Source organism: Lissotriton helveticus, chromosome 2_1, assembly GCF_964261635.1.
Source record: "Lissotriton helveticus chromosome 2_1, aLisHel1.1, whole genome shotgun sequence".
NCBI lineage: Eukaryota > Metazoa > Chordata > Amphibia > Caudata > Salamandridae > Lissotriton > Lissotriton helveticus.
In genome coordinates, this window is record NC_136059.1 from 225007327 (window position 1) to 226160759 (window position 1153433).

Below are 1153433 nucleotides of genomic sequence, written 5' to 3' on the forward strand. Positions count from 1 at the left end.
TTACAATTAATTCTCATCTTTCTGGGAGAGGAAACGTAATTAAAGAACGCAGATGCACCAAGTGGTTCAACTGGCCTCTCTAAGGACAATCCAAAAGTCAAACGATCTGAGTGGAGATGGGTCAAGTTTTTTTTTGCTTTTTTACAAGCATCAAGTAAGAATGGCCTGGCAGAGCCTTTGTGGAACTTTATCAAATGACGGTATGCGCGAGTGTATCAATTCTGAGCTGGAGGAGTGGACCAGTTGTAACTCACACCTCTCCCTCATCTTACCCCGATATAATGTGTAACATGACCAGAGACTGACAGACTTTATTTCTGTTGTGAGTTCTGGCAGCTCTTAACCACAAGTGCAAACACACCAGAGACCCAAACTATTCTTTTTAAAGGCATTACTGTGAGCTGATTAGAATGAGAAAAACAAGCATTTACAATGCAATGGTTTCGCCTTTGGAAAAGTTAGAGCTATTGGCATTGCTCACACACAGAGCCCCACACACAAAAACACACACACACGGAGCCGGACACACAGAGCCAGACACACACACACACACACACACACAGAGCCAGACACACACACACAGAGCCAGACACACACACACACAGAGCCAGACACACACACACAGAGCCAGACACACACACACAGCGCTAGACACACACACACAGAGCCAGACACACACACACACAGCGCCAGACGCCCACACACAGTGCCAGACGCCCACACACAGCGCCAGACGCCCATACACAGCGCCAGACGCCCACACACAGCGCCAGACGCGCCCACACACAGAGCCAGACGCGCCCACACACAGAGCCAGACGCGCCCACACACAGAGCCAGACGCGCCCACACACAGAGCCAGACGCGCCCACACACAGCCAGACGCCCACACAGAGCCAGACGCCCACACAGAGCCAGACGCCCACACAGAGCCAGACGCCCACACAGAGCCAGACACCCACACACACAGAGCCAGACACCCACACACACAGAGCCAGACACCCACACACACAGAGCCCCAGGGCATAATTCCAAGAGCCGCACGTGGGGTCAGTTATGTCATAGCGTACTTAGTAACATAGTACGGTTCATCCATCACAGTAAGAGACAGTGTGTTATACAGTCTACATAGTAAGGATACACAGGTGGGGAGGACAAGTTAAAAACGGGAGGGGGCCAAACATGGCTGGTTAACAACACACAAATGAAGCGTACTGTCGTTAGGCCTGACTTACCCAGAGCAAAAGGTGGGCTTACTCCTGTCGTCTCCCCGGCGTAGGACACCTCAAGGTGGTTGTCGTAGGGAAAGGGAGAGAGAAAGACATGGAGATGCACCTACAAACAAAAGTAGTGGGGGAGGAGGAGTGGCCCACTTGGTAAGGGAGAGAGTCTGGAGACCCTAAAGGTCAACTCACCGGACCCTGTGAGGTCAGGGGAAGGAAAAGGCAAGGAGGTGCCAAGCCCAAAGGGGTCACCTGCGTGTGGCTCAATCACTCGCTACAGTATCCAAAGGGCGTGGTTCCTTACACCAAGTAAGGGTAGTCCAAAAAAATACCGACATCGAGACCGTCACACCGGAGCCGAATCAGGCCAATGCCCGTCAGGTGACAGGATACGTCCCAAACCGTGCTCCGCCGCGCAGGCAGTAGATGGTGGCATCATGGCAGAGTCCCCCTCGAGCAGTAATTAAGCACGCCAAGGGCACTTGGAAAGAGACAAGCCCACACGCTCTGCTAGTCCGTAGGCAGTGTAGGCTCCGCGCCGGTAACCCCTAGACTCCGGGAGCAGTCCAGGGTAATACTGCTGCCACCCAGTATCGTGAAAGCACTCACCTGTTCTAATTAGAACTAGCGCCGGCAACCTACCCACGCGCTATGTCCGGGTAGACGGGGCAATCCCTGGTACGTGGCACCGCAGTTTAAATGTGAGATGGAGATCGCGCCAAATCCCGCGGGACAACGTGCATCCTGAATACGTCATGGACGACGGGGAGTGAAGCGTACACAGGGAAAAAGGTTCAACATTCGGGCGGCCATACTGGAATGCTGGGATCAGTGCCTGGTGTGCCGGGGTGAATGCTATTAATAGCCGTAAAGTAGTGAGATATTATTAAGCCCCAAGGTCGGTGTGAGTATAAATCACAAAAGTTAATATACAGTAAGGGCTTGGAAAAGCTGGACGCTCAATGTCCATGCCAGGTAACGGGAAGTATAGTAAAATCCCGGGGGACAACGTGCGTCACGAAAACGTCATGGAATGGGGCCTTTAGCTGGTGATTCCAGCATCTAAAGTGCAAAGTCGCCCTCCACCAAAGCTATGTCACCCAGGCACTGGAGGAAGCAGATAGAGGTATGCGCAGCCATAAAGAAGGCCAAGACGACCATTGAGACCCGTGAGGTGCAGCTCAAGCCTACCTTAAACACGGACAGCGGGAGGAGGGTGGGCGGGCACACGGACAGCGGGGGGGGGGCGGACGGCTACACGGACAGCGGGAGGGGGGCGGGAACGGACAGCGGGAGGGGGGTCGGGAACGGGATAAAAACAAAAGGAAACAGAAAAAAGACATTAAGAGCGAAAACGTCAAAATACGTACACATACAAAGTGAAAACACATTTATAAAGGAAATGCTCCTTACCTGATCGCTTCGTGGGAACTCAAATCTTGCAGCCAACTCCAACAACAAACACTTGTAGAAAGAAGAAAACAGGCCGACTCGAAAAAAAAACATAACACACACCCACCGCCGCGATGACGATCAGAAGTGGGTGGAGAGCGAAAAAATCGCGGGAACGCCCCCGAATCTGGTCCGGCCTTGACGGACAGATCCGGCTCCCAATGGCTAGCCTCCATTTATGGAGCTAGCCAATGGGAGCCGGGGGACGTTCCTGTAGCCCATATTGTAAACATTAGATTTCGCCTGCGCCGAAAAGCTGCGCAGAGCGCAGCCTTCGGCAGGCGAAACCTAAAAAAAGACAAAATAATGAAATAATACTATCACAAAATGTGCTGAATTACGCCACATAATTTGCCATTTCTTACCGCATAATTTACTCGACCCTACCGCATAATTTCGCCCTCCCCTGCTGCATAATTGCAATGGCCCTGATTATAACTCCACATAATATTGTGAGTCCCTCTGGTGCCTCCAAGGATATCGTAATGCGAATAAAAACTTCAAAAATAAAGAGGTTAATGTTAAAGGACGACAGGGAAGGCAGAGGGGAATCAAACTATAGAGTGATTGGTTTTAGTTGGTTAAAAATGTTAATTATTCAAGCTCTCTGCCGCGGGCGCGTTAACCCACTGAACTGTCTTCCTGCGATTAAAAACTGTAACCTGCAGGGACACGCAGACTCCCCCCACCCGACCAGTGCATTAACCCCTGGCATGCCTCGCTATCCCCGCAGTAATGCCTCTCAATCAAACATCAGCTGCTTGGCACAAGCCGGGAGTGGCCGGATGGGGGAGGGGCAGGGTTGGGTCAGTGCGGGAAGGCTTCTTGACGGCGGATGCTGGGCGTGTGTGCAGTGAGGCTGCAACCGCTGCTGGGAGTGCACTACCACCCTCCTTTAAATCTGCCCCGTTCATCTTCCTCCTGCACACCCTATCCCCATCGAGCGTCTGCCCTGCTGTGCAGCGACCATCTCTTGCCAGTACGCCACCTCCTGCAAGCGCAAAGTACAACTAATATGTACTTCATCTACCACAGGCAAAAGCAAAGACGGCTCGGATGTAATAATGCCTCCTATTTTCTGCCAAGAAAATTAGTCCAGCTTTCTTAACCTTATACTAGCCCCTTTAGAGGGGGTCAGACAAGGATCTTTAAATGACACAAAAAAGGTGCATCAATGATGCTTTGCACAAGTATGAAACAAACTGTATTTCACCAACTGCAGGACAGGAGTTCAATTTCCTGCAGCCTTTTCACAAGTTGGGGAGGGTGTGGGCGGTGGAGGTACCAGCGCTCGTCACACCATCGCTGGTCTAGTGGCGAAACGCCTAGCTCCTAACTTTGGAACATAGGGACCTGGGTTCTAATCCTTGCTTCGGCACGTGACTGCAAATCGTGCGATTTTGAGCACATCAGACCGTTTCGATGTTCCTCCTCAGCAGGTACACGCTTCACACGTACCGACGGCATACAAGGCCTGCAGCCCCAAACTACACACGACGCAATCCCCAGCATGCCCCTCCTACTCAGGAAAAGAGGAGGGCGCAGGAGGAAAGGATGCCACCTCGTGAGAATAAAGGAATCCCAAGTCTGGGTATCGGTAGTCACAACGGTGTACCAGTTCTCACGGTCGCGGGGAGATGTGGCCTAAAGGCCAGAGGTGCCTATTTTGCAACGGGGGATGCGGGTTCGATCCCCGGCGTCGGCTCCACCTCCTGAGATTCTGGGCAGAACACTTCATGGACCTCAAAATAAAAATATAACCTCTTGCAAAGTATGCTGGTGCTTATGTGACACGTTCTGAAGCCTCTAGGCCACGTTCGTCCATATACAACAACTGCAAAGAAGTGTGTCCCCGGCTGGGGAAGGAACTGGCAATGAAGTCTGGATGATGACAACTCTCTGCTAAGAAGAGAGCCTACAGGATGCCGAAACTTTGTTGTTTTACAGTTTAGGGCAAAACCTAATACAAAAGAGGCCATAAAATGGATGGGGATACGTTTTCAAAAGCCCTCGTGCTGCAGTACTAAGACGATAAAAAAAATGTCAGGTCCTGGGCCGGCCAGCCAATCACAGCGCGGCCCGGGAAATGACATCACGGGGGTGTCCCGGGCCGGCAGCCAATGACTGCGTGGCCCGGGACAAAGGGGCGGGACTTAAAAAAAGTCCCAGAAATGCCCCCGAATCGCGTTTTCACCAGAAAGCGTGATTGACCGCCTCTGTCTCCCAATGGCTAGCCTCCATTTATGGAGCTAGCCAATGAGAGACAGAGGCGGAACCAAAGTCGATATTTAGGATCATGAGGTTTCGCCATGGGCGGGGCAACTGCTACGCAGTTGCAACGCCCAGGACGAAACCTAACAAAAACAACCCAATGCATTTTTTTCTCGGAGTTTTATATAGAGCAAACTTGACCCGATAGTATCAGGTATTAGAGAGCTTTACATGAGCACCAGTTGCGTTACATGAGGACACATGACCTGACTCTGTGTGCCATGTCAGTTAGAACAGAACCCTTCCATTTCTGACGCTTTGTATTAGTTTTAAGATCTTCTTAAAATTTCTTGTTGTTCAAATTGGTGTAATTTCTGATATTCAAATGTTTCCCTCGTATTCATTGCTTGATTTTTGCTCGTGAGAAAGTGTCACTCATAGTCGCTTAGTGTCACTCATAATTACACTGAAATTATGAAAATGCCACACATAAGCATCTGAAACCTTGGCAGCTATGGACTTAACTACATTTAAGAACATCTGAAACGCTACAAAACTGAATCAGAATATTCCAACATGGCCGCCACCAATCCTATTCGACTCGACCACAACCTCTCTCCTCCACTTTTATTTTTTGGTCATAAAGCCGGAGAGCCAACCACAAACTCGTTTTCCCTTCAAAATATTGATAGTTCTTGTTTTCCGACCATAAACACTAAGAGAGAGATATAAAGAAGTCGAGCGCAGGAACGGCACAAAAATGTTCTCAAACTAAACGTTCATCTTGAAGTTCCACTTGGTGTTATAAACAGTTCCCTAATAAATTTGAAATTTCCAAAACCATTACAACTGCCGGTCCTTATTTTTTAATGCAGTAGCATTGAACATAATACGGTTGCAAACAACTTCTGAAGGTTACACTTAAAAATATTTGAATAGTTCATTTTAAGGTATACCTAGCAATATGAGATTATTCAACTAGTAGAAAAACAATCTTTAAATTGCCGTTTTTCCTGTTTAAAATGTACTATTCTTTTTCTTTCCCAATACGCGGCTGAGCGTACTGTCAGTAATCGGATAGCGCCTCTTCAAAAATGGCGGACTTTTTGTAATTCAAATCCCAGCTTCCTGTTCCCAGTGAGACGGATGCCGGGCGTCACTGATTGTGACAGTTCTGGCTGTGCTGTCTGCATCCGAGTCCCCGGACCGTAGAGTGCTAGTGGCGCTGCCGCCATGGGGGAGGCGGAGAAATTCCATTATGTCTACAGCTGCGACCTGGACATCAACGTTCAGCTCAAAATGTGAGTCTGGCAGGAGGGGCTTGCAGGTGGAGAAGGAGTCTTATCTGGGAATGGGCACTGCCCCCTACCAGTTTACGAGTCTTTCGGTTTTGATCACAATTTACAGTCACATGGTATTCTTTTGAGCCATAGGGAAAGGTACTGCTAATTGCAGCTGAGGCTTCTGCCTCGGTAGACACCTTCACTCTATGTACAAACCCTGCTTCACCAGCGCTCAATAGCTGTTAATGTGGGCAGGTTTTGTAAGTGATACCCTATGCATCTTGGACCTGTAGTTTACCTGTATAAACATTGAACATGATACTACAGCGTTCAGTAGCTGTCTTAAATATCACGTGACCAGGGTAATAAATATGGTTACTAGTGTCTTCGTTTTTTACTCCAAAATCACCGATTGATATATCTGGACTACATGTGTGATTCTATTCTAGACTAGATCACAATGTATCATCAAATGTACCCAAAGACAAAAGAAAACCCACTCGGGAAAATGTATACGAAGACAGGGTGCTGAACTGGGGTGGCAAAGTGAGCTAAAGAACGATAATGGATTCAACCCAGATCTATGACGGGGTGAGTGTCTGAAAAGTTTCAGCGCTCCAGCCAACATTTCTTTGTGTCTGCTTTGTTCGTCCTAATTTGGCAGGGTATGCCCAGACATGGGTCCCTTGCTAACTTTGCCACTGGATTCAAGCTAGCCTGGCTGATTAGGGGTGTTATCCCTAAACCAGTCCCAGGATGCTTGTTTCCGATCCAGGGAAGACCTGGCTTGATAATTTGGGCGGGACTGTTCCCATGAGGAACAGGGACAAGACTGATATGCTTATGGCTGGTTCTGTACTGGGGTGGCAAAGTGAGCTAAAAAACGATGATGGATTTAACCCAGATCTGTGACTGGGGTGAGTGCCTGAAAAGTTTCAGCTCGCTGTCCATCATCTCTTTGTGTTTGCTAAAGTACTAATAATGAAGGTTTATTTTAAAATTAGGAATCAAATACATTGGTTAATCAATAAATCAGAAATATTCATGGTGCAAATAAAATGTAAAATACCATTTGCAGTGAAAGCGGATCTCCAATCCAAACAATGGCCAGCACTAAATTCGGTAAAGCACACGACAAATGAGAATCCAGGAGCCTTTATTATTAAGACTACACAGTAAGTCAGAAGAGAAAAAAAATAGAAAGTATTCTAAATCGATATAAAAGTCTAGCCATTGTCTGCCTTAGAGGGAGAGAAAGATCTCTGCTTCAACTGCAAAATGGTGAGCCTTTACGCATATCTAGATTACGGATACTGCAGTGTGACAAAGAAAGTCACATATCACGACCAGTAGGTAAATCGGAAACATATCACATGTTCATATTGACAGTTACCCACATTTTTGTGACTGCGCTCTACTATGTCTTACACGGGAAACAATATTGCATTCAAAATATAAACAGTATCTCCATTCAGCCGAGGTAGCTGGTTTCATACGTATAAAATTGTAAATCCGTGCAGTAGAGTATCCGGAACAGAAAAGATTACATTTTATATATGTTACAACGCAAGCAAGACTATAGAACTAGCTGAATTTCTTACTATTAAGTAAACAATTAATGTCACGTCTGAGCAATGCGGTCCACAGGCAAGGGGGTGGGATGAGTTTGTTTTAAGCACTGGTAAACACACACATTAAAATGTGCTTCACTGATGTCAAGCTAACAGAACGTCATTATATTAAGCACAGTAAAAACATTCCATTTGCGACTCTAGTAACAGTTAAATTGTAGAATTATTAGTTGTTAAATCTGCTCCAACACCAATTTATCACCACCTATGAAGCTACAGATTCCTAATTTAGCAAATTAAAAGCGTTGCTGCTATTACCAGTATTCAGAAGCGTATCTTCCCATTTTTCAGCTTTGTAGGTTAACCTAGTACCAACAGTTTACCAGCAGTGGGGTAAGTCTTCATAGCATTAATGACTCCTTGTATTGTATCATGCCTTACATTCATTTAGGAACACAATGCAATGTTAGCTTTGAAGTTCTGGTTTACCTCAGTTGAACCAGTTTTTGCTGAAATTCAAAAATACAGTAGTTTGTAGACGGAAACTTGAAGTGTAGCGTTCCACGGTTCGCAAAATTAAAAATCCCATGTGTATCTAAAACTGTACTAAGTGCTAGCCATATGTAGGCCAGTATTGTAGCACTCAGCTAGCACAAGCACACTTTTCAAAGAATCTTGATTAGGTATGCTTCTAGTTGGTATTTTGAAGGCTCAATGTGTGCAAAATACTTACTGTGCTTATGTTATTAAGTATACAATATAAAAAAGAAACAATTTCACTCCATTTCGTCTAGCAAAAGGGTGTAGGTTGGAGGAAAATGTTTGTCTGGGCCTGGCAGGCTAGATGTGGCAATATGCAAATCGTAGAAAGGTGTCTTTTGGTTCTTGGCAGTGGCAAATTCAACATGAATATATTGTTGAGAGCGGTTGGTCAGGTCACGTCATTGCCAGGTTGTATTGCACAGATGTGCTCTAGGTTGTGCAGTTGCACGCTCAACATGGAAATCACATAAAATCTAATTTTGTCTCGCACTGTGTTTCACATGCAAATAGATCAGACCTGCCAGTGGCAGGTTCCCCACGTAAATTGCAGAAAAGTGTTATGGCCATATATATGGCATATTTAAGGCTAACAAATATATTTTTTTCCGCCACCAATGCCCTGTGCTTGACAGAGGCAAGTTCCACATGCACTTTATAGAAAAGTTTGTGTGTCGTCAGTGGAAAGTTCAACATGTAAACAGGAGAAAGGTGGTTTGGGTACGGTTATTGGAGGAGCCATTCTTCTGTCAAACTGAGAGTATCTTCCAACATTTAACTCTAGCACACAATTTTCGTAGCGCTCATTTCGAAAGCATTTGTGATTCTGGAAGTTGAACATCTGGGTACTATATGCCTCAATCGACAATTTGTGTAGCATTCAGCTCCACCACCATTGTTGTCTGAACCTAGTGAGCAATCCATTGGATGTGAAATGTGATTTGATTTGTTTTGAAGCATATGTTGATCTACTGGGAGAATGTGAGTACACCGCAGAGACAGTTGTATCTACTTAAAGATTACCTTGGGACAATTGACCTTGGGGAATACAAAAATGTAACTGCTCCGAAGGAAGTGGCAGGGTTGAATGTGTACCAAAGAGTTACAAAATAACTGTATGATTAATAAATATACTGTGAACTCAATACATTTTATTCAAGGGACCGTGAGGAAGGAGAATCAATGAATCCATAATTGATGATGTTATAGGCCTTGTCTGTAACCTGTGACTTTGAATACATGACGTACAATCAAGTTCTACGAGAGAAGGTTTTTATGAAAAACAAAATCCAAGAATGTTGAGGAACGTTTTTGGACAGGAACCAAAACCACTTTAAAGGGAGCTATACATATAGCTAGAAGTGTAGACGTTTCCTGAAGATATGTGTTGAAGTCCAGAAGGAAACACATGGTAGACTTGATGTGATAAAGAAGGGGCAGGTTGAGGAAAAGAAGAAGAATGGCAGGAGCAATGGGAGGTTTCCTAGTAATTATTATGGGAGCAAGAAGGAGTGTTGTTATAGGTGTGAAAGGGCCAGCCATCTTGCCAATGCAAATAATTGTCCATTGCTAGACAAGGTGTGTGATTGATTAAAGGAAAACAGAAAAATCAGAAAATATAGAAAGGTGAATTGTGTGCTCGATGAGAATGAGGTAGAGTGGGACGGAGTGGTTTTATGTTTGTGTCGCTGATGCAAGAATACATGGTAAAGGTTAGCCTAAATGTGATATTTGCCAGATCGTAACAGTGGAACATCAGGGTGGGTTTTTATGCTTGGTGTTAGATCCGGGATCCCTGGTTGGCTGAGGTGGGTACCTTAGGCCAGCAATTCCACATCAGGAAAAGGAAGGACACCTTCTCAGATAGCCCCCGCTCACCCCCTTGGTAGCTTGGCACGACCACCCAGGCTTATCTTCAAGGCAAATGTGTAAAGTGTTTGCAACCATGCTCACAGCAACCCAATGATGACACCACAAATGGACTCCACACGAGTTTAAAAAAAACGAGTATAAATTAATATAAAAAGATATACAATAAGACCACACAATATAAATCCAACATATGCGTATTTGTAATATTCCTCCTGGCCGGTTGTTAGGCCAGCCAGCCTGCCCTTGAAAGTTCTGGCAATATTAACAAGCACTTCTAAACTTTCCACTGCAGTCCTAATACAATGCTATGCAGTTCGTAATGCTAGAATCAGGCACTTTGCACTGTAACAATAATGCAACTCGTAATGCTAGAATCAGGCACTTTGCTTTGTAAAATAATGCAATGCGTAACGCAACAATCAGTTAGTTAGTTATGCAGAAATAATGCAATGCGTAATACACTAATCAGGTAGTTCGATTTGCAGGAATAATGCAATGTGTTATACACTAATCAGGTAGTTTGTTATGCATAAATAATGCAATGCGTAATGCAACAATCAGGTATTTATTTATTTGTCTAAAGAGTTTTATATAGCGCTGGCTAGACCCGAAGGTATCAGAGCGCTTTACATTAGGTTCCACAATGTAACAGAAAATGATAACAATTACACATTATGTAAAAAAATAAACAATATATTGAGAGAGGAGAGAAGGAGAGACATAAATAGTGGAGGGGGAAGGGGAAGTGTGAAGAGGGAGGATGAGGGCAGAGACGACAGGAGAGATGAAAGGAAGTCTGTCTAAAGACCGACTGTGTAGGTGACGTCCGAAGAAGGAAGTCTGTCTAAAGACCGACTGTGTAGGTGACGTCCAAAGAGGGAATCCACGGCCCGTCTCCCCTTTAGCTAAACAAGATAGCTCCATCGGGCATCAGTCAAAATAGCTAGGTCTCAATTGACTAGGAAAAGTTCACAGATAAACAGGGTAGGGGCTAAGGGCAAGGGCAGGTGAGGGTGAGGGCAAAGGTCAGTAGAGGGCAAAGGTCAGTAGCTGGAAAGAGGAGAGGAGTAGAGCGGAGAGGGGGAAGGGGGAGAGGAGCGAGATTTGGTCAGTAGAGATGCAGGAGGGTTTGCCCAAAGACCGGCTGGGTAGGTGATGGTCAAGGAGGGAATCCATAGCCCATCTCCCCTTTAGCTCGTGAGGTGGCTCCACCAGGCATCAGTCAAAATGGCTAGGTCTCAGCTGTCAAGGGAAAGGGTAGGACCATGATGAAAAGAGGCAGTCTCTAGAGTTGAATTATATGGTATTGTCTGTATGTTTTATACTCATCTGTTTTTATTCCAAAATGTATATTTCATGTATGGCGATTTTCCACCCTTTTATGATTTTTTATGAAATCAGACAATCAGGTAGTTTGTTATGCAGAAATAATGCAATGTGTAATACGACAATCAGGTAGTTTGTTATGCAGAAATAATGCAATGCATAATACACTCCCACACTGATCACGGTGCCTCAGGCGGTTTCTACGCCACTCGTGATAACTCTTCGTCAGCCTCTGTCAACAGTTGCCCCCACATAGGTATGATGTGAACAAAAAGTGCAGCTCCACTCTCCGGCCCTGGTACTGCCACACCTTTGGCAAGTACGGGCCGCGATATGAGCAGAAGCTCGCACTGCAGGAATGGGAGAGGCCAAGAGCGTTTCCCTCCGAGCCCGCACCCCGTCCCAGGTGTTCACACGTTACCTGGGGGGGGGGGGGGGGCGCGACCTCGCTCTCCTTTTCCCGCAACTTGGGCCTTGATGCAATCTTTGTGAATTCCGGGCCGTGGGACTCGGGCCCTTCCTCGACGAGGTTGGCTCAAGGTCCCGCACTGATAACGGCTGGCTTGGGCCGGTGGCTCAGCTCCTCTGGGGCTGCCGGTCTGGGCCGCTGACACTACAAAGATCTCAGGCTGCCAAAGGGCACACACAGCATCTCTGAGACTCCCTTGAGCTTCAGGTGCACGATCACAGGGCACTCCTCACGAAGGTCTCAGGCTGCATGAAACACACGCACACAGCGTCGCTGAGACTCACTTGAACTCCGGTGTGCACAATTACAAGGCAATCCTCGCGAAGGTCTTAGGCTGCACAAACACACGCACACAGCGTCGCTGAGACTCACTGGGATTCTGGTGCACACGATAACAGGACAATCCTCACGAAGGTCTCATGCTGTGCACAGCACACGCACACAGCGTCGCTGATCCTAGCTTGGACTCCAGGTGCTCACAATCACAGGGCACTTCTTACAAGGGTCTCCGGCTGCACAAAGCACATGCACACAGCGCAGCTGAGACTCTCCTGGAAACGTTTGTGTTCCTGATTTTCCCAACAGGGAGCCAGCTCACCTCAGGCCCTTGGGGATCAGTTACTTCAGAACACAGCACACGGCAAAGTTCTTTCAAGCAGGACACTGCACACAGCAAAGTCCCTTAAGCCTCTCCTTGGTTAAAGCAGAAAACTGCAGGCCAGCCCCAGTACACACAGCAAGGGTCAGTCCTTTCCTTCAGTCTCTTCATCTGTTTCTTCCTTGGCAAAGGTTCTCTTGACCATGCAATAGTGTCAGTCTTGTTCACTCTTTATCAAGCCATCTCTCCAGAGTTCAGGGGATTCAGCTCTCATAGTCATAACCGTAACTCCCTAAATGTTTTTGAAGTCTTTGTGTTCAGGGAGCACGGAGCCCTGTTCAAACCAGATCTGGGTGCCTCCCTGCCAGTGACACCTTCTTCCTTTGATTAGTGGGGGTCTGGATTCTCATTCACACAGCAGGAGATGGGACCACTGTTTTATGGTAGCAACACAGGTCTCTTCACCTCTAGGGCTACTCCTCCCCCTACACTTCAGATGCAGGTCAGCATGTTGCTGTCTCACCTCCTCCCCTGGGTCAAGACATTCCCCAGATCCTATCACTTTCAAATCCAGACGGTCAATCCACAACCAGGCAGAGATACACAGAAATGTTAGAGCACACAAATCCAGCCACTTCTAAAGGCGTGGCTTCTAAACACACAATGCAAAATCCACCTTCATAAAAAGATGTGTTATTGCATTGTGAGTTTAGGCACACTAAACGTCACCTCTCCATATTAAGCCTTTAGGAAGATAGGGTGGAAAACATATTACACAGCCTCCTAATTTTATCCTATGTGCAAGATGGCCTTTCCACAGTGGAAAACAAAATGGAGATTATTTCACTGTCAGGACATGACACACACGTTATTACGTGTCCTACCTTTCACATGCACGGCACCCTGCCCAGGGGTTACCCTGGACCTACCATAGGGGTGGCTGAAGTGCATAGAAAGGGAAGGGTAAGGTCTGGCAAGTGGGTGCACTTGTCAGAACAACATGGCAGCTTAACTGCAGTGGCAGGCCCGAGTTTCCTTTTTAAAAGGCTACTTGTGTGGGTGGCACAATTAGGGCTGCAGGCCCACTAGTAACATTTGCATTACCAGTCCTGGCACACATCGTGCACTTTACTAGGGACTTTACTAGTAAGGCAAACATACCAATTATGGACAAACAATTACCATTACACTTTACACAGGGAGCACTTGCACTTTGACACTGACTAGCAGTGGCAAAGTGTCCAAAGCATCTAAGTTGGCAAAATAAAATCCATCACCGCACCAAAAATAGAGGAGGTAGAAACAAAAAGTCAGGGATCATCATACCAAGAAATGCCAGGTCTAACACTTGGTATACAATTATAGGTCGAACATTGATTGATTGGGATGCTGTGGCCAGGCAAGGAGTTCATGTAGATGAATGTCTGTCCTGGAAGTTATACAAGACACAATCTAAAACTTGAAGATTTGTTTTGTCAAATTTGTGTTTTAAGTGGAGATTAGCGAAGAGTAAAGTGCATATGGCTATGAAAAGGGAAGCTATTGTGTGACTTCCACATCGTAAGGAATTGAGTAGTATGAGTGAACAAGAGTCAACTGTAGGGGTGTACAAGAAGCTGGAATGTGATTTTGGGGATGTGTTTAAGACTTATATAGCAAAATTTAAGAATCTTAAACAACTAATTTTTCTAAAAGAGAATAAGCAAAAGGTCAGGGATGTACCACTCACATGTAGACCAAAGTTGAATGAAGCCTTGAAGGATTTCTACACCAGGGACATCATTGAACCTATTAAGAGTTCTGGTTCTTTATCCCCACTAGTAATTGCCTTAAGGTTGGGGGAGTTGAGACTCTGCATTAACTTAAGATTTCTCAATAAAGTTATTTTTATAAACATTTATCCTCTCTTGAATTTACAGAATTGCTATCTTTGTGTTAGGCGTAGTTTTTTTTCACCAATAGCTTTCATAAGTTTGTAGTGTCAAGTTGATTTGGAGGAAGACTCAACACACTTCATGGCATTTATTTTGGGACAAAAGAATGCCATTCAGAGTTGCAAGTGCTCTGGCTAATCTTTAGGCATTAGTGAGTGGCATGCCGAATGATGTGAATGGTGCAAAAATATCATGGTATTTGGGAAGGACGTGATGTAAATGTGAAGAATGTACTTTTAGTAGTGTAAACGGCGGGTTTAAGAATTAAACGTAGCAAATGCAGCTTCGGCTCGAGGGAAGTGGAGTACTTAGGGCACAACATCACTAAAGATTGTTTTCAGGTGAAGGCAGATCATGTGAAGGCAATGACTATGACTCCTTCATGCGAAGAACAATTATGGTCATTCTTGCTGCTTACTGAGGTATTGGAACCCATGCATCAGTTACTGAAATTTGTATAGGGACCAGAACGAAAGGAACGCTTTGACAGAACTGGGACATCATGAGAGCACAGTGTCTGAAGTAGTTTGTGTCTGGTAGAGAGTGTGGTTTGTCACTGGTTGCTTGTGGTTGTGATGTAGTAGTGGTTATTTTGCTCTAAGTTTACCTTTGTGAATCGGCCCCATGGTGAGTATTTGGCTCCTGATAAAAAAATGTTTCTCACATCAAGATTGGCAAGATTGTCATCCAAACTGCAAGTGTATCTTTATGGAATTTTAGAAGGTTTTGGAAGGTTAAACATTTACTAATGGGGATTAATGATTAAATGGTGGAGTAGACGAATATGATGTAGGTGTGCTTACTTTTGAGGAAATCCTTTAGGCATGTAGAGGGAAACACAACACAGTTTTCACTGAAGGTACATGGGATGAAGGGATGAGGAAGGAATGAAGTAAATGAAGAATGGTATAGTGTTGGGGGTGAGATAAAATCGGTTCCTTCAGATAATTTGAGGTGCAAAGGTACTGATTCATGTCCTCAAGGACATAGTGGTATGTTGTCTACTAAACGGAAGGCCACACAACATTATTGGTGCCCGGATTTGGATGTATTTGCTAATCAGCAGGTGAGAAATGTTTTAATTTGTTGAGGAAGCAACATGTCCCCTTAGTTTATTGCTAGTCTAGTCTTGTTGAATTAATGGGGGTTTGAGAAGTTGGCCTGATGTATGATGTCTCCAGTTCTGGGGGCACCTTATATCAGTCCAAACAATCCCTTATGGTAGTGGTTGTAAGTCAACCTTATAGACAAGCTATCCTAGGGGTAGCATGGACTAAGCAGCCTTAAAGGCTTAACTTCAGAGGGCGAGTGAAGCCAGCTGTTTTACCATATGCAATCCTGTAATACCAAATGAAAGGACACCACACAAGTTATATATTATCAAAATATATGTATTTATTCTTAGAATAATCCCCACTACTCTTTATGAGCAATGAAGCACAAGCGTTTAAATAAAAGCACAGTATAACATACACAAGTTGCACAATTATGGATGAGGCCGGTGGCCACTCAAACCATATATCAAAAAAGTGGTATAACAATCACTAATCTATCAGGGGTAAGGCCTAGGGCCTTGTGAATCGCTTGGACTACACTGGACTAACAGCAGTTAGGACGGGAGTAGCCCGCGGGATTCGGGTGCAGTGCAGAAAGCACAGGCATGCACCAATGCAAAGTCAATGGTGCGTAAAAGTTATCGAGTTACAGTTTTAAGAGTCTTCCGACTGGACTAGAAGGACAAAACTTTAGACTTAGACACTAGAGGTGTAAAACACTACAGGAGCACCGGCGTTCAAAAGTTACCTCACCCACAGGAAGCGGGTGCACAGGTGCAAAGGTGTGTCGGGTTTCGTCACAAAGATCTAGGGTGCCCGGAAATGAAGATGCTGCAGGCGTCCAGAAGAGAAGTGTCCGGTGCGATCCAAGGGTGGATCGGAGTTGCAGAGTACCTGAAAGCAGAGGGGACAGAGTCTGGGTCACTAGCCAGTGACCAGGAAGGAACCAGGCAATGTCGGGCGCAATCAGGTCGATGTCGTGTAGTTTCTCTCCGCTGCCACGTGGTCTCTGGGGCACCGAGGATGTCCTGGAGTGAATCACGAGCTGTCCCACGAAGGCTCTCGCTGTCGGCGGTGTCGGCTTCAAGATCGGAGTCAACAGGCCTTGGCAAATGCAACCCACGCAGGATTCGAAGATGGCTTAATACTCGGACCAGCAAGGTCTGAGCGGGTGCTCCTTTTTAGGGGAGCGAGGGCCGGTCTGGAGCAACCAGACCAGCTGTGTAAATTCTTAGGTTCGTCGGTTCTGGGGCCACTAGCCAACGGGCAAGCGACCGGACCAACGCGTCGAGCAGGAAAATGCAAAAGGGCCCCACGCAGCACTTGTCGAGTGTGGAGGGGTGAGCTTCGGTGCAAAAGCTGCTCTGGGCTGGAGCTTCTCAAACTCCAATGCACAGCTTCGAGGGGGCCTCGGATGCCGCATGGTCAGCGCTTCGTGGTTTCTCCAAGATGGCTGCTCCCACGCTCAGGTCGCCTCGACGGGTCTCAGCTCTGCAGGGACTGTGGATCGGGCTGTTAGAAGGCAGGCACGCTGGGTCTTGTCGATCTCTGTCGCTCGAGTTCCGGCGGGGACTGCAACAAAGCAAACGTCGAGGTGCTGGATGGTGCCTGTTTGCACAGGGTGGTCACTCCTTGACCACAAGGGAGATTCTTCAGTCTTCCACGAGGAGTGGGATGTCGAAGGGTCCAGAGTTTCGTTTCATAAGTTTCAGTCAGGATAATCTGATGTGCATTGGCACTTCTTCCACCTATATTCCAAATCTGGGGGCTGGACTACCTGCTAGGTCCCTCCTATGGGTGGGACCTGGGAAGGGGGTGGTTACACCCCTTTCCCTTTGTCCAGTTTCGCGCCAGGACTGGGGCAGGATGGCCCCAGAACCGGTTTGACTGGAACCTGCCCAGGACACCTTGTGCGCCCCAGGCAGTGTCTAGTTTCTTTCAACCCTCCCTGCTACAATCCACTATCTCCTGTCTGGGGTGGTGTGACACCTCCCTGTGACAGGAAACCCTTTGTCCAGGCGTCCTCTGCCGAGTTTCGGTCAGCAGCAGGAGGCCAGACATGTGTCTGTGGCAGCAGCGTCCATTTTGGGATGCTGGGGCTCTGATTAGGATTAACCGCGTTTTCAGTAAGTAACATGCCTTCACCCTCTAGAAGGGTGGGATGCTATCCCCATTACCAGGACTGGCAAGGGGATAGTATTCCAATGTGTATGACGCCAAACACGACATGTTTTGATAAAGCCAAACCAGAGTTGCAATAACCGTAAGGATTATAATGCACTTAAGAGTATATGGTATGGCAGTATCACTGGAACAGCATTAAGGAATTGGTCCCAACACTGCAGTCAGGCTCAGCTCATGCTAGAGCACCATCTCACATAAAACCAAGCACTCTGCCTCCAGGACTGGAAAGGCCTGCCATAGGAGTGACTGATCGGTATAGATGTGTCCAGATATAGGTTTAGACATAGGTATACTACATCTAAGCAAGGGGTGAGTACACCACCTTGCCCCAGCTGTGGGAACAGCCAGTTGTGTCGATTTAAGTACCAGCCAGGGGTGGCAAAAGATATGCTGCAGCCCCTGGTAGGCCTTGGATGCACCTATGCCCTTGGCACCTATAGTGCACTGGATAGGGGCTGACAAGGTGTCCAGTACCAAATGGGTTATGTACCTATAGTACATGTCTGTGAATTTAGAGAGAGAACAGCAGGCTGGGGGTCTGATTAGCAGGCCCACAGCCACATTAAGTCGAAAACCAGTGAAGCAAAAAGCAAAAATTGGGGTGACCATAGGATAGCAGACCCTACTCTCCTACACAACCCCCCCCCCAAACGCAGGGACATTAAACTTAACCTTGACCAGATAAGTCTTCATGTTCTAAGTGGAAGTATCTGGAGAGACCATCTGCATTACCATGGTCAGTCCCTGGGCGGTGCTCCACTGTAAAGTCTATCCCCTGTAGGGAAATGGACAACCTGAGTAGTTTGGGGTTTTCACCCTTCATCTGATTGAGCCACAAGAGGGGCTTATGGTCTGTCTGAATTAGGAAGTGAGTACCAAACAAGTATGGCCTCAGCTTCTTCAGGGCCCAAACCACAGCAAAGGCCTCCCTCTCAATGGCTGACCAACGTTTCTCTGGGGGTCAGCCTTCTGCTAATGAAAGCAATGGGCTGGTCTTGACCATCTACATTAACTTGTGAAAGCACAGCTCCCACCCCCATTAAGAAGCATCTGTCTGAACAATGAACTGTTTGGAGTAGTCAGGACTCTTAAGGATTGGTGCAGAGCACATGGCCTCAGGTCATCAAATGCCCTTTGACAACTAACTGTCCACTGAACCTTTTTGGGCATCTTCTTGGATGTCAGATCATTCAATGGTGTCACAATGGACCCATGGTTCTTTACAAATTTCCTGTAATACCCAGTCTGGCCCAAGAAGGCTCTGACTTGTGTTTGGGTAGTTGGAGGAGCCCAGTCCTGTATGGCCTGGATCTTGCTCTCAAATGGTTGAACTTGGCCCCCACCTACTAGGTGGCCCAAGTATACAACCTTGCTCTGCCCTATCTGGCACTTGGTAGCCTTGATAGTCAGGCCTGCCTTTTGCAGGGCCTTCAGAACCTTCTTCAGGTGGATCAGGTGATCCTCCCAGGTAGAGCTAAAGACAGCAATATCATCTAGATATGCTGCGCAAAAGTCATCCAACCCAGAAAGGACTTGATTCACCAACCTTTGGAAGGTGCCAGGTGCATTCTTCAAACCAAAGGGCATCACCACAAACTGATAATGTCCACTGGGGGTAGAGAATGCTGTTTTGGCCTTAGACTCCTCAGCTAACCTGATGTGCCAATAGCCAGCTGTCAAATCAAATGTTCTCAGATATGTGGCAGAAGCCAACTTATCAATGAGCTCATCTGCCCTTGGAATGGGATGAGCATCTGTCCTAGTGACAGCATTGAGACCTCTATAGTCCACACAAAATCTAATTTCTCTCTTTCCATCTTTGGTGTGAGGTTTTGGCACAAGGACTACTGGGCTGACCCAGGGGCTCTCTGATGGCTCAATCACTCCAAGGTCTAACATTTTCTGCACCTCAGCCTTTATACAATCCCTGACATGGTCAGGTTGCCTGTAGATTTTATTCTTCACAGGCAGACTGTCACCAGTATCCACCACATGGGTGCACCAGTTAGTTTGACTGGGTGTAAGTGAAAACATATGTCTATGGGCTTGCAAAACCTGTCTGCAGTCCATCTGTTGCTGGTCAGCGAGGCTGCCTGCCAAGGCTACTCCTTCAACTGAGCCATCATCAGGGTTCTGGGAAAGCAGGTCTGGGAGAGGGTCACTCTCTTCCTTCTGATCCCCATCTGTAGCCATGAGTAAACCCATGCTTTCCCTGTCAACAAATGCTTTCAACCTGTTTACATGGAGCACCCTGTGGGGGCTCCTAGGGGTTCCAAGATCCACCAAGTAGGTGACCTCTCCCTTCTTTTCCAGTATGGTGTAGGGTCCAGACCATTTGTCCTGGAGAGCTGCTGGGCCCACTGGCTCCAACACCCACACCTTCTGCCCTGGCTGGTACTCAGTCAGAACAGCCTTTTGGTCATGCCAAGCTTTCTGTAATTCTTGGCTGGCCTCCAGGTTTTTGGATGCTTTCTCCATGTATTCAACCATCCTGGAGCGGAGACCAAGTACATAGTCCACAACATCAAGTTTAGGCTTTTTGAGAGGTAACTCCCATCCTTCCTTCACAAGACACAATGGACCCCTCACAGGGTGGCCAAACAAAAGTTCTAAAGGGCTGTAGCCAACCCCCTTCTGTGGGACCTCTCTGTAAGCAAAGAGTAAGCAGGGTAAAAGGATATCCCATCTACGCCTGAGCTTTTCAGGTAATCCTTTTATCATTCCCTTTAGGGTCTTGTTGAATCTATCCACAAGCCCATTGCACTGAGGATGATAGGGTGTGGTGAACTTATAGTTCACTCCACACTCTTTCCACATTGCTTTTCAGTATCCAGACATAAAGTTAGTACCTCTGTCTGAAAGTACCTCCTTTGGAAAGCCCACTGTGGAGAAAACTCCACGTAAGGCCCTTGCCACAACAGGAGCTGTTGTGGTCCTCAAGGGAATTGCCTCTGGGTGTCTGGTGGCAGGATCCACTACCACCAGTATAAATCTGTGCCCAGATGCTGTTTGGGGATCCATTGGTCCAACAATGCCAATCCCAACTCTCTCAAAGGGCACCCCCACCACAGGTAGAGGTATAAGGGGGGCATTTGTGGTGCCACCTGATTTGCCACTGGCTTGGCAGGTGACACAGGAGCGACAAAACTCCTTGGTATCTTCTGACATGTGAGGCCAGTGAAAGTGAGGGACAAGCCTGTCCCAAGTCTTGTTCTGGCCTAAGTGTCCTGCAAGGGGAATATCATGGGCCAAGGTTAGAAGGAAGCCCCTAAATTGCAGAGGTATAACCAACCTCCTGGTTGCACCAGGCTTGGGGTCTCTAGCCTCTGAATAAAGGAGCCCATCATCCCAATACACTCTATGGGTACCTTGAGCATTCCCAGCAGCCTCAGCAGCAGCTTGCTGTCTGAGGGGTTCAAGTGAAGGGCAAGTCAACTGAGCCTGCCCCAGGCCTGCCCTTGAGGGCCCCCCTGTCCCCAGAAACTCAACCTGATCAGGTTCAAGCTCTTTAGAGACAGTCTCCTCTTGGATCACAGAATCACCCTCCTGTGAGGTCTGATCCTCAACCTGGGGCAAGTGGGAAGGCACTGCCTTGACCCTCTTGCTCCTTCTCTTGGGTTGTGGTTGGTCTATTGTTTCAAGATCCACCACAGGTTCAGGTAGGCACTTCTTGGCCTGGGACATGGTTACAGCAAGGACATGGGCTGAAATCCCTAGCATTTCTGCATGAGTCCTGTACTCCACTTCTGACCATAAGGATTCCTCAAGATCATTGCCCAACAAACAGTCAACTGGGAGGTCTGCACTAACAACAACTTTCTTGAGGCCAGTTACCGCTCCCCAGGAGAAGTTAAGAACAGCCACACTATGTGTAGTAGTGGCATTGCTAGCGTTGGTCACTAGGTAATTCTCACCTAGTATCATCTGTTCAGGGTCCACAAAGTTAGGTGTCACCATAGTGACACTGGCACAAGTGTCCCTGTAGGCCTGAGCCAGTTTCTCATTAATTAAAGGCGTCTGCCTGTACTTGCCCAAGTTATTAGGACTTATAGTAGAGGACATAGCCATGTCCCCCTCACAGATCAGAACTGCCTGAGTAGGGATTCTGACTAAGCCAGACTCCATCTCAGTACCCAGGGTTAACCCCACTATAGCCTTGGGTTGTGCACTACCACTGCTAACTGTACTAGGGGGTGCAGGTGTCCTAGGGACTGGAGTGGTAGGAACTGGATTTCTCTTGGTGCATTCACTTCCCCAATGAGAAGTGGACTTGCAAAAGTTGCACCAAGGTTTCTTTGGGCCATCATTCTTCTTTTTCTTGTTACCATTTTGGGAACCACCCTCCTTATTACTATTTTGGGGGCCTGTAGAAGACTTCTGGTCTTTTCTTTCTTATCTCCACCCTTCTGGTCTGCTTTCTTCTGATCACCTCTTTGGTTCTGGGGTTTCTGCTTAACCCTTGTTCTGACCCATTTGTCTGCCTTCTTTCCCAATTCTTGGGGAGAGGTCAGATCAGAGTCTACAAGGTGTTGATGCAACAGCTGTTTTGTACAGTTATTAAGGATCTGTTCTCTCATTATAAGATTGTACAATCCTGTATAGTCTGAAACTTTACTTCCCTGCAGCCAACCCTCCAGAGCCTTAGTGGCACAATCAACAAAATCAGTCCAGTCTTGAGTCTGTGCCTTTTGGGTGTCTCTGAACAACAACCTGTATTGCTCAGTGGTTAGGCCAAACCCTTCAATAAGAGCACTCTTCAAGACAGAGTAGTTTTTAGCATACTCAGGTCTAACTGTGAGGAGCTTATCTCTCCCTTTCTCAGAAAAGGAGAGCCACAAGATTGCTGCCCACTGATCTTGGGGGACCTGCTGTACCATGCAAGCCCTCTCAAGAGCAGTTATCCATTTGTGGATATCATCCCCATCTCTGTAGGGGGGCACAATCTTACTCAGGTTTCTATGTTCATAGGACCTGTCTTTATCCCTTGGGTTAATGCTGCCACCAGTGGGGATCTCCTCACTCAACTTCTGCTCTCTTGCAAAAGCGAGTCTAGCTTGGGCCAGGGCTAATTCCTCTCTTTCTATTGGGAGATTAACTGCTCTCATCCTGGCCTTATGCTCTCTTCTTTGAGGGGAAGTCATTCCTCTCTGTGATTCCCTTGAGGCACTAGAAATCCGTGAATCCCTTGAAAGGGTTCTCTCTCTCCTATTGCCTGGGAGAATCCTGCTATTGGGTCTGGGGAAGTGTCCTTCTCCATTCTCATGTAGGGCCAAGTTGGCGTGGCTAAGCCTTACCACTGGCACCTGGGTATCCCTCAAACCATGATATGACTCTTCATCTTCTGATTCAGGGTCTGCCTCCTCATTGTCTACTTCTGGGGAGGTGTTCTCATTATCTGGGGGATTCACTCCTCCTCCTGACACTGAGGGAACTATTCTATTTCTCTCAAGATCATCCTTTTCTAGGATGGCTATCATGATAGGAATGGTAGGGTTGTGACCCTTTCTCAGTTTTCTTGCAGTGCACAAGGCACTCAAGTCTCTGTGGCTGAATTGGTCATAGTTGGAGGTTACCTGTGGAGGGTCAACCGTCACAGGTAGAGAGCCTGTAGATTCACCTGTGCCAGACATGACTCTAGTGTGGTGTAAATGATGCACCTACCTACACTAAGTGTTTTCCTACTTTACCTTGCTAGTGAGTTGTAGTCAGGGTGGGCTAAGCCCTTCTACCTACAACTACTAAGTTCAGTAGAACTTAAATATGCTAAGCTTTTATTTATATGTACCTATGGTACTTAATGTGATCTTTCATTTTGATATAAGATTGCAAAGGTAAAACAACAGCAAAGCTCGAATCCGTACAGCTGCTCACCAATGTGAGAAGTTGGCCTGATGTATGATGTCTCCAGTTCTGCGGGCACCTTATATCAGTCCAAACAATCCCTTATGGTGGTGGTTGTAAGTCAACCTTATAGACAAGCTATCCTAGGGGTAGCATGGACTAAGCAGCCTTAAAGGCTTAACTTCAGAGGGCGAGTGAAGCCAGCTGTTTTACCATATGCAATCCTGTAATACCAAATGAAAGGACACCACACAAGTTATATATTATCAAAATATATGTATTTATTCTTAGAATAATCCCCACTACTCTTTATGAGCAATGAAGCACAAGCGTTTAAATAAAAGCACAGTATAACATACACAAGTTGCACAATTATGGATGAGGCCGGTGGCCACTCAAACCATATATCAAAAAAGTGGTATAACAATCACTAATCGATCAGGGGTTAGGCCTAGGGCCTTATGAATCGCTTGGACTACACTGGACTAACAGCAGATAGGACGGGAGTAGCCCGCGGGATTCGGGTGCAGTGCAGAAAGCACAGGCATGCACCAATGCAAAGTCAATGGTGCGTAAAGGTTATCGAGTTACAGTTTTAAGAGTCTTCCGACTGGACTAGAAGGACAAAACTTTAGACTTAGACACTAGAGGTGTAAAACACTACAGGAGCACCGGCGTTCAAAAGTTACCTCACCCACAGGAAGCGGGTGCACAGGTGCAAAGGTGTGTCGGGTTTCGTCACGAAGATCTAGGGTGCCCGGAGATGAAGATGCTGCAGGCGTCCAGAAGAGAAGTGTCCGGTGCGATCCAAGGGTGGATCGGAGTTGCAGAGTACCTGAAAGCAGAGGGGACAGAGTCTGAGTCACTAGCCAGGGACCAGGAAGGAACCAGGCAATGTCGGGCGTAATCAGGTCAATGTCGTGTAGCTTCTCTCCGCTGCCACGTGGTCTCTGGGGCACCGAGGATGTCCTGGAGTGAATCACGAGCTGTCCCACGAAGGCTCTCGCTGTCGGCGGTGTCGGCTTCAAGATCGGAGTCAACAGGTCTTGGCAAATGCAACCCACGCAGGATTCGAAGATGGCTTAATACTCGGACCAGCAAGGTCTGAGCGGGTGCTCCTTTTTCAGAGGAGCAAGGGCCGGTCTGGAGCAACCAGACCAGCTGTGTAAATTCTTAGGTTCGTCGGTTCTGGGGCTACTAGCCAACGGGCAAGCTACCGGACCAACGCGTCGAGCAGGAAAATGCAAAAGGGCCCCACGCAGCACTCGTCGAGTGTGGAGGGGTGAGTCGGTGCAAAAGCTGCTCGGGGCTGGAGCTTCTCAAACTCCAATGCACATCTTCGAGGGGGCCTCGGATGCCACACGGTCAGCGCTTCGTGATTTCTCCAAGATGGCCGCTCCCACGCTTCAGGTCGCCTCCACGGGTCTCAGCTCTGCAGGGACTGTGGATCGGGCCGTTAGAAGGCATACACGCTGGGTTTTGTCGATCTTTGTCGCTCGAGTTCCGGCGGGAACTGCAACAAAGCAAACGTCGAGGTGCTGGATGGTGCCTGTTTGCACAGGGTGGTCACTCCTTGACCGCAAGGGAGATTCTTCAGTCTTCCACGAGGAGTGGGATGTTGAAGGGTCCAGAGTTTCGTTTCATAAGTTTCAGTCAGGATAATCTGATGTTCATTGGCACTGCTCCCACCTATATTCCAAATCTGGGGGCTGGATTACCTGCTAGGTCCCTCCTATAGCGCTGGGACGCCCCTGGGTAGCCAACACGCTTTACAAATCATCAATACAATACTATGGGTGGGACCTGGGAAGGGGGTGGTTACACCCCTTTCCCTTTGTCCAGTTTTGCGCCAGAACTGGGGCAGGATGGCCCCAGAACCGGTTTGACTGGAACCTGCCCATTGACAACTTGTGTGCCCCAGGCAGTGTCTAGTTTCTTTCAACCCTCCCTGCTACAATCCACTATCTCCTGTCTGGGGTGGTGTGACACCTCCCTGTGACAGGAAACCCTTTGTCCAGGCGTCCTCTGCCGAGTTTCGGTCAACAGCAGGAGGCCAGACATGTGTCTGTGGCAGCAGCGTCCATTTTGTGATGCTGGGGCTCTGGTTAGGATTAACCGCGTTTTCAGTAAGTAACATGACTTCACCCTCTAGAAGGGTGGGATGCTATCCCCATTACCAGGACTGGCAAGGGGGTAGTATTCCAATGTGTATGACACCAAACACGACATGTTTTGATAAAGCCAAACCAGAGTTGCAATAACCGTAAGGATTATAATGCACTTAAGAGTATATGGTATGGCAGTATCAGTGGAACAGCATTAAGGAATTGGTCCCAACACTGCAGTCAGGCTCAGCTCATGCTAGAGCACCATCTCACATAAAACCAAGCACTCTGCCTCCAGGACTGTAAAGGCCTGCCATAGGAGTGACTGATAGGTATAGATGTGTCCAGATATAGGTTTAGACATAGATATACTACATCTAAGCAAGGGGTGAGTACACCACCTTGCCCCAGCTGTGGGAACAGCCAGTTGTGCCGATTTAAGTACCAGCCAGGGGTGGCAAAAGATATGCTGCAGCCCCTGGTAGGCCTTGGATGCACCTATGCCCTTGGCACCTATAGTGCACTGGATAGGGGCTGACAAGGTGTCCAGTACCAAATGGGTTATGTACCTATAGTACATGTCTGTGAATTTAGAGAGAGAACAGCAGGCTGGGGGTCTGATTAGCAGGCCCACAGCCACATTAAGTCGAAAACCAGTGAAGCAAAAAGCAAAAATTGGGGTGACCATAGGATAGCAGACCCTACTCTCCTACAGGTGGCTATCGGAGGAAACTAGCAGTTGCCATAATGGGTCCATTTTCAGTGCTTCAACATAAGGAATCCTATGCCATAGTTCCAATTGATTCGTTTTCCAAATAGCTGGATAAACAGATGGTAGGTCGTATTACTACTGAGATAATCATTGGATTTTTGAAAGATGTATTTTGCAGGTGGGAATTCCTGAGGAATTATTCTCAGACAATGGAGTGCAGTTGCAAGATTTTTCTTTAGAGTAGTCAGGTTAAACAGTACAGGGCTTGAAAAATCCACTTGCCACTTGTATTTGTGAGCCAGATTTAATTCGAACAAGCTATTTTTAAGTCCTACTCGCCCTTTCTGGCAAAACAAACTGACTTTTGACCTCTGCCTCTAAAGCAGAGCAAATGTGACAAGATAGCAAGATTTAAAGGCATCTTTATTGTTCTCAAAGTGTATGGGCAGTAAATATGCCTTTAAATCTTGTTAACTTGTCACATTTGCTGGGCTTTCAGAGGCAGAGGTCTAGTGCATTTCAGTTAGGTCCAGTAAATGTTTCAAGTTACTACACTTGCAGGTCTAGTGAAATTGTCATGATTTTTCGAACCCTACAATAAATAGAGGCTCTATATAACCAGAAGCAAACAGGCATGTTAGAAGTTTCAGTAAGGTGGGGGAAGAATCGGTCCAGTTGGTGTGAAAGCCAGAATTGTGCTGAAGGAAAGCTTGACAAGTCACTTCTTGTCCTATAGAATTACACCCAATGTGATGACAGGGGTGCCCCCTTTTGAATAAGGATGAGGAAGCCTGCTTCCAAATGATTTCCATTGTGGCTCATCCAGAGACAAGAAAAGCTGGAGATGAGGTAAGAGGATGCATTAATGAAAAGTATTGAGAGAATGAAAGTTTATATTGATAGGAGGCAAGGTGGTATCCAGGCGATATCATTAGTGACCAGGTCATATAGTTATTCTCAAGAAACCTAGTATTCCTGGAAAAGTGAATCCATGAGGTTAAATGCACTAAAGGTCATGGAAGGTTTGAGATCTGAGGTGCGAGTTGAGGGTGCATATCTATGAAGTATGAGAAGAGACTCTATGTGTCATGGTTACATAGATTGTTTAAGGTGGACCTTCCACGGCCTTTCCAGATGCATGGAAGTATCCAACTGTCCTATAATTGCTGAAAAAACCCTCTGCGGATCCTTCAATGCTCACCATCTAAAGCCATCTCCCTGCTACCATTCTGGGCCAAGGTCTTAGAAAAAATTAACAAACACTTCACTGAATTACCCAACGACCACCAACTCCTCAACCACAGCACAGAAACTGCCCTCATCGCCGCCACGTATAACATCTGCTTGACTGTTGACCGAGGAGACACAGCGACCCTCATGCTTCTGGATCACTCTGCAGCATTTGGCTGCAGTATAACACCCCATCCTCATCCAATGCCTAAATGACATTGGAATCCAAGGACATGGGCTACGATAGATCTGTTCTTTCCTTACTGGAAAGGACCCAGTCAGTCAGCCTGGCACCCTATGCTTCGGATGCCCTCTCCCTCATGGGCAAGACGCCCAGTACCTGGATCAAGGTCAGTGCCTGCATGACTGAAATCGCTGATTGGATGAAGACCAACTTTCTAAAGCTAAATACAGACAAGACCAAAATTGTTATCTTTGAGAAGAGCACATCATCATGGGACTCCACCTGATGGTCAACAGAGCTAGGACTGACAATGTAAGAATCTCAGGGTCAGCAACAGCAAACCCAACATGACTGCCCAAGTCAATCCAATCATGCCTCATGCTTCCATACCCTGAAGAAGCTAAGGAAGGTTTACAAATCCTCCTAATCAGCCCTTGGAAAACTGTCACGAATACCCTGGTCATAAACATGCTGGAGTACGGGAATATCCTCTATGCCTGCAGATCATTCAGAATCTGGCAGCCAGAATCACTCTCAATCTCCTATGTCACACTCACATCACACCCCACCTGAAGCAGCTCCACTGGTTCCCCATTCATGAATGAACTCTATTCAAACTTCCCGCCCACACTAGCAAGGCACTGCATAGCGCTGGCCATGCATACGTCAACAATTGCATCTCCTTACACAAACCTTCCAGACACCTTCAATTGTCTGGACTCTTACTTGCACAATTCCCGCACTTACAGAAAACTAGATCCATCAGTCAAGCCTTCATCTTCATTAGTAGTAAACCGTGGAATGGCCTGCTGCTACACATAAGAGCCTCCTACTTACTTCTTGAATTCCACAAGGAGCTGAATACCTGGCTTTTTGAGTATTTCCACCAGGCCCTAGGTGTGGCTAGACTCACTCTTGTTTAGTGTCGAGATACCCTCTTGGGTGCTAGTGCGCTTGATAAATCTGCATAGCATGACATAACAAGGGGACAGTTAGTGAAAACAGTCATTAATGTGTTTTGGGGTTTTGTCTTGCAAGAAGGCGTTGTGGCTATTCAAGATTCAGCAGTCTCTATTTCACCAAGGTCAGGAATCTCATATTTGTTGTCACAGAGGTTCTGGAAAGTTGAATGATTTTGTTACAGGATATTTATAGTTTATATTGTTGCTTGACTGTTTGCGTGTTTTTGTTTATTGAGCATGTGTGAAGGGGAAGATGTGTTGATCTGGAAGATGGAATGTAGGTCATAGGCGAGTGAGATAGGAATAGGTAAAATAGGAGTGTTTGTCCTTGCAGAAAGTAATGTTTGGTATTTTATGCTGCATCTATGGCATCATCTTGGAATGAATAATTTCCTCTTACTTGGTGTCCCATATTCCTTCATTTGACATCAAACTAACACCTGTTTGCCATCAGTTGTATATTTTGTAAGCTACTGCAATCTTGGTGCTTCCCACTTCTTTGATAAATACGCCCTAAATTGACTCATGTAAAAAAAAAGACCAGCATTTGGATATCTGTTTTGGAAAATTCATATTTAAGTAAATTGGATTTGTTCACAATTTCACAAATTGCGCAGGTTACTTTTACATCTTTACAACAGTTAGTGGATGTACCATGTGGTATGACAATTTGAATTTGTTTTATTTACAGTGGGAGTCTGGAAGGAAAGAGGGAGCAGAAGAGTTATAAAGCTGTTCTGCAGGACCCGATGCTGAAATTCTCTGGTCTTTACCAGGAAACTTGTTCGGACCTCTATGTTACATGCCAAGTATTTGCAGAAGGGAAGCCTCTTGCTCTTCCAGTGAGAACATCTTACAAGGCTTTCAGTACTCGCTGGAAGTAAGTAGAAATGGTCTGTGTGTGAACGAAAATGTTTAGCTCCAAAACACTAAGAAGGTATTGTGACACCTATTTAATTCCAAAGTATATATATATAAAGGATTTTATAAAGCGCCTGGTGACGCCATCGCGGCGTGTCCCCGCGCTGTGGAGTGAGATAACCGGAGAAAAGTGAGCGATCTAAAGGGTAAAGAGGTGAGTTTTTAAGAGTCTCCTAAATAAGGTCTCTGACTCTGCCAGTCTGATATGCAGAGGAAGAAGGTAATGTACAAATTCCACAATTTACACAGTAAACTGATTGTATTGCACTTTTCAAAAGCCAACCTCATATTTTCGACATGAAGTTGAAATACAAGTGTTATTTTTTATTTTTTTAAATAGGGGTATTTCGTTTGCGCGGATTCGTATCGGCTGAGCATAAGACCTTGTTAAACAGAGTTCTTTTGAAATACAAAAAAATTATCTCAGACTTGAGATACTGTGAATACAGCAATATGGTGGGCGCAGTTCGGCTGATACTAGCACACCATAAAAGTGGGATGTGCTGGGGACAGGTGGGAGCATGCGGTTGTACAGTAATACCCAGGACATTGTGCAATTTGTATTTTTTACATAATAAAGCTTTAAACGACATTACATATATTTTACAGTTTCAGGAACTGTCAGATGATGAGATGCCCCCAGTCACTCGCTGTTTTCTGTTCCATGCTTCCTTGTTAATGGTACACAGTCTGATCCTACAGTGGCTTTGTCAAGCTGTGAGCTGTCTAGGGCCTGCCTGACATTGCGATTCCAATACTTCCATCGTAGAGCACAGGCTGAGCTCAAATGTGATAATATATTTCGGGTATTCAATTTTGGACTGTCTATTTTGTTTGTGTCATTCTCACTGCACTGCGAGTGCGTGATTTTGCTTTAACACCCTGATCTCAGCACAGAATATTTTCTTACTGACTTTTCTGCACTTCGATTCATAAGGTCTGTATGAGAAATGGGGGTGTTGGTTGAGGGGGATGTGTACCCTTCTCAAGCAATATTCACAATCCTTGTCATACTGAGCCAAAAAGTCACTAAACGAACCTGTGCTTAACCCTCTGGTACCTTGGCACAAAAGCAGTCTTGTTTAACTTGGAGGTAATCTGTAAAGTATTTATGCAGTACCCAGATAGTACTTAGGTGAAAACACAACCAACAAAAATCCCACATCAAATTATAAACCTAGAGTAAAATGTAATAATTTGGTACCAAAATGACAAAAATGCAATCAGTGGAACTGGAGACATGCAATTTCAAAGATTTAAGGTAAGTATAGTACCTAAAAGCACAAAGTGGGGGCTGATGTGGCCTGAGGGGAACCAGGTTCGAGCCTCGGCGTTGGCTCAGCATCCTGTGATCCTGGGCAAATCACGTAATCTCCCCATGCCTACCAAAAAATTAATGTGTCCTTGTGTAACGTAATTGGTGCTCATGTAAAGCGCTCCAATTCCATCGGGTTGTGTTTGTGCTATATAAATCTGCATAAAAATAATAATAAATGCCACTGGCTGTCATCTAGTCGCGTGAGACCGGGTAAAAGTCACAAATTCTTTCCAACCCTGGTGAAACGTCAGCTAGATAAAGGAACCAGGTTAGTTTACCTGAAACAGTTACCTTCTAAAGTCTAGCATGAAGAGTTCCATTTACGATGGAGGAGTGTTATGTGCCAGGGTTAGGCCGATGTAGTGAAGCTGCTCATTTCTTACGTTGTTCTCTTTTTCCCAGTAACATTTCTGCTGTGACCTTTTGCGCATATTCGTGTGCATGACCGTTTTGGATTTGTTTCACTGAAACTACTTCTGTATACAATCCTGGCTTCGCATATCATTATCATGATGCCTCGAACACCAAGTACAAGGCCTTTGCGCACGAATGAACAAATGTTGTTCTATCTTTATCCACGGGCGACAGGACTATCTACATATCCATAACATTGCTATTATGTACGTACTGTAATTGAAAAGGTGCCGGCAAGGGAATTTATTCAAATCAAAATTTACAGAACTCAGATTGACAAACTAATTGTATCAATTTATCTGACCCAACCTTATTGGAATCTGTGCAAAATGTTTTCTTACTTTGTCTTGTTGTGACATAAAAGAACAATCAAGTGAAAGAAAAATCAGAATAACAACAGCAACACCGGAAATCTTTTATATAAAAAAGATTGTTTTATATATGTAAATATTTGTAGTTTCAAAGGGTACAAATCATTTCTTAGACTTAATCACAGATTCAAATGCAAAAGGAATAAACAAATTGTCCTACTTAACATCTGAATACAAAAGGCCAATCAAATAAATCTAATGGCAAATGACTTCTGTTTCCTTTACAGTGAGGGTCCCTTGCATAATCTAAAAACCGATGTAGAAATGGACTTACCAGTCGACGTTTCGGTCTTTTGTTTGTGACTATCAAGACCTTCTTCAGGACAACATATATTTAGACGTAACGGTGACCCCCTATAAAGACATAATGCAAACAATTACCATCATATCCCTTTGATTCAAACCTTCATTTTTATGAGAGAACCAGAACACATAAAACCCGTGTGCAAATACATGCTTGATTATGTTACATGTAATTAAAAACCATCATCACTTTATTCAAATTTTCACATCTGTCAGATGTCGCTTTTTGTCTAAGACACTTGTCACATATCACAATTTAAACATCAATCGAGAGCCAGCTTATATTGTCTCAATTCATTGGACTTATTTAGTGTGTTGATAACAAGAAGATATCTAATCTTATCACAACTTACTTCTGAGAGTTGATTTTAACAGAAGTTCCATAGAGTTTTTTACAACGGAAAATTGGCCATCACAGTCTTCTGCAATATAAAAATCAATACATAAGGATATGGAGCGTGATGTGACCTGCATTGGTCCTACTAATTTGGTCCTACTGATTTTACCATATATTTAAAGATTTACCTGTATTGATATTTCTTCTGGACTATATTTTGAGGAACTTTCGTTTGCAGCTTCTAGTTCTTTTTATGGTGCGAAGTCACTACTCACTTGCCATTTAATCTGCAAAGTAAAGAATGTTCCAACTTTTAGCCTGATTTCAATCATTGTATTTCGGCACTGTTAGTCGGGCCCCTTAACTCCCATAAGTAGCCTTGCTTGGTCTAGTATTATTTTCTAGACCAACTAGATGGCATATACACCCATCGCAACCTGCCTTAAGTTAACTAACACTATTTGGCCATACTTTACAGCCTCGATGAGTTCTCATGTATTTCTGATTAGTCTTTTTTTAGATGAATTTACTGTCACGGAAAACATGCTTTGAGTTAGACTGTACATAATATTATGCAGTTATCCTCACAGCCACGCGTTGCATTCGGAGTCATATTCAATCCAGTTTTAACACCGGCTGAATACTCGATTAGCAAAAGCCTGGGAATCATGCAAACTTTGCCATTCTTAGCTTTGCTTGCCTCCAAGGAGTATTCACGGAAAGTATTCCTTTCGATGCTCCACAGTCTTTCGAGTTCGAAATGCACTGACGCCAAAGCAACAATCAACGTGACCCGCATTTCGCGCGATTTATAAAGGCAGTTTTTTGGCAGCCATCTTGTAGTGATGGAGTTTACCTTACCAGATCACTGATATTTGTTTTTAAATCATTACGTGCGGTCAATTTCGACTGTCGATTTGAATTACATGAGACTTCCAGTTATCTAGTCGGTCCCATATTTTGAATCGCTTTTGAATCATAGTTATTATCTAGTGAGCGCTTACTCAACTACGTTTTGTTAACACGGCCATCTTTAGATGGCACAGTGTACTGTTTCGTAGAGTCCAACAATTTCGGGCCTTTGTTTTAAAATATTTTATACCATCAATTTACACTCCCAATTTCAAGTGCATGGGACTTACTGATCTACAATTAGACTCGACTCATGTTGCAAGTCGCTTACTCCATCACCATTGTTTTGTGAGTTCTTGAATAACCACATATTATACAGCGGCCATCTTTAAAAGGTGACGAATCCCGCTTCGTAAAGCTATAGTGTATCTGTCAGACATAAATCACTGATCCTCAATTTGTAAAAAAATAAATAAATAAATCTCTATGAGTTCATTGCAATTGTCACCTCATTTTGCTAACAGTGAACTTCATCACACAAGTGCGCTATAAGAAGACAATCAGATTTGAGGAATTCGAGCCTTCTATTTCACATATTAAATTATAATGTTTCACATAGTAAATCATAAATTTCATTAAGTTGTTTCTTCTCTAATCGCAACTGAATCATTTAGAGGCATTAAATACGTGCTCATAACTGAAAGTCATCATTTAGGAATATTAGTCATGATGGATATTGACATGTTGATTGTTAGACAAGGGGCTGTCGCTAGAACATGCACTCACAACCTAAGTTTCATGTCATAACTGTATTGTCATAATAATTGCATAACAACCTTTATAGGGAGAAAAATACTTCTGTTTATTATCCCAAGTAGTAGTGGGAATGCTTTTTTATAGATCTTCGCCAGCTGAACATGTATGTCAATGGTGTGATCAACCAGATAGCTGTCACTTCAACAATGTGCTCACAATCTATAAATAATATGCTTGTATACTTAACGTGGTACTGGCAGCTAAATAGAAAAGAAAGCATCTTTAACCTTAATCTTGATATTTTCATTCTGCTTCGACACCAATGTGTGAAATGCCTAAGCTAAGGGAAAGGTTATTCATGTCTACGTACATCACAAGCATACTTGTTATTATAAATAATCAGCTTCCCATAGGATTAGCAGAGGAGGTACTTCAGCTGACACCGAGGGTCCCTGCATGCTGAGACTTAACCACGCAGCGGTGTGACATCTCCGTGAGGTGTGCCCAGTTTGTTACCCGTCATTCTCTTCCACCATGTGATGGGGTTGGATCGTCCCTTGGGTGGATTCATGGCTGGTAAACATCCTTTACAACTCATGCAATACAGCACATGCAATACTCTGCATTTTTTACTCCAAATTTTTTACAACGTAGGGCTTTACATCGCAAACCATTACAACGCATTCCCCAAAGTAACGCCCCGGTGGAGTTAGAATAGTAAATTGTGTTGTAATAGGGAATGCGTTGTAATGAATTGCTTTGTAAAGCTCTGCGTTGTAAAAGATTATGCGGAGTAAACAATGTGGGCTAATGGCACGCGTTGTAAAAGCATGTGGGTTAAAGTGTCCTATTCCTTTGTGGCTTTACACTCAAACACACACTTGGTACACACAGAATAGGATTTGCATAGTAGGTGTACGCTTGATTAATACCTTGATTTATATGCCTGCATATACACACTGTTTCATTACCATGGTAGAACTATATCTGCTAATTACTCTTTTGGTGCTTGTAATTGCTTTAATCTGCTTCTGTCTATTGATTATCACAGCACATGTATTTTATACAAGAACAACGTTGGTTCAATAAATATATTGAAAACGTCCCAGTGTGTATTCTCTGTAAATGCCTCTGAGAACAAAAAAGCACAAGTGACTGAGCAAGAGGTTCTGATCTGTTACCATGATCCCTGAAGGGACAGGGTTGTCCTGTTCAGTGGCTGCCAGAAGCTATTCACTCCCTGGTATGTTTAGGGGGGCTTATAGTGGCCCTTTGAGCTAGCTGGTCTCTAGTCCACCATATCATGCAGGCATGCTCGGAATCAGTCTAGGCACCTCACCCTAAGTTTATGTTGTCCAACATATGCGCAGATCCTGCTGATTAGTAGGAAATACACAACAGTAGGCCATGAGGATGGTTGTCGCAATAGCGCAAAGAGATAGCTGCAAAGAGATTGCCGGGCTTCACAGTTGGTCGTTGCTGTAATAAGCAGGTCCAGTTGGGCATTGCAGACAGTAGCTGCTAAAGATTCATGTTGGCGGTCACCGCACGCTGTTGATGCGTAGCCCGAAGTGTGGATTTCGCTCGCTGTGTAGCGTGAAATGTCAGGTTCACTGGAGTTTCGCGTTGGCGGATGGCAAGGTCTTGGCACAAAGTAGCCTGTTTATGGACGAGAAGAGCACTAAAGTTAAGAATTTCTCCTTTTCTTTTAAGAGGATGTCAACTGATGCAACATTATGGGTCCAGGACCTGAGGGGCACCTCTTAAGGATCAGGAACTCACTCCAGCAGAGGCCAACAGGGCTCAGGCAGGTACAGTTGCAGGGACGCCTCTGGAACTTGTTGTGTCCCTGTAGATTGCTACAGGACGGCAATCAGCTTACTCTTGGAGTCACTTCCGCCTTCTTATGAAGGGTGCAGGTCCAGTCTGCCTTCTCAGGAAGCAAGGCAGGCCTCAAGCAGCAGGGTAGACCTCTGGCACCATGGCGGTCCTTATTCTGCAGGATGTTTATGTTTATGGACTTTGTAAAGCGCTCGTATACCAACGGTCTCATGGTGCTATGGGTAGAGGAGAACTATCTTTCGGGCTCTAACAGTAAGCTTGGGTGAATAACCATGTTTTAATTTTTTCCTAAAGCTGAAATATCCTGAGGTTAGTCTGATTTCAATTGTAAGGGAATTCCATGATGTGGGGCCTAATACCGAGAAGCGCGAGCCACCCATTCTCTTTCGTTTAAATCTTGGAATAGTCAACATGTTCATAGTCGCTGATCTAAGATACCATGTAGACAAGTATCTTGATGGATATGAACTTGGGTCTTGTTTCGTGGAGTGCGTTAAAAATCATACAACCGGTCTTAAACATGGACCACTGTATCACAGGGAGCCAGTGAAGCTGCTTCATTAACGGTTTAGTGTGACAGTGTTTCGGTTGCTGGAAGACTAGCCTAGCTGCTTGATTTTGAATGAGCTGTAACCTATGAGTTTGGCTGTCCGGGAGTCCTAAATATATGGAATTGGCATAATGCAACCGGGACATTATTAGTGCAAGCAGAATAGCTATGCTTGCCTTCCTGGAGAAAAATGTCTTGATTTTCTTAAAAGTCCTCAATTGATACATGCAAGTAGATGAGACAAGGCTAATCTGTTCCTGCATGGAAAGATTAGCATTTATCTTGATTCCCAGGCTTTTCACTGAGATTTTGGGTATGGGGGGGGATACCCAATGCAGCTGGCCAGTGTGCTGGTGACCACTGTTCTATTCTGTTGTTAGAAATAATTATCTCTTTTTTATCAGAGTTTAATTTGAGATAATTATGAGTCATCCACTCCTTGATGAAAAGCATAGTATGTTGGAATAAGCCCTTGGAGTAATTTGTATCATTAAGCGGGAAGATCAGCTGCATATCATCTGCATAATTATATACCTTCACTCCTCTTTCTTTTCTTGAAGAGCCTAAATCAGGGGACAGATGTATACATTAAACAGATGAGATGAGAGGGAAGACCCTTGAGGTACCCCACATGTGGTATTTACCCGGGAGGAATTAAAAGGTGCCAGTCTAACGGACTGGGAACACTCCTTTAAGAAAGAAAGCATCCAATCCAGGGCCGTGCCCCTCAGACCTGCCGCTGCCAATCTATCTGCTAGGATAGAGTGATCCACGGTATCAAAGGCAGCGGACAGGTCTAATAACACCAAGGCCTGAGTGCACCCCCCTGTCTGCACCTTCCTTCAGGTCATCCATAACCCTTAGGATAACTGATTCTGTAGAGTGCAATTGTCTGAAACCTGCCTGGTGGGAATCCAAAAAATTAGAGTCTTTGATGAAGGCACATAGGAGTTTAGCCACATGTGCCTCCAGCAGTTTGGCTAGGTATGGAAGGAGCGAGATAGGCCTGTAATTGCTCAGAGTGCTAGGATCTACCCCCCTTCTTTTATAAAGGCACTAACACTGCCTCTTTGAAGGCGGGTGGGACTACCCCTTGCTCCAGGGAGGTATTTAGAAGGGAGAGGAAGGTAGCTGGGATGTGAGCGAGCGAGCGAGGATCCTCTGGTTCAGGCGTGTACTGAAGAGTGAGTCTGAGGGTCTCCTTTTTATATCTGGCCCCCTCTCTGAAATGGAAGAAAGTTCTTGAGTCTTTCCCTCTACAGATGTCTGACTTCTCCGCCCATCTTCAAGTCTGGATGACTCATTCTGCCAGCACCAAGACGCTTCATTGTGTGGGTACCTTGGAGCAATACACAACGGCCATCACACCTAGTCATGTGACTCAGAAACAGGCTGCAGGCACCAAATTGTTAGGGCAAGAAAATGACAACTTTCTAAAAGTGGTATTTTCAGAATTGTGACTTAAAATCTAACATTACCATTCGAGGGGGGTTTACATTTCAGTTCCCTAGCCACCAAACATGACATTCCTACCTGCTCCCAAATATAGCTTCTTAAATGTAATAGGGTAACACAATGTTATCCTATGGGAGAGGTAGGCCTCACAATAGTGAGACCTGATGTAGGAGTTTTTCACTACCAGGACATGTAAAACCTTAAAAAAACATGTCCAGCTTTTTTAAGTACACCACACCCTCCCATATGGTCTGATTAAATGAAATGTGCCAGGCCCTGACCTTTCCTTTTCTTACTTATGAGTCACCCCTACGGTAGGCCCAAGGGGCCTTGTGGGCAGGGTGCAGTGTAGGTGAGAGGTAGGCCAGGCCATGCCCTGACGTGTGTGTTGCTTGTCCTGATAGTGAAATACTGCCAATTTAGTTGTTCACTATTTAAAGGCTATATGTCCCATGGGATAGAATGGGAGTTCATTTATAACATCTTATGAATATAGCTTCCCATTGGGACAAGATCCAACTCAGAATGTTAAGATGCATCTTTTAGTGAGGGTAATTTATACATTCTTGGTTTGAAAATACCACTTGTAGAAAGTAGGTATTTTCTTTTCTAATCATCCAGTGTGCATCTGCTGGGTTGTATATTAGCTGTCTGGCTTTGGAGTGGCAGGGGCTTGGGATGTGCATTCTGTTCAGACAGCCACTTGGGGGCAGGGGATAGGTGTGTCTTGCCTTTCCAGGGTGAGTCAGGCCTGGGCTGAGTGGACCTGGGCTGCATTCAGAGTAGGGGGAGGAGATTTCTTGTGCACCTGAATGGGCCTGGTGTGCTTAGACAATGCTGTCTCCACCTCCTGCCAGGAAACTGCACCAGAGAGGACAGAATTGGTTTTGGCTGGCCCAAGAGCTTCTCTGCCACAGAGAACAAAGGATTCGGTATTATTAAAAGAGGGGCCCAGACCCCAGACTTTGAGATCACTTCTGGGAATCAAGAGGAACTTTTGCAAAGGAGAAGACCTGAAGGAACTGAGGAGGAGTACTGCCCCTTTGCTGTTTGCTGTTTGGGGTTGGCATGTAGTGGCTGTTTCTGCCAAGGAAAGGACAAGGACTTTGCTGTGTGCTGTGTCCCCTTCTTGAGGAAGGGCTTGAATAGAATTTGCCTCCTGTTCTGAAGTCTCAGGGATACAAAGACTTCACCACCAGCTCCCCTGAACTTCCGTGCTGGGAGTTCTGACCTGCTAAGATGTGCCTCCTACAGTTTTGGACCTCTGGAAAACTGTTTGCTGCTGGGAGCTGGAAAAGTAACGCAACTTTGAGAAGCGCGATGCATCCGCATCTGTTTCCGAGGCATCACCAAAGAAATCGATGCATCGCCCACGTGGCTCGAGAAAGCGCTGCATGCCGAATCCTGTGCACTGACCCCTGACGCCCCAGATCTACGCACCGAATCCGGCAAGAACCAACACATCGTGGGAACGCGGCTGAGAGAACCACACAGTGTTGTTGCTGCCGCCGCATCCTAGCATCCCAGATCCTCAAGCACCGCATTTGGCCGTCACGCTGGCAATAACATCGGGGTCGCAGTAAAAAACAGACGCATCACCTCCCCGCACAGCAAGAAACCTTCGCATCACTTCCCCCTCAGTAAGGCACCAATGCATCACCGCCCCTGAAGTAAAGAACCTACGCATCACCTTCTCTGGGCGTAAGGATCCTACGCATCACCTTCCCTGCAGCGGTTTTTGTTTGGGTGCGCAACGCATCCAAGGTACTTTGTGTGAAAAGTGTTGCATCTGCAATTTGCTTTGAACAGAACTATTTTTACCTTTTTAAAAGTCATACTTGGATAACTGTATTGTGTATTTTTGCCGTTTTGGTTTTGTTTGGTTTAGATAAAGATTATTTATTTTTTTAAACTGGTTTGGTGTCCATTTGTTGTGTTTTCACTGTATTACTGTATGTGTTCACAAATGCTTTACACACTGCCTTCGAGATAAACCTATCTGCTTGTGCATTGCTACCAAGGGGGAGAGCAGGAGTCATTTTAGAAGTAAGTCCCCCTTACACTGACTAGGAAGAAGGGTCCCTACTTCGACAACGGTGCAATCAATTGCCAACTAGAGATGCCCATTTCTAACAACCTCTCTGTGGTGTTTGATACGATATCACATGAGATGCTGCTACACCAACAGGCCTCCATTGGGGTGGAGGGGAAGGCGCTAGCCTGGTTGTGCTCCTTTTTGAAGCATAGAGATCAGGCAGTATAGCTTAAACCATTTTTCTCTGAGACAAAGAACCTCAAGTGTGGAGTTCCCTAGGGTTCGGCCCTGAGCCACACACTTATTAATATACATATTATTCCCCCTGGCATACCTAATATAATTATTAGGTGTCCAGGTGGTCTTCGATGCAGATGACACCCAGCTTTTGCTGACTTATAACAACAATGCATCGGAGGCCAAGGCACCTTAGCACTACTATGCCTATCTTTGCATCTGTTTGTGCTTTAGAAATCCTTCCAGTCATTCATCTTTTTTCTTATGCTTCTATTCAATGTATTTAACCCCTTCCCCGCGGGGCTAATTCCCCCGCTGTGCTGGAGGAAGGGGGGCGCGTGCAGCGCCGCAGTGCTCATGATGAGCTTAGCGGCGCTGTGCTCATGACGAGCTAAGCTCGTCATGACCAAGCCCATTTTAATAGAACGCTCAGCGCAGCAGGGGAATTATCCCAGCGTGTGAGCGACGCGCGTGTCATGACAAGCTCAGCTCGTCATGAGCACAGCGGTACCGTGACTCATGACGAGCTGAGCTAGTCCTGAGCACGGATGAGGTTAAGACCCCCTTGGGTGTGTTTATGAGATCTGTGCTGTATGTCGTGTACAGAACAGATGATACCCAGATTGTTGTTTCTTTCCATCACCATCTACAAAAAAACAGCGGGTTTCCACTTGTATGCTAGCCATCTTGGAGTGGATGAACCACGTTTTCTGAACCTTAATGCAAGAAAAATCTGTTTTCATGTTACCTTAGTCACATTCAATTACTTCGTGATGCTCTGAGCTATACATAAACTCTTGCCCTATTTTCCTGTCCCTGCATGGAAAACCAATGTCCAGGCTCCTATTTCTTTTTATTCGACTCTGTCAATAACCTATGCCTGGAATCTTATCTTATGGAAAGGTTCAAGTGTGTAACAAATGTGGGGTCATGGGTCATTCTAAACTTCCCTTGAAGGATATTCCTTTTCTACCTTATTTTATGCTGCCTGTGTTCAGCTAATGTGTTTAAGTGTTTACAAAACCCATTTGCTTTAATGTATAATAGGTGTGTAGAGGTATTGAACATGTTATACATTTCTGGATTGAAGAGTAACTTTCTGTGCAGATGACCGTTGATGACTTGTGACCATATGTTCTGCACACATTTTTTGGTTCTGCAGAAAACAGGGTAACGATTTTACGTAGTACCTACTAAGTAATGGAAGCAGCATTGAGTAATTAGACATAATCATCTCAGCATGACATAACATAGAAGATTGTGTGCGCCAGGTACTAACATATGTACATTTGCTTCTTTTGATTGAGAAGATGGGTTATCTGTAAAGGTTTCACCACAGTTAAAAGGGTGCAGATAGTATGATCGTTAGCACCTTCAGACCTTGGTTATTTTAAGCGAATAGTGTCTTTTCTGACAAGTGTTGCATAGAGTGTATACTGTTCTTACTAGATAATTTTAATACCCTGTGATGTATTGCTCAAGAGAGTTTTTCTGACATATTCCCCTAACTATAAAGTTACTTTAACCTTTGTTTTTGTCATTGAATTTCGAAGCTTTTTAAAAAAAAAATGAAAACCGACCTATTTATCACACTTAATTACAATATTAGTTTAACCTTTGTTTTTTTTCAGTGGATTTCTTATTTTTTTAATGCAATGTAATATTTTATTACCATACGTAAAGCCAACTCCTGGAAGTGCCACTGTGGGTGGTTGACCACAGCACCTGCAGCCAAGCTCTGTAACAAACTCCCCACAGGCATCCAACTCCACGCTGAATACGGCCTTCACCCGTGCATAGCAGGGGGTTGGCCATAGTGCTTGGTCTGTGGTCAGGCCCTGTGGCCAACCCACCCAGAGGCAGCCAACCACACGCTGCACACAGCCTTTGGTCATGCGCAGCTGGGTTTTAGCCACAGGGCTTGACCTGCCCCCAGGCCCTGTGGCGAAATTCCCAGCAGGCTGCTAACCTCTTGCCGCGTGCAGGTTTTTGTGTGCACTGTGTAGCGTTGGCCTTCGGGCTCCGGGGCCCCATCCTCTGTGACACAACATATATATTAAGGGGAGAGGGGCATCCAGCCCCCTTCCAAACCCTTTATTGGCATTGGGAAACGCATCCCCGGAGCCAGTTTCAATAAAAAGGGGAGAGAGGCTGTCAGACCTGGCATCCTTGGCGTGGTTTTCCCCTAATTTTTTGCCTTCATACCTCCTGTTTTTGCTAACTTCATTTTTGTTGGCTTTAGGACTCTGCTCACTCTACCACTACTAACCAGTGCTATAGTGCTTGTGCTTTTCTACTAAAACATAGTTTTACCGTAGCGGAACAGACGCATCTCTGCTGCTTCGTGGATAGGACCGATCGCAAAGACCTGCATCGCATTGCAGCCCCACTGAAACCGCCGCATCACCCCGGCAGCACAATGCATGCCCTCGTATCCCACATCAACAGCAACCCTGACAACTACGTTAGACTAAGCATTGCAGCCGTGCAGCTCCTCTGAACTGACACATTGCCCTGACTGTGCGCTGCATCCTTGATGCCAGACTTTGCATCGCAAGCCCTGTCGACCGGATCCTCAACGATGACTCAGGCCCTCGCATTGCAGCCTCACTGCATCTCTGAACCGACACAATGCATATTCAACGCAGATCCTCACAACACTACGCAAACCATGATTTAGGGTACTTTCTTCAGCGGGCCTAACTGGGTCCCTGCAGCTGGCCTGCACTTGATCGTGGTCAGCCTCAACTTTTGACTTTGTCCTGGTCTGGTGCGACCAGATATCCACAGTTGACACTATGCTTTTTGGTGCTATTTTGACCTACGTATATAAAACGGAATATCTCCGGTACTACTAATTGGATTTTTGCCATTTTGTTCTTGTTTTATTTATTAATGATCGTTGTAGTTTTCTAAATTGGTGTGGACTTCTTGTGTTGTGTGTTTTAAACGTGCGACACTGATTGAAGTGTTGCAGAAATACTTTACACATTATCTCTAGGTTAAGCCTTACTGATGTTACTCCCCCTCCCCCCTGTAATACCTGCCGCCGAGTCTTTATGGGCCCCGGGGACCCCATCCACCAGGACCGTACCTTATTGTAAAGGGGAGGTTGGGGCACAAGACCTCCTTCACCGAGTCAGCTCAGGACCCAGGGATTCAATCCCTGGGGCTGCCTTTTTTTTTTTTTAAAGGGGATGGTGGCCATGCAGCCCCCCTCCATCAGCTTCTTTGTGCCCTGGGAACACCATCTATTTTTCCCATGTTGCTGGCAGCCAGTTAGATGACCCAAGGTAAAAAAAAAGCTGCCTTTGCCAATCAAAACACTTTATTTTTTAATTGCCGCTCCTGCGAGACTCAATAGATTCTCATTGTCCCAAATGTTCAGATATACAATTATTTTTCAACCTTAATTTCTCAAAAACTGGATTTACACCAAATCACAAATAGCATAATCTGCGGACCAAGATATAGCTTCCTCTCAAATTTGGTATAATTTCAATCTGCAGTTTTTGCTGTAGCCCTGCCTAAAAAAGCCCAAGGAAGATGTATTGGAATTTCTTTCTTGGCTCCCGGTTGACCGATCGCCCCGAAACTTTTCATGCACAAACCAGTTAAAAAGTAGCATGTTTTTGAAAAGTATTTTGGTGATTCGTTTGATGTTGCCAAAGTTATTAGCAAAACAAAAAAGGCATTTCCAATGGAAATGTTAACTTAGCTATAACTACCCAATTGCGCCCGCTACTGAGTAATACATGCATGCATTTGATCTCTATTATACTGTCATTATTCAGTTGCTCAATTGGTTCATGCGTACTCCAACATTTCCTGACAAATGCCAGCACATGTGCACCAGCATTGTAGGAATGCACTGTCTCCTTTGAGACATTAATACAGGAAGTGTTCTTAATACTTCCGTTTCAATCTTGACAAGATTAGCAAGTATTTAAACCTCAAGAACTCGGACCAACTATTTCTACACACTCTCCTCCTTCGTCCCTAATGTTCCATCTATGATGCATGTTTCAGTTTCTGCGTATCTCCTTCTCAGTAGCCTTGGCCTCAAGAATGGCTATCTCTAGTCTTCTAGATGGTTGGAGCTCAGCAGGAGTGAACCCAGTAATGCTAGGGAACATTGAGAAGGGGGCATAGATTATGATTGTAGCAGGGCAATGTTGGTGCTGTCAGGCCCAGCACTGTGTGACCCAGTACCTGGGAATCTGTAAACCTTCTGAGGGCCCTAAACTAATATGCTATCCTCTGAGGACCCTAATTTAATCTGCTACCCTCGGAGGGCCTTAACCTAATGTTAGTCTTCTGCTCAGAAGCTCCTTCCACACTGGACTGGTAAGAAAGAATTATGTCCAGCAACTGATTTGTATTTGGGCCTAGTTCACTTGTCCTTGCAAATATTTTCCGGTTTTTGCAACTTTAGTGCCCTCTCAGCAGTTTTATTCCCTATATATCCTAGCTCCTGACTGGTTCATCTTACTAATATACTGGGCCCTACTAAGTGGAGCCTAGTGGCTGGAATCTACTAACCCTTTTCTATGTGGCCCTGTGGCATTCTGTGGCTATTGGGCAGTATCCCACTAAGTACTTTGGTTTACCGCTGATGTCCTAGTGCCTTAATATCATACCACTTCAATTGAATAACCGGGTTACTCCCTTTAGTCACTTAATTGTCTCAAGATAGTGTGAAAGAACAGCCTGTCAAGATACTGTGAAAAGTGTTAGCATTAGGAGCACTGCTATGGTATGAAACAGAAGACTAACATCTGGTTCCCGTCAGTATTTTACCTTTTAAGAAGAAAGGGGCTATTATTAACAGTCAGGCAATTAGTTAATTTAAACATAGGAATTATACGTAAATCCAAAGTTCTAGCACAGGGGTGTGGAATTTAATAAAATATCTACTTGTCCATGGGGTAGGTTGCTTCATAAATCTACTTGTCCTGTAACAAAATACACTTGTCCCTTTTGTGCCATGTAATGCAGCAACAAATTATGGCAGCAATCTCATTATACAAAATCTCTGATATTGTGTCTCTGTTTAAGCCAGGGCTCATACCATGGTAGGGTTTGAATACTAGCAATTCCCTAATGATGCAACTTTTCTGCAGATCTACGTACTGGGGCTGAAGGTAGTTGTATGCAGTAGTTCCTGGGTTGGAATGACCTTTAGAGTCTGCAGGTGGTGCCTGGTATGTAGTGCATGTCAATGCCGTGCACAGTCCATTTACACTGCGAGTGGGTCTGCAGCTCGCAGATCAACCCGCAATGTAAAGGTGCCAGGATGGGCTTGCCAGTGTGGCAGGCACATCCTAATGTACATGATGGAACCACTGCGACTTCGGCGGTCGGTCCCAGGTTCCTTTGCGATGGCGAGTGGACTTTGTTAGCCCGTCCGCCCGCCATTGTAAAGGACCCCTTAGTATTAAGCAAATAAACAAACTGACAGAGTGTACTCCCAAAGAGGAAAACCAACTGACTAAGTATAGAGTAAATTATCAGACCTACTTAGAGTCTGCCCTCTAAGCAAACCCAGAAAGAACTACCTTGTCTACAATATACAGTAGGTTTTAAAACCGTGCGTGTGCGATTCCTTTTGGTCCACGGTATTGGTGTTTGCGGTCGTCTTCTTTAGAAAGATAGCACGTAATAGGCCATAGGCAGTCATGTTGCTCTGCCCATGGTCTATTGGTGTCTGTTACCCGCACGCCAACATCTGTTTTCAATTATCGTGCCCAGACACGGGCGCAATAATTGAAAACAGATCGCTCGATGTGGTGCACACGCACGCACCACTCGCGGGATTGTCATACCATGTTTTCAGTATTTGAAGGCCTCGCTGAGAATGCTCCTTGCCGCTGTCCTCTTCATTGGGTCAAGTGCCCTCCACTTAGTCCCTATGGAGGTTCTGAGACTCCTGGCTCTTTTCATACGTGGCACTGCAATTGAGACTGCAGTGCTTAGGGCGAAAAGTTTGGCATCTTGACACATTGCGTCATCTTGATGACTTAACACCACCATGCCTCCCTTTCTCTCCCTCCCCCAGTTTCTTCACCTACGAGCTGTGAATGCTTGTTGTTTTAATGGACTGATTACGAAAGGGAAATGGTAAGCCCTTGCAGCTTATTAAAAGCTTTCATATTTTTTAAAGCAAAGTTTTTGTATTTATTTTGCTATGTCATGATGATGGGAGAATGTTGAAAAAGGGTACAAACCCGCCCGGCTCCTGTCACCCCTAGCCCCCCCCCACTCCCCCAACGCCCTCCCCCTTTCACTCCATCACACTGGACATTGTTTTGCTTCTCTTGCGCCCTGAAGTAACATACAGCGCTTTACAAAATTCTGAAATAAATAAGAGACAGCAGATTGGGCATTACCGGATCTACTGCAAGGCATGGGTAATTCAGGACTCCTTGGGTGAGATAGCCGAGGCATTCCCAGCCTAGTAGGGGGCAACGTGGGCAATGCCAGGCCTATAGAAAGACTCAGGTAGGGGCAACGAAGGCCTTGCCCCAGGGCATTCCCGGGACACCACACAGCTACAAGCTGGCAGAAAATGAGCCTGGCCAACCACAGACTTGAAACAGAGACTGCTCGAGACAGACCAGACCACAGGCCAGGGAGGGCAGAGTATTCCAGCAGTGTGACAAGACACAAACACCCACTGCGGGATGCTTGTCTCCTACACACAGGCCTGTGGGACCATCCCTGCCCAGCGCTGTGTCTGGAAAATATGAGAAAAGCAGAAGTGGCCAGATGTCTCTTATGTGAGGAAACATCAGAAATGGAAGGAACATATGTCTGGTCATGTCACCAGAAAAGACAGACAACTGCATCCTTCCAAGTGAATGGCCTGGAAAGGTGTCTGTGAAGTGAAGGACATGTGTGTAAGGTGGGATGCTGCCTGCCTGGAACGCATGTTGGTGGCGTGTTCTTATAGGGTCACGCCAATAGGCGTGGTCCGTCCCCACCCATGTATCAGGCGTGCAAGATTGACAGACACCCAAAGCAGAGCAATAAACAGCTGCACACCAATGAAGCACGACAAACTTCCGTGCCCTCAGCTCTGCTTCCATGTTCACGCCTTCCGTGCAGCTGCTAGGCGCTATAATCACGCACACAGAAGTCACAAGACCACCACCTACTATGAAACACGCCTAAATACAGGGTCCATGGTCCACTTTAACTCTAGTGGGTGAGAATTCAGAACCGTACAGGGCCCCCATCCCCAAAGCACATCGAGGCCGCAGTGGAAAGGCGCTATAGGTGCTATGCATGTGACTTAAAAGCATGGGTTTTTGGAAGGCTGTAACTATTTTATAGCACCCCCACTGCTTTAGAAGTGGGTCACTTGGTAGTCAATACTGCGCTGGGGGCCATGCACGATCGGCCCGGGGCCAGGCCGTGGTGTTGTTTGGGGACTGCCAATTAGTACTGGCCCACTGGTACTGGTCCTGGGCTCTTTGTGCCATCCTGCGTTTCGGGGCCTCCTTTTCCAGGTGTCCTTCAACCCATCTCCCGGCCCTGTATCTTTGTATCTGTGCACCTCATCTCGTACCCGCCTCCTGCCCTGGGTGTCCTTGTACCCACCTCCTTGTACCCATCACCTTGTACCCGCCTCCCTGTACCCACCTCCTTGTACCCACCTCCTTGTACCCGATTCTCTGTGCCCACCTCCCTGTAGTCACCTGTTAGTACTCATCTCTTCTCACCCACCTTCTTTTCTGGGTGTCCTTGTACCCACCTCCCTGTTCCTGCCTCCCTGTTCCTGCCTCCCTGTAGCTGCCTCCCTGTACCTGCCTCCCTGTACCCCCCTCTTTGTACCCCCCTCTTTGTACCCCCCTCTTTGTACCCCCCTCTTTGTACCCCCCTCTTTGTACCCCCCTCTTTGTAACCCCCTCTTTGTACCCCCTCTTTGTACCCCCCTCTTTGTACCCTCCTCCCTGTACCCACCTCCTTGTACCCACCTTGTGCAAGGAGTGTTTAACCCTTGCAAGCCTGGTACAGAGTGTTTAACCTTTGCAGGCCTGGTGAAAAGAGTGTTTCACTCTTGGGCCTGGTGCAAAGACAGCTTAACCCTTGCAGGCCTTGTGCAAAGATCCTACTGGAGGAGATTTTTTTAGGGGGAATTTTATATAGCGCCAACTCGACCCCGAAGGTATTGGAGCGCTTTACATAATTTTAATGCCACTCAACCTCTTAACACAGAGCACCCTACAACATGCCCCCCTCCAAATTCAGAGCCGCTCCTGACCCTTATCCTGCCCTTATAACTCCCCCATCAACACCTTCTAATCACAGTGGTCTTCAAACTTTTTAATTCTGCGCATCCCCTCACTGCAGATAACAAGAATTTCCAATGTAAATGTAAATGTAGGTGTACTTATATAGCGCAAACCTGTCACCCAAAGAAAGGGCATCCTGGCGCTTGCTTAGGGAACCCGTCCTGGTATTCCCCTGTGAGAAACCCCGGCAGGGTGTCCACCGGGTGTCCACAAGGTGAAAGCCAGGCATCCCGCCGCGAGGGGCCGTAGTGGAGATTAAGCAAGCTATTGCCCAGAGTTGCAGAGTGTGACCCCGTGATTCGAGTAGGCACCGGAGCGAGAATTGTCGAGTCCATGGAATTTTGAGCCCGAGACCCGCCGAGGCGGGGAATCGAACCCTGGTCCACGGTCGATCTCAGCTTCCGGGTCTGCCGCCTCTAACCACTGAGCCACGCTTCTCCAATGCAATAGCTCTCGCATTATTAAAGTTTGAGCTATTGGTGTTGCATTATTTAGCAATGCCAATAGCTCAAACTTTAATAATGCGAGACCTTTTGCATTGCAAATGCTTGTTTATATAGCAGAGCAATACAATAGACTGTTCAGCTTATAAATTTCATACACAGAGCATTAGCAGGAAACCTTAGAAAGTAATAAAGTAAAGGAACCTCTCGGACATTGCTTCCTTGATAGAACATTGTAGACACCACTGTTAAGCCTTCTTTTTGATGATTTTACTGCAATGGAAAAGCACACAAGCATACACAGAGATTGGGAGAAAGGCTTTGCTCACATAAAATAAATCTGCACTATTATTCTGCAAATGGAACATAACTGCGGCCTAGTCGGCTAACTGAACCACAGTAAAATCGGGCATCATTTATAATTCGTAAAAACCCGTTCACACCAGTATGTGAACTTTATTTTCTTAGGATGTTCCCTATGAGTCTTTGACTTTAGTGTGTCTTTGAAACATTTGCAGTTCTAGTTTGGAAACCTAAATATGTTGTGCCACCAAAATCCTCGAACTCTCAGATTCTCTGTCTCCCTCTCCAATGTTGCTACCTTGCTTATCAAGATATCTGAGTGCTTTTAATTTTGTAATGAGGGCGCTAGTTTGATGTCAATATTGTTGATGGCATATGTTAGTTTTGCTATCACCTGCAGCCATACTTAGCTTGCTTCGAAACCTATTTCTATCCCTAGAAGAAAATCTTGGTCTGTAGGTTATCACCTTTCCCCATAGTGCTGATGCACAGAACTTATCTGCGCTAACTGGGTGTCAGTGCTTCATGCTCCCGTGCTGGCAAATGCCTGCCAACCCAGATTGCTGTTTTAATAAATAGCACTGTCTAATTTGAATCATTAATTCAATATGTGTAGTGCAGAGGAAGGCATGTCAGAAACAATGAGATCTCCATTGAGCTGGCTCTTAAAGATCTCTGATGCTCAAGAGTCACAACCCCTCTACCAATGATCCAGCAAGATTGCAATGGCTTCAAACTGGGCAAGTCAACACAGGGAACCCTACAAACCGAAGTCCTCTTCCTTACTCAGCTTGTTCAGTTATTAGGTAGGATAATTAATGCCCAGGTACTCCACAGGAGCAAACTGAGTTGTCTGAAAGAATCCTAGTTGAAAAGCCAGATTTGCAGTTTTCTTTGCAATTCGACAAAGGAGCTGGCTCCTCTGATCTCAGAGTGAGCATGTTCCCGTCTTGGAGCACTTTAGCGTACCCGATGCAGGGTGTTAGAACTTGGGGGTCTCTAGTTGGCAGAGGTAGGTACCACTGTCCAAATAGGGACCCTTGCTTCTAGTCAGGGTCAGGAGGTAACAATCTTAGATAAAACTTGGTAGCTTGGCAGGAGCAGTCAATGCTTATCAAAGGCATTGTGTAAAGTATTTGTACCAAAACTCACAGTAACACAGTGAAATACCACAAACTGACTCCACAACAGTTTAGAAAAGTAAAGGTATTTAATCTAAACTACACAAGACCAAAAAGACAAAATTCCAACATACACAGTTCAAGAATATGGTTGCAAAAGAGTTCTTAATGTTAGCGTTGGAATAATCCACAGTTGCGTGAAAAGTTCACAGTTGCGTCACGTTTAGCCACAGCACCTTTGTTAGCGATAAAAAGTTCCAAGCACAGAAGCTGTAGCGGTGGAAAACAAGCGATGCGTTGCTCCTGAGACCCTGGGGAGGCGTTAGCGACAGCCCCACTGCAGCAGCGGACGTGTTGCGACGAATCCGGTCTGTATGGGGAGGAAGGCTATGACTTGTATGGATTCCGGTGCGTAGGTTCCGTAGGAAGTTTTCTCCCGCAAAGGCACGATGCTATGATTCTCGGGGGCTGCGATGATCTCCGGGGCGACGATGCGCAGTCCAGCGGCGATCTTCCTCTCGCAGCCCCTCGATGCGATGGCTCTGCGACGATTCTCGCAGCAACGTGATGCGTGATCTCACCCAGCGGCGTCAGGCTCTGCGACGATGTTTGCAGCGGCGGAAATCTTCCCGCTAACGAAGGGTGCAGCTTCTTCAGGCAGCGGCGACAGGCGCTGCGATTATCTCGGTCTTCGTAGCGGCGGGAATTTCTCGCTCTGCCGGGTATGCAACAAAACTTGTAGAAAGTTCTTTAAAAGTGTGATTTCCAGCTCCTCAACACATGTACAACTTCCAGAGGCACCGCAACTGGCCCAAGCACTCTAGGAAGGACAGAACTCTCTCCGTAGAGTTCAGGGGGGAAGCTGGGGGCAAAGTCCTTTTGTTCCTGGGGCTTCTTAACAGGGAGCCAGCTCTACTCAGGCCCTTGGAGATTTCTTCAAGCAAGGGGACACAGCACAAAGCAAAGTCCTTCCCCTCTCCTTGGCAGCAAAGCAACTGCAGGTCAGTCCAGCATCACACAGCAGGACAGTCTTCCTTCTTCAGTCTTCCAGCTTTCTCCATGGCAGAGGTTCCTTCTTGATTCCAGGATGATCTAATTTTCTGTAGTCAGGGGTCCTGTATTTATACCCCTAAAAGTCTTTGTTCCCTTTGTGCAGGAGGGCTCTGAGCCAGGTCTGAACCAGTTCTGGGTGTTCCTTGAGCACTTTGTTTTCCTGGCTTCTCCTTTCCTTTCAGAGAGAGGGGCAGGGTCGTCAACCGCCCAGCAGGAGGTGGAGCCAGCATTGTGGAGGGAAAGCACAGCCCTGGAGCACTTTGTTGACATGATTCCTTCTCTCCTTTCACAGTGCAGGGCAGAGACATCAGACGCACCACAGAGGGTGGAGCCAGCGCTGTGGGGGCGGGCACAGTCCTATTCAGGTTCCAGGTGCAACTCCTCCCTCCCATCTAGATGCAGATCTCTCTATTCACCACTGGGCAGACTCATTCTGTCTGCTGGAATCCCCCAGCCCTGTCACTCACAAACCAGACAGTCAATTCACCAATCAGCCAAGGCACACAGAAAGGCCAGAGAAGAGAACAGCTACTTTCTAAAAGTGCTGTTCTCAAATACAGGATTTAAAAAACACCTTTCCTAAAAGATGTGTTATTAAATTCTGAGTTCAGGGATACCAGACTTTTATGTCCTACCTTGCTCCTATGGGAAGATATGCTGGTAGCCACTTTAGCCAGCATTCCCCATGATAGCCTATGGGCAAGGTAGCCTTACAATAGTGAAAAACGAAAATGGCTGTCATTCACTACCAGAGCATGTCACCTGCACTAGTACATGCTCTACCTTTCACACACACTGCACCCTGCCCAAGGGGGTACCGTGGGCCTTCCATAGAGGTAACCAATGTGTACAGAAAGGGATGGGTTAGGCCTGGTCAGTGGGGTCACTGACCAGGAGGACATGGCACTTCACAGACTGCACACAGGCACTGCGGTGGCAGGCCTGAGACACCATTTTAGGGCTACTCATGTGGGTGGCACAATCAGTGCTGCAGGCCCACTAATAGCATTTGAATCACCAGCCCTGGCACACTTAGTGCACTTTACTAGGGACTTCCTGGTAAAACAAATATGCCAATCATGGATAACCAATCACAATAACAATTTACACAGAGAGCACTTGCACTCTGACACTGATCAGCAGTGGCAGAGTGCCCAAAGCATCTAAACCAGGAAAAACGAAATCCAGCACAGCATCAAAAATACAGGAGGTAGAGGCAAAAAGATAGGGGGAAACCACGCCAAGGATGCCAGGTCTAACACAGGGCATGTAAGTGAGGGGTAGACCACCTGATCTGAGGTGTATGGACAGGATGTGGAAGTGGATGCGGTCGTTGAGGTTAGGTTTGCCTAGGTTGTGTAGTGCTTTGCATGTCAGGGTGAGGAGTTTGACTGGAGTGTGTTCCTCGATAGGGAGCCAGTGGAGGTCCTTCTGGTGCTTGGAGATGTGCGCTCGAGGAGTGTTCAGTATAATTCCAGCAGCTGCATTTTGTACAGCTTTGAGACTGTTGAGAAGCTTGTCAGCGATGACAGCGAAGAGTGCGTTGTCATAGTCTTGCTGATTATGAGGACGGGGGTCACCATTCTGCGGGTGTGAAGTGGTAGCCAGTTGAATATTTTCCTGTGGAGCTTGAGGATGTGGTAGCGCATTGCTGATAAAGTGTTTACTTGACTGGCTATGGAGATCTTACTATCGATAATGATGCCTGTGCTTGCCGGACAGTACCACTTTGGTTTTGTCACCATTGAACTTGAGGATGTTGCTTTTTACCCAGTCTGCTGTGTTAGAAATGCTTGTGACAACATTGGATTGCGTGATAGGCCTGTCTTCTGAGAAGGGGAGGACAGGTTGTGTGGCATCTGCATAGGAGACAATTCTGAAGTCATGAGATCGGACGATGGTGGCGAGAGGGGTCATGTTGATGTTGAATAGGATGGTGCTCAGGCGGGAGCCCTGTAGGATGCCACAGATCAGTTTGGTGGTATCTGATTGGAAGAGGGTCAGGCTGACCATTTGGGAGCATTTAGTTAGGAAGGAGTGGATCCATTTAAGGGAAGGCCTCTGATTCTAGCCTTGTGAAGGCTCTGGATGAGGATGGGGTGGGGGACAGTTTTGAAGCGTCTGCAGGATCTCTTAATCACTGATGAGAAAAATGTCATCCATGGGGGCGAGGAGGGCTTTCCCATTGCTGTCGTGGCTCTGAAGCCAAATTGAGACTGGTAAAGGCGGGGGATGGTTTTGAGGTAGAGGGTGAGGTGTGAGTGGATCGTTTTTTCTAGGACTTTGGCTGAGTAGGGCCGAAGGGAGATGGGCCTGTAGTTAGGCATGGTTTGAGGATCTGCTAAGGTATCTTAAGGCACTGTGGTATATTGGCATTTTTCCAAGGTTCCGGGGTGGTTGTTAAGAGCGAGAGGTTGTGTATTGAGGTGAGTTCAGTACAGTAGGGGTCCAGTCCTCTTACAAGCATTTCATGAAGACAGCGGTCCGAGAGTGCTCCAGATTTGCTGGACCACATTGTGTTGGTGATTACCATTGGTGGAAATATCTGTTCAGCTTGTCAGAGAGGGTCCTGGTCGGATGCTGGTTGCTGTGAAGGGAATTCCAAGAGTTGTGGGATCAGGGTGGGGGACAAAGTTGTTGTAGAAGGTTTTGATTTTCTCTGAGAAGTGGATGGATACGTCCTGAGAAGGGGTGATAGCTATGGGCTGGCGGTTGGATGTGTGAACTCATTGACTATGGCAGAGGTCTCTTTAGCAAAGTTTTGACTGTTCTGTATGCTATAGGAGAGGGCCCGATGTTTGGTTACTTTGATGAACTTTTGGTAGATCCTTAGGACTGATTTCTAGGACGTTCTCAGTGATGTCATGGTTGAGCCTCCAGTGCCGTTCCAAGCGTTTGCAGTGGCACTATCTGAGTCTGAGGTCTTTGGTGTACTAGCTGGCACAAGACATGGTATGGTGTTGGTTTGAATTGGGACCAGGTCATCACTGCAGGGTCTGGTGTTGGTTTGAATTGAGACCAGGTCATCACTGCAGGTGGTTATCCACACGTTGAAGTTAGATACACTGCAGGTTAAGATGGTGGGCTGAGGGCCTTGTGGGCAAGGACTGCCTTGTTCTTTGGGTGATGATTTTGTTTAATTGTTATCAGGCAATCCTGGTTTTGTCATGTTTTGTCTTGTTGAGTAGTTGGATGTTCAGTTGGATGGGGTAGTGGTCAGTCCAGGTGAGAGTGATGGGGTGTCTACCAAGATGTTGGGAAAGTTGCTGAAGAAGGGTTTGAGTTGGTGTCCTTCCATGTGGGTGGCTCCTTTGCATCGTTTGGTGAGGCCTAGAATTCTGATGCCTTTTTAGAGGTTGGTGGCATAACATTGGTGTTTGTTTGATCAAATAGGTGGAAGATGAGGTCGCCTAGCAGGATGAAGGCATTGGATGCTGACGGCTACAGTGTGATAAGGTCGATGAGGGCAGAGCTATAGTTGGATCTGGTTCCAGGGGGATGATTAAAGAGGGCGCTGCACATAGTGGAGGTGTTGAGAAGGTTGATTTTGAAGGACAGAAGTTCCACCCATCCGTGGTTGTTGGCTGAAGTGGTAGTGCAATTAAAACGTTTACGATGCATGATGGCTAAGAAGCTCAAGGTTTGTTGGCGCTGTCATGTTTGTTGATTTTGAAGCTGATGGAGGGTATGGTGATGGCAATTGCATGGTTGAGCTAGGTTTCTGTGAGAAAGAGCAGATTGGGGAGAGATCCTCTAATAGGTCACAGGCTCCGATGGCGTGCTTGCCCATGGAGTGGGTGTTGAGGAGGCATTGGAGGGAGCCGTGTATTTTGGGGTTTGTGGTTCTCGGGCGGGTATTTATTTATTTATTTATTTTTTCAGTTTATAGAGCGCGGCAGCTACCCAAAAAGGGTTTCCCGGCGCATGAGGAAGTGGAGCTTGCTGTGAGAGTTGAAGGGGCAATGCTGTTACTCATGCATAAGAAATGGCACGTGGGGCAGGAGAAGGCCGTTGCAGTCCGAGCAGGGGAGACACAGGTCTATGGTGACTAGGGTTGAAGGAGAGGAGCTTGTGGGCCGAGTAGCAGCGCATGGCGCCAGATAGACCAGGGTTTCTGGTGCTAAGCTGCAGTGGGGTGCATGCAGGTGCACATGGGCTTGCCTTCTCATGCCTTCAGCTTGTCACCGCCCCCAGCGCAGCTGCACAGGAAGGCACTAGCCACCATGCACTGCAGTGCATAGTGCAAGAGAGTCTCTGGGTAGTCTGCAGCCAGATGCCCAAACTCACTACACCTCTCCTAGAAGGCAGAGGTGAGGATGGCAACGCCCCAGCGTTAGTCACTCTTTGTCATTGAAAGCCATATGGAAGAGTCCTTGGTACCCTGCTGGATCGCTTCTGATCTCTTTATTTCTCCTGGTTGCAGAACAGTCCTATTTCCCTCAGTCCTCTCAGCTGATATCAGCTTGAGTGCCCCGAAGCCGCAGTTCAAGAATCCACAACAGGTCATCAACAGCTGCAGGTGGAGGGACGTGTGGCTCACGTTTGTAGACCCAGGCCCATTAACTGGTTAGTCTCCATAACAGCAAAATGCCTGTTGTAATCACTTACAGGTCACACGTACTCGCTCTTTTTCATTGTATTGGAACAGGATACATGCAAGATGATGACTTTGACCAACAAGGCCACAGAGTTCTTTTAAGAGCATCACTTTCGACTGGCAGCACTCGTGTGACTTCCAACACCAAATTAATTTTAAGCAGGATTGGAAACACGTATACATGAAAAAGGAGACTTATTGAAGTGAAACGACTTTAGCAAAAAACAACAGGCATAGCCTAATATCTGGTTGTTGTCACTGTCACCTAGAATAGAGTTCAAGCAAACCATAGATACAAATTTCCTTTTTTTTTAAAGCCTACCTTGGTTTGTTTTAGTATTTATTTTGTTAATATTTATATTTTGCAAATTATTAAAACATATATATATATATAAAGTCGTAGAGCACTATTATGAGGGCCATTCTTATTTTCTAACCAGAGATGACTTTCAGTGCAGTTGTGGCTCGTTGTGATTTCAAAGCATTTATTAAGGTCCATCCTATGTTAGCCATGAAGCTTACCTTACCTGTGCTTTGTTATGAGAGCAGCATCTGCCCCGTCTTCTATTGGCGCATAGTGTTAAATTAGCAGTAGGTTTTAGTGGCCTGTTAAAGGACCAGACTCTGAGGTGCTTGCTGTACTTGAGCAACTGTTTGGGAGTGTCCTCTGAAATCTTCTGAGTATAGAGCAGTGCTCTTTAATTATGCCCAGGGGAAAGGCACTTACCTCCCACTGCCCGAAGCACTGGTGCCCTAAGCCTCACCGAACCCACATCTGTTTCTGTTTGTCGTCCATCATGGCGGAGCTTGTGTCTTTACTTAAATCCTCATCACTCTCTCTTTCATTGTTGCAGCTGGAACGAGTGGCTGAGACTCCCCGTGAAGTACCCTGACCTGCCGCGGAGTGCGCAAGTCGCTCTGACCGTCTGGGATGTGTACGGACCTGGCAAAGCGGTTCCTGTCGGTGGGACAACAGTGTCACTCTTTGGAAAATATGGGTATGCAATGCTTTGTGGAGCAAGCGAGTACCTCCTGGGGAGGGGCTGGTGGGCTTATTTTATTTTTAAATATGTTTCATTGGTTTTATAGCCACATGCAAAAAACACGACACACTCGTTATGGATATAATTCTCCCGTGTAAGTAGTAATCGTAGGTTACATAAATGGAATTAACACACAATACTGGTTAGAAGTGATCCTGCTTCAGGGACAACAGACGAGTACAGTTACAATCATAGGGCAACATGAGGTCCCGCAACAAAGCTGAACCGTGTCGAATGAATGGCACCAAAGTAACTGGGAGCGGGGCGAGGCGGAGGTGCTGATGGGTAGGCGTCTCAGGGGAGGGTGGAGAGATGGATCTAGCCCTAAGGCTGTAAAGCAGGGAAGAGAGAAGGTCATTATATAGAATTGTAGTGTTCTGTCCGATTAGGGGCGAGAGAGTAAACAAAAGTTGGCCTGGGCAGTTCCGTTGGTCACAATGGTCCTCCTGTGTAAGTGTAACCGGGGAGGGGACGTCACAGAGGGGGTCACGAGGGGGTCTCGTCTCTCGTGTTCAGTCCTAGGAAACGTGACAGAAGATGGTCCTATGGTGGGGCTCCGAGGGTGGTGACTTAGGCCCCTGGGCTCTTCTCGAGGGGGCTGGGTGTTTTATGATGATGATGCTCGTCATGTACTACAGTAGTGTAAGGCATCCAAGGTGTGCACTGTCCACCCGTGTGAGGAAGGTCTGCTCCTCTCCATGGTCACAGTGGGTTCCAGCTTGTTTGGCATTGCATTCATTTCCGACGCTATAGCATATCGACTCAAGAAGCAGGGCCAAACTCAATCGTGGGGGGGGGGGGCAGTGTTAACACATGGATCAGTGGAGACAGAGACATCACAAGAGCCAAATCAAAATTACATGTGCGGGGCTCTTCCGCTTTTTCGAAGTAGTGCGTAAAACACAGAGTCTACATGTGACAAATGATGCATTTTTAAGCTTTAGTAAGGGTAAGTAACATTATTCTCGGCATAACAAGATTTAGGAGCTCTCAAATATTAGCACAGTGAATGACAAATGTTCTAGTTTAATACACATTAGGCCAGTAAACCTGGTGAAATGTGTACCGCCAGATTCTATTTTCCATCACAATCCTCGGGCAAATCGTACACTCCAAACACTCTGGGCGTCAACCTAACTAGTCTTAAAAACATCTTTTACAAGATATTTCACCATCCTTCCACAAAGGAAGGTTTTGAAAATTGGAAGCAAATAATTCAGTTATAGCACATTTATTTAGTTACTGCTCTGTTTGTGCTTCATTTACCTGCACACAATACTTTTATGTTATTTTCTGAATATGATGTTAGTATAGTAAACAGCGTTGCAGCTGTTTGGGGGAAGTTGTCACATATCCTAGCTCTATAGCACAAAGAATGTTGAATATATATTATTTGGTACTTTGTAAAAACTCCAACCATATATTTTTGAATTTGAAATGCTTGGGTAGTCATTTAGCAAGAAACACAACCCATGTTTGATCAGATTTGCTCTAATAACATACATTAAGGATAGAAAAAGCACACTAGCTTGATTATAGATGAGTCCCCCACATCAAAGATGGGTGTCAATCTGGGATTATCAAGGTTACGGGATGTTGACCCAGTTTTCCATTTGGCACTCATTGCACTGCACTCAGTACCCCTTGTCTAAGTGAAGGATCAGAAAATAAACAGAGATTTAAAAGTCTTATATATATATATTTTACATTCCAGTCCCTCTACCTAGCCACTGGGCAGCAAATAAGTAGCTGTTATGGAGGGAAGCAGGGGTAAAGGGTTCAACCATTGATGACACTACAGCTATTGCTGCCATTTTAGTGAATAAATGCCATGGCAGCTCATGGCTGACGTTCAAACCTGCAACATACCCCCAAACACAAACTGGAGCAGATTATTCTATAGCAATTACATTCGTGAAAATAATTTGCAACGGTACTCAAAGAATGAGAATGTATTTTCTGATAGCCATGTTTGCAGATTTCTGTTGAATTCTTGACTGCAGCAAATGACGTACAAAAAAAGACTTCTTGAGGTGGAAGCTTAATAGCAGTATGACGAAGTAATGCCTGAAAGAACTTTGGATGCATGAGTCTGTCGTCTAATAAGAATGATGGGGCTAAATTAGAACAATTGCATACCATTTTGGAATAATCATATTGTGATAAAAAGACTGGACTGCCGACAAACTAGTCTCTGCTTTGTTGTGGCAGGCAGGAAATTAGGCTCAATCACTAGGCCCTGCAAACCTAATCCCAACCTCATTTGAGTTAACTTATTGGCTCTTCTGAGCAGGAAGCAATTACTGCAGAAACAGAAAATACCTTCACAGAGTATTATCCATTTTGAGCACTGCCCCTCCTGGTGACATAGCCTTCTACCCTATAAACCATCGCAGAAGACAAGACAACCATGCTGCCCTCTGTCCTCAAAGAAGTCATCTCTCCCTTCCACATTACCGCCTGCCCTAGTATCTCCTGCTCTCAAAATACTTGGTCAGATGTTCCTCTTTCAAATCACTTTTCATTACCAACATGGGAATCTAAACAATGCTTCGCTGATGCACACAGACTAGAACTCTGGCCTCAAAACGTAACGAGAACTCGTAGTTCAGAGGTCAAAGGCCTAGCCTCTGCGCAATTGCTACTGCGGATTACACGTGTGTTGCAAACATGGTGTCGGAGGGTGGAGAAAAGCTGTACCAGACTAAGACTACCTATACTGCATGATTTGACAAAATTGGGATGGATACAGTGTCAGTAGATATTATGGATCTGGTACAATGTAGAGCCCTGAAGAAGTCCTGTGTGGATGAAACGCGTCGGCTACTGGTTTTTATCATTCATTTTACTGATGTAACTTTGTTGTGGAGAGGTTTGGTGCAGTGGAGAGGTTTGGTGCAGCGGCCAGGGCAGCTGACTTCGGAGCACAGGGCTCACGGTTCGATCCCCGGCAGCAGCTCAGCTCAGCACCATGTGACTCTGGGCAATAGCTCATTTAATTTTCACAACGACCCCCATCACCTTGAGACCCTTAAGGGTGAGTAGTTTGCGCTTCACAAATACAGATTTCCATTTACATTTAACTTTACATGAGAGGATATTTAAGAAAGAACAAATGAAGAAAGAACATTTCTACACCAGAAGTGTTTTCTTGTTTATACAGGGGCCGTGATCACTGTTGTGGTTAAATAGAAAAACCTTTCCTGAATTCTTGCATTATACATAATAGATTACAAATAGTGGTTGGGACTCACAATTCGTAATTTGTGATTTGAAAGTTTTCCATTTGGAGTAGAGAGAGGTTGCACTCCAAGGTTCTTTGCACCATTGTGAATATCTCACGTTTTCCCCACAATGTCATTGTTGGCAAGTGTGGTTCTCTTTTGCCTCATTCCCTCAGTTTCTTGTTGCTCAATTGAGTTAACTTATTGGCTCATCTGAGCAGGAATCAATTACTGCAGGGACAGAAAATACCTTCACAAAGTATTATCCATTTTAATCACTGCCCCTCCTGCTAACATAGCCTTCTGCCGTATTAACTATTGCAGAAGGCAAGACAATCATGCTGGCCTCTGTCCTAAAAGAAGTCATCTCTCTGAACGCAAGCAACAGTGTAGAACTACATGATATAAGTGAACCATTAAATCAGGCTCTCCAGCAGATCCATGCCCCCCCAAGGTATTTCGTTTAGCACGCCCTATGCTGGAAAAACACATTATCTCCATTCTTAACAACTCAATGGAGATTGGCCAACTACCATCAAGCCTCAAGGAGGCACGGGTGAGGCCCCTGTTAAAGAAACCTGGAGCTGATCCGGCCAATTTAAAGAACTATAGGCCGATTTCCCAATTGCCCTTTCTGTCCAAAATATTAGAGCAACATGTGCTGAAGGCCCTTTCCTCTTTCCTGGAGTCCCACCATCTTCTCCAGGAGCAGCAGGCGGGTTTTCGGGCACATCACAGCACCGAGTTGGTGATGCTCTCGGTGCTGGATGAACTAAGAGGAATGGCTGACAGGAAGAAACCGAGCGCCCTGATACTTCTAGATCTGTCAGCGGCGTTCAATACTGTCAGCCACTCCCTGCTATTGGACAGATTGGCTGCATTTGGGATAAGGGGTCAAGCCCACCAATGGCTCCAATCCTTCTTGACGGGTAGGACCCAGAGAATACAATTGGGGGAGGCTACATCCAGAGGGGGCTTTTTGGAGTGCGGAGTCCCGCAGGGCTCTGCACTATCCCCACTCCTTTTTAACTTGTACCTTCAGCCATTGATTGACTCGTTGGTTAAAATGGGTTGCCGTGTATTTAATTACGCGGACGATACCCAGCTATTGCTGAGTATTGATAATACAAGCGTTGCACAAACTAGCGCCCAGAACATACTCAGACATACGATTGGCTGGATGACGGCCAATCTGCTAAAAAATAAACCCTGAAAAAACTGAAGTACTAGTGATCTCTACTTTAGTTTCGCCGCGGAGCGACCTCTATTGGCCCCAGGAACTAGGCCCCTTACCGATACCAAGTGACAATGTAAAAAGTCTGGGAATCAAGATTGACAACGAATTGTCTATGATCAGTCAGATTTCATCAGTGGTAGGGACGTGTACTGGCTTGATTCGACAGCTGCGGAAGCTGGCCCCTTTGCTTTCCTTTTCTGCACTCTGTATGGTAGTCTCGGCCACTATTGTGTCGAGACTAGACTACGGGAATGCTTTGTACCTTGGCCTACCTAAATTTCTGATTAATCGATTACAGGTGGTCCTGAATGACGCGGCCCGTTTGATCTTCAAGCTACCTAGAAGATCTCATGCCTCTGCTCTACTACTCAAATTACATTGGCTTCCCATTGAGCAGAGAGTGGAGTTCAAGAGCTTGTGTACTGCCCATAAGGCCATCTATGGGCAAGCTCCGGCGTACATCAAAGAACGCTTGGAGTTATACATTCCCAAACGAGCTCTACGGTCCGCAGAATCCCAACTTTTGGTATGCCCCCGCTATAAGTTAAAAACTAAAGGCGGCAGATCCTTTTCGGTTCTGGTTCCACAGATTTGGAACAATCTCCCAGAGTCACTTCGGAAAGAAGCAAATCTTTTGAGGTTCAGGAAGCAGCTAAAAACTCTGTTATTTAAGAAAGCACTAGATCTAGTTGAATACATTTCAGTATTATAATTTTGTGGATCATCTTAGTGTCACGTATCTGTTGCTCTGTTTGTTTAAAGCGCCTAGAGACCTGGTGGTGAGTTGGCGCTATAAAAGACTAAGTTAACAATAACAATAACAATAACAACCACACAAATGGATAGAAATATATCAAAGTAATTTTATTTGATACGTGGGATAACTAAATACATAATATCAAAAATAGATCAAATGCACATACCACCAAACACTCATTCATATCTCAAGCAAACCATCTCCGGTATTGCCATTCTCGCACATCTGTCCAGAGAGGTCATTCACACCCAGCAAGCATAAATAGGAATCAGACTACCCAAAAAATACAATATGGTCATAAATGAGGCCTAAATACAAAATGATAAGGAAATGCCTCATAGGTATGATAACAGATACAATCGAATATATACATAAAGACAAAAAAATCATAGAATAAACATCAAAGATAGGTTTAACATAGCATTTTGAAACATAAAATGAATGAGGTGATCTAATGATTCATGATATTCCAACAATTGGAATCCAGCGCCTACGAGCTTTTCGGTGTTCGCCCAATGTTGGGCACCACCTTCCTCAGGGCATCCGAGTCAGAAACACAGAAAAACAGTGGGATCTATAAACACCAGAATTCAGATTCAGGAAAACGGGATTTGATATATTTCTATCCATATTTGTGGTTCACTCATATCACGTAGTTCTGCACTGTTGCTTGCGTTGTTATATCATTGACTATTTGCATTTTAAACTTTATAGGTAGAGAATTCTTTTTGTTGAAATTCTTATGGTATGTTATCTTATCCGCCTTTCCCTGCAGAAGGGCTGCGCAGAGCTATGGCCTCATGCATGTCTCATGGCCTCGGGGCAGGTGGGAGCTGCTCGCGCTGTTTCCCGGTGGTGCACACAGTGGAATATTTCTTGTGGTATCACGGCGCCGTACAAGGAATTCGTTGCCGCTTTTTGGCAGGCAGAAGGAGCATTTCAAGCCTGAGTTCCAAGCTTGCTGCCTGACGTCATGTGTCGGTCTGGGATAGTGGGTTGAGTCACCCGTAGGTGTGGGGTCCATTCATTCTTTCATCCATTATTCAGTCTTTCACTATTCATTTGGTCCTTCCATCTGTGTGCCCATCCATATCCAAACCTATTCAACCATTTCCAAACCTATCCATCATCTTTCCTTCCTTCCATCATTTCACTCATCATTCCCTCCTTTCACTCATTCATCCATCATCCATCCATCCTGTTAGAGATGGGATCTCTGGTTGGCTAAGGCTTGCGCCAAAGCCAGGCAGAGACCACTACTCTAGTCAGGGCAAGGGAGTTACACGCCAAAGATAACCCCTGCTCACCCCCTTGGTAGCTTGGCTCGAGCAGTCAGGCTTACCTGATGGCGATGTGTAAAGCATTTTCGCAACACACACAGCAACAACATACTAGGCACACCACAAAAGGAACTCCACTCAAGGTTATATATAAAAATAGCCTTTGTATTATTGTAAAGCACATTAGATGGTAATCACATAATATACACTATGCTAACTGGAACTGGGCAATATTTACAGGGGATTATATACACATGACAGGGCCACATGGACCACTGTTAGAATCATCACTTGGTAAAAATAGTAAAAGTAAGACATATCATTAACTTAGAACACAACCAGTAATTACTGGCACACTATACTCAGCATCATCCTGCAACATAAATCATATCATGTACAGTATCATCTCAGGCGAGAAATATATTCTGCGCCAACCTCATAAGCATAAACATAGTAGACCATAACCTCCTAAACATAACTCGCATTAGGAAATAAACATACTAACATAAACCGCAGTAGGGAATAAATCAAACCTAAACCACAGTAGAGAATAACTCAAACATGAACACAGTATGCAACACCTCATAATCATAAAAACACATTTAGAGGCATAACTTAGGGTGCGTAAATCATACTATATAAATTAAATTTCCTAGCACCCTACAAATAATATCAGGGCCTGGCGCCTTATAAATCAAACAGTCCCCCTGGCCATCTCAAAATGGGCTTAAATGCCCTATGGCCAAGAGTCAGGGTGAGCTGCCAATGCAGCAGAAGTCTTGAGCGCGCAATTGCGCAGACCTAATCGTTGCAGCTGGCACTAAGTGCTGCACAGCTGGGAAAGTACTGGGGCAGAGGAGTGCATTTCACTCCTAACAACAGCCATGCCCCCAAAGAATTGCGGCCTTAACGTAGCAGCTGCCCACTACGTGCTGGGCAGCTGTGAATTACTGTGAAGGCCTGGCACCTCTGTCCCTCTCCGGGACTTCCAAATCCTTTATGCTAAACGGTGCAGCTGCCCGCACTGGTGCGGTGCAGCTGGGATCAGACAACTAGGCTCTGGCACAACTGTGCCTCTTCGGGGCCTCACTGGGGCTCGTTTAAATAATATTACCCCCATAGCGTCACAGCTGCCCTCGGCGAGCGGGGCAGCTGAAATGACAAGGTGAAGGGGCCCTGGCACATCTGTGCCCTTGACGTTGGAGCCACACACAGGCTCTTAAAATAAACATGCCCCCAAGTGTGGGAGCGCCCCCTACCAGACGGGGCCGCTCGGACTCTTGCACTCACCGGTATTTACTTGTGTGTGTCCAGGTCTCCTCACCAGGATTGGCAGCACTCTTCCCCTGTGGTGGCACTTCTCTCACGGCGCAGGTCTTCCCTCCACTCCTGGGAGCCCTGCGCTGCCGTTGGCGGGCTTGGCTGCCTTTTCTCTTCACCCGGGCCCCCTCCTGGGACCCAGGACTCTTCCGCACTTCAGCCGTCACCGCGGGGCTCTCCCTCAAGCATGGGAGCCCCGTGTCATCACGTCAGGCCGGCATCTTCCTCTTCCGGATGCCGGCCCGCCCACAACCAAGAAGCCGCGCCAGGGATTTCTTTCGAATGGCAATGAGGGGTAGGCTCCCTCTAAATTAAAGATACAAAGCTGGGTGGGCATCCGCTATTCCGAAATAACTATAAAGCAGCCATGTGGGGTGGGCACCCACGAAGCAGCAGATGAATGTGGGGTGGGCACCCGCTCAATACCGGCAATTTTGGGGGAATCCCTACGCTGGGGATTCCCTCAAGGCGATCTGCATCTCGCCTCTGCAAATCTCCAGGGCCCCTCCAGGAGCTAGATTTCAGCGCTCTCAGGGTGCAAAAGGCAGTCAAAGTCCTGGAGGTCTTGGGCTATGAAGGAAAATGTACAGGGTCCACGCAAGTTGTTCCTTTCCTCCAAAGTCCAGCGCTCACAAGGCACTAGAAGCAGGCAAGGGTCCTGTAGTAACAAGAATATGTAAAAGGGTCCCAAAAAGTCCTTAAGGCATCAAGGTGGCAATGCAGGGCCCAGAGAGGCAAGCCCTCATGGCAGCCCCCCCTGGGCCCCAGCAGCAGCACGCTCCAGCAGGAACAGCACACCAAGACTCAACAATTTCATGGGGTCACAGCCCCTATATTTATACAACATTTCCCTTTGTCTAAAAGTGCAGGGCATGGGAGAACAACTGGTTCAGGGGAGCTTTGGAGCGGCTTTGCTTAGCTCCTCTCTCCTTTGTCAGGTGGGGGCTCAGGGATCCGATGCACCAAGGGGGTGGAGCCGACATTGTGAAGGGAAGGCACAGTCCTATTCAGGTCCCAGGTGCAACTCCTCCCTCCCATCTACATGCAGATCTCCCTATTCACCACTGGGCAGACTCATCCTGGCTCTTCGCTCCTGGAGCCACCCACATCATCCAGCACCCGTCACTCACAAGCCAAACATGCAATTCACATCATGCAGGCACCGGACACACAGCACACAGAAATGCCAACTTCTAAAAGTGGCATTTCTAAAATAACCACAATAAATCTGCACACACTATTGCACAGCATTTATTCACACGAGCTCGCACATACTCAATCAATCAATCAAAAAATTTGTATAGTGCACTACTCACCCGGAGGGTCTCAAGGCGCTGGGGGGGGGGTTGTGGGGGGCGGTCCGCTACTGCTCGAACAGCCAGGTCTTCAGTTGCTTCCTGAAGGAGAGGTGGTCTTGGGTGAGGCGGAAGTGGATGGGGAGGGAGTTCCAGGTCTTGGCTGCCAGGTAGGAGAAGGATCTTCCTCCCATGGTGGTTCTTCGGATGCGTGGGACGGCGGCGAGGGCGTGGTTGGTCGATCGTAGTTGGCGGGTGGGAGTGTAGAAGGTCAGACGGTTTTTGAGGTATCTGGGGCCTAGGTCGTGGAGGGCTTTGTGTGCGTGGGTGAGGAGGCGGAACGTGATTCTTTTGCTGACGGGGAGCCAGTGCAGGTCTCTCAGGTGTCTGGAGATGTGGCTGTGGCGGGGGATGTCCAGGATGAGTCGTGCGGAGGTGTTCTGGATGCGTTGGAGTCTTTTCTGCAGTTTGGCTGTGGTTCCGGTGTAGAGGGTGTTTCGGTAGTCTAGTCGGCTGGTGACAAGTGCCTGGGTGACCGTCTTCCTGGTTTCGGTGGGGATCCATCTGAAGATCTTTTGGAGCAAGCGTAGGATGTTGAAGCATGAAGACGAGATGGCGTTGACTTGTCTGGTCATCGACAGGGAGGAGTCCAGGATGAAGCCCAGGTTGCGTGCGTGGTCCGTTGGTTTGGGTGCGCTGTCTAGTGCTGGGGGCCACCAGGAGTCGTCCCAGGCAGATGGTGTAGATCCAAGGATGAGGACTTCCGTCTTGTCTGAGTTCAGTTTCAGGCGGCTGTTCTTCATCCACTCGGCTACTTCTTTTATCCCTTCGTGTAGGTTAGTTCTGGCGGTGGCGGGGTCGTTGGTGAGGGAGAGGATCAGCTGGGTGTCGTCGGCGTAGGAGATGATGTTGAGGCTGTGTTGGCGTGCGATGGCTGCGAGGGGGCTCATGTACACGCTGAAGAGGGTGGGGCTGAGTTATGAACCTTGTGGTACGCCGCAGATGACTTCGGTGGCCTCAGATCTGAACGGGGGAGGCGGACTCTCTGGGTTCTTCCGGCGAGGAACGAGATGATCCACTCCAGTGCCTTCTCTTGGATTCCGACGTTGCTGAGGCGTTGAACTAGGGTGCGGTGGCAGACTGTATCGAACGCTGCGGAGAGGTCCAGGAGGATGAGGGCCGCTGTTTCCCCGTTGTCGAGCAGGGTTCGGATGTCGTCAGTGGCTGCAATGAGGGCGGTCTCGGTGCTGTGATTGGCTCGGAAGCCGGACTGTGATTGGTCGAGGGATCCGTTCGTCTCGAGGAAGATGGCCAGCTGTCTGTTGTCGGTCTTCTCGATGACTTTGGCGGGAAATGGGAGCAGTGCGATGGGGCGGTATTTCTTGAGGTCGGTGGGGGTCTGCCGATGGTTTCTTCAGGAGGGCGCTGAGTTCGGCGTGCTTCCAGTTTTCCGGGAAGGTGGCGGTGTTGAAGGAGCAGTTGATGATGTCCCGGAGTTGGGGTGCGATGACGGAGTCTGCTTTGTTGAAGACGTGGTGAGGGCATGGGTCGGTTGGTGATCTGGAGTGGATGGAGTTCATCGTCCGGATGGTGTCTTCGGTGTTGACTGGGGTCCATTCGCGGAGGGTGGTGGTGGGGAGCGTTGGTTCTGTGGTTGGGTGTGTGGTCTGTTCGCCGAAGCTGTTGTGTATGTCTGCGATCTTGTTGTGGAAGAACGTGGCGAGTGAGTCGCAGAGGTCTTGTGAGGGAGTGATGTCGTTGTTTCCGGCGCAGTGGTTGGAGAGCTCTTTGTTGTGTGCGTTGTTGTCTAATCGTTCCTTGAAAGCTGTCTTCTTGGTGGTGTGGATCAGCTGGTGGTGTTAGCGAGTGGCGTGCTTGAGGGCGGTCATGTTGTCTGTGGTCGGGTTCTTTCGCCAGGCTTTCTCAATGGTGCGGCAGTTCTTCTTGGAGTTCTTGAGGTCTTTGTTGAACCACAGGGCTTTCTTGCTTCCTGGCCTGCTGGGATGGGTTTTCAGGAGTGCGAGGTCGTCGGCGCAGTTGGTGATCCATTGTGCTAGGTGTGGGCTGCTTGGTTGGGGTCCGATGATCTGGCGGGAGGGTTCTGGTTCAGTGATGCGGTAAGCTGGCCGGTGGTGATCTTGTTCCAGTTCCTGCGAGGAACCTGTTGCAGGAGGTGGTGAGTAGTGTTCTTTCTGAAGCTGAAGTGGACGCAGCTGTGGTCTGTCCAGTGAAGTCCGGTTGAGTGGCTGAAGGAGATGTGCTTGCTGGAAGTGAAGACTGGGTCAAGCGTGTGTCCGGCGTAGTGGGTGGGGGTGTTCACCAGTTGCTTGAGTCCGAGGTTAGCGAGGTTGTCCAGTAGGGTGTTGGTGTTGTTGTCGTTGTTGTTCTCCAGGTGGAAGTTGAGATCCCCAAGTAGGATGTAGTCGGCGGAGGGGAGGGCGTGTGGGCTGATGAAGTCTGCGATGTCTTTGCTGAATTGTGTGCGGGGTCCTGGGGGTCTGTAGATGAGGGTGCCTCTGAGTGTGGTCTTGGGGTCGGTGTGTATCTGAAAGTGAAGATGTTCGGCGGCTGTGAGGGTGTCTTCGGAGTTGGACGAGATGCGGATGGTGTTTTTGTGGACGATGGCGATGCCTCCTCCAGTCTGGTTGGTGCGGTCCCTCCGGATGATCTTGTAGCCGTCCGGGATGGCAATGGAGATGTCTGGCGATGAGGAGGCGTTCATCCAGGTCTCCGTGAGGAAGGCGACGTCCGGGGATGTGGTGTCGAGCAGGTTCCATAGTTCCACGGCGTGTCTGTGGACAGAGCGGGTGTTGAGCAGGATGCACTTCAGGTGGTTGCTGTAGGTGCTTGGCTTGGCGGGTGCGGATGGGTTGCGGGCCTGGATGCCGGTGATCTTGCAGGATTGGCAGGTGAAGGGTCTGTGGGTGCGTCCTGGGGTGGCTTGGTGGCATCCGGGGAGGCGTCCGGTGTTGAGTGCGCTGAGGGTGGCGGCGTCGTACGTCCGGCGGGTGGGATGGCATCTGCGGGGGCCAGGGGGTCTGGCGCTGGGCGCGGTCCAGGCGCGGACGGGCGCAGACGGGCGCAGACGGGCTTACCTTTGGCGCGCCTTCGGCGCACCATTGGCGCACCCGCTGCGCGTGAACACTGCGCGCACGCGCGGACTCTGCCATAAATGGAGAGTTGAGGGGGCGGAGCGAGGGAGGAGCAGCTGGGAGGCGGGAGCGGGGTGGCGAGTGGGGAGGGGAGCGATGCGAGGAGAGGCTGAAGGAGCGGGGGAGGGGCCGCGGGGGAGCAGCGGCAGGGAGCGGGGTGGGTCAGCGGGACCGAAATCCAAGCAAGGGCACGGAGAGAGCAGAAAACAAATAAGGGCACGGAGAGAGCTGAATACAGTCAGGGGCACGGAGAGAACAGAATACTATCACACAATACAGAGCAGAATACAATCAGGGGCAACAGTCAAGGGCACAGGCACGGAGAGAACAGAATACAATCAGGGGCAACAGTCAAGGGCACAGGCACGGAGAGAACAGAATACTATCACACAATACAGGCAGCAAACAAAGTTACTAGCAGTGGCGGCAGTGGCGGCGGCAACGGGGTCTGGCACACGCAGGTGGGCCACGCGGCGGGTGGAGCGGCCAGCACTGACCAGGTCAGGTCAGGTCACAGCTCCCCGCCTCGCGGACCCCACCTTAGTACTTCAGTGGGAGGGAGGAGCAGCTGGGAGGCGGGAGCGGGTGGCGAGTGGGGAGGGGAGCGATGCGAGGAGAGGCTGAAGGAGCGGGGAGGGGCCGCGGGGGAGCAGCGGCAGGGAGCGGGGAGCGGGGTGGGTCAGCGGGACCGAAATCCAAGCAAGGGCACGGAGAGCGCAGAAAACAAATAAGGGCACGGAGAGAGCTGAATACAGTCAGGGGCACGGAGAGAACAGAATACTATCACACAATACAGAGCAGAATACAATCAGGGGCAACAGTCAAGGGCACAGGCACGGAGAGAACAGAATACAATCAGGGGCAACAGTCAAGGGCACAGGCACGGAGAGAACAGAATACTATCACACAATACAGGCAACAAACAAAGTTACTAGCAGTGACGGCATACTAAACTCGACCCTGCACTCGCCTCATACCAGGAATTACCATGGACACACATATCTCCCATGCATTCCTATGGGAGGGCAGGCCAATCTCACCACACGCTCTCAGAGAGCACCTGCACTTTACACTGGGCCACAGTGCTAAAGTGCACAGAGGCCTAAAATCACTACCAGCATGTCAGAGCTGAAGGGAAAAAGTTTAGGGGTGAACCAGTCAAAAAGGGCCAAGTTCAACACATCCACCCTTCCAGCCAACCATTTACCTTTTCAACCATCCGGCCATCCTTTCACTTAGTCATCCATCCATCCATCCATCCATCCATCCATCCACCCAGTCGTCCATTTGTCCATCTATTCACCATTTCACTCACCCATCCTTTCTTCCAGCTCTTAACCCCTCTTTTCACTCATCTATACATTATTTCACTCATCCATCCTTACATCCTTCTTTTCACATATCCATACATCCATTTGCCCATTCATCCTGTCCATTATCCATCCATACTTTCACTCATCCACCCATCCATCCTCCCTTTCTCTCTCCATCCCCCTTTCACTTAGCCATCCTTTTACCCATCCATCCACCCAACAATACAACCACTCAGGAATTCATCCATCCACCCTTTCATTCATCCATCCACCCTTTCACTCATCCATTCATCCTTTTGCCCAACTACCCTCCTTTTCACTCACTCGTCTATTCCTACATTCTCCCTCTCTCATCCATCTGTCCAGCCTTTCACTTATCAATTCATCAATCCATCCATCATTTCATTCATCCATCCGCACATTCACACGCCCATCATCTACCCTGCCACTCATCTATCCATCCTTTCACTCATCTATCCGCCCTGTTATCCATCCATCGATTCACCCTTTTTCCCATCCATTCACCCTTTTTCCCATCCATTTACCCTTTCACTCATGCATCCACCATTCCACCCATACATCTATTTATTTTCCCTTTGTCTCATGCATCCTTCCACTCACTCATCCATCTATCCTTTGTCTCATTATCCTTCCATTCACTGTTAATTTATCCATTCATCCCTTCACTAACCCATTCAGCCATTTACCCATTCCTGCACTTACTTACTCACCCACCTTTTCACATTAATTATGAGCTGGGCCTTTGTCTGCAGAGTTGCAGACAGAAGAGGCCCAGCACCATTGCTGTCGTTCCTAAAGCAAGGGGTGGGATGGGGAAGGGTTCACTATGCCCCTGCACATAGGCAATTTGAAAACTTGGAAGTCATGAGTCATGCATGATGCCCAGTGCCGGAACCTGAGGTGACTGTGGCATGGTATTGTTTCCAGGGCTTTAAGTGAGTTGAAAAAACGTGGGGGTCTCTCCATAGGGCGTAAGACTAGATTTAAATATAGTGCACTGCATGCGTCTGCTCCACCGAGCTACAATGTCAGCATTTTGTGTTTTGCTGTGAGGTAGTATGCACCCTGTGGTGACGTCCAGCAATCGCATGTTATGGCACAACACACAGCGGCCATTTTGAAAGTGAATATTGACGTATTTGAGTCAAGTTGATAGTCCACACTTTAATCGGCTTGCTAGTGCATCTCCAACGCATGACGCATATTGTGGAATCGCACACAGCGTCCATCTTGGTCCTACCAGGAAACAGCCTCACAGTATTCTAGCAGTTAATGCGATTCGGCATACTCTAGCAATGTCAGAGATAAAGTACACAGAACCCGCAACAACTCTAAACAAAACCAGCTCTCTATTCAGTGGTGACACGCACACCACAGTTATGAAGCTGCTGGTTTACATTGATGGAGCACTTTTCCAAAGTGCATGTGTATCTATGGTGATACACACACCTGGCTTTATGCACACATTCCTCATCACAGTGAGTTTTGGTTTCATCAGTGATGTGCACACCTCTCTTCAACTAGTATCTACTTTCCTTTCATGAAGATTTGTGACTTATATCATATATTTTAGTTGTAGGCATTATTTATATATCCCTTTACTATTTTGCATTATAAGTCATGTCTGCTCCCCAAATATCTGTAGTGCCACCATCCAATTTCTTACAGCTATCAGGGCTTCCTCCGATACCATGGGAAGATTGGATCATCGTATTTGAAAATTATCTGGATGCCTTAGATGGCCAGGAGTTTAGCTTAAAAAAAGAAAAAAAAAACATTGTTGCTTTTCACTTTAGAAAAGGAGGGTCAGCACACTTTTAGATATCTACTACAAGCTTTACAAGCCAATAGCAAACTTGTACCCAATGAATATAAGGAAGCGGTATGCCGATTAGAAGCAAGGTATGCAAAAGAAGAGGACCTGGTCATGAATGGTTATAAGTGCTATACTGAACACCAAATAAAATGAGGAATAGATTGATGAATTTGTAGCCAGGTTAAGGGAGTTATCCATTAAGGGCAAGTTTGGAGTGGCTGATGATTTGATTAGAGCCCAATTAATTGTGCAGTGTAACAATAAGAAAATTCAAGAGAGATTGTGGGCAGCTAAAAACCCCTCTTTAAAAACTGCTATTGAATTGGGAAACGTGATAGAACAATCCAAGTGTTGCATGAAAGAGCTGGAGAAATTTAATCACGACCATGAGGTTGCTGAAATATCTGAAAATTACACTTGTAAGGGATGTGGCCATGGGGAGGATGACACTGGGGGAATAGCACTGGTTAAAAATAAAAGCAAAATTATCAGCAAGAAAAGTGTGAGCAATAGAGAAGGTACAAGGATTCCTCTTGTTTGGACCGGTGATTTTTTGATAGGTTTGAGAATTGCCAAAACTAGGAAGGTAGGACACGTTTTTAATAAGCACCCCCTCTTAAATTAAGACCTTTCCACAAAATAACCCTAAAGGCACTAAACACTGTGCTGTCAGCGCACCCCCTCTTCAGAAGCAATGAGTTAGAGGTGGACGCTGTCAATTTGGAAAACTGGATAAAGCAAGGCGCGGAGTTCTTGGCGCCTGAGTCCTTACATCCTCAATGGACAATAAATCGCTCTGCTCCCTGGTTCAATGAAAACCTGCGCAAATGTAAAAGTGCCTCTAAACAGTTAGAAAGGGCGTGGAGGAGAAACTTTAGTTGCGATAGCAAAATATTATACAAAAAAGAACTAAAACCGTATGACCATAAAATTCTGGAGGAAAAGAAACTGTTCTTTGCAGCAAAGATTGAGGAATCGGCCAATAAGTGTATGGAAATCTTTAAAAATGTAAAGCACTTTACGTCAACCACAGCAATCACCTCCAAAGGCGAAGCATCCGAAGACTGGACACACAAGTTAGCTTCTTATTTTCATAAAAAAATTGCTGATATTCAAACATCCTTAGACTCCTCCTCCAGTGCATGATCAATCCTCAACTCTCCGGTGTCAATCCATTATGTAATGCCTCCTTTCTTCAGATCCCCATATCACTTTGGAGCAATCTCTCTCGATTATGAAGAATTTAAAATCTGGCTCCCCGTCAGACCCCTGCCCTGCTAAAACCCTGGTGAAGGTGGCAGACATCATCAATACTGAGGTCAACATAGTGCTAAATCTGTCTTTAAGCAGCGGCCAGGTTCCATCCATTTGGAAACAGGCTAAAATCCCACAGGTGCTGAAGAACCCTATGGCGGATCCCCTATCAGCATCTAATTACAGACCTATCTCACTTCTGCCTTTTTCTGCTAAAACAATTGAAAAATATGTGAACTATGTCACTTCTGAATTCATTGAATCGATCAACCTCCTTCAGACAAGCCAATCTGGTTTCCGCGCTAACTTTAGTACAGAAACGGCCCTCCTTGAGATCTCGGAATCATCAAAGAGACTCTCGATTTAGGCGGGGGAGCAGCTCTAATATTGTTAGATCTGTCAGCTGCTTTTGACACTGTGCCCCATGATAGACTCCTACGGAGATTGAGAGACTGCGGAGTGGGGGGCACGGTGTTTAAATGGCTCTCCTCCTTTCTGGGGGACAGAAGGCAGGAAGTTTGGAATCTGCCTTTTTCCTCCTGTATGCCTCCTGTGAAGGTCGGGGTACCACAAGGATCTATTTTAAGTCCATTACTGTTTTATCTATATATGGCCCCCCTCACCCATTTGGTTGAAGAGGCAGGAGCCATAATTCTATCTTACGCTGATGACACTCAGTTATTGTTCACCTATAAAAAAGGAGAAGTTTTTGACGGTGAGAAAATCAATAACTGTTTGAGAAAGGTCTTTTCCTGGTTTATTTTTAACCAGCTTCAGTGTAATTACGCAAAGTCAGAAGGGATTCTCTTCAGACCTTTTGATCCAGATGTTTGGAGGCAGTGGTGGCCGTCTGATGTGTCCCCCCCCCGCAGACCTCCATGCGAGTAGCCAGAAATCTTGGGGTAAAAATGGATGATTCCCTGGACATGAAGAAGCACGTTCAATCAGTGGCAGGAACCTGCTACGGAACTTTGAAAACACTCCGTAAATTCTTACCTCTTCTGTCACTCTCCCATAGAAGGACGGTAATCCAAGCTCTTATTACCTCACGACTGAATTACGCCAATTTCCTCTATCTGGGTCTCCCGGAATGTCTACTAAGCAAACTCCAGGTGGTGTAGAATGCTGCAGCTAGAGCCATTCTTATGCTGGGCCCTCGAGCCCACATTTCCCCCCACCTCAAGAGCCTACATTGGTTTTCCATCCGCCGTAGAATTCAGTTTAAGGCCCTGACACTGGCTTTCAAAGATCTGCACTGCTCCGGTGCTCATTACATCAGGAGAAGAGTTAGTTTCTACTCGTCCGACAAAGTTCTAAGATTATCCCATCTACATATGATGTGTGCCTAAATTCGCATGCTCCCACAGAGGTGGTCGTTCTTTTCAAGTTCAGGTTGCTCACCTGTGGAACAAACTTCCTACCACAATGAGGGAATTATCTGACATCTGGCTTTTTAGGAAACAACTAAAAACGTGGCTCTTTCAGCAGTAACTTTCTCTCCCCTAATGAGCCGGCCTCTTTCTTTTCCATTAAATCGTTGTGTTCTGCTAGCGCCAGGACACTCTATTTTGAGTAGCTGTGCGCTTTATAAATACGTTATAACATAACATAACAAGGATGTGTACCAGATGTCGTACTAGTGTCCATTCTCCTGACTCAATTTCTTTTTTGCAGCAAATAAAGAATGTTTAAAGTGTGGGCACATTGGGCATTATGCCAGGGTGTGGAAAACCAAAACAAGTGGCAAAGTGGCCTTGGTTCAAGATGGTGTAGCATTGAGGGGTGATCTTGCTGCCAGAGTCCTTTGTGTTGATGGGGAGGAAGAACTAGCAGAAGATGAGGAGGAATAGCCCCAGGGCCACATCTCTTGTAGGTAGTAGGAATGTTTCTTTGATGGTGGACACGGGGTCCAAATATACTATTAGTCTGAGAAAAAATATTTGAGTGTGAGCGGGAAGGTGAGATTTCTACTGCCTAAAAATATATCACCCGCAGGTTATCAAGGGGGGTCCATAGACTTGGTGGGGTATTTTGAAGCAGACATCAAGTTTTCTAAAAGGGACACTTGGGGAAAGGTATATGTGGTAGAGTAGGGACACCCTATATTTGGTTTGGTTCACTAATATGACTTTCACATTATCAATCCAAGGGCGCCTTCACAAGTTAAAATGTTAGAGCAGGAGAGTATAGAGGACGTTTTAAAAGGGGCTGAGGTAGTATTTCAAGAAAGGTTGGAACAACGCAAAGGATATGTCCATAAAATCGTCCTAAGGAAAGACACCATACTGATGCAGCCCAAGTTAAGGAGGGTGCCTATTGAAGTAAAGAATCTCATAAGGAAATGTTGGATGGTGGTGTCATTGAACCTGTGGAGGCATCTTGTTGGGTGTCTCCAGTGGTCATCACGAAGAAGGCGCATGGCAAACTCAGGTTTTGTGTGGACTTGAGGTCATTAAACAAGTGCGTAGTTGCAGACACATTTCCCTTACCTAACACAGGAGAGTTAGTTTCCACCTTGAATGATGCTCGGTTCTTCTCAAAACTGGATCTCAAAAGTGCGTACCACCAAATAAGGCTACATGAGAAGTCCACACACCTAACCGCTTTTATTACCAGAGAAGGAACATTTCAATTTACACGGTTGCCTTTCGGGTTGTCGCCGGCAGCTGGTGTATTTAAACGCATGGGAACAGAAATCTTTAAAGGTATTGACAATGCAATATACTTCCAGGATGATATTCTCGTTTTTGGAAAGACTGTGGATGAACATAAGTCGGTTTTGCACGATTGCTGAAGTGGGTTTGACTCTGTACTAAGAAAAATGCTCGTTCCTGGTGGAACAGATTGAATATTTGGGGTACACAATTTCAGCATTGGGCATAAAACCTAAGAAAAGTTTGCTGAGTGCTATTGAACTTGCACCTGCTCCTGTTGATACAGATCAGTTGAGACTGATAGAGAACTATTCAAAGTTTGTACAGGGGTTCTCGGATAAAATAGTATGTTTGAGACAACTACTTAAAAAAGGAGTGAAGTTTGAGTGGAAGGATCAACAAAATGAGCGTTTTAACAACATAAAGAATGAAATTTGTCATGCAAATGTGTTGGCACCATTTGATATCAAACTCAAATCTATCATCATGATTGACTCCAGTGCTACAGGATTAGGGGCTGTTCTCTCTCAGAGACATTCGAGTGGAGGTAAGACAGTTACGTTTGCGTCCAGGACGCTTACGACTGCCGAACCAAACTATTTTGAACTAGAAAGGGGAGGCATTAGCTGCTGCTTGGGTTATGGAATATTTTCACACTTATCTCTGGGGTACGAGGTTCTTACTTAGTTAAGACTGACCACAAGCCCTTGGTGAAAATCTTGTCCCCCGGTGGTGCTGGAAAAGGTTCCGCGAGGTTGGCGGCAAAACTCCAAGAATATCAATATGAGGTTATGTACGTGCACGGTTGGAGAAACCTACAGGCAGACTGCCTGTCCAGATTGTCTGTAGAGGGAAAGCTGTTGATGGGCTTCCTATTTCATACTCCGATGATGATGCTGCTGTTGCTTATATGCAAGATGTGGTGACAATTGGAGAAGGAACACTTACGGCTGAAGAATGGCACCTAGAAGTGGAAACTAGCAATTTCCTCAACATGGTGATAAATTTGGTTAATATGGGTTCCGGGAGAGAGAGAATTGTGTTGTTGTGTCTGTACATCCTCTTATTAAGGTGTTGGATGAGTTATCAGTTTGTGGAGAAAATGTTCTGATGAGGCGTGATAGGTTCGTTCCACCTTTTGGTTTAAGGAGAAAATTGTTGTTGCTTGCACAAGAGGGTCATTTGGGACAAACCTTAACTCAATCTGCCTTAACACCTACTTTTTTTTTTTTTAAAACCTTTATTGTAGCATTCAAAATACAAGCACGGGCCTACAACCGCAGGGGCCGGCCGCTAAACAAATTAAGACCCCCTATATCCCAGTACGACACAGCTCATCAGCCGACAACCCTGAGGTCCGGCAGCGATTCAGGATAGAACTGGTATTAGAATGCACAACTGAGTCCCAGGATGAGACAAAGGTTCCATTTTATATTATTTAAGGAAGGATCAGGTGCCATACAATCAAACAGAAGAGTACGGTGGACAGGACAAGAAACAGGATATGCATGTAAGAACCGCTATAATGGATCATTGGCGCCAAAGCATATGGATCGGTGCGAGCGACAATACAATATACAGTCAATGTTGAGCGCCAGTCCTCAGGGCCCGCCCACCCGGGAATCAGGATATCATCAAAGTATAAGCACTAAGTACAGGTACGCGTTAAAAATCCGAATGATTCACAGACTATACTGATCCTTTAAGGAAAAGCTAGGGAAGGAAAGTAAAAGGCCATAGAAAAAAAAAAAAAAAGGCAAAATAAAAAACCCCTTCCAACCCCCCACCCTGCACCCCTGCAAATGGCTACAGCCTAACCCCACTAGCAGCGTGCCTGTCGCCCCTAATAACTAAAACCCTAAAAGTAGGGGGGAAAAAAAAAAGTGGAGGAGGGCTTATCAATTTGGGCTCCCAGCCCCTTTAGACCCCCCCGCCAGAAACAGATACCCCCTATCACCAAAAGATCAACGTATGACAACACTTATAGAAGAAATTAGGGGGCATCGTAATACATCGCCCAGCCTTTTAGATCAAACAGTTGCAATTCGAACACCCGTAGAAGCCACTCCAACCCGTCCCGACCTAGTTGATCTTAACCCTGGCCCTTACGAACCAGTACATGAATCCCCCCCTTAAAACCTACTTTTGATTGCCAGGCATGGATGAGCAAGTGACAACATGAGTTGAAAGGTGTACTATTTGCACAGAGGGTGAAAAAAGATTGAAAATGGGCTCCCAAACCGAGATGGGTCACATTAGGAACCCAGGTGAAGCATGGTATAGTGTTTGTTTAGATTTTATTGGTCCTATGGACGAACTGCCTGGTCGGGACAGGTTTGCCATTGTTGTGATTGATGTATTATTCCAAGTGGTTGTGCGTGAAGTTCGTGAGAGAGATCATACTGAGAGTACAATTACATATTTGAGTAAGTTGTTCCATGATGAAGGGGTTCGATCTTTCCTCATCACTGACAATGGAATGCAGTTGGTGTCACGTGACATGCAGGCTTTCTTGAACAGATGTGGTGTTGTGCATCATCGTACTTCTTTGTACAACCCCCAAATAAATGGCCTCTGTGAGTGGGCTAACAGGTTGATCCAAGGTATTATTCAGATGACGTGCGTAAATGGTGGTGTGGTTCAGAGAATGGTTGATGAGATGTGTGGGCATATCGTACCGCCAGACAAGTTCAGAGTGTAAAGTCTCCTTTTGAATTGATGTATGGGAGATCCCCAGGTTGTAGGTTAGTCCCTGCGTGGATAAAAGAGTGGGTTTCTGATGGCAGTGAGAGAATTACGATTCGCATGAGTGATTCTTATGTTGTGGAGTGTCGCATCCGAGTAGGAGATTTGACCAAAGTCAAGATAGGGAGAATTGGCAGAGGGCTTTTGAAGTTCAAAGGGCCGTTTAGAACTAAGGAATTCTATCATCATTTTGTAGATTTAGAGAAAGGCGATAAGTCGAACCTCCGTCGTGTGGCCCTTTATTAGAGGGGTGCAGTGTCTGATGAGAAGGTGCCATGTGAGAGTAGCGGTTATCTTTTGGCACAGGACGCAGGAGGTGCGGACATGCCTAATGGTATCAACGTTGGTGGGGGGCTGGAGACAGTAGTATGTTGCCTTCTCCTTCAACCACCCGAAGTGTATCTCCTTGTCAGAACAGAGAAAGTTTTAAGGTGTGTGAGAAGGCGTAGACCTCCCGTATATTTCAATGTTAATTTTTTTTTTTTTTTGGGGTTTGTTCCTTTGTTTTGGGAAAGGGGGAAGATGTGTTGTATATGTTAACAGTGTTTTCCATGTCTATCGTTACTCTTGTATAGAACTTTTGGTGGGTGGGTTCTGGGTTGTTTTCATAAATTAACGTTCTCTGGTGAGTCCGCGATTCCCTGGTCAGCTGTGAAAGTGTCAGTTTTGCTGTTGGCTCCACTTAATTAAAGGAAACATTTCTCACCTGTGTGGAGTGCGTTGCGACTTCATTTACAACAAAGTGTAATGAAGTGATATGCATGGCCACAGGATATATTATATCTTAATTTTTGATTTTGCAATTTCAGTGTGCCTCCCACTTATATTTGTGGGCGTGCTAATTTCAGGGCACATTTCCAGAAAATTAGCCAAAATACCAATAATCAATGATTCAGGAAATGCAAAAACCACAACTTTTAAATGATGTAAAACGCAAAAAAGTACCGCAACCGTGAGAAGATGAACATCCATGATGTTTGAAGAAACCATAGCTTGTGAAATAGACTTGAAAGATGCTTAAAATAAATGTAAAACTGGAAAATACCCCTATAAAACGAGAAACAGATATGCTTGTCTTAATATCTGTGAAACACCAGAAGAAACCGATAAAGGGAACCAGTCTTAAATAAATATCACAAGTGAGGAACTAGTCTTGTGGATTAAATCTTGGTAGTCTTGTGCATTAAAAGATGGTATTTTTGTTAATTTTCAGAATATTATCCAGATGAAGGGCACCGTCCTGAAATGCATTGGGATCTGTATAATGGAATCAGTTGAATTTAATGAAGTTTGATTCTTGTCTGTATGTTTGATTTCGCAAGACAGAGAACATGATCCAATAATAAATGGCTATTTGATGATTAAAAAAAACATATGACAAACTAGTAATTATTAGAGGAAATTCACCCAAAGGAGTGCCATGCCGGGACGTTGATCTCATTGAAGGTAACGCAAACTACATACTGTATTTCTTACACACTGAATCGTAGGGCGGTACCTGTGGTGCCGGGCTGGGGGCAAGCACGTGGTGACTGGGCCTGTTGTGGAGCGTGGACACGGACACAAAAGAATCACGCCACACACTTGGTATCTGTCTCGGAAGTCCCTCCCCGAGCGGGCGCTTCCCTTTTATTAACTCCGCAGGCCACACCTGGCCTGCGGATGACATGCATGTGTGTTTCAGGCACGGAGTCAGAAACACAAGAGCGCTGACCATTACATCCCTTTCCAACTTGGTCTTTGAACATAAAATGTTAAACATTATTTTGAGGATAAATGAATATAGTTCAGGGTACCTGTGTACAGTATTATGGTGTCAGCCTCTGCGACATCAGCATGCGATGTCTCTGAGCCGTTGGCTCGGGCAAGGGTTGGGTCGCAGGCTGGACCTCTAAAGATGACCTCTTTGACATGTGTCCTCAGGTAGCTCCTTGGCGGGAGACAGGTGGGGAAGCGCCGAGGTGTCGGTGTTCGGTTCCACTGGGCTGTCTCTGCATGCTGGTTCTCGGTCTGCGGCCACTCGAGCTGGGATTGTTGGGATGTCTGGTTGGCCACTAGCTGATGTATACGAGAGGTCAGTGGGGACTTCCTTGAACCAGGAAATGTTTCTGAAGACCTCTTCACCTCCGTTCCTAGCCGTTACCATGGTCCCGTTGCTGGCAACTACTGTCCATGTGCCAGGCTCATAGGTCGTCCTGAATTTTCCTCCTGGTCGGCGATCTCTAAGGATCACTGTTTTGCCTGGCTAGAGAGGCCGTGGTACTGCACGGCATCAGGCACTGGCTTGTATGTTCCGTCGTCCTCACCGGTCCTGCACCTCTTGCGCCTCCAGTGGTGAGGGTGTCCATCCTGGGCGGGTGAGGATGAGGTCTCTCCTTGGGCCTTGTAGCATTAGTGACCAGGGGCTTCGCTGCGTGGTGAAATGTTGACTGCTCCTATTTTCTCTTAGGAACTTCAGGAGCCGCTTATCCGGGTCAGCGTGCTCCAGTATATCGATGAGGAACATCTTGTTCAGAGTTCGCATAAATCTCTCAACGTCACCATTTGCCTGTGGCCATTGGAGTGTGACACGGCGGGGGGGTGTTCCTCACTGCTTCAGGAAGGCAGCAAACTCCGAGCCTTGAAAAGGTGGTCCATTGTCACTTCGGATTTCATGGCGGAAACCAAACATAGCGAATACTTTCTCCAGGACGGGGCTTGCATGGATGAAGGCGGTTGATGTTACTGGTTGCACGACTGGATACTTCGAGAAAGCATCGACGATCACTAGAGTATGCTTCCCTCCGGGGAAACTCTCGAAGTCAATGCTCACCTTGAACCACGGGGAAGTGCATGCCTCCTCAGTAATTATTGGGGTTGGTCTCTCCGGGGTACCAGTTAGTTGGCAGGACGAGCAGCGACTGACGAGGTCTTCGACCATTTGTTCCAGTTCTGGCAACCAGACTTTCCCCCTCATTCGTGCCTTCATTTTCGTCATCCCCTGATGGCCTCCATGAGCTAGTTGGGTGGCTTGGTGCTTCAGTGCTTGGGGTATGACCACCCTTGATCCCCTTAGCAGTACTCTGTCGCTTGTGGCGCTGAGTTCATTCCTTACGCACCATATCTTCGTCAAGCCTTCCTTGTCTTCTGGGGCCAAGGCGTTTGCGTGTCGCAAGTAGCCTGCCCACGGCCCTTCTTGGACCACTTGGAGGGTTCTGGTGTATACTGTATCGGCGGCAGCAGCTTCTTTGATGTCCTCGAGGGTCATAGCCTGAGGGCACGCTGCTACATACACCATGTGGACATACTGCTCACCATCTTCTCCGTCTTCCAGTGCCTCCTGCGGTATCGGGTGTCGGGACAAGAAGTCCGCGGGATTCTTTGCTCCGGGCCGGTACACCAACTCTATCTCGTAGGGCTGTAGCTGCACGGCCCATCGCTCGATCCGGGGGGGCAGATGAGGAGCAGTTCCTTTGAAGAGCGGAACAAGGGGTTGATGGTCATTGAATACCGTGAAGGGCTGACCGGTCAGGTATAGATGAAAGTAGCTACAGGCCCACTTTATGGCGAGCGCCTCCCGCGCGATCTAAGCATATCTTGTTTCTGTGGGGGTGAGTGATCTGCTGGCGAATTACAGTGTTGCCCATCTTCCGGGTTCCTGCTCTTGAGCTCCTAGTCCTACTGGGCTGGCATTGGCGAGCAATTCGGTACACTTGGCCGGGTAAATGTATGCAAGCGTGGCGATTTCCAGGAGTGCGTCTTTTATTCGTTGGAATGCTTCTTCTTCTCTCTCTTCCCATTGCCACTTGGCGTCAGTTCTGGTTAGGGCTCTGAGCGGTCAGTGCGGGTTGCCAGGCCTGGGATGAACCTCCCGCAGTATGTCGCCATGCCAGGAAGCTTCTTACTTCTGTGGATGTCATTGGGGCGGGAGCATTCTTGATGATGTGCGACTTCCTGGGATCGACTTTGATGCAGTCTTGATTTTACACGTACCTGAAGAACTCTAGGGACTGTTGGAAGAACTGGCACTTGTCTTTGTGAAGCGTTGCTCCATGCTCACTCAGATGCTTCAGTGTGTTTCGGAGGTGTTTGTGGTGTTCGGCTGCGGTTGCTGAGTAGATTGAGTATATTGTTGCTGACTTTTAACACCCTCGGCAGGCCTGAGATGCAACTCTCGTTTTGTGTTCTGGAATACCTCTGCCGCTGAGGATATTCCAAAGTTCAAATGTTTATACCTTCTTAGCTCCAGGTGGGTGCTGAATTTAGTGACGCAGCAGCTTTCTTCAGACAGAGGTAGCTGGTGGTATTTGGCGTTTAGGTCGATTTTGGAGAAAAACTTCGACCCATTGACGTCTGCAATGATGTCGTCCATCGTTGGAGTGATGTGAAGCTCCCTTTTGATGGCTTTGTTTTGCAGTCTCATGTCGATGCAGAGGTGTATTGCCCCTGGCTGCTTCGGTTTCTCTGCGATGACCATCTGGGACACCCAGTGCGTCGGTCCAGAAACTTTTTCGATCACACCTTGCTTTTCCAGTGTTTCCAGTTCTTTCTCCACCAGTGGTCTCAGATGGAATGGCACTCTTCTGTGGCATAGGGCAACTGGAGTGACTGTCTTGTCGATATGTAGCCTGACCGGCTCACACTTGATGCAGCCGAGATCAAATGAGACTAGACCCAGGTCTTCCACCGTGTGGCTACTCAGCAGTGTGTCTGCTTCCCTGTCGATACATTGATGGTCACAGTAACTTCTTGGTCATCGACTTTGATTGCAACCGATATTTTCCCTTTCAGTGGCAAGGAGGTATCAGACCCATATGCGTTTATCCTGGTCCGTGATGGGGTGACTGGTGGGCATGGTCGTAGACGTCGATATTGTTGGAGGCCCATTACGTTTACAGATGCTACTGTGTCGATGACCGCTTTTACTTCTGTGCCTGCAATCTGGACTGTGCAGGTGGGCTGTGGTCTTTGACGTCGTTTGAGCTCTTTCGCAAAGGATATGAGGGATACTTCCTCTTCGTCCTCCTCCGGTGTCGAGTCGACTGGTCCCTGGTACTTGTGGCTGGTTCGTGATGTCTCCTCCAGTGGCACAGCTGTTGCTAGGGAAAGTTGCCGTATCGCACGTGATGGCAGCTTTTGGCTTCTGGTGTCGCAGCCTCGATTCCATCTTCGACACACAGTGGCATAGTGGTTTGGGATCCCTCAGTTGGTGCAAATTTCTCCTTGCATTGGGCAGTCTTTCGCGGCATGTGGTTCATAGCCGCAGTAGCCGCACCGCAGTCCGGGAGTGTCAGGTTTTGCCTTTCGGGGTGCGTCAGTGCGAGGTCTCGTTTTGAGGGCATCCGCCCACTCTGTTTTGATCGTGTCCGTGCGCCCTTGGGGCTTATTGAGGGCTTGGTCCATCTCGTTGGCCCTGGCTGCCAATAGGTCGTGAGACCTCGCTAGTAAGGGGATGTCTTCTAGTGCGATTTTCGGTTGGCGTAGGATGAGTCCGCGTAGAGTCTTGTCCCTGCATCCTTGAATAAGCTGCACTCGGAATTCTTTCGGTTGATCGTCTTCAGTGCACGTGCTTGCGCAAACGTGCATAAAAAGCATCTATTGACTCCCCTTCCCTTTAGCGGGTTTGGCGAAGTTTGAAGCGCTCAAAATTTGGGTTGAGTTGGGGGTCGAAATGGGCGTCCAAGGTGGCGACTGCTGCGCCGTGGTCTGCAGCTGTCCATGTGTTTGGTAGGTGTTTGAAGAGTTTAAATATCTCATCTCCCGCGTAGTGCAGGAGTAGTGACCGTTTTACTGCTTTGTCAGTTTTCCTGGTGGCGACCAAGTAGTTGTTAAGGCGTTCAATCCAGATTTTCCATTTGGGGAATGTAGTGGCAGAGTCCTCCAAATCACTGAACGGCAGCAGTACTTCTGAGGCTGCATTTTGGAACGGGAAGTGGGCTGGAGTGGAGGCTGGGGTATCATCCCACATCGTGCTCTGAGGCACGTGTGGCACAGCGCCCTACGCTAGTGTAGTAGCGTGTAGGGGCAAAGAGGTTGTAGTGGCTGGATACTGACTCTGGGTATCGTCTGGTGTGCATGCTCCAATTCGAGGTAGGTGGCGCTAACTCATGAGGCAGCTGTGTCGTGCACTGGTCTTCATTCCTCCCCCACGGGGAGAGGCCGCACGTGGCGTGCCGCGTAACACTTGCAAACCGCGGTGACTGGGTATGGAGCCTGCAGCTAGTGTATGCATCAGGGTCAGCGGCAGGGCAATGCTGTGCGGGATCAGTGCTGACAGCAGATAGGCTGCAGCGGTGCGGGTCACACTTACTCGCGGGCCGATGTAGTGCACAAGCGCAGCTCCTGCGCTGTGCGGAGTCGCGGGTCACAGTGCGGCAGCAGCGTGCGTCTGCGTCAGGCAGAGCAGTGCGAAAGGTGAGGATTGCGACCCCCTCTTCGCCAGTGTGGTGCCGGGCTGGGGGCAAGCACGTGGTGACTGGGCCTGTTGTGAAGCGTGGACACGGACACACAAGAATCACGCCACACATTGGTATCCGTGTCAAAGTCCCATCACCGAGTGGGCGCTTCCCTTTTATTAACTCCTTAACTCCGCAGGCCACGCCCGGCCTGCGGATGACGTGCATGTGTGTTTCCGTCGCGGAGCCAGAAACACAAGAGCGCTGACCAATACATTACCCACTCGCATTCTACACCAGTTGAATTGGTTTACCACAGCAACTTTACATGTTTACCTAAAGAGTGTAACAAATCATTCATTTCATGCATGCTGATTTCAGAGCTTACGTTTTGTTTGAAATGGAGTTATTACAGTGTATAAGCGTGTTCTCTTTGAAGCAGATTTCGAATCGCTTTCTATTTATTTAAACATAATTGCAAGTAAAATTCACAGGCAGATAATGGACACCAGACAGAAGTGGAAGCGCGAAACTTTCAACTGGAGTACAGTTTAGTACACTTGGGCTCAGGTGAATTCGTTCAGTTTCCAGATAATATTTTAAAGATCAGATTCAAAGGTAGAATTGGTCCCGTTTCTCTTGTAAAATGTTTTGATTGATTACTTGGTGTTAGACTGGATGCGTTCTGTCCTGGACTATTTATCCTTATTTATCATTAAAATTTAGATCTGATCAGTCCAATCTGTCTCCACTAGCATTTTAATATTATTTTGTCTGCTGTGCTTGACTTTTTTTGTATACATAATTTCTCCCTTTGGAAAACTATGAATTGGTGGTTTCTCGTTACAGCCCTGTGGATGAAGCAAACACCGAACATCACCCAAAAACGTCTGTTCTAAATGTATAATTCTGTCTCGGTGCTTTAGAAAGCACCACTGCACACAATTCATCAAATGAATGGAGTCCTTCCTGGAGCTTTGCTTATCTGTGGGTCCTTGTAGCTGCAAAACTACTGTCGGGGCCTAGAGGGAGCTCCAACCACACATATGTGTCTCAGGAAGACCTACTTAATTGTACTTTTTGTTCAGTTCCTGCCTTGGTCCCAGTGGGGCATGAATGGCTTTATATCTGTTAGAGAACAGACGTTTCTGGCATTGTTTGTTTGCTTAAAGCTATTTCTTGATTTCACAGGAGAAATGTACCTGTCAGTATGTGATAGGGTCTGGTTAGAGAGACGCGTTTGTGACTGGAGCGGGCTGGGCCTTCCTCTGTGCTTTTGGCTCCGTGTGGAAGTCACAGCTCGTCCGTCTGTATGTGGCAAGCCGTTTGCGCACTAGTGCTAGCTGGTAATTTCAGAATATGCAACTGTCCCACTATGAGCTGGTGTTTGTTGCGACTCCGGGAGAATGCATACGTGGCCCGTGACAGACAACGCACATACCCCCATTACCTATTTTTAGCATATGGTACTGTGAAACCCACAGAGTTCTGTTACCTCGCCCCTCAATCTCGTGCCAATGGGTGAACTCTCCTAGCCGTGCCCCGACATCTGCAGACTCACTGGATCAGCCAAACAGACAGCACCGGGCGGCCATTGGCCTCTCTGCCCTGGGAGAGGAAAGTGCTGTCTCTTCACAACCAGGCATTCGCTATGAGCCCTCTTCAAATCTTAAAAATGTTTGTGGAGCTACAGGTCTAGTAACAAGGATTATATACTCGGCCGAACAGCAATGCACTGACCCCCGAACTGGTCACACCTGTCATCCTTAAATGTATGCACCAACATGTCACTAGCAAACAGCAAATGTGAAAATGCCCCTCTGTATCTTTGCTAGTTGATGGACAGAGGTGAAGAGATTCATCCTATGGCTGAATAGCACAGTAATTAACCAGGAAAAGTGGGTTCAAATCCCACATTACCTGCTGTACCAACTTGAGTGATTCTGTGCAAATAACTTTACTTCACTATGCATCATTTTAATTGACCATCTGATCTGAGACCACCTTCAGTTCAGGATGTGTGCCACATCAAAATCTCACTTTCATATAGTTTAATAGACAATAATGTTGCTCCACATGCAACAACTCCATTGGCCGTATATACAGTGCTTGCAACAAACTGACAGTGTTCTCAGGGCATTCGAAGTGTAGAAAAATTAATGTTTAAAAACCATTACTTTGAACCTATGTCTATGCAGTGATATACATCCTTTGTACTGAGGTGTAACTGAGGCCTAAAACAAATAACCTGCTTAGAATCTAAAATAATGTTTATCATCTTTTCACAGGATGTTTTCTTTATCATTTGTATACCGAATCCTTGATAACACGGCTCCTGCTTTGACACTGAGAGCCAACCCAGACGCCTGGCACAGCTGAGAGCCACTCTCAGACCCCTGACGCAGCTGAGAGCCACGCCAAGACCCCTGACACAGCTGAGAGCCTTACAACTTACCCCTGACACAGCTGAGAGCCATATCCAGACCCCTGATACCGCTGAGAGCCACGCCCAGACTTCTGGCGCAGCGGAGAGCCACGCCCAGACTCCTGGCGCAGTGGAGAGCCACTCCCAAACCCCTGACTCCGATGAGAGCCACTTCCAGACCCCTGGCGCAGCTGAGAGCCGCGCCCAGACCCCTGGCGCAGCTGAGACCCATGCCCAGACCCCTGGCGCAACTGAGACCCATGCGTAGACCCCTGGCTCAGCTGAGAGCCACGCCCAGACCCCTGGCTCAGCTGAGAACCACTCCCAGACCCCTGACACAGCTGAGAGCCACGCCCAGACCACTGGCGCAACTGAGATCCACGCCCAGACCCCTGGCTCAGCTGAGAGCCACACCCAGATCCCTGGCTCAGCTGAGAGCCGTGCCCAGACCCCTGACACAGCTGAGAGCCACGCCCAGACCCCTGGCGCAACTGAGACCCATGCGTAGACCCCTGGCTCAGCTGAGAGCCACGCCCAGACCCCTGGCTCAGCTGAGAGCCACGCCCAGACCCCTGACACAACTGAGAGCCAGACCCCTAACAGCTGAAAGCCAGATCCCTGGAGCATCTGAGAGCCACGCCCAGACCCCTGGCTCAGCTGAGAGCCAGACCCCTGGCGCAGGTCAGAGCTACGCTCAGACCCCTGGCTCAGCTGAGAGCCACATCCAGACTCCTGGCTCAGCTGAGAGCCACTCCCAGACCCCTGGCTCAGCTGAGAGCCACTCCCAGATCCCCTGATGCAGCTGAAAGCCAGGCCCCTGGCGCAGCTGAGAGCCACTCCCAGACCCCTAGCACAACGTTGAGCCACTCCCAGACCCCCGACACAGCTGGGAGCCACGCCAAGACCCCTGACACAGCTGAGAGCCACGCCCAGACCACTGATGCAGCTGAAAGCCAGACCCCTGGCGCAGCTGAGAGTCACGCCAAGTCCCCTAGCGCAGCTGAGAACCACGCTCAGACCCCTGTCGCTACTGAGAGCCACGCCCAGACCCCTGGAGCAACTGAGAGCCACGCCCAGATCCCTGACGTAGCTGAGAGCCACTCCCAGAACCCTGGCTCAGACGAGAGCCACTCCCAGACCCCTAACACAGCTTTAAGCCACTCCCAGACACCTGACACAGCTTTAAGCCACTCCCAGACACCTGACACAGCTTTAAGCCACTCCCAGACACCTGACACAGCTTTGAGCCACTCCTAGATCACTGACACAGCTTTGAGCCAGACCCCTGACACAGCTGCGAGCCGGACCCCTGGCGCAGCTGAGAGCCAGACCCCTGGCGCAGCTGAGAGCCAGACCCCTGGCGCAGCTGAGAGCCAGACCCCTGGCGCAGCTGAGAGCCAGACCCCCGGCGCAGCTGAGAGCCAGACCCCTGGCGCAGCTGAGAGCCAGACCCCTGGCGCAGCTGAGAGCCGGACCCCTGGCGCAGCTGAGAGCCACGCCCAGACCCCTGGCGCAGCTGAGAGCCACGCCCAGACTCCTGGAGCAGCTGAGCCACACCCAGACCCCTGACACAGCTGAGAGCCACACCCAGACCCCTGATATGGCTGAGAGCCACCCTCAGACACCTGATACAGCTGAGCGCCACACTAAGATCCCTAACACAGCTCCAAGTTTCCCAGACCCATGAAACAGCTGAGAGCCAAGCCCCGACACAGCTGAGAGCCATGCCCAGACCCCTGGCGCAGGTGAGAGCCACGCCCAGACTCCTGGCGCAGGTGAGAGCCAGACCCCTGGCGCATCTGAGAGCCACGCCCAGACCCCTTGCGCATCTGAGAGCCACGCCCAGACCCCTGGCGCATCTGAGAGCCATGCCCAGACCCCTGACACAGCTGAGAGCCATGCCCAGACCCCTGGCGCAGGTGAGAGCCATGCCAAGACCCCTGGCGCAGGTGAGAGCCATGCCCAGACCCCTGGCGCAGGTGAGAGCCATGCCCAGACCCCTGGCGCAGGTGAGAGCCATGCCCAGACCCCTGGCGCATCTGAGAGCCATGCCCAGACCCCTGGCGCAGCTGAGGGCTACGCCCAGACCCCTGACGTAGCTGAGAGCCACTCCCAGAACCCGGGCTCAGACGAGAGCCACTCCCAGACCCCTAACACAGCTTTAAGCCACTCCCAGACACCTGACACAGCTTTAAGCCACTCCCAGACACCTGGCACAGCTTTGAGCCACTCCTAGATCACTGACACAGCTTTGAGCCAGACCCCTGACACAGCTGAGAGCCGGACCCCTGGCGCAGCTGAGAGCCAGACCCCTGGCGCAGCTGAGAGCCACGCCCAGACCCCTGGAGCAGCTGAGCCACACCCAGACCCCTGACACAGCTGAGAGCCACACCCAGACCCCTGATATGGCTGAGAGCCACTCTCAGACACCTGATACAGCTGAGCGCCACACTCAGATCCCTAACACAGCTCCAAGTTTCCCAGACCCATGAAACAGCTGAGAGCCAAACCCCTGACACAGCTGAGAGCCATGCCCAGACCCCTGGCGCAGGTGAGAGCCACGCCCAGACTCCTGGCGCAGGTGAGAGCCAGACCCCTGGCGCATCTGGGAGCCACGCCCAGACCCCATGCGCATCGGAGAGCCATGCCCAGACCCCTGGCGCATCTGAGAGCCATGCCCAGACCCCTGACACAGCTGAGAGCCATGCCCAGACCCCTGGCGCAGGTGAGAGCCATGCCCAGACCCCTGGCGCAGGTGAGAGCCATGCCCAGACCCCTGGCGCATCTGAGAGCCATGCCCAGACCCCTGGCGCAGCTGAGGGCTACGCCCAGACCCCTGGCGCAGCTGAGAGCTACGCCCAGAACCCTGGCGCAGCTGAGAGCCACTCCCAGACCACTGGATCAGCTGAGAGGCACTCCCAGATCCCTAACACAGCTGAGAGGCAATTACCAGATCCCAGACGCAGCTGTGAGCCATACCCAGACCCCCGACACAGCTGAGTGCCATACCCGCACCCCCGACACAGCTGAGTGCCATACCCGCACCCCCGACACAGCTGAGTGCCATACCCGCACCCCCGACACAGCTGAGTGCCATACCCGGACCCTCGGCACAGCTGACAGCCATACCTGGACCCTCGGCACAGCTGAGAGCCAATCCCTGACCCCCGACACATCTGGGAGCCATAGCAGGTCCCCTGACACAACTGAGAGGCATACCCAGACCCCTGACACAGCTGAGAGGTATACCCAGAACCCTGACACAGCTGAGAGCCACACCCAGTCCCCTGACGCAGCTGGGAGCCACACTCAGACTCCTAGCACAGCTCTTAATATCGAGTTCTTGTCTTCCCCATCTCTTATAGAGTTAATTATTGCTTTTGTGTTGATCCTCTGTGGGTACCTGTGCATAACCAATGCACAGCCAGCTTAAAACATTTGGAATCTCAAAATAGTACATTAGACACCAATGTTGCCCCCATAGCTAAAGCAAGATTCTTCCATCTGAGGTCTCTGAACTGGATTTTTATATTTCTAAGCTTTTCTCAAAAGATGAACTCACTGTCTTCATTTAGTCTTTGCCGGATGGGGAATACAGTTTTCCTTGGAATGTCTGCTTTAACCTGATTACCATATTTAAAATGGAGCCTCAACGATTGTGCTTAGAGTGTGATCAACTCTGACCATGTTTACGAGCATCTATGTACACAACATTGGTTACCAGTCAGAAAAAGATCTTTATTCAAGGCAATGTGCATGTTATGCTGTGCCTATCTTGACAAGAGCCCCCAATACCTCCATCAGAGATTTGACAAATATGAGCAATCAAGACTGCTTCGCTCAAGGTTGTGCCTCTGAATATCGACCCTGAGAATATTGTGTACAAGAATATCGAGGACAGAAAATCGATGTACAAAATATAGAAAGGTAAGTACGTATAGGAAAGTATAGGTTTACTATTCGGAACTCCACATCTACATACCTTGAAGATGCATTTTGTGTAGGTACATATATGAGGATTTAGGTATAGAAAAATCTATTCTTACTTATCTGTCAATATTTTGGATTCAATATTTTGTCCTCAATATTATGTGCCATCGATATTCTGTTTTCGATATTCAAGTTGCACACCTTCGCTCAATATTGTCTATGCTATTAACTACTGTTGCAAAGTGACTTCTTTTTGTGTGGCCACCCCCAGTTTTTAATTTTTTGTGGACTCATCTGTTGTTAATCTTGAACCCGTAACTGCTACCCAGTACCCAGTGTTAGTGGTATGACCCCTGACCATTGGTTTAAAACTTGATTGGTGTTGGACCGGGCCCTTATGGCAGGTCCACCCCTGAAGTTTTGCTTGTTAAATGTGACCTGGGGATGGTGATTCCCACTCTGAGTGCGTGTAGATGAGAGAAGCCTGCCCTCCCATAGGAATGCATGGGGAATGTGTGGGTCCCTGATGGTTCCTGGTGCGTGAGGGGTACAGTCTCGAGTCTGGTATGTATGGACTCGTGTGATTGACTGCTACAAGATGATGTGTGCGGCGTGTGTGTGTCTAGAAGGGAAGTGCCACTTCTAGACATGGGTGTGTGTGTGCAGTGGGTGTGCTGACACGTGATTGGCTGAAACCGGCTGGGGAGCCTGGCTCCAGGAGTCTGTGTGGGTCTGCCCCGGTGGTGAATGGAGAGATTAGCATGCTGATGTGAGGGAGGAGCTGTGCCTGTTTCCTGTATGGGGCTGGGCTTTCCCCCCACAATGCTGGCTCCGCCCCCCTGGGGTGCGTCTGATGACCTGTCCTGCCTGATGAATGAAAGGGGTGGTTGGGGAAAACAAGATACTCCCAAAACCAGCTGCGACTGGTTTCTCCCCCACCCAGCACCTTTAGACAAAAGATTTGCATGTATAAAAAGAGGCTGTGACCTCTTCTAAAATGTTCTTGTTCCCACTTGAATCTGCCAGGGGCTGTTGCTGCTTGGGCCCAGGGTTGGCTTGCCTCCCTGGGCCCTGCCCTGCTCCTGGACTCTTATGGACTTTCCCTGCTAGGAGCTGCTGTGCTCCACCTAAGGTCCTGGACTCTGATGGACCTTGCTACTTCTTTACCCCTACCGCTTTGGGAGCGCCTTGCGTGCTGTAGCGCTGGGAGCGCTCTATTTTCACTGATAGCACTGTGAGCGCTGTCCTGACCGAGCCGGTGCCCACCCGGCATTTGCCCCGTGCTCAGGAAGATTCCTGAGTCTCAGCGAGTGCCTACCTCGCTTTTATTGCCTGCCGTGATTTCATTCCTCGAGGGAGCTGACCCCTCGCTATCCACCCCGAGTTCACCGCCGCCGCCCGGGACCCTCGTGACGTCATCCCCGGGCCGCGCTGGTATTGGTTGCCGGCCCGGGATTTCCCCTGTCACGTCATTCCCCGGGCCGCGCCGTGATTGGCTGCCGGCCCGAGGAGAGGAGAGAGGCCGGCCGATGGAGCTAGTCGAAGCAGGAGCGGCGGGAGCCTACTCCGCGCTCCTGCCTTGCCCCTGAGATGCTGCCGAACCCCCCACGGGGCTCCCGAGAGTGAGGGAGAGCCCCGGGAGACCAGAGGAAGCCTGCGCAGCAGCGGAGACCGGCGCGACCGACCGGTGAGTGCTGCAGTGCGCGGGGGAGAGGAGGGGCGTCGGGACACATTGCCGGTGCCCGCCCCTCCCCTCGAGCGAAGCCGGAGTTGTGTCTCTAGGCCCGTGGGGCCCCCAGTGATGCCGGGTCCCCCGAGGGGGACCCCGCCTGCCCACAGTTGCATCCCTGAGTCCCGAGAGGCTCCAGCAGGGCCCGTGGGGCCACAGTGATATCGAGTACCCCGAGAGGGACTCCACATTTGTCCATGAGCCCCGAGAGGCTCCACCATGGGGTCCTTGCCCCACCGAGCCGGCGAGGCTCGGCCCTAGCCCGCATCTGGTTTCCTGAGCCCCGAGAGGCTCCGTCATGGCCCGTGGGGCCACAGTGATACCGAGTCCCCCGAGAGGGACTTCCCCCTTTTTGTCCATAAGCCCCGAGAGGCTCCACCTCATGTTCATTGCCCCCGAGCCTGCGAGGCTCCATCATGTTGGCCCATCCTTGGCCCTCAGCTGCCCAGCACTTCGTGGGCAGCTGCCACGTGTAGGTTTAGTCATGGCTCCCTGCAGCCTGTCCTGACTCTGAGACATTGGGGAGCCCTAGCCCAGAAAGGGCCGCTGGCCTGTTGGAAGTTATTGCCTGATGTTCTAATGTGTTCTTGTGTGTTACTCTGTGTTGCATCTCTGATGGTGCTTCTGTTACGTTAAGTGCTGTGTCCTGCCTTCCCTCCTAAATATCCTAAGTCTCATGTATGTGGCTCTGGTTAGAGTGAGTTCTACTGCTAGTTCTATTAAGCCCCAGGTTGTCATGTGTTCTAATGCTAGCTCCTGGTTGTTATGTGTTCTAGTACTAGTTCTAGGAAGCTCCCAGATGTTATGTGTCCTAAATGCCAGTTCCATCATGTGCATAGTCCTGGCAGTGGTCCCCAGACCCTGTCCTGTATATATTCCCTTGTAAACCCTGCCCGTGCCCCTGGCACCTTGTAAATTGTGTATTTACCCTTAAGTATGTCTTTCAATACAAAGTCTATTTTTCATATATACCTTGTGTGGAGTTCCTTTTGTGGGGGGCCCGGAAGGTTGTTGCTGGGGGTGCGTGCGCAAATGCTTTACACATGACCTCCGAGATAGGCCTGACTGCTCGTGCCAAGCTACCAAGGGGGTGAGCAGGGGTTGTCTTGGCGGGTGACTTCCCTACCCTAACTGGAAGTGGTGATTTCTGTCTGGCCTTGGTGCAAGCCTCGGCCAGCCAGGGATCCCATTTCTAACAATTGGCACATTTTTATAAGGCATAGTGTATAGTGCAGAATTGTGCAATCCATTACAGTGGCAATGAAAACATGGTATCTGATAGAGACTACTAGCCGCAGATTCCTTAACGTAGAATTATCCCCAGGCGTGAGATTGGATCCGGAAAACTTTCTGCCACAGCATCCCTGCGCGCCGGGGGGACGGCATCACGTGAATCTGGCAAGGCGTTGTCCACGTACGTGACGTCAGCGAGGTCACAACCCCGGTGCATGTACGTCAGTTTTTTCCTTTTCCCCGTGCAACGCAGATCCGATTCGTGATCCGGGCCTGTTTAGGCCTTTCTTTTTTGCTATTGCGTGTGTTTGTGGGAACTGTGTGCGGATGCCTTCGGGCTTTAAGACGTGCTCGTCTTGTGGACACCTGATGTTGGCGACAGACCCTCACCTCATTTGCGTGTGGTGCTTGGGGGAACATGACGACTCCACTGATTGCGAGGCGTGCCAGCAGTTGAAGCCGAAGTCGCGGCGGGAGCGCCTGATGAAACTTCTCTCGGCTCGCATATCCAGAACGGCGTCCTCACCTCGATCAGCTTCTGCGGAAGGTTTTCGAAGCCGCTGTCGTCGTCCACATCCCTCCTACGCCTCAAGAGCGTTGCTCTCCTGTCGGTAAGTGTCGCAGTTTGTCCCCGAGGGCTGGTTTCCGGCCTTTTGGGGGCATAGGCTCTCCGTGGGTGATGCGGCCCACGTATCATCCCCCTATCTACCGTTTCCCGGTGAGGGGGCATAGAGCATAGAGAGCCCAGATGGAGACATATGCGGTGGCTTTGCAGGCCTCACTGGCTTCTCCTCCTCCTCCTTTCCCTCCTGGGACATCGGCGGATCCCTTGCGTTGTGCGGGGCTCACCGCGGGGTTGTCGGCGGCTCCGGCCCTGACGCCGATTGGCTCGGTTCCAGGCTTGGAGGATGTGGTGCCGTTGGGGTGCAGCCTTTCGGGGGTCTCTCCTTCGGATCACGGCGCCCCTGCTTCGCTGCAAACTCCTGCAGGAGTCCCTGTTGTGTCGCGGGAGGTCACCGGGGCTCGGGTCGCATCCCCGAGCCCCTCTCGGCCCTATGGACAGGCGGCGATCGTGTCTGAGGCCGAGGTGACGCAGCTTTGGCGCCGGCAGCTGTAGGCCCTGGTGGCGCCACAGGGGTCGGCGGACCCCCCTTGTCCCATCATGGGTCGAGGCTGGCGGGGGACCTCTCGTCCCTCCCCGGACCCCTCTCGTCCCTCCACGCAGGCGGCTGCCTCGTCGGAGGTAGAGTCGGCCTTGGTGGCGCCACAGGAGTCGGCAGGCCCCTCTCGTCCCCTCATGGGTCGAGGCTGGCAGGGAACTCCTTGTCACTCCCTGGGTCCCTCTCGTCCGTCCACGCAGGCAGCTGCGTCGTCGGAGGTCGAGCCGGCGGCGTTCCTTAGCCGCCTTGGCTCTGGCCCAGCCCCGGTGCAGTATGGCGAGGCAGAGGACTGTCTGGCGTCTCCTTAGCGCTGGAGGACGATGACGTCCTGCCTCAGGTTGCGGACTCTACGGCGCCGGACAGGTGTCGGGTCGTGAACTCGTCTTCGGACGCCTCCTCTTCCCCGGAGGTTGGGCGCCTGCTGGTGTTGTCCTCGCCGGAAACGGGCCACCGCGTCGTGGCTTTTTCCCCGACGTCGTCAAAGGACTGCTCCTCGCCGTTGCGGCGGCCGCGGTTTTCCCCGGAGGAGCTGCAGGTCCCCCACTCCTTGGCCTCCCTTCCTCCTTTCCGGACCTGGCCCTTCCCCACTCTGATTGGCTTAGGGGATGGCCGCCTTAGCTTGCAGCCGTCGCCTACGGAGGAGCTGCTTTCCCCACCGCAGGGCCCTACGGAGGCAGGTGCGGCCTTCACTCGCGCTGTTTCCATGGCTGTGGGGATTTTGCACTTGGGTGATCCGGCTGCCCATTTTACCTCGGATCATCTTCTGGAAGTTCTCCACCAGGGCTCTGGTGGGAGGGAGCTGCTGCTTCCCTTTGAGGGTTCGCTCCATTCTTCTCTGATGGGGGCGCCCCACCACGGGGGATCCGGTGCCCCAGCACCTTCTGCACCAGCACCTTCCACCACCGCATTTCCCGGTGTGTCTTTCCCTCCACCCCTCTGCCAGAAGCCCCCTTTTGCAGACTGCCTTTCCCTCCCTGCCGCCGCTGTGTCTCCGCCATCACGGGAGGCCCGCTGGCTGGTCTCTTGGGGGCGCAATATGTTCACTTCGACCAGTGCGGCTTTGTGGGCCCTTAACACTTTGTGTGTTGGCTAGGGCCACTTCTTGCTTGTGGGACTCGTCAGAGTCCCTTGGATCTGCCGCTCTTTAGGAGGGTGCTGGGGTTGATTTGCGGCACCATGTGTTTATTCTTCGCTCCGCTCTGGACATCTCGGAGATGCTTGGTCGTGCCATAGCTTCTTCGGTTGCCCTTCGCCGCCATGCTTGGCTTCGGGACAGGGTGTTCCCAGAAAATGTTCGGGAACGGCTGGTAGATCTTCCCTTCAATGCCACTCTTTTGTTCCACGCCCCGGCAGACTCAGCCATCCAGAGGTTCTTGGCGGGGCTTCAGCCTCCTCCTTCTTCTCCCCCTCAGTGACCTGTGAGTTGATCTGGTTTTTGGGAGCTGTTCTTTCGTTGGGGCGGGTCGCCCCTGTTGTGATCTGTGTGCTTCATGTGCATTCGAGTCCTCTTTGTGGGGACTGTGGTTCTGTTGGCTGCTGGCCGGACCTTCTTGACTGTGTGTTTTTGCTTTGGGGGTATCTACACCAGGTTGGCCCTGAGATTAGGTCTTCTGTTTTTCTCTATGGCTGCCTGACAAGCCTTCTGCGGCGGGTTTTCCTGCGGATCTTTCTGTTGTCCTATGCTGTGTATGGTCCTTCCTATGAGGGTTCCCATGTCTCAGGACTTAACATACTCTATGTGGGGTAGTGTTAGCTGTTATTTAGCTTGTCCTGTGCTTGGGAGCTGTGGTCACATTCGAGCCTCTGCTCTCCTTGGCATTTAAGTACGTTGCAGGTGCAATTCTCTTCTGGTTGGTTTGGAATGCCTTTGGTGGCGGCCCGGGGTATCCTTCTCTGGGGTCGATGCGCTGTTAGCCTGGTCTGACCTGCTGTCTACGGTCTGGCGTCATGGCTCTGGTTCCAAGTCTTTTTGTGTCATGTATGCGGACCCCTCCCTGAGGTGTGTCCGGGCCCTTCTTTGTCTTCCTGCTCTCTGTCCTGGGGCTGAGATGGATTTCTATCCTCCCTCTTTTAGGCGCACCCTGCCCGATCTTCCTGGGTGCCCCGGGCTACTCTTTCTGCTTCTACCTGCTTTCTTGGTGTCGGCGCTGTTCTGTCTATTGACTTCTGGCTGTGGTAGGCTCAGCTCCCCACTTCGCGGGGTGTGCTCCCGGTGGAGGCGGGGGGGGTTTCGGGGGGGGGGGGTCTTGCCTTCTTTCTGCCTTGTCTCCTTGGTGTCTCTAGGTTGATCTTCTTTCTCTTTCTTGCCTTAGCCTTGGATGGAGGTTGTGTTGCCTGGTATGGGCGTGGGGTGCTTCGGCCTCCACTTGCCTTGCCCCTGTTTCCTCTGCTGAGTGTTAAAAGGCTTCCTCTTCTTTTCTTCTTTTTCTCTTCCCGCATTCCCCTTGGGATCAGTGGTGTCCTGACTGTAGGGGTTCCCATTGCCTGGGGGGACAAGGCTCCTCGCCCTGTCTATCGGCCTCGTCCCCTGTGGGACCCTCTGTTGTGTCCAGGCTGGTGGGGTTCTCTCGCAGACCCTCCTTCCCCGTGGGTATGGCTTGGGTATCTACTCCACTTTAAGGAATCTGTGGCTAGTAGTCTCTATCAGATGTACGAGTTACTTACCTTCGGTAACGATGTATCTGGTAGAGACGATTCTAGCTGCAGATTCCTTCACGGCCTGCCCTTCTTCCCCGTTCTGCGAGGACCTTTTGCTTGGTCTTCTGCACTTGCCTTCCGGTGGGTGGCTATGTCTTCTGTGAGTACATTCTTTTGCTCTTTTTGATGGGATGATTCGTCCTGTTGCTGCTTCTTCTTCTTTTTCTTCTTCTTCTTCTTCTTCTTTTTCTTCTTCTTCTTCTTCTTCTTCTTCTTCCTTTCCTCCTCTTTTGGCACAGTAGAGGATGGGTGTATAGGTACTTCTGTGCCCTTCTACTCTGGTTGCTCCACAATTGGGGCTTACCTTCAATCTCTTCCCTCTCCTCCCTCTCCCCTTTATTACTATGGGTTCTGGGTCCTCTGCTATCCTCTAGGTTGAGGTCACCTGGCTGTGCCTCTGCCCGTTGTTCCTTTGGGGTTTGTCACGCTTTGTGATGGGGTTGACGTTCCTTATTTGTCTCGGACTGGTTCCCCTTAATTGTTCTTGGTTGGGGTTGTAGTCCTGCTACATGTTGTCATTACATTTTTACATATGTTCCTTGTCTCCAGGGAGGCTGTCTACGTACTGGCAGGGTGGCTGCTCAGGGCTGTGCTCTGTTCTTTCTTCTTTTTCCTTACCCATGGGTGCTGCAGTGTTGACGCTGCTCCCCATGGTGTCCTTCGTCACCATTCCTTTTTCCAGTTTTTGTGCTCTTTCGCACACTGTTCCCATACTCCCACAATTTTGTCTGCTGGCTCCGCGTTGTGGCGGCAGAAAAGTTCTCTGAAGAAAACTGACGTAGGCACGCCGGGGTGGGACTTATGTGACCTCTCTGACGTCACGTGGGCAGAGTCGCGTGATGCCGTCCCCCCTACGCGCAGGATTACTGTGGCAGAAAGTTTTCCGGATCCTGTCTCACGCCTGGGGATAATTCTACGTTAAGGAATCTGTGGCTAGAATTGTCACTACCAGATATATCGTTACCGAAGGTAAGTAACTCGTACTTCAGGCTTACCCTGTGTAGCCTCTGAGCAGCAGCTTGAACCCAGCAGCCCAGGCCTGTCAAAATTGCCCTTATGACATATATGAAAAGCTAATGTTAAAAATTAAATAATCACTCCTAAACACAATTTGTGACTCACAAGGTAGGGCACATAATATTTAAAACTGGAACATGTGTGACATTAGAAATGGAATGTTCCCCAGTGGCTAGGCCCAATGACATTGCCCCTGGTTAGGCTGGAACTGATACATAGGAAAAGTTAAAGTATATATTATGTACTCGAATCTAGAAACTTTGACCTGTATCTGCTACAGATTCAATTCAAATATGGTTTTTATATTTAATAAAAAAACAATGTAATGGTAAAGTCATGTTTTTATAAAAATATATTTCAAATGTACCTTTTAGAAAGTTACTTGTATCCAGCCTGAAGCTGCTGGAGGCTAATTTGCATAAGCCTATAATTGTCCTTAATTAGGCGTGAAAGAGGTGTGAAAACTGCTTCCAGAGCTGGGAAAATGGCATGGGAGCAGGGAGGTGTTTTCTTCCCCTCGCTGGAAGACCAGTTTGGGTGGGGCCAGGAGCAAACTTTTCTTCTAAGGGGCCTTTCCTGTCCCAAGTAAATGTTAGGTGACACCTGGAAAGGCCCTAGTTTTTGTCCCCTAGCCTGCCTGGCACGAAACCCAGTGGGAGAAAAGCTACCCCTAGAACCCATTTTAAGTGTCCACAGAGGAGGTAACTGTTCATTACCTCCGGGTGAGCAAACAGGCTTTCCACAAGGAGAGAAGGGTTCCCGATCTTGGGTATTGATAGTGAGGGGAAGCAGGATCTGCTGAACACTTGGATTGGGTTGCCCCTGAGAACCTTTGCCCAGTTGGTTAGAGAGTGCTCGGGATTCATCCCCCACCTATTACCTGCTGCCAGGCATACATTTGGCACCCCAGGGCACTGCCTCCTAACACTTTCTGAACCGGTAGAAGATCAGAAGAGAACCGACCTGCTGTCTGGGATCTGAGAGGACCCCTGAAGGACTGGACCTGCAGCTGTCTTGGACCCAGAATAAAGATTTATTGGCCTGTTAGTATACCTCCTGTGTGGCTACAGGGAAACAACATGATGCATCCGGCCTTTTTCCCTAAAGTGCCCTGCTGACCAGTGGCAACTGGACTTTGACTGGACTTGGTGTTGACTGACACTCTGAATCTCTTATGTACCACCCCTGAGGTCCTCGGGGCGTGAGAAGTGTACTCTGGTGTTTGTTTGTGCACAGGAGAAAGTTTTGAAGATATTTTCTCAAGAGCCTTAGGGGTACCTGCAGGAAGAAATATCCAACCCGCAGTTTGAAGGCTTCGAATTGTATTTCAGCTACGTCCCGCTAAAGGCTCCCTGCACGTTTGGTAAAAAATGACTACGTCACTTTCTGCATTGTGATTTAGAAAAATGTCAGCAACAAAGCTCCAAAGCTTCAGCATGACCAACCTTTGGTTTCAGTGTGGCACATACAATTTTAGAGTTCAGGGAGGATTTTTCTTATAATATAACATCTCAACTTGTTGCACCCTTTGTGCTTTAGCAGTCTGGATGTTCATAAGGCTAATAAAACATAGGAAAATGCAAGATATGCTGTTCTGCACGTTTGAGCATAATAAAGCACCAAAGCAATATACCCAACAGTGTGATGCAGAAAACAGTCCATTCCAGTCCATTCACAATCATTCACCAGAGAGCCAACAGAAAACATTAGTCACATCTCACCTCATGTACACAATATAACTTTAATATAGGTGACCCGACTGTACTGCACACCTATCACAGTTACCCATGTTCATAATACCAGCAGACAAATTAGACAGTCCACTTGAACCCTTAGCACAAAAACCATATATTGAATGTAATGCCCACAAGACACAACCTGCTTCCTCACAAACCCAATTGAAGATGCTAGGCTGACCACCACACGCATAAAATAGGAGAAAAGCAACATGTCGGCTAAGCAATGCTCCTCAACCGTACAACACACTATTCATACAAACCAATAGCCACAATAACAAAAGAAAATAAAGGAAGCCACACCCTTACATGCACAACATGGAAAATGAACTATATGGAAGGTAAAGAGATGTTCCCAGATGTACAGAATACTGTTCATAGCCAGCACTCACAGTGCCAAATGAACACGTCAATCATACCATCTGGCAACCTCCAACAGCAAAACAGCTCGTAAGTCATCTAGTTAAATAGGATGATGCCTAACACCACAACTGAACCAGTATGGCAGTAGAATACGGTTCACACTGCTGGTAATCAAAATACAGCAACTATTTAGTCACCCATATACCAACACACACCCCAAAGATTTAATTAAAGGTCAGTAAGTCTGCATGGTGGTTGGACCACTAAAACAAGAGTATCATCACTAAAGGCTGCTAAGAATTCATTTATGGTTACCCAGATCAGACACACAAATGCCTTGCTACTGCAGTTTCGGTCAGCATGATATCACGGTACCATGCACAGACACCCCAACAGCTTGACGAAGTACATAACCAAACATATGGCAGGAAATTATGGAACAAATCATAAGTATATAACCCAATATGTAATCTTATGCATTTTTTCTGTAGTAAACGACTGACAAGTATTTGGCCTCTTAGAGCTTTTCCTTGGAGATATGTGGCTGGAGTTGTGGGTTTAACCATGGAGGGTAATCCGCCAGGCTGTCTGTGGAGATACCATGCCCGGCTAATGCCTTACTGCACTGTGTGATCTGGCTATGCGGCCCTTTCCAAGAGGAAGATAGCTGAATAAACTTGGCTTTTATCCACGATAGAAACAGTTCAGAGTCAGACCATGGTCTGGTCACTTTCTGATCATGCTACTCATCTTAGATGTACCATAACAATCGTTTGACTAAATGAGCCCTCTTGCTTTCTGTAGTGAATCACTGTGGAATAATATTATTTTCACCTTTTCTGTAGCATGTTCCGGCAGGGGATGCATGACTTGAAAGTCTGGCCAAGCACCGAAGCAGATGGATCAGAGTACACAAAAACTCCCGGCCGGACCAGCAGCACGTTTTCAGAAGATCAAATGAGTCGACTTGCAAAGGTAAAGGGATGCTCTTTTAAGCCTCAAATAATGCTTTTAATGGAATAGGTTCTTCTGATGTCGGTTGTGTAGTCAGCTCAAAGTGTCTGCCTCATGGTATGACTGAGTGAATGTGATGGATGGATTATTAAACATGAGATCAGACGTACACTGTCTGGAGTTCTCCTTTCTCCCTCTCGCTTATCTGACTATCTTTATTATGTATGATGAGTTTAAATGTAGCCACACTGATGGCTCGTGTACAATGTCGGTCGGAGTTGTCTCCTACCGACACCAGCGCAGTCTCTGGACCAACCAGCCTCCAATCGGCAGCCCCGATACCACAATTACATTGCGACTGCACATGATATGGTCACATACTTCCATTTCTCTATGGGAGTTTGTACTGCGGCCGTAAACTGGCCGTAGCACGAGCTCCCATAGAGAATTGGGAGATTGTGTTAATCCCTGCACCGTGTGGCAGGCACCTTAAGGTTTCTGCCACACGGTGCAGAGTTTAACAGGGGGGCACTATAGGTGCCCCCTTGGCCCCCAACCAGAGGCCGCAAGGAGAAGGGGGCCCTGCTAGGGGCCTTGAAACACGCTTTCTGACAGGCATTCCATGTGAGAAAGCCTGGCATGGAAAGCCTGTCAGAAACCCAGCATCGTAATCCCAACGGCGGAAATGACATCCATTGGGATTACGGGCTGGTCTCTGACTGGCAGACAGGCTCCTAGAGCCCGTTGGAATCCAGCCAGAATGACTGTCCAGTTTCAATTCCAACCGCCTAAATTGTAATTAAGCGGTAGGAATTGAAACCGCGATCTTACCGGGCCTCATCGTAATAAGGCCCTGAATGTCAGAGTACTAGGCACCTGGCTAGAGTTCTACCCCCAGTCCGGGTGCTGTACTGGCCCAGCCTCCTTTCCCTAAAGGTGTACTTACATAACAGGCTCGCCTACACTCGGTAAGCTTTTCCCTCCACTTTCCTCCACCACAGACCTCGGAGTAAAGCAATCTTCAGTTGACCGCTCTAGACCGGTTTTGAAGACACTGACCCACAATCCCAGGTAATGAACAGCTCTCTGGCAAGCCCAGTTGGTTTGAGCTCTCACCCACTGTGGGAGTGGAGCACGAGTACTGCCCTCCGCCCCACCACCCTGACACCACCCTCCATCCCACTACCCTGACATGAGCCTCCATCCTACTACCCTGACACCCCCCTCCATCCCACCACCCTAACACCACCCTCCATCCCAACACCTGGACACCACCCTCCATCCCACCATCCTGACACCACCCTCCATCCCACTACCCGGCACCACCCTCTATCCCACTACCCCGTCACCACCCCAACACCTCCCTCCATCCCACCACCACCCTCCATCCCACCACTTCGACACCACCCGATATCCTACCAATTCGACACCACCCTCCATCATACCATTCCGACACCACCCTCCATCCCCCCACCCTGACAACATCCTCCACCCCAACACTGACACCATCCTCCGTCCCACCACCCCAACACCACCCTCCATCCCACTACCCCAACACCGCCCTCCATCCCACTACCCCAACAACGCCCTCCATCCCACCACCCAGACACCACCCTCCTTCCCACCACCCGGACACCACCCTCAATCCGACAACTCAGACACCACCCTCCATCCCACCACACTGACACCACTCTGCATCCCACTACACCGACACCACTCTGCATCCCACCACACCGACACCACCCTCCATCCCACCACACCGACACCACCCTCCATCCCCCCACCCTGACAACATCCTCCACCCCAACACTGACACCATCCTCCGTCCCACCACCCCAACACCACCCTCCATCCCACTAGCCCAACACCGCCCTCCATCCCACTACCCCAACAACGCCCTCCATCCCACTACCCCAACAACGCCCTCCATCCCACCACCCAGACACCACCCTCCTTCCCACCACCCGGACACCACCCTCAATCCGACAACCCAGACACCACCCTCCATCCCACCACACTGACACCACTCTGCATCCCACCACACCGACACCACACTGCATCCCACCACACCGACACCACCCTCCATCCCACCACTCCGACACCACCCTCCATCCCACCACTCCGACACCACCCTCTATCCTACCATTCTGATACCGCTCCCCCCACCCTGACACCACCTTCCATCCCACCATCCTGGCACCACCCTCCATCCCATTCCACCACTCCGACACAACCCTCCATCCTACCACTATGACATCACCCTCCATCCCACCACCCTGCATCCCACCACCCTGCATCCCACCACTCAGATACCACCCTCCATCTTAAAACCTTCTATCCCCCATGGGCGAGACCTGCAAGCACCGATTCCCACTCCTGCCCTGGCTTCCTGCAGTAGGATGGTTCCAGGCTGTCAGGGCTGGGGAGACGGTTAACGATATTGGAAATTTGTAAGTCTGGGATATTTGTGTTCTGCTCAGTAGACTAAGAAAGCATAACCTCACCTGGTATTTTAGGCCAGTACTAGAGGCGTCTGCATCTTAGTGTTCTGTCCAGTGTAGCAGTATTATTAATATTTGTATTATTAGTATTCGTATTAGTATTTTTCTGTGCAGACAGTGTGGGACGTACAGAAGTTATTGTAATTATTTGGGGCTTCATACGTGATATTGTGGCTCATAAATGCTCGATCTCTGGCATTGTATGCAGTAGAAGAGGCCTCAGCGGGGGTATTAAGTTCAGTAGAGGAGCTCGCATATGGGTGGTGTTATGATGGTTTCCAGGCCTTGGAGATACTGTGGTATCTAGGCAGTCCTTGTGGCAAACATTGCTATTGTCTCTGGAATCAAGAAGCCAGATATTGATATTACTTCGAGCTCACTAAATTGCTAAGTGCCTCCTTTGTAAGCTTTGTCTTTCAAGGGATCCTGAGGGCGAACAGTGAAAGCTTTTCAAGAGTGATAAGGGGTAGAACACTTAATAAGATTCAGTTGGCAATGTTCTTTCTTTCATTTAAGAAATAAGTCTTTATTCATGTTACCTAAAAGTACTCAGTGACATATTAAAGGTCAGATGCAGGTCACCCCTCGTGCTGCCTCAGCAGGTCTTTCTAACTCTGCCATACTATATTTTGCGCTCTGCTGTGTGTTTTTCTGTCATTTCAGTTATTTTTTCTGTTTATTCTCCTGCCTGTAATCTGTTATTGCTGCCTGTGATTCTGTTATTCTGCTGCCTGCAATTTGTTATTGTGCTACCTGTATGTCTGGGATTGTGCCGCCTGTAATTTACTTTCTATTATCTGTAAGTCGAAACTGGTTGAGTTCAGCATTATTTGTTCACTTGCGGTACGTTTTCCTTTCCTGTACCGCGCCATCTAGTAGCAGGTTCGCCTCGGCACTTGCTCGTTTCCCACCCGTTTGCCCCGCTGTCTTTCCTGGCACCCCCATCCACCTCCCAGGGACTACTTAATGGAGGTCGCAGCACAGCTGAACTGCTGGACGGCCAAATGCATGCCAAAGGCAAGTCATATGCACCCATCTGTGCCTGGACCACACCGAGGCCCAGGACCAGGGACCCTGGCCCTTCAGCCACCCAGCCACCCACAGATACCCCACAGCAAAACTCCTAACCCTGGACTCCAGACGCCGCAACAACAACTGCTACCTCGTATTTTACTCGGTCAATAGTATGACGTTTCACCTGTTGCCACTGTCTTGTTGCCTGCAACTCCGAACCCTGGACCCAGACGCCGCAACAACAACTGCTGCCTCGTATTTTCTCGGTCAACGGGAGGACCTTTCACCTGTTGGCACTGTTTCTTTGCCTGCACTCTTGGAAACCTTCACCACACCCACCTCGCCAACTAAAATTGCCCCGGAACTACTCAACTGCCTCCTGCTTAATGGTGTTCAATCTGCAAACGCACCACAAAATCTGGGACACCATCACCACCCTCACTCCGACATTATATTCATCACAGAGACCTTGCTCAACCGCTCCTCCACCCCCACCACAACTCCCAGTGGATACAAGATGATACTCCGTGACAGCACCAACAAACACAGAGGCGGCATTGCCATCCTCCATAAAAATGTCATCCTTTGCACCACCACCGAAAACGTCACCACACCGATCATGGAACACCTCAGCTTCCAACTCCACCCCGACTGCAGAACGACCATCAAATGTCCCCTCACCTACAGACCTCCAGGATCACGTCCAGGCTTCTGCAACGCCAGCCCTGAATTCAATCGTCCCACTCAATATTGATTCCAAGCACTGTATCTTCCTCAGTGACCTGAAATTCCACCTCGACGACTCCAAAGGCACAAATGCTGCCAACCTCCAGGAAAAAATTAGCAACATCGGCCTCACCCAACTGGTCACCAACCACACACACAGTGCAGGACACATCTTGGTCCCAATCTTCACGGCTAATGACAGAGTCAAGTATAGCCATGTCACCAAACTCACCTGGACTGACCACACCTCCGTCCATATTACCACTGCAGGATCACCATCACAATGCACCACAACCAAGCCTCCAAGGTCATCCCAACGCAGCTGGAACAAAGTGACAAAGATTCAATCGATGGGTGCCCTCAACACCACCCGTCCTGACCCCGCAACAAACCTTGAACAGGCTATCAATTACTTCTCAGCCTGGGTTACCAACTGTGACCACAGTGGCTCCTATCAAGCCTGCCAAGACCAGTAGATCCACCAAGCAGGGCAGCTGGTATACACCTGAACTCAGGACCATGAAACGCAACTACAAACAATTAGAAAGACCATGGCACACCAGCAAAGATTCCACAGACCGAGTCACCCTTTCAAAGCAGCCCTCAACAAATACCATAAATTCCTAAAATATTCTTGCCTTTATCTCCCTTCCATTCTCACTGACTGTAAGTGGGCCTGTGCTTTTTTTCCTCCTTTTTTGTATCACTTTCTCTCTCTACCTCACGTGCAATATTAATCAGGTTCCTCTTTCATTGCTCTCTGCCTTTCTCAATTCCTCTTTATTCCCTCTTGCCTCACTCTTCCACTCATCTTTTTCCGTCACTCTATAGCCTTTGCCTCCAACCACATTTCTACCTACCCCTGGCCCCCTTACTGTTTAGTGTGCTGTTCTCTCCCTCTCACACCCCCTATTTACTCCATCTGTCTTTCTCCCCCACACTCAGCATATTAACCCCTTGGCCGCGGCACGCTGGGGGAGAGAGGGGCCGCACTGCGCCACCATGCTCGTGACGGAACCACTCAGTCACGAGCTACGGGTGCGCTGTGCTTGTGAAGGAGTGGAATGCGCCGCACAGGTGCAAAATTGATGCTGCACAGGCGCGGCGGCCGGGCCGTGACGGAACCACTCCGTCACCAGCACAGCGCGTCCGTGGCTGGTGACGGAGTGGTTCCGTCACCAGCACGCAAGGAGTTAAGAAACAAATCATGAACAAGTTACTTACCTTGGAAACGCCATTCCTGTTGTATACTCTATCTAACCTCAATCAGATTCCTCAACTTAGAATATTTGCCAGGTGCCAGACGAGTGCTTTTTTGTGCCGTCAGATGCAGCTTCAAAACACCCAGGAAGTGACGGAGCAGGTTCGCAAATAGGTTTCACCTCTAAGCCATGTCATCTGATTCTTACTTCCCTTTCCTAGCCCTCAGACGCAGAGCTTGAACAAGCTGTTGGTACCAGTGTGCTGATACCTAACTTGATACGTTTTCAAGTGTTACAAAGGGATCACTTCACAGAACATGGTTGTAGGTGGGCAGTGAGGAATTTATTGTTGGATAGAGTATCGACTGGGAAGAGCATTACTGAAAGTAAGTAACTTATTCTTCTGATGGATACTTCTAGCTTCATACTTCTCACTTTCTAATAACGGGTCGATCTTATGAGCTCCGCATCATGCCAATCATTTGTCCCAACGCCCGGCATACATGGATTTCGTGGAAGGGCACCTGGCAGCAAGGACGATATCCAATACCTGATTCGCAGGTCAAATGCATTTAGTTGCCGCAATAAATCTCCTTGCATGTAGGTGTATATCGTGCATATTTGGGTTGAGGTCCCTGCACATTTGGTACAACAGTAGATCCTCCTGAAGTAGTGGGCTGATTAGAATACAGATGCTCATGCCCAGAAGTTCCTGGTATTGCACTCTCCAAACTAGATCCAAAGCCACTCGGATGACTTGCGCCCTGATCTTTTTCAGAACTATGATGCAAGGGTGGGAAGGCATACAAGAGTCCTGGATTCCATTCCATTCGGAATTCATCATCTAATGAGTGTTCTTGTGGAAACTCCAAGGGTCAAAATGTTTGAAATTGCATGTTCTCGACAGTGGCCCAAAGATCTAGCCAGTGTTCTTCTCACTGTGGGTAGATGCCCTGCGCAACCTCAGGATGCAGCAGCCACTTCTGGTCTGCCAAGGGCTGCATGCGCAGCTTCTCCACCATGACATTCATGGACCCTTTCAGGTGGTTCACGATTAGAGTAATGTCCTGGTTGTCGTGGTTCTTGATCCTCCCGATAAGTGTGATGCTCAAAAATGTCAACCTTTAGGCAGCACCAAGTCTGAATGCTATTACAGCACAGATTAGATTTTGGGGAAGGATCTTTGCTTATTGTTTTTCAATAGACTTGATTCAACTGTCCTGTTTAACAGTCTGGATATTTATTAGGTTGACTCCAAAGTACAGAGCATGTCTTGACATCAAAAGTACTTCATCATCCCCTCCCTGTCTCATCCCCTGAATGCCAGTTCTCAATTCCTCCTACTAGCCACGGCCCTTCTACAGCACAAATTATTGATGTGGTTAGGCGAGGGGAGGAATTAAGGGAAGGGAACAGCAGGGAAAGAGACCTGTGGAAAAGAAGAATGTTAAATGATATGAGTCTGTGATGAAGCTCCCTACTCCCCTTCATACTTAATCCTGCCACATCAATGTTCACCTGTGCAAATGCTGGAGTTGGTCTTTTCTCATTTCCTCCTCCAGCTGTACGCTAACTCTGGCGTGAGAGCTAAAATATAAATATACAATTAGTATCTTTCTACCCAAGAAAGCATACATAAACTGTTGAGTGTTTTGACAGGAATAACATAACATTCCATTAATATGAGACTAGTTCATGAACACGCACTCCTTCAACTTCAATAATATTTTTAATTAACCAGCAGGAGTTTCCTCACTACAGTGTGTTGGATTCAGTTTTTGTGCTTTCTTCATGCTTTCTTTCCTGAAGGCTTTTAGTTCAAAAGCAAGTCCAGCTATTCTTGCTTCAGAATAGCTTTGTTCGTTGCATCACAAATGTCTTGACTCTGTTATTGGTTCCTATCTTTCTTTAGATCAGTGGTCTCCAACATTTTCTTTAATAAGAGCTACTTATGTAAATGAAAATCATTTTGAGTTACTAACACTATTAGTATTGTAGTATTGGAATAGTGACACGACAGGCAATATTATATTGGTGGCCACCGTTTGCTAAATTAGCACCCTTGCTCACTGCAAGGCCTCAAGCAAGGTTGTCAGCAGTAGCGTCAAAAAGGATTTGTCAATTTTTAATGTTTTTACGCGAGTAATACATATCAGTCATAGCTGCAACACCCCTGGAACGAAGGTAACAAAATTAGTAAAAAGTCTTTCGAACACCAAATGATTTATCACTCAAATATCAGCTTTAAATATATTTTGAAAATTCAACTATTTTTTTCTTCAACATCAGCTTAAGAGTTTTAAAGATGCTCACAATTTTCTCTGAGATAAAAACTTTTCAATTTTGGTTCACATATGCTAATTCAACCATACAAAAGCTTCTAGTTTAGTAGCCTGAGATGCTCACAGAATAGCTACTCACAGGTACCTTGAGAGCTTCCAGTAGCTCACGAGCTACACTTTGGGAAAGCCTGCCTTAGGTAATAGGCCTTCCACTTCTCAAGAAGTGTCTGTTCAAAAGTTCCAATGGCTATTTAATGATCTTCAAACGTTGTTGAATAGACAACAGCACTGTCTTTCTTTGGCAAAGGCTCAAAGGGAAATGCGCAGATGCTCTTTTACCTCCGGACCAGTATGGTCTTTGAATTCACTGGTCATTGCACAACTTGAGCGCAACTCACACTCACCAGTAGGGCTTCGCATAACGTGTGAGTAAGCCAAGGCATGGCTGATTTTTATAGGAAGGGTCCACCCTAGATGGCTGTTGCGCTAAGGCAATTGGGACACAAATTCACGAGAATTGAGTTCAGTGAGCGTGCTGAGTGAAACGTGACTCGCCCTGGGCTTTGAATTCTCATCAATCTGGGCCAAGCCTCATTCACAGTGCTTTGGTGAACCAATTTTGTCCCAGATGATGACCCTCTCGACAGGTTTTCAGTACACCCCCACCCTCTCCTTGGGAGGAGTGTGATAAGGACCAAGCTAGGCAAGGACAACTACGGAATATTAGAAGGTGCTTTGGTGCAGTACATAATCCCAGAAGGCACTTTGTATCGCAGTTGTGCCAAGAATATGTTTGACACTAGTGCTCTATCAAACTCCAGGGGTGCAGAGCCTATTGGCACAGGACCCCACTCTGCTCTGCATGCTACAATTCCACACTTTGGTAGTGCTATCTGTGAAAACCTGCACCAGTCTTTCTTTGATGGTTGGGAGAAAAGTCTTCAGAACCGGACAAGTGACCCTCAACTCCAACTAACTGATGTGGAGCCGAGCTGCCATCAGAGGCCAGAGTCCTCTGATCTCCACTGCCTCCAAATAACCTCCCCAAACTGGCAGGGACGCGTTAGTCTCCACAGTCAGCGCTGGGTGGGGAAGTGGAAGAGGCCTACTGATGCACCATTTTCAATCGAGTGACCACCGCTGCAGATCATGAGCCATCTCCCCCGAGGTGTGAATGGTGTTCCTCAGATTTCCTTGATGTTGAGACCATTGAACTTTTAGGTATAGGCCCGTCTGTACCACCTGGCGTAGCCAATAAGAAGGCTGCAGGAGGTGAAGAAACCTCAGAACTGCTCTCAAAATGATCTAGGACGGAGGCTGAAACATCTGGATCATAGCCTGAATGTCCTGGGCTCATTGTTGCAGATGCGCCTACGAAAGAATCGGGTGCCACCAATGTCAAAAGGTTTACCGTTGTATGGAGGTTCTTTAAGACTGACTGTGGTGAGATAGGTGGAGACTGGCATACCTGACCTCCAAAGATGGACTGCATCCACCACCATCACTGCATTTCATGAACGCTGGGGTGTGATGGTGAGGCCAAAAGGGAGTACAACAAACTGATAATGCTCCTGTCCTACCTTGAAGCACAGGTAAAATGTGTGATACTGCAGTACTGGCATATGAAAATACGTATCTAGCAAGCCAAAGTACACCATCCAATTGTTTGGGTCCGGGGTGGATCAGGATCTGGGCCAGTGAGAGCATACTATATTTGTCCTCCGCAGAAAGCCCTTCAGAGTTTGACGGTCAAATGAAGATTGGAGACCAACATCATTTTTCTGCACAAGGAATTATCAACCACTTCCTCCTTCCGAGTTCTCTACCCTCTGGTTTCCCCTCCTTCTGAATAATGTACAGGTGTCCTGAAATTCTCTTCCACGTGTAGGTAATGTTTGATGTGGCAAAAGGGAAAGGTAGGGCATATCCATGCTGAACGCTTTGTAAGACCCATCTATTAGATACGATGGATAGACACCCTGGGAGGAAGTGTTGAATCCTGTCCGCCGTTGGTTGGCCGTGTGCCACTAAGGGAAAACTAAAACAGATTGTTTGCTGTCGCCTTAAGGGTCAAAGTTGAATAGGAGAACTGATGGCCACGCTGGCCTGCATGCTGCCTGCCAGACCCAAGCCCAGAGCCTTGAAACGACTGGTGTGACTGCTCTAAGGGTTGAGGAGATTGCCTTTGTCATTACGCCAACCGTCTAGAACAGCCTCTGAAGTTTTTGAATTGGTGTGGAAACTGGTAAACAGAAGTCAACAGTACCAGGGAGCATTCCAATCACAGGAAAATCATGCGGAGTTCATCTACGCATATCTGCGAAACACAGTTCTGGTGCTGCTCTCCATAAGCAATCAGTAGTATCTAAGCCAACATGGATCACATATTTGGCCACGTCTTGCCCATCATGAACTCTTTTAACCAGCGAGTCTGTAAGGTTTTCCAGGACCTCCTGCAACATCTCACTGGCCTTGTCCCACAAGGAATGTTGATAGCCATCGAGAAGGCTGTCGGCATTAAGTGACTGCAATGTTAGACTGGCAGAGGAAGCCATACGCTAGTCAAAAGAAATCCTCAATCCTCTTGCACTCCCTATCCAGAGGAGTTGTCAGTAATGACTTGGATTTCACATTACCGGTTGAAGGCTGAATCACAGGGCTGTCTGGAGTAGGAGGTTTAGTAAAGGAATTATTATCATCAGCAACATGTTTGTGAGACCTGGCCACCCGCCTATTCCCCGGCAGACAGGAACAGGGCTTTGGCCAAGCTTTTGTAATCTCGTAGCATGAGGTTGGTCCAAAGGTGTCGATACTGACGTCGACCGGCAAAGGCTCAATGCAAGTCTTTGAGCTGAAGTGGAAGCTTTTACTGTAGTCGGTACAAGGCAGGAGGTATGTCTCAAGAGATCAGACGGCTCTGATTATGGATCTGCTGGTAGTAAGTCAACTAGGTCCCCTGTGGTTCCTTAGGGCCCAAAGTCATGCCGCAGGGAGGAAGCAATACACCAGAAATCTGCTGGATGAGCTTTTTAAATGGCCTCAATCTACTACATTGTTGCAGTTGGTCTGGAAAATGTAGGACACATTGGAACCACCTGAGGGATCTGATCCTCTGCTGAAAAAACTTTTCTGGATTCGGTTTTGTACCTGCGGAATATTCTAATGTGAGGAATCTGCTATTATTCAGAAAAGACCTGTGGTCAGTGCATTCCCCCAAGACTCCAGTGCTTTTCAGGACCATTCTGTAGTAATAGGAACCCGATCCAACTCCTGGATCGACTCCTCCAACTTCAAAAACCTTGAGTCTCGTCTCTCAAACTGGTCCACATCCTAGCAGCATCACTTCCCCTTTCACAGACCTCTGTCGCTCACCCCACTGACGCTGCAGGCCGACAGAGCCCTATACATTCTTGAAGCATCTGCAAGGCTCTCCGATTCATAAACCTGTCTCTACAGGGAACGGCCATGAACAACTCAACACCAAAAACCAACGCTACACCTCCGTCCAGTGCCAGCACCATAGCTCAAAGTCAACTACAAACATAAAAGTCCTAAAATCGGATTGGTGTCACTATATCGCGGATTATTACAACGCATTCCGTTACATCGGAATTTTTACAACGCAGGATCTATTACATCGGATGCCATTACAACGCATGGCATTACATCGCAGATGCTATTACAACGCATGGCATTACATCGTAAGTATAGGTAAGTATACTTTTTAAAAAAAATGTAATTAATTTAATTTAATTAATTTAATTTATTTAATTTAATTAAAATACATGTTAAAATAGTAATTAATTTAGTTTAATAAATTTAAATCTATTTATTTAATTTAATTTTAATAAAAATTGTAATTAATTTTAATTAATTAATATAATGAAATTATTTTAATTTAAATATGTTTAAAATTGTAATGAAATTAAATTAATTAAAATAATTTTTTTAATTTAATTAATTTAATTAAAATGTAATTAATATAATATAATTAATTTAATTTAATAAATATATTTTAATTAATTTATAAATGGTAACTATAATTTATTTAGCCCTAATCACAGACCCAACCCTGAACCCTAAAAACACCCCTGTACCCCAAAACCCAAACCCTACCCTGAAACCTAAAAACACCCTTGTACCCCAAAACCCAAACCCTACCCTGAAACCTAAAAACACCCCTGTACCCCAAAACCCAAACCCTACCCTGAAACCTAAAAACACCCTTGTACCCCAAACCCAAACCCTACCCTGAAACCTAAAAACACCCCTGTACCCCAAAACCCAAACCCTACCCTGAACCCTAAAAACACCCCTGTACCCCAAAACCCAAACCCTACCCTGAAACCTAAAAACACCCCTGTATCCCAAAACCCAAACCCTACCCTGAAACCTAAAAACACCCCTGTACCTCAAAACCCAAACCCTACCCTGAAACCTAAAAACACACCTGTACCCCAAAACCCAAACCCTACCCTGAAACCTAAAAACACCCCTGTACCCCAAAACCCAAACCCTACCCTGAACCCTAAAAACACCCCTGTACCCCAAAACCCAAACCCTACCCTGAAACCTAAAAACACCCCTGTATCCCAAAACCCAAACCCTACCCTGAAACCTAAAAACACCCCTGTACCTCAAAACCCAAACCCTACCCTGAAACCTAAAAACACCCCTGTACCCCAAAACCCAAATCCTGCCCTAAAACCAAAAAATACCCAAACACCCCAAAACATATACCTCAGTACACCAAAACATATACTCCTATACTCATACTTATTAAAAAAATTACTTAAATTAATAAATGTAATTTATAATATTTAAAAACATGAATAAATATTTTTATTTATTTTTATTTATAATTAATAATAATTAAATCAACGCATGGCATTACATCGCAGATGCTATTACAACGCATGGCATTACATCGTAAGTATAGGTAAGTATACTTTTTAAAAAAAATGTAATTAATTTAATTTAATTAATTTAATTTATTTAATTTAATTAAAATACATGTTAAAATAGTAATTAATTTAGTTTAATAAATTTAAATCTATTTATTTAATTTAATTTTAATAAAAATTGTAATTAATTTTAATTAATTAATATAATGAAATTATTTTAATTTAAATATGTTTAAAATTGTAATGAAATTAAATTAATTAAAATAATTTTTTTAATTTAATTAATTTAATTAAAATGTAATTAATATAATATAATTAATTTAATTTAATAAATATATTTTAATTAATTTATAAATGGTAACTATAATTTATTTAGCCCTAATCACAGACCCAACCCTGAACCCTAAAAACACCCCTGTACCCCAAAACCCAAACCCTACCCTGAAACCTAAAAACACCCTTGTACCCCAAAACCCAAACCCTACCCTGAAACCTAAAAACACCCCTGTACCCCAAAACCCAAACCCTACCCTGAAACCTAAAAACACCCTTGTACCCCAAACCCTACCCTGAAACCTAAAAACACCCCTGTACCCCAAAACCCAAACCCTACCCTGAACCCTAAAAACACCCCTGTACCCCAAAACCCAAACCCTACCCTGAAACCTAAAAACACCCCTGTATCCCAAAACCCAAACCCTACCCTGAAACCTAAAAACACCCCTGTACCTCAAAACCCAAACCCTACCCTGAAACCTAAAAACACCCCTTTACCCCAAAACCCAAACCCTACCCTGAAACCTAAAAACACCCCTGTACCCCAAAACCCAAACCCTACCCTGAAACCTAAAAACACCCCTGTACCCCAAAACCCAAACCCTACCCTGAACCCTAAAAACACCCCTGTACCCCAAAACCCAAACCCTACCCTGAAACCTAAAAACACCCCTGTATCCCAAAACCCAAACCCTACCCTGAAACCTAAAAACACCCCTGTACCTCAAAACCCAAACCCTACCCTGAAACCTAAAAACACCCCTTTACCCCAAAACCCAAACCCTACCCTGAAACCTAAAAACACCCCTGTACCCCAAAACCCAAACCCTACCCTGAAACCTAAAAACACCCTTGTACCCCAAAACCCAAACCCTACCCTGTAACCTAAAAACACCCCTGTACCCCAAAACCCAAACCTAGCCCTGAAACCTAAAAACACCCCTGTACCCCAAAACCCAAATCCTGCCCTAAAACCAAAAAATACCCAAACACCCCAAAACATATACCTCAGTACACCAAAACATATACTCCTATACTCATACTTATTAAAAAAATTACTTAAATTAATAAATTTAATTTATAATATTTAAAAACATGAATAAATATTTTTATTTATTTTTATTTATAATTAATAATAATTAAATCAATTATATAATATTAAATAAAATAAAAAAAATGTATATACTTACCAATACTTACGATGTAATGGTATGCGTTGTAATAGCATATGCGATGTAATGCCATGCGTTGTAATGGCATCCGATGTAATGGATCCTGCGTTGTAATAGCTGCGTTGTAACAGCATTACGACGTAAAAGTTGCGTTGTAAGTGTGCATCACCCTAAAATCACATTTTCTCTAGTGGTGCTGGAGAGTCTCCAGCACCACTCTGTCTGTAACCATTTCAATTTGCGAGGCAGTGTCATGCAAGTTTTCAGTTTCTGACGGCATAATTTGATTTTTTGAGTCATCCATGCGCTAATTTATTGATTCAATAAGGAGCGAGTTATTTGTTCACTCTACTGCTTCTTATTTTAAGTGCGATAATAAAAGATGTGTTGTTGGTATTTCTCACGGTGTTGGGTTTCTTAAATCGACAGTCTCCAATAAATAGCTGGTTCTTTTCAGAAGGCCACATTATCTAGACGGCTTCAATTCCTGACACCAGCTCTGGCCCGGACTCCGATTGTTTTATACAAGCCTTCCGTCTAATGGCTTTATTTATAGCTCCTCGCGCATTGTGTGACTTGTCAGTTACTTGTCGGAATAAGCCATAAATATGTCCCGCCTTTGTCAATGGATATATGGCAGCAGTAAAGTATGGGTTCGAACTCTGTGTTTTTATTGTCAGGTTCACCTTGAGAATTGAGTAGAAGCATGTTATAAGCACTTGGACAGCACGGCTTAAAAGACACATGCATTAAACATTTAGATCTTCTTTTATCGAGGAGTTTATCCATTTGTGAGAAGTGAATTTCCTAAGAATGACAAGTATTTCAAATAACTTATCTAACGGAGGCTTCTGTTTCCGTAACAATACAAACATACAGACGCTTATTCATAATTATAATAGCTTATTTTTATATAGCACTTCATATAGCACCATGGCTGCTTCTAAGCACGGTAAAATAATTTATGTTGATAACACCCATTTTATGGCTTTCTATGATGTAAAGGTGTATTTGACAATAGAATGGTAATGGTAATGAATTTGTTTTGCTCTGCAGCCCAGGTGAATTGCTTAGTTCTCTGCCATACGCTTTGAAGTTCATGCCTCATTCAGCTTCCTACGTCCATTGGGTACAAATAAAGACAGTGATGACTTTTTTTTTTTTGCAGAGTTTTATATAGCGCGAACTAGACCCGAACCGAATCAGGTATCAGAGCGCTTTACATAGCGCCAGTTACATTACATGAGGACACACTTTCATTTTTTAGGCACGGGGAGATTAAGTGATTTGCCCAGAATCACAGGAGATTTTTTTTTTTTGGGCGTCGTTACCGAGACTCGAACCCAGATCCCCAGGTCTGAGGTCGAGCGCCTTAGTCGTTAGGCCAACCCCTCTCCCCTTCCAGCCATGACACAATGTTGGAGGAAAGAGGGGCCTTTAGAAAGACGTTAAGCTAGATCGATATGACTGAATAAATAAATGAATGAATGAATGAGTGAATGGTAAATGTTGTAACTACCCAAATATGGTGGACCGGCGCTGTAAAGGTAAAAAGGCAAGACCACAGATCCTTCCATTTAACAGTGACACAGACCCCGGACTCTATGTAAGATTTCACAAACATCCGAGGTAAACGACTGTGAGGTACAAGCGGACAGGACAGATCCTACGGGTGTTATGTTATGTGTTGTACAGCTATGTTAATTACCGATCACAGTGAATGTTTGTTTATATCTTTTCTAGCACCAGTGTGTTGTTTCAAGTCTTTTTGGTCCTCAACTGTATACTATATTGCTGTCCTGTCTTTTCTGGCTTTCATTCTACAGCGTCACCCCTTTATTGACCACAGTGGCTAATCGAGAATCTGGGGAAGGGTGACTTCATGTGGGATTAAAGGAGTACAGTAGGTGATAGTCTAAAAATAAGTAATCTATTCCTAAATAGAGTTCTCCAGCATTTGTGATTGCAAAGTCACAAGCTGTTTCCAACCCTCACTTTGTGCTGCGTTGTCCTCTGGCAACGTACATAGAAAATGACGTAATTGGCAAAGCCCTACCCTTGGGGTTTTATATATTGTTAGTAGAGTTTGTTTCATCTAGGCACATTCTTAACCCCACCCAAAAACTCTATTTTATCTAGACTCAACACAGTTGACACCACCTCCACCTTGAGGTATGTTGGGTGACATGAGTCTATGAAAGATGCTGGAGAACCACATTTATACGAAAGTCACATATTTACTTCCATTATTGCTTCTTTTTTAGATTCACATACTATTTTTTAAGAGAATACATCTTTGAGATTATGTCCCACGTGGGTATCTTCTTTCGCTTCCATGTCCAGCCAGTAATGCTGTTCTCAGACACCTTATCATTATTAACTTTTGTGTATCATTCTGATGAGAAAACCTGACTTATAGGAGTTTATCTTTGTATGTTTGATTTTTATATAGTGTTAACCTAACTTTAAAACAATAGACTGGTGACAATAAAAGTGAAAATGTCCTACAAAGAGAGAGATAATAAACTTTGCTTCCATTTGAGAGGGTTCCTTTCATTGACATTCATACGGGGTAAATAAACAGTTTAAGTAGTTGCTTGCAGATGACTTGTTTCTTGGAGAGAAGAAGAAGTGTTTGTCAGATCCCTATTTGGATGGAGTGCAAGATCATTATTGCATATTAAGAGACGACCAGCCTTCTGGTCTTTTTCTTCATGCATTTTTTGATTGAAGTCTTTTGGTATGATTGACGTGTCTGTGTCTGGTAGGTAGCATTGTGTGTTGGATGTGACAGACTCAAATATGATGCCATAGTTCTTGAAGGTGATTTTGGCTTGAAGGTTATTTCTCCAATATAGTTTCTGGTATCTAAAGATGATCCGTGCATTCTTTGTCAGGCCCTGGATTGGTCATTCTGCTGCATAGTAGACGTCATAGAAGCTGGCAAGCAGGGTGGTTTTTGCCATTTGGACATAAGTTCTGAAGTGATGCTCCGTGAAGTATCCTTTGACTTTGCAGACAAATTGGAACTGGTGCCAAACCTCCTGTGTATATGGTCTTGAAGCGGACATTGTCAAAGTCAAGGCAACTGGCGATGTTGTGGTGTTAAAGGACGAATTCTTCAGGTTCACTGCGGTGAGCTTTTCATGTACATCAGCTTGATTGCTCTCACTTCAGATCAGTGCGATCTCTGTTTTCAGCATTGTCCTCCTCTAGGTCTATATCATCCACGCCTGGCTGATAGAGAGGCTGTAGGTTTCTCATCTGCATACGTGATGTTTTTAACAACAAAGAGGATGCATAAAGTCGTATTTAGAAATTGAAGATGGCAGGTGCTAGAATGGACTCTTGTGGTTCCCTACTGGCCATTGAGACATGCTCTTCTCTTGATGGTTTCATTTGAACAAACATGTCCTATCCGTCAGAGAACTATTTGAGGACAGCATACTCCAAGCCCATATGTGAAGTGAAGATGTTAACTAGGAATTGGTGTTTGGAATTATTGAATTATTTACAGCAGTCCATGAGCAAGAGAACATAGGGTTTGTCACTATTGGTGATGAGGAGGATGCTGTCCATCACCTGGATATTGGCTTTCCAATTGCACCACTTTGATTCATTGTCCCAGTGTTAGCAAATAAATAATACCTCTTTTCTGTAATATATTTTAATTCTGGATACATTATCTCAAAAGGTGAAAATAGTATATGTGATGAAACTCCCTTAATATCTAGCATTGATGCTTTAGCTTGTTTAAATGGAAATGTCTTTTTAATAGGTTTTTCATTAGATCCTTAAGAAAGCATGTACTTTGCAGATGAAGAACGTCTGACAGTTTTTGGAGTGTCGTTAGTGATCGGAACAATGCAATTATTCCAGTAACATATTTAAAACTACTTATATTTGTAGTTGTGCTCCGGGTAGATACCTGTAAGAAAACAAATGATTAATTTAGGTGCATGAAAGTCCCATGCAAATAGAAGTCATCAACCTGTTGGGTCCAGTCAAAGGTTTCAGTAATTTAAACTTAAGCTCACCCCCGTAGCTGTGGCACAGAGCAAATAAACGTAAGAAAGTGAATAAAGCAATTGGAAGTATCTAAACAGTTCGAAAGTAAAAAAAATACAACACAATAAAAATCATAATAAAGGAAATAAAACAAAAACAACGAAAATCTAATAAGGGAAACAAGGGATACGAATTTTAGAAGAAAAATAGCTTCAAAAAGCACTGAGCGTCAATGTGGTCTGTAGTCGCGGTAGACCGGCACCTAGGCAAAAATTCAGGCAGACTGTGATGGAGCGTGGGTCGAATACAGCGACCAGGGTTGTCTCGGTCGGATCTTTTACCTTCAGATGAAGTCTCTGCAATGGAAGTGAAAATCCTCCACCGGGGAAAGCCAGATGGCTGTATTTGAGGAGGTGCTCTTGAAGTCGGATGGGCATTGGGCGTGGTCAGGCAGTAGTATTGGCTGGAATAGCTCAGAGCGGGAGAAATTAAAAATTCGTGCCCAGAGAGACCCTCGCCTGGGTCGGATACTTTTGGCACCCTCGTCAGGAGTTCTATATTCAGACTTGGTCTCTCTTTTGGGACTCCGAATTCTTCAGTGGGACAAGGTTGGAGGCTCTGTCCAACGATGAGGTCCATGAAGTTGGATACCTTCTAGCTGAGAGCCCGCAGACACAGATTTGCTGCTGTGTAGAAGGTCCAAGCAGGCCCTGGTCCAATCACAGGGGTTTCTAAGTTTCAACTTTGGTGAGTTGTTGGAAGTCCAGTTAGACACATCCAAGGGGCACAGGTCCTCAGGAACAGCATATGTGGGGCAAGACTCACTCCAGTAGAGGCCCCCAGTAGGGTCCAGTTCAGGCCCAGTTGCTACTGGTCAGCTGGGCACTTCTGGGTAAAAAAGACTCTGCCAGTTTATTGTGTCCCTCTAGCCAAAGAAGAGGTCAGCCAACTGACTGCTGAAGGCACTGCTTTGTCCTGGGTACAAGCGGAACCATATCCAGCACTTCAGTCACAAATAGCAGGTGCAATACGTCTTCTATAAATCCAGAAAGTGTTCTGATGAAGGTGCCTTGGGGTGTCACATTTATGGTTAGCGGGTAATGGTGTGAAAACCATTTCACAAAAGGGCGCTCTCCTTTAACATGAAACAAAACGTTTCTTCAGCTTATTTCAACATGTATTGATTGATTCTAATCAGACCGTTGTTGTTGATGACATTCACTTTATTCAAATGTTCAGTGTTCATCAAGTTCATAGGTTTTCAAAACAATTTTCATACATCCATTTTAATCATGGGTTGTCTGATACGTTTCATTATACCCAATGCATTTCGGGTTATCAAGCTAACCCTTCATCAGGGGTCTGTAAAGAAGAGACATACAGGACCTTAGTGTTCAGCACATGACATAAGCATTCATAAGCATTTATATTCAATAACTGTATCTTCTCTATGGTTCCTATGTAACGTACGTGTAGTCATTTAATGCTAAATAATAACCACAAATTAATTTGAAGTAACAACCAAAACGTGTGCAATACAAATTCAGGAATAAGATACTAAATGTATTCTACTGTTGGGCAACGCTCGTGTGGAGCAATATAAACAAATGAGGTCATTTCTACATTTACTAAATCATCACAAAAGGTCGTGAAATACTATCGCGTACGGATTCGATTGCTATACAGCGTGGCGGGATTTCACAAAACGGTTTAATGTTCGACGCGGCAAACATACTGCTGCACTCTGTCGGACAACAAACTGCCCGTCGTGATATCGGCAAATTAATCTCGGAGTAAACAAGTTCACTAAATGTTGGTAAAAGACCAACTGTTAGGACATGAGTAAACTTACTTCTAGAAACGCGTGGGTTGTGGAGTCAGTATCGGCTGGTTCTAACAGGAGCCTATCGCTGTGTTTGTTTTTAAAAAGGTGTAGCAAGTCACGTGACTCGATATCGTAAATAAAATATGCGTCGGAAAAGAATATTGTAAATGTGTCTCGACAACTCTATTAGAAAACCTCATTGGTGGCAAAAATACAACTTGCGCGATTATATTCATTTCATTTGAATTGCGCGGAATGCTATGTTATGCTTCAAGCTAAAAGACGCTCCGTGATTGGAAGAAGTTCCGATCACGTGATATCGCGTGTGGACAATTTGTGGAATAATAAAGTTAGAAATGATGATATTGTCACTGGTAAATTATTATATAGCGAGTGATGGCTCGTGTGTGAAATCGAGGAACATAAAATACAAGGCTTAGTAATGCATAATAAATGTAAACCAAAATGAAATGTATATACAAAATAGTCCAAACAAATGTATAAACAACTGTAGTCTAGATACATATAATTACTGATAGGTATTGCTCTCAATGTCTCTTAGAGTATTTCAAGGGTTCTGTAGTTAATTCTAGAATTAGTCCGTTGTGTTGAGAATAATTAAAACCTGGGCTGTGAATATTTCTCAGATAGCAAGGACATCATAGAAAGCACGAAAATTCAATGCGGTCATTCATCCCTATGGGTTGTTTAATTTTTTGATCCAGAAGAATTCAGATTTAAGACGTTGTTTAACAGGATCCATATCACAGCTGTGAGGGAGTATCTCCAGTATTGTAAATCCCAATTGCCCAATTTTATGATGAGCTGCAAGCCAATGCATGGCTATAGTGGATTTGTTATTCATTGTTCGTATGTTGCTTTTGTGCTCTGATATTCTTACTTTAATTTTGCGTTCTGTCTGCCCCACGTAAATTTTTCCACATGGACATTTGATTGCATAAATGACGTTTATAGAGTCACATGTCCCTGAGTATTGAAGATCAATTTTATGACCTTTTGTGGGATGCATAAAAATATTACCTGTCATTACGTTATTGCAATGGATGCAATTAAGACATTTAGGGCCCGATGTAGGTAGCCAAATACCGGTCGGTAACGGCCGAATTCGGCCGTTACCGACCGGTATTTGGCTTTTGAGATGTAGGTGCCAGAAAACAGCCCTTTCGGTAATTTTACCGATTCTGTAAATATACCGGTCGGTAAATTTACCGACCGGTATTTTCACAGATTCGCTAAAATCGAGATGTAGGTGGGACTCTTCTGAGTCCCACAAGCCCTACAAAATCGGTATTTTACCATCAAATACAATTTGATGGTAAAATACCGATTCAGGTGTGCATGCACATGTGTGCATGCACCCTGTGCCATATGACAGGCAGACCTGCCCTTAGGGCAGGTATGCCTGCCACATGGCCCCCAAACCTTTTTTGGGGGTGCTAGAGGGTGTCAAAGTGACACCCCCTGCACCCTTGTCAAAATCTGTATTTACCGATTCGGTAAATACCGACCGGTAATGCCCCATTCATTCCTATGGGCTTCAGAATCGGTAAATACAGATATTTACCGATTCGGGAAAAGGAACAAAACAGAGCAGAACCAGAGCTACAAAATGTGTATGATGATCATGTGACCTTTGCATTCCAAAGATCCAAAAACTTGAAAGAAATTTTATCTACCAAAAAAGAAGTAAAATTACCCTTCAAAGGAATGGCTAAATGTCTTAATTGCATCCATTGCGATAACGTAATGACAGGTAATATTTTTATGCATCCCACAAAAGGTCATAAAATTGATCTTCAATACTCAGGGACATGTGACTCTATAAACGTCATTTATGCAATCAAATGTCCATGTGGAAAAATTTACGTGGGACAGACAGAACGCAAAATTAAAGTAAGAATATCGGGGGAGGAGCTTGGCGGGCATCCGTGATGGCCGCGTGAGCACAGCGCTCTCCGGACCCCCGCCACTCCCGGCATGATATCCTGAACATATCCTGATTCTTCACGAGGATTTATGTAGAGGACGCTGGGCTGATCTTCCTGGGATTTTTGGAATTTGATTTGGACCCGGGGTGCCGAAGATACGGCGATTCGAACTTTCGGGGTCCGCCCTTGAGGTGCGCCCGGGACTGGGTGAGGCTCTCTGGCCGTCTCGGAGTTGAACAACAGCGGCAGGGGGATTGGACTTGTGGGTCCCCCTCTTAGGTTTCGGTTTCGATTCTGCCTTAGACTGAGACATCTGGCAGGGGAGTCTGGCCTGGGTTGGGTCCGGCGCACGGGACGGCTATCGGGCCTTTGGCTGGCTTATTCTCCTTTCAGGCTGGTCCTCTCCTAGTGGTGCCCTTGCAGCGGCCTTTTGGTCCCGACGCCCTACTTTCCTGTGGCCATTTCCATCGGGTCGAGTGAGTCTCCTGGTGACGCGGGTTCCGACATGGCGGGCAGAGGGGACCGGGAGACACGAAAGACCAAGACGCCCCTGCGTGGGGGCCCGGTCCAGTCTAACGTTATGGACCGTTACACCCATGCGAAGGGGTCCCCCGGGGCCGCCCTGCCTGGCCCAAGTGCGGTTGACCACATTGTGGACGCGTCAACGGAACCGTCCTTGCAGGACATCATGGGCGCCATTTCTGGCATGAAGGAAACGATAGGTCAGCAATATGAAGCTTTGGCCCACAAGTCGACACCGTGGCCATTGATGTGAACTTGATTCGGGCCGACCTATCTAAAACCAATGAGAAGGTGAAGTCATTGGATATCAAGTCATCCAGCCTCACGGCAGACGTCTCGGAGATGCAGACGGAGATTGGCAATCTCCGTAGGGTGAACGATTTCATGACCCGGCGCTTGGAGGACTTTGAGAACAGGGCACGTCGCTGTAATGTGCGTGTGGTTGGCGTTCCGGAGAATCCAGAACCGCACTCTGTTGATCTCCTGGTCGAGGACCTGATCCAGAACTACCTCTCTCCGTCTGGGCTGAGTAAATTCTTCGCAGTGGAGCGAGCCCATCGTGTTCCGGGAGGCCAGGGTAAGCCTGGCGCCCCGCCGAGGCCTATTGTTGCGAAACTCTTCCACTATAGGGATCGGGACGCTATCCTGCAGGCATCACGTGTGAAGGGCCCGGTGGCCTTTGAGAATGCCACGGTGAACTTTTATCCGGACTTTTCTCAACAGGTGCAGAAACAGCGTATGGGCTTCCGTGGAGTCAAGAAGCGTCTCCGGGACATGGGATTGCGCTACGCTATGCTTTTTCCGACCAGGCTGCGAGTTGAGTACAATGACCGAACCTTTTTCTTTGATCGGCCTGATTCAGTGAATGACTGGCTGGACTCTCTGCCGGACTGACCTCCTGCGGCTGAATCCGTCGCCCACCCGGGTGGTGCTGAGGGTGGTGTAGAGAGCTGAACTATTTGTCTTTGCCCGGGTCCTCGTGTGAAGTGACTTCTTCTGGGATTCTATGCCTAAGTGCCTCTACTGTCTGTGTGTTTTCCTTGTTATTTGTCTTGTTGGGGTGGCGGGTGGGCCAGAGCCTTTCCTCCTCCGGGGTCTTTTTGTAGAATGGGGGTTCTTGGGCGACAGGCACACTGCATGTTGGGGTGGCTTTTTAGCTTCTTGCAGGGGTGCAGGGTGGGGGGTGTTTCCTTGATTGTTGGGGGGTGGGTGGGTGGGAAGTTTGATGTTTGTGTGTTGTGTTCTCAAGGCGATTCTATCTTGTTAATGATGTTTTTGATGTCATGCTCATTGGAGGGGGGTTGCGGCGTTGCTGTGTGGGATGGGGGGTAGCGGGTTGAGGTTTATTTCGTGGAATGTTAATGGTCTGGGGGATCGTATTAAGCGGGGTGTGGTGTTGCGATGTATACGACGTTTGTCTCCAGATATTGTTTTTCTACAGGAGACTCATTTGGTGGGCAATACATGTCGTGCAATGAATAGGTGGGGCTATCGCCTCGCCGCACATTCGGGGTTTACCACGGGTTCCAGGGGGGTGGGTATCCTTGTTCGGGCTTCCCTCCCCCTAGCTATTGATGATGTGATCCTTGATGATCGGGGGCGTTATGCCGTCCTCGTGGGTCGCTATGAGGGTCGGACCCTTTCCTTGTTTGCCGTTTATGTGCCCCCCGGTCTACAGACCTCTACCTTTTCCGATTTGGGCCGTGTGTTGTTGAACCTCCCTGATAGTACTCTCTTCATAGCAGGTGACTTTAATTCTGTGTTCTCCGGTCTACGTGATCGTCACCCCCCTAGGGACACCCCTTTGGCCCAACAGTGGCTGGGTGGGTTTCTGGATACGTTCGGCTTGGTGGATTGCTGGAGACTTATGCATCCTACTCAGCTTCAATACACTTTCCACTCTGGGGCCCATGGGAGTCTGTCTAGACTGGATTATTTCCTGATGCCTGCGGCGCAGTCGCTAGCGGTTCGTGAGATTAGACACCTCCCCCGGGGCATCTCTGATCATTCTCCGCTCTGGCTTTGTTTTGAGGTGGGGGTGGAGGCGGCGGGCCGGGTGGCTCCTATCAACCCATGGTACCTCACCTCCCCCGAGACCCGTAATCTCTTGATTAAGTCTTTGGACAATTATTTTTTAGACAACGAGGGTTCCGTATCCTCTGCGATATCCCTGTGGGAGGCCTTTAAGACAGTGATTCGTGGGCAGGCCCTTTCCCTTATTGCTGAATCCAAAAAGGCGAGGAATCGGGAGGTGGTAGACCTTGAGAGGGAGATTGCGGAGATAGAGGCTGACCTAGAATCGGATGTTACATCTGCTAAACTCCACGCCCTGGGTCTGAAACAACTTGCTTATAAGTCTTTGGTCACAGATGCGGCTAAACTGATGTTTCGGGAGCAACAGGGTCGTTTGTATGATGTGGGGGACAAAGCGGGTAAATTACTGGCATGGTTGGATAAGAAGGAGAGGGAGAATCGTGTGGTGCCTGTGATTCAGACTTCGAATGGTGTGGGAGTGACGGACCCGGTTGGAATAGTTGAATGTTTTGCGGATTATTTTCGTGTGGTTTATACCCCTGTGTCTGACCGGGATGTTGATGACTCTCGCCTTTTGTTGCGTGATATAGCTCTGCCCAGTGTTTCCGATTTAGACCGAGTCTCTTTGGAGTCCCCTTTTACTACGGACGAGATAGCGACGGCCATTCGCTCACTCCGTTCGGGCAAAGCTTTGGGCCCGAATGGATTGCCAATTGAATTGTACAAGTTACGTCCTGACAGGGTGGCGCCCTATCTTCGTACCATGTTTTTGGAATCCCGCGAACGGGGTATTCTCCCATATGATCAGCGTCTGGCTACGATAGTTGGTATTCCCAAAGAAGGCAAACCTCGGGACCTTTGTTCGTCTTACAGGCCCATTTCCCTGTTGAATGTTGAACCCAAGGTCCTGGCTAAGCTCCTGGCTACCCGCCTCTTGACGGTCATTAGTGGCTTGGTTCATCCGGATCAGTCCGGATTTATCCCGCATCGCAATACGGCTCTTAACCTACGTCGTCTCCACGGAGCTGTTGCGAGGGCGGGGCTTCTGACGGAGCCGGCCATTTTGGCTTCGCTAGACGCCTCGATGGCCTTTGACACGGTAGAGTGGCCCTATCTTTGGGCAGCTCTTGAGAAATTTGGTTTTGGACCTGAGTTTATTGGTTGGGTGAAGTTGTTATACACCGAACCCTTGGCACAGGTAGTGGTAAACGGTCGGGTTTCTGTCCCCTTCTGTCTTGGTAGGGGGACCCGTCAGGGGTGCCCCCTGTCTCCGTTGCTTTTCGCGCTTGCTCTGGAACCGTTGGCTGCGTGGCTTCGATGGGAACCTTCGCTCAAAGGGATCCGTTGGTCACCGGATTTTGAAGACCGCGTCTCGCTTTACGCGGATGACATTCTTCTGTATCTTACTTCCCCGCGTAAATCTTTAAATGTCTTATTTGACGTTCTTACTTCGTTTGGTGCTAACTCGGGTCTGGTTATTAATTGGGCTAAGTCCTGTGTGTATGTTCTCTCGGGTGTTTTGCCCCCATTACCGGGCAGGTTTCCTATCCAGATTGTCCAATCTGGCTTCAAGTATTTGGGGATCTTTATTACGCTGGACTCCTCACTCCGGTTCGAGCGTAACCTCCTCCCCCCGCTTCTTTGACTGCGACTGGATGTGGCCCGTTGGCGTAAGCTACCCCTGTCTCCTCTGGGCAGGGCGGCCCTTTTTAAAATGATGTCTTTGACGCGATTCCTATACGCGCTTCAAAATTCTTATGACGACATTCCCGCTACCTATTTCCGTGAGATCGAGAGTCTTCAGAGGCAACTGATCTGGGACGGGCGTCCACGTATTGCCCTTGCGAAACTTACCATCCCTTGGTACGACGGGGGCATGGCGCTCCCCGATATCAAGAGATATTATTGGGCTGCCCAGCTGTCTGCCATTAATCACGCAATGTATTCCCCGGGTCGAGATTCGGCCTTTGAGATGGATAAACTCCAGCTGCCGGGAGGGGATTTTAATAGAGCGCTTTATTCCAGATCGGCCGGGCGCCATCTTGTGGGCCCGTCCAGGATCGCAGTCAATGTGTGGCGCGCCGCGAATGTGAGTTTGGGATGGGAGAATCGACTGACAATGGCGACTCCGCTTTATGCTTCTGAACGTTTGGGCTGTCTCTGGTCTACTAAGGGCTTTGACCGCTGGGCTATGATTGGGATATGTAAAGTGGGTGATGTCTGTCTGAAGGGTAGAGTGAAGTCTTTCCAGGCCCTTCAGGCAGAATATGACTTGAGTGATAGAGAGTTTTTTCGGTATTTGCCGGTCCGGCATGCCCTGGCCTCCGTTCTGACTCCTGATGGGACCCTGCCCGAGTCCTCCCCCCTTGAGAATCGTATACTGGATGGACAGCTGCCCGATAGCACTATCTCCCTTATTTACAAGAAACTGATTAATAATCGCGCTGACTTATTGGTCCGACTTAGGGAGGTTTGGGTCGGTGACGGATTGGACTTGGATGACGAGGATTGGCAGTCGGCACTCTCTTCTCCGAAAGAGGTCGCCATCCCCGCCCGTCTTCGTTTGGTTCAACTTAAGATCCTCCACCGGGTGTATGTAACTGGTCCGCGTCTGGTTGTGATGGGTTTTTCCCCAGATGGCTTATGCAAGCGTGGTTGTGGGATGAGTGCTACATTTCTGCATATTCTTTGGGAGTGCCCGGTGGTAGCAGCCTACTGGATTGATGTGCTTGCGGTGATGACTGTTGTAACTGGTGTTACCCTGCGGCCTGAGGCCCGACGATGCCTGTTGAATGTATGGGAACCCACCGACTATTCTGTGGCCCAGACCAGATGGGCGACCTTGGGATACATGGTCGCGAAGCGGGACATTGCGCAACTCTGGGGCGCATCCAGACCTCCCGAGGTCTCGGTGTGGGAGGATAACATGGACTGGTCCATGTTCCGAGAGAAGACCGTCTATGTGGCTAGGGGCAGACCCAGGGCGTGGACGAAGATTTGGGGTCAGTGGAATGCGTATCGTGGAGATATTTGTACCCCTCCCTTGGTTGACACTCCCGATGTTACCCTATCTCCCTAGACTGACGTTCCCGAAAATTGTTCATGTTATTTTAGGATTTTCCTGCCCTCCCCGCTGGCACCCCCCCTCCGGCCTTGCCGTGTCCCATTGATTTGCTTTTGTCTTCCTGATTAGTGGCTTTCCCCTCCGCCTTCTGGGCTGACCTGATTAATGTGCATTCGCCTTGTTTAGAGTTTGTTGTTCTTATGATTATTACAGAAAATTGTCATGTCCTGTCCTATGCTTTGAGCAATAATTGGTATATGCTTTGTGCCTGGCCACGGTAGTGATCGTTTGCTTCTATGTTGTGCGTTGCTGTTAGCGGCCAGCCCGTGTGGTTGTGGGCCCATCTCTGTAATTCTTATTTTATTGCTCAATAAAAGTCTTTAACCAAAAAAAAAAAAAAAAAAAAAAAAGTAAGAATATCAGAGCACAAAAGCAACATACGAACAATGAATAACAAATCCACTATAGCCATGCATTAGCTTGAAGCTCATCATAAAATTGCGCAATTGAGATTTACAATACTGGAGATACTTCCTCACAGCTGTGATATGGATCCTGTTAAACAACGTCTTAAATCTGATTTCTTCAGGATCAAAAAATTAAATTCCCTACAACCCATAGGGATGAATGACCGCATTGAATTTTCGTGCTTTCTATGGTGTCCTTGCTATCTGAGAAATATTCACAGCCCAGGTTTTAATTATTCTCAACCCAACGGACTAATTCTAGAATTAACTACAGAACCCTTGAAATACTCTAAAATACTTTAAGAGACATTGAGAGCAATACCTATCAGTAATTATATGTATCTAGACTATGGTTGTTTATACATTTGTTTGGACTATTTTGCATATACATTTCATTTTGGTTTACATTTATTATGCATTACTAAGCCTTGTATTTTATGTTCCTCGATTTCACACACGAGCCATCACTTGCTATATAATAATTTACCAGTGACAATATCACCATTTCTAACTTTATTATTCCACAAATTGTCCACACGCGATATCACGTGATCGGAACTTCTTCCAATCATGGAGCGTCTTTCAGCTTGAAGCATAACATAGCATTCCGCGCATTTCAAATGATATGAATATAATCGCGCAAGTTGTATTTATGCCACCAATGAGGTTTTCTAATACAGTTGTCGAGACACATTTACAATATTCTTTTCCGACGCATATTTTATTTACGATATCGAGTCACGTGACTTGCTACACCTTTTTAAAAACAAACACAGCGATAGGCTCCTGTTAGAACCAGCCGATACTGACTCCACAACCCACGCGTTTCTAGAAGTAAGTTTACTCATGTCCTAACAGTTGGTCTTTTACCAACATTTAGTAAACTTGTTTACTCCGAGATTAATTTTCCGATATCACGACGGGCAGTTTGTTGTCCGATATAGAGTGCAGCAGTATGTTTGCCGCGGCGAACATTAAACCGTTTTGTGAAATCCCGCCACGCTGTATAGCAATCTAATCCGTACGCGATAGTATTTCACGACCTTTTGTGATGATTCAGTAAATGTAGAAATGACCTCATTTGTTTATATTGCTCCACACGAGCGTTGCCCAACAGTAGAATACATTTAGTATCTTATTCCTGAATTTGTATTGCACACGTTTTGGTTGATACTTCAAATTAATTTGTGGTTATTATTTAGCATTAAATGACTACACATACGTTACTTAGGAACCTTAGAGAAGATACAGTTATTGAATATAAATGCTTATGAATGCTTATGTCATGTGCTGAACACTAAGGTCCTGTATGTCTCTTCTTTACAGACCCCTGAAGAAGGGTTAGCTCGATAACCCGAAATGCATTGGGTATAATGAAACGTATCAGACAACCCATGATTAAAATGGATGTATGGAAATTGTTTTGAAAACCTATGAACTTGATGAACACTGAACATTTGAATAAAGTGAATGTCATCAACAACAACGGTCTGATTAGAATCAATCAATACATGTTGAAATAAGCTGAAGAAACGTTTTGTTTCATGTTAAAGGAGCGCGCCCTTTTGTGAAATGATTTTCACACCATTACCCACTTCAAGAAGGCACTGAGTGACACAGTGCGACAAGGACAGCGCCACAACGAATTAAAGACAAATCACAATCAAAAAAGTGTGCACGGAGACTCTACTTAAACATTTATGGTTAGCACCAGCTCGTTGGGTGGGGTTGATAACTGGATCTTCCCTAACCAATGGAGTAAACGTTCCCAGGGGCAAACCCACATACTTTTGCAGCGGTTCCTGTTTGCTCCACTGTAAACAATCCCACAGTGCATCTGTTGGAAAGTGCCACTTTTGACATGATCACCCCCACTTTTTGCTCACTGGTACGGATGTTGTTGATTGGTAGCACACTGGGTCCCTGCCAACCAGGTGCCAGTGCTCTTGCCCTAAAACAAGACAAATGCTTACTTGTAACCTAGTTGGCAAGGACTTTAGCACCCTTGAAAGTCCCTGGTAAGTGTTATCCCTGGTACTCAGGGCATGGGTACTAAAGAGGGTCCTAAGAGCTGCAGCATGTATTATGCCACCAAAAGGGACCCACCAACAAGCTGCATGCAGACTACCATTGTACGATGTGTGAAATGGTGCAAGCCATTACGAAAACACGACATTACCCACTCCCTGTGAACATTGCCAAAGTACACTGCATGTCCTATATGTAAGTCACCCCTACAGCAAGTCACCGAGCCTCAAGGCAGTGTGCATTATAGCACATGTGAGTGCACAACTACATGAGTTGATGTGCCCCTGTAAAGCCTAGTTACATTACAGTCAAGTCAAGTCAAGTCAGCACTTGTATAGCGCACTACATACCCAGAGGGTCTCAAGGCGCTTGAGGAAAAGGGGGGTATTTACTTATCGAAAATCGAGACATTGCAAGTGCTCAGGAAGCCATCTTAAAGGTATGTACTGGGCTCTGGTTGTTATGAGTTAGCCAGCTACATAATGGCTTCACTGAAAATAATTGATGTTTGGTATCAAACATCCTGTTTGAATAAATCCATACTGATGCCAGTATCGTACTTATGAAGACATACACACAGAAGGCACCTTAGAGGTGTTCTCTGAATCCCTCTAGTCACTTAGTGTGTTGGCTGACTAAAATTGTCCAGCCTGCCACCACAGATAGTTTCTGACTCCAACAGGTCAGAGACCGCCCTCCCAGTGGCCAGGAACAGGGCCTGCCCGGCATAAGTGATCACACCTCCTCCTGAAGGATGTCTTAGCATCACAAAGCCAGAGGCTTCAAAGCCTCTACTGCATTGGAATTGATACCCCGACTTCCCCTCAGATCTGGGAACGCCACCCCTGCCCTGAGGCCCATTTGGCATCATTCCAGAGGAGAAATTCGATATTCAGGAGGCGTGTTTCACATACAGGCTAGTCACACCCCTAAAGTGGGCTACCTGAAGTGGACTGCCATAAATGGGTTTCACCATCTTGATTTTGGTGAAAGTAGAGAATTCTGGATCACGGTTTTGCTCACTTCCCGCATATAGGGCATATAGAGGGGTGTAGTCACCCCAATGGTAGGTAGGCCATTGGCTACTACCCAGATCACCCCTAAATTGAGTATTTAATTTAAGCCCCCCCCCCCGATGCCAGACAGATAGATTTGTCTACCTGGGAACAGACGAAGGACAAAGAAGAGCAGTCACTGCAAGAACTGAGCACCTACAGCGAATTTGGCACCAAACCCTGCCTGGCTGTTGGTACTTCAACAATTGCAAAACCCGACTCATCAAAAACCTGTGCATTCTCCCAAACACATGGAGGACTGTTAAGCACTTCACCAACCATCTGGCATCTCCTTTGGGATGGAATTGGCATTCCCCTGCCTCTGCAGGCCCCAACCTCACTTGTCCGGTACACTGTGTTGTTGGCCATTGGTCCCACTGAGGTAGCAGCCTGTCAGGAGGAAGTCGTAGTGGCTGTAGGAGGTCATCCCCCATCTCTCTACCAAGTCTCGACGGGAAGATAGACCCTCCGGGTGTCCCCCTGCACCAATGCCATGGGCACCGGAGCACTTGCAGCAGCCAATGCTTGTTAGTGTCTGCCTGGACACCACTGCCGTCAGAGCTGACCTGCACGACGAGGGACTTCAGGACCAATGAGGCTCACACTGAAAGTGGCCCTGCTGTCTTGTTTTCCTTCCCTCTACAGATCAAACTGAGAATCGTGAGAGCCTTCAACGCAAGTTGCCAGCTGGCCAAACACCTCTGTACTCAGCCCCACAGCCTGGGTTTGTGACAACTGACTGCGCCCCTCGTTCTAAACATACTCACAAGCCATGCCCTGCCTTTGGGTTCTGTCAGAATTATCTCCAAGTCCCCCCCTTGCAACCTTCCTTTTCAGGTGCCCATTGCTTTCTATGGGGTAGTGCTTGTGGCTACCAACCTATCCAGCACCTCTGCACCCAGACATGCCAGGACAGGTAAACTATAAGTGCTGGTAATTCTTTGGACCTTGGCTCCCTAGCACCTTAAGTTCCAAAGGGCACACCCGATATTCAACTACAAGTATGTGTTTGCAGGATATATCTTTCCTCCCAGAGGATAACATTATTGCGTTAGATGATGATACCTCAAAAAACGTTATTTGTTTATTTTACATTTTTCTTGTAAAATCCATAACTCCAAAAGTACTTAACTGATTGGCTGGACAGGACCCGTGTCTATGTTCCCCATCTGTATATGGCAGGGTACTAGAATTCAGAAGATCATTTTAGGAACTATATTCTCATCTGAATCTTCCCCTTTACTGGAGCCATATGGTCCCATTTATTCAACTCCTCAAACTAAGTAGGTCTAGGTAACTGCTTCCTGTCATTCATGGTTTGTCTCAGGAAATCAAGGTTTCTAATATTGAAAGTATCCTCTAAAGAAAATTGCAAGTCCTTGTCCGAAGCAGTATATTCATGCTATTCAGAAATCCAGGTACCGTAATAGAACCCAATGTCCTACATCAGTTCATATACAGGCGTTCCTTCAGCGGTAATTTCGGGCCCTCAGTAGAAGGTACAATAGAAACTTTAGGTTTTTTCAACGCAGCACCCGATATTTTTTCTCAAACGATCCAAATGTCACACAGATCAGAACAACAAACAGCCCCCATGCTACTTTGCCAATATTCACTCTATCACAGTGTGGTCTGTCAGCAACAAACCAATGACAGTGCATCTCTGTGGTGAGATCTCACCAATCTCAGTGTGGCTCTCTGGCTGACTAACCACTCACAGCGTGACTTTTCCATGAATGAGCAAGCCAATTGCAAATACTTCCTCAATGAATTTATACTAAATAAAACAAAATAAACCCTGTCTTCTCATCCTGTTGTAAGGCGTTTCAATCTCTGAGTGAATTCTCCCGATTCATGCCCTTATATAGGTACAATTCACATTGCCCTAAAATAGGCATAGAATAGAAATCAAGCCCTTATTTAGGCATAGCCCATGCTACCCAAATACAGGCATGGCTACTTCCACCCGTACCAAACGTCACAACGATTTCTTGGAAAATCGGCTTAAGCAGTCAGGGACTTCCCCTTGCTTGAATATTGATTTCTCCAAGAACTCAGTTAGTTTTACAATGAACAACTATTCCTAAGGGGTTTATTATGACGTTCTTATGCCCGACTTTACGTCAAACTATGGCATTCCTAAACACCTTCTAGGTATAAATATGCCTTCACTTGCTATAGAAAAACTACGGTGGTTCAGAGCAGCTCGACTATCTACTTGCCCGACGCAGCTTGCTACAGCAAGTGCCGAAGGAAGCCCTGACGCACTGATCAAGAGGCTGCCCTTCTCCTGCCGAGAATCCAGCTCCAGTGTTTCCAAGCTCCCCTTGCGGGGTGTTGGGAAATCGAGTCCCGAGACAGAGATACCAGACCTCCTTCATTCTACCTAAGGTATGGAGCTGATTAGAACCTAGAGTAACCTTTGGTAGATTCTTGGCAAAAACAACTAAACCTATGCTACACAATACTTACTTCTTCCCTCGTACTAGACTTAGGTTAGGTACATTGGGGTAGGCGTATTTTAGAAGCACAAGTTGGAGTGTTTTAGTCAATGTTATTTATGTATGTATTTTTATATGGCTTAGAAACCATACAATGCTCTTACAGTATTATTTTATAATACTATTCTCGCTATACGCATTATACTTTGCAGTCTGTATAACGATTGTAGCAGTTCACTTCTCTTGCATGAGAAAGAAGACTGTTCAATAAACCCTTTTTATTGAAAACTCCCGTCTCTCTATTTCTCTGCAACTCTGTAGAAACTAAGCATGCACGATTGACTGAGTGAAATACTTATCTATTGTTTCCACGACTCTGAGAGATATATTTCTTATCTTGGGAAACAAAGTTGTCATGTTTATGCGGTTGTCAGAAACTAATCCCTTCTTGTGTTTTCGAGAAAGTTTCTAGTGACCTCTGAGTTAGTTGGCACACACACAATTAAGTTTAGTATATTCGATAGAGACCTAGTAGACCTCAGTCCTACGTCAAATCTATAGGATATATTATTCCAATGCGCAGAGCCTATTGGTAATATAGGAACTACACTACAATCCTAAATAGGAAGAAATCAGTAAGACAGAATAAGACAAATCTCATGAATGATAAAAAACAAGAGCAGCACCTTTCCGCACATGTTTAAACCGCAATCCACTTTAGGTAGACTACCGTCCAGCAGCAGTCTACCCTGGCTAATGCTCCTACTTTTGTCCATTTAGGAATAAGGACACTAACCCAGATTAGACAATCTCCTAGAAGGGAGAAAACCCTATCTGTATGCATGTGACACCTCGCAAAACACACTACCTCATGCAGACAGGTAAACCACAATATCTCGAGATCTGAATTCTGCAGAATACGATAACCAAACCATACTATACAAAAAAAGCAAATTGCTCTTTAATATAAATCACACATAAGACTAATACATCAAAACAACAGTGATCAAACCACCAATTGACCCTATAATCAGCATCCCATAACCAACACTGCTGCCAGCGCGCTACTATTACTGCTGCTCTAATTTTAATCGTGATTTCTTTTAACTTTGCGCCGCTGTACTGCGCTGCATAATTTGCTCGCTTACTGGTGTTACTAATTTTTGCCTACCTTACTGACGCTCTTCTTTAGGCCGGGGTTCAGTTAGGCTCACTGGCACTATAATTGTTCTGCACCCGCATTCGGCGGGATATAGCCAGCATTAGCGGGTCCGACCGCCATCTTGGGTGGGTTGTGAGGCCAGGGGCACTTCGGGCGCCATCTTGCTTAGGGCAAGGGGCGCAGGAGGCGGACTTCCGCTCAGTGTAATATCATATAAAGATGGATGAGCAGGCGCGCAGCGGGCGCGACGTAGGCGCGCCGGAGGTGCGCCAGAGGTAAGCCCGTTTGCGCCCGTTCGCGCAACGGGCACTTTGTGCACATCCTGCATAGTCTATTCTCGGACTGACTTACTAGCTTTGCGAGCGCCCCAGGTGCCCCCTAGTCGACAGGCCAGTTGTCCGCCTACACCCAGAAAGCTCTCCTGTGGTCTGCTTAACGTCCGGTCGCTTTGTAGGCACCACACGGAGATTGCCTTTCTAATTGAGTCTATGGAGCTTGATGTGCTTTTCCTAACGGAAACCTGGACTCGGGCGGACTGTGAGGTCGAATTAGGCTTGGCCTGTCCTCCAGGATTTAAAATCAACCACACTCCTCGCCTACTGAATAGGGGCGGTGGAATTGGATTTATTTACAGGGAGACGCTAGCTCTATCTCAGCTTAAGATCAGAGAGGTGCCGGGTTTTGAGCTGATGGGGTTCTCCTTTAATGGACATGAGGGGATTTTATGCTCAGGTGTTTTGTGCTATGTCCCCACCCTCCCTGATTTCATCGATCTGCTATATGATCTTTCTAGCACTCACTCTCGGCTGATGGTCCTTGGGGACTTTAATCTGTGGCCGGGCGGACCGCAGGATAGTGCCTTTAACACCCTGTGCCAGGCATGCAACGACATTCAGTTGCAGCAGCTTGTCCTCTCGGCCACGCACCGACAGGGCCATGTCCTAGATTTAATATTTGCCGACACACAACTGGTAACGGTGCACGATATTCTCTGTCAGTATTGGACGGATCATGCTTTAGTTGCCTTCTCTCTATGTCTGGGCACCAACTTCTCGGTGGCCTCCGGTTCTAGTCATGCTAAAATGGGTAGACCTTGGTCCCGGTTGTTAAACTCTTCAGCTCTGCCTACTTTACTACCAGGAAACTTTATCCTGGGAGATAATGTGGAGGAGAGCTACACTTTGATGTGCCGGCGTATCTTGTATTCCTTGGATAAGGTGGCCCCCCTCCGGAGGTCTAGGGAAAGACTGAATCGGGCATGCCTTTGGTACACGAATGATCTGCGTCAGTTGAAGCTCTGCTGCAGACGTGCTGAGAGAGCCTGGAGGAAGGACTATTCGGATATAGCGAAGGCCTCCTTCAGGCAGTCTCTCCAGGAATATAAAGCACAGATTAAGTGTGCGAAAGCGGCCTACCTGGAATCCGCTCTGAACCAGGCCCCTAATAAATCTCAGGCGCTGTTTAAAATCGTTAACGACCTGACGCATCCTACCTGCGCGGCAAATAGGGTCCCCGCATTGCAGGCTCTATGTGAGTCTCTGGCAAATGCCTTTGAAGAGAAGATCCTCACGATCTTGGAGGGACTAAATTGCCCAGCGTTGTCCTTCTCTGGTCTGGGAGCTCCGGACGTCCTGTCCAGTCGACCCCAGCAAAGTCACATGTCCCCTCGCTCGGGAGCTCCGGACGCTGCATCCAGTCGACCCCAGCTGGGTGGTACTCTTCTCAGCCTGGGAGCTCCGGAAGCTGCGTCCAGTCGACCCCAGCTGGGTGGTACTCTTCTCAGCCTGGGAGCTCCGGACGCTGCGTCCAGTCGACCCCAGCTGGGTGGTTCTCTTCTCAGCCTGGGAGCTCCGGACGTCGCGTCCAGTCGACCCCAGCTGGGTGGTTCTCTTCTCAGCCTGGGAGCTCCGGACGTCGCGTCCAGTCGACCCCAGCTGGGTGGTTCTCTTCTCAGTCTGGGAGCTCCGGACGTCGCGTCCAGTCGACCCCAGCTGGGCAATTCCTCTTTTAGTCTGGGAGCTTTGGACGCTGGGCCCAGTCGACCCCAGCTGAGCTGTTGTTCTCGCAGCTTGGAAGCCTTGGTGGTCTACTCCAACCGACCCCAGCTTTGTTGCTTCCCTAGCCCGTCTTATGAGGAGTTTTGCAAATTGGCACTAACTGTGTCATCAGGTTCCCCCTTGGACCCACTGCCTCCTAAGTTCTGGAAGGTGTTCCAAGATGAACTTTTCCAGCCCTGGCATTCCATCTGCCTCCAGTCCTTTGACACTGCAACTGTTCCTGAGTGCTGGAAGCTGGCAGTGGTGTCACCTCTTTTAAAGAAACCCACATTGGACCCTGCCTGCCTGTCTAATTACAGACCCATTTCCTTGCTGCCGTTCCCTATCAAAATCATGGAGAAGCTAGTGACCCGCGCCCTGTCTGGTTTCCTGGAAGAGAACACCTGGTTTGATGAGGCACAGTTTGGCTTTCGTCCAGCACATGGGACTGAATCTGCGCTGGTGGCCGTGTTGGACAATCTTCGTTCGCGGGTCGACACGGGCCAGGCAGCCTTCTTAGTGCTGCTCGACATGTCGGCCGCGTTCGACACGGTCTGCCATTCTACCCTCATCAGGAGACTGGAAGAGTGCGGGGTCACCGGGCTGGCAAGGGACTGGTTGGTCTCGTATTTGAACAACCGACGGCAGGTGGTGGCGCTGCCTCCATTTAGATCGGAGGTGAAGAATGTGGGGCAGGGGGTACCACAGGGCTCGGCCATCAGCCCAATACTCTTCAACCTTTACCTTCGCCCTCTGGTCCATCTGATCAAATCTTTTGGTATCTCAGCATTTAATTATGCTGACGATACCCAATTGGTCTTTTCCCTGGAAGGTAACAACTCGGTCCCGTTGGAAACATTCCATCGCTGTATGTCAGCTACAGCCGACTGGCTCCGATCAAACTCCCTTCAGTTTAATAGTAAAAAAACGGAGGTGCTTTACTGTTCTTCTGATAAAATACCGCGTTCACTCCCTGACAATTTTTGGCCCTCGACCTTTTCTGAGGCAGTGTCAGCCGCTGAGTCTGCACGTAATTTGGGGGTTACTTTTGGGCCTAACTTGCAGCTGGATATGCATGTAAATAAGATCACGGCTACGTGCATGATGCTGCTGCGTATGCTCCGCAAAGTTTTGTTTGCCCCTTTTACCTGAACAGTCTAGACCAGAAGTAGTGCGTGGGACCATCTTAAGTCATTTAGACTATTGTAACGCCCTACTTCTGGAAGCCCCTAAAACGTTGCTTTGTAAATTGCAACGGGTGCAGAATATGGCGGCCAAGCTGGCTCTCTCTCGCCCTAATCTCAGCTCTTCCACCGCTGCTCTCCGGGACTTACATTGGTTGCCGGTCCATCTACGGGTTCAGTTCCAAAGCTGCCTGTCTGGTGTTCAAGGCTTTGCACGGACAGGGCCCGGTCCCACTGCAGAATATGTTTTCCTGGTATTCGTCCACGCGCTGCTTGCGCTCCTCTTCTGCGTGGCTGGTGGTGGTACCGAGATTCCAGAGAGTGAGGATGGGCGGACGCTCGTTTAGTGTCGCAGCGGCTAAACTCTGGAATTCTCTGCCACTTCCTTTACGAGGTCAAAAGGACCTTCTACCATTTAAAAAAGCGCTGAAGACCCATTTGTTCCCTAGGGCAGTGTAAGTTGTAGTCCTGTTGCTGATAGTGATCTCAAGCGCCAGGATGCCCTTGGGGTGACAGTGAAGCGCTATACAAATATACCAATAAATAAATAAATAAATAAATAAACACTGCACACACAGCATAACAACCTATCTCTCAGTGCACACTTAAAGATCAGAATCTCACCCAACACACTCAGCAAAAAACCCTATAGAATTATCCACACTGGAAAACCCACAAATTCTATAGACTAAGCAAAAAGAGAATTTAGAAGCAGAAAAAGAGATGCTCTTTAATGTGAAACCAAACTGTAGGAGCAAAACACTGTACCCCAGAATCAAGACACCCCAACATTTACCTCAATGTTTCCACACTTCACTAAATCAGGGACTGTTTTAAACCTCGATTTCATGAGTCACTATGGCCACTCCATTAACCCCTCCCATACTGGTCATGGAACCGCTCCGTCACCAGCCTCGGTCGCGCTGTGCTGGTGAGGGAGCGCCTGCGCTGGATGTTCCATTGATCGGGCGGGGCCGTGACGGAACCGCCCGTCACAAGCACAGCGCGCCCAAGCCTCGTGACGGAGCGGTTCCGTCACGAGCATGGGAGCGCCGTGCGGCCCTCCTACCCCCTAGCGCTGCGGCGGAATTGCCGCCGCAGCGAAGGGGTTAAGGCATCTCACAAAGCATCAAAATCTTGAGACATGTAAATTCATTAAATAACTCCAATTTAAAATTGATTGGGCCCACTCAATAACTGAGTTCTAGATCAATGAAAAGTAAAAGGGTTCTACTACAAACTTGAAAAGTAAGCAGTATAGAATCAGTGCCATGAAAGCTCTCAGAAGCAGAGTTATACAGAGTATGCAAAAAACGTTTTGCAGATTGATCATGGTGTGACTGAATGGACACTTTCTTTAGCAATTCAGAGCACCTAACAAATAAACATCATATTGCCTTAACACCTAACCACTAACCCACTACATGATTAATTTATTCAGCACCCTCTATGCTAATGTCAACCAGAGAAGGTCGAACAGAACAAGATATATGATCATTAGCACATTATATGAATAGATTTACCTTGGTGAATCTGCAGAGAAAATTGAAACATGTTGCAAGTTACTTCTGAACTGGGGAAGGTTCATCATGAACAGAACAACATCTGTGGGGAATAACTCAATAGTGCTGCTTGTCTGTGCCCTGCGGAGCTTATGTGTGCAAGGGGAGAACACCACAGAGTGATTAACAGAAATTACTACTATCCTGCAAAGAATGGTGTTTTGCACAACAATATGGCCTAGTTAACGTACATTAGAAAAAGACACTTGTACACATTATAAGGAATTCGTTTCAAATGCAATCACTTTATATTGGTATGTACATATAAAATCATTTATGTAAATGCATACTTCACAGTGTTCATGATGCACAAAAATCCAAACCCATAAAAATATTGAGCAATCCTTTGTGGATGCCTCACGCAGTGGTGAGGGTCAGTTTAGCCTCGCCCCTGTTTGGCTCCGGTCTGGCCTCCTAATGATGTGAAGGCCTTTCTCTGAAATCAGTAAAGAGGACAATGATCAGATGACCCTGATTTAAGATAAAATCAAGCTCATGGTGATTTTTATGCTTTTATCCCTAAGGTGCTTCTAATATTAAAACACACCTTTTTTCCTTTTGTGATCATTAGCTATGCTAATGGATCCTGCCCAGCTCTTGAAGCAAACTGAGAAGTATGCATTGCTTGAAGACATACTAGTTGTGTGAGGAATTATGTTTGTTTGTTGCTTTTGTACACTTTTTAAAATTCTAACACCTATTGACGCCACAAGATGGTGTCTTTCTTTGATAGCGCGGTCACATACAAACACATAATAGACTACATTCATTATATTTGTATAAAACTGTATCTTACTAAGTTAACCTACTCTCTTTAAATATAGGAACCAAACAAGGAACATTTGGAGGAAGTAAGTAAGAGTAAAATAAAGGCCTGATAACTCTCTTTGTTGACAGTGTGCATGATCTTTACGCAAAAGATCCAGCTGTGAGTTTGACCTCTATCCCTAGATATACTTGAAAAGAAATTGCAGAGCTCTTAGTTTGACAAAGATTAACTTGCCTAATGATTGCATTTTATAAATCTATCCCCATTAACTGTTTTAATGATTTCCAGTACTAACACAGCACTGTGCAAAAGTTGATAGCATGTTTATAGTGAGTGTTTTTTTGTCCTGTTATTATATAATAACCCTGCTGATGGGAATGTATGGCTTCTCATTGACATTGTTCCTGCTTAATTCCAGGTAGGCTTGTTTGGCTGTTATTGGTTTTGGTTTTGGTTTTATAAATCTTGTCGCATTCATTTAATGTTTCATATTTTAGGACCAAGCAGTAGGAAACATACCTTCAGATCTTAGTAATGTTGTCCATATATACCTTTTGTCAAACCCAGGTCATGCTGGGAGAGTCGAGTTAGAACTCCGGAGCATACATCTACCTATCAGATAAAAAATAATTTTTAAAACCCATGGGATTGTGTCCAGGTTCCCATCACCGAAATTGCCAATTGCTGAATCCATGTTTTCATTGTCAGCGTAGTAAATGGCACAGTGTGTGCAGCAGTGCAAAGGTTACATTTAACTTTAAGGTAACCTCTGAGCACACTAATAACATTTCAAACATTCACAAGTTAAGTGACAAGTGCCACTACTTCAGTCTTTCAGATAATATAAATGTCCAAATTCTCCAATCAAGGTTAAAGTTCTTCAGTATTTATTCGTTCTTCTGATAAACAGCGTTGAAAGTACATCAGCCAACACGTGTTTCGTCGTGCTATTATACAGCACATTGACTTCCTCAGGACTGTAACTAAATAAACAGTACCCATAATTATAACACGATCTACATATGGCATAATTTTGAAGGTGAGTATATAGTCCCAATCACCTACACCAAAGTAAAAGCACTGCACCGTGTGCAATTCTAAACAGAAGAAAGTAAGGAAAAGAGAAATGCCAGTCCAGAATAAGGTTCTCACCTACAGTGTAAAAATAGATCCCCTTTGTACCATGCCAGAGGAGTGTGTAACCTACTTAATTTGATACAATAAGTAATCACCTAATTATCCAAGATTTTCACTCAGCCAATCCAATCCGTAGGTTATCTCCAGCTTTCAATCTAAGAGAACAATTTTTACAAAAGATAAACTACGGACTCCTCTTTAATCCTCTATGGTCTCCTACACATTCCTTACTTATACATTTATCTGCAAAAAGTTCCTCACATCCGTTCTTACCAATCCCTCTCTTAATGTCCCCTCCCATCCAAGAGTACTTCACTGAAATTCAATTACCTTAAATATCCCCTATTGCTTTTAATCACTTAAACCGTTCCTACTCTCTCCATATAAATACACTTTTAGGATGAGATAAAAATAATATAAATTAAATAGTTCCAATTAGCCGGTTATATCTACACTTTTAACCAGCAATCTCGTATAACTCTAAAGCCCAATTACACTCACCTAAAGGCGTAAGGGTTATCCAATTTATCCACATGAATCTTGTCTCTTCAGTATTCTATATAATTCCAGTCACCGCCACTATGATCATAATGGTTATCGTTTTAATATCAACCATTTCAAAAAAGTTTTTTATATCACAAAACCCCATTATTAGTAGATCGCGCTTACCATCGGCAGTAGCTCTTAGTTTTCAAACTCCTCTATCCTAATGGTTTGTCCGTAATATTGTGCTGCCTAAAATAAATAGGCATCACACATTAGTTACTATCACTTAGATGCATACAAAACCCCTCCGAGTAATCGCTCTCCTCAGGTTCTGTCCAATCTCACACGAATTTCCACTCCTAATTCTGGTTTGCTTCTCCTGTATGAATAACATTGGGAAATCGTCTTAATCTAAATTCATGGAAACCCCAATATAAACCTCAAACTGCCAATTGTACTCACCATCCACTCGAATATCTATCGATACGGAGGTCAGTTTCCTCTTAATAGTAAAATAATTTCCTGTAACAACATAGAACGAATCTCTACTTATGTCTCTACATTTATCGTACTTTTCAACTCCATAATTAACCTGTAGTTTTATTAACTCACCAAGCACGTTTATGAAATTGCATCTTAGACCTCCACTTCCTCGATCCTATATCTCCAAATAATCAAAATTACAACACTCATTAGGACCACAAACTGTACTAATACCTATTGCCAAGAAAGTTAAAAGTACAGTCACTAAGTACACAGCTTGCTCCTCGGTAAATATCTTCACCGATTCCTCTGGCGTCCCGCACCCGCGCCATATTGAAATGTCCTTTTCTACCTTTTGGTAGCGGCCGCCATCTTGTAGCGGTGTATCATATATTTATCACGATACCCACTACTAATATCCTTATCATATTACCTCATTATATGTAAACAATATATACATCTGGTCCACTATAGCTGCAAATTCTAATACCCATATTCCTTTCGTACTATTTTGTACAAATCTTCGCACGGGGCGTATCTTCTCATTCAGTATTACGCCGAACATCTCCTCTATTTGGATTAACATCCTAGTCAGTATCTCTATTACAAGTTCTCCTACGAAAATTATTATTTAACTAACTCGAGATATTACTAATAAGAAAACGCAATATCCACATTAAAAACAGGACGTGAACAGTAGCCGCCATCTTGTAGTGGTGTATCTTAAGTCTGGCATGATACCCACTCCTCATATAACATTCGTGCTGCTTTGAACAAAGCTTCGTACAGGGCGTAACTATTTGTTCATTCATACGCCAAACATCTCCTCTATTCAGATTAACGTCCTAGTGGACTCTTGAGTCACTCGTGGTCACTAACAACACTATTACAAGTTCCCCTCTTATTATTGTACTGCCACAAAGTATTAGTATTGAAAAAATGAAAATTCCACATTGGGTGTTTTCTATTCTATTCAGGGCGTGAATAGAATAGAAAACACCCTCAAGCCCAAGTTCTGAGGATGTGGAATTTCATTTGAATATACATGACCGCCTGGACCTCGTCCCGAACGGTTGCTCCCCCACGCTGCCTGGCTCCTGCTTGCAATCCTTTTTCCAGTGCCCACAGCTGAAGCGTTTTCAAGCAGCCCTCGTGTGTGGTATCGTAGCTCTTGGCTCTGTGCCTTGATAATTGTAGTGGCGCTTATAATAGCAATCAGCCTTCGTGTTAATTGTCATAGCGCTTGTGCTCTGTGAATTGATAATTGTAGTGGCGCTTATAATAGCAATCAGCCTTCGTGTGCATTTTCATAGCGCTTGTGCTCTGTGCCTTGCTAACTGTCTCGCTTAAGTAGCAATCAGCCTTCGTGTGTATTTTCATAGCGCTAGTGCCTGGCTCATTTGGGCAGCGCTTGAACATAATTGCATTTGGTAGCGCTTTTTACATATTCCTAACAGTATTAAGTCCTTAGCGCTTTACCTGCTTTCAGTGCATTCCTTCATAGCTGGCATTGCACCGTGTTGGTTTCGATTCCTACCCCTCCCACCATTTTGTTGTTGTGCTTTCCCCTGCCCCGCCTCCCCGCTACCGCCTCCCAGCTGACCCGCCCACGCTCCGCCCCCCTCCACTCTCCATTTATGTCAGATGTCCCAACGCGCAGCGTCCACGCGCTACGGCCTCGCCGAAGGTGCGCCAAAGGTAAGCCCGTCTACGCCCGTCCGCGCCTGGACCGCGCCCAGCGCCAGACCCCCTGCCCCTCGCACTGCGCAGCCCCCCCGCATTACCTACGACGCCGCCACCCTCCTAGCCCTTAACCCCGGTCGCGCCCCCAACTGCGTCCATGCCGCTCCTGGACACACCCATGGACCTTTCTCCTGCTACTCCTGCAAATTCATCGGCACCGACAACATCTCCGCTACCACCACAACACAAACCCCTGACCCCAACCACCTACAATGCATCCTTCTCAACACCCGATCAGTCCACAGACAAGCCATTGACCTATGGAACCTACTAGACACCATCTCTCCGGACGTCGCCTTCCTTACAGAAACTTGGATGAACGCTTCCTCCGCCCCAGACATCACCATTGCCATCCCGGAAGATTATAAGATCATTCGCAAGGACCGCACCGGCCACACAGGAGGAGGAATCGCTATCGTCCATAAGAAGTCAATCCGCATCTCAACCAGCTCCGACGCCAATCTCACCAACTCTGAACACCTTCACTTCCAGATCCACATCGACCCCAAGACCACACTCAGAGGCACCCTCCTCTACAGACCACCAGGACCCCGCGCAAAATTCAGTGAAGACATCACGGACTTCATCACTCCTCACGCACTCCCCTCCAAAGACTACATCCTTCTGGGAGACCTCAATTTTCACCTTGAAAAGATCAACGACCGCAACACCACCACCCTCTTGGACAATCTCGCCAACCTCGGACTTAAACAACTGGTCACATCCCCCACCCACATCGCAGGTCACACGCTCGACCCCATCTTCACCTCCAGCAATCTTGTCTCCTTCAGCCACACTACGGAGCTCCTCTGGACTGACCACAGCTGCGTTCACTTCACCTACAACAAACCAAAACCCACCAACCACCTCCAACCAACTCTGCAAAGAAACTGGAACAAAATCACCACGGACCAGATCTCCGCATCGCTCCTTCTAAACACCCCAGCCCACTCTTCTAACGCAAACGAAGCCGCCACCAACCTCACCCTATGGTTATCCAACACCGCCGACACCTTAGCACCACTGAAGAAACGTCAAAACAAACCTGCCAGCAAGAAGGCCTCATGGTTCAACGATGATCTTAAGAAGTCCAAGAAACTCTGCCGCTCCCTCGAAAAGGCCTGGAAAAAAGACCCAACTACTAGCACCAAGGACGCCTTCAAAAACGCCACCCGCACTCACCACCAACTAATCCGTAAGGCCAAGAAAACAGCATTCAAGGATCGACTTGACAACAACGCCCACAACAGCAAGGAACTTTTCAACATCGTCAAGGAATTTTCAAATCCCTCGGCCAACTCCAACGACATCACCCCCTCTCAAGCCCTCTGCGACTCCCTAGCTTCATTCTTCCACAACAAGATTGCAGACATCCACAACAGCTTCAACAACCAACCCGGAAACCAACCCACCCTACCTTTTGCTGAACATTCTCCCCCCGTAAACACCCTTAACAACTGGAACCCAATCTCCACTGAGGACACAATCCGCCTGATGAACTCCATCCACTCAGGATCCCCCACAGACCCATGTCCTCACCACATCTTCAACAAAGCAGACTCCGTCATAGCACCGCACCTCCGAGACGTCATCAACAGCTCCCTCAACTCCGCCACCTTCCCGGAAGACTGGAAACACGCTGAACTCACCGCCCTTCTGAAGAAACCCACAGCGGACCCCACCGAACTCAAAAATTACCGCCCCATCTCGCTCCTTCCATTCCCGGCCAAAGTCATCGAGAAAGCTGTCAACAACCAACTCGCCGCCTTCCTCGAAGCCAACAAATCCCTCGACCCCTCACAATCTGGCTTCCGAGCAAAACACAGCACTGAGACCGCCCTCATCGCAGCAACAGACGACATTCGAACTCTGCTGGACAACGGAGACACAGTCGCCCTCATCCTCCTCGACCTCTCTGCAGCATTTGACACAGTCTGCCACAGCACCCTTTTACAACGCCTCAATAACATCGGAATCCAAGGAAAAGCACTTGAATGGATCACCTCTTTCCTCACCGGAAGAACTCAGAAAGTCCGCCTCCCACCATTCAAGTCCGAGGCCACTGAAGTCATCTGTGGCGTACCACAAGGATCCTCACTCAGCCCCACCCTCTTCAACGTATACATGAGCCCCCTCGCGACCATCGCCCGCCAACACAACCTCAACATCATCTCTTACGCGGATGACACTCAACTAATCCTTTCTCTCACCAATGACCCCAGCACCGCCAAAACTAACCTACACGAAGGAATGAAAGAAGTTGCCGATTGGATGAAACAAAGCCGTCTGAAACTGAACTCAGACAAAACAGAAGTCCTCATCTTAGGTACATCCCCCTCTGCATGGGACGACTCCTGGTGGCCGGAAGCCCTCGGAAAGGCACCCATCCCGACAGACCACGCACGGAACTTAGGCATCATACTGGACTCTTCACTCTCAATGAATAGACAAGTCAGCGCCGTATCCTCTTCCTGCTTCAACATTCTTCGCATGCTTAGAAAAACATTTCGCTGGATCCCCACCGAAACAAGGAAAACAGTCACCCATGCTCTGGTCACGAGCCGACTGGACTACGGAAACACCCTCTACGCAGGCACTACCGCTAAACTCCAGAAGAAACTCCAACGAATCCAAAACGCCTCAGCCAGGATCATATTAGACATCCCACGCAACGAACACATCTCAGGTCACCTTAAGGACCTCCACTGGCTACCCGTCAATAAGAGGATCACTTTCCGACTGCTAACTCACGCACACAAATCACTCTACGACATCGGACCAGAATGCCTCAACTCACGACTGTCCTTCTACACCCCCTCCCGCCAACTACGCTCTTCCAACCAAGCCCTCGCCACTGTACCTCGCATCAACAAGACCACCATGGGCGGCAGATCCTTCTCATGCCTGGCTGCTAAAACATGGAACTCACTCCCCGCTTACCTTCGCCTTACCCAGAACCACCTAGCATTCAGAAAGCAACTTAAAACGTGGATATTTGACAAGTAATCTTCCTCCCCTCTCTAAGCGCCTTGGGACCCTCTGGGTATGTAGTGCGCTATATAAATGCTCTGACTTGACTTGACTTGACATGATATGACAAGGAGATTTGAAGCCAGAGGGTTTGATAAGGGTGTAATAGATAAGGCTAGAAAGCGGGCATGTAGCCTTAAACGCTCAGAAACCCTTGCACCAAAAAAGCATATTGATAAAAAAAGAACAAAAGGTGCGTTTGGTTACTCACTTTAATATAGCATCAAATAAGTTGTATCCGATTATTAACAGACATTGGCATCTGCCTAAAGCAGATAGGGATCTGATGCAATTTATCAGTGAGAGACCCTCAATTACCTTTAAAAAGGGTAAAACTTTGGCTAATGACTTAAGCCCCAGCTATCCAGTCAAAACAAAGAGAATTTGGTTGCCAGGTAACACTAGAGGTTTTCACAAATGTGGACGTTGCAATTCTTGCAGAAGGACCCGTAAAAAAGTCCTGAGCTTCAGTTACAATGGTTCAGAAACCTATGAAATAGATAGTTTTATCAATTGTGAAACCGCATTTGTGGTCTATGTAATATCATGTACATGTGGACAAATCTATGTGGGCAGTACGATTAGGAGGTTAAGGGACAGGATGGTGGAACACTTTCGAGCCTGGAAAAATGGAGACACAAGGTAACCCATAGCTGCACACTATATACAAAATGAGAAGAAACATGAACATCAGTTTCAGGTTAGACAGGACCCCAGAGGGGGTAATAGACTTCTGAAACTCAGGCGCAGAGAGGTGGTCTGGATTATGAAACTTAAAGAGGTAGAGATGGGTCTGAATATTGACAATGAGTACCAATTTTTTCTTGGACAAGAATGAGAGCAACGATGTACCACTTATGAATGAGTAGATAATTATACAGGTATGGGGACTAAGAGTACATTATATGTTACCTGTTTAACTTAAAACTATTAACTGGGAGCGGATGTGTCTGAGACATTAGCCTTAGAACAAGAGGATGATGTTTAGAATTAGACTATACATGTCTGTAAACTTGGTAAATACTCATAGTATAACATGCAACCTTTGTATTGTAAAATTAATAATACTATAGAGTGTATAATGCATGGACAATGGATTTTAAAGTGTTTAGACTGTAGACATACTGGCATATACTTACACAACTCATTTCTGCACTTCCCCCTTTCATATATAAAGTTTATGAAAAACAAATTGCCCTTCAGCAGCGGGAGGGCACTCAACGGCGCTCTCTGTCAGTGTCAGCCTCGCTGCAGCTCGCCTCTCTGTGCCCCTTAAAATTATGAGTAAAGCCGACGCGTTTCGAGGCATTGCGCCTCTTCTTCTTAGGCAGACTTCAGAAACACTGTGGGCTCACCATTTTTTACTTTATTTTATATCATCGCATTCAATAGTGGGCGTGGCAACATTGAGCCCCATGGTATGCTGGGACTTATAGTCCAAATGGTGAGTACTAGTAACTGACCTTTAGTGGGTACAAAGTTTCAAAAGTCAAATTCAGTCCGTTTGTTCCTTAGTAGGACGGGATACAGAGATGCAGGCTTCTTTTGTGCATGGGAGCGTCGTGCCTCGTGGTTTGGAGAAAGTTCCACTCCACAGCCTTTTCTTCCGTGAGAGAAAATGGTGCTCAATCCCCACGGCACGGGCCGCCGTGAAATTAATGAAAAACAAATTGCCCTTCAGCAGCGGGAGGGCACTCAACGGCGCTCTCTGTCAGTGTCAGCCTCGCTGCAGCTCGCCTCTCTGTGCCCCTTAAAATTATGAGTAAAGCCGACGCGTTTCGAGGCATTGCGCCTCTTCTTCTTAGGCAGACTTCAGAAACACTGTGGGCTCACCATTTTTTACTTTATTTTATATCATCGCATTCAATAGTGGGCGTGGCAACATTGAGCCCCATGGTATGCTGGGACTTATAGTCCAAATGGTGAGTACTAGTAACTGACCTTTAGTGGGTACAAAGTTTCAAAAGTCAAATTCAGTCCGTTTGTTCCTTAGTAGGACGGGATACAGAGATGCAGGCTTCTTTTGTGCATGGGAGCGTCGTGCCTCGTGGTTTGGAGAAAGTTCCACTCCACAGCCTTTTCTTCCGTGAAAAGTTTAGTGCATATATCCCAACTAAAAGCTTTGGGCTTGAGGGTGTTTTCTATTCTATTCACGCCCTGTTTTCAATGTGGAATTTTCGTTTTTTCAATACTAATACTTTGTGGCAGTACAATAATAAGAGGGGAACTTGTAATAGTGTTGTTAGGGACCACGAGTGACTCAAGAGTCCACTAGGACGTTAATCTGAATAGAGGAGATGTTTGGCATATGAATGAACAAATAGTTACACCCTGTACCAAGCTTTGTTCAAAGCAGCACGGATGTTATATGAGGAGTGGGTATCATGCCAGACTTAAGATACACCACTACAAGATGGCGGCTACTGTTCACGTCCTGTTTTTAATGTGGAATCGCGTTTTCTTATTAGTAATATCTCGAGTTAGTTAAATAATAATTTTCGTAGGAGAACTTGTAATAGAGATACTGACTAGGATGTTAATCCGAATAGAGGAGATGTTCGGCGTAATACTGAATGAGAAGATACGCCCAGTGCGAAGCTTTGTACAAAATAGTACAAAAGGAATATGGGTATTAGAATTTGCAGCTATAGTGGACCAGATGTATATTTTGTTTACATATAATGAGGTAATATGATAAGGATATTAGTAGTGGGTATCGTGATAAATATATGATACACCGCTACAAGATGGCGGCCGCTACCAAAAGGTAGAAAAGGACATTTCAATATGGCGCGGGTGGGGGGGTGTGGCCAAGCAGCATGGCCGACAGGACGTGAGCTCCACCGGCTCCCGTCCTGAGGACCCTAATATCCTGGTTATTTATCCTACCTGGGCTGCTGTTTCTTGGTAACGATAGCCGGATGTCCTTCTCATACCGGGGGCCTCATCTCTGGACGTCGCCGGAGGTCTGAGGTGCGGTTCCTCGACGGTAGTGATGGCGTGTGAGCTGGGTCTCTGTCCTAGTGAGACCGTGGTCTGTGGCCTACCCCCGAGTGGAGTCGCGGAAGCGGACCGGCCTGCCGCACTCTTTGGGGTCGTGGTGCTGTATGGGGATGGCGGAGCCCGCTGACACCTGGGGCTCCGCCTTGCTAAAATCCGTGTGCGGCTGCTGTGCCCCTCAAGAGACCCCTGCTGCATAGCCTCGACTCGGTGGCGGCGAGGTGCTACGGAGCGGAGGCCCTTCCCCCCCCGGGAGTGGCCTGGATCTTGCTGCGAGTGCCCCCCGGTTGGGAGAACGTAATTGGTGAGAGACCTCCTTTGCCCCGGGGACTTGGAAGGCTGGCTGGAGTCTGCGGCGGCAGTAGTGGGAGCGGTGCTGCGGGGCCTGCGGGTCCGGCTCTGCGCCCCTCCCCCACGGAGCCGCCATTTTGTTCTCGTGGCAGTGCGGCCGCTGGCTTCCCCGGAGAGACCTGAGGCCTGAGCGGCCCGCTGCTCCTGTGTTCCTGCACCGCGGTGCCCCACCGCCCATAGAGAACTGCTGGAGTGTGACCTGGGAGCCGGGGCGGCGGTGCCCGTGAGCGCTGGGGTGAGAGGCGACACATCGGACCCCCGGTCCTCCGGGATAGGCCTGCTCCCCACGCGGGCCTGTGTGCTCCGGGCCCCCACGCTAGGCGGCTCCTGGGGGATTGAATTGTTGCACCGGACTGCCCCCCACGGGCGCTGCGCTGTTGGAGTGAGACCCGCGAGCCAGGGCGTCTGGAATAGCGAGAGCGGGGGCGAGCGGCTACCCGCCGGACTACCGGCCTGACGAGACGAGCTTGCTCCTTGTACCGGCCTGTTTGCCACGGGCCCCACCGCTTGCCTGGCGAGGAAGGGGGGGTGCTGCTCGTGCCTGCCGCCTTATATCCTGTGTGCTCCACTCCATTGTTGGGCGCCCCAGGGGAGATAGGACTGTCGTGTTGGTCTGCCCCCACTGCCGCTGTTGCTCTGGGGGGTGCAGTGGGCTCCCCGCCCTGGATATAGCTGTGTGGACTGGCTTGGGCTGCGGGGAGTGCACTCTTGGCCCCTGCTTGGCGCCCCCCCGTTTCTGACGCCTCTTGGGGAGAGCTGGAGGTGCGGTGGGGTGTGCCGGACATACGTCCTGAGGAGCTGCCTGGAGACCCGCGGCTGGGGGACGGTGGGTGTAGGAAGTCCTTGGAACTCCCCTGGAGGGATTATTGGGACTTTCTTGACGACCGGCAATGCGCAAGGACAGGCTGTCGAAGTCCACAAAGCCCAACACCATTACACAGTACACTACCCAGCGGCTGTACAAAGTGTTGCTCTCACTAAATCTAAAAGTTGAGAAACCCTGTGTCTCAATTGGTTTATACACATTGTGCTTTATCAATCAAGTCGATTGTGATTCAATTCCAAGTGTATATATGTATAGTACTACTACTACTACTGTTCACGTCCTGTTTTTAATGTGGAATCGCGTTTTCTTATTAGTAATATCTCGAGTTAGTTAAATAATAATTTTCGTAGGAGAACTTGTAATAGAGATACTGACTAGGATGTTAATCCGAATAGAGGAGATGTTCGGCGTAATACTGAATGAGAAGATACGCCCAGTGCGAAGCTTTGTACAAAATAGTACAAAAGGAATATGGGTATTAGAATTTGCAGCTATAGTGGACCAGATGTATATTTTGTTTACATATAATGAGGTAATATGATAAGGATATTAGTAGTGGGTATCGTGATAAATATATGATACACCGCTACAAGATGGCGGCCGCTACCAAAAGGTAGAAAAGGACATTTCAATATGGCGCGGGTGGGGGGGCGTGGCCAAGCAGCATGGCCGACAGGACGTGAGCTCCACCGGCTCCCGTCCTGAGGACCCTAATATCCTGGTTATTTATCCTACCTGGGCTGCTGTTTCTTGGTAACGATAGCCGGATGTCCTTCTCATACCGGGGGCCTCATCTCTGGACGTCGCCGGAGGTCTGAGGTGCGGTTCCTCGACGGTAGTGATGGCGTGTGAGCTGGGTCTCTGTCCTAGTGAGACCGTGGTCTGTGGCCTACCCCCGAGTGGAGTCGCGGAAGCGGACCGGCCTGCCGCACTCTTTGGGGTCGTGGTGCTGTATGGGGATGGCGGAGCCCGCTGACACCTGGGGCTCCGCCTTGCTAAAATCCGTGTGCGGCTGCTGTGCCCCTCAAGAGACCCCTGCTGCATAGCCTCGACTCGGTGGCGGCGAGGTGCTACGGAGCGGAGGCCCTTCCCCCCCCGGGAGTGGCCTGGATCTTGCTGCGAGTGCCCCCCGGTTGGGAGAACGTAATTGGTGAGAGACCTCCTTTGCCCCGGGGACTTGGAAGGCTGGCTGGAGTCTGCGGCGGCAGTAGTGGGAGCGGTGCTGCGGGGCCTGCGGGTCCGGCTCTGCGCCCCTCCCCCACGGAGCCGCCATTTTGTTCTCGTGGCAGTGCGGCCGCTGGCTTCCCCGGAGAGACCTGAGGCCTGAGCGGCCCGCTGCTCCTGTGTTCCCGCACCGCGGTGCCCCACCGCCCATAGAGAACTGCTGGAGTGTGACCTGGGAGCCGGGGCGGCGGTGCCCGTGAGCGCTGGGGTGAGAGGCGACACATCGGACCCCCGGTCCTCCGGGATAGGCCTGCTCCCCACGCGGGCCTGTGTGCTCCGGGCCCCCACGCTAGGCGGCTCCTGGGGGATTGAATTGTTGCACCGGACTGCCCCCCACGGGCGCTGCGCTGTTGGAGTGAGACCCGCGAGCCAGGGCGTCTGGAATAGCGAGAGCGGGGGCGAGCGGCTACCCGCCGGACTACCGGCCTGACGAGACGAGCTTGCTCCTTGTACCGGCCTGTTTGCCACGGGCCCCACCGCTTGCCTGGCGAGGAAGGGGGGGTGCTGCTCGTGCCTGCCGCCTTATATCCTGTGTGCTCCACTCCATTGTTGGGCGCCCCAGGGGAGATAGGACTGTCGTGTTGGTCTGCCCCCACTGCCGCTGTTGCTCTGGGGGGTGCAGTGGGCTCCCCGCCCTGGATATAGCTGTGTGGACTGGCTTGGGCTGCGGGGAGTGCACTCTTGGCCCCTGCTTGGCGCCCCCCCGTTTCTGACGCCTCTTGGGGAGAGCTGGAGGTGCGGTGGGGTGTGCCGGACATACGTCCTGAGGAGCTGCCTGGAGACCCGCGGCTGGGGGACGGTGGGTGTAGGAAGTCCTTGGAACTCCCCTGGAGGGATTATTGGGACTTTCTTGACGACCGGCAATGCGCAAGGACAGGCTGTCGAAGTCCACAAAGCCCAACACCATTACACAGTACACTACCCAGCGGCTGTACAAAGTGTTGCTCTCACTAAATCTAAAAGTTGAGAAACCCTGTGTCTCAATTGGTTTATACACATTGTGCTTTATCAATCAAGTCGATTGTGATTCAATTCCAAGTGTATATATGTATAGTACATTATACCACACGTGCTGATCGTTTGAGCAACCTTTGTCTTTTTCTTTTTCTTTGTTTTTTCCTCCCTCCACTCACAATCTCTGTTCTGGTATTTTCACAAAAGTTTTATTTGCCAGATCTGTGTATATATGGACGTTTGCTGTTGAATGACTGTGACATGATTGACTAGTATGAATGATTTTTGTTACATAGAATATTGGTGTAGTATTTGTATATAAAATGTAAAATTTTGTTAAAAATAATAACGTCAAATTGAACAAATTAATCGCTATTGATTGGCAATATTGCAGGTTGCAATGAGCTTTCTTCTCTGTTGAGTGAATTGCATTCCAAATTGTGGTATCAGTTCAGGCACGTTCTTTTGTTATAGGTGCTCAGCCTAACTGATTAGAGCCAACTCTTTATTGTTTATACAGATTGTAGCGGGAATCTTCTCGCGAAGGTTTTGTTTGTTGTTACCCACAAATACCTTGTGGCCGACAAGAATCCAGTCCTTGTCCTCTCTTGGGCTATAGATATACCTAGATACTACCGCCCAAATATAAACGCACACATTATTTCACTGTTTGATTGTAATCCCCTTTAATTTCTAGTTAGTTTATCAGTCCTCTATGGCTGAGAAAGATACTCTTGCTTTTTCAGAAGAACATATAAGAAATCTCTTGAGTGACCCCCCATTATTCTCTTCAGTCTCCCTCAGTGTCTCGGCCACTTCGCAAAATGAGACGGACAAGTTACTCAGGTTGAGAAAGAAACAAATAAGAACTGACCTACACGGTCATTTCCTTCTCCAACATTTACGAGAAGGCATGATCCCGGGTGGCCTTCAAATTAAAAATATCCCAGTTATCTTTACTGAAGACCCCCTATTCAAAAAAGGTTTTAGTCAGATAGAGACAAAGTGCAGTAGGGACCTTATGTCGAAACAGCTGTCAGAATCTCAAGACAAGAGCTAGAGCAGATAGCCCAATTGGAATCTGAGATAAGTAGCAACCCTGCGATAGTTGACGCCAAGGCCTTGATAGATAAAGTGGCAAAAGAAATACAGGAATTCAAAGACTATAGTGTAACGCAAAAAACAAATCAATTCGAGAAAGACAAAAAGAACTTTTCTCTGGAGAACGTATATCCGTTCTTACAAACTGATTTTTACACTAAACCAGACTCAAGGCGTTTTTTACCAGGGAACCGTGGCAGGTCACGAAATCAGTTCATCACTTTTTCGGACACTTCGTCATCAGGTGGCGAAAGCGATAACAGTGGCAACACTAATAACAGCAGACCAAATAGGAACCGCAAATGGAACCAGAACCAGCAGCAACAAAGCAATGCTCAGAATTCTTTTTTAGGGAGAGGCCAAACACGCCCGAGGGCGAAAGTGAGATGGGAAATGACAACCCGGCGACAACACTATCAAAATCAATAGTGTCACCCATTTTCAACCTCTCACCCAAAGTACTGACCACAGCAGAAGATAGTGTCCTCTCTAAGGGACTTTCATTTGTACCCTCTAAACGCACTGACTTCACCAGGATGAAAACTGAATTCATTGAGTTTTGCCGTAAACTAAGACTCTTAACTTTCTTTGCGGGAAACCCCACTACTGGAACCCGTGAAGTCACAGGGCTCCGGAATAAATCCACCTTTTGCCCCCCAGGACACAAGATTCCAAAAGAGATCTTGGTCTTTGAAAAAACTGTACTCTCTGCAATTTCTGCAATGGAAACGCAGAAAAAATATGTCAAATATAACACCACAAAAGAACAGACCAAAGCCCTTATGGATTTACGGAATGATCCCACGATTACCATAAAGCAAGCCGATAAAGGCGGTGCCATAGTGGTGTGGGATACTTCCAACTACAACAATGAAGTCCTAAGGCAATTAAATGATCAGGATTGCTACAGAAAGATTGGGAAAGATCCAACATCTGAACTGCAGAACCAACTTTTTTCTATCATCAGTGAAGGCCACGAACAAGGTTTTGTAGGCCCTAAAGAATTGGAATTTTTACAAAAAAAACACCCAAAGGTACCTTTATTTTATATCTTACCAAAGGTACATAAAGACCCCAATAAACCCCCGGGCAGACCAATTGTGGCTGGTTGTGATTCATTACTTGAACCGGTGGCCAAATACGTCGATGTTTTTCTGAAGCAGTTCATGAGCCATGTGAAATCATATCTGCAGGACACGACGGATTTTATTAATAAACTTGAAACCATCGAGTTCTGTAGAGGCAGTGACATCCTGGTCACCCTGGATGTCACTTCACTCTACACCCAGATTCCCCAGGACGAAGCGGTGGCAGTACTCACTCATTTCCTGGATTTAAGAACTAGACCAGTACAGGTTCCAACTAAATTTTTGATTGATCTGGCATCGTTTGCTCTAAAAAAGAATTATTTCTGTTTCGGGAAAGATTTTTACTTTCAGGTGAAAGGAGTAGCGATGGGGTGCCCCTTCGCCCCAGAATTGGCTGTCCTTTTTATGTCACTTTACGAGGACACTTTCATCTATGACAATAACCCCTTTAAAAATCACATTGGAGCGTGGCTACGCTTCATAGATGATGTTTTTATGGTGTGGAAAGGCGAGGAGGACGAATTGGAACGATTTTTCACGTGGTTGAACGCACGGACAATGGACATTAAGTTCAGTATAACATCATCAAAAGAAAAAATATCTTTTTTGGATGTGGAAGTCTTTCCAATTGAGGGTAAACTATCCACGTCTCTTTTTGTGAAGCCAACGGACCGGAACAAAGCCCTTCTATTCTCAAGCAATCACCCGAGGAGCTTGCGAGAGAATTTACCGCTAGGACAATTTCTTCGCATTCGAAGAAATTGTTCGACGAATGAAGACTATAGGCATCATGCTAAGAATCTAATAACAAAGCTATGTGACCGCGGCTACCCAAAAAAGCTGGTGTCAAATTGTATGAAAAGGGCACGTTGGACCCCAAGGGAAACCCTCTTGGAACGTTGTAATAAACCACAACTAAAACGTCAGGTATGTGTTACTACATACTGTCCCAATGCCAACCAACTAAAAAAAGTGATAAAACAAAATTGGCACCTTGTGAAAAATCTAGAAGGCGGCCTTAATGAACCCCCACTTTTTGCGTTCAAAAAAGACAAAAGCATAGCCAATTTTGTAGTGAGAGCAGCTATTCCAAAGGAGGAACCTCCTACCATCAGGCAAATGATGGGTCTAAATCCCATCACAGGGCATCACAAATGTGGCACCTGTTTGTGCTGCGAGTCCACAATAGAGGGCTCTCTGTTTCAAAATAGGGGTATATCGTTGAAACACGATACACACAGTAATTGTAAATCAAGATATGTAGTGTACGGAGTTATGTGCCCTTGCGGACTCCTGTACATTGGCAAGACCAATCAGGAAGCTCGCCAAAGAATTTCCCAACATAAATCCAGACTCAGAAATCGGGTTGAGACAGCACCACTGGTCAACCATTGGAACAGAATGTCCCATCAGATTAAGGATTTAAAATGGACGATTATTTCCAAGGTTGAGCGTGATCCCCGAGGAGGAGACTGGGATGCCAGGCTCTCCAAAAGGGAGGCGCTCCTCATTGTGAAATTTAACACGGCCGTCACTGGCCTGAATGAACTGTTAGAAATCTATAAACTTTAATTCATCCGGCCGTTGGCCGTTTCCACTCCCCTGCTGTGTTCAAACAGCAGCGGTAGCCTCTGTCCGTTCTCCTTTTGTGGCAAGTAGGGTGTCCCCTTCTAGGATTAACCGGGTTGAGAACTCTGGGTCCACACACAGTTCTAAACCGCAATGCGCATGCACGGGAGAGTAGCGTCTCCCGCGAGCTTGACGTTTTAAGCAGATAGTTTCTGCTCCCCTGCGCATGCGCGAAGAATCAGTGCTGCGTAGACGCCGAGACGGGCGACCTGTGAAAGATTGACACCCGGTAAGACTAATATACGGAGGTTCCAGTGCTTGGCCACCCCCGTTTACCAGCACTCCGTTACTAACATTGAGGCTCCTTTTGCAGGAGTCAATCTAACGGATGAAGCTCCTGTTACGTCACACTCGTAACTTTTTCCGACCAAGTGAAGGTGCTGCTGTTGCAGGTAATTATTCGGACTCACTAGACCACTATTCGAGGTCAACCCCGTTATCAGTCCTTGATACATCCTTCATTTCCTATAGGTGTAAATCCTCAACTTCATTCGATTGAAAAGCTGTGAAATACACCCAGCCACCAGTGGGTCCGATTGAATTCCCAGGCTGGGCGCGAGCTAGGTAAGACACAGTGCAAGGTGCCTTGTGTGCTTAGGTCATCTAGTGTTGCCAACGGAAGATAATGTCCAACTTTCTTACTTTCCAGTGTGTTTCCACCACCAGAAAGGTGCCCTGCCAAAGATAGAGCGCCACCCGCTGCGCATCGTTACTTTAGACTCTATACAACTCTACACCCTCCAAGTGGCCTTGTAGACCAGTGGGGTAAGCTGTTTGAGGGAATGGTTGTCCACTCTTGAGTGCCATATAGGCCCCCGATTGAATTTTTTCACTTAGAGATATCTCTTTTTTTCAGATACCTCATTGGCCCTGATGAGAGTCCCCCCTTCCAACTTCTGATTGGGACTCGAAACGCGTTGGCCCATGTACAAAGTGTTGCTCTCACTAAATCTAAAAGTTGAGAAACCCTGTGTCTCAATTGGTTTATACACATTGTGCTTTATCAATCAAGTCGATTGTGATTCAATTCCAAGTGTATATATGTATAGTACATTATACCACACGTGCTGATCGTTTGAGCAACCTTTGTCTTTTTCTTTTTCTTTGTTTTTTCCTCCCTCCACTCACAATCTCTGTTCTGGTATTTTCACCAAAGTTTTATTTGCCAGATCTGTGTATATATGTACGTTTGCTGTTGAATGACTGTGACATGATTGACTAGTATGAATGATTTTTGTTACATAGAATATTGGTGTAGTATTTGTATATAAAATGTAAAATTTTGTTAAAAATAATAACGTCAAATTGAACAAATAAATCGCTATTGATTGGCAATGTTGCAGGTTGAAATGAGCTTTCTTCTCTGTTGAGTGAATTGCATTCCAAATTGTGGTATCAGTTCAGGCACGTTCTTTTGTTATAGGCTGGAGTCTGCGGCGGCAGTAGTGGGAGCGGTGCTGCGGGGCCTGCGGGTCCGGCTCTGCGCCCCTCCCCCACGGAGCCGCCATTTTGTTCTCGTGGCAGTGCGGCCGCTGGCTTCCCCGGAGAGACCTGAGGCCTGAGCGGCCCGCTGCTCCTGTGTTCCCGCACCGCGGTGCCCCACCGCCCATAGAGAACTGCTGGAGTGTGACGTGGGAGCCGGGGCGGCGGTGCCCGTGAGCGCTGGGGTGAGAGGCGACACATCGGACCCCCGGTCCTCCGGGATAGGCCTGCTCCCCACGCGGGCCTGTGTGCTCCGGGCCCCCACGCTGGGCGGCTCCTGGGGGATTGAATTGTTGCACCGGACTGCCCCCCCCACGGGCGCTGCCTGTCAGGACTACCGGCCTGACGAGACGAGCTTGCTCCTTGTACCGGCCTGTTTGCCACGGGCCCCACCGCTTGCCTGGCGAGGAAGGGGGGGTGCTGCTCGTGCCTGCCGCCTTATATCCTGTGTGCTCCACTCCATTGTTGGGCGCCCCAGGGGAGATAGGACTGTCGTGTTGGTCTGCCCCCACTGCCGCTGTTGCTCTGGGGGGTGCAGTGGGCTCCCCGCCCTGGATATAGCTGTGTGGACTGGCTTGGGCTGCGGTGAGTGCACTCTTGGCCCCTGCTTGGCGCCCCCCCGTTTCTGACGCCTCTTGGGGAGAGCTGGAGGTGTGGTGGGGTTTGCCGGACATACGTCCTGAGGAGCTGCCTAGAGACCCGCGGCTGGGGGACGGTGGGTGTAGGAAGTCCTTGGAACTCCCCTGGAGGGATTATTGGGACTTTCTTGACGACCGGCAATGCGCAAGGACAGGCTGTCGAAGTCCACAAAGCCCAACACCAGTACACAGTACACTTCCCAGCGGCTGCCGTCGCAACGAATTACGCGGCAGACCGGTCAGGAGGAGAGTGCGGATGGGCCTGCGGGGCCTTACCGGGCCGAACTATTGAAAGCTATACTGGGCTCCCACAATGCGCTGGAGCGACAGATTGAGACTGTCTCAATTGATGTTAATCTCTTACGGACGGATCTTCGGAAGGTGACGGATAAGGTCTCGGATGCCGATGGCAACATTACCCAATTGCAGGGCGAGGTGGCCTCCCTCAAGAAAACGGTAACGCACCTCACGCCCGCGACGCATGCCTTGGAGCGAAGAGCTGAGGACGCGGAGGGAATAGCGCGTCGCAGTAACATTAGGGTCCTGGGGGTACCGGAACGGTTGGAGGCGGGTAACGCTGAGCGTTTCCTGGAGACCTGGATTCAAACCCACCTGTGTCCGCAGGCCCTGTCGAGCGTCTTCGTTATTGAGCGGGCGCACCGGGCCCTGGTTCCGCCTCTGCGCCCAGGGGAGCCCCCGAGTGCACTCATCGCTAAGATCCTGAACTATAAGGACCGGGATTGCATATTGCGGGCGGCGAGGGAGACGGCGAATCTCTCTATAGAAAACAGTCGCGTCTCCATATATCCTGATTACACCCAGCAAGTGCAGGAGCAGCGCAAGTCCTACCGGGGGGTGAAACAAAAGCTCAGAGAGATGAAGCTCCAATACATGCTATTGTATCTGGCCAAGCTCAAGGTGATCTCGCAGGGACGTGCGCACTTCTTTGAGTCCCCAGCGGAGGTGTGGGAGTGGCTGGAGATACGGGGCGATGACCTGCCACCGGGAGAACATGGGGGACCCGTCCTCAGAGACGACGTCGCGGAAGACGAAGGCGCCGGTCTGCGTCCGAAGGTCCCGAGGGGCCTAGAATCATGGTGGGTGAGGATGGCGCACTGCTTCTGAGAACTTCTGGGGAGGAGACAGGTCCGTAGTCCCCGGGCAGACCCGGCCCGACCCGGCCCTGGGGAAATTTTGGTTTCGGACACCTTACAGGATACGGTGCCGGGTAAAGACCCTATGGTCCTGGTGATCCCGGAGACTGCATGCCCGAGCCACGGGTGGAGACGGCTCCATCTTGAGGTACTGTTTGGTATGTGCTACGTTGTTCTCGGCCTGGGAGGGCCTTGGCTGTATTTCTGGTTGTTGGAGATGCCTGTGTTCCCATACTGTTTGCCCGTAGATGGCGAGACGGAGCGGAGGACTTGTATCCTGCTAAAGGAGGACTCTGGGGCGGGGAGTCTATATGGTTCATATTTCTAGTCAGCCTGGGACTGCTATGCTGGTTTGGGTCCTGCGGGGAGCTGGAAGGGGGAGGGTGGGTGGTATTGGTTTGGTTGTGTGTGTGTGAGTGTTGTGTGGAACGGATGGGGTGGCTGTGCACGTCAGGCACCGGCAGGGGGAGGGCAGGATAGCATGTTTTGTTCTAGCTGTCTTTTTGCTCGTGGGTGGGGGTGGTGGGGAATGTTCTGGGGGATTGGTGGAGTTGGGGGTTCTTGGGGGTTGAGTGGGGGAGTTGTTGTTGGCATCAAGAGTGCGATGGTTCAGGTTCGTGTGTGGCTGGTCCTGAGGGTTGAGATTGCTGACCCGGATGGAGCTTGGCCCAGGGGGTGGCGGATCGCAATCTGTGTGTTACAGAGCCCGGATGGGCGTCATTGTCTGTTATGGGTTTTAAATTCTTAACTTGGAACGTGCGCAGGTTGGGCACTTGCACCAAAAGGCACAGGGTCCTTTCATTCCTCCGACGACATGGGGTCTCTGTTGCGTGTCTCCAGGAGACCCACTTGAATGAGGAGGGGGCTCAGAAGCTGCCCAAAAAATGGAGGGGCCAGGTCTTCCATTCCTCCTTCTCCACGTATGCCAGGGGGGTCCTGATTTGGGTGGCACCCGGGGTTCCCTGTGCTGTTCAGTATGTAGAGGCAGACATAGAAGGCAGGTATCTGCTGCTGCGGGTTAAGCTGGATGGTAGGGATTTTATGCTCCTTAATACATACGCACCAAATGTAGATGACCCTGGCTTCTTTTCCAGTCTTCAGGACCTTATTGTCTCGGATCTGGATGCCACTTTCCTCTGGTTTGGGGATTTTAATTGCATATTGGATCCGGATTTGGATCGGTTTCCCCTTGCTCCGGCACGAAGCCGCGCATGACGGCGCGGCTCCGGGAAGTGATGCACAATCTGGGAGCTGTGGATGTGTGGCGCACAGGCCACCCTACTCAGAGGTTATACACCTGTTATTCCCCGACGCATGGCACCCATAGCAGACTGGATCGCATACTTGCGACCAATATTGCTGCGTCCCTCTCCTTGACGGTTACCCACCAGGCCCGTTTTTTGTCGGACCATTCCCCGGTGACGTGCGAAGTGGCCTGGGCTGATCAAGCTATGCGCCCCTGTTCTTGGCAGATGTCAACAGACCTCCTACAGACCAGGTAGGGAAAGACCATGTGACGACTGCCCTGACTGATTATATAGATCTGAACTGGACCGCCCGTAACTTGCCCTACTCAACCAAATGGGAGGTCCTGAAAGCGGTGGTGCGTGGTGTCTGTATGGGCCTCACGTATGGAGTCCGGAAGCACTTGCTTTGTGAGTTGCAAGACGCGGAGGATAGACTCCGGCGCTGTCAGTCTATCCCGGATCCAGTCGCCTCGGACCAAACGCCAGAGAGGGAGGCTCGGGTGTCCGTCCATTACATCCTTACCCGTCTGGACAAGTATACTTTGGGTCATTATCGGCAGCGCCTCCACCGTGAGGAGGACAAGTCCGGCAGATTGCTGGCCTGGATACTTCGGCGAGAATTTGCACCGGAGCGGATAGTTGCCTTGCGGGGCCCCGCTGGTGACATGGTACACTCGGAGTCTGCTATCCTCGAGGTCCTTCGTTCCCACCTACAGGAGGTGTACACCGCTGACCCCACGATTACGGAGGCCTCCTATCGGCCTTACCTCCAGGGATTGCCTCTCCAGGCCCTCTCAGGGGAGGCTGCGGAGGAGCTCGACGCGGCCATAACGATCCGGGAGATTAAAGTGGCGTTGGCCGCCCTCCCGCGTGCTAAGGCACCGGGCGGAGACGGCTTTCCGCCAGAATTTTATCAATCATTTGGGGATGCCCTGGGCCCCCTCTTATTGCAGGTCTACAATGAGGCCCTGGAGTGCGGCGTCCTTCCGCCTACCATGAATCAGGGAGAGGTCTGTATGCTTTTGAAACCGGGAGGCGACAGTTGCGACCCCGCGGCGTACCGGCCTATCACTCTGATCAATACGTACGTTAAGATCCTCACCAGGCTCTTGGCCACTCGGCTGGCCCCTAATCCAGCGGCCTATAGAAAATATATCATAAACAACGCTACCCAACTTCATAACCTATAAACAAAATTCTACACTAACTTATGGACCCATTTATAAACATGACATATTTGGGCCTACTGAATCAGGTGGTCAGATTAAATCTATATACACCTTATTTACAAACTATATACAATTTTATACATCTGCGGAAGGAATATTGTCATTATAACAATTCTTAACTATTTAAACGACCACCATTGGCGATGGGATCTAGCTAATAGTAACCTACACTTCTGAATAATCAAGACCAGCTTGTTTGTCAAAAGTAAGAATTTTATTTACTAAATTATGGTATTTCAAAATGTAATTTTATTAGCATTAAAGTAAGCATATTTGAAAGGCTTCATGAGAAAAATACAGTTTAAGTAAGAAATTCAAAGTTTAAGTAAAGATTTAATAGTTTAGCATTTCTAAAGTCTAAGTCCCTAGCTAAGCTAAATAAATGGAAAATAAAATAAAGTTCTTTGAGGATTCTTACGTGCTCCACGCAAAGTCCAACAGCACTTCACCCTCATCGGAAAGTCAGAAAGCAGCAGCCAGCCCATCCCTAAGGGCATGACTTTTTATACCTTTCTATGCTAGCTAATCTAAGCGAAGGAAAGTTTTCATAAATCCACGATGTCCCATTGGTTGAGAGTGACAAGTGACATGTCACCCACATTTCAAAACTTCCATTAGGTCACATTTCTTAAAGACCATTGTCTTTTCCAAACGTGACTTGGAGCTTCCTTGGTTTGCAACAATTGTAAATTAATGTTCTCGCAGCGTTCATTTCATTTCCACGTGTGCCAAGTTAGAGCTGACAAAATTGTCCTTTATCACCGGTTTCCGACCTTGACCACGTCCGACAGAATGATGACAGCATGTCAGAATTGCTTAGTGAATGCAGCTTTGACGAACACTTTTTCTGAATGGGCATCTCGTGACTTTTGCAGAAGTAAAATTCAGTTTTAGCAAACTCGAGCAAACTAGGCCCAAAAGCAGGCAACTTATGCTTTCTAGTAATAAACAAACACAAGAAAAGTATTAATGTAAGAAATAATGTTGATTCTGTATCCACCCTAGGTTTACTAATTAATTAACCCTCCCGATTAGTCTAATGTTACCTAGCAAATGCAAACATATAAAGCAGCGTTTATATCTACCAGTCTTCATGAATCCATGAAACTTAAGTGCACCTAGAATAGTAGAATTGACACCACATAGACAAGGAAAAGCAAAATAAGCACATGCTTCTTTTAGGTTTGCTGCAGTTAGTAATGACAAAAACGAAAACAACAAATTATTTTGTTATTTTGCACGAACAAAAAGATGCAACACTTATGCACGTTTATGAGCACACATGTTAGTCCCCCCATGTGTAAAGTTTAATCTAGGTTATATTAGCACAACAATTTAAAAATCATTAATTTTATTATTCATGTTATGGAAATGTGACTTCGCGAGTTTAAACAAAATTCTGTTTTCTATCTCGCTCCATCATCCCTCACATGGCACACTTGGTCCATCAGGACCAGTGTGGATTTATCCCTGGTCGTAATACCGCAATGAACTTGAGGCGTCTGAACAATATCCTCCATGAGGTACGTGGCAGTGAGGAGCCACACGTCCTGGTGTCGATCGATTTGGCTAAAGCCTTTGACACGGTCTGCTGGGGATAATTGTTGGAGGTGCTCCAGATGGTGGGGCTGGGGCCAGTGTTTTGCGCTTGGATCCGGATCCTCTATGGGGCTCCCCGGGCTAGAGTTCAGCTAGGGTCGGCCCGCTCCGAAGAGTGGTCTTTGGGGAGGGGCACTCGCCAGGGGTGCCCCCTGTCGCCGCTCCTTTTCGCCTTGGCGGTTGAGCCTTTGGCGGTCTCCATTCGGGCGGAGATGGAACAGTGGGGCATCAGGGTGGGGAACACCGTGAATGTGATATCCCTCTATGCGGATGACGCCCTATTCTATTTGACCTCCCCAAAAGAATCGCTCCCCGTCCTATTGCGGTTGCTAGACAGATTTGGAGCGGCCTCTGGGCTGTGCATCAATCCTGGGAAATCCTTAATTTTTCCACTAGCGGGCTGTGATGTGGACCCGGGAGGGAGCCTCCTGCGCCTGGGGCTGCGATGGGAGTTAGAGGCCTTCCGATATTTGCGCATTCAGGTGGCCTCGTCTGACGAGCAACTGCTGGTCCGTAACGCCGAGAGGGTGCTCTCCTCTCTGCGCCACTCCGTGTCCTTCTGGAATACGCTCCCCCTGTCTCTCATGGGGCGGGTGGCGATTTCCAAAATGGTGATGTTGCCCAGGATATTATATGTCCTGCAAAATACGCTATGCCCGCTCCCCCGCGAATATTTCGCACGCTCAACGCGCTGCTCACGTCCTTACTTTGGGCAGGCGGCCATAGTAGGGTCGCCTTGCATACTGTGGTTGGGGCTGGGAGGAGGGGGGCCTTGAGGCTCCGAGGTTTGACCTCTACTATTATGCGGCACAACTCCTGCCGGCCGCAAGGTGGTTCGCGAGCACAGACAACTGGGAGCTGCGGCTCCTTGCAGGAGGAGCGGACGAAACAGCCTTGCAGGTGGCGCTGATGCAGGGACGGGGGGCGGACGGGACCTTGCCCTATGTGGTGCGCCATACGGCGGGGATCTGGCAGCGGTTTACCGAGCGGATCTTGAAGCGCGCCGCCTTTCATAGGGAACTGCCAGTGTGGATTTTGGCCTCGGTAAGGTTGATGGAGGAGAATATGTCCTTCCGGGAGTGGCGGGAGGGTGGCTGTGAGACTCTGGCTGATCATTACCCAGACAACTCCTTCGTGTCCTTTGAGCGCGCTGAGGAAACCTTCGGCCTGGGCAGGGGACAATACCCGCATTACAGAGGACTGCAGGAGACGGTGAGGGCGACTTGGCCTCAGTTCCCGACCCATACCCTCAACATCCTTCTCGCCTGCGGCAGGGGACGGCGACTGATCACCTTACTGTACTCAGCCATGAGACGGGATTCAACGCCACCGGTCGCGCCATCCTGGGCGGCATGGGAGGCAGACCTAGGGATGGTCCTGGAGCCGGGGCAGCGCAAACGTATTGGGCTCCTGACCCGGAAAGTGTTGTGCAATGTACGGTTTAAATTGATCCACTTTAATTTTCTACATCGCACCTACATGACCCCTGTCTCCCTGGCCCGCATTTCAGCGGATCGGACAGACAACTGCCCTAGGTGTGGGACGGAGGGAGCTGGATTCTTACACTTAGCCTGGGAATGCCCGCAGGTCGGTAGCTTTTGGATGGCGGTGGTGGAACGCATTGGCCGAGTTACGGGCCTCCGGATTGCATTGGCCCCGCTTCACTGTCTCTTAGCCTTGGTTCCCAAGCCCAAAAAGAGGAATTTATCCTACAAGTTGCTACAGTTGCTCCTGGTGTTAGCACGGAGGCGCATAGCTATTACATGAATGGGGCAGAGTGCCCCCGAGTTCTCCCTCTGGCTTAGAGATTTTAGGGAATGGTCCCTGGCTGAGAAAACACACATGCAGAGCGCTTCAGGAAGACCTACTGGCTTGGAGGGTGATGAGTGCTGAGGGGCTGCCTGGTGATGACTCGGATGCAACTAGTGGCGAATTGTTCACCCCTGAGGAGTCTGAATCTGAGGAGTTTGCGGCAGGAGGAGAGGTGGAGGGGCCCGGTCTGGGGTAGTGTCCCGATGGGCGCGCACTTCTGTTCCGTATTAGGTTGTTATGTGAATTGTCTAGACTCCCATAGAATTGCTTAACATGGTGATGACTGTACCCTGCTGGGCCGAGAAGAGGTAACCTAGCTCTTACACGTACTCTGTTATCGATGCCACATAGGGGGGGGGGTTGGTTCTATTTTGTATGTTGATTGGGTTTTTGATGCAATCATTATCTGTGCAGATAGTTGGGTGACGGGATAGATGGACGATGTAGAAGGGGGAAGAAATAAGAAACAGCGGAGACATGCGTTACATGTGTACTCTATGCAATTGGTTAAGTCTATTTCTGTTTTGAGGCGCCTCTTGACTTTACGCCGCCCGGCCTCCGGGATGTGGGCCGTATGGCTGTGTATTATCCTGTATGGTACCCTTGGTTATCCTTATCTTATTACGCCTATGAGTAGACTGTCTGAATATGTCTTCCATGCTGTCCGCAATAAACATATTTTTCCCCCAAAAATATGGCACGGGTGCGGGACGCCAGAGGAATCGGTGAAGATATTTACCGAGGAGCAAGCTGTGTACTTAGTGACTGTACTTTTAACTTTCTTGGCAATAGGTATGAGTACAGTTCGTGGTCCTAATGAGTGTTGTAATTTTGATTATTTAGAGATATAAGATCGAGGAAGTGGAAGTCTAAGATACAATTTCATAAACGTGCTTGGTGAGTTAATAAAACTACAGGTTAATTATGGAGTTGAAAAGTACGATAAATGTAGAGACATAAATAGAGACTCGTTCTATGTTGTTACAGGAAATTATTTTACTATTAAGAGGAAACTGACCTCCGTATCGATAGATATTCGAGTGGATGGTGAGTACAATTGGCAGTTTGAGGTTTATATTGGGGTTTCCATGAATTTAGATAAAGACGATTTCCCAATGTTATTTATACAGGAGAAGCGAAACAGAATTAGGAGTGGAAATTAGTGTGAGATTTGACAGAACCTGAGGTGAGCGATCACTCGGAGGGGTTTTGTATGCATCTAAGTGATAGTAACTAATGTGTGATGCCTATTTATTTTAGGCAGCACAATATTACGGACAAACCATTAGGATAGAGGAGTTTGACAACAAAGAGCTACTGCCGATGGTAAGCGCGATCTACTAATAATGGGGTTTTGTGATATAAAAATCTTTTTTGAAATGGTTGATATTAAAACGATAACCATTTTGATCATAGTGGCGGTGACGGGAATTATATAGAATAGTGAAGAGACAAGATTCATTTGGATAAATTGGATAACCCTTACGCCTTTAGGTGAGTGTAATTGGGCTTTAGAGTTATACGAGATTGCCGGTTACAAGTGTAGATATAACCGGCTAATTGGAACTATTTAATTTATATTATTTTTATCTCAGCCTAAAAGTGTATTTATATGGAGAGAAACCAAGTAGGAACGGTTTAAGTGATTAAAAGCAATAGGGGATATTTAAGGTAATTGAATGTCAGTGAAGTACTCTTGGATGGAAAGGGACATTAAGAGAGGGGTTGGTAAGAATGGATGTGAGGAACTTTTTGCAGATAAATGTAAAAGTAAGGAATGTGTAGGAGACCATAGAGGATTAAAGAGGAGTCCGTAGTTTATTTTTTGTAAAAATTGTACTCTTAGATTGAAAGCTGGAGATAACCTACGGATTGGATTGGCTGAGTGGAAATCTTGGATAATTAGGTGATTACTTATTGTATCAAATTAAGTAGGTTACACACTCCTCTGGCATGGTACAAAGGGGATCTATGTTTACACTGTAGGTGAGAACCTTATTCTGGACTGGCATTTCTCTTTTCCTTACTTTCTTCTGTTTAGAATTGCACATGGTGCAGTGCTTTTACTTTGGTGTAGGTGATTGGCACTATATACTCACCTTCAAAACTATGCCATATGTAGATCGTGTTATAATTATGGGTACTGTTTATTTGGTTACAGCCCTGAGGAAGTCAATGTGCTGTATTGTAGCACGACGAAACACGTGTTGGCTGATGTACTTTCAACGCTGTTTATCAGAAGAACGAATAAATACTGAAGAACTTGATTGGAGAATTTGGACATTATATTATCTGAAAGACTGAAGTAGTGGCACTTGTCACTTAACTTGTGAATGTTTGAAATTGTATTAGTGTGCTCAGAGGTTACCTTTAAGTTTGTTTCTGCAATTGCGGGATTATTGGATGTTGGATACACATGCATCCTCTAGAAGCACCATTTGAGAATATCAGAGTAATTACACCCTGATACATGAGCTGGGCGCCCTCTAGTCTGTTTGTATCCACTGTTTAATTGAATTACATTTAACTTTCTCTGCCACTGGTGTGTTTTATTACACCGTATACCGTGGCCTTACTGGAAAGTTAAATATGCCAGTTGGGGATTATGCCAATTTTGCCAGGTTTTAGGAGTCAGTCCACATAGTTAAAAAACCTGCAGCATCAATCCGCAAAAAATGGGTGTGGCCATGCAAAAAATGGCATTTTCTAAGAGTATTCTTTAACTATGCCCAGAAATGGTTACTTCGAGCCGACCAAGCCACCCATCTGAATACTTTAATCCTATGACTTTAGTCTGTAAAGCTTGCTCACGGGTCTCCGTAGACCCCAATTTTGGAATTTTCACTACTTACATTTCAATGTCTTGGTATTGGTACTGCCATGTCGTCGTGGGTTCCTGTTCCAGCAGACTAAGTCCACTCCTCTGACCCAAAGAACAATGCTCCATTGCTACAACATTTCCACAGTTTCAGAGCCTGGCAGATGATGAAATACAAATGATAGCCTTACTCCTCAGCCTTTCACTGGTTGTGACTCTAGTGTCTCCATTGATGTGGCCATAGCTCCAGTGCCATCTCTCGTGCCAGTACCATCTATGTTACTGTTGCTGCTTTTAGCTTAAATTTGGTCTCCTATGCTTAAACTTCTAATTGATGGAGCCTATGCAAACAACCACCCCTTCTCGAGGTCTTGGACATGCTCAGTTTTGTGAATAGTAGGGGAGAACAGGGGGACTTTTATTCTAAAATGAGGAATATTTTGCAAAGAAAGTCACTAAGAACTTCCTACAACCATGATTTTGATTGTTACTGTGGTCACTGACTTTGGTACCGTCCAGTTCCATCACAAATCTGTCACAACCTATGTACCCGAAAACTAGGACCAAAAAGCCGGGATAAGAAAGATCTCTAACCACAAGACAAGCATTACATATTCAAAGTCAGTAGTCAGACCAATGGCCTCTTCTATTCTTCTTCCTCCTTCTTCGAGCAAAAAAAGCAGATCTGAACTTTGAAGCAGACTTCCTCCATCCCTGGTGGAATGTATGTGAAAAGTGAGAGTCTGTCTTCACGTTCGTTTGATCTACACAAGACCGTTAGATCATTTTTGTAGGCTGGTGGGGGATTAGCTATTGCTTTCTTCTTGTTCTCTCTTTTTCTTCAGATGCATTTTTAAACTCCCTGGATTTGTAAGTAAAAGTACATAAACCCCTGCATCTATGAGCTTTAGAGCTAGTTTACCAAATGAAAATAAACTTGAGTCCTTCTCCTTTTGATCTGTGCTGCCTTCTGTTCAATCTTTCTTGCCAAAAATGTCTTTTAATTTGTTAATAACCTGACTACATTGTCTGGCCAGTACATTGCCTCCACTGTCTCATCCGACCAACTATATTGTGGATCTCTACCTCTTTAACACCTGCATCGCCTAAGGTAAGCATCATGATTCATGAATGAAAATTAAATAAAAGTAATTAAAATTTCATTAATGAATTTTGCGTTCTAGGTTTTTAATGAAAGTTAAATTTATTTAAACTTGTTTAATTCATTAAAGTAGAATTGTAGACCAGCATGTATTAATTGAAGAATATGAGGGTATATCCTCATTAAGGTTACTTTAATAAATGCATTTAACTGTAAATTAGGTCAATAGAATGTTAGGTGTGGCCTTTTTGATTAAAAATGAAATACATCAAATGAGTTGGTGGTTATTTTAAAATGGGTAAAATAATTTATATTGACAAATATTGAACAATTAAGCATATATTATTAATTAAAATATGTATTTAAATACATTTAAAGATGATGTCGAGGTTAACTAATTAAAATAAATTAATAGAAACTTTTCAGAAAATGATCTTACAAATATTCTAAATTGTTCTCATACAGTAAAATATATTTAAAGAAGAAAACATTGTAGAATATGTAGAAAGGCTAGATTAATAAATTAAAATAAAGAAACATAAAGAGTATATACTATTGCATTAATTATACAAAAAACAAATACAGTTAGAGGGTAGAATATGCACATTAAACGAAAAAATAGCTAAAATTCAAAAAAGAGAATGGGGCTACAACTAAAATTAAGAAAGAAGAATGAAAAATTTCCTAGTTAGCGTAACGGAAAGGTTCAATTCTATTAAGGACCCAGAGGTGAGGATTATGCTAAATCTTTCTTTACTTTATTAACAGCAGCCATTTTAAAGTCATCAAACAAACAACAACAATTATTCCCATGGTACACTGGGAATGTGACAAAAAACAATAGAGTGTCCAAGTCCAGAGCGTCCCATGATCTCTGCTCCAATCACCGCTCTCCAAGGCTCTGATAGTCCTCCAGTGTCCAACCGTCCTCTTTCGTTGCTGTAGATCAGCCAGTCCAGAGGCATCACACGTCCTGCTTACCAGAATCTCCTGAAACATAAAACTGGGTGTAAGCAACAACCATGGCTAAGGTTTAGCCTGCAAAACAAACGGCAAAGTAAACAAAGACACAACAGCTGAGTATCATTATAACCGTTAAAACAATGTACTTACTTCAGTATGTGGGAGGGAAGGAACAAAAAAGAGTTTGTAGTTTTGGGTGGGATAATCCTCGCCTCTGGGTCCTTAATAGAATTGAAACTTTCTGTTACGCTAGCTAGGACATTTTTCATTCTATGGCAGGACCCGAGGCGAGGATTATGCTCGTTTAAAGCTTGCTCACTACCAAGTGAGCCATATCGATAATCGGCTTAAAATAAAACAGCTTAAAAGTGGAGTCTGAAGACCAATCTGCAGCATTCAGAATGTCTTCCAGGCGAGCTCCTAGGGTAAACGCCTTAGAGGCCATTGCTCCTCTGGCAGAGTGAGCGCCGAAGATCCGCAGATCAATACCCGCTTCCTGCATGTCCCACCTCACCCAACGGGCAATGGTGGGGTAAGAAACCGTCTTATGAGGTTTCCTGAGTGCAATGAGCAGTTGTCGCTCTCCCGGAGGACGAAGGTCCTCCGACATCTCCTCATACGCCTTGAGGCAGTTCACCATACACAGTTTCGGGGAATCCGGGAACGCCGGCTAAGAAATGGTCCTCGAACCACACTTCATCCGTCTGGATCGTAAAAGTGACCCCGTGGGGGAAAAGATCCGATTGGTAACATCAAGGGCCCTGACATCAGAAACCCTTCTGCATGAAATAAGGCAGAGAAGCATCGCCAACTTTGCTGACAGTTCCTTCTGCGAGAGGAACCTATCTGGCTGCCGTGACAGAACCAAATTTAAGACCCGATTAACATCCCACAGACGAGAGTACCGAGGTTCAGGAGGCAATGAAAGACGAATGCCCCGAAGAAGGCAACATACCAGGGGATGTTTACCCACCGGTGACCCATCCACCACGGTGTGACCTGCCGAGATGGCAGAGCGGAAAGTGTTGATAGTTCTGTAGGCCAAGCCCTCCGCAAGGGAGGCTAAAAAATTCAAAATGGAAGTTACATCCGCTGCCACTGGATTGAGACCCCGTCGCACACACCAACGACACCACTGTCTCCAGGTCGACCAATAGCGCTTGACCGTGCTGTCGGCCCAGGCTTTTGACATGAACTTCTCAGCCGCTCCCTAAAGGCCTGGGACCGCCCAGGGTCCCCTGTAATCCTCCACGCCATGAGACTGAGACATCCCTGCTCTATCAATGGGTGAGGTGCTCCGGCTGGATCGAGCAGAAGCGATGGAAAGAGGGGAGAGTGGGATTAGAAAATCCCAAGAAAGTTCCAGAAGAACCGGAAACCATACTTGAGACCTCCAAATCGGGGAGACGAGAACCACGTCCGCCTTCTGGCGTCGCACCTGGGCTGATACTCTCGTGATCATTGCAAACGGGGGAAATGCAAAGCCTTTCTCGTTCCGCCAATTCTAAAGAAACGCATCCGTGCTCTCCGCCAGAGGGTCTGGTCTCCAACTGAAGAACTTGGGCAGCTGATGATCCAGGTGAGAGGCAAAAAGGTCCACCGAAAACAGACCCCAAAGGGACTGTAGGTCTACGAAGACCCCTGGATGCAATCTCCAAAGACTCCCGCCGTCGAGATGTCTGGACTGAAAATCTGCTATCAGATTGTCCCGACATGGAAGGTACTCTGCCGTCACTGACACGTGATGGTCCAGGCAATATTTCCAAACATTTGCCGCCATGTCCGAGAGAGCCCGGGAACGCCTGCCCCCCAGATGGTTGATATAACGGACCGCTGAAATGTTGTCCATCTTGAGGAGAACACAAGAACAGACAGAGTCTTTGGTCCAGCATTGGATCGCAAATGATCCCGCTAAGAGTTCCAGACAATTGATGTGCAACTGCCGCTCCATAGGAGACCACACACCGCCGGTGGTGAACTCTCCACACCGCGCGCCCCAGCCTGACTTGCTGGCGTCGGACTCGATAACGATATCTGGCGCAGAGCCGAAAATTGCATGTCCATTCCAGGCTTCCATGTTGGAGAGCCACCATTGAATCTCCTCCCTGGCCTCCGCATCGAGAAAGACTTTTCTGGGAGTAAGAGAGGCCTCTGCGAAGATGCCGCGCTTTGAGACGCTGCAAGGCCCTGTAATGGAGAGGACCCGGGAAGATGGCCTGGATGGACGTTGACAGAAGACCCACAATGCGGTCTATCTGCCGGAGAGAGAGATGGCATCGAGTAAGAGCTCTCCTCAACTCGTGATGGAATTTTGTCATTTTCCTGGCCGGAAGACTGAGGGTAGTGGCGACAGAGTCGATTGCAAAACCCAGGAAGACCAGCTGCTGGGACGGAACGAGCATGGACTTTGACTCGTTGATCACGAAGCCCAGACTTTTCAGTAAGTCGACCGCCGTCTGAAGGGACAGCGACGCGGGGCACTGCGACATGAGTAAAATGTCATTGATATAGACAATTCAGAAAGGGGGTGGTGATGGACAGAGCATCTGAGTTAAACAGAACACTCATACCCAGTCAAAAGATCAGGGCTTGATCCATCACCGTTTTTTAGCTCACTGCACCATCCCAGTTCAGAACCTGGCTATATGCAAATTAGTCTGACCCTGGCCCAGTGCATCATGGGAACAGGGCAGACCAAACTACCAAGCCAATTCTTTACTGGAAAGGAAACAAGCTTCCGGGGACCGGTTTTTGGCATTACAGCCGTCTTCGGGCCGGCTTGCTTGAATCCTGATGGTGCAGTGAGCAAGGGACTCACATCTGAGCATACCCTGCCACTCATATAGTGGCCAAAACGATTCAGAAAGGGGGTGGTGATGGACAAAGCATCTGAGTTAAACAGAACACTCATACCCAGTCAAAAGATCAAGGCTTGATCCATCACCGTTTTTTAGCTCACTGCACCATCCCAGTTCAGAACCTGGCTATATGCAAATTAGTCTGACCCTGGCCCAGTGCATCATGGGAACAGGGCAGACCAAACTACCAAGCCAATTCTTTACTGGAAAGGAAACAAGCTTCCGGGACCGATTTCTGGCATTACAGCCGTCTTCGGCCCGGCTTGCTTGAATCCTGATGGTGCAGTGAGCAAGGGACTCACATCTGAGCATACCCTGCCACTCCTATAGTGGCCAAAACGATTCAGAAAGGGGGTGGTGATGGACAGAGCATCTGAGTTAAACAGAACACTCATACCCAGTCAAAAGATCAGGGCTGGATCCATCACCGTTTTTTAGCTCACTGCACCATCCCAGTACAGAACCTGGCTATATGTAAATTAGTCTGACCCTGGCCCAGTGCATCATGGGAACAGGGCAGACCAAACTACCAAGCCAATTCTTTACTGGAAAGGAAACAAGCTTCCGGGGACCGGTTTCTGGCATTACAGCCGTCTTCGGCCCGGCTTGCTTGAATCCTGATGGTGCAGTGAGCAAGGGACTCACATCTGAGCATACCCTGCCACTCCTATAGACAATCAGCCTCATCCCTGACGCACGCAGGCACTCGATCACCAGATGCAACACCTTGGTGAACCACCAAGGAGCGGAGGAGAGACCGAAAGGAAGGGTGGTGAACTCGTACACCTGACCCCACCAAAGAAACTGCAAATACCTGCGATGCGGTGTTAAAATCGGGACTGTCAAGTAAGCGTCTTTTAGATCCAAGCACTCCATCCAGTCGTTGGGTCTGAGAAGGTCGCACAGAAGATGGATCCCCTCCATCTTGAAGTGTCTGTAAACCAGCCACTCGTTGAACTCTCACAAATTGATCACGGGTCTCTTGCCCCGTCAGCTTTATCCACTACAAAGAGATTGCTGAGGGAGCCGTGAGAATGGCAGTTGGACTGTACAATTGCCCCTTTGAGCAAAAGCGACTGGACCTCCTGGTTGAACAAGTCGTCGTCCGCCGCTGAAAAAACCAGGGGACACGGCGGAGCCCGCTGAAATGGTTGCCCCCGGAACTCTATATGGAAGCCCTGGACAGTTTGGAGGACCCATGCGTCGCCCTTGACAGAAGTCCAGGCCCGGAAAAAATGCGCCAGCCGGCCCCCCACTTTTAGTTGGGAAGAACGGAGAACACTCACCGGAAGAACTGGAGATGCCGCCTCCTCTGCCACCGCGGTTCTTCCCTTGTCGTCCCCTTGTAGGGTAGAAATTTCCGAATCTGGCCTGATCCTGATAAGTCGCCTGGTTGGAGCCTCCTCTTTGCTGGTTAGGGCGGCCCCTGCCTCGACCGGCCCCTCTGAAAACCCGCGGACGAAAAACCTTCCGGATCGAAGTTTGTGCTCCGTCCAAAGAGGTGAACGTGTTGACGAAGCGCCCCAGCTCCTTCTTAAAGGGCTCTCCAAAGAGTCCTCCTTGGGCCGTGGCCCCCGCCTCGGAGTCTGCCAAATCACCCAGCTTGGGGTCAACCTTGATTAACAGCGAACGTCGACGCTACGTCGACAGGGCGCAATTGGCATTGCCAAGAAACACCACCACGCACTGGGCCCAGGAGGAGAGATTTTCCGGAGAGATCAGCGCCCCAGACGACTTGGCCTCCTCGGCCATATCAAGAATCTTGGTGATGGGCCCCAGAATATCCAAGCTCTTGTCTTGGCAAGCCCGCCAAGACCTGTCTATGCCTTTTTTAGGATCCTTTACGAATTTTTGCAGGAACGTCACCATTCTGGGATCAATTTCGAGGGTTGCCGCCACCTTGCCTTCCAAAGAGGGACGCAGACATTCCGCCCGAAGGCAATTGCGAACAGAAGCCTCCAATGACCGGCGGATGTGGCTGGCGACATACTGGGCGACCTTGTCACAGGGCGACCAGTCATAGGATCTAGGATGCAAAATATCAGCCGGGTATAACATATCGGCGCAGAGGTCCTGCTCGATTGTGTCTTGGTTAGGAGTAGCGGACGCCGGCTGAGAAGGCATGCAGGGGCATGAAGGCCCAGCTCCATCATCAGTCCCAGGGGCAGAAGTTCCAGGAGAGGCAGCTGCAGCAGATGGCTTGCTCGCCAAGAATGCTCATTTGAGGCGGGCAAAGGCGCCCGTATCCACCTGTGCGTCCTTTGCTCGCTTGTCGGGAGGTGGGTGAGGATCAGTGGTGGTAGCACCGAGAAAAGTGGCGGCAGAGCCGAGAGAAGCTGAACTGAGCTGAGCTGACTTTGCCAACTTCTCGCAAGCCAATTCAATCTTCCTCGAGAGGCGATCTTCCAATGGAGCCATAGCCTGCTCCCCCGCTTTGTGAACGGAGGAGTCCACAGTGTCGTAGAAGTCCTCGTCCCACTGCAACGCCTTGAGAGGGTCCTCCTCCCACTGTTCGTCCTGATCATCCAGGTAAGCGTTCTCATCATAGGCCTCCATCATAGAGGAAGAACACGCTATGGATAGCCAGACGTGAAGGATAACACGCTACTTGTGAATGCAGGCGTGAAGGAAAACCTGCTACTCTTGAGTGCTGACAGGTGGGGGAAACTCTGCACTTTAGGAGGCTGGGGGTCAGCCTAGATATGGGCAAGCGGAAGCCTGCGATCAGGAACCAAGCCCTGGCCCAACGCTCTGGTGCAATTTTTTAAATGGGCAACCTGTCCTTTAAAGTGGGCCCAAGCGGGGACTACCCGCAATACTGACTCTCCCCACGTGCGTTCACAGATGGCCTAGATACGGACCTCCGAGACCGGGCACACGTTCCAGCCACGATCCCCTTTCAAGGGATACCGGGGGCGTGCAAGTAACAACTGCCTAATGGCAGGAAACAGACCATAGCTGGTGTCGGGACAGGTAGAGGCTCAAAACCCTGCCGCGTGACCCGAGACTCCAACGCGGAATGCGTAGAATCCCAGGAACGCGCCACAGCGTTGAGGACGCCGCAGTAGACCTTTGTATTCTCTACCATTCCTATGTGACTCTTAGAGTATATCCATTGTATCTCTTCCTTGAGTGACTTTACTACTTGTACATTTGCAATTTTTCTTTCTGTTTGTATCTCTTTCTTGTGTGACTTTACAACTTGCACATTTGCAGTTTTTTTCTGTTTGTTTCTCCTCCTTGTGTGACTTTACATCTTGTACATTTGCAATTTTTTTCTGTTTGTATCCTGTATGTAACGCAAGTAATCCTAAGTCCTTATGTTCTGCAACTGGTTCTTATGTAAAGCGCTCTGACACCTTCGGGTAAAGTTTGCGCTATAGAAAATCGCATTAAATAAAATAAATAAAATAAATAGCGGTGACAGCACACATCGCCAGCCGCACCAACATACCGCTGCTAGGGAGGAACACTCCCGCGGCTGTAAAACGAGGCAGCCGAGTAGCGGCTGACTCGCCCCTAAAAAGAAACAAGCATTGAAAATGCAATAGGTCTCGCAATAGAAGAGTTTGACAGTTTTCGTTTTTCAAATGGATGAGTAGCGTTGCGTGGATGAGTGGCGTTGCGTGGATGAGTGGCGTTGCGTGGATGAGTGGCGTTGCGTGGATGAGTGGCGTTGCGTGTGTGAGTGGCGTTGCGTGTGTGAGTGGCGTTGCGTGTGTGAGTGGCGTTGCGTGTGTGAGTGGCGTTGCGTGTGTGAGTGGCGTTGCGTGTGTGAGATGTGTGTGCGACAGATGTGTGTGTTTGTGTGTGCGGTTCTGTGTGTAGTTGTTTGAGTGGTTGTATGTGTGAGTGGTTGTTGTGTGGGTGGTTGTATGTGTGGGTGGTTGTATGTGTGAGTGGTTGTATGTGTGAGTGGTTGTATGTGTGAGTGGTTGTATGTGTGAGTGGTTGTATGTGTGAGTGGTTGTATGTGTGAGTTGTTGTATGTGTGAGTGGTTGTATGCGTGTATGGTGGTGGGGTAGGAAATTAAACAGCAATCGAGTTTTGCATGCGGTGACTGTTGCCATGTTTTCGCCGTGCCCTTGTTTATCCCCTTACCACATTTGCCCTGGAGTTTCGTTGGCTGTGCAATTTAAGGATATCCCTGCCTGTCTTGGCCCCCGGTAGCAGGGAGGAGAGCGCGCCGGACCGGTCGCGTGGCACTGCTATGGACCCCGTGTTATTCTTCGAGAGCAGCGCTGCTGATTGCCTCAGCAGACGTCCGGGTAATTATCTGCAGGTGGCGTTGCCTAAAGCGCTGCCATTATTATAAAAATATAGACCCATGACAACATATGAAAAAGCCAACACACAGCACGGTACTAATAAAACATAGTTGAAACGCACTCACATGTGTGCGAGAGGCAGGCGATCATGTGGAGAAGCGTCCTCGGTTACAAACACCTCGTGTAACTAACAGCGGCAGCATTTTAAAACATTGTTTGCACTTTAAAACAAAGAGATTACGACAAACATATGTTCAGTTTAGAAGAAAGTGCCTGTATTTTAGCCCACCTTAACAGTACTACAACAGTGCGTTATAGAAGCCAAAGGAGGGTAGGGCTGGGGGAGAGTCAATGGCTGCAGCGCTACCCAGCATGAACCCAAACATCCCATGTACATTATAAACGCACCAAAGAAGACGCAGCCTTGGTTACAAACACCTCGTTTGACTAAGGCGAGAGGGGGAGGTGGGGGTGCAACTCTGTGTGGCTTGTGCTCTCCTGGCGCCTCTGGTCTGTTTACTGTTAACACATGGAATTCCAAAGCAATCATTAAGCCGGATGGCTCCGTCTATGTTGTGCACCACTGGCGCCTTTTGTCTGTTTCCAGCAGAGAGGAAGGAGCTGGAGAAGCAGGAAACTGAAAGTACGGCCGGCCCCCGGCCAGCCATGAATGAACCCCTCGGTTGCCTGCACAAAAATACGGGCATCAGAAGCAAAAAAAAGACGCTGCGAGGCAAAGAGAGAAAGGGACGCGGGCTCATGTTTGTTTGAGGAAATCAGAGTTTAAAAACGAAAGGCACTAATCTCTTGCTCTTTAAGTTCTAGACATGGTCGTTTTTTATGTTTAAATCAAAAGAACTTTTGGCATGCTTGAGATACTGTAAAGAAACATACGGGCATCAGAAGCAAAAAAAAAGACGCTGCGAGGCAAAGAGAGAAAGGGACGCGGGACAGATAGAGAAAAGAAGAAACGGGTAAAACAAGACGGAGGGCATTGCTGTGGGGAGGGGGGAGGAGAAATGCGACATGGCGGGCAGGGGAGGGGGCGGAGCGGGGAGAGCGGCATGAGGGTGTGAAAGCAGCAGGGGCCTGGAGTGCGGCTAAGGGAACTGAAGAAACGCGACACGGCAGGCAGGGGAGGGGGCGGAGCGGAGGTGTGGGAGGAGTGCGGCTGAGGGAAAATACATGCAAGCAGGCGGCTGGGGGCATGTGCACGCGCTTTTAAGCTCAATGCACATGCGCATTAAGCTTGAATTTCACGGGCACTGCAAGGAATCGCCACGATTCCTTGCAAGTTGGTTAAAGACTGTTTAAGCCCCAATAGTCTCGCAAGCTCGATGCGCATGCGCATCGACAGGCGAGACCACGAGCCTGGGCCCGAGGGCAGAGATGCGCCCCCCCCCCCTTCCCGGCCGCGCTGTTTGGCGCCGGCGGTGCCTGACTTCAAGATGGCGCCCTCGGGGACACACTTTCTATGACCGGCAGACGCAGGCTACGGGAACACGAACGCAGAGGATAGTGCCCTGGTGGACTCTGGAGGACTTTTTCGTTGGACTAGTCCCTCCCTACATACCCTGCATCCTACCCACCCTTCCTCTATGCTGTGAATGCTGCTGTTTTTTCTTGGACAGTTCTCGCTGGACTCTAGCCCTTCCTTCCCTCCAGACCTTTGCATCCCACCCACCCCTCCTCTATGCTGGTACTCGTGTAGTGTTTGCAGCGGTCCTCTGTACTCTCTACCACCCCTATATTACCCCTAGAGTGTTTCCAGTCACATCCCTACTGTCAAGATAGATGATAACTCTAATGACTAGTTTACTATTTGATTTTTAGATTGTATCCATGTGTATCCCCTCCCTGGGTCAGAATTATAGCTTTTACGACTAATCGCCTGTGGAACTGGTGGAATATAGCCAGGTGTACCCCTTCCCCCGTGTGAAGAGATAACCCTATCCACTAGAGCTAAAAGAAAGGTGTTCCTGAAATGTGTAACGTAACTGATTTTATGTAAAGTGCCTTGTAAAGGGGCAGCTGAAATTCCAGGAGCCTAGTCCCGACAGCTCGACGACTTCGGAGGGCTGGAAGTGATCCCCCGCTACACGGCGGAGGAGGGCACTGGACATCGAATGCTGTCTTATGTAAAGCGCTCTGATAACCTAACCTGTTCAAGATCCTGAAATGTGCAACGTAATTGATTCTATGTAAACTGCTGTGATAACATGTAACGGAACTGGTGCTATGTAAAGCGCTCTGATAACCTAATCGGTTCAAGTTCGCGCTATAGAAAACTCTAAAAATAAATAAATAAATAAATAAAAACGCAACAAAGCGCCACCAAAACCAACAGGCAACCACAAAGGGTAAAACAATATAACGCCCTCGCCGGTGCGCGCCGGAAACAGGCACGGAGCGCGAAAGTGCCAGAAAGGGGAAAACATAAGAAACCCCTCCAATCTAGCAATCTTGCCGCAGCAAAACACACCAAGGCAATACAATGAATTTGATCACAGTGAATTAGAGAATCAGCACAACTTGAAACCTCAGAGGTTATGAGAGAGAAGAAAAACGTGACTTATCTCTGGCTGCAGCAGTAAAGAAAGAGGACGGTTGGACACTGAAGGAGGACTATCAGAGCCTTGGAGAGCGGTGATTGGAGCAGAGATCATGGGACGCTCTGGACTTGGACACTGTTTTTTGTCACATTCCCAGTGTACCATGGTAATAGTTGTTGTTGTTTGTTTGATAACTTTAAAATGGCTGCTGTTAATAAAGTAAAGAAAGATTTAGCATAATCCTCGCCTCGGGTCCTGCCATAGAATTAAGATAGAAACATAGGCTAGGATGATGCGGGGAAGGGGTAGTGATAGAAACATGTAAAATGTATCTGTACTATGCAGCGGTAGGGCAATGCGAACGCATCCGAAATAGTAGCATTTAATAACATGCAACATAGGCAGATATTGTCAGCTCCTCTATTGGGCAACGGACTGTAGAGTGTAATTCAAAGTTGTCACTATTGTTTTTTTTGGTGGAAACAAATGTTATTGATTTTGATGGAAACTCAGGATATTGAAATGACATGAAAATATGCACATCATGATAAAATGGTACAGCGCGATCATTAGTCGCCTTCTTCTTTTACATCGTTTGAAAGTAACAGAAACTTCAAATACCACAACACTGGTATTAATTTATTCTTAGTAGTACCCAATATTCCATTGTGTAGACACTCTAGATCAAGCATCATTTTGATCAGGTCCTTTTATGACTCATACATTTAATCATCTTATGCAAATATTATTTCTTCAACTATTTGACCAACTGTTACCTTGTATGTCTTAAGGTGAATACATCTATGGGAGGCCCACCTTGTCCAAATTTTGATGTGTTTTTGTGGGGAGCCCCGGGCTATAAAAACCGGAAGTTCCAAGTCCACTGTGTAATCTAGGCTAGCTTTCCACTGCGATTTTCAGGGTGCATTTTCTGCCTTCCATTGTCTAGCAATGTCGCATTTCGCTAAAGTGAGGCCTAAGAACAAAAATGTGTTTTATATCTATTCCCACCTATGCCCTCTGTGCTGTACAGAAACAGAAATTCGGGGGATCGCGGGAGTTCCCAAGCCAGTACCTCTGCACGTCATCACCACCTGCCTGAAGCGTTCAAGTACTGGACATGTCCATGTCGTATGTATGAGGGTGCCTTTATGAGTGGCAGTGGAGGCAGTGCAGTGAAGTTATCAACCCTGCTTTCCATAGTCTGGATCTGGTATAATATACCTTTTGTAAGTATTTGAACTGGATAGAGCGCAGCCTGGTGGAAATTGATGCCTCTCGGGCGATTGCAACCCTTCTGCCTAGTCATCGTCTATTTGCCCCACCTCAGCATCCCATGTGGCTCTGAGGGTATCAAGGGTCGTGGAACTATTTGTGACTAGAGTTTGATATATATTTTGGATATTTTGTGTTCCCCCAGGTCTCCCATAAGGAGTTTGCCTTCTTGTGGGCTGAATTCTGGTATGTGTGTTAGGTTCTTTATGTAGGGATGGAGGGCATGCAGCAGCTGTTTTTATTTGAAGAATTGGGTGTGTGGCATAGTGAATTCCTCTCGGAGGTCACCAAAGGATTTAAGGGTAGACCCTTTAATGACGTCACCGAGGGTTGATATGGCTATATGATCCCAATCTTGGAACCCCTGAACATCTGCAACTTACGGAAGCAAACGGTTCCGCGATAGCGGAGTTTCTCACGTAAGGCGGTTCCACCATCCCATTACACGTAGGGTTTGTTGCCAAGTCATTATTACTACTTTTGTTGCCCGGGGTAGGTCTTTGGGGTTGGCCTTGTTATAGAGAAGTGAGTGTATGGTGATTTCACCCATAATCCTTTGTTCAATTAGATATGAAGCGTCCTCCCTAGATCCGTACTACTATTCGTTTAGAATCTGGAGGTGTGCTGCGGCATGGTAGGATTGTATGTCAGCTGCTGCAGCACCTCCAAAATATGTGGATTGCATGCTGGTGGGTAATGCCACCCTGGCCATGCTTCCTCCCCATAGAAAGCGCCCCATACTTGCATTAATTTGGCGGAACCACGAGACGGGGATCGGGTATGGGTGCGATTGGAGTTAGTATAGAAGCCGGGTTAGAGAAACCATCTTAACGATGGCCGACCTTCCGTAGAGAGACAAGGGAAGGGTTGGCCAGTGTTTCACCTCGGTTTTGACTTTATCGCTGGTTCTAGATTGCGCTTCCACACTTGAGCTTGGTTGTCTGTTATGTATAATCCCAGATAGGTGAAGCCATGTGTCACCAATGTGAGGCCCTCTGCCCATCGTCCCTCGCCCATCATCCCTTTAATTGGCCACAAATGTCATTTAGAGGTATTCATATACAGTCCCGATGTCTCGCCAAAGACGCTCATTACTTGAAGTATCCTAGGGCCTGTTCTTTGAGGGTGCGTTACGAAGAACAGAATATCGTCAGCATATAATGCAATGCGGTTGGAGATTTTGGGTCCATTCAAAGCCGCGGATAAGTGTGTCTTTTCTCACCCAGATGGCCAGTGGTTCAATAGCAAGGGGGAAAATGGGCATCCTTGCCGGGTGCCGTGGTCTATTGGAAATGGCGCTTACGTGGCTCCAGCCACTCAAATTGCTGCTGTGAGGGCCGTATACAGCAATTTCACCACCACAATGTTTTGAGGTCCCATATTGAGGTGTCTCAGTAGGATGAACATGTAAGACCAGCTGACAGAGTAGAATGCTTTATCCATGTCTGCTAAGAGGAGGGCTGCAGGTCGATCTAGTTTATTGCAAGTGGCAATCCCCTTGTGTACGCGGCGTATGTTATGCTGGGTCGCTCTATGTGGCATAAAGCCTCCTGATTTGGATGAATCAGGTCTTGGAGGTATGGTATTAGTCTATTCGCTAAAATCTTGGCGAGTAGTTTTGGTTCAATATTTAGGAGGGAGATTGGCCGATAGGATGATCATGATCCAGATGGTCGTCCTGGTTTCTGAAAGACTACTATTTCGGCATGCCACCAATCTTGAGGCAGGAGTCCGTTTTCAAGGGCTTCATTGAGAGTTGCTAGATATCTAGAGCCCAATATTGTTGCATATATTTTGAAATTTTCACTGAGGAATCCATTAGGACCAAGGGACTTGCCAGAGGCCATTTCAGCAATAGCCGTGGTTAACTCATCTTGTGTAATCGGCAGGTCTAATAGGTCCCTTGCATCTGCAGTTAATGCCCTAGGTGGTATGTCGTGAAAGAAGTCCTCAATCTGGGCTTCAGAAAGGACCTCCTGCTTCGTGTATAGGGTTCAATAAAACTCCGCAAAGGACTGTCAATTTGTGTGGGATCAGTGATCATCTCGCCCAATTGTGATGTAATGGTAAGTATTTGTACTGGTTTCAGGGTGCTTTGGCATAGTCAGTGTAGGAGTTTCCCCGACTTGTCCCCCCATTGGTATATCCTACTTTGTGTAGGCTGCCATATGCGTTTGGCCTCATCTAGCTGGATGCTTTAGTACCTTCTCTGTAGAGCTCCTAGGTGCCTTCGATAGCTATCACCGTTGCACTGCTGTGCCTGAATCTCGGTTTGTATGATCTGGGCTTCTAGTTGGAATAAGGTGTGCTGTTTCTCACGCTTGGCTGTGGTGTTGAAGCTAATATTGAAGCCTCTGATAGTTAGCTTCATTGCTTTCCATACGATGGTGGTGGATGCTGCTGTCTCCTCGTTTAGTAGGAAGTATTCTAACAGGACTTTATGTTGGTGTTCTTATAGCTCGGGTAATGGAGATGCCAGAGTGATAGCCGCCAATGCATTGGAGCCCTTCTGGGACTTATCTGTACCTGCAGCTGAACTGGGGAATTATCTGATAGGCCTCTAGGCAGGATTTCATCCCCGACTAATCAATGTATGTGTTCCCGGTGATGAATGTATGATACAGTCTGGAAAATGACCCATGGACAGCCGAGTAGTATGTATACCCCGTAGTGTCGGGGTGTAGTGTCCTCCATGTATCAAACCACCCTAAAGTGTACACCATAGGTCCAATATGCGATTCTCTCAGTGGGCGTTGTGTGGCCAATCAGAGCAGGCATGTCGGGTAATGATCCCCAGGTGTCAATGATGTGTTCTGTAAATGTGTGACTCCTTGGCGGGGGACATATACACTACCTAGAATAGTGGATTCTCCGTTGATTGTGCCCTGGATGAAGAGATACCTGCCCATAGTGTCCGCCCATGTGCACATATGTGTGAATGAGAGTCTACAGTGGATCAGAACAGCTGCGCCCCTAGAGCCCCTTGTGAAGCCAGAGTGAAATACATGCAAATAACCATAACAGGCGAGACATGGAACCCTACAGCCCACTAAATGTGTTTCTTGCAATAGTAAGATGTCTATCCGCAGGTGTTTCGCATGTCGAAGGACCACCCTACGTTTAATCTTGTTGAGAATGCCACAAACATTCCAGGTGACCATCTTGACGTCCCCCATTAGGTATAGTTTGGATATACTGTCGTGTTGAATGGCCTACATAGTTATGACATACATGACTCAAGCTACAAGTGGGTACTGTAAATATTCAAATATAACAATTCTATAAACTGTAACACAATTCCCCAACCCTAGCCCACCCCAATACCTCAAGAAACACTGAAGTATCTGTTGCGGAAGGTATACAGCATCCAGAGGATGAAGGCTGATACAGTCCAAAAAAGTCCCCAAAATCCCTCACTAGTGTCTATTGGATCTCAAACAGTCAGTTCAAAATTGTAGCCCTCAGTTTGTGCTGGCGAATGAGCATGTTGATCCAGGTTTATATATGCTGACACTCTGTTGCCTAAGATATCGATATGATACTTCATTTCAATCATTTGTCTTATGAACCTGTCTGTTAATCGCTCTGGGAGCGGCAGCGCCAGGATGACCGCGAACAGTGCCTTCGGTTGTCTTTTCCTTTGTTAATCTGATTCTGCCGTGGGTCACCGGAGGACGAATTCCGAGTCCTGTCTGCGGCAGTGTATGAAGTTTGATCGGTCTGCGCTCGTCCGTCCATTGGAATACCTCTTCTGGTGTATCAAAAACATGGTGTTACTCTTATAACTAATTCAGAGACGAGCTGAAAACAGCAGCATATATGGAATTTGGAGTTCTCAAAGGAGCGATTTTGCTGAAGTAAAGGCTTTCTGAATACAGGCCTGTCTCAGGATGACATCTTTATCATGATAATTGAGGATTCGAGCAATGATTGGTCGAAGGCGAGCGCCCGGGGAGGCCTAACCGCCAGGGCTCGTTGAGCCCACCCCAGGATGAAGCATGAGGACCACTTCCTGTCTGTAATCCAGGATCTGAGTCACTGATCCAGGAACACACACATGTCGGAGCCCTTGCAGCCCTCTCGGAATCCCACAAAGCGTAAGTTATTGCGGCGAACCCTCCTGCATCCTTCACACGGGTGGCTAGACCCCGCATAAGTGTTTCAAGTGAAGTTACACATTTTTGCAGCCCTTTGATGGTATCCTCGGCCCCAGAAATCCTAGCCTCAGCATGTGTCACCCACTCCGCCACATTACAAAGATCTTGTCGCAGCAACATAACATCTGCCCCTACTTTACCAATTTTTGTGTCCAGCAAGTCGCATGATTGCGTATTGCAGCAAGGATGGTGGTGGTATCGGGTGTTGTGTTAGGAGTGTCTCCTGCGACAGTGGAGCTGGCGCTGCAGTTTGTGAATTTGTCCATTGTACTTTGATTTGTTGCGGGACCAGTTGACTGACCTTTAGACATGTTGGCAGCTTGGTACATGCTAGCTGATGGTAGCATGGATTATCATTGTGTGATTTTATGGTCCGGATCCTTGCAACCGAAGGCATGCAGTCTGGGGCCAAGTGCAAGGGGGAGTGTCTCCCGCACCCACAAGCTGCACCTGGACCTGGCCCGGCCACCTCTGTAGATGGGGCAACACCCCCCGCTTCTAACAGGCACTACCCCCCGACTTATGCTCCATCTCGGGCCTCAAGTAGATCGTGGTGGACTATATGAAGGCTACTATGGGGATCGGCCAACACCGGAGGTATTATATAGGTCCCACAATGTATGCGGCCTGGAGGCACTGTGGTGCTTACATGTAATACATTTCTTCAATCCCCGCTGGCCGGGCCCACACGAACCACACTGGTCCCAGCTTGTGTAGTACTAGAGGTCCACAGCAGTACAGCGTCCCAAACCCATTTGGCGGGCATGTGGAGGTACCTCCTTGATGGCACCGATGCAGTCCGCCGCACCAGCCGCAGCCTCCTCACACCCTGGGTGGGAGTCACAGCCGACTCCGTGAAGATTCTCTGCCAGCAAGGAGCCGCCTATGCCTCAGTTCTCAATCCTCCACGAGGAAGATTACTCAGCATCGCGGCCCAGCTCCAACGGCTGCGCGACTCCTCGCCTCAGCTCCTGGCGGGCCCAGATCCTGGGGCAACAAGGATCACAGTCTCTTCTCCTGGACCCGGCACCGGAGCTGCCCATATGACATACGCGACTTCCTCCGCCTCCAATCCTGGATTCTGCGGTTCTATGGTGTCTAGGCACAGCTGCGGAGACCAATCTGCCACAGGGCTGTCTCACTCAGCGCCCCTGTCCCCCAGTACCATCACCGCCTAGTAGGCCTAAATCTTCAATCCGCAATGCCCCTAGGCTTGTTACCCGACCCTTGTCGACAGGGCCACGAGTTTCACGGTGCGATCTCCTCATGGATTGCAGGCCGCTCCGCCCCCAATCCTGAATGCGGGCGTTCTATGGCATCTGGGCACCGCCGCGATGATGGTGAAGCCGAATCGTTTCCCTGGACCCAGGCCACTTCAGCTATGTTGGGTTTCGGATTTGTATTCACAAATGTGAAGGTTAGCGTTTGGGGCTACGGGAGCTCAGCTAAGTCTCGTCCGCCATGACGGACCGAATGGCCATGCCTACCATCACTTTTTTTTAATTACCACATTTTATTAGTTTTAACAGTTAGCAGCAGCCACAAACAATCAGTTAACAACATCACATCTTGTGTCAGATCATGGAGCTTAGGGGCTGATTACGATGGCGGTGAACCCGCCACCAACAGGCTGACGGTGGCGGTTTCACCTCCATCGTAACGCCATTTCCGCCTGCCATATTATAATGGCGGGCGGTAACGTGGCGGTCAGAAACTCCGGCCGCCATGCATCAGACAGGCTCCTTGAGCCCACCGGTGCTGTGGATGCCCTCGTATTACCATAAATGGCGGCAGTGCCTTCTAGGCACCGCCGTTGGGATTATGATGGTCCATCCCCACCAGCCTTTCCACATCACCCTGGTAATGCCGGTCTAGATTCCCCCTGTGAGACAGGTCGTTGTAATATTTTATGAGCAATCATTTGTATCTTTCTCTGCCACATATAGTTGGAAATTATTCTTAGCAGCTTGTTGAGAATTGTACCAGGCAGTGCTAGCTGGTTAGTTTGAAATTGTTGGAATATTTTAGGCAGTACCCTCATTTTCAGTACAGCAATTCTGCCTAACTAAGAGAAATGCTTCATGTTCGATTTCTGGAAGCCTTTTCTAAAAACTTGTATTAGGTGTGTGTAATTAAGCGGTATTATCTGTGTGCTGGATTGACCCAAAAAATACCCACGTATGGAATTGAGTTTGAGCCCCACTGTATTGGTAGTAGACTTTGTAGGAAGTCTTGCTTGTTCCAGAGATGGTTTAAAAAGAAGGGCTTCAGATTTTGCTTTGTTTATTTTAAACCGAGAGACTGTTTGGTATGTCTCCCGTTGCTCCAGGAGGGTTTGGCTAGAATGCCATATATTTGGAAATGTTACCATGATATCGCCAAGTGAACGTTGTAAGATTACAGATTTGATCCCCATTTTGAGCCCTTTGATCTTCCTATTCCTCAGTGCCTTAACCAATGGCTTTATTGCCAGAGTAAATAAGAGGGGAAGTGTACACCCCTGCCGCGTCGCCTTTTCAGTTTTTATTTTGGAGGATGAAACGCCATTGATCCTTAAATGATTGGTAGGTCGCAACACCAATCTCTCACAGGGTTTCCCAGTGGTTGTGCCTTGCATGTCCAGTCGTCTCTGTCAAACACCTGCATCCAAGAGGAGCATCAGGACTTTATAGAGCCTCGTCTGAGTGTATTTTAGTTATATGCTGCAGGTTCTAAGAGTTATCTCCACACTGTTTATTAGGAGCACAACTGGATTGATATAGTATTATGTTGCGCATGGGTACTCACAAACTTTCTGTTGGGGGCCAAAATTACAGTGTGGTTTGTGGCCGAGGGCCACACCGGTAGGGGTGGAGTCAGTGGGGGGCGAGTCAGTGGGGGGGTGGGGTTAGAGTAAAAAAAATCAAACCCGTTTGAAACATTACACAGTGCGATAATGCTGTATTTCGAAAGCAGATGTAATACAAAAAGCACATTTTGATAATACTTTTTTATTAGCAGACAATAGCAATCTTAAGGTGTTGCATTGCTTCATATACATTTTGACCTCAATTCCATCAGTCTCTCTCTCTCTTTCTCTCCCCAGTCCAGCTCTCTCTCTGTCAGTCATTCTCTCTCTGTCAGTCTCTCTCTGTCAGTCTCTCTCTCTCTCTCTGTCTGTCAGCCAGCCAGTCAGTCTCTATCTCTCTCCATCAGTCAGTCTCTCTCTCATGTAAACACAAAATATCTGTGCTTAGCATAGTTTGCCACCCTACTGGTATTTTGCCGTTTGTCATTGTATCCTGATATATCAGATACAACCAGTGACATTATACCTGCAACAAGTCCAGACTATTGGCTTTGCCAATGGTTGTTAGTTGCATAAGATAAATAAGCAACAACTATGGCTTTGTTAGATATATATTATAATATTGAAAATGCTTCAGTTCTGAAACGATGAGACTATGAAGGAACTAAAACAAGTCTATTTGAATTACATCAAAGTCTTTGAGCAATGAAGCTGGTGTTGAGATGAGGTATTGTTGGTTCACCCTGAGTGCGAAAATGGAGACCCCAATAGTTGTTAGTAGCATAAGATAAATAATCAACAACTATGGCTTTGTTGTATATAATATATAACATTGAAAATGCTTCAGTTCTGAAATTTTGAAACTGTGAAAGAACTAAAACGGGCCTATTTGGAATTGCATCAAAGGCTTTGAGCTGCTGTTTAGTTGATATTTATCTAAGGGCGAAAATGGAGACCCCAGTAGTTGTTAGTTGCATAAGATAAATAAGCAAAAACTATGGCTTTGTTGTATATAATAATGAGATTGCTTCAGGTCTGAAATGATGAGAGTGCTGCTGCCGAGTTGATATTTTTTTCACCCTGAAGGCAAAAATGGAGCCCCATAAGTTACACGTCAAGTTCAAGTTCAATTTATTTATGATTCTGGAACTCAGATGAGATCCACATAAAAAGAAACACAAAGGATAAAACATACATTTTGAACAATAGAATAAGATATACAAATATACATAATTATGTAAAACGTCAAGTAAAATCACTGATGATAGTCATAACATCCTTTAGAAATTTTAGTATAGATCTAAAAAACATTTAAAAAAGTAAAAAATCCAGTGGCAAAACATTTCATTAGGAGGATTTTAAATGGCATCCATAAATGCGGTGGCGGACAAAATGGATAGTTGCAGGCAGATTGGCCTCATCCACTTACGTCGATACATTAAAAGAGCCGGACAAACAAAGAGCACATGTGTAACATCCTGGGTGGAATTATTGCACAAATTACACATAGGGGAGGAACCGTACCATTTGGACAATACATTGTTAAGTGGAAGAGAACCCTGCCTCAATAAAAGCCAAAAACGACGCACTCCATGAGGGAGGTTCCAAGTAATATAAGACTGTACTTTGTTTATCAGGCAAGAATCGATAACTGGATGAGTGCCTCTCTTTGAAATACGCGCTTCCCTGTCCGTATTAAAACTTAATTTCCAGGTGGCCTGCTTCAAAGTTGCCTTAAGCTGATATGAAGATAAAGTAAAAAGTGCCAATTCATCCAATTGAAGCAACTCCACCGCAGTTCTAACATTTTTTACAACTAATGATTGCTCATTTAGGGTTCCTAATAATTCTTTCTGAATAAAGGATCTTAATGTACCAGGATCACCCTTTACAAGGCTTGAGACCCAGCGCACTATCCCTGCGAGACCCTGTACCCAACTACTGCGCAGCCCAAATTCCAGCCTAAGAGCCGCAACAGTACAGGCACAGTTAACTGAGGCTAGATTCCGAATTTTTTTACCATCTGTTGTATTTAAAAAGCCCCATTTTCTTATATCGAGTAGTGCGATAACATACAACATGGACGCTGGGATTTTAGCACGGAAAACCTCTAGTAGAAGTGCGAAGTGTCTTCTGCCTGTGGATCTGTAAAGGGAGATTAAGCTTTTACCTTCTACCATTGCTTTCCTAATATTATTTCCTATATGAGCATTTTCACTTAAGTTTCCACACACTATTTTTCCTAGGAAGACATATGAATTTACCACTTCCAATTTTTGTCCACCAACAGACCAAACATAGTTCCCAAACTTCAACTTTTTCCTTCCCCGCATGCACATTATTTTACTTTTAGACACATTTATCTTTAAGTGATGAGCCTCTGTATATACATGTAATACCTGCAGACGACTATTTAATCCCCTCGGTGTTAAATCCAGTATTAATATGTCGTCGGCATATAGCAAACAAACTATCGATTTTGCCCCCAATAATGGGGCGATACCTTCACTTAAGGACAGGGCATAGGGTAGATCAGATATATATAAAGAAAATAATAGGGGGACCAACAAGCAACCTTGTTTTAGGCCGTTTGTTGTAGAAATAACTTGGGACAGACCTCTTTCCCCCCCATCAAGACTCTACACCAGGTGTCAGTATGGAGAGCTCGAACCAACTCCAGAAGGGTGGCCGGCATGCCGAGGTCCGATAGTTTCTATGAAAGCTGCGTACACTTTCTCTCCTCGGACTTTAACATATTTTTCAGTTATTACTTGCAATGCCGTTAGATTATCCATGGTTCCATGCCTTCGCCTAAATCCGGTCTGTTCAAATGGAAGAATTTCACCCGAGTCCACCCAGACATTGATTTGCATCAGGAGGCATTTGGCGAAGACTTTACCCACGGCATCCAAGAGTGCAATTTGTCGGTAATTGTGTGGGGCGTCACGGTCTCCCTTCTTGAAGAGGGGGACTAAAATACTCCCTTTCCAAAATGGGAGAACGGTTTTATTTGCAAAGCAGAATCTAAAGACCGGGAAAAGGATTTTACTCCACATTGCACTGTTTTGTTTCAAGACCGAGATTGGGAGTTCATCCGGGCCCATCGCCCCAGAGGAGCGCATACCCTTGATGGCCAGTTCAATATATTTTTCAGAAGGTGGTTCATATGGAGACGGGTCTTCAGTTATTCTGCTACAATCAATCACATTCCCGTTACTTGCATAAAGGTCCTGGATATAGCCAACCCATATAAGCTCCTCAATAGGAACTGGAAGTGGACTTGATCTAACTCCACAACCCTCCCCGATAGTTACACGTCTCAGCAGCCCTGCCTGCTAACTCGGGGAGAACAGCATAAAAAGTACATTTAAGCAGATGATTAACTCACATTACGTCACAGAATACAGCAACAGCGCCATCTACTGTTGCATGCACTTACATTAATATGCAAAACCACTCGTCATAAATTGAAAAGCAAAACGTACATAACTCTTCTGCCCAAGATTTTAAGCCCCTGGAAAAACCCAAACGATATCTTTAACTTTTGTGTGGTGCATAAACAAGGTCTAGCAACAGAAAACCACAAAGTATGGGGGCCCAGCAATAACAATTCTGGCATTGGCATACACTTGCTGCTTTCAAAGGCGAGGCTACGCGGCAATTGCTGCCAGGTTGCAGTGAATCTCGGGTTGGTTTCAACTGGGCCACACTGCTTCCAATGGCGTGAGTCCGAAGTAGGTCCTGCTGTGATGTCACGATGGGCAGATGAGGGGGATGCACAGTTGAGCATGGAGACACTAATTGTCTGCGCATGCCCTAATGCGGCCCCCAAGGAGACACCACAACAGCAGTGATGGCGCTGAGTCCGTGACTGCTGTTGGGGCCGCAAGGAAAGGTCTGGCGGGCCGCAAATGGCCCGCGGGTCGTACTTTGAGTACCACCGATCTAGCGGAACCGGAGCTCCTACCTTACTGCTAAAATGCTTGTGAACAATTTTGCATCCACATTTAGGAATGATATTGTAATATCCTGGAGAGGTTGGAATGTTGCCCGATATTGGGATCACCGCCATTGTAGTTTTTGATATAACAATTGATATAGTACTCCAGTAACTAAATACGTTATCTAGGTTTTCCAGAATGGGAGCTAGAATGCTACAGTTTTGCTTATAGAAGATGGCTTTGTAGCCATCTGGGCCCCTCGCTTTTCCAACCTTCTGCCTACGTATAGCCATGATTTTGTGCTCCTTACTGATGGGCTTGTTAAGGGATTTGTTCCAAGATTCTGGAATATTGTATAGTTTGAACTATTGAGAGATATAAGCAGATCCCACGGACTTGGGGCTGGATTGTCAGATGTTTCCATACATTTTTATTTAAGAATTGAAGTTTTGCAGCAGGCAGTGTCTGAACTTTATGGTAGCCAGTCGGCTAGAAACAATGAAGGAGTTGTGGTTCTGTTGCTCGCACAGGAGTGGGGATATGGGCGAGGGACAGTGAAAGAGATGTAGAGCAAGAAACACTAGGAAGGGGAAAGTAATAAAAGTAAACAAAGTGAGGTTGTCGTAACAAAAGGTATCGATTAGAATACCAAAGGTATTTTGGTTTATTGGCCACCCTCCACCACCCTTTTCTAGTTTAAGCCACTTATATGATGATAAGTAATGACATTGAAAGCTGACTTGATAATTTATTATTTGCTTACATGTAATCCTTTGCATGATCATCCATTTTGTTCTTGATTTCTGCAAGAAAAAAATAAATATATTTATATATATATTCACTCAAAAAACTATAAGTTTTAGTGGTGTTATAGTTAGCTGGACATTTTACTCATACAAAACCAATGAAATTGCTCCTATATAGTTAGTTGTACTAACTATATTTCGCGCACCCGCAATCCACTGCTGATGATGTCACATATTAGATCATTCATGACATGGTCAGTGACATCACTGATGACATCTCAAATGACATCACTGATGACATCACTGATGACATCATCCAGTGATTGTGGTTTGCTTCGTTATTTAAATATGCATTATATATATAGCAATTTACATTGAAGAATGAGTGGATATATATAAATAAATATTTGGATGGAGGATTTAGTAGCAGTGTAATTGACTGTTTACTTGACCAATTTATAATGTCTCACTAAATATAGTGGATAGTGACTAAACTGTGTGAATATCTGTATCACTTTGTCAGTTGTTGTGTAAACTGATTCTACAGTTGGTTACTAGCTATGTGAAAGTCTATATTAGTTATTGATTAGTTAACTGAGTATTTGTATGGGAGTGTGAAAGTGTGTGTGGTTCGGTGGGGGGTGTGTGACTGTCCAAAGATGTGTGAATAGTTGATTCAGTAGATATATGAAGTTAAAACTACATGTTCTAACAGTTTGGGTGAGGGAATCTCTTTACGGGTGTGGTGATGAGCAAATATATTTCTCAAAGGTACAGGTCCAACAAACTAGAAAAATAAAAGGCAGTATATGTGTCAGTTGTTGTATATAAATAAGTATACATAAGACACAATGATTGTGTGAGTGACTGTATGGATAACTGTATACTTGTAATAATGATTTTATAATTCACTAAGTATGACTTACTATCTAAATGAATAGAAGAAGTGGTGTTTGTATAAGTGTTTTGCTAAGTAAATATGTAAGTATGATCCATTGTTTGCATAAGGGAGTAGGATGACTTCATATGTGAATAGGATGCGTGCTGTTGTTTAATGTCGATATAGATGTATAAGTATGTTTGATAGTGTTCTATTGTTCATTGACAGCATGTATGAGTGAAGCCATAGGTAAGTTATTAGATGTGTGTATACATCTATGAATCACTGAGTGGATTTTTAGATACTTGTATTGCTGTGACAATGGATTTAAATATGATACTCTGTATTTTACAAACAGTGATGAAAAATTGTAATAGTGTATGAAAAGGTGTATGTGATTGTCACGTGGATGATGTCATCAGTGATGTCATCAGTGATGTCATTTGAGATGTCATCAGTGATGTCACTGACCATGTCATGAATGATCTAATATGTGACATCATCAGCAGTGGATTGCGGGTGCGCGAAATATAGTTAGTACAACTAACTATATAGGAGCAATTTCATTGGTTTTGTATGAGTAAAATGCCCAGCTAACTATAACACCACTAAAACTTATAGTTTTTTGAGTGAATTTCAAAGGTTTTTTAAAAACTAATTCCTAACTATATAACTCCTGAAACCTATGGTTTTTTCAGTGAATTTCAAAGGTTTTTTTAAATGCTAATTCCTAACTATATAAGGCCTGAAACCTATGGTTTTTTCAGTGAATTTCAAAGGTTTTTAAATGCTGATTCCTAACTATATAAGGCCTGAAACCTATGGTTTTTTCAGTGAATTTCAAAGGTTTTTTAAATGCTAATTCCTAACTATATAAGGCCTGAAACCTATGGTTTTTTCAGTGAATTTCAAAGGTTTTTTAAATGCTAATTCCTAACTATAAAAGGCCTGAAGCCTATGGTTTTTTCAATGTTTTAAAAAAAAAAAATTGATTGGTTAACTGCTTTATTAAGTGTATCTTAGTGAATACATATATTAGCGAGTAATGTTTAAATATTTAAATATATGCATGAGTGATGTAATATGTGACGTCATCAGCAGTGCATTGCAGACGTGCAAGTTATAGTGAGTCCAACTAACTATAACGTGGGAATTTCAATGGTTTTATGCGAGTAAACTTTCCAGCTAACTATAACTGGTGTGTTTTTTTCAGTGAATTTCAAAGGTTTTTTAAATGCTAATTCCTAACTATAACTGGAGTGTAACCTATGTTTTTTTCCGTGAATATATATAGATATATATATATAAAATTTCTATGGCAAAATGAAAGCCCTCATTTTGTTCCTTTTCAAATTAAATGTATTAAGTGTTACCACTTTATTCCAATCAAGATGACTTCAGGTGTCCCATACTTTTGTCATAAGTAAGACTGTTAGCGTTCTAGTTGTTCTTTAGAACACTCTGGGACATTCTGTCATTGGGCTATAGTTGGGCTACATCTGGCTGATATTTGGGCTACATTTGGGCTCTTTTGTCTCTGGTGGCCATCTTGGGAGACTGCATATCAGAAGTTTTTTTAATGAAATATCAGAGGATTTGAGAAGTCACTCAAAATGTGCCCTAATTTTTCTTTCTTCAGCACTAATCATAATTTCTATAGCAAAATGAACCCCCTCATGTTGTTCCTTTACAAATTAAATGTTTTAAGTGTTAACACTTTATTCCAATTAAGATGACTTCAGGTGTGCCATACTTTTGTCATAAGTAAGACTGTTAGCGCTCTAGTTGTTCTTTAGAACACTCTGGGACATTCTGTCATTGGGCTATAGTTGGGCTACATCTGGCTGATATTTGGGCTACATTTGTTTTTTTTTTGTCTCTGGTGGCCATCTTTGGGCTACATTGGGCTACATTTGGGCTCTAACATATATATAGCCCAATGTAGCCCAATATATATTTTTTCAAAGTTACTTTTCGTAAAAACCACTGGAGCACATATCTTGAGACATAGCAAAGGCACATCGGGCTACCAGTCCCTACAATTTTGCCAAGTTTGGTGGAAAACCATTCAGCCGTTCGGGCTAAAAGTGAGTCCAACCGCCCTATGGAAATTAACATGGGGAAAACACGTTTTGGGACCCCCCTTTTATCTCGGCCCCCTTTTGACGAATCCCCCCACACTTTCAGGGAAGGAGCAGAGCGCCGCGAGGCAAAGTTAAGGAAAATTTCAGGAAGATTCCGCAACCGGCGCCAAAGTTATTCCCAATAGAATGTTGCGATTTCCTTATGGAAAACAATCCTAACTATATATACGTACTGGCTATCGCCAGTAGGTAATAACATTTCTATGGCAAAATGAAACCCCTCATTTTGTTCCTTTTCAAATTAAATGTATTAAGTGTTACCGCTTTATTCCAATCAAGATGACTTCAGGTGTGCCATACTTTTGTCATAAGTAAGACTGTTAGCGTTCTAGTTGTTCTTTAGAACACTCTGGGACATTCTGTCATTGGGCTATAGTTGGGCTACATCTGGCTGATATTTGGGCTACATTTGGGCTCTTTTGTCTCTGGTGGCCATCTTGGGAGACTGCATATCAGAATTTTTTTAAAGAAATATAAGAGGATTTGAGAAGTCACTCAAAATGTGCCCTAATTTTTCTTTCTTCAGCACTAATCATAATTTCTATGGCAAAATGAACCCCCTCATTTTGTTCCTTTGCAAATTAAATGTTTTAAGTGTTAACACTTTATTCCAATAAGATGACTTCAGGTGTGCCATACTTATGTCATAAGTAAGACTGTTAGCGCTCTAGTTGTTCTTTAGAACACTCTGGGACATTCTGTCATTGGGCTATAGTTGGGCTACATCTGGCTGATATTTGGGCTACATTTGGTTTTTTTTTGTCTCTGGTGGCCATCTTTGGGCTACATTGGGCTACATTTGGGCTTTAACATATATATAGCCCAATGTAGTCCAATATATATTTTTTCAAAGTTAATTTTCGTAAAAACCACTGGAGCACATATCTTGAGACATAGCAAAGGCACATCGGGCTACCAGTCCCTACAATTTTGCCAAGTTTGGTGGAAAATCATTCAGCCGTTCGGGCTAAAAGTGAGTCCAACCGCCCTATGGAAATTAACATGGGGAAAACACGTTTTGGGACCCCCTTTTATCTCGGCCCCCGCTTGACGAATCCCCCCAAACTTTCAGGGAAGGAGCGGAGCGCCGCGAGGCAAAGTTAAGGAAAATTTCAGGAAGATTCCTCAACCAGCCCCAAAGATATTCCCAATAGAATGTTGCGATTTCCCTATGGAAAACAATCCTAACTATATATACCTACTGGCTATCGCCAGTAGGTAATATATATATATATATATATATATATATATATGCACCAATAATTCCAGCCACTTCCGTTTTTTCGCGGCGAAGCAGGAACTCAGACCGACCACAGCGTTTTTTAAGGCAAGGTACGTTTTTATTAGTTGTTCAACCAAGCCAGCAACGACGCGTTTCGGGCTTCAGGAGCCCTTGTTCACATTCAGCGTTCATTATGCATTTTTCACTTTTTGTAATGTGGTTAACAATGTACACACCCCTTCCCCGGTGATGGTGTGGGTCACATGATGCTGGACACAAGCAACAGACTATATGTAGTTCTAGTAGTTCCCAACATGATTACTGCATGGATGCCTCGAAAAAGATATATATCAACAAATTTTAGCACTATTATTCTCAAGTGCAGTCTTATTATTTAAAGCATTAATCAGTATACATACTGATAATCATATGAGTAAATAAATAAATAAAAGACATATTTTCGCTGGTTAAATCCATGATGTTATAATCACATCGAAATTCATCCACTGTAGAGCGGGATATTTATCATATTTTTTAGACTTCATTTTGTCCTGTTGATCAACTCATTGACCCCAAAATTGTATATATGTGCAAATACGCAACAGAAAGTGCTTTAGTGCCTTTTACTAGTGCAAAGAATTGTACATAAAGTGCAACAGAAATTGTGCAAAAATACAACCAACAGTGAATAAATATAAAATGCAATTTCATCTAAAGTTTCCCTTACAAACATGATAAATATATATATACATCCTTTAAAAGCAAAATCTCATTTCATACAATCTCAACAGTGTAAAGTTATTACTCCAGCCGGATAAAAAAACCACTATTAAAAACTATATAAAAGATTTGTAAAATTGCTTAAAATATATAATATCATCATTGTTTGTTAAAAGTATTTTTTTCCTTTAAGAGAGAGAGTTTCTGACATGGCATCTTTCATAAGTATTTCAATTTGCAAGTACAATAATCTTCAGTATTCATAGTTGAATTAACTGCTATGTTAATACTTGTTAGAGCAAGGCACTGGGTTCATAAATAAGTGTGCATGTCCTCTGCATTATTCAATCCCCGTGGCCACTTACTGTCTAGTTCAAAGATAAATTTTGTTTCCAAATGTCTTAATTGTTTGTCATGGTTGCACCTCTCTTGCTTGCTGGCACTGCCCCAATGACATAATAAGACAGACAGTTTAGATCCCTGTTATGACATTTGTTGAAGTGTCGTGCCACTGGGTAAGCCGTGTCATGATGAAGGATGGCTCTTAGATGTTGTAGTATCCTGACGTGTACCTGTAGCCTTGTGCTTCCCACATATCTAAGGCCACAGGTACAGGTCAGGACATACACGGCAAACTCTGTTTTGCAATTAAAGCTGCCCTTAATTGCCACTGGAGATGCTTCAAATGGGGTCATGTAAGATGTTTTACTGCACCCAAATTTACATGCTCGACAAGCTGTGCATCGTTTGAAGCCCCTGGTTGGCTGAAACCAATTTACGGACTTTCTCGTTTCTGGGGAATTTTTGTCTAAATCATTGCCCATCGATCTGCCCCTTCTGAAAGTTATAGTAGGAGAAGGTGACAGGCGTTCTTAAAGAACTATATCTGTTATTACAATTGGCCAGTGTTTCTGTATGATATTTCTAATTTTGCGTTCCTGTCTTGAGTATGTAGTGATCAATCTCGGGCTATCTATAGAATAATTTTCATCTTTTTTCCCAGTGCTGTCGGTTTTCTTCTCAAATAAACTGGATAGTGGACGATCCTGTGCTTTTACAATTGCATCATTTATAATTTGATCGCTATATCCTCTCTTGATGAGTCTAGTCCGCAAATCTTCCTGACAGGTTTTAAAGTTTTCATTATTGCTGCATATTCGTTTTAATCTTAAAATTTCCCCATAAGGTATGTTGGCCAACAAGTGTCTGGGGTGTGAGCTGTTCGCATGGAGCGTAATGTTCCCTGCTGTGGGTTTTCTGAACATAGTACTTTCAAGTCTAGAATTTTCCACATGCAGCCTTACATCAAGAAAGTCAATTTGAGTTGGGTGAATGTGTGACGTAAACCTCAAATTAAAGTCATTAATATTGATGTCTTCAATGAATTTGACTGCTGATGCTAGATCTCCCCGCCATATTAAAAAGACATCGTCAATAAATCTGTAATATGTGGAGATATTCGCATCCAGTTGTTGGCGGTGTGTGCGCCTAAGGACCTGCTCCTCCCACCAGCCTACGTGTAAACACGCATAGCTGTGGGAAAAGCAGGCCCCCATGACCACGCCTCTAAGTTGTTTATATAGAGTGTTGTTGAATAGGAAGAAATTATTGTTAAGGCACCAGCTAATCAGTTCAATTATGACTTTATTATGGCCATAGAACTCTATCGGTCGTGATGAAAGGAAGTATTTAACTGCCTCTAGTCCTTGCTTATGGTCAATACTTGTGTATAAGGATTCTATATCCAGTGTTATTAGATAAGAATCCTCTGTCCAACTTGTCAAGAAATGTCCTGTATCTCTTATATAACTCGGTAGTGACTTAACTAGATCTTGCAGGAAGTGATCTATATACTGCCCAATATTCTCGCAAGCGCTATTCTGGCAGAGATAATTGGTCTCCCCGGTACTGGTGTTACCCCTTTGTGAATCTTTGGGATCAGATACAAAATGGGCAACACCGGATGTCCCTTGAAGAGAAACTTGCTTTCATCATTGGATAGTAATCCTTCCCTTCTCCATTGCATCAATGATTTTTGTAAAGTTTCCCTTGCTCTTTCATATTCCTTAATGGAACTTTTTGATAACATGTACCATCACTTAACTGTTTCTGTGCCTCCATTATATAGTCCTTTTTCGGCCATAACACTAAATTACCGCCTTTATAAGACTTTTTTACGATCACCTCACAGTTATCTCCCAGTTTTTTGACTAACTTGTCTTATGCTAGTTTTCTAAAAAAATTTCCTCGCTGTTGTTTGTTTTTCCTGACATTTGTATTTAACTTTTTCAAATCATTCACAATCATGTCATGGTAGGTATCTATGGCGTCTTTCGGCATTAGGGGCAGAAAACATGATTCATTCTTAAATTGACTTATTCCTGCTCCGTTTTGAAAAAAATCTATTTTGCCAAGTCTTTCCTGTGTAGAAATGTCAACTGGGTCAACTGACCCCTCTGCTGACATTTCTCCATCTTCCCCAAGTAGTTCATGCATAGTAGTAACACCAGCAACATCAGAAGCTCTCAGGGCTTGTGGTGTTGTTACTCCCTCCAGTAACTAAATACGTTATCTAGGTTTTCCAGAATGGGAGCTAGAATGCTACAGTTTTGCTTATAGAAGATGGCTTTGTAGCCATCTGGACCCCTCGCTTTTCCAACCTTCTGCCTACGTATAGCACTGATTATTTGCTCCTTACTGATGGACTTGTTAAGGGATTTGTTCCAAGATTCAGGAATATTGTATAGTTTGAACTATTGACTTGGGGCTGGATTGTCAGATGTTTCCATACATTTTTATTTAAGAATTGAAGTTTTGCAGCAGTCAGTGTCTGAACTTTATGGTAGCCAGTCAGCTAGAAACAATGAAGGAGTTGTGGTTCTGTTGCTCGCACAGGAGTGGGGATATGGGCGAGGGACAGTGAAAGAGATGTAGAGCAAGAAACACTAGGAAGGGGAAAGTAATAAAAGTAAACAAAGTGAGGTTGTCGTAACAAAAGGTATCGATTAGAATAGCAAAGGTATTTTGGTTTATTGCCACCCTCCACCACCCTTTTCTAGTTTAAGCCACTTATATGAGGATAAGTAATGACATTGAAAGCTGACTTAATAATTTATTATCATCCATTTGTTCTTGATTTCTGCGAGAAAAAAATAAATATATATATTTATATATATATATATATAATATATATATATATACATATATATATATATATATATATATATATATATATATATATATTATATATATATTTTATTACCTACTGGCGGTCGCCAGTAGGTATATATAGTTAGGATTTTTTTCCTATGGGATTTTTGAAAATTCTATGTTGAATAACTTTGGCGTTTGAGGACGGAATTGGCTGAAATTTTCTGGAAAATGGAACATTTTGTTTCTGAGCAGCCCCTGAAAATTTGGGGGGGGTTTCGTCAAGCGGGGGCCGAGAAAAAAAGGGGGTCCCAAAACGTGTTTTTAACATTGAGTTTTCCATAGGGCGGTTGGACTCACTTTTAGCTCGAACGGCTGAATGGATTTCCACGAAACTTGGCAAAATTGTAGGGACTGGTAGCCCGATGTGCCTTTGCTATGTCTCAAGATATATGCTCCAGTGGTTTTTACGAAAATTAACTTTGAAAAATATATATTGGGCTACATTGGGCTATATATATGTTGGAGCCCAAATGTAGCCCAATGTAGCCCAATGAAGCCCAATGAAGCCCAATGTAGCCCAAAGATGGCCGCCAGAGACAAAAAAAAACAAATGTAGCCCAAATATCAGCCAGATGTAGCCCAACTATAGCCCAGTGACAGAATGTCCCAGAGTGTTTTAAAGAACAACTAGAACGCTAACAGTCTTACTTATGACAAAAGTATGGCACACCTGAAGTCATCTTGATTGGAATAAAGTGGTAACACTTAATACATTTAATTTGAAAAGGAACAAAATAAGGGGTTTCATTTTGCCATAGAAATGTTATATATATATATATATATATATATATATATATAAATATATATATATATATATATATATTCACTGAAAAAACCATAGGTTATAGACCATATATAGTTAGGAATTCGCATTTACAAAACCTTGAAAATTCACTGAAAAAACCATAGGTTATAAACCATATATAGTTAGGAATTAGCATTTAAAAAACCTTACTTTACTCACACAAAACCATTGAAATTCCATATATAGTTAGTTGTACTAACTATATATCGCGCACCCGCAATCCACTGCTGATCATGTCACATATTACATCATTCATGACATGGTCAGTAACATCACTGATGACATCACTGATGACATCTCAAATGACATCACTGATGACATCACTGATGACATCTCAAATGACATCACTGATGACATCACTGATGACAACATCCAGTGACTGTATGTTTCTGTAAAGTTAAAATATGTCTTACATATTGAAGAATGAGTGGATGTAGAAGTGTCTGAACAAAGGATTTAGTAGGTGCATGACTGACTGTATGAGTGAGTGATTAAATGTGTCTCACTGAGTGCATGGGTTAGTGACTAAACTGTCTTAATTTGTGCATCATTATGTCTGTTGTTCTGTAAACTGCTGCATGTGTTGATCAGTAGCTATATGATTAACTATATGGGTTATTGATTGGTTGCCCAAGTATTTGTATGGGAGACTGAGAGTGTGTATGGGTGGCTGGGAGGTGTATGACTCTCTGCATAGATGTATGGGTTCAAAAGTGCATGTGGAAACAGCTGTATGGGCGGTTGACTGTGTGCATGACTGTATTGGTGAGTGAATAGATATCTCAGTGCTACATGTCAAAGTAAGTACATATGTAAAATACAGTACATGTGAGAGTTGACATATATAAATAACTGTGCATAAGAGCCAGTGAATGTGTGAGTGGCTGTATGGATCATTGTGAACTTGTATCCAGGATTGTATAAGTGAGTAAATATGTTTTAGTATATGTTTGAATAAGTAAGGTGTGTTTAACTGTACAGTTAAGGAAATGGAGGTGTGATTGATTGTTTGCATGACTGACTAGGTGTGTGTGTAACTTCATGGATGAGTGACAATCTGTGAGTCTGTGTTTACACTGAGTGTATCTAAGGGTTCGAGGCATGTGGGCTGCTAAATTCATATCTTAGCATTAGATCGCCGCCTAGTGTTGGGTCCGGATGATCGCACATTGTTGTCCTGGAAGAGTCTTCGAAGTATCCTGAGATAGGTGGCTCCTCCCCTGGACTACAGTGCGCATGGGCATCGGCTCCATCCCCAGATTGTTTTTTTCCGCCATTGGGTTCGGATGCGGTCTCGACTTCTCTCTGTCGGAACCGAGTAAAACTAACTTTTTAAGGCCAAAAGGCCTTGTATTCCTAGCGTCGGTATTGTTTGCGCACGGTCTCGAGTTCTTCCGTCTCTTGGAGTCTGATTCAGCGGAGTTTTTTCACTCTTCGGACATCGAGGCCTTCTCATCGCGACACGACCGCAACTTTTCACCATGGAGCGGAGTCCGTTTAAGTTCTGTCCGCTCTGTGGGTCTAAGTACCCACATATAGACCTGCACCCGGTCTGTAACAAATGCCTTTCACCGGACCATGACGACGGCAAGTGCAAGGCCTGCGCACAATTCAGGTCTAAAAAGACTCTCAAGCTTCGGCGCGCGGTGCGCCTAGAGGCCCGACAAGCGGCCCCGGATCCAGAAAACATCTTCGGCGACCAAGAAGAAGATGAACAGGGTCATCATCTCCAAATTTCCCCACCCGAAACGGAGGTCGAGGCGGATCCGGTAGACGACGACGGAGTCGTGGGTCAAGGCCTTGAATACGACGACGAGGTAGGGGACGTCGAAGAGATTTATGGGGCCGCGGCAGATAGCTCAGGGGACGAGCTATGCCCCGAAGGTTTCGAAGATCACGATCGGGTCACGGGATCGCCAGTTGGCCTTACCCAAGACCCCGTGCCGCAAGCCACGGACCCGCCTTCAGGCCCGGCCACGGACATACTTGCTGGGCAGGCTGGATCGAAACCGAAACCTACGGTATCGACCACACCTAAAATGGCCGACCCGAAAACGAAACCGAAACTTATGGACTCGAACGTCCCTAAAATGGCGGCCGGGCCACAGAAAACTACTGCACCCGCTGCCGCATCGGCTCCATCGGCCTCCGGTCCACAGAAGTCGAAGAAATCGGTCGATTCCACAGGGTCAAAATCTGCGCCAGAGGAGGGCTCCTCTAAAAAGGGTGGTCGGCACGGATCGACCGCTGCGACACCGTCCAAGCACGCCAAGGCCAGCGGCACGGCTCCGGTTCCGACTGGGACTCCGTTAGTCGGTCGCGTAGTGGAGACGGAGGCGACACAAGCACACGGATCGAAGGCTGGCACGTCTGCGCATAGATCCAAGGACTCTGGGTCGGCGGCAGCTGCATCAGCGTCCAAGACTCAGAAAGGCCACCATGAAGTCGGATCCGAGGGGAAGGTCAAGACATCCTCGTCAGCGCCGAAATCCACTGTAAGTGATGCGTCCCTCATCGCCGCTTCGCTACAAAGAATCAGGGAAAAGGACGCTGCTACGTCGGCTCCGATGCCGTCGCCTCAGACGCCGAAGGACACTCCGGCAAAGCCTAAGAGTAAGCTTCTCTTCCTTCTGCCGCCGAAAGAGGCTCCAAAAGCCTTTTCTACGAAATCGACGCCAAAGCCGTCGGATTCTTCTACGGCAGGGGTACCTTCAAGTCGAGTACTCGAATCAGGGGACGATTCTGAGCACTTCATCGACGCAAACACGGGCAAATTAACCCTATACAAGAGGAGGATCACTTCAGAGCCTGTGGACTCCTATGTCATCCCACTAAAGAAGAAAAGGGTTCCTCAGGACGCTTCTAGCCTCATAGAACCTACCCAGCCTCCTCCAAGAAGGAGCCCTACTCCCTCACCAGAACACTCTGAGGGTGAGGGATATGATGAAGATGACCAATACACCTTCCCCATCAATGAACCAGATGCACATCCAGATTCATATGATGACATTGGTGACCAAGGCACCCAAAGTGTGGGGCAAGACCCACAGCCTTTCAGTGCTCGTGCATCCCCAACGGAGGATTCTGCAGGTTTTCATGCACTCATTGAAAGGGCAGCTGCTAATCATGATGTGGACATGCATGCTGACCCAGTGGAAGAGGACTTTCTCTTTGACACTTTTTCAGTCTCTGAAAGAACTGTGAAAACGCTGCCTATGCTCAAGGGAGTCCTCAAGCATGCAGCTGACATCTTTAAAGAACCTACCAGAGCGAGAGTGGTCAATCCACGTATCGAGAAAAAGTACAGACCAGCACCCGCGGACCCTGCATACATTCGGGGACAGTTGCCACTAGACTCTCTTGTGGTCGCAAATGCAAGAAAACGGGCCAACTCGCAGACGACGGGTGAAGCTCCTCCCCCAGACAAGGAGTCCAAGGTGCTAGAGGCAGGGGGCAAAAGAGTAGCTGCGCAAGCTGCCAACTTTTGGCGTATTGCTAATACACAAGCACTCTTAGCATGTTACGATAGGGCGCACTACGACACCCTAGAGCAAATTGTACAACACCTGCCTCCGCAGTTTCAAGAGGCCTCCAAACTGCTTATAGAGGAAGGGAAACTGATCTCCAACGCAGCCATCAAGTGTGCACTTGACGCCGCAGACACAGCAGCTAGGGCGATCAACACTAGCGTCTTGCTGAGACGACAAGCTTGGCTCCGCATATCAGGGTTTAAACCTGATATTCAGACAACCATACTTAATCAGCCAGTCAATCCTGATAGACTGTTTGGTCCAGATGTTGACACCACCCTCGAAAAGATAAAGAAAGACACAGAAACTGCTAAGTCCATGGGAGCCCTACAATCACAACAGTTTCGTGGCAATAATTTTCTTCGCTCAGGTGCACGTGGAGTCACCAGAGGACAAATGGGTCAACAATCGCAATTCTCCAGAGGTGGAGCACAATCCTCGTTCACAAAACAGAACAAGGGAGGTTACAGAAATAACAGCAACAGAGGTCGCGGCAGAGGAAACAACAACTCCCGCTCCTCTACCCCAAGCAAACAGTGACTCTCTGTCACTGACCCCGACCACTTAACACCTGTCGGGGGGAGACTGCAGCAGTTCCTGCCCGTCTGGAGAAACATCACCACAGACAGGTGGGTGCGACAACTAGTCCAGTATGGTTATTGCCTAGAGTTGAAATCCACTCCACCCAACATTCCACCGAGGCAAAGGCCTATGTCCGCAGAGCACTTGCACTTATTGCAGCAGGAAGTAGTGGCGATGCTGCACAAAGGCGCAATCGAGCTCGTGCCGGTGGGAGAGGAAGGCACAGGGGTATATTCCCTGTACTTCCTTATTCCAAAGAAGGACGGATCTCTCAGACCCATTCTAGATCTGCGTCCCCTCAACCTGTACATACTATCAGAACATTTCCATATGCTTACACTGCAACAGATTCTTCCCTTGTTAAACCAAGGGGACTTCTTAGCAACCTTAGATCTCAAGGATGCTTATTTCCACATTCCACTACACCCGTCCCACAGGAAATACCTCAGGTTCACTATCCAAGGCAAGCATTACCAGTTCAAGGTCCTACCCTTCGGAGTCACCACAGCCCCAAGAGTGTTTACCAAGTGTCTGGCGACAGTAGCAGCGCACCTCAGGAGGCGGAACATCCATGTCTACCCCTACCTGGACGACTGGCTCGTTCAAGCCAAGTCGGAACAACAGTGCGCCGCGGACATGTCGACCACCATTCACCTCCTTCACAATCTAGGTTTCTCGTTGAACTACCCAAAGTCGCATCTTCAGCCGGCACATGTCCGGCAGTTTCTAGGTGCGACAATCAATACCCTGACGGCCATGGCTCAACCAAACCAAGTCAGGATAGACAGCATGCAGTCTCTAATCCAGAAGTTCAGACCACAACACTCGCTTCCAGCGAGAGTGTTCATGCAATTGATAGGCATGATGGCCTCCTGCATCTTCATAGTCCCTCACGCACGGTTACATATGCGCCCGCTCCAGGAGTGCTTAGCAAATCAGTGGACACAGGCTCAGGGAAATTTAACAGACCTAGTGTTGGTTACCAGTCGGGCATTCGACTCTCTGCATTGGTGGACTCCACACAACCTTTGCAAGGGCCGACTGTTCCAGGAGCCAGTGCCACAGATTATCCTGACAACGGACGCATCTCTCCATGGATGGGGAGCTCATCTGCTCACTTACACAGTGCAGGGACTATGGACAACGCAGCAACAGAAGATGCACATCAACTATCTGGAATTGATGGCAATCTTCATGGCGATCAAGTCCTTCATCGTACATCTGTGCAACAAGGTAGTGTTAGTCCGGACGGACAACATGACCGCGATGTACTACATTCAAAAGCAGGGAGGCACCCACTCGCCACAGCTGTCTCATCTGGCTCAGAGCATGTGGAAGTGGGCCATTCAGAGGAACGTTTTCCTCATGGCAGAGCACCTCCCGGGAAAGGACAATCAGATGGCGGATCTGCTCAGCAGATACAGCCATCAAATGCACGAGTGGGAGTTACACCCATCTGTACTCCACCCGTACTTCCAGCAGTGGGGTCATCCGGTGATAGACCTGTTTGCCACAAAAGAAAACGCAAAATGCCAACACTTTGCCGCCAGGTTCCCTCACCCACAGTCGCAAGGGAATGCGATATGGATGAACTGGTCAAGCAAATTTGCGTACGCTTTTCCGCCAGCCCCTCTGATACCGCTGGTGGCAAGAAAGCTAAGGCAGCACGCGATGACTCTCATCCTGGTTGCTCCAACGTGGGCTCGCCAAGCATGGTACACCACGTTCCTCGAACTCTCGGTGGTGCCGCATCAAAGACTGCGCCTCACGCCCAGACTTTTGACGCAGAACCATGGAGAAATTCAGCATCCAGATCCGCAACAGCTCAACCTGGCGATCTGGCTCCTGAAGTCCTAGAGTTTGGATACCTTAACCTACCTCCGGAATGCATGAACATCATCAAGGAGGCAAGGAAGCCAACTACCAGAGCATGCTATGCTGCGAAATGGAAGCGTTTTGTCATTTACTGTACAGCCAATGACATCAACCCGCTAGATGCATCTATCCCTGACATCATTTGCTATCTGTTGCATCTTTACAAGTGCAATCTAGCGTACACTTCCATTCGGATACATCTATCCGCCATAGCGGCTTATCTTCAGAACAGGCAGCATCTCTCTGTCTTCAGAGTGCCTGCCATTAAAGCTTTCCTTGAAGGTCTGAAACGAGTCATTCCCCCAAGAACACCACCAGCTCCGGTGTGGAACCTCAATGTGGTCCTCACCAGACTGATGGGACCACCTTTTGAGCCACTGCACTCGTGTGAACTCCAGTTCCTAACGTGGAAAGTAGCTTTCCTAATAGCTATTACGTCACTGAGGCGTGTTAGTGAGCTACAAGCGCTCACAATCCAAGAGCCTTTCATTCAAATTCATCCAAATAGAGTAGTGCTACGCACTAACCCCAAATTCCTTCCGAAGGTGGTGTCACAGTTTCATCTCAACCAAACTATTGACTTACCGGCATTCTTTCAAAACCCACAAACAGTGGCGGAAAGAATGCTCCATACCTTAGACGTACGGAGGGCGTTGATGTACTACATAGACAGGACACAACCCTTTAGAAAAACAAAACAACTTTTTGTTGCCTTCGCACCACAACACAAAGGCAACCCTATTTCCAAAGCAGGAATAGCCAGGTGGATTGTTAAGTGCATCCAAATATGTTATCAAAAGGCCAAGCGCACTCTAACGATACCGCCAAGGGCGCACTCCACACGCAAATTGGGGGCGTCCATGGCTTTCCTAGGGAACATTCCTTTAGAGGACATTTGCAGAGCAGCCACGTGGGTTACACCACATACCTTTACAAAACACTACTGTGTTGATGTGCATTCCAAGCAGCAAGCTGCTGTAGGACAGGCTGTTCTCAAGACACTCTTTCAGGTTTCTGCAGCTGGCACGGGCAACCGCCGCTGATGGAGGGACTGCTATGTATTCTATGCTAAGATATGAATTTAGCAGCCCACATGCCTCGAACTGAATATGCTACTTACCAGTATGCATCTGTTCTTGGCATGTAGGGCTGCTAACATTCATATCGCCCACCCTCCTCCCCGGTGCCTGTTGCAGCTGCAGATATACTATTGTATTCAGACATTAGCATGGACATCCTTTACACTTTTCACTCCATCTTCTGCCACAATGGCGAAAAACAATCTGGGGATGGAGCCGATGCCCATGCGCACTGTAGTCCAGGGGAGGAGCCACCTATCTCAGGATACTTCGAAGACTCTTCCAGGACAACAATGTGCGATCATCCGGACCCAACACTAGGCGGCGATCTAATGCTAAGATATGAATGTTAGCAGCCCTACATGCCAAGAACAGATGCATACTGGTAAGTAGCATATTCATTATATTAGAGTCTGAAGAGGTTCATCGTATTATCACATGAATGATGTCATCAGTGATGTGATCAGTAATGTCAAATGAGATGTCATCAGTGATGTCATTTGAGATGTCATCAGTGATGTCATCAGTGATGTCATCAGTGATGTCACTGACCATGTCATGAATGATGTAATATGTGACATGATCAGCAGTGGATTGCGGGTGCGCGATATATAGTTAGTACAACTAACTATATATGGAATTTCAATGGTTTTGTGTGAGTAAAGTAAGGTTTTTTAAATGCTAATTCCTAACTATATATGGTTTATAACCTATGGTTTTTTCAGTGAATATATATATATATATATATATATATATATATATATATATATATATATATATATATATATATATATATATATATATATATTATATATATATATATTATATATATATGTCCACCAATTCGCAGGCTCCTTCTTGGGATAAGTCCCGTCGTCGGTTGGTGCAACGCCGGCCAGAGCCCAACGCTGGCAAAATTAACTTCTGTTTGCTTGCATATAAGAATTGCACACTCGGAGGCTAAGTCCAAATTAATCCAAATGTTTTTTTTTTTTTTTATTAACGCAACACTGCTACGCATTTCGACACCGTGGTGTCTTGATCACGCAATACTATGCAGTATAACACACCGTGCCTAAATACATTCTTTCATTTCCACAGTAAACATAGAAAAAGGATTAAACTAGTTTCACGGCAATCTCCTCCTCCTGTTGTAAATACATATTTGTCCGCCATTTTAAAGTGGTGTACATATATTTTAAAACACATTATTCTTCATGTGCTTTCTTACAAGACAATGGTTCATAATTTGTTATCATGAAATACATTATAATAATTCATTTTAAATGAAAAAAGAGGGGACTAAAAACACATAAACTTCATTGTGCTACCCGATCTCTAAATTCATAGCGGTATTTAACCGACTCATTGCTATATTAGTCCACTTACCTGGCTATTTATTTTAAACCGTATGTGTCTGCAGACATAAATTATATCGGCTTAGTATATGCAAGCAAACAGAAATATATATATATATATTGTTAAATGGTGTAAAACCGTTCAGTAGTTCCTGAGAAATTAAAAAAAAAGTCAAAAAATGAATTTCCCATAGGAAACTTTAGACACGGCTACAGCTGGAACTGCTGAACGGAATTACCCCCAATTTGGCAAAATGGTAGTGCTTGCTTCAGAAAGCGCCCTTTTTTTAAATGGTGTAAATCCGTTCAGTAGTTGCTGATAAAATTAAAGAATAAAAGTTTCGATATATAGAGGCGCGGTGGATCCGCGCACCCTCCCGACCACGAGCTTTAGTCTAATTGGCTGTCAACACTCCAAACAAGTAAGTGTTGGCAGCCATCTTGTGACTCGGTAGAACCGAATCACAAGAAAAGAGAAAAAGAAACACGAAAAACAAGAAAAGGGGGCAGGGTAGAAACACCCTGACCCCCTAGACCTGCATAGGTTGTCGTTCAAGGACCCCCAGGGCCCAAAAAAGCATTTAAAAAAAAAGAATTGGCCAAATTCGCGCTGGGTGCGCGAATCCGGCCGAGAAAATTAAAAAAACGAAGCGTGGACTCCCGCGCTTCATTGTATTGAAGCCCCGGGTGCGCCAGGTATCGGGGCCAGTGAAAAGAATGTGTGGGGAGCTCCAATCCCCCTCACACTGCCCCGGGGACCGCCACCTCCCCGGGGCTTCATTTTCAATGGGTGGGACCTCCAAGGCCCCCCCAAGCCCTGGGACTTTTATTGATTATTTTGCGACGGGCACATGCCCTCCCCCCTGCCCCGGGGACCGCCACCCCACACAGGCTTTAAAGAAAGAAAATACACCTGTGTGGGGGAGTGCGGGGGGGTGCTCGAGCCCCCCCACACGCCACGGGGACCGCCACCTCCCCGGGGCTGTGCAAACGTTGGGAGGGGGGCCTCCTGGAGCCCTTGATGGACCTGGGGACCGCCACCCCCCAGGGCCGGCTACTGTAGTGTCCCGGGGTGCCGATCCCTGGGACACTGCTGTTTGCTATGGCAGGGCGGGAACAAACTGTGGTTTGGGTTTTGAAAGCGAGAGCAGGAAACCTGCTCTCGCTTTCAAAAATCAAACCACATTGCTTTTCCACACGGGGAGCTGCTGACATGCATGTGGAAAAGCAATGCCGGCTCCCGCAGGACGCGGGAAGCCGGCAGGTACCGCGGGGGCATTGGGGCCCCCCCCCCAAGGTCCCCAACGAAGAAGCCAGGCCCAGTGGGGTTGGGGTCCAGGGGCCAGAAGTGGCCTAGGAGGGGGGCCACACGGCCCCCCTCCATCAAAACATAATAGTAAATAAATAATAGAGGCACAGCCCTGAGGGATGGGGTCCCTGGGGCTAATAATAGAGGCCTCAGGAGGGGGGCCACGCAGCCCCCTACCTAGATTTAAATAACAATAGTTTTAAAAATAATTATGGCCATGCCCCGGGAGATGGGGTCCTCGGGGCCGAAATTGGCCTCAGGAGGGGGGCCACGCCCATTTACATAAAAAAAAAAGGGCAAGGTTCTGGGGTTGGGGTCCCCAGGGCCCAAAAAAAGGAAAGAGGAGGGGGGCCACACAGCCCCCTTCTTAAAAATAAAAAAAATTGCTATGTTTCGGATAGGCTCCGCCCCCTCCAGGCAGCACTCAGCAAATGCGCCCCCTGGCACGTTGTAAGTTGGGGACTTAATTCCCCTTGAATACTGAGGGTCCCTGGGGGCCAACTAGCCCACCAGGTACCTCCAGTATGCGCCAGGTGAGGTTTTCAGAGGCCACGCCCCTTTTTGCACCTCTCTGCAACACAGCTCTGTGGCGCTTACTGGAGGTACCTGGTGGGCTAGTTGGACCCCAACGACCCTCAGGATTCAAGGAAACTTAATCCCCCAACTTAAAATGCGCCACGGGGCTCATTGCACAGTGGCGAAAGGAGGGGGCTGGGCCTGTGGTGCGTTTTAAGTTGGGGAATTAATTCCTCTTCAGTCCTGAGGGTCCCTGGGGGTCAACTAGCCCACCAGGTACCTCCAGTAAGCGCCAGTGCGCTGTGTTACAGTGAGGTGGCCAGGCCACGCCACTTTTTACATCTTTCTGCAATGCAACTCGGTGGCGATTACTGGAGGTAGCTGGTGGGCTAGTTGGACCCCAGGGACCCTAAGGATTCAAGGGGGCTTAATACCCCAACTTAAAACGTGCCACGGGGTGCGTTTGCACACTGGTAAAGGGAGGGGGCGGGCCTGAGGTGACGTGTGCAAACACGCCCTGTGGCGCTTTTTAAGTTGGGGAGGTTATGACCTTTGGTAACATCTCTCCAGAATGGTCCCCGACGTGGTGGCCTACCCAGATGGGTCCTCCCCCGGTCCCAGTCGCAAAGGTCAGGAATCTTGGAGTGATCTTTGATAAACACCTATCTTTTAAACATCATGTAAACAAGGTTGTCTCAGCTGCCTTCTTTATGTTGAAAAAGATAAAGAAACTGCTACCGTACCTACCAGCATCAGCTGGAAAAACACTAATCACCATCTTAGTGTTTTCCAAGATTGATTACGGAAATGCCCTCTTTTTCCAACACTCATAAATACATTCTGAACAAGCTCCAATCTGTTCAAAATATGGCAGCTAGAATCCTTCTCAACATTCCTAGGCGCCAGTCCATCTCGGCAGCTATACGCCATCTTCATTGGCTAAGAGTGGAGAGCAGGATCAAATTTAAAGCCTTATGCATTGCCTATAAGGCCATTCATCATACTGGCCCGAAGTATCTAAATGAGGCATTTCAGGTGTATACCCCTATAAGGAACTTAAGATCAGCAGCTAGTTGTCTACTATCTGTTCCCCGAACAAGAACTACCACCTGGGGTGACAGACGATTCCTGGTAGCAACTCCCAGATTGTGGAATTCACTCCCCTCACATATCAAAACCGCCCCAACTCTTATTTGCTTCCGTAAGGCCTTGAAGACTTGGCTCTTCAATCAATAAGTTTGTGTGCTGATCACTGTATCCTAAAGTATCTTACTGCGCCTAGACACCCTAGGGTATTAGCTGCGCATTAAAAATCCCATAAATAAATAAATTAAGTTGGGGAATTAATTCTGCTTCAATCCTGAGGGCCCCTGGGTGTGTTGAATTGATTGCAAATTACCCATAGAGCTCGTTTAAACACAAGAGTATGACTCAGAATGTAATTATGCCTACAGGTTGAATAAGGAACCGTTATATGTGTCTTGCACTCATCTAGATACCACATGAGGGTGATTATTCATATAATACAGTCGTTTCTACTTGAGGTATGTATACTCAGGTTTGTTTCTAAAAGATGATCTTGCCAAAACTGTAGAAACTGATTACTCTGTGGTTTGCATTATCTTTTTAAACCATAATTTATCTAGGTAATTTGGTAGTTCCTGCATTTTATGATTTGTGACAGCATGGCAGATTCTAGTCTTCAAAGTTTTAAACACTAACCTTGTTCGTTTGTATTGCAGCTCACAAAAGCCCATCGACAAGGTCACATGGAGAAAGTGGACTGGTTGGACAGACTGACCTTTAGAGAAATCGAAATGATCAACGAGGTGGGTCATTCTTCATCTTCTGATCCTGGTCAGGGGCTGGGGAACTTTGAAGTTTTTCAGTTCCAAGAAGGCTTCTGTTTTATTGGATATAGGAAGTGGAAGTCTTGGACCGTGGACACTGTGTCTCCGATGTCCTCTGAAGCTAAAATAGAGCCAATTAATACAAAAAATAATCACCCTACGGGCATATTTTTTTATTGAATTTCTCATTCAAGACATTTTCAGTGTTACAACAAAAGTGCTATTTAGAAAATGTCTTGCATACGCCAACAATGTATATTGTGCATTCACATTGCTCTCTCAATACCTTAAATGCTTCTGTTTTCATAATAAACAATGTATATGCTTTACCTCTGGCATATACTCTTCAACTGGTTTGCCTAGACCTTTTTACATTACTAGAACTCATAATTGTAAAAATTGCTTCAAACAAGGAGGAGCTTCTGAGTGTAGTACTTCAAAGGTCAGTGTGGAAGACATTTGTTGTACAATGTGCTTTACGGCCATTCAACTTGACTGAGTACTAAACTACAAAGGTCTACTGAACTAGGTACTAAACTGCAAAGAGTCTAGAGTGCTAGACTGGTGCAAATGATATGAGATTTATCACATGCAAAAAGAAAAATTGATGGGCAGAATGCAGAGCAATGTCATAAATTCACCCCAGTACATAGATCTGGGCCTAAATCCACCGTTCTTTGATCCTAGGTGGGATGGGTATGCCCAGACGTGGGTCCCGTGCTCACTTCACCACTGGATTCAAGCTAGCTGGGCTGATGAAGGGTGATGCCCCGAAATCGGTCCCAGGATGCTTGTTTCCGGTCAAGGGAAGACCTGGCTTGGCAGTTCGGGCTGGACTGTTCCCATAAATAACAGGGTCAAGACTGATTTGCATATGGCTTGCTCCAAACTGGGGTGGCATGTTGAGCAAAAGATTGATGGATTAAACCCAGATACTTGTGACTGGAGGTGAATGTTTAATTGTTCAGCATTCCTTCCATCAATTGTTCCCTTTGCATGAGATTTATCACAGCACATAGATTATGTTAAATGATTGGATTTTAACAATTTCAAGAATATTTTTTCAGTCCTTAAAATAAAAATGGTACAAATAGTAAAAATACGTACTGTGTTTAGTTCAAATACTGCTTCTAATGGATATTAGGGCCTGCCGACTTCTTGAATGGACCTTTTGCCAAGTGCCAGACTAGATCTGGAAAATGTCTCCCATTGGAAGTGATGTTGCAAGTACATGTGAGATGTTTCTCTGTCTATTTTTTTCCTTCTTTGATATGATTTCGTTAAAAAAATAAGACATTATTCCTCACCCGCAGTTCTCTTGCTTGAAACTTTTGAGAGGTAGTGTAAACTAATATCGGGGACATATACTAAGTTCCACGGGTTCCGCTGCACTGACCATTGCTTCCACTTAAATTTTAACAATTTTAGTGGATTCTACTTCGACTCTGATGACTTCTGCTTTGACTTTGAGGCCGTCTGAGCCCACATCCATCATTTCTAGCAGCGTTAAACTGTTTTAGAAGTAAACTTACAGCATATACCAGTGACGTTGCAGTCCAGACTGAAGATGTTAAGTCTACAATGTTAGATATCTGAAATGAGGCCATTCAATTTCAATTGCTTTGGGATAGCATCTAAATATTCATAAAACTCAAATAATTGAAAATTATGATATAGGTATGAGTGACCCTCACATGGCTAGGTATGCCTTTATAGGGGTCAGGTGGCTAAAGTGGGGTAGGTGGTTTAATTAAATTATGAAACAATAGTAAAAAAATTACACTGTTAAGATAGTCATTGTATTTGAATGTTAGTATTCTTTGCTTCTACATAAGCTATTCAGAGCAGCCTTAACTTCTGCTCGTTAACAGACCCAAACTCTTTCTTTGTATGGATTGGACTTGGAAACCTAAAGTTCTATTTGGGAGTTACAAGGGGGCTCGAATGAATATCAAATCTTTGTAAATCTTGCATGTAAGAAGGGGTTGGTATTTGCCTGATTTTGCTTATATTTTTGACTAGTCATGGGTAAGTCATCGTAACCATAAACAGAACCACCTCTGATGGTGAGGCACCACCCATTAGTGTCTTGGTAGTGATTTAGTTAGTGTTTGTTTTTAAATGTAGTGCCCCCAGGTTTTCAAACTGTTACATGAAAGATCTTACAGTCAGAACTGCAGATATATGGCGGGCCTGGTATAGGTCTGTAATATCATAAGATATTGCTGTTTTATACCTTTGCAGGATATTCCTTCGTCCCCAACATGTGCCAGAATCAAGTTTGCTGCACATGGGATGTCTGAAGGTCTTGTTAAAGTGGGTCAGATGTTTCACAATCGTGTATTGTTGTCCTTCTCTGACATCCAAGATTAATTTGAGATGCCCAGAACCGTTTTTCTCAAATATCTGAAGATGATGGACTTTTGACGAGTTTTGTGGGCCTAAATTTAACCTGGTAAAATCCCCTCAATGCACTCACTGATAGCAGGGCGCTCTGAACTTACGTTTACAGGGATATGCCAATTACTCCAACAGACATCTCCTGGTGATGTTGAGGGTATGGCCAATTCCCAGCAGTATCTCTAAACCACCTGCAATGGGCAACCATATAAACATTTTAAGCAGACTGTGAATAAAATATAACAATGGTCTGTGGAAGGCGAACTGGTCTTGGGAGTTTCTCAATCACTCTCATTCTTCTATTCACACCACGCTCTCGGGCAGTCTCTTAGACATTTCCACTCTTTTTCTCCCCGTATCTTTCTGAAACACTCAATGTGTGTATCTCACACCTCATCTCTTTCCTCTTCTGCACCCTCCCAAAAACGTACTTCCTTGCATCTCGTTCACTTCATGACCTCTACTCACAATGCACACACTCACCTGTAAGCACTCCATTTTCTGTAACTAGCTCTGTCAATTTTTCACAGCTGTATATCTCCTTTACAGGCTTTCACCTATAATCATAATTACAGCTGACACACCTGAGCACTGCTCATTGCTCTCTGCAGAGACGCTAAGGATTAAACGAGCATGTGTTCTGAACTCCTTTATGACCAACAGATAAGCACTTTGAGAAATTCCTACTACATTTGACCTGAACTCCACAGCTGTGAATCACGGCCCACTCACAACCTGAACTCAAGCAGCTACATAGAGGCACTCTCTTCACACTGCGCACTACACATTGGGTATTCTGTTACATAAAAAATGGCAAAAACACAACATGCTGGAAAACGTTAGACCTGACAACCATGGTGTGGTATTCCCTCAAACCTTTTGCCTTCACGCCTCCTAATTTTCTTAATCAGTTTTTGTTGGCTTTAGGACTCTGTGCACTTTACCACTGCTAACCAGTGCTAAAGTGATTGAGCTCTCACCTTCAAACATGGTAACATTGGCCTACACCTAATTGGCACATTTAATTTGCGTGTAAGTCCCTAGTAAATGGCACTACATGTACCTAGGGCCGAGAATTTAAATGCTACTAGTGGGCCTGCAGCACTCATTGTTCCATCCACTAAAATAGCCTTTTAAATCATGTCTCAGGCTTGCCAATACAGCCTGTAGTGCAGTTTTAAACTTTAATTTCCACCTAAAAACATAAACCTTTTGCCAGGCCTATACCTTTCTTTTTAATACTTATAAGGTCACCTCTAAGGTAGAGTCTACAGGCTGATAGAGCAGGGTGCATTGTATTTGAAAAGTAGGACGTGTGTGTACGTTTTGCATGTCCTGGCAGTGACAAACTCCTAAAGTCGTAAATTGTAAGTCCTTTCACTACTATTGACTAACACTGGGTTACCTCATTACATTTAATAAGTGCTAACTTTAGATTGGGAGCAGGAAGAGATATATATTGTTTACGCTTAAATGAATTATAATTTACAATCCTCTTTAATGGGGAAGTCGGATTTTATGTTCCCATACCGAAAATGCCAATTTAAAAAAGTTATACTTTTCTTGTCCCAACTATTTGTGCCTTCTGTTAGTGTCCTGAGTCACATGACTGTGAATGTCTCTGCTGTTGGAGTTTGTGTATTGTCTCCAGATAGTAACACAAACAAGGCTTAGGTGTGTATAGGATGGACCATCCTGGCAAGATGTCCGCGGAGGTGCTGCACGCAGCCCCACTTACCCCTCAAAAGGCTTTGCCTCCTGCACGCACAAAGGAATCTGACACCAGGCCAGTTTGGAACCTTGGCAGGGGAAAGGAAGCACTTTCCTGAATGAGATGTGGGGGTAGGGCTGTGAGTTCCTCCCTGGTATAAACATTGGACCTCCAGAGCCACTCATCAGAACATTCTTGGATATTTGAAAGTTACAGAAGGACTGCCCTGCTCCTTGAAGGACTGCCTTGCTATCTGAGAAGATAGACTGGACCTGCTAGCCTTCATCCCAGGTGAACCAGAACGACTCCAAGGGTTAGTTGGCGGACCTCCTGTGTGAACTACAGGGACACAGCAAAATTCTAAGGCCTCCCTGCATCTGCCCTGCTGACCTTTTGCAACTGGACCTACAGCTGGACCTGCCTGCCAGGCTATTCCTTCGTCCCCAACATGTGCCAGGATCAAGTTTGCTGCACATGGGATGTCTGAAGGTCTTGTTAAAGTGGGTCAGATGTTTCCCAATCGTGTATTGTGGCCATTCTCTGACATCCAAGCCTGTACTGGCATCAGTCCTGAGGTTCCTCCCAGTTCCTGGACCCTTGGCTCGAGTCTAAGTACTCCTCCCTGCGAAACTGAAGAGTTCATTGGAACCAATGCAGAGTGATGGCAAGACCGCTTATCACGGCACCTTGCCGCTCCTCATCTGCAGCTTCATGAGAACCGATCCAGTACAGCGCAGGACCACACATCGGGACACCACGCAGCACTTGATCGGCAGCTTCTCCGGAACCAATGGAGCTTGATGCAGCCCAGTGCAGCACCTCGAAGCTCCTCATCGGTGTCTTCATCGGCATCGATGCAGCGCGACGCAGACTCGCTCAGGACCTCACATCTCCACACCTGTGAAACTAAAGTACAACTCCCAGCAGTCCTTGTTTCAGGGTTTATGTACTATTTCTTCATATCAGAGGTCATGTGCACAAAGGACACCGCTATATACCTGCCTGACCTCAGGCAGGTATATAGCGGTGTCCTTTGTGCACCCAAGGGCACTTGACTCGTCAAAGGCACGCCAAGACTTAAATATTGCCGAGAAACGCTGCCTGAAGTCAGACCAGTGGGCCTGATGAGAGCACTTCTTAGAAGCCCGCTAGAGAGGTTTTCCTAAGGTGAGAGGCATTTGTAATCCAGTATCCTATATATAATCAGGTTGCTCTGAAGCAGAGGAACCCTTGTGTTAAGAGCTCTAGCTTAAAAGCGCCTCTCGTGGTTCATTGCTTAAATAGAGGCTGCTGCTCTGCTACCTTAATTAATTGCAGGGCCCTAGTAAACCATCGGCTCAGGAATTGATATCCGAGAAATGCTGACATTTTGTTGCTCTAACTGAAACGTGGCTACCCTAATCCTTCTCCGGCCTTGCAGTTACTTTAGTAATAAGTTATATTATTTGTTATAAAGAATACACTGTTTCAAGAGGTGGAATTGTTCTTGTTTTCAATTAAAATCTTCAGGTGTTATGCATTATTTCTTAGCATTCAGCTACTCCTCATTTACCGATCTGTCAAATTCTTAAAGAGAATTTTGACTGCGTCCTAGAAGTCATTACCCAGGTATCCTTAAATAAAGTATAGAGTGGTGTTCGAACACAATAGAAAAGTGCCAGGAAAATGCTGAGACCAAGTCAGGTCCTCCTGCCGAGTCAATCATATAATTGACAGAACCATCACAATCTCAGAAATATTTGCAGTGTGTTGGACAGGCCATTACTTACGGCGCGGAGGAACTGAGCTCTACATTATGCAAAGGATACTCTGCAGCGATGATCTTTTGGATCTCTCTTATGATGCTGTTGATCACAAGCTCCTTATTATTAGTCTTAACGAAGTAGGCATCAGTAGTACAGTCCTTGAGAGGTTCATCGCCTTTCTTCATTGTAGGACTCAAAGGGTAACAGGATCTAACTTTTTTCTGAGGATTCCCATTTTAACTTCGGGAGACCGGCTGGGTTCATCCTTTTTCCCCACTACTTTTTAACATATATGTTCACTGACAGCCTTAATTCAGTCTTATGGCTGCAATCCCTACTCATTCACTGATAATACTCAGGTCATGATTCGCCTAGGTCAACACTTAAAATCACCCTTACCTTAGCTTCGTGTCTTTTTGAACGACATCTATCTAGTGTTGAATGATATAGAAAAGCCTGTTTTTCTGAGTGTTCAACCCAGATCTTTTTGATTTTTTTGTCGACCTGATGTTAATGTTATTTTACTGGTACTATGACTTCTGTTCAGTGCCACCATGAGTGTGTATGTTTGTGCTCAAATGGGTACGGTAAAATTGATTTCATGCAACTATTTAACGCTCCAATGAGGCCATTGTAAGTTGCCGCAGAAATTGCACCAGTGGTGTGGAAATTAAATATTATAGTAGGACTGCAGTGTGTAAGTGTACCACTCCTACATCTAAAAACAATATTTAGCTGCCAGGAGCACCAGTGTGCTATGGCTGGGTTGCAGTTTAAATGTATTGGAGAAAAGAAAGAAAAAATGCCTATGCCATGGAGGGAAAAACTGTTTTACCTATTAATAAGTCAGTATTAAAGTGTGCCTTGTAAACTTGCAGGGCTGGGTGTACAATATATAAAAGTGGAAATGGAAATCGTGTGTCCTCACAGTGATTTACTATCCCAAAGCTGTTTTTAGTGTGTAGGTCAAACTAGATTATCCATAAACAGGCCTTTGCATAATTAAAACCACTATTTTAGACCTTAGCCTGGAAAATTGCTATCAGTATGATCGAAAGTTTTTCCCACTTGGTTTTCCCAGACTCATTTCTTGGTTAAAGTAGATTTTGATAACTTTTGTAGAAAATTAGCTTTATAAACATGTACTTTGTGCTGCCTGATACACAACTGGCTTGGATTAAGTTTAGTCCCCGCACCTCACCTTCTGAGGCCTAATATACATTCCTGTGTTGAGTTAAAAACCTTCCTTTCCATAGCACTGCAGCCTAGGTTCAGCTCGAGTAACTGGCTTACTAACAGGGATTATCCATCTCTAAGGGAGGGAGAAACGGGTGGCAAAATAAAGGACACGTGACCTCTTTTTACTTGTAACTTCCTAATGGGGCTGACCGGATCTGCTCCCATTCATTGTGAGAACCGTCTTGAGACTTTGGCTCCAGTCGTAGTATGGAGAAAATCAGTTCTTGGCCCTGACATAGAGAGAAGACCTCATCTAAATCGGTGACTGATTTAGGGAGAGCAGAGCACTTTCTGACGGAAAAAAGGGTTAGTGTTTTTGGAAGTAGGGCATAGGAGTTCGACATAGCATGAGAAAGTAGACGGACTTGGTGGGGGAAATCTCCAGTCCCTGAGTGGTACGCAGGATATGACTGGCACCCGACCACCACTTGCCATGAACATCCAAGGACCTGGAAGGATTACTTCTGAAAAAGGAGATTCTGTTGGAAGAAAGAGGACTGAAGGACCCTTAAAACTTTCTGGTATTTAGGGACATCTTCTGCAAGGGTCAGGTGGCTGGCCTTTTGTTTGCCTGTTCCTGTGACATAAAAAGGAGCAGGATTCCTGTCTCCTAAACGGTGCAACTGAACACAGAGGACTCAACCTTGCAGGAGCCACGACTAGAAAGAGACTTGGGGCCGTGAAGCCTGTGCTGAAGATCTGATGATTGCAGGAGTGACCCTAAAGAACTTTTCCAGCAGTTGGGGAAAACTGGGAGTTAGTAATTTTTCCACCTCCAGAGCATTTTGACTGAATGCTGCGGTTTGCCAACGTAGGTTGTATCCGAGGCAGGCAAGCAAACCAGGTTTGCTCTGCTCAGAGCTTTTTGCTGCAATGAAAACAGGTCATCTAGCCCTCACTGTAAAGCTATCAGATCTCATGGAGCCCTGCATGGCTACTGCTTTCAGTGTTGACCGGCTTCAGAATTTTGAGAACCAAGAACTTTCTGAAGGTAAAACGTTGGACCAGGATAAGGCAAAAGTATATCCCAGCAGCAAATCGATGAAGGTTGCTTAAACATTGAGCTTTGTCCAGCTCTTTGCTTTTGCGCCAAAACCAATGGCATTAGTGGCTGTTCGATGATGACTTTGAGGAACCCGCCGCACTGGCTTCAGCCTTGATCCTTGCCCTCTTGAGGAATCTGACATCTAAAAAGTAGACTGTGTCAGAAGGTAAAATCTTTGACTGGCACGACCAGCTTGGTGTCAATTTTTAGTCTTTTTGGTTAATCAAATTTATCAATAATATTGTATTATTTGTGTGACCTTTAAAATTGTTGGAACCACTTAAACGTACCAAGCTTCCTCTGGGGAATAGCCTGCAGCTTGTGCCATATCGACCAGGGGTTGAGCATATAGTCACTGAGACTTATGTTGAGACCCAACCACGGTGTGTGTTATTAAGTTGGTAAGTGTACCACTTTTCAAAATTAATAATCCACTTTCTTTTAGATGACTTCTATTTTTTTTAATTTGAAAGCAAATAAAACAGGTCTAATTGTTTTTGTGAAAAAGATTGTTGTCCTTCAGCCTAGGATCCTCAAAATCTCCAGAACAAAAGGAAAAAATGTGGGAATCACTATAGATACCAATTTATCATTGTGTCTTGACTTCAATACTTTGTGTTGTTCAGCAATCACGTTACATTTGCTTTTTTGGGCCCGGCTTACCGCCCCAAAAAATGCCTTCTGCAGTTGTTTCTGGCTGTGTCTTCAAAACATGACTACTGAGTATGCGAATTACAAGCCTCACTACAAAACGTTTGGTTAAAAAATAAAGCGTACAAAATGCATTGTATAAATAAATATGTTTTTGAAGCACAGGATAAGCTTCATGGGTTACCCTTAGAGCAAAGAATGTATTTCAAATGTGTTTGTCTTGCTCACAAAGCATTCCACTCTGCAGACACTCAGTGCTCATCTAATTTAATCCAACATTACAAGCATAGCTACAGCCTTATTTATCATTGTGTCTTCAGATATTTGGGGCCAAGTTCTAGAAATCTCATTTTAACCACAACTTAGACCATGCATCACCTTACTTTCTAATAGGCTCTTGAACCCACCTATCCTCTAGTGGTCAATTTTCCTGGTCAGTTTTGCGTCTTTAAGCGCCATGATATCTGTGTTTAAGCGCACTTCATATTCACAGTAAGTTAAAAAGAGTAATTTCGATTCTCCCGGTTGAATAGATAGAGGTTGCAGTGACCATGCAGATAAACTAGACTATTTGAATCTAACAGTCGGACTGCCTAATGTAGCGTCTTCCCCAGTCCTGAAGCATGCGTATAAAAAATACTCCCCACAGGAGCTGCAGTCAAACACTTCTTTATTCCTCAGCATACACTCATGCCCTGCCCAGTGTAGCATGTTGGTGTTATACGCATTAGGACGCTCGTGGTTCTGAGACAGACTCTGAACAGGAACTACGTATATGTGCAGAGGTGTTAGGGTGTGGTTAATGTTGAGTCTGAGATAATGTTCAGTATGTGAGTGCAAGCTGGGGAATAAAGAAGTGTTTAACTACAGCTCCCAGGTGGCGTAATGTATCTGTATGCTCCAAAGTCGCAACACCAATTTCATCATGCTTCACATTAACCACACCTTAACACCTCCCATCGCATTTCATGCTTACTCTTCAAAGTCCGCGAAGTCCCACAATACGCTACACCCACTAAATGCAGAGATACCTCTAATACAGAGATACCATGGTTGGACTTTATTTTCTTCCACTGTTTGTTTTGTTCATGGGCTTAAGTGGATCTTGGTCGTGAGGGGATTGTTTTTAATTGATGGATTTCATACAGTAACTAATCCATTTTGTCTCCTTTTAGAGTGAGAAACGAAGTTCCAATTTCATGTACTTGATGGTTGAATTTCCCTGCGTAACAAGTGATAGTAAAGAATATGCGATTGTATACTATGAGAAGGTGGGTAACTTGTGAATTTCAAGTTTGTGTAATGCGTTTATTTGATTCTCTGCCTGTAAACAGCTTTTCAGTTGATAAAATTATTGTTTTCATATGTGCCGTAATCAGAAATACAATTTTTTATCAAATTTGAAATACAACGAGGATTTTTGTATTGATAATTTGTAAATTTGTTGCTGCTGCTGAAAATCTTGAATGTGATAATTTGTGTGAAATGTTTTCTCAAGCAGGTCCTGCTCTCCAGTCAAACTAAATTTCCTCCGGTATAATACTCAATTTCAACAGCCAGTTTCCCCGGCTCCCATCCGTATTTTACAGTACGCGGGGTATGTGCTTAACCACATTGGTTCTTAGTGTCAGCAGGATCAGGACAAATTAATCATGACAAATTCTTTCTTGACCTTAGTTTTAAGGAGTGGGTGAGTGAGCCGCTTTCCCTCAAGGCTCCTCGCTGAGCCCACTTCTATTTAATGTTTATTTTTCACCCCTTTTTGATATCATCGCCCAAACAGGAATAAAGGCCACCTCTTACGCCGATGATATCCAACTTTTGTTTTCATTCAATAGTATCACCCCCACTACTTTTGATCCCCTAAAAAATTGCCTCCGCATAATAGCCCAGTGGATGGACAACAATTTTTTAAGGCTAAATGCAGGAAAAACTGAGGTACTTTTCTTCCATCAGCCGTCTCCTTTGGACCCCAACATCTGGTGGCCCCTTGATTTGAGTTTTCCCCTCTGCCTATAGACTCTGTGAAAAACCTAGGGGTTAGATGGGATTCCAACCTCACATTCCACTATCAAGTCCACACAGTCTCCGCTGCATGCTTCGCCAAGATCAGAATGGTAAAAAAGTTTATCCACTTCCTGCCAAGCAATACCAGGAAGACTGTAGTCCAGGCGCTGATTACTTCGCACATGGACTACGCAAACGGCTTGTATAATGGCCTGTCTGTGGGGCTCTGTCATCGCCTCCAGACAGTCCAGAATGCTGCAGTCCGATTGGTTGATGGCATCCCCCTGCGTGAGCACATTTCACCCCATCGTCGCAGACTTCATTGGCTGCCGATACATAAAAGGGCAGAATTTAAGGCCTTGGTACTAGCTCACCGTGCTTTGAGAGGCAAGGGCTCTGCTTACCTATCTACTTGTTTGACCCCCTATAACAACATTAGGACTCTCCGTTCCTCCTCAAAAAACCTCCTTACGGTTCCCAGATTTAGGAAAACTCGCTCTGGCGGGAAAACTTTCCAAGTACTGACCTCGGCCCTCTGGAACAAACTACCAAATGCTATTCGGTTGATTCAGGACGAACTGCCTCTCCGGGGAGCCCTAAAAACCCATTTGTTTTCTTGATCATTTCCCTACTCAATAACACCTTAGTCAGCATGTGATCACACAGGAGTGCCGGGACACCCCGTTGGGGTAACTGTGCGCGATATCAAAATACACTAAATAAATATTATAGTGTCCCTTTATCAAGGGGGACCCCTGAGACATTTGCCACCCCTTCCTACCTCTTTGTCTGGCAAATAGCTTTCTTTAGATTCTATACCTTAAGAATAGCCTTAGAGATCCAGTGCTGTGTAAACTTTTTTTTCTCCAGCGCCACCAAAGGGCGCCATGTGGCTTCAGCCACCCATGATTTGACGGTTCCAGTGATTAGTATTCACTGCTGGTTTTCTGCGCCTCATCTACACAGGTCTGGAGCTGCGTCAATATGGAAATGCATCTGCTTTCAGCAGTGACTGGGTCAAATGTCTCATAAGGTCTCAGGTTCTAAAGCCTGTTGTAGATGCTGTAAAAAGATGTCTTTGTTGGAACAGCATGATATCTGCATGTGATATCTTGGCTTTGGCTACAATCCAACAGCCAGTGACTCTTGCTCCTTGAGGCATCAAAAGGCCATCAGAGAACTAGGTGCCAAGTTATTTTTGGCCAAGTGGTGTAGGGTCACCGTAAAATTATTCTAGTCCCCTTCAGGTAAGCCTCGTGACAGGAATAGGAAGGAGAGGTTTTTTTCTTTCCTTGAGGTAATGATCCCTCTTATGGGACAGTTCAGAGACTAGACACTGTTCCCCAACAAGAATCTTCTCTTGTGGGAGGTGGTTCCTATAATAAAAGAAAAGTGAAGCTAGGGTTCCCGATTCCATCTGCCAACCGCACAAAGGTGAAAGCTTTTCAGGCTCTGAAGGACATATTTAGAATGGCCAGACTACCTTGTGGATGATTACCGAAGGATGGGCCTGTTCCTGTCAGTTTGATGATTCCTGAAGTTCAGACCCTTATTTCCCCTGACTACAAATCCAGAGGCTTCTGCTTTGGTGCCACTTTCGAAGAAGCAAATGCCTTCCAGCGTTTCACACCTCACGTGCTGTTTCCAGTACCAGTCTTGGATCCAGCCTCTAAGATGGCAGCATTAATCACTAGCTGAACACCTTCGAAGGGCCCACAGATTTGCACAGATGTAGCTAATATTGGATTGGAGTCCAGTGCTCAACGACCATGGCTGCTCAAAGGTTTATGAATTGGAGTCCGATAGCCTCCTCTACGCGTACAATTTTGATGCTAGCCTTTTCCTGAACTTAAAGAAGTGCTAGTGTTCTCAATATGTCTGCAGTAGTGAACACCACGTAAACCTCTGGGCTTCTTTCAGAGCAAGTTAGTTTGTTCACCTCGTTTGTACAGAAAGTTGCAGAGGCTTTGGAATTATCCTTTCTCACTACTGAGGCAAAATTCAGCATTTTTACTGACATTTTGAAGCCATCTTTTATGGTGTGTGAGCTACTGCTGCCTTTTACCAAAGAGCTTTTTGAGCCTGTTTTGGCTGTCTAGGGGAAACCTTACCTGGGCCCTGCACTCCACAGACAACTGCATAGTGACAAAGAATTACAACCTTGGATCATATGTTTCTGTCATCGCCTCTTTCGTTGGAGAGCATGGTGGTTCAATTCTTTTCACTAAAATTAACCTTAATTCCTTTCCTTTGGCCCCTCCAGACTTGAGAGTCTAAGAGGCTTGACTCTATGGACTGAAACGTCTCTGCCTCTGACAGTTTAGCTATTTGATTTGCAAATGCCGTACGCCTTCTTGGCCACTATATTCACGCCCTATGGAAGCTGTCAAAAATTACTGCTATTGATTTTCCTAAACACACAAAAAAAGCCATTTTCTGATTTGGTAAGATGGCTCCAAATAAATCGTAAAGAGTGGCTTGGATTCTACTTGCACTTGGCTCAGTCAATGCCATGATCGTTAGCCTGCTCCCCCACACCTGGGTGCATTCCACAGACTTCCCGGGACACGTCCAAGTGACTTAAGTGCACATGCCCTTCAATTATGAACAACTATTTGGTGAGAAAGAGAGCTGCAATTGTGTGATCTCTGAACCTGACATCTCTTCCAAAACAGTACCAGCAACAAAATAGAATTTTGGGGACTTCTCCAGGACACAGCATTTTTGCCAGTGGCAGCTTTCTCAAATGTTTCACACACCTCAGTAGAAATATCACTCTTTTTGGGACATGAGTGGATCTAGAAGACATTGTCATTAACAACCCCAGCACCTCCAGTCCCTCCCATCGTCCGCTGGATCTGCAGTCTAAGATCATGTTTTACTCCCTTCCATCTCACTGCCACCGGCTTCGGCAGGGAGAAGATCTACCTTTCCTCTGCTGACTGGGAGACCATCAAGGCAGACCTCTAGGTCAAACACATATCCGCACTGGCCAATGCTTACTCTCCTATCATCTGCTCTGGACTTTCTCATTCTACCAAGATGTGTTATTCATCACTTATCTTTATGTTGGTGGTTGACACTCTTGCCCTCCTGAACAAAGGGACCATCGAGGTGATACCTTTGGAGGAAAGGGGCATGGGATTTGAGTCCCTTTACTTCTTGGTCTATAAGATAGACATAGGCTTAAGACCCATTCTGGACCTCCACCCCTGATTTTTTTCACCCAGTACAAGTTCAATATGCTGTCAGCACTCAATTTGGGGAATAGGTTAGACCTTGATGACTGTCAACTATTGCTATTATGACACCATTATTGACCGTGGGGCTCGAGCCGTCTAACTGAGAGAGCTGCTAGCCCACCCAGTGGGAGGGGCACAGGACTTGCTCCTCTATGCCTGGCCAAAAAGTGCCAGAATACACTAAACTGGACTCCGGATCCAGCAGAGCTGATAGAGGCTTCTAGCTGCAGATTCATTACTTTAGAATTATCCCATGTGTCAAACTGGATGCTGAAGATTTTGAGCTGTACCCTTACCTGCCGGTAGGCATCATTCAGCTCTGCGTTGTCCATGCCGTAAATGACGTACTCTGTACCTTTATATATGGCACCACAGTGTGCTGACATTAGTTCTTTCCTTTCCGCGCCAGATAGCAAAGATCCATGAACAGCTACCCCTCAGTTACTTTTTGACTGTCTTTTTTTTTAACGTTTTGTCTACTATTTTTGAGAATAAATCCTTTATCCTGGTGTGACAGGGATGTCTCCCAAAAAAACGGCTAGTTTTAAACCATGTGGCGTGTCGCAGCGGACGTTCCCCTCCAAGCTCCAGGCACCACCCGGGTTTCGTACAAAAGGGGGTGGTGATGGATGGAGCATCTGAACCAATCAAACACTCAAACCCAGTCAAAAGATCTGGGTTTGATCCATCACCGTTCTTTAGCCCACTCTGCCACCCCAGTTCAGACATGGCTATATGCAAATCAGTCTGACCCTGTGCCTCATGGGAACAGTCCAGCCCGAACTGCCGAGCCATGCCTTCCCTGGACCGGAAACAAGCTTCCGAGGACCAGTTTCTGGCATTACAGCCGTCTTTAGCCCGGCTTGCATGAATCCAGTGGCAAAGTGAGCAAGGGACTCATGTCTGAGCATACCCTGCCACACTTATGGCAGCCAAAGCGGTACAAAAGGGGGTGGTGATGGATGGAGCATCTGAACCAATCAACCACTCACACCCAGTCAAAAGATCTGGGTTTGATCCATCACCGTTCTTTAGCCCAATCTGCCACCCCAGTTCAGACATGGCTATATGCAAATCAGTCTGACCCTGTGCCTCATGGGAGCAGTCCAGCCCGAACTGCCAAGCCATGCCTTCCCTAGACCGGAAACAAGCTTCCGAAGACCAGTTTCTGGCATTACAGCCGTCTTCAGCCCGGCTTGCTTGAATCCAGTGGCAAAGTGAGCAAGGGACTCACGTCTGAGCATACCCTGCCACACTTATGGCGGCCAAAGCGGTACATAAGGGGGTGGTGACGGATGGAGCATCTGAACCAATCAAACACTCACACCCAGTCAAAAGATCTGGGTTTGATCCATCACCGTTCTTTAGCCTACTCTGCCACCTCAGTTCAGACATGGCTATATGCAAATCAATCTGACCCTGTGCCTCATGGGAACAGTCCAGCCCGAACTGCCAAGCCATGCCTTCCCTGGACCGGAAACAAGCTTCCGAGGACCGGTTTCTGGCATTACAGCCGTCTTCAGCCCGGCTTGCTTGAATCCAGTGGCAAAGTGAGCAAGGGACTCACGTCTGAGCATACCCTGCCACACTTATGGCGGCCAAAGCGGTACAAAAGGGGGTGGTGATGGATGGAGCATCTGAACCCGGATTTGGGCTTAATCGAAGCGCCTGCATACTTGAACACTCATACCTTGAATCGGGATAAATTCACAGCGCGGACACTTTATTTTATAACCATTACCTCCACTGATCATCTATAAATTCAGCTCTAGTGGTGGGGTGAATGATATTACCTCAATGAGGCATTACCCATATTGACAACTGAATAGATAAAAAGCCCTGATGAAGTCGTGACAAAACACGTGTTGGCTACGCTTTGGAAACACAATATCTTGCTAAGAACAATATTGGAGCAATTACGTTTGACGACTACATCATTATAACTGTTATAAATTAAGTGTGCTAAGTGTGCCAGATGAATGTATATTGCCATATTGGGAATCTTCTGTAGGGGTCCTCACTTATGAATGTTGGGTGAACATTCATCCATCGTGTGCAGCGTATCTAATACTTTTGTGCGATAAATCCTTCGTGACAATCCCGAGTGAGCGCTACAGTACCCTCCTTTTCACCCCCTTCTCTGTCATTGAACAAGCATAATCAACCTGATACATGATAGTACATATCTCTTTGAAAGTGATTAAGTTAATGTGATCTGTTATCTCATCTACAAGATGATTTATAACATTTGTAATTGCATCTACCACTAAATCTCTTTGCTCTTAAAAACTGTACCAGGCCCTGAGCCCTATCTCTCCGTTGTTAGACATCTTTGGGAAAGATCACTCCTAATGAAATTCTGTGTGGGCTTCTTACGTCCACTTATTGTTTCCTTCTGGTCAGTGTGATCCTGATTCGATTCAGGTATGGCCTTGTGATTGCTGCTCCCTGCAAACGTTGAAGCCTCTGGTATTATTTTGTAAAAAAAAATTTTTGTACGCCAAAGGTACTTATTACCACTTTTGAAAAATAGGGGCATTCCGCAGTTTCTGGCCGCTTTCCGACATTTAAAGTTATTACCAGATCATGCTGTTGTGCTGGCTGTTACTTCTTTTTTAAAAGGTGCCTGCCTTACTTTGGAACAAAATCATGAACTTTTAAAGCTGTATATATTGGCATTAGATTATAAAACCTGCCAGATGTACCTTTATGTGTGTTATTTTTAACTGGTTAAGAATCCCTGCAATCAGCATCATTTTGGTGGCTTTTGTATTTTAATGTAGGTATGAGGTTTTTAGAAGTGTTTTTTTTTTTACTTTTTGTTATGATTAAGTTGTATAACCGAATTAAGACCATGCTCTGTGTGTGAAATGGAAGGTCTTATTTTATTATGGAAGCTCTATGCATTTTATTGAGACAATTTTGCAAACATGGCACTTTTCTCTGCACTTTATTTGTACCATCCTGCTACACAAGACAGCATCTAGTGTGTAATTTACTGTTTTCGCTACGTTAACAATTCTTGTAGTCGTGCGGAATTACCTGCTGCTGGTTTTGATCTCTTATGGCCACATTTGTGCCCGAAATAAGGCGAGAATTGAATTGAAATTGACCCTATTCTATTATGGGTGAGGTAAAGAACATTGCAAGTGGTGTGTGAGTTGTGGTTTGCTGATGTGGAAGTTACAGATACCCCACACAATCCCACTCGTCTCCATTTATGAAGTGTGTTTTCTTAAAGTAAAAGTTTTAAACAATTACAAGGTGCACCGGTGTTATAAATGCATGAAGTATTCATATTCAGTGCTTTGGTATTTTTTTCTGGTCACGAGTGCCTGCTTCAAAAATGTTCTTAGCAGGGTAATCAAAATGAGAGGTTTTGTTACGTGATAGATCTACTGTCGAAGAATTCATTACGACAGTTTGTAACTAACAAATAATATTAAGTAGCACTATGGTAACGTAGCATGATTTTAATACATTACTATTCTTTTTTTTAGATAAAATAAAGTTACTATAAAAGTAGTAGGTGTGTGCTGCACACTAGGTATTTTTATGTTCAACATTCCCTTAAAACAGACATACAAGTCTAATGGTGCCGTGTGGGCATATCTAATTAATCTAATTCCGGATTTCGTTTTTTGTCATAAAGTGCTGAGAGGAACTTCTTTCTTACACAATATATGACTGTATCATGTAGACCGGGTGCAGGTAAAGCAGCCACGTGAATGCTGTTGGTGCCACAATCAAAAGTGCTTTTTAGGTTTTGCCTACGCAATGCGTACGAAGTACGCATGCGCTAGCAAAATCCTTATGTTTCTCTGTTGGGTCGGGTATCCCGCCCCCTCCTCGCCCCCTCCTCCCATTGGCTAGCTCCATAAATGGAGGCTAGCCATTGGGAGCCGGATCTGTCCGTCAAAGGCCGGACTAGATTCGGGGGCGTTCCCGAGAAGTTTTCCCTTTCTGCTCACGTCATGTAGACGTGTTCACTCGGTGGGCGGGGCTTTTTTTTGGGCTCGTTGAGGTTTGCTTGGTCCATTTAGCGGCCGACTGCCGGCCGAGGAAGTCCAGGTGAGTTGTTCCTTTCCTGTCCCCCCTCCCGCTATCGGTTCCTCCCCCGCCCCCCCCCTCCCGTTCCTTTCCCGCTCCTCCCGCTGGCCGTTCCTTTCCCAACCCCCCCTCCCGCTGGCCGTTTATTTTCAAGGCAAACATAATTTTCCAGATCTGTTAAGGCAGTGTTTGTTTGACTTCGAGAGTGGAAGGTTGACCGCAACAACATGCGAGCGACATACATTGAGACGATAAAACACCGTGAATATGCAGCGTCCACTATATAAATGTGAATTATTCAATCAGAAGTCTCCGTCCAGGAGGAAGAGGCGGGGGCGAGGGGAGGACCCAGGCATGCGGACAATGCTGCACTCTGGGGGCTGCTCCCGCCCTCCAGGCCTATTATCAGATCTGCGGCGGAGCTGCTGCTTGACTGCCCTCCTCACACGTCCACACCCCGCCCCCCCGGCTGATGGACCACTTGGGACCCGCCCAATACTTAAACCCAGCTGGTGCATGCGGTCGGCTTGGAAGACTTTCCCAGACTCCAGAGTGGATTGTTCCGAGCTCCCTGCGCGTCGGACGAGGGCCCCCCGAGCTCAGAAGCAGGGCGTGCTGCTCCTCAACTGACCCCCAACCGAGGGCTGCCCTCCCATCTACAGCAGGCCTCATCAAGACCCACGGGCCCCCTAGACGTCTACTGCAGAGCCGGGACCCCTGCTCGACTCGAGGGCTGCTGCTTCTCAAGCCAGAGGCCACATCTGGCGTCACATCCGCCCTAGCCAGCTAGGGTCAACCCAACGGCCTTCCGCCAGTCCTAGCTGGGCTCACTATCCCAGCCAAGGCCCGTCCATCGAGGCTGACTGCACCCATCTAAAGGCCGCCACCTCTGCAGCCAGGGCTCGCAGCCCACCCACCAGGGGTCACTGCGGTCGGACTGACCTCTGGCAGGCAGCTGCGCACCGGTCTGCGGAGTCAGGTTTCCCCAGATATCGAGCCGCGAAGCGTGACGATGATGAGGAGGCAGAGGAAGTTCAACCTCCAGAGACTGTGAGCAAAGGTATGTTGCTGCCCCCCCCCCGACTCCCAAACAGATAAGCTAGGACCGGGGTCTCCCACCTGCAGCCCCTAGTTACACCAATGTATTTAACAGCTTTTGCTTAGTGTATGTGTATATGTGTATATATATATATATATATATATATATATATATATATATATATATATATATATATATATATATATATATATATATATATATATGTATATTACCTACTGGCGGTCGCCAGTAGGTATATATAGTTAGGATTTTTTCTCTATGGGGTTTTTGAAAATTCTATGTCTAATAACTTTGGCGTTTGTGGACGGAATTGGCTGAAATTTTCAGGAAAATGGCACATTTTGTTTCTGAGCAGCCCTTGAAAATTTGGGGGGGGGTTCGTCCAGTGGGGGCCGAGAAAAAAGGGGGGTCCCAAAACGTGTTTTTAACATTGAGTTTTCCATAGGGCGGTTGGCCTCACTTTTAGCCCGAACGGCTGAATGGATTTGCACGAAACTTGGCAAAATTGTAGGGACTGGTAGCCCGATGTGCCTTTTGTAGGTCTCAATATATGTGCTCCAGTGGATTTTGAGAAATTAACGTTTAAAAAAAGATATATATCTGTAAGCGCGGACCAGGCAGCGCTCTGGTTCGCGGACTTTTCGCGCAACGGAGCTTTGTGAAGCGAAGCTGATTGGTTCTCCGGCGTCTGTCAACATTCCAAACAGTCCGTAGCGGCCGCCATCTTGTCTCTCGGTAGGATCGAGAGACAAGAGGAGGTCAAAACAAAGGGGGAAATAACTATAAGGGGGCATAGTAGATCCTCGCTGACCCCCTAGGTTTGATGTGGAGGTTTTAAAAGGGCCCCGCGGGGCAAAAAAAAATAATAATAATAATAATCGAACGGCTGAATGGATTTGCACGAAACTTGGCAAAATTGTAGGGACTGGTAGCCCGATGTGCCTTTGCTAGGTCTCAATATATGTGCTTCAGTGGATTTTGAGAAATTAACGTTCAAAAAAAGATATATATCTGTAACAGCGCACCGCTTCGCGTACTTTTCGCGTTACGGAGCTTTGCGAAGCGAAGCTGATTGGCTCTCCGGTGTCTGTAAACATTCCAAACAGTACGTAGCGGCCGCCATCTTGTCTCTCGGTAGGATCGAGAGACAAGAGGAGGCCAAGGCGAAGGGGCAAATGACCATAAGGGGGCATAGTAGATCCTCGCTGACCCCCTAGGTTTGATGTGGAGGTTTTAAAAGGGCCCCGCGGGGCAAAAAAAAAAAATAATAATAATAATCGAACGGCTGATGACCATAAGGGGGCATAGTAGATCCTCGCTGACCCCCTAGGTTTGATGTGGAGGTTTTAAAAGGGCCCCGCGGGGCAAAAAAAAAAAATAATAATAATAATCGAACGGCTGAATGGATTTGCACGAAACTTGGTAAAATATTAGGGACTGGTAGCCCGATGTGCCTTTGCTATGTCTCAATATATGTGCTTCAGTGCATTTTGAGAAATTAACGTTCAAAAACAAGATATATATCTGTAACAGCGCTCCGCTTCGCGGAGATAAAATTATATCTGTATTACCTAGCTGTTGCTAACACCAGTTAGCGACGGCTAGTAGGAGATAGCGACCATCTTGGGTCCCACTTTGCATGTGAGTGATATTTATCACTAATGACATGCAAAGTGGGCATGCCAAGATGTTAGCGACTGGAAACAGTCGCTAACATCGCTATCTCCTATTATCAACTTTTGGAAATATTCGAGATAAGCGCGAATATCTCCAAAAAGTAACAGCTGCCCTGAGCAGTTCTTAGCCATGTTATCCAATGGGAGGTGGATAACATGGCTAAGAGCATTAGCTCGGTAATGCATGAATATCGCGGAGTTTTCAGCGATATTAATGCATTGCGCTCGTTTTTTATCGTATTTGCGATAAACCTTGATAATAGCAAGGTTTATCTGCGATAATTTCTGACGGTAAAAAAATCTTTGCAATGCATCGTTAGGGATAAATATCGCTTAACTTTGGTAATATGCCCCAACGTCTGTTAACGTTCGATTCGAAGGAAATCAGGAATTGTTGAAAAACATTGTGTGCGCCATCTTGTCTTTTTTCAAATGCCACACTTTTGTCGTGCACGGCAGCCATTTTAGATGCCTTGACCAGATCCACTCTGTGCACGCTGTCGATCCTTAGCATGGCTCCCCACCCTCGCAAGCATCTCCCCCAGGCAGTGGTCACCCCCGCTCTCTGTTTTATGCATGGGTAATAAACCTCCCCCCATCTGCGCTGTTCTTCCCTGAGAATCACACCCTGTGCCCGCCCGACACCTCCCTTTCGCCCTATTCACTACCGCACCCTCTGACACTCCTTTTCCTCTGTGTCCGATTGTCCAGGCCGGTCCTAGGCTATCAGCTAGCCCTGCAGATGTAGTTTATGGCCACAGCTGTAAAGAATCACCCGTCTTCAAAGGAGTTATAGTAGATCAAGGCCCACACTCGATGAGATCCGTCACAGCAGAAGCGTTGCTATTATCTGAAAACCATCCTGTATTGTGATTGGGGAGGGGACCGAGCGTGAAGCGGAAGATTCCAGGGATGACTCTTTGTACATCAAAGTTTTTACAATTATGTGTCACATTAAAAATATATAGCACTCCGACAAAGTAGTAAGATTATAAAACTTTAATAATTTATAAATATATACAAGAAAACAAAAATAGTAATAACATATAAACATTTTTAGAGAAAAACAACGAAGTAGCGGTCGGCTGTGCGAATAGTCCCAACGCAGCACAACGTCCAGATTTCCGGCGTGGGGCGTCGCGGGGGGTGGGTCATCAGTAGCAAACTGTTGTGCGAATAGTTCCAAGGCAGCAGAACGCGCCGAAATCTAGATGACACGAAAGTGATGTCTAGTAAGTTGCCACCCAGCAAATAACGGCGTGGGGCGTCGCGGGGGGTGGGTCATCAGTAGCAAACTGTTGTGCGAATAGTTCCAAGGCAGCAGAACGATGGCACCAAGGTGATGTCCAGTAAGTTGCCGCACTGGTTTTGGTATCCTACAATGCTGCTCCGAATAACGGCGTGGAGCGCCCCGGGGGAGGCGGCGTGAACGGGCCTCTCCAGGTGGAGTCTCATCTGTTTTAGTGGGGCGCCCCTTTACCGTTTCAGTTGCCATTCCGTCCGCTTTTGGTCCACTGTGTCAAAATCCGCCATTCAGCTGAGTTGCGCCCACTCTTGCGGTGCAGCGATAGGCGGCTGTCACAGGACTCTCAAAATGGCGGCAGGCTGTTTCCTTTTTGGGCCTGGTCCACTGAAATGGCCCTGGGACACCTTGGAAATCGGACGCTTGTCTGCTAGGTCTTGGACCCCATTCTCGAAAGCGTCCCCTCCGCCTTGAGAATTCATCAAAAGTTTTGGGGGCCCCGACTCCTGCAGGCTTCTGGTGGGGAGCGGCTGCCATGATTGCTCGCGGAATGACCACGACGGAGCTACGAGATGGTGGTGCTCTCATGGTGACGCCAGTTTAGTCTGAAACATCCAGAAACAAGGTGGGGCTTTCATCGTTTGGGGGAAAAAAAAAGTTTTCATCCAATGAAAAGTGTTGTTTTTAGGTCATATGATCAAGCCTTCCATCATTAGGAAACCAAAAGTAAAAGGAACCAATGAAAAGTTTTATAAACAAGTCACATGACCTGTTATGCGGCATAGGGTATAAAATGCGGAGAAAATACGTTGGCACGTGAGGCGGCGTCAGTAGCGGACCGATGTGCGAATAGGCCGAAGGCAATACAACGCGCCAAGATCCGGATGGCACCGAGGTGGTGTCATAGTTGAGAGTTCTGAGCAGCGGTTGTAACACTGTCTGAAGCTTATTTGCAGCTGCTGCAGCTTCACTACGCGCCAAGATCCGGATGGCACCGAGGTGGTGTGTAGGAAGTTGCCGCACTGGTGTGGCCATCCTACAATGCTGAAAGTCGGCGTGGGGCGCCCCGTTGGCCTGTGAGTTTGCGTCAGTAGCGGACCGATGTGCGAATAGGCCGAAGGCAGCACAACGCGCCAAGATCCGGATGGCACCGAGATGGTGTCTAGTAAGTTGTCGCACTTCTGTGGCCATCCTACAATGTTGAAAGTCGGCGTGGGGCGCCCCGTTGGCCTGTGAGATGGTGTCAGTAGCGGACTGATGTGTGAATGGGGCCAAAGGCAGCGCAACAATATTTTCTACTATATTTCCGGAGTAGAAGACACCACAAGGCGCTGAGATGCCAAGATCCGGATGGCACCGAGGTGGTGTGTAGCAAGTTGCCGCACTGGTGTGGCCATCCTACAATGCTGAAAGTCGGCGTGGGGCGCCCCGTTGGCCTGTGAGATGGCGTCAGTAGCGGACCGATGTGCGAATAGGCCGAAGGCAGCACAACAATATTTTCTGACTGACACCACAAGGCGCTGAGATGCCAAGATCCGGATGGCACCGAGGTGATGTCTAAGTTGCGGACTGATGTGCGAATGGGGCCAAAGGCAGCGTAACAATATTTTTTGTATGGAAGATACCACTAGGCGTTGAGATGCCAAGATTCGGATGGCACTGAGGTGATGTCTAGCAAGTTGGTGTGGTCATCCTACAATGCTGAAACTCGGCGTGGGTCGCCCCATTAGCCTGTGAGATGGCGTCAGTAGCGGACCGATGTGCGAATAGGCCGAAGGCAGCACAACGCGCCAAGATCCGGATGTCACCGTGGTGGTTTCATAGTTGAGAGGCACTTCATCTGCAGTGGGGCGCCGAGATCCGGATGGCACCGAGGTGATGTCTAGCAAGTTGCTGTACTTGTGTGGTCATCCTACAATGCTGAAACTCGGCGTGGGTCGCCCCATTAGCCTGTGAGATAGCTGTTCTTTGGATTTGGGCCTGGTCCACCAAAATGGCCCTGGGACACCTTAGAACTCGGACGCTCGATTTTTTTTCCCTTTCCTGTACATGCAAAAAAAGGTAAATGCCCGGTACGTTACACGCTTCATCTGCCACGATGAACTCTCCAGAGGAACCGAAAAAAAATATAGTTGTGGTAACTATACCATGCATCGTCATATGGAGAGGTGGCACCAATTAATTATAGTGCTGCATAAAAGAGAGATTTGGAGGAGAACCCCTGACCTGCTAGTACATTCATCAAAGAAGTGGCACTGAGAGCTTCAGAGGCAAGGGAAACGGTCCCAAATATTTAGAAGAACTTTGGAAAGATTAAAATGACATGTTTAGATTGTGGCAAATTAATTTCATGTGGACAGATGAGTGTTACTCTAATAAATACAGCATATGAACATCATCATAGTCGATGGTTGGTAGAGACATTTTGACTATATCCTGGACCTGCCCGTCCTCGCCCAAAATGGCGCCAGAATAAATGGGACTCGTAACTCCTTGTTGTGTACTGGTTGCAGAACCTTGAAATCACGAGATACGTATGCAGTTTTGAAGCACATGGAGGGCGGGGACGAGAATTGATTGAATATTTCGACATCCCTATTGATATTAAGTTCTGATGTGTTATTGATTACTGTACTGTTGAAAGTTCGAATTAACGTCACCCATGGTACTTGCCCGCAAATGTATATCTAGATAATTTTATTGTAACTGGCCCTGTCGTATTTTAATTATAAAATGTACGTCCACCGATTCCGTAACTGTTAGACACCTTAGTTCTTGCAACCTAATGGCCCGCCCGTTACGTTCCTCTACAGTGTAAATGTCTATTCATCATATACGATTACAGTTTGCTCCGTGGCCGGCCCACGTGGTTATAGGCTCGTATTTGTATAATGAAATTTTCACAATAAAGGTTTTTAAAAGAAAACATGGTAGTAGTATATACATTGGTAAAGTTTTTAATAATAGTCACTGTTTTAGAATCATTAAAAGGCAAGTGAAATAAAGCAGACCAATTACATGAAGGGTAAAAGGTATAATACGAAGGAACGCAGTAAAGATAAATGGTCAAGGGCTGTTGTGTTTTCTATTCCTGCAACATAAAGTGATCGATAAGAATCTCATATTCAGGCGTATCGGCGACTAAGACAGCAGGTCGACCCTCTTTTGCTCAACGGCTCCGTCATGGGACGAAGAAACGCTCTTTTTCTCGGAAAAAGAATATATTTTACTTGCAGGACAGTTGTAAAATTTCCGGGAAAGTACATTAGCCTGGAACATTATAACATATATTTAAGAAAAAATAATGTTCGGAAGTAATGAAAAGCGTAATTTTTAGGTCATATGACCAAGCCTTTCATCATTACAATAAGAAAAGTAAAATGAACCAATGAAAAGTTTTATTAACAAGTCACATGACTTGTTATGCTTACGTTACGCGCTGCGCGCCCCGGATGACTTCCGGATGCGCTAACGCGGCGCGTCATATGACGCATTACGCGACAACGCAGGTACAGAATATAGTCAAAATGTCTCCACCAACCAGCGGTCGGAACACAACCCCTTTCAGCAGGCTAAATAGTTCTGTTAAATGACAACAGAAGGGACAGGCAACAAGAACCATCAGTCAAAGAGGGGAGGGCTAGTTCTTCTCTACCGGGTTACATTGGGGCGCTACCGGAACTGATCGAATTGGTAGTCTACAGTGTTTCTGGATGTTTCAGGCTGAAGCTGGGGTTAGCATGAGAGCAGCACCATTTCGTAGCTCCGTCGTGGTCATTCCGCAACCAATCATGGCAGCCGTTCTTTATCGTTATTTTGGGCGGGGTGGGTGGCGGAGCCGAGCTGTTTTGCAGCCATCATTGTGTGGAGTTCAGTTCATCTCACTAGTTTTGTATTTGTCATGAGGGGTTGTTCCTAATGTTTCTATTTTAGCGAGGTCAAAAAGAGATCCCATTAGTGGCCTACTGATTTTGCTCGATTCCTTTTCTTTTTTTTTACACGATTTTTCGTTATCTGCAAAGACTAAACAGAGTATTGCGACTCTGTGTTTGTTTGTAAATAGAGAATGAACCAAAGAGAACTAATTCTAAAACAGTAAATACTTGGATAACAATGAATCAAATGGAGAGAGAAGCAGGCACGACGGATTACAATGGGGGCAAAGACCTGCGTTAACTACCTTTCACTATCTGCAAAGAGAGAGTACTCCTAATAGAAATGAGGGGGGGGGCACCATTCAAAGCAGATCAGTGTGCATAAACACGAAAATGTTTTCACTTACCACGTACTTGACATTCGACAGCTTATGATATTTGCTATTAAAAAACCATTGAAATTCACTGAAAAAACCATAGGTTATAGACCATATATAGTTAGGAATTAGCATTTACAAAACCTTGAAAATTCACTGAAAAAACCATAGGTTATAGACCATATATAGTTAGGAATTAGCATTTAAAAAACCTTATTTTACTCACACAAAACCATTGAAATTCCATATATAGTTAGTTGCACTAACTATATATCGCGCACCTGCAATCCACTGCTGATGATGTCACATATTACATCATTCATGACATGGTCAGTGACATCACTGATGACATCACTGATGACATCTCAAATGACATCACTGATGACATCACTAATGACATCTCATTTGACATCATTCTTGTGCTAATACGATAAACCTCTTCAGACTCTAATATAATCTTAGATACACTCAGTGTATACAGACACTCACACACTTCCACTCATCCATGGAGTTACTCACACACCCAGTCAGTCATGCAAAGAAACAATCTCATCTCCATTTCTTCAACTATACAGTTAAACACACCTTACTTATTGAAACATATACTAACACATATTTACTCTCTTATACAATCCCTGATACAAGTTCACAATGATCGATACAACCACTCACTCATTCGGTGGCTCTCATGCACAGTTATTTATATATGCCAACTCTCACATGTACTGTGTTTTACATATGTACTTACTATGACATGTAGCATTGAGATATCCATTTACTCATCAATACACTCATGCACACAGTCAACTGCCCATGTAGCTGTTTCCACATGCACTCTTGAACTCATACACCTAGTGAATAAACTGTTCACACATCTATGCATAGAGTCACACACCTTTCAGCCACCCCCACACAAACTCAATCTCCCATAGAAATACTTGGGCAAGCAATTAATAACACATATAGCCTCTCGTATAGCTAATGATCAACACATGCAGCAGTTTACAGAACAACAGACATAATGATGCACAAATTAAGACAGTTTAGTCACTAACCCATGCATTCAGTGAGACACATTTAATCACTCACTCATACAGTCAGTCACGCACCTACTAAATCCTTCATCCAGACACTTATACATCCACTCATTCTTCAATATGTAAGATATATTTTAACTTTACAGAAACATACAGTCACTGGATGTTGTCATCAGTGATGTCATCAGTGATGTCATTTGAGATGTCATCAGTGATGTCATCAGTGATGTCACTGACCATGTCATGAATGATGTAATATGTGACATCATCAGCAGTGGATTGCAGGTGCGCGATATATAGTTAGTGCAACTAACTATATATGGAATTTCAATGGTTTTGTGTGAGTAAAATAAGGTTTTTTAAATGCTAATTCCTAACTATATATGGTCTATAACCTATGGTTTTTTCAGTGAATATATATATGTATATGTGTGTGTGTGTATATATATATGTGTGTATATATATATATATACACACAAGTGCCAAGCATGTGTTCGAGACAAACTTATATTTTCAGAACGGCTTAAGCTGATGTTTAGAGAAAGGACTGAATTTCCAAAATTATATTACGGTTGATACTGGAGTGCTAAATCATGCAGCGTTGGGAATACTTCTTATTATTTCCTTGATGCTAGTGACATTGCTGCTATGACTTTTATAGATCACTCACATAGAGACATTGCACTTTTGAGAACTTTTTAACATCACTGCTGGCAGCCGTTCCGGAGGGGCTGGGCTGCTAATGTTGCATATGGTGGCCACTGAGGTAATGTCACCAGCTCAGTCTGCTTTTCGTTAAACATCAGTAGCTCTTTTTACAGAAAAGATTGGAGACACCGTTGGTCTGTTAGGTAGGTATCTTCCTTGGCTCCGGGCAGCAATCGTCAGTTTTAAGAGTTTTCAACGAGTCTAAAAAGGGGGTACGTTGGAGAGCTTTCCGACACCTCAGATTTCCTGGTATCAAACATCCTGATGTCTGTAAAACTGATATCTGTATGCCCAGTTTGTCAGTGTTCATAATAGTTGCTATTGTTATTGCTGGCAAAGTTCTGTAAAACTTGCCCCAATCCCGCTTCCGTGTTTTTCCCGCCCCCCCCCCCCCCCCCCCGCTTTCGTGTCTTTTCCGCCCCGCCCCCCTTCCCGCTTTCGTGTCTTTACCGCCCCCCCCCTCCCGCTTCCGTGTCTTTGATCTTTGGGTGTCCCAGTAGAAGACTCTTCCCTCTGCTATTTACGGGTGCATGGTTTTTTACTTGCTTGCAAATTCTGATGTGGGTGTTTGTGTGTGTCATTTGCGAGAGATAAAGCTAGTGGCATTGTAAATGACAATGCCATTTATTTATGTTAAAAAACATAAATAAAAATAATGTCAAGAGCAATGCCAATAGCTCTAACTTTAACAAAAGCAAAACCATTGCATTGTAAATGCTTGTTTGCTACTGTATCGCAGTTTTCTCATACTGCAACCCCTACCCTTACCCCAACCCCAACAAAGAGGTGCTTATGGGTGCTGACGGAGGCGGCTCTTGCTGCTCTAGGGGGCCCTGCTCTGCTTGTGTGTATCGTTGATTTATTGTAGGATAATGTGGTCTTTTGTGAGTAAGAATGCACACAAGACTAGGCAGAGCTGTTCTGGACCCCAAGATTTAGGTAGTGCGAGTATCACCGTAAAATATCTATTTATTAATCTACTGACATAATCTTGATTTGTTGCTTTTCAGTAGCAGGCGCGTGGCCTCTTGTGTGCCTGTTTGGTAATTTAATGCCTGCCAGTCAGGCCTGACGTGCCTGGTACAAGATGGCTCGCCTGTCTAGGCTCTGTCGCCTAATGGAACCCGTCGCCATTGTCACCGGCCCAGTGACAGATGCTCCGAGTGGAGATGACTTGTCTCGCGCGGGTTGATAAATGTGCTTCCAGTGCTTTGAAGGGCAGCTGCCAGAAATTGCAATTTTGTGAATGTATGAAAGCTGTCATGCAGTAAGTATAAGTCCTTAGAAGTTTTGTCTGCTTATGAACTTTATGTTCACTAAAAAATTGCACACTGCTTCTCCCGGTGAATAGTTTAGGCACTTTAAACAATTGCTGTGCTTTTCAGAGTTAGTTGTGTTGCCAAGGGGTGGTGACTCTTACCTTGCTTTTCGGTCTCCCTAGCGTGAAGTCTGCACTAATCCTCTTGTTTACCTTATGTGCAGCAAACGAAAGGCAAGGTGGCTTGCAGCTTGCAGAATGCTTCTAATAATGCTTCCAACAATTCTGGCAGTGTTACTCCTAATGGCAAATAGGTTTAATGCAGTTAAGTACCAAGAAGAATCACAAATGTGGAACTGCTAATGACCCAGAACTAGGCAGCTCCTTCCTAAATCTAAAAAACACAACCACGTCACCCGGGCACTGGTGCCCCTCCTCTATATATTCTGAAGCAGTAAAATATCCAGTTGTGTAGAGGCACTTACACAAAATGGTCATATACCCTGTTAGACCTGGCATCATTGGCGTGAGTCTCCCTTCCATTTTGACGGATTGCCTCCTCTGTTTTGATATGTTTTTACTGGTTATATGCTTTGGGCACTGTGCCACTACTATTCAGTGCCACAGTGCAAGTGATCCAACGACTGCAACGAGTCCAAAATTTGGCAGCTAGGATTTTGGTGGGACCCGCCGATGTTCGGTCAGAGCTACGATCAAAGGGTTACATTGGCTTCCAATTTATGCCCGGATTCAGTTCAAAGCTCTGTGTCTGGTGTTCAAGATCATTAAATTTGGGAGCCCGGGACTTCTATGTACTTTTCTGATCCCATATGTCCCTCACCGTAACCTGCGCTCGCTAGGACAACACCTGGTGACTGTACCAAGGATTAAATTCTGCCACATTGGTGGTCGTTCGTTTCGGTTCATGGCAGCTAAGCTATGGAACTCCATGCCGGCCCATATCCGTGGAATGGAGGACGTGTTAGTCTTCAGGAAAGCAATTAAAACCCTCTTTTTCCCTTTAACATAGTCTTCTGGATATTGTTTGGCTAGCTCTCAGGGGATCCTGTTCCAGTTAGATTTGTTAGCGCCGGGACGCCTCTTTGCTGGGGCAGCTGCGCGCTTTAAAAAACACTTAACATAACATAACATCCCTATGTTAAATTGATGTACTAATTGGTAATTCCATGATTGGGTTATTTGATTTACCTGTCAGCCCCTAGCACAGTACACCATGTGTGCCCAGGGCTTGTAAATAAAATACTGCTGTTGGACTTGCAGCACTGGTTGTGCCACCCACAGAAGCAGCTTGTAAAGTGTGTCTCAGGTCTGCCATTGCAAGGCCTGTGTGCAGTCTAGTACTGCCATGTCGACTTGGCAAGTGCACCCACTTGCCAGTCCCTAAACCTTCCCTTTGCTTCATAATAGACACCCCATGGTAGGCCCAAGGGCATGTGCATTGTAAGTATAAGGTAGGACACACTCTGATGTGTGTAGCATGTCCTAATAGTGAATTAAAGCCATTTTCGTTTTTCACTATTGCAAGGCTACTTGTTCTCCATAGGCTAGAATGGGCAGTTAGATTATTACAGTTTTATAATCCTAACTGACTCAGGGAACATGGTAGAAATTCAAATTTAGCATGCCTGAACTTAGAATAATAAAATACATCTTTTAGTAAAGTTGGTTTTAATATTCTGTGTTTGAAAATACCACTTTTAGAAAGTAGGTATTTTCTTGCCTAACTGTCCAGGCCTGCCTCTGCTAGGTTGTATATTCCTTGTCTGGGTTTGTGAGTGGCAGGGCTGAGGGATTCCTGGAGACAGGCTGGGGCAGCCCGGTGGTGAATAGAGAGATCTGCATCTAGATGGGAGGGAGGAGTTGCACCTGGGACCTGAATAGGGCTGGGCCTTCCCTCTACAATGCTGGCTCCACCTCCTGTGGCTGTCTGATGTCTCTGCCCTGCACTGTGAAAGGAGAGAAGAAATTCTGTCAACAAAGTGCTCCAGAGCTGTGCCTTCCCTCCCCTGTGCTGGCTCCACCTCCTGTGGGGCATCTGATGTCTCTGCCCTGCACAGTGAATGGAAGGAAGGAGTCATGTAAACAAAGTGCTCAGGAACTGGTTTGGACTAGGCAGAGGCCTCTCTGCCTTCAGAGAACAAAAGATTGTGGGGTATAAATATTGGGACCCAGTCCCAAGAACTTTAGATCACTTCTGGAGCAAGAAACCTTTTGCCAAGGAGAAGAACCAAGGAAGCTGGAGGAGTTTTACTGCCCCTCTGCCAGTGTGCTGTTTCCTGGGTTGGCCTGCAGTGGTTGCTTCATTGCCAAGGAAAGGAGAAGGAACTTTTTAAGGACTTTCATCATCTACAGAATATTCTCCAAGGGCTTTAACTGTGCTTGCCTCCTGCTGAAGTCTCGGGGACAAAAGACTTCATCTCCAGCTCCCCTCTGAATTTCCTTGCTGGGAATTGTATCTGCAGACATTTGCGTGTTGCTGGGAGCTGGAAGTGTGACGCATCGAGGGGAAGCGTGTCACCGCCGCAGCTGAAATCGTCGCATCGCCAGAGAAGCGAGCTTCACCACATCTCCCTGGAAGCGTGTGTTCATTGAAGCTGCCTGCTGTCGCATCACCGGAGAAGCGTGACACCATCGAGAGAGTAGCCATCGCATCACCGGAGAAGTGTGTTGCAGGGCCTGTTGCGGCTCCAAAGTACAGAGTCGTCGCAAGACTGCCAGGGCGCCTACGTATCATCATTGCAGCGTCATCGCATCGTCGCATCAAGGGCGCCATCTTCTCGCATCGCAACCGGATCATCACATCAAGGCGCCATCTTACGCACTGCAACGGGCCTACAGGCCGAGAAGCTACGCATCACCTCCGCACTGGTAAGAATCACGAAGCATTGCCTACTCTGCGCAAGCATTGAGGCACGATGCATCATTTCCCCCGGATCACGGAACTAACGCATCCCCCCTTTTGCGAGCGCTTTTGTTTACTTTGCGTTACGCACACAGGTACTTTGTTGAGAACTTTGTTGCATTTATCATCAACTTGAACTAAGTAACTTTTATCATCTTTAAAGCAAGCTTACGTGTAGTATTGTGGATTTTTGTCGTTTGTGGTCTTGTGTTAAGTCTATATAAAGAATACTTATTGTTATAAAACCTGTGTTGTGTCCATCTGTAGTGTTTTCACTGTATTACTGTGTATATTCACAAATGCTTAACACACTGCCTCTGAGATAAGCCTGTCTGCTCATACCAAGCTACCAAGGGGGTGAGCAGGGATTATTAAGGAGAATATTTAATTATCCCTTATCCTAACTTAGAAGTAAGGGTCCCTATTTGGACAAAGGTGAATACCATTGCCAACTAGAGACCTCCAGATCTAACACACCCCCTACGAGAAATCTGTGGTCCAAAAATGCTGCCTGTTGCTACTAAAATAATTCCAGGTATCAGAAGCATGGTTTAAAAGCTCTGATAGTTGTGGACCCGCTCCTGTGAAATTAGCTTGACTTTGCTTTACGAGTTAAACTTCTTTCAGTTCAGAAAACGCTTTCAAAACCTACCTCATTAAAAGGGCCTGCGGCAGTTTCTTGTCTGAACCGGACTCCACTCTCTGGCCCATGGATTGGGCAACTCCATTGTGTAGGACCCTTCCATGATATGATATCGCAGATTGTGCGCAGGAAAACTGGAACGAATAACCGGGTCGGCTGGAATTCCCAGATTGAACAGAAAGAAAGGACCAGATAGTGCCCTGGATGAAGTGTCTCAAAAGGTGCAGGTTGTAGTTGTGTACCAAAACCCTTACATTAATAAATCAATCATATTTCTGCTAAAGGACACATTTCAGTGATGAATAAGTGCATTACCACTGAAATTTATATTACTCATCACTGAAATTAAGATGAACTCTCGGACGGTTTTAGTGGCAGATATTTGAGTTAGTAGATAAAGATGATGACAGTCCTTATTGTGCCATCATTGTAGGTGAATAAGAAGTCAAGTAGTTGGCTGACGTGGGAGCTTTAGCACACTTTGAGAGAAATTGGTTTGGTAAATGTGTATTGAGACATATGGGAATAAGCAGTAGATTCATGGATTAAGCATTGGAAATGAAGGGCATATTAATCGAGGCTAAAAGTCATGTTGCGAAAGATGTTTTTTTTTAGTCTGGCCTCAACTAAGCGATTTCAAGAGCAAGCTTGAATCAAATCACCTAGAACAGGTGGTGGGAGGAGTAAGTATTCTGGATGCCACAGAGTTGAGGAGGGCAAATATATTGGTGTGTTTAGCAGTTTACTGAAAGGATTTTCACACAAGATCATATTAAAATAGAGAGCAGTACCAAGTGTTCAAAGAGTTAGAAATCTACCGGTAAAGCGGATGCGTCTGACCTGCATTTTCAATTATAAGCCAGACCTGTTGGCTTTGCCAAAACCTCCTGGCACACTGAATTTGTATTTCAGTAGCACTCTGTCTGAAGAGCAGAGGACTTACAAGGCATATTGATTTTTAACAGTAGCCTGACCGGTTGATGTGGTTGCTAGGCATGCCAAATGACCATTCCTCTAATGGAAATCGTTTGCTGCCCCTAGAAATGATCAATGTGTCCTGCAGAGAAAATAATAATAAAATACAGCTTTTTCTAAACACAGGTGGTTAACGGAGAATAGCGGAGACATTCTTCCACCTAGATTTTCTGAGTGACTTCAAATAGATCACAAGAGGAAATTCAAGTTGTTTGAGGTGTCACTGAAAAATCTGAGGTGAAAAAATCCTTGTTATTTACTGTTATCCATGTACATTTTTATGTTACACATGGCCCTCCCAAATCATCTGCCCCAGCGTTCAACATTTTCAGAGGTACAGGAGTTTTGGTTGCTGTGCACAACTTCCCTTCCCCAAGTAACACCTGGTGTCCTGCCACATACTTGCACCACCCTCTGAACATCACACATCTGCCTCCCCTCCAAAATAACTAGGGCTCCTGGGGGGCATTACATCCTGTTCCAACTTGCCAATTAACTAATGTGCAGAAAAGAATCACTGGTATGCTTTCACTAAGATGTGGTACAGTAACACCTGCTGCAGTGGGCAATAGTTTTGCTAGGCAGAAAGGGTTTCATTCTGCTCTTTCACCCATTTCATATACTGTTCAATTCACTTTTCCATAGTGGCAATAATCGAAGTACTTTTATTAATGTTAGACCTGGTATCTTTTGGCATATTTCCCCTGTCTTTTTGCTTGCTGGCCTCCTGTTGCTGGTTTAGTTCCTCTGCACACTTTCTCACTGCTGTTCACTGTTAAGGTGCTGGTGCTCCTACTGTAAATTGTGTTTATGGATTGGTTTTTCCATGTTTGGCTTATTTGATTTACTACTAAGTCTTTAGTATAGTGCACTGTGTGTGCCCAGGATCTGAAAATCAAATGCTGCTAGTGGGCCCACAGCACTGATTGTACCACACACACAAGCAGCCTTTCAAAGGTGTCTCAGACCTGCCACTGCAGTGTTTGTGTGCAGTTTTTACTGCCATGTCGACCTGGAAAGTGCCCCCTCTTGCCTGGCCCTAACCTGGGCAGGGTGCAGTGTTTGGGAAAGGTAGGACATTTCCTGATAGTGAAATACTGCCAATTTCGTTTTTCACTATTGCAAGGTTATCTGTGCAATAGGCTAACATGGAAGTTGTTTTTTATTATCTTAAAAGTATAACGTTCCATTGGGACAAGACAGAGAAATTAAGTGTGGCCTCTCTGAACTCAAAATTTAATAACACATCTTTTTAGGGGAATGGTTTTTAAATTTTGTGTTTGAAACTGCCACTTTTAGAAAGAAGGCATTTTCTTGTATAACCATTTTGTGTGAATCTACTGGTTTGTGTATTGACTGTCTGGTTTTGGAGCGACGGGGCTGGGGATGTGTATTCACTTAAGAAGGGCTGAATAGGCCTGGTCTGCATTTAGAGTGATGGGAAGAGTTTTCACTAGCATCTTAATAGGCAGTGTCTCCTATGCACAATGCTGCCTCCACATCCTGTAGTGAAGCTGGGCGTGAGAGGGTAGAACTGGTATGGACTGGGCTCAAAGTTCCTTGCCACCAAGAGAAAATGGGGCATATATATTGGGGCCCTGACCCCAGGACTTTAGAACTCTTTTAGGACAAGGAACCTGCCAAAAAGAAGAGCTTAAGAAGCTGTGAGGAGGAACTACCTCTTTTGCGGTGTGCTTTGCTGCGTTGGCCTGATTCTGTCTGGTTAGAGAGGACTGGAGTGAACTTTCTGCAACTTCTTTGTTTAAATTTCTCCAAGGGCTTGCGGTAGAGCTTGCCCCTTGTTCAAGAAGTCTCAGGAACAGCTAATACTTCAAGTTCATCTGCTACCAGCACTGGGAACTGTGTGTTTTGTGCTGCAATGGAAAAAAAAAAAACCCGATGCCGTCAACTACACCATTCCTGGCTCCGTGTCCTGATGGCACCGCAGAGCGCACCGCTGCACTTCGCATTGCAACCCTGGTCTCACCAACAACGCTGCCGCCGAGCCACTGCTTGAACCGAGACCTGTGGGCACAGCACTTTGCGCCGCCTCAGTTCACACCGCCGCCCTAGTATCCCCGATGACGCTAGTCCAAGCCGACATAGACGCTGCTGCTTGCACTGTGGATTGAGGGCACCGCCCATAAGTTACACAACACGCCGTCCTCATCCCGCACTGCAACCTTGGCCTGCTGGCGCCATCAACTCCAGTTTTTTTTCAAACAACATCGGTCCCATGTACATTCTAGTGCAGTATCAATAAATATAGACGAAATCAGTTCTATATTTCAGAATGACGTGTCCAGCCGGACAGAGGTCCTTCAAGTTTACTTAATAAACAGAATTCCAGAATAAAACAAGAATACCTTCCACAAAACCCTGTGTGGTGCACAAGCCTGTGCCCAACACTTAGGGGGTGTTGACAGTTAGTGATAAAAAGGAAAGGTTTTAAGGCAAACAAGCGTTCTTCTGTTTACATGTTCATTACACAGAAAATATCAGGTAGCACCATTACAACAATTTAGCAATCAAATATTCGTATATGGTGTTTAAGCAAGTCGACGGCGTTTCGGTCCCTCTAAAGGGTCATGGGGACCATCATCAGGACAAATAATTAATTGCCTTAATTGCTAAACCTCAAATTGCCTATAGGGAAGCAAAAGGGAAGAAAGGAGACAAAATATACAAACTTAAGAACAGAGCATACTTAATTATGAAACAGGTGACTCTTTGTGCAGGGTGTATGCCAAGGATATCAACGTGATGACGTGTCACGATTGTCAAGGGTGACATGGTGGCGGTGGCGGGGAACCGTGAACCCGTGGGTGTTTGTGCTAAGTCGAAACTAACGTCAATTCCATGGTATCGACGAGTGCGGAAGGGGTGGCAACGCGAGGACCCGTACATGCGTATGACCAGGGGTTTAAATAGTGCCTATCGCGATAGTGCCTGCATGATCTCAATATTCGAGCAGGTAGTGAGATGTAATTCCTACTGGTGGTGGTGCCAAACGGGGAAAGTGGTATGGCGCATGCCACTAAGGAGGCTGGAGAGTGCATATGGCTTACCAAGGCAGCGTTTATTTAATGTCTGATGAGTAATTACTCAAGACGGCCCGGAACGACAGCCCTAAAATAATAGAAGAATTTTTAAAAAACCATTTGAATAGCAATCCCGCAACAGTGCACGAGACGTGCCATGCAAGGCAGCTTACCTAAGTAATAAGTGGGTTGCCGTGTTACTGGGTCGTAACCGGGCGACGCCAGGGTAAGCCTGTTGGAAAGGGAGGAAATTAGTGAAACGTTGATCACATCGGTAATACGAGGCATGTAACCAAGCGTTGTTGTTTTTACTCACCGGAATAGACGGTCATGGAATCGTTCCCTGGCGTGCTCGTGCAATCGAACCAGGAAGTGAAAAGGGGGCGGGTGCCCTGTGATTGGTCAGTGCGCGCAAGGTTTCCGGCCATAAACATAAACGAGGAGTGCATATTGTGGTGGCCATCTTGAGTGATGTGTGTCTATGCTGATATCTCATGCAAAGTGACAAATATAAAAACATTAATTACAGCCTGACATTTTTTCTCGGACAGTTAATTACTGGGTGCTTTGCTAAGAGTCTCTACAGTAATGTTGTCCCAAAAAATCTGATTAATGCAGTCCATTCCTCCTGTAGGTTCAAGCCTGAATTCAGGCTGTCAGTCTTCAGAATCCACTTCAATTCTTCTCTGTTTAGTATACGGTTTAGGTCGCCTCCTCTTGGTGGTATGATGATTTGCGTAATGACAGTCCAACGGATCTCATTTTCAGTATGCCCTTTGCTTAGAAAATGTTCAACCAGGGGTGCATTCAGTGTTTTACATCTAATGCGGCTGCGATGTTGAGATATTCGCAGTTTAATCTTTTGCTTCGTCTGGCCAACATATATAAGGTTGCATGGACAGAAAATTGCATAGACGAGATTACAACTATTACAGTTTGTAAATGTATGCAGTTCATTCTTCACATTTTTGAATACAAATTCCTTACTGTCAATCGAAAACTCACACACCACACAGGAGCCGCACTTGGAGTGACCTCGTAAAGGTGGTAATGACCAGTGATCGTGAAGCGTGGTATTTCTCCCAATTACTGGTGGTAACGCTGCCCTGACCAATTGATCCCTGAGATTTTTGCTTTTCTTGAAAGCAAAGAGGGGAGTTTCCCAATTGAGTGGACCAGAATTCAGAATGTGCCAGTTCTTTTTAATACACTGCTTCACACGATTAGATATAGTGGAGAAGGTGGTTACACAAACTGTTTTATCGCAGGCTCCTTTAGGTTTGGGTTCAAGGAGGGTATCACGAGGACAATACCAGGCTCTCTTCATGGAGTTTTTTATCAGACGTCTAGGATAGCCTCTAAACCTAAGTTTCTCAGATAAGGTATTAGCCTCAATAAAGTAGTCCTCTTTCCTAAAGCAATTTCTTCTGAGCCTGAGGAATTGTGAGTAAGGGAGACTATCTCTAAGCGCCCTGGGGTGGCAGCTGTTATAACTGAGAAGGGTATTCCTTTCTGTAGGTTTGCGATACAAGGATGTGTATAAAGTGCCATCATGATGTTGGATGGTCAGATCTAGGAAGGGAATGCTATCCTTATTGTGGGATAAGGTGAACGTCAGGCCATTGCAGTTATTATTCAGCCAATGTATTAGCCCTGGGAAATCCTCACTGGAACCTCCCCAAATTAGAAAGATGTCGTCTATGTAGCGCTTCCACGTATGTATACCCTGATGGAATGGGTTACTGCTAGACAGAATGATATTCGTTTCCAGCCAGTCCATATATAGGATGGCCAGGGTGGGAGCAAAAATAGCACCCATGGAGCAACCACGAACCTGCTGGTAATACTGCGAGTCATGGAGATAGAAGTTCTGAGTTAGGCAAATCTCTAACAGTTGTATTATGAATAGGGTAGGTACTCTATGGGGACGTGTTCTTGTGTTTAGTATACTTTCCATTACAAGTAGCTAGTCTCTCTGGGGAATATTTGTGTATAGGGACTCTACGTCTAATGTGCATAGAGTCTCATGTGCAGGGTCAAAAGAGTAGTTCTCAATGAAATTAATCATATGCATGCTATCCCTGATGTAGCACATAGTCACTGGCACAAAGTCCCTTAAGAAAAAATTAACCTAGTGGCCCAAAGGTTCCAATACTGACCCGCAGCCAGATAGTATTGGTCTGCCCGGGGGATTATCAATCCTTTTATGTATTTTGGGCAAAGTATAAAGAACAGGAGTTCTTGGGTTCTCAATGTTTAGGAAATTGTATTCATGCTTGCTTATAATGTTGTTTTCCAAAGCTTCCGTTGTAATGGCTTTAACAAGCTTTTGAATATCCTTAGTGGGGTTACAGGGTAGTCTGCAGTAGTGGTCAGTGTTAGACACCTGACGTACGAGCTCATTTCTATAATTCTTAATATCCTGGAGAACTATCCCACCCCCTTTATCCGCTGATTTGATAATCAAACTGGTGTTGTTCTTAAAGGAGTTGATTGCTAGTTTTTCATCCAGTGAGATGTTGTAGGGTACAAAGAGATGGGATTTCTCTATACTGGAGATTTCCTTAAGAATTACTTTCTCAAAAGTAATAATTTCTTTCGGAATCATATTGGATGTCGGTGAGAAGGTTGAGGGTGGTCGAAACGGAGTCGTGACACTTTTGGGTTCCGAGGGATTGAGTTCAAAGTATGAACGTAATCTCAATTTCCGAAAGAAGCCGAATAGTTCAGATTGGAGAACTATTCGGCTTCTTTCGGAAGTTTGATTATCAAATCAGCGGATAAAGGGGGTGGGATAGTTCTCCAGGATATTGAGAATTATAGAAATTAGCTCGTACGTCAGGTGTCTAACACTGACCACTACTGCAGACTACCCTGTAACCCCACTAAGGATATTCAAAAGCTTGTTAAAGCCATTACAACGGAAGCTTTGGAAAACAACATTATAAGCAAGCATGAATACAATTTCCTAAACATTGAGAACCCAAGAACTCCTGTTCTTTATACTTTGCCCAAAATACATAAAAGGATTGATAATCCCCCGGGCAGACCAATACTATCTGGCTGCGGGTCAGTATTGGAACCTTTGGGCCACTATGTTAATTTTTTCTTAAGGGACTTTGTGCCAGTGACTATGTGCTACATCAGGGATAGCATGCATATGATTAATTTCATTGAGAACTACTCTTTTGACCCTGCACATGAGACTCTATGCACATTAGACGTAGAGTCCCTATACACGAATATTCCCCAGAGAGACTCGCTACTTGTAATGGAAAGTATACTAAACACAAGAACACGTCCCCATAGGGTACCTACCCTATTCATAATACAACTGTTAGAGATTTGCCTAACTCAGAACTTCTTTCTCCATGACTCGCAGTATTACCAGCAGGTTCGTGGTTGCTCCATGGGTGCTATTTTTGCTCCCACCCTGGCCATCCTATATATGGACTGGCTGGAAACGAATATCATTCTGTCTAGCAGTAACCCATTCCATCATGGCATACATACGTGGAAGCGCTACATAGACTACATCTTTCTAATTTGGGGAGGTTCCAGTGAGGACTTCCCAGGGCTAATACATTGGCTGAATAATAACTGCAATGGCCTGACGTTCACCTTATCCCACAATAGGGATAGCATTCCCTTCCTAGATCTGACCATCCAACATCATGATGGCACTTTATACACATCCTTGTATCGCAAACCTACAGAACGGAATACCCTTCTCAGTTATAACAGCTGCCACCCCAGGGCGCTTAGAGATAGTCTCCCTTACTCACAATTCCTCAGGCTCAGAAGAAATTGCTTTAGGAAAGAGGACTACTTTATTGAGGCTAATACCTTATCTGAGAAACTTAGGTTTAGAGGCTATCCTAGACGTCTGATAAAAAACTCCATGAAGAGAGCCTGGTATTGTCCTCGTGATACCCTCCTTGAACCCAAACCTAAAGGAGCCTGCGATAAAACAGTTTGTGTAACCACCTTCTCCACTATATCTAATCGTGTGAAGCAGTGTATTAAAAAGAACTGGCACATTCTGAATTCTGGTCCACTCAATTGGGAAACTCCCCTCTTTGCTTTCAAGAAAAGCAAAAATCTCAGGGATCAATTGGTCAGGGCAGCGTTACCACCAGTAATTGGGAGAAATACCACGCTTCACGATCACTGGTCATTACCACCTTTACGAGGTCACTCCAAGTGCGGCTCCTGTGTGGTGTGTGAGTTTTCGATTGACAGTAAGGAATTTGTATTCAAAAATGTGAAGAATGAACTGCATACATTTACAAACTGTAATAGTTGTAATCTCGTCTATGCAATTTTCTGTCCATGCAACCTTATATATGTTGGCCAGACGAAGCAAAAGATTAAACTGCGAATATCTCAACATCGCAGCCGCATTAGATGTAAAACACTGAATGCACCCCTGGTTGAACATTTTCTAAGCAAAGGGCATACTGAAAATGAGATCCGTTGGACTGTCATTACGCAAATCATCATACCACCAAGAGGAGGCGACCTAAACCGTATACTAAACAGAGAAGAATTGAAGTGGATTCCGAAGACTGACAGCCTGAATTCAGGCTTGAACCTACAGGAGGAATGGACTGCATTAATCAGATTTTTTGGGACAACATTACTGTAGAGACTCTTAGCAAAGCACCCAGTAATTAACTGTCCGAGAAAAAATGTCAGGCTGTAATTAATGTTTTTATATTTGTCACTTTGCATGAGATATCAGCATAGACACACATCACTCAAGATGGCCACCACAATATGCACCCCTCGTTTATGTTTATGGCCGGAAACCTTGCGCGCACTGACCAATCACAGGGCACCCGCCCCCTTTTCACTTCCTGGTTCGATTGCACGAGCACGCCAGGGAACGATTCCATGACCGTCTATTCCGGTGAGTAAAAACAACAACGCTTGGTTACATGCCTCGTATTACCGATGTGATCAACGTTTCACTAATTTCCTCCCTTTCCAACAGGCTTACCCTGGCGTCGCCCGGTTACGACCCAGTAACACGGCAACCCACTTATTACTTGGGTAAGCTGCCTTGCATGGCACGTCTCGTGCACTGTTGCGGGATTGCTATTCAAATGTTTTTTTTTTAATTCTTCTATTATTTTAGGGCTGTCGTTCCGGGCCGTCTTGAGTAATTACTCATCAGACATTAAATAAACGCTGCCTCGGTAAGCCATATGCACTCTCCAGCCGCCTTAGTGGCATGCGCCATACCACTTTCCCCGTTTGGCACCACCACCAGTAGGAATTACATCTCACTACCTGCTCGAATATTGAGATCATGCAGGCACTATCGCGATAGGCACTATTTAAACCCCTGGTCATACGCATGTACGGGTCCTCGCGTTGCCACCCCTTCCGCACTCGTCGATACCATGGAATTGACGTTAGTTTCGGCTTAGCACAAACACCCACGGGTTCACGGTTCCCCGCCACCGCCACCATGTCACCCTTGACAATCGTGACACGTCATCACGTTGATATCCTTGGCATACACCCTGCACAAAGAGTCACCTGTTTCATAATTAAGTATGCTCTGTTCTTAAGTTTGTATATTTTGTCTCCTTTCTTCCCTTTTGCTTCCCTATAGGCAATTTGAGGTTTAGCAATTAAGGCAATTAATTATTTGTCCTGATGATGGTCCCCATGACCCTTTAGGGGGACCGAAACGCCGTCGACTTGCTTAAACACCATATACGAATATTTGATTGCTAAATTGTTGTAATGGTGCTACCTGATATTTTCTGTGTAATGAACATGTAAACAGAAGAACGCTTGTTTGCCTTAAAACCTTTCCTTTTTATCACTAACTGTCAACACCCCCTAAGTGTTGGGCACAGGCTTGTGCACCACACAGGGTTTTGTGGAAGGTATTCTTGTTTTATTCTGGAATTCTGTTTATTAAGTAAACTTGAAGGACCTCTGTCCGGCTGGACACGTCATTCTGAAATATAGAACTGATTTCGTCTATATTTATTGATACTGCACTAGAATGTACATGGGACCGATGTTGTTTGAAAAGAATTGCTCCCCGAGGTCCCCTGCTGACTAAATTGGGGCCCCTTGTTGTTGACAATATATCAACTCCAGTTTGTCACCCGATGACAGCGCTTCAGCAATGACAATGCCGCTGCCTGCCCCATGGCCTGCTAGCAACGCATCTAGCACTGCACTACTACGCACCGCAGCCCTGGTCTCACTGACGCTGCTGGACGACCGTCACCAATCCGCTGCCTGCACCGTGACCTTAGGGCACCGCACACCGCACCCCTGCACTTCACACCGCAGTCCCAACGCCCGCCAACACCATAGCTCCTTACTTCAACTGCATGGAATTCGATCTGCAACGCCTGTGACTTCTAGGGCCCGACGACTCCTCCACCGACCTCAGGAACTGACGCCTGCCGACGCTGGCTGTGTGAGACTCATTGCGAGGCCACTGACGCCCTGCATTTCTAAACATATTATTTGCTGGTCTTCCTGATACCATAGCTGGCCTGCGACACCACAGTCAGCCAGAACTGTTTGGATTTGTTGTTCACGACACCGTAATAGCCCCGGGCAACCTATCGACTTCAAAGAACTGTATTTTACGTCTGTTTTTAACTTATTGATATTTCTAAGAACTGTATGGTGTATTTTTTTAATCGTTTTTGCACAGATAAAATATTGGATTTTTGTCTAAAACTGGTGTGGTGCCCTTTTGTAGTGTTTCCAGTGTATTACTGCTGGTTATGTGCAAATGCTTCACCCACTACCTCTGAGATAAGCCAGACTGCTAGTGCCAAGCTACCAAGGGGGTGAACAGGGGTTATTTTAGAGGTGTGTCGCCCTTATGCTGTCTAGGAAGAAGGGTCACTACTTGGACAGGATAACAACCTGCCAACTAGAGCCCCCCCTCCAATTACTAACACTAATTGAGTCAAACTTACCACTATAGAAAATAAAGTAAGGATGCAGCTTTATTTGGAGTTTAAATACTGCATTGTCTGTCCAAGAAAAGCAGGCATATGATTCCCCTTTTAATTTTCATTATTGCCGGATAGAACTGCCTTCATTGAACCCTACTCCATTATCCATTACACCATATCTGAATTCTAGATACATTAAAATATTTCAGTTATCTCTTCCCCACAATGTTTCTTTCTAGATATTCTCTTTGACTTGGTATCCTAATAAATTTGCAGTGACGGATTTCTCCATCCCTTCCTGCTTTGGGTTTTGCTTCTTTGATCTTGTGTGGATGTGCAGTACCCTCAATAAAGAGCCAAGCCTTTCAGTACAGCTCTCTTGCTCCTTCCATGCCTGTTCCCAGCTGTGGAACTACACAGCTTGCTAAATAATTCATAACTCAATATCAAATGCTACAGCTCAGGAGACATCCTGGCTGATGTTAGAGATTTTGCGGACTCAGACGGCTAGTTAAACCTGTCATCGGTAGCAGATCCTGCTGTACTGGGCGCGTGCGGGTTTACTGCTGTGGCTCTCCTAACACCAGATTTCCAAAGCACTCAGCCAGATTTGCTAATTAACGGTTTCAATTTGCGACCAGTATTATTGTGAACAGAGTGCTAGTTTGCGAACAGTCCTTTGTATCAATAGGTCTGCTTTCAAATTACAGATTCCTAGTGGGTCACAAATTGACCTACCTGATGAATATTAATGAGGTAGGTCGCAATTTGCAACCCATTAGGAATCACAGCAACCACAGGGATAGTGGCATTCTTGGATCCGCAGACCACCATCTCTGTGATTGCTTTTAAATAAAGCAGTTTTTTTAGTTTAAACACAACCCATTGTTCTTAAAGGAAAATGGGTTATATTTAAGAACAAAAAGTAGCCAGTTGTCCTGAAACAGTTTTTAGAGTAGGGAGGGGTGCTGGCGAGTAACGCCACCTCACTAAAGGTATAGGAGATACGTGTCAGGCTGTCTTTAAAAATACAGCAAATGCTTCCAGAAGAAAAGCATTTTCATGGCTCATTTATTATCAGTTCTTTATCTAAACTGTTGAAAGTTTCTTGGGGGGGGGGCTGCATCACCTCCCACAGTTCCAGCACCAATTGCTTGCAAGTCCTCAATACGTTGGTAGACCAACACACATTGCTTATGCTCTGACTTACTAACGCTCAGTTCAACGTTTCTCTGAGAATGGCCAGGAAAGCTTCTAGTCTCTCCAGGCTTGATGATTGCAAGATGTAAATATGGTTCCGTCTGTCTTGAGCCTCAAAGTAATGGTTGTACCAATAGTGAACTAACCATGGACTAATCCTATGGGAGGAACCAGGTTTTATATCAAGCGTCATGTATCCAATACTCAATAACAGGGAATAAAAATTAAACAGCAACGACCACATGAGTAGTGAAAAGAAGAAGCAGGCACTTACCCTCAAATTTGTATCTGCTTCAATTATGATTTACCAAAGATGGGGACAGCACCACCCTGATAAGTGTGCTGTGAAGTTAATCAAAAGTATCAAAAAATAACTATATGGTTCATGTGTCAAATGTACAACACACTCAAGCCTACGTAATGGCCTGTTTCATGAACGATTGTTAGCATGATAAATAACTATTGTTGTTAAACTCAACGAGGGCTCTTACCCGTTCTGCCGTTTCTATGTCCATAAAACCCTGTATGTATAAGTGAGCCGTGACCGTCTCCATTCAAATATATTAAGATAGAAGGTACATTAACATGAACGACGGACCACCATTTGGCAAGAATGTATCTTTTTGTGGCCGCCATATTGGAAAGGTAAGTATGATATCCAAAAATGGGAGAAGAAGGAACAAATCAAATCGGAAGAGCAGAAATCAAATCAAATAAAATGAATAGGTATAAATGGTCCACATGAGTTATAGTGACCGGATATGGCAGCCACAGTATGACTTGTGCTTTGACACGCAGTGGCTCGTCATGCCTGATATTATGAATCCCCGTTCTCAAATAGCTAAATAGGGATTCATTTTTTGTGAGACGATGATATTAGGTGGTCTGATACATTGGTTAAACTGGTTGGTGACAAATTAGTTTACTGTGATTTCAAATTAACAATTGTGAGGTACCTCAATGGGAGTTCCCTCTTCTCCCATCAATCATCCTAGATTTCAATTTGCAGGCTATATGAAGTTTTTTCATTTTTACATATATGTTTTCACACTTACCTTAGAGTAGAATTATTAGTTTGTGTCCATGCATCTTAGGTTAGTTGTGGAAGCTCCACTTGTCAAGAAGATCGTATGCGGTGCCCAGATGTCTTTTCGTCCTGATGATAGAGGCAGAGCTGTATTATACAGATCTAACAATTAATAATTGTAAACTAAATCCTTATTCTATCCTTTAACTTTCCGACATTGTATTGCAACTCTTCCTTTCACTGATAGTTTTGCATAGGCCACAGTCATATGTAAGCCAACTGGGACCTCCACTGCATTTCGGAGTAATGTCAGAAGTGGCAATGTTACCAGGCAAACTCCCATCACATCTGACAGTATTTAACTATTTGGGATGAGAGCATATTTACCTTTGGGCACATCCATTGCAGATGTATAAAAATCAGCCTCAGGGCCAAGGCATCTTTCACATGGCATATTGTTAAGCATTGCATCAATTAATGAAATTGTAGACCAGCAAAGGTTCCTGGAAACTTTATTGTATAGCTGGATACCACCATCCAACTGTCAGGGCAGCTCCTCTTCATTTGCTCCGTTAGAATCCACTCATATAACATTCTTACATGAACATTCTGTGATGCCCACAGTGTTTTTAGGCTTCCCAGGTGACCCATACGTTAAACATTCTCTTGATTATTGTAACACCATAACACCATCCCCTTTCTACAGAAAAGAATAGACAAAAAAACTGAAGCAGAAAAATACATGAAGTAAAACAGAAGAGTTGTGTGTTAACATAAGAAGTGTAGGCATGGGCGAAGTTTGTGGAGCTCTGCGTCCACCGCGCTACGTGGAATTCTGCAAGCGGCAGAGTGCATCAGGTTGTGCTGTTCGTGTTGCTTTTTAGTGCCAGGTGTTTGTCCCGCACTGGAAAATCTCGAATGGCACCATGCGCAGCACAAGAGAGCGCTGCCTTTTACTGCCGCTCGAGTAGATTTTCTACTCATGCAGCAGCTTCCACAACGCGAGCGGATGGTTTCCCAACGCGAGCGGTTTTGACCATCCCCGACTGCCCGCTTTGAGAAATCTGACTGGGAGGTGGTCTAGAGTTGGATTTTCCTCGATTGCGCTCACCAACTTAACATTGCGGTGCAGGGAAAAAACTCTGCTCCACGAGTTTTTAGGAACTCTGTGTGCTCCGCAGAGTGCGGAGTGTGTAAAACACTGTGAAAGGAGCGGAGTCCACCATCCAGATCTAAAAAACTGTTCAATTCATAACAAAATCTTTTCACTACACAGACCTTCTTTTTTCCCTGTGGTGAAAATTACTTCTGATGGAAGTGGTAGTAGTATAGAATTGAAAACTCAGTGATGGTTCTTGGAATCCTCAATTTTACAGGTTAGGACTTGATTCATACATCCTCCATATACAGGATCACCACGTTTTTCTTTACTTTGGAAATAGCGTGCGGACCTATGAATTTGGACCTACCTTTTGTCATCCTGTCTGATTACCAATGCAACATTACTTACTTTCCAATCAGTATCTTTGACAATATTTTTTCATCATACTGTTGTTTGTACGTTCTTTGATATAGTTCTCTCCTTAGAGAAACCACACTATCTTTAAATTCAACTCTCCTTTTCATCTGCATTCTGCAACCCAACCAGGCTGGACTCAATTTTGTGTTGGCAGGTCTTTCCCTCGAGTAGAGAAAGGGAGATTTCATGGTCACCTCATTTGGAGTAATACAATGCCCACCAGGTTTAATGATGTATGTTATTAGGAGGATCACTTTGGTCAAATGTCTTTTGTATGCAAGATTTACCAACCCTATTCATGCGTTCAGCCAAACCATCGGCCTCAGTGAATACAGGTTAGATCTCTGGTGAATCAGAGATAAACCTCTCAAATATTTTAGCATTTCTAGAGAAGTTGTACCCCACGCTTAGTCACTAAATATTTCGGTATCACCATTCTGAAGTGTAATGCACCAACAATCTCACATACAGTTCACTGGCAGGTAATAATTCAAATGGACTTACTAAGTCAAATCCTACCTTCACCCACACACTTTGCACTTCCACCGGCGACAATGTGGGCATGTATGATCCTCTTCTGATACACTGAGTACAATCTTTAACTACCCACTCAACTTTTTTATCAACAGATTGATCAGTTTCGATCTCAAACTTGCTGGAGACTCACATCCAACACCTCTCAAATGTTTCTCATCAGACAAACTTAGTTCTTCATGCACATTTCAGAATCCCATTTGAGCTGCAGAAAGACCATTGCACTCCAGCCACCCTTTGACCACACATTCCGTATCAGTTTAAAACACAGTATCACTTCATCATGCTGCCATTCATTGCTTCTAATTTAAGGCATTCGTTTTTGCAGAACACACTGGACAAGGATTGTACACCCATTCTCAATGGATATCCATGATAGGCAATCTGATGTTATGTTGCTGACACCTGGAAGATATTCAACTTGGAAGTTAAATTCACTCGACACACCCTTTTATCCTTGATGTAAGACTTTCTGCTCTCCTTACCGTGAAAATATGAACGATAGGGTGATGATCAGTTCGTACGATGAATAGCAGATCTCATAAAATTATTTTAAAATGTCGGATTGCACAAAAACATGACAAAGCGCCTCTATCACTGTATAGTATTTTTTAGCTTCACAAAGAGAGTATGGAGCATGTGCCACAACTCTTTCTTCACCAACCACCAACTGTGGATGGACCACACCTAAACCTTTTTGGCATCTATTGTTAATATTGTTTTTTGTGTTCAAAACTACCAAGGGTAGGCATATTCCTAATTCTTGCTTTAACACGTTCAGATGCTTCATTGCCCTTATTGGACCACTTGAAATTCACATCCTTTATAATCAACAATTAAAAATGAATTTATATAGGTTTGCAGAAGAGCCATAAGACGTGGCATATCCATAAACAAAAATCTGAAAGAGACACGTTAGTATTAGATTCCTTACCTTAGAATATCCCCAGGCGTCAGACTGGATCCGGAAATTTTTGCGTAGCAGTACCCTTGCGCGTCGGTAGGCGTCGTCTGCGGCTCCGCGTCCGTTGTCGGCGTCGTGGGCGCCGTGATGACGTCGTCGGAGTACTTAGACGTCGCCTCCGCTTGCTGACGTCAGTTCTTCTTTTTTCCGCGCCAGCAAGCGCAGATCTGGAAAAAGCAGTAACCCTAGTCAATTTTTGACTAACTTTTTGATTGTTTTTTTGATCATTTCTCAAAGTCTTTCGACTCCGATTGGTGCCGTAGGGATGCCCGGCTTTAAGCACTGCGAGGATTGAGACCGCACGATGTCGGTCACGGATCCTCACCACCTGTGTTTAACTTGTCTAGGCGTCGATCACGACGACAAGGCCTGCTCCGACTGCCGGGCCCTCTCTTCGAAAGCCAGGCGGGAGCGGTCCCGCAGGCAACTCGAACTCCGGCAGTCGGTCCCGCGCCGCGAGAGGTCTCGGTCCCACGGGAGGTCGAGGGACAGGTCGCGGGCTCGGAGCCACCACAGCTCCGAGAGTAGGCTGCACTCCTCCGGGTCGAAGTGGTCGTCAGGTAAGAAGCACAAGAAGTCCAAGAGGCGTCATCGCTCTTCGGACTCCCCCCGACGCTCGCGCGATGCGGCCGGGGGTTCGGGTGACACCGCCCACGCGGCTCCGTCGGAGTCGCGGGTGCCGCGTTCAGCTCTACACCCTTCGGTCCCTGGGCTCAACGCGACGCCGGAGGAGATCGAGCGCTTCCTCATGGCCATGAGGAAACTCTCTCCTCCGACGGGCTCTGCGGTGCCTTTGGGCCCAGCGGACCAGTCTGGGGCCTCTAGCGGGTCGGGGGTTTTGGCCCCGACGCCGTCGGGTGCTTCGGCCCTGGCGCCGCAGGTTCCCGCTATCCTGACGCCGCCGGTGCCTTCTGGCCCGGCGCCGCCAGCGCCTTCGGGCCCGGCGCCGCGGGACGCCGCTAGACCTTCTTCGGGATCGGGATCTGGATCGTTGCCGGTGGACCTTACGACCTCCCCGGCGTCAGGTCCCCGATGCCCCCTTCATTCCTGTTCCGACGTCGGGACGGCCTCGATGGGCGCCGCTCCAGACGTCGTTTGGGGAGTTTCACTTCTATGAGCAGGCCCCATTAGTTGAGAACCCTGAGTTTCAGGAGATGGGTGATGAAGGGGATTGGGAGGGGTCTGTAACGACCGTATTTTTATAACAGGTAGCTCACCAACCGTGGCTAAACCCAGTCGTCACGCAAACACACTCTTCTCAGGTTACTATTTACAAGATATTTGGAGGACTTGCCTGAGAAGGTGATTATTAGCTATTTACAAGCCTGTACAATCAAAGATACCACTAACATCTAATGGATTCCATATCTCATCCTATAGTTACCTCACTTTATCGCTTATCTTATCTTATCATCTTCTTTATAGTCGCCAGACTTTTCTCTTTATCTTATTATCTTCTTTATCTTATTTTATTATCTTCTTTATAGTCGCCAGACTTTTCTCTTTATAGTCGCCAGACTTTTCTCTTTATCTTATTATCTTCTTTATCTTATCTTATTATCTTCTTTATAGTCGCCAGACTGTCTATGCTATGTGGGGTTAATCTATCAACAATTTGGGCATTCCTACTTAGGAGCCGATTTCCCTTCACCAGAGAGGAATCACCCATCTCTCTGTCAGCAAAAAGGGGCCCGACCTTCCTTCACAGAAATTAAGGGCCAATTATATGTTCTGTCTTGCAACCATCCCTGATCCTGAGTAGTGTACCTAGTCTCAACAGTTACCCACACAGCATCTGGTTAAAAAGGAACCCTGTACTCTCTCTCAGAGACAATAAACAAACAGAATTTGACTGGGGTCTCTTTATTACAATGACAAGGATCTAAATGACTAATGCTCTATATAGCGCAATGATAGAATTCAATCATCAACACATACATTTATATAATGAACTGAAAAGTAATAATCATGGCATACAAATAGATAGCTGAAAGAAAAGTGATTAATTGTGAGCTGAAATAAAAGTGATTAATTGTGAACAGATATAGTAGAAACATTTTAAGAACACCTCACCCTATTAGGAAGGGTCCAACTCTCTGTCCCTCTCTGGTGGAATTAGGACTTTTTCCATCACCATGGCATCACCACCAACGGACCAACATCTGCTGTCTGTTCCTCTCTCTCTGGTGGAATCAAGACTCTCTCCTCCTGCACCATCACCAACGTTCTAACTTCACTCCACTGGTTCAACTGCTCCAAAAGCTTTAACTGGCAGCTCCAACTCTTCCATCTGACTGGCAACTGCTTCTTCATTGACTGACAGCTTCACCGCTCAAATCCATCTGACCTCTTAATCAGAAAACCAACTGACTTCACTCTCCAGTTCCAAAATCCTTCTGACCGCTCTCTTCAGTTCCAAAAACCATCTCTCAGCTCTGCCTCTCTGCACTTCGATAATATAGAGTGCTCTCTATCCATGGAAATTTCCAACAGAAACTACCTCCCACCGAATTCCTGTGCCAGCTCCAAGGCTCTCCGCGCAACCGCAGTGGCCATCTGCATGTTACGTCTAGACCCCGAGAGACAAACACATTTACTCGATAAGAACCAGTCTCCACCGGCTTTCCAACTAGTGAATAACAACTTAACTCTAAACATCACCTTTACCCTGCAAGCGCCTCAGACAACTGAGGCAGGAAGACAAGATGGCTGCTCTCTAGTTTAGGACTTTAGGCCCAAAAAGAGGCAAAATAGACATAGAGACATGCCAAAGCCAATAGGCAAACCTACAAATAGGCTGAAATAAAGGATTCATAGCAATATACTGAGATGACATGCCAAAGCCAATAGGCAAACCTACAAATAGGCTGAAATAAAGGATTCATAGCAACATATTGAGATGGCAGTGGACTATAGTCATCACTAATCAAAATAGGGCAAATTATCCTGTCGTTACAGGGTCTGAGGACCCTCTGACCCGAGAGTGTCAGTCTCATGAGGACTGGGCAGGAGACCTTGGGGAGGCAAGTGGCCTGGACACCTCTCCAGACACTGGTTTTGTCTCCACTCCTACCGTGGCTTCGGAGGAGGGGGCAACCTACAGTGTGGTGTTGATGAGGGCTGCCAAGGCCTTGGGCCTTGAGCTCCCCGTCGCGGCCGTGAGGACTAATCTCCTCACTGAGGTCCTTAAACCGCAGTCAAGCTCGGCCGAGCCTCTGCTGCCCTTTAATGAGGCCTTGACCGACGTTCTTCTGGGCACTTGGTCCAAGCCCGCTACGGGTTCGCCCGTAGATAGGAACGTGGCCAGACGCCACCGCCCAGCACCGGGCGACCCATTTTTCCTGTCCACCCACCCTACCCCCGAGAGCCTGGTCATCCAGGCCTCCAATTCCCAGACCGCATTCCCGTCTGCACCGCCGGACAGGGAATCCAAGAGGTACGAGCAGTACGGCAAAAAGATCTTCTCGTCCCTTAGTCTGGGACTGCGGTCTTCCAACACGGCATGACTCTTGGGCCGCTACACCGACTCTCTGTGGGATAGGGTTGCGGAAGTGCTGCCAGAGTGTCCGTTGGAGGTACAGGCCAAACTCGGCCAAGCCCTTGTGGAGGGCCGGGATGCAGCCAAATATTCTATACGGTGTGGGCTGGATACCACCGACTCACTAGGTAGAGCGATGGCAACGACGGTGGCGGTCAGACGTCACGCCTGGTTGAGGTCCGCCAACTTTTCGGCCGATGTCCAGAACGCCTTGATGGACATGCCGTTTGATGGCCGTCGCCTCTTTGGCGACAAGGCAGACCATGCGCTCGAGCGCATTAAGGACTCCAGGGCTACGGCCAAGTCCTTGGGCCTCTCGGCCCCGCGCCAGCAATCGGCTGCATTTCATTCCTTTCGTGGCCACGGAAGGGGTGTACCCACACGTGCTGCCAGCCACGCTCCGCAGGGTAATACCCAAAGCGGTGGCGGCCGTGGGAACCGCCGTCCCGGCGGTCGGGGACAACGGCGAGGTCAGTCCACACCTTCCCCCGCAGCATCCGCCTCAAAACCCTCCTAGTCCGTGCTTTCAGGCCCATGTGACGCCAGTGGGGGGCAGGGTTCGCCATCACCACCTCCACTGGCGCACCGTCACTTCGGACAGGTGGGTGCTGCAGATCGTCCGAAGGGGCTACTCCCTCCCCTTCGAGGCGACTCCTCCAGCCATGCCACCGCAGAACCACCGTGTATCGGGGGATCATTTGCGACTTCTGCAGGAGGAAGTTACGGCCCTCTTGGCCAAGGGGGCCATTGAGCGCGTTCCTGGGCCAGAAGTAGGGTTTGGTTGCTACTCCCACTACTTTCTGGTACCCAAGAAGGGCAAAGGGGGCCTACGCCCTATCTTGGACCTAAGGAACGTCAACGGCTTCCTCCGGAAGGAGAAGTTCAAGATGCTGACACTGGCTCAGGTCCTAGCTGCCCTGGACCCAGGAGACTGGATGGTAGTGTTGGACTTGCAGGGCGCTTATTTCCACATCCCCGTCCTGCCGGCCCACCGGCGCTACCTGCGGTTCACGGTTGGCCACGAGCACTTTCAGTATACCGTGCTCCCCTTCGGCCTTACCAGCGCCCCACGGGTGTTCACAAAGGTGATGGCGGTGGTCGCAGCTCATCTGCGCAGGTTAGGGGTTTCAGTCTTCCCCTACCTCGACGACTGGTTGTTGAAGGCGGGCTCGCCCCAGACAGTCGTCAGCCACCTCCAGACTACGGCAGATCTCCTGCACCGGCTGGGGTTCTCCATCAATGTGCCGAAGTCACACCTGTGCCCCTCTCAGAAGCTCCTTTTCATCGGAGCGGTTCTCGACTCGGCGCGGTTTCGGGTTTATCCACCCGAACAGCGGGTCCGGGATATTCAGGCTCTGATTCCCATCTTTCAGCCGTTATCCCGGGTCTCGGTCAGGTTGACGCTGCGGCTTCTGGGGCTGATGGCCTCCTGCATCCTGCTGGTGCATCACGCCAGGTGGCGGATGCGGGCTCTGCAGTGGGACCTGAAGTTTCAGTGGGCCCAGCATCAGGGCAACCACGTCCTGATCTCGGAGGGCACTGCGAGACAGCTGCAGTGGTGGCTCACGGACCGTGATTGGGTCAGCGGCAGATCCCTCTCCCTTCCCTAACCGGAGCACGTAGTTGTGACGAATGCGTCCCTCCGTGGCTGGGGAGGCCACATGGGAGAGGCGGAGATCAGAGGCCTCTGGTCTCCGGCGGAGGCCCGGCTCCACATCAACCTGTTGGAGTTACGGGTGATTCGTCTAGCACTGAAAGCATTCCTCCCCTCTGTCCGGGGGAGTGTAGTGCAGGTGTTCACGGACAACACCACCGCCATGTGGTACTGCAACAAACAGGGCGGGGTGGGGTCGTGGACCCTTTGCCAGGAGGCTCTGCGCCTCTGGCAATGGCTGGGACACCAGGGCGTGACCCTGGTGGCTCAACACCTGGCAGGTTCTCTGAACGCCAGGGCGGACGAGCTCAGCCGTCGGTGCATGATGGATCACGAATGGCGTCTAAACTCAGACGTGGCGCAAGGCCTCTTTCAGCAATAGGGAGAGCCTTGGTTAGATCTATTCGCCACCGAAGAGAACGCGCAATGTCATCAGTTCTGCGCGTTGGAATTTCCAAGGCGGCACTCGCTCGGAGACGCTTTTCGTCGCGAGTGGAGCTGCGGTCTACTGAACGCCTTTCCGCCTATACCACTTCTGCCCAGAGTGCTGAAGAAGATCAAGCGCGACCAGGCCCAAGTCATCCTTGTGGCTCCGGACTGGGCTCGAAGGTACTGGTATCCAGAGCTACTCAGTATGTCAGTCGATCCCCCGGTTCGTCTGCCTCTTCAGGAGGACCTTCTGTCGCAGCAGCAGGGGACGGTCCTCCACCCGAACCTGTCTCCACCTCCATGCTTGGAGATTGAGCGGCGACAGTTGAGGCCATTTGACTTGCCTCCTGAAGTCTGTAACGTCATTCTGGCAGCCAGGCGTCCCTCCACAAAGTCGGTATACGCCTGCAGGTGGAACAGATTTGTGGCATGGTGTACAGCAAAGGCTGTGGATCCTCTTGCTGCCCCTCTTTCTGAGGTTCTTCTCTTCCTTCTTTCTCTTGCCCAGCAGGGCTCTGCTCTGGGCACTATCAAGGGCTACTTTTCTGCCCTTTCAGCCTTTCTAAGGCTGCCTGATCAACCTTCTTTGTTCAAGTCCCCTATTGTAAATAGATTTCTAAAGGGCATCACACACACATTCCCTCCTGTTCCGTTTGTGATGCCTCAGTGGGACTTGAACCTGGTTCTTACGTTTCTGATGTGCGCTCCCTTTGAGCCACTTCACAACTGTCCTCTCCGCCTTCTTACTCTGAAGACTGCTTTCCTGGTTGCCATCACCTCTGCCAGGAGAGTGAGTGAGCTCAAGGCCCTTTCTTGTGCTCCACCTTTCCTTTCTGTCCATCCGGGCAAAGTGGTGTTGCGTACTAAGCCATCCTTCCTGCCCAAGGTTGTCACGGCCTTTCACATCGGGCAGTCTATCACCTTGCCAACCTTCTTCCCGCCACCGCATCCCTCTAAAGAGGAAGAGCGGCTCCACCGTCTGGACCCAAAACGTGCGCTCTCATTTTACTTGGATCGCACACGCCAGTTCCGGGTGGATGACCAACTTTTTGTTGGTTACGTGGGCGCTAAGAAGGGGAAAGCGGTGCACAAGAGGACCATCTCCCGGTGGATCATCTTGTGTATCCAGGCATGCTACTCCTTGGCTAAAAAGGAGCCCCCTGTTGGATTGCGGGCCCACTCTACCCGAGCCACGGCGACTACAACTGCCCTGGGCCGGGGAGTGCCCTTACAAGACATCCGTCAGGCAGCTACGTGGGCATCGCTGCACACGTTTGCAAGACACTACTGCCTGGACAGCCAAGTCCGGAGGGATGGCTTCTTTGGCCGTTCTGTCCTCCAGGACTTTCTGGTGTGATTATTGGTTCGCAGACCCACCACCGGGGTTGGTATTGCTGGGGTATCTATTCTAAGGTAAGGAATCTAATACTAACATGTCTCTTTCAGATGCACAAGTTACTACTTGTGTAACGATATATCTGTAAGAGACATTAGTTAGTATTAGATTCCTTACCGACCCACCCATCCTCCCCGTTCTGCGAACCGATATCTAGGGTTAGGGTTACCCCCTTTCAGGGCCCTAGTTTCAATGGCACCAGTGTTGGTTTTTAACATGGCTCTGCGTTTCTGGCGCGGAAAAGCTGTGTCTAAGAACTGACGTCAGCACGCGGAGGCGGCGTCTAAGTACTCCGACGACGTCATCACGGCGCCCACGACGCCGACGACGGACGCGGAGCCGCAGACGACGCCTACCGAAGCGCAAGGGTACTGCTACGCAAAAATTTCCGGATCCAGTCTGACGCCTGGGGATATTCTAAGGTAAGGAATCTAATACTAACTAATGTCTCTTACAGATATATAGTTACACAAGTAGTAACTTGTGCGGTAGGACGAAAGCCTCAATCACAAGTGTCAGCAACAGGTAACTTTTGTAATCAATAAACTTAGACGGTGTACCACATTCGCAAAATTAGCAATGAATTTCACATAAAATTCTATCAGTATCAAGAATGACGTGACAAAATCCTTGTTGGAAGGTATGGGGGCCTTTACAATACTCTGAATTGAATCAAACTTGTGGCACACCTATATCACTTTAAATGTTGATCTCATCATTATCTTACAGTTTTGGGATTTCTGTCTTCGTGATCCACCTGCAGAAAACATTCATAGTTACAATTAACTTTTGTGGTCTCCCCGTTTACATTCAACACCACAATCACATTCTCCTCCAAAATCTTTTATTTCACGCACCCCGTTAGTAGTATTCGCCATTCTCTCCACAATTACCTCAGGCTCTTTCAGATCAGGATTCTTTGTCAATAATTCACCTAACCAGCTGATCCCTTCTAAGTAAATCAGTGAGGTCTCCAAAGTGACGTGAATGTGCTAAAGTTCTCAAATAGACTAAATAGCTCCGCACATTTTCAGTTTTGCCTTGGATTCGTGCCAAGAATTTGTGACGTTCCAGAACCACATTGAATCGTGTGCCAAAGTCCTTCTCAAGCATCAATAATGACATTGCAAAAACATTTCTAGGTTTACCATCGGCATCACTATAGGTAGTTATCGTAAGCTGTCATATATATTCCTTCTCTCAGCATGTAAGTTGTTTTGGAGGTCTGCTTGGTTCCATGCTGAGAAGAACTTTTCCCCGGCAAGGAAAGAATGATCAGAATCAAATACTTTTTTCCATTGTTTCCAGGGTAATATTGAGTCTAATCTTTCTGAAAGAAATGCAGGTGGCTGAGACCTACTTGCTGCTACCATAGTGATATGGGTTAATTTGAAGATAAATGTTGCTGGGGAAAATCATGTGTCGTCGGAGATTAGTGCAAGAATGAAACCGCATGTAGGAAATTGTTGTCCAGACCTCATAAAGCTCTGTACGAGTTGTGAGTGTGTTTTATTTTCTTTCTTCTCTGATTTTTTTAATGCAAATGTTATTCTAAAAGAACTCGACTTGTTGCAGTTACCAGATTCTGCTGCCCCGCATTAGTTATATTTTGAGCATTCTCAATAATAGCTTAGGTTCTTACCTGTGGAGGATCGGCATCAGGACTCTTCTGTGCATGACTTGAAGTGCAAGGTCCCGATCTAAAATAGTTACCACGTAACGTCACTCTATCCGATAGAGACTTCTGACTGCAGATTCCTGACCTTAGAATATTCCCCAGCCATCAGACTATATCTGGAAATTTTCGAGCAGTATCTCTGAATGTCAGTAGGTGTTGTCACCCATCTGCATCGGATGTGAAGTGCATGGTGCTTTTTAGGCACAGCCGGTGCACTGACATCAGTTATTTTCTTTCCGTATCATCATTGCAGATCTGGAGAATGCTACCTCAGTCCATTTCTTGGACAATTTGTGGGACGTTTTGTCTACCCTTTTTTCTCCCATTAAGCATATGAATGTTCTCTAAAAAGCCTGTGGGTTAAAGCCCTGTGGTTCTTCTAAGTCTATGACAGACCCCAACTTGGTTTGCCTCAGGTGCCTGCAGCCAGGCCAAAACTCCAAGGCCTGTCCGACTTCCACGCCATGAATTTAAAGGCTTGTCAGGCGCATTCCCTGAAGCTCCTGTTCGCCGGGCGCCAGTTGACGGTGTGACCCTTCAGGTCTCGGTTGCATAGAAGGTCCCCAGCCCATTCACAGCACCAGTTATCACACTCAAAGTGATCATCTGGTAAGTCCCACAAAAAATCTTAGAAGCCAAAGTGCTCTTGGACTTCACTCTGCTGATACAAGTCTTCGGTTGGGGTATGGGTCTAGCGCCACCATTCTAGGCCCCGCTCCCAGGTTTCAGGCACGCAGCCTGAATCTGGGTCCTCTCCACTCCTCTCAGAATTTCTCAGAGTGACTCCCCCCTGCCCAACCAATAAAACATTTTTATAAAGCCATGCACTTCATATTTGGGCAAGCTGACCTTTCTGGACTGCTTTCAGACCTCCATCGGTTCAGCAGATGCACTACCCGCTGGTAGGTACGCCCACGGCGCCAGTCCTCAGTGCTTTGGAACCATATCCTGTTACGAGACCTTAACCTTTCCTGAAGCCTGTTCCAGTGACGTCGTTCTTGACGCCATCGTTATACCCGACTGCAATACAGAACTGGAACGGCATCACCCAACATTGGCTCAAGCAATGGCCAAAACTCAACCTTCCAAGTTGGAGCTATGGCCTCCATTTTTCTATATGATCGGTAGGTAGTACGATTGGGACGATCCTTATGACTACTCCAACCCCCCTGGAAGACCTCAAAGATAACTCGTCCGAGAAACTGGCTGATGCTGCTAGCCTCTGGCCAAAAAGAAACACCCTACTGGCTTGCAGGCTCATTCCATCCAAGCTAAGTCTGTGACCACTACATCAGCTCGTGGAGTCCCTGTCATCGACATCTGTTGGACTGTGACATGGGCATGTTTGTACGCATTTACCAAGCACTATTGCCTGGAAAGTCAAGCCCGTTGCGATTGGCATTTTGCCCGTTCAGTCCTCCAGGATTTTCTGGTCTGTATTTGGGCACAGACCCACCTCCGGGAAGGTATTGCTTGGAAAAGGAATCTGTGGCTAGAAGTCTCGATCAGGTGAACAAGGTATTTCCCTTCAGTAACGCCTTATTGTGTAGAAGCTCTTTCTAGCCACAGATTCCTTACCAACCTTCCCATCCTCCCAGCTTCAGTGAATGTATTTCTGTAGGTGCTTAGTGTCTGCACACAGGTACATTAGCATTCTGTCATGGCTCTGTGCTTCTGACTCAGAAATATCACAAAAAGTAACTGATGTCAGAGAGCAGGGGTGGTTCCTATATAGACACTACCCATGTCGCAACCAGAGCGGATCACACTGCCGGGGCAGAGCAGATCAATACCACCTACCGGCGACAAGAGGGACTGGTCGAATATCTCTGGATCCAGTCCTACTTTTGGAGAACATTCTAAGGTAAGGAATCTGCAACTAGATAGAGTCTCTACTAGATTCACAGTTATCGAAGGTAAACGACTTGTTCATCTCGTCACACCTTCATGTGCAACATCAGAGTAATACATCTGTGCATACAGAGTAAACAGCAGATTTATTCTACATTGACTGATCTTGTGTGTGTTTGTTACGCACACACTACTAACTTTACATCTGATCTTTGCTACTTGGGTCAATAACATTCTGCCAAATTCCAGTACAAATTACTTCAATCAGGAATGCTTTCAAAATGCTGGAAAGAAAGATACTCCTTTGATGTAAACGTTGTTTTGTTAATTGTTCTGAGGTTATTATAATCTTTATCGAATGTTGATTGGCAAGAGCCTGTCTCCTGATAGTTGGAGCGTGTCACCAGTGTTACGCCACCTACCAATGAAGTGAATTAGAGCCCAGCAAAGGTTGCAGGAAGCTTTGTGTGGTGAGTTAACTGGCAGGGCAGCTCCTCTTTAACTGTACACTTTAGAATCAACTCATACAACGTTCTTACATGAACACCCTGTGTGACTCCCACAGTGTTCTTAGGGTACCCTGGGGCCCATCATTTTCAACATTCTCTTGACTGAACACTATAAGAACATCCTCTTGCAAGCCTGTTTGATTTAAGCTCTTTGGGTATGATAGATATGGTGATGATATTTAAAATGCAGCAATCCGTGCCTTCTTTGTAGTGCTATGTGCGCGGTTTGCCTACTACAATATTCCCATTGTGAGACTGTTAGTGTAGTATTTAGGTCACCTTTCCATTTGAAGCATTCAGAAGGTTAATCTTTTTGTGCCGCAGTGTATAACCGATATAAGATGTTTTGGATGGGGGGACAACCTCTTTATGCATTATTGCTACAGTAGAAGGCATGCAGATGTTTAGACTGTCCTCTTCCACAATCCTTTTTAGAAAAAGTGTGATTTGGATAGGGTCTCCAGTAGAGTCTTCCTCTACCCAATGGCAATTGGCTTCTCCATTTGCTGCCAAACTAAATATTTAGTTTGTCTGTTCTTACATCTAGTCATGTCTCTGTAAGTAGCCCTCATATATGTGGCAGGTCATTGGGTCGTTACAATTTGAGAAAGGGCCTCTAATTTAAAAGATTGAACAGGCTGCCCAGTCTTGCAATCTGCATTAAACATTTTGCTGATTTTAAACGTATCCCCCTTTTTCATGTTGGAGAATTAAAATGATGTATACTTTCGTTCACCCGACTAACTTTTCTTCATATCTGCCATAGGTCCCAATTCACCATCTCTGCACCTACAATCTTTTTTTAAAGTACATGTTTTGTAATCTGCACATTGTATGCTGGCCTACCTCCTTCAAGGCAAGCCTGTACTGCAATTAGTTTGAATACATGTATGGTGATTCACAGGTATTTCCCACTCCTAGATATCCTGGGAAGATTACATTGGCATAGGGCAAACCAAATAAAGCACATGAAGATGAGGACTTGTCATCCTTGTGATTCTTGGCCATTCTAATAATCAGATCTACCCCTTGTGACAGTTGGAACAGTTGTATATTTCTGTCCTATGTGTTAAATCTGCATCAGTCTTTGCCAGCTCTTTCTCTAGATTCATTCTCCATCTGGGAGTGATGTAAATATTAATCATACTGGCCCTTGTTGGCTTATGACAGGCAGTTCCTGTCTCCTCGTGTCCCTTCCACTCCTCTCTGTAACACTATATATGTACATTCTTGACCCAGAAAATGGCTCTGATACGAGTGCCAACATTCACGACCAATCACAAATCATATTGTAGACTAAAGCATGCTCTACCAGCACATTGATTGCAGTGGCAGCAAAGCACAATTCTTAGCTGAGCCCATCAGCTGGGGTGAGCTTACTGTATTGTACACGAGACCAACTAATATCTATTAGTAAATATACTTCTAAACTCACTCTCAAAACTCGTCATTGGTGCAAACAGGTTTTTATAAGAAATTACATTACAACTATAATATTTCTAGGGATAAACATGTTTAAAAATAGCATAACTTTGGAAAATGTGTTTTAAATTTCACGTAGGGTGGGTAGCTAATCTGCCTAGCGAGATCATCCTCCTTGTTACCTCAGCTTCTCCCATCCTGAAGATGGTGACAGGGTCATTTCTTGGCTCTGCACAATGGTATGGCAGCAGGGTAATCAAGTGTGGTAAGCCCTCTTCACCTGACCTGAGTAGGGCTAAGAGGAGTGGGTTACTTGATAAAGTGAACTTTGCTACCTGGGTGTAGTTATGTGGCTAACTAAACAAAATTCGACCCTGTAACCAGACATGCATCCTTCTTCCCTAAGGAAATGGCCTATCTGGTTTTGAGCGAGGCCCCGGTGTTCTCCTGTAAGCTGCTTCCAGCAGTCCAGGGGTAACGCTTGATGGTGTAGAAGAAGCTTGGGTATGGCCAACACTGGCTCTATCAATTTTTTTCAAGCTGTGCTTTGCCTTCAGCTTCTGGGGAAGCTACTGGAAGACCTGGAGGTCAGGGGCATGCTATACCTGTCTACTTGGATGAACTATGAGCTCACACAGATGAGCAGCTACTACTTATTTTCCGGGAGACTATCTTTGACATCTTCCAGCTTTGGAAAGTCCTCCCGGATGAGATACAGCTCCAGGCACTTTAGACACCACCTGCAGCTCCCCATAGGAGCATAACCATAATTTAGGAGTGTTTCTTGTAGGGACTTCCTCCTTCCATGGCAGCAGATGAGAAAGGAAGGAAGTTGACATCAGTGTCTTAATGAAAAATAGGTAACTGTGCAGGAAGGGATATGTCCTGCATGTGTAAGGCCCTTCTTTCACATAGGGAAACTTCTATTAATATCTCATATAACGTTATAGGCATTCTAGAGTGTTAAGAACTTGTGCTAGTCTAAAATAAAAAAGGTGGTTTTGGAGCTTGAAATCCAGAAAGAGCTATCTGAACATCTATTAGAGGAGTAATAGGGAGCATACAGTCTGAGGCGCCCATACCTGAGTGGCAGAGGAGCAACACAAAGAAATGGGCTTTGCACCTGTATCCTCAAACCCAAAACAAACCCTCTGCTTCTCTCTCCCGCTGGATGAGATACCCCTGGATAAAGCAAGGATTGTGCAGTGTTCATGGCACATACTGGACATTGTAGTAGTATGATGGCATGTATTAGAATCTCTAAATGTAAGATTTAAAATACCGGATGAGTATTCTAAGTCATTTGGAGGAATAGCTGTTGGTGGCTCCTCAACATTTCTAGTGCGGCAGCTCTGTATGAAAACGTATTGCAAACGGTGTTGCTTGCTCTTTAATTATGGGGTGATCACTACATCATTGTTGGCGATGAGCTGGAACTGCCACTGGACCCACGTAAGAGACACAAACCGCAACTGTATTCCAGAAAGTTTTAAACTATTTTTACAACCCTTGAGCAATTTTGGGGCTAACTGTGTTAGCCAGATGTGTTGTTGTGTCGTGTGCACATAATTGGTGTTGGGAGCCCTTACGGGGAAGACTGCAGGCGTGCAGAAGGAGTGAGAGCTTCTTACATCACTTCGCTATACATCTGCCATTTTAACGCTGTTGACATTGCATTTCAGCAGCGCAACCATAAGCGTTTCAGTGTAAGCTTGTGTGACCAGTAGAAACGTTGTGTCACAATGGGGCAGCCATGTTTAATTGGTAACATTTCCACTATTCAATGCTCCATTTTATATTGGGATACTCAGTGTGGGTCTCGCGCCCATTGTATATTCGGAGCTTTAGGCCTTAATTTACGTGCTGCCATTTTGAGTTGGACTTTGTCAGACATAACATGGTGAAACTTACACTGTTTTTTGTTTTTAAATAGAATGACACATTGACAATTTCATGCGTCAGGCTTGAGGTGGTAATTGGGGCTGCCATTTTGAGTTGGGCTCTGGCAGCCATAACTGTTTTCTTTTTTTTTTAAATGGAGTGACATTTTGAACTGTATCACAGCCATCATCTTTATCACCTACAGCCATCCGCAAGTGTACATTTTGTGACTTTGTGCAAATTAAACACCATCTGGATACGGTGTGAGCAGTGACGCACAGTAGGAGTAATACATATACATATATATCAATTAAACTCTTGAAGGAGACGACTACAGGTTTTTGCAAGTATTTACCAGATATATATGTCAATCACATTTACTTTAATACGTACACTGTTGTATGGCATGTGAACTCCTGATTTTTCAGTGGTGCTCCATTACGTGCTCTGTTCCATCCACTCATCAAAATTACTGTGATGCTCACACAACTATTATTTGTGTCAACTTTACAGTGATACGCACACTATTGTATGGCGTGTTATCTCTTGATTGTTCAGTGATGTGCACACTATTGTATGGCGTATCAACTCCTGATTGCTCAGTGATGCTGCTCCAAATAAATCCTCATTCAAAATACTGTAATAAGCACACTTTTGGTATTTACGTATCTAGGTCTGATTTTTATTATGCAATCATTGAATCCACTGCCACCATTTTAGAATAATCTGGGAACTCCCCAGTGGTGTGGTTGGTGGAACAGGTTCAGTGCTTTTGAAATCTATTTGTGGTCAATATGAACCTCGGGATTTCGCCTAGAGTGGGCATTTTTTTTTACTGTTACATTCTTTAGGATTTGTAGGGCGTGCCATTTTTAAACATTTACCTAAAGTGGCGGGAGCGGATGAAGAGCAGATGGATGAATTTATAGACTGTAAAGAAGCTAGAACTACGTTTAGATGTCCAACCTAGCAAAGTGGTTTTGCGCCACAAATTTCATATGAGTAAACAACAGTTTGGGGAAAATGTGTATATGTTTGTGTCCGCACTCAGGAGTCTAGTGATAGATCATAATGTTGCTCATTGTACGGACCAGTTGGTTCATGATTAATTTATATTCCACTGTACAAACAAAGCAATACAGCAAAAACTATTGTCTTTAGCTAATCCAACTCTAGTCGAAACGTTGCTTATAAGTAAAAGTATAGAAACTTCACATATCTCTCTGAAAGAGCTGGAAGAAAAAATAACGGAAGTTGTAAATGTTATTCAGCAGAGAGGGAAATCCCTTTCTGCTGTTTATTCCAAAGATGTTACAAAACCAGAAAATAATTTCTTTGAGAAAAAAAATATGGGTTTTAAGTACGGAAATGTATCACATTTCAGAAGTGGGAAACAATGACTGACAAAAAATTTAATTTGCAGAAATTGCAATAGGATGGGTCATTGCGCCAAAGTATGTCAAAGTCAGATTACACAGACAGGTAAGGGTAACAGTGTGGTAGCAAATCTTGGGGAAGAAGGTAATGATGGCCACTAAGACAAACTACAGGAAGAATGATCTCCAGGATATGGTTTTAGTGTTAGTGAAGACGTAATGGGAACATGAGATACTTATACCTGTGTGGACCCATATGCGGAAATCCAGATAGGTGACAAATCAGTAAAACTGTTAGTGAATTCAGGAGCAAGAATAACTATGGTCATACAAGAGATATTCGATGAGCTTTGGCCATGGAGAATTTTTGAACGTTCTGATTGTGCACCTATATCTTAGAAAGGGAGATGTATCGTTCTTTCAGGATTTTTGGGCAAAGTTTTGATTTTTAGGATTTTTGGTAAAATATACGTGGCGGTCAAAGGACTGTGCATCTTGGGGTGTTTTTCACCAAGGTCTGTTCAAAATGGTTTTGAGGCCTGACAGCAAAGATCAATTCTCCATAGTTGGAGAGACCAAGTAGAAGTCTGTGCAAAATTTCCATCGGTGTTTTCGGATAAACTGGAAACCATTAAGGGTTCCGAGACAAAATTAAAGTCAAAGAGGAATCCTTACCAGTGTGTTTTTTGTTTTGTTTACTGAAACAAGTAAGATTGGTAAATAAACGCAAGAAAAGGCAGCGATAAAGTATTGTTTTTATAAAAGTGTGTAGAGGGAAGCGACAGGAGAGCAGGGGTTAAAGTAACAATGAGGACGAAGGTGGGGGGGATCGCGGAGGTCAGCGGGAGAAGTACACAATACGTATGAGAGAGATCAATGTGTGGTGCAGGGGAACACAAGCACAAGAGCGAGAAAGGGCACAACGTGGAACGGGGACAGGCACATGGGTCAGAAAGAAATGCGGGGGAGAAGCACTCAAGGGCAAACACAACACAGAGGGATGTGAGGAAGATGCACTTGGGCAAAAGCAACACGGAGCTCAATAGAGGGGGAAGGGAAGTACACGAGGAAGACAGCTGAAGAACACATGTACTCTCATGGAGTGCCTAACCAAAAAGATAAAAATGTGTGTATGAAAATTAAGCAGTGAAAAGACACAAGTAATGCAGCCATGCTCCATGGGAGAGACAGACACAAAAAGACGAAGAAAAAGCCTCAGAAACAATCTTCAAAGCCGGTTTGACTGTATTTGTAGAGAACCTTAGCCAAGTAATGCTATAAAGACTACATTTTCTTATTTCCCCTTCAGAGCGATTAAAATGTACACGGCATTCATATATGAATTTTATACAAATATGAATCTGCCCAATGTGCACTCCCTCTATGGTTCACAGAGTTCCTTGTCAATATATTGATTTCTATAGAAATGGCAGACAGGTTGATAGATAGCTATAGACACCATGTAAATGTTTTGTAATCTTCATAATGACTTCGCTTTACTGGATACCTAGCTGCATAGTTTCAGACAAGAATAAGGTACACTTGAGTAAACAATCACAAATGTAGGCCACAAGTTTCCATGAAAACAACAAACAAATAATGAATTGAAAATGATTGTTAGAAAATCAAGAGCTTATATTGGAGTTGAAAGTCATGTTTATTTTAAGGGTGGTGGTGGTTAGGATAGGGAGTTTAGGTTGGTGGTGTGGGTGATCGTGGCTATGGTGGTAGTGGTAAGACTGATGGTAGGATGGTGGTGGTGAGGGCTGTGGTAGGGTAGTGGGGTTAGGGCTGTAGTTAGAAAGGCAATGATGTGTGAGGTGGTGGTGAGGGTACTGATGGTGGTTAGGGAGTTGGTAGTATGGTGATGGTGACGTTGGTTAGGGTGGTTGTGGTGGTTAGAGTAGGGTTGTAGTATTCTAGTGGTTAGAGTAGTCATGGTTAAGGTCGTGATAGGGAGATTGTGAGGGTGGTGGTTAGGGTGCTGGTGGTTGTGGATAAAGTGGTGGTTATTATAGGGTGGGAGCATTGGTGGTTAGACTGGCGGTTAGTGTGGTGGTGGTGATTTAGGGTTGTGGTTAGGGTGGTTGTAGTAAAGGTCGGTGGTAGTTCTGGTGGTGAAGGTTAGGGTGTCTGTGGTTAGGTTGGTGGTTACGGTAGTGGTGGTTTCAGTGGGGATTATGGTTAGAGTAGGGTGGGGTGATAGTAGGGTAGTGGTGGTAGGGTGAGGGTGGTGAAGGTGGTGGTGGTTAGGGTGATGGTTGGGATGGTGGTGGTGGTTAGAATAGGGTGGTGATGATTAGGTTGAGGTTTTGGTTATCAATCAATCAATCAGGACATTTATAGAGCGCACTACTCACCCGTAGGGTCTCAAGGCGCTAGGAGGGGGGGGGGGTGCCGTTACTGCTCGAACAGCCAGGTCTTGAGCTTCTTCCTGAAGGAGAGGTGGTCTTGGGTCAGGCGCAGGTCGGTCGGGAGGGAGTTCCAGGTCTTGGCGGCCAGGTAGGAGAAGGACCTTCCTCCTGTTGTCGCTCTTCGGATGCGGGGGACGGCGGCGAGGGCGTGGCTGGTTGATCTGAGGTGGCGCTTGGGAGCGTAGAAGTTGATCCGGTTGTTGAGGTAGCTCGGGCCTTGGTCGTGTAGGGCTTTGTGTGCGTGGGTAAGGAGGCGGAAGGTGATTCTTTTGTTGACGGGGAGCCAGTGCAGGTCTCTCAGGTGTCCGGAGATGTGGCTGTTACGTGGGATGTCGAGGATGAGTCTGGCTGAGGCGTTCTGGATCCGCTGGAGTCTCTTCTGGAGCTTGGCGGTGGTTCCGGCGTAGAGGGCGTTGCCGTAGTCCAGTCGGCTGGTGACGAGGGCCTGGGTGATAGTCTTCCTGGTCTCGGTGGGGATCCACCAGAAGATCTTCCGTAGCATGCGCAGGATGTTGAAGCATGACGAGGAGACGGCGTTGACTTGTCTGGTCATGGAGCGGGAGGAGTCCAGGATGAAGCCCAGGTTGCGTGCGTGGTCCGTCGGTTTGGGTGCGGTGCCCAGGGCGGGCGGCCACCAGGAGTCGTCCCAGGCGGCGGGTGAGGAGCCCAGGATGAGGACCTCCGTCTTGTCTGAGTTCAGTTTCAGGCGGCTGGTCGTCATCCACTCGGCTACATCTCTCATCCCTTCGTGCAGGTTGGCTCTGGCGGCGGCGTGGTCGTTGGTCAGGGAGAGGATCAGTTGGGTGTCGTCGGCGTAGGAGATTATGTTGAGGTTGTGTTGGCGTGCGATGGCCGCGAGGGGGCTCATGTAGACGTTGAAGAGGGTGGGACTCAACGAGGATCCTTGAGGGACGCCGCAAATGACTTCGGTGGCCTCTGACTTGTACGGTGGTAGGCGGACTCTCTGTGTTCTTCCGTCGAGGAAGGAGGTGATCCAATCCAGTGCCTTCTCCTGGATTCCGATATTGCCAAGGCGCTGCACTAGGGTGCGGTGGCAGACAGTGTCGAATGCCGCGGAGAGGTCCAGGAGGATGAGGGCCGCTGTTTCTCCGTTGTCCATCAGGGTTCGGATGTCATCGGTGGCAGCGATGAGGGCGGTCTCGGTGCTGTGGTTGGCTCGGAAGCCAGACTGTGAGGGGTCGAGGGATCCATTCCTCTCGAGGAAGGCGGCCAGCTGTTTGTTAACGGTCTTTTCGATGACTTTGGCCGGGAACGGGAGGAGCGAGATGGGACGGTAATTCTTGAGTTCGGTGGGGTCCGCTGTAGGTTTCTTGAGTAGAGCGCTGAGTTCGGCGTGCTTCCAGCTCTCAGGGAAGGTGGCGGTGTCGAAGGAGGTGTTGATGATGTCCCGCAGGTGGGGTGCGATGACAACGTCGGCCTTGTTGAAGACGTGGTGAGGGCAGGGGTCGGTCGGAGATCCGGAGTGGACGGAGTTCATTGTGCGGACGGTGTCTTCGGTGCTGATCGGAGTCCAGGCGCGGAGGGTGGTGGTGGGTGGCGTTACTGCGGTTGTGGCGTGCGTCGGTTGGATGCTGAAGCTGTTGTGTATGTCCGCGATCTTGTTGTGGAAGTAGGAGGCGAGGGAGTTGCAGAGGTCTTGCGATGGGGTGATGTCGTTTTTTCCGGCGTTGGGGTTGGAGAGCTCTTTCACGATGTTGAAGAGTTCTTTGCAGTTGTGTGCGTTGTTGTCCAGTCGGTCCTTGAATGCAGTTTTCTTGGTGGCGCGGATCAGTTGGTGGTGTTTTCGGGTGGCGAGCTTGAGGGTGGTCATGTTGTCCATTGTTGGTTCCCTTCTCCAGGCTTTCTCGAGGGCTCGGCAGTTCTTCTTGGAGCTCTTGTGTGCGTCGGTGAACCATGGGGTTTTTCTGCTGCCGGGTCTGCTGGGCGGGGTCCTCAGCGGGGCGAGTTCGTCCGCTCAGTTGCTGATCCACTTCGTGAAGTTGTCGGCGGCCTGGCTGGGGTTCGCTGAGCCGGCAGGATGGTGCTGGCTCAGGGAGGCGGTGAGCTGGTCGGCTGTGATCTTGTTCCAGCTTCTTCGGGCAACCTGTTGCTGGTGGTGGTGGATCGTCGTTCTTTTGAAGGTGAAGTGGACACAGCTGTGGTCCGTCCAGTGGAGTCCTGTTGCGTGGCTGAAGGCAATGTCTTTGCTGGATGAGAAGACGGCGTCGAGTGTGTGTCCGGCGAGGTGGGTGGGGGTAGACACCAGCTGTTTGAGTCCGAGGTTGGCGAGGTTGTCGAGCAGGGTGCTGGTGTTGCGGTCGCTGTTGCTCTCCAGGTGGAAGTTGAGGTCCCCCAGGAGGATGTAGTCGGCGGAGGGGAGGGCATGCGGGCTGATGAAGTCGGCGATGTCCTCGCTGAATCGTGTGCGTGGTCCCGGGGGTCGGTAGATCAGGGTGCCTCTGAGGGTGGTCTTCGGGTCGGTGTGGACCTGGAAGTGCAGGTGTTCGGCGGTGGTTAGGGTGTCGTTGGTGTTGGTCGTGATGCGGATGGTGTCCCTGTGGATGATGGCGATGCCTCCTCCCGTCTGGTTGGCGGTGCGGTCCCTCCGGATGATCTTGTAGCCCTCTGGGACGGCGATGGCGATGTCAGGCGCTATGGTGGTGATAGGCTGAGTAGGGGGTGGTGGTGGTTAGAATGGTGGTTTTGGTGGTGTTAGGGCGGTTGTTCGGGTGGTGGTGGCAGTTAGGGTGTGGTGGTTAGGGTTGGGTGGCGGTGGGTAGGGTGGTGGTGCTGGTGGTTTGGGTGAGCTGGTAATAGAGGTAGTTGTGGTAAGGTGGTGGTGATGGTGGAATGGAGGTGGTGACTAGGCTGGAATCGTGGTGGTTAGGGTGGTCATGATAGGGTGGTATACTGCTTAGACTGGTGGTAGTTAAGAGGATCGTAGGGTTGTGGTGGTAGGCTGCTTAGGATGATGGTAGCAAGGGTGGTGGTAGTGATCGGATGAGAGTGGGATAGGTAGTTGGGTGCTGGTAATTAGGGTGATGGTAGGTAGTGTAGGGTTTGGTTAGGATATGGTGGTTGTGGTTAGGGTGGTGGTAGGATGGGGGTGTTAGTGGTATGGTGGTGGTAGGGTTGGGGGATGGGTTAGTTAGGGTGGTGGTAGGGTTGTGGTTAAGGTGGTGGTGTTAGGGGTAGGCGGATGGTGATAGGGTAGTGTGGTGCTGGTTGGGTGATAGTGGTGTTAATGGTTAGGGTGGTTGTGAAGTTTAGATTAGTGATAGGGTGGTGGTTGGTGGTGATACTGAGGTGTGGAAGAGGTGTGGTGCAGCGGCCAGGACGTCTGACTCCGGAGCACGGGGGCTCATGGTTTGATCCCAGACACCGACGGCAGGTCAGCTCAGCACCATGTAGCTCTGGGCAATAGCTCGCTTAATCTTCCCGACAGCCCCCAGTGCCTTGACGCCCTCGGGCAATTGTTTGTGCTTTACAAATACTGGATTTACTTAGAGTGGGGGCTTGGGCTGTGCTTAGGGTGTTGGTTTTGGTCAGGATGCATTGATGTTTAGGTTGGTTTGGGGCCAGATGTGCTTGCTAGGGTAAGATGGTGGTGGTCTGATGGTGACAGTAGGGTTTTGGCAGAGTCGGTTGTCGATTAGGGTGGTGGTTAGGCTGGTGTTGGTGTTTAGGGTGTTGGTAGTAGAGTGTTAGTGTTGATGGTAGGGATATGGTAGGGTTGAGGTGGTGGTAGTGGAAGGGTGGTATTGGTAGGATGGTGATGGTAGGGGGCGGTTGAGTGCTGGTAGGGGGTAATTGGGTGCTGGTAGGGGGTGGCTGGGTGCTGGTGGCACATATACTCATGCTAGAGGGGGTGGTAGTGGTATTGGTAGGGTGATGGTGGTTTGGGGTGGTTGGTTGGGGGTGTTGCACATACTGACGCTGGGGCACACAGGAACAAGCAACAACAGGAGAACAAAAAAAAAGAAAAAAGTACCTCAATCCCAGCGCAAGTAGCAGAAGGACACTAATCGAAAAGAAGAAATCAATTATTGATCCATGCTCCACGATAGGGAAAAAAAACAAAGGCAAAGTGTAACAGGACGTGCTGACCAATCAGGAGCAACAAATATGAATGACAGTGAAGTTAACATATGGTAAGCAATGGGCTGGCTCCATGTCCTTTTTAGTAAACAAGACAACTTGCAAGTGACAGTGCATGCACTGCCTCTGGTGAGACCTAAATAGCAGGCTGAACTGTGAAATTTCAGTCACTTTCGAAACGCTGCTGCCAAAAGTGTGCTTATTCTCAGGGCTGGTTTCAAAGACAGAGACTTAACAGAACAGTGGGGCCACCTGGGTCTACCTCCACGCCCACAGGTGTGTCAGTACGCCGGTGCCACAGTTGTTTTAATGGGGAAGGTTACAGGTCCTCACAGGAGCCTGAATAATTGCCACGGCTGTCAAATGACCCTGTGTTTCTGGGGTGACCACCGTACATACCTGAATTTCAGCCGACTGTACTTTGGATTCTGGGATTTTCTGGGTTGTACGTAAAGGGAAGAAATCAAAAGCGCAGGCCCTAACATACAGGAATCATTTGGCTAATAAGACAGAGTTGGCATGTACGGATTAACATGCCTGTATTTTCGGGGGCTCCCAGGTCTGCTCATTCCCGAACACGTCAGCACCTGATCATTGTTGCCCTTAATGTGCAAGTGATATTGGGTATTTCCGAGGGGATATCTAGGCACAACGGGCTTGATATATGATAATAGCTCACGAAGCGCTTTGCAAATTACGAAGCAGAAAGGGTCAGCACATCACGTCGGATGCATTGTGGAGATAAGGTATGGCCATCTGCGTTCAGGCTGTAGGATAAATCTGAATAATTTATAAGTGTTTACAAGTGTCTTGCATACCCAAGTATCTTTATGCTGACACATATCTAATTTATGCCTTTTGAGCTGTGCTGTCATGGAACTAATTGAGGCTTGAAGTGCCTATAAAATTTCCCAGACTGCTTTGAAATCGCAAACATCTGCTCCGTAAATTATCTCGAAACAATTGCAGATCAGATAATGAGTATGTGCATCGACAAAGCTCCCCATCCATCATGTTCTCATCCGCGGAGACGGTTCGTAGAACGCAGAGCTCCAGCGACTTTATGTGGTTCGGCCTGCATGCAAGTGTGGTGCAGCCGCGTGCCTTCCTGTCTCCACGTGACAAAATGGCGGCCTTGGTCCGCCCTGCGAATGGAGGCCCGCTCCCTTCCTTCGGATCAGAACAAATGCACAGCTTATGGGATTCAGTACAACACCCGAGCGTTCTTGTTATGCCACTGCATATCCTGTTGTAGTTCAGAGATGACGTCTCCTTTCAGCTGCTTTTAAAACTGCAGTGAAATTGTGGCGCATGTTCGTCGCTTTGAAGCCTTAGTACAATTGTGATTTACTTTTTTACTTTAAAGGTACATAGCACACACATTCATTGCGTCTGATGTTTCAGAGAATTTGTGAAAATAAAAGAGCATGTTCTGCATTTATAGTAAATTTGTAGCAGGCTTGATATAACCTAGTGCTTTTGCACACTCTTTAGAGTCGCACCAAGCCTTCTCAGCACTATAGACTGAGGCGTCAGGTGTCCGGGGTAGGTTGAAACGCCAGAGCCTCCACGCTCGAGCTGGAAACCTTCTCTTTGTAAGGCTTTCTAGCTCACCTTAGTGTCAAGTTAGTGATGTCCCTTTGCTAGTTGGAGGTGTGAACTGTGCTGATACTGTATAATGCATAGCGCTGTACTCAGGGCACAGTACTAAAAAAAGAAGTGGGGGGACTAACCTAATTAATCAGTATGCAAGTGGCATCACTGCGCGTGACATCGCGGTGCTTGAGACGTGTGACATCACAGAGCATGACATCACTGGAAGTGGCATCACATAAAGTGACATCAGCTCTTAAGCCCTAACATATATGTTTAGCAGGTCTATCATGAGTACATTTGAGCACATTTCGAGTATACTTGCAAACCCTCCTCATTTAGGTAGAAGATTCACACTTTTGTAAGCTTCACATAAACCAATGTTGCCTTTTGTCATCGTAAAACTTCCTTTACCCAAAGTTCTTTAAAATAAATAATAGTGATATTTAAATTATTACAATGCATGCTCAGGGATAGTAAGCTCTATATAAATGCTATTTATTTTGTGCAAATACTGGGAAAGAGCAATACATCTGACATTCTTAAAGTGCATGCATATCTCCTAAACAGAGCCTGAACAAAGTGAAAAGCCGTCTCTCTTAAGTATGTGTGAAGTGCTAAGAAGGTGACAGCCTTTGCTTCCCCTCTGCTGCATTTGCTTCTAGGTGAGAGGCTTCTGACTGCTCCCAGCCAAGAGACTCGAACAAATGGAGGCCTGTTGACCCCTCACATTCAGCCATTTTTTTTTTATTTGAAAGGTTTTTATTGGCATCAGCAAGTAAACAAAAACAGAAAAACATACAAAAATAAAACAAAGGAAATATATAGGTGGAATATACGTTGGCCGTTTTGTTTATTTCCATCTACAGACCATTTGTGAATGCGCGCTCAATTTTTTATGGGCCCAGCAGGGGTCAGAAATAAGAGAGCCCCATCATCAACGCCCTCACGTTGTTTCAGATCATAAGCAGATATCAATGTACAGGCGCTGCTGAAAGTGTCCCGGTGTTTGGAAATTACACTGGGACATGTTCAGCATCTTTTTTATTAGGGCCCAACTTCTTGGCAGGGTGGACAGCGTCCACCTTCTGAAAATAGTGGATGGATGGCATCCACCTGTGTGTACCCCCGACTCGTGCCCTGGCTGCATTGTGATTTAGGAGGTATAGAGAGTCTTCCTCTGAACATCTTATAGCTCATTTTGTATCAATGTACGTCTATATGTTCACTAACATAACTGCTCATTTTACACATGTGCTGTTGATAGTCAGACAATTGTTAGGTGGAGCCTACCAGACAGCGCAAGCTACCCTGTTGCAAAATACCAATTGGGGCATACCAAGAATGTGCAGGAGATTGCTGCCCATCCGTTGCATACCATTGGTTGGCTTTATAGTCTACTTGTCCATCTTTTTTTGTCCCTCCCCCAGAGAATAGCCACTTAACCATCCCTCTGATTGACTGCCTTATAACCTTCCACTGCTCATGGGTGGGCAACTCTTTTTTTGTTTTGGCTTACGCGCTCATAGAAGCGTTAATGTTTTCCAGCTTTTCTCCCATGTAAACTTTCCTCCTCCTAATATCCGCCCCTCCCTGCTCCACGTTGCGGTCTCCCTTGTGTTGCAAGCTCTCTTTTGTAGCCGCACATGCGTAATGATTCTTGTCCACGCACACATCTTTACGCATGTGTGTGTGTGTGTGTGTGTGTGTGTGTGTGTGTGTGTGTGTGTGTGTGTGTGTGTGCGCGCGCCTTCAAAAGCACTTGGACAAAAGCTATCTCAAATCAGGCGCTAAATAAACTTCTGCACTATCTTGGCATTCACGCTGTTAAAACTGAGTGATGTGGTCAAAAACTAGGATTCTTCATTGACCTTAAACTGTGTTGAAACACCCCATTCATTTCTCTTTTTTAGAATGCATTTCATTGTTTTTAAACGTACCTCAAAAAAACAGGTATTGAAAGAGAGTGCAGTTTTACTGTTCTCTTCACCCTTAGACTTCCATCCACTCTACTGCCTAATCATTCCCTTTATTTAATTCAAAAATTAACTGCAAGCAGTCAGTTGCATTTTTCACTATTATTACTATTATTATTATTGCCCTTTATATGTTCACAACTGACGTTGTCTCAGTACTGAGCTCAAAAACGTGGTCCACTGATGGTCAAGGATTGATATCGATTGATGAGCCTTGTTTGTATTGCTTACCTTCATTTGCAACACTTAACTATCCTTTTCAAAGGCGTTTTGTGATCTCACGTTTTATGAGTATTAGCACTGGAAGAGGATTCTTTTTTTGGGTCAACTGTCTGATTTTGGAACACTCTTAGCCTCCATTTCTTCATACTGAAAAACATTTAGTATGGATCATATCAACATATCCTGTTTTGCCATCAAAATAGTTGGGGGGGGGGCCAGGAGAGTGTGTTAATTGGTGTGTTCAAGGTATCCTCACGGCATTAGTACCTGCCGTCCACTACAGTGGTAGATCAGACTTATAGGATAACCAGGAGTGGCTGGTAACATATAAAAGTGGTGGGGCGAGTGAAGTGCCCCATCGCATCCCAAAACACATTTTCATAAAACAAGAATACAAAATAAAAGCACTTGCATGCATTACAATTACATTCAAGCACTTACCTGGACTGCGTCCCTTGAGTCCTTGCAGATCGTGGGTCTGATGGGCACCAGTGTAAGAGGAAACTTCCCTAACCAATCTGGACCCTGCTGTCATGCTGCATGAGAGCAGCGCCTGGATTGGACGGAGCAGGCTGGCTAGACCCTCCTTAAGGCTCTGTAGGCCTACGCTTGGTCTCCACCCAGCTGTCTAAGACAGTTGGGTGGAGACTGCAAAGTGCACATGTCAGTCTGGCCTTTCCTGTCACTAGTCCTCTGTGCAACAGAGGACACGCCTCTCCTTTATCCCGGCTCCTGGGCAGGCTGACGGCTGCAGTGCGCTGTGTGAATAATAAAATGGGGATGAAATTATTTAATTGCCATTTTATTGTTCACATAGCTTTATCACGCCTCGCAGCGGGTTGGGCGACATCCCCCCACCCTCACGAAGAAACCACCACTGATGATAACATAATATGTCTGTGGCATTGCTGCTGGAACTCTTTAACTCCAGTATCTTCACATTGTAGATGACAAACATGTTTGACATATTTTAAAGTAAACACGTATTACAAATGAGACATTTCATAACATACTTGCAGCAAGGCCTTTCTTATTTATGTCTAGAACCCCTCCCTCCCCCCTCATTTATTTGCCTAAAATTAGACGCTGAAAGTACACCGGGGCATACTTAGATGGTAGCTGAATGGGCTCTGCTATGTCTTGCAGCTGGGCCTTGATCATTTGGCCAGTCAAGAACAAGGTTGAATTGTTTTCTCCGCCAACATTTCTACCAGTCTGTTAGTTGTAGTTGCACTAATCCTATTATTAGTATGTGTCTAAAAAGCACTTCCTGCGTAGTTCTATTGGTTTGACATACACAAGGCGGCTGAAAATTCACTTGTATGGCAAAGGTCAACATGAAAACAATACAGACCAATGTCATTTTGGATTGTTTTAGGTATGCAGATCTGTAGCCATTTTAAATTGTGTCTCTTTATTGTAGTGGGGTTTGGACTCCGGCATGGAAGTGGTTCCAAAACATTGGTTCGTGCTAGCTAATCCAGTAGAGGGTTCTGACCTAGAGAGGTGGTGGGGCATGAGCATGGGAGCAGAAAGTAACAGATGTGATAAGTGTCTCCTGCGAAGTTTGTACTGGTGTTCTCACTCTGGTGTTCTGTGTGTGTCTATACTTGGTGCAAAGAGTTAATGGGGAGCGGTAAGAGAGCATGTGGGCCTTGGAGGGCACCTGAAGCAAAGAGGGCTGGAAGCAGTCCTGCTAATCCACTATACTGCACTTGCTCCGTAGAAAAAGAACATCGACCATCTGCTATAACAAGCACTCTTGTTCACCAACCTTGGGAAAATGGCAGGCGTTTGGACCTAGCGACTAACTATACACACAGACACTGCAGGCCTCCGTATTCCAGTCATACTCTGGTTAGTGTATGCTGGTATTCTTGTGTGGGCTTAAAACTGAGCAAAGTAGGAGGGGTTTGATGTCTCCGTAGGGCTCAAGCCAGGAAAGAAATGCTGCTATGCTATTTACAGTATAGGAGTGCGAACCTGGCTGGGCGACTGGTGGCAGCCTCATTTAAGCCGCACATGAACCAGGCAAGGCTGCTGGTGGGGATGCTGCAGGGGTTGGAAATCCAAGGGTAACTTAAATGCAGTACAACAGTCTGGAAGAATATCCAGCTTCCAGTTCACGCTGTGGGTGCAAGTAATATGACTATCCCGTGGGTCTTTTCCAAAATCAATGGACTTTCCCCTCAGGTACATAGGTAAGAAATTCTCCTTGGGCTGTCCTTGGCAAGTGGCACAGGCTGTTACACATGTAAGCGAGCAGCTGCACATGCCAGACAGTGAAAACTGGTGAATTCCAGCTTTTCCAAGTGAAAAGTAGCATACTTTCATGTGCAATTTTAGTACATTTCTGTCCTCCAAGTGTAACATTGAGTCTTCTAGAGTACCGCATATGGAACGCTGCAAGCTTGCAGGTGAACAGTTCAGCCAAGGTTGTTACTTCTCCCTCGTTATTCAGGAACACAATGTCTCTTTTCGAGGTGGTTGCCAGTAATGATATTCCATACCCAAGGAGAAGGCCGACATCCATGTACAGTGATATTAACAGTCACCTCAGAGTGCTTGCTCCCACAGCAAGCTGTGTTCTGGATGACTGTCTTGTTGTAAGGAGCCGGTTAGGGGCTGCTGTCCTGCTACTTTTCCCTGTGGACGATTTTCCTGTTTTGAGGCTACCCTGGTTCTTGGCTTTTCTCAGACTAGTGACCTAGGTAGGTCTTTGGCCCGCCCAGGGAGCTACCTTGATATGTAAAGAGTATTTTTTGAGTAACTCGAGCTGCACCACTGTTAAGACTGACCTTTAGCCTTCATGTGTCTCCTCCTCGTTGCAGAGAGGGATAATGATGGGTGCAGACATTGGTCCCAGTCCCGGCTGTCCTGCTCCAGTGTTGGGGTTATGATCCATGTACTGGAGGGCCCTGTACTCCTGGTTAGAGCCTTTCAGGGTCTGGTAGCAAGCTAGTGCTGCTGCCAACCACAGATTCTGTTATACCATCCTGCTGCTGGACAGGACTTAGGGTATTGAGTTAGGGTGGGGGCACTTTCCAGCACCACCATATTGCATTGAATGGCACATTTGGTGCCCTCCTTGCATACTCTGGTTTGAGCCAGTTCAGGAACACTAGTTCCTGCTCTGGCGTGAAACTGGACAAAGGATAGGGGAGTTATCCTCCCCTCTATCCTGCACCTCCTCTGGGAGGTACCCCTAAGTTGTTCAAATCCTTTCTTTGGGTATTTAAGGGCTCCCTGTGGGTGGGTCCTCAGATTCGTCGTGGAACAAGATTCACCTCTAAAACCAAGACACTCTTTAATCGTCTGGACGCTTGAACTTCATTGGATTTTGACTGGAACTGAGACTGCATCAAGGAAGACTCCTGCTGCTCCTAGTCTCGCTGTTCTTCATGTTTTCTGCACACATCTATGTTTGTGCTTTGCTCAAGTTCTCCAGAAGACCTGTGGGCATCAACAACATCTCCTGTGGAGTGAAAGAGTGACTCCCCTTCATCTGCAGGCACCGCAATTAAGCTGACTCGTCTGCTGCGCCTGTCTTCCTACGGATTTCCAGAGGCCCAACAACACAGGTGGTGTTTCCGCAGCTCTCCAGAGGCCTGACCTGCCATCCCTGTAATCAGTATCCCTCGTTGGAGCCGCTAGGAACGAACCCCTGTGCACCGTGTCAACTTGCCGTTGCCAAAGCTTGTTGACTCTGCACTCCAGAGATCTTATGGCTACAAGAAGCTACAGCCTCCAGTACCTCATCCCTCGTAGGTCAGCGTCCTTACCGCATCCCTTGCACAATGGCCTCCATCTTTGTTGAGGTGCCGCAGGTACTCTTGCAACTCCTGTGCCTTCAGCCTGTGGGTCCTCTCGAGAGTCCTCTCTTGCTTTGATGCTTTGATGGGCTCCCCTGTTTGCTCTAGACCTGCTCTGACTCTCCCTCACTTGGTAAGTCCCTTGGACCTTGCTGCTCCCAGCGATTGCATCTTTTTTGACTCCCATGCCAGTTGAGCCTACCAAGGCTTGTTGGTGCTCCCACCAGACACCGACCACCTAGATACGACATCTGACATGGGGCAGCTCATGGTCTTCCTCCTCTTCGCCTGGTCCCCACAGCTGCAGCGTCAAGGTCCTGGTCAACTATCCTGAGCTCCCTGAAAAGGGTGGGCATTGTGCTTCTGTGCCTCCTGGTCGTCTCAGACTAGCATAGACTCTGTCTCAACTGCTTGCATGTTATCCTCTTCAAGAATCCGCCCTTAGATTCCACCAAACATCTTCAGAGACCTCTCCCCAAGTCTTTCTTCCCTAGTCGTCATTTGTCTTTTACAGGAGGCTCCGAAGTGACTTTACCCCCATGCACCCGGCTTCCCTGGTGCAGGTAACCTGGTTCCTGGGGCATCCACGGATGGGGTAGCTCTACAACATTCTGTCCTCAAAGGGTTTCCTCGGGGTTCTCTGGGAAGGGTCCTTCTTCTTTAAAACTGTGACTGCAACTTCTCTATTGATTTCCATTGTGCATGCGGCTGTGTTTTCCCTCTGCATACAGCCTCCATAGGGTTCCTGGTTACTTACCTCAGGTGGTTCCTTGTTCTCCCAGCTCCTCTGAGTCCTTTGGTCCAATACAGTTCTTCCTTGCAGTTTGCATTCCACTTCTTTGGTATATGGTTTGGTATCCCCCCTGGAGACCAGTGTATATTTGTGCTACTTACCTAATTTCTCTTAAGCAGTTTCATGTCTATTGTTGAAATCTCCGGCTAGGTGATATACCAATGTGTTAGTGATTCTGTTGTGTAATAAATAGACTTATTACACTGTGTGGTTCTTTTTCATCTACTGTACACTATTGATTAAATGTAGTAAAATAAGCTGCTTTACACCAGTTCAGTGTAAACCTGAAGGCTGCTCTCCACAGCTACTACTTTGAGAGTTAAAGGTTATCGAAGACTACTAAAATCACCATAAGGGTTGCCTGGATTAGTGCAAGGTGCATCACTCCCTTAAGTGTTCACCTTATACTAAACCAGCCTCCTACAGTAACCAATGTGCAAGCCCACTCTTTTCCTCTGTGTTATCCTTTTCGAAGTGGTGGCTACAAGAAGTTAGTTGCCCCTGTGCCCAGGTAGCACATTGGCCCAAGCACATGAGTGCCCCAGGGCACCAGAGTCAACCACTTTCTGGCCTCTCAATCCGCTGAGGATGAAGGTACGGGGAAGGAAACCGACATCAGCTGGCTTCCCCACCTAACACTTGGGAGGAGAGTGTCTGGCTGCCTGGGACCTATATGAGCCACACAGCTGGACAGAGCTCACTGCAAGGTCCTCATGTGCTGCGAGAGGGCGAGATAGAGTTGTGCACAGTGTGTCCAAGAAAAAAAAAGCTAAAACTGTACATGCCCATGGAGGCTAAAAAGGAACAAGTAAAAGCATTTCGGATTCAGGCGTATTAAAGGGCAGTGGCGTGCATCTCTTTGATTTTGCCATAGAACGCATTTTATTATGTTGTTATGTAGCCTATTTTATTTATTTATTTATTTTGAGAGTTTTATACGGCGTGAACCAGACCCTTGCGGGTATCAGAGCGCTTTACAGGGTAAGTGTCTTAGTTACATAGAATCCACAAGTGTGATCAATGGTACATTGATGACATCCCTTAGGCACTCGAACTGGTGAATCCCTCAAATGATTAACTAGAAGGTAAGTGTTTTCAACCGTTGTTTATTTTCCTAAGTAAATGGTATTCATTTCATATCCATTTTCAATGTTAAGGACAATCCAACTTTAAATATGCATTTTGTTGTATGTTGCTCCAATGCATTTCGGGCATCCGCCCTTCATCGGGGAGCCTCTAAAATAAAGACGAATATAGTTGTAACCATCACATGATAATCATATAAGGAGTGAAAAGTATCAAAAGATAGAAAGTTCCTTAACCAAATAAAAACCCCGAGGTGCTTGTTAGTATGGTTTGCTCCTTACGAAAAAACTCGATAGTTAAACAATGGCTGGTTTATAATATATAACAAATCCAGTTTAGTCGGGTAAAAAGTGACGTGTAAAGTAACGTTATGTGAAAAAATGGGTTGACCGTGAAGATATATCGTCGCTAGTACAGGTAGGGAACAAAGTTCAATCAAGCTGGTAGCGAAGTGCTTATGTCTAAAACCGGGGGTGAAAAGCGCATAAAAAGCGGTGATCTCGATTAGGGGTTACTTACAGAGTTGGAAGTTTGGTAAGGTTCCGAACGCCGACATGAACCGGCAAGGTTTAACCGGAAGCGTGAATACGCCCTTCCTAAACCGAAGACGTGCAAGTGAATGAATCACATGATCGGGAAGTGTAGAACTAGGAAGGGGACCATTATGAACGTGAAATAGAAAAGGAAGTGAGTAAACGGAATACAATACAGCTAAAATTCATATCTCAAAAGCAAAAATTCGTAAACAATCGCAATAATCAATACAGTACAGTACATACAGATACATGAGTAATGTAAAGGCAAAGAAAATAAATGAACATTAAAAAATGTGTGGATAAGGTGGTTACCCACAGGTAGGGGACAAAGTCAGAACTATATAGCACTAGAAAAGTGCTGTCATTCAAGGTTGCAGTACAGTTTATAGGTAACATGAGAACTCAATGCGTTCATTTAAGCCATGCGGCTTAATTGAATTGAGTTTATAAATCCAATGATTCTCCAGTTGTAATAACATCTTGTTATTATCTCTTCCTTCTGTCTTTTTAATGATTTCCAATGCCATGAACTTGAGTTGGGCTATATTGTGGTTCATTTCCACAAAATGTGACGCTACTGACGATTTCAAATTCTTCGTTCTAATGTTAGATTTGTGTTCGTTAACACGGGTTTTTAACTTACGTTCTGTTTTGCCGATGTAGACCTTCCCACATGGGCATTTGAGTAGGTAAATTAAGTTGTTGGAGTCACATGTAGCCGTAACATTTAGGTTGATATTGTAACCTTTCATGGGGTGAGTTAGTTTATTTCCAGGAATTATGTTGTGACAATTATTGCAGTTGTTACATGGCCTGGTTCCTTTTGTGATTAGTGGCTTTTCCGTTAGTTGTTTCAAAATTTCGCCCAAGTTTTTCCCCCTGGTATGGGCAAAAATCGGTTTAGCTTTAAACATGTCTTTGAAGTCAGTCTCCAACTCTAACATTGGCCAATGTTTAAGTATGATGTTTTTGAATGTCGAACTGACGTTAGAATATTTAGATACTATAACCATCCGGTCACTCTCCTTTTTCTTAGTTGGTTGTTGTAACAATTCATGTTGATCTAATGCTTCCACTTCGTTTTTTGCTCGTTTAAGTAAATCTTCTGGGTAATCTCTCTCTTTAAAGCGATCTACCATTTCGTCCATTCTTACTTTTGCCATGGTAGGATCAGAGGTAATACGTTTGATTCTAAGTAGTTGGGATTTGGGTAGATGGTTTTTCAATGATGTCTGGTGAAAGCTAGAGTAATGTAACATATTGTTTCGGTCAGTTGGTTTCCGAAAAATGTCTGTCGAAATGTGATCATTTTGTAAGGTTATTCGAACGTCCAAAAATGTTATGGTTTTGGAATCTATTGACCAGGTGAACTGGATTCGTTGATTGGCTGAATTTAAGGATGTCAGAGCAAGTTCCAAGTTTTCCCGTGTGTCTTTCCAAAGTATGAATAAATCGTCTATGTAACGAACATACATTTTGAGGTACTTTTTCCACATGGAATTTGACCAAATGTTAGCCTGTTCAAATTCTCCCATGAAGATGTTGGCGTATACTGGGGCCGCGCTGTTTCCCATGCTCGTGCCCACTAGTTGCAAAAACCAATCTTCTTTGTAAGTGAAATAACTATGATATAAGGTGAACATAGTTAGCTCCATCAGAAATACTTTCAAAGGTTCATCCACTTGTAATTTCAAAATAGCTTGTTCCATGGATTGTATACCCTCTTGATGTGGGATAGAAGTATATAGCGAGCTGACATCGGCAGTGCATAGCCATAATTCCTCTTTAGGATCTATTTGAATCTCTTCAAGTTTTTTCAAAAAGTCTGTGGTGTCACGAATGTAACTGGTCAAAGATTGAACAATGGGTTGGAGATGGCGGTCCGAATACTGGCCTATTGGTTGATGTATACTACCACGGGTTGATACTATTGGTCGAATTGGTGGGTCCATGAGATCTTTGTGAATCTTGGGTACTGCGTATATTTGAGGACTTCTAGGGTTCGATTTCAACAAAAAGCTCTTGGTTTTTTGATTAATCACACCAGATGTTAACGCCTTGTCGATGATTTCTTGTAATATCCTCATGTATTCTGTGGTAGGATTGCCTGGTAGTTGTAAGTACGTGTTCCCATCAGCTAAGTGATCACTAAGTTTCTGATAGTACATTGTTGAATTCATAACGACTAGAGCGCCGCCCTTATCTGCTTTCATGCAAATTATATCCTCATTGTTAGCAACTTTTTTAAGAGTATCACGATCTTTTTGTGTAATATTTTTGTACGTGCTTTTCTTAAAATTGATTGATAACAGGTCTTGTTTAATCAATTGTTCAAACAGATCGATGGTTTTATGACTCTGTGGAGCTTGAAAAGAGCTGAAAGTTTTAAGACCCATTAAGGGATCTGGTTCTTTGTTTCCCGAGGGAGGTATTATGTTCGTAAAAAAATGACGTAATTTCAACTTTCTGATTAATTTGAATGTGCTGACTTCGAGTTCTAGTAAGTCGGTATTGGTCGTTGGTACGAAAGAAGTGCCTTTCTGAAGTAATTTGATCTCCTGTTCAGTAAAGGTATAATTGGATATGTTGATGACTAGCTGGCGTTCGGTTTCTTCTTGTTGTCTTTTTTTGGTTGAGTGACACTCCATGTTTGCGGTGGTCCAGTCTTTTGTTTTGCTCCTCGTAGATCGTCGTTAGTTACATAGAAACAAGATAAATAGCATAAAGTTCACTGATAGACAATGATAGTAAAATCATCCTATCGTTGATACAAGGTATATGATACAGAACAAAACGTTCACTGTATATCAAGCGTAATATATATACAATATCTAGGATACCTGGCAGGGCAGTGGACATTAAGTTCCAAGTAGAATAATAGTATAACCAGACAATACTAAGTCTGGCTATGGTTAACTTGTTTGTAGGTGACAATGCTAATACTGATTGCTTGTTAGACTAGCAAGGTGTGTACCTAATGTCAAGCAAACTTTGGAACAGGCTTCTCCAACGAGCAGCTTGTGGGCTACTGATAGTTCTCCAGCTACCTGTAAGTACCTCTTTTATGTACAGCCCAGCATACTAAATTAGAAGATTGTACTTGGTTGGAATATTATATGTATACCAAAATTGAAAAGTTTGTATTCAAGATCAAAGTGTGTGTATTTTCAGAGCTCATAATTTACAAACTATATTTACAGCTGTTATTAGGGTGGTACCAGGGCAATTACATTTATAATAGTCGAGGTGTAGATTATGTAAGATCGTTTATTAAGAAGTTAAGATCAAGAGTCCCACAGGAGCAGCCTTTCTGCTGCTCAGCCCATACTCCAGCTGACTCTCAGACATCCAACATTCCATGCATTACCATGCGCCAACATTCCACTTCATAATCACGCTGACTGAGCAGCAGGTATACCGTTGTCCATTTTCTATCTATGTAAATTACATAATTTGCACCCTGGTTATTCTGACAGGTGTCGTTAGAATTTTCAATGTGTATTTTTACTTGAAAACATATACATATTTGTAATTTTGAATGTAGCATTCAATTAGTTTGCATTTAAGTGCCTTTCCTTTATAAAGCAGAGCATTGAGCATTGATTTACATTTTGTTATTGCATACATTTCTGAGTTCTGAATTTCTAGCCTACAGTTCTCCCTGAGTCAACCTTAGACTGCACTGTCTCGGTGCCATGAGAGCCAAGTGCTAAAGGTGTTACTTGGTCCCCAGTTTGAATGTCTAGAATGTAGAAGCCGTGAAGGGCCCCATTTGACACAGCCCTGTAATTTCTGACTGCCCTGGGTTCTCCACACTAGATATGTGTGTCTTATTGTACCATTTTGTCACTCCTGGCACAATCATGCATTTGTTGAAGTGTTGCTCAATGTACACTGAAGATGACTTTTGTTTAGTATATAACATCTGCCATTGTTTTCTTTTAAGGATGGTGATGAGTCGTCTACAATTTTAACAAGCTCCGAGATTGTCAAGGTTCCAGATCCCCAGATGTCTATGGTGAGTACTTTTAGCTCTTGACGTGGTAAACCGGTATTGTGATCTTCTCCGGGTTGGTCATGTGCAAATCCGGCTCTAAACATGCATAACAAGACATTCTGGAATTTCTAACATGCTTTCTCCGAGTTTAAGCTGCATGACTTTAAACTACAAACCATAAAGTAATCAGAGTATTCCAACTTCCATCAACCTATAATGCCCATGCTTATCAACATAAGAGATGCAAAATCAGCAAACCGTCCGCCACTTATTTCTAACAACAAAGTCTTACACACTTCCTTCATATATGACCATATCAGTGCTAGACTATGTGCTGTAGAACACCCAGCAACATAACATAATATAATGCAGAGTTGTTGTCCTGGAAGAGTCTTCGAAGTATCACGAGGTAGGTGACTCCTCCCCTGGACTACAGTGCGCATGGGCATCCTTTCCATGCTCAGATTGTTTTTTTCCGCCATTGGGTTCGGATGCAAACTCCTATACTCCAACTCGGAATCGAAACAAACCTTTTCTAAAGGCCAAAAGGCCTTCGACTCCGTCGGTATTGTTCCGTTCAGTACCTCTCTACTCTATACAACTTTCCATCTCGATCCGGTCGTCGACGCGGGCCGCTGGGCCTTTTCGACGCCACGTGAGCCGACCGTCGATGGAAAGAAGCCCTTTCAAAAGGTGCCCCCAATGCAATTCAAAGTTCCCCCATACTGATAGACACTCAGTATGCAACAAGTGCCTTTCCCCAGACCATAGGGAAGAAACCTGCCCGGCCTGCGCCCAGTTCCGATTGAAAAAGACTATACGGATGTGAAGGGCCGCCAGGCAAGAAATGCAGCGACGGGCACCGGAACCGGACAACATCTTCGATGATGACCAAGAGCTGGCCTACGCTCAAGACTCGGACCTAGAGATCGTCACAGTCGAGGACTACTCCGACTCCGACGACGAACTACCGTCGGGCCAAATCGTGAGTACTCTGCCCCCGACACCTATTGACCCGTCACCAAAGGCTCCGGTCGAGGCATCGCCAATAGGCCTTAGCCAAGATCAAAAAAGACTTTCGACAGCCCCGCCTCCCGGCCCGGCTCCGAAACCGAAACCTTCAGAAATCCCACGGCCCAGTGCCATCGCCCCATAGAAGGTTCCAGTGCCAAAGAAGGTTACCGACCCCAAGATCGTCGATCCGAAGGGCGTCGATCCAAAAAAGGCCGCACAGCCAAGGACTGTCGAGCCAAAGAAGACTGTCGACCCCGCAAAGGCCGATCAGCCAAAATCCGTCGACCCCAGAAAATCGGTCGACCCGAAGAAGGGCACGCAACCGAAGGGCGTCGAGCCGAAGAAGGTCGCCGACCCGAACAAGCCTCCGGTTCCAAAAACTGTCAACCCGGCATCCGGTGCCGTACCGAAGCCATCGAAGCCGGACAAACCTGTCGACCCAAAACCAACAGCTCCAACAACACCGGTCGATCCGAAAAAGACCGTCGACCCGGGAAAAGGCTCGCACCCAAAAAAGCCTACGGAGCACAAACAACGTGTTGACCCGAAAGTTCCCGTCGACCCGAAACAACACGTCGAGCCCAAATCAGGGCCCGAACCCAAGAAATCAAGCAAAACACCAAAGGTCGTCGACAAACCTGCCTCTGTCGACCCTAAACGGTCCAAGCCTCAACCCAGGACTGTAGAGGAAGAACTATTCCACCCAGATCCATCCTAGGACCAGGCAAAGATTTACATTAACCCAGATACTGGGAAAGTTACTATCCTGCATAGGAAAAAGAGACCTTTGGACTTTGCTCCTGATTCACCTATACCACTCAAGAAAAAGGACTTTGGCACTTCTCCCACTAGGCCCTCACTCCCTTTTCAACCTACCATGCCCTCCACACCACCTGCACCTACCTCACCTTCTAACCACGATGACGATGAGGGGGACACAGGGTATGAACCACAGCCCCTATATGACTTTCCTCAGGATCCTGATCCAGAGGAACCCTGGGAGGAGCCAACAGACCCCTATGATACACATCCTATACCAGATGTGCCCATTTACCCTACTAAACCATCACCCAATGATGACACACTAGTCTTTTACCAACTCTTGGACAGGGCAGCACAGTTCCACAGTTCCACAACGTGGACATGCACAGTGACCCTGTAGAAGAGGACTTCCTCTTTGACACTTTCACAACTGCAGAAAAGAGTATCAAAACACTTCCAATGCTAAAGGGCGTCCTCACACATGCACCTGACATCTTCAAGGACACGGCCAGGCCACGGGTAATCAATCCCAGAATAGAAAAAAAGTATAGACCGGCTCCTACTGACCCCACCCATATCAAAGGTCAACGACCTCTAGACTCCCTAGTGGTTGCTAACGCACGAAAAAGGGCCAACTCCCAAACTACGGGGGAAGCACCTCCCCCCTATAAGGAGTCCAAAATCCTAGAGGCTTCCGGCAAGAGAGTAGCTGCACAAGCTTCCAACTCTTGGAGAATAGCTAACACACAGGCACGACTGGCTCATTACGATAGAGCACATTACGATCAGCTAGAAACCCTTATGCAACATTTGCCAGAACCATTTAAAGCACAAGCCAATGATCTTATCCAGGAGGGGAAGTTTATCTCCAACACCTCCATCAAATGTGCACTGGATGCTGCAGACACCGCAGCTCGAGCCATCAATACTAGTGTCCTTCTCCGCAGACATGCATGGCTAAGGGTCTCCGGCTTTAAGAATGAGGTCCAGTCCACCATTCTAAACCAACCAGTTAACCCTGACTTTTTATTTGGTCCCGCGGTGGACATCATCTTGGACAAAATGAAAAAGGACACAGAAACAGCTAAGTCCATGGGTGCACTGCAATTTCAGCAACATAGCGGCTCCTTTCTTTGCTCCTCATATGGAGCGAACACGCGAGGAAATGCTTCACAAACCTCTACCTCCTACAAAGGTAACACACAAGGTTCCTTCACAAAGAACACAAACAGAGGTGGTTACAGAGGTAACGATTCTAAGGGAAGGGGGCGTGGAGGCAATAACACCAGAGCCTCCGCGTCCACTAAACAGTGACTCGCTTCCGCTGCCTCCGGAACACCTAACTCTAGTCGGAGGCAGGCTTCAACAGTTCCTACCTGTCTGGCACACTATCACCACAGACTAGTGGGTAAGAGAAATTATCCAGTCTGGTTATTGCCTAGAACTCACTTCTACGCCACCAAACATACCACCCAGACATCGTTCTATGTCCATGGAACACATCACCCTACTTCAACAAGAGTGAAAAGCATGCTGGAAAAGGGGGCCATAGAGCCAGTCCCTTTCCATCAGCAGGGATCAGGAGTATACTCCCTATACTTCCTTATTCCCAAAAAGGACGGTTCCCTCAGGCCCCTAAATCAATACATACTGTCGGAGCACTTCCATATGATCACAAGTGCTCCCGTTGCTACAACAGGGAGACTTCCTAGCAACACTAGACCTCAAGCATGCGTACTTCCACATACCCATCCATCCAGCCCACAGAAAATACCTCAGATTCACAATACAGGGGCAACACTACCAATTCAAGGTTTTGCCCTTCGGGGTTACCACGGCTCCAAGAGTGTTTACAAAATGCTTAGCGACAGTGGCTGCACATCTAAGGAGGCAACACGTCCATGTGTACCCTTACCTGGACGATTGGCTAATACAAGCAAAATCTTACCAGGAGTGTGCAGCACACACGTCACAAACAATCCAGTTGCTGAACAGCCTCGGCTTTTCAGTCAACTACGCGAAATCGCATCTGCAACCTTCCCATATACAACAATACCTGGGAGCCACTATAGATACCTCAGTGGCAAAGGCATATCCAAGCACAGCAAGGATAGCCAGCATGCAGACACTCATTCGCAAATTCCAGCCACAACACTCCCTGACAGCTCAAGTCTTCATGCAGCTCATAGGCATGATGGCCTCCTGCATATTCATTGTCCCCCATGCCAGACTTCAGATGCGCCCATTACAGGAATGCCTTGCACGGCAGTGGAACCAGGCTCGTGGACAACTTGAAGACCTAGTGTTGGTGGACAGTCGCTCTCACAACTCTCTGCAGTGGTGGAACCGACAAAACCTTTCCAAGGGGCGACTGTTCCAAGAGCCAGTTCCACAACTAGTACTAACAGCGGACGCATCACTAACAGGCTGGGGAGCCCATCTCCTCCAATACACAGTACAAGGGCTCTGGACCAACAAACAGAAAAAAATGGCATATCAACCGACTAGAGTTGCTAGCAGTCTTCCTAGCCCTAAAAGCCGTTCAAAAGTACGTGTATAACAAGACGGTGTTGATCCGGACGGACAACATGACCGCAATGTACTATATACAAAAACAAGGGGGGACGCACTCTCCACAGCTGTCCCATCTGGCGCAGAGCATATGGAGGTGGGCGATCCCAAAAAACATCTTTCTACTCGCAGAACACCTTCCAGAGAAGGACAATCAGATTGCCGACCTGCTCAGCAGGCACAGCCAGCAAATACACGAATGGGAGATTCACCCCCAAGTTCTCCAACCATTCTTCGAGGAATAGGGGCACCCAGACGTAGACCTGTTTGCCACAAAAGAAAACTCCAAATGCCAGTACTTTGCCGCCAGATTCCCACATCCGCAGTCACTGGGCAATGCGATATGGATGAACTGGTCAGGCAGATTTGCGTACGCTTTTCCCCCAGCACCGCTAATCCCGCTGGTGGCACACAAACTGCGGCAACACTCGCTCACCCTGATCCTAGTTGCCCCCACATGGGCGAGACAACCATGGTACACAACGTTCCTACAACTCTCAGTGGTTCCTCATCAAAGACTGTGCCTAGCATCCCATCTTCTCACTCAGAACCATGGAGAAATAAGACACCCAGATCCCAATCAGATGCACCTAGCGATCTGGCTCCTGAGGTCCTAGAGTTCGGATACCTCGACTTGCCCCCAGACTGCATGAACATCATTCGAGAGGCAAGGAAACACACCACGCGCGCGTGCTATGCCGCTAAATGGAAAAGATTTGTTATTTACTGCAACAATAACCAAATCAACCCGTTAGACGCTTCCATACAAAACATTATATGCTACCTCTTGCATTTACAAAGATGTAACTTAGCATACTCTTCCATACGACTACACCTCCCTGCTATAGCAGCGTACCTTCAGAACAGGCAACACCTTTCACTCTTCAGGATACCAGCTATTAAAGCATTTATGGAGGGCTTGAAAAGAGTGATCCCTCCAAGACACCCTCCTTCCCCAGTCTGGAATCTAAACATAGTGCTTACCAGACTCATGGGACCTCCTTTCGAACCTCTACACTCATGCGAATTGCAATTCCTAACGTGGAAAGTCGCATTCTTAGTTGCCATTACCTCACTCAGAAGAGTGAGTGAATTGCAAGCACTGACAATTCAAGAACCATTCATGCAGGTACATGCTAATAGGGTAGTTCTTCGAACAAACCCTAAATTCATGCCTAAAGTCGTATCCAACTTCCATATTAATCAAGCAATTGAACTGCTGGTATTCTTTCAGAATCCACAATCAGTAGCTGAAAGAGCCCTGCACACGCTAGACTTCAGAAGAGCTCTACTATACTATGTGGACAGGACAAAATCATTCAGGAAAACAAAACAACTTTTTGTTGCCTTTGCACCACAACACAAAGGAAATCCTATTTCAAAGTCAGGAATAGCCAGATGGATAGTTAAGTGCATTCAAATATGTTATCTAAAAGCTGGACGCACTCTCACAGTTCCCCCTAGAGCACACTCTACACGGAAAATGGGGGCATCCATGGCTTTCCTAGGAAATATTCCACTAGAAGACATCTGTAAGGCAGCCACATGGTCCACCATACACACCTTCACTAAACACTACTGTGTAGACGTGCAAGCAAAACAGCAAGCTGCTGTAGGCCAGGCTGTCCTCAAAACTCTTTTCCAAACTGCTGCAGCTGGCACAGGTGGCCACCGCTAGAGGAGATACTGCTATTCAGTCTATGCACAGATATGAATTCAGCAGCCCACATGCCTTGAACGGAATATGCTACTTACCAGTATGCATCTGTTTTTGGCATGTAGGGCTGCTGACATTCATATCGCCCACCCTCCTCCCCGGCGCCTGTTGCAGCTGCAGCATTATCTCTAGCATGGACATCTCTTACTTTCCTATCTCTACCTCTGCCACAATGGCGAAAAACAATCTGAGCATGGAAAGGATGCCCATGCGCACTGTAGTCCAGGGGAGGAGACACCTACCTTGTGATACTTCGAAGACTCTTCCAGGACAACAAAGTGCAATCATCCGGACCCAACACTAGGCGGCGATCTATGTACAGATATGAATGTCAGCAGCCCTACATGCCAAGAACAGATGCATACTGGTAAGTAGCATATTCCTTATTGAAGTTGTATGGCCTAGGTTGGCTTCTTCTATGCCCCTACCACTGTGCAACGAAGTTCCAACTGCCAGCTTGGTACTGAAAGCCTTTCTTTCTTTGATCAACCGAGGACTGGTGCAGGTGTTCATTGGCAACACCACCATGCGGTATTGCAACAAACAGGGCTGTGTGGGGTTGTGGACCCTTTGTCAGGAGGCCCTGTGCATCTGGACATGATTGGAACATCAGGGCATTTCCCTGGCGATTCAACACCTGACGGGCTCTCTGAACGCCAGAACAGACAAAGTCAGCCGAAGATGCCTACCGGATTGCAATGGCATCTCCGTTCCAAGGTGATGCAAGGTCTCTTTCAGCAATGAGAGGGCCTTGATCTTGATCCTTGAGATCTAGTGAACAAGCCCTGCTGCAGGTTCCGAGAGCAAAAAAGGCTAGACAGGGTGGTAGAGCCCTCTCAATTGCTGGTCCAACGCTGTGGAACAGTCTCCCACTTTCCTTGAGACTTTGCAAGGAGTATCTCCCGTTCAGAAAACAGTTAAAAACCTTCTTATTCCAAAACTAGTGTAAATTTTATATACCTACTGCTATGCGCTGGAAGGTTGCCAAAGGCGCGGAGATACTCCTTTGGGAGGTGATCCTAGCGCGTTATAAACCCGCAAATAAATAAATAAATAAATTGATGGTCTATTCACCACCGCCAAGAACGCGTTTCTGCGCTCTGCAGTTTCCAGGGTGACCTTGAGTGTAGCTCCAAGCTCCTGTACGCCTTTCCACCAATACAACTCCTGACTAGAGTTCTGAAGAAGATCAGGAACGATTAGGCCTAGGTCATTCTTATGGCTGTAGATTGAACACTGAGAGTCTGGTATCCTGAGCTGTTGAGCATGGCCATCAATTCTCCGATTAGGCTGCTCCTTCGAGCATTTCTTCTGTTGCAGCAACATGAGAGGGATCAGCACTCGAACCTGTGCACCCTCCACCTCATCTGTGGAGATTGAGCAGCGACATTTGACAGCTTTCGACTTTCCTATCAAAGTCAGTAATGTTATTCTGGCAGGCAGACGTCCCTCCTCCAAGTCCGTATATGCCTGCCATTGGGACAACTTTGTGTCATGGTGGGCTTCTCAGGACGTTGAAGCCCTTTCTGCATCCATAACGAAGTTTTATTGTTTCAATTATCTGTGGCCCAGCAGGGCTTTGCTCCGGGCACAGTTATGGGTTACCTGTCTGCATTTTTACGGTTGCCTACCCAACCTTCTCTCTTTAAGTAACCCCTACACCATTCATCTTGCCTTAGTGACACCTAAACTTGGTTCTCACATTTCTCATATGTGCACCATTGTAGCCTCTTCGCAAAGGCGCACCCTCCTTATACTTCCTTCTATCTGGACAAGCTGGTGCCTCGGACATGTGCCCCTTTCCTTCCGAAGATTGTGACTTTATTCCATGTAGGCCAGAACATCACCTTGCCTACTTTCTTTGCTCCCCCTCATCCCACCAAAGAGGAGGATAGACTCAATTCTGTGACCTCAAAATAGCGTTGCTGTTCTACCTTGACCTCACCAGAGAATTCTGGGTGGATGATTAACTATTCATGGGTTATGTAGGAGCAAAGGACCATCTAGGATTCCATAGGGACCTTCATCTTGTCACAAGCAAGTGGCACTTTATTCTACCACCAAGAGGGCCCTCACTGCAGAAAACCGGACCCTTTCCAACATATTTCCTCTCACCCTCACCAGCTGCATCTCCACCTCAACACTAACTTCATGATGAAGCAGTCCAGCATCTTCTAATCCTAGGTAAACACCACATAGTCAATTGAGATTCCAGCTCACGTTTCTTACCCCTCACAGGACCTCGGGCACTTACCTCCTGCCAAGTACTCCAGGAAACCCACGATAGTGGACTGTGTCCACTATCAGGGCCTCTTCGCTTATCTACTGACTTCTTTCTCCCTCTACCATGCCTATGCCTCAGATTATGAATTCCACAGCCCTGAATTCTTGTCCCCCCCTACTTTAACGCATGTTATGCTGTCAAATAAACAAATTATTAAAATGAAAGAATGTCTCCGTTGGAAGTCACTGCGCTTTCGTTTGTGGATTGAAAAGGATGACTGTCTCAGAGGGTTAAAGAGTAGAGTGGACTGACCAACGGGCTCAAAATGAGATGCAGTTTATAGGTCAAAGCCTGGCATTCACTGCGCAAGCAGTGTCGCGCAGGCGAGAAATTTTGATCTCCAATATGGGGCTTTAACCCTCTTCTCTCTTCCATTGGCTAGCTCCATAAATGGAGGCTAGCCATTGGAAGAGAGATGTGGCAATCATTCTCAGAGCAGATTCGTGGGCGTTCCTGTGTTTTTTTAAAGCTCCGCCCCCTTTGCCTCGTCATGAAGAGATGGGTGTTTCCTTTTTTTTTTTTTTTTCATGATGTTTGCGGCCGCCATTTTTTTCATGGAGCTGGGGCGGGCGGGTCGTAATTCCTGTCACTGTACAAACGCACCGCACCGAGTGACTTCCCGCTCTGTGGCTGCGCCCAGCTGCTTTCGGCCCTTTAAACTCCTGAAAGCTTCTTAATCCCGCTGTGGACAGGCCTTGCACGGCCGCTCCTTTCCCCTCGCCTCCCGATTGGTGACACCGCCCGGGCCAGTGGCGCAGCCCGCACCAGCCCGAGCCCTGCTCTGTAACCGGAGATGGACGGAGCGCTGCTGCCGCCTCTCCCCGGCTCCTGGACACCGTAGCGGGGCTCCTCCTATCTTTGCCCCCTGGCTGGGAGTAGCTTTTACGTTTATGCACAGAGGTTGGCCACGCTGGATTCTCGGGCACTCGGACTACAAGGTTTGCTTAACCCGCTCTACTCCAACAGACAGCGCCTACTCTCTTGTTTTATCCGTCTTCTGCACCGTGTGCGCAAACCCGTTGTTTTTCTCGCACGTAAAGCATGAAGGGTTGTTACAATGAGCGCGAGGTGCACAGTGTAACTACGCTCAATGTGCCAGGCTGGGAAGGATGAAAGTGGGAGGGCGCCCGTCACCGTCCCCCGGGTCACCCCAAGTTTCCCGCCCCTCTCGCTCTGCCACGGTGCTCAGTCCGAGGAGCTGTCTCACCGTGGTAATGCGGAGCCAGTGTTGCCTTCAGATGGAAACATTACACGTTCCGGCCGGTGGTCACCATCCCAACCGCACCCCGCCTTTAAGTGTGGTGGATAACTGAGAGGTAGAGGAGCTGCGAGTGAGTGGCTAACAAGAAGTCTCTACATAGAACAACGTGGGGGCATGGATGACACGAGGACAGGGCATGGCTGACACGAGGGCAGGGCATGGCTGACACCAGGACAGGGAATGGCATGGCTGACACGAGCGCAGGGCATGGCTGACACGGGGCTGACACGAGGGCATAGCTGACACAAGGATATGGCTGACACGGGACATGGCTGACACAAGAACACGGCTGACACAAGAACACGGCTGGCACAAGAACACGGCTGACACGGGACACGGCTGACACAAGAACACGGCTGACACAAGAACACGGCTGACACAAGAACACGGCTGACACAGGACATGACTGACACGAGGGCATGGCAGACACGAGGGCATGGCAGACACGAGGGCATGGCAGACACGAGGGTATGGCAGACACTAGGGCATGGCAGACACGAGGGCATGGCAGACACGAGGGCATGGCAGACACGAGGGCATGGCAGACACGAGGGCATGGCAGACACGAGGGCATGGCAGACACGGGGACATGGCTGACACGAGGTACATGAATGACACAAGGACATGGCTGAGTGACCAGAGACGATCACTAACGGGGTGATGAAGGACCAGTCAATATTTCCTTCTTGTTTGGACACGTTTCTAGAGACATCTTAACATATAGCTCAGTAGATAGCCTCTTATCAATGGTAATAGTCCCAAGTCTGCATCCCAAACACCGTTCTGAAAAAAACGTCAATATCGGGCATCTCAGCAAATATTTGTTGAATGCTATTTCAGGTCAAATAACATATTAGTTAAGACGTATTTACAAGTAATCTGTCTAAATTATTCATTTCAGTTTAATGAACTGCGGTTGGAACGCTGCGCGAAGCAAGCCACACAAACGTAAGCTTGAAAATGTAATTAAAAAGAAAAAAACAGCATTCATCCCCCCCAACACCCCCCGGATATGTCATAGAATTTTATGGTGTAAACCTGTATCTCGAAATCGTTTACTTTGGGCATATATATATGACTTGCATTAATTCCTATGGAGGTTAAAAAATATGTTTCAACTACAAATGCATATTTATTCAAACCCCACTCTCTTAAACTGCACGAGGATTCCCAGGCCCAAGCTTTAGATGTACATAGGCAGGCGTGAAACGTACGTTCCTATTTAGACTCAGGTCTTTAAGTGAGCCGGGTCCTGCCGGTGCTAACACCGGTAGTTCTAACAAGCAGGCGCTGAGACGGGTCCCTATGGGGCTCTCCATGTTTGCCCCAGGCCCCGGGGTGAGAAAAAACACAAATCTTAACTCTGCAGCAGTACGACACTTCACTACCTTTGATGGAGCTTCCAAAATGTGCCCCTCAAATACAATCCTCGAAACGGGATTCCTGATCCACGTTTTGTCAGGGCCTCAGATGTAAGCCTCCATTTGGAGGACACATCGTTTCAACCATTCCGCCTTCAGGTCTCGGGACAGTCTCCTATCCGCCTCCATCCTTCTGCAGGGGAACCCTACCCTCTAAGCGCTTCTTCCACCCACTAAAGAATTCTAGCGCCCCATCACACAAACGCTACACCAACACGACAATAAAAACTTCTTGTCGTGACACTTACATGGCTCGGGCACCACATATCTAAAACTGACATTGGAAGAATAGTTGTGAAGCCAAGGTCTGGTCACCAAAATTGTCATGCTGATTTGGAGGACTCTTGCACTAATGGTAAAATATGTGGTGAAATGTATCCCTCCGCAACTGCACAGGACACTTCGAGTGCGGCCTTCGGACCCTTGCACTAATGGTTAAATATATGGTGAAATGTATCCCTCCGCAATTGGGGACACTAAGAGGGCCGCCTTCCGAGTTGTGCACTAATGGTTCATATATGGTGAAATGTATCCCTCCGCAACTGCGCTGGGCACTTAAGAGCGCGGCCTTGAAAGCCACACTGGACCCCTCCACAAAGGGCCTGTCCAGTAGGTACAAGACAGCCTCCTTTCTTGATTGGCTTGTAAAGTGCCGGCCTGTGCGTGCGAGGCCGCCATTCTGCAGTGCTGAAGGCTATAATGAAGGCAGTTCTTGAGTTAACCATCTTTGCAGGGATGGAAAGGCTGCAACAGCAGAGGGTCGGGGAGGGGGAAGGGCACTCCTGTGACATGAGGGTACAATGCCCCCATGCAGCCCTGCATCCCCACCGATCCTGCTTAGACGGGGGGCGTGCACGAGGAAATAAAGTCCGTAGGACCGGGCTTTTAATTATTATTGTATCATGGTTCGTGCAATCAGGCAGACGACGGTGTGCACTGCACAGCCAGTATGTTTCCTTTTTTAGTAGGACCATAGGAATTATGTGGCATGGGCTTAGGGACTGCGAAAGGTAAAGGACAGTGAGAAGGACTGCGAAAGGTAGAAGGCAATGTGAGGAACTGTGAAAAGTAGAGGTCAGTGTGAGGGTCCTTCCAAGGTCGATAACATGAATATGATTGTCTTAGAATTCAGCACATTATTCAAGTACCAGGGCCCATTTGATGTTTGTCGCTCCCTCTTTAATAGTGCCCCGTTCCCACTGTTCCGCAGTCATGTTCCCTATCGTTTCTCCTTCCTTCTCCCATTTTGACCTCAGTGTGGGCCTTCCACTGGTCCCGCAGCCAATAAGTGTGTTAATTCATAAACTGCGCCTGCTCTGTGCCCGTGGCGGTGGAGAACCATCCCTGAAGCTGGCCCACCGCGCCAGCCACACCTTGGGTTCCTTCATCTCGAGCACCATGGAAGCCGGCTCTATTTCGGAACCCCCTCGTGGGTGTGAAGTCCTGTCTGCGTCTCCAGGGCTCTTCCTAGCTCGGGTCAACACAAAGCACTGGCATGTGTGATGCACCCTCTGACCCTCGGCACCTGGGACCGCTTCAGTCAGTCTCAGGCCTCTAGCCACGGGGCAGTGGCATTGCCTCCACCCTCATAGGGACTCTCCCAAGATGGAAGATGTAGGTGAGAGAGGGCCTTGTAGGTGCCTTCCCAGGCACGAGAGGTTTGTCCTTTGTGCCTTCAGCCGCGAAGTGTTAAGTGCTAGAAAAGGGGTGGGGCACAGGAAGGGGGACGGTTGTTTAAGCTGCTGCCCGGGGAGCCAGACAGTAAACTCACTAGAATTCCATGGCTATAGAATCTGATAATTCCAGTAGTGTGTGTGGCTTTGTGTGTGTGTGTGGCTGTGTGTGTGTGTGGGTGCAAATGCAATAGGTTTCGCATTAAGCTATTGGCATTGTAAATGACAATGCCATTTATTTATGTGTTCTCAAAACCAAAACATACATAAAAAAATGTGTCATTTACAATGCCAATAGCTCTAACTTTTGCAAAGGCGAGACCGTTGCATTGTAAATGCTTGTTTATTTTATCTACCAATAAAGAGCTTTGTCTTTTTTTGTTATTTCAGGAGAATTTAGTAGAAAGCAAGCATCACAAGCTTGCTCGAAGCTTGAGAAGCGGCCCGTCCGACCATGATCTGAAGCCTAATGCAGCCACCCGCGATCAACTCAATGTAAGTTGGTAGAAAATCTGATTTTTTTATTGTACCAAAATTATTATTTGAGCCAACCTTACGTGCGTAGTTGCTTCTTCCATCTTTGGCAGTGGGGTTGTGTAGCCATTTACCCAGATTGAAATAAATATATATGATGCAATCATTAACCAGGTCACCAGGTTCAACCGCTAGGGACTAATATGTGAATATAATGTGAAGACCACTTTGTGCACAAATTCTCATTTAGGGACTAGAAAGGGATCCCCCCTCTAGGTTATTGCTGTATGCATTCTCCGTTGTGTGTCTACGGTGTGTAGAATGCTTCTGCGTTAGGTCCCACTGCAGAAGTGTCCTGGAAGATATTGAGGAAATGCCAGGTCTGATTTTTCGATTTCTGGAGTACATCTCTGCCATATTTTACACATTGCTGCAGACTGGGGCAATAACCGGCAGAAACTTGAATTCTGATGGTTTTTACCACAAAATGTAACTTGCAACAGTAAACGCGAGGGGTGTGTTATTAATGCCACATAATCTGATAATAATTGAAATGCTTCGAAAACGAAAATAATATTTGATAACCTTATTTTTCCCTCGCTTGAGCATTTTTGCTTCCTTCTAAATGAGGGTCAATATGCTGCAGAACCTTTTGAAGTCTCTTTGTTTACATCTTACTGGTGTGTTGCCCAAACTAGCACAGTATTGAACACAAGGTACAATAAATCCCAGGTAAATCGTTGCCTAATAAAGGACTTTGAAATTATTCGTAATAGGCCTAGAAAGTATTTTGATCCTAAACAAACAGACTCTTCAGTTTTCTTTTCAGTTATCTTTCTTTGGTTACATTAAACACATATATGAAACCTCAGCAGTATAGTAGAATAGGCAAGTGTCGAAAAGAAAGGAATGATTGTGCATTTGTACGTAGGTAACTATAGAGACAACTGTGGCTAGAACATATAGGCTATAGGCTAGGGTAGGGTGTTTTCCTTGAAGAAGGAAGAAGGAGGTATGAGGGAAAGGGGCCACGGTTATTAAGGGTACCAACATCGGATTTGTATAATGTGTGGTAAATAAATAATTAATTACCGGTACTATTTTTCAGAATAATCAATAAACAGGTAGCTCAATAAATAAGAGTCAAGATTCGAGGTAGCTGGAGTTTACAGGCTTTAATCAGGCATAAAGGACAGGAACAGGACAGCCTGCACGGGAAGGGAATGAAGGCAGCTGCCGGGGGCAGGATCTGGGAATAATAAGGTAACCTTTTGTAACAGTGCACAATATATATATATCAAAACAATTGCATTACATTCAATACAGTAGGCGTAGCAGTAGGCGTGACTCGTAGCAGTCGCGAAAGATAAGGGCAAAATGATGTAACAAGAAGGCGTGTACAGGGCGTATACATAGACATGTGATGTAAACGTAACAGAATATGTCATAAACGGGGCGGAAACATGGAGGGGGCTACCTGAGCAGCTGGGACCTCTAACCTAGTGGTGCGCGCAAATGGGCAATGACGTGTTACCAGGGAGAACTGGGGGCTATGACTTCTGCGCTAGAAGAGGAGACTAAAGTCTGGAGTGTCAGAGCGACATGTACCCAAGGCATATCTGGTATCTGGTGTTTAGAGTACATGTTGATAGAATCCAAAAGTTATCAGGGTAAAGGCTAATAGACTCTAAGACTGGTGCATGCATAATTCTACATGTATTGTGTGTGCGAGGAATATTCTATGAATATTAATACAGTATTTCTCTTACATGGAGACATAAAGGCTAGACCATGACAGAAACTATTGATGCGATTCAGTAGCTTAGGAATGCAGAGAAGGAGGGCTGGACTGATAACTAGAAACATAACATACTTTTGGCAGACTGGGAGGCAGAGCCAGGCCGGGCCGGGCACTGCGTGGCAAGAAGTAAGCAAAGGGTCAGGGATGCAGGTGGGGGCTGTATCGCTCCTCGGAGAGGGTTCAGAAGACTGGAGCTGAATCTGAGTCCGGGCCCTTTTGAGGCCTAGAAACGGGGACAATTCAATGAATTAACGTGCACACTGTGAAATATGGCAACGTAGGTTTACATAGGCCTGATATTCGTTGTTTTCATGATGACTGGAAACTGGCATACTAGAGATGGACACAACTGTAATTGCGTCTTTAATCGATCAGAGGGGAATACATGCATATCGATCATGCACATATAACAAAATATGGGGAACACGTAGGCACATACAACATGGCAAAATTTACTTTTCCACATTCCCTCCTTGTGCCCTACGTTTCCATCAGGAAACATCTATATTCATGATACCATCTATCATTTCATATAGCATCATTTGCTCGTCTCGAATTGTCTTGGAACGGGATTTAGGACTAGGAATACAAGAGGTAGCACACATGCCGCAAATCGCAGGGCCACATTGTATACAGAGGTAGCAACTGAATATGATCATTACTGCTATACCTAGGAATGACAATACTTTCCATCCCCAGGCAGATATAATACTCCAGAGCCAACCGGACCATGTCCAGGTGCCTGGATTCTGGTGTAACTGATGGGCAATTTTATGAAGTCTGGTTATAGCTGAATAAACAGACGGCGCGTTATTAGGAATGAAAATGCAGCAACTAGATCCGATAACTCTACATGCTCCTCCTCTATCGGCCAGTATGACGTCAAGAACGAGACGATTTTGGAGCACAACAAATCTCATAGCAGATTGCTCTTCAGTTAAGTTACCTAGAGCGGAAGTAGTCTCATTCACTACTGCTTCAAGGGTTCTGGTTAACCTACGTATTAGCTTACTATTCTGGATAGGTCCTATAAAGAAGAAGAAACCTTTATTGAAGTCTTGATATTGTTCTAGAGTAGTTTCAGTTTGATCGACAATTGGGGACTCGATCTCCCTTCTATGTCTCACGTGTACTAGATGTGTGTTTCTGTGATAATCAGATGGGGCTAGAAAAGCTGGTGGCAGTAGGAAAGCAATGTAACATGTTCCATCCCAATCGAGGGGCAGACGAACATATGCGGTCTGACCACAAACAAAATAAGAATGACGTGAGGCTTTGAAAATAGATTTCCCACTGTCACTATACTTGACAGTAGTAGTACAATCACTATGTCCTACATGTGCGGAACCATTCTTTCTGACACATATTTCGCCTTTGACTGGTAGTACTGAAATAGCAGGCAAATCTGGAGTAGTATCAGACTGAACATTCAGGACCATGAAATTCGAAGAATAATTACCTAAATCATATACTTCATTTTCTAGATCTAACCCTGTTCTATGGGGGAGACCTTGCTTGTCTGGGAAACATGTTCTATTCAGAAGGGACATATCATTGGAGGATGACGTTAACGTGGACCATGCTCCACACGAACCATTATGTGAAAACGGATAAGGAAAGAGTGGCAGAACTCCCTTCGGTGTCTGGAAAGGGGGGAGTCGACCACACACCCAACAATTAGTGGCATTGCTGGTCTGGTGTGAATAATGTAACATCCTAATGAATGTATTATTTCGCATAGCAAGACGATAGGATAGCTCGTGAGGAGGCAGATCACTAAATGTGTGCTCTACTGTAGCATTAGGAAACTTGTTTACATGTGAACTTGGAAAACATAAATGTAATGCATAACTTGTGCAGGTAACCATTAAACTTAGAAACAATAAGAAACTTAGAATAATAATACATCATATAGAGTTTTGACTAACTCTCTCACTGTGGGGGTCTATCTCATACATGTCAGGAACCTGTCTAACCGTTTCACCCGAGAGGGACTTAGACAATTAAACTGGCTGACTTATTTTACTAGACCTGAGTTTTAATTTATACTCCTGTTGCGGAGTTTTCTCTAACAGAGGAACTTTTAGTTCAGAATCAAGTTCAAAGTCTGTTTTTAGGCAGTCTTTAGGAAATGTCTTATCACGAACTCCATGGAATTTCTTGACGTGGGACAGATGGACCCATCCCTTCCGGCCCTCTAACTTGACTGCGGTCCTTGTTGTAAGTAATACCATCCGAGGCTCCTTCCAACGGGGTTCCAGCGGACTTGAACGATCAAAATTCCGCACCAACACGAGGTTTCCTGGGATGACTTCATGCGGTTTCACCTCGGTGTTGTCTGGAAATGCGGCGGCAACCTGTGAACGACAAGAGTGTAGGGCAGACATCAAGGAAGCTAGGTAATCTGTCAGCATATTACTGGAAACATCTGTAATACTGCGGGGCCTAGGTGTACCCCACATGTTTGGGGGGCGGCCGAATACGACCTCATACGGGGACAGACCTGATCTGGAATGTGCAACCATCCTCATGTAGAATAGAGCAACTGGCAGGGCAACTAGCCAGTCTACACCTTTCTCTTTACATATCTTGGCAATACGTATTTTCAGGGTTTGATTATGTCTCTCTACGAGACCGGCTGCTTCAGGATGGCGCACACAATGGAACTTCCACTGGTACCCTAACAGAAGGGAAACATGTTTCATGAGTTCAGATGAGAATGGCTGGCCGTTATCAGAATACACGACCCTAGGGAGTCCATAGCGGGGAAAGAATTCACGAACCAACTGCCTGGCAGTGGTCGCGGCTGTGTAATCTGGAACTGGATATGCTTCTGTCCACCTGGACAAAGCGCATACAACTACGAGGACATACTTGAAACCTCGACATCGCTCCATCTGAATATAATCCATCTGGAGGACTTCAAAAGGGTGGTCAGGAGGTTGGAATCCACCTTGTTCCACCGGGACACTTTTACCTGGATTGAACTGACAACATATCATACAGGTACGGACTTTCTGCTTGGCTGCAGCTCGTAAGTGTTTGTTGAACCAAAGGTTCTGAATACTGTCTAACATAGCTTTCTCTCCTAGATGTGCTGGACTATGTGCGGTATTAATAATGACTTGAACCATAGAGTCGGGGAGAAACCATGTGGCTTTTCCCTTCGTCAACCATCCTTGATCTGTCTGGACCCCTCCTTGTTCGGACCATTTCTTGATTTCTTCGGGAGTAGCATGTAACTGTATGTCTATGACATCTTGTGTAGGGTCCTTGACTGTCATACAAGTAGTCTGATCTGGAGTGAGTGTCTGTGTCGTGTTAACTGGAATGTCTGGAGTCTGAGCTGTAAGCTTGGCTGTTCGATCTGCTAGATCGTTACCTTGGGAAATGATGTCAGTAACTTTCGTATGTGCCTTGCACTTCATGATAGCTATAGCTGTCGGTAAATGTATTGCATCTAACAGAGCTTGAATGAGGAGACCATGCTGAATCTTGGTTCCATGAGAAGTCATGAAACCTCTCTCCTGCCAGAGCACTCCAAAGTCGTGTACGACTCCGAATGCGTAACGTGAATCTGTATATATGTTTACTTTCAGGTTCTTGGCACGTATGCAGGCTTGGGTCAGAGCGACTAGCTCTGCTGCTTGAGCAGACAGGGTGTCAATACGATGTGTTTCTATAACTTCGGTTTCAGTAGTCACTGCATACGCGGCTACTAGTTCTCCTGTACTTGTTCTCATACATGAACCATCCACATAAAGTGTCAGGTCGGGGTTAGGTAATGCAATGTCTGTCAGGTCTTGTCTTGGCTTAGTCATAGTGTTAACAACTTCCACACAGTCATGTGTGGCAGGATTTGAAGTAACTGTCGGTAACAGTGTAGCAGGATTTAGAATGTTGCAGCGTCTGATTTCTATGTGTGGCTGGAACAGTGTCAGTTCATAACCTGTTAAACGTGCAATTGTCAAGTGCTGAGTCTGTGTTCGGTTTAAAAGAACTTCCACGGAGTGTGGAACTTGTACTGTCAGGGAGTGTCCTAACACTATGGAATCACTTTGTCTGATTGCTAGAGCTGTGGCTGCAACTGACTTGAGGCACGCAGGCAGAGCCTGGGCTACTGGATCTAATGTGCTCGAAAAATAAGCACAGGGCTTGTACTGTCCTGCTTGATCTTGTGTGAGAACAGATAATGCAGTACCGTCACGTTCTGTGACAAAAAGTGTAAAAGGCTTACTGTAGTTGGGTGTCGCTAGAACAGGTGCTTGACATAAGGCTTTCTTTAATTCATTAAAAACAAGTGTATGTTCCTGGGTCCAAGGGAGGACAGTCGATACGGCTGCCTCCTGTGTCGTTAACTGTATCAGTGGCTTGGCTAGAAATGCATACTGAGGAATCCATTGTCTGCAGTAAGAAGTGAGGCCAATAAAAGATCGTACCTCCTTCTGTGTTTTGGGTTGTGGAAGATTCGCTATTAACTGGATACGGTCTGGTGTCAACTGCCTACCCCACTTGGACAGTAAGTGTCCTAAGTAGACCACTTGCTGGACACAGAATTGTAATTTGGAAGGGGACACCTTGTGCCCCTGCTCGGCCAGAAAATACAGAACTGTAAGTGACGCACGCTCGCAGTCACGTTCAGAACGGGCTGTGATCAGTAGATCATCGACATACTGGAGCAGGGCAGTGTCAGTTGGCATGTGAATATTGTCTAGTTGTCTCTTAAGTGCTTGACTGTAAATACTAGGGCTTTCTGTGAAACCTTGAGGAGCTCGTGTGAATTTATAGCTCCTTCCATTTAAACAAAAACCAAAAAGGTACTGGCTGTCTGGATGAATGGGGACACTGAAAAATGCGTTCTTGAGATCGATAACTGTGAAAAATGTAGCTTCAGAATCAATGGCTGTCAATAGGGAAGAAATATCTGGGACTACTGGATACTGAGGTATGATACATTTATTAAGCTCTCGTAGGTCAATCACTAATCGATATACTGGAGGTGCATTTGAATCAGTACGTTTCAGGACTGGAATGATAGGAGAATTACATACATTGGAGTCAGTTTCTACAACCACTCCTTGAGCAATAAGCTCGTCGATAATTTTGGATAAGGCTGCTACAGCCTCAGGTGGCAATCTGTACTGTCTGATTCGTGGCAAAACTATACCTTGCTTGAGAGTCACACGATGGGGTGTGATGTGCATACATCCTACATCAGTTGGACCTTGCGCCCATAAATGCTGTGGTACATTTAATAATCTTGGATCAAAATCACGTAATACATAATGACCTTTAAAGTCGCGTAAAAACAATCGAACTCCTTCTGGGGAGCAGCAAATTACTGCACCTAATTCTTTTAACGTTTTAATGCCTAACAAATTTTCTGGACATGACTTCGTAAGTAACAAATCAGTAGTTCGGGACAATGGACCAACTTCTAGGGAAACTGGCTTCGAAATTTCATTAACAATCGGCTTTCCTGAAAATCCAAGGGAAACATTTTTAGAGCCTGAGAGCGGAGCCCCTGGAACCTCGTCATGACTGATAGTAGTCCTACTTGCCCCTGTATCAATCAGAAACTTTCTGTCTTTCCCTAATACTTGACTGTGTACATAGGGACCCTCTTGATCTACAGGTATCTCGATGAGAGGCAAGCCTACCTCCCTCTCTAGGCTGTTTCATGAATATGGCTGATACTCTGGATACTCTGACTGAGCATACTGGTACATTTGCTGTGTAACATGCTGTGTTGCAGCGATTGGCTACGGTGCTGGAACTGTCTGTTGTGCATTCTGTGGTGACTGAGAAGTCTGTGTAACTTGTTCTTGTCTAGGCGGACGTGGTCTTTCTTTAGTCTTACCAGTGGCTATGTTGTGTTTCAGAACTGCACACTCGTTTATAAAATGACCTGGCTGTTTACAATAATTGCAAGTCCCTTTAACGGGAGCTGCAGGATGACTGGCTTGATTCGGACCCCTCTTCTGACTGTCTTGTGGAACAGATTGTGCAACTAATACTTTCATTTTCGTGTCTTTCATACGTCTCCTTTCGTGTTCTTGCTCTTCCCTGATTCTATTCTGGTGATACTGGAGCATCTGTAGCATTTGTGACGGAGTATTAGCTTGCCAACTACTTTCGACTTTCAAAACTCGATTTTTAACTTGTGGACTTGAATTCTCGACTAGTTTGGTAACAAAAAGATGAGGGTACGATTCGCTACTCGTCTTCAGACCACTGTTGATAATAAAACATTTCTCAAATCTAGAATAAAAATCACTAGTGTCTTCATCCTGTTTCTGTTTGCATGCTGAGATTGCATCCCAATCTTCCTTTTTCGTGGCTAGTAACCTTGGCAAAACCTGTATCAATAACTCGGGCAATTCTTTACATTTGTCCCCAAGACCAGTACCTGGTACTCGTATTTTATCTTCAGCTTCTAGAGCTGTCCAATCAATCTTTTTCTCTCCCACCTCCCATTCTTTTTCCTTGAGTTTTTCATATACCCCTGCGGGCAACAGGACCTTTAGCATTTTAATGATATCTGGATACGTGTATTCTCCCATACGGAGCATGTCTTTTAATTCTCGATGGAACCCTGCTGGATCTTTGTCGTGACAGGGAATTAATTTTTTCATCTCTAAGAGTTCCATCTTTGTGATAGGGGTGTAAACAAATACTCGTTCTAGATCACCACCCGTTCCTCTAACTGGATGTACTTCACGTAACGGATGCTGTCTATCTATGTAAAATGATTTACTTTCTGGGGGTGGGACATGAACAAAATGCGGATTCAGAAACGTTCGATATTTGTGGCGCTGTTCTAGAATGATACTAATTAAATCAGTACCTAGACCTCTCCATCTATACTGGAGTAACTCGTTCAGAACATTATGTAACGGACCTGGATCAGAATGCTGTCCCTCATACAGTGTGATGAGGTGCTGGATCATATACATACCCACCAGTCGCTGCTCGGCTGGGGGCAGTTTCAGAAACATTTGTGCCACTATTTCGTCTGGAAAAGTGGTAGAATCAGTAGTCCATCGGACCGCTGATCGAGCTAGTTCTTGTTCATGCATGGTACTAAGTTCACTATAACCGATTCGTGATTTCAGAATGTGATCCGTAGCTTGGAATACTTGCTCAAGAGAACCTTGTTCTGGTGCTGGAGGAGGGAAAACTTTCTTGTGATCTAGGCGTGAATGTCGGTCGGGAAGTCTAGTACTACCTACATACGCTATTCTGGAGGGATTCTCGTCGTCTACCTCTTCAGTAGAAGAGTCGTCTTCTTTCTCGGACACTTGTGCTGCTTTGCGTTTCTCGTGTAACCTTATTATTTCCTTACGGATCTTCTTGTACATACTGTCTATACAGTTCTGTGTCTTGTGTCTTCCCTCGGCTATATGGTCACTCCACCTGGTCAGGACTTTCATTTCGGTCGGATCTTTAGTTGGATAATCTTGTTCCCTTATTAAACAATTAATTAGAAACTTTAAAAGCATGAGCTGAGTCTCGGCTTTCCTTTGAGACATGGCCTCGCCAATACTTCCTGGATCTGCTCCTGTACGGATGAAACGATATATTCTGTCTAGATAACCTTTCATATTCGGTAGGGTGTCCAAATATTCGGTCACCCGTCTTACACGCAATGAATACAGGACCATATCATCATCGCCTGGGACTGGATCATAACGGCATTCGGTAAGGGCTCGCTTGATATCTGCAACGGACTGGGGTCTGGGCGTACGCTGTAACGCACGTTCATGTAGCTCGAGTAATGTCACACGTCTGTGTTGAGGCGGGGTTCCAGGAGGACTTCCCCCCGTGGCCCCTAGACTAGAATCGTCAACGGGTATTGTACGTGCTGGGAGAGTGACTGATGTAGCAGGTACATGTACTGTAGGCTGGACCGGGGGTACCGTAACAGGTGCTGCAACGGGTGCCCCGGTGGCTGGAGGAACAGGAATTACATTATTTACGGGAGCTGGCGGAGCAGGATTTGCATATTCTGGGACTGTGTCGTCCAAATAGGACGAGAGAAAAATATCAGCTGCGGTCGGTTTGTGACGTAGCTTAATCGGAACTAATGGCGGAAAATTACATGGTGCTTCCGGGGTTGCTTTCGGCAAGCCCTCGGCAAGAAGAGGATACATACCCTTAATAAGGGCATTTCTCTGTCTGTCTGACTGTTCGGCTTTAACTCGTTCACCTACTTCGATTAATTCCCTTTCTTGGGCTCTTTCTGAGGATTCCCTACTTAATTCTGTCTTTCTGATTTCTTTTTCCGTTCTTCTGTGAGATTCTTTACGCCATAACTCGATGGCATCTTTCTGGGACTGTCTGGATTTCTTTTTCCATAATGCTTCTTCTACTCGCATGATGCACTCGGCATCCCATGTACCTGACACGGGCCATCTATATTTCTCCTCTAATTCCTTGGTGTACTCCACCCATAAGTCTAGATATAATATGGCGCTTAAGCCATGCTTATGATACATAAAATGACCTGGACTGTCCCTAGGCGGGACAGGAACTGCTTCCTCGAGCAGACCTTTTCTGGTTTTTAACTGACGTAACCTCGAGAACAGAGGCATAATTTAGGCTGGAGTCTGGACACAATACAATACACAATAGACACAATAATAACTGAAAAACAAATCACTCATACCACGACATTGAAAACACATGAAAATAACATTTAGAATAACAGTTCGGACGGAATACATGAATTTTCGAGAACTGAACTTACTAGAATGACTAGATGCACTGCTAAAACAGCACAAAACTTACCGGTCCCATAAAGAGACACGTCAGGCCCCGCATCCACCTAGGTGGACACTTCGTGTTGGATCTGTGTACCCAAACCCACGGACCAGAGACAAATTAATTGACCCTGTCTAGATACTACCCCAGCAACGGTACTCACCGGGCAGCAAGAACGGAAGGCCTCGGACTGGACTGGACTGCTACGACGACGGACTACGGACTTCGGACTTCAGTTACAGGTGGGCCTCCGGATACCTCGGACCTTGGACTCTCGGCTTGGGCTCTGGTCGGGACTCGCCGCGTTCCTCACCGCCTCGTCTGGACGCTGGACTGCAACCTCCGTCTCCTCCGTGGGCCTGAGGGATACTTGAAGCAGAAATATCTGCACGTGCACGGTATGGTTCCGTCACGGCTGCAGAGGATCAGGGGGCCTGCGTGGCTTCTCCGGCGCGTGGGGAAAGGGCAAGTCCCTGTTCGGGCGCCATTATGTGGTAAATAAATAATTAATTACCGGTACTATTTTTCAGAATAATCAATAAACAGGTAGCTCAATAAATAAGAGTCAAGATTCGAGGTAGCTGGAGTTTACAGGCTTTAATCAGGCATAAAGGACAGGAACAGGACAGCCTGCACGGGAAGGGAATGAAGGCAGCTGCCGGGGGCAGGATCTGGGAATAATAAGGTAACCTTTTGTAACAGTGCACAATATATATATATCAAAACAATTGCATTACATTCAATACAGTAGGCGTAGCAGTAGGCGTGACTCGTAGCAGTCGCGAAAGATAAGGGCAAAATGATGTAACAAGAAGGCGTGTACAGGGCGTATACATAGACATGTGATGTAAACGTAACAGAATATGTCATAAACGGGGCGGAAACATGGAGGGGGCTACCTGAGCAGCTGGGACCTCTAACCTAGTGGTGCGCGCAAATGGGCAATGACGTGTTACCAGGGAGAACTGGGGGCTATGACTTCTGCGCTAGAAGAGGAGACTAAAGTCTGGAGTGTCAGAGCGACATGTACCCAAGGCATATCTGGTATCTGGTGTTTAGAGTACATGTTGATAGAATCCAAAAGTTATCAGGGTAAAGGCTAATAGACTCTAAGACTGGTGCATGCATAATTCTACATGTATTGTGTGTGCAAGGAATATTCTATGAATATTAATACAGTATTTCTCTTACATGGAGACATAAAGGCTAGACCATGACAGAAACTATTGATGCGATTCAGTAGCTTAGGAATGCAGAGAAGGAGGGCTGGACTGATAACTAGAAACATAACATACTTTTGGCAGACTGGGAGGCAGAGCCAGGCCGGGCCGGGCACTGCGTGACAAGAAGTAAGCAAAGGGTCAGGGATGCAGGTGGGGGCTGTATCGCTCCTCGGAGAGGTTTCAGAAGACTGGAGCTGAATCTGAGTCCGGGCCCTTTTGAGGCCTAGAAACGGGGACAATTCAATGAATTAACGTGCACACTGTGAAATATGGCAACGTAGGTTTACATAGGCCTGATATTCGTTGTTTTCATGATGACTGGAAACTGGCATACTAGAGATGGACACAACTGTAATTGCGTCTTTAATCGATCAGAGGGGAATACATGCATATCGATCATGCACATATAACAAAATATGGGGAACACGTAGGCACATACAACATGGCAAAATTTACTTTTCCACAAGGTGTCAACCTTACAGTGGCATGACTGTAACTATATATAGAGAGTTATGCTTTTGGTAATTAAAAATACAAATGCCTCAGAGATAAAATTCTGTTCTAACAGAGCTCTGTTTGTTTTGCCAGATCATCGTTAGCTATCCGCCCACTAAGCAGCTGACGTCTGAGGAGCAAGATCTGGTCTGGAAATTCAGATACTATCTCACAAACCAAGAAAAGGTGAGTTGGTTTAAAACAATATGCTTATGAATATGAGTTTCTGTCCTCTCTTAATGCACCTTGATTGTCTGCACCCAACCAGTCACTTGGTTCTCTCAGAGGAATCCTGATCAATACTGAACTCAGTGTGGGCCAAGTCACTATCGCATTCCAGCCCTGCCGTCTGCGCCTGTTCCGTTCAGATTCAGAAAAGGGGGTGGTGATGGACAGAGTATCTGAATTAAGCAGAACACTCCTACCCAGTCAAGAGATCAGGGCTTGATCCATCACCGTTTTTTAGCTCACTGCACCATCCCAGTTCAGAACCTGGCTACATGAAAATTAGTCTGTCCCTGGCCCAGTGCATCATGGGAACAGGGCAGACCAAACTACCAAGCCAATTCTTTACTGGAAAGGAAACAAGCTTCCGGGGACCGGTTTCTGGCATTGCAGCCGTCTTCGGCCCGGCTTGCTTGAATCCTGATGGTGCAGTGAGCAAGGGACTCATGTCTTAGCATACCCTTCCACTTCTATAGTGGCCAAAATGATTCAGAAAAGGGGGTGGTGATGGACAGAGTATCTGAATTAAGCAGAACACTCCTACCCAGTCAAGAGATCAGGGCTTGATCCATCACCGTTTTTTAGCTCACTGCACCATCCCAGTTCAGAACCTGGCTACATGCAAATTAGTCTGTCCCTGGCCCAGTGCATCATGGGAACAGGGCAGACCAAACTACCAAGCCAATTCTTTACTGGAAAGGAAACAAGCTTCCGGGGACCGGTTTCTGGCATTGCAGCCGTCTTCGGCCCGGCTTGCTTGAATCCTGATGGTGCAGTGAGCAAGGGACTCATGTCTGAGCATACCCTTCCACTCCTATATTGGCCAAAATAATTCAGAAAAGGGGGTGGTGATGGACAGAGTATCTGAATTAAGCAGAACACTCCTACCCACTCAAGAGATCAGGGCTTGATCCATCACCGTTTTTTAGCTCACTGCACCATCCCAGTTCAGAACCTGGCTACATGCAAATTAGTCTGTCCCTGGCCCAGTGAATCATGGGAACAGGGCAGACCAAACTACCAAGCCAATTCTTTACTGGAAAGGTAACAAGCTTCCGGGGACCGGTTTCTGGCATTGCAGCCGTCTTCGGCCCGGCTTGCTTGAATACTGATGGTGCAGTGAGCAAGGGACTCATGTCTGAGCATACCCTTCCACTCCTATAGTGGCCAAAATGATTCAGAAAAGGGGGTGGTGATGGACAGAGTATCTGAATTAAGCAGAACACTCCTACCCAGTCAAGAGATCAGGGCTTGATCCATCACCGTTTTTTAGCTCACTGCACCATCCCAGTTCAGAACCTGGCTACATGCAAATTAGTCTGTCCCTGGCCCAGTGCATCATGGGAACAGGGCAGACCAAACTACCAAGCCAATTCTTTACTGGAAAGGAAACAAGCTTCTGGGGACCGGTTTCTGGCATTGCAGCCGTCTTCGGCCCGGCTTGCTTGAATACTGATGGTGCAGTGAGCAAGGGACTCATGTCTGAGCATACCCTTCCACTCCTATAGTGGCCAAAATGATTCAGAAAAGGGGGTGGTGATGGACGGAGTATCTGAATTAAGTGGAACACTCCTACCCAGTCAAGAGATCAGGGCTTGATCCATCACCGATTTTTTGGCTCACTGCACCATCCCAGTTCAGAACCTGGCTACATGCAAATTAGTCTGTCCCTGGCCCAGTGCATCATGGGAACAGGGCAGACCAAACTACCAAGCCAATTCTTTACTGGAAAGGAAACAAGCTTCCTGAATCGTTTTGGCCACCACAAGCGTGGAAGGGTATGCTCAGATGTGAGTCCCTTGCTCACTGCACCATCAGGATTCAAGCAAGCCGGGCCGAAGACGGCTGTAATGCCAGAAACCGGTCCCCGGAAGCTTGTTTCCTTTCCTGTAAAGATTTGGCTTGGTAGTTTGGTCTGCCCTGTTCCCATGATGCACTGGGCCAGGGACAGACTAATTTGCATGTAGCCAGGTTCTGAACTGGGATGGTGCAGTGAGCTAAAAAACGGTGATGGATCAAGCCCTGATCTTTTGACTGGGTATGAGTGTTCTGCTTAATTCAGATGCTCTGTCCATCACCACCCCCTTTTCTGAATCGTTTTGGCCACCACAAGCGTGGAAGGGTATGCTCAGATGTGAGTCCCTTGCTCACTGCACCATCAGGATTCAAGCAAGCCGGGCCGAAGACGGCTGTAATGCCAGAAACCGGTCCCCGGAAGCTTGTTTCCTTTCCAGTAAAGATTTGGCTTGGTAGTTTGGTCTGCCCTTTTCCCATGATGCACTGGGCCGGGGACAGACTAATTTGCATGTAGCCAGGTTCTGAACTGGGATGGTGCAGTGAGCTAAAAAACGGTGATGGATCAAGCCCTGATCTTTTGACTGGGTATGAGTGTTCTGCTTAATTCAGATGCTCTGTCCATCACCACCCCCTTTTCTGAATCCTGTTCCGTTCAGAGCAAAGGGTGTTAGTTCTGCAGTCCTTGGTAAGTAAGTCCAACCACCCGAAATAAACCCATACCCTACGACTTGTATTGTTATACTAGCAGAGAAGCACTGTTCCCCAGAGTGTGAGTTGACCTGACTTTCGAAAGTATTCTACCAACCTGTTTCTCACGCTGATCGTCACCCGGAAAGCACCAGTTGAAGAGCATTTTATTTAAAAAGATTGTTCCTTCGCACAGGGCAGAGGACTGACTATATGAGGCTCTTCTACTCTCACAGCCAGCGAGGCGGGCAGTTTCAGGGAATGGGGAAGGGCGGGAGCACGCTGGGAACATTGATTGTGCTAGGTCAGGAATCTCACAAGTACAGGTACATGCGAGCATTTAGGCATGCAGAGATCGACACACATTCATACACCATGCTCATTCCAGTGAGGCACATACACAGACAGATACAAACACAGGCATCACACGTGCAGGCACAGCTAAATACATGCATAAATGGGCGCAGAGGTTCGTGGAGAATGCAAAGGTATCTGTGGATCCATGCATGACTAGATGAATGTATGTGGTGGTGCATTGATGGATACTTGGATAGTGTGGGTGTATACATGGACGGATGAGTGGCTGGGTGAAGGGATGGCTATGGGTAAGTTAATTGACAGATCTGGAATGCATAGATGGATGGATATCCCAACCATTCATCCATCGCTTTACTAATGTATTAACTTTTCACCCCTTTACCTTTTGCTTATCTCTAGTCATTCACCCCTTTATCCTTACCGACTCATTCAAGCATGGATCCACTTGCCTGTTTATCTGTGCACTTAATAACTTACCCTGTAATATGTGGTGGCTGCGCTTCCTGGGCTGCGACAGGCTGAGGGATGAACTTTTCGTAGGGCAAGCTTGCGTAGCGGGGACAATGATGGAGCCGACCCACTAGACACACTGTCGGAAGTGACAGGCCCTGAGCGGCCGTCCTCCTTTTATTTATTCCCCGCAGGCCACACCTGGCCTGCGGATGTAGGGGTGCATGTGGTGGAAACACTAGACTACGGACTATTACATCCCTATCCAACTTTGTCCTTTGTTTGTCCTTACTTGTTCCTATGCCCCCAAAGTTACAAAATTTACCTTAGATCTTACAGACAGGCGTAGTCTCTCAGCCTCTGGCTCGGGGTGGATTTGGCCGCAGGCTGTACCGTTGGGAACCAGGGCGCCCTCCTCTGCTGTTTGGACTGGGGCTTCCGGAGCCTGCCTCCCGGGGAGGGGAGGACAGGACTTCAGCGGCCTCGCTGGGCTGGCTACTGGGTGGTTCCCCGGCATCGTCTTCGGCCACGGCGGTGGCCCGGAGGCTTGGCTGGTCACTCGAGGCCTCTCTGTGGTGTTCCGGTGGGACTTCTTTGAACCACAAAGTATTTCGGGACACTTCCTACGCTCCTTTGCGGGCCGTTACCATTGTGCCGTGATTTGCTGTGACTGTCCAGGTGCCAGGTTCGTAGCGCGTCTGGAATTTACCTCCCTGACGTCGGTTTTGCAGGATGACTGTTGCCCCTTGTTGGAGCCTCCTGGGGGTGGCTCGGCGACGAATACTGGCTTCCTGGTTTTGTCGCCGCCTTCTCTCTTGCGTACCTTTCACATCCTGGGGAGGTGACGACCATCCTGGGGAAGTTGGTAGGAGGTCTCGCCGGGGTCCTTGAAGCATGAGGGCGCACGGGCTCAGTTGGGTTGCGCAGTGGGGGGTGCTCCGATATTCTCTCAGGAACTCGTGGAGCCGGTGTTCCGGGTTCGCCTGTTCCACAACGGATATGCGAAACACTTTCTTCAGCGTGCCCATGAAGCGTTCTACGTCTCCATTTGCTTGTGGCCACTGTGGGGTGATGCGACGATGGGTGATTTTGCGTTGTTGAAGGAATGTGGCAAACTCAGCTGCTTGGAATGGGGGACCGTTGTCGCTGCGAACCTCCTGCGGGAAACCGAACATCGCGAAGACCTTTTCCAGGACAGGTCCTACGTGACTGAACGCTGTTGATACAACAGGCTCGACCACGGGGTACTTTGAGTAGGCATCCATGATGACCAGTGTGTGTCGTCCTCCTGGAAAACTTCCGAAATCCATGCTTATTTTGGACCACTGTACCATGCAGGCGTCTTCGGTGATGACCGGGATGGGCTTCTCTGGGTCACACATCAGCTGGCATGATGCGCATCGCCTGACATACCATATCTTCGAGCTCCGGGAACCATACCTTTTCCCTCATCCGCGACTTCATTTTGGTGATGCCTTGATGCTCTCCATGGGCCAGCTGGACAGCCCCATGCTTGAGGCTCTGAGGAATGACTAGCCGGGGCCCTCGCATCAGGACGCCATCTCCGGTGGCACTTAGTTCGTGGCGGACTCTCCACATCTTCGTGAGAAGCTCCCGGTCTCTTGGGGTCCACGAGTTAGCTTGGCGCAGATAGTCGGTCCAGGAACCCTCTTGTACCGCTCCCAGCGTCTTGGAGTACACTGCATCGGTGGCCGCTGCTTCTTTCACCTCGTCCAGTGAAATGCTCTGGGGGCACGACGTGAGGGCCCCCCAGTGGGCGAATTCTTCGCTGTCGTCATCCTCTTCGAGTTGGTCCACCTGAGCGGGGTGTCTCGAGAAAAAATCGGCGGGGTTTTTGGATCCCGGGCAGTATACGACCTCCATCTCGTAGGGTTGTAGTTGGACGGCCCACCGTTCAATTCGTGGCGGCGGATGCGGCGCAGTTCCTTTAAAAAGAGGGACCAGGGGTTGATGGTCGGTCACCATGGTGAACGGTTGCCCTCGAAGGTAGGGGTGGAAGTGCTTGCAGGCTCACTTGATGGCGAGCGCCTCACGCTCGATCTGTGCATACCTGGCTTCCGTCGGGTGAGAGCCTTGCTGGCGAATGCTAGGGCGGCCCACTGACCTGGTCTACGCTCCTGAGCTAGTACAACTCCGAGCCCGACGGGGCTCGCGTCCACCAATACTTCTGTCGGTTTAGTAGGGTCGAAGTATGCTAGCGTGGCCTCAGAACCCAGTGCCAGGCTGCATCCACCTTTGTGAGGGCTCGGAGAGGTTAGCTTCTGGTGGCGAGGCCTGGTATGAAACGCCCGCAGTAGGTGGCCATACCCAGGAAGCTCCTTACTTCCGTCGGTGTGGTCGGGGGGGGGGTGTTCTTGATGGCCTGTGATTTTCTCCGGCCTACTTGAATGCCGTCTTGGTTGAACACGTAGCCAATGAACTCAAGTGAGGTTTGGAAAAACTGGCATTTTTCTCGATGGACGGTTGCTCCATGGGCGCTAAGGCGTTTCAGGGTTTCACGGAGGTGTTTGTGGTGATCCGCGGCTGTTGCTGAGTGGATGAGGATGTCGTCACTCAAGTTCAACACTCCTGGCAACCCTGACAGTAGTTCCCTTATGGTGTTCTGGAACACTTCAGCCGCCGATGATATTCCGAAGTTTAATCGTTTATACATCCGGAGCCCTAAGTGAGTGCTGAAGGTTGTGATGAAACGGCTCTCCTCCGCCAGGGGTAGTTGGTGATAACCTGTGTTCAGGTCGATCTTCGAGAACCACTTCGACCCGTTGACGTCTGCGATGATGTCATCCATCGTGGGTGTTATGTGGCGTTCCCTCTTTATCGCTTTGTTAGGCAGGCTCATGTCAATGCATAGACGGATGGCTCCTGGCTGCTTGGGTTTTTCCGCGATGACCATCGGGGACACCCACGGGGTGGTCCGGATACCTTCTCGATGACCCCTTGCTCTTCCAACTTTTCCAGCTCCTGCTCTACAAGTGGTCGCAGGTGGAAGGGGATCCGTCGATGCCGCAGGGCGACTGGGGCCACTGACGTATCGATGTGCAATATGATGGGCTCGCATTTGATGCATCCCAGGCCTTTGAACAGCTCAGGGAACTGCGCCAGGAGTTCTTCTACCTGGTGCGTCCGGATCCTCCTGGCGAACGCGATCAACTTCAGGTCTTCGGTGGTGTGGCTTCTCAGGAGGGTGTCTGCTTCTCTATCGATAACATGGATTGTGGCCGTTACATCGAGGTCATCCGCTTTAATAGGTACCGCCATTTTCCCTTTTAATGGCAGGGGTGTGTCAGATCCATACGCGTATATCCTGGACTTGGATGAAACTACAGGAGGGCGAGGACGCAACTTTCGGTATTGCTGTAGGCCCATGACGTTGACTGTGGCTCCGGTGTCAATAACCACCTTGACATCCGTCCCTGTCACTTGGACTACACAAGTGTGTTGGGGTCTTGGACGCTGTTTTAGTTCTTTTGCGAACGACACTATGTATGCTTCTTCGTCATCTTCGTCTGACGAGTCTTCCACGGTTGGAAGATGTCTCGCGGTCTTGTTCTAGGTGTTGTCAGGTGGTGCGGTGTCTGTTACCGACAGCTGTCGGACCGCTCTCGTTGGAGGTCTCTGCCCTCGGGAGTTCCGGGTATTGCTGCGCCGTCTGCAGACAGATGCAAAATGATTGGGGATGCCACAGTTGGTGCAGGTTTTTCCTTGAGATATACAGTCCTTGGCGGCAAGGGGTTCGTGTCCACAGTACCCACATCTCGTTCTGGGTGCATCTCCTCGGGGTCTTCTGGGTTGGTCTCCTCTTGGTTTCGTTCTTACTGCATCTGCCCGCTCTGTCTTGATGGCCTCCGCCTTTCCTTGGGACTTGGTCAGCACCTGATCCATCTTGCTGCGGACAGGTCATGAGACCTGGCTAGTATCAGGATATCTTTCAATGTGATCCTTGGCTTCCGCAGTATGAGGCCACGCAACGTCTTGTCGCGGCATCCCTGAATGAGTTGCCTCCTGATCGCTTTCGGCTGATCTTCGTCCGTGCAGGTGCTGGCTAGTTCCCAGACGCGGGCATAGAACAAGTCCATGGACTCGCCTTCCCTCTGGCGTGCTTGTCCTAGCTTGAAGACCTCGAAATCCGGGTTCAGTTGCGGGTCGAAAGGGCCGTTGAGCGCCGTCACGGCAGCGTCGTAGTCATCTGCCGCCCCGGTGTTAGGTAGATGCTTGAACAATTTGAATATCTCGTCTCGGGCATAGCGGAGTAGCAGGGACCTTTTAACTGCCTTGTCTGTTTCCCGGGTGGCGACAAAGTAGTTGTCTAGGCGTTCTATCCATATCTTTCATCTGGGGGAGGCAGTCGCTGGGCCTTCCAATTCGCTGAACGGGGGTAGGACCCCTGACGTCGCGTGCTGGAATGGGATGCGGATGGGCGCGGCTGCTGCGTCGTCATCTCCCATGTTGCTTGGCCGGGGCGCGTCAGGACTGGCGTGGCAGTCTTTGAGGATGGGCCCTGTGCTGTGTATCGTCTATGGCGTTGCGGCGGCGTTTTTCCGTGTCCTTGGGCCACCCCGTCGCGAGTGGGTCTTCTCCTCCCTTCCCCACTCCTTACTGTGTGTGCTGGATGGGCTTCTTTCCTTAGCGTCGTGCCTCTCACGGGCTTTTCTCAGGGCCACCTTTCCTCTTATTCCCTTTCTTTTGCCAGTGCTTGTTTCTTTTTTGTTTCTTCTTGTCTAGGCAGCTCAGGGTGGCCGGTGCACAGGTACTCCTCAGGTATGGGACAGGGCTGAGGGAGTGACACCCAAGACGATGACTCTTGTTCCAGCAGAAACCGGAGGGCAGTCAGGCTGTGTAGTTCCAGGGCTCAGGCACGCCGGGTGAGGCAGCACCCCCTTCCCCCTTTACACGGGAGGCATGTGATGCACAAGGCCGATCTGCTGGTCTTCAGGGCGTACAAGAGCTCCACGTGCCCTCTAGAGGCAGCTGCCAGACTGACCAGACGCTGTAGCAGCAGCGCCGCAGGGGCCGCGTAGGATTACCGCAGGTCCGCGGCGGTGCCAGACGGGAGAGGACTGACGGGTTTTCAACGGGGGAAACGCGTGTAGACAGTGGGTTCACGCTGTGGCTTTGCGGTGCACGGGCAAGGGTTGGGCCCCCTCCGCTCATCGCCAGTGTGGTGGCTGCGCGTCCTGGGCCGCGGCAGGCCGAGGGGTGAGCTTTTCGTAGGGCAAGCGTGCGCAGCGGGGACAATGATGGAGCCGACCCACTAGACACACTGTCGGAAGTGACGGGCCCCGAGCAGCCGTCCTCCTTTTATTTATTCCCCGCAGGCCACGCCTGGCCTGCAGGTGTAGGGGTGCATGTGGTGGAAACACTAGACTGCGGACTATTACATAATATGCAGTCCCTTCCGGATTCATGCACACCCTCGTGCATCAGTGTATTGACTCACTCGGTCACCCACCACCACAGATACGCCCTTGTACTCGTTTAAAAAAAGCCACCGTTAGGGTCGCGTGCTCGCCCTCGAACTCGTCATTGCAAATAAAATATAAAACAGCGAAGCCGAGATCTCACAGCAGCGCTTTATTTTCTCCTGCACATGGGCATTCGGATTTGTATCAGATGCGAATATTCCAGTGCATGTTCATTAAACGACGATCTTCGTTTCATGCCTTACAGATAATGACATAGCCCAATTAGCAGTAGTGTCATTTTACCCTTTGTTTTAAGGTGTTTTTCCAGTTTTCCCCGCGGGCTTTTCTGGGACGAAGATAAGTGACAGCGTTTAAGCGCAACTCCGTGAAGGATGACTTCTGATTAAACGTAGCAGGAGTTTTAAAGTATAAAGAATGCGAATTTCCAGTGTTTGAAACCCGTGAAAGACCCTTTCCAGAATACCTTGGGCGGCGGGTGGCGCGTGATGGAGCACGCCAGGCAGGCTGATAGATTTGTTAATAAGCATTGGCAATGCCTGTATGCAGACCTTCCTGGATTTTGCTGCCTTAGGACGGCAAATTGTGCGCCAAAACCCAAATCTGGCGGTCTCAAACCCCAAAAGGTGCGGTGTTTTTGCGTCAGGCCGAAAATGTGCGTGTCATAAAAATACTGCTCGTTCTTTGGCATGTCGATCCTGGACAGTCTGCAGTGCCAGGTCACAATCTGTGACCCGACCGAGTGTCGAGCAGAGTGCAGATTTAAATGTGAAAACTCTACTTTTTCTGCCATGTGATTCTGACAACCTCAGTTTTAAAGGTGTACAGGGCAGCGGGGCGGAGGGGTGGGGGGGGGGGGGCAATTTGGTGAGCACAGGAGACCTGTAGAGGGGAGTTGGTGGGAGACGGAGAGTGTCCTTGGGAATGGAGCTGGTGGAATTCAGTCACAGGAGTTGCCGGAGAGAGAAGCACAGGGGGTGGTGGTGAGTGAAGAACAGTCAAGGAGCTGTAGGGATGTGGTGGACATCAGACAAAGGGAAGAGGAGAGGGAGGGGGCCTGGGCTATATGCAGGACGCTAGGAAGCATGCTAGCACAAGAGGCGGTTGTGCGCATGTGCAAGCTGTTAGCATGCAACAGAGGAACCTAACACCTCCGCTAGCTGCTGGCCTGTTGCTGACCCTCTCTTTATTGGCTCAGTGGCAGCTAAGAGAGAAACATCAGTTTAAAAAAAAATAAAAAATAATGCAGGACTTTTACAAAAGTGCTGGTTTTGCAATTTTTTTGCAAATCGCAAAAAATCCGATATCCTGGGGGGTTCTGCATGTGCCTGGCTTGTAAAAGAAAGTGCCAGCTCTGTCATCGATAGTTTAAGCATTCAGTAAGTCGACTACACTGCACTCTGTAACTCATCCAACTCGTCTACACACGGACTAATTATTTTATTCATTTATTCGCCCACTTACACAATCACTATAAAGCACTGACACATATTGAACTTTGTCGCTATCAGCCCACCACACTGCTGAAGTCCAACCGAAAATAAAGCCCTTCTAAGGTTTCCATGCATACGCACGTCCAGATTTGGTTGCAAATATTTATCTTACTTGGCCCCATTCCAGTGGAACAAACCTCCTCTTCATATCCGTATCTGTTCCAATTTTACGAAGTTTAAGAAGTTTTTAAAGACGTGGATGTTCTAAAGTGCACCTGTGTCCTGAATAGCAAAGTGCTGAGCTACTCCTTTGGGAGTGAGTCGTGCGCTATAGCAAGTGTGAATAACATGTAAATGTAAATGTAAATGTACAGGAATTTATATAGCGCAGATCACCAAGCGGTTTCTAAGCGCTTGCTTAGGGAACCCGTCCTGGTATTCCCCTGTGAGATAACCCCGGCAGGGTATCCGCAAGGTGAAAGCCAGGCATCCCGCCGCGAGGGGCCGTTGTGGAGATTAAGCAAGCTATTGCCCAGAGTCGCAGAGTGTGAACCCGTGAATCGAGTAGGCACCGGAGTGAGAATTGTCGAGTCCATGGACATTTTAGGACTCAAGACCCCGCCGAGCCGGGAATTGAACCCTGGTCCCGGGCTGACCTCTGCTTCCAGGTCTGCCTCCTCTAACCAGTGAGCCACACTTCTCCACAGTAGCAGTAACAATAGAATGCACCCTGGATCAATCTTTTTGCCATTGCAGAGAACATGCAGTGTCAAAAACTTTTGCTCACTGGAGTTTTCGAAGGCAGTCGTGCTTCTGTGATACCTTCCTCCAACATTGGGGGTCAAGACTTCTGTTTGCCTTTCCGCCCCTCCATCTCTTGTCCAGAGTACTGAAGGCGATTAAGGGAGAGCAGGCACACGTCATCCTAGTGGCTTTGGACTGGGCGAGTAGTGTGATGCTCAGAACCTTTTGGCTCTGAGCATTTGTCCTCTGATTCGGCAACCTTTAGCGCCAGGAAACCCTTTTTGGGTAGCTGTCGCGCTTTAAAAGCCCAATAAATAAATAAATAAACCTCTTTGGAAGAATCTGCATTTGCAGCAACAGGACCGAGTCTTGCACCGAAGGATGCACAACTTACATCTCCATGCTTTGAGACTAAAAGACGACAGCTGATAGCTTTTGATCTTCCTCACGAAGTGGTTATTGTCATTTTGGCAGCCAAGCATCCATCCGTAAAATCTGCCTTTGCAGGATCCGGGGAGAAGTTTGTTGCTTGGTTTTCTTCCTTTACATCCAACCACTGAATGCAAAATTATCAGACATTCTCCTGTTTTGTTTGTCCTTAGCCTAGCAAGACCTTGCTGTGTGGCCAACTAAAGGATACCTTTCGGACTTATTACATTTGCCTGATCAGCCATCCCTCAAGTCACCTGTTTTGATATGTTTTTCTAAAGTGTCGATCCATATGTTTCCGCCAACGTTTATGAAGCTACAGTGGGACCTTAATTTGGTACTCACTTAGCTGTTGTGTAACCCTCCTCACAAACTCATGCACTCTGCCTGCTAACTATCAAGGCAGCATTCCTCATCACCATGACATGGGCTAGCCGAGTGAGCGTGCTATAAGCTTTGTCTGTAGACCCACCATATACAGCTTCATTACTGGACAAATGAGTCCTCCAGACAAAAGCGGTATTCCTGCCCAAGATAGTCACACCTTTCAACATAGGGTGACCCAACACCTTGCCAGCTTTTTATGCACCATCGTATCCCTCCCATAAGGAGGAACCGCTTCACTACCTTGACCATTAATGGGCGCTTAGCATATATGTAGACTGAACCATGGACTACAGACAGGATGGCTAATATTTGTCTGTTTCTTGGGGGCTAAGAAGGCCAAAGCAGAGCAAAATTTGACTATTTTGAGATAAATTATATTAGGCACCAAAACTGGACAGGAAGCAGCCACCGGAAGGCTTGCGTGCTCACTGCACCAGAGCTAAGGCTGCTACCACTGCCCTGGTGCACGGTGTGCCAGTTCTGGACATTACTCAGGCTGCCACATAGGCATCCCTACATATGTTCATGATACATTACTGCATGGATAGCCAGGAATGGTGGGGACAGGCATTTCACCTGATCTGTCTTGCAAGATTTACTGGTCTTAGTTTTTCTAGAGATCAACCACCCGAGGAGGTGGATGGCTTTGGTATGTAAAAACTAATGTAGGAGGCCCTTTTGAAAAAACAACAATATGCAATTGCTTTTGAGTGCGATGTATAAAGATATTTATATCAATTACTCATATCCAGATTCATTCACATAATCATCTCTAAAAAGAATTTCAGTTGAAGCAGAAAGAATGAGAGTAGATTACACACAAAAGGGTTTTTTAAATGTTTAGTGATTCCATGAAATTCATAAACCAATTGGACACTCATCGTAAAATCTTCTTTTAACCCCTTCCATGCTGATGACGGCCCCCGTCCGCCATGCACTACGGTGGGCGTATGCTGATGACGGCTGAGGGCCGTCATGAACCCGCCCACTCATTAAAAGCGCCGCACAGGCGCAGAATCGTGGCCGCGCCCAAGGGGTTAATAGTACAGCCTTCAGCCAACGTGTGTTTTGTGACTCCTGCCACGTTCTCAAGGCTGCAACGACATAAAAACAAGATCTACAAGATCATGTATAATGTAATTGACTATTTATTCTAGTCCTCATCAGTACATTATATCGTTTATCCCTAAGCACCCATTTGTTGTTATTCTTATAACAAATGATTCATGGAAAAATGAAAAATAAACATTTGTTTATAACATACATTACCACTAGTTTTCAAGTTGAGAACCACAGACCTTTCCATTTTATCATTTACATACCTGCTGCGCCCAATCACAAGCTTTGAAAATCCTGGGTTCTTATTTAGATTAATTTAGGAGCTAAAGAAATAATTTCAAAGCTTCCGGAAGTGCATAACTGAGCAAACATCAAACAGTTTACTTCAAACACCTTAAATCCACGTTCCAGGTCACTTCAGCCTTCCCTTGCATACTGAATACGAATTCAATCCCTCGATAAAGCCATTGCAGGCTGCCCATACACTTAGTGAGATATTTTTAAAATTTTGAAAGTGGCTTGCAAATCAAAAAACTGAAAAATCACAGACACAAAGATCAAAATCCAATATAAAGGGGCAATATTCTTCCATCATCTTACCCAGGGCACAAGTCCTAAACAAATAAGTAAGGGGACCTACTAGGTTGGACAGTAAGCAGATGACATCATGGCGTGTGACATCATTGCACCTCACGTTGCATGTGGAATCACAGGAAGTGGCATCTGTAAAATAATTAAATAAAAACATAGGTATTTAAATGGCTATTTGTTGGGGTTTTTATGAAGTAAAAAAACCTGCTGCCAAATCCTAGTTTCTCTTAGATGCTTGTTAAGTGTTAACAAGCTGTGTGCTTTTGTTTCCCCTTCACTGCTCTTGCACATAGGTGTGAGACTGTAGATAACTCTCATTCAGGATTGTACTGCACAAAAGAGCTGATGGCCTTTACATTAGCTCTTTGTCTTGGCCCAGCTGGAGGGGGAAATAAAACAAGCATTTGCAATGCAATAGGTCTCGCAATTACGATATTTTGAGCTATTGGCATTGTACATGACAATGCCTTGTATTTATATGTTTAAAAAACAACACATAAATAAAAGGCATTGTTATTTACATCACCAATAGGTTTAAGTTTATATCCCCTCGCCCCTCCCCGTCCAGACCCATGGCCTCATAGAGCCAAGGGGGGAGGGAGGGCCCCACCCCCCCCCGAGCTGGCCTTATTTTCATGCTTAAAATTCTCATTAGGATCGTTTAACAAACACCATACTCTCCTCTAGAAACACAGTCAGAGCATAAATTTTGTGCAAGAATAACAAACAATGCTCGCTGAAAGACACCCACACCGTAGACTCTCCTCGAGCTGGGCATGGGGTGGGAACCAAGGGGAAAACAGGGCCAGGGGCCCTGCAGCACACCCCACGGTAGAAAAGGCATGGCTGCTTCCTAACACAGCTTAACTCGTAAAAAAGTATATGCAGGTCGCAGGTTTTTCTTAAAAAAAAATAAAAAGAATAAACACGCCAAATACTAAGGCTGTCTTGTTTTTCACCACTTCCAGTCTCCTTTTCTCGCTCTTTCTCATCTTTCCCATCCCAATTATTTTCACCTTTCAACATCTCTTGCTGAGGGTCAAAGTCTGATGGCGAAACTAAGTCTTGGGCAATTACCGGCACACAAGAAGCACTGGGCAAGTAACAAGCCAACACCCAACATCAATTACTACAAACTGACTCGTTACAGCACACAGACTCAAATGAATCCATGCCACTACTCCGGAAATGGAAAATAACGTTGCGGTTCAGTACGCTGAGGAACTGGATCGTGAAAAACTCCTGAGGACCTGGCTTTTTAACACTCTGTTGCTTCCTGGTTCTTCTCCTCACTTCTATTCTTTTGGGCAACCCCTGATAACAATCTACTAGGCAGAGGAGTCAAATCTGATCCAATGAGGACTGCCGGATCTCATTGGGCAGAGTCCACATAAGTGATGCTATGGTCGTGTACTTCGTTCTAGGTGAAGTGGCACCGAGTGATGGGCAACACTGTTAAGTCTGAGAATTGGGACATGGTGGACGTGTGCACACATGATGGAAACGTTGGGTGGCAGTGTGCACTGTCAATCTTTTCATGTTGGACCTGTGCAGAGGGTAGTGTTCATGTGCAGGCTACCGCTCTGTATGCATAAGTGCAGGGTGGTATACAAAGTCAGGATGACGGTTTGTGGAAAGTATTACAACCTGCATGTGCATGGTTTTCTGCCCAGCATAGACAGCTGTGGTATTGTTGGGGTGACTAGTGTTTAGTGTGCAGTGAGTCTGGAATCCAGCATGACAGATCAGGTATGCACACACATAGAGTACAAGCCCTCACCTACTCACCGAACCAGTTGCAGGCGCCTCTCAGAATTTTATTATGCACATATAATGAAATAAATAATGAAATACCAGCATTTGTAAAGCGCACTGCTACCTCCGGAGAGGTGTCCCGGTACTGGGGGCCATCAGGAAGATTAATCAAGCTATTGCCAAGAGTCCATGGTGCTGGGCTAACCTGCTGCCGGTGATGGGAATGGAACTGTGAACCCCGTGGTCGGGAGTCAGGCACCCTGGCTGCTGCGCCACACCTCTTCCGCACCCTGTGCGCAATATTTAAAGTGTGCAGGGAGCGACTAGGGTGATACATGCTGCTGGAGTTGGTGTCCCTTGTGCAGGAGGTTAGTCTGTACCACTGCATGCCACATGTGCACACGCCGCGCACAGACCCTCAGCTAGCTCGCAGGACTTGTGGCAGGGGCTCATAGGGCGGCTGAGGTGGTGCATGCCGCTGGTGTTAGTGCCCAGTGTGCAGGAAGTTAGTGTACAGGAAGTGCACAGGAAGCCACGCCTGCACACACCACGCGCATCTCCTTATCTAGTTCACAGGACTTGTTGCAGAGTGTGCAGTGGGTGGCTGGAGTGGTGCATGCCGCTGGTGCAAGTGCCCTGTGTGCAGGAGGCGAGTGTGGTGCACATGCTGCGGCACTGCCCCTTCCCTAGCTCGCAGAGCCGGCTGAGGTGGTGCGGGTTGCACCACACTAGTTCGGGCTCAGCCGCTTCAGCTCGCAGGAATGCCAGAGGTCGGGCCATCGGAAGCGGCAGCAGAGTAAGAGCGGCAGGGCCTACGCCCGGCAGCAGGAGACAGGTGGTCCTGGCACCCCCCCAGACTCAACGGCCTGCAGCGGCGCCTCCTGCTGCTGCTCCTTCAGCCTCTTGAGCTCCGAGTGGCCCAGTGCCTTCAGTCCCGCCTCCGAGGGGCCCGGCGCGGCCTGGCCGATCTTGGCTGCCTTGCCCATGCAGCAGCCCCCGGGGCTGGTGCCGCCGGGGTGCATGTCCCCGTTCCCGGCCTGCACGCCCTCTACACAGCCGGGCACCTCATGGCATGCGTAAAGACAGCCGCTTGTCTATATTTGCATCGTGCTTTCACTTTAACAATAGCTGCCGCCCCAGACAGCATACGCAGGGTTGGCCGGCAGCTATTGTTAAAGTGAAAGCGCGATGTAAAAATAAACACGTGGGTACCCTTGCAAAAGCCGAATGAAAAAAAAAAAAGTGCTTACTGACAAATGAAGGAGACAGTGTAATGCAGCAATTAAAATAGCCAGTCCTGTTGGGCGGTCACAAAAGGAGACAGGGCGGTAACAAGAGGGACTGAGAAGCCTCATTATCAATCGGAAGCCAGCGTTTACCATGGACAATGACACCACCGAATGAAAAATATGGGCGGGGCTTCCACACCACTTCTAAAATATACCTTACTACAGCATGCCTCGCTGAGCGATCAGCGCGTGTGCTGCAACGCTACGCTCGACCTAAAAAGGCCCTCCACCGCCTGCCCTTTGTTGCTTTGCGGAAAGCAGCCAGTGCACAGGTGCTGCGGAATGTGTCCCAGTGTTAAGAAATTACACCAGGACCAGTTCAGCCAGCTTCACTGTATCCGGAATGCTTTTGGGGGTAAGGAAATGCCCTTATCTTATAACATGCCACGGTCAGACTCGAACTACCAATTTATTCTCATTGTCCCATCGTCCTAATGCTCTATGCTAAACAAACTCTTCGCCCTTGACCACATTTTCTGCTCATAAAACCAATATGTCCCTTCGTGGAATCTTAAAAGAATTATCCCCTGTAAAAATAACATAATATATCCGTTCACAATAATGTCCCAAATTTTTCAATGCTGACAGGTCCACCTCAACTCGTAAACTTCTTCATTCCTAAGCACACTTATGGTGATGTCAGTAATTAGAGCTACTGAGACACCATTCCAAGGTTGCACTCAAACTCACTCTGTCTATTGATATTCATCGTCCTAGTCGTTAGTGCTAAGCACTTGTCACAAGCAAATCTCCACCACTGCTCGCCTATTATGCACTTTATTCCCTGACTCACATCATTTAATGATTAACCAAATAACATCCAGGATTATATGGCATTTAATACCCCCAGATATTATATTGTAAGGAAAACATCTATAAAGTAAGACAAGTATCCCTGACCAAGACAGCAAATTCCTAATAAATTAATTTGACAGGAGTGTATGTAGTTTCTTATCAATATCTATTTTCACTACATTTCTGTGTCAATCCATCTAGTTCCACATTTTCTCCAGTTTTGCGTTCTATCACCTCCCCTCCTGCCCATCTTAACGTTTCTATGTAGTATGCTTCATCATTGAATTCTCACCAGTACTTTTTTGCGTTACTGGATGGGCTCAGTCCCTCTTATTTGTAGAACAGTTTGTTGCCAGCAGATTTTGGCACAGGGTCCAGGAAAAAATGAAGTAAAAAAATGCCTAAGGCTGCTTGTTTGTATTTCTTACGAGGAAGATCAGCCTTGGCAGCACTAAAAACAAAGAATAGGGTGCCGGGGAGAGCTAAAAGGCTTCCCTTAACATGTTTCGGCTGTTTTTATGGTCGATAAACAGGTCTTTCAGCGTTCATCAGAACCATCCAGGTCCGGCACAAATAACTGAGATTTGAATAGCTCCTGGTTCGTGTGGCTCCAGAAAGGTGCCAAATACTCACGCCATGTATTCACTCATGTTGATACTGATAACCCAGCTTTGAAAATCACCTGCTTAATTTTGGATTAATAATTAGCTTCGGGTACCTGCAAAAAATCCAGGAGATTGCTGTCAAGATAATTATGCGTCTTTGGTGACGAGTGTTTCGCCATCATTCATGTGTGGAATGCTCATAATCATGGGCTATGAGGTGGACTACGTATTTCATGCTACTCAGTTGAAAGAGCATGCTTATCACAAGCAGCACAACAACGCATGAAGTTGTGAACAACCAGGTTGGGAGGCTTGTATGATGGGAGATACAGGTATGGTTATTGGCTAGCATATATATAGGACCAGTTGACTTGAGCATAGTCTAATAGATCCCAAACGAATGGAGAAAAGTATCTGGGAGGAAAGAAGGACATGACCAATCTCCACACTGTAAAAGAACCAGGGTACACGAGAGTGGATGGACAAACGAGCCCACCACCCAAAGCGAGAATGGGAGGAGAAGCAACAGATAAAACAGAATAAGACATCCTGACCGGGGAAGGATGTGAACTAGACTAACATGCATGAAGACAGAAACCACTGGTAGAAAGATGGGTAAGACTCCAACCTGAAAGGTCCTCGTAGAGCGGGGAGGATGGGTGGGTGTTAATGAATGTGCGACTAGACTGTGTCTGTACCAGATACATCGGTACCGAAGGTAAGTAACTTGTTCTTCTGATAGAAACATCTAGTTGCAGATTCCTTAACTTAGAATAGATACCAAAGCTATACCCCATTGAAGGAGGGTCTACGACTGAACCCCACTAAGTTCCAAAGAGCACTAATCTGTCCATAAATATTGACTAAAACAGGTTGAGACAGCAAGTGCAAGCGTGGCTGACACTAGACCCCTAAAGCTCTGCAAAGGAGCATGAACAGGGAAAAGCAATGGCACCACAGTCCATCAGAGGACCGCACAAGACTTTCACCGTCCAGGAAGGGACGAAGGAAAATCACAGGAACCAAAATGGCCAGTGCGCAGTGGAAGGGAATCCATAAACTTCAGTGAGAAGGATAGAAGTAGAACTGTTCGTTTCCCTTTAGATCTGTAAAAAGTAAAAGTTCCATAGGAAGGACAAAACAGCATGACAGAGTCACAGCATACAAAATGAGCATGACAACGGTGGATGCCAAGAGTGACAAGTGTAGAGATAGATATAAATGTAGAGAAATACAAAATAATCACTACAAGGAAATACAGGGATGTGGACAATAGCGATGCGCATATGCAGACAGTGTGGACCATGGGAGCCACACCGCACACATGCAAAATCCCATGAAATGGAGCAGCCACAACCAATCAATCAATCAATCGGGCTTTTGTTAAGTGCGACTACTCACCCGTAAGAGTCTCAAGGCGCTGGGGGTGGGGGTGGTGCAGGTTCCATCAAGGAGGGGGTCCGTCGAAGAGCCAGGTTTTGAGGTTTCTTGCGAAAATGGGAAGCAATGTTGTCTGCCTGGGGTAGAGCGAAAGGGTGTTCCAGGCTTTGGCCACGAGGAAGGAGAAGGAGCAGCCTCCCGATCTAGTTCTTCTGGTGCGAGGGACCACGGCGTAGGAGAGCTGGACTGATCGTAGGGTCCTTTGGGGTGCGTGGAATTTGAATTGGCTGTTAGTTCGGTGTCGTGGAGGACCTTGTGTGTGTGGGTGAGCATCTTGAAGGTGACTCTTGGGGAGCCAGTGGAGTGTGCATAGGTGCTGGGAGATGTGGCAGTGTCTTGGCAGGTTGAAGTCCAGTCTTGTGGCGGCATTCTGGATGTTCTGTAGCTTGCGTGTGAGGCTTTTGTTTATTCCGGCGTAGAGTGCGTTACCATAGTCGAGTCTGCTGTTCCCCAGGGCGTGAGTGACTGTCATTCTGTGTTTGAGGGGGGGTCCATTTGAAGGTCTTTCGTAGGGGGCGGAGGGTGTGGAAGCAGGAAGATGAGACAGAGTTGATCTGGCGGTCCATTTTGAGCTCGGAGTCCAGGATGATTCCCAGGTTGCGTGCATGGTCCGTGGGGGTGCGCGGGAGGCCACCAGGTGTCAGGGTTTGGGCCCATGATGTGAGTTCGGTGCCGTCTGCGTATGAGACAATGTTGAGTCCGTAGGTTCTGACGATGGGGGCGAGCGAAGCCATGTAGATGTTGAAGAGTGTAGGACTGAGGGAGGACCCTTGAGGGACTCCGCAGCTGCTTGGTGTAGGGTCCGAGAGGAAAGGGGGGGGGAGTCAGACCTGCTGCGTTCTGCCGAAGAGGAAGGAGTGGATCCAGTCGAGGGCCTTATCCTGGACCCCTGCTTCGTGGAGTCTGTGTATTAGGGTGGGGTGGGAGACTGTGTCGAACGCCGCTGAGAGGTTGAGAAGAATGAGGGCTGCTGTTTCTCCTATGTCCAGTAGGTTGCGGATGTCGTCTGTTGCGGCGAGGAAGGCAGTTTCCGGGCTGTGGTTTTTTTCTGAAGCCGGATTGGGAGGAGTCGAGGATGTTGTGCTCTTCGATGAATGTGGCGAGTTGGCTGTTGATGGCTTTCTCAATGACTTTCGCAAGGAACGGGAGCAGGGAAATGGGCCTGTAGTTTTTGAGGTCGGTGGGTTCCGCCGAGGGGTTCTTCAGGGGGAGGTTGACCTTGTGCGTTTCCAGTCGTCGAGGAACAAGGCGGTCGCCAGGGAGCGGTTGATGGTGTGGCGGAGCATGGGTGCGATGGCGGCTCTATTAAAGATGTTGTGGGGGCAGGAGTACGTGGGGGCCCCGGAGTGGGTTGACTTCATCATCTTAAGTGTTTCTTCGCTGCTGAGGGCTGTCCAGTTCTCTTTGTTGGTTGTCTGTGTCGAAGTTGTCAAAAATGCTCTTGATTTTGTGGTGAAGGAAGGTGCTGTGTTTGTCCCAGAGGTCTTGTGAGGGAGGGATGTCAGTCGATTCGCTGGTGGGTTGGGCAAACTCCTTGATGATGTTGAAGAGTTCTTTGCTGTTGTGCGTGCGTGGAGATTCTGTCTTCAATTGCTTTTTTCCTTGTTTTTCTGATGAGTTGGTGGTGGGCGTTGGTAGTGGCTCTGAAGTTGTTGTGTACTTCTATAGATTTGGTGTTCCTCCAGGCCTTTTCGAGGCGGCAGCAAGTGTACCTGGACTCTCGAAGTTCGGTGGTAAACCATCTGGCTTTCTTAGCGTGGGTGTTGTTGTTTTTCTTGAGGGGGGCTATAGCGCTGTCAGAAATCCACGTGTGCATGGTTCAGGCTGCGGTGTTGAGGTCGTCGTTTTCCGCGATGGGTGGGAGGGAGTTGCTGAGTGAGGAGGTGAGCTGGTCGTCAGTGATTCTGGTCCAGTTTCTTCGTGGGAGCAGGGGCTGGTGTCTTTGGATGGTGGGTGTTCTGAAGGTGAAGTGGAGGCATCGGTGGTCAGTCCATGAGAGTTCGGTGGTGTGGCTGAAGGTGATGGAGTTTCCTGTTGTGAAGAGGGCGTCAAGGGTGTATCGTGCTGAGTCCGTGGGTTCGGTCACGATTGGGCGTAGTCCGATATAGTGGAGGTTGTCCCGAAGGGATATGGTATTGGGGTCCTGTTGGTTGTCGAGGTGGAAGTTGAGGTCTCCCAGCAGGTTGTAGTTGGTGGATGCGATGGCATGTGGGGAGATGATGTCTGTGATGGAGTTGGTGAACTGTCCACAGGGTCCAGGGGTCGGTAGATGAGGGTTCCTTGGAGGGTGGTGGTAGTGCTGGTCAGTATTTTGAAGTGTAGGTGTTCCATCATATCTGTGGGGTCGTCGCGGTGTGTGCTCAAGCAGAGGGTGAATTTGTGGACAATGGCGATTCCTCCTCCCAGGCTTGTGTGGCGGTCCTTCCTGGAGATCTTTTATACTTGGGGAATGGCGATGGCGATGTCAGGTCCCGAGGTGGTGTTGGTGAAGGTTTCGGTGAGGAAGGCTACGTCCGGGGTGGTGCTGTTGAGGAGGTCCCAGATTTCGGTGTCGTGTTTGTGGAGAGATTGGACGTTGAGGAGGATGCATTGCACGGTCTTTGGTTCAGGTGTGTTCTTGCGGTCGGGTTGTGCTGGGTCCGTGTTACTGGTGGTGCTGTAGGTTTGTTGGCAGCGGTGACAGCTGAAGGGTCTGTGGGTGTCGGCTGGTGAAGCTAGCTTGCAGTTGTTGTTGCGGACTGGGTTGAGTTTGTGGAGTGCTGCTGGGTTGTAGCGAGGGCCAGGGTTCCTGGCACTGGTTGCGGACGGGCGCAGATGGGCTTGACTTTGACACGCCAGCGGCACACCTGCTGCTCGTCCACCATTAAGTAGGGGTCGGGGAGGGCTGGACAGCTGGGAGTGGGGGTGGAGCTGGATTGGGCCGGTCGCGCTGATCGTGCTGTGGGGGAGGGGCAGCGGGGGCAGCAGCAGCAGGGAAAAACAGGTGGGAAAAGGGAAAGGAAATTGAAGGAAATAAGAGAGGAATAAGGCAGAAAAGTACAAAGAGAGTGCAGAACAGAGAAGAAAGAGGGAGAAAACAAGTGTTAAAAAACAAAAAAGAAGTGAAAAATGGAGAGGGAAAAGGGAAAGGAAAATTAAAGGAGGGCTAAAGGAAATAAGAGAGGAATGAGGCAATAAGGCAGAAAAGTGCAAAGAAAGTGCAGAACAGAGAAAAAGAGGGAGAAAAATGAGTGATAAAAAACGAGTTAAAAACGGAGAGGAAGGCGGAGCGAGAGAGAGGAGACAGAGGTCTACTGGACCACCAGGGATGAGGCGCAGGTGAACCTGTGGGTGGAGGAGGGCCTCGAACACCAACAACACTCGAGAGTGAAGGGGCAGACCTCACTTAATGGTGGAGCTGCGAGGGTGGGAAACCAATTTCACTGACGAGTCAGTAAAAAGCACCCAAGGTGTGCGATTTTGGCTTAAGAAATCGTAAATTACCACCAACTTCCAAGTTGGTGGTAATTTGCGCTTGTTTTGAAAAATTCACTTTTTTGCAATTTTCAAAGTGCCATGTGGTGCACATACATATATTTCAGGGTTGCAACAGGATGTCCTTTTGACATCCTTGCACCTTGAAATTGCATTCGCAATTTGCGAGTAACTAATGGGTACTCGCAAATTGCGATTGTCTTCTAGGCCCATAGGAATGAATGAAAAAAGTATTTCTTAATTGCGAATCACAATTTGCGATTCGCAATTAAGGAATATTAAGGAATCGCAATTACTATTGCAATTCCTACATACATTCCATTTTGCGAGTCCTTATTAGCGATTCGCAAAAAATCGCTATTAAGGACTCGCAAAACAGGTTTTTCATACATATGCCCTAATGCCTTTTATTTATGTGTTAGTTAGCAAAACAGATCAATAAAAGGCATTGTCATTGACAATGCCAATAGCTTAAACTCTCGCAAATTGCATTGCATTGCGAGTGCTCGTTTATAGTTCTATTTGTCACTCAACAGAACTCCTGTCTTATATTTTTTTTATGTTACCAATATCCTTATTCTCATGTTGGGACCAAAAGTGATTCGCAACTATATATGACAAATTCTTATTTTCGAAGGCTTGCATTTGTTCTTTTCACTGTCTTTTGAGTGGTCTCTTTGTTGAGCAAACATACAATTTACAACAGTTCTGGAAGACCAATGCTTCTAAAACTCCGTAAAGTCAGCCCTTGAGAAATCTGCTACATGGATAGAGTTAGTCTAATAGGTGTCTCTTCTCTCAGCTCATACACAGCCCTCCAGTCAGCAAAAAACATAAACATGTTTTAGGAGTTGCACAGTCAAATGGTGAAGGGTAAACAAAGCTGTAGAGCCAGGGATTTAATGAAAATGTGCTCTAGCGGGTAAGCTGAAGATTATATAGCTGAAAGCTTCACAATTTAGTGGAAGAACAGAGAATAAATACTAAAATGGGCATCTGAGAGAACCTGGCTTCATATTTTTGTTAGGGAAGGGCTGCCTACTCTTTGTTTTATTTATTTTGGGAGTTTTATACATTTGCAGGGAATTTTGATTGCCATGGCAATGCAAAATGAAAGGATGGCGGCCTTTGTGCCACGCTCCGGGTGTCTCTCTGAGTTGGTTTACAGATACAGTCCAGATAGATCCGTTCCAGCATGGACCCAGTGTACAATCTGCCACCAGGAAATGCGCACGGCTTAATTCTGTCCTGATTGAATAGCCATCTTGCCGCTCCCACTGGCATTACGTGATCTGTAAATTCAACTTGCTTGATGCATGTCTCTCTTTGCTTGAGCCGACTGGTAGTGGTGTGAAGCAAAATGTTGCCTACACTTCACATGAAACGGGTACGTTGACAACCTCACAAACATTTGAGAAGGGTTTCAGAAGCGCAGATGGATGTGAGACATGGGCCCATCCATTCCCCAGAGCCAACAATATTTTAATAATGTTAACAGAAGGCGGTAGTAGCGTCCCAAATGGAAAAGTCAGCAACATTCAAAGAGAGACATGTTTCATCATATCACTAAGTAGATGCGTATTGTAAATAAACATAATCACAATATACAATGGGTGCTCAAGAGACTCAAAGTACCTACTACCTAAAGGTAATATATTGGTGCCCACGGATGTGCAACCAAAAACAATGCTTAGGAGGTGAGGTTCTAATTACAGCACACCAAAAAGTGTTCAACTTATTTCAGCCTTCATGTGCATTTCGCACCGATAACCCGCCTTGTCGCCTGCAATAGCGACAATATAATTTTGGATCCTGACAACATAGATCTGTATCTTCTTTTCGCCTATGATACTTGGTCGTCCTAAACTATTGTGATATGATTGTCAAGATGATTATGCTGACGCTCTTATTGAAGTGAATCCAGTTACGAATTCACCTCCCTCTTTGTTTTGGGTATTCTAATATTATCACGCAACGCTGTGTCCTTACCTCAAGAACAGATTATTATACATCTTCCAACTATTATTTATGCCTTGATGAGGTCTCTGTGGGAGATGAAACACGTGTTGGCGATATGTATGCTGGAAAAACCTGTTTTTTATGAACCTTGAATAAAGAAGAATAACAGAAATAACACTATATGAAGAGGACCTTTTTCTTGACTCAACATTGGATTATTGTTTACCCGTATACTGTGTGATTTTTATGTTGTTCTATGAATTTCACTGGTGATAATTGTCAAATTTCTCATTTGTGCGAAATGCACATGAAGGCTGAAATAAGTTGAACACTTTTTGGTGTGCTGTAATTAGAACCTCACCTCCTAAGCAATATTTTAATAATGTTGTTAATAAGTTAATATTTTGCCGCTATGTCTACTTCCTAACACTCGTCAAGCGAGTCCGATGGAATGGGGCTTGCATTCATAGTCTGTCAGGGCTGCTTTAGCTCCCAGTGAGTCCTGTTCCCTTTCTGTCTCACTGAAGACGAGGAGCCGCCCCAAGCACACCTCTCCTTACAACCTAATGAGGCTCGTCCTTATCGATGCCGCCCTTTGTACCATATCTACAGAAAGCTGCATGCAGCATTGTCTGAGATAAATGAACGCGCGTTGCCGCTGACCCCTCCAAACCTGCCCATTAGCAGCCCGGCCTGTGTTCGATTAGCTCCCGCTCGGTATGCATGTCTTCACTCACCCCCATGACCTCCCGGGCTCCCTCCCGTAGGCTGCCTGGAGTCTGAGCGGCGCTCGTTAACATCGCATCCCTAATTACTGCTCAGGAGGCCGAGAGGCCCTTTGATGTGCCGCACTCTGCTATTGGTCAATACCTGCGTGTTGTCAAGCAAACAAAGAACAGCGTTAGCTAACATATGCTCAGAGTAGCTCCACTTTACTTTCCGCCTCCATTTTTTGTTATTTTAAGGTTAAGGAACACAAGAAAAATAGCTGTTAATATAAAGCACTAAACCCATACTACACCAGTTACTCAAAGCTACCAGCTTACTCAGGGCTTTGAGTGGGATGAAAAAACGGGGGGGGGGTCTCTCAAAGGGTCGTGGTCAATGTAATTAAGGTTGTGGCTTAAAAACCTGTAAGCTGAAAATCTGTGCCTAGCATACGGTGCCGCCCGACTTGTATTTTGCTGTTTCTGTCATTGCATTAGGAAATATGATACAAGTAACATCAAGTCAGAACTATTGGCTTTGTCAATGGTTCTTAGTTGCAGAACATAAATAAGCAGCAACTATGTCTTGTATATTGAAAAAGCTTCCACTTAAAGCCCTGGTGACACCACAACAATGTTGCTGCTCTTGAGTTTCAACAAGAGAAGGGAAATCCAGAGCGAATGACTCTTTTTAAAGGATTTCCCTTCCCCCTACAACGCTCACCTGGCATGCTGTAACTTCACCACTAGTGAGAAGTGAACAGTGTGAGCATGAGCACATCGATGTGCCTGCTGTCACTGCAGTCCAGAAAAAAACGGACCGTCTGTGCCAGAGCACAAACCAGAGCCTAATAGAGACCAGATTTGAGGCCCACTTTAAAAAACTGCCGGTGCTCAGCAGCAGTGAGACCCGGCCCACTTAAAGCCCTGAGCTTACTGAAAACCCTAAACCCTAAACTGCATTTCCCATAACATGATAACCACACCCTGGTAATTATCATACACGACATGGAAACACTTCCCGTTGGTGAAGTTTTATACAGCGCGAACTAGACCCAAAGGTATCAGAGCACCAGTTAAGTTACAGACGGACACATTCATTTTTGTTAGGCGCGGGGAGATTAAGTGATTTGCCCAGAATCACAGAATGTTGAGCATCCCTGCCGAGACCTGAACCTGGTTCTCCAGCTCCAAGGTCGACCGCCCAAGCCATTAGGCCACATTTTCTCCGCTCAATGTTTGTGAATGCACTGTCAAGCCAGACCTAAAAATCCATGTACCTTAGTGACTGCCTCCCCTCCTATCTGTGCTTCTGCAGAGAAAGCACCATAAAGTATCTAGTTATCTTAGACACTTTAATAGCATTACAATTTTTTTGTGAGTGTGCGCTTGCGCGTGCGTGTGACTTTTAAAGTTCAAGCTCAGGCAGCTGGATAAATAAAATGATCACAGCAGTGTGGAGGGCAAGCAGTTGTTTGTGGAAGCACGCAACTTCTGCCCAATCAAAACATGTACTTCTGGCTCCCAACATGTGGGTGGAGGAAAAGCCCCTCCCCTTGTGTGAGGCAGTCTGATGATCTTCCTACAGCGCATTATCACCTCCAAGGATTCTTGGTTGTTTGTATTTGTGTGGACATTAGGAAAAATACTAAACTATTCAAACAGTTGTCAGTGTATTTGTTTCCACCTCCCTTCCTTCGACAAAATGGTATCCTCTGTCAAAATTAAGTCCCCACTTTGGCTGTTATTGTGACTGTCAATGCTGTGTACCAGAACTGCTGTCTTAACTATAGTTTCTGTTCAAGATAAGATACTTTTACTGCAGCTAAATATGTGTGTGCATATATAATGTTAATTACACTGTGCAGACCCTCCAGGATTTCTCGGTTTGCCCCAAAATCGGCACTTTTGTAAAAAGACAGCGATTTTTACAAAAGTGCCCGCGAAATCGGCACTTTTGTAAAAATGCTGCGATTTTTACATAAGTCACCGCGGAAATTAAGGAGGTGGGGAGTGTGGCCTCATTTGCAGATTATATCTTTATGAAGAGTGCATACTTATTTTTTCACTGCCTTTTAAATATTGTACATGCATTTTACTTGTGCAGTGCGCTCTGCAGCTTGTCTACTTTGGAAAAGAAAATTTACAAAATAGAAACAAAAAAATAGCTAATTTATATCCAAAACCAAGCATATATTAAAGAGATTATATTAAAAAAAGGCGATGCTTACTCCAGCCTGAAAGGCTCCGGTGTCTAAACGCCAGCTACCAGTTTTGCATCTGTTTTTATTTTAGAATTCTCTGTTATTCAACATCAAGATGCCCTTGGGTGAACGTTTGCTTTACAAATACTTATGCTATGTTACTGGTGGAATCTCCTCAGCATTGGATGTTACTCAACAGAGTATCTGCATCCCCTATTGGAGGAGCCACTTTGGTGATAAAACATTAAGGCGAAAACCCACCAAAGTATTTCTTCCCATGGCGGATGCTGCAACTATGGTGGACAACCCTCCTGTGCACTGCTGGTTAATCCTTCATAAGGTGAATTTTCAACAGCTGCCTTGTCAGAAGGAGTAAGTCTACCAGCATGGGGGGTGGGAAATCCGCCAACCCAAGACAAAAGGCGTCTGTTTGATGTGTAATTAAAAACAAGATACAGGGTTTTACTGTTATTTCAGTAATCCCATTTCGGCTTCATCCAGTAAGGCGACCCTAAGCTTAGCTGCCCGTCTCTCCGTGTAGGACAGAATAAACCTTTCTAATTCAGAAGTTGCTTCAATATATGAAAGTATGGGTTGTCTCAATGCATCAAGATATATTTTAAATACAGGCACATTGGGCATGGAAGGTGAGGGTTTAACATGGCCAACTAGAGCATGGGCGTCAATTCACTAAAATGCTAGGGGTAGTGGAAGGGACATCAAAGGCAATGACTTCACAGGACCTATTTCAAAATCGAATACTCTGCTAAAACAGTTTCCATTGTTTTAATGCTGAAAATGAATGATTAGGAGTAAAATAAAGTGCAGCAAAAATGCTGCTGAATTTCCATATTTGTGCCGCTAAATTTCCATATTTGTGCCGCTAAATTTGCTAATCCATGCCGCTATATCCTGGTAAGTCTGACTGTGGTGGTTGCCACGGTTAGTTACAGTTAGGAGCTAGTTTCCATAGGAAATAGATTTTTTGTTTTGCTGCTAACTTTCATGTTGTTGTCCGTCCATCCACCTCAGGTCCTTCATGCAAAGTTTCAGCGTGATCCTTCAATCAGGACCCAAGTAAAAGAGAGTGAGGGGGTTTCTTAAACGCAGTTTCCACATGCAATTTCCATTGGGAGTTTTGATCAAGGCTACAGCCAAAACGCCTGAGCGGAATTACACCAAATCTGGAAGAAAGCTTAATTTTTGCTCTTTGTGATTTGGTGTAAACCATTCAGCAGTTTTTGAGACATTAAGGTTCAACATTTTTAGATATCTGGACAGTTGGGTATGGGGGACTCCTACTACATATTTAAACAAGCATTTGCAACGCAATAGGTCTTGCATTTGCTAGAGTTTAAGATATTGGGATTGTAAATGACAATGCCTTTTATTTATCTGTTTTGATAATTAACACATAGATAAAAGGCATTGTTATTTATAATGCCAATAGCTCAATCTCTTGTAAATGCAAGAACTATTACATTGCAAAGAAGCGGCCGCCATTGTCCCGGGCGGCTTGGAAAGTGAAAGCGCATATGGCTCGCTGAATGTTGCAGGAAAGCATGTCGTGCCTGCAGTAGGAGAAACTCATTAAATAAAATAGTGCTTACAGACTAAATAATAAAGAACAACAGGAGTATAACCCATAGACTGGATTGAGATCTGGGTGTATATATGCGTTTTAACAACGGTGTCTCAACCGGATTTAATGAGGAAGGCAAATAAACAAGTATGTACACAACATTGCAAGGTAGCAAAGAAAGGAGAGACTCCCGGTATCTTTTTTTAAAACGTGCTCATTGCATCATATATTGAATTCACACTTTATACAGGACAGTTATAACAGCACTGTTGGCATAAAATCCGGCGGCAACCCAAGGGTGCTTTGTGCACATGGTGCTTGTGAAACTAAGAGTGGCGGCACGAGTGACAGGGTGAAAACACTGCGATGGACGCAAAGTGACAAGGTGAACAGCAATATATACGAAAACAATGGTTCCTCTTCAGATAATTGTTTGTGAACCAAAGTTGAGAATGCGCCATGAGTTGCGCTGTATGATCGGTCGACGGCGTTTCGATCCTATCAAGTCAGGATCGTCATCAGGACCAGGTTGCCATTTCAGAGGTGATGAAGGTAAAGAGTGAGCCGGAGAATCGCAGGCTTGGTGGTAAAGTGCTGTACAAGGCGGATGAAGTGAACTGGAATCCGTATTCGTGGTAAATAAATGCAAGACCCGTGGTGAGCGGAGCCTAGGCGCAGGGTTGGAGCCCCGATCCACTGTGTGGCTCCTGAAGGGGTCAAGGAGAGGTTGCAGGCAGGGTCAGATCCCCGATCCACTGCCAGGGTCCCAGGGCGGGTACCTCGGTTTCAGAGTTGGCGGGCCGCGGAGTCAATCCAGAGGCCGTCAGGTGGCTGCAACAGTGTCCTAATCGTGTGCAGTCTCGCCAACTCTGAAACCGAGGTACCCGCCCCAGGACCCTGGCAGTGGATCAGGGATCCGACCCACGCCGTCACTCTATGATTCACGAGCACCACGTGCACAAAGCCCCCTTGGGTTACCGCCGCAATTTATGCCAGCAGTGCTGTTATAACTGTCCTGTACAAAGTGTGAATTCAATATATGATGCCATAAGCACGTTTTCAAAAAAGATACCGGGAGTTTCTCCTTTCTTTGCTACCTTGTAATGTCGTGTACATACTTGTGTATTTGCCTTCCTCATTAAATCCGGTTTAGACACTGTTAGTAAAAACATACAGACTTAATAAGTCATTCTGTGTAAAAAACAGAAGTAAAAGGGCCAGTCCTCGTGGGGGTTACAAATTTAGACAAGGTGGTTCTAAGGAGGGACTAACAAGCCTATTAACGAATCAGAAGCCAGCATTTACAGAGGACAGTGGCACACCCAATGAAAAATATGGGCGGAGAGTGGGCGGGGCTTTAAGTCCATACTCTAATACAGCATGCCTTGCAGAGCAGCGCATGCGCTGCCCTGGCTTGACCTAAAAATATAGTGATCCAATTGGCCGATAGGGCTAGCTCCTGTGAGTCTCATGGGAATGGTCAACTGCATTATGGAAGTGCATATCACATCCCTTTGGGTGTACTGTTATTCATCTGACAAACTTTTAAAGAGAGATCATTGACAAAGCGGGTATCTTTACATCAGAGGATATTGATTTGTGGTCTTAAATTACATGAGACGCATCATATTCCCCGGTTTCCATACACCGTTTTATATACATAATCAGATTAAATCATTACTCTTATTGAATGCACATTTCTGAATCTCATTAACGTGAATCAGAAAACACCCATTAAAATTCTGTTGTCTTCAGAAACGTATTGCCAACACCCAGCATTGATATCTAGAGAGCCGATAACTAAGAGTTCCCTTCTCGGTCCCTTTTGCAGGCGTTGACCAAGTTCTTGAAGTGTGTCAACTGGGGATTGGCTCAGGAAGCCAAGCAGGCACTGGAGCTCCTGGGCAAGTGGAAGCCAATGGACGTGGAGGATTCTCTGGAGCTGTTGTCTTCTCAGTTCACCAACCCAACGGTGCGGCGGTACGCGGTTGCCAGGCTGCAGCAGGCGGACGACGAGGTACAGTGATACGCTTTCATGCTCCTTTGTATTATTGCAATCCAAAGACCCTGCTGGGAAATGTTCTGCGCTCGAAAGAATAGGATGATTGCCATAGCAATATCTGATGCTTTCTTTTCTGTTAAATGGAATGAGCTGGTACTTGTGGAGTGAATGGAACAGAACATTCCTTCGCGGGCTGTGAACCACTGTGTGATGCTTTGACCCACTTGGGGGGGTCCAGGTGCTCACTTATGAAAAACAATTTACATTCTTCCCATGATGTTTGGATGAATGAATGCTCTAAGAATCCTGGATTTCAATAGTTAGAAGCGATGCCGAGCATGCCTGTGTTCCTAATGGCTCAGGCGCCCCCACATCCTTTTAGAACTGCGTGCTCTATGCATTAGGTCTTTTCCTACAGATTACCATTCTTGATGGTCAGATGTGCAGTTTCTTCCTCTTGTGTACAGGGGTAGTCTGTCTTAGTCACTCAAAAGAACACTTTGGAAAGGCAGTATACACTGTAGAGGGTGAGCTTTGGATTCTATGCAGTACATTTGGAGTAAAGCTGTTAGTTAGTTTATGATGAGATAAACATTTTTAGATTGCATAGTGGCTTACACCTCAGATGCATGAGGAGTAATGGTAGAAATAGAAAGCTTCATGTGTTACAGTATTTGTGGCCTTCCTTGACCACAAGGTTTGAATATGTGCCAAATGTTTGCAGTTGCCATAACTGTGTAAATAATTACCACTTATATTCATTTTATGTACCAGAGATGTCCTAAAAATCCGGCCTGGATGTGGCCCTGTGGTATTAGAGATTATTCTAGTCACTGCTAGGACTGGGACTTTCCTGTTCTCCTCCTGTGCACTCTACCAGTCCTATTGCTACACCTGTGAGGTCGAGGAATAGAGCGCTCCACATGTGAGGCGCGTCACTGTGTGATTTCATCCATTGCAGACTCGGGGAAAGCACTCACACTTAAAGAATCGTGCAGCTTGTTCATGGGTCGGCTTCACTTCTGAGAATCAGGCAGAACGCTTCCCTCCAAGAACCAGCGACTTCAGCAGCTTCTGCTGACGATTACTAGCAGCTAATGTCATAGGTTGTCTGACACATAATCATATTAAGCTCAACTTAACCAATGCATTTCCTACAAGGGTTAGTTTTGTAAGATGGCCCGCCTCGAGCAATCCCATCCTGCAGTGCTGAAAGCCATGTTTAAACGGAGCTGAATTCAGTCTTATCCACACACACACAGTGCATTACAAGTTTGCACGTGCAGGATTCCTGAAGATTATAATATCACTATCCCTATCTTCACCTGTCCAAGGCAGACAGTCTAATGGCCCACCCTTCTTCTGTTACATGTAAATGTTTAACAATAATTCCAAAGTTATTAACTTCAGTGGGTCTGTTGTGCACCTCTGTGCTGTTGGCAACCAGACATGGGTGGTTGCGGACACTGGTGGTTGCTCTTCCAACTTCATCTGCTAAGTATTGGTCCTCTCCGCAGACCTGGCTTTCTTTCAGGGGGATGCGCACTAGGAGAGGCAGGCTCTTGTCACACTTTACGTTTTGCGTCTGATCTTTTAAACTCTGCTGTAGTTCTTACAGGATAGAGCCTGCTCTGTAACTCCAAATAAGATCTGATTGGTTACAGGGTTGGGGTCAGCTCCACATGGGGGTTTCTCATGCGTATTGCTACTACGGCTACTGTCTTACATGAGAGGGTATTACAACCTGGGGCCATGGCCCTTCTTCCATCCACACGTTAGCCAGCACCCTGGGCTGAATGCTTTCAGGGAGCTCCATTATCTTTACGTTTGGAAGGACAAAGTCAAGCAGGCTATTTACTCCCTGAAGCACAGAAAAAGCGAAGGTATGTCAGAGCTCCAGCCCTACTACAAAGCTCATGGGTAGTGTTCTGTGCCCCTCTTTTTAGTGCAATAATACACCGAGCCATTATGAGTATTTTTCTGTATAACATTGGTGTTGGATTTTACGGAATATCTACTTGCCCAAGGGATTAGCAGCTTCAGAAAACTAGTTGTCCTGTAAAAATCCACTTGTCGCATTTGACTTCACACAACGAGGTCACAGGTTATGGCAGCATTTGCTTGTCAGAGCGGTGACTATAGCCTTTCTGGTTATGCCGGGGATCATAGTGGACCAGTGTTTGATTGCAGTATGGCTCTGATAAGACAGCTTTCTGATTTTAAGGGTCTCTGAACATAGCAGGCTCTATTTATCTCAAATCTTTGAATATTCACAGGCTGTATACATACATAGGCTGCTTATGATTGGGCTTTGTTTAGACTAACATTATAACCATGGTAGATCTCTTCGAACCATCACACACAAGGACATCTGGGCTAAAGTTTAGAGGCTTTTATTGGAAGCCAAACGAGTACTGAATATGTGCAGAAGAAATGGTAGCAAAATCACACTTACCACGGCAATAGAAAAAAACAATAACATAAATATTAGAAGGAAAGGTAAAAATGATTTTTTTATTCCCTTTACTTCTAAAGTGTCTCCTACTTAAGATTAGCAGCTAGAAAGTCTGCCATTGTGAAATGTTATACAGTGTTTTCGTTCTTTATGCCAAGGGCAAGCTCTGTGGAAAGCCATGATATGACAGATGTACTTGCAGTGGTAATACCCCTTTGAGTGAAAGAATACCCTCTCTGGCTGATTACGAGTAAGGAGTCCTATTTGCATCCTTTTTACGTAAGGACAATGAGAAGATGTGCTTGTCATTCTGATGCTGTGCCCAAATAAAACACTATAACAGTATCTATCTATCGATCGATCGATCGATCGATCTATCAAATCTATCTATTGAATCTATCTATCGAATCTATCTATCAAATCTATCTATCAAATCATCTATCAGATCTAAAAAGCCAAAGGTTAATGTGAAGTTACGGTTCACATTAGTTATAACATCTCAACGTATATTTTAACAAAACATTAAAATTTCCTGTGAAAAACGATTGTTAAAGTCCAGTGATGGTTCCGAATTAAAGTTGAAAAAACGCTGAAATTTTGAATATGAAATTTGTGAGAAGCACAATCCATAACTGACCCAACAGCCATGCACACCATATGCAGTGTTCAAGGCCCCACCCTCCATAAAACAGATGCAATTGGAAATGTTGGAAGTCATCTAACAACGATGTTACATATCACATTATCTTTGCCGCTTTAATAGAGATAGCTATGAATGAACTGGTTTGATTAGGTGTTATTTATTGGTATTGTGAGGTCATAAGGATTGCATTTAGTGTGTGAGTACTGAATACTTCGTTTTTTCATTTTTTTCTGAGTGGATTCATGAAAACCGCCAGGTCTCTGGGTCCAGGATTCATGAAACTTGTGATCAAAATCATTGTTTAATAAATATTTTATTGTGGGATGGGTCTCTGGGGCAAATCCACATGATACCTTGGGTTCAAGGAAGGTTCACATTGGCCCTTGTGACCTCCCCACTTCACTAACAACCCCCCCCCCCACATAGTGCTTAGTGCACCATATTGGGAATGGTGGCCAGATATTTGTGCCGGCCAGCCAATCAATACACAGTGGATCAGTCAATTCACTGCTGGATTTGCAAATCTGCAATGGAGGACAGGAAAAAAAACTCCCCTGTACAATGGGGTGATTTAAATATTTGATTTGAAATTGCAAATCCTCCATGGGTTCGTGAATCCACGGAGGATCCACAATTTAACAGTCCAGAGAGCTCTGAAATGTAATCTCCTCATGCCTGACTGGGTCCTTTTTAAAAAAAAACACACTTTTGAAGTAAAGTTCTACCTTCATGCGGAATTTTGTTTAATTCCGTCTAGCTGTTATTTCGGCGTCGAGGTTGCAAAGAATCCTCTGGGAATTAAATTGGGAAATAGCAGTTTGGCAACCCCTGACTCCCCCTTTTCTTGGCCCTGTGTATGAGATTGCCATTTAAAAAAAAAATGCAGAATGTAACTCAACCACCCATTTTCTTAACAAGTCCAGGTGAACCAGCGATAAATGTAAATGTAAATGTTTTTGTACTTGTATAGCGCGCTGCTCCCGGACCGGCTCTCCCGGCGCTTGTACTCATACCACTAAGGAACCCTTCCTGGTTTTCCTTGTAAAGTGTCCACTCCTGGGCACCCCCATGGTGAAACCAGACATCCTCGGGCTGTTGGGGCCGTTGTGGAGATTAAGCAAGCTATTGCCCAGAGTTGCAGCGTGGGACCCATGATTAGAATAGGCACCGAGGCGAGAATATCAGGTCAGAGGAATTTGAGCCCGAGACCCGCCGAGGCGGGAATCGAACCCTGGTCCCGGACCAGAGCTCTGCATCAAGGTCTGCCGCTCTAACCATTGAGCCACACTTCTCCACTAGTGAGAAGTGGCAAAAGTGGAAAAAGATCTTTGTAAACTATGAAAGAGTTTGTGGAATGAACTTGAGAGCTGAACGCAAACATTCTTTGTTACTTCACTGTCTAGTGGTAGAAGGACAGGAGGTACTTGAGCATTTGCCTGAACTTATTGCTGCTGATCATAGGACATTAAATGAGTACGAGATATGCATATTACCGTTGGATCGACATTATCTTCCACGTTTAAGCACCATTATGGAGAGATACCATTTTGGATTACGTGAACAGAAGAAAGATGAGTCTGTTGAAGAGTTTGTGACTGGGTTGTGAAAGCTTGCTGCCTCCTGCAAGTTCGGGGGTGCCATAGAGGAAAGAATTAGGGATCAATTTGTTTTGAAATGTTGTCATGATAAGATTAGAGAGGAGTTATGGTTAAAAGATGAGCCTCCCTTGGAATAAGTGTTGGCGATAGCCAAGACGGTTGAACTTCTGATGAAATGTTTTGACGAGTTAAGTATTGCAAGAAATAAGACAAATGCTCTGTCCGCTAATGTTGATGAAGTTGTCTGTCAAGTAAAAAACAAGACATCTGTTGAGATAGAGTCCGAAAAACCTTCTCGTACTGTAGAAGGAACCAGTTCATAAGACAACAGAGCTATCTGCTTTAGATGTGGCAGGTCGGGACATAGAGTGAATGCCCCTTTCTGTCCAGCATTGCAAGTCATGTGCAATACCTGTGGGAGGAGAGGTCACTTTGCAAAAAGTTGTAAGAGCAAGCTGAAAAGGAGGGAACAACCACAGGTTAAAGAAATTATCTTTCAAGTAGTTGTCTGTAAAACAAAACATCCGTCACATATGGTCATCATTGAGGGAACAGAGCTTGAGATGAAGTTTGACTCTTGTTCACATCTCACTAGGATTAGCATGGACATATTTGAAGATCATTTTAGAGGCTAGGTCACACTCCTAAAACATGATGTCACACCCGTTGGTTATGGTGGTTTGCCGATAAATATGCTGGGCTATTTCTTGGCCTGTATTGAGTTTTGTGGGTGAATGACTGCTGGCAAGGTGTATGTTGCCAGGAAAGAAGATGCACTCTTAGGGTGGCCTCACCAACTTTTGCTTGGGGTTATTCTTAACCCAAATGCTGTGCCATAAGTTCAAGTACAGGTTGTTGACAATCCCTTTGCTGTTTTAGGAGAACAGTTTGCTTATGTTTTCCAAGATAAGTTAGGATGTCTGAAGGGGTACAAACATCATATAAAACTGAAAGAGAGTTCTGTCCCCATTGTTGCCAAGGTAAGGAGGGTGCCGTTGAATGAGCAAGCCAGTGTGCAGAAGGAGATTGAGCGACTGGTTGACATGGGAGTCATTGAGCCTGTCGGGGCAACTGAATGGTTGGCTCCGATCGTTGTTGCGAAGAAAGCCAGTGGTGAGATTCGCCTTTGCATTGATTTACGCTCTCTCAACAAGGAAGTTGTAGTGGACAGATTTCCCCTACCGAACATTGACGAGATTGTCAGCAGATTAGCAGGTGCAGAATTCTTCAATACTCTAGATTTAGCATCCGCCTACCATCAGGTGGAGTTGGATAAGGCTTCGCAGGATCTGGCGGCATTTGTGACACCTATCGGAACCTTTAAATTTCTTAGGATGCCTTTTGGGTTTGTATCAGCTGCGTCTGTTTTTCAGTCTATCATGCCGAATGTGCTTAAAGGTGTTTCTGGGGTAAAATGCTATCAGGATGATTTGTTGATTTATGATATCACAAAGGCTGAGCATTTTTCAAGGGTTTGTGCTGTGTTGGAACGACTGAGGAAAGCAGGTTTAACGCTTAAGAAGGAGAAGTGCAAGTTTGCTGTCGAGGAGGTGAATTATCTGGGCCTTTGCATAACTGGGCAAGGTGACTTCCCCATGAAAGATCTAGTTGACACCATTGTGAAGTTGAATGAATCGTGTAACAAGGAGGAGTTACTTTCCTTTCTGGGGATGATCGAATTTTCACTGCAAATTAATTCCAGGTTATGCTGACAAGACACAAAGTCTCAGGAGATTGACAGGTAAGAATGTGGTCTTTAAATGGAGTTCGGAGTGTGCAAGGGAATTTGTTTCTATCAAGGAGGATTTGAGGAAAGCTCCCTCTTTACAGGCTTTTGTACCTGGTGATGAGACTCACAGTTTGACAGATGCCAGTGCAAAGGGCATAGGAGCAGTGTTGCTTCAGAAGAGTTGTGGTGTAGAACGTTTGATAGCTTGTACTTCAAGATGTTTGAGGGGCTCAGAACTGACTTACTTAGTAATTTAGAAAGAGATCTTGGCCATCTTTTGAGCTTTGAGGAAATTCAGGAATTTGATTTGGGATGCCAATGTAAAGGTTCTCTCAGATCATAAGCCACTAAAGGAAGTTTTTTTGTAAGAAAGAACTACATTCTATCTAATCTAGGATAAGGAAGTGGATCATTGCTCTCCAAGAGTATGGTTTTGATGTTGATTATATTCCAGGTGTGGTTAACAAAATCTGCCGATTGTTTATCTCGACTAGTAGGTGTCAAAGAGATTGATTTGGATGAGGAGAGTTTTGTTGATGAATTGATGAATGTCTATGAGGTTACGTTGGCAGCAGTTGACGCGATGGAGTGGAGAACTGAGGTTACCAAGGCTGTAGACATTTCTAAAGTAATTGAGTTGCTGTTGTTAGAAAAGTGAAATCAGGGTCTTTATCAGGTGAAACCAATTACAAGCATTTGCAATGCAATAGGTCTCACATTTGTGAGAGTTTGAGCTATTGCCACTGTAAATGACAATGCCTTTTATTTATGTGTTTTGAAATGCTGCCAGCGGTGCATAAACACGCAAATTTCTTACTTATAGTCCTGTAAGTACAAACTTTTTGATCTACAACACATCTAAAATGTGGTCTCTAATAAGTTTTAATGTATGCGCGGCTCTATACGAGACCTAAACATGAAGATCCGCCCCTTCCAGATACAGCTGGTGCATGCAATCAATAGTGCATTCATGCTTGGTTGAGAGGCTTAATGGTACATGCTACACGTATGAATTAATGACAGACATTAATGATGTAGGATGGCCTCGTGAGTGACATCATCAGGCTGAGGCTGCCGGAGAGGCTTGTGCAGACAGTGCAGTTTACCCCCAGTGGTTGGCATCGGAAGGGCTGTTAGAGACAAATATTATGTAGAAGCCTTCCACGCGTAAACTCAACCCGTAGGTATCAGAGCGCTTTAGGTGAGCACCAGTTACATTACAGACAGACACATTAATTTTTAGGCACGGGGAAAATAAGTGATTTGTCCAGAATCAGAAGATGTTTGAGTCTCCCGCCGGGATCGAACCCGGTTCCCCATCTTCAAAGTCGTCCGCTCTAGCTGTTGAGCCACATCCTGATCAAGTGAGCCTCGGACCCTGCATGGATGTCGCAGTCAGCTTGCCGGGATCATCATGTCAGGCGGCCTCTGCAGACAGATACAGTGGGGTGTCTGATAGAAAGCACGACAGCCAGACATCCATCCAATCTATTTTGAGGCTGTAGGTATGTGTCACACAGTTAATGAGAAGGACACCCGACGCATGCGCAATAGAGGCGTTCCTACATTTCAGACCCAGCGGCAAGTTGGACCACGTCGCAAAGAAATAAAAGCCTGTATGTTTGAATGTTTATATATTTTTTATTTGGATGACATAATGCACGTCTTCACAGTGATGTGCGGCCCCTGCATCTATTTATTATTAAAGTGGATGTGTGTATACAGACGGACACATTCATTTTTAGGCACGGGGAAAATAAGTGATTTGTCCAGAATCACAAGATGTTTGATCTTCCCTCCGGGATCAAACCCGGTTCCCCATCTTCAAGGTCGTACGCTCTAGCCGTTGAGCCACATCCTGATCAAGTAAACCTCTGACCCTGCATGGATGTCACAGTCAGCTTGAGCGGGTTCATCATGTCAGGCGGCCTCTGCAGGCAGATACAGTAGGGTGTCTGATAGAAAGCACGACAGCCAGACATCCATCCATCCTACTTTGTGGCTGTAGGTATGTGTCACACGGTTAATGAGAAGGCCACCCGACGCATGCGCAAAAGAGGAGTTCCTGCATCTCAGACCCAGCGGCAAGTTGGACCACGAAGCGAAGAAATAAAAGCCTGTATGTTTGAATGTTTGTATATTTTTGATTCAGATGACCTAATGCACGTCTTCACAATGATGTGCGGACCCTGCATCTATTTATTATTAAAGTGGATGTGTGTATAATCTAACTTTGGCCTGGTCGGTAGGCCTATCCGACGACATGCAATGTCTGTGTGCATGGATATTGGATTGTTACAGCAAAGGCCTTCATTTCAGTAATTACAGAGCAGTGGGCCAGGAATAAGTTTTATGCTGCCATCTGCTGTGTTGTCAATGCCACTGTGTCGACAGAGAGGGGCTTTGAAGGACGGAGAGGCAACAGGCAGATCAAAGGATGGGTGGGAGGGGGAAAAAAACGCATTAGCGAGTGAGAAAAGCCAGAAACACCAATGGGGGCGGGGAAGCAGATTGCCTTCAAGCTTTCAAGCGAGTGGGAGGGATTCTGTGAGATTAGCTTCTGAACTCCTGTTACAAATGACTAATAAGCAGTGGCTAGAAAATGGTGCAGACACTTTGGGGAAAATGGCTTCTTCCATGTACATGGGCAATGTTAGGTTTTTATTATCCTTTGTGGCCAAATCCATATAGATGTCAAGATTATTTATATTGATAAACGGAGAAGCTACCCTTGCCTCATGCCACTTGTGTGTTTCAATACATCTATCAATTCATCATTGTTCCCATTTCTAATTAAAGTTGCAGGTCAGTGTGTGCTCTGTTACAAATACGTTGTAACAATGGTAACATTCGTATTGCATCATTTTCAGGCTAGAGCAGCTCACACTTTAACCCGGTTTACTCAATCAAATCCAGACCCGGGGTTCACGCGCCCTAGATGCATTGTCCACTTGCTATTCCGAGTATGTTTGTTTATTCATTTGAAGCTCTCTAAGCCCAGGACACACCAGGAGGATGACAGCGCCCTTTAAAGTTTGACAGGGTGAACGGAGCTATTGTGTGCTATCAACGATGCTACTGTGCGCACTGCATGTATTCCTATCCTATTATTAACACATGCATGCAATGTGAAATATAGTTGATACCTCTTCTACACTAAGGTCAAATCATTTGCAGTGTTATATAAATTGCATAACAACGTAGAACATGAGTTAGCTTTAAAAAGATAGTAAAATAAACTACTTTTTCAAACCCTTTCACCTAGGCAGCATCATTTAAAGTTATCCATAAGAACTGATGGATTTGCAAAGGGTCTTGCAGAGCTCCAGACATGGTCAAACCTCATCTGAAGTTTTAGGAGTGGCTGAATCTGTCAGTTAATGTGTTTTTTGTTCAAGCGCCTCATGGCAGGGCAGGCATTATGCAATGTAGTTTCTTATATTTCTTATATAATCTAATATTTTCACTCCCTTAACCTGCATGGGATGGCAAACTCCAACAAGGGAGTTTTCACTTTATTTTCCCAAAGGTAGCGCTGAGAAGTCATTGCCCATAAGTTCCTATAATATAGTCACTCACCTTTTGATATATCACTAGTTAAACTGGACGCAACGTAATGAAACGAGCTTGTAGTCAGATAAAATGTGTATACCGACATGAACACTTGTGCAAGTATACACTGCGAATTTCGAATATATAATAAACAGTCTTTGCTGTCACCTACGAAGGGATAGAAGAGAATGAAAGACCACGATAGTGAATCCACAGATGCAACAGAAGAAAACAAGCCGGGGTGCCAACCTTCTTGTAGCGCTGTGAGGAGGAGGGAGGGGGGAGAGAGTGCGCTGTGCATACCAATGGCGAGGTTAGCAGCGAAGGGGCCTGAAGCGCATCAGCAGGCGAGCCCTAAAGAGAGCCAAAATGGATCAAGGAAGCAGCAGGGCAGGGGGAGAAAGGAGGGGTGATTTTGCGAGGCTTCTGGCGGGGGGGAGAAAGGAGGGGCAGCGGAATGCGTGCGAGGGGAGGAGAAGTGTGGCAGGCAGATGTGCGGCCTGGTGAGGGGGCGGGAATGCGAGCCTGGTGGGGGCAGGCGGATTAGGGAGATGCTCGTGCTTGTGTGGTCACCTGACCCGCTTTGTGGCCACGTGACCTCACATGCATGTAAATTGAAAGAGCTTGCAGGCAGTGGGCGGAAGCCATTTTAGGCAGCGTGCTGCATTTACGCCCTTTTAATATTTTGTAAACAGTGTTTTAAGTTGAGCAGAAATATTTAGCATATATAGAGGCGATCAAATGTCTTAGATGGGGTACAATAAAAGACAATCTAAATAAACGACATGAGGAGGGGAGGGAGGGGCTAAAGGCAACACGGACACCGGTTGAATGAAAAGTGAGATTCGGGCGGTGTTCGAAGCTATGAACAGTAGCATGGAACTACACGCTGAAACTGTGATACGCACATAAACACAATCCAAACAAACGGCATGAGGAGGGAAGGGGGGAGCTAAAGACAACACAGATACTGGCGAGCCCAAAGTGATTGCGGCACCATAATAAATAAATAAAGGCGCACGCCGTGTCGGGAGAGAAAGGAAAGCCAGCCATCAGCTGAGCGGGAGCGCTGGTCAGGCACGGAGCTCACTCATGCGTGCATGAAAGGAAGAGGAGGCACCAAGGCGAGTGCACGGGGGCCATCGCACGCATACGGACAAAACAAGTTGTATTTTGTAATACCTACAGACACAGACTCCCGCTCCAAGGCTTGTAAATGTAAATTGAAAGAGCTTGCAGGCAGTGGGCGGAAGCCATTTTAGGCAGCGTGCTGCATTTACGCCCTTTTAATATTTTGTAAACAGTGTTTTAAGTTGAGCAGAAATATTTAGCATATATAGAGGCGATCAAATGTCTTAGATGGGGTACAATAAAAGACAATCTAAATAAACGACATGAGGAGGGGAGGGAGGGGCTAAAGGCAACACGGACACCGGTTGAATGAAAAGTGAGATGCGGGCGGTGTTCGAAGCTTTGAGCAGTAGCATGGAACTACACGCTGAAACTGTGATACGCACATAAACACAATCCAAACAAACGGCATGAGGAGGGAAGGGAGGAGCTAAAGACAACACAGATACTGGCGAGCCCAAAGTGATTGCGGCACCATAATAAATAAATAAAGGCGCACGCCGTGTCGGGAGAGAAAGGAAAGCCAAGATCAAGGGAGCAGCAGGGTAGGGGGAGAAAGGAGGGGTGATTTTGCGAGGCTTCTGGCGGGGGGAGAAAGGAGGGGCAGCGGAATGCGTGCGAGGGGAGGAGAAGTGTGGCAGGCAGATGTGCGGCCTGGTGAGGGGGCGGGAATGCGAGCCTGGTGGGGGCAGGCGGATTAGGGAGATGCTCGTGCTTGTGTGGTCACGTGACCCGCTTTGTGGCCACGTGACCTCACATGCACTGTGAAGAAACGCCAGTGGTTTCACTAGCCGATCAAGCACTATAATTCTCCCCCATTTCCCATTGCTTCGCAATGGAAAAGGACGAGACCTAAAAAACCCTCATAAAACGTACACAGGCCGGTGGCAGTATATCTTGATTCTCCGCCTGGGTGTAACGTTACAGCATCATCATAGGGTTCTTAGATAGTTTGTATTGTGTCCTCCACCTGGAGGTAGAACAACTGATTTTCCGGTAGTGTCCAGAAATATGCAAACAGTAAAAAAAAGTGCAGGTGCTGTGAATTAAAAAATTCTCGTGAAAATTTTATTCTTGAGAAAAGTGATATGATAAAAAAAATAAAAAAAGGGCATTTGTAGACCCAATTACCAGTCTACTGCACTATTGGGTCGACATGTTTCAGCCTTCTTGTAAATTCTAAAGGCTTTCTTCAGGACCAAAGTATTTAGGATGCTTGTTGTAGCCCCTAATTGTAGTGGTTAACTTACCACTTTCATAGTGATTTCAAATCAATCAAATCAAAACCAACTTTATTCGGTTTTTCATATTTGTAGAAATACCATAAAAGTACAGGCATGAAAACAGGAAAATACATTTTATACAATTATCCAGTTAAAAAGATAAAAAAAATTGATTATTATTTATACAATAAAAACAATTCTCATCAAAGTCTAAATTACACCTCGTATCAGTTCATTGAGTTGTATCCCCTGAAGATATTCATTGTGCAAAAGGAACCTGTTACCCAAAGTATAAAATGGTTCAGTCATCTCAGAGATTTGGGCGATGGCGAATACAAAATTTAAGAAAACGGGCCAACATTTTTGCAATAACTTCATTTTCAAGGTATTGAAGCGCCAGAAAAGCTGGTCGGCATCGACGAAGACCCCAAATTTTAAGTATTTTTTATTTTTATTTTTTTTGGTTGAGTTTTATATAGCGCGAACTAGAACCGAACCGAATCAGTTATCAGAGCGCTTTACATTGCACAAGTTACGTTTTTATATGAGGACACACACTTTCAGGTTTTTTAGGCACGGGGAGATTAAGTGATTTGCCCAGATTCACAGGAGGTTTTGGCGTCGTTACCGAGACTCGAACCCAGATCCCCAGGTCCGAGGTCGAGCGCCTTAGCCGTTAGGCCAACTCCTCTCCCCTCCTCTCAAAGTATTGGTAATAACCAGCGAGTTCTTGGTATTATGTAAAATTTACAGAAGAGAATTGTATGTATGGTCGATTGTGTGGAGACAGAGTCACAAGGGCATAAAGTTGATATTGACGTCCACTCATTTTGGATAGGGAAAGAAACCATTAAATGAAACATATTAAATCTGAAACGTGTCAGCAACAGTTTTTCAAATTGGGTTAAACTGTACATCAAATAAGGTTCAATAGAAGACACAGTCTGAGTTTGCAGGGCCTGTTGGACAGAGGGTTTCCCTATCTCTTTTAACAGGCGTGTTTGGGCCAGATGTGCCAAGCAAGCTTTTTTTAAGTCTGCCTTTGAAATCTCGGTCATTGTTAATGGCTCAGCAAAGTACTTTTCAAAGCCTAAGTCGGTTAGCAAGGCCTTGACGTATGCTAACCACTTTATTTTTCTACAGTGATCGAGTGACTGAATGTCTTGAATAATTGATCTTGTCAGATGACATTGTTCTGTTACCCAAACTCGACGCCATAGCATTACTGGCTGTATTTGTATAGTGTCTGATATGTAGTCCATGCCCAGTTCTAAGTGGCAGGCATATGTGGAGGTGTTCTTCGTTGCTCCTAGCACATATCTTGCAAATGAGTTTTCTATTAGTTGCAATTCGTCCACATTCGCTGACCCCCATATCCCAGCTCCGTATATGGCGGTGCTGACACATTTTGCATTATATATTTTTAACAGCTCCAATGGTGGTTTCTGGCCCAGTTTTTGTGCAAACGATTTTAATGCAGTAGTTGCTCTTAGAAAGGCAAATTTTCTTGCATTAATCGCTGACTTCCATTTGAACTTGTCGTCAATTACAATACCTAGGTATGGATATGTTGTGGTTCTGTCCAGTGCCTCGCCCTTTACATACATACTTCTTATCTTGCTGGTTTTCTTCCCTGCATGCATGGTGTATGTTTTTTTAACATTGAGTGTCAAATTTAGACTAGTCATGAAGGCACAGTATTTATCTAGTGCTCGCTGCAGCTCAACAGGGGTTCTAGCTAGAATAACCGCGTCGTCGGCATACAGCAACGCTGGTATCTGTCGACGACCGATTGAGGGAAGATCTTTACTCCCTACTAATAAAGCTGTTTCTAGCCCATTAGTATACAGAGTGAATAGAAAGGGGGCCAGAACGCATCCCTGTCTGACCCCCTTTTCCACTCTGAAACTTTCTGTGAGCTGTCCTTTAGTTCCAAATCTGACCCTTCCGGTTGTCCTAGTGTACAGTTCCCGTAGGAAGTCCACAACCGAAGGGTCGACACCCATGACAGAAATGATCTTCCACAGCTTCGAGTGTACCACGCAGGCGAATGCTGAGGATAAATCAACATAGACCATGTGAAGCGCTGACCCCTTGGCCTCCACGTATTTTCCTGCCAGTAAAGACAGGTTTAGTGCCTGGTCCACTGTACCTAGCCCCTCACGGAACCCATATTGTATTGCCGATATGATGTTATGAGTTGTTGTCCAATCCTGGAGTCGCTCGAGAAGAATCCGTCCTGCGATCTTCCCGAGCGAGTCCAGGAGTGATATCGGTCTATAACAGGATGGACTGTTTCGATCTCCTTTTTTAAATATGGGGACCAGTATTGAGGTTTTCCAGGTTTCAATTAGACCCTCATCAATAGTGGCATTTAATACATTAGTCAATAGTGGGGACCAGAGGTCTGCTAGGTGTTTAAAGATGTCCACTGGAACCCCATCTGGGCCTGGGGCTTTACCTGATTTTGAGGATTTAATTGCCTTTTGTACCTCCTCATGCAGAAAATGAAGTTTTATTGGGAATGCAACCTCAATCGAATAATCTATGCACTCCGTCTCCCCTATATTCCCATCACTGAATACTTTAGAGAAATGGCTGACCCAGTCGCAGTCGCTAATTGCAACATCAATGGATGGTTGGTGTTCTTTAGGTGCTAGGAAAGGAGATCTAACAATTTGCCAAAAAGTTGCACTGTCCTTTAATGCTGAGCTTTTATTCAAACGCTCCCATAGATCAGCTTTTAGTTCTTGTTTTCTGATTTTCAAAGCCATAGCGTATTCTTTTCTTAGTCTAATAACCTCCCCTCTATCTCTTTTTTCCCTACTTAAGGCTGCCTTCAGTTTTGTATAGGCTTTTGTACAAGCCGGGCTAAACCAGCCCTTTTTAGCCCTAATTTTTTGTTTGCTTGTTCTAGTGAGTTCTTTTTTTATGTTTTGGGAGATGATGTTAAAACTAACCAGAACCTCTCTAGAATTAGTACTTGAGTCTAGACAGTTTAATATGTCTGTTTGATTTTGTTGAACTAATTTTGCAGTTACAGCTCCTTTGTCGATGTTTCCCCATTTTAATGTAAACCCGTTAATGGATCCTAGTTCAAGCTCTTGCTGATCAAGGATACTCATTAGGTGGGGAATTCTGTTGGAAGTTAGTTCGCGTATAGCGATGACGCTTGGAAAGTGATCACTCAGTGGGTTTTTCACTACTTCGAATGAATCGATGTTAGGGCCTTTACATGATGAAATCAAGATATAATCTATTAGGCTCGTTAGGCCTCTGCCATTGAATGTTGGCGAGAAAGGTACCGGGAGAGTCTTAATCTCATTGGCAAAACCCAGCTCCAATTCTGTCATTATCTCGTTCATTTTCTCGCCCTCATTAGAGTGTAAGAAGTGTGTTATACCATTGCCGTCATACTCTTCTATTCCACATCTATCTGTATTATTTGTTCTGCATAGATGGAGGTTGAAGTCTCCTCCCCAGACTATAGTACATAACAGTTTTGCGTAACGTGCTCGGAAGTCATGGAGGGCTAGGGAAATCTCTAAGAGAATATTTATCAGATCGTCCGTATTCAGATTATTATAAAAGTTTACTACGTCGTATATATTTTGTTTGGTTCTCTTTAAGACTATTAGCTGGTAGTTTTCTTCCATTTTTAAGGGAAAAATGTCCTCACATTGTAAAGTATTTGCTATGTAGGTGGTTAATCCACCCTTACTTCTTCCAAATAACGATTTTTTGGCTGAAGAAAAAAAGGTCCTATAACCTATTATGTGTATAGGATCAATAGCCCATGTTTCCTGGAGGCAGATGATACTGCTCGAATTAACCTGGTTCAGGAAATTAGGGTTAGTCTGTTTGGCAGACAAGCCAGCTATGTTCCAAAATGTAAAATGGATTAGTGAGATAGGTGAGCTTAAATTAGGGAGTATTCGTTAAGTTGGCAGTTATACTCAGATTGGAATGAACTGCCGTTGGATTGACCAAACCGTTCTGGCTGTATTGCAAGGGAATATTAGAGGTATGCTTACCGGAAGCAAATATTATATTTTTGTCCTCCTGTAGCTGACATGTTGGATTTTAGTAATTCTGCCTTGTTTACTATATGTTCATCCATTGCTTTAGGTTGACCAAGAGTCAGTCAGTCATTAAAATCCAGACCAGAGAGTGCGCTGAATCTGTTATAGGTCGGAATATTATAGGAATTGCCTGGTGCTGCGACGGCTTGTCGCCAACGGGCATCTCTGTGTTCATAGTGTGGCGTTATAGACAGATAGGGATGGGTGGTCGAGTATGCACGAGTTGGGGCCTGGAGCCATTGCACAGGACCATTGGGATAATTGAAATTCGAGTTCTGTTGAAAGAAGGACATATTATTTTCCGGTAGAAAATGTTGATCATAGAAAGAAGTAATCTGATTTGTTGCCGCAGATGGTTGGGTGGCAATCAGATGTCTATAGAAATACCCTAAAGGGAGAAGAGTGGTGTTAAATTCCCAAGTAGAGGGGGGGGGGGAGGGGTGCCCTGGCCAGAGTCTTTTCGGCCCATGTAGGATTTTTGAAAGTGACAGTTATACAATCCCCCTCAAATTTTTTCTTCAGAGGGCCTATCCATCCAGCTCTCTGAGTGTGAGTAATTTCTCCAGAGCATTCCATTGGAAAGCTGCAGTTGTTTGTCAGCCAATGTAGTGTCTTATTTTTTAAGGAGGAGGAGGTCTCGTCCTGGTCATTTCTAAGTTTCGGGACATTGACCAAGACCAGCACATATGCCCCACACTCAGGTGGGAGGTTAATACGAGAAGGTATCTGCCTCGAGTTGTAAGGAGGATCTTGAGGGGCTCTAGACCTTTGGAATATTGGGAACGTGTCACTACGTTGGTTTGGTGTTTTTCTACCACATTGGGATATTGTTTGTTGCTTCTCGACCTGGGTATTTGTGTGTTGACTGTTTGTGTCAAATCTGGGATTGGGCTGCTAATTGAAGCATGTTTATTTGTAATCGTTACTTTACTTAAAGATGGCACAGGTTTTGGTTTTTTCGGATGATCTTGGCCTGGGGGATCCTTTGATATGGGTGGGGTGGACTTACTGGCAGTTGTTTTTGAGCTAATTGTGGGTATCGGGGCAGCGCTATCAGCTTTTTTGTTATAGGCTGTGAGTTCTTCTAATTGTTTCTCGATGCGGGCAAGCCTGGATTCGATTGGCGACATAAAGATACTTAAAAGGTCGCCAAATCTTTCCACTAGTTGGTCGCTTCCTATGATGGCTTCGGGCTTACCCACACTCGCAGATTGGTTTTCATGAGTATCTTTCTTAAGTATCTCTGTAGGTATATTAGGTCCCCTAGCGTTTAAATGGTTATTTTTACCTTTCCTATGTTGACCTTTTGGAGGATTGCGTTTTTTAACAGCAGGAGGGTTGAGATGGATTAATTTGTTTGTTTGCTTTCTAATGGCACCTTCTTGCCTATCTCTGGGGTGCCGCTCGTTATTTTCCCCTACAATCTCTGGTGTGAAATCTATATGTAGGTCTGGTGTTCTCTCAAGTTCACTACTTGTATCACGATCTGAATCGTTTAAGGGATTTGTGGCCGATAAATTGACCTCGTTTGGTATGGTATGGAGGTCAGGCCGAATTTCGTGAGAAGGACCTGATTGTGAATTACTATCTGAATTTGTGGGTCTTACTGGGGTTGTCACTAACATTATGGTCCCAAGAGAGGAACGTTTCGCGTTTTCTAAATCTAGCGAGACCCTATGCTCAAGGAGCGAGATGCTGAGGTCGATAGCATCGTTTGTCCTTTTTATAAAGCTATCTATTGGACCGATAACGGAGGCACCCCCAGCCGCTGTCTTACTTCTGCTACTTCTAGTAGACATGATAAAAAAGCTTTCTAGCTAATCTTTACTTGAGGCAGATATTGCAGGTCGCCGGGGACCCCTACACCAAACTATTTGGAGCTAGTAGGTCACAAGTTAACAATATCAAGTGTAGATCTTGAGAACAAAGTCAAAAAGTCTTACTTGCTGTGAGAGACGAGTTGTTAGGAGGGTGGAACCAACCCAACCTCCTTGACCTCTGAGGGCCTCAGAGGGCCCGCCCTTTGCCCGGGCTCCGACCCGCGCGCGTCCCGCGGCCGCGTTAATGGTTGAGATTAAATAGAGAGGAGGAGAGTGGGCGGGAAGAGTCACAGGTGCGCTGGTGGCCGAAGCGCTACTCCTGCTGGGACTCGCAGTCCCGCCCGCACAAACCAGACAGACTTCGGTCTCTCCCCGGTACTCCAAGTACTTTAAGCAGAGAATGGCAAAGATCAGCTTTCCCGATTATCAGCAGCAGCAGTCAAAGTTGAGGAAGCAAGGCTGCGAGAGGCTCCCGCGGAGCGGGGGCCGCGAGCCGTCTTGAGGCAGCAGGGGGAGGAGAGTGGGCGGGAATAGTCGCAGGTGCGCTGGTGGCCGAAGCGCTACTCCTGCTGGGACTAGCAGTCCCACCCGCACAAACCGGACAGACTTCGGTCTCTCCCCGGTACTCCAAGTACTTTAAGCAGAGAATGGCAAAGATCAGCTTTCCCGATTATCAGCAGCAGCAGTCAAAGTTGAGGAAGCAAGGCTGAACTGTAATATCTTTATACCGATACGCCGCGCAGAGCCAGAACAAGTCACTGGCTTAGCAAAGCCTTTTACAGCTCAGCGACATCCTGAAGAATGGAATAATGATACATTATAAAGATACTGCAGATCTGAAATCACTATGAAAGTGGTAAGTTAACCACTACAATTAGGGGCTACAACAAGCATCCTAAATACTTTGGTCCTGAAGAAAGCCTTTAGAATTTACAAGAAGGATGAAACATGTCGACCCAATAGTGTGGTAGACTGGTAACTGGGTCTACAAACGCACCTTTTTGTTTTTATTTTCTCACATCACTTTTCTCAAGAATAACATTTTGACGCCATATTGTGATGTAGAGAATTTTAATTCACAGCACTTGAGCACCTGCACTTTTTTTACTGTTCGCATATTTCTGGACACTACCGGAAAATCAGTTGGTCTACCTCCAGATGGAGGAAAGCATACAAACTATCTAAGAACCCTATGATAATGCTGTAACGTTGCACCCAGGTGGAGAATCAAGATATACCGCCACCGGCCAGTGTACGTTTTATGAGGGTTTTTAATTGGTTCCAATCTGATAAAGACCCTGATTTCACAGGACAAGTGATCCATTCTCCCCCTGATTATTACTGTAACCTCTGGAAGCTGAATGGATCATAGCTTCTTTTTCCCTCTATACTAATTATTATAGTTGTTAGGAAAGAACTGTAGTGTAGTTCCTATATTCCCAATAGGCTCTGCGCATTGGAATAATATATACTATAGATTTGACGTAGGACTGAGGTCTACTAGGTCTCTATCGAATTTATTAGACTTAATTGTGAGTGCCAGCTAGCTCAGAGGTCACTAGAAACTTTCTTGAATGAACACGAAGGGATTAGTTTCTGACAACCGCATAAACATGACAACTTTGTTTCCCAAGAATAAGAAATGTATCTCTAGAGTCGCGGAAACAATAGATAGTTATTTCACTCAGTCAATCATGCATGCTTCGTTTCACCAGAGGTGCAGAGAAATAGAGAGACAGGCGTTTTCAATAAAAAAGATATTTATTGAACAGTCTTCTTTCTCATGCAGAGGAAATGAACTGCTACAATCGTAATACTGGTTGCAAAGTACAATGCGTACAGTACGAAGAGTATTATAAAATAATACTGTAAAAGTATGATATGGTTTCTAAGCCATAAAATATATATAATACATAAATTAATAAATAAAGACCAAAAAGTACTCAACTGGTGCTTCTAAACTACGCCTACCCCAGTGTACCTAACCCTAGGTCTAGTACAAGGGAAGAAGTAAGTGAGGTGTAGCTTAATTTCAGTATTCTTTTGCCAAGAACCTATCCAAGAATTCTCTAAGGGTCTAATCCGCTCCGTACCTTTGTTTTAGAATGAAGGAGGTCTCGTATCTCTCTCTCAGGACTCGATTTCCAAACGTAGTTTGGAAACACTGGAGCTGGATTTCTCGGCAAGAGAAAAGACAGCGTCTCTCTCGGTGCATCTGCTGGAGGGTCGGCTTCCTTCGGCACTTGCTGCGGCGAGCTGTGTCGTGTAGGTAGATAGTCGAACTGCTCCAAACCAGCGTGTGTCTGCCTGGGCAAGTGTGGGCATATTTATACCTTGAAGGTGCCTAGTTTGACGTAAGGTTGGACATAATAACGTCATCAAAGACTCAATTCTTTGAAAACTCCATGAGTTCTTGGATAAATCAATGTTCAAGCAAGGGGAAGTCCCTGACTGCTGAAGGCGGGTTTTTCCAAGAAATCGTTGTGGATTTTCGGAACTAGTAGAAGTAGCCATGCCGTATTTGGACTGCATAGGCTAAGTCTAAATATGGTTACGATTTCTATGCCTATATAAGGTTAGGGTGATTTATACCTATATATGGGCATGAATCGGGAAAATTACACTAGAGTCCTAAATTCATATACAACAGAACAGACATCTTGAGAAACCTTGGTCCACAGTTTGTGAGGAGTTTTCTGTCATGGATGGTGTGCTTCTTCGTGGTACTAAGCTTATTCCACTGTTGGGTGTGCCGAGTAAACTTCTCAATCTTGCACATGTTGGCCATCTAGGCATAGTAAAAATGAAGGAGTATTTAAGGATGCAATTTTGGTGGTCGGGGATGGATAAAGAAGTTGAGAGGATGGTCCAGGATTGCGTTAAGTGTTGTGCAAGTGACAACATTTTGGAAACCAAGCAGATGTCCATGGTCTGCAGAGAGTTACCAAAACATCCCTGAGATGAAATTGGTATTGATATTGTTGGACTTTTCCATGGTGTGAGTGATACCCCTTATTTGATTGTTGTCTTGGATCTTTATTCAAGATTGATTGTAGTGAGCACGGTTAGAGATATTTCTTCGGCTAGTGTAATAAAGTTCTTAGAAGAAATCTTCAAGAGGGATAGTTATTCAAATAGTATCCTTTTAGACAATGGCCCACAGTTTTGTTCTTCGGAAATGCAGACCTTTTTGAAGGATTGTGGGGTAGCTCATAAGAGAAGTACTGTGTACGATCCAAAAACCAATGGGGCTGTAGAAAGGGTGAATAACACTCTTAAAGAAAGCATCCAACTAGCCAGGGCGAGTAATTTAAACTGGAAAATTGTCCTGCAAGACAAGGATTACTGCCTATCGTATGTCACCTCACTCGACTACAGGAAGAACTCCCTTTGAGTTATTCAAAAAGAGGGCCTCCGCGGGAGGAGCTACGCTACGAAGCAAGATGGCCGCATAAGCTCCCGGCTCCGCCGACCTCCGCCGGCAGCTCGTATATCCTGTCTATTATCCTTCAATCGCCCCGGACTCCCATGCGCATACCGGACTCCTGTTTGGCGAAACATCGTCTCTAAAGGCTGTGAGCGACATGGACAGTTTTTCAGTGACTTTCGGAGAGAATCGCCCTTCCCTTTCATCATCCTTTGTTGTCGTATTTTCGGATGTCGCCATTTTGTTTCCTATCTTCAACCCGATTCTGCGGCCCCAAATTGTTCTGGACGCTTCGACTACCTTGATGTCACCGTGGCTCGGGCCACTTGGGCGTTTGTAAAGAACCGTACTGGTCAGGGTTGATTTTTTACTTTTTTGGAGTTAGCCGTGCTTTGTGATTTATGCCGAAAATGTACCTTTTATTCTAATGGGAGTCGGGCCGTTTTTTGATGATGTCCTCCCCTTGTATGGGGTCAATACTTGCTCTTAATAGTGGATAATATGTCCTGGGGAGGTCGCTAATGGCGGGGGGTTAAGGTGACCGGGAGTGTGTTTTATTGTTCTCCTCTCTTTCTTTATCTTTTATTTTCCTTTCTTTAGGGTAATTCTGGGGCGACAGGCACGCTGTTAGTGGGGTAGGCCATAGCCATTACGGTGATGTAGGGTGGCGGGTGTTGGGGGGGTTTTGTTATTTTAGTTTGTTTTGTTCTATGGTCCCTTTCTCTCTTCCTTTCTTAGTAGGGTTGGCTGTATCTCCTTCTTTCATCCTTTTCTCTGTCGGGCATCTGCACTTGCCTTTACTTTATTGTCTCGGAAGGGTGGGTTTTTCGGATGATGCTTTCGCTAAATTGCTTGCCATTGTTTGACCTTTACTCCTGGCCTGCCTTCGGTGGGCGTAGTGTGTTTTAGGCCGTATTGCTCATCACCGATTCCCGATTGCATGGAGGGATACGCCCCTCCCGTCTCTTCTTGTTTATCGTGTAGTGTGCTGCCTTCGATGATATAGCCACAGCTACTTCTTCAAAACTATAAAAAATGAAACCTCTTCCATCCTTGTGCTTCGTGGTGCCTACAACCATGTATTATGATTACACCGTGATTACTCCTTGAGCCGTAAACATGTGCAATGCTTCTGCTTATATTTCCTGAGTTTGTGGCCGGCCCCTGTGGTTGTAGGCCTGCGCTTGTACTGCTTTGATCAAATCAATAAAGGTTTTCGAAGAAAAAAAAAAAAAAAAAAAAGAGGGCCTCCAACTCTAAGTTGTGTCCAGGTTGGATGGTCATGAGTAAAGGTTTGAAAAACAATGAGCTAGGAAATTGGAGGCGCAGAGAGCTTGATATACAGTGGGCAAGGAAACTGTACTTTGATGAAAAGAAGTGTGCTCAAACCAATGATGTAAATGTGGGTGACTATGTGAAAATTAAAGCACCTGTTGGTTGTCAACCTTAGTCAAAGTTTGCCAGGGTTAGAAAAGTGGCAAAAATGTTAAAGAATGCTGTGAAGACTGATGATGGTAGGATTTGGAATAAGAGCAGAGTTGTAATGGTTAAATGTAATCCAAGTCCTACTTGTCAAGGAGAAAAGTCACAAAGGCTTTAATTCCTCAACTAGTGATGTCGATTCTTCTCTGACAAGGTCTCTTTCCTTATCTCTTAATGTTAGAGAGAGTAGTCCGAGGATGCGTAAACAACCTTCGTACATGTAAGGCTACGTTTGTTTATTTCTTTTTTCCTTGTGTTTTGCCATTTTCTTTCTGATGATTCATTTACCTTTTTATGTTCTATTTAGTTTCTTTTGTTGTAAAGGGGGAAGATGTGTGACATCATTCCTAGTTCTAAGTTTAATCCCTCCATGCATTCTAGGGGGAGGGTCACGATGTAAGTGGATTCTACCTGGAGCAGTTGGTGGATGAGGTGTATTAAACGGACCTAAACCTTACTTGGTGTACAACTGTTTAATCTTAATGCGGAGGACACCACAGATCAGCACACCACTTGATATAAAGAACCTAAGTTAGTTCAGATTCATCGAATGGTGCCAAGGTTACTAAGGAAACAAAGAATGCCTTTCTTATGGAAGCTGTGACCTAACTGACACTATTGCTGCCAGTGGTATGTATGTGTACATGTATTATGCCACCGTGTAGTTATGGTTCAGCCCTTGAAAAGACTTTTTATTTTGCTTCTAAAGCCAGACAAGCCCTTCACTCATCCCCCTCAGCACACAACCGAATGTGTTTGAGCACAGAACGGATACATTGGCAGGCCATGCACGGTGGGGGCTGTGCAGCCACAGCAGATTCGGCACAAGGCCTAGCCCTGCAGGGCACAGCCAAAAACCATGCGCAGTGCGGGTTGGGCCGTCATGGAGGTTTGGAAGCAGGACCTTGTCACAGACCCCACTGAGGCCAAATATTGTACGCAGCAGGATTTGAAAATTAACTAAATCATAAAACAACATTGAAATGCATTGAAATAAACGCAGTAAAAATCGAGTTATGTTTACGACTCAAATTCATCACGCAATGAAATGTGCAAGTGATGGTTACCAGCGCACACTACACATGCCAAAACTTGGGCCACCCCCTGCTCAAAACACCATTTTGACAAAGGTACAAACAACAGTAATCAATTATTACATTAATTAAAAGATTATGGTGTATGTTGTATGCATTGAATGTGGAAAATGAAATCATTAACTGTTATAAGAAACCTTTAGAATATTTCTGTATTAGACTGTTCAACCTTTTGTAGTTTTGCGATTTGTAACCTCTTTCTGGCATTGTCTCACCTCTCCATTAATTTTGTCGTTATTTCAATCACAGGATTTATTGATGTATTTACTGCAACTAGTTCAGGCTCTGAAGTATGAAAACTTTAATGACATCAAGTCAGGATTGGAGCCAACTAAGAAAGACACGCAGACCTCTGTGTCGGAAAGCATGACGTCATCTGTCCCAAACCCTAAAGAATTCGATAGGTAAGTTAGTGGCTTGTCATTCTGTAGAAGTACTTAATGGGGATTTCTGCCATATCCTGTAGATGATGCTTTGATGCAAGCTAGTGACTGGGAGGTTGGCAAATTCCATCTAAATGAGGTTCACCTGACTTCTGCTTTGCTGTGTGTGGCCAGGTGTGTGATCATAAGTTGAGCTCTAGAATTGGCAGGTCAACACACTTAGCAGAAATCTCATTCAGACTTAAATTTAATTTTTACTAAGAATGTTATCTTGCAAATAGTGAATGTAGAGTTGCCTAGGGGCTGTTGACCAGTACTTCACGCCCTTTGGTTCCTATGATATACAACTGTTCCCATCCTTTGTTAAGTTATTGTTAGAGTGGGACCATTTCCTCCTCTATCCATGTGCAACTGAAGTACCATGTTTTATGGAAGCCCCCCTCACGACTAACGTCCTGATTTTTTGTTACTGAGCCATCAGAAATCAACAGGCCATAAAATTGTTATTAATTCCCAGTCCTGCTAGCTGGATTACTACTCATTAGATATTGTTTCATAGAGATTTCAATGTTTGTGTACCCCAAAGCTGTAAGCAGTGCTTACTTTGTGCTGGTGGTTGCCACATTTTGTATTTGTTGCAACGGTCAGCCGTACAGGCATTAGCAAAGCTTTTTAAGCATTGTGATAGTTTTGTGTTCCTTGTTTTCAAGGAGTGTTCTTTCTAGTTTTAATATTCACGTGGAGTTCATGAACGATGTGTAATGTTAATGTCCAGGACCTTTGATTTTACCACTAGGGTCCCTGGGAGGCGGTTTTATCAATATACATCTGAAAGAGACAATTAATTATAGATTTCTTACCTTAGAATTACCCCTAGGCGTCAGACTGGATCCGGAAAGTTTTTTGTCAGCAGTACCCCTGCGCTTCAAAGGTGGCATTTGTCGTTGACGTTGTGTTCGCCTGGTTGACGTCACAGTATGTACTTAGACGCCGCCCTCGCACGCTGATGTCAGTTCTTTCTTATTCCGCTCCAGCCAGCGCAGATCTGGAGTGAGCAGTACCTCCAGTCACTTTTTCTTGTCAGTGAAAAGGGAAGTAGAGCATAGGAGTGAAATGAAAAGAACTTATAGAGCATACTATACCCTGAGGTGTCAAAGCACTATAGGTAGGCAACCAAAAATCGCCCCGGAAATGGCTAAAGGATATGGGACGAGAAAAGACATGTTTTAAAGAGTTTTTAAATACGGCAAGTGAGTCAGCTTCTGAAATATGGGCAGGCAAAGTATTCCACTGTTTGGCAGCCACCATCAAGATGGAACGACTTCCCCATCTGGCCTTCCGAAATCTGGGAACCAACACCTTATTGTGGAGTGAGGATTTGAGTAGCGTACTAAGGGTTAACCAGTGGAAGAGAGAATTATGTTGGCTGGACCCTTTCTGATGCAGGGCTAGAAAGGCCATACAAAGAGCCTTAAAAATAATCCTCTTTCTGATCGTAAGCCAGTGAATGGAACAAATCCGTTACTGACCGAGACGCACCTCGGGATGTTAAGGGTAAGTCTGGCAACCATGTTCAGGGAGACTTGAAGTGTGTTAAGACAATAAGCATTAATATTGAGATAAACTGAGTTGCAATAATCCAGGGGTCTCAACCTTTTCTGTAATAAGAGCTACTTATGCTCAATGAGAGCCATCATGATCTACTATTATTATTTGTGTTGTAATTGTGACCACATCACATAAGATTGCATCAGCGGCCTACATAAGCTTGTTTATTACCAGCAGTGATCACCTCAGTGCATCATGCATGGGTTCCAGAGTAATGTGAAGAAAAATCCTTTAAAAATGTGAAATGACTCTACCTGGATAATACATAACAGCCATAACTGCAAAGCCTGTGTACCAAGTTAATAATATTAGTAATACTTCTTCACAATACATGATTTATCACTCAAATATCAGCTTTAAACATATTTTAGAAACTCAAAAATGTATTTCCTGACATCAGGTTATGAGTTCTGAAAACAGACACATTTTTTGTCTCAAGCACACCTTTCAATTTTGGTACACACATATTAATTCAAACAAGCAAAACCTTCTAATTTAGCAGGCTGGGCTTCACACAGGAGAGCTACTTTCAAGTAGTTGGGGAGCTACCAGTAGCTCACGAGCTACTCGTTGGAGAAGCATGCAATAATCCAATCGCAAGGTGACTGGTGTGACGATGACTGATTGGCGCAGTTCCACTGGGATAAAAGGGAATATCTTTCTCTGGTTCCTTATGATGAGGAAACAGGTGCTAGTAGTGAGACTGACTGAGTATTAAAGCTCAAGTTATTGTCAAATAAAACACCTAGGTTTTTGACTTATTTGACGAGAGTGGGAAGAGGTTTATAATCTTCCGGCCACCAGACGTTGGACCAAATAGACTTCTGAGTGCCAAACACCAATACCTCTGTTCTATCAGCATTTAATTTTGGGGCTTGTCTTTTATCCACCTAGTAATACTAGACATAAAATGACTGAACTTCTCCGCTACAGAAGTCAGGTCATTGGAAATTGGTGCGATCTGGGTGTCATCTGCGAACGACCGCACCTGGAACCCAAAAGAGCACACCAATGCAGCCAGTGCAGTAACATACACGTTAAAAAGAGTCTGACTGAAGGACGGGCCTTGGGGCACCCCCAAGGAAGGCTAAAGGCTTCCGACTTGAAACCCACCTGCTCACAAGTTGCACTATGCTGGTAAGAGAAGAGTGGATGATCTTTAGTGTGGACCCACGGTCAGGCTGCAGACATTAGATCATACACACCGGTGAGACGGTGTTGAGTGCTGCAGACAAATCAAGCATCACCAGAATGGCCGCCCTACCCTCATCAACCTGGTGTTGGATGCTGTCTGCAGCCACAATAAGAGCAGACTATGTACTGTGGCTACTCCTGAAACCGTATTGTGAGGGGCCAGGGATGTCATGATACCCAATAAATGTAACCAATTCCTGGTTAACAAACTTTTTAAGAATCTTAGCCGGCGCTGGTAGCAGGGAGATAAGGCGGAAGTTTTTCAGATCTGCAGGAACTGCATTAGGTTTATTAAATAGCAGAGTAACGATTGCTTCCTACCAAGGGGTGGGAAAGACTCCGAATTGTAGCGTAAAGGTAAACATATTCTGCAGAAAATCGGCAATTGGTTCTGGGGTCAGTTGAAGTGTTGGAGGCAAACAAGTATCATACGGAGATCCAGATATAACGCTCAACAGCAAATCTGGTTTGATGCAAAGAGATGAGGGAAAATTCACTGAGCTCATTAGACTGAGGGCACAAGGTGACATTTTTGGGAAGGGACTCACTTTCAATTGATAAATTAAAGTTCGAGTAAATATTCAAAATGTTATCCGAAAGTAAAGTTCCAATCTGTCACAGAAGTCTGGGGAAGAATTTAGCATGCCCTGGGAAGAAGTGGTGGACAGATCTTTTACTACTTTAAAAAGTAGCTTTGGGGAGTTATCTTCACACTGGTGGTTGGAGTTTCGTCTTCCGGAGTTCTGGATTGCACAGGTAGAACAGAGGTAATTAGGCCCACTAAAGGGACAGCAAGTCTTTATATAACGATGAGCACTCACAATTTGAGTATGAAAATAATTGTGCATATATAATAATGCTGAGTAACCCAAAATCCATATGGATCACCTGAAATGCCAATAGGTTGTGTGGGTAACAAACCGAAGAAGTACACAGAGCCCTTCTCCATGCTCGAGAGTGCCATAAGATGTCGGTTAGAGCTACTTCTGATTACGTTTAGGTGTGGAAGACCCAAACCTGACAGATAGGTCTTCTTCATAGACTATGCAGGCAAGCAGAAGGAAACACTAAGGAAAGGGAGAGAAAAAAGCATAGGTTGAGTAAACAAAAATATGGTGAGCAAACTGAGCGCACAGGGACCATACAAACAAGTAGTTGTGAGGCAACTTATTCTCCATATACCGCTGCTTAAATTATCCTGGATACAGTCCATCTGTCGTTTATTGACTCACCAGGAGCACTGAGCCCCTGTATCTCAGTCCCTGCTGCCATTGTCCTGTATTTCACAGTCTCTAGCTCTCTAATCTCAAACTTTTGTTGTGTATTCCTATTGTCCTTATTTCTTGCCTTACACCTTGTGCTATTTAAAATGTGTGCTCGCTTAGCAGACATATCTCCTTATAATATACTGTATTTTGAACATTTGCATTATGAATTTTGACTTACTCTGACCTTTTCTTGACTTGCAAAAAGAACCGAAGACTCAGTCCCACTTTAGTTATTCCTGTGTGCAACGGTCACTTGAGCCAAACAGTGTTGATGTGCTTTATTGTAGCTGTTGATGACTCATGTTCTTCTCAAAAGCGTGGTGTGAACAACGATTTGACCTTCAAATAAGCATCTTCAAACTGCCATTTTTGTGTAGTCTTCACTTTAGTAAGTCGAGTGGAGATAACATCATGTTGAATGGACTCCATATGTGCTTTTACAAATTGTTTTGAAGTGTATCATCCCAAATGGTTCAGTGGAATCGAATCAAAGTCCAGCTGTACAAAGGGTTTTAGCATTTTCAAAACATACAATTGGGTAACTCTTAGGACTAGCAAATGCTAAAACCTTTTTCCTCGTGTACAAAACCCAGTTAGTGATTCAGAAACGTTTATCTGAATCGCTAAATGGATTTAAAAATGGATGCCAAATTGCAACTTGCAAGAGGAATGTTTAGGGCATCTCTTGCAAAATTTTATATTCGGTGTATCGATTTCTGGTTGCAAACCTTTCGTATGTTATCGATCTCAAAATGAGGTTGGAACTGATTGCAAACGGAAGGGGCCTTGTTTGGACTCTTTCCCTTTTGGGAATCTGGGTGGCATCTTCGGGGGCGAGGGGGCAGGCAGTGGCCCACAAAACCATTGCCTGCTCTTATTGAACATTTACAAAACCGAATTTATTATATCTATCTATCTATCTATCTATCTATCTATCTATCTATCAACTACAGCTGTTTTAAACAAAATCTGTTTTGGAAAGCAGTTATAGGGGTGGTGGTCCGCCGCCCCTTGCATACCACCCACCATACCAGTGGAAGTAGCCAATCACAGGTGGGCCACTGGTTATCACCTGCCTAATGAAGATTAATTAGGCAGGTAGTTCTGCAATCTCCTATGAGTTAGTATTTTGTTAACTAAACCATTTTTACACATATCGGTTTGCAAAATCAGATTGCATTCACAAAATGTCCCCATTTCACAATTTGCGACCCCTTTTTGTGAATATAAACTTAGTACATGTAAATGTAAATGTAAATGTACAGGAATTTATATAGCGCAAAAATCACCGAGCGGTTTCTAAGCGCTTGCTTAGGGAACCCGTCCTGGTATTCCCCTGTGAGATAACCCCGGCAGGGTATCCGCAAGGTGAAAGCCAGGCATCCCACCGCGAGGGGCCGTTGTGGAGATTAAGCAAGCTATTGCCCAGAGTCGCAGAGTGTGAACCCGTGAATCAAGTAGGCACCGGAGCGAGAATTGTCAAGTCCATGGACATTTTAGGACTCAAGACCCCGCTGAGCCAGGAATTGAACCCTGGTCCCAGGCTGACCTCTGCTTCCAGGTCTGCCTCCTCTAACCAGTGAGCCACACTTCTCCACTACATCCGGCTCTATGATTTGTCTCCCAGAATACACTTACATTTTTAAGATGCCAGTGCGATCCCAAAACTGAAAGAATGATGTCCTAGCTAAATGATTAGTGGTAGCTTTGATGTCAGTTGTAATGCCCTCTTAAGGCAATACACACCCTCTCATGCTTTCCGTTTGGTGTATTGATGTGACCCTTGCTTACTCACCAACCATCCGTTTTGTCAGTGTATTTATCAGCTGTGACAAGAGTTGAAAGATTTCTGATTGAACACAAGCTCTGGCTAGTAAATCATAAAAGAAGGCCGGAGTACGTTTTATGATTGGGAGGCCATAATTGTGTGAAATTTTAAAAACGAATTCATAAGTTAATTTCTTACTAACATATATTTGTGTGAGTAATCCGTTGTTTCTTATTATTTAAATTGCTGTTCTGTCACATCCAAATAGAGTAACATAACCATATTTTCCCTCAGTCCGCTACCCACAGTAACATCTCCGCCTCCACCGTCTAAAGGGAAGGAACCTGTAGATGGCGAAACTCTCGAAGTGAGTACAAGGTTTCTTCTCATTATGTATGTTTCTCCATTTGCTTGGGTTAGTCCCTTTGAACTATTCTTGAAATAAATTGTCATTCACATTTTTCGTCAACCTAGATTAATATCCCTTCCACATCTTCAGGCTATTCATTCTGTTAGTCCTTCAGGGAAGTCCTCCCATTGCAGTGCATGATGGTAAAGCTTCCATGCACTCTCACCCTGTGGCCCAACTCCCACCAATTCTTACACTCGAACACCCTCTAATATCATACCTTGTACTCCCATCTAGACACCTAAGACCGCTTTGCAGCCCCACCTCTTCGAAGACAAGCGTTTCCACCACAAATGACAGGTTCAAGAAGGCGAACACACATGGCCAAGGCCTCAGGCTCACCCCACAAGCCGGTGTGCACACGATGGTCACATGACATACCAACACTTCACAGCCCCAACCACTTGCGGCAGGTTTCAGTATGCCTATGTGTGACATTTCTATGATGTGTGGTGTTCTTGTGTGCAATGAAGATTACTGAGGGAGGGGGCACATCTGAACATGCAATAAAGATTGCTGACCGGTTGGGGAAATCTAAACCTACAGGAAGGTGGTAATATGTGGCCATTCCTTGCATAATGATACCCAGCCCTGGCATAATGCGTGCACTGGCATAATATTTGTAATTCTCGTATTTTTTCGAATCTCTCTTTGTGTTTTTCAGTTGTTCATCTACAAAATAGTCAGACCTGTATGTTTTGCCAACACTTGTTTAGTGAAACCATATATTATACGCAATCTGCTTGGCGAGCTGTTAGATAGGAATCCGTATTACAAATCCTGATCGTAATAAAAGAAAACAGTGCAAATCCATTGCTTTAATAGAGGTTAAAAGAGCATTTTGCACCCAATATTTAAAGCAGGTGCAAGAACAGCCCCAGCCAACTATAGGCTGATTGCCCTAATCGACGTCGAGGCAAAAATTTACGCATCTAATCTCCTCAGAGATCTGGAAGAGTGGGTTAGTTCCAAACATATCCTTCCTATTACCCAGACGGGGTTTAGGCCCAGAACCAACACCACGTGTAATCTTCTAGCACTAAATCTCCCTGTCGAAAGAGCAAAGGAAAGGTCTACGAAATTGTACACCTGTTTCGTAGACCTGAAGGCGGCGTTCGACACTGTCCCAAGGGAGATCCTATGGCCAAAGATGGTCAATTGGGGCACTCCTCCGAACCTGTTACGAGCAATAATAGAATTATACACATCCACCTGGGTCAAGATCAAATTAGGCAATGGAGATAGAACAACAAAAAAAATCCCCACCCTAATCGGCCTGAAGCAGGGATGTGTATTAGCCCCAACCCTTTTCAACATCTTTACTGCCGACTTTGACAAGTGCATCGCGGAGACACAAAGTGACCCGCCAAAGTTAGCTCAATACAAAATAAGGAGCTTACAGTATGCCGACGACATTGTTCTCTGCAGCCAGACCCCCAAGGGTCTCCAACGCTCCATCACAAGACTGCACGATTATTTCTCTGCGAATGGCTTGCAAATCGCCTCGGCAAGGGCAACAACCCTTTAAATGGCACATCGCGGGCAATACCATAGAGTCAAGTAACTCGTACAAGTATCTGAGGGTAGTGGTCGATTCAAGCTGGTCACTTAAAACTCACCAACCAGTCAAAGAAACTACGGTTTGCTCTAAAGTTACTGAAAACAAAATTGAAATGCCCATCCAACCTGTACCTCTTGAAAGTGATTGAGGCTAAGTTTCTACCTTCCCTTACGTACGGTTCGGAGTTATACAGAGGCAAATATGCAAACTTCTTGAACTTACAACAGTCAAATCTGTTTAAATACATCTTTCAAATACCAAGGTTCGTATCACAAGCGCAAATACGCCTGGAATTCGGGCTTTCAAACAAGCACCAACTTAGGCAAGCCGGAATACTAAAAATGTGCTGGAAATTTAAGGGCAGCAAGTGAGGACACACTGATGGGCCATTGCTGGTGCGAAATTAATAACCGAACAAACGAAAAAAACGTATGGAAAACATCTTTGGAAGACGCACTGACACAACTTAACATGCGAGAGGCATGGGATACAAACCTCCCCTTCATGGCCTTCAAAAAAATAGCCAACAGTATAGCAAAACAAAAATCCAGGATTGTCGACAAAGCTGCCCTCGCAAAGAAAAAACATGGCTGGACGGTGCTATCCACGTATGAGAGAAGTGCCCCACAACCCTACCTAGTCAATTATATAACACCATCCTCACAACAAATGCTCCTACGCATACGCCTGGGCACCTACATCACAAAGGATCAGACCCCAGCATGGAAGCAAACATGCACAACATCGCTATGCAGACTATGTGGCCGTTCTGAAGAAACACTGATTCACATTCTGTGCATTTTTCCATCATTGGCTAGTCTGAGACGTTACTACCTATAACAAATATTCCGTTCTTATCAAATCAGAACATGCAGGCCTGCCGTCATGTTGGCACTGAATAGTTGCCAGTTGCAAACGGCCTGTAGGGCCTCCAAATGTTTACAGAAGGCGAGCCTCCTAATCCAGAAAACTGAAAAAATGGTGCAGACTTATTCCGAAGGACTGACATGTTAGGAGAGGCACAGGCCGCAGACGACGTAACACTGTTTTTTAAAAAAGAACTTGTTTTTTTTATTAAAGAGTGCAAACACATTTTAACCAAGGCTAGTTCGTATACTATTCTGTACTCAATTTTGTAAAGGTTTTAATTAACCATATGCAATAAAATATTACTTACTTACTTACAGGTTAATTGTCTAAAACATTTGCTCCAGTCCGTATTTCAAAACATTTTTTCTCCTTGGGCAACAACGGATTGAGGAACCAGAGCTAAGTCATTTTGATCAATGTTTTAACTAAGAAATCCTGTATAATGAATGTCTTTTTTATTAGGGCAAACTTTTGTTTTAGAATATTTTTGGTACTTTTGTAATAGAAAGTAGAACATTCTGATATTGCCTCAATCTTGGTCACATCTTTCACGTTTCAAAAGTGGGGAAAGTGTGCTTCCTGCTTCTCTTAGCAAACAAACACACTTGTTGTGTTATGAATTCCGGTTTCTCCATGCTTCTACATGATGCAAAACCTTAGCATAGAACATACTGCAGGAGCAATAAAAAATAATGCAATTAGATATGCCTTGTTTTTTTACAATATGCTTCCTTAAGATGGCCACTTAAGACGCAATGTTTCTTTAGAGTAGATACTTATCATCAAATCTTACAAGGTATTTATAGTGGTAGTTACTTGGCACACACCTAACTAGGGAGTAGAAGGGATCTGAGCATTAAATCACTGAAAAAAATTCAAGAAAATTGCCCTTTTCAGTGTATTTTTAAATGCAGATAGCAACATTACTTGTTGCCTGTAGTTCTGAAAATGCTCCCATCATTCTCTTCCAGGGGATCCTCATCAATAGTCATAAGCATTAGAATATTCCCGCCCATGTGCGGGACCCCGGAAACACTATATTATATGTGCCCCACATATATATATATAACATGCAATAGCAGCCAATAAAAACAGAGCTGAAATATGCTGTGTAGAATTTCCACCATACATGTAATAATAATAAGCATTAGAAACATGAGAAACAACACAAAGTTTGTTTTAGAAACTGTTTTAATGCTCAGAAAGCAGTAGAAATTCTTATAACTCACTGGAAGCATAGAAAGCTCCCAGGCTGCATTGCAAACACACAGTCTAAAAAGACTGAAAAGCTAACCTGTAGCTACATAGCAATAAACTGACACCGTGCCTTTAAGGCACTCATGACCCCCAGTATCCCATCATGCCTCAGGGGTGACAGTTAGGTCAGTTGTTCTTTCCGGCTCCTTCAGAGAAGGACCCTGGTTACACAGCTCCACTAATTTTCCTGTTTTTTGACAGAAAAACTCTTCACTTTTGACAATTTTTTGTTCTTACTCGACATTTAACATCTAGTCAAGTAAGATACTGTCTTTTTCAGTCAATTTGGGGAGCATTTTCTCCTGAAAATGCCTTCACTTTTTGACAAATGCCCTTCTTGTGGCAACAAGAAGGCCAAGTCAGACAACCACGACGTCTGTATCCTGTGTCTGCCTGAGGAACATGATCCAGGCACCTGTCCTCATTGTGAACACCTGTCAGGAAGAACTTTAAAAGACAGGGAGAGGATTCGCATTTATGGCCTAGCTCATAGGTCATCAAGAGGAAGATCTCCGGTGAGGAAGGGCTCCAAGAAGACTCATTCATCTTCCAGAAAGAAGTCTTCATACCCCTCACCCTCAGCGTCGGGCTCGGCGCTGAGAAAAGAACCACCGGTGGATCATTCATCGTCTAAACTACCGTCGGCGGCGGGCTCGCCGTCGAAGAGAAGACCAGGTACGTCGACGACGTCGAAGGATCCAGTTCCATCGTCGAAATCCCTTCCGTCGGCGTCAACAGGGCGACGTCCGTCGTCGAGGAAGGGAACTCCGCCGCCGTCAACTGGGCGACGGTCGGCGTCGAGATCCAGGACCCCTCCGCCGTCGTCAACCAGGCGACGACCGGCGTCGAGGGAGGTCACCCCTCCGCCGTCGTCATCCAGACGTCGACCGGCGTCGAGAAGTGTGACTCCTCCGCCGTCGTCGAAGAAGCGACGTTCGGCGTCGAGGACCAAGATCCCTCCGCCGTCGACAGGGAAGAGTCGATCGGCGTTGAGGATGCAGTCTCCGTCGGTGTCTCGTCAGCTCTCGGCGTCGAGGGTGTCCAATACCCCTCCACCGTCGTCACACAGACATTCGACGTCGAGGCAGAAATCTCCGTCGACGGCTGATCATCACCGTTCGACGTCGAGAGAAAGACCTCCGTCGACGATTAGACATCGTCACTCGACGTCGAGGCAGGGTGCTTCGTCGACGACAGGACATCGTCGTTCGACGTCGAGACTTCCGTCGACGACTAGGCATCGTCGTTCGACGTCGAGGGAGAGGGCTCCGTCGACGGCCGGTACTCACCGTTCGACGTCGAGACGTGGAACTCCGTCGGCGGCTGCTCATCGCCGCTCGACGTCGAGAGACCATACATCCTCGCAAACCAGATTGTTTGATCCGCCGACTCCCCGAAAGCACTCGACCACGAGGGAAGATCGCTCGGCGTCGAGATGTGGTGATGGTAACGGAGTCAGCTTCCCGTCATTCCACCTCAAGGTCCTCTGGCTCCTCAAGTACTTCTTCGAAGTCCAGAAGTCCAGTACGCAAGTCACCTGAGCGTCGGACGGACCCTTGGGCGGATAAAGTCAGACTTTCACCTAGATGGTATAGGTCTTTGGATCATTGGAGAGATTCTGGGGCTGCAAAACGTATGCAGGACTACGCCAGCTCGCAGCACAGGTCTCCTCTTCAGGATCTAGTGGAGGAGATGGACAAGCATAGCCCTCCCAGGCGCAAATCTCCGGTGAGAGCACCAACTAGATCTCCCAGAAGGACCCGATCTCCCAGAAAAGACCTGAGGTGCCGGGTTTTTAGGAACCCGGTGGTGCCAGGGGATAACACCCGATGACCTCTGAGTTCTCCCTTGTTCCGGACCACAGAAACAATGAGTCTTCTAGTCGCAGTCAGAGATCAAGTTTTATTGGTAGCTACCAAGTAACACGTGTCCTAGAAGCATGACAAACACGGGTCATGTATTCTCAGGAGACTGTACGTGTTCGTTTTTACAGAACCAGTCTTCTCCTTTTATACAGAAATAATGGCTTCAAGCAAGAATTCTTGAGTTTATGATATGGCTGTAAACATATTTCTGTAATAATACAAAGTGCGGCGTCACGTAAGCAAACCCACATTTTAGATGTCCAGTTTGTGACAGATTACCCAGCAAGATCCGGGACTCCCATCAGATATCGATGAAACACCAATAAAGGCAGGTACCACCCAGTCATAAAACTGGCCATAAAGAAGAAGTATGGGCAGGTGCATGTTTGTAGAAAGCATGTTCTGTATGGGGTGAATGGTTTGTGGAATGTTATGTGTCGATAGTATCGTATTCGGCCACTGGGCGGGGAGCCGCCCAAACAGGTTTGGCTTAAGGCAATGGAGTCAGTTTGGACAGGTCAGGGGGAAGTCAGGGAAGGTGGACGTGTCCTTTTGGATCAAGCTCGACCTTTAATTGACTTAACATGAGGGCAAGACGTAAGATGGATGCCGTTCACAAAATGGAGTCTAAGGGATTGGGACGGAAACTACGATTTAGGGGTGTTGGCTACCCTCGATTGTCACGCAAATACATAGGAATGATGTCCTAATCATTATCGGTTCACGGACACTAAATTCGTCATGGTACGTTGATATTTTGTGACACGGGTATTGGACCTCGATATTGGGATAACAATAGGGTCCAGATTTTCAGAACCACAGACCCTCCTTTTGCCGTTATGTAAGGCAATAACTCATGTTAATCCGAGTCCAAATCTGTATGAAGGAATTCGTGGAGATGCTGCTGTAACATCATCCTGTTGCTTAGTTCGTCCCTTGACGCAGGCTTCCGTACACATGAAGTAGCACAGAGGCCACAGAGTGCAGGAGCGCACTGGACACATAGGCAGAACATAAACAGAAGTGTTAAGATCATCCCAATGAAGATTAGCGTTTTCCATCCCCAGGCAGCGATCAGTCCCCAGAACCACCCTAGCAAGGACCAATCCCCTTTCTCAACGTGAAGGGAACCAGATATTTCATGTAGTTTAGAGATGGCCTGGTATACTGTCGGTGCATTATCAGGGATGAATATGCAACAACTGGATTGGATGACCCTACACACACCACCACGATCGGCGAGTATGATATCAAGGGCAATTCGGTTCTGAAGGGTCATAAGTCGATCCGACTGAAGCTCTGTTGTCAAATTGCCAAGTGCTCCGGCCGTTGTAGTCACGGCGGATTCAACTATCCTAGCTAACTGGCGAATATTCCTGCTGTTCACCATAGGCCCCCAAAATGGCAGAAAACCTTTTGCGAAGTCAGCGAATTCCTGACCCGCGGTGTCATCTTTACTCACGACACCTCTAGCTGTCCTTGTCCGATGGTAATCTGCTCGGGCCGTGTAGGTAGGAGGCAGCAGAAATGAGATGAAGCACGTGCCTGAGAAGTCAGGGGGTAACCATGTAAAGGCTTGGTCGTGGCAGACGAAATACGTGCCTTTGGCTGCTAAGAGTATAGGGGAAGTTCGGGAGGCGAGCACATATGTTTCTGTGCAAATGCTCTTTCCTAACTGTGCAGTGGGATCTCTACCAATACCTTGTAAACATAGGTGACCTCGGTGGGGCACTATCCAAACTGGGCGGGATTTCTTTGCTGCCTGGCTCTTGATCAGGTAAACGCCATGTTTGGTTACGTTCCAACGAGTGTATGGAGTCAATTCATCTTTGGGGATAGTCAGATATGTGTCGAACTCTCTACTCATATTTCTTATCCCTGCTATTAGTGCCTTGTTACTGGAATGGCTTTCAGTGGAACGTGTCTGGTATGGTTCTGGGGCGAATAGGAACATGGTCTGGAAAGCCCACAGAGAACCATAATAACTAAATGGCCGGATGAAGTATGGGATACCCTTATCCGTCGTGTGCGGCATGAGTCCGCATATCCAACAGTTTGATGTGTTCATTATAGACTGGTGTTGGTGTAGGAGTTGGATGAAAGAGTTATTTACAAATTCGAGCCTTCTGGCAGACTCGTGTTCAGGTAGAGGGTGAAAAGAATGTGGGGAGAGAGTGGGAGAAGGCGTCGGCAGAGTGTCATTTGAGAGTAGGGAAACTTGAAATACGAATAGAGCATAACCAATCAAAAGCATCACAGTGCTACACAGCATTAGAACACATATTATTAAAAATCTTTTCTTGGACAGTATAGTACACAATTGTTTTTCAAAGTTCGTAAGCTTGACAGGTCTCTCTACCCTTGGAAACTCCATCCTCTACATGCTGCCCGCGGTGGTAGGTTGATTCTGCCAGGGAGCGCGCTCCGTTCGGTCCGGGGTGACTCCCTCGGACCAACCAGAACCGTGGACCTAAAACTTCCTTGGTTGCACTCCCTACACTTCAACCGCGACCCTAGCAGCGGAACCGGATGGCGGTTCGAAAATCAAAAATGAGCTAGTTCCCTGGGACGAGAGAGCTGGAAGATAAAAAATAGTTCTTGGGGGAAAAGGGAAATCACATTAGATCAAGGTTTTATTAGTCCCTGGGGCTGGATCTTAGGTTGTATCGTTGCTTCTCAGGTACGGTGTGGTCTTTAAACAATGTCTTAGGTTCGGTAGTGTCCAATTGCATAGATGGTGGCACACGTCCTTGCAAAATACGATCACTCTCCTTTTCGGTACCAGTCTCTTTTAAACGTGCATCGCTGAAAGGGATGAAACGAGGTACGGATTCAGTCTTAGAGTCGGCAAGTCCTTTATCGACCCACCGGTCGTATGGAAAGGGCAGAGGGACCCGTTTGCAATGGGTCCCATGCACCCAGTTCTTTTTGCCGTCCACCCGAACCGCTGATCTCGTGGAAAGAAGTACCAGGTATGGTCCGGTCCACCTCGGCTGTCCGTTGTTGGTGCGCTGGAAGTTCCGCACCAGGACCCACGAGCTGGGTTCGATGGTATGACCTGGATCGTCAGAGGCTGGCGGAGAGGAACTGTGAAACCTGTTGGTGTAAAACACGCAATTTAGCTGTCAATTCGCACAAATAATCAAGCAGTACGGGGTGTTCTATTTCACGGAGTTTCTTTGGTCTTGGCACGCCCCAGACGTTGGCTGGGCGGCCAAACACGATCTTGTGGGGGCTAAGACCTAATCTGGAATGGACGGTCATCCTAGTTGACAAGAGTGCTAGGGGTAAGGCGTCAGGCCATTTAAGACCTGTACTGGCTTGGATCTTGGCTAGCTTGAGTTTCAAAGTGCCATTGTAGCACTCTACTAATCCAGCTGATTGGGGGTGATTTGCAGCTTGGAATTTCTGGTGTATGCCTAGACACTCACACACTCTCTTCATCACTCGTCCTATGAATTCACTTCCATTATCACTCCAGACAATTCTAGGCATACCGAATCTCGGGAAGAACTCTTTGACAAGGGCTTTGGCAGTTGTCATAGCAGTATTGTCTTTAAGGGGGTACGCTTCCACCCACCTTGAAAAAGCGCAAACAACAACGAGCACATACTTTAGATTGTTGCACCTTTCCATGTGAATGAAATCGAGCTGCAAAACCTCGAACGGATACGTAGGAGGCGCAAAGTGACCAGCTGGAGTTGGAGTTCCTTTACCGGGATTGTGTTTTAGGCATATCATACAGTTTCTGACCACATTTTCTGCATATTTTGGGATATTGCTATTCTGCCATACTGGGGCCAATAGCTTACATATTCCTTTCGAACTGATGTGTGCCATGCCGTGAGCCATTGTTACTCCTGCAAGTACGTATGCATTAGGTAGTAGCCATCGCTGGTGTTCCGATAATTCGACCCAACAACCATTCGCATCCAATCTACCCTTACTTTCTCTCCATTCATTCAACTCATTCTCAGTTGCCTCAGCTTGTATGCATTTTATGCTTTCAATGGTGTCCTCACACATTCCCACATCAGCAGTACATCTAGCGGGACCTGCAACATACATTCGACTCATCGTGTCCCTTGCGGTCTCTTTCGCAACCTCGTCTGCAAATGCATTCCCGCGGCCAATATCGTCTTGAATTTTCTTGTGTGCACTGCATTTCATAATGGCAACTTGTAGTGGCATGGTCAGTGACTCAAGGAGCTCATTAACTAGCTGACCATGTTGTATCTTTGCACCATGTGAGGTAAGGAAACCACGTTCACGCCATAATCTCCGAAAACTGTGAGCCACGCCAAAGGCGTATTGGCTGTCCGTGTACACATTCACTCGCTTTCCTTTTGCTAACACGCATGCTCTGGTAAGTGCAATAATTTCCGCAGCTTGTGCAGAGTTGTGGGAAATACGTGCGGTCTCTATAATGGTGTGTAATGTTGTTACAGCATATGCGGCAGTCGTATCACCATTCGGTAACTTGAAACATGAACCGTCAACCCATAAAGTATCATTGCATTCAGGAAGGGGAGTGTCCTGTAAGTCTACTCTCCCTTTTGTCTCTTCTTCTGTCCTAAAGCAGCAGTCATGTTTATCACTCTTGTCTGTTCCTGTCGGAATGGGTAATAGCGTTGCGGGATTCAGTGTATCACACCTCTTTATGTGGATGTGACTTGCTAGCAACGTCAGTTCGTAACTGGATAGTCGAGCGCTAGTAAGGTGTTGTGTCTTCGTCCTGTTTAGTAAAATGTCTACTGCGTGCGGGACCATAACGATCAGAGTATTATTCATGACTAATCCAGCGGATTGTCGAATGCAGACAGCTGCTGCGGCGGTAGCCCTCAGACAACTTGGTAGTGCCTTAGCCACAGGATCCAGAGTTGCCGAAAAATACGCGCATGGGCGCTGTCTGTTCCCAAAATGTTGTGTTAAGACTGATAATGCACAGCCTTCCTTCTCATGGACATATAATGTGAAAGGCTTACTGTAGTTGGGGTTTCCCAACACAGGGGCTGAACACAATGCATCACGCAACTTGTGAAAACTCGTCTGACAATCTTCAGACCAGGGCATAGGATTGGGCGTATCTTTACGGAGTAGTGCCAGCAAGGGTTTAGCTAGCAGTGAGAAATTCGGTATCCATTGTCTACAGTACGATGTAATGCCCAAAAAAGCTCGAACTTCTCTCTGTGTCCTTGGGGCACTTAGTTCTGCAATTGCCTGTATTCTTTCTGGTGTCAGTCTCCTTCCCTCCTTCGACAAGACGTGACCTAAGTAGGTTACTTCTTGTCGGCAAAATTGTAGTTTGGAAAGGGAGACTTTGTGCTTCATGTCACATAAGTGATGCAATAATGATAACGTAGCTTTCTTGCAAATTTCTTCAGTGTCCGCAGCGATCAGTAGATCGTCTACGTACTGAATCAGAGTTGAACCACTTTGTAGAACAATCGTGTCTAGTTGTGTTTTCAGGGCCTGACTGAATATGGATGGGCTTTCGCAGTAGCCTTGAGGAGCGCACTTGAAGCGGAAGCTTCGTCCTCCTAAATTAAATCCGAAAATATCTCTACTCTCCTCGGCAATCGGGATACTGAAGAAAGCGTTCTTCAGGTCAATCACCGAGAACCAATTTGCTGAAGCTGGAACCATTGTCAATAAAGCAGTAATGTCGGGGACGACTGGAAACTGTGGGATAACTATCTTGTTTACTTCTCTGAGGTCGATCACGAACCTATATACAGGGGGTTATGAAGGATCAGTACGTTTTAAGACGGGCAAAACCGGACTGTTACAGACATTTCCTGTCGTTTCTTCGATGACGTCTTTATCAATTAAATCATGAACAATTTTCAACAACGCTTTTTCGCATTCGCTAGATATTTTGTATTGGGGAATACGTGGCAACCTAACGTCGGCTTTCAACGTTATGACATATGGTGTTATCTCCAAACGACCTACATCATTAGAACCATTAGCCCAGAGTATATCAGGAAGTGACAATAATTCAGTTGGAATATTTTCCTTTGATAAATACATCGAAGAAATGACCTTCTTGCCTAAAGTAAGTTGTACTCCCGAGGGAGAACAGTACAAAGTCGCATATAACCTTTTTAGTAAATCCAAACCTAGCAAATTTTCACCACAACCTGTTGTCAAAATGAGGGGTGTTTCTAATTTGCATGGGCCAACAGAAAGGGATATAGGACTAGAGATCGGGTTTCTAACAGGGGCGCCAGAGAAACCTACTGAGACATTCATTTCGCCAGACAAAGGTGCGCCAGGAAGTTTCGAGTGCATGATAGAACTTTTTGTGGCACCAGTATCCAGCAGAAATGGCTCTGACACTCCTGAGGCTATTACCTCGACATAAGGTCCATTCTGATCTACCGGAACTGAGACAACTCCCTCTCTTTGTCCATGGCTGTCCTAGCAATCGTTACCCTCATTTTCGTGTTCAGCGTAATAGTCGTCAGCATAGTACTGAGCTAATTTAGACGATGAATTATTCTGTTGGTCAAAGCTATTCATGGACTTCTGAGGCGGAAAAGAAGTTGTATTCTGAGTGAAATTTCCACGGCCTCTACCTCTAGGGGCATGTTGAACACCTCTCCCCCTTACACCTTGACCACCGTTTAAACGTCGCGCAAGAGCCGGACAATTATCCTTAAAATGACCCTCTTCTTTGCAATACGCACATTGATTCGGGCCATATGTAGGACGCTGGTGGGAAAACTCGTTACCTTGCGCGTTCCTCGAATACTGCTGTCGCGGTTGATAGTCGGGCTGACTAGCCGTGCGAGGCGGATAGGCCTGCTGGAGGAGAACCTTAGTTTTCAAATCTTTCGTCTTTTTATCTGCCTTGTCTAGCTCGTCTTTACGCCTATTCTCATAGTACTGGGCTGTAGCTAAAATCTGTGCTGACGTAGAGACAGCCCAAGCACTCTCAGAGTCTTTTAGTTTATTACATAGTTCAGGGAGCAAATTATGTACGAACTTGTCCACAAACAATCTTTGGCCACCCTCGGTAGCCATATCTTGGCCACTGTGGTCGGTGAATGTTTCCTCAAATCTCGTGAAAAAGTCAGACACATTCTCATCTTTCTTTTGTTTACATGCTGATAGCTTGTCCCAATTTACTCGTACTTCATGCATTATTGTCTTCATGTACGCTATAATTCTACCGGGAAGTTCAGCTATTAACGGCTCAGGTTTAAAACCACCGACTTGTCTAGCATCTGTAGTCGCAATGTTCGCCCATGAGTCACCTAGTTCCTGATCGTGATCCGTATGATGTATCTTGCTCCATAAAGGATGTGGAACAACGTTCCCAAATAACATGTCTACATCTGCTAAATTCATTATACATGAGCTTGCAGTTTGCGATAACTCCTTATAATACCCAGTTGGGTTCTTACGAGGGTCAGGTAGTGACTGCTTGAGTGCTAATACTTCCGATCTTTTCCATGGGACATGTACCCATACACGCTGGAAATGGGGCAGAATTGGTGGATTAGCATTCGCATCACCTTCCCTCCAAACAGGAGGAACCTCTCTCATGGGGTACTGTCTCGCTCTTTTCCTACTAGACATACCACATTCAGACGATGACCCAGAGTTACCACCTGTGCTTCGATATGATAATAATACCTCAACTGCTTTGTCGACATCGGGACCTACAATCATGCCTTCCCCGAATTTAAATCGTATACTACACAACTCTCGAGAGTTGCTCTCTTGACCATTATCTTCCAAATCCTCACACAGAAAAACACACATCTGTTCAAAAACATATCTTTGCGTCGGTTCATCCCATTGACGGAAAACGTTCATGACAGACTCTACATCATATCTGGCTGTATCCAGAGCCCAATTCCGTGCTAACTTATTCAGGCATTCCCTCTCTCGATAATCAGGCATTTGGCTTTGTAACTGTCTTAGTCCCGTATTAGGGGTCGTTGTAGGCGACCGAAAAAGTGGTGAAGGAATGTTAGTAATAATGCTGGCCGTTTTATGCCAGACGGAAGGTGAAAGTGGAGGAATAACTGGTGTCAGAACAGAGTCACGCAAAGCAGAAACAGAAGCGTTCGCAGAACTAGTATCGGAAGAAATAGAAGGTGCGCTAGGCGAAGTTGTAGAAGGAACAGTAGGAGAAGTAGATGTGACTGGTGAGCCTTGAGGAGGCTGCACTAGAGAAATAGAAGCCAGCTGAAGAGTAGCTGGTGAGTGCTGTAGAGGAGCTGGTATAACAGCTACCAGAGGTGCAACTAAAGGTTGCGGAGGTGCTGTGGCATTTTGCGCATAGGGTGGTGGCGAACTCAGCAAATGCGCCATTAATGGATCTTTCTCACGCTCTTTTACTGTCTCTTGCTGAAGAGATGGTAAAACAGGATAGCATTTATCTATTGCCATTTTACGTTGCCTGTGCAACTGCTCACTTATTCGATCCTCTTCGTTGTCTTTAAATTTTATCGCGGCTTGTATTACTGAAATACCCCTTTCCCTCTTATTCTTCTTTTCTAGTTTAATTGCCTTTTGTTTGGCCTCTTTACGCCATAAGCGGAAAGAGTCAAACATCGCCGGTCGGGCTTTCTTTTTGAACAGTTTGACCTCTAGGTTATCTAGAATTTCTGAGTCGAAACTACCATATTGGGGCCATTTTAAAAGACTATCTTTACGGGTGTATTTTATCCACACTTCATTATATGTGATAGGACCTACGCCATGTTTTACATAGAGCTCATACGTTGGAGTTCCAATTGGAGGAACCGGACACGAATCCTCTAATCGGGAGTCTCTATTATAACCAAGACAAAACAAGTTTCCAAGTCTGCTAAAACCAGGCATCTTCGCTCACTAGTCTAGCTTCAAACTTCAAAGGTTTATCTATTATGATATTTCTCGTGAAAACACGAGTCCTTCGGCTTTGGGGCTTCCAAGTGCTAAATTAAGTCGTATCTCCAGGATACCAAAAACTAAGGACAAACTAAGGAGTGGGAGACGCTCCACTTATACTTAACTGAAGTATTTGAAGATCGGTGACGTCGCTAGAAGACTCGTCTATCGTTTCGCTCTACCAAGGATCACTGGGTCCAAAACAAGGCGATAGTCAGGGCAGCAGTCCTTCGTAGCCGTCGGGACGCGGGGAACCTCGCAGCAAAGACCTTCGGAACCACGTCGACATACAGGGGTCGCTGAAGTGGCTGGCCGTCCTCCGGAATTTTCACACGAAGCTCCTCACGAACATCTGGCTTGGACCGTCGCTGCTTGATATCGCCCCGAGTTGGGCGCCAATTGAGGTGCCGGGTTTTTAGGAACCCGGTGGTGCCAGGGGATAACACCCGATGACCTCTGAGTTCTCCCTTGTTCCGGACCACAGAAACAATGAGTCTTCTAGTCGCAGTCAGAGATCAAGTTTTATTGGTAGCTACCAAGTAACACGTGTCCTAGAAGCATGACAAACACGGGTCATGTATTCTCAGGAGACTGTACGTGTTCGTTTTTACAGAACCAGTCTTCTCCTTTCATACAGAAATAATGGCTTCAAGCAAGAATTCTTGAGTTTATGATATGGCTGTAAACATATTTCTGTAATAATACAAAGTGCGGCGTCACGTAAGCAAACCCACATTTTAGATGTCCAGTTTGTGACAGATTACCCAGCAAGATCCGGGACTCCCATCAGATATCGATGAAACACCAATAAAGGCAGGTACCACCCAGTCATAAAACTGGCCATAAAGAAGAAGTGTGGGCAGGTGCATGTTTGTAGAAAGCATGTTCTGTATGGGGTGAATGGTTTGTGGAATGTTATGTGTCGATAGTATCGTATTCGGCCACTGGGCAGGGAGCCGCCCAAACAGGTTTGGCTTAAGGCAATGGAGTCAGTTTGGACAGGTCAGGGGGAAGTCAGGGAAGGTGGACGTGTCCTTTTGGATCAAGCTCGACCTTTAATTGACTTAACATGAGGGCAAGACGTAAGATGGATGCCGTTCACAAAATGGAGTCTAAGGGATTGGGACGGAAACTACGATTTAGGGGTGTTGGCTACCCTCGATTGTCACGCAAATACATAGGAATGATGTCCTAATCATTATCGGTTCACGGACACTAAATTCGTCATGGTACGTTGATATTTTGTGGATTATTGGACCTCGATATTGGGATAACATTAGGGTCCAGATTTTCAGAACCACAGACCCAGAGGAGCGGGTCAGGTCTCGCTCTCCTAGACGAGAAGTGCGTCCGAAACGATCCGAAGAGAGGAGGCACAGTGTCCACCGTAGACGTCGACGAACTCCGTCTACTTCCTCTACCTCTTCTACCAGGTCTTCCAAGAGGGACTACTCCCCTACGTTGACGGACAGTCCTACATCCGATCCTCCCCAGTGGATGACATTGGCACGTATCTGGACGTCTTGCAAAGAGGAGCTCAGAAGCTGAACATTGAAATGTCTGTCCCTCAGGTTACCACGACAGTCATTTTTGAGACTTTACACAAAAAGGCGATCACCCGTCCTCTACTGCCATTAGTTCCGGGGATTATAGATCCTGTCAAGGAGGTATTCCTAACTCCGGCGGCTATCAGAGCGGTGCCAGCCCGCATCCAAAAGAAATACAAACCGGCCTCTTCTGACCCGGTTTTTGTAAGATCGGACCCGCCAGCAGACTCTGTTATTGTGGCGGCGGCGAGGAAGACACACGCAGTGGCAGGTTCTTCTTCCGTCCCCCCAGACAAGGACAGCAAGACGCAAGACTCCTGGGGTCGCAAAGTTTGCAACTCAGCTGCGTCGACTCTTAAGGTTTCTAGTGCGGCTGCACTTCTGGGTCGGTACGACAGAGCCTTATGGGACTCTATGGAAAGGTTCAAAGCCAAGCTGCCAAAAGAAGACCAGCAGGACTTTGAAGAGACCGTGACTGAAGGATGTCTGGTGGCGAATCAGATGATAAGCACGGCTGCGGATGGTGCTGTCCTGTCGGCGCATTCCTATTCTCATGGGGTTTGTGCCAGGAGATCGGCATGGTTGCGCTTGACAGGCCTGAAGCCGGATGCTCAACATCGCATCCTTAATCTCCCCTTTTCGGGTTCCGCTCTTTTCGGTGAGCATGCGGACGAAGAAATGACCCGAATGAAGACGGAACTGGACACAGTGAAAGCGGTGGGCTTGGAAAAGAAGAAAGAGTTCAAGCGTCGTTTCAAGCCCAACAGGGGGAGAGGGGCTCAACAGAGGGTTCAAACCCCTCAATGGTCCCAAAGTAAAGCCCAAGGAAAACCCCAGTTTCGAGGTAAACCTGGCAGAGGTAGAGGAGGTCATCAACAATCCTCTACCACTACAAGAGGAGGAAAAGCCTGATCAGTGGCTTCCTCTGGCGCCGTTGCCCACTCCAGTGGGAGGAAGTGCTTCACAACACCTGGCAGAGTGGGTCAGCATCACCAAGGATCAGTGGGTGCTGAATATACTGCGCAATGGATACAAACTACGTTTCCTTGCTCCTCCAAAGAACATACCTCCAAAGAGCGCTTCCCCTCACCAACTAAGCTTGCTCCGAAGAGAGGTAACAGTCCTACTACAAAAGCGAGCGATAGAGGAGGTTCCTCTCGCTCAAAGAGGAAAGGGAGTTTACTCCAGGTACTTTCTTGTCCCCAAAAAAGATCAGGAGGACAAGTTCAGACCAATACTCGATCTACGACTTCTAAACAAGATCATCATCAGAGAAAAGTTCCGCATGCTGGCTCTTCACCAAATATGCCCACATCTTCAAGTCGGAGATTGGATGTGTTCGGTGGACTTGCAAGATGCGTACTTTCACATCCCAATTGCACAACAACATCGCAAGTACTTGAGGTTTGTCGTAGGGAACAAACACTTTCAGTACACGGTGCTACCCTTCGGTCTCAAGTCCGCACCACGAGTCTTCACCAAATGCATGGCGGTGGTGGCGGCTTTTCTGCACAAGAAGGGACTCTTCCTATACCCATACTTGGACGACTGGCTCCTAAAAGGTCCGTCTACAGTGCGGGTAAAGCACGATCTACATCTGTGTCTTCTCCAATTGCACAAGCTCGGTCTCCATGTGAATCTGGAGAAGTCAGTCCAGCGGCCTACACAGTCGATTCACTACCTAGGCTCCGTTCTGGACACAAAAGTGGGAAAAGCGTTTCCTTCAGAGGAGAGACTTTTTTCCCTGAACCAGAAATGTGGAACTCTGATAGACTCTCGGCTTCCAAAAGCCCGACAAGTCGCATCCCTGCTGGGTTCCATGGCATCCTGCATCTTTCTCATCCCAAACGCAAGGCTGAGAATGCGGCCTCTACAGCAGGCCCTGGAGGATCAATGGGACCAGGCGACAGGACTTTGGGAGGATCGCATCAAGCTCTCCCAAGCGACGAAAGACGCCATCAAAAGGTGGACACGGAGAAAGAATCTGCTGGTGGGGGTTCGGTTTCACCAGCCTCTTCCAAACCAGTCGATAGTGACGGATGCCTCTCTACAAGGTTGGGTAGCGCATATGGGTCCGCTTCAGATTCAAGGCCTGTGGTCTGCGCAGGAGCAGACATACCACATCAATATGCTGGAACTCAGAGCGGTATTCCTGGCTCACAAAGCGTTTTTACCAGCGATAGAGTCCAACTCAGTCCTAGTTCAGACGGACAACACGACCACCATGTTCTATCTGAACAAACAAGGAGGCACAAGATCTCGCCCTCTGTCTCGAGAGGCTCAGGCAATCTGGCATTGGCTCCTCTCTCGAGGCCTCACGATAGTGGCGGTGCACCTGCCAGGCGAGTTGAACGTAAAAGCAGACGCACTCAGCAGGCACTTCGAAGATCAGCCAGACTGGGTGCTAAACGACGATGTGGTGGAAGAGCTTTTTCGTTGCTGGGGTCGTACAGCCATAGATTTGTTTGCAGATGACGAAAACTCAAAATGCCACGCCTTCGCGTCCAGGTTCCACCGGCCAGGGACTCAGGGGAATGCTCTGCGGATGGATTGGTCAGGGACGTTCGCTTACGCGTTTCCTCCCCTGGCTCTGATTCCGAGAGTAGTTTCCAAGCTCTGCAGGTCGAGCATGGAAATGATCCTGATAGCTCCGGATTGGCCGCGGCAGTGGTGGTACCCGGACCTTCTACATCTGTCTGTGTGTCCACACAGACGACTCCCTTGCAGGCCGGACCTGTTGAGCAAAATGAACGGGAGGATAATGCATCCCAACCTCCCATCATTGAACCTAACAGCATGGCTCCTGAGGTCCTGCAATATGGACATTTGAACTTGCCTCCTGAGTGCATGAACATTTTAAAGGAGGCTAAGAGACCTTCCACAAGAACGTCCTATGCGTTTAAGTGGAAGCGGTTTTTCCTATGGTGTAGGGATCATCACCTTGATCCGACTACAGGACAGGAGGACGTCATCTTGCCATACCTCCTTTCCCTAGCTACTGCTGGTTTGAAATACGCTTCTATTAGGGTGCATTTGTCAGCCATAGTAGCATACAGAAAATCTCCAGATCAGGTTTCTTTCTTTCAGGTTCCAGTGGTTAAGGACTTCCTCCAGGGGTTGAAGAAAGTGTATCCCCCTGTGCGAAATCCTTCTCCTCCATGGGAATTAAACCTGGTGCTATCCAGGTTAATGTCACCACCTTTTGAGCCCATCCACAAGGCCTCTTTGCAACATCTCTCTTGGAAGGCGGCCTTTTTGGTGGCGATTACCTCTGCTCGCAGAGTCAGCGAGATTCAAGCTCTCAGTGCGAAAGAACCATACACTATCTTTCATCACAATAGGGTAGTCCTAAGGGCTCATCCAGCTTTCCTACCTAAAGTCATCTCTGATTTTCATATAAATCAGTCCATTTCCCTCCCTTCATTTTTTCCAAATCCTACGACCCCAGCCGAGCGGTCACTTCACTCCTTAGATCTTAAAAGAGTGCTCAAGTTCTATTTGGAAATGACCAAAGTGATTAGGAAAACGGATCAACTGTTTGTGAACTATGGTTCAATGCGAACAGGTTTTCCAGCGGCCAAGAGGTCCATCGCAAGATGGATTGTCTCTTGCATTAAATTGGCTTATCAGCTTGCAGGCAAGCCTTTGTTGCAGTCACCCAAAGCGCATTCCACTAGAGGGAAGGCCGCTACAGTAGCCTTCTTGCACGACATTCCAATGTCGGAGATATGCAAGGCTGCGATTTGGAAATCAGTTCATACCTTTACGAGACATTACTGTCTCGAGTCTGATTCCAGGGCCGATACTCAAGTAGGACAAGCCTCTTTGAGGAATCTATTTGGGTAGCCTACGGCCTGTACAAGCTTAGTGAATACTAGGCTTAATATGGTTTATTACTGTATTGTTACTCCTTTGCCCGCAGGGAGATGAGGTGAGGCTCGCTATTCTATTCTAATGCTTATGACTATTGATGAGGATCCCCTGGAAGAGAAGGATTAGTTACTTACCTGTAATCCTAGTTCTCTTCCAGGGGTATCCTCATCAAAGTCATAAGCAACCCTCCCGCCTCCCCGGGCAAAGGACATTCTTTAATAAGGAGATATGGTTAACCTATTTGTTATTGGGTTTATTTTCAGTCTCCGAAAAGAACAACTGACCTAACTGTCACCCCTGAGGCATGATGGGATACTGGGGGTCATGAGTGCCTTAAAGGCACGGTGTCAGTTTATTGCTATGTAGCTACAGGTTAGCTTTTCAGTCTTTTTAGACTGTGTGTTTGCAATGCAGCCTGGGAGCTTTCTATGCTTTCAGTGAGTTATAAGAATTTCTACTGCTTTCTGAGCATTAAAACAGTTTCTAAAACAAACTTTGTGTTGTTTCTCATGTTTCTAATGCTTATTATTATTACATGTATGGTGGAAATTCTACACAGCATATTTCAGCTCTGTTTTTATTGGCTGCTATTGCATGTTATATATATATATATGTATTTATATATATATGAGTATATATATGTGGGGCACATATAATATAGTGTTTCCGGGGTCCCGCACATGGGCGGGAATATTCTAATGCTTATGACTTTGATGAGGATACCCCTGGAAGAGAACTAGGATTACAGGTAAGGAACTAATCCTTCTTGTCGATGCGCATAACAATTTCTTTCAGCGTGAGGATTTGTTTAACGTTAATGTTTTTTTCATCTTTATCAAATGCACAGCTGATGGCGTCGCACAGGGCCCTTCTCATCCACTACCTCTTGTTTATACTGAAATATTGGTAGAACATTCTGAACTAATAATGGTACTATGCAGCTCATTATATTCTCTCACCTGAAATATGCTCCCCATCGTATACAAATCCTCCCACACATAAAAAGTGTGATAGCCCATTGGCATTGAGGGAGATTATTGTAAGTGTTATGTGTAGGCTTATTGGGAACTAAGGATTGTGATTTTGATGAATCTGGTCTCTGACATAGAATGAGGTAGTGTTAACAAGAAAATGCCAGTCTGAGAACAAATAGACATATAGGGAAACTTAACAAATAGGTTTTGGTGGTGCTATACAGTGCACTGTGGCAAGGATTTGTGCAGTGTATAGTTTGTTGTTTGTCAAACAATTTTCCAGAAGACGATTAGACGATGAAAGCACAAGATCAAACAGGATGTTGGGGAAGGGTGTAAATGTATTAGGATTCTTAAGATCAGTATTTGGTGTTGTGAGTAAGGGGTTAGAGGCTGGATCACTGGATTTGGTTCTGGTGAAAGTTGTGTCTTTATCTGGCAAGCCAACTTGAGTCTGCTATGTCTCTCTGAGCTTGGCGCATTGTAAATGCTTCAAGAAGGATGGCAGTCTCAGAGGGAGAATGGGAAAGGGGTGTTGAATTCTGTATTGATCTCCTTGCTTCCAGTGGATTGTATAGAGGAGAAGGTGTGTGGAGTTTGGTGGGAATGGGAGTGGCAAAAGAAAACGCTCATAGTCTCTGAGGCAAAGGGTTCACTGTTGTAAACCTGTACAAGTGTGGACGTGGCAAAGTGTGATCATGTAAATATGTGGATTGTGTGACTGTAATAAATTGGGTTACTGGTTGAGGGGGTTAAACCCCTACTCAAGCAGCAATAACAATCCTTGTCAGGGTGAAGTCACAGGCAAACCCTAAATTAACTTGTGCTCAACCCTCTGATTTCTTGGCACAAAGCAGTCAGGCTTAACTTAAAGGCAATGTGTAAAGTATTTATGTAGCACTTAAAACAGTAATAATGTGAAAACACAGCACAATAAGAATCCCACACCAAATTAGAAAAACAGAGTACATTTTCATGAATAGAACCAGACCAAAACAACAAAAATCTAATCAGTATGACTTTCAGTGAATATAGCGCCAAAAAGCACAACACTCCAACTCCGGTTATCTGGTCATGCCGGACCAGGTTAGCATCACAATTTCATTCCAACTGAGATGGAGCTCAGGCCACTTACAGCGACCTAGTTAAGCCCGCTGAGCTCAGTACTTTAATCCTGGTTGAGAAGAGATGTGGAGTTCAGTGTTGAGGATGTATTGCACAGCAGAGGCGATCCGAGGTACGGGCAAGGAAATGCATTGCGCCTCGGCGGTTCTGGGTAGCTGCGAAGTGAAACTCAATGTTTTTGGGTGGAGGTGCGTCATGCAGCAGCGGTTCCAACAGGCTGTGTTGGATGATGTGATGTCCTTGCGTGGAGATGTATTGTGCAGCTGGGGTTCTGATGGGCTGCTGCATGCGATGCAAGTCCTTGCATCGTGGAAGTCCACACAGCAGGGGCGATGCGTCGTTTCCAAGAGCGTTACATGGAAAAGCAAACGCGATTCACCAGTTATGCGGGAGATGTGCTGCGCTACTGAGGAGATGTGTCTGTTCTGCTGAATCCATAAATGGGCTGGCAAAGGACCTTCATGCCGACTTCCAAGGATCCAGGACTGGTGTGGCGCTACTTGGGTGGGCAGGACTCATAGATGGCAGAGTACTGGTGCTGGACTCAAGATGGTTGGAAACTTGTCTGTTCCTGAGGCTTTTGATCAGGAAGGCAAGCCACCTAGCTCTTGGAGTCTCTCTGGGGTCCTTGGTGTAGAGATGCCGGACCAGTCCTTCTCACCCAGGCAAGAGAACCGCAGAGCGGTATGTCAGCACAGCAGTGCAGCAGTCCTTTATGGCAGCAGTCCAGGAGAGTAGCATTCCTTTCAGCAGCGTAGCAGTCCTTCTTCCTGGCAGAGTGTACAGGTCCAGAAGTGTACTGAAGAGTTGGACCTAAGTGTCCAATATTTGTACAACGTGGCCACTTTGAAGCAGAGGAAGCTTCTAGGGGTTTGCATTCCCTTCCTGTCTGACCTCCGAGATCATCTGTCAGCCTTGGGCGTACGACTGGATGAGAAACATCGACTGAAGCTGAACTCGGACAAGACTCGGTTCCACCCCCTCGGCCTTGGACGACTTGTGATGGCCGACGGTGCTAGGAGCACCCCCTACACCCATCGACCCATCACAAAACCTTGGGTTCATCCTCGTCTCCACCCTCTCCATGACGAAGCAGGTCAACGCCGTCTCCTCCTCCTGCTTCAACACCCTCCTCAAGTGGATCCCCACCGAAACTAGAAGGACGGTCACGCAGGCCCTCGTCAGCAGTAGACTGGACTATGGCAACGCACTCTACGCAGGAGCCCCAGCCAAACTCCTGAAACGGCTCCAACGCATCCAGAAAGCCACTGCCCGCCTGATCCTCGACGTCCCCCACCGCAGCCACATCACACCCCACTTGAGAGACCTGCACTGGCTCTCCATCAACAAGAGGATAACCTTCAAGCTCCTCACCCAAGGCACTCCACCACACCGGACCAGCGTACCTCAACAGCCGACTCAGCCTCTACACACCCACCTGCCAGCTCCCCTCCACAGACCACACCCTCGCCATCATCCCCCGCATCCGAAGAGTGACAGTCGGCGGCAGATCATTCTCCCACCTCGCCGCTAAGACGTGGAACACCCTCCCCATCCGCCTACGGCAGACCAAAGAACTCCTAACCTTCAGGAGACTCCTCAAAACCTGGCTCTTCGAACAGTAGCAGCGTTCCCCCCCCTCACCCAGCGCCTTGAGACCCTCACGGGTAGGTAGTACTCTTTACAAATGCTATTGATTGATTGTCCTGACCCTAGCTTGTCGGGGGTCACAAAAGACTAGTTATAAACCCTTTGGGAGAGTGCTTAGGCAGAGCCTTTGTGATGTACAAGTGTGTTAGATGACAGCTCATTTCCCTCATTAACTCAGAGTGCCTGTCCTGCCAACACCTAGCTTTCCTTTGTCTCACTGTATCAGAGCAATACACTAGGACTAACTGCCGGTTACACCAAGTCAAGTGATCCAGGATTAGTTTGCAGGTATTAAACCGTTAGGACCAAAATATTACAACTTTTTAAATTTTCAGAACTCTGACTAAAAAGCCGACTTTACCATTAAAGAGGGCTTTTAATGACATTTCCTAAGACACTAAACTGAACCTATCTACCTGCTCCCAATGGAAGTTCAAGCTTATTAAATGTAATAAGAACACTCCAATGTTATCCTAAAGGAGAGACCGGCCTTGCTGTAGTGAAAAACAAATCCAAGAATTTTTCACTACCAGGAAATGTTGAACCTAAAAGTACATGTCTACCTTTTTAGCTAAACTGCACCCTGCCCTCTGGGCTGTTCAGGGCCTACCCTAGGGGTGGCTAATATGTATTAAAAATGAAGGTGTGGGGCTGGTACAAGGTTTTATACCCAGGTTGAATTGGCTGTCTAAAACCATACACACAGGCTGGAATGGTAAGCCTGAAACGGGTTTTAATGGCTACTTAATGTGGGTGTACAGTGAGTGTTGCAGCCCCACTAGTAGCAATTAATGTACAGGTCCCGAGTACATGTACTCCCATTTACTGGGGACTTATAAGTAAATTAAATGTGCCAATTGTGTGTAACCCAATTCTACCATGTATCAGGGGCTGCCTTGGGGGAAATTGGACCCTTGCCGCCAGCAATATAATCGGACCTTCCCTGCCTCACCTGGGGAAAGCTTGTTTTACCGCTGGTCCCTGCCTTCTGTCTCCCCCTGCTGTCGCAGCCTGTGACATCCCGGGGCGGCCGCCGAGCGGGGGAGACTACGACCCCCAGTGTCCTTTGCGGCAGGAAGCCGCCTGATCCCGTTTCCGCGCCTGGAGGCGCCTTAAATTCAATCAGCAGCCCCTGTGGAGCGGGCTGCCTTGGGGGAAATTGGACCCTGGCCGCCAGCAATATAATCGGACCTTCCCTGCCTCACCTGGAGAAAGCTTGTTTTACCGCTAGTCCCTGCCTTCTGTCTCCCCCCGCTGTCGCAGCCTGTGACATCCCGGCGCGGCCGCCGAGCGGGGGAGACTATGACCCCCAGTGTCCTTTGCGGCAGGAAGCCGCCTGATCCCGTTTCCGCACCTGGAGGCGCCTTAAATTCAATCAGCTGCCCCGCGTCGCGGGACGTGTGCGGGACGTGCGCCGGGCTAAGCCCGGGCAAAGGGCGGGCCCTCGGAGGCCAGAGGAGTACGGGACGGGCCACTCCCCTTGGTTCCTCGACTAGTGGAGGTATATCGATTAGAACTATACATTGACTCTCTTTGGACAGTTCATTCACCCCTTAAAGCCACCATCATCACTTATATAGTACCACACGGTATCATGACACGAAAGGGGACTAATAAGAAATCTCCCTCGCAGCGCAACCCAGGCCAGGGGACCATACATTTTATGGTGACTAGTAGAACATTGCCCATCTCTAGTGAAGCTGAGAATGACCCGCACCAATCCATAGATACTAGGCAATCTCCCCCACTGATTCCTGATAGTCCGCAGAACTTGCCTTTTTGGGAGGAAATAAACGCCTTGTGTGGCACTAAGTATGCCCTAGTGGTATCACCAACCCCCGTAAAAGGCATCAGAACCACTACCCCAATTAGGAAACCTTGTGACTCATTCTTACCTTCTCAAAAACTCAATACCCAAGGTATTGCATTGTCTCAGGGTCCAAACGCTAAAAGGAAGCATGACGGGACTAATGACAGTGGGAAGCATCCGAAAATACTAAAACTGTGTACTGGTCCGACATCGCCAGTCACTAACCCCACCTTAACTATGGCGGAGGCTGGAAAATGTGACGACAAAATATCCTCTCCCCGTCTCCCTTTATTTTCTCATTTAGAGCTATTGTTAAATTCTATCGTATTACCATTGGTAGAAAAAATTAACGCCCTGGGTGATAGATTAACAGGTATTGAGAAAATCATTCAAGCCAACTCTCCACCAACTTCTAAAGAGCTGTCTAGTGGGGGAAGAGCCCCTCAGCTAACTACCTTAAGAAAAGAGAAAACCACTAAAATCAACTCTCCGTCCACTTCAAAAAAGGTAATACCTAACGGTTCTGACCTATTTATTGCCCCCAATGCTCCTCTGCCTGTTAACATAAGTAAATACGCCCAAACCCCTCCACAATTCTCAAACAAAACCGCTACAACTGCCCCTAAAGTCGCCCCTAAATCTGGGTTTACTAAGTATACTGCTGCCAGAGTGGACCCAAATAGAGCAGCATCCATACACTTACCCCCAGAAGCCGCCCCATTTGTTCTCGTTCTCTCAGGAATACCGGCACCCTCCCACGGGAAACCCGAAAGACGCCAGGAACTTTTAAATAAGGTCATATTCTGGCTATCCAAAAATAGACCACTCACACCCAATCACGACGGTGGAATCCTGTGTGTTAGAAGGGTGGGTTGGATAGGGTCTTTAACTAAAGACATCAGCGGGGACCTGGTTCTAGTGAAAGTCAGAAATAGGAACATTGTCCCCTATCTACGATCCAACTAGCCCCAAAAAGGAGACGGCCCCATATCTGTGTGGGACTTACATGACTTCTACCCAAGTACCCCATATATCCCGCCAATAAGATCAAAGGCAGATAATACCTATCTGCTGGGAAGTGGTTCTCATGCTGTCAGTGGTAGTAACTTTTTTGCATCTAAGAGACTAGATCCACGGTATAATAACTGTAACTGCTGATGAAATTGTATAAAGGGACAGTCTCATGTATTAGCCAAGTTGGTAACCCAGTTTCAAACACAGCACGTTTTTAAATTTGGAAAGTACCTCAAAAGTTTGGGCACATGTTTTTTTTAACTTGTAGTTCTCTTAACCTGTAGATATTTGACCGTATTGTATCACTGTCTATATGTTTTTGCCTTTTTAATTATGATGTCTTTTATTTGTACGCTTTTATGATTTTTTGAAACAAAATCGAATAAAGCATTATCAATTCTCACCATGTATCAAAGAAAGAGCACAAGCACTTGAGCACTGGTTAGCAGTGGTAAAGTGTGCAGAGTCCTGAAAAATAAACAGAAATTGGTTCAGAAACCAGGTGGTGAAGGCAAAAGGTTTAGGGATGACCATGCAGAAAGGGCCCAGTCCAACAATGACCATCAAAGGTGATTGGCCATTTTTCTTGATATGTTGTAATGCCTTTCTGCTTTAGGTGTAAGAGGAAACAAACAATGATTAGTCAAGGTTGATGTGATCTAGCTGGGTCTTTTGGTTTGATCTGCTGTGCACAATAGAATTCCAAGGATTGGGAGAATTCAGTGTTCATCAAGCGATTCGGAGTTCATCAAGCGAACATCCTCCGGGATGTAGTGAGGGAGGCTTGGGAAACTCTCCTACTGTTCGTGCCTTCTTGTTCACCTCTCCGGGGCTCCACGTATCTCAGTTTTACTTCCCAGGCAGAACCATGAACCAGACAGGCTCCTCCTCCAAAGGTCGACAACTGCAGTGACAAGGGCTGTGGGTGAAATAAAAATAGGTGCCCCTCTTGTTTGGGGACTGTCATGTGCTTTAGGCTAAAAGCAGATGGGGGGAGGTGGAGGTCACAGTTCAGTTCAATAACTCCGTTTTTTGTGAATTTCCAGCCCTCTGTCATCTTCAGCGTCTACACCTTTGCTCCATGTCTGAGGGATAGAGAGCAGGGGCGCAGTAGGGATCCTTCTCCATATCACCCTCCAGTGCAGACGTTTAAGGTGAAGCTTAAAATCAGAATTTGTAGGAATTCTGCATTACTTCCTTTTCTTTTCCAACCAAGTGACCAGTTTGGCTTTCAAGACAGGCGCACTGACTTTCAAACAACCTAGGGTAGGATGCAAAAATTCTGTCCTAGATCCAGCGCATTGATAGTTCAGAGTAAGTTGAACCTTGTGGAACGTGAGATCAGCTCGTTGTGTTTGGATTGTTTACAGTTAATGACAACAGTAATCATGATAGCATGTTTTATATAGCCATAATACCGCAGATGTGCTTTTTCTTAGTTCTGGATAACCTTGTGGATTTCACCGAGATGAAAACCAAATGGAATGACAGACCTCTTTCCCTTTTTTTACCTCGAAGAAATTCCAACATCTAGAATGAATTCTACCGCACACAGCTGCAGGTGTCTCTGGGAGCCAATATCATTGGCTGGGCAACGGAGGACTGGATATTTCTGGGGCTGGACAGACTAGGCATATCTTCATGGCTGCAGGGTTAGGGTCTGTGGGCAGCAGCAGAGCCTGGCCCCCAGCTAACCCCAGCAACAGCCTGAGCAGACAATTGTCCCCCCACCAACGAAGAGGCTGAAGTCCCCGCCTCCCCCACACACTCACCCGGCCTCACCCCGCCCTCGTACTGTCACACTGAGATTTTACATCTTCACTGATGAGGCAGGAAACATTTTCAGACTTTTTCCTAGAATGGAGATGAAATGCTTGAATTCTGTATTTCCGGGTACCTGCAATAATTCCCATTCCACGGGGAACACTCGAGATTGCCGGAATGTGGCCTGGGAGTCCTGGTGGCAGTTGGAGGTTCCTACCTCCTGGTGTCCCTCTCCGATCTCCAACAATCTCGTAATCGGGGCCTATGAGTTCTGTGGGCAGAGACTAAGATTCAAAACTCTACACCACTTGTTAAAGTTTGACCCATACTGAAGCTAAATAAACCCTTTGCAGTTGAATTAGATGACAATCAAAGCAGTATTAAAAGTATGTGGTTTTCCATTGTTTTTTTTTCTAATTTTTTGCAGCAAGACCTGTGCACCTTCTTGATCTCCAGGGCCTGCAAGAATTCTACTTTGGCCAACTATTTATACTGGTAAGTTGGAAACCCATGTGGGAATAGCCTGGGATTTAATCGTGATAGCTAAAATAATACACCTGTGAACTATGGCCTTGTCATCGTGCGACTGGTACTGTAAGGCAAAAACATGTCCGCTGTGGCCATTCTTGAAGCTTGGAAAGAAAGTATAGAAATAAGAATATACCAGCCAAGTTGAACTACATTACGCAGTTTTTGAGGCTATATAATTCCGGTTATATGATGTTACAACGCATTCCGTTGCAACGCATGCCTTTTCCACGCATGCGTTACAACGGAATGCCATTACCACGCATATGGTTTACCACGAAAATGCCTTTACCACGCATAGTTTAACAACGTTTTTCGTTGTTTAACTATGCATGATATCGGCATTTTCATGTTAAACCGACTGCATGATTGATTATGTAGTTGAAATCTATATATATATATGTTTTTTTAATTAAGCCTAACCAAATAAATTATTATAATTAAAAAATATACTTACATTTTCTTTCAACGGTATTCTCCTTCTTCTAACTCTTTAAGTGGTCCTTTCTCTATTTTTAATGCAGTACGTAGACGCACGTACGTAATCACGTCTGTTAGGGAGGCTCTTTCCACGAAGGACAGAGGCACAGAAGAGCGTGTTTTAGGTAATTTTTTTTTTTTAAACCCTCTCGTTTGTTTGTTTTTTGGGGGGAGACCCCCCCAGCCCCACCTATTGTTTTTCGACCTTTAACTCACATTCCTTTACTACGTATTTCGTAGTAAAGGAATGCGTGGTAAAGGTTATAGTGGTAACCACGCATGCGTTGTAAAGCATGCGTGGTTAGTGCATTCGTGGAAACGGCTTCGTTGTAGAGGCTGTTTCCCTATAATTCCTCTTTCAAAGGCTTCATTTATTCCTCATCTGCCTACTAATTACCGAAAGGGTTAGTTGATTCTATTACAGGACCGGAGGCTTCAGATTATGCTTCTCAATCTTTACTGCATAAAACACAGCAGCCAATGAAAATGTATATTTTCAGTAAACATTAACCACAAAACTTCATTACCCATGAACACCCATGAGTATAGGCACGCCCCCACAGTCCATAAGAACCCCTTGCGTGCTCCCATCATCCTCTTTCTTTGCTGCTCACAAGCCAGAGTTAAGTGCACCTTCCCTGTTCCCTCACTCTGCTTGTTGGTCTGGGGGTGCTGTGGGAGATTATTGTGTTGTTGATGTTTATTAAGGTTGTTTTGAGATTGCTGCGGCTCAGTCCGCGCCCTGATTGAGGACATTGGTGTTTATTCTGGTTTGGTACATTTTGGGCATTATTTCTGGTAATTGCTATAACGCGCGTAGGGTTCTCTCACCTCGCGGTACATGTGGGGCCGTCTCGACACTGGGGCAGCTTCCGCTGGGGAGCGCACGCGTTTTAGCGCGTTTATCACGGTCTTTGACCGGCGAGGGGCCGCCGCGTCTCCCAGAGGGGCCCGTTACCGGCAGCCTGAGGGCGTGCAGGAGCTCCCTCATACGCCCTGCGTTCAGGCCGGGTGGCTCACGGCCGACGCGCGCGCCCAAAAATGCTGACCATTTGGGCTTCTTTTTAGTAGGATTTGGTAGCGTTTTGGGCGGCGCGCCTCAGCACGTCTCCAAGGCTGACAGGAACGCGCGTTTTGCGCGTTTGCACACACCGGCTTGCCTCTCGTCAATCCCCCGCTTCTGGTGGTGTAAAAACGAGGTCCTGAGTGGGCACACGCTCGGTGTATTTTGGACCTGGGTCATTGGCCCTATTGATTACAGCGTTGCTGAGGGGGTTTGGGTACAGTTTGACTTCTATATTGCTTGTGTGCAGTGGGCTGACCCCCCCCACCACCCCCAGTTCTGCCAGGGTTATTCCCTTGTGACTAGCAGTGTGGCACCATGGAAAATTGGGCTAAGTACCCAGATGAAGAACAGGCAGAAGGGGAGGATACATCAGAAGGGCAGCAGGAGGCTGTCCTAGAAGATAATATTGTAGAAGCCCTGGATGCCTCGGTCCAGGCTTCCGTGAATAGAGCCATGGACACGAAGGTCCCTCAGACTGTGCAGCAGGCACTAGCAGTGGCCCTGCGCCCCATTAAAAAACAATTAGAGGGTTTTGCTAAGCGCCACGGCTACGGCAAACACAAGAAACAAAAGCGGCCTAAACCCTCTACCTCGACAGCAGTTTCGGATGACCGCCATCTCTGGCCTCACGCTCAGTCCATGGCTTCCTTGCAGGATCGGGACGCTCCTACTCAGCCACGATCTGGTGGCAAGGCGAAGAGTAAGCGCCAAATAGTAGTGGACACGGATTTCACCACCTCCTACACTGATTCTAGTACAGGCACTGATTCATCGGAGGAGCAGCCTCCGCCCCCTAAGAAGGCTAAGTTGGCTCCCGCGGCCGCGGGGGACAAGGCACCCAAGGCTTTTCATTTTGACCCTTCGGACATAATTCACCCTCGGTCTTCGGACTGGGTCCCGCCAGCGGAGGTTTCGGAGTATATTCATGATCACCTCCGGAAGAGTTTCACGAGAGAGGTACGCAACCGGCTGAGGGATGAGTGCCCGCGTCCAGAGATACCGGACAATGTCGCAGACACTCCGGAGATTGACGCCAGTATGTTGACCTTTTTGAAAAAGTTTTCTAAAGACCCCAAAAGGGGGCTTGACAGGGCCTGGCGGGGCTGTCAAGACAAGATGCTTGATGTTATTGGCCCCCTGGCCAAGATCTTAGAAATGGCCCTTGCGGCCAAGGAAGGGGCAACACCGGTGGATCCGGACATCTTGGCTGAATGGACTCAGCGCGCGATTTGCTTTCTAGGCAACGCAAATTGCGCCGTCTCTTCGGAGAGGCACAAGTCCTTGCTGCTTCGAATGGACAGTAATTTAACAGAACTTGCGGAGGCGGAACCAGGTCCCCTGGCTGGGGGCTGTCTCTTCAGGGACCGTTTCATTAAAGATGTCACCAAGTATGTTGGTACCTTCACCGCGTTGGACAAGGCCCAGAGCGGTATCAAGCGAGCACTCACACAGGGTGTTTTCAACAGGGCCGGGCGAGGCGGGGGTCGCTCGTCAGGCCGAGGCTTCCAGAGAGGCTCCCAGAGAGGTGATTTTGGACGAGGCCGGGGCGAGTGGGATTCGACCCGCGGCGGCACCTTCTATCCTTCTCGGAAAGGCTTCAACAGAGGACGTTTCCAGTCGGGAAACAACAGGGCGAGTTTCAAGGCCCATCAAAGTTCCGGTGAGTGTCACGAACTTATCTCTTCTTCCTTTGGGGGGTCGCACGCAGCATTGTCTTCTGCACTGGCAGGCGTTGACACAGGATGCTTGGGTTTTACAGACGGTTCAAGGGTTCCGGCTGGAATTCTATTCTCATCCTGCGCAAGCGTTACCCCCGCCACCTCTCCGTTTTTCCCAACTAGATCACAATTTCATAGACGCAGAGGTGGCAGACTTACTGACGAAGGGAGCGATCGCTCAGTGTCAGCGAAGCCCTCGCGGCTTCTCCAGCAATGTCTTCATAGTTCAAAAGAAAGGAGGTGGCAACAGACTTGTGCTCAACCTCAAAGATTTCAATCAGTATCTGGTATACAACCATTTCAAAATGGAGGGTATTCACATGCTGGCAGACTTATTACAAGAAGGGGATTGGATGGTTCGATTGGACTTGAAAGATGCTTATCTTTCTATTCCAATTTTTCCGCCACATCGCAGGTTCCTGCAATTTCTTTGGAACGGCCGTTGGTACGAGTACTTGGCTCTTCCTTTCGGTCTCTCCTCGGCCCCCTGGTGTTTCACCAAAGTCATGAAACCAGTGGTGGCCTACCTCAGAGAAAGGGGAGTGCGTCTGATCATTTATCTGGACGACGTCCTGATAATGGCACAGGACAGGTCGGTCCTACTGCAACAGCTGACCATGACTACTTCACTGTTGCAGCGCCTAGGATTTGTGATCAATCTGAAGAAGTCCGTGATGATCCCTTCTCAGGTGATAGATTTTCTGGGATTCACGATCAACTCCCTCACGGCGCAACTGTGTCTTCCGTGGGCGAAGTTGAGGGAGCTGAAGAAAGAGATCGTAAAGTTACTAGACAGTCAACTGGTCACGCTCAGAACTCTGGCCAGGATTGTAGGGATCCTGGCGTCGTCAGTTCAGGCGATATTCCCAGGCCCTTTACATTACAGGGCCCTCCAACGCCTCAAGATCAGGCATCTTCAGAAAGGTCTCTCGTATACGGACTCGGTCCCGCTTACGGACGAGGTTCGGCACGAACTCCAGTGGTGGCTAGGCCACGTAGATGCCTGGAACGGCAGGGCGATCTTCGGGTCGCGCCCGGACGTGGTCATAGAGTCGGACGCCAGCAGATGGGACTGGGGCGCGCGCTGTGGAGATGTTTCCACAGGCGGCAGATGGTCATCACAGGATCTGGAACTCCACATAAATTGCTTGGAGCTACTGGCGGGATCCTTTGCGGTCCGCACGTTATCCCCGAAGCAGACGTCCTGTTGCATCCTCCTGCGGATGGACAATGTGTCCGCAGTGAGGTATATCAACAAGTTGGGCGGCACGAGCTCGTCTCTTCTTGTACAAATAGCCAGGGAGTTCTGGCACTACTGTCTGCAGAACCAGATATCTGTCATAGCGGAATACATCCCGGGTCAGGCCAACCAAGTGGCGGACTGGCATTCCAGGCACTTGAGGGATTACAGCGACTGGAAGCTGCTTCCCCAGGTCTTTCTCTGGTTGCAGGCGATTTGGGGTCCTTTTCAGACGGACTTGTTCGCCTCCAGGTTGACTTATCAACTTCCCCGGTTCTTCAGTTGGAGACCGGATCCGATGGCAGCGGCAACGGATGCCTTTCTCCAGGATTGGTCAGAGGGGATCCAGTATGCCTTTCCCCCCTTTCTGTTGATCCCCAGAGTGATGACTCAGGTGATACGGCAAGGGGCGGAAATTGTCATGGTGACGCCGTGGTGGACATCACAGGCGTGGTTTCCCAAACTGTTGCAGTGGAGCTGCGACCGCCCCCGGCTACTGCCGGATTTGAAGTGGTTGTTGCAGGGCCCTCGTCAGGAACAGCACCCGTTGCTGTTGGAGGGCAGGCTATCCCTGATGGCATGGAGGCTTTCAGGGAGCAATGGCAAATGCCGGGAATTTCGGACAAGACTGCTGACTTTATCCAACAGGCTTGGGCACCTTCCACCAGGAAGCGATACTCCGCTGCCTGGAAGAACTGGGTGGATTGGTGCGTGGGACGACATCTGGATCCCGTGGGGGCAGAGTTACCCCAAATTTTGAACTTTCTATCTGAGAAAGCGGCTGGAGGCCTAGCGTATCGTTCTGTCAACAATTTTCGCTCGGCCATCTCGGCGGGCCATGCCCGGATGGATGGTAAGCCAGTGGGCATGCATCCGGTAGTTTGTAAGTTGTTGAAAGGCATCAGGGTAGCCAACCCTCCCAAACCCAAGTATACGGGTTTGTGGGATGTCTCAGTTGTAATTTCATTGTTCAACAGATGGCCGGTTAATTCTCTCCTGTCCAGGAAGCAATTATGGGCTAAACTGGCCATGCTGCTTTGTTTATCGTCTTGCAGAAGATCTTCGGATGTCAGAGCACTCGACGTAACAGGTAGAGTGTTTACCCCGGAAGGGGTTTCTTTTCATATTACAGGTCGTACTAAAACATTGTCTAGACATATCTCTTATAATGCTTTTTCTGAAAATGAAAAACTGTGTGTGGTCCAATGTTTAAAGACCTACGAGGAATGTACGAAGGCCTTGCGGCCGCAGGGCTGTTCACAATTGTTGATTGCTATTCAAAAGCCCTTTAAACCAGTGGCGGCTGCCACTATTGCTAGATGGCTTCGGTTCATTATGAAGGAAGCTGGTGTTGATACAAGCATCTTTGGTGCTCATTCAGTTAGAGGCGCTATGGCGTCTAAATCATATGGTTTAGGATCCAGTATCCAAGATATCATGCGTTGTGCAGATTGGTCCTCTGATTCAACGTTTAAGACGTTTTATTATAAGCCGGTGGGAGATATTACTTCAGTGGTATTTAATCAGCGTTAAACTAGCATAATCTGAAGCCTCCGGTCCTGTAATAGAATCAAAAATTTGCTAGCATTCGCGACAAGAATTTTCAATTCTATTAAGGACACGGAGGCGAGGATTATCCCACCCGGCTTAATGTACTGTATGTATTAAGCTTCCCACCCTTTGATGCAAGGATTACGGTGGTGTTATTTCCTTTATTTCAGGATCTGATAAGAAGTCGGATTGATCGGCTCCGGAGGTCAGGATGTTCCGCCTGATGATGTTCTTCCACGTTGGAGGATTGTGACCGTTCAAGTTTTGTTGGACTTGTCGCCTCAAAGAAAGAGGATGATGGGAGCACGCAAGGGGTTCTTATGGACTGTGGGGGCGTGCCTATACTCATGGGTGTTCATGGGTAATGAAGTTTTGTGGTTAATGTTTACTGAAAATATACATTTTCATTGGCTGCTGTGTTTTATGCAGTAAAGATTGAGAAGCATAATCCTCGCCTCCGTGTCCTTAATAGAATTGAAAATTCTTGTCGCGAATGCTAGCAAATTTTTGATCCTCACTTTGTCAGTTATTTTGTTGATCCTTTGTGTGTGATATTGCGTGCAGCATAACTGAATTAAACAAAACTGTTAAATTGACCTACGGTAGTGTCTGTTTTCGTTTTGCCTTATTCACCATCTTCACATTTGCACGAGGAAACGGTATATTCGTTCTCCTTCAGGGGTTCCGCTTTGATAACCATAAACAGGGAATAGTCCGGCCCATGTGCAGGCATCTCGGAGCACATTTCCCGAAGTTGCATTTAGTGTAACATCTTCACCGTACTTTGGAAAAGCTAGGAAGTTCGCGCGAAATAAATGCATAATTTAGCAGCCTAAAAAAGGCAATAATGCTAATTCCATTAATTTACTTTAAAAGCTCGGAAAAATACATAAAGTCATTAAACGTCATGTGAAAAACAGAAATGTCATTTTAAAAACATCCTTCACAAACACTTTTTCTTTTCTTTTACAGTGAATGAAAGGGAAGAGCAGGGCTATTTAGTTCTGTGCAGTATGTTAAAGTTAAAATGGACAGTACGCCTTTAAGGGCACATCGACCTGCTGTGTCCCATAATGCCCTGTAGGTTACCTCACTTCTCCAGCGCTTGCTGAAAGGATGTTGGTGCACTGTGCTTTGTCTTTTTATGCTATTTTTCTTTACAAAAACGTTTCAGAACTAATTTAAAATTGGGTGACTCACTGCCATTTAGTACTGGGAGTATTTTTCTATGTTTTCCTTACAGAAAAATGACCTTTTTGCAAAAATGCCATTTCTTTTTGCAAAATATCCATAATGTGCCAGAAAATTTCTAAAGCTGATCTCCACTGGATCGATATCCTATGCCTGCCAGATATACACAACCCTAGATGCCATCACTGCAGCTCCCTACCCAGGCGCACTTTGAGAGACCGTGAGAATATTCCCCTGAACAGCCAAGAAAAGGGCATAAGCAGTGAGGATCCCTTTAGGAAAATATCTGCTGGTCAAGAGAGGCTTCTCCTCTACAAGTGCTCCTTTCTCACTCTCCGAGAACTCTTACAGAGGGAGATCCAAAAGAAGGAGAAGTCACAGTGAGAACCTACACCCCTGTTCGATATCGAGGACATCAAGTAGAAGTACAGCACAAACTGTCAGTTAAGGGCTGGGTCAACTTTGAAGGGTTTATAAAAGTCTAGGCACTCTTTTGGCAAAGATGGCTGAGTGGCTTACAAGGATTAAGGCACAAGCATTTCCCTGTGAGTCAGTTTCTGAATTTTCCAGAGAGGTTTTAGACTGGCTTGCCCAGTCCTGATATTGGACTCACTTTCTCCTTCAACAACAACACCTCCTCCTTTATCTCAACCTCCTCAACCACCTATGATGACTCCACACTGGTAATTCCTGTGAAGCTTTCTACAACTAGAACTCCTTCAAAGTTTTAACAATACAGCTAAGCTGCATCTGCTCCTGTGCAACCCTGCCTAGATGTTCCAGGTCTCCATCCCTTCTTTACAGACCTTGTAATAGATTTAGGTCATAGTTGGTCCCGTATCGTTCCAGATCAAGGTGATCCAGATGTTCACAATCTTAACTTAAATGGGATGCCACATCCCAATCATGATCATCAAGAACCTACTACTTGTCCTCATCTACAGGAAGATACTTTTCTTCCCATCCAGAAAGCATTTCTCCTGTGGACGACAGTAATACTTTTCAAGAATTCCTTATAAGAGGGGCAAACGAATTGAGTTTCCCTCATCCAGGTGCAAAATCCTTCACTTCTGTCATCTTCAAGACCTTACACCAATGTTATGTTTCGTCTCAAGACATTTTATTACCATTGGATCCGGGTCTCCTAGAACCTGCAATTGAACTGTTCTTGACTCCAGCTCTGTCAAGACAGCTCCCTCTCGTCTGGAGAAGAAATACAGATCTCTTGACCAGGATTCATTATTATTCCACATGGATCTTCCTCCTGATTCTGTCATTGTGTTAACTGCTGGCAAACTTCACATTCTCTCTTTCATCCTCCGTGCCTTCAGACAAAAAGAATAAAAAGCTGGATTTGGTGAGAAGGAACCTACCGTATTTTCCGGTGTATAAGACGAGCCTGCGTATAAGACGACCCCCTACTTTGCTTGATAAAATGTAGGTTTCGTGCTATACTCGCCGTATAAGACTACCCCCACTTCCAGCGCAGTCCTGCATAGTTGGCTCGTACTTTGTACGCTTTTGTAAACTGCACACTTATCACTTTTTTCTCCAGGAATGTACCGATTGCTACCTCATGTATTTTGGTTGCTCACTATTGTCACTTTTGATCCATGTAATTAACGTTTGCTTTTGTAATTTGTTCATTTGTAATTGTTCCTCTTGTATCAATACTGTTCCTACTGTAAAGCGCTCTGACACCTTCGGGTAAAGTCCGCGTTATGTAAAAAACGCCTGAAAACATACCTTTAAATTTTGTACCCGGCGTATAAGACGACCCCCGACTTTCCAGAACATTTTAAGGGGTTAAAAAGTCGTCTTATACGCCGGAAAATACGGTAGGTGGCGCATCTTCTCCTACTATGAAATCAGTGAGTGCTACTGTACTCTTAGGGTGGTATAATTGGTGCTCTGGGACTCGTTCCAACAGTTCATCGACGACCTTTCAATAGACCGATGTGAGAACATCAAAGAGTTCCTTAATGGGGGAATGATGGTATCCAATCTAGTAATCACTGCTGCTGCGTATGCATCTCTTCTTGCAGCCCATGAACCCTGTCATGCCCTGGCCTTACATCGTTTCTCCTGGCTAAGACTCAAACGTCTCAAACCTGAAGAACAGCAGAGGATTTTGAACCTCCCTTTTCTGGGCAACAGCTTATTTCAGTCAAATGCCAATGGTGGGGTGCCTCAAATAAAACCAGAATTGGCCACTGCGTGCTCTTGGTTTGTATAAAGTAGTATAGGAAACACTCCTAAAAACCATACAACCAATATTGTTACCCTCAGAGGGTTCAAACCTTTCAATGACCTCAAGGTCAACAGCAACACCATAGGCAGAGATGCCAGCTCACAGGCAGAGGAGTTCACCAGCAATCTGCCTGGCCACTAAACTTAAACTGCGAGTTCCCACTTCCCCCTCTTCCGTTACCCATTCCGGTTAGTGACCAACTTCTGCAATTAGTCTTCCTTTACTTGCGAAAACAGACTGCAGACAAGTTCCCACTCCTCACAAAGGAATGAGAATTTATTCCTGTTATTTTTAGAGAACAAAAAAGTTCTCAAGAACAAATACACACTCATTCTAAATCTCAAGACGGTAAATAAGTGGATTAGCAAAGAAAAGCTCAGGATGTTTGCTCTGCATCAGATAATCCCCCACCTCCATCAGGGAAATTAGCTATGCGCTATAAACTTTCTAGATGCCTCTTTTCTTATACCAATTGCCAAAAACATTGCAATTTCCTGAGATTTACAGTGGGAAGCGACCATTACCAGTACACTGTACTCCTTTGTTGCCTGATGTCTGAAGTTAGGACATTTTCAAAATGCATGGTGGTTTTTGCAGCACATCTCAGGATGTTGAAGATTTTCATCTACCCCTATGTAGAGGATTGGCTAATGAAGGCTTCAACATATCAGCAAGCGTGCCATCATTACCAGATTCCAGTTGCCACCCCTAATCGATTAAGCCTGCATGTCCATCACAATAAATGCATTTCAATTTCAGTTTAATTCTTTAGCAGCAGTTTTGGATACTGCAAACACAAAAGTGTTTAGTCGGAAAAGAGAAAATTGTGCATACTTCAGAAATGCAGCAGTCTGACGAAAACTGAGCATCCAACAGCGAGGCAAATATTGTCACTCGTCGATTCAGTGGAGTCTTGCATTTTCCTAATAAAATAGTATTAGGACTTCCTAGTATGCTTGAATATGAGACCTGTGCAACATTGTCTGGGGGATCAGTAGGAACAATTCTCAGGCAACTGGGAAGACACATTATCTCTGACACCGCATGCAGAGTAATCACCCAGTTGGTATTGTCTTCCAGAGAACAAGATGAGGAATTAGTTTCCTTATTGCAGTTAAAGATTTCTTGGCAGGCATTGACATTTTTTCCCTATCCAGAAGCTTTCTGATCCATGGAAATTGAAAATTGTCCTATCACGTCTCATGAGCCTTCCCTTTGAGCCTATATGCAAGGCTTCTTTACGACATATTTTCTGGAAACTGCTTTATTGGTAGCCATAACGTCGGTGCACACGGTTAAGAAGACTCTGCTCCACACCGGAAGTGACAACTGAAGCCTTATGTAGGCACCAGCCAGGTGCTCTGGCATCAGTTCCTTTATTTCCTTGCCTTTCTATGCAGATCCAGAGCTAGCTCCTGTATTTTTGCTAATCAGTAGACAAGTGTTTTTTTATTAATTGTTTGTTATTTGTTTTATTATGACAACCACCACCACATTGCAGCCAATGATGTTAAAATACATTGGTGATCATATAATTACAAAAAGCCAATTTTATGTCAGTGCTTTCAGCACCAAAACCTTCCTATGGTTCTGTGTACAATGATCACACCATGCATCTCATGTTTTATGATACTTGCATGGGCTGTCATGTGCCCTATAAACTGTTCGCTCAGGTTCAGCACAAATGTCAATTTCAGGTGTCCTTTCCTTGAGTCCGGGGACATTGGATGCAATCCAGTGTCTGGCAATATCATGTTTAGCCACCAGCAGGCCCATTGCCACAAGGTGGCGAGTGCCAGCAACATTCAGTTCCTCCTGTTACACCCCCAGTATGGCATGGTTAGGTGGTTAGGGTCAAGTGTCAGTGGCTTTCACTTTTTGCCACCTAAAGTGATATATTTCATGTCCCAGTAATGAACTACTAACCTTGAGCATATCCATGCCATATGAAGGTTGCCTGTTTCTTTTGACAGCAGGAGTCCTTCCTCCTCCCCATGTGCCAGAGCTTGGTAGGATCGTGATATGTGCGATGCGATGGAGATAACTTCTTGTAGTTTGACTGATATGGCTAAGCATCTGGCCGCCATCTTGATCTTGTTCCACTTGTCATCAAAGGCTGTGGATCCCCCTTCTGCCCCTCTTTCAGAGGTACTCTTGTATATACTTGCTTTGGCCCTGCGGGGCTCTGTTCTGGGCCCTCTTAAAGGCTATCTTGCAGCTATTTCTGCTTTCCTTCGGCTGCCCGATCAGCCTTCCTTATTGAAGTCCCCTATTGTAAATAGATGTTTTAAGGGCATTAATCACCTCCTTCCTCCTACTTTTTAGGGCTCGCCTATTAATATCCCGCAGGGATATAATAGGCGAGCCCTATTGGGGTGAAACCAAGAGCTAAACTAAGCTCTCAAAAGCAAAGGGGTTTTCCAGAAGTGCACGTCCTCGTGCACGAGCTTGCCCGAGCCTTCCAGCAGCATTTCTCCTCCCTTTACCATTTGCTCCTGCCTCCGAGAGCTTCAAAGGGATCTGCTTCCCCGCCCACTGCTTCACACTTCACGGCCGCCAGGCCATGAGTCGCATTTCTCCTTCCTTCGTGCCCAGCCCCCCTCCCAGCGCTGCCTTGTTCTAAAGTCCATCTGTGGCTCCTCTTAATCTCGTCGCTGTTTGTTTGATTGGTTACAAGTGCTAGCATACTTCTGTGGCTTTCTTCAAAATATGTAATTTTACATATGCACTGACCGACTGACGTACAGCCTAAACAGAATCACTCTGTTACGTTTGCCACCTTGGTGACTGCATATTGGAAGAAGATGCATAGGGCCAGTACAGCATAATTTCTCTCCTCTAACTTCCTTCACTCCATTGCAAGTTATTGTAGAAACTTATTTGTCGCGATTTTAATTTGTTTTAAATGTCCATGTTAGTGGATCCCAGATTCTGTGTTGCGCTCTCCCTTGTGTGCTGCAGGCTCTCTCTAGCTCTCTTGTGTGCTTCGCCACCGCCAAATTGCTCACTCTCGTGCTCTGTTTTGCTCTCCGTCTTGTGTACTTGCCCCACGCCGTATATTGCTCTCTCGCCTGACGCCCATTGCTACACAAAAACTGCTTCTGTGCCAGGCCTTGTGCTTTGGCGTACATGCGTAATTAAGCATTTTTACAAATTTGTTTGAAAATATATGGACGCAGACAATGTGGCACATCAATCTGTGAACGCGCACTTTTTCAGCTGTACATTTTCGATGATTAAAATTGCATTAGCTAAAGTTGCGTTCTACCTATGTAAGCTAGCTGCCGTATTTATTTTGCACCTTTCGGCTTTAGCTGGTTTAAAATACATTGACTAAATTTACGATCTAGCTATGTATGCAGCTTTGCTAGCGTGTTTGCAGTCCTTTGCTTTAGTTATTTGAAATACATCAAGGCAGACAATGTGGCACGTACAACTAGCGCCAGATTGGTCATTTATTTCCTTCCTGCTAGCACCTCAACACTAACAGTTAAGTTACCCTGTCGCCTCGCCACATGTCCCATTTGTTCCTATCCTTGTAACACCTAGCGCACGATAATTGAGTTAGGCTGGCTTCCATTGCTACAAAATAAGTGCTTCTATAGAACGTCGTCTTCTCTGCATCGGTAATGGCATTTTGCATATAAAGTTGCCTTTAAATCTTCTGCTTTATATGTTGTTAAAAGCATTTTGTGCTAAATTACTAGCGCAGCATGCATGTGGTATTAAAAAACACATGTGCGTAATATACACGCAGTTCGTTTGCCGTTATTTGTGCATTATCAACCATAAAATTAATGCCGTAATGCTTATTTGTATGCCCATTATGCTGCAATAATCTACTAGTTATCCGTTTCTTAGCATTTTATATGTAGCTTTTCTGTGGTGAGCCCTATAGTTTGCATTGTTAATAGCATTTTGTCTATAAAGTTGCCTCACCCTTCAGCTTTAGCTCTTTACATCGAGACAGTCAATGTGGCGCGTCCAGCTAGCGACATATTGGTGATTTATTTCCCTTTCCTAGCGCTTCAGAAACATTTGTATATAAAGTTGCCTTTAACCCTTTTGCTCTGTTAGGAGCATGTTGTGCTAAATTGCTAGCACAGCATGCGTTTGGTATTAAAAAACACATGTGCGTAATGTGCACGCAGTTCATTTGCCGTTATCACACCATATTAAAAAACACATGTGCGTAATGTGCACGCAGTTCATTTGCCGTTATCACACCATATTAAACAAGCACTGGCGTTGCCAATAGGTCTCGCAGTAGGAAAGTTGGAGCTGTAGGTTTTGTAAATGACAAAGCCCGTTAGTTTTTAAAAAAGAAAACAAAAATAAAAGGCATTGTTATTTGCAATTGTAATAGCTCCAACTTTCCTACTGCGAGACCTATTGGCAACGCCAGTGCTTGTTTCATAATGCCCCACTGGGACTTGAATCTTGTTCTTATTTAACTTGTGTGCTTTCTTCGAGCCCTTTATAAATGTCCTCTTAGGCTCCTCACTTTGAAATCTGCCTTCCTTGTTGCCATCACCTCTGCTCTCAGGGTGAGTGAGCTTCAAGCTCTTTCTTCTAGGCCCCTTTCTTCTCTGTGCATCCGGACTAATTGCTTAGGATGAGACCTTCGTTCCTACCTAAAGTGGTTACACCTTTTCATATAGGACAAACTATCACTTTGCCCACCTTCTTTCCACCTCCTGGAACCCTTCTGACGAAGAGAGACTCCCCCGTCTGGACCCTAAATATGCACTTTCCTTCTATCTTGACCGCACAAAAGATTTCCGGGTGGATGATCAACTCTTTGTTGGCTATGAGGGTGCCAAGAAAGGCCGGGCAGTTCAGAAGCGTACCATCTCTAGATGGGTTGTTCTTTGTATTAAAATCTGGGACTGCAGGCTCACTCCGCTAAAGCTACGGCAGCCACCACTGCATTGGCACATTGAGTCCCACTTCTCAACATCCGTCAGGCAGCCACGTGGGCATCCTTGCACACGTTGACCAGGCATTACTGCCTGGACAGCCGAGTCCGGAGGGACGGCTATTTTGCCCGTTCGGTCCTCCAAGACTTCCTGGTGTGAACTTAGTACGCAGACCCTCCTCTGGGGTTGGCATTGCTGGGGTATCTATTCTAAGGTAAGGAATCTATAACTAACTGTCTCTTTCAGATGAACAAGTTACTTACCTTCGGTAACAATGTATCTGTAAGAGACATATGTTAGTTATAGATTCCTTATCGCCCCACCCATCCTCCCCACTTTATAAACTGACTTCTAGGGATAGGGACTCTCTTGCAGGGCCCTAGTTGTTGTGCACCAGTGGTCGATGTCTTTCATGGCTCTGCGCTTCTGGCGTGGAAAGGCGTGTCAGAACTGACGTCAGAGCACAGGGGCGGCATATAAGTAGACACCGCGACGTCATCCTGGTACCACGACACCGACGGACTGAGTCCACCTACCGACGCGCAGGGGTCCTGCTAAGAAAAATTCTCCGGATCTAGTCTGAAGCTTGGGGGAAATTCAAAACGTTGCAAGTACATGCCACAGATGTAGTACTTGTAAACCACTAGACAGCACCAAACATGTAACTACATATGGATGTGCAAGAAAGTTAACTTGAGATGTGGAAGTAGTGGAACTTGCACCACATGCACACTTGGCTAAATGTCCTTAATTGTGCTTTCCATGTGTCACCAAAGCACTTATCTTGGCAAAACCACACCACGCTGTGTGGTCGCTTGAGAAGACCATTCTCCGCCAAAATATGTAGTGCCATATGACACAGGTTGTCAGGAAGAGTTAGAAGACTACTTTATTCTCTAATTCCTGTTCAAATACAATGTGTGTATTTGACAGAAGGACATTTGGATGCAGTTTTTTTTAACTCTATTTATCATTTCCAAATAAAAATACAATGATATATCATTTGTTGCATAGTGGAGCGGATAAGTAACGTCAAAATGGACAGCGCACATACAAAAATACGAATTAATACATGGTACATCATTAGGGCTACTATGAGGCAGTGATCTGCACAAATGGAGGAATGCGTGAGGCATAAGACACAAGAAAAGAAATGGTAAAGAAAAAGAAAAAATACTTATAAAAACCATCGCCGACACTTTAATATATATATGATAGCACAGTACTCAGTTCCGTAAAGAAGACATCAGAGGACCGAAAATCAATCAAATAAAAACAGGTGCGAATCATTCATAATAGCAAGGCACATCAGCCAATCCCCTCAGGAACTGTGCCATTCTCTGGCTGAGAATGGCGTTTAGCAGCAATCTTGGTAATGTAGGACGGATATGGCCCCCAGATAATCACAGGTCTGGACGGACTAGGGACCTGTGCAGAGTATTCTACACAATTAGTGTTACGTAAGGCCATGCTCCCAAGCCAAGACTTCAATCTCGGAGGTCGTCTATCACACCATAGCAATGCAATTTCCCTCTTCGACAGCAAAAACCCAATGCAGCAAGTTTTCTGACAGCGCGTGGGAAGTTGGAAACATAGCCCAGCAACGCAATTTCTGGAGTGGAGATCAGATACATGCCTAAAATGTCGCTGAGAGTACGGTGTACCTGGGACCAGTAGTCATGAAGAAGAGGAAAGGTCCAAGAGAGGTGGGCAAAATCGGCAAATGGTGCCTTGCACTTGGGGCAGTTGTGGGGACGACTAGGGTCTATTCTGTGTGAACGTGTTGGGGTGTGATACAACCTACGGAGAAATTTAAAATGGATAAGCTTATGTCTACTGTTTAGGGAGATTTCTTTTGTAGCTTTATAACATTGTTCCCATTGATCGTCCGAGATGGGTTTCCCTAGATCCTCCTCCCACGCGGTACGAACTTTGGAGTCAAAAACGGGATTGAGACACTGCACAGTTTGTATAATGTAGAAACCATGTGTGCCCCGAAGGGTGCTGGATGAGAAGCGTAAGTGGGGGTGTAGGGTCTGGAGCCAATGGAAATGTAGGAAACGAGGCGCGCAGCATGGATCTCAGCCTAGTCAAAACAAAGGAGTCCATGAACGAGCGTTCAGTGAAACGTGGGTCTTCAGAAGTGGAAAAAGCATGACCCTCAGGGAAGAGGTCACCAATGGTATGAATGCGGAATTTCGCCAATGTGTTTTTGACAACTAATTCCCCGGTAATCGGGAACCAAGAAGCATTGGGAAGAGGAAGGGCCCGTGAATACAACTGGTCCAGGCCAAGAAACCTATGTAATCTGTCCCAGGCCCAGCAGGTTGACGAGACAGTCTGTATGTCCTGCGGATCCCGTGGGAAGCCCCTGGGGAGCACAGTAGAAAAGAGTCCAGGAAGAACCAAATCCGTTTCAGGTTTCAAATACAAAATGCGAGCGTCTGGGTGGAACCATGGGTATGCGTAGGAGCATTGTGCAATTAAAAAATAGAGGTAAAAATCAGGGACATTACTCGTCAGTTGACACGTGGAGATTTGTCTCCCCAAACCAGGCGCAACAACAAAGAGTGCAGCTGGAAAAAAAATAACTTTGGTGAGAGGGATCGGGATATTATTAAAAAGATATAAAAATCGAGGAAGGACAACCATTTTAATTATAACGATACTCCCTGCCATAGATAATGGGAGGCAAATCCACCTCTCAATCTGGCTCTCCAGCAAACTGACCGCGCCACCATATTTCACTCTAATCATGGCGGTGGTATCAAGATGAATATGAACACCCAAATATTGTACTGACTCTTGACTCCACTCAAGGGGGAAGGGGCAATTCCAAGCAGATGTGCTAGGGGTAAGCAGAAAAATCACTGATTTATGCCAATTGATGCTAAGGCCAGAGAATTTGCCAAAGCGGGTTATTTCCAAGATAAGAGGCTCAAGATTAATTTGAGGCATCCTGACATATAAAACTGTTTCGTCCGCATACAGTGAGATCAGGAGAAGACCAGTATGGAACTGAAGCCCCCGGTGTAAATGACGGACCAGAGGATCCATCGCCAGGATGAAAAGTAGTGGGGATAAGGGGCATCCCTAACGTGTGCCGCGCAACAAGGAAAACGGCTCGGTGATGGTGCCAATAAGGCGCAGCCTAGCCGTAGGTGCAGTATATAATAGAACCACTGTGGAGACGAAGCATTCCGGCATGCCCATGCGTCTCATGATGGACAGGAAGAAGGGCATTTGGATGCAGTTTATCCATAACTGAGTGATTTTATTACTTAGAAAATGATTAGTCATGCTTAAGTTCTAGAGTAGTTATTCTTGCTATAACATTGACAAGAGGAACAAACCTATCCTGAGGAAGTATTCTTTGAATTAATTTTGTTGACCAAATGGCACTAATTTAATTATTAGGTCGAGCCTATTGCGGCAGGGTGCATGCGCTGCTCGCTCTGCGAGACATCCAGTAATGGAGTAAGGAGTGGAAACTTGTTTTTAATTGGCTTGTGTCTTTCGTAAATGCTGCCATCTGATTGATTATGAGGCTTGTAAATCCCTCCTTATTATGGCCATGTCGTAAGTTGTCACCATCTGTACCATACCATGGCTACTGGCCCCTTTACTTCGAGTGTTGCACAGTACGGTTTATTTCGACTTTGAGCACTACTTTGTCCGTACCTTCTCACACCCTACTCCCCTCTCCCCCAGACTGCATTCCCGATGTCTGTGCTTCCCCCCTCCCCTCCCGTTGTCCGTGTTGCAATGCAACAGGTCTTGTGTAAATGCGAGTCCTATTGCATTGCAAAAGCTTGTTTTTTCATATTGTCAGGTTTTGTTAAAATTGATGAGGTGCTCATTCAGTGGCCTGTGTAATTTTGAAACAATGTGTGGCATGTGATGCCCATTGCTGGATAAAAACTCCAACATTATGATCACCACACGCTTAGTGAGCGAACACTAATGTATTTAATTTTAATTCAAATGCATTAATAATGCAACAGATCATTACTACTCTGTATGGAAAAAAGTTTATGTTGTTGCTCAAAAATTAATACATTTTCAAATTATGTCTTATTTATTCCCCACCATTCACACAAAATGTGGAGGCTCATACTCCATCCTGAATATGGTATTCCATGGCTTTGCTGAATTTGGATGAAAGTATGTGATATATATATATGTAAACTGTTATTTGTGCATGACAGTTTACTGACTGTGAGAATCTGCTTCATTATGTTATTAAATATCATAAGACCTGACAATATCCGTTTGGCATCACTTGGGCCTTTCCTACTTATATATTACAGGTACGTGATAGTGGAATGTGAAGACCAAGACACTCAGCAAAGGGACCCAAAGACTCATGAGATGTACCTGAATGTAATGAGGTGTTTTAGTCAGGCATTATTGAAGGTAACATCATTTCCATAGATTTGAGCGAATGAAGAAAGTGTTGTATGGATGATGGTCATGATTATTTTTGTGCCTGCTTTCCTAATCAACAAGGACATACCATGTTCAAGTTCAATGTGATGAAGGCCTGAAACCCACTGTCATCATTAATGATGGTACAGTGTGACTCAATGCCAAATGTCCATCCTTGCCTGCCCTCTTGAAAATCACTAGTTTCAGTTTTAGTAGTCCAGTTGATTCAGTTAATCTAAACCAGGAATACACGTCTATAAAAGCTATAATGTGGCTAATGATAGCCTGGTACTGTAAACAATAACTCCTTGTGAAAGGGAGTCGTATATTTTACTTGCAAAGTCAAAACAGGCTGTCATCTTATCAGTCTCTCTAAAAGTGAAGTCAGATTTTGCAGGCTGATTTATGCGTTTATATTTCATTATTATCCAACATTACCAAGAGCCTCCATGTAGCACACATACGTAAAGGCCTAAAAACAAAGAAATCACTAGAACTCAGCAATCTACATATTGTACATTTCCTCCTACGATTTTTGTTGATTTTAGACTTAGCGTGGATTTCCCACAGCTGGAAACGTAGATTTTGTTAAATACTCCTATACCCTTAAATTTCCACAGTGGACAATCTGCTGGAATGAGTGTACCAGACATGTGCTTCTGAGATAGACTTCTAGCCGCAGATTCTTTACCTTAGAATATTCCCCCGGCGGCAGACTGGATCCGTAATTTTTTTTAGCAGTACCCTTGCATGTCGGTAGGTGGCATCGTTCAGCTCCACATGGTGTCATTGGTGTCGTCCGTGCCGTATATGACGTGTGCGGTTCCTATATAGGCGCCACCTCAGTGCGCTAACCTCAGTTCCTTCTTTTGCATGCCATCAGTGTGGAACCGGACAAGGTTCCTGGATCTTTTTTTACTGACTTTTGTTGACAGTTTTGTCGAATTCGAACCAGTGTGCCTTTTTTAGAACAGTTTTTGGATTACGCCTCTGAAGAAATCTACTGTTGTCAATCCCTGAGTTTCTTGCCACAGGAAAATGGCAGTGACAGATCCCCACTTTCTGTGTCTGTGGTGCCTGAAAAGAGGCAATGAGTCCAAGGCCTATGCAGAATGTAGGACCATGAATCCAAAGACCATCTGCGAGTGGGCCATGAAGCTTCTGGCCACTTGGCATGCAACTCAGGTCCCGTTCTCAAGGGAGGTAACAAGACCGCTCTCAGAGCCACCTGTGACTGTCATCGTCTCAATCCTGGACTTCTACAGGTAAGTTCCACCAGAAGAAGTTCAAGAAATCTAAGCACTCTTCGATTTTTCTGCACCGGTCTCATTAATTGGATGAGGTGTGGGAACAAGGCCACAAGTCCAGACCCCGCTCATCTCTTTGAAATACAAACCTGACACTAGGTCCGCTCCATGCTTCCCAAAGTTTCCCGAAGACGCAGTGATCCTGCCTAACTTTATAAGTTTAATGAGTCCCTGATCCTCATTTATGGGAGGTCAGACCCCTATTCGGAAGGGACTCCAACTGAAACCCCGTTGGCTGGTCCTCCCTTGGTGCCAGTCGGTACCTCAGGATCCGTTATTCAATCTGAATTGGCCCTGGCCATGACTTCCTGACCTCCTCAGATTAATGTTCCAGTGGTGCCATTCCCTGCGCCGCCGACACTGAATCCTTTCTCAAGAGCTATGAAGACCTTGTTGATGCAGTCTGGATACCTCACCAGACACTAGGCTCCTTTCTCCTCCCACAGTAGCGATGGAGTAAGGGGCTTTGTTTTTATGGTCCGGAGGGTGGCTGAAGTCCTGTACCTTCAGCTGCTCATGGTTGCGGTCAAGACCATTGTCTTTACAGAGTTGCTTCAGCCTGGCGTGTCCCCCTCAGAACCTACTCTCCTTTAATGATGGCCTCACTGATGTCCTGCTGTGGGCTGAGGCCAAACCCTGCAAAGGCACTCCTGTGCACAGGACTTTCTCCCGAGGGCATTAACCCACACCTGGGTACAGAGTCTTCTTCACCCACCATTCCACCCCAGAGAGTCTGGTAGTCCATGCTTTTACCTTAGAAATCAACCTTGGTGAGTTTCCTACTACACATCCCGACAAGGAATCCAAGAGACTTGATACCTCCGGAAAGAAGATTTTGTCTTCCACCATCCTTGCATTGTGGTCAGTCAACACCATGTGCTTATTGGGACACTATTTCCATACTGTATGGGATACGGTTGCGCTAGTGCTGCCTATAGTCTTGGAGGAGGCCTGAGCCCTAATCTCTCAAGCTATTGCTGACAGGAGAGATGCAGCAAAGTTCACAGTCGGATGTGTATTGGATACAACTGACTAGCTGGACAGAGCCATTGCTTCCACTGTGGTGCTTAGTCGTCACTCATGGCTGAGGACAATTATTTTTTCGGGGACGTCCAGGCATCCCTTATGGACATGCTCTATGACGGCACTCGCCTTTTTGGCAACAAGGGTCGTCACTCATGGCTGAGGACAATTATTTTTTCGGGGACATCTGGGCATCCCTTATGGACATGCTCTATGACGACACTCGCTTTTTTGGCAACAAGGCAGATTAGGCACTTAAACGATTTAAGGATAGTAGAGATAGGTAGTTGGGGATCACCTTGGCCCCATCACTGCAGCATTCCGCCTTCTGTGACAATGGTACGGACTGTTATCTGTGTTCTTTCCCCCCCTAGCCACCATGGCAACCAGGCATCTTAGTCCTTTTGTGGCCGCAGATGCGGCTCCCACAAGACTTGTAGGATCCAAGACCAGAAGTCAACACAATCTGCCTCCCCCATCAGCCGCATGCTCAAAGCCCCTTTAACTTGACCTCCAACCATCACAGGCAACCCCGTTGGTGGCAGGATTTGCCACCACCTGCCCTAATGCCGGGTAATCATTTTGGATTAATGGGAGCTTCAGATTATCCGAAAGGGCTATTCCCTAGTGTTCTAACAGACACTGCCACCTTTGCCATTGTCCCCTGATCGGCTGACAGATTACCACCTTTTGCTCTAACTCAGGAAGTACAGACTCCTTTAGCAAAAGGAGCCATTGAGAGGGTACCAAAAGCAGAAGCAGGCCGTGGTTGCTATTCCTTCTACTTTCTGGTGCCAAAGATGAATGGAGGCCTCTGTCCCATCCTAGTCCTACGCCCTCTCAACTAATTCCTGAAAAACGAAAAATTCATGCTACTCACCTGGGCTCAGGTGCTGTCTGCCTTCAACCCTGGAGACTGGATGGTAGCACTGGGCTTGCAAGACGCCTACTTCCATATACCCATCTTGCCTGCTCACAGGTGTTCTCTACAGTTCACAGTAGAGCAAGAGTTATTTGCTGTGCTCCCTTTTGGCCTTACTAGTGCCAAAGTGATGGTGGCGGTTGCAGCACATCTGTGGTGGTCAGGGATTCTAGTCTTCCCCTAACTCGATCAACTGGCTGTTATAGTCAGGCTTGCCACAGGAAGTTGTCACCCACCTCCAGACTTTGGCAGACCTCCTGCATTTGCTGGAGTTCACTATGAACGTGCCGAAGTCATACCAGAATCCATCACAGATGCTCCCTTTCATCTAAACTTTTCTGGATACAATGAAGTTTCGAGCTCATTCTCCGAAACATCGTGTCCAGGATACTTGAGCTATGATTATGATGATTCAGCCTCTATCCTGGATTTCAGTGAGACTGACTGTGAGGCTGCTGTTATCATGAACTCCTGCATCCTGCTGATAATACATGTGCGGTGTCATATGCAGGCTCTGCAGTGGGATCTGAAGTACCAGTGGGCACAGCATCAAGGGAATCTCTCTGACCTGGTCCAGATATTGAGAGTACTGTGAAAGATCTGTAGTGATGGCTGATAGGCCATGATTTTGTCAACGGCAGAGCTCACAGTTAGTAAAATGCATCACTCTTGCGTTGGGCTGACCATCTGGAAGATCAGAGGACTCTGTTTTCCGGTAAACAGTCAGCTCCACATCAGTCTGTTGGAACTGAGAGCGATTCACCTGGCATTGAAAGCCTTTCTTCCTTCCATTGAGGGAAGGCCTGTGCAGTTGTTCACAGACAACAACACCGCCATATGGTATTGCAACATGCAGGGCAGGGTGGAGTTGTGGACCATGTGTCAAGAGGCCCTGCATCTCTGAACATGGCTGGAATGTCAGAACATTTTCCTGGTGGTTCAACATCTGGCGAGCGGTCCGAAGAGCAGAGCGGACAAACTCAGCCTTTGATGCCTTGTGGATCATGAATGGTGTCTCCACCTGGAGGTGGTGAAAGGTCTCTTCAGAGATTGGGGAGAACCTCACCGCTGAGGAGAACGTGCAATGTCAAAACCTCTGCATGCAGCATCAGAGTAAGTTCCTGCACCCAAACCTGCATACTCTCCATTTACATGCATGTAGATTGAGCGGCGGCAGTTGTGGGTATTTGAACTCCTTCCTGAAGTATGTAATGTCATCCTGGCAGCCAGGCATCCCTGAACTAAAACACCATTCGCCTACCTGTGGGACGAATTTGTGGTTTGGTACACTACTAAATCTGTTGATAACTGCACACTTGTCTGAAGTTCTTTTGTTTGCCTTATCTTTTGCCCAGCAAAGCCTTGATTTGGGCGCAGTGCCATTTTAGCTTGTTTGCGGTTTCTGGATCAACCCTCCCTGTTTAAGTCACCTCTTTGTGACTTGTTCCTTGAAAGTTTTGCAGCATGTTTCCCCCTACAGCTTTCATCAGCCACAATAGGATTTGAATGTAGTTCTCACCTTCCATATGTGTTCACCATTTGAGCCAATGCACATCTGCACTCTACGGCTGCATACCATCAAAACACATCTTCCTTATGGGTATAACATCTGCCAGGAGGGTTAGCAAATTGCAAGCACTTTCTTTTAAGCCCTCATTCCCAAAATCTTTCCCAGATAAGTTGGTCCTTAGGATCCGTGTCTCCTTGCCAAAGAAGGTCACACCTAAAAGAATCAATGTAGTGGTGCACCTTAGATAATACCCAAATGCGCTACTGTTCATATAATGAGTCCAGCCAAGTGTACAATTCAGTCATCAGCTTTATTTAGGTAGTACAAACAGTGGATGATTCAGCCAACGCGTTTCGTTCAGATCGGTTGATTGAACTTCATCAGGGCTATTGATCAAAACGTCCACATGTGAGTACTTCAAAAGCGTCCAAGGCCTCTTACATCAAGAAACCACGTATCAAGGGAATACTGCTTATAATATTGCAGTAGTACAACAAACATGTCTAATATAACAGGGTGAATTGCCACATAATAATGCCTCCAGTCTGATAGCCAAGCTACAGATGCCCGTCCTTGTTCACATCTGGCAAACAGTGTAAAAGTTGCCAGAACATCACGCTGCCTAACCTCCTTCTCCCCACCATCCATTTATCCTGCCAAGAAAGAGGAGAGCTTCCACCTCTTGGACCCAAAAAGAGCATTGTTGTTCTACATTGATTGTATCATAGACTATCTTTGTCGGATTTGCATGTGCGGATAAAGGCTAGGCAGTTCACAAGAGTACAATCTCGAGATGAACTGTTGACTGTGTCAAAATCTGCTACACAATGGCTAAGAAGCATGCCCCTGAGGGTTTGAGAACTCATTCCACCAGAGCTAAAGCTGCGACCACTGCGCTAGTGAGAGGAGTCCCAATCCTGTACATCTGTCAGACAGCAATGCGGGTATCGCTGTGCACGTTTGCTAAACGCTATGGCCTAGACAGTCAGGTCCGACGAGATTGGCATTTTGCCAATTGAATCCTCCAGGACTTTTAGTATAAAAGTCTGCAGACCCTCCTCTGGGGAGAAATTGCTTTGGTATTCATTCTAAAGTAAGGAATATTCTACTAAAAGTCTCTGAAATAAACAGGTTATTTAGCTTCGATGACGCCATACCTAGTATAAACTTTATTTAGCTGCAGATTTCTTACCAATTCTCCCTGTTTTTTGTCTTTGGCACTCTGGTGTCATTTCACCTTCGTTTGACTCCATGCTTTTGATGCAGAAAAATAGTCTGCAGTCAGCACGCTGGAGTGACGCCCAATAGGCACCACGCATATCATTACCAGCACGGACAACATCAATGACACCACGTGGATCTAAACAATGCCACCTACTGGCGCCCGTGGGGCCTGCTCAAAAGTTTCTGGATCCAGTCTGATGCCTGGGTGACATCCTAAAGTAAGGAATCTGCGGCTAGGTACCGTCTCTACCTGATAAGGAGTTACATAAGATAAGTAACTTGTTCGTTAACACATGTAACCTTTTCCTTGTTAGTATGAGGAGAATTTCTTCTGGTTAGCCCTTACTCTATCTCTTTCAGAACCAACCTTTGTAGTGTGAGGAGGTGAGCACAGCAGGGCACCAACCTGAAGCCAGAGGATGTATCAACCTCTAGTTTGCCATTGAATACATAGTGCTCTTTGAGATCTGCAGACTACGCTCCCATATAAGCTTATTGTATTGAGAATCGCCAATGACTTTTGTCTTTAGGGCCCAAGGCATGGTTGCTTCATAATGAATGTGTGACTCAGCACCATAGACCTGCAAGAGGTTATGTATAGGCAGAGAAGGAGTAAGTGAAATAAAAAGAAATCAAAATGAAATGAGCTATGAGCGAAGTAATGAAAGTAAAGTGAAAACTGTGAGCACAAGAAAAGAGCACGAAAAAAAGTGAAGCGGAAGGAAAGCAAAACTAGTAATAAAGTTAGGTAAAAAGAATAGAAGCAAGATGGAAGTTGTGAGAAATTGCAGAAGGCGGGGTAGAATAAGAAAGTTGTATAAAAGAGGGAAAGGAGAGGCGTTCAAAATTAACTGCAAAAATGGAGAAGAGCACACGAAAGGGAAGCAAGACACTAAACTGATTATAGAGAAAAATAAATAAGGAAAGGTGCTGAAAGTGAAGCACACATTCAGAAAAAAAAGAAGGCAAAGAAAAGTATAAGAAAGAGTGAGAGAAAGAATAAAATAGGTGGAAGGATTGAAAAAGATTGTGTGATCCTCCTTACCAGAGGGATCTATGAATGAAAGATAATGACGGTAAAACCGTGCAGTAAAATATTTAAAAATGCACAGCAGGAAAACAGCAAAAAACTTGAAAATGTGAACTTAAAAACGTGCCAAAAATAGAATCGGCAAGATAGAAAATCATTGGATCTGAAAACCCTTCTACACTCGTTCTGGCTCCCTACCTAGGTTTGTGCTCTTCAAAGACGAATGACCTAGTTTTAATTTTCCCATGGAAAAAGTCTCCCTTAGTAGTCGGCTTCAAATTGTTATACCCAATGTCCGCCTCTAAAACATGTTGGTGCTCTGTACCCTTTTCCACCCAAATGGCAGCAGATTTGTCAGTATGTTTGCACAGCCTAGTAATATAGCAAATAAAAACTTTTTGATGGTGCTTGAGAGGTATTGTGAATGGTAATGGCAGGAGAGGTTTGCATCATGTGATGTAGTTTTACTTCTTCAAATTTGAAGTAAAATTGCATTGCAACAGTGCTTTTACCGCAAAGACAAAATCGATTAAAATGGTAAAAGGCGTAAAAGGTTTTGTCATTGATAACTATCTGCTTCATGGTCTATATTTGAACATTTGTTTATCAAATGCATTTAAATTATGTAGACCTAGCCACATCAGCCAAGGAGCGTTTCCCTAAGTAATAGAGAAGCAGCAGATTTTTTTTCCATATTTAAAGTGTCCTACAGAAACTTGAGTATTTTCACTTCCCACCAAACTTTAAATAAGACTGTTGAAAATGGCCCATTTTGCAGAATTACCCCATACTTTTTGGCTTCCTTCTCCTCTTTTTATGACCTCGTTTTTGTTGGCTTTAGAACTCTGAGCACTTTATCACTTCTGTCCAATGCTAAAGTGCATGTGCTCTGTACCTAAAATGTGATGACGATTTATCCATGATTGGCATGTTTAGTTTCCTCATAAGTCCCTAGTAAAGTGCACTACCCGTGCTTAGTGCCTATAAATCAAATGCTACTAGTGGGCCTGCAGCACTGGCTGTGCCACCCATCTCAGTAGCCCTTTAACCATGTCTCAGGCCTCCATTGCAGAGCCTGTGTGTCCAGTTTAAAAGTTCACCTTAATGCCAGGACCAACCCTTCCTTTTTATTACATATAGGTCACCCCTAGATTAGGCCCTTGACAGCTAATGTGCAGGGTACTTTAAAGGTAGGACAAGTACTTTTAAGTTTTACATGCCCTAGTAGTGACATACTCCTAATTTCGTACTTCACTCATGCAAGGCCTATCTCTCCCATAGAGTATTTATTTATTTATTTGATGAGTTTTATATAGCGCTGGCTAGACCCGGAGGTATCAGAGCACTTTACATGAGGGTCAGTTGGTTACAAGTTACATCTGACAAGAGCATAGTCAAACATAGGATAAAAAAGCAATGTTACGGTAATTCATCGGAGGGAGGGAGAGGAAGGGGACATAACAGGGAGACCGGGAGAAACTGTGCCCAAAGTCCGGCTGACGGCTGAGAGGGTGAACCAGGGCCGATCTCCTCTATAGCTGAAAAGGCAGCTCCACCGGGAATCAGCCATAATGCTCGGACTCCGCTGTCGGGTTTATGATCTGGTTTAATCTGAGAATGTCGAAATCAAACGAGGGAGTTGAAGAGATGAGAAACCGCAGTCCAATCAAAACCCAGGTGTAAATGAGATTATTGGTTCAGCGATTATCAAGGTGCAATCAGCAGTAAGTTCGATGACCGGGAGAGGCAGCCCCCAGTGAACCAGAGAAGACAATGGGCAGAACGAAGTCAAGGAGCGGTCACCATCTTAAAGTCAGGCGTTGTCCTGGCCCGACCTTACAGTGGACACCACTGCCTCGAAATGTCAACAGAATAGAGCACCTCTGTAAGGAAGGATCAGATGGAATGCCCCAGCAGCTCAGTTTGGGAATCTCCCGTGGCGGTAATCAGGACTGGTCCCAGCCACCATCTTGAGGTCAGGCACTGCCCTGAGAAGGCTCGGCAATTAATATTTCGTCCTCAACAAAGTCCCCGGGGCAGATCGCTATGTCAGGGCGGAGATTCCCAGTATTGCCTCCACTGCTATCATTACAATGTTAAAGTGTGCATTTTAGAAGAACCCCTATTCAGTCATAACTTGGAGTCAGGCAATGGCCCCGGTCTCAATCATAATGGGTTAGAATTAGAGCTTACTGTGACTTGAAGGGGCTCTTGTGGGCACAGCGATTAGTTCCTAATGCCAGAGTCATCTGTATCTTCCCCCTAGGAGACAACCTAGCAAGACTCAAGCAGTGCAGGGAGGGCCACCCTTACTGAGCCAGTGAACCGCATCGGGCGCATCTCTGCTCCTCCTCCGTCTGTAGGGCAGATTATTAATCTTTCATGGTGGGCCTTTCTTTCTGTCGCCAGCCCGTCCACCAAGCTGTGAGCGTCCAGAGGTGTCTACATTCAAGCACACACTCAGCCGCGGCATATCAGAGTGTTTCCACTTGGTGTTGCGCAGCGAAACAACTCACGAGGCTTATTGCGGAGCCTAGCAGATTCACATCCTCGCGGCATAGGCTGGAAACTTAGAGGGTAATCAGCAGGCCACGAAAATCATCCTGGGGAGAAAGGAAGACGTCGGAGCACAGTCAGTCGATCCCCGCAGGTGTAGGCAGAAGAAGGGGAGAGAAAACCCGAGCAAATGCCAAAGGCAGTTCCCAGTTGGGGAAGGTCCCGGCCGAAGCTTCTCACCCAGCGGCCATCTTTAGGCTACCAACATTGATTAACAGGGTAACATTGAAGCTGCCTTATCACCTTTTACATGTGTAACTTTCTATTGGGAAAAGCTAGGAAAAGTAGGTTTGGTGTATCTGGACTCACAATTTAAAAAACTCATCTTTTAGTGATGTTGACCTTTAAATTTCAGGTCTGAAAATGCCACTTTTAGAAAGATGCCATTCTCTTACTTAAACCCTTAATTGCCTTCTGCCTGTCTCCGGAATACAGATCTGTGCAACAGCTGGCTTCCCGCATTTCCCCTAGACAGACACACATAAAAGAAGGAAAGGTGTTCCTGAGTAGTCATCTGCTTGTTGATGGGTCTGCCTGAGCAGAATGTGTGGGAGGGGCTGACACCTCTATCCGAAAGGGCTAGGTGCCGTCTCCACACAAAGGGCTGCATACCCACCTGGTATGAGTATGGAGCCGGGCAGGATCTTGTGCACTACAAAGGCCTTTCTTTAAAGTCTCCTTACTTCAAAGGATAAAATGGGTATACGTGCTGGACCTCTGACACTATGTACTCAGTTCACTTTGGTGTCTTAAGAAGACACTGCCTAGAAGAGGAGCTACACTACAGGAGGGTCCGCCACTTTGCTAACTGCTTTGCTGTGTTGGCCTGCTGCCTCTTACTTGGGCAGTGAGAAGGACTGGACCTGTTCTATACAACCTTTTGCGACCTAAGTATTTCCAAGGGCTTGTTGGCTTGCCCATGTTCCGGAATTCTTAGGACCATCAAAGATTTAATTTGCACAAACAACTGCTGCTAGACTCTGCTAATCTGGAGCCTGACTCTGCCTGACTTGCCCTCAAACAGTCCTGGGCCCTTCGCATAGTGTCGGCAGCCGCTCTTGGACATTTACGTGCATCACCACAGTGCCTGCTTGAGCGCACACCATCATGTTTGCCTGCTTCACCAAAGCTGCATAACCCAAAAGCAGGCTAGTGCGACCCGAAGTATTCTGCACTCATCAAGGATAGATAGGCGTCTGGCTCCATCTCCCTGACCACCGTATCAAATCCAGCAAAGGGGAGACGTCAACAACGCGGTTCCCGATCCTGAGACCGACGGCACCGCTGCAATCCCCAGTGTAGGTGCTATGCACTCTGGGACTTACAAGGTCTCTGCCACCCATCAGTGCTCTCGCAGGCGACAAGAACAGAGTGAGTAGATTAGTCTCCCACAACTGGACATTGCATTTTTTATATCTTTAATAACTTTGGAAGCACTGCTTTGTTCTGACACGGGGAGAAAGCCTGTTTCCTGATCCACAACGTGGATCGCTGTCATTTCCCCAGTGTAACCGTAAAAAAAACTACTGAAAGCACAAGGGCTCTTTCAGCACTGTAACTACATATATTCTTGAAGTATTCCTTCCTTGAGATGTTTTCATTGGATTCTAGAGGTTTTTGTCTTGCTGGTACAAGGGTACAAGAGATACTATTTTCATACCTCTTTGTGGAGTCTTTTTGTGGTGTTTCACTGTGTACTGTATCCACGTATGCACGACTACTTTACACATTGCCTCTTATGTTTAGCCTGACTGCTCTGTGCCAAGCTACCGCAGGGTGAGCACAGGCTGATTTAAGTGTGTGACTGACTTACCTTGACTGGGATTGCTGTACCTTCTTGGACAGGTTGCATACCTCTGCCAACTAGCGACCCAATTTCTAACATAGGCCTTCAATTTTTTGGAATGACTAGCTGGAGGCTAGATTTGCCTTTAATGTATATTTCCTCTCCTGAGGTGCAGAGTTTATTGTGTAGGTACCTATAAAGTTAGAGATGTGGTGATTTTTGGGAGAGGCAGCCATTTTGAAATCACTTCCGACACTAAGTAGATGTGGGAATTTAGTGAGTTATTGCAGAACTAGACTGATATTATCTGATTTTATAACCACTCATTAGGTGAGCTGCATGGAGTATTGCTTTAAGCAGCATTTTTCAGAGATGTGATTGGCTTGAAAAAACAAACCTCCATTAGAAGCTGTCGCCCACCTTTTGAAAGAATTGTCCTATTTGTGATTGTGCATTCTGCTGGGATCATATGAACTCTTTGAACTTGCAGGAATAACCGTCTTAAGACTACAATATGTGACTCTGGAGGTGTTTTTCTTAAGCTTTCTTTTGACAGAGGGAAGACAGTTTTCCAGATAACATGCCCCTGAGTGAAAGAGTCCACGAGCCTGTTTGGTCCTTCCTAAAGTTAACTTGGGTACTACCCTGCAAGAGTGTCTCTTTGACATGACGTGATGGTCAATGACCTGTAGACAATTGATCTTGGGAGCCTGCGGTGCTGTGGGTTTGCTTTCACTGGTCGCTGCTCTGCAGTTTCGAGGTGCTAGTTTGATTGCAATGATATATTCTTTGCTGTTCCGATATACATTACTGTTCTATTGTCGAACTGTCGCATAAGACCCACAAAAAAAGCATTGGCAACCCGGAAGATTCAAAAGCCTCAGCAGATTAGCTTTGCCAGTGCTTGTTTTACTACTACTTGTACTCTGCACTTGCAGGACCTGGGCCGCCATCACCCATCCCAAGTACTGGCCACCCCACCCCACCAACTGTCCTTTGTCTGTGACTTGCTATGTGGATCAGAGGCATGTTAACGGGAGGCTGCCTGGGCACCACAGCACTTTCACCATCTCGTCTGCTCCGGGTGTTTGGGCAGCAATCCCAGGCAGGCTCCCTGGCTGCTCCTGGCAAAGCTCCTCTGCAGTACTCCATCGGGTGGGTTATGGGTTGGTAAGCATGCTGCTGGGAACTGATCATCAGTACTTACAATGACAAAAACAACTAACACTTGTGCAAATAGACTCTACTGTGCAGGTGACATCCCCCAATCTGTGCAAACATATGCCTGGGTGGGCTCAGGCCGTCAGGCAGTACAGTGCGGCGCGGACTGAGGCCTGTGTTACTGACTGGGGCAGCAGGGTTTAGCTATGCTCACATAATGACTGGCACTAACAATGAATAATGGTGTATAGATTGCTAAGAAATTGTTTGAAACCTTGATTAATTACTTTTATGTTATGAATATTTGTACAATCTTTGTACCTTTGGAAAAATTAAAAACATATTTCAGTATGCGTTATGTTTATTACGTTCAAACCTAATTTAAAAAAAGCACTGAAGTAAAGAATTGCTATACTCTCTCTCTTTTAAGGGTGATAAGTCTGTGAGGGTGATGCGTTCATTGCTGGCAGCACAGCAGACCTTTGTTGATCGATTGGTAATTCTGATGAAGGCGGTGCAGCGGGAAAGTGGCAAAAGCAAAAAGAAGGTAATCTGAAGCATTGAAAATCCTCCCTGTTTTTAATCACTTTACTTTCCTTCCTTTTCTTTCCTCCCCTCTATTTTAGGTCAGGCAAGAGGCAGGTAGTTCACGTGAACAAGAGCACCAAAAGAGCCCTTTAGTCTGTCCTCTTCAGCCATTTCTTCATTGAAGTGTCTTTCACGTTTGGATGAGCCCACAGGGCTGTTGAGCATTTATACATTTTAAACAGGTGATTGGTCAAAGAAGGTAGTCCTGTCTGGCATTGCAGCTTCATTTATTTTGTGACTCCCTCTTTCTAGAAGGGGATATGTCCCTTCCTGTACAGTCATGTTAGTTAAAGCCAAGCTGCTCTCCTGTATAACATTGTCAATGTGTGTTTGAAGTGAGGTTGTTTTCCTTGGGTTTGGCTCCCGCAATCCCATCTTCAGAGGGCTGTAACCACATGGATACCCGTTCTGTGCTATACTGTCCAAGGGTCCACCTCTCCTACAGAGTAGCATCCTGGTTGCAGGAGTCTTGGTCAATGGTTTCTTATAGAGAGAACAACTCCCTTAAGGAAAAGCTGGATAGTTTGGTCTGTGAAGCTCTTTCCTAGACCACATTTAAAGTTAACCATCACCTAGTCCAATGCAACCCATTCACAGACACTCCTGTGTGCCCCCCACCCAGTGCTGATCTTCAAACTTAATGCACAAGGATGCTTAGTGGGCCCTTTCATAGGACTCGAGGGACACACATTCTTTCCTATGAGGCTTGCACTAAGTTCACATGTAGCCCAAATGCTCCGTCTTGGCCAAAGAAAATTTCACTCCTCCTGGTAGGTCGCTCCCCCTTCACGCAGCTCCGACTGTGTGCCCCTGCAGCCTCTGCCAACTCGCTGGTAAGTGCCCTCTGGCTTCTGGGCCACTGCTTCCCCTCTCTGTGACCCATTTTTGTGCTCTGTGCCACTCGTTTTTCCCCCCTCTTTCTCACCCCTTTTGCCTGTGTGCCCCGTTTTGTGCTCTGTGCCACTCGTTTTTCCCCCCTCTTTCTCGCCCCTTTTGCCTGTGTGCCCTGTTTTTGTGCTCTGTGCCACTCGTTCCCCCCCTTTTGTGCCCCTTTTGCCTCCTGTACCACTCTTTTGTCCCTTCTTGTGCCCCATTTTGCTTCTGTTCCACTGCTTCCCCGCCGCTGTGACCCCTGTGGCTCCTCCCCCTACCCACTCGCTGCTCCCGCCTCCCAGCTGCTCCTCCCTCCCACCTCCCCATATATGCCGGACACTGCACGGACGTGCAGTGGGCGCGCCGCAGGTGCGCCTAACGCAAGCCCATCTGCGCCCATCCCCGGCTGAACTGCGCCCAGCGACAGAACCCCTAGACCCCGCAAATGCCGAGACACCAGACTCCGCTACGACGCCAGCACCCTCCATGCACTCAACACCGGCCAAAACCACACCTGCTTCCAGGCCACCCCTAAACAGACCCACGGACCCTTCTCCTGCCGCACCTGCAGCTTCACCTGCAACAGAGGCACCTAACCTCCAAGGACTGGACCCAACCACCTACGCTGCATACTCCTCAACACCCGCTCCGCACACAAACACGCCGTCGAGCTCTGGGATCTGCTCGACACCTCCGCCCCAGACGTAGCCTTCCTGACCGAGACCTGGTGGAACGACTCCTCGGCGCCCGACATCGCCATAGCCATCCCAACGGAATCGGAGGAGGAATAGCCATCGTCCACAAGTCCTCCCTCAAGGCCGCCAACCACGCAGACGACACCCTCAACACCGCCGAACACCTGCACTTCCGGATCCACACCGACCCCAACACCACCCTCAGAGGAACACTCGTCTACAGACCCCCCCGGACCTCGGGCCCAGTTCAGCGACTCCATCGCCGACCTCGCCAGCACCCACGCACTCGCCTCCACGGACTACATCCTCCTCGTGGACCTGAACTTCCACCTCGAGAACAACAACGACGCCAACTCCACCACCCTGATCGCCAACCTCGCCAACCTCGACCTCGGACAACTCGTCACCGCACCCACCCATGCCGCCGGCCGCACGCTGGACCCCGTCTTCTCCACAGGCACCCACGTCGCCTTCGACCACACCACCGAACTCCACTGAACCGACCACCACTGCATCTATTTCACCTTCAAGAAACCAACCACGCACCACCGCACCCAACAGCTGCCTCGCCGCTGCTGGAGCAGAGTCACCGAAGACCAGCTGATCACCACCCTCGCCCAAAACCCCCCACCAACCCAGACACCGCAGCCCGCAACCTCAAACAGTGGATCGACGACTGCGCCAGCACCCTCCCCCCGCTCAAGAAACCCTCCAACAAACACGCCAGCAAGAGAGCCACCTAGTTCACCAACGAGCTCCAGACCTCCAAACGTGCATGCCGGAAACTGGAGAAGAAATGGCTCCACGAACGTACACTGGACAACCACGCAGCCCACAAGATTGCCACCAGCAGACATCGCCACCTCATCAGATTAGCCAAGAGAATCTCCTTCAAAGACCTCCTGGACAACAATGCACACGACAGCAAAGAGCTCTTCAGCATCGTAAAGGAACTTTCCAGCCCAGCCCAGCGCCAACGCCAACGACATCCCGCGCTCACAAGAACTGTGTGACTCACTAGCCACCTTCTTCCACCGCTAGATCACTGACATCCACGACAGCGTCAACACCACAACCGCCCGACTACACCAGACTCCACCTCCCCGCGAACACCACCAGCACCAACCGCCTGACCTCCTGGTCCAACGTCCACGATGACGAGACACGCAAGGTCATGAACTCCATCCACTCAAGATCTCCGTCAGACCCGTGCCCACACCACGTATTCAACAAAGCAGACGCAGCCATCGCCCCCCAACTACGGAAGGTCATCAACATCTCCTTCGAAACAGCGACATTCCCGGAAAGCTGGAAGCACTTCAAAATCAGTGCCCTCCTCAAGGAGCCTAAGGCGGACCCCAAGGACCTCAAGAATTTCCGGCCCATCTCCCTACTCCCGTTCCCGGCGAAGGTCATCGAGAAAATCGTCAACATACAATTGGCCCGCCACCTCGAAGACAACAACATCTTGGACCCGTCCCAGTCCGGATTCAGATGAAACCACAGCACCGAGACAACCCTCATCGCCGCCACAGACGGCGACAGGCACCAACTAGACAATGGCGAAACATCAGACCTCATCCTCCTGGACCTGTCAGTCGCCTTCGACACGGTCTGCCATCGCACCCTAAAGACACGCCTCCAAGAAGCCGGAATCCAAGAGAAGGCCCTCAACTGGACCACGTCCTTCCTCTCCGGTAGAACCGAGAGCGTCCGCCTCCCACCCTTCCGATCTCAAGCCACCGACATCACCTGCGGCGTCCCCCAGGGCTCATCCCTCAGCCCGGCGCTGTTCAACATCAACATGGCCTCCCTCGCACAAGCAGCCCGCCATCACGACCTCAACATCATCTCCTACGCCGACGACACCCAGCTCATCCTCTCCCTCACCAAGGACCCACACACCACCAAAACCAACCTCCACAGGGAATGAAGGCCGTTGCCGACTGGATGAGGAGCAGCTGTCTGTAGCTGAACTCGGACAAGACGGAGGTCCTCATCCTCTGACCCACCCCCTCAGCCTGGGACGACTCCTGGTGGCCGACCACACTGGGAACAGCACCGACACCCACCGACCAGGCACGCAACCTAGGATTCATCCTCGACTCCTCCCTCTCCATGTCTAAACAGGTCAGCGCCGTCTCCCCCTCCTGCTACAACACCCTCCGCATGCTACGCAGGATCCACAAGTGGATCATGACGGAAACAAGAAGAACGGTGACACAGGCCCTCGTCAGCAGCAGACTGGACTACGGCAACGCACTCTATGCAGGAATTCCAGCCAAACACCTACGACTACAACGCATCCAAAATGCCTCCGCCAGACTGATCCTCAACGTCCCCCGCCGCAGCCACATCACCCCCCACCTGAGAGACCTACACTGACTCCCTGCCAACAAGAGGATCACCTTTAAGCTCCTCACCCACGCACACAAAGCACTCCACAACGCCGGACCAGCCTACCTGAACAGCAGACTCAGCTTCTACACCCCGACCCGCCAGCTCCGCTCCGCCAGCCTCGCCGCTGTCCCCCGCATCCAACGAACGACCTCCGGCGGCAGATCCTTCTCCTACCTCACCGCCAAGACCTGGAACACCCTCCCTGCCCACCTATGGCAGACACAAGACCTACTAGCCTTCAGAAGACTCCACAAGACCTGGCTCTTCGAGCAGTAGCGGCACCCTCTCCCCTCAGCGCCTGGAGACCCTCACAGGTAAGTAGCACGCTTTACAAGTACTCTGATTGATTGATATTGATTCACAGTGTCGCACATCTACTGCAAAGTTTCTTTCTAGGATTGTGTTTGCTCTGGCTACTATAATGAGGCCCTGACACCAGCATCGCTGTGCACCACAGCTCATGACTGTGAAGGCAGGAGTATGCCTATATTCTAAAAAAGGACTACTAGTAGGACTGCCACTTTACTCAAGGCAGCAAATTCATAGTCATATGTTGGTGGGTATCTCCCCATGTTGCATAAATTACAACTTTGGCTTTACTCTACAAGATGTGCCATCCCACCAAAGAGTGACAAGGGTGACCTTGGTTCAATGCACCAGAGATGAATGTGAAAGACAGGTTATTGTAGGCCTGAAAAACACTATTTAATGTGTAATTGACATAAAAGTATTGCATTTGGGTTACTAACAATCCCCTAATGTGATCAGGGGCATGTTGAAACAGAAACAAACCTTATTTCATTATTCACAATATCATACACACTGTACTAGGAAGAATGAATACTTTTAAGTTAAAAAGAAATGCTGTGACAGGAACAATTGGTTTTTCAGTATATCTAAAACAACTACACAAAATATTATAAAGCCAGTAAAAAGGCATTTTCTGAATAGCGAGAATAAAATAAACATTTCTAGCATTGTTTAAAATGTCAATCTTATACAGACATTTAACCTTTGAATTCCCCAAGGTGTCTAACTGGATCCGGAAGATTACATGCCGGTAGGTGGCGTGTTTGGGTTCCACATGGTGCCCCTGTCTCCTATATAGGTGCCACCTCGGCGTGCTGATGTCTGTTGTTTTCTTTCTGCACCAGCCAGTGCAAATCCGAGAGAAGAGCTACCCCTCGGTCATTTTTTGACAGGATTTTCGCAATTTAAAAAAAATCTTTTTTTGAGGTTTCCTCCTGGTGTGTCGAGGAATGTCATAGGGAAGACAGGTTTTTAACCCTAGGGTGCCTGTCACCGTGCCATGTCTGTGACCGACCCAATCCTCGTGTGTTTGTGGTGCTTGGAGCATGACTACGACTCTGGCTGCTGGACCATGGCGCAAAAGGCTTTGAGGGAGTGGCCCCTGAAGCTACTCGCGGCCAGTCATCCGAATCTGCGGCAGTCACAGTCCCTGCTATTTGGCTTTAATTATGTCATTGTGATGCCATTTTTAGCATCAGCATGAAGTCAGCGCCCTCCCCCACCTCGCCCCACTGGTGTTGCAAAGCGAAGATGTATGAGACATTTTTAGATCCAAACTGGCATCTGGCATATTCAGAGACATTCAAAGGTGAGTAATCTGCAAGGTAGATAGTGTCCATCAGAAAAATTATTGGGGAGTAAATTTTTTTCTCTTCTTTAGTATTTGCTCTACCAGAATCCCTATGGTACTTCGTATGGGAATGCTGCTTTTCAGTTGCTCCCAAATATGTTACCCCCAAACCAATGTGTGTAAAATTTGACATAACAAATATTATTGCACCACTCGTTAAGATTTCTTAATGGCCTGATAAGTTTGGCTCTTTTTCAGACTTCATACTTCGGGTAGGTGCTGTCGGTTGTTTAAACTTCACATGAAATCTTAGGCAAATGTGTACTACTGAAAGAGCCTGTGCCCTTTGTTGCGGACGCTCTAAATCTTGCAACAGCATACAGGTAGGTGTCTGTGACTACCTTTTGCAGTGGCAGCAGCAAGTAAAAAATGCAGCACAATGATTTGCAACTAGAGCTAACTCTTATGTTCTTAGTGTGGAATCCTGAAGGTGCTTGAAATCTCCTGACCTGGGTAACTTGTGATACTACTTTCCATAGAACAGAATGTAACTAACGCTACAGGCTTTTCTGGTTTAGGCTGCAGCGGTGTGCACTGATTCTGGTAATTCCTCACACCACCCTGCTGGTCACTGTCGGTACCATGGGCCCTAAGAGTAATGGATATACTGTGATATGTGTCAGTTTTTCATTTAAATACTCTTCTGATTCTGCATTTATAGCCTCATAGTTCAGCTTCCATAATGTCGCATTTGGGCGCCATCTGTAGTTCGGAGAAGCAACGGATAGTTGCGAAGGCCAATCAAGCCTTGGAGTTTTGCATGCCTGTCAAGTATCACGCATCAGGTGTGTAATGCCACATTCTGAAACTCTGGCTATGCAGGGTGCCCGCAAGCGCCACGGGCGCCTGCACCTGTGCGCTGGCTCTTAGTACTGCTGCTCCGAGACGTGCTGCCACTGCCAGCAGCTGCTGGGGCTCAGTCATTTAATAGTTAATGCTCTCACCTCGAGGGGCTGAGAGTGACTGTTACAATGTTTCAATTGTTCTGCCCAAGCGGCGCTGCGCACCTTTTACACAAATTAGACTCCGGGGCGGGCCTGAGCTCAGTGGTTGCTTCTACTTGCTGTACACACCAGGGGGCCCGGAATACCGTAGTGCCTCCTCACGTCCGGAGGAAAAGGAACACGTTAAGCGGCGGGAGATTTGCACTCACCGGGATCGGGTCGCGGTAAGTGACTGGGCTCACGGTAGTGGCATGGCCCGGCCACCTATGTGGTGAGGGGCTGAGGTGGTGCCTCCCCTGGCTGTCGGAGGCCTCCAGGTGCCTGGATGGGCGGCTTACCTTGTTGCTTGATCATCCACTGTATCAGAACCACAATCAAAAATAGAGAGAAAAGCAATAACCCCTCCAAGAATCCGGAAAGGGCTATTCGTGGAGATGTCGGATGAAAACTGCTCGGGATCGCCCTGAAAGACTGGGTCTGACCAATCAGGTCGATGATGGGGAGACAGGGCAGCAAGAGTGGGATTACAGCCAAGTCATACAGTGCTGGATCGGCGCTGGGCTCGAGTCACACTGTCCACACTGTCCGTGTCACCTGAATGCTGCCTCTTCTGTCGCGCCTGCTGCCTGCTCGCCGCTGCCTGCCCGGCCGCCTTCTGCCTTCTATGGACGTGTTTTCCTCCTCCTCTGACCGGTATTGGGTGCTTGAGGCCGCGGTGTCTGGGAGGCCGGGGCCAATGGAGAGAGGCCTGCTGCCCTGGCATTTAGAGGCGTAACAGTGTAGGAGGAACAAGTAGCGGCCCATTGGTCTGGGATGGCTATGTTGCGCTGCTGCATCAGTTAACCCCTGGCACACATTGCACATAATTGAAACATAATAATAAAAAAATAATACTTGCCCTCCAACACACTGATCAAAATGAGGTTGGGACCTAGGCATCGAGCCTGCGTCCCTGTCCTGTATGCTGGCCCGGGTGAATGTCGTACTGTCCCCCAGATTTCCTATCTACCGATGCACCAGACAGGGCTGCCTGCTGATCCAGTTTGTAAGCTTTCATTATCTAGTGATTTACATGTCCTGGGAGCCGGACCTAGTTTCGACCCTCAACCTTAGCCTCCTTCCCCGGGCCATTCAAGCAGACCTAAACAGATGGACCAAATCACCGTTCGACGCTTAATTTGCAGAGTGGTTTTGTACAATGATGGTCCTTCTGCGCCTCCTGTATGTCCTCCAGAATTTCCTCTTCCCTATACCCAGCCAGTTGTTTACTGCATTGACGTCCAGAGCGCAGAAATTCCTTTGGGACAATTAACCCCCCAGGATCTCCTTCAATAAATGTGTCCGCTCTACATAGGAGTGGGTTCTGACAATGGCCAACATCTGCCTCTACTATTGGTCAGCACATACCATTGTAGTGAACGTCTGGGGCTGCTGTCTTGTCATCCTTCTTGGGTACCAGTACTAATCACTTGAGGGTATTCTCGTCAGACTACAGGGTGCCGGTGCGTGTTTTGCCACTAGGGCTCTCTCTGCTCTATCTGTTGCATCCAGTAAATATTTTTGTTTTTAACTGTGCATGTGTCAGCATAACACAGAACTCATAAGTACACATAAATTTAATAAAGGACTGCTACTGAAAAACCTGTTTAATATCATGGTTATACATTTGTTTACAGTACAGTCAGGTTACAGGAGGGAGCACTAGGGTTGGTGTGCTTCCATTTCTGGTGCTCTGCAGCAGTTTCAGGAAGTTCGTGGAATTTTTTGATGCTCAAATGGCTGTAATTTCTGATATTTAAAAGTTTCCCTCGTCTTCATTGCATGATTTTTGCTTGCGAGAAAGTGTCACTCATAGTCGTTGAAATGTCACTCATAATTTCACTGAATTTATAAAAATGTCACACACGGCAATCTGAAACCTTGGCAGCTATGGTTTCGCCTCTCCTCTGATCACGTTAGGGGTTGCTGCTGCACCAGGTATCGCATTTCTCCATTCTTTAGAGGCTGTATACTGATTTCAGCTTTCCATGAGTCAATCAATCAATCAGGGACTTGCGAATCGAGGTACTCACCCGTGAAGGTCTCAAGGCGCTGTGGGCGGGGTTTATCAGCTCCGTTCAGTCGAAGAGCCAGGTCTTGAGTGTCTTCCTGAAGATGTTCAGGGAGGGGCCGCGTCTGGTGTCAATCAGGAGCTCATTCCAGGTCTTGGGCTCAATGTGGGAGAAGGCTCTTCCAACTGTCCTGGCTTTGTGGATGCACTGGGTTTCGGCGAGGTCAGTGGATCGAAGGTTTCTCTTGACCACCTTCTCTTGTTGAGGTATTGGGGTCCAGTGTTGTGGAGGCATCTGGAGGTGTGTGTGAGTATCTTGAACGTGACTCTCTTCTCTACGGGGAGCCAGTGGAGGTAGCGCAGGTGTTGGGTGATGTGTTCCTGTTGAGGGATGACGAGGACGCGTCTGATTGCGGTGTTCTGAATGGTCTGTAGTTTGTGGATGAGAGACTTGTTGATCCCGGAGTGGAGGGCGTTTCCGTAGTCTAGTCTGCTGGTTCTGAGTGTGTGGTTGACGGTCTTCCTTGATTCGGTGGGATACATATAAAGGTCTTGCGGAGGGTGTTGAAGCAGCTGGAGGTGACGGCGTTGACCTGTTGGGTCATTGAGAGGGAGGTGTTGAGTATGATGCCGAGGTTTCTGGTGTGGTCCGTGGGTGTGGGAGGGCTGCCAAGGGCGGTGGGTCACCAGGAGTTGTCCCATGCGGAGAGGGAGGGTCTGAGGATGAGAACTTCTGTCTTCTCCGAGTTCAGCTTTAGCCAGCTGTTGCTTATCCAGGATGTGACGTCCTTCATTACGTCCTGGAAGTTGAGTCTGGTGGTGACGGGGTCCTTGGTGAGGGAGAGGATTAGCTAGGTGTCATTGGCGTAGGATACTATGCTGAATCCGTGGTGTTTGACGATGGCAGCGAGGGGGGCCATGTAGATGTTGAAGAGTGTGGGGCTGAATGACGACCCTTGGGGTACTCTGCAGTTGATTTCCGTGGGTTCGGAGAGGAAGAGTGGCAGTCTGATTCTTTTGGTCATGCCGGTGAGGAAGAAGCTGATCCATTTGAGGATTGTTCCCTGTATGCCGGTGTCATGGAGTCTGGCGGTGAGTATGTGGTCGGAAACGGTGTTGAGACCTGCTGAGTGGTCCAGTAGGATCAGGGCTGTGGTGTGTCCTTGGTCGAGGAGGGTGCGGATGTCTGTGGCGGCGAGTAGAGCGATCTCAGTGCTGTAGTTGCTTCGGAATCTGGATTGGGACGTGTCGAGGATGGAGTTTTCTTCAATGAATGTGGTTAGCTGGGCATTGATGATATTCTCTGTGACTTTGGCCACAAAAGGGAGGAAGGAGATGGGTTGGTAGTTCTTGAGGTCTGTGGGGTCTGCTGATGGTTTCTTGAGCTGGGGTCTTACTTCTGCATGTTTTTAGTAGTCATGGCGGAACGTGCCATTCTTGAAAGTGGTGTTGATGGTGCATCGTAGTTCGGGAACGATGGCAGTGGCGGCTCTGTGGTAGATGTGCGGTGGGCAGGGGTCCTTGGGGACTCCTGAATGGATGCGTTTCATGGTCGAGGTGGTGTCTTCAGTGGTGACTGGGGTCCAGGAGGATATGGTAGGCCTGTTGGCGTTGCTGGAGAGGGGGGTGGTTTCGGTGTTTGGTCGTTGAAGTGGTAGTAGAGGCCCTTGATTTTCAGATGGAAGTAGGATCCAAACTTGTCGCAGAGGTCCTGGGAGGGAGGGATGTCTGTGGTTTCGCTAACATCAGAGTCCAACACATTCAATCTATTCACTCACCTCAAATCATCAGGTGCAACTTATAATTCGTTGTGAAACACTTACAAAGAAAAATAACACATTAATTATATCCAAACAGACTGTTTATTACAAGGCTAAAAAACATTCTTCTGAATGTACAATAAATATAAATATTAAAAAAAAGTTTAAAACCATAGGGTACAATCATAGAAATTCATACAGTTACACAGGAGAAAGAAAGAAGAGACAGTCAACTTTGTCTTATTGATGTTAATTTAGACTCCGTTGGTACAACACAGGGTTGGGTTTCTTTCCCCTATGGCCCCACAGTTGTTGACCACACCAAATTTAACAAATGCCAAAGCTTTGGCATTTGGTTTTCTTTGTAAGTGTTTTACAACGAATTATAAGTTGCACCTGATGATTTGAGGTAAGTGAATTAGATTGAATGTGTTCAAATCTGATGTTATATAAATCGCCTAAAGAGAAAAATCCTTTTTTTACTTCATAGTAACTTGGCGCTCCATTTGCTTTTGCTTGAAATAGAGCCCCTCTCACTGGTTTGAGAGTATATATTAACTGACTTAAAATCTGCATTGAAAAAGAGATTTAGGGAAAAAAGCATAGCTAAATTAAAAAAATACCGATTATCTCAATATGAGGGTGGAGAAAAGATAGGGAAGATTTTAGCATTTAGGGTAGCAGATGATAAAGCTAAGACTTTCATAAAAGCGATCAGAGGGCCTAATAATGTGGTCTATGAGAATTCAAGTCAGATATTGGAGCAATTTGCTAATTACTATCTGGATCTGTACACTCCAGAGAATCAAACGGAACTGGGTGATATAGATAGGTATTTACAGACTAATCTAGTTAAAAGGATGGGAGACGAAGTCTCTGACTCACTGATGGCCGATGTCACACTGACAGAAATTAAGCTGGCGATTGCCGCTCTGCCTGCTGGTAAAGCATCAGGAGAAGATTCAATACCTCTCAAATTATATAGAATCTGTATTGATGAACTTCTCTTACTTTTTAATCAAGTAATTAGCTTTATTGGGGCAGGAGGAAAAGCCCCTGCCTCATGGAACATTACACAGATTGTCTTTTTTCTTAAAAAAAAAATAACCAGCGGGAGAATGCGGGTCATATAGGCCAATATCGCTTATAAACACCGATGCAAACATTTTTGCTAAAATTTTGGCGACTCGGCTCGCTTTGATATTGCCTGATCTGGTGTCTCCTTGACAACATGGCTTCATTCAGGGGAGGGACACCACGGCTCATGTAAATACGGCCGTGACCGCATTCGATGTTGCTAGGACAAAATCAACCCCACTCGGCATGATCCTCTTAGATGCTGAGAAAGCTTTCGACCGAGTGGGGCAGGATTTTCTCTGGACTACACTATCTGCATTTGGTATCAAAGGTAGGTGTATGCAATGGGTCAGAGCTTTATATGATCATCCTACTGCAAAAAAATGTTATGCTGGATTACAGTCTGCTCCTTTTTCAATCTCCAGTGGCACCCGTCAGGGGTGCCCTCTGTCACCTTTATTGTTCAACCTGTCAATAGAGCCATTTATTCTTGCCCTGCAAAATCAATCCCGAATAAGCCCTTTTTTATGTGGGATGCATAGCCTTAAAGTCACAGCGTATGCAGATGATATTGCCATATATTCAACTGATGCTGATGAAGCACTAAAGGGGATAGTTGAAGAGGCTGAGAAATTTGGTGCAATTTCTGGTTAGAAATTAAACACAAATAAAACCCAAGTCATACTAAATTATAAATCCACAACCCCAGTTCCGGGAGTCTGTAGTGTTGTCACTTATCTAGGGGTCAGAATGTCGGCTAGAATAGAGAAGATTGTAGCATTAAATTATGAGACATTATTGAAAGAAACTGTTAAATCATTTAAGAATTGGCATAAAGTGCCCATTGGCATTAGCGGGCGAATAAATACAATAAAAATGAAAATTCTCCCTAAATTCCTCTATTTATTCAGATTTATTCCTCTACGAGTGAATAACTCTTTTTTTAAACGGTTGGATGGGGTCTGTAGCAGCTTCATATGGGGGTATAAGAAAGCGCGACGAGCTATTGATTTATTGAAGCTTCCATTTAATCAGGGGGGGGGGATTTTCCTGATTTCAAACTATATTTCTGGGCAGCATTTTTGGGACGCCTCCGTAGCTTAATGCATCCTAAGGGTAGTACCTTTTTCTTTCATAAATTTATGTTAGGGGAAGAGCACAACATGTTCCTCTCTAGAACTAATGACCCGAATTACTACAAGCGGGTTAAATTTAAGACTGCCCATGATAGCGTAAATATTTGGCGGGCTATCATGGTTACATGTAATACATCGTTTTTACACGTCAAACTTCCCTTGTGGGACAATCCTGGCCTCCCAGAAATTTTCCACGGGGTGGTTGGAAAACGATGGGCTAGTATTGGGATTAAATGTTTAGGGGACTTGTACGACTACAATGGGTTCATCACATTCGAGAGACTGAAGACTTTATAGAATCTTCCAGAAAACATGCAATTTAAATACTATCAGATCCGAGACTACTTTATACGTACTATGAAATTGGTTAATGTGTTGGATTCTGACATATGGAATTGTTTTTATGAGGCTAATTGTAAATCGCTGATTAGCATAGGGTATAGAAGTCTAAACACCTATAAGGTAGACGACTGTGCTAGACTAGCAGATCGTTGGAGTCAAAACATGGGGACATCAATTTCGGCTGACACTATTTCACAGGCTTTAGGCAGTATTAATAGGTCTGTATACTCATCCAGTTTGAAGTTGCAACAGTATAAAACTATATGTTTACTATATTATACACCCGAAAGAATTTCTAAATCGGCATCTACTAACGTTGCTTGTGATCGGACAAAATGCCCTGAATGCGAACTGCCGGCAGCGGATTTAAAACACATGTTTTTTTATGCCCGAGCTAGCAGAATTTTGGCAAAAGGTGACTCAAATAATGTCTCAGAAACTAGGGATCCATTAAGTTATCAGTAATAGATGTAATGATGAGCGGACAGAATATAAGATCTAGCCAAGCAGATTTAATTACCATTTTAATAGTTTGTGCCAGGTTTACAATAGCTCGAGTTTGGATATCACGTGGTCCTCCGTCAGCTTTAGAATGGTGGGGACTGGTTAAAGAAATACATGATATGGAACAAGCATTATCTAAAGGTAGGGGTACTCGCTCAGTTGGAACATTTAAGAAAATTTGGGGGTCATTTTTTTAAGACTAAAGGAATACTACTGTATAATTTTGTTCGATATGTACTATGCTTTGTTATTGTTGTCATTATCCGGATTGTTTACAAAAGAAGACAATTTATATTTCATTTTTGGCATATACTCATGTTGGTAAATAGAAATAGGACTGTTTTTTGTACATGAAATACAAATTGTGTGAACGCATAGTTTATTTTAATTTTTTAAATATGAAACTAAAAGTCTCTTCTATGAAATGTTTTGCCTTTTACGTTCCCTTTCACACATAACACAAACATAAAGTGCTCCCCCTATTTGCATAGTACTCTTCTTGAGGATGCAGATTGGTTAAGCTAATGCTGTCAGTTCCATCCATCATTTGTTTGCGTAGCACTTTTTGCCAAATGTGGGCTGTGTATGCCCAGACGTGGGTCCCTTGCTCACTTTGCCACTGGATTCAAGCTAGCCTGGCATTCCGTCCATCATTTGTTTGCGTGTCAGTTCGACTAAGGCAGGTTCCATATTACTGCGGCAAAAGATTGCTAGTTTAGTGTTGGATTTTCTTTCAAGAAATGCTAAGGACAACACAATTCGTCCAACTAATAAATTACACTTCTGCTAACAAAAAAAACTGACTTCTTTGCTTTGTCAATACATATTTGAATTGTTAAATCAAGTAATTAACTAGCCTTCGACCTGAGTCTTTAATGAAGGGCTGATTAGCAATGTATTTAGAACGCTTGGGTGTGCGAAGACCCATTTCAGCCATTTGGGGGTCGCAGCATGTTACCCTTGAAACGCATTTGTAGTTCAGAGAGCGTTCCTGTTTGTGCTGTCATAAATTAAGAGTTGGGGTAATGTTTGTTGGTGTCCTTGTGCGACCACAAACCTTTAGGTTTACGGCTATTCCTATTCCCTTCAGTACAGCGAGGTCCAACCCGCACAGTGGCCCTACAATTAAGAAACATTTATCCTCACAAAAAGCTAGGCTTGTTTGCTTGGCTAACGCTAGGTTAAGTTTTGTAAGCCACAGATTTGCATAAACAGTTTTTTTTTTTTACTGATGAGCCGGTATTTTGGCGTGTTTTGTTAATCTTTGCATTTGAATGGGTACCCAGCTGTGGAAAAATGTTGCAGTTACTGAATCTTTGAATGCTTTGCCATCTGCTTTCCAATATGGGTTTGTATTTTGTTTGTGTACGTATTTGTTTGTTCTTCTCGATAGAACGAAAAGCTGCAGGCTCTACTAGGAGACAATGAAAAAATGAACCTAGCAGATATGGAGCCCATCCCGCTGCCACTGGAACCGCAGGTGAAAATTAAGGGCATCTTTCCTGAGACAGCCACATTGTTTAAGGTTAGTAAAACATTTGCCTCTGCTCAGACATTGAACCGTAGACTGTGACCACCGGAGTTGGAATGTTGCTTTGGTGGTTTTCACACTAATGGCATTTTACAGAGTTGATAGGGATGCTGAATGCTAATAAGCTTATAACTGCCAGTGAACATAACTTCCCTTCCTGCTTTCAAAGGCAGCCTTTCTCTCTGATGTTCTGGACCCTTTTTCTCTGATGTTCTGGACCCTTTTCTTCCTCCCAAGAGTGGCAACTGCACAGCACTTTCTTCCGTCCCTCCACTGTTGTGAGCCAGAACATTGTTTGGGATGACCCATGGTCCTTTCTGGCTGTTCTATCAAAACTCTGAACTACTATTGCCAGGCTTCTCTTTGCAGGAGAACCGCCCAAAATTTTTTTTTTTAGTTGCCAATACATGGCCATCCTTTGACAAAGATGGTTGAAAGGGTATTGCAGAGTATGGATATGGCTAGGTGAGAAGCGTTCTTCAGTGTGGGGCCTTTCAATCAGGAACTAGTTCGCTGTCTTCTTTTTCGAAACTGTTTTGTGACCCCGGTTATGGAGATTCACTCTGGCTTTGTAACAGTAGACTAGTAACACAAAAGGCAACCCTGGGTCAAGACAAAAGACAAAACGTGAGAGGAGGAACCCCCCTCCCTTTTATAGGACAAATTCCCTCACCCACCCGTGGGTAGCATGCTTCATCTTCGGGAACCTCCTCGCACTGCGAACCTGGTTGCAGTGTGGGCGGGAGGAGCTCAGGGATGTTTTAGTTGTGTGTAACAAGAGGTATACTAAAACCTTATGATGAGCTGGTTGTGGAGGGAGAGTGTGAGAAAGAAAGTGCTAGTGAAGTTAAAACTAACTCCCTGGTATGTTGAAACACTATTTTACTGGTACACCCAGGGGTCAAGGTTAAACAATAGTTGAAATCCCATGCCTGGAGAATTCAACCTAGCATGGATGTTAGTGATCAGAAGGTCGACATGTTTCAGCCATAGTGCCCACCGTAGAGGTGCTGTGGCTTCTTCAGGACTTGATGACAGATGTGTGAAAACGTAACACCAAACCAACTCAGGTTGGTGTTTGAAGGATGCGACAACTGGCGGATTGGATGTCAGTCGCGGGTAGCTGGTGTTCAGCTGTGTTCCCGTCATTTGAGTGCTCTCCTTGGACGCACTACTGAGCGCAGCAGAACTCAAGCAGAGGTTTTGTTGAGCCTTCCTCAAGTGCACCGATGATGAGTTGCCATATTTAATTTCTTTTATTTTTTGCAGTTTTATATCGCACAAACTCGACCCAAGGGCATTGGAGCACTTTACATGAGCATCAGATTACATTACACAAGGTCAGATTTTTTTTCAGGCACAGGGAGATAGAGATTTGCCCAGAATCACATGCTGTTGACCCTACGCTGGAACTCAAACCTGGTTCCCCATTTCCAAAGTCAGCAGTCTGGCCTTTAGGCCACATCTCCTCCTGTAATGGTAGGGTTTTCTACGAAGCCTGCTAGGAGTACCTATGTTGACTAGTGTGGAGTTTGCAGGCTCGGAGAACTCAGCACAGTGGAAAAATGGATTAAACGTGACATTTCTGTGCTGACAGGTACTGTGTGATGGCTGAAAGCATGTTCAAATAACAATCATTTGGTTACTTTGCTGTAAAGTATGAATTGGGTAAGCCTAAGATCACAAAACGTTCATTATGTTTGACCCTTTAAAATGTCCTTACACGCTCCCAGTGAGAGCTACATGGAAAATAAAAGAATGCTTTCCTGCTTGCTACCATGAGGAATTCATTCCTGCCTGACAGAATACTATAGGGATTGTAGACCTCAATTTGGCACTGAGTTTATAGCAAGACAGGAGGCTAGCCTTACTACTTCTGAGCAGCACTTCAAAGAACTGTAAAAATAGAACCTCAACACCAAACAATTAAAAAAAACTTTAAGGTCCCATAACCTAGTGAGGATGAGGGCTACTAACCACGAGGTGGTTGCCCCCCTTTCCCACCCCCATACTGTCCTGAGGAAGACTCGCAGGCAAAGGTCCAACTCCCCCACAAGCCACAAGTCGAGTCGAAACGTCGATGAGCCCACCGACGGTATCTGGACCCACCGATCCCCTAACCAATACGTGCCACAGATGACTACAATCTGTGATTGTCCGAACAATTGTAAATAGACCGTGTAAAATAGACCTTTGGGCCAGTACACTCTGATTGATACACTTGATTAATCTCACCTTGAATCTGTCTACTTTCTTCTCAATTTCACGTTGGGAATACTTCCCAACTCACTAGAAACTTTCGAGCACTCCTTCTTTGCACGTTCCCCTTGGAGCAACCACACTGACTGTCTGATGATAAATGCAAATTATATTTGGAATGAAAATGAATTCATGTTGATAACTTACAAAGTTGAAGTCTCTGCACATCCACTCGTTTTTGTTTCTGAAAAGTTATGTTTCATTTGTACACTGATGTATGTACTAAACAAAGAATGGTATGCTGTTGGACATTTTGCCTAAAGGAGCACTAACGTTTCTCTAGCTCCCTATTAAGGAAACACTCTACTAATACCATTTGTTTAAAATATTGTTTGAGGACCATTGTTTTCTATACCGCATATTACCCAGGTCCACAGACTCTTTGGGTCACCCCATATTTGTAATGATGGTCCAGTTTATTAGTAGCAGAGGCTTCACCAGAGGATCCCAGAGTCAATACGGATTCTACCCTCAAAGAGGAAGGGGAATCACAGCTAGAGTGGCGCAAGAGGTCGAGGTCAAGCATCTACTTCGGCGTCCGGTAGGTACGTATATGAGTAATAGTACAGGTTTTATACAAGGAATGGTGGGTGGCAGGTTGAAACATTTTGTAGATGAATGGAAAGTGATGACAAGCGATCCGTGGGTGTTTGAGGCTGTAACAGGTTACGAAATAGAGTTTGATTCAGAACCGGTGCAATAACAGAAACCAAGAGAGTTTTATTACAGCATACAGCAACAAAACATAGTGAAGGAAGAAATAGAGAATATGCTTCACAAGGGAGCGATTGTGGAAGTAGGAGAAGATCAGGTGGGTTTTGTGAGTACGTTCTTTCTAGTAGAAAAGAAGGATCGGACTCCCGCCTTTCCTCTCCGAACCCTCAGAGATCAACTGCAGAATACCCCAAGGATCATCGCTCAGTCCCACGCTCTTCAACATCTACATGGCCCCACTCGCCACCATCGTCAGACAGCGTGGACTCAGCATAGTATCCTACGCCGACAACACCCAGCTCATCCTCTCCCTCACGAAGTACCCCAAAACCACAAGACTCGGCTTCCAAGCAGGAATGAAAGACGTCGCAGCTTGGATGAGCAGTTGCCGGCGGATTGATTGGCGACCGGACTTTAGATCTGTGATGAGGCTGAAAGAGTGAGGAACGCCTGGTAGGCCCTAAAGTGCATTATTGTAAAGGATTGAGCGTGCCACGAGTAGCATTAGGACCTTAAGCAATCAGTGGAGTGAAAAATCCTGTTCATTTTTTGTATGTGTGGGTGAATTTACTTCCGATTGACTGTTTACTCCGATTTTAAGGTGAGGTAACAAGTGGCTGGTTTATTGGAAATTGCCACACATGCGATTGAGTTGCCCGGAGGCTTACAGTCCGCTACATTTGTCGGCTTCAAGTGTGTTCCCTTACACTTGTCCTGAGGAACCCAAGATGTAAATGAAGGCCAAAACGCGTCCACGTCGACAGTTTATGACAAGAGAATTCCAACTGGAATTGACAAAAAACTTCCTATGATTGAAAGCACATTTGAATTATGGTCTTTAGAGGGATGGTAACCTCGTGTGCATAAAAGACGACCTCACAGTGTATTGCCTTTATTCAGTCTCCAAACACTGATTAGTTTTCAATTGAGTGGGTAGAAGGAATTAATGTATTTTGTTGTGTTTTGTTGATTTGTGATGTATATGTTGTTTGCATATATGTTTGTATGTTTTAAAAGAGAAACAAAAATAATGATGATTAGCTTTCTAAAAATGTGTCTGTGGTATGTGATATGTTTCCTTGAAGAAGGTATACAAATTGATGACAGGACTATGTACTGTTAATAGGGTAATATTAAGTTCCCTATGATGTAGAAGATATAGACATATTTTTTCCTCCTTGCCATGTTTTTCCCCCTACTTTTTGCAGCTTGGATGAGCAGCAGCTGTCTGAAACTCAACTCGGAGAAGACAGAAGTCCTCGTCCTTGGACACACTCCCTCTGCTTGGGACAACTCCTGGTGGCCCACCACCCTCGGCAATCCCCCACCCCCATGGACCATGCCCAGAACCTCAGCATCATACTTCAGTCCTCCCTCACCATGACCCAACAGATGAACGCCATCGCCTCCACCTGTTTCAATACCCTCTGCCTCCTCCACAAGACCTTCCAGTGGATCCCCCCCGAAGCCACAAAGACCGTCACCCATGCACTCGTAACTAGCAGACTGGACTACGAAAATGCCCTCTGCGCTGGAATCAATAAATCCCTGCTACACAAACTCCAGACCATCCAGAACACCGCAGCCAGACTCATCCTCAACATCTCACCACATGAGCACATGACCCAACAGCTGCGAGACCTCCATTGGCTCCCCGTCGAGAAGAGAGTAACCTTCAATCTACTCATCCACGCCTACAAATACCTCCAGAACACCGGACCCAAATACATCAATGCAAGAGTCTCCTTACATGTACCCAAAAGAAACCTCCGCTACGGCGACCTCGCCCTAGCAGAAACCCTGCTCATCCGCAAATCCAGACCGCCCTGATTGATTGAAGAAGGACAAGGAATGGAGACCAGTGATCAATTTAAGGGATCTAAACTAATATGTGAGATACAGACATTTCAAGATGGAGGGCATTCACTGTTGAGAGATGTCTTACAAGATTCAGATTGGTTAGTAAAGCTGGATCTAAAAGATGCATACTTTTGATTCCAATCTCAGAGAACAGTCAGAGATATCTCCAGTTCAGGTGGGAAGGACATGTCTATCAGTTTGTTTGTCTGCCATTCGGGTTGACTTCGCCCCTTGGTGTTTCACGAAGGTGATGAGATCGGTTGTTGGTTTTTCGAGAGAAAGGGGAGTTCAGATAATTGTGTATTTAGACTATCTACTAATTATGAATCAGGTTGTGACATTGTTGAGGAGTGCAGGGGCGAGTTTAGTATGTATGTACTCGTGAGAATAAATGCTGCGCGTTGGTGTGCCCAGATTTATGGTGACTGGTGGAGAAATGCCACTTTTAGAAGTTGGCATTTCTGTGTGCTGTGTGTCTGCCTGCCTGATGTGAATTGCATGTCTGGCTTGTGATTGACAGGAGCTGAGAGGTGTGGGTGGCTCCAAGAGATAGGGTGAGTCAGCCCAGTGGTGAATAGAGAGATCTGCATCTAGATGGAAGGGAGGAGTTGCACCAAGGACCTGAATTGGGCAGTGCCTTCCCTCTACAATGCTGGCTTCACCTCCTGTGGTGCGTCTGAGGTCTCTGCCCTGCAGTGGGAAAGGAAAGAGGAGCATGGTAAACAGAGTGCTCCAAAACCAGTTGCATCTGGTTTCCCAAGCCCTGTGCTGTAACACAAAGGAAAAGGCTGTATAAAAGAAAGGGCTGTGACCCCATGAAAATGTTTTGCTGTTCCTGACTTGAGGGGGGCCTGCTGCTGCTGAGCTCCAGGAGGAACCGCCACTAGGGACTGCCTCCCTGCTGGAAGGCCCTGTGATCTGGCCTGCCTGGGCCAGCCCTTTGCCCCTCCCTTCATCCTAAAGGCCTTACTTTGGACTTTTTATCCCTGGGAGCGCTATATCTTCTTATCCCTAAGTGCTCCTCACTTTCTTTAAAGGAGTGCTGGTGGCCTGCAGCGCGAAGCTGCAACGTGTGAGATTCCCCCACACTGCCCCTGTATTTTGCGGGAGCCCACCCCGTGTTTCAGCAGCCTTTTGTGCTCGTTCTCTTAACAAGCGGGTGCTCACCCCGCAGTTGTGCCCTTTAGCGAGAGCTCACCCCACGTTCTGGCCACATTTTGAATTTATTTAGGCGGTAGCCCACCCCGCAATGCCGAGCTTTAAACAAATAGTTCACCGCCGCCGGCCCGAGCCCCATGAAGAAACGTTGCCGGGCTGCTGCAGACGCGAGGCGGAAGCCAGACGGCCCTGCCTGGTTGTGGGCGGGGCCGCGTGACGCGAGGCGGAAGCCGTGTCTGCGGAAGAGCGGAGCCCCCCTGCGTGAGGGAGAGCCCCGCGGCCAGCCGCGTATGGTGATTCCAGTGAAGGGGACCCGAGACGCATTGTCGGCACCTGCCCAAGCCGCATTTAAAGGAGACACACCACTGGAGTCCCTACAGAGCCCCGGTGAGTGGGGCAGAGCGGAGGAGACGTCTGATGCCCCGGTGTATGGTGCTCCACGTGGTTAGTGGGTGTGCTTGTTCGCCCCATTTGTGTTCTGCACCTACAGCTGCCAAAAGGGGGGCACCAGTGATTTCCGAGTCCCTGGGTGGGACACAAGCGGCACTAGTAGTGCCAGTGCCTGTTCATGCCCCCAGCTGTACCGCTGAGGCAGACAGCAACAACGGCGGAGGCAGTTTTGGTTAATTTCTGAGTCCCAGAGCGGGACTCCCACATGCACCTTGGTGGTGCTGTCTTCTCTCCCAACTGCCCCGTCCGACAGTGGGCAGCTGCAACGTTTTGCCCCATTGTACTAAGAGCCCCAGTGGGGGTTCCGTAGGCACAGTGGTGCCAGCCCCATTCTTTTCCTCAGGGGCATTTTCATTTAGAGTCCCAGGTGCCCGTGCTCATTTTCACAGCTGCCCAGCAATTAGTGGGCAGCTACCTCGTTTAGGCTGTGCATCTGCGTACTTTGCTTTGCTGCTTTTGCAGCCAGCCCTGACTTTGCTGGACATAGGGCAATGGCGCCCTAGAGGAGGTCAGTTTTATGTGGTAGGGCGCAGAGCTCTAATATGGCGCATAATGGGTTTATGCTTATGGTGTAGGTATAATATGATTGTTGCACCCTGATTTATACCTCTACTATAGTTTATGTGATGAGGTTACTTTCTACTGTGATTTCTGCCCCTAGCGGGATTCATGATTGTGAGGTTATTGTCTATTATGTTTAGGCTCATGTGTTTGGCGCATAATGTGGTGGCCTGATGTGATGCTGATTGCATAATATGTTTTATGTTGCAGGATATAATACTGAATACCGTGTTTGCCAGTAATTACTGGTTGTGTTCTGCATTTATTATAGGTTCTACATCTGCTATTTTCACTTTGTGATGGGTCTGAAAGTGGCCCGATTGGCCCTGTCATGTGTATATAGTCCCCTGTAAATACTGCCTAGTGCCAGTTGGCACAGTGTAAATGTGTGATTAGGTTTCTAATGTGTTTATGATAATACAAAAGCTATTTTTATATAACCTTGTGTGGAGTGTGCTTTTGTGGTGTGCCTAGTGGTTTGCTGCTGTGTATGTGTGTTGCGCAAACGCTTTACACATGGCCTCAGGGATTAGCATGACTGTGCGTGCCAAGCTACCAAGGGGGTGAGCAGGGGTTATCTTTGGCGTGTAACTCCCTCGCCCTGACTAGAGTGGTGGTCTCTGCCTGGCTTTGGCACAAGCCTTAACCAACCAGAGATCCCATTTCTAACAGGCAGGAAGGGATGGAACATCCTTTAATGGAGGAAGGTTCGCTCAACCTTCTAGTTTGGAAAATATATGGGGAACCAAAAGATTGTCAGTTCTTTCAGGAACAGCTTCAGTGTTACTCAGTGAGTCGTGGGCACCTGGGACTTGAAAGAGATATAGGGGTGCTTGGTCAGTTTGGTTACGTTGGTTTGTGGAAAGGGATTTAGATCTTGTCAAAGCTGATGAGATGATGGTATCAATTTTTTTACCAGAACTGTTCAAGAAAGGATTGTCATACAGAACTATAAATTGTTACAGATCGGCAGTTTCGGCGGGGCACGCTTTAATCCAGGGTGTTTCAATTGGTAAGAGTCCAATGGTGTGTAGAGTAATGATGGGCATTATTGAAAATATCTCCTAAGGCAAAATATGTTTCTGTTTGGGATGTTAATTTGGTTTTTAAGATGTTTGAGGGTTGGCCTTGTAATAATTATGTGGGTTTGAGAGAATTGTTGTGAAAATTGGCGACTTTGCAGTGCTTGGTTTTTATCAACAGAGTGTCAGATGTAAAGGCATTGGATGTTAATTCTAGGTTTTATCAACCGCAGGGAGCGTTGTTTGAAATCTAGAGAAGAACTAAGACTATGTCGTTGTCAGCCTTTTATTCTATGTTGGATGCATGCCCAAACTTTATATAGTCAAGTGCTTGAAGGAATACAAGAGCAGGGTTCTGGAGTTTAGAGCGGATGGTGTAGATCAGTTGCTGATTTCATATGTTAAACCTCATAAGGCGGTTTCTGCACCAACTATTGCTAGATGGGTAAGATCAGTTATGAAGGAGGTAGGTGTGAACTTGAATGTTTTTACATCACATTCTATAAGGGGTACGATGGCTAGTAAGGCATTTGTGAATGTTGGAAGTTTAGATGAGATCTTAAAAGCAGGCAATTGGTCAAATGCTGAGGTTTTCAGGGAGATTTATTTCGAACCTATAGGGCATGTTGCAAATAAAGTTTTAGTTGACTTTGAACATGCGTAATGCTAGCCTCCTGTCTTGCCATAAAATGTTAATTCTCATAGACTTATTGCATAGAGAATCGTGATTTTATTAAAGACAAGGAGGATAGCATTATACATCCCTCCCACCCTGGATTTGGGTTTGGAGGAAGAGGAGATGTGTTTTGTGATAAGATCTCTTTTAAGAAGTATATTTATGAAAGAATTTGCCTTTGGTAAGTTACAGTCATGAAACGGAATGTGTTAAATTATGTTAATAGTAATGGTTTAGTGTTTCTTCGATACATACATTTTTATTATTTACAGAAAATTAGGATTCATTTATGGATTTGTGCGGTTACAAGATATAGTTACAGAAGAAGTTACATTTTGTTCAAGAGGAAGTTTAGAGAAGAAGAAACAAAAGAGGAAGAAGATGGCGGTTGACAGGATCTTATGGGACCTTAAAGTTATTTTTAATTGTTTGGTGTTGAGGTTCTATTTTTAAAGTTCTTTGAAGTATTGCTCAGAAGTGGTAAATAAAAGCATTATGCACAATGCTAGCCCCCTTGTCTTTAATAAAATCACTATACTCTATGCAATAAATCTGTGAGAATCCCCATTCTCTCTGACCTGACGGCTGCTTCAGTGCTAGCAGTGATAACCGTTTGCTGACTCCCTCCCCACCTCAATATTATAGGGTTCCACTTCCTGCCTGTGAAGAAGCCTCTGGGCCCTTTTAGAACGTTATTATTATTATTATTATTATGCGTTCATATATAGCGCTCGATTACCCGTAGGCATCTCGCCGCTTGCCTTGGGAACCCGTCCTGGCTTTCCCAAGGTGAAAGCCAGGCATCCCGTCGCAGGGGGGCCGTAGTGGAGATTAAGCAGGCTAATGCCCAGAGCTGCAGAGTGGGAACCCGTGATTCGAGTAGGCACCGAAACGAGAATTATCGAGTCCGTGGCTCAAGACCCTGCCGCGTCGCGAATTGAACCCTGGTCCCGGGTCTGACGTCTGCTTCAGGGTCTGCCTCCTCTAACCAGTGAGCCACACTTCTCCACGTTTCTCCTGTGACTAGAGGGCACAGACGTTGCTAGTACTTAGAAAGGGGTGAGCTCCATGCAAGAACGGTCTTTATCTTGCCTGACTCTATGGATCAACTCCCTTGTATCTGGGAGTGCAAAATATTCAAAAGCAATAGAAACTGGTGCTGCTGTAAAGAAACCAAAGACCCAGTTGGCACTGGACATTTAGCAGTGGATGTTATACTGTAGTTATTTCATTGGCCTTTAACTCAAGTTAAAGGCCATTGCAATAACTACAGTATAAAATCCATCAAACCCGTGGGCTGTTGGCTCAGCTTTACCTAACTTAAAATATGTGTCTATTCTTTGATAGGTTCGTTTTTTGTGTATAATCACCATCCATGGTGAGGCTGTTGGACCTCAGATGGCTTCAGTGTTTTGTAATGTTATGCACCCTTACATGGTATCTGTAGAGTTACACATGGACTTATCTACAAGCACTTTTTTTGATCAAGCCCAAGAGATGTTCATTGTGGCAAAAATATCTTGACGAATATCTGTGACCTTATTTTGGTATCAATATCTACTCTCCCATTTTGAAAATGAATGTGCTGCAAATCCTAGCTAAAATCTAGAGGACAAGTGGCCAGATATAGCAATATGTGAAATTTACTAAGCACTGTGACTGTTTCATACAATTGACCTGCCCATCACTACTGTTGATGTCCTCCAGGAGAGACAAAGAGAAAAATACTAAGATACAGGTACCTGAAATAAACATTGGGGAGGGTATGAGCGAGTGTATCCTTATTGCTTTGCATACGCACTAGATTCCACTTTATTTTGTATGGCTTACAAAAGGGTCTGATTGCTACCCCACAGTTAGAACATCCGATGAATCTGAACGGCCAAGCACAGCATTATAAGTCTTCTGGTATTGGAGGGCCTAGATGGCCCTCAATTGGCACAATATAATGTGTCTGCTAGTGCAGTGGTTCCTTCGTTGTCACTGTCACGCTTTCCACCAAGGTTCATATTCATTACTGTTAAACTTAGTCAGAGCTTTGGGATGAGAAAAGGTCTGCTACAGACCGGGAATAGTTGAAAATCAAAGAGAAAAATGAAGAGTGATCACCACAAGGATGAGACTGGAGGGTCTTGTTTTTCGTAAACCACCATCGATGATTGGTCTGGACTTTTCATTGTATGAATCTGTATTTAAATTGCCCGAAAAGAGATTGGTAGTTGAATTTACTAAAATCCAATTTTTTTCCAGAGTGCACTCATGCCTGCCAAGTTATTCTTTAAGACTGACGAAGGAGGTAAATACCCAGTAATATTCAAGCATGGAGACGATTTACGGCAAGATCAGCTCATCCTTCAGATTATCTCACTCATGGACAAGGTAAGAAAGGCGTGTGTTGTCCCTCTAAACAGCATTTGTATTGGGAGCACATGTTGTACTAACTTAAAACACAAATCTAACTAAGACATTGAAGTCAAAAAGCAAACTGAACAGATAACTGATGCCTTCAAATTCTGGTTCAACAAGTGAATAAGCAAATGAGATGAATGGCTGCTCCAGGTGCCCATATAAGCAATGCATATGGGTTGTGTCTTGCACATTTTGTGATTGCCATAAAACGTTTTTTTGTAATGCCGCATGGTAAGATAAAGATGCGCACAAAGTGTAAGGCTTTTAGTCAAAAGGGTTTGTAAGGTCTACAAAGCTTTACCACAGTCTTGTTTTTGTGGTTTGTTGCACCAGGTGCCTTTCTTGGCAGTGACCATTAAACGTCAATGTGTCTTTCTGGCTTAGGGCACAGTTGGACGTTGAGCGCTTTAAGCTTGAGTGTTTTTGTTTGATTCCTATATCTCAGTTGCTGTGGGGATTTTTCCCTTGCCATTTAATGATCATTTGTCTTGCTATTGTAGTTTCACTGTCTTGTGAGTACGCTGTTATTTGATTTTATAAGGCACTCTGAAGAAAGTAATGGTTAATTGTGCTTACTTAAAGACCAGAGGACAGAAAAATGTTCTATCACTATATCTGGAAAACAACAAGATCTCATCTCCTTTCATGGTTCATTAAACCACTCAGTCCTGTGTCAGTTATAGCTTTTCTTCTCCAGCATTGAATCTTTAATAGATTCACATGCTTGAATCTTGACGACGGGGAAGATTCAAGCATGTGAATCTATGAAAGATATAAATACTGGAGAACCACAGTGTACAGGTAAGTAACTTGTTTTTCCTCTGGTATTTCACAGTGCAACATGTTTCCAGACTTTGAATTTGAAATCTATTAATACTGAATTTCTACAGTTCTATCTCACTTCTAGCTGGGGACACTGGAATTATGTGACACTAGAGAGGCAAATTACTCGACGACAAAGTATACATATTACAGAAAGGCAAATTATACAGCACTTTTTGTGGCATCATTAGCTCACTACTTTGGCAATTTAACACACATTGATACAGAAGGGATCCCTGCACTGTAAAAAATGTAAAGATGTCTTGAGAAAGATAACTACACGCATTCAGTTGATCCTATGAAAAATGTAATTCACCAGCATAGAATGCTGTAATTCTGCCTTGAAGCCCCGGGACACTATCTATCAATCAATCAATCATTAGGTTTATTTGATTATTTAAAAACAATCATAAAAGCACTACGTAATTTTTTTTTTATTATACATCATTAATAGAAAATACAATACAAGAAAATTGTTAAAGACATAGCTTCCAAGGTTCATCAAATTGCGCTTATGGATGGCCATCTTTAAGAAACAACCTACGTTAAAACACACAAATTGATTTGAGAACAGGCTTAACAAATTTCCTTATCAGTGGCTTGTAATTAGAAAAGAAAAAAAAATGTGCGCTAGTGTTAATGCTGAAGACTCCTCACATGGACATAATAGAATACATGCAATGTCAAATTGTCCAACTGGGAAACAAATCTGAGATCCAATAGTCTCCAGCAGGAGATCTAATCGCTAAAGCAGGAGTTGCCTTTCCCATGTTTCTTTGTCCACACCAAATACGGCTCCAGATGAGGGGAGGTTTTGACAATAGCGTAATCACCAAGCATTGATTTACCCAATTCTGCCTGTTCTTTAGAGGATACGCAAAATGTCAAAAATAATTTCTTAACCCAAATAATGCCTATTTTCGATAGCTAATGCGGAGGCCTAAACAGTTCGAGAAAGCCTATCACATGACTTAGAATGTAAAATAATGGCCCGATTAAGTTATAAAGATGCCACTTTGATAACGTCTACCACAAAATGTATCCCCAGGTCTTCATGCATAAAGAAATGGGGGGCGAATGGGGCAAAATCTAGTTTGCCGTCAACTGTTAGTTGATGGCAAAATCGTTTTTCTTCAGTTTGCAGGTAAGCGGCATTCTTAGATCCCCAAACTCCAGCCCCATATGTCATAACTTGGAGCACTTAGCCTCATAGACGTCCAATAGGGGTGCAACAGGCTTGTTTCCCACCCTTTTAGCAAAATCGAAATGAGCCCCTACTGCTTGCTTATTACGTTGACCTCTGTGCGCAGTGTGTGCCAGCTGATTGGCTACTGAGTCAAAAGGTATGCCTAAATAAGGGAACTATTAACCTTTTCAATGAGACACCCTTTCACACGAATTGGGCCTTTTTTCTTTTTTTTGCCCCACATTTTATAAACTTAGTCTTTGACATATTTGTCTCAAGGTCCATGAAATGCACAAAGCTGCCAACTGGAACTCTAACACCATTCGGAATGTGAGATCGCAAGATGACATTGTTTGATTAAAGCAGAGCTGGGGTGGAAACAGAGTTAGGCGGATACGTTCCCCTGCATTGTAAGTGTCCATTGAGCATTTAAGCTAATATAACGCAAAACTAGGATGGACACAAGGACGCAGCCTTGCCGCACCCTACTCTAAAATAAAGGAATCAGTGCGTCTGCCTCCTGAGCCAAACCTTACAGAGGTGCGGATATCCCAGTGCAAGGCCCTTAGGAAATTACCAAGATCTATGTCCAGACCCAACTCAAGCAGGATGCTCCAAAATTTGCTTCGATTTACTCTGTCAAAAACACTACTCAAATCCATTAAGAGGTATACACCCCACCTTTAGCAGTTGTGTATTTATTTATCATCAAATATAGATTAAGACATTGTTCAAGCTTGCCTAAGTCGGCTCTAAAAATAAATTGAACAGACGAGATGACATTATTCTGCTCAGCCCAATTTTCTATCCTGCTCAGTATTATCTGCCCAATGATTTTAACAACAGAAATTAAGTGTGATATTGGTATATAGCAGTGTTGGTCATGACTGGAACCATAGTTAAACACTGGAACAATTACTGCTGTGTGCCTTGAACTGGGGGGCCTTACTGGCAAGGAAACAATTTAAAACATTAGTAAGAATATGGGCCCACAAGTCAGGCTCGCTCTTATACAGGTCCAAAGGGATTCCAAGAGGACCAGACGCTTTCTGTGAGGAGCTGGCGTTAAACGCCTGTAACACCTCATCCTGGTTGAATCAAATATTCAAGGGGAACACAGGCTGACCATCAAGGGATTGAATGGAAGAAAGGCACAAGTATGATTAGACTGATATAAAATGAGCCACTGGGACACTAGTTTGTTAATACTAGGCTGTCTAGCTCCTAGAGGAAAAACAAAATTGGTGTAAAACAGTAAAACAGTGCTGCACAAAAGATCAATCAAGCCCACATTTGCATTTCTTGTAATTAAAGGTGGGACTCTTGAGTATACACACGATATGTTTTAAAACATGTCTAGAAGTTCAGGTTCATTCTATGTCCTCACTATGGACTTCTGAAAACACCACTTTCATTAAGAAACAGCATAGCGGAGCAATGGTGTAGATGGCATATGTATTGTGTGGGTGTTTGACTAGGCAACACTTTAAAGTTCAAGACATCAGGACTTAAAAAGGCAGTACAATGCATGGGGTGTTTTTATATCCTGACTGTCCTCTACTACTGTTTTGAGACTAGTACCTCTAGCAACACTAACGCGTAGAAATAACAAAACATGCATTTATATGCCCCAAAAAAATTTCTTTTCATCCACAGCGGTTTTGAAAAATCACTTATTCTTTACTCTATTTTTGTATGTCTCTTATTTTACCGATGTCTTGCTAAAGTTTTGTGATCGAACATTCTGCCCAGACTCTGAACTAGAAATACATTAACACTGTGCTGCCCCACCATACGTGTTCAGTATTGTCTTGGTCTGATGAAGCACTGGATGTGGCAGTGCCAGTTTGAACTGAATTGCAATAAACTCGTTTTAGAGACATTAGAAGGTAAAACATGCTCCCTTTTCTCTCATTTCTCCTTTATGTAGGTGGCCTTCCATTATCCCCAAGGGTTTTTAATAATTAGTTTGCCTTATTTCTTTTTTCTTTTTTCTTTATTCATTGTTTTCTATAACGCGAACAAGACCCAGAGGTGTCAGTGCGCTTTACTTTTTAACCACCTTCGATATCAGCAGATATCCAATTATTTCACGTCAAGAACAGGTCTATGTATTCCACTAATATTGGCACATACTTCTCCATGGTTTGCAGCCATTATCCCGCATTTTTTATCCCGCGGACTTTCAGGCCGCATACTATGATACCGCAAGGTCATTGACCCCGCCTACCATCATCCCGCATTTTTTTACAACGCATGTGCTTTTATCACGCATGCCTTTACAACGAAATACGTTGTAAAGGCATGTATGGTAAATGCATTTGCGTTGTAAACAACGACGATTTGAGAGGTAAGTGGGTTTGGGTTAATTTTTTAGGGGTGGGGGTCGTGCTGGGGTAGTGATTGTGTAGTGTAGTGTTGTGTTAGTGTAGTGTAGAGTTGTGGTGGTTGTTTAGTGTAGGGTCGTGCTGGGGGAAGTGTTATAGGGGTTAGGGTAGTGTTGTAGTGTTTGTGTAGTGTAGGGTCATGCTGGGGTGTAGTGTTTTAGGGTTTTGGGTTGTGTTGTAGTGTAGGGTCATGCAGGGGTAGTGTTTTAGGGTTTAGGGTAGTGTTGTATTGTTTGTGTAGTGTAGGGTCATGCTGGGGGAAGTGTTATAGGGTTTAGGGTAGTGTTGTAGTGTTTGTGTAGTGTAGGGTCATGCTGGGGGTAGTGTGTTAGGGTTTAGGGTAGTGTTGTAGTGTTTGCGTAGTGTAGGGTCATGCTGGGGGTAGTGTTTTAGGGTTTAGGGTAGTGTTGTAGTGTTTGCGTAGTGTAGGATCATGCTGGGTGTAGTGTTTTAGGGTTTAGGGTAGTGTTGTATTGTTTGTGTAGTGTAGGGTTATGCCGGGGTGTAGTGTTTTAGGGTTTAGGGTAGTGTTGTAGTGTTTGTGTAGTGTAGGGTCATGCTGGGGTGTAGTGTTTTAGGGTGTAGGGTAGTGTTGTAGTGTTTGTGTAGTGTAGGGTCATGCTGGGGTGTAGTGGTTTAGGGTAGTATTGTAGTGTTTGTGTAGGGTCATGCTGGTTGTAGTGTATTAAGGTAGTGTTTCTGTAGGGAAGTAAAGTGCTTTATGGTAGTGTTGGGGGGTCGTGCTGGGTAGTGTAAATGTAGGTAATGGACTGTGTGTCAAGGGTGGGTGGTGCAGGGGTACTACATTAGAGTGTAGTGTAAGGTAGGGTAGGGTACTGTTACTTACCTTTACTACTTTTACAACAAGTATACCTTTAACATGCATGCCTTTTCGTTTTAAAGGCATGCGTGCTAAAGGTATATTTGTTTTAAAAGTTTGCGATCTCTTAGTTTGCGGACTAATAGTACTTGCGGGGTTATTTTTGCGGGATGATGGTATGCGGGATGTTTTTATGCGGGCTAACGTCATATATTCCTTCTCCATACACAAAACAAATGTAATGAAGAATAATAGAAATCATTAGATAACATTCAAGACTGTTGTGTCATAATTAAGTTTAAAATAAGGTCACTCCTGAGTTCTTCTATATCCAAGCTGGTTATAGAATTGTTTGTTTAATCACAAATATATGTGTATTGGTCGAGGTATCTGTCCATAGACGGCATCAATGTTGTTGGAAGAGGGGATTAACCTTGTCCATCCTAGTTGAGGCTAGTCATTCGAGTTCAATCAATGACAGTAGCTTGATTCGAGAGGTGATCAGTTTCTTTGTTCTGTGACTAGGAGGGTAGTAATCCTGGTCACAATGGCTTACTTGAACAGCTGGTTTAGGATCACTGCGTTGACAGCACATTTCCATAAAGACTGTTGTCGTCCCTGTTGTTCGTTATGGGAGAAATTTACCCATCAGAAGGGACTTAGTTTCCTTTTTATATCGTGGAGCATAGGTGATTCTTCTAATATTTGGTGGGGGCGAATTCCAAAATCCTTGGTGCAGCCCCCGTGATTATTGTGGAGATGTGCACCCATTTTTGACTCTGGATAATTTTGGAGAGATAACGTTCTGAGAGCAGTAGAGTATTCTTCATGTTTCCAATAGCGTTTCGCCTGTCTGTAGCTATCCTATCTGTCTGGCCCATGAGCATTTCAAATTCCTTTCCTGATGGTGGTGAGAGTTGGTGTTTTTGCAACGGGACTCCTGGCATGTGGATCGGTAAGGTGGAAGGATCATCTTCTGGCTGTTTGTTTGTCTTTCGTTCCTTAAGTAATTATTTTTTTGCTCTTAAGGGCAGGTCCTGTATTAATATCGGTCTTGTGATTTGTCGTCCCCGGATACTGATTGTTGGGTGCAGTGTCCGAGAGATCAGTGATTTGTAAAGTTCTGGAGGTATTAGCATCTGATGTGTGCCGATTGGGCGGGTTGTTGGATATTACTTGGATTTTTTTCTATGGGATTATTGCTGATTGTTTTGGGTATGTCTACTCTTGGGTTGTTTGCTGGGATGCGTGTCTTTGTATTTTGTCAAGTACTAGAGGATCTAGATTGTCGACTCTCCTGATCTGTTCTGCTGTCTCTCTTTTCATTTACCCTCAGAGGAGTATGGGTGGTGGTGTCTAAGCTGTTGTCTTGTTGGTGAGCTGAGATAGGGATGTTATGGATCTGATCTTTTAGTATGGGTGGTGGTGTCTAAGCTGTTGTCTTGTTGGTGAGCTGAGATAGGGATGTTATGGACCTGATCTTTTAGTGTGGTAAAGTAATCATCAAATAACTCAAGATCTTTGTTGGCCACTTGGATGAGTACCGTGACGTTTTTGTAGAAGGATATATTTAGTGTGGCCTTCAGATTTTTCGAGGGTTTTATAATCAACTTCGTTCTGTAAGGGATGTTTCTTGATTTTTGATCTTTAGCAATTCGGATATTGCAGTGCGCCATTTAGCTAGAGATCTAGTATAGAAAATTAAATTGTTAATAATCACTCCGTTTTTTGAGTTAGAGGAGGGGTCTAAGATAAGTGCTTCAGGGTGTTTCCTGAGCAGGTTGTATTTAAAGATTTTGGAAGCATTTTTAGAGAGATTTGAGGGGTAGGCTATTGCGTTGGCGTTATTACCTGCAGGAATCCGATTTGCTCCTTTCATTTTGTAAATGGTGCAAATAACTCTTCTTGAGGAGCCTCCTCTGCTATATTGTCCGAGATTATGTTTTAGTGCAAAAGGTACTCACGTAAATACTGCTGAGAGTGCCCTGTAGAGAGTGAAGTTATCTATTTCCTAGTGCACTCGAAATTACATTTACCCATTTTCAAGGTCTATTCTTTCTTTTAGAATGTTCTGTCTTGCCATAAGTGATAATATCTATGTCTTTGAATACCAGCTTTACACAGTCAATTGTCATGGCCTATTATTTCTTTTAGATATCCTGTCCTTGGTGTTAGTGTTTTTTTCTGATTTAGTATTCACTTATTTATTAGATCACATTTCTCTTTATACTGCTGATGATTGGCATTAATTAATTAATTAATAATGTGTTTATCAATTGATTTATCTATTCTGGGAATGCAGGTTATCTCTTATTTCATTAATTAATTACACAGTTATTTATTCTGGGAATGCTGGTTAATTGTAATTATTTAATTAATTAATCACATAATTAAGCCTTCCCTCTGCTGCTGTATTTTATACTGAATCATCTTATAGTATCAGCACCAACGTTTTTCCTTATGACTAACCTACCATTACTTTCCTTTAATTGAAAAATCACTGGTGCTAATTGGAACATCTCAATGGTTTCCATCTCTTAGTTAGCTTGAGACACACAATTATTTTATGGCTTTTTAAACGTTTTTACCACAACGAGCCTTAGAAGTCTCAGGGACTTTCTTGTGGATCAGCTGCAACTGCACCACCTAAGACATCCAATCCATACCAGTGGGAGATGTTGTCAAACCCCTGTCACCAATGGACGGAGATAACCAAAAGCAAATGGGATCTCTCCATTGCAGAAGGGCTATTCTGCTCATCTGCCACAGCCTCTTCCATCCAGACCCCTTCCCTCCTGGGCCGCATCCCAGTCACTTTTGCAGATGGAGTGATACTCCGCTTTTTAAGAGCAACCAAGCCAATCTCACTTGATGTACATAGTGGACCTTCAAGACACTTACTTTCTTTTGCATATCTTGAAGGAGAACAGTATCTTCTTTCTGTTCCCTGTTGGACTAGTGCAGGACACTGCTGTGTGGTCTCTTTGCCACCTCTTGTGTCTTCACCACTATGGCAGCTTTGTCTGACTCAGCAGATGGTAAACTGCTATCATACCTAGACAACTTTTATTTGAATGACATCCAGGGAGAAAGTTAAAGCAACCCTAGTCCTAAGTTTTGAGATGCCGAGATATTTGTTTTTTTAGGGAACTACCCAAAATCTTCTCTGGTTTCCTACAAATGGATACATTTCATTTGGACTGTCTGACAGCGGCTTCCCCTCGAAAGTAGAAGATTATGTCCATCAACCAGTATACCACTTCTTGCCCAACAACACAACACAGTGTCAGTTTCTTTGCTCCAGTGGCTTCTGGGACTACACCCATTCTACATTGTGGTGGTGCCCCACGCCATGCTACACTTGCTTATCATTCAGCTAAACCTGATGGAGTACTGAGATCTGCTGTGAGTAGGGCAGCCAAAACTTGACTTGGTTACCCATCCATGACTTTATCCTTGAAATGTCTGGTCATGACACCTTGCATCGGATACACTTTCCACCTGCTCCCTCTGTTGCTTAGGGTCACTACTGATGTAATGGGTTGGTGTCACATTGGAGGGATCTCTCCATTACTGACATCAGGTATCACTGCACGTTAACATTTGTAGCCAAAGGGCTTTTTTATGGGTGTTGAAGGCATTTCTTCTGTGGCTGGGATCCAGTTTGGTAATGGTCCACATCGATAACAACACTGCTCTGGTCTGTATCTGAGAACAAGGGCACATACTCTTCACAGGTCTGCCTACTGGCTGTAGCTCTGAGGATGTGGGCTCTTCAACAAGATATTTCCATTGTCTATCATATTGTGGAAATTGAAAATACCATAGTGTGCAGCCTCAGCTGGTATCCTTACCAGTCACACTAGTGTAAGGTCCTCCAATAGGTCCTTGATACCCATCTTTGAGGATTTTGGTTAACCTCCAATGAACTCTTATGCGACTTACCAGCACATCAAATATGTGAGATTTACCTTTTGGGTGGGCACGAGGGACCCAATTTCCGACTGGATGGCATGAAAGTGTGTCGCACAGGAGAGTTACTGAACGTTTTTTTCCTGACTATCTCAGGAGCTCTCCTGAAGCCCAGGGAGATCCCGGGTGCATATGGATCCTGGTAGCTCCAGCATGTCCTCATCAACACCATCCTTCTGAATCCATTACCATCGTCAATCAGAAAACACCAAACAAAAAGCTCAGTTAGTTTTTAATTAAAGCTAAATGGTGATGATGGCCATTGGAGCATTTACTATGGCAAGCCACATATAACATCTGCATGGCATATGCAGAATCGACACACTGTATTAAACTTCAATTGAAGCAGTATCCCGTGCCACTTCGCCCGTACTGGTGGTCATATTTCAGAGGAAAATTCTATACATAGAGAGACTAGGCGGGCTGCCCCCTGTCGCCTCTTATATTCCAACTGGGCCTAGAACCATTGGCTATTAAAATGTGCAAAGACCTTATCGAACAAGGTATACAGATTGGGAATGCGTCGCACCTTTTCTTGGCGTACGCTGATGACATTATTCTGTATCTTCATGATCGCCGGCTGCCCCTGGCCCCAGTATATGAGACATTCCATCACTTTGCAGCCTTGTCAGGCCTGACCATTAACGTTGCAAAATCGCAAGCTTTTTTCTTCACAGACGATACAGCGTTCACAGACAACGACTTCAGAGATACTAGACTTCAGGTGGCCCCACACACATTTAAGTACCTAGGTATACAGATCTATCGGACACATGCAGACATGTTAGATGGTAATTTGAACAGAGCGATCCGCAATTTGCGATCCAGTATCACTTTCTGGACTGCGATGCCATTGTCTGTAATGGATAGGGCAGCCCTGGCGAAAATGGTGGTTCTACCGAGATTATTGTATTATTTCACTAACTTACCACTAATAGTGCCACACTCTACGTTCAGACTGCTAAACATTCTGCTTATTGACCTTATCTGGGGTACAGGTAGACGACGGATAAGTCTGAGGACATTACAAGTGGATTCACGCATTGGGGGCTTGAGCGTCCCGGACTTGCGGGCGTATTACTATGCATGCCAATTGCAGTGGTTATCATATTGAACGCCGGGGCGCAACTTACAAGAAAATGGATACACGGAGGCGGACATAGATAGCAGTGCCTTACATGTCCTGTTGCTGCCTGGTAGTACACTCCCGAGGGATCTCCGCCCATTACTAAGCACGGCGCTCCAGTGCTGGAAAGCGGCGCTGCAGTATGCACTTGCCCTCCCTGCATATGCAGGTAACATTCAGCTGTTGGGGATCCCACTGGCTGCTTGCAGGCTCACAAAGCGTAAATTAACACCCTGGTTGGGTTGGGGATTAGCATAGTGGCAGACCTATTTGGAGATGGGACATTACTAGACCATGATACCTTTGTTAACAAAACCGGGGCATGACATATTTATATCTGAAACATGCTGCACTGCTTCAATACATCAAAACACATTGGGTCCCACAGAGACAAGAGCCTCCCACCCATGATCTGGTCAAGATGGTTTATTATATGGGAAGAGGCAGACACCTCATTAGATGGCTCTATACAGGCATCAGCACACATACAAGAATAACTTTGGACACACTACGGACGGCATGGACTGAGGACATAGACAGGGACTTGACAGATAAGAAATGGGCACGTATACTTGAACACCCACGAAAATTATCGAGGAATGCGAAATTTAAATTTATTCAGACTATGGTGTTGCACCAAGCCTACCTCACTCCACATAAATTGGACAGAATGTTCCCCCAGACACAGCATTATTGCCAGAGATGTTTACTAGAAGGGACAGACCTGCTTCACATGCTATGGACTTGTCAGACAGTCTGGGGGTATTGGGACAACGTTAGGCAAATAACAGGGGAGGCTACACACCATGAGGAAAAAAAACACAGTGGAGGGATGCATTCTAGGTCTTCATACTCCAGTATCAAAACATAAAGTACAATACCGCTTTATAGACCTGGCGCTTATCTTAGCTATCCAAACCCTCACTATGAGATGGAAATCCAAATAAACCCCAGCCATATCAACCTGGTACACAGAACTGCTGTGTTGGGGCAGTGCTGAAAGCGCCGCACTGCGCAGAGTGGAACTAAGAGGATTACGCAAGACACCTATAGCGTTGGAATGGGACGTTATGATCGAGGTCATAAAATCAGCTGACGTCGCATAGGAACCATGGGATTCATGCAGTGGGATACATGCTGAGACACCCCTAATCTGGTAATAGAACATAGACGGTAGTTTTCTACAGACATGTATAGACTTGTTATGAGCCGACAACATCTAATTTGGGAAATGTGACATTTTTGTAAATACACTTGAGACCAGGTTTTTTTTGGGGTGGGGGAGGGGGAGTTGGGAACATGTTTATTGGAATGATCCTACAGAGCATAGCAGTTTATCGAGAATGATATCGACACAGAAAGAAAATGGACATTTGTGATACTACAAGAATCTTTATCTGTACCACCGTCCTGGACTGTGTTTCTTTGTTGTAATAAGTTAAGGCTATATGTGATATGTAACATGAAGATATGATATGTATAATATACAAAATCAATAAAAATCTGTTAAAAAAAAAATCCTGTGCCACTTCTAGGTGGTAGGCATAGCCACAAGAATACCCAGAACTTGATAATTAGAAAGAGCCTGCAAACAAAGAGTAAGAGGACACTATGAAGGTTTCAGAACTCATACCAGTGAAAATAAGGTCAACTACCAAAAAGCAATGTCTGCTTATTATAAAAATATTAAGCAGGCAAGAAAGAACAGCATTAATGCACAGTTAGAGGTAGCTGGCAACTCCCCCAGAGAGTTGTATAAAATCTTAGACACTTTCACTAAACCAACTGTATGTGAAAGTCCAGACGAATTCACACAACTTTTGTGCAATAACACCTCCCAATTTTTCGAAGACAAAATTGAGACAATCTATAAAAAAATCATCTCTGCCCAATACCCCAGTGATCAGGAGCATTCCAGTATAAATCAGCCTGACACACCTAGAGATGTTCTACTTACCTTCCCTGAGATTAATCATAGTGACACCCAAACACTAATTAATAACATGAAAACTGGATCCCCTCTTGATTTGATACCAGCTAAACTAACTGTTACCTTGAATAAAATCCTTTGCCCCACAATTCAAAAGATTCTAAATCTTTCTTTTAAAGAAGGCCAGCTCCCACGGCAGTGGAAGGAGGCAGTGGTGAACCCAATACGGAAGAACACGGCCTTACCATGGACAGAACTTTCCAACCTCCGTCCCATCTCTCTCCTACCTTTCTTAGGTAAATTGGCCGAGAAGCATGTTAACACCCATGTTTCCAGGTTCATAGAGGCGACAGGGGGACTGGACCCTTCACAATCTGGGTTCAGGCCCAACTACAGCACAGAATCGGCACTCCTCTATGTGACTGATAACATCAAGATGTCACAGGATAGAGGAGGATCAATGATTCTGGTGCTGTTAGACCTGTCGGCAGCCTTTGATACTGTGTCTCATGAGCTTCTTCTCGGCCGATTGCAGAGAGTGGGTATTGGAGGATTGGCTCTGTCCTGGCTGGAGAGCTTTCTCTCCGGCCGCTCACAATCAGTTAGCATGGGACCCTATCGTTCCACCTCGAGGGTACTCACTAAGGGGGTGCCACAGGGCTCATGCCTAAGCCCCACATTATTTAATGTGTATGTGGCCCCCCTTGCAGCGATTGTGAGAAGGTTTGGGTTCACCCCAGTGTCATACGCTGATGACACCCAGCTGCTTTTCCCCTTCAACTCTTTCACGCCTGATGTGAAGAACAAATTCGCCGAGGGCATGAGAGCCGTGTCCCACTGGATGGCTACCAACTGCCTCCAGTGTAATGTCGGGAAGACCGAGGTGATGCTATTTGGCAAAGCTAACATGCTTTGGTCTCCCGACTGGTGGCCTTTAGATCTTGGCCCCGTCCCATGCCCAAAGCCAACTGTTAAGAACTTGGGGGTAAAACTGGATCAGAACTTGAGTTTAAAGGAACATGCTAACTATGTTACAGGAGCGTGTTTCAGAACAATTGGCCAGTTAAGACGAATCTTCCCTATGTTGCCGGACAATCACAAGAAGACCCTTGTACAAGCACTGGTGATTAGTCGCCTTGACTACTGCAACGGCCTCCTCATATCAGCAAATGAGGAGGCGTTAAACCGTTTGCAGGTGGTCCAAAATACTGCGGCCAGACTAGTTCTAAATGCTCCTGCAAGGACCCCGTCCAAACCTCTGCTAAGTCACCTCCATTGGTTACCTATACGACAACGTATTACATTTAAAATCTGCTGCTTATTGCACAAATGTCTTTATGGGCAAGGCCCCAGATATCTGGCACAAAAATTTCAGATATACAAACCTGAACGTTTATTACGTTCTAGTAACCAATGTCTATTGGAAATCCCCTCTGTAAAAAGAGTCAGACAAGGAGGACGTGCCCTATCATTTATAGGCCCAACCATGTGGAATAAACTTCCATCTGACCTAAGACACAATGACAACCACCTATGTTTTAGGAAGGCCTTAAAAACCTTTTTGTTTCAGGCAGCATAACCTTCCCTGTGGTATTCCGCAGAGACAATATATTTTAGAACTTTTGCGAGCAAAGCGCGGAGATACCTCATGGGTCGATTCTGGCGCGATACAAGCAATTAAAATAAAAATAAATAAATAAATTAAACTTATGAATAAAGCATACTGGTTTTAGTTTGTATAGACGCTTAAACGAAATCAGAGTGGATTAAGTGTTTGATGCTTATTACCACTGGTTTAAAAAGGAATTTGTGTATGGCAATTCCGTATTGCAACAGTAAAAAAGAAACATTATGTTCGAGGCATATGAGCTGCAGATAGTACACTGTGCATTAGATCGCCACCTGGTGTTGGGCTCGGATGATTGCAGGTTGATGTCTTCTTGGAAGAAGTCTTTGTTAGTCCCGATAGGTGACTCCTCCCTTGGACAATACTGCGCATGGGCATCTGCTCCATCCTCAGATTGTTTTTTTCCGCCACTGGGTTCGGATGAAAGTTTCTCCGCTCCGGCCAGAAAATGTTTTTCTGCAACTTCGACGCGCAGAACTTCATAAAACATATACTACCTGCCTTTGACATCGACTGCGACACCTTTCGGCGACGAAGTTTCCATTCCGGTCATCCAAGTGGGTCTTTGGGCCTATCGACGCCGTGCGGCCTGCACCATATGAAAAGAACTCCATTCCAAAAATGCCCGAAATGTCAAGCAAAGTTCCCACATACCGACCACCACGAGGTTTGTAACCTCTGCCTGTCGCCGGACCACAACGAGTTGACCTGCACAGCCTGTGCTTTCTTCCGCTCGAAGAAAACCATCTGAGACCGGAGGGCCCATCGACACGACAAGAGGAGAACAGCTCCAGCACCGGAAGACATCTTCGCCGACGAGGTTCCACTCGTTCCCAAAGAAGACTCACCGGATCTCCTGATCGTCTCCGAGGCAGATGACTCCGACGACTCCATTCCATCGGGTCAGCGCGTGAGTACTACTGCCCCGGCCACGCATACGCCCAAACAGAAGGCAAAGGTCAGCACTCTGCCCGCTGGGCCCAGTCGAGACTGATAATCTACTTCGAAAGTCCCGCCCTCAGGCTCGACTCCGAAGAAATCTTCCACGCCTTCCGGTGACTCGACACCGACCAAGAGTCTTCCATCGACTTCGGAAAAATGTCCTCCGCCTTCCGGTGCCTCGTCACCGAGCAAGACTCCGTCGGCACCGAAGCCAAAACACCCGTCGGCTCCGACACCGAAAGAAGTGCCGATACCTAAACCAAAACCTGTTGCGGTCTCGAAACCGAAACGAAAAGACGCACCTGCTCCGAAGCCGCCAACGGTGCCGAAAAACACACAGCCTGATTCTGAGGCCTCCAAGCCCTCGAACATGCCTTCTAAGCCAAAAACGATGCCTTCGGCGCCGAAACCTAAGCCACAGGTTGCTTTAAAACCTTCCAAGGTTAAGGACACTAGACACCCTACGCCGGCACCGAAAAAATCGACGCCCAAGAAGGTTGTTCCTCAAGAGGACCTTTTTCAACCAGATCCTCAATAGAAAAAGATCTTCATCAACCCGAAAACCGGTCACGTTGGTGCCACACCGCTCAAGAAGAGACCTGCAGCTACACCACCTACACCGGTGGTTCCTGCCAAAAAGAAGGACTGTGCAACCTCTCCTCTGCACTTTTCCTTTCCTGTCTCTCCTCCTTCTCCTGCTCCTCCCTATTTTTCACCTCAAACCTCTCCTATACAGTCTCCATTGTCACCACATTCGCCACAGAATGATGATGAATATGATTGGGGTGGAGGGAACGGGGAAGGAGACACTGCATACCCTGTAGGCGAGGGCACGTGGAATTTTCCATACACAAAACCTGCGTCTGGGTGGGGCTTTCTATATCCTGCAAATGACCCTGCTGTCCCTGAGGCACCTTCATACCCATCTAAACCTTCTCCTCCTGAGGATACTATTGGGTTTGGCCAGCTAATAAACAGAGCTACTACATACCATGGTGTCTCCATGCATTCTGAGGCCATTGAGGAAGATTTTCTCTTAGATACTTTTGAGCAGTCTCAGAGATCCGCTCAAATTCTTCCCATGATCAAAGGAGTGGTTAAGCATGCTACTGAGGTCTTTAAAGATCCTGTGCGTACCACAATTTTAAACCCCAGGATTGAAAAGAAATATAGACCTGCACCCTCATACCCAGTCTATATTAAAGGACACCTACCACTAGACTCCTTAGTGGTATCCCACGCACGTTAAAGGGCCAATTCTCAGACTTCTGGTGAAGCACCCCCGCCTGACAAAGAATCCAAAATTAGTGATGCGTCAGGCAAGAGAATAGCTGCGCAGGCTTCCAATATATGGCGCATAGCTAATATACAAGCCCTCCTCTCTCGTTATGATCGGGCTCACCACGACCAATTGGAGAAATTGCTTGAGCACCTCCCAGACCAGTACAAAGATCAAGCTACTGACCTCTTACAGGAAAGCAACTTAATATCTAACGCTTCAATCGAATGCGCACTAGATGCCGCAGACACAGCATCTAGGGCTATTAATACCAGTGTCGTTATTAGGAGACATGCGTGTCTACGCATCTCATGGTTCAAACAAGAAGTGCAAACCACCATTTTGAACCAGCCTTTTAATCAGAACCAATTATTCGGCCCAGAGGTAGACACTACCCTTGAAAAAATGAAAAAAGACACAGACACTGCCAAGTCTATGGGGGCCTTACAGTCTACCCCAGCTCGAGGTTCCTTTTGTCGCTCCTCTTACAGGGGCGGCTCCAAACAAACTGGAACAGACACTAACACGTCTTTAAAGACACAAACCTTCTCCAAAAAGGGTTACTATAGAGGAGGATACAGAGGCAATAATACCAAGGGCAGAGGTAGAGGTAATAACAACACTCGAGCCTCTTGCGCCACTAAGCAATGACTTCCCTACGCTCCCCACGCAGCATTCCACTCCTGTAGGGGGCAGACTAACACAGTTCCTGCCTGTCTGTAACTTCATTACAACAGACAAGTGGGTAAGACAGATTATGCAACATGGCTACTGCCTAGAACTTACAGCAACCCCTCCACACATACCTCCCAGACAGCATCCAATGTCTACCGATCATCTAGCTCTGCTTCAGCAAGAGGTTCTGTCCCTTCTACAGAAGGGTGCGATTCAGTTAGTTCCTTTACAGGAACAAGGGACGGGGGGGGTTTACTCGCTGTATTTTCTAATTCCCAAGAAAGACGGGACCCTAAGACCGATTCTAGAGCTCAGGCCCCTAAACCATTACATACAATCAGATCATTTTCATATGATCATTCTGCAACAAGTGCTTCCACTGCTGCAACAGGGAGACTTCCTTGCTACACTAGATCTGAAAGACGCCTACTTTCACATCCCTATACATCCTGCTCACAGGAAATATCTAAGGTTTGTACTGGAAGGACAACACTATCAGTTCACAGTCCTTCCATTTGGGGTGACGACAAGAGTATTCACAAAGTGCCTAGCAGTAGTAGCAGCACATTTGCGAAGACAACAGATCCATGTCTTCTCTTTTCTAGACGATTGGCTCATAAAAGCCAAATCGGCCAGTCAGTGTGGTACACACACACATCAGACGATCCAAACATTGCACAACTTAGGGTTTACAATAAACTACACCAAGTTGCACCTAGAGCCTTCGCACGTACATCAGTATCTAGGGGCTACAATAGACACCACTACAGCTCTAGCTTATCCCAGTCCAGCCAGGATACAGAGCATTCATAACTTAGTTGCTGTGTTTCAACACCAACAGTCTCTCCCAGCCAGAGTGTTCATGAAACTCATAGGCATGATGGCATCTTGCATCTTCATAGTTCCACACGCAAGATTGCAAATGCGTCCATTACAAGAGTTTCTAGCATGACAGTGGAACCAAGCTCACGGTCAACTAACAGACCTGGTGTTGGTGGACAGCCGCACACATCGCTCTCTGCTGTGGTGGAACACCAAAAACCTGACAAAGGGGTGGCCGTTCCTAGAGCCAGTTCCACAAGTAGTGCTCACAACAGACGCATCCCTCACAGGATGGCGACCCGATCTCCTACGACATACCACTCAGGGTCAATGGACCGCTCAACAGCGGCTACTTCATATAAACCATCTCGAGCTTCTAGCAATATTCCTAGCACTCAAGTCCTTCCAACTTCACGTGCAAGGCAAGGCTGTCCTCATCCAGACGGACAATATGACAGCCATGTACTATATTCAAAAACAGGGGGGGGCACACTCTCTGTCCCAGCTTGCACAAGACATTTGGAGATGGGCCATGCCTCAAAACATACATCTGCTAGCGGAACACCTTCCAGGAGTTCACAATCAGATAGCAGATCTGTTGAGTCGGCAGTCACAACAGATTCACAAATGGGAATTGCATCCACAAGTTCTTCAGCCATTCTTCCAACAGTGGGGTCATCCACACATAGACCTATTTGCCACCCACGAAAATGCAAAATGCCCAGCCTTCCCCGCCAGGTTTCCACACCCACTGTCCGAAGGCAATGCGATATGGATGAACTGGTCAGGCAGATTTGCGTACGCTTTTCCGCCTCTCCCATGCCTCTATGGCTTTCTAAGGAAATATACCACTAGAGGACATATGCAAGGCAGCAACATTGTCTACACCATACACCTTCACTAAACACTATTGTGTTGATGTGCAAGCCAAGCAGCAAGCTGCATTAGGCCAAGCTGTCCTTAAAACTCTCTTTCAAACGCCTGCAATGGATACAGTTGACCACCGCTAGAGGGGATACTGCTGCACAATCGATGCACAGTGTACTATCTGCAGCTCATATGCCTCGAACGGAAAATGCTACTTACCAGTATGCATCTGTTCTTGGCATGTAGAGCTGCAGAGTAGTACACGCCCTCTCGCCTCCCCGGGACTTGTATCCGTTCCAGTTTTCATCTTACTTAGATGCATACACATGGACATCCTTCTTTCTTTACTTCTACTGACTCCATCATTTCCCATCATGGCGAAAAACAATCTGAGGATGGAGCCGGTGCCCATGCGCAGTATTGTCCAAGGGAGGAGTCACCTATCGGGACTAACAAAGACTTCTTCCAAGAAGACAACAACCTGCAATCATCCGAGCCCAACACCAGGTGGCGATCTAATGCACAGTGTACTACTCTGCAGCTCTACATGCCAAGAACAGATGCATACTGGTAAGTAGCATTTTCCTTTCTCCAGTAAAGGCCAGATCATAGAACCCTTCAACACAGCCATACCAGCTTTGAGTTGGGCTTAAGTGATGGACTGGTACCAGGGCTCATAAGGTTTTTCTTGAGACATGTAGATCTTAAAAGTTGTTGAACTTATATCCTGCTTTTTCTGCCTCTGCCTCTTCTTTCTACTGCAGCTGTTACGTAAAGAGAATCTGGACCTGAAATTGACTCCGTACAAGGTTCTGGCTACCAGTACCAAACACGGTAAGCTAAAACATACCTGCAGCCAATTAAAAGCTTAGATTGTATACGCGGAGTGATGTTCTTTCAGCTTGGTGTGATGTATCAAGGAGTGACTGACCAGCATCTCATGCCCCCTACATATACCTCTTGTACACTTTTACTTCCTGCGGTATGCAGACTATTCTCTCAGAATCAAGTAACCCTAATAGTCCATTCTATTGATGAACCCAGCACATGTTGGACATGGGGTCGAAATAGCAACACGCATGTTTCAACATATTCTACTCTACATTCATTTGAATTGTAGGTATGGAGGTTGTTTCCATTTTTTTAAAATCACCAGTGTATTTTTCATGATCACATTTATTTGCCAAAACCCACTTCTAGGCACTTGTGACTGTGCTGTTTGTATCGGATTAATTTGCTGTCTGGGCCAGAAAATTGCATGGATTTTTTAAAATTATTAAACAATATGTAATATTTTTTGTAAGGATGGAATAGCCCTCACAATAAATTTGTGTTTTCCTCTTCAAACAAGGCTCTTGCATTATATGTAATTGATAGTAACTGTAAAAGAGTTCACAGTGACTAAGCTAAAAATAAAACCTAAATGTTTTGCCTTCAGACCTGTTTTTGCTGACTTCACTTTAGCTGGCCTTAGGACTCTGCACACCTTACCTATACTAACCAGTGGTAAAGTGTTTGTGCTCTCTCCTTACAACATGCTTAATTGACTTATACCCAATTGGCATATTTAATTTACTTGCAAAACCATAGTAAAACATTCCTACCTGTGCCAAGGGCCTGTAAATTAAATGCTACTAGTTGGCCTGCTGCACTGATTGTGCCACCCACCTAAGTAGCACTATGAACATGTCGTAGGCTTGTCATTGCAAAACCTGTGTTTGTGCAGTTTTAAACTGCTATTTTGACATGCCAAAATAAACCTTTTTCCAGGCCCAAACCTACCCTTTAATACATAAATTCACCCCGAAGGTAGGCCTGGACCAGTGCTTAATTAGTTTTAAAAAGTGCCAGGGCCCTCGTAAAGAGGCGACTAAAGCTTGCACCACCAATTGTCCCTGCCATTGCTTCCATAAAAAATACCAACACAAGTACTAACCATCAGACCCTACAAGTGTGAAAATTCAGACTATTCCAGGCCAACTAAAGCTATAAGAGTTGCTTGGGCGGTCAGGTATTAGTCATCTTTAGTGTATGTTGAATTACTAAACAACTGTGCTCATCACAAAATTAGAATATCAGTGCCACTATGTGGTGGCATGTCATATGTGCCGGTGTTGACAATTAAGTGCCGGTACAGAGCGCCAGGAACTACCTGCTTCAATTAAGCTCTGCCCTGTACAACCCCAAGGTAGGGTGCAGTGTATTTAAAAAGTTGGTCATGTACTTTTAAGCTTTAAATGTCCTGATAGTGAAAAACTCTTACATTCGTTCTTCACTACTGCAAGGCCGTCCTCTTCCAGAGAATAACTTTGGAATTAAGTTATTACATTTTATAAGTGTAATTTCGATATGGAAACAGGTAGCCTCCTCATGTTTGGTGTCTCTTGTATCTCAATTTAAAATCCTAATGCATAGTGAAGTCTGATTATAAATTACAATTCTGAAAATACCACTTTAAGAAAGTTGGTATTTTCTTTCCTTAGCCATTTGGTGTCTGTGGGTCACATCACTGGGTGTGGTTGACAGTTGGACTTTGTATATTCCTCCTAGACAGCCACTCACAATGGGAGCTTAGGTGTGAGTGGATGGTTGTTCATTGGCAGGGTGGAAGGGAGGAGCTGGGCCCAGTCCCACTTACACTTGAATAGGCTATATCCTGTCTCCACACAATGGAGACAAACTGTAGTTAGTCTGGAGCCAGTGCTAGGTAGGAGGGGCACCTGTGCACCTCAAAAGTTTCTCCGCACTTCAAAGGCACACCTGTGTGTAAATACTGGAACTCTGACACCAACTTTTAGGTACACTTCTGGACCTGTGAATACTCTGCCAGGAAGCAGGATTGCTGTGCTGCTACAAGCACTGCCGCTCTGCTGGATTGTGAAAGACTGTAACTGCATCTCTGGATCCTAGAGTGACTCCAAGGGCTAGTTGACTGGCCTCCTGATCTGAAGCCTCAGGGGTATAAAAGGCATTCAACAACCTCACATCTGCACCTGGACTCTGCCATCTGTGAGTCTACCCTGCCAAGTGTTGCCACCCTAGTCCTGGACCCTTAAAAGTGGGATTAAGGTGCTTTGCCATTGTTTCTGTCTCTAGCCGAATTACGCATCTCCTCTGCTGTGTGGTCAACCATGAGCAGAGCCTGCGCTTCTCGGCTGCTGCGTGGATTGGACCCGTTGCAAAGACCCTCATTGCAGCTCTTTGCCACGTCCGCTTTAACCCTCATCGATGGCAGCCTTGACGACAGTTCCAGACTTTGCTTCAAAAGCCCAGTCAACAGGATCCTTGACACTGCAGGCCCTCGGACTGCAGCCCGTCGCATTGCGGAACCGATGCCTCGCTTCGGCTGCATGGGGTGTCTTCAACACAGATCCTCAGAAAGCTCACAAACCAGGATTTAAGGTATTTTGTTCCGCAGGCCTAACTTGGTCCCTGTAACCGGCCAGGTGCTCCATCGTGGTAGGCCTGAACTTGTGACTTTATCCCTGTCTGGCACGGACCGATAGCCACAAGTGGTACTTTGTGCCTTTTAACCCTTTTTTCACCTATATCTATAAAATTGCAATCTTTGGCTCTACGTATTGGATTTTTGTTGTTTTGGTCTTGTTTATTTCAGTAAACAAAGCTCTATTTTTCTAACTTGTTGTGGGATCCCTTTTATGTGGTGTTTTACCTTTTTGCTGTTTGAAGTGTGGCACAAATACTTTACACATTGCCTTTAAGTTAAGCCTGACTGCTATGTGCCAAGCTTCAAGAGGATTGATCACAGGTGCCAAGGATTGTGGTTGCTGCTTGCCCAGGGCTCACACCTCAGTCAACCAATAACCCAGTTTCTCCCAATACATTATCCAGCTTTACGGGTTAGTTAAAAGGAAGAATGAAATCTGACATCTTATAGTAACCATTTTGATTAATTTTGTTCTGCATGTTTGTCTTGTGGTTGTATGAATTTTAATTGCTGTTAAATGTAAGACATAAATTTAAAATTCCCATTTGGAGTAAACAAATGTTACTTTTTCTTTTCAGGTTTTATGCAGTTCATTCCATCCGTGCCTGTAGCTGAAGTTCTTGCCACGGAAGGAAGCATACAGGTAAAAGTGTTGCATTGCACACTTCATTAATTCGATGATATAATAATTACTCTTAAATTGAGTGAGTTAATATTATAAAGTTTCGTCTCTTAGAGATTGCACTCTCACCTTGTGGAGGTTTGACTAATCAAAAACAATATTAAGTATGTCTACCCTCAAAGCCCAATAGACATTAAAGACTCATTCAAGCTGTATTGGTCTGAGCTGAAGACACAGAAGCTGGCCTCTCATGATTGGTATGAAGCCATTTAAACATCCCACTCAATGGGGTGGAATGTCTTCATTAAATATAGCCTGCCATTAAACATAGGGAGATTGAAAACTCTAGCAGATTTTTCCTCGCTCCTTTTTCCCTCCTTTCACAGTTCCTGCTGTCTAGGCATCACAGTTACTTCCTTTAAACGCCTGGTGATGGGGTCAGAGGAATGGAAGGTCTTAGCATCATGTGATTCATCTGTCCTTATTTTCTGTGCTCGTTGGCTGATTGCCTGTGTGAGCAGCTCAGAATGCTGGGAAGGAAATGGAGAAAATATTTGTTGTCTTCAGTGTCAGGAGTGAGGTTGCCCTTCTCAGGTGTAGGAACACATTCTTTAAAGGCTGGTGGCAAAGAAAGTGAAGTGTTTTTTCCTGGATTCTGAGCCATGAGGAGTCCCCTCTTAAAGCAGGATTGAGCTTTGGCAGCTGTGGATGAAACATGCGCTGCTGCAGAAGGTATGTTTTTCAGTCAGGCAATGTGACTTCTTGATGTGCTTATGTGATGAATGAGACTTAATAGCCGTGCATTTGATGAATAAATGCATGCATATGATGAATGAAGGTTTGTAAATGTATGGATGCTGCAGGTAGGAGCTGCAGCGGATGCCTGGATGCAGTGTTGATGTGATCGTACTTGCATTAGCATTCAATCAGGTGCACTGTATTAGTGTGTATGGCATTGTCTGCATTATATAGTGCAGTAGGACAAGACGATGTGCAGTGAAACCAGTAGGCGGTAGTTAGAGTGAAGAGTTTGATCCAGTACAGGAGACTGATGTGGACATTACCTCATGTGTGGAAACATTTTCAATCCTGCTGTACCTGTCAAGATTTGATTTATCCCTCCCTATTGCTGTCTGCTTGTGAATGTCACCTCTGTCTCTTAAATGGCCTGCCAGTGTACATAGATAATCTCAAACCCATTTCATCATGCATGCTCTAAAGTCCTTTGTGTCATGTTTTTCTTCTCTAGAATTTTTTTAGAAAACATGCGCCAAGTGAAAAGGGACCTTATGGGATAAGTGCAGAGGTTATGGACACATATGTGAAAAGCTGTGGTAAGTTATTTCAAGTATTTGTGTGTGTTTTTAATGTGGTGTAATTTTCAAGGTAACTAGTCCTCCTCTTAAAGAGTACATGATGGCATAATTCATCAGATTCCTCGCCTCATGAATCTCTCCCAAGTGCCAAATTGGATCTGGATTTTTATTTTAACAGCTATATTTTGCCAGTTTTCAGCAAAGAAAATAAGCACATTACACAAACATTAACAATATGTGTTCCCACCAGGAGCGATCATTAGAAAGCATAAAATAGGCCATGAAAACCATAATATAACAATGAGTATGTGCAGTGATCCCTGGTCAAACCACCTCCCAGCAGGGGGGAACAGGAAACCCAGACAGACACATTATCAGACCAGCTCCACCCCGTCTCGATCAACAAGACCTGCAAAGGCTACCAAACCCAGTGGGTGCACATGTATCTGACCCCTAGAATTATTCTTCACAAAGGTTTAAAAGGGGTTCCATATTTTGTCAAAATGCAACTTTGTGTCTCTCCCATTTGCAGTCATGCACTCCATAGTGTCAATCTCCCAAATCTTAGTCCATCACAATGGCATAGTTGGGAATTCTGGGCGTTTCCAACGAAAAGCAATCACCAAGCATGCTGCCACCAGACAGTGGGTAATCGCTTTACCCGAAGGGAGATTAAGTGGGTAAAGTCTCTGTTCGTCTGGGGCTCCAAAGAGTGTCTGTAGGGGGTCAGGGTGAGCATGATCGGTAGGGTTTCAGAAATTTGACGAAACATGTTTCCATAAGTTGGAGATCATCAGATATTCCCCCCACAAGTAAAAATATGTGCCACGAGCCTTGCATTCCCGCCAACAACTATAGCTCAAACCCATCATGTGAGGCAGCCGGGCCGGGGTGAAATTCCAGCGCAGCAGTAAATTGTAAGCACTCTCCCTGTATTGGATGCACATGGGGGACTGAGCCGCCTGCTGGCAGATGGCACCCCAGTTCCTCTCATTGATCTCAATGCGCAGATCAGTCACTCATCGTATAAAAAAGCCTGGTTACATCTTGAGTGCACTCTAGTGCCCTATAAAAATGTGAAATCACTTTATTTTTGTTTCCGCCACTGAGAATTTCAACTAACAAATGTGTCTCCCGTGTAGCTTCCTGAAGGGTGGCAGTCTGGTGAGCCCAGTGGATCAACTGAGTAGCTCTATTCAGATCTGTATGGTGTAGTGGAAAGTTGGTCGCACACTGATCTCTTATCTGGGGATATCCTGTCAGCATATAATTTGTGAAGAGTGAGTTAGGCCCCGGTTTCCCACTTGCGGAACCGTCCATCCAACGTAGCTGGGGGGAAATCCAGATTACCCAGAACCGAAGTGTGTGGGGATGGGTATAGCTTGAACTGACTAGTATGGACAGCTTGCCTCCAGTGATGTTGAGTACACAAGGCAGAGGATAACAATGTGCTGGCAGAGGAGAGGCTGCAGAGCAGCAGCCACAGCTAATGTTTAAGTGGGATTCGACTCACAAACTGTTCCATTTGTACCCAGGGCCTAGCAGAAGCACAGATCCAATCTAAAGCCGGGGCAAGCTGGGCAGCCATAATATAATGGGCTGCATTTAGGACCTCGAGCCCGTCCTCCCACAAAGAACGCCACAAAACTGCCTCGGCCACCCTGGAAGGTTTGCTTTCTTTATAAATGACCATAGCTTCCTTTGGATCAACACAACTACCGTCTTTGGTATCTGAAGCGGAAAAACCCTGACAACATAGAGGAAACTCTGCAAGAAATTCATTTTAAGGCAGTTGAATCTACCCATCCAAGAAATCTCTAGCTAACCCCATCTATAGAGGTCTTTGAAAAGAACGTCCAAAAGTGACGGGACATTAAAAAGAAAAATATCTGATGAAACGCTCAGAATGGACACCCCTAAATATTGAAAGTCAGTAAAGGTCCAAGCAACACCTCTGAAATCAACATTGTGTTGAAAAGACGACACAGGACCTAGCCCCATACTGAGTGATTTTTTGTAATTAATTTGAAATGCTGAAACCTCCCTAAAGGTTTTCAACGTGGCTTAGAGTGTATTCGAGAAGAACCAGGGTCAGTATCATCAGCAAACATGGTGATTTTCGGTTGTGTGTCACCCAAGGGGAGCCCTCACACATTGAGATTCGCTTGGAGTTTCAGGATAAGAGGTTCAACATAAATGGCAAATAATCGCTGGGAAGAGGGGATACCCTTGACAGGTGCCTCCGGACAGCATAATCGAGTCAGACAGAATATCTTGCGTCTTAATCTTCATGGATATTGACACAAAATTGGCCAAAATATAGGACTTCAACTGTGGGCCCACGTTTGTCATGGATAGGACCTTGGTCAAAAAGGACCAGTCCAGCCGATTGAATGCTTTCTACACATCCAAGGATAGGAAAAGCATCTGTACCCCACCTCATTTGGCTTGTTCAGTGGCATTAACTGTGTGTCAAGTATTATCTCCTGTTTGTCAATCTTGTATGAAACCACTCTGGAGCGGGGATAAGAGGTTGGGCCATATCCTCAGCAAACGACTTACCAAAAACTTAGTAAATATCTTGACGTTTCTATTCGAGTGTGTAATTGGTCTGTACGTCCCACATTAATTTGGGGTTTGGATGGTTTTAGTATCATAGAGGGTGGACTCCATCATAGTTGAAGTGACTGATCCATTGTCTAGGAAAGAATTAAAGACCTTTGTCAGATGGGGATGAGCAACTCCCTGAAAGACTTATAAAAAATAATTGGGGAATCCATTGGGACTTTATGGGCTTTAGGTGTAGGAAGCTGGCTCTGTATATACTATACCAAAGTAAGGCCCAGAGAATCCTCAGAGGTATAGCAGAGGTCAGATTAGACAAGTACTGACAGCTCTCTTTGTGGTAGTGTGGACGAACAGTGAAACGTATCAGGAGAGTGTTTTAAGCATTTATTGTATTCACTCATTCAAAGCTGGTGGTACACACTCAGAGACAAAATCCAGACCAATTAGGTAAGTATAAAAAGGTATACTTATATTTTATTTTGTAGAACCAAGCGGCACTTTGCACAGGTAAGTAAGAAATGCTTTCAAATGCAAGGCTGTACACAGTAATGCAATTTTACATTGTATTGGAATCGTTTACTGGTTTGTATTACTTTCAAAATAGTTCAAAATACAGAATGATTACTATTGATTACTCTTGGATTACTTTTCAGTTACTTTGAGTACTTGAGGTGATATGCTGAGGTATCTTACACTAGACTTTGTCACTTACAGATAAGTACGACAAGAGAAAGCATAGTTTCTTTTCTTTCACACAAAACAACAATTCAAGACATTTTTCTGAACAAAACCTGTGGAAAAAAAGGAGAATATCGGTTTGCAGGTAAGTAGACGACCTGCAGGAACAGTTTTTGGGGGTTAGAACCAAGGTTCCTCAAGGTTCACCACTAGCAGCACTAGGGCGGCCGGGTGCAGGGTGTAGGATGCCAGTGTTAGCTAATGGGGCTAGGAGGTACTTCGGTTGGGGGCTGCTCATAGGCAGGTCACTCTGCCTCAGGAGCCAAGCTCCTAGGGTTAAGGTTAGGGCAATTGTGGTCCCAGGTCAGCACCAAGTCCACACCACCAGTGGCGCAGGGGCGGCCGGATGCAGGGTGCTTAGGAGGGGTCAGGAGCTCAATGCAATCCTATGGAGGTTCCTGGTTTTGGATTTTAGCTGCAGGTTCGGTCCAGTAAGTCTTCCCTGAAGAACCAACAGCTGGGCACGTAAGTTGGAGGGCTCGGGACTTAGGTGCACCTCAGGTTCTCTTCTCCAGGTTCACCTTACCTGCCAACTCGCGGTTGGTGTGCAGAGGTTGCAGGTGACGTTGGCGAGTCCTGGGGTGATCCACCCATGGAGGACTTGGACTCTGTAGCGCTGGGGATCTCGCAGGGACAGGTGGATCACTTGGAATCGGGCCGTAGGCGACAGATGCATTGGTGGTTCCAGGCGTTGGGTTTCGTCATCCTCAACAGGCTCAGAGCTTTTCTTTGTAGTTTCTTTAGAGCGAAGTTGCTGTTTGCAGGAGATCTAGTCTTTGTTGAAGGCCGTCAGTCCTCCCAGAGGTTCTGGAGGTTGCTGGCTGCAAGACTTGTAGACTTTTGGTGCAGGATCTATGGTAACTGCAGGCGGTCCGGTAGGGCTGGTGTAGTGAGGATACGGTTCTGCCTGCACACATTGCTATGTTAGCATAAGTGAGTTAGTTGCCCAAACGCCATTTTGCCGCTTTTGCGCACAACACTACATGTCTCAGTTTTTATTAAGACTACCTGCTTGCTTTCCTTCACATGAGAACAGTCTGTTTTTCACATCTCTATACTCTCACTGTGACGTCAAGTCTGCACAGAGTGATCAAGGTTAAATAACAATGTATGCTGTTGATGCAGGGTGACCATCCTAAGCTCTAGACATCACACACACAGCTGCTCATTTCTGAAACTAGGGGGCTTTTAATATTTTATTGCATGCATGAGACAAGCACTTGGAAAAAACCTTTCCATCGAGCTGTGCTGATCTGGGATGCGATTCACTTCACCTGACTTTGGAGGTATAGGGTCCCCGTTTTAACCTAGGGATCTTCTATTGTTATAATACATAGCTTCTAGCCATGGGAGGGTGGTACACAAGGCACTATAGACCTGGTTCCACTATCATTATAATATGATTTCTCCCTTTGTATTTTATGGAATTGTAACAATGCTGATTGTATTGATTTTATGCATCTTTTTACTTATGTTGGCAAAGATACTGCTTCTTAGAGCACGTAGTTGAAATAAACATTTTAAACGATACCGTGTCTCTGATTACTCACGTTGTGGACATTTATTAGAATAAAAACAAAAGAGTGTTCTTGATTCCTACTATTCCTGAGAGGTTTCTAAGTCGCTTGTTCTGGGTTGTCTAATCATTGGTAGCTTCGCTGTAGTACGGAGAACGAATGAGACACTGATGCTAGTCGGATTGGGGTTCTGGGCACTGAGGTGGGTTTTTGGTACATCACAATACACAGAGGTCCTGGTTTCCTGCGCATAGTTCTGTACATGAGCAGAATCCCTGCAACACTAGGGCTAAGTCAGTTCTTCTCTGCAGTCTCCTCTGCTGTGCGACTTCTTCCGTCCTAATTCGTAGGTTGCAGGAATCTAGGGAGACAAGTTTCAGGGTCCCTCTAAATACTAAATTTAGGGGCATTACAGGGGTGTGCAGGTCGGGCCAGTGGGTCCCTTCCTTGGGGTTAGTACATCCCCTATTATACCATCCTTCAGTGGGAGGGGGCATGAGCTTCTCTCTAATTGGCTGTGTCCCCTCATCTTCAAGATGGAAGAAACTGAGATGTGTGCTTCCCCCTGCCTGCCCCACCTGAGGGGTGGCGTTGGCAAAACTGGGCACACCTCTCCTCCTACTTTGGTTTTCCTGACGATTCTCCCATCTCCCATCCAAAGTGGGGATCAGGACTGGTGTAAGCGTGGACAGCTTACAAAGGCGGCAGGCCTTTGAAGCTTCCCCTTTGTGGACACAGCCTATCCTGGGGGAGGAGGAAGGGCACCTCTGCCCAGGATGGAATTTGTTCCTGGACTCAGAGAGCAGAGGCCCTCTACTTAGGGGTCCAGAAACCTGTCTGGTGGTGGCAAATAGCTGGCAGCCATTCAGGAACCACACTAGGGCTGTTCGTTTTTCAGGGGGCATCTCTAATCTAAATCTCTGCATGCATTTTATACTAAGTCCCATACTGGTATCAGTGTGGGTTTAATGTGCTGAGAAGTTTTCTACCAATCTTTCCAGTTTTCAGTGAAGCCATTATGGAGCTGTGGAGTTTGTAATGACCAACTCCCAGACCATATGCTCTTTATGGCTTTACTGCACTTACAATGTCTAAAAATGGACTTAGACACTGAACCTTTACGTGTGGTCTAGTGCACACTGCTGGAGGGGTGGCTTACATAGGCCAAAGGCAGTGGTTTGGATGCATGGCATACGTATGTGTGCCATGTTGACTCTTCACTTTTCTCTGCCCCAAAACACGGAGCCTGCAATGACAGGGTGTGAGTGTTAAGGTGCAGGTCCCCTAAGGGTGGCACCATTAGTGCTGCAGCCCTTGAAGTTCTTCCCTGGTCACTGTCCCCTTGATACCCATGGTACCTTTTACAAGGGGCTTACCTGTGGCCAAGGATGTGCCAATTGTGGATAGAAAGGTACAGTTTTGGGAAGGAACATATACCCTAGGAGCCAGACTGGCAGGGATCCAGGGCACATCAAGTCAAAGAGCAATAGAAACCTGCCAAAAAGTGGGGGTGGGTGGGTTACTGCAACAGAAACCCACTTTTCTACAGCAGGTACTTAATGAGGGAGTCCAGCATCTTGTTTAGCAGGGTCTAAAGCCTCCCCTGGTACAGTTCCCTATAAAAAGACACAAAGGCATTTACATACATCTTCATCAGAACGCACAAAAGAGCCTGCTTCTGTCGTAATCCCCTTAATATAGTTCCTAGCTTGGGCTTGCCTAATTCTATATGATAGCAGCCTGTCAGCCTTGTTCCCTTTCTCATAGTTGAATTGTTTGGTTTTCAATAGTTTGTATGCAGTATCTTTGTTCTGCAGTGCCTTCAACTCCCCCCTCGCTTTACGTAGCTTCCTATGAATAAGGCGCAAAATTGTCTGTTTGAGTTCTGTCTCCAATATTATCCTCTAATTCTACCAGTTGGAGTTTATAAAAATGTAAAAAGGCAATGGTATGTGCTATAAACTCACCTCAAATCACTGTCTTAGCAGCATCCAAGATCGTGGCCAATGAAAGATCATTGGTCAGGTTCTCTGCAAAATAGCGTTCAAGCCTCCTTAATATTAGAATGGAGGGCTGGATCCTTGAAAGCAACCTCATTCATTTTCCATAGTCGATATGATCACAACCATGGCGGCTCAGTTGAAAGCGACAACGTGATGGAAGCATGGTCTGATAAAACTTGGGACTCAGTAGTTGCTCCAACCAATTTAGACAATAGGGCGGCAGAAATTTAAAACAAATCGATGCAGGAATAATTTATGTACATTCGGGATGTAAGAATAATCCTGATCGTGGAGTTAGAGATGACTCCAATCATCCACAAAATTCAAATCAGTAACGCCCTGAGTCAAAGACTGCGAAGTATAGGACACTCTCCATGAGGAGGTCGAGTGATCCATGGTTGGATCTAAAGTCTCGTTACAGTCCCCTCCCAAAATCAGTTGATAACAAGGGGCAGCCACCACAGTCTGGAACGAAGCCGCACAGAAGGGAGCCTTGTAGTTATTGGGACCTTAAAAGGAACCTATGGTGTAGGACGTAATATCGTATAAGACACGAATCATCATCCATCTCCCCCCTTTATCCCTACATGTGTAGGTCACCCTCAGTTGGACACCCACCCGAATGAGAATCGCAACCCTTTGGTTTTGGTAAGTGTAGGAATGAAACTGCTGGGGCAAATGCGTGACTTGAGCCTGGAAGCAGCGTTTGCCAACAAGTGGTTTTCCTGAGCAGGACCACATCTGCCCCTCTGGAGAACAGCCAGCTGAGAAATGCCTTGCCTTTACAAGGGGAATTAAGGTCCTGAACATTGCCAAAAACATAGCGGTGTGTCAACTGCCATGAGAGCGATAAAGCCGGAAGGAAAGTAAGCAAACACCCACATGGGACCACCCCACACAACCCAGGTCCCTGCCTCCTGCCGCAGTATTAAAGCAATTAACAAAAAATATAACAGAAAGGGAAAAGCAATACCAATATAAAAAAAGTTATCTACAACAACAACTACATAATCAGCAGAAGCCAGGTCTTGCCTCCCTCCCTCCATCACAGCAAAACCCACAAACCAGGAAAAACAAACTCCATGATCGACCATTTACTGATTCTGGTCCAGTTTAGTGACTGAAGTGTGAAACTCCTTCTTGATCTACCCCAATTCCTTACAGAAATCGTTCACTATTTCTCAAATATCCCCCTTGATCGCTAAAGCCTCCCCATCGGAAACGATTGATTGGGAAGGAGCCAGCATTGGTATCACTACCGATTCCTAAGCACTGGGCTTAGTAGAATGCTGGGGAACCTCAACAATGCTCGAGCTTTTGGGTAGTTGTTCTTTTTAGCAGTCATCAGGATGCATGCCAGGTAGCGGCTACGAAAGATTGGGGGGGGGGGGCCTTCAGGGTCCATTGCCACTTTAATAGCACATCCAGGAGAAATAACGCAACATCTATCATACTGCACAAGGTGTCAATAAGGCAAAATCAACATCTCAATGTCCCAGGGTCCTCCACCTATGTCCCCCAGCCATGAAACAACGTGACCGACTAAGCATTAACCAGTCTACATTGTCATGAACCTAACATCATCCACCTCCAAGGCCAGGGGCAGGAGCAGCGAGCTCAGAAGCGGTAGTATAAGCCTGGAACAGCAATCTGCTCTCCCGACGCACTCAATGCTGGACACGCCAGGACCTCAGCAACACCTCTCTCCCATCCCAAGGAAACCACGCTCACTCTCAGGGGCCCCTCCTTGTGAACAGCACCTAAACCATCACAAGAGAAAGGACTTGTGTAGCACCATGCCCACTCCAGCCAAGATCATGCAGGCTAGAAATAAGGAATACCGCGGGGCCTCCCGAAACCACTACACAGAACCCCTAGTTTCACCGTAGAGAGCATATACTTCACTGGTACAGGGGGTATTGCGGAATCCCCGAGGTGCATCCTGTATGGAGCCAAATGGGCCGCCTCCAGGCTAAATTGGAATGCATCACTGAGCCCTGTTCTCTGCGTGACGAGGGAGATGGGGAGAAACACGCTCCCAGCGCTATTGGGCACCGCACACTGCGCACAACCATAGTTAAAGAATCCATGCCACCTCCGGACTCACTGGAAACATGGCATAGTTCAAATGGATGGAGGTCCACACTATACAGTCCTCTCTCCATTAAGTCTCCCGGCAATCGCCACAGTGACTCTGGGCCGACACCGCCTCGTGGCCGAGCGCGAGGACAGACCCCATTTTGAGGAAAGGCACGGTGACCCCAGGACGCGAAAAACGCACCCAATTTCAGGATTCCTGTGCACCAGATGATCCACGCTCGTCTCAGCTTGGAGGGGGGGGGAAGAGGTTCCCCTCACTCGATCCACCAATCAATGTCCACTCCTCCTCGCTTTGACCGGGTTCTCAGCCAGGAGGGCTGTCACACCAGAGGGGCTTGGCGAGGATCCGTCTCTATGGGCCCTCGTCGTAGTCACACCCCCCTGTTGTATAGTTCCTACTAATCCGTAGGATCTGCGCATTGTTTGGGCAACATAAACTAAGGGCTTGGTATCAAGACTGGTTCCGGACAATATGTTGGCCTATAGACCAGCTAGCTCACAGTTCCACTGTAAGCCCGCCTAGCCTACAGGTAGTGAACAGTTTCTGGGAACCATTGAACATGACAACCCTGATCACTCGGGGACCGTGCAAACAGTACAGAATCTTTTACTCCGTCATTCGTGCTTGCGTTCTCTCAGAGAAGTATACAGAATATACAGTGGGATATTTACAATATATTTATTGAAGCAATGTTATTCTTGTATAGAATACATGTGCGGCAATGATTAGGAGACCGAAGCAAATAAAGGAGATTACAAGAACCAACAGAGTAAACAGTAGATACATTTCTACCATGGTGCTTAAGCGATGAATATATATGCAGGCATATATGCAATGTGGTAATCTAATGTACTCCTACAATGCGGACCCTACTCTGAGGGTACCTAGAGTGTGTATGGTGTAGAGCCAAGAATCCCCCCAAAGGATGATGCAACCCCATTACCTGATAAGAGAGAGTGAAGGACCCCCGTCTTGGTCTCGAGTTGGACAACCCTCACGGATTTTCAGACCCGTGCGTGTTGATTTCTCACCATGCAAGGACCTTCAGTGTCAGCAGAAGTGCCTCCTCTACCAATCTATTGGGATGCGTATTACTTATTTATAATAAAAAGCAGCCTTCGCGATGTTCATGCTAGATTAGTGATGTTATGGATATGTAGATTGCGCTGTTGCCCCATAGATGAAGATAGGACAACTTTTGTACCTAGTGCGTAGAGATTCCTAGTACATGATGTTCAAGGCATTGTGATAATATTGTGCGTATCTGGATGTGTAAACAAAGTAGTTTCAAAGACACTAATCCAATATTGTCGTGCATGCAAATGTGTGCAAAGGTTCACCACTGAAATTTTATTTTCCAGGACAATGTATGGAATAAGCTGCCTCGCTACATCAGCCTAACTCTGGAAAATAACACCCCATCTACAAAATGTACAATAATTCTTCTATGCTGGTAGTTGACACCATGGTTGCCTGACAAACCAAACTGACAAAAGAGAGCAGCTCCTCGAACCAAGTAGACAGGGTTGACAAACTAAAACACCAAAAACCGTTCCCCAGGGTGCTGATATACCCACACCAAATAAATCCACTCAGTCTTGCACACTTTCTTATATCAAATATGTAACTCTGCAAAGACCATATAAAAATCAAATGTATTAGCCTTATAAATGTATTGCCATTTCCAATAAAAACATATTTTATTACTGTCCAGACGAGCTCTGCTCTAACCTGTGTTTGACTTTGTATTTACACTTTCTGGGCTTCCCTGGACTTCAACTAGCCTTAACTTCAGCTTTCAGTGTACTGCGAGTTGTTATTTGGGTTGTTTAAGATATATTTCTACTTTCAGGTAGAGACTTCTAGCAGCATGGTCCTCACCTTTGGAATATTCCCCAGGCATCGGACTTGATTCTGAATCTTTTCAGCTAAACCTCAGTGCACCGTAAGGTGAGTCCATGTGGCTCATCACTTACGCCGTTCTGCTCCGTAAGTGACATTTGGGGCCCTTATAGTTACCACGCTTGCACGCTGATGCCAGTTGTTTTTTTTTCCACGCCACCAGATACGGATTCGAAACTTCCTTTGTGTCTCTCTGAGACATGGACCTCACATTTTTGCAGTGTGCAAAGGATGTCAACCCCTAAAATGACAGATTTCAAGCCCTGTCAGGACTGTCGCAAACAAATGTCTGGGACGTATCTCCACCAGGTATGCCTGTGGTGTCTGGGGTCGGGCCATGATTCCAAGGCCTGGAGCGACTGTGCTTTAATGAACCCAAATGCCATTAGGGACCGCGAGGCAAAGCTTTACATCCTCAAGGGCAAAAAGCCTCCTGGTCAGGGCCACTCCAATTCCTAGTAGGCTTCCAAAATTCGATCCCGGGCTGGGGCCTCCTGAAGTCACTGGAACTACTCTAGAGGCAGGCCTTTGTTGCCCTTCAAAATTTCAGGTAAAACTGAATGAGAAATCTATAGAGGACTTCACGTTCTCATGCCACTTACATTTGCCTGAGCAGGCGAGGGTCGGTGCCCCCAAATTTACAAATACACAATTTTGGCCTACGTGCCCCACACCTCTAACCTGTTCAGTCTCCACTAGGAACTAAGGGTGTGCAGAATTCACAGAGTTTCACTCCGCCGTATTCCGCAGGGTTGCGTAAAAACTCCACGAGATTCAGTGAAATTCCGTCAGTGGGCAGAATTTGTCACATTGCGCTGATTTTTAGCATCAGGTTCTTGTTCCACGCTGCCAAATCAACACAGACTGTACAACACAGCGTGCTAGAGGGTGCTGCTTCTCTGTATTAGGATCTACTACGTAACGATGAAGACGCAGCATCCAAAGGCATTGAGGGCCAATTCAATTAGGGCCTGGCTGCTATCATTGTACTGTCATGTTGAGTTCTTGCCCTGGACATCTGTGAGGTAGCAATATTGGCATCAGTGGACATGTATACCATGCACTATTGCCTCAACAGCCAGGTCTGATCGGAAGGGCATTTTGGCCGTCAGGTCCTGCAGGACTGTTTGGTCTGATGCATTCCACAGACCCAAAACCTTGAAAGGTGCTGCTTTGGTATGTATTCACAAGATGAGAAATCTGCGGCGAAAAGTATCCATCAGAAGATCAAGTTACTTAACTTTGGTAACTCCCTTTTCAGATACTCTGTCTTTCTCACTATTGTCCAACCTCCTCATTCTGTGTAATGGAAAACTCTTTGTATCTAATAATGTCCCAATACTAAAGATCACAGACTGGCTTATTTGATTACTACTAAGGGTGAGGACAACATTCAGAAATAAACTGACATTAGCACGCATGGGTATGTATCTCAGCTCTACTCGATAACCTCTCGGTTGCGGATTGAGAGGTTATCAACCAGAGCTGCGATTGTACACTGATTCAGGTGTCTCGGTTGGGGAATATTCTGACCTAAGCCTACTTAAATGACCCTTGTGCAGCAATACACTGAAATGTACAAAGTAGCATACATAATAGTAAGCCCAGATGAAGTTCAGCATGTTTTTACGAAAAAGAAACAAAGAATTTTGGAATAAAGGAGAAAAATGATCTATAAAAAGGATTGTGGTCTTTTCTTTGGGTGCACCTTCTAGTGGTTTATTCTTAAGTATTTCTGTTTAACAGAAGTGTCAAGCAACCACTGACACTTTGGCTATAGTGCACTATATTCTGAAATTGAAAGAAACTGTGTGGAGGTGCGGGCCCAGGGTTCCGCCGTTGCGAGTGTTGAGGATATAACAAATTGGCAGTTTTAAAACTGCCTACCCAGGATGCAGGGCCAGGCGTTGTGACATGCTCTGCATTGTGAGCTTAGTCGTGGCACAAGATATGCTGCAGCCCAATGGTGACATTTAACTTGGAGGCCCTGAGTAAAGTTTAGTGCCGTATACTAGAAACGTATAGGTAAGTTAAACATGTCAATTAGGACTGTAGCCAATTTCATCATGTTTGAGGGTGTCTGAGCACATGCACTGAGGTCTGGTTAGCATTTCCCTAGTCCTCAGAGTCAAAACCCGGCAGCATCAGTCCAGAAAAAACAGTGGTTACCATACCAAAATTTTCCTTCACTGAATTAATGACTGCACTGCAAAAGATGATGGACACTTTCCTGAGACTGACTCCTCAAAAGCCTGTTGGAAAACTGCTATTAACCCACCACCAGGGCCATCCCTGCTGCCGCTTCCTCCACAAGCTACCCCACCACCTCCCCCCAAAGTTTGCACTGTACTCCTGACCCTGCACAAGCTGCACACCCAGGTTGTTCAGAGGATAATTGGGGATGTTCATGAGGCTGCTGCTGCGTTCCACAATTGCTTGACTAATATTGAGGGCTGGTTGAGTGTCACTCATTCAAATTTGAATGGCCGTAAGGCCAGATTGTTCAGTCTATTCCTCCCTTTTTTGCGACCTCTCCTTTTGGCTTTAATTCCTTGGAACTAACTAGAGTTGTCAACCTTTTTGAAAATTTTAAGCGTAAATATTGATTCCACCCTGTCATTGGTGGAGCATTGTAATGCCTCGACAAAGAGCTATTTCTTCCAGCTATGCTCACTGAAGCACATTCTATACCTGTTTACCTTCTCCCATAAATTCCAGATCATCACTGCTTTTGTTTCATCACATCTTGACTACTGCAATTCAGTCTATCGTGTACTAATTCAACTTATTCAGAATTATGCGGCAAGCGAGATACTGTATTGAGCTCTTGACTTCTTCTGTATGAGCCACCATGATCACGTAGCAACCTTTAGTGGTCGGGTTTTCTCGGTATTTGCGGCTCTATAATGGAATTCCTTGCCTCTTTAGCTTAAGCAGACGACTGATTCTCCGAAATTAAGGAAAGAGCTAAAGCCTTGCCATTTTTAGGTCTTGCCTACACAGCGCGCATGCACTGCAAAGGCAAAAAGACCTTTTGAGATCGCTTTGGCTTTTTAGCAAAGCACGTGCACGCGTTCCATTGCCTTCAATGGCAACGCGTGCACGTCTGGAGATTCACTTGCGGGAGCGAGAGCTGCCATATGGTAGCAATTATCGCTCTCACAAGTGAATCGCGCAGGTCACCCCTTCCTCCCCCCTGCTGCCGTGCGAGCGCTTGTTTATATTTATGCCAGGCTTCTCCGTAACATTCTGCGCCGTATACCTGCGACTTTTCAAACGTATTCCAATGACTATGAGTTTACATTAAGGTCAATATAGATGCCAACAAACACAGTTAACTCGTCTACTCAAATATGTCACTACTATAATTTGAAATTATATGGAGGACATTGATCGTTTTCAGAGCCCACAATTTTAAATTATAAAATATAAATGTCTTGCCTCTAGTCGCTTCTTAAAATAACTGACGAAACATAGTGAAAAGCCACATCAATTACTTGGGGTGTGTTATGACTGCTCTCCGTGTTACTGAGCACCAATATGGCCATTCATTCACAAGTACACCAAGCCTTTAAAGCATGCAGACTCACACATACACGCATCTGTGCAATATACAAGGCAGGAGGGGTGGGTTACTAAATGTGTTTGAACACTCCCTTGAGCAGCCACACTTCATGCACACGGAATCAAACATTGAACCGTGCCCACACACCTACACGCTACAGAGCACGTAGACACTCACACACACATAAACATACACACAATCAAGCACACAAAAACACTCACAAAGTCTTAAACGTACACATTCACCTTCTGGCATGATAGACTCACACAGATCGTACTGAGTAAATTATATGAGTGGATGATTTTGTGGGTGTGTGTGTACTAGAGAGTACTTGTATGTGAGTGAGTGACGTTGATTGACTGAGGTGACACCCTCACTCACTAGTGAGTGAATTTGAGTGTGTTGATCGATGAAGTGAGGTGGCGCGAACTAGTTTGTGTGAGATCATAAATAAACATGAGTAACAATTAGTGTATTTTTGTGAAAACCTGCTTCTGTTTGAACCACCCAACAAAGGGGCGAGAAACAATGGCAAGAAACTCACTACTTTGCAATGTTGTCATATGTCAATAGGAATACTCCATCAGAGTGTGATGAGGGAGCACAAAGAGGAGCAGTTGTGGGCATATGGTGACACATTTTGGGCATATTAATAATGTGCTATATACGTGAATAATGTAGTTTCAAATTGTTTTATGATAGTAATATTTGGGCATATAGCACCACTAGAACATAAATGGCTGAAACTGAATGGCAAAAAGTGATGTTTCAAACTTAGTAATACGATCAAGCCACCGTCTAGAAAATCACTTCATTCTACCAGTTAAGGGAATCACTGGCAAAATATCGACCTAGAAAATATCGACCTACAGAAATATCAATGCTGAAATATCGAAGGCAAGAATATCGACATCCTATCTACAACATGGTAAGTACAAAAATATCGAAATAAAAATATAGATGTTAAAAATATCGATGTTAAAAATATCGTTTTTTTCTGGAAAAATATAATTGTAAAATAAAGTAAATAACACTAATAAATAAAATAAACATAGTTAAAAATATCTAATAAGGTTTAAAATTAATAAATAATACATATATAATAATACATTAATTAAACATATACAGAAAATATATAATATATACGTACTTAGCAATACGTTTTGCTAAGTATTTTAATAATTTATAAATTAATAAAAAATATTATAAATTACAAATACATTTACAAACATAAATCAAAAACATAAATAAAAGTAAATAATTATGTTTAATAAATTAAAAAAATTAAATATACGTTTAATATTTTTTACATTAATTATATACTAAATTATACAAAAAATATTAAATAGCTAAATAAATAAAAATACTATTCAAAATCCATCACTAAAAAAAGACAGTAATAAAAATGTTGGATAGCATAGAACTTAAAATTACCATTCCCACTCCAGAGAGCGCAACAGTAGAGAAACCATTGGATAGCGTAGGGGTAAAAATTACTATTCCAACTCCAGAGAGTGCAACCGTAGGGAAAGCGTTGAATAGCGTAGGGGTAAAAATTACTATTCCCACTCCAGAGAGTGCAACAGTAGGGAAAGCGTTGGATAGCGTAGGGGTAAAAATTACTATTCCCACTCCAGGGAGTGCAACAGTAGGGAAAGCGTTGGATAGCGTAGGGGTAAAAATGACTATTCCCACTCCAGAGAGTGCAACAGTAGGGATAGCGTTGGATAGCATAGGGGAAAAATTACTATTCCAACTCCAGAGAGTGCAACAGTAGGGAAAGCATTGGATAGCGTAGGGGTAAAAATTACTATTCCAACTCCAAAAAGTGCAACAGTAGGGAAAGCGTTGGATAGCATAGGGGTAAAAAATAATATTCTAACTCCAGAGAGTACAACAGTAGGGAAAGCGTTGGATAGCGTAGGGGTAAAAATTACTATTCCCACTCCAGAGAGTGCAATAGGGAAAGTGTTGGATAGCGTAGAAGTTAAATATAACATACTTATAAATAATTGTTGTAAATAAAATAATTAATCATTAAATTTTTAAATAACTACATCATTTGCAAAAACCCATTAATAATTACTAAAACATAATTACAATTGAATAATAAATTAACAATAAATATTAATTAATAAATATTATTTACCAAATAATAAATATTAAACACTAAAATATTTTTCAAAACAAAAAACATATTCATAATTAAAAATTGATTAACAATTAAAAAATGGTGAACAATACATTTATTTTTAAATACAAAAATATTTATATGAAACATAATTACCAATTAATAAAATATCATTTCCAATTATTAAAAAGTTAACAATTAAAAATATGAATTACCAGTTCAAAAAGTAATTACCAATTAAAAACATTATTTGCCAATTAAATAATTTAATTACCAATTACAAACATTAATTACCAATTAAAAAAATTAATTACCAATTAAAATCTTTAATTACCAATTAATAATTAACTAAAAATAAAACAATTATCAATACCAATAAAAAGAAAATCATTACTTAATTACAATTAAATTACTTCCCACCCAATTCCCCTATAACCCACAACACGCTACAGAACTTAAACGCAAAAATTAATTAAAATTAATTTACAATTACTAAAAATTAATAATTAATGTACTATAATTAAATTACTTCCCAACTTATTTGCCTATAAACCCACAACCCGCTCCAGTACTAAAACATTAAATTAAATTAAACATAACATGAATATATAAAAAATAGTACACATATAATTTAAAACAAATTAAATACTTAAAAAACATATAACACATACATATAAAATACATAATAAAATTCATAACAAACAAATATCGATATTAGTAACATTGAAATTAGTAACATCGATATATTTGATATCGATATTACTAACTTCGATATTACTTACATCTATATAAAAAAAATCGTTATTACTTACCTTAGGGTCGATATTCTGTCCAACGATATTCTTGACCTCGACATTCCTCACCTTCGATATTTCCAACTCGATATTACTGTAGGTCGATATTTAGGAATCGATATTTAGACTGTGCACCCAGTTAGGGACCTGGGTACAGGGGCACGAGAAGCCATTAGCAGTCGCCATGAATTGCTATAAAACATTCACCTCAGTGACCCAGCTACCGAACTACAGTGGTTGGGCTCTCCAGCTTCCGTTTTCCACTGCGCATGCGCAATTCCTCTGGGTCTGCCAGTGATGCCAGGACAATTCTGCAAATCACAGCTTGCATCCATCCCCAACATAAGCAATGAGAGTGTGCATAAATGAGAGCACATGAGAGAGAGCACATGGCAGAGATATGTGCCTCACAAGCACACTGAGATCTACACAGGACAACATGGCGATAAAAACATTCAAAATACTGTTGAGCATCACAACTCTGATACTCAAGAACCAAACTCACCCAGGAGGGCCATTCTTCCAGCTTACATTCAGGTGAGACTGTGGGAGTGGGGATCTGAAACTGAGACATGGACCTTTCAACCACGATCAGTAGCTACAGACTAACGATTACTCTGAACAAATTTTGTAGATGCATAAATCTGTGACAGTGAAAGCATAGTATTGTGCTGGTAGTAATTTTGCTCTTTTTAAGTCTAAATGCTGGTTGAACATTGAATAGTACATGAATTTAACACTACATTGAGCCCTCGATATTTAGCGCCACATCACCTCCCCGAGTAAACCATGGATCATTACACTTCACTACCCGGAGTATCAAAAGCAAATGGATTACTTGGTATCCAGTTTTGTGACTAATTGTAGGTTTTACCCTATGACATCAGTAGTAGGAGGGCCCCATTGACACAATTTTTGCCTGGAAGTCCCAAACTAGTTCCCATGAATATTTTTCCTATATTGCTGAAAAACAGCCAGGCTACCGACAAAGGCTGCACCTGTAGTTGTCTGTGATGCCTCTTCTTCTGCAGCCGAAGTCCAACACTAAGAGGGCACTCCAGTGCCTGCACTACCAAGAGAAAGGAAAGATATAGGCCATGTCCTGTAAAAATATTGATGCTGGAACTATGAATGGCTAGAATGGCTAGAACAGATCCTGCTACCAGGATATTTAAGCAGCGGGCAATCACAGTATATATATCGATCATCCCACAGAACTACTGCCCTCTTTGGGAACTTGTTGTGCCCCCCACCTCCATGAGATTATTTTTGCCTTTGAGCCAGTAAGGCCAGCACATCTCAGATTCTTGCGTCCATATCCAGCTGAGGGAAGTTATTCCCTATTTTCCTTCTATTCTTTTGAACCTGCTTCTTTAAAGATCCATCTGTATTCTGGACAGTCCTATTCGTTTTTCTGTACGTATTCCAGCCTGTTTTGTTCTTCTTTCCTCACTTGGCTGATTTGTCCCCTTTGTGCTTTTCTTCTCCATGCAGTTTCACACTCTTTGCATTCCTTTGTTTCTACTGGCCAAGAACATTTTGCTACATCCCTCCACCGCACACCCTTTCTTTCCTCTGATAGTAAAGAAAGATGCTGCCATCTTAAAAACAGATGTAAGAAACAGTCCCCTCAAGCAGAAACTGCGAGGCATCCAGCTCTGAACATTGAGGAGGTCCAACAAATTTACACATACACATGAATCCACACCTACTATTCTGTCTCAACCAGAATTCCAGAACCACATAATTGGTTCTCATATGTCCAAGCCACAGATTTAGAAGATGTATAAATTATACTATCAGCAACCAGACTGGGAATGGGGTAAATGCGCCATTAGTGTGCATAGGATCAGATTTTGTGTTGTACAGTAGTGACTGCTGATCTTTAAAGTGATGGGGCATAATACTTGCACTGATATAAAGTGAGTGATAGAGTTTGAAGACTTTTAGGTGACTTTTCGATGGGATGTAGGGTGCCTCCTCTATTGTGATATAAAATAGCACATTTTATATCACAATCATCATATACATTTGCTGAGAAATCATAGGCTCTGAAAGGGCTCTCACTGAATATGCCTGCACTTTTCTAGCGATGAAGTCTGATGCTGCCAGGAAGTGACCACATTTGTCAATTGCAGCTAATATGCCAGAAATACCATTTTGTTATGTTTTCCGCCGTATGCCATGGGTGCCCCCCCAATGCCAAGATTTACATACAATATGTCAGTGCCAGAATTAATAACACTCGTATACCATGGGTTACAGACATGTGAGAAAATGACATACTTCTAGAATGTCAATTTATTTATTATTATACCATTTCTAAAGCGCGCTACCACCTGACAGGCATCTTGGCGCTAGTAACTCAGAGACCATATCAACACAGGAGGGGGGTTAATGCACAGGCCTAGTTCTTAGGGAATAGCCAAGTTTTAAGGTTCCTTCTGAACGCGAGAAGATCCTTGTTTTGCCGCAGTTCAAGAGGTAAAGTGTTCCACAGCCTGGCTGCGGCCACCCCAAATGTTCTGCCCCCTGCTCTAACTTTGTTAAAGCGTGGTACTTTTATTGACATTCCTCTCGAAGAACGGAGCGCTCTGCCCGGAACGTACCACTAAAATATTTGCTGAAAAGAGGTTGGTCCTTTTCCATGCAAGGCTTTAAATACTAGACACAGAGATTTAAATTTAACTCTCTGTGTCACGGGCAGCCAGTGCAGCTCCGTCAGTGCTCCAGAGGCAGAGGACCACCTTGACCAGCCTAATACCAATTTAGCAGCGGCAGATTGTACCCGCTGTAGTCTGTCTAGCAGAAATTTAGGGGAGCAGAGCGTTACAATAGTCTACCCGACTAAGTATCGTGCTTTGTGCTATCAGGGCGCGGGCTTGATGGGGTAAAAGAGGAAAGATCTTCCTCAGAGAGCGAATAATCCCCAGACAGCAGCTCACCACCTTCCCCACATGCACCTCCAAGGAGAGGTTACAATCAAATGTGACCCCTAGGTTACGGACTATTTTAACCGGCTGGCCGGGGTTGGGGAACTCTGGGGGCCACAGATTCATGGGGGGCCCTTCCCTGTTCCTATGCGTTTCGAAGTGCATCAGTTCAGTTTTAGCAATGTTAAACTGTAGGGAATTCTCCTTCAGCCATTGTGACATATCTCCTAAACATCTAGGAAACCCTTCTGCTGAGATGGACTGCTCTCCCTCCAGGGAAAGAATAAGTTGCGTATCATCAGCGTAATTGATGACTTTGACTTTATGGCGCTTGATGATCGTCAGCAGGGGTCTCAGATAGACATTAAAATGAATGGGGCTGATGGCCGAGCCCTGAGGGACCCCATGTGAGACAGGAGTAAAGGCAGATTGGTAAGGAGGAAGGGATACTGCTTGCTATCTCCCGGAGAGAAAGGAGTGAAACCATCTAAGGGCCACCTCCGTAACTCCCACCTCACTCAACCGACAAGGTCAGCATTCAGTCCTGGTTGCCTGACCCCACCCTATATGACATGGTTGTCCTCCATCATACCAAGAATTACTTCTAATGTGCCAACTCCTGCATTTTGCCATGGGTGCCTCTTATGTTTTTATGTCAAAACTTATTATTCCAGTACCAGCATTGTGTCACAGTTATTTCATATGGTAAGAATTCTCTCAAGTGTGCCATCATCCACAATTTTCAATGTGGGTCCCTTGTGCCCAGAATTACCTCCTATACCCCATCACCAAACTTTTGCCAAGGGTGTCCCATATTCTAAGAATTGCCTGTAGTGTGGCTGCTGCCCCATTTTGCTATGGTTGCCTTCAAAAGCCTAGAATCATCTCCAGTATGTTCCGGCCAGTTGTAGACTCACAAGCATAGCACACACACACACACTCTAACTCACTCATGCATACTTACATTCACTCGCTTACTCACTCTCATTTTCACACTCTAACTCAATGTCACTCACACTCATTCTTACTCACACTCAGTTCCCCTTATTAGCACTTAGTTACACATATTGTCATTCATTCCAGAGCACAGGTATACTTATTGTCACTCACTCGGTCATTCTCAATCACTCACTCGGTCATTCATGCTCACTCACTTCAGTCACACACTGTTGTATGTTATTTCATGGAAAAAAGATCTCATGGAATACCATTACTTTAGAATTAATTTCACTTAAACTGTTTAATGGAAATTTGCAAGTTGAATGGCATTTACCATTTCATGGAAACCAGTTATAGAAAGACTTTGTTTTCGAAATTGGCCTTTGCATGCTTATTTTTTAAGGTACAAATATAATAGTTGCATTCTGAAAGATTTTTATCTGCGGTATTTATTTCAGTGTTTTACTTCAGGGGACATTACTTCAGATTGATATCTTCAACATTGTCAATTGCTTTGCCTTTAATTCACTGACCCCTCACCATGCCTAAACACCATCCATCTACGTCCCCTTCACAACCCTGACCATTGTCATCTTCCAAGCAACACCCATGACAAATCCTTAAAAACACTAGTCACCCCTAAACATCATCTATCCCAGACCCCTGAAAACCCCTAAAGTCCTCCCATCCCTAATCCATATAGGCACCTTCAACTCCTAAGCTCCACCCATCCCTGAACCCCAAATGCCTTCACATCCCTAAACACTAAAAACCCTTTCTGCATCTTGCCTTCATTCATCTCTCCCCTACAACCACTCACCAGACCTCAACTCCACCCATCCCTCAACCATAAAAAGCCCTTACTGCACCAGAACTCGGTCCAAGCCTGGCTCCTAAAATCCCCTCATCTCATTACCCATCACTGAACCTCAAATCCCCTCACTACCTCAAAACTCCACACAATTTTAATATAATTGTGATTTCTTTCCTTAAATATTATCTTTCCTTTAAATTGTCTCCTTTAGTTTTCAATTTTTGTTGTATTTCCTTAACATTTTCTCTCCTTAAAACTGGCTTTCATTATTTGGTATCCTCCATTGTAATTTCTTAGTTTTCATTTTTCCATTCATTCACATACATCAGTTGGACACACATACACACAACCTCACACATACACACACAGAGACACACATTCCTTCTCCACTTTTCACCGGCATACAACATTTGTGTGATTTTTTTAGGTCTTGCCTAGCGAACGCAGCGCATGTGCTGCTTCGCCTTGGCGAGAGTATTGTTCTCGACTTGGTTTCGGAAGGGAGACAACCCATGTGCGCGCCCGGCCTGTCCGGACAAGAGCTGTGCACGTGCACAGCGTGACTTTGGCTCACAGCGCCCGAGGTTTCCCTGCAGCAGACTCTCCGATCTTTTTTTTGCTGCGTAAGTTTGGGTCTCTTGGTGTGTTGACAGAGTTTAGGCGCTCACGACACAGTGTCTTTTCCTCCAGTAACGGGTAGTTCATATTTTGGTGCACGCTACTGACTGACCCTTTTAGTGGCTATCTTGAGTTGAAAGTTTGGCCACCAGTCCAGTTCAGTTCCTCATCCCCTTCTCAGTCTATGCTCCAAAATAATGGCCCTTCAGAGCGCCAAGGACGCCCACGTGCCCTCACAGGGGTGAAAGTATTAGTTCTGCGGAGAATTGTTGTTAACTAATAAAAATAAAAAACTGGAGGGCACACAGTTAAAACAAGAGTCGTGTGGTTTTGGAACACAGATCCAAGTGTGACATTTCCACTGCTTTTCTTTTAACTCGGGATACAACATGAATCTCCTATGGCCTGTTTTTTTTTAATTATAAAATAAGTTAGGCTCCTAAGTGGAGCTGCACATTTACTCTCCCATGTAATTTACATTCTGTGACCTCAGTTATTCATTTCGGATAGGATTATTGTGTATTGCAACTGTCACGATGAACAAGCATTTGCAATGCAATAGGTCTCGCATTTACGCGAGTTCAAGCTATTGGCATTGTAAATGACAATGCCTTTTTATTTATGTTTTAAAAACCAAAACATAAATAAAAGGCACTGTCATTTACAATGACAATAGCTCAAACTTGCGTAAATGCGAGACCTGTTGCATTGCAAAGCTTGTTATCTTTTCTAATTTGCTTTTCTCCTTTTTAGTTGATTTGTTTTCAAAGGCCTGAGCTAGTTTTCTAGCATGATGAAACCCTTTGGTATTGATGCTGCACTTTATAAAACACTTACAAAAAATAAACTAGCATTGGCAACGCCGCTCGCTCTTGCTCGTTTGTAAAGTTAAGACTGGGTTGCATAGCTAATGCGTGCTACTACCGCCACCTTCCAGTAACACCAGAGGAAGGGCCAATCCAATGGGAGCAGAGCACTAACTGCTCTCTCCTCCTTAAACTATAATCTGCGTGTGAGACCGGAAGCAGGGATCTCAGCTCCAGCTTTAGAAACAAAGTGCTCCAGCCAGTGTGCAGGATCGGGTACGATATGACCTGCCCCAAAGCTCCATGCCTGCTTGGTAGACTCCGACTCCCACCCTTACCACAGAGAACCTTCGGATGAATGTGATATGCAACCGATTGGATTTCTACAACGAAGCAACGTTTACCTGTTAGTAGTGGCATAGGAAACAAGATGCGCAGCCACCCTTATTTAATATGTTAATAAAAAATACAAAAACGACGGGCAAGCCGCGCACAACGAGACACGTGGCCACATTATTTAGTATGTTAAAAATAAAATAATGCATTTGCCATAATTAGGAGCAGCGTGCCACTGTGCTTTGTAAAAGTGGGCGCCTGCTGTGAAGGAAAACAAGCATTGGCATAGCCAATAGGTCTCGCCTTTGGGGCCTTATAAGTGTTTAGCCATGCAACAGTTGATGTTGTTGCACTAAGGATATTGTGCTGCATTACTAAATACTTATAAGGTCCCAAAGGCGAGACCTATTGGCTATGCCAGTGCTTGTTTTATTTCTTATTTATTTTGGTTCCAAGCTGGCAGGAGAGCATGTGTCCTCTTTGAATCTCGGGAAGCCCTAATGTTTCAGTTCTTTCCTAAGGACAATTTTCCAAAGGTAAGAATGTTACACAAGGTTTAAATGTGCTATAATAGATCTGTCATTTGTCCTAATTTCTCAACGGCCCTGGGTGTATTGGAGGCAATTTCAGTGAGCCATGTCTGCTTACAACGTTACAAAAATCGTAATGGCTCAAAAACCTGCCATCCATCGGCAAGAGTTCAACGGCAGTTTTGTTGCATAACTCACTGGTGAAAAATGTTGATTTCTTTCCATCAGTGAAATATGCAGTGCTGGTATGGAATTGGCACAAATAATAAATCCTCCAAAATTGTGTGTACTTTTTTTCTGTGAGTGAAACTAGTAGACAGTGAACAATACACCAGTCACGAAGTTGGAGTCATTTTTATTGAGTTTGAAGTGAAATGACATAACTTTGGACAGGCATTCCTTTTTTAAACATTTACCCAACTATTCTCTCAAGTACTGAACTTCTGCCTATTATACCCCCCGTTCGCAGTGACCGCTTTTAGTGCACGAGTCCAGGTTGACTACCCCTCTCCAGTCTAGCTTCTGGATATGCCTATGAGCGAGCTAGCGTATATTTCTCGCTACCTAAAAGTCCCAAAGCTCGTAATCCTATTGGGCAGTACAAACCTCTATTACTATCATTCAGGTATTGTAACATTAGGTCCCTCATTTTGTTAAATATAATCGCCTTCTCTTTGAGTTTGTGATGTGGTGCGCAGTAAGTTGCCCCAGTATTCTTGGAGCGTTGGCATGTCCAAAGTACGTGTAGTATTGTGCGCTCCTCCCCATGTTGCCTCCAGCAAAGTGTCAGTCGTGTTTTTTATGATGGATACATCTGCCAGTGGATTCCTCACCTTGTGAATATCCCCTTGCGTCAGCAACATTCGGAAATTCTTTTTGTAGCTTCGCGCCGACGTGGACGACGTCACAAAGGCACGGCATCGCGCGCGACTCCACTGACGTCACTGACTCCATATTAGGCCCACGCATGCGTGATGACATCAGTTCCCTTTTTTCCGCGTCGTCGACGCTAACGGTTTTCGAGGGATCCTCTGTAGCTGTTTGGTAACTTTGTTACTGTTTGTTCTTTTCGGTGCCTTCTTGCTTCTTTGTCTCCTGTCGAGATGGCCACGAAGAAGACCGGATTCAAACCGTGTGGAGAATGCGGCAAGATGATGTCGATTACGGATCCGCATGAGTGCTGCGTTTGGTGTTTGAGTTCGGACCATGACGTCGAAGAATGTTCTTCTTGTAGGAAGATGAATCCCAAGGCACTTTGTGAGAGGGAGTCAAAGCTCCTTGTTGCCAAGTTGAAGAACAAGAAGGACAAGAAGAGATCGAGGTCTCGTTCAAAGTCGGACTCGAGGTAGTCTTCGGCGCATGCTTCAAGGTCTTCAAAGAAGAAGCACAAGAAGAGAAGTCATGAGTCTCGTCATCACTCTGGGAAGGACTCGAGCTCGAGACCGAAGTCGCAGGTGAAGTTGCTTCGCAAGGATGTGGTGACTTCGACTCCAGAGGTTCAAGACACCGAGGGTGAGGCTTCGCCTGCGGATTCGCCCGTTCATTCACCGAAGCCGTTGTCAAATCCTTCTCCAGCTCATTCACCTATCCAGGAGGGTGAGGGAGAAAAAGAAGAAGAAGGAGAAGAGGAGGCTCCGTTGCCTGCGGGTTCGTCGACCCCGGTGCACCAGCCTGAGGTAGAGGTCGAAGTAGAGAAGTCTCCGCTCCCTCGAGAGCAACCTGTGGTCTCTTATCCAGCTTTTCCGGCTCCAGGTCAGGACCCTACTCAGTGCCTGAATGCTATGTATGGAGTGTATTCCAGAGCTATGTACCCCTCTGGTGCACCGGTTGGTCCCACGGGTCCATTCGCATACAATCTGGGTATTCCCCAGACTTACGCTCCTGCGCCTTTCATGCCATTCATGCCGGCTCTGACGCCGCCTTGGCATTTCTCGGCGCCGCCGAAGCCTTCGACGCCAAGACCATTGAGGCCGATACCCTCGACGCCGATGCCGAATCCGATCAGATCCGACCTCGTGTTCAGCGGTCTGGCCCTCCGGCTTCGAGTTCGGCTCCGGCGGAGTCGATTCCAGATCAGTCGACGTCATTCCTGAAGGAGAGGTCGAGGCGTGAGGCCCAGAGGCTTCTGGAAGAGCAGAGGTTCCGTGATGCAGACATAGAAGAGGGTGAGCTGCAGTATTCGGGGGATCTTTTCGACGATCTAAGAGAGGCTAGTGCCCTTGAGCTGTCTCCTGATTGGGAATTGGCGTCTGTTTCTGACGCCCCTTCTAAGGATGTGACACCTTATCATGTAGGTATAAGGAAGGCTGCAGATTTGTTGAATATAACACTACCTACGGCAGAGTATAAGTCCAATATACTAACAGAGGTCCTTCATTCACCTACCTCTGTTGTCGAACCATGCTCCCTTTCAATGATGCTTTGGCGGAGCCTATATCTGAGGTTTGGAAAAGACCACTTACAGCCCCTGCTGTTTCGAGGGCTGTTGCGAGAAGGTACAGGGTGGCGCCTGGTGACCCGGACTTTTTATCCACGCACCCCTTACCAGAGAGCTTTGTTGTGCAGGCTGCCTGCTCGAAAAAATCTGCGGGCGCTTTTCTACAGGTTCCTGGGGATAAGGAATCGAAGAAGCAGGACCAGGCTGCGAAAAACGTCTTTTCCTCGGCAAGTATGGCACTCAAATCAACAAATGCTACTTGTCTTATGGGACGCTATATCCATGCATTGATGGATTCAGTCAAACAGCTGGTTCCAAAGCTTCCTAAGGAGGATCAGAAGGATTTTCAAGAGGTGATTGCTGACACTCAGGCTGCTGCTAGGCAGGTCATTCAGAGTGGGCTGGACACTGCTGACTCGGTGGCAAGAGTGATGGGATCTTCAGTGGCCACCAGGAGAGCTGCATGGCTGAAGTCCTCCGAATTCTCTGCGGATGTTCAGGCTGCCTTGATGGATTTGCCCTTTGATGGGTCCGGTTTATTTGGGAAAGAGGCTGACGCCGCTTTAGAGAGGTTTAGGGACAGCAGAGCGACGGCAAGATCTTTGGGCCTACAGTCCAGGGGTACTGTGGGAAAAAGATTCAGAGGATTTGGCAGGTCTTCCTTTCGGACCTACAAACAATCGCAACAGTAGCCGCAGCAGCAGCAAAATTCGCTGTACAAGTCATACAGGGGCAGGCAAAGAGCTCATCCTAGAGGTCGTCAAGCTTCCTCCTCCTCTTCCTCTCCTCCACCCACCCCCTCCCAACACAGCAAAGCAGCCCTAGATCCGCCATTCCGGATCATGCGGGTCCAGTGGGGGGGCGGCTTACCTATTTTCTACGGGATTGGGAATCGGTCACTTCGGAATCTCGTGGAGAATGGGTATGCTCTTCCCTTTTGGGAATTCCCTCCCAACTACCCTCCTTGCCAAGTTTTTTGCTCGGAGGACCATCTGCTGCTCCTGCAGGAGGAAGTCCTGGTGTTGCTAAGAAAAGGTGCAATAGAGGTGGTTCTGGTGCAGGAAAGGGGTCGGGGATGCTACTCCCGGTATTTCCTGATTCCCAAGAAGGATGGCAGACTTCGTCCAATCCTGGATCTCAGGGTCTTGAACCTTTACCTGAAGCAGGAAAATTCAAGATGCTCACCCTTGCACAGGTTCATCAATCAATCAAAACATTTATAGAGTGCGCTACTCACCCGTGAGGGTCTCAAGGCGCTGAAAGGGGGGGCGGGTGCTACTACTGCTCGAACAGCCAGGTCTTGAGGTGTTTCCTGAAGGAGAGATGGTCATGGGTCATTCGTAGGTGTGCAGGGAGGGAGTTCCATGTTATGGCCGCCAGGTAGAACGATCTTCCTCCGGCGGTGGTTCTGCGAATCCGTGGGATGGTGGCGAGGGCGAGGCTGGCGGAGCGGAGCTGGCGCTTGGGAGTGTAGAACGAGAGGCGGCTGTTGAGGTATTCGGGGCCCATGTCGTGGAGCGCTTTGTGTGCGTGGGTGAGGATCCTGAATGTGATCCTCTTGTTGACGGGGAGCCAGTGCAGGTTTCTCAGGTGGGCGGAAATGTGGCTGTGGCAAGGGATGTCGTGGATGAGTCGTGCAGAGGCGTTCTGTATGCGTTGTAGTCGTTTCTGAAGTTTGGCGGTGGTTCCTGCGTATAGGGCATTTCCGTAGTCCAGTTGGCCTGTGACGAGGGCCTGGGTGACTGTCTTTCTGGTTTCGGTGGGGATCCATCGGAAGATCTTTCGGAGCATGCGCAGGGTGTTGAAGCATGATGACGAGACGGCCCTTGGTCATCGTGAGGGAGGACTCCAGGATGAATCCCAGGTTGCGTGTGTGGTCCGAGGGTGTCGGCGCGGAGCCCAGTGCTGAGGGCCACCAGGAGTAGTCCCAGGCGGAAGGGGATTGTCCGAGGATCTCCGTCTTGTCTGAGTTCAGCTTCAGGCGGCTGAGCTTCATCCATTCTGCGACGTCTTTCATCCTTTCCTGTAGGTTGGTTTTGGCGGTGGCTGGGTCTTTAGTGAGGGAGAGTATCAGCTGGGTGTCGTCGACATAGGAGATGATGTTGATGTTGTGTTTGCGTGCGATGGCGGCGAGGGGGCTCATGTAGATATTGAAGAGGGTTGGGCTGAGCGAGGATCCTTGGGGTACGCCGCAGATGATCTCGGTGGCTTCTGAGCGGAAGGGAGGGAGGCGGACTCTCTGGGTTCTGTCGGAGAGGAACGAGGTGATCCAGTCCAGGGCTTTTCCTTGGATCCCAGTGGTGAAGAGGCGGGTTATTAGGGTGCGATGGCATACGGTATCGAAGGCTGCCGAGAGGTCCAGGAGGATGAGGGTGGTTGTTTCTCCGTTGTCCATCAGGGTCCTGATGTCGTCGGTGACTGCGATGAGGGCAGTTTTGGTGCTGTGGTTGGCTCGAAATCCGGACCGGGATGGGGCGAGCGAGTTGTTTGCCTCTAGGAAAGCAGTCAGCTGTTTATTGACGATTTTCTCGATGACTTTGGCCGGGATGGGAAGAAGAGAGATGGGCGGAAGTTCTTGAGGTCTTTGGGGTCCGCTGTGGGTTTCTTCAGAAGGGCGTTGATTTCTGGGTGCTTCCAGCTCTCGGGGAAGGCGGCTGACGCGAACGAGATGTTTATGACGTTCCGGAGATGGGGTGCGATGATGGTGTCGGCTTTGTTGAAGATATGATGGGGCAAGGGTCCGAGGGGAGCCGGAGTGGATGCAGTTCATGACGTTGGTGGTGTCTTCAGAGCTGATGGGGGTCCAGGCGCTGAGGGTGGTGGTGGGGGTCGCTGGTTTGGTGACTGAAGGCGGAGTCTGGGGTTCGAAGCTGTCGTGTATATCTGCGATCTTTCGGTGGAAGAACGTGGCGAGGGAGTTGCAGAGTTCTTGTGACAGTGTGGTGTCGTTGTTGCTGGTGCTGGGGTTGGAGAGCGCTTTGACAATGTTGAAGAGTTCCTTGCTGTTGTGGGTGTTGTTGTCTAGTCGCTCTTTGAATGAAGTCCTTTTGGTGGTGCGGATCAGCTGGTGGTGTTCGCGGGTGGCGATCTTGAGGGCTGTCATGTTTTCTGTAGTTCGTTTGTGGTGCCAGGTTTTTTTGAGGGTTCAGCAGGATGTCTTTGATTCTTTGAGGGCGTCTGTGAACCATGAAGTTTTCCTGTTGCCGGTCACGCCTGGGGGGTTCTTCAGTGGTGCGAGGTTGTCGGCGCAGTTGGTGATCCACTGTACGAGGTTGTGGGCTGCGTCGTTGGTGTCAGTGGTGTTGGCTGGTGGGTTCCGGCTCAGCGATGAGAGGAGCTGGTCTGTGGTGAATTTGCTCCAGCATCTGCGGGGGATTTGTTGCGTGCGATGGTGGGAAGTATTCTTTTTGAAGGTGAAGTGGATGCATCTGTGGTCAGTCTAGTGTAGTCAGGCGCTGCTGGAAGAAGACTGGATGGTGTTGATCGACTTGCAGGATGCGTATTTTCATATCCCGATCCTGAAGTCGCACAGGAAGTATCTCCGTTTTACAGTGGGGTCGCAACACTACCAGTTTGCGGTCCTTCCGTTTGGTCTTACTACTGCGCCTAGAGTCTTCACAAAGGTGATGGCTGTGGTGGCTGCACATCTCAGAAGGTCAGGGATTCCAGTATTCCCTTATCTGGACGATTGGCTAATCAAGGCGGAATCTCCAGAGAAAGTGCTCCATCATTTGCAGTTGTTGTACAGGTTGAGTTTTTCGATAAATGTACCCAAATCTCACCTGGTGCCCTCACAGCGCAACCTGTTCATTGGTGCGGTACTGGATACAACTGTATGTCGGGCATTCCCTCCTCCACAGCGGATTCACGACATACAGGAGATGATTCCTTTATTTCACAATGGATAGGTCGTTCCAGTCCTGAAGGTCCTCCGTCTGCTCGGTCTGATGGCTTCCTGCATTCTGCTGGTCAACCATGCACGCTGGCACATGAGGGCACTCCAGTAGTGCCTCCGCAGGGAGTGGTTTCAACACAACGGAGATCTCAGGGAGTCTATCAGGATCTCCAAAGAAACTGCGGCGGATCTGTCATGGTGGAGCGTGGAGGGCAATCTATCTCAAGGAAAGCCTTTCCAACTGCCTCCATCGGTGGCCACGGTAATAACGGATGCATCCACTATAGGGTGGGGTGCTCATCTGGGGGATCTGGAGATCAAGGGTCTTTGGTCTCCAGAGGAAAGGTTGCTTCATATCAACCTTCTGGAATTGCGGGTGATTCGTCTGGCGCTCAAGGCCTTCCTCCCTTCCCTTCGCGGTCGGTCTGTTCAGGTCCTGACGGACAACACGACCACGATGTGGTTTGTCAACAAGCAGGGAGGAGTGAGGTCGCAGTGTCTCTGCAGGGAGGCTCTGCGTCTGTGATCCTGGGTTCAGGACCATCAGATTTGTCTGATGGCAAATCATCTGGCTGGAGTTCTGAACGTGCATGCGCACAGTCTCAGTCGGCAATTTTCAGCCGATCATGAGTGGAGGCTCCATCCGGAGGTGGTTCGTCACGTCTTTCGGACGTGGGGAACTCCTTAGGTGGACCTGTTCGCCACTCACGAGAACGCGCACTGCCCGTCATTCTGCAGTCTCCAGTTTCCGATTCAGGGGGCACTGGGAGATGCGTTTCAGTTGAGTTGGGGCTCACAACTCCTTTACGCGTTTCCTCCCATACCCTTGATTCCTCGGGTTCTGAGGAAGATTCGCCAAGACCGGGCCCAAGTCATATTGATCACCCCGGATTGGCCAAGAAGGGTGTGGTATACAGATCTTCTCGACCTCTCCTCGTGCCCGCCGCTCCGTCTCCCTCTCAGGGCAGACCCCCTCTCTCAGATGGAGGGGCAGGTTCTACACCCCCACCTCCAGACCTTACACCTTCATGCCTGGAGATTGAACGGGGCAACCTGAATTCATTTTCTCTCCCGCACGATGTGGTGGATGTCATTTTATCGGCCAGGCGTGACTCCACCAAGTCCACTTACTCTTATAGAGGTCTAAATTTGTTGCTTGGTGTGGGGAGAAGTCCATCGATCCTTTGAGGGCTCGTTTTTCTGATATAGTTCAGTTTGCGCTTTCCTTGGCTCAGTAAGGGTTTGCGCTTGCTACTATCAAGGGTTATTTATCGGCATTTCTCTGGTTGCCGGATCAGCCGTCTTCGTTTAAATCTCCTATTGTTTTGAGGTTTCTAAAAGGCCTTTTGAATAAATTCCCTCCTACTCCCTTTATTGTTCCTCAATGGGGTTTGAATCTTCTGCTCACTTTTTTAATGGGTTCGCCTTTTGAACCATTGCACAAGTGTCCCTTGAGGCTGTTGTCTTTTAAAACGGTCTTTCTTATTGCAATTTCCTCGGCAAGGAGGGTAAGGGAGCTTCAAGCTCCTAGTTCAAAGCCCCCATTCTTGTCCATTCATGCTGAACCAGGGCTGCTTTTCTGCCGAAAGTGGTAACTCCTTTCCATCTAGGGCAGTCCATTACCCTCCCTACCTTCTATCCTCCCCCTCACCCTTCCAAGGAGGAGGAGAGATTTCACCGCTTGGACCCGAAGAGGGCGGTGAGCTTCTACCTCGATAGGACTAAAGACTATCGTGTGGATGAACAGCTCTTTGTTGGTTTTGCTGGCTGCAAGAAGGGGAAGGCGGTGCACAAGTGCACGCTATCGAGATGGTTTATCCTGTGCATTAAGATCTGCTACGCCCTGGTGGGTAAGGAACCTCCAGAGGGTATAAGAGCTCACTCTACTAGAGCAAAGTCTTCTACATCTGCTTTGTCCAGGGGTGTACCTGTAGAGGACATTTGTAGAGCGGCGACTTGGGCCTCTCTCCACACTTTCGCGAAGCATTACTGCTTGGATTCCGAGGTGAGGAGGGACGGCCACTTTGCACGCTCTGTCCTCCAAGATTTTCTGGTATAGTAGAGTGGACACCCTCTTTCGGGAGTGGGGACTGCTGTGGGACTCTATTCACAAGGTGAGGAATCCACTGGCAGATGTATCCATCAGAAGAACAAGTTACTTACCTTCGGTAACGCTTTTGCTGGTGGATACAGTATCTGCCTGTGGGTTCCTCACTGACCCACCCGCGTCCCCGTTGTTCACTCTTCTATACCTGAGTTACTGTAATGTTAATATTTTTATTGTTGAAGGAAAAGTTTTATTTCAATTGCTTTTCTACATTGGTTTCACACTATGTGTGTTATCTTGACATTTGTGTACTGTGTATACTGTGTATATATCTACTGTTGTCGGTCCGTCCGTATGCCTCGAAGGCACAGAAAAAAGGGCGGAACTGATGTCATCACGCCGGCCTATTATGGAGTCGGTGACATCAGCGGAGTCGCGCGCGATGCCGTGCCTCTGTGACGTCGTCCACGTCGGCGCAAAGCTACAAAAAGAATTTCCGAATGTTGCTGACGCAAGGGGGGATATTCACAAGGTGAGGAATCCACAGGCAGATACTGTATTCACCAGAAAAAGCGTTACCGAAGGTAAGAAACTTGTTCATCTATCCTGGGCAGGCGTGTAGTGCAGTTTGTAAACTATTTTGGACAGAGCCTCTCACCCTTGGGCAGGATGGCCAAAACTTACCCTCCTATTCTTTGGCGGAGAGAGAGGTTTTGAGCCATTTCCCCCAATGCTCTTGGTATGTGAAAGTCAACAGGGAGAGTTCGAAATGAGCAATGCATGACACTAATCACACTTAAATAGGACATTATAAAACTTTAGTATAATGTAAGGCTGTTTTGATGTTAACATGGCTGGCTTCTCGAACTACAGAACAGTGCATTGATAGTATACTTTGTTGTTTGATTAATTAAAATCTTACAATAAAACAAATTCATACAGTAATCCATGATATGCAATTTGAATAGCAGCAATTCCTTAAAATTCTATACATCTTTTGAGTGAATATTTTCGATAAAATTCATTACAGTGAGGAGAAAATAAAGCAAATAAATAAGAATTAAAAAAAGGAAAAAAATATTGTAGTTATTAGTTTTCTGTTTCTTGGACTAATAATGTATTCCAGACTTTTGTTAAACATTTTACCAAAGCAGAATTCATAAGTATATCATCTGAAGAAAGACATAGGATCAATGCCTGTCTACATGTTCTTACCCCTCTTTCGTTAAATAGTCTCTTTAGTACAAAGAACGATTTTAGAGAGACTCAACAACTTACTTATTAAATAACTGACAAACCAAAAAGAGGTCTCAGAATCCCCACACCGTTCTGCTCAAAGAGATACACAGGCAAGGGTGGCTAGACTTCATGCAGATATGTTGCCATTGAGGACCAATTTAGATTAAGTAGACAATTATCACACTGTAATTTTATGACTGGGATAGAATATCCTGCATTTCACCATTTCATGTCTTTCAATAAATGCACCAGGAAGCATGAGAGCCTGTATGACATAGTGCCTGGCTCTGTTGTCCTCCGTCTAGGGGGGCAAGAGCCTTGGTTGGCAACGCACTCTGCTCAATTGGTATTGCATTCATTTGTTTGCTGACTTTTTTGGCGGGTGAGGGCTGTCTGCTGTTACCACTCACTAAGTGCTGAGGATCAAAGAAGCCAAAGAGGAAGGAAGCGAGGCACAGATTAGATTATGGCAACAATGGGCTTTTGGCCACAGCAGATGGCAGAAGGGTGACAAACGGCAGATTACAGCTGCTGACAGGTTATCAAGAACTCACATCTCCATGTAATAAAGAGCCACTGAAGCCACAATCTAGAAGGGTCATTGCTCTAAGCCATGGCAGCAAACTTAGGGGCACAATTAACAGTCAGAGGCTCACACATCCCACTCCCCACCCCCTCCCCCAGCCTCCCAGTTATAGCATTTACATCCTGAAGATACGCAGACCATTTTTCTGGGTTAAGATTCTGCATTTAAAGTGCAGCTGAGTGAATGACAGCCAATGAAAAGCATGAAGTATTTTTTTACTTCTTATTGTAGAAAGCCTTCTCACTGAGACACTGCAGCCTCATACTATAAACCAAATGTATTTTGCATGACAGGTACTGCTCCTAGCTATCTTAGAGTAGTCTTCTCACCCAAGAGAATTAGTAATTCCTTAAATGCTCGCCCTACCAAAAATAGGCATAGTTAGCAGGTGAGTGGAATTTTTGAGGATTTCAACTTGTTACAGAGGAGAAAGGAGTACAGTGGCACATAAAACCAGCAACTTTGAATGACCCTAGTGAGAAAAGGAAGACAACCATGGCACTTACAAGAGACAGAACAAGCATTAACAAGAAGCCAACATTTTAGAAGTGAACGGCCGCGCTCGTAAAAAAAAAACAAAGTCATCACGATCGCTTGGAAAGCGGAAGTGATCGCGATGGCGCGCTAAAACATGCAAAGGATGTGCGCGCAAGCGCGCGTGCTTGTGCGCGTTCTAGCAACCTGGTCACCGCTTTGGGAGCACTTCCCAAAGCAGCTACTAAATGTCTCTCCGAGCAGCGAATGCGTGCTGACTCAGCGAGACCTTAAAAGGACCCGGTCATTATTGTTTGTATGCTCCCATGTTGGCAATCAGTCTCCCTCGTTTGTAAAGTTGAGACCAGGTGGCATAGCTAATGTGTGGTATTACTGGCCTGTGCTTTGCTAATGCTGGTTATTACTGGGCGCTATCAGTCACCGTATTACACCGATGGCCACCGGATGTGAACGTCCCATGCACATGCCCCCATCCACCATTCCACGTTATTTTCACATGCCAGTGCACACTGTTGCTATTTATACAGGTAGTCTCAAAGCTCTGGGATGTAAAAAAAATACAGTTGTGGGGTGGGATGGTGAACGTCCTTTTAAATATCACGTGCACCACTCAATGTTACACATTCTATGAACAATTAAAAGGTAAAGTGGGCACTGCATAGCAAAAGATGGGTATAGCAATTCAGACCAGTGACCGCTGCATTTCTCCGTTACCCTTCAACCTACAAAACCCCATTGGCTGCACCTCTATCCATGCTAATCATGCTGGGGGGCCAGTAGCCATGGGAGGATACAAATGACGACATGGCCATATTAAGGAGGGACTAACAAGCTTATTAAGAAATCAAACACCAGGATTTACGAAGGACAAAGACACAAGCCAAAAGAAAATATGGGCGGGGCTTCTCCTGCGTACTCTATCTACAACAGATAGCCAGAGCAGTGCTTGTGCGCTGGCTCAGGCTCGACTTAAAAGAGAAAGTTCAAACAGGCGTTGCTGTGGTGGAGGTTCCCGTCAATCCTCAGTGTGGGCCTCCCGTTCCAACCTTAGACAGACAAGATGGCATTGACAATGGGCGCATGAATGCAGGACTGACGCCGACATGCAGGAGCTAAGAACCAGAGGCCTTTGTTCAAACTCAGAGAGGATTCTCCACATCAACATCCTGGAGCTGTGGGCCTTAAAGCTGGGCCTGCAGTTGTTCCTCTCAAACATAGCCCGTTAAGCTGTGCTTATTCGAATTTACAACATAGCTTCGATGTAGAACATCGGGAAACAAGGAGGAACAAGGTCTTGATCTTTATCAGAAGAGGCTCAGATGCTGTGGGATTGGGTGATCTCCAATATGGTGGCCATCTCCCAGAATGCCGTTATTTCTATCATATGTACTCCTTACACTGGAGCAGTCCAAGGCTGACTCGAGAGTGCTGTGGGCTTGAAACTGAGCAATGCTCAAAATAACATTGTCCTCCATTCACTGCTTTTTCTTTAAATGGGAAAAATACTAAAATATGCAGCCAGCTGAATACTATGTGCCTAATTTCAAATATCTACAAGATTGGATGTGGAATTACAATTTGGAATCCCTCCAGAAGTGGCCTTACCAAATCACCTTGGTGCAGCCATGTGCCCCAACAAAGGACACATTGGGCAACTAACCCCCTAAAACTAGGATATATCCATCCTACGAGAGGCACCTAATGATGATTTGCACAAAGAACAATACACCTATATTTGCCTCTAGAACAACATGCAAGGTTATTGAATAATATAAAGGTTGCCCCTGATAGAGCGCGCGAGGCCACCCGACCAATAGTTTTCGCCGTTTTCCGGCTTCAGGGCCCATATACTTTCAAATCACCATATACATCGATCAGGTGACTTCACGAGCTCTACCAATTTGTGTGTGTTCTCCCTACTAATAATTTTCAATGCACCCGACTTACCATCCACCGATGCGGGTACCTAATGACCACAATGAATCAGGGAGCTAGCTGTAAAGAAAAGGCAGCAAAATACAAACCCAACCAATAACATTCAAAATACTATTGAAATGACCACGGACAACTGGAAGTTTTAAAATGTTTATCTAAAGTTCATTATTTTCTTGCATGAGGTACAGTAAAATAAAGCAATCAATAACTAAGATAACGTAAATTATATAGGCATGAAGAAATAATGACAGGGTAATCATTCAAATGTAATATGGTATGTAGATGGGAAAAATACTATAAAATCTCAGAAATGTTTAAGCATGGACAGTTTATGCATGGATAACTATAGGAGGGCCTATAAAGAGTAACACGCTTCACTTAAGGTGAATGGGCCTTTGAACAATCTAGGCAATGAAGTTCTAGACCAAATCAGAAAATTACAAACTGCAATGCAAAATATAATCTCTATCAAATGAGAAGACATAGGAACAAACTTATGAAAAATATGTAATTGACTTTCAATAGTTGCGGAAAGGCATGGAAAATATAACATATGCAATGATGAACTTTATTAAAGCAAAAGTTAGAAATTCAGAAGGTGCAAGATTTTAAGAGTTTCAGAGCAATATTTACCTAGAATGGTGTGGAAACCAAACCCTGGCCACGGGTCAGTTAAGGACAGGAAACCCTCAAGGAAGGATACCCCTCAAAGGAAAGCAGGTGCAGAATGGACACCCAGGACAGGACAGGATACCCTCGGAATAGGAATCAGGACAGGACCCTCAGGACAGGACAGCAAACCCTCAGGACAGGACCGCTCAGGACAGGACCGCACCCACAGTTTGGAAGCAACGCCTGCGCTCCACCCGCTCTGCAGTTATCGATCAAGACCCCGATTGGGTTAGCGAACTCCCAGTAAAGTGCTTCACCAGCACTTTAAGGTTCAGTAGAACCTCAGTCTATGGTCAAATTCGGACAGAGTGCTTCGCAGCGCTCTGTATCTTCAGTCACCTATTGAGTGCGTTGGGTCAGTGACAGGTCAGCTAAACCAGACAAGTCGGACGGCTCCCCAGGGGAACCCAGGGTAGATATACAGTTTGGGGACAGCGTACCACCCCCCAATGTTGCAAAGTGTCAGGATCCCTTAATTTCGATTGGTCCTAAGGTAGGATTTGGGTAACACACCAATCACGACATAGCGCTTCAAGCCTACATTTGCATAATAGGGTACCGCCTAACTAGATTGGGGTTCTCATGAGAACTGGTGCAGAAATACAATGGCAACTTTAACATTGTTGCTCTGTGAGCACATATGATTGGTTCAGCCGAGTTTTCGGGTCGTTCTCAGGAGCATCTTGCTCATCACTGCCAACTGGCTGCGTTCCATCAGTCAAGGTCTGTTTAGGCCTCGGCAAGTCGCGCAGGCGCAGAAGAGACCTCCAAGATGGTTCCCGGCACAGACAAACCCCATTCCCCGCGGTACATAAAAAGTAAGCGAAAAACAAATTAATACATAATAATGTCATTATGAAAACACATCACAGGATTTGTACTTTTGACTCATCATCCAGAAATAAAAACTATTGCATTTACATGTTAGCTACATTGACACAGTCACAAGAGCAGTGGCACGAGCAGTACCACATGATAAGCACAGCTATGAATTACGCATGCGCATAACTTTCCCTCCACTTCTGCAGACGCGTCAGGACACGTGAGTGTGGCTGACGCATGCGCAGTAACTAAATACAAGCGGCGGCCATTTTAGATGACTCGAGTAAATTATTTTAGTAAAACACATGTGCAAGCTTCACGATCCTTATCTAAACTAAACATAAATGTTAGTAGAACATACACTTGTTACCGTATTACACATAAACGAGGTTCTTGACTTCGGCAAGCCGCAAAATATGCAAAGCTTTGCTTCATCAATCCCCTCTTTGATGATATTTACTATCATCACAAATTATAATGGAACCAGATGCCAACTTTCTTTCACACTTTATAAAGTTCTATCTCTTCCAGCAACCGTTCTAACTTTCCTCTCTCAGTTTTAGTAGGGTGAGAAGTCTTCACCTTTTTGTATATCTGATCATTCACTTCCTCTAATTCAATCTCATCCACACTTCGTTTCACTCCTCTTGCATTTACCTCGTGCTTTTTGGTGCGCTTGCGGTATTTACAGCACAAGAAAATGGAAAGTATAATAAGACCTATAATACCAATTGGCATCAGAATTTTGAACAATAAGCTTTTACCTATGCTAGCAAGCCAATGACCTACATTTGAGAGACCATCTACCAGTCTCTTCCAGGCACTATCAACCTCGAGTGGTTTGAGTTCTTTTGCCAAATTAGTAATGTTTTTCACATATCTTTTGATCTGTACACTTTTATCCGGAATATAAGTGCAACAATGTTGCGCCTTCAACATCCGGCAGACTCCGCCCTCTTTCGCTAATAAGGTGTCAAGAGCAAGTCGATTCTGCAAAACCATTGATCTGATCGCAACCATTTCAGTATTGACCAGCAGAAATCCATGAGCTGTTTCAGTAGACAGCACATCTACTATAGTAGACAATTTGCAAATTCTGTGAGTGTTCAGAACCACTCCCACTCCAGGTATCAGTGCACTGAAAATACTACCCATAATTTCACCTATACTTTCTCTTTTACTACACACTAAGCCATTAGTATCTTCATTGCTTCCAGCTTTCCCATTCACATGGTATATTTTCGGGAAGACAATACCAAAGTAGCAGCTTCCATACCAGTGATCCGGCAATTTGAAATAAGCCTTGTCTCCACAAATATAATAAATTCCAGGAAACACAGGCTCTGACCCATTTTTGAAACCCCAACCTCCAATTACCTTGTAATTATGTTCGCATTCACTGGAACCAATGAAAACATTATTATAATAGCTAGTCTTCTCGCGGTGAAGACATAGCTTGCCTTTCTTTTCAAAATCCAGCAACAGAGCAGGACCCGCTCCACCAGATGAGGTGCCTTCCATGTTCTCTGCCCACTTTGGCTTTTTCTGACTTTCGTCATTAGCCTTCTTTTGAATTTTAATTCTTCTTTTCTCTGCCATGTTCAGGAACATCTTTTCCTGCTCACGCAAAGAACAAGTCAAGTTATCTCTGTGTGCGTCTGCTATGTCAATGTTACCTATAGTCAGAAAGTAGTCTCCCATATATCTTATGGTGTCACTTTTGGTATGTACAGGATTCAAGTTCCCACGTATAGGAAGTTCAGAAAAGATCACGTCATTGTTAGAGTAATAGTACTGTAACGGTCCCCTTTTGTAAAATAAACTAGCTAAAATGCTACAGGAGATTCCATATGTCAATGGCAGGTGATGGTATGTCACGCCTTCAGCCACAGAAGTAGGTAGCTTCATGCAGACATAGCAATCTTCAATTTCCATAGTCTCTACATAGTGTATTAACAAGTTTGCGAAAACATTTAAGTGTGTCTTGTTCTAAACTCCATGATAATGTAGTCCTCCCTCATCTGATGCTTCTAAGTTTTGTTTTGTTTGTCTCAGGGCTCTTTCATGTCTTGCTACACTCTGTGTTGCTAGCTCCTCACTGTCAGTATTTACAACTTCAATAGGGACAATGTTAGTATCTTTACTTACAGCAAAGGGAATGAAAATTGTTAGTCCTATCCAGATAACTATCAGTACTACTACACTACATATACACACCTTGCAACACGTCTTAAAACGGCTGCAACTAGGTCTACCATTCACTGTTGAATCAGACATTTTGGCTCAGAAGGAGTTTCTCGACCCCTCTTTTTGGCTTTACACAACTAGCTTACTTTGTGCAAATTCACGGTGGTTCGTCTTCTTCTTCAGCTGAGTACTCAGGGACGGGCTCTCCGTCGCTCACGTCAGTTATATCAAGATCTTCAAGTTCTTCCAAAACCAGTGTCCATTCAGGAGACTTGTATTTCTTGTTTTGTCTTTTTAATCGTTCACTCCTTCTTTTGCTAGAGTTATCTTCTTGCTCTGCTATCCGTGCACTTCTCCTTGCTTCTGCACGTTTTTCTTCCACCGTCTTTATCCTTAGCCTTAGTCTCTTTATGAACCTAGGCTCAAGGTTGTTTCTTTTCTTTAGTCTCTTAGTTGGTACTTGGACTTCACCTTCTTCTCTTATCCTCTTGTTCTCTTTAGCTTGTGGCAATTCTTCTCCACTTTCTTCTTCTACTTCCCCTATCTGGCTAGTTCCAGGGCTAGCATCAAATTCTTCTGCCTGGTTGCTAATCTGGCCTTGTTCAGGAATATTTTGTTTTTGGCTTTCGATTGTCTCTGTTTCTGTTTCTGTTTCCTGAACCCGTTCTTCTAACCCTCTCTGATCCTGTTCAAGCACTTCGATCTCTTGATTTTCTTCTGCTCGAACTATCACTCTATTTCTAGTCTCTCCCTTATCCGCATCAGGTGTTAGCGGTGGTGTATCGAACACCTGTTCTGTCCCTGTCTGACCTTCTCCTTCCTCAGTTTTGATGTGAATCTCAAGCGGCTGAGGTTCTTCGCCTGTGCCTTGCTTTTCCTGGCTAATCCACTCTCTACCTTCACACAGTCGTTCTCTTGTTCTGATGGGATCTTCGGTCAGATCAATCATCGGTATCCATTCTTCTGGCCATATGCTTGGCAGCTCGTCTTCAGCTACTCCTGGCTCAGTTTCCTGGACCTCTTCAGCAGGCTGGATTCTTGGCAGTTCGTAGTCAACTACTCCTGGGCCAACGTCTGCTGTTCCTGTAGCCTGACTGGTGCTGGGCTGCTCGTTGTCAGCTGCTTCTGGACTGGCTCCTGCAGGGTCCTCTGCTGGTTGCCCTTCTTCTGCAAATTCTTTGTCTGGTAATACCTTCTGGGTGTGTCCAGCGTGGATCCACTGGGGAACACCTGCGACCTTCACTGCAGTGGTTGTTACCAGGATTACTTGGCGTTTCTTTCCCCACCTTGGTGCCAGACAGCTTGATCGAGTGTGCTTCTTTATTTTGACCCAGTCTCCTGGAACCAGGCTGTGGAGAGGAGTCGTTGGATTGAGGATGCCGTCGTCTCCAATCTGGCGAGAGATAGAACGCACTTGGTCACCCAATCTTCTGCAGTATTCAAGCACCAAATCATCAGTAATACTCAATAGTTTGCTTCCTGGCACCCATGCTTGTCTCATTACTCTTCCCATAATGATTTCATGGGGACTTAGGCCTGTCTTGCGGTCAGGAACACTTCTCAGTCCCATCAGGACCAGGGGCAGGGCCTTCACCCAGGTCATGCCAGTAGCATTTGTCAGCTTTGCTAGCCTGTTTTTGATAGTTCCATTTACTTGTTCCACTATTCCAGAAGCCTCTGGGTGGTATGCACAATGCAGTTTCTGCCTTATTCCAAAGGCCTTACAGAGTTCAGCCAGTATTTCATTCTGGAAATGTCCACCCTTATCTGATTCAATAATGTATGGTATTCCGAATCTAGGTATCAGTTCTTTTAGTAAACACTTCGCTACTGTCAGTGCGTCACTTTTGGGAGTAGGGTAAGCTTCTACCCATTTCGAGAATACGCACACAATGACAAGGACATATCGCTTTCCTTCACAACGGGGCATGGTGATGAAATCAGTCTGTATTTTTATAAAGGGACCCCCTGATCTCCCAATTTTGCTCAGTTCAACCATTGTCCTCTTGCCTGGGTTCATCTGTTGACATGACAGGCACCTCTGGCAGAGGGACTCTGCTACCTTCCTGAACTTTTTACTGTACCAAGTCTGTTGAAATACCAGAATCATGGCATCCCTACCAATGTGTGATCCTTCGTGTATTAATCTTGCCATTGTGCCAAGCAAGTGTCGGGGTAACACAGGCATACCAGTTGGGCCCAAAATCACACCATCCACACGTCTCGGTCTACACCCATCCTCCTTCCATTTCTCTCTTTCTTGCCAAGGAGCCGATTCCTGCCACTCTCTCACTTCATCCCAAGTAGGCACTTCCTCAAACACCTGAAGCTGGCAGCTGGTTCCTGGTCCCCCTCGTTTTGGATTTACAATATACCGATCTTTGGCGCACCATTGGGCCACTCGATCAGCATAATCGTTTCCCAGTGATACTTTGTCCATGCTCTTTTTATGAGCAGCACATTTTACCACTGCCAGTTCTTTGGGCAACTGGATGGCCTCTAAAAGGTCATGAACAACCTTTGCATTCCGAATGGGAGTACCTGAGGAAGTCATGAATTCCCTCTGTAGCCATAATTGGCCAAAGTCATGCACAACTCCATAACAGTACTGACTGTCAGTATACACTGTTATGCGTAAGTCCCTCCCAATTTTGCAAGCTTTTATCATAGCAATCAATTCGGCTACTTGTGCAGACTTGATGCTATATAGGTAACCTGCTTCTTCAATTTTTGTAAAAGAGACTACTGCATAAGCAGCACTCAGGCCTCCTAGTTCATGTCTTAGACAGGAACCATCCACAAATAGTTCTTTATCATGTTCAGGCAATGGCGTTTCTTTTATGTCTGGGCGTGGTTTAGTACTGAACTCTGTCAGGTCAATGCAGTCATGTTCATCATCATCCCCACCTTCCATTTCCAAGGGGTCGGGGAGCAAAGTGGCAGGGTTCAGAATACCGCACCTGACAATGCTTACATTTGCTGCACCCACAAGAATCCTCTCGTATTTAGTCAGCCGACTAGGGGTGAGATACTGCGTTTTAGTTCTGGTCAATAGAATTACTACTCCATGCGAAACATACACAGTCACAGGATGTCCCATGACAATGGACTCGCTCTGTTCCAAACTTGCACAAGTAGCAGCTACTGCTTTCAGACAGCCTGGTAACCCAGCAGCTACTGGGTCCAAAGTGGCAGAGAAATAGGCCACAGGCCTTCTGGTCGTGCCATGTTCTTGAGTCAGGACTGACAATGCGCAATTATCGCGAGTGTCACAGAATAAGGCAAATTCTTTGGAATAATCAGGCATTCCCAGCGCAGGGGCTGTACACAGACAGTTTTTCAGTCTTGTGAAAGCCATTAGGCTTTCATCGTCCCACTCTACAATATCTGGCATTCCTCTCGTGGTCATTTTTATCAAAGGCCTGGCTAAGGCTGCAAATCCCAGAATCCACTGCCTACAGTAGCCTAGTACACCCAGGAACATTCTGACATCTTTTTGAGTACGGGGCAACTGCATCTTTTGAATTATTCTCACTCTTTCTGATGTGACTTTTCTGACACCCTTTTCTATCTGGTGTCCTAGATATTTCACTGATTTCGCACAGAACTGTAGTTTGTCAGGGGCCACTTTATGCCCTTTCTCACACAGATGATTTAGGAGGGCAATGGTGTCAACTACACAGTCCCTATGACTTTTAGACGCCAGTAGAAGGTCGTCTATGTACTGCACTAACACAGAGTTCCCAGGTAAGATCAAAGTCTCTAGACATTTTTTCAAGATCTGAATAAAGATAGAGGGGCTCTCTGTATACCCTTGAGGGACCCGGTTCCAACAATACACGTGACCCTCGAAGGCAAAAGAGAAAAGAAATTTGCTGTCGGGGTGCAGGGGTATCGAAAAGAATGCATGACACAAATCAATCACAGTGAACCACTCAGCATCCCAAGGAATCTGGTACAGAATCACTGCAGGGTTCGGGACAATAGGGCAGCAAGGAACTACAATTTTGTTTACCTTTCTCAGGTCTTGCACTACCCTATACTTGCCGCTAGGCTTCTTGATGCCCATAATCGGTGAGTTGCATGGGCTGCTCATTACTTCCTGTATGATGTCTCCTTCTAATAATTTTTGAATTTCCAAAGTGACACCTGCTTTCACTTCAGCATTCATTCGGTAGGGCCTAGTGTTAGGATATACTGCATTGTCCTTGATGGCTATCTGTATGGGATCCACATCTTTCATCAACCCCACATCCTTCCCAGTGAAATCCCACACCTCTGGCTTTACTGCTTCCTGGAGTTCTTGGGGCAAGTCCTGCAGGGTCAATCTTTTAATTTCTGAGTCAGGTCTAAGTAACAATAGTTTATAAATGCCATCTTCATCTGGGGTCTGTATTTCAACACCCTTTGGTGTGCAAAAGATGGTACAGTTCATTTTGCACAGCAAATCACGACCCAGTAAATTCACTGGACTGGTGTCACAGACGACAAATCTATGCATCTGTTTAAAATTTCCAATTGAAATCTCCATTGGTTCGGTAACAGGAGTACTAATCAATTGATTAGATACACCCACTACTTGGATATTTTCTCCCGAGAGGGGTAGGTTTGGAACGTCCACTGTTCTTACAGTAGAACGGGTAGCGCCAGTGTCCAACAGAAAGGTGACATCATTTCCGTCTACCTTTCCTTCAATGTATGGTCCAGACTGGTCTACCGGCAAGGAAGCGCCAAGTACGCACTCCTCGTCCTCCCCTCTCAGGCCCCGTCAGTCCTGATCATTACAAAGGAAGGTATCATTTAGCAGATACTGCGAAGTTGCTGTATTTCTGTTCTCACCGCTTTCCCAAACTTCTATCTCCTCACCCTCTGCTTGCTTTCCCCTGTATACCTGCTTGGGTGCTCGAGGCACCTGAACTGTTTTTACCTGGGGTTGAGTCTTTCTTGGCCTTTCTTTCTGCGTCTGTGGATTTAAATCAGGAGTATTTGCATTATCATTCATTAATTGAGGACACTCGTTACGCCAGTGTCCAATTTCGCCGCACTGATGGCAGGGAAATTTCTTCATAGCCTCTTCCCTGCTAAATTTTGGCCGGGGCTTTCCTCCACCCCCTCCCCCAGGACTTTTGTTCTCAGCATTTTTAACCATGTTACTCAATTGTTTTTCCTGCTGTTCTGCGAGCTTCACCTGAGCCCACATCACCTTTTCCTTAAGGGCCTTTTTCTTTTCTGCCATCTCGTCCTCGCAGTACTTAGCGTACCGCAGGACCTCATCCATTTTCTTTGTATGCCAGCAGATTTTATTATCTTTTATCCACTGGCAAATTTCAGGTCTTAAACCATTTACAAACCTGTAAATAAAGTGCGTCATGTCCTTCAAATCGATGTTATCAATACCACTGTATGTTTTAAATACCTGCAATAACCTCTCATAGAAGGAGTGCACTGTCTCGTCCCTTTCCTGTGTTGTTCTATCTATTTTTGTCCAATCCGTCTCCTTTGCGGGCACCTTTTCTTTCAAATGCTGAATTACCTGCTCATATTTTCGCATGACATCCTTTGATGGCTCCCCTGTTTCCTTATTTCTTGGGTACTCCTCACTGGGCCAGTCTATGGCTATTTTACACTGGGTCCATAAATCTACTGGAACCACAATGTCGAAAAACCCATCCAGGTCTTTCCACAGACATTTTTGTACCTTCACGAACCTCTCCACCTGCCTGTACCAGTCAACTGGCTTCTCTCGTAATTTTGGAAAATCGTTCGTGAAGGACACAATATCCTGCCTAGACCAGGGGACATGCACATATTTCCCTCCTGGAACTTCGCGCATGGGGCATAACTGCTCAGGTTTTTCTACCTCCCTTAAAGTAAATTCAGGAGTCACTTGTCGGGAGCGAACCTCTTCCCTCTTTTTCGCCCACCTGCTTCTCCATCTTTCCACATCTCCCCATTTCTGCAGTACCCCCATTAATTCTTTAATCTGCAGCTTTTTCCCCGCCACATTCAGGTGCTCTATATCTTTGTCTGAGAAGTCTGCTCTGTACGGTTTCTGTAAGGGCTTGGATTTTGAGATATCTACCCCCATACTAACTGCTGTTTCGCTCAGTTTTTCGTGGAGCACTCTGGTGTTCCTTGTAAAGCTTTTACATATGAACGACAATTCTTCTTCAGAGTAAGTGTTCAATCAATCCAACCCCACATTTCCTGCCATTAATTCTTCTATTTCTACCCTCAGTTTGTAGAGGTCTAAAGGTTTCGTTTGCGGAGTCTGTTTCTCTAATTCACGACTCCAACTCTCAATTTCATCTGGAGTTACCAGAGAGACATTCCTAGTACCTGTTGCTGATTCTAATTTAATCTCTTTCGCATTAAAAGGGTTATACCTCTGCTGCATTCCTTTTCCGGTCGGTTTGTTTGGCAAGTCCAAGAACGCAACTTCAGACTCGCACTCACTGGAATGATCATCTATGATTATCGGTTCCTGTCTCGGGGTTGCCATGACTGGGGTCATAACTGGAGTAATCGGATTTCCCTGACCATTTCCGTATAACGGGACCACCGGTCCAATAGTTACTGGAATAGTCAATGCCTCAGGACTGGTATTTAACTGGGAGATTTTCTGAATTATTTCTGTCCTTTGTCTAGCTAGAGCCTCTTGCTCTTTTTCCACTAGTATCCTTCTTAAAGTCGTGTCCTGTAATATCTGTGGGGTCAAGGGAGGAGTAAAACTCGGGGCAGTAGGATGCGTTTCACTTGGTCCCCCACCATAATTTGGTTTCGGAAATAAAGTTCCAGTGTTAAAGGACCTGCGTTCTTCCCCATATGGAGGTTGAACAAAAGGCAGTCCTGAATTTGATGGTTTCTCTTCGCTTTCATACAAGGGTCTGGGGAAAAAAACTTTCGTACTTGAATATTTTTCTTCCTGGCTTGCGGGCACTTTGGGATATATATCCCTTGTTTCCGCCGGTTCGGGTTTCTCAGGATAGGGCAATACTTGACCACCCCCTCCCAGTCCTAAGAATCTGTCTTCTTCCTTGAGGAGGTGGCGTCGGGGAGCATCTCCTACACTGGAAGGTCGGGTTCCCTCATTATAAGGTGGCGGACTTCTGGTACAAATGTCATCTAGCAATTCATCATCTGATTCCCCCGGACCCCCCCAATGTTTACACTTTTCGGTACTTTTCTCACCCGCTGCAGGGTTATGACATGCCGGCATCATGGGAAACAGACCCTCAACAATCATGCTCTGCCTCCACTGTTTCATCCTTTTATCCCTGGACTCCTGTTTCTGCCTGGGGTACCACTTGGTCAAACCCTTGTCCATTCGGGGTCTTTCTCTTTCAAAAGCCTCAATCTCCCATTCCTCTAATGCCTCATACTGCGTTAGTCTTGGCCTGGGATGCAGTTCATTCATTCGGGTTCTTAAATTAAATAAGATCCCTCCATTGAAAGTACCATCTAACGGAAAGGCCAATACTCCGTCATCTTTTGTGTACTTCACCCAATTCTCCAACCACACACAGGTATTGTACCCTCGGTCAAACATCATAAATGAGGCAGGAGTATTAGGTGGTGGGACAAGAACACCTTCCCTAGATTTAATCGGTTTGTCCGTTTTAAAATAATTTTTCACTTTACTTACAAGGGACATTTTTCTCTTGGTTCCGTACATAATATCGTATCTATTAGTCTTCCACTGATCCCTTTCAAACCCTAGGTGCCTTGGATCAGGTCGAGTTCCTGTAGTCTGCGAGTGCCACATACGACTTCTGCGCTAAACTTTGTTTACAAACTACCTCCAATCAGAACGCGCTTCAGAAATTCGTGCAACCAATGGGTGCGCGACACTAAATAAGCTCCGCCAATGGGTGCGCGGCCCCTTCGTGAGACAGTTCCCACGCTCCGGCGCTCACCCCTCCTTTACAATTCCAGCTCCGCTACCCGCCCGCTGCTTCTACCAATCCCAGCGCGGCACAGAGTGACGTCAGAGGCGCTTCGCGACTGACTCCCTCCCTTCACAAGGTAACGGAAACTTTCTTTCTTTTAAAGTGCTCAGTGCTTGGTTATTTTACAACAAATACACATTCGCCACAGTGCTCAAGTGTCTAGACAGAGAAAGAATTGTTTTACTGCAAGTAAACTACTTCCATTTACTTTTCACTCGCTGCGGGCAGATCTCTTCCGCCTACCCTTCACTCTAGCATCGGTGAACCTGTTATTCCCCTAAACTCATCCACTTCTTTCCGGGATATATTCCGAGTTTAAGGTTTCTCAGCAGACCCCTCTGCTTTCACGTTAGCTCCGAGGAACCTGCTACTCTTCCGATGTGACCCTTACTAGGTTACGCCACTATGGGAATTTTGCCAATGAACCCCGTTACTGTCATTTATTCACACATGTATTCAGAAAAACCCTAGTTAGTGCTTCCCGGTTATCCTAACCTGCACCTAACTTTCCTCGAGCCTGTGACCTCAGGACAATGGATTCTATTCACCACTTGCCCTTTCAATTCCCCGGGGAGTTCGGACAACATGGAACGATACGGTTTACAAATGCATGGATTAGTACATATAGCAATATAAGAACAAGAATAATAACAATACAAAAATTCATGAGTTTCAGCAGCGTATTCACAAGAGAATGATCAGGTCTCTTAGAACAGCCGCTCCTCTAGCAGCATCAATATACTAGCAGCTTCCGACTCAACTAGTCCAACTAATCCCTGCCTTACTCTCAACTAGTCCCTAACCATCCTCTAGCTACCAGAAAAACTGATAGAGCGCGCGAGGCCACCCGACCAATAGTTTTCGCCGTTTTCCGGCTTCAGGGCCCATATACTTTCAAATCACCATATACATCGATCAGGTGACTTCACGAGCTCTACCAATTTGTGTGTGTTCTCCCTACTAATAATTTTCAATGCACCCGACTTACCATCCACCGATGCGGGTACCTAATGACCACAATGAATCAGGGAGCTAGCTGTAAAGAAAAGGCAGCAAAATACAAACCCAACCAATAACATTCAAAATACTATTGAAATGACCACGGACAACTGGAAGTTTTAAAATGTTTATCTAAAGTTCATTATTTTCTTGCATGAGGTACAGTAAAATAAAGCAATCAATAACTAAGATAACGTAAATTATATAGGCATGAAGAAATAATGACAGGGTAATCATTCAAATGTAATATGGTATGTAGATGGGAAAAATACTATAAAATCTCAGAAATGTTTAAGCATGGACAGTTTATGCATGGATAACTATAGGAGGGCCTATAAAGAGTAACACGCTTCACTTAAGGTGAATGGGCCTTTGAACAATCTAGGCAATGAAGTTCTAGACCAAATCAGAAAATTACAAACTGCAATGCAAAATATAATCTCTATCAAATGAGAAGACATAGGAACAAACTTATGAAAAATATGTAATTGACTTTCAATAGTTGCGGAAAGGCATGGAAAATATAACATATGCAATGATGAACTTTATTAAAGCAAAAGTTAGAAATTCAGAAGGTGCAAGATTTTAAGAGTTTCAGAGCAATATTTACCTAGAATGGTGTGGAAACCAAACCCTGGCCACGGGTCAGTTAAGGACAGGAAACCCTCAAGGAAGGATACCCCTCAAAGGACAGCAGGTGCAGAATGGACACCCAGGACAGGACAGGATACCCTCGGAATAGGAATCAGGACAGGACCCTCAGGACAGGACAGCAAACCCTCAGGACAGGACCGCTCAGGACAGGACCGCACCCACAGTTTGGAAGCAACGCCTGCGCTCCACCCGCTCTGCAGTTATCGATCAAGACCCCGATTGGGTCAGCGAACTCCCAGTAAAGTGCTTCACCAGCACTTTAAGGTTCAGTAGAACCTCAGTCTATGGTCAAATTCGGACAGAGTGCTTCGCAGCGCTCTGTATCTTCAGTCACCTATTGAGTGCGTTGGGTCAGTGACAGGTCAGCTAAACCAGACAAGTCGGACGGCTCCCCAGGGGAACCCAGGGTAGATATACAGTTTGGGGACAGCGTACCACCCCCCAATGTTGCAAAGTGTCAGGATCCCTTAATTTCGATTGTTCCTAAGGTAGGATTTGGGTAACACACCAATCACGACATAGCGCTTCAAGCCTACATTTGCATAATAGGGTACCGCCTAACTAGATTAGGGTTCTCATGAGAACTGGTGCAGAAATACAATGGCAACTTTAACATTGTTGCTCTGTGAGCACATATGATTGGTTCAGCCGAGTTTTCGGGTCGTTCTCAGGAGCATCTTGCTCCTCACTGCCAACTGGCTGCGTTCCATCAGTCAAGGTCTGTTTAGGCCTCGGCAAGTCGCGCAGGCGCAGAAGAGACCTCCAAGATGGTTCCCGGCACAGACAAACCCCATTCCCCGCGGTACATAAAAAGTAAGCGAAAAACAAATTAATACATAATAATGTCATTATGAAAACACATCACAGGATTTGTACTTTTGACTCATCATCCAGAAATAAAAACTATTGCATTTACATGTTAGCTACATTGACACAGTCACAAGAGCAGTGGCACGAGCAGTACCACATGATAAGCACAGCTATGAATTACGCATGCGCATAACTTTCCCTCCACTTCTGCAGACGCGTCAGGACACGTGAGTGTGGCTGACGCATGCGCAGTAACTAAATACAAGCGGCGGCCATTTTAGATGACTCGAGTAAATTATTTTAGTAAAACACATGTGCAAGCTTCACGATCCTTATCTAAACTAAACATAAATGTTAGTAGAACATACACTTGTTACCGTATTACACATAAACGAGGTTCTTGACTTCGGCAAGCCGCAAAATATGCAAAGCTTTGCTTCATCACCCCTACCGGCTTTGTAGAGGGTATGCCCAATCGCAAAAAAAGGTGTACAGTCTTAATTAGTATTTGTTTCATGTTAAACTATAACCCTCTTGGCTTTATCACATTTTTATCATTTGCTTTTCACCATAGATATACCAAACCGATTGGCTTTAATGCCGTTTTTCATTTAAAAAGGAATGAGGCTTTTAGCACAGGCATTTCTCTTGCTGACACAGGTTGTATAGCAGTCTTTGTGACCCTGCAAACATAGGGTCACACATTTTCAAGGCCTTGAAGCAAGTGCCCCTGTTCTCCTAGTAACCTCCGGGGAGCTTTGGTGTGCCCCAATTTCCTACCTACATAGCATGGCTTTGTGGGAGCGTGCCATGCTCCTAGGAGGCTACTGATGGGGTCTAACTGTCCTACTGGTACCCCAGTTCCTTGGGAACGCCTGTTTCCTAATATTCACATATTTATCCCTGCACCAGGCCTTGTAGGGTGTACTGTGGGCCTTTTCTTTAGGTTTGCTTTCCACGCCCCAATGACTTTAGTTTCAATGTAGTCTGCAGCTGTCCAGTCATGCAGTGTGAGTTCCCTTGTCCCTCAGTGGGGCGCCTGCTCTCTTGTTATTGGGCCAAGTCCGCATGGTCTCACCCCTTCCACGTCCTCCTGGCCCTCAGCTCTTAGGTGCCTGTTGGGCAAGACTGCTGCCTCCCACTATCCCTGTGTGCCTTTCCACTCCTGTGCAGGTAGCAGGAGAGACACTGGTCTCCTTCTTATGGGGCAGCAGCACAGGGGCCCTGGGATCCCTGAGACAAGGGGCCATTTCGATTTAGGCAGTCCATAACATCCAACGTGAGCACTTTCTCAAAATTAGCACAGGCTCGTGCCTCAGCCCAATCGTCGGGGCCCAATACCAAAGGGGCATCCAGAGAGCCCTAGCGCCCCAGCGCTTCCGATTTTCCTGCAGCTGCTGGTGCCCCCAGCTGTAGAACACTGACTGCAAAATGCTGCACATGACAGCGATGTGATTTCCAACTATCTTCATGTTTTTTGCATTGCTTTCACAGTGCTCGTGATGGTGTGTCCCAGCCACCAGGGAGCCTCCAAGGGGCCTCCTGGCTCCTAGGTTATCTGGGAGTATATCCTGCTGCCTCCACTGATGCGCTTTCTCCTCCTTAGCTGTAGTGTTGGCATTAGGAGTCTGGACCTTCCCTACTGTCCAGCCATAGTAGTCACCAGACCAAGGATCTACATTGGCAGCAGCCCCATGTTTCCTCTATAGCAGATCACTCTCCTGCTTGCTCTTCCCTGGCCAGATAAGACTTACTCCTTTCGCAGAGTGGCTGTGAGCAACAGCAAGTTGGGGCACCCTCACAGGATCTGTCCAAGGAAGCCCATAGGACCTCCTCCTTCACAGTCCCCAGCAAGGCTATCCTCTACTTGTCTTGAGAGGGAGCGGAGGAGCTGCTGTGACCAGCCTTTGAGGGAATCCACAGCAGAAACCAGAAGTCTCCAAATTCCTGAAAGGTGTGCATCCAGTCTTACAGATTCCTTCTCTGCTTTCCAATCTACTGTGTTGCCTTAATAAGGGGGTGGAGTTTCCTATGATTGGTGACGTGCCCAGTGAAACTGATAGTGTTACTAACAGGAATCAGCCCATTGCTTGTCCCGTCCCTTTGTTGAAGTCTGTAAACCATATAAGATAAAAGCTCTCTTCAAAATTGTGGCACGTCTTCTCTTAGAGTTGAGGTCCTTCCACCGAAAACTGATTTCTTCTCTTCAACCCTTCAAAGAAGCCACCTGTGTTGACTTGAGCCAGAGTTCTGCCGTTCCTTTTTATCTCCCATGTGGCTACATCATGTAAGCTATTTTACAGTAAGCTGCTGCTAACAGCTGTGGAGATTCAAACACCACCCCCTTCCTACAGAAGAAGATGCTCATTCCTCCTGGAATGGGCCTATTGTTCGGAGGGGTCTTTGATCTGCCAGCTGGTGCAGCAGAGTTATTACATCACACATGAGCACAGTATAATCCAGCTCCCATCTTGCTAAGTTATTGTTACTACCATCTTTCCTGGCGCTTAGAGGCCTGTAGGTGATTAGGCGCGCTATAAAATCCCATTAACAATAACAACAATAACAATAACACAGTTAAGCATCCCAAAGCTCAAACTGTGTTAAAAGCTGGTGAGTAGAAATGTGCCAAATTATTAAGGGCCTGATTATAAGTTCGGCTGATGGGTCACCCCGTTTTAAATTTGACGAATATTCCATGTTGCAAATGCCTTTGGATATAATGCATTTGTAAAAAATGTTAGAGGATACCCGTCACATTTGTGATGGAGTAACCCATCTGCCGAACTGTAAATCAGGCCCCAAGTATTTTAATGAATCCAGATATTGTCAAAGCTGTTAACTTTAGACAGAGATCTCTTCTATCCTTCTTCACCAAATACTTAGAGAAAATAGAGACAAAGCAACTCTAGATCTGTATTGAAAATCATGATCTACTGCATAACACTCAAGTGGGATTCCAACTAGGCTGTGGAACGTTATTCGTCCTAAGCTCAGCAATAGATGATCTTAGACCATCATGGATAGGTGAAGATCATGAATAATTTTACTAGATCTATCCGCTGCCATGGATTCTATAGCCCACAAATCCTACAAAAGCGACGTACAGCATCTCAAATGATGGTGGAAGCAGCCTTCTGGCTCAAATCCTTCCTAACCAACAGAACTAAACAAGTTCAGTTTGGCCCTTTCCCTTCCTTCACCACCTTTGGCAATGGGGTGTTCCACAAGGCCCTTCTATTCCCCTTGCTCTGTACTTTAATGTGAGCACATATCTATGTGCTGATGATACTCAAATGATGCCACCTGAAGTGAAGTTCGGTCTTCATCAGTGTAGATGTGAAAGACCCTGATTATCCAGTGTAATTGACGCTAAGATTTTTCTAGTTTATCAGTTTCCCCTACCCTGCGCTCGGAATCGCATTGATTTTTCAATTCTTGTGTTCTTCAGATTTATTGATGACCATGCGTTTGAAAGAAAAACATACCTTGCACACCATCTTAGGTCTCCATCACAATAAATGTGCGCTTTTATGTATGTGACCGACCTATTGATCTGCCTGCAGCTTTTGATATGGTCAGTCATGCATCTTGAGTGTCTTGCTGCTACTAGCCTTTGCAGCCCCACACAGATATAGTCAGTCATGCATCTAGCTAGTCTTGCTGCTGCAACTGTTTGTGGCCGCACACTAATATGGTTAGTCATGCATCTTGAGTGTCTTACTGCTACAATTCTTCGCTGCACCATCACTGATATGGTCAGTCATGCATCTAGTTTGTCTTGCTGCTACAAGCATTTGCAGCCCCACACAGATATGATCGGTCATGCATCTTGATTGTCTCACTGCCACAACTGTTTGCGGCCCCACGCTGATATGATCAGTCATGCATTTTGAGTTTCTAGCTGATTCAAGTTTTTGCTGCCCCACACTTATAGGGTCAGTCATGCATCTTGTTTGTCTTGCTGCCGCAACTGTATGTGGCCCTACACTGATATTGTCGGTCATGGGAAACGGCAAATACATCGACCGCCGAACAACGCGTTGCCTTTGCAACGCGGGCGGAATAACAAATGTGTCTGAACCACGCATTACATTTACAACGCAAGTCATTACAAAGACTATGTGTTAGGTCAAGAAGCGTTGGACTTTAAAGTCCGACACTTTCCCTACTTTTACGGTGACTGGAGGTAGAACAGTAAATCATACTATTCCAAAGTCCAGCACACCCCTAAGGCAAGTCTTTGTAACAACTTGCGTTGTAAATGGAATGCGTGGTGCAGATGCATTCGTCGTTCCGCCTGCGTTGTTAAAGAAACGCGTGGAAAATGAGTGCATGGTTGTGTCATACAACGGTCAGTTATGCATCTTGACTGTCTCACTGCAGCAAGTCTTCGCAACTCCACACTAACTGGTCAGTCATGCATCTTGAATGTCTCGCTGCCACAAGCCTTTGCGGTCTCACACTGATATGGTCAGTCATAATCCTAGATTGTCTCCCTGGCAGAACTTTTCCCGTCCCCACGCTGAAATTGTTTGTATCTTTTCTGGAGGACCGCACCCTTTGTGGGTGCAGTCTTGTTCGTAGCCATGTGTTGTTGAAGTAAATTACCCCCCCACACACACACATTATGGCCACTTGACCAAAAGTGGATCTGAGAAATAGGATCAGTCCTCAATCTTGAATGAACTGCCTGCTGGCTGTCCCTGTGCTGCGGTGTGACTGTTTTAAAGGATTCATTGAAGGACGGAACTTGTGCTTCTGTCTTCACTGAAGGTACCCAGAATACATAACTGGGATTACAAGAATGTTATTACTCTCATTTTGCTGAGATAAAGTAATTTCATGTATATGTATGGTATGTTTTGTATGATTTACGGAAATCAGATGTAAGTACACGGAGTAATTGATCAGTTATATGCCAAGCCTTGGAGATTCCTGCTGTCTGTATCACATTTCTACCTTTGTTTACTATTTTTTCACACACTCATATTCGAGAGGACATTTACTCTGGCACTGTTTCAGAACTCCTTTTTGCATCAAACAGTCCATATTTTAAAATCAATCCTGAATATTTATAATTATTTGTTAAACAGCCTGTTCCTCTCTTCAGTTCCTTGCTTTGGAAATGATGCTGTGCTTTTTCCAGATGTATATTACCCTTTGAATGATTAAGCATTGAACCCGGTGTATTTAACCACTGTGAGACTCTTTTGACTGGTTCATAATCATCACTGTGGGCACCTCGTGGGCGTTTATGATACAAATGGTCGAGTCTGCCTCCGGCATTCATAACTGGTTTCCTTACTTTTGACTCCCAAAATAGATTATTTTGCATTAAATGGGCACTGGGATTGAAACGGATGTTGCTGGAGGCCCGGCTGCGCGCGGAGCGAGCATCTGATGGAGAGTTTCCGGTCAGGCCGCTGTCGGGGCAGGCAGCGACTGCAGCAGAGCCGGAGACTCTCTCTTTCACTCTGGTTTGCAGACCCTTCTAGAACTGGTTCGTGCTCGGTCCTCTCACGTCTTTACCACCAGTATACCTAGAATTGCTGACTGACTGAAATAAAACCTTTAAATACATGAACCATTAGTCTCTGGATTGCAGTCATAGACGTCAAATCAACAAAGTGCCAGGAGAGTAATGGAAGTGACGTCACGTTGCCTTTGACCCTTGATTACATCGCAAGACTGAGCCCTGGTTCCTGCTGAAGGATTAGCAAACGATAGGGGCAGCAAGGGTAGTACCAAGCGTACCCACTAGCATCCAGGAGCCTCCCCTAATGACGTCCTTGATCACAACCCTCACCCCCTTATAGCTCAAAAGTCCTGAGAAGGTTTGCCTAAAGCCATCGCTGTACTTGTGTACCTTGCTTGGGGCGATGCCTGAGACCTCCAGATACATCTGTAAAATATTTGCTTGAACACAGTTTTGAAGATGTTTTACTCTTCATGGTTGGACAAGCAAGGTAGAGCTGGTCGCCTTAGTGAACTAGTCATTCTCCTGCTTTTTCCCTGGATAAATATGGAGCCGGAGGATATTGGGTTTGGAACATCCTGGCCAAGTATAAAGGCAAATGCTTGTGTTTTAGACTCTTCCTGAAGTTGCCACCTCTGCGGTAGCCTGTTCGACTTCCCTTGCATCAGTCAACGAGACCAGAAGCCATGATCAGACTAAGTTAGGTAAAGAATCCACACTGTCCCCCTCCTCCCACCGGACGTGTACTTCTGGGTGGAAAGATATCTTGGGAACAGATTTATAGGGTATGTCAGAGTACTTGTGGCTAAAACAGTGTCGTTATTTAGGAAATGTTCTTAAATCCCTCTTATAACAGTTTACGTACATTCTTCTGCTGTTGTAATGGCCACTGTAGTAATGTGTATTTTTGTCGTTCTCCTTGCAGCTGGATATTGCGTGATAACGTACATCCTTGGGGTTGGAGACCGGCATCTGGATAACCTTTTGCTGACTAGGACAGGTATTTTTCTAAATGTTATGATTTTCAGTGTGCCGTATAAAATATTAATTATGTAGCTTATTTAATGTGGCAGGTTGGTGATGCAGGACATGCAAGTTGGTTCTGCCAAGGACTTTGAAGCTCCATGGGCAGTTGTACGATTTTGTTTGATGGTTTTACTTTGTCAGTTTGCGACGGCCATGGCAAGGCCTTGATGAAATTCCAAAGAAAGATATTGCAGAAACGAAACGTGTGTTTGCACAAAGTATTGTAAAGCTGTCTGGTAGGAGAAGTTTCTATTGAATAAACCTCGGAAGTCAGAAGAAACTTGCGGAGAAGGAAGTTGTGATTGCTATTGTTAAGACAATGTACTGTTAAGTCTAATAGCAATTAAGAGCTAATCGTTATGGAATTGTCCCTATGGACATATTTAGGATAGGTACACATTCGTGATAGGTCTTGATTATGGATGATGAACATATTAATGCTTTGTCTTGATTATTCAAGTTTTGGGATATTGAAAGTAAGTATCCATCACCGTTAAAGCACCCAGAGATAGTGCAAATGTGTTACATTATATTCAGAAATTCTTTTTGAATTATGATTGTAGGAAGTTTGCCATTTTGTGTGGTTCCCCCCATATTTTTCACCTGTTACTGGACCCTATATTTTTCCTGGCTGAAGAACTGTGTGCACTTTACCCCTGCTAACCACCCAAAACGGAATTCGTCCGAATCGTCCCACCCAAACATTCTCCCCAGATGGAATTATTGTTGAAGCAACTAACTGCTCTTAATTGTTCACCATGCATAATAGATTGCATAAGATCTCTGGGAAAAACACTTGAGAAGAAACTGAGCATGCAGCAGCATATCAGTACCACCACCAAAGGAACAAATGAACGTCTTAAGGAAATTAAAATCATTCCTCCTCCATGACGACTTCAAGGCTGCGATTCAAGCCCAAGTTATTCCCAGACTGGACTGTGGAAGTACCACCTGCTGTAGCTTTCCTAGATCCAAGATGGCTCCTATATGGGCCTTTCTTAATTCTGTGTTAAGGCTCATCACAGGAACAAAAAGAATCAAACAGATCACTCTGGGTCCAAAATCCCTAAACTGGCTCCCATATGAGGCAAGGACACAGTTAAAAATTGCCTGCATGACCAATAAAGATGTCCACTACAACACAAGATACTTGACACTCCCTGTTGCTGAAACCACAGAAATTCCATAAAAATAAAACTTGCAACAGAGCCTTCTCAGGGATCGCCCCAAGAATTTGGAACTTCCTACCATCTGAAATCAGACTCATCCCCTCAACTGCATCTTTCAAAAAAGAAGTTAAAAGATTACTTATGAACACATTTCTGCTCTAGGTCCCACAATTTGACTCTGTGTCTACGCCCATAATTATTGATTGAATGTTGGATCTTCTCTATTGTCTCAGCGGCTTACTTCTTTGGAGGATCTTTCCTCATTTGGTGAGCCTACGCAATCTGTACATCTCTTGATTATGCAGTTGTCTGCTTTCAAGTTTCTCCCGGACCCATCCCAGTCCGGATTTTGAGCCGACCACAGCACCGAGACAGCCCTCATCGCAGCCACCGACGACATCAGGACCCTGTTGGACAACGGGGAGACAACCGCCCTCATCCTCCTAGACCTCTCAGCTGCCTTTGATACCGTCTGCCACCACACCCTAACTTCCCGCCTCTACAACACTGGGATCCAAGAAAAAGCACTGGACTGGATCACCTCGTTCCTCTCCAACAGAACCCAGAGAGTCCGCCTCCCGCCGTTCCGCTCCGCGGCCACCAAGATCATCTGCGGCATACCCCAAGGCTCCTTGCTCAGCCCAACCCTCTTCAATATCTACATAAGCCCCCTCGCCGCCATCGCACGCAAACACAACCTCAACATCATCTCCTACGCCGACGACATCCAGCTGATACTCTCCCTCACCAAAGACCCAACCACCGCCAAAACCAACCTCCAGGAAGGAATGAAGGAAGTCGCGTAATGGATGAAGCTCAGTAGGTTGAAACTGAACTCAGACAAAACGGAGGTCCTCATCCTTGGGCAATCCCCATCCACCTGGGACGACTCTTGGTGGCCCACTGCGCTGGGCACTGCACCGTCACCCACGGACCACGCACGCAACCTGGGATTCATCCTGGACTCCTCGCTCACGATGACCAAACAAGTCAACGCCATCTCATTCTCCTGCTTCAACACCCTGCGCATGCTCCGAAAGATCTTCCGGTGGATCCCCACAGAAACCAGAAAGACGGTCACGCAGGCCCTCGTCACCAGCCGACTGGACTACGGGAACGCCCTTTACGCAGGAACCACAGCCAAACTTCAGAAACGACTGCAGCGAATACAGAACGCCTCCACACGACTCATCCTCGACGTCCCTCACCACAGCCACATATCGACCCACCTTAAAAACCTGCACTGGCTCCCCGTCAGCAAGAGGATCACGTTCAGGCTCCTCACCCACGCACACAAAGCACTCCACGGCATGGGCCCCGAATACCTCAACAACCGCCTCTCGTTCTACTTTCCCACCCGCCAGCTCCGCTCCACCAGCCTCGCATCCGTCCCACGGATTCGCAGAGCCTCCACCAGAGGATGATCGTTCTCCTACCTGGCCGCCAAGACATGGAACTCCCTCCCCGGTCACCTACGACTGACCCAGGACCATCTCACCTTCAGAAAACACCTCAAGACCTGGCTATTCGAGCAGTAGCGCCCCCCTCTCCCTCAGCGCCTTGAGACCCTCATGGGTGAGTAGCGCGCTCTATAAATTGATTGATTGATTGATTTGTAAAGCATTCTGATACCCTCACAGGTTATGTTTGTGCTATATAAAACTTTATTAAAAGATATATATAAAATAGTGCCTGTGCTCCCTCTTTAAGCATGGTTGAATATGCATTATCCTAGTTTTTATATTTAACTTACCTATAAGTCTCTGGTATATGGTATAAGTTGTATCCAGTGCCTTGAAGTTAAATGCCACTAGTGGATTGCAGCACCTATTGTACCATCTGATACAGTGATAGTGCAAATATGGCTTCATGTCTCCCCCCTGTAACCTGACTCTAGCAGTTAAAACGCTGCAATTCAAATAATCAAAATAAAGCAGCTTTAGAGTAAGCACCACCTTTTTAAGTATTAATAAGTCACCACTTTGTAGGACTTATAGGCCCCAAGGTAGGTTGCATGTCATTTAAAAGTAGGACATATAGAAATGTTATGATATATCCTTAAAGTGGCTAGCACCCAAAACCTATTTTTGATTGTGACATGCCTAGCTGTCCTATGTAGAAAACCAGAGTACTCATTAAATGTTAATAATATATCTTAGGAATGGGACAAACGAGAACAATAATTAAACAATTATTTTTAATAGTTATTAAAAATCCATTTCAATGGTAACGTCTGGTTGTCTGTAAATATTAATGAAAAGTAACTTTTAGAAAGTTACCTTTTCCCTTTCCAAAGTTCCTGTAGGCTAATTTGCATTTGCTTTGAAATGTCGCCCAGTCACTAATTAGCATCTGAATAGGTGTGAGAAATGTATGAAATGCTTCCTCAATAACTCAATGGGCAGAGACGACTCCTCTGCACCTTACTCAATATGCAGGGTGGGGGTTGTGACCATGCTTTTTGGACATTACAGTGTCAAATCCTTCTTGATAGGTCTGCTGGGCTTACATGCAACACTTTGATGCACTCTTGAAAGGCAGAGAACAGGATGGTGAGACCTTTCTTGCGATCCTTCTGTCTGGTTGCCAATGAACCCTGCTTTGGCCTACCAGAATTTTGTCTCTGTTTTCACATGTATTACTGGAACACATGTGCACTTTTATTGGGGGGTATAGTGCTGTCTCCAACTGGATGTTGATGTTATATGTTGAAGTACACTAGGATTACATTACCATAGTACTCTCACCACACAACCCCCAATCCTCAGAGCCCAGGTTTAGAGTGCCTGAAGACTTTTGCCATCTTAAAAATGCCCAAAGTGGGTAGAGTTGTCATTGGAAACTTTTATCCCATTGGTTAGGGCAGGCCCAGGAGTCCTTCCGACCCACTAGCTTGCACCAGGCATACATGTGGCATCTCCAGGCACCCACTTCAGAATGCTCCTGGGCCTAGACCAGCTCAGAAGAGGACTTAACCTGCTTTTTGAGATCTGAAAAGAACCACGAAGGACTGACCTGCTCTCGCTTGTACCAATGACAAAGAAGTGGACTCCAAGGGTCAGTTGGCTGACCTCTTGTTAAAGCTACAGATACTCAGCAAGCTACAAGAGACCTGTTCTTGCAGCTGACCAGTAGACCTGGACTGGACCCTGCTGTTGGGGTCTGCCTGACAACCTGTGAGCCTCCAAATACCTCCCCTTAGGTCCTGGGAGGCTTTAGAAGTGTACTCATGTGGTGGATTAGGACTAAAGTCAGAAGGTAAAACATTTTACCAGGATGTACCCGGTTGGTGTATCCGACCCGCACTGCATCACGACCAGCCTCAAATTGTGCCTTGGTCCTGGTCTACTGTGACCTTTGACTCTCATTGGCACTTTATGTTTCTTGGCACTATTCCTATTTAAGATTTTAAAAATTCATGTCTTCGGTTCTCTTTTTTGTATTTCTCTAATTTTTTTGTCAGTATGTTTATTAAATGTTACTGTCTTGTTTTCGAATTCGTTTTGGGAATTGTATTGTTTTGCATTTTGACTTTATTACTGTTTTGGTATATCATAAATAATTTACTCATTGTTCTAATTTAAACCTGCCTAGCTACCAGGTAGTTGAGCTTAGGTTAATGTAGTGACTTTGAATGTTCACCCTGACAAGGGTTGTGATTATTCCTTGTGGTAGGTAGTCACCCTCTTCAAATAATAATCCAGTTTCTTACAATGACCCTGTGAGTTGCACAGTTGAGCCGCTCTATGACTGAGTTTGTTATTTACCAGTTGCAAGCCATGCATCCAACCAGTCACGTAGTTAGTTAATGTACTGGCCTACTTCAGCTGAGGCATCCTCTCTCTGGGAGAAGGTAACGACCTCAAGCGTCTGATGCCACTGCAGGCTGGCAGAGTTTGTTGGTAAATTCCGAGCACCGACACATGATATACTTAATTTCTCAAGCATTAGTATTTCATAATATACACGTTTTAGTCAGTCCCTGTGGTTAAACTGTGAATCTCTGACATGTTAACTATGCAATAAACAGTATTAACATGACCACAGGCTCGTAATAGTACGAGTATGAGTGGTAACTTCATAAACTCCAGCTACCGAGGTGTATACACTCACCACTCTTCCAAGTGGCACCATAGCTCAGATTTCTGCCACAAGTCGAGTGTTAGGAAGTCACTAGACAGAGCGCTGTTCTATCTACTTCCTCAGATTGATCTGGCATTAATTTTACTTTTCATAGAATATTTAGACCCGGCTCAACTTCACCTTCCAACTTGCGCTTTTGGATTGCTTTCTGGATCCTTGGGGATGTTTGTCTCACGGTGGTGGAAGTGGAACACTGCTTTCACAGAAAGCAGATCTCTCCACAAGGCCTGCTGACATGCATGCAAAGGAATATTTTTAAAGATGACTGCACCTAGGGAGCTTGTAATTTATGCACACTTAGCATAAAACTTTAAAATGTGGCAAAAATAAGACGTTCACGGCGTCACCAAAACGGGCATCTCGCTTGTTCCTTCAGGAGTGATAAAAATGATGCTGGCTCTTCTGGAGATGAGCCCTTTTCTGGAGATGCACTCTCTGCCATGGATGGTCCACGCAAAGAGCTCCCTTCCTCTCCACCAAAGTGTGGAAAATGCAAGAACCAAAAGATGCCAGAAGTGTATCTTTCTAAAGAGGCACCAAACATATGAGCTTTTTAGGAGAAACTGTTTCTTCCAATGCTAGCATCCTCTCTAAGTCATTGAAAATAAAACATTCTGATCAGCCCGCAGCCAGATCTGTGCAGACATTTGCTCGTTATAAGTTTCATTCAGAAACGGTCTGCTGGCTGTCTCCTTCGGCAGCAGCGAACCCCCCTTTTTGGTAGTTTGCCTGTTAGAAGCCGGAATCCAAGAGAAGGCCCTTGACTGGACCACGTCCTTCCTCTCCGGCAGAACCCAGAGCATCCGCCTCCCACCCTTCCGATCCGAAGCCACCAAAATCATCTGCGGCGTCCCCCAGGGCTCAGCCCGACACTGTTCAACATCTACATGGCCCCCCTCGCACAAGTAGCCCGCCATCACGACCTCAACATCATCTCTTACGCCGACGACACCTAGCTCATCCTCTCCCTCACAATGGACCCACACACCGCCAAAAACAACCTCCATGAGGGAATGAAGGCCGTCGCCGACTGGATGAGGAGCAGCCGTCTGAAGATGAACTCGGACAAGACGGAGGTACTCATCCTCAGACCCACCTCCTCAGTCTGGGGTGACTCCTGGTGGCCAACCACACTGGGAGCAGCACCAACACCCACCGACCATGCACACAACCTAGGATTCATCCTCGACTCCTCCCTCTCCATGTCTAAACACATCAACGCCATCTCCTCCTCCTGCTACAACACCCTCCGCATGCTCCGCACGATCTACAAGTGGATACCGACCGAAACAAGAAGAACGGTGACACAGGCCCTCGTCAGCAGCAGACTGGACTACGGCAACGCACTCTACGCAGGAATCCCAGCCAAACACTTACGTCGACTACAACCCATCCAAAACGCCTCCGCCCGACTGATTGTCAACGTCCCCCGCCGCAGTCACATCACCCCCCACCTGAGAGACCTACACTGGCTCCCCGTCGACAAGAGGATGACCTTCAAGCTCCTCACCCGCGCACACAAAGCACTCCACAACGCCGGACCAGCCTAACTGAATAGCAGACTCAACTTCTACACCCCCACCCACCCGCCAGCTCCGCCTTCGCCGCTGTCCCCCGCATCCAACGAACGACCTCCGGCGGCAGATTCTTCTCCTACCTCGCCGCCAAGACCTGGAACACCCTCCCAACTAACATACGGCAGACCCAAGACCTACTCACCTTCAGAAGACTCCTCAAGACCTGGCTCTTCGAGCAGTAGCAGCACCCCCCTCCCCTCAGCGCCTTGAGACCCTCACGGGTATGTAGCACGCTCTACAAGTACTATGATTGATTGATTGATTGATTGATATCACCAGGGCCGGCGCTAGGCATGGGCAGAGTGGGCAGCCGCCCAGGGCCTCGCGGCTGTGTAACTGTGAGGGGGCCCCCCCACGGGCCCATCAACCTTTGAAATGGTGCCATTGTAAGAGTAACAGGTGGGGAGCCGTGGTGCAATGCGCGAGGCCCACGGCGGGGGCCCCCTCACTCCCCGGCTGCCATGGACTGAAAGTGCAATATGACACCCCATCCCTTTCAGATGCTGAAGTGCAGATTGGGCCCTGATCATCCTAATCGCTGCATCTGCATAACAACAGTTAGGGAGATGCTTGAATTGGCGTGAGGTGTGAAGTGAGCCCTACCCCTGCATGAAAGAAACGCAGAGCAACCTGCAGGGCTCACAACACAAAAACTTAGAGTGATCTCACATTACAAAAGGTGCTGCTCCTTCTATGGAAGAAATGGATAAAGGGCTTATTATTCTTTTCTTTTTTTGCAACTCTGTTTTTTTTTTCTCAAACAAGCAGGTTCATCCAAAACAAACATAAAAGGAGTTGAACATAAATAATAACTCCAGTTATAAGCGCTGGGTGTTTTTTATTTTCATGTAATTTACATGAACCGAAGGAAGAATGAGCAATTCGCTCTTTAAAAGTTAAGTTGACATGCTAACATTCAGTTAGGGGAAGCGATGGGGGGGTGATCCCACATCCATCCTTATCACCCCAAGGGGAGTGCAATGAACCCTCCAAGATACACCCAAGACATATAACCCCTCAGGCCACTCACCATTCATTGCTTTACGCATCTGAAAAGTAATATGAGAGCAGTTGTGTAACACAAAATGATGGGGTCCCTCACTGCAGAATGTGATAATGGGCCCCAGAGTCTCCCACATCTCACAGATATTCATTGGGCCTAGGCTGAATGGGAGGCCCCTGGAGGGATGGGGCCCTCAGAAGTGTTGTGGGCCCATCTGTGCTGCAGGGGCCTGTATTGCGCACAGGCACAAGGCGCGAAGCAAGGTAAGAGGCCGGAGAGAAGAGTGGTGAATAGCAGGGTATGTAGGGGACAGGTGGAAGCTTGAGAGGCAGAAACAGTGAATGGAGAGTAGAGGTGATAGAGATAAAACATGAAGGGGGAGATTTTCAAACCTTTAGTGCAGATTTTGCGTCATAAAAGTGACGTTAACTAGCGCACATTTTTTTTGCTGCTATTTTGTTTCCAGCTAAAACTTGTTTTGTGCTGGAAAGCACCCTCTAAGTAGTGCAAAGAAGCGCAAAGCACTGCTTTGCGTTACTTTGCGCCGAGGGGGTGGTACAAGGGCGTGCCCATGTAACCATCCATGCCCTTTGAAGCAAAACCATATTTACAAAAATTTGTGAACACGGTTTTGCGACAAAAGTTAACTCTTTTTCAAAGGAGGCGCTAACAAGAGAAATGCTTTCATTTCTCCATGCTTTTACGACTTTGCATGCGCACTACACTGCGCAGCACGTATGCGAAGTGGGAAAAGCGTAGTATCGTACCCAGCATAGTATTTTGCACAAGAAGGGTACCCTTCTGTACAAAACCTATGCAACACTCATGCACACAGAGCTGAAACGAGTGACTGTGCAAGGGAAAGGGGAGGAGAGAGCCATGTGTCTGAAGATATGGTGCTCTCCTGCTCCCTGGCTTTCGCGCAGTGCAGCGCAGCCGCACGGGGGGGGCGGGGGGGGGGGGGAGGCTGCGATGCGTCACATGACTTTTTTCGGAATATCCCCAAAAGAGTTGAGCATGGAGGGGCGAGGTGGACATGAGGGACGCAGAACCCGTGAACAAAGTAGAAGAGAAAGATGAAAGGCAGTGCTTGGATAGGCGAGGTAGATATAAGAGAAGCAGAACCATCAGGAAAACTTAAGTGTCATAGAGAGGGAATGGTGAGTGTTGGATATAAGAGGGCAAGGCAACCAAGAGCAGGTAAGAGGCTAGGGTAGAGAGGAAGGGGAGAGGTAACTTTCAGAAAGGTAGAACCAGTAAGAGAAGGCTAGAGACTGCAGAGAGATGAGAGGTGAAGAGCTCAGCAGGTAGGTAGGAGGTGGGTGTAATATAGGCAGGATTTGTGAGAAAGGTAAGAGACAGTAGTTAAGATAAAGTGAAGTGTAGAGCATGGAAGGGAGACATGGATTTATGAGACAAACAGTGAGACAAGGTAAGAGGTAAGGGGATCAAAGAGGAGAGGTGGATGCAAAGGGTACAGACCAGCAAAGAAATCTTAGGAGTCTGAAGGAAGAAATGAGAGCAGAATGGCAGTACATGGATTTGGTATGTAGATGTAAGAGAGGCAGAACAATCAAGAAAGCTTATACAGAGAAGAGAGAGGGAATGATGAGATGTGGATGTAGATGGCCAGAATCGGTGAAAAAGGTAAGAGGCAGGGGGGGAGATGAGGCATACAGCATGGAGGAGAAAGATGGATATAAGGACATAACGAGAAAGAGAAGCAACAAAGCTGGGGATAGCAGAGAGATTGATGTAAAAGGGGCAGAATCCATGAAATAAAGTTTGAGGAAGAGATGATAATATGAATGAATAATGAATGGAAATAGGTGGTGTAAGAGGCAAAATCTGTGAGAAAAGATTAGAGTGTTCAAGAGGATGAAAATCGAGAGAAGATGGAAATGGGGCGGAACCAGTGACAAAAGTTACAAGGCTGGGGGAGAGATGAGCAGTGAAGATAGCGTAGTAGAGTTTGATGGAAGAGTGGCAGAATCAGCAAGAGGAGAGAGGAAGGAAGTAAGGGGAGAGTTGTATGTAATGAAGTAGGAGCAGAAAGAAAAGATGAAAGGGAAGAAGTTAAAGGCATGGCTGGATTTAGGTTGGCATAACCAGCAAAGAAGATAAAGACTGGGTAGAGAGTTGGGATGTGAAGAGTAGGACGCGGAGAACTGTTTGTTGTAGCGCCAGAGCCCGAGCGCCTAAAGGATTGCCACGAAGAGGAAGGAGTGCTGACCAAGTAAAGCCTGCCTGCTGCCTGCAGTGTCCCCCTCCCGCCGCCGCAACCGAGCAAGAACCGCGGCCGCCGAGCGGAGGGGGACACCAAAACTACACCCCCCAGCAGGCCTTGCGGCACTAGACGCCCTCCCATTGCGCCAGGCGGCACATAAAGGTAGCGTCACCCCGGTAGAGCGGGTGACGCGGAGAACTGTTTGTTGTAGTGCCAGAGCCCGAGCGCCTAAAGGATTGCCACGAAGAGGAAGGAGTGCTGACCAAGTAAAGCCTGCCTGCTGCCTGCAGCGTCCCCCTCCCGCCGCCGCAACCGAGCAAGAACCGCGGCCGCCGAGCGGAGGGGGACACCAAAACTACACCCCCCAGCAGGCCTTGCGGCACTAGACGCCCTCCCATTGCGCCAGGCGACGCATAAAGGTAGCGTCACCCCGGCAGAGCGGGTGACGCGGAGAACTGTTTGTTGTAGCGCCAGAGCCCGAGCGCCTAAAGGATTGCCACGAAGAGGAAGGAGTGCTGACCAAGTAAAGCCTGCCTGCTGCCTGCAGCGTCCCCCTCCCGCTGCCGCAACCGAGCAAGAACCGCGGCCGCCGAGCGGAGGGGGACACCAAAACTACGCCCCCCAGCAGGCCTTGCGGCACTAGACGCCCTCCCATTGCGCCAGGCGGCGCATAAAGGTAGCGTCACCCCCGCGTCGCGGGAGCGCGCGGGAGTGCCCGGGGCGAAGCCCAGGCAAAGGGCGGGCCCTCTGTGGCTCTCAGGGGACCAAAGGAGACGGGACGGGCCACCTCCCTAACGCTGCACCACCCCCTGGATCAAGGTGACTGAGATCCTCCTTTGTTTTCCGGTTTTCCGCTTTATTAACCGTTTCAGTAGCTAATACATACATATACTGATTTAAATACGGATTATTCTTTTAAAATGACTAAAGTAAGAAAGACTCCTGTGGCCACAAGATCATCCACCAGAAACAAGACCATACCATCCACACCCTTGCCGACACTAACTGCTATAGACCTAATGTTAATAAAAACTATTGGAGTAGTTGCAGATGCTATCCAAAATACGGAGAGGCGTCTTTCATTAACCCCGGATTTATGCTTTCCCAACTTATCACAGCACACTACTGCAAACTCCACTGCAATCAATAACATCATGGACTCTTCATTCAATCAGGAGGAATCTCTCCTAATACAGTCTTTTGCAGGGTTGCCAAGTGGTCAAAAAAGCAGTAAGAAAACCGTTCAAATGTCATCTCCTATAATTGTAAACAGCCTAGAACAAAGCCCCTTACTTGTTTCCAATTTGGGGGGCATTGATTGTTCTCCTCAACCCGGAATATCCACTTCAAGCTTACAAGGGGGCACTTGTGTTGAAGGCTCACCAAATGTCAATGTAATATCTGTCGACAAAACACTATCCCCAAATAAGAGAAAGCGCCAACAAAAGAAACATGCAAAAACTAAATCTATAGTAAGGAAAATTTATAGACCATTAGGTCTCCACAAGCCATCGGCTAAGGATGTCTGGTTAAATTTCAGGTTGGCCAAAGCACCTAATGCCACACAAAATCTCACTTCTATACTTGCCACTAAGAATACAAGTACATTAAATGACATACAGGTAGATCACATTAAGACTTACTCAGTGCAATCAAGCCAGACTGAAAACTATAGTGTAGTGGACAACAAAATATCAACTGACCTGGAAGAACTGTTTAAATCTTTACTACAACCTTTGTGTGATAAAATCACCTGCATAGAGCAAACCTTGGCGAAATTTGAAAAACAACAAAGAAAGGACACCTCTAGTATTTTGAAGATCCTTTCCGTGCCTAAACTAAAGGAAAGCTCCACACCTCCTAAAAGTAATCTCAAACAAACAAAGATTCAGAGGACACAAACCAATTCTATTGCCCAAAGTAGTAGTTCTGTTTTGACACCTTTTTTACCTGTAAATACTTCAGTGCAAAACACTTTAACACCACCACAAGCCAATAATAACATAGATACAGCACAACCCCTGGATTCCTCACCCGAGAGCTACACTCCTGACACCGATGAGAGTGAATGGGCTGCGGAAGATATATCCTCTGAGCCACAAAGGCCAACAACCATACAAAACACTGCTTCTGATACACGTCCTAATCAAATACCCACAACAATAAAACTAAAAAAAACTACTCATATTCACCTCCCACCTGACTCTCATCGGTACACCATAATAATGATTGGGGTACCACAACTCGAGACAGGTAAAACAGAAAGCTATGGTGAACTGAAAAACAAAGTGAGCCATTGGCTAACTGCTCATAGACCAATTCCCCCATATGTCAGTGGTAAAATAACAAATGTCAGAAGAGTAGATTGGGTGGGAAATAGATTTAAATCCACCGAGGGTGATTGTGTTGTAGTTAATTTCAAGGATGGCCGTACGGCAAAGTTTATAACGGACTGGAAGGACAGTTCCATTAGCAGCCTGATCCGCACTATGGATCTGAGTTATTTTTACCCCCCAAATAACCATCCTCCAAAATCGGTGCATTCTTTCTCTACCGCTGAACATGTAAGAGCCCCAGACAACTTTCACCAACATTACAGTGGGATAACACCTAGAAATCAAGGCCACTATATCGCAAAGGAGCAGCGTCAGCAAAGAAGGAATACATCCTGGGAACCCAGAGAGGTTAGATACGAAGGTACTTATCCAGAGATCTGGGAGGTTGCCCAGGGGACGTATTATCATCAAGAACACCCCCAATTCATAGATCCAAAAATCTATTATAATGTACCCGTCACTAACAGGTTTGATGCTTTTTATAACCAAAGTGATCTGGAGGGGGTTGACTGACTACAGGCTGGTCCATCTATATTATTGCCAGGCGAATTCGCAGAATCTGATTTCACAGAACCTAACCATGAACAAGGAGTGGCATTCAAACAAGCCATAGTAGCCCCCCCTTTGATGTCAAAGCTAGACAACCCCAGTAAGCTATTGCCAGCCATGGTCAATCCACCCAATAACAATAAATTTCCTGTCTTGCCTGAGGCTCATAACCCCCCCTTGGCCAACCTAGAACCAGACCTGCCCAGCACTGTGAACTTGGGGGCGATGAACATAGATACAGCCAATCCAATGATAACTCCAGTTAATAGAAAAACTGTCATAGAAACAGTATCTGGTGACTGTAGTTTAAGCCTAGTTTCTTGGAACATAGCCGGCTTGGCCGATAAATTATGTGATCCCGCTTGGTTAATATCTATTAAAAAATACACAATTATATGCCTTCAAGAGACATGGATGGAGGATAAAAATGTCCACATTGAGGGCTTCCAAAGCTTTGTTATACCAGCAGCTGCATCAACCAGGGGCAGAGCAAAGGGGGGTTTGGCCATCTTCATCAATCTAGGTCTGTGTTGCAAAATAAGTAACTGTTATAATGCCAATCGGAACATTCAGATTCTTGAACTAAAGAGCGGCAGAAGTGTTTTGACCCTGATTAATTTTTACAATGCTAACGGTAATGGTGATTGTAATATTGTGTCCTTAACAGAGATATTGAGAGAAACTGCATGCATTGTGTCACGGAAGTTGTTGATTGCAGGTGATTTCAATGTACACCCATGTGGTAATCCAGGCCTCACCCCAATGGGTTCTTTGGGATGTAACAATATAGAAGGTTTCCATTTCGCCCATACCAGGGGAGGCAAGAACTTAAACGATCTAGTGAACGAAAACAATTTAATTGTAGCCATGTCTATGGTTCCTGAAACAAAGGTCTATGATGTTACAACTTTTAAAGGACCTGGTCAGGGATCTTTTATAGACTATATACTGGTTTCCCCAGATCTCGTAACTTGGGTCTCGAATTTCACCATTCTTTCGAGCGCTCATAGTGATCACAATCCCCTAACTATCAAACTGGGTGGGACTTTATTCAAACAACGCATGCCCCGCAATGATCGGGGAACGATGAGCTGTATAAATGGCAGACGTCGTATAAAATGGACAATGGTAAACCAAGAAAATTTTTACTCTAAAATAAATAAAGTTTGTGAGGAGGAATTGTTAACATGTACATCTTCATACTCACCTCCTGAGAACATCTTGTCTGGGTTTGAGGCGTTAGTTTTAAAAATTGGCCCTATGCTAACAGCACCAACAAAAGGACAATGTGATAATAACTCCAAATGGTTTGACCATAATTGTTCAAAGGCAAGCAGAGATTTGAAGAATGCTCTAAAAATCAAACCCAGAGACTATGATCAAATAAGAAATCTCCGATCGATACACAAGAAGGCATTAGTCGCTAGGAAAAAAGAAATTAAGGCCAACACTATAGAGTCTCTCCTTGACCCCTCAGTGTTGGGGAACAGCAGTAAGTTCTGGCAAATTATCAACAAACCTTTGTTTGATAATCCTAATGATACAGCCCTTGGTACTAACATCTCTGAGGAGGAGTGGGTGTCCCATTTTAGCACAATTTTTAAAAGTCATGAGCAACGGGAAGAAAATGTCTTTGTAACTCCATCCGATAATTTTTTGAGCTTTTCAGTTAACGAGATTGAAAGGGGTATCCAGGGACTAACTAGCAATAAGGCCCCGGGCCCGGATGGTTTACCCCCGGACCTCTTTAAGTCAAGTATTTCCTTCTGGGCTCCCGTCCTCACTGCTGTAGTAAATGCAGCAGTGATCTCGGGGTGCCCAAATGTGTGGGGGTTATCGACCATAGTCCCTGTTTTTAAAAAGGGCGACCATAGTAGCCCACTATGTTACAGGCCGATATCCCTAATAAATTCAGTAGCCAAAGTGATAGGAGGAATAATCCTGAACAGGTTATCTACATGGGCTAAAGAAAATAATATTTTATCATCCATACAATACGGATTCAGAACTGGCCATTCGACAATTACACAGTGTCTGAACCTGTATTTGATTTTAAGTAAGTATACCCTGGCCAAAGAAGGAACAGTCTATATGGCATTTATGGACTTATCGTCCGCCTTTGACTGCGTGGACAGAGGCACACTATGGGCTACCCTGATAAAAATGGGCGTAGAGAGGAATCTTGTTAACTTTTTGGCCGATCTGCATTCGGACACAAGAGCCAATGTCCGTTACACCCAAGACCTAAAAGTAACGGGCGAATTTAGAAGCAATCGGGGTTTACGACAGGGGTGCATCCTGGCTCCATTCCTCTTCAATTTGTATATCAACGAATTGGAGGAATTTCTTCTAAAAATTGAAGCAGGCTACCCCTTTGTAGAGCGCAAAGGGGTTCCTGTGCTGCTTTATGCAGATGATGCTGTACTCATTTCTAAAACAGCAAATGGCCTTCAGAAACTACTAAATTCCTTCTTTAAGTTCATAGAGTCCCGTGGATTAAGTATAAATAACTCTAAGTCCTACGTTATGAAAATAGGTCAGGGTATACGGAAAACTAATTCTTTTTGTATAAATGGGGAGAAAATCCCTACCACCAACACCTTTTCATACCTTGGAGTCCTCTTAGATCACAAATTATCCTGGGGTCCCGCAGTCATCAAAAAGAAGGGTGAGGCAACACGTGTAAATGCGGCCATTCTTGGCTTTGCGGAAAAAAACGGAAATTGTCCAATGGCCGCCCTGCTCAAATTATAACAGGCAAAAAGTGTTGCTGTCACCAGCTATGGAAGCGAGCTTTGGGGCTACTGTAAGATAAAGGACCTAGAGGTTACAGAAAATAATGTTTTGAAAAAGATACTGAGGCTACCAAGGGGCACAGGGAATTTCTCGATACATGAGGAGCTGGGTGTCCCCTATTTAAGTGACAGAATTGCATTGAACCCGGTACTGTGCTGGTTGAATTGTTGGCTTAATAAAGATATACCTCTCACCCAAGCTTTGTTAAAAGAAGCCTTAACACTTGATGGGAGGTTTCAAGTTCCGTGGCTGAAGTATATAATGGACTGTTTGACGGCAATTGGCCGGTCTGATTTGTTCTCTGCCCCCAATTTGATTACGAAACCCGATGTTATATTTGTAAAAAATGCTATGTTAATACTAAGATGTTCAGACAGGGAAGAGGTTGAGCTACAGAAGGACAGTGTTAGGAAACACTTACTACTCAAAACCTGTCCACAAATGGAACCCTACTTGTCATGGCATATGACTGGCTACGAACGTTTTTTGTTAACAAGGTTTCGCTTCGACCTATTTCATCTCTTACTGGCGGTCCCAAGCGGGGCTCATCGGGGGGAGAAGTTGCCAGCTTGCGGCTGCGACGGGAAGTCTCCGCAAGACTTGGCACACTTTTTATTTACTTGCCCTTATTACACTTTACCACGGAAATTATATCTTAAACCATGTCTTAAAAAATTGAATTTTACTCAAGTCAAACCCGCACTTTACTATCTTCAACTGCTGAATTGTGATGGCACTTTATTTGTCTGTAACTTTTTAAAATCAGCCATTACCTTTAGGAAAAGTATGGATGGATAATTATGCTGCTAATGCTCTAGGTACTTTTAATTTTTATAACGAATCTATTTATGTTTTTAATGTACTTTTAATAATGTTAATGCTCATGTTGCCCGCTGCTTTCTCTTTTTTACCTTTTACTGTGTATTGGACTTCTTACTTGTCAAAATGAATTATCCGGACCGTTTTTAATTGTTTGTCGATGATATGTACTTTTATGATTGTAATCTTTACAATCGAATAAAGTTATTTGAACTTGAACTTGAGTAGGACAGAGAAGAGAGATGTGGATTTAAGAGGGGATGAATCAGCAAGTGAATATCAGAGGCAAGGTGGAAAGATGAGAGGTAAAGAGTAGAGCATGGAGGTGTGAGGGTCAAGATGGATGCAAGAGTGGCAGAACCAAAGAGTAAAGGTAAAAGGCTTGGGCATTGGGGAAAGATAATATGTTAAAAGGAGAGCATGCAGAATGAGGTGGATGTAAGAGGGGCTGAACCAGCAAGAGAAGGAAGTAGGCTGAGCAAGAGGTGAGGTAAAAAGTAAAGCACAGAGGAGAGAGGTGAATGTATGTGGGCAGAACCAGCAAAAAAAGTAGGAGGCTGGAGGAGAGGTAAAATTGTCTTTGAACTAGCATGTGCTGCTAAGTACATTGAGCCTTCTGCCAAAGTTTTCAATTACCTGCCTCTTTATTTTCCAAGTGCCATCCATCCTCTTGTTGGTGCTTTCTGTTTACCGGAGCATTATCAGGTCGCTCACCCGAACCATCATGGATCCCTTTATGTTGATGTCCCTGCCTGCTAAAACCAAATGCCTTAACCTTCATTGGTGCAACTGGAGTATCAGGGAGCCACCTGAAGATCCACTGTATAGCTATGGGACAGTCTGTCTTAGAATTTTATTCATGCACTAATCTGGAAACATTGGTTTTGGAGAGATAGAGGCATAGCTTTTAAACCCCGTTTGACGTGTTGCATTTCCACATAATACAGCTTTAAAATATTTGCACTTATTTTATTAGGGCTATTATTTGTATTTGTAGCCATCTCAGTGATGTACACATTAGAGAGGTAGCTTCTTGCAAAGCTACTTCAACAGTGCCATAAAATGATTAGTCAGTGGACACTTCTTATGATCTCACTTGCTGTGATACTACATTTTATGCAAATTAGAGGGGCCTCACATGTTCCTATCCTGCCCGGGGCCCCACGAATCCTAGGACCGGCCCTGGATATCACCACCACCTTCACTATTGGTACCTACAGCCTTGGGCCGCCCACTGAGTGCTGATCACCTGACGTCACCTTCTTGTCCTCCGCCTTTGGTGTCTATATGACACCGAGTGCCGGACAGGCCTTTGATCCCACGGGCATTTCTCTGGTTGGCTGGAGTCCTTAAAGGCCGTTTTTCTAAAGCCCGGACCGCTCTTGGTACCTCTGTAACTTTCCCCAGGTCCCCGAGATCAATTCAAGGAGGCAAAGTGGAGACTGCAAGAGAGAGACGGAGTGGGAAGGTAGGGAGAAAGCGATCAGAGAAGGAGAATGAGAGAGAAGGATGGGTAGAGAGCGATTTTGCGAGGAGACGAAGGGCTGGTGTGAGCGTGTGTTGCCAGGGCTCCCTTTGCTTCCCCAGTCTGTCCCTTGTGAGAACGTTAGTTGCTCCACAGTCACGTCAGCCTCATCTTTGCCTCCTGTGCTGTCAGCGGTTCCACGACCTTACTCCTTGTTGGTGACACCAGAGCAGGACAGCTCGGCATGCACTGGACAGCCAGGACACGGCATCACGGGACAGCCGGGACACGGCAGCACGGGACAGACGGGACACGGCAGCACGGGACAGCCGGGACACGGCATCACGGGACAGCCGGGACACGGCAGCACGGGACAGACGGGACATGGCAGCACGGGACAGCCGGGACACGGCAGCACGGGACAGCCGGGACACGGCATGCACTGGACAGCCAGGACACGGCAGCACGGGACAGCCGGGACACGGCAGCCATAGACAGCCAGAACACGGCAGCACGGGACAGCCGGGACACGGCAGCACGGGACAGCCGGGACACGGCAGCAAGGGACAGCCAGGACACGGCAGCACGGGACAGCCGGGACACGGCAGCACGGGGTGCTCTGGAAGTCCTGTCTCGCTCGCACCATCAGAAACCTTCACTCAGGTTCACAGCACAACCGCCAGTCCAGCGCCTCGATACCCAAGAGGCGGTGGACAGCGGCCCTGACCTGCACTCGGCGCTAGCCTATAGTTCAGAACAGCTAACATGTTATATCAACCAGGAGACGAAGGTGTTTGAAGAACCCACCCCTGCCGTTCTGGGGCCGCTCAGCCGGGGCAACGACCCACAGCCCACACCACTCGTAAGACTCCGGAACATGTTATGCCCTTAAGTGCTAATGCAAAAGATCCACCTCGTTTACTCCCAGAACCAGCTATCGGGTATGATTGTGTGCCTAATTTATGCGTTGTTTCTAGTAATGTGGAGAAACGTGCAGGCGGTATTAAAAAATGTCATTTTGTGGACGTTATTACCACAGTTTTTAACTGTTGCGCGCCCTGTGACCGCCACCTAGGAACTAGTGGTGACATGGACAACACGCTCCTATGGAATAAGTGTTCCACCCTCGTCATTCATAGGTTTTACACTGATGTAGTAAATCCAGGATTTAAATCACTGTTGTAGGGTCATTAGGAACCGTGACCTATCGGATACATGTCAACTTGAAGAAAAATGTCAGTGTGAGGAGGGGCGGGTGCCTCGTGCCGGGCAAGACCTACGAGGCACCTTTGAACCCCTCCTCCTCCCCAAAAACATAAAAGCATGTTCTGAGGCTGCTGCCGACGTCCTGGGGTGTTTTCACACCCCTTGATGGATTTCGGCAGTTAAGAGCTGGAAAACCACTACTTACAGGTTTTCCGCTCGTTTTCTCTGCCACCGTGTTATATCGGCTCCTGACCGGGTGATGGCAGCCGATATCGTGTGTCACACTGTGGCGCTGTGTGAGTTGGCAGGTATGCCAGCACCAGGCGCAAAAGCTATCCGGCCTAACCCTGATTTGCCATTAATACGTGTTATCAATTAAATTGCTAACTGCACTCGTGCGTCTCATAGTGTGTCTAATTCTGCGCTCGTTGGTATCTATCCCCTTTTAACGCTTGTTTGTTTGCACAGGCATTTACCACATATAGAACCTGGGAAGTTTGGCAAACACAGGGTGGGTGCACTTAGCTCTCACCTCCTAATCGACTCAGGTGTTAGAACAATTGGGTTTGTTAGTAAATTGTGTTTGCACCGATTTTAACACGAACACTCGTTTAATCCTCGTTAGAATAGTCCTTGATTGTATTCCCTCCCAGACAGACCTCACGGTAAAATGAATGCAAACAGTGCAGCAGAGGGCGCTGTGTAACCACACACACTGAAGATCCGCAAGTCCCTGGATCTGTCTTCGGAATGTGTTTCAAAGCCAGGAAACAACCCTGGGGCTGGGAGCTCCGATGGGGACGGTGAACACTGGGCGCTTTCGTTTTCCAAGAGCTACAATTCTTAGTTTTAATTACAAACCGTGTGAATAACCTTACTCTACATGAAGCAAGTGCCAGGCTTCGCAGAGCGTCTTGCTCGTTTAGGAAGGCAGAGTGTGGGGCTGCCATTGTGGTATATTTAAGTTATTTGTTTGCTTTGACCAAGGCCGGCTTTAGCGCTGGTGGCTCCCGGTGCGCCAACTGTGCCCCCCCCCCCCCAATTACCTTCTTCACGGATTCCCAAATTCTTAATTTGTAAAAAAAAAAAAAAAATAGAAAGAAATCGCCAGGGTCCTCGTCAGGAGGCCACTCTAGCTTGCACCTAGCCATCACAGTCCTACAAGTGTTACAATTCAGACTATTCTAGGCCCCCATATCCATAAGAATGGCTTGGATGGAAGATATTAGTGATTTTTATTGTATGGCAGTTTAATAAACAACTGTTGTCGTGCTCGTCTCTAAATTAGACAAACAGCACCAACATGAGGCACACCGTCATAAGTGCCAGTGTTAACAATTAAGGGCTGGCAGAAACCACCGGCTCAAATTCAGCAGTGATTCTCCCATTACCACTCTCTCACATGCATTTATTTTGTTTGTATTATGCTACTCATACCACTGTAGTGTGTCGCTGCACTTCATATCACACACAAATCAGAGACAATGAATCGTATGTGTGTAAATCAGTCTGTACGAAATGTTACACAAGACATGAGGATTACAAGGTGTAGGAGTCACATGTCAGCCATACTAGTAGTCAGATGAGGCAGTGGAATGGATCTTGCTAGAGGGGATTGGTGGTAACAAACAGGGACTACTTAAGGTCGTAGTCCTGGTGGGCCCTACCTGCAACCACCTGCTCAAATTAAGCATTGGCTATGGGTAATTGGTGTGCTCTGTGTGAAGGGTACTGATGACTCTGGTATTTGTTTACACAGTTGTGTACTTTCTGTTTTGTTTTGAAAGTGTGGAAACCCCTAATGAAAAGTTTTATTTCATAAAAAAACTATTCATTGGCCTAGGGCTGAATGGGCCCGCTCGCTGCAGGGGCCTCGTTGCGCCCGTCTGGCTGCGGCGCCATCATGCGAGTTCATTGATAAAGGCCGAAGCCCACCATCCATTACTGCAGAGGTCTTCAAACTTTTTGATGCCGAGACCCCCTTGTAAAACCTTTTTAGGCATAAGGACCCCCTTCCGACAAAAGTTTCTAGAAACTGGTACTCCTCATCATCAACTTTTGACAACCATAAATGCGCCTGTTAGACCTCATCACATCCATCCATCATTCATCCACCCACCCACACTTTCATACATCCATCCATCCACCCTTTCATCCTTCCATCCATCCATCCTTCATCCATACATCCATCCTTTACCCATCCACCCTTCCACCCATGATTCGTCCACCCACCTTTTCACACATCCATCCATCATTCATCCATGCAACCTTTTATCCATTCATACATCCATCCACCCTTTCATCCTCCCATCCATACATCCATCCTTCATCCATCCACCCTTTCATTCTCCCATCCATACATCCATCCTTCATCCATCCACCCTTTCATCCATCCATCCAACCACCCTTTCATCCATCCATACACCCATCATTCATCCCCCCACCTTTTCACACATCCATCCATGCATCATTCATCCATGCAACCTTTTATCCATCCATACATCCATCCACCCTTTCATCCATCCTTCATCCGTCCACCCTTTCATCCTTCCATCCATACATCTATCCTTCACCAATCTATCCTTCATCCATCCACCCTTTCATCCTTCCATCCATACATCCATCATTCATCCATCCACCCTTTCATCCATCATTCATCCACCTATCTTTTTACACATCCATCCATCCATCATCCATCTATCCACCCTTTCATCCATCCATCCACCCTTTCATCCATCCACTCATCATTCATCCACCCACCTTTTCACACATCCATCCATCCTTCAGCCTTACATCCATCCATCCACCCATCATTCATCCACCCACATTTTCTGTGCCTCTCTCATGGGGGGGGGGGGGGATCAGTATCGCTCTGCATCGTCTTCCTTCTTCTTTCCCGCTCATGGGAGGGCATCTCTGTGTCTCCCTGCTGGGGGCGGGGGACGTGTCACGGAACCCACAGCTCCAGGCGCGCAACATCCATTGAACTCAGAGGGCTACACTACAGCCTGCTCCCCCAGCTCCCCCACCCAGCTTGTGTATGTGAGCCCGGATGAAACAGCTTCAGGGACACACACGCAGCCACACCCGAGTACTTGACAGGTCTTTAAAAGACCTTTTACTTGTTAATGAGGCGTTGATGTTTTTCAAACCTCTGTGTGAATTAGGCCTCTGCCTTGAGCACCCTCGATCAGCCCAATGCCAGGAACTGCACTCTGCAGAATCTGCGACCCCCTTCCCAGGACTCCACGACCCCCCTGGGGGTCGCGCCCCACAGATTGAAGACCTCTGCATTACTGGAACTGTTGCAGGTGTAAGCGCTAGAGTACAGGAGTGAAGACGCACTCTAGCGCCGCCCCCCGTACCCTAGTGGTGAGCAAGAGACACCACATGCCAAGTGTCAGGGACAGTCAAGAACCTTAGTGGCTAGGAAAAGAGGAGAGAAAGAAGGGGAAAAGGACAGAGTGTATCCTGCACTACAGGAGGAAAAGCGTCAAGGCTATCAGAGAACTTTATGAACCGCTGAGTATGAAAGGAAAGGAGATAAAAGTCAGTGAATGCACACACTCAAAATAACTGATAAGCCTGACCAAGAGAACGAGAAAAATATAGGAAATAATAAGTGTGGTATAACCCGGACTCTAACCAACACCAATCCCCACACTGCTAAACATGCAAAGAGCATCACGGATGACAGAGAAGGAAACCCAGCTGAGCCCGGAGGAGGGGTTGCCCTCCCTAGATCAACCTGGAGCAACCAAGTCTCTTGGCGACCCCCAGCATATCTGGTAGGGTTCAGCTCTGCCACCATTCAGCAAACAGCCCTGTCAGACATGATTGGGTGACTGAACAAATACTTCCATGCCACGCCACTCGCGAGACTGACGGCGCCTTGAAGTATAGCTGTTGCTCTACTTCACTAACATAGTCTACATACTGTTCGAAAATCTTCCCAACATGGCAGGAGATAACTCTAATTGCACGGTGATCATCTTAAATGCCCACGTCGACCCTCAACTAAACCCTGGCCATGACAAATTGAAGTTGCAACAAGCATCACAAAGGGAACTGGAGTGAATTGATTGCATCCATGCATGCATATGTGAATTAGCCAGCACCTGCACAAGCGACAACCCAATAAAGGAAGTCAAACACAGATCATTCAGGTGTGAAGGCGCTCTGTTCTAGGGTGAAAGATCCTGGTAGCACTGAATATGAAACTGGACGCCTCACTTATATTAGCCAGAGCCCATGAACTTTAAATCAAAAGGTCAAAACAGATTGAAATCGCCCTCGCTACGGTCACATTCAAGCCAGACTGTGACCTACTACCATGAGTGGAGGAAGAAACAATTGAAGCCATATACCACAGAAACCCCGATCGGTTGCCATGAGCATCTCAAGAACGACCACAAACCAATGTGGTAACCGCTGCATGGAGACCCACCCGTAAGAAAAGTGGTTAGCACAAGGAAAAGCCTGCTTAAGATGTGGGAAGATGTACAATTTTCACATGTCTGCAGGAGAAGTGGAAAAGAAAGATAACCACCAGGTGGATGCAATCGCTGCTTCACATCTCATTAATAACAGAATCCCAAGGCGAATCAGACACTGCCTCAACATCTTGTAGTGATTCTAAGGGCGATACCCCCATTTAATAATCTGACAACCCAAGGGAAAAGACCCCAACTGGTGTGTAAGGTACAAGGACTTCATATTACCACATTCATTGAGTGTGGCTCATCGGTCACTGTAATGGACTACTACCAACAATTCAAGCTGCTCAAACTCTGACCAAAGCAATGCACCGCCAGGACAAGGTTCTATGCATATAGTGGACACCTGGCAATCCCTCTTGCTTTAAATTGTTACAGACAGACCCAGCACCATGGCAGAGTTGCACAAACTAAATTCTATGTAACCAAGGAAGGCTTCAAAATGCTCATTAGCTGCAACATAGAGACAGAAACACTGGTTCCTGTGGGCTAATACAATAATAGTGGTAATTATATGCACAATCGCAGTAAAAAAGGGTTAAGTCGATATCCAAAGGAGAAGAAACCACATACCACTCAATGTTTGGACAATGGAATAGGGAAAATTAAACAAATAAATAATTCCTATTCTGTTATCTGTCGAGTTCCCCGTCTGCCCGCCCCGGCCCACCACACTTACCTGCTCGGACCGCTGCTGATTTCAATCCAAACAAGGGGCACAGAACTGGTGGTCGATGCGAGCATGGTGAGGCTTGGGCTGTCCTGCTGCAAGCATGGTTGAAAGGCTCATTGGTGCTCTTTGCCCTGCTTTCTTTGCGAGCTGAGGTGGCAGAGTGGGCTAAAGAACGGTGATGGATCAAACCCAGATCTTTTGACTGGGTGTGAGTGTTTGATTGGTTCAGTCGCTCCGTCCATCACCACCCCCTTTTGTACCGCTTTTTGCCGCCATAAGTGGCAGGGTATGCTCAGACGTGAGTCCCTTGCTCACTTTGCCACTGGATTCAAGCAAGCCGGGCTGAAGACGGCTGGAATGCCAGAAACCGGTCCTCGGAAGCTTGTTTCCGGTCCAGGGAAGGCATGGCTTGGCAGTTCGGGCTGGACTGTTCCCATGAGGCACAGGGTCAGACTGATTTGCATATAGCCATGTCTGAACTGGGGTGGCAGAGTGGGCTAAAGAACGGTGATGGATCAAACCTAGATCTTTTGACTGGGTGTGAGTGTTTGATTGGTTCAGACGCTCCGTCCATCACCACCCCCTTTTGTACCTTCTTTGCGAGCAGGGCATTTACCAACACAGAAGCTCAATATGCCTAAATTGAAAGGATACCCTGGCACTCAATCTGAAGCCTAGAAAGAGTGTTCATTAGGTGAGGAATCTGTGGTAGGGTTTTTGCATTCACCGAAAATATTGTTACTGAAGGTAAGCAACTCTCGTCAGCAGTGGAAGGAAGAAGTGAAACCAATAAGAAATCATTATGAAACCTACTTGCTGCAAGGGCAGGACAAACACAAGGCTATGGAGGAAATCAATGGCATCAGGAGCCAGGGAATTGAAAGAGACAAGAAAGCCATCCTGTCTTCAGCAAGGGGTGGTCTCAAAGCCCACTATAATTCTCTGGTGAAGTACTGGTTACAGTGCGGAATGCAAGAGAGAGCTAGAGCTGTCTTTAGCGAGTCTCCAATGAAAATGAGGATTATGTTGATATTGTATTTGTAGAGCACAACTAATGCCCGGAGGCATCTAGGCACTGCCCATGCTGAGAAAGTAAAAACCCTGCAAAGGAGACAAAGTAAGCACCAACTCTGGTCTCCTTGTCCACAAGGTACCCTTAAAAGGTACTGCAATGCTCGGTCTAAAAGATATGGAAATCAGACTTTGCTGTCATGGGTAGACTACAAAAGTAGCCACCATATGGTACCTATATCTTCCTTTTTAGCAGAAACACTTTATGAGTAGTAAATATAGACATGCCACTGAGAACAACCATAGGTTCCCCACGTCAGCACCAGAATTAATGTACTCTTTTATACAGTGTATTTTCGTATGAAACATATAGCCTGTCTTCTTCGTCTTGCATCCATCTGAATCTGTGTGCTTTTGAGGATGTGTTCCCAAGACACAGCTCTTCAGATTTAGCCGTTTGTGTATGTGGCCATGTTAGTGTGCCCCTGTGTCTTTTTAGGTCTGGGCTAGAGACCGCTTTAGCTTCGTCCCCAAGGCTCTTAAAATGAATGCTTGAAAACAATACACACTAATACAGAAAGGAGTATTGGGTCAACCCCCTTCAACCATAGCTTGCTTCTGGTGTCATTCACGTTTTGACTCGGCCCACGGGTAGCACATTCAGTGTGTGGTACTGGGTCAGCCTATTCAGCCATTGCTCTGCTTAAATATCATTTTGAATCTGCCCGTTCGGCGCTTGAAGTGCCAGTCATCTTTAATGAGGGCTTTTACCCACATTACTTCTGTCTGTGCCTGAGGAAGTGCCAGCAGTGACGGCAGTGAATTAGCCCCCTAGGGGGCTGTTAAGGGAGGCTAATGGGGAGGCTAAGAGAACCAACACTATTTCCAAGCACACACGGTGACTGACCAGTGAAACAAAATGAAAATAAATCTGCATCGTCTCTATTATCGACGAGCTTTCATCTGTCACTCTCGTATACACTTATAGGGGTGTGCTACCAAAAAAAAAAGAAAAACAATGTGACAGATCCTCATTAACAACATATTACGCTTATAAGTCATACTTATTTTTGTATTTGAGTTTGGCGTAAGTTTTCCCCACTTGACATGACATGTCGTGATGGCATAACACTACACTCTTTGTTGTTGATGGGCATATCGCTTCATCCTTCGGCTTTTGATAAAAATGGAACAGCCCCGGGAAATCCTCTATTCTGGACAACCATTGCCTAAGAGATTCCCCTCCAGGATGCTGCTGCTCCTTGGGAGCCTGCTGATGAGATAAGCAAGACTAACAAGAAAGCCCTGCTGACGTCCAAGGTAACCCTCTTGTAACTTTTTGTATCTACAAAACATGTGTAATAAATATTAAACCTTTTTCAGCGACACTTTGCAATAACGGTTTCATTTAACCCAATATTATAATAGATAAAACAAAGAAATACAATTCAAAAGATTAGCATACACACTTTACAAAAAGTGTTTTTTTTAAATGAGTCTGAATCAACCTTAATACTTGTTTTTATTTGAGAATAGAAATAGCTCAACATAGATTACTATATTTCATGGCTTAGTAAATGTTGTGTTGTGATGCAAAATATTAGTGTTAAAATATGGCTGCACTTTCAAAGAGCCCCAACATTTAGATTACTAGGTTTCTGTAGTAGTGGATCTCTGTGTATAGTCATAATCTAGTGAATAGTCCCGCCCATGTGCCTGGATCCCGGAGCAATCAACAATAATCAATTAAGTTGTCAAAACATGCAGAACTGCACAGACACTTAAGAGAGAATTTAAAGACAGATAATGCACCCTATATCCACAGGCTACACTGTCCAGTACTTCAACTAGAAATTCCACCAAACTTCACAAACAGCACAGCCTGTCCAGATTTTCTACAGAGAAAAACCTTGCCTTTAACAGCAAAACCCTCTGGAATGATAGAGAGGAAAAAGTGGACAGACAAGCCCCATAGGCTGCCATTATGTGGCTCAGAACAGGATACTGTGCCTTTCAAGAGAACTTTCCAGAAGTCTCACAGTATCCCAGAATGCACTGCAGGTCCCTTTTACTTTGAGTTCTTTTTTTCCGGCTCCTGCAAGCAGGCCCCTGGAGCATTGAGCTCTCCCTTTTCAAGGGTTTAATTGGTGATTTTTCACTTTTTTCAAGTTGTTTGTGTGCTTGTCTTGAAGTACTTTAGTGTTTCTTCCTTGTGTTTGTATTGGTGCACTCTTTATTTGTCAATATGCCTGCATTGTTTGACAAATGCCCAGAGTGCTCGAGGAAGAAGGCCAAGTCGGACCCATCATCTGCCTTCCCTCATCTCATGTCCCAGAGGAGTGTGACATCTGCCAGGGCTTCTCTAGCAGAACCCTGAGAGATAGGATAAAGATCAGGCTCCAAGGCCTGGAAGACAGAAGACTGAAGGCACAAGGTGGGTCTGGAAGGGCTTCCTCTGTCCAGGCTGAGGCCTCTGGGGGGGCTCCCCAGGGGCCGGAAGACCAGCAAACGTCCCCATTCTCCGTCGGCGTTGATTGCACCGACTACGGCGTCGAGAGGGATGACTACAGTCTGTTCCTTGTCTCCCCAGGGCTCTGGGTTGAAGCGGCGTCGACGCTCGGCGTCGAGGGAACTGAATAGATCGCCGTCGAGATCACCGGTGACGATTTCGGCGGCGTCGGCGTCGTCGTCGAGTAATCGACGTCGAGAGGTGGCCCGGCGTAGGCGCTCGCCGGCGAGGCGACACCGCCGTTCGCCGTCGGCGAAGAGAAGGAGGTCGTCGTTGAAGGGCTCCTCGACGTCGAGAAGGAGTTCGGCGTCGAGGAGACGCTCGCCGTCAAGGCGAAGGTCGCCATTGAGGCGAAGGTTGCCGTCGGAGCGAAGGTCGCCGTCGAGGCGAAGGTCGCCGTCGAGGCGAAGGCGTTCGCCGTCAAGGAAAAAGGCGTTCGCCGTCGAGGAGGAGACGCACGCCGTCGAGGGGCCGACGCTCGCCGTCGGGTCGACGTTCTTCGACGCCAAAGAGGCGCAGAAGGAGTTCTGGCGCCAGGAGTCAGTCTAGCAGGCGGCAGGTGCCGATAGGGGATTCTCCAACGCCCCAGCCTAGAAAAGAAGGCAGATCACCGGGCTCGGTGTACTCTGAAGTGTATACGCCTTCTAGGCCGAAGTCGGTTACGCCCCCTCCTCCATTGCCCAGGGGACCACCTCCGCGGGCTCCCACCCCGCCTCCACTTCCACCTCATCCTCAACCTCAGCTTCTGGCTGACAGGCCTCCTCCGGTTCCTCCGAGGACAGCTTCACTGCCTCGATATCCGACGCCCCCTAAGGGGACCCCTCGGCCGAGGGCCCCTGCCGGGCCAAAGTCGCCCACTCCTGTGAGGCCGAAGCCAAGGAGGTTGCGATCTCGCTCCGGTCGGAGGGGGAGATCGCGGAGTCATCACAGGTCCTCAACGAGATCAAGAGGCCGTCACAGGAGGCGAAGATCACGGTCCCGCACGGACTCTTCCGGGATCAGAACCTACTCACCGACTTTGTCGGAATCCCCGGGGACGAGAGTATCTCCGGTGGACGACATCAGCACATTCCAGGATGTTCTCCTGAGGGGTGCAGCTAAGTTGGCTATCACGGTGACGGTGCCTACTCCCACGACATCCGTGATTTTCGAGACCCTGCATAAAAAACACCTGTCTCAACCTTTACTGCCTCTAGTGCCAGGACTGGTAGAGCCCGCAGAGGAGTTGTTTCTCACCCCTGCGGTGACGAAGACCGCTCCCTCCCGGCTCCTTAAGAAGTACAGGGCCCCGGATTCTGACCCGGCCTTTCTTCGGATGGATCCTACTCCGGACTCTGTTATAGTGATGGCGGCTAAGAAGCAACATGCCACCTCCCCGTCTTCTACTGTACCTCCTGATAAGGAGAGCCGATGGATCGACTCGGCAGGCAGAAAGGTCTGTGGGACGGCCTCTACTGCGATTAAGGCGGGCAGTGCTGCGGCTTTGCTAGGGCGATACGATCGTGCCCTATGGGAGTCCCTCCAGCAATTCGCGGAGTTCCTTCCCCGAGAAAAGAAAGAGGACTTTCAAGAGATCCTGAAGGAGGGGATGCTGGTGTCGAACCAGCTCATCAGCGCGGCTGCGGATACGTCTCTTCTGGCGGCACATGGGTACTGTCATGGTGTCAACCAGCGACGCCACGCTTGGCTTCGACTTACATCGCTCAAGCCGGAAGCTCAGCAGCGGGTGGCCAATCTGCCTTCCTCGGGGAAGACCCTGTTTGGCAAGCATGCGGATGACGAAATGGCCCGCATGAAGGCGGAGGCCGAGACCCTAACGGCGGTCGGGTTGGAGAAGCCCAAGGAGAAGAAGACCTACCCCCCATTCCAGAGACCGTTTGGGGCGCAGGGCAGAGGGCGTGGACAGACTTCGGGACAGCAGCAACAACAGCAGCAGCAGTTCCGGAAGCCCTTCCAGAAGCGCCAGAAGGGTAGAGGCAGCCAGCAGTCCGCAGCAGCGAACAAAGGCCCAGCTGGGTCTCGACCCTGAGCGGTTACTTCCCCTACATCCGTTACCCACTCCGATGGGGGGAAGCGTTCAATTTTTTCTGGCAGAGTGGAGAAAAATTACTCAGGACAAGTGGGTGCTGAATATTGTTTGCAATGGATACAGTCTTCGGTTCACCAGCCCGCCTCCCATCAATTCCACCGGTCAGCTCGCAGTTTCAACTGCACAAGCTCCAGGCGGAGGCCGATATCCTGTTAAGGAAAAGAGCGATAGAAGACGTACCTCTGTCTCAAAGAGGAAGAGGTCTGTACTCCCGGTTCTTTCTGGTTCGCAAGAAGGACAAGAACGAGTTCAGGCCCATTCTGGATTTGCGACAAGCAAACAAGTGGATTCGCAGAGAGAAGTTTTGCATGCTGTCATTGCATCAGATTTATCCTCAGCTGCAGCAGGGAGACTGGCTATGTGCTATAGACCTACAGGATGCGTACTTCCATGTGCCCATTGCACACAAACACAGGAAGTTCCTGCGATTCCAAGTCAGCGCCAATCATTATCAGTACACAGTACTGCCATTCGGGCTGAAGTCTGCGCCCAGAACATTCTCGAAGTGCATGGCAGTGGTAGCTGCACACCTAAGGAAGAACATGGTGTTTGTCTACCCGTACCTGGATGATTGGTTGATCAAGGCCTCCTCCTTGTCGGAAGCTCAAGCGCACTTCCAGAAGACGTGCGTTCTCTTGAACAAGCTGGGGTTGCACATCAACATGTCCAAGTCTGTCCCGACTCCGATCCAGTGCATACAGTACTTGGGAGCCTCCATCAATACGCTGTCAGCAAGCTTGTCTCCTTCGGAGGAGAGACGATTATCACTCCTTCGGAAGGCTCAGGCTCTTATGACCGCTCCATCTACAACAGTGAGGACGGTGTCTTCTCTACTGGGGTCGATGGCCTCTTGTATCTTCCTCACACCACACGCACGGCTGCACATGAGACCATTCCAGGAGTGCTTGATCAGTGGGATCAGAGGAAAGGATATTGGGACGACAAGATACGACTGTCTCTGCATGCTCTTCAGTCTCTGAAGTGGTGGTGTTCAGCGGAGAATCTCCTCAGAGGGGTTCCCTTCCACAAGGACATTCCCACACAGACTATCGTGACGGATGCGTCCCTCTACGGCTGAGGTGCACACTCCGGAGACTTACAGATACAAGGAACGTGGTCCCCGATGGAGTTCACGTATCACATCAATTTCCTGGAACTCAGAGCTGTTCACTTGGCACTGAAGGCCTTTCATCCGTCCTTCCAGACCAACTCTCTGCTTGTACAGACGGACAATACGACCACGATGTATTACCTCAACAAGCAGGGGGGCTCGAGATTGCGCACTCTGTCGCAAGAGGCGCAGGCGATCTGGCACTGGCTTCTAGCCAGAGGACTGACGATAACGGCTACCCATCTGCCAGGTGTGCAGAATGGTCAGGCCGACGCACTGAGCCGACTGATTCAGGAAAACCACGAATGGGTCATAAACGACGAAGTACTAGGAGAAGTCTTCGCAAGGTGGGGGACTCCAGACGTAGATCTGTTCGCCACCGCTGAAAACAGCAAATGCCGAGACTTCGCCTCCAGGTACTTCCAGCAGGGGATGCTGTGGAATGCGTTATGGATCAACTGGTCGAACAGCTTTCTTTACGCTTTTCCACCCATTCCCCTGATTCCGGCGGTGCTCACCAAGCTGTCCCAGTCCAGGGCGCGGATGATCCTGATTGCCCCGGAATGGCCCAGGCAGTGGTGGTTCACAGACCTGCTTCACCGGTCTCTCCTTCCTCACATACGGCTCCCGTGCAGGCCGGACCTTCTCACGAAGTTCGGGGGGCAGATGGTGCACCCCAACCTCTTGTCTTTGAGTTTGGCGGCATGGCTCCTGAGATAGTGCAATATGGCCATTTGAATCTACCAGAAGATTGTATGGACATACTGAAGGAGGCTAAGCGACCTTCCACTAGGACTTCCTATGCTTATAAGTGGAAGAGATTTTGCATCTGGTGCAAGTCCAAGAACTATGACCCGACGACGTGTAAGGAAGATGTTATTCTTCCGTATCTTCTATATTTGGGGCAGTCTGGCCTTAATGTCCATTCCATTAAGGTTCATCTCGCTGCGCTGACTGCCTACAGGAAATGCCCTTCACAGACTTCCTTCTTCCAGATCCCTGTGATCAAAGATTTTTTGGAAGGCTTGAAGAAAGTGTTCCCTCCTGTCCGGCTTTCTTCGCCTTCATGGGAATTGAACGTGGTGCTGTCCAGATTGATGAAGGAGCCTTTTGAACCTATTCATAAGGGCCGGACTGGGAACTGAAAGCAGCCCTGGCAAATTTTGCCAGACCAGCCCCCGTCACACGCTTAACGAGCGAGCCCGACCTCCACTAGGGGGGTTTGGAAAATTTTGGAAAACGACAGACCAAAATGGTGAATTTTACAGCACATTTTTCATTACATATTCAAATTGTATCAACTTTCAAAGCACAGTAAATAGTAGATGATGACCCTAAAGAACATCAGGTTACCCACCCAGTCATATGTACCCATAGGCATTCTTTCAGAGAGCACCAAAAATAGACACAAGTAGTGAATCAGAGAGAACAAAGTAAAAGTGAGACCAGCCCCCACATGGTGTGTAGCGAGAAAGCGCAGTGAGCAACCACTGCTAGGGGGAGTTTTTCCATGCTTTGATGTGCTTGACAGGGTTTTTGGGAATGTCCAAGAGGCTGTAAGGGACATGCTGACGGTAAATGGCTCTTCAGATAGAAAGCTGGACATCAGCACAACAGCAGTACCGAAAGTTCTGAGGTTTCTCCAGGACACAGCAGTCTGGTGAGCAACTCCCACACAAATGGATCGCTCCTTTCAGGGTAGCGCTGGAGCTAAAGGATGCTATTATCAGTCGAAGCAGTATCTCCAGTCTCTGACATCTTCCCCGAGGTCTTCTATGGCAAAATCTCTTTGATTTCCCCCTTTACGCCATCAGTGGCATTAACTGCTTTCCTGATGGAAATAACTTCTGACATAGGATCGGTGAATTGCAGGCTATCTCAACCCATCCACCTTCCCACCTTTCACAGTATTCGGCGCAGATAAACTGGTGCTTTTTGCCTCTCCTGCATTGCTGTCCAAAGTTGTGTCAGACTTTCATAGTGGCCAGCCCATCAGTTTCCCATACTTTATCCCTTCTTCTCTACCCCACTTACAAGGAAGAGCGACTGCATGGACTTCATTCCACGTGTGCAGTGTCTTATTACATCTATTGGACATTACAAACAAGAGTGGATGGTCAGATCTTTGTGGGCTTCTCGAGAGGGCATCAAATGCTCGATTTCACGTTGGGATTCCCTTTGGATTAGGATTTTCTATGCTATAGCCTAGACAGTCCCTCCAACTTTCATTCATGCCCCCCTCCACAAGAGCCAGGGCAGCATCTACTGCCCTCTCCATGGATGTCACAGTATCACCCCATTACTGGGTAGCCACATGGTCATCTTTACATATTTGTGTGAGCATTATTGCCTCATTACCCAGTCTCGTAGTGACATATACTTTCCCAAGGATGTGTTGCATCATGTTCCTACTTAATGGGCACCACTCAATGGCACCTTCCAACGGGTATTTCTGTGGGACTCATTCATAAGGTGAGGAATCTGTGGGGAAAAGAATCCATCAACTTTCTTGTTGGTGTATGCTTTTTCGCACAGATTCTTCACCTTGTGAATGTCAGGTTGCCTTCAAAAACTATTTTTCTAGAGGCTACTTTTTGTTCCCACATATTCCTCACTGTTATCCTCCCACCGATAGTTAATAATATTATCCTAGTGTATGCAATGCTTGCCTGCTGTTATTGTTCATGTTATTTATGCTCTCTTGGTTCCTCTCTGTGCATGCCCGAATGGGGAACGATAAACTGAAGATAGTCAAACAGATTCTGCTGTTGCTGAATAGCCCTGAAGTGAACAGTGGTTTTTGTGAAGCCCAGGCAGGATAGCAACATTTTAATTCATTTTGGGCTAGATGTAGGTAATTGTATTTTACCACTTCTTAAATACCGAATTTTACCGATTCGGTATTTAAGAAGTGGTAAAATAGAAGGGGGGGTATGTAGGTGTTTCAGAATCGGTAAATACCGAATCGTTAAGATTCGGTATTTACCGATTCTGTAAATACCGATTCGGTAATGCCCATTGATTCCTATGGGCCTTGAAGCCCATAGGAATCAATGGGCAATACCGAATCGGTATTTACCGATTCGGTAAATACCGATTTCAGCAAGGGTGCAGGGGGTGTCACTTTGACACCCTCTAGCACCCCAAAGACGGGCATGTGTGCCATGTGGCACACAGACATGCCCTAAGGGCATGTCTGTCTGTCACATGGCTAGGTGTGCATGCACACATGTGCATGCACACCTGTATTCAGGATTTTACCACCCAATTGGATTGGGTGGTAAAATACCGAATATGTAAGGCTTTAGGGACTCTGAAGAGTCCCACCTACATCTGGCCGTTACCGAATCGGTAAAAATACCGATTCGGTATTTTACAGAATCAGTAAATTTACCGATTCAGTAAATTTACCGAATCTGTAAAATGATGCCCCTACATCCCAAATACCCATTTACCGGTCGGTAACGGCCGAAATCGGAAGGTTACCGGTCGGTAAATGGCCTCCTACATCTGGCCCTAAGTGCCTTGCGTGCTCATCAGAATGGATCTGTTCGCAAAATGGAAACTTTCTGAAGTGAGATATATATTTTAATGAATACAAATGTCCCCATTCTGATGAAGCAACAGAAGTAGACAGGGCTAATCTGAGCCCCATGTTCTTTCTGTTCCTGGCACTGTCTTTGTGATCTCAGAGGCCAGTGGTCGCAAGGACTCCGAAGAGGGCAAACCAGGAGAACAGCTGCTCCCCAGGGCGACCCTTAACGGACGTCCATGCTGAACTGCTAGTAAAATGAACGTGCACCTCGGTAAATCTCTTGAGAGTTGCTAGGCGGGCCATATTAACACCTGCCACTGCAGCGTCACTTACTTAGTCCTATGTCACTCCAGCTTTCTCTCTAATATTTCTTCACTTTTTCTTTCTGCTTGCCATAAATTGAGGCAGAGATGAAAAATCGAAGGGTAATTCCCAGAAACTTAAACGTCTGCAGTTAATTTGAAAAATGTAAAAACATGCAGAGTGCCAAAAATCTGCTGGGATCCAAGCAATCCATGTTTTCTATTAAAAATGTCCTTCCATGGAGCTGAAGTCAGTGGGCAGCGCCATTTCTATGGGTTCTTTCGTAGTTCTTTGCATTGCCTAATTTGTACTGGTGGTGGGCACCGGTTCACATTTGGGGGGGGGGCCATATTAAGTATTTTATTATGACTGACCCCGGGAAAGCGATCGAAAAGCAGCAAAGGTAGAAAGAAGGATTTAAAGGACGGTAGGAAAACGGTGACATAGGAGGAAGCCTTGAAGGAAACTTTGTGAGAGGAAGACAGGAAGACGGGTGGAGGGTGGTGGGAGAGAGAGGATGGAGATGGTTTTAATACAAGAATTGGGCAGCGTTGGAATGTGGCAGCGGCCGCACCTGACCAGGCTCATAAATTAAACTAACTTTGTGCACCTGCACTTATTTGTTTCTTTAACTAATTAAGCTCTGAGGCCAAGCAGTTCCAAATTCCATTCTTGGCATCTTTAGGGGGAGCCAGTGTTAATGAGATAAGACTCAGAGGCGGCACCACACGGAAAGAAAGAAACAGATCGACTGCAATAAAATTAATCGGGCGTGAGATGCTAGATTATATAAGTGTCAATCTAAATGATCTAATACATGCAAACGTGATACTCCTTGCAACCTGCAAGATTCCCTATGAAATCGAATCACCAGTCCCGTGATACAAGTGTGAGAAAGAATATTGACACTGTTGGGAGACACGACCAGGTACATTTAACACGACGTGACGCAATTGAGGCTTGCAAAGATATTGTTGTACCTGAGAAGCCCCTTTAAGACCGCAGGCCTGACTCCACAGCAGCTACCACCACCTGACCACCATGAAGACAATCATTAATTGATTTGGAGCCGGAGCGGAAAAAACGTACTTACCTCCTGCTGTTGGTGGCACTGCAGTCTGGCAGACACAGGGGGGCTACGGCTACTCGGCTAGCCAGTAGAATACTTAAATTATGGCCGCTCAGGTCAAGAAGTGCGCACCTCTACTCGTCTCGTCACTCACTCGTGATGCAGGCACGCGCAGTTTTAATTGTGCGCATGCGGGAATTACATCATCAGCCACCCTAGAGAGGCTCGCAGACTCAGCGGAGGAGGAGACAGTGCCTAATTCTGCGCTCTGCGCACAGGCACCTCCTCCTGAAACGTTTGTTTTTGGTTGCACTCACACACCGGTCAATCAGGCTTGCTGGCGCTGCTGTTTCCCTGCAGCTAGAGCGGAGTGGACTCAGTCGGAGATATTCAGGCCTGGTAGTATTTGGCTGGGAGGCCGATTTTCGGTCCGACCGTCACTCACTTCAGAGAGAAGTCACCAGTGTTGTGTCGTGTGTGTCTGTCTGAGACTCAGATTTCCAAGTTCAAAGGACTTGGAAGTCTGAGAGTCTCAGACACGCCACCTGGTGACTTCTCTCTGAAGTAGTGACGGTCGGACTGAAAATCGGCCTCCCAGCCACGAAACCGGCCCCCTGTACGAAAACCGGCCCCCACCCCATCCAGCCGACCGGGGGATTGCCCGGTGCCCGAAAGCACCAGTCTGGCCCTGCTTCTTTGCAGCACCTGTCCTGGAAGGCGGCGTTCCTCGTGGCCATTACATCGGCCCGCAGGGTGAGTGAAATTCAGGCGGTGTGTTGCCAAGAACCTTATACTATATTTCATGCTGCTAAGGTTGTTATGCCTACTCACCCTAAATTTCTTCCAAAGGTTATATCTGATTTCCATGTTAACCAGACCATAACTTTACCTACGTTTTTTCAGAATCCTTCATCTCCAGCAGAAAGGTCCCTGCATTCCCAGGATGTTAGGAGGGTGTTGAAATTTTATCTGGATAAAACCAAGGATATTCGTAGGTCAGACCAATTGTTTATCAATTATGGATCAGTCAGGACCGGTCTTGCGACATCGAAACAATCCATCTCGAGGTGGATTGTGTCCTGTATACAATTGTGTTACCAAAAGGCTTATAAGACCTTAGGGGGTAAACCTAAGGCTCATTCCACCAGGGGCAAAGCTGCCACGACTGCTTTGCTACGTAATGTTCCAATTGCAGAAATCTGCAAGGCGGCCACTTGGAAGTCGGTCCATACCTTTGCTAAGCATTACTGTCTGGACACTGATGCCAGGGCAGACGCTCAGGTTGGGCAGGCTTCGCTGCGAAATCTGTTCGCACAGTAGTGGTGTTATTTCTCTTTTCTCCACTGCCGCTTTGGTGTGGGGATGGGCTTGCCATTCTATTCACTAGATTATGACTATACACAGAGATCCCCTACTACAGAAGGAGTAGTTTCTGTACTGTAACTCCAGTTCTGTAGTAGGGGTATCTCTGTTATAGTCATAAGCGCCCGCCCTCCTCCCCGGTGGAGAGAGATATTCATGTAAGAAATGCTACAGGTCTGGCGTGTTACGCCTTCAAAAAGAACTGAAAGTAAACGGGACCTGCAGTGCATTCTGGGATACTGTGAGACTTCTGGAAAGTTCTCTTAAAGGCACAATATCCTGTTCTGAGCCACATAATGGCAGCCTATGGGGCTTGTCTGTCCACTTCTTCCTCTCTATCATTCCAGTGGGTTTTGCTGTTAAAGGCAAGGTTTTTCTCTGTAGAAAAATCTGGACAGGCTGTGCTGTTTGTGGAGTTTGGTGGAATTTCTAGTTGAAGTACTGGACAGTTTAGCCTGTGGATATAGGCTGCATTATCTGTCTTTAAATTCTCTCTTAAGTGTCTGTGCAGTTCTGCATGTGTTGACAACTTAAGAGATTATTTTTGATTGCTCCGGGGTCCACGCACATGGGCGGGACTATTCACTTGATTATGACTATAACAGAGATACCCCTACTACAGAACTGGAGTTGCAGGACAGAAACTACTCCTTCATGGCTTAGTGAATGTTGTTTTGAGATGCAAAATATCAGTGTTAAAATACGGCAGTGCTTTCAAAGAGCCCCTAAGTTGCAGTAAAAGTTAAGCATTTTATATTCCCTTTACTGTTCTTAGATCTCACCTAGGCAACGTGTGCGCTGTGTCTTCGAGACATGGTAAGTCTAGGATCTGCATGGCTTGGCAGTTTGGGCTTGACTGTTCCCACAAGGAACTGGGTCAAGACTAATTTGCATATGGCTGGGTCCAAACTGATGGGGGGTGTGGTGAGCAAAAGAAGGATGGATTTAACCCAGATCCTTGTGACTGGGGGGGAATGTTTGCATTGTCCAGCATTCCGTCCATCAATTGTTTCTTTTGCATGTATCTAGGATCTGTGCTCGAAAAATGCCCATCTTTTTCATTTGCTCCTGTTAATGTCCTTTAGAAATGCTGGCTTTTTATTAGTGAATACACTTAGTAGTCTCCTTTTGTAATTGTGTATCCTCCCAAGAGGACTGGTCCGCTTAAATGTGTTCTTACTGTTCAGATTATTTATACTTAGAGAGAACTCTTTTTTTAGTTGGCCTGCCTCTTTGCTCGTTAACTGTTCTGCTTACTTTTGCAATGAAACTTTGGTTGCATCGTTTGCTTGTTGTCGCTTTATCTCCCAGTGCCTCCCCCTCACACAACACTCCTTCGGTTGCTTCATGTCCCTAAATCTCCCCATGCCTCCCTCTCACCCTTCCCACAACACTGCTTGCAGCCCCCACCCCTCGGAGGCCACTGCTGTTTTGCTAGTTTTTTTGTTTACTTTATGCATAATTTAACATCCCTTTACCGTCTACTTCCACCCCCCTGCACAACACTGATTGCCCGCCCCCGCAATATCTCTGCATTGATTTCTTATGTTATTTTACACTAAACGCTTTTATGTATATAGTGCACCTAGCCATGGGCTCGGGAACATTAAACAATCAGTCCATTATAACAGGATGTTGAGCCGACAGCAGATTCGAACAAGGATCCCCAGCTCACCAGTCAACAGCTCTCAGTGCTGCGCTATATCCTTTGCCTAGCCATGTTGCTGAGTACAGCACCAAATGGTGACAAAAGTGTGGTCCCAAAGGACACCTAGTGACAGTCTGTGGTACTGCACCCTCACAAAACTGCTTGTTTTTTTGCAGTTGTAGCAGGAACCCGACCGGAAGGCTTTGTAGCGCTTTATGTAAGCACCAGTTCTCCAGTTCCAAAGTGGCAGCTTGCTGCGCTAACATTTTCCAACTAGGACATTTGTATTATAATCAGCGCAACTGCACTGTGCACTAATATGAAGTGGTCTTTTATTTTACTTTGCAATAAGACGTGCATGCACAGTTGGGAGCGCTTACTTGTCTACACTCACTAACGGAGGCACCGCTTTCCTGTTGTTATTTTTTGTGCAGTTATAGTTCAAACTTGACCGGAAGATTTTGGAGCACTTTACGTGAGCACCAGTTCTCCAGTTTCATAGTGGCAGCTCACTGCGCTAACATTTTCCAATGAGGACATCTAACAAGCTGCGCTAACATTTTCCAATGAGGACATCTAACATCATTATGTTTGCTCCTCGCTGACTTACTGTACACCTTGACTTCAACAAATCGCTCTTGCCCTTTCTTTCCTCTCCCTTCCTTGAATTGTTCCCCTGCGAAATGGATCCAAAAAAGAAAGACCTAAATGAGCTGCAAATGTGATCTTTTTCTGACATTTTTCTACTCAAAAATACAACCTTGGAACAACGGAGAGTAAAAAAAAAAAGGTAAAAAATACGAAGAGTGGCCAGATTGGTTTTATTCTCAACCAAATACATTAGCGCCACTTTACATAGTTTGCCAGTGATACACTACTTTTGTTTTCTCATCTTTCTTTGATCAACAATGTTTTACCTGGGTAGGAAAATACACTATTCCTGGAAGTACTGCAATACCTTGTTGATGTGTATAGTGTACTCACACTACGTCAGGACGGTGCCAGGAATCAAGTTACAGGCAGACTTATCAAGGTCCCACCTGGACATCATGTTGCCTGATATTAATGGAAGTAGACAGTAGAGGATTATTGTCTACACTGTCCGTGACAGGGAAATTTCGGAAAGGTTTTTACATGCAGTTTGATGTTGTATTACGGAGTCTCTTCACAGGGATTTGTTATTGTCCTTGAGCCTTGATAAAGTCGGGGGAAACGAAACACGTGTCGGCCGCAGTGTTTTGAACTTCTATACCTTTGACTGTCGTGAAGTAAAAGAACAAAAACTTCAGTGGATTCGATTGATTTATTACTAACAACCGATTTACTCAATAAGAGTTGGACTCTCAAAATACCAGGACCAGTGTTTGTTTGTCTCTTTGCTTTGTACAGTGGAAAATGTTTGTTTGCCCCTCTGCTTGGTTTTGTTGTGATTAGACCAAAAAGCAATCGCATGGATTTATCTGCCTCACCACGGTGTAGGGACATCTTCTAAATATGATGAAACCCATCCTCTCACCATCACTCTTCTCACACTGCCTACCTCCTTACAATGTTCACTTCTGCTCTGCCACTGGCAGCTGACCCCACCCCCTCTCTCTCTTTCTTCCTCTTATTCCCTCCTTCTGTCTCTGTCTCGCTCCTTCTGACTTGCTAAAAAACATGCCTTTAACAAACAGCTCTTACCCTATCTTACTTTTAATTGTTCCCCTGTGTAATGGATCCAAAAAAGAAAGAATCACTTTGGCTGCAAATGTTGTTTTTTTCTGACATTTAGCTATTCCAAGAAGCAGCCTCGGGAAGGAGAGAAAAAAAAGGTTCAAAATACAAAAAAAAAACTAATTAAAGCAATACAGAGTGGTAACAAATTGGCCACATTTGGTTTTATTCACAACCACGCGCACCTTAGCGCCACTGTACAGAGTTTGCCAGTGAAGCCCTACTTTCATTTTATCCTCTTTCTTTGAACAACATTGTTTTACCCGGGTGGGGAAGTGTACCAATCCCAAAGTTACTGCAATACCTGGTTGATGCATAAACTGTAAAATGCTTAATGTGATTCTTAGCAGCGGTTTTCCTTATTTCAGTTTATAAAATATGTACCGAGGGCTGGTTGTGGTCTTTTTAAACCATACTATTTACGTTTTGTAAGGATATAAGAAATGGACATTGAAACCGGTCATTTCCGGCCCTGTGGTCCTGTTCTTAACTTTTCAGACAAAACACTCAATGATTTCTGAATAATAAGTGTAGCAACTAAATGCATGGCACAACTGAAAAATCTTTATATAAAAAAGCACTAGCAAAATGGTCACATAAATTTGAAATTTTAGCTTTTAATTCCGATGACCATATTTTAGGTGGTTACTTGTTTTTTTGTTTTTTTTCTTTTGGTGGCGCTCTCCTGCAATAAAATGTATGAATGAATTTAGCAATTACTCCAGCTTGTCATGGCCAGACCTATTGTCTTTAGTAATGCTCTTTCCTTTCCTTTCAGCAATCCATGGGAATAACTGTGTTTTCTTGCTCTCGCTACCTTCCACTATATGCTGCTTCTCCCTTCCCATTAGTGTTTGCCCACAAAATCTACCCCCACCCTGCAGTCTCAGTATTGCTTCCCATCTCGGCTGTTGCTTCCACCACTGTTTCTCGTCTCACTCAACTTTCACCCAGCCCCTCCCTCGGGCTCTTTGTTGGCACTGAATTGCTGCCCCATCCTTCTCTGCTCCCCCGCATTTCCCTGACTCGTTTTTAGGTCTCCCCTACCCAGCGCTCATGCGCTGCATAGGAGACCTTTAGTGATCGATTCTGTTTTGGCCCCAAATGGCAACGCGTGCAAGTGTGGCGATTCCCTTGCGGGAGCGAGCCTTGAAACCATATGGTTCCTGCTCGCTCCCTAAGGGAAACAGGCGCAGGCCCCCTCCTCTCTCCCCTCCCCCTGCTGCCAGCGCGAGGCGCGCGCGCTTGTCTTTTTTGGATCAATTTCACAGGGAAGCAACTAAATGAAAGAAGGAAGGATGTTGTAAATAAGCCCCCATATTTACAGATAAGACAGTTGTGGCACAGCAAAACCGTGCTCTGCCCAGGATCACTCAGGCGACGCCAGGATTCAAACTCTGATCATTCTTTCTAGTAGACCGCAAATGTGTGTATGCCAGGTACCTGCGCATAAGTCAAGAAATGTCTTAAAGATTACAAAACGCAGGCTGAAATCCCTTCTGAGAACAACCCGAGTACGGACACCATGCTGACAGCTTTGGAAGTGAATGTGTTGTAAATGTGTCAAAATAGAAATAGATACCAAACGTCCCATATTGTTGACAACTTTAGCTAATGCCATCTTCTTAGCCAACAGCGCATTGTACCTTGGAACTTGTAGTTTCGCATTAATGTTTGTACGTAAAATCTTAATGTTTACAGAGGTTCAAAGTAATGCGTTGTGTGCGTGTTCATGGATACCAGCAATGAACGTGTGACGCCTTCAACTTGTTTTCTGTGAAAGCGCACGCACATATAAGCAAACTTGAAATCAAACACCGCGCACACTTGCCCGCGCGCTACAACCTTCATCTTTGCACACAGGTATCCGAGAGAGCCCTATTTGGCCAGGGTCTCGTGGCAGATGGGGGGGCAAATGTAAAGCTTGTATTTTTTGGGCATTAATGATCAACATGAAATAAAGGATACAGCCCTCCAACCTAATTAGCGTATCTCTTTCGACTTCTAAGAGGACATGATTACACACACAAACACTTCTTCACACGCATGCACACCCTCGTATACACACAAACCACAAGCTTGCACAAGATAGGAACCGCAAGAGACAATTAACTGTGCACACTTCTAAATACCTATTCTTCACTGCACACACCTCCATATATATATATATATAGACCCATTAATGCAAACACAGTTCTAAAGGCTGCACATCTCTGAACATACACCTGCCCTCACATCCATATACATCCCTTGCACACAAGCACATACGCTGATCCACACCTGCCAGTCACACAAGCTCACACCTGTTAGTGAGATACATATACCACGGCGGCCGCCATAAATAAAGGGTGGAGGGGCGGGTGGGTTAATGCGGGATGCGCCGTGCAGTGTGGGTGGGGTGGGAAATACAATATTTATTTTTGGGCATTAATGATAAAGCTGAAATAAAGGATACGGCCCGCCAACCTAGTTTGCATATTTCTTTCGACTTTTAAGACGACATACTTACACACACAAACACACCTTCACATGCATGCACACCCTCGCATACACACAAACCACAAGCTTGCACTGGATAGGAACTGCCAGAGACGTATAACTGCCCACACTTCTAAATACCTATTCATCATTGCACACACTCCATATATATAGACCCATTAATGCAAACACAGTTCTAAAGGCTGCCCATCTCTAAACACACACCTGCACTTACACCCATAAACATCCCTTGCACACAAGCACATACGCTGATCCACACCTGCCAGTCACACAAGCTCACACCTGTTAGTGAGATACATAAACACCACTCTGAATGTATTCGGTTTTAGAGAAAAACCATTACTCATGTGGTGGCTCAGCGAGTCAAGCGATTGCTACTTAATTTTGGTGCACCTGGAAGGTCACGAGTACAAACCAGGCTTTAACAACCAATACTTCCGAGGGTGATACATTTAGTACTGTTACACTAAGGACCCCAACACCACCTGTTTTGTACAGAGATGAGAAAAGGCAAAACTGTGGTATTAAGCATTTTAGTAAACAAGCGTTGGCATAGCCAATATGTCTCGCCTTTGGGACCTTGTAAGTGTTTAGTTTTCCATTACAATATCCTTAGTGCAACAACATCAAGTGTTGCATGGCTCAACACTTATAAGGTCCCAAAGGTGAGACCTATTGGCTATGCCAATGCTTTTCTATTTTTTAGGTCGAGCCTGGGCAGCGGATGCGCTGCTCTGCGAGCCATGCTGAATAAGAGTATACACTTCAAGCCTCGCCCACTCTGCCCATATTTGTCATTGGCTTGTGTCATTCTCCTTCGTAAATGCTGTCTTTGATTTGTTAATAAGCTTGTTAGTCCCTCCTTTGTACCTCCTTGTCTTCATTCGTAACCTCTCATGAGGACTGGCCCTTTTACTTGGTTGTTACACTGTACGTCTGTAAGCACTATTTTCTTTAATTAGCTTCTCCTACTGCAGGCACGCATGCTTACCTGCAACGGAGCCGCTTTACTTGCACCACTTCCGGGACTCTACTTGTTAGCAATGGCGCCAGCGTGATCTTTTCAAAATGCGTGGCTCGCCCGAACTGTACCTTTGCTGCAACATTTTAATTTATGAAACAGTTTTTTTGTTTTTTTTTATTTTCTCTTGTCTCTACTTTTGCCGGAACCGTGGTTTCCGTTTTCCCGGCTTCCTCGCTGCGTGTCACTGGGCATCTCCCGGGCGTTGCACCCTACAATCGGCAAAATCTGAAAGTGATATCACACGGGCTCTTCCTACGGTGCTGCTTTCGGTTGTGAACATCACGTGTGTTTAGTATAAGACAGAGACATCTGCCCCTTAGCGCCATCACCTAAACCGCTTCCCCTACATAGTCCTGGTCTCGGAGGTTCAAATATGAATCCTGTTTCTGGTGCTTCAGTGTTTCTCTGCTGGACTCTGAAAGTGGTAATGCTACTGAACGTGAGCAAAACACACACAGCGATGGCTGTCTGTCATGAAAGATTGCCAAAAGGATGCTTATGCCAGCCCCGATTTGCACCTCTGCGTTTTGTATTCAATCTTTTAGTTTCACTTTTAGCAACGCGCACAAGCTTAAAATTTGACAGCCAGACCTAGAAAACTTGCCTATTTCGCGATGAAGTTTAACATTTTAGAGTTAGGGGAAGTAAAAACTGGCCAGATCCGTTAACTGCAGGGCTGCCCCGAGTTTGTACAAAAAGATCCATGGGCATACTAAGGTGCGCCATGAGCGCTGTCTGCAACCACCTTCCACTTCGCATCCTCCCGTGGCAGAGCGCCGCGAAACAGCTAATCGTGGCCAGAGGCGCTTTACAAAAAGTGAAATAGATTAAAATGTACTTTTTCGTTTGGCAGATTTCCCCAAAAGTTAAAATTGACAATGCTTTGCAACTGTATACCCACCCTTCAGTTTAAAAACAAATACACTTTGCACATATGCTGAGGAAATCTTTTCTGCATACACTTACTTTCAATTAAAATAAGCATATCGTTTGTCCTTTTTGCTCAAGTCAACAATACTTCAAGGTAAATGCATTATTTAAGCATGCCGACTGATTCTCTGTCAGTCTGCATGCTTAAATAATGCACTTACCCTGTTTTGAGTCAGTTATATTGCGTCTTCGAAGTCGCAAGTTTGAAGAAACTTCAGTTCAGGAATTTCCTTTCCAGTTTGCAACTCTACTCATGATTTGCACTCTCACTCTCCACAGCTTCACCTGGAATTTTGGTATTTTTCTGCTGCACAAATCCGTATTTCCTTTAATTGGCCGCTGTCTGGTTTACATTATGTCCTTCCAGTATCCTGCGGCTCGCCGGCTAGGTCAAAGTGTTAGCCATGTTTTAATTGATAGCAAATATTGGTGTGTATTCAAAACAACAACTTGTGGCTTTTTATGGGATACAAACTATTATTTAATATATTTATTACATGGTGGTAATGCTCGCGTGTCACTGTGGCCTGTTAAATAACAAAGATGCAACGTGTGTACTACTTTTTAGAGATTCACAAAAAGGTATGTGCCCCTAAATCTGTGAGTATTGTAGATTTTTGAGCGTATGTCTACCCTCAAAATGACAGATGTTCACGCGAGCAGGCATTCACCATTTTACAATTAGGGTGAAGGTGCAAATGTGCCTTGTAGTTTTTTAAAAAACATCTCTCCATCTAGAATGTAGTTTTCCATGTAGAAAAATAGCAAAATAGCTTCTCCTTCATCCCCATACAATGCCAAGATTTAGGGGTGTATGGTGTTTTTACATCTAATTTCTTTACTTTTGAAGCAATCATGCCACCTACGCTTTAGCTTAAGATGTTTACAGCTAAAGCGCGGGTGCTGCCGTTGTAACCAAAGTAAATAAAGAGAAAACAACGATATGCAGCCAATTTGGCAGTCGATTCATTTGCAATTCAATAGCGCTTGCATTACTGAAAGTTTGAGCTGTTGGCATTGTGTTAATATTAGCAACGCCAATATCTTAAACTTTCAGTAATGCGAGACCTATTGCATTGAAAATGATTGTTATTTTTAGGAGGGCCCAGGTGCTATAGTTTGCTACCACGTCCCTCCTTTTTCTTAATGCATTTGTGCATACCTTATATACTGCTTAATATAACATAAACCTGCTTAGGCTGGCTATTTCTTTTCATTTCGCTGATACTGTACAGCATCAGCAGCAACCATGGTTTTATTTTTTTTGGCAAAGCCTGTTCAACATCAGCCAAAAGCATTGGCTAACACCTTACAAAGTCGAGACATTTGGCCTTGGCAATGCTTGTTGTCGACTTTGTTTATACCTCCAATATATTGAGATCTGATGGTCCTACTTAATTTGTGGGTATGTACACAGAAGGCGCGTCTCCCTCTACAAAATTGTGGGATAAATAGTGCACGATCAACAAGATGATAGCTTAAGTTTATCAGCTGCTCCATGAAAATGGGTTCCTGTTATTTGTTTTAGATGGGTGTTTTTTGCACATTTTACAGTTTTTATTCTTCTTGCAGTATATACAAGTATTTTGCTTGAAAAAACCTTTTGGGCATCATTGCCACTTGTTATTTCAAATGCAGAAGGCTGCCACAATTTATTCTGCAGTGTCGTGTTAGTACCACTGAAAGCAAACTGCTTCTTCCGAGGACAGTTTTGTAGTATTGCATGTGTCTTGATTTACTGTCTGGCTAAGATGAAGCAGATGACAGCATGGGAAGATTAATGCTGTGTTTAGAGGCATTTGTTAGCTCTGGTAAGAAAGCTACAGAATCCTCAATCAAATATGTGGGGGCTGCAGAGGTGCTCCTTTTAACACGGAAGCAAGAGATAATTAAGGTGATTAATAATGGTTCCTCCTCATGCACAATTGCATATTTATAGATAGCTTTGTAGCAGGACACTTTCTGGATGTAACAAGATACTAGTTTACTATTTTATAAGTCAATGAGATAGTATACTCCACACAGCGATCCCATTGCTAATATGCATTGCAGCAATCATGATATATACATACATACATACATACATATATATATATGTGTGTGTGTGTGTGTGTGTGTTCACTGAAAATACCAAGGTTAAAGTAACATTATAGTTAGGTGAATTGTTCTGGAAAAATGTAACATTTTAAACTCTCAAAACCACAGAAATTCACCAGTTACAGTAATTTCAAGTAACTACAACTCGTGCCCTAAGGTAACTATAACTTGCGCCCCCGCCATGCACAGTTTTCTCATAAATAATTACATTGCAAATGTTGCAGTGAAAATATCAATGATATCATATGTCATTAGTGATGTAATATGTGGGGCAAATAGCAGTGCATGGTGAGGCCCCCCTCCACTTTACTTAAGTTACTGTCCCCGGGGATGGTGTCCTAGGCCTCTGTGAGACTCGGGGAGGGGTGCCGGGCAGCCCCTCCTTCCCTTTATTAAAGTTATCATGCCCGGGTGATGGGGTTCCAGGGGATGTCATGAAGGTTTGGGGAGGGGAGGGTGCATGCCTTTACCCTAAAAAAAATACCCCCTAGATTTGGCTCACCGGTCTTTTAACAGAAACTGACAGGAGCTCACATTTTAAATAACAAAATTAACAAAGATTTACGGATGCTCTGCAAATTTGTAGCAAAATTAAAAAAGAAAACATTTTTAGCCCCAAGCCTAGAGGGCCACGGTAACCCTACCCTGCCCCTTTGTGTTTTTTTTGTTTGTATTGTTGACTTTTTTAGGGCTCTGGAATGAGTCCAAAGTCCTAAGATGGCTGCCACCACTTCCAGGTTAAAGTGGTGGTAGCCAGTCGCATATCAGCTTGAGATCTGTCAGGAAATACAAAGTTATTGAGCATTAATTGCTCAAAAATGACTCGGCAGATTTACACCAAAATACAAAGCGTACACTTTCTGGACCAAGCTTTAACTTCTGTCTAATTTAGTGTAAATCCATTCAGCTGGTTAGGCTGTAGCTGTGTCTAATTTTCCAATGGGAAAAGGAATGGGTAAAACAGGTTTTGGGTCCCCCCTTTTTTCTCGGCCCTCGCTTGATGGAGCACCCTGAAACCTTCCATGCACAAACTAGGCAAAAAGAGCACTTTTTTTTGTGGAAAGTTTCATGGAGATTCGTCAAATGGTGCCCTAGCTACAAACAAAAACGGCATTTCCTATGGACAGGCTGACCTAACTATAACTCCCCAGTGGCCTGCCCCCTCTATCTTTGTCACTTCACCCCCCGCCCCTTTCGTATCCGGTGCACAACGACATACAGGCAATATTTATCAAGAAACAAAATTCTGCTTCTTTCACAGAACACATGACAGCACCCCAATCAGGGTTGCTTTGTGGAAAGAACAATATATATATATATATTATTGTCACACATAAAATGATATTATATTAGTCATTCACTTGAAAAAACAAAGGTTAACGTGATGTTATAGTTTGGTGGATTTGACATTGACAACATTAACGTTTCGAGGTAAAAAAAACACACACACACAGAAATTCATCAGTTATAGTTAGCACCACTATCCTACCTTGAACTTGCGCCCCTCTATCTACTGCTTACGACCTCACATGACATCACTCATGACATGTTCATCACTGATGACATCATCCAATTTGTGTGCTAGTATGTTTTATACTTTGCATTGTGGCGGGTAACTACCATATTACTTTTCGCTCTAATTTTCTACAGCCGGTGTCCAGCTAATCGTTATGCACTGTAGGCAGGACCACTGGAATTATGTGATTGTGCAGCTGTGGCGTTTTTCGCATTATTATGAATTTGCCAAACTTGTCGCACAATCAATCATCTGCTACGTAATTGGCAGATTTTATAAAAAAATAATGTTGTTTCTAGCTCAAATGGTTAAAAAGTTATTCAAAATGCAATAACACGTTTTGTAATTGAACAAGTTATAAATCTTTGTATTGAAAACAAACTCTGTGTGCAGGTGACAGTTGACCTGTGTTCATTATGTTCCACACACGTTTTTTACCAGTGCCAATAATGTTCCCATCAGGGCAAAGATTCTATGTATTACAAACTAAGTAATGTACACAGCCTTAAGTTATTTGACAGAATCGTCTCAGGATGATAATTTCTACTTAACATAAAAGACTGTGTGCTTCTACTAACCTATGTACAAGTATACAGTATGAAGACTGCAAGTAGGATGATCTGAAGCATCTTCAGACCCTGATTATTTTTGGTTAATAGTCACTGTTTGCACAAGTTTTGGCTAGAGTTTATACAGTTCTTAGTATATACCTTTAGATACTCTATAGTAGATTTATCATGAGAGTCTCACTGTCAGCAAACAGTGTGGTACAGAGTAAACTCTCTTCATACAGTAAACCATGTTAACAGTACACGCTTTTCAACTCATATCCATTTAATTTCTTAAAGTAGGTTTAGTGATTGTCAGGGGTTTGATACAGGTAAAGACGGTTGGTAGTAGGGCGTTAGTTTTCTTCAGGGCTTGAGTATCCAGAGAAACTTGGTTGAACCTGAACAGTTGTGTACAGATTGAACACTGTGTACAGGATAGGTTACCCTTTCATCTGTGGTTAATGGTCAACCTGAACTCGGCTACCTATAAAGTGTATGGTATAGGGTTAATGTTGCAAATAAAACAAGCTTTCTTTACCTATAGTAGTAGAGACACTTCATATTTTTTTAAGCTATTTTGCATCTACTTGTATAGCTCTAATGGTATACCCATTGTAAGACCTGGCATTTCCAGGTGGTTTATCTCCAGACTTTTTTGCTTTTTGGCATCCTGTTCTGGACCCTGTTTTTGTTGGTTTTATGACTCTGGCCACATAACCACTGCTGATCAGTGCTAAAGTGCATATGCTTTCCCTGTCAATTGTATTTATGGATTGGTGATTCAATGATTGGCATATTTGATTTACTGGTAAGTCCCTAGTACAGTGCACTGTGTGTGCCCAGGGCCTGAAAATCAAATGCTGCTAGTGGTCCTGCAGCACTGATTATGCCACCCACATGAACAGCCTGTAAATGTAACTCAGATTGCTACTGCAGTGTCTGTGTTCAGTTTGGTAGTGCCATGTCGACCTGGCAAGTGCACCCACTGGTCAGGCCATAACCTTCCCTTTTCTTACACCTCTAAGGTAGGCCCAAGGTAGCACCATGGACAGTGTGCGGTGTATGTGAAAGGTAGGAAATGTACTGAGGTGTGTGACATGTCCTGATAGGGAAATACAGTGTATTTAGTTTTTGACTTTTGAAAGGCTATCTTTCCCATAGGATAGAATGGAAGTGTATTTATAACATCTTATAAATATAACTTTCCATTGGGACAAGATAGGAAGATGGAGTTTAGTTTGCCTGAACGCAGAATATAAAAACGCATCTTTTAGTAAAGATGATTTTTATATTGTGTGTTTGAAAATGCCACTTTTAGAAAGTGGGTATTTTCTTGCTTAGCCATCCTGTGTGCATCTGGTGGGTTATGTATTCACAGGTTTTGGAGTGACAGGAGATGGGGATGTGCATTCTGTTCAGACAGCCACTTGGGGGGTGAGGTGTGTCTTGCCTTTCCAGGGTGCGTCAGGGCTGGGCTGAGTAGACCTGGTCTGCATTCAGAGTAAGGGGAGGAGATTTATTTCACACCTGAATCGGCCTGGTCTGCCCTGGACAATGCTGTCTCCACCTCTTGCCAGGAAGCTGCACCAGAGAGGACTGAACTGGTTTTAGCTGGCCAAAGAGCATCTCTGCCACCAGAAAACAAAGGAATTTGTGCTGTAAAAAGTGGGGCCCAGACCCCTAAAGATTAGATTAGTTCTGGAATTTAAGAGGAACCTTTGCCAAGAAGAAGAGCTGGAGACACTGAAGGAGGAGTACTACCCCTTTGCTGAGTACTGTCTGGGGTTGGCCTGCAGTTGGTGCTTCTGCCAAGGATAGGACAAGGACTTTGCAGTGTGCTGTGTTCCCTGCTTGAGGAAGATCTCCAAGGGCTTGCCTCCTGTTTGGAAGTCTTGGGGTACAAAGACTTCACCCCCAGCTCCCTTGACCTCCCTTGCTAGGAGTTCTGACCTGCCAAGCGGTGCCTGTTGCTGTTCTGGGCTTCTGGAGGTTGTTCCTGCTGTTGGGAGCTGGAAAAGTGATGCAACATTGAGAAGCATGACGCATCTGCACCTGTTTCCGACGCATCGCTGAAGAAAGGGACGTAGCGCCTGTCTGTGGCTGGAGAAATAACCACACGCCGCATCGAGTGCACCGATCTGTGGAGTCTGAGATTGCCGCTCTGATTCCAACGCGGGCCCAGCTGTGGGGCTGCCAGAACCAATGCATTGTGGGTCAGCGGCTGAAGAAATCGATGCAGCGCCGTTGCCGCCGCTGCATCGAGAAATGATGCATCCCTGATCCTCACACATCGCACCAGGGTACCAAGTCTACAAGGAGACTTGGCTAAGTCTACAAAGAGACTTGGCTGCAGTAAGAAACCGATAAATCACCTCCCCGCACAGTAAGAAACCGACGCATCACCTCCCCTGCGTGGCAGTAAGGAACTGATGCATCGCCTACCCTGGAGTAAGGAACCGACGCATCACCTTCCCATGCGCGTTAGGAACTGATGCATCACCTTCCCTGCAGCTCTTCATGCTTTTGATTTTAACTCAGCCAAGGTATTTTGTGTTGAAAGTGTTGCATCTATAGTTTGCTATGGAGAGAACGGTTTCCAACTTTTTAACGTTAAAATATTGAATACTGTACTGCGGATTTTTGTCATTTTAGTCTTGTGTGGTTTAGATAAAGATTACTTATTTTTCTAACCTGGTGTGATGTCCATTTGTAGTGTTTTCACTGTTTTACTGCATGTGTGCACAAATGCTTTACACACTGCCTCTGAGATAAGCATGTCTGGTTGTGCTAAGTTACCAAGAGGGTGAGCAGGGGTTATGTTAGAAGTGTATTCCACTTATCCTGACTAGGAAGAAGAGTCCCTACTTGGACAAAGGTACCTACCTCTGCCAACTAGAGACCCTCATTTCTAACACCCATTTATAGGGCAATGTGTATAAAAGAAGCTTGGATGATGTCATCAGGGATGTCATTTGAGATGTCATCAGTGATGTCAAATTATGTCATAGAGCAAGTCATGAATGATGTCATATGTGAGGTCATAAGCAGTGCATGGCGGGGGTGCAAGTTCTAGTTAACGCGGCTAACTATAACCAGTGAATTTCTTTTTTTTTTTTTTTTTTAGTTCAAAATATTAATTTTGCCACTGACACATTCACCTAACTATAACATTACTTTAATCTATTGTTTTTGTTCAGTGAATTTCTAGGTCTTTTTAACATAAAACTCTTAATTACCATATGTAAATGCAACTACCTCTGGCCGTGCAAGGCGGGGATTGGCTGCACTGCCAACACCAAGCTGTGCATGGCATAGCACCTAGCATTGGGCACCATAGGGACGTTTTTTTAAAATGTTATGAAAGGGGGGCACATGGCCCCCCTCCCAGAGCATTGTTAGGCGCTGGGGACTACATTCCCCAGGCTCATTTCTGAAAATAAAGGGGAGGGGGCCACTCCCCCACTCCTGACACTCTTTAGGCTCTGGGGACCCATTCCCCAAAGCAGTGTATTTGTTATAAGTAGAGGGAGGCTCGCCACCCTGAGCCGTTATCTGCCCAAGGGACACCAGGGCCCCTCTTTTAAATAAACGTCCGTGGCCCCCCTCCCCAGACTGAATTCGGCTCCTGGGACCCAGCATAATTTTCAGGGGGAGTGTACACGAGGCCCCCCTCCCCGGGTCAAGTTTTGGCCCAGGGACCCCAGGGCCTGGTGTTCTTCTGAGGGGGAGAGGGGCACGCAGCCCCACTCCCCAAGAAGATTTGGGCCCCAAGGACCCCATCCCCCGGGGCCCGGCGTTAAAATCTTGGGGAGGGGTTACGCGGCCTCCCTACCCAGGCTGAATTTGTCCACAAGGACCCCATCCCCTGGGGCCCGGTGTTCTTAATAGGGGGAGGGGGGCACACGGCCCCCCTCCACAGGATGATTTCCGCCCCCCTTCCAGGACAACTTCAGCCACGGGTTCTCGGGCAATTAATGGCTCAGGGAGTGGGCCGCAGGGCACCCCTCCCTTAAAGGAAGGTCCCTGCAGGGGTTTTCTGGTGCCTTTTGAGGCCCAGGGATGGGGCAGGCACGTTCTCCCTCCCATTCATAAACACAGTGGGCTTCCCAAGGCATAATATAATCAAATGCGTCCCCAGCCAATATGTTTTTCTTTCATTTTGCAGCATTTATTGCAGTTTTTTTTCTCCATTTGGACCCAAGGGGGTTCCTCTGGATCCCCCAGTGGGGTTTAGGGTGGTCAGCGTATCCTTACCCTGCACCCTTATATTATTTTTTATTTTATGTAACTTCAGGAAAGGGAACTAAACTCCAGAGTCCTCTAATGGCTGCCAGCAACATTTTCTTCATGTTGCTGGCATCTAGTCAGAGCGCTTGCTCTTGCGGGAGTCTGACTTTCGCGGTAGAGAGATTGCCCAAGGGAAATAATGCATCCTGGGCCAATCAACATGCTCTATTTTTAAATTGGCAGTCTCTCACGAGCCCAACATTCCAAATAGCTATATTTTATTTTACCTTTAATATCTGAATAACTACTGTACCAATAGGCTTTAAGGGTTCTAAATGTGTACAAATATTGCAGAGCCTCACTCCACAGTGCTCCTAGCACAACATTAGATTTTGGGAATCACTTTACTAAAATGCAGTGTGGGAAGTGAAGTGTGCATTTCACTAAGCCCAAGGCATATAAAACCTATTTTATAAGGGTCCTCCTTTTAAATACCTGAACCCCCCCCGCCCCCCACCACTGGGACACCTAGGGGAGACCCCGGGTAGCTAATGCCAAAATATTGTAGTTTATTAAGTACCCCAAACACTAAAGTAGAGTTTGGGCACACTTTACATGTTAAAAGCAGTCCTGTAACACAGGGTGGCTTTTAAACTGACCTCAGGCCTCAGCAGTGCACACATGCAGAGTTTTATATAGCGCGAACTAGACCCGAACTGAATCGGGTATCAGAGCGCTTTACATAGCACCAGTTACGTTACATGAGGACACGCATTCATTTTTTTTTTATTATTACTTTTTTTTTTAGGCACGGGGAGATTAAGTGATTTGCCCAGAATCACAGGAGGTTTTAATCCCCCTATCCTATTATGTACTAGGGCTTTGTAGGGGAGGTCATGACAATCATAGTGGTACCTTAACCCAAAGTGTACCCTAGTGTATGTCGCCGTTTTTACTGTATTCTAAGCTGGGTATCCTTCCACGAGCATATAGAGGGAAAATCAAAGAAATGAAAAACTCAATCTCTAACTTAATGAGAGCAGTACAGCTGGATCATAAGAACAAAGGGAAGTCGGAACAACTTACTAAATTAAAAGCTTCGTTAAAAAAACTAAAGTGGGAAGCAAACAGAACTATAGAGGAACAACTATGGGCAACACTTCATGAGGACATAAAAAAGAACGACGGAGCAAAAAAAAACAATAAATTCATTAACGCATCCTGCAAAAATGGAGATCACATCAAACATCACAGAGGTAACCTGGGCAGCTTATCTTGATAATCATTTTAATCGAGACCTGTCGGCTAATAAGAACACGAGCGAACCTATTATCGGAAAAGCCCAGGATGTTGGTTACACGCTACAACGGTGCCCAATCAATCAGGACACGGTGGATGACACAGATTATATATTACTGCAACACAAAATCAAACGGCAAATAAAGAAAGGAAGAAGGGAAGGTGCGCCGGGTCCAAACGGGATCCCGCCCGTCCTCTTCAAACAAGATATGGACTATTGGGCAGCGGCACTTGAACCCCTTTTTTGGGAGATCAGGTACACTAACATCTTGCCAGACTCATGGAAGGGCTCCATCATTGCCCCCATATATAAAGCAGGGGACAGGGGACTCCCTCAAAACTACCGGCTAGTTGCCTTAATCGATAATGACACGAAGTATTTTGATGGGCTCATACTGGAAGAACTACAGGCATGGGCCACGAGGAAATCTCTTATACCCGTCAATCAAACAGGCTTCGTCAAAGCAGTGGGAACAACAACAAACATATTGACTATGGGCATGCTTATAGACAAGGCAGAGTCGAAAAAATTGCCCCTACACCTCTGCTACATTGATTACAAAGCGGCATTCGATAACATCAACCGCAATCAACTATGGACAAAACTAAATTGCTGGGGCATCCCAAAAGTTTTGTTGGAGCTGTTAATAAACCTACACACAGACACCTGGATTCAGATCAAGGTGGGGGACGGCTCAATACTGTCAAGGCGGATACAAACCAACAACGGCCTTAAGCAGGGCTGCGTATTGGCCCCCACATTGTTTAACCTGTACCTGGGGGATCTGGCGCCCCTATTAAACAACTGTAATTCACACTCGCCAAAATTAGGAGGCCTCAATCTACCATGCCTCTTATATGCAGACGACCTGGTGTTAATAAGCCATACAAGAGTAGGGCTCCAAAACCTCTTGAACACGACCCAGAGATATTCCGAGTCAAATGACTTAACAGTGAACCTCGAGAAAACACAAACAATGACAATCAGTAAGAAAAAAAAGAAGAAAGCTTTCTCGTGGTTCTGGAATAATACCCGCATCAAAGACACCTTGTCGTACAAATACCTAGGTGTGAAGATAGATAGCGGTGGCCAATTCAGCGCACAAAGGGCTAGTATAAGAGGTAAAGGCCTGGCGCTGGCAATTGCATTAAAAACACTAAACAACAATCTTTCCGGCCCTTCTCTAACTCCTTTATTACATGTCATACGTGCCAAACTGTTACCAACATTAACTTATGGGAGTGAGGCTCACCGAGGCAGAGATGCCATAATACTTGACAACACAATCGTGTCGGCATATAGAATCATCTTCAGCCTCCCAAAGCGATCCTCCCCAGCACAGATCAGACTGGAATTTGATATTCGGGTACAGCTTTTGGCACGAAAGGGGGCATAGTGAGACAAAGTGAGAAAAACGACCGAAGGAACCCTGAATGAATATTTATGGAAGTAGTTAGAGCAGTCCCAAAACTCACCAGCAGCAAAATACTTGGCAAAAAGCTTAGAGGACACCGGGCTGGCAGAGCTCTGGGCGTCCCCTGCAGATCATAAAACATTTAACAAGCTGGTAAAGAAATCGATCAAGCTACAGTCGTGGGTCCAGGACAAAGCCATTCTATCAAAAAGATCTCACGCATGGATGGTATTAAACACATATCAGACACAAGTCTCCCAGCCTTATTTCGGTCTGGGTTATGCAAAAAAAAACAAATTGACCTTCTTAAGATATAGACTGGGCCTGCTACCATGCATTCAGCACCTTCCTCATTGGCTGAGATCGAAAGCAGGAACACAATGTCGGCTATGTGGCATCGGGGCAGAAGACATGCTGCACCTGCTATGCTCGTGTGAGGAACTTCAAGAAGAAAGGAAGTTCCTGCGGAAACGCCATTTTATTCTACAGGGGGTACGCACACGAAGGAGCGCAGTGCTAACCTGCTTCTCAGCACAGGACCCTCAGCTGAGCTGCAGCTTTGGGAAATTTTTAAAAGCAGTGGAAAAAAAAGTACCAAAAATTGACCCATGAGAACTCAACAAATTAGAACATCAGTTCGATTGTGGAAATATTTAAGTCGCAAAATTTTATGTAACACATGAATGGACTAGTAGGCCTAGAAAACGGAATGGAAGTATAGCATGGCCCAATATAGCCGGCCTACAAACAAAGCTTGCTATTATGTTGAACTGTTTATTCTTATTTCGCTATTGTATAGCTTGGTCTTAAACGCAGGTCTTAAACGCATGTCTTTTTATGCTGCATTTTAACTTTTCTTATTATGATACTGTATCGCATTGGTTTTAATTAACTGTGCAATAAACTTAAACTTAAATAATAATAAAAAAATGCCTACTGTATTCTATGTGTTTTCAGCATAACACTGGCCCTGAGTCCGGTTAAGCAGGGCCCTGGGACAGTCAGCTGCCACCAGTACCAGTCAGCGAAAAAAATGCGAGTGACCAGGGCACAGGATGACTTTGCAACAAGGACATTTAAAACTTAACGGTACATGTCCAACTTTATAAATGCACTCCATCCTGCCCTATGGGCTGTTTTGGGCTTAAACTAGGCGTGACATATGTATTAAAAACCTCACAACAGGTAAATCTGGACTTTTAATTCAGGTCCTTTACCCTACACATCTTTTATACATATCCAATCGGCAAAACGAATAAAACTTTTTTTGACACAATTTGGATATTTTTAAATCACTTTATTCACATTGCACATTCCAAAAAAAACCAGCTCCGCAGTAATCCGGCGTTGCAGCACACCAGGGTGGCATTCGGGCACTCCTGGTGGGGCCCAATGATGAAGCATGTCACCAACCAGGTTGGTGAGAGAGGGCCTTCAATACAACCCAAAGAGGTTTTTTATATGGGTGATCCTGAACGTGGCTCACTATTACGTACGTGCTCATGTTTTGCCTTTGGCATGACGCTCCTCAGTTGTTTCTTTGATATGTATTAAAAAGAAAGGTTTGGGCCTCGCAAAAGGTTTATTTTGCCAGCTTGAAATGGTAGTTTAAGACTGCACACTCAAGCTGCAATGTCCTGAGACATGTTTAAAAGGCTACTTAAGTGGATGGCAGAATTAGTTCCTAAGGCCGACTGATTGCATTTCATTTACAGGCCCTGGGAACATGTAGTACCACTTTACTAGGGATTTACAAGTAAATTAAATGTGCCAATTAGATATAAGCCAATTTGACCATGTTTAACCCTTTAACCGCGGCGAAAATTCCACCACGGTGGAAATTCCGCCGCGGTGTGGGTGATTTATGGCGTGAGCGTGGTTCGGAACACGCCCACCGTGACGCCGGCCGTCGGACGCACGCAAGGGGTTAAAGGTGAGCGAGAGCACAAGTACTTTAGTACTGGGTAGCTGTGGTAAAGTCCTAAAGACAACATAAACGGGTTTAGAAAACAGGAGGGCGAAAGCAAAGAGTTTGACCCTGCAGAGAGGGCCAATCCCAATAAATACCAGTATTACACAAAACGTACCTCTTATAAACTGTCTCTGAATGTAAAACAGCGAATATTTTTTGCAATATACAAACCTATATTTTAACAAGCATTTGCAATGCAATAGGTCTCGCATTCGGAAAGTCTTAGCTATTGGTATTGTAAATGACACATTTTTTATTTATGTTTTGTTTTTGAAAATAGCTAAATTAATAGCTTTGTCATATACAATACCAATTGTTATAACTTTCGCAAATGTGACACCTACAGCATTTGTAAAGCAATATGTGTTGTATTTACGTGACTTACATGTATTGGTAGTACAAATAACAATGGCTTTTAATTTTTTTAATAATAAATACTTAAATAAAAGTTATTGTAATTTATAATGGCAATAGCTTAAACTTTTGTAAATACCTTTTGTGAAGATTATGTTCAGTGTATTTTATTGTGACAAAAATACAAGAACAGAAATGAAATATTAACATCTTTTTGTTACATTTGTAATAAAGCTTGAAACATTGAGAGAACATATTTGAACCAGTTGTTGTTGAATGGTTGCACAGATTGATGATGTGGTGGCGCTGAGTGATGTTGTGATGGCGAACGAATGATGCTGTGGCGTTCAGTGATGCTTTGGTAGCGCATAGTGATGCTGTGGAGCCCCTGAGTGATGCTGTGGTGGTGCTGAGTGATGCTGTATGCTATGCTATGTTTTGTTTTGCTATTCTATGCTTTGATTTGTTATGCTATCCTGTGTTTCGTTATGCTATGCTATGTTTTGTTATGCTATGTTTTGTTATGCTATGCTATGTTTTGCTATGCTTTGTTATGCTATGCTATGTTTTGTTATGATATGCAATGTTTTGTGGTGTTTTATTATGCTATGCTTTGTTTGCATTGCAATTTTTTATGCTATGCTTTTTTTGTGTTTGGTATGTTATGCTATGCTATTATGTTTTGTTTTGCTCTGCTATGTTTTGTTTTGTTAAGCTATGCTATGTTTTGTTGTATTTTGCTATTTTTTTATGCTATGTGTTGTTGTGTTTTGTTATGCTATGCTATGTTTTGATATGTATGCTATGTTTTGTTGTGTTTTGTTATGCTATGTCTTGCTGTTTAGTTATGCTGTGTTTTGTTATGCTATGCTTAGTTTTGTTATGCTATGTTTTGTTATCTTATGCTGTTTTGCTCTGATATGTTTTGTTGTGTTTTGTTATGCTATGCTATGTTTTGTTATACTATGCTATGTTTTGCTTTGATTTGTTATGTTATGCTATGCTATGCTTTGTTTTGTTATGCTATGTTTTGTTATGCTATGCTATGTTTTGTTATGCTATGCTTGTGAGTGAGGGTGAGGGTGGGTGAGGGTGTGTGAGGGTGAGATGGTTGTGAGGGTGAGGGGGTGTGAGGGTGAATGGGTGTGAGGGTGAGTGAGGATGTGTGAGGGTGAGGGTGTGTGAGTGAGGGTGTGTGAGGGTGAGGGGGTGTGAGGGTGAGTGAGGGGGTGTGAGGGTGAGAGGGTTGTGAGGGTGAGGGGGTGTGAGGGTGAGGGTGTGTGAAGGTAAGTGAGGGTGTGTGAGGGAGCGTGAGGGGGTGTGAGGGTGGGTGAGAGGGGGGGTGAGGGGGTTGTGAGGGTGAGGGGGTGTGAGGGTGATGGTGGGTGAGGGTGAGAGGGTGTGTAAGGGTGTGAGGGTGAGGGGGTGTGAGGGTGTGAGAGGGTGAGAGGGTGTGTGAGGGTGAGGGTGGGTGAGAGGGTGTGATGGTGAGTGGGTGTGAGGGTGTGTGAGGGTGAGAGGGTTGTGAGGGTGAGGGTATGTGAGGGTGAGTGAGGGTGTGTGAGGGAGGGTGAGTGAGGGTGAGGGGGTGTGAGCGTGCGGGCGGGTGAGAGGGTGTGTGAGGGTGAGAGGCTGTGTGAGGGTGAGGAGGTGTGAGGGGGAGGGGTGAGAGGGTTGTGAGGGTGAGGGTGTGTGAGGGTGAGGGTGGGTGAGAGGGTGTGAGGGTGAGTGAGGGTGTGTGAGTGAGAGTGTGTGAGGGAGGGTGAGGGTGTGTCAGGGTGAGAGGGTTGGTTCAGCGAGACCTAAAAAAGAATGATGAGGAAGAAAGAAGAGGCGAGGAGAGAGTGAGTGGGAAGAATGAAGGAAGTGGAAAGGGAGGAGTGGAAGAAAGTATGCGAAGGGAGGAAGATGACAGCGAGGAGGAAAGAAAGAATGGATGCGATGAAGAAAGGAAACAACGAAGGGAAGAAGGAAAGAATGAAAGAGGAAGGTAATAACTAAGGGGGTGGATGAAGGGAGTAAAAGAGGAAGAGGAACAGAAGAAGGGATGAAGAATGGAGAGAAGTATGAATGGAAGGCTGAGGAAGGGACAAAGAGGAAGGAGAGAATGAAAGAAAGCGTAATAAAAACAAACTACTTGGGGGAGGGGCGGGGGGGGGTTGCTGGAGTTGCTTTCCTTATTATGCTCCAGGAGGACTTGAGTGACGCCCTGCAGTCTCAACACGTTGCGTGTTGAATGAAACACCCGACATGAAACTGCAGACAGAGGGCGCTGTTGGGCTCAGATGTGATTGTAGTTGGGGGATGTCTAAGAAGCTGCAGCGCCTGGCGGGAAGCGAGGGATCCCTGTGGAAGCGCTTTCTATGTTGATCATTAGGGCTAAGCACAGGGGAGACCCGAGGAGCAAATCTTAAGAATGCAGACCGAGGTGCGTGATGCGGGAGCCTTCGACAAAAAGATAACAAAAATAAAAGAATAAATACAATTACGATGTAAAACGTTTTTATGTAGTGCACAGTTTATTATATGTAAAATGAATCCAACTCAATACATATGTTAAAGGTTATTTCCGGGGCTTAACACAGTGACGTGTATGACTTGATGCTGTGATGCTTGAAAGAGGTTTGATGCGCAGTGAGGTTTCGGAGAATGTGAAGATATGTACTAAATACTTATAAGGGCTTGGCACTATGCTGTTCTCGCTGTTTATTTTCATTCTGCACCCGTGGCGCCACAAATGGTACAGTCTAAGCTCTTGGCGCTCGTTCCTTATACCTCAAGTCCGGCCCTAGGCGAATGTCCCCCCCCCCCCCCCTCCTTCAATGGTTTGGAAATGCAGTGATGCAGCACCCTTTTCCAGCGCCTTGCACCTCCACCACCCACTGCCCTGCCCTACCACCTCTGTACTCCGTTCAGCAGCTAATAAAGTGCCTCTTTGATGCTGGTGTGACTTTCAGCGCTTTAGGAAGTCCATCCGTGCGGCCAACGGAGGTGAACCAAGTACATGGAGAGAAGCTTGGGATGTCCAAGGGCCACGAAGAGGAAAACTGTCTTTTTTAACAGCCATGAAGGTATCAAGAAAAAGATGCAAATCAAATAAATGAGACCATTTAATTGAAATTAAAAGGCATGTGGATTCATTTAAAAAAATAAAACGAAAATGCAGTTTTTGCAGTGACTCGAACTTAAGCACTCACTCAAAGAAGAATACATATTTACTCGCGAAACCAGTTTAAAGTTTTGAAGAAGTTAATGAGAGTAAGATGTATATTTACAGGGTGCGGACAAAATAGAGATTCGGTAGAGTGCGTAAATAGTACTATGTGAATAAAAGCAGATTAGCAATAATGAATGAACACAAATCCACACGTGGATAAAAAAAAAAACCATTCGCAGTGTGTAAATGGAAGGATCAGAAGTAAATAAGCAGTTACTGTTTCATGTATTTCATTGGAAAATACGGTAATTCCTGTAATTAATAGTCATGGGAATAAAAATCGGGCGAATGAGACATACATTAATTTTATTTCACAGTTCTCTTTAGGACTGTTAAATGTCAAACTCTCAATCCTAGTATGTTGGCAGAAGAGATTTCTTGAAAAGGGGACAGCACAGTCTTCTCTCTGGTCCGCGGTTCCGGTCGCGGAGCTGGGTTAGCAGCAATAACTTGACAGAAGCTTCCCGTGAAACGCAAGTAATCCCAAAGATGCTCTGAGATAAAGCGTGCATGTTTTATTCAAAATTCTGCAGCGTAAACAGACACCAAATCGTATCCAGCGCGCACTACATTAATAATTATTTAGGAAAAAAATATATAGAACAGGGGCAGCAGTGCCCGTCGGGCACTGGGGCAACACACGTGCACAGTTCCCTGGAAAGTGCAGTTAAATAGTTAAACATTTGTCAAATGTTTGTGACTTACGTTAAATATTATTTATTCGACCCATCCTTTTGAACAAAATAAATAAATACAATACTCCCGGTGTGTGACATTTCTGAAGGGGGGCACAGGAGGCTGCGGGGGAAAAGTAAAGAGATGCAGGCGTGCAGGTCGCTTTTGAGGTGAGAGGGTAAACTGCTGGGGTGCAACCAGCATAAATTCTGTGGTTTGATTGTCAGAGCATCTCAGTGGGGGGAGGAAGGTGGCTGGGCTTTCATTGAGTCAGGAAATGTCACACACGGGAAGAAAACAAGCCGGCCGTGAATAATTAGGGGAGGAGCAGCGAGGAGAGAGCAGGAGCGGAGGCGCCAAGCTGGGGAACAGATGGCTGGCGAGTTGATGCTGTGCACGCGCATTTTAGGTCAATGCGCTTGCGCATTGACCTAAAAGCGCACGGGCACAGCACCAAATCGCCAGTTAGTTAAAGTCTGGTTAAAGCCCTATAGTCTCGCTTCCGCTCAATGCGCATGCGCATTGACAGGTCGCGAGACCTAAAAACAAATGCATGAATGTATAAACATATCCTTAGCTTAATAGGAAATAATCAAAAAACATACCTACTTGCTGTACAATTAAACTAAAATCATGGAATGCAGAGAGTACTTATGAAACTGTGCACTCTTAATTTATACTTAAAACTCGTCAGATTTATGACGTGGATGCCATCTGACATGATTATTTGTTTTAAGAAAATGTGGTATTTTATTAATAAGGGTTATGCTCATGTCTTGTGGAACAAGTGACTTGCGCCCTATGTAAACTTAAAAAACAACACTTAATGATAATCATATAGAAAGCTGAAAAGAACATAAAAAAATATATACTTTTGTAAATTAAAAAAAAATAGATAAAGGGAATACTTAGCTTCGAAAAACTCAAAGTAATATTATGCTTAGGAGATCTGGTGTTACTTTATTTTTTCATTTAAAACTCGACTTTGGTGAATTATTTTGAGGTTTTTTTTTGTTTGTGTGTGGGCGTGTTTAAACAGCCTCATTGCACAAACGACAAGTTTGACAGTATTAAAGGATGAAGTTATAGATAGTCACACACCTCTCTCCGCCCTCAAGAAGATGCTCCTCCTGAGCTATTCGCCAAGCAAAAGAGGTTATTACCTGGGTGTCACATTGCATGTGCGCGCCATGGCCCGTCCAAGCCTGCTGGCTGTACACAAGCAAGGTGAATGCACAAGCCTTCGCTTTACAGTGAATGGGAGAATTCCCAGACTGAATAAATGAAAGAATTGGCTAGGCACACCGTATCTAACTATACACAATGATAATACACTGTTTGTTCTATTTATCACATGCGTGCTGCTTAGGTGAGCACAATGTCCATACTGTGCTTTACAATAACCAGAAATACTACAAGCGGAACCGCTTGTCCTAATGCGCACAGTTGCTTTTCCTGCTGGGTTGCTACTATTTACATAAACTGTCCTATTCGACAGATGTTGCTTGACAATTCATTCTGCGATCAACATTAATCATGCAAAAATAATGCAAAAATATTTTCAAAGGAACTTTTCAATTCAATCCTTTATGCTTTAGGCGAAAAAGTTCACATGAAATACACCAATTGTATACATCATTGGGATATATTTACATTTTCTCAGTTAACATTTATAATACATATACATTTCTTTGTAGTGCCCTATGCATTTCGGGCCCTTGGCCCTTCTTCGGGGGCAGAATCTGAAATAAACCCAAAAACAGTTGCATTTTACTTAATTCTGCTCAGTTACTGTGAGGGATTAACAGTCATAAACAATAGTTCTAGCTTAATTCTTGATTACCATAACATTTATACATACACTTTTATAAGTCCTGGTGTTAGCTTTGATAGAGTGACAGGTCGAGAAAGATGATGTTGTGGAGGACTAAAAAGAAACCCAAACGAGTGAACTAAAGAGGTGAGAAACCGGGGGGTGAAAAAACGAGAAAACAAACGACCGAATATATCAATGAGTCTGTACTCAAAAACGCCTTACATTGAACAATGGTGCAGCCAATGCTTTTAAGCCCAAGATTGGAAGGTGAGAAACAATCTAAAGATACCGGGTCACTGACCTTGTAATCTCCAGTTTTTACATGAGGTTGTTACAAGGGACATTCTTTTATATTCTGCACGGAAGCTGAAAAAGTGCAAGATAAATGTTACACAGCCTTGCATCTGACCTACTCCACAGCGTAAACGAAAAACAGTGAGGATTCCTACCTCGCCGACTTGTTGTGAAATCGTCACGTGGTATTCAGTAGATCGAAACTTCAATCTAGTATGTTCTACATTTGGAGAAACAAAACGAGCGGGGCTATTTAGTACTAGTGAACGGAGCAATTCGGAAGAGCAAACAAGGCTCTTGCTATTAATGGAGACAAAGATTTACCTCGCACGGGCTCAGGGTCCGCTGTGATGCATCTCCGAGGAGTTCCGGCTAGTCTCTATGGTGCGGGATAACGCGCATGCGTGTGACCGACTTAAAAAGAGAACAATTCTAGAAAACGGACTGTCTGGGTAAAAGTAACATTGAGCTGCGAATAGATGGCGGCCATTATTAAAAGGCTGAGATGCTGTGCACACGAGTGGAAAAAAGCTTCCAAAGTAATGAAAGAAAGACGAGAATCAGTATGTGTGTAGAGAGATAATGACTGCAAAATATGTGGTATAATTGTTCCTAATGCAGAATATTCCTAATAAAGAGTGTTATATTAATGTTAGGCATTTTTACATGGCACGTTAATGCTAGTGTGCAACTGATTCGTTACTAGACTGAGTTCTGAACTCTAGGATTACATGCAAGTGCCTGGACAAGATCATAAATAACACCCTAAATCTGCTCTATCATTGATCCCTTTGGGATCCTGGGTGTCTAGTCTTTTTATCCAAAAAGTTTCGCGTTGGAGTAATTTTTTGGTAGTGTCCTTCCCAGGAGTGGATTTGACTACTTCGAGGACCTGAAACTTAAGCTGTGCTATCGTGTGTCTATTTGTGGTCCAATGTATTGCCAGACTACTGTTCGGGTTATTGTTACGAATAGTGCTTTTGTGCTCTGATATCCGTGTCTTGATTTTGCGTTCAGTCTTGCCTACGTATAAGAGGCCACATGGGCATTTTATGGCATAGATGAGATGAGTGGAATTACAGTCTGCGTTGTGCCTGGTTTTGAAAGTTTCTCCAGTATAAGGATGTTTGATGTTATCACTAACTATGACATTATTACACTGCACGCAGTTTTGGCATTTTCTGGTGCCACGGTACACTACTTGTGTGCTTACTGGTGGTGCTTTCAACATCTCTTTAATGTTTCTAGACCTTTTGTAGGCGAAAATTGGTTTGTCTTTAAACAGCTCTTGGAAGTCATTTTCATTACTGAGGAGATCCCAGTGTTGACTGATGCTCTTTTTGAGTTCTCTCGAACTAGTCGAATATTTAGACACGAATACTTGGCGACTCCTTTCTTTTTTTGTTTTGGATGCCAGCAGAGACACCCGATCTTTTTCTGCTACTTTCAATTTAGTTTTATCTAATAGGACCTGTGGGTATTTCTTCTCCAGATATTTGTCAACAATAATTCCAATGTTGCGTTCTAGTGTGACAGTTTCTGTGCATATCCTTTTTGCTCTCAACATCTGTGAGTATGGTAAGTTCACAATCAAGTTTTTTGGATGGAAACTGTTAAACATTAACGCTGTGTTTCTGTCTGTGGCTTTGTGGTATATCTCAGTTTGGATTTCATGATCTTCTAGTTTTACTAGTACATCCAAAAAAGGAATTTCTCTGGGCTCTATTGTGCTGGTGAACTGGAGATGTTCATCAAGTGTATTTAATTGGGTTATTTTCTGTTCGAGCTTTTCCCTGGTATTCTGCCATATAAGAAAGATGTCATCTATATATCGACAATACATGATTGCATTGTCGTGCCATTCAGGATCAGTTAGTAGATGCTCTTCCTCAAATTTCGCCATGTAAGTATTGGCGTAGGCCGGTGCTCCCGAAAATCCCATTGATGTCCCTTTGTTCTGTAGAAAGAACTCATTTTTGTGTTTAAAATATCCATGATGGAGACAAAAATGTAGTAATTCTAGTAGGAATACTTTATCAGCTCTCATTGTTTCTTGCTTCAAAAGGGCCCATTCAACAGCTTCAATTCCTCCGCTATGGGGGATGGATGTATACAAGGCTTTTACATCAAGAGTGCATAGTAAAAGTCCTTCCTTGAACTGGACTGTGGTCAGTTTTTGTAAGAAATGTGTTGTATCCTTGGTGTATGAGTACCAAGTTTGTACGAATGGTTGCAAGAAATGGTCGAGGTATTTGCCCAGGGGTTCGAAGATCGTTCCACATCCTGCTACTATTGGGCGAAAAGGAGGTTTCTGAAGGTCTTTATGGAGCTTGGGTAGCATGTAAATATTAGGTTGTTTGGGGTGCTGTACTGTAAGAAATTGTCTTGTCTTCACGGAAATCCATTTCATGTTCTCTGCATGGTCTAACAGTTGATTCAAAGTTTTTACAAGATCCTCGGTGGGGTCTTTATCCAGTTTCAAATAGATTTCAGTGTCATTTACGTGAGCTTGCACACTCACTTCATAAAATTGTAGATCCATAATTACAATGGCGCCGCCTTTGTCTGCTCTCTCAATGTGAATATAAGGATTTTCAGCTAGTTCTTTCAGTGCTTGTCTTTCACGTATGGAAAAGTTTGGTGTTCTCTTTTTCGAAGTGTTAATTTTCTTAATGTCGTTTAGTACTAGCTTCTCAAATGCATCCAGAATCTTATGTGACGTTGGGGCCATGAAAGAAGACTTAGGTTTAAACTCCTCAAATTCGGTGTCAATCGAGGTGGATCCAGTATCTGGAATGTTTTTGAAAAAGTATTTCAAACGCAGGATTCTCATGAACTTGAAGAAATCGATTTCTGTCTCGAGTTGATTGGTGTTATAAGTAGGCACGAAGTTGAAACCTTTGTTTAATACTTTAGCTTGCAGGTCAGTAATGGCTTGAGCTGAAATGTTCACCACTATGTTTGCTTTGTGCTCCTCAGGTTTGGTTTTGTTATTTCTTTTCCCTCTCCGGGTTTTCCTTTTTGTCTGCCCGGTGGTTGGCTTGTATCTCCGTCCTGTGGAGAAAAAGACGTTTTAGCACCTGTCGCTCCTCCGGTGCTTGCTTCACCTGATGTTCCGGCAGCCGTTTGTATGATAGGAGGTGTTCTGTTTGGATTTGTCTCGCTCTCGGAGGTTACACTTTCTTGAGATGAAGTGTTGGTGGTCTTTTTAAAGTATGTTCTCCTCTGGGCATATACTTCAGCCCAGGTGTATACCTCGTTCAACTTATAGTCCAGGGTGTCCCGTTTATATTTCCTAAGTTTACCCTCTTGTATGTCTTTGGTGTATACATCTAACTTTTTGTTCATTTCTTCCAGAAATTGGGTCCAATCAGTTGAATCCATGCGGCTTTCTAAATCTGCTTCTATTAGATCAATCTCCTCTGTGATTTCTTTTATCACTACCGCTAGTTCTTCTATCAATAGTAGTAATAAGTCAAGAGAACATTTGTTAAGTACAGCATACCACTTGTCCATAAAGTCCTTTTTCAAGTGGAACCTAAATAACATCGGTTTTATTGGCATCCTTAATCCTCTCGGGATCCTTTTAGCTCGGTGATATTGCACCAAGGTCGATGCATGCAGTCGTTGGTTCAGACGTCTTTTAGTAAGGAATTCTAATTGTTTGAGTTGTTGTGGAAGACTGCTTCCCTGCACATTAAAAGAACGTACATCCTGTATTAATGAGTATATCTCGTTGGCTTGCTCGTTTGTGAAAGCCAATGTGCTCGCCCTGTTATCTGTGAGCCCTGTAATTGCGTCGAATGACATTTTGTCTGCGGGTGCTCCTGCCTGGAGGACAACAACTGAATAAATGAAAGAATTGGCTAGGCACACCGTATCTAACTATACACAATGATAATACACTGTTTGTTCTATTTATCACATGCGTGCTGCTTAGGTGAGCACAATGTCCATACTGTGCTTTACAATAACCAGAAATACTACAAGCGGAACCGCTTGTCCTAATGCGCACAGTTGCTTTTCCTGCTGGGTTGCTACTATTTACATAAACTGTCCTATTCGACAGATGTTGCTTGACAATTCATTCTGCGATCAACATTAATCATGCAAAAATAATGCAAAAATATTTTCAAAGGAACTTTTCAATTCAATCCTTTATGCTTTAGGCGAAAAAGTTCACATGAAATACACCAATTGTATACATCATTGGGATATATTTACATTTTCTCAGTTAACATTTATAATACATATACATTTCTTTGTAGTGCCCAATGCATTTCGGGCCCTTGGCCCTTCTTCGGGGGCAGAATCTGAAATAAACCCAAAAACAGTTGCATTTTACTTAGTTCTGCTCAGTTACTGTGAGGGATTAACAGTCATAAACAATAGTTCTAGCTTAATTCTTGATTACCATAACATTTATACATACACTTTTATAAGTCCTGGTGTTAGCTTTGATAGAGTGACAGGTCGAGAAAGATGATGTTGTGGAGGACTAAAAAGAAACCCAAACGAGTGAACTAAAGAGGTGAGAAACCGGGGGGTGAAAAAACGAGAAAACAAACGACCGAATATATCAATGAGTCTGTACTCAAAAACGCCTTACATTGAACAATGGTGCAGCCAATGCTTTTAAGCCCAAGATTGGAAGGTGAGAAACAATCTAAAGATACCGGGTCACTGACCTTGTAATCTCCAGTTTTTACATGAGGTTGTTACAAGGGACATTCTTTTATATTCTGCACGGAAGCTGAAAAAGTGCAAGATAAATGTTACACAGCCTTGCATCTGACCTACTCCACAGCGTAAACGAAAAACAGTGAGGATTCCTACCTCGCCGACTTGTTGTGAAATCGTCACGTGGTATTCAGTAGATCGAAACTTCAATCTAGTATGTTCTACATTTGGAGAAACAAAACGAGCGGGGCTATTTAGTACTAGTGAACGGAGCAATTCGGAAGAGCAAACAAGGCTCTTGCTATTAATGGAGACAAAGATTTACCTCGCACGGGCTCAGGGTCCGCTGTGATGCATCTCCGAGGAGTTCCGGCTAGTCTCTATGGTGCGGGATAACGCGCATGCGTGTGACCGACTTAAAAAGAGAACAATTCTAGAAAACGGACTGTCTGGGTAAAAGTAACATTGAGCTGCGAATAGATGGCGGCCATTATTAAAAGGCTGAGATGCTGTGCACACGAGTGGAAAAAAGCTTCCAAAGTAATGAAAGAAAGACGAGAATCAGTATGTGTGTAGAGAGATAATGACTGCAAAATATGTGGTATAATTGTTCCTAATGCAGAATATTCCTAATAAAGAGTGTTATATTAATGTTAGGCATTTTTACATGGCACGTTAATGCTAGTGTGCAACTGATTCGTTACTAGACTGAGTTCTGAACTCTAGGATTACATGCAAGTGCCTGGACAAGATCATAAATAACACCCTAAATCTGCTCTATCATTGATCCCTTTGGGATCCTGGGTGTCTAGTCTTTTTATCCAAAAAGTTTCGCGTTGGAGTAATTTTTTGGTAGTGTCCTTCCCAGGAGTGGATTTGACTACTTCGAGGACCTGAAACTTAAGCTGTGCTATCGTGTGTCTATTTGTGGTCCAATGTATTGCCAGACTACTGTTCGGGTTATTGTTACGAATAGTGCTTTTGTGCTCTGATATCCGTGTCTTGATTTTGCGTTCAGTCTTGCCTACGTATAAGAGGCCACATGGGCATTTTATGGCATAGATGAGATGAGTGGAATTACAGTCTGCGTTGTGCCTGGTTTTGAAAGTTTCTCCAGTATAAGGATGTTTGATGTTATCACTAACTATGACATTATTACACTGCACGCAGTTTTGGCATTTTCTGGTGCCACGGTACACTACTTGTGTGCTTACTGGTGGTGCTTTCAACATCTCTTTAATGTTTCTAGACCTTTTGTAGGCGAAAATTGGTTTGTCTTTAAACAGCTCTTGGAAGTCATTTTCATTACTGAGGAGATCCCAGTGTTGACTGATGCTCTTTTTGAGTTCTCTCGAACTAGTCGAATATTTAGACACGAATACTTGGCGACTCCTTTCTTTTTTTGTTTTGGATGCCAGCAGAGACACCCGATCTTTTTCTGCTACTTTCAATTTAGTTTTATCTAATAGGACCTGTGGGTATTTCTTCTCCAGATATTTGTCAACAATAATTCCAATGTTGCGTTCTAGTGTGACAGTTTCTGTGCATATCCTTTTTGCTCTCAACATCTGTGAGTATGGTAAGTTCACAATCAAGTTTTTTGGATGGAAACTGTTAAACATTAACGCTGTGTTTCTGTCTGTGGCTTTGTGGTATATCTCAGTTTGGATTTCATGATCTTCTAGTTTTACTAGTACATCCAAAAAAGGAATTTCTCTGGGCTCTATTGTGCTGGTGAACTGGAGATGTTCATCAAGTGTATTTAATTGGGTTATTTTCTGTTCGAGCTTTTCCCTGGTATTCTGCCATATAAGAAAGATGTCATCTATATATCGACAATACATGATTGCATTGTCGTGCCATTCAGGATCAGTTAGTAGATGCTCTTCCTCAAATTTCGCCATGTAAGTATTGGCGTAGGCCGGTGCTCCCGAAAATCCCATTGATGTCCCTTTGTTCTGTAGAAAGAACTCATTTTTGTGTTTAAAATATCCATGATGGAGACAAAAATGTAGTAATTCTAGTAGGAATACTTTATCAGCTCTCATTGTTTCTTGCTTCAAAAGGGCCCATTCAACAGCTTCAATTCCTCCGCTATGGGGGATGGATGTATACAAGGCTTTTACATCAAGAGTGCATAGTAAAAGTCCTTCCTTGAACTGGACTGTGGTCAGTTTTTGTAAGAAATGTGTTGTATCCTTGGTGTATGAGTACCAAGTTTGTACGAATGGTTGCAAGAAATGGTCGAGGTATTTGCCCAGGGGTTCGAAGATCGTTCCACATCCTGCTACTATTGGGCGAAAAGGAGGTTTCTGAAGGTCTTTATGGAGCTTGGGTAGCATGTAAATATTAGGTTGTTTGGGGTGCTGTACTGTAAGAAATTGTCTTGTCTTCATGGAAATCCATTTCATGTTCTCTGCATGGTCTAACAGTTGATTCAAAGTTTTTACAAGATCCTCGGTGGGGTCTTTATCCAGTTTCAAATAGATTTCAGTGTCATTTACGTGAGCTTGCACACTCACTTCATAAAATTGTAGATCCATAATTACAATGGCGCCGCCTTTGTCTGCTCTCTCAATGTGAATATAAGGATTTTCAGCTAGTTCTTTCAGTGCTTGTCTTTCACGTATGGAAAAGTTTGGTGTTCTCTTTTTCGAAGTGTTAATTTTCTTAATGTCGTTTAGTACTAGCTTCTCAAATGCATCCAGAATCTTATGTGACGTTGGGGCCATGAAAGAAGACTTAGGTTTAAACTCCTCAAATTCGGTGTCAATCGAGGTGGATCCAGTATCTGGAATGTTTTTGAAAAAGTATTTCAAACGCAGGATTCTCATGAACTTGAAGAAATCGATTTCTGTCTCGAGTTGATTGGTGTTATAAGTAGGCACGAAGTTGAAACCTTTGTTTAATACTTTAGCTTGCAGGTCAGTAATGGCTTGAGCTGAAATGTTCACCACTATGTTTGCTTTGTGCTCCTCAGGTTTGGTTTTGTTATTTCTTTTCCCTCTCCGGGTTTTCCTTTTTGTCTGCCCGGTGGTTGGCTTGTATCTCCGTCCTGTGGAGAAAAAGACGTTTTAGCACCTGTCGCTCCTCCGGTGCTTGCTTCACCTGATGTTCCGGCAGCCGTTTGTATGATAGGAGGTGTTCTGTTTGGATTTGTCTCGCTCTCGGAGGTTACACTTTCTTGAGATGAAGTGTTGGTGGTCTTTTTAAAGTATGTTCTCCTCTGGGCATATACTTCAGCCCAGGTGTATACCTCGTTCAACTTATAGTCCAGGGTGTCCCGTTTATATTTCCTAAGTTTACCCTCTTGTATGTCTTTGGTGTATACATCTAACTTTTTGTTCATTTCTTCCAGAAATTGGGTCCAATCAGTTGAATCCATGCGGCTTTCTAAATCTGCTTCTATTAGATCAATCTCCTCTGTGATTTCTTTTATCACTACCGCTAGTTCTTCTATCAATAGTAGTAATAAGTCAAGAGAACATTTGTTAAGTACAGCATACCACTTGTCCATAAAGTCCTTTTTCAAGTGGAACCTAAATAACATCGGTTTTATTGGCATCCTTAATCCTCTCGGGATCCTTTTAGCTCGGTGATATTGCACCAAGGTCGATGCATGCAGTCGTTGGTTCAGACGTCTTTTAGTAAGGAATTCTAATTGTTTGAGTTGTTGTGGAAGACTGCTTCCCTGCACATTAAAAGAACGTACATCCTGTATTAATGAGTATATCTCGTTGGCTTGCTCGTTTGTGAAAGCCAATGTGCTCGCCCTGTTATCTGTGAGCCCTGTAATTGCGTCGAATGACATTTTGTCTGCGGGTGCTCCTGCCTGGAGGACAACAACTGAATAAATGAAAGAATTGGCTAGGCACACCGTATCTAACTATACACAATGATAATACACTGTTTGTTCTATTTATCACATGCGTGCTGCTTAGGTGAGCACAATGTCCATACTGTGCTTTACAATAACCAGAAATACTACAAGCGGAACCGCTTGTCCTAATGCGCACAGTTGCTTTTCCTGCTGGGTTGCTACTATTTACATAAACTGTCCTATTCGACAGATGTTGCTTGACAATTCATTCTGCGATCAACATTAATCATGCAAAAATAATGCAAAAATATTTTCAAAGGAACTTTTCAATTCAATCCTTTATGCTTTAGGCGAAAAAGTTCACATGAAATACACCAATTGTATACATCATTGGGATATATTTACATTTTCTCAGTTAACATTTATAATACATATACATTTCTTTGTAGTGCCCTATGCATTTCGGGCCCTTGGCCCTTCTTCGGGGGCAGAATCTGAAATAAACCCAAAAACAGTTGCATTTTACTTAATTCTGCTCAGTTACTGTGAGGGATTAACAGTCATAAACAATAGTTCTAGCTTAATTCTTGATTACCATAACATTTATACATACACTTTTATAAGTCCTGGTGTTAGCTTTGACTACTATTGATAGAAGAACTAGCGGTAGTGATAAAAGAAATCACAGAGGAGATTGATCTAATAGAAGCAGATTTAGAAAGCCGCATGGATTCAACTGATTGGACCCAATTTCTGGAAGAAATGAACAAAAAGTTAGATGTATACACCAAAGACATACAAGAGGGTAAACTTAGGAAATATAAACGGGACACCCTGGACTATAAGTTGAACGAGGTATACACCTGGGCTGAAGTATATGCCCAGAGGAGAACATACTTTAAAAAGACCACCAACACTTCATCTCAAGAAAGTGTAACCTCCGAGAGCGAGACAAATCCAAACAGAACACCTCCTATCATACAAACGGCTGCCGGAACATCAGGTGAAGCAAGCACCGGAGGAGCGACAGGTGCTAAAACGTCTTTTTCTCCACAGGACGGAGATACAAGCCAACCACCGGGCAGACAAAAAGGAAAACCCGGAGAGGGAAAAGAAATAACAAAACCAAACCTGAGGAGCACAAAGCAAACATAGTGGTGAACATTTCAGCTCAAGCCATTACTGACCTGCAAGCTAAAGTATTAAACAAAGGTTTCAACTTCGTGCCTACTTATAACACCAATCAACTCGAGACAGAAATCGATTTCTTCAAGTTCATGAGAATCCTGCGTTTGAAATACTTTTTCAAAAACATTCCAGATACTGGATCCACCTCGATTGACACCGAATTTGAGGAGTTTAAACCTAAGTCTTCTTTCATGGCCCCAACGTCACATAAGATTCTGGATGCACTTGAGAAGCTAGTACTAAACGACATTAAGAAAATTAACACTTCGAAAAAGAGAACACCAAACTTTTCCATACGTGAAAGACAAGCACTGAAAGAACTAGCTGAAAATCCTTATATTCACATTGAGAGAGCAGACAAAGGCGGCGCCATTGTAATTATGGATCTACAATTTTATGAAGTGAGTGTGCAAGCTCACGTAAATGACACTGAAATCTATTTGAAACTGGATAAAGACCCCACCGAGGATCTTGTAAAAACTTTGAATCAACTGTTAGACCATGCAGAGAACATGAAATGGATTTCCATGAAGACAAGACAATTTCTTACAGTACAGCACCCCAAACAACCTAATATTTACATGCTACCCAAGCTCCATAAAGACCTTCAGAAACCTCCTTTTCGCCCAATAGTAGCAGGATGTGGAACGATCTTCGAACCCCTGGGCAAATACCTCGACCATTTCTTGCAACCATTCGTACAAACTTGGTACTCATACACCAAGGATACAACACATTTCTTACAAAAACTGACCACAGTCCAGTTCAAGGAAGGACTTTTACTATGCACTCTTGATGTAAAAGCCTTGTATACATCCATCCCCCATAGCGGAGGAATTGAAGCTGTTGAATGGGCCCTTTTGAAGCAAGAAACAATGAGAGCTGATAAAGTATTCCTACTAGAATTACTACATTTTTGTCTCCATCATGGATATTTTAAACACAAAAATGAGTTCTTTCTACAGAACAAAGGGACATCAATGGGATTTTCGGGAGCACCGGCCTACGCCAATACTTACATGGCGAAATTTGAGGAAGAGCATCTACTAACTGATCCTGAATGGCACGACAATGCAATCATGTATTGTCGATATATAGATGACATCTTTCTTATATGGCAGAATACCAGGGAAAAGCTCGAACAGAAAATAACCCAATTAAATACACTTGATGAACATCTCCAGTTCACCAGCACAATAGAGCCCAGAGAAATTCCTTTTTTGGATGTACTAGTAAAACTAGAAGATCATGAAATCCAAACTGAGATATACCACAAAGCCACAGACAGAAACACAGCGTTAATGTTTAACAGTTTCCATCCAAAAAACTTGATTGTGAACTTACCATACTCACAGATGTTGAGAGCAAAAAGGATATGCACAGAAACTGTCACACTAGAACGCAACATTGGAATTATTGTTGACAAATATCTGGAGAAGAAATACCCACAGGTCCTATTAGATAAAACTAAATTGAAAGTAGCAGAAAAAGATCGGGTGTCTCTGCTGGCATCCAAAACAAAAAAAGAAAGGAGTCGCCAAGTATTCGTGTCTAAATATTCGACTAGTTCGAGAGAACTCAAAAAGAGCATCAGTCAACACTGGGATCTCCTCAGTAATGAAAATGACTTCCAAGAGCTGTTTAAAGACAAACCAATTTTCGCCTACAAAAGGTCTAGAAACATTAAAGAGATGTTGAAAGCACCACCAGTAAGCACACAAGTAGTGTACCGTGGCACCAGAAAATGCCAAAACTGCGTGCAGTGTAATAATGTCATAGTTAGTGATAACATCAAACATCCTTATACTGGAGAAACTTTCAAAACCAGGCACAACGCAGACTGTAATTCCACTCATCTCATCTATGCCATAAAATGCCCATGTGGCCTCTTATACGTAGGCAAGACTGAACGCAAAATCAAGACACGGATATCAGAGCACAAAAGCACTATTCGTAACAATAACCCGAACAGTAGTCTGGCAATACATTGGACCACAAATAGACACACGATAGCACAGCTTAAGTTTCAGGTCCTCGAAGTAGTCAAATCCACTCCTGGGAAGGACACTACCAAAAAATTACTCCAACGCGAAACTTTTTGGATAAAAAGACTAGACACCCAGGATCCCAAAGGGATCAATGATAGAGCAGATTTAGGGTGTTATTTATGATCTTGTCCAGGCACTTGCATGTAATCCTAGAGTTCAGAACTCAGTCTAGTAACGAATCAGTTGCACACTAGCATTAACGTGCCATGTAAAAATGCCTAACATTAATATAACACTCTTTATTAGGAATATTCTGCATTAGGAACAATTATACCACATATTTTGCAGTCATTATCTCTCTACACACATACTGATTCTCGTCTTTCTTTCATTACTTTGGAAGCTTTTTTCCACTCGTGTGCACAGCATCTCAGCCTTTTAATAATGGCCGCCATCTATTCGCAGCTCAATGTTACTTTTACCCAGACAGTCCGTTTTCTAGAATTGTTCTCTTTTTAAGTCGGTCACACGCATGCGCGTTATCCCGCACCATAGAGACTAGCCGGAACTCCTCGGAGATGCATCACAGCGGACCCTGAGCCCGTGCGAGGTAAATCTTTGTCTCCATTAATAGCAAGAGCCTTGTTTGCTCTTCCGAATTGCTCCGTTCACTAGTACTAAATAGCCCCGCTCGTTTTGTTTCTCCAAATGTAGAACATACTAGATTGAAGTTTCGATCTACTGAATACCACGTGACGATTTCACAACAAGTCGGCGAGGTAGGAATCCTCACTGTTTTTCGTTTACGCTGTGGAGTAGGTCAGATGCAAGGCTGTGTAACATTTATCTTGCACTTTTTCAGCTTCCGTGCAGAATATAAAAGAATGTCCCTTGTAACAACCTCATGTAAAAACTGGAGATTACAAGGTCAGTGACCCGGTATCTTTAGATTGTTTCTCACCTTCCAATCTTGGGCTTAAAAGCATTGGCTGCACCATTGTTCAATGTAAGGCGTTTTTGAGTACAGACTCATTGATATATTCGGTCGTTTGTTTTCTCGTTTTTTCACCCCCCGGTTTCTCACCTCTTTAGTTCACTCGTTTGGGTTTCTTTTTAGTCCTCCACAACATCATCTTTCTCGACCTGTCACTCTATCAAAGCTAACACCAGGACTTATAAAAGTGTATGTATAAATGTTATGGTAATCAAGAATTAAGCTAGAACTATTGTTTATGACTGTTAATCCCTCACAGTAACTGAGCAGAATTAAGTAAAATGCAACTGTTTTTGGGTTTATTTCAGATTCTGCCCCCGAAGAAGGGCCAAGGGCCCGAAATGCATAGGGCACTACAAAGAAATGTATATGTATTATAAATGTTAACTGAGAAAATGTAAATATATCCCAATGATGTATACAATTGGTGTATTTCATGTGAACTTTTTCGCCTAAAGCATAAAGGATTGAATTGAAAAGTTCCTTTGAAAATATTTTTGCATTATTTTTGCATGATTAATGTTGATCGCAGAATGAATTGTCAAGCAACATCTGTCGAATAGGACAGTTTATGTAAATAGTAGCAACCCAGCAGGAAAAGCAACTGTGCGCATTAGGACAAGCGGTTCCGCTTGTAGTATTTCTAGAATTCCCAGACTCCCTCGGCCTCTGGAGGACGGCGTCCTCTTTCTATAATTACTATGGGGGACTATCTCCCCCAACGTATACCCAACGTATGCAAGTTATGCAAATAGCAGAGTCCATGCTGAAGAGTCTGGTGGGCTCCCATTGGCACGCTGAAGCCGACTTCACAGATCATGCCACAGTGCCACACGGTGCAGAGAAACAAGCTGGCATAGAGTGGCAGAAGGGCAGCTCCCACCAGTCTTCAGAGGAGCGGCTCATACTTTCTTCCAGGCGTGATATCCTTTCCCGCCTGAAATGTGTCGGTCCTTTAACGAGCGTAGTGCGCGGGAACACTTCCTCGGAGAGCAGCCCTCCAGATGTCTGAACTGACAGGAACTGATGGCTGAGGGCTGTGTGTTTTTACTTCCAGCCCCTCGGAATGATGTCCTGGGGAGAAGGCAGCGCGAGCTCCCGGTGATCTGGGAGAACCTCACGGCGCGAGGTCATTTTCTGCAAACACAGGAGAAGACGGATGTGTTCGCTTGTTGCCTTGACAAAAGTAGGGCACAAAGAACAAAATAATACTTTAGTTGTCTGCGATTTGAGCCGCATCACATGCTTCAAAGACTCCAAATCTGATAAGAGGATGCTTGCAGTAAGTCTAATGCTGGCACCCGCTCGGGGAAGCATTCTAACCCGTCCCTCTTTTGCCCACCATGCCACCTCCGTTTGGACCCAGCCATATGCAAATCAGCCTTATTCCTTCTCCCCTGGGAACAGTCCCAGGATGCTTGTGTTCAGGTTCAGGGAGGACCTGGCCTGACATTCGGGCTGGACTGTTCCAATTGGAGCATGGGCAGGACTAATTTGCATATGACTGGGTTCAAATTGAGACTTCCTCCGTGCAAAAACCCTTGAACTGGGGTGTGTCCCGAGTAATATGATTACTAATAATTATTAATTATTAATGTGAGTGCTAGTGGCTGAGATGAATTCAGGGATTTCCTCCTCCATTTTGTTTGCTTACTTCATTGGCTTTCAATGCAGGCAGCCCTTCATGTTTACAGGAAATGGGCACAAGGCCTTATTTTGTATCATCAGACTTTGACCCAGAGCAGGTGAGGGAAAAGTAGGAAATGGAGAAAGAAGGAAGAAGAGCTAGATGGCAAGCGGTGACCAACATAAAGCAGCGATGAAACATGTGCAATGGAAGCAGAGTAGGTCAGGAAGTGGTGGGCAGTAGAAGAATGGAATGAGGTGGAAGCAAGCGTGGGCCACCGACCCTGCCGCTTTCAGTGCTGCAGGTGGAAACCTTAGGTCCCTGCCGTATTATTTATTTGTTTATTTATTTTGTATCAAATTAAGCACTGGAAACTGGGTTTCTTTATGTTGTCCTAAACCCTTACATAAATGTTAGCCAGACCCTGAAAGCTGGAGCCAGATACCTGGCTGTGGCTCAGCTCAAGGCCTTCTTATTTATTTATTTATTTTGAAAGTTTTATATAGCGCGAACAAGATCCTTGCAGATATCAGAGCGCTTTACAAGTACATGGAATAAGAAAAAGGAGCGAGTGATTAACAAAGTTATTGTGCACGGAGTAGTTAGAGGCTATAAAATCAGAGCAAATAAAACAGGGAAACAAGGAACCATCGTAGATCAGACAAAACATGTGATAAGAGGACAGGCGAAGGGTCTCAATAGATCCAAGGTAAATGTTCAGGTGAATTTGGCCATGAGGATCGCTTTTACTTCTTTTTTTGAAGAATGCAGTGGAGGAGATAAGTCTGGTTTCTGGCGGAGGGCATTCCAGATCCTGGGTGCCATTCCCGAGAAGGAGCGTTTATACATTTTTTCCTTCCGGAATCTTTGAGGTTTCAGAAGAAGATTTTTAGTGCTTCTAGTGGCTCTTGAGCCCCCTGAGATTGTGAGCTTCTGGGTGAGGTAGTTAGGCGAGTTGTGGTGTATAGCCCTGTGAGTCATGCAGGAGATTTTCAGGTGGATTCTAGCTTCGTAAGGCAACCAGTTCAGGGATTTTAAGTCAGGGGAAATGTGCGAGCGTTTTTTTGATCCAGTGATAAGTCTTGCCGCAGGGTTCATAGAGGCTCTTAGTGGTGCGGTAGCTGAAAGGGGGAGACCACAGAGGGCGACGCTTCCATAGGCTAACCGAGGAATGACTAGCGCTTGTACTGCGGTTTGGAAGTCTTTGGCTGGGAGGAAGGGTTTAAGCTTCCTCGGAGTATTGAGTTGGAAATTAGCTCCCTTAGTTGTCTTGCTGATATGATGTTGCATATTGAGATTGGCGTTGAGGGTTACGCCTAAAGATGTCGCTGAATTCAAAATGGTAGGTTGGACGTTGAGTGCAGTTAGTTGTTTAAGCCAGGTCTGAGTGATAGAGGTTTTGGCGGGAGGTGAAATAAGAAGATATTCCATTTTTAAAGCGTTAAGTTTGAGGTGATTCTCGGCCAGCCATGTCTGGGTCTTCTTAAGCGTTGAGTTGAGTAGTTTGATGTCCTCAGGGGATTGTATTTTGAGGTAGAGTTGGGTGTCGTCTGCGTACATGTGAAATTGTACATTAGATGCTTGCAGCAAAGTGGTGAGTGGCTCCATGACTAGGTTGAACAATGTTGGGGATAAGGAGGATCCTTGTGGGACTCTTAGTGTTACGGGAACGGGTGAGGACAACGAGTTGTTGATCTTGAATTTCTGGGACCGGTTGTGCAGAAAGGAGGTAAACCACTTGAGCACAGTCCCTGATAGACCCATTCTGATATTCAACAGCTCGAGTAGGTTCTCGTGTTTGACGGTGTCAAAGGCTGATGAGAGATCAAGTAGGATGAGTAGGCAGGTATCGTTCTGATCTAAGATTTGGAGGGCGTCATCAATTATGTGTGTCATGGCAGTTTCCGTGCTGTGTCCTGCTCGGAAGCCTGATTGATGAGAGTTGAGGAGGTCAAACTGATCAATGTGTTTTGTCAATTGGAGTTGGACGCATTTTTCTAACAGTTTGGCCATGGTAGGGATATTGGAGATAGGACGGTAATTGTTTAGGTCAGTAGGGTCTGCTGTGGCTTTCTTGAGTATAGGTGAATTCTTGACCTCTCGAACCCAAAATGTGCCGAGCGTTCAGGGGCTGCCGCCTGATACACAAGCGCTCACCTCCTGTTCCATGAAATAAGGACACCGCTTTGATGACAAACCTCTGATGTAAAACTGACAACAGAAAAATAGATACCCAGCTCAAGGCCAAATTGTACCGTATAAAATAAGAAATCCAAGCCTACCCGCTGGATAAAATTGTGTGATCCTGACCAAATGTTATTTTTTACCAAGAATCCTTTTTCTTCATATTACATTTGAGAACGTTTTCAAATGCTTGCGTTCAGGATGTGCGCTATACAGAAACCTCTTGGTTTTTTGTTGAATAGACTGTAATGTTGGTCCTACTGCAATACAAATCTATAGCATGTATATAGGGTACGCAGGGCTGCGGACTTGCCTCTTAGTATTGTCAGTAGGGCAGGGCTGCGGACTTGCCTCTTAGTATTGTCAGTAGGCGGGTTCAGGGGCGTAAGAATGCCTTTAAGTTAATATTTAAAAACTATACCTTTTAATACATTTTTATCAATGCAGTGGCATAAGCAGAAGTATTGAAATGCATCTGCATGTTAAAGAATAAACTTCTTTTAAAATTTTGAAGAGACTTCATGATATTTTATCATGATGGGTGACTTTACGTGTCAAATATTTTCAGGTCTGCCTCGTGCATGTGCTCTTAGAGCCAAGCCCGACCCATGGCTCGGCTCTCTCTGTTAATTTGTTCGCTCACCTACTACTACCATACCAGGTGGTGGTGTTCTGTATTTTATTCCTGCCAAACCTTTCGTCATTCGGTACAAAGTTCTCCCTACCGAAGGTAATTCCGATCAGAGTTTACTGCTACAAACAGGACCCTTGTAATGGGTAGTTCTTTATTATATGGAACGTATCTCGGTCCATTGAGCTTACACATGCCCGCAGCTGCATTGTTACATGCACCACTGGATCGGACACTCCCCAAGTTTTTTCGTTGTATTTTTAAGTTTTATTTTCTATACTTTTTCACGAGCATTTATTAAATTTGAGGTTTGTTTGTTCCTTTGCACGCACCCGATATTGCTGTCTGAATCCCCTTTGCACTCTCACCCATCATGACGGCAGCACATGTGACTCATCTTTACAGATGCACCTGAGACATGAGCTAACGTTAAAAAAACAAAAATCACTGAGATAGATCAGTGATTGTTTAGTCAACTAACTATAACTGCTTATGACCTCACATATATCATCACTTATGACATCTTAAAATAAAAATAAAATAAAAAGGGATAATAATGTGGGGGTTGGGAGTTTGTGGAGGGATGGATAGGATTCCAGGCCCTGTCGTTACAACCCCCCTCCTTCCCCTGCACAGAGCCAAAGGAGTACATAAGCAGTACCTAGTGGGGGTGCAAGTTACAGTTAGTTTACTAAACAATGACTGGTGTATTTCAGTAGATTTTGGGTATTTTAAGGTTAACTCATGTCGCATTCCAAAGTCACTTCAAAACACAGTGTTGGCCCTCACTGTTAGTTATATTTAGCTCAGAGTTCCATAAGAAGGCTGTTTTTTGTTTCGTTAATAACTTTGGTGCCGTTTGCTGAATCTTCACTAAACCCCCAAAAAGAAAACACCTCCGCTTCTACCTTAAAAGTTTTAGGGTGACCTATCAAGCGGAGGTCAACTAAAAGGGGAGACCCAAGTCATTTTACCATGTTAATTCTCATTGAAAAGTTTGGGAAGTGATACAGAAAAACAGCTAAATGGAATTGCACTAAATTTAGCACAAAATTAGAACTTCATGTAGAAATGTTGCTTCTCAAAATCTGGTCACCCTACCTACAATGTATGTTTTTGGTGAATGCATAAAAATGCAATAAAATTCCTGTTTATTTCTTGTATTCCCTGCTTTTAATTCTTAGCGCCCTCACTTGCACCATAATCGTGTGACTCACCGCGTTTTGCGGGTCCCGGTCTCCTGTGGGCTGGTTGTAGGAGCCCAGTGCTTCGGTGGCGGCCATATTGGGTGAGGGGCGCGGGCGGTGCGGTCTAGTGGCGCAGGCGACGGACTGCTTATTAGGGAGGTAATTCAGGAGGCTCGCCCTTGTCACTCTTGGCTCCGCTGATGTAAGAGCGGACGCGAGACCTACCAGAGCGCCTCTTGGCGCTGTGCTAATCTGACGCGCGATTTGGCAGCGTTTTTTAAATACCTGTTTGATATTTGCTTTCCTGTTTATTTCTTGTATTCCCTGCTTTTAATTCTTAGCGCCCTCACTTGCACCATAATCGTGTGACTCACCGCGTTTTGCGGGTCCCGGTCTCCTGTGGGCTGGTTGTAGGAGCCCAGTGCTTCGGTGGCGGCCATATTGGGTGAGGGGCGCGGGCGGTGCGGTCTAGTGGCGCAGGCGACAGACTGCTTATTAGGGAGGTAATTCAGGAGGCTCGCCCTTGTCACTCTTGGCTCCGCTGATGTAAGAGCGGACGCAAGACCTACCAGAGCGCCTCTTGGCGCTGTGCTAATCTGACGCGCGATTTGGCAGCGTTTTTTAAATACCTGTTTGATATTTGCTTTCCTGTTTATTTCTTGTATTCCCTGCTTTTAATTCTTAGCGCCCTCACTTGCACCATAATCGTGTGACTCACCGCGTTTTGCGGGTCCCGGTCTCCTGTGGGCTGGTTGTAGGAGCCCAGTGCATCGGTGGCGGCCATATTGGGTGAGGGGCGCGGGCGGTGCGGTCTAGTGGCGCAGGCGACGGACTGCTTATTAGGGAGTCATGCTTACGCGCAGCGGTCACGCGCAGCGGATGCGCCGGATCACCGCCGGAGTCACGCCAGAGTCCAGCCCGTCTGCGCCCGTCAGCGTCCCGGTGGCGGGCGGGGTGGCGGGCTGGGCTCCACCTTCGTCCGTCTCCGTTCCTGGGCCTTCCTTGCTCCGTTATACACCACGTGAGCTGCGCTCACTTCGCCCTTCCACACCTCCTTTGGGGGAATGCCGTACCGTTTTCCCCGGTCGGTTTAGGGGTAAGTGTTGCTGCCCTGGATGCGGTTGGCGTCCGAGTTGTACCGTGTTCCTTTCCCCCAACAAATTGATTGAGCATGTTGGGCATCTCTGCATGCTGCTTAACAGCAGATCTCTGGCTAGGCATGCGCTGGATATCCATGACCTCTTAGACTTGGAAAAGCCCCTCTGTCTCATGTTAACTGAGACCTGGTTGGGGGAATTCTCCAACCCTGATGTGGCAGCTGCTATCCCTCCTGGCTACAATATCTATAGGCAGGACAGACTCAAGGGCAGGGGCGGCGGGGTGGCTTTGGTGGTGCAGGAAAGTGTGGCTTGTTCCATTCTGCCGGTTGACGACATCCACGGCTCTGAGTCCCTTGCCTTCTCCATCACCTTGGCTCCCCACCAATCCTTTAAGGGTCTGTTGGTTTACAGACCACCTGGCCCTTCGGGTACCTTCTTTGAAGATTTTGAGTCCGTCCTATCAGGGCTGGTTCTGAAAACGGATCAGTGTATTGTCGCTGGAGACTTCAATTTTCACATGGATGACCCATTAGATTCGGATACCATCAAATTTTTGGAGGCCACCGCCCCCCTGGGTCTGACTCCGTTTCTCCTGGGACCCACCCATGTGAAGGGGCATACCCTGGATCAGGTTTTTTCGTCCTCCCCTCTGGAGGTTAAGGAGATAATTCCGGTGCTCTGGTCAGATCATAGGCTTGCCAAATTTTTGGTTAAAGGCACTATGAGACCTGTCAACACTGGTTCTCTGCAACAGCGTCGCGTCCATCGGGCTTATCATTCTGTAACCCCGGCAATGCTCACGCAGGCGGCGCTAGATCACCCGTGCCCCTCTACAGGGGACCTTGAGAAGGACCTGGAAGCGCTGCAGGGCTGGCTGCTGGACAGACTTAACGATCTTGCCCCAGTGATGGCCCCCCGCTCAACATCGAAACGGGTCTCGGCCCCTTGGTTCACTGCGGCACTGTCGACCGCCCGACAGTCTTGCAGGGTGGCGGAAAGAGCTTGGCGTGCCCAATATGATCCTGAGGCAAAACTACTTTACAAGACTGCGGTTAAGGCATATCAGCGGGACATTCGCCTTGGAAAAAGGGTTTACCTTGCTGGGAGAATAGAGGCTGCCTCCAACTCCTGCAAGGAAATCTTTTCCATTGTGAGAGAATTTACAGCTCCTCGCTCGAATGTTTCCCATGATATGCCCCTGAAGTCCTGGGCCGCGGATCTTGCTAATTTGATTACTAGCAAGATAAAGCTCATCCAGGACTCTTTCCATCTGGCGTTGCCTGCTGGTACAACCTGTACAGAGGAGAACCCGCGCCTGGCAGTTTCATCAGGCCCGTCGCTGGCAGTCTTCCCCCTTCTTTCAGCCGCTCCGTCGTTAGGACTCATGGGCGTGCTTAAATCTGGTTCGCCCTTGGATCCCTGCCCGGCGAAGTTTTTATCTAGAATGGCGGAAGTTTTAAATCCTCTGGTCAACCCTCTTCTAAATCTATCACTGAGCCAGGGTCTGGTCCCACCAGCGTGGAAACAGGCTATGGTGATCCCCCTGCTGAAGAAGCCTGGCCTTGATCCTGAGGCGTTGGTCAATTATAGACCAATTTCTCTCTTGCCTGCCCTGATAAAAATTTTGGAGAAGCACATTCATACGGTGCTCTCCAATTTTCTGGAATCGCATGAGCTCCTGCATGCCTCCCAATCGGGCTTCCGCCCTAATCTCAGCACAGAGACAGCACTCCTGGAGGTGTCGGAAGACATCAAAGGAGTTCTGGACTCGGGAGGCAAGGCCATGCTGGTCATGTTGGACCTCTCGGCGGCTTTTGATACCGTCCCCCATGATGGCCTTCTCTCTAGACTCCACGAGATAGGCCTCAGGGGGACGGTGCTCAGCTGGTTTTCATCATTTCTAGCCGACCGCCGACAAACGGTCTGGGCCCCCCCGGACTCTGCTGTGATGCCGCCACTGGGTGTTGGGGTCCCTCAGGGCTCTATTTTGAGCCCGACCCTCTTTAACATCTTTATGACCCCTTTGGCGGCACTGGCGGAGTCTTTTGGGGCCCGGATCGTGTCCTATGCCGACGACACACAGCTCCTCTTCTCCTGTGAGAGGGGAGGAGATTTCAATGGAGAGATCATCCGGGATTGCCTTGGGGCTGTCTTCAGATGGTTTCATCTGAGTGGCCTCAAGTGCAATCCTGAGAAGTCTGAGGTGCTCTTCTTTGGGTGTGCGTCGGACCCTGACTGGCATGGCTGGTGGCCTATCAATATGTTTCCACCTTCCTCCCCATCTTTAGTTGCCAAGAATCTGGGGGTCAAGATGGACAAGGGCTTGATGATGAGAGCCCAGATTCTGGGGGTGACGGGCACCTGTTTCGGTCTCCTCAAGGTACTAAGTAAGTTTCTACCCCTTTTGTCGGAAGAACACCGGAAACTGACTGTGCAGGCTCTGATCGGGTCCAGGCTGGACTATGCCAATGTCCTCTACCTGGGCCTGCCGGAGTATCTGCTACAGCGCCTCCAGGTGATGCAGAACGCTGCGGCAAGAGCCATTTATGGCTTAAATAGGCGAGCCAGTGTGGCGGGTCTCTTGCAGGCCTTACATTGGCTGCCTATCCGCAAGCGCATTATTTTCAAGACGCTGACTTTGGCCTATAAGGCCCTTCACTCTGGAGGCGCAAAGTACCTTCAAAGGAGATTGTCCTTTTACTACTCGGCCCGGGCTCTTAGATCGGAGTCACAGCTCCTGGCTGTGGTGCCACGCGTGGAAAGAGCTCGCATCGGAGGTCGCTCCTTTGGACTGCGGGCACCTCAGCTGTGGAACTCTCTGCCGCTGACACTCCGGGGCGCTACCAGCCTGCTGGCTTTTAGGAAGGGTCTAAAGACCTGGTTGTTTACTCTATAGGCCTTTCTTCCCCTTTTTATTACTGCATTCCCTTCTCTGTTTTTATTGTCGTGTTATGTTATTCTGCCGTAGGTCTCGCTGTTAAAGCGCCGGGATACTCTTTTTGGGTCGCCGCGCGCTATACAAAAAGAAATATAACATAACATAACATCCAGAGTGCCGTAAATATGGACACTATAGAAATGTTCCAGTGATATGCCAGTCGTTTTTATGCAATGTAAATATGTTGTTAAATATCCCTGTTTAGATGTCAAATGCAACTAGAGGGCTTATAACTCCTTAAATAATTGTAAAAGATATATGAAAATAAAAACACATTCAGGCACTTGATTACATTTTTTCTTGTGCTGATTCAACATTTACCTCGTGCGTGCTGGCCGAATTTTCGCTCTGTGTGGGCGTAATAAAGAGTGGGAGGGGTTCGGGACCGTCCTCCGCACACGCCCACCGTGAGGCCTGACCGCCAGGGGCCGTCTGTAGCACGCATGGGGTTAATACTTTTAAATGATGGCGGCGGGAGTGGGGAAGGTTCTGTTTACATGGATCTGGTCAGGGGATGGAGAAAGTGAATTTGAGCGGAGCTCAACACAATCAATGCTCTGAAAGTAAATCACCATTGCGATGTCACTGCTTGAGACCGTTGCATGTGGAGCCGCAGAAACGACTGTGGAAAATCATCCAGCTTCGAAACCGACAACTGTCTCAGGGACCAGCAAATCTGTGTGTTGGTTACAAAATCCAACTTGATACATTGCATGTTTGTGTGTATCTATGTCAGCATATGTGATGCGTGTTGAGTGGTGGAAGGTGGGTTTGGAAGGCACATTGTAAGATAAATCAGTACATCATGGCATTGGGTGGTAAGAAGTAGCTAGGGCAAATTATTGAACTGACTGCAATATGGGAGCTAACTAGGGCGCATCCCAGCACTGATGAACATATGGAGAGTATCTGGTGCACAGCATGGCAGCAACTGACATGGGTAGATAACAATGGATTGTCTTGGCATTGATTGGAATATGTAGGATAACGGAGATTATTCATAGCTCTCACTAACATATAACTGACTTACATCATGGCACTCACTGACATATGTGGCACACATGATAGCATTCGCTTCCATATGGGAAATATATGGTGTACATCATGATCTTAACTGTCATATGAGAAAAAAGCTTCTCATAAAGGAACTGACGGGTGTATGTGTAGATCATGGGAACATCACGGTATGGACTAGCATGTGGTGGCTACCCTGCGGCCCACTTGGGCATTTCTCCAACGGGAATTAGTTCAACACATACGCTTATGATGATGTTTGTTGGTTTAAGTCTTCATCGGGTACCGTCACATTGGTATGTTCTTAAAATCATGCTTTTAGTAACTCTGCTTGCTAAGAAATAAATAACCCTTCTTATGACTTCAGAACTGTTACCCAGGCCCTTGTTCTTTCATTCCATGGATGGGAGATGGGTTTCCTGCCGATGCATTTCTGCCATGTACATATTTTTGCATATGATGCTTGGAACTAGTAAATATGATCCACACACCTTGACAATATGATTTAATTTGCAATGTTTGCTTTTGCACGTTAGGATTGAGTTCAAATTCAGTTGCAAAGCCTGTAAGGCCATACACTGGGTTTTGGCGGTTTCAGAGACCTCAGAGTCCTCTCTTTTTGAGATTCTTTAGAACAGGTCCACTGTTCATGGAAGGTGTTGAGCCTTTTACGAAGGGAGGCAGTCCCCCCATGTTTCAGGAGTCACCGCTGCAGTATGAGTTGACTTTGGCGCCATTTTTCGATGAGGAATGCAGACAGGCTGACAGGGTTGGTACCAGGTCAGCTGCTTCTTCTTTCTTGTCGGAATTTGCGGCTCCTTGGTTTCCCCGCTCTTCTTAAGTCATCGGGATCTGTTAGGTCACTACGCCCCCTAGTTGACCACTTCCTGTGGGAAGTGGGCATAACCCTGTCCCAGAACCCCTAAGTATTCCATCACAAAGTTGGCTGCATTTGAAAAGTTGTGTCCACCTCACAGTAGCCCACCTTGGAGGTACTAGGCTGAAGGAGGCACCCCTACCTGACTGCCTAATTTTCCCCACCTATCCAGGTGCCAAGGGGTCTCTGGACAGCCTTTCCTATGAGAGTAGCCAGATTTGCATTCCGAAGGTGGCAGCTTCTATGAAGCTCACCAGCCCAAGAAGGCTAATCAGCAGGTCATCCTGCGGGAGTGGGTGTTACACCCTCTTCTCATACAGGCTTTTGTTCTGGGTCTCCTGAGAACTAAGGCTATCACCCTAGGAGGCCAGAACAGCGTCTCGGGTGGCAGGCTGGCAGAAACCAGTCAGCAAGGACACCAGAGGCTGGTAGGTTTTCAGGGGATAGCTCTAAAGAGGCTTTTGAGTGCATGTATTCATAAACCCGGTACAAAAGGGGGTGGTGATGGACGGAGCATCTGAATCAATCAAACACTCACACCCAGTCAAAAGATCTGGGTTTAATCCATCACCGTTCTTTAGCCCACTCTGCCACCCCGGTTCAGACATGGCTATATGCAAATCAGTCTGACCCTGTGCCTCATGGGAACAGTCCAGCCCGAACTGCCAAGCCATGTCTTCCCCGGACCGGAAACAAGCTTCCGAGGACCGGTTTCTGGCATTCCAGCCGTCTTCAGCCCGGCTTGCTTGAATCCAGTTTCAAAGTGAGCAAGGGACTCGCGTCTGAGCATACCCTGCCACACTTATGGCGGCCAAAAGCGGTACAAAAGGGGGTGGTGATGGACGGAGCATCTGAATCAATCAAACACTCACACCCAGTCAAAAGATCTGGGTTTAATCCATCACCGTTCTTTAGCCCACTCTGCCACCCCAGTTCAGACATGGCTATATGAAAATCAGTCTGACCCTGTGCCTCATGGGAACAGTCCAGCCCGAACTGCCAAGCCATGTCTTCCCTGGACCGGAAACAAGCTTCCGAGGACCAGTTTCTGGCATTCCAGCCGTCTTCAGCCCGGCTTGCTTGAATCCAGTGGCAAAGTGAGCAAGGGACTCACGTCTGAGCATACCCTGCCACACTTATGGCGGCCAAAAGCGGTACAAAAGGGGGTGGTGATGGACGGAGCATCTGAATCAATCAAACACTCACACCCAGTCAAAAGATCTGGGTTTAATCCATCACCGTTCTTTAGCCCACTCTGCCACCCCAGTTCAGACATGGCTATATGCAAATCAGTCTGACCCTGTGCCTCATGGGAACAGTTCATGGATTCAAGCAAGCCGGGCTGAAGACGGCTGTAATGCCAGAAACCGGTCCTCGGAAGCTTGTTTCCGGTCCAGGGAAGGCATGGCTTGGCAGTTCGGGCTGGACTGTTCCCATGAGGCACAGGGTCAGACTGATTTGCATATAGCCATGTCTGAACTGGGGTGGCAGAGTGGGCCAAAGAAGGGTGGTGGATTAAACCCAGATCTTTTGACTGGGTGTGAGTGTTTGATTGGTTCAGATGCTCCGTCCATTACCACCCCCTTTTGTACTGTATTCATAAACCCAGCACAAGCATCGGTGTGTGTTTACCAATACAAGATGGTTAATACCGAACATCCCTAGTTTCAATGAAGCCATCCATCATGCAGCTGGGGAACTCGTTTTCACCAGTGTCCAGAACATGTTTTAAAATGGCTCCCTGGTCATTTGTACTAGCAGTAATAGGACTGACCAGCACAGGGGCACATTTGCTCATGCAGGCATGCTCTCACTTGTAATATTCAACACCCTGCCCTAGGACTGTTAAGCCTGCTATACGGGTGACTTACAAATATTACTTGCATTGGTAGGAGACATGTCGTGTTTTAGCTTTTGTCTGCACCAAGACACGCAGAACCAATGGCATTGCATGTGCTTGCTGAGGGGTCCCTTAGGGTGGCACAATTTGTGCTGAATCCCTTAGAAGTGCTCTTTAGCACCTCAGGCCCTGGATAACAAGGTACGATTTACTAGGGACTTACAGGGGGTGCTAAAGGTTTTGCCAGTTGGTGGAAGAATTGTACAGTTTTGGGAAAGAGCTCTGGCACTGGGGACCTGGTTAGCAGCAACCCAGTGCACTTTCAGTCGAAATCATTTATCAGGCAAAAAGTTGGGGTGACCATGTCAAAAAAAGGCACTTTCCTACAATAGAAATGTCCTTGAGCATGTCAGGACTCATTTGAGATGTTCTGAAACAGATCTACATAAGTAACTGCTTTCACATTTTCGAGACCTAAAAGTTGGGTTGCCATGACCAGTAAACTTCAAGCCAGTGTTGGAGCGTCCTTCAGTGAGACCCTGCGCCCAACATCACCCACTTTCATGTGATATGTTTATTCAAGTGATATGTTTATTTGTGTGATATGTTGACTCATGAGTGTCGTTTTTGTATGTGGTTATGTTTGTTTATAACCAATCATTTTTGCGTAATGTTAATATATTGTTAAATTTCCCTGTTTAAATAACAAAAATATCTAGAGTGCTTATAACTCCTTAAATTATTGTAAAAGAATATATATATATATATGTGAAAATAATGCACATCCAGGCACTTGATTACAATTTTTCTGGTGCTGATTCAGCATTAATACTTTTAATTTATTTTGGTTGGGGGGAATCTGTTTACATTGTTAGACATTGGGGTCTCTAGTTGGCAGAGGTAGATACCTATGTCCAAATATGGGCTCTTGCTTCTAGTCAGGATAAGGGGGATACTATCCTAAAATAACCCCTGCTCACCCCCTTGGTAGCTTGGCACGTGCAGACAGGCTTATGTCAGAGGCAGTGTGTAAAGCATTTGTGAACACATACAGTAATACAGTGAATACACTACAAATGGACACCACACCAGTTTCGAAAAATAATCTTTATCTAAACCAAAGCAAGACCAAATGACAAAAATCCACAATACAGTTATCAAGATAGCCTTAAAAATAGGTTATTCACTCAAATAAAGCTTGTATCAACAAATAACTCCAACTGGAGTTATAATGACACTGTGACAGATGAAAATCCCAAAATACAGCGCCGACTGCGAGGTGCGCTGCGTCGGGCCTGGAGTCAAGCAGGCCCACAAAGAACAGTACCTTGAAATTGATGAAACAAAGCCAGTTCATGGCATCGGGGAGGTGAAGCTTTGTTGGCGCCTGCGCCGTCGGTTCCTTACAACCCCAGGGGAGGTGATGCCTCTGTTCCTTACTGCAGCGCAGGGGAGGTGAGACATCGGTTCCTTACTGTGTTGGGGAGGCGACGTCACGAATGGCAGCGAGGCGGTGGTTCCTTAATACGGTACGATGTCGATAGATTCGGGAGTCACCCATGTCAAGGATCGCGTTGATGAATCACCGATATTGCTGAAGTCGGGACTGCAGTGCGAGTCGGGACGGTGCATCGTGGAGGTCACTGGCGGTGTCTTTGGCTCCGGTGCAGGCAGTGGCCTCGATGGCGGTTTCAGAGTCGATGCGGCCCGGCATCAGCAGGCGCCAGGCCTACGGTGCAAGTTGGGGCAGTGTGTTGTGCCCTTCACGAGCGGTGCCCATGGCTTTGGTTCAGGTTACGGCTTCAGTGTTGCAATTTACTTCTGTAGCAGCTGAAACAGCAGTTCCTGTTTAAAAACCTGAGGCGGGTCGGGGGCAATCGATATTTGCCCGGCGGTATTGCCTCTGTGACCCTCTAGTTATTTAATCAATGAAGAGGCAGGCGCTGGAGACTGGAAAGCAGGAAGCAAGGTTTTTATTCTCTCCGGAGGAGAACACAACGAAACGGACAGAAGGTATCGTTCTGAGGTGCTCTAACTGCATCCCTGAGGCCTGGCCTCTTATACACAAGTTTATGACTTTATTGTACATTACACATTCACGTTAAAGCTTTGATGTATGAAAAAGACATTCCCGGAACTCCCTTTGAGCCCGTTCCCACACACATTTACAGTCGAAGTCCCCACCCTAGTCACAACAGGTGATGAGTATCACGCAGCTGGATATTCCGCCGATTCACGGAATGTGGGGGTTTGATCGGATCTCATGGAGTGGGGGCTTTGATCAACCCGGGGATCCTTTGATGGGGGAAGCTTTCTGTTGTACGGGGAGGGGCAAGGGATGGTATCGGCAGAGCTGGGTGTCGGCCTGGGAACGGGGAAGGCAAAACGGGCACACGGGGAAAAAGGGGGTTTGCATCTAAGGGCCGGAGATCATGAAAGGGAAGCAGGGTGGTGTCGCGCTGGGAACAGGATGAGGGCCTGGGGCAGAGCAGCGCCGAAGAGGGGTTTATGACTCAAGGCAGGTGCAAGCAGGGGGTGGTCAGCGTGCAGGCTTAGTGAAGGCGAAGGGCTATGTCAGGGGCCAGCAGCATGCAAAAGGGTTCGCTCTGAGCGGGGCATCTTAAAAAAATGGCGGGCGCGCACGACAAAAGTGTGGCATCAGGGGAAGAGGCAAGATGGCGCAGATAATGTTCACCAAAACGTACTAATTTTCAACAGTCCTCCCTTTAACATATTCAAGACATCTTGCTGGTTCATTTTCTACTCGGTTCTATTGTGGTGGGCATGAGAAAGGAAACGGTAGGAACCCTAGAGGAAAAGAGTTGTAAACAATACATTTTAACATTTCTAGTTTTTAGGAGGTGGGCCTATTTGATAAACTTTGATCAATTTGTTTAGCAGGAAAGTCATAGGAATGTAATACAAAAACGATTAGCGAGAGCAGCAAGCATACTGGCAGGTTATTACATATATATCAGGTTCGGATTGGAGCATGGTCAATACAATGGCGGCTGGGAGAGAAATGAGGTCTAGCAGAAACGGCGATTGGGGATGTCAAATGTTCTTTGTTGCCTTTCGTTGGCGCTGTTGAGCACCGGCGGTGGAGCTACAAGTCCAGCTCTGTTCTAAGTTCTGCGTTGCAGGGCACGACCCTTTCCTCGCGTTTCTGGTCGGAAAGGTCCTTTTCGCCCTGTGTCCTTTGAGGTGATTGTCAGAAAGTTCAGATGGAAGAAGAGCGTACGAAACAGTCCATAGGGTAGGTCAGAGGAAAAGGGGGATGGAGCAAGGCCAAATTAGGAACAAACTAGGGGAACGAGAGACTTCAAATAGGCGGGCGTGTGACCGAATTCAGAGAGCGGGGACTTGTCGACAGACACTGGACATCGAGCAGGGGCATCAGGTCGACCCTTTCTTCTCATGTTGTCGAAAACAGTGCCTCGTCCTGCAGCTCTTTTCTGTCGTGGTCTCGCCTTGGCTAATGTCGCAGGTGTTCCTTAGTCTGTAGTCAGGCCTCGTGCTCCCACATCCGGTCCTTCTCTCCTCCAACAGCAGTACCCTTAAACAAGTTTGAAAAGACAGTCTTTAGAGAATTTGCAGATGAAGATAATCAAAAAGTCTATTTCTCTCCCAGCTCCAGGCAAAGAATGAAAAATGCCCGTTACATTAGTGTTCACAACTGGCATATGAATGACCGGTGACGGGCCTGTTGGATTTACTATGACTTTCCTTTTAAATTATTTATCACAGTCACGACAGTTCATCTGATGGTGACCCACCTTCGTGAGACGTTAACATGGTATTACACAGGTATTTTGCTGAGAGACGATCATGGCTAAACATTTCCTTTCTATCGATGCATCCTGCCTTTTAACTACTACGGGGTTCATTTCGATGATTTCTTTACCTTGGACTAGTCTGTTAACCTTGTAAAACATCACTCTGGATCCTACGTAACCTTTTACAGCCCGATTACTTAATTAGGAAGGACAGGGGTTTTATGGGGAACAACCAGGGACATAGGAAACTTGTGGTAAGGGCATAAATCGACCCATCTCTCACAACCGGAAATGAGGGGTAGTTTCATAATTCCAGTTTTTGGGCGGCTGATACAGGGGAGGTAACAGGGGTGATCATTTTTCCGGTTTTGGGTATTGCGACATTTCGGGGAGGGGAGGGTCGCGTATTCTGAGGTCCTTGTTTTATACCATAGGAGCCGTTGACCTGTAGTTCCCTTATTTCGGGCCAGATTAGGGAACCTCTGTCGCCTTACCTGTCCTTTCCCTTACGGCCCAACCTCGGTTCATTGGCTTCTAGCGGAAAAGGAGAGGTAATGACGCGGTCTCAGGGTGATTGTATTAAAGACAAGTTTTTGTGCAAATACTGACGGTATTTGAAGCCAATTAGGTGGTGTGCTAGGGGTGGCAGTCTGCCAATTTCGGGGCTAATCACTCGGAAGAGTGGGAGTAAAAAAATAGAGGGAGAGAGAGAGAGAGAGAGAGAGAGAGAGAGAGAGAGAGAGAGAGAGAGAGAGAGAGAGAGAGCGTAACGGCAGGCTAAATAGTACACGTGCAACAGAGAGGGTGGCAGTGTATTCAAGAAAGGCTATTTAGTGCATTACGCAGTAAAGGGCATTCACGGGTCTGTGTTAGGATCTTGTAATCATGCAGTTTGAGCATTAGACAGGGTAGAGGGGACGTGCTTTGAGAAAAAGGAAAGAAGAAAGGAGGTACCATGTTGTCGCACTTCTCGCATTCTCGGTCCTTCGACCAGTTGGGTCGACGCCTCAGTCACACACACACACATTCCCTCATAGTTTCGCATCATACGTGACATGGGTTCATTCGTCCGGTCTGGTTTAAGGGTGATCACTTTTTATCAGGTTGTGCTAATTTTTCGGGTTTGTTCGATACGTGAGTAGTTTGCAGGCGTGCTTAGACACCACCTTGCGGCGCTAGTCCGCTTCGTGTATTTAGACATGGCAAGGCTTCGGATCTTCGCCACACCTCGGCTGTAATTTCTGATGTAACCTGCAGAGGGAGGAAAAAGGGGGTGGGGGAGACAGCGTTCGCGCACATTCAAATACATGGATTCATAAGTCCTTTACTTACCTCTTACTCGTCTTTCCTCCTCGGGGCAGGGTCCCCGGGGATATGGTTTCTGGAGTCGGGGGGGTAGTGTGTCCATATAGGTCGTGGGCGGGGGAACGTAAAAAAGGAAACCAGAGGTGCTTAGTGCGAGGTATCTAGTCAAAGGATGTATCTCACTATCGGGATCCTTAAACCTCTTTCAACGCTGTGGCGTTCTAAGGTTCTTCGGTTCCTGGGTCAGCTCCGTTCCCTGGTACTTTGGAACGTTGTACTTTATAACATTTACATTATTTCATTTCACCCTCCCTTTACATTCCTTCATTTACACCGTTCGTTTTACCCATCCTTGGAAGTCAAGGTCTTCCTCCACGCGAGAGTTCATGAGTCAGTCGCGTACTTTGAAGGCGGAGTGTCGTGTTGTCGATCCGATCCGTCCTCCAGGGCTGGGCAACCATCTTCTTTTAACCTTAAAGAGAGAGCAGAGTAGGGTGCACAGAAAAGAACTTTCCCACCGACCCCACATTTTTAAAATAAAGCATGCAATACCCGTCCATAGTTTCAAAAACTTTATTTTGCAAAATCATTTCAGCATGTGGATTATGAGGGTGCGGTCGTATTTGGCCGGTCGTGGCAATGGCTAAAGTGCGTACAGTGGGGGGTGTCATTTGCAGCAATAAAAACATCGGAAAGTTTTACTCATTCATTTGTAAGAGACTAAAACGTCTATTAATTGGCTGGGGGTTCGGGGGGCATTTATTTTCATAATTTTAGAAGCATGATCATAATAGTGGTAATCAGATTTCCTATATGCATACCATACGTGAGCGTCGTAAATGAGGTTTACATCAGTTATAAAAAAATATAATACATTTGTACATTTGTAATCAACATTTGTAACGGGGATCCTTTCATACTGTTCGTCGAGTGAGTTCTCCTTGTCTTTTCTAGCCAAGTGTACAAAGGATCATATAAAATCTCAGAACATCAAGTTTATATCAGTGCGAAGGAACACCACGAGGTGTTCGTAAGTTCCGATTGATACCAGCGCCATTTTGGGCGGGGCCGGCTCAGTCCGGAAGCAGCATCAGGGGGAAATGTTTCCCATTACTGGCAGTTTGGACCAGAGTCCTTTTCGGCAGTTCTAGAATTCATGCTAACAGAAGGAGCGGCAATGTCATGTTTGTTTCGTTGGCGATCAAGGCAGCCGTCCCTTACCGGAAGCCTGCAGAGGCCGAAGGTTCCGCCGGGGACCTTTGTAGGATCTTCAAGGCTGCGGAGATGCTGTCGGAGATGGGGGCTCGTGCTCCAGGGGGCAAATGTTCGAGTTATGTTGCTGGTCAAAGTTACTCTAGTGGCCGGGGCCCGCCTTCCAGCGGACCCAGACGCCATTTTGAGGCCCTACAGGGGCCACTCTCGTCGAGTTTGCAAGAGTGGGAGAGATCCTTCGGAGTGAAAGGAAGAGGTCTCTGTTTTGTGAAAGCGGGACGTTCGGCTGGGGTGCAGCTGTGATGCCCCCACCTGGGGGGCGAGGGAGACTGGTTCGCATCGTCTCCTTCTCCCGGTGCACTCCAGGCCGCTCCTTTTCATCGCCCCGCATGAAGGTTTCTCCACATCCGGTGTTCCCCAAGACCTGTGCTCGGTGCTGTGGGAGTATGGCCACCATTGCACGTTCGGTGCTGCGCAAGTACTGGGGTGCCACCATGGTGTGTTCGGTGCTGTGGAAGTATTGGCACCATCGCCTGACTGGGGGTGTTCGGCGTCGGGCCGGGGGCTGGGAAACCTCCTATCGGTGGAGGTGGGAGAGGCTCGTCCGCGTCGCCTCTCCCTCCCAGCCCAACTTGGACAAATTGTTGTGGAGGTACGTGCAGGACATCCCGCCGTCCAGGGCTGCTGCGGCTGTGACGGAAGAGAAAAGGAAGAGGTGCCTCGTTCTTCTCTGGACATGTGGCGGGACTGCTTAAGTCTATCCAGGCCCGTTGCGGCTGGCCGAGGAGACATGTGGCGGAACTACCTACAACTGCCCAGGCTGCTGGCTCCTGCCTCTCCTCCGGCTCCCCCATACGTTAAGATTTCCTGACCAAGAGTTGGCGGCCGGGCCCGCCTTATATGGGTTGCCGTTGGTTGGGCGTAGCCGTAACCCTGCCCTACTTTGGAAGGTTCCAGAATGGGGGGGGGGCGAATGTTCTGTTTGACTTTCATTTTCTACAGTTTACCGTTATTATTCCTTGTTTGTTGTGCTAAATTAAAAGTTCAAGTTCATTAATGGTCTACGGATTTTGTTTTACCATTTCTTTCTTTTCAGGTTGTTTTTATGCTAAGTTTCTGCTAACAGAGGTTGAGTAACACGGAAACACGTGTAGAGGGATGACGCAGATTTGTACATTACATACACACAAACTCAGACGGGGGGACAGTACAAGTACGACATACAAAGACCCAAGACAAATATAAAACAGTTATTGGTCATAATTATCTCTTTCCGTCTGTGAATTTGAAACGAGGCTGGGTTCCCGTCTTGACGTTGCCCGACCTAGGAGAACTTGAGCATGCCGCTGAAATTGTCCTGGCGAAATCTGTGCCATCGGGCATAATCAAACGTGGTGGTTCTGTCTGGTCTGTCTATGTAAGTCGGGTTCTTCTTTGTCTCGCGCTTTTTCTCGTACTGCCGGTCTGTCGTTCTTGTCGGCCCTTTGCCTTTACTCACGCTCAGTAGAGTCGGGCATTGGGCTTTCCAGTGTCCGACATACCTACAAAAAGCGCATTGGTTTTGCCCTAAGTCTGGTCGTCGTTTGCATAGTGTCGGGGGATAAGTTGTGGGTAGCGGTGTCCTGGGGTTGTCCTGTCGGTATATTTCTCTACTTGGTTTGTCCTCGTCTTTTCTCTGTCGTTGCATAGCCTCTCTGCGCCACATACCGAGACTGTCGAGCATAATCGGCGTTGTTTTATTATTTCGAAGGGCTATTTCTAACGTTTCTATTTTATCAAGGTCAAAGGATCCTGCCAGTGGCCACTGTTTGTCTTGACTATCTTCGGTATACCTGTGCCACAATTTATTATAGGCTATGGTGACTAATCCATAGTTTATGAACATGTCCTTATTAGGGGTGCCTTCTAGTGGAGCTATATGGTCCACCTCTAATACACGGTCCGGGTTAAACAGGCTATTAATCAGTGGGGAGAAGACAGACATGACGGCTCGTAACGAGGGACTAAAAAGTCAGCACTGCCTATCTTATCACTAGGTGCAAAGACCGGACAGAATATTTCTATTCAACGTTGTTTGCAGGCAGTGAATACCTCATGGATCAAAAATAACAAAAAGACCAATAAATAACAATGGGGAGAATGAGTAGGTCCGCAAAGATCTGCGTTACCTACCTTTTTCACTATCTGCAAAAAGGGTGGTCTCTTCCCTGTTTGCAGACAGGGAATCTCCAGGAAACAATAGTTTGCGAACAACAGTTCAGTTTCAAGTGATTATTGAGTGGGGGAGAAAAAATAAGCACGGCTGCTGCCCTACCTATCCTCCACTGCTTGCAAAGAGAGAGCCCGTTGTTTCTCCGTTTGTAGACAGTGAATCTCCAAATAAATAAAAAGAGCAATACTAGTATTTTTAAACAATCAAGCAATCAAGCAATTATTACGACCTTACCCGGACCATATGGACAGTTTCTTGTCTTCCGAATCCAGCGCCCGATCGTCCTCTTTTTCTCGTATTTCTCACGGCACTCCTGATGGTCCCCAGTCAGGACCGTAGATCACTCGAGAGAGGTCTGTTCGGAACTAGTGAAGTTCGGATGATCGGCTGCCAGACGAGGGTCTATTGGGCAAGAGCTCTCCCGATCGTTGCAGTCGTTCACTCTGTCGTCGGGACCTCTCCCACTGGATCCACGAGTCGCTGATGGGCCCCACGCTTGGGACGCCAATTTTAAAAACCTGAGGCGGGTCGGGGGCAATCGATATTTGCCCGGCGGTATTGCCTCTGTGACCCTCTAGTTATTTAATCAATGAAGAGGCAGGCGCTGGAGACTGGAAAGCAGGAAACAATGTTTTTATTCTCTCCGGAGGAGAACACAACGAAACGGACAGAAGGTATCGTTCTGAGGTGCTCTAACTGCATCCCTGAGGCCTGGCCTCTTATACACAAGTTTATGACTTTATTGTACATTACACATTCACGTTAAAGCTTTGATGTATGAAAAAGACATTCCCGGAACTCCCTTTGAGCCCGTTCCCACACACATTTACAGTCGAAGTCCCCACCCTAGTCACAACAGGTGATGAGTATCACGCAGCTGGATATTCCGCCGATTCACGGAATGTGGGGGTTTGATCGGATCTCATGGAGTGGGGGCTTTGATCAACCCGGGGATCCTTTGATGGGGGAAGCTTTCTGTTGTACGGGGAGGGGCAAGGGATGGTATCGGCAGAGCTGGGTGTCGGCCTGGGAACGGGGAAGGCAAAACGGGCACACGGGGAAAAAGGGGGTTTGCATCTAAGGGCCGGAGATCATGAAAGGGAAGCAGGGTGGTGTCGCGCTGGGAACAGGATGAGGGCCTGGGGCAGAGCAGCGCCGAAGAGGGGTTTATGACTCAAGGCAGGTGCAAGCAGGGGGTGGTCAGCGTGCAGGCTTAGTGAAGGCGAAGGGCTATGTCAGGGGCCAGCAGCATGCAAAAGGGTTCGCTCTGAGCGGGGCATCTTAAAAAAATGGCGGGCGCGCACGACAAAAGTGTGGCATCAGGGGAAGAGGCAAGATGGCGCAGATAATGTTCACCAAAACGTACTAATTTTCAACACCTGATGCAGAGAGACAGAAGGGATGACGTCTTTGTGTCCCTGAGGCTTCAGAACAGGAGGTAAGCTCAGTTTCAAGCCCTTGGAGATCTTCATCGAGATGACTAAGCAAACAGCAAAGTCCTTTTCTCCTTTCCTTGCCAGAAAGCAGCCACTGAAGGCCAACCCCAGACAGCAAACAGCACGGCAGTATTCCTCCTCAGCTTCCCCTGGCTCTTCTCTTTGGCAAATGTTTCTCTTGACTCCCAGAAGTGATCTAAAAGTCTGGGGTCTGGGCCCCTCTATGTATGCACCAAAATCCTTTGTTCTCTAAAGGCAGAGAGTGTCTGCACCTGGCCCAAACCAGTTCTGTCCTCACTGGTGCAGCTTCCTGGCATGAGGTGGAGACAGCATTGTTAAAGGCAAAACAGGCCCATTCAGGTGAAAAGGAAATCTCCTTTCCCTACTCTAACTACAGCCCAGTCCATTCAGCCAAACCCTGACTCTTCAGACTTCTGGAGCCACATTCCCTCTCTCATTCAAAAGCCAGTCATGCAATACACAAACCTAGCAGAGGCACACTGGGTGGCTAGGCAAGAAAATACCTACTTTCTAAAAGTGGTATTTTCAAACAAAGACTGAAAAAGTCACCCTCACGAAAAGATGCACTTTAACATTCTGAGTTCAAGCATAATAAACTTTATTTTTTCTACCTTGTTCCTTGGGCCAGTTATGTTTATAAGGTGTTATAAACAAACTCCCCATTCTATCCTATGGGAACAGGTAGCCTTGCAACAGTGAAAAACGAAATCGGCAGTAGTTCACCATCAGGACATGCCACACACACCAGGACATGTCCTACCTTTTACATACATTGCACCCTGCCCACAGGGGTGCCTTGGGCCTACCTTAGGGGTGGCTAACATGTAGAAAAGGGAAGGTTTAGAGACTGGCAAGTGTGTGCACTTGCCAAGTCGACATGGTATTCCTAGACTGCACACAGGCTCTGCAATGGCAGGCCAGAGTTACATTTTACAGGCTGCTTCTGTGGGTGGCACATTCAGTGCTGCAGCCCACTAGCAGCATTTGATTTACAGGCCCTAGGCACACAAGTGCACTATTCTAGGTTATGACAATTAATTCAAGCATGCCAATCATGGAATCACTAAACCATAACATCAATTTACAAAGAGAGCATATGCTCTTTAGCACTGATCAGCAGTGGTAAAGTGCCCAGAGTCATAAAACCAACAAAAACAGGTCCGAAACAATAAAGGAGGAAGGCAAAAAGTTCAGGGATGACCCTGGGAAAAAGGGTCAAGTCCAACAGTTGTTAAATATTGATCCAAGTCGATTGAGCCTTATGGCATCACCCCCATCTTGAATAGATCCATGACCAGATTCAGGCACACCCGGCATGTTGGAGACCCCAAGGCAGGGGACAGAGGCGCAAGAGGACTGAGGCGAGGGCGATCAGGTACATTTGCTCCCTTCACTATCTCTAGAGTTTCCCAAACTCCCTCACTTCCTTGCTGAGCACATGTATGTAATTGGATTACTGTAGTGTGAATCTAGCAAAAAAGAAATACTTTGCTATATGGCCAAAATATAGAATACAGGAGGCCTTTGGGCAAAGAATACTGGGGTGAGAGAAGGTTGAATTTACAATATGAGGGGATTCCCAGTTAATCTGGGAGAGTGGCATGTAGGATAGCTCGTGGAGAGGAGTCGGTTGGTGTGGTGGAATAGTCAAGGGACTGATGAGGGGAATTGAATTACTTCTCAGCAGTGCTTAATTTGTGCCGGTGCTTTCCGGTGCTTAGCACCGGCACTTATCTATCAGGGCCGGGTCTACACCACTGGTCTCCACTTCTGTGGCAAACTAAATATAATCACCGCATTTACTGCAGCAGGCGCACCTGGCGCAGACAGTATTTCTCGCCTCATGAGCCCTCACTTCTGGCTCAGGCAGGGTTAACTACAATATTTCTCACTCACCGCGCAAAGTCACTGACGTCACATGGCGTCGAGACTGGGTCTCATGATTTAATTTGTTCAGACAATCGCAGTCAGCAGACATGCTCACTGAACTAGGGCCCGGGCATGGCATACTTTAATTGTATTGTATTCGGACGTGTGCTGACGCTGTGGTGGTTTGTGCAGCCTGGCCGGCCACCCTGCTCTACAGTCCCCTCACTTTGGGTGCAGCCGTGAATGCAGTCAGAGTCCTGGACTGCGGCCGCAGCGCTGCTCAGATCGGACGGTGCCGAGAGTTCTTGCAGCTGGCTGAGTAAGTGTCTCTAACTGTTTGCAAAGTAGGCCGTGCCGCCAGTCTCCGCTTTTCCAGGTCATCTGTTGCATTAACTATTGCTCGTTAAAAGCACTTTGATACCTGATAGTCAAGTTTGCGCTATACACTGCAAAAGAAATACAAAGTGGAAAGATTGCCTACCAGATCCCAACCAACTATGTAAACAGGAAGGGAAACCGAAACCAACTGTAAGAAATCATTTTCGAGTAGTTTCGCTAACTGTTGAGTATTGGCATAGCATGAAACCCCGTTTTCGCGCAGTGTTGTCCCGAACTTCGTGTTTTTTTAAGTTCAATTGGTGTTTATTGCTGTGAAGTAGACTGCACGGGAGTACACTCATTTTCAGTTTCACGTTTTTCATTCGCACAAAAAAAGTTGCCATGGTGAACTTGCAGTAAACAGAGCCCCCGGATATGGCGCCACATTTTACAAAAATAAGCTTCCTGTTTTACACATAAAAAGGCCACACCTTGGGATTTAGCACCAGACGAGCTGATTAACTATAAGTGTGCTTTTACCTCTCACATTTTTAAGTAGAAACTTTGGTATTGCAAGAAACCCTGCATTAAATAGAAATTGTGAAATAGAATTGTGCGGAGTGTACTGCTAGACGGAACTTCGTAGTACAGCCACCATTTTAAACCTCTGGAATCTCATTTCAGATCTCCGTTCCTAATCTGTAATTGAAATAAGAAAAACAAGATCACTGTTCTGATAAGGACTGTTCTATCTCTGGGCCTATGCTCAGACTGTAAGCTGGTCTGCTCTGACGCTGCAGTGACGGAACTTTCACTGCCTGAGTGAGGGCCTAGCCATCCTCACCGTGCACCTGGTGGGTGGGGAGACTTTGCACCCCATATTTCATCCACACAACTCATACTGTTAGTCTGTACAGCACTGTGGACATCCCATGTACACGATAGCAGCATCAGTAAGTACCCCAAAACACACTACCGCCTTTACAGTGTTTTCAGGTAGAGAAAAATGCTCACCTTGGTAAATAGGTCAGTCTAACAGACCAAGGTACAAACATGTTGCTTCCACCTTTGGGGGTGTAAGGCTCATGCTCACTGCAATGAATGTTTCTAAATGTCCTGTCCATTTTTGCCTCTGCTGCCACCCCAGCATATGTCTCTGTGTACTGCCTTCCAGTCCAATTATTGAATTTGTCCTCTTCAATGAGTATGAAAATTACAAGGCAAAAGTGACACGACAAGTACACTCTAGTGTGCACCTGTGAAAGCTATGCAGATGTCTAGAGAAAAAGGATGCAAAGGACACACATGACTAACATAGGTTGATCTTAACTGGAGCGATTGAGAGACCCAGAAGACCCCTACCATTTCTACAGCCCTCAGCAATGTTTAATTCAGAGTCTTACTGTTTCATAATTGTAAAGTTTTTCAATGTTATTTACAACAAAATGATTGTTTTTAGGGCTCGCCTATTAATATCCCGCAGGGATATAATAGGCGAGCCCTATTGGGGTGAAACCAAGAGCTAAACTAAAGCAAAGCGTTTTCATCAAGTGCACGTCCTCGTGCACGAGCTTGCCCGAGCCTTCCAGCAGCATTTCTCCTCCCCTTACCATTTGCTCCTGCCGCCGAGAGCTTCAAAGGGATCTGCTTCCCCGCCCACTGCTTCACACTTCACACTTCACGGCCGCCAGGCCATCAGTCGCATTTCTCCTTCCTTCGTGCCCAGCCCCCCTCCCAGCGCTGCTTTGTTCTAAAGTCCATCTGTGGCTCCTCTTAATCTCGTCCATCTTCCCTTTCTTTCCCTTGCCTTCGATCCCTTCATGCCCTCTCTCTTCTACCCGCCGCTTTGCCTCCCCTCCCTTCTTCTTCTTAGAAAAGTAATTTTCTAAGGCCTACATAACTTTCAAGAAGAATAAAAGTTCTCTCGTGTTTGCAGTTGTTTATTCCTGCATTTCGGGAAACATAAAAACAAATGAACAGACAGGATAGTATTCTCTATGTCATCTGCTCTACATGTGTTTTTCTGACTTTTAAATTCGTGAACATTTGCACATTTTCCAGTTGTATTTCCAGAATTTACACGTTTTTAGTATTCTTGGGATTTCACACACATTAGTACTTTATTAAAACACACACGGGTGGATTTTCTCTGAGCAGATTTTATTTTATTTACTAAAATCGTGCTCCATCAATTGTGACACTTTTTGAAAGTCTGCCATGTAGTCCGCAAAATGTTCCGCTTTTCCGACGAGTGGTCGGTGTTTTCTTTACAAGATGAGAAAAAGATATGAGCTGCAACAAAGAGGGTGTACTGTAATGTAAACTCATCCCAGAAGCACCTATAACAAGCATTTGCAATGCAATAGGTCTCGCATTTATGCAAGTTTGAGCTATTGACATTGTAAATGACTGCCTTTTCTTTGTTTTTAAAACTTAAATAAAAGGCAGTCATTTACTATGCCAATATTTAAAACTCGTGTAAATGCGAGACCTATTGCATTGCAAATGCTTGTTACTCATTTATCTTGCTCATTAAACTGCTAACAACCATTGACAAAGCCAATAGTCCTGGCTGGTTTTAGAGATATGCCAGTTGTCAAGCTCAGAAACGAACCAAAATACCTGCCGGGACAGCACTCTGTGGAAATCATAGAAGTTTACTTTGTGTTTAAGCCATACGCTTAGTAACATAGGCCATGCATGCCCCTTTTAGAGACCCCCCCCCCCCCCACTCTTTTCATCCCACTTAAAGCTGCAATGTCAAGATTTTCCATTTCTAGTGCTTTGCAACAGTTTTAAGATTTTCTTAGAGTTTCTCGTTGTTCAAATAGTTGTAATTTCTGATATTTAGATGTTTCCCTCATCTTTTTTGCTTGATTTTGCTCACGAGAAAGTGTCACTCATAATCGTTGAAATGTCACTCATAATTACACTGAAATTATAAACATTTTACACATAAGCAATCTGGAACCTTGGCAGCTATGCCTCAGTAAAGAGTGTTGAGAGGCAATATAAATCCAGCCATCTCCATGCGGATTTGCCTTAGGCGGTGGCCCTCAGCTCAGTGTTGGTGGTGGGCGGGTTTTGGTTCAGCCGGGGGTAATAGCTGCGGCAGCATGCTTAGGTATTTTTCAAAACGCCACGCACCGCTTACCACTGTGACAGCAGTTCAGCACGAAGTCGAGAGGGCAGCAGCAGGCCTATTAATAAAGGCAGTGAGTGCCGGTGCCACCCACCAGTTACCGAGTATGTAGCCAAACCAACGCTGCCTTTTTCTTGAGCGTGGTATGAATGAAGTATGAACTGAGGCCCGAGCAATCATGCCTCCCTCCGGAGCTGGGCACTGTGTGCAAGTGGAAGTGCAACGCCCCGGGCGAGGAGGTGGCTGGAAGGGCAGGGCCTTGCCCTTAACCTAACCCCTATTGTACTAATAATCGTTGACCATTCACACCATAAAAATATGCTGTTTTCCGTGAGTTTCACTTTCATCATCTCTTTTGGAATCCGGATATATTTAGGTATCTATAATTCTTGTTTAACTTCTTCCCGGTGTGCAGTATGTTGGAATTCACCAGTTTTAAGTTTATTTCTATTCCACGACATCAAGCCTCATGGTTGTGCATGCAGGTGGTTCAGTACTGAGGCATTCCCTTAGCTCAAGCATAAAATGGTGTGGGCTTGCTCAAGTTTATCTAATACGACCCTTAAACTCCATGATGAAGATTACTTAAACATTGCTGCTCCTACCTCTGCCTCCTATGTTTTGCAAGGTTTGGGTTAAAATGAACACCCTACGGAGGCCGCATGATGTAATTTCATCCTCTAAGTAGAAGTTGGGGCCCATGTCCTATAAATCTATTTTAAGTGCCAATCTGCTAAGTTGTCAACTGTTGTGATAGATGTCCATATTAACAGGTTATGTAGAATTATTTTATTGTGCATAAAAAATGTAAGGATTAGTTGTGTTCAGACGGATGAAAGGCTGAGCTATCTTAACTAACGTATAAGAACACTATCTGCAAAAACAGCACCGAATACATTTCATTTAAGTATACACTTGTACCAGAATAACTTTTGCTGCTCTATCTTGGGCTTCTTGTGGTCAGACTGAATTCTGCTCAAAGATCAGAGAATGTATTGGAAGCATACTTTCTGGACATGCAGAGCAGACATTCCTTTAATTCCTGCCGCGTTCTACCCTTTTGAACACGTTATTCCTTATGAACACTGAACGTCCATGTGAACATGGAGGACCATCCAGGTGGAGGAATTTAGCTAACTTTTACCTCTGCTTGCTACGTTTGTCTGTGTTCCTTTGCTGGATGTCCCGAGACCCCAGAGGCACGCACTGTGCAGACTCTCATTTTGTGCTTTGTGTCTGAATGTCACATGTTGTGGTGGTGATGCCTTTGTGGCAAACCACTATCGTCTGAGAGGAAAATCAGTAATCATTTAGTGCTAGCCCCAGCAGAGAGAGCGCAGATTCTCCTCACAGAGCAGGTTGAGCAATCACACTCGACATTATGCTTTAAAATGTCATACTGTTAGTCCCAGGATGTGGTGGAAAATAGTGAAGTGAAAATAAAAATATCGCCATAGCCATACTACCCACATAAGGCACATACCGACTCTGACAGCAAGATTGTGCAGAGAGAAGCAGGACACCCATTAGAGAGAAAAAAGCTGATTTATTAGGTGAGGCATGCAGCTAGCTTTCAGAAATACAATAAAAACAATCCCCTCCTCACTAATACTATCAACAATCAATGCTCCAACCCTTAATCACCCTTAATTTATTAATTACCCCAAGCAAACAATCACAGCATTCACTACCATTCTGCTTTCTCTTCTTCCACGCACCCTCCTTTCATATCTCGCCACTACAGTAAGGGGGTGGAGCCAGTTGAGGACATGGGCGGAGCTTGGGGAAGTGGGCGTGGCCTCCTATAAAAATTTGAGCACCTGGACTTCATTTTTTACAAATTAAGCACTGCTTCTCAGAGAGTTTAGCATCTGTGAGTTAACATTGGCTGATGAGCCTGACGGATTGTCTGAGTTTGGAGGGCGTTCATATGCCTAACACCAGATAAAAGTGCAATCTATGACCTTTCTAAATACAATGCAGCCCTCATCCACATGTGTAGTGTGCATTTAGGTTAAAGTAAACATAGTGATGCCAGAAATCCACTACTTTAGCACCTTCTGTGTTGTACCACCTCCTCCCTCCTAGTTGGCTATTCCGCCCTTCTTCCCTTGGGTCTCCTTTACCTCTTGTGCCTTTAGCCTGCCACCACCTCCTAATCTGCTCCTTTTTTTCCCGTCCTCATCCCAGGGGTTCTCAATGGACAGAGAGAAAAGAGAATTGATCTGTCCTCTTGGTTGGTCCTGTTAAGTTGGTCTTCTTTGCTCTGTCTTCATGACAGTAAGCCTTTCCTTTCAATGTCAGTACTTTCTGGGTTCGACAGGAAGAAATGTAGCATTTTCTTGTAAGAAAAACTATGTCGCATTCTTTATACTTCATTTTGAAATTTCTAAATAATATTCACATGTCACATGCCATTTTGCTGAACAGTATACACATGTTTATTATCTGGTTAAATTCAATCATTCAGGTCGACATTGAGCAAATAAGCAGGATACTTTAATGTCAAACACAACAGGAACAAGATTGAGGTTTTCTCAGTAAATATTCATCGCTCACCCATAGTCACAAAATGATTACCCTAAAATGGCAAAACAACGCTCTGAAATACTTAGGAATTTGGTTTGGTAAAGACTAAAATGAAACGAGAATGATCAATGAATCTAAAACTGTTATAAAAACCAAAACTATCACATCAATCACCAAAATTCATATCTTGCTGGGGAAAATAGAATTTATCAAAATGATAATAACAGCACTTATACCTTTTACCATCCGCATGTTCCCGATATTATTCCAACCAAAAAACAATTAATTGAACAACAACTCTCAGAATTCGTGGCGAAATTACAAATAAAACACACATTTCACGAAATAAACTCAAATAAAGCAACATTTAACCGCATCAGCGCTAGCGGTTTTCCCGCTGTGCGCTGACTTTTTAAAAATACCGCGTTACATGACGAGCTGAGCTCGTCATGAGCATGCGAGCGGCGCAACTCATGACGAGCTCAGCTCGTCATGAGCGCGGAAGGGGTTAAGGAGGGTCGAACTACCAGGTTTTTCAAGATACCAAACAGCCTTCATGACGTGCCAGGAGTCTTGGCGGCTAGTAGATAGCACACAAATTAAACCATTATGGCTTTCAATAGAAGCTGAATTGCTTTCCCAAATACCGCTTGTTAACCATGTTAAGCAACTAAAGATCTATCACTCAGATGATATAATCCTCTATAATATCGAGACATCCTACTCGCTTGATAACATGAACGCTCATCTGACTAGATCTTACTAAGCCTCACTTTGGTGTAACAAATTAGCAAGGACTGAGGGTCTGTCACTTTTCTAGGATGATTGGGCCCTCAAAGCCAATAATCTACAAGCATATCTAGGCAGAAATGGCAATCCAAAAGAATTTTCTGAGCAACAATCTAAACATACCATCCTTAACCTGGATTTGTATATATTTCTAAAACTGAAAGTAGCCGTACAAAATAATAGGTACACCCCATAGCCTTGACCTTCCTGAGTTCCAGATGAAACTTACACAGGGGATGACACAATGCCTCGAAGATTTCCAACAATGTAACTCCATCCATACCACACATTAACAATAGAACAATTTTTTTGGAACAAAGAGAAATAACAACCCATATCCACACATGCTTAGTAAGTAACATAGTTCCTGCCATTAAAAGGCAAAATCACACTGGAACTCATCCAATCAAGGCCAAAGACATTACAAAATTGTTAGACCTGGCACCTTTGTCGTGGGTTTTCCTTCCATTTTTCGCTGTTGCCTCCTATGTTTTTGCTATGTTTTTGCTGGTCTAGATGCTTTGAGCACTTCGCCACTGCTATTCAGTGCCAAAGTGAAAGTGCTCCCTATTGTAAATTGTTTTAATAGATTAGTGACTCCATGATTGGATTATTTGATTTACTTGTCAGACCCTAGTAAAGGGCAGCATGTATTCCCAGGGCCTGTAAATCAAATGCTGCTGGTGGACTTGCAGCACCGACTGTGCCACCCACAGAAGCACCTTGTAAAATGTTGCTCAGGCCTGCCATTGCAGAACCTGTGTGCAGTCTGGGACTGCAATGTCGACTTGGCAAGTGCACACACTTGCCAGTCCCTAAACCTTCCCTTTTCTACATGTTAGTCATCCCTAAGTTAGGCCCAAGGTATCCCTGTGGGCAGGGTGCATTGTATGTAAAAGGTAGGATATTCCCTGATGTGTGTGGCATGTCCTGATAGTGAATTAGAGCCAATTTTGTTTTTCACTATTGCAAGGCTACCTGTTCCCATAAGCCAGAATGGCAGTTTGATTATAACATCTTATAATCCTAACTGACCCAGGGAACTTGGTAGAAAAACGAGTTTAGTATGCCTGAACTTAGAATGTCAAAATACATCTTTTAGTGAGGGTGGTTTTTACATTCTGTGCTTGAAAATACCACTTTTAGAAAGTAGGTATTTGCTTGCCTAACCATTCAGTATGCCTCTGCTAGGTTTGTGTATTGCATGTCTGGTTTGTGAGTGACAGTGGGTTAGAGAGGGCTTTGGCTCCTGCTGTCTGATGAATCAGGGCTGGGCTGAATGGGACCTGGGTTGAATAAGAAGTAGGGGGGAAAAGATTTCCTTTCACTTGCCTGAGCCTACATTGAAAAGAGAGTAGGGGAGGAGATTTCCTTTTAGCTACCTGGGCCAGGTCTGCTTTCAACAATGCTGTCTCCACCTCCTGCCAGGAAGCTGCACCAAGGAGGACAGAACTAGTTTTGACTAGGTACAGACACTCACTGCCTTCAGAGAACAAAGGATTTTGTAATATAAGTATTGGTGCCCAGACCCCAGAACTTTAGATCACTTCTGGGAATCAAGACAAACCTTTGCCAAGGAAAGAAACTAAGAAAGCTGAAGGAGGAGACTGCCCCTGTGCTGTTTGGGGCTGGCCTGCAGTGGTGACCTATTGTCAAGGAAAGGAGAAGAGGAACTTTGTGTGTACTTTATCATGTTGAGCAAGATCTCCAAGGGCTTGAAGCTGAGCTTTCCTCCTGTTTTGAAGTCTCAGGGACACAAATGCTTCACCAACAGTTCCCCCTGAATTTCCTTGCTTGGAATTCTACCTGCAGAGAGGTGCCTGCTGCTGTCTTTGGGACCTCTAGAGACTGCATGTCACTGGGAGCTGGAAGTGTGATGCAACAAGATTGAAGCATGTCGCCTCCGCAGCTGTTGCAGTCGCATCGCCGAAGAAGCATGCCACCCCAGCTGTTTGCCGTCGCATCGCCGGGGAAGCGCGTCGCCGCCGCAGAGTTTGCCGTCGCATCACTGGAGAAGCGTGTTGCAGGGCCTGTCGCGGCTCAAGAGATCACAGAGTTTGCTGTACAGCCGTTGGGCATGCACGTATTGTATCCAAGTTGTCGCATCGCATCAATGATGCCATCTTGTCGCATTGCACCGGATTGTCGCATCGCATCGAGGCGCCATCTTGATGCATCGTATCAGGACGCAGAAAGAAACCGACGCATCAACTCCCCACACAGTAAGGAAGCGACGCATCACCCCCCTCCTCCCCCCACTGCACTGCGGTAAGGAGCCGACGCATCCACTCCCCTGGGTGTAAGGAAAGATGCATCACCTTCCCTGCAACCCTTTTTGTTTGCATTGGTGACGCATCCAAAGTACTTTGAGAATAAAGTGTTGCATTTACCATCTACATTTAACTAAGCTATTTCTACCATTTGAAGTCATATTCTTGATATTGTATTGTGGATTTTTGTCATTTGGTCTTGTGGTAAGTCTAGATAAATATTACCTATTTTTCTAAACTGGTGTGGTGTCCAAATGTAGTGTTTTCAATGTATTGCTGTATGTGTTCACAAATGCTTTACACTCTGCCTCTGAGATTAGCCTGTCTGCTCGTGCCAAGCTACCAAGGGGGTGTAGCAGGGGATATTTTAGGAGTGTATTCCCCTTTCCCTGACTAGAAGCAAGGGTCCCTATTTGGACAAAGGTGCAAACCATTGCCAACTAGAGACCCCGATTTCTAACAATAATGCTTATTGAACACCTGATAGACTCTATAAGTTGGGCCTATGTGATCTCTGTTAGAACCTCAACTCAGACACCGGCGATTTGTACCACATGTTATTCAACTGTGAATATGTCTTTCCACTGTGGCTCCAAATTCAATCCCTTATCCGAAAAATTTTCAACATAAAAAGGTCTCTAAACCACCTTCCTAAGCATTTTTGCTGATGGTCATGACCCACAACTCAGCTTACCCGACATTCTTCTGATAGCCCTGCTAATAGCAATTTAAATAAAATCAATACTTGCAGAATGGAAAAGTTCAACCAATATCTCCTTTCTCTCTTGGTGGGCATGGCTTTGCTTTGTTGGAAGTGCTAATAACGATACACTTCACAAAGCACACTCCTTGTACGCATCCAATAAATCAATTGATCCATGTCTTCAGAAAACCAAACTACCATGAATGTCTTTCTTTAGCCACTTTGTGGATTGTCCAACATGACCCGGCCATAATAGGCTCGAGAAGGTATCAGTTCCAAATGTCTCACTTTCCAGCGCTGATCTTCTCCTTTTCAACTCTTTTTTTTCCTTTCATCTGCTTCTTCTCCCTGTTTCGCCTCCATGTTTTTTCTCTTTTCCTTCTCTCTAAGTACTCATTTTTTTTATAAGATATAGGTTCCTTATACTAGGTACATCAGATATACTTAAATTCCAGTGTATATCTTAAAGTTCAGCTCTTGAATAGCTCAATATTATGCTTTAAACTGTATCGGTGTATGATATACCAATGTGTTGTATTCTATATCTTTTCTCAATAATATATTACATTTAAAAATCTTGTTCTGTTTGGAAAACCAATTGGGTGTGTTTGTGCTTCTCAAGTCTATTAATGTGCCTTGATAATCCACAGGCAAGCTATTTCACATTGATTTTGGATACATTCTGGGGCGGGACCCCAAACCTTTGCCACCCCCAATGAAATTAAACAAAGAAATGGTTGAAGGAATGGGAGGCCATCAGAGTGAGCAATACCAAGCCTTCCGAAAGCAGTGTTACACAGCCTTTCTGCATCTACGCAGGTACGGAAACTTATGCTTCAGATGCTTGTGTTCTGTCCAGTGTGAGCTATCGTAAAGACATATTTTGTACTGACACATAAACAGATAATGTATACAGCATATGACGACTGAGTGAATTTGCTGCTGAGTCTAAAACTTGGTTAATGCAATTCAGTTGGTGGAGTGGGGCATATATTAAATTATTAATTGCATAACTGTTTTTGCTTTAGGTATGTAGTGTTATTTGGTGAAAGAATGACAATGTGCAGATAGAAGGCTGATGACGTGCCATTCTACATTATGATGTACTCTTGTAGCAATATATGATTGTATGTTGGGTGTAGTATTGCTAGTCTTCAACATTGTATCCTGCTCAAGCTGTAGCTGCATCCATTTGTAAAGTGTAGTGACTTCATTATTACTGATACAATTAGTGATGGAGTGTGGCATTGTACATGTAAACCAATGTGTGGCGTGTAAACAGTAGATAGCAGAGGAGGAAGTTAAGTTTAAACTACTGCCTTAACTGGTCAATGTACCAACCTTCAAAGGTCTGTGTTGTAGTCACTGTTCGCCCCTGGTTAGCCTTAACTAAACTTTAACTAAAGTTTCTATTTAAAAACACAAAATCTCCTTGCTTCGGTGTGTCGAGGACAAATACCTTCTAAAAGGAATAGGTCTTAAGTTGCATGTTTTTTTCTGGGCATATATGTCAGTGCACCCAAGAGTGATATTTCATATTGGCTTGGGCAATAATGATCACCAATGGAGCAGCAGTAATGAACATTAATAGCCTCACACATAGGTGCCCTAATGAGCATTAGTGACCCCATTTAGTAACAAGCATTAATTATAGATCCATGTTGTAATGAACCAGAAAGTCCCAGCCACTAATGAACCAGAAAGTCTCAGCCACTAATGAGAATCAGTTCACCCAGGAAGTTAGAACCCTCAGTGTTTTGGGCATTAATAAGCAGTAATGGTTGTAGCGTTGTCCCAATAATCATCAGCAGCCTCCCAGAGCAATGGGACTCAATGGTCCCAGGCAGTAGTGAGTATAAATGACACCGGCAGTACAGAACAATAATATTGTCCCCCAGCAGTAATGAACATCACTATCCTTTGGAACTAGTATCCTTAATGTCTCCAGGCTTTAATGAGGCATCAGTGGGACCGGTGCAGTTATCATCATCAATGGCCCATGCACTAATGATTCTCAGTGGCCTTGTTAAAGGTTAGACTGAAAATGTCAACATTATCGGCACCATCTTGCTCTCCTTGGGCCCATTCGTGCGCGTAAGCGGCAGCCATTTTGTGCACCATGGCCTCCCTGCCCCTCGCCGATAGCCAGCGTCTCTCTCTCTCTCTCTCCCGACCTCGCAGGCAACCCCCCGCGCGCTGACAACCCCCCTCCGCTCTCACAGGTCTTGGGTCATAAACCCCTCTTCAGCGCGGCTCTGCCTCGGACCCCCATCCTGTTCCCAGCGCGACACTTCCCTTCATTCCTTTCATGGTCCCAGGCCCTTTGATGCAAACCCCCTTTTCCTGTGTGCCCGTTTGTCTTCCTCGTTCCCAGGCCACCACCTAAGCTCTGCGGATACTGTTTATTGCCCCCCCGTACAGTAGGAAGTTTCCCTCATTAAAGGACCCTCGTGTTGATCAAAGCCCCCACCCTATGAGAGCCGATCAAACCCCCCACATTCCGTGAATCGGCGGAATGTCCAGCTGCGCGATAATCATCACCTGTTGTGACCGGGGTGGGGACTTCTGCTGTATATGTGTGTGGGAACGGGCTTGGAGCGGGGGTTCCGAGAATGTCTTTCCGTACATCAAAGCATTGCCAAGAATGTGTTGTATGTAATAAAGCAATAAACCTGTGTATAAGAGGCCAGGCCTCAGAGATGCGGGTAGAGCACCTCGTGATGATACTTGCTGTCCGAACTGATGTGTTCTCCTCCGGAGAGAATAAAAAAAACCCTTGTTTCCTGCCTTCCAGTCTCCAGCGCCTGCCTCTTCATTGGTTAATATCTTGTGGGTTTAAGAGGCGACACCGCCGGGCAATACTTAAGGATCTTTTAATTCGGTTGGTAGCCTGACCTTTAACAATTGGCGTCCCAAACGTGGGGCCCATCAGTGACTCGTGGATCCAGTGGGAGAGGTCCTGACGACAGAGTGAACGACTGCAACGATCGGGAGCGCGCCTGTCCGATAGACCCTCGTCTGACAGCCGATCATCCGAACTTCACTGGTTCCGAACAGACCTCTCTCGAGTGATCTACGGTCCTGACTGGGAACCATCAGGAGTGCCGCGAGGAATACGAGGAAAAGAGGACGATCGGGCGCTGGATTCGGAAGACAAGAAACTGTCCATGCGGTCCGGGTAAGGTCGTGCAAACACGACGAATTACGAAATGGTCATTTGAATTGTCTAGAAAATACTAGTATTACTCTTTTGTTAATTTATTTGGAGATCCTCTGTCTGCAAACGGAGAAACAACAGGCTCTCCCTTTGCAAACGGTGGAGGATAGGTAATACAACTGTCGTGTCTATCTTTCTCCCCCACTGATTAATTACTTGAAACTGAACTATTGTTCACAGACTGTTTTTCTGGAGATTCTCTGTCTGCAAACAGGAAAGAGCCCCTCCCCCCCCCCCTTTTTACAGATAGTGAAAGGGTAGGTGACGCAGACCTTTGCGAGCCTACTTATTCTCCCCACTGAATTGTTTTTTTATTTTTATTGGTTCATGAGGTATTCACTGCCTGCAAACAACGTAGAATAGAAATATTCTGTCTAGTCTTTGCACACAGTGATAAGATAGGCAGTGCTGACTTTTTGTCCCTCGTTGCGAGCCGTCATGTCTGTCTTCTCCCCACTGATCGGTAGCCTGTTTAGCCCGGACCGCTTATTAGAGATGAACCATCCGGCTCCACCGGAAGGCACCCCTAATAAGGACATGTTCATGAAGCATGGATTGATCGCTATAGCCTATAACAAACTGTGGCATAAATATACGAAAAAGAATGGAGAAAGTCAGTGGCCACTGATAGGATCCTTAGATAATGACAAAATAAACGCGCTACAAACAGCCCTAGGTAAAAATAAGACCACGCCCGCTATGCTTGATAGTTTCGGCATGTGGCGCAAAGAAACTGGACAACGTAAAAGGAAAATTGAGAGTAGGTTGGAAAAAGAGCTGCGAAAAGCAGCCCACCTAGCTGCTCAGAAACTAGAAGGAGAGATAAAGGAAAGAGAGAAAGCCAAACAGAAACTAGAAATGGAAACATCAAGCCAGTGCCCGGTTAGAACGCCCTCCATGCTCTACCCTGATTTATCCTCGAGACAAAAACGAGCGAGCGATGATCTGCTGTTAGGCCCTCCGACCATCTACATGCCCCCTCCATATGCCCCTTCCCAACCCTTAGCACAACACCCACCACCCCCAGGTGCAAATGAGGGTAGTGCCATAGCTTCGGCCCCCGTGGTCTCTGTGCCGGCCGAACCCCTTGTACCAAATACTTCGCAAACGACAACGTTGGGCGACCCTGAGACCCGAGGGGCCGGTTCCGCAAGAATAAACAGACTAAGCAAAGATGAGCGAACAGGGATCGACAAGATAGTAAGAACACTGGTAGAACGGAAGGAAGGTGAAGAGTACATCACGGATATGTTTAAATCATATACAGGGAGTCACAGACGACACTTTACTGTACGACTGTGTTACCATGTCTTGAACGCATACGAGGACCGATATCGAGACCAAGGTCCCGAGAGCCTAGCGACTCTGTACCGGAAGGTCGATATCGGGGATGAGGGCGAGTGTGATGTGACGGACCTCCTTACGCGTACGCTTGAGGTTTTCCGCCACCTCACTGAACGAGAATCGGGAACTAAACCCACGACATCCGTGGCGACCGAACCACAAGCTGAGCAACCTAGCGCCATGATGCCAATACGAGAGGCTGCCCCTTACTGGGTTCCTCCACGAGGTGCAGGGACTCACGATGATGCAAACCACCAAGATGCAAAAGGAAGAGTAGTGTACAACTGGGTCTACCAGCCATGGGACCGACAAGAGATTCTGACATTCCGAAAATCTCTACCTGACCTACGTAAAAACCCCACTGCCTTCTATACTGAATTGGGTACAGCCCTAGGTTCAACGATTATGACCCTGGCTGACATCGACTTGTTTTTCGGGTTATGTCTACCAGCTGATGTGTGGAAGAAAATCCGGAAAGTCGACCACCATGAGCTGCTCGGACATACCTGGACACAACTCGAGGAAATTGATAAACAACGAGGACCGGGACAAAAGCCTTTGAAATCCATTTTAGACCTCCCAGATAAAATCGTACAGAAATTAAAAACCCTGATTCCAGAAAAGAAAGTGGACTGGTCGATAGTAACGGCTTGTCGCCAGAAACCCCAGGAGGACGTATCGGAATACTTCTCCCGGTTCGAAACGGTGTTCTCCGATTACAGCGGCCAGGACATGACCACTGCAACCGGACACCATCTGTTTGTCCAGAATTATGTTAAGGGTCTGTCATCCGAGGTCTCCCAGAAACTGCAGGCTAGCGAGAGTAGTTGGGCAGCCTCCAAACCTACGGCTATCCTCCGATGGCCCAATATTATGAACATCAGAAAAATGAAAACGATAGGGCAACAGAGAGAAAGAAGAAGGACTTGAAAGAGAGGGTGATGATGGCCCAGCTGCAAGGGGTGACTATAGGACGAGACCAATACCGGGGAAACTATCAGACGAACGCCCCTAAGTCCCAGGACCGTACCTCGACTCCCCACAGTGGACGTACAGACATTAGAGAGGACCAGTGTGCTTTCTGTAAAGGAACTGGCCATTGGAAATCCCAGTGCCCAGTTCTTCTGGACATGATCAGAAACAAAGACCCCAAGGACGTAGCAAATGGGCCGAGAAATAAGGGACAACAGCGAGGGCCCCCAAATGACACGACTAACGACAGATCAGGCAGACCAAATACATTTGATCGACCCAGACAGAACCAATACCAACAATCTGACTATGATGACACCCACAACTTTGCATAGGACTGCCAAGGGCAAGGGAGGGATCCAGTCGAGCTCTATGTTGACCAGCAAGGCCCTTACGTCACTGCTAAGGTCCTGGGTACCAAGTCTCCATTTCTGGTAGACACTGGCGCAACACGTAGTGCGTTATCTAAACGACTGATTCCGGGGGCACCCTTGTCTGGCTCACTTATAACATCGACAGGTTTCGATGGAACGCCCTCCACTAACCCTTTGTCCGCCCCGATCCTCTTTGACGTAGAAAACAACACCACTGACACCACGTTTTTGCTTTCCTCCAATAGCCCTGACGCCATTATGGGACTTGACCTATTGAAACACTTCCGAGCGACGATCAGATGTTCTCAAGACGGAGTTCGAGTTTTCCTTTACGACAACCCTGTCCTGCTTAGACATTGCCCTCCCCGACGCATGTTTTCCATCACCGACGCTGACACATCCCTGCTTGACCCTCTGCCTCCGTATCTGTGGGCCAAGGCGGATTCGGACGTAGGGCGCATGTTGATCGACCCAGTGCACATTACTGTCCGACCAGACGCAACTCTCCCAAAACTTCCACAATATCGGATATCGCCCGAGGGCGAGAAGGCATTGGTAAAGATTATTCAGTCGCTAGTCGACGCAGCAGTGGTAGAGGAAGTAGTTAGCAACGTTTGCAACAGCCCTATCTTGCCCATCATCAAGAAACAGGGAGAGGGAGATGAGAAAGCATACCGTTTTATCATTGACCTTCGAGAGATCAACAAAGTGGTGGTACCCCAGTACCCTGTGGTCTCGGACATCACCACCATCCTGACTTTGATTCCTTCTACTGCCACCACCTTCACTGTCATTGACCTCAAAAACGCATTCTTTTCCATCCCCATCCACCCAGACAGCCGATACCTCTTCGGCTTCACCCTAAAAAACCGCTCATATAGGTTCTGCCGAGCACCCCAGGGCTACACAGAAAGCCCTAGCATCTACAGCCAGGCCCTCAAGAGACAACTGGATCAAGTCCAGTTACCCGACGGAGTGGTATTAGTGCAATATGTCGATGACATCCTCTTAGCCGCCGACACCGCTCCATTAGCAGTCACAGCCACCATTCAACTCCTGCACTTCCTTGCGGAAAATGGCCGCAAGGTCTCCAAGAAGAAGTTGCAATTCTGCCAACCCCAGGTCACTTACCTAGGCCACCTTTTGTCCAAAGAAGGAAGAAAACTCACTCCTGATCGAATCCAAACCCTTCTAGATACTCCTGTCCCTAAGACCCAGAAGCAGGTCCGCTCCCTATTAGGCCTCACCTCCTTCTGCCGACAGTGGTTACCAAACTTTAGCCTCGTTGTGAAACCGCTGCTTTCTCTGCTAGGTAAAGACGTCCCTTTCCCACTCCCTTGGACCCCTGAGTGTCAAACCTCCTTCACGGAACTACGAGATGCCCTTTGTTCAGCCCCCGTCCTAGGTACCCCTGATTACAAGAAGCCCTTCTCCCTTTACACTCACGAAAGGGAGGGGTGCGCTTTATCTGTCCTGACCCAGGCCATTGGCCCTAAGCAACGACCGTGCGCTTAATTCTCTGCCACTCTTGACCCTGTAGCCAGAGCCCTGCCTGCCTGCCTTCGAGCCGTAGCTGCTGCTGCGACCTCTATCCGACAGAGTGAGGGGGTCGTGCTTTCGAATTCCCTCACGGTACTGGTACCCCATGCATTCGACACCCTCCTGAACCAAACCAAGACGCAACACCTGACGAGTGCACGACTGACTGGATACGAACTGACTTTGCTTGCACCCCATATCGCCCTGAAAAGATGCACCACACTGAACCCGGCAACTCTGTTACCCTTGCCAGAGAACGATCCCAACGTGCACCCTGTACATGACTGTGTGACTCTTACGGACGAACAGACTAGAAGTAGGGTTGACCTCAGAGACACGGCTTTCCCTGACCCTGACGGAGAGCTGTGGGTGGACGGTTCTTGCATCAAACTCCCCGATGGCACCACTTCCGCTGCCTATGCAGTCACCACGGCCCGAACTGTAGTTGAGACAGCCCGTATCACGCAACGATCTGCCCAGGCAGCGGAACTGATTGCCCTGACCCGAGCCTGCATCCTGGCAACAGGAACTACAGCGAACATTTACACCGACAGCCAGTATGCCTTTGGAGTGGTTCACCATTTTGGGCTCCTTTGGAGGGAAAGGGGATTCTTGACCTCACACGGCACCCCCATTTTGCACGGGGATCTAGTCTCCGCCTTGATCGAGGCCGTCCTTCTCCCCAACAAGCTTGCAGTCGTCAAATGGCAGGCACACAAAAAGGTGACAGACATCATTGGGCAGGGAAATGCGCTAGCCGACATCACTGCCCGAACGACAGCTGAAAATAGGACGACAACACATATGTACGTGACCAGGTCACAAGCAGAAAAATGGACTGACGCTAGAGACACTATTAGAGACATTCAAACGGCTAGCACACAACACGAGTTGACTGAATGGACACGGGTGGGATTAAAGGATGATGAAGGCTGCTGGCGGACAAAAGACACAAACAAATGGTTGCTACCCGATTCGTACCTGATTCCCATACTGGCTATGGCACACTCCCCTGCCCACATAGGATCAGCCCCCATGATTGAACTTGTCTCCAGGGTTTGGCACAATGATAAAATCACAGATTCCGCCAAACGTCTGGTCCAACAATGCTTGATATGCCTGCAACACAACCCCGGGAAGGGAACTGTAGTGCCCCGGGGAAGATTTGGGGTCCCAAACCACCCATTTGAGGTCCTGCAAATGGACTACATCCAGCTAGATAGGTGCCAAGGCCTGAAATATGTACTTGTCGTGGTGTGCGCCTTTAGCAAATGGGTGGAAGCATACCCAACCCGTGACAACACTGCTATGGCCACCGCAAAAGTACTGTTAAAGGAGTTTTTCCCCCGTTACGGCCTTTGTCGTATTTTATGGAGCGATAATGGCCCCCACTTCATAGCCGAAGTCATCCAGTTCATCTTAAAGGGGTTGGGCATCAAGCAGAAATTTCATGCAGTCTTTCACCCCCAGTACGCTGGACTTGTTGAGCGACACAATGCCACACTAAAACTTAAACTGGCCAAGATAGTAGCTACCATGGGTCTGAAATGGCCAGACGCCCTCCCACTAGCATTGCTATCGATGCGTTCCACCCCCACCAGACATCACTTAACCCCTTATGAAGTTGTTTTCGGCCGACCCATGAGTATCTGGTCTGCACCAAAGCCAACCTCCATTCATGACGTCCCGGACGTCCTAATGTCTGATTATCTGTATAAATTGACTGAAACTCTGTCTGTCATTCATCAGCAGGTGCAGCAGGCCATCCCCGATGCTTCCAGGGGTCCGGGTCACGCCATCCAACCCGGGGATTTCGTGCTGATCCGAAACTTTCAGCGGACGAAGAGTTTGGAACCCCGGTGCAAGTGTTAATCACCACCCGGACGGCTCTTCGTGTGGAGGGGAAAAGGCATTGGCTGCACGCGCACCACTGTAAGAAGGTCTCCCCGACCCTGGCCACGACAGAAAACATCGACGACCAAGAAGAGCTCCTGAACAAGGACCGACCGTCACTAACCTGCTATCCTGATACCGAAGCACTTGAACTTTCAAAATTCTCTGATCCCACTGTGCCATCCAGAGAAGGGTATTTCCTGCGTCGAAAGGAGGGAGCTTCGGCTAAGTAGACCACAAACTAAGTTGAATCTCAAAACGGTGACCCAAAGCAATCAAGGGTTGCCTGGAGAGAAGCTAAACTAAGTCTGTGGTTCTGCCCACTACCGAGCACCTTGAAAATGAAGATGATGGAAGCGCCAGATAAGAACATGATGGAAGCGCCAAATAAGAAGATGATATAGACAACAGGAAATACCCATTACAGAAACCCAAGAACAGACAGACTCCACAGCTCAAAGACAATTGCACTCTTCATCGCAATCCTTTTTTGCTTTCTCCTCATGACCACACTCTGGATTGTGGAAGAAAATGCACCTGCTCACGAAACATTCCTGACCACTGCTCAGCCTACCACCATGAAGGAACATTATCTGATTTCGCTCTCCCCTCAACTCAGAGAGAGGCGAAAGGAGTTTTGGAGTAACTCTTTCGTACAGCTCCTCCACCAGCACAATCTTGCCACCAATGCCACCAACTGCTGGATCTGTGGGTTGCTACCCACGCCACTGGACACTCGATACCATTCATCCCCTCACCCTTCTCGGTTCATGGCTCCTGCCTTGCTTGGCTGATCCTCCTGCAAGAAAGCTATAAGGACAATGCCACCTCCAGAAAAACCGTAACGCCTTTCTCCCACGGGGTCCGGCGAAACAAAACAAAGACACACTTCTGCCCACAGACCTCCAACGACTCCATCCACATGGACATCCCTGCTAAAGAACGAATTGAAATGCAGGTGTTCAACAACCCAACCAGACCCACCTTCTCCTACCTGCGGAAACGAACGGCTGCCACTCTGACTGTGGCCCTATCAGTCATCAACGTCACAGGCCACATGTGCATAGAAGGACATGGGACACAGCTGGTGGGCCGCAGTGCTTGCCGGTTTACCAGAACTTTGGACACCACGGATCCACCTTCCTTTGTGTCGTCCCCAAACATGTATTTCGTCTGCGGCACAAAGGCCTACACCTGGCTCCCCAAAGGCTGGGGGGGCACTTGTTTCATCTCCTTCGTCCTTCCTCCGACTTACGTGGCCCCAGCGAATCATCATAGGCAAAAACGAGCCAAGGACATTGAGCAAGCCGACTCAACAGGAGCGCAGTTCCTCGATGCTATGAAGGGACTTGTTCCTCTTTGGGGCCCGATGGCAAACAGCCGTGCCATCCGACATTTGACTCAGGCAGTTGAGACAACAATGAACATCACAGCTGGTATCTTTGCCAACAACACCGCCGAGCTCCAAGCGGTCCGCTTGGTGGCCCTACAGAACCGCCTTGTCCTAGATGTGGTTCTTGCGGACCGTGGTGGAGCATGCCGCATTATTGGGTCCAGCTGCTGTACATACATACCGGAGAACTCGCCCTCAGTGTACAAAGCCATCGAACACCTTCACAGACTCTCTTCAGAAGTCCACCAGGATCAGGAAGAATGGTCGCTTGGTGGTTGGTTCTGGAACACCGTTAAGAACTGGGGCTGGAGACTGTTCACCATTATCCTAATTCCTGTAGTAGTAATATGTGGCCTATGCTTAGGAATTCAATGTCTGCCACCCCTGTGTTCATTATGTGCAAACTGTATTTGCCCTAAGGCCGTGGACTTTGGAAACGAACGCATGGGAGCATTATATGATGCCGAGGTTGGGAATTTGATGAAGATTGACATTGAGTAGGCAAGTTGGCTAGATATGTTGAAAAGGGAGGACTGTTAAAGGTTAGACTGAAAATGTCAACATTATCGGCACCATCTTGCTCTCCTTGGGCCCATTCGTGCGCGTAAGCGGCAGCCATTTTGTGCACCATGGCCTCCCTGCCCCTCGCCGATAGCCAGCGTCTCTCTCTCTCTCTCCCGACCTCGCAGGCAACCCCCCGCGCGCTGACAACCCCCCTCCGCTCTCACAGGTCTTGGGTCATAAACCCCTCTTCAGCGCGGCTCTGCCTCGGACCCCCATCCTGTTCCCAGCGCGACACTTCCCTTCATTCCTTTCATGGTCCCAGGCCCTTTGATGCAAACCCCCTTTTCCTGTGTGCCCGTTTGTCTTCCTCGTTCCCAGGCCACCACCTAAGCTCTGCGGATACTGTTTATTGCCCCCCCGTACAGTAGGAAGTTTCCCTCATTAAAGGACCCTCGTGTTGATCAAAGCCCCCACCCTATGAGAGCCGATCAAACCCCCCACATTCCGTGAATCGGCGGAATGTCCAGCTGCGCGATAATCATCACCTGTTGTGACCGGGGTGGGGACTTCTGCTGTATATGTGTGTGGGAACGGGCTTGGAGCGGGGGTTCCGAGAATGTCTTTCCGTACATCAAAGCATTGCCAAGAATGTGTTGTATGTAATAAAGCAATAAACCTGTGTATAAGAGGCCAGGCCTCAGAGATGCGGGTAGAGCACCTTGTGACGATACTTGCTGTCCGAACTGATGTGTTCTCCTCCGGAGAGAATAAAAAAAAACCTTGTTTCCTGCCTTCCAGTCTCCAGCGCCTGTGTCTTCATTGGTTAATATCTTGTGGGTTTAAGAGGCGACACCGCCGGGCAATACTTAAGGATCTTTTAATTCGGTTGGTAGCCTGACCTTTAACAGCCTCAGCATTATTCAGTGTCAATGACCCAAAAACTGTAAGTTGGGCTTAATGGTCTCTCTCAGCTTTGCTTAGGGACTGGGAGTTGTTTGCCCTCAGCCGCCTTCTTTACTTAAAGGGCGAGGGTGTATTTCATATTTTTTCTTAACTAGGGCAGCAAATAGCAGCCCAGTTTTCCGATTTCTAATTACAAACACAGCCTCTGCTGGAAACCTGCCCTTTCTACGGGGTCAGCCTAGATATGTTTTTACTTTTTTTCTGAACCCTAGGTTCACTGGCTATAGCACTCAGTGAAGTTTACCCCTACAAATCAGTCGTAAAGTGCTTGTGTTCCTCCTTTCAACATGGTACAATTGTTATGCTCCTGATTGGCACATTTACTTTACTCGGAAGTCCCTTGTATATGCTACTAAGTCTACCCAGAGCATGTAAATTAATTGCTACTGGTGGACTTCAGCACTCGTGCTACCCACAGACATCACGCTGTGAAACCTGTCTCCAGACTTACCGTGGCAGCTTGACTTGGCAGTTTTAAAACTGTAAGTTCGACCTGTCAGAATAACCCTTATTGACAATCCCACACCTTCCTTTTAAATGTTAGAAAGGCACCCCGAAGTAGACCTTGTTGCCCATAAGGCAGGGGCATCGTATTTAAAAATAGGTCATGCAAAAGTTTGTTAAACATGCCCTTACAGTTAAAAAATCTCTTAAAGCTATTTTCACTGTAGCAGGGTTTTCTCTTTCACCGGAAAGCATTGCCATAGTTTAAATAATGTTATCTCCAGCTAGCAAACCGCTCTGAATTAAATTTTTGGACTTTTAAAATATTTATTATAAGCTCCTTTAACTGGTGACGTCGAATTTGTAATAAATGCTTTGGAAATGTGGCTTTTAAAAAGTTACTGTTGCCTTGACTGATGTGCCTGGAAGCAAAATGTTGTTCTCTCACGTATGCCAGCCAGTATTTAGCCTTTGAATATGTCTGAGTGAGGTGTGAACGTGCTCCCAGGAACAAGCAGTACGCTTGCCTGAATGGGTAGAGATGACCCACCTGAACCTGACAATATATGCAGAATAGGTTAATTAGCATCCTTTTTTCACATTAAAGGATCAAAACCTGCTTGAATGTTACATCCTGCTTGACAGGTTTGCTAGGGGTTTTCATATGATACTTGGGGTGCACTTCAGAGTGGCCTCCCGCGTCACAAGCAAATATTAGCTGATACTTAGGCAGGGCCCTTCATTTGTCCCCCAGCCCAACAAACCCCAATCACAGTGAGCCTCTTTTTGACATTACAGTGTCAAAGCCTTTTTGACAGGTCTGCTGGGTTTACATGTAACATTTTGGGTACACCTCAAAGGAGGAAGACATGATGTCAAAACCATTTCTGTGTACAACTTGTTTGGTTGCTGAAGACTCAGGTTTGTTCTACCAGATGTCTGCCTCTGACATTGTTGTGGGTACAGTCTCGAACTGGATTTTAATGTTATATGTGGGAAGACTCCAAGATTACAGTAGAACACTCCCCACACACAACCCCAGCCCTCAGAACCCAAGTTTATCATGGCCAACGACTTCACTATGTTGAAATGTCCAGAATGGGTAGAGTTAGCCCAGTGAACCTGTACCACATTGTTTGGAGTATCCACAGTGGTAAATCCCACCCACTAACTCCTGCCAGGCTTAAATGTGACACTGCTGGACCTGAGGAAGATCAGAGAACCTGCTGTCTCTAACTTGAGAAAAGTTCTGGAGTTTTGGATCTCCTCTCTTCTGTACCCAGGACAAGGAATCAGCCTCCAAGTATCATAAGGCTAACCTCCTTTTAAAGCTACAGAGGCACAACAAGTCACAAAAGACTCGTTCTTGCAACTGTCCAGCTGACCAGTTCCAACTGGACTTGGACTGGACTCCTCTGCCTGCCACCCTGAGTCTGAGTGCCTTCCCTGTGGTCGTGTGGGAGTTTATAAGTGTACTCTTGTAGTGGAATGATTAAAGTTAGAAACTAAAATCTTTGACCAGGATGAACTTCGTTAGTTGATCCAACCCACGCCTCACCATGGTATTCGTCAGATTGTGCATAGGTCCTGTTCTTCAGCGACCATTGACTATCTTTGGAACTACTGCACTTGATAGAGACTTCTAACCACCAATTCTTTACCTTAGAATATCCCCAGGTATTGGACTGGATGCAGATGATTTTGAGCAGTACCCCCAGTGCTGGTAGGTGGTGTCGTTCAGCTCTCCGTCATCTGCACCAGAAGTGACATGCACGGTCCCTATATAGGTGCCACCCTAGCGCACTGATGTTAGTTCTTTCTTTTCCACACCAGATAGTGCTGATCCTTGAAGAGCAACCCTCAGAGGACTTTAACTGTTTTTTTTCTCCGACTTTTTTCCCCCAGTGCCTATCTGATAGAGACATCTAGCCACAGATTCCTTAACTTAGAATATCCCCAGGTGTCAGACGGGATCTAGAAAACGCTTTCCCCAGCAGTACCTCTGCACGCCGGGGGCTTTGTTGCCCAGCTCCGTCCTGACGTCGTCCACGGAAGTGATGTCAATGGAGCCATATAAGATCCCCCGTCCCCTCCCCCCCGGGTGGGCTGACGTCAGTTTTCTTTTCCACGTACCAACGCGGATCCGGAGTTAGCGGTTCCTCCCGCCTGTTTTTGTTCAGGCCTCCACGCCGCCTTTCGGGTCTGGAACAGTGTGTCGATGCTTGCGGGCTTCAAATTGTGTGCATCCTGTTCACGGCAGATGTCGGCGATGGACCCACACAAAATATGTATGTGGTGCTTGGGTGAGCACCACGGCTCCGCCGAGTGCGACGCCTGCCGTCAGCTGAAGCCAAAGTTCCTGTGGGAATGTCTGATGAAACTGTTGTCTGCCCGTGTTTCCCGGTCAGTGTCCTTGCGGCGCCGGCTCCCGTTTCCGGCAGAAGGATCCAAGTGTCGCAGTTCTTCTTCCCACACTGAGGTCTCTGCTCAAGGCAGATCCTGGAGTAGTTCCCGTGGACGTCCTTCGCCTGCTTCAGGTAAGCACCAGAAGAAGTCACGGAGGTCGTCGACCTCGCACGAGCATGTAGGGCAGCCGCTCCCGGTCTTCACCAGATGCGAGCTCTCAGGAGTCGGCACCGCCTAGCCACCATTTCCTGGTGCAGGGGCGACTCAGATCCAGATGGAGGCCTACTCCAGGGCTCTGCAGTCCTTCTTTGGGTCACCCCCTTCCCTGGCAAGCCTTCGGGCCCCACAGTGGGGGTAGGGATTCAAGTCGGGGGTTAACCGGCGGGTTTGCCCTCGGCACCAACCAAGTGCCTTGAGTCCGATCCAGGGGTCGCTGCGACGTCGGGACATGTCCCACTCTGAAGTCTAGCCCTCCTGACGCATCTTCGCACAGTCCTGCGGGGCTCCCCGTGTTGTTCCTGGATGTGGCTGCAGCGCGGAGTTCGACTCCAAGTCGACTTCGTTCCTCCCTGTAGGCTCCTGTCTCGGTGGAGATCAAGTCTAAGCCGGTCCGACCCCGTCCCGACGTTGGGCGACGCCGGTTCGATCCCCGGCTGTTCCTCTGCTGGAGGACGTGACCCCAGTGGGTTCACCGCCCACAGGGTTTTTTCCATGGAGCAAGGGCCCTTGTGGCACTGGCCGGCTCATTTTCCTTCAGGGCTTCTGTCGTTGAGTGGACGGATTAGCCTGCAACCGTCCCCAACAGATGACTTTCTGTCTCCCCCTCGCATTGCCACGGAGCCTAGCGTAGACTTTGCGAGGGCAGTTAATTGGGCTGCACTTATCTTACAAATGCAGCCACCCTCTGTCTCCCTGCCTTCGGATCCTTTGTTGGATCTCCTTCACCATGGCACGATGGATGTGGAGCCTCTGCTGCCTATTGGTAGGTCATTGTATGATGTCCTTCTGGGGACTTGGGTCAGACCCTCATCGGGTGACCCTGGGCATCGCCACAGGCCGGCTGCAGATTGCCCTGCCTGTTTGTCCCTTCTTCCTAGGGCTCAAGGACTGGTAGTTCAGGCTGCGTTTCCTTCCTCTCCTCCACCATTGCTTCCCCCCCACTCAGGAGTCTAGGTGGCTGGAGTCGTTTGGCTGCAATGTTTTTGCCTCCACCAGCTCAGGCCTTCAGTCCCTAAACACGACCTGCGTGTTTGCTCAGGCTACTTCTGTCCTTTGGTTCTCCCTCGAACTGTTCCTTCCCTCCTTACCGGAGGGTCCTCGTGCTGACCTGCTCGAGCTTGTTCGGGATGGCCACAACATGGCGCAGTTTTCCATCCGATCAACAATGGACACCACTGACTCCGCGGGTCACGCCATGGCCAGCTCAGTTGCCTTGCGTCGCCATGCGTGGCTACGCGATGGCAGTTTGCCCGAGAATCTTTGGGAGCAACTCAGGTATTTGCCCTTTGACGGGACCCTTCTGTTTGATGATCATGCTGACTCGACGGTCCGATGTCTCCTCTCCGGATTTCCATGACTGCCTGGTTTTTAGTCCCCTATGGTGGATTTGTATTTTCGTGTGACGGTGTTGTCAACTTGACTTCCTGATTTACCTCTCTGGTTTCAGGAGATTTCTCCCCAGACAGACTGTATGGCTGTTTAGCCAGGTTGTTCCTTCCTTTGATGCAGCTGGGTCAGCTGTTTGTGGTGCTTTTTGACCTCTGCCTATGAGCTTGTCTCAAGATGTGTCCTTTGTTATTACCCAGAGGGACTGTGCGCCTTTTCTTGTTGCGGCTGACCAGCTGTTTCTGCATTTCGTTTTAGCCCTCTGTCTAAGAGCTCGGCTCAAAGAGGTGTCCCTTGCATTTATAGGGATGTGCCATACCCTATGTGGAGTACTTGTTGGCTATTGTGTAGCTGCTCTTCCTGGCACGGGAAGTATCAACGGCTCCTGCAGAGTCTTATTCGGCTACCTCTCTTTTGTCAACTCTCTTCCTGCTGTTGTAGGACATCCCCTCTAGTGAGGCCCGCAGAGCTGGTGCGGTTCTCTCCTGGGGGGTTTTGGGTTGTAGTCTACCGTTGGTCAGTAGTCATTTCCTGTCTCTGTGGAGACACTCTGTGTGTGTACACACAGGTTATGTTCGCTGTCGCAGGGTGCCGGCGGTGTACCTTCCGGCCCTATCTTGGAAGCGTTCTACTCTCACTTTTTAGTGTAGGGCAGTGCTTATGTTTTCTCTCATGGCTCAAGCCCAGTAGGGCTTATGCCTATGGGCAGTGGTGTTTCCCACTGGCTACATTTCTGCTGTGTGTTACCTTGCAATCTATTTCTTTGTGCACTTCCCTGGCAGGTACTACGGTCCCTTTGCTTCTTACATGCAGGGGTTCAGGTTTTTCCGCTCCTGGCCTCTGCAGAGGTTTTCTGATTCACTATGGCCTAGTGGTTCAGGGCTGTCACTCTACTTCCACGGCTCTGTGTTCCGCTCCAGGTATTTCACTGGTTACCAATCATGGCTAAAGGCACTGGTACTTTCTTTTGTGTATGTTACGGTGCAAGTATTCTTCTTCAGGATACTCGCCGTCACTATACGATGTCTGTATGGGACTGTTTCTACCCTTTTTTCTGACAGATCTCTGACTGTGTATTTCGAACTCCTTCCTTGTGAGTGTGGTGGTCAGTGTCCCAGCCTATCTTGCGGGGGCCACGGTTTCGTCCCCGTCAGGGGGGATGTTGTCACTTTTCGGTGTTTTGACACTGTTGTGTCCTGCTATGCTTCACACCAGTGCCGTTGGTAACTATTGTGCGACTTACCTCTATCTAGGGCATGCTCTTTGAGTTTTCCCTTCTTTTTCCTTCATTTGTTATCTATATTTTATATAAATCATGTGATCAAGGTCCGGCTGGACCAAAATGTGTTATCGCCGACTAAAATAAACAGAAACTGAAGCACTTACTCTGTGGTCCACGCCTGCTTTAGCTGAAGAGGAGCTGTTGAGAAAAAGCGGTGAATCGGGATTGTATATATATATATATTAGTTTTAGGTATATATATATCTTAGTTTTAGGTATATATATCTTTGTTTTAGGTATATATATCATGAATACTTTATTGTTTCATTAATAAAAATCATTACAATGGTGAGCATGCATCAATGATAAAAAGACATATGTCAAATAATTGCTAAAATATTTACACTTAGAACAGAAAACAGGCGTTATCTAAGTCCTGTGTTTTTGCGTATATTATTTCCTCTTGGGTTTTTTTAGAATCCGCCTAAATGCGTCCATTTAGTGCATTGCTACCATCACAACAAATGGAAAAATGTAAATTTCATCGATAAATAATAAAAAAAACTAGTAGTCTATATTTATTCATGGTATTAAAATATTACCTTCATCTAGATAATTAAGACTTTTTAAGAAATGATTAAGAAATCGTTGAGAGCTGTGGTTGTCTGTTCTAATTTGGCATCAGCTAAGGCCACAGGACAAGATATTAGTCGTTATTAAAAGCTGATGGCTAATACCACTAATAGTGCAATTCCATTTGTAAAGTAAAATCCCTACATACAATAATTTAAAGGTTCCCACGGTCACAAAAGACAGGGAAAAGCAAGTAAACCATGTGCAAAATGCTGTAATCCACTGCTGTTAGGTGGTACAGTGAGGTGGGTAAATCGACAAAACAACATCAGACGTATTCCTCCCTATTATGGTTAACAATTGTTAGCCTGGCTGGCTCTCACTGTTTATAAGTATTTTTACTGTTCTTGTGATGAACTTGGTGAACCGGATGTTAAGCAATGGGTTATCCGGGTTCATTGATGCAAGGATAGCTTGTCGACAAGTGCGGATGCCAAGTTTGTTCCATTCGATCTTTAGCAAGATGTTTTGATCGTCATGGAGTACAGAACAAAGACACACCACATGCTTGATTGTTTCCTTTCTGCTCCCAGACCTTCTGCACGTTGTGTTGGTATTTGTGCGTCGCCTACTTGGCAAGTGATACAGGAATGGCCATTCTCACATTCTGAGGGCCAAAAACCTTTTTTTCCACAGCACTGAATAGGAGCATGACAAATGGGATGCCACAGTCCCTGGCTTAAATCCTGATACGACTGACCAGGCGTGCTTACGTTGTGCCAGTTGGACTCTTGTCCGAGAGTAAAGACCAGTGGCGAACGTTTCTTTTGATGTGGATTTTAAGTGCCTGCGGGGATGGATTGGAGCTCCAGATTTCTTCTGCGTCCAGGAGTTTTAAAGAGTCTTGTAAATAACACCGGTATGATCTACCTCATCTCTATGTTTGGAGAATGAACCCCTTCTATCCATGTGGGCACCCAGATACTTATATGGAGCGGCCCTATCAATGCTTTTACCCTTGTACTGCCAACAGCTACCTTGGTATTTCCTTAACCAAAAGGTGATTGTTCTTGTCTTCAATAGGTTCAGTTCCAGTTCGCTTTCAGTGTTGTAAAGAGACAACCGATGGAGTAGTCTCTGCAAGCTGACCCTGGTGTGGCTGAGCAGGACAAAGTCATCCACATACAGTAAGTTGCTGATTCTTACCCCGGTGAGTTTTGGAGGATGAGAGTTGACTTCACCGAGTGACTCCGACAGGTCGGAAATGAAGAGATTGAAAAGAAGGGGCACCAGCACACAACATTGTTTTACTCCGCGAGATGTTTGTATTTTTCTTGAGGTATACGATCCGTCCCCAAGTTTTATGTGGAATCCATGTGCTAGTGTGTAGCGCAATTATGGCTTGTAGGAGCACTGGTGGAATCCCCCATTTCCGCAGTTTGAGCCATAATCGGCTACGAGGTACATGGTCAAAAGCGACCTTAAAGTCAACAAAACAGCCATGCATTAGCATTCCTGACGCTGCCACTTTGTCCAAGAGGACAAATATTGCAAGCAAGGTGGTTATGGTACCTGATTTTTGCACAAATCCTGTCTGTTTGAAGAGTATTAGATGGTGTTTTGTAGCCCATGACGCCAGATCTTGAAGGAACAATTTGGCATCTTATTTCAATTCCACATCCAATAGAGTAATCGTCCTGTAATTTTTCGGGTCTGATCTCTTGCCACCTTTGTAAATTGGATGTATAATGGCGCCACACCAAGATTCCGGTAATACCTGGTTAGTCCAGCAGTAAGAAAATAGGGTTGCCAGTTGTTTGGCCCAGAATTCTGTGTCCTGTTTATACAGAGCCTGGGGTAGACCATTTGGCCCAGGAGCTCCATCTGAGCGACCCTCAGTTTTAATTTGTGCTGTTCTTTCCGTTAGAATTTCTAGTGTTGTGGGTGCCCTTTGAGGCGGTTCTTCATGCTGGAGCAGCGATTTGGTATCAGTCGCCGATGGCATCCTTATTCAGCAGGTTTCTCAGGTGTCCCAACATGTGTTGTACTTAGCAGTTAGCATAAGTTGAGTTGCGAGGCCATAGCTGGAGGTTTGGACCTTCTTCCTTTTCTGGTTCTTCAAATTGGGTTGTTAGAAAGGATACCCATTCGGCTTCAGAGATGTTAGCGCTACTTTGACCTCCTAGTTTATGTGTTTTTGGATTAGCAAGCGAACAAAAAGATTTTGGGTTGTGGCTTTTACTTGCATGTATCAGTTTTAACCAGAACTGGTGAGCACACTTATTTTTTTTCAAGAAATATTGCTTGTCGAAGTACTTTTTGAGCTTGCTTATATGTACTGAATATGTGATCTTCCCCCAGGTGCCTACGCACTTGTCTTAGCGCACTATTGAATATTGATTTTAATCTCTTAATTTCAGCTGTTATTCTTGTTGAATTACCTTTTTTGGTTTTTCGTGTGGTTTGTGGGAAGTTTTTAAGCAGTTCCCAGGAGAAGAGGTCCCATGCTGTAGTAGGCGGGAATACATTGATGCTCCTTGAGCATTGCAGAGCTCAGCATTTGGTCGTTATTGATGGTATAATTGGATCTGACCATTTCAACCTTTTGAGATTTTCAGTGTGAATTCCTCCTGAAGTCAGGCTTGTCGCGGTATGTCGTGCTATGTGGAATGACATAGTAATCACTTGAGGACGATGATCACTGTCTCCTCGTGCAGCTATGGTGTAATTCTCGATCAAAGGGAGAATTTCCTTGTTGCAGATGGTGTAATCTAGAAAGGAATGAGTACGACCATTAGATCTTATCCAGTTTGGTGGACTATCCATAGGGAAGCGACCGTTCAGAATTGTGTAGCCCAGAACACTGCGTTGTAGCACCTTGTATTCACCAAGTTTGCTATGTTTGTTACCAGTGTGTTTTGTTTGTTCCAAAATATCTGGCCAAGGTGCGTCATACTCTTCAGGAAGTTCTTGAAAGAGGTTTGTATTATAGTCGCCAGATACTAAGCAGGATGTTCTTCTGTGATTACTTTGCAGGTTACACAAGATCTGAATTAGGTGGTTGAACTTGGATTTTTTCTCCCTGAAGCTTAGTGAAATATAGACGTTGATCAGTCTGTTTAGGGTTCCTAATCCTTATGCCGGAAATCCAGTCTTCCTCGAATGTCAGTTGAACTATATTAACGTTTAACTTGGCTCAAATGTAGATTGAAAGGCCGCTGCTGGGTCGGCCAGACTTGTGCAGCCTCTGGGCCGGAGTTCTATATTCCAAATATCCTTCTATTGGAAGACTAACCAGGGACCATGTTTCCTGCAATAGTATAACCTTGTGGTGTTTTAAAAACGTTATCACGTCTGGAGATTGAAGTTTCGGGATAAGGCTGTTGATATTTCACGAACATACTGAGAGACTGGATCGAATACCAGTTCAATTGTGGTTTCCCCTGTCCAGGGGCTGGCAGCCATGCCCAGTCAATCACCGTGGTTTTGGACTCCTCTATTTCAGGGCAGCCCTTCCGGGGGATCGGCCTTTAGCTGATCTTAGTATTGAAAAAGATGGTGGTCCGGATTTATCTATTGAGGCTGGGGATTTTGCAAGAACCGATGGATACCGTGGTTCAGTTTGGGGAGCTATTTTGATGCCCCATTTGTTAAATAGGTCAGACCTTTGTTCACTTTGCTCATTTTTAAACTTAACTTAGCCGCTCCCCGGTCCACCGCTGACATTATGTCGGATTGTTGTGGAGGGAGGTCGGGTTGCTGAGGACGCCGGAAGTGAGTAGACTTCCCGCGTACATCCGGTGCAGTTAGCACTCTAGTGGTCCGGGGGCAGGACTACAAAAGGGACAAAGCTGCAGCCACTCTGCTTCGACACCATTAGAAGACCTGCTTAGCGAGAAGGCTATAGCTGTGTAATATACTTTCTTTTAAAAACTCACATTGCTTTATTTTGTTCACTTTGCTCATTTTTAAACTTTACTTAGCCGCTCCCCGGTCCACCGCTGACATTGTGTCGGATTGTTGTGGAAGGAGGTCGGGTTGCTGAGGACGCCGGAAGTGAGTAGACTTCCCGCGTACATCCGGTGCAGTTAGACGATCCCTAGTAATTTAAGGAGATGGCTACCTGGACGCGCAGCGGACGTGCGCAGCAGGCGCGCCAAAAGCAAGCCCGTCTGCGCCCGTCCGCGCCAGGACGTCGCCTCTCGCCAGGAATTCTGGCCAGGATGAGTCGATAGGTAAGATATATAGCAGAGATTTCTTGCTGCACTTGAATACTTTATCTAGTGCTTGTAGTATAACTCAGCCAGAACTTTTGACGGACTCTGTCCAGTGTATCTGCGGGTATACCTTGCCTAAACCGACAGCCTTTATGCCCTCTACCACCATCTGCCACCAAACACGGCTACGAATTACGCAGCTGAATATAAGATTGTTAGCTAAGCACCATGCCGAAGTGCATGATCTGATTGGGGACTATTTTTTGGACATCCTGTTCCTCACGGAGACATGGTTGCAAGAGGACATGAACTCGGTTCTCAATCTGGCTGTACCTGAGGGCTACTCAATACATACGCTGAACAGACCATCTAGAGGAGGGGGCATTGCTGTTGTATTTAAATCCTACTTCAATGCACTTTCCAGAAAGTTGAGACGGCAGGATGTGAATGTGCGCGTTTTAGCATTTTTATTAATCCCCATCTAACGTTATCCGGCATTCTGATCTATAGACCTCCGGGCCTCGACAGCAGCTTTACCAAGGCCCTCCTGGATGTAGTGGGTGCTCTGGCGATAGGAACTGCTAATTTTAATATATTTGGAGATCTGAATCTCCATTTTGATCTTACTTCAGATAACAAAATAACTGGTCTGTTAGCTGATCTAGCAGCATTTCAACTGTATCAACAAGTTACTGGCCCCACCCACATAGGAGGACACCTATTAGACCCCATTTTTTTAAACATGGAAGAAGTGGTAGTAGATGCCCCTATCCCGGTCCCTTGGTCAGACCATAGGCAGATGATCATGTCTTTGCCTCTAAATAGCCTTCCAGGTAAAAACAATAAACAAAGGGTATATAAGCGACCCTGGCGGAAGCTATGCCTTGATAACTTCTATGCCCTATTGAAAACAGACCCTCCTGTTTTCTCAGATAACACAGAAGAGGGCTATGAACAGTTCTGTTTCTGGCTGATACAAGCCCTGGATTCTCTAATCCCGGCTAGCTGGATTCCAGGCCGGTCCCAGGAACCAAACCCATGGTATAACGAGTCCTTAAGTAATTTAGAGAAAAACTCCAAAATATTCGAACGAAAGTGGTGGAAATCATACGATCTAGAAGCAAAAAGACAATACATCAGAGCCCAAAAAAACTATCACGGAACACTAGGTAACACACGGGCGGCTTATTATTTCAAGGAGATTAGGCTTAGTCAGAACCCTACAAAATTTATTTTTAAAATTTTAAAGGATCTTAGTTCCAAAAAAGCATCGACAATGATGGTTGCCTCTGCATCTCATTGTGAAAAGTTAGCCTCCTTTTTTGTGGAGAAAATCCGGATGGTCTATGATTCTTTCATCCCCACGCCGGGCCCCAGTTTTTGTAACGCCGAACCGACCCAGAAACTCTTAAGCATTCCAGAAATGACCCAGGACGATTTCTCTAAATTATGTGGAAAAATTCAATCAGGTTCGCCAGCGGACCCTCTAAGACCTACCCAATTTAGAGAGGCATCCGCCCTGGTGCTTGACCCTCTTTGTAAAATAATTAATGCCTCCTTTACATCAGCCGTAATACCAGCAAGATAGAAACAGGCCTGGGTGTCCCCTATTATTAAAAAGGCCACGTTAGACCCAGCCAAGCCTGAGAATTTCCGACCCATCACAGAAACACGTCAATAACACCTTGACGAAATTTCTCCGCTCAAATAACATCTTGGATGCCTCACAACATGGCTTTCGAGCTGGCCACAGCACCGAAACGGCTCTGTTGGGCATGACACACATCTCAGGACCATACTGGATGCAGGTCAAACGGTGGCACTGATCCTATTGGACCTCAGTGCCGCCTTCGACACGGTCTCGCATGAGGTTCTGTTGTATTGGTTGAAGGGGGCTGGTGTTGATGGTATCGCTCTGGAGTGGTTTCGGGCTTTTTTAACCGGTAGATCCTTCCGGGTCTCCACACCACCATTTTTGCCGAAAGAACGACTGATCAAGCAGGGTGTACCCCACCCACTAGCTCAGGTCGCCAAACAATGGGATCTTTCAATGATTTCATACGCTGACGACACTCAGCTAGTGGTAGCATTGGGGGAGCCTAGCGCCCCGAACGCTTTTCAATTTAAGAATGGCCTTACAGCTGTAGCTAGTTGGATGAATGCGAATTATCTACAGCTAAATGCCAGTAAGACCGAGGTCCTACTGGTAGGAAAAAACACGTCGCAATGGGGAGAGAACTGGTGGCCATATATATTAGGAACCCTCCCCGAGCATAAATCGGAAGTCAAGAATCTTGGAGTCTGGATTGACTCCTCTCTTAACTTCACCATTCACACCAAAAAAGTGGCAGCCACCTGTTTTGGTATTTTACGCAACCTCAAGCCCATCCTAAAAATTTTCGATTCATCCACCCGCCAGCTCATTGTGCAGTCAACTATCCTCTCTCGCTTGGACTACGCAAGCTCTTTGCTTGTGGGAGCCAACCAGGCAGAGATTATAAGACTGCAGCGGGTACAAAACGCAGCTGCAAGAGCCTTGATAGGTCTTCCCCGCTTCCATCCAGTAGTGGATACCCTGGCTAGGCTTCATTGGCTCCCGGTGGCCAAGCGGATTCAATTCAAGGTCTTGTGCCTCACTTTTAAGATTCTGAAGCTTACCACCCCGCCCATGCTCTGTTCACTACTGATTCCATATGTCCCTCGTCGTTCTTTGCGGTCGGAGGGCCAAGACTTGGCAGTGGTACCCAGGGTGAAGCGTTCATGCATGGGAGGCCGTTCTTTTTGCTATCTAGCGGCTAAACTATGCAATACCTTACCACCCCAATTGCGTGGGCTACAAGACCTTCTGCCATTCAGGAAAGCCATCAAGACCCACCTCTTTTTCCTGAACTAGTTCCACAGATTTAGGATCTCTAGGCAGCCCCCTTCTGACTGTTGAAAAGTGCCGGGACGCCCCTTAGCTGGGGCAGCCGTGCGCTATACAAGAGCACGTAACATAACATAACATAACCTTAATAATACCTGCTCCTTGATTACTATAGTTGAAAAAGTAATTAACGTTGGTTCGGTGGGTTGATTACCACTGATGGATTTCAATTCAATTGAAATTGTATCATTAGATTCAATATGACGCAATTCAGAGGTAGATTTAAAAAGTTTCAGGATGTTCCCTCTGTTCAAGATATCGTGAGGTCCTTGAGTGAGGTATTCAGGGATAAATAACAATTTAGCTTTTGGGTTTGTTGTAGTAGGATCCTGGCCGGGGATCATGTAGTTATTTTTATCCGTTGTCTGATGTAGGTCGATTCTCCTTTGAATGTATAATAGTTGGTGCTTGTGTCCCACTTGTTCGCCTCGAGGTTGGTAGTGAACTGTGTTGGGGAGGTGTTTACCCATTTGTGTTATGTCCGGATTCTTGAGGAGTGTAATCTGAAAATTCTCCTTGCCTCTTGACCTGTACTCATCCTCATACTGTTCTGTGGCTTCCCTGTTCTGGTTCTCCTTTGGTTTATTTGTCATATTTGTTGCGGTTATCGGATCTTCTAGTCCGGTCTTGACGATATAAGGTAATGTTTTTGACTTAGTGACCTTTTCCGGCTCATCTAAAATCAAGGGCCTTGTAGTCTTTGCTGAAACCTCTCCCCTGGCCCTGGGTGGATCCTTATGGTCTTTGCGATCTTTGCAGTGAGTGGATGTCAATGGCGCCTTGCTAATTGGCTCTGTTTGTACCATTGGCCCTCCAATGTTGCCACTTGAGGGGGGCACTGCTCTTCGTGTTGATGAGACTTTTGATGGGGCGATGCTCTGTTCGCCCACTTCAGTCCTTACATATCTTGAGTACTCTCTCAGCATGGTGTTGTTACTCATTCTATGATTTTTTATCATTGTTGTTTTCAAAGGTTTTTGCTATTTTTTGACACACTGTTCCTATAGTCTTAAAGTTTTTGTCATGGCTCCGTGTTGTGGCGGGGAAAGGTTTCACTGGAGAAAACTGATGCCAGCACCCATCGTTACCAAAGGTAAGTAACTCATTCTTTACATTCAACAGGCACCGACACGAATGAGAAGGGTCAGAAGACCCCCATGGCTACCAGCACCCACTAGACGATACTGAGGACAATTGGTATGAAGAATTGGTAGATGCATGTGGGTTACTCACCTCGTTGGACACTGGCTTGGTCTCCTCCCCTATTGTGGGTACGAAGGAGGGTGCCTCATTCGCTATGTTGGTGGTAGGCCGGCTGAGGTCTGGGATTTCGTTGCACTCAGTGGCAGACAAGATGAATTCCTTGACAGAAGAGCTTCAGCTGGGAGTTGCCCCATCTAAACCTTTTACTCTCTTTTAATGAAGCCCTTGATGATGTCCTACTTTGGCCTGGTCCAGCCTATGCACAAGGGTTCCTGTGCACAGAACAGTTGCCTTCTGCTATTACCCCAGTCCTCGGGACCCCAGTTTCCTTATCCGGCACCTATGTCAGAAAGCTTGGTCATCCAAGCCTCAAACTCTAGGGTCAATTCTGACGTGATCCCTACCACTCCACCGAATAGGAAATCTTAGAGGCTGATACCCTTGTGAAGAGGATGTTCTCTTTTGCCAGTCTAGCATTATAGTCAGTGAACTCAGCGTGCTTCTTGGCCCGATACTCCCATACAATTTGGGATTTGGTTGCGCAAGTGCTGGCTATGGTCTCGTAGGAGGCCTGCGCCATACTCTCCTAAGCTATTGTTGACTGGAGAGTTGCAGCAGTGTTCACCATACTATGTGGACTGGGCACAACAAACTTGCTGGGTAGAACGATTCAATTATCGGTGGCCCTTAGATGCCATATGTGTGCGAAACCACTGGCTTTTCCAGAGATGTTTAAGCCTTGCGCATGGACATGCCCTTTATGACGGTCTTCTTTTTGGTGAGAAGGCTGACTCAGGGCTTCATGGATAACAGAGCTACGGCCAATGTCCTTGGGCATCTCCATGGCCCTTTACCAACCACAGCCCGCTTCCCGGCCACCAGGGCCAGCTGGCTTCCCAGCCTTTTCGTGGCCGACGACGCGGTACCTACAGACCATGTGGTACAGGAAGAGGTTGGGCCAGTTCCCTGGTGGTTCAACACCTGGTGGGCTCTCTGAACGAACAAACTCATCAGGACGAACTGCCTCTTCAGTCGATATCTAGCGGATCACAAATTGGCATCTCCATCCAGAGGTGGTACAAGGTCTATTTCAAGAATAAGAAGAGCCTTGGTTAGATATGTTCACCCCAGCCGGAAACGGGCAATGTCAGTATTTCTGCACACCGGAGTTTCCAAGGCGGATTTGACTCTAATGACAGCAGGCACTAAAAATAGAACCCTATAGAAAATAATGTTAAATTAAGTTATACAACTAACAAGCCTGAATGATAAATACCTTCTTGATTTCCTCCTTAGAAGTGGTTGTAAAACCATGCTCATCAATTGGAAAAGTTCAAACAAGATCTCCTTTCAAGCCTGGAAGGAACTCTTAATATGCACGAGACAAGCAGAAAACATCACACTCCAACAGTCTCCTTGAGAACACTGCACTAGACTGATTTGTGAAAAACTAGACTCTTAACTTAATTAGGCCTTATACTAAACCCTAAAACATAAATGTAACCAATCCTTGATACTAACCTGAACCCTATCCTAGATCCTAGGTCTTGATGCAGCTGTTATTGGCGAATGCTGTATAGTTCTTAGTCAGTGTTTCATGGTTACATTTTTACTGTTGAATGTATTTTCACTACCACCCAATATAATATTTTCTATTCCACTGTGCCACTCATCTGAGTGTTCCTCCAGTTAGCATAGTCACTTGTTATATTTAATGTATTATTATAATTTTGCCATTGCTCCCTCATTTCTTACTGTGGAAATCAGAAACAGTAAAAGTATCCTGCTGTTGTCCTGTTTCCTTGTTCCTCATTAGGAAAGCCAAAGTAGGATCCTGTTTTCACATGGGAGAATCTCATCAGGGCTTAATCGGCTTTGGTCTGAGGGACCCACAGAACCCTGATAAGTGCTGTATTTCTGAGGGGTCCCACTGACCCTTGATTATTGCTGTATTTCAGAGGAGGCATCTGAACCCAGATCATTGCTGTATTTCAGAGTTCAAACAACACCCGAGAGGCCCATTTCGTTCCTTTCGCTAGGGCCCATTACACAGACCTTCAGGTCTGCATACCATCTGGAATTGCGGAGGACGTAAGTGTCTGCAGAGGCATTTAAATTTTTCAGTACAGACTGTGATGGCATGGATCAATCAACAGTGTTACAATTGAGAGGAATGCTGGGACATGAAGTTGGAACAACCATACAATTTCCTCCAATGGGAGCGTAAAAACCTACAGGAGAGCACCAGAGCCATTGGTATTTGAGGAAGGCACACCAGCCGAAACGTGTTAAATCCCTGCAGACCCGCTGAGTTCCCTGTTATTTCTTGAAGGAAATAATTTGGTGTGATACATGTGTGCGGCCACAGACACGCTTGGGAACCCGCCCTTCAGTTGTTTGGAGGCAGCAGTGGCACCAGGTGTTTTGTTACTTTCAAGGTATTGAAAGACTCCGAACCGCCGCAAACTCGTGAGGAGATGATACCTGCTAACTGAGTCGGGCCATGATTTCGTGGAGAAACGCATTTACTTAAACTGCGCCTTCAGGTCTGCATACCATTGGGAATTGCGGAAGACGTAGGTGTCTGCAGAGGAATTGACATTTTTCAGTACAGACTCTGGTGGCAAGGAACAATCAACAGCGTTCCCATCGAGGGGAATGCTGGGACATGTACATTGGAACATTGGAACAACCATACGGTTTCCTCCAATGGGAGCGAAGCAGCATGCAAGTTAAAACCTGCAGGCGAGCACCAAAGCCATTGGTATTTGAGGAAGTCCCACCAGCCGAAACGTGTCATGCGGTAGAAAAATAAATAAATCCCTGCAGACCCGCTGAGTACACTGTTGTTTCTTGAGGGAAATAATTTCGTGTGATATCTATATGTATATATATATCTATATACGAGCCTTCTTCTTGGCTGGAGCAGGATTGTGTGTGATATATATATAACCAAGAGATCCTGGATTACCTCTTCCACTGGTAATATAAATACAGGTTCGGACCACAAGTGTGCACATTTTTCATAAAGTGCTTTATTTCGCCAATTCAGTCAGCATGACGCGTTTCAGCTGCGTCTCCACAGCCTTGATCACATGGCACCCCGGAACCAAATTGTTTTTTTTATAGTGATTTCCTGGACACAAAGGTCACGGCAAACCGGGCTAACAATAGAGCTAAAAAACATACTTTAATGTTTGTATGCTAAAATTAGGATCATCTCATTCAAATGCAATGCAATAAAAAATACCTTTTAAATACCTTATATCACTTAAAAACAAGTTTAGCAAAATATAAAAGTTGTATGTAACTCAACAAGAGACTTATTCAAAACCAAGTGGCTACAACTCTGCTTCTTGTCATACGAGAGAACCATAGCTCAACAAAAAGCCCTTGTACGACTGAGACCTTACATGCTTGAATAAAGTGCAAGTGCAAAAACATAAATTCATTTTATCTATGAAACAGTGCAACGTTATCCATAAATGGCAGATATTAAAATCATATCTATTCCAGGATATATGATTAAAAAAAGAGAAATAAAATAAATAAAAGGTAGAAGGCCGATGCTCATACCTTCTCTAATCCTTCAAACCAAATCACATATAGACCGCAATCTAACAGGTGAAATAACCTACGTGATCCATCCGGGTTTTACAAATTCATTGTATTCACATAATTAATAGCAGTTCTCATTGTACTCATACATCAATCGTAGTTAACACATCAATTATTCATTAGAAATCGTTAAGAGTGTAAAGAGCAGCATGACAAAACCACCATCCCAAAAACTAGCAAGAGTACTCGCAGTCACCAGGACCAAAACCTAGGTTAAAATCACGGTAAAAACAAGACCCAAACCAGTCTCCAAAATAGGCCCTAAAAGGCTGCCGAACCACAGCTCCATCTCCAAAACAAGAGTGTATAGTATAAAAATAAGAAGACTATGCCAAATGGAATTAGGTACCTCCCTATTTCTTATAAAAATTTATGGAGGTCTTCCCCCGTATTTAAACCTTTGGAAATCCCAGTGTCGAGTAGTATAATATATTTCGATTCCAATTGTCTTTATTGTTTCTCCCGGTTTCCTCCTCTAAGGTTTCTGGGCACTGAGTCAATAACAAAATAGCTCAAGTCATTCAAATTATTCTTGTGCACTAGTTTGAAATGACGCGCTACTGGATAGCTCTCATCTGAATTAGCTATCGCCCATAAGTGCTGCAGAATCCGGTTGAATACTTGTAACAGTACTACCAATGTATTTCAATTTGCAAGTACATTCAAGGACATATACCACAAACTCAGTGCGGCACGAAAACAACACTTTGTTTTTAACTGGATTTGGGTCAAATGCACTCCAATATTCTTTTGTGTTAATGCCAAACTTACAGACCCAGCATGAAATACATTTATGGAAGTCTGTTATATTAGATAGCCAGTTAGTAGAAGCTACCACCTCCGGAATTGGTTTAAACAGGGCATTCCTCATCGAGGGTGCCCGTCTAAAGGTGATACTTGGACGGTCTGGTAAGAGCTATGATAAAGTTATATCTGTTCTGAGTATGGGCCAATGCTTGTTAATAATGTCCCTAACTTTTTTCTCTTCACTACTACAACTGGTTATCAGTCTTACCTGGTCATCCCTTTGGTGTGGATCAATATTTGCTCCACCAATCTTTGTTTCATGACTTGGAGGTATTATTCAAACATTGCTCTCTTATGTGGCTATTGGCCCTAGTTTTTGCCATTTCTAACATTTTTGGACAATATCCACAGGTAATAAATCTATTCTGGGCTTGAGTTTGGCATTCAACAAGATCTTTATCGGAACTGCAGATTCGCGCATTCTTAAAAATTCCCCGTACGGTATACTTCTGATAAGATGGCCTGGGTGGGAACCTGCTTGCATGCAATACCGCATTACCTGCGGTTTTCTTTCAATGAAGTCTGGTCTGAAGCACATTGTTCTCTATGTAAATCTCTACATCCAAGAATTAGACACATGATATTTGCACTAAATTGTAAATTTAAATTGTACTTGTTGGACTTGCCCTTCTGGCAGGTTCACCCCTGAACTTTTTGCTTTTTATATGTGACCTGGGGATGGTGATTCTTGGTTTCTGCGCACTTTCACTGTGTCCCAGTGGAAAGTGCGTGCGCACTCTGAGTGCGTGTGGTGAGATAAGCCTGCCCTCCCATAGGAATGCATGGGGAATGTATGTGTCCCTGGTAGTTCCTGATGCGTGGGGTGTGCAGGCTCGAGTCTGGTATGTGCGGACTCGTGTGATTGAATGCTGCGCAATGGTGTGTGTAGCGTGTTTGTGTCTAATATGGAAGTGCCACTTCTAGAAGTGTGACTGTCTGTGCAGTGAATGTGCTGGCTTGTGATTGGCTGGAGCTGGCTGGTGTACCAGGCTCCATGGGTCTGCCCCGGTGGTGAGTGTTGAGATTAGCATGTGTGATGTGAGGGAGTGGTGCACCTGGGACCTGAATAGGGCCGGGCTTTCCCCACACAATGCTGGCTCAGCCCCCTGTGGTGCGACTGATGACCCTAGCCTGCCTGGTGAATGAAAAGGGTGGCTGAGGAAAACAAAGTACTCCAAAACCAGCTGCGGCTGGTTTTTCCCCCACCCTGCACCCTGAGACAAAGGTTTTGACTGTATGAAAAGGGGTTGTGTCCCCTTACAAAATGTTCTTCTTTCCAACTCGAATCTGCCAGGGGCATGCTGCTGCTGGGGCCCAGGGGAAGGCTTGCCTCCCTGGGCCCTGCCCAGCCCCTAGATGCTGGAAGACTCTTTTGGACCCTTCTGCCTTGCTGGAGTATTCCCAGGACCTTGAGGAGACTCTGGGGGGTGCCCCAGCACCTTGAGTGTGCTGGCTTTGCATTTTCCATGCCCCTAGCTGTCCCTGCGCTTTGTCCCCCTCTGGGAGCGCTTTTCTTGAGCTTGGCAGCGTGGAGCTGCTCTCTGTCCTGCTCGTGCTCCTCGCAGGTGCCCACCCTGCATTATGCCGGATTATCGTTACTTTAATTAGCAGGTGCCTACCCTGCGTTCTGCCCGTCTTTTTATTGACTAATCACGGGTGGCCACCCCGTTTCTACCGTTATTGTATCTTTCGAGGGTGCCTACCCCTCGTTATTGCCCCCGAAGCAGTGAGGGCGGCGCTGCCATGGCAACACAGGAAGTCAGGCGGCCGGGCACCTGGAGCGGGGCGGGACTAACGATTGCTTCGAGGGAGTCCCGCCTGCCGCAGCGCCGCGATTGGCTGCCCGCCGCCAAAGAGAAAGGAAGCTGGCCAGGTGAAGCAAGGAGGCGGCAGCGGCCGCCGAAGTCAGCACGGGGCTCCCCGGGTTAAGGAGGGAGCCTCGCAGGTGTCGCGCTGCCCAGCAAAGCCGCCAGCAGGAATCCCTTCCGGTGAGTGATGCCGGTTGGGAGGGGGGACCCATAGCGGACACCCGATAGGTGCCCGCCCCCATTGCTGTCACTGGTGCCATTTTCACGAGCGGCCCCGATGGCAGTGGGCCGCTCCGACGTCCCCGGGCATCAGTCCATAACCGAGCCCCGAGTAGCTCCCACGTAGGTGGTGTACTTTTCGGGCCCCAGGCATGCCCCAAAATGGTGCGTGGCTCCAACGACAGGGCATTCCTTTTTATGAGCGGGCCCCTGAGGGGGGGTCCCAAGGCCCCGTGGGCCCATGCTGTCCATGATGGACATTTGTTACCCACCGTAGTTCCAGAGGTACCCAATTTAGTTACTGAGCCCGCAAGGCTCCAGCATTTGCCACAGTCTTTGTTCGGTAGGGCTAGGAAGAGCCCTTTCTCAGTTCTTTCCCCAGCTGCCCAGCAAGTAGAGGGCAGCTGCACCGTTTAGGTTTTGCTTTTTAGGGACATGTACTCTGGACTTTAGGAGTAAGGCGCACTCCTTCATCCCTACCCTGACCTTCCCCAGCTGCGCAGCACTTAGTGCCAGCTGCAGCGTTTAGGCCCTGTCTTGTCCCTCAGCTGCCCAGCAAGTAGTGGGCAGCTGCTACGTTTAGGTTTTGGCGCAGTGGCGCAACCTGGACTTTGATGCAAGTTCTGTGCTAATGTAATTTCTGCAAATTGTTCTTTGCTGCACCTCTGAATGTGTTTTTGGTGCATCATATGCCTTGTTCTTACACCTCTGAATGTGTTGTTTATGCATCATGTGTTCTCCTGTGCTGCACCTCTGAATGTGTTTTGATGCGTCATGTGCCTTGTTCTTACACCTCTGAATGTGTTGTTTATGCATCATGTGTTCTCCTGTGCTGCACCTCTGAATGTGTTTTGATGCGTCATGTGGCTTGTTCTTAAACCTCTGAATGTGTTGTTTATGCATCATGTGTTCTCCTGTGCTGCACCTCTGAATGTGTTTTGATGCATCATGTGCCTTGTTCTTACACAGCTGAATGTATGTTTATGCATCATGTGTTTTGTTCCCATGCCTATACCCCTAAATGTATGGTGATACTTAGGTGGTTGTTTTCTCCTAGTACAGGTGTTTCTAGTGAGGTCCTGGTTCCCTGCGTGACATTCTCCTAAGGTGGTTAGGGTTGCGTAGGTGGTACTTACCTCTTATAGTGATTACTGGTTGTGTGCTACATGATTATTTGGTGTTTAACTATCTCCAAGGGCTTGATACTGAGCTTGCCCCCTGACCAGAGTCCCAGGACCAATAAACTTTATTGTGCCTTCCCTGACTAATTGCTGTGACTTTTCTGATCTCCTTGGGCCGCTGGGGCCTCGCCTGAAGTGTGCCTCGCTCACTCCCCTGCAGCTTGTGCCTAGCCGCCCCCGCCAAGAGCCGCACAGCTCCTTGTGAAGCCGTGCTCTGCTCCGAATACGACGACCTGTGGAAAAAGATCTAAAGGACAACTACACTATCTAAATCAACATGTCATGACATCCGTCGTCAGGCTACTAGGGAAAAAGGCCTAAACAAAATTGCAACCGACATTTTATGTTTCAACACCACTTCCTAAATGGGAAAAGTAATTAATACACGACAATACGCACAATAACAGGTATACAAATATGCACCAACAACATTGTAACCGACATTTATGCTTCAACACCCTTTCCTAAACGGGAAATAAGTAATTAATACACGTCAATCCACACAATAAGACAGGTAAACAATATGCCCAAACCCCCGCAATGTTCCAGGGATGGTGGGTGGGGAAAATTAGGGAGCCCCGAGCGCGGGGCACGACCAGTGTGGGGGAGCATCCAGGTGACAAGGGGCCACCTGAGCGCTCCCCTCTCCTTTATTCCCGGGGTCGCGGGGGAGGGGGCGGCAAGCCCCCACCCCCTCCCCCCCCCCCCCCCGACCCGGAAGTCTGCACAACGCCTTCCGGGTCAGGGGTTGGGCGCCAGCCAGTGCGGCGCGCACCCTCCGCGTCATCACTGGACGCCGGGATGCAACGCCCCCACCACCGGGAGGCAAAGGGAGAGGGGGTCGCCGCACCGCCATGCGGGCGGGGGGGCCGAGGGCCCCCCCTTTCCACATGGTCAGTGACGGCTACCGCCCCCTCCCTGTAAACCCACATCAACCCAGAACACATTGACATGAAACATAATTGTCTTTGGAAGGCGGGGGATCCCGAGACCCCCCGGCCGTATTTATTAAGATACAAAATAATAAACTTATTAGACAAAAAGCTACAGTTTTATGCAAAAACATTCAGGGACATTAGATAAAATCATATCAACAAGTATGATAGGCTAACCTTAACAAGATTCTAATACAGCTTGTTTCCTAACCGAAATCTAACATCCTTATCTGAAATTTTTGCATACTAACATTTCTGGCCATATGGCGAGGTCGCTAACCGGTGTCAGGTCCTACTAGCTGCGCCCTTACCGCAGGTGCGCATGCGCAGCCGAGCCCGTTAATTACTCGGTCCACACCGTGAACTCCATTTACTCACTGAAGGAGGGCCCTTACTCGCGCCATTCGCTGACGTCATGAGTACGCGCGGGGTGGCTACCAGCCTAAGGACAGCGTGACTCTCCTACCCGCGCCCCTTTGCAGCACCAGTTATACCTGCCCCTGAAGTTCTAGGAGGGGCCAGTGACCCCTCCCCCTGGGCGGACACCTCCAAAGGATGATGCCGCCCCCTCAGATCTTAAAATAGCTGCTCACCGGTCATGACCTTACCGCCACAGGCCAGCATTGTTAACCGACGATCTGCCCTTCCTACTCCTAAAAAGGTCATACTCGCCTCGCAAAATCCCTCTAGCCATGCCAATATGTTACTTAGACCATCGGATGTTCCCTGCCTCAGGCAAGTGTACCCCGTCCCGCAGGTAGAAATGTTTCCCCCAAATACACCCATGAGGGATAGTCTGCAACCGGGGGGCTCAAACTAATTTGTCCAATTGCGCGTTGATCCTCTTTACCGAGTGATTCAACGCCTCGACCGAGTCCCCCCCTCGCCACTGCCACCGAGGTATAAGTTGCGACCAAACTACCGTGCAACCCGGGCATATCCTGGTCACCCACCCCACAGTGGAGATGATTTCCTCAATAAAGATGCGCCTACTTAGTTTGGCCAAATCATTCTCCCCCGGGTGAAGTATCACCACTGACGGGGGGACGGGTTGCTGCGATAAGGGTTCCTGAAAATAGGTTCTGAACTGGCTGGGGCATAAGCCCCCCCCCCCTCCCAAGAAGAAAACAGAAAACCCCTTGTGCTCCGCCCTTTTCCTACTTTCACTTGAAAGAAAAACATGTTTAGCGCGCCTCACATAAGAGTGGCCCGCAAACCAAGTCACCGATGTCCGTTGTTCTCCTTGTCGCTTCCGTTGAGCTGCTGTAGTTCCTTACCGACCCGCGGCGAGTTCCTCCCCCGCGTGACGGGTTTGCAAAACCGCCGGCACCGCTTTAACCATTGAAATGGCCGCTCATTACACCTGATGCCTTTCTCTGACACTCACAATCCAGGTGTAACGATCCTCTTGGCTCTCCTCCTCTTGTAGTCGTGGCGTGGAGCCCTTCCCCGCTATCAACCATGGGTCCGGTCAGACATAAAACGGAAAACAAACACAGACGATTAATGCTTCTGGCCTCCGGACGATAGATACAGTACACATGCCCGTACTAAGTTGTTGTCACACTCTAAGCCTTAGCTAATGTCTGCCCCTGGATGCCTTTCCATCCAACCTGCAAGCGCCAGCGTGTCGCATAGCATCCGTCTTGTGCCACCTGCTGAACATTTACATTAGGGCTACAGTAAGGGTGCCTGATAGTCTGACCTTCAGAAAGCCTAGACCTGTAGTCCATGGTGAATGCAATAGCCCCTCCATGATTGAGTCAGTATAATACACAGTGTGGAATGCCGTGCAATAGTGCTGTATGGTTAGGTAAGGTATCTGGCTCTCTAACGAAAGCTGCCCCACACGTGTCTGCATTCATCGTCCTCAGATGCTAGGCCTTAGCTGAGATTAACCCCAGATGCATTTTCCCCATTACTCGGCGCTGCGAGTGGTCAGCATAACCTCAGTTTGTTACACATGTAGCGCATTTAACTCTATACCACCGTGGGGTGCCTATTAGTATAACCTTGCACTAGGAATAAGCCTGTAGGCTACAGTGAATGCCATAACCCCTCCATGATTACTAACTCTCAACACCAAAGCACACTACCAGGACATGGATCCTAGGGTTTTAGACACCGGCCCCCACTGCCTATGTGATGCCGCAACTGGGCACCGGGACACCTTTGAAGGTATTACAACATTGGCTAGGGAGCGTAGTGGCCAGGGAGCGTGGGAATATCAGGACCCCAAGAAAGAGGTCATAGTTTGGAGAAGTTCCCACGCTTGTTGTACCTATCAGTTCGGTTGATGCCATTGATAGTAGTCCTAGAATGAGATGAACTTGTGAGATAAAAGCTTTTTCTTTGCGTGGGTACCCACGTGTCAATACCTTGCGTGATTCCTGGTGGCCCCAGCAGTTCTACGAGCTCTAGGCCTTGTCTTCATGCCAATCGTGGTTCTTATACCACTTGCTTGATGTATGGTTTGGTACGCCCCTAGGGCTCAACGTGTCTTGTGTTAATTTACTGTGTCAATTAAATCTACTGATTCTAGACTGGTAAAAAACACGCTGCTTTACATTCCACCAAAAACCTAGCCTAAAGGCTGCTCTCCCTCGCTACCCCTATGATAGCTTCTAATCAGGTTGCCCTTGACATAACATCAATAAGGGTAATTTGAACTGGTGCAATGACCCCACTAGAATGGTGTACAGTCTATGGCAGGCAACTTTCTCACCCTATGCCCGCATAGTTTCCCCCAAAGAACAGATGACACCCAATTCCACAAGCACCTTGATGGCTACCTGCTCTGGCTAGATGATCAATGTTTAAGGCAATCTGCACCATCTACAGGGCACCCCAAGGAAGAGGAGTACCACTTCAAACAAATTTGTACGCAATGCAAACAAAACCAGGGCTCTTCCCAGGGGTAGCACCTCAGATCCTTAAATCAAGTTTCAATAAGAAATCCACTGGAGGATTGAGTTTCTTGGTCCAAGTGGCCAAGCACTAGAAGTCCTTGCCACCTAAGATTCGTTGCCTTCCCTAATGCATAAAGTTCGGAAAAGAAGAGAAAAGTTGGATGTCCATGCGATACCCATGTGACACACCCACCATAGGAATGAGCAATAATTCAAATATCACTACAAGCGCCATCCAGAGCTCTGGGCCCGTCCCGGCTAGTAGATGAAGCAAGAACACAAACCCAGGGACTTTCGCTGTTGTTGTTTCTAAAAGATTCAATAAACTAACATTCCCCAGCAGAATGCTGTCCCATACTGATGATAAGGGGGGGGGGCCTGAATGACAGTCCCTACCCATAGATCCACATCATAGTGTATCTGCGCTACCTCCTTCTTACAACCGCATGAGGAAGGCGAGGAACTTAACATTTCAATGGTCCTCCTTGTCTCAATCTATTATAATCTCGGTGAGATCACACACCAAATTGCTGCTGGATCTCAATTGTTAAGAGGAAAGAATCCTCGCAATTCCAGGACACTGATACATTTAATAATTCAATAGCATTTAAGCAGGTTTTCCATGACTAGGATCGGGGTTGATCTCTGTTATTTGATAAAGTATATATGCAAAGGCATGTCATCTTAATCCACCTCTGATGAGAGATGTGATTTGATTGAGCTAATTGGCGTACATTTGCACAGGAGAAGCAATTGGATGGACTCATGCTTACACTAATCGCGGGGTCGGGACCTCTAAGTTTGGCATACCAGACGTTACGCTCGATATGTTAATGTTGACCTTGCCACACAGGTCATTGTCTTCACATAATAAATTACTCCTACAGTTCTTACCGGCTCCCCATCTGTTACTTGGGGGAGTTGTCTCTTATATATTGACGCCATGCACTACAGCATCCTTCCACTGTCCTGTTCCTAAAACCCCATGACGTTTCCTTCCCTACTCATGTGTGCTACTGATCGTCCTTACCCGCTAATGCATGAACAGAAACTTTGTTGCGGAGCAAATATGACATCAGAACTGGTTAATCCTCTGCACGCCCCCCCCCTGCCTCAGCCCCCCCCCCCGACCCGGAAGTCTGCACAACACCCTCCGCGTCATCACTGGACGCCGGGATGCAACGCCCCCACCACCGGGACCTCGAGGAGAGAGTAAAGAAAAGAGGCATGCGAAGATAAGCCTTCTGGCCTAAAGCTTCAATGCATTACTTTTGTTTATCCTCATTTAATTTAGTGCATTGCATCCTTAGTGAAAATCTATCTAACCGCATTATATCCCTTCTGACTTGGGCTATGCTGGACGGATAAGAACCTTTCTCTTACTATAGGGCTTTTAATGACAAGCAAAGCCCGGGAGCGTGGGTTAAATTGTTTCGTTCCGTAATGCAATATTTTGCAATAAAGTAAGCAGTAATTTGCTTGAAATACATGAACACGTCTAGATATCATTAGTGCTGGGGGAACCATGTAAGTGGTAGCCTTTGAGAAGTTGCAATTAACTTGGTCATAGAAACTGAAGCTTCACTAGATAGCATTCACCCTTAACCCATAAGGAACATTGAAACCTAATATCCAAATGGAGCAATTCACTGAACCTTCAAAAAGAAACTGACATGGCACTCGGGCTGGGACCTAAAGGATAAGGAAGCACATAAGACTCTGCTGAGGAAGTATATAAGGCAGAAATCGTAAAGGCCAAACAAGAGCATTTTACGGCCCTGACTACCTCACTGACTTCTCCTAAAGAGCTCTTCAAGGTAGTGGACTCCCTTATAACCCTCCAAACCCCAGATCCCGTAGTAGCATCCCAAGAGCTGTGCAATAATATTGCCTCCTTCTTTCAGTCAAAAATTTTAGACATTTACTCTGCCTTGGAGCTGCAAAAATCTCTCATTAGTGGGTCTCCTGCTCTGGGATCTATGGACCTTGCCCCGGCTGAAACACTCCCTTTGGGAACCTTAGACTCTTTTCCCCCTCTTTCTCTGGAGGACTTGGATGATCTCCTCAATAAAACTAAATCAGGTTCACCCCTGGATGTATGCCCGCTCAGGATCCTCAAACAGTGTAGGGATACTCTCCTGCCCCCCTGGTTGACATAATGAATAGAGCCATGAGGGATGGCCTTTTCCCCACCCAATGGAAAAACGCGGTGGTAAAACCTTTACTTAAAAAGGCCTCTCTGGATCCTGCGGTTCTAAAAAATTTTAGGCCCATATCTCTGCTCCCTGCTCCAGCAAAGATGCTGGAAGCACATCTTAATAAACATCTTGCCTCATTTGTAGAGAGTTCGGGCTGTCTTGACTCCTCCCAACATGGTTTCAGGAGGGAACACAGCACCAAGTCGGCCCTCACCATAGTGCTGGATAATATCCGCACGCGTGTTGATGGGGTCCAGACCACCCTCCTGATCCTTTTGGATCTGACGGCGGCCTTTGATACCCTCTCTCCCTCAGTGTTAACAGCTCGGCTGAGGGAGGTTGGGGTTCAGGATTCAGCCTTAGATCTACTCACCTCTTTCCTCAGTCATCGAGTGCAAAGAGTGAAGTTGGGGGAGTATCTATCTCCGTCCCTGCCCGTGCAATGTGGGGTTCCTCAGGGTTCGGCGCTTAGCCCGACCCTATTTAACATCTATGTGACCCCACTTGCCAGGCTTATTAGATCATATGGGATGGAGATAGTATCCTATGCGGATGACACCCAGATCCTTGTCTCTCTCTCCCAGTCAGGTGTCCCGACTGCCTCCAATTTTAGATCTTGTATGGAGGCAGTCGGACAATGGATGATTCATAATTCATTAAAACTGAATGGGGAGAAGACGGAGGTGATGGTGTTTGGAGGGAATGATGACGTGTGGTCATCCTGCTGGTGGCCAGACTCATTAGGAGTTTGCCCCTCCCCTACCTCCTCTGCAAAAAATCTGGGGGTCATGATTGATCCTGCCCTCAACTTAGACAAACAGGTCAGTAGAACTATCTCTACCTGTTGGGGCATCATCCACATTCTGAGGAGAATCAGGCATTATCTATCTCTGCAGGCAAGAAAACAGCTTGCAGTTGACCTCATTGTTTCCCGGCTGGACTACTGCAATGCGCTGTATATGGAAATGAATAAGAGTCTATTGCAGCGCTTGCAGGTAGTCCAGAACGCTGCTGCCAGGTTTGTGCTGGACCTCCCCAAGCGTGCCTCGGCCACAGCGGCCAGAAAATTGCTACACTGGCTCCCTGTTGAGGACCGTATCCTTTTCAAGACCCTATGCATGACTTATAGGGCCCTTTCCAAAAACAGTTCCACTGGTGTAGGATCTATCCTGTCCCGCTATATGCCCTCCAGGGACTTGCGTTCCTCTAGTAGACTTCTCCTATCAGTCCCTCGAGTCAGAAGAGCTAAATGGGGTGGCAGGGCTTTCTCCACTTTGGCGCCCAAGGAGTGGAATGCACTTCCACTGGAACTAAGATCCCTACCTACTCTTCAGGCATTCAGAAGCGCTCTGAAGACGCATCTCTTTGTGCAGGCTTATCTGTAACGGTGTCATGCCTATGTTAATGATATGTTTTGTTAGGCGCCTTGATGCCTTCGGGTTATTGTCTGCGCTTTATAAATTTTATTCAAATCAAATCATCGTGCCTTTCTAGCTTTAGTTCTGCCTTAGATAGGAAGCATCCAGAAGGAATTCAGTCTGTGGACCCAGAGTTTACATACCCGATGCAGGTTGACCTACAGCTGCAGCCGCCATGGCCAGCTAGAGAACCTCAAGTATCGCACATTGCTCTACTCGCCCTATCGCACACCCGGCTTCTGGTGTCCAGCACTCTCCATAAAGGTCACGCTACAATCAGTGGTACTGTCCAGACCTGTATCTATCAGCGATGAATTATGCTAGATTTGCCAAGTAGGTTTCCAAGATTCTGTATCCTAAGCCCAGCTGCATAACGCTGATGTATTTGAGAAGCAATAATGACCAAAACCTATATGCCCCAGCAATAACAAACCATTACATTTGATACAGTAATATAAGGATATCGTTCATGACATCAATGTTCAGTGCATATGAGTTACTTGACCAGACGGTTATGCCATGTACGATGCCCCTTGTAATGTAACATTTAACAAAAGTATATTCGTGCGGTATATACTGTCTTCAATGTGTGAGAGGCATGGCAGGGTAGCTAAAAGCCATTTTCACTCAAAAACGAAAACGAAGTATTGCATAATAAACACATATCTGTACATGGGTGCTTTATGCTAAGCAGAGCGCAGACATAACACAAAATATAGATCAGCATAAGTATTCAACTGAGATTATGCCCCGTACGCCCACGTAAAAAAAAAAACAGCCACCGCCTTTTCCGTATGAGAACGAAAGGCGGGCACTCAATTGCAGCACTCCGATCGGCATCAAGCATAAGTATTTAACTATTATGTCCCGTAAGCCCACGTAACAAACCCTGCCACATCCAGCACATGGGGTCTCTCTCGAGCGCACCACCCGCTTACCAAAGCGACTGACAAGTGTTTATTCCTCCGCCCAGCTCGACAGCTTCTTTGCCTATCGTTCTCCGCTTTGTCCTCTAGACAGCCGAGGACCCTCGCCGCCTCCAAGCATCACCAGGAATTGAAGTTGCTGCTGTTGTACACGAGCGTCACCGCGCGCCGTCGTGTCCTCTTCCATCCTCTCACCTCCGGCCGTGAATATCCGGAATAACTGCATATGAGCCATGCTGCTCGACTACCTGTAGCCGGAGAAAAAGGAAGAGAAAATTAGGGAGCCCCGAGTGCGGGGCACGACCAGTGTGGGGGAGCATCTAGGCGTCAAGGGGCCTCCTGAGCGCTCCCCTCTCCTTTATTCCCGGGGTCGCGGGGGAGGGGGCGGCACGCCCCCGCCCCCCCATCCGCCCGCCCCCCGACCCGGAAGTCTGCACAACGCCTTCCGGGTCAGGGGTCGGGCGCCAGCCAACCGGTGGTGCGGCGCGCACCCTCCGCGTCATCACTGGACGCCAGGATGCAACGCCCCCACCACCGGGAGGCAAGGGGAGAGGGGGTCGCCGCACCGCCATGCGGGCGGGGGGGGCGAGGGCCCCCCCTTTTCAGTCTGAGCGGCTTTGCTTGCCGCTCAGACAGTGCATTGTAGCCTCGGGTGTTTTCCAACCTGGCTGTGCACAACAGCCTGGTTGGAGAAACTTAAACACGCTTGCACACTTAAAAGTGCTCACCAATCCACCTGCCATGCCTCTCGAGAACGATTGCCTGGCCCCGCCCCGCTCCCCTGAAGACTCGCATCGTCAGCTGTTAGGCAAAGATAAAATGCTTTTATTAACTTTTTTTAATTACTTTTTTTAGCAGGGCCCTCAAATCGGAGTGGGAAGCTCGGCCCTGGAGCCTAGGATGAAGATTGATTTGTTTAAATACATTAGAGGACTAAAATTAAAGAAGCATTTCTGGGGTACACCAACAGAAAGTGCCACTTCCACTGAAGATCTAGAAGAGATTTCCACCAACCCTATAAGTATTCAAGAGGTCCTGGCATCCTACTATTGTCAATCACGGATTTTGATGATCCTCCAAATTCGTTCAACGACTTACTAACCGACTTGGAACTGAAGACCAATAGCACTATAGATAGCGGCCTAAAAAACAAATCTAAATGGACACCTACCTTGCCCAGTGGCAACACTATTGACACTTTTTACAAACTAGTATTGGAAGACATCAACAAGTATGAGAATAAAATCTCTAAACATGGACACAAAAACAAAGATAATCTAACCAGAGAAGAAAGAATAGCATTAAAAACTCTGAGTGATAACCAGGACATTGTCATCCGCGAAGCGGATAAAGGGGGAAATGTAGTGGTCATGAATAGAATAGACTACAATGCAGAAATTTTCTCTCAACTATCTGATAATTCTTGTTATGAAGCTATTCCCAGCAATCCCATGGGTCCTTTAACAATACTAATCAATAACTATCTGAGAGATTGGAAGGAGGCAGGTCTGATAAACGATGCGGAATACATGTACCTAAAAGTCACACGTCCATCTTATCCGTGGCTATATACCCTGCCCAAAGTCCATAAACCTGCTTCTTTTCCTCCAGGGAGACCAATTGTATCGGGGATTGGGGGTCCAACAGAGAGACTCTCCCAATACGTTGACAAATTCCTAAATCCACTGGTAAAAAATTTGCCATCCTATATACAGGACTCTAAACACATCTTGAGTATTTTAACAGACATCATATGGCAACCTGGATTGATAATGGCGACCCTTGACGTAGTTTCGCTTTATACCTCCATTGAACCAGACCTAGGATTAAGAGCTGTAACCAAAGCATTAAACACCAGACCAATCACACTGCTTGAACAGACCAAAATGTTGGTAACAATGATGGACATTATTTTAAATCAAAATTTCTTTGTGTTTGATAAAAAATGGTACAGACAAATAAGGGGAGTAGCCATGGGCTCGAGGTTCTCCCCATCTTTTGCTAACATCTACATGGGAGCTCTTGAAGCTGAGATGATCTGGAGCATTAAGGGCAGCAAATGGATTGACTATATATTGTACTGGGGTCGCTACATAGACGATTGCCTCTTAATATGGTCAGGAACTGAAACTACACTCGAGGAATTCTGTGTATATCTAAATGATAATGAGATGAACATGAGATTCACCACACATATCAGCACTTCTAATGTGTCCTTTCTAGACTTAGAACTATACATCAAGAATGGGACTCTGCATAGTAGACTATTCCGCAAAAAAACAGCATGTAACTCAATTCTTCATAGTAACAGCTGTCATCCTATTCATCAAATAAACGGAATCCCTTATGGAGAGTTCATGCGAGCAAGACGGAATTGTAGCGAAGAAAAAGAATTTGAAACCTGCATACAAGATATGCAGTCCAGGTTCTCAAATAGAGGCTATAAGCCTCAAATTATTTCTAAAGCAGACAAAAAGATTAAAAAAACAAGCCGGGAATCTACATTAACAGCCAGACACCTAAGAACTGATAACAGTCAACAACCGGTGAGACTCATCACAGACTTCAATGAATTGAGTCCTGTGGTACGAAAAAGTTTTCAAAAACATTGGGGGATCCTTAGTGCAGACAGAACGTTAACTAGCGCTATAGGAAATCATCCTCAAATAACCTTTCGCAGAGGGAGGAATCTTAAGAATAGACTAAGCCCTACTGTGCCCAAAGTTACAAGGACTTGTGATTGGCTAACCCAAAAATCTAAAGGTTTCTTCAAATGCTGATGTGCTCAATGTGCAGATGGGCAAACCATGGAACCAAGACATTCCTAGATCACAGATCGAAACTATATACAATCAAGACAAACATTAACTGCGACACTAAGTTTACTGTGTACATCATTGAATGTGCCTGTAAAAGCAGATATGTGGGAAGCTCGATTAGGGCACTTAAAGAACGCATTAGAGAACACGCAAGAGCATATGCCACCAAGGATCCAAGATACCCCATGGCTATACATATGGCCTCATGTCCTTCGCAAGGAGATATCAAATCATTTACCTTCTATGGCATTGATGTTGTACAACCTTCAGTAAGAGGTGGGAACAGGGAACTACGCCTTAGAAGACAAGAGGCACTATGGATCATGCGTCTGGATACAACCAACAGAGGCCAGAACACTGATGATGAACTGTATTTCTTCTTGGGATCTGACAACTAGGATGATCCCTTATCAGACATTAAGGGGTCGATTAGGATCGCGGACGGACTTGCGTCCGTCCGCGACCCCAGAGCAGGAGGGAACCTCCGCATGGCATGCGGAGTTCCCTCCTGTGCAATTAGGATGTGACCGCAAGGGTTGCGGTCACATCCTCTATTTTTAACATTGCGGCGGGTGGAGCTTCAAGCTGCACCCGCCGCAATGTTAAAAATGCACGCATTGCATTTGCATGCAGTAAGAGGCAGGCACCGCGCGGTGCCTGCCGCTTTCTGCATGCAAATGCGTACCCCCCATGTGCACCCCCCACCCCCCCCTTCACCTAGGGGGCCCGCAACGGGCCCCCGCAGTGAAGTTCCGTATGTTTTTCCACGGCGGAAAACCCGCCGCGGAAAAGCATACTTTACAGGCCATCCTAATATGGTGGACGGTGTCTGACAGACACCATCACCATATTAGAGCTTTTCCGCCGCGGTTGTAAGCCAGCCGCGGCGGAAAAGCTGCGGACGGAAACCAGGACCCACCAGCCATCCTAATGTGGCGGTGGGTCTTTGGTCAGTCCGCTGAGGTTTTTCCGCATCCTCTGGGCCGGCGGTGCCTTCCGCCGGCCCCGAGGATGCGGAAAAACCGCGATCCTAATGACCCCCTTAGTATCTATATTGTATATTAAAAAAAAAAAAATGTTCAGCTAAAGCTTCAATGAGAAATGATATGTTGTTATTTTTGAACTAAATTCATTTGATTTCCCCTGTACAAGGACATGTTTAAACTGCTAGTCGAGGTTAAATATGTAAATCAATGTCAAAGTAATGACTATGCGAATGATGCCGATATATCTTACCAAAGGGAATCACATCCTTACTAGATATCCGAGATTTTGACAGTCCTATTTTCTTTTCCTCCCAGTTGGGAGTTGCTCTTCAATTTTCTGCCGATTTTTATCCATACCAAGTTAAGTGACTTTCTCAATCTATCATGTTGGACTCTAACAGTAGTCCAATTCCTTATATCGGTCACTCTTACCGATTTTCCATACCCTTAGTCAGCTGCGAAATAAATTATATATATGACCCCTCTACGTAGCCTCCTAAAACAAAATTTTGGCAATTCTGGTGACTCTACCAACTATAAAACCAATTTTGTTTAAAATTATAAACCTTTGGACATCTCTTTCTTTTAGGACCCGGAGCGTTCGACCTATATGTTACTTTACCAATCGCTTTTGCATCCGGTACAAATGAGACTAACCCTGACCCAAAACACGAATAATTTTCCCCCCCTTTTTTTTTCACTTTGAGTCCTCTTTGATCAACTTATCATTGTGCTGACCCTAGATGTATTATAACTTATATTTCCTCTTTTCACTTTTTCTGGGCTTTCACAGTGAATCTGCTTAAGAGCAGGGCTATGGTGGTAATGGTAGTAACTCTTCCATTTCCTGCCAGCAACTCCACAAACTAGCAGTCTAGTCTTTTTGTAAACTGCCCTTTGTAAATGGGCGGGATCCGCTGTTTGTTTGTTCCCGCACTTGGAAACCGAAGCTGCACCAAGCTTGAACAAGGGGCAACAAACGGGTAAGATTGTAAACGATCTCCGCGTAAATCACTGCCCCCTATTACACGCCTAGATAATTTACGAAACCCACTCGTGCAACACAATCTTTTCTTTTAATTCCAGCCCTAATATACAGATATTTGATTATTTACGCTGTGAAACCCTACACCCAACTTTTTAACTGACGGCAACCGAATACCATCGGTGCCGTTCTCGTTTCAACAGAAACTACCCGATAAGGACCGGGTCGGAATTATCACCGGTCACCCGGTGAGTCCTTTTCTACCTTGGAATCAGGATATGTCCTCATGTCAGCTCACGTTTGTATTTATTGTACCAACAATCCCCGTTTCCTCTGTCTGATTGTAGTTTATTTATTTTTTTACTTCCAGACAACGCGCCTCGATCATTAAGATCAGGTAAACCAGCCCCCTTTTCTTCACGCTTTCTGTTGCAGCTGCCTACCCAAGCCCTTCTTTACTACCAAATTCTTTGCATAGATTGTAACGATCGAGTTTTAAATTACAGTTACCCGTATTGATATAATTAAGTGACACGGCATTGCCTTTTCATATGCTTTGAAAAAAACGGTAAACCTTACTTACAAGTTAGGGGAGATACAGAGAATAATGCTGTGAATTCAGGCCTTAAACCGACAATTGCTTAGTGACTGTGCTAGTTATCATTATGCTATTGGACTTAATCGAACAAGTTGTGTATGAAGGAGTAAATATGAGGTATTGATCTTAAAACATACAATGTAATTTACAAAGTGAAAACATCAATATAATGAGAAGTAGAGATTAGAGCTTATTAATGACTAAATTGATGGAGGATGGTTTTATATTTTAACGATAAACTATTGACTTCTGCTAATTTTGGCCATCCTTATCAATGGGTTTCTAATATACTGCCAACTCCGTAGAATGAGGTTATTTAAACTTTGAATGTCAGGCAAGATGAAAATACGTTGTTTGAAGTCAGGACTACCTAAAGTGAAATACTTAATAATGGCAAGTCACCCCACAACACATTTGTTTGTTTACTCAGGATTGGAACAAAGGTTCACTCACTATAGGATCATCCAACCGTATATACGCCGTATGTCACTAAACACAAATCTATTGCACAGATGTAGAGTTAAGAATATACAAATATAAGAACGCTTATATGAACAAACATTTCAAAAGTCACTTTTGTCCTTCTCCCACCCGTCCTTTTTGGTTTCCACATCACCGGTGTCCCTTCCCTCCACACATACCTCGTGTATGTTTTTTTAAATTATCATTTTGTTTATTATTTTTATTATCATTTGTTCTTTTTATATATCCTTCATAGCCCTGAAGATTCACAGCCACATGCTGTGATGAAACACGTGTAGGCTAGAGTGACAGGTACAGTGATTCCCGAGAAGAGAACACTGTTGATGAATAAAACATTTGAAAACTTACGTTTGGTCTGATCTATCCCATATATATGACTACTTGAAGATTGAAATTTTATGTGATACGCATAGTGTGCTCTGGATTTCTGCTAAATCACAATAAGAGGGGGGTCCCGGAAACCTCTTCTCCTTACAGAGGTTAAGGTTTTCCTCTGGCCAAGAAGCACCTACCTTAAAGCCAAATTTCTGAACACTAAAAAACCTGCTCACAGACTGTACAAAAAAGCTCGGCCCTGGAGCCTGCCTGGGCAGCCTGGAGTAACATAGGAACCTACTCTGGCACACAATGCACGCTCTAAAGCTCAGCTTCTGCCTGCACACTCCACTCTTTCACAATTCCAAGTAGGAAGGGGTGGGGCCAGGAAGGCTTGTTGACCCCTCCTCACACAGTGACGAGTTGTGAAAGGGAGGGGTAGCTGAGACTGCAGTTCTTGATTGACATCAAGCCCTGGTGCTGCAGGGCTTCAAACCGAAGCGCCCGGGACAAACTTCACCACTCCATCTTCAGGGAGTGCAGCTCGGCACTCAAGGATGATGGCTTTGGTGGGCTGGTGACATCACAGGCCTCAAGGCTGTGTGAACGCCAGCCGGCAAATGCATTTCCATTAACAACTGAAATTGCTGTACATGCGTGTAACAAAGTTCAAACAGGGTTCATAGGAAACACTAAGAGCAATTGTAGTCACGAAGCAACACCTGTGTTTGTCGCTTTGTTTATGAATCTGTTTAATTCAGTGGTCGAAGTGGGCGGGATTGGCAGGGCACAGCGTGCCCCTACTTTCATTTAGCCGAGTCCGTTCCCCTACTTTTTTAGTTAAACACGCGTCCCAGGGACAGAAATAGGAAAAGCCTATAGATAAGGCTTGCCGATCATGGAAGGTCGGGAGGCAGGAGTGGCAGAGAAGGAAAAGGACTCTGTTTCCTGCCCAGAAGGCGTGCAATGCCCATTCTCTCCCCCACCCGTGCGTGTCAGCCCGCTTGAGACAGCTTCCCAGCCGCACCCGAGCACTTCACATGTCTTTAAAAGACCATTTACTTGCTAACGAGGCTTTGTTGCTTTTCAGCCCTTCTTAGAGCCCTGCATCTCCACTCTGAATATTGCTAGAAGAGTCTGCCTATATACCACTGACATTTTTCGTAGCCCTCTCCCCCCATGTGAGAGTAGATACACATGGTATGCGTCCGAGGTTAACGAGTGCATGTGGGGAGACTCAGTTAATGCAGACAAACTCCCTGAGAATAAAATGCCCTAAATTATCTTCGGCCAAACAAGTACTCTAGTGCCTGTGCAACATTAAAAGTTTTTCAACACTGTTACAAGTGTGAACAATAAATATCCTTTTGTCCTCTGAATTTATGATTTGCACTGATACATTCTGAAAAGAAATGGCTACAATTTGCCCCTACTCTTCGCTTTTACACCATACACCTACATGGTTCCTCGGTCTGCGCCCAGATGAATTGCAAATGGGTGTGATGCATGAGGCCATGGCTGCTGCGCTCAAGGAGCACACCACAAAATGTAAATCTGTGCGTGGGTAAAGATGCTTTTTGCACTTGCCGGTGAATAGTCCCCTTTGAACCGGAAACTAGGCTAATTTCCACATGGTTGGTCCCCGTCTGTAATGTAATGGAAGAGCTAAAAACGATGGAATGGAACGGGGACCAGAGTAATTTCCATCGCCTTTTTGAGGTTGTGCTCTGCGCATGACACCCCTACCTGATTTGAGTGAGACCAGTGACCATCACTATTCTCATTCATTCATGTGACTGCAGATAAAACATCACCCTGCCAGTCCTAGATCATGAAGAAACACAGTTTGCCAGCTGCCTGCGTGCTCAACAATGTTTGAGCCTTTCGATAATTTTTGCAGGACAATGGGTTGTTTGCAGTGTTTAGAATGGAAAACGAAAAGTGCAGATACTTACTATCACACAGTACCTGGTTGCTACCAAGAAGTGCCGGGACTCTCCTTTTAAACGTATTGCTCGTGCTCAGAGATGTACAGTACTTGTGAGTACCCGCCCACTTAAAGCACTGCTTGTATGAGTGTATGAGAAACATTAAACATGCTAATTCCCGAGCAGACCATTTTAGCTTTAGGCTTTGTGATGATTTTTTTATCTCAATTTCTCCAACTCTACTTTTTCCACGTTCAAACTAATTGTTAGTTGAAAGCCCTATTCCCTTGAATTGGAACATTACTCCCTATTCCCAAGAATTGACCATGATTTTACACCCGTTTCCTATGAATTCATTGTAAACTCTTTACACATTGGCATTTAAGCCCTGTTTCTATGAATTTCACCTAAACCCTTTTCTTAAGAGTTGCTATTTAAACCCTTTTAATGTTAGTTGCCACCTTACACCCAAATCCTGGCAATTGCCCCTTTATACCCAAAGCCTGGGAATTGCACCTGGACAGTCTTTTCCTGTGAATTGACATTAGACTACATTCACGAATTGCCACATTAGACCCTTTCCCTTTGAATTTCTTCTTTTTACCCTGTCTAGTAAATTGCCAATCTAGACCAGAGGGCCTGGGATACTTTGTAGAGAGTTGCATTGGCGTGATGCACCTACATTGAATGTATCACGACGAGCGGCTGAAAGGTAAGCTGAGTAAAGTTAATATAGCTCACATGATGGGAAAAGGCGAGTTCCTGAAAATTAGCTACCATTTGCAGAGCTAAAGAATCTGAAGAACCCCCATACTTTTCTTCCCATCACCATTTGAGCCCCCACCAAACTGTATTGTGTTTCTCTGGACAAAGAACCCTCCAGTGGGGCCTGTTTGCGTGTTCTTTTCATCTCGTAGCAACTTCTGGCTCAGTAGCCCATGGGGCACTTTTGGCTAGTCTACTGGCCCGTACTTGTCTGGGGAGAAGGTCCTGACATGTTTTCCTTTCTGCCTGCCTGTTCAAACACACCTTGCCCAATTGGGATCTTCCACGTTCTATGCCACCTCCAGGCCTTATGGAGTACCCCTGGGCTCAGTCCTGGTCTCCATGGCTTTGATATCTAAAGTGGGCTGCTTGAGGCTGTAAGAGTATGGATATTCCCATCCATTACATACTGAACTCCAGAACCATTCTCCCCCTGCGCGGGAGGAAATGTGGGGGTACGAGGGAGTGTTTACAAATATAATATGAACAAAAAAAGTTATGCTTACATGCTGCCGGACGCCTCCCGCGTTGCGCCTAAGTGCTGGGACTCTGGGGCGCTGGAATTGGCCTGAGCGGGCTGGAAAGACACTCCACTCAGGTCAGGGAGTCTGTGGGATTTCTCTAACCCAGCTGTTCAATACAGCGGTTAGAGAAACCTAAGTGTGAAGGTGTTTTGTGGTCAGCCTGAGATGGCCGGCTAAACACACGAGTACTTAGGAAGTGCACCTAGCACTCCCCCTCCCAGGCCTTGGCCCGCCCCTCACGGTACACGCTGGCTGAGCCAGCGGCTTAAAAATAAAACAATATTGACATTTTTTTTTCTTTTTTTGCTGCTTGCTCTGAGACAGTGGGGCTATGCTACTCCACCATTGTGGAAGTACAGCCCCTCCATTTCCCCAGAGGTACAACTAGCTCACTACTTTTATGGCAACTTTTCAAAACCTTTTCATGACTCCCTTCAAAGCGACCCTTGACCCCACCAGGTAGGTCGCTCCCCCTCCGCACAGCACTGCCTGTGTGTCCCCTGCCTCAGCTGCCGCTGCTGAGGAAGTTCGAGGCCCTCCACCACCCGCAGGCTACCACCTGTGCCTCATCCCTTGTGGCCAGTGATAGGCCTTAGGTTTGTTTGTCATTTGTCATTCCATTGTATTGCACTCTCTTGGTGTCCGTGACTGCTGTTGTCTGTCTCCCCTTTGTTGCCCCCGTGATCACATAGAACAGTGAGCTATTAACTGCCATCTAAGAGCTGCAATCAAACTGCAAGGTATAAATTAGAGAGTTATATTTTCCCCCCAGTGTTTGATTATCCTAATGTTGCAAATGGTGTTCATATGGATAAAATCAATTCTGATTATTAAAGAGAAGCCCCAACCATGGTATTACGTTCTAAATTCAGAGTTTGTGTTTCTCCAGACCAATCACTATTAAACTATACTGCTTACTAGTATAGTGTCATGTGACTCCTACACCATGTAGTACTTTTCCTTATGTATTTCCTAGTGAGTGATTTACACACATATGATTGATTGTCTCTCTGTAATGTGTGTGATGTAAAGTGCTCTGACACCCTACACTGGTATCAGTGGCGCTGTAAATCAAATCAAATGCATCTGAGCGAGAAAGTGGTTATGGAGACTCGAGGGGCACTGTTGAAGGGTGGTAATGAGAGAATCCATGGAGGGGAGGGAGTCAATGGGGGAACCAACAAACATTGTCGCACATAGCTTCCACGAGCGCTAAATCCGGCCTAGCCCTTGAGACCGGTCCGCTTCAGCCATTGGTACCTCTATTGGCCTTGTTTCAGCAGTAGCAGGTGCAACTCACCAGGGGTCGGCAATGCAGGATTTGCACGCACACTAAACTTAGTTTACAAACATCATGGTCTTTCTGCTTCATGCACATGCACTTTGCTGCCTGCTTTCGGACCACTGGAATTATGTAGCAATGTAGGACAAAATTATTCTGCAGTGTTGACTAAATTGTGCAGCAAAAAAAGCTGCAGCTTAATAATGTATATTTTCTTTTACACATGCTAACAGTGCAAAGATGTTGCCTTATTAGTAGCAGTGCAACACACAAATACAGCAGTGAGAAGCGTGACCAGTCAACCTTTGCAAAGGGCTGTCCACTTCGTGGAAACACAAGTCACGTTTGTTTGTAACTTTTGATCCGTTTGAGCTACAAACAATTTATTAGTTAAAATCATCAAATTATGCAGCTGGTGATGCATTATCTGGCAAATATTGCAGAGCCATAATTGTATAGAAAACATTTGCAAACTAGGATATTTTGCCATTCATGTTTGAACTGCACTTGTGGAAAAAGGGAGAAGTGCTGATGACAGAAATTCCATGGCTCGGAGACAAATGGCTTGTGATTCCACTTTAATCGTATTTGGGACATTCTGTGATCGAAAACAAATCCCACTTTGTGAATGTATTTTAATGTCAATAACTCATATTAAACCTAAAGTAAACTTGTATCCGTTGGCTGAATTAAATAACGTAATAAGCTGCAGCTGGGTAGTGAAATGCCAAACAAACACTAAAAATTTGCATGATTTGCTCTTTCTGGCCACACCTCTGACGCCGCCCACACCTCTGACTCCGTCCACTGAGCTAATCCTCGGGTTGGTCCCGCCCCCTGATCTCCGCCCACAGTTCCCCTACTTTTTTCCCCCCACTTCGACCACTGGTTTAATTACATACAAAAATATATAAAGAAAGGAATTTTAACTTTGTTGGGAAAAAATTAAGGGGAACATAGTTCTGACGCCCAGGAGGAAGGTGAACCCGCCTAAATTTCTGGAGCCCTGGAGAGATATATTTCAACTGTTTTTGCATGAACCCTGTTTCTGAAAGTTGTTTTGCCATCGTGCAGATTCCAATCAGCAGGAAATAGGTGGAGCCTGCTGTAACGAACAGCATGCCCCAAAATAGGGCTTGTCCAGGGCCCCAAATCCTTAAGATGACAGTGACACGAAATCCTTCTGTTTTTCTTTTTGCGTCGCCCATTCGGCAGCACTTTCAGTACTTCTCACGTGCTGCCTGCCTCTGTGTGCCTTGTACCAGCCTAGGATCCCTAATTCCAGGCACAGAAACCCCAGCGCGGAGCGCAGCACCCGGCAGGAGTGGAGTTGTGGAAGGACACAGGAGAGACACTGCTTCATCGCCGGAAACAAAGCCAGATCTGCAGACATTTGAATAGGTCCTTTGTCTTATTGAAAGGAAGAGAAACAAACGCGGATTCACGGGCTGTCATTAATCACGGATTAGCAGCAATTCCCAGGAAAGAGAAGTAACAGAAAGGCGCGTTATGAATGGCCTGCCAGCGCGGCCGCCATTACGCGCCAGAATAATCACAAGGGGATTAACCTGCGTCGGCGGCGTGTTAAGTATCAGTCACAATATGCTTTATGGCCCGAAGAAAGTCGTCCCATTTCAATAGGATTCTGTAGATATTTGTCATAACTGTCCACATATTATTTATTTCCCGGTTTTAGCAGTCGGCCTGAGTGTCTGACTCTCAAGATTCACCGTGATGAATCGCTGCGTCACATAAATTGCCCGAGTCACGCGCACCATTTATATTTGTTAATGGATACTCTTCTTCCGCATAATCTTTATCTTTTTAAGTATCCAAATGCAGTCCTGTCAAGCGTCACGCAACTGGTGTGACACTCACGCATATCAGTGCGGTGATCCGCATCACCGCACTGAATGCATTTGTCACGCATTTTGCCACCTGTGCCAGCGGCGCGCCAGCAGCTCCTGTGGGCCCGGGCTCTCTAGTTCTGAGAGTTATGCTGCCTGCGCAGCTTTGCCGACTGTCTACAGAAACCACAGACACTGCAGCAGCTCTGAGCTGAGCTCTCTGAGCTCGTGAGCGGCCCTGCCGCTCTGCCTGCAGTGCTAGAGTCCGACGTCGACTCAGTGTGTATTCCGTTGCCGTGGAAACACAGTTAAATTCTTGTGCCCCTCAGCTCTGGCTGAGTGAGTCACGAGAGTGCTGGCTGCATAGCTGTCTGCAGCGCTACAATGTTACATTGCGGCCTCAGCCGCCTGCCAGCCTGACTTCATTTATTAATTAATTTCCGGGCCACTCGCGGCGCCGCGCGCCAGGCTGTCTTCCAGGCTGTCTTCCAGCCCACACTCTCTGCTCCTTAAACATGGGAGGGCCGGATGTGACCTCACGCTGCTCTGCAGCAAGTGAGGTATCCTGAGAAGAAGCGGCGGAGGATTTGTAGTGCACACATGCCAATAGTAGACCCGATTCCAGTGTGCTGCCTCAGTTGCTGCTGGCTGCGCATACATTAATAATTCTACACCACTCTCAGCCGGCCGCAGCATGCCGAGGCATTTGTCGCACACTAGAGAAAAAGACAGCAATTTGGGTGAGGCATTGGGTTGGAGCAAAGCCGGTAGGTTGCTTCCTTCCGTGTTTATCTTGTCTTTGGTGTTACGTGAGTGCCCATATTTATGGGATTTACATTAGTGTATACACTGGCATCTATAAAAAAAAAAGCGGAACTGTCTGTGGCTGAGTGCAGAGACTTACAAGTACGTTGTTTTTTTTCTGGGACTGTGAGCTTGGGCCCACAGCCACTTAGGGGTGCGTGTTTATTTGGAAGGTTGTTCAGGTCAAGGAGAGGCGCCATGGGAGTCCGTTCTTATTTATTTGAACTGTTGTGTTTCGAGTGAGCGAGCCGTTTTATATTCATTTCCAGCTGGGTCCACCTCAATTCCTCACGCCGTCAGCTATGCTTTTGTTCAGGTGTCCTGACTGATGGATAGGTGCAGCTTAACATCCCAATGTCAGTGTCATAAAAAAAAATCAGCTATTCACTTCTACACAAATTTCAACTATGTTTTTTGAGTTTCCATAATCTATTTGTGACCTAAATGAATGCCTCCTCTGTCAGCTTTCCAGTGCAGCCATACTTACTGCTCATGTCACCAGTGGCAGACTAAGTATTTTCTTATACGTTGCAGGAGTTAACTTTGAGTTTCTCTTTGTTCAAATGGATGTAAATTTGGATATTTATATGTTTCCCATATCTTCATTGCTTGATTTTGCATGCGAAAAAGTGTCACTCATAGTCGTTGAAATGTCACTCATGATTACACTGAAATTATGAAAATGTCACACATAGCAATCTGAAACCTTGGCAGCTATGCAAATGGGCTAGATTGGAGTTTGACAGCATTTTAATCCAGCCGGTGGAACCGCTACGCAGGAGTGCGCCATGGCCCCTCTGACGTCATTGGACACAACCTCAGTCGATAGGCTTTAAATGTCTCGGTGCTCTCCGGTACTGAGTACCTGCACTTCCTTACTTCAAAAGGGAGAGTACCTGGCCTGCACTTCTCAGCACTGCTGCACTACGTTTAATCAAAGAGTGCCAGCACTTCTCAAGAGCAAACAGGTACACTAAAAAATAAGTAACCTCCACTTTTATATTTCAATTTAAATCTAGCCACAACTGACCATCACCGAGCCGAAAGTCACCACCATCAAGTCCGTAATCTCAACTAAAGTAAACCACTTTTTCCGCGAATGCGCTTTAATCCCATTTACCGAGCTTCAAAAATTTAACTGAGGCACTATCGAACTCAAGCTCAGCTAGACTCACCAGTGCTTTAAATGGGCAGGTAGTGACATGTACTGAGCACCTGCACTTCTTTCATTTGAAAAGGAGAGTACCTGCAATTCTTAGCGAGATGCAAAACATTCATTATAAGAGTGCACCCACTTGTTTGTAGCAGGCAGGTAGTGTGGGATAGTGAATGCCTACAGAGTTCCATTTCAAGCACTACCGTACCGTCATTTTATGATCAGTGCATGATATGGAAAGATTGGAGTGCAGGTAGTCATTATCATGGAATGTCTGCTTCTTTCTCCAAAGTTTCCCGCACAGAAGCAACTTCACTCTTCCATCAGTGAGCGTTCTTCTAATGTTCTCACAGATTCCTCGGTAGTCTATCGCACTGGTGTCATACTGGATCTGGAAAATACAGCCAGGCTTTGTAAAGGTGTCAGATGAACCAGTGATGTCAGATTCTCCTATTATTAATGCCACAGATGAAATCAGAAGGGTTTTAAATTGAGCTCTGATTCGACCGGATTTGAAGAGGAACTATTCTCAGAGACCAATAAAAAAGCGTTTAGTGACAAAAGCACAAGCGTGGCCATGTAGTGTTGTAGTGTCCTCCCAAGACCACAATTTGGGTTCCAATGCACTTTTTGGCTTTAATGTGTTTTCCTTCATTCCAGCCCTTCATAGACTGATTCAGAACAAAAAGACAAACAAAGGAGGTACTGCTTATAACCCTGTACTACACTCGAGGAGATGGCTCTAAGACTTCTTAAATATATTTCAATGCATACATGCACAGGATGATATAACTAAAAGAAGGTCTACAATATCTCAGCAAAAGTGTATGCTGCATCCAGACTAAACAGCTCATTGTCTCCAGGCTTGGAGTTTAAAGGCAAACAGTAAGGACAAAAGTCGCGGACCACCTGTGCACCACCATAGCAGTTCCCAATTTGCTCCTTCAAGCTCCCCCAATCGTTTTGCTTTTGTTAGCTGAATTTGAGGCTCTGGATTCAGAGGGACCACACCAGACTGAAGATCGGACCCCCAAAACTAAAGATCCTTGTGGTCTCGCGAATATCATCAATGTTCCTGAGTTTTAACAGACCCTCTTATGTTCTCCCCATGTTCTTAACTCGAGGTCCTAATCCCTTTGCCCCATTCTGTTTAGTAGCCCTGGCTGGTGGCATTAGCTTTAAATACGAGGTGTGCTTTAGCTTCACTCAAGGGTCATGTCTGCTAGCCTTTCATATAAATTGGGTGCAGTGTCCCGGGACATGTGGGATCCCTTTGTGTTTATTTTTATATGATTTAAAATATTTCTATAATTATTGGCCTAGTTTTGCAATAATGATTGAAAATATCTGAAATTGTTTGCCAGTAGTAAACGGTCTGTTAAGAGATACCCTCGGCTGACCTTTATATTTTTAACAATGGCCATTCCATTATGGAGGGTACATGGCACCCAGCTAAGGACAAACACGTGTAATCCCATCTCCATCTAGAGGAGGGAAGCTGCACCAACCTGATTGGTTGAATTTTCAAACTGTAAAGGATACATTGATTGTCAGAGTTGCTTCCCAGCTGCTAGGGCTTTGAAATATAAGATGTAGACCGTCTGTGTTCTTCATCTTTCCTTTTCGCCAAAGATGCTTTGACCCTACTACAACAGTTTTTTCCAGGATTTGCCTGTTGGACCTGGACCTTTCCGATGGGTCACCCCAGTTTTTTGCTTTCTTATGACTTCCTTTACTGAAGTCAGTTTTGTTGGCTTTTTTCCCCTGTTAACCAGTAGAAAAGGGTTTGTGCTCTCTCTGTTAAACATGGTAAAACTTGACTATACCTGATTGGTACATTTCATGTACTTTTAAGTCCGTAGTAAATGATAGTACATGTACCCAGAGCCTCTAAATGAATTTGCTACTAGTGTACTGCAGCACTAATTGTGCAACTCACTAAAGTAATCTTTTTAACATGGCTTAGGCCGGCCACTGCTGCCTGTAATGTGGTTTTGCCGTTAAACAGCAAAACCACACTACTGTTTCAAACTGGCAAATATATACCTTTTGCCAGGCCTAAACCTTCCTTTTTTTGTTAATACTTATGTCACCCCTAAGGTAGAACCTAAATGCTCACAGTGCAGGGTGCATCATATTTAAAAAGCAGGGCATGTGTGTTAAGTTTTACGTGTCCTGTCAGTGAAAACCTCCTAATACAGTTTTTCACTGCTAGAATGACTATCATTCCCATAGACTAACACTTATTACACTTAATAGGTTCTTACTTGAGTTTGGAAGCAGATAGAGATATGCTGTTTACACAAAAAAAATTGTAATATAAAATCATCTTTACTGGTAAAGTCGGATCTTAAGTTACTATTCTTAAAATGCTGCTTTCAGAAAGTTGGCATTTTTCTGCCCAAACCAACTGTGCCTTTCTGCCAATGTCCTTGGTCACATGCCTTTGAATTGCTGTGCTGTTGTGGGCCGTGTATTGCTTCTATACAATGAGACATAAAAGGCGTAGGGTCTTCGGGTAGAGGGTCTTCCTGACAGGATGGTTGGGGAGAAGCAGTGCCCTGCCCTGATTATATATTCGAAAGGGCCCTGCCTGCAGCACACACAAAGGAACCTGACACCAAGCCTGCCCTTACCTTTGCCCCACTAGACAGTCTGGAACCAGGACCAGGGTACGAGCAAGAACGGACCAGAATTTGTTTTGGGGTTAGGTAAGGGAATTCCCCCACACAAAACCTGGCACCAGGTACAAAAGTAAGACCTTCAGATCTCATCAGAACACTCCTGGACCTGTGGAAGATTCAGAGGGACTACCTTGCTGTGTGAGGAAGAGGGACTGCCCTGCTGACTGAGGAAGGGCTGTCCTGCTAGCTGAAGAAGGATTGACCTTACCTTGAACCCAAGGTACCCAGAGTGTCTCCAAGGGTCAGTTGACTGACCTGTGTGAGCTACAGTGACACAAGAAGCTTCCAGAGGCCTCCCTATAACTGCCCACCTGTTCACCACCAACAGCATCTGCCTGAGCTTTGTTGCTGTCCTCTGCTGGAGTGAGTTCTGATCCCCAAGAGATGTCTCCCAGGTCTGGACCCTTGGCTGGCATCAGTTAGTACTTCTCCTGAAGAGAATGTGAAGTTACAGACGTTTTGTGCTCCTTGCAACTGCGAATTAGTAACGACTGCCAGCGGGAAGCTCCAGCTGCTCTTCATGCTGACAGCGGCCACCCATGACAAATGGCAACATATGACCTGCACTTCACGTCAATGGCGATCAACCAATGCGAAGCACCAGCGATGAATAGCTCTTTTGCGCCACAGCTCAACCTGCTCCTCACACCTCCAGCCTCTTCCTCATGGCCCGCACGAATGGAACTCTTCGCATGGACTTTGAAAAAGTAATTCTTCACAGGACTAACCTGCACCTAGTTTATGACCCATACTTTATCATGGGTGGCCTGAACTCATGACTTTTATCTGGTCCAGCACGACCGGACAACCGCGAGTGGCGTTTGATGCTTCTTGGCGCTATTTTTACCTAACATTTTTAAAAACTCATATCCCTGGTTCTGTTGATTGGGGTTTTGTCCTTTTGGTGTCACTTTATTTACTGAAGTGTATTCTATTTTTCAAAATTAGTGTGGGATTTTTCTTGCCATGAGTTGCGTGTCACTTTATTACTATTTGTGTGCTGCATAAATAGTTTACTCATTGCCTCTAAGTTTAGCCTGATTGTGTTGTGCGAAGCTAGTAGAAGGTTAAGCACATGTTAATTTAATGGCTTCTGAGGTTCACACTGACAAAGATTGTGTTCATTATTTGAGTAGGACTTCCATCCCTTTCTCCTAATAACCCAATTTCTTGCAATGTCCATTTCCTGTTGGCTGGGAACATGCTTGAAGGTCCTTCCGGAATCTCTGCTAGCTTGGCCTGCTGCTGCCCTTCACTTTGTGAATCGCTCAGCCAGCACAAGTACTTTATAGGTGCAGCACAATTCGTAAAAATCAACTCTACACTTCACCTGAGAGCAGTGCAGCTCCATCCAGTTACTACTGCAGGTGCAGTTGAGCTGATGGGTGTCTATACCTAGAGAGCAAGATTCTTCCCTGTACAACACTATTTTGTGTTATTTATCTTCTCGATCTGTGTTATCTGGATTAAGGAGGGCTTGAGTGCTCCTAGTGTTATGCTATAAGTCCTCTTGTGCTCAATCAATCAATCATAACATTTGTAAAGCGCACTACTCACTCATGAGGGTCTCAAGGCGCTGGGGGAGGGGTGCTGCTACTGCTCGAATAGCCAGGTCTTGAGTAGCCTCCTGAAGGTAAGTAGGTCTTGGGTCTGCCGTGAGGGGGAGGCGGGGGGGGGGGGTAGGGTGTTCCAGGTTTTTGCGGCGAGGTGGGAGAACAATCTCCTGCCGTGTCTCGCTCTTCGGATGCGGGGTACGGTGGCGAGGGCCAGGTCGGCGGAGCTGTTGAGGTATGTCATTCCTGTGTTGTGGAGTGCTTTGTGTGCGTGGGTGAGGAGCTTGAAGGTGATCCTCTTGTTGAAGGGAAGTGAGTGCAGGTCTTTTAGGTGGGTAGTAATGTGGCTACGGCGAGGGATGTCGAGGATCCAGCGTGCGGAGGTGTTCTGTATGCGTTGTAGTAGTTTCAGGAGTTTGGCTGAGGATCCCGCGTAGAGGGCGTTACCGTAGTCTAGCCTGCTGCTGACGAGGGCCTTGGTGACCGTTCTTCTTGTTTCGGTGGAGATCCACCTGTAGATCTTGCGGAGCATGTGGAGGGTGCTAAAGCAGGAGGACGAGACGACGTTGACTTGCTTGGTCATGGAGAGTGTTGAGTCGATGATGAACCCTAGGTTACGTGCGTGGTCGGTTGGTGTTGGTGCTGCTCCCAGTGCGGTCGGCCACCAGGAGTCGTCCCACGCCGAGGGAGTGGAGCCGAGTATGAGGACTTCCGTCTTGTCTGAGTTCAGCTTCAGGCAGCTGATCTTCATCCACTCGGCGACGGCTTTCATTCCTTCGTGAAGGTTGGTTTTGGCGGTGAGGGGGTCCTTGGTGAGGGAGAGGAACAGCTGGGTGTCGTAGGCATAGGAGATGGTGTTGAGGTTGTGCAGTTGGGCGATGCAAGCGAGTGGTGCCATGTTGAAGTTGAACAATGTCGGGCTGAGGGATGATCCGTGGAATACACGGCAGATGATCTCTGTGGCTTTGTAACGGAAAGGAGGGAGGCGGATGCTCTGGGTTATGCCGGAGAGGAAGGAGGTTGTCCAGTCCAGTGCTTTGTCTCGGATCCCAGCGTTGTGTAGGCGTGTGTGTAGGGTGCGGTGGCAGATAGTGTCAAATGCAGCTGACAGGTCCAGGAGGATGAGGGCCGTGGTTTCGCCGTTGTCCAGTAGGATCCTGATGTCATCAGTGACAGCGATGAGGGCAGTTTCGGTGTTGTGGTTGCTGTGGAACCCAGACTGGGACAGATCCAGGATGCTGTTCTCCTCTAGGTAGCGGGTCAGTTGTCTGTTGACAGTCTTCTCGATGACCTTCGCTGGGAACAGGAGCAGGGAGATGGGTCGGAAGTTCTTGAGGTCCTTGTTTTTTTTTGAGTAAGGCCTTGATCTCGGCGTGCTTCTAGCTGTACGGGAAGGTCGCAGTCTCGAAGGAGATGTTGATGGCCTTGTGGTGATGGGGTGCAATGGTGGAGCTGGCTTCGTTGAAGATGTTGTGCGGGAATAGATCTGACAGAGAGCCGGAGTGGATGGTGTTCATGATTTTGATGGTGTCGTCGTCTTTTATGTTGGTCTGGGTGAGCAGGGGATCAGTGAGGATGGTGGCCGTGAGGTCGGAGGTCTCGGTCATTGTCGGGGCAGTCAGGGTGTTGAAGCTGTTGTGGATGTCTGCGATCTTGCGATGGAAGAAGGTGGCGAGGGTGGCGCACAGGTCTTGCAAAGGTGGGATGTCGTTGGTGTTAGAGCTGGGGTTGTAGAGCTCCTCCACGATGTTGAAGAGCTCTTTGCTGTAGTGTGCGTTGTTGTCTAGGCGGTCTTTGAAGGAGACCCTTTTGGCAGATCTGATTAGGTGATAGTGTCTGCGGATGGCATTCTTGTAGGCTGCGTAGCTGTCCGGTGTCTGTTCACGGTGCCATTTCTTCTCTAGTTTTCGGCAGGTTTGCTTGGATGCCTGGAGGTCTGTGGTGAACCAACTGTCTTTCTTGTTGGTGTGTCTGTTGGAGGGTTTCTTGAGCGGGGCGAGGGTGTTGGCGCAGTCGTCAATCCTCTGTCTGAGGTTGCGCGCGGCTGTGTCGGGGGCGTCAACAGGTGGGCTTTGGGCGAAGGTGGTGTTTAGCTGGTTTCCGGTGACTTTGCTTCAACATTGGCGAGGGGTCTGTTGAGTGCGGTGGTGCATGGTGGGTTTCCGGAAAGTGAAGTGGATGCAGCGATGGTCTCAGTCCAGTGGAGTTTGGTGGTGTGGCTGAAGGAGACGTGGGAGCTTGCGGAGGAGATGGGGTCACGCGTGTGGCCGGCAGAGTGGGTGGGTGTTGTGACAAGCTGTCTGAGTCCGAGGTTGGCGAGGTTGTGCACAATTGCCCTTGTGGTCAAACTGCTGGCTGGTCCCTTCATTCTCCATGTTGCTCCTTCCGCCCTGAGTGTAGATCTGTTGTCTCAGAGACTGTAGGGACAGCTGGTGGCATGATATCTCCACTAAGGGACTGACACCACCTATGTTTACATCTAGAGCTGGGCTTACACTACTGTTCCACTGTGTTTCAGGGTTCTTAATCACTAAACTAAGTAACTCAAGTGTAGCTGGAGGATTACGATCGTCTATTTTACAATGCTATGTTCTCAGATGAGTAGCGATTTCAAATGCAGTAACTGCTTTCGTATCCTGTTCTGCCTCTGGTTTTTAGTAGTGGTCTGCTATTTATTGTCACTTAGGGAAACTGTGCATGGTTTAATAACTGTATTGTGTTGACTAAACATTTTATTGTGTATTCTGATTTATAACATTTTCTCAACTTGACTTTTGTTTTTACTGGAAACATATACTTAAAACTCCTGAGCAGACATTACTATCCTTGCTGCGTCTGCAATAGTTGTGCCGGTCTGTACTTGGAATCACCTCTCGGACACATGTACCCGAAGAAACAAGGACACTTGGTAGGCCAACTGTTCACTGTATACTAAATATTGAGTGTACTGGAAAGTGGGGTACACCAGCACTATCATTGTTGATAGAGCTTGTGACTACAATGATCCTCAGTAACATATTACCATAGGGCAATGAGGTAGACAGCAGAAATCGATCATATTGTGATACGTGTCATGAATGCTTAGTCACTGAAGGTTAGTTTAAGTGAACTGAAAATAGCACAGCTCATGTCTGCCATGCTAGAGTATGTGTTAAGACACCAGGGCCAAAATAGAGGCAACTGGCCTCCTGACGCATATCCCCCCCACACCCACCGTGGGTGCAGTGGTGATGCCAGACAGCACTCTCATTCCACTCCTGTGACACATATGTCCCCAGAGGCCACAACCCTCCTGGTGAATCGACTGGATGGTGAGGTAGAGAAGGCCAAAGTAGCGAAGAGATAGAGGGAGTTTCAGAGCAATGAGATCAACATGGAGAAGCAAATAAAGAAGAACAAGCATTTCTAAAAGCATTAGGTTTCACTTATGGGATTAATAATAAGTTAAGAGGTGTAGGAGCAGTGAATGAGTGAAGGGAGAATGGTGAGAGCTGTCTGTGCAGGGGGAGTGGTACATGAATGAAGATTGATAACTGTGAGTGCAGGGTGAAAGTGCCTCAATGCATGGTGATTGATGCATGCTTAGTGCAGAATGAGAATTGTGTGAGTGTACAGGGTGAGAGATGATACCCTGTACAAGGCAAGAGGTGTGCAAGTATAGGACGAGCGTTATGTGAATAGTATAAGTGTAGGATGAGCGGTTTGAGTTCAGGGTGAGAATGTGAGTGTTGGGTGAGAGATATGTCAATGGTGTTCAAGTGCAGAGTCTGCACTGTGTGTGGTGGGTGGTGTAGTGTCACTGGCAGCACAATATCAGGGTGACTGTGCAGAGTAAATGGTGGATGAGTGTGTAGGGTGAGTGCGGTATGAAAGTAGGTGAAAGGTATGTAAGTGCTGTGCAAAGTTACAAAACGAGGCAAATCTGTGCTGTGTCCTAATATGCTGGAGTCAACTGCCCGCAAAGCAAATATCAACAATGGCAACAAATGGCATTTCTTCCATTTGCTCCACAAGCTGTGCTATGCTTTAGAACTACTACATACTCTGCCGCCACTGTAAAGAGTGATGAATATGTGATTGCTTAATAAACACCATACAGCAATTGAAGTAATCATAAAGCAGCTCCAGGAATCTGTCTACAGTAAAGGATAGCTAAGAGGGCAGTGAATTTAATAGGGCGATAGCTTGCCATTTTGGTTCAAACAGCTGAGCGCGCCAAAAAGAGCTCGCTTGATAAGACAGGGCCACAAATACACCCTGTGCACAAAGAAAAGAAAGGAAAAATCCTTTAACGTATAATGCAGCAATATTGTGGACCATATTTACAAGCAAAAAGCAAAGCTGTGACTTACATCAGCGATCGTTTGAGGAGTCACAAGATTCCTTGTGTTCCAACAATATTGTTACTTTAAAAATCAAAGTCTGCATATGGAACCTTTTAAAAATCAAAGACTCCATACGGAAATGCAAAAACAGTGTCACAGAGGCAGGCAAACTAGTCACACTGCCTTAGTCGAACTGGCCTACAGAGACAAATGAAAGGAGCGTGTAAACAGAAGCCCTTGGTTAAATGACCGTAAATTTGGAAATAAATATAAGTGTATACGACATTGCAGCTTTAATAAATGTGCTATCAAATTCCAGTGACATAGTTCCAGAGCGGTCTGACATAGGTTTGCGTTAGAATGATGGTTCACAAACCGGCGTATGGCGAAGCTCATTACGTCGTGGTCGGGTGCTTATTCTGTACTCATTCAAAAGGATTTGAAAAAACTAGCCTTAGTTGGTGAAGTCAGCGGACCCTAATGATGTAGACCCAACTTCCTAGGAAAAACTAGAATGTTGTATTCAGTGAAGAAGGGCATGTGCGCATGAGCACTATTTGCAAAGAAAAAATACGCAGTGTTGGCGACCCAATTATCCATACTTGTACTGCCAATGCTTACTATTGTCACAGTTTATACAGAGCCAGTACACAACAGCTGCTGGGTAGTGATGGTGCTACCAGTGGTAATCGGGGCTGAGGCGGTCACAGCCTCTTTTTTGCCTCCAATATGCGGTGAAAGTCAGGTCCCATCTCTTCAGCCGCATATCACTCACAGCACTGGAAAAGCGTGAGTCGTAGATACAAACATCAGTATGCTGTTGCGGACCCTACTGGCATGCTGAGTCCAGGTCCTGTGAGTGGCAGTTGCTGGGAAACAGCCTCAGCGTTCCCCCGCTGCTGGAGCTCTTTCACTGCTCCTTGCTTGCCTCTTCATGGTGTAAAACGAAGCCAACATGCATGCTTGAAATGCGTGCAGCCAGGGGGAGAATTATTACGTAGACAAGCTCAGGTGTAAGCAGTGTGTAGGCAAGACCTTTTTTTTAAAAAGTGCCCCAAAAGCGGATGGAAACAGTACTTAATAGAATAAGAGAAGCACAGGGGGAACTACAGGAAACAGAATGCTGCAGCCAATAGAAACGGAGGAAAAGTAAGTGGCAAGCACAAGAACCAATGAGCAGCAATGGGCTGGGATGTAAGCCCCTTTTAAGATTTGCATTGAATATCATAGATTTCACATGCACAGTTCAAGCACTGCGCAGGCGAAACTTAAAAATAGGACTCATGCCCTTCAATTTTAGTGTCTAAAATACTTTCTCAGGTAGGTCCTGCTGCTTTGACTGACTTCAAGAACTCTTCTCCTCTGGTGCTATGTACTATATGGGAATAGAATATATTGGCATGGTTTTCATCCAAGGGGCTTGCATGTGCAATTTGACAGGTAAGTCCTTAGGAGAGAGTTGCCGGTTTACTTTACTCTGTGACTCTTAGCGAAACAGACTTGATGAGAATCTGGGCGCTCACAATGGTTTCAAAAAGTGTGCTTAGACCCGTCTAGTTAATATAGAAGTCTGCATCGATTGAAGTATCCCGTTCTTATAAGCTCTGTCATGCTACTTCATTGCTTTGTGCTTTGCACTGGCTCCTTGTGGGTGCTATGATTTGTCCGTAACTTATGCCAAGTCAATAGAGCCTGGTTTGGAATTGCCACCCTTTATCTATGAAATGTCACCTCATTCCTTAACACCCTATTTGGGCATAAAGATCCAGAAACAATTGTCTTCTTGAAATTCCTTACATTCAGAACCAGAGACTCGGTGGCCTCTTTTTACATCTTGACTCCCATCTTGTGAAACAACCTTCCTCAGTCTGTAAAAATGATCCTGGGTTTTATTTTGTTCCACAAAGTCTTGAAAACCCGTCAATTTTACCGGTTTCTGGTATCAGTCTTTCAATGTTTGTGGTTTGTTTGCTCCATATTAGCATCACAAAACCTGTTAGGGAGTACAAGAGCTTTATGGACGATTTTTAACATAGCCTAAAAATAACAGTGGCAACATTTGATGTCTTGTATAATTTGATCCTAGCTGAATAATTGTCAAGCCTGGACTGCAGATTTATGTAATTACATTGCTGACAACTTGGGAAGTCTAATATGACCTACCTGTAGCTTGAGTGGCTAGCTGTATGGTCATGTGCCTTACCTTTACAAGTCCTAGAGGTGTTGTTATTAGCTAGATCTACTCATAGGTAGTTTTGTCCAGTGGGTGGTTGATACGTGTACTGGTGGCATTCAAAAATCAACTTGGAGAGGCTATGATACACATTTTCAGTTTGCTGTCTCCTTACCTGTGAGAAACGCTTATGTGGGTACAGTAAGGCGCTACGTGGCTGCAGTTTCATGTGTGTTGCCTCTGGCTATGTTGTACATGACTCAGTGAGATCTGAGTCTAGTGCTGACCTTTATTATTGCAAAGCAAAACATGGTTCCCTGCGGGGGGAGTCACAAGCCTAAACCTCCTTCACATTTCAGGTCAAATCGTAAGAATTTAGACATATAATTTAATTCAATATATCAGATGAGCAAAAAATAATAAAACAAGTGCTCCAAATCCAGCGCAGTGAAAGCGCAAAGTGACATCAGCGAGAAAGATGTGCGAAGGTGCTGTAGAAAACCATTTTTATATCTTTATGCAATGCACTGCTGATGACCTCACATATTACATCATCCATGACATGGTCAGTGACATCACTGATAACATCATCCATTGATTGTGAGTGTTTTTTAAAAGTTTGGGTGTTAACAAGATATACCAAGGTACCACAAAAGTTAAATTAGTATACCTTGTGTACCATTAATGAGTGATACTATTTCTAACATATATTATGTGAGTGGCTGTGTGACTCTATCTGTGTGTGAGAGGGTGTGTTTGTGGCTGTAAGTGTATGTGAGTGGGTGTGTGAGTGAATAAGTGGGAGTAGCTGTATGGTTGAATAAGTGGGTGTGAGAGTAGCTGTATGGGGGAATAAGTTGTATGTGAGTAGCTGTATGGGTGAGCGAGTGAATGGCTGTATTGGTGAGTGAGTGGTTGTGTAAGTAGTTGTATAGGTGGGTGAGTTGCTCTTTGAGTGGCTCTATGGATGGCTCTATGTGTGGGTGTGTGAGTGGCTGAATCAGTGACTGAGTGACTTTGTGAGTGGCTATATGGGTGGGTAAGTGGGTACCTGAGTGGCTATGTGGCTGAGTCAGTGGATGTTTGCCTGTATGTTTTTTTGGGCTGTTTGAGTGGATGTTCCCAGGTCTCAAAAGAGCCTTAGGAGGGGAACTCCCACTTCTTTTCATTTGTATGCCCACATGCCCCTGGGAAGTGGGCCACCCGGGGGTTATATTATAAACAAGTGCGGGAGACTGCGCTTATATATATATTGTTCATGAATCCGTTACAATTTTTCCCTCAAAGTAAAAAAAAAAAATGTTTTTTGTCCCAGTTGAAGTCCCTGGGGGTATGTTTTGCTTGGGACCCGGCTGAGTTTGAGTGCCAAGATGGCTGCCAGCGCTTCCTGTTTGAAGTGTTGGCAGCCAATCAGATCTGTGCACACAATTTGGAGGATTATATTGTATAGTTGATATGTACATTGATAGCTAGCGGCTGATTGAATTAATCTGTGTAACACTCCACTGAGAGTACATAGTAATTAATATGATCAGTTCTCTACTAAAATTGTTGACGTTTCGACCCTGTTATAAACAATTTGTCAGGATCATCATCAGGACAAACGAGATAATGGTAGCAACCCTTTTGGGAATGAATCCTTGGTGAGGTGAGTGAAACAGGAAAATTTATTAAATGTCACCCGATCCGATTTTTATTGATCTTGCTGGGGAAGTACACCCTCAGAATGGAAATGGCACCGGCCAAGGATTAGTGCTCACAGGCTTCAGAATTCCAGCAATCGTGCTGAACCAGCTACGGACAGCAACACTGTTCGTGAGACCTTTTTTACTTGGCAGCTGCTTGAGTTTCTTGCACATTAAAAGTCTTGACATGGAAACCTGTTTTCCTTTTGCCACAGGCACGCTGGTGAGAATGGGACCTTCTGGGCCCTTCATAGTCTTGTAAAAGGACAGGTTAGTTTTCAGTGGGACCCATTGTTTCTACTGTAGCTAGTAATAGAATTGAGCATGTCTCCATCTCTCTGCCTTTGTTTTTGCCGCATCCTCATGCATCCAATGATGAGGAAAAACTTTATAAGCTGGAATCCAGACATGCTTCAAACCACTCCACACCAAACTCATTCTCGTAGGGCAGATGATAAACATGTTTTTAGGGTTTTGAACGTCCTCTAATGAGTTAAGCAGTTAGAAATTAAACAGTTTATAGATTTGTATCTTTAGATAGTAAGAAGTGCTATAATTTGCTTTTCGTAGAAGTGGAATGGTTACTGCTTCAGCCCTTGTGTTTCACTTCAAGTAATCTGTAATGCACCATGTGATCCTCTGTTCATTCTTTCATACTGCATTACTGCATATAATTGAGACCAATCCCTCTTTGAGAGTGGTAATTCACTCTTTTCTGGTGTTGAGATCTTTGTTAAAATTCTCAACCGTCTTCCTTATGTAAGCTCTGGGAACGTTTTATTTAAGGAACTATGGGTGCGGGTATCAAATAGAATACGCTACTTTCCATAATGTTCTTTCCAATGGATACATTAGCTGCCGCAAATTTCTTATGATAGTCTAATCTCCCCTCTTCAGGACATGCTTCAAAATATTCTAGTTACTTTTTTGGTTTGGTTCGGTTATTGTGGTGGTGAATATACAATCTATACCTCATTCAGGCAAAATTGCAAAAAAACAACCAGGACATTGGACAATACAGCATTGCACCAGTGACATGTAATTTCTAACCGAGACTTTTACATACAGATTCCTTACCTGAATATGTCCAAGCCTCAGACTGTCTCCCGAATTTTTCATAGCTCTCCCGTGCCAGTATGGTGCCCGGGATCCATCTAGGTGCTTGAAACGTCACCAGCACAACATCATCTGAGCTATATAGGTCCCAACCTTGTGTATCAATGCAGTTCTATGTTAATTTGTTTGTCGGCTGGCTTCACTATGAGCGACAGAATTCTGCTCTTTCACAAAGAGCATATTGGCACACAAAGTAGTTTGCTCAGTGCCTGGAACTGATGTGGCAATGTGTGTTTTTTATTTTTAAACTAAAATCGTTGTTTTGCTTTTTGCCAATGCTTATTATAATGGTGGGGGCTAGCAGCTCCCACACTAATGAGGTTTTACAAAAACCGAGCCAAAACAAGACACACATTCACAAAACCAAAAGGTCAATCACCAATTTCAGACCCATTGAATTTACCATTGCTTGTTTATTTTTGTTTCCCATAATCTTGTTGAAACTGATTACACCGATTTTTCATTGGGAATGTTTTGGGGAAATGCTAGCATGCTTCAACACATTTTATGCTGCAAAGAAATGGTACCTAAAATTTGACACTAGTTTAGCAAAATATTTTTTTCCAAGTTGCATTTTTTTGTGAACATTTTATTTTTAGAGCAAATAATCATCCATCTTGCTTTCAATCTTCTGAAAATATTTGCATCTAATCACAGAGCATACTGGGAGCATTATGCATAGCCTAATACTGCTTAACCTTGAAAACCTGTGTGCACATGTTTATACTGAAACCACTGTCAGTACTGCAGTCCGAGCTTACATTTCATTAGAACAGTCACCCTAATAATAAAGGCCTTGCATTAATGAACCATGAATGCAAGTTTGAACAGCATTAACATATCAACACAAAAATTACCTTAACTGCAGACAATTACCTTCCCTGATCCATAATGTGGCACTGTAAACTGGCAGGCAAAGTTTTTGTGCTGTAGGAGGTTGGTCCCACTTGTCCCAAGGATAAAATACACATGAAAACTTGTTGTCATTAACCCCAAACAATATGTCTTGGGCGTCAGGCTTCAATAATTCCTCATCCCTGTACAGGAACACCTCTAACCAAAGCCGAAGTGGAAGATTTTGCTGCAGTAGAATGGGCTTGAATCTCTTGAGGTGGTTCCTTCTTAGCGAGGGTGCAGCACGATGTTATAAACAAAATGATCCTCTTCTGGACTGCCTTGCCCTTCTTACTGCCAGCTTAACCAGCACAGAGCTGGTCATCAAACCTGATCTCTCTACTAAGTAAGTAGGGGGATCCACAAGAAACATTGCTACCGAAGATAAGTAATTCTCTCTTCTTTAAAAAAAAGTCCAGATCCAATGTGGTACCTGGGTTTTACTTAAGAAATCTGTAAGAGCTACTGTATCCATCCTTGTAGAACTTAAAAGCTTGTTTATATGCAAGAGCTTGGTTTTATCACATGATTGTACTTTATATTTGTGCTTTTATTGTATATTGTATTTTGCGTGTTTTAATAAAAATAAATGCCATTGCAACTGTACAAATGTGTATAGATATTAATATAAGTATGGTGTGCTTCTCACAACCGGGCTGGACTTTAACATCTTTGTTGCAACGGTGTTATCTGTACTGTACAGTAGCCTGACTCAGCCCCCAACCACCTACCTGACATGTACATCTACTCTACCTGCAGAGTCAACGAGGCCAACCTTCCATCGCAGACCAAATACTGAGTGAGCTGATATGTGGAGAACACCAGCACTTTCACCTGAGGTGGTGCTTGGTTGTAAAGGCTAATGCCTTTTTTGATAAAGTCTGAATGTATCAAAAAGAAAATGTAGGTGTTTGACCAGACAACACAGTGTCACATATCAGGGTCTCAGTAAGTGCTATCATTGTTCATCCAAATATACACCAGGCAGGAATTTGTTGTGTTGTGTTTGGCCGTATGCTAAGGTAGATACTCATTTTGTACATGGGAGCATTTTTCATGTTTAATCATACGTTTTATTCTTCCTACAGGTATTCCAACCTCATATTGAATTTGTTTTCCCTCATGGTGGATGCTAATATCCCAGATATTGCTCTGGAGCCAGATAAAACTGTGAAGAAGGTGATTATGGGGAAGCTTTTTTGGTAACATTGTATTGTGTAAATTGAATTACGACTGTTCAAGCTAATCACAGGGTATAATTAAAGTAATGTGATTTTAGTTTGAAAAGTTTAACGTTTATGTCACATGCTCTATATACGTAATTGTGCCATTTGTAATGTTAGCGATACCATGTACAGTGGGAAGGCTACAAGTTCTGTATATGACAGTTGGTGCCTCTTATCGCTTTGTTCGCCCTAAGTGTGGCAGGGTATGCTCAGACGTGAGTCCCTTGCTCACTTGGCCACTGGATTCAAGATAGCCTGGCTGATGAGGATTATGAATCCGAAACCGGTCCCAGGATGCTTGTTTCCGGTCCAGGGAAGACAGGGCTTGGCAGTTCGGGCTGGACTGTTCCCATGAGGCACAGGGTCAGACTGATTTGCATATTGCCATGTCTGAACTGGGGTGGCCGAGTGAGCTAAAGAATGGTGATGGATTAAACCCAGATCAGTTGACTGGGGGTGAGTGTTTGATTTGCTCAAACGCTCCGTCCATCATCCCCTTTTGTATCGCTTTGTTCGCCCTAAGTGTGGCAGGGTATGCTCAGACGTGAGTCCCTTGCTCACTTGGCCACTGGATTTAAGATAGCCTGGCTGATGAGGATTATGAATCCGAAACCGGTCCCAGGATGCTTGTTTCCGGTGTAGGGAAGACATGGCTTGGCAGTTTGGGCTGGACTGTTCCCATGAGGCAAAGGGTCAGACTGATTTGCATATTGCCATGTCTGAACTGGGGTGGCCGAGTGAGCTAAAGAATGGTGATGGATTAAACCCAGATCAGTTGACTGGGGGTGAGTGTTTGATTTGCTCAAAAGCTCCGTCCATCATCCCCTTTTGTATCGCTTTGTTCGCCCTAAGTGTGGCAGGGTATGCTCAGACGTGAGTCCCTTGCTCACTTGGCCACTGGATTCAAGATAGCCTGGCTGATGAGGATTATGAATCCGAAACCGGTCCCAGGATGCTTGTTTCCGGTCCAGGGAAGACATGGCTTGGCAGTTCGGGCTGGACTGTTCCCATGAGGCACAGGGTCAGACTGATTTGCATATTGCCATGTCTGAACTGGGGTGGCCGAGTGAGCTAAAGAATGGTGATGGATTAAACCCAGATCAGTTGACTGGGGGTGAGTGTTTGATTTGCTCAAACGCTCCGTCCATCATCCCCTTTTGTATCGCTTTGTTCGCCCTAAGTGTGGCAGGGTATGCTCAGACGTGAGTCCCTTGCTCACTTGGCCACTGGATTCAAGATAGCCTGGCTGATGAGGATTATGAATCCGAAACCGGTCCCAGGATGCTTGTTTCCGGTCCAGGGAAGACATGGCTTGGCAGTTCGGGCTGGACTGTTCCCATGAGGCACAGGGTCAGACTGATTTGCATATTGCCATGTCTGAACTGGGGTGGCCGAGTGAGCTAAAGAATGGTGATGGATTAAACCCAGATCAGTTGACTGGGGGTGAGTGTTTGATTTGCTCAAACGCTCCGTCCATCATCCCCTTTTGTATCGCTTTGTTCGCCCTAAGTGTGGCAGGGTATGCTCAGACGTGAGTCCCTTGCTCACTTGGCCACTGGATTCAAGATAGCCTGGCTGATGAGGATTATGAATCCGAAACCGGTCCCAGGATGCTTGTTTCCGGTCCAGGGAAGACATGGCTTGGCAGTTCGGGCTGGACTGTTCCCATGAGGCACAGGGTCAGACTGATTTGCATATTGCCATATCTGAACTGGGGTGGCCGAGTGAGCTAAAGAATGGTGATGGATTAAACCCAGATCAGTTGACTGGGGGTGAGTGTTTGATTTGCTCAAACGCTCCGTCCATCATCCCCTTTTGTATCGCTTTGTTCGCCCTAAGTGTGGCAGGGTATGCTCAGACGTGAGTCCCTTGCTCACTTGGCCACTGGATTCAAGATAGCCTGGCTGATGAGGATTATGAATCCGAAACCGGTCCCAGGATGCTTGTTTCCGGTCCAGGGAAGACATGGCTTGGCAGTTCGGGCTGGACTGTTCCCATGAGGCACAGGGTCAGACTGATTTGCATATTGCCATGTCTGAACTGGGGTGGCCGAGTGAGCTAAAGAATGGTGATGGATTAAACCCAGATCAGTTGACTGGGGGTGAGTGTTTGATTTGCTCAAACGCTCCGTCCATCATCCCCTTTTGTATCGCTTTGTTCGCCCTAAGTGTGGCAGGGTATGCTCAGACGTGAGTCCCTTGCTCACTTGGCCACTGGATTCAAGATAGCCTGGCTGATGAGGATTATGAATCCGAAACCGGTCCCAGGATGCTTTTTTCCGGTTCAGGGAAGACATAGCTTGGCAGTTCGGGCTGGACTGTTCCCATGAGGCACAGGGTCAGACTGATTTGCATATTGCCATGTCTGAACTGGGGTGGCCGAGTGAGCTAAAGAATGGTGATGGATTAAACCCAGATCAGTTGACTGGGGGTGAGTGTTTGATTTGCTCAAACGCTCCGTCCATCATCCCCTTTTGTATCGCTTTGTTCGCCCTAAGTGTGGCAGGGTATGCTCAGACGTGAGTCCCTTGCTCACTTGGCCACTGGATTCAAGATAGCCTGGCTGATGAGGATTATGAATCCGAAACCGGTCCCAGGATGCTTGTTTCCAGTCCAGGGAAGACATGGCTTGGCAGTTCGGGCTAGACTGTTCCCATGAGGCACAGGGTCAGACTGATTTGCATATTGCCATGTCTGAACTGGGGTGGCCGAGTGAGCTAAAGAATGGTGATGGATTAAACCCAGATCAGTTGTCTGGGGGTGAGTGTTTGATTTGCTCAAACCCTCCGTCCATCATCCCCTTTTGTATCGCCTCCTATCTCTATGCCAGGAGATGGCCCAGCATACTGTTGTATTATATGTCAATAAACTAACGTGTACCTTCCGTCGACTTCCTCTACACTGGTGACTGGCGTTTAAACCGAAGAAACCTGGTTCATGGCAAAGGAGCGTTCCTCCCCTCCCCCGCCCTTACTTAAAACGGCAGGAAAGGAAACATTAAAACAATAAACACTTTTTATTATCATTTTATTTTTACTTTTCTGCCGAGTCTTGCAGGCGGGCCAATGGGGGGGGTGGAGGGGCTAACAGACACAGGGGGAGTGGTAGCGCATGGCGGTTTGGCCAGCCGTCTCAGGCCGGCCAAACCTTCAAATGCACTGAAGCTCTCACAAACCCTAGCTGTATTGCTGGGTTGGAAGTGGAGTGAGCGTGCACAGGCTCCCAGTGGCTCAACAGTATAAATCCACCAATTACGCTCCTTCGAACCCTTTACGCTTGTGCACTAGGAGGGGTATAACAAAACAGGGAATTATAGGGATGGATAAAAATAAATAAGCTGTTTCCAAAGATTGTGCTCAAGGAGACTATATATTCCAATACGCAGAAAATGTAGACAATTTTGTTAAAAGTGGTAATCCCTGATTTGTTTAATTTCAAACTCAAATCTCCATCTACTTCTTTTGAAGGACAGGGTTCAAATGTCATATGAAGTATGGCATGTTAGGGAAGAAAATAGGATGAAAGACAGGCTCAGTTTTCAACACCATAAAGTGGAGCGACACTACCATGGCTTCAGTAGCTCACTTCATAGCATCCCTTGGAGACTGGTAAATTATGGCTTCCCATGGTAAGATGATCATGTATTTAGTGCAACAACAAAAAATACAGTAGCATGAGAACAGTTTGGGGACGGACCTCCAGAGGTGGCATAATATGCAAATAAAAAGATGGACTGGAATGCCATCCTAGAACTTACCATAGGCTGGGATGAACTCAAGCACTCCACCGGTCACTTTTTTGTTTTCCTCAACAAGACATCTTATGTGCAACAGGTCCGATGCTCACTGCTTGATAGGACTTGTCTAGGGGCAGATCTGGATTGTTACTAGAGGACCCGGACCAAGCCTGATCTGTATGCGGCTGGCATATGTCCAGGGTGGTTGAAAAACGATGGGCTGTAATGCGACCCTAGCCGTCAGCAGTGGCTGAGCTTCAGTCAAGCATTCTTTCCATCACTTTGAGGACCTCCAGTGCAGTGTAAACATTACATTCATTCATTAGACTGAGCATGGAACCATGACGTTAAATCGCCCCATACTGATAACTCACAAGATACGCATTTCTAAAAATTACTATGTAAGGAGAGCCCTCAGAAATGTATGTGGTAACCCATGAAGAGAGAACACATAAATACTACTGCGCGCCCTTTCAGGTGCTAAAGGATTCTTCTTCATAGGTGAAAAATTAGCTCTTTTAGAATCTGTTGCAATACATGCTTTATTAACTTATCATCCTTTGCAAAATGGAAGCTTCACAATAATGGTCAGCAACTGTTGCTTTCCCTGGTTCAGGAGTGTCAGAGTAGGAAAAAGCCTATGTAACCTGTGTCGACATAAGACCTAAAGTCATGTCATGTCATAAAAAAAAGTCCTTGATAAATCGAGTTTCCTTATTGGTGGTTAGCGAAGACCAATACATCATTTCAACTACCCCGCAAGGAACCATAGATAGAACACTAGATGTTAACTAAAATTCCCTCTTTTCTTGTTTAAATTCCTCCCTGCTGAAGACTTCCAAACTGCTGTACAAACGTTAGTCATCCCTCGAATAGACTACGGAATTGTGGCCCTCAGCGGACTCCCGCTATCCACAACAGCACCCTTAAGAGCCTCCCTGAACGCTGCCGCGAGACTCATTACTGGCTCAAGAAAACATTCGCATATATCCCCAGACTTAAAGTCCCTAAAATGGCTGCCTTTTGAAGCCAGAATACAGCTAAAAATTGCAGTTATGACACATGCGGCCGTGCACCACAATGCACCCAACTACCTCGCTCAAAAGTTGTCTATATCAGGAGGTTCGAGATCCAATAGAAGTTCAAAAAATCTACTCCTGAAACCTCGTAGATTCCGGAAAGAGAAAACATACAAGCGCTCCTTCTCAGGAATGGCACCCAGGATCTGGAATGCGTTCCCTCCTGAAACCAGGCGTATCTCCTCCACTGCACTCTTCAAGAAAGAGGTGAAAACCATCCATCTGGCCAAGATCTCCTGAACCTTATAGGGGCTGGATCAGAGACCCTGCATTGCTTTGTATCACTGCTCACCTTGTCCTTTGGCATTATACTTCTACTTGATGGGGACACTACTACGCTACTTTCGTACTACCGACCAATATATGATACACGTTGGTTCACTGATTCACTCTCCCGATGCCCCCACTCAGTGCTCTCTCGATACTAAAATACTGGTTTAAGCCTTCCACATACCCAAGGTGTACCTGAACACCTCTGTAGTGGGATCAATGACTTGTGCCGTCTTATATTACTTGTTTACCTGATTGTATATTGATATGTTTTATGTATGTTATTATTATCCTATCATGTTAGTGACTACTATACTGCTCCCATTACCTCTGCTCATTCCTACTGCCCCTACCCTGTCTTTGTGAAGCGCTCTGATATCTGTAAGGATCTTGTTCGCGCTATATAAAACTTTGAATAAATAAATGCGAAATGGTTTTAATTTAAGTGCGGATATACTACTCCAGTAGATTTTTCATGTTCTGCAAAAGACAAAGAAAAAATTCAGTGTATTATCCTGATAAACGGTAACGTATTCGCTCACATCGATGCAGATTTAATGCTCAACTTAAAAATAGTACCAAGTGAGTCGGCTTTTTACCGGTATAGCAACCTCACATTTAAGACCCACATTACTAAGAGTACACAGGTAGCCTGCCACCAGCTCTCATTCTTAAATAAATTCAAAACTTACCTTCTTGATTACGATCTTCAAAAGGCCAGTTTAGCTGTGGGCAATGCCCTGCTCACTGGCATCCCAGGTACCCACCTGGCACCACCTAAGAGCTTCCTCCGCAAAGACTCCCTGATGGACCTGAGATATCAATACCTCATGCAGCAAACTAAGCGCTAGTGGCTTCGTCTTTGCCAGGGCAGAAGCAAACATGCCAGGAAGAAAAGGCCTCAAGACAAGGCACCTCATGCTAAACATCCTTACACCACCCTGACAAAACACCATCACTTCTCCACTCCAGAAAGGAACTAAAGATTCACCACTTCAAGCAACATCTTTTTCTCAAGACCTGCCTTCTTGTACCCAAGCATCTGCCACCTTCCAAAGAGCTTGCTGCCTACCCTGTCTCTATGAGACTACTTCTGCCCCAACCCCATCCACTCCACCAATGTAATGGTCAGTGCTCTGATTCTTCTCATTCAGTCTCGGGTGCATACCGCACACTATACTGTTTTATGAATTCCACCTCATGTTTGTTTTGCTCCTGCTACAGTTTTAACAAGCCTTTTCAATGCAATCGGTCTAGCATTTGCGAGAGTTTAAGCAATTGGCTTTGTAAATGACAATGCCTTTTATTTATGTGATTTCAAAAGCAACACATATGTAAAAGGCATTGTCATTTCTAATGCAGATAGCTCAAACTCTAGCAATTGCAAGTCCACTTTAATGGTGGCCACTCGCCTTTCTTTAGACGCTGCTCCCGTATTCAGGTTACAACGAGCAGCGTCTAAATAAAGGGGCGCAGCCAGCATTACAGAAACTTTCTTTCTTTCTTTTTTTAAGTGAATGCGCCAAATTCAGTTAAAAAAATAGGTAAATAAAGTACTTTTCTGTAGCGTGGCTGCTAAAGTGCAAGCGGACTGCGCTGCAAATTAAATAAAGAAGCGCAGCCGCTAAAGTGAAAGCAGACCGCACTGCAAATTAATTAAATGAAGAAGCTCAGCCGTAAAAGTGAAAGCGGACTCCGCTGCAAATAAATAAAGAAGCGTGGCCGCTAAAGTGAAAATGGACCGTGCTGCAAATTAAAATAAAAAACAAATACATTAATAATAACATTGTAAAAGCTGGCGGCGAGGTCGTGGTTGGAATAGGGGGAAGACCATTAAAGAAAATAGTGCTCACCGATTAGATAAAGCGGGGCAAATAAGACCACAAGAAAAAACGGCAGTTGTTATGGGAGGATAGAAGTGCAGACATGGAGCGGCTAGTAAGCCTATTCATGAATAAAAAGCAGCGATTTTGAAAGGGCTGTAACAGGAGCGAATTGAAAAGAAAGGTGAGCCGTATTCCATTCCTCAATACAGCATGCCTTGCAGAGCAGCGCATGCGCTGCCAAGGCTTGACCTAAAAAGTGAGTGAAAGCCTGCTGATCCTGCTTTAAATACATTGCATGCCTTTGAGTCTCTCCAGTGAAAGAGAAGGGAAAGCTTTTATTGTATTGGAATATTCCCCACTACTGTGTGTGCACTTTTCTGCACGTGTCTCACATCGTGAAAACGATTTAGATTTTCTTTAAGTGGACTCTGAACCTGTGGCCTTTTCTTAAGGGCAGAATGGTGCCTAATAGCCTGCAGAAATCAATAACTGTAAATATGGCTGTCATCCCTGCAAATCTAGAGAGGCCTGTTAGTTGATTGTTTAGCTCCTAAATATCTGTGGTTAATAACCTTCAATGTCTTGGCGCGTTTGTTACAGCATAATCACAAACCCTGCAACCACACATCTTACTGGATCATGTGAAGGGTTATACCTGCATTGCACTTACAGACGCGCTCTTGTAAGCTCGTACCTCATAGATCTCAATTGTACACATACGCAAGGGACAAGCTATTTTCCATCTCTTTGACTTGGTGACAAATTTCTTTGGAGCTATTTAATAGGGTAATGCGGGACCCTTGTTGTAAGGGAATTAAATAGATATTTTCGAGTTCTCTATAGATTTTTCCCAACTTTAAACAAAAAATCTATATATTTCAAGAAACTCAAATTAGCTAAAGATCCATACTGGACTGACTCATAAAATTAAATTACGTTTGGTGTCTAGAAGAAGTCAATAGCCATTTCAGCCATGATTTTCCTTTTATAGAAAACTGCAGGATGTAGTCAGGAATGTACAGTGTTCTCTCCTAGCTCTATTTACTACAGGAAAACGGTACAATTGTGATGCTTAGAGTAATGCTTTTAGCCAATGCTAGGGTGGTATAAAATCTGGCTATGAGAAAAATGAAAAAATTAGACATGTTAATGTGCATTTAAAGAAGTTTACGGTGGCAAGCACTGCGATTTGCAAAATCACTGAGTTTGCACTAGCAAAATGATATTACTTAATGAACCAAACCCTTTTTGCAATTCGGAAAAGCCTATCCAAATCCCAAAAGGGATTTTGAAGCTTATTCCAAATTGCAAGAAGATGAAGGCGTGGAAATGGTGTCTCCTCCTAATTGTGATTCACAATGAGATGTATCAATTGTTTGTGGTCGCACTTGCGGTTGTAAACCATTTGAAAGTTACTGTCACCTCAAATAAGATGGTGATTCATTTGCAAAGGGGTAGCTGTCCATGTTGGACAGCTTCCCCTTTAGGAATGTGTGTGCCAGACAGCCTTCCCCTGATGTCTTCCCAAACGGGAAACTTTTTATTTCTGAGCAGCACTGGTTCTCTTGCAGACCACCTTCCTGTGTTCTCAATTTCCACAGATTGCCGTAATAATCAACCTTCCTAATTCACATTAGTTATGCAGGTCATTCTTCATACCCTGGCCAATGGAGATTTTGGGACTTGAGGATGATAGAAACTAAACTTTCTAGGTGAATTGATTTAGCTTCTCTGGATCCTGTGATGACTAAGGGCATACTGCGGTGTTGGGGAGCAGGCCGCTGTTCTTTGAATATACAATGCAGTGATCTACAATGGAGGTGTAAATATCATCAAATTTGAGGGAGCTGCCGGCCATCTGAAACCCTGCCAACAGGCTTGGAACCTCCAAAAGAGTTGCAGCTCTATTAGTAAAGACAAAAAGTAATCTTGTGTTATGTCAGCCAATAGCTTGCTTCTTGACGATGGTCATTCGTTGGGCAAAAATGAGTGTGTAACCTGGATATGTAAAATTGTATGGAAGTAGAATATTTTGTTGTACAAAAGGCCTTGCCCGGACTGGTTGAATCAGATTTGCCGGTTTGCTTCCTTTTAGACATACAGGCACACACCTTCTGTCGTGGAGTTACTGTGCGGGGTGGGCCCTGAATCTGAGGTGGAATCTGAGGTGGACCTCCTCAGTGGCAAGACTCTGGTTACTGCGGTTTACAACAGTGACTTTCTATTGCAGTTGACCGCGCGTTGAGTTTGTTGCCACTCACCCGACAGAGATCTTGAGGATGCTTCATGAAATAGGCTTCTGTATCAGTATGGGGAGGACAGCCAGTGCAGGTTTGTTCATCTGGTAGCACCGCCGCAAGATTGTGTCTAAAAACTGTTACTTTAACCCTAATCCTTGCTACTAGTGCGAGTTCTAAAACCTCATAACTTCCCTCATGAGTGTGCGAAAGCTCAGGTCATCTTGAATGGCACAGTCCTATTTCTTGAATTTAGAAGCACAGCCATCACTTGCACAGCCTGCTGTATGGAAGCTGGAGCTCAAGTGAAATGGCTGCCATCTAAAGTGTATTGCTATTATTTGCAACCAGCCACTTCACAACAGGATAGGGGTCATCTTGGGGCCATGCGTCTGTTTGGACTTGAATATTTCCTGCAGGGTGTTTTATTGTAAACAAACTTTAAATGTCAGGATTCTAACAAAGGCCATAGTTTGTGATTTCTGGAAATGTATTTTGTTATGTGCGATGCCTTGTGCTCCTTCGTGGCTTGCTTTTACTTTATCGGAGGGTGGTGGGGGTGGAATTAGCAGCCCTGCAGCATATTTTGTCCTCTGCAATATCGCTTGTCATGTAGTCAAGGAGAGCTGTAACTTGGCAGAGTTCACATAAAGGCACTTAAAAGAAACAGTTTTTTTTTCTTCCCTGAATTGTTTACGAAGAGAGACTGGTTCTTAGAAACATCTTCTAAAAATGGATCAGAGCAACTGATTAGATTTTGAAAATAAGATTTTGAAAAAATAGCCTTGGATGAGTAATCACATCTCTCACTAAATATATATATATATAATTTTTTTCTGTATACCAACACTTTTTGTCTTGAGCGTAACTGTTTTCTCTTATTAAACTTTTGTCATATGTAATAAACAACAATCTTTTGATATTGAAAACCTTTTTGAATTCATGTATCTATAGGCTTCTTCACTTGCTTTCTTTTTAATTGTCACTGTCTGTAATTTTAATTGTATGTGTGTAATTGCATAGTTTGTGTGACCGTTCTCCTGAACCTTTTGTTAGGTGTACTGACTCTCTGTCCCTGGTTCAGGCTTGTTGGACAGCCCCTGTGGTTCTAAATCACCATCTGTGACAGCCTCATCCTTATCCACGACGACACTGAGGCAGAAAAGCGTTGCTTGACGCTGATTCCAATGCCAATTGAACCCAGAGGGTCTATGTTGTTGCCTGAACACTTTGAAGAGGTTTTAGTCTCGAAGAGGAATGGGAGGGGTCTATGGGCCCTTTGGAACACCAGGATGTCTCTGCAGAGAAGATCGACTGGTATAGGGGAACTTGGGTAGGCCAGTGTACTGGACACTTCCCCAGATACTGGAATGCCCTCACCGCCAACTGTGGCTACGGAGGAGGGGGCATCTTATGCAATGGTGGTGAAGACGGCCACCAAGGTCCGTGAACTGGAGTTGCCCTCTGTGCAGGTCAGGACTAATCTCCTTACGAAGTGCTCCAGCCTGGGGCTTCCACCTCGTAACCCCTTTTACCCTTTAATGAGGCACTAACTGATGTCCTTCTAGGCACGTGGTCCAACCCTAGCAAAGGGGCTCCTGTGAATATGACAATTGCACGCTATCATCATCCAGCTCCGGGCGACCCAAAGTTCCTCAACCAACACCCCACCCCTGAATGGTTGGTGGTGCAGGCTTGTACATCCCAGGGTGTGTTCCCTTCCGCCCCACTGGATAGGGAATCCAAGTGGATGGATTTACTTGGTAAGAAGATGTTTTCTTCCTCCAGCCTTGTTTGCCGTTGGTGAATACTGCGTGCTTATTGGGCCGTTTCTCCCACTCCTTTTGGGAGACGGTTGCGCAAGTGCTGCCAGAAGTCCACGACTGATTTGCTGGGAAGATCGATTTCATCGACAGTGGCCTTGAGGCGCTCTCCCTGGTTTAGGACAACTGGCTTCTTGGGCGATCTCCAGGCAAATTTGATGGACATGCAATTTGATGGAACCCTTCTTTTTAGGGAGAAGTCCGACTCTGCCCTAGTGAGGGTCAAGGACTCTTGAGTTGCGGCCAGATCCGTGGGCCTTTCTTCTACAACTCGTGGTCAGTCTAGCGTTTGCCCCTTGGCAACAGAAGGGGTTTCCAGCCACGTCATCCCTATCCCAGCCACCGTCAGAGCAGACTTCTCAAGTTATGCTGGGACATAGACGCGGTTCATTTCACCCAAGGAATGGAAGCCAGAAGGCGTAGGCCACCCTGCCCTCGGCAGCCACAGCCTCCAAGCACACATTTCGCCCAAGGAATGGAAGCCAGAAGGCGTTGGCCGCCCTGCCCTTGGCAGCCCCAGCCTCCAAGCACTCCTAGTCGGACTCTGCAAGACCACACCATTCTAGTTGGGCAGAGAATCCATCATCATTTCCCCGGCTGGAGGTCCATAACATCGGACCAGTGGGTGTTGCAGTGCATTCAGGAGGGCTATTCTCTGCCTTTCCTTTCTTTTCCTCCTCCCAGGATGCCAAATCAAAAACGGCTGATGTAGGATCAGTTAAAATAGCTCCAGGAGGAAGTTACAGGTCTCTTGGCCAAGGGAGCTATAGAGAGGCTCCCGAATTCAGAAGTAGGCACTGTTATTCCTGCTTCTTTCTGATTCCAAAAAAGGATCAAGGGTTGCGTGCCATTTTAGATCTTCGGACCATCAATTTCTTCTGCAAGACTCTAGATCAGGTCTTATCTGCCCTAGACCAAGAAGACTGGATAGTACTGTTGGACCTGCAGGATGCGTATTTTCACATCCCCATCCTGCTGTGTTACCTGCGGTTCAAGTTAGCCATGAGCACTTTCCGTTTACTGTGTTTCCCTTCAGCCTTACCAGTACCCCTCGGGTTTTCACCTAAGTGTTGGCGGTGGCCGTAGCTCATCTGCGCAGGTTAGGGGTGTCAGTCTTTCCCTACATTGACGGCTGGCTGTTGAAGTCGTCCTCGCCCTAGGCTGTCGTCTTCGACCTTCAATCTGCAGTGGACCTCTTACATTTGCTGGGGTTCTCTATAAACGCGCCAAAGTCACACCTGACTCCTTCTCATATGCTCCCTTTCAACGGGGATGCGCTTGACATAGTGCAGTTTTGAGTCTATCCTCCTGAGCAGCGAGTCCAGAATATTCAGGTTATGATTCTGATGTTTCAGCCTCTATCCTGGATATCAGTAAGACTGACTCTGAGGCTGATGGGGCTCATGGCCTCCTGCATTCTGTTGGTAAAGCATGGCAGGTGGCGTATGCGGGCTCTGTATTGGGATCTGAAGTTCCAGTGGGCACAGCGTCGGGGAAATCTCATTGACGTGGTCCAGATCTCAAAAGGAACTGCAAGAGATCTGCACTGGCGATTGACAAACCACGATTGGGTCAACGGCAGGCCCCTCTCCCTTCTCCAACCAGATCTCACAGTTGTGACAGATGCGTCAATTGTGGGATGGGGTGGCCATCTGGGAGAGGTGGAGATCAGAGGACACTGGTCTCCAGCAGAGTCGGGGCTCCACATCAGTTTGCTGGAACTTCGAGCGATTCGGTTGGCATTGAAGTCATTTCTGTCCTCTGTCAAGGGGAAGTTAGTGCAGGTGCTCATGGACAACACCACTGCCATTTGGTACTGCAACAAGCAGGGCAGGGTGAGGTCGTGGACTCTTTGTTGTGAGGCATAACCCTGGTGGTTCAATACCAGGCAGGTTCTCTGAACGCCAGGGCTGACAAACTCAGCCTTCGATGCCTAGCGGATCACGAATGGCATCTCCGTTCAGAGGTGGCGCAAGGGCTCTTTCAGCAGGGGGGGAGATCCTCATTAGATCTGTTTGCCTCCGAAGAGATTGCGCAGTGTCAGCAACACTGCGCACTGGAGTTTCCAAGGCAACTATCGCTCGACAACACTTTTCGTTGTGAGTGGCGCTCAGTCCTGCTGTACACCTTTCCTCCCATGCCACTCCTGCCCATAGTTGTGAAGAAGATCAGGAGGACTGGACCAAAGTCATACTTGATGCTCTGGACTGGACAAGGAGAGTCTGGTATCCAGCGCTTCTGAAAATTAGCATCGATCCTCTGATCAGGCTGCCACTTTGGGTGGATTTTCTGTTGCAGCAGTAGGGGAGGGTCCTCTACCCGAATCTGTCAACTTTGCACCTCCATGTGTGGAGATTGAGCGGCGGCAGTTGATGGTTTTTGACCTTCCTCCTAAAGTACGTAACGTTATTTTGGCAGCAGGCGGCCCTCCACTAAGACGGTATACGCCTGTCGTTGACAGAAATTTGTATTATACTGTACAGAAACATCTTTTTGCTTCTCTTTCCACTGTTCTTCTATTCATTGGAACTCTTGCCTGTCGGTCTCCGATTGTAAATAGGTTTTTGAAGGAGCAGTCTCACTTGTTTCTGCCCATGCTTTTTGTTAAGCCACTGGCAGACCTTAATTTGGTCCTCATGTTGAAAATGGCAATGTATGTGTACATAAGCGGCGTTCATTTGTGTTCACTGTACCCCTTGTTGTAAGCAGAACAAATAATTACGAAACACTGACTGTGTTATCCCGCCAGCATAAGACCCATGCACACATGTACACGACAGCTATTTTAGGCACCATGGCCTCTCTGACCGTTTGCTAAACACCCGACACCCCTCCCCGCGCGCACTGCTCGTGCATCGACCACAAGACCCTCTCCCTCTGCGTGACCCTGCTCTAAAAGTAGCACTCCTGCTTGACCCACACCCCCCATTTCCTCCCAAGAACACCCTTCCCCCTCAGCTGACAAACCCCCCCGGCTGCACTTGACCTATCGACCCGGTCCCAAGTCCTAAGACCAAGCCTCGTGGATATACATCCCCCTTTTCCCTGCCCAGCATAACAAAACCCGTGATACACCAACCGAAGTGTCCGACCTTACCACCTGACCAACCTTTGACCTGATCATCCCCTCCTGCCCTCGTGTCCTGTAGGAATGTCCAGCTGAGAGATCACAATCTCTTGTTACATTCAGGAGGGGAGGATGACATCTGAGCGACTGGTATGGGAATAGGCCTGAAGCTGGGATTCCAAGCATGCCTTTCCCCTACTTTGAAGCGTCTTATTGTAATAAGGAATGTTTGTGTGCCATAAACATGTGTATAAAAGACGAAGCCTCAGAGAAACTTGTTAGAGCACCTCCTGAAGACACTATGCGAGTGTCCGAAATGACAGGCTCTCCTCATGAGAAATAAAACTCTATTCTTGTATTCCTGCTTCCAGCGCCCGTCTCTTTATTTGGTAATCGTTCAAGATGGGAACTAAGAGGCGTCCTGCGCCAGCAGCCTGGGCATCAGGTGTGTTATGGGCTGACTTTTCCTCAATTGGCGCCCTAACGCGGGATCCATCAGCGACATAAGGTCCGGTAAGAGAGGTCCAGACGATGGGGTGAACATCTAAACGATTGGAGTATACCTGCCTTGAGAGGGCCCTCGTCCGGCTGCCGATTGAATGAACTTCACCGATTCTGAACGGACCTCTCTCAAGTGACCTACTGTCCTGACTGGAATCCCACAGGAATGCTGCGATAAAAACATGGAGAAAAGAGGCGCTGGAGGAAGGAAGGCGAAGAATTGCCCACATGATCCGGTCCGGGTAAGATTAAGTAGGACGTCTTTACGTCTGATTGGCAGGATGGCTTATCCATCTGATTGATTGATTGATTGTTTTGGAATCAGTATTTAAAATACTGGTATTGTTCATTGATTGGTTCATTTAGCCTCGGTTGCTATTTGAAGTATTGGTTCTCTTGGAGACATTCTCTGTTTGCAAACAGCGACGAATAGGAACGTTCCTCTCTCTTTGCAAATAGTGAAGGATAGGTAATGCGGACTTTTGTCCCCCGTTGTAATCCGTCATGCCTATTTTTCTCCCCACTGATTGATTGGTTGCTCTGTTGCTCTTTGAGACATTCGCTGTCTGCAAACGGGGAAGAATAGGAATATTCTGTCTCCCTTTGCAGATAGTGAAGGGTAGGTAATGCAGACTTTTGTCCCCGTTGTAATCTGTCATGCCTATCTTTTCTCCGCATTGATTGTTTGTTATCGATTTTTATCGATTATTGCTCTTTGAGATATTCCCTGTCTACAAACGGGGGAGAATAGGAATATTCTGCCTCCCTTCGCAGATGGTGAAGGATAGGTAATGCAGACTTTTGTCCCCGTTGTAATCCGTCATGCCTGTTTTTCTCCCCACTGATTGATTGATTGTCTGGACATTTATTGTTCAAGGAATAGTTCTTTTGAGGCATTCTCTGTTTGCAAATAACGTGGAATAGAAATGTTCTGTCTAGTCTTTGCAAGTAAGGAAGGGTAGGTAATGCGGACCTTTGTCCCCCGTTGTAATCTGTCATACCTATCTACTCCCCACTGATTGGTAAACCAGTTCCACCCGGACCATTTATTGGAGGTAGGTCATCTGGCTCGACCAGGAGGGTACCCCTAATACAAAAGGACAAATATAACAAGCATTGAAAATGCAATAGGTCTCGCAATAGAAGAGTTTCACATTTTTCGTTTTGCAAATGGATGAGTGGCGTTGCGTGGATGAGTGGCGTTGCGTGGATGAGTGGCGTTGCGTGGGTGAGTGGCGTTGCGTGGGTGAGTGGCGTTGCGTGTGTGGCGTTGCATGTGTGAGTGGCGTTGCATGTGTGTGTGGCGTTGCGTGTGTGTGTGGCGTTGCGTGGGTGAGTGGCGTTGCGTGTGTGGCGTTGCATGTGTGAGTGGCGTTGCATGTGTGAGTGGCGTTGCATGTGTGTGTGGCGTTGCGTGTGTGTGTGGCGTTGCGTGTGTGAGTGGCGTTGCGTGGGTGAGTGGCGTTGCGTGGGTGAGTGGCGTTGCGTGGGTGAGTGGCGTTGCGTGGGTGAGTGGCGTTGCGTGGGTGAGTGGCGTTGCGTGGGTGAGTGGCGTTGCGTGGGTGAGTGGCGTTGCGTGGGTGAGTGGCGTTGCGTGGGTGAGTGGCGTTGCGTGTGTGAGTGGCGTTGCGTGTGTGAGTGGCGTTGCATGTGTGAGTGGCGTTGCATGTGTGAGTGGCGTTGCATGTGTGAGTGGCGTTGCGTGTGTGAGTGGCGTTGCGTGTGTGTGTGGCGTTGCGTGTGTGTGTGGCGTTGCGTGTGTGTGTGGCGTTGCGTGTGTGTGTGGCGTTGCGTGTGTGTGTGGCGTTGCGTGTGTGTGTGGCGTTGCGTGTGTGTGGCGTTGCGTGTGTGAGTGGCGTTGCGTGTGTGAGTGGTGTTGCGTGTGTGAGTGGCGTTGCGTGTGTGAGTGGCGTTGCGTGTGTGAGTGGCGTTGCGTGGCTGAGTGGCGTTGCGTGGCTGAGTGGCGTTGCGTGGCTGAGTGGCGTTGCGTGGCTGAGTGGCGTTGCGTGGCTGAGTGGCGTTGCGTGGGTGAGTGGCGTTGCGTGGGTGAGTGGCGTTGCGTGTGTGAGTGGCGTTGCATGTGTGAGTGGCGTTGCATGTGTGAGTGGCGTTGCATGTGTGAGTGGCGTTGCGTGTGTGAGTGGCGTTGCATGTGTGAGTGGCGTTGCATGTGTGTGTGGCGTTGCGTGTGTGTGGCGTTGCGTGTGTGGCGTTGCGTGTGTGTGTGGCGTTGCGTGTGTGAGTGGCGTTGCGTGTGTGAGTGGCGTTGCGTGTGTGTGTGGCGTTGCGTGTGTGAGTGGCGTTGCGTGTGTGAGTGGCGTTGCGTGTGTGAGTGGCGTTGCGTGGGTGAGTGGCGTTGCGTGGGTGAGTGGCGTTGCGTGGCTGAGTGGCGTTGCGTGGCTGAGTGGCGTTGCGTGGCTGAGTGGCGTTGCGTGGGTGAGTGGCGTTGCGTGGTTGAGTGGCGTTGCGTGTGTGAGTGGCGTTGCGTGGTTGAGTGGCGTTGCATGTGTGAGTGGCGTTGCGTGTGTGAGTGGCGTTGCATGTGTGAGTGGCGTTGCGTGTGTGTGTGGCGTTGCATGTGTGTGTGGCGTTGCGTGTGTGTGTGGCGTTGCGTGTGTGTGTGGCGTTGCGTGTGTGTGTGGCGTTGCGTGTGTGTGTGGCGTTGCGTGTGTGAGTGGCGTTGCGTGTGTGAGTGGCGTTGCGTGTGTGAGTGGCGTTGCGTGTGTGAGTGGCGTTGCGTGTGTGAGTGGCGTTGCGTGTGTGAGTGGCGTTGCGTGGCTGAGTGGCGTTGCGTGGCTGAGTGGCGTTGCGTGGCTGAGTGGCGTTGCGTGGCTGAGTGGCGTTGCGTGGCTGAGTGGCGTTGCGTGGGTGAGTGGCGTTGCGTGGGTGAGTGGCGTTGCGTGGGTGAGTGGCGTTGCGTGGTTGAGTGGCGTTGCGTGTGTGAGTGGCGTTGCATGTGTGAGTGGCGTTGCATGTGTGAGTGGCGTTGCGTGTGTGAGTGGCGTTGCATGTGTGAGTGGCGTTGCATGTGTGTGTGGCGTTGCGTGTGTGTGGCGTTGCGTGTGTGGCGTTGCGTGTGTGTGTGGCGTTGCGTGTGTGGCGTTGCGTGTGTGTGTGGCGTTGCGTGTGTGTGTGGCGTTGCGTGTGTGAGTGGCGTTGCGTGTGTGAGTGGCGTTGCGTGTGTGAGTGGCGTTGCATGTGTGAGTGGCGTTGCGTGTGTGAGTGGCGTTGCGTGGCTGAGTGGCGTTGCGTGGCTGAGTGGCGTTGCGTGGGTGAGTGGCGTTGCGTGGGTGAGTGGCGTTGCATGGTTGAGTGGCGTTGCGTGTGTGAGTGGCGTTGCGTGGTTGAGTGGCGTTGCATGTGTGAGTGGCGTTGCATGTGTGAGTGGCGTTGCATGTGTGTGTGGCGTTGCGTGTGTGTGTGGCGTTGCGTGTGTGTGTGGCGTTGCGTGTGTGTGTGGCGTTGCGTGTGTGTGTGGCGTTGCGTGTGTGAGTGGCGTTGCGTGTGTGAGTGGCGTTGCGTGTGTGAGTGGCGTTGCGTGGGTGAGTGGCGTTGCGTGGGTGAGTGGCGTTGCGTGGGTGAGTGGCGTTGCGTGGGTGAGTGGCGTTGCGTGGGTGAGTGAATGGTTAGCTGTTGCTTATGCGACGTATAGCACTTAATACTAAAGTAGGCAGACCTTCTTAGCCTTTGTGAGAATAATAGCAAAATAAAAATAAAAACCAGATCAAGTCAAGGACGCAAACGGCACCATGCTATTGTTTATTTACTCAGATGATTTGCATAAAAATGTAACTTGTGAGCACGTTTCTCTAACTCTCCAATAATCCCATTACAACACTTTGTACAAATGAGATTGGGACTCATCCTTCCGAAGTCGAGAAAAATGTGCAACGCTGTGTTGTAGTTAATTTTTTTAATTAACAAAATGCAAATAATGTGGAGAGATTTCAAGTGATTCAGGAATGGGCGCCCTTGTAAAGAGAAAGTACGGCCGGCCTGGGCAGTGATAGGGGAGGAGGGAGGAGAAATGCGAGTCACGGCAGCAGCAGCCTTTGATGTGCCTGCCGGCCGGCCGTGAATAATTAGGGGGTGAGAAATGCGCTCGGAGGGCTGCCTTTGATGTGGTAATGCGAGGCAGGCAGGCAGGCGGCTGGTGGCATTGTGCACGCGCTTTTTAGGGCTTGCGCAAGCGCAATGACCTAAAAAGCACATGCACTTGAAGGAATCGCCAGTGGAATCGCCAGTGGTGGATAAACACTGGATAAGCCCCTATAGAGCTTCGCCAGCTATGCGCTGAAGCGCATCAGCAGGCGAGCCCTAAAAATGCGGATTAGCCGCTGTATCGTGCTAGCAAATAAAAGAAAAAAATATATATATAAAAATCGTTAGGGAAAAGAAAAGGAATGGAGTGAAATCAGTAGGCCGCTGATGAGATCTCTTTTCAACCTCGCTGAAATGGAAACATAGGGAACAACCCCTCAGGAAATATGAAACTGGTGAGGAAAGCCGAACTTAACGCTATGACTTCGAGACAGCTTGGCTCCACCACCCACCCCGCCCAATTAACGACAAACCTTAGGCGAATAATAGAAAATATACAACACTATAGCGAAGTAACAGGTGAAAAAGTTTTATTTTTTTTAACAAACAAAGAAAACATTTAAGCAACTATTTACATGACAAACGGCTGCAACGGCAAACGAAACCCACAATGCATTTCGCCATCTGCCTGACGCCGTTCCAGTCCTTCCTTCCCCAAAGTAGCAATGTTGGGCTACTTTGGGCTACTTTCTAGTAGTTTTTGGGCGTTTTAAAGTCAACAAAAACCGTCAGGGGCGGTGGGGTGGAAGGACCACTACGCGAATAGCCCGAAGGCGGCGCCACACGCCAAGGCCTGTCCCACCGGATGAACCAAGGGACCCGTTCCTGGGGCCAGGGCGAAGAAGCGTCCGGCCGCCATCGGCTGAAGGCCCGGCCCGAAACGTGCCAGGCGTCCCCACTTCTTCAATAATGGCTGCGACAACACTGGGGGGGGATGTCTTGCTCGTGCCACCGACCCCCCCCTCGCATCTGCTGGTCCAGCCACGGCTTGATAGAAGCTCCCCGGTCGGCCCTGGAGCGACGCCTTGCAGGCCACCGGGGGGGGGGGGGGATGTCTTGCACATGCCTCCGACCCCCCCCCTCGTCCTCATCGCCTGGTCCGGCCATAACAAATGTCAAGCAAGACGCCGTGGGGTGCACCGGGAGGGAGAGGCGGCGCGAACGAGCCTCTCCCACCTCCCCAGGTGAAGGCTCCCCAGCTGCACCCCCAACGCTCCTCGCACCCGGCAAAGGGTTCGTCCACTCTTACGGTGCAGCGACGCTCCACGCACCCGGCAAATGGTTCGTCCACTGTGGCGATGCTGCGACGCCTCGCCCGGCAGGTTGGAGCCCGTCTGCTCATTTGACCCCGCGATTGCCGGTAGCTGCCGAACTCTCAAAATGGCGGTCGACCTTGCAAAAAGCGGCCCAGCATAAAGGAATGGCCCGGTTGCTTGTTGATTCCACCATCATAAAAGTTCTCCTCGACCTTGAAGATTCTATAGGAGCCGCGGGAGTCCCCGACCCCCGCAGATACCCCCGATGGGGAATGACTGCCATAACTGCCCGCGGAACGATGAAAATGTAGCCGCGGGACGTCGGCGCTCCCATGCTGACGCCAGCCTCAATTTGATTGACTAAAATGCTGCAGACTACAGTTCGGATCAGTTCCGGTGAAAAACCCAGTATGACCCGGTAGAAAAAATGTTGCTTCCCTCCCCCCTTTGACTGATGGTTCATACTGCCGATCCCTTTCTGTTGCCCTTTAACGGAACTTTTTGGACTGCCAAAAGAGGTTCTGGGCCAACCACGAGTTGGTGGAGGTTTTGACTATGCTGGATCTGCCTGGCTGCACCCAAAATGGCGCTGGTACAAATGAAACTTTCAACTCCTTGTTGTACCCCGATTGCTCAACCTTGGTGTCATGAAATATGTATACAGTTTTTAAAACAATGAATTGATATGGGATGGGTACTGATTATGTGTTCGGACAGTGAATTGAAGTGAGATGGGTGCTGATTGAACATTCGGACAATGAATTGTTGATAAGTTTGGCGCATCATGATTATTGAAAGTTCGAATTTCAACACTTATGATACTTGCTCACACTGAGGTTTCGATATGATTTTATTGCACTTCTCGCACTTTTAGTATGAAATCAACGACCACCGACTCCATTAGGTTTTCCACTAATAAGTATTCCCACATGTACAGTTCTGGCCGGCCCACAGGGTTGTAGGCCCATATTTATGCACCGACATTTTTTTATTAAAGATTTTTGGAAAAAAAACGTACGTAGTTGTCACATGTAAATTGGTACGTTTCGAATAAATGACCACTGTTTCCGATATAACTGAATTACAGGTGAAATGGCTCAGCTCGATTAGTTAAGGGTTAAAAAGTATAGTACGCAGAAATATTGCGAATATGAATGGTCCAGGTTTTTGTTGTATGGTCTCGGAGATCATCAGGGAGACTTTGGATGTTGGTGGCAAGGCCATGCTAGTCATGTTGGATCTGTCGGCGGCCTTCGACACCGTCCCTCATGCGGCGCTCCTCGCCAGGCTTCATGACATCGGCATTAGGGGGACGGTGTTCAAATGGTTTACATCTTTTTTGGAAGGCCGCCGCCAGACGATCTGGGTCTCACAGCGCTCCGCCGAGATGCCGCCTCTGGGGGTCGGGGTTCCACAGGGCTCTGTGTTGAGCCCATCATTGTTTAACATCTTTATGTCCCCTTTGGCGGCGGCGGTGGAGGCGTACGGGGCCCAGATCGTGTCCTACGCCGATGATACGCAACTCCTCTTCACATGTGGCAATGATCAGCCATTTGATGGAGAGGGTATTCGGGCCTGTTTGGCCATGGTATTCGATTGGTTCCAGCACAACCACTTGAAGGCCAATTCCAGCAAATCGGAGGTTCTTTTTTTTGGATGTGCCACTGACCCTGAGTGGCGGCAATGGTGGCCGGCTGAAATGAGCCCTCCGGCACAGTCATCTCTGGTTGCCAAAAATCTCGGGGTTAAACTTGACAATAAGTTGTCATTGAGAGCCCACGTACTTGGTCTGGTGGGCACCTGCTTCGGTGTTCTGAAGATGCTCCGCAAGTTTCTTCCATTGCTTTCTGCGGAGCATAGGCGGTTTACCGTGCAGGCGCTCATTGGGTCCAGGCTGGATTATGCCAATGCCCTCTTCCTTGGCCTTCCAGACTACCTGGTCCAGCGTTTACAGGTGGCGCAAAATTCTGCTGCCCGTGCGATTTTTGGCCTGCATAGGCGATCGCGAGCTTCGGGGCTGCTACAGAAGCTCCATTGGCTGCCTATCCGTAAGCGGATTATGTTCAAATCCCTTACGTTGATGCATAAGGCACTGTTTGGCTCCGGGGCCGGGTATTTACGGCGCAGGCTGATCTTTTACCGCCCTGCTCGCCTACTGCGTTCTGCGGCTCTCTTTACTGCCGTGGTTCCTCGCGTGCGGAAGGCCCGCACTGGGGGCCGCTCCTTTGGCTTTAAGGCACCTCAGTTGTGGAACTCCCTACCACTGGCGCTACGCAGTACTCCTAATCTGCTTCAATTTAGGAAGAGCTTGAAGACATGGCTTTTTAATGTTTAGTTGCTCTTTGGGTGGGTCTTTCTTTTCTGTATTGTTTCGTGTTATGTTATTACACACTGAGTTGTTTGTGGAAAGCGCCGGGACACTCTGTCGGAGTAGCCGTGCGGCTATATAAATACATTTTAACATAACATAACATAACATGTACTTTGCACATTTTTGTACAGCCTAAAGCAACCGCTAAAAGACCCTGGAATTCAGTCTATACTACCTGTATCAGGAAAATTGTGCTAAAATGCCCCTAAGTCGCCCCGAAGGAGTGCCACCTGGCCTCCCTACATACGGTCCATAATACCACACTTGGGTGACCTATGCTATCCACCGGCTTCCGATAATCATCTCTCCCACACTAAAAGGTTCATCTGGGCTTAAATGCCGAGTTGGCAAGAACTGCGTTCCGTGGAGATAGACCGAGTATGTAGTAAGTAAAAGCCTTTTCGGGTTTATGCGCGCTGATGTGTTTTTAAATGCTGCCCCCGCCCCCCCTTCTTTTTCCCTCTTTCTGCAGGTCACTTTGGAACATCGATTAAAAATACGAAAAAGAAAATGGTGATCTAACGGACGAAGAGACGGGAAAAAGGCGTTCGATTATGGTACCTACACACGATGAGCGAACAATACCCTGAACTTAGCGCTTGAGAGGACAGCCTGAAGCGAAAAAATACAAAATGTGACTTCGCTTGGCACCCCGAATAATACAACCAAAAATGACGTGCACTTATGATTAAGCATTCTACACTTAACTAAATAGGGAAGGTTTAAAAGAATATTCTGAGGTGAGGTTTACTCTAGTACCCTCCGTTCGAAGGACTAGGAATGTTGTCAGTGTATAGAAATTACTACATCCTTTCCACACCCTCATGGACCGGAAACTCAGAGCTGCCCTATTGTTCTCCCAACTGACACCCACTGTTGCCTCCGCCTGGAAACGCATTTAGCCCGACCAGGTTAGTTCTTGACCGGTTAGCAAAGGCGTAAGTGTGTAAAACAACAAAGACCAGTAAAGGCAGCCGACAATAAAAGGAAAGAAAAGGGTAAAAAGAGCTTAGGATGCTAAGGATACGCAGCATACAGGAAGAGATCATTATGGCCAATAACGGTTATATGTCTTGTCTTGGATTTTTGTATATAATACCTGTACTGTCTCCCTCACCTGAGTATGTATGTACGTAATGTGTGGATCTACGTCATCCCTCTGCCTGTGTCTCCGTATTGCTTAACCCCTGTTGTTCTGTGTTGTGCGCGCACTGAATGACCCATTATTGTACACGTCTCTCTCTCTCTCCCTCCCTCTCTCTCTCTTTCTCTCTCCATGTCATACATGTACCGAATGGACCATTTAGAGTGCGGTCTCTCTCTCTCCTCTCTCTCTCTCTCTCTCTCTCTCTCTCTCTCTCTCTCTCTCTCTCTCTCTCTCTCTCTCTCTCTCTCTCTCTCACTCTCTAAAGTCCCCCCTGTCCCCTCTTTCCTTGTATGGTAACGTTGTGCCCCCCCCGGCACAACACCTAATTGGGTCTCCTCGAACACAAAGGTGTTTGGAAAAATTGACAGGAACTAAAACGATTATGACTCGCCATATTACTACCTCTCCTTTTCTGCAAAACGATAGAACCCGAGTTGGTAATAAAGAAAAGGACAGGTAAAACGACGGATGTCCCCTAATCTGGCCTTTTATGGGGGGACTATAACGTCAATGGCCTTCTGTTTTTCGGTTCGCTAAAAATGCAATTCCCAATGCACAGATTACTTCGCTCCTCTGCACTTAAGTGCGGATGTCCAGAGTACCCCACTTCTCCCGATCGACCCCAGCTCCCTGTCCAAAGCGTCCCCGTTTCCCCCGATTAACCCCAGCTTCATGTCATCTACCCTCGAAAGCGAAATTGATGACCTTGATTAACGTTCGCTCCCCAAGAAAAGCATGTTTAACATCTGCCCCCTCCCCCTTCTTCATGACGATAACGCCCCTGCTTGCAAAAGTTAGCCGACCCCAAAGGGAAATGTAAGATTGTCGGTACTTGGGTTAAAAAAGAAAAAGGGCGAGTCTCTACATAAGGACTCGATTTTGAGTTTGATATAATACACTGTGTATAAAGGTCCAATTTCTCTCCACATACATCACGAATGAACGCCAAACAGGTTTATGAATTCAATGGTAATGCCCTCCTACATACTCCATAAGTGATGACTTCTGACTGTGACCGATGAACTTACCCCCACCTACATAGGATTGGGGACGGAATTGAGATGTATAAATGTCTTCTCCTGCCAGTTTTTCTAAAACTTATTTTTTACCCATTCAAAGATACAATCACCGGAGGAGAGGAGCTGGACGTGACGCACAGCCTGGCCACAGATCATGAAGCACGTGTGACCGCGACCAAAGGTGGAGCCACCGAGCAACGAGACGCGGGACGAGGCACCACTCTCAAACTCGGCAGATTAAGGAATAAAGGGCTGCCTTGAAGCCCTCGATTTGCTGCCCCACTCGTGCCTAAAGTCCCCGTCCTTTTTGAGCCCGACCGATGGGCCTGCCTGCTCGTTATCCTTTGCTCCTTTTGGTCCCTTGATGTGCTCAAAGATCTGATCCCACTCCGCCCTCTCTTCCCTTGATTATTCAACAACATCACCCTTTTCGCATAAACTTTTGACTATGGAATGAGGTTTTGCCACGGAAAAAGAAAGACACGCAGGTGCCCAGCATGAGGCACCCCTAAGAAAATGAGTTAAGAAACAGGACTGTGATCTAACAGCAGAGGACTGATCGCACCCTGCAACGTGTAAGGATGAATCCGAGCTGGACCTATAGCTCCACCGCCGGTGCTCAACAGCGCCAACAAAAGAAGACGGACTCCGTTAAAAAGACATTGTGACGAAAACCCCCTTCCTGAACTTTCTACTCACCCCCTTGACCAAATTGCTTGTATCAACTTGAACTCCTCCCTCAGCCATTTTTTATTGCTTTCTCAAATGTTTCATCGGTCACCCATGTATCTAGTTTTCCAAAAGTTTCTTATAGCACTGATAAGACCCGAAGGTATCAGAGTACTCTTACTGTATGTTGACGTCACCGGAGAGAAAGTCTGAACTTGATTCTATAATGTTTCGGAACCTCTTTTCTTGATTGACTCCGACTAAGTATTATGCCGATCTCTAGACTTGTATGAAGAACCCAACAAATGTAAATTAACATGTATTGCATTCTGCCTATCGCATCGACTATATAGAAATTGAACTTGCTTATGTAAAAAAGCGGCGACTGTTGAAAATGGCAATGTATGTGTACATAAGCGGCGTTCATTTGTGTTCACTGTACCCCTTGTTGTAAGCAGAACAAATATTACGAAACACTGACTGTGTTATCCCGCCAGCATAAGACCCATGCACACATGTACACGACCGCTATTTTAGGCACCATGGCCTCTCTGACCGTTTGCTAAACCCCCGACACCCCTCCCCGCGCGCACTGCTCGTGCATCGACCACAAGACCCTCTCCCTCTGCGTGACCCTGCTCTAAAAGTAGCACTCCTGCTTGACCCACACCCCCCATTTCCTCCCAAGAACACCCTTCCCCCTCAGCTGACAAACCCCCCCGGCTGCACTTGACCTATCGACCCGGTCCCAAGTCCTAAGACCAAGCCTCGTGGATATACATCCCCCTTTTCCCTGCCCAGTATAACAAAACCCGTGATACACCAACCGAAGTGTCCGACCTTACCACCTGACCAACCTTTGACCTGATCATCCCCTCCTGCCCTCGTGTCCTGTAGGAATGTCCAGCTGAGAGATCACAATCTCTTGTTACATTCAGGAGGGGAGGATGACATCTGAGCGACTGGTATGGGAATAGGCCTGAAGCTGGGATTCCAAGCATGCCTTTCCCCTACTTTGAAGCGTCTTATTGTAATAAGGAATGTTTGTGTGCCATAAACATGTGTATAAAAGACGAAGCCTCAGAGAAACTTGTTAGAGCACCTCCTGAAGACACTATGCGAGTGTCCGAAATGACAGGCTCTCCTCATGAGAAATAAAACTCTATTCTTGTATTCCTGCTTCCAGCGCCCGTCTCTTTATTTGGTAATCGTTCAAGATGGGAACTAAGAGGCGTCCTGCGCCAGCAGCCTGGGCATCAGGTGTGTTATGGGCTGACTTTTCCTCACTCACTTATCTTATGTGTGCTCCCTTCAAGTCTTTAAACAACTGTCCCCTCCAGCTGCTTACCATCAAGACAGCCTTTCTAGTGTCGATTACATCTGCCTGGTGGGTGATTGAGTGGCAGGCGCTGTCTTGTACGCCTCCCTACATTATGTCTTTTCCAAACAAAGTGGTGCATCGCATCCGTGCTTCATTCTTGCCGAAGGTGGTGGCCCCATTCCATCTGGGACAGTCTGTCACGCTGCCCACCTTCTTTGCTCCCCTGCATCCCTCTAAGGAAGAGGAGCGTCTCCACCGCCTGGACCCAAAAAGTGCGTTGTTGTTCTACTTTGACCGCACTAAAGATTTCCAGGTGGATGACTAACTCTTTGTAGGGTACTTGGGGGCTAAGAAAGAGTGGGCAGTGGAGAAAAGGACGATCTCTCTCTGGGTCGTTCTTTGCACTAAAGTCTGCTATTCCCTGGCAAAGCAGCAGCCCCCTGAGGGATTAAGGTCCCATTCCACCAGGGCAAAGGCTGCGACTACGGCCTAGGCTTGGGGTGTCCCTGTCCTGGACAACTGTCAGGCAGCAATGTGGGCATCTCTGCACATGTTTGCCAAGAACTACTGCCTGGACAGTCAGGGCCGCAGGGAAGGACATTTTGCTTGTTCGGTCCTGCAGGACTTTCTAGTGAAAGGTATACGTCTGCTAGGATGGTATAGCTTGGGTATCTAATTCAAAGTAAGGAATCTTCGGCTACAAATCTCTATCACATGGACAAGTTACTTATCATCAAAAACGCATTATGTGGTAGAGACTCTATCTAGCTGTAGATTCCTTTACAAGCCCACCCGTGCGTCCCCGCTTTGTGGACTGATTTTGTTAGGACTAGCGTTACTCACCCTTTCAGGGCCCTAGTGTTGCACTTGTTTTCGTCAGTTACTTCATGGCTCTGAGCTTCTGGCGTGGAAAAAACAAAAAGTACTGACATCTCCACACCTGGGTACCGCCTATATAGGTGACCGTGGCATCATAACCGATGCTACCAACATCGCCGACATCACATGAAGCCACATAACGGCGTGCGCATGTGGTATTGCTCAAGCAAAAGTTTCTGGCGCTAGGCTGATGCCTGGGAAATTCAAAGGTAAAGAATCTACAGCTAGATAGAGTCTCTACCAGATAATGCTTTACCGAAGGTAAGTTACACCTGTCCTACAGGGGAACTGGGAAGAACGACACCTGGGGACCTGCCGAACTTCGTCCCACTCCCACACCCTAAAGACCACGTCCGCAACCTCAGCTTCATCTGGCTTTTCCTGGAGGACGCAATAAAACACCTGGGGGTGCGTCAACTATGGGATCTGCAAGGGCCCTTGGTGGGCTTCAAAAAAGCTGTAAATAATATCAACAAAAAAGAATCTCTCCTGTAGGACAAAGCCTCATTGGCTGAGCGAGCACATGGCTGGCTAACCATACAATCTTATACCAAACTTAGACCACATACATATCTTCAGACCAGCTTCACCAAAAATACAAAAGAGAAGTTTCTGAAATTTCGTCTAGGACTATTGCCTTCTGTAGACCACATGGCCCCTTGGCTGTGTCCCTCAATGCCAGCAAAGTGCCGCCTTTGTGGCAACGGAGAAGAAAACATCTTACACCTTATTACCATCTGCAAGGATCTGCTACAAGATCGCCGGAACCTTCTGAGACCATTATTCAATAAAAAACTAATAAGGTCATGCAGGCAAGCGGTCCTGGCATGCTTCTCAGGTGACGAAGTCCAATTGAGCTGCCGACTAGTAAAATACCTTGAAGTCGCAGACGCCCGTCTTAACAAAAAGAAAGAATAAACAGAAAACGCCAAACTGGTCTGGCTGTAGAGCAGAAGCTAGCACCACAACTTGCATGATGAAGGGACGGCACTCATGTTTGCAAAAAATCAGTACAGTGATGGAACCCAGAGCAATACTCGCCTCCTCAGAGCTAAATCGATTGGATAATAACGAGTGCCCAGCTGGCATTCAGAAGCACATTGGGCTTAATCGCTAAAAAAGAATAAGCTTACGGGGAGGACAACTTCTCGTTACCCAGGCAGATTATGGACTGCAATAATTAAATGTATTGTGGAGGGGAAAGTAGGTCAGCCCAACTTTGCAAAGCTCTTCAATAGTATGATAGAAGTGACTCAGCTTTGGGCCAACTATACATCCTACCTGTTTTTTAATAGTTTTAGCTTCGGCACTTTTTATCATAGTTTTTGTAACATTTTATCACAGTATTAACACAATTTTTCTATGTGGTTTGTAATGGTTTTAATTAACTGTACAATAAAGTATTACCTTACCGTACCGCATCCTGGAGAGCAAACTCACCATGAAACGGCAGATCATCGCAGTCTCCTCCGCCTGCTTCCACATTCTGCATGCTCCGAAGAATCTTCAAATGGCTTCCCATCAGCTGGAGAAAAATAGCCTCAAAAGCCCTAATCAACATACAACTGGACTAAGGCAAGGCACTGTACACAGGAACCACCACCGAACTCATGAGAAGGCTCTAGACGATACAGAATTCAGTGACCAGACTAATCCTCAACCTGCCTAAACACACTCACATCACCCAACACCTGAGGAACCTCTACTGGCTCCCCATCCAGAAAAGATGCACACGCTTGTAAAGTCATCCATGACCTAGGGCCAGCGTAGCTGAACCACCCCTTAAGCTTCCACCAACCATTTAGAAACCTTTGCTCCTCCTCCTTCGCCCTTGCACAGACTCTGTGCATCTACCATTGCCACAGAAAAGGTCACTCGTCCTTCCTTGCCGCCAAGTCCTAATTTCCTCCCCTCCTCCTCAGAACATCACCTTCTTTGACGGACTTCAGGAAGAGACTCTAGACCTGGCTTTTTGACTAAGCCCAGCAACCCAGCGTCTGGATACCTTCACAAGTGATAAGTTGTGCATTACAAATACTGATTGGTTGAAGAAACAGTGCATGTATTCCTATGGAGTGCTAAATATTTCTGTGAGGTCTGCACTGTAAGGCTACAGCATTGGCAAAGGTAAAAAAGCTATGCTCCAAGAGTCGTTGCAAACAAAGAAATGGGAGGAAAGCCACCAATAAAATGGAGGGGTCTGAGATTGACAGGAAAGCAATCTAATCATGAGATAGAATTGATTTGGTTGGGTATTACATCCAGTGCTGTGTGAGACAGACAGCTGGAGCTTTCTTTAGCAATACTGCAAAAAGATGAGTGGCTGTGCTCAGGATACCACAATACCTAGAACTAGTTGTTCAGTCAAAAACAAGATAACATTGATTCTAAGCTAAATTATTATCACGTGAGAAGAGATGAGAAATGGATGGAATGAGCACAAAGTAAGACTACTTCCAGATACACATATTGAAAACAAACCACAGTGAATTAAAATGGTTTGCCAAGGATTGCATATTAATTATTTATTTTTGCTATTTTATTTATAGGTACTTCATTGCAGAAAACAGACTAGGGCGTGGTGTCAGATTGAAAGAGGAGTTAGTAACCTCTGTTATTCATATATATTGTTTTCAAGCTATGTCAATCCAAAACAATGTGTGTAGGCCTTGCCCTCGGGGTAGTAGAGGGCACAATCAAGTCGGGAAATGCTTGCCTTATCATTGAATGTTCTATCTAGTAAGGACTCTCACCCCTTTCCTAAAGGCACTTCAAGTAGCTGTTATTCTGATCACTCGTGGGATATTATTCCGGGTTCCTGGTGCAGCCCCTGAAAAGCATTGGTTAAGAATTTCTTGTTTCTCAAATTTTGGAGTCTATAGCACTATCTTTGTTCCTAGAGTTTACATGTTCTCTTAAAATTCATATTTTCAGTGCTTGATAAGGCAAAGAGTTAAAATGGTAGGCCTTTAATATCATATGTTGAGTTTTACGAATTGCCCATTTGAAGCCATTTCAGAGATCTCACAGTAGGTTTGATTGCAACGTTTACAACAGCCTTAAGGAATGCAATTTTTGATTTGAGAATGCGTGTGGGCAGAGCAATTTTGTAGGACAGAACTAAAGATTGTACTAGGGTCTTAAGATCTTGCTGCGGGGCCAAGTACTTTAAGTTAAGTGTGCAGTTGCCATTGAGCCTTCTTGGCTATGTGCCTTACGTGATTCTGCAGAGGGAGTTTGCTATCCAGAAAAATCCAAGCAATTTTGATTGGTGTACACTAACTGGTCCAGCTCCTAGAGAGTTGAAGGCCAGAGCAGATTATTTGTAAGGGTGGATTTCTTGTTATGAACGAATAGTACAAATTTGCTTTTGTCAGGGTTGAATTCTAAGAAGTGGCTTGAGGGCCATGCTGACTTTTCACTAGACAAGTTTTTAGTAAATCTGAATCGTGTTTTAACCTTACTCTTAAATATAGCTGTATGTCTTCAACATACTAGTGATCAAAACCCATTAGTGGGGAACGCAGCTTTCACATTCCACACCCTGGTGCGGAATGAAGGCTTGGATGGGCACCTGTGAATACTTAAAGTTTCAAAATAACACGCAATATCATGGATATGTGAAACGGATGGAAATATTAAAAAGAATATGTTAAGGTTGAAATATGGCGGAATCTGTATCAAAATAAATGGACGAGTTTAAGGGGGATCTAGTATCCCTTAAATAAAATGCTGTGCACCAGGGTGTGGAATGTAAAAGCTGCGTTCCCCACTAATGGATTTTGATTGCACGATGGCAAGGCGGAACCCAGGTTGCACGCAAAAGGTCAAGGATGTTCGCATATATGGATTATGGATTATCTTGAAAAGTCAGGTGTGCACACCACCACATTCATTTTCAACATACTAGTGAACATTCAGGCTAGTCTCGTAATTCACCCTTCAAAGGTTCCACATAAAGGGTGAAATATATGGGCACCCGATAGAACTTTGTGGAACTCTGTAAGGAAGGGAGATGTAAATGTAAATGTGTAGTACTTGTATAGCGCACAAATCACCCATGAGGTATCTCGGCGCTTGTACGCATACCGCTGTGGAACCCTTCCTGGCTTTTCCCTGTGAAGTGCCCACTCCTGAGCACCCCCAAGGTGAAGCCAGGCATCCTAGCGTTGTTGGGGCCGTTGTGGAGATTAAGCAAGCTATTGCCCAGAGTTACAGAGTGGGACCCATGATTAGAATAGGCACGAGGCGAGAATTATCAGGTCCAAGGAAATTGAGCCCGAGACCCGCCGAGGCGGGAATTGAACCCTGGTCCTGGGCTAGACCTCTGCATCAGGGTCTGCCATTCTAACCATTGAGCCACACTTCTCCACTTAATGAATTAGTCTTAATCTTAACAGTATTAAGATCAGTACCAGTTCTGTAAGATAATTGGAAGGATACAGTGGTCCTCCATATCAAAAGATGCTGTAATGTCCAAAATGACTAGGACTGATGCATCTCTTTGCCCATTATTTTCAAGGCATCATCATGCACCATTAGTGCAGCTGTTCCAGTGCAGCAATGGAACAGCTACACTAATGGTGCATGATGATGATCTGAAAATAATGGACAAAGAGATGCATCATTCCAAGTCACTTTGGAATTTATTGCACCATTTGATATGGAGGATTACTGTATACTCCTGAATCGCCTATAAATCTGGTCCTGATCTTATTACTGTTAAGACTGAGAATATTCACCATATCCCTTTCTCTACAGATTTCGGCATGGTTCCATACCGGCGCCCATACTTTTCACTCTTTTTGTACAACCTTTGACGGGTGAATGAAGAGACTAGCCTGAATGTTCACTAGTTTGTGGAAGACACACAGCTATATCTAAAATAAGCTTGACACACAGTTTAAATTTTCCAAAAACTGGTCTTGTGAAAACTCCAACATGGCTCTCAAACCACTAATTAAAATCTGATCTTCTGCAGATCCAGAAAGTGTTCTGAAGAGGATCCCTGGAGGTGCCACATTCATGCTTGGAACCAGATAAGGGGGTGGGGGGGGGGGGGGGGGAAAGACTAACCAATGGGGTAAAATGTCCCGGGGCGGCTACCCACTTTGTCAGTAGTTCCTGTTTGCCTTACTGCAACAGGCCTCAAGTGTCAAGGCATTTTCAAGGTGGTGAAAGTCTTTGGCCACACTAAACTTGGACTCTGAGGTCAGGGGTGTATGGGGGAGTGTAGGAGGCTGGCTTAGTATAGGGTCCACACTTATTTAAGTGAAGTACCCTGTACTAATCCTGACAACCCTTATGGGGATTTTAGTGGTCTTAGACAACCATAGAAAGCTCTCTTAAGTGGTTGCTGTGGAGAGAAGCCTTCGTGCTTGGTCCAGAAGGAGTGTTAAGCAGCTTGTTTTGCCAGTACTAGTCATATAGTGTAAGTGTCATCAACACCTCCTTCGAGAAATCAACCTTCCCGGAGAGCTGGAAGCACGCCGAGATCAACGCCTTACTCAAGAAACCCAAGGCGGACCCCAAGGACCTCAAGAACTTCTGGCCCATCTCCCTGCTCCCGTTCCTGGCAAAGGTCATCGAGAACACCGTCAATGAACAACTGACCCGCTACCTCGGGGAGAACAACATCCTGAACCCTTCCTACAGCACCGAGACTGCCCTCATCGCCGCCACCAATGAAATCAAGTCCATGCTGGACAACGGAGAAACGGCGGCCCTCATCCTCCTGGATCTGTCAGCTGCCTTCAACATGGTAGGCCACCACACACTGCGAACACGCCTCCAGAACGCTGGGATCCAAGACAAGGCCCTGGACTGGACCACCTCCTTCCTCTCCGGCAGAACACAGAGCGTACGCCTTCCCCCCTTCCACTCCAAAGCCACCGAGATCATCTGCGGCATACCCCAGGTCTCATCCCTCAGCCCAACTCTGTTTAACATCTACATGGCACCGCTCGCCCACGTCGCCACAACATCAACATTATCTCCTACACCGATGACACCCAGCTGATCCTCTCCCTCACCAAGGACCCTCACACCGCCAAAACCAACCTTCACAAAGGAATGAAGGCCGTCACTGAATGGATGAGGAACAGCCGACTGAAGCTGAATTCGGACAAGACAGAGTTCCTCATCCTCGGATCCACCCCTTTGGCCTGGGACGACTCCTGGTGGCCGACTGCACTGGGAACCGCCCCAACACCCACCGACCACGCACGCAGCCTAGGGGTCATCCTCGACTCCACCCTCTCCATGACTAAACAGGTCAACGCCGTCTCCTCCTCCTGCTTCAACACCCTCCGCAATCTCCGCAGGATCTACAAGTGGATCCCCACTGAAACAAGAAGAATGGTCACCCAGGCCCTCGTCAGCAGCAGGTTGAACTACGGAAACGCCCTCTACGCAGGAGCCTCGGCCAAACTCCGGAGACGGCTCCAACGCATCCAGAACGCCTCTGCACGCCTGATCCTCGACATCCCTCGCCGTAGCCACATCACACCCCACCTGAGAGACCTGCACTGGCTCCGGGTCAACAAGAGGATATCCTTCAAGCTCCTCACCCACGCACACAAGGCACTCCACAACACCAGACCAAATGTACCTCAACAGACAACTCAGCTTCTACACCCCCACCCGCCAGCTCCGCTCCGCCGACCTCGCCCTCACCACAGTCCCCCGCTTCCGAAGAGCAACCTCCGGCAGCAGATTGTTCTCCCACCTCGCCGCCAAGACCTGGAAACCCCTCCCCATCCACCTACGGCAGACCCAAGACCTGCTGACCTTTAGAAAACTCCTCAAGACCTGGCTTTTTGAGCAGGAGCAGCATTCCCCACCCCAGCGCCTTGAGACCCTCAGGGGTGAGTAGTGCGCTTTACAAATGATATGATTGATTGATTGATTGTTCTGTGTTGGAGTGGGGGTGGCTCGTGTTGGAGATGGAGAGTCGAAGGGAGGTCTTGTGTGCGATGGTGAGTCCTCCTCCTGGGCAGTGGAGGTGGTCCCTTCTCTGGAACTTGTATCCGTCGTGAATGGCGGTGGCGATGTCGGGGCCGAAGGTGGCGTTCGTCCAGGTTTCGGTGAGGATGGCGACGTCGGGGGAGAAGGTGTCGAGCAGGTTCCAGATCTCTATGGCGTGTCTGTGTAGGAAGCGTACGTTGAGGAGGATGCATGTCAGGGCTCTGGTGGTACGGGCGTCTGGCGAGGTCTTGGCGGTCTTGGGGGCACAGTCGATGCTAAAGGATCGTCAGCAGTGTCAAACAATAGAACAGGAGTAGTAGGCATAAAATACAGTGAATGTAGGCGAACTGTCCTTGGGTGTTGTTTGGTGTGGCTCTTTGGCAGCCGTTGATTCTTCCGGGGTTGAGTGCGTGGAGTGCGGCAGAGATGTATCGGCGGGGTTCTGGAAATCCAGGGTTCCTGGCACTGGCCGCTGACGGGCACAGATGGGCTTGCCAGGTGGGAGAGAGGTGCAGCTGGGAGGCGGGATTGGCAAGTGCGAGGGGCAGCGGGGGCAGCAGCGGCGGGTGGGGGAGCAGTGAAAAATTGGGCGGGAACAGAAAACGAAGGGACTAGGGCACAACAGCAGAAAAACAAGCACGAGGCACAACACTTAAGCGCACACGTAAGGCAAAGGCAAACAAAAGAAGGAGCGAGCAATGGGAGGCAAACCTAGGCTTAAACCCTACCAGCCTGGGCAGAGGCATAGCACAGCAGACCGGAGCTACGTCGGGGAGAGCGTGGGTCCCAGGCCGAGGTCAAAGGTCCAGCTTACTTTAGGACTGCATATTATGACACACTTTTTCTTGTTTTCTGGACGTCACTTTAACGTTATTTGGCATAAATAATCCCAGGGTTTTATAGATTGTTCTTGTGACAGTTAGGCTGTTCCATTCTTGGTTATTTTGACAATAAGATTTTGATTAAATTATAGGATATATTCCCCTGATGAAGTGTCAGTCCCGAAATACATTTGGATTCTTAAGAATTGCTTAAAGATGAACAATTATAGTGTGATGCATCAACACTATTAATTTGATGAATCAATCATAATAAATGATGGTTATAACTGATACAGCAAACTATGTTGTGATTACTAATACACAGGAAAATTAAGAGAATACATACAAGATTTAATTTTTTTATTGGAATAAAAGTGTGAACATTATTCGCCTTCAGAAAAACGCAACAGCGCCAGATTATTATAGACCAGCATTATATTCGTTTAAATCGAGCACAAAAAGTTTCTGTACTACTGATATTCTGAACTCACACATTTGGAAGAGCTTTCATAAACGATAATGAAGAAAAAAGAGTTTTGTCAAAATAAAATACACACAATTAAAGCGGTGAAGCCGCAATTTATTACGTTTTTCTAATTCCACTTTGTACAAATCAACCAGGAAATGGGTATCTTTTGGCTTTGTTTTTACCACTTTGTACAGTTTTTGTACTATGTGAGCTCGAACCAAATGCCAAATTGACGCCTTTATATGAGAATATATATTCAACACCGTCTCACACCCCCTTCTGCTCTCTCGCCTCAGGGAAGCAGGGATTGGAGGATCGGCACATGAGTGGCTATGCTCGTTTCGCGCAGACAGGCGATTTAAAGTCCACTGTACCCCCTTTAAATCAGAAGTAGGTTCTTTAAGGCAAGGGGTCCCGCAGGGCTCTATATTGAGCCCCACACTATTCAATCTGTATATGGAACCCCTTGCTAAAATAGTGGAAGCCTATGGGGTGGAGATAATGTCCTATGCGGATGATACGCAATTGGTGGTGACACTATCCCAGCCCCCAGAAGGGGCTGCAGCAAATTTCTCGGCCTTTCTAGGAGAACTGGCAGGCTGGATGAAAAATAACTGTCTGCGCCTCAATGCGAGTAAAACGGAGCTCCTAGTGATGGGGAAAGCACCCTCCATCTGGTCCTCTGCATGGTGGCCACTTGAACTTGGGCCCACCCCTAACCCCTCGGAGCAGGTGAAAAACCTGGGGGTTACATTGGATGTCAACTTGTCCTTCGAACACCACACTAGAGTGGTGGCCGGCAAATGCTATGGCATCTTAAAAAGCCTGCGCAAAACCCTGGATGGGTAGATGGAAGGAGGGAGAGAAGCAAGCAGAAGTCACATAAAGCTTGGCGCGTTATGGGCTCGAGGTTTCAACAGGACCTTGAGCTGAACCAGAGCCAGGCTTCAGGTTCGAGTCTGGCTCGAGTTTTCAGTGACTCTCCCATCTCTAGCCCAAGCCGGTCTACATCTGCCACAGTGTACTTCTGTGAGTATTGATTTACACTTGAAGGCAACGCCCCACAGGGTTAAAGAAAGGATGAGTAAGTAGCTTTCCATGATGGGAATTGGACTCCCCCCATATTTATTAGGGGTACGGGCAAAGGGGTTTCTCCGGAAATACACTTAAAACCATTCAGGGGAAAAACTGCTAGTACACATTTGGTTTTCATTTGATAATACCCATTTGATTTACATTTATTAATACACATTTCATTTTCATTTGTCTGTGCAGATTTCCCCACCTAGTGGAAATTGCAAAACCGTACACTTTATGCATTTGAATTTTCTAGGAAGTCTGGGTTGGTCCCAGAAAGCTTTAAATGATCATGAAATCGTTTATAAATCACCAAACAGTTGAAAGTCTACCACCAAACAGAGAGTTAGTCGTACATGAATACCTTTACTGCCTTTTATCTTGGGCATTGGGACCCAGGCCCAAAGTGTGGAAACCATTGATCATGTGACGTATGTACTGTATTTTATGTCATTTTCTCCACATGAACCTGGTGCGTGTGCATTCATTTACTTAGCACTGACCATGTTTCTTAACGTTTCATGCATTGTTGTCCCTGTCTCCTGCCTTGTACCGTGCTGATTGGCTGCCTGTGTTCTGTGTCACAGGTGCAGGATAAGTTCCGCTTGGACCTGTCGGATGAGGAGGCGGTGCATTACATGCAGAGTCTCATCGACGAGAGCGTGAATGCTCTCTTTGCTGCTGTGGTGGAACAGATTCACAAGTTTGCACAGGTAAGCTGAGGGAGAGGATCAGGCAGAAACACCAAATGTGCCTTTTACAACACTCCCTCCCGAAGGAAAATCTAACGAGACTGAGTTAGTAGAAAGTAAAGGGAGACATGAGCCTTCTTTTATCTTTGAATTATACTTCCATACATAAGATCCCAAAGAAGGTTAGGTCATCATATATTACATGGATGCATAATGTGCAATATCTCTTCCACTTCCATGATCAATGACTGTTTATATTTTGGCTGTGCTTCCTGTGAGCAGTAGGGTGTGCATCTGCTTATAATCCCAACTCAAAGTACATGGGTTAGCCACCCCACACGTTGGTTCAATGCTTTCTTTTTCATCGACTTCTGCTGTTACCTCTTTCTCCAGTGATCCACGCTGGCTGCCCTGCCTTATCTATCCGCTGATGTGTTAACAGCCCCATCCCCAGCCCCATGCAATTTTTGGCTTTCCCAACGACTTTTTTTCTTTTTTTAAGTTTGCGTTTATTAAGAACAGCAAAAAAACGGCATTTCAATAATTAACATAAGTCATAATAGCAAACAATAGAACAGGAGTAGTAAGCATAAAATACAGTCAATGTAGGAACATTTGGTACAAATAGATAAAAATACAAGAAAATATAGATTCTATGTACCTGGAGAAAGGAAAACCATATGCAACTTTACTGTATAACATAGAAAAACTAATAACAGCACAAAACTATAGACATTAGGAAAAAGTAAACATCATATTTACAACTTTATAACATTGTATAGTTCTTCTATTAACCCTTTGGGTGCTGGTGATGGAACCACTCCGTCACCAGCCTCAGACGGGCTGTGCTAATGACGGAGTGGTTCCGTCACGGCCCGGCCGCCACACCTGCGTGGCAGCGATTTTGCGCCTGCGTGAGCGTTCCATTGAGCGGACGGGGCCGTGACGGAACCCCTCCGTCACAAGCACAGCTCGCCAGAGGCTCGTGACGGAGTGGTTCCGTCACGAGCATGGCGGCTCCGCGCGGCCGGCCCCCTAGCACTGCGGCGGAATTACCGCCGCAGCCAAGGGGTGAATATAAAAGCAGTTGGGTGAAATTCAAGGTAGCTTCCATACTTCATCTGACACAGTAATCATTTTATTAGCAGTTGAGGCGAAATGGGATAACTACGTGGTTAGTGGAAGGCATAAAAGATCTCTTTTTATAGCTAAAGATATAGAAGAGATATAGATGGTGTCTAGTCTATGGTGAAAGCAAGCAGCATTCCACCAGGACCTCAAAGTGACATTCTGAGCGTGTGTAGGAAAGCGTCCCCTTTTTGCATGGTCACCCCCCCCACTTTTTGCCTGACACATGGTGCACTTTGAATTGGTGTGCCCTGGGTCCCTGCCAAGCAGGTTCCCAGGGCCTATGTTCTTTTGCAAAGCTGTACCTTTGTGCCCACAATCGGCACATCTCTGCCCACAGGTAAGCCCCTTGTAAAAGCTACCATGGATACCAAGGGCACTGTGACCAGGGAAGGACTCTAAGGGCTGCAGCACCTGTTGTGTCACCCTTAAGGGCCCTGCACCTTATCACCCACACACTGCCATTGCAGGTTGCGTGTTTTGGTGCAGAGTAAAGTGAAGAGTCAACATGGCACACATCCCTGTTTGCCATGCATGCAAACCACTGCCTGTGGCCTCTAGCAGGGTGCACTAGACCACAGGTGATCGTACGGTTGCCTGAGCACTGTATCCCTACAGTGTCTACGTCCATTCTTAGACATTGTAAATGCGGTAAAGACATCAAGAGTACATGGTCTTGGAGGTGGTCAATACAAACTCCATAGCTCCATAATTGCTTTACTGAACACTGGGAAGTTTGGTAGCAAACGTCTTGGCACATTAATCTCAAAATAATGCCAGTGTGGGATTTAATGTAAAATGTACACAAAGGGCATTTTAGAGATGCCCCCTGGAAAACGTCCAACCGTGGTGTGGTTCCTGGATGGCTGCCTGCCATTTGCCACCACCAGACAGGTTGGTTTCTGTAGCCCTGTGTAGAGAGCCTCCGCTCTCTGGGTCCATCCTAGACAGAGGTGTCATGCCTCCTCCCCCAGGATGGGCAGGGTTCAGGAAGGGGAAGCTACAAAGGTCTGCCGCCTTTGTAAGCTGTCCCTGCCTTTTGCTGCCCCCGGCAACTGGCTGCCACTGCTTCTGGCCCCCACTTTGGGTGGTAGAAGGGGCTGGAAAACCGAGTTAGGAGGAGAAGTGGGCCCACCTTTGCCAACCCCACCCCTCAGGTGGGGGAGGCGAGGTGAAGCACAAATCTCAGTCCCCTCTATTTTGAAGATGAGGGGACCTAGTCCCTCAAGGGTGGCATAATAGGGTGTCTACTCACTCCAAGAAAGGGACCCATTGGTCCCGACATGCACACCCCTGTAAAAGCCCCTAAATTTAGTGTTTAGGGGCGACCCTGAGCCTTGCCTCCTCAGATTCGAGGAAGAAAGAAGAAGGATGGAAGAGCCCTACTGATCCAGGAAGAAGAGTACACCAATTTCTTTGGCTCCAGCCCTACCAGCCTGTCCCAACTCCGACCTGCCCACAGCAGAAACCCCGGCGTGTAGGGCAGCCCCCTAAAGCCCAGAGGACCTGCCCTGCACTCACCTTTCAGACTCTGTCTCCCGAGAGCACCTAATTTGCTCAAACCAAGACTCACCCACAGAATCTGGATTAAGGCAGCTCTGCCATTTTACACCACTCTGCACCTGACGCCCACGGCCTGAGTTGGAGTGGCCTAACACCACAAGGAGATCTCCCCAGCGATCCTGACCTGGGATCAGGTGATCCCCGACCTCCCTCAAGCTTCAAGTCAACGCCTGTAGCCTCAACCTCATGGGTACCCCCAACTGCGACCGGAGCTGGTATGAAGACCTGACACCAAAAGACAGCCCTGCACAAGAAGCCCCACAGCCTTGGGTGGGCCAATCAATGGTGTCCAGGCATCCCACAAGAAACAAACTTACCTCTTCAGCTGGTGGTTGTCTACAGGAAGCCTCCCTGCCTGAACCTAGAGAATCTTTTCAGAACCGAAGATCTCCATTGGAATCCTCAAGGTCCCCGACATCACCTTGGCACTCTGCACCCGGCCGCCCCTTTGCCGCAGGGTCTGCAGCTCCTGTGCTGAACGTTGGCCCCTACATTGCTGATCTTGACCTCAAGAGCTTTGGGTCACATACCTGAGTGGCCTGCTTGTAAGCAGCCCTTGACCGAAGGCCCCCTTAATCCCATTGGATAACGTTGGGCCCCGGCACTCTGCACCCTCTTCCCCAGTGCCACTGGTGGTACAAATTGACTGCCTAACTGTACGTTGGGGAACCTAAGTTCTAACCCCCAAAACTATTGTTACAGGTGGTTTCCTTACCTGCAAACCGATAACATTCTTTTTTGCATAGTAACTAATGTTGTGATGTTTTGTTCCTAAAAGTGTTCTGTGTGGAGCTGAACTTTTGTATGAAAGAAAAGCCACTATATCACAAACCTAAAAAAGTCTTACTTACCTTGTATTGTAGGATCCCCGGTGTGGCATATAGGCATACCACCCCGAGTAGTCAATGGAATCCAAAAGTAAAGCAAAAGTAATTTCTGTGTAATTTAAACTGTTTTTAAAGCAAATACAAACCATTCCCAATTGCATTTCCTTGTAAAGTTTTACAATTGAAAGTACATTTTACCTAACTGTACCAACACTTGCTTGGTTCTAGAAATAAAACATTTGTATACATTTTTAATACTTACCTAATTGGTTTGGATTCAGTCTCTGAGAGTGTGCCAACAGCCTTGAGTGAGTGAATGCAATAAATGCGTAACATACCCTCTGGATAGGCCTAAGTGCTCACCCACAATATCATAAAGAGAGCTTTTAGTACTTGTCTAAATCTGATAGAGACATCCATCCGCAGATTCCTTAACTTAGAATTTCCCCCAGGCACCAGTCTGGATCTAGAGCTTCTTCATCAGTACCTATGTGTGCCGAGGGTTGGCGTCGTATGGCTCCGTAGTGATGTCATCCATGGATATGATATCAGGGGAGCCATACAAGTACCCTCAGGGTGCGTACGTCAGTTTCCTTATTTTCCACGCTGTAACGCAGATCCAGGAGAAGTGGTTCCTCAGGCCTCTTTTTTTTTTTGACCTACTAGACGCCTTGTGCAACTGGGACAGTGTGCCGATGCCTTCAGGCTTTAAAATGTGCAAGACCTGTATGCGACATATGCCGGTGACGGATCCGCACGCCATTTGTATGTGGTGCTTGGGAGAGCACAATGACTCCGAGGAGTGCAACGCCTGTCGGATGCTGAAGCCCAAGACGTTACAGGAACGTCGGATGAAGTTGCTGTCAGCCCGGTTGTCCCGTTTGGCATCCAAGCGGCCCACTCTTCCTCCCGTACTCAGGATCCTGCTCGGGGCAGGTCGAGAAGCCGTTCCCTTGGACGTCGCTCGTCGAGAAGCCATTCCCGGGAATGTCGCTCGCCGAAATCAGGTAAATCCTACTAGAAGGGAGCAAAGTCACGGAGGCCCACGGCCTTGGGAAGTTGTGACGCTGGTGCCAGTTCCACCCGGTCCCTACCCGAGGCAGTTGCACAGGAGTCGACACAGAGGTTTCCACCTTATCCTGGAGAGGGAGAGACTAGGACCCAAATGGAGGAGTATTTTCCGGCTTTGCAAGCCTTTTCTGGTTCAGCACTCGCCCTGAACGCCTTCGGCCCCCAAAGAGGTGGAAAGGACTCTGGTAGGAAATTCGCTGGCAGGTTTGCCCTCTGAACTGATTGAGGACCCTGACTTCGTCAATGGAGTCCCTACAATGTCGGGGAACAGCTTGGTGCAGCTTCCTGCTATGACTTTGATGGTGTCTGCTGATGATGACCTGTTAATGCCTTGACGTTCTGCGAAGCAAACATCAGTCTTGGTGGTGGACGTCGATGCGACGCCAACTTGGCACCGTCCGGCGCCAGAGACATCCATAGTGGTGGCCATCGATACAACGCCGTCTCGACGTCGGTTGGCACCGTAGATGTGTTTTCTTGCCACTGAGACTTCTGCTCCATCTCCTCAACAAATTGAGGATGGCACTCCTTTGGTTGGTATTTCCCCAAGTTGCAGGGCGAGCCTGCAGATCTGTTGATTCTGAGTGTTTAAGTGCTCTTGGCCAGCCACTGGCAGGAGGTTCTTTGGTTTTTGGTGGGGACATTAGTCTTCAACCATCCCCTGCCTTTGATTTACTTTCTCCTTTTAGACTAGCAACAGAGGCTAGTGCGGCTTTTGCTAGTGTAATTCAATGGGCTGCTGACATTTTAAATCTGCAGCTCCCTATGGTGACTCTGTCCTCTGATCCCTTAATGGATCTGCTCCATCAAGGAGGGACTGGGGTCGAGCCATTTCTTCCTTTTGGAGAGTCGCTGTTGCGCGTGCTATTGCACATCGTCATCGACCTTCTCCAGATGACTCTGTGTGTCTTTCTCAGCTCTATATGGCCGGAGGCCTTGTGCAGGCAGCTTGGGCTTCGTTGGATTTGGAAGTTCCTGCCTTGCTTCCGCCAAGCGGAGAATCCCGGTGATTGGAGACGTGTGGTCAAAATTTGTACGACCCAAAGGTCTTTGAACACGTCCTGTGTATTTGGAAGGGCTTCTTTTGCTTTATTGGATTCTATCGACCGATTACTTCCTTCTCTTCCAGAAGAAGTTAGACCTGAACTTTTTCAGCTGGTGCAGGATAGTTGTGAACTGGCTAAGTTCACTATCAGGTCGACAATTTACACTACGGATTCCGTGGGTTAGGCTATGGCTAGAAAAGTAGTTCTATGGAGGCATGCTTGGCTGCATGATTCTAGATTCCCCGAGAATGTTCAGGAGCAGCTAAGAGACTTACCTTTTGATGGCCTCCAGTTATTTGATAGCCATGCTGATTCTGCAGTCCAGTGCCTCATGGCTAGCAACTTGTGATTGGGCCTCTTTGGGTCTTGTTTAATTTGTTCTATGATGTCCACAGCTGTGGTCTCTGTGTTATGGCTTTCTTTGATTTGGTAGTGTTGAAGTATACGCACTACTTCTGACTTGTAGTATTATTTTTTTTATTTTTTTTAAAGGCTTTATTTCGATAAAACATATCTTAAAAGCATATACATAAAATCAGCGCTTAGGGTGACTGCTCATTTCATCAATATTGGCGTCCCAGTAGCAACTTTTTTTAAAATTATTTCTTTTAAAAATACACATTTATACAACGAATCAATCACATTACATAAGAGTGAAAACTATTTACTCAAACAGATAAAATCTTGGATTAAACAATTTCTCTCAGCCTTTTACATCTGATGGACCAAGCCCATCTCAAAAACTTAGCCAGTCCGCATACATACAACAATCGGGTGTCCGATTGTAGGATGCGCAGCGCTACAGAGTGATCTCTTGTACCTAATTCTCTGCATAATGGCTTTAGCCAGTGATTCCTAGGTGCTTTGTATGCCGGACATGCAAATAAAATATGTGCCATTGACTCTACCCTTGAGTCACAATTGGGGCAAGAAAGACATGTTTGGAAGGGAACTTTCCAACGTGTGGTCAATTCCCGTATTGCAATGTACCTATCCTAAATTTAAAATACAACACTCTATCAAAAGACTTTTGAATGATATCAAGATAGGGCTCACTACCTGGTGCGTCCTTGATCCTCAAAAAATCATTAGTTATTCTTCCTAATTTGGGATCAGAGAAACGCTTATTAGATACCCAGCTCCAATAAAGTTTCTTTAACATTCCTTTTGGTGGAGCTGATTTGTTCTCCCATGCCTCACGAAGGCCCAGATCACATAAAAGGGATTTAACATCTTTGAGCCACTTGATTTTTTGCCATCCCAACATAGACATCACTTCTGACAGACCTTCAGCGTACTTTGCTAGCTCCGGGACTCGCCATAACCGAGCCCAAAGGAAAAGCGGTCGGAGTTTAGCCAGGTCATTTATCGAATTACAACCCAAATCCAGTAGCAGAGGAATCATAGGAGTGCTCTGTGGGAGTACCATTAAATTCTTTTAAAATCTGTTTTCAGATTTAGACAATTGCTCCATGTTGCTTGAACCCCAATGTTCAGCTCCATATAAGGTCAAACTTACACCTCTAGCCTTATAGATATCAATTGCTGGGCCTATCGGTCTAGTTGAGGAAGAGCGCTGTTCCTTAAGAACGGCCCCCACTACCCTTTTGTGACCTAGAAGCATTTTCTGGATATGAGGGTTCCAGTTCATCGAGTCCGAAATGCGTATTCCAAGGTAATCGAACACTATAACCCTTTCTAATGATACAGAGTTCAGAACTGGGTGTCTACCAAGTTTTTCTGGCGGATTCAGCACTAAATACTTAGTTTTATCAGTATTTATGACAAGCCCTCTCAAGGTACAGAAAGACTGGAAGCTATCAAGGAGATTCTGGAGACAAACCGGGGACTTAGAGATAAGAAGGGTGTCATCGGCGAATAGGAGAGTTGGAATACGCTCGCCCGCCAGGGATGGTGCATCGGATGGACATTTGTGGGAGTCGGAGCGAAGGAGGTCACCGGGGATACCATCAGGGCCTGCTGCTTTCTGTGGCACGATACACTTAATAGCGTTTTCGACTTCCATATCTGTAAAAGGGAAACTATTTGTATCGCCCGGGATTTGCAAGAGGCTATAGGGAAAGGACTCGTTTAGACCACCCTGTGGGCAAGAATACAATTTAGAGAAATGATCAAACCATATTTGCCCTGTTATATTGCAAGTTATCATGTCGTGTCCGGGTCTATTCTTGGTTCTTATTATATTCCAGAAACGGCCAGCGTCTCTCCCAAGGCTAGCCTCTTTGAGTGATTGCCAGTAGTGATCTTCCCACTCCTTTTTTGCATCTACCACAGCTCGCTTGTATTCTTTCCTAGCCAACTGGATGGGCCCTTGGGACTTGCTCATTACTGCCTTTATTAATGCTGATTTTTTTTTTTTACGACATTTAGATGTTTAACACCTCCATTACCTCCAACTCTGTACCATCCACATGGAAGTGTGCAATGGTAAGGGCCCTGCTAAAAAAACGAACTTGGATTCTAACAACCTATCCAATTTTCGCCCCATCTCGCTGCTTCCGTGGATGAGTAAGCTGTTGGAGAGACATATCAACAAAGTATTAGGGGAATATTTGGAGTCCAATAAATTGCTTCAGGTCTCCCAAACAGGGTTCCGCCCACAGCATGGCACTGAGACCGCTCTTTTAGCGGTCACAGAGGCAGCCAGAGCCATAATGGACCAAGGTGGTAAAACAGCTATTATACTCCTGGACCTCAGTGCCGCGTTCGACACTGTGAACCACGCCACACTATTACATCGTTTGAGTGGCTTGGGAGTGTCGGGCGCGGCCCTGTTGTGGCTGACCTCTTTTTTAGAGGATCGCTTTTTTCAGGTATTTGAAGGCGAGGTGGCATCATCAAAATATCCGCTCAGCTGTGGGGTTCCTCAGGGCTCCTCCCTGAGCCCCACGCTGTTCAATGTCTATATGCAGCCTCTGGAGAAGATCGTTCTCCCCTTTGGTGTGCGGATTGTCACCTACGCAGACGACACTCAAGTCTCTTTGGACCACGAGGGGGGTTCGTCGAACACTTTAGGTCCATGTCTAGAGGCTGTAGCTGGGTGGATGCAACGCTCCCACCTCAAGCTCAATGGGTAGAAGACCGAGATTATGGTGCTTGGCAATTCTTCTCCCACCTCCTTTTTGGATGACTGGCCTCTGTGTCTCGGTACTCCCCCTCTTCCTAAAGAGCAGATAAAGAGTCTGGGAGTCTGGTTGGAGAGAGCGCTGGACTTCTCGTCCCAAGCCACTATCACTGCCTCTGTATGCGTGGGGCTAATGAAAATGCTCCGGAAAGTGCTCCCTCTACTCCCATTCCAGGCGAGGAGGGTCATGGTCCAGGCCCTGATACTCTCCCGCCTGGACTACGGAAATGTTTTATATCTAGGGGCCCCGGCAACAGTGACAAAAAAACTTCAAGTCACTCAAAACTGTGCCGCACGCCTATTGTTTAATATCCCTCGCTGGCAGTCGGCGAGAACTGCCCTAAAGGAGCTTCACTGGCTTCCAGTGGCTTCCAGAACATTATTCAAGGCCATGTGCATTCTGCACAAATCCTTTCATCAAACTGGCCCGGCAGTACTGTACCCTTTAATACCGCCTTACGTGCCGCTCAGAACCCTACGTTCAGCCTCACTGCATCTGGCAACTAAAGCAAAAATCAAGAGAGCTCGTTGGGGTGGCCGTTCTTTGACTCACTCAGCGGCGAAGGCATGGAACTCCTTGCCTTTATCCCTCAGACAAAATAATAACCTGACGTCATTTAGGAGAGAATTGAAAACCCATTTGTTTTCAAAAGCGCACTAATCCTACCCTGCAGTCGCATACAGAAATCAGTCTCAAGCGCTGCGAGGCCTTCGGGTGGTTATGCGCTATATAAATGGAATTTTCAATTCAATTCAATTCAATACCATCCCTCATTGTCCTTGGGTCTATAGGCCTTTCTCTGTACCGCACCTTTGGTTTGAACGAGAAATAAGCTACCCAAGCTTCAATGGTCTCTTGGAAAATATCTGAGATCTTAGATAAGCCACATTGGTCAGTAAGGATTGTATGCAGCTTACTCTGTGCAGCCAGAAGGATAGCCCCTATGCTCTTGACTTTCCCCTCATCCAGGGCAACTTTGCACCATTTCAAGCGCCTACCACAATTAGAGGGGTGCACTTCTAGAGTCGATATTGGTGCAAGTTGTAATGCAGGACCGTGCGCACACGACCACAAGGGGTGCAGGCTCAGGGAGAGGAGATTGTGATCACTATCCGTGGTTGGAAGTACTTCCATGTCCTGCATGAAACTCCATAGTTTGAAATCAAGGAGAATATAATCAATCCTTGTGGAATGATTTACTCTATTGTACGTGTGCGCCCCAGTCGGATCTGAGTGGGTTCTGCCGTTTGCTGCTCTTAAGCCAAATTCCATAACAAGAGTGCTCATCTGTGTAGCCCGTTGTGACCACCTCTTTATCGGGCTAATTGCAAGTATGGGTATACCCCTCCTAGTGTCGTCCTCAATGCTATCTAGAATATCTTCTGCCGCAAGGGGCTCAAATGAGCAATTAAAGTCCCCTGCGACTAGAACATATGCACTCGGATGACATCGCCTGAGTTCATCTTCCAACAGTGCAACTATGGGGGATGGAGTGCCACCTTTTGTGCCACAGGCATATATATCAAATATCTCCATGGTTCTCCCTCTCCGAGCACCACTAGCTGAGATCCTTAGGATGTCTGGCGAGTCACATTGAATTTTTTTTAAGCTGCATCCCAGCAAAATGCTTGCCCAGACTAACAGCCCGCCTGAAGGGCGGCCTTTCTCTGCGCTGGGGGATACAGCTGGTGAGAAGAAGGTGGTATAACCCACTTTGTGGGACACCAGGCTCCATGTCTCTTGAAAGATGCAGATTGTATAAGACTCTACCAGGGCATTCCAGTCTGGCAAGTCTAATTTTCTGGAAATGCCCGCTATGTTCCAGGACAATATCCTCATAGGAGGATCAACCACAGCGATACTCACAGGTAAATATGGAGACACTAAAAGAGGGCTGCCCCCTTCCCCACTGGGATCTGCTGCCTGGGATGACAAACTAGCTACCCGTGAGCTTGCAGTAGTCCCTGTCCCATGGGGTTGAGCTGGCAGGATCAAGTTCTTTTCCTGGTCTTCAACACCAGGACCTTGGCTGCCTCTAAACACGGTCCCGGTGATAGTCCCCTGCAATTTTCCCTATCTCTTAGTGTTCCCGGAGCCACTGTACAAATTAGGGGGATCGGGTACTGAACTGGAATTACAGATGTCATTGTTATTACTATGGACACTATCAGTGACTCCAAGAATCCATTGTTTATTAGGAGACACCCTACTGCCAGATGGCGAAGGCCCAGCCACGTCATTATGTGGCAAAACAAGGGGATCTTATCTTATCTTAAGGTGTTCTTATATAGCGCACTGACACCATGGGTTTCCTGGCGCTGGTTGAATGCTGTGAGGTGTAAAGGCGGGGGTCTAGGCAGTCTGCGTGAAGAGGTAGGTTTTCAGACGTTTTCTGAATACCAGAAGGGTGTTGGCAGATTTAAGTGGGAGGGACAACTGATTCCAAAGAGTGGGGGCCCGGTGGGCGAATCTGCGGCCGCCGAACTTTTAAGTTTAATAGGAGGGACAACTAAGAGTTGGCGGTAAGACGACCGGAGGTTGCGTACCGGGCAGTAAGGGATGACCAATGATTTGAGGAAAGCGGGGGAGGTCCCAGACACAGCCTTAAAAGTCAGGCAGCCGATCTTAAATGCAGTCCTCTGTTCCACCGGCAACCAGTGGATTCTGCGAAGCAGCGGTCTCACAGACTGCCACTTCGGGGTTTTATAGGCCAGTCTCGCCGCCTGGTTCTGTACAATCTGAAGCCTGTAGAGGAGGGATTTAGGTAGGCCATGGTACAGAGAGTTTGAATAATCCAGGCGGGAGAGCACCAAGGCAATCAGGACTTGTATCAGAGCCTCCGGTGTAAGGAGGTGAGAGACTTTCCTGATTTTTCTGACCTGGAGCATGCATGATGACACAACCGCCCCCACCTGATGTTCAAGAGAGAGCTCCGTGTCAATTATGACCCCGAGACTCTTTACTGACTTTGCCGGGACAGGCGGGGAGCCAAGCTCAGTCGGCCAGAATTGTGGGCCCCAGTGAGTGAGACTGTTGCCTGGAAGAATTAACTCGGTCTTCCCCGGGTTCAGCTTAAGCTGGTGGGAGTTCATCCAATGCTGGATGTGTACCAACACCGCTTGGCAGTCGATAGCTGCATTAGGGGTGTTGAGCGGAAAGATGATTTGCAGATCGTCTGCGTAGTTGAACACGGTGACATTCCACCTCTTCAAAGAGTAGATAAGCGGCTGAAGGTAGAGATTAAAAAGCAGACGGGACAGGGATGAACCCTGAGGCACTCCGCAGATGGATGGGGCCTTCGCAGCGATGAAGGGGCCTAATCGGACCGCCTGGGTTCTGCCCGACAGGAAGGATTTGAGCCAGGCAGAGGCCAGGCCTCGGATGCCGGCTTGCTCGACACGGTGGACGAGGATGTTATGGTCCACCGTGTCGAATGCTGCCGACAAGTCCAATAAGACCAGCGCCTGTGGTGTCCCTCTATCGGCATTAGCCCTAAGGGTATCCATAACTGCCAGGATCACAGCCTCGGTGGAATGGGCTGGTCTGAAGCCGGCTTGGTTGGGTTCGAGAAAGTTGGAACACTCGATAAAGTTAGAGAGGCAGCTGGTGACATGTGCCTCCAGAAGTTTGGATAGGTAGGGCAAGAGAGAAATAGGCCGAAATTTGGCGAGATCGTCCGGGTCAGCTCCAGGCTTCTTCAGCAGGGGCACCAGGACAGCCTCCTTAAAGGAGTTGGGCACCACACCTGCCTCGAGAGAGGTGTTTAACAGAGGCAGGATGCAGTCCGGTAGAGTCAGGCAGATGTCACGGAAGACAGAGGGAGGGCAGCAATCATTAGGCGAGCCGGATTTGACCCGAACAGCAAGTTTGGCCAAAGTACTGGGGTCAAGGGCGGGGAAGGATGATAATGAAAATGACTTTTCAGGAGGGGATGCTAGCATGCCATCAGGGGAGGCAGGGGGAATAGTATTCTTGATCTTGATGATTTTTTCGATGAAGAACCTATTTAAGGCATTGCAGGACTATTGAGTCTGAGAGGGAAGAGTCCTTGCGTCAGACGTGAGCTCCCTCATAACTGAGAAAATCTCCTTGGATTTATTGGGGGCAGTGAGGATCCTATCCGAGATGTAGAGAGCTTTTGCTGCCGTAATTGCATCTTTATATTTTTTCCGCGCAGAGACGTATAGCTCTCTGTCGATGGGTAAGTAGTTACGTCTCCACCTACGTTCCGTCTGGCGCAGTTCGAGTTGCTGGGTTTTCAGGGAGGCGTTAAACCACTTGCGGGACTTGCTGTGCCGGGAACGGGGGAATCTGGAGGGAGGGGCAAAGCGGTCGCTGGCGCTGGTAATCCAGCCAGTGAGATCCTCCTCCAGAGTATTTGCCATACTTTCTTCTCCCCTGAGGCGGAAAGCCGGGGGCCCTTCAGCGCTCTTGCTCCTTTCAGAATTCCTGATATTTTGCTAACTGGCAGTAAATGATTGAAATTACCTGCTTTTAAAAACTGTAAATATTTTAATAGGATAGTTTTTAACTATCCAGTTGGCCTGACCGTGGTGCGAGATTAACGTCGCCCAGGGCGGCCTCCTCTCCCCTCCTCAGCTGATAGAGCGCCGCTTACCGGGCGCTGGGCGCTGATCTAACTTTGGGCGCCATCTTGGGTAGGGGAAGGATCGCGGTCTAGATGATCGACGATCCCACCCTCCTCCCGCCCCCCACAGTGGATATAAACAGCAGACATGCCCGTCCGCGCAGCGGGCGGGCGCAGCGGGCGCGCCGGCGGCGCGCCAAAGGCAAGCCCGTCTGCGCCCGTCCGCGACCGGACGGGACCAGGGGCCATCCCCCCTGTGCAGTGCGGTACAGAATGCAGCCAACCGATACGGTATGACTCAACCACACTAAAAAACCTTATGGGGCCTATCAATGATACCTGTCGGAACTCCATACAACCTAACTCGGTTACGGGAATCTGCTCTCACTGTAAGTTTACATTCTCCAGTCAGAAAGGTCAACTGCATCCTGCTAAAACTTACAAAATGTTTCTCTTAAATTGCCGATCCCTGACCAAACATGCTGTGCAGATGTCCCTACTGTTAGAGGAGAATGATCCCGATGTAATTTTCCTGACAGAGACATGGTTAAAGGATGCATCGGACTCTGACATCACTTCTATCTTACAAATGGGATATATTCTACAAAGGCAAGATAGACCAGAGGGTAGAGGAGGTGGCCTAGCCATTCTTCTTAAAAATCACTACCTCTGTAGAACCTCTTCGGCAGATATCGCCAACTGTGAAAGTATGCTTTTTACTCTGGACTTTTCACCTACAGTCTCATTCTCTGGCGCTCTTATTTACCGTCCTCCTAATCAAATAGGAGAATTTATTGAATCACTTCAAGTTAAGATAGCCGACTTGGTGGTTAGTAGACCCCACTTCTCGATATTGGGAGATATAAATATCCATTTAGACGACCTTGATAACTCAACGGCTAGGAAATTTCTGGACAGTCTGGCAGCTCTCCAGATCGTACAGAAGGGCTTTTTACCAACCCATGAAAAAGGCCATCTCCTTGATGGGATACTTAGCAATGACCATAGACTGGAAGTTGGGACCCCATTGCCCCTTACATGGACAGACCACTACTTAGTACCCATACAGTGGACACCAGCTATGTCACTACAGCCTCCCCCCGTACCATCTCACAAGGGAGAGACTGGTCCAAAATTTCCCCTGATCAATGGTCCAACCTGCTTTCTCTGGCTCCCCCACAAAATGAGACGGACCCGGCATTGCAGTATGAGAACTACATCAACTGGCTGTGCTCAGCCCTGGACTCTATTGCGCCCATTAAAGCCCTTAAAGAAAAAACGAAATCTAAGGATTCGCCTTGGTATACTCCCCAACTAAAAAAATTAAAAAGGGAGTGTAGGAAATTTGAAAGAAACTGGAGGATTTCCCGCAGTAATACAGATAAAATCATTCATCTCGAAGCCATTAAAAAATACAAAACAGAAATCAGATGTACTAAAACATCTTACTTCGAGGAAAAAATTATAACCGCCTCTAACTCTTCTAGAGAAATCTTTCGGATAGCTAAATTTCTGATTGATACTCCTTTGACCCCTCCTGATCCTAGTAAAGCTCAGGTTCGCTGTGACAGTCAAGCTGAATACTTTCACAGTAAAATTCAGAAAATTGCCTCTGCTTTTAACCCACCCGACTTAAGTCAGGATACAGGAACTATCTCGCTAAGTAACAGCGCCCCTAAATTAGAAGAGTTTCCACTGCTGGATGCTAACTCACTTGGGGCTATCATGTTGAAAATTAAATCCGGATCTCCCACAGACCCTGCCCCCCCCTGCCAGTTAATAACAATTGAGGATACCATCAAACCAGTTATCCTCAATATCCTGAATGCCTCCATTACCACAGGCTCAGTACCCACAGCGTGGAAATGTGCCCAAGTTAAGGCTCTATTGAAAAAGCCCACCCTGGACTCGGAGAACATGGCTAACTACCGACCCATTTCTCTCCTTCCGTGGGTCAGTAAACTGTTAGAAAAACACATTAATACGTCTATCACCCAATTTTTAGAAAACCACCACCTTCTCCACGATTCCCAAGCAGGCTTCCGTCCCAAATTGGGAACCGAGGCGGCTCTCTTGGCGGTAACCGAATTAGCCAGGAAACAAATGGACCAAGGCGGCACTACAGCAATCATGCTGCTCGATCTTAGTGCCGCCTTCGACACCGTAAACACCAGCATTCTTCTTCATCGCCTTCATAAAATGGGAATCTCTGGGAAGGCCATGCACTGGCTCCAGTCTTTCCTGGAGAATCGCTCCTTTACGGTTGTCGAGGGCACGACCCGCTCAAAATGTTGGCCTTTGGATCAAGGTGTGCCCCAGGGGTCTGCCTTGAGTCCAACACTTTTTAATATTTATATGCAGCCGTTAGCTGATATAGTTCACTCGTTTGGCCTTGATATAGTGACGTACGCCGATGATGCGCAATTAGTCGTATCCATGAACCAGGCGGACTCCTCCTCTGCTAAGTTAAGCAACTGTCTGGCAGCGGTTGCTCAGTGGATGGCTACCTCGCATCTAAAATTAAACGGCGAGAAAACGGAGCTATTGATGCTAGGCAACTCAGCCATTCCCAGCCCTCTACCAGACTGGCCCTCGTGTATGGGCCCCCTGCCTCAACCTAAGTCCCATGTAAAGAGCCTGGGCATTTGGCTGGACACTAACCTTAGTTTTCTGCAGCAAGCCACTACTCTATCCGCCATATGCTTTGGGCTCATGCGTATGTTGAGAAAGGTGTTACCATTGCTCCCTTTTGAAGCTCGCAGAATAATGGTGCAAGCCATTATCTTGTCTCGTTTGGACTACGGGAACTCCCTATATTTAGGGGCTCCCGCTTTTACAATAAGGAAGTTGCAGGTGACACAAAACGCTGCAGCCCGCCTCCTACTAGGCCTTAACAAACGACAATCAGGTACCATGGCCCTGAGGAAACTGCACTGGCTCCCCATTAAGGCCAGAGTGGTGTTTAAATCCCTGTGCATCATGCACAAAGCCATGTGGAAAACTGCACCTACTATGATCTGTTCTCTAGCGGAACCCTATCTTCCTCACAGAACTTTGCGTTCCAGCACTGCTTTCCTAGCTACTGTCACTAAGATCAAACGTACTAGATGGGGTGGTCGCTCTTTCTCCTGGAATGCTGCAAAGAAATGGAATTCCTTGCCCACCATCCTTCGTAGTGAATCTAGCCTTCTTAAATTTCGGAAGGATCTGAAAACTTACCTTTTCAACTAATCTTTTCTCCTTTCTCCTTAGTATGACGGTACATAGCGCTACGAGGCCTCCGGGTTGTTTGCGCTTTATAAAACCCGATTAATAATAATAATAATAAGTATGAACAGTCGCGGCACTAGACGGCGGAGGGCGAGTCTCAGCCAGGAACGAAAGGAAAGCCTGAGAGTCAAGGGTGCTCCATTTACGCGCAATCCCACCTGCCAGGGAAGGGACCTTCATACAGCCCCTGACTGTGATCACCGTGTCAATCAAGTAGTGGTCAGACCAAATACAGGGAGTGATCACGGGACAGGAAAGAGTAAGGCTGTGAGTCCAGATGTGATCTAAAATATGGCCCCCGATATGGGTAGGAGAAGTGACAAGTTTAGTCATGTTAAAGCTGGCGAGAACTTCGAATAGCTCGGCCGCATGAGGGCCAGCGTCACTGTCATTATACCAATAGTTAAAGTCGCCCTAAATGGCGACTCGAGCAGATGAGGTGAGTAGATTGGCTAGCTGTTCACCAAAGGTAACAGAAAACAGAGGCATGGGGTGGGGAGGACGATAAAGAATAATTATGGTGAGAGCTCCCTCTCCAGTCTCCAAGCTGATGATGAGGTTGTCCACGTCAGTGAGAGTGAAAAAAGACGTGGAGATAAATTTAAACTCCTTTCGAATGACAGCTGCCACCCCACCGCCAGCACGGCCAGAAGGTCGGTTCGTATTAAGCAGGTAATAATCGGGGGGCAGAGCTGCTAGGATGTCAGGGAGAGAATCATCAGTCAGCCAGGTCTCAGTGAGTAAAAGGATGTCAGGCCTTTCGTCAATGAGAAGGAGAAAGAGATCAGCTTGATGCTTTACCAATGAGTGTGTATTTAAATATAGGACCCGGATGCGCGTTTCAGTAGTACTGAGACCAGCTGGGTGCTTGCCGCAAGAAGATGAAGGGGATACATTGCGCGCAATGCCTAGTGAGGAGATATGATCTAGGTTAGTCGAGTTAATGCACCGCGTGCACAATCCAGGTTCCTAAGAGCAGAGGGAGAATAAGCGAGGAGGGTGGAGACCTCCTTGGCCTCTTGCGCCTCCTTAGCGCTGACGGGCGCAGACGGGCAGGACTCTGGCACGACTCGGCACAGGTCCGGCGCGTCCGCTGCCGGCGTCCGCTGCCGGCGTCCGCTGCGCGGATACATGGTCGTCCCCTTTTATGCGCGACTAGAGCGCGGGGGATTAAAGCCACACCCAATATGGCAGCCACTCCTCTGAACCTGGGACCAACTCCACAGCGTCAATACTCGGGATAACTATCCCCTTGTCAATATCTGCAATCCATCCCATGAGGCGGAAAACTTGTATTTAAAACGGGTACTATATGTGCAGAGTGGTTAATAGAGATAGGTCCACCATGAGCCCCCCCCCCGCCCAAATGGAAAATAGGCGTTCTGATTATGCTGGGGATCAGAAAATTGAAGGTGAAAGTGGCGCAGATCATAAGTGCCTATTCCACTACAATTATAGTCTGTCTGTTGGCTACAAATGAACCTCGAGACACGGGAATCCCTGAAATTAACAAGGATGCAGTCCCCAGGAATATCCTTGGTCCTACTACCCACCCAGCTTACCCTCCTAGCAAACAGAACCTGGCCATTGAAGTGGTCTATTTCTGTTCAGCCAGTAAATGGCTTTGTTTTTCAGTTCGTGGTAAGATTCATGTTTCCCGGACTTTAACTGTGGTACTCCCGTTAACACCACTACATATGGCTGGCATTCGGGTGGTAAGCTAATGTGAGTCGGATTCTGGCTGTCTGGCATTACCACCCCAAATTTTGTGTTTGACATATGGTGGTCATTGCAATGCCCAATTTTTGTGCTTGTGCTACTCTCTTTTTCCCGATCATGCATGGAGGAGCCACGTGTAGGTTCCTTTGCCCCTTTGGCCATAGTTGGGATTGTTGGTCTCTTTCCAGGTTTGGAGCTAAGGGTTGCAGTGTCTGATGTTATGCAATCCGTTCTCGATGAAAGCCCGGAAGCTACAACAGTATTCAATGGGTCTGGGTCAGGTATAGATGTAAGATCTACGAGGGGCTTTTGTGTAGGGACGCAATCATCCTGCCTGTTTCTTGACTGTAGTTTAATTAGTGTTTTGAGGAAGAAGAAGTTATCAAGGGTGGCTTGCTCGAATCGGTCCAACCTCTCCGACAGGACCTTTACCCTCTCTAATATTGGGAGAATTAGTGATTTAGCAATTTGTTCAATATGTGCGAAAAGAGGTGTATGAGATATAACACCCGTGGCAGTGAATGATTTAGGGCAAGAAGTTCCCGGGGCCGGTAAAATGCCCGGGACAGAGCTGCCAGCGGGTAATTCGGCATTTGGCGAGAAGGGTACAGATTCTACAGGCCCTCCCTGCCCAGTTTTTTTCCCTGTTATGTTTAGGTTCTTGGACTTAAACTTTTTAGAGGTTAATGGGCGCCCCCCCTTCCGGCCACTCACAGTTCTTTTTCTTTTGTTGGTAGCTATTTGCGGCCCTGCAGTGTGTGTAGATGCTGATTGCACTAGAGTTCCCTGAGGTGGCGAAGTATTTGTGGTATGTGTATGTTCCATATTTAGGGATACACTGTCTTGGGGAATTGGGGAGTCTACCTGTGATGTGTGACATTGAACTATGAGCCCATCTTGGTTCGCTCCTACACTCCCTAAACTTGGCAATGCATTACCCAGCTGGATGCCTTTAGAATGTTTCTGGATACTAGCCGGGGAAAGAGCCAACGCTAGTGGCCCCAGCGAGGATCGTTTACGGTTTAGATGTTCGGTAGAAAGGCGCCTCTCAGTGATAGCAATTTCTTTTTCGAGGACTGAGTAAGCACGAGTGATAAACTGATCTAACGTGCCACTCACTCACCCCCCCCTCCTAACTTTTCCTGAGCGTGTTGACATTGAAATTGGCGATAAAATAGAACTACATTAATAGAACACAGTGCTATATTTCGTGAATAATACAATGTCTTTATGCCTTGGTAAAGTACCTTAATTAGTCCAGGTCGTTGAATAGGGGTTAGGGGGATGGACCTGCCTGGCCTCTATCGGCCTCGGACGGCCACAGACGGCCCGCCCTTTGCCCGGGCTTAGCCCGCGCGCGGTCCCGCGATACGCGGTGTAGGCGGGGCTAAAATAGGCAGGGAGAAGGCGGGAAGAGAGCCAGCTGCGGCCGATTGAAGAGCGCTACGGCTGCTGGCCCTCGCAGTCCCGCAGGCTCACCCGGTCAAGAAATGCGGCAGAGTCTGTGGTTAAGTTCAGCACAATCCAGCAGGTACGGGGGAAATATGTTCCATAAAAAAAGGTTCCTGTCACTACTGCTGCGAGCGGCTCCCGCGAAGCAGGGGCCGCGAGCAGTTTTAAGGCTACAGGCTGGGAGGTGGAGGCAGGCAGGGAGGAGGCGGGAAGAGAACCAGCTGCGGCCGATTGAAGAGCGCTACGGCTGCTGGTCCTTGCAGTCCCGCAGGCTCGCCCAGTCACAGAATGCGGCAGAGTCCGTGGTCAAGTTCAGCACAATCCAACAGGTACGGGGGAAATATGTTCCATAAAAAAAAGTTTTTTGTCACTACTGCTGCGAGCGGCTCCCGCGATGCGGGGGCCGTGAGCAGTCTTAAGGCAACAGGCTGGGAGGTGGAGGCAGTCAGGGAGGAGGCGGGAAGAGAACCAGCTGCTGCCGATTGAAGAGCGCTACGGCTGCTGGTCCTCGCAGTCCCGCAGGCTCGCCCGGTCACAGAATGCGGCAGAGTCCGTGGTCAAGTTCAGCACAATCCAGCAGGTACGGGGTAAATATGTTCCATAAAAAAAGGTTCCTGTCACTACTGCTGCGAACGGCTCCCGCGAAGCGAGGGCCGCGAGCAGTTTTAAGGCAAAAGGCTGGGAGGTGGAGGCAGGCAGGGAGGAGGCGGGAAGAGAACCAGCTGCGGCCATTGAAGAGCGCTACGGCTGCTGGTCCTCGCTGTCCCGCAGGCTTGCCGGTCACAGAATGCGGCAGAGTCCGTGGTCAAGTTCAGCACAATCCAGCAGGTACGGGGGAAATATGTTCCATAAAAAAAGGTTCCTGTCACTACTGCTGTGAGCGGCTCCCGCGAAGCAGAGGCCGCGAGCAGTTTTAAGGCACAAGTTCAGCACAATCCAGCAGGTACGGGGGAAATATGTTCCATAAAAAAAGGTTCCTGTCACTACTGCTGCGAGCGGCTCCCGCGAAGCAGGGGCCGCGAGCAGTTTTAAGGCTACAGGCTGGGAGGTGGAGGCAGGCAGGGAGGAGGCGGGAAGAGAACCAGCTGCGGCCGATTGAAGAGCGCTACGGCTGCTGGTCCTTGCAGTCCCGCAGGCTCGCCCAGTCACAGAATGCGGCAGAGTCGTGGTCAAGTTCAGCACAATCCAACAGGTACGGGGGAAATATGTTCCATAAAAAAAAGTTTTTTGTCACTACTGCTGCGAGCGGCTCCCGCGATGCGGGGGCCGCGAGCAGTCTTAAGGCAACAGGCTGGGAGGTGGAGGCAGTCAGGGAGGAGGCGGGAAGAGAACCAGCTGCTGCCGATTGAAGAGCGCTACGGCTGCTGGTCCTCGCAGTCCCGCAGGCTCGCCCGGTCACAGAATGCGGCAGAGTCCGTGGTCAAGTTCAGCACAATCCAGCAGGTACGGGGTAAATATGTTCCATAAAAAAAGGTTCCTGTCACTACTGCTGCGAACGGCTCCCGCGAAGCGAGGGCCGCGAGCAGTTTTAAGGCAAAAGGCTGGGAGTTGGAGGCAGGCAGGGAGGAGGCGGGAAGAGAACCAGCTGCGGCCATTGAAGAGCGCTACGGCTGCTGGTCCTCGCTGTCCCGCAGGCTTGCCGGTCACAGAATGCGGCAGAGTCCGTGGTCAAGTTCAGCACAATCCAGCAGGTACGGGGGAAATATGTTCCATAAAAAAAGGTTCCTGTCACTACTGCTGTGAGCGGCTCCCGCGAAGCAGAGGCCGCGAGCAGTTTTAAGGCACAAGTTCAGCACAATCCAGCAGGTACGGGGGAAATATGTTCCATAAAAAAAGGTTCCTGTCACTACTGCTGCGAGTAGACTATTACTCTCCGGGTTTGATTCTTTAATCCCGGACAGTGATTTATTTTCCATTATTTCTGATAAAGAGCTAGGCTCAAGAGATTATACCCCCTTTAATGGGTATATGACTTACTCTATTTGGAGTACTTGTTTGCTATTGTATAGCTCTTCATGAATACTACCTTGGCAGTGTATTTCTTCCCTGTGCAGTCTTTCTGTTATATCTCTGTGTTCTCCTCGGCCTTCGCGTTTTGTTCGTCTGAGAACTATTGTGGTGAGCTAAGAGCTCTATTTTCTTTTTGTGATAGCTTTTCACAAGGTTCTGTTGCACTTGCATGCATCTATGTTTTTTTCCAAACCAGTGGCTTCTGTGTGTTATGTCTCGCTTCCCTGGTATCCTAGGTATTTTTTTGAGTGCATCAGAGCTTTGAAGAGGTTCAGCAAGCTGGATCGTGCTCTAGTGCACAATTTACATTTTGCATTCTTCGGATGCTATGTGCTTGGAAGTTCCTCCTTTAAGGTACAGAACAACGTCTAGTATAACATGATTTTAATACCTATACATGTTCCACACTGTGCGTTTGGGCCATCTTGTCCCAAGTTCTCATAACTTGGACACTTATCTCTCTATATGTAGTTCTGTCTGGTCTACATTCCCTATCTACTGGAGAGCATGTACTTTTTATCCAGCATTCCTCACTTGTTAGTTTGATGACTGTTTTTCTTTTTTGCCAATTGACAGGCAGCATTTTCTTCTGACTAATCATTTCTACTCTTGTGGGGTGGCGCCCCCTTTTTTCTTGGGGAGGTGTCATTTTTACAAAATATCTCCTTTCAGAGATGTTATGTATGATAATGTACGGTGTATACATATTACTATATGCTGCTGTTTTTCTCATATTGTCATGTAACACAGGTTCTGTATGTGCCTCTTGTGGACAGGGCTATCATTCTATTTGAACTGAACTTTATGTGCATCTCCTTTTGCTATGTCATCTTGGTTTTAAATATGTATTTCTGTTTTTAAAAAAAAGGTATTCAGAGCTTAATGAACACAAAGTTATGTTCTATCCTTTAACTGATACTGTAGTGGGCTAGTTTTACATATGCCTGCATTTTTGCAGTTTCCTTGGCCAGTGTAATTCCGTGAATGTATGGGCCAGTTGGAGTATATGATGATAAACTTCTATATATGTTCAAGGCACATGTGCTCTAGATACTCCTGCCTTTTAGGACAGGGAACGGATGTTGAAAATTGTTTTTCGTCAACAGAGTATATATATGTGTATGCAGCCAGTTGGAGTATATGATGATAAATTTCTATATATGTTCAAGGCACATGTGCTCTAGATACTCCTGCCTTTTAGGACAGGGACAGGATGTTGAAAATTGTTTTTCGTCAACAGAGTATATATATGTGTATGCATTACCTACTGGTAGTCGACAGTAGGTAGTTATAGTTAGAACCTAGACGAGGACCCCCTTGCCCGGCAATGTGACTCTGAGCAGGATTGTGTGGACGACATTGAAGATGCGGGTGAGCTTGATGTGTCTTCTGACCCGGGGTTTGCCTCTCCTCCTCCTACTATGGAGGAGGGCGCTTCCTATACCATGGTGCTGCGCGGGCTGCAGAGGCTCTCCATCTCGACCTCCCTGCGGTGGCCCTAATTAACAACCTCCTTACGGAGGTGCTCCAGATGGCGTCTGCGTCGTCTGAGCCGCTGCTCCCTTTCAATGAGGCTCTCACTGAGGTCCTCTTGGGCACTTGGTTGCGACTGGCCTCGGAGGCGCCGGTGCATAAAAATGTCGCCAGGTGTCATCGGCCGGCGGTTGGTGACCCCACCTTCTTGACCTCTCACCCCAAGCCTGAGAGCCTGGTCATTCAGGCCTCGACGTCGCAGAGTGCCTTTCCCACGTCTCCGCTGGACTCTAAAAGGCTAGACCAATTCGGCAAGAGGTTGTTCTCCTCAGCCAGCTTGGGGTTGCAGTCGGTTAACACGCCTGCTTATTGGGCCGTTACTCCCACGCAGTGTGGGATTCGGTAGCTGAGGTCTTGCCTCAGTGTTCTGAGGAGGTCCAGGCTGTCCTTTCCCAAGCGATTGCGGAGGGCAGGGATGCGGCGAAGTTTGCCATCAGGTGTTGTTTGGACTCCGCTGATTCGCTGGGCAGGGCAATTTCCACGACTGTGGCGATGCTGCGCCACACCTGGTTGCGTTCCACTGAGTTCTCACCCGATGTCCAGAGCTCGCTCATGGACATACCCTTTGATGGCTCCCGCCTCTTTGGCGATAAGGCCGACAATGCCCTGGAGTGTTTTAAAGACTCTCGGGCCACGGCCAAGTCTTTGGGTCTTTCCATGAAGAACCCTGCCACGCCGGGGTTTAGTTCCTTTCGTGGCCAGGGCAGGAGCACCCAGGCACGCTCTTCCAGCAAGCCTGTGCAGAACCAGCCTCAGCGCAACCGTGGAATCTGCAGGGGCGGGTCTGGTAACCAGCGCGTGGGTCAGTCCACTTCCACCACCACTGCTTCCGCCTCTAAGCCTTCCTAATTCAAGCTTCAAGGAGCACCCCATGCCAGTGGTTGGCAGGATCCGCCACCACCTCCACCACTGGCGCAACATTACATCGGACAAGTGGGTGCTGCAGATAATCGGCTAAGGTTACGCGCTCCCCTTTCTGTCCTCCGCCTCAGCACCACCGCACGTCGGGAGATCATTTTACTCTTCTCCGTCACGAAGTCTCGGCCCTCCTGGCCAAGGGGACCATCGAGCGCATTCCTTGGCTAGAAGTAGGACGTGGTTGTTATTCCCACTACTTTCTGGTCCCCAAGAAGGACAAGGGGGGCCTGTGCCCCATCTCGGACCTCCGGGACGTCAATAGCTTGCTCCGGAAGGAGAAGTTCATGGTCCTGGCTGCCCTGGACCCTGGAGACTGGATGGTGGCATTGGACTTGCAGGACGCATATTTTCACATCCCCGTCCTGCTGGCCCACCGGCGCTACCTGCGGTTCACGGTAGGCCATGAGCATTTTCAGTTTGCCGTGCTCCCCTCCGGCCATACCAGTGCCCCTCGGGTATTCACGAAGGTGATGGTAATGTAATGTAATGTAATGTAATGTAATGTAATGTTGGATACATGTAAAGCGCACTGTTACTCTACCCGAGTGTCCTGGCGCTGTAGACCGCTGGGGAACCCGTCCTGGTTTTCCCTGTGAGATGGTCCCTTTCTGGGTATCTCCAGGGTGAAACCAGGCATCCCCGGCGTCTGTGGGGGGCCGTTGTAGAGATGAGGCAAGCTTAATGCCCAGAGTTACTGAGTGTGTTCCCTGGTTAGAGTAGGCACTGAGGCGAAAATTATCGAGTCCGTTGACCCTGGTCCAAGACCCTGCCGCGTCGGGAATTGAACCCTGGTCCCGGGCCGTTCTCTGCTTACAGGTCTGCCGCCTCTAACCAGTGAGCCACACCTCTCCACTGATGGTGGTGGTCACTGCTCATCTGTGCAAGTTCTTCCCCTACCTCGACGACTGGCTGTTGAAGGCGGGCTCTCCCCAGGTAGTCGTCACCCACCTCCAGACTACGGCCGACCTCCTGCATTTGCTGGGGTTCTCCATCAATGTGCCGAAGTCGCACCTGAGTCCCTCTCAGAAGCTCCTCTACATTGGACCAGTTCTGGATTCAATGCTGTTTTGGGGTTATCCTCCCGAGCAGCGAGTCCAAGATTTTCAGGCTATGATTCCGATATTTCAGCCTCTATCCCGGATTTCAGTCAGGATGACCCTCCGGCTTCTGGACCTGGTGGCCTCCTGCATCCTGTTGGTGCAACATGCCAGGTGGCATATGCGGGCTTTGCAGTGGGACCGGAAGTTCCAGTGGGCACAGCATCAGGCAACCTGTCCGATCATGTCCTGATCTCGGAGGGCACTGCGTGACATCTGCAGTGGTGGCTCACGAATCGCGATTGGACCAATGGCAGATCCCTCTCCCTTCCCCAACTGGAGCACACAGTGGTGACGGATGCGTCCCTCCTGGGATGGGGAGGCCACTTGGGAGAGGCAGAAATCAGAGGCCTCTGGTCTCCGGCGGAGTCTCGGCTCCATATCAATCTTCTGGAGCTGCAGGCGATCCAACTTGCACTGAACGCATTCCTTCCCTCTGTCCGGGGAAGTGTAGTGCAGGTGTTCACTGACAACACCACCACCATGTGGTATGGCAACAAACAGGGCGGGGTGAGATCCTGGACCCTATGCTAGGAGGCTCTGCGCCTCGACATGGCTGGAACATCAAGGCATAACCTTGGTGGTTCAACACCTGGTAGGTTCTCTGAACGCCAGGGCGGACAAACTTAGCCGCTGGTGCTTGATGGATCATAAATGGCTTCTGAACTCAGACGTGGCGCAATGTCTCTTTCTGCAGAGGGGAGAGCCTTGGTTAGATCTATTCCCACCGAAGAGAACGCGCAGTGTCATCAGTTCTGCGCATTGGAATTTCCAAGGCAGCACTCGCCTGGAGGCGCTTTTTGTCTCGAGTGGAGCTGAGGTCTACTGTACGCTTTTCCACCTATACCACTTCTGCCCAGAGTGCTGAAAAAGATCAGGCGCGATCAGGCCCAAGTTATTCTTGTGGCTCCAGACTGAGCTCGAAGAGTATGGTATCCCGAGCTACTCAGTATGAGCATCGATCCCCCAATCCGTCTGCCTCTTCAAGAGGATCTTCTGTCGCAGCAGCAGGGGATGGTCCTCCACCTGAACCTGTCCAGCCTCCACCTCCATGCGTGGAAATTGAGCGTCGACAGTTGATGGCTTTTGACATGCCTCCTGAGGTCTGTAATGTCATTCTGGCAGCCAGGCGGCCCTCCACTAAAACGGTATACGCCTGCCGATAGAATACATTTGTGGCGTGATGCACAGCAAAGGCTGTGGATCCCCTTTCAGCCCCTCTTTCTGAGGTTCTTCTGTTTCTCCTATCCTTGGCCCAGCAGGGCTCTGCTCTGGGTTCTGTCAAAGGCTATCTTTCTGCCATTTCCGCCTTCCTGAGGCTTCCTGTTCAGCCTTCTCTTTTTAAGTCCCCGGTTGTTAACCGCTTCCTCAAAGGCATTACACACTCGTTTCCTCCCATGCCTTTCATAATGCCTCAATAGGACTTAAATCTTGTCTTGACTTTTCCTGATGTACGCTCCCTTTGAGCCTCTTCATAACTGTCCTTTACGTCTTCATACGCTTAAGACGGCTTTCCTGGTGGCTATCATCTCTGCCAGAAGAGTGAGTGAGCTCCAGGCTCTTTCTTCTAAACCTCCTTTCCTTTCTGTTCATCCAGATAAGGTGGTTTTAAGGACCCGTCCTTCTTTCTTGCCAAAGGTTGTCACGCCTTTCCACATCGGGCAGACCATCACTTTGCCCACCTTTTTTGTGCCTCCGTATCCTTCCAGGGAAGAGGAGAGGCTCCACCGTTTGGACCCAAAACGTTTGCTTGCTTTCTATCTGCAGTGTACACAACAGTTCCGGGTGCATGATCAGCTCTTTGCTGGCTACATGGGTGCCAAAAAAGGTCGGGCTGTGCAGAAACGGACCATTTCCCAGTGGGTCGTTCTGTGCATCAAAGCATGTTTCTCCTTGGCCAAGAAGGAGCCTCCTGTGGGGTTGCGTGCCCATTCGACCAGGCAGCTGCAGCCACTACTGCCTTGGGACGCGGCGTTCCCCTTCAAGACATTTGTCTGGCAGCTACGTGGGCCTCGCTGAACATGTTTACCAAACACTACTTCCCTGACAGTCCGGTCCGGAGATACGGCTTCTTTGGCCGTTCGGTGCTCCGTGACTTTCTGGTGTAATCCTGTTCGCAGACCCACCACCGGGGTTGGTATTGCTGGGGTATCTATTCTAAGATAAGGAATCAATCACTAACGTGTCTCTCTTTCAGATGCACAAGTTACTACTTGTGTAACAATATATCTGTAAGAGACATTAGTTAGTGATAGATTCCTTACCGCCCCACCTATCCTCCCCGTTCTGTGAACTGATTACTAGGGTTAAGGTCATCCCCTTTTAGGGCCCTAGTTTTATACACCAACGGTCAGTATCTTGCATGGATCTGCATTTCGGCGCGGAAAGTCGTGTGTAGAACTGACGTCAGCGCACATGGGTGGCACCAAGTAGTCTCCGTGACGTCATCTCGGCGCTCACGACACCAGTGAGGGACAAGGAGCCACACAACGCCGTATACCGACGCGCAGGGGTACTGCTAAGCAAAACTTTCCAGATCCAGTCTGACGCCTGGGGATTATTCTAGGGTAAGGAATCTATGGTAAGGAATCTATCACTAACTAATGTCTCTTACAGATATATCATTACACAAGTAGTAACTTGTGCAATGGCACCACGTGTCGCCGGTCTTGCATATGGAAACATGTGTCACTGGTCGAAGGGAGTCTGGTGCTGCGGTCGCTGCCACGGACCTGGGGTCACTGCCATTCAGGACTCAGGGCACAGTTACACATGTGGGATCGGCTTGTGTTGTACAGAGTTAGTGGCATCACGTGTTGCCTGTCTTGCATATGGAAATATGCCTCACTGATCAAAGGGAGTCTGGTGCTGTGGTCGCTGCCACGAACTTGGGGTCACTGTCATTCAGAACTCAGGACACAGTTACACATGTGGGTTCGGCTTGTGTTGAACTGAGTGAGTGGCACCACGTGTCACTGGTCTTGCATATGGAAATTTGCCTCACTGATCGAAGGGAGTCTGGAGCTGTGGTCGCTGCCACAGACTTGAGGTCACTGCCATTCAGGACTCAGGATACAGTTACACATGTGGGATTGGCTTGTGTTGTACAGGGTTAGTGGCATCACGTGTCGCCGGTCTTGCATATGGAATATTCCTCACTGATCAAAAGGAGTCTGGTGCTGTGGTCGCTGCCGCGGACTTGGGGTCACTGCCATTCAGGACTCAGGGCACAGTTACACATGTGGGATAGGCTTGTGTTGAACAGGGTTAGTGGCAGCATGTGTCCAAAATTCGAATTGCGGGCTCTGCTGCCTGCAGTGTAGACTTGTATTGAGTGTTCATTTGCACTTGAAGATGAATTTGGTATGTGTACTAAAGCTTTAGCTGATATAAAAAAAGTTCTTGAAGCAAGGATACTAAAAGGATATTATATATGTTTTAGGCCTGTGATAGTTACTTGCCTCTTGGACTCTGTAATTTATAGAATCAAGTCTTAATTTTAATTGTAAGCCCTGAGGACTGCAGTGTAGGGTAGCAAGGGCCCATAGCCACGTGGCGTTGAGTTGAGGTGCACAGTTAATGGCACCAGAAGCATTGAGACTGTATGAGCCCGTGATGATGTTTGGTGTGGACCGGCCGTACTGGGAGCAATGTCTCTTGCCTACTGGACTGCGTCATCTCTAATTGGGACTCTATCTGAATTGTGATCCCTGCTGACTGCAGTGTAGACCAGAGGTAACGGTGAGCAAGGGCCCACAGCGACGTGCATAGGTTTGTGGCCCCACCAGCTTGCGTAGTTCAGGTTTAGTGGCACCACGTGATATAAAACAATTTCTTGAAGTAAGGATACTAAAACGATATTGTGTAGATTTGAGGGACGTATACTTAGTTGGGATTTTCTCCAGAAACTACTTTAAATTTTGTTATTTCTTTTTGAAACTTTACATCACTACTATCTTCCATCTCTTCTTCAACACCTACAATTGTCAAACTTATTTTCTGTACACGTCTCTTGACTATCAAAGAAACATAACTGTAAAGCATCGCAAAGTTGTTTTATATCATTTACATTAAAACTCCATTTCGTGCTGCAGCAAGACCTAGACTTATCCAGAGGATTCCTCTTGACTTTGAATATAAACTTGCAGATGTCTATCGGCGCACACATACGTAGGATCTAATTTCTCGATGTGAAAGCATCTTTAAGCTGAAGCTGTACAATTTTTTGCTAAGTTTCTTCGCCTGTGTCTCCAGTGAAATTTTGTTCCACATTTCTTTAATTTCTGTCTTCTCAGACTTGGTAATATATTACGTGACATAGCGAGAAATAGCAATTCAGTTATATGCAACATATTATATGTCCATATTGCATTCCACTTCTTCTAAATCACCGCATTGTAATCATTAATGTACTTCGATTGTTCTGTTCTTTTTATATTATAAGTATTATTGGGTGATTTTCGAGTGATCGTATGCCTCACTGCTGACATAAAACTGTTCAGTCTTCCTTGCGATGACTTATGGTGCACTGAGTTAGGCGCTCAGCGTGTACGTACCCTGCGATGATGCATGGTTCAGGGGGGCACGCACTCAGACCACTGTCTTTTGTCTATTGAATTCTGCCTGCTTTCTGTTGAAGAGAGTTAGTGGTACCACATTTCGCGGCTTGTGTTGAACAGAGTTAGTGGCACTACGTGTCGCGCCTTGTGTTGTACAGGGTTAGTGGCACCATGTGTCGCCTGCCTTGCATATGGAAATATGCCTCACTGATGAAAGGGAGTCTGGTTCTGTGGTCGCTGCCACAGACTTGGGGTCACTGCCATTCAGGACTCAGGACACAGTTACACATGTGGGATCTACTGTGCCGATGATAGTTCGTCCGGGCAGGCCATACTGATAGCAATGTATGTTGCCTACTGGACTGCGTCCTCTGCAATCGCGACTCAATCTGAATTGTGAGCCCTACTCACCGTAGTGTAGGCTGGAGGCAGCGGTGAGGAAGGGCCCACAGCCACGTGTTGTCGACTTGAGCAATGACTGTTGCTTACTGGACTGCGTCATTTGCAATCGAGACCCGATCTATATTGCGAGCCCTACTCACTGCAGTGGAGGCAGGAGGCAGCAGTGAGGAAGGGCCCACAGGCACTTCACTTTGACTTGAGCAATGTCTGTTGCCTACTGGACTGCGTCATTTGCAATCGAGACTAGATCTGTATTGTGAGCCCTACTCACCGCAGTGGAGGCAGGAGGCTGTGGTGAGAAACAGCATACAGGCACGTTGTGTTTACTTAAGCAATGTCTCACTGCTGTGTAGGCCGGAGGCAGTAGTTTGTACAGACATAAGTCAGCGGTGCTGTGCCGCTGGGGGCCTGTGTGGCAGAAGCCAGCGATCGGCTGAGGAGGCTGGTGGTCACGACGGCGGCCTCGTAGCAGGATGAGGGGCGCCACCCTGGCAGACGCTTTGGCTTTCCCACAAGTGAACCATGGCCAAAGATCTGGCCCATTTATTCACACTCCTATGCTGAAGTGGCATACGTCGGACCAGCCCACTCTGGTTACACTTATGTTTACAGGGGGGGGACTACACAGCTACATGACTGAGATCTTCCCTAAAGTTTGACGTAACATGGTTGGATCCACTATCCACAACACTACAAGCACCAGTAGTATTTGTGCACATGGAGAGGTGTGTGTTGTGCATACTGAGATGTGTTCAGCACATCACCGCTACACTTTGCAGTGTGTGCAATGTTATGCATAGGTGAATTGCTTCCTTCACATATAGTTTGTTCACACCTGTCCCAATATTCAGCTATTGTGTGGCTGATGGGCCATGTTGCATTCGGAATGTTCGCTGTTTTCTTCTGCGCTGCCTCGGTGGTAGAGGAAGGTGGGGAGAGGGTCCAGGGGGTGGGGGTGGGTGTTGTGGCGTTCTTGGGTGTTGGAGCTGCTTGATCAGTGTCAGTGCATGTGTTGGTCTTCAGATGTGGCTCAGGGCTGGGCTCCCTCTCATACTGTATGTAGTTGCTTAATATTTTAAAAACAAGAAGACATTATATAGTTTAAATAATGAAAACAATGTTTTGCAAAATCTATTTTTAGGATATTAAAGTTATAAAATATAATATATATTTTTTTAAATTACTGAGAAAAACATAGGTTTTTTTAACTTTATAATTAGAAATTAGTATTTAAATAACCTTTGAAATTCACAAAGGAAATAGGTCTCATGAACATTAAAGTTAGAAATTCGTATTTTAAAAAAAATTCAAATTTACTGAAAAAACTATTGCCATATTTCCCAAAATTGAGCTATTATATGGTAGAGGGAACATGCCGTTTTTGGAGGGTTTGCTGTCCTGTTCTGCTCTGCCTTGGAGTGGGGTGGTACGGGGGGGGGGAGGTCCTGAGGTTTGTGGCAGTGGGTGTAGTGTCCTTTTTGGGTGTCGGAAAATACTACAGGTTAAATGAACATTATAATTAGAAGTTAGCATTAAAAAAACATTGAAATTCCCTGAAAAAAAACATAAATTCAGGCACGTTATAGACAGAAATTAGCATTTAAAAATCCTTTGACATTCACTGAAAAAACCATAGGTTTCAAGCACGTTATAGTTAGAAATTAGCATTTAAAAAACCTATGAAATTCAATGAAAAAAACATAAGTTTGAGGCATGTTATAGTTAGTTGGACATTTCACTCGTACAAAACCATAGAAATTCCCCTGTTATATTTAGTTGAGCTAACTATAACTCGCGCCCCTGCAATGCACTGCTGATGACGTCACATATTACATCATTCTTGACATGATCAGTGACATCACTGATGACATCACTGATGACATCTCAAATGACATCACTGACATGACAGTTGACATGGGTTCTATTAAGAGCCAGGCTCTTGTTTTACTATACCCATATGCTCTTGGTCAATCTTTAGTTCTCCTTGAGATCTCTTGTGGGATTAATTTGCAGACCCTTCTCCAGAGGGGTATGCTATGGTATCTAATTCTAAGTTCAGGAATCTGCAGCTAGATGTCTCTATCAGATAGAAAAGTTACCTTCGGTAACGATATATCTGGTATAGACCTGCAGCAGATTCCTTAACGCCAAACCCATATTTCCTGCTCTGCAAAGATCTTTTGGGGTAAAGGTTATACTCTCTCAATGCTGGCCTTATAAGCCAGTGATGACTTCCTCAATCTATGTTGGTCTAAACAGACTCCTTGACCTGGTCACTTAATTTTGTTTAAATGTTGCGTTCTTCATACTTTTCAGAATGTGGCTGGCTGGTAAAGTATGTATATACTTCTTTTGCACCCTGGGTTCATTCACCAATCGGGGAGTTTTTTAAACATGCTACTCACCTCTGAGGGTCTCAGGGCGCCTGGGGGAGAACGGGGGGTGGAACAGGCAGGTCCGTTCAGGCGAAGGGCCAGATCTTGAGGGTCTTTCTGAAAATATGCAGGGTGAGGGCAGGCTGGATGTCGAGCGGCCGCCATTCTTGATCTGCGGGCGCGGGGGGCAAGAGCGAGATCGGCGTATCGGAAGTTCCTCTTGGGTACGTGGAAGGAGATTCTGTTGTTGAGGTATTGGGGTCCGGGGGAGGCATTTGTAGGCGTGGGTGAGTATCTTAAAGGTTACTCTTTTCTCCAGTGAGCAGTTTAAATTACTCTTCTTTCTATGCAAATTAGCCTTACACCTTGACACTGGTACTGTCATTAGATCATGAATTTGTTTGACTTTACTAACAGTTTAGTGCTGTTGTTTGTTCTGTTGAACTATTACCATATCATTCATTACTATTTAAGATTGGTTCATTAAGGTTTTTTTCCTTATTTATTTATTATATATTATATGGGTTATTCACTAGGGTGCAGAGTTTCATGTGGCCCCATGTTAGACTTGATTTCTTATTATCAGAAAGAGACTATTATTTATTGATCCCTTACCTTAAAATTACCCCCAGGCATCAGACTGGATCCAGAGAAATTTTGTCTTAGCAGCACCCCTGCTCTTCGTTGAGTGGCGTCGGTCGACTCCGCGTCCGTGGTCATGGTCGCCGGGATGATGTTGCTGTGTCTACTTAGATGCTACCCCTGCGCGCTTACATCAGTTCTTTCTTTTTCTGCCCCAGCCAGCGCAGATCCGGAAAGCTTGCCCTTTAGTTGTTTTTTGACTAACCTTTTCAACATCTTTTGAGTCTTCCGACTCCTGGTGCACGAGGAGTGTCCAGCTGTCGGCCCAGTTTCAAGCCTTGTGACTCCTGTCACAAGTTGATGTCAGTCACCGATCCACATCTCATGTGTCTTTGGTGCCTGGAGCATGACCACGACCTGAAGTCATGCTCAGGTATCCGGGCCCTGAACTCGAAGTCGTTACGAGAGTGGTCCCGAAAGCTTTTGGAGGCCCAGCAGTCCACTCCATGCTGTTCGAGGTCCCGGTCGAGTGGAAGGTCGCAGGGCCGGTCGCGGAGTCATCACCATCCGTCATCGAATTCTTCGCACTCCTTGTATAAGTTGAAGCACAAGAAGAAGGCGAAGAGCTTTGTCGCTCTTCGCCTTTTCCGCGTCTGTCAGCCGACGCGACGCGGAACCAAGAGCATCGTCGTTCTCCGGCTACTTCGTCGGAGCCCGCTGGGACGGCTCCGCGCTTCCGTCCCTTTCCCGGAGCCGGAGCGTCCCCTGCCCAGCTTCGCCAATTTTATGAAGCGCTGCACAGCATCTATGAGCAGCCCGACTCCCCAGGCGCGCCTTCAGGGCCCCATAGACTCGGCTTGGGGCCCTAGGCCTTCGATGCCGGCGGCTCCGGCGCCGCAGGGCTCCCATGGATCCAGGCCTAGACCCGGATCGACGCCGGTTGAACTCACGGTCCTGTCCCCGGTGCCGATGCCAGGGACGACGCCGACGCCCCCAACGCCGGTTGTGCCCCCAGCCGGTGTCGACCCCAGCCTCACCCTTGATAAAGACACGACGCCTAACGTCAGTAGCGGTGCCAGAGGGCAACCCACTGTCCATTCCTGGCATTCCCTACCGCCACGAGTGACAGCCAGAGGAGAGTGAGGAGGACTTGTAGGGGTCTGTTAACCCTCTAGCAGACCAACTTGAGGAGTCAGACTGGCGAGAGGCGTTGGGTGATGCCAGTGTTCTGGATACCTCCCCAGAACTTGGTATGCTTTCTCCCCCTACTGTGGCTATGGAGGAGGGAGCTTCCTACGCTGTGGTGTTGAGTAGGGCGTCTGAGGCCTTGGGCCTTGAGCTTTCTGTTGTGGCTGTCCTGACTGAGATGCTTCAGCCAGCAGCAGTCTCTTCAGAGCCCCTGCTGCCTTTTAATGAGGCCCTCACTGACATCCTTCTGGGAACTTGGTCAAATCCCAGCACAGGGGCCCCTGTGGACAGGATGATTGCCCAATGCCGTCGCCCGGCTGACCCACTTTTCCTCTCCCAACACCCTACCCCGGAGAGCTTGGTGGTCCAAGCCTCATCCTCAAAGGGCACATTCCCTACTGCTCACCCTGATAGGAAATCCAAGAAGCTGGACCATCTTGGGAAGATTATGTTTTCTTCCACCAGCTTAGGACTGCCGTCGGTGAACACTGCATGTCTCTTGGGCCGTTACACAAACACACAGTTGCGCAAGTGCTGCCTCAGTGCCCGGGAGAGGCCCAACCGTGCTCACCCATGCTGTTGCTGAGGATGGAGATGCAGCAAAGTTCACCATCCGGTGTGGGCTGGATACTGCAGACTCGGTGGGTAGAACGGTTTCCACGTCGGTAGCCCTGAGGCGCTACGCCTGGCTGAGAAAGTCTGGCTTCTCTGGGGATGTCCAATCTACCCTTTTGGAAATGACCTTTGATGGCCATCGCCTGTTTGGTGGCAAGGCAGACAGCACGCTCAAGTGTTTCAAGGACTCTAGGGCTAAGGCCAAATCCTTGCACCTTGCAGCAACTTCTCGCTTTATGCAGTCTGCCTTTCTCCTTATTTGTTGCTACGGAAGGGGTGCCCCACCACGTTCCACCCAGAGCCACAGCACTGCGCAAGCTACCCAGTCTCTGCGTGGCCGGGGATGTGCAACCCAGCGTTGTGGGTCTGGGGCCCAGCGGGCGGACCAGCCCACCAATGCCCCTCCCTCCTCCCCCCCCCGCATCAGCCTTCAAGCCTTCCTAGTCTCACTTTTCACGGCCACCAGTTGCCAGTGTGCGGCAGGATACACCATCACCTCCCCCACTGGCACAACATCACATCGGACAGGTGGGGTTTGCAGATAGTCTTAAAGGGGCTACTCCCTCCCCTTTGAGACTGCCCCTCCCTCGCATTCTCCGCCAGGAAGTTACGCCTCTCTTGGCCAAGGGAGCTATCGAACGTGTCCCTGTGCCAGTGGTAGGTTGTGGTTGCTACTCCCACTACTTCCTGGTACCCAAGAAGGACAAAGGCCTGCATCCTATCTTAGGCCTTCGGGACGTCAACCACTTTCTCCAGGAAGGAGAAGTTCAAGATGTTAACCTTGGCTCAGTTCTTGTCTGCCCTCGACCCTGGAGACTGGATGGTAGCGTTGGACTTGCAGGACGCTTACTTTCACATCCCCATCTTGCCTGCCCACCAGCGTTACCTACAGGTCATGGTAGGCCACAAGCATTTTCAGCTCACTGTGCTCCCTTTTGGACTTTGCCAGCACCCCTTGGGTATTCATGAAAGTGATAGCGGTGTTTGCAGCTCATCTGCGCAGATTAGGGGTTCCAGTCTTCCCCTATCTCGACGACTGGAATGCAGGAGGTATGCCGTAGTCTGGAGGAAGGAGACGGCAGCCTGGGGCGAGCCCGCCTTCAATAGCCAGTCGTCAAGATAGGGGAAGACTGGCTGTTGAAGGCGGGCTCGCCCCAGGCTGTCGTCTCCTTCCTCCAGACTACGGCGGACCTCCTTCATTCGCTGGGGTTCACAGTCAACGTGCCGAAGTCGCACCTCATTCCCTCTGAGAAGCTCTTTTTCATCAGAGCGGTTCTGGACACAGCGCATTTTCGGGTCTATCCTCCCAAGCAGCGAGTCTGGGATATTCAGGCCATGATACCGATGTTGCTGTCTCTATCCCAGATTTTGGTGAGAATAACCCTGAGCCTGCTGGGCCTCATGGCCTCCTGCATCCTGCTGGTGGATCATTCCAGATGGCATATGCAGACTCTGCAGTGGGACCTGAAGTTCCAGTCAGCTAAGCATCAGGGGAATATTTCCGAAGTCGTCCAGTTCTCGGAGGGGACTACAAGACAGTTGTAGTGGTGACTCAAGAACCAGAATTGGGTCAGCGGCAGATCCCTCTCCCTTCCCCAACCAGAGTTCACAGTAGTGGCGGACGCGTCACTCCTGGGATGGGGCGGCAATATGGGAGAGGCAGAGAGCAGAGGCTTCAAGTCTCTGGCGGAGTCCGGGCTCCACATCAGTCTTCTGGAGCTCTGGGCGATATGTCTTGCACTGAAGCATTCTTCCTTCTATCAAAGGATGAGTAGTGCAGGTGTTCATTGACAACACCACTGCCATAGTGTACTGTAACAAACAGGGCGGGGTGGAGTCGTGGACCCTATTTCAAGAGGGTCTTCGCCTTTGGACATGGCTGGAACATCAGGGCATACATCTGGTGGTTCAACACCTGGCAGTTTCTCTGAACGCCAAGGCGGAAGATCTCAGCCGCCGGTGCATGATGGCTCATGAATGGCGTCTTCACTTGGAGGTGGTGCAAGGTTGTAGTGTAGTTCCTATCTTCCCAATAGGCTCTGCGCATTGGAATAGTACCTACAGCAGTAAAGGCCTAGGCCAGACGTTAACTAGGTCTACTACTGTCGATGCTAGACTTAATTTTTGGGTTTGCCAGCTAAGCTCAGAGTTCGCTAGAAACTTTCTCGAATGTTCAAGGAAGGATTAACTCCCCTGATTAGACAAGAAGGGATTTAGTTTCTGACAACCATAGAACATGACAACTTTGCTCTCCCCTAATCAAGAGTCAATCTCAAGAGTCGTGTGAGCACAAGGCAATTATTTTACTCAGTCAGTACGTGCATTCTTAGTCTCATCAGAATGTAGAGAAAAGGAAGAGACGGGCGTGTTCAATAAAAGATGTTATTTATTGATCAGTCTCTTTTCTCGTACAAGAGAAATGGATCGATATTATTGCAATACTTATAGTTAAGTAAAGTGCATACGTTAAAAGCAATAGTACAAAATAATACTGTAAAAACATTGATATGGTTTCTGAGCCATATGATGTTTAAGATGATTAAAATATATTTACATACACATATACATTTGACTAAACGCACTCAACTGGTGTTTCTAAATACGCCTACCCCGTGTACCTGACCTAAGTCTAATGCGTGGGCGGGAATAGAAAGTTACAGTTTAAGTTAAGTTTGTTTTTGCCAAGTGAATAACTAAAGAATTCTCTAGGAGGGGTTATTCAGTTCTGTACCTGGAATTTAGGATGAATGAGGAATGGTATCTCTTTCTCTGCTCTCGATATTCCAGGCTGCCTGCGAGGGCTACCCGGAAGCGCCGGTGCTGGGTCTCTCGGTTTGAGATAGCAGCGCGTCTCTCAGCGCGTCAGGAAGGCGGGGCTGCTGCCTGCGGGGTCTGCTTCTGCTCTCGGCTTCGGCAAGTAAGGCTGCTCCGTCTTGTCACCACGCGTGTGTCTTGCATAGGGCAAGATCGGCAATATTTATACCTTAAAGGTGCCGGGATTGACGTAAGGATGGACATAGGTACGTCAATAAAGATGTCATACGACTTGCTCGTTAGCACATTCTTTACTAAAGTTCTCTGTGAAATCAAAACAATGGCCGCACGGATTATCCAGGTTGTCATAGGTTTGATTTGTTATGAGAACGTCGTATGCCTTATCAGGGGCTGGAGGAATATCGCTTGTCTAATTAGATCTCAAGCGTTATGACCTAATCAGATAACACGTTCCTGTGCCGTAGTGTGACTGCGTCAGATAACGGTATCTGCATCATGGGGGATTTCTTGCCTCATGGGCTGACTGTTAGTTAACTAGCTAGGTAGTTTAACCAGAATAGGGTCAGGAATAGGGGGATCGATTCAGAACCTATAGAAATACACGACAAGGTCTCTTTCAGCAGTGGGGCAAGCCTTGGTTAGATCTATTCGCCACCGAAGAGAATGCGCAATATCAGCGGTTCTGCACGTCAGAGTTTCCAATGCGGCTCTCGTTCAGCTGCGCTTTTCGTCGCGAGTGGAGTTGCAGGCTCCTGTACTCCTTTCTGCCGGTACCACTTCTGCCCAGAGTGCTGAAGAAGATCAAGCGCAACCGGGCCCAAGTCATGCTCGTGGCTCCGGACTGGGCACGAAGAGTCTGGTACCCCGAGCACTTGAGCATGGCCATCGATCCTCCGATCAGGCTGCCTCTTCAGGAGGATCTTCTGTCGCAGAAGCAGGGGACGGTCTTCCACACAAACCTGTCCAGTCTCCACCTTCTTTAGATTGAGCGGCGACAGTTGACCGCATTCAACATTCCTCCCGAAGTCTGTAATGTCATCTTGGCAGCCAGGCGTCCCTCCACTAAAATGGTATATGCCTGTAGATGAAACATTTGTCGCATGGTACACAGCAAGGACTGAGGATCCCCCTTCTGCCCCTCTTTGAAAGGTTCTCCTCTTCATTCTTTCTTTGGCCCAGCAGGGCTCTGCTCTGGGCACTCTTAAGGGCTATCTTTTGGCCATTTTGGCCTTTCTTTGCCTTTCTGATCCGCCTTCTCCTTTCAAGTCCCCTATTGTTAACAGATTTCTGAAGGGCATTACTCATCTCTTTCCTCTTACTCCTTACGTAATGGCCCAGTGGGACTTGAATCGTGTCCTCACTTATCTTATGTGTCCTCCCTTTGAGCCACTAAATAATTGTCCTCTTCGCCTCCTTACTTTGAAGACTGCTTTCTTGCTTGCCATCACCTCTGCTCACAGAGTGAGTGAGCTTTAAGCCTTAGCTTCCAGACCTCCCTTTCTTGCTGTCCATCCAGACAAAGTGGTCCTCGGAACTAGGCCCTTTTTACTGCTCAAAGTGGTTACCTCTTCCCACATATGTAAGAGCATCACATTGCCCACCTTCTTCCCGCCCTCACCCTTCCAAAGAGGAGGAGAGGCTCCACCATCTGGACCCAAAACATGCGCTGTCTTTCTACCTTGACCACTCTAAAGACTTCCCGGTGGACGATCAACTCTTCTTGGGTAATGTGGGCGACAAGAAAGGTCGGGCAGTGCACAAACGTACCATCTCTCGATGGGTTGTCCTCGTATTAAGATCTGTTATTCTTTGCCTAAAAAGGAACCTACAGTACGACTGCGCGCCCACTCTACCAGGGGGGACAGCAGCTACTACTGCTTTGTGACGTGGAGTTCCTCTGGTTGACATCTGCCCGGCAGCCACGTGGGCAACCCTGCACACGTTTACTAAGCTTTACTGCCTGGACAGCCAAGTCCAGAGAGATGGCTTTTTCGGCCATTTTGTTCTCCGGGACTTCCTGGTGCGAATTTAGTTTGCAGACACACCTGCGGGGTTGGCATTGCTGGGGTATCTATTCTATGGTAAGGAATCTATATTGGTCTATTTCAGATGAACAAGTTACTTACCTTCAGTGACGATGTATCTGTAGGTGACCTATATTAGTCATAGATTCCTTACCGTCTCACCCACTCTCCCCGTTCTGCGAACTGACTTCTAGGGTTAGGGACTCCCTTTCAGGGCCCTAATTTTGTGCACCAATGGTCAGTGTCTTGCATGGCTCTGCGCTTCTGGCGTGGAAAGTCGTGTCAGAATTGACATCAGCGTGCAGGGGCGACATCTAAGTAGACACTGCGATGTAATCCCGTTGACCATGACGCCATCGACTGACGCAGAGTCGACGGACGCCACCTACCGATGCAAAAGGGTTACTGCTAAGAAAAAAATTCTCTGGATCCAGTCTGATGCCTGGGGTAATTCTAAGGTAAGGAATCTATAACTAATATATGTTTCTTATCGATACATTGTTACCGAAGGCAAGTAACTTGTTCATTGCAACCTATGTCTGCTATTTTATAATAATAATAATAATAATAAGCAAGCTTGAAAAGCACCTGGTTACACCCACTGGTGTGTCCCCGCACTGCGGCACAGACTCGTCAGGTGTCAAGGGGCAGAAGCAAGGTAGTTGGGCTTTATACACGGAAGAGCCAGGTTTTCAGTTGCCTCCGGAAAAGTGTCTCTGATGGTTCAGCACGTAGGAAGAGAGGGAGTGTGTTCCAGTGCTTCGCGACTAGATATCTGAAGGAACGGGCACCCATTCTCGCTCTTTTAACTTTAGGGATCTTGACCAAGTAGGTCCCAGTTGATTTCAGATGCCAAGTAGGAGTGTAGGGGGTGAGTAGATTGTGTAAGTAGCTCAGGCCTTTCTACTTCAGGATGCGATGGCTAATACACAAGGTTTTGAAGAGGATTCTCTCCTTAAGTGGAAGCCAATGAAGGGAAGAGAGAGCTTACCTGGTCGAGGCTCTCCTGGGAAGCATCAGAACAAGGCGGGCAGTTGCGTTCTGAACGCACTGAAGCCTGTGGAGGCATTTGTTAGTTGCTCCTAGCAATAGAGCATTTCCATAATCCAGGAGGGGTGTGACTAACGCATGGACTCGGGTGTTCCTTGCTGCGATTTGGAGCACTTCCTGAGTCTTCCGTAGTAATCAAATGTCAAGCTGCCTCTTCAAAGGGAGCATGGTGTTTACTTTGCTTTCAGCTGACTTCAAAGTGAGAACATTTATAGGAAAGAGGAATGCAGATTTCACACCTTGGACTGCAGCTCTGAAAGGCAATCAAGTCCATTTTTTAAAACCACTTTCAGTGTTGCAAAGTAAGCAAGGAAGTGGTTTCAGTACAATAAATCAGTGCAATTCCTGCCACTGGTGGCTTCAGTGTGGCATCTTCTCCACATTTTCAGTCTGTTCTCTTTTCTTTGTCCTACTGACAGCCAGCTTTATTAGCCCAATATTTTCTAACTTCTAGTTTTTTTTTTATCTCTGTTGAGATTGGGAGGAGGCAAGCAGTGTTTCTGGTATGAGCTGGGGCTCTCCTACCTCGTGTGATGTGAACCACTCCCAAACTCCCTGGTGATCCAGACCTCCCTATGGGTTAGTTGTCAGATCTGCAGCACAGGAGGCCCTCCGCACTGTTGTGTTTGCATTGCATCTTCATATCTCAGTGTACGAAATAAGGTTTGCATTGCCCTCCCACCTCAGAAATGTGTAATCATTAAAAACTAGAATTATGAGCCTCATGTATGAAATCGCATTTTTGCGATTTCCTAATAGAATGTTAGCGATTTGTTATTAGGAAATCGCAAACTGTGATTTACATCAGTGTGTTTGACACTGCTGGCAATTTGCAGTAGGTCGCATATTGCCCTACCTCCTCAATATTCATGAAGCAGCTCGCAATTTGCGACCCATTGTGAATGGCTTCAATTAGAGGGATAGTGGCCTGCTGGGGTCAGCAGACCACCAGGTCTGTGATTGCTTTTTACATATAGCAATATTTCTTTTTTCTTTTTACATATAGCAATATTTATTTTTTCTAGTGCAGCCCGTTTCCTTAAAGAAAAACAGGCTGAATTATAAAAAAAAAAAGTATTCTATTGATTTTATAAGACTAGGCAGTGGTCCATGGGACCACTGTTGGTCTTAAAAAATGTTTTCACCCACATTCACAAAGGGGAAGGAGCCACTAGGGACCCCTTCCTGTTTTCGAATGAGTTTCCACTAACTTGAAGTTGGTGGTAACTGCGAATGTTTGGCGACCGCATTCCGGGTCGTAAAACATTTCTACATACCAGTGCTATTAGGTATTAGGAAGCGTCCCTAAACACGCTCCTTCCTTATATCGAATCGCAAGCACTATTTTGTGAGTTGGTAATAGCTTACCGACTCGCAAAATAGGGTTGCTACATGGTAAAATGCTTTGTGCATCTTTCCCCATATCCTTTTCTATAGCTAGATGCTGGTCAGGTTGAGCCCTGTCTATGTTGTTGTCGTCAAGTTTCTGTTAGTGTCTGTATTATCAATCTCCTTCTTGCTTGAGTAGCGGTTTTATTCTGTCACTGCTCTCTGTAGGTTTTGACCCATTTTTTGCACAAGGGTATTATTCTTTCAGTATTATATGTAGCGCTTGGTTCATTCTTTTGTGCTCTTAGTAGTGCTTTTTTCCGTTTTTGAACCTAGTGGTTTACTCTGTCACGGCTTTTTGTAGCGCTTGGTTGAATCTTTGAGCAAGATATTTATTCTATCAGTGCTGTTTGTAGTGCGTTGTTCATTTTGTGCCCAAGAGGGCAGTGATTTGAAAGTAAGTAGATGGCATATTTTGACAGGTTTTGGTGACTTCTACCAGTTGGTTTTACCACAACCCTCTCTGATGTGCGAAGCCTCCGCATTCGTATGCTGTGCTGGCACTACTCCTGTCTTCTGCTGCAGCTTCTGGACACTGCTCTCAGAAATGTGTGGCTCAGCTCAAGCGCTTCTATTTTTTATCCGACTTGTCCCTTTTTTTAGTTCAGAGATATTAGGGAATGTTTTTTTAAATAAAAATGGTCAGCCAAGTTGATGTTCTGAGTGTCCTGTTTATTCTCCTAATTGAGACATGAAGAGAGTTTAGTAAAATGTACTTCACGTCGTAACATGGTTTAACTACTAGAAATATTAATTGTTTGAGCTTGTATTTAACTAAAAAATACATCTCATGGCGATTGCACCGCAAACAATAATTCACAGTTTGCCAAGCATTCTGCGCCAGCCTCTTTACCACGTAATGGGTGAAATGACAAAAAGTGACTGTAAGGGATGCCAGTGTAGGTCCAAGACACCCACATTCGTGCCAGGTTTTCTTCTCATTCACATAAAAATGTATTTACATTAATCTGAAAGATAATTTACTTAATTGGTCAGTGGTTAGGTTATCCTTAAAATATTGCATGGATCCTGCCCATCTGGGCTTGTGTTGGAGGCCCATATATGCCTCACATTTGTTAAAGATACAGCAGTTCAACTAGCGTCACACTCCACTGCCCAGTGCCTCGTACGATCCGTGGTTTCACAAGGAATTTTAAGGACAGGTTTGTAAGTGTGCGTGAATAACAAGCAACGAAAGGATGGAGGCTTTACAAGGACACCTATATTAAGTGGCATTCTTCCTCCTACAAACTTTGTCCACTCAAATGATCCACTGCATAGGATGCTCTTAGAGGCATGAGAGTGAATTACTGCAGTAAGTGTCCCAGGCAGGCTGTTTATCAAGCACTTTAGAATCACCCAGGCTGTTTATGCCCTGTTTTACGATTCAGAGCTGTAATGTTGTCCCTGACCTCCACGGCTGTTTATGGGAGATGTCCAGAGCACTGGATATTGCATCACGGGCAACAGGATTTTAAGAACCTACTGAACTGATGTACTAGTTTTTACCTTGTGGATACATTTTCAGTCAATCTTATTTTGAGCACAGCTACTCCATAAACAATATTAAAGTAAAGCACACATCTCACAGCATAACACAGAATATAGAATAGGATAATCATAGTTAAAATAAATTACTCAGCACAATAGTACAAACTGATAATGGGAAAGAAGGTGGTTTCTTTACTAAAGTGCACTAGAAAACCATCATAACAAGGCTTTTGGCCGCATATTATTTCCACAAAAATAAAACAATATTGTTCCGTTTAGTCCTCAGTGTTGTTTGCAACGTACAACTCTAGGCAGAAACAGCTTTTTTACTGAGTTGTGAACACAGCTGGTTTGCATATTTTTATGAGCCTTATGGGTAGGTGTCTGTGTGTGCGTGCACGCCCCCTCTGCAGGCACAAACCATTGTCTTTTTAATGTGCAGTAGGTAAAGCAGATTTGGTTTTCCAATATCATGTAATTATCACTGAAATACGCCCCGCATGGACCCCTGCCCGCTGTACATCTTCCACAGAGCCGTCACTGCCATAGCGTCCCAGCTACAATGCACCATCAACGCCATCTTCGAATCCGGCACTTTCCCAGATGACTGGAAACGTGCGGAAGTTAAGCCCCTCCTCAAGAAACCCTCTGCAGACCCGACGGAACTGAAGAGCTACCAACCCATCTCTCTCCTTCACTTCGCAGCCAAAGTCACCAAGAAGATTGTCAACGCCCAGCTGACAAACTTAATCGAAGAGAACTCAATCCTCGACCCCTCCCAATCCAGATTCCACAGCAGCAACCACAGCCCTGCTCACCACCACAGATGACATCCGCACGCTCATTGACAAAGGCCTCACCGCAGTGCTCATCCTACTCGACCTCTCTGCTGCCTTCGACACCGTCTCCCACCACACCCTCGGAGCCAGACTCCACGACGCCGGAATACAGGGAACCGCCCTTGAGTGGCTGCGATCCTTCCTCACCGGCAGAACCCAAAGGATCAGACTCCCGCCTTTCCTCTCCGAACCCACATAGATCAACTGCGGAGTACCACAAGGATCATCGGTCAGTCCCATGCTCTTCAACATCTACATGGCCGTCCTCGTGGCCATCGTCAGACAGCATGGACTCAGCATTGTATCCTACGCCAATGACACTCAGCTCTTCCTCTCCCTCCTGAAGGACCCGAAACCACCAGACTCAGCTTCCAAGAAGGAATGAAAGACGTTGCAGCTTGGATGAGCAGCAGCTGTCTAAAACTTAAATCGGAGAAGACAGAAGTCCTAGTCCTCAGACCCTCCTCCTCTGTATGGGACAACTCCTGGTGGCCCGCCGTCCTCAGCACCCCCCAATCCCTACGGACCACGCCCAGAACCTCAGCATCATACTCGACTACTCCCTCACCATGACCCACAGATCAACGCCGTCCTTCCACCTGCTTCAACACCCTCTGCAAGACCTTCAAGTGGATCCCCCCTGAAGCCAGTAAAACCATCACCCAGGCACTCATAACAAGCAGACTGGACTACAGAAACACCCTCTATGCTGGAATCAACAAATCCCTGCTACACAAACTCCAGACCATTCAGAATACCACAGCCAGACTCGTCCTCGGCATCTCACGACATGAGCACATCTCCAAACACCTGCAAGACCTCCACTGGCTCCCCGTCGAGAAGAGAGTAACCTTCAAGCTACTCACCCATGTCTTCAAATCCCTCCATAACATCGGATCCAAATACCTCAACGAAAAAGTCTTGTTTCATGTTCCCAAAAGGAACCTCCACTCCGCCGACCTCGACTTGGCAGAAACCCATGCATCCGCAGAACCAGAGCGGGTGGAAGAGCCTTCTCCTACATCGCACCTCTACTCTGCACACCTTCTGGAAGAGCCTCAAGACCTGGCTCTTTGGCTGAACCGATACCCCCCCCACCTCCAACGCCCTCACAGGTGAGTAGCGCGCTTTAAACCCCCTGATTGATTGAATGTACACATTATGCCCCTATGGACCTTAATATGGTTAATGTTAGTATTAGGCTGACCATCCCCTCCAAGTCATCATTGACAGTGTTTTAGTACAGACATTTCCACCTACCAATCGTTAGGTCTTGCATGGGACCGCACATGAAGCTTGGAGCCCATCCCATGCTTACCGTTGGTTGGCTTCATTGTCACTGTCATTTCCTTGCTTCTCTATGGTCAGTGTGTGCCTGATTCACTTCCTCTTTGTGTGTGTCTATCCCATGGAGCATGGCACAAGTACCTCTTCATTGCCCAGTGTCCTCCCAGTACTCGCACTTTCAGAGCTACTTTGTTACGTCTCGCCTATGCAGCGCATGCTGGAGACCTTTAGAAATCGTTTCACTTTTTGAGCCAAAAACGTGCACGCTTTGTATTGCTTTCAATGGCAACGCATGCACGTTTGGCGATTCCCTTGCGGGAACGAGCTTTGAAACCATCTGTTTGTAATTAACTTGCAACTAGATGGTGTCCCTGCTCGCTCCCGCAAGGGAAACAGGTGTAGGCCCCCTCCTCTCTCCCCTCCCCCTGCTGCTTCATCTTTTCTCTTTATGTTTGGCAGGCTCTTGCCAGACACCGCATCACCGTTCCTCTAGCTCTCTGTGGGGATCCGGATTGTTTTAGAGCCAGCCGGCGGTGACCCTCCATACTCTAATCGCACTATCGGGCAGACCTGTCTCTTCACCACTCGCGGGACACAAATGGCCCCCTCACCTCTCTTTCTGTCATGGCGCTGCAAAAGACCGGCCCCTCCCTATGATCCACGGCTTCAGGGATAACACAATCTCCGATCTTCTTCACCTTCAATGCATCAACGTGCTCTCCTTTCCTGCAAGATTCCCCAAAGCTTCTGGCCTGCACCTTTCCGCTGCCCGGAACAGAAGGTCTCTGCAACTCCGTCTTGCACTGTCCAGAGGATGCTGCTCCTCATTGAGTTCTATAGGTGAGTACTGCTGTCACCACATCTAGTATGTGTAGTTATGGTCAGGATTAAGTTCGGATAATGATGAATTCTACTGCAGTGCCGTCTGAAGAGATGAAGTAACTGTAATGAAGAATCCAACAGCCCAGTGATCGACCAGCTTAACGGGGGAACTTCTCCTGCCCGAATCAGAGTGAGTGGTAAGGATCTCATCGAGTGTATGAGCAGTAGAGGTGGACGAGCAAACAGATTTACAGTGAGAGCCAAGCCAGTGGTCTGGCTTGGCTCTTAAAGCCCCTGCACGAGCCGAGCACTAAAAATGTTTCCTATCAATCAATCAATCAATCATGCCATTTGTTTAGCGCACTACTCACCCGGGAGGGTCTCAAGGCGCTTGGGGGGAGGGGTATGCTACTGCTTGAACAGCCAGGTCTTGAGTTGTTTCCTGAAGGCGAGATGGTCCTGGGTCAGCCGAAGGTGGATGGGGAGGGAGTTCCAAGTCTTGGCAGCCAGGTAAGAGAAGGATCTTCCTCCGGCGGTGGCTCTTCGGATGCGTGGTACGGCTGCGAGGGCGAGGCTGGTGGACCGTAGCTGGCGGGTGGGTGTGTAGAAGGTCAGGCGGTCGTTGAGGTACTTGGGGCCCAGGTCGTGGAGAGACTTGTGTGCGTGGGTGAGGAGCCGGAACGTGATCCTCTTGTCGACGGGGAGCCAGTGCAGGTTCTTCAGGTGGCTGGAGATGTGGCTGCGTCGGGGGACATCCAGGATGAGTCGGGTGGAGGCGTTCTGGATGCGCTGGAGTCTTTTCTGTAGCTTGGCTGTGGTTCCGGCGTAGAGGGTGTTTCCGTAGTCCAGTCGGCTGGTGACGAGTGCCTGGGTGACAGTCTTCCTGGTCTCGGTCGGGATCCAGCGGAAGATCTTTCGAAGCATACGCAGGGTGTTGAAGCACGATGAGGAGACGGCGTTGACTTGTCTGGTCATCGAGAGGGAGGGGTCCAGGATGAAGCCCAGGTTGCGTGCGTGGTCGGTTGGCTTGGGTGCGGTGCCCAGGGCTGGGGGCCACCAGGCGTCGTCCCAGGCGGAGGGCGAAGATCCCAGGATGAGGACTTCCGTCTTGTCCGAGTTCAGTTTCAGGCGGCTGTCCTTCATCCACTCGGCGACGTCTTTCATCCCTTCGTGTAGACAGGTTCTGGCGGTGTCGGGGTCTCTGGTGAGGGAGAGGATCAGCTGGGTGTCGTCGGCGTAAGAGATGATGTTGGTCCCACAGCAAACATCACGTGAAATATGATGAAGTAGCTTCAAAGCTCTAGAAAGTGTATTTGTTTATCGTGAAGCTTTGACATTAATGTCATGTTATAGCACTGCACTGGGAAGTACATATTAAAAATATAGTGCACTGCTGGTCTATGTTTAAAAGCTAAGACAAAGACACTTGTCATTTAAGCCCTATATGTGGCCCAGATTATCATAGAACATTATAGCCTATTAAATCATGCGCAGTCGGTTTTTGTACAACTGGCATTCTGAACTTACATATTTGAAAGTGCTTTAAATCGCAATAATGAAGATAATTGTTTTGGTGAAATAAAAATTTGCCTAAGAACACACAATTTAAGCAGGAAAGCCGCGATTTATGAAGGTTTTTCTGGTTTCACTTTGCACAAACGGGTATCTGTCTCGACTTATATCTAGGCTTTGTTTTTATCTTTGTGCGTTTTTATACAGCGTGTACTCGACCCGAAGGCATTGGAGCGCTTTACAAGGCCACCAGTTACATCACAAAAGGTCACTTTCATTGTCGTAGTCACGGTGAGATTAAGTAATGTGCCCAAAATCATATGATGTTGAGCCGACGCCGAGGCTCAAACCCAGTTTCAAAGTTGACTGCTGTGTCCCCAACGCTCGGATCGTTATGGGCTTGAGGTTCCACCAGGACATCGAGCTAAGCACGACCCATGCTTCAGGCTCGAGCCTGGGTTGAGCTCTCAGTGGCTTGCCCGCCTCTAATGACCAGCGTCATTGGTAAATCTAAGAATTGCCCCATGGTAGAAATTAATGTATAATTAGTTTAAAAAGTTTTAAATTGCAAAAACAAGGTAGTGTCTGCTGTACGCAAGCAAAAAACAGATAATCACTCCAAACCCCAGCCCGTAACAAACAATGAAACAGATCAAATTCAAAAAGTCCATTAAACATGCAAATGTTTACTCTGCAAAACATAAACTATACCACTTTCGATCACAGCAAGCTCAGCATATTTATATTAATTTAGGCACATTGTTAGAGGGCTACTGTTTCTACGCCCAAGTCCAGGAACGTTACAGTTCTGCCGTTGTGTTGAAGGTCCTCGCATCTAAGGCATTGTGGGGTCTTCTAGGGTTACTTGCTTTCAAGTTCCGGTATTCTTTACATTCACTTTTTAAAATACTTTACCTTTCAAAGCAAAATGTAGAGGAAAGTGCACAAAATATGAACTAAAAATCCTTTGACACAGTCACAAAGTCTACAGGCTGTCTTGCCACTCACTGCTGGATCCTGAGATCCCGCCCCCACGCTCCGGCTCCTCAATATCTGCATGGGGAATATGGATAAATGTCGAAGTCCGATCCAGAGGCGAGTCTGGATAATAAGGCTTACACCCCGCTTCATAGGATGAAGCTCTAGGTCTTCTTAATCCATGTAAAACTAACTTTATATTCTCCTGTAGGTTCCCCCTTAAGATGTCGAAGGAGCCGCATCGTCCTACAGGGTCTGCGCTTCGAGTAAGTCTAAGGCTAACGCCAAAGTGTGTGGCTCTGCCGTATCCCACTCGGTAAACAATGTATTTCCAATTAAAGCTGACATCTGGATGACTGGCACACAGATGGTAGAAGAATTTTTAAAAATTGCTTTTATTCCAAGTCACTGGTGTGACACGTCAAATTCCAGTCTTATTTGCATCTCAGCCTGGCTAGGGGTAATTCAGGCAGTCAGTGGAATAGATTACATTGTGCCAAGTACGCTATCCACTCTACTTGCTAATGCCCCCAGGCAGTAAGTGCATGATGGCAACACTTTTAAGTGCCAAATAGAATGGAAGGTCAGACTTCCGAAATTTACGAAGAAAAAAATAAACACAATTATTAATGTGATTGATTTATTCTTCAGCATAGAAATGGGTTGCCTGAAGTGACCCTTCCCCTCACACCAGACCCCCAAATCTATATACCGCCTGCTATTTCTGCCTGACGTTCTACTCCTTATAAATAATACAATATTGCTTTTGGACAAATTGGTGGCTAGATTGTTACATTTATTATATTTTCCTTAAGTCACTTTCGAACTTTGCAGACCAATTTTGGTACAGTCCAGCGGGACCATAACATCTGCGTATAATAAAATGGCTTCCTGCCGCTTGGCAGTTTATGGAGGAAACACTCGCTCTTTCTCAAAAACCTTCATAATGTTTTTAGGATACAAGTTGAATATAGAGGTGCAAGCACAAGATCTAAAAATTACAAATGACTGAGATTGTTCAGTTCCATCTAAGGTCTACCTGCATTACAAAGATGCAAGCATACGGTACGTTTTGGTGAAGGTGGTGACAACTGGAAAGATCTAGACACTTCTTAAAATTACTCGATTTCACAATTTTATGTAGTATGTTTTGCCTCTCTCCCTACGTGTGAGTTTATTTTGCTGTTTTGTGGAGCACGTCTGTTAGCTTTTGGCCCATTTCAAAGCAATAATCCACTTGGCAGCCACTAAGGTCTGTTGGTTGCGTGGTGGATTGTTCTTTTACCAAGAGGGGTTGGGTGGTCCCGTTTCGATCTGCCCTTGAGGGTGACCGGTCTGTTTCACCACCTGTTACTGTTAGTTTGTTGCTAAACCCTATAGTTACGAAGGGAGCTGGGTCTTATCCTTTATTTTGAGTGGACACTCGAGCAGTGTTTGGGTTGTTCTGCTGTTGGTTGTGCTGCTGGTTCCAGGGCAGTGAACAGCTAGGTTCTTTGTAGAAGTTACTTGGATGTGACTATGTACTCTACAAATGCATGCACCTCAAAAATACACTTGAAAGCACCGTAATTCTCTCTGAGTGGAAAGCACATACAATGAATGTAATTATTTTCTGTCTATACAGAAATTCTTGTATAGTTATTCTGAGGTTTCAATTTGCAGTGCATAATGGGTTGGTGCGTATTGAGGCTAGCCTGGTCTACTTACTGAATCTGTCCACCATCACCACGTCCACCACCACCAAGTCCACCACCACCACGTCCACCACGTCCACCACCACCGCCACCTGTGACGGGTAAAGTTTCACTAGAGGGCATGTACATGGGACATTTAAGGCTGCATTGGGTGTGGGAATAGGGGCTAGAAGTATTACACCAGACCCAAGATACATTTTGAAGAGGCGCAATGTCACAGGGGCTCCTGTAAAAGCACTCGCAGCATCTCTACCTCACAGTGGAATACCTGCACGAGCCACTCACTCAAAACAAAAGCATTGGCCTAGCTAATAGGTCTCGCCTTTGGGACCCTATAAGTGTTTAGCCATGCAACACTTGATGTTGTTGCACCAAGGATATTGTGCTGGATAACTAAACACTTATAAGGTCCCAAAGGCGAGACCTATTGGCTATGCCAATGCTTGTTTCTTTTATTTTAAAGTGCATGTGTTTGCAGGCCGAATCTCCCCCAATCATCCCTCGCTTGCACCCGCCCCGCATTTTACCGCTTGCCCTGTAGGCCTGAGCCCCCTCCTGCATTGTGTTGTTTGCCCCATTGCCTCGATGCCCCTTGCACGTTGTGCTGCTTGCTCCATCCCCCTCCCATGTTGTGTTGCTTGCCCTGTCAGGCTGTCCCACTCCTGCATTGTGTTGCTTATCTCAACACTTCCTGCAAAAAAAAAAAGCACTGACGCAACCATCCCTGGCAGCACCATAGCGCTTTTTCTAACTTTCAGCCACGCTGCTGTACAACATGGCTGAAAGACGTTCACAAAGCCTGTATGTCTAACATAGGCGAGACCCATTGGTTTCGCCAGTGCTTGTGCCTCGTGTGTTTGTGCTACATTGCCTTACCATGAAAGCACTATATTTTAATGTAACTCCTATCTTGGCTGTAGGAGCTCTTTTTTGTGTTCATATTCCTGAATGCACTACTTTCCTTATTCAGATACATGGCTCTGACTGCATCCCCGCATCCCCGCATCCCCTGAAGATGGGGGACTGGATCTTCTTCTAAACACGTCCTTGTGCTGGCTCCAGTTCCCGTCTGCCTCACTGGTTTGCTTGGCGTGTCGTTTAGCAAGCGGTTCTAGCGCTGTTTATGCAAGAAGTGGGTCAGAGGAATGATGAATACTTTTATGAGCGCGCAATAAAGTGCTGTTTGGCATTAGGTGCACAATCATATTTCAGATTTCCTACTGCCCATATGTGCCGTACAAGCAATCCTGTGATAAAGATATCAATTACAGGGGAGATTGTTAAATCCACGGGCACTCGGTGCATGATGAATATGTGTGGCCGTATGTTTTGTCAACTTATTGCGATGGCAGCGTGCCAGCATCATGATCTGTGATTTCCCCCTAAAATTGCCTTGTGTTCTCCTGATTACTCGCCTCCCCGGCAGCATAAATCCTGCTTATCTCTTTTATAAAGGGCTTTACAGGCACAGTGGTACAGTGTGCTCCATCGCTCTGTGCTCTGCGCGCTGCACCTGTTGCGATAAGAGCTTTTAATATGGTCCTCTATCACACTCGCCATTGTATGCACACGCACAGCAGAGGGGGCTTAACAGAAGAAAGACTTGAGTGTAACAAGAGAGAAAGTCAAAGACCCATTGAGTGGAACCAGTACTGCCAAATGGCATCCTTAATTGAGGTGTTAAAAGAGCCTAACCGTTGAAGTTTCTTTGGTTGCTACTTTCTGACACTATTTGAGGTCATGGACTTAAAATTAATCGTTTTGTTGCATTTAGATAGTCATGTTTAGGTCACGCATAAGACAATGCATGCACTGTCACTTGCGGACATATTTTGTTTTTAACAGCGGGCTAAGAGGCACCCCATTTCGTACCATTGGTTTGCTTCACTGTCAGTCTCATGTGTTTACTTCTTGTTGGTCAGCTGCCATAGGCTTCCTTCGTCCTGTGCTCTTCCCCTGCCCTAGATCACGGATACATTTCTCGTGGTCTTCCACTGCCCATTCTTTAGACACTGCTTTTTTCTTTCTGTTTAAGCACTTTGCAGAGTGTGACTTTTCAGCTGTCTCCCTTGCGTACTTCTTGCCCCTCCGTGTTCCTTCCGCCTGTCGACCCTATGTTATCAATGGTTGCAGATATCATAGACCTTTTTTTAACCTGTTTCGGTGACAATAGCACATTGCCTTGAACAAGATTCTCTTCTCCACAGGCAACCAGTGCAATTCTGCCTGGGCTTTCTTTGTGGATGTTCTCTTAGGGAGGTTTAGCACTAGGCGAGCTGCCGCGTTTTGTCATGCCTGAAGTTTAGTCATTCCTTTTTTGGACGCACCCTGATATAGAATATTGCCATAGTCCAATTGGGAGTTAACCAAGGCATGAACTGTGGTTTTTCTAGCACTGGATGGTAGCAGGTCGAGTAGCTTTCTCAGGAGTTTCAGGGCCTGAAGCATTTCCCGCCACTTTCCAAATGTGGCTGTCGCATGTCAGTTTGGAGTCAAACCACACTCTGAGGTTTTTTCCTTCAGCTTTCGGGGTAGGTAGTTGGCCTAATGTCTCAGGCCACCAAGCTGATGACCAGATGCTAGGGGCCTTACCCACGATCAGCACCTCTGTTTTGTTCCCAGCGAGGTTTAAGCAATGGTGAGACATCCATGCTGCTACATCCTCCAGACACCTGTAGAATTGGAGTGCTGTCAGTTCGGTATTTTGAGACAGCGTCAAAATGAGCTGAGTGTCTGCATACGACACAGTGGTCACGTTATGATCTTCCACTCGCTCAGCCAGTGGTCCCACATACAAGTTAAATAACGTGGGGCTCAGACTTGATCCCTATGGGACCCCCTGCGACAGGGGAATTCTCTGTTGAGTGACTCGAAAACTCTGCGAAGAGAGAAAAGATGTCATCCAGCGCAGTGCAATGCCCCTAATGCTGCATTCCTCTAATCTTTGGAGGAGCAGGCCATGGGAGACAGTATCAAAGGCCGGACTGCCGTTGGAATGGCGCGGGCAGTTGTTGACTCGGCTAGAGGTGACTCTGGCAGCAGAGTTTTGGGCCAACTGGGCACCCTTCACAAATACCAGTCAGCTGCCGCCACTCCCTTCTGGTTGGTAAAGCCCTGGCTTGGCTTCCGAGAGGTAGAGGAACGTTTCAAAGTTTGGTGCTGCGCACTCCCTCCGTGCACGACCAGGAGGGAGAAGCCGAACAGGTCGAATCCCTGAGGGGAATATTTCAGAGTATTATCTGGCAAGGGGAGTCGTGTAGGATTCTGCAGCTTTGAACAGCTCAGATGGATCATTTCTGTTTTTGGAGGGCCTAGAAAGAACGCGGTAGAGCCACGGAGGGCCGAGGCTCATTCGTCAGATGGCACAGCAAGCGCCGCCATCACTTAGGGGGATATCCGTCTGAGCTAATATAGCAAAAATAAATAAGTTTACGCTGGCATGTTATTCTTAAACATATTTAAAGGCATCGAAAGGCACAAAACACCCATGAAAGTCATCATTCAATTTGAAGTTTGTCGGGATAACTGCTCGGCCCTGGGTGTACCGGGTGTGTTATTTTCTGGTAGCACAATTGCAAGTGGCCTGGTGAGGAGAGAGCAGCTGCCTAAATAAGAGCATCAGGAAATCGAGACTTCTCTTTGATGTTTGCCAGCACTTGTTTTACGAAGCGGCGCCAAATAGGGCTGCTGCATGGTTGAAAGGAACCGTTATACTGCTCTGGGTGCATGTTAGTTCTTGGCAGGTCTATGCCTCTTACCTTGCTTTTGTCATACATGAACAACATTTCCATGACTTTTAACGACCAGTGTGTTTCATGGTGCTTTAAATGTTTTCCTGTGGTTTCCCCCAATGTAAACAAGAGACCCTGACATCGCTCCATAACATCTCCCCATCGCCTCCATCCCAGCTGTGCCTTCATCCATGTCGGGCCTGTGTGGGGAGAATATTTGGCCTACTGAAGTGCGAATATGACTTTATGCACAGACTGTCTTTCTGTCCATGTTGTACACAATAAGTGTCATCTGTTAAAGGGGGTCATTTTAACTGCTGACAATGCCTCATCGGGCCACAAACTTGGGAACAATGTTCTATGTCCTCTGTCAGTTCGTAGATAGAGAGAACTTTATTGTTTGAATAATAAAAATCATTACAATGGTAAACATTTATCGATGATAAAAAAACGTATATCGATATTACTAAAATATTTACACGTAGTGCAAGAGACACGCATTTTTAGTTTTTTTCTAATTTTCTCTGGTAATCCTCCAGAGGGTGTCCGTTTAGTCCATTCGTATCATCACAGTGGGTTAAAAAGTAAGATTCATCCATAAATAATTAAAAAAAAGACCTGGCCATCAATCTTTGTTAGTGAAATATTAACTTCATCTGATCAGTGCAACTTCATAACGAGCAATTAAAAAACAGTTGGGGACCATGATCGGCCCTTCTGATTTAACATCTGCTAAGGTCACATAGCAAGGCCCTAGTCGTTGAGAATGAGTAGTTAATACCACTGGTAGCGCGGGTCCATTAATGTGGTGAAGTCCCTACATATGATAGTTTAAATGTTCCTGAGGCACACGGGGGGGGGGGGGGCAATAAATGATCCGTGTGAAAAAAGGGCGTTGTCGGATGCTATTTAGTGAAGCAGAGGGCTTAAACAGCCCTTTTACAATTACTATTATTTACTTGCTGGCTCTCTCTTATTATAAATATTCTTACTGCTCTTGTCATAAACTTGGTGAACTGGATATTGATCAGTGAATTGTCCGGATTCATTGAAGCAATGATAGCTTGTCGGCATGTGCGAATGCCAAGTTTATTCCATTCGCTCTTCAGCAAGATTTGTCGGTCGTCTAGTAGTGTGGGGCAGAGACATGCCACATGCTCAATTGTTCTCTTGCTACTCCCGCATCCCCTGCAGATTATGTTAGTGTTTTCGCATTGCCAGCTCGGCAGGTGGGACAGGAATGGCCATTCATCCATTCTGAGGGCCATGAATCTTTTTTTTCCATAGCACAGAATAAGTACATGACAGATATGGGGACATAATCCCTGGCTGAAACCGTGATACAATTGTCCAGGCATGCTTACGTTGGGCCAATTGGGCTCTGTCTGAAAGGAAGGACCAAGGGCGGCCGTTCCTTTTAATGTTGACTTTGAGTGCCTGCTGCGGTGAATTCGAGCTCCAGATTTCTTCTGAGTCCATGAGTTTTAGGGAGTTTTGTAGGTAACGCCAATATGATATACCAAGTTGTCCGGCTGAGATTTCTTGCCACAAAAGAGCCTCCAGGCTTCCTTCTCTGGAGGTACGCAACTTATTACACAGCCTGATGAAAGCTCTGGCCCCTACTGCTTGACGGTCTTGAAGGCCAAACTTGAGACGTATTTGAGCAGGAGATGAAGATTTCGGAAGGCTCAACACTTGTTTGAATATTCTTGTTGTTATTTTATTCTCAAGGGTGTTATCCTTTCCTTGCATGATCTCCTACCTGTAAGTAAGGAAATTGATGATTTTTGCCTTTATTACTGTTATGAGTGGGGTCAGGCTCGGCCCAGACAGTTGCCTGCCAAGGGTCTTAAATGCCACCTGGATTGTCAAAGCTGTGGCTTCTTCCTCGTCTCAATGTTTGGAGAATGAGCCTCTATTATCCATGTGGACCCCCAGATACTTATATGAGATGGCTTTGTCAACACTTTTGCCTTTGTACAGCCAGCCGCCTCCTCGATATTTCCTTGACCCAAAGGTGATTGCCCTCGTCTTTGTTAGGTTCAATTCCAGTTTGTTCCCGGTGGTGTAAAGGGACAATTGATCGAGGAGTCTCTGCAGGCCTACCCTGGTGTGGCTCAGCAGCACTAAGTCATCCGCGTACAATAGATTACTGACTCTTACCCCGGCGAGTTTTGGAGGATGAGAATTGACTTCGTCGAGTGACTGAGAAGTCGGAGGTGAAGAGATTGAAAAGGGGCGCTAACATACATCCTTGTTTCACTCCGCATGATGTTGGGATTTTCCTGGAGGTACATGATCCATCCCCAAGTTTAATGCGGATCCATGTGTTGGTGTATGGCGCAATCATTGCTCGTAGAAGCATTGGTGGAATCCCCCATTTCCGCAATTTGAGCCATAATAGACTTCGGGGTACGTGGTCAAAGGCGGCCTTAAAGTCCACGAAGCAGCCACGCATTAACATTCCTGAGGAAGCCGATTTGTCCAACAAGACAGATATTGCAAGCAAATTGGTTATGGTGCCTGATTTTTGCACAAATCCTGTCTGGTTAAAAGGTTTTAGATTATTTTTTGTTGCCCAAGACCCCAGATCTTGAAGGAGCAGTTTGGCATAGTATTTTGGTTCTACGTCCAGTAGATTAATCCTCCTATAATTTTTCGGTTCTGATCTCTTGCCTCCTTTCTAGATTGGATGTATGATGGTGCCATGCCACGATTCTGGTAATGCCGAATTGGTCCAGCAGTAGGAAAAAAGGGGTGCCAGTTGATGGGCCCAGAATACTGTGTCTTGTTTAAACAACTCCTGTGGTAGCCCATTTGGCCCTGGGGCTCCATCTGCGCGGCCCTCAGTTATGATTCGAACTGTTTTTTCCATGATGGTTCCAAAATTTGTAAGAACATGTTGGAATGGTTCTGTGGGCTGGAACGAGGTTTTAATATTAGTTGCCGTTGGCGTCATTTTGTATGATTCAGCTTTTTTCTTTGGTGAATCTGCATCCAATGTGCCTAATGGTTGGCAGCAGTTGCGTTGTTGGGCCAATTCCGGGGACTTTACCGGTGGACCAGCTTCTTTTTCTTGTTCCACGAAATGGGTTGTTAAATAGAATACCCATTCAGCTTTGGAGATGTTGGCGCTACTTTGTCCTCCCTGCTTGTGTGTTTTGGAATTGACGAGTGACTAGAAAGCTTTTGGGTTATGGCTTCTACTTGCATGTGTCAGTTTTAGCCAAAACTGTTCGAAACTTTTGTTTTTTTCAAGGAATATTGCTTATCGAAGTGCTTTCTGGGCTACCTTATATTTATTGAATATCTGATCTTCTCCTGGGTGCCTACAAGCTTGTCTTAGCATACTGTTACGTATTGATTTTAATTTCTTAATTTCATCTGTTATTATGTCTAGGTTGCAATTTTGGTTTTTCTTGAGGTATGAGAAAAGTTTTTTAGTAGTTCCCGGGAGAAGGTGTCCCATGCTGTGATTGGCGATAGTTAATTGGTGCTCCTTAGGTCTTGCAGGACTTTACATTTACCCATTATTGCTGGTATAATTGGATCTGACCATTTCAGCCTTTTGAGGTTTTCGGTGTAATTCCCTCCTGAGGTTTTGCTTGTTGTGGCGTGATGTGCTAAGTGAAATGACATGGTGATCACTTAGGGACGGTAATCACTGTTACCTCAAGCGACTATGGCATAATTCTCGATCAGGGGGAGGATGTCCTTGCTACAGATGGTGTAGTCTAGGAAGGAGTGAATATGACCATTTGATCTTGTGCAATTCGGTGGATTGTCCTTTGGGAAACGTCCATTCAGGATTGTGTAGCCCAGAGCACTGAGTTGTAGCACCATGTATTCGTCAAGTTTGCTATATTTGGTGCCAGTGGGTTTTGTTTGTTCTAATGTGTCTGGCCATGGTGCAACATATTCTTCGGGAAGTTCTTGAAAGAGGTTTGTTTTATAATCACCAGATACTAGGCAGGCTGGTCTTTTGTACTTACTTTCTAGGTTACACAGGGTCTGGATTAAATGGTTGAACTTCGGTTTTTGTCTCCCTAATACTTGGTGAAATATAAACGTTCATCAAGATCAGTTGGTCAGTCTGTTTGGGGTTATCTATCCTTATACCAGAGATCCAGTCTTCCTGAAATGTCAATTGGGCAATATTAACATTTAGCTGAACTGAGATGTAGATTGAAAGACCACAGCTGGGTCGGCCAGGTTTATGTGACCTCTGAGCGGGTACTCTATAATCTAGGTATCCTTCTATTGGAAGACTGACCAGGGACCATGTTTCCTGCAATAGTATGACCTTGTGGTTTTTTTAAGAATGTTATCACATCGGTAGATTGAAGTTTCGTAGTGAGGCCGTTAATATTCCAAGAGCATACTGATAGATCGGGTTGAATGCCGATTCAATTTTGGTTTCCCCCTTCCAGGGCCGCTGGCAGCCCAGCCCAGTCAGACACCGTAATTTTGACCTCCTCTGTTTCGGGGCGTATGGCCCTTCCAGGGGATCGGCCTTTTATAAGGGCAGGAGAGCGATTTCAACCTTAAGAAATCACCAGGTAAAATGTCTGCCTGGATCCAGAATTGGTTGTCTCGAGGTTTAGTAAAGAACCCCGCAGACCTAATGTTAACGTCAGGCCTAGCCCATAGGCAAATGGGCATTGCTCTTTGGCGCAATGCATATCAAGCGTTGGACTTCTAGGCTGCCTGTGAAGGCAGGCAAAGGTTACGGATTTGGATCCCACCAGAGTCATTTCGAGTCCAGCATTCCATTTGTATATAGATAGCATTTGCTGCTGAGCACTGCAATGCAGCAGAATCCAATTGGAATGTGGACTATCGCACACATGGGTATGTACTAACGTAGTCAAAATTGCTCTAGGTGGTGGGTGCCGTATTGGTAAACCCTCCTGGGCATGAGGGTGAGTTACAATATGACAACATGCGTTATTTCCCGTAGGAGTAACGTCCCCAAGTAGGCACACCTTGTTTAAATTTCAATACATTTCATGGAGATCTTGTGAATTATTTTGTCAGTATGTTGATTTTTATTCTTGTATAAATTTCATACTATTGCCTTAATAGTACGTGATAATTTATTTCATTCCACATTTTTCATCCGGGGCACATTCAAAGCACTCTTGGCCCGTAACACCGGTTCTCTCTCAACAATACCACTAACTTACAACTAGAGGTAACGGCTATGTGAGATGGGAGCTTCGCTTAAAGGCAGGGGCGACTGCCTGCCCGGGTTGAGCACCAGCAGGGTAGCAAGGTATCTTTAGCAAAAGCATCTTGACCTTTGTGACAGTCCCTGAAGCTGAGATAACTTGAAAAGGGATCTATTGAACTGGTACTCAAAGCGGATAATTGTCAGGGGCCCCCCTGGGTTACCTACAAGATTGAAATGGTGTTGGGGACCTACACCTAGAAGCATGCGCCATCTTTGCTGGTTGTTCCCCGTGCAGGGGATTAAGCAATGTCCCCCTGAATGTTACAAGGTTACTCGAGCTGCAGGCGACTAGTCATGGGGGGGATCTGTCAGTGGTCGGTAAACCACCTCCAGCAGGGCGGGAGTCACGAGGTTTAACGAGAGAATCTTCACATAAGGACATTAAAGGGCAATTGCCCAAACAAGGTCCTTGGGATGCCTTACGGCTGGGACTCTCAAGATAAGTGCAATTGCCCGAACAAGAAACTTGGTTATAGACACATCTGGCCCGCTTTTCTCCTACTTTGTACAGCATGTAAGGCCATATTGTGGCAGCCGCTGCTCACAAGGAGGCGCATGTTCATACAGAGAAGGCCATGTACAGCTATTTGATTTTCACAACCAAGACAGACTGCCCGTTGTGAAGGGGAAGCACCTGCATAAGAGGGCTCTGGGAGGCAGGGCTTCAGGAATAATGTGATGAGCAAATGGTGAATATCTGGGCACATCATGGCACCGATGAGCATATTGTGAATATCTGGCACATCATGGCACTGATGAGCACATGGTGAATATCTGGGCTCCTTATGGCACTGATGAGCATATGGTGAATATCTGGGCAAATCATGGCACCCCTGAGCATATTGTGAATATCTAGACACATCATGGAACTGGTGAGCATATGTGAATATCTGGGCACATCATGGCACTGATGAGCATATTGTGAATATCTGGGCACATCAAGAAACAGATGAGCATATAGTGAATATCTTGGCACATCATGGCCCCAATGAGCCTATGGTGAATATCTGGGCACATCATGGTACCGATGAGCGTATGGTGAATATCTAGGCACATCACTGCACTGATGAGCATATGGTGGACATCTGGGCACATCATGGCACCAATGAGCACATGATGAATATCTGGGCACATTGTGGCACTCATGAGCATACTGTGAATATATGGGCACACCATGGCACTGATGAGTATATGGTGGATATCTGGGCACAGCATGGCACTGATGTGCATATTGTGAATATCTAGGCACATCATGGCACAGATGAGCACATGGTGACTATCTGATCACATCATGGCACTCATGAGCGTACTGTGAATATATGGGCACATCATGGCACTGATGAGCATATGGTGGACATCTGGGGCACATCATGGCACTGATGAGCATATGGTCTACATCTGGGTACATCATGGCAATGATGAGCATATGATGGACATCTGGGGCACATCGTGGCACTGATGAGCAAATAGGGGACAGCTGAGCACATCATGGCACTGATGAGCACATGATGAATATCTGGGCACATTGTGGTACTGATGAGCATACTGTGAATATATGGGCACATCATGGTGATGGCGCGGGATTACCAGCTCAGTTTACCATACTCACCTGGGCCCATATACATTCACACATTGAACCGATAATCCATCTTAAATCCCTGCCTATCAGAATTTAATTCACCTTAGGACTTGCACCTGTACACCATGACTTACCAAATCCTTGTCACTTGTGCTTTAAGTCCTAAATTTAAGGATCAGGGAGTTAGAATAATAGGTAGCTATTTGTCATTTATCTTTATGGAAAAATAACCACAGACTTTAGAGAAGTTTTAAACACTTTATCTATGCAATATTTTATGAGTCAGTTGCCACAATAATTAAATTAGGGACTTTGCAAGTAAGAAAACAATGATTAAAACAAATCTTGCAGGATTTTAAGAATATGCCTTTAAACATTAGTACCTGGGAAGGGTGAAAAGGGGAAAAGGTACATGGACATACCATACAGATTATATTTTCCTAGAATGGTGTGTGGACCAACCCTGGCCACGGGCTGGGACAAGAAAGGGCTCCCGACTAATCAGGTGCCAACAGGACAGGACAATGAATGTGTGTGGGGGCTGCACTCATGAATCCAATTTAACCTGTTTATACGGTATGTGTGCGCGTTGGATTAGTGCCTGCACACTATTAAATAGCTAAATGTAAGGCCTGGTAACAGAAGTGACCAGGACTCCAGCGTGCACCAACAATGATTTAAATTCTCCAGTCAACAATAAATCTTGTATAGGCTTTCCTGTTTTCAGTTTCTATTTTTGGTAAATTCTGGTGGTGTTTTTTCAGTGTTTTCCAGTGATTTTCATACCTTAAAAAAACAGTGCTTTTCAGTGGTTACTCATTTTCGCGCCAAAAAAAACCAACTGAAACAGTGTTTTACCGGTGTTTGTGGAACGTTTCGCTTTTATTATTGCGTTTTCCGTTTTCTTCAGAAATGGTATCATGCTCTACATTTCAGAAGTTAATACAGTCATGAAATACTTTCCATTGTACTTTGATTCTGCAGCTCAGATTTAACAAGCATTTGCAATGCAATAGGTCTCGCACTTATGCGAGTTTAAGCTATTGGCATTGTAAATGACAAAGCCTTTTATTTATGTTTAAATACAAATACAAAAATAAAAGGCATTGTTATTTGCAATGTCCACAGCTCAAACTTGCGTTAATGCAAGACCTATTCCATTGCAAATACTTGTTTTAAATGTAAGCTTGAATTGGTGACTCAGAGTTTGTCAATAAATATACGTAGAGAATTTTTTTTAATGCTATAATGAAATTGCAGTGTGGCCGAAGAGGCATATGCAAGTCAAAAAATGGGGTTAAGAAAAAGACTTCCTGTAGCAAAAAAAAAAGTATTTGGGGCTTTTTTTGCACTTGATTTTTTTTGTCCGACAGTGATAGTAGCTTTTGCTCTTTTGACCTCTCTCCAACAGGATTGTGTAGCAAGTACTGAAATGCAATAAGGTACTGTTAGGTGCACCATGACAATAGGTCTCGCCTTTGGGACCTTATTAGTATTTAGTTTTGCAGCACAATATCCCTGGTCAACAACATTAACTGTTGCTTGCCGAGTCGTTTTCTGGCTGCCGATATACGCTGAGTGTTATACATGGAGATGTTACTTTTGAGCCAAAGTCAAATGTGATGTAACACAACATACGTATAAAATCCCGCTGCCTACCTCATTTGCTCCCAACACTAATCTATCAATAGCACATTAGTTTGTGAATCTTAGAAAGAAAAAAACAAAATAATTTATAATTGTACACAAATAAAACTACTTGAATGTTAAAAAAACAACAACACATTGCAATCTACGTGGTACTTGTTTGTGTAATTAACGGCTGAAATGCCAGAAACCGGTCCTAGGAAGCTTGTTTCCGGTCCAGGGAAGGCATGGCTTGACAGTCGGGCTGGACTGTTCCCATGAGGCACAGGGTCAGACTGATTTGCACATGTCTGAACTGGGGTGGCAGAGTGGGCTAAAGAATGGTGATGGATTAAACCCAGATCTTTTTACTGGGTGTGAGTGTTTGATTGGTTCAGATGCTCCGTCCATCACCACCCCTTTTGTACCTGTTCGTGTAATTAGCCATTTTTTTAAAGCGGAAAGTAGCCAATGTAATCACATCGGCCCAACTCAACAATGCTCGTTTTGTCGACTTTAGAAGGATGAAGGGTGGAATCTGCCTTGTGGTGGTTGCTGCTGTGGCCTGTAGGCTAACTCCGGAAACCCGCGTGGGAGCGTTTAACTGAGCTTTCTTTCTTGCCTGTGTGGCAGTTTGCATTCCTATCAGTAACAATTACAATCCCTTACAATGTTAGTTACATTTAAACACTCACACTTAGAGTTGCAGGAGCACTGTTCATTTGATTCCAAATGTGACCATTTCTGTTCAATCATAAAGCAAACCCTCTTTTATTTTTAAGTCCTCTGCCCACGGTCCCAAGACGGGAAGGAGGAAGGGAAGTTGATCGGTGCTTTTTTTCCAGAGTTTTATACAGTGCGAACTTGAACCCGGTATCGGTTATCAGAGCGCTTTACATAGCACCAGTTGCGTTACATGAGGGCATATTCATCATTTTGTTAGGCATGGGGAGATTAAGTGCTTTGCACAGACTCACAGGATTTTCAGTGTAGAGCAAAATGTGGAAACCACAAAGTATGGTCAAGGCTTCTGCCATGACCCTGCTCTAGTACGCTACTGCCGGCTCGCTATCACTATAGGCTCTATGCCTCGTCTTTAAGGCTCTGCACGGACTAGGACCGATACCACTCCAAAACCTCTTTTTTTGGTACCAAGCTGCCAGACCTTTGAGATCCTCCTCGGCGTTCCTGGTGAGGATTCCCAGGATAAACAGAGTGAGTATGGGCGGCCGCGCTTTTAGCTTTGCGGCCGCCACGCTATGGAACACCCTACCTCTGACATTGAGGAGTAGACAAGATCTGTCCTCTTTCAAAAGGTATCTCAAGACCCACTTATTTCCAAGAGCAATCTAAGGCACTCACCCGATGGTTGGATTCGGTCTCAGCGCCAGGATACCCTTTGGGTGACAGTTGCGCTTAATAAGCATTAAATACATACAAATACATATCACAGATAGTCAAATGTTCTCACTGCCAACACATTAGCTGCAGAAATTGGGAATTTTGCTGAAACCTATAGATATTGCAGTTGTTAACTTCTTTTTGCTCTGGTTGTGCTGTGCAGTTGTTTTGGAGGCAGACGGACCATTGCACTCCAGAAATCTAGTATCCAAAGCTCCTCTCTATGAAAACGGAATTCTCAACATTGGAGCAGAGAGTATCTTTCAGCCAATCTAGGGATTGGCTGAAACTATGAAATGAGATTAACGATAATCAACTGTTTGGCTTTTCCATATCAAGAAAATGACAAAGAAAAAGGCCATGCCTGGAGGTTTGGGCCAAAAGGGAAGATAAGCAGCCTTGAGTAAGTGCATATTCACAGAAGTGCAATTCTAGCTGACACAGAGCCCAGAGGTACTTCTGGAACTGAACCACGGAAAAGGAACACGTACTGAACACACATCTTTTCTGACAATGCATTGTTCTATGAATACACGTAAACGCTGCCACCACCCCTCCACCCCCCCAAAAGGCAATGATGTGCTGAAATGTGCTACACTGTGGCAACAAATAAAAAAGGCACAACAATAAAAAGTTTTTTCTATGTAGGGAGCTGCTTTGATAAAGGTCAATAATGCAATAGAAATGTTCTGATGTATCATTGGGCGGCAGAAAAATCACAGCAACCATGGACAAGAAAGATATTATAGCAATGTGATAGCTTCAACAGTAGTTGCTGGAGTGGAAAATGTTCAAGAAGTAAAACAGAAATGACACGCAATAAAAGAAAGAGCTTACACAGACTGGGAAAAGGTGACATAAATTACCAGCAAACAACGATGGTGCTTGTTAAATTCAAAGCAGTCCTCGACGTGACATCAGCCTCAAGTCTCCTCAAAGCGGCCACAACTCTTAATAAGCATTTTCCTTCGGAATCACAATAGTTTTCAGGTCGGACACAAATTTGCCATCACAAAAACATATTCTGGGTCTGCTTAATGACACCTCGGTGCTCTCCTTGGCTTGACCCCCAACACTGCTGCAGTTTAGCCTAAGGGGGTGGGAGTGCGTGCAAGGGAGTGAAGGTGGGTAGGATAGCAGTGCCACACATCGAAATGGGCGCGCTTTTGTTCCTGCCTCTGATAGTTATGCGCAAATACTTCGCCTTAATAGCCCCCTGCCAGGAAGTGTTAAACCTGCCAAATGACACAATTACAGGCTGCCTCACCCGCGAAATGCAGGCAGGGCGATGACTGATGCAAGGCCTCAGAGCTAAAGGGGAAGCGCTTGCATTTCTTTTGGCTTGCAAATGTTTCTTCGATTTTCGTGAAATTGCAATGCGTGGCAAACGGCAAAAAACAAAAAAACAACATAGGTGCACAATTTTATTTTATTATTGCAATTTACGAGACCAGAAGAGAAGGTGACCCTGCAACTCTCTCTCCCTGAGCATATAAGGAGGGAGAAAAACAGAGAGTGAACAGGCGGAGAAAACAGGGGAAGAGAAACGAAAGAGGACAATAAGGAAACACCAACAGAGCACACACAAGGAGAGAGGTAATAGTGTCTGGTGTGCATGTCAGCGGAAGAGGGACTGGATAGCAAAGCGTGAGAGGGAGAGAACGCGCGTCAGGAGAGAGAGGTTATAAAGCTGCAGGTGAGGAAATAGCTGAGCCAGAGGAGACGAGTGAGAGACCAGATATGACAAGCCCAGGAGTGGGGCAAGAAATTTAAGTGTGCCGCCTCTTTCCCAGGTGCCCACTCCTCTCGCCCACTCCTTTGTTAACAACATCAAAGCCCTGTTAAGTAAATGGTCTTTTTAAAGACCTGTGAAATACTCGGGTGCGGCTGGCCGCTGCAGTAAGACAGCAGAGCACAACACCTCCTCTCCCCCCAAGTGAGCCAGACAGGGGAGGGGTCCTGGTGTTGCTCTGTCCTGGGGCCATTCACACCATGGCTCCCCATGTGTGGACCGGCCCAGAAGCAGTGTTTTCGCCTGACACCTCCACGCCAGGCGCCAGTTTATTATGCGTTGGCTCCCTCCAGTGGCCAAAACCTGCAACAATGATGAAAATCAGTGACACTCGGTTTAAACCAGGTCAGCTGATTTTCATCCGGTAGGGTACTGTCGTTTAGAGTCGGTTTAAACCGAATTCCGAACAGCCTAATCGTGTATTAATCACATATTTAATCAAAGTTCATTGTATAGCTTCACCAATTGTAAAACATTTCAAGTAAATATCATAGATATAGTCCAACAAGTCATTGATATAATCAAATATAAGATACAAAAAAATCTCAAATTGCATAAACCCAATGCATTTCGGGGCTTGTGCCCCTTCGTCAGGGGTCTGTATAAAGGAAAGAAAAAGACAAGAAGAAAGAAAACTAAGTTACTTCCAGTGCTTGGGAGGAGAGCGGTTTTTCAACATATGGTATTTTTAGCATCAGTCTTACCGCAATCTATGGACTTACGAATCCACTCATGGACTCGGTGAATAGCGTGGCGCGCGACGGCGCGTGATCTAGGGAGTGAGCAAATACTTTAAATAAACACAATATTTTATGCACCACTAATGTGCTTATGTATAGAGAGCACAAAAAGTGCTGGTTACCTGAATGCTTGCAGTAGATGCAACTGAAAAAAACAGACAAAATGTGTACCATTTTAGATAAAGGGAAACTAATCTGCAGTTTGACAGTGAACATCTGTTGTTACAGAGAAAATAACACTAAGCTCACCTGCTAAGCAAAAGATGAGGCGTGTTTACCCTGAAGGATTTAAAAAAATATATATATAAGAAAGGCTTTTGAGCATTAAAACAATGCATGCTCGTAAGAAATTATATCTAGCCCTCCACAATAAGGAGGAAGTGCATTTACCTGTCGTTGTTCAATGTGCGCTTAAAAGACGGCAGTTCAACGAGGTGACACACTGCGGAGAAAAGAAGCGGTAGGGGACTTTCAAAACTTGAGCGTGTATTACGCGTGATATATTCAGATATGAGGAAGCGGAGCTTACCGCAAAATTCGACCGGCTAGTTCAAGACGTCATCCACATCCGCACTATCGTGCCAGTGACTTGTCCCTTTTCCATTATTAACTCGTCGAGTATTGTGGACGACAACATAGACGACGGACTAATCCATGCTAATAAGGAAGCGCCATTGTTAAGCGGCTAAGATCTCGCTCTATTGCGTGTGAACGCTATAGATTAGAATTTCAGTCTATTATCTAGCAGACCAAAGAGAGTGGGGTATAAACTATAAAAGGAGGATAAGATTAATACTAAAAGAAAAGGAGGCAAACAAAGAAAAAATATTACTTAAATTCACTGCCTATTTACAATCTGGTACTGTACAGCCCATTTTTAAACAAAACCAAGAGAAAAACTTTTAAATGAATTTCCTGCCTATTTACAATCTTATGCAGTGCTATGATGGGTAACCATAATTGAATGTGTGGAAAATATCACTAGTTTGGGAAGTGGATGTGTGCAAATAGTTTTAGTAGCACCGTGAAATTAAGGTCATGAGGGGTCCTAATGTTATATATTCATAGAAAACAGACCATTTCCATTTTATCATTAAGCCCGCTTGGGGCCATTGTTCGCAATCTTCGGATCCAAAAGGCTTCCCTCTGGAGGAGGGTCCTGGCGTTATCATGGCCCAATCGCTGTGGGATCAGTTCGATTATTTGAAATCTTAGTTGGGCCAGTGTGTGCCCTGCGTCAATCCAGTGCTTTGCCAATGGGGAAGTAAGATTTTTATTCCGTATCCGACTTTTATGCTCTGACAGTCGAACTTTTAATTTTCTGTCGGTTTTTCCGACATACAGAAGACCACATGGGCATTTGATCGAATAAACAATATGTTCTGAGTTGCAGTTCGTTGTATGCCTCAGTGGTATTTTCTCTCCAGTTCGCGGGTGCAATAGGATGTTCCCTAGTATGGCGTTATTGCAGTTTTTACAGTTGAAACATTTCGTTGTACCTTTATATGTTTCGTTTTGTTGCCTCCCATCAGTCAATGATTTATTCAAGACCTCTTTGAAATTTTGAGCTCTTTTGTACGCGAACAAAGGTTTGTCCGTAAACAATGTGCCAAAGTCATTCTCTGTTTGGAGAATTTCCCATCTTTTCAGTATTATCCTTTTGATGTCTCTAGAGGCTGTAGAAAATTTAGATACAAAAACCATTCTTTGGTTAGTTTTTTTAGATTTCTTTTGCAATAGATCTTTTCTTGGGATTGACCTAATTTTGCCTAGATGCGCTTCGAGCAATTTCTTAGGATATCCCCTATCTAGGTATCTGTGTTTTTGTTCATCAAGACTTTTTTCACATTGTGCCTCGTCCGTTGATATTTGTTTTATCCTCATTAACTGTGAGATTGGGAGGTTATTGATCAGAGAGGCCGGATGGAAACTGCTATGGAGCAAAGCTGTATTCTTATCAGTTGTTTTTTTGTATAGGCTTGTTTGAATAGAACCTTCTGATATCTCTACCATCACATCCAGAAATGGTAATGCTGTTTTGCTAATGCTGTGGGTAAATTGAATCCTCGGATTAGCTAAATTTAGGGTTTTGATATTCTCCTGTAATTCTGTGGTTGACCGCTTCCATATCAAAAAAACGTCGTCTATGTAACGTTTGTAGTATACAAGCCCATCTTGCCAAGTGCTGTCTTCAAGAATGTAGTCTAATTCAAATTTCGCCATGAATACATTAGCATAAATAAATGCCCCCGGAAATCCCATTGCTGTTCCTGACAGTTGGATATAATAATCATCAAACCATGTGAAGTAACTGTTTGTTAAACAGAATTCTAGTAGTTGCATGATCATCAATTTCTGCTCTTCAGGCTTATCAGTTCTCAATAGAGCCCATTCCATGGCTTCTAAACCTTGTTTGTGCGGGATTGATGTATATAAAGACGTGACGTCTATTGTACAAAGTGTCCATTCCATACAGTTGTCCGTTGAGATTGTTGCAAGACTTCTGAGGAAGTCAGAAGTGTCTTCTAGATATGTCGGCCACTCTCGAATGAAGGGCTGCATCTGGGCGTCAATGAATATACCTGGATTCTCAAAAATTGACGAGCATCCAGAAACTATGGGTCTGAACGGGGGATTTTCCAAGTCTTTGTGCACTTTCGGAAGAAAGTAGATTCTGGGTCTTCTTGGGTACATTTGTTTTAAATAGCGTTTAGTCGTGTTGTTAATCCATTTTAGTTCTTCTGCTTTCTCCAAAAACATATCCAGCGTTTTCGCGATTTCTGCAGTCGGGTCTTTTTCAAGTTTCGCGTATGTATTTGTATCTAATACATGTTCATTACCCCTCTGTATGTAGTAATCCGAGTCCATTATTACCAGACCTCCTCCTTTGTCTGCCTTTTGGATCTTTATGGTACTGTTTTTGGCCAATGCATATAGCGTGCTACGCTCTGCTCTTGTTAGATTGTTGGATTTTCTCTTGTTCTGTAATTTACTCAGATCAGCTTTAACCAAAGTCTCAAATGTGTCCAATGTTTTATGTGAGACAGGTGCCAAAAAGTTACTCTTAGGTTTGAATTGAGTTTCTAAGGTTTCTGGAGTTTCAATCGGATTTAGAATTGTAAAGAAATGCTTAAGCCGCAAGATTCTCATAAATTTGAAAAGTGCTACTTCAGTTTCAAGTTCATTCGTATGATACGTGCTGACAAATGACATGCCTTTATTCAACAGTTTTTCTTCAAACTCAGAGAGAGGGTACTTTGAGATATTAATTACGAGATTTTGGTTTGGCTTCGTAGTCCTGTCTTTTTCGATGATTCTTTCTCCTTGTCCTTTTCCCTTTCCTCTTCGCGTCTTTGTTAATTGAAGAGCTGGCCAAAACCATACGTGAGTTGGAAGAGGAGATTTTCAATGTTAAAAGAGAGCTTTCAGCTAAAATAGAAGAGGAACCATGGTCAAAAACTTTAGAAGACATAGACATTAAACTTGATAAATATGGGAAGGAACTTCAGGAAACAAAATTGCGCAAGTTCAAGCGGGATACTATAGACTACAAGCTCAATGAAGCATATACATGGGCTGAGATTTACGCAAAAAGAAGATACACCGGTAAGAAATAACCAGGAGCTTCGTCAGATGAAAGTGCAATGTCAGATAATGACACGAACACGTCAAGGCAACCTATCTCTACACAACAGCGTCAAGCGTCGAGTTCATTAATACCAACCGTACCTGATCAAGCATCGGGATCTGATGCTTTTTTAGAAGTTGGCCAGTCACTAACCAAGCCACCGGATCCATCATCAGCACAAATGAACGAAAAAAGACGCGAAGAGGAAAGGGAAAAGGACAAGGAGAAAGAATCATCGAAAAAGACAGGACTACGAAGCCAAACCAAAATCTCGTAATTAATATCTCAAAGTACCCTCTCTCTGAGTTTGAAGAAAAACTGTTGAATAAAGGCATGTCATTTGTCAGTACGTATCATACGAATGAACTTGAAACTGAAGTAGCACTTTTCAAATTTATGAGAATCTTGCGGCTTAAGCATTTCTTTACAATTCTAAATCCGATTGAAACTCCAGAAACCTTAGAAACTCAATTCAAACCTAAGAGTAACATTTTGGCACCTGTCTCACATAAAACATTGGACACATTTGAGACTTTGGTTAAAGCTGATCTGAGTAAATTACAGTACAAGAGAAAATCCAACAATCTAACAAGAGCAGAGCGTAGCACGCTATATGCATTGGCCAAAAACAGTACCATAAAGATCCAAAAGGCAGACAAAGGAGGAGGTCTGTTAATAATGGACTCGGATTACTACATACAGAGGGGTAATGAACATGTATTAGATACAAATACATACGCGAAACTTGAAAAAGACCCGACTGCAGAAATCGCGAAAACGCTGGATATGTTTTTGGAGAAAGCAGAAGAACTAAAATGGATTAACAACACGACTAAACGCTATTTAAAACAAATGTACCCAAGAAGACCCAGAATCTACTTTCTTCCGAAAGTGCACAAAGACTTGGAAAATCCCCCGTTCAGACCCATAGTGTCTGGATGCTCGTCCATTTTTGAGAATCCAGGTATATTCATTGACGCCCAGATGCAGCCCTTCATTCGAGAGTGGCCGACATATCTAGAAGACACTTCTGACTTCCTCAGAAGTCTTGCAACAATCTCAACGGACAACTGTATGGAATGGACACTTTGTACAATAGACGTCACGTCTTTATATACATCAATCCCGCACAAACAAGGTTTAGAAGCCATGGAATGGGTTCTATTGAGAACTGATAAGCCTGAAGAGCAGAAATTGATGATCATGCAACTACTAGAATTCTGTTTAACAAACAGTTACTTCACATGGTTTGATGATTATTATATCCAACTGTCAGGAACAGCAATGGGATTTCCGGGGGCATGTATTTATGCTAATGTATTCATGGCGAAATTTGAATTAGACTACATTCTTGAAGACAGCACTTGGCAAGATGGGCTTGTATACTACAAACGTTACATTGACGACGTTTTTTTGATATGGAAGCGGTCAACCACAGAATTACAGGAGAATATCAAAACCCTAAATTTAGCTAATCCGAGGATTCAATTTACCCACAGCATTAGCAAAACAGCATTACCATTTCTGGATGTGATGGTAGAGATATCAGAAGGTTCTATTCAAACAAGCCTATACAAAAAAACAACTGATAAGAATACAGCTTTGCTCCATAGCAGTTTCCATCCGGCCTCTCTGATCAATAACCTCCCAACATCACAGTTCATGAGGATAAAACGAATATCAACGGACGAGGCACAATGTGAAAAAAGTCTTGATGAACAAAAACACAGATACCTAGATAGGTGATATCCTAAGAAATTGCTCGAAGCGCATCTAGGCAAAATTAGGTCAATCCCAAGAAAAGATCTATTGCAAAAGAAATCTAAAAAAACTAACCAAAGAATGGTTTTTGTATCTAAATTTTCTACAGCCTCTAGAGACATCAAAAGGATAATACTGAAAAGATGGGAAATTCTCCAAACAGAGAATGACTTTGGCACATTGTTTACGGACAAACCTTTGTTCGCGTACAAAAGAGCTCAAAATTTCAAAGAGGTCTTGAATAAATCATTGACTGATGGGAGGCAACAAAACGAAACATATAAAGGTACAACGAAATGTTTCAACTGTAAAAACTGCAATAACGCCATACTAGGGAACATCCTATTGCACCCGCGAACTGGAGAGAAAATACCACTGAGGCATACAACGAACTGCAACTCAGAACATATTGTTTATTCGATCAAATGCCCATGTGGTCTTCTGTATGTCGGAAAAACCGACAGAAAATTAAAAGTTCGACTGTCAGAGCATAAAAGTCGGATACGGAATAAAAATCTTACTTCCCCATTGGCAAAGCACTGGATTGACGCAGGGCACACACTGGCCCAACTAAGATTTCAAATAATCGAACTGATCCCACAGCGATTGGGCCATGATAACGCCAGGACCCTCCTCCAGAGGGAAGCCTTTTGGATCCGAAGATTGCGAACAATGGCCCCAAGCGGGCTTAATGATAAAATGGAAATGGTCTGTTTTCTATGAATATATAACATTAGGACCCCTCATGACCTTAATTTCACGGTGCTACTAAAACTATTTGCACACATCCACTTCCCAAACTAGTGATATTTTCCACACATTCAATTATGGTTACCCATCATAGCACTGCATAAGATTGTAAATAGGCAGGAAATTCATTTAAAAGTTTTTCTCTTGGTTTTGTTTAAAAATGGGCTGTACAGTACCAGATTGTAAATAGGCAGTGAATTTAAGTAATATTTTTTCTTTGTTTGCCTCCTTTTCTTTTAGTATTAATCTTATCCTCCTTTTATAGTTTATACCCCACTCTCTTTGGTCTGCTAGATAATAGACTGAAATTCTAATCTATAGCGTTCACACTCAATAGAGCGAGATCTTAGCCGGTTAACAATGGCGCTTCCTTATTAGCATGGATTAGTCCGTCGTCTATGTTGTCGTCCACAATACTCGACGAGTTAATAATGGAAAAGGGACAAGTCACTGGCACGATAGTGCGGATGTGGATGACGTCTTGAACTAGCCGGTCGAATTTTGCGGTAAGCTCCGCTTCCTCATATCTGAATATATCACGCGTAATACACGCTCAAGTTTTGAAAGTCCCCTACCGCTTCTTTTCTCCGCAGTGTGTCACCTCGTTGAACTGCCGTCTTTTAAGCGCACATTGAACAACGGCAGGTAAATGCACTTCCTCCTTATTGTGGAGGGCTAGATATAATTTCTTACGAGCATGCATTGTTTTAATGCTCATAAGCCTTTCTTATATATATATTTTTTTTAATCCTTCAGGGTAAACACGCCTCATCTTTTGCTTAGCAGGTGAGCTTAGTGTTATTTTCTCTGTAACAACAGATGTTCACTGTCAAACTGCAGATTAGTTTCCCTTTATCTAAAATGGTACACATTTTGTCTGGTTTTTTTCAGTTGCATCTACTGCAAGCATTCAGGTAACCAGCACTTTTTGTGCTCTCTATACATAAGCACATTAGTGGTGCATAAAATATTGTGTTTATTTAAAGTATTTGCTCACTCCCTAGATCACGCGCCGTCGCGCGCCACGCTATTCACCGAGTCCATGAGTGGATTCGTAAGTCCATAGATTGCGGTAAGACTGATGCTAAAAATACCATATGTTGAAAAACCGCTCTCCTCCCAAGCACTGGAAGTAACTTAGTTTTCTTTCTTCTTGTCTTTTTCTTTCCTTTATACAGACCCCTGACGAAGGGGCACAAGCCCCGAAATGCATTGGGTTTATGCAATTTGAGATTTTTTTGTATCTTATATTTGATTATATCAATGACTTGTTGGACTATATCTATGATATTTACTTGAAATGTTTTACAATTGGTGAAGCTATACAATGAACTTTGATTAAATATGTGATTAATACACGATTTATTGTTGACTGGAGAATTTAAATCATTGTTGGTGCACGCTGGAGTCCTGGTCACTTCTGTTACCAGGCCTTACATTTAACAGGACAGGACAGGCAACCTCCGCTAAGTGCAATGCCAGCGTCGCACACCTCTCTACGGCTACTCTCGGACCCCGACTGGGTAGATCGATTCTTCTCCCTCAGTAAACTCCCGATTCTTCTGTCAGAGTACTCGACTAGCACCCTGCTCTCGATTCTCCTTCAGCATACGTTGGGTCAATGACAGGTCTGTGACAAGTCGGACAATCTAACTGACTAAGCCTACGTAAGTATACCATTTCAGAGTGTGTACCACACCCTTAATGTTGCAAATTCTATGTGTTCCCTTAATTTGATTGGTCAGAAAGACGAGGAGAGGTCATCACACCAAACTAGGATGAGATCATTTCCATTTGATATAGTTGATCAATGTCCCCGCCCATAATTTACTTTCCCATGATTTTATTCCACCCAGCAATATTAGTTTCAATTCATATACAATGTATTCAGAATCATTCAGTTTCTTCCTCTCCTGGGGTAACACGGTCAGGTTCCCAGGCACATTGCGAGTAAGTCAGGACTTTGGCGGCGTGTCAATGTCCGCGGCTTCAAGGCTTTCTGTATTCAACTGCGCAGACGCAGCCTTTTCAAAATGGAGTTCGCGACACCCTTCAGACCCAAATACGTACTATTAAAGAAGTCATAGAGAGACACATTAGAATACGAAAATAAATTAATGCACTGTATACCACTTATTTCTACTCTAATCCCATTACTTTATTTTAACTATAGCATTAATAGTTAAGCACAACACACAAGTTTTAGTTCATGCAGGAGCATGTGCATTAGTATGTAACGCATGAAGCTGCCATCTTGGCACTAGTGCGCAGCTGCAAGAAATCACCACCAAAAGCATAGATACGTCACAGACGCATGACGCAGACGCATGCGTAGAAAGATTCCCTCGTTTTCGGCTGCCATATTAAGACACTCGGGTTACTGTTAGTAAAAGCACATAGGTATGCTTCCGCTAGATACTAGAAATGTCGTGTGGTGCGGTTTTTAGTAATCACAAAACATGTTTGTTAATAAGTTACATGTTATTTCAAGAAGATTAAATCCGAGCAAGTTTCTGTACTTATGAGACCTTGCTCCATCAATGGCACTGATGAGCACACGGTGAATGTCTAGGACACATAATGGCATTGATGAGCACATGGTGAATACCTGGGCACATCATGGCACTGCTGAGCACATGGTGAATATATGGCCACGTCATTTATTTATTTTATTTATTTATCAATTTATAAAGCTCATGGTTACACCACTGGTGTGTCCCCGCACTGGCTCAAACTTTCAGTAAAGTTGGCAGGAAACTACTTAAAAAGAGTGTCTGCTGGCATAAGGCGGCACTCGAAGTTCACGATACTAGTTGGAAGGTGGAAACAGACATGTCTTTAATCTCTTGCGAAAAGTGTTTTCGCAAGGTTCCGTTCTTAGTCTCACTGGCAAATTATTCCAGATCTTGTCTGCAAAGTATCCAAAGGAGCGAACTCCCATCCTAGCTTAATGTATTCTAGGCACGGTGACCACTGCAATGCTTTTACATCCTAGATTCCGTGGCTGTGTGTAATCTGTTATCATATACTGGAAATATTTTGGTCCTTTTTTCCACAGAATTCTGTGACAGTACCACATGGCCTTGAACGTGATCCTCTTCTCTACCGGCAACCAATGCAGGGATGCCAGGGCCCTCGTGGCTGCTGCTCTTTTAGGGAGGTACAAAACTAGGCAAACTAGGCAAGCTGCCGCATTTTGGATTGACTGGAGCTTGGTCAGTCATTCCTTGGATGTTCCCAGATAGAGAATATTACCATAGTCCATCTGGGATGTGACCAAGACATATACAATTGTCATCCTAGCAGTGATGGGTAAAAGGTCAAGGAGTTTTCTTAGGACTTTAGGAGTCCCGAAACATTTCCCCACCACCTTTCGGATTTGACTTTCAAACGTTAGTATAGAATCGAGCCTGACCCCAAGATTCTTTACTTCGAGGCAGGTATTTGCCCTAATGTCTCGGGCCACCATGCTGATGTCCATGTCTAGGGGGCCTTTCCGACTATCAACACCTCAGTTTTGTTACCATTGAGTTTCAAACAGTGGTTGGACATCCATGGGCTAGCTCTTCTAGACATAGAGAGAATTGATAGGCTGTACACGGCGGATTCTGAGATAAGGTGACAATCAATTGTGTACCATTAGCGTATGATACAACAGTCGCTTGTGTCCTTCCAATAATTCAGCAAGAGGACCCATATAGAGATTGAATGATGGCACTGATGAGTATACTGTGAATATATGGACACATCATGGCACTAGCATGACACCGGCGAGCACACGTTGTATATCTGGGCACATTATGGCACCGATGAGCATATGGTGAATGTCTAGGGCACATAATGGCATTGACTGACATCTGAGAGGATAACTACGGATTGTCTTGGCATTGACTGGCATATGTCGGATAACCGAGAAATTTCATAACAATGGTTAACTTGATAAATGATGTACATCATGGCACTGTCTGGCATATGTGGAATAACCGGACACATGATAGCATTCAGTTGCATATGGGAAATCTGTAATGCCCATCATTGCCTTGACTGTCATATGCGAGAAATTGTTCACGTCATGGCATTTGTGGGCGTATGTGGTATAGCATGGGCACATCAAGATGGTGACTATTTTGTGAGGATGCCTGTTGCACATCATGCCTTTAACAGAAACATGGCAGGATACCCGGGGCACGTCATGGCCTTTACTGGCATGTGGGAGATACATAAGTGACAGAAGGGTAATATGTGTCATGTGGACACTCACTTGGGGCATTTCTCTAAAGGGAATTGTTTCAAAGCGTGCTCTTTTGGTGATTTTTGCTGGTTGTACTTTCATCCGAAACTGTTAGTGATAAGTCTAATTGCTGAAAAAATGAAACCTACTTATGACACAAAAGTTTCCGAACTGTTTCCCAGGCCCTTGTACTTTCATGCCTGGATGGCGGATGATTTACCTGCTGTGGTATTTTCTCCCTTGTGCATTGTTTTGCTCACCTATGCATATATATCTGACACCAGTAAATATGATCATAGTATGGCTTAATTTGCTCTGACTGCTTTTACAATTTAGGCACAGACTGCAAGGCCTTTATTTTTGGTCAGCCTCCTTACATTGTCGAAAAATTCAATATCTTGAAGGCATCCCCAAAAATAGGACCAAAGCAGGTATAATCCGGTTAAAATTCAATGTTTTGGCAGAGAGCTTTATTTCCACCCAGACATTCCCCATAGCAGTCCCATATGTGGTACACTCTCTTGATCTAGATATTTGCAATGTCTTTCAGCAGCTATGAGAACATATGTTTGCGAAGGGGCCTGATCTTGATGAATAAACTACTAATTAATAAATTTAGATTTTTCCATGTTTTATATTTATCCGTGATTGTATTTTTCCTTTGCACCCACAGTGTTGCAGGAAGCACTTGCCCCCTAGCAAGGCCAGTGGAATTATCCCCCAGGGGAGGTTCATATTATACGTCAGGGTCAGTGGGCAATGGTCAATGGTAGCCCCTCCCCCGCCGCGCAGAATGTCCTGAGGGCCACTGTAACTCCTATATCTCCCACATATTCATTGTCCGTCAGCAGAATGGGGGCGCCTTGAACGTTACACCCCTGGACAAGGTTATCTAAAGTATGTGGCAAAATGCCCATGTAGGCAGCTGAATGCAGCACGTTATGTATTTAATACTTATTACTTACACCCTATCTGAAGGCGGTGTGGTGCTGTGCAATAAACTTAGTAACACGCATGGGTGTCTCAGTAAAATTAAATATGGAAAAACAAGAACGATCTTAGTCACTTAAACACGGTCCCAAAAATAGTGGTTTCGGGACATTATTCTCCTTCCGCGATGCTGCGTAAGAGTTTGTATTCTAGACTAGATCACCGGGTCAGAATGGAGTACAGTATCCTGCTTCACAGCCTTCCATTCCTTACCCTGACTCCCTGTCTCCTGGTTACCTGAAGTTGGGACATCGGAATCACCCTCCAGATTGGATGAACATCCTCAAAGAGGCCAAATGACGTGCTACAGGTTCCGCCTATGTCTTACAATGGAAAAGGTTCTGCATTCGGTATCTAGAAAGGAAGACTGGCCCTTGGGATTTCCAGTAAGAGGTCGAAATCTTTGAAAATAGAAGCTCGAGGAACTGAAGGGAGGAAGAGAGAAGGAAAAAGTAGGAAAATAAAGGAAAATAGCTAGCTTCAGGAAGAAGATAGATCAGAAGAAAAGGGGAGCGTGGGCTCTGAATAAGACAAGAATTTATTTATTTTTTTGCTGAGTTTTATATAGCGCGAACTAGACCCGAACTGAATCAGGTATCAGGGCGCTTTACATAGCACCAGTTACATGAGGACACGCATTCATTTTAGGCACGGGGAAGATTAAGTGATTTGCCCGGAATCACAGGAGGTTTTTGGCATCGTTACCGAGACTCGAACCCAGATCCCCAGGTCCGTGGTCGAGCGCCTTAGCCGTTAGGCCAACTCCCCCGATTGATTGAATGATGGAAGGACTAAAAGGAAAAAAATTAGAATGTCTAGGGAAAAATACAATCTAGAGGAACTGAAGGGAGGCAGAGAGGAGAGGAAAGAGCAGGAAAATAAATGAAAATTGCTATCAGTACCACAAGGACAGAGGAGATAACATGAGAAACATAGGCTGTAGGTGGAAAGAGACAGAGGCAAACTAGACGATTCGATAAAACAGGGCGGTTGGCCGAAAACGTGAATAGGGGGTTTAATGACTGGAGGGGAGATAGACTGAGGGAAAAGAGCGAAGGTCAGGGCTAGAAATCAGGGGCGGTTAAGGAATGAAAAGGGCTGACGAAGAGGTTTTATTTGGTCCGGGAAAATAACTCTAGTTTTACCACTTTTCACTGCAAAGTAGCCCACGGGACTCGCCAAGCATGAACAGCAAAAGTGCGCAACTGGTCCGTTTGTGGGCAGTTGATATTTCTGACTTGTACTAGTTTAAATTTACTGTAGTATTTTAAGGGTGGGTTGAACCTACACTTTGATACATACAACCTGAAATATACAAGACTAGATACTCACAACAAAGACAAGCTCCATATAGAAACAGAGAACCAATGTTAGAAGTGAACAAGAACTAAACAATGCATGCAGAAAATGTAAAAGAAAAAGACATGTAAACACAAAGTACATAAGGGGGTCGTGCGGCCTGAGTGAGCCTGGCTGTGTACTAGTAAACATTGTGAGCTGAAACTTGTAAGCGCTTGTATCAATGTATGGTGTCTTTTCTGATATACTCATCAAGGGAATGCCAGTTTTCTGTGCTTTCGCACGGAATAGTACAGATAGGGACACACAATGCAATTGGCTGAAAGAACAGCAGCACATAAACAGCCTTCACCAGTCACCTTTAAGCAGCTCTAGCAACCTCTCACTTTTATATGGGACTCATTCTATATACCACTACCAACCTTTTGGATGCGCAGACCTAACGCAATTTTCTCTCCTAGCTATAACCTGTGGCGGCTCCTCCACAGTGGTGGAATTGCGTTCCCCACTGGCTAAGAGCCAGCAGCTAAAAAATAAAATGATATCTTACTATCGTTTTACTTTTTAGCTGCTGGCTCTAAGCCAGCATTTGCAGGGAGGGGCGGGCCATGGGAGGGGGGAGGAGGACTAGTTTGGCACTTTTAAGTGCACATGTTTGTTAGGACGGCTGTCTTAGGCCGGCCAAACAGACATGCGCATTAGGTTTCTCCAAGATGGCAGTATTGAACAGCCGGGTTGGACAAACAGCACAGACTCCCTGTCCTGAGTGGAGCGTCACAGCAGCTCACTCAGGCCAATCCCCACGCTGTTCTCATGCTTGAGAGCAGCGCTGGAATTGGATGGGAGTTTTGATGCTTTCCCAGGGACTCCTGAGACAGGAACTGCAGCAGAGGACCGCAAGGCGGCTGGCAGCACCTGGTAAGTGTTTTAAACATTTTTTTTTTACATTCACACACCCCTGCTGCATGTTCCTCCTGCATGCTTCCAGCTGGCCTCCTCTTGCCCCCACTCCTGCGCCTCCCCCACCCACCCCACCAGTATTATTTTGTGTCGGCCGCCTTTGGCTGTAACAGTCTTTCAGAGGCACAACCCTGGCTTGTGACTAGCCTTTCACAGTTAAAGCTCATCAGAATGCATGTCGCTGGACAAATTTACCAGAGTTTTCGGATCATCAACTGACATGGTTACCCATACGCTTGTAAGATTAAGATTGTTCTATTTAAGGGCCTTGTTTCGTGGAGTCTCAAAATATACACAAACCTATACAAGGGTATAGATTTTGGTGGCTTCTAATTGCTGCACCAATCTTGCGACTTCTCAGCTTCCGCAGAACAGTTGATGGAAATAATGTTGCACAATGTCAAACATTCACCCCAGTGCAGAGATATGGGCCTTAAATCTATTGTTTTTGCTCCCCATGCCATTCCATTTTAAACCCAGCCATATGCAAATCATTTTTGAACCTGTTCCCCATGGGAACAGTATAGTCCGAATTGCCAGGCCAGACCCTCTTTGGACCGGACCGGAAACGAGTATCCTGGGACCTGTTTCAGGGTTTCACCACTCATCAGCCAGGCTAGCTTGACTCCAGTGGCATGGAGTGCACTGGATCCACATCTGGGCTTACCCGTCCTACTCAGGGTGATAAATGCAAAAAGAAAAATGCATAAGAAAGTTTCAGCACTCTGTCCATCATCTTATTGTGTTAGCATTGTTCGCCATAAGTTAGCAGGGTGTGCCCAGACCTGGGCCCCTTGCTCACTTTGCCACTGGATTCAAGCTAGCCTGGCTGATGAGGGGAGTTACCCCAGAACCGGTCCCAGGATGCTTGTTTCCGGTCTAGGGTAGACCTGGCTTGGCAATTAGGGCTGGATTGTTCCCATGAGGAACATGGTCAAGACCTATTTGCAAATGGTTGGGTCTGAACTGGGGTGGCCAAGTGAGCTAAATAACGATGTTGGATTTACCCCATATCTGATAGTTACTGGGGGTGTGTGTCTGAAAAGTTTCAGCACCAAGTCTATCATCTTATTGTGTTCGCCTTATATTGTCAGGCTGACAAGGCTAGGGGGTGGGGATGACTCCTGGCTCCTTCCTAGCCAATGGGGTAAAAGTTCCCCGGTGTAACCTTACCCACTTTAGTAGCATTTCCTGTTTTCCATATTACCAAAAATCCTACAGTGCCCCTCACTCCAAAATTTGAAGATGAGGAAACCCTTCCACCCTTGTTCAGCGTCTGTGTGCCCATCCAGATGTGAAGCCATGGTAATGAACTTCCCCCTCCTCTGTGGTCACTTCAAATCAGTTCCGGGGTCAGCTTTTCCCCTTTTCCCCCTCTGGATTTGGTGCTGGCCTAACTGGTGGGACCGTTCCATGTGTCACTTAACATTTGCTTATGACAGGGGGCACCCTTCTAAGTAAATACAGCTCCTGAGTACTCCCAACTGGTCTTCCTGCCAGGGAAAGAGAAATACCTACCTACACTCAAGCCATTGTCTCTGCTCAGGGAGCAGTTTTCACACCTCATCAGGGTTAGACACTCACTGGGCTACCACTGAAGGGCTAATGCAAAATAGCCCCTGAACATTCAGGGAGGTAAAACGTAACTTTCGAAAAGTTACTTTTTCTTAATATTTCTTAAAAACCTGACTTTTGCCATTAAGTTGGGCTTTTAAGAAATACTAGCTGGCAGAATAAATATTCAGTTCCGCTTGCCATTGTTTCTCTATGGACCACACAGCTTTGCAACAGTGGAAATAGCATTTGAGTGCAAGTGACTGCAAGGATACATTAATTTTGAATTTGTACTTGTCCTATTTTCAAATACCATGCATCCTGCCTTGTGGGCTGCAGGCCTATAAAAGGGTGGATTTATCAATGATAAGAGGATTTTTCTTCCTGTCAAAATAGGTTGGCTACAGTGGTAGGCTTGTAGTCACTTTTTCTTGGTCACACTAGTGGATGACACAGTACTGCTGTGGTGCATAGGTGACATTTAACTTTTTCTGCAATGAGTGTATTCTGGCAAAGTTAAATAGGCCAATTCGGAGTTAGCTAATGTTACTATCTGTTAGGGATCAGAGCACACACATCCGCCGGGGTCTGGGTATCCGTGTCCAAGTGCAAAAAAATGCAGCATTAGTCCACAAAAAATGGGAGTGATCATGCAAAAAGAGACACTTCACTCTATATTTCACTGAAAATATATATATATGTACATATGTATTCTTGTGAAAATAAATGTAGACCAATAAAGCATGTTATGTACTAGAAGTATGCTAACAAACGCACAATCACACAGTTATTGCTGCAATGCATGCTAAAACACTGCCTATCACTTCATGTTACTTTCCAGAATATGTTTACAGCAGAAAAGAACTTGAGTCATCCTCACAAGACAAAGTTGTTATGATTCTATCCCACTGCACGGATTTAACCTTGCATGCTCTGGTTATTGTTGCAATTCAATTGTAACTGCAGCACTTGATAGAACTGCCTCGCATAACAGCGTTGTTTATCTCTGGTGAGGGAGGCGAGGGGGGGTATCATGACGCACTTGAAGCTTACATCTTCGTCTATATGGTTAAGGTGCATGGCAGAGGCACTGTCTGTCATATGGGGTGCAGTGAGTGAGGGAGTGCTGTGTATGAAGAGATGTGTGTGAGAGACTGGCTTTGTGAGAGAGTGGACATGTGTGTGTGGTTTTGGCGGGAGAGAGGACAAGCTGTGAAATAGTGATGGGCTGCTTTGAATGAGGTAATGTGGTGCCTTCATGAAGTGATGTGTGTAGGAGAGTAGGGTCTGCTTTCTATGGTTACCCCCACTTTTCGCTGTGTTTCACTGGTTTTTCGACTTTCTGATGGCTGTGGCCCTGCTAATCAGGCCCACAGCCTGGCTGTTCTCTCTCTAAATTGATACCATGTACCAGATTGGTTACTAGGTCACCCTTGTGAGCCCCTGTATATGGTACCTTTGGTACCCAGGGCATAGGTGCACCCTAGCCCTACCAGGGGCTGCAGCACGTATAGTGCCACCCCTGGTTAGCCTTCAAAACTGACACCACAGGTCTGTACTTACAGCCTGGGTAAGGTGGTGTAATCACCCCTTACTTAGATATAGTATATCTATATTTACCTTATATGTAGACACATAGTAACCTATAAGTCAATCCTATGGCAGGCCTTGACAATCCTGGAGGCAGAGTGCTTGGTTTTGTGTGAGAGGGTGCCCTAGCATGAGCTGAGCCCCTCTGCAGCTTTCGGAACCATCTCTTATAGCTGTTCTATGATATAGCCATACCATATACTCTTGGGTGCATTATAATCCTGGCAGTTAATGCTAACTTTGGTTTGGCTTTATCAAAACATGTCGTATAAGGTGTCTAACACTTTGGAATACTACCCCCCCCCGCCAGTTCTGGCGGCGGGGGTAGCATTTCACCCTTTTAAAGGGAGAAGACATGTAGTTACTGGTAAACCCGGTTAAAGTTAAACAGAGCCCCAGCATCACAAAATGGATGCTGCTGCCACAGACAGGAGTCTGCCCACCTGCTGCTGGACAAAACTCCGGCAGGGGAGGCCTGGACAATGGGTTTCCTGTCCAGGGAGGTCCACCACCCTGGACAGGAAACCTCCCCAGACAGGCTTTAGTGTATTGGGTCAGGGAGGGTTGCATTCAGTGAATGCTTTTCAGACACTGCCTGGGGCACACAAGGTGCTCCATGCATTTCCCAGTTCAAACCAGTTGCTGGGGCACTCAGCCCCAGCTCTGGCGCGAAACTGGACAAAGGGGAAGGGGTGTAACCACCCTCTCCCCAGGTCCACCCATAGGAACGACCTTAGAGTTAGTCCAACCCCTAAACTTGCTATAAGTATAGAACCCCAGTCCCTGGGGCTTTAGATTACCCTGGATGAAACTCTGCAACATATATCTTGTACCTTCGACATTCCATATCGACTGGAAGACGGAATAAATCTCCCTTGTGGTCAAGGAGTGACCACCCTGTCCAAACAGGCACCAACAGCATCTTTGCCGGTCTGCATTTTTGAGGCTCCCACCGGATCCTGAAGTATCTGCGACACAGGACACGGACTTCCAGACATCTCTGACGTTGACCTGCGCTCCCAGCAAAGCTGAGACCTGTAGTGGACACAAGAGACGTTGGACTGGAACTCCTGGACATCCTGCTTTTTTGCCACTTCACCTACTTCCCGAAGAATCCTGAAGTTGTGCATTGGGTTATTTGAAGCCCCTGTCCGAGCACCTTTTGCACCGATGCTCAGAGGCCCACACTCCACGAGTGTCCCGTGGTCCCGCTTTGTGTATTTCAGCTCGACGCATCTTCGCGGTGCCTAGTCCGTTGGCTGGTGAGCCCCCACGAAGACCAATCTCCACTTTCTTTAGCTTTCCTGATTGCTCCAGGCTTGCTCCCACTCCTCTCCAAAGGAGGAGTTCCTCAGACCTTGATGGTCTGCACTGAAGCCCATCTCGACGTCCTGCGTGGATTGAGTTTGCCAAGGCTTGTTGGGTCCAATCCGGATTCCGACACCGCAGTCAACTACATCTTTCATGGCACAGCTCGAATCCAGCTCCTGGTCGTCGACGACGCCTACTGGTCCTCGCGGCTGAAGAGATAAGCTTCACCTTTTTACCTGAAATCACCCGACATCAGCTAACATCTTCCTATCGCCATCCTGGTCACTGGCTAATGACCCAAACTCTGTCTCCTCTGCTTTCAGGTTCTTCACATCTCCGATCCACCCTTGGATACACCGTTGACACTTTTCCTCTGGTCGCCTGCAGCACTTCTTCGCAGCTCTCCATTTGAATCGACAATGAAACCCAACACCAAAAGACACCTATGCACCCAGCTTCCCTGGGTGACGTAACATGAGTACTCCGGTGCTCCCGTGGGTCTTGACTCTCGAAGTGTCCTTAATCTTTAAAATTGTAACTTGTTCGTTCTCCATAGAAAGTCAATGGTAACCCGCGGCTGTGTTTAGACACTTCACACGTCTCCCGTGGGCCTCCTACATCCTAACCTTTGGTGGTTCTTGGCAGCCCCAGCAATTCCACAGGCCCTAGGCCTGCTTTCTAACTCAGAAGTGGTTCTTTTACCACTATTTTAGTATATGGTTTGTGAGGCCCCTAGGGCATAAGGTATACTGTGCAACTTATCGTATGCTAATTAAGTTCCTTGTATTGTACTTTTACCTCTGACCTCATAAAGAGTCCAGAGGGGTTGTGTTTAGAATAAATACATATATATTTGATATATACCTTGTGTGATGTGCTTTCATTTGATCATTCAAGAGATTATAATTGGTAAAACAACTAGCTTAACTTGCCTCTAAGTCTTAGCCTGAAGGCTGCTCTCCACAGCTACCACTAGGATAGCTTTCTATAAGGTTGACTTTATAACCTACCATCAATAAGGGTCGTTTGGACTGGTGCAAGGTGCCCACTAGAATAGTGGACATCATATACCAAGCCAACTTCTCACAATGTGGACATAACATATTTTGTTGTCTTTGTGAGGAAGAATGGCGTGTTGGGTGTGAATTAATGTAAATAATCAGTCCAGCGATATTGCTCAACACATAAGCATTTCAGGCATTGCAGAAAGCTTAAAATATAAAAGTGCCCCCCCAGCCCGCATGTTTATTTATATATGTGTATACACATGCTGTGTGAGGGGCATTATATATTATCTTTATACACTCTGTGGGGGATATTCACATTAACGTGCGATAATCATCGCCAAAATAGGTTAACGCAATTTTTCATATCGCAGTAAAATAACTCCTTGTTAACGTTGTATTCACAACACGGTGGTAACATGCAATAGTTTCCCTGTAACGTGTCAAATGTCTGCGATAAAATTACCAGGACGGCGATAAAAATCTAAACCCGAACGTGAAAAAAGTGGCGATGGGGCCCTTCAGCGATAAAAAAAATTCAGCGATATGCAGCGCCAGGCATGCAAGTCCCACAAGTCAGGCGGGAAAGAACCATGGAGGTAACCGGAGCAAGTACAGAGGACAACCAGAACCCCACAAGACCCACGGTGGACCAGCCTGGGACCTTTGGGTCAGGGAAGGGCAATTGTGTGGCTGAGGGTCATGCCATTTTCGGAGGGTCAGCTGCCTCGGTGGTAGTCCGCGGGGGGGGGCCTGGGGGTGGTCGCAGTGGGTGTTGTGGCCCTCTTGGGTCTCCAACTGCATGATCAGAAGCTCCATGACATGTGTTGGTCTTCAGATGTGACTCTGGGATGGGTTCCCTTTCATACTGCAGGTTGTCGTCCTGCTTAACACCAGTAAAATGCAGGTGGTAAATCCCTGCTGCTAACGCGCCTTATCGCCTGTTTTTGGATTTCCTCGCCGATCTGGCTGGTCATTGAGAATATTGCGTAGTGGTGTTTTCGTGTGTTTTTGCACGGGAACGGCTACTCTTCATATCATTAGCGTTAGTTGTTGCTCTCGTCCGTGGCGATGTTTTTGTGGCAGCTAAAACTGGCGATATCGGCAGTGTGCACCAGCTTGAGAATAGGGCGATAATCGCCACTTTGCCGGCGCTAAAGTGCAGATAAATCGGCGATAAGTCCTTGAGAATATGTATAAAGAAGATGCGAAAATAATAATAATAATAATAATTTGTGCCGCGAGTTTTGCTGGTTTGCGCTGTCATTTCCAGAGAAGTAGATGTAGGAACAGGGATCAGAAATAGCTGCATTGCTGTGCTAGCACACACTGCGTTCTGTTTGCATGGTCGTGGCCCTGTTTAAAGGGCCCATTCTTTTATTGACAGACATCACTCCCACACTGAGGTTGGGTGAAGTTGTGTTTCATTTAAAGGCGTCTGCTGGAGCTCACATGGGGGAGTGCAGTAGCCCAGACACCTGTGGGTATGCCGCATCTAAAACCACTACCACACCCTCATGAAGAAGCCGCAGCTGTTGCACTAAAACATTGGTCACAGGTCCCCCAAGTCTTCCAGATCTATTTACAAGCGGTCAATCTAGTCCATGTTTTTCCTTTCCTTCTCTAGTAGTCATGTTTATTCCCTTATAAATGTAGGACTACAAGTACCAGAATATGAAGAAAAACCTGAACTGCATGTTCTGCTCACACAAGGCACTGAGAACCTTGAGAGCAGTGCTGCATTGGTTGGAATAAAAATCCTAACTCTAGTGCTTTGGAAAACCAATGGGATGATGATGCACTGGAGGAGAGACAGCACAAAAACATGGCCAGATCTGAGGATCCTTTCCCAGATTGCCGCAATCAAAGGGAAAAGACTGGCAGAGAAAGGAGGAAGGGCTATAAGGAAGCTGGACTGGCAGATGTCCGTCTGTTTTCACGTTAGTTGCTTCTACTTATTACTTTCCCTTGGGCTGCAGATAAACCATGCAAATATGCTTTGATTTGAAGATGTGTGTATTCTTCACAAGAGTGGGCTAGGAAAGGAGGGAGTACGATATATATAGGGGAGTATGTTTAATAGATGTAACTTTCTTCATGTAGGCAACCAACTTGTTCTCATGAATTCAAACAGCCTTTATTTCCAGAAGTGTTTTGTCCTGCTGGGCCAATCTGAAAGAGACTACTAGCCGCAGATTCCTTCACGTAGAATTAACCCCAGGCGTGAGACTGGATCCGGAAACTTGTTTGCCACAGCAGGCGTGGTCCGCACACGTGACATCAGCGAAGTAACATAAGCCCCACACCGGCGTGCCTGCGTCAGTTTTTTCCTTTTCCGCGTGCAACGCGGATCCGGTCTTGCTACAGGCCTGTTTTGGGCCCTTCTTTCTCCTCATTGTACTTTTCTTTTGAGGAACAGTGTGCGAATGCCTTCGGGCTTCAAGACTTGCACGTTGTGTGGGCGTCTTATGGCGACGACAGACCCTCACCTCATTTGCATGTGGTGTTTAGGGGAGGATCACAGCACAACTGATTGTGAGGCGTGCCAACAGTTGCAGCCGAAGGCGTGGCAGGAGCGCCGGATGAAACTACTCTTGACGCGTCTCTCCAGGTCCACTTCTTCCCCTCGATCAGCCTCGACAGACGGCTTCAGGTTCGGAAGTGGTCATCGTCCTCACCCTTCTCTGATGACGCGTGAGTGTCGCTCCCGAGTGGGTAAGTGTCGCAGCTTGTCCCCGGGGCCTGGTGCCCGGCCTACCGGGGTCGTGGGCTCTCCGCAGGTGATGCGGACCCCTATGTCGTCCTAACCACCGTTTCCCGGTGATGGGGCGTCGAGAATCCAGATGGAGACATACGCGGTGGCTTTGTAGGCCTCGCTGGCGTATCCTCCTCCTTCCCCTGCTGGGGCATCAGAGGATCCCTCGCCATGCGCGGGGCCCTCCGTGGCGTCAACTGGCTCGGATCCAGGTTTGGAGGATGCTGTTGTGGTGTGGCCCCTCGGGGTCCTTCCTTCAGTCCACAGCGCCTCTGCGTCGCCGCAAACTCCCGCGGGAGTCCCTGTGGTGTCACGGTGGTCACCGGGTCTCGGGTCACATCTCCGAACCCCTCTTGGTCCTTCGACAAGGTGATCCTGTCTAAGGCAGAGGTGACGCCGCTACGGCGCCGGCAGCTGCTGGACCGGGCGGCGCCACAGGGGTTGGTGGACCCTCCTCGTCCCACTATGGGTCGAGGGTGGGCGGGGACCCCTCGCCCTCCTCCGGGCCTTTCTCCTCCCTCCACACAGGCGGCTGCCTTGTCCGAGGGCGAGTCGGAGGTTGAGTCGGGCCTGGGGGCACCGCATGGTTTGCCGAGCCACCTCGTCACATGCTGGGCCGAGGTTGGCGGAGAGTTTTGTGCCACTCCCCTGGTCCTTCTCGCTCCACTACGCAGGCAGCTGCCTCGGCGGAAGTCGAGTCGGCGCTGTTCCGGCACCGCCCCTTGGCCAGTTCAGCTCAGGCCCCGCTCTGGTCCCCGACGCAGTGTGACTTTTTGAGTAGCACTGTCCGGCGTCTTCCTCGGTGTCTGATGGTGTTGATGTCCTGCCTCAGACGGCAGACTCTACAGCTCCACACAGAGGTTATGCCGTGAATTCATCTTCGGGCGCTCCCTCTTCTCCGGAGGCTGGCTGCATATTGGTGTCGTCGTCCCCGGAGACTAGCCACCGTGTGGTTTCTTTTTCACCGACGTCGTCGAAGGGTGACTCCCCGCTATTCCTGAGGCCAAGGTGTTCGCCGGAGGAGCGGCTGGTCCCCCATTCTTTGGTTCCTGCTGACTTCCAGGTCTGGCCTTTGCCCGTCGCGCTTGGCTTTGGGGACGGCAACCTTATTTGCAGTTGTCGCCCACGGAGGAGCTGCTTTCTCCACCGCAGGGCCCTACAGAAGCGGGTGCGGCCTTCGCTCACGCGGTGTACACGGCTGTGGGCATTCTGCATTTGGGTGACCCATTTCCCGGTGGACCATCTCTTGGAGGTTGTCCACCAGGGCTCTGGTGGGAGGGAGATCTTGCTTCCCTTTGAGGGATCGCTCCTTTCTTCCCTGACGGGGGCTTGGAGGCATCCCGCCTCCGAGGATCCGGTGCCTCAACACCTTCTGCACAGGCACCTTCTGGCACTGCGTGACCCGGCATGTCTTTTCCCCCACCCCTCTGCCTCCAGTCTGCTTTTACAGACTGCTTTTCCCTCCCTGCTGCCACTGTCGACTCCCCCGTCCCGGGCAGGCCGCTGGCTGGACCGCCTGGGACGGCGGGGGCGCAACATGTTCGCCATGACCAGCGCTGCCCTGCGGGCCCTTAACACCTTGTGTTTATTGGCTAGGGCCTCCACTTTTTTGTCGGACTCTGCTGAGTCTCTGGGACCTGCAGCTTCCCAAGAGACTGTTCAGGTGGACTTGCGGCCTCATGCGTTTGATGGACGGGAGCTAGCGGCTTTTATTCACCGCTCCGCTCTGGACATCTCGGAGGTGCCGGGCCGGACCGTGACTTCCTCCGTCGACCTCCGTCGCCATGCCTGGCTTCGGGACGGCGTGTTCCCTGAAAATATTCGGGAGCGGCTCATTGATCTTCCGTTTGATGGCAGCTTGTTGTTCCATGCCTCAGCTGACTCCGCCATACAGAGGTTCCTGGCAGGGCTCCGTCCTCCTCCTCCTCCTCCTCCTCCTTATCCTCCTCCTCCTTCTCCTCCTCCTCCTTCTCCTCCTCAGTGACTGCTGAGTTGAGCTGGTTCCGGACCTTCTTGGGCCGGTTGCCCTTGCTGTAGATTCTGTTTTTCGGCCATTGAGCCCTCCCTGTTGGGGCTTTGGCCTTGTTGGCTGCTGGACTGCCCTTTTGTGTGTGTTTTTGCTGGACTTGTTACACAGACTTGGCCCTGAGATTAGGCCTTCTGTTTTTCTTTGGGCTGCTTGTCAAGCCTCCTGCGGGGGGGTGTTTTTCCCTGTGCCTGTTTTGTTTTTTCCTCTGCTGCGGAACTTCTTCCAAAGAGTGTTGCCATATCTTGGGACTTACTGTACCCTATGTGGGGTAGTGGTAGCTATTATGTAGCTGAGCTCTACTGGGGAGTGCTGGGCGCCTTCAGGTGCCTGTTATCCATGGCGTTTTTTGTATGTTGCTATTGCTCCTTGGGATGGTGTGCACGGCCCATTGTGGTGATGTGCCCGGGCATTCCTGCCCTTCCTGCTCTTGTTCTGAGAGCTGGGGCACTTCTGTGTTCTTCTTGCTTTTGGCGGCTTGTGGCTTGGGTGCAGTTCTGGATGGCCTGTGGCCTTCCCTCTGGGTAGACCCGCCCCCCTTTCCCTTGTTTCCTTGGGCCCTCAAGGTCTTCTTGTTCCTCTGCCTAGCCTGGCATTGGATGGAAGCTATGTTACCTTGGGGGTGGAGTGGGGTGCTTCGGTCTCCGGCCTTGCCCTTGGTCCCTCTGTGGTGAGTGTACGGGCCTCTTCAGTCTTCCTCCTTCATCCCTCTGGGGGTTGCTGGTGTTTGACTTGTGGGGGTCTTCTTGCCTGGTAGGGTCGAGGTTTCTTCCCTGGTCTGAAGGTTTGGTCCCCTGTGGGTCCCTCTTTTCTGTCCAGACTGAGGGGGTCCTATTGCAGACCCTCCGTCCCTGTGGATATTGCTAGGGTACCTATTCTACGTGTAGGAATCTGCGGCTAGTAGTCTCTATCAGATGTACAAGTTACTTACCTTCGGTAACGATGTATCTGGTAGAGACGATTCTAGCCGCAGAGTCCTTCACTGCCGGCCCTTCCTCCCCATTCTGCGAGGACCCCTGGGCTGGTCTTCGGTACTCGCCTCCCGGTGGGGGGCTCAGTCTCCTGTGAGTTCCTCCTTTTGTTCTGGAGGGGGGCTCCGTCCTGTTGCTGTTCGTCCCCCCCTTTGGTTCTTGGAGGGTGGGTTGCGGTGCTTTTGTGCTCCGCTGCTCTGGCTGCTCCAGGTTGGGTTGCTCCTCTGCCAAACTCTAAATTGGGGTCCTCTGGTCGTGCCTTACCCTTGTTCCCTGGGGGGTGGTTGCCCTCTGTGCTGGGGTGGCTTGGAGGTTGGTGGTTCCTGCCTGTGGGTCTGGCTCCCCTTCCTTGTTTCGGTGTGAGGGCTGTACACCTGCTATGTGCGTCATGACTTTCACGCAGGTTCCTTGTCTCCGGGGGACGAGGGGGGCTGTCTATGTTCTGGCAGGGTGGCTGCTCTGGGCTCTGCTCTGTTCTTCCTTCTGTCCCTGCCCTTGGACGCTACAGTCTTGCACTGTTCTTTATGGTGTCTTCCACTTGTTCTTTTTTCATATACTTTTTCGCACACTGTTCCCATGCTCCCACAGTTTTTTGTCTGGTGGCTCCGCGTTGTGGTGCGGAAAAGTTCTTCGAAGAAAGCTGCCGTAGGCGCGCCGGGGTGGGGCATATGTGACCTCACTGATCTCACGTGCGCGGACGACGCCTGGGCGGAGTTGCGTGATGTTGTCCCGCCTCCGGCTCGCAGGGATGCTGGGGCAAAAAAGTTTCCAGATCCAGTCTCACGCCTAGGGATAATTCTATGTGAAGGAATCTGCAGCTAGGATCGTCTCTACCAGATACATCGTTACCGAAGGTAAGTAACTCTTACATCGTGTGCACGCTTACTTAAAGGCTATACCCCTGAAGTGTATGATGAGCAACAGAAACGGATGAAAGATGACCGCTGAAAGCCGTGTTTTGCGAGGGAAAGTGCCTGGCTGAATTACTCTGCGACAATAGGCGCTAGATCCCAGCACAGCTCACTGAGCCCTGGGCCGCAGTGACACCCACCAGACTCGCGTGCAGTGTCGCTGGGCTCTGCTGCCATGTAGAGGTGCTCCAAAGAGGTCATGGACATAGCTGAGCCACGGGCTGACCTGGCTCTAAGAGCCTAAGGCTGAGCCGAGCCATCCATAAGGTGTCGCGTAAATTGTCCAATCATATATTTTGCACATACCAACACATTATTCACAAGATTTCTTGTGCAAAGTATGTATTGTGAATGTATATCTTTAATATGAAAACCTATTTTTGAACATCAGGTTGCCTTATTTGTAGAAGTGTCGCCTGTTTCCCACAGACAGTTCTACTTTGCAGGCCGCGACATACAATCCAGTGAATATAATGAGAATATTGAACACTGCAGGTCCCTGAGTGTGAAGTGCTGTTTGGCAAAAACCAGGGCTGACTGGGGGTGTCTACAGCAGGGGTCCTTTTGGTATCTCAAGCAGCAAATATCAGACAGCATTTGTAAAAGCAGAACACTATTGTCTATTATCAGCACTTGGATTCACTAACTGAAGTAATGGAAAGCGCGCCTCACACAGACAGATTTTATTAATGTTTAACAAGCAGACATTCAATCATTGTGCGCATGCGTGCGAGTGTCCTGTAATTGCGTTCAGGGCTGCTTCTGGCAGTTTAACAGGCTCCAGTTCCCCGGTGACACTTTACTTCATTAAGACTTTGGAGAGGCGCCAAGTGCACCTGTGTTATTACAGGCAGCACTACAGCAGACAGGGTGATAAATGGCGCATCGGGAAGTCTCATTGAAGACTACACATATTCTGTGTACAATCCCAAGGAAACAAGTGCCTTTCACACCCCATTGAAATCCGCTGTGGAAGGGCAGGCGAGTGGTTCCGTAGGTGCCTGCTGGCAGCATCCTGGAGTTGAGTCGCTCCAGAATACGTTATCAACAGAGACCTTGGCTCTGTGGATTAGCACGGACGTGTCCACGGGGCCCAGCGGATCCGCTGGAGTATGGCTGTGCTAGTACTATTCTGGGGCCTCTCACAAGGTGGGCGTGCACCTAATCGGGTGACCGACTGGCATGGGTGCAAATTCAGGATGGTGAGTGTAAAATTTCAGGACAAAGGGTCAAAATTCAGGACATAATCGCAGGACAGAAGGTAAGTTTTACAGACACATACGTGCCATTGTGAGATGTAAAGTGGCACGCATAGGATGCAGCTGATTGGGACTTGAAGTGCTGGACTAGAGTGCAGTCCTCCGAGTGGCCAGATTTATGTGCCAGGTCACTTCGGGTATTCCATGTCTGTTCAGCTGGTGATGAGTGGTATAGGGGCTGGTACAGTACTGAGTGATGGATGAGACTCACAGCGTACAGGTCTTCCATGAGGGTCAGAGCATGAAGCAGGAAAACAGAGTTTTTAACCAGCCTGCGTTAGCTATAACTGGTGGCACACTGCTGAGTGTTATGGTATTATTGTGGGTTAGAATGATTAGATAGGAGTTGAAATTACTATATAGTGACCTGGCTAGTGGCGAGCCATATATCAGCCGTCCTTATTTTGCCTATGTATTGGAAATAGCATACGGCTTGGGCTGTTTCATTTCTGTGAGCTGTAAACTGCAGATTCTTATTGATGCACCGAATTGTGCTACAAACTAGAAACTGTATACAAAGTTAAGGCATAATTGTAGGGTAGTAGGAGGCACTGTATTTTACATACAGAATATTTTCTATTGAATGGAAGCAAAATGTCAACATGCAGTTTTACTGATAAAACTATATAGCACACAAATACTAATGTGTGGAAATCCAGTTTCAGCAAATATGTATCATTTGATATCACCAAGTAAAGTGCCTTGATTGCCATTCCCTCATTTTTTAGGTCTCGCCTCGGCAGTGCTTGCTCTGCATGCGCTGTCTCACCGAGACCTAAAGTAATCTGTATGTTGGCTTAAACTTCATGTAATCTGTTTTTCCGCTTCCGATTGGTTTACTTGTGGTAGTGTTGTTGTTATCTCCCTTTCTGTTGGCTGTTGGTCATTTGCTAACTTCCTTGTAGTCCCGATACAGCGGTGCCTAACTACAGTGTTAGTTCGCTCTGCTTGAACTTCTTTTAATTGAAGTGGAGTGTGCCATCTGTTTTTCACGCTGTAACCTGCCTTTGTAATTGGAGACTTTTGAGCAGCTGGCTAGCTTTTGCTGTGTGATTCCTATGCTCCTCCACCCCACCGTCTCTGCTTTCACTCCCCCTCGGTCACAGAGGGGGGTTGTGCTGCTGTATGAGGCATTTTTATCAGCGTGGCTCACTTTCAGGTGCGCCGCGCTGGTTCTGCTTTCATTCTTGTATTTATTTACCCTCCTCCTCCACCCCACTGCTCTCCTTCGCCATAAGGCTGAAGAGCTGCCAGCAGAGACCGGTGTCCCTGCCTTGCCCGTTGCTGAAAATCACCGTTTGCAGCGCTTGTTAATCAGTGTTGTCTTCCGCACAAAGTTATTGTTTCTCAGAAGCACGCTGAATTCCTCTGACAAAACCAGCTCATTTTGCTCAGTATCCGCTCATAAAGATCTTTAATCAGATCAGCCTGAAGTACAAAGCCAGCGGGGCTGCGATCCGTCAGTATATCAGATACGGGGTGTCAGAACTTGCAGACAAACTTGTTCATTAAATATATAAAACTGTCAGTTGAGTGTTAACGTTTGCGTTTCTTTTTTTCTCCTAAGGTACGCCTGTATTTCAGAGCAAAGGACTTAAAAAGGCGTTTACGTGGTACATAGCTTGTGGTAAATGTCTGCAAAGACGGAAGGCGTAGGCGAGTTTGTGAAGCTTTGCCCAGTGCAACCCCCTCTCTAAAGCACTTTCTGCTGCACTGGCATCGGCAAATTAATCAAACCTCAGGCAGTCTCGAATCCGACCAATCACGCAGAGCCTCCCCATCTAAAAATCCAATCAGCAGACCATTATTTAATTTGAGTCTTTCAAGCCAGGAAGATAATTCTTACAGATAGTTTTTTTCTTGTTTTAAGAGGGCAAGGGAGTACCAATTTAAAACCAGCATAAAACTTGGGGAACTGGATTGAAGTCTCGGCAATAACGCTCAAGAACCTGTGATTTGGGCAAATCACTTAATCTCTCCGCATTACACTATTTATCCGTGGCTTATTTAACATACCGTATTGCAGTTATTTCAATGCAAATCTTGCCTTTTACACTTGGGGATTGTCTTTATTTATTACTTTGTAACTGTGCAGCGTTTGGCGTATTTCCTTCTTTGTCCATATGTTATGTGTGTTTTGTTGGGGCCCACAACAGTGTCAAAGCATTGTAGTTAGCGGGATGCAAATGTCGCATTTTACATTGGGGGATTGACGTTATTGACTAGCCCAAAACTTGGGGAACCGGGTTGAAGTCTCGGCAATAACGCTCAAGAACCTGTGATTCTGGGCAAATCACTTAATCTCCCTGTAGCTAAGAAATAATGAATGTTTCAATCTGTAACGAAACTGGTGCTGATGTAAAGCGCTCTGATACCCGATGCATGGGGTCTAGTTCACGCAAGTTAAAACTCTTTCCCAAAACCCCACACCTAGCACAAGTATGATACGGGAAGGAAGGGTGAATTGGCAGCATGCCATAGTTAGGGGCACCTACAACCTATTTTTTTTAATCTGTATATCGCTTACTATTGTATCCTTTTTTAGGTAGCCTAAATTGTAGCTCTGCACTCGCCTTTACATTGGGGATTGACTTCTCAGGAATACTTCTCAGTTCAGTGCTGAGACAGTTACAGGACTCACATATTGCACCACTTTTTTGAAATGGATATGCACCACTATTAAAGCCAACTGCCTATTTTAAAACGTATATAACATGCAGAGGGGTTCTTGTGCTTTGTTACCTCCTGCTCCTGTTATGTTCCTCTGTTTTCCTGTAAGTCTTTATTCTCAATCTCTGACATCATACCAAGTGAAACCAGAATTGTAAAACCTAGATTAAGTGTGATGACAGAGTGAATTTGAGTGGCGGCAAAACTCAATCAATCATTCACTTGTCTCAGTGAATTAGTCTGTGGCATGTGGATTACAGACGGCTTACTGCAGCAAGTGCTTAACTGAAATACTCGCTGCAGTGATAGGTCTGTAATCGACATGCCACTGAATCCTGAGCTGTACGCATTCTGTGCAGGATTGAAGCTTGCACTATTGATATCAAACTACCTGTTCTGGCAGGAAAAGGCACGTGTGCTACTGCTCAGTGGCGTGTTGAACCTTGAGGGGGCCCCCCTGCAGGGTAAGTGAAGGGGCCCCCTCCGGACTCAAGCTAGAGCTCCCCAGCATAAGTGCGGTGCTGACGGGGCCCCCTGGAGGGTGAGGGCACCTCCCCCCCCGCACCGCGGGGGCTGCAGGGGCATGTGTTACGCCCCTGCTGCTGCTATCTGGGCTCTATCTGTGCTATGAAGGAGGGAAGCTTGCACTGCTGCCAGGCTCGCAACACCCATTGGGCTCAAAGGGCTTCAGCGATCCCTGTCGTGTGTTTCAGCCCAGGCTGAGACAGCTTCCCGGGCACACACACAGCCGCACCCGAGTATTTCACAGGTCTTAAAAAGACCGATTGCTTGTTATCGAGGCTTTGTTGTTTTTTCACCCCTTCTAAGAGCCCCTTCATCTCCACTCTGGCTATTGGTGGAAGAATTAGCCTCCCCCTCTTAAATTTTTTCTTAGCCCCCTCTTAAATTTGGCTCTAGTTGCACCTCTGACTGCTGCTGCTTTGCTATACCAAGGGCCTCTGGAGTTACGCGATCTTCGGAGTTTTTTGCATAAGTATGGATTTTCCTCATTTGGGTATAATCTCCCACCTCCTTACAGTCGGCGTTTTCTGCATAATTATAGATTTGCCTCATTTGAGCATAATCTATCACTTTATAATCTACAGATTAAAAAAAATATATATATATATATTGTTAATGGTTTAAACTCATCAAATGTTACTCAAAACGCTGTAGTATGTTCCTGCACAGTAGAAGACCCTCTGCAAAAATTGACTAATTATCTTTCAGTTGTTTATTGCTGCTTTTGATTATTAAACTGGTACTAATGAGGTGAAATCTTTGCCCAGACAGTGTTACCATGAGCAACAAGCATTTGCAATGCAATAGGTCTCGCATTTGCGAGACTTTGAGCTACTGGCATTGTAAATGACATATCTTTATCTATGTGTTGGTTTTGAAAACATGTAAATAAAAGGCATTGTCATTTACAATGCCAATAGCTTAAAATTTCGTAAATGCGAGACCTATTGCATTGCAAATGCTTGTTTTCAAAACCTTTTGACCACGTTCAGCCTCAGCAGGCAGTGCTGTGTGTATTCGACCAGTCATTATTTTGATTGCCATTCAGTGTTGCCCTTTCTTTAATATTGACATGTACTTGTAAACATGCACTGTTTGTTAAACAAGTCTAGGATCGCAGTTTTCATCTATCTGTTACAATTACAACTGTTCAAAATTTGTATTCACACAAATTTCACATTGTGATTGGTTTATTTTCCTAGTACTGGCGAAGATGAATGCTTCAGCTTCCTTTTCCTTGCTCCTAAGTGGACCATGAAGATGAGCCCCAGAGCAAGGCGCCGACGTCAGGAAGTCACGTGGCTCTCACGTCGTCTTGAAGGTCCATCTTGTGGAGAGAGAATGGGATATGTTCCTGATCTTCAAAGAACTGTGTCATGTCACCTCAGGGGAATCCTGAGATAGGCACAATGGAAGTGTCCTATTGTTCTGAAATGTCTTTGTCAGCCCTTTTACTTTCAAACTAGAAATGTACCCTATGTTGTGAAGGGAAATGAGTACATTTAATTTGCAGAAGAAATTATACAGATGAGCAGGCTGACATTTTGATGTATGTGGTTAGATTTTTCTACCCCATAGCACTTGGAGCTCTCATACCTTGTGACTGTTGTTCTGTCCAGTTGCAACTAATCTCCAGTCCACTGTGCAAAACACTTACATTGCAACTTGTACGATATGCGATGTTTCTGAAAGAATTCCACTACATGGAAAAATAAATAGCATTGCAAAGAAAAGGATTGCATGATAATGTTGAATAGTTTGGGGCAAGAACCTATACAACAGCAGAGGTCTTAACTTATTTCTACTGGTAGCATCATTTGAAACGTTTTAGCAACCTTCCAAGCATTGCATTTAAAAAGGTCACACTTTGTCCAAGCACATTACCAGGATGAGGTTATTAAAGTATACGATAAATGTTTTCATTTACATTGCACTAGATTTTTAAATGGTTTCACCTCATGAAGCCTTTTCGAGACAACCCTAATTGCCCAATGCGGGGAAAAACAGTTTGAAAGTAAGAAAGTACGGCCCACTGTGTATGTGTCCGGCCAAATCCCCTCCCCTTCAATTGGCTGCTTGATTTCTGATATAGATGCCACTAGTAGCTATGTGTTCAGAAGATGTTCAGCATAGAATTGGATCCTGTGCAGGGCACAGATAGTTGCATTTTCAGAAGAACTCTACTTTTATAAGCCCAACATTCTTTAGTTATTATTTGTAATCCAAAGAAGGTATTTTGCATAAAAACTATGCCCCCAGCATCCTAAAATGCTGTGAAGTACACGTATGGCGTCAGTGTCACGCAGTCTCAACAAAAATGCTCCTGTTCACTTGGTTCTTTTTTTCTATAAGTAGTTGTCTTATTTCAGTGGTAGATGTGAATAACTCCTAAATTTGCCAGACCCTATTCACAAAATATTATGTGCCTAGGTTTGTCTTACCGCATACTTAGGTGTGATGTACTCATGAAGAAAGACACTTTAAGATAGGGCTAATTGAAATTTCAGTGGTACATTGTGTTGCTAAATATTTCCTTTGGAGCCCCTGCATATTCTAATTTTTTCTTGGGAACGCATATTATTTTGTTAACATTTTAATTTTAATATAGGACATGTGGGAATGTATTGTGCACTTGTAAATGACTGAATAAGAGTATTTATATGAATCTCCAGATCATAACCAGCAAACCCACAAAACTATAATCAATAAAGTGCCATGGAAAGAGCTCAAATGCGCAGCTAATGGATAACCTACACTAACAAAGTTCAAAACCAGATTGGCAGCTGTAAATAAAAAAAGCTACAAACATTGAGAGCTTTTTGAATAGTTACTTAGTAATGATATCAAAATAAATTCTACTTTAAAACAATGTGTTGGTGTTTCCTGCTTGTTGGTACAATGGCAATGGTCAATGTTTATGGAGTTTTCATTGCTTCTAAAACTGTAATTGTGGATTGAGTTGCCAACATGCTTACACTCGTATGTCTGGATAATATGCGAAAACTAAGTTCTTCAGAGCTGTTTAATTTAGGTGACAGAAAGTGAACCTTGTGTACATGAAGAAGCAAGATAGTATTGCATATTAAGCATTTAACTTGAAATTGTTTCTTTGAAATCTTTTACATAGCTCAATACATTGTTGCAGCAGGGACCCAACTCAGAAGCGGGTAGCTTTGCTAACTCAACCCTTGGGAAGTCTGCCCAGGTCAGCCACTTACTCATCAACGAGCCGGAGTCAAGGAGAACCCTGTTAGTGAGTAGGCTAGAGTTCCTAAATTCCAGTCATTTGCAAGTAACAACACAACAGTTGTTCAACTTGGGGTTTTGGATTAATGTACCAGATCTCCCATGGTGCCTTTTCAGCGCAACCTGTCCTTAGGGGCAGTACTGGACACTACTGTTAAGGTTAGGATTAGGGTTGTATCTTCTGTGTAGAGAAGCTCTGTGACTCTGGTCCTGGGCTCAGGACCATCAGATTGACCTGATTGGAAATCATCTGGCCCAAGAATTTAATGTGTGTGCTGACCGTCTGAAAGCAGTTTTCAGCCGATCATGAGTGGCGTCTCCATTCAGAGGTGGTCCTTCACATTTTCAGGATGTGGGTTTTCCTCGGTTGGGCCTGTTTGCTACTCATGAGAATGTGCACGCACTTTCCGTCGTTGTGCAGTCTCCAGTATCCGACGCGGGGAGCGTTGGGGGACGCATTTCAGTTAGATTGGGACTCAAAGCTTCTTTACACGTTTCCTCCCATACCCTTGATTCCTTGAGTTCTGAGGCAGTTTCGCCAAGACCGGGCCCAAGTCATATTGATCGCCACAGATTGGCCGCAAAGGTTGTGGTACACAGACCTCCTTTACCTCTCATTGCATCCTCCGCTCTGTCTCACTCTCAGGGCAGACCTCATCTGGCAGGGGCAGGTTCTACATCCCTACCTCCAAAGCCTGCACCTTCATGCCTGAAGATTGAACAGGGTATCCTGAGCTCTTTCTCTCTCGCACCAGGTGTGGTGGATGTTATTTGATCGGCCATGTGACATTCCACTGAATTTGTCTATTCTGGTAGGTGGGCCAAGTTTGTAAAATAGCATGGAAAGAGATTAATGAATCTTTTGTAGGCCCATTAGTCTGAGTTCCTCTCTTTCCCTAGCACAACAGGGTTGAACACTAGCTACTGTTAAGGGCTAATTATCTGCCTTGCCGTCTTTTCTATGTTTATCAGGTCATCCCTCGTTTAAATCTCCCATAGTGAGATTCATTAAAGGTCTCACAAATACGTTTTCCCCACTCCCCACTCCTTTTATCATGCCTCAGTGGGATTTGAATTTGATTCTCACTTTCTTGATGGGTTCTCCCTTTGAACCTTTACATAATTGTCCCTTAAGGTTCCTACTGTTTAAAACAATATTTCTGATTGCAATCACTTATGCTAGGAAGGTGAGAGAGACAGTGTTTTCTTGTGGACAGCCTTGCCCTTAATCTTGCCCACATATCTGATGAAGAGTGGGTCATCCAACCTAAAGGCCTTGGTCGTGTCCAGGTAGAAGCTGACTGCCCTCTTAGGGACAGGCAATGAAGTCTCGCCTTCTTAGAAGGATGAGGGGGAGGGTAGAAAGTGGGTCAAGTGATGGATTGCCCTAGCTGGAAAGGAGTTACCACCTTAGGCAGAAAAGCAGCTCTGGTCCTAAGAACCATCTTATCCGCATGGAATGATGCAAATGGATGCTTTGAGCTAAGAGCTTGTGTCAAGGTAGATCATCCTCTGTATCAAGATCTGCTACGTCTTGGCCAAGAAGGAGCCTCCTGAAGGTATTTAATCTCATTCTACCGAGTTAAGTCTTCCTCGGCTTTAGCTGGAGGTGTTCCTGTAGTCGACGTCTGTAAGGCAGCAACTTGGGCCTCCCATCCACCCTTTTGCATGCACTATTGCTTAGATTCAAGGGTGAGGAGGGACACCCATTTTGCATGTTCTGTGTTACAGGATTTTTTGGTATAGGTAGGCACTCTCTGCTAGGAGGGTGACTGCTTGCAGATTCAATTCAAAAGGTGAGGAATTCAAGGGCAGATGTATCCATCAGAAGAACAAGTTGCTTACCTTTGGAAATAGAGAGCCAACGGCGGACTCCATTGGTCGCACCTCTTCGATGTGTTCCCCAAGTAATAGCTTAGTGATATGATAAGAGTCGGTGTGCACAATCAGCTCCTGCACCCGCCGTTGTGGAATGCCAACTGCCAAGCAGATATACAGTACTTTGAGAACACTGGAGCGGTGCACTCTCAAGTGAGTATTATGTCGATAAAGAAGCTTGATCAGTGTCTTCTTTGCAAAAATATAAGTCTTTATTTCAAACAATCCATGGGATTTACACAAAGCATCAGCTGATGCTTTGCGCAAATAAAGACTTATCACTTGGTCTTTCTCCGCCAGGAAGTTGCAGCTCTCTTGGCCAAAGGAGCTATCAAAAGGGGCCCTAAGCCAGAAGTCGGTAGTGGTTGCTACTCCCACTACTTTCTGATACCCAAGAAGGACAAAGGCCTGCATCCTATCTTAGACCTCAGGGCCCTCCACTGCTTCCTCCGGAAGGAGAAGTTCACAATGCTCACTTTGGCTCAAGTCCTGTCTGCCCTCGACCCCAGAGACTGAATGGTAGCGTTGGATGCGCCGGGTACGCCCAGACGTGGGTCCTGGGCTCACTGTGCCATTGGATTCAAGCTATCCTGGCCGATAAGGGCTGAAACTCCGAAACCGGTCCTAGGATGCTTGTTACTGGTCCAGGGAGGACCTGGCTTCGCAGTTTGGGCTGGACTTTTCCCTTGAGGCACAGGGTCATGACTGATTTGCATATGGCTAGGTCTAAACTGGGGTGGCATGGTGAGCAAAAGAATGATGGATTTAACCCAGATCTGTTGACTGGGGGTGAATGTTTTGATTTGTTCTGCATTCCATCCATCAACTGTGTGTCTTTTTCTTTCTCACCCAAAGTGCACCGGGTATGCCCAGATGTGGGTTCCGGGCTCACTGTGTCACTGGATTCAAGCTATCCTGGCTGATGAAGGGTGAAACCCCAAAATCGGTCCTAGGATGCTTCTGTCCAGTCCAGGGAGGACCTGGCTTGGAAGTTCGAGCTGGACTGTTCCCATGAGGCACAGGGTCAAGACTGATTTGCATATGGCCAGGTCTAAACTGGCGTGGCATGGTGAGCAAAAGAATGATGGATTTAACCCAGATCTCTTGACTGGGGTGTAATGTTTTGATTTGTACCGCATTGCGTCCATCAACAGTGTGTTTTTTGCTTTCTTGCCGTAAGTGCGCCTGGTATGCCCAGACTTGGGTCCCGGGTTCACTGTGCCGCTGGATTCAAGCTATCCTGGCTGATGAGGGATGAAACCCCGAAACCGTTCCTAGGATGCTTATTTCTGGTCCAGGGAGGGCCTGGCTTGACAGTTCGGGTTGGACTGTTCTCATAAGCACAGGGTCAAGCCTGATTTGCATATGGCCATTTCTAAACTGGGGTGGCATGGTGAGCAAAAGAATGATGGATTTAACCCAGATCTCTTGAGTGGGGGTGAATGTTTCGATTTGTTCTGCGTTCTGTCCATCAACTGTGTGTCTTTGGCATACAGGAAGCTGCCTTCGACTGGCTCTTCTCTCTCCTTACCGGTAGGACCCAAAGAATCAGAGTCGCCCTTCCTCTCCTAACCCACAGAGATCAACTGCCGAGTGCCCCAGGGATCGTCGCTCTGCCCCACGCTGTTCAACATCTACATGGCCCCCCTCGCCGCCATCGTCAGACAGCAAGGACTCAACATAGTATCCTACGTCGAGGACACACAGCTCATCCTCTCCCTCACCAAGGCCCCCCACCCCACCAGACTCAGCTTCCAGGAAGGAATGAGGGATGTCTCATCCTGGATGAGCAATAGCTGCCTGGAGCTCAACTCGGAGAAGACAGAAGTCAATTGTCCTCGGACCCACCCCCTCTGCATGGGACAACACCTGGTGGCCCACAACCCTCAGGAGGCCCCCACAGACCACGCCCGGAACCTCAGCATCATACTCGCCTCCTCCCTCACTATGAACCGACAGATCAACGCCGTCGCCTCCACCAGTTTCAACACCCTCCGCATCCTTCGCAAGACCTTCAAATGGATCCCCCTAATCCAGAAAGACCGTCACCCACGCACTCGTAATCAGAAGAATGGACTATGGAAACACCCTGTATGCCAGAATCAACAAATACCTGCTCCACAAGCTCCAAACCATTAATAACACAGCAGCCAGGCTTGTCCTCTGCATCCCTCGACATGAACACATCACCCAACACTTGCGAAACCTCCACTGGCTCCCCGGCGAGATGAGAGTAACCTTCATGATAGACACCCGCACCGGACCCCAATATCTTAACAAAAGAATCTCCTTCCACGTACCCGAGAAAAACCACTGATCCTCCGACCTTGCTGGCACCCCGCGCATCCTCAAAGCCAGAACGGGTGGAAGAGCCTTCTCCTACATTGCGCAAAGACCTGGAACGAGCTCCCTATCAACATCAGACGCGCCCCCAGTCTGCACACCTTCAGGAAGAGTCTCAAGACCTGGCTCTTCGACTGACCCGGAGCTGCACCCCCTACACCCCCAAGCACCTTGAGACCCTCGCGGTTGAGTAGCGTGCTTCACAATTCCCTGATTGATTGATTGATTTATAAATTGTTACTGAAGGTAAGCAACTTGTTCGTCATCACCATCAGTCCTTGTTTAGTCGGATTTGAGAGGATAGTTGCCATTCTCACTCATAATGAGGAACCCTTTGGGTAGCGGCATGATATCATAGCACCAAAACAAAGATTCCCTGGAGCGCTTCCAGTGGGTTAGCATGATTGTCACACTCACTAGAGGAAAAACTACAAGGCTAACCAGAAAACAAGACATGAGAGGACACATTTTAAAAGCATTGAGGAGGACGTTCGTCCTGACATACCTCTTTTTCTTTAGTGATCAGCAGACGTATAGCATCACTATGCCTGTAGAAGAGTCCAGATACCAGAGTTTCAAACCCAAAAATGGAGAGACATCTCACTGTGATATTTAGGTGAGCAGACAGGAATCCATATCTCCATCTCCTAATAGTCACTTGCATAGTGTGTTTACAGAAGAAATGTGCCTGTGATGGGCAAATACCCCTGAGCAAACCAGACAAGAATGATCACAATTTCTACACACAGTTTTAGGAACATGACTGTTTCTGTTTTGGAAAAAACTTTGTGCCAAACCTTGGCTTGGCAGTTCAGACTGGACTGTTCCCATGAGGCACAGGTTCAAGACTGATTTGCATATAGCTGTGTCCGAACTGGGGTGGCGAAATGAGCTAAAGAACGATGATGGATTCAACCCAGATCTGTGACTGGGGGTTGAGTGTCTGAAATTTCAGCGCTCTGTCCATCATCTCCTTGTGTTTGCTTTAAATCTACCCCAGAGTCATTTTATTTGCAGAAAAACAGTATGGTGGAAGCCCGATTCTGTAATGTCTACCATTTCCCTCCAAACCCCCCTATTTTTATGGCCACTTCCATCATCAATCGAGCAAAGACTGTGCTTCCGAGGTCTTATGTGCTCTTATGTCGCATGCTGTAAGCTCCACCACTAATGTGAGGTAGGACTCCTTCTACAAAGCAATCAAGTGTTAAAGTTTTCCCTTTTATATTGAAATGTAACTGGGTCATGTGGAGAGCACATTTACCTTTGTTCCTGTAATATTATATGTGTGACTAGCCTTTGAAACTGGTCAGCATGCCACCTAGCCTCCTGGGGCGTTTAGTTCTGTAAAATGATCATTGCACTGGTAGGAAAAGTCCTCCACGTGGTAATGGACGGGCATCCCTTCCTTGAGTGCTCCAACTGATGCCTGAAACCCTAATTCTTATTTTTGTTGTCATAGGCAAACAAGGTGCACGGGTGTGCACTTGCCTTAGGCCTGTCTCAGGGATTGCGTGTAGTTGGACCAGAAGGGGCGCGCCACGCACTACCCTCATAGTGGTAAAAGGCTACTGCCTTCAACAAGAGTTAAGTAGCACGAGCAGCATACCATGTAGTGATCAGTAGGAGTGAACAGGTCCTTTGTAGCCATTGTCACTGGAGTGAGGCCCACAGCCTCACTTAAGTTCTGCTGCTGTGTGCTTAACTCACCCTTGGCCTTCATCACTTTGATGGGTCGTGTCTTGATGACCCTACCAATCACAATGCCACCGACCTAGAAAGCCTCAACATCAGACTCATGCAGCTTATATAAGGCCTGATTAGCATCGCCAGACACACACTCAACCTAATCTTCACTGTCAGCAACTAGATCAAATTCAGCCACATCTTCCCGCTGACATGGACTCTGCTCCATCGTACATTTCTACAACAGCGTACCCCATCTATCCAACCTAAAGCTATCTTCAACCTAAGCCGCTACTAGAACAACATAACAGAAGCAGACTGAAAACACTATCAGATCCAACTAATCAACTCTCACAGGCAACCTACAGAATGCCCTATCCACCTTCAGTAGTTGGATCTCAGACCGCACCAACAACTTGGCCCTCATGAAAAAAAACAGACACACAAGAACTTGGGCTCAAGCATGCTGGTGAACTAAGAGACTCGGAGACTGCTATTGCAAGCAGCTGAAAAAAAGACGAAGGACCAGCTGAGCCAACACCTTGAGAGACACCTACAAATCTGCACTCAGAAGGTACCATGCACAGATCAAGGAAGCCAGGAAAGTGCCCTTGTGATCAGACTCTGATCCTAAACTAACTCCTGCACAGAACTCTTCAACATTGTCAAAGAATTCCGCAACCCGACAGCCACCGCCAGCACCATCTTCCCTTCACTCATCCTCTATGACAACATTTTAGACTTTTTCTGCAACAACATTCTCAAGATCTACTCCAACTTCGCACTCCAACCCACCATGCAGGACATCATCATGCTACCCGACCACCATTAGGAGCATCCGCCTGCTAATAAACTGGTACCCCCTCACCTCAGATGACACCTCCAAAATCATGCAGACTGTCCCCTCACAGTCTCCCTCAGATCCTAAACCTCACCGTACAACCTGGGAAGCACACTGATCAACGCCAACCTCACCTACACCTTCAACTCCCATCTTCAGCAAAAACTTTGTAGACAGCTGAAAACACACAGAGGTCACTGCCCTGGTGAAGAAACCCCTTTGTAAAACCCTAAAAACCTCGGCAACTACATGTGCATCTCACTCCTACCGTTCACAATCAAAGTCCTGGAGAAAGATCAACTAGCAGCTCTCTGCCCATCTTAACCAGCACCACATCCTAGACTTCACCCAGTCAGGGTTCCGCAGCAACCACAGCATGGACACCGCTCTCCAGGCAGTAACAGACGACATCTGATCAATCATGGACAGAGGAGAAACTGCTGCACTTATCCAGATCGACCTCTCAGCATCGTTGGACACCTTCTCCCACAGCACCCTCATCACCAGACCCAGGGATCCAAGGGACTGCCCCAAGCTGAATCACCTCCTTCCTCTCCAACAGTACTCAAGGAGTCAGAGACTCCACTTTCACCTCCGAACACAAGAAGTTTGTCTGCGGAGGCCACAGGGCTCCTCCCTCAGTCAAACCTGTTCAATGTTTACATGGCATCTCTCACCCGCATCCTAAGAGCCCTCAACATCAACATTGTCTCCAACACTGATGACACTCAGCTCATCCTCTCTTTCACCGACACTACCAGGAACAACTTCACTTCCTTTATGTCTGACATGGCCAACTGGATGCTAGAGAACTGCCTCAAACTCAACACAGACAAAAGGTAGATCCTGATCTTCGGAAATAAGACATCGCCAATGCAATTCCTCAAGGGTCTGACGCCGAAACCCAAAGACCATGCCGGAAGCCTCAGCATCATCCTTGAGAACAAGCTCTTGATGAACAAACAGATCAATTCTATGAATGCATCCTGCTGCCACATCCTAAGAATGCTTTGCAAAATCTTCGAATAGGTACCCATGGACACAAGACGCACAGTCACACAGACCTTCATCACCAGCAGACTTGACTATGGCAACACACTCTACATCAGCATCTCCAACCAACTCTCACAACAACTTCTAGCCATTCAGAACTTTGCTCCCAGTCTCATCCTAGACGTCCCTAGAAGTGCACACGTCACCCCCTACCTTGCAGAATGGCACTGGCTAACCATCCAGAAATGCTGCAAATTCAAGCTTCTCATCCACGCCTCAAAGCCTACATCAGTGACCGGCTCCAACTCTACCAACCCTCCAAACAGGTACACTCCACCTCTCTCTCCCTTGCACAAATCCCCCGCATCCACAGAAGCAATACAGGAGGACGCTAGTTCTCATACGTTGCCGCCATAAGTTGGAACAAGCTCCTGCTCCACATCAGGACACAGGTGATAAGCTGCACCATACTAATCTACAAAACATAACATAACATACCATACATGACAGGTGTAGTGCTTTACAGTATGTGTATGTTGAATACATGTGCTAACTGTGTGTGTGCCTGCGTGTGCTGCAGTGCATTAACACCTTGGCTGCTAGGGAGATTATCCTGCTTTGCTGCAGACCCTTGTTTCCCATTGTGAAGTTAGTTGAGTTGGCCTCGGGTGAACTTGTTGGCTAGATAACTCATTAGTGCTGAAAAACGTTTGACTTTGGAACAGAGTCGGAGTGGACTCTTGCGACTCGGACTACTAGTGGGGCATAACATGAATGTTGGCAATAGTGAATGGTAAGGTAAATTTTTATTGCACAGTTAATTAAAACTCACAATTTAAAATACATTGTTAAAAGAAAGTTTAAAAAAAAGTGGTTGCTGACGAAAATAAAAGTATAAGTATCAAAAGTTGAGATGATTCACTAGTTCTACTTCTTCTGCATTCAGGCCGTAAGTTCGAAAAATGTCCTAGGACTTGTTCCGGCTATTGGGCAGGTGTTTCTTTTTGTGCCTCCTTGATTCTCTTTGCCACTGCATCAAGAAATTTTGTAGTTCTGCAGTTTAGTTGGATCTCGCTTGGGTTGAAGCACAGTTTAACTGTCTGTCGGCACGACCTGACCCCCTCCTGGTTCCATTTTACACGTAGTAGTGTTCTCCTTATGTCCATTAAGCTGGGACAAATACATATTATGTGAGTTAGGTCTTCCGGTCCTGCCCCGCAGAGACGGCAGGTTTGATCTTTAAGGTTCCTTTCCCATGGCGCCAGATGAGGGAGGATCGGTAGTACACCTAGTCGGAATTTTAAGAATTTCTCCTTTGTCCTTTGCTTGAAGCCGTGGTCTAAGTATGCTTGTGGTTTGAGTGTTTTATAGTCGTTTAAGACTATCCAGCCATGGGCTCTTTTCGCCAGGGTTTCTTTGTCTTCAAGTAGCGATACTATTTTTGTTGTTTTTGTTACTTGCTTTTTAAAACTTTTGTGATCTACTGAGCTGTTCCAGAGGCCGGTCAGTTCTAGGCTTTCTAGTGATTGCATCAAGTACTCTCTAGCATGTGATCGTTCACGTCTTTGCAGTTCAGTCCAGAGGTGGTTGTTTAGGGTGCCTGGCTCTCCGTTTCTGATCTTGTGCCAACATTTTATAAAGCTGCCCCTTCTTTCCACCGTTTGCTTTTGTATCCCAAATTCAAGACGAATTTGTGCTGGTGAGACGTAATTAGGAAGCTGAATAGTGAATGGGAAATAACCACTATCACTAGAGTGAGGAGGAAGTGGGACAGAAAGCTGCCAAAAAAACGCTAGAGTGGTGACCTCAGGGGGATTGTGTAGTTGTTTGTGAATGTCATATTTTTCCTTTATGGTGAGTAATTAAATACTTCTCTTTTTTTCATAAAAGTGACAATTCATTGCAGCTGCTGTTCGCATGTTGAGTTGTGAGCTGGTGTTCACTCCCCTGTAACCTCTTCCCCCAGATAGAGCCTTGGAGTGCTCTGACCACACTATTCCTGAGAGTCAAGTGCTTAGGGGGTACTTGGCCGAGTTGCTCAGGATCCATAGAAGGACAGGCCGTGTAAAATCAGGATAAAAGGGCTCAACCCCCACATTTGGGCCAGTAACACTGTGAGCCCCAAGGCCCTCTGAAGGGAATTCCGACAGGCACGTGGACCATAGGAGATTCTGCAGAAGAAAGTTAATAGCTCTTTGCTAAACATTGATGCTAAGTTTCAAGCAGGCACTATTGCACATTTCAATATATGATTAAATAGTTATAAAATAAAAATCGATTGGTCTTTCCATACTCATTGATGTATATCTTGGTAATTTGAGGTTTGCAGCATTTTTATGTTAAAAGTCAGTATTTATTTTTCTTCCATATGACACTTGCATCCTCCCATAGGAAGCATTGCTTTCCAAAAACCATTTTCTTTTTCAGATTCACATGGTAAAGTTACTTTCTTCACTTTTTTGTTGCAGCTAAGCAAAACATTTTCGCACACTTACAGTTGCTTTAACAATTTGCTTTTCATTTTTAAGGTAAGGTATATGTAGCGACAGCCTGATCAGTAGGCAACATCTACTTCAAAGGTCAAATAACAGGGATCTATTCTTTTGTGAGAGGTAGGAAACAAAAGACGGAGTTTCTTACACATTGTGAGTGTGTTTTATACCATGACTAAGCAATTTATATATATATTAGACTGCACTGTTGTTTTGGGTGTTTGGAAAAGGACCTGATTATTTTTAAGGTGAATTGTTAATAGTAAATTCCTTTTTTCTGTATGGTCTACCTGCATTTTTTACCTATTAATTATGTATTTTTGCTGGTATTTTAACTCTGCATGTGGACACTCCTATTTCTAAACATGTACTGCAAAATTGTTTGCACCCATATGGTTTAACATTTGCACCAGTGGAATGGAAGTTAAATGCCATACATCGGCATAGAGTATAGTCATGCCATCCACATGCATTACTAAATTGTGTGGCTCCAGGGAAGGATGGTTTGGCACACGTGGTATATCCTGGCTGAGTGCATAGATTTAGTAGTTCAATTAGATCACTTGACAGTCATTCAGAAAATAAAAATTGATAGGGCGGCCTAAGTTACAGAAGAATAGAGTCACTGGATGATCTAACTTGTACAGTAAGGCAGTAAAAGCAGACCAATATCTAAAGAATGGAGAGAAACAAGACATGCACAGGGGTATGTTTCTATTTTGGCGGATCCCTTAGTTTTGTAAAATGCGGTCGAAGTAAATTTAGATCATTTAAGAATCAAGCATTGGTAATGTTATCCAGTGGGAGGGAGCTGCCACAGAAAACAAGATTCATCAGCAATGAAAGGAACTGTCTTGCTAAGTGAAGAAATCGAGTCAGTTCTAAAATGCGTGGTGAATACTATGCAGTCAATTGTGGCTCATAATGAAAATTATTCTGTCAGAATGTCAGGAGAAGGTGTTTCGGAGCTTTTAGAGTTAGGAGCCTCAGGGAACTACATGGACTAAATGTTTTTTTCAACTCTGCAAATTCATGTAACTAGGAAGACAAATTCCTGTGTGGATAGGCAGTGGATGGATGGTTCTATTCTGTCTTCAGTTCCAGTTCGGTATCGTACTAGCATAATTTCTTTGGTCTCTTTTGTGTACCATCATGAAAATATTTATTTTGATTTGATAGATGTTTCTCAATTCAGTGTAATCTTGGAAATTCTTTATTTTACATAAGCCTTCTGTTGCTTGGGCTGCTAGAACAGTACAATTGAATTCTGATTATTATCAGATTAGTTGTTTGATTACATGTACATTTGGAGAGATTCATCCTTCTAAAGTGCTTATAGAGACTGGCATGTCACCAGTTATTGGTTGTACAATCTCGTATCCTCTTTTAATGAACAGTTTAGCAATGTATTCAATAAGAAAAAGTAAATATTTTGCCCCACATAGAATTTGATTGTAAGATCGATTTGGAACCAGGTGCACAAATACCTTGTAATCAATTGTATGTGCTCAATGAATCAGAAACAGAATATTTTAGGCAGTACTTAGATTTAAATCTGCCTAATTGGTTGATTAAGCCCTCACAGTCTGTTGCATATACTCTGTTATTTTTGTTGACAAAAACGGGGGTACATTGAGAATGTCTGTTGACTGTAGAGTCCTCAATAGAATCACAATAAAGAATTATTGTACCTTGCAAATTAATGCGTGTTGTTTGGTCAAATCTGAAATGCAAAGATATTCACAACAATGGATCTCAAAGGAAATTTGCTTCAAGTCCTTAAGGGTGATGAATGGAAAATGGCATTGTGTACTAAATAGTTGTTCAAATACCATGCCATGCATTTTGAATTCTGCAACTCTTCTGCAGCATTTCTGTATTTTATTGACTAAGTATTGATAAGATTTGTGGGTGTGTTTTGCCTGTTTTGATGACATTTTGATTTATTCAGGCTCCTTGTAAGATGGACAACAATATTTTCCCCACTACTACGGATAAGGTTTTGGGATACATAATTATGCCTGAGGGCATTTAGATTGATGAAAAGAAAATGCTAGCTTTTGTTCAGTGTCTCACACTAACTACATTTAAGGCTATTTAAAGTTTTTGGTATTTTATAGGAGGTTCAATTATTTTCTTTCTCATATTACTAAGTCGCTCCAAACTGAAGCAGTTTTTGTTTGTTTTAAAATAGGCTGGTTATGCTTTTTGGTTCCTAAATACCCGTTGTTCTTGTTATCCTGTTTTGATGCATACTAATGTAAAATATCCTTTTATTTTCAAAACAGATATTTCCCATCATGCCATGGAGGGCGTTTTAATTCAAACGCTGCAAGAATTCATCAAGTAGCTAATTTTTTTAAAACAATGTCCGGCAGCAGAGTTAAATTACACATCATTGATAAGGGACTCCTAACTATTAGGAGATTTTTTTGAGCAATGGAAACATTAGTGGTTGGGGATTAGACACTGTAGAAGTATATACTGATCCCAAAGAAATATGCAGTGGCTAAAATCAGCCAGAGGCACAATCCTAAGTAACTATTATTATCTGATAAATTACAGATCTGAAAGAAACAGTTAGTTATAGATCCCTTATCTTAGAATTACCCCCAGACGTTAGACTGGATCCGAAAAGTTATTCATCAGCATTACCCCAGCGCGTCGAAAGGTGGCGTTGGTCAGCTCTGCGTTCATCCTTGGCGTCGTGGTTGCCGGGATGACGTTGTGGTTGCTACATAGACGCTGCCCTCGTGCGCTGATGTCCGTTCTTTCTTTTTCCCGCCTGCCAGTGCATTTCTGGAGAGAGCGGTACCTCCAGTCACTTTTTGACTGACCTTTTGCTGACTTTTGTCAATGTTGATTTTGAGTCTTTGACTCGTGGTGCATGTCAGAGATGCCCTGTTTCAAGGCTTGCGGCTCCTGCAGCCGGCTGATGTCGGTGATGGATCCGCACCGCATATACCTGTTTTGCCTAGAGCGTGACCACGACCCCAAGTCATTCTCAATCCAAAGAATGAGGGTGGTGCCCCTCCCGCGGCTCCACGTGCGGAGCCCCAATGGTCGAGAGTTTCCCTCCCTTTCCGGGACCCGGAGAGACCCCTGCCCAGCTTCGTACCTGTTACGAAGCAATGCATGCCATCTTTGGGCAGCCTGGCTCCGCCGGCGCACCTTCAGGCCCCGCGGACTCGGCTGGGGGCCCTGGGCCTTTGGCAGCTTCATCCCCGGCACCGCAGGGCCCCCTTGGATCCAGGCCTGGATCCGGATCGGCAACGTTCAACCTGATTACACCTCCCCGCACCACATCCGTAGCCGATGCCGGTTGTGTCCCCAGCCGTCGTCGACCCCGGCCTCCACCTTGATGTAGACACGGAGCCAGACCAGCGTTGACCGATGCTGGATCCGTCGCCGACGGGTACATTTGTACCCCTGTTCTACCCTGGCTCTGTGAGACCAGATTGGCAGCCAGAGGAGGCTGAGGAGGACTGGGAGAGGTCTGGAGACCCTTTGACTGACCAGCTAGGTTACGAACCAGACTGGAGAGAGGAACTGGGGGGAGCCAGTGGTCTGGATATCTCACCAGACCTTGGCATGTTGTCTCCTCCTACCGTCGCTATGGAGGAGGGAGCGTCTTACGCCGTGGTGTTGCGAAGGGTGGCCGAGGCTCTCAGCCTCGAGCTACCTACGGTGGCAGTCAGGACTAACCTCCTGACAGAGGTGCTTCAACCGGCAGCAAGCTTTTCGGAGCCCCTGGAGCCGTTTAATGAAACTCTCACTGACATCCTTTTGGGCACCTAGTCCAGGCCCAACCCAGGGGCTCCTGTGGATAGGATGATTGCCCGATGCCACCGCCCAGCTCTGGGTGAACCCACTTTCCTCTCCCAACAACTGACCCCTGAGAGCTTGGTGGTCCAAGCCTCCACATCCAAAGGTGCATTCCCTAACGCACCACCTGATAGGGAATCCAAAAAGCCTGACCATCCTGGGAAGAAGATGTTTTCTTCCTCCAGCTTGGGACTGCGGTTGGTACACACTGCATGTCTGTTGGGCCGTTACACCCACTCCGTGTGAGATACGGTGGCGCAAGTGCTGCCTTGAGTGCCCGGAGGAGGCCCAGGCCGTATGCAGCAAAGTTTACCATTCGCTGTGGACTGGATACCGCCGACTCTCTAGGCAGGACAATTTCCACGTCGGTAGCCCTTCGACTCTACGCCTGGCTGAGATCGACTGGCTTTTCTGAGGATGTCCAAGCTACCCTTAAGGACATGCCCTTTGAGGGCCGTCGCCTGTCCGGCGACAGGCAGACAGCGCACTAGAGCGCTTCAAGGACTTATGGGCTATGGCCAGGTCCCTACGCCTCTCCACCACTCGCCCTGCGCAATGTGCTTTTTGCCCCTTTTGTGGCTACTGAAGGGGTGCCCTACCAAGTCCCACCCATGGCCACAGGCTGGCGCAAGCTGTTCAGCCCCTGCGCAGCCAGGCATGTGGGAACCACTGTCGTGGTTCTGGGGGCCAGCAAGCGGGCCAGTCCACCACCCCCTCAGCAGCAGCCTCTAAACCCTCTCAGTCTGACCTTCCAGGGCCACCAATCACCAGCGGGAGGCAGGATGCCCCATCACCTCCCCCACTGGCGCACCATCACGTCAGACGGGTGGGTTTTGCAAATAGCCGGAAGGGGCTACTCCCTCCCCTTCAAGACTACCCCCCCGGCCATGCCACCTCAGTACCATCGCATGTGGGAGGATCATCTGGCCCTTCTCCAACAGGAAGTTATGGCTCTCTTGACCAAGGGAGTCATCGAGTGAGTTCCTGTCCCAGAAGTAGGTCATGGTTGCTACTCCCACTACTTTCTGGTGCCCAAGAAGGACAAATGTCTGCATCCTTTCTTGGATGTCAGGAACGTCAACCGCTTCTTCCAGAAGGAGAAGTTCAAAATTTTGACTTTAGCTCAGGTCCTGTCTGCACTCGACCCTGGAGACTGGATGGTAGCGGTGGACTTGCATGACGCCTATTTTCACATCCCCATCCTGCCGGCCCATCGGCGTTACCTACGGTTTATGGTAGGCTACGAGCATTTTCAGTTTACTGTGCTCCCCTTTGGCCTTACTAGCGCCCCTCGGGTGTTCACGAAAGTGATCGCGGCAGTTGCAGCTCATCTGCACAGATCAGGAGTTCCAGTCTTCCCCTATCTCGACGACTGTTGTCTCCCACCTCCAGACTATGCCCGACCTCCTGCATTCGCTGAGGTTCTCCATCGACATGCCCAAGTTGCACCTGACTCCCTCTCAGACGCGCCTATTCATTGGTGCGGTTCAGGACACTACGCAGTTTTGGGTATATCCTCCCGAACAGCAAGTCAGGGATATTTGGGCTATGATTCCGATCTTCCAGCCTCTATCCCAGGTTTCAGTCAGGATGACCCGCCGGCTTCTGGACCTGATGGCCTCCTGCATCCTGCTGGTGGATCATGCCAGATGGCATATGCGGTCTCTGCAGTGGGACCTAAAGTTCCAGTGGGCAAAACGTATGGGGAACCTGTCCAATTGTTTCCAGATCTCGGAGGGCGTTGCATACCAATTGCAGTGGTGGCTAACGAACCAGGATTGGAGGTGGTGCAAGGTCTCTTTCAACAGTGAAGAGAGCCTTGGTTAGATCTATTCGCCACCGAAGAGAATGCACAATGTCAGCAATTCTGCGCATTGGAATTTCTAAGACGGCACTCACTTTGCGATGCTTTTCGTCGCAAGTGGAGTTGCGGTCTTCTATATGCCTTTCTGCCTATACCACTTCTGCCCAGAGTGCTGAAAAAGATCAAGCGCGACTGGACACAAGTCATTCTTATGGCTCCGGATTGGGCACGAAGAGTCTGGTATCCCGAGCTTTTGCACATGACCACCGATCCTCCAATCCGACTGCCTCTTCAGGAGGAACTTCTGTTGCAGCTGCAGGGGACAGTCCTCCACCCGAACCTGTCCAGCCTCCACCTCCTTGCGTGTAGATTGAGAGGCGACATTTAACAGCTTTCGACCTTCCTCCCGAAGTCTGTGATGTTATCTTGGCAGCCGGGCGTCCCTCAACTAAGAGGTTATACGCCTGCAGATGGAACACATTTGTGGCATGGTGCATAGCAGAGGCTGTGGATCCCCTTTCCGCCCCTCTTTCTGAGGTTCTCTTGTTCCTACTTTCTTTGGCCCAGCAGGGCTCTGCTCTGGGCAACCTAAATGGCTACCTCCTGGCCATTTCAGCCTTTCTTAGGCTTCCTGATCAGCCTTCTCTTTTCAAGTCCCCTGTTGTAAATCGCTTCCTCAAGGGCATTACTAATCTTTTTCCTCCTGTTCCCTTCATAATGCCCCAGTGGGACTTGAATTTGGTTCTTAGATATCTTATGTGCGCTCCCTTTGAGCCGCTAATTAACTGTCCTCTCAGGCTTTTGACTTTGAAAACTGCTTTTCTGGTGTCCATCACCTCTGCGCGCAGGGTGATTGAGCTCCAAGCTCTTTCTTCTAAACCTCCCTTTCTTACTGTTCATCCGGACAAGGTTGTCCTTTGAACTTGTCCTTCCTTCCTTCGTAAAGTGGTTACTCCTTTCTATATTGGACAGACCATCACTTTGCCCACCTTCTTTCCGCCTCCGCCTCCGCAACCTTCCAAAGAAGAAGAGAGGCTCACCGTCTGGATCCAAAGCGTGCGCTTTCCTTTAACTTGGATCGCACAAAACAATTCCGGGTGGAGGACCAGCTCTTTGTTGGCTACTTGGGTGCCAAAAAAGGTTGGCCTGTGCACAAATGGACCATTTCTAAATGGGTTGTTTTGTGCATCAAAGCTTGTTATTCCTTGGCAAAGAAGGAGCCACCAGTGGGGTTGTGTGCCCATTCCACCAAGGCGACGGCAGCTACAACTGCTTTTGGACGTGGAGTCCCACTTAATGACATCTGTCAGGCAGCTACGTGGCCATCGTTGCACACGTTCACAAGACACTACTGCCTGGACAGCAAAGTCCGGAGAGACTGCTTCTTTGGCCGTTTTGTTCTCCAGAACTTTCTGGTGTGAACGTGGTTTGCAGACCCACTTCCGGGGTTCTATTCTAAGGTAAGGAATCTATAACCTTATACTTTATAACCTATGTTTAATTATTCAACTGTAACTAAATTAATTATGCAAAAAGGTTATTATTGTTATTCCTGACCGCGGAAACCTGAGCAACATAGCCGATGCCCGGTGGAGCTGCTTCACCTTCACCTACCCACGGACATTGGGCACAGTTCTACTTGTCTCCCCGCTATGTCTCCTTTCTCCCCCTCCATTCGACGAACTACCATAACATTGTTGTTTTTTGTCCTGTGTGTTTACTAGCTCTTGTAACTGATGCAATTTGTAACTGGTAACTTAAAGATCCTCATGTAAAGCACTCTGATACCTCTGGGTCTAGCTAGCGCTATATAACGCTCATCAAATAAAATTAAAAAAAATAACTAACTGTTTCTTTCAGATAAACAAGTTACTTACCTTCGGTAGCGATATAGCTGTTAGAAACATAGGTTAGTTCTAGATTCCTTACCGCCCCACCCATCCTCCCTGTTCTGCGAAATGACTTCTAGGGTTAAGGATTTCCTTTCAAGGTCCTAGTTTTGTGCACCAGTGGTCAGCGTCTTGCATGGCTCTGCGCTTCCGGCGTGGAAAGTCATGTACAGAACTGACGTCAGCGAGCGAGGGCGGCATCTAAGTAGCTAGCGGGGCTACACCCCGGTGACCATGATGCCAACAACAAACACAAAGCCGACCGACGCCACCTTTCGATACGCAGGGGTACTGCTGACAAAAAACATACCGGATACAGTCTGACGCCTGGGGGTAATTCTAAGGTAAGGAATCTATAAATAACCTATGTTTCTTACAGATATCTCATTACCAAAGGTAAGTAACTTGTTCACTAGGTCCTAATAATGTATAAACTAATGCACTATCACAACAGAAACACACTTAAAGCGAGAGTCAGTTGATAGATGAGCTTCCTAAATTTTGTCCCCTAAGATTATGAATGTCCATTCTATTGCCTTAAATAATGTGCAATCATTTTTGCCAAACTTATGTGCATAAAGTTAGTCTGTAAATAGTGAGATGTGGTTAATGGAACAAGAAGATCAGCATGAAGGAGATGGATGTTTGTGTCGTGGAAAAACTAGGTTTCTGATGAATACTTTTAACCACAGATTCCTCAACTTTAAAATATTTACCACAAGCAAGATGATCGAGACATTTTTATGGCAGTGCTTCCGTGCGCCGCTATATTGCGGGTTTATATAGCGCTAGGAATCGACTCCCGGAGGAGTATCTCCACGCTTCGACCGCTGGGGAACCCGTCCTGGCTCACCCTGAGAGATGGTCCCTGATGGGTATCTCTAAGGTGCGACCAAGCATCCCCGGCGGTCTGGGGGGCCGTTGTGAAGATGAGTCAAGCTGATGCCCAGAGTTGCCGAGTGTGGTTTCTGACTAGAGTAGGCACCGAGGCGAGAATTATCGAGTCCGCTGACCCTGGTCCACGACCCTGCCGCGTCGGGAATCGAACCCTGGTCCCGGGCCGTTCTCTGCTTACGGGTCTGCCGCCTCTAACCAGTGAGCCACACTTCTATGTTATGCTATGTGGTATCATGCGGCTTCATGTTAACCTCGTTCTGCCCCGAAAGTGACAGAGCAAAGCCTCATATAGGCCACCACCCCTGCACATGGCCGTTTGTTCCGTTCCTTCCATGCGTTGAACAGATCTGGAGCTCTGCTCCATTTTCATCAATTGAAAGAATTCCTTCCAAAATACTTTCCAGTGTGCACGGAAACAATGTCCCCACTGAAGTCTACAGGGTTCAACATGTACCATGACAGCATGACACAAATGTTGGTGAGAGACTGGCAAGAGAGTTGTGTCTGGTATTAGGGCTCAAGACAAGACTCCATATCATGCAAAGAATGTGCCCTGATGCACTCAAAGGAGATCTGGGACTATTAAACAAAGCTGTATCTCACTTAACACCAAAAGAAGTGACAAACCTCGCATAAAAGTCCTGCTCCAAATCAAAGATGCAAACTTATTCTCGCTTTCAAGGCCACTTTAGCAACGTGGCTACTTTGAGGTCAAGATCATGCGATAAGGCCAAATTGAAATCTAAGAAGAAGCATAAGAAGTCAAGGCAGAACTTTGCCCCATTCGACCACTCTCTCCCAAAGAGAAATCTGGAGGACTTCAAGGTGCTAATCAAACTCGCTCCTGAAACCTAATTGCAGAGCTTATTAATCAGCTGATCCTGTTTTGGCCTGTTTTTCTTAAGGCATTGCACCAGGTCAAGGCTTCTGAGGAGACCATGCTGTGTATTTCTGGCACTCCCTGGCTCTCTCTGGTGCACCTTCGGCCCCCAACGATGTGCAGGGGTCTTCAGTCTGGTAACCACTGGCAGATCTGTTCTCAGCACCATATGTGCCCCCTATACCCACCTCTCGTTTCGCACAAACCCCAATGCCAACTTCCATTCAGGATCCAAGATCTGCACCACTTCCTTCTCCACTGAAGCCGATCCTGACATGGCTGGTTCTGGAGGTTGTGCCTTTGTCAGCTCCAGTGAGTAACCTCAACCCAAATCCGCTTCATTCCACCCCCACGTCGTGCCTTTACTGTACTCCAATGCACCCAGTGCCTGTAAGCTCTGATTCAGATAAAACACTTCCTCTTTCACATGGCCTTCCTCAAGGGCTTTATTACCATTTTGGCTTGGATTCTGACCAACCTCATAGTGACAATTGCAATGATCTGGATGATTTACCCCTATTCTTTGATGATGATATAATCTATGTAGACTTTCAGGAGGCCAATGGTTGGGTACCACCCTTGACACACTGTTTGTTTCCCCAACAGAAGAGAGTACATCATTTTCTGTAATGATTAGACATGCTGCTAGGGTTCCTGGCCTTACAGCTGCCTGCCACTGAAGTCAAGACAAATATCTTCACTGAGGTTTTGCCAGCTAGATTAGCCTCACCTGAGCCCTTTTTTCCAATTAATGATGCCCTCACTGACAGCCTCATGGGTACTTGGAGAAGTCTTTCTCAGCCCATCAGGGCACAGGCAGGTGGCCAGATACCACAGACTGGCTCCACTCAACCTAGAATTTCTTACACCGCACTCACCTCCTAAGAGTTTGGTTGTCTAAGATTCTACCAGCACAGTCAACCCTAATGTGTTTCCCATGAAAGGATTGAAGTGTTTGGGAAGTGGATGTTCTCTTCCGTCAGCTTAGCCTTTCAATCCCTGCCCATTCATTTCTCAGCAGTTCTGATCCTTTCATGGTTACTAAAGAAGGCCGGCGTATAAGCACCATCAAGCGCCACCACCGCAGTCACCCCAGCCCTTTTGTGGCCAGTGATGATGCAGACATTGTGTAGGTCAACACGGACAGCACTAAATCCCCCTCCCCAGCAACATCAGCCTCCAAACCACCTGGGACAATAATTGGACATTGACCAGACCTTGAACCTATCCCCTAACCTGCTTACATATCAGGACTTGAACCTGCGGAACTTACCCCAGACTGTGGAGACCAAGCGATTTGGCTGATGCCTGGTGGAGCTACCAGATAGCAAAAAGAGGAGATTGGTTGTGGACTTTCCACCCCCCTGCCGTAACCTACCCAGCCGGACCTTAGGCAGATTTTCCCCTTGTCGCTACATACTATCTTCCTCCTACCCCTTTACCCTATCCCCTCACCCTTCCTCGCTCCATCCACCCTATCCCCTATGTTCTTTAAATGCTTTTCTCAATACTTATCTAACTTTTAACTGATGTAAATTGCAACATTATTGTCCCTCATGTAAAGCGCTCTGATTCCTTCGGGTCTAGCCATCGCTATACAAAACTCATTAATTAAATATGCTCCCATTTGGTACTCTTTCTCTCTTTGTCTACTTCCCTAGCTCCTATCCCCTCTCCCCTGAATCTCTCCCCTTGCCTGCTACTCTGCCTAGCCCCCTGTCCTTTGTGCCCTTTGACTAAGCACTCCTCCCCTTGTTGGGGAAAGATCCAATATTTATACTCTGGAGTCTCAGCGAACCCGCTGAGTGTTTCCACTGCGCCAAGGGAGCCACTCACACTTGAGGTATGGTATGGCACCCCTTGCCAAAGCACTCCCTCTCCTTTTTTTGGGGAAGGATCCAGTGTGTAGGCCTTGGAGTCTTGGAGACTCTCTAGTCCACTGCATAAAGGGAGCCTCTCGCAACAGAGATAGGGAAGTGATACCACTTCCCCTGGGATCACAGCTTACTGGACTTTGGACGTTGCTTTGACTCGTCTACCGGTTTGTGTCCCCGTCACCTTTTCCCATGCTGTCTCTCTCACCCTCCCCATCTCTTTCCCGCCTTCATTATCTGTCTACATCCCCTGCTCCTACCCCCCTCCCCTGAATCTCTCACCATGCCTGCTTTTCCCCTTACGTATTTTTTATTTTTTATTTGTTTATTGATTATTTCTTGCAATTCGAAAAGGTACACATGTATCCTTACACTGCATCCAGATTGTTGTTAAATTAGATGTTTGGGTCGGGGACAATCGATATTTGCCCGGCGGTATTTCCTCTGTGACCCTCGAATTATTTAATAAATGAAGAGGCAGGCGCTGGAGACTGGAAAGCAGGAAACAAGGTTTTTATTCTCTCCGGAGGAGAACACAGCAAAACGGACAGCAGGTATCGTTCTGAGGTGCTCTAGCTCATGTTTGAGGCCTGGCCCCTTATATACAGTGTTTGCGGTTTTTATTACAGTTTACATATTCATGATAGAGCTTTGATGTACGGAAAGACATTCCCGGAAACCCCCCCTCCGGGCCCGTTCCCACACATATTTACAGTAGAGGTCCCCACCCTGGTCACAACAGGTGATGAGTATCGCGCAGCTGGATATTCCGTCAACTCATGGAATGCGGGGTTCGATCGGATCTCATGGGGTGGGGGCTTTGATCAACCAGGGGATCCCTTGATGGGGGAAGCTTTCTATTGTACGGGGAGGGGCAAGGAACAGTATCGGCAGAGCTGGGTGTCGGCCTGGGAACGAGGGAGACAAACGGGCACACGGGGAAAAAGGGGGTTTGCATCTAAGGGCCGGGGATCATGAAAGGGAAGAAGGGAGGTGTCGCGCTGGGAACAGGATGAGGGCCTGGGGCAGAGCAGCGCTGAAGAGGGGTTTATGATTCAAGGCAGGTGCCAGCAGGGGGGTTGGTCAGCGTGCGGGCTTGGTGAGGGTGAAGGGCTATGTCAGGGACCAGCGGCATGCAAGAGGGTTCGTTCTGATCAGGATAGAAGGGTGAGAGTGCCTTCAAGGGAATTTGTTCACAAAAATTTGAGTTATTTAAACCAAAATTAAGGGGATAAATTAATGATCCCTATGTGAATTCAATCTTTCTACGGACACAATAACTCACAACACAACATAAAACAAGTCAAAGCTACGTTAAACACGATAACAGACAAGGTGTATAGACAAAAGTTTTTATCAAATAATAATTGAATCAATATATACAGTAAAACATAGGTCTGAAGGTATACAAATGATATAAAGATATACAACACAACAGAACCTAAGAACACCTATCCAATACAGTACAATAAATGATACAAAAGGAAGAGGTGGAGGTCGACGTTTCGGTCTCTTTAGAAAATACTTTTTGAGACCATCTTCAGGACTGGAGTCAATAAAAACTGTATAATGACCAAACGTAACCTTAAGTTAGGTCAGGAATAGTGAAGTTAATTCAAGAGGACGAACATCAAATCTGTCCAGCCTACAATTCGTGGGATTAAGAAATATATAGATGCAGGATATTCCATTTGGCCTAGCTTCGTTAGTCTATCTAAGACTCTGAGATCCTTTACAGATTTGATGTTCGTCCTCTTGAATTAACTTCACTATTCCTGACCTAACTTAAGGTTACGTTTGGTCATTATACAGTTTTTATTGACTCCAGTCCTGAAGATGGTCTCAAAAAGTATTTTCTAAAGAGACCGAAACGTCGACCTCCACCTCTTCCTTTTGTATCATTTATTGTACTGTATTGGATAGGTGTTCTTAGGTTCTGTTGTGTTGTATATCTTTATATCATTTGTATACCTTCAGACCTATGTTTTACTGTATATATTGATTCAATTATTTTTTGATAAAAACTTTTGTCTATACACCTTGTCTGTTATCGTGTTTAACGTAGCTTTGACTTGTTTTATGTTGTGTTGTGAGTTATTGTGTCCGTAGAAAGATTGAATTCACATAGGGATCATTAATTTATCCCCTTAATTTTGGTTTAAATAACTCAAATTTTTGTGAACAAATTCCCTTGAAGGCACTCTCACCCTTCTATCATAATCACCCAAGCCCTCAAGGGTATTCTGGGTCGCTCACTGTTTGTAACCTCGTTCTGATCAGGGCATCTTAAAATGGCGGGTGCGCACGACAAAAGTGTGGCATCAGGGGAAGAGGCAAGATGGCGCAGATAATGTTCACCAAACCGTACTAGTTTTCAACAGTCCTCCCTTTAACATATTCAAGACATCTTGCTGGTTCAATTTCTACTCGGTTCTATTGTGGTGGGCATGAGAAAGAAAACGGTAGGAACCCTAGATGAAAGAGTTGTAAACAATACATTTTGAGATTTCTAGTTTTAGGAGGTGGATCTATTGGATAAACTTTGATAAACTTGTTTAGCAGGAAAGTCATAGTAATGCAATGCAGAGCAGTGAGTACATTTCATAAGGCGAACTGATGGATTGTTACATAATCAATACAATGTTGGCTGGGAGAGAAACGAGACGTGGCAGAAATGATCGGGAGGAAAGTAACCACATAAGTCTATTTCTCTCCCTGCTCCAGGCAAATGAAGATAGGAACGTTCGCTATACATATAAATGATCGATGGTGGACCTGCTGGGTTTACTATGGCTTTCCTTCACAACTGTTTAATATAGTCACGACAGGTCATCTGATGGGGGCCCACCTCTGTAATGTAAGCCGGGCAATGCTAATAAAAAGTGGTGTGAGCTAATCGCATGGTACTAATAGGCTTCTATCATCAATGCCTCCTGCCCTTTAACTAAACATTTTCACTTTCGACAAGGCTCAGTGTAATGGTTTTCTTTGCTCCGGTCTAATCTTTAACTTTGCAAAACATCATTCTGGTCCCTATGCAGCCTCTCGCTGCCGGATTACTAAATTAGAGAAGACAGGGGTCTCATCGGAAGACACCTAGGTACATAGAAAACGTTGATGGGGGGGGGGGGGGCACTGAACGCAATACTGGGAGCGCCCTGAGAAGATGGGGGGTTTCGGTTACCTTTATGGTTTTGGGTATCGCGACAATTTGGGACGGGGAGGGGCGCGTTATCTGGGGCACTTTTATTCCATAGTAGTAGCCGCTGACATGTAGTTCCCTCATTTCGGGTCAGATTTAGGGAACCTCAGTCAGCTTACCTGTCCTTTCCTTTATGACCAATTCTCGATTTCATCAAAACATTTCCGGAAAGGAGAGGTGGTGACACAGTATTAGGGTGATTTTATTAAAGACAAGTTTTGAGCAAATACCGGCGGTATTTGAAGCCAATTGGGCGGTGTGCTAGGGGTGGCAGTCTGTCAATTTTGGGGCTAATCGCTCGGAAGAGTGGGAGTGTGAAAGAGAGAGAGAGAGAGAGAGAGAGTGAGTGAGTGAGAGAGAGAGAGAGAGAGAGAGAGAGAGAGAGAGTGCAACGGCAGGCTAAATAGTACACGTGCGACAGAGAGAATGGCAGTGTATTTAAGGAAGGCTATTTAGTGCATTACACAGCAAAGGACATTCACGGGTCTGCGTTAGAATCTTGAAATCATGCAGTTTGAGCATTAGACAGGGTAGAGGGGACATGCTTCGAGAAAAAGGAAAAAAGAAAAGGGAAGTACCATTGTGTCGCACTTTCTTGCATTCTCGGTCCTTCGACCCGTTGAGTCAATGCTTCAGTCACACATGCACATTCTCTCATAGTTTTGATTCATCTATGACATAGGTTCATTCGCGCAGCCTGGGTTAAGAGTGATCACTTTTCATCAGATCATACTAGTTCTACAGGTTTGTTTGCTACGTGAGTAGTTTGCAGGCGTGCTTAGGTGCCACCTTGCAGCGCTGGTCTGTTTCGTGTATTAGACATGGCAAGGCTTCAGATCTTCGCCATACCTTGGTTGCGGCCCCTGATGTACCCTGTAGAGGGAGGGAAAAAGAGGGGAGGGGAGGGGGACAACATTCGCGCACATCCAATACATGGATTCGAAAGTCCTTTACTTACCTCATACTCGCCTTTCCTCCTCGGGGTAGAATCCCCGGGGGTATCGTTTCTGGAGTCGGGGGGGGCAGTGTGTCCTTATAGGTCGTGTGCGGGGAAACATAAAAAGGGAACCAGAGGTGTCTAGTGCGAGGTATCTATTTGAAAGATGTATCTCACTATCGGGATCCTTAAACCTCCTTCAGCGCTGTGACGTTCTAAGGTTCTTCGGTTCTTGGGTCAGCTCTGTTCCCTAATACCTTTGAACGTCGTACTTTATAACATTCACATCGTTTTATTTTACCCTTCTTTTACATTCCCTCATTTATACCGTTCGTTTTACCCATCCTTGGAAGTCGAGGTCTTCCTCCATGCGAGAGTTCATGAGTCAGTCGCGTACTTTGAAGGCAGAGTGTCGTGTTGTCGATCCGATCCGTCCTCCAGGGCTGGGCAGCCATCTTCTTAATAACCTTAAAGAGAGAGCATAGTAGGGTGCACAGAAAAGAACTCTCCCGCCCATCCCACATTTTAAATAAAGCAAGCAATACCCGTTCATCATTTTGAAAAAAAGGGCCTTTATTTTTGCGAGATCATAGTACGTGGATTCATAAGGGTGCAGTCGTATTTGGCCGGGCACGGCAATGGCTAAAGTGCGTACAGTGGGGGGTGTCGTTTTGCAGCAGTAAAAACATTGGAAAGTTTTATTCATTCATTTGTAAGAAACTAAAACGTCTATTAATTGGCTGGGGGTTCGGGGGCATTTATTTCATAATTTAGAAGCATAGTCAGAATAGTTGCAATCAGATTTCCTATATGCATACCGTGCGCGTGCATCATAAGCGAGGATATACATCGGCTATAAAAATATAATACATTGTACATTTATAATCATCATTTTTAACGCGATCCTTTTACATGTTCCTCGAGTGAGCTCTCCGTTCTTCTCATCGAGTGTACAAAGGGTCATATATGTATCAGAACATCAAGTTTGTATAGTGAAAAAGGGACACCACGAGGTGTTCGTAAGTTCCTATTGATACCGGCGCCATTTTGGGCGGGGCCGGGTTAGTCCGGAAGTAGCATCAGGGAAAAATGTTTCCTACAACCGGTAGTTGGACCAGAGTCCTTTTCGGCAGTTCTAGAATTCATGCTAACAGAAGGAGTGGCAATGTCATGTTTATTTCGTTGGTGATCAAGGCAGTTGCCCCTTACCGGAGGCCTGCAGTGGCCGAGGGCTCCTTCGGGGACCTTTGTAGAATCTTCAAGGCTGTGGAGATGTTGTCGGAGGTGGGGGCTCGTGCTCCGGTGGGCGAGCCACCGAGTTATATTGCTGGTCAAAGTTACTCTAGAGGCCGAGGCCCGCCTTCCAGGGGACCCAGACGCCATTTTGGGGCCCTACAGGGGCCACTCTCGTCGAGTTTGCAAGAGTGGAAGGAGATCCTTCGGAGTGAAAGGAAGAGGGCTCTGTTTTGTGAAAGCGGGACGTTCGGCTGGGGTGCAGCTGTGATGCCCCCACCTGGGGGGGCGAGGGAGACTCGTTCGCGCCGTCTCCTTCTTCCGGTGCACCCCATGCCGCTCTTTTTCATCGGCCCGCACGAAGGTCTCTCCCCATCCGGTGCTCCCCAAGTCGTGTGCTCAGTGCTGTGGGAGTATGGCCACCTGTGGCGCGCATTCGGCGCGGCACGAGTATCGGTGCAGTCATTGCAGGTTCGGTGTTCCGAAAATATGGGCACCATTGCACGTTCGGTGCTGCGCAAGTATTGGGGCACCATCGCCTGGTTGGGGGTGTTCGGCGTTGGGCCGGGGGCTGGGAGACCTCCTATCCGTGGAGGTGGGAGAGGCTCGTCCGCGTCGCCTCTCCCTCCCAGCCCAACTTGGACAAATTGTTGCGGAGGTACGTGCAGGACATCCCGCCGTCCAGAGCTGCTGTGGCTGTTACGGAAGGGAAAAGGAAGAGGTGTCTCGTTCTTCTCTGGACATGTGGCGGGACTACCTGAGACTATCCAGGCCCGTTGCGGCTGGCCGAGGAGACATGTGGCGGGACTACCTGTAACTGCCCAGGCCGCTGGCCCCTTCCTCTCCTCCGGCTCCCCAATACGTTAAGATTTCCTGACCAAGAGTTGGCAGCAAGGCCCGCCTTATATGGGTTGCCGCCGGTTGGGCGTAGCCGTAACCCTACCCTGCTTTGGAAGGTTCCAGAAGGGGGGGGGGGGGGGGCGAATGTTCTGTTGATTTTCAAGTTCTACAGTTTACCGTTCTTGTTTTTCTAGCGTTATTGTGTTTTTCTTTGCCTGTTATGTTAAAATAAAAGTTCGTGTTTATCAGTGGCTTACTGATTTCGTTTCCCATTTCTTTCTTTCCAGGTTGTTTTATGCTAAAATTTCTATTAACATAGTTTATGTAACATAGAAGCACGTGCAGGGGGATGACGCAGATTTACGTACACATAAACTCAGACGGGGGGGTAATAGAAAAGTATGACACACAAGATCCAAAGACAAACATAAAACAGTGATTATTTGGCCAAAATTATCTTTTTCCGTCTGTTAATTTAGAGCTAGGCTGGGTTCCCGTTTTTATATTGTCCGACCTAGGAAAACTCGAACATGTCGCTGAAATCGTTCTGGCGGAACCTGTGCCATCGGGCATAATCAAACGCGGTGGTTCTGTCTGATCTGTCCGTGCGAGTCGGATTTTTCTTTGTCTCGCGCTTTTTCTCATTCTGCTGGCCTGTCATTCCTGTCGGCCCTTTGCCCTTACTCACGCTCAGTAGAGTCGGGCATTGGGCTTTCCAGTGTCCGACATATCTACAAAAAGCGCATTGGTCTTGCCCTAAGTCTGGCCGTCTTTTGCGTTGTGTCGGGGGATAACTTTTGGGTCGTGGTGTCCCGGGGTTGTCCTGTCGGTATATTTCTCTACCTGGTTTGTCCTCGTCTTTTCTCTGTCGTTGCATAGCCTCTCTGCGCCACATACCGAGACTGTCGAGCATAATAGGCGTTGTCTTATTATTGCGAAGGGCTATTTCCAACGTTTCTATTTTATCAAGGTCAAAGGATCCTGCCAGTGGCCACTGTTTGTCTTGACTTTCTTTGGTATACCTGTGCCACAATTTATTATAGGCTATGGTAACTAATCCATAGTTTATGAACATGTCCTTATTAGGGGTGCCTTCTAGTGGAGCTATATGGTCCACCTCTAATACACGGTCCGGGCTGAACCAATTATCAATCAGTGGGGAGAAGACAGACATGACGGCTCGTAACGAGGGACTAAAAAGTCAGCACTGCCTATCTTATCACTAGGTGCAAAGACTAGATAGAATATTCCTATTCTACGTTGTTTGCAGGCAGTGAATACCTCATGAACAAAAAGTAACAAATAACGAGGAACAATCAAACAATCAATAAATAAATAAGATAGAGTAAGATCAATGGGGAGAGTAAGTAGGGCGCAAAAGTCTGCGTCCTCTACCCTTTCACTATCCGCAAAGAGGAATCTGTTGTTTCCGGTTTGCAGACAGAGAATCTCCAGAAGACAATCTGCGAACAGTAGTTCGGGGTTAAAGAACCCAGTTAATCAGTGAGGGAGAGGGAGTCTCCCAAAAACCGTTAAGAAATAATAGAGTCAGTGGGGGAGAAAGATAGGCGCGACGGTTACGTTACCTATCCTTCACTGTTTGCAAAAGAGAAGGAGCCTACTGTTTCTCCGTGTGCAGACAGTGAATCTCTAAATAGGTCAAACAAAGAGTAATACTAGTATATTTTTTGTAAAACAATCAAGCAATCAATTATTTTCGCAATCCGTCGTGTTTACACGACCTTACCCGGACCGTGTGGACAGTTTCTTGTCTTCCGAATCCAGCGCCCGTTCGTCCTCTTTTTCTCGTATTTCTCACGGCACTCCTAATGGTCCCCAGTCAGGACCGTAGATCACTCGAGAGAGGTCTGTTCGGAACTAGTGAAGTTCGGATGATCGGCTGCCAGACGAGGGTCTATTGGGCAAGAGCTCTCCCGATCGTTGCAGTCATTCACTCTGTCGTCGGGACCTCTCCCACTGGATCCACGAGTCGCTGATGGGCCCCACGCTTGGGACGCCAATTGTTAAATTAGATGTTTGGGTCGGGGACAATCGATATTTGCCCGGCGGTATTTCCTCTGTGACCCTCGAATTATTTAATAAATGAAGAGGCAGGCGCTGGAGACTGGAAAGCAGGAAACAAGGTTTTTATTCTCTCCGGAGGAGAACACAGCAAAACGGACAGCAGGTATCGTTCTGAGGTGCTCTAGCTCATGTTTGAGGCCTGGCCCCTTATATACAGTGTTTGCGGTTTTTATTACAGTTTACATATTCATGATAGAGCTTTGATGTACGGAAAGACATTCCCGGAAACCCCCCCTCCGGGCCCGTTCCCACACATATTTACAGTAGAGGTCCCCACCCTGGTCACAACAGGTGATGAGTATCGCGCAGCTGGATATTCCGTCAACTCATGGAATGCGGGGTTCGATCGGATCTCATGGGGTGGGGGCTTTGATCAACCAGGGGATCCCTTGATGGGGGAAGCTTTCTATTGTACGGGGAGGGGCAAGGAACAGTATCGGCAGAGCTGGGTGTCGGCCTGGGAACGAGGTAGACAAACGGGCACACGGGGAAAAAGGGGGTTTGCATCTAAGGGCCGGGGATCATGAAAGGGAAGAAGGGAGGTGTCGCGCTGGGAACAGGATGAGGGCCTGGGGCAGAGCAGCGCTGAAGAGGGGTTTATGATTCAAGGCAGGTGCAAGCAGGGGGGTTGGTCAGCGTGCGGGCTTGGTGAGGGTGAAGGGCTATGTCAGGGACCAGCGGCATGCAAGAGGGTTCGTTCTGATCAGGGCATCTTAAAATGGCGGGTGCGCACGACAAAAGTGTGGCATCAGGGGAAGAGGCAAGATGGCGCAGATAATGTTCACCAAACCGTACTAGTTTTCAACATTGTAACAGTCAATACATTGTTCAGCGTGTGGTAGCAGTTGTTAGATACAGAATTATACATGCACATATCAAAAGGTGGTCATCCAGTTCCATCTGTTCATTACAGTAACATTTGGCAATATAACTCTACACTTCTACAATATAGCAATATCGGCATATTCTCGCATCTGAATATACCACAGGAGTAGATCAACTCAACGTCGTGAACAACAGAAACTAACAAAGCATCAGGCAATTTCCTTTAGCGTACCCCAGGTGTTTCCTACTCGTGTGTTGTCCCTGATCTAACATACATCCTTCCCTATGATCTCCTTTCACAGATCACATCATACTCCACCCTCTCTTAAGATTGTTACTGAAAACTACCTAATGTAGTCAATGTGCTCAAGTACTGTGTTCCTCCTTTGGGCCGGAGTTAATTCAGCATATGTCGCTAGTTGTTCCTGGCAATAACTAAGGTCACTTATCCATTCCTTGAATTTAGGTGCTCTCCCTCTACCCCACCGGCATGCCACTCTTCTTTTAGCCATGAGTAGCGCCATCGCGACAAATTTGCGGTGTGTCGCCTGCAACGGTTCAACGTATCCCAAGAGCGCCAGAACTGGGGAGGGTTCCACCGCCACATTTATCATCTCGGACAGGGCCTTAAAAATCTGTAGCCAGTATGCTTGCACCCCCACGCAGGCCCACGCTAAGTGTAAGAAGTCGCCCCCTGGGGCGTGGCATCTATCACAGGTGTCTGTTTCACGCAGTCGGTACCTATGCATGCACGCAGGCGTGAAGTATAATCTGTGTAGGAATTTATGATAAATTATTCTAAGTCTACTGCTTGATGAAATTCGCTCAGTCTGCTGCGAACAAAAGTCCCACTGCCGATCCGTCAGCTCCAAACCTAGTTCACGATCCCACTTTGTTCTTGCTGTCGGAGTTGGCGTCAGCGCATGTACTGTCTTATTGATTGATTGATTGATTTTAAAACTTGTATAGCGCTTACTGTCACCCCACGGATATCCTGGCGCTTCAGACTGTCAACTGAGCCATGATTGAATAGGTCACACCTGCCCGAGCCTAAGGAGACTCAAGCTAGGCCTTGGGAAAAAGCCAGGTTTTCAGGTTCCTGCGAAACTCTAGCAGGGCGCTGATCTGCCTAAGGATCTGGGGGAGTCCATTCCACAGCCGCGCGCCTGCCATGCTAAAAGCGCTGCCTCCTAGCCTGGCCCGTTTGAACCTAGGCACCGTGAGTAGCGCAGCACTGGACGAACGGAGCTGCCTGGTGGGTTGGTACCAGGAGAACCTTTCCTGCATAGTTATGTTATGTTATGTTAGGGGTTTGGTAAAGCGCAACAGCTGCCCCAGCAAAGAGGCGTCCCGGCACTGCTAGATCAAAGAGACAGGTACTCAAGATTAGCCAGATATAGGCCACAGCCTATGATGATGAAAAGAGGAGAGTTTTAATGGCTTTCCGAAAAGCCAACAGGTTCTCTATTCCACGGATGTGGGCCGGCAAAGAATTCCATAATGTAGCCGCCAACACCCTATAGGAGCGCCCTCCCATGCGGCAAAGTTTGGTTCGTGGTACATTCACCAGGTGTTGTCCCAGCGAGCGCAGGCTGCGCCGGGGAACGTACCAGGTTAACAGTGGGCGCAATAAGACATGTTTCCCGGTTTTAAGGATCTTAAACGCCATGACGAGGGCTTTACATTTAATCCGGGAGGCAATCGGGAGCCAATGCAGCCTTCCAATCGTTGCTTTGACAGGGCATCTGCGAGGGAGCCCAATCAGAGTTCTCGCTGCCAGGTTTTGAACCCGTTGGAGTCGCAGTACCTCAGCTTTGTTAGAACCCACGAGTAATACACTGGCATAGTTCAAACGAGAGATAATCATAGCTTGAACAATAAGCTGACGCACTGCTGGCTCAAAATACTTTAGGATAGGTTTTAGGCCTCTCAACAGGCCCACACAAGTAGCTGCCACTCTCTTTGTGTGGGTCTGAAAACTAAGTGAGGGGTCCATCCACACTCCCAAGTTCTTAACTAAGGGCTTTGGCGTTGGCATTGTGCCCAGCGAAGCCGGCCACCAATGCTCATTCCAGAGGGCGATGTATTTCCCTGCTAGCAAAACCTCTGTTTTGCTAGCGTTGAGCTGTAAACAATTGTCTGCCATCCATTGGGCAACAGCTGCCATACCATCTCTAAACCTAGTAGCTGATGTGGATGGCCCTTCAGCTAGAGTGATGACCAGCTGGGTATCATCCGCATATGACACCAGCGCTAAGTCCCACTCTTTTGCCACAACTGCCAGAGGTTGCACGTACAGATTGAACAATGATGGACTAAGTGCAGAACTTTGCGGAACCCCCTGGCCAATAGAGTGAGACTGAGAGATGTATGGTGGCGCCGAAACCCGAAAAGATCTCTCCTCCAAGAAAGACCGGAACCACTGTAAGGCAGATCCAGTAATACCTGCCGCCTCCAGCCGGTGCAGAAGGATGTCATGTGAGACCGTATCAAAGGCAGCGCTGAGATCTAACAGGATCAGCGCTGCACTCTGACCGGCATCAAGGATCATCCTTAAGTGTTCCGTAGAGGCAAGGAGAGCAGACTCCGTGCTAAGGCCAGGCCTGAACCCGTTTTGCGACGGATCCAGGATGTCATTTTGGCCCATATACAGAGATAAAGCATTATTCACATGAGCCTCCGCAATCTTGGCCACCCACGGAAGGAGGGAGATTGGCCTAAAGTTTTCTGGTTTTGACGGATCCAGTGAGGGCTTCTTAATAATGGGGGATACCCATGCCTATTTCCAAGCCCTAGGGACTATAGAAGTGGAAAATGACAGGTTGAGTATGGCGCCGATCGGCTATTGGAAATGCGCCAGGGACTCCATAAATTGAGCCGGCCTCATAGGGTCCGATGGAGAGCCCGCTTTCACTTTCCTGCATAGTTTAGCTAATTCTTCCCCAGAGATCAATGGGATCGTTACTAAGGTGGAGCCACCAGCCCTAGTGTCAACAGAAACAGATGGACAGGGAAGGTGCTGCGAAAAGGTCTTATAGATTTTTTGCACCTTTTCAACAAAGAAGATGGCTAGTTCTTCGCACTGCTGTGCAGAGGATATATTAGATATTCTACATCTAGAATTCTTTAGCTCTTGCACAATTTTAAAAATGCATTTAGTAGGATTAGGGCTAGTTTTTATTTCCTCTGCGTAGAGTGTAGCACGTGCAGAACAAATCGCTTTATGATACAACTTCATTTTAGCCAGATAGATTACTTTATCTTCCTCTTTATATTCCCTTCTCCATGTCCGCTCGGCTCGCTTGCATTGCTTCCTCAATGCTCTCAGAGCCTCACTGTACCATGGGTTAGAGATGGACCTGCGCCCCTTGGTCCATTTGACTGGAATAGGAGCATCCAGGCCTCTTACGATCCAATCACAAAAGGCAGAGTAGGCCACCTCTGGATCAGCCAAGCCCTCCAGGGAAAACGTCCCTAAGAAAGCATGGAAATCCTTCAGCTTGAGTTTATGCCAGGGCCTTTTCAAGACCCTCTTCACCTCCTCCATCGAAAAAGGCTCAGGAATCGCCACACTGACTCTGACCAGAAAGTGGTCAGTCCAGCCCATAGGTATAGGTAGATCCCCTTTCACTTGCGGAATATTTGAGAACACAGGGTCCAGAATATGGCCGGCCAAGTGTGTGGCAACATTAATCAGCGGATCTAGCTGTAAGGCGGACAGATCAGCAAACAGGTTGCGGATAGTGGGATCCTGGATCTGATCGAAATGGAGATTCAAATCCCCAAAAATTGTAAAGTTAGCCGATCCCACCACTAGAGAGTTAGCTGCTTCTAGCAAAGCCTCGATAAACTTCCAGGCAGGCCCCGGTGGGCGGTAGATATACAGTCCTGAGAGTGTGAACTGTGCACTAATAGCAATCTTAAAACGGGCACATTCACTGCCACATAGATCTTCCTTAATAAAGGAGCAGGGGTATTGAGCTTTATAAATTACTGCAATACCACCGCCTCTGGTATCCCTATTTATCATCTCGATGGAATATCCTGCGGGGAGCGTGAGATTTATTATTCCTGTCATATCGTCATCTCGTAGCCAGGTTTCACAAATAAAGAACACATCAGGGGATTCTTCAGCAATGAGTGTCTGTACCTCCAGATGATGTTTGGCGAGTGATCTAACATTTAATTGGAGAACCGTAACCTGAACGTGAGTCTCCAGTCCCCTGGCAGGTCGGACACGACCCGGTACTGGGACAGCAAAGTTACACACAGTACAGGACAGACCTGTCACCCCTAGTTGTTTTGGCAGTGTCCCACACCTCTCCCCACCTGGGTTCAAAGTTAAAAGTACCTCTCTGTCATAAGCAAGTGGCTCCGGCAGCACTCAACCAGGGGGACTGGCGAAAGGCGATGTCCTGGCGATGACGGGCGCAGACGGGCTTGCCTTTGGCGCGCCCGCTGCGCGGACGTTTGATGGTGGCCATAAGTAGGGGAGAGAGGGGGGCGGGCATCTAAAAACAACCAGACCGTCACCCCAAACTGGTCAGAAAATGGCGCCTAGGCCCGCGTGAATCACTGAACAGCTCCTAGTCGGCTGCAGGGTTCGCGGTGGCAGTGCGGGAGGGAGTAACACCACGTGGGGTAAATACAGGGCAAAACAGTAATATAATTTTTAAAAGCACACAGTTATTTAAAAATTCGCAATCAAATCAATTTAAAAACAATGTATGCACACTCCTCGCTTTCCCGGCTGAGCCTCAGGAAAGTGTCTCATGTGTCTAGCTAGCGCGCGAAGACACAGCGCAATTTAAATATGGTCTGAATACCTGGAGGGCGGGCAGCTAAAAACAACTAGACCGTCACCCCAAACTGGTCAGAAAATGGCGCCTAGGCTCGCGTGAATCCCTGAACAGCTCCTAGTCGGCTGCAGGGTTCGCGGTGGCAGTGTGGGAGGGAGTAACACCATGTGGGATAAATACAGGGCAAAACAGTAATATAATTTTTAAAAGCACACAGTTATTTGAAAAATCGCAATCAATTTAAAAACAATGTATGCACACTCCTCGCTTTCTCGGCTGAGCCTCAGGAAAGTGTCTCATGTGTCTAGCCCATTGTAACTGGCCCTAGCTCATGTACCGCTTTAAAGACCAGGCACATGGATTTAAAGCGAATACGCTCCGTCACCGGTAGCCAGTGCAGCTCTCTCAAGGCCAGTGTTGTTGAGGAGCAGCGTTGCCAACCGAGGGCAAGTTTAGCTGCTGCAGACTGGATTCTTTGGAGCCCCTGCAGAATGTATAATGGGGCCCCCAAATACAGCGAGTTACAATAATCCAGCCTGCTACCCACTATACTACTAACTACCTGTGGGCGCGCCTCTTTAGGTAGCAGGGGCAGTATTTTACGCAACATGCGTAATAAAGCAAAGCAGACATTGCCGGTCTTATTAGCCTGTGATTCCATCTGGAGATCCTTGTCAATCAGCACCCCCAGCTTGCGTACTCTGCTTGCCGGGGTCAATGGTTCTTCCTCTGGGGTAAGCCTAAATTCCAAAGGAAATTGTCTAGGAGGCCCACCCGAGGAGCAGTAGACCACCTCGGTCTTTCCTGCCTTAAATTGCAGTGAATTCCTGCTAAGCCAGTTGGCTGTCTTCTGCATGCATTCCTGAAACAGGTCAAGAGATACTGCATTGTCACCTTCCAGAGAGAACGCCAATTGTGTATCGTCCGCATAATTAACTGTGCAGACTCCGGCGGACTTTATAATGGGGAGCAGGGGCTGCATATAAATATTAAATAAAATAGGGCTGATCGCAGAGCCCTGCGGCACCCCGTGAGTGACTAAGGATTTACGGGCAGTGAAAGGAGCCAGCGTTACCACCTGCTGACGTCCTGCAAGATATGATTGTAGCCATTGTGGTGCCCGCCCCATCACTCCCAGATTCTGCAGTCTTTCCAATAGGATAAGGTGGTTCACCGTATCGAATGCGGCCGACATATCGAGAAGCACTAGCACAGTCTCATTCCCGTTGTCGGCACGCATCCGAAGGTTATCCAGCATTGTAACCAGGGACGTCTCCGTCCCATGACCAGGACGGAAGCCTAGCTGGTCTTTGTCAAGTATGGAGTTTTCCTCCAGAAAGCCCGACAGTTCCCTACTAACTGTTTTCTCTAGAATCTTCACTGGGTAGGGTAGGAGAGAGATGGGCCTAAAATTGGCTGGTATTGATGGATCCAAGGAAGGCTTTTTAATCAGTGGGGTTACCACTGCCATTTTCCATTCCTCTGGGACCTCTCCTTTCTCCAGAGACTGATTACAAATCTGCCTCAGCCAAGGAAGAGTATCTCGGCCAGAGGACTTCCATATTCTAGTGGGGAAGGGATCATTCGGTGGGCCTGAGGATACACTCTCTACCAAACTGTCAAATGCAGCTTTTGGGAGGGTTTGAAAATTATTCAGAGAAACCGGTTGTACTTGATCTTCAGCTCCCATCTGTACAGGATTGAGCTGTTCAGCCTCGTTGATGGCAGTAAGACTATCCACAATCTTAGCAATTTTATCTTGGAAGTGTGTGTCAATTTCATCACAGATTTTTTGTGATGCTGCCACTTTATTGTCCATACATTTAGGGGCAGACAGAGCCTTAGTGATTTCAAAAAGGGCTTTCGTCCCATTCGATGCATGGGCAATTGATCTGGCATAGAAGTCGGCCTTGGCCTTGAGGATGCTTTCCTTATAGTGTGACTGTCTCCGTCTTAGTTCGATTTTATCTTCCTCTCCATAACCCTTCCTCCATTTTCTTTCCGCCTTCTTACGGAGCAAGCGGAGCTGTTTCAGCTCCTCATTAAACCAAGGCGCCGTGGCCTTCCTCTTATTTTTTATCATCTTCAGGGGGATTGCCTGGTCTAAGATGGCCGACATGTGGTTTGTATATAATAAGTAGTTCTCTCCTACAGATAGCATGGGGTCGAAATGAGTGACCTCTGGGTCAAATACTGGGCATCTAATCTGACCTAATTTCGTCCATTCCCTACCTATCCTGTAGGACCTTTGCTGACCTTCACTGTCCCTTAGGTGCAGCGTCCTGATGCTAAACCGGACTAAGTGATGGTCTGACCAAGTCTGAGGCATTACATCTAGTACCCTCGTATGGCTTGATTGGAAAATAGCATATCAAGGACGTGTCCCCCTTCCTGTGTCGGACCATCTGAGTAAGGTCCAGATTAGTGAAGGTAAGTCTTAGGTCTCGCAGATGGTTATTGGCCTTCCCGTTTTCCCAGAGATTAAAGTCTCCAAGAATGATCATTCTGGAGTGGGCCAACGTGAGATTGGTAATTACATCAAAAAGGTTCTGGTAGTCTGTAGTGCCCCCCGAGGGCCTATAGCATAGAAGTCCGGTAAATAGGTTCCCACTGAAAGAGTATAGTGCAAACCCCATCATTTCTATGCCCTCAACTTCATTAGTCTTTAGGAGTCTAAGATCAAGTTCTTCTTTAAAAATCATAAATTAAAAATTGTCAACACTAACTTCCTGGTCTGTGCTCCTTGTAGAATCTGCTGTAGTGGTGCAAAAACTGGGGGTTTGTTAGGGAAGTCAGGCGTAACAGACCTAAGTCCCTGTCGAAGGCGAATATACAGAAAGGTGTCGAGAGGTGATTGTTGTATACCTAAAAACAAGTGCTCTAGTGTTCAGAATGTCCCTTCATGATATAGGTCTCCCCACGTTTTAACCTGTGTGCGTTCAGCTAATTTATGAAAGACAGTCTCCTGTAGTAGGGGCATGTCTGGGTGGTATGTTAGTGGTAAAAGCGGGGAATATATCAGAGGCGTATCTAATAGTTTGCCCAGTTGGGACCACGCTTTGACTGTACTCATCACTGTCGTCGGTGTCTTGTCTCTGCCAGGTGGCGGTATATATAATGCGCCCTCAATAGGACCCGCATAGCCAGACAGTGTTCTGCTGCAATCTGAGGCATATACCGAGGTTGGTGCACTCAGAAAAAGGCATAATGTGCTTGTGCACTATAATAATACAATTCGAAATCGGGAATCCCAAATCCTCCCTGAATATAAGGCAGAGTGAGCATCTCCCATTTGAGTCTTGGGCTCTTACCTCCCCACACCAAGCGGGTTAGTTCCGACTTCAACTGTTGGAAGAAATACGTCCCGGGGTAAAAAGGAATGTTCAAGAATAAATAGAGTAACTTTGGTAATATCACCATCTTTATTAAAGACGTTCTACCTGCCATCGACCATGGTAGAGTGATCTAGCGTGTTATTGTGTCTGAGGTACGGACCATAGTCATCCCGTAGTTGAGCCGCATCAACTCATCTCTGTTTTTTAATATGCAAATTTCTAAATATTTAAACTCATCTCACATCAGGTTATAGGATAGTCCATGGGGAATTTAGCCATTGCAGCTGTGAGGGGAAAGAAGCATGATTTGCTCCAATTTATTTGAACCCCGGAGAGTCTGCCAAACTTTATAAACTCTCTGAGGATGGGGTTCATATTTCGATGGGGGTCACGGATATACAGCGTGATGTCATCCGCGTATAGAGATATCAAAATTTGTCGCATATTGCATTGCAGCGCTTTGTCGTTATGGTGCTGCCGCAGTTCTGCTGCTAGGGGCTCCACCGCAATCGCAAAGAGCAAGGGCGACAGTGGGCAACCCTGCCTCATGCCCCTCGTAATGGGTATGTCCTGACACACCCTCCCATTAATTACTATTTTAGCTGCGGGCGAATCATATAGTAACCTAATCCAGGATAAAAAAAATAGGTGGGAACTCCATGCGCGTCATCACTGCAAACACATAGTCCCATTGCAGGGAATCAAATGCTTTTGTGGCATCTAAAAATAATGCCGTCATAGGCAAATCATCAGAGACGTTATTCATAACTGTAAAGAAAGTCCTCAAATTGTGAGATGTTGCCCTACCAGGAACGAAGCCTGACTGGTCAGGCAAAATCTAATTTTCCATAAGAAGATTAAGACGCGTAGCAATACGTTTAGCCAGTATTTTAACATCACAATTGAGTAATGAAAGAGGTCTATAAAAATCGCAGCTCCGAGGCGGCTTCCCTGGCTTCAATAGTGATGTGATGAGGGCCACTCTCATGGAGGGGGGTAAATGGCCCACGACGAATGCATCCTCGTATACTACTCGCAATATTGGGGCCATAAAATCAATGTAAGTTTTGTAAAATTCAATCGGGATGCCGTCCAACCCGGTGGCTTTACCGGTTTGCATGTGCATTATGGCATCCCGTACTTCATCTAATTCAAACGGGGTGATTAAGAACTGCCGTTGTGTATCACTCAACCACCCCAGTGATACATCCTCCAGATATTCATTTAGATCGATTTTGTCTGTCCTCGTTCTATTGTATAGTTTAGTATAATGCGCAGTGAAGGCATTTAATATATGCGCTGCATCTCTATATACCATCCCATCTATTCCCTCGACTTCTAGCACCACATTCGTATACCACATCATACTAATCGTTGCAGCTAGTGCCTTACCTGACCTCTCCCCTTCACCATACCGGTGAGCTGCCCAATATCGCCCCCGAAATTTGGACTTTCTACTGGCCTCTTCCGTATACTCTGTGAGTTTTTCTCTAATTTTTGATTGAATCCTCCCCTCTGGGCTTATGGCCAGGGACTCCTCAAGCGTTTTCAGCTCAGTTTCGAGAGTGGTCAGTGTGTTCAATATGCTCTTAAGCACCCCAGACCCTTTCGCTATGCAGATCCCCCTCAAAGTAACCTTAAAGGCCTTCCATACAGTTTCGACATTCTCAACAGTACCCTTGTTGCATTAAAAAAAGTCCAGTACTTCCTCCCTGAGTTCCTCTTGAAAGACAGTATCAAGCAGCATAGTAGGTTGTAATCTCCAGTAAGCTATCTGTGGGCCTAAATCCTCAGCGGACAAGGTAAGCCGCAGAAATATGTAATCTAATCGCGCCCACGACGCCGCGTGTGCCGTAACATGTGTGCCCTCATGTGTAGTAGAGTGAAGGTGTCTCCAGGTATCCACCAAATTATACTTCTTGAGTATTGTGTGTAACTCAGCGCGTGCTTGGGTATAGTGGTTGGGGGCCGGGTGTGATCGATCTACTGCCGGGTTATGTGACACGTTAAAATCCCCGCCCCATACTATGTGGTCGGATCCAATGTCCACAATATTGGCCTAGAGCTCAGTAAAAAATTGAGGGTTATCTGTATTTGGACCATAACAGCTCACTAAAGTAATCGATGTGTGCCCCAGTCGTCCCCATACCACACAATATCTCCCTTGTGTGTCACGTCGTTTTCTTGTCATGGTGAACTGTGTACCTTTTTTTACCAGAATCGCAGTGCCCCTCGCATATGACAAATACAAGGAAAATATCCTGTGCTCCGCCCATCTACTGGCAAAGGTGTTCTTAGGTTGAGGTTTAAAATGAGTTTCTTGCAAGAAGGCAACGTGTATAGTATGCCTGTCTAGATATGACAGCACTTGACGATTCTTTCGTGGATCACCCAGCCCCCTCACATTCCATGTTATAACGTTCAGATCACTCACGGCCATGGATTGCGTACATCACAGCAGTAAAACCGCCCGCAGCTCAGGCTACCCTGGAAATGACCATCACCATCTCATAATATACAGCTAGTATCCATTGATATGGAGCGTACAATGTCTCGCCAAATCAAATGCAAGTCTGTATTATCCTTGTAGCATGAACAGCCCCAATGCATGGCATCCAAGTGCACCTCCCTACAACAGTCTATCCCCCACTCCCCCCAAACAACCCCCCCAACCTCCTACCTCCCTGGCAGAAACATTCTTGCCATTTGGCCCGTAATCAGCAATTAACCATGCAATGTAACAGCATACCTCTCCTTTATCCCCTGACCCTCCCACCACCCACTGAAGCAACCCCAACTTGCCAGAACAGTCTACCCACTCACTCCCCTCATTTCCCGACAGCAGCACCATTAACACCCAGATGCTACAATCCAACATAGGGGAATACCCGTTGGGGAACATCTCTAGGTAGCTACACAGCCACTTCCCTCACCTCGAGCCCTACGACCTGTGCGACCTCTGGGCTCAGTCCGAGGAGGGGAAGTGGGGCCTGGAATACATTACCACCGGAAGAATCGTTAACATCTTTGGCATCTCGGTCATCAAGTGTCCCCAGCCTCGTCGCTGCTTCGTGAACCATCAACATCGTATGTCCTTTACAGTGAATCAAAGTCTGTTCTGTGGGATCTATACTTCATGATTCCTCATCTGTCTCTCGTGCCTCGCCTTGTTGCGTAGAACCCCATCCACCTACTCCATGTTGCACTCGCCGCATTGTGCGCAGATAGTACTCCACTTGCTGTGGGTTGGTAAAGAAGCGCTGTTTTCCTTGGTGCGTCACCCGGAGCCGTCCGGGTAAATCGAAAAGGATACTCCTTCGTACAACAAGTTTTGCTTGGTGCGCGCTGCATGCAGGGCCACATCTCGATCACGGTAATTTAACACGCGTGCAATAATGGGCCTCGGTGGATTTCCGGGCGTTGGTTTCGGTCCGAGAGACCGGTGGGCTCACTCGACGATGAACTGCGTGGAAAAGGCGTCAGACCCAATGGTGGCCAGGAGTAGTTTTTCTATATAGTCCTCCATGCGTCCAGTGTTTGTGGACTCCGGCACACCAGTCACACAAATATTATTACGCCTACTACGGGCTTCCAAGTCCTCATTCTTTGCTGCAATTACCTGTAGGAGCTTATCCATTCTTGCAAGTTGCGTCGTGTGAGTAGCAGTGGTATCATCATTGTCTGAGATGCGCCTCTCAGTCTCCTTGATCCGCTCTTCATGCAGGTCCAGTTTGTGGGCAATGGCGTCCATTCTAGACGACATCCGATCCACCTTATCCACTACCATAGCGAACCCCTGTCTCATTTCCTGCAATATCTGTTGCAAATCCATGTCTGGATACGCTGCTCCATTTACCGCCACAACTGTCCTACTCGCTTCGCCAGCCTCAGAGGTAGTTTCGGGCCTTTTTTTGCTGCATCAAAGTTGAGTTTTGGCTGGCGGGTGTCTGGTTTACCCATGGCTTTACTATTACAAGGGTCCGTAGTTCTCAAGACTGCTCCGCGAAGCCTACCTGCTGTAGAAAATACTAGATCCGTCCCCTTCGTCGTCCTCCTGCAGCTTCGCCCATAGCGCCAGCACTTTTATGTCCTACCCACGCCTGCTGCATAGGTATCAGGGCTACCCACTCCACCAGTGACTATCAGGTCAGGTAGGGAAGGCATGGCTTGGCAGTTCGGGCTGGACTGTTCCCATGAGGCACAGGGTCAGACTGATTTGCATATGGCCATGTCTGAACTGGGGTGGCAGAGTGGGCTAAAGAACGGTGATTGATTACACCCAGATCTGTTGACTGGGTGTGAGTGTTTGATTGGTTCAGATGCTCCGTCCATCACCACCCCCTTTTGTACCGCTTTGTTCGCCATAAGTTGGCAGGGTATGCTCAGACGTGAGTCCCTTGCTCACTTTGCCACTGGATTCAAGCAAGCCCGGCTGAAGACAGCTGAAATGCCAGAAACCGCTCCTGGGAAGCTTGTTTCCGGTCCACGGAAGGCATGGCTTGGCAGTTCGGGCTGGACTGTTCCCATAAGACACAGGGTCAGACTGATTTGCATATGGCCATGTCTGAACTGAGGTGGCAGAGTGGGCTAAAGAACGGTGATGGATTAAACCCAGATCTGTTAACTGGGTGTGAGTGTTTGATTGGTTCAGATGCTCCATCCATCACCACCCCCTTTTGTACCGCTTTGTTCGCCATAAGTTGGCAGGGTATGCTCAGACGTGAGTCCCTTGCTCACTTAGCCACTTGATTCCAGCAAGCCTGGCTGAAGACGGCTGAAATGCCAGAAACCGGTCCTAGGAAGCTTGTTTCCGGTCCAGGGAAGGCATGGCTTGGCAGATCGGGCTGTACTGTTCCCATGAGGCACAGGGTCAGACTGATTTGCATATGGCCATGTCTGAATTGGGGTGGCAGAGTGGGCTAAAGAACGGTGATGGATTAAACCCAGATCTGTTGCCTGGGTGTGAGTGTTTGATTGGTTCAGATGCTCCGTCCATCACCACCCCCTTTTGTACCGCTTTGTTTGCCATAAGTTGGCAGGGTATGCTCAGACGTGAGTCCCTTGCTCACTTTGCCACTGGATTCAAGCGAGCCCGGCTGAAGACGGCTGAAATGCCAGAAACCGCTCCTAGGCAGCTTGTTTCCGGTCCATGGAAGGCATGGCTTGGCAGTTCGGGCTGGACTGTTCCCATGAGGCACAGGGTCAGACTGATTTGCATATGGCCATGTCTGAACTGGGGTGGCAGAGTGGGCTAAAGAACGGTGATGGATTAAACCCAGATCTGTTGACTGGGTGTGAGTGTTTGATTGGTTCAGATGCTCTGTCCATCACCACCCCCCTTTTGTACCGCTTTGTTTGCCATAAGTTGGCAGGGTATGCTCAGATGTGAGTCCCTTGCTCACTTTGCCACTGGATTCAAGCGAGGCCCGGCTGAAGACGGCTGAAATGCCAGAAACCGCTCCTAGGAAGCTTGTTTCCGGTCCATGGAAGGCATGGCTTGGCAGTTTGGGCTGGACTGTTCCAATGAGGCACAGGGTCAGACTGATTTGCATATGGCCATTTCTGAACTGGGGTGGCAGAGTGGGCTAAAAAACGGTGATGGATTAAACCCAGATCTGTTGACTGGGTGTGAGTGTTTGATTGGTTCAGATGCTCCGTCCATCACCACCCCCTTTTGTACCCCTTATATGGGTGGGCTCACTAATTTTTTGTATGAGTTGGAAGGCTGCTAGGTCCTTGGTGAGTTCGGTTGCCAATGCCTGTAGGGGGTCATCAAAATGAAGATTGAAGTCCCTCAGTAGAGTAAAGTTAGCCAATGAACTAACTAGGTTTGCAGCCAGGTCTGGTAATGAATTACAGAATTCTACTGATGGTCCCGGGGTTCAGTATATTAGAATACCCGAGAAATTAAGAGCTGGGAAGAATTCAATAGAGAAGGCAGTGTTCTCACAGTCTGGGACAGGGCTATCAGTCATTCGGTAGGTTAAACCGTGTTTGTAGATAATAGCTATCCCGCCCCCTTTCCCTATGGGACGGTCCAGCCTCAGAATGGAATAGCTGCTTGGGAGAGCCTGAATAAGATTGGGGTCTGAGCTAGGGGTAAGCCATGTCTCTGTGGGAAACAGTACATAGTGCGATTCTTCTTCGAGAAGGATGGAGATTTCTGCCGTGTGTTTAGGCAGTGATCTACAGTTTAACAGAAAATTTGTATATTTCCGTGAGTTAGTGGGTAGGGGGTGAGGGACGATTGTTAAATGAAGTCTGCAGAGCGAACATTTTAAAAGGTCACTAGAGGGTAGGATGGAATGTTTACATGATCCCCTTATCGGGACTGCTAGGCGGCGTACTTCTTCAGTGCTATACTTCTTCCGCTGATCAGTGAGGGGAGCAGGGGTTTTGGCCCCTGGACCCAGCCGGACGCGGACGGGTGCAGACGGGTTTGCCTTTCGCGCGCCTTTGGCGTGCCAGCGGTGCACCCGCTGCGCACGTCCGCTGCGTGTCCGGTCTGGCATCCTGAATTAAAGGAGTCACCCCAGAAGTAAGGAGAGGCAGGGGGAGGAGCCGTGTCCCTCTGCTTCAATCAGGGATCAGCTACGATCAGCTGTGGCGGACCGGGGACCGGGAGTGCAAAGAACAATGTGCAAACAGTAAGTTAAAAACAATCTATTACCCCCCTATTAAAAGAATTCCTATTTAAAAGAAGCGCGGTTCAGCAATTCACTGGGTTTTCACCGAAGAACAATGCTTTACCCCACGCTGGCAGGTACGCACTGCAACTGATTAGCGCGCGTTCTGTTCAGCCTCTAGTTAAGGGGAGTCAGCCCGGAAGTGAGGAGAGGCAGGGGAAGGAGCCGTGTCCCTCCGCTTCAATCAGCGATCAGCTACGATCAGCTGTGGCGGACCGGGGACCGGAAGTACAAAGAACAATGTGCAAAACAGTAAGTTAAAAACAATCTATTACCCCCCTGATAAAAGAATTCCCATTTAAAAGATGCGCGTTTCAGCAATTCACTGGGTTTTCACAGAAGAACAAAGCTTTACCCGATGCTGGCAGGTACGTGCTGCAACTTATTAGCGCGTATTCTGTTCAGCCTCTAGTTAAGGGGAGTCAACCCGGAAGTGAGGAGAGGCAGGGGGAGGAGCCATGTCCCACCGCTTCAATCAGCTAAGATCAGCTGTGGCGGACCAGGGACCGAGAGTGCAAAGAACAATATGCAAACAGTAAGTTAAAAACAATCTATTACCCCCTAATAAAAGAATTCCCATTTAAAAGATGCGCCTTTCAGCAATTCACTGGGTTTTCACCGAAGAACAAAGCTTTACCTCACGCTGGCAGGCACGCGCTGCAACTGAACCGCTTGAGTCCAGAAGTGATCTAAAGTACTGGGGATTAAGGTCCTCCACTAATCTAAATTCAGTTTAGCCCCATTCAACTCAGCTCTGAGTCATTCAGGAAGGGCTGGGCACTCATCATCCCCCCTCCATAGTGGCTGTCTACAGTGAATGCACATCCCAAGCCCCTGTCAATCCAAAACGAGACAGTCAATCCACAAACAGGCACATGGATCCATAATGGTTAAACAAGAAAATGCCTACTTTCTAAAAGTGGCATTTTCAAATACACAATTTCGAAACCATCTTAACTAAATGGTGTGTTATTAAATTCTGAGTTCAGTAGCCATTTCTCTATTGTGTCCCAATGGAAAGTTATACTTGTAAGATGTTATAAAGTATATCCCATGCTATCCTAAGGGTCAGATAGCCTTTCAATAGTGAAAAACAAAATTGGCAATATTTCATTATCAGGACATGCCACACACACCAGTATGTGTCCTGCCTTTTACAGACAGTGCACCCTTCCCATGAGGGTACCTTGGGCCTACCATAGGGATGCCTTACATGTAAGAAAAGTAAAGGTTAGGTCCTGGCAAGTAGGTGCACTTGCTAGGTCGATATGGCAGTTTAAACTGCGCACATACACTGCAGTGGCAGGTCTGAGTTACCTTTTCAGGGCTACTCATGAGGGTGGCACATTCAGTGCTGCAGGGCCACTAGTAGCATTTGATTTACAGGCCCTGGCATACTAAGTGCACTTTACTACGGACTTACCAGTAAATAAAATATGCCAATCAGAGAGAACCAATTGTAATAACAATTTACACAGGGAGCACTTGTACTTTGACACTGATCAGCAGTGGCAAAGTGCCCAAAGCATCTATGCCAACAAAAGCAAAATCCAGCATAGCATAAAAAATATAGGAGATAGAGGCAAAAAGTCAGGGTAGACCACGCCAGAGATGCAAAGTCTAACAGCGAAATATCACCCTTTAAGGTTTCAAGGCACTCTGAGCCGTCGGGAAGATTAAGTGAGCCATTGTCCAGAGTCTCATGGTGCTGAGCTTAGCTGCCACCGGCAATCTCACCTTGAGCCCGGCACTCCAGAGTCAGCCACTATGGCTACTGTGCCACACCTCTCCTTCATGTGGTCCTGTGCGCAATTACACCTGGCTCGTGGGTTCCCCAGCTCAGTTGAAAATGACCACAGGTGTACCTACCTTCGAATACTACAGCAGTTGTGCAACTACATCTGGATCAGGGGGTATTTGTGCCCCTACACCTGGGTAGTGAATTGGTCTGCTCCCTCTGAATGGTACCATAATTTGTGTTGCTAGAGCTGGATGGTTAGGAAGCCCTTCTGCGTGGCATGGTGTGGTAATTAGTTCACTATACTTGGTGATGAGATTGTTTGTGCTCATAGACCTGTTGATACTTTTATTTTTGCAGATGCGGGTGCATGTACATACAGATCATGTATGCAGTTACTTCTGCAGTATGTGGTCACTGTATCAGCCACAGTTAGATACTTGGAGAGGGTTAGAAGTGATGTGAACACAGCTAAGCACTGAGTGTGCTGGTAAACTCCGCTCCACCAGCGGTAGGTAGAGTTTTTGCTGAACTCTGCCCTCCGCCTGCCGAAACCGCGACAAACTCCTAAGGTATTCAAGCTATTAAACTCCATCCTCACTTCACTCTTTTGGGCAGATTGTCTGAGCAAAAGACTCAAGATATCTTCTTCAGTGAGGCACTTGAGATCCAATAGCCTCCGATTATTGAATGTCCCCCGATTCAGACTGGCCCGTAGTGGTGGTAGAACTTTCACCGTTATTGCAGCCAGGCTCTGGAACAGTCTTCCTCTGGACCTTAGGTTCATTGAATCGGAACAAGTCTTTCGACGCAAACTAAAAACCTTGCTGTTTCCCAAACGTTAACTTAATTAAAGCTTCCCTGCTGGTCTTTTGGATGGTTCTGAACCTGGTAACCTCTCCTGCGATTTGACCTGTAATCTCAGCGCCGGGACACCCCCGCTGGAGGTAGCCGCGCGCTTTATAAGCTTCTAAAATAAATAAATAAATAAATTGTCAAAGCAGGGTGTCCTTTACCACGCTGACTAGGCGGTATGAAGAGGGGGGCTGGAGGTGCCCAGTCTTGACCTGTACTACTGTGCTGTGCATCTGCAACATGCAACGCAGTGGCTGGATGAGGGAGACAACTGGGAAAAGCGCTTCCTACAAGGGTTGGTTGCCCCATAATGACTTACCTTAAGCATCAAAGGAGGGTGCAGGAGTCCTGAGAGACAAGGCATATATAGTCCATCAGATTGCTCACATATGGCAACATTTTGTCGAGGTTGTTTTGAACCGAGCCCCATTCTACTGGAAACTCCCAATCGGGGGCGCTGAAGCCAATTCGGCAACTGATGGACACTATGTCCTTTCATGCCTGATGGGAGGGTGGTTGTATGCTACTGGGGTACTTATATACTGGAGAGAACTTCATATCCATTGAACAAGCCTGCGACTAATTTACACTCTGGCCCGGGAACTTCCTACTGCACGCTGGACTTGCTGCAGTAGTTAAGGCAACTTGGTCCATTTACCCCATGTCATCTCAATCCATCCATACCCTAGATGTTTTGTTGTCCTGTGGTGTGGGATGACATCTGATCACATTACCTTATAAGGCGATGTGGGCGGATGCGGTAGGTCCCCCGCTGCAGCAGGGAGTGGGATGCTGACTTAGAAGATGGGCAATAAACCAACATCTATGAACTCACTTACACAGTTTCTTGTAATGCTCGCTTTCAGCTAGTTCACTACAATTTCCCACATAGGAACTACATTACCCCCAAACCCTTTACCGCATGTCCCAGCCATGACTGGATATTTGCCCACGCAGCAGGGACATTGGAGCAGACTTTTGACATCTGTCCTGGCACTGCCAGTTGGTGCAGGACTATTGGACGTAGGTGGTGACAGAGTTAAAAAGGACTACTCACCTCAAAATAAAAAGCATGCCTTTGAATTGTCTATTGGGTTACCGTGAGAAAGCGCCCTCTTTCTGCATGGTTTATCACACTTTTTGCTGAACTGCTGATGTACTTTGACTGAGTGTGCCCTGGGCTCCTGCTAATCAGTTACCCAGGGCCTATGTTCTTTTTCCTAAAACTGCATTAAAACCAAAACCCAATTGGCATCCCTGGCCACAGGTCAGCCCCTGGTAAATGGTACCACAGGTACCCAGGGCACTTCCCCATAGTTCACTCTTCTTCTCACATGATGAATGCTAACATTATACGAAGATGACCACGAGCACATGGCCCACCAATGGGTCACCCAGGTCCCTTCTTTATTGATGTATTAATGAATACATTGGAACTTTATGCAATTTACTATCTTTTATGCTTTCAACTTTTGTCGATCCAGGAGACTACTTCCATACTCTCTTAAGTGGCACTTGAGTAATTATTATAGGCCACACATCTTCCTTACTTATCACAAAGCACCCTTCTGGTCCTGAAGAAGCGCATGGGATCTCCTCCTGAGACCGTGATATAGCGTGAAACATGTGGACTTTAACACATATCCACTAGGGATATGTTACTTATTTAGCTACAGAGGGCCATAACATCCCTCACAGCAGCACCACTTTCTTGGATTTTACTAATGACAGAGACCCCCCTTTTTTCAATAAATTCTTCAAGCACCCCTCCAGTCAAGATCTCAGAAAAAGTAAACCTTCGGGGGACCCGTAGGGCATTGCAGCGATGGCCCGGCAGGGAGCAACAGGCCAATGATGAAGCATGACATCCTTCGGGTGTGTAAGGTAGTCAAGAACAGGACACACTGTCCCCCTCAAACACAGTAGTAGAACGCCAAGAGCCCTTGACTCATTTTTCCTCTGATAGGAACAGTGACTCTCATTGGTTAATAAAAACCCAGGGCACTGTGACCAGGGAAGGCCTTTAAGGGCTGCAGCACTTACTTTGCCACCCTTAGAGGCCCTGTACCTTTACACTCACACACTGCCTTTGCAGGCTGCGTGTTTTGGTGCAGAACAAAGTGAAAAGTCGACATGTTACACATCCCTGTGTGCCATGCCTACAACACACTGCCCTGGCATAGATCGGTGACCCCTCTAGCTGGGTGCACTATACCAGTGGTGAGGGTACAATACCAGTGGTGAGGGTACAGGTGCATGCGCCCTGTACCCCTACAGTGTCTAAGTCCATTCTTAGACATTGAAAGTGCAGTGCTGTCATTAAAAGCATATGGTGCTCGGAGTTTGTCATTACGAACTCCACAACACCATAATGGCTACACTGAAAACTGAGAAGTTTGGAATCAAACTTCTCAGCACATTAAACCCACACTGATGCCAGTGTGGGATTTAATGAAAAATGCACAAAAAGGGCGTCTTAGAGATTCTCCCTAAAAAAACAACCTACCACTAATGTCTAGGCTGAGTGGCTACTTTCAGCTGCCACCACCAGACATGTTTCTGGATCCCTGGGTCGAGAGCCTGCTGCTCTCGGGGCCTGAACCAATGCATATCCTTGGATGAGGTGCTAAGCCTCCTCGCCCAGGATGTGCAGGGTCCACGAAGGGGAAGCTTCAAAGACTTGCCACCTTTGTGAGCTTCCCCAGGCCACTTGCTGCTTTCAGCAACTGGTCCCCACTGGTTTTGACCCCCACTTTGGGTGGGAGAACCAGCGAGAAAAACAAGTGAGGAAGAGAGGCTTTCCCACCTCTGCCAACTCCACACCTCAGGTTGGGGAGGCAATGTGAAGCACAACTCTCAGTCCCCGCCATCTTGCAGATGCAGTAACCCAGCCAACCAGGGTGGCATAATAGGGGGTGTACCCACCCCAGGGAAGGGACACATTGATCCCAACCTTTTACCTACCTGTAACGCACTTAAATCTAGTATTTAGGGGCATCCCTGAATCTTGCTTCCTCAGACAAGAAACAAGAAGAATGACCGAACAGCCGTGCCGAAGCTAACAAGAGGAGGGCGCCCACTGACTTGGCCCCAGCCCTATGGGCCTGTCCCCACCTTGAACCTGCCGAAGCGAAACTCCTGCAGCCAGCAGCCTCAAGATCCCCATGAACCTGCCCTGCCTTTAAAGGAAAAGACCTGTGAACACCGGATTTGTTCATCAACTGACTCCAGCTCTGGCAGGATCCGCGAGTCTGCACCCGATGCCCACAGCCCAAGTTCGAGTGGCCCAACAATAAGAGGAGGTCTCTCCAGCAATCCTGACCTGAGATCCGGTGGCCCCTGATCTGCCTCAAGCCTCCAACTGACGCCTGCAGCCTAAATCCAGAAGGTCTCCCCAACCGCGACCAGGAGCTGGTAAAAGGCACCCCTGCACCTGACGCTCCATGGCTTTGGGTGGCCCAACCGACGTTGCCTAACCAACCCCCAGCATCCCAAATTATCTCTCCCAGTGTTGGTTGCACACAGAAGACCTTCGTCCCTGAGCCTGCAGTGTGTTTGGAGACCGGAAACTCCCCATTGAAAGCTACAGGGCTCCCGACACCAAAACAGCACTCTGCACACGACCACCCCAGTGCCACTGAGGGTGCACCTTTTGTGCTGACTTCAACCCCCATTTGCTCTGAGCTAAAGTCCAGCAGCATTGCTCCCACAACCAGTGGCCTGCTCATCAGCAACCACCAATCAGAGGCCCCCTAACCCCCATTGGATAACATTGGGCCTCAGCACTCTGCACCCGGCCGCCCTAGTGCCGGTGTAACAAGAGTGCCTCCTTGCCCCTGGAGGACCCGTTTCTAGTAGTAAGGCTGTACCAGAGGATAGTGTTAAGCATTTGCTGATTGAGTGTGTACAACAAATGCTTAACACTGTCCTCTGATACAGCCTTACTGCTCGACCACACTGCCACAAATGGAGAGTAAGAGGCTATCTACTTTTACCTCTGCCTACCTTTGGGGTTCCACTGGACTATGTGCACACTATACCTCACTTTCGTATAGTATATACCGAGCCAGCTTCCTACAGCTACGTTAAGAGGTCGTAGGGCTATAAGATGACCTATACATTTTTGCAGCTGGAATTGTCCAGATATAAAGTAGCTATCTCCTGGATGGGCCAGCGTGCACCTGAGCTCAAACATTGGTGCAGGGCTGAACAGGAGTGGTCATTAGCAGAGGAGACACATATGAAGATGAGTAGGTGGGACGGGAAATTGGAGGACAACGCCAGGCATGGAGAGCCCTATGTGACATGCTACTAAATCCATTTGTAGTCACAGACTCCAGCAATAGTGACACCACAGTTGATAGTGTAGATGATGATTCACAGAGAGGGGGAGGTGGGACCTCCATCCCAACATGGTACGGTGTCACGCTTGTAGGATTGGCGAGATGGGAGGTACGCTTGGGTGCCCCAGCAGAACAGTATGAGTGTTGAATGGTCCAAAGAATACAGACTCATGTGGAACCATCCATATTTTACCCGTAGTACTCCACCAACTGGTCTGTTGTATTGGTTGGTATCTTTTAAGAAACTGAATAATAAATATTTTAATTAAAAAAAGATTGTCAGCCCTTTTAGCCTTTTTGAATTTGTCAGACCAGCAGTCCTTGTTTAATTCACCTGTTGTGGTTTCTTAAATGTTTGAAACTTATGATATGCCACAGTGGGACCTTAACATGGTCTGAACAGCTGTTCGTTGCCTCTTCTGACCTTAAAGATTATCTTTCTCATTGTGATCTCTTTAGATCAGCACATAAGTGGACTGCAGTCTCTATCGGTACAACCAACCAACCTACACCGCCTTTTGTCTGGACAACCTGGTGCTGAAGACTCAGGCAACATTCTTAATGAAAGTTGTGACTCCTTTTCATGTTGGGCATTATGTCACTCTCCCTGGAGAAACTCCATCGGCTGGCCCCCAAAAGAGTTTAACCTTTCACATCAATCGTGTCAAAGACCATTGGTGGATGATCAGCTTTTTGTGGGATTCTTTAGGGCAAGAAAGGCAAGGCAATGCAAAAAAAGAACTCTGCAAGGTGGATAGTCCTCTGCATTACTGACTGCTAACAAGTGGCCAATAATCAGCCTTTGGAAGGCCTTAGAGCCACCGGGGCTAAGGATGCCACTACTGCATTGGCAGTGGACTTCTGTTGGGCCACAAGATGGGTCTCAGTGCACTCGCTGTGTTGAAGGACTTTTTGATCTGAGCCCACTCCACAGACCCTCTACCTTTGGAGGTACTACTTTGGTAACTATTCTAAAGTTGAGGAATGTGCAGTTAGAAGTATGGATGACATAAGCTGTGGGATTGGTGGCAGACTGGTTCCGTAAACCCCTACGAGAAATGTTAGCCTATTTGCATTTATGCTAGCGCACAGTGCCAATAGTGTCTCCTCTTATCGGGGAGAGATTCGTTCTGGCAACCTCAGAACATGACAACCCCGATCCCTCAAGATCGTGGAAACAATGTACTACTTTTCGTTCAGTCACTCATGCTCATTTTAGTTTATCTCAGAGATACACAGAATAAAAAGTCTGGGCGTTTCAATAAGAGTTTATTGAACAGTTGTTATTCTCGTGCAACATATATGAGCTGTAACAACCATTAGACCGTAGCAGAGATATATGATTAGCATTACAGTGAATATAAAAGGATAGTACAGTTCTACCATCTTGCAATAAGCATGAATAAATACATAAATATAAAATGCATGATAAAAGTGCGCATACCCCTATGATGCCCATCTAGATGTACCTAAGTGTACCTATCATGTGAGTAGGTGTGAAGCCAAGAATCCCTCTAGAATTTAGTCGAACCCCATTACCTGAAGTATGAAAATGTTGGAGCCCTTCTTGGTCTTGAGTTGGATACCCCATGAGGGATGTTCAGCCCAATGTCAGGTGGAGCGTCTGCATGGTGGAGCCTCAGCGACTCTGGTCACTGTGTCGTCTTGGAAGTCTCGGTTTCCTCTAACTACTGCTAGCAAGAGGTGCTGTATTTATACCGAAAAGTATATAGAGTCCCTTTGTCCCTTGTTCTTGTGTTAGCCATTGTTGGGTATGATGATGACATAAGTGATGAACCTTGTGCATAGCTATTAGGAAGGTGCTGTACAGCCCCTGCATGGTTTCCAAGTAGCCTTATGAATATTCATTCATGCAGTGTCAATCTAAATATGAAGTCATAGGACACTACTTTTCAAGGAAACCCTCTTTCTGAACCCAGGCCTAGAACTATGTAAAAGGTTCAGTCCATAAAATGCGCTCAATCCTTAAAAGGCTTGTTACTGTGTAATGTAGAGGAGGTGATGTAGGTGAAAGGGTATGATGTTACCTGGGCCTATATTAGGGCCTATATTAGGGAACCTACATGAAACATAATACCCACTCCTCTTCCGAGTAGTCAACAATAATAATATGCAAGCGAACCACTCATTTTACTAGGTATTAGTGTATAAAATTATCAATGAGCCATTGACATTTTTTTTCTTAAAAATGTTAAAATCATTTTAAAAACAGTATTAAAAAGGAAAAATGTTTTCTGAAAAGTTACTTCCTAAAATTGTTCCGTAAGTCACAGTCATAAAATGAATTAGTTTATACAGGTCGTACTCCTACAAGGTTTTTAGAAGGCCATGCTTTTCTAGCAAATGTTCCAAATTTAGTTGATTTTGAAATGAAAAGGAAAATCAGAATTGTTTCCCAGCACAAGATGAGCCAATTATAGATTAAATGTCCTGGCTGGGAGACGCAACATCATCACTGCTTGCTGCTGCAGGGGACGGTCCTTGTAACACCTTGCAAAGTACGTCAATGGAGTACAGATGATATTCAGTACTGCCAACAATTGGTGTAGAGGCAGCCGGTGCTGTAGTCGACACCTGGTTGCAAGTGGTGCTAGTGTTGGAGCTAAAGCTCACTCTGGTTGTAAAAAGCACCTGCGGGTTCTCAAGGAATGCGGTCGTTATAATAGCAATACGCTGGGGACATTGCTGAGTATGAGACCTCAAGGGTTCCAGCCTGGTATTCAAGTCTGCAGGCGTGTCCGTTGCGAGTGTCAGACAGAGGACCAACTCGCATTCTTCACTGAAAAACAGGCATCAAAGAATAGGTAAGATGCAGTCCATCCAGACTAGTCTGAACGATAGGAACCAATAGGCGCTCAGTTCCCATATGCGAGGTGTGCCTAGATGCTGTACCATGCATTCACAGTATTTCCGCTCCAGGAGCACTTTTGCCATCTCGTTGGTGATTCGGCCTTCCATTGCATATTAGGTAAATGACAACCATGATTCGCGCTGTTTCCAGCAGGATCAGAGGTGGACCACCAAAGATGCTTCCAAATACGGAGTGTATAAAGTTTGGAATAACTTTGAGGATTGTCTGAAAGGTGCTAAGAAATCCTGACCCTATGGTCTTAAATAGGTGTACAATACCACTCGTATCAGACATATTAAAGAAAGGACCCACCATTTCTGTGAAATGAATGGGGCAGTTTGTACGTATAAGTGCTTGTATCTCAGTCAAGGTCCTTACGATTTGGAGATCAAAGGTCTCTAGCGGAGGTTAAGGGTATAGTTTGCTGTAAAAGCATGGCTTTCAGTCTGCTCAAAGTATCAAATTGTATAAAAGAAACATTCAACGAAGGTCATAACAGCGCCTCCCTGACAGTGTTTGTAGGGGGGAACAATACTTGCATACAGCAAGTAACCCTGGAGTTCACAGTGACCAGATAGGCAATGCCTGGAAGCATCCCACAGCAACCTTGATCGTTCAGCATCAAGTAACTCCCATTCAAGAGCAACTCAAACACCGGTTTAATCACGGCAGTCCCTTTCATGTGGCTGGACAAGTTTGCTATTGAACCATTTCAAGCGCTGTGCAACGAAATGTCCTGGCACATGAGCGAACCGTTCAAAGCATTACAGACGTCTGAAAGGGGCGTATCTTGCAAGTCGACGTGACCCTTTGTCTGTTCCTCAGTAAGGAAGATACAATCGTGAGGTTCTTGTGACTGAGCCTGAGTCGCTGGATATGGCAACAAAGTAGCTGGGTTCAGTGTCGCACATCTCTTTAAAGTAATGTGAGGGGCCAACAGTGTCAACTCGTATCCTGTTAAACAAGCACTAGTCAAGTGTTGCGTCTTGGTCTGATTCAAAAGCGCATCTACTGCATGGGGTACTGGCACCAACAGTTTATGTGACAAAACTATCCCTTCACTCTGACGTATGGACACAGCTGTTGCTGCAACTGAACGAAAGCACCCAGGCATTGCTCGAGCAACAGGATCAAGAACTGCTGAAAAATATCCACAGGGACGCTGCTTGTCACCGTGTGCCTGTACTAAAACTGACAATGCACACCCATCTTTCTCATGTACATAGAGTGTAAACACCTTTGTGTAATCTAGAGTGCCTAACACTGGTGCCAAACAAAGAGCTTGTCGTAACTGACAAAAAGCCTCCTGGCATTCATCTGTCCATGGAAGGGGCAATGCAGTGTCTATAGTCAAAAGCGCTAGCAGGGGTTTAACAATGTGTGAAAATCCTAATATCCATTGCCTGCAGAACAAAGTCAAACCAATGAATGCACGGACATCTTTCTGAGTAGAAGGTACGGGTGTATCTAAACTTTCTTGAATGCGATCTGGTGTAAGTGTATGGCCCTCCTTAGACAGAAGGTGACCTAAATAGGTTACCTTCGGACTACAATATTGCAATTTCTTCGGTGACACTTTATGGTTGTGTGTAGCAAGAAAAGAAAACAGAGGCAAGGTACATTTTTCACACTGCTCAGGTGTATCTGCTGCCAACAAGATGTCATCGACATATTGTATGAGAGCCACTCCTTCAGACAAAGTAAAGGAATCAAGTTGTCGGAATTCTAAAAAATCTGTACGATTTATTATTCAAAGTGAAACCGAACAAATATCGGCTATCAGGATGAATAGGAATTGAGAAGAAAGCATTCTTTAAGTCAATCACTAAAAATGTAGTTGCTGTCGGAGGAACTAGGGTAAGCAATGTCGTTATGTCTGAAACCACAGGGTACTGCGGTACTACAATCTTGTTGACTTCTCACAAATCAATGATGAATCTGTAAATCCTAGTGTCAGTATCTTTTTTCTAGATAGGAAGAATAGGACTGTTGCAAACATTGTAAGGAACTTCCTCCGCAACCCCCACTTTAATCAAATCATGAACAATCCGTATAAGTGCTTCTTCACCTTATCGAGAAACTTTATATTGAGGCAATCGTGGCAATGAAGCACCCTCCTTGACACTAATATGCACTGGCGGAATAACCATTTGCCCTACATCGGTGTCTGAAGTAGCCCACAAAGTACTAGGGAGTGAAGCTAATGCAATGTCCTCTTTTACAATGCAGGATCTCTCAATTACAGGATAGTTGTCATTCAAAATAACCCGTACTCCTTCTGGAGAACATCGTATCGTAGTCCTGAAATGCTTGAGCATATAAAGTCCCATAATATTATCTGGTGTATTCAGAGAAAGCAAAAATGGACATGGAGCAGTACATTTATCAACATGAAATGCAAGCAGTTGTGATAATGGGCTATGGGAAGGTGTTTCATCGAAACCTATTGATGTAATAGTTAAGCCAGACAGGGGAGCCCTTGGAACCAAGTGTTTAGATAAGGATCTACGAGTAGCTCCTGTATCAACCAGAAACTGATCAGTAGAACCCAAAACATGTGCTGTAGCATAGGGACCCTTCTGATCTACGGGAACTTCAACTGATTACTTACCCCATCCTAGGCAATCCTATGCATACACAGAATCTTGCAAATCAGACGGCACATAATCAGACATTTGATATTGATTTTGTCTATCAAAAGTGTTAAACCCATCCTGTCCATGTGTATTAGCATCAAACCTAGCACGATCATCCATGCTTCCTCTAGGCCCTGGATATCCTGAACGATTTCTCACCTGTCCCCGACCACGTGGATACTGCTGAGCACGTAGTGCCGGACAATCAGAATCCCAATATCCAAATTTCTTACAATACGCACACTGATCAACAGACAAATTCGAACGAGCATAAGAAGAAAAGGACGAACCATAAGATCCACGTCCACCTCTAACATTGCCTCTAGAAGGCGGACCATAAGCCTGAGCCAACATAACCTTTGTTTTTAATTCTTTAGTCTTTTTATCCTCATTGCCTTTCGCTTCTAATTCCTGTCGTTCGTAATACTGAGCCATAGTTAAAAGAGAAACCGGAGAAGAGGTAGTCCTTGAACTCTCGCTGGCTTTTAGGCGACTAGCTATTCCAGGCACATGTTTGCGACATATTTATCGACAAACAGATGCCTGCCCATGTCATCGGTCAATAACTGGCCACTAAAATAGTGGAATGCCTCTTCAAAGCGCGTGAAGAAGTCAGAAACCGATTCATCTGTCTTTTGCTTACAAGACGCTAATACAGTCCAATCTATTTTTTTAGGGGGAATAATCGTTTTTAATTTTACTATAATAGCTGCTGGAAGATCTAATATTAACTGACATGTTTTCTGTGCGGGTTCTCTTTCTTCATCTAATTGTTCTAAATCTTTCCGTAATGCCCCAAAAGTCACACGATCATCAACTTTACGCACAGTTCTCCACATATCAGGGGGTAATATCAAACCGAAAAACAGGTCAATATCGGGTAAAGTCATAGTACAAGAACTAATAGCCCCCTCAGCTTCCTCATAAAAGGTTGCTGGATTTTTTCGTGGATCAGGTAATCCAGTTTTAAGAGCCATGACATCCGCTCTATTCCAAGGGGTGTAAACCCAATTATAAATAAAATATTTCCCTTTGCATCAGTAGAAGCCTTATCATCACTTGTACCCGCTCCTTTAGGAGGAACATACAAAGGTGCGGCTTCCCGCATAGATTTCGCATGAACTATCATAGTCTTATCTGTTCCGAAGATAGAAGCTTGGGCCACACCGGTCTGAGATGTTTGTGCAGCTGCGTCTGCTGCCTTTTTCTTTTCCTGCAAACGGACTGACTCAACACGTAATTTAACCAAACGCCTGATTGAGTCAGCCATCTGAGGAAAGACAAAAAGACCATCACACATTTGCTTACAATCATTTGCTATATCAACAGGCTCCAAATCGTCAGAATGTTTCCTAAACCGTTCAACAACTTCTGCGGCAAACACCTATATTTGCTCCCTTTCCTGCCAATCTATCATGTCATCTAAAAGTTCATAAGCAGGAGCAATATTATGGGCGGCTCTACAAGCAGCAGATCTAAGCTGAGACGAACGCTCAGCGGACAACATAGAACGAGTTTCCCGTGCTTTCTCCTGGTCCGCAGGAGAGTCCTCATCTGAGTCATAAGGAGCAGAAGGAAGAGTATACGGAGGTGGAGAACGATCTAACAAGAGAGAATCATCTTGGGGTTTATTAAGAATAGGATAAAGAGGTCTACGAACAGCATATTGGCCATTTACCTGTAAATGACGCTCCCTATCTTCTCTCTCTTTAAGTTCTTTCATTTCTTTATTTTTTATTTCCAATGCTTTCTCATGAATGCTCTTACGCTGTTCTTTTTCACTCAAAGCTTGCTCACGCTTCATTTGCTCATGCACTTCTTTCTCCCACATTCGTACACAGTCAAACATGTCTTGTCTAGCCTTTCGCTTAAACATTTGTTGTTCCACATACTGGAGCTTTCGCAAATCAAATGATAAATGCATAGGCGAATGCAACTCAGAATCCCTATGAGTATATTTATTCCATTACGTGCTGTACATTATAGAAGAAATACCATATTTAATATACATGTCCCTATTAGGCATCCCCTCCTGGGGGGCCGGTTGTGCTTCATCAAGTCTCAAATTGGTACCACTACAAAAGCAACACATCCTACGAAGTGTGCTAGAAAGAGGCACGCCAAAAATAGTGCAGAATATGCAATATTATAACCAAAGTAGCACTTAAGGTACTGTAGTATGTTGTGCCGTTCAAATCAATTCAAAAACAGAGAAAATTCTCCTCATTACCTGCCTATATAAATTGCAATTCATATATCAAATCCATACAAATTCAAAGTTGGCCAACACAAATTCAAAAATTCCAAAGCCACAATAAGCGTTACTAAACTACCTTACCAATCCCAGGCATCAAAAACCAACATCAAGTGCGGCATAACGACTCTTACCAATCACTTGGTGTCCAGATTCCAACTGCCAAGTTCTCAAATCGACCAAATGGTCACTGCATGGCGAATACACAGAAGAGATCTCAGTCGAGAACCGGCACCACCTGGAGGGTCAGATCAGAAAGAGAGGAAAAACGCTGTGGTTGCCAAGACGCGGGTCTCCTCGGGCAGTAATCGTCCAAAGCGAGATTTCAATCCTCCGTTTCGACCACTCCTTCGGGCATCCGAGTCGCTGATGAGCCCCACGTGTCGGGCGCCAATTTGTGGTGGTGAGCCTCAGCAAGGCCTACCAGTGCAAGGGGTTTGCCCTTCTCTGCACAAGTCCTCAGACCAATAGGATAGAAGTTGGCACAGAAACTGGAATAGAAAATACAAAGTTTATTAACCTCATGAGGTGGAACTACATTCACACAACACCCTTTGGCAATGTATGAAGTAGCACACTGAATAAAAGGAGCTTGGTCCTTTTATACCCACACAGGGGCTCCAAGGAAGGCGGTACAAGTACAAGAAGTAGGTTTTAGGCACACATAAGGTCATACAGAAAATGCACAGTCAACAAGTGGGAGGAGCTAACAGTTGCTAATTCTGGTGAACACATCCTGACATTTACAGACTAACAGCAGCTGCATGGACAGCTGCAAGCTCAACTGAACATGTGCAAAGTGGAAGAGGCTTAATATAACCTGTCTCTACGCAGATTTCAAGAGCAGACAACAGCAAGGTAGGACAGAGCAGATGGCATACACGTGGTAGCACATGGCAAACAAAATGGCTGCCAGAAATACAAAATGGATTCCACAAAACGAACAAGATAGCCTCTAAATACAGGATGGCTTCTGCTAATGCCAACACAATCGCTGCCAAATTACAACACTTTGGTAATTCCCAAGAATCTTTTATGACATATGTTTGTGTCTAAAGGCTAAACCACCCATTCTTTCCAATTTAGGTCTGTTCTATTGTACTGTAAAATTTCATCCACTGTTGCCCCTTCCTTTGTAGTTGAATTTTGCCACCCCTGTGATGGTGTTGGTAACCAAGGTGTAGTAAGGTCTTTTATCTTGGCTAATCCAATTCAGGATGTCTGTTGCACAGTTTTGTTTAGAAATATCATCTGTTGTGGAATGAGGCATGCTCTAAATTGAGCTTCAATTCCTTGAACTTGCCAGTCTCTAGAACCCCAGACTGATTTTGAGTCTATTGTCTCCATCCATAGGTCAAAACCCTGTTCAGACAATTGGGCATTAACGCCTTAACGGTAGCGGTTTTTCTGCCACGGTGTGGGCGTTCTAAAGGGTGGGTGGGGCTTTGTTGGCCGTTGGCCGATGGCAGCACTGGGGAGGGAGTGCTCCCTTCAGCCGTTGGCCAACGGGAGCACTGAAGGGGATAAAGGAAGCAGAGTAAATCTGTTTGGTGTTAGTCAGCATAATTTTCAGTGCCAATGTCGGTGTAACCTTATAATAATACCAGCTGTACCCTGCCACACGTTGCTGTGGCTCAGTCTGGTTAAATGGAAGAGAAAGAAAAGAGTAAGCGCACATTTCTAATATGTTTAATTTCACAATGCTTGTGGGCACACAATATGTTTTTGTGACTATTGTCACGTTGTGTATATATAAACACGCGCTAATGTTGCAAAGTGAACCAACTCCTCCCCGCTCCCTCCACCCACTTCCCGGTCTGCCATCCTGACACCAACTGTTCATCCTAATATATGTAGACTATTGTCTCTATGCGTCCTTTCTTAATGTTACAAAGTGAACTAACTCCTCCCCCCTCCATCCACCCACTTCCCGGTCTGCCATCCTGATACCAACTGTCCATCCTAATATATGTAGACTATTGTCTCTATGCGTCCCTTGTAGTTTTTGCGCAGCAACCAAATCGATAGGGTTTGTTCAGCCTTTCGATTAAAAATATGCGCGTATTGAACACGCGCGTATTCTAATCCCACGTTGTGTATATATTAACACGCGCTTAATCGAATCCAATGTTGTGTCAAAATTTCAAATCAATCGTTGAAGAACTAGAGATTTAAGATTTTGAACAAAGGAACATTGACATTTTTATTTATATAGATGAGGTCGGGTCTGTGGTGTTAAACCCTGAAAAGTATGAACATTTCTGTGCCTAGGTATGCAAACTACTCAATGGTGGTGTAGATCAATGTTCCCACTGATGGTGCTCAAAAACAATTATAGGTGAAATAGATTTGTGTAGAAAATTATGCCATAATGTTGATAACAGTACAAAGTGTTATAGTCTGAAGTATCCTCTAACATTTCAGTATTCGGAAATGCAGCAGTTTTTTCTAAATCAGACATCATGTTATTAACAGTTTCAGTGTCCCAATCATCAGAAAAAATACTGGAGGTAATGATATTACTTAATGACATTTTAAATAAATGAGGAATTTTTAAAAGTTCGGTCTCGCCGAATATATCGAAATCAACCTTGTCCCAAACCATACCATCTGGTATAGGAACTGCTGTAATGTTCACTGATGACAAGTCTATTTGTTCACGGTGTGATGATTGATGTGACTTTAAAATCAAGTTGATTATAGACAAGGGGGTTTACCCAAAGGAGTCAATGGGACCTGGGTTCAATATGTACTAAGAGGAAGGGGTCCCAGTGAGAACAACGAACAATGAAACAATATTAAATCTGATTTGAAGAAATCATCAAAAACAGCATATGTATCCACAAAGTTTATAATCACTGAGGGATGCAATATAATGAATATACACAGTCAACCATCAGATTATTTAAGGTTGTACAGTGCCCCGGGAGGGGAGGGAAGGGGATGTGATAATAGTGAGGATGAGGAAGTGATAGGAATGAGTGACAGTAAAATCAGACATTCAGAACAAAATTGGCAATTATTTATATAGCCAAACAGCCAAAAATTCAATGGCAAACATCAATAGAAAAGACATGCGTCACAGATTGTAATTAATCTCTATAATCGTGGCGTGAAGCTGGCACAGAAGAAACAAATGTCAACGTTTCGACCCTCTTATCAATGCAGGGAATGTTTGTGTCCTTGCTGCGGGGTCTTCATCAGGACCAAGGGGGGGGCAAGCAACCTGGGAAAAGTTAATTCTTGGAACTTGATGGACGAAGTTGAAAACAGGTCGATGATCGACGGGGAATTATCTGCAGAATAGGATCCTCAGTTGGCTCTTGGGTATAGTTAATGTCGAACGTCTATGATTGCCGTCCCGCATCGATATGACGGGACAGGCTAGTCAGGTGCCGGACATATTTCAATACGGCGTCTGGAACATGGGGTGTTGATCCACCGCTCAAATTATTGCCGAATGAATCGGATGGCTCCGTACACGGTAAACGGGCCATCCGATTCATTCGGCAATAATTTGAGCGGTGGATCAACACCCCATGTTCCAGACGCCGTATTGAAATATGTCCGGCACCTGACTAGCCTGTCCCGTCATATCGATGCGGGACGGCAATCATAGACGTTCGACATTAACTATACCCAAGAGCCAACCGAGGATCCTATTCTGCAGATAATTCCCCGTCGATCATCGACCTGTTTTCAACTTCGTCCATCAAGTTCCAAGAATTAACTTTTCCCAGGTTGCTTGCCCCCCCCTTGGTCCTGATGAAGACCCCGCAGCAAGGACACAAACATTCCCTGCATTGATAAGAGGGTCGAAACGTTGACATTTGTTTCTTCTGTGCCAGCTTCACGCCACGATTATAGAGATTAATTACAATCTGTGACGCATGTCTTTTCTATTAATGTTTGCCATTGAATTTTTGGCTGTTTGGCTATATAACTAATTGCCAATTTTGTTCTGAATGTCTGATTTTACTGTCACTCATTCCTATCACTTCCTCATCCTCACTATTATCACATCCCCTTCCCTCCCCTCCCGGGGCACTGTACAACCTTAAATAATCTGATGGTTGACTGTGTATATTCATTATATTGCATCCCTCAGTGATTATAAACTTTGTGGATACATATGCTGTTTTTGATGATTTCTTCAAATCAGATTTAATATTGTTTCATTGTTCGTTGTTCTCACTGGGACCCCTTCCTTTTAAAATCAAGTTGACATTTTAGCTGTAGAGCTTTGCTGGAGGTTTCTTCCATTCATAAGCATGCTAAAAGTTATTACTAAGCCCAGCCAGAAAAGAAAAGACAGTATCCCAGTAATTACCCAGAGTTTTACCCAAGGCGATACCGGGTATGTCTTTTGAAGAAAGTGAAGAAAGTTCTTGATTTGTTGCTTGAGTGATTGTTTGGCTGGCGTAGTTTCCTGTTCACTTGGATCCAAAGAAAACATATCAAAGTTCATGAAGTAGCCGGAAGCAGTGCTATCAATTTTGGAAATGATTCGGGATTTGCTGAAATTTTATTTTGCTCTTGTCGAGGCATGTTGATGTAGACATCTGTATTTGGTCTAATTGCAACTTGAGTGTTGCTTTGAGTTTGATTCTGAAGTTTGGGTTCAAAAGGAATGAGTTCTGTAGTATTGTTGCATAGTCCGTCATTCTGGACAGGAGGCTCGTCAAACATGATGAGTCTTTCTGTTTGAACTTCCTGGATTGTAGCAAGAGGAGGGCGTCTGCTACTGTGGAGTCCACAATGCCTACTGTTTAGTATCGACCATATAGTGTGGTTTGATTAGGTCAATTGAGAAAAATATTTTCTCCTTTGTCCCTGCAAGAAGCGGCAAAAGTACAGTTCTTATTCCTTGTACTGCTAGGACCGGCACAGGTGTTCTCTAGGATGGCCCAAATTCTTTCTTGTCCTCAATTTGTTCTCTGACCAGATCCCCGACTTTTGGGATCCAGACAGGTATTGCCGCTCCTGCCTTGACTTCCCCAGTGGCAGTCTGTTTTGAAAGGACGTTACGTTGTCTTTCCCTGGATTCATTTAGATCCTGTAAAACAGCCAAACGATCATGGATATCAAATGGTTTCTTAACCGCCACTGCACCTTAACAAGCAAATTCAGGTACCAACATTCTTGTCCCAAATAGGACCTCATATGGAGTGACACCCCATAGAGAATTTCTTGGCTGGTTATTAAGTGCTCACTGTACCCCATACAAGTGATTCACCCAACTACCGCCCTTGCGTAAAACCCTAGCTGTTAAAGATTGCTTTCAGTCACGGTTTTTCCTCTCCACGACTGAATTTCCCTCAGGATGGTATGGAGAAGAGTACTGCAATGCTATGCCCATACTTTCTATGGCCTCTTTGGAAGCATGAGAGCTAAATGCCGGGCCACGGTCAGAATGTAACGTGCCAACTGCATATGTCCCTATAAAGATTCGCAAATCTTTTATAATAGTTTGAGCGTCAGCCAAGGGCTGAGTCCAACCCCATAGGAATCTGGAGCATGAATCCACTGCAACCATGATATATTTTTAGCCCCATCAGATTGTAAGGGGCAGCAGTGGTCCAAATACACACTTCTCAGGGGTTTGTCTGATTTTGATTGTGGTGTCTGTGCTGGCCGTGTAATGGTGGACCCCTTCATCTACTGGCAGATGTCACATTTCAATACATAGTCCTTAGTTTGTTTTGTTAGACCTGGCCACCAGTAGCTCTGTTTCAATAACAAACTAGTCACTGTACCGCCTGTGTGCGCAGAGCCCAACCCCCTATGTGCTGCAACAATCAAACCTTGTCTGCGATCCATATTTGGTATTACTCTATCCCCCACTCCAGGAATCTGAGCATATGGAATGTTGCTACAATCTAACTTGTAGGAGTACTTGAGTGGAAATTTCTTTGGTACTGAAGTGCTGCCTTTGTGCGAAGCAATGACGGCAACCATAATCCCACCGTTTTGAACGAGTGATTGCAGCTTAGGAAGCCGTGTGTACACCCCCCTTTGCAGCTTCATCAGCCAATGGATTTGCTTCAACGTGAACGCCATCACGCTGATGACTCGATGTATGTATCACGTGAGCCCGTGGTAGTTCGTTTTTCAACTCAACTACCTGTTCCCATAGCATTTTATGCTTAATTGTGCCACCTTTTGCATGTTTAAACCCATTTAGTTCCCAATGATGTAAGTACTCATTGTACAACTGTACACAGTAAAAGGAATCACACACAATTAGTGTGGGTAATTTGTGATCCATATTTACAAGTGCCAGTATCAGTGCTTTCAGTTCTGCCAACTGAGCTGGGTAGTCGCCTAGAGAATGCATTTGGGTGCAACTTGGATAGAACTTTCCATCCTGCATGTGACCTTTAATGATAGCACATGCCACGCTGTATTGTTGCTTACTCCCTATGGCTGGTTGAGCAGATCCGTCAGTTTAAATAATATATTCATACTGATCTAGAGGCAAGAGTTCATTTGGTAGAGGATATTCTTGTTTGTATTGCAGAAATGCTAGTGGTTTTAGACTTGGATCAAATCTGTATTCAGTGTCCATTGCAGTAAGAGAATTAACCCATTGTATCCATCTCAGATGGAAAGCTTTTGCATTTGGAATGCTGGCCTTTGTAACAGCTTCTAAAGTCGGTACCGGGGTTAGGACAATTGTGCATTTCCCTTGAGCCAGTGCTCTTTCTCTTGCTACAGCGGTCTGAACTGCTGTCAGGATTTTTTCTGTTGAAGTGAAATGCATTTCTGCGTTTGTGTACAGGTGTGATTTGTATGCGACTGGTACCGTTTCACCTTCATTGAAGGTTAAGTAAGTGTACCCGCACTGACCCGCTTTTACACGAATCACCAAGTTGCACACATTTCCGTGTGTCTGTAAGTGTTTGGAAGCAATCATGTCTTCTTGTAATGAAGGTAAGATATTAGAATTTTCCTGTGTCCAATGTTTCACTGAAAGTCAGGTTTTAATAAGTCGTAGAAAGGTTTTACTCTTTCTGTGTAATCTAAAATATATGTTCTGCCAAAATTTAGGAATCCCAGTATTGATTGTAAGTTGTTCTAAGTGGTTGGAGGTTGGAGCAGCGCACACTTTTCTAAGATGTTAGCTGCCAGGCTTTTCCCTTCACTTGAAAGCTCATATACTAAAAATAAGACACCGAGGTGGGCTATTTTTGATGTTTTAAAGTTAAATTTGTAGCCCTCAGAAGTGAATCCCATAATAATGGTGCTCACCCTAGTCAAGTGCCTCATTAAATCATCGTCCTTTAGATAAATATCCACATAGGACAATGCTTCCTCATCAAAATTTTGGAGCAACTCAGTCACTCTTGCTGAGAATACCCCGGGCTTTTCTTCTGCCCTTGGGATAGATGACAAAATTGTCGGTGGGACCCTAATGCCGAGAATGTGGTCAAATACCTGCTTTCAGGTGCAATATTTTGGTAGAAAAGTCCATTTGAGATATCTAGTGTTGTTTTGTATTTTTTTCCGCACAATGTTATTCATTAATGCTGCACTGTGTGCATTTTGTACAGCAAATGTCTTTGTGCAAGTGTTTAAATGTCTGTAATCTAAAACTAGACGATATGAATTATCTGGTTTTGCTATGGGAAACAAAGGATTGTTCATTGGTGCGGTGCAATTTTTTTACCCCTTGGTATTCAAGTTGATCTAAGATCTCTCTGACCTGTTTTTTAGCTTCTTGCTTTATACGGTATTGCCTCTGAGCATTTGGTAATACTTTTATCTGAAAGAAACAGGTTAGTGTTAGACTCCTTACATTAGAATATCCCCAGGCGTCAGACTGGATCCGGAAAGTTTTCGTTAGCAGTACCCCTGCACGTCGCTAGGTGTCGTCTGCGACTCCGCGTCCGTCGTCGGCGTCGTGTTCGCCGGGATGACGTCGTCGGAGTACTTAGACGCTGCCCTCGCGCGCTGATGTCAGTTCTTCTTTTTTCCGCGTCAGCAAGCGCGGATCCGGGAAGAGCAGTACTCTTAGTCATTTTTTGACTAACTTTTTTGATCTATTTTGATCACTTTTCGAGTTGACCCTCGACTTGCGCCGCCGTTAGGGATGCCTGGTTTCAAACCTTGCGAGGACTGTCACCGCTTGATGTCGGTGGCCGACCCCCACCGTCGGTGCCTTTACTGTCTCGGGCCGACCATGATGACAAGTCGTGCCCCGACTGCCGAGCCTTGACCTCGAAGGCTAGACGGGAGCGGTCCCGTAAGCTGCTCGAGCTCTGGCAGTCGGTTACGCGCCGTTCGAGGTCCCGGTCGAGGAGGAAGTCGAGGGACCGGTCGCGGAGCCGCAGTCGTCGCCGCTTGACGAGACAACATCACTTTTCGGGCTCCAAGTCCTCAGGTAAGTCGAGGCATTCGAAAAAGAAGCCGAAGAGAGGTCATCGCTCTTCTGACTCCCCCTAACACTCGCGCGACGCTGCAGGGGGTTCAGGCAACACCGCCCACGCGGCTCCACTGGAGCTGCAAGCGCCACGTCCAGCTCCACGCCCAACGGTCCCTGGGCTGCACGCGACGCCAAAGGAGATATGTGACTTCCTCGTGGCCATGAGGACTCACTTCCCTCCGTCAGACCCCGTCGAGGGGCCTTCCGGCTCGTGGGTCCGTCTGGGAGCCCTAGCGGGCCAGCGGCTCTGGCCCCGGCACCTTCGGGTGCTTCGGCCCCGGCGCCGTTGGGTGCTTCGGCCCGCGCCATCGTCGACTCCGGTCCCGACGCCGCAGGGCCCCATAGGTTCCAGGCCTGGATCCGGGTCGTCGCCAGTCGACCTTACGACTCCTCCGCTGGAGCTGACCCCGAGGGTGTCGCTCCTGACGCCGTCTCTGAACTACGTCATTCCCAATCTCAGCCCCAGTCCGGGTCTGGCGTCGGATCAGCGCCGTCTCCGGCGTCGATGGGTGGGCAATTCACCTATGACCCGGCTCCATAATTTTTTCCTGACTATCAGGAGATGGATGACGAGGACAACTGGGAGGGGTCTGAGGACCTTCTGGCACTACAGTGCCAGTTGAGCTAGGACTGGGCAGATGAGCTAGGGGAGGCCAGTGATCTGGACACTTCGCCCGACACTGGATTCGTCTCCTCCCTCCGTGGCTACGGAGGAGGGGGCTCCTTACAGTGTGGTGTTGACTAGGGCGGCCAAGGCCTTGGCTCTTGAGCTCCCTGTCGCGGCCGTGAGGACTAACCAGTGCCCGGAGGAGGCCCGGGCAAAGCTCAGCCAAGCCCAGGCGGAAGGGCGGGATGCAGAACGCTACTCAATACGGTGTGGACTCGACACCACAGGCTCGCTGGGTAGGGCGATTGCAACAACGGTGAGGGTTGCCACCATGCCTGGCTGAGGTCCGCCTACTTTTCGGGGGATGTCCAGGCCACCCTCATGGACATGCCCTTTGATGGCCGTTGCCTCTTTGGCGACAAGGCGGACAGTGCGCTGGAGCGTTTCAAGGACTCCAGGACTACGGCCAAGTTTTTGGGCCCCTACCAACGCCAGCAAACTTCCACTTTTCGCTCCTTTTGTGGCCAAGGAAGGGGCGCCCCCACAAGTCCAGCCAACCACAGGCCGCAGACCCAGGCTCAATGTGGACTTGGTTACCGCCATGGCGGTACGGGGGGGACACGGGCAGGGTCAGTCCACACCCGCCCCTGCAGCATCTGCCTCTAAGCCTTCCTAGTCCGGCATTTCAGGCCCATTTGTCACTAGTGGGGGGCAGGGTCCGCCATCACCTCCCCCACTGGCATACCATCACGTCGGACAGGTGGGTGCTGCAAATCATCCGAAGGGGCTACTCCCTCCCTTTCGAGGCGACCCCTCCAGCCATGCCACTGCAGTACCACCGCATGTTGGGGGATCACTTGCATCTTCTGCAGGAGGAAGTTATGGCCCTCTTGGCCAAGGGGGCCATCGAGCGCATTCCTGGGCCAGAAGTAGGACGTGGTTGCTATTCCCACTACTTTCTGGTACCCAAGAAGGGCAAAGGAGGCCTACGCCTTATCTTGGACCTACGGACCGTCAACGGCTTCCTCCAGAAGGAGAAGTTCAAGATGCTGACTTTGGCTCAGGTCCTAGCTGCCCTGGACCCAGAAGACTGGATGGTACCGTTGGACTTGCAGGACGCGTATTTCCACATCCCGTCCTGCTGGCCCACCGGCGTTACCTGCGGTTCACAGTAGGCCATGAGCACTTTCAGTTTACCGTGCTCCCTTTCGGCCTTACCAGCACCCCACAGGTGTTCACAAAAGTGATGGCGGTGGGCGCAGCTCATCTGCGCAGATTAGGGGTTTCAGTCTTCCCCTATCACGACGATTGGTTGTTGAAGGCGGGCTCGTCCCAAACAGTGGTCTCCCACCTCCAGACTATAGCCGACCTGCACTCACTGGGGTTCTCCATCAACGTGCCAAAGTCACACCTGTGCCCCTCTCAGAAGCTCCTTTTCATCGGAGCGGTTCTGGACTCAGCGCAGTTTTGGGTTTATACCCCCGAACAGCGAGTTCGGGATATTCAGGCTCTGATTCCGATCTTTCAGCCTTCATCCCGAGTCTCGGTCAGGCTGATGCTGCGGCTCCTGGGGCTGATGGCCTCCTGCTTCCTTCTGGTGCATCACTCCAGGTGGCAGATGTGGGCTCTGCAGTGGGACCTGAAGTTTCAGTGGGCACAGCATCAGGGCAACCTGTCTGACCACGTCCTGATCTCGGAGGGCACTGCGAGCCAGTTGCAGTGGTGGCTCACGAACCGCGATTGGGTCAGCGGCAGATCTCTCTCCCTTTCCCAATCGGAGCACGTAGTGGTGACAGATGTGTCCCTCCTGGGATGGGGGGGGCCACATGGGAGAGAGGGAGATCAGAGACCTCTGGTCTCCGGTGGAGTCCCGGCTCCATATCAACCTTCTGGAAATGCGGGCGATCCGACTTGCACTGAAGGCATTCCTTCCCTCTGTACGGGGAAGGTAGCGCAGGTGTTCACAGACAACACCACCGCCATGTGGTACTGCAACAAACAGGGGGGGGTGGGGTCGTGGACCCTCTGTCGGGAGGCTCTGCGCCTCTGGACATGGCTGGAACAACAGGGCGTTACCCTGGTGGTTCAACACCTGGCAGGTTCCCTGAACGCCAGGGCGGAGGAACTCAGCCGCCGGTGCATGATGGATCATGAATGGTGTCTGAACTCGGACGTGGTGCGAGGTCTCTTTCAGCAGTGGGGAGAGCCTTGCTTGGATCTATTCGCCACTGAAGAGAACGCGCAATGTCATCAGTTCTGCGCGTTGGAATTTCCAAGGCGGCACTCACTCGGCGACGCTTTTCGTCGCGAGTGGAGCTGCGGTCTGTTGGATGCCTTTCCGCCTGTACCACTTTTACCCAGAGTGCTGAAGAAGATCAGGCGAGACCGGGCCAAAGTCATCCTTGTGGTTCCGGACTGGGCACGAAGATACTGGTATCCCGAGCTACTCAGCATGTCAGTCGATCCTCCGATTCGTCTGCCTCTTCAGGAGGACCTTCTGTCGCAGCAGAAGGGGACGGTCCTCCACCCGAACCTGTCCAGTCTCCACTGACATGCGTGGAGATTGAGCAGTGACAGTTGAGGCCATTTGACTTGCCTCCTGAAGTTTGCGATGTGATTCTGGCAGCCAGGCGTCCCTCCAAAAAAACGGTATACGCTTGCAATTGGAACAAATTTGTGGCATGGTGCACAGCAAAGGCTGTGGATCCACTCTCTGCCCCCCTTTCAGAGGTTCTCCTCTTCCTTCTTTCTCTTGCCCAGCAGGGCTATGCTCTGGGGACTCTCAAGGGCTACCTCTCGGCCATTTCAGCCTTCATAAGGCTTCCCGATCAGCCTTCTATTTTCAAGTGCCCTGTTGTAAATAGATTCTTGAAAGGCATCACGCACATGTTCCCTCCTGTTCCCTTCGTGATGCCTCAGTGGGACTTGAATCTTGTTCTAACGTATCTGACGTGTGCTCCCTTTGAGCCACTTCATAACTGTCCTCTTCGTCTTCTGACTCTTAAGACTGCATTCTTGGTTGTTATCACCTCTGCCAGGAGAGTGAGTGACCTCCAGGCTCTATCTTCTAAACCTCCTTTCCTCTCTGTCCATCTGGACAAGGTTCTTCTGAGGACTCGTCCTTCTTTCCTGCCCAAGGTGGTCACAGCCTTTCATATTGGGCAGTCCATCACCGTGCCCACCTTCTATCCGCCTCCGCATCCCTCAAAAGAGGAAGAGAGGCGCCACCATCTGCACCCAAAACATGCACTCTCATTCTATCTGGACCGTACACGCCAGTTCCGGGTGGACGGCCAGCTCTTTGTTGGTTACGTGGGGGCAAAGAAGGGACGGTCGGTGCACAAACAGACCATCTCTCGCTGGGTCGTCTTGTGTATCAAGGTGTGTTACTCCTTGGCAAAAACGGAGCCTCCTGTTGGGCTGGGCACCCATTCCACTCAGGCCACGGTGGCTACTACTGCCCTGGGTCAGGGAGTCCCCTTACAGGACATCTGCTAGGCAGCTGCGTGGGCCTCATTGCACACATTTGCTAGACACTACTGCCTGGACAGCCAAGTCCGAAGAGATGGCTTTTTCGGCCATTCCGTTCTCCAGGACTTTCTGGTGTGATCTTGGTTCGCAGACCCACCACCGGGGTTGGTATTGCTGGGGTATCTATTCTAAGGTAAGGAATCTAACACTAACTTGTTTCTTTCAGATGCACAAGTTACTTACCTTCGGTAACGATATATCTGTAAGAAACAGTAGTTAGTGTTCGATTCCTTACCGCCCCACCCATCCTCCCCGTTCTGCGAATCGATATCTAGGGTTAAGGACATCCCTTTCAGGGCCCTAGTTTCATGGCACCAGTGTCGGTTTCTATCATGGCTCTGCGTTCCTGTTGCGGAATGCTATGTACAGAACTGACGTCAGAGCGCGAGGGCGGCGTCTAAGTACTCCGATGATGTCATCTTGGCGATCATGATGCCGATGACTGACGCGGAGCTGCAGACGACGCCTAGCGACGTGCAGGGGTATTGCTGATAAAATCTTTCCGGATCCAGTCTGACGCCTGGGGATATTCAGAGGTAAGGAATCTAACACTAACTACTGTTTCTTACAGATATATCATTACCGAAGGTAAGTAACTTGTGGAACGGGATCACATGGTGGGTTGACTCCTCAACCCACCCTGCATGATTTTTATACAATGCTGGAGCTAGGTCTACGGGAACGAGGTTGGAGAATGCTGGAAAATTTACATTTTTCCCCCTAGAACACTCTATAACAAATGCTGGCGGCCAATCTTGTTCTGGTAATAGGATGCCCTACCCAGATGACAGATTTTCCCAAAAGAGACCCTTAACTTTCCTGGGCTTGTCCCCATCCATTTGGAGTGTTATCTTGTGTAACTTATGTGGGACGCTCACGCTTGTGTCTGGTATTTCCACCGTGTTGTAATCATTCAAGTCTGCTGTCACCAGAAATGACTTCAGGTTCTGGCGAGCTATTGTTACTTCTGCTGCATTGTCTAGCATCGTCAGAGCCCATTCACTGTTCAGAAGCTGCGTTCTCAGAATTCTTGGCATGTCTGATCTTCAGACCTGCAACTTTCCTTTTCCTAAATTGAGGTTTTGATTTTGGCTTGTCTTCTGTTTTGGAATTATAGTCTTGAGCGTGCTGCTTGTCTCTGGACTTTGTATGCTCTTCTTTGTGTTCTGACCGTCCTTCTCTCTTGGATGTTTACGTTGGAAAGGAACAACAGGAACCTGAATATGTATCCTGATCCTTGTCAGGTTTCCTAATGTTATCCCTATTCCTCAGTTTATACCTCTTTTCAGTGGGCTCCTGTGGAGGAGATCTACCTTGAGATTGAGATCTTTTTTCTGTATAGTTTGATTGTTTTTTATCATCCCACTTCTTTTTAGAAGAAGTAGTTGTCTGCTTAGTAGTGTCCTTTTCAGGACTGCCCATCAGTTGTAGTTTTAAAGCTTTCCCACACAAACTGTCTCTGCCTAATTCTGCGTATGCAGTCTCAATTATTTTGGGTACTTCGTGTTGTTGATCCAATGAATCGGACTCCCTTAGGCGTTGTCGGATTGCCACTGATGCTGCTACCTGGTCGTAGTTATTTAATAACTTCATCCCGAAGTTCAGAGCAGGGTCCGCTAATGAAGGAATAACATGCGTTCTGGTATATATGGCAGCAAAGACTGTACCCCAAGTGGTACAATCCTCTAACTGTGGTGTTATCCCCTTGGGCAAGCAGATTGTTAACATTCTGTGTTTTGAAAATGTGGTAGTATTTGGGAATACAGCTTCGAGCTGAGTTATTTTCTTAGCTACCCAGAATGGTATTTGTTTGCATTTCGTGGGCATTTTGCCCATTACTGCATGTAATGTTTGTGGAGTTATTTTAGTTGATGTACACTGGGATTGAGTACCACCTGTTGCAACTGTTGTTGGTTGGACAGTGAAAGTCCTCATGACATATTGCGTCACGTTTCTGTAGATTCTAATTAAATATATGTGTTTTATGAGTAAGTCTGGTTGTGGCTTTGTATCAATGTCAGGATGTGGTGTGTAACCTGCTAATAGAGGCCATGTTGCCCCATCGCCTCCGAGAAGGCCTAATCTTAGTCTGTTTCCTAAGTGGGGTATTGCGCCTTTAAACCAGTAAAAAATGTCCTGGTAAGTGAGTGGAACTTCTTTGTCCTCGCAAGGACCATATTCCACTGGTGCATCTCCCTCTGTGTAGAATGCACTGTCTCTGACACGGCGCTAGATTCAAGGTTGTGGGACGCCAATCTGGCTCCGTATCAAAGTCAGCTATAACAATGGGGTCAGCACCTCAATGGGGTGCCGGCAGAGCTGAGAACGGCGTCTCTGGAACTGGCTCTATCGAGGGTTACAGTCTGGTGATTGGAACCGATCTGAACCAAGGAATAGATCCAAGGGGCCCAACTGGCACTGAGGGTGAACCCACCGGAGAGAATCCAGTAGAGGCACCTGCCGAACCAGTGGGGCCCAGAGGCTGGGTTTGCCCCAACTAAATATGAGGTGCATTGCCTGGTAAAACTCCTTTGACTGGGTGGGGGTAGCTCTTGGAAACTCTAGGAGGCCTGGAGTGTACCCAGACTGAGACTCCACAGATGACACATGAGAGCGGACCTAGATTTGTGGCTCATTCCTGCGCCTCATCTGAATACTTGGACTGAAGTGGCGAAGTAAAGGGCACTTCGACCTCTTAGACTTTTGCCATTTCTTATGTGACTTACCCAACGCTGACTTGAAGCATGACAATGAGCACCAGGAACGGCTCCGCAAGCAGGCCGGGGGCCTTCTGAGCGACCAGGACCTGGAGCATTGCAGAGTCAACTACATTCAGGGAGCACTTCTGAACCACCTTAGGGTTCATGACGTGACAATCAGGGCAGGACTTGGAGTTGTGGCATGGCTCCAGGCACCAGAGGTAAACCAGGCGGGGGTCTAACACAGACTTTTATCACAGACATCTGCCTGTGACAGAAACCACAGGGTTTTAACCCCACATGTTTTTTATTCCATACTGAGAGCAAAAGCTTCAAATGATTCGACAAAAAATCGAAAAATAGTCCAGAAAATGGACTGAGGTGGCTTTCTCCAGGTCTGTGCTGATTGGTTGGAAAGACAAGTAATGATGCCAGAGTGCGACTGCTAACAGAACACTGAAAGTCATTGGTTTTGGCAGGGGGATTGGTAGCTCAGTCCCTTCCCATAGGAAAACATAGATCCACGGTTTCCAATGAGAGAGGACTGTAATCTTTATACTTTGTGAAAAGTTCATTAGGAGCTGAACAATCGTAGAGGTCATTACTATGATTATGAACGGTAATGTTTGAATATTAATTGGTTGTTCAGTTCTGACGCTTTGTGTTTTTCATATTGGGTGGTTTTGTACAGTTTTATTTTAGACTATATTTGCAATTTTGAACTGTTTTTAAAGTACTGGTATTATTCATTTCATATTTACCGTGGTTGTGGCGACCATGTTTTACTATTTCTAGTGCCACACTTGACTGCTTGACAAATCTATGCTGAGAGTTAAACAAGCTTTGGGTGCCCTATTTTCTTTCTCAGACCCAGTGTCATCTTAAGGATTTTTGAGCCCTGGATAAGACATATTTTGGGCCTGCTCTTTGTAACAACTTTGAATTTTATTACCCATTGTTAGAAATGGGGTTTCTGGTTGTCAGTGGTTTGCACACTGTCCAAGCAGGGACCCTCCCTCTTGTAAGGATAAGTAAGTTACACCCTCAGAATAATCATGCTCACTCCTGTGGTAGATTGGCGGGGGCAATCAGGCTTATCTCAGAGACAATGTGTAAAGTATTTGTATACACACACACACACACACACAGTAACACAGTGAAAACACCACAAAAGTACTACACACCAGTTTAGAAAAATAACTAATATTTATCTGAGTATCACAAGACCAAAATGACAAAAATCCAACATACGCAAATCAAAATACAAATCCTCAAAGATTAAATGCTGTTATAGCGCTTAGAAACACAATAGCTCCAACTGGGGCTATACCAACCTGCTTTTCGGTGTTGAATCTAAAAGTTCAGGGCAGACTGTGATATTGCCTCAGCATTTACAGAGTCGTACAGACTACGGTTACAGTACCTTGCAAACGATGACAAAACAAAGACATTGCTAGGCGTCGGAGAGGCGAGGCGTCGCTTTGGCCAGTGTGACATTGGTGCCTTACGGTCTGTGCAGGTCGTTGGCCATCGGTGATCGGGACATTTTAAGGCACAGGGAAGGTGATTCGGTGTTGACGGAAAGGAGTTGGTTCCGCTGGCGGTGCAGGATAGATACAGTGTCGAGGGTCCAAGTACACAGGGTCAATTTTGCAGTGTCGATATCCCACCACGCGGCCACTGGTGCTGCGGCGGAGTTGGAGTTGGGCTCCATGGACTTCAATGACACGGTACTCGGGACTCCCTCTATGGTGATTCTTTGGCAGTGCTGTGGTGGTGTTGGGACCTGCGTTGCAAGTCACGGTTGTTGCAATGAGCGGGGACATTGGCTCCAGTGCAGGCAGCGGCGAGGCGGCGAAGAGCGGCGCCAGCTCTGAAGTCACCGTCAAAGTCGATGTGCTGGTTACTTCTTGGTGAACAGAGCAATTACGTTCAAGGGCCCAGGAACTGTATTTGGCACAACTTGGCAGAGTAGGGCTCTCGACAGAAAAGCTCAGATGCTGAAGGAGAAGTCTTTGATTTGATTTTTGGGGACAAGGCAAACATCTGGTGCGGGGAGTGGTGGCCCAAATCTTTGGATATTTGCCCCGGCCCTGTTCCCCACAGTAAGAACCTGGGAGTCCTGTTGGACAATTCATTGTCCCTCAATCTACAGATCAGTAGGACGGTGGCTACTTGTTTCAGGCTTATAAGGATCAGAAAGACGGTCGCACAGTGTCTTTCACTCGCTGCCCGCACACAAGTTGTTGTTGCTTTAATACTCTTCAGATTAGATTATTGCAACGCCCTTTATTTGGGTATTAATAAGGGACAGCTGCAGCATCTGCAGTTGGTGCAAAATGCTGCAGTTAGGCTGGTGACTGATGTACCTTAACATTATTCAGTCTCATCCTCCCTTCGGTCTCTGCATTGGCTCCCAGTTGACAGTAGGGTTACGTTTAAAGCTCTTTGCCGTACTCATAATGCTTACTATGGCCGGGGCCCGGACGTTATCAAAGGATTATTTCTTCATTACGTCCCTACTTGGAACCTCAGGTCGGCCAGTAAGCATCTGCCGTGCCTAGCTTTAAGCGGCTGAGATGGGGTGGGAGATCCTTCTCAGCGACTGCTGCTAAGTTGTGGAACTCTCTCCCCACGAAATTGATGGACAATGTTCACACACACTTTTTCGAAAAATGTTAAAAACCGGGCTATTTCCTCAGGCGTTGGGTTAGGGGTGCCTCGGCTGTCTGCATTTATCTTCCGCTGTTAGCGCCTGGACGCCCTTGGACAAAGTTAGAGCTTTACAAGTTTTATATTCATTCATTCATTCATTTGATGGACCTGAGACTTCCAACAGGAGGCAAGCTCAACTTAAGCCCTTGGAGAAACTTTGAAAGCAGGATATAGAAAACAAACTACAGTCCTCTCACTCCTAGGACAGTAGTACCAGCAGCAGGCCAGCACAGCAAAGCAAACAGCAAAGGGCAGTCCCTCCTGACAGCAACACAGCTCTTCTTTCAGGCAGAATGTCCTCAATCCAGAAGCGTTCTGAGAATATGGCAACTGTGGCCCAGTACTTATACCCATTTCAGCCTTTGAAGTAGGCCCACTTCAAAGAAATGTATTTGTAGTGCACAAGACCCGCCCTTTACCTGGCCCTGGCTCCAGACACACTACAGGGGGTATGGACTGCTTTGTGAGGGGACAGGCACAGGTTCAAGTCTCAGCTCCTCTCACCACTCTATCTCAGGAAGACCCGTCAGTCTGGTGAATTCACAAACCCAGACGTGTGTTCTAGGGACAGGCAGAGGCACAGAATGGTTAAGCAAGAAAATGCTAGCTTTCTAGAAGTGGGATTTTCAGGCCTACAAGTTAGAAACCAACTTCACTAAATTGTGAGTACAGAGAGACCAAACGCCAATTTTCTAACAGCTCCCAATTAAAAGATATACTTTAAAATTTTTACAATGCAGCTCCCAGGCTAACATATGGGAGAGAAGGCCTTGTGGTAGTAAAAAACGAGTTTAGCAGCTTTTCACCACCAGAACATCACAACTTTAAACCACATATTCTACCTTTTAAATACAATGCACCCTGCTCATGGGGCTACCTAGGGCCTACCTTAGGCATGCCTTACATGTAATAAAAGGGAAATTTGGCCCTGACAAGTCGGGGTACTTGCCGGGTCAACATGGAAGTTAAAAAATGTGCACACAGACTCTGCGGTGGCAGGCCTGAGACACATTTGAAGGGCTACTCATGCGGGTGGCACAATCAGTGCAGCAGGTCCATTAGTATCATCTGATATACGAGCCCTGGGTAGACACAGTTCACTGTACTAGGGACTTATTAGTAAATCAAATGGGCCAATAATGGAGAAACCAAATACCATTGAATTTTAGACTTAGAGCACTTGCACTATAGCACTGGTCAGTGGTAAAGTGCCCAGTCCTAACACCAACAAACACAAAGGTCAGCAGATATAAAAAACAGGAAGTCAGAGGCAAAAATACAGGGGAAACCACACAAAAAGATTGCAGGTCTAACACGTGTCCCCCTCTAGCTGAAAGTGGGGAGAGCTGCCCAACTTCTTGGGAGTTCTCATCACTAAGGCAGAAGAATCTGGAAAGGCCATCAGCGTTGGAGTGTTCTCTTCCAAGGCGCTGTTCCACCATGAAGTCCATTCCCTTTAGGGAGATGGACCACCTCAACAATTTAGGATTCTCACCCCTCATCTGCATTAACCATCTGAGGGGCCTGTGGTCTGTCTGAACCCAGAAGTGAGTCCCAAACAAATCAGGGTCATAGAGCCACAGTTATCAATATTAGGAATAGCAATGACCTAATTGTGATTTTCTGTGAATTACAAATAGGTAATCGCTATTCCTAGTGTATGAAACTCCATGAGTTTCATTTAGTGATTCCTAGGGGGTCGCCAATTGACCTACCTCATGAATATTAATGAGGTAGGTCGCTATTTACGACCCATTAGTAATTGCTAAAAATACTGGGATGGTGGCCTGCTGGGGTTTGCAGACCACCTTGTCTGGTATTGCTTTTAAATAAAGCTATCATTTATTTTTTTGTATATGCAGCCATAAAAGAAAACGTGTTGGGTTTAAAAAATAAAAAGAGAGAAAAGTTTTCTTTTGATTGAAACACATAGCTCTGCTATTCCTTCCCTTTAGCTGAAGACCCACATCCTGTCTTTGATTAATATGCACTGTTTGATGACCAGATTACCCGTCATCTGATAGAGTACTTCACTTGCTCCGATACAGTAAGAAAATAAGATGCAGACATCAAAGTCCAGCCCAACCCCCCACTCTTTTTACACTGGCTATCAGTGGCCTTTTTGGTTAGACTGAGAGGAAGAAAATATTACCTTCCTAGACACTAAATTGGTGAGCAGAATAGTTACTTATCATCCAAAGAATCAGTAAAGAGTGACAGGGTGATAGTGGTGGTATTTTCTTCGACCTCTCTGACACTGATCAGCCTAGCGGGACCGGCTACAAAAAAGGGACAATGGGTATCCTCTGCCATTAGGCATTCCTCCACTAAGTACAGAATACCTGGCCTGATCCTGCACCGAGATGTTCAAGTTCAAGACACAAGATAGTAAGAACTCTGTGGCAGATTCAGTGTAGGCTCCTAAGAGGTGTAAGGCTGGGTGCTTCAAACAGTTTGTTGCACTGATAAAAAAGAAAGGTGATGAATAGAAAGCTTGAATTCATCTCATACGCTAGCCATCACTCCGGCCAGATCCCAGTCCTTCTTTTATTTGCCAACTATGCTGTTCTAGACAAAGGCAAGTGGTACTCAAATCAGTCTCGTTTTTACTCCAATAGGAACAGTCCATCCCAAACTGCCAGGCCATTCCCTTCAGGGCGGGAACACAAGCAACCACAGCCTAGTTCCAACCAGACCCTCTATCTGGAGGAGACCTGGCTGGGCAGTAACACATTACATCTGTGCAAGGCTGATATGTTCTTAATCTAACTCTACCTAAACATATACATTGTTGTCGGGGTGTATTTTGTGGTCTTACTAATAATTTGCAAGGATAGTGGCAGAATTTTCATGAGGTACACACCCAGGTCAATCATCACCTGTATGTATATCTAGATGGTGTTCTTCAGATTTACACGTGGTATGACGTGGCACTGCATTGCTTGCACTCCTTCTAAACGTCCTCTACAATGCCATCCAGTTCCACTTCTGTAGATGTATTTTATTCCTTTCTGCTATCTGGATGACTTGCATTCTGACTGCTGGACGCACTGAATTTAAACTATGCAATTTTAAGGTCAATGCAGGTTGATGGGTAAGGGTGGTGGTTCTAACAAGAGATTTTTCTCTAGGTGTGGGAAGAGGTGTGGCGCCGCGGCCAGGGCGACTGACGCTGGAATCTGGGGACCACGGTTCGATCCCCGGCTCCGGCGGCAGACTAGCCCAGCACCATGTGACTCTGGGCAATAGCTTGCTTAATCTTCCCGACGGCCCCCAGCGCCTAGAGACCCTTACGGGTGATTGTGCGCTTTACAAAATGTGGACTTTACTTTACTTTACTTTAGGTGTGCCCCAGGAAGACGTCACATCCTCCGGGAGCAGTACTGATCGGATCTGAAAGTTTCCCACACTGTTGCCAGGCAGCTGCAGCAATTCGTGTCTCTTGGATGTTTGTCTGCTACCAGAGTTTTTACTGCAGTCTCTGATGTTTGCAAAAGTGGCGTGTACACAATGAATCGTAAAGTAGCCTGTGTAAGGTACTGGGAATTAAGCACATGAAAAGATGTTCCATTAGCCGGCAAAATCAACAGGTGTTTTGTATCTACGTGGCAAGCAATACAAATAAAGGAAGATGTCAGATGGCGGATGTGTACAGCATCATTTTGTGGGAAACAAAAGGTATGTAAGGCATGGGGACCACATCACCCTCATCATGTTGGAATATGATAGGATTCAAAAAGCCTGGGCCTTTTCAAACTAAGTTCAGACTCAAAATGAAATGAGGTAAAAAAGGGTTTAAAGGTACACCATTAAAGAACAAAAGCTTTCAGAAGGCCAAACGCCATTTGGAAAACCCTGCGAGGGTGAAGGTAACTTTGCCACATGCAGTTTGTTTTTACTGGCTGTCTGGAGGACTATGAATTGGTTTTCTAATTTTCTTCTCTGAGCAGAGCCCATCTATTCTGCTCCTCGGGCAGCAGTTTGCACTAATGGAGAACTCTTTATGTTTTACTTTTCACATGCGTTGAGGGAAAAGACAGAGCTGCCCCTTGCCTCTGTTATTGCCTTTCATTTAAAACTTCATATAAAGAAGCCGTTTCAGACACTGCTTCATTACTTATGCATTTAATGAGAAGAGAATTGTGTAGTACAGTGCAAACATCATTTTATCACACTTCTATAGGGCTGGCTGCCATTTCGTAGCACTGTGCCAGCTGGCGAGTCACTTACCCATACAGGGGAGGACATGAGGGAAAGAGAACATGGGACATTTCTAAAAGCTTTTAATGATGTCTGGTAGGGGGTATATGATGCTTTTCAGGAGTGCTACCAAGATAATGGATATAATAGTTCTTTCTATACTGCAGGATTGTATGAAACCTGATTGGAAATTCTGAACAAAACTGCTAATGTATGTCTGGTCCCAGAGTTCGGTGGAGACTGCCCAAGTGAGCTGTCCAGTGAAAGGCAGATTATTGATGGGGTGCGAGGTTCATAGTTTTCAGGTCGAGCCTCGGCAGCGCGCATGCGCGGTCTGCAAGACCTGGAGGAATGGGTATACAGAGTATAATCCCCGCCTGCTGCTTCCTGCTGTTTGCCATTGGGTCATTCCCCCGGTTGCTCTGCATTCCCAACTCCCTATAGGCTGGGACTTCTGAGATGTCACTTCCGCTGCATGGCAGGCAGCACCGACTAACTACAGTGTAGTTACGCTGCAGGATTGCATCTGTTTTGTTTTGGGACTATTTCACTTATCGTCATGGTACCTGGTTCACAGGCCGCCATGCTTATAGTTTAATCAGCTTTTACATTTCTCCTTGCCTCAGCCACTGTTTTTTATTCACGCCAGACACCGTGAAGCCTTGTTCCAGTGCTGCATCATCCTCAGATACGTTTGCCAGTCATGTGTAACTAGTGCTGCTTCCTTCCAGGGCAGTTTCACCCGAGAGAAGCCTCATTCCGGTGCTCTCTCGCCAAGCCCCTGCAGCCCTGTTTCCTCATGTAGTGCAATCTTGTTCAGGGTCTTCATTAACATAACCCACTCCATCTGTGTGATGAAATGTAAATGTCTTAAGGAAAGGGTGCAGTACCACAAGCTGTTACTAGGTGTCCCTAGTAACAGCCTGTGGTACTGCACCCTTTCCTTAAGACATAATGTAGGAATTCCATTACTGTGTGGCGTAAGGAACAAGCGCAGGCATTTGTTCCTACATCAGTGGAATTCATTTTTTATCATCAGAGGCTACAAAAGCTTAAAACGCTCTTGCTCCTTTCTAAAGCCACATAGTAATGGCATTCCACTTTATGCCTTAAGGAAAGGGTGCAGTATCACAGGCTGTTACTAGGTGTTCCTGGGACACCTAGTAACAGCCAGTGGTACTGCACCCTTTCCTTTGTGTGGAATGTCTTTCTTATTATGTAGGCTGCTGCTGGCAGAATTTTAAACAAATACATTACCATTTGCAACACCAATAGCTCAAATTTTCACTAATGCAAGACTTATTGCATTGCCAATGCTTGTTTAGGCTGGGGAAGATCTGCCTTGCATAGGAAACTTCCTTGGCAGAAGGAGCTGTTGAAAGTGTTGAGATAAGGCTTGAAGGTGTGTGTGGCCTTGAAGAGTTTCCACAGTGGATGTTTGCAGAGGACAGTTTTCTTAAATTGTCACCAGTGTTAAGGATGTTTGTGAGTTCAGCGTGAGAGATGAGATTGAAAGCTGTCATTTTGAGGTAGAGCAATGTATAATTCGATTCTGGCTGGATGTTTTTTTCCCCTTTTGCATGTTGTCAATGTGTGATCTGAGTTCATCAGTTTTTCTCTGTGAACACGTAGTTAATGGCGTTGCACTTGCCAATCGATTGCGGGGTTTGAGGTTACGGGAATGGATTCATATCCTGATGATTTACCGGTAATCTTCATTATTCCTAGTCCTACTCATCCTCGACCCAGTCATAATAAATGAGGATTACCGGTAATGAATCCAGACATTAATCCTTTCCCAGAACCTCCAACCCCACAATCGATTCTCATGTGCAACGCCATTAACCACGTGTTCACCGAAAAATGAGTATTACTGGTAAGTAATCAGGACATTACCTCTACATCCCTTGTCCTCGACCCAGACATAACATATGAGGTATTCCAAAGCAGACCCCCCAAAGTGAAGGCCTTTGGCACACCGTCAGAAAAAGCAGACAGCACACAGGAGAGAAGTGCACCAGAGTGAACTTTAATGGCATGAAAACAACTCAATGAGGAGCAGCAGGCTCCACAGCACTCAAAACACCAAACCCAAAATTCAAACATTCCCCCAGAGCGCAATGGAACCTGTAATGCTGAATAAAGATAGACTAAGAAGCCCAAGTCCCAGCGCAACGGCTCTCATCCAAAGCCACCCAATGAAAAGCAGCCCAGGAAGCCGAGACACCCCTTGTGGACTGGGCCTGGACCCCTGAAGGACATGGCAAACCAGAACCCTGATAAGCAAAAGGGTCAGTCAAGAGGCAGCTTTCCCATGGCCCGCCAGCCAATAGTCACAACAAACTGTCAGAGGCAGCAGACGTGTCCAGATGGACAGAAAAAGCACCCTTCACATCCAGAGAGTGCAACAAGTGCCCCTTAGGGTAGAAGGTGAAGGGTAGAAAGAAGCCAATAACAACTCCTGACACGTATGAAACTTAGAATGAATATTAGAAAGAAAACCAGGATCCAAACGTAAATCAGCAATAAAACCAGTTAGCAAATGCTGTGCGGCACTTACAGAATGCAGGGGCGGAGCTACCACAGACTGCTCCAGTCCTCCAGGGCAGCCTGCCTACACGGAAGGTGCCGAGCCATGAAGCCGCCGCCGGCCACGCCCAAAGGCAGTCAGCACGGTGAGATGCTCCAGCCACGCATGCCTGCCCAAGCAGAGACTGGCAACCAACAAAGCTGCCCCCACCGAGCACCACGAGGCTGCTATGCCAAAACATAGCAGGACCTGGGAGAGAATCGGCTCAAGTAGAGACTGGCAACCAGCAACGCTGCTCACTCCCAGCATCCTGAGACCGCGATGTCATGGAAGAATCCAAGAAATGCTTACTGGAAGCCCAATCAATCCCAGCAAACAGCGCCCCCGGCAGCTAATCATACTCACAGCAATCCATGCCGCGTCCCAACAACCAACTGCTCCCATGACAGTCCTCAGGCGCTCCCAGAACCCAGCAGAAGGAGAGGCCTGGAAACAACAACCCAGTGGAGCAAAATCCCAGTAGTTAGATTAGCGTCCCCCATCCGAATCCACCGACGGGAAACAAAGCAGAAAGTGCTTTGATATGGTTATGGTATTTTAGCCCCTTGGAATTAGCAAGCGTTTTCTGTTTTGTTTCCTGTCAGTGAATATTACCTAATTTGTTATGACTGAGTCGAGTACGAGGGACATAGAGGTAATGCCATGCTCCACAGCCTTGGACAGTGCCTTTCTTCTGTTAGCAGTATTGTTGATGGCAGTCTTGTAGGTGAAGGATTTGCCTACCAAGTGGAGCTCTTTCAGGATGGTGAGTTTGTTCGGAATTTTTGTAGGCTTTAATTTCTTCTCTTGTCGTCAGATGACATATTTATTCTCATAGACGTCTTTGGTTTGACCACAGTTTGAGGATTTTGGTTGTGTGGCTCACTTTTTAGGTCTCGTGACCTATCAATGCGCATGCGCATTGAGAGAAGCGAGACTATAGGGCTTTAAACAAGGTTTACCCAAGGTTTGCCTAGACTGGCGATTTGGTGCTGTGCCCGTGCGCTTTTAGGTCAATGCGCAAGCGCATTGACCTAAAATGCGCGTGCACAGCATCAAATCGCCATCTGTTCCCCAGCAGCACTCCTCCCACTCCTTTGAAGTGAAGCTTAGCTTCACTGCAAAGGCCCCTGCCGCTCTCCCCGCTCCGCCCCCTGCTGCGGCCGTGTCGCACTTCTCCTCCCCCCTACCCACATCGGGGTTTTTTTTCGTTTGTTTTTACACCTGAGCTTTTCGTTTTTGTATGCAACACTTTGCATTTTGGGAAGGTGCTTGATTAATTCAATTCTGCGCACTCGTGTATTGCTTGCTAATGAGTTTTCGAACGGAGCGTTATATTCTCTTCCTGCCTACATTGTGATCATACTATAATCGACTGGGATTTTACGGTCTGTTCTTATTTTCACAACTGGGTTTTCTGTTTCCATGCTGCCTGGCAACACTGCTCGGGACGCGGTGCAACGTGACGGACAGCCGGTTTTTACGTCATTTGTATGCAGAACCATGCATGACTATTAAACTACTCGTTTTGGCATTAAGCCAACTGAGTCTTTCTACGGTGAAACTTTGTTAATTGATTTTCGCGAGCCAAACAGCGGGATATTTAAGGGGCCTCGCATTTCTATCCCTTCCCAGCACAGTTGCAGTCTGTCTTCCTTTTGTCTCTCCCTATCCCTCTTACTTCACCTTTTTCTCTCCCCTTCCCTCTGCTTCGCCATCTCTTCTTTCCCTCTCGATTCCCTGTGTTTCCTCCTTTCCCCCGCCTCACTCTCTTCACTATATGTCTCACTCCTTTCTTTCTCCCCTTTATATATTTTTTCCGTTCTCTACTTCTCTCTGTCCCTTACCTCTGAGTTGTCCGCTCTCCCCTTTCTCTCACCGCACACCCCTTCCCTCCCTCCACTCGTCTGTTCTCTCCCTGCCCCCTTGTTTTTTTTTCCTCGCACAAATGGGAAAATGGCACCCATCTGTGAACCTGGCAACCCTGGGAGCTGCTTTCCTTCTTAGATGGCATCACGTCAGCAGCTATTCCGGGTCCCTGCCACTCCGGGTCCCAGTTCAGGCCTTTCTTTTGCACGTCATTGTTTTCGGGCAAATTGGTCCAATTTTCAAAAGGGTAGGGGGTGCGGGGGCACACTGCAGGTCAGCATTACATACCGCAAATCATTATGGCAGATGTAGTTCTTGTTAGATGTGTTTTAACATATGTGTTTGCACAGCCAATGCTTGATGCATTCCTGGACATGTGTTTCTGAGTTATTTCGCTCCTTCAACAGAAAGTTGCAGTCGTATTGAGATCAATTACAGTTCCTTCTTCCACGTGTATCTGCTGCTGTACATTTAAATGTATATCAGTTCTCCTGCAAGAAGTGTTGTCTTCCATACTATGCTCTCCAGATGACACCATATCAACAGCGATTCCAGAGCTTTGCCCTGGGCTTGCCTTTACCTTTTAGGGTGCATTAGTACATCTGTTATAGTTTAAATGAAACAGGACGACAACTCCCAGAATGCATTCGGCTGTTAAAAGGAAAGCTGAGCACTATTCTGTGTAGCTGGTATTGTGCTCTTACTTGTACATCCGTTCCTGTGCTATGAGCTGCTCCTGGGCTTTTAAAAATGCAGCAGTCCTACTGAGAATGTATATGGAGTCCCTGCTAATAATTGTTGCATCTGTGGCATTAAACAAGTCAGACCCCTCACCCTCACCCCCTCACCCTCAACCCCTGACCCTCAACCCCTCACCCTCACACCCCCTCACCCTCACACCCCCTCACCCTCACACCCCCTCACCCTCACACCCCCTCACTCACCCTCACACCCCCTCACTCACCCTCACACACCCTCACACACCCACTCACCCTCATACACCCTCACATCCTCTCACCCTCACCCACCCACCCTCACACCCTCACCCTCACACCCTCACTCATCCTCACCCCCTCATCCTCACACACCCTCACTCACCCTCACTCACCCTCACACCCTCACTCAGCCTCACTCAGCCTCACCCTCACACACCCTCACACACCCTCACCCTCTCACCATCACCCCCCCTCACCCTCACACACCCTTACCCTCATCCCCTCACCCTCACACACCCTCAGTCACCCTCACACCCTCACCCTCACACCCTCACACCCCCTAACCCTCACACCCTCACCCTCACCCTCACCCTCACTCCCTCACACACCCTCACTCACCGTCACTCACCCTCCCTCACACACCCTCACACACCCTCACCCTCACACCCCCTCACACCCCCTCACTCACCCTCACACACCCACTCACCCTCACCCTCACACCCCCTCACCCTCACACCCTCACGCCCCTCACCCTCACACCCCTCACCCTCACACCCCTCACCCTCACACCACTCAGTGCTACAACACATATTGTGTTACAATAGGTGTCACATTTGCGAAAGACAAAACTATTGGCATTGTAAATAACAAAGCTATTAATTTCGCTATTTTCAAAACAAGCACATAAATAATAAATGTGTCCTTTACAATACCAATAGCTCAAACTTTCCTAATGCGAGACCTATTGCATTGCTGTGCTTCTCTCCCCTGCTGCACTCTCCTGCTCTCTAGAGATGTGGCCTAACGACCAGAGCTGCCATCTAAGTCACGTAAATACAAAACATGTTGCATTCCAAATGCTATAGGTGTCACATTCGCGAAAGTTACAACTATTGGCATTGTAAATGACAAAGCTATCAATTTAGCTATTTTAAAAACCAACAAATAAATAAAATATTTGTCATTTACAAGACCAATAGCTCCAACTTTTCTAATGCGAGACCTATTGCATTTCCAATGCTTGGTTTTTTACTGGATCGTTGAGTTCTAATATTTATGCGATGTGTCTGCGTTTAAAAACAAGTTTGCTGTGCTTGTGAAGAATAATGCATAATAATCTTTTATGTTTTGCATGCACATTTTCTTTTTGCCTTACATTTTCCGCACTGCTTATTATCAATTGTATTGTAATGGTATAACTGCCTGCTACCTAAATGTGTGCTATTAAATGGAGGTCAGAGTTAAATCTTCTGCTATCTCCATGCTACGTCTCTGTTTCCCTTATATTTGACTTGATTGCAACATACATGTAAGGTCCCCTTAAACAGTGAGGAGGGAACGAGTGATGAAATGCTGGAAGGCATGCACGGTGTCACGATATGTGTGGGGTTTATTCAGGGGTTGGACGACAACTCAGGGGGTCTAACTCAGGCACCACCAAATCTGGCTTCCATAATGCCACAGACAGGAGCGGCCACGTGAGGGAATGGGTTTGGGGGAAAGAAACATTGGGGAGGGAGATCTGGAAAAGAAGAGAGAGGGTCATTCTCACCTGGTTCCAATCTTACCCAGCCCTCCCTTGTACATCTGTGATTTTAAATCGTTCTTCAGTCCCATGTTTGGATTTAATTGTTGAGCCTCCAGCTCCAATCCAGATGTTATTTGTGGATATCAAGAAGCTGGGCTTTAATGACAAAAAGGGAAATCAAATCCTGTTTTTTTCGCCCTTATAGGACACCAATAGACAACAGTCAGTGTAACAGTTTTTCTCTGAATTCTAGAAAAAACTACATACTACAACATAAATCCTCTGAAAGCCTTGAGCCCCGTTTTCAATGCTGCAACAGTGGTTATTTTCACCTGTCATTTTGAGACTTGTAATTATTTCACAAAGAGTCTTTGCTCTCTAGGGCTTGAATCATAAGTTCAAATGACAGGGTCCTTTATGAATGAAGCCCTCCACAGGGTTCAATGAGGGAAACTCCATGTTCCAAAGTATTTACTAAAGTTCACAAGGTTTTATCCTGAAAATCACGGCGATGACAAGAGACGCTATAAATATTTTAACAGGCCCAGGTTTAATACCTTCTGTAAGTGCCTAACCAAACTCTCCGAACACATTGGGGTAAAGTTCTTCTTTTTGAAAGCTTGAGCTCTCTTACCACTGTGATTGGGCCGATCTCACTGTGAAGACGGCTGCGCCACTAGACCAGTGGGGCTGTAGTCATTTCTGATCTCCACAAGGAGACTCCGAAGGCGATTCTGTTCTTACCAAACTCATTAGAACAACAAACATGTGGCTCTGGGCGGGGCTTCTTAGATAAAGGACGCCCCACGAATGATGGCAGCCGCTGAATACAGCTGGGCGTTGAAGTCCCAAAGGAAAGTCAAGCATTCCTAAAATACACCAGTAATGGACAAAAAAACAGGTTGCTTTTACCCCACCGTGAAAGCCTCCAAAGTCCTAACCTTTTATGGACAATGTTCAGTACAGATCAACGTTCAGTACAAATGGCAATGTTGCTGGCACTTAAGCCACCACTTACCACCAGGGCTCAACCAGTACATTTTGTGCACAGATACCAGGGGCAAGGCGAGCCTAGAGACACCTCGGGCAACAAGAACCGTGACAAGGGTTATAATTCATTGAAGATCATCAGGTCTACAGTGTTCAGTAAACTTTATTTCGATGATTAAAAACCATCATAAAAATTCATTATACAAAGTCATCAATTACATTTCTGAACCATGAAATATTAAAAACAAGATTTATACAGTTAAAACGTATGATATTATGTACATCCTGATTCAGCCTCTCGTGATTCTTAAGTTTACTGCAACTTTAAAAAAACTCATAATGGCGCATAGGGTGCGCATATCAGATGCTCTTTGCAGAAAAAGTAATGCAGTTTTGGCATGGCGAAATTTTAACTCTTTTAAAAAAGGTCTACAGAAGGCATACAGGAGTTTATTACATGGCTCAACAGCCAGGAGGCATAACCATAAGATGCCAAGGTGCAAATAAGGAGCTTAGGCTAATATATTAGTGGTATTTGATAAATAATAGATGTGTCTGCTGGCTACTTCTAACAGGAGTTTTTTTTAACCGGTAAATACTCCCAGGAGCCAGACTGGATCTGAAAGATTTTCATAACAACGCCCTTGCACGTTGGTAGGCTGCATTTTATGACTCATCTGTGGGTCCGTCCACCCCAGAAGTAACACCAGGGACTCTACATAGCTGCCAACTCCGCATGCTAACACCCTTTCTTTCTTCGCTTTCCGACGTGGATCAGTAGGTCGTTCCCTCAAATTCTGTCAGATTGACAGCATGTTTTCTGCGGCTTTTATATGTGTACAAGGGACTTGTCCCCTCCAAAAACCACAGGTTGCAAACTGTGTGAGAACCTATTTTTGACTTACAAAACGCTAGTGGACTGGATACTTCTCCTGACACTAGCCTTGACTCCCCTTCACTGCCTGTGGCTACTGAAGAAGCTGCCTCCTTTGCCACTGTTCTTAGGAGTGCAGTGGAGGTCTTAGACCACACATTGTTTACCACTGAGGTCAAACTAAACGTCCACACAGATGTGCTGCATCCAGCAAAGATCACAGAGGAGCTTCTTCTCCCTTTTAATAAGGTCATCACAGACACACAGCTGGATACCAGGGCAAAACCAGGATCTTGCCTTCTAGTAAACAGGCAGATTGAAAGGTGGCATAGACTTGCGCGGAGGGACCCTTCCTTCCTCCTTCAGTACTCCACCACAGAGAGCCTGGTGGTGCAAGCCTTCACAAGCTGCCTCATCCCATAGCTTTACCAGCCAGCCCACCAGCCAGATAATTAAAACACATGCAGGCATTTGCTAAAATAATGTTCTCCACTGCCAGGTTTACTCTCAGATTGGTGAACACCAGTTGATGACATCCAGCCGAGCTGCCAACGCCTCATTCAAGATTGGCAGGACTAAGCAAAATACTCCATGTGTTCGTGTCTGGGCTCTACCAACTGCTTCGGCAAGGCAGTCAGGACCAGTGTGATGCCTCTCCACCACTCTTGCATTCAGTCCACTGGCTTTTTCGAGTGACCTCCAACCCTCCCTTATGGATATGCAATTTGATGGCACACGTCACTTCGTAGACAAGGCGGGCTCAGCCGGGAGGTCTTCAAGGCGAGCAAGGTGACACCGCCTGTACTGCAGTTTACCCAGCAATTTCGCCCCTTTAAAGGCTTTAGAAGAGGATACCAGCAGAGGCAGTGACACACTTTACCTCAACAACAGGCCTCCCAAGCCTTTTGAGGCAGAGGCAGGGGATTGAGCCACCAACATCAAGGCAGCAGGGGCCGCAAACAACCCAACACCCCATGCCTCTCTCTGCAGCCACCAAAAAAACACTTGAAGTTGCCCTCTGCAGTGCACGAACTCCTGGTAGAAGGCCTTAGCACCCTTACCTCCCCGGCTGGAGGAGCATCACATTTGACCACTGGGTGCTTCAGACTGTGCAGAATGGTTACTACTCCCATTCCTTCCTGTCACTCCCTCCCGACATACCTCCCACACCACAATGCCTCCTGGAAGACCACATGTCCATACTTTGAGGGGTAGTTCAAGCTATCTTATCCAAGGGACCCATGGAGAAGGAGCCAGCATCTGAGTTTGGGACTGGTTGTTATTCCCGTTACTTTTTAGTTCTAAAAAAGGACAGAGGCCTCCCCCCTATTCTCAATCGTTGCCCTCTGAACTTCTTCCTCTGGAATCTTTGTCTGCCCTGGGAGAGGTGCAGAACACTACAGACCCACAGACGCTACGTTTGGTTTCAGGGAGGCTAACAGCACTTTTACTTTTCGGTGCTTCCCTTTGACCTGCCCACAGCAAATCAGGTGTTCACAAAGATGAGTGTAGTGGCCGCTGCCCATCTGCGAAGGTTGGCAGAAACCCACAACAATGCAAACCAGGCTCTGCAGGAGTCATTATGTGAAAACGGCAAGTGAATAAAAGGCGTTCCTCACTTTTTCTGATGAGCTGGCTTCATTCCACATACCCAGCAGTATGTATGGTGCAACATCTGAATGAAAATGTTATTGAGATAGGACATTTTGTGCTTCTGTTCATGATAAGGAAGAGTGAAGTAGTGATGTTCAATGGGGACAGGAGTAGTAGCAGTCACTAGATTTTGAGCAGGAGCTCCTCCCTCTACAACCCATGTTATTATAGCAATAATAACAACAATCGAAGTGAGCCCAATAATGAATATACTCTTTTAATCACAGACTCTTGCAGCAGTTTGCTTCTTCTCCTTATGCATGTTCATCTCGTCGATGAACAATAAAAAATATGGTGCCATAAGGTCCTGGACAGACGTTGGTTTCTTCACTGAGGTTGAGACGAGTAGTCACTAAAAGGTTACCCCCCTTTGTAACTCAGTCTTTCACTACCCAGGACAATGGCTCAAACAGTCTTTTTCAGCAACAAAGTGTCTTTATTCCGGGATCGCAACTGATATCAAGATGTACCAGTGATCGTGTGGTCTGGGAAGACTTCCTCAGGTCCTTCAGGTAACTTAGCTTGTCCTTTCTCAGTGGCCAGGATATTGCGGTGATCTGCCAACACAGCTGGGCTCACTAGGTCTTGCAAAACTTTCCGGCAGTGTGTTTCATGGACCCAGTTCTTCCGGTTGGTCACTCGAACTGCAGTCCTGGTAGCCAGTATCACCTGCTCCGGCCCTTGCCTCCTCGGTGCTAGGGAGCTGGCTCTCTGGAAGGACTTGACTACCACGCAGTCTCCAGTGCGCAAGCAGTCGCTCACCTTGCGACCTGTCTGGAAGAGTCTCCCGAACCTGTTGATAAATTGAAGACAAACTGTCAGTCAACTGAGACAAATAGTCGTTAATCAATACATAGGGTACATCATGTATAGGGCGTGGCTTAGGAATCGCCCAAATGTTCATTGGCATTCCAAAAAACACCTCAAATTGTGTGAGGCCAGATCGTGTATGTGGTATCGATTTAAAAGATAGCAATGCTAAAGGCAAAGCATCAGGCCAGTTCAAGGATGTGGAAGCCTGAATCTTTGCCAGCTTCAACTCCAAAGTAGAGTTGTAGCATTCTACTAGCTCTGTTGATTGTGGGTGAAAAGCTGCATGAAACTTCTGCTTGATTCCTAACCCTTTCATGAGATACTCAACAACTTGCCCAATGAAATGGGGTCCATTGTCACTCCACAAAACTCGACAAATTCCAAATCTGGGGAAAAACTCCATTAGGAGTACCTTCACTGTAGTTAGAGCTGTATTATCTTTCATGGCGTATGCCTCCACCCATTTACTAAAGGCACAAACCACTACCAGAACATACTTCAGATTATTACAGCGTTCAAGCTGGATATAATCAATTTGCAGAACCTCAGAAGATGCAGTAGGTATTGCAAACCCTCCTGTGGGAGTTCGTGTTCCCTTTCCAGGATTATACTGAAGACAGATCAGACAGGACTGGACTAGTTTCTTAGCCATACCGACAATCTCTGGATGATCCCAAACTTGCATAAGTTTCTTTGCTATTGAGGATGCTCCAACATGTGCCAGCCCATGTGCCATGTGAATCATAGGGTGTAAATAGGCTGTGGGTAACTTCCATTTCGTCATTGCTTGAGTCCTCCAACAGCCCTCATTGTCCATTGCTCCCTCCTTGGACCATTGGTCTAATTCTTCTACAGAAGCAGATTGTTGCATGTCCAGCACCTCATGCCTGGTATCATACCAATACTCAGCCTGTGACTTAACTACATACATAGATGTAGTACTGCACGGCATTGCAGTCTCCCGAGCTGTGTATTCTGCAAAGGCATTGTCTGCTCCTATTTTATCAGTCACTTTCTAATGTGCGCTACATTTAACAATTGCCACTTTCTTAGGATATGTCACGGCAGTAAGAAGATTATGTACTAATTCCCCATGCACTATTTGTGTCCCATGTGAAGTGAGGAAGCATATTTCTTTCCAGAGTTGGCCAAAATCATGAGCCACTTCGAAAGCATATTGGCTATCAGTGTAAATGTTAACAATCAAATCTGTACTATGTTCACATGCTCTTGTCAGTGCTATCAACTCAGCTGCTTGAGCTGACTTCTGTGGAATGAGAGCTGTCTCAACTACTGTCTGAAGTGTTGTAATTGCATAGGCAGCAGATGTAGTACCATCAGGCAACTTCAGGCACGACCCATCAACCCACAATTCCCCATCAACAATGGAAAGAAGTGTATCTTGTAGGTCAACACGACCCTTTGTTTGTTCTTCAGTAAGGGATATACAGTCATGTAACTCTTGTGACTGAGACTGAGTAGCTAGAAATAGCAATAATGTAGCAGGATTCAGAGTCAAACATCTTTTCAGTGTGATATGAGGAGCCAAAAGTGTTAATTCATAGCCTGTCAAATGGGCACAAGTCAAATGTTGTGTTTTTGTTTGGTTTAACAGAGGTCAAGGCGACCCTTGACCTCTGGTAGGTCGCTCCCCTCCTGCTGCAGCTTGCCGCTGTCACTGCCTCCTGCCTGCGCAGTGTGCCGACTCTGTGTCCCGGCTCCTCGCCGTCCCTGCTGTCCCCGCTCTCCCCAGGACCCCACCCGCTTCCTGCGCTTGCCCCTGTAATCCCGCCGCTGCCTCCCCTGTGGCCCGCCCCCCTGCCGCCGATTCGGTCTCCCCTCCTGGCCCCCCCCAGCTGAGCCGCCCTCCCACTCCTCCTCTTATGGCGTACGCTGCAAGGCCGTGCAGCGGACACGCCGTCGAGCTCTGGGACCTGCTCGACTCCACATCACCTGACATTGCCTTCCTGACCGAGACCTGGATGACCAAAGCCTCCGCCCCAGACATCGCAGTGGCCATCCCCGACGGATACAAAATCACCCGCAGAGACCGCGCCAATGGAGTTGGCGGGGGATCGCAATCATCCACAAGAGCACCATCAGGATCTCCACAAGCACCACAGACACCCTCAGCACCGCTGAACACATGCACTTCCAAATTCACACGGACCCCAAGACCATCCTAAGAGGCACCCTCGTCTACAGACCACCCGGACCCTGTCCCCAATTCTGCAACTCCATCGCTGACTTTATCAGCACGCATGCCCTGACCTCCTCCAACTACATCCTCCTCGGCGACCTGAACTACCACCTGGAAAACAACAATGACAGCAACTCATCCACCCTGATCGACAACCTCACCACCCTGGGACTGACACAGATCGTCAAGACACCCACCCAAAACGCCGGCCACACGCTAGATGCCATCTTCACCTCCAGCCCCCACTTTGTCTTCAGCCACGCCTCCGAACTCACCTGGACTGTCCACCACTGCGTCCACTTCAGCTTCCAGAAACCCGTCTCACATCACCGCACCCTACAGATCCCCTGACGTAGCTGGGGCAAGGCCACCAAGGAACTACTACAGGCCCACCTCGCACTCAACCCACCGACCAACCCCACCGACCCTGAGGAGGGGGCCCGCGCCCTCAAACACTGGATGGAAGACTGCGCCAACACCTTAGCCCCATTGAGACAACACACTGGCAGGGACACCAGCCAGAGAGCCAGCTGGTAAACCCCGGAGCTCCTAGCCTCCAAGCGTGCCTATCGGAGACTGGAAAACACCTGGCACAACGTCAAAACGTCCGATAGCCGCGCAGCCCTCAAGGACGCCATCCGCAACCACCACCACCTCATCAGAACCACCAAGAAAGCCTCCTTCAAAGACCGCCTCGAGAACAACAACACACACAACAGCAAGGAGCTCTTCAACATCATGAAGGAACTCTCAAACCCGGGCTCCTGCACCAACGACATCCCGCCATCGCAAGCCCTCTACGACGCCCTCGCGGCCTTCTTCCACCACAAGATCACTGACATCAACGACAGCCTCAAACCCCGGACACACCACACCAACCCCATCGCACCGCTACCACAATCACCCACCGACCACGACCACCTCACCGCGTGGACCAACGTAACCACCGAAGATACCATCACAACCATGAGCACCATCCACTCCGGCGCCCCATCTGACCCTCTTCCTCACCACATCGCCAACAAGGCCGACAGCTCCATTGCACCCCACCTGCGGAAAATCATCAACCTCTCATTCAAGACCGCAACCTTCCCTGCGTGCTGGAAACACGCCGATATCAACGCCCTACTGAAGAAACCCAAGGCGGACCCTAGCGACCTCAAGAACTTCCGGCCCATCTCCCTGCTCCTGTTCTCGGTGAAGGTCATCAAAAGGATCGTCAACACCCAGCTCACCCGGTACCTGGAAGAGAACAAGATCCTCGACCCCTCCCAGTCAGGCTTCTGCAAGAACCACAGCACCGAGACCGCCCTCATTGCCGCCACAGACGACGTCAGAGTCCTACTTGACAACGGCGAGACAGCAGCCCTCATCCTCCTGGACCTCTCTGCTGCCTTCGACACAGTCTGTCATCGCACACTACACACACGCCTCCACGAAGCAGGGATCTGCGACAAGGCCCTGAAATTGATCACCTCCTTCCTCTCCGACAGAACCCAAAGAGTCCGCCTCCCCCCGTTCCACTCAGGAATCACCAAGACTATCTGCGGCGTCCCGCAAGGATCATCCATCAGCCCGACACTCTTCAACATCTACATGGCTCCACTCGCACGCATCGCCAGACTCCACGACCTCAACTTGATCTCGTATGCCGACGACACCCAGCTGATCCTCTCCCTCACCAAAGACCCCCTCACCGCCAAAGCCAACCTCCACCGGGGTATGAGGGCCGTCGCCAACTGGATGGAAGACAGCCGGCTCAAACTGGACACGGACAAGACAGAGATCCTCCTCCTCGGACCCAACCCCTCCGCCTTGGACGACTCCTGGTGGCCCACCTCCCTGGGTGCCGCCCCAACACCAACCAACCACGCACGCAACCTGGGAGTCATACTCGACTCGAAACTCACCATCGCCAACCAAATCAACGCAGTCTCCTCAACCTGCTTCTACACCCTCCGCATGCTCCGAAAGATCTTCAGATGGATCCCTACAGGCACACTGAAAACCGTCACCCACGCCCTCATCAGCAGCAGACTCGACTACGGCAACGCCCTCTACGCCGAAGCCCCGGCTGAACTCATCAGCAGACTTCAAAGAATCCAGAACGCCTCGGCACGCCTGGTCCTCGACGTCCCCCGCCGAGACCACATCACCCCACACCTGAGAGTCCTGCACTGGCTCCCTGTCAACAAAAGAATCACCTCCTCAAACTCCTGACCCACGCACACAAAGCACTCCACAACACCGGCCCTGAATACCTCAACAGGCGACTGTCATTCTACGTACCCAACAGAGAACTTCGCTCAGCCGACCTCTCACTGGCCACCGTCCCACGCATCCACAGAACTTCCTCCGGGGGAATATACTTCTCCCACCTAGCCGCCAAGACCTGGAACGCCCTCCCTATACACCTACGGCAGACAGACGACCCACAGACTTTCAGGAGACAACTCAAGACCTGGCTCTTCGACCGCTAGCTGCAGCCACCCTCCCCAACACCTTGAGACCCTCACGGGTATGTAGTGCGCTCTATAAATCCTTGATTGATTCATTGATTGATTTTTGAATGGGATACTACCACAAGCAATCTATGTGACAAGACTATTCCTTCATTCTGACGTATGGACACAGCCGTCGCTGCCACTTCTCGAAAACACCCAGGCAACGCACGAGAAACTGGATCAAGGACAGCTTAGAAATATGCACAAGGACGTTTCTTATCACCGTGTGTCTGTGTTAAAACTGATAGAGCGCAATCTTCCCTCTCGTGTACATAGAGTGTGAAGGCCTTAGTGTAGGCTGGAGTTCCTAATACTGGTGCAGAACAAAGAGCGTGACATAACTGGTGAAAAGCACTCTGGCATTCAGTGGTCCATGGGAGAGGCATCTGAGTGTCTTTAGTCAATAGGGCCAACAAAGTTTTAATAATGTGAGAAAAACTGGGGATCCACTGCCTACAGAAAGAAGTAAGGCCAATCAATGCACGAACATCCTTCTGCGTACAGGGCACAGGCATGTCCGAAATAGTTTGAATGTGATCTGGTGTGAGTGCACAACCCTCCTTAGACATGAGGTGACCTAAGTAGGTAACCTGCTGTCTACAATATTGCAATTTCTTCCAAGAGACTTTGTGATGATGAGAGGCAAGGAATGATAGCAATAGCAGTGTACCTTTTTCACACTTTTCAGGGGTATCAGCAGCCAATAAGACATCATCGACATATTGAATAAGAGCCACCCATTTCGGCACAGAGACAGAATAAAGCTGCCTTTTCAATGCCTGACTATAAATGCTAGGACTCTCTGTATACCCTTGTGGAGCTCTACAGAACCTGAAGGATCGATTACTCAAAGCGAAGCCGAACAAATAACGGCTGTCAGGGTGAATAGATATCGAGAAAAATGTGTTCTTTAAATCAATGACACTGAATGTAGTGGCAGTAGGAGGAACCATAGTAAGAAGTGCTGTGATGTCAGAGACCACCGGTGGAGGAACATACAAAGGCGCAGCTTCATGCATTGGTTTCACAGTAACTACAGTATCACTAGTTCCTTTATCTGCCTCCGTAGCTCCTTGTTTCGCTGGGTTCTGAACTGTTTGTGCATTTGTAGCTTTGCTAGCTGCCTTTTTCTCCTCTCGCAAACAGAACATGTCAGTTCGCAATTTAACAACTCGCCTAATTAGATCAGGTACATGTGAAAGAAGAAAGATGCCATCACTCACTTGTTTATAATCAGAATTTATATCAGAGGGCTCTAGATCATCAGAATTTTTTCTAAAACTGAGTATTATTTCCCAAGTAAACCTCTCTACAAAATATAACTGCTCTAAATATTTCCACCGCCTAACCATTGCTACGAGTTCTGGAGCAGAGGCACTCCCGTGAGCTCCTTTACGAGCAGTGGATCGAAGAGTGGCCTTACCTTCAGTAGTCAAAGTAGGGTGTGTCTGCTGCCCATCTTGCTTATCTATATCTTTCTTATCTGAAGAAAAATTTTCTTCATCGGAAATATCATCTTCAGGGGCAGAGGGAAACTTATACGGGGCAGAGGCCGATCTAACAAAATGGAATCATCCTGAGGTCTATTAAGTATGGGATAAATGGGGTGCCTAATAGGGTACTGGCCAGTCGCCTCTAACCGACGCTCCCTTTCCTCTTTTTCTTTCATTTCCTTATTTTTTAATTCCAATGCTTTTTGATATATTGTTTTACGCTGTTCTTTTTCTGCTATATCTTCTTCTTTCCTTACTCTCTCATGCACTTCTTTCTTCCACATTCGTACACAATCAAACATATCTTGTCGACTTTTTTCTTGAATAAACACTGCTCTAAATATTGAATCTTTTTTAAGTCAAATGACCCGTTCACAGGCCATCGTAAATCAGGAACCTTTTCATATATTTGTTCCACAGTGTACTATGCATTATGGAAAAAATGCCATATTTAATATACATTTGCCTATTAGGTGTCCCCTCTGGGGGAGCCGGCTGACTTCTTTCTAAATCTATTTTGGTACCCCCAAGACAGCAACATAACCTACGGAGTATGCTAGGAACAGGCATGCTACCAAGTTTTTGTAAAATATTATGGTTCCAAAATATTCACAAGTAGAGAAAAATCTGCACATTACCTGCCTTTATGTTGTGCAAAGGATAAATCAAACAAACAAAACCAGAATCCTGGCCAAGCAAATCAAGAGTGCGGCTTCTGTGACCTTACCAAACAAAAGTCTCCAACCTCCAACTGCCAATTTCTTGGTTGACCTAATGGTTACTGCAAATACTTGCGCCAAAGGAAACCTCAGTCGGGACTGGCCACCACCCGGAGGGTCAGATCAAGAAAACCGGAAAAATCACTTTGGCTCCAAAGACAAGGGTCTCCTCATGCAGGACGTCTCCTCAGAAAAGTTCCACTCTTCCATCAAGACCACTCCATTGAATGGCCGCGTCTCCGATGAGGACCCATGTGTCGGGCGCCAACTGTGGAAATGTGCCTTTTGATAGGCACACTGGTGCAGGGTTCACCCTTCTCTGTCCACGGGTCCATAGACCAACAAAATAGAGATTGGAACTGAAGCTGGAATTCAAATAACAAGTTTATTAATCACTCATGAGCACTGTTCCCAAAAAGCCGCGTGGCTGGGCGCGCGCGCACATCTCTACCCCCGAGCGCGCAGTCCCATGTGTGGAGCGCACACAGAGGGCACAGAGGGCACATCTCGCGAGAGTATTCATGCCGCCGCCGCTTTTAAAAGGCGTGCGGCGCGAAAATCGGGCATTTCCAGTCTTGCAGGAGACGGCGGCGAAAGGAGCGAAGCTAAGTGTTTCCTTGTGACCACTTGGTGTTTGCATTAAGTATTTCCCTGAAGCGCCTTTCTTTGCGGTAATGTTTTAATTAGTAACGCGAGGCTGCGGGGGAGATGGAGTGCTTTATTTAAGAATCCATGTTAATTGCAGCCCCTTCACGAGCGGCGATTAACATGGATATTTAAATAAAAGCACTCCATCACCCCCGTAGCCTCGCGTTACTATCAGAACAATATAGCAAGTTTAAAAAGGCTAATCTGCCTTGTTTGCAGACTTGCTGTATTGTTTTTGTAGTAACGCTAGGCTGCGGGGGTGATGGAGTGCTTTTATTTAAATATCCATGTTAATCGCCACTCGTGAAGGGGCTGCAATTAACATGGGTTCTTAAATAAAGCACTCCATCTCCCCCGCAGCCTCGCGTTACTACAAAAACAATACAGCAAGTGAAACGGATAATGTCCAGCTAATAGCTTGTAAAGTTTGAGTATCAACAAAGAAGAAGCGGTGGGAGTCCCTATGTGATTAAGAAGACTATATAATGATGGAGATTCTAGGGTGGCTTGCGTGAGTGGACATAGACGTGTAGAACAACCCAAATAATCTTGTGGGGGAGGAGAGAGTTTGCCGAATGATGTATATTGTTATCAGCACTTCTTACAAACAAAAGCCATGCCTACTAAGTGTGATAAGATTTGTTCGAAGCACTTTTTCACTCTGACAAGATTAGTTTGCTGTCCAAGATTAGCGTCAGGTTGATAAGTAGAAGGTCTGCGGCATTGAGGGGTGGTGTGGTCGGAGATGCAAATATACCAAGTGATACATTAGCGGTATCTCTAGCAAATCTACTATTAAACAACATCCGTATTAAACTCTGAATCTGATCCCTGAGTGGGAGCATGTGTTTGCAGTGTAGAAGAATATTTCTGAGTTCCAATTCCATCACAGATGAGAATCGATACAACCTAGTTTATGGAGCTTTTCAATCCAAAATGCGTTGTAGATTATCCAAAATCTGCAAGTATGGGGGAGATTTTTCACTTAAAAGGGGGAGCGCCAAATCTTTTGCCATGTTCCAATTCGTGGCAATATGCCATTGTAAAGGGGTTGTAGATGCTGATAGTAGATTGTAAATCTTGAATGTAATAAGTCCTTGTTTCATAAGTTTGTCTAATAACACCGGCAGGCTGGTTGTGTCTGGGTTACCTAGTTTGCATGGAGTGGATTTAAATTTGCTGTATTGATTTTGTAGTAACGCGAGGCTGCGGGGGTGATGGAGTGCTTTTATTTAAATATCCATGTTAATCACCACTCGTGAAGGGGCTGCAATTAACATGGATTCTTAAATAAAGCACTCCATCTCCCCCGCAGCCTCGCGTTACTACAAAAACAATACAGCAAGTCTCCAAACAAGGCAGATTAGCCTAGAAATACACGCAGTGTTTTTAAATTAACTGTATTGGTTTGGTAATAACACGAGGCTGCGGGGGAGATGGAGTGCTTTTATTTAAATAGCCATATTAATCGCCGCTCGTGAATAGAGTAACCCTTTTTAAGGGGAGTTTTGAAGCAGGGAGCAGAGAATATAGGTGTGCAAATTGAATGTTCTCAGCCCTTGGCTTACACCAAGAGGGGTGAGAGAATGGCAGAGAGGCCTCTGTGATGGGTCTGGACAGGTCTGAGACTATTTAGTCAAACCTGATATGTCACAAAACAATGCTATTTGTTGAGCAGCTGCGATTTTTTGTGAGTGGTGGATGGACGATGGCAACAGTTGATGTCTGGAGCAGCATAAACCCCTGCGCCAGCACATCCCTGATATATACATGAAAGAGGGGTATCCCCACAGTTGAGATTCTTTCAAATATACCTGTTTTAGTAGTTGGTGGTGTTTGTTTTTCCTTCTAGTATTTGCCTCTTTTCATAATGAAATGGGCTTAGAGCTTTCTGTCTTTAGAAAACTAGCTGCTAAAAGAAACAAAACTGTAGTTACATATGCCAATAAAATGCCATTAACTGAAATGCTATTATGGTGTTTTCGCTTCTGGGCAAAGTGTCATAGCCAAGAGTGGGGTTGATGAGACGTCTGTCCGGTAGGTTGGGGAGCTAAGACATACTCAGGCATATGCATCAAATTAAATACCGGGAGCAAATGGGCAGATTCTCAGAATCTGCCCCTTTGCTCCCGGTATTTTTGCATTTGGGATGCATCATCCCAAATGCAAAAATCGCAATTTAAGGAATCTCTAAATTGAGATTCCTTAAATTGCGATTGCATTTAAGGAATCCGAAATTGAGATTCCTTAAATGCAATGCATGAAAGTAAAAAAAATAGCGAATTCGCTAATAGGGGGAGCAAATTACCATGAAGTTGGACTTCATGGTAATTTGCTAAAACTTTGAAAAAAGCACTTTTGTGCATTTTTCAAAGTTTCATGTTGCGCACACACATGCCCCTTAGGGCATGTGTGTGTGCAACATATGTGGATAGATCAATTTCAGGGGTGCAACAGGGTGTCATTTTGACACCCTTGCACCCTTGAAATTGCATGAGCAATTTGCGAGTACCTACTGGTACGCGCAAATTGCTCAATCAATCTCCAATACATTCCAATGGGCCTGTAGGCCCATAGGAATGAATGGGACAGCATTCCTTAATTGCGACTAGCAATTTGCGAGTAGCAATTAAGGAATGTTAAGGAATCGCTATTTTAATAGTGATTCCTACATGCATAGGCTTTTGCTATTCCTAAATAGCGATTCCTTAAAAATCGCTATTTAGGAATAGCAAAAGGCTACGTTGATGCATCTGCCAGACTGTTGTTTAAAGCTGAACGTGATTGTCAGTCTCCAGTGGGTGGATGTAGGGTCTGGGCATTTCATGGAAAAGATCGAAGATATGCTCTGTACTTTAGGGTAAACATTCAACATGTTTCTCGGGGGTTCAGCAAGTGTTTTCTCCAGCAATGCTTTTTAATTCCAGAAGGGATTTTACTCCACTGCAGATGTCATTTGGTACCTTTACCGACTCGATGATTTATATTGTTTTGTCCTAAAGATGCTGACTGCGGTGTCCTGAATTTTGCCAATAATAGTGTGGAGTAACTGTAGCTGTTTATTCAATGCAGTGATTTTAGCTTTCTAATTTTTGATCTCCTTTAATCTATTTTTTTTATTGTAGCCATTGCAGGTATCACATAAAATGCAGACCTTGTTCTCACTATGCCACTGGCCAGTCTGTCGTGTTTGTGGCGTTACTCCTAATTTGTTTGTCATATGCCTGAAACAAACATTAAATTCCCCATTTTCCCAACTATCGCCTGAAATCTGACGACTTCTGCACATTTACCTCTACTCATTTCCTGACTTTTAGTAACCAGTCATCAGCTACTCAGTACAATAGATGAAGGTTTAGGTAAAAGAAAAAAAAAGCTATACTCTATTTTTGATGCAACTAGAATCATTCACCGCCCGCAGGTTTGACCTGCCAGAATCGATATGAGGAAACTGAGGGTGTCATCTTTGGCTCATGACTTAATCTAATGCTCATATATAAGTAGTATCACTGTGTTCTAGAGGTAGTTGTATCCTTTCCAATGCAGAATTATCATTTTTTCTGGCAACTGCTCGATTACAGAATCGTGTGCTCTATGGGGTGTAGCATTCAACTTCCTTAGAGGGGCACACATCTACAATTATAGCAAGGTTCTGCTCATTGATTAGTACTCCAATTTCGATTTTGATCCTGCAACCCAGTTTGGCATCTTCTTAATAAACTTCGCTTTTATACAGCGGACCTCTCCAGTTATGAACATCTTCAGTTCCAGCATTAAATCTACCTTCCTCAATATGATGGCATTGGACGGTAGGTGTAATGCGCGGCAGTCATGTAGTAACAAGAATCCGATAATTCTATGAACCAGAGGAGCTCCTTTGTTCTTCCACAGTCGTTCTCAGTTGCTGAAAGCCATTCATTTCCTCACACTGGAGTTAAAAAAAGTCTGTGACTTGTATTGTATGTTAAGTCCTATAAGACTGTGTTTGCATAGCCTTTCTCTGTGTTCTGGAGGAATGTGGAACACAGTCAGTTCTGGTGTTCCAGGTTCCGTCGGCGGCAGGAATGGCTGGTGGTAATGTTTATGAAGGAGTTTACCACCAGATCGACAGTTAATCTATTGAAGGAAATTTTGCATGAAGGAGGTCTGTCAGTGATCATAATGGATAATGGCATGCAGTTGACCTCCCTAGAAATGTAGGGTCTTTAGCGTTCTCCAGTATTGGGCACAACCGCACCTCTCTTACCAACCCCCTAGAGGAATGGTATTGCTGAGAGGGCCAACTGGGTGGCTAAAGGTACCATTCAGATGGTGGTGGCGTGTGGGCGAGATGTCTTTGGTATGGTACTCATATGATTGTACCACCGTTGGAGTCTTGTGCTTTTCTAAACCTGAAGTGTACTTGCCTGTGTCCCCAATTCATGTCATGGCGTGCTTATCCAATTTGCAAACCGGCCTTAAGACCCTTAACGAGGCGCTGTATGTGTGAAAATGCACCATCTTTTCACTTTTTTAAGTAAACATTTAGAGTGACATTTGGGGCTGCACACGCGCGTGGTCTGGTTCCTGGCGCACATAGCCATGGTTGCAGTGCACGGAGACCCTCCACTGCCGCACACAGAGGAAAATAATTAGAGGGAACATTGCTCATGAGTGGGACTACGTCAATACAACACTCTCCTGTGCTGCCTGAGGTAGTACATTAAAGTCACAGACCACAGGCCTTATATACAGCTTTTTCTGCACTTGTAAGCATATAGATACAAATAGAAGGTACAGGCCTACACAGGAATAGTTACTGATGAAAATGGGCAGATGGGAGATCACTTAGTCAGCAAAGTGGGAGGGGGAACAGAACTGCTTACAGCAGCAAAGAGGAATTGACAGTTACATCTTTAGCCAGGTGCATTCTAGCAGCTACAGGCCTTTTCTCAGCACGTCTTTGGCTCAGTACAGAAGGAGTTAACTAAAAAGCTGATGACTCAAGCAGAATAGAAAGGCAAGCAACAGTGAAGACTGAAGAATTACATAGCTAACAAAATGGATGTCACAAACAAGATGGCTTCAGCTTATGCTAATGGCAATTATTTTCCACACTCCCCCAGCTTCTTTTTCTCTTGTCTAGAGTTCAGAAAAGATGAAGAAAGACCAGGCCCAAGTCATACTAGTGTCTCCAGACAGGGTAATGAGCATGTGGTGCCCTGAACTTCTGGGAATGAGCATCTGTCCTCTGATATGACTGTCCTTTAGAGAGGACCTCCTTTCACAACAGCAGGGCAGGGAAGGGTCCTGCACCCAAGTCTGCACAACCTGCACTTAGATGCATGGAGATTGAGTGGTGACAGTGGATGGCTTATGATCTTCCTCACAAAGTAGTTAGTGTCATCTTCTCAGCCAGGCATCCCTTCACCAAAATTGGTTAAGGGGACACTGGGGGAAGTTCCAGACTCTACAAGCAAAGTTAGCTGGCATACCATTATTTTGTCTTTGTTTAGTCCAACAAGGCCTTGCTGTGGCGACAGTTAAATGCTACTTATCAGTACTTTTGGCCTTCCTATGTCAGTGGGATCTAAGTTTTGTTCTTACTTATCTTATGTGTGCTCCATCTGACCCAATGCACAGCTGTTCTCCCTGCCTTCTTATGTTAAAGACAGCTTTCCTCATAGTGATCACTGCAGCTCATTGTGTGAGTGAGTTACAAGCAACATACACCATGTTTCTTTGTGACAAACTCGTACTCAGGACAAACATGTATATTTTTTTAAAGGCCTTTCCACAGAGGGCAGTTTATCACTCTCCCAGCTTTCTATTCCCAATACATCCATCTAACTTGTAAAAAAAATAAGAAATACTTCATTGCCTACATCCTAAGAAAGCCCTGAGCTTCTCCGTCGATCGCATTTAAAAAAATTGGGTGGATGATCACCTCTTTGTGAGTTTCTCTGAGACCCAAAAAGGATGAGTTGTACAAAAAAGGGCCATCTCTATTTGGATTGTATTATTCATCAAACTCTGTTATGGGCTGGCTAAGACACAGCTTTGAGAAGGGGTACAGACTCATTCCACCAAAGCAAAGTCTGCTATCACTGTGCGGGTCGGTAAGTGTTGGATATGGATCACTGATAAAATATAGACGGCCAAAATATCCCTATACACAAATATCGAGTCATAAATATCGATGTGAAAAATATCGACATCCTATATTTATAATGGTAAGTATAAAGATATCGGGGGGAAAATATTGATGTACAAAACATCGATTTTTTTATATATCTAAAAAATAATGTTAAATATATTAAATAATAAAATTTACTTTAAAATAATATTTGGATTTAATATACATTTTAACAAATATAAGAAATAAATCTAATTTATAAAAAATTAAACGTACATATATAAAATGTAATATATATATATATTTACTTTAAAACATATAATAAACTATTATTTTTAATTTATTTTTAAAATGTATAAATATATAAAAAAATGTACAAATGAATATATACATATATACATACACCTATAAGATAAAATTTAATAAAGAAAACATATTATAAATTAAAACATTACAATATCTGATAGTCTTTAAACTTACATTTTGCACTCCACTGAATGCAACGGTAGGGAAAGTGTTAGATAGCGGAGGGTACAGTGCTTTAAACTTTATTGCATGATTTAAAAAAAACTTTGCAAGTTACAAAAGATAAGAAAATTATTACACATTAAAAAGAAGATAAAACCCCAGTCCATTTTAAAAGACCTCCGTGTCCCCCGTTTTACGGAGTAACCCTTTCTCCGACACGTTAAATGTAACCCTTTGGGGCAATGGTGGTAATGTCCAAGATTTGGAAATCGAGTCCCACATTAAAGAAAATAAACCCCCGTTCTTGATTAAAGGCCCCCAGGTCCCCCTTTTTACAGAATACACAGTCGTAATTGCACTTTCGCCGACACGTTAGTGTTACCCTTTGGTTCCTTGATGGTAATGACCAAGATTTGGAAATCGAGTCCTGGAGTGTGCCGACCTATGCACTGTGCCCCTCTAGTCTTTCAAGGAGGTTCTGCCGGTTGTTTTTCTAATGGAGGTTTCTGCTAATGAATCACCTCCCCTAGTTTTTTTGCAGCATGAACCATAAACCTTACTAGTGCACAGTTTAGGTTAGTGTTCCGTCGATCAAAGCAGGCTAGTACTGCGGCTCTGCATGATCTGACCTCGTTACTAATCCAGCCTCTCCGTAAAAGGGACCTTCTTTCCTACAACAGACTTGGACACAGGAAAAGGATATGTGTTATGTCTTCCCTTTGGTTTCCACAAAGCCGACAGAAGTGCTGGACTTGTTCTCTTTTCCATTTGGGAAGATGGAAGATGGCAGGACATGTTAATCACTCCCATTCTTAGTTTTAAGAAGCAAAGTTTAGTGCGTGCTGTGAATTGCAGGATTAGATACCCCTGAGGCTTCAGCTGATCGTACGATCTAAGAGTCATCCAGTCGTGACTTCTTCTTGCCAGACTTGCCTTATCTTTTAGTAAAGAGAGTTTTTTTACACTTATTTTCCCTAGCCTTTTAAATTCGTTATGACTAACTTGTAAATCCCAAACTTCGTTCAGGCGTAAAGTTCTAAGTCCTCTTGCTCAATAATCGTACCCTGCCCTCATCGTTTCGTGTGCAGATTTAACCATAGGTGTTGCGCTCAGCTGCCTTCTTTAGACGACCTCAGTTTGTGGCAGCACATTAAGAAGCTCATCAATCTGGCCAGTGATTGGTTGCAGATGCCCAGTTCCCGCCTGATTTGGGCAGGAGACGTGTGTGGTGGTAGCTGGAACACTGTTCTGAAGATTTTAGCAATGATTTTATCCAACTGGCCACTATCAAGCCCTTTTAGGACCTCGCTTCCGTATGTTAGTGTAGGAATAACTCTTGCCTGTGCAGCCTGCAGTGTTGGGGCGAATCTTGGGTCAAAAAGCTTCTTATGAATAGAACTGAGTGCGAATGATAGTGCAACTCCCTTCTTTTTTTGCTCTTCTAGGTGGGATTTGAATCTATTGTTTTTATCGAAGAGAACTCCTAGATACTTGTGGCACTTGGATTCTATGATGCTTTCGGAATTTAGGACCCATGCCAGCTTCTTGGGCCTTCCTGGACGGATCACCAACATTTTCGTTTTATTATTATTTATCTGGAGCTCGTTCTTAATTGAGTATTCAGCCGTGGCGTCCATAGGTCTTTGTAGCCCAATCTTTGTGTTGCTTAGGAGAACTACGTCGTCGGCGTATAGGAGGTTTGACAGATGAAAGCTGGCTAGTTTAGGAGCATGAGAGTTTACCTTGTTTAGGGCTTCTGGGAAATCGGATAACAATAGATAAAAAAGTGTGGGGGCCAGGACACATCCTTGTTTTAGTCCTTTAGTTGTTGCGATCGGTCATGAAAGTATGGAGCCGTCCCAGATCTTAATCCTGACCCATGTGTCCCGGTGCAGAAGCTGTATGGCTCTCAAAAGATCATTTGGGATATTCAGTCTGGAAAGCTTCTGCCAGAGCATGGCCCTATTGATGTTGTCAAATGCAGCTTTATAGTCTATGAATCCCATGTAGAACAAACTAGAGCTAGTTACTGCCTGGTCTATCAAGCAAGAGAGAGTCATGAGATTAACTGAAGTTCCTGTATCACTTGTGAAGCCGGTTTGATTCGGAGGAATCACTGAATGTTCGTCAGCCCATACCCGAAGTGAGTTGAGCTGTGTCCCAGCGAAGTACTTTGCTTCATTGTTGATTAGGGCGACCAAACGGTAGTTCCCTGGAGATTTCTTGTCCCCTCCTTTGAATATTGGCGCGAGAATTGAACATTGTCAAGAGGGCGGCATGACATTCTTTTGTAAGATGGAAGTAAAAAGTGGCGATAGCTTAGAAGCCCAGAAAGCCGAATCCTCCTTAAACAAAGCTGGAGGAATGCCTCTTGGGCCTGGAGCTCTCTCTTCCCGGCCCTTTTTAATCTGTTTTACAATTAGGTCCTCCGGAACAAGTCGGTATTGGTAGGGAGATTCTTCCATGGTTAGCGTTTTAGTTATTCACTCTGGAGGCATGTTTGTTACTTTTAGAATTTTGCTGGCCTCTTCTCCGGGGTACGGATCGACTGTGTTATCTTGTTGATCGTTGAAATGGATGTGCAGGAAAGAATACCTCTCAGATTCCAGTATGTTTGATGAAGCAGCTTTCGGGACATTCCCTCCAAGACTATTGATAGTGCGCCAGAACCTCGCAGAATTATTTGACTTACTGTCTTGGTGTAATTTAGCCCAGAAAGAATTCCAGTGAGCCCTACGCTGCTCTCGTTTAACTGTCTTCAGGTGTTTGCGGGTTTCTCTCAATTTTATTATTGTTGGTGGGTCCATTGGCTTTGTTTTTAATTCCCGCCATAGCCGGTTCATGGCTCTTTTTGCTGATCGTATCGTTGGGTTCCAAGCGGACGACTGATTCGACCCATTCGATTTTACATACGTTATTGGTCTAGCATATCTGTCTGTCAATTTTGTTGTAAAGGTCGTCCAATTACCCATAATATCATTGGTTGTCCTACGAGTACTCTCAAAAATGTGTTTTGCCTTCGTTGTTACCTGCTGTAGATTGTTAACTGAGCACTTGATTTGTTTCAAATTGATAGCAGAGTGTCAGGATCCATCCTTCTTCCTTTGGTAATCATTACCTGAAAAGATCGTACAAGCACAGGCACCCATGCTGGAAGACTTCTTTGCGGCTGCTGTTGGCAGAATTGCAGCGCTCAGCCATCTTGGGAATGCAGCGGAGGTTCCGTCCTCGGTGGAGGTCAGCAGTCTAGCTGATTTCCTCAGTCCACGAGAGTGTTTCCCCTTTGCGCATGCGCGCACTGCGAGCGGCGCACTTCAACTGACTGAAATTCACGGAGAGAGCGTTTTCCTCACGCTCTCTGTCACAGAACTAAAGAAACCCTTGAACATTCGTCTTTTGGCATCAGAATTCCTGTTATTAGGGAAATAAGAATTATGCGCTTTGGTGACATGTAAAAAGGCGCTTCTTAACAACCTTTTTTCCCTCAGGAATATCGTCCTGGGTAAGAAACACTTGTGGAGTCTTCGTTTTCCAGAGTCTTGTGAGGAGGAGCAGTCTGAGTTGGGTGTCTTCAGTCAAGAGAAGCCCCATATTTGTCAAGTAAGAGTATTTAGCATTTGAGTAGCGTCGCAGATATCTATTCAGAGGTGACCTGGTTCTGGGAAGTGAAAGCAGATGAATTTGCACCTCAAGTCAAAAGAGAACTTTCATTGAACTGACAGTTTGTGCTAAGGATAGGAGACTATAATTCATTCAGAGAGTCCTTTTCTTGAGAAATTACGAAAGACTTGTGTTAGCAGGTATTTCTTGTTAGAACCCTACTGGAGTCGTAATCTTCAGGAAATCTTTGAACTATGTTAGTCAATCTACACCCTGTGGAACAGAAACTCTCTTGGAAGAAGTTTTGAACAAGATTACAATAGAAGCTTGAAAACTTATCTCCTCAGAGTATCTTCCGATGAATCAGATTGTCAATCAATAACAGACAAAACACATTTAGAGAGTAGCTAGCTTCCTAGTGCACATTGGTAAGACACTATCCCCGCCTAAGAAAATACCTAGCCAAAAAATAGCATGTTTTAGACTAAGAGGTTAATCACTGTTCATTCCTTTCTAGAGCGAGAATTGCCAGATTGACCAGAGGCAGGCTCAGTGCCAGAAGAGAAGCAGTCTCTCTTGTTTTGTCTTCCACTTCCCCTTTCCCTTCCCCGGGCTAATTCTAGGGACTGTAACTTATCAAGACAGTCTTTGGAGTTTGGTCGGTGGGGGTATTGGGGCAAAAGCATCTGTTCCTGAGGGGACCGCTTCAACGTATCCTTTTTTTCTGACAGATTGAAGTGCCTACCTCTTAATTGAGGGTTCAGGTCCCCTCCCGGACAGAATGGCAGAAGGATTAGATCTAAAGGCATTAAATAACGTTTTAAGTAATATGCAGGAACAGTTAAATTGTGCCCTAGAAGAAAATAAAGCTTTACGAGAGGAGGTTAGGAGATCCAGTCAGGAGTCCAATCAAACGTGTCAGAGGTTAGAGGAGTTGGTGACTGCTGGGTCAGTGCTTCGAGGTAATGCCTCGTCAACTCAGCAGCCATCTACATCAGGTATTTCCACTCAGGTCATTCATTCAATCTCTCCTATCGTTCCTTTAGCTTCCCCAGAGAGATATGGAGGAGATCCCATGAAGGCCCAAATTTTTTTGACACAGTGTTCACTTCACTTTTTGTGTCGTCCAGTAATTTTTGCAGATGATCAAGCTAAAGTGGCTTTTATACTGTCGTATCTGACGGGGGATGCGGCTGCTTGGTCCATGTCTCTGGTCACCAAGAATGATCCCCTTCTGACTAACTATGCGAATTTCAAGGTGGAGTTTGTTCGGATTTTTGATCGACGGTCTGCCACACAGGCTACAGATAATGAATTGCTAGACTTAAAGCAAGGAAGTCGGGATCTGGTGGGGTATTTGGCCAATTTTAATAAGTTGGTAGTGGAAACTGATTGGCCAGAAGAGAAGAGAGCGGCCATCTTCTACAGAGGCCTTCGGGATGATCTTAAGGATGCCTTGGCCCAAATTCCCCGAAGACCCACAGAAATCTCTGAACTTATAGATCTGGTTTTACAATTGGATCATAGGTTAAGTGAACGACGGCATGAAAAGAAAAGAGAATTTCGTCCCTTCCCGCCACGATTTGATCGTGTGAAATTTGACTCTCAAAAAAGTTCAGAATCTACGTCAGTCGAAGAACCCATGCAAATAGGTTCTGTCAGAGGTCCGTTGACAAAAGAAGAAAAAGAGAGACGAAGAACGTCCCAGTTGTGTTTGTACTGTGGAGGGTCTGGGCACTTTGTAAAAGAGTGTCCAAAAAGACCAAAGGTTCCCTTGCCAGTAAAATATCGGCTTCGCCCGTAACTCGAGTTGCACGGGTGGAAGCATTATCCAAGACAACTCATGGCAAACTACACATCATGAACACATTGCAATCGGCGGCTCCGCACTTAATAGCAATGTTCGTGGTAAAGTTTCGAGATAAAGAAATTAAAGAAGTCTCAGTAATGATTGACTCTGGGGCCACCGGAAACTTTTGCGATCTCAAGTATGCCCGGCAAATTGGAATCCAGCCAGTTAAGAAGTTAATTCCAGAGTCAGTACGCGCAGTGGATGGCACCAACTTATCCTCAGGACCCATAACCCATGAAACAGAGTTGGTTCGGTTGACAGGATTACAGGGACATTCGGAATTAATTACCTTCAATCTAATTGATGCACCCCAATTTCAGTTAATTTTAGGACTCCCTTGGTTAACAGAACACAACCCAAGAATTGATTGGAGTAAAAGAACAATTGAAATGAACTCTTCCTTTTGTGCAGAAAATTGTTTTGAAGATTCAGAACATCAGGAGAAGGAGTCACAAGCAAGAAATTTGGCTTCCATTTATCCAGCCAAAATTTGCACTGTAGAATCAAAGAAAATCCCTGAGGAGTATCAGGATCTATTGGCAGTATTTGACAAGAAAAAAGCAGAAACATTGCCACCTCATCGGCCTTACGACTGTAAGATTGAAATTGAACCAGGAGCTATCTTACCTTGCAGTCGGATTTATGCCCTTACTGAAACGGAAAATCAATTTTTAAAAGAATATTTGGACAAATTTTTGGCAAATGGCTTCATTCGTCCTTCCCAATCTCCAGTCTCCTCTCCCCTCTTTTTTATTCCAAAACGGGATGGAGACCTTCGGGCTTGCATTGATTATAGAGCTCTGAATCAGGTAACAGTCAAGAATAGGTACCCACTTCCACTGATTTCCGTGTTATTAGATCAAGTCAAGAATGCCAAGATCTATACCAAGTTGGACCTCAGGGGGGCTTATCATTTGATCAGAGTGGCTTCTGGAGATGAGTGGAAAACAGCATTCAGAACTCGTTATGGATTGTTCGAGTATCAGGTGATGCCCTATGGACTATGCAATGCCCCGGCTGCTTTTCAGCATTTTGTTAATGATGTACTAGGAGAATTTTTGGACCGGGTGGCAGTGGTCTACATTGATGACATCCTAATATTCTCTAACAGTTTGGAAGAGCACATTCCGCATGTGAGAGCAATCTTAATCAAATTGATGGAGAATCATCTTTATGTAAAATTAGAGAAATGTGCCTTCCATGTCACTCAAGTAGAATTTTTGGGATTTGTGCTGTCACCAGATGGAGTGAGTATGGATACCACCAAGGTCAAGGCTGTTCAAGATTGGCCTCCCCCTCAATCTGTAAAGGAGATTCAGAGTTTCCTGGGTTTTTCAAATTTTTACCGGAGGTTCATTCCAGAGTTCTCTCAAAAGGTAGCCCCGATCACACGATTGTTAAAAAAAGATGTTAAATTTTTATGGGGGAAAGAAGCTGAAGATGCCTTTCAATTTCTCAAGGATTCTTTCACTCAAGCTCCCATTTTGTTACATCCTAGAATTGAAGACCCTTTTTTTGTGGAAGCGGATGCTTCTGATATAGCAATTGGAGGAATCTTGTCGCAACGCCATCCAGTGTCAGGTCAACTACATCCAGTGGCATACCATTCGAGAAAACTGAGTCCACCAGAGTGCAATTATTCTATTGCTGATAAGGAGTTGTTGGCTGTGAAAGATGCTTTTGTGGAATGGCGTCACTATTTGATGGGAGCAAAACATAAAGTCACGGTGTACACGGACCACAGAAACTTGCAATTTCTTAAGTCAGCTCGAACGCTAACGGCTCGGCAATTGCGATGGTCATTATTCTTCGCAGATTTTGACTTCGTGATTACCTTCCACCCAGGAAAGAGTAATGTCAAGGCAGATGCATTATCCCGGATTGATTCCATGGCCTCAGAGAAGAAAAAAGAAGAGCAAAGTATAATTCCAGAAGATAAAATCATTTTGGCTACAGATACCTCTGAAATTGCAAACAAGTTAAAAGAAGTCATGCCCTTACAAGAAATGAATGATTGGTCTCTAGAGGAAGAAGGTCGTGAAATCAGGAATGGTCTTCCCTATCAGGATCAACGTCTGTACTTACCCACGCAAGAGCTTCAAGAAAAGGCCTTAGAATCCTGTCATGATCATTTGTTGGCTGGACACAAAGGAATTCACAAAACGACTGAGTTAGTGGAGAGACATTTTTGGTGGCCAGACATGAAACCGCAGATACGACAGTATGTTACTACCTGTGAAAGATGTTTAAGAGGGAAATCAGATAGAAAACCACCTCAGGGCAAGTTAAAACCATTACCTGTCCCACCACATCCTTGGCATACTGTGTCAATGGATTTAATAGTCGATTTGCCCTCAAGTCAAGGATTTACTACAGTGTTAGTATTTGTAGATGTGTTCTCTAAGATGGCACATTTCATCCCCCTAAAAAAGGTCCCTGATGCCCCTTTATTAGCACAACTATTTTCCCAACAAATTGTGCGTTTACATGGAATTCCCAAGATTTTGGTTTCCGACAGAAGCAGACAATTTGTTTCCCATTTCTGGAGAGCCTTCACTCACAAATTGGGGATAGACACTCGCTTTTCCACCAGTTACCACCCAGAAACAGATGGTCAGACAGAAAGAGTGAACCAGGAACTCAAGCAGTACCTCCGATTGTACCTTTTGGACCAGAAAATGGAGTGGTCCGAGATGGTATGGGCGGCAGAGTTTGCTTACAATAACGCGGTTCATTCGTCCACTGGCTATTCTCCTTTCTATGTGAATAGTGGTAGGCATCCCACTTTGATTGTGGAAAAAGAGGAAAGTCCTGTTCCTGCAGTTGAAAGGTTAGTTTCAGAAGTCCAGAAATCCCTAGTCCAAGTTAAGGAAAATTTGGTGAAGGCAAAAGAATCCTATAAAAAGTATGCAGATAAAAAGAGAAGAGTAGATCCAGTTTTCCATCCGGGTGAAAAGGTGTGGTTATCAACAAAAAATCTGAAATTGAAGGTAAATCGAAAATTTCAACCTCGGTTTTTAGGTCCATTCTCAGTAGAAAAAATGCTAGGACCAGTGACTGTTAAACTACACTTACCTTCTTATCTAAAGATTCATCCCACCTTTCATGTTTCTCTGATAAAAAAAAGTCCACCCAATTTAAGAGTCCGTTTAGTGCCCAAGCCAGTTCAGGTAGATCTTGAGGAAGAGTTTGAGGTACATAAGATTTTAGATTAAAAAATTAAGAAAGGCACACTGTACTATCTGATTGATTGGAAGAACTTTGGACCTGAGAAAAGATCGTGGGAGCCTTGTGAGAATGTTCATGCAAAAAGATTAATTAAAGAATTTCATAAGGCATATCCTACCAAACCCCGGCTGGGGAGAGCCTCCTTGGTGGGAGGTACTGTCAGGATCCATCCTTCTTCCTTTGGTAATCATTACCTGAAAAGATCGTACAAGCACAGGCACCCATGCTGGAAGACTTCTTTGCGGCTGCTGTTGGCAGAATTGCAGCGCTCAGCCATCTTGGGAATGCAGCGGAGGTTCCGTCCTCGGTGGAGGTCAGCAGTCTAGCTGATTTCCTCAGTCCGCGAGAGTGTTTCCCCTTTGCGCATGCGCGCACTGCGAGCGGCGCACTTCAACTGACTGAAATTCACGGAGAGAGCGTTTTCCTCACGCTCTCTGTCACAGAACTAAAGAAACCCTTGAACATTCGTCTTTTGGCATCAGAATTCCTGTTATTAGGGAAGTAAGAATTATGCGCTTTGGTGACATGTAAAAAGGCGCTTCTTAACAACCTTTTTTCCCTCAGGAATATCGTCCTGGATAAGAAACACTTGTGGAGTCTTCGTTTTCCAGAGTCTTGTGAGGAGGAGCAGTCTGAGTTGGGTGTCTTCAGTAAAGAGACGCCCCATATTTGTCAAGTAAGAGTATTTAGCATTTGAGTAGCGTCGCAGATATCTATTCAGAGGTGACCTGGTTCTGAGAAGTGAAAGCAGATGAATTTGCACCTCAAGTCAAAAGAGAACTTTCATTGAACTGACAGTTTGTGCTAAGGATAAGAGACTATAATTCATTCAGAGAGTCCTTTTCTTGAGAAATTACGAAAGACTTGTGTTAGCAGGTATTTCTTGTTAGAACCCTACTGGAGTCGTAATCTTCAGGAAATCTTTGAACTATGTTAGTCAATCTACACCCTGTGGAACAGAAACTCTCTTGGAAGAAGTTTTGAACAAGATTACAATAGAAGCTTGAAAACTTATCTCCTCAGAGTATCTTCCGATGAATCAGATTGTCAATCAATAACAGACAAAACACATTTAGAGAGTAGCTAGCTTCCTAGTGCACATTGGTAAGACACTATCCCCGCCTAAGAAAATACCTAGCCAAAAAATAGCATGTTTTAGACTAAGAGGTTAATCACTGTTCATTCCTTTCTAGAGCGAAAATTGCCAGATTGACCAGAGGCAGGCTCAGTGCCAGAAGAGAAGCAGTCTCTCTTGTTTTGTCTTCCACTTCCCCTTTCCCTTCCCCAGGCTAATTCTAGGGACTGTAACTTATCAAGACAGTCTTTGGAGTTTGGTCGGTGGGGGTATTGGGGCAAGAGCATCTGTTCCTGAGGGGACCGCTTCAACGTATCCTTTTTTTCTGACACAGAGGGTAAAAATAACTATTTCCACTCCAGTGAGTGCAACAGGAGGAGAAATGTTGGATAGCGAAGGGGTAGAAACAACTATTCCCACTCCAGTGAGTGCAACAGTAGGGAAAGTGTTGTTTCACGGAGGGGTAAAAATTACTATTCCCACTCCAGTGAGTGCAACAGCAGGGAAAGTGTTGTATAGGGTTGGGATAAAAATTATTATTCCCACTCCACTGAGTGCAACAGTAGGGAAAGTGTTGGAGAGCGGAGTGGTAAGAATTACTATTCCCACTGCAGTGAATGCAACAGTAGGAAAAGTGTTGGATAGCGGAGGGGTAAAAATTACAATTTCCACTCCAGTGAGTGCAACAGTAGAGAAAGTGTTGGATAGCAAAGGGGTAAACATTACTATTCCCACTCCACTGTGTGCAACAGTAGGGAAAGTGTTGGATAGCGGAGGGATACAACTTTCTATTCCCACTCCGTGAGTGCAACAGTAGGGAAAATGTTGGATAACGAAGGGCTAAAAATTACTATTCCATTCCAGTAAGAGCAGCAGTAGGGAAAGTGTTGGATAACGAAGGGGTACAACTTAATATTCCCACTCCAGTGAGTGCAACAGAAGGGAACATGTTGGATAGCGGAGGGGTAAAAATGACTTTTCCCACTCCAGAGAGTGCAACAGTAGAGAAAGTGTTGGATAGCGGAGGGGTAAAAATTACTATTCCCACTCCAATGAGTGCAACAGTAGGGAAAGTGTTGGATAGTGGAGGGGTAAAACTTTCTATTGCCACTCCATGAGTGCAACAGACTAGTAGGGAAAATGTTGGATAGCGGAGGTGTAAAAATTACTATTCCCACTCCAGTAAGAGCAGCAGTAGGGAAAGTGTTGGATAGCGGAGGAGTACAACTTAATTTTCCCACTCCAGTGAGTGCAACAGAAGGGAAAATGTTGGATAGCTTAGGGGTAAAAATGACTATTCCCACTCCAGTGAGTGCAACAGTAGGAAAAGTGTTGGACAGCAGAGAGGTTAAACGTAATGTTCCCAGTCCAGTAAGTGCAACAGTAGGGAAAGTTTTCGATAGTGGAGGGGTAAAAATTACTATTCCCATTCCAGTGAGTGCAACAGTAGAGAAAGTGTTGGATAGATGAGGGGTAAAAATGACTATTGCCACTCCAGTGAGTGCAACAGTAGTGAACGTGTGGATAGCGGAGGGGTAAAAATTACTATTTCCACTCCAGTGAGTGCAACAGTAGGGAAAGTGTTGGATAGCTGAGGGGTAAAAATTAATATTCCCATTGGAGTCAGTTCAAAATTAAAAACAAGCAAAATATTAACTACAACACAAAAGATTTTAAAATACAAAAAAAGAAAACACATATAAAAACTTTAAAAATTAACAAGAGATAAAAACATATTATGTTAAAAAGATCTAATACCTAAAAAGATTTTTTCAAAGTTTTAATTTTTTTTTTACAAATAAATAACTGTTTGTAATACAAATTATATATAATCCAAAACAGTAGTTATTACATAAATGTAATATGTATTATTTCCTACCCTATAACACCACAGAATTCACAACACACATTTAATTTTTTTAAACGTACCTGCATAATTAACATAATTAATTATCAACTAAGGGAATATAATTAAAAACAAAATTAATTAAAACAGATAAAAATGTATTTACTTCCCAAATGTTACCCCTATAAAACCGAAACCCACACACAAAATAAAAATAAACAATCACCATAAATATCTATGATTTGATGAATTAATATCAATGACCAACTATTTATTAATTAATTAAACTTAAATAGCTTTCCAACCTCTACCCCAATAAACACCACAGCCTACACCTAAAAATCATTACACAATTTCCATAACTGCCATCATTAATACATTATTATCAATTAACAACTTATTAATTAATTTAAAAGATTTTACTTCCCACCCTTTACCATTATAAACCCCACAACTCACTTCTAAAATTAATTACACAATTGCCATATATAAATTAACAAACAATTATTATTTAATTATAAATAAATTACTTCCCCCCCTATTCCCCTATAAACACCACGACCCGCTCCTAAAGAAATACCACAATTAACATAATTATTACCAATTAATTAAATGTATTAGTACATTAATTCCCACAATTACCACTTTAAAATCTAAATGTAATAAATACTATTAAATAAAAAATAATAATGAATTTATTATAATTAAATTACTTCCCCGCCCATTCCCCTATAAACTGAAAAAATGCTCCTAAATAAATTACACAATGAACATAATTACCAATTAATGAATTAATAATAATTAACAACCAATTAATAATTACTTGATAATACATTAATTCCCACAATTAACACTTTAAAATCTAAATTTTATAAGTACTGGTAAATAAAACAAAAATGTTATTTATTATGATTAAATTACTTCTCACCCTATTCCCCTATATACCCACATCCCGCTACAGAACTAAAAAACGCAAAATTTAATTAAAATAAAATGAATAACTACTAAACATTTAACATATATATTAAAAAACAAAAGCAATACTTATACAAAAAATAGTTCACATACTTTTAAAATACATACTAAAATACATAACACTAATTAAAACATCAATATTTTAAACATACTATATTTTTGCAAACGATATTAATGACCGATATTTTCAATAACGATACTTCTTACTTCTAAGTCGATATTCTTGCCTACGATATTCTTGCCGTCGATATTTCTGCATCACGATATTTCCAAATCGATATTTGTGTATGTTGACATTTAAAACTCAATATTTTCTCTGTGCACCGTTGAAAATCTGCAAAGTGGCTTCTTGGGCATCAGTTCACATAATCATGCAGGACAACTGCATTGGTGGAAAGGCAAAGCTGGATGGGCAGTTCTCCAGCTCTGTCCAGCAAGATTTGTTGGTCTTAATCATTTCACCACCTTAGGAGGTACTGCTTTGGTATTTTTTCACAAAGTGAGGAATCTGTGTTTTGAAATATGCATCAGAAAAACAGCTACTTACCTACTGTAACGCCTTTTCTGGTGAATGCTTTAACCACAGATCCACACCGACCACCCACCTTCCCGTTCTGTGGAATGGACTCATTGACCATTTGAATAAGTTTCCAATTTACAGATCATCACACTGGCATGAGCTGATTTCTAAGTCCTCCCCATCTGACAGCACAGACAGAGATCAGGTAGAAACTGACATCTCCATACGAAGGTGGAAGCCTCAACGTCACTTCCAGTACGGGATGGATCCGATGCAGAGCTACTTGCGGAGGTGCTTTCCTGATCCAGTCTGGCTAGTGTGGGTATTCACAAGGTAAGGAATCTGCGGGTAGATAGCGTATCTACAAGAAAGAGAGTTATTAAAGGCAAGTAACTGTTTAATTGGGGTGTACATTCTGTTCACACGTAGGAGTCCATTAGGATGGCGGGCGGGCTTTGCCTGCCCGTCACCCTAGCGGCAAACGGGACCGCCCGCCATAGGGGGTGGGGGTCCCGTGGGGGCCCCCACAGGGGGCCCCCAGAGTGAACACCGCCTGCCCTTCCATGGCGGCATTGCCGCCGCGGAAAGGCATGACACACAGCCCATTGTAATATGGCTGGCGGTGTCTATTAGACACCGCCACCATATTAAACTTGAACAGGCGGGCAGTGTTTACTGCCGCTGCGGTCCCCTCCGCCATTGTAATGTGGCGGGGGGAATGCAGGGATGGATGTCGGGCGGATTGCCTCCCCCAGGGTGGCGGTGCCCACCGCCACCCTGGCGGAGGCAATCCGCCCGATATCCTAATGGACCCCATAATATTTCTTATTGCTGAGATGTCTGCTTGTAAGGTCGTAATTCTAATACTTATGCTTAGCTTTAGATATAATTCAAAGGTATATGTGTACTTATTCAAAGACATCTTGGGAAGGCTTCTTAATGTATCCTACAAGAACTTTTAACGCAAGGCTTTCACTTTCTTCACATCTTCAGTATTCCTATGAGCATATTTCAAAGGAGGAGGGGGCAAGTCCTTGTGTGTTGTCCTTTTCCCCATAGAGATCAAGACGGCATACACATTTCTTAAGGTCTAGGATATCTAACTGGTTTTGCTCCTGTATCCCACTTTCCTCACATGCTCTATATTCTGGCAGGAAAAACGGATCTTTACTCAAAACGACTGATTGTCGTCTCTACCTTTTTTCCTTTCAAATGGCGCTGTCCTTCCCTTACATCTTCTACATGCTTTGACTATCTGAACCCATCCTTCTCTAAGTCACGTGCATGTTTGCTTTAATCCCTATTATTGTATTTCTGCAAATTGAACTCAACTCATTTCATAGATCACAATCTCTTCTTCTTTGAAAGGCATATCCCTGCTATCTAACAATAGGTATATAGGGGCATATTTATGAGAGGCTTGCTTCGTGTTTGCAACACGCAAAATGGTACATTCACGACGAAAACCTCTAAGTCAGATTTATGAAACCACGCAAAACCACTTTGCATGCCTCTGAGCTGCTCCTGGAGTGACGCAACACAGCGCAGATCATAGCTTGCATTACTCTGCCCTGGGAAGGCGTTTTATTGGTGTTGCGTGGGTATTCCCCTACAAATTTATGGATATTGACGCATTCCCAGATTTACAAGAAATTGTAAACCTAGGAATGCACCCACATCTGACACCTTCCCAGGGGAGGCATAACGAAGAGGAATATCTCTATTTCTCCTCGTTTCTTCCTCTTTCTATGTGTGCTGCATTTTGCAGCACACATAGAAAGAGGAATACCTCTCCCAGGATTGTTTTTGTGCTGGAAGGTGGCCTTCCTGCACAAAAACAATCCCGCAATCAACACTGGCACCTTGCACCAAGGTGCAAGTTTGCCTGTGTTGGCGCTTGGCTGTCAAAAGGGAAAGGACTGGAATGTGCTGTATTTAAGGCAATATGGCGCATTCCTACCTTTCTCTGTCAAGCAGTGCAGCGCAGCAAGGTGACTTGCTGCGCTGCACTGGGTGACTTGGCTATAAATATGTCCCATAATCTTCACTCACTCAGCTATGAACCCCACCAATCATCTGCATGAACTCACATACTCCTCCCTGCCATTAATGATTACATCTTACTCCTGCTAATTTAATCCACCGCAGAGAAATAGCAATGGATGCATGGAATAGCTAACTTGAGCGCACAAGACAAACCTCAAAAACCAACAATAACCAATATCACAGGACTAACCAGTAAACTTGGGTTCCAAAGCAGCGTACTGTTCGGCGTAAAGTGCTTTAATGCCTTGTCAGGCTTAGAAACCGCTACATAAATGTAATGGCACTACAATTTAGAGACGCCTGTTCACCCATATAGTGGTGGGTAGAGCATGAGGTGGCTGAAGGCTATGTTTTTAGCAAAGAGAACAGGATCAGAAAAGGAGGAATACGCGCCAGTGAATCAAGAGCAGGGAACTGAGATAGACACGAAAATTATTAAAAACTGAGCAAGGGGTGGGCACAAAGGCCACGCTAAATATATATTGGATATAATAGTTATTTTGCTAACAACCAAGTAAAGCTGACTGTTGACAAGACCTAAAAACATTTGTCTTCAGGCGAAAAAGAAAAAACTGCACCTGGGACCGTCTAATTGCATGGCCATGTAAGCTGCCCTGTTATTAATGCTTCAAAAATCTATAAATGCGTGTTGCTGCCGAAGAGTGAGCACAGAAGGGCTCTGTCCTTGCTTGGGCCATAATCCCTGCTCTTTATCCCCTTGGGATGGTTCTGTGAATTCACTTTGCAACAGTGGCATGTGTGTCAAGCCAGAAGTTCATTGCAATCGCAGTTTACAATAAATATCCTAATAGCATTGATATTGTGTTTCCATGACACCAGGGGAGTAGATTTCATTGGTGCAGCAGGTGGCACTGGTGCCTGGGGCCCACCGAACCTGATTTTGTGTTATTTTACAACTCAAACAGTATTCAGGGGGCAAATTCCTTCCTTACACTGGCTGGCTGGCGTCTCCATTGCATGACTTAAAAGGCACCGTGTAAACTCTGAAGGGCAGATTTACAAGCCCCTTGCGCCACTTTTCCCATTTTAAAAGTGACGCAAAAGTGGCGCAAGGGGCTTGTGAATCTGCCCCAGAATGTTTACCAGGAATTAGTGACCCGCAGTTCAGAAAGCGAGGCAGCTGCATTGCCAATGAAGATGCCGTCGGAATCATCCGTCTGCCGCAGCCCAGGCTGCCAGGTGCGCTGACAGGAAATGACGGAGCTAGGTTCCCGCCGAAGCTTTGTCACTGGATTTGTTCAATCCAAACATGACTGATCCGCCACTTTTCTGTTAAATTGGAATCATCATTTCCCCTCCACACTCCCCCAGTGGGGCGTGAATCATTAAACCTCGATGTTCTTAGCTAGAATACATCATCAAATGACTTGAGTACGAGAAATCCCCGAAATTTGTTGCGGACTGAAACAAAGAAAATGGCGGAAAATGGTTTATCTCCTCACAAAACAACTCGACGTTCTACCGCATTTATAAATCTCGGACCAGCACCAGATTGGTTCAGTTGCAGGCAGATGGAATAAAAAAGTTCGCTGCTGTGATCTGTGGGCGATTGGAACAATTGATCATTTTCTTTCACTGTTTCGTTTGGCATCTGCCAAGGAAAGCTTGATTAAAACCAGTCCCTGCGAGAGGGAAAGGTCAAGTCCATTAGTGAGAGGGCTGCCACCAGCAATGATGGCTACATCCCAAACACGGTGGCAAGCTTCATCCCTGTCGCCCTTTGCCCTGTTGTTGCAAAGGAAAAATATATATTTTTAACCGTGTGTAGTAAAGCAGCTCCTTACTAGGTGTTCAAAGGAGAGAAAGCACCTTTATTTGGAGCAGTCAGGGCACAAGTCCTAAAAAAAGAAGTGGGGGGACTAACCTAGTTAATCAGTATGCAAGTGACATCGCAGCGCGTGACTTTATGGCGTGTGACTTCACAGCACGTGACATCACAGGAACTGGCATCACTAGAAGTGATATCAGATCTTAAGCCCTCACATATATGTTTAGCAGGTGTATCATGAGTACATTTGAGGACATTTCGAGTAGACTTGCAAACCAGGCGCGCAACACCCATTGGGCTCACCGAGTGGCTTACAGCCACTCTGGTTACGACTGGAAGAATTAGCCCCCCAAAATCTTTTTCAGCCTCCCCCCCCCCGAAATTTGGCTCTAGTTGCCCGCCTGTTGCAAACCCTCCTGATTTAGGCAGAAGATTCACACTTTTGTACGCTACATGTAAAACAATGTTACCTTTTGTCAGCGTTAAGCTTTCCATAACCACAGTGCATCGCCCCCCGCCCCCCCTCCCCCCGGCGTGTGTGGCAGCCCGGGATGAGACAGATCCCGGGCACACACACAGCCACACCCGAACGTTTCAAAGGTCTTTAAAAGACCATTTGAATGTTAATTAGGCCTTGCTGTTGTTTCACCCCTTGTTGGAGGGCCTGCAGCTCCACTCTGCCTACTGATTAAAGGTTCAGCCCCCCCCCAAAAATTTCTTAGCCCCCCCCCCAAAAAAATGTGGCTCTAGTTGCGCCTCTGGGTGTGAGGCTCCTGACTGCTGCCAGCCAGGAAACTCCAACAAAAGGAGGCTTGATGACCCCTGAGACTCGGCCTTTGTTATGGCAGAGTATCCCAGCAGAAGTCATAAATAAGAGAGCCCCGTCCCCGCCAGCATGTTGTTGTGATCGAAAGCAGACAACAATGTGCAGGCGCAGCTGGATGTGTCCCGGTGTTTGAAAATTACACCGGAACGATTTCAGCATCTTTTTTAGTGGGGCCCAAATTCTTGGCAAGGTGGACGGCATCCACCCTGTGAAAGAAGTGGGGGGATGCCGTCCACCCACATGGACCCCGACTCGTGCCCTGGGAGCAGTAGATTGGGAAAAGGGAGATGACTCCGAACTCGCTTTGCCTCGTGCGCAGGCCTCACCCTCAATGGGTAGGGGGTGGGGTATTGTTAACGCGGGGTTTCTGGTCTCTAGTTACCTTACCAGATCCCTAATCATGTCGACTAAATCGTTGGTACCTGTCATTGAGTAAAAGACAATCTACTACTAGGTTAGTCAATTAGGAACTTAAACCACTCTAAAGAACCACTTACCACTGGGAAAGGTTAAAAAGTTTTAATTCAAAGTCAAAAGTATCTGGAGATACAAACATCTCAGAATAAGATTCAAAAGGTATACAGGTATTAGTACAAAAAGGTACTCTCTGAATATTCTCAATCGGCAAAAGGAAATTATCAAAAATATCTCAAAGAACATGAGTGTTGCAAGAATCGCTGTGAGTTGCAACTTGAGAGTCATTTACAAAAAAGAAAAATATAAGTTAGTCTGTCCCTACACTAGACTAAGTGACATCCCTACTTAACAAGATCTTTACCTAAAAAAAGGTGTCAGCAGTGGTGACTTCCAAAGAAGATCACACACTTCTCCTAGTCTCTGAACCAAGTTCTTTCAGTTCTCTATCTGCCTACCCATCCGCTCCCTAAGGCTTCTCAGATCATCTGCCCTAACTCCACCCCGGGGACTATCCCTAATACAAAATCACATCTCCAATAGAAACGCCCCTGGGGACGCCTCTCACGTGGTGCAGTTTTGAGCGGCAAACTCCGTACTGGTGCTCCTCGGGACTCTTCATTAAAGTTCACCTTGCTTCCCAGGCTTCTTCTTCAGCGAGACAGTACCCCCTAAAATTCCTGAAGACTCCTCCAGGCCTGCGCCTGGCTCTCTTGAACAAAGGAATCGTTCATCATAGTACTGATTAGGGCTCCTCGCACCTGCAACAGACACATACACTGTGGGCCTCAAATTCCAACCTCCATCATATCTCGGACCATAAAACATGTGTAAGGATTCTCAGTTAGTGCCTAGCACAACTTTCCCCTAACGAGCACATTTTAGATCAAAGAGAATGACTTGGTCTTTTCAGGCCTAGTTGATTTACATAAAGCGGGTCTCTGCCTTCTAAAAAATTTCCTTTCTTTGGTTTAAACAGTATTTTAACTAACACGTATTACTATAGTACAATGCAACACATCTATATAAAACATATATTTCAATTCTATGATTAAATACTTCTAAAAACAATGTTAACCACGTCTCACATCAGTTCAGCAGCACTTTATCTTTACTGTGAATTGCCCTGCGGCCTACACATTCTCATTGGTTTCCTAGGTTTCATTTCCTTTACACACAATCACTTAACATGTGAAGTTTCACATCATTCTAACATTTCGACATTAGTTTCCATACTGCTATAAGTACCTCTATGCTAGCTAAACACTCTTATATAAGTTCACTCTATGAATATGACACTCGTGTGCAATAAAATTTAAACTAACACTACGTGCTTGTAAATATGATTTGTGCTCTCTCAGTCCCCCCTTTGATGACTTTCAGGAGTCATCACCATCAAAACACCATCTCTAAAATGTAGGATCTTTCAGACTGAAGTTGTTGCAATACCCCCTTGTTTCATTGTCTCTAGAGCCTTCAGACTCTTATATTGTGTATCCTGCATCGCAGTCAGTCTTTTCTCCTGTTCCCTCATGGATCTCTGCAACCTGCTTGCTCTATACCATTGGTACAGTCGCACCAATCCCCACAAAGTGATTACACAAATCACAATCATGATGATGGGTTTCAATATGTACCAAATGATACCCTTTCCTAAATTGGAAAACCAGCCTCCAACTTTACCCATTCCTTGACCTACTTTTTCCCATACATTTATCTTTGTCAGATCCTCAATCTCATGATGAATCGCAGTAATATTTCGTATGTACTTCTCTAAAGGTTTTGAATTGTCTGGAATGTAAGTGCAACATTCCTGGACCTTCAAAGCCTTACAGACTCCGCCCTCCTTGGCTAACAGAACATCTAAAGCAAGTCGGTTCTGAAGAACCATTGCTCTTATCGATTGCATCTCTCCCTCCACCAGCATTAAGGATCTAGCAGTATTGGCAGATAACCTATCTACGACTGTAGCCAATCTTCTAATTTTTATGTCATTCAGTATCAATCCCAAGAGAGGGAATGCAGCACCGAATACATCCCCAACTACCTCTTCAGCACCTAGATCTCTTCTCCCTCTTGTTGGTATTCCTCTCTTTGTCGTTTCTAAATTCTCAACATGGTATATTTTAGGGAAGACAATTGCTAAATAGCATGATCCGTACCAATTATCTGGTAGCTTCACATATGCATTTCTTCCACATACAAAATATACATTTGGAATTGCTTGCATCTCCTTCAAAAAGTCTTTGGAGTAGTACTCCAATTGGAAAGCATGTTCACAACTGACTTGACCTACAAACATATTCTCATAATAGGAGTAACTTCTGTGAATGCACAGTTTCCCCCGTTTCTCCTTGTCTAAAGCAATTGGACCAAGGCTACCCTTTCTTTGATGTATCCTTTCTTCCTTGGTCCAGTCTGTTTCCCATTGTCCTGAAGCTTTTAGAATCTTTTGCCTCCTATATCTAGTATCCACCTGCCCTATAAACTTTTTCTCAATTTCTGACACTTGACAAGTCAGATTATTTCTTCGGGCATGTGAGGTATCTAACGTTTTCCATGGAATGAACAATTTCTGTAACCTGTCTTCGCACTTGTAATAGTCCCACTTATTCAGATGCTTATAATTTGGGACCTCTGGCAATGTCGAGTCAAAATTTGAGAAATAATACTCGAACCCATCTCGTCCATAGAATATGCTCAACAACAAACTACATGTGATTCCATACGTCAATGGAAGATGATGGTATCTGATACCCTCATCCACAGAAGCTGGTAATTGCATGCAAACGTAGCAATTCTTCGCCTCCATGACATCAATGTATTCGTAGAGCAACTTGGCATAAGCATTTGACCTAAAGTTCCCCTGTGATTCGTCAACATGTAATCTTTTGATCTCAGCATCTAGCAAAGCCTTTTCTTTCTCAGTGTTTTCTCCTTTTACCCCAGCAACAGTGGTAGGCTTTTGTGTTGATGCTTTCTTTGTTTCTGATCTTGTCTTTGTTTCGTTCTCATGTCCCACTATATATGATATAGTAACTACTAAAACTATAAGAGAAATCACTACCACTAAAAGTGTGTCTACTATGCATTTTGCCCTGCGGTTCGGGTTGCCAGTCTCCATGATCTCAAACAGTGTAGCTCTGTTTGTCGTTCTCAGCAAAGTCCCTTACTTCTTCTCAATGTCCTTTTTGCTTTGCACAAAGACTCCCTTCATTTGAATCACAATGTCTTTCTTTGAACCACACTTGGAAGCTGACAATTCTCTCCCGCAAGAACAGTCATTAGGTTTTGTAGCAATAGACAACTCTAGCCCTTCTCCATCCACTAAAATGGAAGTCCATAGTTTCTGTCTTCTTACATTTGGCACTAGGTTATCCTTTTGATCTGTATTAACAAATGTTCTTTATCAAAGTCTTTTTAGCAATCTGAAACTATGCGTGTTCCCAGAAGTTCCACCACTAGCTCAAATATTTCCATACGGAGAAGGACTCCCTCCAGTATTGGACCCCTTGAACAGCAACACGGAAACTCAACAGTCTCAAATATCAATTTTCTTATTCCGCTCAGGAGAGGAGGATAGACGATGTTGAGTGTCAGCAGTCTTTCGACCTCCAATCCTGGCAACAGGAATCTTACTTCCACTGTGATGATTGGGTCAGTTCTGGTCAGGGTCACTTCCCTCACCCTCCCAGCTCTGCGTCCCTCGGACATCTGCAGCGAGGTAGGTCCACTCAGGTGTAGAGTATCTTCTGCTAGGCACTCGTACTCTCCTTGATCTCCTTAGACCCTCCTGCTCTTGGTCCGGTACACCTTCTTCCAGATCCGAATCTTCGGATATAGGAGCAAGAGTTTCTTCTCGAGCTAGCTTCAGGCTCGGCCTCCTTCTTCTTTCAGGCCAAGTAGCTGCCCCACTTCTTGTTCTCCTATTGCTTTCCCTCCTGCTCGGTTCCTGATCACTCTGTTCCTGATCTGTTTCCAAGTCACATTCACAACAGCTCTCTCCTTCTGTTGCAGCTTCAGTTTCGCTACCGCCTTGCCCTTCTTCTTCTGGATCTGCAACGCTCCCAACTTCTTCAGACACCCCCACGGCTTGACTGATCCCCTCTAATGGTTCACCATCTTCAGCTGGATTCTCATCCGTGAGAGGAGCTGTTTCTTCCAGGGGTGCTGGAACTCTTCGGGTGTGGGAAGCGTGTATCCAATTCGGCAGGCCTCCACACTTGACAGCCGTATTCGTGGTCAGTATGACCTGAAAAGGTCCTCTCCAGCGCACATCTAGGCAGTTTTTCCGGACGTGTTTCTTCACCAGCACCCACTCTCCTGGGCACAGGTCATGACACAACTCTCTTGAAGATGGGACCTCAGCAGCCTGCACCTGGAAGGACACAGAATGAATGGCGTCAGACAGTCCTTTGCAGTAATCCAGGATCAGGTCATCTGTAATGTTTAATAGTGTCGCAGTTGGTACAGAAGGAAGCCTCATTGCCCTCCCCATCAGCACCTCGTGTGGAGAGAGACCTGTCCTCCGGTCGGGTGTGCTGCGCATGCTCATCAACACTAAAGGCAAAGCATCTGGCCAACTCAAGGAAGTTGAAGAACACACTTTGGCAATTCGACACTTTAGTGTCCCATTTATCTGCTCCACAATTCCTGAAGCCTCTGGTCGATAGCTACAGTGCAATTTCTGATCAATGTTCAATGCAGCACAGAGCATCTTCACAATTTCACTGTTAAAATGTGTTCCTCGATCAGATTCCAGAGAGCCTGGCACCCCGTAGCGCAGGATCAATTCTCTAAGTAACAGTTTTGCTACGGTGAGTGTATCGCACCTACGTGTAGGGTATGCCTCGACCCACCTGGAAAATATGCATACGACCACCAACACATACCTAAGGCGGTTGACTCTAGGCATTTCAATGAAATCTAATTGCATTCTGTTGAAAGGCCCCCCAGACCTCCCAATGTGACTCATGGTAACTGGTGTTCTTTTCCCTACATTCAGTTGCTGACATGTGACACATCTCCTACAGACTGCTTCTGCTGCAATCCTGAACTTTGGGCAATACCAAGTTTGCCTAAATACTCTCAGCATGGCATCCCTTCCTAAGTGTGTTGGACCATGTATTTGTCGTGCCATTGGACTCACTAATTCCTCTGGTAACACTGCTCTTCCATCTGCTGAAACCCAAAAATCCATTTCACTTCTCACACAACCTGCTGCTTCCCAGGACCTTTTCTCTGACTCAGGTGCATTTTCTTGCATTTGTTTCAGATCTTCCCATGTATCTACGGTCTCTAACATCATATTGACTTCTGTTTTTTCCTTTGCCCCGCCTACTTCCACCTCCGTGAAAATATACCCTTGCTCCGCACAATAGCGGGCAACTTCATCTGCATATCTGTTTCCTTGTGACACAAAATCTGTATTTTTAGTGTGAGCTATACACTTGACCACTGCAATTTCAGCTGGACCTTGCAATGCTTCTAACAGCAGTCGTACAAATTCCCCATTTCTGATTGGCGAACCAGAGGAGGTCATGTAACCCCTCTGAGACCACAATTGCCCGAAATCATGAACTACACCGAAACCATATTGGCTATCGGTATAGATGGTGACTCTCTTTTTGCTACCTGCTATACAGGCACGTGTCAATGCAATGATTTCTGCTACCTGAGCGGAGTGTACTCCTTCCAAGCAAGCGGCTTCCACAACTCCAGTAATGGTGTAAACAGCATAAGCTGCTCTCAACCGACCAGTATCGTCTCTTAAGCATGAGCCATCAACAAAGTAAATTTCATCAGGGTCGATCAATGGCTCATCCACAATATCTGGTCTGGGCTTCGTGCATAGTTCAGTCACATCTAGGTAATCGTGATCTTCACATTCTTCGCCTTCTATATCATTAGGAAGTGGCATCAATGTAGCAGGATTCAAGACCGAGCACCTCTTAAGGGTCACGTTCTCTGCAGCAAGAATAACTTGCTCATAGCGCGTGAGCCTACTATTGGTCAAGTGCTGCGTCTTGGTCCTTGTCATTAACAATTCTACCGAATGCGGTACATACACCACTAATTGATGTCCCATTACTATGTTCTCACACCTCTCAATGCTGACACCTGTTGCAGCAACGGATTTGAGACATCCGGGCAACGCTGCGGCTACCGGATCTAATGTAGCCGAAAAATATGCAACTGGTCTACGGGCATTTCCGTGTACTTGCGCCAACACTGATAACGCACATCCTTCTCTTTCACAGCAGTATAATGAGAAAGTCTTCTCATAATCTGGCATTCCCAAAGCCGGAGCACGACACAAATCCTCTCTCAGTTGTAGGAACGCCATTAGGCACTCGTTGTCCCATGGTACCGGATCACTCACCTCCTTGTGCGTCAGTTTCTGTAAAGGTTTTGCTTTCAGTGAAAAGTTAGCTATCCACTGTCGGCAGTAACCAACCATTCCTAAGAACATCCTAACTTCTCTCTGTGTCGTTGGCGCATTCATTTTCATGATGGCCTCTATCCTGTCTGGAGACACCTTGCGCTTCCCCTTCTCTATTCGGTGACCCAGATACTGTACTTCTGTCAGACAGTACTGTAATTTGATCGGAGATACCTTATGTCCATTCTCAGCTAAATGATTCAGTAAAGCAATGGTGTCTTCCTTACAAGCTTCCTCTGTTTCTGACGCAACAAGTAGGTCGTCTATGTACTGGACCAGAACCGAGTTCTGTGGCAATACCAGACTTTCAAGGTTCTTCTTCAACAGCTGACTGAAGATCGAAGGGCTATCTGTGAACCCTTGTGGGATTCGACACCATGTTAAGGCGCGATCTTTCATTTTAAAGGCGAAAAGATACTGACTGTCCTCATCTAATGGGATGGAAAAGAAGGCTTGACAAAGGTCTATCACTGTAAACCACTCAGCTTGGAATGGTATTTGAAACAGTATCACTGATGGATTCGGTACCACTGGACAACATGAAACCACAATGTTGTTAATCTTTCGAAGGTCCTGAACTATTCTGAACTTCCCACTAGGTTTCTGCAAACCCATAATCGGGGAGTTACATGGACTACCCACAATTTCTTTCAGTATTCCCTGTTGAATCATTGAATCAATCACAGGTTTTATTCCTGCAATCGTTTCCTGGGACAGTTTATACTGAGGCGTTCTTGGAAATTCAGCGTTTGGTTTTATCATGATCTTCACTGGTTCCACCCCTTTGATCAGTCCTATCTCTTCCCCAGTAAAATCCCATACTTCAGCTGAGACAGCATCTCTTAGGTCACCAGGAAGGTCTTCCACAGTCAGAGTAGGATACAGTTCTATACATGTTCTCTCATTGGCAATCTTAAAGGTAGCATCATCATCTGCGGTCTGTACCTCCACACCCTGAGGGGTGCAGTATATGGTGCAATTCAATTTGCACAACAAATCCCTCCCTAACAGACATACAGGACTAGAATCACATACCACAAACTGATGTTCATTTGTGTAATTCCCTATTTTCACTGACACTGGTTCTGTCAAAGGACTAGTCATTCTTTTATTTGCGACTCCAACCACCTGAATTGTTTCCCCCGACATTGGTAGGTCAGGAACCACTGCTGATCTCAGAGTTGATCGAGTAGCTCCAGTATACACCAAGAATGTCATCGGGCACCCTGCTACCTCTGCCTCAACAAATGGCCCTCTCTGATCTACTTCTAGAACTGCCCCGAGGGTACAGTCCTCTTCTCTGTTCACACGTTGACCGGTCATTGGGTCAATGTAATAACATTTTTCTTCTTCAATAAAAAGAGGCATTTGTGTATAGACTTTTCCCCCTGTCGCGATCTTTGGTGGCTGTGGAAACTGAGCTCATGGAGCCGAAGTCCCCCCTTTGACCACCTTGCTTCCTGGGACTGTCGCCCTTTGAACTGGAACCTCCTGAACTTCCTGTTCTAATTCTAGTTCTCCACTTTCAGAGTTAAAGGGACACTCGCGTCTCCAATGTCCCACCTGGTGACACTGGTGGCACTTTGTCGTTTTCTTTAAAGTGGCAAAATCTATTCTAGGTCTCTGACTTTCTTCACTATCCTTGTTCTGACCATTCGACTTCCGTCCCATTGTCCCCGTTCCCTGTTTCTGCTGTCCGCCCTTTCCGGCTGACTGCATCTGTACCACCATCAGCTTCTCCTTCATTTTCTTTGTCTTGGAATCTATCTCATCGCTACAGTATCTGGCATACCTTAAAATTTCATCTAGTGGTTTGTTTTGCCAACAAATTAAATGTTGCTGAATCATCAAACAAATATCAGGTCTCAACCCCAAAACAAACTTTGACACAAACTGTCCTATATCTTTGGGATCCATTACATTGAGTCCACTGTATTGTTTGAATGTTTTCAACAACCTTTCATAGAACTCATGAACTGTCTCCTTTGGTTCTTGTCTTGTTCGGTCTATTTTTACCCAATCTATGTCCTGGGGTGGTACCTTATCTTTCAGCCAAGCTATTACCCTTTCATACTTTTGCATGACAATTTCAGATGGTCCATTTGTCTGAGCATCCCTCACTGGTTCAGTAGTTGGCCATTCAACACTAGTCTTGCACGATGTCCACAAGTCAGATGGGACCACAATGTCAAACAAAGTGTTCAAATCAATCCACAATACTTTCAAGATCTTTACAAACCTTTCTACCTGCTTATACCACTCTACTGGATTGTCCCTTAACTTCGGAAATGAGTTGGTAAATGCAGCTAAATCTCCTCTACTCCAGGGCACATGTACATAATTCCCATTTGATATTTCTCTCAAAGGGAATGCCTCCATCTGCATCAACCTTCCCTCAGGAGACGTCCCATTCGCACACCGCCTAACAGTTCCCCTTTTGGACCATCTCTCCTCCCATTTGTCCAGATCCCTCCACGCTCTTATTCCTGCTATTAGTTCCCTTATGTGTGTTTTCAATCCAGTTGTCCTTTTTTCCTCTAAATCCTGATCTGAGTATTGTAACCTATGGTTACTCTGTAGGGTCTTTGTTCTGGACAAATCTACCATGTACCTGTCTGCCAGTTCAGACAGTTTCTCATGAGTCGCTCTCGCCTTTCGAGTAACATCTTTCGCTATGAACAGCAACTCATCTTGTTCATACAAGTCGATCCTTTCTAAGGCCAACGTACCATCTATGATCTCATCCAAATCAGATTTTAAACTGGTGACATCAAGTCTTTTTGTCCTTATTGTAGCTTTCAGTATACCATCTCTAGGGGGTCCATTTCCATCTTTCCCATCCCAGCTCCGAGTCCTACGTCTGGGCTCAGGTGAGTTACGTGGAGTCCTCCCATGCTCCCACCCCTCCAGGCCCCATGCTGTTCCGTCCTCTCTGGGTGGATGATGAAACACTCCATTGTGCCTCATAGTCCCACCTTCCCCTTCATGCCTGGATTCTCTGGGTTCATGGTAAGACATTCCATTACTCCCCCTTTCTTCACAATTGGTCTGTGACCTCTGATCACCCGATGTATGGCAAGATATTTCATTGTTCCCCCTATTCCAGTGTTGCACATTCTCCCCTGGCGCGTGATGAGTGCACCTAAACCTATCTCTGTATGCTAGTACCATTTGGTCCCCACCCTTTTCAAAGAGCCGAGACATCTCTTCACACTCCATGCTTCTACCATCTCGCTCCTGCTGGTCCCTCCCATCATTAGGACGTATTACTCCTCTGTTCTCCTGGCTTTGACCCTCACGTCCCTGACTGCTTTCGCTAGCCCCGCAGTGAGATACTGTCCCATTGCCTCGATTTCCCCACTCAGCTTCTGCTCTTGACCTATTGCTCTGCGTTTCTGCGGACCCATCCCATTCTCTCAAGTCAACTCTTAACTCTTTAAAGGATTTCGGACGTGGTCCCCTTAGGTCCATCGGTCCTCTTTGACCCCCCTGCTCTGTTGCGGGGCTCACTGTCGGTTCGAATGGGGTGTTCCACATTACCGGTCCTGGCAATTGCTTCCAGGCATTTGTCGTGTTATTCCTCCTTTCCATCTCAACCCTTTCTCTGTCTAACCGTATCTGTTCTTCCTCTCTCCCATTCTCTGGGTTGTAAATCGATACTATGGGTCCTATGGTAACGGGTACTTGGAGAGCATCTGGCAATCTACAAGGTTCAGCCCTCTCTGCGGTTGGCGTTTTCTGTACCACAAACCTTCCGACTACACTCTGTGCTGTACTATGTTGAGGTGTCTCCCCACCTTTGATAGGTGTCCATTCCGATATAGGAAGTGGTACATACCCCTCTATGGCAGCCCCATCTTCCCTTGCGAGTCCTCTACTTTCAATCTCCCCAACTCTCGGAGGCGGTCTATCCATCAGTAATGTATTTATCAAGTTGTCCTCCGAGTCGCTCTCCTCATCTTCTTCCATGAGTGTCTTTTCACCTGCCACCTCTCTCACTGGGTACAACTTATCCACCTCAATAGCCTGTACCCTCCATCTCTTGGCGTCCTCATCCCATTTGGAATCTCGCACTGCTCTTACCGATCGCCTCAGCCTTTCTTGACTCCTATTCAGATTCCTGTCGTGCGCCGCCCTAATCCATGCGTTAAGGGCCTCAAACTGGGTCGGTCTAGGCGGGGGTTTCAATGCGGACATTGTTGCTTTTAGCCGATGTAACACCTCTAACTTAAACGTCCCATACTTTGGGAACGACATTTCCTCATTCCCTTCCGTAAGCTTGTTCCAATCCCCAATCCATAATATAGTGTGCAGCCCAACATTCGCTGCCATATAATGAGCTGGTGTACCCTCTGGCGGTGCCTCTTGCCCGTAAAAAGACTCTCTCCTTTTTCTTTTAAAAATATCCTTCAAACATTTAAAACACTTCATTTTCAATCTACTAGTTTCTGTTTCCTCCGGTTTGTTTACTTCCTGATGACAATCCACCAATCTCAGCACTGTTCTTCGCTAACTGGCCTATCAGAGCGCGACTTCTCACTGACGTCGCACCAGCCGCCCAATCCCGTCGCGGCTCTTCACTATCCACCCTATCTCAGCGCGGCTCTTGCCGACGTCACTCGTCCCCCTTCGCAGCAGTTCCCCTCCTTTTTCAGCTCGTCTCCGCGTTTATGCATGCGTCCCATTCATACTTCGAAAAAAATGATTACTTCCGTCCAAGCGATCACTTTTCTTTGACTGTACGCCCACAGTCAATCTGTAATTGTCACCTTAACTGGCGAAATGTCTTTCCGTTTACGTCCAGACAATCGCCTTCTCTGATAGGTTACTTACACACAGTAACTTTCGACCAGCGTCCGTTACTCACACACTCACTCTTGCACTCCCCCTATCTCGGTTCTGCGGCGGTCAATGGTACCTCATGACCTCCTTACTCTGGTCGACAATTACTCTGGATGTTCGATACACCCGAACCACTTAAGCTCTACCCCGAACTTAAGATTTTACCAGGTTGCGCGCGCTCACAACCTTCTCACAATCACGCTACAGGCATTCAACTCCGCAAGACATTACAATACAAATACAACACAAAACACCGCAATCTGTCCACGCATGATACTTGTTATACTCACTCTCGTCCGATACTGCTGCTTTTCTCGCACCGTCAGCACCCTCTTCGGCACGCGATTCTTCCGCTGCTCATCTCTCGATGTCTAGCTCTAGGGGCCTTGGGGTAAGCTAACCTAGTCTAGATTACCTTCCTCAAGAAGATAACCATCCTACACTGCTACCAACTGTTAACGCGGGGTTTCTGGTCTCTAGTTACCTTGCCAGATCCCTAATCATGTCGACTGAATCGTTGGTACCTGTCATTGAGTAAAAGACAATCTACTACTAGGTTAGTCAATTAGGAACTTAAACCACTCTAAAGAACCACTTACCACTGGGAAAGGTTAAAAAGTTTTAATTCAAAGTCAAAAGTATCTGGAGATACAAACATCTCAGAATAAGATTCAAAAGGTATACAGGTATTAGTACAAAAAGGTACTCTCTGAATATTCTCAATCGGCAAAAGGAAATTATCAAAAATATCTCAAAGAACATGAGTGTTGCAAGAATCGCTGTGAGTTGCAACTTGAGAGTCATTTACAGAAAAGAAAAATATAAGTTAGTCTGTCCCTACACTAGACTAAGTGACATCCCTACTTAACAAGATCTTTACCTAAAAAAAGGTGTCAGCAGTGGAGACTTCCAAAGAAGATCACACACTTCTCCTAGTCTCTGAACCAAGTTGGTTTCTTTCAGTTCTCTATCTGCCTACCCATCCGCTCCCTAAGGCTTCTCAGATCATCTGCCCTAACTCCACCCCGGGGACTATCCCTAATACAAAATCACATCTCCAATAGAAACGCCCCTGGGGACGCCTCTCACGTGGTGCAGTTTTGAGCGGCAAACTCCGTACTGGTGCTCCTCGGGACTCTTCATTAAAGTTGACCTTGCTTCCCAGGCTTCTTCTTCAGCGAGACAGTACCCCCTAAAGATCCTGAAGACTCCTCCAGGCCTGCGCCTGGCTCTCTTGAACAAAGGAACCGTTCATCATAGTACTGATTAGGGCTCCTCGCACCTGCGACAGACACATACACTGTGGGCCTCAAATTCCAACCTCCATCATATCTCGGACCATAAAACATGTGTAAGGATTCTCAGTTAGTGCCTAGTACAACTTTCCCCTAACGAGCACATTTTAGATCAAAGAGAATGACTTGGTCTTTTCAGGCCTAGTTGATTTACATAAAGCGGGTCTCTGCCTTCTAAAAAATGTCCTTTCTTTGGTTTAAACAGTATTTTAACTAACACGTATTACTATAGTACAATGCAACACATCTATATAAAACATATATTTCAATTCTATGATTAAATACTTCTAAAAACAATGTTAACCACGTCTCACATCAGTTCAGCAGCACTTTATCTTTACTGTGAATTGCCCTGCGGCCTACACATTCTCATTGGTTTGCTAGGTTTCATTTCCTTTACACACAATCACTTAACATGAGAAACGTGAAGTTTCACATCATTCTAACATTTCTACATTAGTTTCCATACTGCTATAAGTACCTCTATGCTAGCTAAACACTCTTATATAAGTTCACTCTATGAATATGACACTCGTGTGCAATAAAATTTAAACTAACACTACGTGCTTGTAAATATGGTGTACTTATACATTTTTTCAGATTTGTGCTCTCTCAGTATAATTAAGCATTGAGATGGGAAGGTGCCTGTAGTGTCCAGCTGGACACGTTCTAGTGTCCCAGCATGTACTAGGTTACCAGACACTCCCTTGAGGGCTGTCCTCTACACTCACCCCGCACCCATCCAACATAGGCCTCACTGGTCAGGTCACCCTGCCAATTAAAGAGCCTGAGAGCACGTACTTGTGGACAGTTTAGTAACGATACATACTGTGTCAGTGTCATCATTTGCTAAGTATGTAGGCCTATAGCCCTTGATATTATAAGCTACCTGTCTTCACTGTGCTTCATACAGGAACATTTGGAGACAGTTGTACCCACCCGTCATATACAGCGCTCCTAATCCATGGGGAAGGGACCCATCCGTCCTCCCCTCGTTTACCTTAATACTACACGCCGCGACTGGCCTCTGATTTCATTCACACCCGTTCAGAACGGGTTGGAATTATCACCAGTCCTACGATCCTACATTTTTTTCATCTCCATTCAGCCCTGAAGAGTCACGGGCAATCACCGAGTGACAAAACACGTGTGGGCTGGTTTTCCTTTGATGTTATCCTTTGAAGAAAGTCCTAAATATATTTTAAACAAACATCCACTGGTGTCGACCCTGGTATCATTCTTGTTTGAATATACGAATATTATTGACTGACATTTTCAAGCATTTACCTTAATGTGTGCCCAGGACTTGGTTAGAATTTCACAGGGTGGGCCCGTGCCCACATGTTTCCCGTGTCTATTCTATATACATATACTTCACCACTATCTGTTGAGAGCGCCATTCTTCCTGTTCACTTAAAAGCCTACTCAGGACCAATAAAATTAAATGATAATGACGGAAGTTATAATTTTATTATTAGTATTCCAGTTGTAATAATGACAACACCAGTTGCCGCCAGGTTAGGTTGGGGTGGGGCTGGGCAGCTTGACCCAGAACGAGATGGAGTGACTACTGCTGCACCTAAAGTGCACATGACTGTTTGCATTACAGCCTGGGTTGAGAAAATGCCCAGGCCTCCAGCCCCTGTCTGAGCGCCAAACAAAAGGGCTCAGACCAATCACCACGCTGCTATTAGCAGCATCGTGATTGGCTAGGTCAGTCTGGAAGCCTGGGTGATACCTGTTACTAAGAGGAAAGGCGGCAGCTGGGTCGACGGCGGCTGGCGACGGTAACCAGCAGGTAAGTTTTATTTAAAAAAAATTATTTCCTAACCCACAACCTTCCCAGCCCCCCACTACTGTCCCCTACAAGCCTCTGAGTGCAGCATTGTCAAGGGGAGAGATAGCCAGATCAGTGCTGAAGCTGTGTTTCAACCCAGGCACGAGTCTATGTGAGCTGAAAACGCAGAGGAAGCTGCGCTGGCCCGGGAGAAGAATTGTAGACCGTCCACCTGCATCATCTCACCTCAACTGCTGCCACCCACTTGTGGTGAAATAGCATGAGGTGATGGGCAGCATGAAATAGAGGAGATAAGGTTAACCCATTAAGGTGAGGATGAGACCGCAAAGGTAGGCAGAGGACACTGTGAACCCTTGCCGGCCTGGCAGGAAAGTGGAACCAAGGCACCCCAATACCACTCACCTGCGTCCAGGCAGTTGCAGAACAGCTTCATTTCATCTGATGGATCAGGGATCGAGGCAGTGGAGAAGACGCCTGGGCACAGCGAGTGCAGTGTGAACCCTGCTGGCTGCATGCTGTCACGGGTAGGCAGACGGAAGACCAGACTTGCCGGGTACCGCTGTGGCCACAGCATGAATGGAGCAGTGCGTCCGCACAGTAGGCAACACCCATATATTACCAGCCCACCTACAGTCACTGTTTGTCTCGCGCCTGTGAGCCCGCTCTGACACTGAGTGTGTTCCCCCACACCGGCATCTCCGGTGATTATCAAGTCCTGCAGTTGGAGGAAAGACTGACGTGGCCTGTGAAGAAAAGCAGCTGCAGTGCCACCTAACAGTAGTTCACAACACTGCAATAAGCTAAGTGACTGGTAAATGCACCAACTCAAGGGGGCTCACAGGTTGTAAGAAAAAGAACGCCCAGCCGCCCAGCATCAAGAGGAGTCTACAGTGCCCGCGACCTCGCCCTAAGCAGAGGCACAAAGGACATGTGAAAGGAGCCCCACTATGGCTGTATGCTTCTAGGTGTACACCTTGCCTCTGAGTGCAACATACTGTCTGTTGATGGTGGCACCCCACCAGCAGAAAAAGAAAGTTGTTAGACCTGGTACCATTGGTGTGAGTCTCCCTTCCATTTCTCACTGATTGCCTCCTAGGTTTTTGATATGTTTTGCTGGTTTAGATTCTTTGGGCACTGTGCCACTGCTATTCAGTGCCACAGTACAAGTGCTCCCTATGTTAAATTGATGTACAGATTAGTGACTCCATGATAGGCTTATTTGATTTACTTGTCAGACCTTAGTACAGTGCACCATGTGTGCCCAGGGCCTGTACATCAAATGCTGCTAGTGGGCTTGCAACACTGGTTGTGCCACCCACAGAATCAGCTTGTAAAGTGTGTCTCAGGCCTGCAATTGCAGAGCCTGTGTGCAGTCTAGTACTGCCATGTCGACTTGGAAAGTGCACCCACTTGCCAGTTCCTAAACCTTCCCTTTTCTACATATCAGACCCCCCCAAGGTAGGCGCTAGGGCAGGGTGCATTGTATGTAAAAGGTAGGCCATGCCCTGATGTGTGTGGCATGACCTGATAGTGAATTACAGCCTATTTTGTTTTTCATTATTGCAAGGCTACCTGTCCCCATAGGCCAGAATAGGCAGTTTGAGTATAACATCTTATAATCCTAACTGACCCTGGGAACATGGTAGAAATTCAAGTTTAGTATGCCTGAACTCAGAATGATAAAATACATATTTTAGTGTAGTTGGTTTTAACATTCTGCCTTTAAAGATACCACTTTTAGAAAGTAGGTATTTTATTGCGTAACCATCCAGCCTGCCTCTGCTAGCTTGTGTATTGTATTGTGTCCTATGTAGAAAGACACCAGGAGCCAGGATGTATATTTAGGTCTTCTTTATTCAGTCTTCAGTTCAGGTTACATTTCTCTGTACTCCAGCCAGCCTAGTGTGGTACCAGCCCCACCAGGAGCAGCCTGCCTAGCTGCTCAGCCCATCTCAAACTGCCACATTCATCCCACTCAGTCACCCAGGCATTCCACGCATCACAGGCACACGAACATTCTAAGACCAAGTCACACTCTGGCTGAGCAGCTAGAGGCAGCAGGGCTAGAGTACATGTTATACTAGTAAACAGGCTATAACATTATCCCTTTTTCTTTAAACAAAAGCAAAAAGGGAACTAGAGAACTAAGCCCAATTCGATTAATATAACAAATCTCAAAGATGCAGCAGATGTACAAAGCATCAAAGAAAATAGAACCATAAAAACAGGAAAAATCAGTAATAGTACAAATCTCTAGTATGCAGCAATGAAAACAAAACATCACAAGAGAAAAAAACCATTAGGTAAAGGTAGGATGGTTAAGATAAATACAATTGAATAACAATATTCCCCATCCCCCTTAAAAAAAGATTTTTAAACATTTTGAAGCATAAGCGACAGCAAAACAATGCAACATCACAAAACATAGCATTCTGCAAAATACACTGTGATGTATAACTACTATAGCGCAAAGAGTAAAATACCCTGCAACACAAATGCCCAAAAGCATGACATATAATAGCGCTAAAGGTAAACTACCCAGCGACTGCCCAGCGACTACAATCCCAAGAGTAAGGGAAACTAAAATAAATGGGTCGTCACCCATAGAACACCCATGAAGGGCTGTACTATTGTACTGGCGCAACTGTAACAGGGATAATAACCCACAACCAACCCCGATAAAGGTTAACCTAGAAACCTATGAATGGGAGCTAACCCATGTCCCAAACCCCTAGTAGAGGTTACCTACCCCCTCGTAGAAGTAGCAAACAGTCAAACGTGATGGGTAATTAGACCATAATCATCCCACGTGAAAGGGAACAATGTTATGACCACCCACAGGAAATAAAGGAAAACCCATTCTCAGACAAACTTTAACCTGTGGCATCACAACATCAAATGTACTGTGAATGAAGATTACACTAACTTACCTAAGTGATAAGTACTCTATAGCATTAGACACAGCACACTAGAGGAAGTTACAACATAATGACGAAAAGCAACACTGTAAACATTTACAATGGTAAGAATGCAAGACTTTTGTCATAAGTAATATTCCATGTTCTGAAAAGTAAAACTGTTAACATTTACAATGGTAAGAATGCAAGACTTTTGTCATAAATAATATTCGATGTTCTTTTTAGCGAAGAAAACAAGAAAAAAAAAATTCAGACTCAAAATAGTCAGAAAAAGTAACAAGCTAGATATGCGGCTCAGAATACCCATAGTCAGCCAGTCTACGACAGCACACACACCGCAACCTCTGACAATATGTGCTAATTGATGTCACTGCCAATCTCTGGCAACACGGGTCACCATAAAAAACGCTGCAAGAAAACTGAACTGTCGTGGCTAAAACATGTGGCCAAACGGATATAGTGAGAATAGTCATCCTACCTCTGACATACATGAAACAGAGGATTTCGAAGGAGACGATTCAACGATGTAGAAGAGAAGACACTCCGGATTGACCTCGGTCCTCATATTGACCTACAAAACTTAACAGGAAGATGCACGAGTGCCGTGGTTGGCAGGAAAACCAGAGGGCACCAAGGAACGTTAAGAATCTATGTGCCACCACCAATCCTAAGATGGCAGCACGTATGCAGCGTTTCCCCGGGTGGCTCACGGCACGTGAGTACACCAAAAAGCATCCATACAATGCTGATGCGTCACAGAAGAGCCCTCGCAGAAGTACACAGCATGGAGGAACCACCAGAGGCATGGCAGGTAAGAGCCCACGCGCTAAGTGTAGCGTGCGCCTCATCTTTAAAATTTGAAAGATAGCAAACAAACTGACTTAGTGAACCGCTGCTAATAAAGGTAAAAACAAAAGCATGGCTCACCACAAAAAGGTATTAGAGACTTGAATTTGACAATGTATTAGAACCATTACCTCCATATCTTCCAGCATAAATGTAGAAAATGACGAAATAATAAAGAACTGTATAATAATTCAGTACTCAAACTTCCCTTTCAGTGCAGCGCCGTGTAATGAGCAGGGTCGGGTGTGGACACTGAGATTTGTCAAATTGTGTATCCACTAATACACACTGCTAAATCCTCTGCCTGCAAATTCTTGTACAAGTTTCTGCACCGAAGTAAACATGAACCATGAAGTAGACACCTAAAAGTGCCCAAAGATATGGAGCAAGCACCTCACCGCTAGAGTAGTCGTCCAGAGATTGACAAAGAAAAGGCAGCTCCCTCGTTTCTTCAAACATGCAGCTTCACAGTAGCACAAAGTATCTGGTAGATGTACTGCCTTTGGTTGCAAAGCTAGTGACAAACTTTGTTTAAAATACTTGTCAGGCATAAAACATAGGGGCATAATATCAAGGGGGTTTATCTCCGCTTTTTTGGCTTTAAAAGCCAGGAAAGTGGAGATAAAATTATCTCCCTATTACCTAGCTGTCGCTAACACCAGTTAGCGACAGCTAGTAGGAGATAGCGATCATCTTGGGCCCCACTTTGCATGTCAGTGATATTTATCACTAATGACATGCAAAGTGGGCGTGCCAAGATGTTAGCGACTGGAAACAGTCGCTAACATCGCTATCTCCTATTACCAACTTTTGGAGATATTCGCGCTAAGCGCAAATATCTCCAAAAGCTAACACCTGCCCTGAGCAGTTCTTAGCCATGTTATCCAATGGGAGGTGGATAACATGGCTAAGAGCATTAGCTCGGTAATGCATGAATATCGCTGACTTTTCAGCGATATTCATGCATTGCGGGCGTTTTTTATCGCATTTGCGATAAACCTTGGTAATACCAAGGTTTATCTGCGGTAAAAATCGCCGCAGCTCAGCGGTAAGATTTTATCTCTAACCAAGAAATAGCGATAATTATCGCTATTGCTTGGTAATATGCCCCATAGTCCATCCGTGCTATTACTGGAGGAAGATCTTTGTGACACAAACCACTTTCAATATAAATCTCTGTAGACTTGAAAGTACTTTAAATCTCTGCTGCTGTGAATTAATCACCTTAAAATCCTCCATCAATGCAGCCACAGCACACTGTATGTTCTTACATCTTTTGAGTATAAATTCCAAATTGTGCCATTTCATTTCTTTCATTTCTTGTTCTTCTGAAGACACTCTTCACACATTTGTGCGATGTGGCTGGAACACCAACACCTGGTTAAAGAAATGCAACTCATCCAACTCACAAACACTTTTGTAGATTACTATGTGGCTGGAAAACCAGATGAGGCTGTAGTTGAACTACTCCTCCAACTCACTGTTGCTGTCGTATTCCCAGGCTGTAGTGTCAGTTGGTGGTGACACTGCTCGTTGGGGATGTCCATTGGAAGGACACTGGTGGGGCTGGTGCTGGCTTGCCTGGAAATACATTCTTTGTAGTAGTAGTTGCTTGTAGGATCTCTTGGTTAGTATTTTAGTTCCTTAGTTTCTTTGTTTCAATGCTGTACCAAGAGTCTCTAGGGTCCAAATCTGCTCGTTGCCAAAAAAATGTTATGTCCTATGTAGAAAGACAAAAAAAACAAGAAAAAAACCAAAGGTGATGATGGACAGAGCGTTGACAATACAAACACTCACCCCCAGTCAACTGATCTGGGTTTAATCCATCACCGTTCTTTAGCTCACTCCGCCACCCCAGGTCAGACATGGCCATATACAAATTAGTCTGACCCTGTGCCTCATGGGAACAGTCCAGCCCGAACTGCCAAGCCATGTCTTCCCTGGACCGGAATCAAGCTTCCCAGGACCGGTTTCTGGCATTACAGCCGTCTTCAGCCGGGCTTGCTTGACTCCAGTGGCAAAGTGAGCAAGAGACTCACGTCTGAGCATACCCTGCCAACTTAGGGCGAACAAAGAAAAACCAAAGGTGATGATGAACGGAGCGTTGACAATACAAACACTCACCCCCAGTCAACTGATCTGGGTTTAATCCATCACCGTTCTTTAGCTCAATCCGCCACCCCAGGTCAGACATGGCCATATGCAAATCAGTCTGACCCTGTGCCTCATGGAAACAGTCCAGCCCGAACTGCCAAGCCATGTCTTCCCTGGACCGGAATCAAGCTTCCCAGGACCGGTTTCTGGCAGTAAAGCCGTCTTCAGCCGGGCTTGCTTGACTCCAGTGGCAAAGTGAGCAAGGGACTCATGTCTGAGCATACCCTGCCAACTTAGGGCGAACAAAGAAAAAACAAAGGTGATGATGGACGGAGCGTTGCCAATACAAATACTCACCCCAGTCAACTGATCTGGGTTTAATCCATCACCGTTTTTAGCTCACTCCGCCACCCCAGGTCAGACATGGCCATATTCAAATCAGTCTGACCCTGTGCCTCATGAGAACAGTCCAGCCCGAACTGCCAAGCCATGTCTTCCCTGGACCGGAATCAAGCTTCCCAGGACCGGTTTCTGGCATTAAAGCCGTCTTCAGCCGCTCTTGCTTGACTCCAGTGGCAAAGTGAGCAAGGGACTCACGTCTGAGCATACCCTGCCAACTTAGGGCGAACAAAGAAAAACCAAAGATGATGATGGACGGAGCATTGACAATACAAACACTCACCCCTAGTCAACTGATCTGGGTTTAATCCATCACCGTTCTTTAGCTCACTCCGCCACCCCAGGTCAGACATGGCCAAAAGCAAATCAGTCTGACCCTGTGCCTCATGGGAACAGTCCAGCCCGAACTGCCAAGCCATGTCTTCCCTGGACTGGAATGTAGAAAGACACCAGGAGCCAGGATGTATATTTAGGTCTTCTTTATTCAGTCTTCAGTTCTGGTTACATTTCTCTGTACTCCAGCCAGCCTAGTCGGGTACCAGCCCCACCAGTTGCAGCCTGCCTAGCTGCTCAGCCCATCTCAAACTGCCACATTCATCCCACTCAGTCACCCAGGCATTCCACACATCACAGGCACACCAACATTCTAAGACCAAGTCACACTCTGGCGGAGCAGCTAGAGGCAGCAGGGCTAGAGTACATGTTATACTACTAAATAGGATATAACATATTGTATGTCTGGTTTTGTGAGCGGCAGGGGCTGGGGAGCTCCAGGAGATGGGGTGAGTCAGCACAGGGTTGATTAGACCTATCTGCATGTCGAGTGGTGGGAGGAGTAACACATGGGCCTGAATAGGACTATGCTTGCCTTCCACAATGCTGGCTCCACTTCCTGTGGTGTTGTCAGGATCCGGAAGCCAAAGAATGATTCAATTTGTGTTCTATCAAGCATTCGAGCCAAAAGAATGAGCCATAGAACCAGATCACCTTTTTGGAGAGAAGGCTGGTTCGAGCGAAACTCCAAGATGGCCACCTATCAATCTAGTCGTTGTCCAGAGCTCGTTTAGAATCTTGGTGAAGTGCAAGACACCAGAGCATGACACACTTCACTGAAGATTCTGCCTTGTACGCACCTGCTTTTGTATGCTGTGCCTCTAATCTGGTAGTTTCTGTCTTCAGGAAAGTTGTAGTTAATTCCGGTCCGTACCCGTCGGGTACTCGGAATTGTGAGTAGCGTTTTTACTTTCTTTGAGTCTGCGTACTGTAGGAATTCCCTAAGTATCCTCCTTTGAGTTGACACTATTCCCTCAAATTAGATAAACGTCTTTTTCCGAAGTCCGTAGTAAGGCGCTCATTTCCAGCTTTGACTTTGCGTTGAGTTTACTGTCTCCGCGTGTCATTGTGGTGTATTGCAATCCATTCAGAGTTCTTCAGTTTGAGTTCATTTTAAGGAAAAATCTTCTTCTGAAGTAAATCAACTGATGCCTGCCGTCTTTGTGGTCCGTGGAGTGACATGCTGATTTCTTTGACGGAGTCTTCCAGAAAAGTTCAGAGAAGTGCTCTTTTAATCTTCTCACTTGATGACTAATGCTTGTAAGGTTATTTTTGATGATGTGTTTCCTTAACTGAATGCCACGTTAATTAGGAAACAAGAAGGATTTAGCTGATTCTTCATTTGACTCTCCAGGTAGAACTGAGCAGATATAATACTGAAGGCTTTAATAGAAAACGTTGTAGAAAATTACAGAAGAGAGGCTAATTCCAAGATTAGAAAGGGTAGGTAGAAGCTATATGCAAATAGATAAATTAGAGGAAGAACTTTTTATAGAGTGAAGAAAAGTAAATATTGTGAATTGTCTTGCAGTTTATTTCCAGAGCTATTTCAATACACTCTTCCTAAAGAGGAAAGGAAGGACAGGAAGTACCCTGGAGGAAACCTGGAATTTTTGGCAGTCTCTTCTTAGTTTGTTATTTTATCCACTCTCCCTTCCCCCGTGAGAATCTACTGGACACCGATATATGTAGAGTGGGTGTCTGGGGGTTCCTCAGAGGGAATTGAGGAATAGGCGGCTTCTGCTCCTGAGAAGTACAAGAGAAATCACTTGACCCTGACAGGTGTGTCTGATGAACCTGGCCTACCCTGACAAAGGAAAGAAGGAGTCATGTAACCTAAGTACTCCAGGGCTGCACAGAACTGGTTTGGACTAGGTACAGGACCCTCTGCCCTCAGAGGGCAAAGGATTTTGCAGTATAAATATTGGGGCCCAGACCCCCAGATTTTATAGCACTTCTGGGAACACAAGAAGAACCTTTGCCAAGGAGAAGAACCAAGGAAGCTGCAGGAGTTTGGACTGCCCCTCTGCCATTGTGCTGTCTGCTGGGTTGGCCTGCAGTGGTCTCCTCATTGCCAAGGAAAGGAGAAGGAACTTTTTAGGAACTTCATCATCTTGCAGAGTATTGCTCCAAGGGCTTGATTTGAGCTTGCCTCCTGACCAAAGTCTCAGAGATACCAGACTTCACCCCTTCTGTTTGCCTGCATCTGGAACTTGCCATTCTAGCTGCTACAGAAGAAATTCTGCAACACCGACGCCGGTGAGCGACGCCATCATCTGCATCGAAGCGGTGCAACGTAGACGCGACGCTGGCGGCTGTACCACATCGACCCCAGCGAACAACATCGTAAGCCTACCATATCCGTGAGCGCTGTTCTGACTTGCGACGTAGGCCCTACGCCTGTGGCGGTGCGGCACCGACTCCAAAGCCGACATCATCGCGGAGCCGATCGTCGACGTGGGCGGTCAAGAATCCATCGACATCGTGATATCTTATGGAACCGTGGTTTTGGTGCCATTGTGACGTCACCTCCTCTCCGGTCAGGAACCAACACCTCCCCTGCCTGCGCAAGCATCCAGGACACCGACGCATCATCTCCACCGAAGCAAGGAACCGACACCGCAATGCGCCAACGACGCCGCACCTCCCCGACGTTGTGAGCTGTCTTTGTTCTCACTTTCCCAAGGTACTGTTCTCTGTGGGTATGTTTCGACTCCGGGCCCGACGCTACGCACTCCACGGTCGGCGCTTTGCTTTGGGATTTTTTTTTAACTTGACGTCGTGATAACTCCTGTTGGGGTTATCTGTTGCTAAAGACTGCTTTTAAGTGAATAACCTATTTTTGAACTATTCCTACCAACTTGAAGAATTATTATTGATCACAGTATTGTGGATTTTTGTCATTTATGGTCTTGTGATAAGTCTATATAAAGAATACTTATTTTTATAAAATCTGTGTGGTGTCCATATGTAGTGTTTTCACTGTATTACTATATGTGTTCACAAATGCTTAACACACTGCCTCTGAGATAAGCTGTCTACTTGTACCAAGCTACCAAGGGGGTGAGCAGGGGTTATCCAGGAGTGTAATCCCCTTTCTCTGACTAGAAGCAATGGTCCCTAATTGGTCAAAGGTGCAACCCATTGGCAAATAGAGACCCCCAGTTCTAACAAAAGTGAAGACCGGGCAGGAGGCCAATGTGAAGCTCACACCTGCCGTTAAGACTTACCAGGATGACCACAGCAGCAGTTTCTTTAGCTGCACACACTACGTTACTGTTGAAAGCATGGCCCATCAGTCTGATGCGCCCGCTGGCGAACAGTGGTACTGCACTAGTCAAACAAAAGGAGACCTGCAGTGTCCTCGCCTCAGACAGCACATACAGGGACAGTACCAGAAAAAAAGGGCAGGTGAGGAGTGTATAGATCACCCTCTGGTGGCCACTTATAGTAACCGCCAGCCAGAAGAGACTGTCCGCTGCAGGCTGTAACCACCGTCATCAGTACGCAAAACTATGGCAAGCATGAACCCTGAAGTGCAGCAACTTTGCCCCCACTTTGCCCCCCACACAAACTGAACTGCACAGTTTCCTGTCTTCCATGCTGTAGCACATACCATAGTTGAGACTGACAGAGAGAGAATCCTACATCCCAGTGGTGTATGCCGTAAACTCATACTCCCTCCACAAAGGAGAGGAAACTGACTGTTACTCTCCGTGAAGGAGAGCATCATGCGCCACCCCACCACTGGTGACAAGCCAGTGCCACGCAAGGAGGAAAACGCAGGCCAAAGGCACCCTTTAAGAGACAATGGCAGTTACCAAAAAGCCTGGTTGACCAGCCCTGTCACACTGAAAAACCTAACGACCACAAATGTGCAAGATCAAAGGTTGAAGAGGCAGAGGACTCATACCGCTACTGGAGACTGCACCCACAGACACAAGCCAGCCCCTAAGGCGTATCGATGTCCCTGGTGCCATCTCAGCAGAAGAACCAAATGTATCAATCAATCAATCAATCAACAAATGTATTAAGCGCGCTACTCACCCGGAATGGTCCCAAGGCGCTAAGGGGTGATGGGGGGGTGCGGGGGATGTGATGAGTTACTGTTCAAATGTAAGCTGCCAGCAAGCACATACCACATCTCTACCCCACGCTTCCCATTGTGACTGTCAGTTTCCAAGTGACTGCTGCTTGAGTCAGATGGCATCCCTGCTCGCAACTGCACATGCCAGGGGGGAGAACAGCACCAGCAAACACACCAAACTACATGTCTGTGAAGTCCCTCCAGTCATCCTCACTCCATGCAAGTCATCACCACCTGTTGTTCAGGTCTTCTAATGACAAGCACACCATCATTGCCATGTGCATCATCTGATCCAACGAGGGAGCATCTCATCACCAGGGTGGAGCCCTATGCCTGCAAGCATCCAGAGACCAATGACCAATGAGGCACCTGTGACATCATGAGAGACCAATTGTCCAAAGACTATCTGAGAGCCCACCCGCACCTGGGTCCTGTTGGTAAGCACACCCTTGCGATCGCACAAATGACTTGCACATGGTTTCTTTCGGCAATCCTACAGCAGCTCCAGGCAGCCCCAAGCAGCCCTGCACAGCCCATGCAGTCTTGTGGCCACCTATCTGAACAGGCCTCAGGGGAATTCCCGCCCAAGCGATGGGCCCAAAACTGCTTCACTGACAAGGTCCCAAGCATCCTCGATGCCACCCAAGTTCTGAAAAGACTTGCCTTTATGGAGTCAAGACGCCCCCAAGTGTAAGCACCACAACAGACTACACTGCTGTTCCTGATGCACCAAGATTGAACAGTTTTTCACCAACCACATCACTGCGAGAGCACACAAGACTATCATGTAGTGCGTGAGTGGACTTTGACCTAACTGACATGCTGTCAAGAGTCCCGACTTCATCTACCCAGTGTCCGTGCCCAGTGGTAGCTGGTTAAACCATGGACGTTTATAGAGATGCCCGGTGCTCCCACCTGCAACTGTCCACTGCTGTCCTGCGGACTGTCTCTTAAGGCTGAAAGACTAAGTGGTGTTTTGTGTGTAACCCTAGAGGCTGGGGTAATTTTTGTTTTTAATAAAGTTTGAAAGGAATGTAGTGTCCTGCTGGACACGTTCTAGTGTCCCAGCATGTACTTTGTTATCAGACACTCCCTTGAGGGTTGGCCGCTCATGTGACCCTGTCAATAAAAGAGACCCAGTGCACGTGCTCGTGGACAGTTCAGTAACGATACAAACTGTGCTAATGTCATTATTTACTAAGTATGTGGGCCTAGGGCCCACAACATTATAGAGCCTTAGTGGGGGTGTCCTTTCAGTAGGCATGCCAACACCTGTGTTGTTTCAATGGGGGCAGGCTGTGTGTCTTCCAGGCCCTGGGTAGGGCCCCGTTTATCGTTTATACCTCTTCTCCGCCCTTCACTGTGCTAGTGACCTGAAGTCTTTGAGCATCAGTCTGTGTCCATTCGTAACAGGAATATCAACTTCCCTCACCCACAAACAGCCTGAGGCACACTTACCTTGGCACACATCATTTAACCGACATTTGTCTTTTGCTGCAAATATGCTTATATTCTACGGGCTCCCTCACTGCACCATTGGTCTTGCTATTAGCAGAAAAGCATCTCCAAGCTCCTGCTGTAGTGCGCCAGATAAGGAGGACTCCATTCGAAAGAAGCGCTGAGGGCCACCAGCACTATAGGCAGAGCCCTAACCCTCCACCTCTTCTGTGTTGCGGTATTTATGTGACAACTTTTTCTCTTAAAGCATTTATTAATATTATTTTTCTTTTTGCAGTTTTTATAGCGCACTGCTCACCATTTGGAAGCTTCAGATCCCATATCAAGAACATTTTGGTTAAGCCTGGAGTATTGAGGACTGGGGGACACTGGTCTTAGGCGTCAGAACATCATCTAGTACAGCATCTAGTTTTAAAATAGTTTATTTCTCAACAGATTCACTTGTAATCACTGCTGTAAGGAACTCTCAAATGAAGGCTTGACCATGTGATGGGTTCTCTTCAGAACATAACTCTATAGAGGCAGCCCATAAAGTGCCAGGGACAGTTATCCACGGCCACCACACACATGACCATCCCAATCAAATTCTGGTCCCATTTTCCTGCGGTGGCCCACTATGGGTGGGAGAGTTGGGAACAACAAATTAGACAGTTGAGGCTACCCACCTGCCCACCATCCTATTTCCTAGCAGTAAATTAAGGAAATTAGCTCTCCCTCTGCTGGAGAGGCTGCAAACTGTACTGGTTTTTGAGGCATAGCTAAGGGCTGTGAAATGGGCTACCCGAGAAAGTGGAGAGCTAAAAACAAGTAAGAACATTTAAAAACCTAGACATTAAATTCATCCATTTAATGAATACTAGAAGAATACTTTGGTAAAAAAGGACAGCACAGAGCCCAGGTAGGCAGCAAGGTCTTTATCTGACATCACCCACCAACTGACTACCAGCATAACCCTAAACATCAGTACATTCTTAGGGTTCTTCAAATCACACATATCATGTTACTGGTGGGCAAAGTGGTCTAGACATAACATATTTCCCCTTTAGGCGACTGAAGAAAAGTCTACACACAAAAAAACCACGTTCCATTAAAAGAGAGTGGAAAAATAAAACAATGGGAAACATATCACCCAACAAGAGAAACACCCCCCTCCCCTACCCAACAAACATAGCCCCACTGGCAAACGAAGCAGTATGTACATAAAAAGCATGTCAGGAGATGTATACTGAAAGACTACATCACACAGTAATCTTTTAAATAGTCAGGCAGCCTTCATGTACTCCTTCCACAGTTCATAAACACCCTGTCACTGTCATGCTCCATGCCATGCCTTTTGGTGGTATGCCCTGTCCCATACTCAGCACCAACCCCAAGAGAAACCCCATTTAGAGATTCATGAATATTCTTCCCAGGTTAGTTCTATCAAAGGGCCACTCTGCTCAAATTCCATATCCTACTTTCACTGGTTTTGATGGCGTTGTTGAACATTTTCCTCACCTCACAAGGTTAAGCGAATGTAGGCCACCTCTTCACTCCTACTGGGGCTCCAATTTTAACGCAGTCACTCACACCACCCTCCGCTACCACACTTTCTTTCATCAAAAGATTGTTTCCTTTCAACTGCCTTTCTCATATCGATCTCCTTCCATCCATCAGCAAGACAAATACTCACACAACTTTGTGATTCCATCCACCCAGGGCTTAATTTGGATTGCTGGACGCGATCTCAAAATAACTCAAAGTATTCCTTGCTGATCATAGGAGAATACAGTTGGTAGGCAACCAAATGTTCCTCTAGAACTCTACCAATCTAATCTGTCCACATTGCCAAGCAGTATTCCCTCTTTCAGAATTCTACTAAATCATATTTCAAGGTGGCAAAGCGCATCTTTGGTTGTTGGGAATACCGGTCTTCCTCTACCTCAACTAGCTGGTGAAGGCAGGCTCACCACAGTAGTAGGCCACCTCCAGATGACAGCGAACCTCCTAACATCTTTGGGGTTTTCGATTAATGTGCTGACTCACATCCGACTTCATCATAGAGGCTTCCATCCATTGGAGACATACTTGATACAGTGCAATTTGTGCTTTGCCTCTGGATAAACGAGTCTAGGGCATTTGGGCAATCATTTGGGCTTGGCCTCCTGCATCCTGGTAGTGTACTATGCCAGATTGCACCTGTAGGCTCTGCAATGAGATCTGAATTCTCAGTGGTCTCAGTACCTAGAGGAACATGTTGGATTCCATCCAGCTCAATATAACAACAGGGTAGAAGAGAGACAAAGTGGATCCGTTTCCCCCTATATACAATTAATTAAACAGAAAGAATTCCATCCAGCAGAAAACAAAGAGAAGTGGGTTCTTGGTTCCTCTGCCAGGAGGCCCTGTGCTTCTTGAACTAGCTGCATTGGCAGAGGATCTCCCTGATCATGAAATACCTGGTCGTATCCTTAAACAGCAGGCTGGATAAACTCAGTCTGTGACTCCTCGCGGATCACGAATGACAACTACATCCCAAGGTGGTGCAGGGCATCATCTGGCTGCTTCCTTTGCACTGGCATGCAAAATACCTGTTCTGGACATCTATCAGGCTGTGACATGGCCATCAAACCGTACGCTCACAAAGCACTATTGCCTTGATATGTGGGTCCAGTGGAAAGGTTAGTTTGCCTGATTTGACCTGCATGATTTTCTGGACTGAGCCATTCTGTCATGTCAATTGGAAAAATTTGAATTTGAATATTTGGGATATCTTCTTTCAGCGAAGGGAATTTTCATGGACTCAAAGATTATAGCTGGCATTTGTGAATGGCTGCGTTCAAACTCTATTTTAAGACACACACAGATTTTCAGGGTTCACACATTTTTATTGATAGTTTATCAAAGATTTTACCAAAAAGGCTAGTCATATATCTCTGATCTTAAAGACTGAAAACATAAAGACTGTTATTTATTGATCATCCAAGCAGAAGTGGCCTTTGAGGAACTAAATAAGGCCTTTACTGAAACTTTAATTTTGAAACAATTTATAGTCAGAACTGAAGCATCTGATGGAACGGTTGGAGATAATTTGTTACAACTACAAGATAATGATGGACTAGGGCGTCCTTTTAGCTGCCTTTTAAGTATTATATTTGTGTGAGCAGAATCACTTTGAACTTTAAAAAGAATTGTTAGCCATGAAGCATTCTTCTTTTGAATGGAGACGTGATTGGAGCCCAAGAACCTTCTGTCACCAGACCCAATCATCATAATGTACTTTTCCAACTGAATGTCTAGTGCAGAAACAGTATATAGGCTGATAGGCTTATTTCTTTGCACACCTTGATTTATATGGCACTTATATACCTAATAGAAATATTGTCATTGCAGACTCTCTATCAAGATAGTATTCAGAGAATACTTGCAGAGATGAACCTACTTTACTCCTATTTCACCAAATGAATGGACTTTATAAATATTTTCTGCAGAAAGTCAGAGATAATCAAACTGGCCTTGATCCCACAGTCTTGCTGGATTCGAATTTACCACTAACAAGACATCAGGAATTGTATTTCCATCAAAAGGGTCTTTTTATTCCAAGTCCTGAGGTTAAAGAAGATGATTTTGTAAAGAACTTCGTGCAAACCGTGAATGAAGTAAAGTAGTTCTTTATTTATATTCGCGAACACAGGCTCCAGGGAAGGCTGGAGCGAAAACAACATCAATGCAGTTCAGAGATCAACTGTCAACGGACAGTTGTCAGCTAATGACCTCACGGCTGGTACCGTGTCCACGCTGGGACAGCATAAAGGCAATAACACTTACGGTGTCCACGCAGGGACACAACTACAGAAGTCATAACATATCCTCCCTCTTAAGAGAAGAAAGCAAGAGGAGGAGGAGGAAGGGAGAGAGAGAGAGGATGTAGGAGGTGCACGTGGGGTGATGCTATCTACTCACAAATGTAGTCTCTGAATTTTATTGGTGGGCCTAACAGCCTATCTGCCCTGCTTCTACCTACAGGTTCAGAATTGTCATGTGCAGGTGGGGTGGGCAACATACGTCTGACTATTCCTGTGGCAGCCTGAATGGATGGTGCATCCACGTGCCCAGAGGTGGGCTGCGTGACATGGCTGTCCATAGACGTTTGGCCGTGGGGAACTCATAGTCGGACTCATAGTCAGATGCACAAAGTTGTGAGTGTCGCTCTTATGTTCTTGAAAGGCACCCCAGGCAAACTCATAGGGCATGGTGGTTTTGGTGTTCTTCAAGGGGTGTCTGTAGGTAGAGAGGTTGGAGAAATGCCACACTCTACCATCACTCAAGAGAGCGGAATTGCAATACACTTCACGCACTGTTAGAGGAGGTGTATATTTTTCCTGACCCTTTCCGATATGGCCACTTCTTTTCACCTTGATGATGTCTCCTGCCTTGAGCTCTACAGGTTTACACCCCTGTCTTTTGTCATATATTTATTTGCCTCTGGACAGAGCTTGCCTTAACCTTTCTTTAACTTTCTGAGTCAACCAGTATACCGTCTTTGCAGCTTTAATCCAACCCACTTTGTCCTTTGATAGAGGAGTTCTTCCCCATATCAGTTCAAAAGGGCTATGTCCCGTTGTCTCACACGGTGTGATTCTGTAGGGCCACACTGTCGTGAGAGTCTCTTGTTTCCAGTTTAGGTTGTTGCTGTTTACTAGCTGGATTATTCCTTTTACAACCCTGTTGAATCTTTCAACGGCTCCGTTTCCGGTGGGGTGGTAGACGGATGTCGTTTTATGTTCAATTTAGTTTTTTAGAATGTAATTTTTGAAAATATCAGACATAAATTGAGCTCCGTTGTCACTTACGATTTGTTTAGGGAGCCCCCCCCGAGTGAAAATGTCATCCATGAACTTGACAATGATTAGCGCTTCCGGTTTGTTAATAAATTTAACTTCGGGCCACTTGGTGAAGTGGTCAATCATAACAATTATGTACCACATTTCTTGTTCATCAGATACAGGACCCATTATGTCCACACCAATTCTCTCCCATGGCATGCCTGGGCTGGGAATGGGTTGCAGGGGTGGTCTGAACGTGACTTGTGCTTTGTTTTTTGTTTTTTAAAAATATTTTTATTCATCCATAAAGCCATATCAGCGAGCAATAAATACATTTCGATTATACAATCTATGGTTAAAGAAGAAATACCACAAAGAGACAACCCCACTCAGATGGTCCTACACAAGAAAAAGAAGAAGAAAATCCAGCAGTGCTAACATAAAACATCCATTTAGTAAAAGTAGGGGAAAAGAGTCATACATATATCCTACTCTCGCATTTTGTCCCCTCTTTACAAAAGTACTAAAGTGCTTGGTGCAGTGTACAAAATATTCAAATATTGCTTTTGATCCAAGGAGAGGGGCATTTCATTCATCCAAATAAGAGACACCGGCCCTCAAATGTCTCTACCTAGCTTCCTCTTCTGAGCCCCCTTTAGTACATATGAGCTGTGTTCAAGATTAAAGATGGAAAAGAATCTTGCCCTCCATAGCTAAAACGTCAGGGCATCCTTATGTAGTCACATTGATGCCACGCACAGCCGGGCTATAGCTGTAACTACAAAAATCAGATATTGATGTCTGTATACCAGCTGGTCGTATCCATCTCCCTCCGTTACCCCTAGTAACACATGGGATGCAGTCAATTTAATCGGGCCCCCGAGCCGTTCCTCCCAAATATTTTCTATGTCCCTAAAGAATTTTCTTAAGTGCCCACATATTAAAAATATATGGACAATTCCCGCATAATCTGCTCCACACCTAAAACACTTGCCATCATTAACACCGCCCCATTTTAATAACCTAGCTGGTGTATAATAAAGGTTAAAAAGGGTCTTATAGTGCTGTGCACGAAGGTTGGCGGACATCAATAATCTCCCCCCAAATCAATGGAATTTTCCACCTGTGTCCCTTCACACCCAAGTCTGTTATCCCAATTCGCATTTTGCCTATCCAAATCCCCTTCCTTAGTTTCTAATAATAGGTCATATAACAAGCCAATGCATGCCGCTTTCCTTACACCTTCAATTACGGGGTTTATATCAATCTTTCAGTGGCCGTAGGTAATCCCGGATTTGCAAAAATTAAAAAAATTCAGTTCTGGAGAGGTGATACTTCTCAACCAACATCTCAAACGACATCATATCCCCATTCTCATAAAGGTCCCCGATGTATTGAATAGCTTTTGTCCTCCATCTATCTATTATCCGGTTCCAAAATATTGGGGGCAAAGGCATGGTGGCGGAGAACAGGGTATAGTGAGAGACCCTCTCGAATCTGTACCACTTTCGCACCACTTTCCACACCTTATACACAGCATTCAGAACCTCGAATCTGTTTTTTTCGTAGTAGCTAGGTTCCACGTTGATAAACAACCGTTTTTTCGCATCACTACCCAATAACATTTGATGTATTGAAGGTGATTCAGCAATGAAACGGTTCTATCCCTGTGAATAGAATGTTCATGCGCTGCAGCATACAAGCCAAATAATATAAAGTAAAATCTGGAACTGGCCAACCCCCCTTTTCCTGTGGTAAAACCATATAGCGCATTGCTCTCTGGGGTTTCCCTTTTGCCCATAGAAACCTCGCACATATCTACTGTAATGTAGCCAATTTGGCACCTGGGATTTCTAAAGGCACTGATCTAAAAAAGTATAAGACCTTGGGCAAAATAAGCATTTTGAGAAAGTTATACCTCCCAACAAGTGTCAGATGTAAACATTCACACCGGTCTAGCTGCCTTCGTACCGCCGTTAGAATGTTACCCCAATTGACCTCAACTAAAGATTTCAAACATGTTCTTATTGTAACCCCTAGATAAGATACCTCGCTTGTAACCCGCTGGTCATTAAAACCCTCTTGGTTTAAACATAATATTTGTGTTTTTAGACACATTTAATTTATATCCTGACGTGGCTCCAAACTCTGCTGCTAATTGTTCTATCTTGGAGATAGCCCCCCCCCCAGGAATAGGGGTGACCACTGCCACATCATCAGTATATGCGAGAACCCAATAATGCTCTTGTTTCCAAATTACTGGTTCTATTCCTGCATTTTGCTCCAACATCATTAAAAATGGGTTGATATACAAGGAAAACAACAAGGGAGAACAAGGACACCCCTGCCTTGTCCCCTGTGTAATATTTACTGAACCTGACTCAAACCCATAATACATATCTTAGCCGTAGGGCGTCTATATAAAACTTGAATAGCCTTAAGGAAATGTTGCTGAAAACCCGCCTGCCGTAGTAACGCCCATAAAAATACCCATGCGACCTGGTCAACCGCTTTTTCCGCATCTATTAAAATCAAACTGAATTTATTCCCCGTATTATTGGCTATATCTAATAAAGTAACTACACGGCTAATATGATTAGTAGTCCCCCTCATCGGTATGAATCCATGTTGCAGTGCTGAGACTAGCGGAGTAATAACGTCAGCCAACAGGGTAGCCAGGATTCTGGCGTAAATTTTGCCATCTACATTCAATAATGATATTGGCCAATACGAGCCTGGCTGTTCGGCGGGATTGACTTTTTAAAAAAAAACTATTATGCTGGCTTCCTCCCAGGACAGCGGGGGGGAGAGGCTCCTGTCTGTGCCTGAAGAAAGGTGGTATGCATATCCATTTTAAGTTCCTTAAAAAAAGTTTTATATACTTCTAACGGTAGCTTATCGGGCCCTGCTGCTTTTCCCGTAGCTAGACTATCAATAGCTCTTTCTAGTTCTTCCATAGAAATGGGCTCCTCAATTCTTTCTGCACCTAATATATCTATTCTTTTACAGTCAAGACCCTCTAGCAGCTTTTCCGTGGCCTGTATATCAGGAGGATCAACTGTATAAAGTGCCTCATAATATCCCTGGAATACTTTCAATATCCCTTCATCTGTATCAGCCAAGTTCCCTCCGGCATCTACTACTGGTCCAATTCTTTGGGCGGCTTCCCTTAATCGCACCCTTTGTGCCAAGCAGCAGCAGTTTGCCTCCCCGTAGTCATAGCTTTGACCCCTATTGATAACATGTTTCTTGGCTATTTCTTTGTTCCAGTGTAGGTTTATTTTAGCCTTACACCTAGCAACGTGCACCTGTATATTCGAGATCTCGAGCCCAGCCTGGATCCCCTGCACAAGTCTTTCTTCTGCTGCAGCCAAATTGCTACATAATTCCTGCACATATGTTTGTAACTGTTTCTGTTTATGTAGCCCAAAGCTCAGGGTTTCACCCCTGAAACCCGCTTTTAGGGCATCCCACACTGACCCTATCCGAGCCATACTTCAATTAATAGCCAAGAAATGCTAAACCCACACTTTCATATGTGTCACATACTCGCTTTCCAAAAGCAGCTTTTTATCAAATGAAAATGTTCGAGGTCTAATTCCAGTTTTAAACATGTTGAGGTTCAATACAAGAGGGCCGTGGTCAGGGGAAATCTGCGGGTAAACCTTAATGTTAGCACCAGACAGTAACAGCCCGTATAAAAAAAAAGAATCCAGCCTTACCAATTTCTGGTATGGATGTGAAAAAAAGTTGTACTCGGACTCCGACCCCCACAGTGCTGCCCATGCATCCACCAGGCCATGATCTATAACTAAAGACTGCAGTGCCTTAAAGACTTTCAGTATTTTCCGTTGTAAGACTTGTTGTTTTCATGTAACAGCCCTATCTCCAAATGTATATTTAAATCTCCACATATAATCAGTGGAGTGGGCCATAGTGCAAGTTCCACATTTAAGCCTTCTAATACTGCAGCTTCGTCGTAATTCGACCCGTATATTGAACAAACAGTGCACTTTTGTTTACCTATCATACATTCCACAATGACCCATCTCCCAGCTTTATCAGCTAATACTCTTCCGGTCCCCTGTATATGGCTTTTAGCTAAAATAGCTACCTCCACCCCTTATGGTCGTGGATTGCTCTGTGCTTGCTAACACATTAAACCCCAGTTCTGCCAACAGTTTTCGTTTACTCCATGGGATGTGAGTTTCTTGAATGCATACCAGATCTAATTGGAGCAATCTCAACTCTGCCAAAATTCCGTTGTCTCTTGGTGTAACTATTCAGTCTACAAACTTTCAGGGAGCCAAGCCGAATGCCTGCATATTTATGCCTATCCCCCATTCATATTCATCACAATCTTGAGCATTAGGACCATATGAATAAAACCATTGAATTTCTTGATTAATCTCATTGTAGCTTCATGGATTATTTTTCCCCGTGCCCAACCCCCCTCCCCCTCTCCCTCTCCCTACCCCCGCACGGTTTCATCCAAAGCTGTGCCCTCCCCCCACCTTCCCCCCCAAAAAAGGCTAGGAGACCAAAGGCCTCCGTGATGGAACAAGCTTTTATCCCCCGGACCTCCCTTGTTCCACTATTTGCACAGCTACGCTTAAAAAAAAAAAATCCTTTAGCACCTGCTTACCCAAAATCAAAAAGATTCCCAAAGAGCCACTCAAAAAGTGCAAAAAATAATAAAGAGATTATCTAATCTAATCCATACATATCACTGTTACTAAGTAAAAGAGACACATCTAGTACCCCATATCACTTTACCTAGGTTTATCTCAATATCAATTCTTCAATGAATGCAAATATTCCTAAGCTGCTGCTTCTGTGGTAAAAAAACGCACTTGCTCATTATATATAATCTTAAGCTTGGCAGGGTTCAATAAAGAGCCCTGCACCTTTTTATCCCTGAATGGAGTAATGAGCTGACCCAATTGCCATCTTTTCTCTACAGTAAGGGGACAGTATTCAGGGCGCACAAAAAACTCTATCCCATTCCCCGTTTTCTTCCGATCTGGTCGCGCCAGGTGATATACTGCCTCTATTGCCATAAAATTGTTGACTGAAATTAAGATTGCCCTTGGTCTGTTTACATTCTGCCCTGCTCTGTTGCACACTGTAAAGGGGAATCTATGTGCTCGGAGGATTTCCCAATCCCAATCCCATTGGGTCAGCCCGGGAAAAGCCTCAGAAAACAATCCGCGGACAAGCTTTCGCACATCTTACCCCTCCGCACCCTCTGTAATGTTCTATATGCGGAGATTATTACGCTGTAGGCAATTCTATAAGTCCGTAATCTTCCTAAGTGTATCGTCCTTTGCAGTGCGGAGGGCCTCCGTTGTTGCTTTCTGCGCAGCAAGCTCATCCTCTAAGTTCGAAATGCGTGCCTCTGCCTCATTAAACCTCTCGGCGAACTCGGAGCAAGATTTTGCCACCCTCCGTACTGAGTTCTGCAGCTTGCGACATGCTCCCTGAGTGTGCAAGCTCTCTGTGTTGGTCTCCTCCTTATGGGCCATTAGGCTGCGGTAGATGAGAGCCAAGGAAATATCTTTGGCATTCTCTGTCTCATTCACATTGGATTGTGTCCCAGAGGTTGCCCCATTTGCCCTGGTGTCACCCATAAATGAATAATCCCACTGGAAGGAATCTGTACTTTCCGCCATCATAGGGACTTTATTCTCCCCTAAAGCAGCCTTTTTACGAACTGTATTATGGAGGTCCCCACCTGTTTGGATGGGGTACTCATGTCCGTCTCATCCCCGGAGGTATCAGATAGTTCGGACATCGAGAAGAAAGGATAATCTCCCGAGTCACTTTCCTTTACATTGTCCTGTTTGTCAGTTTTACTTTCACTCGCCCCCAGCTCTGAGCCTTCCTCGTGTATTTTGGCATCTTCTCCACTTTCTTCCCCCACTTTCTTCCCATTTCTCGAAGTTTGTCACCCACTATGTTGTCCTTATCCAGTATCAGGTTCGGTGTTAAATCCTGAGGGAGCTTCTCCCCTAGTATGTCAACTTCAGCGTTTGGTTTTTTCAAATCTATTTTAGATGTAGGGGGCATAACTTTCTTTATCTTCCCAGCCAAAAACAACGCAGGAACGGACTTCTTACCACTCTCCTTGCAAGTTTTCTCCGTGGTAGACTCCAGCTTCTTCTTCTGGGGCTCTTGTATTGGCCCGTTGTCCTCTGCCTCCGCAGTGCTCCTCGCCTTTCCCCGTCCTACTTTCGGGGGCATTGCAGCGTTGCGCGGTCTGGCTTCCCTTGCACCTTCCGACCTCGTCAACGCTCTGCACACACCCCTGCGTGCACACACGGAAGACCGCCCTGCAGGAGTCATCAGCTTCCAAACATTAACTCAGAGGATCCAGCAGAGGCTCAGCAGCATTGCTGTCATCGTGCACCAAACCAGTAACCAGGTCTACAGAACCCTCACAGCCCTGCCGGATGACCGGCTCCGATAGAGCGCTGCCTTCGGCATCCTTGGGCCATCGGTACAGTAGGTCTAACAGGGGAGAAAACTTGGGGAGCTGTGAGCTCACGCAACTGCACTCACGGTCGCCATCTTGCCCCACGTCACTTGTAAGCTTTGTCTGAGTCCATGCAGAGAGCGTACTCCCTGACTGTTCTCTCAACATCTAAGCTTATGCCTGGCCACCAGTACATGTTTTTAACTCTGCTCTTTGTCTTCTCAATGCCCAAATGCCCTTCGTGACATAGCTTGAGTAATTTGCTTCTTATATTGTAGGGTGGCACAAATCTTCCACTTCTGAGAAGGAACCCGTCTTCATGTGACAATTCATTTCTCACCTCCCAGAAGGGTTTGATTTGTTCCAATTGCTTGCTTTTGCAGATCCATCCCTGGGTCATGATTTGTATCACTTGACCGATGGTACTGTCCTTGTCTTGTTCTATGAACCATTCCTCATTTGAAATTCCGCTGGATTGTTCAAGTACATTGGCAACGGTTGCCTCATTCAATTCAGAAATCTCTTCGTTACTTGCCTTACCTACTGGCATTCTACTTAAGAAGTCCGCTACCACGTTTTTTATTCCTGGGACATATTGGATGTCATACATGTAGTCAAATAAACCAACGGACAGCCTGGCTGACCTCGGGGAGGCTGTGTACAAACCCTTTGTGGTGAAAACTTTGGTCAAAGGTTTGTGATCAGTGCACAATGTGACTCTTCTGCCCCAAACAAAGTGCTTGAAATTTTCTAAAGCCCACATGCATGCAAGCGCTTTGCACTCTATTACTGAAAAGTTCTCTTCTGCAGGGGTGAGTGAACGTGACACGAAGGTTATGGTATACTCCCCACCCTTTGAGCCTTTTTGTGTGAGTATCGCCACAGATGCAAGTAACAATACTTGCATCTGTGGTCACAAAATTTTGTAATGACGTGTCAAATCCTTGTAGAGGTAATGAGGTGCACATATCCCTTTTTAGGTCCTGGAAAGTTTTGTTGCATTCTTCCGTCCATTCAAACCTGTTCTTTAGTTTTAGAAGTTGCCTCAATTCATACGTCTTGTGGGAAAAATTCCTGATGAGCTCGGTGTAAAACTCAACCATTCCCAGGAATGACCGCAGTTAGTCTTTATTCGTGGGCACTGGCAAATCTTATATGGCCTGAATTAGTTCTTTTTAGGGCTGATACCATCCCCGGTTATTTGGTGGCCAAGGTAGTTTACAGAGTTTCTAGCAAATTTACATTTGAGCTGTCAAACCTTTTTCGTTGAGAATTTCTAGCATCTGCTTAACCCTTTTGTCATGTTCTGCCCTAGTTCTGCCCATCACCAGGATGTCATCTTGGAAGAGCAGAATGTCGGGGACCCCTTCAAAAATGTTATGCATTAGTCTCTGAAGCATAGCGGCCGCCGAGGAGAGACCGAAGGGAACTTTCGTAAACCTGAAACATTCAAATGGTGTTATGAATGTTGTCAATTTTTTGCTGTCCCGATGAAGAGGCACCTGGTGATACGCGGACTTCAAGTCAATGGTGGAGAACCACCTGATGCCCTTTGTGGTAGCCAGCATCGCACTTATTTTGGAGAGAGGGTATTGCTCCACAACTATATTCTGGTTCAGGTCACGCAGGTCCACGCAAAGTCTCAGCTTGCCGTTGGGTTGTTTGGCAACAACAAGTGGGGTGACCCATTCTGATGCTTCTACTTTTTCTATTATCCCCTCTTTAAGATGTTTGTCAAGTTGGGCTTTGACTTCATTTCTTATGGCAAAAGGAATTTTTCTTGCTTCATGTAAAACAGGGTTTGTAATAGGTTTTAGCTTGATTCTGTGTTGGTACCCTTTTAAAGCACCTACCATCCCACTGAACACTCGTGGGTATTTGTCAAGCAATGACTTAGTATAGTCTTCATGTTCTTCTACACTCAATACAGGATCCACTTTTCTGGGGTCTAGGATTATACCCAGATTACCTTGGTCCATCCATCCTAGACTGATGGTCCCACCTTGGACAAGTATAGTTTTTCCAGCGGACTCCCTTCCTTTGTACGCAAAATTGAGTTCTCTGTAGCCACATACATCAATTGGCTCTCCTGTGAATGATTTAATTATTATGTCTGGTTTCTTCAGCTGTCCACCTATAGTTTCTTAATTTTTCTGTCCAAATAGTATAGGGCGAACCTAAGTATGCCACAATACTTATGTTAACTCCTTCTATAGCCATGTTGCAAACTGTTTTTTTTGTTTTGGTGTTGCTAGTTTCTGTAACTTTGTCAACTTGTTTGCCATTTATATTCAGCACAAACATATTGATGTTGTCTTCATCTGACATGCTTTGTTTGCATTCTTCTGATTCATCTACTATTTTTACTTGTCTCGTGTTCCTTTTGTTACACACCTTGAAAAAATGTCCCTTAACTCCGCAATGCGAACATTTTACTTCACGTGCAGGGCATTTTAAATAATTCGCCATGTGAGATGTGCTCCCAAACCTGTAACAGTGCCCCCAGTTCTTTGTTTCATACTTTTTGTATTGTGGTTTGTAACTTCTCTTATTTCAACTCTGTTTTGTGTTTACCTTTTGATCACTCACTCTGCTTATTGCTTCTGCCTCTTTCTTCTCTATATTTTCTGTGAGGTTAGCCTTAATGCAATGCCCTGTGAGTTGTGATTTACTTGCTATGTCGATGATGTTTTGCAGGGGATATTCGCCCTTGGCCCACAGATTGTCTTGAATGTTTTCGTTGGAAACCTGCATTGTTGTGTTTCTATCTAGGACCCTAATTCGATATTCCCGATTTATGCCCTTGTATGGCTATAATAAATAATATCCTTATAAAGGCATAAGAATCATATCCATATTTAGTAATAGCCCTTGCAGTCCAAATACGGCATGGCTACTCCTCTAGACTCCTAGAAAGTACAACGCGTTCTTTAAACAAACCAAGCCTCCAGCAGCCCTGCTCTTGTTTTGATTTGCACAAGAACTCCTAGAGTCAGAAAGAACTGTTAGTTCTTGGTGACGTCTTATGTCCAACCTTACGTCAAACCCGGCACCTTTCAGGTATAAATATACCAACGTTGCCTTAAGCAAACACACGGTGGTTTGGAGCAGAGCGGCCATCTACTTGCCCGGAAGCCCAGCTGATGCGAGGAGCCGAAGGAAGCCGCCCCTCCCCTTTGACGCGCTGAGGAAGACGCTGTCTTTTTCTCCAGCCGAGAAAATCCAGCTCCGGTGTTTCCAGCCACCCTTGCGGGTTGCTGGGATATCGAGTCCTGAGAGAGAGATACAAGACCTCCTTCATTCTAAGAACCAAGGTACGGAGCTGCCTAAACCCTTAAGAGAATTCTTGATCCAGATCCTTGGCAAAAACCCAACTTAACTTAAACTGCAACTTACTTGCTCCTTCCCACGTATTAGGCTTAGGTCAGGTACACCGGGGTAGGCGTAGATTAGAAGCACCAGTTGAGTACGTTAGTCAATGTATTTATGTATGTATATATTTTATCCATTTTAAAGTATCATATGGCTAAGAAACCATATCAATGCTTTTACAGTATTATTTCATAATACTCCTTTTACTGTACGCACTTTACTTTATGATAAGTATTGCAATAGTGGCAATTCATTTCTCTTGCTTGATAAATAAGACTGCTCAATAAAAAACACCTTTTATTGAAAACGCCCGTCTCTCTATTTCTCTGCACTCTGGTGAAACTAAGTGCGCACGATTGACTGAGTAAAAGAGTTGTCTATTGTTTTCACACTCCTCCTTGTTTACTCGAGAAAGTTTCTAGTGACCTCTGAGCTAGCTGGCAAAACTAATTAAGTCTAATATAGTCAGTAGAGACCTAGTCGACCTCAGTCCTACGTCTACACTGCTGTTTATATTATTCCAATGCGCAGAGCCTATTGGGAATATAGGAACTACACTACATGGTGCCCAACGTTTGGTAAGGCGATAATCTAACGCAAGACATTAGAGTAACTCAGTCGTGCTTTTTCACACAGACCCCTTTTCCCGTAAAAACTCCAAAAGACGTCTGGAGTGGGTTAAAGGTTAATATCCGCTGGAACTTAGTAGGAAGAGATTCCTATGTATAGTTTTTGTTTAGTCAACGTTGAAGGATACAGTGTTCCAAAATATTGTGCACCTAATCTTTGTTTCCTTGAAACTAGCTCTGCAACAAAACTTTCTGTCAGCAAATAGCGGAAACTGAAGACGAAACGGAGAGAGCTAGATTAGCAGCTCAACTCCTAGCGGATGACACAAGTCTCCGAGATGAAGACCCGAATGCTATAATCATTCCGGTAAATATAAGAAGAACTATAACTAAAAAACTTATAGAAAATGGAGTATCATCACGAGGTGGTACAGTAATATTCGTGGTACAGGCCCATGAATATCGACAGACAGAGGTATTCTATTCGTGGATAAATTTTCCAGCAGCACACGCTGTGACACGCGAATTCCACTATTACAAAATAGGGGAACCTCCAGATGAATACGCTCCTTTCGAGGACGTTGAAATCCCACTAACTTACCAAGAGCACCTGCTCTGGTTTAATGGCGCCCTTTTTTTTTTTTTTTTAAATATTTTTATTAACCATTTCCAAGGTAATTTTTCCGCATATTCCTGTATATGTTACAGCACACAACAGTTTCACAAGTGGTTGTATACATCAAAATATTGTTCGTTCTTCTGCATTGTGACATAAATGATCCACCAGACATGTATGTGATATATACTATAAACACAAGAGAACCTAGGGGTCTATAAAAGTAAGATATCTGTGTTATCTCATACCATAGCACAAGCTTACTGGAAGGCAATAGTAGGTGTAGGATAAAGATAAAAAGAAATCAGGGAAGGTGCAAGTGATTGTAACAAAGAACCCGCTTAGTTCGTAGGATTCCCATCAAACAATTGTATGATCAAATTCTATCATCTGGTCATCCTCCAGGGAAAAAGAAGTCTCTAGATCATTGAGACCCATCAGTACCCTGTTGTAGAGCGGGGTCAGTGCCCACAAGCACTAAGTGACCAGTGATAGACCCAAAAGATGGGTATAGGTGCAGTGCAAAAAAACAACAAGTGGTGGGAGGCCTCCCCCTAACTCAGATACTGTCTGGGGCAACGACGGAGAGAGCGTGGCCTCCCTTTCTTCCTGAGTTTGAGTCCAGGTGAGGTGAGGTCTTCTCCCCGGCAGAACAGGATCACTTATTGGAACCTTCTGTACGGCGGAGTACCGAACCCATACGCTGTATCCTTTGTTTGGTTATCACACTGGATTTTTCATATTTGTTTTTCACTAAGCAGTAGCAATGTTATGCACAGGGCCCTGATGAAAACCGTGGGTCCTTCCCGTTAAGGTTGAAACATGTTGGCCAGTAATGCAGTAATTTGCTTCCATACTGCATTTTTGCACTGTTCATTTTGTTTTTAATGAGGAAGAGGACAGATTTCTAATAAAAAGTACTGCTCTGCCCTCTATTCTATTTTATTCTCACCACTTGTTGTTTTTTTGCACTGCACCTATACCCATCTTTTGTCTATCACTGGTCACTTAGTGCTTGTGGGCACTGACCCCGCTCTACAACAGGGTACTGATGGGTCTCAATGATCTAGAGACTTCTATTTCCCTGGAGGATGACCAGACGATAGAATTTGATCATACAATTGTTTGATGGGAATCCTACGAACTAAGCGGGTTCTTTGTTACAATCACTTGCACCTTCCCTGATTTCTTTTTATCTTTATCCTACACCTACTATTGCCTTCAAGTAAGCTTGTGCTATGGTATGAGATAACACAGATATCTTACTTTTATAGACCCCTAGGTTCTCTTGTGTTTATAGCATTGTGTTGGGGGCTTAACCTAGGCTTGGTCTCTAAATTTCCCTTTGACCCTCCTTCTCTTCTTTTGTAATGTGATATATACTACCCATTCCAATACAGCAAAATAAAAAAAAAAGCGTCTATAAGATATTATGATGGCCTTCCAATCACAATCCTAGATTTAGCCTACTATTTTTCCACCTTGTGATAGGTTGCCATATTCTGTTACCTAGTAACTTAGCTCTCCTACCTTTTCTCTCATAGATTGCTTTTTCTAAATTATACATAGAAAGAAGGCTTGCAATCCAAACTTGAAACGGGGCGGGAGCCTTGTCCAACCAATTTCTTGCTATACATATGCGATAAACTGCAAGTGAGACAAAAATAAACTCTACTGGCAGAGCATCTGCCACATCAGCCACATCCCCCACCCCCAGCATAATTAATTCATCTGTGAGTTTAATCTTGATCTTAAGTGATTTATCAAAAAACTCTTCAATAGCCATTTTCAAGGTAAACAATTGCGGACACTGCGAAAACATGTGCACAATATCTGCTTCAGTTGAATCACATCGGGGGCATGTTATTCCCGTTGTACCGCCCCACTGGGCGATTCTGGCCGGAGTGTGATATAGTGAGAACACTGTCTTAAAATGTTGTGATTGCAGGGTAGCAGAGCATAACACCGTTCTACCCAGATCCAAAGATACCTGAAAGGTTTCTAGCCCTGACCCCAGTTTTTCTGACCATTTTTGTGAGTATTTCGCTCTTTCATCAGTTTTACTGTCTTTCAATTCCGCATATAGCTGTCTTATCGTACACTTATTAGCTGTTTCTATATATTCCATGACTTTACATTGTCCCAGTCCTGCCAGACCGCCTTGTTTTTGCATTAAGAAGCTTCTGGTTTGGAGATATTTGTAAAAACTACTATGAACTAACCCGAATTTTGTTAGTAACGCCCCAAACTGTAACATGTTCCCCTGGCTGTCCAGCAAATTCCCTATTTTCACTATACCCTTGTTATGCCAGTCCCTCATGGTAGTGTCCCTGAAAATGTCCCTCGGTAATGAGCAATTTGTATACAGTCGTGTGTAATTGTTATACCTTCCTAAACCAAATTTTTTTGTCATTCCTTTCCAAACCCTATAGGCCGCCTTTAAGGTCTTAAACCGTGTGTGTTTAAAATAAGTGAAGTCGGTTGTGTTTAAAAACCCGTTCTCTGCCCCCTCACCCAGTAGTGTAGTATATACATTAGTGAACCCTATCTCGGTTTCTGTTGTGTGTTCTCTGCCTCCCCCGCCTAGTAGCCCCTGGCAATACTGCATTACGGCAGCCCAATAATAGAGCCTAAAGTCCGGTGCCCCCCAGCCGCCTTTTTCTCTAGATACTGTTAGGTGTCTATATGCTCTCCGTGTCTTCCCTTTGACCCAGATAAATTTGTTCAAGATCGCTTCCAACTTATTGAACCATATGTTGTCGAAAAATAATGGGATAGACCTAAACAGGTACAGAACTTTTGGGAATGTTACCATTTTTATTACATTGATCCGACCCATTAGGGTGAGATGCAAATTATTAATTCTCTCCGTATTTGCTTTTATTTTTGCCAGCAGTGGATTCATATTAATTTCGACTAGCCTATCTAAGTCGGCTGTAATCTTAACACCTAGATACGTAACTTCGGGAGCTACTCTTATGTCCTGAAAGTTCACCCAGTTATTTTGTATAATTTGTGTTTTTCCTTTATTCAGTGAGTAGCCTGACACGGCCCCAAAAGCTACAGCCTCCTGTTCGATTTCTAGGATAGCCGATCCTGGTTGTGGGGTAACCACCGCCACGTCATCTGCGTAGGCAAGTGTTTTATATTCATAAGAATGCAACTTTATCGGGAGAATGTTAAGGTTCCGTTGCAGTCTACGCAGAAGGGGGTCAAGATATAAAGCAAATAGCAGTGGCGAGGCCGGGCAGCCCTGTCGTGTGCCACGTCTTATACGTATTCCCGCAGTATACCCCCTGTTTATCCTCACCTTAGCCGTAGGTTCTAAATACAGTGCCTGTATAGCCTTTATATAGCCTGCTCCTATCCCAACCCACTCCAAGGCCTTCCACAGATATCCCCAGGAGACCCTGTCAAAGGCCTTCTCTGCATCCAAGAAGATGGCCGAGGCAGGGTCTCCTGTGGCACCTGCAGCATCCAGTATAGTAACCATCTGCCTTGTGTGTTGTGTAGTCCCCTTTCCGGGTATGAATCCATGTTGTGTTGTGCATACCAGCCCCTCAATTACCCTACTTAATCTTTGTGAGAGCGCCTTGGAGTAGATTTTGGCGTCGGCATTCATGAGTGTTATTGGCCTATATGAACCGGGATCTAACTGTGATTTGTTTTTTTTCAAAATTACAATGATATTCGCTCCGGCCCATGATTGTGGTACATTTTTTCCCCTCTGTGCTTGACTTAGGGTTTCCAGCATATCAATCCCCAGGGCGTCCCAAAAGGTTTTATAGAATTCCGCTGGAATTTGGTCGGGCCCCGCTGCCTTCCCTGAGGGGAGTTTAGTTACTGCATTATGGACTTCTCCCAATGTCAATGGTAGCTCCGGCGCCTCCTTATTCTCCTCACTCAATTCCTCGTGAGAAATTCCTGTTAAGTAGTCCTCTATCTCAGTTTCAACATTCCCCAGATCTTGGTCATATAGATCAGAATAGAACTCCCTAAACACCTCTCTCACATCTACATGGTGCCCAACGTTTGGTAAGACGATAATCTAACGCAAGACATTAGAGTAACTCAGTCGTGCTTTTTCACACAGACCCCTTTTCCTCGTAAAAACTCCAAAAGACGTCTGGAGTGGGTTAAAGGTTAATATCCGCATGAACTTAGTAGGAAGAGATTCCTATGTATAGTTTTTGTTTAGTCAACGTTGAAGGATACAGTGTTCCAAAATATTGTGCACCTAATCTTTGTTTCCTTGAAACTAGCTCTGCAACAAAACTTTCTGTCAGCAAATAGCGGAAAGTGAAGACGAAACGGAGAGAGCTAGATTAGCAGCTCAACTCCTAGCGGATGACACAAGTCTCCGAGATGAAGACCCGAATGCTATGATCATTCCGGTAAATGTAAGAAGAACTATAACTAAAAAACTTATAGAAAATGGAGTATCATCACGAGGTGGTACAGTAATATTTGTGGTACAGGCCCATGAATATCGACAGACAGAGGTATTCTATTCGTGGATAAATTTTCCAGCAGCACACGCTGTGACACGTGAATTCCACTATTACAAAATAGGGAAACCTCCGGATGAATACGCTCCTTTCGAGGACGTTGAAATCCCACTAACTTACCAAGAGCACCTGCTCTGGTTTAATGGCGCCCTAAAACATCAAAATCACATCAGCAGGCTCGGTCCACTAGGAAGACCAGGAGCCACGTGGCCGGTTCTAGCCAGCTACACACCACATTCAGACATTGAAACAATGTCAGACCAGGAACTTTTAGCTCAGCTAAAATTGCTAATTAAATACATAAACAATTAGTCCAATATGTAATGCGAACTTCAACAGTCCAACCAGCAATAAAAATTCCACAGACCACCCCTCACCAGGGGAACACAAATAAAATCACACCACAAAATATACAATCAGCCATTGGCAAAATACCTGCAAAACGGGAACAAATTCCATTCTGGTTAGCAGAAAAAATCACTCACATAGAGGCAGTATTTCCTGATACTACGCCTACTGAGAAACACAGAATTCTGACTATCTGTCTTCCGATGGGGATCGCACCACATGTGGAGGACTGTGACACTTGGGGCACAGTCTTTGCTTCGATATACAGAAAAACACATGGCGTTCCGTCCATGGCGGTAATACCAGATGTGCTAAGACAGATTCAAAATGAATACGGTCCAGAACCTGCTTTAACTCTGGGTATGAAATTACTGAAAGACTTCAAGCAGGTCTCGGCTATATTATTAGCCAACATAAAAGGAGAAGCCGCATCTGTGGCGATCCGCCAGAAATTGAAAGAAACAGATATAGCAGAACAACCTTTTAAACTTGCCAGAATCATATACAAATCCTATGAAAAACTAGGTAGAGATAGTTTGGGTGGGAAACCAGTAAAACCCCAACTACTTGAAAATCCTGAAAAAACATTTATTAAAAATAATCTGAACACTCCTAAAAAGAGTTGGGATGGAAATAAACACTCCACTCCCAGAGAAAAACGTTTCCAATCCAGAGGAAGGTCTCCTCAACGGAGAGAAAGATCTCCGGACCAAGGACACAAGTCTCCCCAGAGGGAGCCCTCTAAGAAAAGATACAACCTTAGAGATAGGGATAAATAAAGAAAACCTGCTATATATCAAGATATTGATACACGTCCCTCTCGATCTTTTCAGACTTCCTCACAGAAATCGGAAAAAAGAGGACGGTCAGAACACAAGGAAGAGCATGTCAAGTCCAAAGACAAGGAACCTGCTCCTCAAAGTAAAAAAATTACAATTTCCAAGAAAGAAGGTAGCTAGTATTAAAATAATAAAACATGCCGAGGATACTGAGGACACAACTGAAAAACGGAGAGTTGGCCCAGACAATGCTAGACAGTGCAGCAGAAGTGACCATAGCTCGCAAGATCTTGATGAATCTTCTGGAGACAGTGGACACGAATTAATACATTCAAGTGGAAACTGCAGACACCAGAGTTAGCAAACCCCATAAGTTATACGAAATAACATTACGTATAGAGGGGGACAAGACTAGGAAAGTAAGGGAAGTACATATGGAAATGGTCAGGGTCTATTTAGTATATTGAGCATCAAATGCCAATCATGAATACAACATAACATAGATCATCAAAATTCATAGATCCAGTGGGTATTTTATTTTTTACACATGGATATCTGGATATTCGGAATAATTCGATATGTACCCCAAGACATTGGGTTACTAAGTCATACATACAAGCATATCCATATATTTCATTTCATTATATGCACCAAATGAAAAGCCAACATTTTTTGCGATTCTCTGTAAGGATAGCTTGAAATCTGCAAATTAACATAACAGAATGTTCACATTTATTATATAAAGCAGTGCGCTCACAGTGAAAAAGGAAAAAGGGCAAATAGAGGGAATGGGTGTGATGGAAAAAGGTGAGGACTGGGTAAAGGTGTTGTGATCCTGATACAATCACAGTAAAATCTAGTGAAACCTTTACAGTCTAGTTTAGATCGTAAGTTCCATAAATCTCTCAGATATAGGATCCGTATTACTTCATATTTTGCTCCTATATTCAGAGGAAAAAGGTGTAGTATGGTCGTCTACGTTTCGACCCCTATGATAAGGGTTAATTGAAACCTCATGCTGGGGTCTTCATCAGGACAGAAGAAACAGGAGCGCCTACAAATAATGTAATGAAAATAAATAACTCAGACTAATAACTTAATTCATCAATGCAATAGAACTAGACTAGGGAAAGGAATACATACTTTACGTAAGGCCATCCAGTGGCTCTTAGGTTGAGAACATCAATGTTCGTGTGAGGAGAAGTACCTGTAAATGGTCAAAGGGATCAATTAAAAGACAGAGGTGGAGGGTAAACCTCCCCTAAAAACGTGAAATTCCTGCAATTTCATCCAGGGGGGCAGAGAACTTACTGGGTCGATACAGCTTTCACGTTTCTTGCATCTCGTATTCCACTTATTTGATGTGTTCAGGCGGTATCCAGGAGGATGCCGGAAGCGTCACACTCTCTGGTTGAATCTGAGAAATTAAGATGAGGTACCAATTAGAGTCTAAACTCTAAAACAGCTGGGGTATTGCTGGATCAAATCGGGTCGGATAAGTGTTCTAAATTCAGGGTGGCCAGACAAACACACGGCACACTGGTTAGTGTTAAGCTAAGTGGAAAAATTAGCGAAGTAGTGTTGGAAACCTGTGACTGCTTGGCACGAGTGATAATTGGAGAGGGTAGTGTGACCGCGTTTGTCTCTGTGGGGACGCTATCGGGGTGGATGTAGAGGGGACAGAGTCCTATTACTGCAATGTTTGCATCAATGCTCCCTGCGAGAGGTGAGCGCATTGAATAATCCGATTCATGGAGGCCAGAAGGACACAGGGCATACAGGCTAGTTTAGTGTCAAATGGAAAAATATTTAAAAATATTTATTTAATGGGTTGGGGCCAAAAGCCTATACTGCCTGGCACGAGTGGTATTTGTCAGCGTTTGCCTCACTGGGAGCGCTATCGCGGTAGGATAATACGGTAAAAATTCATGTCGCTGCAGCGCTCGCCTTACAGCTACCTGCAAGCGGGAAGCGCATTAAATACTCGAAACAGACAAAATCAAAAGGGATCGCAGTGCGGGCCCTGTAGCTAGCTTCGCAAGATGGGGGGGCATCGCAGTTGTCATTAGTGTAGCGGAAGGAAAACCCAGCGATGGCTCACCTCATTGTTCGCCTACATCTGTCATCACCGGTCGCTGTGAGCAGTCTGAGCTGCCTCGCGGTGCAGCAGCAAGATACTGCCTGAAGGCTCGCCGTACGGCAGCCAATCAGGGAACAGTATCCGAAATGGATTAGGGCTTCGGGTAAAAGAGTTACTCGCGTCCGTGTCTTCAGGGTGTAACATAGTGAAGGCTTAAATTCAGACTACCTTATGGACCAAGCAGGCAGTATTGTTTAAGAGTCACTCTACGTCTACAGAGTCACTACTCTATTCATACGAACAATCAATTAAATAAATTGTGTGCCCGCACGGTGCAGAGAAAAGTTCTGAGATTAGAGGTACATTCAATATTCATGTGTTCTAGTAATACATAATGTCAAAATGCAAAAAGTCATCAAATTCCATTAAGGATGGAACATAAAGAGCATTACAATTATGAATTGGTTCAGCAATATATATGGACTCAGGGTCATGCTGGGATACAGTGTCCATTAAATGCATCTAGTCATACAATATGAGACTGTGTATTTAGTCATACACTATGTTCCAAAATACAGTCTACACGGGTGTTATTGTGCATATCAACTTAAACACCCCCAATATTGAACATATTTACCAAAGGCAGTTTATCTAAGTGAGCCAAACCATGAATTGTGTCAGTCATGATCAATCAGTGCCATCTGCACAAACGTGCAGAGAAAAGTTCTGAGATTGGAGTTACATTCAATATTCATGTGTCGAGTAATACATTATGTCAAAATGCAATTAGTCATCAGATTATATTGAAAATGAAACAAAAAGAGCATTACAATTATGAATATATATGGACACAGGGTCATGCTGGGATACAGTGTCCATTAAATGCATCTAGTCCTACAATATGAGACTGTGTATCTAGTCATACACTATGTTCCAAAATGCAGTCTACACGGGTGTTATTGTGCGTAGCAACGTGAACGCCCCCAATATTGTACATATTTACAAAAGGCAGTTTATCTAAGTGAGACAAACCATGTATCAGTCAGGATCGATCAGTGCCATCTGTACAAACGTGGCATCCACCTCATTCAACCCATTGTGAACAGAGTCAAAGGACTGCATCCACTTACATTCTCTGATATTCATGATAGAGTTAAGGTTACCACCCCGGGGGCCCAGTGTAATTTTCTCTATTACAGCCCACTTCAAGGATTCAGGTGTGTGGGAGTTGTCCCGGAAATGATCAACCAGGGGTGCCCCTGGTGTTTGGCATCTTATTCTGCTACAATGTTGCAGTACCCTGTTTTTGATTTTTTGTTTAGTTTGTCCAATGTAGATCAGGCCACAGGGGCAAAAAATCGCATAGATCACTCCATTGCTATTGCAGTTCGTGAATGATTTCAAACCGACTGTCAAATTGTTGTGTGTAATTGTTTTCGTTTCTAGGCATAGTGTGCATGCCTTGCAATTGCTACATTTGTAGTTACCCAATGTGATTGGTAGATTCAGCATTGATTGAATGGTGGGGACCGGTGGGCTTTCCAACATGGATCGTACTACACAGTCTCTGACGCTTTTCGCCCTCTTGAAAGCGTGCATAGGTGGGTTGGGTATTTCGATAGCATCTGATACAATGTGCCAGTGTTTATTGACTATCTTCCTTATCGCGTGGCTCTTGCTACAATAGGTGGTGACACAGATCATCCTGTCCACGGGAGTGTTCTTGTTCTTTGGTGTGAGTAAATTCTCCCTATTGTAGAACCAGGCCAGTTTCCTCGCTCTCTTAATTAACCTTTTGGGGTAGCCCCTCTCCAGAAGACGGAGGATGAGTTCATCTGATTCCGCAAAGTAGTCTTCTTTGAGGGTACAGTTCCTCCTGATCCGGAGGAACTGGCCGAAGGGTAAGTTGTCCCGTAGGGCCCGTGTGTGGTGGCTTGAATATCTCAACAGTGTATTCCGCTCAGATGGTTTTCTGTACAGAGTTGTGTATAATGATCCATTCCTTTCTTTGATGCTAATGTCCAGAAAGTCAATGGATTCATTACTGCAGCTGGAAGTGAATTGAATATCCTGTGATTGAGTGTTAAGCCATTGGGTAAAGGATTCCAGTTCCTGTTTTTGCCCTGTCCAGATCATCAGGATGTCGTCTATGTACCGACGGTACTCAGAGATGTTATTTAGATATGGATTGTGTGGCGAGAGGATGTGATGTTGCTCATAATCACTCATGTATAGAATTGCCAGGTCAGGGGCAAAGGCTGCCCCCATGGCTACACCTTTACATTGCATGAAAAATTTGTTACGGAATACAAAGAAGTTTTTGGTCATGGCAATTTCCAATAGATCAATTAAGAATTCCGTGGGCACACCCGTTGGTTGTGGTCGTCCGGCCAGGACTCTTCGTATAGTGGTTAATGCTGGACCCTGTGGAATGCTTGTGTACAATGACACAATGTCCATAGTGACAAGCAGTTGGTTGTGTTTGTCAAAGGGTCGATGGTCTACCAAGTTAATCACTTGCATAGTGTCCCTTAGATACGTGGGAGTTGCTTCCGCTAGTGGCTTCAGAAAGACGTCTACATATTTACATAGTGGCTCCAACAGGGACCCACATCCCGATATAATAGGCCTTCCGGGTGGTTTGGTGGGGTTCTTATGGACCTTCGGTAAGACATAGATGGTAGGGATGCGTGGTTGATTCACGTTTAAGTAGAGGTATTCTTTCTCAGTCAGGAAACCGTTCTCCTTCCCTTTCTCGGTGACTGCAATGATCCGTAGTCTGATCTCTTTGGTTGGATCAGTTACTATCGGCCGATAGCTGACCCCATCACGTAGTTGGGAGTGTATTTCTTGGGCATAGTCATCAACGTCCATGATGACTATTGCCCCTCCCTTGTCCGCTGGCTTGATTACTAACGCTTTGTTGTTTCTCAAGGCATCGAGTGCAGTGCGTTCATTCTTCGAGATGTTATGTTTTACGTAGGATCTTTTGGCACACGTCTGCAGTACCTCCTTGAGTACCAGACTCTCATACGTTAGGATACGATGGTTAATCATTGCCGTATGCGGCGTGAAGGTGGATGGTGGGCGTAAGTCAGTGAATGCTCTGGTCACGGTTGAAGGTCTGTGTAGAAAAAAGTTTCTAAGACGGAGTTTCCGAAAAAATTTGTCCAGTTCAGTTTTGACATTAAACAAATTTGCGTGAGACGTTGGGACAAAGGAAAGGCCCTTGCTAAGGACCCTAGTTTCATCCATTGTTAGCATGTGTTTAGATAGATTCATAATGGGACAATCCTTGTTCACCAGCGATAGGTTTTTCTCCGGGTGCTGATTTCCCCATGGTTGTCCTGCTGAAATCTCACTTGTTTGCTGTTGTTGTATCCTTGTTGTCTCCCTTCGTCCCAGTTCTGTTGGGTTTGTCCTCTGGTGGAGCGTCTGTTCCACCCTCCACCCCTCCCGCGAGGCGGTCTCCATGTGCTGTCCTCTAAAAAAGCTTGTTGGGGTCTGTTGGAGGGGTCTTGTTGTGGTTGATACCATGGATCCTGATTTTGGTAGTTGCCACTCGGTCCAGCTGTTTCGTTATCACTACCCCCACTATATGAAGAATCCGAGAAATTTGTAAACCTTCTTCCACCTCGGTAACCCCCCCTGGAGCCTCCCCTTCCTCTGTAGAAGAAACGGCCCTGGTTGTCTTGTTTGAAATAGTCCTCAGCCAAGTACGGATATGTTTTCTTTTTATTGTAATACTGGATGTCCTTTGATAGTTTTTCCAATTTTTTGTTTTGTGTTTCGACGTCGAAGTCCTTGAGGGTCTTATTCAGACGTTCGAGTGATTCCTTGGCGCTGGCAAAGGCTGAATGGCTCTCAATTTCAGCCTTTAAGTCGTTTATCTCCTTGGATAACTGTTCAACCTGGTCACGTGCAGTCTCCACCCCAAGAACCATCCAATGGCGGGAACAGTTATTCGCAACAAAACTAAATCCCTCCTTAAATTTAGGATTGTCCACAAATATAGCTGGTTCGTTGCGAACTTGTAGGCCAGTGGGTATGACGTTGGCTCGGAGGTACCCCGTTAGTAGATGGCCATGTAGTTTGGTACGTACTAATTTTTTCTCCAAGCGTTCTAATTTGTTTATTTTCTCATTAAGTGAGAAATCAACTGTATTGGTACTGGTTGAGAGGAAAAAATAAAATACCCACTGGATCTATGAATTTTGATGATCTATGTTATGTTGTATTCATGATTGGCATTTGATGCTCAATATACTAAATAGACCCTGACCATTTCCATATGTACTTGCTTTAACTGACCCAGGTCAGAGAGTTTAGTGGGTTTTCCCCGTTATAACTCATCACTCTAAGTGCAAGAGCATTCTTGCGAGGGTTTTTTCGTTTAAATTTACTTTATTCTATTTATTCTTGTATATTTGTCCATTAGGGTTGGATTGGGGGTAGGATCATGTTTGAATCCGAAACCCTCTCATACACCGAAGACCATATCAGAGATCTTATAGGGGGCGAGACAGGATCTGCTTTCCTCTCAACCAGTACCAATACAGTTGATTTCTCACTTAATGAGAAAATAAACAAATTAGAACGCTTGGAGAAAAAATTAGTACGTACCAAACTACATGGCCATCTACTAACGGGGTACCTCCGAGCCAACGTCATACCCACTGGCCTACAAGTTCGCAACGAACCAGCTATATTTGTGGACAATCCTAAATTTAAGGAGGGATTTAGTTTTGTTGCGAATAACTGTTCCCGCCATTGGATGGTTCTTGGGGTGGAGACTGCACGTGACCAGGTTGAACAGTTATCCAAGGAGATAAACGACTTAAAGGCTGAAATTGAGAGCCATTCAGCCTTTGCCAGCGCCAAGGAATCACTCGAACGTCTGAATAAGACCCTCAAGGACTTCGACGTCGAAACACAAAACAAAAAATTGGAAAAACTATCAAAGGACATCCAGTATTACAATAAAAAGAAAACATATCCGTACTTGGCTGAGGACTATTTCAAACAAGACAACCAGGGCCGTTTCTTCTACAGAGGAAGGGGAGGCTCCAGGGGGGGTTACCGAGGTGGAAGAAGGTTTACAAATTTCTCGGATTCTTCATATAGTGGGGGTAGTGATAACGAAACAGCTGGACCGAGTGGCAACTACCAAAATCAGGATCCATGGTATCAACCACAACAAGACCCCTCCAACAGACCCCAACAAGCTTTTTTAGACGACAGCACATGGAGACCGCCTCGCGGGAGGGGTGGAGGGTGGAACAGACGCTCCACCAGAGGACAAACCCAACAGAACTGGGACGAAGGGAGACAACAAGGATACAACAACAGCAAACAAGTGAGATTTCAGCAGGACAACCATGGGGAAATCAGCACCCGGAGAAAAACCTATCGCTGGTGAACAAGGATTGTCCCATTATGAATCTATCTAAACACATGCTAACAATGGATGAAACTAGGGTCCTTAGCAAGGGCCTTTCCTTTGTCCCAACGTCTCACACAAATTTGTTTAATGTCAAAACTGAACTGGCCAAATTTTTTCGGAAACTCCGTCTTAGAAACTTTTTTCTACACAGACCTTCAACCGTGACCAGAGCATTCACTGACTTACGCCCACCATCCACCTTCACGCCGCATACGGCAATGATTAACCATCGTATCCTAACGTATGAGAGTCTGGTACTCAAGGAGGTACTGCAGACGTGTGCCAAAAGATCCTACGTAAAACATAACATCTCGAAGAATGAACGCACTGCACTCGATGCCTTGAGAAACAACAAAGCGTTAGTAATCAAGCCAGCGGACAAGGGAGGGGCAATAGTCATCATGGACGTTGATGACTATGCCCAAGAAATACACTCCCAACTACGTGATGGGGTCAGCTATCGGCCGATAGTAACTGATCCAACCAAAGAGATCAGACTACGGATCATTGCAGTCACCGAGAAAGGGAAGGAGAACGGTTTCCTGACTGAGAAAGAATACCTCTACTTAAACGTGAATCAACCACGCATCCCTACCATCTATGTCTTACCGAAGGTCCATAAGAACCCCACCAAACCACCCGGAAGGCCTATTATATCGGGATGTGGGTCCCTGTTGGAGCCACTATGTAAATATGTAGACGTCTTTCTGAAGCCACTAGCGGAAGCAACTCCCACGTATCTAAGGGACACTATGCAAGTGATTAACTTGGTAGACCATTGACCCTTTGACAAACACAACCAACTGCTTGTCACTATGGACATTGTGTCATTGTACACAAGCATTCCACAGGGTCCAGCATTAACCACTATACGAAGAGTCCTGGCCGGACGACCACAACCAACGGGTGTGCCCACGGAATTCTTAATTGATCTATTGGAAATTGCCATGACCAAAAACTTCTTTGTATTCCGTAACAAATTTTTCATGCAATGTAAAGGTGTAGCCATGGGGGCAGCCTTTGCCCCTGACCTGGCAATTCTATACATGAGTGATTATGAGCAACATCACATCCTCTCGCCACACAATCCATATCTAAATAACATCTCTGAGTACCGTCGGTACATAGACGACATCCTGATGATCTGGACAGGGCAAAAACAGGAACTGGAATCCTTTACCCAATGGCTTAACACTCAATCACAGGATATTCAATTCACTTCCAGCTGCAGTAATGAATCCATTGACTTTCTGGACATTAGCATCAAAGAAAGGAATGGATCATTATACACAACTCTGTACAGAAAACCATCTGAGCGGAATACACTGTTGAGATATTCAAGCCACCACACACGGGCCCTACGGGACAACTTACCCTTCGGCCAGTTCCTCCGGATCAGGAGGAACTGTACCCTCAAAGAAGACTACTTTGCGGAATCAGATGAACTCATCCTCCGTCTTCTGGAGAGGGGCTACCCCAAAAGGTTAATTAAGAGAGCGAGGAAACGGGCCTGGTTCTACAATAGGGAGAATTTACTCACACCAAAGAACAAGAACACTCCCGTGGACAGGATGATCTGTGTCACCACCTATTGTAGCAAGAGCCACGCGATAAGGAAGATAGTCAATAAACACTGGCACATTGTATCAGATGCAATCGAAATACCCAACCCACCTATGCACGCTTTCAAGAGGGCGAAAAGCGTCAGAGACTGTGTAGTACGATCCATGTTGGAAAGCCCACCGGTCCCCACCATTCAATCAATGCTGAATCTACCAATCACATTGGGTAACTACAAATGTAGCAATTGCAAGGCATGCACACTATGCCTAGAAACGAAAACAATTACACACAACAATTTGACAGTCGGTTTGAAATCATTCACGAACTGCAATAGCAATGGAGTGATCTATGCGATTTTTTGCCCCTGTGGCCTGATCTACATTGGACAAACTAAACAAAAAATCAAAAACAGGGTACTGCAACATTGTAGCAGAATAAGATGCCAAACACCAGGGGCACCCCTGGTTGACCATTTCCGGGGCAACTCCCACACACCTGAATCCTTGAAGTGGGTTGTAATAGAGAAAATTACACTGGGCCCCCGGGGTGGTAACCTTAACTCTATCATGAATATCAGAGAATGTAAGTGGATGCAGTCCTTTGACTCTGTTCACAATGTGTTGAATGAGGTGGATGCCACGTTTGTACAGATGGCACTGATCGATCCTGACTGATACATGGTTTGTCTCACTTAGATAAACTGCCTTTTGTAAATATGTACAATATTGGGGGCGTTCACGTTGCTACGCACAATAACACCCGTGTAGACTGCATTTTGGAGCATAGTGTATGACTAGATACACAGTCTCATATTGTAGGACTAGATGCATTTAATGGACACTGTATCCCAGCATGACCCTGTGTCCATATATATTCATAATTGTAATGCTCTTTTTGTTTCATTTTCAATATAATCTGATGACTAATTGCATTTTGACATAATGTATTACTCGACACATGAATATTGAATGTAACTCCAATCTCAGAACTTTTCTCTGCACGTTTGTGCAGATGGCACTGATTGATCATGACTGACACAATTCATGGTTTGGCTCACTTAGATAAACTGCCTTTGGTAAATATGTTCAATATTGGGGGTGTTTAAGTTGATATGCACAATAACACCCGTGTAGACTGTATTTTGGAACATAGTGTATGACTAAATACACAGTCTCATATTGTATGACTAGATGCATTTAATGGACACTGTATCCCAGCATGACCCTGAGTCCATATATATTGCTGAACCAATTCATAATTGTAATGCTCTTTATGTTCCATCCTTAATGGAATTTGATGACTTTTTGCATTTTGACATTATGTATTACTAGAACACATGAATATTGAATGTACCTCTAATCTCAGAACTTTTCTCTGCACCCTGCAAGGACACACAATTTACTTAATTGATTGTTCGTATGAATAGAGTAGTGACTCTGTAGACGTAGAGTGACTCTTAAACAATACTGCCTGCTTGGTCCATAAGGTAGTCTGAATTTAAGCCTTCACTATGTTACACCCTGAAGACACGGACGCGAGTAACTCTTTTACCCGAAGCCCTAATCCATTTCGGATACTGTTCCCTGATTGGCTGCCGTACGGCGAGCCTTCAGGCAGTATCTTGCTGCTGCACCGCGAGGCAGCTCAGACTGCTCACAGCGACCGGTGATGACAGATGTAGGCGAACAATGAGGTGAGCCATCGCTGGGTTTTCCTTCCGCTACACTAATGACAACTCCGATGCCCCCCCATCTTGCGAAGCTAGCTACAGGGCCCGCACTGCGATCCCTTTTGATTTTGTCTGTTTCGAGTATTTAATGCGCTTCCCGCTTGCAGGTAGCTGTAAGGCGAGCGCTGCAGCTACATGAATTTTTACCGTATTATCCTACCGCGATAGCGCTCCCAGTGAGGCAAACGCTGACAAATACCACTCGCGCCAGGCAGTATAGGCTTTTGGCCCCAACCCATTAAATAAATATTTTTAAATATTTTTCCATTTGACACTAAACTAGCCTGTATGCCCTGTGTCCTTCTGGCCTCCATGAATCGGATTATTCAATGCGCTCACCTCTCGCAGGGAGCATTGATGCAAACATTGCAGTAATAGGACTCTGTCCCCTCTACATCCACCGCAATAGCGTCCCCACAGAGACAAACGCGGTCACACTACCCTCTCCAATTATCACTCGTGCCAAGCAGTCACAGGTTTCCAACACTACTTCGCTAATTTTTCCACTTGGCTTAACACTAACCAGTGTGCCGTGTGTTTGTCTGGCCACCCTAAATTTAGAACACTTATCCGACCCGATTTGATCCAGCAATACCCCAGCTGTTTTAGAGTTTAGACTCTAATTGGTACCTCATCTTAATTTCTCAGATTCAACCAGAGAGTGTGACGCTTCCGGCATCCTCCTGGATACCGCCTGAACACATCAAATAAGTGGAATACGAGATGCAAGAAACGTGAAAGCTGTATCGACCCAGTAAGTTCTCTGCCCCCCTGGATGAAATTGCAGGAATTTCACGTTTTTAGGGGAGGTTTACCCTCCACCTCTGTCTTTTAATTGATCCCTTTGACCATTTACAGGTACTTCTCCTCACACGAACATTGATGTTCTCAACCTAAGAGCCACTGGATGGCCTTACGTAAAGTATGTATTCCTTTCCCTAGTCTAGTTCTATTGCATTGATGAATTAAGTTATTAGTCTGAGTTATTTATTTTCATTACATTATTTGTAGGCGCTCCTGTTTCTTCTGTCCTGATGAAGACCCCAGCATGAGGTTTCAATTAACCCTTATCATAGGGGTCGAAACGTAGACGACCATACTACACCTTTTTCCTCTGAATATAGGAGCAAAATATGAAGTAATACGGATCCTATATCTGAGAGATTTATGGAACTTACGATCTAAACTAGACTGTAAAGGTTTCACTAGATTTTACTGTGATTGTATCAGGATCACAACACCTTTACCCAGTCCTCACCTTTTTCCATCACACCCATTCCCTCTATTTGCCCTTTTTCCTTTTTCACTGTGAGCGCACTGCTTTATATAATAAATGTGAACATTCTGTTATGTTAATTTGCAGATTTCAAGCTATCCTTACAGAGAATCGCAAAAAATGTTGGCTTCTCATTTGGTGCATATAATGAAATGAAATATATGGATATGCTTGTATGTATGACTTAGTAACCCAATGTCTTGGGGTACATATCGAATTATTCCGAATATCCAGATATCCATGTGTAAAAAATAAAATACCCACTGGATCTATGAATTTTGATGATCTATGTTATGTTGTATTCATGATTGGCATTTGATGCTCAATATACTAAATAGACCCTGACCATTTCCATATGTACTTGCTTTAACTGACCCAGGTCAGAGAGTTTAGTGGGTTTTCCCCGTTATAACTCATCATAGGAAAGTAAGGGGTCTCTTTTAGGATAACCTTTCGAAAGGCTATGACATCCTGTTAGCTGAGAAAGTCTGGCTACCAGAGTTTGTCAGGGAGTGCCCTCATGGCGAAGAAATGATTATGCCTGCCTTCTCAAATCATATTCCAATTCATAAAAAATACACATTAGCAAGAAAATGGGCAGTAGCCCAAGCTCCTGCATTATATAAAAATCATGTAGGATGGGATAAGGATTCTCCTCACCATAAAATCCAGTTAAAAAGTCAACCTACTGCACAAAGGCAGTACCCAGTTAAACAAGAAGCTAAAAAGCAAGTCAGGGAGATCTTAGATCAACTTGAATATCAGGGGGTGATTGAAACATGCACCTTACAAATGAACAATCCTTTGTTTCCTGTCTCCAAGCCAGACGATTCATATCGTCTAGTTTTGGACTACAGACACCTAAACTCCTGCTGCAAAACATTTGCAGTACAAAACTCACACAGTGCAGCACTAATGAATAACATTGTGCGAAAAAATATAAAACGACATTAGATATCTCTAATGGATTCTTTTGTCAAAACATTGCACCTGAAAGCAGGTATTTGACCGCTTTCTCAATAATGGGGTCGCAAGAACACTTCTGTCGACTCCCACAGGGATTCAAGAATAGCCCAGGATTATTCTCAGCAAGAGTAACAGAGTTACTACAAATATATGATGATGAGGCATTATCTTATGTCGATGACATCTATCTCACAGAGGATGACCTGGAGACACACTTGAAAAGAGTGAACACCATAATACTTGGGTTTGCAGCTGAGGGTTACAAATTCAACTTTCAAAAGTCACGAATTGCCCATCTAACAGTCCTATTTTTAGGATATGAATTATCAAGTGAAGGCAAAAGCCTAGCAGACAACTTCTAAGAGAAGTGTGCTGTACTCCAAGCACCTAAAACGCTGATGAACTTACAATCAATATTAGGTTTCCTGAATTTCGGAAGAACATACATTCTAAATTATGCAGAGAGAGTTAAACCTCTTTATGAATTAATAAAACCTGATTTCAAACCAATACATTGGACTCAGAAACACACAGAAATTTTAAGATCATTGCAAACAGACATGTTAACTAAAACTAAATTGCAAACACGCGAAAACATACGTAACCTTGTAATCCGAGTCATCCCAGGAAGATGCGGATTCACATACCTAACCTCTAATGAGGGAGAAACGGTACCAATAGCTTACAAATCACATTTGTACACACAAGCTGAAATGAAATCCAGTTATACTGAAAAGATTCTAATAGCGGTTCAAACTACTGTAGCAAAAGAAAGAGCCCAAGCCTAAGGCAGAAGAATCACTATTTTAACAGCAGAATCAGCCCTTGAGGCATTAACAAGTCCACGCAATCTCAACTGCAGTGGCATTAGATCCAAAATGGATATGATGGGAAAATTCTCTTGCTGCAGAAGACGTGAAGTACTATTTTGACGCGAAAATGAAAAAACTAGAAGATCTAAAATATGAAGAAGAATATCCTCTGCCAATTGAAATTCTGCCTCTCGAACAGTACACATGTGTAATCTACATGGACAGATTTACACAACACTACGATGTAGAGAAAAAATCCTACAATGCAGCGTGCGCGATTGTTAAAGGTCGCTGGCGCTTTGGTAAATTCAGACCAATAGTCACCAAAACTGAATCACTCAGAAACTGTTCAACTCAGCGAGCTGAAATAAGATCTTTAAAGATGGCGCTTGAAAATGCCCATCGCGAATTCCCCACACTAACAGTGTGCGATTCGCATTTCTGCGTAAAATCTTACAATAATGACATGCAGACCTGGATTCAAAACGGTTACAAAGATGACACAGGTGCCACGATAAAGCATAAAAAGCTCTGGGAACAAGTAGTTCTTTTGCAGAAAGAACTACAAAAGACTCACGTGATACATACACTGAGTCATCAACGTGATGGCGTTCACGTTGCAGGGAATTCATTGGCTAACAGAGCCACAGCGGAAGCGGTCCTACCGGCTTCCGTAGCCACAATAAAGCGTTCTAAAAAACACATAGACGGAGAAACTATGCTAGCGGTGAAAGCCTCATTAAAAGGCGACTATGCAGCATTACCTCTCGGCTATCCACTCAATTATACATACATAATAGATGCAAACTCCGTTCCTTTTGCTCAAGTCCCTGGAGTGGGGGATAGAGTAATTCCAAACACGAACCGGAGAGTCTTTTTAATAGCAGACGCACATATGGGATTGGGTCTAAGGCACCAAGAGATAGTGAAATCTCTAAAAGAATTACAATCAGAATACTGGTGGCCGGGGATGAACTTGCAACATTACAAATTTGCAAAGGATTGTCCAAACTGCAAACCGAGATCGCAGTCGTGAACCGGACCAGACTAGTGCCAGGATACCTCTGTTAGAAAGCATAAGGCTATCTATACGCAAAAATCCAGCAGGAGAAACGCGATCCCATAAATATTAAGACTAGATTCACTTAAAATGCAGACACCAGCGCTCGGCTGACCCCAGAACTGTTATAAATGATTTGCGAGTCTTTATCTGCATATACGCAATTGGCATGCTACATTCTGACCAGGGTCCTGCGTTTAGCTCTAGGGCTTACAGAGAGGCCATGACCAGCATGGGCATTGCATTGCGGTACTCTTCTCCCTTCCATCCTGAGGGAAATGTGGTAGTGGAAAGAAAAACCGTGACATAAAGCAATCTATAACGGCAAGGGTATTAGGTTCGGGTGATGGGTGGGTCAAACATTTAACAAGTGTCCAACGTAGTCTTAACAATCTGCCAAGAAATTCTCTAAAAGGTCTCACTCCCTACGAACTATTGTTCGGTACTAGAATGCATATCCAGGACTTAGATAGTCACACTTCAGTGGTAGAAGAAAAAGCCTTTGATATCAAAGACCGTTTGGCTGTTTTACAGGACTTAAATGAAACAAGAAAAAGTCTGAGTAATCTAAAGCTAAAGCCAACGACCACTGAAGAAAAACCACCTGTCCCAGCAAGACCTGTCTGGATTCCGAAGATTGGGGATCTGGTCAGAGAAAAGATTGCGGTGAAGAAGGAATTTGGGCCTTCTTACAGAAAAGCAGTACCTGTCTTAGCTGTCAGTGGAACAAGATCAGTAGTACTCCCGCCCCTTGCTGGTAAAAAGGAGAACCGAGTTGTATCCATCGACCTGGTAAAACCACAATCATGTGGCCAATAATAAGTAGTAGGCCCAGTGGACTCCCAAGAAATAGCAGAAGACCAAATCTTGCTACAATCCAAGAGGTTCAAACTGAAAGACTACTCGCTTTTGATAAACCTGCAGTGAATAAAAAGGATTATGCAACAAAGCCATGGGACTTGTGCCTCTTGAAACCCAAATTGCAACAGTTCGTCAAGAAACACCAGTCTACAATGAGGTAGCCTCAGACTATGCTAATGAAACAAAGAAAAATCCAAAGGCAAAGAAAATCCAGAAGCAATTCCAACAATTGACAGAACTGCATCTGGCTACTTCATCAATTTCGATGACTTTTCTGATGATCCAAGTGAACATGAAGAAACGCCAGCAACAATAACTTTCAAAGACAAAGTAACTGAACTCTTTCATCAACTAAAAGAAACCTATCTGATTTCACCATGGATTGAATTTTGGATTGTGTTAGGTATACTTTTCCTCCTGCTTTGGCTCATCATGGTTCTATGTTTGGGAAAATTCATTGATGGAACATTTAGTACAATGGACACAGCAAGTCAGAACATCAACTTGGTCAATCAAAGCTTTATTTCGATATAAAAAATATCTTAAAAGCACATAACAATTAAAATACAATACATTTTTTGATTAGAAAAACACTTCATAAATAATTAAAAGACAAGAATAAAAAGACATTAAACCATTTACAGCTTTGAACATGATGTAAAAAAAAGAATCACCTGATGAAATTTATCATAAGACTTTAAGTCTAATCACCCATGCCCAGCTGAGGAATTTAGCTACCCCACAGGCCAGTATAGTGTTGGGATCTGTCTGTAAGATTCTTAAGGCAGAGACATGGCACCTAGTCTCGAGCTGCCGACAAACAGGTTTTAGCCATTTCGATCGGGTTTGTTATAGGCGCTGCAAACGAAAAAAATGTGCGGAATAGTTTCTAGTGCAACGTTACAGAACGGACAAGTGGCAAGTGTTTGGTGAGGGGGTTTCCACCTAGAAGTGCGTTCATGAACCGGTAGGGTTCCCAATCTAAACTGGATGTATAAGGCCCTCTCTTTAGGTTTTCTGATGAAGTCCATATAAGGTTCGAGAGAGTGTACTGTCTTGTGCAGACGAAACTCGTCTGTGAGTCTACCCAGACTTTCGGCTCTAGAATCTTGGGCATCGACCCAATATGCTCGCTTGACCTCCAGTTTAGAAACCGATGCACCGGTCTCCCATGCAGCACTAAAACCAATAGCCGTTAACAGCTCCTTAACCTTTGATAGCCAAACAATTTTATGAGACCCCTGCATATTCATAACTTCTCTAAGCCCGTCTGCGTAGCTAGCTAGCTCAGGTGTACGCCACAGACGAGCCCAATAGAGAAGCGGAAGCAGGATTATAAGGTCTTTAATAGACCTGTGGCCAAGGTCATATTGGAGAGGTTTGTTAGGCGTGCCCCTGGGTAGGGACAGAAGCTCCCTAAAGAAATTATTTTCAGCCATGACAAGGGAATCAAGAAACACCAGTCTACAATGAGGTAGCCTCAGACTATGCTAATGAAACAAAGAAAAATACAAAGGCAAATGAAAATCCAGAAGCAATTGCAACAATTGACAGAACTGCATCTGGCTACTTCATCAATTTCGATGACTTTTCTGATGATCCAAGTGAACATTAGGAAACGCCAGCAACAATAACTTTCAAAGACAAAGTAACTGAACTCTTTCATCAACTAAAAGAAACCTATCTGATTTCACCATGGATTGAATTTTGGATTGTGTTAGGTGTACTTTTCCTCCTGCTTTGGCTCATCATGGTTCTATGTTTGGGAACATTCATTGATGGAACATTTAGTACAATGGACACAGCAAGTCAGAACATCAACTTGGTCCTAAAGCCTCACAAGTCATCTCACATCGAAAAAAGAGAACTGTCATCGTTGAACATCACAGCCAATCCAATACCCGGTGGGGTAGCATGGGACAAAACGGATTATGAAATTTATGGCCCGATCGAGCTCTTGAAATATCCACATCAATTCAAGGTTTCATTAAGTGACTTTGTAAAACCAAGTAGTTTTTCTGATGTCAGAATTAGTAATGTCAGCTAAATTCACAGAACATGATTATTTGCAGGGTTCATCAAATTATGAAGAGTTATATTGTTATAATCATTTTGGTCATCACTATTTGCATAAAACTGCTCAACCTAGAAATGTTTTTAATTATAACCAATGGGAACATTGTGCAACACCGCCAAAAGGCAGCTCGAAAACATTTTATGAGAAATTCCAATACTTCTCAGGTTTTAACACAAGTGATGCAGAAGCGTTTTATTTTAAAATGTTAAATAAGACAGGAATGATAGCATTTATTTTGGACATTGAGTGCTCGGAAGAAATTTGTATAGTTTTAAAATCACTATGTGGTTTGATGCATAGCCGTGGTAACCGACTATATTCTACCTGAGCACCTAACAGATACTATAGATTATTCACAAGTACATTTATATGCACAGCGCTCAGACATACTATTACCAAATCCCCCTTTTGTGATTTCATAAGTAAATTGAGCAGCCGCAAAGGTCAGAATGAATCGAGATAAAGAAGCAGAGCAACTTTTCAGTAGTCTTAAAGCTGGAAGTACAATAGGTTCAGCAGTAGGACCTTCAAGAGTGAATAAAAAGGAAGGACTTAGAGCCAAATTCACCAAACTTGAATCACTCAAAAGAATAGAGTTGAATAAATGGTGGGATGCTGCCACGTTGAAACAGTATCTTACATTAAACAGAGTACCTTGTGGTTTAAGATCTCAAATAATACCAGCTTATGAAGATCTTGAACCAGATTTGTATATCACCTGGGAGAAAGAACTGAATGATAGCGCTCGCAATTTGATTAAAATTCTAATTGAAAATGCGGAGAGAAAAATAGTGAAACTTTTGATTGAAATACAAAAAATTGAAGATGAAATTAAAGAATTAAACCTCCCAGAGGCTACAATTAAAAATTATATAATTTTATATGATATCTTAAATGAGGTAAAAAAGAGGAAAGCCCGTAAACTTAAACGGGACGAAAGAGACTACCAATCTGGGCGAATATATACAATTGCTCAAAGATTTGATTACCATGTGAATCAAAAACAAGGAGGGAAACAGTCAGGCAGCACCCCAACAATGAGTGATACCGAAGCACCTTCAAGTAAAATTTCTAGTGATGAAAATGAGGATACCCCTACTTTGACAACTGCTACAACTACAGAGACGAATTTTTTAGAAGTTCGGCGTCTCAGAAGAGGGAATCGAGATAGAGAAAATCGCAATCGAAATACAATTGCAAAAAGACCAGGAGAGGGAGGAGAGGAGGTAGGAGAACCAGAATCAAGGATAAAGAGGAGTTTGAGATCATAGAAACAACAACAGTAAATACAGTTTATAATGTAAGTGACATAGAAGTAATCAATCTGATGATATGGTAACGTTACTTAAAAAGGGTCTTGGTTTTTGACCTGCAAAGAGACAGAACTGGTATATGACAAAAATAGATTTATTTAAATTTGTCAGAAGAATAAAACTAAAAAAATTCTTTTCTAATGTACCTGAAAAAAAGAAAGTAACAGTTAAAGAACTTAATAGCAACCTTACAATTCAGGAATTAAAAGATACTCAGTTACTACTGTCACTCACAGAAAAAGAAGATGACCCCATTACATTATCAAAATTAATAGTAGACTTGGAAGTAGATCGTTTTCATACAGAAGGGAGTGGTCTAAAGTTGAAATCTAAATGGACACCTCATTTGACCCCAGGCAACACCATTGATGTTTTCTTTAAGGCAGTCAACACTGAGATAGATAGGGAAATAGATAAACAACAAGGGAAACAACTGAATATCAGAGAAGATAATCTATCCATTAGTGAGAGAATTGCTTTAAAGGAATTAATGAGCAATAAGACCATTATGATACGTAGGGCTGATAAAGGTGGGAATTTAGTTATTCAGAACACAACTGATTATAACAATGAAGTACAGTCTCAATTAGATAATATCTTATACTATGAGAAACTGTCATCTAACCCAATGAGAGAACTTGAAAATATGATTAATCTTAAAAACAAAGAATGGTATGACCTAACACTTTTAGACCATGAGGAATACTTATATTTGAAGGTAACTTATCCTAGGGCACCGTGCATGTATACTATACCTAAGATACACAAAGCCGTGATAAACCACCTGGAAGACCTATTATATCCGGCATAGGTGGTCCAACGGAACACCTATCACATTATATAGATACCTATTTAAGAGAATATGTATATAAATTGCCATCGTTCATAGAGGATACCAAGTATGTTTTGAATCTATTAAATGACTTGACATGGGAGGAGGGAATGATATTAGCCACATTAGATGTGGTATAACTATACTCCAATATAGATCATCAACTTGGTATACAAGCACTAGACTTTTTCCTTAGTAGAAGATCAGCAGAATTATATGACCATACTCAAATGATCTTACAAATGACAGAATTGGTTCTTAAGAACAATGTATTTTTGTTTACCGGACAATGGTATAAGCAACGACTCGGGACTGCGATGGGATCCAGATTCGTTCCGTCTTTTGCTAACCTCTTTATGGGTTGGTTTGAGGCGGAGCGAATCAGGGGTCCCGATAATAAAGAATGGATACAGTATATATATTACTGGGGTTGTTTCATAGATGACTGTCTTTTAATTTGGACGGGCACAGTAGAACAACTAAAAGTTTTTTTTGACTATCTAAATAAAAACACTGTTAACTTAAAGTTTACAACTCAATATGACTTTAAGAACATCACATTTCTGGATATAGAGTTGTTTGTAGATGGTGACAAATTGATAAATAAAAATTATACAAATATATTCATAAAAGATACAATAAAAAGACAACTTTTGATTTAAATACATTTTTATCAAAGACGCAATAAAATAGGTATAACAGAAACGTAGATACATAAAATAATCTGATGCGATCTATATAATTGGCGAGCGGGTGTAACTTTACCAATATGGTGCCCACGGAGACCTCGTATATAAATGAAGAATAGTAATATGGCGCCTACGTAGAACGCTACGGATTCGGTGCACGGAAAATAAACAAATAGGTAAGCGGAAACTTTGATCGTGAGAATAAGATTAAGGAACAAATAGAATAAGAATAGGTTAATTTAATATTTACAGAACTCATTATTGTTTTAGGTGACATACTCGCACACCACGGGGGAAATATCGTAAAATACGTGATTACACGATAAATAAAAGATATACAGGATAAGGACAGACGATTGAGAAACTAAGGTGAGGTGCTAAAATTATGATAAACAAATTGGTAGAGTGAAGATTAGAAGATAATCTAGACATTTCAAATTAACAATAATAATTCTGTTTGTAGACAATACTGGCCAATTGAGATGACCAGCACTGAATCAGAGGCACAATTAAAACGGGTGAGAACAGCATCTAGTATTTATATCATAAACTTATATTTATAAATAATACAACTTCAAAAGAAGAATGTTATGTGGGTGTATTGTAGCTCGAACAGACCGCATTTATTGACACAAGGGCAAGACATGTATTAATCTCTCTGACTAAAGAGTTGTATGACTATGTGGTGATTACATGTACTTTATCAAATTATTAATTGTGAAATACTGAGGTGATTAGAGCGAGAATTTGGCATCAGAATTTACTTAATTATGAATACTAAATGGAAGGAAGGTGTATCGTCTAAAAATGTATGATGTACCTGTGAATAATTATGTAACCTAACGGAAAATCATGTATGGAAATAATTTTGAATTTTTATATGTTTTATTATTTGGGTTGCAGCCCTGAAGAAGTCAAAGGTCGACACAGGCCAGACGAAACACGTGTTGGCTGCGTCTAAACGTTATGGAAAAATAGAAATGAAGTTTCAATGAAGAAAATAAATTGAAAACTTGACTATCATAAGACTGTTATTTTGGACATTGAGTGCTCGGAAGAAATTTGTATAGTTTTAAAATCACTATGTGGTTTGATGCATAGCCGTGGTAACCGACTATATTCTACCTGAGCACCTAACAGATACTATAGATTATTTACAAGTACCTTTATATGCAGAGCGCTCAGACATACTGTTACCAAATCCCCCTTTTAGGAATGAAAACAATGTTGACAAATACTAAATTGATTTATTCTGAAACATTCTATGAAAAAATGACTACATTTGGTTTTGAATTCTCGAAAAACAACATTGAAACAAAAAACATCTGGGGTTCTTCTACAGAGGAAGGGGAGGCTCCAGGGGGGGTTACCGAGGTGGAAGAAGGTTTACAAATTTCTCGGATTCTTCATATAGTGGGGGTAGTGATAACGAAACAGCTGGACCGAGTGGCAACTACCAAAATCAGGATCCATGGTATCAACCACAACAAGACCCCTCCAACAGACCCCAACAAGCTTTTTTAGACGACAGCACATGGAGACCGCCTCGCGGGAGGGGTGGAGGGTGGAACAGACACTCCACCAGAGGACAAACCCAACAGAACTGGGACGAAGGGAGACAACAAGGATACAACAACAGCAAACAAGTGAGATTTCAGCAGGACAACCATGGGGAAATCAGCACCCGGAGAAAAACCTATCGCTGGTGAACAAGGATTGTCCCATTATGAATCTATCTAAACACATGCTAACAATGGATGAAACTAGGGTCCTTAGCAAGGGCCTTTCCTTTGTCCCAACGTCTCACACAAATTTGTTTAATGTCAAAACTGAACTGGCCAAATTTTTTCGGAAACTCCGTCTTAGAAACTTTTTTCTACACAGACCTTCAACCGTGACCAGAGCATTCACTGACTTACGCCCACCATCCACCTTCACGCCGCATACGGCAATGATTAACCATCGTATCCTAACGTATGAGAGTCTGGTACTCAAGGAGGTACTGCAGACGTGTGCCAAAAGATCCTACGTAAAACATAACATCTCGAAGAATGAACGCACTGCACTCGATGCCTTGAGAAACAACAAAGCGTTAGTAATCAAGCCAGCGGACAAGGGAGGGGCAATAGTCATCATGGACGTTGATGACTATGCCCAAGAAATACACTCCCAACTACGTGATGGGGTCAGCTATCGGCCGATAGCAACTGATCCAACCAAAGAGATCAGACTACGGATCATTGCAGTCACCGAGAAAGGGAAGGAGAACGGTTTCCTGACTGAGAAAGAATACCTCTACTTAAACGTGAATCAACCACGCATCCCTACCATCTATGTCTTACCGAAGGTCCATAAGAACCCCACCAAACCACCCGGAAGGCCTATTATATCGGGATGTGGGTCCCTGTTGGAGCCACTATGTAAATATGTAGACGTCTTTCTGAAGCCACTAGCGGAAGCAACTCCCACGTATCTAAGGGACACTATGCAAGTGATTAACTTGGTAGACCATCGACCCTTTGACAAACACAACCAACTGCTTGTCACTATGGACATTGTGTCATTGTACACAAGCATTCCACAGGGTCCAGCATTAACCACTATACGAAGAGTCCTGGCCGGACGACCACAACCAACGGGTGTGCCCACGGAATTCTTAATTGATCTATTGGAAATTGCCATGACCAAAAACTTCTTTGTATTCCGTAACAAATTCTTCATGCAATGTAAAGGTGTAGCCATGGGGGCAGCCTTTGCCCCTGACCTGGCAATTCTATACATGAGTGATTATGAGCAACATCACATCCTCTCGCCATACAATCCATATCTAAATAACATCTCTGAGTACCGTCGGTACATAGACGACATCCTGATGATCTGGACAGGGCAAAAACAGGAACTGGAATCCTTTACCCAATGGCTTAACACTCAATCACAGGATATTCAATTCACTTCCAGCTGCAGTAATGAATCCATTGACTTTCTGGACATTAGCATCAAAGAAAGGAATGGATCATTATACACAACTCTGTACAGAAAACCATCTGAGCGGAATACACTGTTGAGATATTCAAGCCACCACACACGGGCCCTACGGGACAACTTACCCTTCGGCCAGTTCCTCCGGATCAGGAGGAACTGTACCCTCAAAGAAGACTACTTTGCGGAATCAGATGAACTCATCCTCCGTCTTCTGGAGAGGGGCTACCCCAAAAGGTTAATTAAGAGAGCGAGGAAACGGGCCTGGTTCTACAATAGGGAGAATTTACTCACACCAAAGAACAAGAACACTCCCGTGGACAGGATGATCTGTGTCACCACCTATTGTAGCAAGAGCCACGCAATAAGGAAGATAGTCAATAAACACTGGCACATTGTATCAGATGCTATCGAAATACCCAACCCACCTATGCACGCTTTCAAGAGGGCGAAAAGCGTCAGAGACTGTGTAGTACGATCCATGTTGGAAAGCCCACCGGTCCCCACCATTCAATCAATGCTGAATCTACCAATCACATTGGGTAACTACAAATGTAGCAATTGCAAGGCATGCACACTATGCCTAGAAACGAAAACAATTACACACAACAATTTGACAGTCGGTTTGAAATCATTCACGAACTGCAATAGCAATGGAGTGATCTATGCGATTTTTTGCCCCTGTGGCCTGATCTACATTGGACAAACTAAACAAAAAATCAAAAACAGGGTACTGCAACATTGTAGCAGAATAAGATGCCAAACACCAGGGGCACCCCTGGTTGACCATTTCCGGGGCAACTCCCACACACCTGAATCCTTGAAGTGGGTTGTAATAGAGAAAATTACACTGGGACCCCGGGGTGGTAACCTTAACTCTATCATGAATATCAGAGAATGTAAGTGGATGCAGTCCTTTGACTCTGTTCACAATGTGTTGAATGAGGTGGATGCCACGTTTGTACAGATGGCACTGATCGATCCTGACTGATACATGGTTTGTCTCACTTAGATAAACTGCCTTTTGTAAATATGTACAATATTGGGGGCGTTCACGTTGCTACGCACAATAACACCCGTGTAGACTGCATTTTGGAACATAGTGTATGACTAGATACACAGTCTCATATTGTAGGACTAGATGCATTTAATGGACACTGTATCCCAGCATGACCCTGTGTCCATATAAATTCATAATTGTAATGCTCTTTTTGTTTCATTTTCAATATAATCTGATGACTAATTGCATTTTGACATAATGTATTACTCGACACATGAATATTGAATGTACCTCCAATCTCAGAACTTTTCTCTGCACGTTTGTGCAGATGGCACTGATTGATCATGACTGACACAATTCATGGTTTGGCTCACTTAGATAAACTGCCTTTGGTAAATATGTTCAATATTGGGGGTGTTTAAGTTGATATGCACAATAACACCCGTGTAGACTGTATTTTGGAACATAGTGTATGACTAAATACACAGTCTCATATTGTATGACTAGATGCATTTAATGGACACTGTATCCCAGCATGACCCTGAGTCCATATATATTGCTGAACCAATTCATAATTGTAATGCTCTTTATGTTCCATCCTTAATGGAATTTGATGACTTTTTGCATTTTGACATTATGTATTACTAGAACACATGAATATTGAATGTACCTCTAATCTCAGAACTTTTCTCTGCACCCTGCGGGCACACAATTTACTTAATTGATTGTTCGTATGAATAGAGTAGTGACTCTGTAGACGTAGAGTGACTCTTAAACAATACTGCCTGCTTGGTCCATAAGGTAGTCTGAATTTAAGCCTTCACTATGTTACACCCTGAAGACACGGACGCGAGTAACTCTTTTACCCGAAGCCCTAATCCATTTTGGATACTGTTCCCTGATTGGCTGCCGTACGGCGAGCCTTCAGGCAGTATCTTGCTGCTGCACCGCGAGGCAGTTCAGACTGCTCACAGCGACCGGTGATGACAGATGTAGGCGAACAATGAGGTGAGCCATCGCTGGGTTTTCCTTCCGCTACACTAATGACAACTCCGATGCCCCCCCATCTTGCGAAGCTAGCTACAGGGCCCGCACTGCGATCCCTTTTGATTTTGTCTGTTTCGAGTATTTAATGCGCTTCCCGCTTGCAGGTAGCTGTAAGGCGAGCGCTGCAGCTACATGAATTTTTACCGTATTATCCTACCGCGATAGCGCTCCCAGTGAGGCAAACGCTGACAAATACCACTCGCGCCAGGCAGTATAGGCTTTTGGCCCCAACCCATTAAATAAATATTTTTAAATATTTTTCCATTTGACACTAAACTAGCCTGTATGCCCTGTGTCCTTCTGGCCTCCATGAATCGGATTATTCAATGCGCTCACCTCTCGCAGGGAGCATTGATGCAAACATTGCAGTAATAGGACTCTGTCCCCTCTACATCCACCGCAATAGTGTCCCCACAGAGACAAACGCGGTCACACTACCCTCTCCAATTATCACTCGTGCCAAGCAGTCACAGGTTTCCAACACTACTTCGCTAATTTTTCCACTTGGCTTAACACTAACCAGTGTGCCGTGTGTTTGTCTGGCCACCCTAAATTTAGAACACTTATCCGACCCGATTTGATCCAGCAATACCCCAGCTGTTTTAGAGTTTAGACTCTAATTGGTACCTCATCTTAATTTCTCAGATTCAACCAGAGAGTGTGACGCTTCCGGCATCCTCCTGGATACCGCCTGAACACATCAAATAAGTGGAATACGAGATGCAAGAAACGTGAAAGCTGTATCGACCCAGTAAGTTCTCTGCCCCCCTGGATGAAATTGCAGGAATTTCACATTTTTAGGGGAGGTTTACCCTCCACCTCTGTCTTTTAATTGATCCCTTTGACCATTTACAGGTACTTCTCCTCACACGAACATTGATGTTCTCAACCTAAGAGCCACTGGATGGCCTTACGTAAAGTATGTATTCCTTTCCCTAGTCTAGTTCTATTGCATTGATGAATTAAGTTATTAGTCTGAGTTATTTATTTTCATTACATTATTTGTAGGCGCTCCTGTTTCTTCTGTCCTGATGAAGACCCCAGCATGAGGTTTCAATTAACCCTTATCATAGGGGTCGAAACGTAGACGACCATACTACACCTTTTTCCTCTGAATATAGGAGCAAAATATGAAGTAATACGGATCCTATATCTGAGAGATTTATGGAACTTACGATCTAAACTAGACTGTAAAGGTTTCACTAGATTTTACTGTGATTGTATCAGGATCACAACACCTTTACCCAGTCCTCACCTTTTTCCATCACACCCATTTCCTCTATTTGCCCTTTTCCCTTTTTCACTGTGAGCGCACTGCTTTATATAATAAATGTGAACATTCTGTTATGTTAATTTGCAGATTTCAAGCTATCCTTACAGAGAATCGCAAAAAATGTTGGCTTCTCATTTGGTGCATATAATGAAATGAAATATATGGATATGCTTGTATGTATGACTTAGTAACCCAATGTCTTGGGGTACATATCGAATTATTCCGAATATCCAGATATCCATGTGTAAAAAATAAAATACCCACTGGATCTATGAATTTTGATGATCTATGTTATGTTGTATTCATGATTGGCATTTGATGCTCAATATACTAAATAGACCCTGACCATTTCCATATGTACTTGCTTTAACTGACCCAGGTCAGAGAATTTGGTGGGTTTTCCCCGTTATAACTCATCATAGGAAAGTAAGGGGTCTCTTTTAGGATAACCTTTCGAAAGGCTATGACATCCTGTTAGCTGAGAAAGTCTGGCTACCAGAGTTTGTCAGGGAGTGCCCTCATGGCGAAGAAATGATTATGCCTGCCTTCTCAAATCATATTCCAATTCATAAAAAATACACATTAGCAAGAAAAGGGCAGTAGCCCAAGCTCCTGCATTATATAAAAATCATGTAGGATGGGATAAGGATTCTCCTCACCATAAAATCCAGTTAAAAAGTCAACCTACTGCACAAAGGCAGTACCCAGTTAAACAAGAAGCTAAAAAGCAAGTCAGGGAGATCTTAGATCAACTTGAATATCAGGGGGTGATTGAAACATGCACCTTACAAATGAACAATCCTTTGTTTCCTGTCTCCAAGCCAGACGATTCATATCGTCTAGTTTTGGACTACAGACACCTAAACTCCTGCTGCAAAACATTTGCAGTACAAAACTCACACAGTGCAGCACTAATGAATAACATTGTGCGAAAAAATATAAAACGACATTAGATATCTCTAATGGATTCTTTTGTCAAAACATTGCACCTGAAAGCAGGTATTTGACCGCTTTCTCAATAATGGGGTCGCAAGAACACTTCTGTCGACTCCCACAGGGATTCAAGAATAGCCCAGGATTATTCTCAGCAAGAGTAACAGAGTTACTACAAATATATGATGATGAGGCATTATCTTATGTCGATGACATCTATCTCACAGAGGATGACCTGGAGACACACTTGAAAAGAGTGAACACCATAATACTTGGGTTTGCAGCTGAGGGTTACAAATTCAACTTTCAAAAGTCACGAATTGCCCATCTAACAGTCCTATTTTTAGGATATGAATTATCAAGTGAAGGCAAAAGCCTAGCAGACAACTTCTAAGAGAAGTGTGCTGTACTCCAAGCACCTAAAACGCTGAAGAACTTACAATCAATATTAGGTTTCCTGAATTTCGGAAGAACATACATTCTAAATTATGCAGAGAGAGTTAAACCTCTTTATGAATTAATAAAACCTGATTTCAAACCAATACATTGGACTCAGAAACACACAGAAATTTTAAGATCATTGCAAACAGACATGTTAACTAAAACTAAATTGCAAACACGCGAAAACATACGTAACCTTGTAATCCGAGTCATCCCAGGAAGATGCGGATTCACATACCTAACCTCTAATGAGGGAGAAACGGTACCAATAGCTTACAAATCACATTTGTACACACAAGCTGAAATGAAATTCAGTTATACTGAAAAGATTCTAATAGCGGTTCAAACTACTGTAGCAAAAGAAAGAGCCCAAGCCTAAGGCAGAAGAATCACTATTTTAACAGCAGAATCAGCCCTTGAGGCATTAACAAGTCCACGCAATCTCAACTGCAGTGGCATTAGATCCAAAATGGATACGATGGGAAAATTCTCTTGCTGCAGAAGACGTGAAGTACTATTTTGACGCGAAAATGAAAAAACTAGAAGATCTAAAATATGAAGAAGAATATCCTCTGCCAATTGAAATTCTGCCTCTCGAACAGTACACATGTGTAATGTACATGGACAGATTTACACAACACTACGATGTAGAGAAAAAATCCTACAATGCAGCGTGCGCGATTGTTAAAGGTCGCTGGCGCTTTGGTAAATTCAGACCAATAGTCACCAAAACTGAATCACTCAGAAACTGTTCAAATCAGCGAGCTGAAATAAGATCTTTAAAGATGGCGCTTGAAAATGCCCATCGCGAATTCCCCACACTAATAGTGTGCGATTCGCATTTCTGCGTAAAATCTTACAATAATGACATGCAGACCTGGATTCAAAACGGTTACAAAGATGACACAGGTGCCACGATAAAGCATAAAAAGCTCTGGGAACAAGTAGTTCTTTTGCAGAAAGAACTACAAAAGACTCACGTGATACATACACTGAGTCATCAACGTGATGGCGTTCACGTTGCAGGGAATTCATTGGCTAACAGAGCCACAGCGGAAGCGGTCCTACCGGCTTCCGTAGCCACAATAAAGCGTTCTAAAAAACACATAGACGGAGAAACTATGCTAGCGGTGAAAGCCTCATTAAAAGGCGACTATGCAGCATTACCTCTCGGCTATCCACTCAATTATACATACATAATAGATGCAAACTCCGTTCCTTTTGCTCAAGTCCCTGGAGTGGGGGATAGAGTAATTCCAAACACGAACCGGAGAGTCTTTTTAATAGCAGACGCACATATGGGATTGGGTCTAAGGCACCAAGAGATAGTGAAATCTCTAAAAGAATTACAATCAGAATACTGGTGGCCGGGGATGAACTTGCAACATTACAAATTTGCAAAGGATTGTCCAAACTGCAAACCGAGATCGCAGTCGTGAACCGGACCAGACTAGTGCCAGGATACCTCTGTTAGAAAGCATAAGGCTATCTATACGCAAAAATCCAGCAGGAGAAACGCGATCCCATAAATATTAAGAATAGATTCACTTAAAATGCAGACACCAGCGCTCGGCTGACGCCAGAACTGTTATAAATGATTTGCGAGTCTTTATCTGCATATACGCAATTGGCATGCTACATTCTGACCAGGGTCCTGCGTTTAGCTCTAGGGCTTACAGAGAGGCCATGACCAGCATGGGCATTGCATTGCGGTACTCTTCTCCCTTCCATCCTGAGGGAAATGTGGTAGTGGAAAGAAAAACCGTGACATAAAGCAATCTATAACGGCAAGGGTATTATGTTCGGGTGATGGGTGGGTCAAACATTTAACAAGTGTCCAACGTAGTCTTAACAATCTGCCAAGAAATTCTCTAAAAGGTCTCACTCCCTACGAACTATTGTTCGGTACTAGAATGCATATCCAGGACTTAGATAGTCACACTTCAGTGGTAGAAGAAAAAGCCTTTGATATCAAAGACCGATTGGCTGTTTTACAGGACTTAAATGAAACAAGAAAAAGTCTGAGTAATCTAAAGCTAAAGCCAACGACCACTGAAGAAAAACCACCTGTCCCAGCAAGACCTGTCTGGATTCCGAAGATTGGGGATCTGGTCAGAGAAAAGATTGCGGTGAAGAAGGAATTTGGGCCTTCTTACAGAAAAGCAGTACCTGTCTTAGCTGTCAGTGGAACAAGATCAGTAGTACTCCCGCCCCTTGCTGGTAAAAAGGAGAACCGAGTTGTATCCATCGACCTGGTAAAACCACAATCATGTGGCCAATAATAAGTAGTAGGCCCAGTGGACTCCCAAGAAATAGCAGAAGACCAAATCTTGCTACAATCCAAGAGGTTCAAACTGAAAGACTACTCGCTTTTGATAAACCTGCAGTGAATAAAAAGGATTATGCAACAAAGCCATGGGATTGTGCCTCTTGAAACCCAAATTGCAACAGTTCGTCAAGAAACACCAGTCTACAATGAGGTAGCCTCAGACTATGCTAATGAAACAAAGAAAAATCCAAAGGCAAATGAAAATCCAGAAGCAATTCCAACAATTGACAGAACTGCATCTGGCTACTTCATCAATTTCGATGACTTTTCTGATGATCCAAGTGAACATGAAGAAACGCCAGCAACAATAACTTTCAAAGACAAAGTAACTGAACTCTTTCATCAACTAAAAGAAACCTATCTGATTTCACCATGGATTGAATTTTGGATTGTGTTAGGTATACTTTTCCTCCTGCTTTGGCTCATCATGGTTCTATGTTTGGGAAAATTCATTGATGGAACATTTAGTACAATGGACACAGCAAGTCAGAACATCAACTTGGTCAATCAAAGCTTTATTTCGATATAAAAAATATCTTAAAAGCACATAACAATTAAAATACAATACATTTTTTGATTAGAAAAACACTTCATAAATAATTAAAAGACAAGAATAAAAAGACATTAAACCATTTACAGCTTTGAACATGATGTAAAAAAAAGAATCACCTGATGAAATTTATCATAAGACTTTAAGTCTAATCACCCATGCCCAGCTGAGGAATTTAGCTACCCCACAGGCCAGTATAGTGTTGGGATCTGTCTGTAAGATTCTTAAGGCAGAGACATGGCACCTAGTCTCGAGCTGCCGACAAACAGGTTTTAGCCATTTCGATCGGGTTTGTTATAGGCGCTGCAAACGAAAAAAATGTGCGGAATAGTTTCTAGTGCAACGTTACAGAACGGACAAGTGGCAAGTGTTTGGTGAGGGGGTTTCCACCTAGAAGTGCGTTCATGAACCGGTAGGGTTCCCAATCTAAACTGGATGTATAAGGCCCTCTCTTTAGGTTTTCTGATGAAGTCCATATAAGGTTCGAGAGAGTGTACTGTCTTGTGCAGACGAAACTCGTCTGTGAGTCTACCCAGACTTTCGGCTCTAGAATCTTGGGCATCGACCCAATATGCTCGCTTGACCTCCAGTTTAGAAACCGATGCACCGGTCTCCCATGCAGCACTAAAACCAATAGCCGTTAACAGCTCCTTAACCTTTGATAGCCAAACAATTTTATGAGACCCCTGCATATTCATAACTTCTCTAAGCCCGTCTGCGTAGCTAGCTAGCTCAGGTGTACGCCACAGACGAGCCCAATAGAGAAGCGGAAGCAGGATTATAAGGTCTTTAATAGACCTGTGGCCAAGGTCATATTGGAGAGGTTTGTTAGGCGTGCCCCTGGGTAGGGACAGAAGCTCCCTAAAGAAATTATTTTCAGCCATGACAAGGGAATCAAGAAACACCAGTCTACAATGAGGTAGCCTCAGACTATGCTAATGAAACAAAGAAAAATACAAAGGCAAATGAAAATCCAGAAGCAATTGCAACAATTGACAGAACTGCATCTGGCTACTTCATCAATTTCGATGACTTTTCTGATGATCCAAGTGAACATTAGGAAACGCCAGCAACAATAACTTTCAAAGACAAAGTAACTGAACTCTTTCATCAACTAAAAGAAACCTATCTGATTTCACCATGGATTGAATTTTGGATTGTGTTAGGTGTACTTTTCCTCCTGCTTTGGCTCATCATGGTTCTATGTTTGGGAACATTCATTGATGGAACATTTAGTACAATGGACACAGCAAGTCAGAACATCAACTTGGTCCTAAAGCCTCACAAGTCATCTCACATCGAAAAAAGAGAACTGTCATCGTTGAACATCACAGCCAATCCAATACCCGGTGGGGTAGCATGGGACAAAACGGATTATGAAATTTATGGCCCGATCGAGCTCTTGAAATATCCACATCAATTCAAGGTTTCATTAAGTGACTTTGTAAAACCAAGTAGTTTTTCTGATGTCAGAATTAGTAATGTCAGCTAAATTCACAGAACATGATTATTTGCAGGGTTCATCAAATTATGAAGAGTTATATTGTTATAATCATTTTGGTCATCACTATTTGCATAAAACTGCTCAACCTAGAAATGTTTTTAATTATAACCAATGGGAACATTGTGCAACACCGCCAAAAGGCAGCTCGAAAACATTTTATGAGAAATTCCAATACTTCTCAGGTTTTAACACAAGTGATGCAGAAGCGTTTTATTTTAAAATGTTAAATAAGACAGGAATGATAGCATTTATTTTGGACATTGAGTGCTCGGAAGAAATTTGTATAGTTTTAAAATCACTATGTGGTTTGATGCATAGCCGTGGTAACCGACTATATTCTACCTGAGCACCTAACAGATACTATAGATTATTCACAAGTACATTTATATGCACAGCGCTCAGACATACTATTACCAAATCCCCCTTTTGTGATTTCATAAGTAGATTGAGCAGCCGCAAAGGTCAGAATGAATCGAGATAAAGAAGCAGAGCAACTTTTCAGTAGTCTTAAAGCTGGAAGTACAATAGGTTCAGCAGTAGGACCTTCAAGAGTGAATAAAAAGGAAGGACTTAGAGCCAAATTCACCAAACTTGAATCACTCAAAAGAATAGAGTTGAATAAATGGTGGGATGCTGCCACGTTGAAACAGTATCTTACATTAAACAGAGTACCTCGTGGTTTAAGATCTCAAATAATACCAGCTTATGAAGATCTTGAACCAGATTTGTATATCACCTGGGAGAAAGAACTGAATGATAGCGCTCGCAATTTGATTAAAATTCTAATTGAAAATGCGGAGAGAAAAATAGTGAAACTTTTGATTGAAATACAAAAAATTGAAGATGAAATTAAAGAATTAAACCTCCCAGAGGCTACAATTAAAAATTATATAATTTTATATGATATCTTAAATGAGGTAAAAAAGAGGAAAGCCCGTAAACTTAAACGGGACGAAAGAGACTACCAATCTGGGCGAATATATACAATTGCTCAAAGATTTGATTACCATGTGAATCAAAAACAAGGAGGGAAACAGTCAGGCAGCACCCCAACAATGAGTGATACCGAAGCACCTTCAAGTAAAATTTCTAGTGATGAAAATGAGGATACCCCTACTTTGACAACTGCTACAACTACAGAGACGAATTTTTTAGAAGTTCGGCGTCTCAGAAGAGGGAATCGAGATAGAGAAAATCGCAATCGAAATACAATTGCAAAAAGACCAGGAGAGGGAGGAGAGGAGGTAGGAGAACCAGAATCAAGGATAAAGAGGAGTTTGAGATCATAGAAACAACAACAGTAAATACAGTTTATAATGTAAGTGACATAGAAGTAATCAATCTGATGATATGGTAACGTTACTTAAAAAGGGTCTTGGTTTTTGACCTGCAAAGAGACAGAACTGGTATATGACAAAAATAGATTTATTTAAATTTGTCAGAAGAATAAAACTAAAAAAATTCTTTTCTAATGTACCTGAAAAAAAAGAAAGTAACAGTTAAAGAACTTAATAGCAACCTTACAATTCAGGAATTAAAAGATACTCAGTTACTACTGTCACTCACAGAAAAAGAAGATGACCCCATTACATTATCAAAATTAATAGTAGACTTGGAAGTAGATCGTTTTCATACAGAAGGGAGTGGTCTAAAGTTGAAATCTAAATGGACACCTCATTTGACCCCAGGCAACACCATTGATGTTTTCTTTAAGGCAGTCAACACTGAGATAGATAGGGAAATAGATAAACAACAAGGGAAACAACTGAATATCAGAGAAGATAATCTATCCATTAGTGAGAGAATTGCTTTAAAGGAATTAATGAGCAATAAGACCATTATGATACGTAGGGCTGATAAAGGTGGGAATTTAGTTATTCAGAACACAACTGATTATAACAATGAAGTACAGTCTCAATTAGATAATATCTTATACTATGAGAAACTGTCATCTAACCCAATGAGAGAACTTGAAAATATGATTAATCTTAAAATCAAAGAATGGTATGACCTAACACTTTTAGACCATGAGGAATACTTATATTTGAAGGTAACTTATCCTAGGGCACCGTGCATGTATACTATACCTAAGATACACAAAGCCGTGATAAACCACCTGGAAGACCTATTATATCCGGCATAGGTGGTCCAACGGAACACCTATCACATTATATAGATACCTATTTAAGAGAATATGTATATAAATTGCCATCGTTCATAGAGGATACCAAGTATGTTTTGAATCTATTAAATGACTTGACATGGGAGGAGGGAATGATATTAGCCACATTAGATGTGGTATAACTATACTCCAATATAGATCATCAACTTGGTATACAAGCACTAGACTTTTTCCTTAGTAGAAGATCAGCAGAATTATATGACCATACTCAAATGATCTTACAAATGACAGAATTGGTTCTTAAGAACAATGTATTTTTGTTTACCGGACAATGGTATAAGCAACGACTCGGGACTGCGATGGGATCCAGATTCGTTCCGTCTTTTGCTAACCTCTTTATGGGTTGGTTTGAGGCGGAGCGAATCAGGGGTCCCGATAATAAAGAATGGATACAGTATATATATTACTGGGGTTGTTTCATAGATGACTGTCTTTTAATTTGGACGGGCACAGTAGAACAACTAAAAGTTTTTTTTGACTATCTAAATAAAAACACTGTTAACTTAAAGTTTACAACTCAATATGACTTTAAGAACATCACATTTCTGGATATAGAGTTGTTTGTAGATGGTGACAAATTGATAAATAAAAATTATACAAATATATTCATAAAAGATACAATAAAAAGACAACTTTTGATTTAAATACATTTTTATCAAAGACGCAATAAAATAGGTATAACAGAAACGTAGATACATAAAATAATCTGATGCGATCTATATAATTGGCGAGCGGGTGTAACTTTACCAATATGGTGCCCACGGAGACCTCGTATATAAATGAAGAATAGTAATATGGAGCCTACGTAGAACGCTACGGATTCGGTGCACGGAAAATAAACAAATAGGTAAGCGGAAACTTTGATCGTGAGAATAAGATTAAGGAACAAATAGAATAAGAATAGGTTAATTTAATATTTACAGAACTCATTATTGTTTTAGGTGACATACTCGCACACCACGGGGGAAATATCGTAAAATACGTGATTACACGATAAATAAAAGATATACAGGATAAGGACAGACGATTGAGAAACTAAGGTGAGGTGCTAAAATTATGATAAACAAATTGGTAGAGTGAAGATTAGAAGATAATCTAGACATTTCAAATTAACAATAATAATTCTGTTTGTAGACAATACTGGCCAATTGAGATGACCAGCACTGAATCAGAGGCACAATTAAAACGGGTGAGAACAGCATCTAGTATTTATATCATAAACTTATATTTATAAATAATACAACTTCAAAAGAAGAATGTTATGTGGGTGTATTGTAGCTCGAACAGACCGCATTTATTGACACAAGGGCAAGACATGTATTAATCTCTCTGACTAAAGAGTTGTATGACTATGTGGTGATTACATGTACTTTATCAAATTATTAATTGTGAAATACTGAGGTGATTAGAGCGAGAATTTGGCATCAGAATTTACTTAATTATGAATACTAAATGGAAGGAAGGTGTATCGTCTAAAAATGTATGATGTACCTGTGAATAATTATGTAACCTAACGGAAAATCATGTATGGAAATAATTTTGAATTTTTATATGTTTTATTATTTGGGTTGCAGCCCTGAAGAAGTCAAAGGTCGACACAGGCCAGACGAAACACGTGTTGGCTGCGTCTAAACGTTATGGAAAAATAGAAATGAAGTTTCAATGAAGAAAATAAATTGAAAACTTGACTATCATAAGACTGTTATTTTGGACATTGAGTGCTCGGAAGAAATTTGTATAGTTTTAAAATCACTATGTGGTTTGATGCATAGCCGTGGTAACCGACTATATTCTACCTGAGCACCTAACAGATACTATAGATTATTTACAAGTACCTTTATATGCATAGCGCTCAGACATACTGTTACCAAATCCCCCTTTTAGGAATGAAAACAATGTTGACAAATACTAAATTGATTTATTCTGAAACATTCTATGAAAAAATGACTACATTTGGTTTTGAATTCTCGAAAAACAACATTGAAACAAAAAACATCTGGGGTTCAAAAGAATGGCAGGTCCAAGGTTTAGAAGCATTATTTAGAGCCTGCATGATCCCTGAACAATTAATATTCCTGAATGACACCATTCAGCAAACAACCTGTCTTGGTCTAGCCAAGATAAAAGACTTAAATAAACCGTCTATTCCAAAGCCCATACCTGATAGTAATAGCACTACAGATGTGGAGATAGACGTAGCCCATATTTTACACCAAAACAGAACAAATCCTGATTGAAAAAAATGGTTGATCTGGCCCACAGGCACAAATAACTGTCAAGATAGATTCCTGAACAAAACACAGGGGTTTAAACAGACCAGGCCAGACCCTAGATACTCCCAGAGACAACATCCAGGGATAGTTACAACATACAGTGTAGGGAAACTCTGCCTTGAATGGCTACAGAAATCCACACTGGCTGAAATTAAGCAACACTTGACTTTACTTAAAGACGGTGCTGACTTGTGTGATTTCACACTGGGACCACGCAAACAGCGTAAAAAATGTTTCATATACGCCGGTATATGCGCTGCTTACAACGAGGCTTGGAAAGTAACACAATTTAAAACAGCTGAAAAAATACGAGAAATTGATCGTATTAATTTGGAAAAATCTTTTTCTGTAGTGGACAATGGGTTAACGACTCTGTCCTCCAGAATATATTCATTGGACAGCATTGTATCATCTGCTATTGATATAATAGAGCAGGACTTACTAATGTTATAACATGGTCAGTCCCAATTACGTTGTATTGTACAGCTTAGCTGGACGTTGCAAAATCTGCGTTCAGGCTACGTGCCATGGCGTTTAATCAACGTAACGTCATTATTTTCTATCTTTAACCTTACTCATAAACAAATCAGTTTGGCACAAAAAGGAGCAGACTATACGATTCTGAGCATTGAAAAACTTGAGAGATTACCATTGACAATGTCAGAGAGACCTGTCGTTGAATGGATAATACATGGAACGATTACAATCCCAATAACAACTTTCCAGTTTAAGTATTGCCAAAAATATATACCAGCAGGCCTGTATGAAAGGCTGGGTAAAGGATACATCAAGTCAACATGGAAACTACCTTATACACACAAATGTTATAGTGAAGGGAAAAAGGAGGTATTTCTTAGTGGTAATAATTGTAAAAAATCACTAAGTGGTACACTTCTGTGTCAAGGTATTAACTTGCATGGAGCCTGCGAAGGGTCTTCAAATAACCTTTCATGTCACCTGCACGGCACTCCTGCAACTCAGATAGAGCCATTTTTTAGACAGCTTTCCAACGGCAGCTACGTTCTAATAAGTGACCACAGCTGTTGTAGCATGGTGCCAGGAATAGCCTATCTCGTGAGCATTACTTCCAGGGTCATTTGCTGTATGCAAGTATTGTATCCAAACAGCAAACCAGACACGGAGGCAGCAATATGGCCTTCTCTGAATATCTCTTCTATTCGAATTGATACTTTAAGCAGAATGAAATCCATTCTTTTACAGACAACTGTGCCTTTAACCTCGTCCAAAGAGACGTATGTTCTGCAAGTTGCAAGGACAGCAGCAGAGATACATTCCCTATTATCAACAAATTGCCCCGTACATTTCGTAGAAATGATAAGCCAAATTTTAAACATGTCTGATACCAGTGGCATCGCACATGTATTTAAGATAATTTTTTCGGGACTGTTAACACCCTTTGAAACAGTTCGGGCATCTTTCCGAATTTTGTCCATTCGGTATTCGGCGGTCTGCCTCTTCTTTTGGGACTCGTAGCAGGAATTTTATTTTTGATCCTTCTGCTCCGATATGGCAAACCAAGCCACAGACAAGACTCCAGCAACGATGGGAGAAACGATCCTAGCTATACGCTACCGGGACCGCATCACTAAAGTCCTCGGATTTGCCCGGCTAAGAGATCTAACTACAACTTGGTTTCTTTCATTCAGACCAATCTGGCAAGATTGCATCTTACCTGTGCTTCGATGTATGCTATGCGGAGAAGAATGCGTTTTGGATGTCTGTCTTACACTACCATCAGCAGTACCAATGGATACAGATACCTTGCTAGGTCCGGTAACGACTAATGCATCGTGTTGTCCCCAGCGGTTACCTATTCTGATGACGGCATTCGTTGAGACTTCACCACTACGAGTAGGTGGCGGTGAAGTACGAGAGGAAAGCAGCACCAAAACAGGTACAACCTTCAGTGAGCATTGCTGATCCTGACATCGATGATAGCAATCATTCTCACATATGCACAATTTCAGCATTTTCGAACTTGGTCGAACTTTCACCTGATGTTGTAGACCAATTGCGAGTCTGTCTGAAATGATGTTCTCCCCGGAACAAAAAGAATAACTTTTTAAAAAAACAACGAGCACACAGCATTCCCTAAACTCTGAATTCGGCCTTCAGTTTTTGATAAACACAGCTACTGAAAACAATTGGAACTATTTTTTCCCTTGAGAGCGAAATTATTTTTTTTCCACTTCCAAAATATTTACCCTTTTTCTGGCACAAAGTACTCTGCTTAAAGTAGAACTATTCTTAGAGAACAGAGCTTCTATTTTAGGAACTCTAGAGACAATATTTTACCTCAGCCTCTAGCATATGTACAGCATTTGTATAAATATGTGATGGAATGGTCTCGACCTTCTTTTCTGTATTCAGAGCCATTTCATGTGTAATTTTCGCAATTCATTCAGCTGACATATATATGCATTTAACTGAATGATAACACTGCTTGAAAAGCGTACAGTACCAATACTCATGTTCCTGTATTTGCCATATACCATTTCAAATGCAATTTATGTATTTTGGAGTGGGTTGGAAAACACACATGCATCGTTATGTTTAATATTGCTTCGTTTTTAGTAATGATGGACATTAATTCATGGAGTGGGTGTTGTGTTTCTATCTAGGACCCTAATTCGATATTCCCGATTTATGCCCTTGTATGGCTATAATAAATAATATCCTTATAAAGGCATAAGAATCACATCCTTATTTAGTAATAGCCCTTGCAGTCCAAATACGGCATGGCCACTCCTCTAGACTCCTAGAAAGTACAACGCGTTCTTTAAACAAACCAAGCCTCCAGCAGCCCGGCAAATCCCCCTGCTCTTGTTTTGATTTGCACAAGAACTCCTAGAGTCAGAAAGAACTGTTAGTTCTTGGTGACGTCTTATGTCCTACCTTACGTCAAACCCGGCACCTTTCAGGTATGAATATACCAACGTTGCCTTAAGCAAACACACGGTGGTTTGGAGCAGAGTGACTATCTACTTGCCCGGAAGCCCAGCTGATGCGAGGAGGCGAAGGAAGCCGCCCCTCCCCTTTGACGCACTGAGGACGACGCTGTCTTTTTCTCCAGCCGAGAAAATCCAGCTCCGGTGTTTCCAGCCACCCTTGCGGGTTGCAGGGATATCGAGTCCTGAGAGAGAGATACAAGACCTCCTTCATTCTAAGAACCAAGGTACGGAGCTGACTAAACCCTTAAGAGAATTCTTGATCCAGATCCTTGGCAAAAACCCAACTTAACTTAAACTGCAACTTACTTGCTCCTTCCCATGTATTAGGCTTAGGTCAGGTACACCGGGGTAGGCGTAGATTAGAAGCACCAGTTGAGTACGTTAGTCAATGTATTTCTGTATGTATATATTTTATCCATTTTAAAGTATCATATGGCTAAGAAACCATATCAATGCTTTTACAGTATTATTTCATAATATTCCTTTTACTGTACGCACTTTAGTTCATGATAAGTATTGCAATTGTGGCAATTAATTTCTCTTGCATGAGAAAGAAGACTGCTTAATAAATAACACCTTTTATTGAAAACGCCCGTCTCTCTATTTCTCTGCACTCTGGTGAAACTAAGTACGCACGATTGACTGAGTAAAATAGTTGTCTATTGTTTTCACACGACTCTGGAGATACACTCTTTATTCTGAGGGAGCAAAGTTGTCATGTTATATGGTTGTCAGAAGCTAATCCCTTCTTGTCTACCCAGGGAAGTTAAACTCCTCCTTGTTTACTTGAGAACGTTTCTAGTGACCTCTGAGCTAGCTGGCAAAACTAATTAAGTCTAATATAATCAGTAGATACCTAGTCGACCTCAGTCCTACGTCTATACTGCTGTTTATATTATTCCAATGCGCAGAGCCTATTGGGAATATAGGAACTACACTACAGCATTACTGTTTGGTCCCTTATGAACTGGTCGTTGAGGGCTCCAAATCGACTGTTGATAGCAAGATTTTTTAATGCAAACACAAAGTCATCTATTGATTCATCTTTTCCTTGCTTGCGAGGAAATAATTTGTAACGATCTACACCTACACAAACTGTTGGTTTCTAATAAGTATTTAAATGATCAATTGCGTTTAAAAAGTATCTCCTTCATTTTCTGCTCTTACTTTTTTGTTAATGAAGTTGTACACCTTTATACCTCCTGCACCCAAACAGTGCATTAGCATTTTATATTTTTTTCCGCCTTTACCTCTTCATCTTCTTCTAAAATCAAAATGTAATTTAGGAAATACTCCCTCCATTCCTCCCATTTTAATGCTGGTTCACCACCAACTCGTAGGAAAGATTCTGGGGAGACAGGTTCCGTACACAACCTGATGCCATGCTGATGTAAGGGATAAGGAAAACAAGTGTAGATAATGTAATTTGCTAATTGTGGCAATTTATCTTTGAATGCGGTACTGTTTTTTTTTGTTTTTGTAGTGGGAGAATTAGGTTGGCTGGTCCCAGGTAAGTGATTTATGTGTCTTTATGTTCAATATAGAAATGGAGCGTGAAGTCACAATGTAGTCTATGTCCTCTATGTACTAAAGGCAAATTATTTGTAAAAATGTCATTGAAATTTGACTAGTCTTTCATTAATGCAACACATAAACGTTGTGGGTAGGCGTGGAGCTGTAGAGTCTATTTCTATTTAAAATGCCTTTTACTTTGTGATATTAACTGTGCTTTGAAATGCTTCCTCCATGTATCACGAAGGTTCAATTAATTTGTTTACACAGTTAGTAAGTAATTTATGCGTGTGCACCGCTTGAAGGCGTGTTTAATGTTCCCTTGTATTGTATATGTCCTTTATTTTCAGAGATTCACTTCCGCTTGAAAACTGCTTCTGAACTCCGCTCCGGTTGTGTTGAAGTAAAGGGTTTATTTATTGGATCCAAGATGGCGCTGTCGTGCGTAGCCACGTAAGCTAGACTGCTACTTTCCTTTCATAAAAGATGGCTGCTAGACGTTGAGGGCGTGTGTCTACGTCGCTGACGTTTTGTCTCAGAAGATGATGACGGAGGCAGCAGCTGTTCATTAAAGCGGTTGGTGAGTGCTCGTTATGACCGTTGAATCACCTCAGCGAATTTTGTTTGTTGTCAAATGTACATTTTCTTTGACATATAGAAGTGAAGAATGTACCAAACAACGATCTTTACCTTGACAGAGGTAGATTATCGATGAAACTTGTTGTTTAGTTCCTTTCATGAAGTGCAGCTTGTGGCGATATTGTTAATCCTTTTCCTTATCACATCTTTTATTTCCAAAAGCTTCAAATATGCAGTGTTTTCAAAGTTCATTTCTGCATTTTTCAATCCCCTTTAAATTTATTTTTCTTTTATCAATTCTCTTAAGTGAGCTGACTGAATTCACTTTTGTATTACTCGTGAATTTTTCACTGACCTTTTACATTAATTTCTGGAAGTGAATCAGTTTTCTTTTGCACGATGGATTGTATTTCCACTTTACACGGCATGCAGGAATGCCGCCTTTCTTGCGTTGACTATTTCCTTTAAATTGTTTTCTTATTAGGTGGGTTCTTGTGTTAGCGCTCGTCGCCACTTTGTAAAGAACTTCGCGCAAACCGCAAATGAAATAAAGTAGGTCTTTATTTATATTCGCCAACACAGGCTCCAGGGAAGGCTGGAGCGAAAACAACGTCAATGCAGTTCAGAAATCAGCTGTCAACGGACAGTTGTCAGCTGATGACCTCTGGCTGGTACGGTGTTCACGCTGGGACAGCATGAAGGCAATAACACTTACGGTGTCCACGCAGGGACACAACTATAGAGGTCATAACAGATTTTCACGTGTGCCACAATTCTGCAGTGGCTGGTCATAGAGGACCAAAGTTCAATCTTGGTTTGATTCTCTGATGGATTCAGTGGTATACTATAGTTAGAACATCCAGTGATCCTTCATTTCATGTTCTATTTGTGCCATCCGTAATAAGCATTATGGTTACTTACAAATGATACCAGTGGTATCTGGGCTGTGGTATGCAATCAAACCAGACTTGATAGTGCGGCTCTCCCACCTGATACAGAGTAATCATGGTAACGGTTAATACCTTATTTTGAATTTTTCTTGTTTCAAACATTTTCCTTCAACTCTGGTTGTAGCTCAACAATTGCTTACTGATATTTTTGGTCTCCATACTCTACCACAAAGCATCATTTCGGACAGAGGAGCAAAATATATTTCTTCATTTCGGTGAGCTTACCACATTTTTATGGTCCATTTCAAATCATCAAGCAGATTAACCAGTTGCCTTATGTGTTTGCCTTCCAACCTCTTGGAAGATTCATCCTACATTTCATATCTCTCAACCAAAGCATTTCACTCCAGATTCATATCATGGATTGGGTCCGCCACATCCTGTTATGGTTTATTGACAGCAATAATTTAAAGTTAAAGAGATCTGTGATTCCAGATTTTTTTTGTACATTGAAAAGGATATGCCCCATATGATCAATCTTAGGTTCATGCTACTTTCCACATATCTCAACCATAGCATTTCACTCCAGATCCATATCATCTTTTCAGTGCTCCGGTTCCTGTTATAGTTATTGGACAGCAATAAGTTGCAGCACCGTTCGCGATGTGAAATTGAAACAAAGTGCATTTCCCTGCACTATGGGGCAGGCACCAGAAGGTGCCTGCCAGTGCACAAACACCCTTCCCCCACACAGAGGGGGCCTGCAATGCGCCCCAAATCCAATCTCTGCCAGCCTTTCCATGGCGGTTCCCCCGCCATAGAAAGGCTAGCTGAGTCCAGCATTGTGATCTGGCGGATCGTGCCTGCTAGGCACCACCACCTTTCACATGCATTTGTCCGCTCTGCCAGGCAATCATGACAATTGCCTGTGTCGGCAGCATGGCGGGTGGTCTTTGTGCCCACCACGCTTGTGGAACGATTCCCCCCCGCCATTGTGATGTGGTGGGGTAAATTGCCAGTCAGATGGCGAGGGCCCGCCACCACACAGCTGGGGATGGCGGGCCTTCCGCCATCCTAATGAGCCCCTAAATGTCCAAAGCAGTTTTGACTGTATAGGTTTAGGTTAGATATAATTACGCATCTTAATCTGTATATTCACTTGGGAGAATGCCAGCAAAATGGTAAAAAATCTAAATTATTTTTTACTCCATTTTCAAAATCAGATTTTGTGGTGAAATCTGAGTTTTGATAACTGTAGTGAAAAAGTAACTTGGTAAAACTATTTTTGTCACTTATTTCAGCTGCTTGGCCTAAACAAACCTTCTGGCTGTAAGGAATTAGTTGTTGGTTGAGGGGGGCGAAACCCTACTCAAGCAACAGCCACAATCCTTGTCAGGATGAACTAAAAAAAGTCACTAAATTAACCTGTGCTTAAGCCTCTTGTATCTTGGCATTCAAGCAGTCAGGCTTAACTTTGTGTAAAGTATTATGCAGCACATGAACTGTAATAAAGTGAAAATACAACACAAGAAAAATCCTTGAGCAGTTTCGGAAATTAGAGTAAATGTTAATAAATTATTTAACACCAAAATGAAAAAAATCTATTCAGTAGAACCAAAGTTATGATTTTTTTAAGTTTCAGGAGAAACATAGAGCCAACAGCGAAGATCTAGTCACTCAAGACAAGGGCAAAGTCAAAAATTACGTCTGACAGCAATGGAGCTCATGTCAGATACAAGAAGTACATTGAGCTCGTTCTCCACTTACCTTCTGACTTAGAAGAATTTTTCAAGAAAAAAGTCTAAGAAGGCAAATTTCAGATGGGCAAGACAGCTGGTGGTGCCTGAGGAGGAGGCATTATCATCAAGGAACCGCCTGGACGAAGTTATGGTAAAGATTTCTACATTAAGACCTAGTCTGTTTTTTGGAAGTCGAAAATTTGTAGCAGGACAAAGCTGCAGGCAGTAGCAAACAAAGGCTCCACAAGGTTGGATACTGCTTTGGCAAGGAGCTGCTGAACAGGAAGAGTGGGCCAGGGACATAACATATAGATGGGTTCCAAATTTGAAGAGAGCCCAACTATCCATGGAGACTGAACCTTGAGGGCGCCATTTCTGGAGAGAGACGGTGTCTAGAAGCTCTCCCTAAGGATCCAAGAATTGCCGTAGTGACAAGGAGAAACTTGTCATGCAGATGGAGAAAAGTGGCACATTTTATTTTACCTCCTCCAGCGCAAATCTTTGCCTTCCCTTACTCTGTCCTGGGAAGGCATTGCATGGGTGTTCTCATGCAATTCCCATGGTTTTCAAATCATTTCCAGATTTACTAGAGCTTACACTTGGGAATGCGCCAAAAAGATACGCCTTCCGAGGAGAGGTGTAACAAGGAAAAATATCTTTATTTCTCCTCGTTATTTTCTCTTTCTATAGTTAAAGGAATATGCCTCTCAGGATTGTTTTTATGCAGGTCCTGAAATGGGAAGAATGTAATTCCCTCATCGCTATGCGTATAAGTGAGGAATTCTGGTGGGCAGCCTCCATCATAATACATCATATGTCTTTAAACAAATGCTACTAAAATATCAATTTTATGGGCCGTTCAATAGGCCCTTCTATTTAAATTTTAGTTATGGAAATCTTATGTAGTTCATTTATAAGCCCTTCATGAGTTTCAACTTGAAAGTATTAAATGTTCTAAAGAGTTTTCAGAAGGGCCTGCTGACCCATGTGAGCTATGGTAATTTCCGCAGTTTTTTGAAGCATCATCATCTGTGTCCTGCCCATTAGGAGGGCTCTTTTCTTCTTTTTGAAATGATATTTTTTTTATTTGAACCTTTCATTTACCCATAAATTTTGGGTCCTACTGCCACGCTTTTCACTTTTTTGTCCAGTGGCGGTTTTACCATTTAGGCGGTGAGGCGTTCCTCACTAATAATTATCGGGCAATTTATTCGAGCGGCGAAAAAACTTTTATTAATTAACGCGTTGCTCGAATAAATTGCCCAATAATTGTTCAAACTGCGGGCAGCGTCATGTCTTAAATCACGTGACGTACGTGACATGGCTGGGACAGAGTCTGTGCTGCTGCTGCTGCAGGTGCGCACTGCGCATGTGGTGTTTGCCCGGCTGCCTTTTTCAAGCTAAGAACCCAGTGGGCTTTGAAAAGCAAGCACCGCTGAGTACGGGGTTTGCCTAATGCCACAGACCCCAGTGGTCCCAAAATGAGCGGCGTTTTTTTGCTGCTCACTCCAATCCTGGTGCTGCTCTCTTTAGAGAGCAGCTCTCCTCTGAAGAGAGCAGCGTCAGGATTGGCTACTACTGGGCCATTGTCGGGTTGTTGCAGTCTAGTCTGCACCGCGGGGGTGGGAGCATCCAACGTGGGGCAATGGCAATGCCCAATCACTGTAATGGCTTAGTGTTAAGCCATTCAGTGATTGGACAACATTCTGCACTCTGTAGATGCTGGGAAAATCAGGCCGGCCCAAGGCCAGTCACCCTTCCTCCTCCTCTCCAGCACAAGAGCACGTGCAGCACTGCAGTCGACCCGTGGTGGAGATCTTGGAACTTGGAGATTTAGGTGACCAGCCTGACTTGTACAGTGTCGGTCGCTCCCCACGCTCCCCGGACATCGGTGTCCCTGAACTCTGGTATCGTTACGATTTAACAAGCAATTGCCGCCACCTTTTTGCAGTTTATTATTTCATTGCGCTAATTTTAATTTACTCTGCCTGTAGTGTTGGACTTTGCTGTAGCGCGTGTTTATTACTGATTCGACCGCAGCGCTACTGACATTGTGGGTACTGCATGATTTACAATAGCTGCACCTTCGCCCACATTCCAGATATATTTGACCTGATTGTGCCGACCTCGGCGTGTTATTGTTTATGCTAGTAGCCATTTTGTTGTTGTGCCTGCCAGCCCGCCCCTCCACCCCGATCACACCTCCCTGCGGCCCCTCCCTCGCTCCGCCCCCTCCTCTTTCCATTTAAGACAGATGTCCCAACGTGCAGCGTCCACGCGCTACGGCCGCGCCGAAGGTGTGCCAAAGGTAAGCCCGTCTACGCCCGTCCGCGCCTGGACCGCGCCCAGCGCCAGACCCCCTGACACCCGCAATTCCCAACCCGCCCGCATCACATACAACGCCGCAACCCTCACTGCCCTCAACCCCGGCCACCCATCAAGCTGCCACCAAGCCGCCCCAGGACAAACCCATGGACCCTTCACCTGCCTCTCCTGCAAATTCGACTGCACCAAGACCCACTCCAAACCCACAAACACCAAACAGAGATCCGACACTAACCACCTACAATGCATCTTGCTCAACACCCGCTCGGTCCACAGACATGCCATCGACCTGTGGAATCTACTAGACTCCATCTCTCCGGACGTCGCCTTCCTTACAGAAACTTGGATGAGCGCCTCATCAGCTCCAGACATCACCATAGCCATCCCGGACGGCTACAAGAGCATCCGAAAAGACCGCACCAACCAAACAGGAGGAGGCATCGCCATCGTCCATAAGAACACCATCCGCATCACGACCAGTTCCAACGACGACCTCACTATCGCCGAACACCTTCACTTCCAGATCCACACCGACCCCAAGACCACACTCAGAGGCACCCTCCTCTACAGGCCACCAGGACCCCGTACACAATTCAGTGAAGACATCACTGACTTCATCACCCCTCACGCCCTCCTCTCCGAGGACTACATTCTACTGGGAGACCTCAATTTTCACCTGGAAAAGAACAACGACAACAACACCACCACCCTTCTGGACAATCTCGCCAACCTCGGACTCAAACAACTAGTAAACACCCCCACCCACAACGCTGGACACACACTCGACCCTATCTTCACCTCCAGCAAACACATCGCATTCAATTACACTACAGCTCTCCATTGGACGGACCACAGCTGCGTCCACTTTATCTACAAAAAGACCACAATCCACAACCACCCTCAACCATCTCTGCGAAGAAACTGGAACAAAATCACCATCGACCAGATCTCTACATCGCTTCTCCAAAACCCTCCTGCCAGTTCATCGAACCCTAACCAAGCCGCCATCAACTTCACACATTGGTTAACCCTTACTGCAGATATACTAGCACCCTTGAAAAAACATCAAATCAAGCAAGGAAGCAAAAACGCCCCCTGGTTCAACGATGACCTTAAGAAATCCAAAAAACTTTGTCGTTCCCTTGAGAAGACCCGGAAAAATGACCCAAACACTAGCACCAAAGACGCCTTCAAAAACACCACTCGTAAACACCACCAACTGATCCGGTCAGCCAAGAAATCCGCATTTAAAGAACGACTAGATAACAACGCACACAACAGCAAGGAACTATTCAACATCGTCAAAGAGTTTACCAACCCCACTGCCAACTCCAACGACATCACTCCCTCTCAAACACTTTGCGACTCCCTAGCCTCTTTCTTCCACGACAAAATCGCCAACATCCACAACAGCTTCGACAATCAACCCGCAACCCAACCGACCCAACCTACTTCCGAACATAAACCCCCTTCGAACATCCTTTACGACTGGAACCCAATCTCCACCGAGGACACCATTCGCCTAATGAACTCCATCCACTCAGGATCCCCTACAGACCCATGTCCCCACCACATCTTCAACAAAGCAAATTCCATCATCGCACCCCACCTCCGAGATGTCATCAACTGCTCCCTCAACTCCGCCACCTTCCCGGAAAGCTGGAAACACGCCGAACTCAGCGCTCTGCTGAAAAAACCCACAGCAGACCCCACCGAACTCAAAAACTACCGCCCCATCTCGCTCCTACCATTCCCAGCCAAAGTAATTGAAAAAGCCATCAACAACCAGCTCGCCACCTTCCTCGAAACCAACAAATCCCTTGACTCCTCACAGTCCGGCTTCCGAGCCAAACACAGCACCGAAACCGCTCTCATCGCAGCTACAGACGACATTCGAACACTATTGGACAACGGAGACACAGTCGCCCTCATCCTCCTTGACCTCTCTGCAGCCTTTGACACAGTCTGTCATAGCACCCTTATACATCGCCTCAACAACATCGGAATTCAAGGGAAAGCTTTGGACTGGATCATCTCGTTCCTTGCCGGAAGAACTCAGAGAGTCCGCCTCCCACCGTTTACGTCAGAGGCTACCAAAGTCATCTGCGGCGTGCCACAAGGGTCTTCACTCAGCCCTACCCTCTTCAACGTCTACATGAGCCCCCTCGCGACCATCGCACGCCAACACAACCTCAACATCATCTCCTACGCTGATGACACTCAACTGATCCTCTCACTCACCAAAGACCCTAACACCGCCAAAACCAACCTACATGAAGGGATGAAAGAAGTAGCCGAGTGGATGAAGCACAGCCGTCTCAAACTGAACTCGGACAAGACTGAAGTCCTCATCTTAGGTACCGCCCCCTCCGCCTGGGACGACTCCTGGTGGCCAGCAGCCCTAGGAAAAGCTCCCATCCCAACGGACCACGCACGGAACCTGGGCGTCATCTTGGATTCCTCACTCTCGATGACCAGACAAGTCAACGCCGTTTCATCATCATGCTTCAACATTCTTCGCATGCTCAAAAAAACATTTCGCTGGATCCCCACCGAAACTAGAAAAACAGTTACCCGCGCACTGGTTACAAGCCGCTTGGACTACGGTAACACCCTGTACGCCGGAACCACAGCCAAACTACAGAAAAAACTCCAACGCATCCAAAACGCCTCAGCCAGACTCATACTAGACATTCCCCGCAAAGACCACATTTCCTGTCACCTGAAAGACCTCCACTGGCTCCCCGTCAACAAGAGGATAACGTTCCGTCTCCTCACCCACGCACACAAAGCCCTCTACGACCTAGGACCCGATTGCCTCAACACGCGACTTTCCTTCTACACCCCCTCCCGACAGCTACGCTCCTCCAACCAAGCCCTCGCTTCTGTTCCACGCATTACCAAAACCACCATGGGGGGAAGATCCTTCTCCTACTTAGCAGCTAAAACATGGAACTCCCTCCCCACTCACCTCCGCCTTACTCAAAACCACCTAGCCTTCAGAAAGCAGCTTAAAACCTGGATATTCGACAAGTAATTTCTCCACCCTTCCCCAAGCGCCTTGAAACCCTCTGGGTATGTAGTGCGCTATATAAATTATTTGACTTGACTTGACTAGAAGATCATCCCCCGACATCCAGTGAGTGACTGTGTGGTGGTGGTACCGTGTGTGTCAGTGCTGGGCAATTATTGATGACAAGACTGTTGTGATATTTCATTTGGTAGTCAGCATGGTGAAATACTAACAAACTATAAATGGTACTACTTAATGTGTGTGTGCTATGGAAAGGGCCACGGGAACTCTGACATTTTGCGGCTGCAGCATTTTCCACAGACATAATTATAGATTTGCTCCACTTGCCACAGTATTTTGCATGATTTTTAGATTTCAGCAAAGAAAATTGTTTAGAGCTCAAACGGATCAAAAGTTACTGAAAAAGAAAAACTACGCGAGTGTTACCGCGCAGTGGCACTGGCAGGCCTTGTATTGTGCATAGGCAGGTCCGAGCTGATCATTGCTGTATTTAACCGTCAAACTCAAATTATTGAGGTGAAACAATGAAGTAATACTGCTTCAAAATAAACCTATATTTTGCCTTTTCTTGCCCTATAATTCAGTTAACATTGCCGCATAATTTGGTCCTCCGCTGATACATAATTCCAGTGGCCCAAACTATGAGTTACAGGCCCATCAACCCAAAAGAAAGCTATTTCTGGATTGGTGACAACCCCATTCATAGCAGGAAACCACGCAGGTCTATTCAGGGACCCTAATTTTCAATGAAATATTTTCAAAATAACTTGGTTGGAGTATTGTGATAGATTTCCGTAATCTACAAATAACTTCTATGTGTTAAACATTTTAACTGTATTTCGTCCTCTTTTCTTTGCTGTTAAGGGGTTCTGTTTAGCATCGCTTGAATATTAATTCACGGATTTTACCAGGCTGACGGTCCTGGGAAAGGAGATTGGGCAATGTAACGCTAGGGGGTGGACCTCAAAATCTGGGGAACCGGGTTCGAGTCTCGCCAACCACGCTCAACAACATCCTGTGATTCTGGGCAAATCTCTCCGTGCCTAACAAAAATTAACGTGTCCTTGTGAACACAACGGGTGCTCATGTAAAGCGCTCTTATACCTGTTTTCTTGGGGTCAAGTTCGTGCTAAAACTAGAAAAATATATATATACATATTAATTCAATACCTGTTTAGAACCACTCTATAGACAAAGCCTACATTTAGAGCGTAAGGTATGTCAAAATTGATGCCTATTTATTATACTTTCCTATTGTGTCTAGTGTATTATGTGCTATTTTAAGACAGTTATATTTTTAGCAAGATTTCCTGATTGAAGCTGTATGTATTTTTGGCGATTTTATAATGCTAATGCATCCCCATAGAGAGCACGGCTATAACTTGGCAAGCCTGACTCTTTGCACAAACAAGTTCCCAGGCACCTTTGACCTTTAATTCCGCACCACCAATGATGTTTTAAGTAACGTACAGACGTTGGTATGACGTGTTATTATTGTGGTGACCCTTTGGCACCCTTCCTGGTTACTGCTGCTTTGATCTCTAGTGATAATGATATAACTGCGCATCCAGATGGTGGGGACCTGGGGCAGTCTGATTGTCTTTTCTGCACCACATGCCAGTGCCACCAATGCAACGTCTAAAACATCACAGACTACCCTGCTTACCCAGAAATGTCGCTCTCCTAAAAAAAAAAAATCATACATTGACTATCAGTTTGAAAAATCTCTGCACCGAGGCTCTCACGAGGTAGAGACAGGCCATTAGTATGACCATTGCCTGCACCTACTGTCCTCTCAGTGCTGCACAAGGGACTAGGGAGACCATTTTCACTCACTGTCAGAGTGAGGGTCTCACACCCTGAAGACCAGTCTCACCAGCTGAGGTGAGTTTGTTTCACTTCTCAAGAGCGCTGTGCAGTACTGGTGCTGTGTCACTCAGCATGTCTCATTTAAGGGTATGTCTTAACACCATCTGTTCATTCGATGTGTGTTTCCGTATGGCGGACACCTTGTCTGGGGTACTAAGCGCTATATAAATGCAATGTTGTGTAATAAAAATTCCAGTAAACCCCTATTCCCAGCACATGTACTTTCAGTGTGATGCATGTGGTTTAACATCACACACCCTCACACATTGAGGGCCTAATTATGAGTTTTGGAGGTCTTATTTCCCTGTTTCGCATAAGAGCACACACAGCCTCTGGTATCACATATCCTACGCACAATAATACTGCTCTAAACTGCGCATCACTGCATGTCAGGTTCAATGATTCCTTAACTCCTGGGTTTTTCAAACCCCAGAGTTGTTTGTTTCTTTAACTCAATTCAGGGCCATCCAGATCCTGTGTAGACTGCAGGCGCGCGCACTTAGAAACCTGTAGGCCTTGAAACACAACAGTGAGGGCATCTGTGAGGTACTCAGCAATGCAATGTGTTTCAAAGTCTGTTATGAAGCTCTGTGGTTATGCTGAATAAGCAGCTACCTACGGTATATGACACCACTTTATTTATGTAATAACTGCACTTTCACAATTGCTTTATTAACCTTCCTGCCTCCTCAATTTTGCTTGAAAATGCACCATTTGTCCACTCTTTTTTCAAAATTTTCTCGGGGGGAAATCCCCCCGAACCCTCCTTAGGGGGTTTGGGCTCACACGCTACGCACGCTCGCTACGGTGCAGTATGATTATCATTTTACGCCTCATAACTTTCAAATGTCACCAGCCACCACTGTTTTTGTCCTTTTCCACCATGTAGAAGTCATACTAATCTAAGAGTCTTCTCAGTCACTCCTTATGTCTCAGGATTATCTATATGAGCATCTCTTTTGCTTTTTATCCTGTGAAATCTGAGATCAGTGCTCATCAGACCGACATACCTTTCTTTTGGTTTTAGTGTTTTATTATCCTTTCATGTGCATCTCCGATTAAAATCTTCCTCATATTGGGACTTGGATCACTTATTGGAGAGTGCTTTCTCTATTTTAGTACTCATCCACTTCATGATTAGAATCTCTCATGGTTTCTATTTTTGATGATAGACAAGGTTTGGGTGGTCAGGTAACTGGGGTATCTGTTCTAACAGAAGTATAGACTTGTGATGTTATTGTGAGTAACTCCACTTCCCTTTGTGAAAAAGTCACAAATGAAAGTGTAATGGGCAAGAGAGCGGCTTCATTTATCGTATTACCTATCATAACATTATAATCTGGCTTGACAGCGCAGATGTTGCCAGACAATTATGTGAGCATCACCAGAGAAGGCCTTTAGCTGCGCCCACATGTTGGGAGCCAGGAGTGCATTTTTTGATTAGGCAGACGTTTTGTGCTTCCACAAAAAAGTGCTTGGACTCCATGCAGCTGTGATAATTTTGTTTACTTATCCAGCAGCCTAAATTTCAACATTCAGGAGCATACACTTGACATTTAAATGCTGTTAAAGTGTTTTAGATCACAAGATAATGTATGTTGGCTTCTTCTGATAGCAGTTATTTCGGAAGGAGTGCAGTCATTAACCTTCATGGATTTTTAGGTCTGGCTTGACAGTGCAACTGTCACTTGACCGCTTAACCTACCTAAATATTATGTACAGTTCTTTGCTGCCACTCAAATGCATATCTATTCCCATACTATTTACTTGTAACGTTTCACATTACAATACAACATTCCTTTAAAGCCCGGCCTATTGGCATTGCCAATGCTTGTTTGTTTATTTTCCAACCACAGTGTGGCCTGTGTGAGTGCACATTGAGGCGCAAGCACAAGGAGTCGTTAAATATAAGGTGTACTGCCACAGAAGCCCGTCAAAAGAAATGTGGGGCATATTATCAAGACAGGCGATAAAATGATCACCGTTTTAGCGTCAGAAAACTGCCGCTAAAACGGTGATAATGGGCTTGATAATATGCTCTATGGAATTCCAATTTAAGCTCATGTTAAATGTGAAGAACATCTAACATAGACTTCAATTGGAATTCCATAGAGCATATTATCAAGCCCATTATCGCCGTTTTAGCTGGAGTTTTCTGCCGCTAAAACGGCGATAATTTTATCGCCTGTCTTGATAATATGCCCCTGTATTCTTCGCGAATTGCCAAACTTTGAGTTCACTGAGTCAAGAATGAAGAACTTATGGTTCAAAAAAAGTTCTTTGTGAGTTTTGTCTCTCCCGAACAGGAACATTTTTATGGATTCAAGGTGGATTAGAAATTAGATTAGTCCTGCTTCTAGCTGACAGACGGGGGTTCCGGAAGTAACGTGAGTACATTTAATCAACACTCCAGTGTCCACTGCAGCCATGCCGACAGTTTTTTTTTCTCCTGGATATCTGCCTATCTACCACGTGTCCTTCCATTTATACTTTTACCAATCATTGGTATATTGAAATTATGGTAAAAGAAGAGACGAGGGCTACTCCATTTTTTTACGATCAGTGTGGTTGTGTTGTTGCCTCTTTGTCCCATCTTCAGAGTGACTATACTAGGATTCTTTCAAAAATGGGTATTCAATTGATTGAAACTATCCGTTGCTGAAAAAAAATATTTCCCATCATGTAAGGTAATTTTAAATGATATAATTTTCCTCCCACATCTTTATCATCATCACCATTCTATGGCCACCTGGGAATCACGGGGCATATTATGAAGGAGCGGCGTTAAAATTATCGCCGCTTTAACAGCAGGAAACTGCCGCTAAAGCGGCGATAATGGGCTTGATAATATGCCTTTCAGAATTCCAATAGAAGTCCATGTTCTGGTGTTAACTCTCTATGGCATACTACCAAGCCCATTATCGCCGTTTTAGCGGCAGTTTCCTGCCGCTAAAGCGGCAATAATTTTAACGCCGTTCCTTGATAATATGCCCCCACGTTATTAAGTATGTATACGAGAAAACCTAATTGAGTTATGTTTTCTTTCCTGCAACTCGTCATCAAGAACGAGTACGTTACATCCGGTCTTGATGACATCATAAGTGTGGCAACAAAGTCATTGAGGCCTCTCTGATACCACCTAGTGACCATGGAAATATTTTCCAGTACCAGCCTGGCAAGGTTCTTAACTGCTATGAAAATGTAAAAAAAGTTTTGTCCAAACAAGTAAAGATGTAAATTGCCTAATGTCATCATGGTCATTAGTTTATTCAATCTAAAGATATGGACAGGGGAAAGGAAGAGCTGAGAAATTACATTTCAAATTATACATAACACTTATTAGTGTATATGTGACATATATTTTTACTATCGACAAAGATAATATCGACAAACCATCAGTGATAGCCATGTAACTTATCTTATAAGTTTGGAAACTCTTTGCCTCTGTGTGTGAACAGAAGGGCCGGGAAATAGGTGTCATTCGAATGGGAGAAAGTGTGAATTTAATAATATGTCAGAATCCCTTTCCTACTGCTACATCTGCCTCAGTGTCTTTTCGACTTCTGTTCTCGTGAACATAATCATTTTTATTTCACAGATTTTTTTTGCCTAATTATGAAAATATACGGATTTCAGGCTCGATATTTTTTATACAATCCAATAGAGTGCTTTATGAATAAAATTGAGTTTCTTTTTCCCTCTCAACACCAAACCCTGCTGGTGCGCGCACGAGTTAGCAGACAGCTAAGCATGCTGAGGGGCATTTCATTTTGATTATTCCTTTTAAGGTTCCTCGTGGATGTTAACGCGCGCGCAAAAGGTCACCGGGCCTATTAAAGCTGATGTTTGGTTTCATTGCTTTTCCTGCTGACACCAGCCGGAGCAAACCTTGACATCTCATTGTAGCTCCCAGTCACGGGGGGCAGATGGGTTCTTTTGCATGAAATGCTGTTTTGCTGGAACACTCCCAATAAACTCCAAGCAAACTGCCCATCCAACAATAAACATGAAACCGTTCTGCAGCAATAACAAGAGATCTTAAAATGTAACCTTGGAACAAACGTATTTTTCCAAGAGCCACGCCTGCACGTGGTGGGTAATATGTGCTATAAAGAAAAACGGGCCATAAAAAACTTTTACATAAAGCAGAGGTTACATTAAAATGAAAACGTGACATAAAATGAAAACGTGAACCTTCACTCTTTTCTTTGTTTTCTGAGCTAGTTGAACAATTTCCCATGTCTACGTTTTATGTGATTACATTTCACTAAGTGCTAGAGTTTTTTTTCTCAGCTTGGTAGAGACAGAGTGATTCTTGGCAAATCTCTCCCCGTGCCTGAAAATGAATGTGTCCGTCTGTAATGCAACTGCTAATGCAATGGGCTCTGATACCTTCGGGTCGAGTATGCGCTACATAAAACTGCACAAAAAAAACCCCAACAACGTAGAAAGGGGTACATGTACTAAGACTTTGCACTAGTTACAAGTCTTGGAAGGTTTTTTTTTCCAGCTGAAAGGGTATTTTGCACTGCACAGGTGCTCTTTTCTCTGTGCAAATAGGACTTAATGCCACTTTGAGTCAAGATGTGTTACATGGGTGTAAAATGAGCAGATCACCGCAAACATCCCTAGTTTTTGGTACAAAGCCTGATCTACTAAGATAGTCACACCGGGCTGTGCGTCAAAAAAATATAAATCCTCTTTGGAGCAGAGGTTACTTGATTAAATGTTTTTATTTCGCCAAACCGTTTACACGTTCCACGTGTTATTTATTGGCATTTTTGTAAGTATACAATTTGTACTTAAAGGGAATGCTTCCTGTACGAATCTTATGGTGTATGGTGGAAAGCCTGTTTGTGCAGCAGCTCGGATTATGACAGCAGCAGCAGGCAATTTTGAATAAATATGGCTCTGAATTATTTCCTAATCTTACCTAATGCAGCAACGTTTGCTCTGCTGTGCGCTAAATATTAATAAATCTGCTCCATCGAATACTTCTACATGCAAAAGCCACACATAGGGTAGATTTTCAAACATTTTGCGCTGGGTTAGCGTCACAAAAGTGATGCTAACCAGCACAAACTGTTTTTGGGGGGAATTTACTTTCCAGCGCAAAACTTGTTTTGCACTGGAAAGTACCCTGAAAGTAGCGCAAAGCACTGCTTTGCGTTACTTAGCGCCAAGGGGGTGTTACATGGGTGGTACATTCGCGTTCCCATGCAACTACCCATGCCTTTTGACTCAAAACCCTATCTTCAAAGTATTGTAGACTGGGTTTAGCACCAAAAGTTAACACAACTTCAAAGGAGGCGCTAAAAGGAGAAATATTTTTATATCTCTTTTCTTTTCTGACTGCAAGTGTGTTGCACTTTGCAGCACACATACAAAGTGAGAAACGTTTTGAAACTTGTCTAGGCATGGATACCCTTCCTGTACATAACTTATGCTAGACTCTTACACACACACCGCTATTGCGCTAAGGTGTGTGCATGGTGCTTGGCAGCTGAAATCAGGGCCTGACTGACTACCGGGCAGTTTGGAATGCTGCCTAGCTGGGGGCTGATTTAATTGCAGTGGGAGCTGATTTCGTTCAAGGAGACCTGCGTGTACTTCGAAATAAAGAAAGCAAAATGAAGAATTTCGTTTAGTACACGCAGGTCTCCATCAACAAAATCAGCCCCCAGCTCAGCAGCATTCTAAACTGCCCGGTAGCCAGTCCGGCCCTGGCTGAAATCAGCATCCAGCGCTACGGAGATGGGAGGAGAGAGCCATATCTCTGAAGATATGGTACTGTCCTGCCACCTACCTGTCACAATGCAGCTTCTTTGGGTGCTGCGATGCATTGTATGGGTTTTTTAAAAATCTGCCACATAGGCTCAGCAACAGCGGCTCTTGCGTGACACTGCAATTCAATTCTAGTTTTTCGGACGCTAGTCCATGATATTGGACATCCTCTGCCTCTGGATCTTGGGTTAGGCATGCATCAGTGTGGAGCAGAGGCAGGAAGCCATTTCAAATCCCAGGTAGAGGTAGTTTCGCCCTGCTCACAAAGCCCCAGATTTACAAACCTGTCAGACAACGCAGCACAGCACCCAAAGTTGCTGCAATGATTGTATGACAGGGACAGAGCAGGAAAGCTCCATATCTATAGAGATATGGCACAATCTGGTCTCTCCCTAGCGCCATTAAAGATAATGGGGTAACCCTGTGTCCTTCAGAACCTGGGTATTAATAGTGTATTTTACAGTAGGTTCTGTTGAATAAACCAAGTGCTTAGTATTCAATAATTAATATTGCATAAAAGAGATCATTTCCAAGAAGAACGTCTAACGAATTATTGTTCTGACATTCAACGGAACACACCAACAGTATCTATTTCTTTCTTCAAATGCAATATTTACTCTTTACAGGTAACACACATATGTACAACATGTGAATTAATACTGGTCTGTCCTTTCACGGATTATAATGCATGTTTTCATAAAACTCCTAGGAAATTCTTTTTTTGGGGTGAGGAAACTGATGGACATGAACTAGACAAAGAGCGTCGACGTTTCAACCCAGGGGTATGTGCAAGCGTCGCAGCAGGTCTTCTTCAGGACTGAAAGCAGGAATGTGGACGGCCTATATGAGGCAAGATGAAGCATAAGTAAGGTGTGTTCCATAATCATAAAAATGAAACCAATAGTTAGGTGGCCACAAATAGTCTTGGACTCATATGTGTTTACCTGTATGTCTTTGTATATTTCACTCACGATACCACCATGTCACTTTATTTCACTTGGCTCACGATAACCACCCTATTTATGCTTTGTGTTGTTGAATTTGTATATGGGACAGCCATATACTAAAAGAGTAACTAATACATTTGAAAAAATAAATCGGTATTGTGGGTGTGTTCGTTTAGATGTAAAAAAATAATTCATTAGACGTTGTTCTTGTAAATGATCCCTTTCACGCCATATTAATGATTGAATACTAAGCAATTGGTTTATCTGACAGAACCTACTGTACACTACACTTTCCTTAGCGCCGGCAGATAACTAGGTTACTGAGCACCACGCACACACCTTTACACCATACTGTAGAGGTGTCTGCGTGAGTCAAGCATAGGTTTTGTACTGGAAGGGGTAACCTTCCTGTACTAAATACTGTGCTTAAACTAACTTTTTATCTATACTACTATTATAAAGGAAGAACTTTGAACCTTTGAGGCGGGTAAACTCGGGAACCACAACGCCAATCCACACACCCGATACATCGTTGTAATCGTCATGGTGTGCAGATGGACATAGGCTATATAAACGTAATAAATATTCGTTATTTAAAAAATTTACCGAAAAAAAAGCAGTCCCTTGGAAGAAGCGCCGGCCGTGACGTGCGTGCTGACGTGAGGAGCGCGGGGAGGAACGGTGTCCAGGAGCGTGAGCAGGACCGCCGGACATGGCGCGGGGAGGAGCGGTGAGGAGCGGCGGACAGGCGGTGAGGAGCGGCGGACAGGCGGTGAGGAGCGGCGGACAGGCGGTGAGGAGCAGCGGACAGGCGGGGAGGAGCAGCGGACAGGCGGGGAGGAGCGGTGAGCGGCGGATGAGGTAGGTTATTTATTTATTTATTTAGGAGCGGTGAGCGGCGGAAAAATGAAGCAAAAATGACAATCGTGAGCAAGAGGAAGCAAACGGAGCATCACAAAAGTGAGCCAAACGGTGCATTACAGGAGGAAAAAGTTACGTGTGCAGGTTACAAAAGCGTACATCGTGAGCAAGAGGAAGCAAACGGAGCATTACAAAAGTGAACCAAACGGTGCATTACAGGAGGAAAAAGTTAAGAGTGCATGTTACAAAAGCTTACAAAGTAAACATAGAGGTATAATACTGCAATATATGGAGTAAGGCTCCGGGGTACCCACGGACAACGTTGGGGCGGGCGGGGGCCCTGAAGCCTAATTGCTCCCGGACAACGTCGGGACGGGCTGCTAGTGTTTTCGTACTTTGGATGCGTACTGTACAGTGCAGCACACCTGCAAAGCGGGAAAAGTTAGGAGAAATAAAAGTACTTCTCCTTGTTAATGCCTGCTTTCATGTGGCATTAATTTTTGGCAAAAAAATATTTCTACTATTGTTAGTAGACAGTGTTTTGCATAAAAAACCATGGGTGGTTGCATGGGAATGCCCATGCATCACCCATGGAACTCCCAACTTGACGCAGAGTAACATAAAGCGTGCTTGCACAGGTTTGTGATACTTTTTCGTACAAACCAATGCAAATACTATTTTACATTGTTTTCTAAATCTCGCAAAGGATATTGCACTGGGTCTGCATTAAAACATGAATGCAAACCGAATGCAAAATCTTAGTAAATCTGGTACCAAGTTCCTACCCATCACTGCTCCAAGTTCCAGAAATCTACAGCAAGTCTTGAGAGGGACTTGGGGGGAATTCTGTATAAATAACAACAGTCATTGCTATCGAATAGAGATGTGACAAGCAGGAATATTAACAAGCATTTGCAATGCAATAGGTTTCGTAAATGACAATGCCTATTTTTGTTTAAAAAAAATAAATAAAAGGCATTGTCATTTACAATGAAAATAGCCTAAACTCGCGTAAATGCGAGACCTATTGCAAATGATTTTAGCTTAAAACTGAGCGTGGGCCGCTTCAAGGACACCGTGCTCTTTTTTTTTTTTTTACTTTAACACTGAGCGCGGTGTCCTTGAAGCGTGCAGCGCGCTCACTATTAAAGTTGAAAAAATAATAATAAACAGAGCGCGGTGTCCCAGAAGTGAAAGCCACGCTCAACATGAAAGTTAAATATAAATAAATAAACAGAGCCCGGTGTCCCTAAAGCGGGCGCTGCGCTCTGGATACAAATACAAAAAAGCCATTTGCTTTGCTAATAGTATTGTATTCTAGCTTTGCATTATTTAGTGTATATTTGTGATATGTGCATATATTTGCTCTCGCCTCGCCCCTTTCATCCGCCTCATGCTATTGTAACCCTCACTATACGAAATTAACACATACTATTCTTCTATTCATTCACCTCCCAATTCGAAAACACTGCTCTTTTCCTACTAACGCTATGCTTTAAACTACTACACATCTAACAAAACAATTCTAACTACATACAACTACAACATATCACAAATATACACTAAATAATGCCAAGCTAGAATACAATACCATTAGCAAAGCAAATGGCTTTAACTTAATCATAGGCGAGACCTATTCCATTTTCAATGCTTGTTAAGTAAGGATATAGCTGAATGGGCCCTGCCGGCTGAGAGCTTCGATTTCTGCTCCTGAATCCATCTGTATGTTTCAGAAGGACTGAAGCATAAGTGAGGCAAAGGCGTTCATTAACTCTTGGTCAGGCATTCTCCAAGGTGAGGGTACAGGCCAGTCTGCCAATAACTGCCAAGGTTTCCGATGGCTATATGTGACATTTTCATAATTTCATGTAATTATGGGTCAGCCACCTCAGTTGTTTGCACCCGTTTTAAAATCTTACAGTATCTCAGTCTGATTCATTTCTGACATTTGTATGTTTCCCTGTCTTCATTGCTTGATTTTTTTGCTCGTAAGAAAGTGTCACTCTTACTCGTCAAAATGTCACTCATAATTGCATTTACATTTTGAAAATGTCACTCATAGCAATCTGAAACCTTTGCATCTATGGGTGCACTCACACTTGCACAACTTCAGACACTCATGGACAGACTAATGGCCACACAGAAATGATTATAAACACGTAAATGGAATCTACGTGTGGGGCACAAACATGCAGACGCGCAGATTTTAAGCCACCTCGTAACACACAGGGAGAATAAAGGAGTGATCGACCCACTGTGGGTGAGGGAAGCGCACGTTCCAATGAGATATGCGTGTTTTTTAGACAGACGGTGACAGGTACAATGCAGATTTAGAGATAAAGTGAGAGGCGCTATACGTTGCCACACAGTGATTGCGATATGCACGTTCAGACATCCACACACGCGCGAACAGGGTGACACACTGAGGGAAGAGTAGGAAGGTGTATGTGGCGGGAAGGACTCTTATTCTGACACTACTTTCTTCCTTCCAAATGAGGGTCTGGAAAAACTGAGCAGGCGAGCTTGGCTCCCAAATCACAGCACTCCCACTGACACAAAGCCAGGCAGAGGAGAGAGAGAGAGAAAGACCGAAGCAAGAATGGGGCGAAGAGACAGTGAAGAATGAGGAAACAGGGGCGCGGGAAGTGAGCGGTGAAAGAAGAGCAAAGAGAAATCAAAGAATATGGAGACAGAGAGAAGGGGAGATATGGGAAAGAAAGATACAGCAGCAAGATGGGCCGAGGAGAATGGAGACATAAGTGGGGATCGAGAGAAAAGTGAAGACTGGCAGCGGAACAGGAAAGAAAGAGAGGGGGAGGAGAGAGGGAATAGAACGGAGAGCAAAAGAAAGAGAGTGAAACGAAGGAGCAACACAGACCAAGAGACACATAGGCACGCAACACAACAAATGAAGGAGAAAGAAAGTACAAGGGAAGACAATGAGCGTTGGAAAGTCCCGAGACACTGCGAAAGAAATAGCGCAATATGCAATGGAGAGAAAAAAGAGGGAAGAGGATGGAGGCAAAGAGCGCTGTGCAAAATTATACACGACTATTAAAACAGAATTAAAAAAATATAAAATACAGCGTTGTAACAGCAGGGGCTGAATAGCGTTGGATTTGTCATCTCAGGAGAGAAGCTAAAATTGTACAAGACCTCGCTCCAATACGTTAAAATACTTGCAGCCAGACTCAGGATAATATTTATAAGGCAACTCCTTAAAGCTGAAATAAATGATATGGCTTATTGATAACAGTGTCAGTTCCTATTCCAGAAATGTTCAGAGAAAGAGGGAGATGTATACAAGGCCGTCTACTGTTTCTTAATATTGAAGAATGTGGCTTAGTTTCCCTTGTGTGGGCCAATTGTAACATTTTTAAGCCAAGGTTGAAGAGAGATGCGCACTACAGCATTTCTTCGGCAACATCCTACAGGGGACGTGTGAACAATGTAAGTGTCGAGCCACTGTACGAGATAAGCATCTCAGCTGCTCGCAGCTCTTCGGGGCGGATATCACACTGAGGATAGTGACCCAAATGAGAAGGAAAGGGGCGGGGCGAGCCAGGGAGTGGCTAAGATGTACCCCATGAATACTTTCTTTCACTTGCTGATGGTCTGTAGCTTTGTGACGGAGCAGTGGCACAGACTGACAACTACCACTGCAGGAGGGAGGTGGGGGTATTATTCTTCCGTGGCCAGAGGTGGGAGCGAACATAACATAACAGGAGCGAAGATACAAGTGACAGCCCGACGGCTTCACAACTGGAGTTAGAAGGGGGACGAGAAAAGCTGCATTCGGCGTGTAGTTTAGCTACGCGGTCAAACTGACAGCCTAAGGTTTTTGAGAGATGAGACAACTTGCATAGCCTTGGTTTACGGTCACTCACCTGTGTACCTTCCTTCGGTATTTCGGTGCCGGCGGCTGACGGCTCCTCGGGAACCTGCGGTGCCGGTGCCGTGGTCTCCATGGGCGGAAGAGCGCGCCCGCCTTGCAGCCGGCTTTTCCAACGCATCCCACCAACCAGCGACTGAAGCCGGCCCCTGCAATTCTCGTGAGAGCCTAGGGAGCGCTTTCGCCAAAACGCACAAAAAACAAAGAAGCTTCGTCCGCGCGCACTCTCTTTACTAGGGTTCTTACAATGAGAGCAGTAAACATAAAATATAGACAACACGAGGAAGTAATTACAACCAGCGCTTTCCTTTGTGAATATAGATGCACCGCAAATAAAAATCCACTAAGTTTCAGTTCCTGCTTCATTAAGTATGCAGGTTGCCATGTTGGAGTGGTACGTATTCATCCTGTCATTATGTTTAGGGGTGGGCGGCGTCAGAAAAGCACAGAAGTATACGTATTTATGGTAGTAAAGACTTCCATACCTGTTTCACTTTTTATAAATGGCACATATTTATAATAATATAAATGCGTTACATTAGGAAAACAAGTCAGGTCCCGGGCCGCGCTGTGATTGGCTGACGTCACGGGGGTGTCCCGGCCGGCAGCCAATCACAGCGCGGCCCGGGAATGACGTCACGGGGGTGTCCCGGGCCGGCAGCCAATCGCAGCGCGGCCCGGGACAAAGGGGCGGGGCTTAAAAAAAGCACCAGAAACGCCCCCGAATCGCGTTTTCGTGAGAAAGCGCGATTGACAGCCTCTGCCTCCCAATGGCTAGCCTCCATTTATGGAGCTAGCCAATTGGAAACAGAGGCTGTCCTAACCTCACTACTAAAAACAACAGATTTCGACTGGGAGTGGCTTCGCCCCTCGCCAAAAGTCGAAACCTAAAAAAACAAGCATTTGCAATGCAATAGGTCTCGCAGCATTAAAGTTTGAGTTATTGGCATTGTATATTACAATGTGTTGCATTAAATTTTTAGCAAAGTCTGTATTGGTGTATAAAGATGATTTGCAAGATGATAGCTGTTGAAAAATATTAAGCAATGTTGGCAATAATATTATAGTATAATAATATTGTAAGTTACTGTTGTAGTTATAAGCATTTTGGTAGCGCATAGTGATGTTGTGGTGCCCCTGAGTGATGCTGTGGTGGTGCTGAGTGATGCTGTGGTGATGCGATAGATAGTGAGGGCGATAGATAGATAGAGGGAGGGCGATAGATAGATAGAGGGAGGGCAAAAGATAGATAGAGGGAGGGCGAAAGAGAGGGAGGGCGAGAGATAGAGGGAGGGCGAGAGATAGAGGGAGGGCGAGAGATAGAGGGAGGGCGAGAGATAGAGGGAGGGCGAGAGATAGATAGAGGGCGAGAGATAGATAGAGGGCGAGAGATAGATAGAGGGCGAGAGATAGATAGAGGGCGAGAGATAGATAGAGGGGGGGCGAGAGATAGAGGGGGGGCGAGAGATAGAGGGAGGGCGAGAGATAGAGGGAGGGCGAGAGAGAGATAGAGGGAGGGCGAGAGAGAGATAGAGGGAGGGCGAGAGAGAGATAGAGGGAGGGCGAGAGAGAGATAGAGGGAGGGCGAGAGAGAGATAGAGGGAGGGCGAGGGATGGAGTGTGGGTGAGGGATGGAGTGTGGGCGTGGGATGGCCTTTGATTCAATAACATTGCACCCTCTGCACATTGCACAGAAAGTCAGATGGGGAGGTAGAGCTATCCTTGTTTCACACCAAAACAGCTATCTTGAAACACTGTCCTCATATTGCAGCAAAGTAATATTTGACTTTAATACCCCCCAAAATACACGTGGTTCTATCATAAAAGGGACTATTCAGAATGCGCTCATGCCATCATAAGACTTGGATTCGTATGTAATCCATATTAAAGTATATAATGAGCGGGCAATTTTCATAAGCTACTTGTGCCTTTCTTCTGTTAGGAAATAATAGTTAAATGTTGGTGTTGTCCACAACCAAATTCAAAATAGTGGTTTCTTTAAAATAAACATGTAACTCTTTGCTTGGAGTGCAACTCCACCTGTGTTCTGGATGTTTGTTGCTGAAGCTCCAAAACGGTAAACATGCCACATAAATAATAGGTGAAAACATGTAAACCAAAACAAATGTACATGCTACATAAATAATAGGTAAAAATGGTAAACCAAAACAAATGTACATGCCACATAAATATTAGGTGAAAGCAGTAAACCAGAACAAATGTACATGCCACATAAATAATAGGTGAAAACGGTAAACCAAAACAAATGTGCATGCCACATAAATAATAGGTGAAAAAGTCCACTTTCGTATTTTTCACACTGTTTATAATGTGGGTCTTCGTCTGAGAATGTCTTCTGTTTTTCACACAAGTGTGAGTGCTTATTGCGAACATGCAGAAATAAGTAAAACAAGGTAAAGGTGCCAACTGCATACCAAGATTGGCAGTCACAGAAACGGGAACTCCGGCTGCACAGGCATGAAAAGTTTTATTGTTGTTGAGGGAGCGAGAACCTTAAATACAGTTATGAAACGTCATGAGCAAGGCGGTATGTTTTTGTTATCCCAATGAAGCACGTGGTAAAAAAAAACCGACTTTCCTGTGATGATTTAATGTGCATGTTTAATGTTGATAATGATGAGAATATAGGTCTCGCCTTTGGCTAAAGACTTATAAGGTCCCAAAGGCGAGACCTATTGGCTATGACAATGCTTGTTCCTTTGGCATACAGTTCCCATTGCACTTTTCATGGTTTCACAAAGGTGCGTAACTTTATTAATGCACGCGCGTTCTCGTGATGAGAACCAGTGCGCCAACATGAAAAAAAAATTGGATTCTCTTTAACCTCGCCCGTGCGTCGTGGAAGAAGCATTCGTGTAAGAGGTGGTTGCATATTTGAGCGTTTCTTTGTTGTTCACCATCTCCGTAAAAGTAAAGGAAGGGTCTGCTAAAAGATTTACGAACACAGCGTAGATGTACCTTTGACAAGATAGGTCCAAAGAGCAGAAGTGCGTGTTTCCTGAAGACGCATAAACATGTCAGACGTCACCACTTAAATAGGCGGCTCCGTGAACTGTCTACAGGGATACCTTTCACGACCTTCCAACGTAGTGAGAAGTTATGTATCACCCTAGTGGTTTTTAATTCGCGATCACAACACTTTTATTAAAATGCGTGAATGTTTTTTTAAAGACAGTTTAGAAGCACGATGTCCAAAATATGATAAACAAGCTGAAGGGTGTATACGCACTGTAGTCTTTCACTTGGACATGAGAGCAACGCGTGCGCAGTAGACAATATTGCAGCACAACCCTCTTCGCCCACCCGCGCATGCATGGCTTACCCCGAACACGAACAGGAAGTACAGACCCACAATCAGCGCCTGCACAGCTAGGTTAAATTCGGAGTCAATGGGTGGAATCATTGTTAACTTTTACAAAACAGCAGCGAGAAAGACCACAAAACGATGCACTTAACCTTCCGCACACGTCTATATTTAATGGGCCGGTTAAAAAGTGCACTTTGTTGTAGTCAAAGGGACGCTTTGCATATTCATGTACAGCGCTGAAATATACGGATTTCTGGCAAAAAAAACAAGTCAGGTCCCGGGCCGCGCTGTGATTGGCTGACGTCACGGGGGTGTCCCGGGCCGGCAGCCAATCGCAGCGCGGCCCGGGACAAAGGGGCGGGGCTTAAAAAAAGCACCAGAAACGCCCCCGAATCGCGTTTTCGTGAGAAAGCGCGATTGACAGCCTCTGTCTCCCAATGGCTAGTCTCCATTTATGGAGCTAGCCAATTGGAAACAGAGGCTGTCCTAACCTCACTATTGAAAACAAAAGATTTCGATCTGGGAGGGGCTTCGCCCCTCGCCAGGTTTCGAAACCTAAAAAGGTAATTGGGCATTGTTAGGATTGGGGCTCCTACACCCACTTTTATCCAATGAACACACTTTGTGAGATTTTCCTACCTTGCTTTGTGAAAAACGTGACTTTTTAATGCAAATTAGCTTTTTATAACGGAAAATCAGTAGTAGCCTATACTGAAAATAGCACTCGCAAGCGGAACCTGTGTACTGGACCTATGTACTGCATAACATATATTGTAGGATAACGTATTGTATAATTGTAATTGTTTCTACAATAAACCTTTAATTAAATTGAATACTGTTACTACTATTCACGTATTTTTCATACATTGAGAAATATGGGCAAAAAGACACACTTAGGGATGACTTTGTGATTACAAGTCGGGTCCATGTTATATTTGGTACTGCATTTTTTAGTACATGTGACATTTAATGTTTACTGCCACTGGGGTATTCTCTCGCCCCATTTTACTTTGGACTTGCTCAAAAGTAAAGAATGCCAGTTGGGTTTAGTCGGTTTTACACCATGTTTAAGGGGCAGAGCGCACGCATTTAGGAACTAAATGGGAGTCCAAATTGCCACCGGCCAACGAGCACTCAGTGTTTAGTAAATAATGCATTTAAACTGTTACTGTTAAATATTGGATACACGTTTCAACATGCTTGTGACTGAGCTCTGTTTATAAATGAGTAATAATGGTGCATTAATTATGATTGCACAGCACGAACTTGACGGTGAGCTAAATGTCCTAAAAATGGATACTGGATGGTTGATATAACCATATATATATATATATATATAAAAAAATGATAAATGTAACTTACACAATATTATCAGCATGAGGGCAATGTTTGCATTTTGTATCAACTTACATTTGTCAGACATCTTTGTTATTATATTTGAGTAATTTGACATGTAGATTTGATTGAGATTTGAATGTGAATTACCCATAATTAGAATAAAAAGAAGGACGTTCTTGAAAGAAATGGTGCATATGAGGACATCTAGTGGAATAGTTTGCGGAAGAGAACCTTAAATATTTTGAAACCCGCATAGTACCTGTGCGTGCTTTGTGACATTTGGGTAATATATCCAGGTATTTTCCAGAGTTAAATGTTATCAAAACATGGATCATTTAGCTATGTGAAAATTAAAGTTTATAGTAAGCCTTGAACTGCCTTTCTGCTAATCTGAGATTCAAGTACCAAAGGGGTATCCCTGGCATTCAGTTTGGGTCCAAAAGCAAGGAGGCCCGAGAAGAGCAAAGGTAAAGGACCCCTTTATTTACAATTGAGGCCCAGTAATCGCTGATTGTCATAGGACCCTCCCAAACAACTTTCCAAATGAGGTGGGTCCAGCTGCCTTTCACTTACCAATTGATCCCAATAGGGCCTTGATTACAAGTGATGTTGCAATTTCTGTGGGGCAGGTAACAGAACCCACTGCACAAATTGTAATTACAAGGTCCATGGGAGCACATCAGAACCAATGTGCATCACTTGAAGACTTCGACTGCAACTTCAGCTTAAATATCAGGTATGAATTGAAGAATACGCAAAAACTTGGGATCAGAACTAATGATTGCCCTAGGCAGCTTCTAATGTCTTTGTGCGCCCTCTGGGTCTCACTAGTAATAACCAGCAAGTCAACCCACCTGAAGGTATTGGTGCCCCCCTTATACTCTGGGGAGGCAGCGTTACCAGGTAGCCACATGCTTGTGGCTCAAGGTCCCTGTCTTCATGCCCCACGAAAGAGTTTCTAATAGTATCCAAAAAGACCACTCTGTTGCCTAGATGCTCTACCCTTGCCCATCCAGTTAACCAAATGTGTCTCTCCCTCATACCCTCACACTGGCACATTGTACCTACCAAATCCCTAAGTATAGCTAAATGCACCCTCACTCTCTGCTTCATATGCATTTGTTGCCTACCCTCTCATAAAAATCATCTCCTTTCACTGTCAACAGAAGCACCACCTACAACTTCTCTTTGTATGTGCCCATCGGTGCCACCCTAGCCTTCTAGCCCACTTATCATCATCCTAAGAACGCTTGCTGTTTATTCTTTCACTCTGTGACAGCACTAGCTTCTCAGTTCATTGCACCTCTTGCCTCCTTTAGCAAAATCACTCCTTCACAAGACCTTTACAACAAGCACTCAGAATTGTTCTGTAACAAAATCACCTCCATTTACAGCAACTACGACCCTCAACTGTCACTGTCACCCTCACCATCACAACCCAAATTCCCATCACAGCCAAAGAACAAAACCTGACCCTGTTGCCCATTGTCATCACCATAGAAATTGCTGCTACCATGAAGACCATTAACTTGGGGGTCCCATCTGACCCTTGCCCCCACCACACCTTCACAGCAAAGCACTAACACCCATGCTCAACCCCTCAACTTAGCAACATTTCAGAACACCTGAAATATGCCACTGTCATGCTCCTGCTGAAGAAACCATCTGCTAACACAGCAATGCTTTCCAAGTACAGACCCATTTCCCTCCTACTATACGAAGGTCTCAGAGAAACTAATCAACGAATGCTTCACTGAACACCTCAGCAAACACCACCTCCTCAACAACATGCATTCTGGATTTAGGCCTAACCACAGTCTATAAAAAGCACCCTTCAGTGCCACAGATGATGTGCGCATTATCTTTGAAAGAAGAGACAGAGCATCCCTTAATCCTCTGGACCTCTCTGTAGCATTTCACACAGTCTCACAACCCATCCTCATCAGGTGCCTGCACAAGGGTGGCATCCAGGGGCCTGCTTTCTACTGCATCTGCTCCTCCTTAAAGGAAAGAACAAAAGCTATCAGCCTCTGAAGCTCACAAACTTATTTGCGAAGTGGCTCTATGTTCAATGCTCATCCACACCCTCTTCAGAGCAAACATGATTCCTCTGGCCAACTGTAAGAAATTGGGTTATTGCGTGAGGAGGGAAGAATACCCACTCAGCCAACGGTTACAATCCTTGTCAGTGTGAACCACAAAAGTCACAAAATTAACCTGTACTTAACTATCTGCTAGCTTGGCATAAAAGCAGCCAGGATTAATTTAGAGGCAATGTATAACTCATTTATGCAGCACACACACAGTGATAAAGTGAAAACTCAACACAAGAAAAATCCCAAAATAAGAAAGATGCAGAAAATTTTAATTAACCAAATGACACCAAAATAAATGAAATCCCAACAACATAACCAGAGTTATGATTTTTTTGTGTGTGAAATCTAGCACCTAAAAGATCAAGGCCCAAACAAGGGTATCTGGTTGTATGAGATCATGTTAATGTAAAAAGTGAAGGCTGATTGTGATGGAGCCTTGATCGGATACACGGGTTGAATGGGGGCCTGTCTCTGCTTACCTTCTGACTTAGAGAAATGTCTAAAGAAAGGGTCCTGAGAAGGTACAGTTAAGCGGGGCATAGCAGCAGGCTGTGTCCGAGGAGGAGTGGTCAACGTCGGGGAGCTTCGGTACAAAGTCTCAGTGAAGGCATCGACAATAGCGGGAAAAACCTGAAAGAGGAAAAAACTGGATCTCCAGGCTGTATATGTTGTGGGTGGGAAGCCAATTGTTGAGCCCGGTTAAGCTCTTTGGCTCGTAAGTTACCAACTTTTTGGAGGTCGAAAATCTCCAGCGGGCGAAGCTGCAGGCTGTAGCCGAAGAGGGCTCTACCTTTTCCGGGAGGTCACACTTAACAGGATTTGCTACTGCGTAGAAGGATATTAATATAGTAGCTACAATGGTTCAGGGAGAAACTTATGTAAGAAAAGTGGAAGAACGTAGAAGGATGTAGCAGGAGCTACCGCCACCTCAGGCGACTGGTGATGCACCTTGGGCAGAACGGCTGGCAGGTAGGTCCAGGTCTTCTGTTTAGGAAGTTTTTGTGGAAAAGATTTCTAAGTCCAAGCTTTTGGAGAAGTATCACCAACACCACCCCAACTGGGCATCCCCAGTTGGGGGTTAGGACCCACTCCAGCTGAGGCCACGAGCAGGATTCAAGGCCTCATGAGTTTGTTTTTTTCCTGTAGCCCACACAGGAGGCCAGACTGAGGTTCTTTGGTTTCCGATTTCGTCCCGCATTTGGCCGCCATTTTGTGTCCTGTCGCCATTTTGCATTGCCTTCACTCAGGCAGCACGGCGATCGGAGTGTTTTTGCAGTTTCTAGCTGCTACGTGTCTCTTTTGTTAAAAAGTAACCCCCTGCCCTTGTTTACGAAGCCGATGTCAGGGACTGGCCGAGTCTACTAATCCATGTCTGGACTGATTGATCCCTGTCTCGACTGACTGTTTGTCTCTCTCTATTCTTTCCTTACTTTATCTTATCCGACTGGCCTTCGCTATTCTCCCCTTGTATTCTCTTGTTACACAACTATCCTTTGAGGCACACAGAGATGTCCTGCCACCTGCAAATTCAATTATAGGCATTAGAACTGATTAACTTGTGGGAAGGGTTGACACACGGGGTCTGAAAGAAGGGCGTATTTGGGATACTTGATAGCTTGTTTTTCAACTTTTCTTATTGGTTAGCCTGGTGTGCATTGGGAGTATACGTCGTAAATATGTTTGCTATAAAAGATTGTGCGCCACGTAGTAAAGGGGCAGTCTCCTAAGAACCTACTTTGTACTTCTGGGACAACTGTGCTTACCTGCAGCTAATAAACCTGTTTTTCTACGCCTAACAGAGTGTCTCGTGTCTCTGTCCGACAAGGCAGGTGAACTCGGAGATTTAAGGCATGCCCTGCGCCACCAGGCCCATAAGGCCCGGTTCTTCAACTGGCGCCCAACGTGGGGCGAGATCAGTGGTAGCGGTTCAGCCTGAGGGTCGTGAGGAGCCTAGCAAGAAAATTCTGGAGGATTCGTGAACCACGTCAAGCGACCCCAGCATGTCGAAGTAGGCCGAAGGTCTTTTGCAGCGCGGTTACTCATTCTCGACGGCTTCTGATGACTGCTGCCCTGACTTCCGCCCTGCCTTGGCCCCTTTGGTGACGATTGGTATTGCGAGACGTTAGACGGACCTCTGTTGGCGTGAGAGTACATTTAGTTAGGTATTTGTGTGTAGCGCCCGCTTCTTTGTTTTTCTTTGGGTTTGTTATTCGACTATTGCAATAGCCGAAGCCAAGGGGTAAGTACGTTTGTGCTGTGTGATTTGCTCTAACCCCTTGAAGTTTGTAAATAGACCAGTGACTTAAAACATGCCTGGTCTTAGCAAGTTTAGGAAGTTTTGTTGTCTTGATTGTAATCAGGATTCCCGGTTGGAGGATTCTTGTCCAATTCCTCCGGTCGGAACTCCCACTTATGAGCTCTACTCAAAACATGGTGTTGGCCCCATTGTCTTTAACGAAGCATGGATCCCGATACATGAAGAAAGATGGTGTTTTGCAGTGGCCACGAAATGGTAGCTTTCAGTCTGACATATTAGATAATCTAGAAGCAATTTTGTTCCAAAGAAAAGCCCGGCCGGCATGGTTTGATTCTTTCCGCCTCTGGCATAAGGAAGCCAAACAGAGAGAAATTAAACAGGCGAAGAGAGATAAAAAAGAGAAAGGTATGACGATTATACAGGCTGCCCAACAGTTTAAAGATAATGAGATTGATCAGGCGATTGAAGTGTCTGACAGACAGCATTGTATGGCAATCGATAAATGTTACCCTCTGTTGCCTACTTCCCCACAGAGCAGGGATCTTGACGAAGATCCCTTAATGTCCCATTTGTTGAGATTGCCTCCACCCTATGTACAAGGTGCTAATGCACCCCCATTGTTACCACTTGTCCAGCCACCTGTCATTCCACCATTTGTCCCAGCTCTTCCACAATTGCCTCTTCCAGTATTGCCACACCCCCCTCGTTTGCCACCGACTCCCGTTCCTCGGACTCCTGTACCTCAGTCTCCTTTACGCCCGGTTCCTCTTGTAACTGACAGTCCCTCTCTGCTTTGCCTAATACCTTGTCTCCCGTTCTACTGTCTGATTCTCCCACAACTCGTAAATGATTAGTCGATACTGTTTCTGGCCTTTTCTCCCCCCTTTTTGGATCTTTTAACCTGACTCCTGCTCTTTCTCGAAGACAATCCCTTAGTCAACTCCCAGGTCCTGATGAGCGGATTGTGTTGGATAATCTTGCTCACAAATGGATCATGATTGGTCCACAATATGGTGTGCAGGATATTATGAGCACCTTTCACCAGTGGGATGCGCCCAGACAGAGATATGTTTTTAAAGTTATATGTGACACTCTTGTTAAAGGTTGGGGGGATATGGAATTGGGTTTAGCTCCCCAGGGTCTGTTAGATGTACAGGTTACATTCGAAAAAGGACTTATTGTGGGTTCTGAGGTTGAGAACGCCGTAAGGACACTTGTCACATTTAGGTCTTTATTTTCTTCTCAGGCTTTTCTTGAACCTGATCCTGCAGTTAGACAAAAAGTGAAACATTACCCTATGAGAGAAGTTCCTCCAATATGGAGAGATGCGGTTCCAGCTCAGGGTGGTAATCAGCCTGTCCCTGCTCATTTTGAGCGTATATGGGTACATGTCCCCTGGAAACGATCTGAAGTTTTGGCGCTTAAACAGTCTTTACCGGACCCTCGTAAAAATCCTGCTGGGTATTATAAAGAGCTGTCCCAGACTGTTGATGCGTGTGTCATGAATTTGGCCGATATTGATATGCTGATGGAAAAAGTAGTCCCACAAGCATTATGGGCTCGGATTCGTAAGGAGGACCACAACCAAGCTTTAGGTGGTACTTGGGCTGCTATAATTGCAGCGGATGCAGCACAAGTTGGAGGTGCCAAACCTGATGCTTTGATTACAGAATTGCCCGGTAGCATCATTACTTTAATGAAAACGATGATGCCTGCCTTACGTGTTAACTGGGATAAATTATCTGCGTGTAAACATAAGAAAGATGAGAGTGTCTCGGATTCCTTTACCCGTTTCGAGGAGACGTTTATCGACCACAGTGGTCAGGATATGAGTACTGAGGGTGGACAGCGATTATTTGTGGATACATTTGTATTTAATTTACTTCCAGAATTGTCGCATAAATTGAAAGATTCCGAAAGTTCGTGGGCTGTTTCTTCATCTGCCCAGATATTAGCCACTGCTCAGTATTACGAGAATAGGGATAAGGAGGAAAAGGATAAAATAGACAAAAAGACTAAAGAATTAAAAACGAAGGTTCTTTTGCAACAGGCTTATCCTCCTCGTTCTGCTCAGCGCCAATTTCAACAGCCTCCTCAGTTTCAGAGGTTGTTCCAAAAACCTGAATATTTTGTTCCGCGACCTTTGGTAGGGCCTACTCAATGTGCCTATTGTAAAGAGGAAGGTCATTTTAAGAATAGTTGTCCGGTTTTATTGCAGCGTAATGGTGGATTGCCAGGGCTGCGAGGCCGTGGTAATTTTCAGTCAGCACCCAAAGGTAGAGGGCGAGGTGCATTGTCTCAGACACAGCGTTCCTCTCCCCCTCAGAATTCTTTGAACTATTTTGACCAGCAGAATACTCAATCTGCACAATACTACAATGACGACTATTGTGTCGAGAGTGAGAATCAGGATTTTCACTCTAGCTATGAAAGCCATGGACAAAGTAAGGGAGTCGTATCAGTTCCAGTGGATCAGAATGGGCCTTATATTGAAGTTGTTGCATTGGGTGTTTCAGAGCCATTTCTTTTGGCTACTGGTGCAATGAGAAGTTCTAATATTCACTCCAAACTCCCTGGGGCACCTTTGTCTGGCTTAACAAATGTTTCTGTAGGATTTTCTGGTGCCCCAGTTCGTAACCCGGTTTCTTGCCCTTTGCCTATCTCAATTGGTCCTTATGACTTGGAGGCACCGCTCATTTTAACAACTGGTTGCGGTGAGAACTTGTTGGGTTTGGACTTATTAAAACGTTTTCATGCAACATTGTACTGTTCCCCTCTGGTGTACATCTTACTTTAGGTGAGAAATTGGTTTCTCCTATGTATTTGTCCAAGGACCAACTCCCACCTGAATTGCATTCCCTTCCTGCTACGCTTTGGGCTACAGGTCCGAATGATGTTGGTTTGCTCCAAATTCCACCTTATGTGGTTACTGTCAAGCCTAATGTTAAGTTACCATGTATTCCTCAGTATAAAATTTCTAGCGACGGAGAAAGAGCTCTGTTGGCTATTATTTATGATTTGGTTCAGAAGGGTGTGGTTGAAGAAACAAGAGGAAATGTTTGCAATAGTCCTGTTCTACCTGTTCTTAAACGCACTGATTCTTCTCAGCCTCCTGTATATCGATTTGTGATCGATATTCGGGAGGTGAACAAGATTGTTGTGCCCCAGTTTCCTGTCGTCCCAGATATCACTGCCTTGCTCACAATGATACCTGCTTCGGCTGCCTGGTTTTCAGTTATCTATCTCAAGAACGCTTTCTTCAGCATTCCTATTGCTGAGGAGAGTAGAGATCTTTTTGGCTTCTCTCTCGGAGGCCGAATTTTCTGATTTAAATGTGCACCCCAAGGCTATTGTGAGAGTCCTTCCATTTATAGTCAGGCTTTGAAATCTCAGCTTGATGCTTTCACTTTGCCCCCAGGTGCCACTCTTATTCAGTATGTTGATGATTTGTTGATTTCTGCTGATTCAGAGGATGTTTGTAAGAACGTGACTGTTTCGTTGTTGCGTTATTTGCCTGACATGCATCACAAAGTGTCAATATTGTCGCCAAGAGGTTACCTACTTAGGTCATCTCTTGTCGAAGGAGGGAAGGCGATTGACCCCAGAAAGTATTCAAGCAATTGCACAAATGTCTGTACCATCCACACAAAGGGAGGTGCGTGCCTTTTTGGGCATTACCTCTTATTGTAGTCAGTGGATGCCAAATTTTTCTTTGTTGGCTAAACCTCTGTTGGCACTTACTTTGAAAGACACGCCCCAACCTCTTCCTTGGACTGATGAATGTCAGAAGAGTGTTTCTGACTTACGTACTGCCCTGTGTTCTGCCCCTGTGTTAGGTACTCCGGATTACAGTAAGCCTTTCACACTCTATGTTCATGAAAGAGAAGGTTGTGCGTTGTCAGTTTTAACACAACAATTTGGAGACAAACAGCGGCCATGTGCCTATTTTTTGGCTACATTGGATCCAGTAGCCAAGGCACTACCTAGATGTCTTAGAGCTACAGCAGCAGCAGCGATCTCCATTCGTCAATCTGCTGAATTGGTTCTGGATACCACCCTCATGGTTATGGTACCACATGCAGTGGTTACTCTTTTGAACAGAATGAAAACACAACACCTCACGAGTGCTCGCTTGTCTGGGTATGAGCTGACGCTTTTGGCTAGTCATATACACATCAAGCGATGTAATACGTTGAATCCAGCAACACTGTTACCCATTCCAGAGGAGAAAGACACTCAAGAACAACATGATTGTTTTCTCCGTATGGAGGAGGAAACGAAAGGCAGAATAGACCTAAAAGATACACCACTCGTGGACCCGGATGGGATCCTATGGGTGGATGGGTCTTGTTTTAAGCTCCCCAATGGCGAAACGACTGCAGCCTATGCTGTTACCACTTTGCATACAGTTGTAGAGACAGTATTAGGCAGAATTCAGCCCAAGCAGCTGAATTGATAGCTTTGACTAGAGCTTGTGTATTGGCTGAAGGGAAGAGAGTGAATGTGTTCACCGACAGCCAATATGCATTCGGGGTGGCCCACAGTTTTGGCCGCCTTTGAAAAGAAAGAGGATTCTTTACTTCACACGGTACTAAAATACAGCATGGTCAGTTAGTGAATGATCTTTTGGAATCACTTGTTTTGCCTACCCAGATAGAAATTGTGAAGTGTAGTGCACATAAAAGGATCACTGATGATGTGGGTCGCGGGAATGCTTTTGTGGACAAGGTAGCGAAAGAAACAGCGAGAGATCCTACAAGTCGTATGTATGTTGCAGGCCCTGCAAGAGGGGTAAGAGAAGGAGGAATGTGTGAGGACACAACAGAAAGTGTGAGAATGATTCAAGAAGAGGCTACAGAGAAGGAATTGAGTAAGTGGAGAGAAAGTACGGGAATGTTGGACGCGACAGGGTGTTGGACGGAATTGTCAGAACACCAGCGTTGGCTGTTACCAGATGCCTATGTATTGCCTGTGGTTACTATGGCGCATGGTACAGCCCACATCAGTGTGAAAGGGATATGCAAACTTCTGGCTCCAGTATTGCAGAATGAAGGAATCCCTAAATGTGCGGAAAATGTGGTGAAACATTGTATTGTTTGTTTGATGCATAATCCAGGAAAGGGAACCCCAACTCCGGCAGGTCATTTTGCTCCCCCTATGTATCCTTTTGAGGTTTTACAAATCGATTACATTCATATGGAACGTTGTAATAATTTAAAGTATGTTCTGGTGGTGGTGTGTGCCTTTTCCAGATGGATAGAGGCCTACCCCCTAAAGCATAATACTGCTTTGTCCACTGCCAAAGTCCTCTTGAAGGAATTCTTCCCGAGGTTTGGTTTGCCGCGAGTTGTCTGGAGTGACAATGGAAGTGAATTTGTAGGCCAAATTATGCAGAAGGTGTGTGCAGGCCTTGGTATTAGGCAGAAATTCCATGCGGCAAACCACTCTCAGTCAGCAGGTTTGGTAGAATGTTATAATGGCATTCTCAAGCTCAAACTGGCAAAGATTCAGGCCAGCATGGGTCTTGCTTGGCCCGATGCTTTACCTTTGGCACTCCTATCTACTAGAACAGCTGTACATTCTCGCTTGGGACTCAGCCCATACGAGGTTGTTTTTGGGTGCGCAGCTAACGTCTGGGGAGTCCCTCAACCTAAAAAGTATTCTGATATTCCGTATCCTATGTTGATTGACTATTTGCATGACCTCACCACTAAATTGCGTGTTCTTCGTCAGCAGGTACAAAACGCTTTGCCAGAGGCTTCCACGGACCCAGGCCACTCCATCCAACCCGGAGACTGGGTCTGTCTGAAGAATTTTCAGCGGAAGAAGAATCTGGAACCTCGCTGGGGGCCGCCTCGACAGGTTCTTCTGGTAATACGTACAGCAGTAAAGGTCGTCGGAAAGAAGAACTGGATCCATGGCGTGCACTGCAAAAGTGTAGCTTTGCCTTTGCCTTTTGACCAGTGGGTCCGCAAGGGTATAGGTGATAGTGAGGGCGAAAGGGTCCCTCGGTTGGTACCTTTCAGTAGTGCACGTCTGGATCTGATGAGATCTGAGAAAGAAGATGACGATGTGTTGCAAGAAGCTGTACCATCACATCTGCGGTTGAACACAACAAACCTGGAGACTTTGTTTTGAGAGCAAACGGTGCCTGACAAGACTCGGTACAATCTGAGACCTAGACTAATCAAGAACAATTGAACCTTTTCTTTTTCCGGTTACACTTTTAAGAGACATTCTTTTTTACCATCCATCAAGTTGCAGGGTCATGGTAGGAGTCTTAGGCTGTGACCTGAGTAGTGACAGTAGGTCTGCAGGACTTGCAGTGTCATAGGACGGCTAATAACCACAACTAAGTGATCTAGGAAGATTACCGTGAGCAACGCCTTAGAGAATGGATATTGAATTTGAAAAGAATGATAAAAACCAAAAAATGAACAGTGGATGTAAAAAATTGTTGTTTAGTCCATGTGGCATAACTTTGTGCATTTTAATATGTTTATGTATTTTATTGGCTTGTGTGGGTTGGGTTGTTTACACTATGCAGCAAGCACCGGTTCCTACTTCTGTCTCTTTGTCTTTTTCTACTACTGCCTCTCCGCATCAGTTTTATACACTCCCAGAAGACGAACAAATTAGAAGAACAGAATACTTCAACAATTCATTCATCCAGCTGTTGCATCAGCATCAACTGGCAGTCAATACTACTGACTGTTGGGTTTGTGGACTCATGCCCCATAACACAGAGAAAGGGATGCCATATTTAGTCCTTCCGTTCTCTTATGAAGGTTCTGCTTGGGCCTATCTGGCTATGTTTTCCAATGCATACCAAAATCAACTTCGACATCCTCTTGTTGGTCCATATGGTGGTGGGGCAGATTTTAGTCATAGTTCTGTGATAAAGGGAATAGTGGCTATGGCTAGAGTTGCCGAAAGTGGTAAGATTCCCGTCGATGAGAAACGAGCGTATGATGGTTGGAATGTGACTCGTTATGTTACTAGCCTCACAGATAAGGCTAGACAAGGGAGATCACCACCAATCTGGTCCATACCTCATCGAGTAAATTTGGATTTACAGATAAATGGTAAAAATATTAAAAACCAACAGAAAAAGAGTGTTTGTTCTCGTACATACATCTATTCATCACAGATTTCTTCACCATTAGTACCATCTCAAGGTACATACTTTGTCTGCCATGACAGAGCCTACACGTGGCTCCTCACCAACTTTTCAGGAACATGTTATGTGGCTTTTCTTCTCCCTCCGACATACACTGCTCCTTCAGGTCATCATAGAAATAGATATGGCAGAGCGGTTATCGATACTAAAGACACAGCAGGACAAGAGGGAGGGGACTTTTTCAAAGGGTTCCTTCCTTTCTGGGGCCCAATGGCCAATAGCAGAAACATTAGACAGTTAGCTTGTGTTGTTGAGGCTACCATAAATGTGACTTCTGGTGCCTTGAGTAATCTAACAGTCGAACTTCAGGCGGACCGCCTTATGACTTTGCAGAACCGGATGGTTCTAGACATTATTCTTGCAGATCGCGGAGGAGTCTGTAAATTGATCGGGTCTAGTTGCTGCATTTATATTCCTGATAATGCCCCTACAGTATACCAAGCCATCTCTAAATTGAACGTAATTTCCGAGTCGATTCACCAGGATGCAGGAGATTGGTCAGTGATGGGATGGTTTTGGGGACTACTATCCACATGGGGATGGAGGGTATTAAGCTTCCTTGGAATGGTTTTGGCCATCATTTTCTCTTGTTGTCTGTGTGTACAATGTGGTCCTGTCATCTGTGGTCTTTGAACCACCATGTGTGTCCCAAGACCTGTGTCACAGAGAACAGAGCACATTAAAATGATGTTGCAGCAACAGCTTGACGACCTCATGGCCATCGACATCGACTCAGACTAACTTGAGTCTTTTGTGTTTTGCCTGAGTAATGGTAAAAGGAGGGTCTGAGGTTCTTTGGTTTCCGACTTCGTCCCGCATTTGGCCGCCATTTTGTGTCCTGTCGCTATTTTGTATTGCCTTCACTCAGGCAGCACGGTGATCGGAGTGTTTTTGCCGTTTCTAGCTGCTACGTGTCTCTTTTGCTAAAAAGTAACCCCCTGCCTTTGTTTACGAAGCCGATGTCAGGGTCTGGCCGAGTCCACTAATCCATGTCTGGACTGATTGATCCCTGTCTCGACTGACTGTTTGTCTCTCTCTATTCTTTCCTTACTTTATCTTATCCGACTGGCCTTCGCTATTCTCCCCTTGTATTCTCTTGTTACACAACTATCCTTTGAGGCACACAGAGATGTCCTGCCACCTGCAAATTCGATTACAGGCATTAGCACTGATTAACTTGTGGGGAGGGTTGACACACGGGGTCTGAAAGAAGGGCGTATTTGGGATACTTGATAGCTTGTTTTTCAACTTTTCTTATTGGTTAGCCTTGTGTGTATTGGGAGTATACGTCGTAAATATGTGTGCTATAAAAGATTGTGCGCCACATAGTAAAGGGGCAGTCTCCTAAGAACCTACTTTGTACTTCTGGGACAACTGTGCTTAGCTGCAGCTAATAAACCTGGTTTTCTACGCCTAACAGAGTGTCTCGTGTATCTGTCCGACAAGGCAGGGGAACTCGGAGATTTAAGGCGTGCCCTGCGCCGCCAGGCCCATAAGGCCCGTTTCTTCAAAACAACTAGCCCTTGGAGTCACTTCTGGTGGTGCTGGGTTCAAGGAAAAGAAGTCTTCCTACAAGCAACAAGGCAGTCTTTTAAGCAGCACAGCAGTCTTCTGTAGCAGCAGGACAGTCCTCCAATGGCAGGGCAGTTCTTTGGAAGCCTTCCACAGGTCCATGAATGTACTCAAGAAATGTTCTGAGGGTCCATTATTTATACCTGTTGCCAGCCTTCGTGTGTGGGGAAACAACTGTTTCTACCCTCACATCGGGTCCTGAAAAATTCTTCTCTTCCCCTGTCAAGGGTCCTAGAAGTCTGGTGTGACAAAGGGGGTTTGTCAGGTTCCTCTGTGTGTGCTGGAAGCATGCATGTTTGGTGTGTAACTGGGGACAGGGAACAGCTCTGCATGCAGTCATCCTGACAGGATGGCCGATCCTGCCCATACCCAGTCCCTTTTTGTGCCACTATGTGGGAGGAGTGCACAAAGCACAACACAGAGCCATTCACAGTCAAGTGACCCAGGGCACTCGTAAAGGCACAAATTTGTTAGGAAAAGAAAATGCCAACTTTCTAAAAATCAGTTAAGCAAAGTCCCGCACGGCAACTTGGTCTCAAACGTGCACAGTGTAATGGGTTAATACATCAATTATATCATAATTTTACCCAGTTTTTACATTCAATACTGTATTTATTTTCATACGTATTTAATTATGTTTTCATCCAAAATAATTAATGCAATTCCATACTAAACATGTATTTATCATGTACAATCCTTCAAAGTTGAACACAGTGTTCAAAATTGATACTCAAAAGTTATAATACAAGCAAATCAACAGACAAAATATGTGTAACGCCCAATGCATTTCGGGACTACTTGTCCCTTCGACAGGGGCAAAACCTGTGAAAAAAACAAAACACAATAATCCATCATACACTCCATGGCACCTAATTAACAATTTGTCAAGTACCACTATTTGTCAAAGTGGCATTTTCAGAATTCTGACTTAAATTCTGACTTTACCTTTGAAGAGGAATATAAATTACATTTAATTCAAGTCTAAAGATGATACCTCTACCTGCTCCCAATGCAAAGTTAGCATTTATGCAATGTCATAAGGTATACCAGTGTTAGTCAATGGGAGAGATGAGCCTTACAGTAGTGAAAAATGACTTTTGGATTTTTTCACTACCTTGTCATGGAAAACCTTAACCCACATGTTCTACATTTTAAATACAAGGCACCCTCCCTATGAGTCTTTAGGGCCCACCTTAGGGGTGACATATATGTATTAACCCATTGCATGCTTCTGTCGGCCAACGGCCATCACGCGCACTACCTCCGTAGTGCTGCGCACGTCCGTTGGCCGACGCAATCCCACCCACTCATCAAAGCCGCCACACCGCGGCGGAATTGTCGTCGCAGTAAAAGGGTTAAAAAAGACGGTCTAGGCCTGATAAAAAGGTTTATTTTGCCAGGTTGAAATAGCAGTTTAAAACTACACTGCAGGCTCCAATGGTAGGCCTGAGACAAGCTTTAAAGTACTACTTTACTTTGTGGCACAATGAGTGCTATGCCCCCACTCGTAGTATTTAATTTACAGGCCCTAGGTACATGTAGTACCAATGACTCCACCAACGCTGAACTCAATTTGAAACTATGTCTAGCTGAAGTCAGCCAGTTAATGAAGGATAACCATCTCAGGCGTAATACAGACAAAATCTAGATCCTACTGATAGGAAAGGACAACCCCTTCCAGCCAAGTGCTTGGTGGCCAGAAGATGCAACACCACCTCCTACTACTGTTAAAGTAGCAAAAAACCTGGGAGTGCAATTCGACACCTCTCTCTCCTTCCGACCCCATGCATTGACAGTGGCATGGACCTGCTTTAACCATATCAAGTAATTTAAAAAATTCTTCGACTTCATCCCCCTTCCTGCAAGGAAGACAGTTGCGATGGCACTAATCCTCTCGCACCTGGACCACTGAAACAGCCTCCTGGCGGGTGCAAATAAACGAACACTAAAGAGACTACAAATGATATAACACGCTGCAGCCCGCTTAGTCCTGAAATTACCACAGAGGTCCTCCGTATCCGCAGCACTTAAAACCCTCCATTGGCTTCCACTACATAAGAGAATCCTATTTAAGATACTCTCAATCACCTTCCAAGCATCACTAAACTTATGCCCAATGTACCTCTCATACGTACCACAGCCAGGACTCTCAGATCCTTGTCAGCAAGCCTCCTCAAATCTCCTCAAACCCCCCAGTTTTAGGTATAAAACCAAAGGAGGAAAACGGTAGCCACATTAGAAACTAAAGCCTGAAATCTCATGTCAACACACCTGAGGTTGTTGAAAACAGAGACACATTTCAGGAAGGCACTGAAAACTTGGATTTTCGGATCCTCAGATGAATTCTGCCTATCCCTCATATAGGGTCCCCATGGCTCTCTCTCAACCTTCCCCTGCCTAGCGCCAGGGTGTTCCTTTCGGAGTGACAGCCCACGCTTTATAAATGCTACAATCAATCAATCATATGCTAGGGACATTAAAAAGTGACTTAAATGTGCCAATCAGGTGTTGGCTAATTTTACCAAGTTTTAGGGAATGAGCACAAGCAATTTAGTATTGGTTAGCAGTGGTAAAATGCAAAGAAAAACAAATTCAGAGGGGGAGAAGGCAAAGATTTTGGAGGATTACCACACCAAGGATGTCAGTTATAACGCCATTGTCATCCATGCATACAAAATCAACATCCTCTCCACTGCTGATGACACAGAAAACATACTCTCCCTCTCGGACAAGACTCTAACACGAGAGATAAGTGACTGGATGCATATAGGTTTTGGAGTCCATTTTATTTTTGACGATGTTAATGTCCAAAACCTGCCTGTCTAGATAAACACACAAACTACACAAAGACAGACTTTGCAGTCTATTTCTGCATCAGTAGGAAGCCCTGGGTAAAGTGCAGCGACTTTGTTGAAAATCAACATCCATTTTAATATGAGTGTCCGTCCGCCAGTGTGTTACATGTGGCACAGCAGTGCATTGCTTTAATTGGCGTCCTAAAGAAATTAATTTCTCTTAGTAGTATTTCTTGGCTTCCCTGAGCTGAATTTTAATGAAGGAGTCAAACTTCCTCAGACATTTTAGTGGGATGTGTGAGCACTTGAAGAATGAATTAGAATTCAAGTGATGAGGAAGAAGCTGTCACCTTCTTAACACACTATTTATTGAAGTGACTTCTGGTGCAGACATAATAATCAGACATCTGTTACCTGTAAAAAAAAAAGGGATATATACAAAATGCTCTTCATTGTAATGAATGTGGTAGTATGGCATGCAATGCCCGCACTACCTCACTCAGTGTGAAGGGTGCTGTCCCAATTACTTACCAACGACTTTCATTACTTATGAGGAATACAAGAACAATGTGCTTCTTCTAGCTAAAACACACAATGAATAAATGGACCCAGTGAATTTCCTAAAGGTAACAGCAACAGAATGACAGGATGTAACTAAATGCACAATCTTCTAAATTCTTCTCATCGTTATCCCACCCTTGGAATCTGTGATGGTGAACAAACGTGTGTGGTGAAGCCCATGTGGCAGCCCTACAGATATCTGCAAAAGAAAATCCCTACACCTCTATCCATTAGGTTGCAAGACTTCTAGTTGACCTGCCCTGAATCTCAACTGAGAGAGGAATACCTGCTGAAGAATATGCTAAGGCAGTTGCTGAATGTATCCATTTATTTAGGGGGAAGTATTTCTAGCTTACACCGCTGTGCCAAAGGCAATAAATAAATGAGCAGTAGACTGAATGATATGGAGTATCTTTTAAAAAAAGTGTCGGTGCAACCTATGATAAATAACTGGAGGAAAGAAAATTGGTATCCCTACTTAGACACCCTACCAAATCAGGGGCTTAGAATGGAACTTTTAAGGGTGAGAATTGGGATCAATCCAGCTCGGTCAAACGCCAAAATAAAAAAGGAATTGATGGGTCCAGATAGCAGATGCCACATGCAGGATCGGTTTGAAATGTATTTGCTTGCATATATTAATGGATTGTCAAACATTAGTAGTCCAGCGAAAACAGTTGTTACGACTGATTTTCATAAAATATAATATTAGGTCCTGTCTGCAAGCACTCGAGCTCCTCACTGATATGCATCACCTTGATATCGCCATAGCTGTGGCAACATTTATCCAGGCTGTTAAAAGGTAGTACATGGAATAGGGAATGGAGGGCTAGATTGAGTAATGAGGATTAGAGATTTAAGGTTTATCCTTTTAAAAATTTTAAAAGATGTTGTAGTGCAAGCGATTTTCTTATGGGATATTTGAATGTTTTTTAGCTGCTGTATGAAATTGTTTTAATATATCTATGATAGAGGATATGACAATTCATAGTTATTAATGGAATGAGATGTTTTTGTAATTATTTTAAGAATTTTAAAAAATGTGTATTCTTTGTTGTTTAAAGATCAATTATCTAAATAAACTTTATTCTGACTGACTGACTGAAATAAATGAAAGTTTGACAGAAGAAAAGTGAACTGCCAAGATAAACTAGTAACCATTTCCTCACATAAATAGCAGCAGCAGCAGCACCTCTTTAGTAGAGAAAGGGGATTTAAAAAAAAACTCTGGCAGTACAGCACCCTGATTCCTATCAAAATTAGAGCCTGCCTTTGGTAATAAAAGAGACTAAGGATGTGGTGCCACAATGTGAACCATGGAAAGAAAAGGAAGGTAAGCTAACAAAGCACAATAACTTGCCTATTCTTCTATCTGATGAAATTGCTATTAACCCGTTGACCATGGTGCGAATTCCACCGTGGTGCGGGGAAATAAAAGATGGGCGTGGTTCGGACGGGCCCCGGCTGTCCTCTGCACACGCCCACTGTGATGTCAGAGGGCCAGGGGCTGTCCGATGCACCGAAAGGATTAAAAGAAAGAAATGTAAACTAAAAGAAAAATGCCGGGTCCCAGGGGATGGAGTCACCGGGGCCGAAATCGGCCTCGGAGGAGCACCACATAGCCCCCTTTGCTTTAATCTTAAAAATAAAATTTACAATGAAGGCCGAATCCCAGGGGATGGGGACCCCGTGGTCAAAATCTGCCCCGGTAGCTCCTTCCCATTAAAAAAATGCCAGGCCCTGGGGTCATGAGGCCTAAATCATCCTAGTGACGGGGGGCAAGTGGCCCCCCTCCTGAACTACATAAAAAAAGCCCTCCTGTTACCTCCAGTAAGTCCCACACAGCGGATTTGCTGAGGGGTCTTCGAAGGCCACGCCCCCTTTCTCCACCATTCTGCACATACGCCTCCTGGCGCACTGCTGGTTGCAATATGAAGTCCCCTTTGATGATGAGGGTCTTTGGGGGCCAACAAGCCGTACTGTTACCTCCAGTAAGTCCCACAGAGTGTGTTTGCTAAGAGGACTTTGGAGGCCATGCCTCCTTTGTCCCCCTCTCTGCAAACGCACCTCCTGGCATAGTGCTGCTTGGGGGAAGAAGCCCCCTTGGCTCTGGAGCCTTCTTGGGGGCCAACAAGCCGCCCTGTTACCTCCAGTAAGTCCCACATGGCAGAATTGCTGAGATGTCTTCAGAGGCCATGCCCCCTTTCTCCAACACACTGCAAACACGCCTCCTGGTGTACTGCTGGTTGGGGGATAAAGTCTTCTTGGATGCTGAGGGTTCTTGAGGGCCCAGAAGACCATCTGTTATCTCCAGTAAGTCTGACACTGCAGGATTCCTGAGAGCTGGTCGGAGGCCCCGCCCTCTCTCTCCACCAGGCTGCAAATGCGACTATAGAAATTCACTTTAAAAAACAAAGTTCACAGGATCGTTACAGTTGGAAAACAGAATTAAAGAAACCTTTGAAATTCACTGAAAAAACCCAAAGGTTACAACATGTTATAGTTAGGCTCAGATTTCACTGGTACAAAACCAGTGAAATTCAGCAGTTATAGTTACCTTAGCTATAACTATAACTTATGCCCCTGCAATGCACTACTAATGACCTTACATATTACATTACTCAATGACATGGTCAGTAACCTCACATATGACATCTCAAATGATATCACTGATGATATCATCCACAGAACCACTCACACATCTACTCACACCCCCAGACAACCTCTCATATGCTCACTCCCACTCCCACACTCACATACCCATTCACAGACCCATACCAGTACTCACACACCCACTCACTCCTCCATAGAGGCACTCACACACCCATTCACTCTCTTGCCACCCCTCACTCAACCATTCACTCACTCACACAACCAGTCACCCACTCATACAACCAGTCACTAATCCATACAGCCACTCATATAGCCACACACTCACCCATACAGCTACTCACACACTCACTTATTTACCTAAACAGTCACTCACACACCAACTAACTCACCCATACAGCCTCTCAACACAGCCACTCACTCATACATAAACTCACACAATCACTCACACAACCACTTACATACCCATTTACGCATCCATACAAGCACTCACACATCTGCTCAGTCACCCATACAGCCATTAACACAGACACTTAATCTCCAATACAACCACTCACACACCAACTCACTTAATCAAACAGCCAGTCACTCACCCATATAGCCACTTACACACAGTCACTCACTCATACAGCCCTTCAGATACCCATTCACTTACCTGTACAGTCACTACTTACCCACTTACCCACCCATAGAGCCACTGACACTACCACTCATTCATCCATACAGCCACATACATACTCACTCAATCACCAATACCGCAACTCACACAGTATCTCACTCACCCACACAGCTACTCATACAAGCATCTATATACCCATACAGTCACTTATACACCCATACACACAAGGATACATACAGTCACACGGCTACTCACTTAATATAGGTTAGAAGTATTAGCACTCAGTTGTAGGGCACTAATATACTCATTTAACTTTCTCATAGGTTAGTATATATGTTTTACACTCATTAACTCTTAAAAACACTTACACTTGATGATGTCATCAGTGATGTCATTTGAGATGTCAGTTATGTCATCAGTGATGTTACTGACCATGTCATGAGTGATGTAATATGGGAGGTCATAAGCATTGCATTTCGGGGCATAAGGTATAGTTGTAGATCAGTTAACTATAACTGCTTAATTTCACTGATTTTGTATGAGTGAAATCTGAGACTACCTATACGATCCTTTTAACCAATTTCGGCCCGGGGACTCATGCTAGGCCTTTATTTATGTCTAATTTTTTAAAGGAGAGGGGGCTGTGCGGCCTCCCTCCCCAGGTCAATTTCGACCCCGGGGACCCCACCCCTGGGGCAATGCCATTTCTTTTTTTATTTCTTCTTTCAATGTAGGAGGGCCAAGCGCCCCCCCCCCTCCTGGGCCATTTTCAGCCCTGGGGACCCCATTGTCTAGGGCTTTATGAATTTTTTTTATTAAAAAAGGAAGCGGGCTGCGTGCCCCTTCCCAAGGCAATTTCAGCCCTGGGGACCCCATCCCACGAGACTAGGCCTTTATTTTGTTTAATTAAAAAAGGGGAGGGGGCCACATGGCCTTCCTTCTCAGACCAATTTTGCCCGGTCACTCCATCCCATGGGGCCTGGCCATTTATTACTTTTTTTTAAGTGAGGGGGACCAGTGGTCCCCCTCCAGGGCCATTTTTGGTCCGGGGCATGGCAATCTCATTGGAGATCATGGGGGGAGCCTAAGCCCCCATGGTCCAGCCGGCTCTTGCCTCCTGAGGGAGCTGGCATTGCTTTTTACACCCAGTGAGCTGCTGACATACAGCTCCCTGGGTATAAAAAGCAAAGTGTGCTCCGCTTTGAACAAGCCAGATCAAAATGCTCTCACTTGTTCAAAGCGTAGCACACTTGTTTGCTATGGGATGGCAGAAGCAATGCTCCCGCCATCCCATACCAAACTGTGCACCCTGGGACATTATGGAGCCAGCCCGGCAAGGTGGCCGTCCCATGGACCATTTATGTCTCCAGGGAGAGGGACATGAGACCCCCCTCCCATTTTAAAAATACCCCTTGGAAGGTGGTGGGCCCAAGGGCAGCAGGGGGCACTTGGCCCCCACTTTCTTTTAAGTTTAGTAACCCCGGGTAGGCTCCAGCCACCCATGCATTATAATAAAAAATAACCTAACCCTACTTGCTCTGATTCAGTTTGTTGACTAACTTGGCCGGACACACTCTGACCATAATCCCTTGATGATGCACCTGGCCTGGGAGGCGTGACCTCCTCCGGTTCTGGGATGGTGCCTGCAGACAGCGGCTTTGGAGGACCCCCTCTTCCGTGGCTCATTGGAGGCTGCGATAATTAGCTATTTCGAAGTCAATCCGGCTTCCACGGACTTGGTTCTCACAGAATGGGAGGACTTTAATGTAGTTATTAGGGGCCATTGTCTGGGAGAGACTTGGAGTATTTGCAGACAACTCGACACTTCACTATCCCTCATTGAGGAGCTGCTGCTTCCACTTGAGACACGGGATGTCCACCACCCGGATCAATAGCAGCTCCTGGACGCTGCTCATGTCGAGTGGGAGGCCCTTCTGGACCGGCTGAGGTGCCATAATTATTTGCTGTACTCTGCCCACTCTCACTCTGCGGTGGACAAGGCCGGGAGATTGCTGACTTACTTGATCAGGCAGGAACACCCCCAGTGCCCCAAACAGTTGCTACTCGATGATCTGGGCCAGGAGCGAAGCACTCAGAGAGACATTCACACACTGATGACTGAACACTGCACTGAACTGTATGGGACCCGGCTGGTGGACAACGCCCAGGACATGGGTTCCTTTCTGGACACAGTGGAGTTTTTCAAAACGTACGTGGAACATTTAATACCACGTCTCCATTCGCTCCCTGAGGCAACTCAGATGGGGCTCTACCCAGATCGTGTGCATCGCTAATGTGGTTTCTTTGCTGAAACCTGGTAGGGACCCCACGTCCCCTGGCTCTTATCGGCCAATCGCAATATTGAACACGGATTATAAGATCCTGGCAAACGTCTTGGTCAATTGACTGGCCCCGCTTGTCCCTGATTTAGTGCACTCTGATCAGAATGGCTTAGTTCCACAGCGTAATACTGCTTTGAACATACAACACTACTTTTGGGTGGTGGAATATGCCTCGATCGATTGGCCACGCTCGGGCTGCATGGTGTTAGACCTTGAGAAGGTCTTTGATTCGCTGGCTTGGAACTTTCTCTTCACTGTTCTGGCCCACTTTGGAGTCGGTCCCTATTTCCTTAATCTGGTGCCGCTGCTATATCACAACCCGTCGGTCCGGATTCGGACAGGACCCTATGTTTCAGATCCAATCCAGGTGCGGCGTGGAACCCGGCAGGGGCGTCCGTTATCCCCACTTTTGTTCACTTTGGCAGTGGAACTGCTGGCAGTCCATATTCGCGCCCACGTCGACATGGGGATTGCACTGGGAGATGGCATTCACACCATTTCGCTATACGCAGAGGACCTGCTGTTATATGACTAGACCTTCATAACATCCCCTCCACACTTGACTAAGCCCTCAGCCATTTTGCACGTGCCTCGGGACTGCGAGTCAATGCAGCAAAATCTATACTTTCGCTGTGTCTGAGGGAGACCCGTGAGGAACCAACACCTCACCTCTGTGTGGTCGTAAGAAACCAACGCCGCCCGGCTCCAACAAAGCATTACCTCCCTGTTGCCGTACACCGTCTTTGTTTTCATCGTTTACCAAGGTACTGTTCTGTGGAGTCCTTGAGACTCTGGGCCCGATGTCGAGGGTCCTGGAATCCAGGGGCAGGGTGGGCAGGGAGTACAATGGAATGGATATACTCATCAAAGTGCAGAGTTTTATGGGGTAACCGGTCAAAATGGGCACATAAGCAAATATACTGCATGCTGCGCTGCACCCATGGTGGCAGTGGATCACTCCAGTGGCATCCAGGTAAACATTTTAGAACAGGAAAGTGAGAGATTTTGAAAAAAATAATACTAGGGAAATGTAGTTTCCTCAGTCACTTCTATTGAAGCAGATTGAATTTTAGGAGGGAAACAGCTAAAAGACAACTCAAATACTACAGTCTCCTGCCTGAATCGGGTCTGTTGGCATGTATGTATGTATGAAAGTCAGCTGCAGCCTCCTTAACAAAACTCTGGCGGCATATTTAGCACTGATGGATCCAATGTAAAACAAGGCAAAAATATGCAGAGAAATCAGATTTGCTATTAACGTTGTCCCGATTCACAGAGTTTGCTGTTACTTACTCTTTAAGTCCTATTGATTTACTCTTGAATTCAATGAGTAAGTCAAGAGTACTCCTCAGCATTACAACAGTAAGTCACAATCACAGCAACATCGATTGCACTATAAGCAGTTACTTTCTAGCATATGTTGCACTCCTCAAGTGTTTTGGGGAAGTAACCCAGCAACAAAATGTACGGACTGTTATATGCATATTCCTAAAAAATACATTTCTGATTAATTATTTTGGTCTAAGCCATTTAGACATATTCTTTGCACCCGGGAAGGCTTTCCGCAGGCTGATCAAACCAACCTGGTGAATGGCCTTCTTAGTGAAAAAATTATTTGTTAGGGTTGCATTTATTTTTCACATTTAAATGTAAATGTTCACCCCTCCTACCCATCCCCCTGCACTGCTCGCCTTTCTTTATTTCACTTTGGAGGGTGGGGTGGTGAGGTTGGTCTTCCTAGCAACCTCCCTCATACCCCAGGCAAACTACCACCTTCATCCTGAATTCCAACCACTGATACCCGTTCATACATACCTTCATTTGTTTATCTCTCCTCTTCTTTCTTTTCAGTATCATCGTCTTCTTCTGCTTTCCTGCCAAGTCGCAGTCAACATAAACAAGCATTTGCAATGCAATAGGTCGTGCATTTACGCGAGTTTAAGCTATTGGCATTGTAAATGAAAATGCCTTTTTTATGTTTTGAAAATGAAAACAAAAAGACCTATTGCATTGCAAATACTTGTTTTAGATGAGTGACTAAGTTCATTTGTTGATCGCGCACGTGCTCTATACGTCTTAGCGCTGCCTATTGGTGAATCTCCTTGTGATGTCAACACTGCATCTGTCTAAAGATAATACGTCTTAGGAGCCCTATGCTGATGGGTTACCAGGCCTCAATGGCGACTTCATGCACCCCAGGGATCACTCAACGAAAAAAACTCAGCCCTGCACTGTCCTCTATTGTGTGTGAGTGGCCATTGAGGCTTGGTTGCCCACTGGCAGAGGTCACTCCCTATCCTGTGCAGAGTTATGTCCAACTCCAGTAGGATCTCCATTTACTGCTTGAAGTTGGAGAATGTGTGGCTCTGGTGTCTGAACCAGGGGGTGACACCTGAAGCACGAGGCACGCATTGCGTTGATATGAGATGCATGTGAATTGAAGTAACCGCTTGTCCGGGCCTGTGACTTGTTAGTTACAACTGTAGGGAGTTTGTTTCACGAGCTCTAGACATCTGTTTTTACTCTCACGCTCTAGGCATTGACAGTTACAGCAGCTCAGCAAAGCTTTGTGGTACCTTTGTCTGGTGGAGCGCGTAGATGATTCAAAAGGTGGCTGAGACATGCAGGATGAAGAGGAGTGTCACTGTAGAGTGCTGGAGATTAGAGAGACTGCCAGCGTAAGATCCAAGAGACGAGAGAGAATGTCAGTGTGGAGGGCAGGAGATTTTAGAGAGCGTCGGTGTGGAGTGCAGCAGCTGATCATGAGAGAGACCGTCAGTGTGGCGAGTTTGTAATTGTGGGGTGTACGAGGCATGGGCGACTGTCATGTAGGATACAGCAAATGAGAGAGACTGTCAGTGTGGGATGCAGGGGATGAGGGACACTGAGTATGGGATGCAAGAGATGAGAGAAACCTTCAATATAGGATGTATGAGGCTGGAGAGACTGTCATTGTGGGATGCAGGAGTGGAAATAGACTCAGCATGGGACGCCTGGGATAGGAGAGACTGTCTCTGTGGGATGCAGAACATTGTGAGGCATGTGAGTGCAGGTGTGTGGGTAAGAAAGGACGGCATGTAAGTTATGAGAGGGCGGCACGTATTTTGTGGGGGGGAGAGGAGGGCTTCTGGTCTGTGTGGATGGCCTATTGGAAGAGGGGGTGTAGTGTAGTTCCTATATTCCCAATAGGCTCTGTGCATTGGAATAATATATTCAGCAGTGTAGACGTAGGACTGAGGTTATCTAGGTCTCTACTGACTATATTAGACTTAAGGTTTGCCAGCTAGCTCAGAGGTCACTAGAAACTTTCTCGAATAAACGAGGAGGAGTTTAACCTCCCTGGATAGACAAGAAGGGATTAGCTTCTGACAACCATAAAACATGACAACTTTGCTCTCCCTGAATAAGAGTGTATCTCTAGAGTCGTGTGAAAACAATAGACAGCTATTTCACTCAGTCAAATGTGCGTACTTAGTTTCACCAGAATGCAGAGAAAAGAGAGACGGGCGTTTTCAATAAAAGGTGTTATTTATTGAGCAGTCTTCTTCCTCATACAAGAGAAATGAATTGCCACGATTGTAATGCTCATGGTAAAGTAAAGTGCGTACAGTAAAAGGAGGATTATAAAATAATACTGTAAAAGCATTGATATGGTCTCATAGCCATATGATACTTTAAAATAGATAAAATATATACATACATATATACATTGACTAATCGTACTCAACTGGTGCTTCTAAATACGCCTACCCCAGTGTACCTGACCTAAGCCTAATACGTGGGAGGGAGTAAGTAAGCAGCAGTTTAAGTTAAGTTTGTTTTGCCAAGAATCTGACTCAAGAATTCTCTGTAAGGGTTTTAGTCAGTTCCGTACCTGGGTATTAGAAAGCAGGAGGTCTTGTATCTCTTTCTCAGGACTCCATATCCCAGTAACCCGCAAAGGTATCTGGAAACACCGGAGCTGGATTTCTCGGCAGGAGAAAAGACAGCGTCTCTCTCAGTGCGTCAAGGAGGAGGGGCAGCTTCCGCGGGCTCTCGCATCAGCTGGGCTCTTGGGCAAGTAGATAGCTGCTCTGCTCCAGAATCACCACCGTGTGTTTGCTTAAGGTAACGTTGGTATATTTATACCTGAAAGGAGCCTGGGTTTGACGTAAGGTTGGACATAAGACGTCAATAAAGATGTCACTAAGAACTGGCCGTTCTTACAGTGCTTTACAGGAGTTCTAGGACGAAATCAAAACAAAAGCAAGGGGGATTTCCCAGGTTGCTGGAGGCTTGGTTTTGTTTAGAGAACTCGGTGTGCTTTACTAGGGGGCCGGAGAAGTAGCCCTGCTTAATGTGACAGCATGTGCTACGACTGAATTATGGATATGATCATTATGCCGTTGTATGGATATTATTGATTATAACCGGACAAGGGCATAAAATAGGAATATCGATTCAGGGTCCTAGATAAAACACTACACCCACTCCACGAATTAATGTCCATCATTACTAAAACTTAAGCAATAGTAAACAAAAAAGTTGCATGTGTATACCAACCCACCCCAAAATACATTTTTGCATTTGAAATGGTGTACGCGAAATACATGAAAATGATTATAGGTACTGTATGTTTTTCAAGTAGTGTATTCATTCATTAAAAAGGATGCATATATATATCGGCATGAATGATTTGCGAAATTTACACATGAAATGGCTCTTAATACAGAAAAAAGGGTCGAGGCCATTCCATCACATATAAATACAGTTGCTGTAAATGTGCTAGAGGCTGACGTGATATATTGTCTTTAGAGTTCCTAAAATAGAAGCTCTGTTCTCTAAGAATAGTTCTACGTCAAGCAGAGTACATGTGCCAGAAAAAGGTAAATATTTTGGAATCGGGAAAAAAAATATAATTTCGCTTTCAGGGGAGAGAGAAAAAAAAATAGTTCCAAATATGTTCAGTAGCTTTTGTTTATCAAAGCCGAAGGCCGAATTCAGAGTTCAGGGAACGCTGTGTACTAGTTTGCTTAAAAGTTATTCTTTTTGTTCGGGGGAAAACATCTTTTCAGACAGACTTTCAAAAAAGTGGTTTACCGCTTCAGGTGAAAGTTCCACCAAGTTGGAAAATGCCGCAACTGTGCAGTCGTGAGAATGATTGCTATCATCGATGTCAGGATTAGCAATGCTCACAGAAGGTCGTACATGGGTGATGTTGCTCTCATCTCGTACTCCACTACCCTTTAATCGCAGTGGTGAAGTCTCAACGAATGCCGTCATCAGGATTGGTAACCGCTGGGGACAACACGATGCATGAGCTGTTACAGGACTTAGCAAAGTATCTGTATCCAATGGTACTGCTGATTGTAGTGTAAGATAGACGTCCAACACGCATTATTCTCCGCATAGCATACATCGAAGCACAGGTAAGATACAATTCTGCCAGATGGGTCTGAATGAAAGAAACCAGGTCATATTCAGATCTCTTAACCGGGCTAATCCAAGGACTTTAGTTATGCGGTCCCGATAGCGTATAGCTAGGATCGTTTCTTCCATTGTGGCTGGAGTCTTGTCTGCGTTTTGGCTTGCCATAACGAAGCAGAAGTATAAAAAATAAAATGCCTGCTACGAGTCCCAACAGGAGTGGTAGGCCGCCAAAGACAGAATGGACAAAATTAGGAAAAATGCCCAGAACTGTTGTGAAGGGTGTTAACAGTCCCGAAAGAACTGTCTTAAATACATGTGGGATACCGCCAGTATCAGACATATTTAGGATTTGGCTTAACATTTCTGCGAAATGTATGGGGCAATTTGTTGATAAAAGGCTATGTATCTCTGCCGTTGTCCTTGCGACTTGCAGATCATACGTTTCTTTTGATGACGTCAAGGGCACAGTTGTCTGCAAAAGGACAGACTTCATTCTGCTTCAAGTATCAATTCGAATAGAAGAGATATTCAAAAATGGCCAAATGTTTTCCACCCTGTCTGGAGTGCTGTTTGGAAACAATACTTGCATACAGCAAGTGACCATGGAACTAACGCTAACTAGATAAGCTTTTCCTGGCACCATGCCACAACATCTGTGGTCCACTATTAGAATATAGCTCCCGTTAGAAAGCCGTCTAAAGAATGGCTCTATCCGAGTTGCAGGTGTGCCATGCTGGTGACATGAAAGGTTATTTGAAGTCCCCTCACAGGCCCCATGAAGGTTAATACCTTGACACAGAAGTATACCACTTAGTGACCTTTTACAGTTATTACCACCAAGAAATACATTCTGTTCCTTTTCACTATAACATGTGTGTGTGTAAGGTAATTTCCATGATGACTCAATGTATCCTTTACCTAACCTTTCATACTGGCCTGCTGGTATATATTCTTGACAGAATTTAAATTTGAAAGTTTTTATCGGAATAGTTATTATTCCGTGTATTATCCATTCAATGACAGGTCGTTCTGACATTGTCAATGGTAATCTCTCAAGTTTTTCAATGCTCAGAATTGTATATTCTGCTCCTTTCTGTGCCAAGCTGATTTGTGTATCAGTAAGGTTAAAGATAGAGAATAATGACGTTGTGTTGATTAAACGCCAAGGCACGTAGCCTGAACGCAGATTTTGTAACGTCCAGCCAAGCTGTACAATAGAACGTAATTGGGACTGACCGTGTTGTAACATAAGCAAGTCCTGCTCTATTATATCTATAGCAGATGATACAATACTGTCCAGTGAATATATTCTGGAAGACAGAGTCATTAAGCCATTGTCCACAACAGAAAGTGATTTTTCCAAATTAATACGGTCAATTTCCCGTATTTTTTCTGCTGTTTCAATTTGCGTTTCTTTCCAAGCTTCGTTGTAAGCTGCATATATACCGGCCGCTATGAAACGTTTTGGACGCTGTTTGCGTGGTCCCATTATGAAATCACGCAAGTCAGCACCGTCTTTAAGTAAAGTCAAGTGTTGCTTAATTTCTGCCAGTGTGGATTTCTGTAGCCATTTGAGGCAGAGTTTTCCTACACTGTATGTTGTAACTATCCCTGGATGTTGTCTCTGGGAGTATCTAGGGTCTGGCCTGGTCAATTTGAACCCCTGTATTTTGTTCAGGAATCTATCTTGACAGTTATTTGTGTCTGTGGGCCAGCTCAACCATTTTTTCCAATCAGGATGTGTTCTGTTTTGGTAAAAAATATGGGATACGTCTATCTCAACATCTGTAGTGCTATTATTGTCAGGTGTTGGCTTTGGAATAGACGGTTTGTTTAAGTCTTTAATTTTGGTTAGGCCAAGACAGGTTGTCTGTTGAATGGTATCATTCAAGAATATAATTTGTTCTGGGATCATGCAGGCTCTAAATAATGATTCTATACCTTGGACCTGCCAATCTTTGGTACCCCAGATGGTTTTTTGTTCAATATTGTTTTTCCAAAAATCAAAACCAAATGTAG

The 1153433-nt window shown here is 45.9% G+C and overlaps 1 protein-coding gene across 2 annotated transcripts; it reads left to right on the top strand.

Moving 5' to 3' along the window:
- The first annotated feature begins 6022 nt into the window (after positions 1-6022).
- On the top strand, positions 6023-881562 carry PIK3C3 (phosphatidylinositol 3-kinase catalytic subunit type 3). Of its 2 annotated transcripts, XM_078674732.1 has the most exons (26): positions 6032-6186; positions 29443-29631; positions 56811-56954; positions 102577-102706; positions 142924-142950; positions 217526-217612; positions 227600-227695; positions 302938-303009; positions 316082-316186; positions 328541-328633; positions 359650-359835; positions 384306-384460; positions 390572-390644; positions 419313-419380; positions 438140-438245; positions 451207-451323; positions 466199-466330; positions 477287-477415; positions 496665-496734; positions 499927-499991; positions 501220-501304; positions 558713-558787; positions 671812-671980; positions 743986-744076; positions 781345-781470; positions 879896-881562. In XM_078674732.1, exons 1-26 carry the CDS (start codon positions 6119-6121, stop codon positions 879908-879910), a joined length of 2673 nt encoding a protein of 890 aa, XP_078530858.1. In that variant the 5' UTR covers positions 6032-6118; the 3' UTR covers positions 879911-881562. The 2 variants fall into 2 exon arrangements, with proteins under 2 accessions (XP_078530860.1, XP_078530858.1); XM_078674734.1 differs by lacking the exon at positions 142924-142950 and having other exon boundaries at positions 6023-6186.
- Positions 881563-1153433: the final 271871 nt, after the last annotated feature.

Coding starts and splice junctions, on each gene's coding strand:
- PIK3C3 (XM_078674732.1), top strand. CDS start 6,119: ATGGGGGAGGCGGAGAAATTCCATTATGTCTACAGCTGCGACCTGGAC. Junction 477,416..496,664: donor TTATCTCACTCATGGACAAG/GTAAGAAAGGCG, acceptor TTTCTACTGCAG/CTGTTACGTAAAGAGAATCT. Junction 496,735..499,926: donor GGCTACCAGTACCAAACACG/GTAAGCTAAAAC, acceptor TTTTCTTTTCAG/GTTTTATGCAGTTCATTCCA.